Source organism: Gopherus evgoodei, chromosome 15 (assembly GCF_007399415.2).
Source record: "Gopherus evgoodei ecotype Sinaloan lineage chromosome 15, rGopEvg1_v1.p, whole genome shotgun sequence".
Lineage (NCBI taxonomy): Eukaryota > Metazoa > Chordata > Testudines > Testudinidae > Gopherus > Gopherus evgoodei.
Genome location: NC_044336.1, coordinates 3,477,081 through 4,374,811, shown reverse-complemented (window position 1 = coordinate 4,374,811; position 897,731 = coordinate 3,477,081). Strand labels below are relative to the sequence as shown.

Sequence of the window (897,731 nt, the reverse complement as noted above, 5' to 3'; positions counted from 1 at the left end):
CCCATCCTGATTTTTCACACTTGCTATCTGGTCACCCTAAGTGTGCATGGGTGCTGGAACTGGGGTGCTGGAACTAGAGGGGGGGGACCGCCACACCCCCTGGCTTGAAATCATTTCCATCATATGCAAGGTTACCATTTGGTTCAATGGTGTGTGCGCACACACCAGCGCTCCTGCCAGTGTGGGGGGCTGGCGAGTTCTGTGAGGATCCATGGCCTGCCCCTGCTGGCCACTGCTTTGGAGGTGACACAAAGGAGCGGACTATGCTTGCGCTTGGATTTCAACCTGTGGTCCATGAATCCTGGGGAGGGGGGGTCTGCAGACTGTCTAAGATTCCCAAAGGGGTCTGCAAATAAAACAAGGTTGAAACTCCCTGCTCTAGTGCTTTGTGCCTGTGAGAGCATTTGCAGCATTGGGATGTCACCAAAAGCTGAATGTCCTTCCAAGGGGGTTGATTGGAAGGGGGAATTGGCCTGGTTCTGCTGGGCAGCACTGGTGCTAGAGTTCCTTTGCACAGCTTTGTTTGCAGAACTGCAGGGACAGGGTTTCTGTCAGGGTTTATCCCAGGCAATGCAAACCCCAAGATCACATTCCTGCCCTCTAGCAGAGTGGGCTGGTTGCAGCTGGGCAATAGTTTTAGCAACTTCTTGTGCGGGAAGCAGTGTTTTCTTTGTGGCATAGAAGCCTGCAGAGCTTTTTCTTGTGCTTTGAGAGCCAGTCTGATGCCCCCTGCTACATTTATTGTGACCTACTGGGAAGGTGTGTGTGATGGGTTCAGTCACAAAGACCCCGCCTTGAGACTGTTACCCGATGTGCTGAAATTACCTCTGAGCCCATTTTCCCTGCCAGCCTGGGACTCCAGAACCCTGCCTTGTTGAGCCAGACATGCTAGCCTGCTGCATCACAGACTCAGGGTCTGAACCATGCCCCCAAAGCGACAGGCTTTAAGTGAAAACTGCTCAGCAAGTTACCTACCTCCAGCACCCAGTTCCCAATGGGATCCAAACCTCAAATAAATCTGTTTTACTCTGTATAAAGCTTGTACACGGTAAACTCATAAATTGTCCACCGTCTGTAACACTGATAGAGTGAGATGCACAGCTGTTTGCTCCCCCAGGTATTAATCACTTACTCTGGGCATATTAATAAAAGTATAAAAAGTAGGATTTAGGTGGTTTCAAGTAATAACAGACAGAACAAAGTAAGTCACCAAGCAAAATAAAACAAAACATGCAAGTCTAAGCCTAATACATTAAGAAACTAATTACAGGTAAGATCTCACCCTGATAGTCCAGTAAACTTCTTTCACAGAATAGACTCCTTCCTAGTCTGGGCCCAATCCTTTCCCCTGGTACAGTCCTTGTTAGTTTTAGCAGACATCTTAGGTGGTAAACCGGGGTATTCTCATGACTGGGACCCTTTGTCCTGCTCCACTCCCTTTTATAGCTTTGACGCAAGGCAGGAATCTTTTGTCTCTCTGGGTCTCCACCCCTCCATCTAAATGGAAAAGTACCAGATTTAAGATGCATTCCGCTATCAGGTGACATGATCACATGTCCTGTGAGACCCCAGCCTCCATTATTCCTGAGCTGGCCCACAGGTACACGGGAAGGTTTTCAGGTAAACAGAGCCATTTACAGTTCATTGATTTTGAAGCACCCTTAATGGCCTCCACTTAATATATTTACATCCATAATACAAGTTTATATCTTATTCTCCTAACTCCAGACATAGAAATAACACATGCAAACAAATAGGATGAACACACACAGTAGAATATAGGCTTTGTAATGATACCTTACAAGAGACCTTTTGCATAAAGCATATTCCAGTTACATCATATTCAGATTCATAAGCATATTTTCATAAAGAATGTGGATGCAATGGCACAGTGTGTTCAGTCTCCATGGCTTTGTAGCACAGTTCTATTTTTGTTTGGTTGATGTGGGGCTCATTCAGAAATATCTGAGTTCTAAGTTTTCCCAGAGTGACCTGTAGGGTCTGGGTATGGCAGAGTTTCTCTGGACTGGCTGGCTAGATAGTGTGGCCACATCAGCCACATATAGCAGCACTTTATCTTAGAGTTGTGCAGTTGGACTCCTAGCTTTGGGGGACTGTTCCAGTAGGGCTGGCAGGTCACCCATGTGTAGATTGAAGAGAATGGAGCTGAGATTCCTCCTTTATTCCCCTTTTTTGCTTGAAAGGCCTCCATTAGCCTGCTGTTTATTTTTAGATTGCATTGGATGCATGGCACATGATTTAATGTCCTATGTTTTCCCACCAGTTCCATTTTGTAGAAATTGAAGATTCCATCCTGGGTGCCTGACTGAGCTAAAGGCTTTTCTTGGCCCCCGGAAGCAGGCAAGCATCTCCCATGTTTTTTTTGTTGTTGTTGTTGTTTGTTCATTCTTTTATATGTTTATTTGGTTAAAAGGTAAGAATCAATGGTCACTTTTCTGAATAGAGAGAGGTAAACAGCGGTGTCCCCCAGGGGTCTGTACTGGGACCAGTCAACATATTCATAAATGATCTAGAAAAGGGGGTAAACAGTGAGGTGGCAAAATTTGCAGATGTTACAAAACTACTCAAGATAGTTAAGTCCCGGGTAGGCTGCAAAGAGCTACAAAAGGATCTCTCAAAACTGGGTGACTGGGCAACATAATAGCAGATGAAAATCAATGTTGATAAATGCAAAGTAATGCACATTGGAAAACATAATCCCAACTATACATATATAATGATGGGGTCTAAATTAGCTGTTAGCACTCAAGAGACAGATCTTGGAGTGATTATGGATAGTTCTCTGAAAACATCCACTCAGTGCAGTCAAAAAAGCAAACAGAATGTTGGGAATCATTAAGGGATATATAATAAGACAGAAAATATCATGCTGCCTCTATATAAATCCATGGTAGCCCACATCTCGAATACTGCATGCAGATGTGGTCACTCCATCTTGAAAAAGATGTATTAGAATTGGAAAAGGTTCAGAAAAGGGCCACAAAAATGATTAAGGGTATAGAATGGCTTTTGTATGAAGAGAGATTAATAAAACTAGGACTTTTCAGCTTGGAAAAGAAATGACTAAGGGGGGATATGATAGAGGTCTATAAAATCATGACTGGTGCAGAGAAAGTAAATAAGGAAGTGTTATTTACTCATAACACAAAAACTAGGGGTTAACAAATGAAATTAATAGGCAGCAGGTTTAAAACAAACAAAAGGAAGTATTTTTTCACACTACGCCCAGTCAACCTGTGGAACTCCTTGTCAGAGGATGTTGGGAAGGCCAAGACTATAACAGGACTCAAAAAAGAACTAGGTAAGTTCATGGAGGATAGGTCCATCAATGGCTATTAGTCAGGATGGGCAGGGATGGTGTCCCTAACCTGTTTGCCAGAATCTGGGAATGGGCAACAGGATGGATCACTTGATGATTACCTGTACTGTTCATTCCCTCAAGGGCACTGGCCACTGTCAGTATGAGCTAGCATGTGTCTGTCTACCCAAGCTGGGAATAACATCTATCTACCTCAGGCTGAGCTTCCTCCTCCAAGAGGCCGACGTGGCTAGTGCAAGGAGGGTGGTTCTGGGCTCCTTTGGGCCACAGACAGGGAGATGAAAATGAACAGAAACAGGCTCAGGCTTTACGCTGTTTTTTATGACCCCCTCCCACCCTCGTTTGAACCTTCAGCTCCACAGCCCAGCCACCTACCGCACAAATAGCTTACGGGGTTAGGGTTAGAGGCAGAGACTCTGGGTTTGCAGAGGTGGTATCCCAGCAGGTGACCAGAAGATCACACTAAAATATTGGGACACATTGGGGTGACATCAGCCCCGCCCACAGTGCACCCCCGCTCCTCCCAGGCTCTGCCCCAGATCCAGCTCCCTCTCTGCTCAGCCCCCCACTCACCTCCTCACCCTCCCCACCTGCCACTCCCCCCTAGGGCACTGACTTCCCCTCTCCTGGGTGGGTGCTTTCCTCTTCCTGCCCTCGCCCCGCCCTCATGCCACCCTCTTTCCCCAAGTCCCCACCCCTGCCCTGCCTCTTCTCCATCTCCTCCCCTGAGCACACCACCTCCCCACTCCCTCCCAGAAAGCGCTAAGCGCTGCCAAACAGCTGTTAGGCGGTGGGAAGCACTGGAGGAGGGGAGGAGCTGGGATGCAGCACCCTGAGGGGAGGAGGCAGCGAGGATGAGGGAGCTTGACTGCAATTTTTCTCCATGGCTGCTCCAGCCCGGGAGTACCCATGGGGTCAGTGCCTCCCTCCCACTCGCCTCCTTACCTGAATATCGGGACAAGTGGCATCCCAATCATACATTGATGGGGATGTGGGACAAAGGGTTAAATATTGGGACAGTCCTGATTTTATCGGGGCATCTGGTCACCCTAGTAGCACAGTGGGGTCCTAGCCCATGATTGAGCTCCTAGGCACAACCACAATACAAATAATATCCGAAAAACTGCTGGTAAAGCCTTGCTATTATCCTCTGTAAGGAGCAGCCCATAGAGGGAGCTACAATACACTTTTTACCACTGGGTGACAACTGGCAACTATTTGTGAACTAGTGCTAGAAATCTGAGTATGAGTATCCCTGAGCTCTCCCCTTGGCTCTGGGAGCTCAGTATGGTCTAGCAGCAGAACAGCCAAGTGTAACAGTGCCCGGAAGGGGCGGGGGGTGGTCATCTTCAGGGGCTGAAGTTGGATTCTCTGGGGCCTGGTCTACACTATGCAGTTAAACCAATTTTAACAGTGTTAAATCGATTTAAAGCTGTACCCGTCCACACTACAATGCACTTTATATCAATTTAAAGGGCTCTTTAAATCAATTTCTGTACTCCTCCCCACCAAGAGGAGTAACGCTAAAATCGATATTAACATCGGTTTAGGGTTAGTGTGGCCACAAATCGACGTTATTGGCCTCTGGGTGGTATCCCACAGTGCACCACTGTGACCGCTCTGGACAGCAATCTGAACTCAGAGGCGCTGGCCAGGTATACAGGAAAAGTCCCGTGAACTTTTGAATTGCATTTCCTGTTTGGCCAGCGTGGAGCTCTCATCAGCACAGGTGACCACGCAGAGCTCATCAGCACAGGTAACAATGCAGTCTCCTGAGAATAGAAAAAGAGCACCAGCATGGACCACACAGGAGGTACTGGATCTTATCACTATATGGGGAGAGGATTCAGTGCTAACAGAACTCTGTTCCAAAAGACGTAATGAAAAAATATTTGAAAAAATTTCCAAGGCTATGATGGGAAAAGGCCACACCAGGGACTCAGTGCAGAGTGAAAGTGAAGGAGCTCAGACAAGCCTACCAGAAAACCAAAGCAGCAAACGGAAGATCCGGGTCAGGGTCGAAAACATGCTGCTTCTATGCTGAGCTGCATGCAATTTTAGGGGGCTGCGCCGCCACTACCTCCCCATTGTCCATGGATTCCGAGGTGGGGGTTATAATCTCAACCATGGCTGAGGATTCAGCGGAGGGGGAAGATGAGGAGGATGAGGAAGAGGAGGATGACCTTGCAGCGAGCACACAGCACTCCGTTAGCCCCAATAGCCAGGAGCTTTTTGTGACCCAGATGGAATTACCCTCTCAGCCTTCCCAAGCCACAGCCCAGACAGTGAAGCCATGGAAGCGACCTCAGGTGAGTGTACCTTTGTAAATATGAAATGTGGTTTAAAAGCAAGCAGTTTTTAATGATTGATTTGCCATGAGGGCTTGGGATGCATTCGCAGCCAGTAAAGTTACTGGAAACGTTTGTTAACATGTCTGGGGATGGAGCGGAAATCCTCCAGGGACATCTTCATGAAGCGCTCCTGGAGGTATTCCAAAAGCCTTTGCAGAAGGTTTCTGGGCAAGGCAGCCTTGTTCCGTCCACCATGGTAGGACACTTTACCACGCCATGCATGTAGCAAGTAATCGGGTATCATTGCATGACAAAGCATAGCTGCGTATGGTCCCAGTGACTGCTGGCATTCAAGAAACATCCGTTCTTTATCTCGATCTGTTATCTGTTAAAAAATGTGGCAAAAGACCACCTTGGCTTAACCACGAGATCTTGCGTGACCTACAAAATAAAAAGGCGTCATATAAAAAATGGAAACTAGGTCAGATTACAAAGGATGAATATAGGCAAATAACACAGGAATGCAGAGGCAAGATTATCAGCTAGCAGCCACGCGGTGGCGGGGGGGGGGAGGGCGGAAGGAGGGTGATTAGCAGTGATCTTCCATTATGCCAGCCATGCAGTGGGGAGAGGGGTAAAGCAATCCTAGAGAATTTGATTGGGGAGGGGAGGGGTTGGCGTCTGCTGCTGCTTGTTAACAGGAAAGAAGCATCAGAGGGCACTGTGTATATGAAGGCTGGAGAAGCTGAAAGACAGTGGCTTACCATGGACGCATGCAAGCTGAATTGTGATTCCCGGACCTGCGTCTGTGAGATCTGTAACACCAGAGCTGCAGGCACTCAATATTAAAAGATGCAAAATGCGACCTTGTAGTGAAATCACATGTGCTATGTAAGGTGAATAGTGTTGTTCACTGTGAAAGAGTATAACCATTGTTCTGTAAAATTTATCTTTTAAAATACTTCTCCCCCTTTTTTCCCTCCCTCATGCAGCTGCACATTTTTCAAGCCTCCCTACTCCATCCCGAAGGCTAGCTCAGATAAGGCGGAGGAAGAAGAGGACGCGAGATGAAATGTTCTCTGAAATCATGGAAGTAACCTGCAATGAAAGAGCTCATCTGAAGGAGTGGAAGGACGTCGTAGCAAAGTACAAGAAAGATGCCAGTGAACGTGAGGATAGGAGAGACGCTTGAGATGAGAGGTGTAGGCAGGAAGATCAGCGGTGGCGGGATGCAACGCTGGAGCTGCTGCGTGATCAAACTGACATCCTCCGACATCTGGTGGATCTTCAGGAAGAGCAGCGGGGTCACAGAGTGCCGTTGCAGCCCCTGTCTAACCACCCTCACCACTCACCATGTTCCATATCTTCCTCACCCAGACGTGTAAGAACGCGTGGGGGAAGGCTTTGTGCACCCGCCCACTCCACGCCCGTGGACAGTCCAACCAAAAGGCTGTCATTACATTGAAATGTGATTAATGGCCTTTTCCTTCCCTCCTATCCTCCCCCCAAACCACACCCGGGATACCTTGTTAATTCTCTGCCTCTTTTTATAATTACTTTTTAATAAAGAATACATGCTTTTTAAACAATAGTGATTTTATTTCCTTACGCAAGCTGTAATTGAAGGGGGAGAGTGGGTTGTTTACAGAGAAGGAGTCAATAAGGAGGGGGGGGGGGTTCATGAAGGGGAAACAAACAGCAGTCACACCGTACCCTGACCCGTGATGAAACTCGTTTTCAAGGCTTCTCTGATGCGCACTGCTTCTTGGTGAGCTCTTCTAATCACTGTGGTCTCTGGCTCCGCGTAATCAGCGGCCAGATGATTTGCCTCAGCCTCCCACCCTGCCATAAAGGTCTCCCCCTTACTCTCACAGAGATTGTAGAGCACACAGCAAGCAGCAATAACAAAGGGGACATTGGTTTGGCTGAGGTCTGAGCGAGCGAGTAATGTGTGCCAGCGAGCCTTTAAACGGCCAAATGCACATTCTACCACTATCCTGCACTTGGTCAGCCTGTAGTTGAACAGCTCCTGACCACTGTCCAGGCTGCCTGTGTATGGCTTCATGAGCCATGGCATCAAGCGGTAGGCTGGGTCACCCAGGATAACGACAGGCATTTCAACATCCCCAACTGTTATTTTCTGGTCTGGGGAGCAAGTCCCTTGCTGCAGCCATTTAAACAGAGTAGTGCTTCTGAAGACGTGAGCGTCATGAACCCTTCCTGGCCATCCCACATGGATGTTGGTGAAACGTCCCTTGTGATCCACTAGTGCTTGCAGCACCATTGAAAAGTACCCCTTGCGGTTTATGTACTGGGTGCCCTGGTGCCAAGATAGAGATATGGGTTCCATCTATCACCCCCCCACAGTTAGGGAATCCCATTACAGCAAAGCCATCCACTATGACCTGCACATTTCCCAGAGTCACCACCTTTCGTAGCAGCAGCTTAGTGATTGCTTTGGCTACTTGCATCACAGCAGCCCCCACAGTAGATTTTCCCACTCCAAATTGATTCCCAACTGACCAGTAGCTGTCTGGCGTTGCAGGCTTCCAGAGGGCTATTGCCACTCGCTTCTCCACTATAAGGGCTGCTCTCATCTTGGTATTATGGCGTTTCAGGGCAGGGGAAATCAACTCACAAAGTTCAAAGAAAGTGCTCTTACACATGTGAAAGTTTCGCAGCCACTGCGAATCGTCCCACACCTGCAAAACTATGCGGTCCCACCAGTCTGTGCTTGTTTCCCGGGCCCAAAATTGGCGTTCAATGGGTAGAACCTCCCCCATTACCAGCAGGAGCTCCAAAGCGCAGGGGTCCGCGGTTAGGGAGAATTCAGTGTCCATGTCCTCATCATTCTCGTCGCCGCGCTGCTGTAGCTGCCTCCTCCTCGCCTGCCTTTGCAGTTCATGGTTCACCATAGACAGCACAAGAATGCGCGAGGTGTTTACAACGTCCACCATTACGCTATTGATCTGAGCAGGGTCCATGCTTGCTGAGCTATGGCGTTTGCTCAGTTCACCCAGGAAAAAAGGCACGAAATGGTTGTCTGCTGCTTTCACGAAGGGAGGGGTGAGGCTGTACCCAGAACCACCCGCGACAATGATTTCTGCCCCATCAGGCACTGGGATCTCAACCCAGAATTCCAAGGGGCAGGAGAGACTACGGGAACTATGGGATAGCTACAGAATAGCTACCCACAGTGCAACGCTCCAGAAATCGATGCTAGCCTCGGACCATGGACGCACACCGCCGAATTAATGTTCCTAGTGTGGCCGCGTGCAATTGACTTTATAATATATGTTTTATAAAACCAGTTTGTTAATTCAAAATTATCCCGTAGTGTAGACATAGCCTGGGTCTAAATGCATGTCCCTCAGTTACTTGAGCTGAACAACTACAACCAATAGCATGCAAGCAGCAACGGGCTCTTAAAAGCTAAAGCCAGGATGGAGATTTGTGGTGGGTTCCACAAGATTGAGTCCAATCTTTCCAAAAGACAGTGTGGCAAAGAAAGCGAGCCTTGAGGTGGACACATTACAGAGCTGCATTCTAGTCTCTGCTTTGAGCTCATGCACCCCTCCCCTTCAGCTGTGAAGCAGGAGAATTGTAGCTCTTCTGTCCCCAAAAGGGCTGTGAGCATTAAGGGCACAGAAACATGAAGAGCAGGGATTACAGCCAAGGGGCTCTTGTCTCTGCCAGTAGCCAAGCACCCCTTCTACCAGGCATTATGTGGGGCAAGTCTCTCTCAAGGCAATCAACATGGATAGTTTGCTGGTTGTGGGGGAATATGTGACAGACCGGCAGACTGTGTGAGTGTCACAAGAGGCACAGTGCTTTCCAGGTTTGGGTGAGCAGAAGAGCAGAAGCCAGCCCCACATCTAGACCAGTAGCCACCTGCTTATGGCCTTCATAGCATATCCCCACCCTATCATCTCATTCAGTATCAAGATGTCTAATTCCACTTCTGATCACCCCCTTGTTATTTTTAAAATAAGCCCCTTTGTGCTTTCTCACACTGCCCCACAAGCTTGGAAAAGCTCCCCATAAATACCTGCAAAACTAAGAGTACGGATACACTATGCTGTACAGCTATAGTGCCATAGGGTAGACAGTTCCTACATCAACAGAAAGGATTTTTCTGTCCATGTAATTAATGCCTGAGATGTGGTAGCTAGGTTGAGGGAAGAATTCTTGGGCATGATATTTTCAAAACAGCCCTCAGTGATGTAACTAACTCGAAGTTGGAAGTGTAGACCAGGCCTAACTATTACACTCTTTCAAATTCACCAGGTCTACAAAAGTTTGACAAGTCAGGCTTCTGGTGTGCTGAGACCACTGCCCTTCACACTGCTCACCCTTGTCTTTGTGCTCCCCACTTGTCTTGTCTTAAGAGATTGTAAACATTTTGGCAGCAGGAACTGTTTTGTTGTGTTCAGATAGCACCTAGCACTATGGTACTACAAATCATGCTGGGATCAATACAGCTAAACTGGCTGTAGACATGCTACTCACCACACAGCTGAGAGTCTCAGGGTGAAACCCTGGGCCATTGACTTAGTAGGCCAGGATTGTCACCCTCCAATTGCCCTGAATCGGACTCTGTAGGTGTGGGTGGGACTGGCCCATGGAGATACTCCCTCTCATTGAGGGAGTAACACTATATTGGAACTGGAAAAGGTACAGAAAAGGGCAACAAAAATGTTTAGTGGCATGAAACAGCTTCTGTATGAGAGGAGATTAATAAAATAGACTTTAAGGAAGTGTTATTTACTCCTTCTCATAACACAAGAACTTAGGGCTTATCACATGAAAAATATGCAGACTATTTAAAACAAAGGGAAGTGTTTTTTTCACTCAACACACAGTCAACTTGTGAAACTCCTTGCTAGGGGATGTTGTGAAGGCCAAAAGCATACCTGAGTTTAAAAAAACCCAAGTAGTTCTTGGAAGATAGCCATTGATGGACCTATGAGCCAGGATGGGCAGGTATGGTGTCCCTAGCCTCTGGTTGCCAGAAACTGGGAGTGGATGACAGAGGATAGATCACTTGATTATCTGTTCTGTTCATTCTCTCCAGGGTAACCTGGCGTGGGTCGCTGTCAGAAGACAGGATAGTGGGCTAGATGGACCTTTGGTTGTGGCTCTTATGTAATGCTGTCCACTGGGGCTGGTCCCTACCGTGCCCGTGCTCACTCTGCCTGGGGCAGTGGTACCACCTCATTGTGGAGCATATTGCTGGGTCTTCCAAAACCAGCACAAAACCCTATTACTTGTAAAACTCCCAGAGCCAGAGGGCAGCTCTGGAACATGCAGCCCTGGCTGAGAGGAACACAGGGCTTCCCAGCCTAGAGAGAGGAGTCTAGATTTTGCCAGCCATTGCTACACAGCAGTGTGGAGCATGGGGAAATGAAGGCAGCAGGTTTCTTTATGTGGGCAGCATGGACAAAAGTCAGCTGTGCTTCTAGACAAGGGCTGCTGCATGCTGGGCAGTAGTGACACGTGTAGCCAGCAGAGAGAAAATGTTCCACAGGCTCATCATTTAGTTTTGTAGCTGGGTGGGGGTAGCAGCCCCCATTTCAAAGTGAGGAACAAGAGGGCAATCTCACACGGGGGAAGCAGTTAGCCCTGTGGCCTTGGCCAAGCTCCAGCCAGAGCAATTCACCTGTGCACCACATGACATGCCTCTGACTTTGCAATTAGAATGACAAATACTGTACAGATCTTTGGTCCTAACCACCCCCACACAGCTTCCCAGAGGGTACTGAGTAACTTTTCCATTAATTCACTAAGTAATTAGGATCAGTAATGAAGGGTATTCTTGTGTTCATTTTGGATAAAGTGTGGTTTGCAGGGTGCTTATGCATAGGGAAGCATGCTGTGGCTCACCAGCCTAGGAACATTCTAGAGAAGACCAGGGGGAAGAGGGGTGAGCTCAGCATATGGAATGAAGAACTATGAGCATGTGATAAACAAACCCATATATGGAAAGGTTAACTCTGATTGGTTAGAGGTTCATGTTATATAACTTGTTATGTAAGTGCCATGTGCTATAAAATAGCAAGGGGAGGGGCTCCTTGCTGGAGGGATGCTGCCTGATTTTTTGTACCAGGGGTTTTCCTTGTGCACATATTTGAATAAAGCCTTATTGAATTGAATCACATCGCATGGAAGTCCCTTGATTCTACCCAGCATCAGACTCACTAGGAACCACAAAATCCCAACAGTAAAGAGCCAGGATTGCTGTTGCCTCAGTGTGGAAGACTAGTACAGCACATGGGTTTTTTTCCTATTCTTATTCACTCTCTCCATTTATCCATGACTTGTTGGCAATGGCTCACACTTGCGAAACAATTCCTACCCTCATCTGGAGAGTTGCTGCACTGGAAAATCTGAACCCGTCCAATTACTATTTTGCCTGCATTTTAGTAATAGCTTTACTTAGAACAGGTCTGAGACTTCTTTCTTACTAGCGTGTTGTCACTGTGCCTTGTTAAACAGCAGCTATTTTACATTACACAGGGCTGCATTCCTAGGAGTTAAACAAACAACAACAGGGATTAGGTTAGATCAGACAATTCAGAGCAATGAACAAAGACACTAAGGGCTTGTCTACATCAGAAAATTGCAGCGCTGGTGAGGGAGTTACAGCGCTGCAACTTTGAAGGTGTACACATCTGCAGGGCATCACCAGCGCTGCAACTCCCTGTTTGCAGCGCTGGCCGTACTCCCGTTTTGTCTCGGGTGTAGAGGATCCAGCGCTGGTAATCCAGCGCTGGTAATCCAACGTAAACACTTACCAGCGCTTTTCTTGACCTCCGTGGAAGGAGGAAGCCTCTGGTAATCAAGCTGGGTCTCCTTCCCCAGCTTGCTCTCGCGTTCCCGGAACCCCGAGCAAGCAGGTCTCCTTCCCTGCGGTTTGCAGGGGGGTTCGGGAACGCGAGAGCAAACCGGGAAAGGAGACCAGCTTCGCCGCGGTTTGCTCTCCCGTTCCCCGAGCAAGCAGGTCTCCTTCCCTGCGGTTTGCTGGGTGTCTCCGGGAACGCGAGAGCAAACCGCAGCGAAGCGGGTCTCCTTTCCCGGTTTGCTAGTTCCCGGAGCCCCGAGCAAGCAGGTCTCCTTCCCTGCGGTTTGCTGGGTGGCTCCGGGAACGCGAGAGCAAACCGGGAAAGGAGACCAGCTTCGCCGCGGTTTGCTCTCCCGTTCCCCGAGCAAGCAGGTCTCCTTCCCTGCGGTTTGCTGGGTGGCTCCGGGAACGCGAGAGCAAACCGCGGCGAAGCGGGTCTCCTTTCCCGGTTTGCTCTCTCGTTCCCGGAACCCCGAGCAAGCAGGTCTCCTTCCCTGGGGTTTGCAGGGGGTTCGGGAACGCGAGAGCAAACCGCGGCGAAGCGGGTCTCCTTTCCCGGTTTGCTCTCTCGTTCCCGGAACCCCGAGCAAGCAGGTCTCCTTCCCTGCGGTTTGCAGGGGGTTCGGGAACGCGAGAGCAAACCGCGGCGAAGCTGGTCTCCTTTCCCGGTTTGCTCTCGCGTTCCCGGAGCCACCCAGCAAACCGCAGGGAAGGAGACCTGCTTGCTCGGGGCTCCGGGAACTAGAGAGCAAACCGGGAAAGGAGACCCGCTTCGCCGCGGTTTGCTCTCGCGTTCCCGGAGCCACCCAGCAAACCGCAGGGAAGGAGACCTGCTTGCTCGGGGAACGGGAGAGCAAACCGCGGCGAAGCTGGTCTCCTTTCCCGGTTTGCTCTCCCGTTCCCCGAACCCCCCCTTGAAGCCGCCCAACAGCGCTGCAGTGTGGCCACATCTAACACCACTTGCAGCGCTGGTTGCTGTAAGTGTGGCCACTCTGCAGCGCTGGCCCTATACAGCTGTACTAATACAGCTGTAACTACCAGCGCTGCAAAATTTTAGATGTAGACATGGCCATAGTGTCGCAGGGTCTCAAAACCTCGTGACTTTGTGAAGTATTGAATTGTACTTGTCATTATAGCTTCCCTCTGTAGATGATGTTACAGCCCTGCTAAACCACAAATGATTTGTTATTTAGCCAATTTGTCTTAATTTTCACACTGACTGAAGATTTAACATTCTTAAAGCTCTGCCACCACCATTTCTTGAGCAAACCTTTCATGTAGGATTAGTTGCTTAAAATCAGTTTTTGGTACAAGAAAAAACCTTCTGATTAAGCCAGGCAGTTAAGCAGGGTCTCCCCAGAAATGCACTGAAAACTGTTGCAGTAACCACACAGCTGAGCAGAGTAAGGAACACCACTAGTTTGACACAGATTCAGAAATCCAAGGTGAGAAGCCACCACTGTGATCATCTAGTCTGACCTACCGTAGAGCACAAGTCACAAAACCAACCCCCCTCTCCCGAATAAATTTCTTTTGAACTAAAGAATCTTTTAAAAAAAAAAAAAAAAAGCCAATCTTGATTTAAAAAGTTGTCAGTGATGGAAAATCCTTCATGACCCTTGGTAAACTGTTCCACTGGTTAGAGGAGTGCTGTTCTCTCAGCAGCACACCCTCTGTTATGTTAGTTCACTTGTGAACCTTCCCTTTCCCCTTGTCCAGCTGATCGAGTACTGGATGGGACTCAGTCCCTTGGTGTCTACCCAACCATGTGGCCCTCTGATTGAAAAAGCTTTACAGAGATGCTGTCCTATTTAGCACTTCAGTCTCTACCCCAGAGCAGTAGAGGAGAAGCATCCAACTTTGGTATCAGCTCCTTAGTTACATGAACAAAATGAGCTGATTGTGTGGCAAAGGAAGATTATTTTCCCTGAATTCAAGTGATACAGAGTAGTGCTAGAGGGGGCATAAATCCCTACCCATAGCTCAAGAACTTGAGAGAGTCTGATCTTTCCAGCAGGGCTACGACACCAATTTAGGATCAGGGTCATACTCAGCTATTCCCAGTTGTTTTGTTCAGATCAGTGCTAGAAGAGATCAGACCTGCTCACTAGCAGAACTTGTAGAATCAAATTGAGAAAGCCATAATAATAAAGACGAACACTGCAAAATTACTCAAGATTCCTGTGTTCAAGCCCAGTGAAGCTCAAGCTCCAAAATAAACTGTTAATCGGGTCTCATTTTATTGTGGAATTACCTCATCTCATCATCTGGGATCAGACCCTTATTTACACTGTTACATTCCCACAATTGTAAGCAGGGGCTTTCCCAATGTACTCTGGGAGATTCCATGGCCCCATGGGGGTTTTGTGGACCTCACCTTCAGCAACTTCCTGTCCTCACAACTGCTGTTACACACAACAGCTTCCTGTCTAAAACCAAAAATAAATAAAAACACTTGGGGGAAGAAAGGCAGCTGGAAGTTGACAGATAGCTGGTAGCACCAGCAGGAAACATGAATTGCATGTGCTGACATGGGCCAGAGACACTGTCAATGCTTATTGTATACTTGGTAATGTCAGCACAAGGGGGAACCCCGCCCATGTAGCAGGTGCAGGCATTGCCAGCCCGTCACCACAGGCACCCCATGCCCTCACTTGGGGGGGGGGGGGGCAGGTATGCAGCACTCCACACTCCCCAAAGCTGCTCAGAGCCACTTTCTTTCAAAGGCTGTATGCTGCTTGGCTCAGTTTGCTGTTTTAAGCTTCTTGCTTGGCCCTTCCTGATGGTTCTCTGCATGTTCCCGTTTCTTTGAGACCGGGGTCGACTTGCTAGCCTTGTTCTTGCTGTCCACCAGTTTCTCTGAAGCTACAATAGCCTCTTTCAACAGGCGCAGCTCCCGCTTCTCCTTCCGCTCCTCCATTTCCACAATCTCATCAGCAAACAGAGCCTTCAGGGGCTGGATCAGCTTAGGGATTGTCACAAAGTCCCCAAAACACACCTGAAAGGCAATGAGTTTCAGATTGACATTCACAGGGAGGGGAGACTGCAGAGGAATAGCATTTTGCTCTGTGCCTGTTTCCCCTTATACCCTTTGTCTCATCCATTTACACCTCAAGCTCTTTAGACCAGGGACACTCATTATATCTGTCTAGCACCCAGCCCAGTGGGGTCCAGATCACAATACAGGGGCAGTGGGCGTTTCCTTTTCTATTTATCTCCGAATCCCCAGAGAAGGCACTGTGTAAAAAGATCTCTTCTGAGCACAAGGCAGGGAATACACAATCCTTCACCTAGTACTTGTTCAGTTCAATAAGCAAGTGCAACAAGTTTGTGTTTAGTGGCCTTTTGCCATGTAAAGACACACCCAGAAAGAATGCAGTGAGGTGAGGGGAAGGAGATAGATGGCACTCCGTGCACGGATTATACCTAAGGTAGCAATAATGCTTTGACACGCAGGGGCACTTTGGAGAGGACACAGTGGCCCACAGACAGGCAACCCCCCTGGATCACACAGAGGGGAGCATATCTAGAACACCAATTTAGAGAGGGCCAACGCATACAAAGACATTCTTTCTGGGAGACAACTTGATCCATTTAGATGTGGTAATTGCTACGTAAGTGCTGTGGTGGCAGCAGAAAGCACTGGAAGGGTGGGCAGGAGGGAGGGGTACTGCTCTCTCAGAAGTCAGTGTTAGGAGCGCCTTGCTATGCTATTGGAGACCAGAGGGCTCTAATCCTCAGCCTGCAGAGGATTAAGTTAGTGCCAAGAGGAATTCAGATACTAGAAGTGTATGCCCATCAGTCCGCTAGTCCTGAAAACGCATGCACCTGACTCACACAGAGGGAGGGTTCCAGCATTGCCTGGGAGTGGCTGCTCTAACATTGCCCCACAAGGTTCCCTCTGGACAAGTGGCTTTTCAGTTCTTACTGTGCAAGTGGCACAGAAAAGCCCTCTCCTTTCACACTCATCCTTTTGGCCTCTACACCAGTGGAACCAGGCAAGGCAGGCTCCTGGGCACAAAGCTGATAGCCTGTGAATACTGTAGACATGAACTCCCCTATGTTTGCAGCAAGGCCATGAAAGGACAATAGCTGCAAGACTAGCCTTCTTCAGAAGAGCTACCTCTGGACACCTCCCCAGCTGGCAAGTTCACCCAAGCATATTGATTGTGGCAACTGAAGACTTCACCTCCAGCTGCTGAGCGAACAGTCCAACTCTAGCAGAGATTCCCTGTACCCAAGGAAGCGCTGCCAGTGGAACCCATTGTGCCTGGGAAGCTCACTGAAAGTCTCCTGTTCTGGGTTCAACAACAGATCTGCAAACAACCCGCGTTTCAGCCCAGCCCAGCTCTCTTGAGAGCCTGGCTTCAAGTTCCCAACTTACCCTCATGTGATCAAATGCGATTCCAACCTTGTCAGAGAAGTCTGCACTGAAGAGTGGGATCTTGGCGTACCGCTGGCTGAAGTGATTGAGCATGATGAATTCTGCATTCATCTTCATCCCAACCCCAATCGCCTGGGACGTCGTGCTGCAAGGGAGGCGAGACTGAACCATTAGTGGAACTCTGGTAACCGCACGGAGAGGCCAGACAGCACAGCCCTCTCCATGAGGGGATCTGGAGGCAGCGTTACCAAGTGCTAATGCCCCAGCCTTTACCCAACACAGGCAAAACGTGCCAGCTGGAGCTCAAGTGCATGAGAACTTGAATTGCTCTTATTTTAATCAGCCAGTGCATGAAGATGGCTTCCTCATCAGCAGATGTGCCATACAGTGAGCAAGTCACACTTGCCCCTCCAGCAAGGAGGAGGGGGCAAGCAAGGCTGCAGTGAGCTGGATGTTCACCATTTTTTAGAAGAATTCTGGGAACATAGGGTTTACTTGCATGCTTATCCCTGGTGGTGCCAAGCTTGTTATTCCCATCCCCGCATCCCATGTACCAGAACCACACCCACATCCCTCCCCTTTACCCATGAGCTGTGCTTGGGTCTTCTCTGCACCCATGTAGGGCACAGTGCTCCCCTTCTTACCCCCTTTGAATTGGGCATTCACAAGGTACACACCAGTCCTGAGACACGCAGATCAGATCGGTCCCCAAGTGAATTCAAGAGTGAGAGGGGTGCCAAATGATCCAAGTCCTCACCCTAATACCAATGGGTAACCAGCTAAGGGCCCCTCTAGCAGAGCACACTTCTCTAGCTACCCAGCTGTATAGTAACAGCTCCCTATCCTGAGGGAATGCCCCCTGTGTCCAGGTTACAGAACCAGTTAGTTCACCATCAATAAGAGGTCGAACTCTCAAACTGGGATCATCCAGAGCCTGGAGATATGTGTGCACCCAGGACATCCTGGGCAGCAGAAATCTCTTTCATCACTAGCTCCGAGGGCCAAGCCCAGTTCTGTATCTCACTCCTAGGAAGACAGTTTCCCAGAAATACCCTACCTGTGTGTCTTCTCTACTGCCTCTTCTTCCAAGCCATCCTCTAACGTTGCTTCATGGATCAGCAGTGTAGCATCTTTTCCTGCGTAAGACTGTATATTCATTCTGTACTTCTGGTGGAACATAAACTTTCCCCCCCGCCCGACGTGGTATCAACTAGGACACGTATTATGTTTATTAGAAAAACAACAAGGAGTCCGGTGGCACCTTAAAGACTAATGGATTTATTTGGGCATAAGCTTTCTTGGGTAAAAAACCCACTTCTTCAGACGCACCTGAAGAAGTGGGTTTTTTACCCATGAAAGCTTATGCCCAAATAAATCCATTAGTCTTTAAGGTGCCACCGGACTCCTTGTTGTTTTTTGTGGATACAGACTAACATGGCTCCCCCCAATACTTGACACTATTTTTATTAGGGGACAAGTGTGCTTCTCTACTCCCCAGTACTTCCAGCAGTGAACCCGGAAAGAAAGGCAAAGATAATGCACCCCAGTCCTTGTCCCACCTGACCAGCGTAGCTAGAGTTAGTTATAATACTTGTGGCACACAAAAGTTAACGTACAGAGCTGTTCTGCGCTCAGTCTCTACTCAGAGCCCAGGACTGCCTCCCTGCAGCATTTTGAGATGAGACACCCCAACACTTGCAAGAGCAGATTATAGAGGATTTATCAACATCTGTTTCACTCACTAACAGGCCAACGACTGTTGGCAAAGCGATTACAGCGCATTTTCAACTCACCCATTCGGACCAAGGCCTCGCAGGGCATCGTGTCACCAGAATAGACGATCTTCCAGCCAGATGTGTGTTCCATCGAACAAGCAAAGGCATTTTTACAGTGCCGGACCTCGCATGTCTGGAACTGAACAGGACCACAAGTGTTATCCACCATAGGTTACCCCTACACTCTTCTTGCTGCCTTCTCCTGGCTGCCAGCCAGCTTACCTCCGCAAAGTCAAACTTCTCCAGCAGTGAGCCAATGAGCGCTTCGGCTTTAGGTCCGATGACTTTTGCCCCTTCCACCAGAAACCTGGCAGGAATCATACTGCAGAAGAAAATGGGGAGACATTTAGGAAGTCAAGTCTTCACTGAAAACTGTTCATGTGAGCAGAGCAGCATGTTCCATTTGAGAAACAGTGAGATTTCTCCAGGACAGGTCTACTAGGTCTGTGCTGGGACATTCACATTTTATTTTCCCAACTTCAGATTGTTCATCCTCAAACCCTTCCTTGAGTCCCAGGGCAGGTGCCTTTCCCATGAGAACACCCTCCCTCCATGCCCTTTCACATAGCTCTCCTCTCATTCTCTCTTCCCCCACCCGTCCTCCATAAGCAGGGAAGACTCATCCACAAAGTACCCTCTTCCCATCTTCAAATTAATTTCCCCTCCTGGAATCCTTGCTCCCTTGTTCTCTCACTCTCTTGCCTGGGCTGTTGCTTTATGCCTGTTTGTTTGATCTCTGCTCAAGGTCTTGCTAGGTTGCTGGAGTGCCATGCAAGTTTTGCATCATCGCATAAATGGCTAGTACAATTCAGCAATGTCAAGCCACATCCACCCTTTTCAAACTACAAAGTATGGAAACATGCACTGGGGAGAAGTCAGAGCATCCTTCACAGCATTAGTGGAACTGCCTGCAAAGCACCCTGGATTGAGATGTTACTGCCTGACACTCTGAGCTATTAGTGCTCTAGTCCAAGAACAGCAGCACTAATGGCTGGAGTGCCACATCTGAACAATACCAAAGAGATCACAGGCCTAAAAGGAGCCTATTCTGAGCAGATCTCAGCAACTTCCAAAGCCATACAGTGCTGGACTGCTTCCCCTCAGTTGGGTCACATGGCCCTGTAACTCCAGACATGCAGTGTCCAAGCCCACAGTGTAACACGGAAGGAGCCTGGCTATTGAAAGGTTCAAGTCTAGCTAGTGGTATGCAACTGCAAAACCTAAAGTGATCCTTTGACATAAGGCCTCAGCATTCACGCCTCCTACAAACAAGCAGGAGATTTTCGAAGTGCTCAGCCATACACTTTGACAAGAGCGGGGGTAGGCCAACGTTGGCAGTCTGAAAAGCCCACACAGTAGAACAGGACACTGGTTTTAATGGTCTGCCACAAGAGGCTACTGGGAAGAGAACTTTCTAATGGGTGCCAGGGAAGGCAATAGGATTTCCCCCAGAGAACCTCTGCACTGATGCTTGGTAGGAGTTTATAATGATCTGAGAGTCAACAATTAACAGAGTACCCACTGGGGCCACCTTCCCCCTCAAAGATCACCCCACTAAGCACACGTGACCTATGACAACTAAAAGAGGAGTGCAAGTTTCATGCCAAAAACTGCTGGAGTGCCTCGAAGTTCCTTTGTGCTTACGCAGTAGCCAAAGGAAAGAAACTGGGTCGTTGCCTGCAGAGTCCTGATCTGTTCCAAGGGGTATGCAGCCTGGCCAATCTGAGCTGGGTCTGCTGGTGGCTGATTACAGTGCCTCACATCCTGGAGAAGCTTTGTCATTACTATGAGAGTTTGAATTACAAGGATTTAGACTAGATTCTGCTGTGCACGCTCACAGGGAAAGCTCTCAATGCCCAGCCTTCTCAGCCTGAGTTTTGGCCAGTGGCGCTCAGAGTACTGGAGCTGCTGGAGGAATTCTGTTCCATTCTCAATGCTTTGGCCCCCGATACTGGCTTGTTACCACCCATCATGAGGTGTTGACTTGACTAGCAGCAGCAGCGAGGGCTGCTCTTAAGCAAATCTATTTCCTTCTCGTCAGAGTTCTCAGAGCAGTTTTGGGCAATGGTTCTCCCTCCAAGGAGGAATGCCCCAGAGTTCCACCAGTCCCCCTCAATGCATATCACGTTGTGGTGGAGGGGTGCGGAAGAGAAGAAACTGGTGGCTTCGGCTTGCAGATGAGAGTCCGTAGCTGAGTCTCGGTCCTGACAAAGATGAGGTGACATGATTGTCATGACAACCATCACATGTGCCACCATCAGCTATGCCTTTGTCAGCTTGAGATCAGACACAGCAGTGGCCTCTATCAGTGGGAGATCTAACTCCCTCCCTGGGGAACTGACACAGAACGTAGGAGCTCACTGATGGGAGCACACTATGCCAATTCTCCAGACCCTGCCTCTCCCGAGAGGCACTCAAAATGGAAGGCCCATTTTTACATGATAACCTGTCACCAGTCCTTCAAGTACCCAGTGAGCCTGCCTAGACCCTAGTGGCCTGCTTTCTACCTCTTCCCTCAGGATTTAGTGGGCAGAGTTGGGTGATTATAGCTCAAGAGTACACATCTGGGAGGAAGGGACTATCATCCAGAACCAGTAACAACTAGCAGGTTAGCCCATTAAGGCAACACGAGATTGGGCAAGTGGGATCATGGCAAGGAAGGAGGTGGGGGCTAGCCAGCAGATACTGACTGGGACTCGGCTAGTCCACTGTTAATGCTGACAACCCCTGGGTGAGTCCTGGTTGGCTTGTTCGTCATCATGCCGGCCCTTTGACATCCCCAAGTAGGGGAGAGCAGAATCCCTAAAGGAACTGCAATCACCACCTGTCTGGAGCCATGGGTCAGAAGCCAGTCTGCCCATTCAGGCTCTGACACAGGATATGGCTACACTGCAGCTGGTAACTGAACACCCCATCTCAGGTACACATACAAGCTCTAGCTTTGAATGAGCCAGCCTGCTAAAAAAATAGCAGTGTGGCTGTAAGGATGAGCCACCTGAGCACAAGCCGGTCCACAATCCTAGGTGTGGACGTGGGTGGCTAGCCTGAGCCACTGTGACCACAATGTTATTTTTAGTGTGTTAGCTGGATAAGAGCTAGTTTGTGTATTCATGTGGGCTGGGGAGCATGCTCCCCAACTGCAGCTTAAACATACCCGAAGTGTCAGGGATGGGGTGCCTAGCCCAGCAGCAAGAACAGCTCTCCCTTCGGCCTTGGGATCCCTGGCCTCAGGGCTAGGGAACAAACATCACCTTATGGGGCAAGGTCAGCGCTCTCCTGCCCCTAGCTGCTGCACTCATTAGCAGCCACTGCTAATGCCTAGCTCCCAGACATATGCCCTTGGAATACAATCACCTGACCCTACACACTGAGTCCCAGGTGAAGACTAAGGAGAAACCAGCAACTCCAAGTACTCTACTAGCCTGCCACAAGGCCTGTGATTTGAAGCTGTACTCCAGCTCCATCAGTGCATGCTGCAAACCCCACCTGTGCGCTCCGGCTCCAGGGGAGGAAGGAGCAAGAAGGCAGTGTCTGAAGTAGGGTATTTGAGATCATCCCTTTTGGTTGGTTAGTTTTTTCAGTGAGGTGACATTTTGCTGCTAAGATTCTCTGACCAGCTGCATTTAAGTGCTCATCAATTGCAGAGATCAACTGAAATACAGCAGACAGGGCCTGTACAGCATACTGCACTGCAGCACGGGCAAGGCAGTGGTTTGCCCTGGCCCATGAATCAAAAGGACACAGTGGGAGTATTTCCTAGTAATTCAACTACCTGCAACTAGCCAGGGAGGCACTCACTTGACGTGACCAAGAATCTCTTGGCAGTTGTCGTGGTACTGGTGCAGCCATGACATGATCTGCGTGGGTGCTATCAGCAGCAGCGGGCTTGATGGCTGACCAAGGGATGCCTGAAAGAGCAGAAAAGGCAAGGAAGAGTCAGTACCAGGGAAATTGCTTCAGAAATAGACTGAGTCCTGCCTTGCATCAAGGGAGAGGCAGGTGTTGCTCCATTGATGTCAGTGGAACCACATCCACTGGCACCAGTGGTGAACTTGGCCCCAAGGTTTAAATGGCAGTGAAATAGCTGAGGTACTTACAAATGCGCGCTGTCTCTCTAGCAGAATGTTCAACAAGCCCTAGAAGAGAGAATATGGAAGAACCGTTGTCAGTCAGCTACTGTGTAATAAACCCACATCAGTGAAGCAGGGTGGCACTAACAGCTCATTTCACAGCCATTCCATCAGCTCAGTGAAGTGTGGGGCACCTCTTGAGGGACAAACTAGAGAAGGTCACACAAACTGGACCACTGCTCCTAAGCCTCCCCACTGATGCTGCCTCTGCCCAGATGGCTTTTGCCCTCCAGAGCAGTGAGAGAAGACAATCCTGTAGCCCAAACCCTTGTAAATCTGTGTCCTAAAACTTCACACCTGAAAGCTACAACCCTTATAAAAAGACTTGGGGTGGAGGGGGGGCGGGGAGATGAGGGCATGGGGAGGAGAAACACTGCAACTGAGGCCATGTCAGCCAGGAAGGAGAAAACGCTAACCTGCTTTCTGAGTTCCGTGCCATGGCTGCGTTAACGAGTAGCAGAGAACGCTCAGATCCAACACCCACTGGTTCAGAAGAGCTAGTGACAAACCACTGAAGACCTCACTCAGATTCTGCCAAGGATGCAGCTGCCCCTATCCCCACAACCCTTGGAGAAAGGGAAGCCCTTCTGTAAAGGGCAAGCCATCGGGGCACGAAACGCAACCCGCGTGGATCAAGCCAGCATGAAACAGGGAGCCTGCTAGTTTGCTAAAGCTTCTTGTGAAAGCACATTCCAAGTGGTGAGGAGTGCTGAATTTATACCCCTGGGAGCTCAAGAACCCCAGAAACATAGACTGTAAAATTCTAAGTTTATTCACCCAACCCCAGCAACATGCCTGAACCCAGGCTTGCAGGGACCCGTGCTAGAAAGAGACAGGATTAGTAGCAGAACAGAATTCAGCAAGGCTTGGGGATTCTACAGTGGGAAGAACAGCTTATGAGATACAGCTGGGAGGCTACAACCAATATTAATTCCAGGACCATCTAAAAACAAGGGCAACAGAATTGCATGGAGCAGAGCAGGGCGGGACATTTGATGGAGACACTGGAATGGTTACAGAGCCAAGCAGGAGTGAAACATTCACAGGAGAAAATGAGTAGCACACAACAGAACTTTCTGTGACAAGAGCCACTGCTGAAGTGGATACAGCCCACACCCAGCTGGGAACATATCTTCTCTAACTCACCCTTCCGCCCCGCGATACTCACTGTGTGATGATCGGCATGGATGTGAGACACAAACACGGCTGCTGTGTTGCACAGGATTTTGTCCACCTGGTCCCCGTAGTGGCGACAGAGCTGGCCAAATGTTCCCTCCCCACAGTCCAGAAGCAGCGACTGGGTAGAGCTGGCGAGACAGAAGAGCGGGTGTACTGCTGGCAGAATGGATGACAACAAATGAATGCTGCCCAGCACGCCAGCTCAGGGTGTGATCTGGAAAGGCAGCAAACAGCATTTCTGCCACTAGTGCTCTCTCTCCGTAGAAAGGACCTGGAGGGGCCAACTCTGAAAGTTCAGTCTCCATAGCAGCTTCAGCTCTTGTTCTCTGACCTGATGCAGACAGGAATGGGGACACCTGATGTCAAGCAGAGTGGTGGTCTGAAGGCAGTCACAAGACCACTTTGCCCACCTACAATGGGAATCTTGAGTATGTTTGAACTAGTGACCAAGGTTCAACATTCCCAGGCCCATTCCCAATCCCTTCAGCATCCGCAGGGTTATTAGGTCCATGAACTCCAAGTGAGGCACACATCAGTATGCTGGCACATCTGTATAGCCATCCACATGACAAACCACTTCTCTCCCCTGGTGATTCCAAACATACTGGAAGGGAAAAGTACAGAGTGCTAGCATTTACCTGCTATTTATCAGGGTGGAGCTGACGTTCCGGATTTTCATTGGAATTGCAGAGCCTGTTCCTAGGAAAACGATTTCCGGGTAATGCTCAGTTTTACCTAGAGAAAATATACAACATGCCTTGCATTAATGCTGGCAAGAACCCGCTGCATTGTGGTACGATAAGCTCCCAGCCAGGTTAGAAGTTCAATATCTAAGCACAAGATCTCCAGATCCTGCCTCAGGCTAGTCAGCTCGTCCAACTGGATCTTGACCCCTAGCCTCCAAGCTAATGGAGTGGGGATGGGGAAAAGGGACAAAATCTTCTAAAATGATAGCAGGACACCTTGCTGCATGTCCACCCAGAATGGAGGCAGCCGAGTCAGGACTAGGCTTGGTAGTGACTGACATACACTGCCATCCAATGAGAAGAGATATGGACCTCATGGCAAGATTGTGGACAGGCTGTGCTGGCTTTTCTTGCAGTCATGACTTAGATGTTGATTCACTGCCCTTCTGTCACACAGTGGCATCAGTGCATAGCCAGATGACCAGAGCTGGGTTCCAGAGGGAGCCAGCTGTGGATTAGATGCTGTTCTTCACATATTCCACCAAATGGACAGCATGTTAGAGGAACACTGACTGTTTGGGATCACAACTTCAAAAACCCAAAGCAGCCAGCGATGAGCAGAGCACTGCAGTAGAATGCGATGCTGGGGTTTTGCTGGCGATTAAACCCTCCCCTTGCAGTGCTGGAGCCCCAAACCCAGCACCCTCAAGAGCTAGGAATGCAAACTGGCTTGTGCCATGTTGAATGACAAACAACAAGTGGGAATGAGCCCATCCCATGCTCTGCTGGGCCCTCAAAGCAACCCTAACAATATGCTGAGTTCATTAGCTTTCAGAGCGATGGGAATATTTTGCCTGGACAGTGTCCCCTTAGAACGCAAGTCCCCAGTTTGTTTCTATCCAACAACTCAACCCACCTCCCCGGTCAAGCCAGACTTATCTGCTACTTCAATCAAAGGGCCCTGCACACTCTCCTCACCTGACCTGACTGGCCCAGCCTGCAGGCTCTCTCTGCACTCCTTCACACAGTCCTGGAAGCCAGGGAGCTCCAGGGCTTCAGCCACAAATTCACTGGAATTGCAGACAGCAACCACATCCCTGAAAAGATCCACAGGCCACAGATCAGGATGTGGCTGGGGAGGGAGGGGGCAGCTGAAGAGAGTTTAATTTATGCAGCAAAGTGTCAAATTACTGCGTAGATACTAGCCTAGTATGAAAGTTTCCTTAACAGTCCCCAGATGTGCCTGCTTTAAAACTACTATTCACCAGAGGGCAGTAAAACGCCACATACCCATGACTGCTGGCAGACTACAGGAGGAGCATGGGCTCTTGGAAATGGGGTAACTCACTCCAGCAAGAGGGAATCATTGCTTGACCTCAGAATTTAAGCCAGTGGTCCCCAACATTTTTCATCTGGCGGGTGCCAGATGAAGGACTGTGGCAGCAGTCGAGCATCCGCCGAAATGCCACCTCTGGATGATGCTGCTTGTCAGCAGTAAGCAGCATCATCCAGAGGCATCGCCGCCAAATTTCATCGGATGCTCATCCGCCGGCCAGTACGCGGGCGCATTTAGATGGGGACCCCTGATTTAAGGGCTACATGGTGCACTGGGTCCTAGTAAATCCTGCACAGCTCGGGGCAGCATACGGCACAATGTACCAAACACTTCACTCACCCATACTAGTTTCAGAGCCAATCTTCTTGCATGTACAGGAATATCCTGAGAAGGTTTCAGGACCATTATCACATGCAAGTAGAGTGAAGCCTTAATGTTTAAACAGAATCCATTCCCCTTCCTCACAACTGAATTTGAGACTTCCCTCTTCCTCTGAAGCCACTGGCCACAGCTGGAGACAGAACACTGGAAAGGGAGGACCAGTGGTTCGGAGACCTTTCTTAGACGGCTGGCTGGAGAGCAGGTCTTACTCACTCTGGGTCGTAACGATGTGGGGTTTGGAAGAAATTCTGTCCCCCTCTTCCCCATCCGACTAGCAGGTACAACAGTGTGTTCTATTTTCTCTTCTGCAGCATGGGGCCTCTCTCACCTGCTAGAATCATCTGGGCATGTCTCCCCTAATCAGTTCCCTGCCATTGGTACCCTCTAGGTCTCTCCTGTTCTTGGCCTGGGGCACACCACCATTTAGTATCCGGAATAGGGGAGGGATAGCTCAGTGGTTTGAGCATTGGCCTACTAAACCCAGGGTTGTGAGTTCAATCCTTGAGGGGGCTACTTAGGGATCTGGGGCAAAAACAGTACTTGGTCCTGCTAGTGAAGGCAGGGGCTGGACTAGATGACCCTTCGGGGTCCCTTCCAGTTCTAGGAGATGATAATAATAATGGAGATATACCTATTATTGTTGTTGTTTTACTCTAACATAAGCCATGGGATTTGATACAGGGGTAACAGAGTGTAATGTAATGGCCTGTGATATACAGGTTGGACTAGATCAGTGATTCTCAACCAGGGGTATGCATATCCCCAAGGGCACGCAGAGGTCTTCCGGGGGTACAATCAACTCATCTAGGTATTTGCCTAGTTTTACAACAGGCTGCATAAAAAGCACTAGCTAAGTCAGTACAAACTGAAATTTCATACAGACAATGGGCTTGTTTATCCTGCTTTATACACTGAAATGTAAGAGAGATATTTCTATTCCAGTTGGCTTATTTTATAATTATATGGTAAAACTGAGAAAGTCAGCAATTTTTCAGTTAGTGTGCTCTGACACTTTTGTATTGTTATGTCTGATTTTGTAAGCAAGTCGTTTTTAAAGTGAGGTGGGCCATGGGCTATGCAAGACAAATCAGACTTGTGAAAGAGGTACAGTAGTCTGGAAACACTGAGAGCCATGGGATTAGATCTAATGATTCCTTCTTGCCTTAAAACCATGAAATCTCTATGACCGAAGACACACATTTAGACATCCACTTGTACATTACACCTACAGGTCCAGTCAAACGCAGAGTCTTAGAGATTTGTGCAACATTCAACAAAATGGGGTCTTGGATTTCTTTGGGGACCCCACAATGCAACCCCCGTCCACATCCCAACACACACAGACAGACAGACACACACACACTAGCTATTAAAAGATTCTCCAGGGGTCTGATCCTGCACAGACTAGCCCAGAATCAGAGTGCAAAGGTGACTTCAAGCCACCTTTGCTGCACCATCATTTAGATGCTGAATGCTCCTTGATTTCAGCTCATCATCTGATCCTCTAAAATGACTTCTGCTCCCATTCAGGTGCCCCCCTAGGCAGGAGGCCAGATTTCTCTTCAGTTTATATATAACTGAGGGTACCAACCTCTGCCACTGCAGTTTGGGTCTCAGCTGGTATTTCAGGAGGCATTCTCCCCGCACAACAGGAACGCTGAAAGTGGCCTCTTCTTCCTGGAGAAGAGACAGAAGGAGCAACATGGAAGCGTGCACGACCTCGCCTCTGCAAACATCTGCAGCCAGGCGTAGCCTCTTACCCGACTCTGGTAGCTGGTTAGCAGTGGGAAGATTTCTGAGTGAATGAGGTTCAGCTGAGTTTGGATCTTGTGGCTGCGAAGACAGTGCACGGTGTTTGCATTTTCATTAAGTATCAAATGTTCCGTTGTGGGTCCAAACCTGGAGAAAGACAAAAGGAATAGTAAGATACGTGTCCAGAAACAAGACTACTTCAGTTCCAACCAACTGCCAGGCACCTGATGCCATTAACTAACCACTGCTCTCTGAATTGACACATGCCCTTTCCCACAGCTGTTATAGACTGGACTTTAAGGTCAGAAGGGACTATTATGATCATCTAGTCTGACCTCCTGCACAACGCAGGCCATACAATCCCACCCACCCACTCCTGTAACAAACCCCTAACCATGTCTGATTAACTGAAATCCTCAAGTTGTGGTTTAAAGATCTCAAGCTGCAGAGAATCTTCCAGCAAGTGACCCGTGCCCCATGCTGCAGAGGAAGGCGAAAAGCATCCAGGGCCTCTGCCATTCTGCCCTGGAGAAAAATTCCTTCTCGATCCCAAATATGGCGATCAGCTAAACCCTGAGCATGTGGGTAAGACTCACCAGTCAGCACCCAGGAAAGAATTCTCTGTAGTAACTCAGACCCCAACCCATCTAACATCCCATCACAGACCATTGGGCATATTTACCTGCTAATAATCAAAGACCAATTAATTGCCAAAATTAGGCTATCCCATCATACCATCGCCTCCATAAACTTATCAAGCTTAGTCTTGAAGTCAGATCTGTCTTTTGCCCCCACTACTCCGCTTGGAAGGTTGTTCCAGAACTTCACTCCTCTAATGGTTAGAAGCCTTCGTCTAATTTCAAATCTAAACTTCCTAGTGCCCAGTTTATATCCATTTGTTCTTGTGTCCACATTGGTACTAAAACTTAAATATTGCCTCTCCCTCCCTTATATTTATCCATCTCCCATCAGCCTTCTTTTGGTTAGGCTAAACAAGCCAAGCTCTTTGAGTCTCCTTTCATAAGACAGGTTTTCCATTCCTCGGATCATCCTAGTAGCCCTTCGCTGTACCTGTTCCAGTTTGGGATCACTGAGTTTGTGGGTTATGCTTCCTTCAAGGTTATTTTAAGTCAACATAATTAAATAAAAGCCATGTACCTTTCCAGCCACAGTTTGTACCGGATGTCTCGAAGCACTGACTCTGGGGTCATGTGAATAACCAAAGCTACATGACCCTCAGCCTTCCCTTCTTGGTACCTAGAATAGACATTTAAGATCAAAGATTACAACAAGCTTGGCTCCTATTAGACAGAGATCTCGCCTCTTCACCTAAGATGACGAGGCTGCTCTCCAGAATCTATTTATTACCAAGGACACCATAGAGCACAGATTTCCTCCAGGAAGGAAGCCTAGCAGAATGGTTAAAGCTCAGATCTGAGAGTCAAGGAGTTCTGGGTTCTACTCCACACTCACCAAGATCCACAGTGCTCTTGGGCCTCTGATCCCACTGCCTCCATCTACACAAAGGGGAAAATTCCTCACAAGCAAGAGGGAGATTAATGATAGGGTAGGCCCATTACTCAGTGAGCAGTTTTAGTCACCACCACCACCGCCGCCGCCGCCGCTCCTGGCTTGGGTGGGGAAGTTTTGTCAGCTTTAGCCTCACATGCTGCTCCTGGCTAGGGTGGGGGGCACAGCAGCCCTATGCCAGCTTCAGCCCCGCGCGCTGCTGCCAGCTTCAGCCCTGGGGCTTGGGGCACCCCTGGTTGAGAACTGCTGGTCTAGATAATACTTAGCCCTGCCATGAGTGCAGGGGACTAGACAAGATGACCTCTCGAAGTCCCTTCCAGTCCTACAATTCTATGATTCCATCTCTGCAAGTTGGGTGTGATATTAAGAACAGCCATTGTCCATTCAATTGCAGTGGGGGGAGGGTGCAGAAACTAATTTGCATTTTGGCAGATAACCCCAGTGGGGAAAGCAGCAGCAAGACACTTCCTGCAAGACAGACTCCATGTTGCCTACCCCTCAGCTGCAAACTGACTCATCTGGAGATATCTTCAGAAGATTCAACAGACTACAGAAGAGAAGGGTACAGAATCCCAAATTATCAGCCTAGAACAAAGGTCTCAGGGTGCCTTTTGACTTTGGAAGATAGATCCTAAGCCAGGAGTTTGGTCAGTAATTTTTTTTTTTTTTTTTTGATGGAAACGTGCTGAAGGGGTTTTACCTTGAACCCAGACTAGTCTGGGAGATTTTAGTGTCCAGAAAATGTTTCTCTCTCCTGTAACCATTTCGGACTTTAATCCATATGTTCAGTTCAAATCTCTCTGGAATTCAATGACCTTAATTTAAACCAATCCAGTGCTGTTTTTGAACTGAACTGTTTGGTAACTCCAATTACAGCAACAAACCTTAACCTCCCTCTGATTGTTCCAAGACATTTCAGAACACTTTTTGCAGAAATGCAAGGCTGGGGAGAGTGTGGAGTCATCTTACTAGTTATTAACCAAGTTCTGGTGGAGACCAGCAGAAGTAGGATATTGCTGGTAGGCTCCTGGATCCCAAGTGTTGGGCCAGGCCTGCCCAGTACATAGACCAAGTGCATGCTTGTTGCTGACTGTGGGCATCCCAGATAGAACTACAGTAGCGAAGCATTAAGGCACTTAATAGTTACGGGGTAAGAGAACTCTTCACACATTCTGGGGTGAGATCCAGACTGAACAGTGAGTAAGCTCATCATATGCAAAGACCTTTGAAATCTCAGCTACTTAGATGTAAGAACCCACTAAAAGGTGCGTATCATGCAGTCCAGTCACGTGACTATTTAAAACTAAGATAGCGGCAACCTCATGAAATATAGTAACTTATTAAGTGCATCAGAGAGAAATGCCTTCACCTCTCCCACAGAAAGCCCCTTCTCCCAAGTAAGACGGGCCTTGCAACGTGCCCTGAAGGTAACAAATCCAGGCTACACCAGGCTGTGGGGACGCGAATTCTGGAGTCAAGCGCCCTGCACAGACCACACCCCATCACAGCCCTGCCTCTCATACTCCAGCTTCTGTGCCTCTGCGGATCCCTTTTTGGTGGCTTTATATCTCGGCGTGCTATTTGAAGGTTTCCTTAACCAGGCCATTCAGGATGACTTTGCTGTCAGTGGCTCTGGCATTAGCCCACGAGCCACATCAGAGTCCACTTGTAACCAGGCTAACAGAAGATTTTCATTTTCATACAGTGCTCAAGCCTTAGACCCCTCCCCCACCAGCCCTGTATTCTAGGGAGCACCCTTCCCTCCCTCCATCCCCACTGTACCTGCGGAACGTGTCATTTTCACAGACAGCATCCACAAAGCCTTCATGAGGACATTCCACTACAATGAACACAGAGCCTGGATCAGGAGGGGTACAGACCTCTTCAGGCAGGATCTGCAATGAAGCACACAAGGGTTACGCCCTGGTCGGTCCATGGCACATGCTCTCCGAACATGCTCGAGTACGCAGCTCCCTTTTGGCAACATAACCAGCAGCACATGCTGCCCAATCACCAGCCTCACTTCATTGCTCTTCCACAGCAAGCTGGGGACCTCACAGAACTTGCTTGCTCATCAACTGGGTGCCAGGGTGCTCTGCTCAATGGTCAACAAGTCTAAGGATTCATGCTCCAGTTACCATTCTGGCACTGGAGCCATTTTCTCTCCTTCTCTCTCTCCCTCCCTCTCATCGATTCTGCTGGGTCACACAGCCTAATGGATCCCTGGCAATGGCCTCAACAAAGCAAGAAGCGTCTCAGCTGCAGCTGAGGAAAGTTAAGCCGCCTCCTCTGTGCACTGGGGCATGCTCCCATGAGCTCCTTTGGGGAGCAGGTCCAGTTGTCCCTCACTCATGTCTCCTGGGGAGCAGTGATTTTATTTATGGATCTACCAGAAACACCCAGGGTTAGAGTCTCACCCCCTTACGAGGCACTATCCTTGGAGATTAAAGTCTTTATCTGGCCCCCAACATCAGAGCCTTTTAACTGTCTGCAGGGGGTGTGACAGGATAATGAACGAGTGTAATCAGTGAGTGGGGACCCCTGCTTACAGTGGGTCAGGTGTGGGTCCTCCTCTGGATCTGAAAGCATAACCGCCTCTACTGCCAGAGCTAACGGACCAGCTGTGTTAGCTCACAGGCTGTTACAGACTCAAATCACTATAACTGGGCCAGCCACTGAGGCTGAGAAACAAAACACCCCACAGTTGGCATGGGATACACAGTCATTTCCGTGTGCCTCACCAACCCTTCTCCTGTGATGGTAGTTACTGAACGGATCCCATCTGCAGTGACAGGCACCCTGGGACAACCCATTACAGAAGGAATGAGGCTGGGAAAGCTTGAAATTGAAACAAGCTGCCAAGGAATGTTATGGAGTCCAAAAAAACATGCAAGGCTGGTACCTGCCATTAAGAGGCATGGTTCAGGGACAGTTCAATCAATCCTACCATGCAACATGTGCAATGAGAGGACTAGACTGGTTACAGCTGCAGTCCCAAGAGAGGGGATGATTGTGATTGGCATATGAGCTGCATTTAGTTACTACAATGTTCTAAGTGAGATGGGTCTCATGAGGAGGCCTGGTTAAAAACCCACCCTGCCACAAGGCTGGGATAGCCTAGAGTGCAGCCATACCTCTCTGCCTTCGAACATGACACTCTTCCCATCTTTGAGAGCCACAATGATGGGGCCAATGGCTGCTGTCCCACTAAGGATGAGAAAACAAAGACAGCGTTAGACTGACAGTGTCCATACAACCAGGATCCTCCCAAGCACACAGGCAGGGCTCTTGTACTTACACTGGCAGGCCCAGCTCCTTCGCTTTGGCCACCAAGAAGTTTCCCTTCTTTGGATGAAGCTGAAAATAATTTAAAAGAAAAAAGTTTTTCCTCAAAGTTCCCACGTAACAAGTCACCAACTCTTTACAATGGTTAAACATGGATGGAAAGGCAGGGTGGGGGGAAGCAAAAATGGGGTTCATGTCCTTACTGGCTCTGAAATGAGCCATGAAGAGGGACTGCAGGAGATTTTCCTCAGGAATTTTTTTTTTTTAAGTCTCAGGCACATCAAGTCCTCTCTGCCCTGCTTCAGTGGCTGATCTGCCCAGAGGTATGGATCTGGAGCTCCAACCCTTAGAGATGGAGAGTCTAAGATTTTCTTTTGAGAGTTCAGCAGCTGACTTACAGAAGTGTTACAAAAATAAAGCACTACCTAAAGTATTTTAAACAGTGACTAAAAGTCTTTCTACTTTCTATGAGCTTTCACTGCTGTTATACATCCAGTCTCATAACCCTGCTAGTTCTTCAGTCACTCACAGAGTCTTCTAGGAAGAGCAGGGTAGACAAGACCTGAATTTGTAGAGTAATAGACAAGCAGAAATAAAAATCTTTCTAGCCTTGATGAAGCAGCAAATTAAAAAAAGCTTTCCCTATTGTCAGTCAATTCTAAGTGTGAAGCGCCAGACAGCATTCCAACGGGCCCGATTCTCAATTGCTAGTGTTATTGGATACAAAGGTTGGCATAGAATAAATGTCCAAAAAACTCTATCCTGCTAGTTGGTGGTATCTGTAATTAAACTAGTCTAGATAAAAGAAGGCAGGAACTCCTATTCCATATGACATTTCTTACTTTACAGATGAAAGCCACCACCAGGGTTGGGTCTCTGCTGCCAACTCTCCTGTTGCCATCTTTAAAGAAAAAAAAGTTATACAGGATGATGTAGTTTCAGCATCTTTTTCCTTACAGCAAAAGGTGCCAACTTCCTGCAGTGTCCCAGAAAAGCTAGGATTTAATCAGGAGTATTTTTAGTAAAATTCATGGACAGATCATGGGCAATAAACAAAAAGTCACAGCCTGTGACCTGTCCATGACCTTTACTATAAATACCAACTAAATCTTCGCTGCCCAGGGCCATTCGAGCAGCGGCTGTCTGTGGGACTGCTTGGACCCCACACTGGCTGCTGCAGAAACCATAGAGGTTGTGGAAAGCCATGGAATCCGTGACTTCTGCAACCTCCATGACAGATATGCAGCCTTAGCCATAAGTGACCATTATGATCATTTAAGTCTAACCTGTTGTCTAGAATTCCAACCCAGGGATTCCTCCATCAAACCCAAAACATCTGAAAGACATCCAGTCTTGATTTCACAACTTGCGGGGTCAGAGAATCCACCTGGTACCAAGGTAAGTTGTTCCAATGGTTAATCACCATCAGTGTTTTAAAAAACCTGTCTCATTTCTAGTTTGAATTAATCGAGCTTCAGTATCCAACCACTGGATCTTGTTTTGCCTCGCATTCTCCATCTGCTCAAATTACCCCTAAGCAATATTTCAGCAAAGAGGACCTGCACTTTCTTATCTGCACCAAGAATATCTGTGTAGGAGAGAAATTACACCAACATTTTAGAATTTTTGTTCCAATTACACTAAGAAAATACAAGTTCATGCACCTGTTTTCTTCAGGTCTTCTTTATTCTTGTCGCCTTCTGGACACTGCTGCGCAGCGGTGGGAGATCCAGGCTCTGGGACACATTTGGGGCTGACTCCACTATGGACTGACCTTTCAGGACTCTGATGCAGCCTGTAATCACTGGCTAAATGCCTTCCTGTTCCAAACCCAAGGGAAAAAACAGGTTTGCTCAGGAGGCAGGAATGAGAACACACACAAATGGAGCCTTACTCAAAAAGTTTCTTCAAAAATGCCCTGAGCAGTTTAAAAAGGGACAAAAGAACCCGCTTCCTTGTTTCTCCATACTGCACTTCACTCATTTCAAGAACTCTCCTCAGCAGATCCTCCAAAAGCAAACAAAAAAATCTTATCAAACTCAAGCATGTGCTCTGAGTATAGCTGCTTGTACAAGTGTACCTAATAACATGGAAAGCCAGTTAAGGAAGTATGAATCACAGTAACTTCCCATTTCTCTTCCATGGACTATCACCTGACAGAAAATACCAGAGTTCTTAGGAGGCGGCAACATCCTTTTACCTTAAGGTCTGGCACGGGCTCAGATATCTTTGAAAGCTACATTCTCACCACAGGAGCAGTAACCTAACACAACCCTATAGTTACTATGTTTCAGGTTTACAAACAGCAACCAGATACATAACTAGTTCAAGGAAGCCCTTATTGCAACAAGTAACCCTGCTCCTCCCTCTCCAACTGCAGCTCCAGATACCCTTTGCTTCCTACCTTTCCAATCAGATGTCCGTACTCACCCACAAGAGGTACTTGATAGACGGTCATCGTCTCATCCTTATACTCGGGCTCTGTATGGGGCCGCACAGCTAGCAACAAGATAGTTAAAACATTAGACATCAGCATGGCTATTAACCCCTCCAAAACAAGTATGAACCAGTTACTACAAACAGATGCCTCAGACTCCAGGATTGTTGACAAAGCAGCCTGGAAATTAGAGACAAGTTTTAAGAAGCATTCAGGAGCATGCATTTCACAGGAAATGCTCATCAGGCAGTTTTCTCAAGCCAGATGCTGAAATTCTCCACTACTACAGAGACAAATATGTATGACTTCAAGAGAAAGCAATTATACTCACAACTGCTCTAAGCAGCAGAGATTAAAACAATTCATCACTGCACATCTCTGAACAGGCCAGGGTTTCTGTGGTCTCTGTTCTTTCTACAAGTTTCCAGTCTGCTTTTATAGAATCGCAAGGGGGTGTTTAAAGCAGGGGCAGTCCTACATCTGGCCCTGTAGATAGCAGAAGTATTATATATTTATGAACCACTACTTACACTCTGAAGAATAAAACAAGCACTCACAGAATTGCAAGTTGTTTTTGGTGTGAAGACAGTAAATGGCAAATGCTACACTGCAGCACCCAAAAGGCTGGAGTTATTATAATCAGACGACATCTTATTTACTTTGAATAGTAAATTAGGAAGTTGTACCCGAGTTTGTAACACATGTAATGAATTAAAAGCAATGGGATCAGGAGTGGATCTGTCACAAGTCTGTATCCAAAACAATGGTGGAAATCTGCATTGCATTCTCCCACCGCCTCCCCATGGGCAGGGTAGTGCAAGAAACCTGCTCAGTATGTTATAGCTCAGAAATGATGCGCCTTTTAAATCAGCTGCCTGCTCACAATGGAGAAATCCCAGTTGCACAGGACCTCGGGCATGCACATGCCTTTGCTGCTAAGCTTGCTATGCAATTGCTCATTAAATCAATTACTGCATTAGAAGATGGGAGGGGGACAAATGTCATCACTTATTGTTTTTAAAAGGTGATGAGGTTGGTCCTGAAACCTAATACAACTGAAGGGATTTAAATTCTCCAGCATCAGGGCATAAGCCAACCATTGAGCTTTCCGTACATGCAAGTTAGTTTTTCTGTAGCTGTCCAAGTGGTTTTGTGCATCTTCTTAAGATTCTGCCATTGGCCTTTGTCAGAGACAAGATAACGCATTAGTCAGACCAAGAGCTGATCCACGATGGCAACTCATGTGTTGTATTCTTCTCTTGCCTCCCCTGGAGGAGCTACCCCATAGCAAGCGTACGGAAGAAATTACTTTTTGGGCCTAGTCAACCCTTGGCCTTCAGTTTCCAAAGATGCCCAACAATAACAGCAGTGATAGTGTTTGAGATAGAGAGAGCTCTCTACCAGAAAATGGACTGGAAACCATTCATTTTACACAGGTCACCAAACAGCATGCTGGTTCTGAGCCAGTGACTTGGATGGGATAGGATCTGTTGCCCATTCTCAATCCCCAAGCCAGGCAGCTTGGCACTTTCTTTTAAAACTAAGTTCTTATCAAGACATTATCAATGTGTTCCTGATCATGGAAAATGAGGTGCCAAGACAACCAAGCATTACAGTGACTCCTGTGTTTTCTGATATGTGGGGAAACTAAGTGCATCTCCACTTTGTTACCTGAAGCAGCTTGGAAACCAGACCCCAGAGGGACTCCAAAATAAACAGTTGGAAGAAGTCATTCTCTTTTCATTTCTCAGAGACTGCTGTGACTGCAGCTTGGCACTTTGCCTCATAAGAACACAGGAACGGCCATACTGGGTAAGACAAATAATCCAGCTAGCCCTATATCGTGTCTCTAAAAGTGGCAAATCCCAGAGCTACAGTTGAGTGATGCACCTAGTCTTCTCCTAGCTTCTGGTAGTCAGTTTAGGGTTGCACCAAACATGATGTTGCATCCTTGACCATTTTGGCTAACACCCATTGCTGGAACCATCTCCCATGAACTTATCTAGGTCTTTTTTAACCTAGTTATACTTTTGGCCATCACTACATCACCTGACAATAAGTTCCAAAGGTTAATAATGTGCTGTATGAAAAAAATACTTCCACTTCTTTGTATTAAATCTGCTGCCTATTAATGTAATTCGGTGACCCCTGTATTTTGTATTTTGGGAGAGGATAAATAACTTCTCTATTCACTTTTCCCATACCATTCATCATTATGTAGACCTCTATTGTATGCCTCCTTAATCATCTCTTTTGTAAGCACAACAGCCCTAATCTATTGTATGCCTCCTTAATCATCTCTTTTGTAAGCACAACAGCCCTAATCTTTTTAGTCTCTCCTCCTCTGAAAACCATTCCATCCCCTCGATCATCATTGTTGCCCTTTTCAAAACTTTTGCCAGTTGCACTATATACTTTTGAGATGCAGCAACAGAACTGGACACAGGAGTTAAGGGGTGGGTGCACCATGGATTGATACAGTAGCTTTAAGACACTTTGTTATATTTTCTATTCTCTTCCTAATAGTTCCTAACATACTTAGCCTTTTTGACTGCTACTGGGCATTGAGCTAAAATTTTCAGAAAACTATCCACAGTGACTCCAAGATCTTTCTTGAGTGGTCACAGATAATTGAAAACCCATAGCTGTGTGTGTGTAGTTAGGTTTATTTTTTCCAAAGTTCATTACTCTGCACTTATCAACCCTGAATTTAATCTGCCATTTTGTTGCCCAGTCACCCTGTTTAGTGAGATCCCCCGTAACTCTCCACAGGCAGCTTTGGACTTAACTATCTTGAATATTTTTGTATCATCTGCAAACCTTGCCACTTCAACATAATCATAAATGATCTGGAAAGGAGCAGACAGCGAACAGAACATGTTCCAGTACAGACCTCAGGGGACCTCATTGTTGATCTCACTTCATTGTGAAAAGTGACCATTTATTTCTACCCTGTGTTTCTTATCTTTTAAGAAGTTAATGATCCATGAGAGACCCTTCCCTCTTATCCCATGACTGCTTGTTTTCCTTAAGAGCCATTACAGGGGGATAATGTCAAAGGCTTTCTGTACTCTCGGCATCATCCTTGGTCACATGCTTGTTGACCCCCTCAACAAATTCTATTAAAATGGTGAGAGGCATGATTTCCCTTTACAAAAGTCATGGTGACTCTTTCCCAACAAATCATGTTTATTTGTGTGTCTGATAATTCTGTTCTTTACTATAGTTTCTGCCAATTTGCCCAATACTGAAGTTAGGCTTACAAGCTTGTAATTGCCAGGATCACCTCTGGAGTCAGCATTACATTAGCTACCTTGCAGTCATTGGGTACAGAGGCTCGTTTCAGCAATAGGTTATATACTAATTAGTAGTTCTGCAATTTCACATTTGAGTTCTTTCAGAACTCTTGGGTGATACCATCTGCTCCTGGTGACTAATCAAAGAAAGTTTTTTTTTCCCCCCTAAAACCTTTTCTATGAGGCATTTAAGCAGCAATGGGCTTAAATTACAGCAAGGGTAGTTTTGGTTGGACCTTTGGAAAAACTTCCTGTCAGGGTGGTGAAGCACTGGAATAAACTGCCATGGGAGGGTGAGGAATCTCCATCATTGTCTAACCTCTTAAAAATCTCCAAACACCTGTCAGGGATGATCTAGATAATACTTAGTCCTGCCATGAGCACAGCGGTCTGGACTAGATGATCTCTCAGGGTCCCTTCCAGTCCTACAATACTATGATCAATGTGGGACAGTACTTCAGATGTGGCCCTCGAAAAGGACAGCTGTGATGTGGGTATCTCCCCCACATACTCTGCAGCAAAGATTGATTAAATGACTTCATTCATTGATTAAATGAATTCTCTGCAATGGCCTCGTCGTCCTCCAGAGCTCCTTTAACACCTCGCACATCACGAGGCTGCTGTTCAGACAGACATGCAACAATAAGGTGTAGACACTGGAGACAGTAAGCGCACACAGAGGAGTGTTGTACGTACCCAAGTCTATTCCTTTCAGTGGCCCAGAAAACACTTTGATAGCTTCTAAGTAATTTCGCTGAGAGAGAAAGAAAACACACAATAAGGTAAAAAATCATTACCTAAAGAGAGATCATTGACTGCTTACTACTCAGATTAAGTAACTTTTTCAAGCAAAGGTTCACATCTAATGAAATAAGATTCTCTCTCAGGTGCAGAGAAGCTCGTAAGCTCAACTCTGAGCTAGGAGAAAAAAAAACAGACCCCACTCTATACCTTGTACCTGCTAGTTTCACCAAAATATCTCTGTTCATCACCCAGACCTTATCTTTAAAATAAGTCACTAAGTCCTGGTATCATATTCGGGGAGTGTGTTTATACCTAACTTGGTACTGGGGCGTTCTGCCACCATCCTTCTGGAATATGTTTATGCAAGCATCCAGTGCTTTGCACTTCTTAGGAGTGTTTTGTGTTTTTGCAAAATCAGCCATGTTCTTGCCAAGTTTATGTACCAAACAGTGAATCTGCAAACCAGGCACCTGTTTTCTAACAGAGCCTGACACCAAGCCCCAAGCTTCAGACTCTCTTTCTACTACAGGGAGAAGAATGGACACTATTTCTTCTTACTATATTAGTCTGCCACAGAAATACATTCAGTTTTGTACATTAGTTTAGGTCTGTCTCTCCCTGGAACTGACATACGGTCCTAACAGCTGCAGAATGAGCAAGCTGGCCAGAGATCTCTAGAGTTCTCCCATCTAGCAAGCGGTCTCTTTTTGGAACAGGGTTTAGGAAAACAAATATGAAGGTCAAAGAGAAGAGTATCCTGACGAGTGGACAATCACTAAATACCCATAGATACTGTAAGAAAAATTCAATTCTGACAAGAGGAGACAAGATACTGAGACCAGCATTGGATCTATGTAGCCAATACCTCCTGCCAGCACAACAGATTTAGAACTTGTTCAGATACTTGCAGAAAAAGGCACATCCAGAAGACCTGCCCCATCATATTGTTTACGGAGACAGGTGGAGAAAGGCTGTTCCATCTACTAGTGAGCCATTAGCAGACAAGAGCATTCCAAGTGGCGGCAGTTTGCTGCTGCCTAGAGCTGTTTTCAATTGGCACAGCTCACAAGCAAGCCGTACACACTCCCAAAAGCAGAACCAAACAATTACAGGGCGGCACTTCTTCAGTTAGAGAAGCGCCTCACAGAAGGAGCATTTTACAAGGTGATGTCGCACCTAGCAACAGTTCTTCACTCACAGATTAAGGTCTGGGGCTCTTAAGAGGATCCCCACTTTCCAAAGACGACAGCTACTCACCAGCTGTGGTGGCCCTGAGAGAACACACTTTGGGAGCCCCGTTTCCTTTAAGGTGAGAATCATTCCTGGAAGAGAGAGCAGGGAGAGTGGAGCTTTGGAAACAGCCTTTATCACAAACCCACAGAAGTGCCTCCACAGCAAAGACTGTAATTCACTTTTCACTATCTATCCAATTTCCACCCTTCTTCACAATGAGATGTTATGCCCAGTGATTAAGGTCCTGTCTGAGACCCAGGAGATCTGTGTCGAGTCCTTGGCTCTGCTTTGTGTAACCTTAAGCAAGTCACTTCTCTTTGCATCCAGATCCCCATCTGTAAAACAAGGACCACCTCACAGGGATGTTGGGAGGATAAATCATAAATGTTGGGAAGGCACACACCAGAGGAATGCGCTGTAGTGGAAAGTAATTCAGAGTCCCAGTTTTGGGAATTTTACAATCATTTACTTCTGAAACACCTTTCCACTCTCCTCTGATGCAAAGAAACCCACCAACAAAGTGGAAATTGACTACTAAAGGGAAACAGAATCGGACTATATAGAAAGCGCTAACACACAAAGTAAAATGACAAGACTAGAAAGATAATTCCCCCCTATCTTCTCCTGTTAGGAGAATCTTTGGTATTAATAGCAACTAAAGTGGGGAACTTTAGACAGGCAGGACACTTCGGCCTGGTCTACATTACGCGTTTATACCAATTTAACGCTGCACCCGTCCACACGAGGCCCTTTACATCGATATAAAGAGCTCTTTAAACTGGTTTCTGTACTCCTCCTCGACGAGAGGAGTAGCACTGAAATTGGTATTACCATATCAGATTAGGGTTAGTGTGGCCACAAATCGATGGTATTGGCCTCCAGGTGGTATCCCACAGTGCACCACTGTGACCGCTCTGGAAAGCGATCTGAACTCAGATGCACTGGCCAGGTAGATAGGAAAAGCCCAGCAAACTTTTGAATTGCATTTCCTGTTTGTCCAGCGTGGAGCTCTGATCAGCACGGGTGGCGATGCAGTCTCAAATCCAAAAAGAGCTCCAGCATGGATCATACGGGAGATACTGGATCTGATCGCTGTAGGGGAGACAAATCTGTTCTACCAGAGCTCCGTTACAGAAGATGAAATGCCAAAGCATTTGAAAAAATCTCCAGGCTATGATACAGAGTCCACCGCACAGTGCTGTGTGACAAGCGTAACAGAAAGCCAAAGAATCAAATGGACGCTCATGGAGGAAGGGAGGGGGGACTGAGGACTCCAGCTATCCCGCAGTCTCCGAAAAGCATTTGCATTCTTGGCTGAGCTCCCAATGCCTCTAGGGTCAAACACATTGTCCGGGGTGGTTCAGGGTATATCTCGTCAATTTACTCCCCCTCCCCCGTGAAAGAAGAGGGAAAAAAATCGTTTCTTGACTTTTATCAATGTCACCGTATGTCTACTGCATGCTGCTGGTAGACATGGTGCTGGGGCAATGAACAGCAGCATCCTCTCCCCTCCCTTCCCCAGTGGCAGACGGTACAGTGCAGTAGGACTCGTAGCCGTCCCTGTCATCAGCCCGTGAGTGCTCCTGGCTGGCCTAAGGTGAGGTCGGCCGGGGGCGCCTGGGTAAAAATAGTAATGACTCTCGGTTATTCCCGGCAGATAGTACAGAACTGCTGATAACTGTCCTCATCATAGCAACTGGGGACTGAACTCCATCAGCCCTCTCCTTTTCATGTCTAAAGAAAAGATTCTGTACTGCCTGGACCATTATAGCAGCTGGAGGCTGCCTCCCCCTCATTTTATCTCACTAAAAAGTCTGTTTCTTATTCCTGCATTCTTTATTACTTCATCACACAAATGGGAGGACCTTGCAATGGTAGCCCAGAAGGGTTGGGGGAGGAGGGAAGCAATGGGTGAGGTTGTTGCAGGGACACCTCCTAGAATGGTATGCAGCTCATCAATTCTGTGGGATCTGACATGGAGTGGCTGTGCTCTCTGGTTCTCATAGACTTTAGGGTCAGAAGGGACCAAAATGATCATCTATTCTGACCTCCTGCACAAAACAGGCCACAGAACCCTACTCATCCACTTCTATAACAAACCCCTAACCTATGTCCGAGTTATTGAAGTCTTCAAATTGTGGTTTGAAGACCTCAAGCTGCAGAGAATCCACCAGCAAGTGACCCAACATAAAGGAGGGAATGACCCGGGTGTCATTCCCATTTTTTTCTTTGCGCCCCCGGCTGACCTCAGCGAAGGTCAGCCAGGAGCACCCATGACAGCAGCAGATGGTACAGAACGACTGATAACCGTCATCTCATCGCCAATTTACAGTGGCACAGCAGACAGTACAGAATGACTGGTAGCCATCTCCGCTACCTTGCAAAGGCAAATGAATGCTGCTGTGTAGCACTGCAGTACCACTTCTGTCAGCGGCATCCAGTACACATATTGTGACAGTGACAAAAGGCAAAAAGGGCTCCATGGTTGCCATGCTATGGCGTCTGCCAGTGCAATCCAGGGAAAAAGGGCATGAAATGATTGTCTGCCCTTGCTTTCACGGAGGAAGGAATGAGTGACGACATTTACCCAGAATCACCCGTAACACTGTTTTTGCACCATCATGCACTGGGATCTCAACCCAGAATTCCAATGGGCGGGGGCGACTGCGGGAACTATGGGATAGCTACCCACAGTGCAACGCTCCAGAAATCGATGCTAGCCTCGGTACATGGACGCACACCACCGAATTATTGTGCTTTGTGTGGCCACGTGCATTCAACTTTATACAATCTGTTTTACAAAACCGGTTTATGTAAAATCAGAATAATCCTGTAGTGTAGACGTACCCTTTGAGAACAATTTACCACCTTAGTTGGTCTCGTATGAGCATGAAAGCTACATTACAAGAACAGATTTAAACCATATTGCAGTTGGGTGCTGCATAAGAAAACAAACCAACACGTACAGGCTGCTAGCAACTCAGTTTAATAACAGACTCCACCAAGATTTTAATTGGCCAGGCTTGAGAGTCCATCTTATTAACTTAAAAGCCTTTCTCTCTCTCTAACAAATTAGAGATTGAACACCACATCTGATCAAATCCAAAACTTCCAGGAATGTTCTAGGCATCAGTGAGTGGATAAGACTTTTTTTTGGGGGGGGTGGGGAGAGAGGGAGAGCTTAAGTGTTGTTACAGGGAGAAGGGGCACAGATGGTGTGTGAAGGAAATACAGAACTCCTGGCATAGGGCGAGAATGGAGGATCCTGGAATGGGTGAAGGGAAAAATGGAGACACACAGAATCCCTGGTGGTGGTGGGGTGACTGGGGAACACTGCAACAGGGGAAAGAGGAAAATGGAGTGAACATAGAGCCTCTGCAATGGGGGTGCACACAGATCTGCTGTCATGGGAGAGAATGGGAGGGAACACAGCCTGTGGTGGGATGGAGATTGGAAGAACTCAGTATGGGGGACAGGATACATGCAGAGACCTTGCTGTAGTGGGAAAGGAAAATGGAGGCATACATAGAGCCCTTTGCATAGGGAGAGAAACCCCTGAAATAGAGGGAGCTGTGAGGGAGGCACACAGGGAGTTTGCTGTAGGGATATGGAGGGAAGCAAGGAGCCCCTAGTGTATGCAATAATCCCTGTCTAAATAAGCCACAAAGTGTGCACCTCCAGCCCTACTTACCAGACAAGCCACCAACATTTGCCCAGTTCATTCTGGTCAGAAAGATGTTATCTAAACGAGCCACTTTTAACCTGAGAAGATAAAGGGTTGGATTATGAAACAACCAAAATGCAGCCTACACGTTGTTACAACTTCTTTTCTTTAAGAACACAGTAAGGACACTTACTTGTGCTCCTGCATAAGGCGCTGGACCCCTTCCCCGCAGTTAAAGAGATATCTGGAATGGGATCAGAACTCTTATTAGAAGAAACATCACAATTATATCTCAAAGCAGCGTATTTTTCTTTGCCCCGCTTTAAGAGGAAAGCTCAGCACAAGGATGTGTATAAATCCTGCAGCACTGACAGGGCAGTGCAGACACCTGGCTGGTCACAGCGTAGTGTCCTGTCTCGAGAGCCAGCAACCTCCACAGGGGCAGGGGCATTTCATCTGAGGGCAGCTTAGCTTGCAACTGTTCACAGGGGGACCTAGAGGGGCCAAGTCCAATACAGCCCAGCCAGGGTGTAGGGCCAGGTAGCGCTACCGGCACGGTGCCGAGGGCATTGCCGGCAGGAAGAGCCGGGGCCGGGCGCCACACGCTGGTGGGTGGCCCCCCCGCACTGACCGGTTGTACTCGGAGAAGACGTAGAGCGCGGAGCCCGAGTCCCGGCTCCCAGCCGCCGCCACCTGCACGTAGACGATGCTGGGTCCGGGCGCGACCAACTCCGAGCTCTGCCGCTTCTCCCGGGCCCGCAGGTGCCGCAAAGGGTCCTTGGGCGGCCGGGGCCGGCGCGGCGGAGCGGGACCCCCGGACATAGCGCGGCGGAGCGGAGTCCAGCGGCAAGCCAGCCGCAGCCCCAGTAAACAGCCCCACATTCAGCAGCTGCTGCGGCGCCCCCGGCCCGGCCTCTTCCACACGTGCCCTCCGGTTGGCGTCACTCCCCTCACACGTGACACAAGTAGACCAATCCCGCAGCGCTCGCTTCAACCTTAGCGCACCCGCAGCCAATAAACATTCGACATCGGAGCCAAGATTCCGTCTCATGTGACACCGCCGCCCAATCGAAATCGAGCATTAGTTCCCTTATTTCCCTCACCTAACATCGCTCAGCTAATGAGAATTCAGCATCCGTGTATCACATCCCAACCAATGGGATTTCAGTGGTCAGTCACGCGCGTCTCACATATGACACAGGCTGGCCAATAGGACGCGCTATTTGACGTCTCGAGGGTTGTCACACGGGTGAGGGATTATGGGGAGGAATTAACCTCTCGTGCGTCTGCGGGTGTCTCTTGGCAGCGCCCTGCGACGTTGGCGGGCGGGGGCGGCTTTCGCTGAGCGCCTGCGCGAGGCTGGGCCGCGCCGGCGGAGCTCGCGGGGCTCTGCCCCGGGCGGGCTGTCGGCCCCGAGCGAGTCCCGCGTGCGCCCGGCCTGCCTGACGCGGATCCCGCAGTGCGTTGCCGCGAGCGTGTCTCCGGCCCGGCCCCGGGCGGGGGTTGCGCTTGCTGACGGGGCGGCAGCTCCCCAGGCTGGTCCTGGCCGGTTTGGGGCGCGCGGCCCCAGCCCGGCCAGTTACAGCCTTCGAGCCGCCTTTCCCGGGGCTCAGGCCCGCGCGTGCGGCGGTGACTGCAGCGTCAGGGGCCCCGACGGCTGCCCGCTGCAGCGAGGGCTCAGCTAGGATGGCAGCGGGCCTCGTATCCCGAGACCAGCGCGTCTCGGCCGTTTCAGGGCGGCGAGCCTTACCTGGAAGGGCGTTTCGCTGTTAGCGCGCATCTCTCCAAAGGCTGCCCGAGGCTACCTGAGCTTGAAGGGTCAGGGCACGTGCGTATGGCCGGGCGGGGTTTCCCTTGCCTGGTAATAACATTTTCAGTGCCTCCCACCCCCAACTGCATTTCCTGACCTCAGCCCCAACCCCCCCACCCCACCCCACCCCACCCGCCCGCCTTGAGAAAAAGTGCACTACACCAACAAGCCACTGTTTTGAGGATAAATCCCACTCTGGTGACCTCTGGAAGAGTTTTCCTTTTCTGCCAACTTTGCAATGATTTCTCAGGGTTGTCAGTTCCCCAAGTGAACCTCTGTGAGAGGAGCAGAGCTCTTCAGAACTGTGCATCTGTGAGCGAGTGGGGAGTTGGTCCGTTCTTTGCAGCCTCAGTTTTCGTTTTGTCAGTGCATATTTCATCCTAGTCACTGATTATGTTTCTAGGGTTGGTTACTTCTGTTAGAGCTCACATTTCTTTAGTTCAATTTCAGAGCATAAGCTCATAACAAACCACTTGTAAATGTGTCCGTTCCTGTTCAAAAATGTTAGCCTGTGCCAGAACATCATCTAGCTCAGGGGTTCTCAGACTTTTGTACTGGTGACCCCTTTCACACAGCAAGCCCCTGAATGTGACACACACACACACCCTTATACATTAAAAAGACTTTTTATACATTTAACACCATTATAAAGGCTGGAGGAAAAGCGAAGTTTCGGGTGGAGGCTTACAACTTGTGACCCTGCATCTAATAACCTTGCCACTCCCTGAGGGGTTCCAACCCCCCGTTTGAGAACCCCTGATCTAGCTCTGACAGGCTGAGAGGTATGCCATGCAATAATACTTGCTCCCTAAGCTTCCTGAAGGTAGCAGCAGGGTTACACAAGCCAAAACCTTAATTGCCACAGGCCTTGTCTTGCTGTAAAAGCCTTTGGATCCATTTTCACTTGCCAATACCCACTTTTAAGATCTAGTATATAAAACTGAATACAGGGAGGGTATCATTTGTTTGTAGTCTTTTGAAGTAAGGCTTTTTTGAAGTAACTTCATTTAATCAAAGATTCAATTATGCCTTCTACAGCTCCTCAGTGGCTTGTAAAGTCTCTTCCCTCTTTGCAGCTGGAAAACCACCTAGCACCTGTTTAACTGGTCAGTTTCCCTAAGTGTCAGTCTTGTGCTAGAGCAGTGCTGTACAACCTGTATCTTTCTTGGGTCTGGAGAACAACTGATTCCTAACATGAAAGTTTCGCAAACTGTTTCCCCCTTCAGATTTTTCTCTGTGCCTTCGTTTACTGTATCCTCTGAGTCACATTTTACAGCTGTGGGTCCATTCTTTTACCATATATTGTTTGTCAGAAATTGAAAAAGAATCCATTCCTGCTTCAGATCCAATAGGACTTCATCAGCTAAAGTCTCAAAGCAAGTCTCACCCATTCACTACCACAGCATGCCACTGATATTGTGGATTCAGCTCCTGGGCAACAAGTTGTTCACTGCAAACCAGTCCCCTACAAATCATTTATTTTGCCTGGGTCACATAGAATCATAGACTTTAAGGTCAGAAGGGACCATTATGATCATCTAGTCTAACCTGCTGCACAACGCAGGCCACAGAATCTCACTCACCCACCCACTCCTGTATCAAACCTGTGTTTGAGCCATTGAAGTCCTCAAATCATGGTTTAAAGACTTCAAGGTGCAGAGAATCTTCCAGCAAATGACCCATGCCCCACGCTGCAAAGGAAGACAACCCCCCACACCAGTGTCTCTGCCAATCTGCCCTGGAGAAAAATTCCTTCCCAGCCCCAAATATGGCAATCAGCTGAACCCTGAGCATGAGGGCAAGACTCCTGAGTGTCTGGCTGGTGAAAGAATTCTCTGTAGTAACTCAGATCCCACATCTTTAAGAGGAATTTCCACAGATTGAATTTACAAGACACCGTTCTTGATATTTCACAATTAGAAGCTATAATAAAATTCAAACTGATTATTTGACCATCCACTGTCTTTGCTATCCAGACTCCTGGTTCAAATTCTAGAGGTCCAGTTTTTAAACCCAATTTTCCCTAATTGAGAAATTCATTGCTGTACTCAATCATTCTTATCTATTTGGGACCAATTAGGTGGTTCAATTCTGGATGCTTCATGTCCCAGGATTTGTAGCATGTCTGGTTTACATTTGAGTCAGCGCCTACAATTCCTGTGCATGTCACAGCTCCTATTACACATTCACTTGCCAAACTCCCAAATATTGTTGTTTAGTTGCTCAGAACTAACCAAAAACAGTGGGGCTGATCTTTGTACCTCCAAACTTTGCCCCTTCCGCTTGGTGTTTCCCCATTTCCAAAACTGGGAGAGGGACTTTCACTAGACACTTGCGATACTCTGTCCTGGCTTAAATTTATAACAGTTCTTTTAATAGCCAGTATTTCCCAGAACTGGCATTTAACTGAACTGATTTCTTAAAAAAACAAAAACCTCTTCCCAGTCTACCTTGTTTTACAACGGTGGTTTTCAAACCTTAACCTGAGCTCATCCTTTGAGTTACAATTTTTGGTTGCAGCCCCTGTCCCATGCAGACAAAAATAGACACATGCAAAAGTATGCTTGATAGCTAAGGCTACATTTTAGTGATGGGCATGTTTAGTAAAAGTCATGGGCAGTAAACAAAAATTCCTGGCCAATGGGAGCTGCAGGGGCAGTGCCCTGGGCGGCCTGGCCACGCCTTTGCCTAGCAGCTGAGCGAGGGGGATGTTGCCGCTTCTGGGGAGTCCCCCAGATAAGCACCGCCCAGAGCCTGTCTCACCCCAATCCTCTGACCCCTCCCACACACCCAAACTCTGCTGCTGCTGGTGAGGGAGGTCCAGGGGCCTGAGCCTGCCCCAGCAGCAGCTGGTGCACTTGGTGCAGGGGCTGCCTGAGTTGCCCTGAGCCAGGCACACCGGCTGCTGTAGAAGTCACTGAATCCATGACTTCCATTACCTCCGTGACAAACTTGTAGCCTTATTGATAGCTTACTAATAAATGTAACGGAGACCTTAACAGAACTTTAATTAAATTACCTACACCTGTACATTTTATATACACAGATACTTGATGTGAAGGGTGTGGACAGTTTATGGATTTTTGAGATTTTTGAAACTGACACTTTAAAGTTCTCCTCCTCTTCCAGTTTCGAATGGTATTTGGTCTTTAGGCAGCACAGAGAATCCAATCTCACACAACTAGGAGGAAACAAATGGTAAAAGAGGTTTGATTTCACACTTTGACAAAACTGGATATTCTGAGCCAACTTTCAACCAAAAATCCCCTGTAGACTATTTTTAAAATTGAATTTCCAGTGTCCTATCACTCTGAAATTAATCAGCTACTCTTGAATGTCATTTGAGAGGTGGGACAAGGTCACTGTCTCACTTATCAAGATTGGATAATCCAGTCATTCAGGGAAAATATTTGGGAAAATATTTATTCAAACTGGCTCTGAGAGAAGTCTAGTGATTCTTGATTGGCTCCACAACATCAATACTTCAGATTCTCTTTCCTCGATAGCGTCAGTTAACAACAGGAATGGAATGCTTAAACCAGTTTCAATCTTTGTTTTCCAGAGATCTACCTTTCTCTTGAATGCCAGTATCTTGTGCAGTTCAGAAATAGTACTTTCTGTTTCTTGCTATGAGACATTTAGAGAATTCAGTTTGTCAAAAATATCAACAAAGTAAGCCAAAAGCACCAGCCAGCAGGGATCAAACAACCTGTCTGTGTTGCTGAAATTCTAATCCACTAGAAAAAGTTGAACTTCATTTCTCAGTTCACAAACGCGTTTCAACACTTTCCCCATGGGTAGCCACCTGACTTCTGTGTGTAACAACAAAGCACCGGGCTCCACTCCCATTTCTGCACAAAGCATTGCAAAGAGATGTGCCTTTGTGGGCTGCATCTTGATAAAGTTCACAATTTTAATAGAACTCAGAACATCAGTAAGTTCCTGATTCATGTTTTGAGTTGCAAAGACTTCACGGTGTATCATACAATGAGTCCATTATATATGTGGAGCAGTTTCAAACACTTTGACTTTCAAGCCTGCACTATCTCCAGACGTAAAAGGGGTTCCATCCATGCAGATTCCAGCACAGACTTCCCACTTCAACTCGTGAGAAATTAGGAACTTGTGTAAAATGTTAAACAGATCAGATCCAGTTGCACACATCTTAATTGGCTTGCAGAACAAAAAAAAATCTTCCAATATTGAAGTTTCATGAGAGTACCAAATGTAAGCAATTAATGAGCTTTTGATATATCTGTTGTTTCATCCAGCTGGACTGCAAATAAACTGGATTTCAGTTGAGAGATCAGTGTGCCTTGATATTTTCTGACACGTCAGAAATTTGGTGGCTGACTATGTTGTTTTAACTTCTCTACCACACCATCACCAAGCATTGTCCTGCAAATGTCAGTTGCAGCTGGGAGAATCAGTTCTTCCCCCGTTTTTGTAAGTCTTTTTGTTCTTGTAAATGTGGTATGTAACTTGATATGATGGTTTTAAAGTGCTTGCGGAACAGATACCACATTTTTCATTTTGTTTATTAATTTCTTTTAGCTTTCATTCAAAAAAATCTCTGTTCTTTCCTACCAAATCACCATGTTTTATTTCTAAATGGTGTCTTAATTTTGTTGGCTTCAGGCTATCACAGTGTTTCTCAAAGTGGGGTCGCTGCTTGTGTAGGGAAAGCCGCTGGCAGGCCGGGCCGTTTGTTTACCTGCCCCGTCCGCAGGTCCCCCGGCTGCAGTTCACTGCTCCAGGCCAGTGAGAGCTAATGGGAGTGGTGCGGGCCAAGGGACTTATTGGCCATCAGCTCCAGCAGCCCCCATTGGCCTGCAGCGGAGAACCTGGGTGCAGCACTCTCCACACCCTAGTTCCTGCGCCTATGGTCCAGTCCACTTCACTAACTGCTTTCCTTAATTTTTTAAAGTTTGCCCTTTTGAAATCAGGACCCTAGTTGCAGATCTAGTTTGTTTATCCTTCCATTTAGTTTAAACTGAATTAGCTCATGATCATTCGAACCAAGGTTGTCCTCTACAACCAGTTCTTCTATGATGTCCTCACTATTCACTGATACCAAATCTAAAATGGTATCACCTCTTGTTGGTTTGAAGACTGTTTGGTGAAGAAATCTGTCAGCTGTCACATCCAGAAAAATCCGGGCCCTACTATTATTAGAAGCACTTGTCCTCCCATTTATATCTGAAAAGTTAAAGTGCCCCATACAGTTATTGATATTAAAGAATAGAAGGAGAAATACAATCTTTTACATGAAATCTTACCACTTCTTAATCCTGGGCTGGGGGAAGAGTCCTGTCTACATGGCTGGACTGGGTGTCAGTCGCACTCAGTGTTCTGCAGTGTCTTGTGTTGGATTAACCCAATTCCCCTGAGCACATCCCTCATTTTTATATACTCTAGTTTCAGGGCTTGGAAGAGGGGGCCACCCTCTGATTCTTACTGGACTTGTGCCAAGCAGGTCCTCAGATTTCACTCTTAGTTTCTCTGTTGCTTCCATTGGTATCCAGTAGATGGTGCTGGTGTATAACAAAAACAATGAGGAGACCTTGTTTCACCTTAGAGACTAACAAATTTATTTGGGCATAAGCTTTCTTGGGCTAAAACCCACTTCATCAGATGCATGGAGTGAAAAATACAGTAGGTAGATATAAATATACAGTACACGAAAAGTTGGGAGTTGCCTTACCAAGTAGGGGGGTCAGTGCTAATGAAGCCAGTTCCCAACAGTTGACAATTTCAACAGAGGGAAAATTACTTTTTGTAGTGCTGACATGGCCAATTCAGTCAGGGTGGATGTGGCCGATTCCCAACAGTTGACAAGAAGGTGTGAGTATCAACAGAGGGAAAATTGACAGAGCCAGAAAGGTATCCAGAAGTCACCTACTACAGGATAGGCCCAATAAAGACAGTAACAGACTGCCACTAGCCAGCACCTACAGCCCCCAACTAAACCCTCTCCAGCACATCATCAAGGATCTACAACCTATCCTGGAGGACAATCCCTCACTCTCACAGACTTTGGGAGGCAGGCCAGTCTTCGCTTACAGACAGCCCCCCAACCTGAATCAAATACTCACCAGCAACTACACACCACACAACAAAAACACTAACCCAGGAACCAATCCCTGCAACAAATCCTGTTGTCAATTCTGTCTGCATATCTATTCAGGGGACACCATCATAGGACCTAATCACATCAGCCACACCATCAGAGGCTCATTCACCTGCGCATCTACCAATGTGATATATGCCATCATGTGCCAGTAGTGCCCCTCTGCCATGTATGTTGGCCAAACCAGACAGTCTCTATGCAAAAAAATAAATGGACACAAATCAGCAACCCTATGCCTGTTCCCACAGCAGGATGTTGGTGTTGGCATCTGACCCTGCCTGCCATAGCAGGGCAACAAGTAGAGATGATCTGAGGATGAGGCACTCCCTAACATGCATTATAGATCATTAGAGTTGGAAGGGATCTCAGGAGATCATCTAGTCCAACCCCCTGCTCAAAGCAGGACTAATCCCCAACTAAATCCCCAAATGGTCCCTTTAAAGATTGAACTTACAACCCTGGGTTTAGCAGGCCAATGCTCAAACTACTGAGCTATAATAGGGGCCTAGGACTTGCTTGCTGCTGACACTGGCACAGCAATGGTGGAGCTCTCTCTCCTGGTCCCCAGCTGGATTTGCAGCCAGCGCTTTGCACACTTTCTTGGCATGTTCTCCCTGCACTTGAGTGGTAGGTCCCGGTGCTTGGGACCTGCTAACCAGGGCCTAGCAACTTGCTTAGGTTTTCAGGATCCCCAGAGGAAAGGCCTAATGTCTAGGTCCTGTTTGTCTCCATGTGTCAGGCTCTGAGTCCAGTGGCTCTGACGTATTTTCCAATCATGTGGCTAGAAGACATCAGGCAGATGCCAGACCTCTCCTCCAGTGCCCTCTGCAAGCACCACATTCCCTTTAAAATTTCAGACCCTGGCACTAAGTGCAGATAAATATTCATGTATTGGGTGTCTTGCTCTGTAACTGCCACTGCCTTTTTGGCTTCTACATGCATTTAGCAAACAGGCAGGGCATGTACCATGTGTACTCAGTGCTGGGCTGTGGAGATGGGCAATGGCCGTCCCCCTATGCTGTGTAAAGATGGGAGAACAGAGCACCTAGCAGACAGGAGCTTTCTGGAATCCAAGCTCTCAGGCCTTTGCTTGCCCTATGTCATAAGGCTAAATTACAATCTAATTTCTCCCTAATACTTCATCTTTTCAGTGGGTGAAGATCACATGTTGTAATCATCCCCAGCTTAGGGAGTTGTTTGGAAATCAAAGGGCCAGATGTTGCCCCACGTTTGAAGGGGAAGCTTTGAAATAAGCCCCAGCTGGGCCATCGGTACTTAAATCACAGACGGTGATGCAGAGCTTGGTTAACTGCTGTGATAGCATCGCTGTGTCAGAAGAGAGATTTAAAAGCAATATCCCGATAGATACCCTGAGTGGACAAGGGGGATGGTTAACGCTGAGACTTTCCCCCAGGTGACATTGATATTTCAATTTGTTTGCTAATGCTGAGACTGTTTATGATAGTGATTATCTACCATCCCCCATCGTTTTGAGTTTTATTAAAGGAACAGATTTCAGTATAAATTAGATATGACAGAGAACAATAGAAAGAGCTTAGGTGACTCAGGGGCCCTTCAAGCTGCTTATGAAACTCGTTGCTCTTAAAGACAACTGGGCAGGCCAACGTGAGAAGCACAGTAGCAGAGGAGGGAAGGGAAGGAACATGAAAGCCAGGCTATAGCCACAGCAAGCCAGAGCTTGGTATGGGAGACCTCCTGGAGGCTCAAGAAGAGCAGGAGAGAAGCATATTCCATTTATTCATAGCACCAGTACCACCAAAGCCATTTGGCTTTCCAGACAAGGAAGGGCAAAGGGTAGACTGTAGAGACGCCCTGTCCCTTGTGGGATGGGGTGCAAGATGAAGGAGACTGCGGGTGGGGAGGTGAGTGGGGTTTTGAAGAGTTTGTAGTCACAGTGCAGTCTCCTTTGGCTGCAGGTGCAAACTTCCAGGCCAAACCTGCCTGGGATGTGGAGCTGGATGGGAATCTGCAGGTGCGGGCTGGCAAGGGGTCTACCAGTGCAGGGACACATGTGGGCAGCCTGTTGGCTTTTCAGCTGGCATTAGTACTAGTGAAAAGCAGCAGACTCTGTTACCCAGGGAATCCGTACAGCACAGGCAGGGGCAGAGCCAGCTTCCCCACATTGCCCTGACAAATGTCCCTGAGTCACCCCCACCTTCTGAGAACCAGGCAGATGCATTGCAAAGCTTTTTTCCTGAGGAGACTGAGCACAAATGGGCAAATACTTAAACCTCAAGTTGCTACATCCATATCTGATGTAACTCACACAATGGGGCACTTTCATTCAAATATGCCTTGATCTTTTAATCTGAATATGCTTGTAGGCTGGCAGGGCCATCCCTCTGTATCTTCATCTTAGGAAGGCAATGGCTCCTTGCAGTTTGGGTCTGCTAGAGCCTTCTCCGAGCAAAGGGGAAAGGGAGGAATTAGTGGTTCTCAATGGGCCCTCGGCCTTCATGCGGGGCAGGGCTGTAAACAGTCTAGGCTCTGGCCTGCAGTCAGCAGAGCTGTAGCAGTTTTTTCACCCTGCCTTTAAGCAGGGTTGGGCAGCAAATAGTCAATGCTCTGGCCTGCAGTCAGGCAGAACTAGCACAAGTCCAGTCACTGGGGCTCAGGTAGGGGTGACTGAGGAGCGCAGGCCCCCTGGCCTAAGGAGGGGGAGTTCTGCTACCCTACAGATGGGGTGGCAACAGGGACGCACGCGGGCCCATTTACCTCCACCGCATCCCAGCCCAGGGCCCTACCAGCAATGGAGGGGTCCATCATTGGTCAGCTGGGATCTGCCCACAACATGCTGATCTTGTTTCAGGCCCGCTCTGAACCAGACTGTTGCCTGGTTTCCCTGGGCTGCTTCCTACTCTCCCCCTCGGGTGTACCTATGTCCAAAGGTCATCCTCAGTTTCCCCAGGATACACCACCAAGGGTAACAGTAGCAGCTCCTCAGCATCGGGAGTATCAGAGCTCTCAGGAAGCTCAGGCTTGTCCCTGGGGCAGCAGTGGTTCTCCTTGGTGTCCCTCTCCAGCAGTGGGGAAGAAGTGCCTGTCTCCTTCAGCAGCTCCCTCCTAACTGAGCTGCTGGGCCAGCCTTTTATAATTCCACTTCCTGTCCTGTCCCTCTGCTTCTGGCATGTCCCTGGTCCTCCTGGCTCTGCCCACCAGGTGGCTTGCGGCGTTCCCTCCCAGTCCGTGGGAGGCCCTGCTTCCTTGCTACAATGCTCTACAGAACAAAGTAGATTTGATTCTTCTACTTCACTAGTCGAGGCATTATTTGGGCTACACCCATTTTCTGAGAAGATGCCCACCTGAAACCTTCGTAACTCTATAACCACCAGATGGATTTTCTTCAAAGATGCCTTCGTGTTTAGAACTGGATGAGATCTACAGAACAAATCCGGTGGGTTTGAAGCTATATAAGCGCAATCTTTCTGAGGCAAGCAGTACTTCTGTTAGCTTTGGCTATTGTACTGAGCAGAGGTCGATTTTAGTGGAAGAAAAATCCTTTCATCTTGGAAATAGTGGTTTTGTTATGAACATGGTGAACTTCTGAATTGAGATTGTTCACTACATTTCATCATATTTTCCAGTAAGTGATGCTTTGCAAGTTTTGTACATAAATCAGCAATAGCTGATGGAAACAGAAATATTTCATACTGCACCTCAGTGACAAATGCTTGCAAACAATTCCATTTTGTCACATGTGCAAATTCTGATGAAGCAGAAATTGTTCATTTTGCAGGTGGTTCTCATCAAGCCAGTGAAATATTTGTAGAGACACAGAGCAAATGGGCAAAACCCAGTAGAACTAGCATAGAAATAAAAACAGGAAAACTCCAGTTAACACTTTTTATTCAAAATTGCAATTTTTCTCCCCAAAATGGGTTTTGTTTTGTGCTTTATTAACACACCGGCAGCTCTCAGAGCCAGATGCTGAACAACCACAATGAGCACAGACTAACGGTGAGGTATAATCTAGCAGAGTTCATTAAAAGAGAGTTCACATTGCTTATGTTTAATTTTGTCAAGAACTCTGCTTTTTTCTAGTTGCCAAGAAAGCAGATATATGGATGAAAGAGACCCCCATGGCGGCAAATCCCTCTCATCCAGTCACAGGCCAGTTGGGGAAGGATTGCTTTCTGTTCTTTCAATAAGTGATTGGGGGGAAACCAAACATCTAGCACTCCACGTGCAATGAGTCGTGATTATTTTACGTTCTGACAGCCAGCCTAGAAATTACAATCATCCTTGTTGGTCTGAGCGGCAGCAGGGCCCTTTAAATGAGTTCCTCCTTATTTCCTGTTCCTGGTGCAGCTGGTATGATTTAGCTGAACTTGTCACAGGGTTTTAAGTAGTTTAAGTGAGCAGCAATATAACCTGCTTTTGTCCTGGTGCTGAAGGCATGTACTGCTGAAATTTACCAGTTGAGGCTTTTACCACCTTGATGAAAACTCCACATCTTAATGCTGAGCTTGGAAGCAATGATGAGGGTGTCAAAGTGCATTACTTCATGAATGTTACAATATTCCCTTTTAACCCCAATCATCATGCACAAATGTCACAGCAGCAGCAGCCTGTTCCTAAGGGCACAATAACCAGCCTTCCAGAGAAGAGAACGGCTTTTGACCTGGCATTTCCCAAGCACTGCTTAGCCCCTCTTCTTTGGATAAAAGGGTAGCTAAACCTCTCACTTACCTGAACAGATAAGACAGCAACTGTCAAAAAGAGCCCAAGTCCAGGGGCCTCTCAGCTAAGGGTGGGAATCCTTAGCTCTCAGCCCAGCCATGGTGAAATGCCATGTGCTATTATTCCATTAAACCAGAGCGAAGGCTGAGCACCCAGATCAGTGGCGCAAGGGTAACAAACCCTTGCAAGGATGGTGCAGATATTAGAGCAACAAGACTATACCCAGGGGAAATTCAGTTCAAAATCAACACAAAAGAAATCTAAACATTTACAAGTATGAGAATAGAGTCAAGACACCCAGGCCTCTCCCTACTGCAGTATCACCCCCTGCTGCTCTCTCCTTCAGCGTTCCAAAGATCCGATCCTGGAAATCCTCAGTAACAAAGTGCTGGCAGACGCAGGTCCTACACTGGAAGACATCAGTTTGGACAAGGATTTAAGGATGCGGCTGTAGGCATTGTAAGTGTGCCTGTGTCACTGTGCTGGTACAGCCACTGTGCTGCTGGCCCCCTCCCTGCATCAGCATTTCTCACAAGGAGACCTCAGAATGCAGACAAGAGTCTTTTCTTGTGCAGTTTGGCATATAGGGTGCCAGCTGTGTCAGCTTTATCCCTCATTGACTTGGGCTCATCTCATGTAAGATCTGCAATTGCAGAACCTGGGCCAAAAAGGGTTGTACTGTGAGGCTGGGAGGTGTTAGTGGCTGCCATCAAGTGGACCTTTGATCATTACACAGTCCCAGACCTGGTTAAAACCAATGAGTGTGCAAAACAGCCTTCTTCAGGCTAAATGGAAGGAGCAATTAAATGTCCGTTTGTGTAGTGATAGGTGGAAACTAAAGGAGTTACTGCCCAAGGCATGGGGTTGCAAGACAAAGCCTGAGCTGGGGTAAGCAATGGGGCCTGAGGGGTTTCCATGGCACTGCAGGGGCTCGGGGTATGCTAGAGCAGTGAAAGCCAGCAGACAGTGAGAAATGTGAGTGTGGCCCCAAGAGGGAGCAGAGAGGCTGGGCTCTTTCAGGCACAGGACTCGCTGCTGGAGAGGCAGACTTGGACACTGAGCCAGGAAACTATCTGCTTTGTTCCTGCTGTGTTATGGGAAACAGGACTTTGTACGCTCTTTTCCCCACAGGGAAGTGTGAATTCCCACTCCACAGAACAGGTTGCTCCTCCAGGGGGCCATCAAACAGCTGAGGGTAGAGGGGCAGGCACCGGCCCTCATCTATCCCTGTGCCATTGTGGTGAGTTGGGAGCAGCAGGGCTGGGCCATTGAGGGGCAGCAGGATCCCTGCATCGTCCAACCCAATAGAGACCACGTGTTCCAGAGCCAGGCACTGACTGAGCTGGAGCCACCAGGAACCCACCCCAAGGGGCTGCTGTGTGTGATATGGCACTGGAGCCTGGCACAGCAGCTCCTGCTGCCCTGGGCTAAGAGCACCTTCCAGGTTAGAGGCAGGGAGCTCAGAGAGGGAGGTGTGGGGGGGTCCCCTTCTCTGAGCCACATGGCCAGTGGCCTCCTGCTACACTGGGCACTGACTCAGCACCAGGAGGGGTGGGAGCAGGGTGGGGTGGAGGATAGACCTGGTCAGAAGGGTACTGGGCAGAGGGAGGAGAATAGTGGGGCAGATGGTGTGGGAGACGGGAGAGATTGATGGCGTGGGAGAGGGGAAGCTACAGGCACTGACTACTATGTCTCTTTAGGCCCCCTGCCTCCGGTGCCCACTGGCCTGTGATTGTGGCAATGGCTGTGTGGGCACTCTGTGTGCTGGCAGTGGTGGTGTGGGGGCTGTCTGAGGAAGAAGGGATGGGTGAGTCACTCACGGGGGTCCTGGGGCCTGTGGAGGTTCAAGGGTGTTTCTGCGGGGCTGGCTTCCCATGCTGTACCCCTAGGGCCTGCCAGACCCTGACTCACTCATTGCCTCACTGACCCAGGCTGCGGGTGCCAGATATTTCCACAGCACAACACTGCTCTCCTCCTCCCCAGTGGCAGAGGCAGACCCCATCATGCATGGGGGTGACCCTGGACAGCATGGGTAGGATGGGCCATGCAGAGCCCAGAGCAAAGCTGAGCTGAGGGAGGTGCAGCTGGGAGCCTGTGCTGGCAATGGGGGGCAAAGCATGTCCCTTGGGGGGATGTTACCCAGCCTTGGGGTTTGGAAAGGCCCAGTCCAGCCTCAACCCCAAGCCTTCCCATATAGCCACCCCATGCACTGACCAGGATCAGGGCAGGGGCCCACATTGGGTAGACTATACATACAAACATGTCTGATGGTTCTGTGGCTTCCTCATGCGGACAGCATGTCCTTGGCAATCCTGACCATGGCGTGCACTGTGTACGTAGTGCTCAGACCCACTGGGCAGGCACAAGGTGCACAACAAGGGTCAAAAGGGGAGTTGGGATGGAAATAGCTGTGCCCTTCCCTGCTCTGCCCCACTTCCCATTGGCTAGGCTGCACCGATGTCCAGGGCTCATCCTCCTGGGCCCATCCTCTCAGGTTCCCATTCTGCTAGTCCAAGCCCCAGGCCCATCCTGCACTCTCTTCCCCCAGATCTCCCCACAGTCCCTAGGCCCTGTCCCCCACTGCACCTTCCCCTGGGACTCCCCTAGCTCAGAGCAGGAGCTCCAGCATGGTGTGCCCTGTAGAATAACCAAGGGCAATGGTGCTGTTCCCTAGGTGTCATGTACTTCTGGGCCAAATCTGGACTGGCTACAGAGCTAGCTGATGCATCCCAGGTGTGTTCTCATGAGATCTTTTAATGCTCTGCCAGGCATCACTGAGGTTCCTTTAAATATGATATTTACACAAAGTGCCACCTTGTGTCTGAACAGTAAATACAGTTTAGCATTCCGTCACCTCTTCCATTTAAGTTCTACATTCCTGCCATTTACAATATTTACACTATCACGCTGTCTTTGATGTTCAGTGCGAAAGTCTGTTAAGTGTCTCTGAATCATGTTTGTTTTCTAATTGCACAAACTGAACATGTAACAGCCTTATCATCTGGCTGTCTATTAGTTGACACAACTGGCAGTGGTTGATCTGGAATCCTTAAGTCTCCTTCTTGTTCTGCATCTGCCATCTGTAGAGTTTGCTCTGATTGTACTTTCTGAGGAACAAACTGTAGATGGCAATGGCTTCTGTTGAACTCTTCACAGCTGGTCTCAATCACATATGTTCTGGGCGCTGAATTCTTTTTCTTTACAATAGCTGGAGCTGTCCGTCCTTTTTCTCCATCCAATTTGACATGAATATGGTTATGGGGTTCTAGACCTGGCAGTTCTCTAGCTGAGTGACATCTTTTGTAAAAGTATTCATTAGCTCTTTTAGCCTTTTTATCTAATTTGGCTACTCTTCATGTCTGGACAGTTTGGAGATAGATTCTTTTCCAAAGTTGGAACAGTAGTTCTGAGTTGTCTTCCCATCAGGAGTTGTGCTGGGCTATGTCCAGTAGCTGCTATTGGTGTGGATCTGTAACTCAGAAGAACAAGGAATGGATCTTCCTACTATAGGATTTTCTTGACTGTCTGTACAGCTCCCTCAGCTTCTCCATTCACCTGTAGGTATGTGGGTACAAAATCATATTTCATTTGGAATGATTTAAATTCTACTGCAGTGAATTGTGGTCCATTGTCCATCCCCAGTTGCTCTGGAATACTGAAATGAGTAAAAGTGCACTTCGATTTTTGAGGAAAGTCAGTTTGTTTTGAAATAATGTGACACTGCTATGGAGATCCCCTACATTGTGATTTCGAACCTGCAGCTTTATGTTGAAATCATTTAAGTGGCCTGTAATCAACGAGGAAGGTCAGAATGCTCATGCTTGTGGCATCCTTCAAAAAATCATGCAGCTCTTCTGCCTTTTTCTCTGGAATGTTCTGTAGATATTCTTCCACATGAACTCGAATTTCCCACAGCCTTCTTAGTACTTGCCCTCTGCTCAGCCAGCCGATGTCATTATGAACCAACAGGTCATCGTAATCGGCAGATACTTCTGAAAGAAAGCTTCTGAACTATCTGTGTTGCAGTGATGACTTGGACCAAAGGAAGTTGACAAGTTTAATCACCATTGACATTACATTAGCATACTCATTGCTAACCTTTGCACAAAGAGTGGTTTGATGGATTGCACAGTGATAGGACACTCAATTAGGGTCCAGATCTTGCTGACATTTTAGAAGCCCTCGGTGAGTTCCAATCGTGGCAGGAGCGCCAGCTGTTGTAATTGACACAATCTGAGTTACAGCCAAACATTCATTAGACAAAACAGTTCTAACAGATTTAAACAAATCCTCGCCTGTTGTGCGATTGTTATGTGGTATAAGGGAAAAATGTGTGCCTTTCTAATTGGAATGTGTCTGGCCTCAGCTTCCAGTCACTGCTTCTTGTTCTGCCTTTCTCTGCTAGCCCTTCAGCACCCAGTATTTCCTCCCGTGACAGTACTTATACACATTGATCAAGTCACCTCTTGGTCTTCCTTTTGGCAAACTGGACAGATTGAGCTGTGCAAGTGCCTCTGTAGGAGATTTTCCTCCAGACCTAGAATTATTTTTGTGGCTCTTTGCTGCACCCTCTCCAATTTATCAACATCTTTTCTATAATGTGGACACCAGAACTGGATATAGTATTCCAATATCGGTCTCACCAACACCGTACACAGAGGTAAAATCACCTCTCTCCTCCTCATTCTGTCCAAGGGCAGGGCCGCCCAGAGGATTCAGGGGGCCTGGGGCGAAGCAATTTTGGGGGCCCCTTCCATAAAAAAAATTGAAATACTCTACAATACTATATTCTCATGGGGGCCCCTGTGGGGCCCGGAGCAAGTTGCCCCACTTGCTCTGCACCCACGGGCAGCCCTGAGAAAAATAAACTTCTGCATCTCGGCACAAACCCAGTTTTGAGAAAACTTCTTTACAAGGTATCACTGGTTCTCAGCATCAGCTAGGGCTTAAAGGCACTAAAGCTCATTAAAAGGGTTGGAGAAATATTTTCTGTCAAAACTTTTTCTGGATCAAAAACTAGGGGTTTTTAAAAAGCAGAAAAAAATCATGGACAATGTCTGCTTTCCTTCAAAATTTGTTATGCTTTTTTTAATTGAAAGGCTGAAATTAGTCTGTCAAAACCTGAATATGGTTTGTGGTTTCAGAAATCTGTGGCCAAATATTTGCTGCTTGCTGTATTTGATTGTTTAAAGAAACAATAAAAAAATTCTGCTTAAAAAAAATCCAAAACTTTTGAACCACCTCAGCTTGTGACCAAATGCCTGAGCCCATCCAGTCAGATTTTTCCAGGTTTCTGATACTCTGCTGGCTTCCTTGACTCATATCTGTCTCCATAACTTTGGGTTCATTTAGGTTAGAACATAAGAACAGCCATACTGGGTCAAACCAAAGGTCCATCCAGCCCAGTATTCTGTATACCGACAATGGCCAATGCCAAGTGCCCCAGAGGGAGTAAACCTAATAGGTAATGTTCAAATGATCTCTCTTCTGCCATCCATCTCCACCCTCTGACAAACAGAGGCAAGGGACACCATTCCTTGCCCATCCTGGCTCATAGTCATTAATGGACTTAACCTCCCTGCATTTATATGTTTCCTAGAGACTGGCTCCATCGGGTCCCTCCCAACTGGAGACGGTTACTGTGGGTTTGTCTTTGGTACAGCTTATGTACATACTCCACGAACTGAGCATTTGAGCTTGTTCCAGAATCTGGGATGAGCCTGCGTTCTGAAAACTGAAATGTTCAAAATAGCATATGCATGTGAATGGACACAGGGTGCTCAAATTAAATTAACCTGGGAGTTCTCAGACTGTAGGTCAGGACCCCGCACAAGTTTATTACTCAGGGGGTCACGAGGTTATTACTGGGGGCTCGCGAGCTCTCAGCCTCCACCTCAAACCCCACTTTGCCTCCAGCATTAATAATAGTGTTAAATATAAAAAAAGTGTTTTTAATTTATAAGGGGGGGGTCGCACTCAGAGGTTTGCTGTGTGAAAGGGGTCACCAGTATAAAATTTTGAGAACTACTGAATTAACCCCTCTGAAACCTCGGGGAATGCAGGGGAGAGGGGTCTCCCTTGGTAGGGTTGGGAAGGAAGTAGGTGGTGTAGGATATTGCTCTTCTCCTGTGATCCCTCCCCCAGTGGCTAATTTTAAATGAAGCTACCCTCCCCTTACATGAATCTCCCTATGGCACTGAAATTAAATATAGACTATAATTTGGTATTTGAGAAGTGAAAGGGATGGTAGCCCTAATGGAAAAGCTAACAGCTTGGCTCTTCTGCAAGCCTCAAACTGCTGAATGAGCTTTAGGGTAGGGAAGGCTGTGTCTCCCAAACAGCCTGGCCCTGCCCCCTATATGACTCCCATCCACTTCCTGCCCCACGACTGCCCGCCCCCCTCAGAATCCCCAACCCATCGGGCTCCTTGTCCCCTCACTGTCCCCCAGAGACCCCACCAACACCACCCCGGGATCCCACCCCTGCTCCCTGTCCCCTGACTGCCCCGACCTCTATCCACCCCCCCCGCTGAGTTCTGACAAACCCCCAGAACGCCCATGATCCAACCCCCTACCACCCCCTCCCTGTGCCCAGACTGTCCCCAGGACATCCTGCCCCTTAGTCAGTTCCCCTGGCCACAGCCTCGGCCCCTTACCCCCGGATCACCCTCACTCGTAGCCTCCAGGACCGTCCCTCGACAGCTGCAGCGTGGCTTTGGCGGGGCCCCTGAGCTCCACCCCACTCAGGTTGTGTGGTAAGGGGGTGGGGCTGCGAGCTCCAGGCCCAGCGGAGGGAGCTCAGGCCCCGCTGGAGCTCGCAGCCCCACCCCCTTACCACGTGGCTCTGAGCGGGGCGGAGTTCAGGCCACGCCAGAGCCACGCTGCAGCTGTTCGGGGACGCTGCTGGGTGCGCTGAGGCTCTGGGAGAGGGGTGGAGGCGGGGTGGGCCGGGGAGGGAGCCTCAGCCATTCTCATGGAGGCCCCTGTGGAGCCCGGGGCCTGGGGAAAATTGCCACACTTGCTCCCCTCTCCCCCGTGGCCCTGCAGGGTCCCATTAGCCCTTTCTGCTACAGCATCCCACTGGGAGCTCAGCTGAGCCGATTGTCCACGAAGACCCTTGAATCCTTTGCGGAGTCCTGGCTTCCCATTCTGCAGGGCTGGCTGCATTCCTTGGTCCTAGAAGGATGACTTTGCTTTTGGCAGTTTTAAAACCACATATTGTTCGAATGGGCTAAGCTCCCTGAATGATCCTGACAGCTCTGTGCACTGCATTATGTACCATGTCGCCAATCTTTGTGCCAGTCGCACCTTTTATCAGCCCGTGATTTTACCTTCACAGCCAGATCCCCGATAATCTTGAATAGTGCCAGGCCTCGTTCCAATCCCTCTGGACCTCCCAGCACATGCAGCGGACTTGGGTGCTGGGGCGAGGAATCCTTGAGGGACCTCTGTGGGAGAAGGAGCACTACTGAACCTGGGTGAGCAGAGCCCCCACATACATGTACATCCTTGACCCCCTAGGCCCTGACTCACCAGAGTGGAGACTGTCACTGGGGCCAAGCTGTGGGTGCAATAGGCACAGCTGCCCCTAAGGAGTGGGCAGCACCCAGGTACAGAGCCCGGTGTCCTGCACTCCCTCTCTCCAGGGGTTGCAGAGCCCTCAGGTGCGTGATCCAAAAACACTGGCCTGGGAGTGGGGCTGGAGCTGGGAGAAGAGGGCAAATTCCCCTGCTGAGGATGGGCTGCACACTTCTGCATGCCGAGAGGCTCTCTGCCCAGTGCAGGCAGCACAGAGTGACAGCATACGGAGGGAAACGGGTGAGAGGTGTTGGGCAGCAGAAGGGAAGTGGAGAAAGAGAGTGGGGAGACAAGGAGAGGTGCGGGTAGAAGGAAAGAGAAGAGATGGATATAAACAATGGGGGAAGTGGGAAAATGGGTCAGGCTTTGTCTAGCAGCAGCTGTGCATAGAAACCACATGGCCTAGAGCGATAGTGGCCATGGAGTCCTGCCCAGGCATCCTCACCCAGCTGTGAGGTCCAGGGACTCTGGCTGCTCCTGAAGGACATGCCCCACTCCTGGGGCCTCAGCAGCCCCTCGATCTGCTCCATGTTCTCAGACTCACAGCCATGCCTGTCAGGATCCCATGGGGTCTAGGGATCCCTGGAAGGGCCCTTGGCACCAGCCTGGTCTTCCTTGTGCCAGGACCTCCAGAACAATGGCCACTCCAAGGATTCCATACAAACAGCAAGGGGTGCAGGTGTGGGGCCCTTCGTCAGGCAGGGACCAGGCAGCATGCAGGCACTGCTCCCTGCCCCCGCAACTCCCTTCATGGGGGATAGGCAGCCTGCCAGGTCACTCTAGGAGCTGTGGCAGTTCTGGTGTCTGGAGGCCACTGGTCCTGTTTCCCCTTTCCCCCCTATCTCGACGTGTCCCCCCCAAGTGGGCTTTGTCTACCCTTGTTCCCATTTCAGAAACGATGCTGCCACCATGCTACCTGGGAGGGCACAGAGCCCAGGAGGCACTGCTGTGACAGAGAGTAGCTGGGCATTCAAGCACAGGACTCAGGGAAACCCCCAGGCTGTGCTGAGGTTGCAGATGCACAGGTGGCACTTTGCTCTCAGAGCCCCCTCTGCACCTTTGGTGTGAGCATGGGGATCTGTGAGCCAGTGGTGGGCCTGGATCTGGCTGGCTGGAGTGTCTGCCCTGGCAATACGTATCCATGCATTGTACTGTGCATCCCTGCTCTGCCTGTGCCCTCACTCTGTGCCATGTCGTGCAGGCCAGGTGGCAGTGGCACATGCATGCTGATCCTTGGCAGTCCATGCCCTGAAGTTAGGGGCTGCTTGGCAGGGCTCCCAAATGCACCAGTTTCAGTTCCTTGTAAGCTCCTAGACTCTCCTCTAGGTGGCAGCATTTACCACCTGTTTTATCAGAGCCTCTGCGCTGGCTCGTGGCTCTGCCCGGCTCTGTGGGCACCAGCCTGTCCCAGATGTTCTCTGGCTGGGAGCTCCCAAGAGCTGAACGTACAGATACCCAGATCCCAGGAGCTGGGCACTGAGGGCCCATTGAGGGAGGCATCCACATTTCTGTATACACATGGCCCAGACAGGGGACATCTGGCAACTGGAAAGAGATGAGGAGCCCAGGGTCAAATAGCAGGGCCCTTGGGGAGCAGCAAAGGCACACAGATTTAGGCCCAGTGTCTTTTTCTCCCCCACAGGCGGGAGCTGCCCAGGGCAGTGGCTGTTGTGCCATGGGGAGCTGTGGGCACTGACTGCCTGGTCTGTTAGATGGGGAGAGGGTGCTGCCCTGGCTCTGTCCCCCTGATCGGATGCCCCAGCAAACAGCTGCTCTGACCCAGTCCCTTCCCTTTCTTTCCCTCCAGCTCACAGTGTTCCACCCCATGACCCCGCAGGGCATGTGCCAAGCAACGACTCCAAGCCCTGCTAACAGGCAGGCTGCTCCCTGCAGATAGGCAGAGTGATGCAGCCTTTCCCCAGCCCAGCCTAGCACTGTTCCCTGTGACTGTCTCAGGCAGCCCTGCATCTCCCAGGCTGTGTGGCTTCCAGGATCCATTGCTGGCAGCACTTGGGGTGGCTCCTGCTGACACCCAGCCCCACTTCTTCTAAGCCCAGCTATTTGGAGTCTCCTCCATAATGACCCAGCAGCTGCTCCCATTTCTCCCAGCCCCTCTATGCAGGAGGCTTTGCCTCCAGCCTGACCCTGGGACTCACCCTCCTGCCCCAAGAGAGGGTGAGTGTGGGAGTGAAGGAGTGGGAAAGGGCGAGTGGGAGTGAGCTGGAGCGGGGAGCCAATGGGTGATAGTGAGGCCAGGCATGTAGCAATGACCTAGATTGCTGGCTTCCTCCTACCTTTCTCTCTCTGCCTGCGTGGGCACTGAGGCACTTGTGCAGTGTGGGTGATGGCGTGGGTGCAGGAGGCAGCAGCGGGGGCAGATCTCTGCGGTGGCATGGGGCTGCCTGCCTGGCCTCCCCAGCTCTGTTCACAGTCACGTCCCCACGCAGGCCTCTGTCACCCATTAGAGCCATGAGCCCCTCGAGGCTGTGAGCAACAGCGATTAACGCCCCAACTGCCATGCTGGATGGGGAGGAGAGATCGCCCTTCCCCCTTCCCAGGCACTGGAGTCACATTCAGAGCCACAGTGCAATGCTAACTGGTTACAGCACCAGGTATCCAGGCAGCCGTCATCCTTAGGGTTGCCAGGTGTCTGGTTTTTGACCGGACAGTCCAGTTGGAAAGGGGACCTGGCAGTGTCCAGTCAGATGTACTGACTGGACATTAAAAGTCCAGTTACCACAGGCAGGAGGTGGGTTGGGGAAAGTGGCACCCTGGCTCTGAAGCGGTGGCTCCCGCAGAAGCACACATGCACCAACTTGGGTGGCACCTTTGAGGAACACAGTTTGCAGGGCTGTGGCAGAGGACAGAGTGGGGGGGCCCATGGAAGCGGGGGAAGGGTCTCCCAGCAGGCATAGACCATTCCCCGGGACGGAAGGAATACGAGCTGCCCCACCAGCCAGCACTTCCCCTGGCCATGCTGTCAGGCAGCTCTGGGGCAGAGAGGACTTAAGTGGACAAGGAAGGGGGCTGGTGGGCAGGCAGAGCTGGGGGGTGGGGGGTGGGAGGCTGTTGTGCAGGAGAATCATGTCCTAGCTTGCCAGCAGAGCTGCCTGGCTGCTCCCCTGTGGCTGCAGCACTCTTCTGACCTGCACTCCCAGGCAGCCTGCTGGAGCTGGGGTTTGCAAGTCCCTTGGGTCTGCTCACACTGGAGTTGAGGGGAGAGGAGCGAGCAGAGGGCAGGGCTTTGGGGTGAAGAGGCAGAGCAAGGGTGGGACCTGGGGAAAGAGGTGGGGCAAGTGTGGGGTCTGGGGGAGCAGGAGCCAGGCCTGGGGGAAGAGGTGGAGCAAGGGCAGGGCCTGAGGGAACAGGTGGAGCAGGAGTGTGTGTGTGTTTGGAGACGGGGCGCTGGGGGAAGAGATGGAGCAGGAGCCAGGCCTGGGGGAAGAGGTGGAGCAAGGGCGGGGCCTGGGGGAACAGGTGGAGCAGGGCAGGAGGGAGGGCGCTGGGGGAAGAGGTGGGGCAGGAGCAGGGCCTGGGGGAAGAGGCAGGGAAATGGGGTCTGGTTTTCAGAAATAAATAAGTTGACAACTTTAATCATCCTGCTTCTCCTGGGAGCCATGAGGGCAGAGAAAATGTCTCTTTGCCACAACACTTGAGCCGAACACCACTTGTTCATGCAGCCCAGGAAGGCACAGCGTCCTCCCAGCGAAGCCCGGTGCCCAGGTGGCAGCTGAGCTGGGCAGGGATGACAGTGCCTCAGTCCCTGCATCTGAGAGCAATGGGCACAGTCTCCTGGTCATGGAGAGGGGATCACAGCCACCTTGGCTGTCGCTGTCCTTCTCCTCTACCAGCAGTTGGGATCTAGGCAGACCCCCAGACAGTGGGCAGGGTTGCCCAATGGTGTAGCACCCTGGATGAAAGGGGCTGGCATTCTTCCTGCCAGCTCCTCTCCTGACCAGCCAGCAGCCCCTATCTTACCCTGCCACATGACCAGAGCTCCTGGGCTCTCTCACAGTCCCAGAAAATCAGAGCAATGCTCTGGGCTGGTCCTCTGGCCCCGCCCCAGCCCCTCCAGACAGAGGAGCAGGGGAGGACAGTGCCCTCAGCTGCACGAGTCTGCGGTGACCCCCTTCAGCAGGTGAGGGGTCAGTCAGAATGGGCAGGGGGACCCTGCCCAACAATCTGCCGTTTGGTAGCAATGGCCAGTACTTGAGGCAGAGATGTCTCTGGCTTCTGTCCCTCTGGGAGCCTCATGAGGGGAGGCAGCCACCCACACAATGGCACTTGATCCGTGTCCAGAGAGCAGAGGGGTGGCCAGCGGCAGTTCTGGGACAGTCGGGGCATAGACCAGGCAGCACTAGAGACCTTATGGGTGACCCAGTCCATCCTATGTCACAGCCTAACCAGCAGGCAACAATGTGGTGAAGAGGCAGCCCCACGCATCAGCTTAGAGACCACACTGGCCCCCCTGAGCTGGGAAGTGAAGCTGGCACTAGGGTACATGATGCTTATGGAAGAGTCCATGCTGGGCACCGAGGGGTAACCCTAGGGGAACCTTTGCAAATGCAGGCCCAGGGCTGATCTCTGAGCACTGAGGGGTGGCAGTGTGGGGTCTGCATGTTAAACCAAGGCCCTTGGCTGCAAGCGCTTCCCTAAAACCCATCTGTGTCTCTTGAGCTGCATTTGCTCGGAGTCCACAAACACTGGTCAGGCCAGATGGGAATGTTATGCCTGTCCAGGGTGAGCTCCTGCCCAGCAAAGGGCAGGGCCTCCGCAGGGATCCCTGCATCAGAGCCAGAGCTCCTGGATGAGCTACTGCAGAGTTGGGAGAGAGACGCCCAGTCTAGGTTTAAAGGCTCCGAGTGCTGGAGAGTCCCCCTGTCCCAAGGGCCTTGTCTGCATTATGGGCTATATCAGCACTGCTGCAATTGATGCAGTGGGCATCCATTTAGTGGGTGTGGTGAAGATGTTAAGTTGATGGAAGAGTGCTCCCCCTTCGACTTAATTAATCCATCTCAATGAGAGACAAAAGCTACATCGACAGGAGAGCGTCTCCCACCAACGTAGCGTGTGTAGACACCGCTGTACGTCAGTGTAAATTACATCAACTTCAGTTACGTTCCTTACGTAGTGTTAGTGTAGGCCTAGGTGAGCTGCTCCATTGGTTAATCACCCTCCCTGCTAGAGCACTGTGCCTGATTTCCGGCTGCTGTGGGTCGAGCTCCAGCTTCCAACCACTGGGTCTCATCCTGCCATGCTGGCCAGGAGTTGTTCTTGACAGAAATGGCCTGAACCAACACCCAGGTGCAAACCTGCAATGCGCCCTTTGGGGGATTCCAGCTGTTGGTGCAAACTGGAGCTCAGGCATGTGTCTGGCCTGTGCCCATGGCTCCGCTGCCCTGCCCACAGAGAGTGGGGTGGATATGGTAATATTTGCTCCTTTCTGTTCTGAAGGGTGGGAGTTCCATTTACAGGACAGGATTGCTCTTCTGTCTTGTTTGGAGGGCAGAGCCGTCTGTCTGGCCCTGTGGTCTCCTCACAGCTCCAGTGAGGGTTCTATGCTCTGGTGCATTTGTTAGCTAGTTCTCTTCGCTTGTGTTCCACTGCCATGCCCTAGGGCATCTCCTATCCCCAGCCCTGCTTTAGAGCAATCGCTAGAGTTAACATGCCTTCCCATAATTGGGTTGCCAGCCCACTTCACTGGGATTCTCTGGGTAAAGACATGTTGTAGAAGCTGCTCCATGGTTAATTCCTCATGTACTTATGGGCCTTAGTCTCCAGCACGTCTTCCCCCGGCGGGTATGTGTACATGTCATTTTCATCCAGAACATGGGGCTCTGCAGCCACTTCTCTATTTACTGTAATTCTGAGCTCAGACACAACCAGAGACTCCCACCCTGTCTGGGAGTCTCGGCACAGGAAACAAGACTAAACTATTTTGGGATGTTTTTCCCTTTTCCTCATACTTGGGTGCTTTCCCATGTGGCTAAGTTGCAGAGCCCTGGGGAGGGTGAACCTGCTAGATACTGTCCCAGAGCTTCCCCAGAGCTTTCCATGCACATTAACCCTGTGCTGGCCAAGCACTTGTCCCACACCAGGCACACCAGATCTAGGAATAAGCCAGGAAGTCAGTTTGAACATCACACTGTCAGCTTGTCTGGATATGCCCCAGCCTAGGGTGACCAGACAGCAAATGTAATAGAGGTAATAGAGGCCTATGTAAGAAAAAGACCCAAAAATCAGGACTGTCCCTATTAAATGAGGACATCTGGTCACCCTACCCCAACCCCAAGGTCATTGGGCTGAGGCAGGACTCACATAGGGCTAATTCTGCCTTCCCATAACGCCAGGGGCAGGATGGGGCCAGAGCTCCAATCCATTTTTCTGTTAGCTTCCTGGAACCCAAAGGAACCCAGGGGAGCACAGCCTTTGCCCATTTTGGACTGGTCCTTATTGCACAATATTGCTTGCCCTGTGGCTTTGCAGCCAGGCAGACTTGGAGTCACTGTGAGTCGACAGCAAACGCTGTGCATGGGGTGCAGTGTTACCCTCAACACGCCGTGCCGCCCAGTCACCCCAGTGGTAACATGGCTCTCCACAGCCATACCTCTGTGGAGCTGGGCTGGGGGACACTCTGGGGCCTGTCAGCCACTGTTCAGTCCCTGGTGTCAGTGGTGAGCTCCTTTCCTGTGCAAAGAGGGAAGTGTAGAGCCGCTAACGAGCTGCCCTTTGACCTTGGCGTGTGCGGTGGGTAGGGATCAGCACACCCAAGGAGGTGCATGCCTGTGGCTGGGCTGCCTTACTTCCTGGCCAGGCCGTTCTGCAGGGGCCCTGGCAGCCAAGGGGTTCAGACTGAAGTTTACTTAAAAGTCTAATAAAAATTTTAAACTGGAAAAATCTTGAAGTGGAGGTTTCGTTTTGTTTAGAGGAAAAGACCCATAAAGATAAAGCTGAGCCCGAGAGCCACTCTGCTCCCACTGCCAGAGGCGACGGGGCTGGGCAGCACCGCGCTACGCCCCACGGCAGAGGAAGAGCTTGTTTTCCTAACAAGAAGTTTGAAGATTAAAGGGGAAAAAGTCAGCCATTTGGAATCCTCCACTGACGCTGCAAATACCCTTGTTAATAGATATGTCTCGGTTTGTTACCTCATTTTAATTAATCATTAAACAACGACAGCTGCCAAATTTCGGCCCTGGCTCTGGGCCTACAACTGCCTTGGAGCCCTTGAAAAATAGACTATTTATGGTGCCTGGGTTTAAAGCTTAAATGTCTTGTATAAACTTTCCCTTTCCTAAGAATAGCTCAGGGAGCACACTGCTGGCTGTATCTGCAGTGCCCAGCCCCGGCCCCCGAGCCATGCTGCCGGCTGGGTGAGCCCTGATAAGGCAGGAAAGAGCAAAGTGGCCTTTCCCTCTGAATGGCCCTGTGCAGCCATTTCCACAGAGGGAGGGTTTGATCCTGTGACAGAATAAGGGGAGACTGGGGCTGGGTGTGTTCTCAGCAGTGCTGGAGCCCTGCAGCCCATTGTCGTCAGTGCCGGGGGCAGGGACAGACTCAGACCCCTGGGCATGCACGTGGCATCAACTGGAGGCACGTCTGCGGGGTCGATGCCTGGGCATGTGGAACCCACCTGGTCTATGCTGTGTGGGGTGAAGAGAGCCAAAGTCCATGTGCCCTGTCCTGCCGGCTGGGTGCTGTGCTGCCTGCAGGAAGGAATCTACGCCTCCCCCGAGGGAGGTGGCCCTACCTCCTCCTGCCTCATTCGGGGTCTTACCCTGGGCTGAGATCACAGTCTGGTGAGGGGCCTGGCTGGCTCAGCCAGGAGCGGGATCCCCCCACAGCTTCCTGTTGTTCTGGGGGTGGGGAGTCAGGCTGGGTCATGCTCCTGCCATAGACATCAGCGCTGAGGCTGCAGGGAGGTGGAGCAGGTGATGGCCAAGGGGGAGGAGCTGCTGTCTTTGACTTCCTAACAGTATCCCTGCCAGAGCTGTGAGGATGTGGGGTATGGCCTGCAGTACAAGGCAGCATGCCAGCTGGCTGGGGAGGGGTATATTCCCTCCCCCCAAAGTGGAGTGCCCTGGGGCTGGGTTTCCTGTTGGAGCCTGTGGCCTGGCAGGGCAGCGATGGCCAGAGACCATCTCAAAGGCACTGTGCTGTCAAGCACAAGGCTGCCCCTCCTCTGCTCCAGAGGGGGAACCTGTGCTCCCCACCTACCAGGGACATGGGATACAAGGGACCCCCATACTCACCATGGAGCTAAATGTGCTAGCAGCTTCTTGTGCATGTGGGAGCAGGGCTGCCAGAGGGTCCTTAATACACAATATGGGGCTCCAGTCCAGATGCAGAACCTGTGCTGGAGATGGGGGTACGGTGTATATGAAGATAGCCAGACCAGCTCTGAGTGGCCCCAAGGCCCCATCTAAGGGCAACTGGCATTCCTGATACACAGGAATCTGCTGCAATCTATTGGAAAGGAAAACAGCCCTGCGCTCCAGCACTCAGATGTGGGCTGAGTGTGACCTGCCCTCGCTTCTTGAAGCCTGGGCGACATATTGGTGGGCTGTGCAGAATTTGATTTGAAATGTTTTGTAATTTCAACCAATAATATTGATGTTTATTTTAAGTATTTTTTTCAATGTTTATCAATTTAAATGTTCAGTTGCAGAAAATTATTGATGGGGGGATGTCAGAGAAGGGGGGGTGTCAAACAGTAATTATTTAAGGACAGTAGATGTTGAGATTCAAAAAGTCAAGTTTTATAACTATTAAAACACAAACTGTCAACATCACATGTCAAAATATAGAAAGTAAATAGCCTTAAATCAAATGGTAGTTGTCAGGCAGAATTTTTCTTACTCTGCCTGTCTGTACATTTGGATTGTTACCGATAGAAATATTTTATGGTCGGTTTGTGTGAGGAGTGAAATCAATCTTTACTGACATTGACCTATAAAAACTAGAATCCGTCTGAGCCTACATATTGCTTTGGTCAGCGCCATTGAATGGTCCTTCAAGAGTGCCCCCTTGGGGTACTGATGGGTTGTACACTCACTGCAGGTCCGGTTGCTCAAGGAGGGGCACTCGGTAACACTCTGTAGGGTGCGGAGTCTCAGCTCTGTGGCTGAGTCCCGCAGGCTGCTCACCCCTTCTGGGGTCACGGGAACCAAACAAAGAGCTGAGGAGAGCGAACGTCGCTGCAGGAACAGCAAATTCTTTGTTAGTCCCAGCGGGCCACTGGCCTCTGTTCCTTCAGAGGGGCCTTGGAAGGGCCGAGTCTGGAGCAAAGTTGCTGCTTCACCAGAAGGGACGTGGCACAATCCCTTCGCCTCAGGAGACCAGGGCCTTCCTTGTGGCAGAGCCATGCATGGCACGGACTTCTCCTGGTGCTGGGCAGCTCGGCACTGCGCCCTGCTCCGCTCCCCTCTGCTCCCAGAGCAGCTCCCTACTGCACTGAGCTTCCTCCCTTGAATTCCTCCATGCTTAACACAAGGTGCAGGTGCCATTCCAGCCCAGAGCAGCTCCCGATCCCCTCTTTATACACCCCGGCACACTCCCTGCCTGTTCTGTGGCTGCCCCCAGCCTTCTCCATGGCTCACGCTGCCGGGAGCGCATCAGACCCGTGCTCAAGCCTCTCCACCGGTTTCCAGGGCCAGTTCAAGGGCTTGGCCCTAGTTTTGAGTGCTGTCCATGCCCTGTGGTGCTGTCCATCCCCACAACCTGTCCCAGTGCAGTCCATGCCCATACCCTATCGGTGGCAGATACCCCGTGTGCATTGAGTTAAGTGAAGGTGTATAACAGCTAGGACAATCTCACCGCAGTTTGATGGCGGATGGATCCCAGAGAGGGGCAGGCCATGCCTTTCCCTCACAGCCACTTGTGTATCTGAATATAGCACAGGTGCAGGGTCAGTGTTGCAAAGCCATGGCCACTGGAATACAGAGGTGCCCCCCTGGTGGCAGAGAATGTCCCCTGCAGCTCCCAACCTATGGAAAACATCCCAGGTGTTTTCAGACCTCTTCCCCCCACAAGTGGGCACGTCCATCCAAACTCAGTTTGTAGCCACGGGGTGCATGGACATACCAGGACATATTTAATCACTGAAAGAGCAGTCCCTTGCCTAGAACAAGATGGAGATGCAGCCATGAGTTTGCATGGAGAGAACCTTATGGGACAGGCGCTTCACTCGCTTTACCCATCTTTTCAGGATGCCTTTGGCAATCCCAGCCCCGCCTCTGGGAGTGCCTGTCTGAGATACATGGCCCTTGGCCTGACCCTGTGCCCAGTAATAAAGCTGGCACTGACACTGTAGTGACACAGGGTCAGGGCTTAGGGAATGTGTCAGGTGACTTGAGCTCCCTCTCAGCCACTTAAGAGAGAATCAGCCAGAGAGAAGAGGAAGGCACTGCCCTGATCTCACCTACACCTGAGAAGTTCTCTGTACCAGGTCCAACCCTCGGGGACTCAAACCCCCTGCAACACCATAGTCCTGATTCAGGGCAGAATTTAAGTATGTCCTTAATCCTATTGACTTCAATGGAATTTAAGATTATGCTGAAAGATAGTTTGTTGAAGTAGTTAAGTAGTTTACTGAAAGGGTTTTTCCTGAATCAGGTGCTAGTTCATCAAGTTGTTAATATGGAAGTGGGGAACTTATCTGCTGTGGGAGGAAACAGACCATGTGAGATCCACCGATCGATTGGATCTATTTATCTATCTATCATCTCAGGTTTTGTATAGTTCCCGCCTAAGGGAAGTAATGACTGTGCTTACAGGTAATCTGGTGCAATAGCACTTATGGTATGGGATGATTTTGGTATTTAACACTACTTCCCCTGACAATCTCTGTTGTCGGTGTCTCTTTCCTTTCTGGCCCTTCATTCACTGTCTCCTTCTCTTTACTTCTCGCTGTTTTCCTCTGTTTCCTCTGTTTTTGTCTTTCCCTTCCCTATACAGGATGCTGCTGACACCTGTTTGCAGCCCGGGGATTTTGATCCCCTCCCACATGGCCCCAGTGCCTGTCTCCCAAGCAGTCATTGGCCTGGTGGGACTCCTCAGTGGAAGGTGCTCCTGGTGGTGAGTCCGGGTATGGGAACCTGGCCTTTTCCTGGTAGGCTGTTTTTCCTAGGAGAGCTGAGCAGGCATCTGGGGCTGCTCAGTGGTTGGGTTCTGCATCTGGATTTGTACTTTCCAGAACCTGACCAGGAATATTAATAAAAGAGTAAACAAAGCACGGAGCAAAGCTTTGCCCTGCAGCAGTGTACAGCAGCCCCAGAAACTCCACAGGCCCACTGGCCAGGCCGCGGTCTGGGGTTCTGCTCGGCACTAGTCTTGGCATGGAGCTGTGGAAGGCGGGCTGCTCAGGTCCCTCGGGGAACCATTACCAAGAATAAAACTCTGCCCCATCTGCTCTGGGAGCATGGCAGGTCCTGGAGTGTGGACAGACCAGATCTCATGTTGTTCTGACTCAGTGACAAAAATAACTACGAATAAAAATAGCCAGAGAATCTGGTTCATTGGGGCTTTGAATGCAGGGCCCTAGAAAGTTAACTTGCCAGCAAGTTACAGAAGTATGGATTGGATGAATGGACTAAAGGTGGTGTAGCAGGGTGCTGGTGCAAAGGCACCTAATTAGCCCCTGCTCAGCCAACTCCAATCAGGGGAAAGAGCCTGGCTGCAGGAAGCTAGAGACAGGGTGCCTGAGTGGATAAGGGCTGGGGAAAGACAGAGGAGCTGGGGAGCTCCAGCCTGGAAAGCCCCCAGGCTGCGGCCTAGCTTAAGGCCAACGGGTACTGGGGGTTGCAGAGGGAAGCCCAGGGGTAGGCAAAGGCAGCAAGTCCAAACCCAATGTTGCCAGTGATGAGTAGGCTGATACTGCAGTCTGCCCCAGGATGCGGGGGCTAGACAATGACTGGCAGTAGCTGTATACTGAGGCAAGGTGGGGATAGTTGTGGGGGGGGGGGTTCCCTGGGGCGGGGAGACCCTAAACCCTAAAGCTGACAACTGAAATATCACCATTGTTAACTATTTCACCACTGGCAACTGTAGCAACAACATCCAGCTAATGTGTTTATCCAACAACCCCACCCCTCCTGCCCATCCCCAGCTGAGAAACGATCTAATTTGCCCTAGCCTTGCTGTCAAAGACCTCTAGCTTCTAGACTGACAGCCTCCAACCAGCAGCTCTGCCTCAGCTCCGCATTGAGAATGGAGCCGGGAAGGATGGTGGGAGGATGCCTTCTGCTGGGAATACGTGCCTGATGAATCGTTCGCAGGCTGGAGCTGGTAAAAGCCTGTGTTTTAACTGTTCTGGAAGTTGCCCTCAGATGAGAGGCTGCTGCATGCAGGGGGCTTTTGCGGGGGGAAACCAGTCTACTTTGCCACAGAGCATGTAGGGTCTTGCTTGTGATATGCTGTCATGTAAACAAATCTGTGAGATGCTTGTGGCTGAGCGAGGGAAGAACTGCTGTGTGATTCAGCTGTACCCATTTGCCCACCCAGCAGTCTGTGCCCTGGTTGTCTGCCTGCACAGAGCTGTGGGTCGGCAGGAGGGGTAGGGTCACCCCAGGGTGAGTTGACTAAGAGCAAGATATAAACAAAGGTCTGAGAAAGGACTTGCCCTTCCCTTGGGGAACATTGTTACATACTGAACTAAACTCCTATGCATCCCGCTGCGTCCAGCCCTACCTGCCGAGAATGTGCTCACACCTCAAGCTGCTCCGGGAAGCAAGGCTGGTCCCTCCAAATGTTAGCAAAAGCAAACGGGGGTCAATTTTTAAAAGGGTTCCAGAGGTGATCCCAGCAATTACAGGCCAGTAAGCCTGATTTCAGTAGTAGGCAAACTGGTTGAAACTATAGTAAAGAATGAAATTGTTAGACACATAGATGAACATAATTTGCTGGGGAAGAGTCAACATGGTTTTTGTAAAGGGAAATCATGCCTCACTAATCTACTAAAATTCTTTGAGGGGGTCATCAAGCAAGCAAGTTAAAAAAGTATGGATTGGATGAAGGGACTACACAGTGGATAGAAAGCTGGCTAGATCATCGGGCTCAAAGGGTAGTGATCAATGGCTCGATGTCTAGGAGGGAGCCAGTATCAAGTGGAGTGCGCCAGGGGTCTGTCTGGATGATGGGATGGATTGCACCCTCAGTAAGTTTGCAGATGACATTAAGATGGGGGGAGAGGTAAATACGCTGGAGTGTAGGGATAGGATCTAGAGTGACGTAGACAAATTAGAGGATTGGGCCAAAAGAAATCTGATGAGGTTCAACAAGTACAAGTGCAGCATTCTGCACTTAGGATGGAAGAATCCCATGCACTGCTACAGGCTGGGGACCAACTGGCTAAGCAGCAGTTTTCCAAAAAAGACCTGGGGATTAGAGTGAATGAGAAGCTGGATATGAGTCAACAGTGTGCCCTTGTTGCCAAGAAGGCTAACTGCATATTGGACTGCATTAGTAGAAACATTACCAGCAGATCAAGGGAACAAAATAGCAGATGAAATTCAATGTTGATAAATGCAAAGTAATGCACATTGGAAAACATAATCCCAACTACATATATAAAATGATGGGGTTTAAATTATTTGTTACCACTCAAGAGAGATATCTTGGAGTCATTGTGAATAGTTCTCTGAAAACATCCACTCAATGTGCAGCGGCAGTCAAAAAAGCGAACAGAATGTTGGGAATCATTAAGAAAGGGATAGATAATAAGACAGAAAATATCATACTGCCTTTACATAAATCCATAGTACACCGACATCTTGTATACTGTGTGCAGATGTGGTCACCCCTCTCAAAAAAGATAAATTGGAATTGGAAAAGATGCAGAAAAGGGCAACAGAAATGATTAGGGGTATGGAATGGCTTCTGTATGAGGAAAGATTAAAAAGAGTGGGATTTTTCAGCTTGGAAAAGAGATGACTAAGGGGGGATATGATTGCAGTCTGTAAACTCATGACTGGTGTAGAGAAAGTAAATAAGGAAGTGTTATTTACTCCTTCTCATAACCCAAGAACTAGGAGTCACCAAATGAAATTAATACGCAGCAGGTTTAAAACAAACAAAAGGAAGTATTTTTTCACACAACATACAGTCAGTCTGTGGAACTCCTTGCCAAAGGATGTTGTGAAGGCCAAGATTATGAGAGGCTTAAAAAAGAACTAGATAAATTCATGGAGAATAGGTCCATCAATTACTGTTAGCCAGGATGGGCAAGGATGGTGTCCCAAGCCTCTGTTTGCCAGAAACTGGGAATGGGCGACAGGGGATGGATCACTTGATGATTATCTGTGCTGTTCATTCCCTCTGGGGCACCTGGCATTGGCCACTGTCAGAAGACAGGATACTGGGCTAGATGGGCTGTTGGTCTTACCCGGTATGGCTGTGCTTATGATCGTATGTTCTGTCAACATTGCTCTGCAAAGGGTTTTTTCGTTCGTTTTGAAAAATCAAAAACCCGAAAACTGAATTTTTTGATCTTCAGCAACTGGAGAACTGAAAACATTGGCTGAATTTTTGCTGGTTTCAGTGTTTCAGGTTTCAGTTGATCAAAACTGAATTGGGGGGGGGGGTAGAGTTCAGTTTCTTAACAAAACCCACAAAGTGCAGTTGCAAATGTACATTTCCTGCAAAAATGGCTGGTTTTGATGACAAAAGACCCAGACATTTGAATGTAAAATCTCATGCAGCTCTCCTGGAGGGCTGGTGGGATCACGCTGAGCTGCTGCACGCCTGCTGGGCTGCACCTCCCAGCAATCTCCTCACTTGACTGTTCTGAATGCTTTCACACTTGGCAACAGTGCTGGCTTCTTCCCACAGCCCGGGTCAGGGATTTGGCCGTTTGCTCCCAAGCACGCGGGGCCTGGGGCTGGCCCAGCTTGGAGCCTTCATGGCACATTTCAGAGCATGGGTCTCTGTGGCAGCCAGTTTCCACACTTAGACTCTGACCCAGAGTGTTCAGTAATGTTTCCTTCACTGCTTCAAGGAACCCTAAAGCAGAGGTGATGCATGGGCGGGAGGCATGTAGGGTCACATACCCCTGGGTCACATATTTGCTACTTGGCTTGTACTGAGCATGCTCACCCAGACTGAGCATGCTCAGTAACATTGCTGGCATGTCTGCCTCTGTTAATTTGCCCTCCCCCGCCCCCGGCAGGCATGAGTCCCCGACTAACTGAGTGAGGCAAGACTGAGAGACATTGCCTCTGTAAATCAGCCTGCCACCAGCTTTAGTGTACATGCAGCAAGGGGGGGTGCGGTGGATCTAGAGCTATGGCCTGTGAACAGCCTCCGGAGGAGCAAAGACGAGACAGGAACTCAGCCGTATTCTGAATGCACAAAGGGTGGGAACTCAGAGCAAGCGCAGGAGTTACTAACCTGCAGAACAAGGCCAGAGGTGGGGGCTTAATTCAAACCAAAGGGTGACGGTTAATTGATCAAAGAAGACGAAGACCAAGCTTCACGTAACCCTATAAGCCCTTTGGCCTGGAGCCTATGAGAGATGGGAGCTCACTACTGACACCCATTGGGAAATAGGAAGAGGAGCGGCTGGGCAGGGAGCTCTCTGCCGGTGTCTGTTGGAGAGTGGCAGGTATTGACTGACTGGGCCAGGCCTCAGTTGCATTTCAGCTGCATGCTAGTCTGGGGCATTTTAGTTAAAGTACAGCAGAGTTTGGGGACTGTAGTGTGCTATGGACCCTTTCAGGAACTGGAAGGACTAAAACTCAGCACCGATGGTGCCTGGGGTCTCCCTGACTGAGGCTGCAGTCTGGCACAACCAAGTATGGGAGTGGCAAGGTTCTTACATCTGTGAGCAGTGCCTTGCTGTGGTAAGACCCCTGTTAAGGGTGCTAGTTACCACTGAGCCCCCTTTAGAGACCTGAGCTGAGGCTACAGCAGGGAATGGCATCGAGAAAGGGCAGCTCTGAGGTGGCAGACAGCACCGAGGAAGAGTGGCTGGGGCTGAAGCCAGAGAGAGGACAGCAGCCTGCTAGAGAGACTCTGCTCTGGGCCTCCTCACCCAGCAACCAAAGCTGAAATTGGGTTAGGGAGCAGAACCCGCGAGCAGCCCAGGCAGCATGGACCTGCCAGCATCCTTGGACTCCCAGCCGAGAACAGCTTGGCGCGGGGCCTGGGGGAAGGCTGCGGAGGAGGGAGTGGCAGAATGCACAAGTGTGATGCAGTAGGGACTGTCTGTGTGGGGAGTGGGAAAGCAGGGAAGGACTTTAGGGGATGGACGATGCCAGGGCCTGTAACCTGAGCTAGGTAAGGGAGGGGAAAGGTCAACACCTTTGCCCAGGAAGGGAACAAAGGAAGGAAGCGGCAGGAGGGAAGCAGTTTAAGTTTGGGCTTGGGGCTGTGTGGGCGAAATTCAGGGTATCCTAGCTAGGATCCAAGCACCCTGAAAGCCCAGAAGGACTCGGTGAAGGGGTCCTAACTGTGCCTGCAAGCCCTGCTGTAACCTGTGTTCCTGTTGTCCAATAAACCTTCTGTTTTACTGGCTGGCTAAGAGTCACTGTGGGTCCCAAGAAGAGGGGTGCAGGGCCGGACTCCCCCACACTCCGTGACAACTGGTGGTAGCGGTGGGATATACTGCACCCCGTGGACAGCGCTTCCTGCAGTAAGTGACTGGGGAGCAGTAAAACGAAGGGGTGATTAACCCCTGGGAGTGTGTGCCCAGTGAGAAGGACTTTGCAGTAACAGGGTCCCCCGGGGGATTGCAGCAAGCGGTCCCAGGGGCGGAGGAGTCTGCAGCTCGACCCTGGAAGAGAGGTGGTGACCTCAAGAAGGGCTGGTACACTAGGGGTCCCCCTGGAAACCGTGGGGAGCGGTGAGCACACCGGCCTGTGAGTGGTCAGCAGAAAGATGTATGCCAAGCGGCGCAAGTGTGACCTGGTGAAGCTGTGCAAGCAGAGGGGGCTGCGCCCAGGGAGGCTCAGCAAGGACCAGCTGATTGCCCAGCTGGAGCAGGAAGACCGCATAAATAAATGGAGCCCTGTCTCTGAGGGAAGCAGCCGGGCAGATGCAGCGCAGGCACTAGTGTCTGTCCCCGCTGGGAGTGGTCAGCCGGCGAACGAGGGCTTCCCGAGACCCCACCCCCAGGCCTAGGGGAAGGGCAGGGAGGAGCCCAGTGTATACCGAGGGCACCGTGACACCCCCGGCCAGCAGGGGATCCTCCCGGTGAAGCCCACCCCCCAGCAGGGGATCCTCCCGGCAACGCTCAGCATCCGTGGAGCGGACGCGGCTGGAATATGAAAGGGAGAAGCTCGAGTTAAAGAGGCAAAAGCTGGAGGAGAAGGCGAACCAGCATAAACATGAGGAGAACCAGCGTAAACATGAGGAAAACCAGCGTAAACATAAGCGGGAGGAGAAGGAGAAACAGCGTAAACATGAGCTGGACCTGGCCCAGCTGAGGAGAAGTGAGGCCCCAGCTACGGTGAGTGAGGGGGGACCCAAGCCTACAAAGAGCTTTGATAAGCACTTGCTGCCCCGGTGTAAGGAGGGGGAGGACATAGATACCTTCCTGACGGCTTTTGAGAATACCTGCGAGCTGCACAGGGTTGACCCTGCAGACAGGATCACAGTTCTCACCCCCTTACTGGACTCCACAGCCGTGGAGGTGTACAGCCGACTGAAAGGGGCGGAGGCAGGGGACTACGAACTGTTCAAACAGGCCCTGCTCCGCGAGTTTGGGCTGACTCCTGAGATGTATCAGAAAAAGTTCCGGAGCCAGCGTAAAACCCGTGAGGTCACATACCTACAACTGGTCAACTGCGCGCAGGGGTATGCTCGCAAGTGGACAGCTGGGGCCCAAACTATGGAGGACCTGCTTGACCTATTCATACTGGAGCACCTGTACGAGCAGTGCCCGTCTGACTTGAGGCTGTGGTTGATGAACCAGAAGCCGAAGAACCCACAGCACGCAGGCCAGCTGGCCGACCAATTTGTGGACAGTCGGGCAGGGGATGGCAGGGAGGAGTCTCGAAGGAGCAAGCCTGCCTCAACGCAGAGAGAGAGTCATCATGGGACCTCCCAGCGGGGTCCTATGGAGAACCCCCCCAAAGGGGGAACATCCAGCCGCAGGTCCCTCCGACCCACTCAAGGAGACCCACGAGACATGGGCTGCTATCACTGTGGCCAATGAGGTCACATACGGGCCCAGTGCCCCAAGCTCAGGGACAGACCAAGCAGACCCAACCCGCAGAGGGTGGACTGGGTAAAAACCCAATCGAAGGAGGGGCTACATTCCCAGGAAAGGGGGGCTGGCAACATACCACCTGTGGATGCTCCAGGCTCCGGGCTTTTGGTTTACCGGGTGGGCGTGGGGCTGCCCCTCCGGAAAGAGTGCATTGTTTCCCTGGAGGTAGATGGAAGGAAGGTCACTGGGTACTGGGACACGGGCGCAAAGGTGACGCTGGCCCGGCCCAAGGTGGTGACCTCAGATCGGATGGTGCCCGACACCTACCTGACCCTAATGGGCGTGGGCGGGACACCTGAAATGGGGGGCCAAGAAGGGCCCCAAGGATGTGGGGGTACACCGATATTTGCCCACTGATGTGTTAATGGGAGGGGACCTCAAGGACTGGCCTAGTAACACCCAGAGTGCCCTGGTCGTGACTCGTAGTCAGAGTTGGCAAAGGGCACTGCACCCCGACAACGGGGAAGGTACTCGACCCGAGGTGCAGGACCCTAACCCAGGGAGCGGGGAACGCCCAGGGGCACGGTTCAGAGAGGCTGTGGCCTCAGACCCAGCCAGCAAGAGAGAGCCAGTCCCCATCCCTGTCCCAGCTGCTGAGTTCCAGGCCAAGTTGCAGAAAGATCCCTCCTTGCGGAAGCACAGGGACGGGGCTGACCTTAGTGCGGTACAGACCATGAGGAGAGGTTGCAAGGAGAGGTTCCTGTGGGAAAAGGGGTTCCTGTACCGAGAATGGGCTCCCCCAGGGGAAGTAGAGTCATGGGGGATCAGGAGGCAGCTGGTGGTTCCCCAGAAGTTTCGTCACAAGCTGCTGTACCTGGCCCATGACATCCCTCTCGCAGGGCACCAGGGAATCCGACGCACCAGGCAGAGGCTGCTACAGAACTTTTACTGGCCTGGGGTCTTTACCCATGTCTGACAGTACTGCCAATCCTGTGACCCCTGCCAGAGGGTGGGGAATGCCCGGGACAAGGGGAAAACGGCTTTGAGGCCTTTACCCATCATAGAAGAACCTTTCCAGAAGGTGGCCATGGACATAGTGGGACCCCTCAGCAAGATGACCCGGTCAGGGAAGAAATACATCCTGGTGGTGATGGATTTTGCCACTCGCTACCCTGAGGCGGTGGCCTTGTCCTCTATCAAAGCAGACACAGTGGCAGATGCGCTGTTAACAATTTTCAGCCGGGTGGGGTTCCCCAAGAAGGTCTTAACGGACCAGGGGTCCAACTTCATGTTGGCCCTGCTCCGGTCCTTATGGCAGAAATGTGGGGTCCAGCACAACTGGGCCTCAGCGTATCACCCCCAGTCCAACGGGCTGGTAAAAAGGTTCAACGGGACGCTGAAGATGATGCTAAAAACATTTATAAACCAGCACCAGCAGGATTGGGACAAGTACTTACCTCACCTGCTGTTCGCGTACAGGGAGGTGCCCCAGGAATCTACCGAGTTTTCACCTTTCAAGCTGTTGTATGGAAGGCGGGTAAGTGGGCCCCTAAACCTGATGAGGGATGAATGGGAGGGAAAGGCCTCTCCCGAGGGAGAATCAGTGGTGGAGTATGTCCTGACCTTCCGGAAAAGACTGGCTGAGCTCATGGGCCTGGCCAGGGAGAATCTGGTCCGAGCCCAGAGGAGGCAGAAGGTCTGGTATGACCGCATTGCACGGGCCCATGCCTTCGCCACTGAAGATCAGGTGATGGTTCTCATCCCCGTGAGGAGAAACAAACTCCAGGCCACCTGGGAAGGACCCTTCAAGGTTATCAAGCAACTAAATGAGGGAAACTATGTGGTGAAGCTGTCAAATCGGGCACATCACCGTTGGGTGTACCATGTGAACATGATGAAACCATACTATGACAGGGGGAATGTGGTGTTGGCCGTGTGTGGACATTGGGAGGGGCAGGGAGATGACCCCTTAGTAGATCTATTCCCTGGGACAAAAGCTGGTTCCCCCCTGGAGGCGATTCCCCTCTCTGATCAACTGACCCCGGGCCAGCACGCTGAGATCAGGGGGGTGCTGCATCTATACTGACAGCTGTTTTCCAACCAGCCTAGACGCACTAATTTGACTGTCCACCGGGTGGAGACCAGGTCACATCCCCCTATAAGATGCTCCCCTTTTCGGGTCACTGGTAAAACTGCCCAGGATCTTAAAAGAAAGGTCAGGGACATGCTGGCTTTGGGGATGATCCAGCCGTCTTCCAGCCCTTGGGCCTCGCCAGTGGTGCTGGTTCCCAAGAAGGATGGGTCAATCCGGTTCTGTGTGGACTATCGAAAGCTCAATGCCATCACCGTATCTGATGCCTACCCTATGCCCAGGCCTGAAAAGCTCCTAGACAAGCTGGGAGGTGCTCGATACCTCACCACTATGGATCTTACCAAAGGCTACTGGCAAGTGCCGCTGGACGCAGATGCCAGGCTGAAATCGGCCTTTATCACCCCTCTGGGGCTCTATAAGTTTCTGACCCTGCCCTTCGGCCTCAAGGGAGCACCGGCCACCTTCCAGCGCCTGGTGGATCAGCTACTGAGGGGAATGGAGAGTTTTGCCGTGGCGTATATTGATGACATCTGCGTCTTCAGCCAGACCTGGGAGGACCACATGTCCCAGGTTAAACAAGTCCTGGACCGACTCTAAAAGGCTGGGTTAACAGTAAAGGCTGAGAAGTGCAAGGTGGGGATGGCTGAAGTATCTTACCTGGGCCATCGGGTGGGGAGCGGCTGCCTGAAGCCGAAACCAGCCAAGGTGGAGGTGATCAGAGACTGTCCTGCTCCCCAAACCAAAAAGCAGGTCCAGGCCTTTATTGGGATGGCGGGGTATTATCGAAGGTTCGTGCCCCACTTTAGTGCTATAGCCGGCCCCATCACTGAACTGTGCAAAAAGGGGAAGCCAGACAAGGTGATCTGGACTGAGCAGTGCCAGGAGGCTTTCCGGGCGCTGAAGGAGGCTCTGGTTAGCGTCCTAGTTCTGGCAAACCCAGATTTTAACAAACCCTTTATGGTGTTCACCGATGCCTCAGACACGGGACTGGGGGCGGTGTTAATGCAGGAGAATAAAAAGGGGGAAAGACACCCCATCGTGTACCTGAGTAAAAAGCTGCTACCCTGGGAACAAAGCTACGCGGCCATCGAAAAGAAATGCCTGGCCATGGTATGGGCCCTTAAGAAGCTAGAGCCATATCTCTTTGAGCGACACTTCACCGTGTACACCGACCACTCTCCCCTAACCTGGCTGCACCAGATGAAAGGAGCCAACACCAAGCTCCTGAGGTGGAGCCTGCTCCTGCAGGATTATGACATGGACGTGGTCCATGTGAAGGGAAGTGCCCCCCTAACAGCGGATGCGTTGTCCCGGAGAGGGGACCCTGAACTTCCCCAGGTCACTGGGCAAAGTGACCCTGCTCAGTTCAGTCTCAAAGGGGGGAGAGATGTGATGCAGTAGGGACTGTCTGTGTGGGGAGTGGGAAAGCAGGGGAGGACTTTAGGGGATGGACGATGCCAGGGCCTGTAACCTGAGCTAGGTAAGGGAGGGGAAAGGTCAACACCTTTGCCCAGGAAGGGAACAAAGGAAGGAAGCGGCAGGAGGGAAGCAGTTTAAGTTTGAGCTTGGGGCTGTGTGGGCGAAATTCAGGGTATCCTAGCTAGGATCCAAGCACCCTGAAAGCCCAGAAGGACTCGGTGAAGGGGTCCTAACTGTGCCTGCAAGCCCTGCTGTAACCTGTGTTCCTGTTGTCCAATAAACCTTCTGTTTTACTGGCTGGCTAAGAGTCACTGTGGGTCCCAGGAAGAGGGGTGCAGGGCCGGACTCCCCCACACTCCGTGACAACAAGCCACTCACAGCTGCCAGGAGGACTGAGGCTGGGACTGTTCTTACGACACCCTGCAGAATGGAGTCTTGCCCTGTGGAAATTGTTGATTGATTAATTGCTGGCTTTCCCAGGTTCATTCTCTTTCCCCCCTACCCACACTAACAGTCCATTTGTTTTAAACCCTTGGATTCCGTGCTTGCGAGTGGGGAAGTATTGCCCATCAGGGCACCTGGGGGATATATAGCGTTGCCAACTTTCTACTCACACAAAACTCAACACCCTTTCTCTGCCCCACCCCACCCCTCCTCCGAGGCCCTGCCCCCACTCACTCCATCCCCTTCCCTCTGTCGATTGCTCTTCCCTAGGGCTATATTTAGTTTCCCAAGTTACTGGATGGGAGTTGGAGTTGGTATAAGTTAAGGACCCTCTAGAATATTGATCCTGGCACTTTTTGCTGCCAACACCACCTGGCAGAAGGGTGACGTGTTACCAGCTGGGTTCATGTTGCCTGAGAAACTTGCCTATTTGCATTTCTTGACTGTTTCTGAGTGTTCCTATGCAGCATGGTGCTGCATTGTCTCTCTTTGAGCCACTGAGACATGGTGACCTAGTGACTTCAGGTACGATGGAGTAGGTAGCAGCAATCCTGTTACTTTGTTGTTGTTTGGTGCTAGCTGCTGGCCATATGCTGCTCGATTGAAGTTTATAGTGTTGTCTGGCTGGGGGGTTCTGTGCTGAGCCTAGAGGCCTGCTAGGCAAGGCTGAGAGCTTGCTAATGAGGCTCTAGCCTGCCACTCTTTGATCCCTTGAGGAGGGTGCCAGGCTATTCAGCGAGAATAGGGGTTTAAAAAGCCAGTTAGTTCCTAAGTGACCATAGGAGCTAGCAAACAAGGGAGTTTTGGAAGGGAGTTGAGAGAGGGAGCCAGATACACCTAATAAACATTCTCTAAACTCAGGCCAAAAAATCCACCCCACCCCACAATCCAACAAAACAAACAACAAAAATACCCTGCAAGAGTAAAAATAATGCAGGCAGAAGTCCAGCAGCAGAGTGGGGGCTATCCAGTTCATTGCAGCTAACAATACAAAACGAAGGGGTCTACATGAGCTGTTACCATTCAGGAAAGAGATCTTAGAGTCATTGTGGACAGTTCTCTCAAAACATCCACTCAATATGCAGCAACCGTCAAGAGAACTAACAAAAAGTTAGGAACCATTAGGAAAGGGATAGAAAATAAGACAGAAGATACCATAATGACAATATATAAATCCATTGTACACCCACACCTTGAATACTGCATGCAGTTCTGGTCGCCCCCATTTCAAACAAGATATTTTGGAATTGGAAAAAGTACCGAGAAGGGCAACAAAAATGATGAGGGGTATGGAACAGCTTCTGTATGAGGAGAGATTAAAGGACTGGGACTGTTCAGCTTGGAAAAGAGACGACTAAGGGATCTAAAAAATCATGACTGGTGTGGAGAAAGTGAATAAGGAAGTGTTATTTGCCCCTTCACATAACACATGTGACCACAATGAAATTAATAGGCAGCATATTTAAAACAACATAAGGAAGTACTTCACCCAACACACAGTGAACCTGTGGAACTTGTTGCCAGGATATGTTGTGAAGGCCAAAAGTATGACTGGGTTCAAAAACTAATGAGATCAGTTCATGGAAGATACGTCCATCAGTGGCTATTAACTAAGATGGTCAAAGGTTCAACCCCATGCTCTGGGTATCTCTAAACCTCTGACTGCCAGGTGCTGGGAGTCGATGACAGGGAATGGATCACGCAGTGATTGCCCTGTTTTGTTCATTCCCTCTGAAGCACCTGGCACTGGCCCCTGTCAGAAGACAGGCTACTGGGCTGGATTGACCATTGGGCCCTTGCACAAATTGAAGCCATAAGTAGGGAAAACTCCTGAATGAGAGCAGGCAGGTTTATAGCAGAAGCATATTCGAGGGTGATCTGTAAAGCTGCACCGTGTGACTCCAAAGCAGTTTGCTTAGAAGATCCCGGTGCAATCTGAGGGGGATTCAGGGTGGAAACTGAGGAGGGTGTGGAGCAGTGACACCTGGAGCTATTCAGATTAAAGGCAAATCGAGAGCGATTTGGAAATTAAATCAAGAACTAGACCTGTAATATAGCCAGCAAGGAAAGGGCAGCCCAGTGCCAGCCAGGCAGCCTGCTCTGGTGGGCTTGCTGCACATCGGAAGGGAATGCTGCAGCTACTGTTGTTATCTGAGCTCTTGGAGAGGAGGCTCCTCCTCTTCCTTAACTCTTCCCGAGCTGTGACTGCTCTTGAATGCTGCTCCAGCGTGCCTGTATTGCCACCAGCGATGGGAGCCTCTTGTGCTCAGGAGTTGGCTGTCACAGTGCACTGTTCAGTGGCGGGATTACAGCTCTGATGCTGCAATCTGTTGTGCATGGTGCATGTGCCCCCTGCATCTAATAACACAGACTCTGTTGTTCTCCTTGCAAGCTTGGATGCTTTCCCCATCCCTGACCTGGTGAGGTGGTTCAGCAAGGTAAAGACCACTCAGACAACCCCCCCTCCAGCTGCAGAGAACCTGCACCAGGTGAGCCCTCAACATCCCCTTGCCTGCACTGTGGGCTGCAAGAAGTTAATTAATAGTTGGAAAAGCAGCTTCCAGAGTTTGTCTAATTCCACCCACAACAGCTCCTTTCACTCTGTTTTAAACCGGTTCTTACTCTGCTTCAAGTTTTTTTAAAAAACATTCGCTGCTCCTCTATAAAACCGGCCATAAGCCTCGGAGAAAGCGAGGAGTCACAGTTCCAGCACCTCGGCCAAGAAGTTGTAGCTCAGCTGAGAAGCCTGCAGGTAATTTATGTTTCATACTTAATCATCTTTCTGTTCTTCGAGTTGCTTTCTCTCATGCACGGGTAGTTATCTGTATGCATAGTGCCTGAATAGTGTGGTGACTGGTTCTGTAGCGGTAGAGGAATAGATAGAGAGAGAACTCTTATTTCGATGTGTTATTTAATATTTGGTTATTCCAGAGACAGCTTTCCTGGCCAGTGCACCTGGTGCATGCTGGATGAACACATGACAGTAATCTGGAATAGAGAATAAGTTGTATTTTGGCTAAATAAAAGTCCCAGACGCATCCCTCTCATCTTCAAGAAGTTACACCGAATGAAACATTGAAGGGACTCAGTAGCTGGGTTTGTAAAGGAAAGATGATGATGCTAATCCAGTGGGGTTTTACAGGACTCTGGCCTTTGCTTTGTTACAGCTCTCTAAAGGCTGTTAGGAAAGTTAATTTAATCCCCCATCGCTTGACTGTGCAGGCTGTTCAGAAAATGGCCCTCCCAGAGGGTTGGTCTGTGTGTGATGGACACTGGAAGGGGGCTGGCCACACACTTTTATTCCTCTTGCCAGTTTGACAGCAGTATCATGTCACATCTCTGTTAAACTCGGAAGGGCTGTTCCTCCGGTTACACATGTTGAAAGATCTCCGTGACTCACACATACATCCCACAAACTCGTAGAACACAGCTCCCAGCGATGCTCAGAAATAGAGGGCATTTAGGAGTTGTTTTGTCTCTTTTCTTTTTTAAAATGTATTGCAAAAGGCTGGTTGACAAAACTATTGGTCTCCCTTGTTCAGGGCAAAAACAAATGGAGACCACTCCCTCCCAGGTGCCAAATTGGACGAGCAAGGTTATGGGCAATCCTTGTGGAAGCCCCATTTCGGCAGCAATTTAGTAGTTACATTTTGCCAAGGGTAAATTGTGCAGCAAAGGAAATGTGGATGGGGCTGTGAGTGCAGCACTCCTGAAGGCAGAATGGAAAGTGGAGGCTGCTGTCCAGCCACCCAGCTCTGAAGGCAGTGCTGCCACTAGCAGCAGCGCAGAAGTAAGGGTGGCAATACCATACCATGCCACCCTTACTTCTGTGCAAGATTTGACCTTTGTGCTGGGAGGGGTGGCTACAGGAGTGCTAAGACAAACTCTGGGGTGATTATAGCCCCCAGAAGTACCCCCCAGTGCTGCCCCTGTCTTCTAATGGCTCCACCACACTGTGAGGAGAAGGGACTAGTCTTTGGCTGGATTTGGATTTTGCGTGTCATGCATTTGACTGTCCTAGAGCCCTTCTGGCTGCAGATCTGCTTCCCCCAGTCTGATAATAAAGCTCCTGTCATCTCAGTTTCCTCCGTGTTCAAACACCTGCCAGCAAAGGAGGGTCCTTCCCCAGGTTGTGATTAACAGTATTCTCCTGCAAATGCCTGTATGTCTCCTAGCCCAAAGACAATGTGAACGTCTGGTACTCAACAGCCACATGCCAGCATCTCTGCTCCTGCTGCCTTGCCCCATGTTCTAATGAGGATGGTGGTTCAGTGCAATGAGGAAGGCTATGGTGGCTCTTCCATGGTGTACATGGGCTATAGCACCCCTCCTTTGCTCCACACAAACGGACAGCCACAGGTAACTGTAGATAGACTTGTCTGATGCTCCCGTTTAAATGTGAGACAAAATATCTTAGCTATGGCTTTGTTCTGCAGCTGACAATAGGTAGCTAAAAATATCTGACTTTGTTCCACTCAATAAAGGTATCTCAAGGGGCAACACTAACATTTTGCCAGCTTTGTGTAAAAATACGGCAAAAAAAAAATCACATTTTTGCTAATAGCATCTCACAAAACATGTAACTATTAAAAAAAAATCAACCCCCACACTGTGCTGCTACAGGGGTTATGTGGGCTGCTCTGTGAAAGCATCTCCCTGGCACATGGATGCGACTGCCTGACAGCACTGGGGCAAGGTCTAGGCCTAGTTACCGCATGCACACGCACACACATAATGTAAATTCTATTCTTCTGGTCATTGATATATAGCCATACCTGGCATATTGATTAATTACCTTTGAAGGGCCAGATGGCTTCCAGGATTGATAGTTCCTTGCTGAGTCCTTCACTGTACCATAGTGCTTGGCTGGTGCAGTGATGAGTGCCAGTATCAGAAGGTGGACAAATTGCTGGTTCAAGAGCAGTCTGGATTGGTAATGACAGCAAGTTCTTACTGACTATTGGTAGCTATTTGGTAGCCTTTTTTAAATACAGTCTCGTTTCTATCACAGTAGCAGCTTGAAGCTAGTTGAGGCTCCATGGTGCTAGGCACTGTACAAATATATCAAAAATGACAGTTCCTGCCCCAAAGGGCTGAAAGTCAGAATGTAGCAAGAGCATGGAGAGGGATAGCTCAGTGGTTTGAGTATTGGCCTGCTAAACCCAGCATTGTATGTTCAGTCCTTAACAGGGCCACCCAGGGATCTGGGGCAAAAATCAGTACTTGGTCCTGCTAGTGAAGGCAGGGGGCTGGACTCCATGACCTTTCAAGGTCCCTTCCAGTTCTAGGAGATATGTATATCTCCAATTATTATTTTTTTATTATTAAAACAAACCAGCTGAGGAGCGAGAGGCAGGGTAACATGGATCAAGGGATTGTGCATTTCTTAGCAAACAAGGAGCAATAAGCACAGCCTGCCACCTTCCTGGCCATTCACCGGTCCATTGACTTTCAGGCCAGAAGGGACCATTGCGTCCATCTAGTGTGACATAGGTCATTGTACCCACCTAGAGATTCCTGCCGTAAGCCTATTGGGTGAGCTAGAACAGAGCTTTTCAGAGATACCCAGTAAAGACTCCAAGGGACAGAAAATCTACCATGTCCCTAGTTACTCTCCCTATTAACCAGTAGTGCCTTATGTCATAAACAGATAGCTAAGGGTTAATGTCTCTTTCACCTGGAAAGCAGTAACCTGAAACACCTGACCAGAGGACCAATCAGGAAACAAGACTTTTTCAAATCTGGGTGAAGGTTAGTTTTGGGTGTGAGTTCTTTGTTCTTTGTCTTGTGTCTGACCCTCTCGGCTATGAGAGTGATTTTTCTATCTCCAGCTTTCTAATCTTCTGTTTCCAAGTTGTAAGTACAAAGATAGGAAGACCATAGGTTTATATTGTTTTCTTTTGTATTTACATGTGTTTAGTTGCTGGAATGTGTTAAATTGTATTCTTTTTGGATAAGGCTGTTTATTCATTTTTTTCTTTTAAGCAAATGACCCTGTATTTGTCACCTTAATACAGAGAGACCATTTTTATGTCCTTTTCTTTCTTTTTATATAAAGCTTTCTTTTTAAGACCTGTTGGAGTTTTTCTTTAGTGGGGATTCCAGGGAATTAAGTCTGCAACTTACCAGGGAATTGGTGGGAGGAAGAAGTCAAGGGGAAAATCTCTTTGTGTTAGATTTACTAAGCCTGACTTTGCATACCCTCTGGGTGAAGAGGGAAGTACTTGTGTTTCCAGGACTGGAAACGGGGAGGGTGGAGTCCCTCTGTTTAGATTCACGGAGCTTGCTTCTGTATATCTCTCCAGGAACCCAGGGAGGGAACACCTGGAGGGGGGAAGGGAAATGGTTTATTCCCCTTTGTTGTGAGACTCCAGGAATTTGGGTCTTGGGGTCCCCAGGAAAGGTTGTTGGGGGGACCAGAGTGCCTCAAAACACTCTAATTTTTTGGGTGGTGGCAGCTTTACCAGGTCCAAGCCGGTAACTAAGCTTGGAGGTTTTCATGCTAACACCCATATTTTGGATGCTAAGGTCCAAATCTGGGAAAAATGTTATGACACTTTACTTCTAGTTTTAATTTGGCCAGTTTCAACTTCCAGCTGTTGGAACTTTTTCTGCCTCAGATGATAGAGCTGCCTGCTACCAGCTTCTCCCCCTGATAGTAATAGACAGTGATCAAGTCACCTCTTACTCTTCTTGTGTACAAATTAGAGATTGAGCTTCTTTAGTCAGGCACTGTAAGACAGTGTTTCCAAGTCTCAAATTGTTCCTGTGACTCTTTTCTCCACCCTTCCCAGTTTTGCGGTGTGGACGCTAGAGCTGGACACAGTGTCCAGCAGTGGTCTCACGAATGTCATGGATAGAGGTAACATCACCTCCCTGCGCCTGTCAGTATTCCTCTGCTTGTACATCCAAGGATCACGTCAATCCTCTTAACCACAGCATGGCACTGGTAGCTCATGTTTCTGCCATGACCCCTCAGTCTCTTGCACAGTCACTGCTTGCCAGGATACAGTCCCCCATCCTGTAAGCATGACTTATTTCTGGTTCCTAAAAGTATGACCAGGCACTTGGCTGTATTAAAATACACTGCAGTGCACTTTCCTGAATGCACCATGGTAGGAGGAGTTCTGTGGAGTGACTTGCAGGACACTATGGGGCATTATGGATTGCATCTGGGAGTTTTTCCTGTGTGTACAGGGCAGCCTGGCGGGCAGAAATTCTGAAGGGGCTTGTGAGTAAAACAGTGATGTGGATGATGCAGGGAAGTGTAATGGATGGGCTGAAGGGTTGTGACCTTGGAGTGAGATAACAGATTGGCTAAGGAGGATGGGCCAAGCTGTGGAGGGCTTTGGCAGGAAGGAGGTGGGGTTTGTGTCTGATGCAGCTGAGAAGGCAGAGCCCCTGGACGTACAGGAAGGGAGGGAGCGAGACTCAGAGTGCTGGATCAGGGAGATGATAGTAACAATATTTTGAAGGGTGCTGGCATCGAGGCCGAAGTGGATTGCAGTGTGGAGGAGCGCTGGGGATTGGACGAGACTCATCTCTGAGAATTTTCTTGTGTCCACACTCTGATGACTGGCTCCAACTGGCCCCATCTCTGCAGAAGCCAAGGCCAGTATGGGCCCTGGAAGGGGAGCTCTGGACTGGCCAGACACTGCCTCCACCCCTTCTGTGCTAAACAAGAGGCTTCATTCTCCAGGGTCTGTTAATCCGGCACCTTTCACCAGCTCTAGAAAAGCAGTGATTGGACTCTGCAGCAGGTGGGGCCCAGGAGCTCAGGAAATGTGTTACTGTGTGCTCCCCAGGTGAGTTTCCCTGGCCTGGTCCCAGACCAGGAGACACATGGTAGCCCAGCCTGCTCACAAGGTCAAGGCACTAAACTTAGACTCCCTCTTCTGTATGGCAAATGTGTCGTTAGGGAACAAGCTGCATCTGGAAGTGATTCACGCAGTGTTTGGCGCCTCAGTATTTTTGGAATGTACCTGCTTTATTTCTTGGCTTTGTTGTCTGTCATTGGAGAGTAACTAAGTTACAGTGCGAGATACAAGAAGGCCAGGCGATCCATTGAGCCTAGCCCCCTGTGGAGCTTGGTAAATATGTTAGTAAACAAGGTAGGAAGAAACTCCATCATTGACTCAAGTCGTATTAGGCTCTTGTCGTTGTCTTGTGCAGAGAGGCACTGCAGACATTTGCCAGTTCTTATGGTTATTATTAGTTAGTATCTGTATGATGGTAGCACCTCAGAGTTCGTGGATGGGGACCCGTTGTGCTAGGAGCTGTGCAAACACCACATGGAAGAGTGGTCCCTGGCCCAGAGGGCTCACAATTTCAGTAATTAATTCTTATGATCTTGCCCTGCCAGACACATAGGTTTGTTAGGTTAGGAGGGTGGGTCTGGAGGGGCAATGTGGCCTGGAGATACAATGTGCACAGGTCAGAGTGGAACACTGGACCTGGAGGCTGGCCCAGGAGTCTCAGCTTCAGTTTCACCCAGTGTTTGGAGGCTGGTAATTTGGTCCAGCTATCAAGGCTCTGGCAGGGGCAGCCAGGTGAGCCAGGTGCAAGAGTATAGCAGGAATTACTGCCACCTAGAGGGCAAGCTGGGCTGCTGCCCAGAAGGTGGCGCTGCAGCACTGATGGCCAGCGCTCTCAGCAGCATGGGAGCAGCCTTCCAAATCATGCTGCAGACACTGACTCTAAATGCTGTTTCTGTGTACATCAGTGTCCTCCTGCCAGCAAACACGGAGAGCATGAGGAATCTACCATGCTGCAGTGACTGTGGAGCTGAACACTCTTCACTGGGAGACTTCTCTAAGTAGCTGGGGCACAATGAGAATTTTGCTAAGGAGCGGGCCCAGGTTACCTGCTTGGCCACCCCAAATTTGAGTGGCATTGCCCTGATCACCAGGTCAGAATGCCGCTCACTCAAGTTTGGCCCAGCTCTCCCTCCATCATCTAGTCAGGGGCCAAAGGGGGGTCCTGGCCCTTGTGCACCTCTTTCATTGCACTCCTGCCAGCTATGTGGGTATCTCATGTGCTGGGAAGCCCTAAATGCCTCTCAGCTACGGCACAGCCTTTAGGTGTGTATCTGGCCCTGCAGTGACAGACTCGTGGCCTTCCTCATCTCTGCCCTGCCCAGCAGCAGCTGGCTGCTGAGTTGACAACATGTGTTAGGTGTTGCTCCTGCTCTTCGAGGGAATATCTGAAGCTTTGAGGTGATTCCATGACACCTGCAATGGAGCCACACTGGTGCGTGGTACATTGTATTGGGGGGGTTAATGATCACTCTGCCCCCCTCCATACTACATGGGGCTCATTCTCTGAGGGGCTGCACATGGCTCAAAGACTGCGGTGCAGAGTGCAAAGAACATGAATTCTCAGTGCAACACTGTGGCCAAAAGGGGTAATGTGATCTTGGGAATCTTGAGTAGGAGTAGAGAAGGTTATTTTACCTCTATATTTGGCACTAGTGTTACCGCTGCTGAAATCCTGTGTCCTGTTCTGGTGGCCACAATTCAAGAAGGATGTCGGTAAATTAGAGGGGGGGTCAAGGAACATCCACAACAATAATTAAAAGATTAGGAAACCTGCCTTATGATGACAAACTCTAAACACACCTTATAGTGCTCAATCTATTTAGCTTAACAAAAAGAAGGTTAAGGGGTGTCGTGATCACAGTCTGTAAGTACCTGCATGGGGAACAAATATTTAATAATGGCTCTTCACCTTATCAGACAAAGGTCTAACATGATCCAATGGATGGAACATGAAGCTAGACGAATTGAGACTGTAAATAAGGTGTAAATTATTAATAACAACAGTAACTATCCATTGGAATGATTTACCAAGGGTTGTGGTAGATTCTCCATCCCTGACAATTTTTAAATCAAGCTGGGATGTTTTTTTCTAAAAGATCTGCTCTGGGAATGGTTGTGGGGCAGTTCTCTGGCCTGGGACCCCCAGGGGGGCAGACTCAATGATTGCAGTTGTTCTTTCTGACCTTGGAATCTAGGATTTACCTTCTCAGCCCACAGCATCACGGGCAATAGTAACATGTGCCTAGTGCAGTGGTCCCCAACCTTTCAGTGTGGCAAACACCAGACAATCAGCTCCTGAAATGCCGCCAAGATGCGGCGTCATCAAGAAGCGTCGCTGCCGAAATGCTGCCAAGAACCGGTGTCATCAAGAAGCGTCGCTGCCAAAATGCCGCCAAGAAGCAGCGGCATTTTGGCGGCAACGCGTCTTGGCATTGCCACTTCTCAGTGGAATTTCGGCAGCTGGTTCTCCCTTGTCAGTAGGCAGGCACACATAAATGCCCCGGCAGGCACCATGGCGCCACGGGTGCCACGTTGGGGACCACTGGCCTAGTGTAAGAGTGCCTTCGTAGGGCACAACTGAGAATACCAAATTCAGGACAAACTGCTGAGAAATAGCGCAGACACACCCCAAAACTGGTGGTTATTCTCCCATAAGATATACTAAACCAGCAACAAAAGTAAACTTCTGTTTCATCACACCAGCTAACAAGAAGTCAGAAAAGCAGTTTCCTTAGGTATTCCAGCCCTTCTATCACCACCAAAAATACTAGTCTTTAAGATGAGTGGTTCTTTAAAACCAGTTTCATCAAATAAAAGGTTCTTCTGATCCCAAAGGACCAGCCACACACCCAGTCAATATACAACTCAGATCTTACCCAATAATCATGCTGTTGCCAATCCTTTAGTATTTAAAATCAAAAGATTTATTTATAAGAAAGAAAGAAAGGTGAGAGTTAAAACTGGTTAAAGGAATCAATTACATACAGTAAATGCAAAGTTCTTGGTTCAGGCTTGTAGCAGTGATGGAATAAACTGCTGGCTTAAGTCTAGCAGTTGCTTCTGGTTGCTTCCAAATCACTGGAAGGTCCTCAGTCCCTTGGTTAGAATGCTCCCATTAGTATAAGTTCATAGCCCAGAGGTTTGCACAGGAAAGAGGCTCAAGCAGGAAAGAGGCAAAATGGAGATGTTTCTAGTGCCATTTATAGCTTCTGCAATGTGGAGGGAAACCCATTGTTTCAAACAAAGCCCTCAGCACAGCTAGTGGAAAATTACATGTAGCAAAATTGTGTTTGAAGTCACATGGGCAACTCACATGTCCATGCATGATTTCACTTAGTCACAGCAGGAAAGTCCATTAGGTGTCTATATGTGTCTTGCATTGTGAGTTAAGCATTCTTTAATGCGCCACTTAACTTGAGTAGTCCCTTCAAGACATGCAGACTAAATACCTTGTAGGTGTTACCACAAGAGCAAACATTTGAAATCCAGGTATAGACCCAATACTCATAACTTTAAATACAAAAATGATACATGCATACAAATAGCAAAATCATATTCAGCACATCATAACCTTTCCATAGACACCTTACCTGACACATTTTGCACAATATTTGTTGCAATTATAGAACAGTGGTAGCAACAATGATCTACATGGTCATATTTTAATCAGATAACGTCACCATTAGTAACTGCCCTCCTATTCCCACTCGATGGCCTTGCCCAGCCCACATGGCCTCAGCTAGGACGATGCTGGTACACGTTGCGCTCAATGGACAATGAGCCCAGGCCAGTGTGTCTGCCCGAACTATGTATTTTTTCTCTTTTGTTGATTTTGGCCACAAACTAAACCAAAAATACACTCTGCTAGTTTGGGCATCTTGAGATGCAGAGGCACTGGGCTTATCTGCTACCAGCAAGGGGCTTCCTGCTTCCTGCCAGGGATTAGCCGTGTCTGTAAATGTGACAGTCCTGGAATGGCACTGTTCACTTGCGCTCTGTGCTGGGTGAGTCCCAGGCCTCCTCCCAGTCCTGTCAGAACTTGGAATGGACAAGCTGATTATACAGTGGGCTGCTCATAAAGATCTGTTCCACAGAGACAGCCCCCTGCCCAGTGGAGATGCTATCCTCAAGGGGATAGTGGGGATCTAAAGCCTGATTCTCAAAACCAACTCAGTCTTGACTGGAAAGATTACTTTGTCAGCGTGGGGGACTCTGCTTTATCATCATGGCATGGGCACCAGTCTTACCAGGCACATGCCATTGATTGCCAATAGGCCCCTAGCTCTGAGCAGGGTTTGTCATCCACAAAGCAGAGCACCCTGCATATGCACTGGGCTGGTTGGGGACTAGCCCAGCCTGGAGCCCCTGAACAAGGGCTAGTCTTAGGGCGTGAACCCTGGTTCCAAGGGAGAGAACCTAGTCCCACCTGTTCCCGCTCCTGTGAGCGGAGTGGGTGCCTGCATGAAGGCAGTGCAAGCTTCCCCCTTTCCAGTGAGCATCAGGGCCACTGTGGCTCGCATGCCCCTGCAGGTCTAGGAGAGATTGTTCTTGTCTCCAGCTGCTGCTGGGCTGGAGCCTCTCATAGGGCCACTGGCTAACCCAGGAGTTGTTCTTCCCTCAGGTAGAGCACACCAAGTGCCTGCCCATAGAGGGACTGAGGGGATAGATAGAAGGTGCTATGGGGCTGTTCTCCCTAACTCCTTGGAACTATTCCCTTGACAAATGCAGTGCAAGGGGAACACTGGAGTGGCCAAGCCATCTCTCGCTGAGCTGGGCTGTGGTGAGCACTGTGCATTCCGGCAGTCAGTAGAGCGCTGGAGTCCACTGGGGTCTCTCAGACTCACGTCCAGCAAGCAGGGTCCAGAAGGACGGAGACTCAGCTCTATGGCTAGCAGCACTGGCAGCCCTTCAGTTCAGTAGAAGGGCCTGTGCATGGTCGCTGTCTCGTAGCACCCTGGCCTACCCTCTGGGCTGGGTGGGCTGGGGGTGATATGCTCAAAATCTTTCTCCATCTCACAGGCTTTGGAGTGTTTGTTTCAGAGGCCGCCAGTCACGTGTCCATGACTTAGCCTGGGGTCGCTCAGCAGGAGGGAACGGAGAGAAAAGGCCCATGACTCCCTGAGAGGAGTGTCTCTTTGCTTTACCACCACCAGTGCTCATCGCACTCGAGGCCTCTGGGGTGGTGCAGTGGGCCTGATGGATTCTTTGAGGTGTCTCTTCTCCTTTTGCAAGTCTCCCATCTGATTCCACCTTGCGTTGTCGTCCCTGCCCTGCCCCCATACCCACATTCAGGCTTGCTCCTGCCATTCTGCGGGACCCTCGTGTCCTGCCTGTGTATAAAGCCCCACGGGCAGTGTGGCACTCCAGTGGGACTGCCCCGTATCTCAGGCCTCCAGCTTTGCAGAGCTCCCTCCCACTGCCTGGAAGTCATAGGCTGGAGGTGGGACCCTCAGGAGTAACTGGACCACCCCCAGCTTGTAAACCTGGGTGTCGTGTGCAGCTGTGCAGCAGTTTTAAGTGACTGTTAGAATCTGTTCTGATTTCTGCAGGGAGGCTGCCAGGACCCTTGACATGCCTCCCAGAGGGGCTTCTACAATATATTGAACCCCTGGAGAACCTTGGGGCTCTCCTGGTTCCTTGACAAGGGTTCAGCCACTGTTGAATGTTCTGCATTAGGTATAATGAACATTCTCTGACCTTTAAGGGGAATCTTGCCTCGGCCTTTATACGTATTAACAGCACAAGTGTCTTCTGATCTGTCACTAGCTTGACATTATCCAGACCCTGCAAATATCTAGTGAATCTCTCACACATCCAGATGTTTGCCAGACATTCTTTCCGGTTGGGTGTGATTTTGGCACCTGACAGCCATCTCGCTGGAGCAGCACGTCGTTTGCTCACAGGCACCTACATGAACTGCAGGAACACACGCCATGAAATAGCTGGGGGCATCTGCTGAGATGGCAGTAGACTTGGGTTGGTCATAAAATGCCCATATGGTCCATAGGTAGTCCCAGCATCACACAGTTTGCTCTAAGTAGCTTAGAAAGAGAAAGGGCCAGGGGCTGATTTGTTCCCAACTGGTGTCAGAATGAGGAAGCAGCAGCTGTGATACACCAGTAGAGTGTGGCATTACCACTCCTGCTTTGATTTTCTCTGGTTTTGACCTCTTCCCCTCTTTACCATTGAGAGCCCTAATGGTGCATTGCCGGTGTAAGCCACTGTTCAGTGTGTTACAGATCTGTGCCAATCTGAAGAGGATGGGAGTCTGTTACAGTTGTGTTTCTAGAGCCCCCTCTCTAGCCAGGCTGTACAACTCATGTTTTAGCCCTGAGATGCCTTGGTTCAATGCCCGGTGTATTGACCAAGATGGCGATCCTTACATTAGCGTAGGACTTTATCTATTAATTTTAATCCAGCAACTTCAGCTACCTGCAGCTTTTGTTTTAACCCAATGTTATGTCCTTTCTCAGGAGTCCCACAGGCCACTCAGTCCATCCCACACATTCCACCGCTAGTTCTGGGTAGGTTTTACACCGAATCCTTCGGATAAGCATTTATACCCAGGAGATTCATGAGGCATGGCAGGTGGAGTGTCACCCAAGAGCTACCAGCCCTAGCAGGCCAGGGTGGCCAATACCAGTCAGTGGCACTCAGAACAATGTGCCCTGAAAACCACACACCAATATAACTGCGCATGAGGTCTCCAAGGGCCCTGGTACTTTTGTATTTCAAAACTGAGATACTGGGTTTTATGGGGGACATGTCAACGTGATGCTAACTATGGTGTGCCCCAGCAGTCCTGAAGCACTAATGCAAGCGTGAAAGAAGGGTACTTTTATGAATTTGCTTGGGTGTCAATTAGATTTTTATGCAGAAATCTAGCAAACTAGATTTGCCAATTTGCTGAGTGATATAGGCAATAAAGAGTGCTAGTGAATAGGATAACCCTGTTTCATTGAGCCCAGGGAGCATTCGCTTACTAATTTATACTAGGTTATTTTCAGGTCAGCTTTTAACTTGAACAGTATTTCTCAAATCAGGACACTTGGTTATTCTTAACCAGTTAAGAATTTATTAATTTAGCCAGAACCACATCAATATACAATCAACAGTTCACTACTCAGGTGCAGACACAACCAATGTTCTAGGCATGTACTGAACACACCAATACAGCCTTGCAAGCAACTGTCAAAGACTAGGGTTGAGGCTCAGCAGTTTCACCAAGGAACAATGCAAATCATCAAGATTTCTTATTCCATTACTTAAGATCATCAGTTCTTCAGAACCTAACACACTGATCACCCTTCTCCAAGGGTTATGGATGTACTTGAAGAGTTTGGAGGTGATATGATCCAAAAGGGACCAGTTTAGAATATCAAAAGCAATTGCTTAAGGTTATGGTTCAGATCTCTCTGAGGCCAATTTGCTTGACTTATAATGGAGGGCATGCCTATAGTTTTAGTTTAAATCTAAAATATGGTTACCTGAGGCCTCAGTACAGAGTGCAGACTCAGCCAGGTAATCTACAGTTATTTGTATTAAAGAATAGAAGTAGAAATACAAATCTTTGAAATGAAATCTCACCTCTTCTGACCTGTTAACCCTGGGATGCAGGGAGAGTCCTTTCCACACAGCTGGTCCAGGCATCCATCACCCTGGGGATGCTGCAGTTTTCTTATGTGTTCAGTCCACTCTGGGGCCCCCGCATTGTGACCTCAGTTTTATATGCCCTGTTTCTCTGGCTCCTTGGAGGAGGCCACTCTCTGATTTCTACTGGGTATGTGCCAACTGAGTGCTCACCTTTCAGCTTTCACAATTTCTCTGCTGCTTCCAGCTCATGCAGTAGGTGGTGTTGATGTATAACAAATCTCTTCCAGCCTTTTCTTATCGGAGGCCTTTTATGTTTGGTCCATTTCGAGGTTTGTATTTCAAATATTAGCCCACATTATTAACTGGACTTTCCCCCCCTTTGAGCAATTTCTTTTAATAATCTAAAGTTTTGTGCTAGTCTATAGCTTTCAGCATTCCTTCTTCATTATGCCACACAATTTCTATTACTTCTAGAATACCACAGCTATTTAGAATGATCAACAAAATTCCTTACAATCTCCCAGATTTGATGGACATAATTCATACATTCTGTGATTGTAGGTAGGCATTTCATGTTATTTACAGTTTGTACCGGAGCAAGAGACATGACTCACATACAAAGAGATGCGGATCTGACTTACAAGGCAAACAAATGTGCAGTTTCTAATTATAATCTAAACAGGATTATTCATGGTGTATTTGATTTACAAGGCAAACAAATCTATAGTTTATAATTTGGGGTGAAGAAATGTGGTTTGGATTTCTGGGGGTGAAAGGCAGTTTGCCCTATTTGACCTTCCATCTCACAAGCAAGTTATTTCTAATTCAGTTAACGCACAGCTTCACCCTCTGCCCCCATTTCCTGATCTACTCACAATGTGCAATGGGCCACTTTGCACAAGAAAGCAAAGTATTACCCTTGCCAGTTCTTTTTAGCTAGGTTGGGAGGGAGAAGGAGGTTTCCTCCATATGCAAATTATGAGCGGTTCTTGCTTAGGTGATTAACAATCATTTCATGTAGCTATTTTCGTTTTAATTTTCAGGGAGTGGAATTTAGCTGAACTGTAGATCCTTAGACAAAGTGTTTCACGTGATGTGACCATTTTCTTACTGTCTTTACTTCCTAGGTGGACCCTATTTTGAGATAAACAGCAATGGAGAGCTTTGCTAATTGTTCAGGGCCATCAGGAATAATAGTTAATGCAGTGAGCCCCAACCTTTTTGTCTGGCGGGTGCCAGACGAAGGGCCTTAGCGGTGGAGCATCTGCCGAAATGCCACTGAATTTCGGCAGCGACACCTCTCAATGACGTCACTTGTCGGTGGCAAGTGGCGTCATCGAGAGGTGTTGCCTCCGAAATTCTGCGACATTTCGGCGGATGCTCCACTGCTGGCCAGGATGCGGGTGGGGCACTGCGTTGGGGACCCCTGAGTTAATGTGTTCTCTATACTTCTCATATGTGGAAATGCCTCCAGATGGAAAGAAGGCCTTACTTTTGGAGGGAGGAAAGGAGTAAGAAAGGGGGGTTGGGTTTTGTTTTGTAGATTTTAGGTGATGCTTTTGGATTTTAAACGTCCAGTGAAGATGAATCTACATATGAACTGATCGGGAAGAAATCTTTTTTTTTTTTTTCTTAACAACCCTGTGTAGGAGCTGCCGCCACTAATAGAATATTTTCTCTCTGTGTGTGTGTGCACACGTATACATGTGTGTGTACATTTGGAAATGACAGCATCGCTGTCACATATTTTAAAGCTGAAGAGCTGGAAATCAGTCTCTTCTTGATTCACCTGCTGGAGTCTATTTGGTGCAGCTGACTAAGGGCAGAGCTAATGAAGGAGCAGGACTCTCTGTTTGTGGGAGGCGTCTGTTGCTGGTGTCATCAGGAAAACCCAAACAAGTTTTAGATAAATATTAAACAGCTGATTTGTGGATCTTTCTGCTGATACGAGTCCCTGGTTGATTTGTTGGCTCACATGGCTTGTTACTGGTGATGATTCAGGCAGCTGCTGAGTATTTATGAAAGTGTTCCTGAATCCTAAACATTTCATGGATTTTAGCAGAAGGAGTATTTGTCTGGAAATTCATGCAGGGAAGTGTGTTATTCTCTACGGGTCAATCGGCCAAACAGGGAACCCAAACGATGCTATGTGATGTAGGGGACCAACCATATAGCGTGAAAGCAAAGAGCAAACAGCCAAGGGAAACAGGTCACTAACAACCCACAGGTTGAAATCTGATCAGCCAACGACTTGGGCAAATACTTACAAAGAGCAAATGCACCCACAGACATTGCAGACAATGTGTGAACAGCGAAAGGCATATGTTCCCTGAGTGTTACCCCCAGTGGATCAACGGACCAATCTGTGGCTCCTTGCTTAAACTCGCAGAAGCTGAAGAGCAGGACTGGGAAGATGCCCCGGTGCTGATGCAGAGCTCTCAGCCAGCTCTGTGCTTCTAGATGCCCTCCCACCAAATTCAGCTGTGGCGAGTCAGTGATTTCATAGGGCTTTGACCCCAGCCTAGCCAGTGCTGGACTGTGTGTGGAATTTAACTTGCTCAGACCCACAGCAGCTTTTGCTGCCTTGCTAATTTTCCAGGGACCATAACAATAACAGTTCAGAGTCTAAGTGCCATGTGGGACACATTTGCAGCCCAGGAAATGTTCTTGAGAAAGTTCTTTCCTTCCCAGTGTTTTAAGGAAGGGCTTGACTTCATTATTAACACTTTTTGAGGTGGGCCTGAGTTATATCTCCCCAGAGACCCCCCAAATGCTGTGACAGGCACATGTAACAGCTCTAGCTGCCTTGCTTTGTTTCGTCACTACAAAACCCTCAGTCTGTCATTGCTGTTCAGCAAAAAGCCCATATATTCCTCCCAGAGTATGCCATCCCTGCTCCAAAGAGCCATCACCAAATGCTGCCCTGAGTCCCTCTGCTTAACACTGAACAAAACTGCCCCAAAGGCCTGTGCGTCTGTGTTCGCACTGCTGTACTATCCCCATCCCTGGCCCTGCAGTGATAGCTGTACTACTCTGAGTATGGTTTTATGTCCCTCGGGCCGGGTTAACAGAGAGAAAGCATGGCTGCAAGCATCGTTGTGGATGCTGAATGGCATTTCAATGTGCCCGTGGCTGCCCCTTTCTCAGATGCTTCACAAACATCTCCAGAGCTGAGTTCAAGAGAAGCCAGGCATGCTGAGGAGCTATCCCAACAAGTCTCAGCCCAATCTCCAGACCAAGGTAGTGCAGAGTGGTTTGGATCAGGCTCATGCCAGGTTCTCAGGCAGGATCTTCAGAAGCCCACACCATGAACTCTCACATGCGCCACCTATAGGTCACTAAGGGTCCTATACAGCAGGTCCTCCTCTCTTCACAGCATTGCCCTTATGGGAAATCCCCATAGAAATGTTCACCTCTCTATATGTTCTTTGAAACACCCTATAGAATTTAATGGAAAATGGAATCAATCTAGGATTCTGCTAGGAAGGAGATCTCTGCTGTATTCTTTCCATTCTGGGGTAATTTCTATAGGAACACATGCATTGCCAGGCTGCATCAGATCCCAAGTTCATCCGGCCCAGTGTCCTGCCTCTGATGGTAGCGAGGATGAGATACTGCAGAGGAAGCTGTAAGAATCTCGCAGGAGCAGATGTGGAGTAATCTTCCCCCTTGTTAGGGCTCATCGTCGTCTCTAATAATGAAACATTGGCTGAAGCCCTGAAGCAGGAGGTTTACTAGCCCTTCCACAAAGCTGGTAATCATTAGTGGGGATAACTATGGATCCTTTTTTCAATCTCGCTAAGTTCTTGGCCTCATCAATTTCCTGTGGCAGTGAGTTCCACAGCCTAATTGGGCCATGTGTGAAAAGATATCCTTTTTCAGGTTTGAATTTACCACCTTTCAAACTGCATTGACTGTCCCAATGTTCTTTGATTGGGCCAGGGAATGCAGAAGTTCCTGCTTTATCTTCTCTAGACCACTAAATATTTTAGACATTTTTATCAGGCTTCTTCTGATGCGACTTCTCTCTAAAATAAACAATTCCAGTCTTTGCAATCTCTTTCCATAGGAGAGTTTCCCCAGGCCCTTGATCACTCTCGTCACCCTTCTCTCAGTTCCTGTCGACCTGCAATACCCTTTGGAGAGGGGGTGATCAGTGCTGCACAGTCACCAGGTGAGGCTGTACCATTGATTCATATAAAGGCATTACCATATATCTTGTATTCTTCAGGCATCCTAGCAATCGGACCCTAATGGTTTAATCACCATTGAATTCTAAGGACTGTTTGGTAAGGTGGGTTCAAGCCTACATTCAACCACACTTTTTTATTCAACACCCACAATAATGGTGAGAGTTAACAGGGCCATTGACACCCCCCGAGTGTGGGTGCATTACTGAACTCAGCTTTTAGAGTGGTTTGCCCCCTCTTCTTAAAAACACAATGGAACATGTAATGACAAAGGAGGCCACGGCCAAGCATGTGTCCAGCCTCATAGATCAAAGCAATAAGCAGCCAAGCCGGCCAGACAGGCGGTCCCTCAGGGCAGGAATTGGCTCTTGTCCATGTTTGCCCAGTGTCCAGCCCCACAGGGCCCTGATACCAGCATAGAAATATCTAGTAACAACAGCAACCCTTTCATTCCCGCTTTGAACAATCAGAAAGGGCTTTCAGCAGCAGTACAGCACTGACCCCTGGAAACTAAGACCTTCCCAGACCACATACCGTGGGCTGCACCTATGGAGGCTGCATCAGAAGAGCTTGCCTCATGCCACGTGCTGTCCAGTTCCCATATGCTGTGGTGTTGGGGTCTGAGTGGCCTCTCCAGGGATACAGCAGGGAGCTGCCCATTGCTGAAGGGTTTCAATAACCCATCTGGCAGGGAAGGTTGGTGGCACCCCCAATGGGGATGGGAGCCAAACACCACTGTAATCTCCTGTTGGATCACTGACGAGCATTGCCGTCGGCAGGATGAATTCTCTTCTAACGCACCAAATATGGGGGTTTACTGTCAGGTTACAAGGAGCACTAACCAGGGTTTGAGAGTCAGAGGGTTAGGGCCGAGAGAGAGGAGAAATGTAGCAGTCACATGAACACTGAATGGTTACCTGTGCAATGCAAGGTCAGAATATCTGTGCATGTGGCTGTGAGAGGCACAGTGGTATAATCTGGGTGTGAAAAATTAGTGTAACATACACTAACAGGGTGTTCAGTTGGGTTGTGTGCGTTATATCGGTGTAACATACACTAATTGCATATTCTACCAGCTGTTTGGGTTGTATTAGGGTGACATACACTGATTGGGTGTTTTATCAGGGTGTGTGGGTTATAATAGGGCTGCTCTACACTAGAAAGTTAGGTCAGCTCAACTACATTGCTCAGGGCTGTGAAAAATTAAAACCCTGTACTATGTAATTAAGCCAGTCTAAGCCCCAGTGTAGAAACCCAGTAGTTCTATGGAATAATTCTTCTGTTGACCTAGTTACCACCTCTCAGAGACATGGATTTATTACAGCAACAGAAGAACCCCTTCCGTTGCTGTAGTAAGTGTTTACACTACCATTTCTAGTGTAGACATAACCTAGGTATTACACAAACTGACTGGATGTTCTATGGGGATGCATGGATGATATTAGAGTAACACACACTGATTGGGTATTCTGTTGAGATGTGTGGGTTATATTAGTGCAGCAGTTCCCACTCTGTCAGTTGTTATCCCAAATGGGGTTGTGTCATCAGCAGAAGGAGTCGCGACAATCCCTAGCGTGTAGAGGACATCTTTTCCCTCCTCACAGTGCATCTGCACATGTACAATGTGCAAGATCACGATGCATGGAGGACTGTCTGGGTTCCTGGCAGGAAATGCTTCATTAAAATGGGGTCGCGCAGGCAAAAAGTTTAGAAACTGTAGTGTAACATACATAGAATGGGTGTTCTGTGAGGGTTATATTAGTGTAACATATGCTGTGTAACATACACTGATTAGTGTAACATACACTGATTGAGTGTTCTTTTGGGGTGTGTGTGGGATTATATTCAGCCCCTGTTATCAGCAAGTGTAGCTCCTACTGCAGTGAATGGCAGTGCATTTCTACCATTGCTGAGGCAAGAAATAGGTTAATAGTAAAGACACTTGTGGCCACAAGGTGTATGATATGTATATAGATAGTATGTCATGGGCTAGCGTTTACAGTGCTAGGCCCACAGAGTACAATAAGAACCGTGATAAAAGAATACAGGATGCTGAGGAGCAGACTGTGAGGCAGCATCACCATGGATGAAGCTAGGATTTACATGCCAAAAACACTTGCTTTGGGGGATGTAACGGCACTGTTGGTCCTGTTAATAAATCTGTAGAGATTTTTTACATGGGGTCTTCTGAGCTATAAGATTCCTGGTATCTGTTCTTCTGCACTGCGTTACCCACGGCCATCTGACCACAGCATTGACACTCTGTGCAGCCCAATACTCCAACCGTTTGTCACTGAGAAATTTAACTTTCTGCAGTCTGCAAGCCTGCTAAGAATAAACTTAATAAATTAGTGAGCGTATTGAACGTGCACCACTGTGGGCTGATCTGGCATTTTAATCTGCTTGTGAAGCTATCCAGAGGGTTTGCTTAGCGTGTGGCCAAGTTCTGAAGTATTTGCATACTGCTTTTGTCAGTACATCTCATGACCCTTTGCAGAATGATGGCAGACAGAGTGAATTTATAAGAATCTTCCACTGGCGAAGGTAGTGGAGCTGTTCCTTCTAACACACTCAGTAGAATTATCTCCCTTAGATCATCTTCGCCTGTTATTCTGATCTGGTTGATGAGATGCTATTAAACAACACAGCTGTATTTTATGCTCTGCAGGGCTGCAGATCCTCCTTGCTGACACACATTCTTTGCAGGTCAGTTGTAAAACATGTTCGAAGTTGGCACAGACGTGGCCTGTGCAAATCCAAGCAACTCTTTCCATTTGTTCATGGCAACATTTTATAGATGTTTAGCTCAGCCTCTGCTCTGCCATGCGATGCCAGGTCCTGCTGGTGTCATCACCATCTACATGCTGAGTCCTGGCCACTAGCAGGTGGACTGAGGAGCTAAGGTTATCTTGCAAAAAGGAAGGAAGATGAAACATTTGTGTTTAATGCAACTGGAGCTGATGCCCTGCTCTAGATAGCTTCTCGCACATTCACTGCCCTTGGCATGCACACAATACAATTCAGACTGAGATCACTCATGGCCTCATCAGCAGAACCCCCTGCCTTTAGCGACAGCGGTGTGACATGTGTCCCTAACTCACCACACTGCAGCGGTCTCACTGAGACCCAGTGATCAGGAGGAAGAGGGCCTGAGCCATCTGGGTGACTTGTTACTATGATCACTTCTCTTCTCATTGCTCTTTCAGCGTGAATTAGTAGGGGAAGCAAAAGTGGATGGGAACCTCTGAGGCAGTGACCATGAGATGCTTGAGTTCAGGATCCTGACACAAGGAAGAAAGAAGAGCAGCAAAATACGGACCCTGGACTTTAGAAAAGCAGACTTTGACTCCCTCAGGGAACTGAGGGGCAGGATCCCTGGGAGAATAACATGTGGGGGAAAGGAGTCCAGAAGTGCTGGCTGTATTATAAAGAATCCTTATTGAGGTTGCAGGAATAAACCATCCCGATGTGTAGAAAGAATAGTAAATATGGCAGGCAACCAGCTTGGCTTAACAGTGAAATCCTTGCTGATCTTAAACGCAAAAAGGAAGCTTACAAGAAGTGGAAGATTGGACAAATGACCAGGAAGGAGTATAAAAATATTGCTCAGGCATGCAGGAGTGAAATCAGGAAGGCCAAATCACACTTGGAGTTGCAGCTAGCAAGAGATGTTAAGAGTAACTAGAAGGGTTTCTTCAGGGATGTTAGCAACAAGAAGAAAGTCAAGGAAAGTGTGGGCCCCTTACTGAATGAGGGAGGCAACCTAGTGACAGAGGCTGTGGAAAAAGCTAATATACTCAATGCTTTTTTGCCTCTGTCTTCACGAACAAGGTCAGCTCCCAGTCTACTGCACTGAGCAGTGCAATGTGGGGAGGAGGTGACCAGCCCTCTGTGGAAAAAGAAGTGGTTCAGGACTATTTAGAAAAGCTGGACAAGCATAGGTCCATGGGGCCAGATGCACCACATCTGAGGGTGCTAAAGGAGTTAGTGGATGTGACTGCAGAGCCATGGGCCATTATCTCTGAAAACTCATGGCAATTGGGGGAGGTCTCAGATGACTGGAAAATGGCTAATATACTACCCATCTTTTAAAAAGGGAAGAAGGAGGATCCGGGGAACTACAGGCCAGTCAGCCTCACCTCAGTCCCTGGAAAAATCATGGAATAGGTCCTCAAGGAATCAATTCTGAAGCATTTGGAGGAGAGGAAAGTGATCAGGAACAGTCAGCATGGATTCACCAAGGGCAAGTCATACCTGATTAACCTAGTTGCCTTCTATGATGAGATAACTGGCTCTGTGTATGATGGGAAAACAGTGGACGTGTTATTCCTTGACTTTACCAAAGCTTTTGATACGGTATCCCACAGTACTCTTGCCAGCAAGGTAAAGAAGTATGGGCTGGATGATTGGACTATAAGGTGTATAGAAAGCTGACTAGATCATCGGGCTCAGTGGTTAGTGATCAATGGCTTTGTGTCTAGTTGACAGCTGGTATCAAGTGGAGTGCCCCAAGGGTCTGTCCTGGGGCCAGTTTTGTTCATATCTTCATTAATGATCTGGAGGGTGGCGTGGACTGCACCCTCAGCAAGTTTGTGGATGACACTAAACTGGGAGGAGTGGTAGATATGCTGGAGAGTAGGAATAGGATACAGAGGGACCTAGACAAATTAGAGGATTGGGCCAAAAGAAACTTGATGAGGTTCAACAAGGACAAGTGCAGAGTCCTGCACTTAGGATGGAAGAATCCCATGCACTGCTTCAGACTAGGGACCAAGTGGCTAGGCAGCAGTTCTGCAGAAAAGGACCTAGGGGTTACAGTGGACGAGAAGCTGGATATGAGTCAACAGTGTGCCCTTGTTGCCAAGAAGGTATTTTGGGCTGTATAAGTAGGGGCATTGCCAGCAGATTGAGCAATGTGATCATTCTCCTCTATTCGGCATTGGTGAGGCCTCATCTGGAGTACTGTGTCCAGTTGTGGGCCCCACACTACAAGAAGGATGTGAAAAACTTGGAAAGAGTCCAGTGGAGGGCAACAAAAATGATTAGGGCGCTGGAGCACATGATTTATGAGGAGAGGCTGAGGGAACTGGCATTGTTTAGTCTGCAGAAGAGAAGAATGATGGGGGATTTGATAGCTGCTTTCAACTACCTGAAAGGGGGTTCCAAAGAGGATGGATCTAGACTGTTCTCAGTGGTAGCAGATGACAGAACAAGGAGTAATGGTCTCAAGTTGCAGTGGGGGAGGTTTAGGTTGGATATTAGGAAAAACTTTTTCACTAGAAGGGTGGTGAAGCACTGGAATGGGTTACCTAGGGAGGTTGTGGAATCTCCTTCCTTAGAGGTTTTTAAGGTCAGGTTTGACGAAGTCCTGGCTGGAATGATTTAGTTGGGGATTGGTCCTGCTTTGAGTTGGGGGTTGGACTAGATGGCCTCCTGAGGTCCCTTCCAACCCTGATATTCTATTATTCTATGAACTGCTCCCTCACAACGTTCACCTCTTCCCTTCTCCCAACTCCAAGCAGAACCTCCCTCCTTTCACAGCACACTGCCAATAGGATGCAAAAATGTCAAGCACTTTCCTGGCATTGACCAGCCGAGCCCTGCAGCCCCATCTGTGAGAGGAAAGCATTGTTAGACTCATTTTACACATAGCACAGAGAAGTGACATGAATTTTTGTATATCACAGGGGTTAGTGACAGTGCTGGGAATGGAACCCAGGAGTCCTGTGCACAGTGAATGGCCTTTTGATATCACAGCACCTTGGTAGCTGCCTTCTCCATCTTGGTAAATCTTCATCCCAGCCACCTAGGTTCTACGCTTCATTTCCCTTGGAGCTCCATTTCCCTGCTGACTATTAGCACATAGATCGGGGCATAGCCTTCCTCAGTGCCATCACTGGGTCAGCTGGCAGGGAGCCGAATGGGAACATTAGTGTTGTTTGGAGGTGGATTTAGACACTGGCTGTTGTGCAAATGCCACGCTTGAGTCTCATGTATGATGATGATTTGTATTACAGTAGCACCTAGAAATCCAGTCAAGGATCAGGGCTCCATTGTGCAGGGTGTTGTACACAGAAATACCAGAGAAAACTGTGCCTGCCCCAGGAGCTCACAGCCTACATGTCAGCCAGGATGGACTGCAAGGATGAAACAGGCAACAGGATAGGAGGGGCCAGGGAGGATGAGAGAACAATACAACAGAGCTGATCAGTGTCAGGTATAATTTCCAAATCTGGACCTTAGCGTCCAGGATATGGGTACTAGCATAAAGTCCTCTAAGCTTAATTACCTGCTTAGATTCTGTAGCGCTGCCACCAATCAGGAATTTTCCAGGGCCTGATACCCTCTGGTCCCCCCAAAACCTTCCCTGGGGATCCCAAGACCCAGATTCCCTGAGTCTCACAACAAAGGGGAATAAACCATTCCCTTCCCGCTCCCTTCTTCCTCCCAGCTCCTTCCCGCCCTGGGAACACTAGGAGATCGCCTGATTCAACTTCTTGAATCACCACACCGAGAGGAGTGTTACCTTCCCCCTCACCCAGAGGCAATACAAGCTGCGTGAATATAACACAAAGAGAAATTTTATCCTTCCCTTCTTCCCACCAATTCCCTTGAACCTTAACTAGGAGAAAAAAATTAACAGGTCTTACAAGCAAAACTTTTAATAAAAAAAGAAAGAAAAAAAGTAAAAGGTTTATCTCTGCACTTTAGATGGTAAACAGTTACAGGGTCTTTCAACTTATAAACAATAGAAAGAAACTTTCTCCAGCAGAAACACAATTTAAGCTAGTTCCAGCAAGTACACATATGTAAATGAAAAAAAAAAACAAAAGACTATGACCGCCTTTTTTCTTACTCACAATTCTGAATAGATAAGAGACTGTAGCAGGGAGATTGGCAGAAACCTGGTTGCACCTCTAGTCCCGTCCAGGACCCAAACCCAAAACCCACAAACAAAGGCTTCCCTCCACGAGATTTGAAAGTATCTTGTCTCCTGATTGGTCCTCTGGTCAGGTGTTTGCAGGTCACTGTTAACTCTTTATAGGTGAAGGAGACATTAACCCTTAGCTATCTTAACCCTTTATAGGTGAAAGAGACATTAACTCTTAGCTGTCTGTTTATGACAATCAGTAAAGCAGGAGTGACAGGCTGTCACCTGGCCAACCAATGCCAGGTTGGGCTGACCTGTGGGCATCGCAGAAGAGGGAAGTTTTAAGGAGGGATTTAAAGCAGAGGAGGTGGCAGTTTTACAAACATTGATAGGCAGTTGTTCCCCTATGCAGGATTTGGCATGGATGGGGGAGAGCCTGAAAGGGGTGGGCGAAGAGCGGGCAGGTGGCCGATGGCGGCTGCCAGCACTGTCACAGCAAAGGCGGGACTCGATGGCTCAGTCAGCTAGTAGAGCTAATAGACAGGGCAGCACCTACAGGTGAAAGGCCTCAAAGGTAAAGGCCCAGAATGTGCAATGGAAGAGGAAGAGGAAGATGAAAGAGGTAGGGGGCCCAGTGGCAGGGTGCACACAGGGGGTTGCTGAAGTCAGAGCATTGAGCCAGGGAGGTGAACCCAAGAGCAGCAGCTCTTTGAAAGGGGGTCGGTATGGCTGGTGTCAGGGTTGGGGAGGAGATGGCAGCATTGAAGTGCGAGGTGATGAAGGCCCGAGTAAGCTTTGGCAACCTGAACAAACAAGAGGCCAAATCTGAGAATTGCTAGGCAGGTGGGAATGGCAGGACTTGGCCACAGCTTGAGTGGGGCTGGAGAGAGGGCCCAGCCAAAGGTGGCAACTAGAGCCTGAGGGTTTGTCTAGATGGTGAGTTACGTGTGGCAAGCCAGGGTGTGAATCTACAGCGTGCTAGCTTGCCATGCAGAAACATCCAGTGTGGACATTGCCACAGTGCAGTGAATGTCCCACAGTGCCCGGAAGAGGTCCCTCGAGTCTTGGTGAAAGCAGTTTCAGATGAATGAAGAGGCAGAAATTAAATCAGCTCTTCTCCCTGACATGGGCATCATGCCACATTCCACTGACCTCAGGCGAGTTACTCTCAATTTACACTAGGGCCAGGGCCAGGGCCAGGGCCAGGTGAATTCGGTCCACAGGGATTTGGGTCATAATTGACACTTTATCAATAACGACCTGAACATCAGCCCAAACTTCCTCCGCACGCTTGGCTGCTCCTTGGGCTTCCCTGCAGGAGCTCACTCCTGTCCCAAGTGAGGCACCCCCAGTGCCTTTGTCCCTCCAGGCCCAGAGCTAGTTAAAAGCACTGAATCAAACATCAAAAATACCTCCCCATCTCTGCCCTGACCTCAGACTGACTCCACAGGATAGCCTCATGGAACCGGCCATCTTGCTGCAGAAGGGAGGCAAACGAAGACTCTTTGTGGAGCAAAGACCAAAACTATTTGCAACTTACCATTCTGTTTGAAATGATTTTTGTGTGAAAGCTGTTGGGCCCTAAGGGTGTGTCTACACTGCAATTAGATATCCATGGTTGGCCTGTGCCAGCTGACTTGGGCTCACCAGGCTCAGGCTAAGAGTCTGTTCGACTGTGGTGTAGATGTTCCAGCTGGGGCTGCAGCCCAAATTCTGAGATCCTCCCACCTCTCAGGGTCCTACCACCCAGGCTCCAGCCCAAGCACAAACATCTACACCACAGTTAAACAGCCCCCAGCCTGAGTCCTGTGTTCCCAACTCAGCTGGCAAGGGCCAGCCACAGGTGTCTAACTGCAGTCTAGACACATGTTAAAAGCCCTCCTGGCAACATGAGGCCAGCCTGTCCCCAGGGGCCTGGCCTTCTGCCCTGAGGACAATTCCTTGTACATTCAAAGGAAACAACTTGTCAAATGGATTTTTACTCCTAAGAAGGGCCGTCACTTGTATGAAAACAATCCTCGCTCCTCAAAGCCAAAGCCTTGGACAGCAAGCATGCTGCAGGGCATCTGCTTGGTGAATCCCCTCAGAGACCAGTGGCGGAGAAGCAGCCCATGGAACAGTGAAGTGGGACACAGTCTTGCTAGGAGATGCAGGCTGAAGCTAAGTCAAGGTAAATCAAGCTCAGACAATTTGTGGCTGGCAGGATTTCAGGGGATGATGATTTTGTAAAGAGCAGTTCTACTAGCTCTTCTACTGTAGACATCTGAATAGCTCCTAGGAATATTAAATGAAAACCCCCAAAATGATGTTGAAAATGAACATTCTTCACTGGAATGTCAGTTCTGAGGGAAAAAAGGCCATTTTTCTTTGAAAAAAAATCTCAACTTTATTTTTACTAGCTCCACCCCAGATGCTTCCAGTAGGAAGGAAGCTCCTGGGGCTCAGAGACCATGTTCTGCATCCTGGCAGAATTGATCTCATTGACTTGACCCATGCCTCAGAAATGGATGCCCCTCTTCACTTACAGCATGGACTAGTGAATATGTTTGCTGTATGGCAAAGCCACTCTGAGAAGGCCTGATCCAACAACCATTGAAATCAGTGGGAAGCTGCATGGGATCAAGCCCATAAAAATCATTCCTAATGTTAACATAAGTTTCCATTGCTGAAGCCTGTTGCTTTCTGTCTGGGGTGACTACTGAGAATGACTGAGCCTGCCCCTTTTAAAACAACCCTGTGCACATATGCAGGCAGCTGTAGTGGGTGGGTTAATCTATGTGACCTGGCCAGTTAGATCTGGATGTTTATGTGGCACATGGGGCCTCACCTTCTATTTGTGAAGTATCCATGAACTGGTTTCCATCTTTACTCATTTGTTTGTCATTCAGAATTACCCAGCCAGTGCTTATGGTACCTTGTGTCAGCTGATGAGTCACTCATGACTACGGCTATGAGCATTAGCTATTCATAATTTGTTATTTGTGCTATGTGACTGGACACTACATCATATGGGATTGTTTGTGCTCCCTATCTGGCTGATGCCTAAAGACACAAAGAGCTTTCAGTCTGTCCATAAGAACGCTTCTGCTGTGAATACTCCACGTGTTCATGCCAAGAGGAATTCACACAAGCATGCACAACATGTTCTCTTTCCACAAACATTTGTGTTAATGAAAGTTCCTTCCTATGAATGTTATCTGAAAGCTCCAAAAGGGGCTGCAAATACCAGCTAAGTGAGTCCAGCACTCTTGTTCAAAGGAGGGTTCACAGCTCCCCTGGAGTTTACACTCAGCTCTGTTATTCCTCAGTCTGCCACATAGTAACGACACTGCCAGGTAGCCAGTTTACAGATCCACGAAGCTTTCTCTGCACGCAGCTTGCTCGCAGCCACTGGGGCAGGATTTCACAGGTCAACAGTACTTGTGATCCTAAGTCACTGAGGCGCTTTTGAAAAGCCCACCCCGTATGTTTATGCAGAACAGATGAATAGATTCCAAGGCCAGAAGGGCCAGTTGTGACCTCCTGCCTAATACAGGCCAAAGAACATCACCCAGGGGTTCCTGCATCACACCCAGAACGTCTAGTGCAGCTAGAGTATCTCATTTAGAAAGAGTCGTACGTGCAGTGACAGAGGATCCACCATGTCCCTAGGCAAGTTGTCCCGATAGTTAATTACCCCCAGTGTTTAAAGTTTGTTCCATATTTCTAGTTGGAATTTGTGTAGCTTCAGCTTTCAGCCAGCATCTCTCATTCTGCCTTTGTCTGTGATATTAAAGAGCCCTGTGCCATCAGAAATTGGCTCCCCATGTAAGTATTAACAGACACCAGCATACATGCAGACCTCTATACCCAGATCCAAGCTTACGTGGAGAGGATTCTTAGCCCATCCAGAGTCTTTGGGTGGGCTGCTCTTGGTAATATTTTAGGGCCTCTTAAACCCCTGGGTTCTCAGCTTCCCCCACATCTCCAGTCTCTACTGCCTCAGGACTTTTTGCTTCTTCCCTGTACATGGAGCAGCAGGAGATGCGATTGCTTCCAGGGTCACAAAAGCACCCAGTGACATCTTCTCCCCCTTCTCCCTACACTTTAGGGGACCCTGCTCATCTCGGGGGGTGTTTCCCACCCTTGGATTCTTTTGCTGTCCTATCCTGAATTCTCTCCCATTTGATGTTTAAACCTGAGCACGAGAACTGCAGCCGAGGCCTGCTCATTGCAGGGCTGAGCCAGACAAATGCGTGACTGTTTGTACATAGACTACCCCAGCAGCATTTTGCTACCTGGCAGGAGCAAGACATGACTGGCTCATTCATTTTATCAGTTCCCATAGGACTGCATCCTCCAGGCTTAAAATGAAACCATTCAGTTTTAGGGGCCCATGTGGCTGCGAGGCCAGGCTCAGGATTAACCATCTTAGCCGACTTGGCCTTCATGTTAGATGCTGGAATCAGTTCCTATTTGCTGTTGGGACTTCCCAGAACTTCATGTTCTGGGCAGCTAGGTCCGGTGCTCAGAGGGGCTGTGTTGCACTTTGGGATGAGAGCTGCTATGGCGTAGCATGACAATGACAGGCAGATCTGGCTTCCTGCTGCTCTGAACTTGGGAGCCTGTTGGTTGACCCTGGGCAATGGCCAGGACTTGGGAGACACCAGTATGCCGGCCCCTCCAGGGAGATCACCCCATTGCTGCATTTGGGGTATTTCTTTCTCTCCCCCTCTCCCAGCACTCTTCAGTCACGTAACCACTCACGCTCCATGCAGGCCAGACAGACTCTGGCAGACTCTCTGGCATCGCTTTCTCAAGCCTGATTAATGTGGCCAACGCTCCTCCAGTCTGAACTCAAGAAAATACCTTTATCTCCCGTGAAATGACTCAGATATTGTGCTGCTGCATCTTGCTGGTAATGTCAGATCAGTGGCAGCAATATTAAAAATGAACATTTTACCCTGGGCATGGTATTAACTGTGAAATTAAAGCTGTATTTATTGCCTTTAGCCATTAGCCTCTAGACTCTTCCAGAATAAATGTTTTTAGTTCCTTGCAGGAAGATTCTGGCATTTACAAGGCTAGACATTTCTAAGCAGAATATATACCCTGTGTGTAGAGAGAATAATTCTAAGCGGGTGCACTGCCATGCTTTGTGACGTCATGGGAGATAAGGTAAGCTCCATGTCTTACACCTCATTAAGTCGTGCTGAGATGGAATACCCATGGTGCCCTGCATCTACAAGGAAAACATTTGTTTCCATGCAAGTACATGCTATAAATATGGATCTAATATATTTGTATTAAAACTTTTGGCAAAGACCTGTAAAAACTAAGTTTGTCAACTTACGAAGGGCTGTCAATGGGAAAGGCTCAACATCCCACTAGCACTGCATTTAGGTCTGGGCTACCCCATGGAAATAGGCAACCACAGGCCTTCTCCTCCAGCATCTGTCTGCTTGGGAATATAGGACTAGTGCTTATCTCAAAAACAAATTATTTTCATGCATTGCCAGAAGCTGGAAAAGGGGGCACAGGGGATGGATCACTTGACGATTTCCTGTTCTGTTCATTATCTCTGGGACACCTGGCATTGGCCACTGTCAGAAGACAGGATACTGGGCTAGATGGACCTTTGCTCTGACCCAGAATGGCTGTTCTTATGTTCTTATTACAATTGCACTGGGATCCCTGGTATAATGACTAATAATAATTCTTCAGTGACCAAGCTCAGTTTCCCTACGAAGTGACTGACACCTATAGGAAGCCTGAGATTAAAAAGGTCTAATTACATAAGAACCTGAACCTACTTCCCACCCAGGCATCTTGGCTTAGACTAGATGACCCCTGTGATCCTTTCTAACCCTCTGGTTCTATGAGTCTCTAATCAGAAACTTTGTGGCCAGAGAAGGTTCTATTTGAAAACCTTGATTCCAGTGGGGAGGAATTAGAAATGGTCACTTCTTTGTGGGTAATTGTCCTGGAGCCCAATTAGTCCGTGGTAGAGCCACTGGTTACCTGTATCCAAAGGGGAAGAATAGGGCATCTTGGAGTGTTAATATTCCAGCTGCCCTTCAGAGTGTCTTGTTACAGAAGCTCAGTTGTATTGCTGCCGGGCAGGTGGAATTATAATAGTTCAGGACTGTACTGTGCCCACTGCCTGAGTGAGGTGAAATTCACGCTGCGTGAGGGTCAGCAGACAGCCTCAGCACCACTGCATTGACCACTCAAATGAGGCATGAGCCTCATGCTGATCCTCTGCACAGGGGAGAGCACAGCTTACGGTACTACAAGGGTCATGGAGCCTTTTCACATGCCAGGGGGCTGTGAGGCCTGGATTACTCTCCATTGCCTGCCTGTGATTAACAGAACAACAGCCAGAAGGAGTTCATTCCTCCCCACCGTACAAAACTAGCAGGATTTTGGATCCTAGATGGTCTGGCTCCGCACCATGCCAGCACTGAGCACACAGTGAATGACAATATGGAGCTGCATCTTGGAGCAGCAGGATTCAAACTCTGCTTTGCCCCTCAGGTGCTCTGCTCCCTGGATTCTCTGTTACCTGATCCAAGCTTTGTTTTCAGGAAGTTTGCCTGCTGAAAAACACAGTTTCATTGATACTGAAACTTTTCACAGGGAAATGCCAGTTCTGGCAAGAAATTATGATTCCTTTTAGGAGCTGTCAAACAAAGTGTTCATTTTCTTCTGATTTAAAGTGTCATTTTTGTTTCGGCATTTCAGTTGAAAAGCCTAGGATTCCTCCCCTAGGTGGTTTGTGGACCGGGACATCAAGACATGCATTTGATGTTTTCGGGTCTGGACACTGGGACTGAAATCCAGAATCAGCAGTCTGAGGAGGTTTCCAGTGCTACGTTGTATTGGCTGGGTTGGAAATGCAACAAAAATGGCCATTCTCACCCCCAGTTTTAACTCTGCCATGTAGTGGCCCCATGAGGAGACAGAAAACGAAAAAATTCAATGTCTTTAAAATTCAGTTTAATATAATCTGGGTCTGGAACACTAAAATGCCTAAATCGTAATGGTAGAATTTTTGCACAGTCTCACTGTAGGGCAGAATTAAGGTTTCTTTCTGCTCAAGGAGACACTTGCAGTTATCGAGAACGGGTACGAAGTTACCATTAATCTTCCAAATGTTGCCCTTGCACAAGGTTTTAATGCATTTTAATTATCTGGGAAGTTTGAAGAGCCTGTTTAGAGATCAGAGTGAAGGTTCTTTCTGTGCCTTAACTCTGAATTTCCAGATCTTAACATGTTTATATTTTATTTAAGTAGAACCATAACTGTCAATTTTGTGGGTTTAAATGCTTGATTTTGGGTTAATTACAACACCCTGCATCTGAGGAAGTGGGTATTCACCCATGAAAGCTCATGCTCCAAAACATCTGTTAGTCTATAAGGTGCCACAGGATTCTTTGCTGCTTTTACAACACCCCTGTAATGCAGTGTTCCCTAAACTACTCAGATGCACTCTCAGCCTTAATTCCAATTTATTGTGGTTTTGTCTGGCAATTTTCTCTCTTTTTTTTTAAATTTAAAACATGAATACATGACCCGTAACCAAGAAACGGAACGAGAATGTTCCCAAGACACAAAGAGAATGGCACTACGGCGTATCTCTAACAGTTTAGAGATATGAAACATCAACAGTAAATCTCGTCTTTATTTTGCCGTTTATGGCAGTGGTTCTTAAACTTTTTTACTGGTGACCCCTTTCACATAGCAAGCCTCTGAGTGCAACCCCCCTTATGCATTAAAAAACCATTTTTATATATTTAACACCATTATAAATGCTGGAGGCAAAGCAGGGTTTGGGGTGGAGGCTGGCAGTTCATGACTCCCATGTAATAACCTCGCAACCCCCTGAGGCGGCCCGACCCCCAGTGTGAGAACCCCTGGTTTATGGATTCCCTGGTTCACCTGGCTGCTTTACCCCACTAGGAAGCAGTACAAAGTTGCCAGTTAAACTGGATTTACATCTCTTTGTTTTGCCAGAGCAGTGCAAAACATCTGGCATGTGTACTGCAGCTTCCTTCTCCCTCCTCTTCTCCAAATGGCTGAAGGTTGAAGCTAGACAAATTCAGAATGGAAATTGAGAGAAAAATAGTAACAGTGACACTAATTAACCATTGGAACAATTTACCAAGGGTTCTGGCACATTTTAAATCAAGCTGGAATGATTTTCTAAAAGATCTGTTCTAGGAATTATTTTGGGGCAGTTCCCTGGCCTGTGTTACACAGGAGTTAAGACTAGATGATCACAGTGGTCCCTTCTGGTCTGGAATCTGTGAAATCCTCACAGTAACTTCCCCATATTCCCCAGCAGGTACATCCCAAATTGCTCTCCCTCCTGCACCCTTACATTCCCCTACACATTCCCCCAAATACCTCTCCTTCCTTCACCCCTACATTCCCCTACACATTCCCCCCAATACCCCTCCTTCCTGCAACCCTACATTCCCCTACACATTCCCCCCAATACCCCTCCTTCCTGCACCCCTACATTCCCCTACACATTCCCCCAAATACCCCTCCTTCCTGCACCCCTACATTCCCCTACACGTTCCCCCAAATATTCCTCTCCCCTGTACCCCTACATTCCCCTACACATTCTCCCCAAATACTCCTCCCCGAACCCTAAAATTCCATTGAATATTGATAGCCCTCCCTCCTGAACCACTATATTCCCCTGCACATTCCCCCAAATACTGCTCCTTCCTGCACCCCTACTTTGCCCTGTACCCCCAAAATTGCCCTCCCTCCTATATTCCCTACATTCAACTGCATTCCCTAATTCCCCTTTTTCTTGCATTCCTACATTCCTCTGCATGCCACCCCAAATTGCCTTCCCTCCTGCACCCCCACATTACACCCCCCATTCCCTGGTCCCCCTGTCTGCCTGGTGCTGGCCAGCTGTAGTGCAGCAGGTGGCCACCAAAGGACATGGCAGCCCCAGGCTGTGGTTGCCGTGGCTGTTCATAGTGGAAGGTTTCTCTGTGCTCAGCTCTGTCCTGGCTGAACGGACACATTGGCTGAGACCCAGCCCGCAGGGCAGCTGGTGGCCCCTGGCAGTGAGGCAGAGTCACTCCTGCCACTGAGAAATGCCCTCATTGCCATGGCACCAGCTGTGGTGGATGGCTCCCTGCCTATTGGAGCCAGTCGCCATTTCAGGACAGGGCAGTGCTTTGGGAACTCTCTGTTGTCTCCAGCTCTCACCATGTTCTTCCTTGAACAGTGTCCCTATGGGTGCACCACTTCAGGAGAACATGCACCTCTCAAGCCCGTGATGAGAGATTTCTAACTTATAGCCTCCCTTCGGCTCACACACATGCCTGAAGCCTCCTCATGGCAGACACCAGGGTTGCCAACTCTCCCGGTTTTGCCGGGAGTCTCCCAGAATTGGGGTCTGTCTCCCGGAGCCTACTGAAGCCAACCTTGAGATTTTAGGGTGCTTAAAGTCCAGTTGGTGGCTCAGTAGGACTAAGGCAGGCTCCCTGACTGGGCAGGATCCCTGACTGCCCTGGCTCTGCACCGCTCTTGGAAGTGGCTGGCACACCTCTGTGGCTCCTGGGGGGTGGGGTGGGAGGAAGTTCTATACGCTGCCCCTGCCCTGAGCACCAACTCTGCAGCCCCCTTTGGCTGGGAACTGCGGTCATTAGGAGCTGCGGGGGAAGTGCCTGCAGGCAGGGGCAGAGAGTGGAGCTCCCTGACCCCCCGCTGTGGGGCTGCAGAGATGTGCCAGCTGCTTCTGGGAGCAGTGCAGGGCCAGGACAGGCAGAGAGCCTCCCTTAGCCCCACTGCGCCATCAACCAGGAGCTGCCCAAGGTAAGCACTGCCCAGCCGGAGCCCGCACCACTCAGCCCCTTCCTCACCCTAATCCCCTGCCCCAGCCCTGAGCCCCCTCCAGCATCCAAACTCCCTCCCTGAATCCACACCCCATCCTGCACCCCAATCCCCTGCCCCAGCCCAGAGCCCCCTCCTGCACCCAAACTCCTTCCCAGAGCCCACACCCCATCCTGCACCCCAAGTTCCTGCCCCAGCCCTGAGATCCTCGAGCACCCAAACTCCATCCCAGTGCTTGCACTCTGCACTCCCTCCTGCACCTCAACTCCCTGCCCCAGGTTCAGCCTTGAGCCCTCTCCCAACACTCTGAACCCGTTAGTCCCAGCTCAGAGCCAACGTCAGCCCGCTGCCCCAGCCTGGTGAAAGTGAGTGAGGATGGGGGAGAGCAAGCAACTGAGGAAGGGGGATGGAGTGATCAGGGCAGAGCCTCAGAGCTGGGGCGTAGTAGGGGCCTGGCTTTAGGGCAGGGGCAGGGCGGGGCAAGGGTGTTTGAGTTTGTGTGATTAGACAGTTGGCAATCCAAGCAGACAGCGAGATTTTGGGGGGCGTGCCTTCTCTACCACCTGAGCCTGAGCTGGAACCCTAGTGTGTCCACCTAGAACCTATTTGGCCTTCTGTATGGATTGCAGTTAGGTAGTTCATAGCTGTAGTTTAGTACAGTTATTTAGTTTTGGGTGAGAGGACTGTTTTCCCCTCTCTTTTCCCCTCTGGGAGACTTGTTTTCTCCTAGTGGGTTGGGCCTGCCTCACCAGGCTTCAAACACTCCTCTCCTCAGGAGGCTGCACTGGTAAGTGACAGGCACTCCAAGTGTGTCTGTTGCCTGGGTGAGTCATGTCTCCCAGACATGTTTCTTCTGCTCATCCAGGGCAATGGCGAACAGGGAGATAAAGCTCAGACTGTTAGCTATGCAACACTCCCTGCAACCACCCCCTGTGCCGGGTCAGGAGACTCGCCTCCCCTTCCACCGTACATTGTCCCTGGACAGATTCAGCACCCCGTCAACCTTGGGGCAAGCTTCCACTAAGGAAGGGAAATCTTTCAAGCCCACTGGGAAGACTCCCAGAAAGAGATGCACAGATTCTCCCTTTAAGGAGCCAGCTCCAAAAAAACCCAGATCCCCATTGAGGTCCTCGGTCTCCAAAGATACCACTGAGGCCGAGGACTGTAACTCCAGTACTGTCAGCCATGGGAACTCCTGGATCTCCAAGGACAGGAATCGCGGCTCCAATAGGGCACTGGTACCCTCTACCAGTAAGGAGGGCAAGCACAGGGTGCCACCGAGCCTGTCCCTGCCATTGGCACTGAGGCATTCCACTAAGCCATCAGTGCCATCAAACACCTTAATTCAGCCATCAGTACCAAAGCAAGCAGCTCAGCTGTTCAATCAGTACCCTCGGTACCAAGCAAGCAACAGCGCCAGATGTCTATATGCCAGCTATATGCCCATCATCATCAGTACTGTTGGCGTCAGCTATGGTGCCCTCAGCTGTGGTGTCAGAACCTGGGTCCTTTCCAGTACTGCAGGAATTCCAGTACTCAAGGGACCTCTCAGACTTAGGTGAACCAGAGTCTCTATTGTTAATGGATACTAAGCATCTCTCGGTATCAAGACCTCGCTCTCTGAGCAGGTAGCCCATGGCACAGGACTTCATCAGCTGCCCCCCACCATGGGAGGATGTAGAAGAAGAAGACTCTCAATTGGTCTGCTTGATTTTGGTGAGGGGTTTGTCTACATACCCTTTTGGGAGTTCAATTTTGACCAGCTCCAGGGAGGTCACCAGGGATGGTGGAACTAGACTTGCATGCCACTCCCGCTTCTTTATGGACCTCCGCAATGGCCATATGGGAACCTGTGGGATACCTATCAGCAGCAGTTTATAAGACCACGGGCACCTTCCCTCAGGGAGATCAGGATTTCACATCCTTCCCCTCTCCATCCACTAACTTCACAGGAGGAGATGTTTGAAAAGCAGAAGACTAGGGGAGATGAACAAGTCACGTCTGAAACTCCCATTTGATTGTCATCACCAGAAGAGGTGGTTATGCCTCCACCATCTTCCATTGCCAACATCTTCAGGCAGTTCCAAGACCTCTTTAGAAAGGTAGCAAACACCCTCCAGATCCCTCTGGAGGAGGACAAAGATCTGCAACACAAGCTGCTGGATATCTTGTGGTTGGCAATGCCTTCTAGAGTAGCGCTGCCTATTAATGAGACTCTCCTAGACCCAACTAAGACAGTATGGCAGATGCCAGCCACTATTCCACCAACATGCAAAAGGGCAGACAAGACAGGGCACTCACTGTGGGGCAGGGAAAGAGGGAGTAGAGCCACTTGAGCTGCTCCCCTCTCCCCGTCTTCACTGCCCAAAACCTCCTCTCAATTCCTGAGGGAAGAGGTGGGAGTTCTGCCTCCCTACTTCAGCAGCTCTGATTGTCTGATCTTGCGTAGGAGGTGGAGAATTCGGGGAGGCAACCAATCAGAGAGAGTTTCCCACATGCAGGGCTGAAATTTGGAAGAAGGCTGTCATGGCCAGATGGGCTTCAGCCCTTCTTGGCCTTGGTAGATGTTTCCTATCCCTCTTGTAGGACGGGTCATTGGGGAGGTTCTGAGACTGACATTCACCCTTGGGCCCCCTTGCCAGTCTGGCTGTCTCTTCTCTTGCAATTTGCACTCTCATCGGAGGGTACTTTCTGCTCCAGCTTCCTGAAGTTTAGTTTTCCCTTTAGTTGTCTTTGGCTCAAGAAGTTTCTTTGATGTCGGGACTGAGATTTTTGTTCTGCTCAGCAGCCCAAAACCCTGTGACTTCAGCAAAAAATTGCAAGGTGTATTGGGAAGTGTTAGCAGTTTTCAGTGTGGATCGACTATTAATCACATCCTGTGCTATTGGTCCTGTCTTTTCTGCTACCTCGTTTGACTGTGCATAATGAGGCCTTAAATTAATATCTCAAAGACAATGTGCCAAAATGAGCCACGCCTGTACGTGGACCATTATCTCCTATTAACTCATCTGGAGTCCCATGTCCAGCAAGCTGTGATTTACAATGTGTTATTCCATTGCTACTTCATGCATCATTCAACAGCTCCATTTAAAAACAAAGCTGAGTAGTTGTCCTTGCCTCACAGATAATTTTTCCCATTTAGTTACAATAGTTTTGAGCTGAGGACTATCAAGAATCTCATGCAGTTTCAGTGGTTCTTTGGCTTTCTGTTCCCTGTGTTTACTGATGATTTCACCCTTGGATTCTTCCCCTTTATGTCTAGACAGAATAGAGTATCTTGGGCACCTGTGTCTTTCACTTCTCAGTGTGCAGATGGGCATGGTGCATTACGTGTAGCATCACTGAACACATCCTGCATGGTCATACAATACAAACAGTTGCCTTCATGTAGAATTGCATCTCAGTAGTCCCACTTAAAAGTTAGACTTGAAAATACTTGGGCTTTTTCTGTTGCCCAGCCAGCCAATGATCCTTTTCTCTGAAGCTGCTGTAAAACTGAGTCAGTTTTTGTTCTTCACAGGAGCTTGTCAAATTTTGGTTTGTCAATGAGTAGTTCTCATGTCAAACTCTTCTTTCCTCCTGCAGCTCTTTGCTCTTGGTAAATGTAGGCACGCTTGAAAGCAACTTTGTTATTAGGGGCTCTTTACTTGCTTTTTATTCACCAACCCTTTATGCCCAGAACAGTTCCTTGGCAATGCTGTGAGCGTTGCTGTTATCTTGGCTGAGCATTGCACAACTGTTTCTGCAATTTGCTTTCCAGCTGACCAAACGAGCACATATGTCAGGTTGCTCATAGCCACGACTAATGGCCAACATTTCATTTTTCAATGTGAGCATTGTTCCCTTGTGTTTCAGTCCATGCTATGGAGGCACAAGCCCTTGACCTACCATCTTTCAGAGGGACAGCCCCCAAAGACGTTCATCAGCTGAGTTCTTAGGCTCTTTGTGCTAGTGGGAGTTTACACAGTGTGTGTATTTTCAGCAGCACACTAGAGATTATATCACTGTGGTGAATCGTATCCCCAATTCATCCCAATCTGGTGATGCATATGCAATTCCTTAGGAATCTTCTGAATCACATTCTGTAGAAAAGTTATCCCACTTGTTTCAGCTCTGCCTTTGCAGACTGCTGTTCAACCCAAGCATAGCTGTGATTTCTTTTCTCCTGCTGGTCTGTTTCAAACTCTGCTGAGCAGTAGCTGTTCTTTCACAAGCCAACGGCACCTTGCAACATGGCCTCATTATGTCTTGTTACATGAAACAAACGTGAGCATATTGTGTCCCAGCAGGTCACAAATCTTTGTATTCTGTCTGTGTTTGCATTGCACTGGACTCCAGTCTCTGATTCCCAAAGTCACAAGCTGCCCTGTCATAGAACCTTCTTTGTCCCTGTAGCAAGAGATTTAGCAAAGGACACATTCTGGCATGGACGATAGAACTCTTGATATTTGGGGTGACTTTGTCTTATAGTTTACAATTCCATCCATGCATCCACTGGTTTACCAGCATGTGCTTTAAATTTAATTTAATTTAATTTAATTTAATTTAATAATTTTGATGGTTTAGAGGGGAATTGAAGGCAGCTGTAAAATCTATCTACCTATCTATCTGATATAAGAAAGGGGAAGATAATAGTAATGAAGATAAAGCAGAAGTTAGGAATTGTAGAAAGTCGATAAGGGAAATAAAGGGTCCCAGAAAGAAATCTTTGGCCAGTAGAGATAAGGACAAATAAGGCATTTAAAAATATTAGGAACAAAAAGAATCCTGACAATGGTAATGGTCTATTACTAGATAGAAATGGTAAAATTATCACTAATAATGCAGAAAAGGCAGAAGTGTTCAATAGATATTTTTGTTCTGTATTTGGGGAAAAACAAATGATAGGCTCATCATATGGTGATGATAACATGCTTTCCACTCCACCAGTATATCTGGAGGCTGTAAAACAGAAGCTGCTAAAGTTGGACATTTTTAAATCAGCAGGTCCAGATGATGTGCATCCAAGAGTTTTAAAAGTGCTGGCTGAGGAGCTTGCTGGACCACTAATGTTGATTTTCCATAAGTCTAGGAGCACCGAGGAAGTTTCAGAAGACTGAAAGAAAGCTAATGTGCCAATTTTTAAAAAGGGTAAACACGATGACTCAGCTGATTATCAGCTTGTCAGCCTGACATCGAGCCTAGGCAAGATAATGGGAGGGCTGATATGGGACTTGATTAATAGAGAGCGAAAGGAGCATAATTTAATTAATGCTAATAAACATTGATTTATGGAAAATAGACTGTGTCAGAATAACTTGATATCTTTTTTGATGAGATTACAAGTTTGCTTGATAAAGGTCATAGTGTTGACATAAAATACTTAGACTTCTAAGGCATTTGTCCTGGAACTGCATGACATTTTTTGTCAAAACCTCAAACAATATAAAATTAACATGGGACACATTAAATGGATTAAAAATTGGCTAACTGATAGATCTAAAATGTAACTGTAAATAGAGAATCATTGAGAGGTTGTTTCCAGCGGAGTCCCAAAGAGATTGGTTCCTGGCTCTATGCTGTTTAACATTTTTTATCAGTGACCTGGAAGAAACCATAAAATTACCACTGATAAAGTTTACAGATGATATAAAAATTGGGGGAGTGGTAAATAACAAAGAGGGCAGGTAATTGATTCAGAGTGATCTGGATTGCTCGGGAAATTGGGCTCAAGCAAACAATGCATATTTTAATATGGCTACATGTAAATATATACATACAGGAATAAAGAGGATGGACCATATTCACAGGATGGTGGACTCTGTCCTGGCAAGCTGTGACTCTGAGAAAGGTTTTGGGGTTGTGGTGAATAATCAGCTGAACATGAGCTCCTCATATGACACTGTGGCCGAAAGAGCTAGTGCGATTGTGGGATGCATAAACGGGAGAATCTCGAATAGGAGTAGAGAGGTCATTTTACTTCTGCATTTGGCACTGGTGCAACTGTTTCTGGAATTCTGTGTCCAGTTCTGGTGCCCACAATTCAAGAAGGAAGTTGATAAATGGCAGTGGGTTCAGAGAAGAACCATGAGAATGATTAAAAGATTTGAAAACCTGCCGTATAGTGATAGACTCATGGAGCTCAATCTATTTAGCTTAACAAATTGAAGGTTAAGGAGTGATGTGATTACAATCTGTGTGTACCTACGTGGGGAAGAAACATTTAATAAAGTGGTCTTTAATCTAACAGAAACAGGTATAAAATGATCCAGTGGTTGGAAGCTGAAGCTAGACGAATTCAGACTGGAAATAAGGCATACATTTTAACACGGAGAGCATCAGAACAATTTACCAAGAGTCATGGTGGATTCTCCATCAGTGACAATTTTGAAATCAAGATTGGATGTTTCTAAAAGATCTGCTCCATTAATTGTTTTGGGGAAGTTCTATACCATGTGCTATACAGGTTAGACTAGATGATCACAATGATCCCCTCTGGCCTTGGAATCTGTGAATCTACAACAGGGGCAGGCAATCTATGGCATGTGTGCCAAAGGCATCACGCGAGCTGATTTTCAGTGGCACTCACAGCCCAGGTACGGGCCACCAGTCTGGGGGGCTCTGCATTTTAATTGAATTGTAAATGATGCTTCTTAAACATTTTAAAAACCTTATTTACATTACATACAACAATAGTTTAGTTATATATTATAGACTTATAGAAAGAGACCTTCTAAAAATGTTAAAATGTATTACTGGCACGCGAAACCTTAAATTAGAATAAATGAAGACTTGGCACACCACTTCTGAAAGGTTGCCGGCCCCTGATCTACAATATTAGTGTTTATTTTAAATGTTGTTTCTATTTTGATCTATTCACATTTTCACAGTTGCACATTATGAGTTGTAAGGATTTTTTTTAGGTTTTTAATTATTTAAATTTTTACAGCTGTGGGAAATTATCGGGAGGTCAGAAAATAGGGGGTCAGTCAATAATTATTAAATGACACGAGATACTGAAATTCAAAAAGTTAATGCTTTAGAACTGGAAAAATGCAAATTGTCAACATTACATGTTAAAAATACAACATAAATATCCTTAAATCCAACTGTAATAGGTACTCAAGCAGCACTTTTCTTACTTTGTCTATCTGTACATTGCTATTAGTATTGACGGTAATATTTTTTCATTCAGCCCAGTGAGAGGTTGTGTCTCTGCCGGCCCTGTCGCCCTGGGCGTCTTAAATGCTCTGCTGCTGGGGCTCACAGCTGGACGTTGTCACGGAGTGTGGGGGAGTCCGGCCCTGCACCCCTCTTCCTGGGACCCACAGTGACTCTTAGCCAGCCAGTAAAACAGAAGGTTTATTGGACAACAGGAACACAGGTTACAGCAGGGCTTGCAGGCACAGTCAGGACCCCTCCACCGAGTCCTTCTGGGCTTTCAGGGTGCTTGGATCCTAGCTAGGATACCCTGAATTCCGCCCACACAGCCCCAAGCCCAAACTCCAACTGCTTCCCTCCTGCCACTCCCTTCCTTTTTCCCCTTCCCGGGCAAAGGTGTTGACCTTTCCCCTCCCTTACCTAGCTCAGGTTACAGGCCCTGACATCGTCCATCCCCTAAAGTCCTCCCCTGCTCTCCCACTCCCCACACAGAAAGTCCCTACTGCATCACATCTCTCCCCCCTTTGAGACTGAACTGAGCGGGGTCACTCTGCCCAGTGACCTGGGGAAGTTCAGGGTCCCCTCTCCGGGACAACGCATCCGCTGTCAGGTTGGCACTTCCCTTCACATGGACCACGTCCATGTCATAGTCCTGCAGGAGCAGGCTCCACCTCAGGAGCTTGGCGTTGGCTCTTTTCATCTGGTGCAGCCAGGTCAGGGGAGAGTGGTCAGTGTACACGGTGAAGTGTCGCCCAAAGAGATATGGCTCTAGCTTCTTAAGGGCCCATACCATGGCCAGACATTCCTTCTCGATGGCCGCATAGCTTTGTTCCCGGGGTAGCAGCTTCTTACTCAGGTACACGATGGGGTGTCTCTCCCCCTTTTCATCCTCTTGCATTAACACTGCCCCCAGTCCCGTGTCTGAGGCATCGGTGAACACCATAAAGGGTTTGTCAAAATCTGGGTTTGCCAGAACTGGGCCACTAACCAGAGCCTCCTTCAGCGCCCGGAAAGCCTCCTGGCACTGCTCAGTCCAGATCACCTTGTCTGGCTTCCCCTTTTTGCACAGTTCAGTGATGGGGCCGGCTATGGCACTAAAGTGGGGCACGAACCTTCGATAGTACCCCGCCATCCCAATAAAGGCCTGGACCTGCTTTTTGGTTTGGGGGGCAGGCCAGTCTCTGATTACCTCCACCTTGGCTGGTTCCAGCTTCAGGCAGCCGCTCCCCACCCGATGGCCCAGGTAAGATACTTCAGCCATCCCCACCTTGCACTTTTCAGCCTTTACTGTTAACCCAGCCTTTCGGAGTCGGTCCAGGACTTGTTTAACCTGGGACATGTGGTCCTCCCAGGTCTGTCTGAAGACGCAGATGTCGTCAATATACGCCACGGCAAAACTCTCCATCCCCCTCAGTAGCTGATCCACCAGGCGCTGGAAGGTGGCCGGTGCTCCCTTGAGGCCGAAGGGCAGGGTCAGAAACTCATAGAGCCCCAGAGAGGTGATAAAGGCCGATTTCAGCCTGGCATCTGCGTCCAGCGGCACTTGCCAGTAGCCTTTGGTAAGATCCATGGTGGTGAGGTACCGAGCACCTCCCAGCTTGTCTAGGAGCTCGTCAGGCCTGGGCATAGGGTAGGCATCAGATACGGTGATGGCATTGAGCTTTCGATAGTCCACACAGAACCGGATTGACCCATCCTTCTTGGGAACCAGCACCACTGGCGAGGCCCAAGGGCTGGAAGATGGCTGGATCACCCCCAAAGCCAGCATGTCCCTGACCTCTCTTTCAAGATCCTGGGCAGTTTTACCAGTGACCCGAAAAGGGGAGCATCTTATAGGGGGATGTGACCCAGTCTCCACCCGGTGGACAGTCAAATTAGTGTGTCCAGGCTGGTTGGAAAACAGCTGTCGGTATAGATGCAGCGCCCCCCTGATCTCAGCGTCCTGGCCCGGGGTCAGCTGATCAGAGAGGGGAATCGCCTCCAGGGGGGAACCCGCTTTGGTCCCAGGGAATAGATCTACTAAGGGGTCATCTTCCTGCCCCTCCCAATGTCCACACACAGCCAACACCACATTCCCCCTGTCATAGTATGGTTTCATCATGTTCACATGGTACACCCGACGGTGATGTGCCCGGTTTGACAGCTCCACCACATAGTTTACCTCATTCAGTTGCTTGATAACCTTGAAGGGCCCTTCCCAGGCGGCCTGGAGTTTGTTTCTCCTCACGGGGATGAGAACCATCACCTGATCTCCGGTGGCGAAGGCACGGGCCCGTGCCGTGCGGTCATACCAGACCTTCTGCCTCCTCTGGGCTCGGGCCAGATTCTCCCTGGCCAGGCCCATGAGCTCGGCCAGTCTTTTCCGGAAGGTCAGGACATACTCCACCACTGACTCTCCCTCAGAAGGGGCCTTCCCCTCCCATTCATCCCTCATCAGGTCTAGGGGCCCCCTTTCCCGCCTTCCATACAACAGTTCGAAAGGTGAAAACCCGGTAGATTCCTGGGGCACCTCCCTGTACGCGAACAGCAGGTGAGGTAAGTACTTGTCCCAATCCTGCGGGTGCTGGTTCATAAATGTTTTTAGCATCATCTTCAGTGTCCCGTTGAACCTTTCTACCAGCCCGTTGGACTGGGGGTGATACGCTGAGGCCCAGTTGTGCTGGACCCCACATTTCTGCCATAAGGACCGGAGCAGGGCCAACATGAAGTTGGACCCCTGGTCCGTTAAGACCTCCTTGGGGAACCCCACCCGGCTGAAAATTGTCAGCAGCGCATCTGCCACTGTGTCTGCTTCGATAGAGGACAAGGCCACCGCCTCGGGGTAGCAAGTGGCAAAATCCACCACCACCAGGATGTATTTCTTCCCTGACCAGGTCATCTTGCTGAGGGGTCCCACTATGTCCATGGCCACCTTCTGGAAAGGTTCTTCTATGATGGGTAAAGGCCTCAAAGCCGCTTTCCCCTTGTCCCGGGCCTTCCCCACCCTCTGGCAGGGGTCACAGGATTGACAGTACTGTCGGACATGGGTAAAGACCCCAGGCCAGTAAAAGTTCTGTAGCAGCCTCTGCCTGGTGCATCGGATTCCCTGGTGCCCTGCGAGAGGGATGTCATGGGCCAGGTACAGCAGCTTGTGACGAAACTTCTGGGGAACCACCAGCTGCCTCCTGATCCCCCATGACTCTACTTCCCTTGGGGGAGCCCATTCTCGGTACAGGAACCCTTTCTCCCACAGGAACCTCTCCTTGCAACCTCTCCTCATGGTCTGTACCGCACTAAGGTCAGCCCGGTCCCGGTGCTTCCGCAAGGAGGGATCTTTCTTCAACTCGGCCTGGAACTCAGCAGCTGGGACAGGGATGGGGACCAGCTCTTTCTTGCTGGCTGGGTCTGAGGCCACAGCCTCTCTGCACCGTGCCCCTGGGCGTTCCCCGCTCCCTGGGTTAGGGTCCTGCACCTCGGGTCGAGTACCTTCCCCGTTGTCGGGGTGCAGTGCCCTTTGCTGACTCTGACTACGAGTCACGACCAGGGCACTCTGGGTGTTACTAGGCCAGTCCTCGAGGTCCCCTCCCATTAACACGTCAGTGGGCAAATATCGGTGTACCCCCACATCCTTGGGGCCCTCCTTGGCCCCCCATTTCAGGTGTACCCTTGCCACGGACACCTTGAATGGGGTCCCGCCCACGCCCATCAGGGTCATGTAGGTGTCAGGCACCATCCGATCTGAGGCCACTACCTCGGGTCGGGCCAGCGTCACTTCTGCGCCCGTGTCCCAGTACCCAGTGACCTTCCTCCCATCTACCTCCATGGAAACAATGCACTCCTTCCGGAGGGGCAGCCCCGCGCCCACCTGGTAAACCAAAAACCCAGAGCCTGGAGCATCCACAGGTGGTACGTTGTCAGCCCCCCTTTCCTGGGAATGTGGCCCCTCTTCCGATTGGGTTTTTACCCAGTCAACCCTCTGCGGGTTGGGTCTGCTTGGTCTGTCCCTGAGCTTGGGACACTGGGCCCGTATGTGACCTCGTTGGCCACAGAGATAGCAGCCCATGTCTCGTGGGTCCCCTTGAGTGGGTCGGAAGGACCTGCCGCTGGATGTTCCCCTTTTGGGGGGGTTCTCCATAGGACCCCGCTGGGAGGTCCCATGATGACTCTCTCTCTGCGTTGAGGCAGGCTTGCTCCTTCGAGACTCCTCCCTGCCATCCCCTGCCCGACTGTCCACAAATTGGTCGGCCAGCTGGCCTGCGTGCTGTGGGTTCTCCGGCTTCTGGTCCATCAACCACAGCCTCAAGTCAGACGGGCACTGCTCGTACAGGTGCTCCAGTATGAATAGGTCAAGCAGGTCCTCTTTAGTTTGGGCCCCAGCTGTCCACTTGCGGGCATACCCCTGCGGCCGGTTGACCAGTTGTAGGTATGTGACCTCACGGGTTTTACGCTGGCTCCGGAACTTTTTCCGGTACATCTCAGGAGTCAGCCCAAACTCGCGGAGCAGGGCCTGTTTGAACAGTTCGTAGTCCCCTGCCTCCGCCCCTTTCAGTCGGCTGTACACCTCCACGGCTGTGGAGTCCAGTAAGGGGGTGAGAACTGCAATCCTGTCTGCAGGGTCAACCCGGTGCAGCTCGCAGGCATTCTCAAAGGCCGTCAGGAAGGTATCTATGTCCTCCCCCTCCTTATGCCGGGGCAGCAAGTGCTTATCAAAGCTGTTTGTAGGCTTGGGTCCCCCCTCACTCACCGCAGCCAGGGCCCCACTGCTCGCCAGCCGGGCCAGCTCCAGCTCATGTTTACGCTCTTTCTCCTTCTCCTCCCGCTCATGTTCACGCTGTTTCGCCTTCTCCTCCAGCTCTTTCCTCTTTAACTCGAATTCCTCCCGTTTCAGCTCCCTTTCATATTCCAGCCGCGTCCGCTCCACGGATGCCGAGCGTTGCCGTGAGGATCCCCTGCTGGGGGGTGAGCTTCGCTGGGCAGATCCCCTGCTGGCCGGGGGTGTCTCAATGCCCTCGGTATACACTGGGCTCCTCCCCGCCCTTCCCCTAGGCCTAGGAAGGGGGGGTCTCGGGAAGCCCTCGTCCGCCGGCTGACCACTCCCAGCGGGGACAGACACTGGTGCCTGCGCTGCATCTGCCCGGCTGCTTCCTTCAGAGACAGGGCTCCGTTCATTCATGCGGTCTCCCTGCTCCAGCTGGGCAATCAGCTGGTCCTTCCTGAGCCTCCCTGGGTGCAGCCCCCTCTGCTTGCACAGCTCCACCAGGTCACACTTGCGCCGCTTGGCATACATCTTCCTGCTGGGCGCTCACAGGCTGGGGTGCTCGCCGCTCCCCACGGTTTTCAGGGGGACCCCTAGTGCACCAGCCCTTCTTGAGGTCACCACCTCTCTTCCAGGGTTGAGCTGCAGACTCCTCCGCCCCTGGGACCGCTCGCTGCAATCCCCCGGGGGACCCTGTTACTGCAAAGTCCTTCTCACTGGGCACACACTCCCAGGGGTTAATCACCCCTTCGTTTTACTGCTCCCCAGTCACTTACTGCAGGAAGCGCCGTCCACGGGGTGCAGTATATCCCGCCGCTGCCACGAGTTGTCACGGAGTGTGGGGGAGTCCGGCCCTGCACCCCTCTTCCTGGGACCCACAGTGACTCTTAGCCAGCCAGTAAAACAGAAGGTTTATTGGACAACAGGAACACAGGTTACAGCAGAGCTTGCAGGCACAGTCAGGACCCCTCCCTCGAGTCCTTCTGGGCTTTCAGGGTGCTTGGATCCTAGCTAGGATACCCTGAATTCCGCCCACACAGCCCCAAGCCCAAACTCCAACTGCTTCCCTCCTGCCACTCCCTTCCTTTTTCCCCTTCCTGGGCAAAGGTGTTGACCTTTCCCCTCCCTTACCTAGCTCAGGTTACAGGCCCTGACATCGTCCATCCCCTAAAGTCCTCCCCTGCTCTCCCACTCCCCACACAGACAGTCCCTACTGCATCACAGACACCAACAGCTGGAAGACAAGCACATTGTTCCCTGAATGTCTGTGCTATGTGGCCCTGGTTCTGGGCTCCGACCCCAACAGCCCCACCCTGCTCTCCACCAGCTTGGGTCACTGCTTGCAGTGTGACCCCAACATACCCCCAGTCCTGAATTTCCCCAAAGCCATCTATGCTGAAGTGTCCAGCCCACTCCTTGAAAATGCAGAGAAATAATGAGGTTCACTGAGCCTTTAAAGAGACAAGTACAGCTTGTCACTTTAACTGAAGTAGCAATCACTTCAATTCAGACACAGCACTAGATTAAAAGTGCAACCGGTTTGTTAAAAAAGCTCATAGGTTAAGTGATAGAAGGGACTGAGAAGGGACTGAACAGGTTACAAACAAACAAAAGTAAAATATGCTTTCTAATGGCTAAGACTTAATTTAACAAACTACAGACTTTGCTCAAGGTAGTTTTCTTCCCAATCATTCTTTGTCCAGCCTCCCTGACCAGACGCTGTAGCCAGGACCCAACCCATGGAGCACAATGTGCTTGGGTTCTTTGTCTCCTCAGGTGTAGATTAAAACAGAGTCTCTCTCTGTCCCTTATATTCCCAAAGGAATTATCTTTGTCCTAAAAGTCAGGAAGGCCTCCTGGGAATTCAGTTTCCCGTGTCTCTCTGGGGTGCAGAAGCCATGTTAATATTCTGTCTCTCAAGTTCAGTCTCAGGATAACCCTCACTGGTTTTGCTTGATAGCTTTGTTTAGTACTAATCTGTAAATTGAGGTAAACCAACATTCCTTGTCCAAGACAAACTGGTTTACTATTTTCACCTATGCTAGGCCGTCTGATTTTAACCATGTTCTAGTAATATCACACAGACAGAATTCACAACTTACCATATAACATTGTTACATAAGTTTTTAAATGGTATTATTGTCCAGTGTGGTGGTAGTTTTCAAATGATACCTCGCAAGACTAGCTTGTACATTGCAGCAGTGTGTAGTGTGAATACGGGGTACCTAGGCTTATAGATGCATGGATCTAAACTTTGCGGGGGCAGCGGCAAGCCCAGGATCCAAATCTGCGCATCACTGGATCCTCTGAGACAGGCAGTCCTGATCCAGCACTGATTTGGGACCACAACACTCGCAGTTTGGCAAAGGTACCCAGCAGTCTCTAGCCCAGGACTGTTCCTTGCATACAAGGAGTACTGCCAGCGGGAAGCCCCACAAGAGTGAAAGAGGGTTTAAATCCCAACATGACTGACTGTTTTCAGGATGCTTTTCTTTAAGACTGAAATAAGCCCTGATTTCTGGGTGGGTTTCAACAATCCCTGCCATGTTTGCAAACCAAAAACTGCCTCTTTTACTGAGTCATAAGATTCTAAAAGTGAAACTGACCAGCAACCAAAGTGAGTCTGGCCAGCTATTTCCAATGTCCATGCTCTCAGTTCACAAAGCATGTGAAGAGGGATTTTGAAATTCTCTCTGTTCTCAGGTGGGAGCGGAGTTCAGGGAAGCGTGTGTGCATGGGGAGGGGATGCATGGCCAGCTTGCCAGCCTCCCTGATGGTTTCAATGCTCAGGCCCCTTGGTGCAGCCGAGGCAGTTAAAGTTGAGCTTGTGATCAAGGGGAGCCGCTGGCCAGCCACCTCCTCACTGATAAGGAGGAACTAAAAATAAAAGCCAGGGCAGCTCAGCTCAGAAAGCCCAGGAGCCAAGAGCCTGGTGTGCGGGGGTTGGGTCTGAGTTACACTGACTGGTCCAAACAGCTGAGACAACAGCTCTTCATATGTTACCAAATGTGACACCCCCCCCAGGGTTTGTCAGCGATTTACTGGTGTGCCTGTTGCTGAAGGGCATTATCCCATCCAGAACTAGCTCTGATTGCCTCACTTCAAGTAACCAAAGGGGCCTCCCTGTCGCCCTCCCTCCATGGCATGCCCTGCTGGGGCAAGGGTGCAGGTGGAGATGAGTGCTGCCCTGCTCTCCTGCTGGCCCTGGGGTGGGGTAGGAGAGCTACCTCAGCCTCCTGGGATGGGTAGGGATAGTACAGCTGCTGGGCCTCAAAAGCTGCATGGCTGGTCTTGGCCTGTGTGTGGGTGGGGCAGCTTGGGAGCTACAGAAAGCAACGTGAGCATGGTGCTTCAGCTAGCAATGCTCTCCTCTCTGCATCAGTCCATAGCCAGGGGCCCAGCAAGATGCTAAGAGCAAAACCCATGTAACCCTTAGAGGCTGTTCAGACAAGCTTTCCTGTGTGTGAATCTACAGGGGGTCCTATACCCCAGCTTTGCTCCCAGCGTCAGGCCTACTTTGGACGGGAGCTGCAGAGGCCTCTGTTCCTTCTGGAGATTTGCCAACCTTGTGATGACTGTGAGTTGCCTCATGATGACCTCTGTGGGGCTGGCAATTTGCTTGCTCCAGTTAGAGTGCAAGAGGCCCAGGCATTCCTCCAAGGTCCATCTATGGAGGCCCCTTCTGCTTATGGGTTTCTCTCAGCCATAGGAGAGGGCTCTGCCACCTCCACCTCAGCGTCTCCCTGGGATCCACATAGTAAGGGGTGGTCTGGGGAGGAGTGGGCCAGCCAGGGAGGGTGTACATCCTCCCTACCAGCCCTGGAGGGCTCAGTGACAATATAGATCATGGCAGATCCTTCCCAGGGAGCTGAGCTCGAGGGCTTCAGGTAATCCCATTTCCAGAGGCATTGTGTCCCTCCTAGAACCAGGCCCGAAATCATAGGGCTTTAAAGGTGAAAGTCAACACTCTAAACTTCCTGTGGAGGTTAGAGCCAGACACAGCAACAGCCTCTGGATGCCAGGCTCTCGAGGAAGCTGTGAACAGGCCCCCCAGCCTCTGCTCTAGCTGTGCCGCTGACCAGTCCCAGCCATCCCTGCAGAAGGCAGACTTTTTGCTGCCGGCTGTGTCCCACTTGACCTCACTGCTGTGCTGACGAAGGCACTAGCTTGGTGCTGATGCTCTGCTGTGATCAGTGGGGTGTTACTGGCATGCTGGCTGTGAGGAGGGATGAGCTAGGAACTGGGTAAGGGCAGCCCCAGCCCCAGGTTGAGTGAACCCATAATTTACAGTGATGCTGCAGCGTGTGTGTATCGACCTTCCGCCAGGGCTGTCTTCAACCCTCTCCCGACTGGTTGGGCTGAGGTGCTAGCCCAGCCCTGCCACCCCTGCAAGGGCTTCCTCACCCTCAGGGGAAATCACCCCTTACCATGCACTGTTACTTGGTCGTCATGGCATGTAGCCCTTCCTCGCTCTCGGAAAGACGCAGTAATGGACAAACCAATGGAAACACTTGTAATCTGGGCACTTAGCACTCGTACAGCCTGGGCCAGGGCACGTTTCTAAGCTTTATTATGGATAGGGGCATTTCTCAGTAACTCCAGCTTTACCTATGCCTGGAGCCACTAACCGGCAGTGAGGCCAAGTTGCATAATTCAGTGCTGCTTGTGTACATGCTTGAGAAGAAACAGCCACGGAAAAAGTCTGTAACATTCCTCTGCTGTGCCATCGAGTTGATATCAAAGCATTTCCTACACCGCTTTCACCTTTGAATCTTAATCCAATAGCTTTGGAGGAATTCTGGAAAGCGGGTGGGGGAGGGAGCTGCTTAGTAAAAGCCCTTGCTGTGGAATCTGTAGGTAAAAGCTGGAATGTCTGAGCTGAGTCATGTTATCTCTGACAGAGGAAGGGAGGGATCCTTTGGCTGAGTCGGCCTGGCTCTCTTAGAGATCTATCACCTGTGATGTGCCTGCCAAATTGGAGCTCAGCACGCTGGTTATCAGAGTGAGGGCAGACGTCTCTATTAACTGTGGCCATGTTCCTTTAGGAAAGCTCCATAGCTTATCTCTGGCTCCCCATATATTACATGCACCACCCAGCAGTCTAAGGGGTAATTTCTAAAAGGGAAGCTGCACTCCTCTCACTGAGGATCCTAGCTGTCTGGCCTAGGAATGCAGCTCTCCTCTTAGATTTACGCATTTCTCTCTTAGTGGGACCAATCAAACCATTTCCAGTTGGCCCAGCCAGACTGGAGCTGGAAGCCAGGGGTTATTGTCTCACTTCCTACTCTGTTAGTTAGTAAGGGAGACAGAAGGTCTTTGGGGTGTAACTATTCAGTATGGTCAGCCCCTGTGTAGCTCAGAGTCCATAGTGTCAGTCTGTGGCCTGAGTAGTTCCTGCAGCCCCCGGAGCAGTCAGTGCACTAGCTAGTTCCTAGAAGGTGCTGGTTCAAGACAGCTCGGGACGTGTGCTCCTGGGACCAGTGACTATTGGGCTCTTTCCTTTGCTAGAAGCCTCAGAGAAACTGACTTTCTATTGGAAAACAGGGCAGTGTGGAATAAGAAGGTGACTGGCTGGAACCCCCGAGCCCCACAGAGAGGGACCTGCCTTTGGGAGGGGCCGTTCCCTACAGTTTTAAAATAAATTGCTCGCCATGCAGGTGTCAGGGAGGGAGTGGGGTTGATGGGGTATCACCCCTCTGTGTTAGGCTGCCACCCTCATTAACCTCCACTCCCACTACATCTGCAGGGCTTCGCATTACCCCTGATTTACAGAGCCTGTTTCCCCACGTATGTGTGTGGAGGCATTTGGCTGGATGGGTGTGAAGCAATGGGCATGTTACTGTGGATATCTGCCATGCATGCTGGCTTAGGGCTTGGATGGTTACATTCCTTGAGGTGGTGGGGGTTGGTATCCAGCCTGGAGTCCCAGGGAATAAGTGCTGGGTTCCTTTGCTCTGTAGAGGTAGGTAGCACTGTATGGACTGGGTTAAAGGCTTGCTGCACCTCATGGATTTGAGTGGGACATGTGACCTGGTTACACAAGTGCTGTGTTCTTAACCATTTCCTCGGACATGTTGTGTGAGCTTTGGGCAGCGAGCTAAAGAAACAGGGTTAGCACCGAGGGGGAGGGTGTGACTGGTGCAGTGCACAAGTGTTCTTTCCAGCTGTACCACTGGCCCAGGCCTTGGCCACTGTTATGCTATGGACATTTCCGCCTCCAGGTCTGTAGTGGGGAAGACCCGGTGAGGGTCAATCCACCATGAGGCTCTTGCCCCCTCTACTCTCCCTTTCCCTCTAGCTCCCAACCCATCAAGTCCTCCCGGGCCATTTCATCAGGAAAGCTTAGGTCGCCAGCAGTCACAACAACCATACTAAGGTCACTGGAGACAGTGAGCCAAAGCAATGCTCCCAGACCAGAACTTCACCACTGTAAAAAGTAAACTGTGGGCTCTGGGCTGGAGGTCTCAGGCGGGGGAGTCCAGACAGTGAAATGTTGTTTCTCTCCTGCTTGAAGATTTGATTATGTTACAAACGTGCAGGCTATTTGCACTGGGTGCACACTGTATTCGAGGGCATGATCCTTCAGCAATCCCATGTCCAATTCACTTCCAGTTCAGGAGACCGATTTGCCCCCAGCAGCAGCTCTAACCTACCGAGGGTGAGAGCAAGGCTCTGGTCTCTGTAGGTTTTAGAGGGAGTGAGGAGCAAAGCTAGGCACTCGATTGAATCTGAGACCCGTCACTCTGGAGCATCGTCTGGCCTCCCCAGCAGCTCCCCACTGACATATGTGCCTGCATGTTCAAGTGCTTAACTAAACCCACTGGGGACCAGTGAGCCTGGTACTGCCCTGACAGAACTAACGGTTAATTCTGCTGGCCTGTGCTCAGCAGCACGGCAGCCTCCTTGGACTGCTACAAATGGCACAGGAGGCCCTCTACTCTGCCACCTCCTCCGTTAGCCAGCCCTGCTCACTGAGAAAGTGCAGATCGCTATTTATTTCCATGTGCCTCGTGGGTGACATTCAGCCTCTGCCAGGCCTCGCTGAGATGCTGCATGCCGGCTCCATTATCTGTGTAGATTCACTTTATGAGTCACTCTGCAATTTGATGCATTATGGCCAGATAAAAGATACTTTATCCCTCTGATAAAAACAGATACAAATGATGTCAAAATAAAAGAATGTTTTCTCATCCAAATAAAAGGAGAAGTTGTGGTTCTGGGGTTATTTTTCCTGAAAACCTCCTGAGAAAGCAAGACTTTGATTTTTTACCATTTATAGTTAGTTTTAGAAAATTCAACATTTTACACTGGCTGTCGCCCCTCCCCCAGCTCTGCAAGAGGCCTGGGCACAGCTTTGGGGGGGACAGTGAGTGTGCTGCACCCCCAAGAATCCAGCCAGTAATGTACGGAGGGCGCTCGGTGCTCCAGCTCCTTCTCTGATAGTGATACACTCCTGGGCAATACCCTGTGCCCTGGCCCAAGGCCTGAGCCAGAGCCCCATGATGCCAGGAGCTGCAGAAGCATTCTCGGCAGAGACACACCAACCAGGGCACTCCATGCCATGTGCAGCAAGGCCACGACCAGTATCTTACGAGGTAGGGACTCAAGTGGCTGTTCCCCGAGGCAGGACTGCAGCCATGGGCAAGGCTTGATCAGCATGTGGAAGGTACTTGGCCTGATGGAGAATCCCAGGCAGTGAGGGCTCTGGGTCTTCATGGACTCATTTTGCTGGGATCAGTGAGAAGCAGGGTTTTGAGTTGGTTGGTCACAGAACAATGCCAGCTCCAGTGGGAGTGCTCAAGGGATCATCTGGATGTCTAATGCCAGCTCCAGCCCCCTGAAAGATGCATCCCCTTTTGAGGGAAGAGGCCCAGATCTTCCATGGTTCTGAGTCTGGTTCTCCTGCTGGATCTCTGAAGGGCCTGGATCATGACTCCTGCTCCATGCTGTTTGCTGTGAGCAGAGCACTGAACAGCTGCTGTTAGCCACAGCTTGGGGGGGCACTTCTTGGTGGCTAGTCTGCAGCGGGGCTGCAGTGAAGTTCTGGGCAGAGAACAGCCAGTTACTTTTGTAGACCCACAATGATTCAGTAGGATGTGCTCAGGTATCCAGGGTCTCCAACTGGAACAAGAAACCCTGCAAATGGGAACTGTTTCAGTCTCGCTGGCACACAGTAAAATGGGACCACTGGGCTTCAAAAGCCGCCCCTTGCCTGTCACCTTTTAGAGCCATTCCACATGTGCTGCATCTCCACAGGCTGCTGAATGCTCCCACTGTGCTGGGAGGAGAGGCACTGCCAACCGAAAGGAAAAAGCTGGTTCCCATGACTGTCTTCTCAGGGATGCAGGCGAGAGGCCATTGTGTCTGGGACCACGCAGGGACCCCAGAGACATCAGACTGGAGCCACAGGCCTCTCTCACTGCCCCCAGCCCTAGCTCTCAAGGTGTGTCCTGGGGCAGAACATGTCCAACGGCCAGGGAGGGAGCAGTTTCCCAGCACCTTGTCTCTGTCTGAGGGACGGGAGGGCTCTGCCCTAGGGCCACACAGCTCAGCCTGTCTCTGAGACACCTGAGGTACCAGCAAGTGCTGGTACCTCCCTGTCCTCAGGCCTGGCTGCTTTAGGATGTGTCTAGCTGCCTCATTCCTGGGAGGGAACATGCCTCGTGCTGTGGGCTGAAAGGGCGGGAGCTCTGTGGGGCAGGAACTTCATCTCTGACTCATCTGTCAAGTGCCGCCCCCACTGGTGCTATCCCCGTCGCCCTTCCATGAGGCTCTTTCCCAGCAGGGATTACGTCCATGAACAAGTTCATGGCTCTGCAGGCTGTTGAACAGGATCTCATGGGGAGATCCCACCAGGCCTCCAGCCAGCCGCAGCCAATTCCAGGGGTGGAGTCTAGCGAGAGAAAATGTTTGCGTGCGGGTGGGTAAAACCTCACGCACAGGGTGTGTCATCTTCAGTGATCTGGATGTGCCTGTTCTCTGCCCCGGGCAGCAGTGCGGGGATGCGCACATCAAACCTGCCAGCTGGGGAGGGCTCCCCAGGGCACGTGGAGGGCTACAGCAGCACAAGACTGTGGTTTCTCTTTTACAACACGCCCTGCCCCAGGCCAGATGTGGCTGCCGTTCTCTTATCCCCGCTGCAATGGGCCACTGGAGGCAACCCTAATGCTGTGCAAGTGTCAATGCAGGGGACAGGCCCCAAGGGCCCAGAGACCAGCCATGGCCAGACTGTATCTGGCCTTAGCACAGGTGCATGGGGGAGGTTGCAAGCGGGCTTTGCCCCAGGAGCTCTCCAACAAGGCTCCCACCCCTAGGGACACAAATCATGCCTGAGGGGTAGGAGGAAACAGGACCATCCTCACCACTCTGCACCAGTCTGTGGAGCTGGGGGTAAGCAAGGCCAGGTACTCAGGAAACAAAACATAAAGGCAACACGCTTCAAAAAGAGACCCGGTGCTTTGCCACTCAGCACACATTTCACCTGTGGTACTCACTGCAGCTAGATGGCAGAGGGCCAATTGCTTAGTAGGATTCCAAACAGAAGTGTTTCATCTGTGAGCAGTAAGAGCATCCTCTGCAGCTACAGTAGCTAGGGTAAAATATTTTAACAGCTGTAGACCCCCAAGCTTGAGAATATAGTCCAGATACTAACTTCCCAAGGCTAAGTAGGAGGTTTCCCCATAGCCGTGTTACAGCAGCATCTGCTACTGGCCACTGCTGGAGAGAAGATTCAAGACTAGATGGACCATTGGGGTGATCCCATCCGGCAATTCCTACCTTCCTGGGATGTAGCAGGTGATGTAAGGCTGGTGGGACCATCACTGTCGGAGGAGTTAGTGTAGCAGAGGAGATTACCAGAATGAATCAAGCATTGGGTTTGGAGACCCAAATCCAGAAGCAGCAAGCTCACTTCTGCTGGCTAAGGGGAGGAAGGGTTAAGATTCATTCTAAGTTGTGTGCTGTTTGCACAGTGCACAGAGAACCTGTCCAGAGGGTAATTTGCCAATGAAGCAACTTGTAAGGAGGTGCAGAGAGACCGCAAGAAAGAAACAGAATCACAGAGATTTAGATCTGCCTCACCCTGGAAATGAAACAGAATGTTGGCAGTTGCAGAGCTGCACACGCCGAGCTGGAATCATAAACCCCAGGCAGAGAGGAATGAATTAAACAGAACGAGAGCTGAGGGACTCTAAATGCTGTCTTAGCCATTTCAGTAGAGTCCTCATAAATCTGCACAATTAGGAGATGCAGTTAAAAAAGCCCAACACAGTTATGCTAGGACATGAGGCGAGATCAGTGGAAACACAGCCCTTTATAGCACTAGCATAAGCCCACGTTAGCGTAGTGTGACTGACATTACTTGTTATTATCTGCATAGGGGAAGGCTGGAGGAGTTATGAGGGGTCTGGAGAGAACAGAGCTGGTGACTCATGAACCACAGCCCAATGTAAATGCTCTTTGGAGACAGAGTCTTTCACTCTGTGGACACCGGTTTGAATTTGGAAGTGATCAGCACCTATCTAGTGCTGTAACCACCGGACAGCTTCCGTGGAACACAGGTCTCAGTCCAGCTCCTAGTGACGAGCTGAGTTCAGCACAATGGTGCTAACTGACTTCCTCGTTAGGCCCCAGCTGACCAGCCGGCGCAGATTGGATCATTTTCTCACATCTAGAGGTGGGCCTTCCGCTAGCGCTAGCTGTCCCCACTAAACACTCATGATGTTTAAAACTAGGAATAATGCCAATAACCCCAGTATTGCTTTCTCCGCCTTCCTCCTAGCCAGTAGGAGAAAAGGGTAATTGGTTTATAAAGTTGTAAGCTTGCTTGCTTGTGTGTGTGTGTGTATGCATGCACGTAGAGTGTGTGTGTGTGAGCTGTGTGTCTGTGTTGTGTACATGTGCACACGCTGCGTGTGTGTTGCGTGTATGTGCATGTTGAGTATATGTGCGGTGTTGAGTGTGTGTGCGTGCAGTGCATGTTGTGTGTGTGCTGTGGGGGTGTGTTGTGTGTTGAGTGCATGAGGAAAATCTAACTCAATGTGTTTTATTCGGAGCATGGTGAGCTCAGGGACGGCTTCCCCACGAGGCACTATAGGCCCATGCCCAGAGCCCCAACTCCTGCTGTCTTGTGATGGGCTCAGAACCACAGTTTTCATTTTGGTATTATCCCGTAGGGAGTCAAAGAAGATGCTTGACAAAGGGAAAGCTGCCTGAATCTGCAGACAGCCTGAACCAATAGCTCCAGGAGCTATAAACTGTCTCATTCATCACAACTGAAATCTGCTAGCTCTGTAAGGAGGACCAGGTTCACATTGTGGGGGCTAGCTCAGTTAAAGCTAGCTCGGGTCTGGCTCCACATGCAGAATGTAGACAGGCCCCCACCCGGTAGAACGAGGTACCATTTTCCAGCCAGCTGCAGTGGGAGGCGGGCTTTTTGTCTGCCGTGGTTATTCTGGTATGCAGCAGCAATGAGGAGTCCAGCAACGGATGAGGCCCTGGGCAGCAGGCCTTGCAGCAGCACACTGCAAATAGCTGTGTGGACATTGTGGCCCAAGCAAAGGTGTGGAGTGGCCACCAGGCTCCCCCTCAGGTCCGAGCTCGGGTAGCCAGCTTGAGCTTCCACTGGTGCTGCAACATCCACACTGCTGCTTTTAGCTTACTGGCACAAGCCCTGCCCCACAAGTGTGCCTGCTGGGCTGCGGGCTCATTCCTTGCAGCAGAGGAGCCATACCCCATGTGGTCATGGGCCAGGGTAGAGCAGCGAGGGCGATGGTGGTCAGGACCCTGGGCTCTTGCAAGGCTGAGCCAAAGGAGAATACACAGGGAGGGAACACTGAGCTTGTGCAGCCACGTCAGCCCGACCGCTAATTTCGCTATGACCTCCGCACTTGGGAGAGCTGTGAGCTCAGTGTGCCTTGGCAGCACCGTTAACTGACCGGGGATGGCGAGCCAGCCCAGACCCACGCGCAGCAGCTGCCTTGCGGGACCTTGTGTTCCAGCACTCGCTGAGGTTCAGGGCCACGCTGAGTTTTCCTGGGACCAAAGTCTGGCCACAGAGGTGAGGTCAATAAAAGCAAGAGATCGGAGGCGATTGATAACGAGACTATCTTTCTAACATATGGCAAGAGTCCTGTGGGGAAGTAAATGAGCCGGCTGCAGCCAGGGTCATTCATAAACTGGAGGGTGGCCTCCAACAAAGAGCGGTTAGTGCAGGTCTTTGTGGCAAGAAAGGCCTGTTTCTTTGCCCTGCCTCACAGAGCTGGTGCTGGGCTCAGAGCACACTACGGGCCCTGGCAGAGCAGCTCTGCAGAAGGACTGGCTAGGGACTCTTCCCTGTACTAATACAGTGACAACAGCTTCATACGCAGAGCAAATCCAGGGGTATTTTCTGCTCTGTACATTTATTTAAGGAAGTTTAAAAGCAAATTTGGCCCCTGGCTTTGAATCCTTATTCCTATTAATTCAAACACCTTGGACAGAGCATGCCTGGGCAGTCTTACATGTGACATTTCACTAAAACTACTTACAAATAACTCGCATTACAAGTTTATTCCTTCTCTGCAGAATGTTGGCTCGGAGGTGCGTCTCGCAAGCCATCTGCTGCAGGCGAGCTGCTTATCTTTGCTATCAGAGCCCTCTTCTAAATATTATGACCAAACAGAATTCCAAGAACAACATCCATCCCACTGCACAGAAAATGCGCAAAGCTGATAAACTGTTTATATATTATCAGCTAAATAAGTTGGGTTTATCTGGGAGGGTTTGTGGAAAAATCCCTTCTGCCAATGGTGAGGAATTCTGCATGGAGTGAATGTTTGACAGGGCAAGTGAGGCTATTGAGGGCACTGCCCTCCAGAGAGCTGTACCTGCAACGACTGCTCCTGACTCCCACAGGGTCATGCCAGGCTGCTGGGAAAGCTGCCATTTGCCCTGGTCCTATAGAATGGGACCACAAGGCTGGCCAGGGGCTGCCAGCAGAGTAGGAGCTGGGCAGCATTCAGCACTTCTGCCGTGGTGACTCTGGAAGGTCTGTCTGCCCTGCAGCAGGAAGCAAACCTCGAGCTAGCCCACTAAAAATGGTTGTGTGGACGCTGTGGCTCTGGCTGGCGATTGGGTGGCTTGAGAGCCTGAGCTGCAATGTCCACGCAGCTGTTTTTAGAGCGCTAGCTGGAGCCCTGCTAGTCTGAGTCTGTCCCCCTGGGCTGAGAGGTTTGCGCCCAGCTGCAGCAGAACAGGTGCTGGGTTGAATTTCTAGCGCCCCCCCCCACCCCTTTCCCCTTATTCTGCTCCAAGGAAGGACCTTGTCTGCCAGCCCCTTGTCCAATCCTTCCATGGGCTCTGTATGTTGAAGCAAACTCCTAGAGAGAAGAAAGGCAGGTTTTTTCCTCAAGGCCCCCAGAACCATGAATTTGGCCTGTTCTGAGGTGAAAACGCTGTTTTCTGAAATTCCACAAAAAAGCAAGATTTGTGCAAACCGGAAAATTCCTGCCAAATAAGTCACAATCGCCCCTTTCTCATCCACCATCATATGGTCCAAACCTGAGCATTTCAGATCTGTTCTCTGCAAGTGACTCCAGAGCAAAAGCTGCTCAGTTCTGCAGTCAGAGGCTGCCAGCCTGGCAAACAATTTGTGCAACTCAGGCTGGGCTCTCTCTTCCCTGGTACTGTCACCATTAGTAACATTTTCACAGATTGACAGCAGATGTTAGGGTCTAGTGATGGTGCATGAGGCAGAGCAGACTCCAGCTCACTCTCCCATAGCTACACTGGCCCTATAGTGCTGACAGCAGTGACACACTGGCAAGTGAGCAGGTGTCATTCAGTGCCATCGGCAAGGATCCCATGCTCACTTAGGTGGAACCATTTTACTCAGTCACTTCTCTGAACTGCACGTCATGGCTGAGGTTGGGGGATGGGTGTTTCACAAGGGTTTCCTAGGGATCAGTTCTTGGCCTGATGCTGTCAACATCTTCATAAATCACCTGGAAGTGAATGTAAAACCACTGCTGATAAACGGTGCGTCCAGCACTAAGATTGGTGGCGTGGTGAATAGTGCTGAGGGCAGGGCTGTCCTACAGAGCAATCTGCATTGTTGGTGAGCTGGGCCCATTCGAACCACATGTGTTTTAATACAGCCCCCATCTTGGAACAAGGAACGCAGCTAGGGTGACCAGAAAGCAAATGTGAAAAATCAGGATGGGATGGGGGGAATAGGAGCTCATATAAAAAAAAAGCCCCAAATATCAGGACTGTCCCTATAAAATCGGGACATCTGGTCACCCTAATTGCAGCCAACCCTGCAGAACGGGGACTGGACTCTGGAAAGCAGGGACTCTGGAAAGGAGTTAGGGTTCATAAGGCCAAGGACCACAACACAAGCTCCTGGTGCGATGCAGTGGCAGAAAAGCCCTCAAGTGTTCCTGGGCTGTCCAACCAGGAGTAGCCAGTAATAAAAATACCTGGCTCTTTTCATCCACAGATCTCATAGCACTTTACAAGGAGGTCAGTGTCATTACTCACATTTTAAAGACGGGGAACCTGAGGCACAGAGAGGGGATGTGACTTGCCCAAGGTCTTCCTGCAGATTTGTGGTAGAGCCAGGAATACAACCCTGATTTCCTGAGTCCCAGTCCAGTGTTCCAGCCCCTAGGCAACTCTGCCTGACAAGAGACTAACAGCCCAGAGGAAGAGAGAAACAGACAGCAGGCTTGTGTGGTAAGAAGTAAATAGATGTGAGGCAAAGGCTGCTCACATCCTCAGGACAGCTGCTCGCTAGGAGCTGAGAGCAGAGGGCTAGAGGGGGCTGTCACTCAGCCGTGGAGGTGGAAGGGCTGACAGGTAGAAATCCCCACCATGAAAGTGGTGATACTGAGTAGTGGGGAGGAGGAGCAGATGTTCTCCAGGCACTGGCCAGCAGGAGGGTGGTTTGCTAGGATTTGGGACCATGCAGAGGCGCTAGATGTAGGTTGTTCTGTGCCTGCGTGTTGGGGAGGGGAAAAGATGGAGAATCTCACTGGCGGCCCTGGTTACTCAGTGCTCTGCCCCTGCCTGGGATAGCACAGTTGTGTGATTTGGGGTTTAGCCCCCTCTGTAACTATGATCAGCCTCCTGAGGATGTCCTGGGTGAAAGCCTTCCAGGACTGCAGTTAGCCCACGAATCCCTGCCTCGCCAAACCCCAACACTCCCACAGCGCAAGGCCCCTGCAGGCCATGGGGCCTTTCCGTTGATTTGAAGAGGCTTTGGTTCAGACCATGGTGAGAACCTTCCCATCATGCATTGGTGGGGCAGAGCAATAAGTTTCCATCACACCAAGGTTGCAGTCACATCCAACAAAATTCTTACCCCCCGCAGAGTGGGGGAATGGCTTAGAGGCTGCAGCAGGTCTGCCTCTCCTCCTAGACATCCCTAGTGCTCTCGTATCCACAGGCAATACAGGCTGCAGTGCTCACGAGGCCAATATTCCAGCAGCGTGAGGCACAATGTGTGTCAGGAGTTTCACATGGGTGTTTGCCAGGGCAGTCTATAGGCCCTGCATTAACAAAGACAAGAATTTTCTACATAGTTCAATGGGAAGTTATCAGTCCTTCAAAATCGGCTCATTTTTATTTGGAAATGTGCATCATTGTAACCCTTCTGCCACGTGGAGGCATCAGCAGCAAGGGCCAGGCTCATATTCTAGGGGTTTCTCTTAACAATACAACACAGAACCAGCTCAAGACCAACCCAGAAATCTAGGAAAACCACACACCATTCTGGGCACCGCAACACAGCTACACTACCCTACTCACAAGCTCTGAGTGTGGTATAACAGAAGAGAACTTTGGTGAAAAGAGAGGAGGAACTCAGCATTAATATGGGAAAACACCACAAAAATGCAAAACATAAGTAACCCCCACATTCCTGGGGGTTCAAGCCCTGCTTCCTCTGGACCCCAGGGGTGCTCAACCCTTGCTCCACCCAGACCCTGCCCTCACGCCAACCCCACCCTTTCTTCCAAGCCCCCACCCCCACTCCACTTCTTCCCGCCCCTGCTCCACCCCTGCCCTGCCTGTGCCTGCCCAGTTCTGCCCCCTCCCCTTATCCGCACCCCTTGACCACTCCCCCCCAACCCCCAGGATCTCATTCTCATGGCTTGTTTCTGAACCCTCTCCAATTTATCAACATCCTTGTAGACAGCAGAGCTGGACACTATTCCAGCAGCATTCACACCAGTGTCAAATACAGAAGTCAAATAACCTCTCAGTTCCTACTTGAGATTCCCATGTATACATCCTAAGATCTGATTAGCCCAGATGGCCATGGTGGTGCACTAGGAACTCCTATTCAGCTTATTCCAATTCTCCACAATGACCCTCAAGTCGTTTTCAGAGTCCCTGAATCCCAGGGTAAAGCCCCCTATGCCATCAGTGTGGCCTACGTTCTTTGTTCCTATCTGCCTTCACTTGGGCTGGGTCTCTTGCAGTGTTACTCGGCTGCAGGCTCCTCTCCCATTGGATCGCTGGCCATTGGATTCATTTCCTCCAGTTGTATTAGCCTGCGTTTGTCCAGGATGAATCTCGTTGCTCATTCATTACCTGATATCTCTCAAATTAACTCTCCTTCCTGACATGGCTGTCTGGGTTCATATTGCCTCCCAGTTTCCATATGACAGACGTGGTTTCCTTTCCATGTCCTCCTGGCTCCAGTATATAGGAACTGAAAGCAGGTGTGTTCTCCAGGAGCTTTGAAACACACAACATTTGCTAATTTAAGAATTTGAAAGGCAGGATCTTGTGTCTCAGATAAAATTCCCAGAGAGTTTTTGGAGCTATTATTAAGGAATCTCCTTGGGAGTTTCTTGCTCACCAACAAGCTTGAAATTCCTTTCAAATCCCGTCTCAGCCTTATTGGTCCTGCACCCATTTTCCCCTGCCATGCCCCTACTGCTGCATTGCAATCATGCTCCATCGCACAAGGTGGATTGTCTGAAAATGGAGTTTTCTCTGTGCTGCAGACTCAGGAAATGCAGCATGTCGGGGAGCTGAGAGGCAGAGATGGACAATGGTTCATCTTTCAAGACTGAACTCTTGGCATTCTTTTCAGAAAAGGGAACGGTTAAGAACCAAAAACTCCCACCAGATTTCTGACGCATGCCTGCTTCTCTGGGCTGCGATGTCTTTGCAGGGACTTGGAAGCACAGCAACGTGGGTGGGCGGAGACTCCCCGGGAGCAGATGACACTTCATTGGGACTCTCACTGCGTTTCAGCTCGTGCCAGTTACACAGCTGTCTCATTTAAACAAAGTTTATCTGGACGTTACTTAGTGTTCCGAGTGCAGCTCAGCCAGCAAGTTGCTCAGCTCGTGTGTGTGACCTTTAGCACCAGCCTAGCTAAGGATGGGACTCAAACTGGGATGACAAATCCACAAGGCTGGGCTTTGGGGCAGTTTGTAGCCAGATCTGAAGGGCGTGACCCATATGTCTCCAGCAGGACAGGGCAGGGTGAGGCAGGTCAGATTTCCCTCAAGTCCCAGGTACTGGTAATAAAAGAGTATCTGTAGGTTTCATGGAGACCTCAAACCTACAGTGGTGATTCCACCGCTTTCTTCCCCAGACATCTGCCCCACCTGCCCAACTCCCCAATCCCCCAGCCCAGGAACCTCCTCCCACTTACTTGCCCTTTTTGGGGCACTGAGTGACTCCTCCTCCTCTGCAGGATCCAGGTAATGGCTGCAACCCCCAGTTCTAAGCATGGTCTTTGGGAAGGTGTGAAGGTGTCACCTGTCCCCGCAGTGCAGCAGGAGAAGGGATACACTTCCATTGTCCTGGGTCCCTGACTGGATAGGACCTGAGAGGGGCTCCAGAGCCCCTTGTATGGCAGTTGTGCAGATCAGCGTGACGGTGGGCAGAGTCAGGGAGTGGGTGCAGCTGAAGCAGGAGCAACTCCCTGTGCCAGCTGTGCTATTGGGGGAGGAGTAAATGCCCCTCCCCCCTCAGAAGACCCTCCTAAGGGCTGAGAGAAGCAGGGAAGAGCCAGGAGAATGATTAAAGGATTTGAAACCCTGCCGTACAGTGAGAGGCTCCAGGAGATCAATCTATTTAGCTTAGCAAAGGAAAGGAACAGGGGCGGCTTGGTCGCAGTCTCGGGGTACCTGCATGGGGAACAGATATTTAATCTTGGCTTTTTCACTCTAGCAGAGAAACATCTGACACAATCCAAGGGCTGGAAGTGGAAGCTAGACAAATTCAGGCTGGAAACCAGATGTACGTTTTAAATGGTGAGAGTAATTAACTGTTGGAAGAACCCACCCAGCGTCGTGATGCAGTACCCATCCCTGACAGTTTTTTTAAAATCAAGATTGGCTGGTTTTCTAAACGTTCTGCTTTAGTCCAAACAGGAGTTATTGGAGGCGGGGGAGGGAGTCTCTGGTGTGTGCTGTCCAGAGGTCACAGCAGATGGTCCTGCCTGGCTTTGGAATCTAGGAATGTTCCTAGGCATCACCTCCACCTCACTGAGCCTGCAGGAGAGTTGGCCTCCACCATCCCCAAAAGGGCCAGGCACTGCTTGGCCCCAGGAGCCCCAGGAGGTAGGTGGAGGGCTCTGGAGGGTGTCTGAAGGTGAAGCTGTGTCAGTCCTAATAGCAGGTCATGCTCACAAATTCTTCATGGTGCTGGGCTGACATTTATCATCAGCATCCTGCAGACAGGTCGTGCCCTGAGAAATCACCGGGATGCTCTCGCCATCCCCAGAGGCACCAATGCACAAGAGCCTGCCATCCTGTGCATCCTGCCATCACTCCAGGCATTGCCCACACTCGCCTCTGCTCTTACGCCACATGGAGCATGTGCACAACTGGTTTAGAGGGCATGGTGCGTTCTCTAGCCACCTCTCTGTGTGCAGTGCCAAGCGAATGGCGTTTAAAACGCTTTTGGAATAACAGACCCTCAGACTGTCTCCAAATGAGCAACTCGGACAGCCCAAGCAGAATCACATTGACCTAACATCCCAACTGCTGCAGGTCCAGTCACCCCAGCCAGGCTCCTTCAGCGACAGCTCCAGCCCATTCTCAGCTCCTCACTCCACTTTGTACTGTACAGTGCGTGGTCCCCCCTTAATGCCTTCCTGTACTTTTGCTGTGCCCAGATGAGTCAATCTGACCTCCTGGTCTAACACTCTGCCAGTGCTGTGGCCATCCCAATGCACAGGTCCCTGGTATTTGTCAATCATCGCCCTGCAGATCTCTTCGTGTATCGCACTGCCCTGGACGTGGCAAATGCCAGCTGAGTCTGAGTTTCAGCAATCTCTTGCTCATGATTTCCTTGATGGATTTGGTAGAATGGAGCCACTGGTCAGATGTGACTGACAGTTTGACAGCCCCCCTGGCCTAGAGGACACCGTCACTCCTCGCTGGCCTAGAATCGCTGCTAAAGATCCCACTGGGTCATTTCCCTAAGAACCGCTGTCAGCTTGTTGAATATATCCAGGCTCCATGCTGTGATGCCGTATGGAATCTGGGAGACACTTGAGGATATTATGAATATTAATATTGTAAAATTGCAATGAGTTGCACCAGATATGCCATGCAAGATATCTGCAGAAATGTTATGATTTGCCAAATATGATAATCTCATGTATCTCTGTATTATGAGTTATAGATATGTATGTATGTCTGTATTTCAAACTTGGGCTATGCTTCCGGGTGACACCCTCAGACAGTTTGGGAGGTCAGCTTTGCCTAGCATGCTTGATGGCTCATTAAGGACCATCAGCGAAACAATTGACCCATTGAGAGAAGGCAGAGGATACACCTTATGACTCAGCAAGGCATGCATGGGCATGCCTATGGACAGAAAAGGCTTCCAAGCCATATGCTGGGCAGCTTGTGTTGGAAACAAAGGAAGCACAGGCCACATGGAAAAAGACTACAAAAGGCAGCTGCATCTTCTCCATTTTTTCTTCGTTCTGGCTTCTTACCTCTGGAGGAACTTTGCTACAAACTAAAGCTTTGAACAAAGGACTGAATGACCCGTCCAAGCTGTGGACGCATTCCAGAGGGACTTTCAAGCCAGCAAACTCACCAATACTGCTAGGAAGCTGATATATGGATTTGAAGTCTTTGTATGTATGTGACTGTTTTACCATTTAACATCTCTCTTGTTCTTTCTTTTTTCTTTATAATAAATCTTTAGCTTTAGCCACTGAAGGATTGGCTGGCAGTGTGGCATTTTGGGTAAGATCCAAACCTATACTGACCTGGTGACATGGCTGGAGCCTCTGGGTCAGAAGAACATTTTATATTGTGAGCAGAGTTTTTTAATAACTTCTCACTGTACTGGACCTAGGTGCTGACTGGGAGCCAGAGAACTGGAATGCAATAAAGGGGGCTGTGTGAGTTCTTTTTTTGCTTCTTGATAACCAGTGTGGGGGATCAGAAGCGCAGTTTGTGACTGGTTGGGAAGTTTAATTTCAGTGTTACCCACCAGTCTTGTGAGTATCCTTTTGCAGCCTGCCCTGACCTTGGCATTTCCAGTTAGGACTGCCCCAGGCACCACGGGTCACACATGCAATCAGCTAACAACAGCTCATCCCGGACACACTGAGGGTCACATCTAACAGTCACCAAGGGAACCAGTGGGGACTGGTCCCTGCCATGTGACAGGGCACAGCACATGTTGCGTGAGTGCAGGCACATCTCCTGGAAGCACATGCCACTGGTGATCATCTAGCATACCGACCTCAGGAGACATTCAGCTCTGAGAAGGCAGCATATCTCCATTACAGCAAAATAAAGCCTTGGGGGACATCTGGAGGAATCCCTGTCTGCCCTCTCTAGGCTTGGCATTCAGACCTTGTTCACAGATACACACATTACACCCGTGTCCAAACCAGAACTTACGGCTTGTGTGCAGCAGTGCCCTGTAGCACTTCAGTGTAGACACTGCCTATGCCAATGGGAGGGGGTCTCCTGCCAGCATATCTGTCTCCCTGAGAGGCAGGATCTAGATCAATGGAAAAATTCTGCTGTAGACCTAGTGCTGTCTACTCTGGGGGTTAGATCAGCACAGCTACACCAGCCAGGGGTGTGGATTTTTCACACCCCCGAGTGATGTGGTTAAGCCGTCTTAATTTTCTGGTGTAGACCAGGCCTTAGTGTTTCTCACTTGGTTTCTCTGGTCAGGGCAGGGATCAAGGTAGCCCTGAATTCTTGGCAGTGGACTTCCTGGACTGCTCCATTGCCTGGAGCACAGAGTCTGGTCCAAGAAGTGAATATAGCTGGATTGCGTCATAATAGTGACCATTATATAATTAAATGTAACATCCCTGTGGTGGGGAAAACACTACAGCAGCCCAATATGGTAGCATTTAATTTCAGAAGGGGAACGACACAAAAATGAGGAAGTTAGATAAACAGAAATTAAAAGGTACAGTGCCAAAAGTGAAATCCCTGCAAGCTGCATGGAAACTTTTTAAAGACATCATAATAGAGGCTCAATTTAAATGTATATCCCAAATTAAAAAACAGTAAGAGAACCAGAAAAGTGCCACCGTGGCTAAACAACAAAGTAAAAGGGTGAGAGACAAAAAGACATCCCTTAAAAATTGGAAGTTAAAATCCTATTGAGGAAAATAGAAATGAGCATAAACACTGGCAATTGAGATGTAAAAATATAATTAGTAAGGCCAAAAAAGAATTTAAAGAACAGTCAGCCAAAGACTCAAAAAGTAATAGCAATTTTTTTCAAGTACATCAGAAGCAAGAACCCTGCTAAACAACCAGTGGGCCCACTGGATGATCAAGGTGCTAAAGTTCAGTACAGATTAGTTTAAGTGAGAAGGGTGAGCATGAGTACCTGGTATTAAATGAGGCTATTGATATGATGGGCATCAAAGAAACTTGGTGGAATGATGATAATCAATGGAACACGGTAGTACCAGGGTACACAATATGTAAGAATGACAGAGTAGGTCTGCACTATATGTGAAAAAAAGCATAGAATCAAATACAGAAGTATAAATGACTCATACCGTACCATAGAATCTCTATGGATAGAAATTCCATGCTTGACTAGTAAGAGGATATCAGCAGGAAAATACTATCAACCACCTGACTAGGATGATGACAGTGACTGTGAAATGCTCGGGGATATTAAAGAGGTTACAAAAATAGAAAAATTGCCCCGTTCTTTTTATTTCCTCTGAAGCATCTGCCACAGGCCACTATCAGATGACAGGCTACTGGGCTAGCTGGACCATTGGTCTGACCCAGTATGGCCATTATTATATGTTCTTATGTTTGAGGTTGGAGGAGCAGAGCCTGTGTGCTGCTAGGGGACCTAACTTTTCATGCGCTTTCTTTCGTGATTTGATGCAGGTCTGCTGTGTGTGTGGCAACCATAATGGTGCACAGGGAAGTTTTCTGAGTATGAAAAAAAAAGATATGTGTGTGTGTGTGCGTGTGCGTGCATGCGTGTCTCCGTCACACCAATATGTGTGTGAGAGAGCGAGGGAGAGAGCACAGTGTATTTGTGCGCTTGTTGATAAACATACCTATATAAATAGGGAGGGAGACGTAAATACATAAAATCATTTTCCATAATTAAAAGATGTTTTAGAGCAGAATATTTCCATTTTAGGCGTAGGGATATCAATTTTATAAATACAAGATTAAAATAAACATTAACATGATTACATCAGCACATACTCACACACACACACACACACACACACACATATATACTTAAAATAGGCTCCCACACTACCATTTTAAATAGCACAAAACAAATGAATTCTCCAAATGTTGTTTAAACTGGCATTGGGCTTTATGATGTCATCTCTGAAGTAATCACAACTTGTTTTCCCGGAGTAAATATGGTTGTTTTTCCCATTAGTAATTGTGTAGGAGTTTCAGTCTATGCAAGAGCAATAACCATACTAATGAGCTATCTATGATTGCTGTGGGCTCCATGCTAGGCGCCCAGCTCCCTCATTAACTCAGCGGAGTGCTGTGATGTTCCCCTGGTGTTAGCTAGACCAGTGATCTGCTAGGTCACTCCAATCCTCGACTCTGGCAGCCAGCCTTACCCTGCTCTGCTGTGAGAACCCCCTCTCCTGGGCTGTTCACACACAGTCTCTAGCATGTAAGCTGCTCCCAGTTACGGGAGTGAGCACCTTTGGCCAGCCGCTGCTTGGATTGTGCAACCCAATAACACTAGCCACCATCTCCGGTCCCAGACACAACCCTAGGAGCCTCCGTCTTGCAGTGTCCAGTTATGCCCACTGGACACTGAAAGCTTATATAAGTTTGTCAATTTAACAAAGAAATTGATATGTACCAGGCTTGTTATCCCAAGGGGAGTCTTTGAAACACTTCAAACTAAACACACTGCTTCAGGTAGAATAAACAAACAAATTTATTAACTACAAAAGATAGATTTTAAGTGATTATAGGTCAAAACACAGGTCAGATTTGCTCAAATGAAATAAAAAGCAAAACGCATTCTAAGCTGATTTTAACACTTTCAATGCCCTTACAAACTTAGATGTTTCTCAACACAGGATGGCTGGTTAACCTTCAGCCAGCCTCTCCCCTTTGATCAGTGCTTCAGTCGCTTGGTGGTGGTGTCTGTAGATGGAGGTGGAAGAGAGAGGAAGAGCCTGGCAAACATCTTTCCCTTTTATCATGTTCTTTCTTCCCTCCTGGATTTGCTCCCCCGCTTCAGGGTCAAGTGAGCATTACCTCATCATAGTCCCAAACTGACCAAGGGAAGGGTGGTGATTCACTCGAAAGTACAACCGATCTTTTGTTGCTGCCTAGGCCAGTGTCCTTTGTTCCTGTGAGGCTGGGCTGGGTTTGACCCATACATGCCCTGGTGAGGTGTGAACTGCCCCTCTGCTCTTGGAGAGTTTTGCCCGGGCTGGTTTTAAGCCATGAGGACCCATTTTCAGCCTCATAACTATATACATGAAATTACAACCTATAACATCACTATAACAACAATGCTCAGTGCATCATGAGTCTTCCGAAGGCCCCCGACATGACAAACTTTGCATTGGATACCACACAATCATTATAGGGATGAACATGGGGGTGCACGATGTTCCCCTGAGATACAGAGTGTCACAGGTGCTGTCAATGATAGCCATTGTTTTGCGTATCCTTTCTCTCTTCAGCAATAAAGTGTGGCACTTCGGTCTAAAGCAGAGTCTAGATCTCTGCAGTGTGTGACTGGATTCTATTGGACAGATTGTGAGCTTTGTCATTGACTTCACAGAGAGGAGCAGCAGGCGGCCAGGAGACTGCAGCTGATATAGTTTGGGACCACAGGGATCTCTCGTATGTGGCCCTCTCTGAACAAAGCAGCAGAGCAAAACTCCCTGCCACTTACTGAGCTGGCTGGTACCTGTGGATGCCCAGCTCCTGGCAGACCTAACGTTTGCCCAAAGCAGTTGGTTACATGTCTACTTAGTTTCAGCTCATTGGTTAGAAATGCCACCCAAATAATTGCCTCCCATGAGTGCCGTTGTCTCCAAAACCCACTAGATCCTGATGCCCAGCCCTCTGGGCACTGTGTAATTTGAGCCAGCTATTTCAGAGCTCAATTGACCATGGTAGGACCTGAGCCTGGAATGTACTGAGCACACGACTTCAATGGCCATTGTGGGTGCCCTGCACCTTCCCAGACTGCTGGTCCCACGCCTACTCCCTTTGGAGTCAATGTGCATTTTGCCATTGACTTCAGAGAAGCAGAAACAGACCTTTAGAGCCTGACTTGGTTGCTCTGCACCTTACATGTCATTTACACCAGGGAAAAGTGGGTGCAAAATACTCCCAGGTCAGAGAGGACGCACAAGGTGCAGGGCAGGGGCGAATCAGGCGCTGTGATCGGAGCTTGCTGCAGACCTGGGAGAAGACGCTGCTCCTCAAGCTGTGCAGGGACGTGGGACTGGGCTTTCTTGTTAGAGCGCTTGGGTCTGAATCGCGACGTGCAGTCTCTGGTTTACAGGGCCCCATGTTATCTCGTGTTCCCTTACACACCCTTGCAGAAAATGCCGTCCTAGCACGCGGGCTCCACTTGGAGTGCTGTATTCATTCACAGTTATCAGACTAAGGCAACTGTGTCTCTGAATGACTTAAAATAATATTTGGAAAAATCCATATTAAGTATATTAGTCGACTAAGCCTTTAAATCTTTACAAGGGCCTTAATTCCAAGGACTCTGCTATGCATATGTGCCAAGGATTGTGCAATGTGGTGACACAGAGGCAGCCCGGTTCTTACTGAGCCCCATCCTGCTGCCTTTAAAATGGTTAACTGACTTCTCGATGCTGGAAATCTGTTTCTGTTTAAACGGCAAGCCAAGGGGTTTCAACCCCTGCTCTGCAGCATCCTGCTGGGCAGCTTTTCCAATTCTCATGCTTGGCATATTCTGGGAGTTGTTAAATGATGTTGCACTGGCTCACTGTAGTTAGATTTTAAACATGTTTGTAAGGTTTTTACAAAGGAAAAAGCCGTGTTTCATTACTAAGGCACCGCGCCAAGTATCTTCTAGTAAATAATCTGTCCTGGAAATACTCTGTGCTCCCCCCGAGGAATCCATGGAACAATAAACCAGCAAGGCGAGAAGGTGCTACATAGGCACATAGCTAGGAGCAATGGCAGACAATGAAGAAAGAGAAAATGTAGCTGAACAGTCTGCAAAGCTTCTGTTCTAAGGCAGACTCATCCACCCAGAGGAAGTGCTGGATACCCCTCACTGAGGCATTCAGGGTTAGGCTAGAGAACAGACTGCAGGGAACAGACCCTCCCTGGATGAGGCAGATCTCCTGAGCAAACTGATCCAATGAGTGGATTCTAGCTACTGTCTATGATTCTAACAGCACCAGGCTGTCGCTGGCGGCTTTCCCGCTCGAAGCACAGGCAATGATGGGTCCACGTAGATTCGAGAAACAGCTCGAGTCTCAGTGAGGGATGGTGGGACGTGTGGGAAGGAATTTGGGCCCAGGCTCTGTTGATCTTCTGTGCAATGTCTCCTTGAAACTAGCCCCTGGGTGTGTTGGCTCATGTCTCCCAGTGAGCACAGGGGGCCCTCAGAGGAAATGGGATGACATGAGGATCACAGGGTAGAGCACACTCTGCATTCCCAGAGAGTTGCAGCCCTTGAACTCACAAAGCTACGTCTACTCTTGTTGCTGGGGCGGAGGGGAAGGAGATAACTTCTACCTCAGGGAGCCGTACTGGTGCTGGCTCTCCTCGCGCTAGCATGCAGCTGCAGCTAGCTTCCCAGCTCAGACCCTAAGCATGTACTCGGGGCAGCTGTGCCACAGCTACACTCTATTTGTTGGGTGCTAGCTTGATCAGAGCTAACCTGGATATGTCTCCTTGAGCTGCTAATCACACACATACATACACACACACACACCCCTCCTGTATTTGGGCATTCATAGACTAGCTAGTCTTCTGGCTAGGACACCTGAACAAGCTGGAGAGTGCCTGTGGGTGGTCACAGGAGTGTCTGGTGGATCTGCAGCATAGAAGATGTAATGCTGGTTACGGAGACCATGCCCTACAGTACAGGGCCAAAGGCACTCTCACATACCTGTGTGATGAAGGCCAGTCGGGCCAGGCTGCACATCTCAGGACCACTGTGAGACCCTGATAAATCTGAAAAGCTCAACACTGAGGCAGTGGGCTGCAGCTTGGCTCATAGGAGACACAGAAAGGGTCTATGGAGAGTAGATCCTGTCAATCTTTGATGAAATGACCAGTTTGGCTGATAAAGGTCATAGTGTTGATGTAATAGACTTAGACTTCTGTAAGCCGCTTGACTTGGTACCAGGTCACATTTCGATTAATGATATAAAATTAACATGGCATGCATTCATTAATTAAGTGCTAGCTAGCTAATAGGTCTCCAAAATGTAACTGTAAACAGGGAACCATCATCGAATGGGTATGTTCCTAGTGGGTCCCATGACGCTATTTAACATATTTATCAGTGACCTGGAAGAAAAAAAAATCAGCACTTATAACATTTGTGGATGACACAAAAATTGGGGGAGTGACAAATACTGAAGAGGACAGGTCACTGACTCAGAGTGATCTGCATTGTTTGATCAACTGGGGACAAGCAAACAATGCACATTTTAATATGGTTAAATGTTTAAGAACAACCAGTTTAGGCCACACATACAGGATAGGAAATATCCTGGGAAATAGTGCCTCTGTAAAAGCTTTGAGGAGGAGAGTTTGTCATGGTGGATAATCAACTGAACATGAGCCCCTAGTGTGATGCTGTGGCCGAAAAGACTAATGTGAGCCTGGGATGCATAAACAGGGAAATCTCAAGTAGAGTAGAGAGATATTTTATCTCTGTGTTTGGCAATGGTGTGACCGCTCCTGGAATAATGTGTCCAATTCTGATGTCTGCAATTCAAGAAGGATGTTGGCAAATTGGAGAGGGTTCAGAGAAGAGCCATGAGAATGATTAAAGGATTGGAAAACCTGCCTTAAAGTGATAGACTCCAAGAGCTCAATCTATTTTGCTTAACAAAGAAAAGGTGACTTGATTCTTGGCTCTTCAGTCTAGCAGATGAAGGTCTAGCATGATCCAGTGGCTGGAAGCTGATGCTAGACAAATTCAGACTGGAAATAAGGGTGTAAATTTTTAACAGTGAGAATAATTAACCTCTGGAACGCTTTACTAAGTGTGATGGATTCTCCGTCACTGACCATTTTGAAATCAGGATTGGGTGAGTTTCTAAAAGCTATGCTCTAGGAATTATTGTGGGGCATTTCTCCGCCCAGGGTTATACAGGACTTCAAACTAGATGATCACAACAGTCCCTTCTGGCCTTGGAATCTATGAATGTCAAGCTTACCTGACATGGAATGTTGCAGCATTTCCATATCAACCTCTGGGATAAAAATGAATGTGGAACTATTGGAATCTCCCACAGGGTGGCAATCCCAAATTCCACTCAGAGCTAATAAGGGGCTGGGTAATAAAGCCAGTGGCAGTGTTGTACCTGGGAGCATTTCTTTTTTCTTGTGCAACATTTCATCCTCTTCTTTGTGGCAGGTGCAGGCTGTTTATTCTGGGCAGCCTTGAACTGGGCATGGAGTCATGTTCCCCAGCAAACCTCTCCTGATTGTCCCTGTCCCTGCTCTGCTCTGTGCCCCTCTCCCTGCTGACCCAGCGCTTTCCCTTCAGCTTTAGGAAGCAGAAGCACACTGTCCTGTGTGCTGCTCATGCTCAGTGTTGCCAGCTCTCACAACCAGGGTTTTGCTCAGAACTCCAGCTCTTAGGGGCATGTTAGTTCACGTGAATCACAACTTTCCAAAAGAAAAAAAAAGGCCATTTCTAGCCCTCATGGCTGTGGTGGAAATGTGGCCCAAGTGTAACCCACAGGCTCAGAAACCTGACAGCAAAGAGAAAGATGCCAATTTATTTTTTCTAAGGGCTAGTCTACATTGGCAATGTTAAAGCGCTGCCGCGGGGGGTATAGCTATCAGCGCTAGTGCACTGCCTACACTGGCGCTTTACAGCGCTGAAACTTGCTGTGCTCTGGGGGGTGTTTTTTCACCCCTCTTGAGCAAGAAAGTTACAGCATTGTAAAGTGCCACTGTAGAAAAGCTCTAAATCTGATGGTTTTTAATGCAGTCCCATGGTGTGGGGTCTGACTCTTGTGGCTGGCAATCTCGCCTGCCCCTGAGCTGCATCCTGGTCCACTCAGTAAGGACATCAGGGTGATTTATGTATTTGGAAGCACTCTGAAGCTCATCCCCACGGAGAGTTAGCATTTCCCAAACATGTGTAATTAAACCTCAGAACACCTAGCACCACACCAAGGGAAACTAAGGCATGGAGAGGGGACGTGACTCACCCAAGGTCCCACAGGGAGCCTGTGACAGCTGGGAATAGAAGCCAGATTCCTGTCTCCCAGTCCTGTGCTCTAACCATAAGGAAGGGGTGAGTTCTGCAGGGGAAGGAACAGCACCAGTACTGGGAAAGATTTACCAACACTTCTACACCAATATCCTCATCCTGCAAACAAACTGTAGTTTTGTATTTAAATACCAAATCCTTTGGCAATGATAGCCTGCACATTTGGAGAACAGTACTGCTTTTATCCAGACAGATTAGGTCAAGTGATCTGAACTTTGAGAAGCAGCAGAAAATACCCCAAAACAAGGAGAAGGAAAATAGCTGTGATATTGCTGGGATGTCTGCACATGAATATTTTTGCACTGAAGGAATGCAGATGCATTTTTGCTCGGTTACAGCTCAGTTTTCAGCAGACCAGCAATGATGCACTGTAAACAGACCATGCTAAAACACATAGTTCTTGCTAGATCTTTCTGCAGAGTTTTCTCTAAATAGTTATTTTGTAATAGGCATTTTATTTGCTTTGCACAGTCCCTAAATAGTACAACGCCCAGCCCAGGAACATCAATGTGCTGTTTTTTATATGCTAGAATTTATTTTAAAAGGCTATTTATTTAGTAATATTGCTGGTGACCTGCCCTCCCCGCCTGCCCTTGCACCAGTGTAGTGCCCACTGCAATAGAAAGGGGAGCAGAGTATCAGTGCATTCCCCCAGCCATGCTGCTGTGTTCCAGAGGAAGTGGCCCAGCTTGCACCAGTTTCACTCTGAAGTAACTCCATGGCAGAGTAACCAAGAGCAGAATCTGGCCTAGTTTTCGGCCATGTGACTTCTAGAGAATCCTTCTCCTCTGTATTGAACAAGCAAATTGAGAGCAGGTTAGGGCTGCTCCTGCCGGCAGCCCCAGACTGTCACAGACAGGACTGTGGCTGGGAAGGTGGGGGGTTGTGTGTGGGAGAAGTCCATAACTTAGGGACGTGTCTGAGTAGCCCCATTACTGACAGCGTTTTGAACTACAACATCAAACCTCAATACTGAAACAAGTGCCTGTCAGGTTCATCAAGTAAGTCACCATGTCTGAGAACCTATACAGAACGGGCTGCACTTTCCAAGTCCTATCCTGGTGCACACCAGGTTCACTATAAAGTCTGGGTGGGATGTGACTGTCTCTTTGGCCACATCTAGGCTGCACAGTTAACTCGAGCGGCTGGGTGTGAGTCCCTGGGTTAGCCTAGCCCAAGTGTGTGTTCCCACTGCAACGCCCTAGCAGTGTTACTGTACCCTCAGTGTTTCTGTACTTGCTGTGTATGTCTGGGGTGTATGCCTGGCTCTTTGTGCTGAAGTGCTGTAGGGTTCTTTTGCAGTCAATTGTGGGGGAACTGGACTGTCCTTCAGTGGGAATTATGATACAGTCTCATCACATGGTGATAACACTCTTGCCAATCCACTAGTATCTCAGGAGGATGTTTAACAGCAGCTACTAAAGTTGGACATTTTTCAATCAGTGGGTCCAGATAACTTGCATTCAAGAGTTTTAAAAGAGTTGGCTAAGGAGCTCACTGAACCATTAATGTTGATTTTCAATAAGTCTTGAAACACCAAGGAAGTTCCAGAAGACTGGAAGAAAGCTAATGTTGTGCCAGTGTTTTTAAAAAGGGTAACAAGGATGGCCCAGGTAGTTATAGGCCTGTCAGCCTGACTTCGATCCTGGTCAAGATAGTGGAGTGGCTGATATAGCAATCAATTAACAGTGAACTAAAGGAGGGCAATGTAATTAATGCCAATCAACATGAATTTATGGAAAATAGATTATATCAAACTAACTTAATGTCTTTTTTGATGAGATTACAGGTTTGGTTGATAAAAGTGACAGTGTTGATGTATTTTACTTAGACTTCTGAAAGGCACCTGACTTGTTACTACATGCTATTTTGATTACAAACCCTAGAATGATATAAAAATTAACATGGCACTGATTAAATGGATTAAAAACTGGCAAAATGCTGGGTCTCAAAATATAACTGTAAATGGGAGTCATCAGCAAGCAGTTGTGTTTCCAGCTGGGTCCAACTAGGATGGGTTCTTGGCCCTATGGTATTTAACATTTTTGTCAATGACCATAAGTCAGTCACTGACTCCCTTGGGGAGTGAATTAAACTGGTGGGCAATGTCAAATCATATGGTGAACCCTACCCCCACTATCTTGGCTTGCCCTTGGCCTGGCCAATCCAGTAGGAGGTGTAGCCTGCTCCCACTGCCGCATCAGTGACTCTGGTTTTACTGAAGGCATCCATGTCTATGTTACACTACTTCAGTGATTTGGCAGTGAGGGCTGTTCTTTGTTCCAGGCTTCGGTCATGGTCAAGAAGAGTTCTGACATCCTATGAGCCAAATGTCAGTCTGTGAATCTTTGTTTTATTTCAATCAGTGAGTTGGATGAGCAGCCTGGAGTGGTAGCCTGACAGGTATACAAAGGGTAGGCTCTGTTTAGGGCTTCTTTTCAGTGCCCTTTCCCTGCACTGGGCAGAGCCGTGCTGTGCCTAAAGAGGCCTGTTCTGTCACCTCAGAAGGATATGAACACTGTATCTGCCCCGATCTATAGAGAACAACCATCACCCTAAGGCTGCCTGTGTGCAGAGTTGTGACTAAGGACTGCCAGCAGCATCCTCTACCTGGCCCCATCACCACAGGACTCTTGCTGAGTTGATCGGGTTAAATGAGTTGAATGAGTTGGCTGAAGAACCTGCACTATGAGTGGATTGAAAGGAGGGAGGATCGTGCAGAACCTTTTCCACTCTCCTGCGGAAGCAGCTGTTGCCATGAAGGTGTAACAGATGCCACAAGCACAGCAGCTGACACAGGCGCAGGAAGTGGAGTTGTCCTCCTAGATGAGTTGTCGACCTAAGCTAAAGAGCCTCAGCCCAGGATAAACTTGGACCAAGGCAGATAGTAAAACAGTATGGATGATTTCCCAGAGCTCCCCACTATACCTAGGGACCTCTTGCTCTGCCATCTTCCTACTGACCTAGGGCCAAATTCTGCTTGGCATACTTCACTGCTCAGGCAGGCCGAGCTGCGCACCCAGTGAGACAGAGAAGCCTATTGAGCTATTGCCTGTGATATGTGTAGGCAGCGGCAAGAGCTCCAGAGAGCTTACTCTGACTCGTTGCTCCGTGGGCCTGATTTTCCTCTCCCCTTACAATGGTGGAAATCAGGCTTTTCACCATTATCGACAGGGTTCTGCCCGTCAATGCACAGAATGTTCCCTGAAATGCTGTGAATGATCGGATGTGGTGGTGAAGAGTTATTGTGTTGCAAGCAGACAGACAGGGAAACACCATGGTGATTGCTTTGCTTGGCCAGTGAGTAGCAGCTCTGCTCTGTCTGGTACCATTACTCCCAATTTACCCCAGTGTAACCAAGAGCAGAATTTGGCCCGAAGTCAGTAGGAAGATGGCAGAGTGAGAGGTTCCTGGAAGCAGTGGGGAACTATGGGAAATCATCCATCCACATCCCAGTGACTGTGGTAGGATCCCAAGAACTTATTGACTTTGGGAGATTGTGATTTTACTATTTCCATTTGTAGCATCTTCCTTTGCCTGAGTGAAGGAGGATGCCTGTTTCAAATATATCTCTGCCTGATCCTCAGTTTCAGCTTTGGCAATTCTAAAGATTCCAGTGAGATAAATATCACTTGTATCTGTGCTGCTTGTCGAGCCCTCTGTCCTCTCCAGCATCCATTGATACGGGGCTGGTAAGAGAAACATTTCACAAGTCTTTATTCGGTTGTACAAATACAGACAGGGTCCAGGGAGGTTTCTGATTCCTCACCAGAAGTGTTTACCTGTTGAGTAGTTAAAAACTTATTCAAGGCCAAATTCCCTCATTTTCACCCTCTTTTCCTGGCTGACCTTTGACCCCGCCCCTGGACAAATGCCACTTTTCCACAAGCAAATATCACTTTTATTTTTGTGGAAAAGAGCAAAGAAATTTGGAAATAAACTGCAAATTTTTTTGCTTTTGCAAAAATGGGAAAAAATAATCTGAAATATAATTTTCTTTCCTGGCCTCATTGATGATGTCGGACTTTGCAGACAGTTTTCAAACACAGCTCATTTGCTAAGTGGCACAAATGAAAATCCAGCATGTTGCAAATGTAGAGCCAGTCAATGTCTGCAAATCACGCTATGAAAGCATACACCGAAAATGAGAACTTGCCCATCAGGGTTGCCAGTTCCAACTGGGAAATGTGTAATTAGCTGGCACTTTTCATGGGGGTGGTAAATCATGATCCACAAACTGACCTTCAGGAATAAGAGCCTGCTTTTCCAAGTTAGGTTTATTCGCACTCTGCACTCCCTCCCTCCCTCTCTGTTGTTCTGCTCTTATTCTCCTCTTCTCACAAATGATGAAAACCTGCAGAATTCATCAGTGTATTTCACAGATCTCTGTGACTTTCCTCCTGAACTGCCTGTGAAAATGCTGGCCCAGGCCAGCTGGATCACTTCCACTGGGACTTAATGATGGTAAATCAGGGAAGTGGCAGCATGCAATAAAATCTCAGTGGGAAACCACAGTGCCCTTCATTTCCCTTCAGCAAACAGGCAAGACGGCAAAAATCTTGGGAAAGATTCTCCTCCTTGCTTCAAAGCTCTGCTAGAGTTTGTGCAAACCCAGACTCCCACAGTGCTAGCATTTGTTTGTCAACCAGGCATTTTCTGGCGGTGGCTGGATCCTTCCTAAGCCCTGTCTGCGGCAGGAGATGAAACAGTTGCTGCCAAAGGTGAAAACAGCTTTCAGGCTGCTAGGAGCTAAGCATGTGATTCCCAGCTTCCATACACATGCTAGTGCTAGCTTGATGAGCTCTAGCATGAGTATTAATAGCAATGTAGTCATGGTAGCATGGGCAGTAACAGCGGTGGCACGGCTTAGCCATGCTGAGTACATATCTATGGGGTTTAGGCAGGTTTGTACTTGGCATAGCTCAGCCATGCCTCTGTGGCTGCTACCAATGCAACTGTAACTACCTGCTGTTGAGACTCACATGAGCTCACTGGAAACCCTTGTCAGCAACAGTTCAGGTGCATCCTGTGAGCAAGGCGATGGCATCCCAAAGACAGGAAAGGCTCCCTTCTTACGCATTCTCCAATGTCACACCCAATGCAGAGCCTGGGCGAAGAAGCAGGCGTGTGTGTCATGGCAAAGTGCGTGCTGTGCTGATTGTCCCGCCCCAAGTGGGAGCTCAGTGCTCAGGCTATGTGAGTGTGACAGCAGGAACTGGAGGAGTGCCCTTTAGCTGGTTTGGATGAAAGAGCCAGGGGTGGCTGAGCTGGGGGTTTCCTGCCTGGTTAGTGACTGCTGACCTGACAAGAAATGCACTTGAGAGACCTGAACGCTAACATCAACAAAGTGTTCTTGAGCAGGAATTTCCCAGTATGTGCCAGAGCTGCTCTCCACTCACGCCACTTCCTGGTGCCATGGCCTGCCTGTGTGGGCCTGTCTGTGGCGCTGAAGCCTAGGGAGCCTAGCTGGCACTCTTTAAAAGCGTGATAGAGTAGAAGCAGGGAGCATGGGGAACTGGGGCCGTGCAGTGGTTGTGCTGAATTTGGAGACTAAACTCAGTCATGAAAGTGCAGCAATCGCTGTGGAGCTCCTGGAACACACTACTGTGAACAGCACACAGTTTATTTGGCATGCATGTCACTGGAGATGCAGCCGGACTCTTCTTAGCTAAGCCCCATTTCAGGGATCCTCAGGGCAGGCTAGGGAGTGCAGGACCAGAGCAGTGTGATGACCCAGAGGGGCAGATTCATCCCTGTGCTGGCTCAGGGGCACAGAGGTGGTGGCTTCGGCCTTCCCAGCCAGTGGCTGCCCAGGACCATCTTTGTTGCCATGACCACTAAAAGCCATTGGCTGGACATTGAATGACTGGGGCAAAAGCCTGGATGCACACAATCTATCCACTCCCGGCTGCACCCCCTGTGCCCAGGTCTCCAGCAGAGCCAGCGTGGAGGCCTCTTGAATAAGGGCTGCTCCCTTATATGTGGAGAGGGCTATTCCTGCCCTGACTAGGTCCAGGGATTCCAAGCAGATAGCCCTGACCCTCCACTCCTCCCTGTGGACCCACAAGGTGTTTTGGTGGGCAGCTGCCCCTCCAGCAGAGTGGGGTCTCCACGAGTGCTTCTCCCCAGAGCCCCCTCCCATGGGTTCCTGCCCTTTGGCAGCAGCTGGATTTTAGTGTCAGCCTGGCCAGCCCAGCCATGCCCTCATTCAGTGCTGGGCCTGTTAGAGCCAGCAAAGAGCTTCTGACTTGTAGGTACATGATACAGCTGAGCCTGCGCACCTCAAACTCCTGAGTGAGATCCAGACAATCATGCATTTGGCTTAAAACTCCTGAGATTTTTAACATACTACATGCCAGGTTCTCTTTGCATTGTCTTCTGGGCTGGAGCTTTCGCAGTCACATTCCCAAGCCTCTCTCTGCCATTGGGAGCGCGTGGAGCTTACTTTTGCTTTTTCAAGGGAAGCAGCGATTCTCAGGTAACCATGTGACTCCAGAAGCAGGGGCAGAAAAGCACCAAATATCATGAGAACTGAGAGAACTGGCAATACAGGGATCTGGGAAGGCCAGGCCTGAACAACCTGCCCATCGGGGAAATGGACGCATTGTGGCACTGATTCCCACTGCAGCGGGATCATATGCTGAGCTGGGGCTAGCGAGTGTGGTGTGGAGAGGTCTCATTACTAATACAGCAGCTTGTTGCCCAGATAGTATGGTGATGGGAGACACAGCCAGACAGACACACACAGCCAGACCTCGGTTATGCCTTGCTGCATCCTGCAGCACAGCCTGCCAGCCTGCAGAGCAGCGTTTAGCAGTGTTAACGTCTCTCCTTTGCCGGAGTGTTAATAATTTCTCCTAGAAGCTTTGAGGGGCAGGTGCATGTTCGCTGTTGAGCCAGGGTAAATCAGACAGTTGGACAATCCAGTCTATTTCTTTGCCCTCTAGGATAACAACAGGCCCTGGGGATGCTCCTCACTTCTGTACACTTTTATCACTGTTTCGCTCTTGTAGAGGAGTATTACCGATAGGTTGGTTTTGTGTGTCTCTGTCGTTGCAAAGTGAAAAAGTCGCTTCTGGAGCATAATGAATTCCTAGCATAGATACTTCTGGGAAGCTGCGTATTGCCCCAGCGCAAGAGGGGTAGTGCAGTCCAGCTTGCCAAAGCCTTCCTGGCACAGCGTAGGGACCAGCATCTTATTATAGCCATGGATATATTTATATCTGACTGATCAAACCCAGCCCTGAGCCACACCAGGGAGTGGCAGAGGTGGCTTCAGCATGGTCCCCTCAATACCATGCTGAAGTGGAGCTCAGGGAAGCGGTATTCTATACTTGGCTCCACTAGTGATTCACCATGTGGCCTGTGACGAGTCACTTACCCCCTCCTCGCCTTAGTGGAATGCAGCTGACAAGATACACCCACCCTTTGTAAGTGCTCTGAGCTCTGTGGGAGACAGAGCACCCGCTGGAGACAGTGCGCCATTGGCTGGGTATTCATGGTGGAGGGGTGGGTTTGTAGGGTGGGTGATGTGGTCACAGCCTTACAAGGAGACACCAGCAACAAGTAGGGGCACTGAAATCATTGCAGAGGCCAGTTCTCTTCCTCCAGGGCTTGAGAATGAAGGTCCCTCCTCCAGGTGACAGGACTTCAGCCGGGAATTAGAAGAAGACAGGAGGGAGCTGTCCAGTCCGAGCCAGCAACCAGAGGGACGGCTGCCTGCACATCTCTTCCTGCAGCCACGTTGAGAATGGAGCTGTCTGATGGGGGCCCTGCCATTGACTGCACACTGGTGTGCTAAGGGCTTGCTTGGAAGCAGGGAACTGGCCAGTAGGCTGGTGGGCATGTGGAGGAAGCACAGCTCGGCTTCAGAAACACGCATTGGGGACCATACACCAGCCCCTCAGGGTGCCAGAGGAGAACACAAGGGCAGTGAGCAGACCTCAGAGTCTGAAGAGACCAAAGAGCCAGGTCTCCACAGGGCAGCCTGCTCTGAAATACCAGAGACAGAACCTGCCAAAGGCCCAGGCTGGGCTCGGCCATGTGGGTTACCACTGACTGTCACTGGCTTGCTGACAGTGTCTGCACCGGCCTCAGCTCAGTGAGTCTCCTGTTCTGTGGCTGCTTTGTTCCTCTCTTTAACAGACTGGACCCTGCAGCCGTCCTTTGGGTTTGGGTGTTAACAGAGGGGAAGAGAGATGGCTGTGCGCACAGGGACAGGAGGAGGGCACTGGTCCCTGCCCATCCATAGCAGACTGGGGTCAGTCTGGCACTGAGGAAACTCTCTGCCCATAGGCAGGAGGACTGCCAATGAGTCTGTGGGATGGTCAGAGCACTCAGCTGACTTGGCCCCAGGGCTGTTTTCCCAGCGGATGCTCTGAGCATAAGGGAGCAAGTTGAGGCTGGCTGAGCTCTGGTGCATTGCATTTCACACTAAGCAGAGCCACCTGCTTTTCTCCTGGGGAAGTAATCCCTGAAAAGACCGTCTTCTGGCTTCATGTGTGAGAATGGGGCAGCCTGGAAGGCTCCCGGTGCTGTCTCCATCTCACACACGTTACCTGGGCATGACCACATGCAGACAATGCCATTGAAGGGCCAGAGGGGAAGCCGTGTGTAAGGAACAGTTGCAGTGATGGGAAAAACACCTGTCTAGTGGTCCATCTGGATTGAGTGAGTGTGGACACTGATGTCACCAGCTGGGACCATCTGACCTTCTGGGTCTGCAAAAGTGGGCTGCAAATCTGACAAGACCAGGCCCCTCTGTGACACTGGCACTTTTCCCTCCTTCCGGTCAGGCTACAGCAACATGGGCCAGTCTGCTCTGATTTGCAGCTAGCCGCAGGGCAGCTGGTGAATCCCAAGAACAAACAAGTTAAACTCTATGACAAGCACTTGCGCATTTTCAGATGATTTATCACTTTATCTAAAGGAAACATTTTCTAAAGCACGAATGCCTATGCATAGGGGTGTATGCATGTGTATGTGTGTGCGCCTGTATGTGTATGTATGTGTGCATATGGCTTTATATTTGTATATGCGTGTACATATGTGTGTGCAGATATATGTATCTGTGTGCATGTGTCTGTGTGCAGGGGGCTCGAGATACATTGTCAGAGCTAGAGATGTATGTCCTAGAAGAAAGGCAGGTTTGTCACAATCTTGGCTTTTCATGGGAATGGGCTGATTTGGAGGAAAAAAATCAATTTGAAACTAACCATTTTGTTGATGCCAAAACATTATTTTTAGATATTCTCGGAATGGAACTTTTTGATGTTTTGTTAAGAAGTCACTCTTTTGAAATGTCTTTTATTGCTATAAACTAGAACAGAAAATGAAATAAAAAGTCAAAAGAGAAACTAAATATTTCAGGTCTCAATTTTTGAATGTTATTTTCTATAATAATTTAGAATGTAATATAACAATTTGATGTTTTTGAAATGCAACATTTGGCTTGACATATAATGAAATGGTTTGAAGGAGGAAATCCTCTAGTCTTATTCCACTTTGGAATTAAAACAAATGTCAAAGTTGCAGAATTTCCTGCAAAATGGAAGTTTCGCTTCCCTCTCCACCTCACATTGCAAGTGAGTATTGCCTCCCTGGTCTTGGTTGGGCCACATGAGAACACAGCAGTCAAGGGCCAGAGGGCAATGTGTACAGACAGAACTGTTTTAGGGAATGGAGGTTTTAGGCCTGAATAAAGATATAGCAGACAAACCATGGTTTTGTCTGCTATATCTTTATTCAGGCCTAACAGTGGGATCAGGAGTGATTCACTGCAGCTTCAGCTGAAGTAACGATAACAGTAGCATTACTCATTATTACTAATTACTCAGTATTACTAGTAACTGTAAGAATAGATAATCCTGTTAAAAGCACGGTACAAATTAGCCAATCAAAGACTCCTCCTCCTCTGAACTGCACAGACAGTGAGGTTCTCAAGCACTGGGGAGTGCCTGTCCCACAAGCCATCTCCAATCCTTCTGGGAATGACATGACTGCTGCAGGCCATGTTGATTGGCTGGCCATGGATCTTTACCTCCCCAGTCACTCCCTTCCCTCTGCAGAGCTTCTCGCTGGATACACAATGGAGTGAGGGGAATCCCAATACCCTCCATCCACAGTGCAGACAGGCCGGAGGACACACCCTGGGCTCACGCAGGCCAGAGGCAGAAAAAGCCCAGCTCTGCCAGAGGGACAATGGAGGCCAGGCTGTGAATTCTGGCAGGGTGGAGTGTGAGCTGTGGGACCTGACATTGCTGACTGCCAGAGCTAAAAATGTCCCAAGGGAGGCAGGCCTGCCAGCAATCCAGCGGCTGGAACTCCATGTCCTTCAACAAACAAACTCTCTGGAGACGTTGGCAGGAGCTGGCTGCAGAGACCACAGAGTGGGCCTGTTCCAACCTTCACTCCCTGACACTAGTGGCCACCTGGGGGTCTCTAATGTGGGGAATCTGGTGCAGCTGCTCCATGAAGCAGGGAGCCAGGGAGCTCCATGCAGGGACACTGATCTTCCTTCCTCACATCACAGCAGCAGGGCTTGTTACAAAGAAGCAGCTAGAGCACAGCATCTCCCCAGACCTCAAACATCCAAACCCACCCAGCTGCCTATGTCTCTCCTGCCATTCCGCCTGGGAAGCCTGTCTGTGCCTGAATCTCAACCTAGCCTCAGCCCTACAGACACCTGACCTGGGCTTATCTGCTCACACCAGCAGCCCTCTGAGGTGAGTGGAACTGCTCACATACATGAGTATTCACAGGGGCAGGGCCTATATCCTCAGTGGCATGTTTGCCACTGTTTCAGTTGCATCTCTGCTGAAATCATCATCCAAGACTTCTCCTCCTCCTCCATTGGCCCTTTGTACTCACCTCCCTAGTCTCTTTGCATTGGCTCCTCTCTGTGCTTTCGCATAATTCTGCCAACAGGGTCAGAGTCAGCTCGCATGCTGTTTTGAAGACTGCGTGTAACAGGGAATACTCACCTCTTGAGCACTCCTGCTGCTGTGTGGGTTACAGCAGTCCTTTTCCTGCTCCTGGAGCCCCCTGTATATTATTAACCTTGCTTGGCAAGTCTTCAAAATGAACCCTTCCTGGGGTAGCAAAAGTCCAAGAAAACAGTCTACCTGCCTTCACCAGGATCTTCAGCCCTGGCTCTAAGTCCTTTAAATTGAACTCTTCCCTCGGGCTTCCAAACAAGCTCTGTCCCCTTCTTGGGATTTACACCACTTCACAGGTGGTCAGTGGGGAACGCGGGCCAGCCCACTGCTCCAGGCTCCAACCCAGGGACCCTGTAAACAGCAGCTTGGCACTGTTCCATTCAATTTGTTGCTGCTGCTTCCATGGGCTTCGTCCCACCTTGCCCCTCTATCTTCACCTTCGCTTAAGATTGAAGTTCTCAGGGCCTTGCTTTCCCAGTTTAAGCAAAGGCAGCTAGAACCAAACTCTGGCCACCTTGAGCTCCTGTGGCCAGAGCAGAGCATTCACCCACCCACCCTGGCCCGCCCCGCCCCGCCCCGCCCCGCCCCACCCTGCCCTGCTTCACGCCTCCGGTCCCAGCCAGGGACTGGCCAGCTAAGGCCCTGCAGCTCCTTTTAATTGAGCCTGCTGGGCTTTGATTGGCTCCATCCATGAGGCCTCTCTAGGTAGGTCTGGAGGACCCATCGTCGCTGCTTCTTCCTTGGGTCAGGGTGTAGTAGGACTTCAGGGCCAGTAGCAAAGGCCAGGTGCACCCCATCACACTGAGGCTGGGTTGTGCTGCACACACCTGCCATATGCTGAGAGCGCACTGCTCTAGAGCTGGTTGGACATTGGAAGAGTTTCTGGCTGGAAAATGTTAAATCTACAAAACTTAAACATTTCACAGGAACACGTAGATTAGGTCAAAATTTTCAACAACAAATGATCACTTTTTTTGTTTCAAATGGGTCAATGCACCTACCATTAGAACTATATTATATTATATTATATTATATTATATTATATTATATTATATTATATTATATTATATTCATCTTCATGATCAAATCAAATCAAAGCACTTCAGCCTTATCCAGACGAAATGATTCAATACGATTGTTTCAATATTTCTGAAACAAAATTTTTCAGAAATTTTATTCCACAGGAAGTTTGGAAATTGCTACTTTTTATTTCAATTTAGGACAAAAGCAAAAGTTGAAAGATGGGAATTTCCTTTGGAAGGGAAATTCTCAGTGTCGACTGACTCTCGGACGCACCCTGCAGGAAAGCTCTGCCCTGTGTGAGTGAGTGCTCAGTGAGAAACAGAGCCTGTGTTTGTCACAGGTGATTCAGAGCTGCGTGCATCAGCTCAGAGCCGGACCAAGACTCTCAGTGTGGGCCTGGGAAAGGCAGGCTTAGCGCTTCCAAGCTGCTTCTCAGGCCCTGACCTCATGTTCTCAGCCAAAAACTACTCCCCACCCAATACTCCCTTGATGCCAGGTGCTGAATTTCAGAGATGCTCAGCACCCCCAACTCCAGTGGAGTCAATGGGAGCTGGGGTTGATTGGCACCACAGGAAAGAGTCGCTTGCTTTAAGTGCCTGAATATGGCAATTAGCACCTAGCTTTAGGGCCCTATGTTTTAAAATGTTGCTGTAATCTCATTGTGCCTCAGTCATCGTCCCTACCCATGGAGAGGTGATACTCCCCTACTTGACAGGCCATGTTGAGGATTAGTTCGTAATTATAATTATATTAGTATTAATAATTTGTACTGCAGTGGCACCAGAGGCCTGAGCCGAGGTCAGGAACCCGTTCTGCATGCGTGCGCACACACCCCACAGAGTAAGAGAGAGTCCCTGCCCCAAGGATGGCGTGGCCATGTAACTAGAGCCTTCTACAGTTTATGAGAGTTTATGAGAAATCCTGTCCTGGCTGGGGAGCACCTATTGGCCACAGGTCTCCAGCTGACCCAGTTTTGTGACCAGAAAGCGTGGGGGATTGTGTGCTATGAAAACATCTCACACTATCAGAAATTTGAGCTATATGGACCAGTGGTCTGTCCCCTGGGCAGAAATGTGCTCACTTTCCTCCCTAGGGAGGTCCCATGTCCACATTTGTGCTGTAACATCCCTTCCCACAGCCTCCCACTCCCCTTGGCTGGGAGCCTTCCAGATGGACCTTATGTTCCACTTTCATAAGGGCTGAGCTCCCGGGTGTGAGGCCTTGGCAAAGACTGGAGTTTGTTTATACAGGGACTGTTTGGGTCTCCTAATGGCCACTTGGGGACAGACATTTTCAAAGGACTGGGCCGGGCTAGACGATCAGGCTGACAAGATGAGCTGAAGACTGGCGACCCCTAAAGTCTTCCTGTGAAATATCCCCCTCTGAGGAAAGCACAGGCTGACACAGCCATTCCCTGTGCTTGTGCTAGGTCCTATCGCTGGTTATAGTGACTGGCAAGCTCCGAGCCTTCCCCAACCTCCAGTGCAGCTGCCGGCCCAGACTGGCCACTCGGGAGGGGGCTATCTCTGTTTCACTTTTATTTATCCATTTCAAACAATGCACAGAGAATGTTAGAACAGCTGGTGCCTTTTTTACGGGGACAGCCACACAGGCTGCCTATAACCTTCCCCAGCCCTACCTCAATGCACACCAGGCTCCTCTTTCAAAGCAACCCCAGACCCTGAGAGAAGCCAGAAGCAGAGACTCCTGGCCTCAACTGGCCCCTCCTTTGCAGGGAAGAAAGCATCAGTAACCATCTCTGGTGAAATGAACTAAGACTTGGGGAGACATCTGTCACAGTCATTCAGCTGGGATCCCCAGGGAGGAGTGTCTCTATGGACCCAACCCTGCCCCACTGATATTATGGGAGCATTGCTGGTGACTTCAGTGGTTTGCACAGGTGGAGAGGGCAGCAGCTGGAGAAGAGGTTCAGACTGGGAATCTTGGACCAGATTGAAACTTGTGACCTGCAAGTAAAATGGTTGGGGCTTCGATAGTCACAGTAGCTGTTTCTTGTGCTATGATGACTGCTGTGAGAGTAGCCTCCCCTGCTGGGGGCTGTCCAAACATGAATTGACAGACAGACCTGCTCTAAAATGCTGACAATGCTGTGTAGGAAGGATTATTATTCCTACTGACAGTGGGGGAATTATGTAGGGCTGGACAACATTTTTCCAAGTAAGCTGGATTTTTTTGGATAAAAAGAAATTTTCTGTGAAAAGAGTCTACTTTCACTGGAAACTTCAGTTCTGCATCAAAACTCTGCATGTGTGAAAACAGCAATGTTTTGATTTGGAAATGCCATCATGGAGCCTTATAGGAGTTATAGTCAGAGCGCCTCATCCCCATTCTCCTTTATGGGTTCAGCTCCAGTCAGACTACATCTCCCAGAATGCACCATGGCCAGGAAATCACAAGCACCACCTCTTGGGTGACCATATTAAAGGGAAAATGGGACATTGCACAGGGCTAGCCCGAGGCACTCTGCACAAGCATGCTCCCCCACCCACAGCCCTCTCTGCCTCCTGCCCATGGAGCTGGCTCAAGGCTTCCTTTCTACCCCATGCAGGGGACTGGCCTGAGCCCCTCCTGCTGCCCCTCCAGGGCCGGCCCAAGGACCCCCTCTACCTCTGCAGGTGGGGCTCCCTACCTCCTTCCCATGCAGGGCTGGCTGAAGGCTCCCTTTCTCCCCTATGTGTGGGATTGACCTGAGCCCCCCTTGCCACTCACCCATGGCTGGCCCTAGGTCTCCCTTTACCCTGTGCAGTTGGGGCTGGCCCCAAACCCCTCCCACCTGCCTGCGTGGGGCTGGCCACGCCCAAACCACTCTCCTGAGCCCTCCCTCCTGCACAGGACTGGTGTTACCGCTCGCCTCCCTCTCCCTGCCCGCACATTCCTCCGCACCCTGCTGGGGGTTACACCCCACCTTTTTGGCAAAACCAGGCATTTGTCCCATTTGCTCTTGCCAACTGATGATCAGCTGACAAGAGCAAACAGGACAAATGCCCAGTTTTGCCAAAAAAGTCAGGACTACCTGGACAGGGCTTAAAAAGGGGACTGCCAAAGCCAAAATGGGACATATGGTCACCCTAGCCATCTCCCCCATCCAAGACTTGCAAACTGAAATATTTCAGCATTTGGTATTTGAGTTTCACCTGAAAATCAAAATTTTCCATGGAAAATTTAAATAAAAACAATTTATTTCATTTTCCCCAAAATTTTGTGTGGAAAAATAAAATCACTTAGACTAGTGCCAGACTTGAGGTGTGGAGAGATGAAGTGGCTTTCCCAAGGACACACAGAGCCAGGAGTTGCCTGCAGGCCTTTGGGTCCCGTTCAGACCACAAGATCATTCTTTCTTCCTGACGCAGATACTTTGGAATCAGCTGGGGTGAACTGTGCTAGTGAAAAACATGAATGGAACTTGTTGAAAAATTGCCAACCAAATGTTTTTCCATTGGAAAATGATATTTTGTCAAAATAGAAACTTTCTGCAGGAACCTGTTGATTTGAGGAATTTTCGTTTTATAAAATGGAGAAAAAGCATTTTGGGGATTTTTTTAAAGATACATTTCAATTCAAAAGCAATAATTTTGGGTAGTGTTCTGACCCATGCTATGCGGGATGTCAGACTGAATGATCACATTGGTACTTTCTGGCCTTAGGATTTAGGAATTTATTATGATGAGGTCTGGATGTTCCATTTCAACCTTATCAGAATGTAACTTTTCTATTTTTCAATTGAAACAAGGTTTCATTCTGAAATTAATTTCATTTTATAGTGGAGTCTAAATTACATTTTATTATAAAATAAAGTAAAATTGGATTCAAAATGATTAATTCAAAATGATTTTTTAAAAATGTTGTTTTGTGAGAAATTTCAATATTTTGTTTTGTTTTGTTTTTCTTCCAATCTGGCATGGACACAAATTTTGAAATGTCGGGATTTTCCCCAGAACAGAAAGTGCAAGTTTTGACCAGCAGTGGTATGCCATCTCTGTATGCACGGCATATATTCCATACCACGGAACCGGCTATGCCAGTGGTGCGATTCTGTCCAGCCCCAAACATGCACAGAGGATGCCATTTTGTAGAATAAAATGGAATCTTCTGCACAGCGTGACCACACATGTGCCGTACACATGAGGTCATGTTGCACGTAGGATACAATTTTGCATGCAAGTGTAGAATTGTATGCCTGACTAAAAATATCATGGTACGCCACTGCTGACCGGCTTTATATGAGTTTATTGCTAATCAGAGATATAAAGCTCTTTCTGTTGGTTTAATTTCATGCAGAGGATCTAAGAATAGCTTTGATCTCTTCTATTTAAAAACAAGATGACAGTGAATTGTCCAACTAAGAGCTATTATGAAAGTGCCATGGTGCCATGTGTGATCTGTATCGGACTGTCTGGGAGGTCTGGGATAGGCAGTGATCATGTCCCCTACAGATTCTGTCCTTTTGTGGGAAGAAATGGCTGCCTTGTGTGTGGGGAAATCAAATCCCTGCTTGCTTTGTTTTTTTTTCTTCCTGATAACTCGTCGCGGCTGCCAGGGTATGGATGTCTTTGCATGGGTCATTGTGGAAATGGATCATTTATCTGTGTCTTGGTTCTCAGAACTGGAGGAGGATTGGGGGCCTATCAGAGTAGCGGTATCAGTGTAATTTGCCAAAGGGAAATCTTCTGATCTCAGTCACATTCCCTGATAAATGTTTGGCACTGAGACCACGTAAGGGAGAATTTCACCCTTGTGAATAGACATTCAGTCTTTCATTGGCTGTTCCTTCTACCAAGCTGTTAGCTCAGCATTCCAGGAAGGAGGAAAGCATGAGGATTTTGTGGGGGAGAAAATGATCATTAAAAGCCACCTTGAACAAAGTTCAGGTCCGGTTTGAGGGATCCACAGAGTATCCACATGTTTGGAGCCCAGCCCATCTACGAAAGCAATGAGTGCCTTGGAAAGGGATCACTAATGGGCAGAAGGGCCATTCTCAGTCATACAGAGCAAAAGATTTGCATTGTGGGAACCAAGGGTGAAATCCTGGCCCCACTGCTGTCAATGGGAGTTTTACCTGTGATTTCAGCAGAACCATTTCTATTTAAAGAGATGTCTGGAGAACTACTCCTCTCCCATTCCTGAACTTGCCGCCACCGCATTCGCTATCATATCTCCATGGCAATGACAGCAATTGAAGACATGGAAAAGTCACATTAGGGAGGGGTAGACTATAGTTGGCTGGGGAATTTTTTCCCCTTGATTTTGGAAACAATACAGAATGGCAAAGTGACATGGTATTTGTCACAGTTCCAGGGTAACTGCACCTGGCAGGGGTGGCTCCAGGCACCAGCACGCCAAGTGCGTGCTTGGGGCGGCAAGCCATGGGGGATGCTCTACCAGTCGCTGCGAGGGCGGCAGGCAGGTTGTCTTCGGCAGCATGCCTACGGAGGGTCCACTGGTCTCGCGGCTTCGGTGGACCTCATGCAGGCATGCTGTCGAATCCGTGGGACCAGGGACCTCCCACAGGCAAGCTGCCGAAGGCAGCCTGCCTGCCGTGCTGGGGGCGGCAAAATACCTAGAGCCGCCCCTGGTATCTGGATTCCACTTCCATGGTCCCACAACGTCACACTCTTAAGGTTTCCAGCTCCCAGCTGTCCCCTCCCATGGGTGGAGACCTATGTCTCTCTCCTTCCTGACTGGGGTTTTAAAACTGCACAGCTTCCTGTCCTATGCTGTGATATCCCCCACAAGCCAGTCTGCCTAATGGCCAGACTGAGGCCTATGACCAGTGTCTCGCCAGCAGTTACTGTTACCACCCAGCATCTTCTGAGCAAGCACATGTATTCTTAATGTAAAAGCCTTACAGAGAAAACATAAAAACAATACAAGTTCCTATACACATGCTAAAAGTTTACCAGGCGTCACCCACCAGTCTGATGGGGCCCTAGTAGGCCAAAGTCTTTCTAACCTTTCCACAAGGGTTGGGGCACTTAGACAGCCACTCCTGTCCATCTTCTGGATCAGAAAAAAGGCCATGAATCAGTTTAAATGCAGTCTTTTTATGTCACAAGCCCTTTCTTTGTCAGTTGGTCTCCGGAAAACCTAGTCTTAATAGATGTATGCAAAGCTCCCCAGAGGGTGGTACCTGTCTGGATGGGTTTAAAGCCGAAGTGATTCACTTTAATCACTCCCCAATATATTTGGCTCCTGGAGGGGCTGTGGTAACCCTCCTTGCTGGAGTTTATACAATCCCTGGCCCACTGTAATCTGTCATCTTAATACAATATGGTCCCCAAAGATATTGCATACGGTTACAAGCAATATTTGTCACAGTCTCATTTTTCCTTGTGCCATAGCTGAGGAAGTTTTGGAAAATGACAGGGGAAAAAGGGGAGGAAAACCCCTACACCCAGCACTAGGCATGGTCCATTCCCCTGCATTCAGGAGGAAAAGAGGGAAGAGAAAGGTAAAAATAAAAATCTGAAATTTCATACATTTAAAATTTAAAACAAAACAAATATTTTAATTTCATTTTGAAATTTCCCTTCCAAAAATTGAAAAAGTGATGTCAAAAATGCTTTTTGGCAGAAAATTTTTCTATTTGAAAAATTTTGAGCAACTCAGTGGCTACAAGGGTCCTGTGCAGCCTTTCAGCTCATTCTCATGATAGACTGGGAAACAGGGTGCACCTTTGGGCGGGAGCAGCGCTGATCAAAATATTTTACGCAATGTTTTTCCCTTGAATATGCACTTTCATAAAATTCAAAATGTGTCACAGGAAAGGGGTTGCTTTCAATACAATTTTTGACAGAAAAGTCTTGTAATGAATCCTTTCACCTTCCTCATTTCATTTTAATGTCCAAATATTTCATATCAACTTTGTCATTTAGACTCTTGTATTACATTATAACATTAATTTATTATTATATTACATATACTATTGTATAATATATATCATATTTAATATTTTATATTGTAACAATTCAGCACTATCAAAATGAAATGTTTGGTTTTCTAAGTGCAATTTTTTGGATTCTCCATCCCATGGTAAATTTCAAAAGTTTGATAATTTGGTTCCAATTCAGGAACAAAACAAATTTTGAAATGTAAGAATTTCCTGCAAGATTCCTGAGAGCTCTGCCTGGGAACTGCCTCCGGGGTCTCAGTGAGCTGCCCCGATTGATTGCTATTTCCCATTTGTACGGCTACTTTGATGTGTAGGGTCTAATTCATTAACCACATATGCAAATTGGTGTAAGGAAAAGTTTATAATTGGTTTATGCAGCATAACATATGTAAACAATTAAATCTCTCAGTTCCCATGTTCTGATAACCCTATACTAACACTCACTTTTCACCTTTGCTCACCAAGGTGAGATTGTCCTCACTGTCTAAATGACAACCTATTTGCCTCAAAAATGTGTCTAGAAAATTCCAGTGTGTGTAGATGGGAGGGTTACATCCCTGCATCCATGGCTGCACACACCTGAAACGTCATTTCCCAGACAGTGCTCAGCACATAGTGGGACTCCTGGCCATACGGAATACCAATTTGCAAATCAAAATGTGGGCAAAATTCTCATGAGGTTTTGGACAGAGGCATCCCACTGAGCAGCCTTGGCAAGACTGGGCCAGAGCACTGTGTTCACGTATCACCAATAGACTGGAGGGAACTCAGAGAAGGGAAACAAAAATGGCCCATGGTTGGAGTGATTTAGGACTGATCTATGAGGAAGAGATAAATGTATCATTCTGCTAAAGGACAGCAAACGGACCTAGGGGCTGTCTGAAGGTAGGTGCAGGGTGTAAGCACCATGGAGGTGCAGGAGCTGCTTGGGGTGTTACGGTTAGGAGAAATAGGGGGAAGCTCAGCAAAGGAAAAGGTAGCTGGATACTGGGGAAATCCTGTTTTCCTGGCTGTACTATCTATGAGCATGTGGAGCCATGTCCCAGGCGACATAGCAGAAGCCCTGTGGTGGGAGAAATGTAAAATTGGATGAGACAGGGTATTGAGCACATGCTGTAGACTGAGGCTTGGACTGGGGCTGTGTCTATGTGGACTTCCAGTAGGCTTGGAAGGTAAATGTCTGCTGAGCAGGAATGGATTGGTACATCGCTTGAGCAGATAAAAGGAGGAGTGAGACCTTTCAGTTCAGGAGTGTTTAGTTGCAATAGGCCCAGTTCCCCACTGATGTTGCACTAGGGAGGAATATCGTGGAGTGTAATTCCAAAAGGCTTTGATATGTGCTGAAATATGTAGCCGCAGGACCTTGCTGCTCACAGAGCTCTGCAGCACTGAAATATTGGGGGCATTGCTGCTAGTTGACATAGTTTAAACCCAGGTCTTGATTTATTAACTTCCAGGCAGCCCCAGAGGCACGCGCTGTGACACAGCATAAACAGTCAGCATTAGGGGATGCACTTCGTGTCTCTTGCTCTGCTGAGGGTCTCACATTACTGACCCCGAGGGCTGGCTCTACCAGGGGCCTGCCCCCATCTGTGACTCCTGTCCCTGAATCTCTTGGGAGAGCAGATGGTTCTCTCACTTCCTCGTTCTCCTGGTTGTGTGTGGGCTGTGCTGTGCGGGAGCCTCTCTGCAGCGCTCAGCTAGCCGTCCCTGCCATGATTTACAACGTTTTACCCAACTGCACTAACCTTCATGCTTCCCTTTAAAACAATAACAATAAACATCCCTGGCTGGATGTGCTCAGCAGAGCTACCAAACCACAGGCTTGTGTGAAGTGAAATCCACCCCCAGGGAGGGGCCTATCACAGTGCCCCAGGGACTGTGTAAGTCCCACTTCAGCCCTAGTGGTTTGCTGTGGAGCACAGGCCTGTGGACGGAGGTGGTTTCCCTCTCTGAGCTGTCAGCCATGCAACCAGCCAGCCTCCATCCCTGCTGGTAACTCCTATCTCTGGTTTGGCTGAAGAGTGAGAGGTTTTGAGGAATCTGGGCTGGCATGCATACCCAGATCCCCAGATGTGGAGGGCAAATGTAACTTGCACCCCCTGCCTGTGAGAGTTTAGGGTGCCCTGGGCATACAATGGCTCTAATGTGCAGTAGGCTTTCTGCAGGGAGCTGTGAGTACCAGCAGATTTCTCTTCAGGGCCTGGAGACGGAGGTGCTAGCCTCCACTACAAAAACAAAGTGCTTCTTGCCCAAGTGTTACAATGATGGCCATAAAATGGGAGACACAGGGCTTGGCTCAGCCAGCTGGTTTAGATTCAGCGGACTATCAGATGCTCACTCACATCCCAGCACAGAGCTGGGATGGCTGCTCTCCTGGAGCCAGCACTGGGCTCTCTGTGTCATGCCTTTCCCTGGGAGGCACCCACTGCATCACATGTGGGACCCATCTTCCCCCCTGTCTATTGCACTAGGGGACTACAGCGTGGATGCCTGGCAGGGCTGGCCTGACCTCCTCGTACATAGTCTCAGGCCCACCTTGGCTTGGCATAGAGTGAACAGCAGCACTCCAGTTACACCAGCACAGCTGCCATATAACACGTGGGGCTTAATGGCTGAGGGGCAAAGAGATGGCCCAAGCCCCCAGGAGCACCCTGGGAAGAGGAGGTGCATATAGGCATCTATTGTTTTTAACCTTGAACCCTTCTGCTCGTTACGTTTCTATGAGCCAACATCTCACCCTGGTTTGTGCCGGAGCTCCCCTGACTCACTGCTTTTCACACTGATCACTGTCCCACACCTGGGGGGACATCTGACGTACGTACAGTTGGTGAAACTGGGTGGAGTAGCCTCATGAGCCAGCTGACATGGGGTGAACTGGGGCTTGTCAGAACAAGTGCCCGCAGAGACCAAGGGGAAGATCTCAGCTGCAGGTCAGCCCAGTACCATAGCAGCATCTTCCCAGCTAATCGTTCTGGCATTGTCCCTTAGTGACCCCTGCCATTTGCTAATCTAGAGCCATTGTCCTGTCTCCTGGTATTAAACTAAACCACAAATGGGAATGCCGGGAGCATATTCCGAAAGTTCAACGATTGTGAAAACTTCAGGTGTCAATAAGATTGTAGCATTTCCTTTTGCATATGCCTTACATACACATCCCAGTAACCCACAGACCCTAAGAGCCAGGTCACATATGGTAGTCGTAAATTATTACCGATCTTCCTCTGTCCTTCACAGCTGGGTGCTGTGCCTTGGGTCCCCACTGGTTGCCTCACTCCCCTGGACACCAGCCCTCTTCTAGACCTTGTGATTTAAAAATAGAGCCTTGCTTATGGAAAGTTCAGGATGGGTAGGGACTCAGCAGAATGCCTCTTCTAGTCTATGGTGTTGTAAAGCAATTGCTGTGTTCCAGGAAGAATCCAGGCAAGCAGCAGGCAGAACAGACCCCAGCCCACAAGGAGTCCTCTGTAATGGAAAACAGATGGTTTTGGCTTAGCAAAGACGCATCACTCGCTTTTCATCAATGGGAGAGCAGGGCAGCAACCAGTTTATAGCATGCCAGCTCCTGAGATGCCTTGCCAGTAACCCCATGGGCTCAGATGCCTGGCAGGTACATCTCAGAAGGCAGGCTGCTTGGCTCCTGCCAGAAGCCTGGCTCTAGGCCCAATAAAGGGTCCCTTCTGGATAATCCACACTCCATTTCTGCACTAGTTATAAATATACGAGGAATTGGGAATGCTGCAGTACCTGGCCAGGAGGTGCATGCATGGGACCCTAATGATGGGGTGCAGTGCCCTGGTGGGGTGCATGTGTGCATGGGGCCCTAGTGCTTGGGTGCAATGCTGTAGTGTCCTCTGTGGTCTGCATCTTTATGTTCTTATGTCCCTGAGGCTAAGCCCCACCATAAAACACAGGGCCAGTGACAATGCTGCTGGGTTGAAAGGCCTGGGAAACTCATTTGCAGATGATCAAAGGTTCTGTGAATGGAGCCCTTGTTCTGGAACAGCTTTCACCAGTGCACATTAATTATTTGTGGGCCAAGAGACAATGACCTCAGCCTGGTGGAGGGCAAAGGTGGCGCCAACATTTCTCAGAGTCACCTGTAAATACTCTGTCCTGGTGCATGTGCCCCTGTGTCCTCTGCTCTGGTCCCAGTGACTACACAGGTCAGTATTTCTGGCAGCAAAAGGTTTTGGTGCCAAAGGGCCCAGCATAATCCCTGCTGGGAACCGTTTTGTCTGCCTGTGCCCATCTCTGATGCATGAAAGCGCAGGCTATAGATGTGGCAGGTGCAGGGTTAACACAGCCTCAAGTGTGCTGTGGGCGGGTGCTTGAGCCACTAACAAAGGATAGAAATGAATGGAAAAAGTGAAGTGTTTTTTCCCTAAAGCAAACAGCTCGCTGAGAGGACAAGCTGGAGTGCGCCTTGCCGGCTATTAATACATTCCTCGCTCCCTTCAAACTAAACAGCTGCTCTCAGCTTCAAGTTCATAAAAACAGCCTCAAATCCAGGAGAGCACGGGCAGTTCTGCATGCCAGCCAGTAAAGCGCCTGCTGGAGGTGAGGCTGCGCTGGGCCCAGGCTGGCAACCCCAGAGGCACTGCCCTTAGCAAGTGGGCTTTGCTCCACCACTCCCCCACTCCTCCCCAGGTGTCCTGGCTGGGCGGATGGGGTGCTGACAAAGCAAGAGGTCTCTGCTCTTTGGATAAGCCCCCAAATAGCTGCTCTTCCCCAGCCCTCTCCCACCCCTCCATGCTACAGGACTGAGCGGAAGGATGGGTTGGAGATGGTGTTAGCAGCTGCTCTGAGAGCCCAGGGGACAGATCCAATCACTGGCTCTAGGACTGAGAAATCAGGGCAGGCAGAGGCTGCTTGGCCTACAGACCTTGCACCTTGGTGCTGCTGGGTGCATGCTGGTCTGCCCAAAAGTAAGGGAGGCTCAAATCCAGCCTCACCTGGCCCTGGGCACCCCTTGCTCCTATAATAACCTGGGCTCTCACTGGGGTAGTGAAAGACTCCCCTTGCATCCTCACTCCTGGCCACTGACTGTCTGTTCCTAGGAGTGGCAGGTTGGGCTTAGGTGCCCAGCGGGCTGGAGAAGCCAGAAGACAGTGGTGTCTTCTCACTCTGCACCACAACTAGGGGGATTTCTCTGTGCCTTGCCTGGGTAACAAGTGCAGAGTGCAACAGCTGCTTGCCAGATCCACACAGCTGTGCAAACCATCTGCAGAGCATGCTGCATACCAGCTGCAGCTGAGTGGAGGGGAGCCATTAGCATGATCAGAAACCAAGGCAAACAGCAGCACCCCTTTGCCCTGCGCACCCTGACAGGGCCAGTAAGGACACTGCAAAGCAGCAGCACAAAGTGGAGAAGGGGGCAGTATGGCCACGGCTCAATGACACACACCTGGCTGACGTGTGAGTAGGCAGTAGTGATGTGACAGCACGCTGCCCACCTGTCCTCAGAGCACACGCTGAGCTGCACACTGACTTCCCAACAGTCACTGCTGTAGCCAGGGTCCTGTTGCTGCTGGCCATGGCTCAGCGCTCCTGTCTGGAATTGCTAGAGGGGTCTGCAATGGAGCCTGCAAGGACCAAGCTGTACCCTTCCTGCCTTCTGGTGTGGGCTAATGGAGGCTTCAATAGCAGAGGTTGGTTTTTACCTCTGCTTGTTTTTACCTTAAGCCTGGTCCACACAGTGCTCGTCCTCACATCGCTACTTCGGGACCGGGGCTGAATTTACAGTAACCCAGCTAAAGTGGCACAAGCTGTGTTGTGGAGGCAGCTGTATGGAGAGAAAGGTGCTTAGGCTGATCTGGCTTATTCCTACTCATTCATCGGGGTAAGCGATGTCAGGAGAGTTACCACAGTGTGTACCCCAGCCCTTGGATACCTCAGGGGTGTCTCCTCTTCTCTGACTCTGCTGGAGGCGCCCTCGCAGGTCTCCAGGGAGCTGTTGGAGATCTGCCACATTCAGCGAAGGGGCACAGTATTGGATCTTTGACAGACACCTTTTTCCAAAATGATATTAGACAGTGAAGTACAGTAGGTGTTAATAACAAGCAACCAAAAGCAGAGCATTACCATCTGTTTCTAAATCTCTTCCCCTGCCAGTCAGGCAGCGTCCAGTGTCCTACTCTGAGGATGGTCTCATTTCCCTGGAGCTCTGCCCACCGCAGGGCAGACAAGACCTGGGTTTCTAATGAAAAATACAAGCTGGAAAAGGCATCGCCTTCAGAAAAAGCACAAACGAGCCACTTTCTAGGCCTGCTTTCTCCGTTACACAGCACCAGAAAAGGGCACAAGTCCTGTTTATTTCCTTTGCTGGTCTGGGGCAGAGGGTCACTTGGGCCTGAAGTAAGGCATGGTTTCCAGGTGGAGTTTCCAAGTGTCTCCTGATAACCTTGTCCCCTGTCCTTGAGGCACTGCCACAGGGCCAGCTGCCCTTACATTAGACATGGCTAGTGCCCAGCATGACAGTCATGACCTGGCAGGCCCCTGTGTCCAACACCCCCCTCTAGAGCTCAGAGGCCCTCTATGGCATCTCAAGCTGGGCACCCACAATCAGCAGCCATGTTGGAAAATGTGGATCCTGCCCTTTTACATACTGATCTGAACTGATCTAAGAGGCCAGATTGCTCCTGGTCTTTGTGTGAGGCATAGACGACTGGTGCCTCCTGATACTGGGGGGGCACAATGTAAAGGGGAGGACACATGACTGCCCCATGTGTCGCCTCTGGGAGGAACTTCCAGCCCCACCTCCCTGGGCCAGGGCAGCCAATCTTGCCAGCTTCTGGGATGTTGGGACCACAGGAACGGGGATCACGTGCCTCTGGGCCTGGCAGGGGCTGGCCTCAACCCAGAGAGACTCACAGCACCAGTGTATCACTGGAGCTCATGGACACCTCAGGAGGTGGGGCACAGGTCTTGAGCAATGCCCCTATCTCTGGCTGAGCAGAGGTTAGGGAACCTGCTCCTGGAGTCTTCCCCAGCAACCCACTGCCTATGTTCTTCCCACCCTACCAGAGTTACCTGTGTGTGGGGGGAGGACTCTGTTCTTCTCCTGCTGTGCCTCCCCCTTAACCCCCAGCATATTTCCAGCTCACTCAGCCTCTCTCCCTGGCAGCCTGGCTAAGGTGGGGAGTGGCGAGAACGGGACGGAGCCGCTTTTCACCCTGGCTGATGGTGAATACTCCAGGTCGCTGCCTCTGTGCAGCACAGTGGTTGCCTGATAGCCTGGCTAGTAAGGCAGCGGTTTCCTGCCCCCTGTGCTTTGCACCCAGACCCAGCTGCTGGGCACATGGGCCAAGTGAGCAGGAAACATACTGGGGGCGGGGGTGCTCTGGCCACTGGGGTCAGTCCTGATGGTGTCGGTGACAGAACTCTGCTAGAGGAACTGGGCTCTTTTCTCTGCAAATTATTGGACTTGTCCTGGATCAACCTACCTGGAGCAGACAGGAAATGCTGCCTCTGGATTCTCTCTGGATCTGTACAGCACCTGGTACTGTGCAGCACTGACCCACACTCAGAGATACAGCAGTAAAAAGAGGAAATAATACTCCTGGTGGTTTTTCTGATGGAATATGGCCATTTTAGAAAACAGATTTTCATGAAAGTTTTCCACTTTTTGACAAAACCTTTTTTGTTTATTTGTTGGTTTGGGTTGTTAGTCAGTTTTCATGTACCATTTTCAGGACAAAATTCTGCAGAAAACTCATAAAAGAAAATAAGTGGGATGAAACCTTTGGAAAGGTTCCAAATTTTTGTGAGTTAAAAAAATATGCAAGCAATTTAACTAATAATAAGAATTGTTCTTGAAGAGGAAATATTAGCAATCCAGATCTCAGCATGAGTTCTGAAGCACTTTGTGTTTGCAATGTCTGTGTATAGACAAAGGTTGAAATGTTGAGCTGAAGTCTACCCTATAGCCCATCTGAATATATTTATGTGCCTAATTTCAGCTGTAAATCCGCTATGCTGACAGATAGGAGCCAACTCAGAGGCAGGTAAGATTTGCTTCTTTGCTGAAACCCCTTCACTGTAAAATTTCTTTTTCATTAACTATGTGTCTAGGTTCAGTGCCAAAATCTAATTAATTTTGTGAGCCAGCAGAGACTGACTGTGTTCAGTTTGGGTGAGTTTATTAGGAATACAGTTTGTGATACACAATTTGCACCAGCATCCTGTGAATAAGTATTTGGCTTCTCGGAAATAATGACTCATGGTTTGGATCTGTAGAAATCTACCAACAACATAACCTCTCAATCCTTTAATGCCAGACGGATCAGTGTGAGCATGGACTTCATGCTGCCCAGCTGAATGGCACAGCAAGCCATATATATAGCAGCACTTTATACTCAGTCCTTTTGCACTGTGTGGGAAAGACAAAAAAAGGGTAGGACATGTCACTGAGGTCACTCTGCTCCCAGACCCACGTTCTATCAATTCATCTGTGATCAGCTCCATCCTCTGCCTCCCAGAGGATTTATGCTCTACATGTGGGGAGAGGACCTGCATGTATTAGAGAGAGGGGATGTAAAGAGGTTTCCTTGGGCTCTCGATTACTTTGCAAAGTGACTGTAACAACGGCCTGTAGGGTCTACGTTTATAACTTCTCAAATGGAAGTCAAAGGATGGTTTTTCAAACTGCCTCCATGGCAAATTCTGTGGAGTTTGTTCTAGTTCATGCATCACCACCAGCAATAAAGTGAAAGATGTCAGTTAGCCAGAAAGCCCAGCTCCCAGGGCAGATCAGGGCATGAGGCAACCCGAACTACAACTCCCGTGACTCAAAATGCAATGTTCCGCCATTCCTGAGCTGGAATTTTCCAGAATGGCTGTTCTGTAAGAAAAATTCAATGTTGATTTTTCAGCCCAATTTGAGACAACAAAAGTATCAAAATTCCAGACCCCTGGCGGGGTGCAGTCACTCGCATGCAGTGAATTATGGCCTGCTCTCAGCTCCTGTCAGTGACTGATCCATAACAGCCATGCGAGCATTCAGTGCAGCAGCCTGAGAGCCCAGGATAATGAGCCAGGATTACTGGTAGCTGGGCACAGGACTGCAGACCGTGTGCTGGATAATAGGAGAAGGTTTCAGGCCTGTGCTCTGCAGCCTGCGCTCCCACCATGACTGTTCTGAAAACCTCCTGCAGAATCATTCCATTTTTCCTTGTGTCAGCATGCTCTCCCTCCCCCAGCCCCCTATAACCCCCCTGAGCAAAGGGGTTGCCAGGCAGAGCAGGATTTCAGCATCGCCAGCCTCATGCAGTCACAAACTACATGTACATTATTTGTGTTGCTGGCCAGGAAATGGGTGCTCCTTATTTCCTGGGTGCCCATCATGAGACACCTGTGGGCTGACTTCCAGCTGTGCTCAACACCGCTGACAGGAAGGCGAGGCACTGGGCAGCTGTGAGTTCTTGTCCTGTCCTTGCCACTGGCTTGCTGAGCGATGGTCTGCTCAGAACCCCTGATGGATTTGGTGCCTCAGTGGGAGCTGCCAGGTGCTGAGCTTATTGAAAATCTAATTTTTTGTCTTCTTCTCTCAGTTCCTTGCTTGGAAAGTGAGGTTGACAATACTCTCCCTCCTCAGAAAGAATTCAGAATTCAACTGTGAGGCTCTTGGCCTCCCCGGTGCTGAGCGTCATGGAAACGAGCCTGTGAGGAGATGGAGTCTCCTGCATTCAGGGCAGGGTTTGGAGGATGGCAGTAGAGGAAGGAGGGGCCATTGAATTGAAATAGGGAACTCCTGTCCCGTTCCCTGAGCGCTGTCCACCCTGTGCAGTGAATGAGGCAGAAACAGCACAGTCTGTGTTCATGGAATTGCTGACTGTCTCAGAATGCATAAGCCCCAGGGACTGGGCTCAGGTCTCATGGGCAGCCCAAATACTGGGATTTCCTATTTTCTGAATGCAAGACTTTGCAACCTGAATATTGTTTTTTTTAACATTGTCCTTTTGTCTGTGGACTTACTTACATTTTTACAAAAGCAAACTGAAAAATTCCATCTTGTGGGGACCACATGGACCCCCTGTGGGCCATCAGCAACAGCGGGACATTTAGTACCATGCATAGGCCTTTGTGTGCATTATAACTCAGCCAAGTCTGAGAGGATTGGCATGGAGTGTTGGTCCAGGGCTGCAGTACCTGGGCAACAGAAAGATAGAACCCATAATCAGAATGATGCCAGCAACAGACCCCTCCTTGCCCCCAACTACCCTGCCAAATGGCAGGTCTTCTGTGAACTACCGAGGCACAAGAGCTTCCCAGATAAGCTACTGAGCGGGAGGGAGATGGCTGAAAGAGAGAACAGGGGAACCTTCAACCTGTGTGTGTATGTTCATACACAAGCACATGCACATAAACACACACACGTACAAACACACACACGTGCACACACACACACACACACACTGGCTCCCCCTCCCCCATCGTGCTGTGCCAGGCAGAGGCCCGGCCTGCCGACTCTGACTGAGAGTGGAAGCATTACAGTCACATTCCTGGCTAAAGGGCAGGGGGGGCTGAGGTGGAGGGTGTTCGTTCGGGCAGAGGCTGTTATTAACGCAATAGCTCCAGGTGGGTTAAGGGGCAGAGCAGGAGATGGGACTATGTCTACCAAACTGTTCTCAGTAATGAATATAGACGTTTCTCCAGTACATTCAGTTCACTGCCCTGCTTTTGCACGCCCTGCCGCCAGCACAGGGGCCATGACGTCAATCCAGGTTATTCTTAGACAAGAGAATTCCCAAGAAGATTATCAGCCTCTGACAACAACTGCCTCTATGGCAAACATTTAGCTCATGGGCATGAGGAGACACGGACCCCTTCCAACTGCTGTAGGGCTTTGTGCCTCTGGCATTCCCCATTCAGCAGCCAGTGGGTTTGTCGGAAACACACGTGAGGTTCAGGGCTGGATTCTGCTCTCCCTCACAGTGGTGTAAATCACGAGTGACTGCACTGAACTCCATTCACAGCTGGTGTAGCTGAAGGGAGATTCAGGATATTAACCCCCGTCTGGGCAAGAAGAAGCAGCTGTCTTCCATCCTAGGCTGCCCTGAGAGTCACAAAAGTCATCACTGCAAGGGCAACTGGAGGGAAGCCTGCAAATCCTGGATTTCAATGAGCAAGAAGCTCATTTACAAAAAACTAGGGCAGAGTTGAGTGCTATGAACATCAGGTACCCTCTGAATAATTAACAGAAGCTATTGCACCACAGCATGTTCTGTGCTCACCCTCCGCCCCTCCAGCTGTTTGATCTTAGCAGACATCTGGAACAGAAATCCTTCACAATTGGCTTTTCCAAACCCCAGCGAGGGCTGGCTTATGCTCTCTCATTCCTGCTCAATTAGATTTTCTAGGTATCAAATCCTACAGTTGACTCTTCCATACCCAAGGGCCTGCTGAGCCCATGCAGGAGGCCTAGCTGAGAGGCAGGGCCAAGAGGAAACATGCTTTGCCTCTGACTCCCCCACAAATGGGGGAAAGACAGAAGGATTATAACTGTTGAATGCACAGCTGGGAAATGAGGCATCTTTCAGTGGGCAAGTTCTTTTGGCTGCTCAGAGAGCTGGGCAAAAATCAGAAATTCAGTATTTTGACGTTTGTTTTTGTCCCAAATCGGGATAAAAAGTTGAAATATCAAGTTTTTTTGCAGAACAGAAAGTTCTCCCCCAAAATTAATTTAGAAATGTCAAAACATGTGACTCCCATGATACTCTGTGACAGTCAGACAGTAGACAGCAGTGCATCATGGGAGAAATAGTCCTGCAAAGGAGCCTGGCCTATAAGAGAGAATGGGGGTTTGAAGTTGTCAAACTACAACTCCTATGAGATACCACAACACCAGGAGCAGATGAAATTTATTGTTGAACTGATCCAAAACAATGTTGATTTTCTTGATGGAAAATCAAAAAAATTCAGCAAAATCTGAATTTTCCTGCTGAAAGTTCAATTTTATGGAATTTGCTTCTTTTGGTGAAAAATAATTTTGATGGAAAATTCTCAGCCAGCTCTAGTGGAAACACTCCCTGAAGGAGGGGCCTGGAGGAGTCTTTGCCTTTATTGGGGAGTTTCCCTGTGTCATGCTTCCTTCCCCATCTCTGCCACATGTCCTGGCACCACCATGTCCTGGCACCACCAGTGCCCCAGCTGTCTGCTCTGCTGCTCTGTCCTTCCTCTCTGGTTTTCCCCAGAAGAAAGTGCTGCATGAGGTTTCATTGCCAAGTGTGAGGGGCTGTGCCCTTGTCCATCCAAATGTGAGCAAACTTTAGGCCAAGGCGGTTGGACACTGTGTGGCTGCAGTAGGAGTTGCTTCCACTTGCAGGGCTGGCTGATGGGGAGTCAGGCTAAGCTCTCTGGGATGCCTGAGAAAGTTCCATTGCATTTAAAATCCAGCTGGTGTTTTATTATTGGAATGCGTTTCTGCCTGTGCCTTCTGGGCCTGGCTGGGTGGACAGCAAAGCACCAGGAACCCTGTGCACCGGCTGTAGGCCTGACACAAAAAAGCCCACAAGAGGCTGGAGGACTATCTGCCCAGCTGGCCTGAAGCTGCCTCTGCGGAGTCCCCACCCCAACACCCGCTCTTATTGTTCTCTGTGCTAGAGCTACTGGTGCATGAGAAGACAAGGTCTCTGCCCCTCTGTCTATATCAAACCAACAAAATGGCCAGGAAAGCTGAGGAGAGAGGTGAGCAGGGAGATCAAGCCAGGCCAGGAACAGCGCTGTCAGCGTATTGCTCTGGGCCCCTTGGCACACGGACTCTGTGAGAGCGAAGCACAGACACACAGTAAGCACAAGCAAGGCAGACCCACTGGAGCTCACTAGCCACTTGGCCATGTGACAGCAGATCCCTGAAATGCTAATAAACCATCCAGCATGTGATACACTCCTCTTGCCTTCACAGGACAGGTCCAGCTGGGCATGAATAGCAGCAGATGAGACAAGGGGCAGCAATCAATGGGCATCCTTCACTTGGCCTGTTGGTAGCCCGTCGCCTGTGCAGCCTTCGTACATGAAGCAATGGCTGGGGAATTCAGAAGGTGGCGTGAAAGGCTCCATAGGGGTTATTCTACTAGGGGGATTGGCAGGAAATCCCACAGTCTCTGTGTGGGCGACAGCTCCCATTGTGCAGAACAAAGCATGGACTCGCAGCACTTGCCTGTGCAGCATTTAGAGCTCCTAAATCCATCTTTCTTTTCGCGCTGGCTGTGCACAGCCATCGAGCATACACATAGCATGGAGGCTGACTGGAAGTTCTGATTCCAACACACAGTTTGTCCTTTTCATGCCCGATTAAGATGTGCACAACAGAGATGAGACCCAACATTTTTGTCTTCCATGTTATTAATTACTAGCAGCTTGGGAATCTGGCAGTGCAGCAAGAGGGCCAGCTCAGACTTTTCCTACAGGGCTTACTCTGATGCAATGCCGCTTGATTGATCAAAGTGGCCTTGAGGATTGATGTGCGGTACATTAGAAGTTCTGTGAGGTTCCAGACTTCAGGCTTTTGAGTCATGTCAGTGATGCTCTGGAAATGTGCTAGGAGAGAAAACAGACTGCAGGTCATGGATTCCAGAAGATCGAATTGCAGGGGGAAAAGCAAAGTAGTAGGCTTCAGTCTGACACCTCCACTGGGTCTGGGGCAGAGCAGACGTGCTGCAGGAAGATGTGTGTGCAGAATCATCTCTGGGGTAACAGGCTTGGAGATGAGGCTTTTCACACTAGTGATGTCTGGGGAAAGTGTCAGTGTTTCTGAGGGAGATTAGCAAACCAAGACACAGGGTCCAAGCAAATGTCTGATGCCACAGGGAGCACTGACAGGCATCCAATAGCACAGGACAGTGCTGATGGGCTCAGAGCAGGTATCCAATCATAGAATATCAGGGTTGGAAGGGACCTCAGGAGGTCATCTAGTCCAACCTCCTGCTCAAAGCAGGACCAATCCCTGGACAGATTTTTCCCCAGTTCCCTAAATGGCCCCCTCAAGGATTGAACTCACAATTCTGGGTTTCACAGGCCAATGCTTAAACCACTGAGCTGTCCCTCCCCCAATAGCATAGGGCAGCTCTGATGGGCTCAGGGCAGGTATTCAGTAGCATGAGGCAGTGCTTATGGGCTCAGGGCAGGTTTCCAATAGCACAGGACAATGCCGACAGGCTCAGGAAGGTGTCTAATAGCATGGGGCAGTGCTTTTGGGCTCAGGGCAGGTTTCCAATAGCATGGGGCAGTGCTAACAAGATCATTTAGTTTGTGCATCTTGAGTGTACTGAAATGAAAAGAACAAGAGTGACCTTTTTTAAAGACTCTGTGTTATTGGGTATTGTATCACCTTCTGCCCTCCAGAAACATGCTCCCACCTGCTCCCTACACACACACCCACTACTGCCCAGACAAAACACATGAGCATTCACACTCTACTGCCTAGGATAACTCCTCACCCCCAACCCCCCCCCCAATTGTACATATTACTCATGTTCAAACACATATGCGCGCACACACATAATTCCATGTTAAACATGCACAATAATGCATAAGGGAGGAAAGTAAATGTATTTTAAAGAGTGAAATGAAGATGAGAAGGTGGGTGAGGTAATAGTGTGTATTGGACCAACTTCTTCTGAACTCTGTGTAGCTCAAAAGCTTGTCTCTCTCACCAACAGAAGTTGGTCCAATAAACGAAGTTACCTCACCCACCTTTTCTTTCTAACATCCTGGGACTGACGCGGCTACAACATCACTGCCTGAAGGTGAGAATCCAGGGTCATATGGAGAAGTAGAATGGAACCACTAGGACCTCCACAGAGCACCATCACTTGTTGCATACTCAAGCTGTCCTTACAATCAGTCCACAGGCCTGGCCGCTGGGTTGCCGCCAGAAGCATTTAGGAACCAGGTGACATTTGGTCTGCTCCTGTCCAGGCTTTGCAGTAAGACCTGCTCTGTGTTCAGGCCTCACTGTTTTGCAAGAGCCAGTCAAAGCAAGAGGTCTCTCAAGCATTATTTGCAATGTATTGTTTTATACAACTCCATGCGTGCTGCTTTTCAATATCCTACGTAATGTTTAGTCACATTTAATAACAATAAAAGTCTCCTTCATCGTCTCACCCTGGAAAATGGGACTGATTTGACTAAAAACATGGAATGTGAATAGTTCATGGTCTTCTCGCATTACAGGAGATTTATCACATCTCTTGCATAATTTAATCTCTACATCTGTGGGACACAAATGTTTTACATTTCTAACATTTATGGGCAGACATCGAAAACATCTGTGCAGACCCAAAGCACAAAAACATCTGGAAGATGTCTCTGCCTTTTTATGACACATGTATCATGATCTTTTGCCTGGAACAAGTGTGCTGCTAGTAGCTCTATAAGTTTGTTACCGGGCTTCGCACTGGGCTTTGACAGGCACAGGGAAAACCATGATAGGCTCTGATGTTTAACCCATCACTGACAGCAAAGCGGCAGTTAAGGGAGTTTCCCACCCCATCCATGCTGAGAGAGCCGAGACTGGAACCTGAGCAAAACACAGTGTTCGCTGTTCGCACTGTTGAGTGTGTGATTTCTGAGGAAGTTGAGATTTTGACTTTTCTGCTGAGGACCCCAACCCCTGGTGATGAAATGGCCAGTGTGAGTTTCCCCACCTCCGGGCCATTGGCCGACCATCCTGGGGCTTTGAGGGTCTGGGAGCTGAGTTCTGCTCTTATCATTTAGCCGTCAGTGTCTCTGCAGAAAAATACCCCAGCTTCCCAGTGCGCTGGCTCACAGGCCAGCTGAGACTCGCTGCCTTCTCCTCCTGAAAATATTGTACTGGGAGAACTTCAATCAGTGTTTAAATGGATTCACTGACCCCACTGTGTAGACGCTTTGATGTCACACATACAGTGCCTTACTTGGGTTTAGCTTAATTTCATCAAGAACCAGTTTAAGCTAAACTGAAACAAGCCTGGAATAAACCAGAATAAATACAGCCACACAGGAGTTTCCCCCAATCAATTAATCAATTTAAAATCATCCCTTAAAACAAAGCGGTGCAGCTTTTGCATCCCACCCCCTGCATATCCTGGTCTGCACTCAGGACCAGCATCAAAGCTATCCCACTTGCTGGATCCAAGGGCCTTTGATTCCCCGCCCTGCTCCCTGACTGCATAGACCTGGGGTGTGGTGCAATCTAGGACCAGTTCTAGGGGGGACACATGAGTATTTTGAGGCTCCTAGATGTTGTTATTGAAAAAACAAACAACTTTCCAGGAATCAAAGGAGTAGATTTTAAGAGCTTAAAAAAGTAAGATTTGGGGATGGACTCAAGGTTTTGCTGTGATTTATAATTTATACAAAGGATGACGACTCTCTGATCTGCTGCTGCTCCGCCACTTAACATTGGCTAACTTTTTACATATTTTGGCCTTTCTGACAATAGTTTGGAGACCATTTGGGGGACAAATCTTCCCCTGCCAGTAGTGCTGGACCCACACACAGCAGCCAGTTTCCACCTAGAGCTCCGGGAATAATGGGTCTTTGAGTTCAGGAACCAAACAAAAATAAATAAATAATTGTTTTGGGGCAAATTAAATATTTTAATTTTGGGTTTCTTTTTTCTTTTTTTCTTTTTTCTTTTCAGATGAATGTAGCTACAGTTGGAAACAAAACATCATTTCAGTTTCTTCAGTTTTTTCCCCCCCATTTTCTTTTCGGCCAAAACTATTCACTGAATTTGATCCGAGTTATTAAACTATTGGCTGAAAAAGAGGCGCACACTTCAAGTTCCATCTGGGATGAGCCACAGGAAAACGTTACTCTGAGACTGTGTCTAGATTCAAGGGCCAGCTAGGGTCCATAGTGTAGCCACTTTCTACATTGACAGAAGGGGTTTTCCATCAATGTAGTTAATCCACCTCTCTGTAAGGTGGTAACTAAGTCAACAGAAGAACCCTTCCATTGACCCAGCTGCATCTACATTGGCATCTACATTGGCAGTTAGGTCGATCTAACTATGCCATTAAGAGCATAAAATTTGTCATAGCCTCGAGCGACATAGCTAGGTCAATCTAATTTGTAAGTGTAGACCAGGCCTGAGTAATTCCCGGAGGCAATGCAGCTCTTTTGAAAGAATACAGGGAAGACTCCTCCTCCATGGAGGACACTGGAGAGGAGTGTGCTCATGGGCAGTGATGTTCTGTCACCTGGAGACAGACAGAGTTTGTGGCTGGTGGAAATGGCTTCTCAGGTTTCCCCCACAATCCCAGGGACAAAGAGGAAGGGTTTGTCTTTCTGCAAATGAGGACTGCTTGGCTTTGGGCTGGCTTTGCAGAGGCATTTCTACCACAGGTCAGGCTACATCCTAGGGACTGGCTGGGGTTCATGTGGATGGGCAGAGGGCATGCACCCATCCCAACACCTCTGGATACCTGAGTTCTGGAGGGGCCTAGCCTGCCAAGTGCCATATACTTCCAAACAGGTTCTGAGCATCAGCAAGAGCTGAAAGCCCTGAGTAACTCACAGCACTGGTGTCTCCACCCACCCTGGCTACAGAGGGCCGAGGCAGAATGAAGAACAGGCACCTTCCGCTGCCCAAATCCTCCTGCATGCACCTCCTAGACCTGCCCCTTATTCCGTCCCTCTTACTCCCTCTGCCTCCATCCTGGGACAAGTCACTTTGGAATCCTGTTTCCCTGAGTCTGCCATCAGGCCTGGTGACTAGCCAGGCAGGGGCAGGCAGTCCCTAGTGGCACAGGCTGGTGCAGTGGGCCCCATGGCCTTTCCTGGTCCATATATCTCTTATCCTGGCAAGTGCTCTGCCAAAGGGTGTCTGGACAGGTTGATCAGCTGGCCCCTGTTCTGTGATCCTAGAAGCCATGGTGCTGGGAAGGTACCTCCCCTGTGCAGTTCCTACATCCCCAGGACAGGTGTTTTGCTCCAGTGGCACTCCCATGGCCTGGTGTCTCCTTTCACAGTTCTCCCCCAACAGCACCCCAGGGACAGCCCCAGTCCTCAAGGCCTGACTAAGGTCACCCCACCAGCCAGCCTGCCCCAGGAATGCAGGCAGTTTGGCATTGGTTTAAAAATCCACTTGAGTGAAACCAGCACTGCCTGTATCACAGACTGGGTCTGTAGGTGAGTCAATGGGAGCCTGATCTGGGGCGGTGCAGACACGCAGGGAGACAGGAGAGTGGGTCACTTCCTCCCACCAAAATGCACTGCATCCTTTCTTAGTCTCAGCCCTGCATTTGGCCCCTGAAGTGTACAGAGGCTGAGGCTTGGGCAGCAGCAGGAGCAGGAGCAGAGCTTTGATGTCCATGCCATGCACCTCAGGTCCAGCCAAGGCCACTGGTGTAACTTGCGGCACAAGGAGAGCTGAGTCAGAAATGTTTTATTTGCCCACTAACTTTCCTGATGACAGCAAACATTTCTTCTTTCTCCTCCACATTGTGGAGGTTTCACAGAAAACACACTTTGCTTCTCTTGGTTTTTGGCAATCAAAAAGTGTTTGTGTTCCAAGTTTTCAGTTTTTTGACAATCCCCCCTCAAAAAAAATTTTTCAACCAAAATGGACATTTGTCATGCAAAATTCCAGTTTGTTGAAACTGCCATTTTCTATCAAGAAAACATTTTGATGGGAAAAGTTTGCCTAGGTCTAGGGACCAGTGCAGTCTGCTGGCAGCTCCAGTGCCCACCAGTGCTTGTAGCCTGGACAAACAACCCATAACTCATACATTTGGGATGCGTTCGAAGGCTTGCGACTGGGGTGTCTCCGTTGTTCTTGCTCTGAGCCGTTCCAGGAAGCCTCCCCCGGATTCTTGGCTCAGGCCTGGCTCGGTGATCTGGCATTGACCCCCTGAAAGGCACACGGAGACTCATTATCATCTGCTGACCTTACTCCTGTTTTCATTCCTCATGACAGGAATCTGCACAGTGTTTCATTCAAACAGAGGAAACACATTTATTGCCCTTTCTACAAAATTCTGATGTTACAAAGCCACGTTCAGAAAGCCAGAGTGACTCAGTGCCTCTGTCTCCACAGGCTGGGCTCAGAATAGTTTATGCTCTTTGGTTGGGAAAACATCTCTGAAAATTCCTACTGAGAAAACAGTTCTTTTCTATGAGCTGGACTTTCACGGAGAGCCTGTTGGACTAATATCAGGTCAGTCAAAATATTAGGTCATGAGAACAACAAGTTCTGTGAGGAAAAGAGCTTCTCTGCTGTTATTTGCTTGTTCAGAAAATAGCCCTGGATACACCTCCATCTCCTGGTCACCAACATGCAGGCCCTATCTAGACTGGAAGGGACCTCGGGCTGGCCACCTCCAGAAAACTCATTAGCTAACATGTTTTTGCACCATTTTTGTTTCCACCAGGTGCCAAGAAGTGTTAATTAGCAGATATTAGCTAACACTGGTGCTAAAGACACCTCAGCTTCCTAGTCTAGATCGGTTCAACAGTACTGCAAATTCTCTGCTGTCTAACCCTGCCTGGGCATGGACTCATGCACACAGCAAAGGACAGTTTACCACAGCCATGTGGTAACCATGGGATTGGGGCCCGGGACAGGGTGTCCCATGGAAAGTGTAGTTCTGACAGGCAAACACTGGCTAGTTTGTTGTTAGATGAGAACAGAAAACTGGGGGAAGAAAGCAAGTTTGATTTCAAAGTGCATGAGACAGCCAGTAGATGAAGCTGAGCATTATGGGGCCCGCTGACCTTGCTGCATGAGCAGAGCGTCTGTGATATGCGGGATTGTGCAGCACACAGAGGCAGACGTTTCCTTGAGTCAGTCAAATAGAAGCATTCCCGTCACTAATAACCTTTCAGCGCTCGGACCCCATCTTTAATCCCGGCTTTGATCTGCTCCCTTCCGAGCATTGAGGACACACTCTAATTGCTGTGCAGAGTGCTTCAGCAGAGGTTCACCCCGCCGCAAACGCCTTTGCACACAGTTCTGTCTGCTTCATCAATAGCTGGCTAAGAAGTCTTAGCTTAAAAGCTCTCCAGAGTTAGCTCAGGCTCTGTAAACCAAGGAAATCAAGATTAATTTCTGTTCACATTGTCTAAGGTCCCAGGTCTCCTAGCTGACACTGGGGAGCCCTTTAATTGCCATGGTACGAATGAGTAGAGGCCTGCCTTTTTCATCTCTGCCCCCCTGAGCCGTTCACCTGGGCAGATGTGCTGTACCTTTGCGACAGTGCTCTTTGATTATGTCATGTGGAAGGGTTACTGCATTGCTCATGTGATACAGCCAGGAGCCTTGGCTAAGGCATTGCATCAAAGTTTGTTTGGGTTTTGCAGAGGTGAAGGGGCGAAGGATTTTTCAATGTAAGTCTTCTCAGGTTTGTAAATAACTGGTTCAGATATACTGGGCTGATTCTGATCTCACATGGCTCTCACACTGGTGCAATGCCATTGATTCCAGCAGAGTTATCCTCACTGTTGCAAATGAGATCAGAATGCAGTTTAGAGACTCAGGACAGGCTTGCTATAAAAGAGCAAAATACTCTCTACCAGCAGGGAGCGCTGGAGCACAGGCGGGTTGCTGGGGCTCCACATCCTACGCTGTATGGTTCTGGCACTGGCCTTGGGACCTGCCTCAATGATTTGCACTCAGAAGCAGATCTAACAGGAAAACAGTATTATTTTAATCAAATTACTGCTCCAGGCAATGCTGCTTAGAGTGCCCCGAAGGGTAATGCATTGTGATGGAGACGCTTTACTGCCGTAAGTGCAGTGAACTATTAAATCATGTCAGGAAACCCATTCTGAACAGCTTCAAACATAGGTGCCAGTCTTGAGAGTTTCTTAATTTCCAAAATATCATAGCAGAGCAATTTACATTTGCATCCTTGCAAAATATCAAGGAATATAGTTTCAATATGCAGCACGTAAGGCCAAGTCCAAATGGTCAGCCCTGCTAAAAAGAATCAGTCACTTGCTCTACTGCTGCACCAGCCTGGTTCTTTGACAGCAATCTGCGGCCTTGGATGATACTGGGCTGACAGATTTTTGCTTTCTGCCGCACAGCTGACTTTTCCGGCCAGTGACAGTAAAAGTCGTTAGTCAGGCGGCAAGCAGTTTGAACCAGTCCGAGACGCCCATGTGAGATGCGTAGAAGAGAAAATATCTTTGGGCAAAATGCATGTGGCAGAACGTTCCAATTCAGGGAAAGAGAAAGCCTCTATTTTTTCCATGTGCTTATCCATAGGAACATTAGTAGCTTTGCATGCTACCTTTGTCCAGATTCAGTATGATTGTATGTTACCCCACGTCCTGTGTACAGAAACATTGCATGTTCCTTTCTCTTGCTCATGTTCTCTGCTACTGGTGGGGTTTACAAGGAAGGCACACAGCTTCTACAGTGAGGGGTGGCTTTGTAACCCCCCGAGGCAGAGAGCTATCCCACTTTCATTAGGAAGAGAGTTGGAAATTCAGAACTCAAAATCCTGCCTCTTCTCTTAAGAGACTTGTGTATCTTTCATGAGCTGCGGATGGAATAAAGTGCTGTCATAACTAGAGTGGATTCACAGTCTCACCCTGTCCTCAAAATAAAGCTTAAGGGAAGCAGTTACAGTTCAAGTGTTTAAGTGGGTGCCTGTATAATTGAATTTCATGCTCATTCTTTCCCTCTGAAGTGGTGAACACAGGCAGTCATTTGAAAGGGGAAAAAGTGCTGCTCAGGCCCTCTGTGAACTTTCCTGAATTCAGCAGAGTTTAATAATTGGCTGTGCCGGTTGCTAACAGGACTGTTGCAGGGGAGATTGATGGGAAAGAGGGTATTATACAGAAATCTCTCTTGGAACAAGGGCTCTGTGAAGTTCTTTTATGCCCAAATGACCCTGAAATGTTTTGCACGTGTCAAGAAGTGTTGCACATGTGCACATTAATTGCAGCCTGTACTGTCACTGCGTAGGCAATAGAGCAAAAACCATAAGCCAGTCTCCCTGCCATAGTGGCCTTTGTAACGTGCTTTGATGTCTTCAGATGAAAGGCTTCATGTAAGTGCAATGTATTACAATTATTTGTGATCAAAGTGTGATCATTGTAATCACAGAGCTGAACAATGAGATGGGATCTGCTCAGGACCAGGATTTCACCTCCCATGTACAATCAGTTCCAAAAGGCCAGACCAGCTGATCCACCACCGGAGTCCTGCTGGTTTGAACATTCCCTTCCTTTTGGCACTCACCTTTTTCTGATGACACCCCTAAACCCGTGCTTTAATGACAGCAGCAGCAACCAGGTGGGGCTCAGAGCTGCAAGGTTGTTCTAATTGCATAATGAGATTTAGACTAGTGGAATGTACTAACCAAATGGTACCAAACAGACTGCAGCTCCAGAGTCACTGCTCCACATTTGCTTCCGATTATTTCTATTAGGGATTTAGGTAATTTTATACATCAACCTTGATTATCTTCAAAACTGGATGGATGGCAACCAGAGATGTGATTGGTACATAAGAACATCAGACTGGCCATATTGGGTCAGACCAATGGTCCTTTCAGGCCAGTATCCTGTCTTCTGACAGTGGCCAATGCCAGGTGCTTCAGCGGGAATGAACAGAACAGGTAACCATCAAGTGATCCATCCCTGGTTGCCCATTCCCAGCTTCTGGGAAACAGAGGTCTGTCCTGGCTAATAGCCATTAATACACCTATCCTCCATGAAATTATCTAGTTATTTTTGAACTCTGTTATAGTTTTAGCCTTCACATCGTCCTCTGACAAGGAGTTCCACAGGTTGACTGTGTGTTGTATGAAGAAATACTTCCTTTTGTTTGTTTTAAACCTGCTGCCTGTTAATTTCATTGGGTGACCCCTAGTTCTTGTGTTATGAGAAGGAGTAAATAACGCTTCCTTATTTACTTTCTCCACACCAGTCAGGATTTTATAGAACTCTATCATATCCCATTTTAGTCATCTTTTTTCCAAACTGAGAAGTCCCACTCTTTTTAATCTCTCCTCATATGGAAGCTGTTCCACACCCCTAATCATTTTTGTTGCCCTTTGCTGTACCTTTTCCAATTCTAATATATCTTTTTTTTTAGATGAAGCAACTAGATCTGCCCACAATATTCAAGATGTGGGTATACCAAGGATTTATATAGAGGCATTATGTTATTTTCTGACTTACTATCTATCCCTTTCTTAATGATTCCCAACATTTTGTTAGTTTTTTTGACTGTCGCTGCACATTGAGTGGATTTTTTCAGAGAACTATCCACAATGACTCCAAGAAGTCTTTTTGAGTGGTAACAATTAATTTAGACCCCATCATTTTGTAGGTATAGTTAGGATTATGTTTTCTAATGTGCATTACTTTTCATTAATCAACATTGAAGTTCATCTCCCATTTTGTTGTCCGGTCACTCAGTTTGGTGACATCTCTTTGTAACTCTTCGCAGTCTGCTTTGGACTTAATTATTCTGAGTAATTTAGTATCCTCTGCGACTTTTGCTACCTCACTGTTTATGCCTTTTCCCAGATCGTTTATGAATCTGTTGAACAGCATTGGTTCCAGTACAGATGCCTTGGGGACACCACTATTTACCTCTCTCCATTCTGAAAATTGACCATTTATTCCTAACCTTTATTTTCTGTCTTTTAACCAGTTACTGATCCATGAGACAACCTTCCCTCTTATTCCATGACAACTTACTTTGCTTAAGAGCCTTTGGTGAGGTACATGGGGCACTGGTCACTTGCTGGAGGATTCTCTGCAGCTTGAGGTCTTCAAACCACAATTTGAGGACTTCAATAACTCAGACGTAGGTTAGGGGTTTGTTATAGAAGTGGATGGGTGAGATTCTGTGGCCTGCATTGTGTGGGAGGTCAGACTAGATGATCATAATGGTCCCTTCTGACCTTAAAGTCTATGAATCTATGAACCTTGTCAAAGGCTTTCTGAAAGTCCAGGTACACTATATCCACTGGATCATCCTTGTCCACATGCTTGTTGACCCCCCCTCAAAGAATTCTAGTAGATTGGCAAGGCAGGATTTCCCTTTACTAAAACCATGTTGACTCTTCCCCAACAAATTGTGTTCATCTTTGTGTCTGACAATTCTATTCTGTACTGTAGTTTCAACCAGTTTGCATGGTACTGAAGTCAGGCTTACTGGCCTGTAATTGCTGGGGTCACCTCTGGAGCCCTTTTTAAAAAATTGGCGTCACATTAGCTATCCTCCAGTCATTTGGTTCAGAAGCTGATTTAAATGATAGGTTACATACCACAGTTAGTTGTTCTGCAATTTCACATTTGAATTCCTTCAGAACCCTTGGGTGAATCCCATCTGGTCCTCATGACTTATTACTGTTTAGTTTATCAATTAAATTAAATGGTGCACTACTTAATCACTTTACTTGGAGACTACTAGGAAATGTCGGCTTATCTGGCAATGGTGGCCAACTGCATGAGAGGCCATTTCATCCATTTCTTAGGGATCTCTAACAGCGAACATGTGCAGACACAGAACAGGTCATGGACACTCCCGGAGATGATCCGTAGACTAGATCTGTATGATGAACATGAGGAGAAGAGTTAATGCCATACTTGCTTTGTGATAGAATAGATGAAGTACAACAGACCTGTGAGGTGTCTCCTTAGTGATAGGGCAAAGCAATTAGCGGTGGGGTTTGGAGAAGCATCAAGTACATATATTCCTCCCATCTGTCCCAGGTGCCTGAATCTGCTAGAAACCTGATGGGAACAGCTTTTCTATGGCATTGCAGCATTTGTGGATCCATTTGCTGAAGGGCACAGATCTGTACACCTGAGAAATTACTGAAGCTTTGTGAGTCTTGGGAAATGTGGAGGTTTGAGTTGTGGACAAAGGTTGAGGGAAGGGTGAAGAGTGGGGCTGGCTGAGTTTGAGCCTTGAGAGAAACTAGGATTTATATGCTTAAAATGTGTGACACCATATGACTTGTGTGTTCAATTTCTAAAATTATAGTCAAGGATTCATGAAAAAAGGAGAGGAGCTGAAGCTATTTTCTGAAGGCAAACCTATCCTGACAAGTTCAGACACTCCCACCAGCTCAGGAGAGAAACTAGTCAGAGTTGGTGAACATAGCCATGGAGACTAATAGTCCATCCAGCCCCATCTCCTGGGCTGGGGTCCGCAGGTGTTGGATCACCTGCTTTGGAGAAAGGAGAGGTTTAGCTGAGCAGGGTGCCATGGGCAGTAATGGGTGAAATGATAACGGAGTTCCACTGGGAGAGCAGGCTGCCTCTTCTACTTCAGAACAACACTCATGCTTGCTCAGGAGGTTAGGGAGACCTCAGGACAAGCTGTCAGCTGTGATAAGGGTAGATCACAGAAGGTCCCTTGCTTACAAAAGAACATATGATTATTGTAGCTGAGGCAGGCCTGCCGTGGGGCCATGCAAACCTTGGGTGAGCTGAGCTGTGCTTTATTCTTTGTTTTCTATTTTCTCTATGCTTTTAAATCACAATATAAAAGTTGTTTTTAAGAATGACCTGCTGACTGGTATGGGAGGATTTACCCAGCCTGCAAGAGATCAGTTGTGTGCACTTGGCACGGTCCCTTGTTCTCAGTCTACGAGTGGAGAAATCACAGGATTCAACCCCTATGAAAGGTGAGTGGCAAAGGACCTCACAGGAGGTGACTCCAGGAAACCCGAGAAGAGCCAGAGATACAACTGGCTCCTAAAAGTGTAACAAATCTGTTCACCTCTCCCTGTGTCTCCTGTTCTCTTGTGTGGAGGTGTGTGATGCTGGTTTGCACTGGGGCACTATTGTTTCTAGAGATTATTTGGATGGGTTTGTGGTGAAGGCTGGCTGATAAACGGTTTTCTGACCTGGCAAAACTTTTTAGTTATTTACAAAATTTTCCCATCCTGAATTGGGACAAAAAGTTGAAATCTGCATTGTTTTTCAGTTCAAATCAATCAAAATGTTTTACTTGAAAAATTTTAAAACATTTCATTTTGATTTCCACCATTTATTTATTTGTTTTAAAGTACAACTAACTTAAATTTCAAAACAAAAAAGCCCTTCAAACTGGAAAACCCGAATTTCTTGTTTCACACCTGTCCAACAAAATGTTTCAGCAATTTAAAAGAAAAATCTTTTTTTATTGAAAATTTGATTGAACCCGTCCGTTTCCATTGTGCAGTTTTGGTTTTGATGAACTGGCATTTTCTGACAAAAAATGTTGTGCTCGAACATTCCCAGCCAGCTTTACTTACTGGATTTTGCAAAACGTGGGCATGTGATGAAGCCCAAGTAGAAGGCAAGTGTTTTGCAACGGTCCATAGTCAGAAAATAGCTATTAGACAATGCAGTCTATACCTGGAGCCAGTGCTGAACTGTTCTCCCCTGGAGATTGTCTAGTGTTTTGTCCACTAGCTCTACGTGCTCCAGTGGAAGAATATCAGGCCCAGCCCTAGTGGGCCCATCCTACATCCACTACATTTCACTACCAGCAAGTTTTTCTTAAATGTTCCCTTTTTTAGTTCCAGCCCATGTCACCCAGCTTCTCCTCCATGTATCACTAAATCATTCATCTTCCTCATTGGTGCTTACATCCTGCTAACGTTTGTGAGCTGTTCTCGTGTGCCCCTTAGTCGTCACTTAGCCAAGCTGTAAATATTTACTTCTTTGAATCTTTCCTCATATGTCTGTCCCTCTCTCTCTTCTGAATTCCCTCCAATTTGTCAATATTCCTAGTAAAGTGGTGCCAGAACTGAATGCAGTGATGCCCAGTGCAATTACACCAGAGATCCCCGGTGCAATTTCATAGAGCCCTCTCTTCTCTGTGACATGGTACCTTTGCATTGGCAGTGCAGAATTGCCCTGGCCTTTCTTACAGATAGGCATGTTTGCCTGGTCCAGTCACAGATGAATTAGTTTGGCAACTGGTACAATACATGACAACCAGAATGCTGTGTGGATGTACCACATGGTGAATGGCAAGGTCTGGGGCTCCATTGCTGGCTATAACATACGCTGGAAACTGTTTATTATTTCAGACAATGGCCTTTCTGGGGCAGCTCAGGAGCTCTCACTGCTCCACTTTTCCGTTGCAGTACAGAATGTCAGGTCCACGTGTGCTCTCAGCTTTGCTCTGTGGAGCACCAGGACAGAGCACACTTCTGGCTTTTCCATTTAAATCCCCTGCCTGCCAGGGCATGACAATGATGGTGTCCAGAAGATGAGCATTGTAGGGCCCAAAAGGTCCTGGTCTGGATGAGTGCCCCACTGTGCCAGTCACTGTGTGAACACACAGGTGGATGAGCTTCACTTTGGATCCTCAGGAGCCCATTCCGCACACAGGGACGTCGATGGCAAAGCTCCCAGCCATAGGTCAGAACTTTAACTTCTCTTGGAGAATTTTTCACACAAGAGGAATTTTCAAATACTTTCTGTTTCTGCATAAACCCACTCCTCCCCCCCTCTGCCCTCATTTTATTGGGGTTTAAGCAAGGGCACTGGCCTTTACAGCCCATCTTCACATTCTACCCCACGCTGCCATGTAGCTGATTGCAGTAACTCTCTCGCTCCCGCAGCCTGCAGAAGAGGAAGAAGCATGTTAGCTCATAGAGCTTTTTGTTTGTTTGCTTGCCTGTGTGTGCATGTGTCCGTGTGTGTGTGTTCAAATGTGAGTGTGCGTGGGTGTCTATATAGTGTGTGCGTGCCTCTATGTCCATATGTGTGTGCAAGGCAGATGAGTGTGTTCCTGCAAATGAGTGTGTGCATGTGAAATCGTGAGTACTGTGTGTGCCTGATGGTGTATGGGAGTGAGAGCACCCACATGCAAGTGTGTTTGTGAAGCAATGATTTAGGAGACACTAAGACCAAGGAGTGAGTCTTGCTGTAAGTTCTGAACAGGGTGAAGCCAGAGGCCGGAGCAAGTGCCATCGTCTGAGTCCAGCTCCTGCCCTGGTTCTGTCTCCTGCGCTCATGTGCCTCCCTGACTGTCTCACTGTTTTGTTGCAATGTAGCTGTCATGGCAGGCCATGGCCACTGAAAGAGCTGCTCTGTCAGGGAACTTGGGCCTGTCCTATGAGAGACTTGGCAGATCAGGACAGGTATCTTGAACTGAACTCTGTATTTAATGTGAAGCCAGTGCCGAGGGCGAGGCATGGCCTGAGGTGCTCCTGGCACCTGGGTACTCAGCATGCTGCAGTTTGTACCAGCTGGAGCTTTCCCAGGGGTGTGGCTTCCTTCCTGGATGTAATAAGTTGCTCTGTGTGTGGGTCATCATGGCCTGCACTGTGCTGATTAGATGAGATTCAATCACCTGGACTTTGGTGGAAGGAAGTGGGCATTCTTTGCCCCCAGCATGTTTGGGCATCCAGTGGCTGTGAGAAGTCCTGGAGGAACCCAAGGCTGGTCAGCTCAGCAACTGGAGGCCAGATCCCTCGGCTATGCAAGATGCTGAGAGATGGAGAATTCTGTAGTGCTTCCCTCTGCCTAGATACCAAGGAAGGGGGGGGCAGTGCTGCTTGGTGGTATCTCTGCCAGGCATGGAGGGAGCCAGGAGATGGTGCTGTCGGTGCTCTCTTGGGGAGCTGGTACTGTTCAGGAGATGCAGGGCTGGGTGCCATGTGCACAGCACTGAGAGGTCTCACTCATTTTCTCAATGGGCACACACAGATGATGACTAACACAGGGGAGAGGAGTGAAGCTTTGGAGGCAGGGGAACAGCTGCCTAGGCTGCCTGTGGGTGCTCAAGGTGGGGGAAAAGACCAGAGCTATTTTGGCTTCTGGGCTATTTGGTGACTTTGATCAAAAGTCCAAATCTCCTTGGAGTTCAAGTCTTTTGGCCACTAAAGAGCCACTAAATTCAGAGACCGAGCTGGGGTCAGATCTATAAATCTCCTTCTGAATATACATGGGGTGTTTGAGTCTGGGCTTGGGCTAAGGATCAGTGCTACATTAGAGGCATGCATCTCTGGCAGTGGTCCCCAAGGCAGCCTCTGCATTGCACTTGTGGTAAGAAGTCCTGCAGGCCCCAGGTCTGAGAAATTAGATTTTCACAATGAAGGGATTTGTGTGGGCAAAGCAGATCATAGTTCTGCACCCCAGATCTGCTGTAGGGAGAGATTTATTGGCAGTGCTGAGGCCACTTTGATATGCACATCAGTGAGAACAGCCGGCATGCCCTATACTGGACTAGGATCTTCCTGAAAGTTCCAGCCAAAGAGGAGGTTGTGACTGGGATGGGGAAAACTTGAATCCCAACAGGAGTGTATCCAGTCGGTGAGCCCAGTTCACTGCCGAAGGGCAGGCATAGTCTCCTGGCTCATTCTGACAAGCCCTTGTAGAGTATGGATGAAGATAGGTTTCATATTTGATCAGTATTTTATCTCCTCATCTTCCCTTGTTCTACCCCCACTGATCATCTGATGCTTCACCTGTCACAGCAGATTTCCAGAGCAACACCCACACCACACATTGGAGCTGCCCATGCCCCTGTCTGCAGGGAGCTTCTGCAGAAAGAGCAGAGGAAGTCTGTTCATTAGAATAAGAAACCAAGTGGCTACTACATATCTCCACTCCAGCATGGTGACAGTAGTGCTTGGGCAATGCAGTTGTCTACAATGTCCTCTGGCCTGAGGCCAGGAGACAAAGGCCAAGGTTTTCTTTAGGAGAGACCAGGTAGGTGAGGTGATATCTTCTGCTGGAGACAAGCTTGCAAGCTACACAAAAGACCTGAAGAAGAGCTCTGTGTGGCTCAAAAGCTTGTCTCTCTCACCAACAGAAGTTGGTCCAATAAAAGATATCACCATCCCCATCTTGTCTAATACCCTGGGACCAACACAGCTACAACTACACTGCTTACCAGGTTTTCTCTATTAAGTTCTTTTTGATCTTTAGTGGGAACAATGCTGTTGAGTCCTTCTCTCAGCAGGCGGTGTAGACATATTGACAGGGAGAATATGCCTGTTAAAATGTTGCCATTCACTGGGCTGGAGATGTGATTTGCACATGTGCACCTATGAAAAGAGACTAAAGAAACCCATCTCTCAATACACACACAGCCAGGCAGCAGGAGGGGCTCATGCAGGCATCTGCTGAGAAAGAGATCCTTGTTGAGGGATTTCTTGCTCTTTTCACAGCCTTTGATGCAAGAACTAGGGAGCTACAAACAGCGATAGGCAACGGTCCCACAGTGCAGACCTGTGTGTTGGGTGTCTACATAACTGGGCAAGAGTGCCCACTAGTGCCCCTGCTCACAGCAAGGCTCCTCAGTAAAGGCCAGCAATTTGCAAAGGCTACACCAAAGAGAATTTTGGCCCAATGTACCAGTGCTCAAGGGTCCAGATGAGCTGGGGCATGGGAGAGGGAGGGAAAGTATCACAATTTGTTGCATCAGTCCCAGGCATTATTTTATCCTTTTGTATGGCCAGGGCGGTCTGTACCTCCACCCTGCACATGGCATTGTTAAAAGCCTGGAGGGACATAGGGACATCAAAATATGATGGGAGGGTTTGTGAGCACAGGAGTCATGAGGTCCCAGCCTCATGGTTTCCCATCACAAGAGGACATACAGCCACTGCACCTCAAAGGCCTTCCTGTATGTGAAGCTGCTGGGGATGGTACCACTCAGCTGGCCACTCCTGTGCTCCCAGCTGGTGCAGTAACAGTGTGAGAACCTGGCCCGCCCATCTCACTCCCTCACAGAGTCACAGCTGCAGCAATTCCCAGGGCACAGGAGATTAGACAAGGCAACAGGCACTCAGAGCAGTGGCTGCCACTGGCTCAGAAATCATAGAATATCAGGGCTGGAAGGGGCCTCTGGAGGTTATCTAGTCCAACCCCCTGCTCAAAGCAGGACCAATTGCCAGACAGACTTTTACCCCAGTTCCTCAAATGGCCTCAAGGATTGAGCTCACAACCCTGGATTTAGGAGGCCAATGCTTAAACCACTGAGCTATCCCTCCCCCCCAAATATTTTCCTTCTCTGTGTTTCAGAGAATATCAGGGTTGGAAGGTCATCTTCTCCAGCCATCTACTCAAAGCAGGATGAAGTCCCAGTCTGTTTTGCCCTGGATCCCTAAATTGCCCCTCCAAGGACTGAACTCACAAACCTGGGTTTAGCAGACTATATTTAAACTACTGAGCTATCCCTCCCCACGCTGCACACTGAGCCCTGGGTCTGATCCCGGCAATGGCACTTTCTCCTGTGCCTGCTCATCTGCTGTAGTAAAGAGAGTGCGTCTCCTGCAAGGCCCTGGGAGAAGGCTGTTTGCTGCAAGGAACAGCCAGCTAAACCAATGGCTCAGCTGACACTTTTCCTTAAGAAAGGCAGAGCATCCCTGTGCTGAGAGCTGGGTGATGCTGAAGGCAAAATTGATGTCTGCATTGTATTGCTGCCAGTAGACATCTGACCAGCACCCCTACACATGACATTTGTTTGTTCGAATGTAACACAATTCATAGGCTCTGCAGGAGAGTGTTGATGCTGTGACATTAAGCAGCCGATTACTCCTGTGCTTGGCAGGCGCTCAGGCCTGCTGTGATATGGCTCACAACCAAGCCCTTCCACAGCAAAGTGCACTGGTATAAATATGCTAGCAATGCAGGTGACAGGCACTGTGGCTCTGGCTGAGCCTCCATTGCTTTTATGTAATTTATGCTCCGAAAGTAACTGTGCTCAATCTTGTCTGTGTACTTGATTTCTTTCATGTGGTTTCTGTGCTAACAAGATTAAATCAGTTTCAATAGGCACCATTTTAATGGAGATGATAAACTTTTATTGAACTCAAGCACATTAAAATGAAATGTAAGCAATAGGTGACTTTAGCATTAGTCCGAAGACTCTTCCATTCCTGATCAAGCTAGCGGACCTTCCCTGTTAACCCTCATGCCAGCACCTCAGCACGTTTCATAAGCTTAATTAAAATGTATTGAAACTTCTTCTAAAAGGCCTGAAAAATGCTTCCTCCTCTAACACGTAGCAATTCCATTGAAGACTAAAGCAGTGTATTAATAGGAACGGCTCCATGACCCACAGATGTGGCTATGAAACAAGGCATAAACATGGTTAAGTACAGGACTTTACATCTCACACAAACAGGAAAGCAGGGGGTGGGTAATGGGGTGTTTTACAGCAGCTCTGTCTGCTAATCTGTGATCTGTTTGGTCTGCCAGTAGGGTTATTAGGGTGGGTTTATTGAAGAAGTGCCAAAAGCCATGTTGAATAAACTGTTTACACAGGGTAACTACAGGCTGAAAAGCCAAACGCATCCCAAACTAAGCCCCATTGCAGGTTGGAACAAAAATAAACGTCTTGACACTTTGGGCTGGACATTGCTGCTTTGCAGAGTCTGCTCTGTTTGTTGAATATAATAACATAACATTAGTGTGTTTCCCCCTCTCCCTGGGGTTCCTTCCAAAGGTCTCCGGGCTGGAAACATGATTGGATCATTCTGAGCTCCTTGGCTGTCCTTGGAAATGGCTGTGATCATTTTATTCAATGTAAAATATTCACTTTTCAGAATCCCAATAGGAAATAATATCATTCTTTAGGTGTGGGCTGTGCAATGTTATTTTAAAGGGGGACATCGTTTGGTCTCTGGTTCTCAAGGAATTGTAAGAAGGAGGTGATGGGTGAAAGAACAAGGCAGTGTACAGCACAGAGGCTCGAGTCTGGCATGGAAAGAGACTGGGCTTGATCATAAACTCATGGTCACATTTACCTATGGGCTACTAAGCCGGGGACAAGATCCATCTGGTAACACAAAGACAGATCAGGGATACACAAATGATTTGTTACCACTGTTCTGCAGTTGTGTTTAAATTTGACTTGACAGTGTAGAGAGCTGGGCAAAGAGCATTCATCCAAACACAAAAATCAAGGAATTCACGTCTTTTCATGAGGCACTTCTGATTTCTGTACATTTCTGTAACATTCACCCAGCAGAGGAGATACTCCCTATCCATGACCCCACAAAGTCACGGGACCTCCTGATCAACCTCCTCCTGGCCCTGGCTAAAACAGCCATCTATAAAACCAGGGAGAGGAGGTTGGCTGATGGGGTTTCCTGTGACTGTGGGGCCTATTTCCTATCCTCTGTCTGTTCACGCATCCAGGCAGAGTTCCTCTGGGCAGCGTCTGCTGGCTTCCTTGATGCCTTTGAGGAGCAGTGGGCACTGTCTGGGTTTCTCTGCTCGATGTCCTCGTCAGATTCCCTTTGTTTGACCCTTTGACCTCACTCCTGTCCCTGTTATCTCATTAGTTATCCCCTGGAATTATTTGGTTTCCAGGCCCTGTGGATCCTCCCCTTAGGCTGGGGGGAGGGTCCTTTAGCAGTGGGCAGGCTCTGCCCGCCCACCTCCTGGTTCCTAATAGGAACAGAGGAGACAGTTTTCAGACTACAGATGGTCACAAACTCTCCACTACGATTGGTACTATTTCTGGCATGTAATTAGCCATATGGTATTGTTTCTGCTTCCTGACTGGCTGACTGTAACTTTTTAAGTGGAAAATGATGAATGGCAAATAGTGAGTAAGAAAAAATGACTAGTGCTTCTATGGTATCAACTCAAGAAGCCCCAAATTGGAAAATACTTGTGCATTAATATTTGTGAATACCAAATAGTACCATGCCACATAGAGCAAGAAATTAAACAACTGCTTCTACACACATTAAATGGCTGCTTCTTGGAGCTGCTTCTTGGAGCTGCTTGTCTGGGAACCCACAAGGGGAGAGGCAAGTCTTGATTTAGTCTAAAGTGGTGCCCAGGATTTGGTCCAAGAGGTAAATATAGCTGATGCACCCAGTAATAGCAACCATAATGTAGTTAAATTTAAAATCCTTGTAGGGGGGAAATGCCAAAGAAACTCAACACAGGAGCATCTAACTTCAAAAAGGGGTTCCCAGCCAATGGGATTGGGGAGCCAGTGCTTGGGGCGGAGGCAGTGTGTGGAGCCTCGTGGCCACACCCCCCTGCCTAGGAGCCGGACTCCTGCTAGCCACTGCCAGAGTGGAGTGCGGTGTCTGAACAGGTAGGGACTAGCCTGCCTAAGCAGGCAGCACTGCTGACAGGTCATTTAGTGGCCCAGTCGGCAGTGCTGACCAGAGCCGCCGCGACCCAGTGCCTTACATTCCACGACCCAGGGCTGGATTGCGATGTGCAGTTTGAAAACCACTGATCTAGACCTTTCCTGAGAAGTGTTTGTCTAATTTACTCTTAAAAACCTCCAATGACAGAAATTCCACAACCTCCTTAGGCAATTTATTACAGTGCTTAACTATCCTGACAGGAAGTTTTTCCTAATGTCTAACCTAAACTGCCATTGCTGCAATTTCCCATTCTGTATGTGTGCAGCTCATTGTTGCTTCCTAAGTGGAGTACTTTGCATTTGTCCTTATTGAATTTCATCCTATTTACTTCAGACCATTTCTCTAGTTCCTCCAGAAGATTTTGAATTTTAATCCTATTCTCTAAAGCACTTGCAACCCCTCCCAGCTGGTATCACTTGCACACTTTATAAGTGTACTCTCTATGCTATTGTCTAAATCATCAATGAAGATATTGAACAGAACTGGATCCAGAACTGATCCCTGCAGGACCCCACTCAATATAGCTTTCCAGCTTGATTGTGAACTACTGATAATTACTCTCTGTCAACCATTTTCCAACCAGTTATCCACCCACCTTATAGTAGCTCCATCTAGGTTGTATTTCCCTAGCTGTTTATGAGAAGGTCATGCGAGACAGTATCAAAAGCCTTACTTACTTCCGACCTATCCAGAAGGCTGGTTACCCTGTCAAAGAAAGCTATCAGATTGGTTTGATGAGAATTGTTCTTGACAAACCCATGCTGTTACTTATCACCTTATTATCTTCTAGGTGTCTGCAAACTGATTGCTTAATTATTTACTCCATTACTTTCCCAGGTACTGAAGTTAAGCTGACTAGTCTGTAATTCCCTGGGTTGTCCTTATTTCCCTTTTCATAGATTGACACTATATTTGCCCTTTTCCAGTCTTCTGGAATCTCACCCTGTCACGGAGTCCCCGGGCGATGCTCTGGAACAGCTCCCCACAAAGCCAGGCAGGACTTTGGGGAGCCTCCTCTCCCTTGGAGAAGACTTGTTCAGGGCAAGAAGCTCACACGTCTTCACCTCCTGGGTCTCTCCTTGGAGCATTCAGCATCCTCTGCCCCTCCGTGCGCTTCCCACAGTGAGCCCACCCAGGCGGGGTCCTGGGGAAGCCACAGGGTCCTGCACCCCCACTTCGCAGTCAGACATGACTCTCAGCCAGCCAGTAAAACAGAGGTTTATTCAATGACAGGAACAGGGTCTAAAACAGAGCTTGTAGATACAGCAAACCGGACCCCTCGGCCGGGTCCATTCTGGGGGGCAGTGAGCCAGACCCCCACATCTGCCCTCAGCCAGCTCCAGACTAACAACCCCTTCCAGCCCCTCCTCTCTGCTCAGCTCCTTTCCCGGGCCAGGAGGTCACCTGATCCCTTTGTCTCCAACACCTTCAGCTGGCATCTTTGCAGAGGAGGGGCCCAGGCCATCAGTTGCTAGGAGACAGAGTGCCAGGCATTTAGGTGCACTGGCCCTTTGCTCTGCCAGATACTTAAGAACTGCCTAGGGGACACTGAGGCACCAACACAGTATTCAGAGAAAACGTTAAGAACATTCCCAGTTCATCACACACCCATCTTCCACTGACTTTTCAAAGACAATTGCTAATGACTAAGATATCTCCTCAGTCAGCTCCTTGAGTATTTTATGATATATTTCATCAGCCCTTGGTGACTTGAAGACATCCACCTTGTCTTAGTCATTTTTAATTTGTTCTTTCCCTATTTTAGCCTCTGATCCTACCTCATTTGCACTGGCATTCATTAAGTTAGATGTACAATTCCTACTAAACTTTTTGGTGAACACTGAGAAGAAGAAGGGAGGGATTTGATAGCAGCCTTCAACTTCCTGAAGTGGGAGGTTCCAAAGAGAATGGCACTCGACTGTTCTTAGTGGTGGCAGATGACAGAACAAGGAGCAATGTCTCAAGCTGCAGTGGGGGAGGTCTAGATTGGATATTAGGAAAAACTATTTTACAAGGAGGGTGGTAAAGCACTGGAATGGGTTAGCTAGAGAGGTGGTAGAATCTCCATCCTTAGAGGTTTTTAAGGCCTGGTTGAGAAAGCCCTGGCTGGGATGATTTAGTTGGGATTGGTCCTGCTTTGAGCAGGGGGTTGGACTAGATGACTTCCTGAGGTGTCTTCCAACCATGATATTCTATAATTCTATGAACAAATAAGTCATTTAGCGCTTCTGTCATTTCCACATTTTCTGTTTTTGTCATTCTCCCCCCACCCCCCATTGTGTTACAGGACATTCTGTCCTTGGTCTTCCTCTTGTTTCTCATGTATTTGTAGAATGTTTTCTTGTTATCCTTTATGTCTCTAGCTAGTTTAATCTACTTTTGTGCCTTGGCCTTTCTATTTTGTCCCTACATACTTGTGTTATTTGTTTATATTCATTCTTTGTAATTTAATGTAGTTTCCACTTTTTGTAGGGCTTTTTTTTGAGTTTCAGATAATTGAAGATCTCCTGGTTAAACCAGGTTGGTCTCTTGCCATACTTTCTATCTTTTCTGCACCATTGGATAGTTTGCTCTTGTACCCTTAATAATGTCTCTCTGAAAAACTGCCAACTCTCTTGAACGGCTTTCTCCCCAAGCCTTGCTTCCCATGATATCTTACCTACCAACTCCCTGAATTTGCTAAAATCTGCCTTCTTGAAATCCACTCTCTTTATTGTGCTGTTTCCCTCCTCCCATTCCTTAGAATCATGAACTCTACCATTTCATGATCACTTTCTCCCAAGCTGCCTTCCACTCTGAAATTCTCAACCAATTCCTCCCTATTATCAAAATCACATGTAGAACAGCCTCTCCCCCAGTAGCTTTCTCCCCCTTCTGAAATAAAAAATGTCTCCAATAGATTCCAATAACTTGTTGGATAATCTGTGCCCTGCTGTGTTATTTTCCCAACAGACGTTGGGGTAGTTGAAGTCTCCCCTCACCACCAAGTCCTGTGCGTTGGATGATTTTGTCATGGGCAGCAGGTATAATAGGCTCAGCCTCCCCTGTTGTTGCCGCTGCCATTGGAACCCCAGTTCAGGGGTTTTGTAGGGAAGATTTTGCTTTATTGTGCCCTGTGCAGGTTCTGGGGTGGCTGAGGTGGTGGAATGTACTATTCAGCTTCTGAGGTTCATCAGTAATCTCCCTGGACTCCAGAGAGATTACTGATGAACTGAAGAAGCTGAGTAGAAAATACCACCACCTTAGCCACCCTGAAACCTGCATGGGGCATATCAAAAGCTTCTCCGGGAACAGACGCATTTCCCTGGGGAGACTTGGGGTCTGGGGAGGGGAGGCACGGTGTGGCTGTGGTTGACCCAGGTCTCCTCCAGGCAGGTGAGGGCAGGGTCGGGGCACCTCTGGGCATGTGGGGGCTTGTGGCTCCAGTCACAGGGAGGGCAGGGGAGGAGCCAGTGGCTAGCCTCTCTGAAGGGGGGCTCCACCCTCTTCTTCCTGGTTAGGTGGTCTGTAGTAGATCCCTATCATGACATCACCCTTGTTTTTTACCCTTTTATCCTTACCAGAGACTTTCGACAAGTCCATCTCCTAATTCCATCCTAACCTCAGTTCAAGTGTATACACATTTTTATATATAAGACAACATCTCCTCCCTTTCTTCCATGCTGGTCCTTCCTGAGCAAACTGTACCCTTCTATACCAATATTCCAGTCATTCATATTATCCCACTAAGTCTCTATGATGTCAACTATGTCATAATTGTGTTTGTTAACTAACATTTCAAATTATTCCTGCTTATTCCTCATACTTCTCACATTAGTGTACAGATATCTAAGATACTGAATTGATTTCCCCACTATGTTGTCTTTTGTCTCTCCCTTGTCCCTGCTATAATGGCCCATGCTCCCCACAGATTCCGACCCTTCTCCGAGGTCTCCATGTTTTTGACTTACCTATGGGCTTTTGTCACCTGCCCGCATCCAACCTAGTTTAAAGCCCTCCTCACTAGGTTATCCAGTCTGTATCCAAATATGCTCTACCCCTTCCTCAGTAGGTGGACCCCATATCTGCTTAGCAGTCCTTCTTCCCAGAACAGCATCCCGTGGTAAAGGAAGCTGAAGCTCTCCTGGTGACACCATCCTCTCAGCCAGGCATTCACCTCCAGGATGAATCTGTCTCTGATGCATTCACCTCAGGCATTCACCTCAGGATGCATCTATTCCCTGAAAACATCCACTCATTGTGCAGTGGCAATCAAAAAAGCTAACTTAATGCTAGCAACCATTAGGAAAGGGATGGACAATAAGACAGAAAATATCATAATGCCACTATATAAATCCATGGTACACTCACAGCTTGAATACTCTGTGCAATTCTGGTCACCTCATTTCAAAAGAGGTATACTAGAATTAGAAAAGGTACAGAGGGCAATAAAAATGATAGGAGTATGGAACATCATTCATACAAGGAAAGATTAAAAAGAGTGAAGCTGTTCAGTTTAGAAAAGAGATGACGAAGTGGGGTCTATAAAATCATGATAGAGGTCAATAAAATCATGACTGGTGTGCAGAAAGAGACTAGCATTATTTACCCCTTCACATAACATAAGAACTAGGGATCACATGACAAAATTAATAGGCAGCAGGTTTAAAACAAACAGAAGGAAGTACTTCTTCACACAATGCACAGTCAATCGGGGAAATTCATCACAGGGAATATTGTGAAGGTCAAGAGCACAACTGGCATAAAAAAGAATTAGCTAAGTTCATGGCGGATAGATCCATCAATGGCTATTAGCCAAGATGGTCAGGGAGCAACGCCATGCTCTGGGTATCCCTAAACCTCTGACTGCCAGAAACTGGGACTGGATGACAGGGGATGGATCATTTGAAATTGCCTTGTTCTGTTCATTTCCTCTGAAGCGTCTGGCACTGACCACTGTCAGAAGTCAGGATACTGGGCTAGATTGGTCTGACTCAGTATGGCTGTTCTCATGTTCTTAAATCAAAGTCATGTTGTTTGTTGATTAATATACTGTGTTATGATCAGGCTTAACCAGCATAATTTCTGCAAAGGAAAATCATACTTTGCTGATTTATTAGAATTCTTTGAATTTGTCAGTAAAGTAGTGGATAAAAGAGAATGGGTTGATATAATGTATACAGTATTCCAAATAGCCTTTGACAAGCTTCATAAAGAAGCTAAGTAGTCATGGGATGAGAGGAAAGTATTGTTGTGACATTGCACTCTGTATGATTTTATGAAAGTATGCTGATGAGTATGACTATAATGTAACTAAAATATGCTTCATGCAAAAGGTGTCTTGTAGGGTACCATTACAAAGCTTATAATATACTGAGTGTGGTCATCCTATTTGTATAAATGTATCACTCTTGTATCTGAAACTAGACATATGAAATATAACGCTGAGGGCCTTTGTAATTATGCAAAGTGTGGGCCATTAATGGTGGTTTGGAATCTTGACAGCTCCCATTAACCAGGACAATTGTCTGTAGATGGCTCTGTTTTACTTGTAAGTCTTTCTGTATACCTGTGTGCTGGCAAGTGGGTAATGAAGTCTTACAGTGACATGTGATCATGTCACCTGAACTGGAATCCATCTTTAACCTGGGGCTTTTCCATTTAGGGGGAGGTCCCAGAGAGACAAAAGATTCCTCCCCTTGTGCGAAAGCTATATAAAGGGGTGGAACAGAACAAAGGGGACTGCAATCATGAGAAATCCCCTAGCTACCACAGGAGCTGGAACAAGGGCTGTACCAGGGGAAAGGATTGTGCCCAGACTAGAAAGGCATCCAGTCTGTGATAGAAGCTTATTGAAACACCTCTGAGGGTGAGATTTTATCTATATTCAGTTTTCTTACAGGATTAGGCATAGGCTTGCACGTTTTATTTTATTTTGCTTGGTAATTCACTTTGTTCTGTCTGCTATTACTTGGAACCACTTAAATCCTACTTTCTGTATTTAATAATAACTTTTTACTTAAAATCACTTTTTCCTTATTAATTAACCCAGAGTATGTATTAATACCGGGGGGAGGGGCAAACAGCTGTGCACATCTCTCTATCGGTGTTATAGAGGGTGAACAATTTATGAGTTTATCCTGTATAAGCTTTATACAGGGTAAAACTGATTTATTTGGGGTTTGGACCCCATTAGGAGTTGGAGTGTTAGAGACAGGAACACTTTCTTAAGCTGCTTTCAGTTAAGCTTACAGCTGTTAGGGGATGAGGTTCAGACCTGGGTCTGGGTTTGCAGCAGTCTAGTGGGTCTGGCTCAAACCAGGCAGAGCACTGAAGTCCCAAGCTGCCAGGGCAGGAAAGCAGGGGCAGAAGTAGTCTCAACACATCAGTTGGCAATCCCAAGTGGGGTTTCTGGATCCAATCCATCAGAATTGTCATGGATCAAAAATTAGCTAAGGGATAGGGAAAGCAAGTAGGAATGAAATGTCTGTCTTCTTCATAGTGAAAGATTAACAGTGGAACCTCTGGTTTCCTTACTAGGTCCAGTGTTGTTTAATGTAGTTATGAATTACATACAAAAACCCTATATTAAAAGAACATGAAGATTGCAAAGTCAAGCACATAAAAGTTAGGTAATTTCAGAATTAAGGTTGCTGTGAAGTCTTGATCCCGCCTCCTGGTATGTATGCTTTATGAGACAGTCTGTAATTACACAATCACATATTCTTTCTTCCACAGGACCCTGTTTACAGAAAACATCATGACTCTGATAAGTACTATCTATCCTGTGCTCTGAATGAGGCAGGGTCCTGTGGAAAAAGTAGTCTGTGATCATGTAATTAAAGACTGTATCATAATACACACCCACCATGGGACGAACTGAGGTTGCACAGGCATTTGCTAGCTTTTGAATGCTTGATTTGCAACTCTGAAGTTCTTTTAACAGAGATTTTTGTATGTAATTTTCTAGGTGTTTGAAAAAACAAATGGAAACCCCCCAGAAATTCCAACATGTGGAACCATACTGACTGCCCCAAGTTTCACCAGCCCATCTGGAATCTTTTGATTCGCTGCACAGACCTCTGACACTTGATCTGCTAGAGTAACTGAGAATAGTAGCAGCTTGCCCCATACCCAGTCCATGTCTGTTCTTCCCCATGGCTTTGCAACATTTATTGATACCTTCTGACAGCAATCCTTTCTGGGAAAGCCTATTGTCTTCAAAAGTCCTCTTTTAAGGCTAGAGTGACATTTTAGGATATCTCGGACCAGTGCTGAATCCTTGGGCATGAGAAGACTAGACCATCTAATCTACTCCCAACAGAGACCTCCCAACCGTCTGAGCCTCGTGACAGCGGTGGTGGGGTCAGCAGGAAGGTCAGGAGAGCCCCGAGATAGGACAGTCAAGGCAGACCTTGGCTGAGGAGAGAGAGAGGGGAAAGAGAAGCACAGTGAGGTGAGGCCAGCACAGTCGTCACTGGGCTGTTGGGACAGAAATTAACCAGGCAGCTGGTGGACTGGGAATGAGGGATAGAGAAATAGGGTCACGGATAAGGACAGTTAGGGGAAAGAGGAGATGGGCTTGGGATGAGAAGAATCAGCTTAAGAAAAGGCAGAGAGGGATGGATCGTGGAGAGGGGAGACTGAGAGTCTAGGGGGTTGGGATAAGTCTGTAGGCAGGGCTGAAAGTAGAAACAGGGACTTACCAGTACGGGGCTGGGTTGGGGCTGGCTTTGGCCCCCGGAAGGGGCGGGGATGAGGGGTCAGAACCAGCCCCAGCCTGCCCTGTACCAATAAGTGCCCACCCCCTCCCCTGCCGGGAAAGCAGCAGCAGCCGGGGCTTCGGCAGCAGTTTAAAGGGCCCAGGGCTCGGCCACTGCTACCACCCCGGGTCCTTTAAACCACTGCCAGAGCCCCCAGCTGCCGCTGCTACTCCAGGGCTCTGGGGGCTCTTTAAAGGGCCCAGGACGCCCCTGCTTCTACCTGCCCGGCCCTTTAAATAGCCCCTGGAGCCTTGGGGTAGCGGTGGTGGGGCTCTGGCAGCTATTTAAAGGGCTCGGGGCAGTAGAGGCAGTGGGAACCCCAGCCCTTTAAATAATCCCCAGAGCCCCGCTGCTGCTACCCCAGGGCTCCCGCAGTGGGGCTCTGGCGGCAATTTAAAGGGCCTGGGGCTCCAGCTGCTGCTGGGAGCCTCAGGCCCTTTAAATTGCCACCTGGGTAAGCTGGGTCTTCCTGATATGGCGCACCGGCTCTTGCTGGTATGCCGTACCAGGGCGCACCAGCTTACTTTCACCTCTGTCTGTAAGGCTTATCTGAGCTCACCCCGAGACCCCAGCCACTACCCCACATTCACTGGTCTTGCTTCCACAAGAGGCCAGATAAGAGAAAGTCGTTTCAATGTTTCAGCAAACAGAATGAACAAGGATCAGCCACCTGGGCTCAGAGTGTTGTGGGGCCCCAGAGCCCCACAGATAAGCTGAACTCCAGCCCTTCCCATTTGCAGAGAGTAAATGTTTTTCTTCTTCTCCTGACAGTGTCCCAAGTAGCCGGACTGCAGCAGCCAGCAAACGCGGGCCATACTCACAGGCTGATGGCTTCAAAGCAATTTAATAACTATTTTATCAGCAAAATCAATGTAAACTGCAGCATTGGAGCTGATCAGGAGCTTGCACTGGGAAAGCAATCTTACGGGAAACGGCTGTCAGCAGGCCGGCCAACTGTGAGCTTGTCGCAAGCCAGAGGTGCCGGGGGAGGCTCTCTGGCCAGCACTATGCAGTGGGTCAGACTGGATGCTCAGAATGGAGCTTTCTAGATGTCAGCTCTCTGGCCAGATTGAGGCCAGGTAAACTGTCATCGCCCCGCCAGAGCTATGGTGATTTACCCTGGGAAGGATGAGGTGCAGGAGTCTGTATCTTCCCCTTGCAATTACCCCTCTGCACTCCCATCAGGCTGCTTGCCCCTCTTGCTCCTCATAGCCTGGGCTCCAGCAAAGGGACACAGAGAGCATAAGAGAGACAGTCCAGGTGTCTGTCCCAGTTGCGTCTCCGGCACCCCAACCTGCCAGGGCAAGGAGGGGGTGTGACAGCAGACGAAGTGTCCCAGGGCCAGCATGTGCCTCCCCGGCCTCCAGAACCTCCTCCCTCCCCCTGTGGCTCCTGGCATTCTCTGCCTGAAGGCCCAGAAAGGGGAGCCCTGAACAGCTGGGTCTCCTCCCTGGGCTCCAGCACATTGGGCTGTCTCTGCTGTCCCCATACTGGAGGCCAGGGGAGAGCTTGCTGCCACCCACTCTGATGGGACTGGCTGCAAGGTGATGCGGAGGAGCCCTGAGCTCACACTAGAGAGGGCAGGCAACAGGGCAGGGCGTTCAGCACCAGCTCTGCCACCAGCCGCTCGCAGCCCTGTCCAGGGGGAGCCTCTCTACCCCAGGGCTGGGGCTGGGACTGCTCCTACCCTGTGACTGGGGAAAGGTGCTGGCTCCTGCTTATTCTCTCAACCCTTAGGGTTACTGCCCCGGCTGCTCTGAGTGGCAGGGGCAGGAACTCTGAGGCTGTCTCTCCACCAGGGCCCCCACGGCACATGGTCGTCAGCCCCACACATCCAGCAACATGAATCAGGCCCGAGCCATGTGACATTGGCTTCAGAATCACAAGGTTTCAACATGCTGGTTTTCTGTGAGCCGAGCCTGGTCTGGAGTGAAGGGAAGCTTCTCTGCCCCTGCCCCTGCCGAACGTGATCCGCCCGCACCCTGCTTTCCTGTTCCCCACTCCTGGTCTGGGTGGGAGCAACTCGGGGCAAATGAGCTCTAAAGACATGCATACAAATGCAGTCTGCACAAGGAGACTTCACTTGCCTTTCCTACATCCTGGGCACTGCTAGTCCACCTCCTCCAAGCACTGTCCTAACTCCCTGCCCTACTTGTACCCTCCCGCCATATCCACACAGCCTCCTATGCCCCCTCATTTGGCCTACTTCTCCCTGCCCCTCCAGTCTCCCATCCCTCCCTCATGTTCTCCTCTGCTATCCTCACACCCACTCAGCCTGCTGTTGGCTCACATTCCCCTGCAGCCTCACAGTCCCTAGCAGCAGCTTCAGTCCTCTGGCAGCCCTGATTTCCCATGCACTGGCTGTCAGGAAAGAATTGCTACCATGACAAGTCAGCTTGTCTCCTCAGCCCATTGTGAAGAACAAGAGGTGACGGCGTTGAGATAAGGGCAGAAGTCACCAACTTGATGCCAGAAATCACGGTATTGAGAGGGACTTCAAAACCCGCTAAACACGGTGTGACTCATCATAAAGCCAAGGGAGCACTGATACCCCGCTGCTCCCTCAACCCCTTTGCCCCTTGCAGCTTCCCCTCCTGGCCCCCAGTATGACCTGTCTCTCCACCTGATTTCTGACCCTGAGGTGACTCCTGCTTCTTACTTCCACGTAAGGCAGGAAAAAGGAGAAGAAAAAGCACTCTTCCGTGGAACTGAATCTCGAGCCGCAGAGCCTTGCATATGGCTTCAGAAGAAGCTGGAAAGGCCCTAAATAGAGCTTTCCATTGAGGATGGTGGCCCAGCATCCCCTGAGCTAGGATTGACAAGCAGTACCTAGGGCCGAGGACCCCACGGTGATGGGGGCTGAGGCACAGGGCAAGCAGGAGATGGTGCAGGCCAGAGTGGAGGAAATTGTTAGCTTGTCCCACGCTGCTACTGCTGTGAACTCCAGGCTGTATTAAAGCACTACAACCTGCTTGTTTCTTGCACTTGCCTGCACGTGGACATTACAGGCAGGAAAGCACTCTGGATTCCACAGCGAGCTACTGTTTAGTTTGGATCAAACATGCCAATCAGCAGCACAACAGGAAAGCTAATGTGGCACACACATGCATCAGAGTTTGCTTACACTGCCTGAGACAGTTCTGATCATCAGGCTATGCAGGGTTCAGCAGCATGTGCTGTCAATTAAGCCACATATTTTCACCAACTCCCCTTTGCAATCAGTTGCAGGAGGATAAAGGTAAGTAGCTGACACAAGGCCAGTCCTTGTGTGCACTAGTTTGAGCAGTATGCTGGTAGGCGAGCCCCCTGGGTTAATTTAGGGGTCAGTTTCTGCTGGTTGGTCACTCTGAGGACTCTGGAAATTTCCTGGTGATGCGAGTCATCTATTGTCCTCCATGGCATAGCAGTAAATTCCCCTCTAGGGCTGGTTCAGAGACGTGCAAGGGAAGACCAGCAATGGGAAGCCAAAGCCATGGAGAGCACAGCGGCAGGGCAAGCTCTTTGAAAAGCCAGTGCCAGCAGCTGGCGGCAGACAGGTGATGGAGAAGGCAGCAAGAAGAAGACAGCTATCACATGAGGAGTTGAACGAGGAGGAGGAGCAGATAGTACAAAGGCCCCAAGGAGGAGGAAAGAGGAACAAAAATTAATGCTGGGTCTGGGAGGTAATTTGGGTTTGAGTTTATGGCCTCAGCACATTAGCTGGATATTAAAATAATCAACAGTGAAATAGTTAACCATACTGACATGCACATGGGGTCATTAGGTTTCAGAGTCAACATCACATTGTTTCAGACTGTCTGCAGGCTCAGACAGACGTCACTACATTGGTTACACTCAGTTCCCATTTGGAACATTTTCTCTGCTATCATAAGGCCTAGAAGCATCATTAAAGAAAAGAAGCAGCAGTTTGGTTTCTGGAGCACAACTTTGTGGCAAGGAGCAGACTGGTGGTGAATTCATAGGTGAGAGAAGGAGGGAGCATGTAGGGTCCTGAACATACCCCTCACTACTGGGCTGGTGCAAGGCGAGCATGGCCTTTGGAAGTGCCCTACTGTGCACACACAGCAGATGAAGCTGGGATAGTGTGAGACGGAGGATGGCTGCAGCCTGCCCTTGTGCATGGCTACGGGAGCTGTGACATGAAAGGGGGTTGATAGCAAAGCATCAGGCTAGTCTCTGTCTTCAAAAACTGGAGGAAAGGAAGAAGCCTTGCTGCTGGGCTTCTTGGCTGCTACCCTGGCAGCTATGGCAGTCACTGACTTGTGGCCTCTGCCCATGTGATGCCATGATAGCTGACAAAGAGGCCTATGCTTCCTCCGGCCTCCGGACTGACCACCGAGGAGCAAGAGCCCAGTAAAGTATGACATCTGAGATTCACCATTGACAAGCAGGTACTTCTAGCCAGCCAGCAGGTCTGTCTGTGTTCAGACGTCTGAGCTGAGACGCCCACTGGCTAATCTTTCAACCACGTCCCAGCTTCCGGAGACTGAATGAAACCACACGAGCCGCAACAACTAGCCTGCATTAGTAGTCACCTTTTCAGTCTGTTTTTAGAATAGTTCCTGAAATACCTAGCGCAGCCCTAGGCTAGCCAGCCATGTTGTCTAAAAGGTCACAGAGGGACACATTTCATAGTTAGGAGTTGCATGTTTAATCCCGAGAAATCATGTTATTTTCACCTACATTTGTCATTTGAATATTAAATATAACAAGCTGTGTCATGAGCAAAACCCACAGGTAAGTGAGGAACATGAAGACCTGGGAGATAGGTCAGAAACAAGAGAGAGCGTGGGCTATAATGGCAGAGAGAAAAGAGGGTCAGGGCAAAACTGGGAGGCAAGATCAAACCAGTATCTTAGATGCCTACATACAAATGCGAGAAGTATGGGTAATAAGCAGGAAGAACTGGAAGTGCTAATAAATAAGTACAACTATGACATTGTTGGCATCACTGAAACTTGGTGGGATAATACACATGACTGGAATGTTGGTGTGGATGGGTATAGTTTGCTCAGGAAGGATAGACAGGGGAAAAAGGGAGGAGGTGTTGCCTTATATATTAAAAATGTACACACTTGGACTGAGGTGGAGATGGACATAGGAGACAGAAGTGTTGAGAGTCTCTGGGTTAGGAATAAAGGGGTAAAAAACAAGGGTGATGTCATGCTAGGAGTCTACTACAGGCCACCTAACCAGGTGGAAGAGGTGGATGAGGCTTTTTTTAAACAACAAAATCATCCAAAGCCCAAGATTTGGTGGTGATGGAGGACTTCAACTATCCAGATATATGTTGGGAAAATAACACCGCGGGGCACAGACTATCCAATAAGTTCCTGGACTGCATTGCAGACAACTTTTTATTTCAGAAGGTTGAGAAAGCTACTAGGGGGGAAGCTGTTCTAGACTTGATTTTAACAAATAGGGAGGAACTCGTTGAGAATTTGAAAGTAGAAGGAAGCTTGGGTGAAAGTGATCATGAAATCATAGAGTTTGCAATTCTAAGGAAGGGTAGAAGGGAGTACAGAAAAATAGAGATAATGGATTTCAGGAAGGCGGATTTTGGTAAGCTCAGAGAGCTGATAGGTAAGGTCCCATGGGAATCAAGACTGAGGGGAAAAACAACTGAGGAGAGTTGGCAGTTTTTCAAAGGGATGCTATTAAGGGCCCAAAAGCAAGCTATTCCGATGGGTAGGAAAGATAGAAAATGTGGCAAAAGACCACCCTGGCTTAACCACAAGATCTTGCATGACCTACAAAATAAAAAGGAGTCATATAAAAAATGGAAACTAGGTCAGATTACAGAGGATGAATATAGGCAAACAACACAGGAATGCAGGGGCAAGATTAGAAAGGCAAAGGCACAAAATGAGCTCAAACTAGCTATGGGAATAAAGGGAAACAAGAAGACTTTTTATCAATACATTAGAAGCAAGAGGAAGACCAAGGACAGGGTAGGCCCACTGCTCAGTGAGGAGGGAGAACCAGTAACAGGGAACTTGGAAATGGCAGAGATGCTTAATGACTTCTTTGTTTCGGTCTTCACTGAGAAGTCTGAAGGAATGTCTAACATAGTGAATGCTTATGGGAAGGGGGTAGGTTTAGAAGATAAAATAAAAAAAGAGCAAGTTAAAAATCACTTAGAAAAGTTAGATGCCTTCAAGTCACCAGGGCCTGATGAAATGCATCCTAGAATACTCAAGGAGTTAATAGAGGAGGTATCTGAGCCTCTAGCTATTATCTTTGGAAAGTCATGGGAGACGGGAGAGATTCCAGAAGACTGGAAAAGGGCAAATATAGTGCCCATCTATAAAAAGGGAAATAAAAACAACCCAGGAAACTATAGACCAGTTAGTTTAACTTCTGTGCCAGGGAAGATAATGGAGCAAGTAATTAAAGAAATCATCTGCAAACACTTGGAAGGTGGTAAGGTGATAGGGAATAGCCAGCATGGATTTGTAAAGAACAAATCATGTCAAACCAATCTGATAGCTTTCTTTGATAGGATAACAAGTCTTGAGGATAAGGGAGAAGTGGTGGATGTGGTATACCTAGACTTTAGTAACGCATTTGATACGGTCTTGCATGATATCCTTATCGATAAACTAGGCAAATACAATTTAGATGGGGCTACTATAAGGTGGGTGCATAACTGGCTGGATAACCGTACTCAGAGAGTAGTTATTAATGGCTCCCAATACTGCTGGAAAGGTATAACAAGTGGGGTTCCGCAGGGGTCTGTTTTGGGACCGGCTCTGTTCAATATCTTCATCAACGATTTAGATGTTGGCATAGAAAGTACACTTATTAAGTTTGCAGACGATACCAAACTGGGAGGGATTGCAACTGCTCTGGAGAACAGGGTCAAAATTCAAAATGGTCTGGACAAATTGGAGAAATGGTCTGAGGTAAACCAGATGACGTTCAATAAAGACAAATGCAAAGTGCTGCACTTAGGAAGGAATAATCAGTTTCACACATACAGAATGGGAAGAGACTGTCTAGGAAGGAGTATGGCAGAAAGAGATCTAGGGGTCATAGTGGACCACAAGCTAAATATGAGTCAACAGTGTGATACTGTTGCAAAAAAAGCAAACATGATTCTGGGATGCATTAACAGGTGTGTTGTAAACAAGACACGAGAAGTCATTCTTCTGCTCTACTCTGAGCTGGTTAGGCCTCAACTGGAGTATTGTGTCCAGTTCTGGGCACTGCATTTCAAGAAAGATGTGGAAAAATTGGAGAGGGTCCAGAGAAGAGCAACAAGAATGATTAAAGGTCTTGAGAACATGACCTATGAAGGAAGGCTGAAAGAATTGGGTTTATTTAGTTTGGAAAAGAGAAGATTGAGAGGGGACATGATAGCAGTTTTCAGGTATCTAAAAGGGTGTCATCAGGAGGAGGGAGAAAACTTGTTCACCTTAGCTTCTAATGATAGAACAAGAAGCAATGGGCTTAAACTGCAGCAAGGGAGATTTAGGCTGGACATTAAGAAAAAGTTCCTAACTGTCAGGGTAGTTAAACACTGGAATAAATTGCCTAGGGAGGTTGTGGAATCTCCATCTCTGGAGATATTTAAGAGTAGGTTAGATAAATGTCTATCAGGGATGGTCTAGACAGTATTTGGTCCTGCCATGAGGGCAGGGGACTGGACCCCTCGACATCCCTTCCAGTCCTAGAGTCTATGAATCTATGTTGACTGGTATTGGAAAGGTTCTAGTAGCCCTGTGCGGTGGGGAAGAGACAAGCTGTTACCTAGCCACCCGTGATTTGGGCAGGCTGCTGAACTGGCGTCAGAGCTGTAGTGTCCAGTTAGCTTCAGTCATGGAGCAATTTGACTTTCCCAGTATCAGCTCTTTGGCTGAAACATACATCTCAGTTTTGGGGGTCAGTTTTTATACAAAGGCCTATATGCTTCACCCAGAGCAATACCAGCACTCTGAGATAATGTGAGTAAATTCTTGCTCCACCGAAGTCAATCACAAAACTCCCACTAACTGCCATGGGAGAGGATTTCCCCCTCCATGTATGATAAAGCCTCAGGGGCATGGGGAGAAATGGGATGATACTGTGTTATTGGAGAAACAGCCTGTGATATGAACGCTTGAGAGGTCAGAGTGACCATTATCTGTGAATCCTTAACTCTAGAAGTTCCTGATTTTGGAGTGTTGCTGTGGAGCCCCAAATGCAGCCTTTTTGTAGGGAGTATTTGTGTTAACCATGCTGTCATTCTTACCAGGTGTCCCTAACCTTTGCAAAGAGAAAGCTCACAGCTAATGCCTCCCTCAACTTACTGAACAATGGGAGCTGCGGAGCTAGAGCTCAGGTCGGGAGCAGCAAGGGGAGCCTCCCTGGCTGCCTCTGCATCTACAGGTCACAGGGACATGCCACTGCTTCCAGGAGCCCTAGGGATCCTGCCTTAGCCCCACTGTAGCTGCCAGGGTCCCTTTTTGACCAGGCATTCTGGTTGAAAACCAGATGCCTGGCAACCCTAGTGCCAGTGGTAGGGGTCTATTACAGGAGTGGGTGGGTGAGGTTTGGTGATCTGCAATGTGCAGGACATCAGACTAGATGATTGTGATGGTCTCTTCTGACCTTAAAGTCTCTGTGTCTCTGAGTCTGACTCTATGAGTCAGTGCCCACCCCCTGCTCCATGCTCATCTCGGGCTGACCCACAATAAAGGGCTTTCTTTTCCATTCAGTTTGAAAAAGGAATCAGTCCAGCTTCCAGGAGAACCACTCACACGTGTCCTGCAGCTCTGTCACTCCTCCACATGATTAGACCCCAGGGACTTGTGGAATCTGGAGAAGTGGAGATGGGACTCTGACCTGGTGCTAATAGAGAAACTCACAGTGGGAATTAGATCTGTTCCCTAAAATAAACAGTATGAGTCTCTCATTTCTAAACAAGCCCTGGCAGCCCTTTTTGCCCTGTAATGATCGGCTGTGACTAATCATTCTGGTAGGTGTTGGGTCAGAATCAGCAATGGTTCTCCACTAAGGTCATTTACTTTTGTTGTTTATACTGCTAATTTTATCCCTGCTCAGAGTGGCTAATGTATTCTTTATACGCCTAGCAATGATAAATGTTGAAGCTAAATAAAGGCTTCCTGGCACAGGACAGTTTAGGGCTGATATGGCAGATCCAGAACTTTATCAGCAAAGGAATTAACACTCCATGTGACAGGTTTTCTTATTTTCCACCAAGCTACACACTTATGAATGGGAAATAGTGCCAGCAAATAGCATTCCCTGGTAAGAGACCAGATAAATGATGTATTGTGCCTTTACAAAGCAGGGGTGCTGAGTGGTGAAGGGAACTTAGAAGGAAACTTGCACCTGTGGGGGCTAGAAGGAATTCTGCATGCACCTGTACTCTGAGCCTGTGGTTGCTCCCAGGAGAAGAGCCACCCTCCGGAGGGAGCCAGAGCTTAGACATGTAAACCTGAGAAAGCAAATAATACAGAGAAAGCAGAGTCTCTGCTGAGGCTGCTGGACACAGATGAACACCATGTTTCTCCCTGGCTCACCAGCTGCTATGCTCATAGACTCATAGACTCATAGGTCAGAATGGACCAATATGATCATCTAGTCTGACCTCCTGCACAAGGCAGGCCACAGAACCCTACCTATCCACTTTTATAACAACTCCTAACCCAGGACTGAGTTATTGAAATCCTCAAAATTGGTTTGAAGATCTCAAGCTGCAAAGAATCCACCAGCAAGCGACCCATGCCCCACGCTGCAGGGGAAGGCGAAAAACCTCCAGGGCCCCTGCCAGTCCGCCCTGGAGGAAAATTCCTTCCTGACCCCAAATATGGCGATCAGCTAAACCCTGAGCATGTGGGCAAGACTCACCAGCCAGCACCCAAGAAGGAATTCTCTGCAGTAACTCAGTTCCCATCCCATCCAACATCTCCCTGCAGACCATTGAGCAGACTTATCTGGTGATAATCCAAGATCAATTGCCCAAATTAAACTATCCTATCATAACATCCCCTCCATATACTTATCAAGCTTAGTCTTAAAGCCAGATAAGTCTTTTGCCCCCACTACTTCCCTCGGAAGGCTGTTCCAGAACTTCACTCCCCTAATGGTTAGAAACCTTCGTCTAATTTCAAGTCTAAACTTCCTAATATCCAGTTTGTACCCATTCGTCCTCGTGCCTACATTAGTACTAAACTTAAATAATTCCTCTCCCTCCCTAACGTTAACCCCCCTGATATATTTATATAGAGCAAGCATATCCCCCCGCAGCCTTCTTTTGGCCAGGCTAAACAAGCCAAGCTCTTTGAGTCTCCTTTCATAAGGCAGGTTTTCCATTCCTCGGATCATCCTAGTAGCCCGTCTCTGGACCTGTTCCAGTTTGAATTCATCCTTCTTGAACATGGGACACCAGAACTGCACACAATATTCCAGATGGGGTCTCACCAGCGCCTTATATAACGGTACTAACACCTCCTTATCCTTGCTGGAAATACCTCGCCTGATGCATCCTAAAATTGCATTTGCTTTTTTAACAGCCGTGTCACATTGGCGGCTCATAGTCATCCTGCTATCAACCAATACCCCAAGGTCCTTCTCCTCCTCTGTCGCTTCCAACTGATGCGTCCCCAACGTATATCTAAAATTCTTATTATTAATCCCTAAGTGCATGACCTTGCACTTTTCACTATTGTATTTCATCCTATTACTATTACTCCAGTTTACAAGGTGGTCCAGATCTTCCTGAATAGTATCCCTGTCCTTCTCCGTGTTAGCAATATCCCCCAGCTTTGTGTCATCCGCAAATTTTATTAGCACATTCCCGCTCTTTGTGCCAAGGTCAATAATAAAAAGGTTAAACAAGATTGGTCCCAAAACCGATCCTTGAGGGACTCCACTAGTAACCTCCTTCCAGCCTGACAGTTCACCCTTCAATATGACCCGCTGGAGTCTCCCCTTTAACCAGTTCCTTATCCACCTTACAACTTTCATATCTAAACAGCCTGTGCTATGTAATGTCATCATCGTACAGGGGCTCCCTAAGTGCTGGTATGGATCTGGCAGTCAGAGATGGAACTGCTGAGCAAACGGCAATGCACAGGAATCACAGCTACAGCTGGGCAGGAAATGTGGGGGTTTTCCCTGGAAAAATTTGATTTTTTGGTGAAAAATCAAAAACTCCACAATTTTGGTCAAAAACCTTTTTAGGTAAAAATTGAAAATTTTGATTGAGAAATGCCATTGCAGTGCCTCAGTGGAGCTGTAGTTTTGGTATTCATGCCCCTATTGTTCTCTAAGGGTTGGGCTCCCTAACTGGACTAAATCTCCCACAATGGAACATGGTCTCCCCATCTCACTCAGTCACTGCAGTGCATTCTGGGAGTCTTTTGCTATGCTGCATCCTGGGATGTGTAGTGCAGGTGGGGAATCAAGGCCATAGAGGAGAATGGGGACATGAGGCACCTGAACTACAACTCCCATGAGGCAGTGCACTGGTATTGCCAAATCAAAGTTTTCAGTTTTCAGGGTTCTGTTTTTCTATGAAAAGTTGTAATTTTCCACAGAAAGCTGACACTCCGGGAAAATAGTATTTAGTTGAAAACTCAATTTTCTGTGGAAAAAACAGTTTACATGGAAACTTTTGACCAGTCCTCTTCACAGCAAAGAAAAAGTTATGTAGGGATATGAGAGGAGGTGGGGACAATGCACAGGAGAGGCAGGAAAGGCAGATTAGAATGCTGTGCCAGAAGGGAAAGAGTGGGAGTTAAGGTGAGTCTTGGAAAGTGTGGCCGTAGTAACTTTATGACAAGCAGAGCAGTGTCAGGATAAACTCTTTATTATGAGCAGGAACTGTCTATAGAAAGAACAAATGTCCCACTGCTCTGTGTAGCTGCAACTGTCTTGTCCTGGGTTTCATTGTTTCTGCCCCTGCAGGAAGTGTCCCAGGAAACCAAACGCTGCACCTACAGTGTACAGGAAGCATGACATCACTACACTTCCCAGAGGACTTACTCTATGAAACATCTCCCCTTCTTTAGATCCCTTTCTAAATTTCTTCACTGAACTGAACCACCACTAAATGATCACTGGCATGTTGACTTGCCAGTGCCCTTCCTGCCAGATTCTCATGAGTCTGTGTTTGTAGCTGTGGGAAAGGTCTTGCTCATTCATTATAATATTTTTTTATTTTCTCATTGTACTTGTGAAGTCTTTTCCTCACTATCGCAGACTCCTTAGTCATCCTTTGTTTTGTCCTATATCTGGTAATCGAGTATTTACATATCTGTTGTAAACAAGTTTAGCAGGTGACTTTCCACATTGCAGTGGTGCTCTGTAGTTGAGTAGTGCTGCATACCAATTTTCTCCTCCATCCATTACTTTTTGAGCAAGTTCTTTACTATACATACTCCACATTAAAAACATATGAACTGCCATACTAGGTAAAATCAATGGTCCATTTAGCCCAATATCCTGTATCCGACAGTGGCCAGTACCAAAGCTTCAAAGGGAGTGTTCAGAAGAGGGCAATTTTGGAGAGATCCACTTCTATTTTCCCCTCCAGGGTTCTGGCAGTCAGAGGTTGAGGGTCACCCCGACCATAAGGTTGCATCCCTGACCATCTCGGCTAATAGCTAATAGACCTATCCCTCATGGACTTATGTAGTTCTTTTTTTAACCCATTTATAGTTTTGGCCTTCACAATATTCCATGGCAATGAGTTCCACCAATTAACTGTGCATTGTGTGAAAAAGTACTTCCTCTTGTTTGTATTAAACCTGATGCTGACTAATTTCATTGGATGATACCTAGCTTTTCTTTTCACTTTTCCCACACCATTCGGTATTGTATAGACCTCTATTATATCTCCCTGCTTAACTGTCTCTTTTCTAATCTGAACAGACCTAATAATTCTTCACATTCTTTTTGACTGCTGCTGGACTTTGGATTTCACTATCTTGAGTAACTTTTGTCTCATCTGCAAATTTTGCTATTTCACTATTCACTCCTTTCTCCAGATAATTTACGGATATGTTGAACAGCACTGGTCCCAGTACAGATCCTTAGGGGATCCCACTATTTATCTCTCTCCCTAGTGAAAACTATTTATTTCTGCCCTTTGTTACCTATCTTTTAATGTTACTGATCCATGAGAGGACCTTCCTTCTCATCCCATGATAGCTTATTATGCTTCAGAGCTTTTGGTGAGGGACCTTGTCAAAGGCTTTCTGAAAGTCCAAATACACTATTATCAACTGGATCACCTGTGTTGACATGTTTGTTGAGATCCTTAAAGAATACTTATAGATTGGTGAGGCATGCCTTCTCTTTAAAAAAGCCAGGTTGGCTCTTCCCCAACAAATCATGTTTATCTATATGTCTGATAATTATGTTCTTTATTTTACATTCAGATAATCCAGTGGTTTGACGATGTCTGGGACTAGATGTCTCATGATGAAAGTCATACATTTTAGCAAAGTTCAGGATTCCCTATTCTTGAACTGTGGTCCATTGTCAGCTATTACTGTTCTTGGAATTCCATGATGTGAAAATACAGATTTAAGTCCCAGACAACTGTTGAGCTGTGGTTTCTTCAAATGTGACTATATTTGGGAAATTGGCAAAGTAGTCCACTATAACCAGGTGATCATGTCTTCCCAGGTTGAACATGTCAATTTTGACTTTGTCTCAAGAAATTATGTGTTGTTCTTGGGGTATCATTGGTTCTTTCTTCTGGGAATTTCTGCACTTCTGACACATTCCCTACCTGCTCGTCATTTCTTCACTGTCACTATTAACCCTTGGGCAGAATACAACTTTTCAAGTTCTGCTGTTTGATTTGATCAATCCTAGGTGCCCTTCATGTATTGTTCTAATATGCTGCTTCTCATCACTGTTGGAACCAATCTGTGTCCTTCAAGAGCACTCCTGAGATCACTGAAAGCTTATTTTTATAGTGGAAATTGACAGGTGGGAAGTGTTGATTTTTTCCCCTCCTTTGCTTATATCACTGCTTGCAGCATTTCATCATTAGTTGTTTCTTTCTCCAGTTCATCCTGTATGCCTGGACATACCATATGTGACATTTTAATCATGTTCACATGTATGTTTACTGCTTGTTCCAGATCATCAGGCTCCATATTGTCAGATGGAGCATGTCCTCTTGAGAGTGTGTATGTGCCATTACTAAGTGGTGTCCAGGTTGGAACTGTAGGGTCACATCATGGTTCTGTATTTCCAAAAATAGTCATTGTATCCATGGTGGTTCTTCTCCAAGCCCCTTTTTGTGTATTGCAATCAGTAGTTTGTGAGACATTTCTGCTTTGAAACTACACCCACAGAGAAAGTTGTGAAATCTTGTACATGCCTATTTCAGACCTAGTTACTCTTTATCATTTTCTCTATGGCTGTCATAGCCCTAGATGCATAGGAAACTGGCGACCAGTTAGTTCCATGACTATATAGTAGTACTGCTCTCCACTCCCAGCCTTCCTTTCAAGGCATCTGTAGAGAGTATGATGTCTTTCAGTGGGTGGGAAAATGTTAGCACTGGAGATGAGGTCAGAATGTGCGTTAGATCATTGAACTCTCTTTCATGCTCTGGCATCCATGCCATTTGGTGCCCTTGTGGGGGTGGTGTCTTTAGGTGAGTTGTGCAAGCCGTATAGTTAGGTAGGAACTAGCTGGCATAATTCAGCGTGCCTAGAAAACTCTGAATTCCCTTTTTATCTTCAGATTTTGGCATGTTTGCCTGAATTACTGATTCACCAGACAAGTTTTCCCTTGAGATCAGTCTCTCTCCTAAGTATGTTACTTTGATTGCTATAAATTGACATTTGGCCTTATTTAGTTTAAGGTTATTAGCTCTCACAATTTCCAGAACTCTTCTCAGTTGTTTCTGATGTCCAATGGCAGAGCTGCACCAAATTATGATGTCTTCATTGTACACTTTCACACTTGCTAGACCCTCTAGCATCTGGCTCACTGTATGGTGAGATAGTTCTCGAGCCAAACCTCTTCTAAAAGGAGCTTTAGGAAGCAGTATCTGCCAAATGATGTGTTGCATGTGCAGGTACTGGAGCTCTCAGTATCCAAGGGAATCTGCCAAAATCGAGCTGATACATCCAATTTGCTGAAGAAGTTGGCTCCTGCCATCTCAGAAACAGTTCACTTTTTGTGGACAAGTGGAAGTGTTCTCTTTTTATGTTTTTGTTCAGCTCCATAGGATCCACAGGCAGCTGTAGTCCCCTTCCTTTGGGCTCTATAATTCCTAAGGAGTGAACCCAATCTGTTAGTTCTTCTGTTCTTTGAATGATACCATTTGCTGGCATGCTTTGTAGCTCTTCTAGCCTCTTTCTTAAACATGTGACACTCTTGTATACCATGTGCCACCGGTCTCACATCTTCTCCTAACCATACCTTGTTTCTTACTGGGAGGCACCCATTGCCTGTGAATGCATCTTCATCTTTCGTATCTGGTTGCCACGACTGTCTGGGTGTATCTCACGTAATCATTTCCCGCCAGTGTGAGGACCTTGGGCACTGCTGCACCTCGGTCCCTCCTATTCTCTGCACATACTAGCCTAGTCTCCTGTGGGCTGTAATACTGTGGTCTCATTTTCATTGCTGGGTTTAGTGTGCAGGTGCTGGGTGGTGTTGGTGCCTGTGATACATAGGAGGTCAGACTAGATGATCTGATGATCCATTCTGGCCCTACACTCTATGACTCCATGTTACTTTTCTGTCTCTCTGTAGTGTACATCCTGTTAACAAGACCTCACACATGTGTAACCCTCTGGGTCCCACCACAAGCTCTTGTTTTATCATTTTCCCTTTGTATTTCAGTGTCAGTGTGCACTCTCCCAACCTCGGAAATGTTCCTCTGTTACAATATTTCACAGATACTTTTGACTTGTCCACTTTTATGTGCTCCTCACATCTTCCTATTTCAGTTAGTACGTTGATTTGTGCCCCGGTGGCTATCTTGTATGTCATATAAGTGCTATCTGTGCACATTTTAATTAGCCAATCTTTTGTGTTTCCAGCCTCTTCTATTATTGTGCTTAAAAGCCGCTCTTTCTTTTCACTTGAGGAATCCATTTTTGCACTTAATACGTGCATTTTCCTGCTTCCCCTGCCCATTTTAGCATAATGGTTTGGCTAGTTTCTACATATTTGTCTAAACACTGGGCATTTCATGCTGATTGCCACGTCATAGCTTTGTTTCCTGCTTTCCATGTTTCTTCCCTGGCCAACTTAATTTCTCTGACCCTTTCCCTTGCTGGTTTTGCTGTGGTACTCACACTGTCATGCTCTCTACCTTCGCTAAGTTGTTTAGCTGTGTTTCTGGTTGTTCTGCTGCTTGGCGTATACATTTGCCATTTGTAATATCAGATCCATCTTCCTTAGTAACCATCATGGACTCTTTTATTATTATATACCTGGACAATCTGGTCTTATCTGAGAGCCTTTTGATATTCAATATTCACAGGACTGACTTTTTAGTTTTAAATCTGTGACCAACTTCTCTATAGTTTCCCCTTCATTCTGTGTTCTCACCCTGAAAATAAACTTCTCCTAAGGAACAGTTTTTCTAGGGACACTATGATCCTCAAAGGGTTTTCATTATTTTCTCAATGCTTTCATCTCTCTCCCCACCACTATCTGTAAGGAATGCATTGTATGCCTCTAGGGCTTCTGTGCCCGCCCCTGTTAAGAGCAGAGCAATCTTTTGCTCATCCTCCAGTTTACTTGCCCCTGTGGCTTTCATATACAGCTCAAATTGCTCTTTGAACCTTTTGTGGGATCTTCAGCATTACCCCTTATTCTTAGGGCTGGTGGGGGAGTCACTCTGTAGCCGCCCTTTTCAATTCTCATCATCTTCATCAGCTGCTCTATACCTCAGGGCAGGACTAGACTGGGGATTGTCTGGGGATTGGTCCTGCTTTGAGCAGGAGGTTGGACTAGATGACCTACTGAGGTCCCTTCCAACCCTGATATTCTACGATTCTAAGATCAGAAATGAGGATATTCAAAGCCAAACCCAGCAACCACTGCCATTAGCACTAGCTCAATTTTGGCAGCTTTCTTGGTATGGACCTATTATTAGAAAGGAAGAACAACAAAGTCTGAAGCCTGTGTATCAAGGAATGTCACTATATGGCCAGTGATCATGTGGATGCCGAAAGCTTCAGAGAGGCAGCAAGATTGCCAGGGATGGACATAAACTGAATATATAATTAGACCACTGTAAAGCCCTAGCCAGAAATCAGTCTGCAAGAAGACCACATCCCTTTGGGATTTGCCATGATGATGACGATGATTGATGATAATGATTAGCAGTAGCCATTGTACTGTTACCTCTGACTGGGTCATCCAGCATGCTGTGCCTTCCACTGCTGGTACCATGTAGTATCTTACTGACATGACTGGTGTCAAGATAAACCCTTAATTATGAACAGGAACTATGTACAGCAATGAGGTCACAAACATCCTACTGCCCTGTGTAACTGCAGCCTGCAACTGCCCTACCTTGTGTTTCTTTGCACCTGCCCCAGCAGAAAGTGTCCCAGGAAACCAAAGATTGCAACTACAGTGCACAGAAAATGTGGCATCTCTACACTTCCTAGAGGACTTACTGTAACACAAGGGCAGCAAGGTTACTGCCCAGAGTCTGTGCAGTGGCAGTGAAGCAGCAGAGGAATGTGAGAACGGGACTGTGGAGGCCAGATTTGGGACTGCAGGCAGAGATGGGGTCCTTGACCTTGAACAGGAGGGGAGTGATTCTGTAGTGTGGGTTGGAGCGATGTGATCCCATTCACATACAGTGCTGGGGAAGTGGATGCTGCCTTCTGCAGTGTTATGTTCATGGCATACACATGGGAAAAGTTAGAAGAAAACATCAAATGCGCTTGCTGGAAGATTGGAACATAACACTACTCCTGTTATTAGAATCCATAATGATACACAGTAACCGATAACAGAAAGGGACAAAGCAGGCTGCTCCCTAAGGCAGAAAGGCACAAATTTGAGGAACTGTCTCTCTAAATTGCCCTGTTTTGTTCATTCCCTCAGAAGCATTTAGCACTGGCCACTGTCGGATAACAGGACACTGAGCTAGATGAACCATTGATCTGGCCCCGTACGGCCATTCTTATGTTAACTCATTCTACCTTGTTCTAGGCTGTGTCTTTCCAAACTGACTTTGATGGCATGCTTCCCTACAGAGCCCCCCAAGCCTGCAGGCAGGACCAGCAAGTCCCCTCCCATACACACACATTCTTAAGGTGAAAGCTTTCAATTCCAACAGTCTGAGACACCATGGCAGTCGGCCATCAGCTAGAGAGCAGTAAAACAAGCTGCATGATATATCCAGGCTTCACTGTCTCCTTAAATAAGCTGCGACGCTTGGAGGGGCAGGTGCAAGGGATGCCTCCCTGCAATATTCAGCTACCACTTTGTTACCTATTTTCCATGAGGAGTTCATAGTCAGCAGTGATAACAATCAAATCCTTCCCTTCCCCCAAGCTGTGTCCTCAGACTAGCTGTTCTCTTGGATTCTGAAATTTTCCTTCTCCAGCGATGTTCAGATCCAATGCACAGTAAACACCATCCCATCCTGGGCCCAAACAGTGGCTTGAGCATTCGTTGGGGTCCCTGGGACTCTAACTCACTCATTTCCTTCAGGAACTGTGGTGTGAAAGTCACTAGCCCCTAGTTAGATAACAGTGAGCTGAACTCAGTTCCAGTCCTGTGTCCTGCTCTTCTCGCACATCTGCTTTCACTTCTGCCTCTCCAGAACACGTGTGTTTGCCTCCTGGCTAATTCAAACCTGCTCGGGTCTGGTACTAAGGGTGACTCAGCATCCTGGGCAGCAAGGCCAGCTGTGAGCAGGGGGACACTGCGAGTGACACGTGGGGTTTCATAGTAATATGTTCTCCCTGGAAAGCTCAGCTCAGATGCAGAATGTTGTGCTGCGACAGGGAGGTTGAGGGTTGCAGGGGCAGGAGACGTAATGTCATCAGCTGAGGATCTGGGCTGCAGACTCCTGCCTCACTGATAACACAGGCTGGGCAGGGTGCAGTGCCTGTGTCAGGGGCTGCTCACTGACAGAGTGGATACAAACAGATACAGATCAGCTGCCTCATGCACAGTGAAATTCTCCCTGAGCAAATTAGTGCTTAGTGGTACTGAACTGGTGCTAGGCATCGTGCTGGCCTTCACAGAGGGACTTTTCACCACGCAGAGGAAGGCGTCCTATGGAAATGGGGTGTGAGTGTTCTATTGCTGTGGTTCTCAACCAGGGTACGCCTACCCCTGGAGGTACACAGAGGTCTTCCAGGGGTACATCAACTCATCTAGATATTTGCCTCGGTTCACAACAGGTTACATGGAAAGCACTAGCGAAGTCAGTACAAACTAAAATTTCATACAGACAATGACGTGTTTATACTGCTCTGTATACCATACACTGAAATGTAAGTACAATATTTATATTCCAATTGATTTATTTTATAATTATATGGTAAAAATGAGAAAGTAAGAAATGGCTCAGTACTAGTGTGCTGTGACATTTTTGTATTTTTATGTCTGATTTTGTAAGCAAGTCATTTTTAATTGAGGTGAGACTTGGGGTACGCAAGACAAATTAGACTCCTGACAGGGGTACCGTATTCTGTAAAGATTGTGAGCCACAGTTCTATTGCACCCGATGGGCTTGATTCTCCTCTCACATGCACCAATTATTTATTGGGGGAACTGCTGATTTCTGTCAAATTACTCTCTATTTACACCAGTGGGAGACCAGACTCAAGATCCACAAGGAGCAGACTTTAGGTTATACAGAAACTTAAAATCGGTTTTCCTGACTAGGGTGCATTTGACTTGATCATTTGAGTATTCAAAATTTGGAGTGGTTTGGCCCTGGGGTTTGACTCTGGCCCATTTCAGACAGATGTTCTGTTCTCTCTGGTTGTGTGGCAGAAGGGCTACACTCTAGTAATTCCCAGAGACTCTGTTTCTCTTCAGAGGTTTCCCAGCCTTGAATTAACACGTCCAAACTTGTGAGGTTGGCAGGCTCACAGTCCAAAAAAAGCTGGCTGCTGGGTGGGGGGATTTGTGGTTATTTGCTCAGGGATAGAGCTGAGGGAATTAGAGCAAATAACGGTAACGATAACTGTCTTTTTTTGTTCATGAAGTGTCTGTGGCAGCATCTAATTTTCATAAAGTTATTTGTTATTTCAGTTGACTTGACAAATAATTGGGATTGACCCTAGATTGTTTGGTTCAGGGATTCAGAAGTTGAGTTCTGTGGTTCACATGGTGCTGTGTGGGACCTCTGATTGGAGGGATGGAATCAAGCCATCAGTGCTAATCTCCATGGTTATGAGTTACAAATTATCTTCCCCTCCCCTTTTCAAAGGGACAACTTGCAGCCGAAGCAGAACCTGAGTCCCACATAACTGGCTGGTGCCTTCCGTCTCGGGCTGGCCTTCTGCCTAGAAGTGAATTTCAGACTCCATGAATACTCTGATATTCATTAGTTATTATGTTTTTCTATGCACATAAGTTCAGTTACTTCTCTACAAGCTGAATGGTAGGTTTTTTTAAGGGAAAAAAGTCTCAGTGTGTGTGACTCCTTTGACATCCTGCATTGACCCTATATCACAAAATGTCCGTTACCCCTGTAGAGAGCTGAACCCCACCAATGTAAAGATGCAATATAGAGAAAACTAAGTCCTGACAGTGCCATCGTGTCACACCCCACATCTATCGCATTAGCATTACCGTTTTCCAAGTGACAGTTTGAAACACTGAGTAGGGCTGTTGCTGCTGGGAGACTTGGGCAGGGCTCCCCCGAAGCAATGATCCAAACCATTCAAGAGGCAAAAGACCGGCTGAAGGATCTTTTAAAACAATCTTTGACCCTCAGCCCTCTCTATGCTTCTTGTTTCTTAAGTCACATAGACTCACGGTCAGCTCTTCATCCCACCACAGGCACGTAGGTGAGGTTCTCTGGAGCAGCGTGGCAGCCCGGGGCATGTTCCATGCTGCAGGAACATACCATGCTCTGTATGCTCAGGCTCTATTTTTAAATGTCCATAACTTTGTTTTTCAAAACAAATGTATTCCAGCCACAGCAGAGGCACCAGGCCTCACTCAAAATTCTGCCTAGACCAAGGCTGAGGTATTAAACAAGGTTGATTTGGGATTATCCCAGCTAAAAGCAGACCCTGAAAACCCCCTAGGTGAGTTTTCTTTCTCTCTTTCTTTTCTAATCACATTAAGATAACTGGGAAATGCCCCAATGGATTGTTATGAAATTTTAAAAGCACATACTTCTGGACTGGGATCAATCACGAGCCAGTCAGCCAAAAAATGTGATTTTTGGAGAAAGCTGAAGTGCCTGTAAATAGGAATTCAGAATACAAAGCCCATTTGGGGAGACAGAGCTCTTGGGATGCTGTAATGTTTTGGGGGTTTATGTAGTTATAACCTGCAGGCAGTAGTTCCAACACCAAGATGATTTCAGGCAGAGAGCTAAAGGTAGTTAACAGACTTAACTGGTAATATAGATGTGCAGCTGATAAAAAGAATTGCATTACAACTAACAATAAGCATTTAAAATAAAAAAAAATGCAAGCAGTTGCCTACAGGTGGTGCCCAAGCAGTTGCCTACAGGTGGTGCCCAAGCATGTAAATAAAACGGTTATGTGGTGTGGAGAATGTTAGATCATGCGTTCAGTTCAAGTGATTTGATAGGTAATGGATTCTAGGAGAAGTAAAGCCAGTGGCTGGACATGAGACAGTGATAAGGACTCTGTAAGGGCCCTTTTGGTTGCTAGGAGCCACCCTTCAATGTTTGTTCAAATTCCTGCACTGGGAGGAGATGGCTGGAGGGGGGAGTTGAGGCTGGTGGGCTGGAGAGGGCTTGTTCTTGGAAGCTGCCAGGAAGGGACTCAGAATGAGTTCATACAAGGGTTTACTTGTAAGTAATAAAGTGAGTTCATTAACTGAGCCTGAGAGGAGCTCTGACGACTGGTTTCCCCGGCCTCCAAAGAGCACCAACCATACTATCAGTGAGCTCCTGCTCCTGAGGACAGGGTCCTTGGATTAAGGGAACAGAGGGAGGGGAGACATGAAGTGTGAAGCTTGGTGTTGGCAGCTGTTACCCGAGCCTGGGGCACAGGAAATGCTGGGTCATGTGACAGTGTCAAAAAATAACATGGGAACAGAACCTCTTCTGTAACTTGGCCCCTTTCCACCCTGAAAAACAGCTGGGTCTCCCCATCTGGATTCCGGTAGCACTGTGACAGCTGGCATATCACAGAGCAGCGGTTCTCAAACTGAGGGTTGGGACCCCAAAGCCGGTCGGGACCCCGTTTTAATGGGGTCACCAGGACTGGTGTTAAACTTGCTGGGTCCTGGGGCCAAAGCCCGAAGGCTTCAGACGTAGGTGGAAGGGCTCAGATTACAGCCCCCTTCCCCCGCCTGGGGCTGAAGTCCTGGGGTTTTGGCTTGGCTCTCCTGCTTGGGACAGCGGGGCTTGGGTGGGCTCAGGCTTTAGTCCCCCCTCCTGAGGTCATGTAGTAATTTTTTTGTTGTCAGAAGGGGGTCACGGTGCAATTAAATTTGAGAACCCTTCCTCATAGAGCATATCAGTGGGGATGCTTATGGTCTCTGGCTGACCCAAGGAAACAATGCAATGCAGGAATCTCCAGTCCAGGTGACTTGAGATTAACAGCAAAGAAAGCAAGCACACTTATAACATGTCCATGGGAGAGCACAGTGTGTGTGACTTACTCTGACATTCAGCTTGACATGCCTTACTGCGTTGCCCCTCTCCTACACTCACACGGATCCCTATACCACATTGTCAATGGACAGAACCGGGTACAGTTTTAGCTGCTTCTACTGTAGGACCGCAGCAAATGACAGGATACTGACTAAGCTCATTCTCTTTGCTTGGGGGCCAAAGCAGGCGGTAAGAATCTGTTAGCTGCTGATACATGAGGTATGTGCATTTGGAATCTTATTTTCTGTTCACTCGCCTCAGCTCTAGGGATTAGGAGCTTAAGTGAGTCAGCTGAGGATAACAAAGCTGTGTCCAAGGGCATGAGTAGACAATGGAGAGGAAAAGCTCGCCAAAACATACTCCAGAATGCCAAAAAAACCATAAAGCAGCAGCCGATAGCATCAGTTAAACTTCTTGCCACTGATTTGGAGACTGCTCTTTGCATAAACACACTAGTTCATGCAAAGAAAGGTATAGATCTCAACTCCAGTCGCTAAAGGACAGGAACTGAATGAATAATAACAGCATTTCCTGATGGAAATGACCTGCAGAAAAAGTGATGCTCATGTTCTTGAAGTAGGCCCACATCACATCTTTTCCTGACAGACCTCAAGGCATCAGGCAATTGCCTGGATTAGGGCATGTACAGGCCTCATCCACCTTCCACAGACACTGGTGTGAATGAGGAGTAACTCCTCTGAAGTCAAGGTTGCACCAATGATGTGAATGGTGAGTGAGGCCCCAGAGTGTGAAAAGCAAAGATCCTGCACAAATACGCCTTTGAGAGGAGAGTCAAACCCTGCTGGCTTGTACCTGCAGGCGGGAGAGAGCTCAGTCTTTGCCAGTTGAGAGTGACACTGGATTGTGACTCCCAAGCTGCAGATGCACAAATCCAAAGGCTGAGGAGAGCGAGGGAGCAGGAGCTCTCTCCACCCCCTCAGACAGCCATGTCTTCCCCAAGAGACTGAACAGCTGATCAGACTCCTCCTGTGTCTTTGATCCAACTTGCTCAGATGTTTTTCAAGCTCTTTATCGTCAGACTCAGACTATAGCAAAGCCCCGTGATCAGTGACTGTTCTACAGCAATAGCTGTGCATTGCTGATAGGACTTCCAGGGAGACAATCCCACCACAGGGAGGGGCAAGGGTATGGGAACAAACATGGCCACCGTTACCATGGACATCTGGGTTTCAGGATTGAAGCAATCTGCACATTGTTGTGGGTTCATTTCAGCATCGCCCAACTGGAGCCACAGGTCCATGTTCCCTGTAAGGGCTGTTTTTGAGGGGACACCAGGGAAAAAAGCAACATGGAGGTATTAGGCTAGAAGCAACCGGGCCACATGGACAGAGCAAGGCTCAGGGTTTAATAAAATGCCACTTGTTCAACCTAACCTGCATCCAGTTTCGCTCTTTGGTAATGAAACAGGTGTGTAGAGCACCAGTGCTGCATTTTGCTGCAGATGGGCAATTCTCTGCAATGTTAGCTGAGTTCAGATGGCTTCCGAATGTACTATCACAACGAAACACACTGTATGAGACTCACCACACTCACTGGCCACAGTAGCTTACAAGATCAATCCTTTCCCATATATGCTCTGCAAAGGCTGTAGGTGCCACTGATTTCTGCTGAACCATCAGGGTTAAAAGGCCTGCAAAAATCTCCCAGGGTCACAGCTCAATCCATGGTCTTTGCTAGTTCAAGAATGCAGGGTGACAACAATAGCTTCTCGCAGCCTGTGCACCAGATTCAGAGAGTTTAAGGTCAGAAGGGACCACTCTGATCATCTCGTCTGAATTCTGACATCACACAGGCTGGAGAGCCTTCCCCAGCAATTCCTGCAACAGACCCAGCACTCCCGGCTGAGCTAGAGCAGAAAGAGGCAACCACTCTTGATTTTAAGACTCCAAGTGATCCAAGAGAATCCAGCCAGTTCCTAGGTAAATTCTTCCAATGGTTAATTACCCTCACCATTAAAAATGAGCTCCTGGTTTGTAGTTTGAATCCGTCTCGCTTCAGCTTTCAGCCTTCAGATCTTGTTCTGCCCTCTATCAGAAATCTTCTCATGAAGGTACTTACAAACCACAATCAAGCCACCTCTTCACCTTCTCTTGGTTATGCTAAATAGGTTGAGCAGAAATCTCTCACTCAGGCAGGTTTTCCAGACCTCATATTCTTGTGGCTCTGCTCTGAACCCTTTACAACTTATTAACATCTGTTTTGATGCATGGACACCAGAAAGAGATACGGTATCCCAGTAATGGTCTCTTCCGTGCCATAAACAAATACCACTTCTCATCCACAGCATCACACTGATAATTCATGCTTAGTTGGTTCTCTGCTATGACCTCTAAGTGCATTGTAAAGTCACTGCTTTCTAAGATAGTCCCCCATTCTGTCAGCATGACTTGAATTCTTGGTTCCTAGATATATGACGTTGCATTTGACTGTATTAAAATGCTGTTGTTCAAATGAGCCCAGCTTACTGAGCAATTCAGATTGTCCTGTATAACTGAGCTATCATTCATTTTTAGTCCACCAGTTTTTCTGTCAGCTGCAAATTTTACCAGCAAAAAACTTTGGTATTTTCTCCCAGAGCATTGCTAAAGAGATTGAATAGCATCAAGCTGGGACCAAAACAGTGCAGGGGGTCCCACTAAACACACCCATGTTGGATGCTCATCCCACATTAATTATATCTGAGAGCTTGCAGCTGGCCAGCTTTTCATCTATTTAATAGGGGCTACATTGCCTTTGTATCATGCTATTTTTAATGAGTGTGTCATCTGAGACTAAGCCAAACACATTTCAGAAGTCAAGTATATTATGTCACGTTACCTTTGTCAACCAAACGTGTAATCTCATCCAAAAATTTTGTCAAATTAATCTAACAAGACCTGTTGTCCATAAATCCATGCTGACTGGTATTAACTATGGCACCATTCTTCAGTGCTCTATTAAATTAGCCCTAGATCAGCCTTTCCAGGTTAACAGATTATATTAACAGACCTATCGTTTACTCTAGTTTTACTGTTTGCATTCGATAAATATTGGCTGAGCAATAGCTTTCTGCAGTCCTTTGGAACGTCCCCAGTGTTCCAAGGTTTGTTAAAAATCAGCATCTATTATGCAGAGAGCCCCTGGGCCAGTTCTTTTAGAAGTCTTGCGTGCAGGTTAACTGGTACTGCTGCTTATGAGCAAAATCCAGAGAAACCATGAAAAGCTTGTGCATATGCCATTTAAAAAACACCCTACTGCCAGAAACCTACACAGCAAAAGGAAACAGTAAAACTCCTAAAACCCCCAACCCTTTCCCTCTCTGAGGACAGCCGCAGTCAGGGGAGTAGGGCGAAGCATAGCTCTAGTACCGCTCTGCACTAAGGAGAGGCCCAGCACTACCACAGATGCACAGTGCTTCTATTTGGATGGTCTGGGGCCCCTTGAGGCCCCACAAATCTTGGGGTATCTGTGGGGCTGAGGCCACACACTCACTTTCTTCAATGAGGATCAAGCCCTGCCCCACAATGGAAGGACAAATGCAGGGGACTCCATATGGCACCTCACAGACCCATTGCAACCTGGGGTGGTTTTCTGGCCTGAGCTGCGCAGGATCTCATTAAGCTGCCTCATCATCCCTTCCAGCCTTTCAATCTCAAAGCCCAGCTCTCTGAGTCCTGCACATTGTGTCTCCAGTGCCAGCTGTGCCAAGTGGCTGTAAATACTGCTGCCTGCTCTGGTGCGTGTTTATACTCAGCACACACTGGAGTAGGTGACACACACATGTGGGGCAGGAGAGAGCCAGGATCAGTGAATCCATGAAAAAACACATGATGGCAGGGAGACCCAGGACAGGAAAGTAACATGCATCCAAAGCCTGAGAAATGCTGGCTGAGTCTGAGAAGAGCCTGGTGCTATAGTCATTGTTATTACATTATTCTATAATGACATGCAGTTACAATTACACAGGCAAGTAAATAAAGACCAAAAAGATTTCAAATCAAAATCCATTTGGAGGATAAAGTTGGCTAGTTCACAGACCCATCCCCAAAGAGGAAGGGCTGCTCCCTGGACTGTCAGGGGGGAGGCTTGTGGCCCTGTAGGCACCTTCTGGGCAGCAGCAGCCAGAAGTTGGCCGGAAATTGAATGTGAACCCATCTAATCTTTTGGGGAGCCCGGAAGGCAGTTTTTGGTGGGACTGGGATAACTGAGAGCTGTCATGGTGGATCCTGGGGCTCTGGAATTGCAGGGCGTCTGATGAAACTTTGCCCACAGACTGAGCTAGTGCTATGCTATGTCTCCAGTAACCACGGGGAAAAGCTCAATTATCACAAGACGCACTAGGAGAGTCTCTCCACATGGGAGCTAGAAAACAAAACAGAGCAGTACAACGTCTAGACCGGGGGATCACAATCTGGAAGAAGAACATTGGTTCACAAACCCCAGTGGGAACCCAGAGAGGAATGATTCTTAGATCAGTTTCCCCTTTAAGAAAAGACTCCCTTTAAAGGCAGGTTTATTTCATGTGGCACCCAAGTACCGTGGTCTTAAGAACCCCTGGAGTAGAAAAAAGCAGGTAGTGCAGCCGGGGGAGAGACGTGAGATTGGAAACAGGAGAGGTTTTCCGCTCCCCGTTCAAGGCAGCTGGGATTGCAGCAGTGACTTCTCACACTGTCCATCAGAAAAGATTTTCCTCCCAAAGGGACTGTCTCATGGCACAGCCTTAAGGCCAGAAAGACACCATGGGGTTTGGCAGAGCAGGGAGAGCAGCAAAGGGAATTGAATACTTGAAAGAAGAAATTTAACAGGCATCATGGGAGGAGGAGAAGCCGAACCCTGAGAAGTCCCTGGGAAAAGATAAGTTTTTTGTCTGACGAACAAGGATGTGGCAGGGGGAATGTTAGTGGGTGTAGGTACATGGGTGTGTCCAGGCTGGGGTGCAAACAGGGGGACAAGCTCATGGCAATCCCTCAGTCCACAGGGTTCTGAGGATTTGTCGCATGGCTAAGAGTGGGGGAGATGGTGCTGGGACTTTCGTGGATTCCTAGGGTTGTCTGATGAAGGCAGTGGTGGTTCTGGGATTTTTCTCTAATTGCGCCGGGAGGCCAGACCAAAAAGCTCATAAGGGATTGTCAAGGAACTGTCCAAGTGCTGCAGCTGCTCAGTTTCAGAGGGCAACATTGGGCTAGCAGGGTCAAGAGAGTTTGCCTTGCAGGGGCTGCATCAGAAAGGAGGGACTCTGTGCTTGTCTGGGAGTTTTGCTGGGAGGACTTGGTCCAGGAGGAGCAGGGGAAGGTGTAAGGGTGAGAGTCTGGTTGCGCTGGGGAACTGACCAAGTCTGGGTGTTCTGCTGCCCCCTACACCTCCCAGCCAAATGGGACAATGGGCCTTTTCTACCATGAAACAGGAATTAAATGAGGGACCCTTCCAGCCTGAAAGGAGTAATCTTCTCCACTCATAAAGCTGTCAGATGCATCCCTGGGCGAGGCCAGGGATGGACCCTAAGAAAGATCAGGACTCTAGGATCACTTGGTGGAATGATTCCACTGAAATTCCAACTGGGAGAGTGAAAATAGTATAAGTTGAAGCGAACCCAAACCCAATTCTGATTAGACTCAGTAACTCTGAGCTGCCTTGAATGCCTCACATCCCGTGTTCTCTCATAGCACAAGTGTGTGCAAATCAGACGAGTGGGGAAGGACTGACTGGAGTGGGATAAAATCCAGTCCCAGTGAGGCAGTGTGAAGTCCCCGCTGAACTGGTCCCTTGGCTTAGTCTGGCCTGGTGGAGCAGGAAGGGGTCCCCAGGCAGCTGGGAACATTTACCTAACCACAGTGCTGCAGGCCTGGAACCCTGACTGCTGGCCCCCCGATTGATGGTGCAGGAAAGGCAGGGCTCCTCCAGGTGTCCGTGGCCTTCAACCAATGTCAGAGTCTCCCTGGGCGGTCTGAAATTCCAGGCCCACCTCATGGTTCCCTGGGTCTGCCTGGCCAGGTGTGGATGGAGGCTGCAAACATTGCAAAGTGCCTAGTCCTCTGATCTCACCCAGGTGCCATCATGAAGGAGAGAAGATTATGGGAGCACCAGAGGTTGTAGGTGTCTGAGAAAGCTCCCCAAGACCCTCAGAGACATAACAAAGACTGGAGAGGATCCACGGGCACGGAAGCATGTGCCAGGTCAGGGTGCCCTGATGGTAGGGGATGGGAGGCTGAGCTCATGCATAGACTCAGATGCCTCTCTGAGTGCAGGATGGAGCTCCAGCATTTGAAGCCCAGGGTGTAGAACAGGCCAGGCAACCTCAGCTCACGCCATCCCCTCCTCCTGCCACATAGCTAGAGGTGAAGGAGAGACCAGCAGAGGAGGTTTCCTCCAGTGCTGCCTGGCTCCCTGGCCACCTCCGCCAGCAGGGTCACTACAACCCTCCTCAGGGTCACTCAGTGCCTCTCTGGCTGCTGAGCAGCTGACAGGTCTGGATGGACAGGCGGGCTGGACCCTTAAGGGAGGGAGCAGTGCACACAATTGGGGAGGGAAACGGAGGTGAAATCCAGGAACACATATGGCCCTCATACCTGAGCACCCCAATGCCCTCCCAGAGGACCTGGCCTGTCACCAGCACAACCCACCTGGTTGGTAAGTCCTGCTGGCACTTCTTCTTGCCGGTGAGAGATGGCAAGTGGCATGAGCTGCCAGGCGGAGAGTGAGCAGGCCTCCTCTTTCATGTAGGAGAGGAGGTGGGAAGGTGGCCTGCTAAAACCAGGGTTGTGAGTTCAATCCTGGGGGGGCATTAAGGGATCTGGGGCTTAAAAAAAATAGTTGGGGATTAGTCCTGCTTTGAGCAGGGGGTTGGACTAGATGACCCCTGAGATCCCTTCCAACCCTGATATTCTATGATTCCCTGGAGGGAGTGACACTCCCCCGGTGAAGTCAGGTTCCTGCAGGTCTGTTCTGCAATCCCCATGGGGCAGTCAGCCCTCCTGAGAAGGGGAATCGCTTGTCATTGGAGGTTCGGGTTTTACAAATCTCTGGATTCTGGCATTTCCTAGCTGCATAGGACTTGGCTGTGCAATCGTAGTGCTCTGTGAGTGCTGTTTGTTGTGCATAGGACAGACAGAGCACTCCTGTAACAGAACCCTTCCCAGTTTTTCCCAACAACCTTTTGGAAGTGTGGATTCTCAAGCTGGGCACAGGCTCCAATGCTGGTGTCACTGACAGAGTATCCAGCACCGTACTCCTACTCAATACTCCCCTGTTTCTACACCTGAGAATCACGCTAGTTCTTAGTCACAGTATTGCACTGGAAGCTGGACTCCCATTGACTTCAGTGGGGCCAAGATTTTACTTGCTGTTTTTAAGGCTGTACTTGGTAAGGGATCCTCTCGAGAGTGTTATCAAAACAACTCCTTCCACATGAGCTGCAGTGACCCTGGGCAATGGAACATGTCCCATGCTCAGGCAGTGGGGCAAAACATAGTTTTCTCTTGCCTCTGTGTATAAAAATGGGCATCTGTTCATCTCCCCCCACCCACCAGAAGTGAGTGCAGTGCCCAAACAAACTTCCATTAGCAATTTTGCTCATACATGCTTGATTTGTTTTCTTCATCCCTCCTCCGTCTCTTACTGAAAATGGATTAACCATGCCTGTTGCTTATATGCACTGTCTCTGCTGGGGAAACTGCCTGGTTTTTCTAACCCAGGATTTCTTAAGGCCCACAGTACTTGGGTGCCACATGAAATAAACTTGCCTTTCCAGTGGGTCTTTACTTAAAGGGGAAACTACTCTAAGAATCATTCCTCTCTGGGTCCCCAATAGGCTTTGCAAATCCCATGTTCTTCTTCCAGGTTGTGATCCCCGAGTCTAGATATTGTACAGCTCTGCTTTGTTTTCTGGATCCAGTGTGGAGAGAGTCTCTTAATGCTTCTTTTGATTACTGATCTTTACCCCCAGTGGTTATTGGAAACAGCATAGGATCATGCATTTAGAATCATAGAAATGGAGGGCTAGAAGGGACCTCAAGAGGTCATCTTGTCAATCCCTCCATGCTGAAGCAGCATTAAGTATATCTTGACCTCCCCTGGCTGGTGTTTGTCTAACTTTTTCTTAAAAACTTAGAATGACTGGGTGTAGATGAGTGGACTCACCCCTGCAGCGCCTCCTGCTGGTGTCTTCCAGGAATTAGCTCAATTCAGCTCTGGAGCACCCTCTGCAGGCCAGTGATCCACCTATCCTCTGCCCCCATATCCCTCCCTGGACCCAGTGACCTTTTTCCTGGGGTGCTGCCCCTGGCAGTAACCCCTCAGTCTTAGGGTCTCCCATCCCCAGGGAACCCTCACCCACTATCCCCACCTCACCTCAGTATATGGCTACTGCCAGTCATTATCTAGCCCCACACCCAGGGGCAGACTGCAGTATCAGCTTACTCATCACTGGCAAGGTTGGGTTTGGACCCGCTGCCTTGGCCTACCCCTGGGTTGCCTTCTGCATCCCCCAGTACCTTTTAGTCCAATGCTAGGCCACAGCCTTGGTCTTTCTAGGCTAGAGCTCCCTAGCTCCTATGCCGCTCCACAGCCCTGCTTCACTCAGGTACCCTGTGTCCAGCTCCCTGTAGCCAGGCCCATCTCACTCTACTGCTTGCTCCTCGCTTCTCTGCCTTTATAGGGCCAACTGAGTGTTTAGGGCGAGGCCCCAGCTGCAGCCACTTCCCCCAATCAGCCCAGCCTAAAAGCTGCTTTCTCCAGCCACAGCCCCCTCCCAGGGCTGTTTTTACCCCTTCAGGGCATGTGCAGGGGTCCACTCTGCTACACTGGGATTCCAGAACCTCCCTTCGAAGCCTGTTTCAGATGATAATTATCCTTATAGTTATTTCATAAAAATCTCCCTTGCTTCAGATTAAGCCAATCCCTTCTTGTCCTACCTAGTTTAAACTAAATGGAAGGATAAACAAAAATAGGTCTGCAACTAGGGACCTTGATTTCAAAAGGGCAAACTTTAAAAACATTAAGGGCATTAGATAGGGAAGAGGACTTAGGGAAGTGGAGGAGGCTTGGAAATCAAACCTGCAGAAACTATCTGAAGCCGGCATCACAAGCAAGGGGGGAAAATCATAGGGAAGGGTTGCAGATCAAGCTGGATGAATAAACATCTCAAACAGATGATTAAGAGAAAGCAGAAAGCCTACATGGAATGGAAGATGAGATGGATCAGCAAGGAAAGCTACTTCTTGGAGGTCAGAAAGATTAGGAACAAAGTGAGAACTAAGAAAAGCCAAGCAGAGTTGGACTTTGAAAAAAAAATTAAAACCAAGCATAGAAGAAAGCAAGGAAAGAAGTGAGACTGCTAAATACTGGGGATGGGGTGAAGATTAAAGATAATCTAGGTGTGGCCCAGTTTTTGCCTATGAATATTTTGCCTCCAGTTTTAATAAGGGTAAGGAGGAGCTTAGGGATAGTGACAGGGTGGCTAATGGAAGTAAGTATAGAGTAGATAGGCTGGCTCATGGACCAAGGATGGTAAACTGCCCTAGTCAAGGAAGCAGATGGTGCACACTCCCCCAGGCCCCATGAATCCACCTGCCTGACTGTCCCCAGTGCTCCCCCTCGTCCGGGTAGCTCTGTATGGTCCCCTGTGGTGGACAGGGACATAAATACCAGTTGTCACAGGTCTGGACGAGTGCCCCTTCCTGGTCACCCCTAGCATTTCTGTGAGGGGAATCCAAGCTTCTGCACTGTGCATTCCCAGGGGGGTTTCAAGTGAGGATATGGAAGTAGAATTTACCACATCCGAGGTAGGAGCCAAACTCAATCACCTTAATGGGACCCAATCAGGGGGCCCAGATAATTTCCATCCATGAACATCAAAGGAACTGGCACATAAAGCTGTACACTCAGTAACAAAGATTTTTAATTAATCCATAAATTCGGAGTCATACCCTATGACTGGAGTATTGCAAATATAGTACTCACATTTAAGAAAGGCAAAAAAGTGATCAAACCTGTTAGTTTGACCTCAAGTGTATGCAAGGTCTTAGAACAAATTTCGAAAGAGAAAGTAATTTAAGACATAGACAAATGGTAACTTGGATTAAAAAAAAATCACTTTACAGAAGGTAAATCATGCGAGGCCAACCTGATCTCTTGTTTTTTGAAGATAATCCATTTCTAGACAAATTAAATGCAGTAGATCTAGTCTGCTTGGATTTTATTAGGGCATTTGATACAGTTCCACATGGGGAATTATTGCTTAAATTAGAGAAATTGGGGATTAATATGAGACTTGAAAGGTGGGTAAGGAAGTGGTTAAAGGGGAGACTAGAACAGGTCATGCTAAAATGTGAACTGTCAGGTTTGAGGGAGGTTACTAGAGGAGTTCCTCAAGGACTGGACATAGGTCCAATCTTATTTGACATTTTCATTAATCACCTTGGCACAAAAAATGGGAGTGTGCTAATAACTTTTGCAGATAACACAAAGTTATTGCCAATACGGAGGAGGACCAGAATATCATACAAGAAGATCTGGATGATCTTGAAAACTGGAGTAACAGAAATGGGATGAAATTTAATAATGCAAAGTGCACAGTCATGCCCTTGGGACTAAAAACAAGATTTTTTGCTATAAAGTGGGGACATAGTTGGAAGTGACAGAAGAGGAGAAATCACAAGATATCTATGAGTCACCAATGTGATGTGCCTATGAAAGAGGCTAATACAATCCTAGGATGCATCAGATGAGGTATTTCCAGTAGAGACAGGGAAGTGTTATTGCCATTATTCAAGGCATCTGGAATACTGTGTGCAATTCTGATTTCCCATGTTTAAGAAAGATGAATTCAAACTATAACAGGTGCAGAGAAGGGTTCCTAGGATGATCAGAGGAATGGAGAACCTACCTTAATGGAAAACCTATCTTAAGCAAATTAAGCAGTCATGGGATAAGAAGGAAGGTCCCCTGGTGGATCAATAACTGATTAAAAGACAAGAAACAAAGAGTAGGAATAAATGGTCAGTTTTCAGAATGGAGAGAGGTCAATAACGGTGTTCCCCAGGGAACTGTACTGGGACAAGTGCTATTCCACATATTCATAAATGATCTGGAAAAAGGGCAAACAGTGAGGTTTGCAGATGATACAAAATTACTCAAGATAGTTAAGTTCGAAGCAGACTGCTAAGAGTTGCAAAGGGATCTCATAAACCTGGGTGACTGGGCAACAAAATGACAGATGAAATTCAATGTTGATAAATGCAAAGTAGTGCACATTGAAAAACATAATCTCAACTATGCATACAAAATGACGGGGTCTAAATTAGCTGTTACCACTCAAGAAAGATCTTGGAGGCATTGTGGATAGTTCTCTGAAAACATCTGCACAATGAGCAGCATCAGCCAAAAAGGCTAACAGAATGTTAAGAACTATTAGGAAGGGGATAGATAATAAGACAGTAAATATCATCATACCACTGTATAAATTCATGGTGCACCCAAGCCTAGAATTCTGCATGCAGTTCTGGTCACCCCAACAATATATTAAAAATGGAAAAGATACAGAGAAGGGTAAAAAATGACTAAGGGATGGTACATCTTCCATATGAGGAGAGATTAAAAAGACTGGGATGAATCATTTTAGAAAAGCTTTGGCTAAGGGGCTATATTATAGAGGTCTATAAAAACATGAATAGTTTGGGGGAAATGATAAAGGAAGTGTTCTTTACCTCTTCACATAACACAAGAATCAGAGTAACCCAATTAAATTAATAGGCAGCAGATTTAAACCGAAAGTACTTCCTGACACAACACACAGCCAGTTGTGGGAACTCATTTCCAAGGGATGTTGGGAAGGCCAAAAGTATAACTGGATTCAAAAAAGAATTAGATAAACTCAGGGAGGAAAGGTCCATCAATGGCTATTAGCCAAGATGGTCGGGGATGCAACCCCATGCTCTGGGTGTCCCTAAGCCTCTCCCGGCCAAATGCTGGGACTGGGCAACTTGATGATTGCCCTGTTCTGTTTATTCTCTCTGAAGCACCTGGCATTGGCCATTGTCAGAAGACAGGATACTTGGCTGAATGGACCATTGATCTGAGCCTGTATGGCCGTTCTTACCTTATGAGAGGAGAACTAAGGGGCTTGGCTTGTTTAGCCTAACCAAAAGAAGGCTGGGGGGAGATATGATAACTCTTTATACATACATCAGAGGGATAAACACCAGGAAAGGAAGCGAGTTATTTAAGGGCTAATGTTGGCACAAGAACAAATGGATATAAACTGGCCATCAATAAATTTAGTCCTGAAATTAGAGGAAGGTTTCTAACCATCAGAGGAATGAAGTTCTGGAACAGCCTTCCAAAGGGAGTAGTGGGGGCAAGAAACCTAACTTGTTTTAAGACGGAGCTTGATAAATTTACAGAGGGGATGGTATGATGAGATTGCCTACAATGGCATGTGGCCAATATTAGCAAATATCTCTAACGGTCAGAGATGGGACACTAGACGGGGAGGGCTCTGAGTTATTATAGAGAATTCCTTCCCAGGTGTCTGGCTGGTGAGTCTTGCCCACATGCTCAGCGTCTAACTGATCATCACATTTGGGGTCGGGAAGGAATTTTCCCCTAAATCAGATTGGCAGAGACCCTGGGTTTTTTTGCCTTCGTCTGCAGCACAGAGGTCATTTTCTGGTTTGAACTAGAGTGAATGGAGTATTCTCTGTAACTTGACGTCTTTATGTCATGATTTGAGGACTTCAGTAACTCAGCCAGAGATCAGGGGTCTATTATAGGAGTGGGTGGATGAGGCTCTGTGGCCCGCGATGTGTAGGAGGTCAGACTAGATTATCACGATGGTCCCTCCTGACCTTAAAGTCTGAGTCTATCTTCAGTGGACGTGGAGGACAATTGATCACTATCCTTTTTTATTACAGCCTTTAACTGGTCTGAAGCATGTTATCACATCCCCCTCTGCTTCTTTTCTGAACTCCAAACATGCTCAGGTTTTTTTAATCTTTCCTCAGAGGTCAGGTTTTCTAAACCTTTTATGATTTTTGTTGCTGTCCTCTGGATTCTCTCCTCTTTGTCTGCATCTTTCTTCAAGTGTGGAGCCCAGGAACAGAACTACTTCAGCTGAGGCCGCACCAGTGCCGAGTAGGCCCTGGCAATGACCCCCCATGTCTTACATATGACAGTCTTGAGAATACACCCAGAATGATATTAGCCTTCCTCACAATTGCATCCCACTGCTGACATGGCCTCTCAGAGCCTCCTATTTCTGTTCCGCATTCTGTGGAGCTCTCATGGACACTCAGTAACAGGAGTGGAGTAGCTGATTTCTTAATGACTGGGCTCCGGAGTGGCATATCCCCTTGGCCAGCTGAGGTCTGACCCTCGCCCAAATACTCAGAGCCTCGAAGGCATCCCAAGTGGCCACAAGGATACAGACAGGCTTGCAGTCATTCTGCCACAGCCACTCTGTGGAGACTGCTTGAGAGGGAAGATGTGAGATGAAGGCCAATGGCAGTGTCCCCTGTGAGGAGCTGACTGGCACAGATGTGTTCCTGAGACTAGTTACCACTGGCTGTTTCACAGAAGCAGCTAATGGAGCCCCTCGCTCACCTCTATCCATTGGCTGTGTGGACAGGAAGTCCCTGCTTGAACAATATCACACCATCCATTCCTAGGACAAATGTAAGATCTGCTCTGAGCACTCATCCCTAAATCCATCTCTCTAGCTGTGGCTCTTGATGTGACTCATCAGTGGAATAAAAGGGCCAATCATACAAAAGACCCAGTGTAGCCAATAGCACTGTACTAACGGCTGTGGTCTGCCCTGGGAGAGCAGGCCCACGCCCAGACACAGCTACTCTGTCAGATTTGCTGCACTGGTTATTGAGATGATCACAGCGCACGCATCATTCTAGAGCAGAGCCCAGCATTCCTGGCATTATCGTGGTCTGCAATACAGAAAGGCAGCTGCCATTTCCACACATGGTGCTCATCGCCGTGTTCTCGACAGGCTTTGGGGAGACCATTCAGCCGTTTGTCACTTAACTGCCTTGAGGAATGTGCTGGTGTTTCTTTCAGGGGATTACTTGGTCTTTCCTGTCGTATTATTCCCTGGAAAAGCCCTTTTTGTTTACAAGGCCCAGACCGGATCTCTGGGCTGTGTACAGTCTTGTACTTATGGCTGTGTACACGGCTCTTGTACCTTGCATCTATATATCCACGTCAGTAGAGGCAAACTCTTGGTTTCTTAAGAGTGTTATACAGCTGTGAGCTGGATATGAGTAACTATCCTTCTGGAACTAGAAGAGCCACCTACTAATCAGGCTGACACTTTGCCTGCTTTATATAACTGAGTCAGGGAGGCCAGTTTGCTGGAGCTATTACTCTTCCGTCAGGTCAGGCACTGGCAGCATGTGGTGTTCAGTGCTCGTGCAGCACCTGATGAAAGCATTCATTAAACAGCCATTTGCAGCATGCAGCATTGACACATGACTGCCGCGGACAGGGTGAATTATTGGACTTTGAGGTACTGCTACACCCGAATGAGAGCATGCAAACAAGGTGCTGGAGTTTTCTGACTCACTGACATTGATAACTTGGCCCGTGTCGATCTGCGCAGGTGGGAGTATCTGTCTGTTTGCCTCCCTGCAGGCAGGACCTTTGTTAATAGCCCACTGAGAAAAGAGTAAAGTGCCCTTACTTATCTCTGAAGGGACCGGGTGGCAGAATCTACCAAGCTGCATGGTCAGACGAGACACCTGTTCCCTTGGGGAGAGTTTAAGGCATGAACTAGCAGTTAACAGGTCTGGCCACACTGTCTGTTGGGGCTTCCCTAGATCCTAAGGCACTTTGTGACTTAAGGGGATAGAAACACTGGCCCATCCATTGCAGTGAGATGCACTATATCAGAGCCAATCTGGAGCTTTCCTTTCCTAGCATGCAGAACCAGAAGCCCGGGCTATATGATATTTCCTGGGACTACGAGAGGTCTCCCAGGCTCTCTGGTGATCTAATTGTCATTTCTGTGGAGATGCTGATACATTTCAGTTAGTGATTAGTGACGTGTAATTGAAGTGTATCTGCACCATTTGCCTCATTGGAAAGAAAGAGAAGATGGCAGTAAATTAAATGATAATGTGCACTTCATAGCAAGTAGAGAAGCCATTTGGAGCTCATTAGCACTCAGTGTATTCTGATAAGAACTCTGACACTGATGGGATGGCATGATGGAGAATAGGATGCCGCTGGGATAAGGACAGATTTGAGATGGGAAGGAACATTCAGGCGTTATCCTGTCCCATTTCCCTCAATAAGTTACAGGTTTGAGGCCTGACTCTAAACTTACTGCAAGCCACAGGCCTCACACAAACATTTGGTGATCTGTAGCAGTTGGAGATGAGTGGCCTTCAGAGACTAACACATTCTGAGACTTTAAGGCCAGAAGAGACCATTATGAGTATCCAGTCCTGCATGGCCCAGGCCAGAGAATCTTACCCAGTGATTCCTGCATCCAGCCTAATAACTTGGGGCTGAATCAGGAAAAATCTTATAGAAGAGACATTCAGTCTTTATTTAAAGGCTCCAAGTAATGGAGAATCCATCCTGTCCCTAGCTACATTGTTCCAGGGTTTGATTCTCTTCAAATCTGATTTCTGGTTTGAACTTTACTGATTTCAACTGCCAACCATTGGATCTTGTTCTACTTTCATTAGTTAAAAGAGCCCACTAGTATCTTTGTTGAGGTACTTAAATGGCCCTCATTGGCATAGTCTCTGAGCGTCTGAGTATCTTCTCTCTGTGTAAGTAGTTATACACCCTATTCTGTCCTTTGATCTTTACAAATCTGTAGCTGCACATTTGGCTGAAGCACTGCTTGGAATTACTCTTCAACCAACATGCCCTGTCTGTGTAAGCAATTCTGTGCCAATGGGCACTCGTTCCAGCTGGACAATCCCAGTGAACTAGCATGTAACACAACATGTTGCAGCTATTTAGGAGCAAGGCATGCAACAAACAAAAAGATGATGGCACATGGCTGACTGCAGAGAGCCATGGCAGAAAATGCTGCCACCCCTTTCACTCTGTGTGTCTGTATTCTCTGTGCTCTGTTGTTTTCTCTCTTGGCCAGTGTCCTGACCTATCTGCATGTCTCTTAATGAGCTTTTCCCTAAGGCCTAGTTCTAGCCACGCCATGTCCCCAGGCCTGCAGGGCCTGGTAGGCTTCTGCCAGCCGCTCCGAGAGATGGGGGTCCAGACAGGAAGCAGGAGTGAGTTCCAGGCTTTCTGTGACTCTTTCTAGTCTTTTGCTTGGTTTCTTCATTCAGTAAATGGGTCACTTTTCTATTTGCTTGTAACATGTCCAGGAAGCCTGCAGCTGGACTATATGTGCCCAAGGGCTCCAATGGTTTCCCTTACAGGTCAGGGAGCACTCTGAGGTCTCATGCGTCCTGCTGGGTTGTGCATGTGAGTATACACAGTGCATGGGGAATGAGTGAGCGTCTGAGGATGTGTGTGGGTCCTGTTGAGGAACTAGTGTGTTGGGTCCATCAAGTACATTGCTCCGGGGCAGGACTGAGCAGCTCAAGGATCTACGGTCCCAGCTTTTCATCTGCTGCTATGTATTTATAGGTGTTTTGCTTTCGGCTCAGATGGCAACTTTTCCCAGGCCATTCATTGGCCTATAATTGAACGGATCCCCCCCAGAGGACCACTGCAGCTCAATATGTTTGTCATGGCTGCTCTCTGATAACACAGATGTAAATGGCTGTGACTCCTAATGCCATCTCTAAGCACCTTTCCCTCCTGCACCCATAGACTCGGCGATGGTCAGCTAGCATTTGCCCGGCTGGCGCAGTGGAGTCCAGGCTGGAATGAAGGATCTTACTGCAGAGGTTACAGAGTTACCTCAGGCTGGGCTCTGCATTTTGTTACAGTATTTGAAAGCTGAGCGTTTCGGCTGTTTCCTCCTATGCAGCACAGAAGACAAATGACTGTATTATGGTTGTGTCTAGCGTAGTCCTTGGCGTGAGGCCAGTGGATTTACAATGGCAGGGTGAAAAGTCTAAAGAGAAGGCAGTTCATTTTGTTGTGGACAGTTCTTATGGGGTCTTCGAGGACCAGTGTAACAGCACAGAGGAGGCTCAGTTAGGCTCCAGGAGGGAGCCTTGCCAGCAGAAAGCTGCTGGAGAAGCCGTTTGCTCTGTACATGAAACATGAGGTCAGCAGGACTCCCGGCATCCCACCAGGCACTAAGGAAGGGAGAGAGCAGAGCTCTCTGTTGGGCTGGGTAAGGGATCGATGTTAGGGCAGTTCTTTAGCACAGAGATTTGTCATGTTATACTTTACTCACTGGAGAAACAAAGCCCTGACTCGGAAATGGTTCAGACAGACGCTCCTAGCCTAGACAGCTTAGGGAGAGGAATCCAACTGTCTAACTCACACACGCCACAGGTCTAGTGTGCTATACAGACACAACAGAGGGCCTGCCAGGTCCAGAGGAGTGCTTGTCTTGCTGGAAAGAGTCAGGGAACATCCTCATTTGCTGGTTCACCTAGTACGCAGAGACCACGATTGCTCCCATCTCCAAAAGCAACCATCTGATGCTCATGGGCCGGTGACCTCCCAGTGCTTCATTAAAGATAGCTCTGTACTAGCAAGGAGGAAGGGGACAGAAGACCTAGGGAGACACTAGGCCCACTCAGGGACCTCTGGCACCAAATCTCTTCCCCCACACTTCATATGGTGCTGGGACATCCTGCAGCAGGAGAACTTGGAAGGAAGAGAACTTGAGCGTTGGTGGTGGAAACAGGGCCCGGCCCAGCTAGATTGCAGCACAGAGCTATGCACAGGTGGGGGAGATGCCAAGAGGCTGCCTCCTCTTCTGCCCCAGCGGCCACACAGTTACACCTGGCCAGTTTGTTCCGGACCATGAATTGCTTCATCATCCCAGAATGTCTCTATTCAGTCCTAGAAGCAGCAACCCACTGCAGGCCTGGACACAGACACTGGCCACACTGCATACTGAGGAACAGTCCTGTCTTGTCCCTGGGTAAGGACATAGTGCTGGAGCTCTCCAAAGTGCTTGATGCCACAGATTCTTATGTATTTATTAAATCAGGCTCTCCTCTTGGCTAAAGTCCCCTGTGACTTAGTCAGGAAGAGTCAGAGGGACCTTGGTTAGAGCAGTTTCAGCACAGTCGAGAGGCTGGAAGCTAGGTTGGTTGGGGTGGAGGAGAAGGGTGTAGGCATTGAGCATAAAGAGCACCAGTGGGAGGAAAGTGGAAAGCAATGTCTGGAGAGGCAGGACTGGAAAGAGCCTCACATCTGGACTGTGGACGCTGGATATTCAAAGACCTGGACAATACCACCAAGAGCCTAAATGACAATCCTAACAGAAGGAGTGTGGTTCTGCCACGCCTGGAATGGGTTGGTCATCCAGATGGGCAGGGTAAACTGGGTGCAGGGAGATCTAATCTGATGCTTTTCCTGCAGCTCAGAGCTCCTCAGATGAGCCTGGTGTATCCTGATGGAGTAAAAGGCTCGTCTCTTTCCAATATGTCCATATCTGTAGTGCTCCTGTAGTTTCATGGAGGAACTTGCCTTTTTCAGCTTGGCTTTCTTTTTCACATGTGAAATGCGAGAGACCAATTGCTATGTATATTCTAGACCTCTGTCCAGAGCAACAGAGAAAGTGAGAAGAAGAGCTGCAGCACAAAGTGTGACTTGAGAATAAGCCTGGAGTCTGCTCAGTTCCCCTTTAGGAGAGGGCTTTGCATTTCAGAGCTCTTGCTCCCCCATCTCCAGGCAGTTCAATGGTACCTGAGCCATTCTATGAATGTTACCCACTTGCCAGTTACCTGGGGGATGCAGAAGCCCTGAGGCTAGAAAGTGAGATGATTTGAAAAGTCCCCTAAACTAGTGGCCAAGTTCTGTTTTCCTGGGGGTGGGTGCAAATCTGGTGTAAAGTCAACAGAGTTCCTCCATGTCCGTGGGAGCAGAATGAGGCCCTGTGTCAGGACACAGCATTTCAAACTTGGGAGGAACAGCAACATACCCTCCAAAGGCTGAAGCAGGTTATTTAGGGTTGAGAGTAATTGTCACAGGTGTGATCTTTCAAGGGGGGCTGTCACAGAGCCAAGTGTGAAAATGGCAGCTGACATTTGGTTTCCTGTGATAAGAATAGCTTAGCTGGCTCGGACAAGCATGAGCAGGCCCTGATTTTTATGTATATCCTGAGAAAGGTTTATAGCAATCGAGGGGGGTCTTATCCTTCCTCCCCCCAGTTTTATTGGCTAACAATCTTATTAGAAAAAAAGACAGCAGGAGAGATTTCTGCTGTTCATCGCTCTGGAACATCTATAATAAATCACAAACTCCTTGGATTGAGTAACATTAAACACTGCATGTCTGACTTCAACCTGGAGACATCAGGGAATTCCAGGACCAAGCCAAAATTCCTCCATAGCTCACCCTGTTGGGCCTGCAAACTGCATCAGGCTTCCCCAAAGACATTGCAGCCAGTGCAAACAGGTAACTTCTGTGCATTCTCCCCTCTGAGGCTGGGAACTTTGCCAGTGGGGTGCAAGGGAATGTGAAGCCAGTGGTGTACGAAGGAGAATCTGTCCAGGAGTAGGTGGGAGGTTCCTGAGGGCCAGACTGACTCTTGCATCCAGGGAGCAAAGTGCTGTCTCAGTGAATGCAGAGCATGAGAATGGCTCCAGTCCCTGATCTGTCACTGGCTGCTTTACTAGTGCCGTGACAGTTCTTTTGGCCAGAGGGCCCAGTGGCCAGTTTGCAGGGGTGACACCTTGGGGCCTGGGACTAGGACTGAATGCCCGCTCCCATCCACCCTAGCATGTACAGGGCTTGTGCATAGTCCTGGCGAATGGTCAGAATCCCTCCCATTTCATGGCCACCATCTTGTATCTCACCACTTGGATTCTCAACTGGTTTTCATAGGTGCTGGAGCTAGGGATGCGCGGAGTGCTGCCGCACCCCCTGTCTTGAAGTTTCCATTATATACAGAGTTTACAGTTTGGTTCAATGGCTCTCAGCACCCCCATTATACAAATTGTTCCAGCACCCCTGCTGGTTTTAGTCACTGCGGTCTCAGGGATGGCTGGAGTGAGAGAGCATCAGAGAACATGGAGCCCTCCCTGCCTTGGTGGGTACAACAAAGCCATCTCTGACTCCACTATTTCAGGCCAAGCTGCTGTTACAGTTAAGTGGGACATGAGGCTAGGAAGAGAAGGGGGGCCTCTTCTGCACTCCCCGCCACACTGGCTCATGAAGCAAGGATAGTAAACTGCCCTAGTCAATAGAGCAGATGGTGCACTCTCCCCCAGGCCCAGGAATCTGCCTGCCTGACTGTCCCCAGTGCTCCCCCTCGTCCGGGCAGCTCTGTATGCCCCCCCCTGGTAGGCAGGGGCATAAATACCAGCTGTCACAGGTCTGGGCGAGTGCCCCTTCCTGGCCACCCATAGCATTGCTGTGAGGGAAATCCAAGCCTCTGTGCTGTGCATTCCCAGGGGGTATTCAAGCCCCTGGAGCCTGAATGGAGTCCAGCCACTGCCCCATCTCAGGGTGCCTACGCACATTCTCAGGGTGCTGCCCTTCTGTCTGGTGTCCCCCTCTCCGTCGCCTCACCTACAGCCTCTAATAGACAGGCTCTGTCTTCTGAGAGCCCCCTGTAATCCTGGTTTATTGCATTGGTGCTCCCCATCATAGAGAACAGGTGATGGGAAGGATTCTGTAGAAGGGTCATAGAAGCTGACTTTACTAGGTTGTAGGCAGAGACAAAGGAGAGAAGCAATCCATTGGGATCAGCAGTACTGGTGAGCATCTGCCTTAGTAAGCAGCTGCCTAAATCCCAGAGATTACTCACTTTAGCTTCAACACAAGAATTACTGCCCAAGAAAAAACTTCAATGGTCAAGAGTATGAGTAATAACTAAGCTGGCATTTAATGGTTCAAACAGAAGATAAGCAGTAAGGCCGGATTCTTCTGGGGCTTGTTTCATCTCCTTTATATATGTCACAACTGAAGAAATGAAGAATATAAAAGTTATTTATTAGCATTTTGTTCCTGCAATACTTTAAACATGTACATTGTGCAGTGACCCCACCATGCCACTGCTCTGGAGCAGGAATTAACACATTAAGGAAACACTGTATCTCGGTGGGGTATTACTCAGAACAGGGCCCATTCACAGCACTGTCACACCTACCCCCCACCCCTCATCCCCTGGGTTTCTTTACACCATGGTATGTCTCTCTGCAACAGGAAAAGAAACCTAGCCTTCTTTTCTGTCACATCGGTTGTTAAAAATTGTCCTATTTACATAGAAAAATGGCCATATCTGTGTAACAGAGGCTCAGATTTGAACAACCACACAGCCCTAGAAAGTAAAATTCTGGAAATAACATGGGATAATGGAGAGACAGAAAATTATGGTCCAGATTCTCTGCTGCATGCATGAAAATCAATTGTTTATTAAAAGCTAGTTTGGATTCAAGCTGCTTTATATTGCTGTCAGGGCCGGCTCCAGGCACCAGCAAAGGAAGCACGTGCCTGGAGCGGCACATGCTAAGGGGCGGCATTCTGTCCATTCTTGGGGCGGCACAGTCTGGGTGGGTTTTTTTATTTTTTGTTTGGGGCAGCAAAAATGGTAGAGCCAGCCCTGATTGCTGTGACAGGTATGTATTGTGAGCATGACATTAAAAGCACTGTAGGGTTAGCTTAGCAGAACAATAGGTACAATGTTTTCAGTCTACACAAGCCATAGCTTCATAGATTCTAAGGTCAGAAGGGATCATTGTGATCATCTATAGCAAAGGCCAGAGGAGTTCCCCCAAATAATCCCTAGAGCAGATCTTTTAGAAAAACATCCAGTCTTGATTTAAAAATTGCTAGTGATGGAGAATCCACTACAGTCCTTGGTAAAGTGTTCCAATGGTGAATTACTCTCACTGTTAAATACTGACGTGCTATTTCCAGTCTGAATTTGTCTAGCTTAAACTTCCAGTCATTGCGTTGTGTTATGCCTTTCTCCACTAGACTGAAGAGCCTGTTATTGAATATTTGTTCCCCATGTAGGTACTTACAGATTGTGATCAAGTCACCCCTTAACCTTCTCTTTGTTAAGCTAAATAGATTGAGCTCCTTAAGTCTATCACTATACGGCAGGTTTTCTAATCCTTTAATCATTCTCATGGCTCTTCTCTGAATCCTCTCCAATTTATCAATGTTCTCCTTCAATTGTTGGCACCAGAGCAGAACACAGTATTCCAGGAGTGGCCACACTAGTGCCAAATACAGAGGTAAAATAACTTCTGTACTCCTACTTGAGATTTTTATGTATGCATCCAAGAATCACATTAACCCCTTTTGGGCACACTGGGAGTTCATGATCAACTGACTATCCAGTCCCACTTCCAAATCTTTTTCAGAGTCACTGCTTCCCATGACAGAGTCCCACATCCTGTAAGTATGGCCCACATTCTTTGTTCCCAGAGGTATACATTTACATTTACCTGTATTAAATCATGCATTGTTTGCTGGTGCCAAGTTCACCAAGCAATCTAGATTGCACTGTATCAGTGACCTGTCCTCTCCATTATTTTACCATGCCCCCACTTCTTGTGTCAACTGCAAACTGTATCACTGGTTGTTTTATGTTTTCTTTCAGGTCATTGATAAAGATGCCAAATAGCATAGGCCAAAAACCCATCCCTGTGGGACTCCATGGAAACAGATCTGCTTGATGAGGATTCCCATCTATAGTCACAGGTTGAGACCTATCAGTTAGTTTTTACTCCATGTAATGTGTGGCATGTTCATTTTATATTATTCTAATTTTTTAATCAAAATGTCATGTGGCACCAAGTCAGGCGCCTTACAGAAGTCTAAGTATACTACATCAACACTATGACCTTTGTCATCAACACTTTGTCAGCTCATCAAAAAAGCTATAAGGTTAGTTTGAAATGATCTATTTTCCATAAACTCATATTGATTCGTATTAATTACATTACCCTTCTTTAGTTCACTACTAATTGATTACCGTATCAGCTGTTCCATTATCTTGCCCGGGATCGATCTCAGGCTGACAGGCCTATAATTACACAGGTCATCCTCTTTACCTTTTTAAAAACACTGGCACAATATTAGCTTTCTTCCAGTCTTCTGGAACTACTCCTGTACTCCAAGACTTATTGAAAATCAGCATTAATTGTCCAGCGAGCTCCTCAGCCAGCTCCTTTAAAACTCTTGCAAGTTATTTCTACATGCTGAGTTTAAAATGTCTAATTTTAGTAGCTTCTATGTAACATCCTCCAGAGATACAAGTGGAATGGAAAGAGTGTCATCATGGCCATATGATGAGTCCACATAATCTGGTTTTTTCCCAAATACAGAACAGAGATAATTATTGAACACCTCTTCTTTTTCTGTATTATTATTGATAATTCTACCATTTCCATCTAGCAATTGACCAATACTATTGTCAGGATTCTTTTTGTTCCTAATATATTTTAAAAACTCCTTTGTATTGTTCTTAACTCTGATGGCATAGAATTCTCATTGTGTCCTTTGGCATCTCTTATAAATTTTTGACAAATCCTAACTTCTGATTTAAATTCATTACTATCAACTTCCCCTTTCATGTTATATAAGATTTTTTAATTTTTACACTTGCCTTCACTTTCCTTTTAAACCAAATTGTATTTTTAACAGCACAGCTTTCTTCCTTAATTTCGGAAGTGTGGCTTTTGGGGCATCTAGTAACGTGTTCTTAAATGATTCCCAATTATCATTCACATTTTTCTGATTAAATTCTTCCTTTCAGCTGCATTGGATCATAATTGTTTTCAGCTTTGTGAACTTCATCCTATTGAAGCACCAAGTATATTTATTACTGTTCTGGACTTTATTCTGCTTGCACAGTCATGATCACTTGTATCCAAGCTACAGTTAACTTTTAATTCTGTGACCAGTTCCTCTTTTTCTATTAGGACAAGGTCTGTTACAAAATTCCCCCATGTTGGCTGCAACACTTTTTGAATTAGGAATTTGTCACCTATAAGGTTTAGAAATTCCAAGGATGTTTTACTACTGGCAGCATGAGACGTCCAGCATGTATCACTCAAATTGAAGTCACCCATGATCACACATCTTGTTTCCTTGCACACTGTAGGTAGGTACATAAGGAGCTTGTCACCCTGTTCCCTTGTGTGATTTGGTGTCTATAGAAGACACCAAGTAATACCCATCTTCGGATTTAGCTGTTAGGACATTGATCCATAAGCATTCAAGATCATTTCTTCTGAGTTATCCATAACTTGGAAAAAGGTAATACTATTTCTGATATATAGTGTCACTCTCCATCCCCTTTTGCCCACTTGATCCTTCCTAAACAGTTTATAACTATTGATTTTAACATTCCAATTGTGCAAATCATTCCACCAGTTACAGTAATACCAACTTTCTCAAATTTATGCTCATCAATGAGCAATTCCAATTCCTCTTATTTGTTACCCAGGCTCCTAACATTAGTGTATATGCAATTCAGAAATTTCTTCTTTTCATGTGTTTTGGTTCTTTGATTAATTTTGTTCTCAATATCTCGATTTTGTTCTGAATGCTCGTATCTACCTTCTTTTTACCCTCCCCTTTTGCTCTTCGTTTAAACCCCACAGCGGTATATACCAGGGAGGTAGAGGAATTGTTTGGTTTTTTGCTTTTGTATTTTGTTTTGTGGGTAGTGGAGGGTGAGAACTAGAAGAGACAGAATAATTTGTAACTAAATATTTATTTTATCAGTTTTGCCTGTACTTCTCTTTGGGATCTGTCTACAAGCAGATTGTGATTTTATTGACTGTTTGCTATTTGGAATTATTCTGAGAGTGGTAAATGAGTATTTCCTGGCTCAGAAATCATGCATGCACGGTGTGTGTAACTATCTGAAATTCAAAATCATGCACTATTGATTAGAGTCGAGGTAGGCCCCTGAGTCCAGTTCTCCCAACAGATCAAAGTCACATGACACTGTGTCTGTTCCCTGTTTCTGTTCAGTAATGAATCAGCACAGTATGAACTGTGAATTTAAAATCTTTATAGTTAAAAGCACTATTTGAAATTTTGTTTTGGAAATATTCAAGTATTTAAGCTTAAAGGTTATCTCGCATGTTAATATGGCTTGTATGCTAGACTATTTGTGACAAGAAAAAGGGGAGGAGCATGATGGAAGCAAAAAAATGTGCCTCTGAATGGGTCGCTGGGGTTGCCTAGTTGCAGGATTCATAGATTCATAGATTCCAAGGCCAGAATGGACCATTCTGATCATCCAGTCTGACATCCTGCATAGCACAGGCCATAGAACTTCCATAAAATAATTTCTACACCAGATCTTTTAGAAAAAGATCCAGTCTTGATTTTAAAGATTGTCAGTGATGGAGAATCCACCACATCCCTTGTTCCATTGTTCCAATGGTTATTTACACTCACTGTTAAAAACATCTGCCTTATTTCTAATCTGAATTTGTCTAGCTTCAACTTCCAGCCATTGGACCAACCTTTCTCTGCTAGCCTATTCTCTATTCCCACCTGTAGAAGTAGTTAGAGTTATGCAGGCCATTAAACAAAGGCATATTAGTCTGGGTATGAGAGCAAACTCCTGAGAGAAAGGGGACTGACCGCTGAAGGGATATGCCAAAGCCTCATCATTCAGTTATTGGAAACAAGGCTAAGTAAAGTGCTGGAGAATCCCCTGAAGGCACATTCCTGCCTTGGCTGCTCAGACTCGGGGACAGGTTTGCTCAATGACATTGCAGAGAACCCGGAGGTCTTTTCCAGCTATAACTTCTGGAATTTTACCTTATATAAAACCTGCTGGAGGCTGAGATCATCTCCATCCTTTGCAGAAGGGCTCATAACGACATGAGCTGTGTTTATGCCAATTAAAGGTCCATTTGTTATATTATGTGGGGCTGGTAGTGATGCCTATAGTTAAGGTTGCCAAAAACTTCCTGCTATAAGACATTGATTTTAGTTGCATATAACTTTGTCAGACTTCGACTGTTTGAAATTTTCTATGCTGGTGTCTGTTGAAGGTCGAAGTGTTTTAGAAATTTTCAGGCAACAGAGTTCATCTGTATTCAAGAATGAGATTAGAGAAAAATATGTTGTTTTGCCCATGGTAAAAATTCTGTCAATCTTTCGTTTGAGAAGTTCTAGTACCCCCAGGATTTGGAGCAGGAACTTGAAATTTAGTTGGGGAGAGGTGCCCTTTGTGTCTGAGATGTGCCTTTTGCCTTCCCTGGGTTAATCTGCTCAAATTTGGCCAAGTTATAAAACTGAAAAAATGCAGTGCACACATGCAGTCTGGGAGCACATGTAATTCGGGGGCAAGTTAATGACAGAAAGGTCAGGGAGGTGTCGTTTGATTCATAAAAGTCTACAGAATCATAATTTCACCGGTGTCACTCTCAGTGGTATAGTGAGGGGGGGAACTCACTGCTTCCACTAGACCCCAGCTTCAAGTTCTCTGGCTGGTGGAAATTTTGATAATAATGTCATCAGAAATAGATCTAGCTAAACACCATCTGAAAGCCCTTTCTCCCACAAACACCAAACATGTCAAACCTAGAACAAGTATATATTAAAGAAACTGTTTAAAAATCAACATATTTTAAATTATACTTTTAACACAGGCATGTCAAACATGCAGCCCTCACAAAGTTAAATTGGGCCCTCAACTGACAGAACTGTGTTATCAGTTACTGCTCAGAACATGAGACCTGATTGATTTCATTAATGTTCCAGATCACTGTAAATGGAAGGAGTATTTCAGCTTGATTTGCCATCATCAGCAAAATGAAGCAGTTCATTGGTATTGATTATCAGCTTTGTTTATTTTGCCAAAAGAGTTGTAACGAGGCACTGATTAAGACGTGACCATCCAACTTGAAATTACTGGAATCTATCCACAAATGGTACACACATGCTTGCATAACATACATAACATAATTAATTACAAGCCCGAAATAATTTATCACAAAATCTTTGGTTTTACTTTGATCTTGTTCATTTTTAGGCATCAATGGGGAGACAAAGAGTACAGACAAGTAGCTGACTCTCTGGAGAATACCACTATGGAAGACTGGATTAAACACAGCAGTTGGTGGCACTTTACGTGCTATAAGAACCATAGAAATCTTGGACTGGAAGGGACCTTGATAAGTCATCTAGTCCAGTCCCCTACAATGAAGCAGGACTAAGTATTATCTAAACCATTTCTGACCGGTGTTTGTCTAACCTGTTCTTAAAAACCTCTAATGATAGAGATTCCACAATCTCCTTAGATAATTTGTCCCCCTATTTAACTATTCTTGCAGTTAGGAAGTTTTTCCTAATGTTCAACCTAAATCTTCCTTGCTGCAATTTAAGCCCATTGCTTCTTGTCTTGTCCTCAGTGATTAAAGAGAGCAATTTATCACCCTCCCCTTTATAACAACATTTTACGTACTTGAAGACTGTTATCATGTCCCCCCTCAGACTTCTCTTCTCCAGACTAAACAAACTCATTTTTTTTCAATCAGTGCTCGGAGGTCATGTTTTGTAAACCTTCAATCATTTTTGTTGCATTTGTCCTTATTGAATTTCATCCTGTTTATTTCAGACTATTTTTCCAGTTTGTCAAGATCATTTTGAATTCTAATCCTGTCCTCCAAAGCACTTGCAACCCCTCCCAGCTGGGTATCATCCACAAACTTTTTAGTGTGCTCTCTATGCCATTATCCAAATCATTTATGAAGATATTGAATAGAACCAGATGCAGGGAAGATGCCTGCAGGATGTCACTCAATATACCCTTCCAGCTTGACTTTGAACCACTGATAACTAGTTTATCAGTGTGGTTTTCCAACCAGTTATGCACCCACCTTATAGTAGGTTTGTCTAAGCTAGGTTTCCCTAATTTGTTTATGAGACGGTCATGAGAGACAGTATCAAAAGCCTTACTAAAGTCAAAATAATCACATCTACTGCATCCCCCTATCCATAAGGTTTGTTACCCTGTCAAAGAAGGGTATTGGGTTGGTTTGACATGCTTTGATCTTGACAAATCCATGTTGACTGTTGCTTTAGGGGTGTAAATATCTGTTAAAAAAGTTAACTGGTTAAATGATTAAAAAAATATTGTTTAACCGGTTAACCATTGACCAAGGTAGCTCTGGCGAGCCTGGCATGGCAAGGGCTGCGGCCCACTCCAGCATGGCCGGGGCTGGGGTCCTGCCAACCTGGCCGAGGCTGGGGTCCTGCCGGCATGGCCAGGGCTGGGGTCCCACCGGCTGGTGCAGGCCTGCCAGGGTTAACAGTTAAGGTTTGTTAACCAGTAAGTCTAATGCTTACCATTTAACCTTTTACATCCCTGTGTTGCTTATCACCTTATTTTCTTCTAGGTGTTTACTAACTGATTGTTAGATTATTTGCTCCATTATCTTTTTACAGCCATGAACAAAATTTGTCAAGGTTGGAGAGGAAGTACACTGAGCATTAGGAAATAGCCGAAGATGAAGTTGAGGGGAAGTAATCCCTGTTAGTATGTCAGTCTTCCTGAGACATGTTAATAAAGCTTAACAGACTGTTTTGATCAATGGGTAGAATAAAAACTAAGATGCCAAGCCGGTCCCTTGGTAGTACAAATAGGCAAACTCCAGCTGAGTGTGCTGGACACTATCTGCCCTTGCCAGGAACTGATTCTCCGAGAGGCAAGACTGAGGTGCTACTGCCCTCACAAGGGAACACACAACTCTATGCCAGCCCATGGATAGAGTGCAGCAGCTACAGTAGCAGACAGCTTCCTGCCACCTACAGGGAGCCTGTGCCCACCAGGGCCAGCTTCAGGCACCAGTGTAGGGAGCAGGTGCTTGGGGCGGCCAATTCAAAGAGGCAGCACTCCGTCCAGTATTGGGGTGGCACGTTTGGGTCTTTGGCGGGAATTCGGTGGTGGGGCCCTCATTCCCTCTCTTCCTCTTTGAGTTGCTGCCAAATTGCAACTGAAGAGGAAGAGAGGGAGGACTCGCCCCCAAAAAGAAGCGCAATGGAGCTGCTGCCAAAGTGCTGCCACTCTTCTTTTTTCTTTTTTGTTTTGCCGCTTGGGGTGGCAGAAAAGCTGGAGCTGGCCCTGGTGCCCACCTCAGCCAGAGGAGACAGTATGAGAGCTAAGAGGAACTCTTCCTGAATGCCTCAAGAAGATGTGGCTCAGACAGCAAGTGGCTGCACCACCACTCAGATTCAGGGAACTGAAGTAGTGATTTGCCAAGTCCTATCTAAGCCCCTTGCACTCCTCAGTGGACTTGTCCTCCCAACCCCTTGCAACGTGGGACAGGACTGTTATCCCCATCAGAGAGGTGAGGACCTGAGCTCAGACAGGCTAAAGGTGGAATTCACAAAGGCACCTAAAGCCCAGACTTAGGCACCAGAGTCCCAGTTTTAGATTCCACTGTGACAAAACTCCTGTAGGTGCCACTCACTCAGTGCCTCTGCTTTCAAGATAAAGCTTCCCTCAGCATCTTGGGGCAGGTGCACAGCTGCTTCTCTCTAGGCATTCAGTCGCCTCCTTCCTGCCTAAACCCCAGAGCAACTCACAACCAGGGGAAGACAGGCCTTAGTCCACTTATCTTGCATGCGGGCCCAGTCTGGTGGGCATGCTCAGAGCCTGCCTGTTGGATGGGGTCCCATTCAAAATGTGATTGAAGCTGCTTCCAGCCTTAAATGTTTAGATCAGTGCTTAATTCACTTACTTGGGAGACCCAGGTTTAAGTCCCTCCTCTGCTTGTGGGGTATCAAGGACTTAGAGGGGTCTTCCACCCCTCAGGAGAGTGCTCTGACCCCTGAGCTAAGAGAGAGTCTGATGTGTGTGTCAGGAGGCTCTTTAAACCTCCCCCGCTGAATCGCTCCATAATTACAGTGTTGTAGGGGCATGGAGACTAGATGCAGGATCTTTCAGGTGAGTGCTCAAACCCCTAGGATGCAGCATACTTCCTACCCTCTCTCTTGCTGGCCCACCTACTCCTCCTCTCTTGGACATTTTACGTGGCGAGCCAAACTTATTCTCACAAAAAACAGCACAGGCTGCCTTACTCCAGGAGAGGGCTTCCGGCTGGGGGTCACTACAGGGATAGAAACCTAGCTCTATCAGAGGTTAGGGCTTAGCATACAGCCCTCTCACCTGCATCTTCCATTGGCGAGCTTAGGCAGCTCCCCGCCTAGTGTGCTGGCTTTGTGGTTCCCATTCCAAGGTGCTCGTCTCTCTCCCTTCATTGCATATGGGCCTGGGTGCCTATCTCAGGCTCTGTGGATTGCAATGTGTTCCTGTGATTTTCTAGATGCCCAAAGGCTTGGTGCTGGAAAGCTTAGCATCACATGACTTCGGTGCCCTTGGGGAACCAGTCCTGGGTGACTGGTGGGGCAGAGAATTGAGCTTGGGTCTCCTGAGCTCTGGACTAGGGCCGTGACTGCTGCTCTGCCCTTTGTCTCCAGCCTGGCTCTCCCTTGAGCACCCTGAAAGATTTCCCAGGACAGCTGGGACAATCCTGTGAAAACCTGGACAGGTGGCACCCTTCTCAGGCCTTGTCTATAAGGTAGGCAATGTGCTCTCTGCTAATTTGCATTAGAAAAAAGAGGGCTTGTTTACACAGCGTGGAAAAGTGCTTTATTGGACGGCAGGGAGGTGGGTGATTTCTACAGTGCACTAACATGCTGTGCATGAATTGGTCCATGTAGACCTGGCTGGTGCACACTAAAGGTAGCACTTCTTCAAACAATACTAGCGAACTAGATGCACCAGCAGGGTCTAGCCTGCCTTAGCCCTGCAACATCACCAACTGGATTTTTAAGGGCCTGGTCGGCAGTGCTGACCAGAGCTGCCAGGGTCCCTTTTCGACCGGGTGTTCCAGTTGAAAACTGAACACCTGGCAACCCTACTCTCTGACCCACTTGCAAGTGGTTGGGGGAGTGTTGTTTCATTCATAATGAGTGAAGCTGAGTGTAGGTTAAGCTGAACAACTGGCACTTGATTAAACCCTGTGCCCTACTCGGTCCATGTGGCCATGTGGCTTCCAGCCTAATTTCCCAGAATTGCCAGTTTCCCTGGCATTCCCTCAATAACCACCCTGCCAGAAAACATGGGCCCTCTGGTTCTAGTTCCACTGATCATGATACATCTTCCCTATTTTATAAATGTTTAATATGAACATTAAAAACCAATAATTGACACCCAGACCCCCTGCTGGTGTCCCTTCAGCCAGAGGTTGCTAGCACATAGCCAAGCTGGAATCTTGTTTTGTAACTGTGCTGGTTACATAGCCTTTAAGATCGGTTGGTCTCCTCAGCAGGTGATCGCACCGGGAGTGACCCATCTCTGTTTCCCGGTTCCCTGTCTCCAAGTCTAGTAAGCTATTCACTGGGGAATCTCCTCCCTGCCCATGGGGTTGCTCTCTGGGTGGTTCTCTGTCTCTCCGTTCTGTGATGGTCTTGGTATATCTGTGGGCTCAATTGGTGCTGTGTCTCCTGATCCGTAAGTGTCTCCTGTTCCTGCAGATCACTTGTCCCTCTTGCATAATCACCTTGTATGCCCTGGATGCCACTACACCCCTCACAGCTCCTTAAGTCCTCTCCATCTGGTGTCTCTGGCCTGGTCTACACTACACATTTAAACCGATTTTAGCAGCGTTAAACCGATTTAATGCCACACCCGTCCACACTACGAGGCCCTTTTTATCGATATAAAGGGCTCTTTAAATCGGTTTCTGTACTCCTCCCCAAAGAGAGGAGTAGCGCTAAAATTGGTATTACCATATCGGATTAGGGTTAGTGTGGCCGCAAATCAATGGTATTGGCCTCAGGGCGGTATCCCACAGTGCACCACTGTGACCGCTCTGGACAGCAATCTGAACTCGGATGCAGTGGCCAGGTAGACAGGAAAAGCCCCGCGAACTTTTGAATTTCATTTCTTGTTTGCCCAGCGTGGAGCTCTGATCAGCACGGGTGGCGATGCAGTCCCAAATCCAAAAAGAGCTCCAGCATGGATCGTACGGGAGATACTGGATCTGATCGCTGTATGGGGAGACAAATCTGTTCTATTAGAGCTCCGTTACAGAAGATGAAATGTCAAAGCATTTGAAAAAAATCTCCAAGCTACACAGTGCTGTGTGACAAGCATAACGGAAAGCCAAAGAATCAAATGGACACTCATGGAGGGAGGGAGGGGGTACTGAGGACTCCAGCTATCCCACAGTTCACAGCAGTCTCCGAAAAGTATTTGCATTCTTGGCTGAGCTCCCAATGCCTGTAGGTTCAAACACATTGTCCGTTGTGGTTCAGGGTATAGCTCGTCAATTTACTCCCTCCCCCCCCACGTGAAAGAAAAGGGAAAAAAATCGTTTCTTGACTTTTTTTAATGTCACCCTATGTGTACTGAATGCTGGTGGTAGACGCGATGCTGCAGCAGTAAAGAGTAGTATCTGCTCCTCTTCCCTCCCCGGTGACAGACGGTACAATATGCTTGATAGCTGCTGAGTACTCCTGGCTGGCCTCAGGTGAGGCTGGCCGGGCGCGCCTGGGTAAAAATAGGAATGATTCCCAGTCATTCCCAGTAGATGGTACAGAATGGCTGGTAACCGTCTTCATCATAGCAACTGGGGGCTGAGCTCCATCAACCCCCTCCCTTTCATGTGTAAAGAAAAGATTCTGTACTGCCTGGACTATCATAGCAGCGGGATGCTGGGCTCCTCTCCCCCACACCGCTTAATGTCCTGCCTGGACTATCATAGCAGCTGGAGGCTGCCTCCCCCTCATTTCATCTCACTAACAAGTCAATGTTTCTTATTCCTGCATTCTTTATAACTTCATGACACAAATGGGCGGGACACTGCCACAGTAGCCCAGGAAGGTTGGGGGAGGAGGGAAGCAACGGGTGGGATTGTTGCAGGGGCACCCCCTATGAATGGCAGGCAGCTCATCATTTCTGCGGGATCTGACACAGAGCGGCTGTGCTCTCTGGTTCTCTGATATACTGGTTCTCTAGTACACTTGCCCCATATTCTAGGCAGGACTGACTCTATTTTTAGATACCATAAAGAAGGGATTGACTCAGGTAGTCATTCCCATTTTTGCCTTTGCGCCCCGGGCCGACCTCAGCCAGGGGCACCCATAATAGCAGCAGATGGAACAGAACAACAGATAACCGTCATCTCATTGCCAATTTACAATAGCAGCAGACGGTACAGAACAACTAATAACCGTCTCTGCTATCATGCAAAAGCAAATGAATGCTGCTGTGTAGTGCTGCAGTACCGCCTCTGTCAGCGGCATCCAGTACACATACGGTGACAGTGACAAAAGGCAAAACAGGCTCCATGGTTGCCATGCTCTGGTGTCTGCCAGGGCAATCCAGGGAAAAAGGGCGCAAAATGATTGTCTGCCATTGCTTTCCCGGGGGAAGGAATGACTGATGACATTTACCCAGAACCACCCACGACAATGATTTTTGCCCCATCAGGCACTGGGATCTCAACCCAGAATTCCAAGGGGCGGGGGAGACTGCGGGAACTATGGGATAGCTACGGAATAGCTACCCACAGTGCAACGCTCTGGAAATCGACACTAGCCTTGGACCATGGATGCACACCGCCGAATTAATGTGCTTGGTGTGGCCGCATGCACTCGACTTTATACAGTCTGTTTTACAAAACTGGTTTATGTAAAATTGAAATAATCCTGTAGTGTAGACGTACCCTCTCTAATGGCTGGATCCTCTCAGAAGTGCCTTTTGCCAGGGACAGTAGGGCTGACCTGGTGTACTTCCATGCCTGCTTCGTCCAGTTGTTGGCCATCTCCTCTTAGTGGTATCTCCATCCCTTTGGCTGCAACAGGTCTCCCCTCATTGGTAGCAGGGTTTTGGTCCTTTCTCCCATCGGTGCCTGCACTGCACTGTTTGGCATCCCTATTCCTATGTGCTAGAAATGCTAACGAAGGTCTCAACCAGAAGAAACAGCTTTGAGTAGCAGTCTTTTAGCTGTTTTCACAGCTGATTTCACATTACCAGTACTCTGTGGGTGTGCTAGAGAGGAGGTGTGTGGGTCAAACTCCCATTTACATGCAAATTCCTTGAATTCTTGGGAGACAAATGTGACCTGTTGGTGAATACAGATTCCAGAATGCCATATCTCACAAATGGACTTCAGTTAGCCAATCACTGACTTGCCTTTTATTTAAGGAAGGGCATCAACTTCCAGAAAGTTCAAATAGTATCCATTGTAATCAAGTACTGCTTTGCACTGAAGGTAAATATATTCACTCCCACTTTTTCCCATGTTGGGTTAGCAGCTCATGTGGTAACAGTCTCGTTCTGCTGGTGGTTATTAAACAACCAGCAGGTATCTATCCTTCTATCAAGGAGCAAAGTTGTGCATTCATTCCCAGCCAGTCAATACACTCTCAAGCTTGCTAGTTTCACTTTTTTGGCTGCCTGTAGTTGGATGTTCTTTTGCCGTACCCTCTTTGATTTCCAGCTGTGTCGCTGTTGAAACTGGGAGATAAAGAAGCATGTTAATGGATTCAATGCCCTGAGCCCCTTCCCCCAACTCACCGATGCTGGGTGTATAGCCCTGCTTGTGGTGTCAGCCAACGCCGGTAATCAGTCATCCTGGATAGGATCTGATCACTAGCTGCTAGTGCTGGAGGCCCATCAACATGTGTTGCAGTCTCCTTGGAGCACTAAGAAAAGTGTTTGCCAGGATTGTCTCTAGTGGTTTGTGGTCTGATTGCACTTTACTAGGTGGCCATAGGAGCACTGATGGAATTGCTTCTCTCCAAATACTACTGCCTGAAGCTCTTTTTCTGTTTGGGGTACCCCTGATCAGTCTCCGAAGCAGTTCTGCTGGCGTAAGTGACTGGCTGCTCCTTCAAAAGAGCTGCACCCAATAATTTATCTGATGCATCACACTGGAGTGTCAGTGGCTCTCCTGGATGGCAGGATAGGGGCATCTATTAGTATTTTTTTCAGTGTGTCACACACTTGCTGTTGGGGCCCTGCCAAGTCCCACTCAGCATCCTGCCTTGTGAACTGACACATGGGTTCCGCTCCTGCAGCCAGGTGTAGGCAGAACTTGGGACAGAATATGTATCATTCTTATAGCACTGTACCCCTTTCACATGCACTGGAGCTGGCATGTCACTGACTATCTTGATTTTGTTGTAATCTGCTTTTAGTCCTCGGCTGTGTGTCGACATCCAATGTATGTCATCTCATGATGTTTCAGTTGCATTTTTTCTGGGCTGATTATTATGTTCTTGTCCCTGCATTAGTGTAGAAAAGCTTGTCGTTTTCTGTCATTGTCTCATTCAGCTTCTGAATCATTGCTCCCTTTGCCTATTATGAGGATATCACCTGCAATTATTTTCACTCCTGACAGTCCTGAGAGAGTCCTTCCAGTGCTTGGGAGAGTCTTCTCTGGAACACATCTGGTGCTGGGCTTGTGCCCATCAGCATGCACAGCTATCTGTAGTGACCAAATGGTGGTGCAAAGGGTTTCAGCATGCTGGACTCTATCCAGGCATCTGTGCCCAAACCTATTCATCACATCACAGATTGTAAAGATTCTGGCTTTGGAAAGTTCTGGCAACATGTCATCAGTTATGGGCAGTGGATGATGGCATCTTTTCAATGCCCAGTTCAGTGGCTTTGGGTCAATGCAGATGCATAACTTGCCTGATGGCTTCTCTACCACCATCACGCTTCTTACCCAAGCTGTACTGGGATCTGCAGGTGCTATGGTACCCCAGACTTTCAAACTCCTTTCATACTAGGTTACATAGTGCCACTGGAAGCACATAGTTCTACTGTGGGGTCTATTTTCAGGCACAGCTTTCCTTCAAGGCACCCATCACCTTTGAGAACATCCCCATATGCTTTTCAAATTGTCTCCGTTGTCCATAGGACTCCCCCTTTTGCTTACTTGCACTGCAGTTAGAAAATTCTGATGCCGCATCATGGCTTGTTTGTCTGTGTGATGGGTTGCACTCCACCACACTCTGTCTCTTTTGCCATCTGTGGCCCCTCTCTTACTCCAGCAGCCACTGCCTTCTCTTTATGACTCAGCCTAGATCATCCAGCATGTATCCCCCTTCCAGGGGACCAAAGTCTTTCTGCACAAATGGTCTCAAGCCGTCTTCTGAGGCACTGCCTTGATGATGCCACTTCCCCAGTGACTGGTGGGTGAACCTGGGCCTGCCCACTACTCCGGGTTCCAGTCCAGGGGCCCTATACCTGGCAACTGTGGTCTGCTTTCTCTAAAACCTTGTTACTCCTTCCCTGGACTCCTTCCAACAGCTTCTGGTTCCACCTACCTCTAGGTGTACCAGGTCAAACTCCTTCCTCCCAGGGAGTAACTACAGACTGCTGAATCCTGTAGCCTCAAACTCACCGCCCTACTTCAGAGAGTGACTGCAGACTACTTCCCTGCAGCCCCCTTCTGTAGCCAGCTTCCTGGCTTTATAGGACTGGCCCAACTCCTCCCCCAGCTAGGCTTCATCAAGCAATTAGGCCTTAGCATTCCCTGGCTTTCCTCCATGTGCAGCCTATAGGTTAATTGGCCTAATATACGACTTCAAGCCTTGTATGGGGTGGATACCCTGGCACAGGTATTCCCCAAGAGTGATCTGTGGTGCTTACCATCCACCACCACAAACTTCAGTTTGTACTGTCTGTTATTTTTCATGTTAGTTACTATGAGGTCACATTTTCCCATGGGCTGCATTATGCTGTCGTTGTACGTTATCAGAGTGTGCCTACTCTCTGTTCTAATCCAATGCCACTCAATGAATCACATTACTGGAGGCCCTGCTATCCAGCTGAACTGGCACAGGACAGTTCCCTATTACCCTTTGTCAAGGCTGAATCACAACTTTGTCACTCCGAGTGCAGAAGTGGGGCCCGCAAGGATTTTAAAAATTATACTTGCCACTCCAGGCTTGTATTAAACTTCCAAGGTTACAGCTTTTCTCTGACCTTGGCTTGGTAAGCGCTGCCACCACCCAAATGCAAAGAGAAAAAACAAAAACCTTTGAACCCAGGAAGGAGCACTTGGGAATGCCTCCCTATGGAGTACCCTCAAGCCTGTTCACACACACCCCTGCGGAAGAGCTGAGAAAGAAAACAAAGGAAATCAGCTGTTGCCAACAGCTAATTAAACAACATATGCACAAACCTCTTAGGACACACACAAAAACCCCAATACTGTTCTTAGAAAAGTTCAATTTTATTAAAAACAAAAAGCAAGAAAATACATCTGGAATTTAGGCTTTTGCTAGATTTTAAAAGAGTAATTCCAAAAATCAAGCACCCAAAATTGCTTTCTTGGGGGTTCAGCTTAAAGGTTACAAGCAAACAAAAGCATCTGGGGTTAGCATAGTGGAGTCCACAAGCCAATACAAAATAAAAGAAATAACCCTAATCGCATATTTTTAGACATTCCCTAATCTTTCTTACATATCTGAGGCTCCAGATAAGTTCGAGGTATGAATTGATAATCTATAATCATAGCTGTCTTAAAGCTGGTTACAGCATTACTGCCCATGTCCCTGCAGCCCAGAGAACAACAGACAAAGGGAAAGTTTATTTCCCAATTTTAAAAAGTTCTACCTTCCCATTGGCTCTTTTGATTAGGTGCCCTTTTTTTTTCTTTACCTGGGGGACTTTTTAACCCTTTACAGGTAACACAAATAAAGAACAGCTACCAAGAGGGATTTTACAGCTAACTGGCTAGCTGGGTGTCCATCAAAAGGAGCTACTCGCCCTCCCCCTTTATTTACCATACCCTTGTTGCAGCATGGATGTTGGTATTGTCTCTAGTTGCTTTCCTGTCCCAACAGACTGCGTCTGGCATTCTTCCAGATGCAAGGAGAGAGTCATGATGTCCTCACCCCCATCTGATGTTTCCTCCCCCTCTCGTACAATCTGACTGACTCTTGGGACATTTCAGCCTGCCACATTCTTTGCCATGTTTTTCTAGTGTGGGGCACTTCTCCTTCCCTCTTCATGCTGCCACAGCCAATGCATCTCACTGTGAGTATGGAACCCTGGCCGCTGCTCTCCTTTGCTGGTGTTGCAATGCATGTACTTCTGGGGTGATGTGCATCCTCATGCTTTCAGCCTTTCTCTAGAGGCTTTCACTGCATGCATCATGCCCAAGCATCTGTCTAATGTGAGATCACATCACCAATGCAGATGCTCCTGCAGGAGGTGATTCCATGTGCTGCAGACTGTGGTGTCCTGAATCACAGAGTCCTTCAAGCTCCCAACATGGGGTGTAGCAGCCACTGTGTGCAAGGCTGTAACACGAGGATCTTGCCCTTCATTTCAGATTGGTGTCTAAGTTGTGTCCCTCCACAGTTTCATTCTGCTTTGGGAAGCAATTGTTTCCCAGGGTTACTAGGATGGCTATGAGGCTTGAGGCAGTGGTGACAAACAGGGTGTGGCAGCCTTGTCTGCTTTTTTCCCCATGAGGGGAAAGTAACAACATTACTTTTCTGCTGTGGTCGTCCTCCTGTGTGGCCAGGTCTGAATGCAGATCAAACTCCTCCTGCCAGTTGGTCCGTGCCTGAGCTAGTTTTGAGTCTCCAAAATACAGAGCTCTGGGAGCTTCCAACCCAGGCCCATGGCTCCCGCTGCCAGTTGCTGACCTGCAGAATGCTCACAGCACCGATGCTGCTCCCATGATTCAGTAACAAAGAGGGAAGCTGGGTGCAAGTTACACTGAACCAGTGGCACGTCCCTGTGCTATGCTCTGTCCATGTGGCTAACAGTGCCTGTGCCCTGTCCAGTGGTGTCTCATCAATAACAGCCCCTCCAGGGCCCTCTGGCTGCTGTTCCTCATGATGCAAGTGGGAGTGTTGGATTGTCCCTATGGTGTGTCTTGGGTTCTGGCAATGGGTGTGTCTCGCACACTTGGTAGGGCTGTCCTGGCTTTCAGGAGCTGCATCACACCATCATCCAGCGCTGATGGAGCCACTGTTTTCCTTTTCCCCCGGGCAGGCTTCTCTACCGGCCCCACTTGAGTGCAGTTGGCAGAGCTGTGGGAAGGAGATCTTGGCTGATCCATATTGAGTCTCTACAGTTTATGGGCAACCAGCTATGCCCCAACTTGCATTTCTGAGCTCCTGGTGCCACACTGACCTAAGTCCTTCTTGAAACCTGACCCCCTTCTCTAGTTCCACTCATCTCACTACACCCACTCATGGCTCTATCATTCTCACTGCATATCAAAGTGCTGGACTGCTGAACCCAGATTGCCAAGGACACTTCTGGGTTCTGGGTATATGAATTGGGCTTATGGACTTTCATTTTGTATGCACAAGGAGAGGAGATAGGTGCTATCCTCACTAAACTGGGTCATTGTCTGATTCTCATTAGGGGATATTGTGAAGATCAAAACTATAACTGGTTCAAAAAGGAATTAAATAAATTAATAGATGATAGATTGATTAATGATTATTAGCCAAGGTGATCAAGGATGCGACCCCATGCTCTGGATGTCCGTAGCCTCTGACTGCCAGATGCTGAGCCTGGACAACAGGGGATGAATCACTTGATAATTGCTCTGTTCTGTCCATTCCCTTTGAAGCACCTGGTATTGGCTGCTGCCAGAAGACAGGATACTGGGCTAGATGAAACATTGCTCTGACCCAGTATGCCCGTTCTTATGTTCTTGTGACACAGTTTCTGAAAGGCACTCAGCATGACAGAAGCTTTTTATTAGCAAGATTTCATCACCCTCCGGACTTCCTTCTTTATCTCTGAGAAATAACAGATATAATTGTCTAAGCTCTGTTCTTTAGAAACCCACCAGTCCTTCAGCATCAGCATTACGAGCTAGTCTTCTTGACAGCCCCATCCTTACCATTGTCATCAGACTTACGGCTTTGTAAAATGGTTTCAATTATAAAGAGCTCATTAGCTGTAGACATTCGAGTCAAAGGGCTCCTGCCTCTGAGCCATTACATCACTCTTGGAGGCACACCCAGGCACTCTGCCAAGCTAGAGTTGTCTAAACAAAAAATGGGTAGCAAATTATCTGCACTCACAACACTGGGTCTCCAGACTTTAAGCTAAAGACAAAGTGCAGCCAACCAGCTATTGAAGCTATTGTGATGATGGCAGTTTCATCCCTGAGACAGGAACCACCAAATCCTCGCACAGTCATGCCCCTCACTTGGGACACACCTAGATGTCCTGGACTTTACCTCTGTTTGCGCTACATGAGGTGCTGATTTCCAGACAAGTTCAGTCTGGAGTGATCTCTGTTTTCATGGCCTGGGTCCCTGTACCAGGACTAGCGTATCGTCCTGCATAGGTGCTGACTTCCCCTCTTTGCCCTGGGTGCTCAACCCCCCTCTCTGCCCCCAGCCCCACCCCCACTCCACGAGGCCACGCCCTTATTCCACCCCCTTCCCCAAAGTCCCCTCCCCAACTCCGCCCCCTCCCTGCCCCTATTCCAACTCCTTCCCCAAATCCCCGCCCAGCCCCGCCTCTTCCCCACCCCCCTCCCCTGAGCACATCACATTCTCGCTCCTCCCCTCCCCACCCCTGCAGTGTGCTAACGCCACCGAACAGCTGTTTGACGGCAGCTGGGCAGGAAGCGCTGGAAGGCAGGCAGAGTAGCAGGGACGTGGTGTGCTGATGAGGTGGAGGAGGTGGTGTGCGGGAGGAGGAGCCTATGTCGTCCTGTATAGCTGCTCTGCCTTAGGATGTGTTCTCTGTGTGATGTGGAGGGGACTTGCCCAGGTAACTCTCATCAGCGTCAGTGAGCTCACATGCACCAAAAACACTGCAGGGCGGCTGTGTGCCATACACAACCTTCCTTACTTTGATCAAAAGTGAAATTGAAGCATTAGAATCAGATGAGAACACACTGGGCTAAGTACCTGCCAGGGGATGTGAGTTCAGGAACATGAGTGGCTGCACAGCAATATATTCAGGATATTCCAGGTACTAGTATGTAACTTGAGTTTTTGTTATCACACTTATCGCTTAGTGCAGCTGTGGACCATCCAAGCAGACAGGAGGTAGCCACAGCACTGTACTCCCTGCCAGTGGATAAGGAGCAAGTGATTACTTTTGTGCTTTCCTCCTCACCAAAGTATCAAAGGGGCCTACTCTGCCACAACTAACACAAGTGCACTCGCTGTTGAAAGCCCTGTAGCAGCAGCATTGACAGTATTCAATACACACGAAAGAAGCATAAAATGGTTTCCAAAAAAGCCAACAAATACCCATGGCCATAAGAACTACCATACTGGATGAGATCAATGGTCCATCTAGCCCAATATCCTGTCTTCCAGAAGTGGCCAATGCCAGGTTCTTCAGAGAGAATGAACAGAACAGGGCAATTATCAAGTGATCCATCCCTGTTGTCCAGTCCCAGTATCTGGCAGTCAGAGATTTAGGGACCACCCAGAGCATGGGGTTGCGGTCCTGACCATCTTGGCTAATAGCCATTGATGCACCTATCTTCTATGAACTTATCTAATTCTTTTTTGAACCCACTTATACTTTTGGCCTTCACAACATCCTCTGGCAATGAGTTCCACAGATTGACTCTGCATTGCTTGAAGTATTTCCTTATGTTTTAAACTAGCTGCCTATTAATTTCATCAGATGACCCCTGGTTCTTGTGTTATGGGAAGAGGTAAATAACACTTCTGTATTCACTTTTTCCACACCAGTCATAATTTTATAGACCTCTAGCATATCCCTGTCTTAGTCATATCTTTGCTAAATTGAACAATCCTAGTCTTTTTTAACCTCTTCTTGTACGGAAGCTGTTCCATGCCCCTAATCATATTTGTTGCCCCTCTCTGTATCTTTTCCAGTTGCAATAAATCTTTTATGAGATGGTGTGACCAGAACTGCACGTAATATTCAAGGTGTGTGCACCACGGATTTATAGAGTGGCATTTTCTGTTTTACTATCTATCCCTTTCCTAATGGTTCCTAAGAGTCTGTTAGCTTTTTTGACAGCCACTGCACACCGAGTGGATGTTTTCAGAGAACTATCCACAATGACTCCAGGATCTTTCTTGAGTAGTAACAGCTAATTTATACCCCATTATTTTGTATGTATAGTTGGGATTATGTTTTCTAATGTGCATTACTTTGCATCTATCAACATTGAATTTCCTCTGCCATTTTGTTGCCCAGTCACCCAGCAAGATGAGATCTCTTTGTGACTCCTTGCAGCTAGATTTGGACTGATGTGGACCAAAATCACAGATTCCTAGATTGCAAAGCCAGAAGGGACCATGAAATAATCTAGTCTGACATCCAGAGCTGCCCCTGCTTGAGTTTGTGGGAGCAGAAGAAGATCAAATTTTAACACCCACCTGAAAGCAAACTTCTACAAGTACTGTTCTAGGTCAGCTGCTCAAGCAGTGAGGGTCTCTTTTCCAGTTCTGTCTGCTATGAGTCTGAAATCCCCTGAGAAGAGCTGTTGGGAGATTTCAGCCCAGATTTCTTGAAAACACTGAGAATACTGTGAGATCCTGGCCACATAGGTCTGAAATTTTAACACTTGAGATTCCTGCACCACGAAATCCAAACCCAATCAAACCACTCACCTAATTCAGCCTTGAACCCAAAGCTATGTGCAATGCAGAAAGGTGTGGCCCACAATTAGCTCCAAATTCTAGCCCCACCTCTGCCTCAAATGACTTTGTGCAGCCTCATAGTCACTGCACCTGCAACACGGAGAGATTGAGATGTGCCTGCCCTTTGAGGTCTGTGTATGAGGCCTTGTACAGTAACAAGAGCAGAGTGGGGCTGTGAACCACTCAAAATTACTAACCCCATTCGGTGGAAGAGATGGGGCTAGAACACATTTTACAAATTTTTAACCACTATATAAAATGTCTGCAGAAAATCAAAATATTTTTGTGAAGTTTTTTCCAAAAATATTTGTAAAAAAATCATGTAAAAAATTCATAAACGTTCAACCAGCCCTAGTGATAAGCAAATGAAAACCAAGACTCATAGTGGTTCACAGACATCAACAGGGACTGGAAATGGCAGTGCTGAGGACAACTCTGGGCCAACATATATTTTCTCTGTCCTTTTGGTCAAGCTGTTTTCAGACATAGATACCATATACACCTCTATCCCTACTCCTTCCTTAGAGGTTTTTAAGATCAGACTTGACAAAGCCCTGGCTGGGATGATTTAGTTGAGAACTGGTCCTGCTTTGAGCAGGAGGTTGGACTAGATGACCTCCTGAGGTCCCTTCCAAACCTGATAGTCTATGATTCTATAATGGAAAGTACTGGGCAAACTGGATTATAGACGCAGCATATAGCATCACATGTAATAATGCTTAATCTTCCTTTATACATCAACCCTTCCAAGGCTCCTAATCTTTTCTGTTGCTTTCACAGTTCCTCTTGTTTGTTTCCCATAGCCTTTGCTCTTTCGCCCAAGCACTTAACTCTGTTACCCTTTCTCATTTCTTCTTCCCATTTATTTCCAGCTGCAGAGCATTTCCCTCTGCTTTTCTTCACTGTGTGCTGATGGGAATGCTACGTTTCTGTAGCAGAGTGAAAGCTTCCTTCTACCGTTTAAGTACCTTGTTGATAACTCAGCCAGAAGCACACCCACCAGTTGGAATCCAGGACTTTGCAGCCAGAGCCCTCCAACCCAAACAGGAAATAGAAGCTCAAGAAAGTTCCTCTCCTTGAGCCTCTGCTGGGCCAGAAGTACAGCCTGCACTTTAGGTTTTCACTGGCTTTCTGTGTTCCTTCTTCTGGCTGAAATCTCCAAGAAGGTCAGCAAGATCCCACTTAGGGCCAGATTGTGTCTGACACTCACACAGGTGCTCAGAGGCATGGGAGGGCACAAAGACTCCCCCACCCCATGCAAGGGCTGCTGCACACAACAGCAGTCCCTGTGCTTGGGAGAGTCTGTGCCTTCCTTGTGCTTTGGGTGGGAGGGGAAGGCTCCCAGGTGGGAGGAGGGTGTATGTCCTTGACTTTTTCTGTGCTGGCCTGTGGAAGTGGCCAGGTGTGCCAACTGAAGCATCATGCACACTCCCCCTGCCACAGAGGAGCTCTCCTGAAACAGTACTGCTCTGCACCAACCCAGATACAATCCAGGAGCTAGAAGCCACTACCTGACCCTTAGCTACAAATAGCCCTGGTACGTGTCTGCTGTATCTGCCAACTTTTTCCTTGTGTCACCACTCAGCCTCTGCATTCTGGTAGGGAATGCAGGTGGCAGTAGGAGGAAGAATGAGGAGAACTTGTGGCAATTTAGAGATTAACAAATGTAGTTGGGCATAAACTTTCATGGAATAAAACCCACTTCATCGGATGCATGCAATGGAAAATACAGTGTTATGTATACAGAGAACATGAAAAAGATATATATGAACATGAAGAAGATATATATCTATCTATATACAGAGAACATGAAAAAATGGGGCTGCCATACCAATTCTAATGAGACTAATCAATTAAGGTGAGCTATTATCAGCAGGAGAAAAAAAGCTTTTTTAGTAATAATCAGGATGGCCCATTTCAAACAGTTGACAAGAAGGTGTGAGTAACAGTAGGGGAAAAACTAGCATGGGGAAATAGTTTTTAGTTTGTGTAATGTTCCATCCACTCCTAGTCTTTATTCAAGCCTAAGTTCCTGGGTTAGTGTGTTTGTTCTGTGATGTGTGGTTGCTGGTGAATTTTTTCTTCAGGTTGGGGGGCTCTCTGTAAACGAGGACTGATATGTCTCCCAAGATCTGTGAGAGTGAGGGATCATCCTTCAGGATAGGTTGTAGATCCTTGATGATGCGCTGGAGAGGTTTAGTTGGGGGCTGAAGGTGATGGCTAGTGGCATTTTGTTACTTTCTTTGTTGGGCCTGTCTTGTAGTAGGTGACTTCTGGGTACTCTTCTGGCTCTGACAATCTCTTTCTTCACTTCAGCAGGTGGATATTGTAGTTGTAAAAATGCTTGATAGAGATCTTGTAAGTGTTTGTCTCCCTCTGAGGGATTGGAGCAAATGCAGTTGTATCTTAGAGCTTCAGACTCCTTGGACACTCAATTACAGACCTAAAAGTTGCAATTAATGGAACTGGAATTCATTTGCAAACTAGACACCATTAAATTAGGCTTGAATAAAGACTAGGAGTGGATAAGCCATTACACAAACTAAAAGCTATTTCCCCATGCTAATTTTTCCCCTACTATTACTCACACCTTTTTATCAACTGTTTGAAATGGGACATCCTGATTATCACTACAAAAGTTTTTTTTCTCCTGCTGATAATAGCCCACCTTAATTGATTAGTCTCATTAGAGTTGGTATGGCAATCCCCATTTTTTCATGTTCTCTGTGTATATATATACATCTTCCTACTGTATTTTCCACTGCATGCATCTGATGAAGTAGGGTTTAGCCCACGAAAGCTCATGCCCAAATACATTTGTTAGTCTCTAAGGTGCCACAAGTACTCCTTGTTCTTTTTGCTGATACCAACTAACATGGCTACCACTCTGAAACCTGTAACCATGCAGCGGGAGGAAGGACTCTCTATTTTCTTGTTATCTGTGATGGCAGCAATAGGAAGCAGAATATTGTGGGTGACACAGTCTGTGCCTCCGGATTTATAGCTGCTCTGCTGAAGCACGCAGAGGCTGATATGCAGCATCCTTTCTGCACAAGAGTTCAATGGATCCATAAATTCACAGTCCCAGTAAAAGGTAAGGCTGCTCTCATATCTGCGTCCTGACCCCATCTGTGATGGTGTTATTCAACAGAAAAGGTACTAGACTAAACTATACTACTCATAAAGATAGTGCAGCATGCTGCAAGAGTGTGTTGCCACTGTGCCAGCATTCTTCAGTCAGGTTTGCTGTACTAAGTGTTGTCTGACAGGATATGAGAGTTGGATTGTATTTATACTACATGGATTTGTTATATAATTAAAGGGCTGGAGAGCAAGGGAAAGGAATACTGAAAAAAATCTGGAAGAACTAAAGGGTTTCAGATTGTGAAATTGTGTTTACAACTCTCAGCACCTCTGCGACCAGTCAGGCAAGTGAAGTAAGCTGTGTCCAGAGCAGGACAACAAGGGCAAATACATGTTTAGTGACACTGGGCTCTGTTCTAAAACTCTTACTCCTGTTGGGAGCTACTAACCCCCATGACTAGTCCGACTGAGTTCAGTCAGACACTCATGCTGAGTCCTACTTATAAGCGCAAGGAAAGCTGCAGAAGTGGGCCCATGAACTTTCTCTCTTCCTGTCAGCATAGCAGCCAGGTCACTAACAAACCAATATTCTTTTGTTGTGTGAAGAAACATCACTTTCACTAATGGGTCAAATTTCCTTCTATGGAGGGTATTTCTCCTCTGCACTAGTGTCCTTTTGGTGTTCCTCAAATTGCTCAAGCACCATCTAATAACTGGCCATGAACAGAAATATAATCTGATTGTACATTTCTAATTCATCTCACCTGCAAAGCAAAGTGTTGGACACCAGGAAATGTGGCATGTGGACCATGGATTCCATAGCCTTGGTCTAGCTGGGCTGATGGAGGGTTCATTCTGAAGGTGCATGGACTGCAGATGGTGCTACTTTGCTGCTCTTGCCATTCTATGCCAAGTGATGCCATGCCATGCCATGTCAGGCGTTTACCTCCGGTGCAATCTAGTTGGTGTTTGGTAGCTTTTCCTAGCATTTTATCCCTGAGGTCCCCTGGGCAATGGGTTTCTTTCAATATGTGCAACAAATCCTCTGAGCCAGCTGCTCCCTTGTGTAAGAATAGCCCACGAGGGAAGTTCTGTCATATTCTCCTTGTGGAGATTCCCCAAATCACTGTGTTCTCCATGGAAGGATGCAGTTCAGAGGAGAGCCACAGGCTCCTGAGACATCTGTTCATCCAGATCAGCTCTTCTTTGGCCCCTCCTCACACCTGGCCCTGGAACAGAGGATCCTATCTCTGAGAGGAGGGGACATTGCACATAACTTGTTGCCCTGTCCTGTCTGGATGGGAAAGGGGATATCTTCAGGGGGCGACAACCCTCCATGCACAAGCCTCAAGGGTGTTGGGGGCCCAGGTGTGTCACGGAGTGTGGGGGAGCCCGGCCCTGCACCCCTCTTCCTGGGACCCACAGTGACTCTTAGCCAGCCAGTAAAACAGAAGGTTTATTGGACAACAGGAACACAGGTTACAGCAGGGCTTGCAGGCACAGTCAGGACCCCTCCACCGAGTCCTTCTGGGCTTTCATGGTGCTTGGATCCTAGCTAGGATACCCTGAATTCCGCCCACACAGCCCCAAGCCCAAACTCAAACTGCTTCCCTCCTGCCACTCCCTTCCTTTGTCCCCTTCCCGGGCAAAGGTGTTGACCTTTCCCCTCCCTTACCTAGCTCAGGTTACAGGCTCTGGCATCGTCCATCCCCTAAAGTCCTCCCCTGATCTCCCACTCCCCACACAGACAGTACCTACTGCATCACATCTCTCCCCCCTTCGAGACTGAACTGAGCGGGGTCACTCTGCCCAGTGACCTGGGGAAGTTCAGGGTCCCCTCTCCGGGACAACGCATCCGCTGTCAGGTTGGCACTTCCCTTCACATGGACCACGTCCATGTCATAGTCCTGCAGGAGCAGGCTCCACCTCAGGAGCTTGGCGTTGGCTCCTTTCATCTGGTGCAGCCAGGTCAGGGGAGAGTGGTCGGTGTACACGGTGAAGTGTCGCCCAAAGAGATATGGCTCTAGCTTCTTAAGGGCCCACACCATGGCCAGGCATTCCTTCTCGATGGCCGCGTAGCTTTGTTCCCGGGATAGCAACTTCTTACTCAGGTACACAGTGGGGTGTCTTTCCCCCTTTTCATCCTCTTGCATTAACACCGCCCCCAGTCCCGTGTCTGAGGCATCGGTGAACACCATAAAGGGTTTGTCAAAATCTGGGTTTGCCAGAACTGGGCCACTAACCAGAGCCTCCTTTAGCGCCCGGAAAGCCTCCTGGCACTGCTCAGTCCAGATCACCTTGTCTGGCTTCCCCTTTTTGCACAGTTCAGTGATGGGGCCGGCTATGGCACTAAAGTGGGGCACGAACCTTCGATAGTACCCCGCCATCCCAATAAAGGCCTGGACCTGCTTTTTGGTTTGGGGGGCAGGCCAGTCTCTGATTACCTCCACCTTGGCTGGTTCCGGCTTCAGGCAGCCGCTCCCCACCCGATGGCCCAGGTAAGATACTTCAGCCATCCCCACCTTGCACTTTTCAGCCTTTACTGTTAACCCAGCCTTTCGGAGTCGGTCCAGGACTTGTTTAACCTGGGACATGTGGTCCTCCCAGGTCTGGCTGAAGACGCAGATGTCGTCAATATACGCCACGGCAAAACTCTCCATCCCCCTCAGTAGCTGATCCACCAGGCGCTGGAAGGTGGCCGGTGCTCCCTTGAGGCCGAAGGGCAGGGTCAGAAACTCATAGAGCCCCAGAGGGGTGATAAAGGCCGATTTCAGCCTGGCATCTGCGTCCAGCGGCACTTGCCAGTAGCCTTTGGTAAGATCCATAGTGGTGAGGTACCGAGCACCTCCCAGCTTGTCTAGGAGCTCGTCAGGCCTGGGCATAGGGTAGGCATCAGATACGGTGATGGCATTGAGCTTTCGATAGTCCACACAGAACCGGATTGACCCATCCTTCTTGGGAACCAGCACCACTGGCGAGGCCCAAGGGCTGGAAGACGGCTGGATCACCCCCAAAGCCAGCATGTCCCTGACCTCTCTTTCAAGATCCTGGGCAGTTTTCCCAGTGACCCGAAAAGGGGAGCATCTTATAGGGGGATGTGACCCGGTCTCCACCCGGTGGACAGTCAAATTAGTGCGTCCAGGCTGGTTGGAAAACAGCTCTCGGTATAGATGCAGCACCCCCCTGATCTCAGCGTGCTGGCCCGGGGTCAGCTGATCAGAGAGGGGAATCGCCTCCAGGGGGGAACCCGCTTTGGTCCCAGGGAATAGATCTACTAAGGGGTCATCTCCCTGCCCCTCCCAATGTCCACACACGGCCAACACCACATTTCCCCTGTTATAGTATGGTTTCATCATGTTCACATGGTACACCCGACGGTGATGTGCCCGGTTTGACAGCTCCACCACATAGTTTACCTCATTCAGTTGCTTGATAACCTTGAAGGGCCCTTCCCAGGCGGCCTGAAGTTTGTTTCTCCTCACGGGGATGAGAACCATCACCTGATCTCCGGTGGCGAAGGCACGGGCCCGTGCCGTGCGGTCATACCAGACCTTCTGCCTCCTTTGGGCTCGGGCCAGATTCTCCCTGGCCAGGCCCATGAGCTCGGCCAGTCTTTCCCGGAAGGTCAGGACATACTCCACCACTGACTCTCCCTCGGGAGAGGCCTTCCCCTCCCATTCGTCCCTCATCAGGTCTAGGGGCCCCCTTACCCGCCTTCCATACAACAGTTCGAAAGGTGAAAACCCGGTAGATTCCTGGGGCACCTCCCTGTACGCGAACAGCAGGTGAGGTAAGTACTTGTCCCAGTCCTGCGGGTGCTGGTTCATAAATGTTTTTAGCATCATCTTCAGCGTCCCGTTGAACCTTTCTACCAGCCCGTTGGACAGGGGGTGATACGCTGAGGCCCAGTTGTGCTGGACCCCACATTTCTGCCATAAAGACCGGAGCAGGGCCGACATGAAGTTGGACCCCTGGTCCGTTAAGACCTCCTTGGGGAACCCCACCCGGCTGAAAATTGTCAGCAGCGCATCTGCCACTGTGTCTGCTTCAATAGAGGACAAGGCCACCGCCTCGGGGTAGCGAGTGGCAAAATCCACCACCACCAGGATGTATTTCTTCCCTGACCGGGTCATCTTGCTGAGGGGTCCCACTATGTCCATGACCACCTTCTGGAAAGGTTCTTCTATGATGGGTAAAGGCCTCAAAGCCGCTTTCCCCTTGTCCCGGGCCTTCCCCACCCTCTGGCAGGGGTCACAGGATTGACAGTACTGTCGGACATGGGTAAAGACCCCAGGCCAGTAAAAGTTCTGTAGTAGCCTCTGTCTGGTGCGTCGGATTCCCTGGTGCCCCGCGAGAGGGATGTCATGGGCCAGGTACAGCAGCTTGTGACGAAACTTCTGGGGAACCACCAGCTGCCTCCTGATCCCCCATGACTCTACTTCCCCTGGGGGAGCCCATTCTCGGTACAGGAACCCTTTCTCCCACAGGAACCTCTCTTTGCAACCTCTCCTCATGGTCTGTACCGCACTAAGGTCAGCCCGGTCCCGGTGCTTCCGCAAGGAGGGATCTTTCTGCAACTCGGCCTGGAACTCAGCAGCTGGGACAGGGATGGGGACCGGCTCTTTCTTGCTGGCTGGGTCTGAGGCCGCAGCCTCTCTGCACCGTGCCCCTGGGCATTCCCCGCTCCCTGGGTTAGGGTCCTGCACCTCGGGTCGAGTACCTTCCCCGTTGTCGGGGTGCAGTGCCCTTTGCCGACTCTGACTACGAGTCACGACCAGGGCACTCTGGGTGTTACTAGGCCAGTCCTCGAGGTCCCCTCCCATTAACACGTCAATGGGCAAATATCGGTGTACCCCCACATCCTTAGGGCCCTCCTTGGCCCCCCATTTCAGGTGTACCCTTGCCATGGGCACCTTGAATGGGGTCCCGCCCACGCCCATCAGGGTCAGGTAGGTGTCAGGCACCATCCGATCTGAGGCCACTACCTCGGGTCGGGCCAGCGTCTCTTCTGCGCCCGTGTCCCAGTACCCAGTGACCTTCCTCCCATCTACCTCCAGGGAAACAATGCACTCCTTCCGGAGGGGCAGCCCCGCACCCACCCGGTAAACCAAAAACCCGGAGCCTGGAGCATCCACAGGTGGTACGTTGCCATCCCCCCTTTCCTGGGAATGTAGCCCCTCCTCCGATTGGGTTTTTACCCAGTCCACCCTCTGCGGGTTGGGTCTGCTTGGTCTGTCCCTGAGCTTGGGGCACTGGGCCCGTATTTGACCTCGTTGGCCACAGCGATAGCAGCCCATGTCTCATGGGTCCCCTTGAGTGGGTCGGAGGGACCTGCCGCTGGCTGTTCCCCTGTTGGGGGGGTTCTCCATCGGACCCCGCTGGGAGATCCCATGATGACTCTCTCTCTGCGTTGAGGCAGGCTTGCTCCTTCGAGACTCCTCCCTGCCATCCCCTGCCCGACTGTCCACAAATTGGTCGGCCAGCTGGCCTGCGTGCTGTGGGTTCTCCGGCTTCTGATCCATCAACCACAGCCTCAAGTCGGACGGGCACTGCTCATACAGGTGCTCCAGTATGAATAGGTCAAGCAGGTCCTCTTTAGTTTGGGCCCCAGCTGTCCACTTGTGGGCATACCCCTGCGCCCGGTTGACCAGTTGTAGGTATGTGACCTCACGGGTTTTACATTGGCTCCGGAACTTTTTCCGGTACATCTCAGGAGTCAGCCCAAACTCGCGGAGCAGGGCCTGTTTGAACAGTTCGTAGTCCCCTGCCTCCGCCCCTTTCAGTCGGCTGTACACCTCCACGGCTGTGGAGTCCAGTAAGGGGGTGAGAACTGCGATCCTGTCTGCAGGGTCAACCCTGTGCAGCTCGCAGGCATTCTCAAAGGCCGTCAGGAAGGTATCTATGTCCTCCCCCTCCTTACGCCGGGGCAGCAAGTGCTTATCAAAGCTCTTTGTAGGCTTGGATCCCCCCTCACTCACCGCAGCCGGGGCCCCACTGCTCGCCAGCCGGGCCAGCTCCAGCTCATGTTTACGCTGGTTCTCCTCATGTATACGCTGTTTCTCCTTCTCCTCCCGCTCATGTTTACGCTGTTTTGCCTTCTCCTCCAGCTCTTTCCTCTTTAACTCGAATTCCTCCCGTTTCAGCTCCCTTTCATATTCCAGCCGCATCCGCTCCACGGATGCCGAGCGTTGCCGGGAGGATCCCCTGCTGGGGGGTGAGCTTCGCTGGGCAGATCCCCTGCTGGCCGGCGGTGTCACGGTGCCCTCGGTATACACTGGGCTCCTCCCCGCCCTTCCCCTAGGCCTAGGAAGGGGGGGTCTCGGGAAGCCCTCGTCCGCCGGCTGACCACTCCCAGCGGGGACAGACACTGGTGCCTGCGCTGCATCTGCCCGGCTGCTTCCCTCAGAGACAGGGCTCCGTTCATTCATGCGGTCTCCCTGCTCCAGCTGGGCAATCAGCTGGTCCTTCCTGAGCCTCCCTGGGTGCAGCCCCCTCTGCTTGCAGAGCTCCACCAGGTCACACTTGCGCCGCTTGGCATACATCTTCCTGCTGGGCGCTCACAGGCCGGGGTGCTCGCCGCTCCCCACGGTTTTCAGGGGGACCCCTAGTGCACCAGCCCTTCGTGAGGTCACCGCCTCTCTGCCAGGGTCGAGCTGCAGACTCCTTCGCCCCTGGGACCGCTCGCTGCAATCCCCTGGGGACCCTGTTACTGCAAAGTCCTTCTCACTGGGCACACACTCCCAGGGATTAATCACCCCTTCGTTTTACTGCTCCCCAGTCACTTACTGCAGGAAGCGCCGTCCACGGGGTGCAGTACGTCCCACGGCTGCCACCAGTTGTCACGGAGTGTGGGGGAGCCCGGCCCTGCACCCCTCTTCCTGGGACCCACAGTGACTCTTAGCCAGCCAGTAAAACAGAAGGTTTATTGGACAACAGGAACACAGGTTACAGCAGGGCTTGCAGGCACAGTCAGGACCCCTCCACCGAGTCCTTCTGGGCTTTCAGGGTGCTTGGATCCTAGCTAGGATACCCTGTATTCCGCCCACAGAGCCCCAAGCCCAAACTCAAACTGCTTCCCTCCTGCCACTCCCTTCCTTTGTCCCCTTCCCGGGCAAAGGTGTTGACCTTTCCCCTCCCTTACCTAGCTCAGGTTACAGGCTCTGGCATCGTCCATCCCCTAAAGTCCTCCCCTGATCTCCCACTCCCCGCACAGACAGTACCTACTGCATCACATGGTGTCTGGAAAGGAATGCCAGTGCAGTGTGGGGCACAGTATTAGGCATCAGCCCTCTCACTTTCTCCTTTTGTCTCCCTCTAATGTTTAAACCTACTGCAGCCAAATGATATTCATGGAGCTTTGAGCACTGAGATTTATAGCCACAGAAGGCAAGAAAGTCAGAGATGAGGTTCACTCCCTCCTTTGCCCTGGGCCATGCCATGACAGAACTGTCACACACACACTCACAGCTCAGTTTATTGGCAGCCAGATCACATCCTTCATATTCCGGATCTTCAAAATTAGTGTTGCGCCCACAGCATGTCACACTTAAGGGAATGTTCTGTGACAGCTGGAGATGGGCCCAAGCTGCAAACTCCAATATGCTCAACTGCAGATGTGTCAAGGCCCTGCCTCCTCACTCCTGGGCCTGCCACACTACCTCCTGAGCAGCCACTGACTCAGCAGCAGTGTTAGCTCAGAGCCTGTTGGTCACTCCGCTCTGTAAGTGCAGGTTTCTGGCTGCTGATTCTCATCACGTGCTTCTGTACAGAGCCCCCTAGCTTGCAAGCAGGACCAGGAAACCCCTTACAAATTAAAGTAATAGTCTACAACTCCACCTAGTTTTCAAATACATCAAAAGAATAAAAATGTCTTTCTCTCAATTACCTGTCACTAATATTCAGCAGCTATGGTCTTAGAAGGTATGCACATTACCTTAGGACAAAGCTTTTGGTGGTAACATCTGCAGCCTCTTCAAATAATAAAGCAGAGTTTTTTTAAGTATATTAGGAACAAAAAGAATCCTAACAATGATATGGAAATGGTAGAATTAATAATGCAGGAAAGGCAGAAGTGTTCAGTAAATATGTTTGCTCTGTATTTGGGGGAGAAACATATGATGTACTCAAATCCCACGATAACACTCTTTCCATTTCATTAGTATTTTAGGAAATGTTAAACAGCAGCTACTAAAGTTAGACATTTTAAAATCAGCAGGTCCGGATAACTTGTAGCCAAGAGTTTTAAGGGAGATCACTGAGGCGCTCATTGGACCATTGATTTCCAAAAAGTCTTGGAACACTGGGGAAGTTCCAGAAGACTGGTAGAAAGATAATATTGTGCCAGTTTTTCAAAAAGGGTAAATGGAATGACCTGGTAATTATGAGCCTGTCACTCTGACATCGATCCTGGCCAAGATAATGGAGCAGCTGATATGGGTTAATGGAAAATAGATGTTGTTAGACTGACTTGATATCTTTTTTTTAATGAGATTACAAGTGTGGTTGATAAAGGTAATAGTGTTGATGTAATAAACATACTTTTGTAAGGCACTTGATACCACATGACATTTTGATTACAAAACTAGAAAGATATATAATTAACATAGCACACATTAAATGGATTAAAAACTGGCTAACTGATCATTCTCAAACTGTAACTGTGAAGAAGGAATCATTATTGAACAGGTGTGTTTCTAATGGGATCCTGCAGTGATAGGTACTTGACCCTATGCTTTTTAACATTTTTATTAATGACCTGAAAGTAAACATAAAACCACCACAGATAAAGTTTGCAGATGACACAAAGATTGTGGGAGTGGTGAATAATGAAGTGAACAGGCCACTGACATTGCGCAATCAGGATTACTTGGTAAACTGGGCACAAGCAAACAATACAGTGGAGTTGCATCTTACGCGGGGGTTAGGTTCTAAAGTCAATGTGTAAGGCGAAAATCACATTTAGTCAAAATTACCCTTGAAAATCCCTTAAATCGCTCATAAAGTACAGTATACTGTACAGGGTTGTGTATACAACCCTGTACAGTAATATGTACAAATGTATAATGTATACAGTAATGTACAGTATATAATACAGAGTATATATGCAAAATATAGTTTTACAGTACTGTATTTTTAATTACAGGGGTAATTACAGGGGGTCGTCAGGAGATGGAGGTGACAGAGAGCTTAGGTGATGGAGAGCAAATCATAGACGAAGTGATTGGCTCTGGTTCAGCTCGAGAAGTTGATTGCATAGGCTCATCTGATGCTGGTTGTTTTTCCTTGAAAAACATGGTAATTGGCAACTGTCACTGTTGTCTCTTGAGCTGCTCAAACATTTCTTGATATGGTCTCAAATTGTCCGTAATACTATGTGTGATTTTGAGGCTTTGTTCCATAGAGGGATTGTATTCAGGAATTAAATCATTCAAGCGTTTAGCTGCTTGGAAGGCTTCAGAAAATTTATGAAGATTCCAACTTGCTGGCTCTTCCTGTTCATCGTCATTGTCTTCTGTAGATGATTTTATCAGTGCCTCTAACTCTTCGTTAATCAATGTTTCTCTATGGCTCTCAATTAATTCTTCGATTTCATCCTCAAGGATGTTGATGAAGCCATCACCACCCATTTGCCTGGCCACCTGAACAATGCATTTCACTTCTTCGTCAATGGTCAGGAAACCCTTAAAATCATCCATATGTTCTTTCCATAGGTTTCGCCAACATGCATTGACTGTTTCAGGCTTGATTGCATCCATTGCCTGTTTACTATAAGTAAAGCAATTGGCAATATTGAAGGACTTCCAATTCTCCATCACATTAAGATTGGGATCAGTATCCATAGCGCTATGTATCCATGAGAACGTAAGCCTCATGTACGTGGCCTCGAAACAGTGAATCATGCCTTGGTGAAGAGATTGGAGGACGGAGGTGGTATTGCTTGGGAGAAAGACAACTTCAACACCACTGTGTGCAAACCAGAGTGCCTCAGGGTGGCTAGGAGAATTGTCTATGATAAGAAGCACTTTAAAGTCAAGTCCTTTCTCTTTGAGGTACCTCTTGACCTCCAGAATGAAACACTTGTGGAACCAATCCAGAAATAATGCTGCCATCACCCAGGAGATTTTTGTTCTTGCCTTTTAGGGCAATGGGATTTGCAGCCCTGTAGAGCAAGCCTGGCTTTATTAAATGCCCAGCCACATTGCCACAAAACAACACAGTCACATGGTCTTTAGCTGCATTGAAGGCAGGGGCTTGTCTTTCTGATTTTGAAATGTAAGTGCGGTTGGGCATTTTTTTTCAGAAGAGCCCAGTCTCATCAGCATTAAAAATTTGTTCCAGAAGATAGCCATTTTCTTCTATGTTTTTCTTTTATTGTTCAGAGTAGGCTTTTGCTGCCTCTTCATTGGCAGATGCAGCTTCACCAGTAGTCTGCACATTTTTGAGGTTGAAGCAGTTCCTAAAACTGTTAAGCCAACCTTGGCTGGCTTTGAATTCCTTCTCATCAGAAGGGCCGTCCCTCTTCGGCAGGAGGTTTGAACAGCATGTAGAGGCTAAGAGCCTTTTCTCGCAACGTGTTGCCATCGAGAGACACATGTTTACAGTTCCTGTCTTCCAGCCATAAGTTTAATGCCTTTTCAGTCTTCACTGAAGTCTTATCACGCACCTGGCTCGTCACCTCAGCAGTTATTGGAGCACTTGATGCCACAGCTTGATGAATTTCTCTCTCTTGAATCTTGATGGCACGGATGCTAGATTCATTGCAGCCATATTTATGCACCATGTTGGAGACCAACATACTGTCTCTCAATAAGTCCAACACAGCCAGTTTTTCCACGAGCATTGGAACAGATCGCTGTTTCTTCGGTTGAGCACCAGATGAAGTAGTTGGCTTGTGTTTAGGGGCCATGTTGTACGAAAAATTCATATCTTTAAATATTAGAATCACACTCAGCACGGTGAGATGCTCACACTATGAGAGGCACTCGGGAACTGAGACCAGCTGAGGGAACAGCAAATTCACGTCTCCCATCTCATGCTCACCTCAGGGCATATGCTCATTGAGTGGAATGGTGGGTGGAATCGCTCACACTATTTACAGGTATATTGTTGTTTTTCTTTTTTTTTGCCGAGCGCGTATAGTTGAATTAACGTAAGTTAAATGCGCATAGGATGCGACTCACCTGTATATGTTTTAATATGGCTAAAAGTAAATGCATACATCTGGGAACAAAAAATGTAGGCCATACTTACAGGACAAGGGAATCTATCCTGGAAAACAGTGACTCTGAATAAGATTTGGGTTTCATGATGGATAATTAGCTGAACGTGAGCTCATTGTGCCCTTAGAAGCTAATGCAATCCTTGGATGCATAAACAGGGGAATCTCAAGTAGTAGATAAGTTATTTTACCTCTGTATTTAGCAGTGGTCTGACTTCCACTGGAAAACTGTGTCCAGGTCTGGTCCCCACAATTTGAGAAGGATGTTGAAAAAATGGAGAGGGTTCAGAGAAAAGCCATGAGAATGATTAAAGGATTAGAAACCCCATCTTAGAGCAATAGACTCAAGGATCTCAATGTGTTTAGCTCAGGAGATTAAAAGGTGACTTGATTATAATCTCTAAGTATCTACATGGGGAACAAATATTTAATAATGGACTTTTCAGTGTAGCAGAGAAAGGCATAACATGACCTAATGGCTGGAAGTTAAAGCTAGACGAATTCAGACTGGAAATAAAGCACACATTTTTAACAGTGCAAGTAATTAACCATTGGAACAAATTACCCAGAGTTGTGGTGGATTCTCCATCACTAGCAATTTTTAAATCAAGACTGGATGTTTGTTCTATAAGATCTGCTCTAGGAATTATTGCGGGAAAGTTCTATAGCCTGTGGTCAGACTAGATGAGCACAATGTCCCTTTTCACATGAGAATCTATTAATCTATTCAGTTTGATATAGTTTTCTAGGTGGGGCTCTTAGCACTGCTTATAGTTAATGTTGCTCAGCAATTTCTATTATAATATCCAGTTTTCAGTTGCTGATAATTTTGCCAAACTTTGACTGTTTGAGCTGTAATTTTGCATACTGGGTGTCTCTCGGAAGCTATTTTTTTCTACAGTTTCAGCCAAAATGGTGCTGCCATTTCAGAGGACAGGATTAGGAGAAAATACATTTTTTTGCCCAGGTTATTCAATTCTTGCAGCCATTTCATTGAGAAACTCTAGCACCTTCCTGCTTTGGAACAAGGATTTGAAATTTGGCAGGGGGGTTGCCTGGTGTGAAGGTAATTTCCATCCCTGTGAAAATTCACCCAAAATTAGCCAAGTTGTAATGCTCTAAAAAATCTCAGTTTGCACATGATCAGTAGAGACTTGTTAAAGTTTTGCAGCTAAATTCTCTGAATATTTCATCCACACTGAGCATGCTCCAGCCCTGCCAGCTGTTGCATGTGACCCAACTGCTTGCGCCATCCCCCAGAGTGACTGAGCATGCTCCAGCCCAGGCTGCAGGGGCTGAGCAGGGTTTTCCCTACAGTTGCTGCTCCTGGCTGCTCGGGGCTGCCATACTGCCAGGCAATGGTACTGAGAGCAGGGACCCTAACTCTCCTGTGCTCAGGCAGTGAGGAGGTGCAGCCTGGTGGAATACACAGAGATGGGGAGTAGGAAGCCAGGGGAACAGGGGATAAATGGGATTTAGGAGTTGGAGTGGCTAGATAAGCACAAAACAAAATGGGGATAGATCCCAGGGGGTGTTTAGGTGCATGGGTAGGACAACCAGAGCCAGAGTGATGAGAGGTGGATAGGAGACGAGAGGAATAGTAGCTGAATTGGGGGGTGGATAGGCACAAAGGGGCTGGAGCAGATTCTGGTGCACTGGATAGGACAGACAGGACCTGAGATGTGGGAGAGAGCTAAAGTGGAGAAGAGGCAGAGGGTGGATACAAGCAGATGTTAAGAGGATAGAAAGGAGAAGAGGTTACAGGGGTCAGAAGGGTTTATAACCACTAAAGAACACGCCCCTTCAGAACCAAGAATTGAACCCAGTGTTCCTGAGTCTCACCGTTCCTCTGCCATCAGCAAATAACTGTCACATGCACTGGCAAAGTGTCTCAGCCCACTCTAGTGTATGCTGAGCTACCAGTTACTCCATCAGCTCAAGTAGCAGGGGTCTGTGCCATGGCTCTCAAGGCCGTAGTCTTGCTGATAACCCAAGTTGGGAGTTCATAGGATTTCTGATTTTTCATTTTTCATTTTAAAAAACATAGGAAATACATATAAAGACTAACATTAAAAGAACATTGCAGTTGCAAAGTCGAGCACTTACATATTAAGGAAATGCCAGAATTCAGATTTGCTGTGCAACCGTAATTCAGCCCCTTATGCATATGCATTTCTACACAGTCTGTAATTACATGAACACTTACTTTCTTATCTATAGGCTCCCCATCTCACTAAGCACAAAGGTTAGATGGTGGTGAGGGAATGAATCAGGCTGGTGTAATGAAGGAGACTGTTGTCTGTAGGACCCTTACCTCAGTCACTGCAGAAGTGGGAAGGTTTGTAGTGAATGAGGCAAGGGGCTGCAGAAAAAGAAAGAAGAATGGTCTCATATTTGGAAGTTGGCATCTTTTTATCTGCGAGAGATGGTGGGAATTGCAGCCTATAATGTAGATGGTTTGCAAGGTCTCATGTGACTGAATAGTCCAATCCAAGATTTGCATGACCTTTGGCAGTTATTGCAAATGTATGTGTCTTGGTTGGGAGCTGCTTGCGTCCCAAGGGCTTTTTTCTCTTCAAGCTGTAGGAACCAGCTCCTGTCATGGACTTTGATACCCCGATGGAGACTGTGATAAATGAACGGCAGGGAGATCTCCCTTTTATGGACACCCAGCCAGCCAGTAGCTATAAAATCCCTCTAAATAGCTGTTCTCTAATTGCTTTACCTGTAAAGGGTTAAAAAGTCTCACTGTTATGCATAGGTAAAAGGAAGTGAGTGGGCACCTGACCAAAAGAGCCAATGGGAAGGCTAGCACTTTTTAAAATTGAAACAAGACTCCCCTTTTGTCTGTCTGTTGTTCTCCCAGGGAGAGGCAGACAGTGCAACAGCTATGCTGTAAGAAGCTTGGGGCCAGTTGTAAAAAATCCTCAGTATCATACAAAGAAACTACTCATTTGAAACCCTATATGTGTAAGTAGATCAGGAAATGTCTAGGAAGACATGATTAGGCTTATTTCCTTTTATTTCTTTATGGCTTGTGGATTCCTCTGTGCTAACCCCAGGTGCTTTTGTTTTGCTTGTAACCTTTAAGCTGGACCTCAAGAAAGCTATTCTTCATGCTTAATCCTTGTAGTTGCTCTTTTAAAATCTAGCAATAGCCTGAGTTCCCAGATGTATTTTCTTTCTCTTTTTTATTAATATAATTTACTTTTTTAAAGAACAGAATTGGATTTTTGTGTCTTAAGAGGTTTGTGCAAATGTTGTTTAATTAGTTGGTAGTAACAGTTGATTTAATTTTTCTTTTCTTTCTCAGCTCGTCCCTGGAAGGGGCGGGGGTGAAAGGGCTTGCGGGTACCCCACAGGAAGGAATTCCCAAGTGCACCTTCCTGGGATCTCAAGGGGTTCTGCACTTGGGTGGTGGCAACATCTACCAATCCAAGGTCAGAGAGAGGCTGTGACCTTGAGAGTTTAATACAAGCCTGGAATGGCCAGTATTAATTTTTAGAATCCTTGCGGGCCCCCACCTTCTGCACTTGAAGTGCCAGAGTGGGGAATCAGCCTTGACAGAGACGATGGTGCCACTTTTTACAATCACTTGCCAAGATTTCCCCTTGGTTAGAATCCTTCATGTCTCGCTTCTGACCAAATTCCTTCATATCTCGCTTCCATGTGTCTTTATAGCGAAGCTTGAGATGTCCTGTTGTTCCCGTTCCCTCTGTTAGCTCCCTGTATAGCATGTCCTTCGATCCACGTCCATCTTCCAACCTACTCAGATAGCCTAGTCAGCTCAATCATCTTTGCTTGAACAGGGCTATCACAGTTGGTAAATTTGCCCTTTGAAGAACCTCTGCATTGGTGACTTTATCCTGCCATTTGGTGTTGAGTATGTGGCGTAAACAACATAAGAGGAAACTGTTCAACCTTTTCTCCTGATGAGCATAAGTTGTCCATGTTTCCCCACCATACATGAGAGTGCTGAAGAGCAGGTTTGGTACACGAACATTTTGGTCTTGCTGGTCAGCTTTGAGTTGTTCCATGCTCTTTTAGTTAGTCTGCTAAAGGTGGTGGCAGCCTTTCCAATGCAAACATTTAGTTCTTTATCTAGTGAGAGGTTGGTGGTCACTGTAGAACCTAAACAGCTGACTTCACCACCTCAACCAAGCTTTACAATCATCACTGCTGTGTACAGTATTAAATTTTGTGGGTGGGTGGGTGGGTGGGTGGGTGGTGAAAAACATTTCCCTGGAACCTAACCCCCCATTTACTTCAATTCTTATGGGGGAAATTGGATTTGCTTAACGTTGTTTTGCTTAAAGTCGCATTTTTCAGGAACATAACTACAACGTTAAGCGAGGAGTTACTGTAATAGAAGGATATTGTGGACTCTCCCCCATCCTAACACAACCATTTTCTTGATGCTGATGGTGAGAGCAAATACCTGTCAGGCACTTGAAAGGCAGTCCATGAGTTCTTGTATTAGACCTTCATTGTGCGCTATGAGGGCAGCATCATCAGCGAATAGAAGTTCCCTGATTAGCACCTTTTTGATTTTTGTCTTTGACTTAAGTCGAGACACATTGAAGAATTTCCCATCTGAGCCTGTGTGGAGATACACTCTGTGATGGTCCACGCCCCTAGAGTCAGGGCCAAATGGCTTATCCGTCACAGTCTACGAAGCAGCCCTCCAGTTCAGGGCAGCGTGGCCAAGCTGCCAGCGTCTATAGTGCCACCTTTGGGTGTAGGGCAGCATGGCCTAGTGGCCAGAGTCTACAGTGCTACCTTTGGGTGCAGGGCACCACTGCCTAACGGCCAGAGTCTGCAAAGCATTGAGGCACCCCTTATGGGGTGGGACAGCCCTGGTAGCGGGGTCTGGGCCAGCCCAGGTAGGGGAGTCTGGGCCCACCTGACTCCACTGGGCCCCGACCTAGGGCCCTAACAGTGGCGTAGTGGCTTCCCACTGACTCAGCGGGGGGATCCTACTGAAACACGCTGAGTTTTCCCAGGTGGGAGATATCACTCCATCACACTCCCTGGGTCACTTCCTATCAGAGTCTGTGTTGGGGTTTCCCATGAGATGTTGGTTCCTTTGTGTTCGGCAGGGCCAGTCGTCTCCAGGGTTTCCTCCAGTCACCAGGGTGCAGGGCCATGGACAGCTTCAATTCCCGGTGCAGTCAGAGGCTGTGGCTGGCCCTCGGCAGGAGCTTCCCAGGCAGGTCCTTCCCCTGCGACCTCCAGCCCAAAATAAGCTGGTCTCCCTCCCTTTATATTACTAAAGCACTTGGCGCATGCCCAGTCTGCCAAGGAAGCAGGACTTCCGCTGTCAAATACCATGGGCTTAACCCTGTCTGGGCTAGTGCGGGGTAAGCAGACCCCATCACACATTCCATCTTTCATGTCCTTAAATGCACAGTTCAAGACCACCGAGAAGAAGATTCCAAAGAGTATAGGGGCAAGAACACATCCTTGCTTCACTACGCTTTGCATGTCAAAGCTGTCCGAGGTGGACCCATCAAACTGGACAGTTGCTCTTATGTTGTGGAATGAACATATAAGACTTAAATAGATTGGTGGACATCCTATCTTTTCTAGTACTGTAAATAGATCTGCTCTGCTGACTGTGTTGAACACTTTGGTTAGATCCACAATGGTCGGTTTTGCTCTCTGCACTTTTCTTGGAGTTGACACAGAGAAAATATCATAGTGGATCTTCCAGCCCTGAATCCACACTGTGATTCAGGGTATATACGATTCGCCAGCAGTTGTAGGCATACTAAGATGACTTTTGCGAAAGCTTTTCCTGCTACACTTAGTAGCAAGATACTCCTGTAGTTGTTGCAGTCACCCTTTTCACCTTTATTTTTGTACAAAGTGATGATGTGTGCGTCACACCTCTCTTGTGGTACCTCACCCTCTTTCCAGCATTTAAGTAGCAGCTGATGAAGATATGGTAATAGGCTATCTTTCCCGCACTTGAGGATTTCTGCTGGGATGCCATCTTTTCCAGGAGCCTTGCCACTTGATAGGAAATCAATGGCCTTGCTTAGCTCTTCTGCAGCAGGCTCCACATCTAGCACTGGCATGACCTGTAGAGTTGGTATTTGGTCCAGTGATTCGCCGGGGAGATTTTTTTCTTGTGCATATAGCTCTGAAGAGTGTTCAACCCAATGAGGGTTTGAGAGGGGCAATCTTGTTGACAGTGGGACCTAGAGCTTTCTTCAGGCCGCCATACATGACTTTGAATTTCCTGTGTCTGAAGCTGTCTGTGTCTCTTCACAGAGCTTGATCCAGTAATGATTTGCACAATGTCTGCTTGTTCGCTGTATCTCAGTTTTTGCATGTTGAAGTCTCACCTTAGTGCTCTCTGTTGGCATTTCGTTGTGTTCCAGAGAGGCTGTGTTCTTAATGTTGAAGAGAGATAATAGTTCCGCTTCATATTCTTCAAAACAGTCCATTTTTGATGATCTCTTTCCACCAGATGTAGCTAAAGCTGTTTCATGGATTGTTGTTCTTAAATCTTCTCAAAATTCCTCTTTCTTCTCTGGTAATGCCTTCCCATGCATGCTAAGTTCCAAAGCCTTCACAAACTCCTGACATTTCCTCTCATATTTAAAGTATTGAATACCACTCAGGAGACCGGACTCTAGCCGTGCCTCTGCCACAGAGTTCCCGTGTGATGCTGGACAAGTGACTTAAACTAGACTTCTTGCCAGTGCCCAGTAAACATGTGCTTCTTGTTTTCTTGGTGTCCAGCTTGAGACTTTGGGGCCTGATTTTCAGATATGCTGAGCTTTCACCGCTGCAGCTGAAGTCAGTGGGAGCAGTGCTTTGAATATACAGGGCAATAAAAAGATGAAGTATTCTGAAAAAATTAGGTCCTAGGTGTCTAGAGTTGGGTGCCCAAAATCAATGTCCAATCTAGACAATTTTAGCCTTTGGATCTCTGTGCCTTAGGGCTGGTCAACGGGGGGAGCTTACATCAGCACAGCTGTGTCTCACAGAGGTGTGAAAATGCACCCTCCTAAGAGAAGTAGGTCTGCCAACCTAACCCCTGGTGTAGACAGTGCTACGTCAGCAGCAGAATTGTATTGCCTCTAAAGGAGGTGGATGAAGTACGGTAATGGGAGAGCCCCTCCCTGTTGCTGGAGTGAGTATCTACACTGTAGCTGTGTTCCTGCTGTAAAAAAGGATAGCAATATCTCCCTCCCTCAGAGGGGAGCTGTGAAGTTCCGCTCCTTAGTATTTGTGAGGCACTCAGACGCTATGGTGATGAGTGCCATAGAAACGCACACATATGAGGAAATGGATCATTTTTTATTTGGTGGAGGTTTGAATGTGTGGATTAAGGTAGCTTGGAGCCATAGGTTGAGTGAGGCCGGTAGAAGGAATTCCAAATATCTGGCCATTCGACTAGCACTGTCCATCCACATGCGTCTGACGAAGTGGGTATTCACCCACGGAAGCTCATGTTCCAATACTTCTGTTAGTCTACAAGGTGCCACAGGACTCTTTGTCACTTTTTACAGATAGAGACTAACACAGCTACCCTTCTGATACTGCCCATCCTATATGTGAAAAACAGTATGTGGTCATGTCATTAAAGACTGTATCATAGTGAGAGCAGGTGAAATGTTGTGAACAAATAATTTATTCACTGAGAAATGCAGTGTGGGTTGACCCAAAACTACCTGTGAATTTGACACCAATTCACAGATAGTTTTGACCCCCACATTTTTTCAGGCTAGATTTACATGGAGCTGCCCAGGTTAGAACTTTTAGCTCAGTGGTCAAGGCACTCACCCAGGATGTGGGAGACCTATTTCATTGCCCTGCTTGCTGTGGCACAGGAATTTAAACTTGGGTTTCAAACCTCCCACGTAAGGGCCCCAACCTGTGGGATACGGGGTATTCTAGGGCAGGGCTTTCTCAGTCTCTCTTGTTAAGGCTGTTCCACTGTGTACAAAATCCTTCAATAGTCAGTGGACCAAAGACAGACAGGGGGCGGGACTGACTCTGTAGCCTGGAGGGTCCAAGTTCAGGCCTGCCATGCCTGTGGCTCAAAACACAGGGCAGAAGCATCAGCTGTAGATCAGCAGTGCAGTACCTCCATGGACAGATGCAGCAGCAGAACCTCACCCTTAGCCTGAGAAGGAAAATTTTGCCCAGGTATGCAGTTACCTTTTCTGTGGGCTGGGGAATGGAGGGGCTTTAGTTTAAACTATGATTTAGTTTAGGACAGGCACCTTACCTGGGCAGAAAATACCTAAGTTTAGCATCAGCTCAGAAGGACAGGCGGGGATGGGATCATGGGAGCTCAGCCTAATGGCTCATCCCCAAGTGGTGCAAATCAGCATCCAGATCAATCTGCTTTTCACCATTATTATGGGGTGTCTACATCTCTCTTCCTCAGGAATTTGTCAGTAGTCATCCCAACGTCTCCCACCCAGGAAGGCTGGGGGTGGAGGTGAGGTGGGGACCATTGCACATATTCCATGGGATGCTATAAATCCTGGGGGACCGTTATTGTGAAACCCCTCACAGTGTTGAGCCTGCTCTCTATTGAGAAAAGCCAATACCCTTCTGTCTGTCAGATGGCACTTAGCTGCTGCTGTTAGACTAGATGAGTGAACACTTGTGTTATATTTTCCAATAGCAAAAACTGGGGTCATCAGGGTGTCTGCTGTTTTAGCCAAATCCAGATGGGGTTTTCCTATAAACAAGTGCACACAGAATATTTATATAGGCAATGGCACCTGACGCCTTCACACTCAGGACATTCTATTGAGTAGCCACTCATCCTATAAGTCACTTCAGTGCATTAAGTAAATATTTTAATATAGCCATGTCACTGTTTATTATATAATGGCGTGGGCCCAAATCTTGCCTAATGCTTGGTTAAAAAGTCAGTTTACACCATCCTTTACAGTGAATCAAAGAATGCATAAACGGGGCCCTTTTGTTACTCAGAGCTCTGTTTACTTTTCTGTAAACCTTTTGAAACACTTGCTTATAAGAGCTGATAGAACACAGATTTTCCCTGGACCTGAGGTGTTCATGATGTCAGGAAGGTAGCGCGCAGAGTAATCAATGGAGTTTCCACTCAGCATGCCCCAACCTCCTCTATGATGTATCTCTTTCCAGCTTTGTTTTGCAAACAGCCCAAGGCGACATAAAGAAGGAGAAGTGAAGCCTGTAAGTGAAAGGAATAGGAACAGGAACAGAAAGCGCCCGTGGCGAGCTCTCCCCAGCAGATACAGTGCATTGTTTAGCTGAGACAGCAAAGGCAATGAGAGCCCTGCACTGTGGGCTGCGGTGGTTTCTCCATCACTGGCCATTTTAAAATCAGGAGTGGATGTTTTTCTAACAGATCTGCTCTGGTGCCAACAGGAGTGAAATCAGGGAAGTCCCATGGCCTGTGTTACGCAGGAGGTCAGATGAGATGTTCCTAGGGGTCCCTTGGAATCTGAGTCTATGAAACAGGACCAGCATTTGTTGTGGATGCATGTTCTTTGAGTTCTTGGGGTGGAAGCTGTAACCTGAGAGGGCCTCCTTTCCTAACCTGTTCTCCCTGAACCCCAGCAACATAGTTGCTCACAGCTGAGACACAGGGACACATATGATCTATGTCCAGAGCTGTGCATTTTCCTAACGGACAGTGTCTGGCGACATATACTCGTTTGCCAAATCTCCCGATTTTTCTTCACCCACTGCCCTGCCTTCAGCCTAGCACTGCCCAGTACTCCTGCCTGGCATTCTCACAGTTGGGTGTCGGACAAGTGAGCCGCGTGTCTTGATTCAGCACAGTTTAGATTGGCAGCCTCAGAGACATCGTTTTCCCTAGGCAGGCATGAGTGTGGGGGCTTTGTGTTCCCACTGCTGCATTTGAAGGCATCTCTGACATGATAAAGGCTGCAAGGGGTGCAGCTCTGTGCCTGATCTGGCAGCCTGGCAGTGATGTTATCAGCTCTGATAACAAGCCTGTCCCCAGGTCCCCAGCATCGTTTGCTGTGGATAGTCTAGTGTAAGTTGTGCCCGAGTGTGTGATTCCTGCCAGTAGCTCTCTGGGAACATCTGAGTGAGCTGCCTCCATGTCCAGCTGCAGGAGCTCACTGCCCTGCACTACGATTGCCAGGGGGTCTCTAGTGGGCTGATAATAAATAATACAAGGGGAGAGCCGTGGAGTGATGCTGCCCGCATTGGCACCTGGTGGCCAGTATCTTACATTCAGATCTTCTTGTATGTCTAGTGCAGTTTGGGCCTTGGCTTGGCAGCCAGTCACTCCAACCTGAAGCTGGAATACAGATGAACACAGTATCACTCCCTTTGTAAATATTCTTGCTTCTTTGGGATGGTTTTAGGGCCAGATTGTGCTGGTGTGCACAGCCCAGGGGCAGGGATCATGGTGCAGGGCTGGGCTGGGCTGTTGGAGCTCTGGAAGATGGTGCCTCCTACAGAATCGAAGTGTACAGGGTGCATCACCCCTTGGAGTGCAGGTGTGGCGATTCTAAGGGGGACATATCAGCACAAGCCCTAAGCGCCTTTTCAGTCCCATGTCAGATGTCAGAATGAGGTCTCCATGGGTCTTCAGCAGTGCCTAGGCCTCGCACTGACCTCTGCATGGGGAAAATGTCAGCCAGAGTGATCGGGCTGGAGAAGGGTGCTGATGACAGCCCCTCCAAAGAACCCCTGTGCCCAGCATCCTGGTCCCATTGTGTAGAAGGTGCAGGGGCATCTCATCAGAGTGGCAAGGTGCTGATGGAGGCAGAGTGCTTGCTCCCTGCCAGAGCTTTCAGTGACATGAAGCTGTATGTAACTTTAGCAGAGTAACCTGCCTGAGGGGGGGAGGGAGCGCTGCGGCTGAGTTTGACTCTGCCATCCCTCTCACCACCCAGCATCCCTGGGGTTGGGGTGAAGTCAGACAAGCTGAGAATGGGTTATGCACCACTGAAAATGGGTCCATGTTCTGTATGCAGAAGCACCTCCCTGGCGGTGAGTGTCCGTGTGCCGTACAACACCGTTTAGTGCACTGGGCACAACGGGGAGTGCAATAGGCAGGGAACAGCTTCAGAGTGTAGACACAGGACTGGGCTGCTAGAGGATGCATTTCAGAACACATTTTATCCCCAGACTGGTCTTTGGAAGCACAGTGACATTTGTGGGGCTGCCCGCCATTCCCCAGTCCCTGCCCTTGTGTGACATCGGCCATTTTGTAGTAGCACATCCAGGGGGAGCAGAAATTGACAGGTTGGACAGAGCGTTCATGAGCAGCAGAAGCAGCCACAGGGCTGTTTCTGCAGAAGGTAACCGGAGTCTGGTGAACAGAGCAGTGGCACAGACATGTCAGCTTTCAACTCGGACAAGTAGTTTAGGTAGCAAAAAAATATTCCCCGTTGTTAGTTGTTCTTTTATGTAGGACTGTGTGCGCCCACAGGGCGTTCTTACACTCTCGCTGGCTGCTCCTGCCAACATCTGCTTCTGCTTACTCTGGGCAAGCTGCAAGGCTGTGTGTAATTTTCAAACATTGGTTCTGGATCTGATACGAATCAGGAAATTACTCCTCTGTGGTTCCTAGGTACTGACATTTGTATTCTCCCTCATGCTGGTGTTGACAATACTCACACTCCACACTTTCACAGAATAGCCTCTGGGAAGGGTGCTGCACGGACACCGTGGGCTCCAATGGCACTAGAGCCCTAGGAGGCTGGTAGACTAGCTGCAATCTGCAGACAGGGAAAGCGAGGCACTGAGCCATACTGTGTGCCACCCTCCTGCTCAGCCTGGCCTCATGAGCTGGCTCTGACAGCACGAAGCTGGGGTGCTCCTGGCCACTCTTGCTCTTCACTCCTGACCCCTTTTGGCCTTCGCCTGCTAGGCTGGCTCCCTGCTGTCAGCTTTCCTCTCTCGTAACTGTTTGCCTAAGTGCCAGAAATGAGCTTATGGGCTCAGTCCAGTTCTCAGAGACAAATGCCCACAGCATGCAGAGAACAGCCAACTGCAGAGACCGGGAGCAGCGGGGAGCGGGACAGAGTGCAGGGCCCCCCAGCACCTTGGGTATCAGCGCCGCAGTGTTCTCCAGAGCTACATGCACTGAGGTAATAAATCAATGCAAATAACCCCATCCCCCCACTCTCGTCCAGCTGCCTATCTCAGATCAGGAGAGGGATTGCCCCATACAGGAGGCCAGTCCACGCCCGCATCATGTGTATGGCCTTGCCTGCACTCCGCAGGGTACTGTTCTAGATGGGCAGAGTGAAAGCAGTATAACCTGCCAGGGTGGGCATAGCGATAGCAGGGTACCAGAACTTGTACCAGGGCAGCTGTTCCTGGACAAAAAGGGGATAAGCCATACTGGTATACGGCCTCATTACCCTGGGATAGCAACATCCACATTGGGATGAGTGCTACTGGTATACATATATTAGTAAAATATCACCCGACCACACAGACCCAACAGACTGGTACAAACCCTGTGTGCAGAGCTGCTTGCATGCCCCAGACTTGGGGCTGGTGGCCTCCCCTGGAGCAGTAGCACTCTCAAGGGGTTGGAATTACTGGGACACGCCTTTCCTGGGACTGGCAGGGCTGGGAGTGGAGCAGCAAGGTGTGTCCTTAGTGCAAACTCCACTGCCAGGGGACTGACAGCTGCTTGTCCAGTGGAAATGGTTTGTGACAGACAGAGGAGTGGAGCCGCTGATTATAGTAACTCCTAGGTGCCCCAGTCCTGGCCCAGGACACTATTGTGCTAGGTGCTGTACCAACATAACTGATAGATGGTATCACCTCCAAAGAGGTCACAGTCTGAGTGACCTGAGCACGGCTCCACGCTGAGCTTTGCAAGTGACAGCATTTTTCAGCTGAGAAAATGGTCCATGCACTGAGACTTTGGCTTTGCCATCTAACACATCTGTTGTGGGGAGTCGAGAAGAGAGGGGGATCAGGGCCAAAGCCAAGCCTAGCCCAAGCAGTAGGACTGAACCTTGTTCAGATCAGGTGTGATGTCATCAACCCAGTTGCTGTCATGCAGCCGTTATCACCTTTGCCTTATCCTGCTGTCCCATGCTGTCCTCAGGGCGAGGTGAGAAATCCATCTGCATGGAGCTAACAGTGATTCTCCCCATCCCAACCACAGGGATCTCTGCTCCTGGTCTTTCATAGGCACCCGCTTTCTTGTTGCATTGCCCAATGGTTGCTTCATTCAGCCAAGAGGGAGGGATAACTGATGGTTTGAGGATTGGCCTGCTGAACCCAGCATTGTGAGCTCAATCCTTGAGGGGGCCATTTGGGGTGAAAATCTGTCTGGGGATTGTCTTGCTTTGAGCAGGGCATTAGACTACAAGACCTCCTCAGGTCCCTTCCAGTGCTAATATTCTATAAGATGCAGCTTAGCCACCGCTTTTGGTGGCTGCCGTTTCTCTCCCTCCCACACAAAGGGGGGCTGCAGGCTTTGTTCCTGCTCACAACAAACAGACATGGAGAAAGCCAGGTTGAGCTGAAGGAGGCAGGCAACAAAATCTAGGCCTTGGTATCAGCCCTTTGGGCCAGAGGAGCTGAGCCGGTGATGTCACAGGATGTTTCTCTTTGCCTGCGGCAGCATGTCTCAGAGCTGTGTGTTCAGACTTGGGCTTGCAGGACTCACACTGCAGCGCTAAACTAGCTGTGTAGATGTTGTGGTCCAGGCTGGAGCTTGGGCTCTGAAGCCCACCCCTCCCCAAGTCTGTGGTGACCTGGGCTCAGAGACTTACTGCCACAGGCTGCCACTCGCTGTGTAGACCCAAGGCCTGGGTCCTCACACCAGCCCCTCTGCTTAGGATGTTCCTGTGTTTCATGTTATCTCCTGCTCCAAACCCCATTTTCATGTCAACCCAAAGAAAGAACTGCACAGTTTGTGAAAAAAAAACCAGCCAGAAAGGGAAGGCAAAGGAACGAGACCTCTCCTGTGAGCCCAGACATAAGCACACGCCAGTGCTATTAGTTCTTATCCTCCAAGTAACCAGGATGAGATTAGACTGGCCTAGAGCAGCCCCATCACACTGGCACCTCTCTGAAGATGGTGTCTAGCTCTCCGGAATTTCAGCGTTTCGTGTGCAATAAAACTATGTCTGTAGCTGTTACGGTTGCAAAGAAAATCCCAAACTATGCCCCAAGTGTAACCGATGGAGAGAGGAGTTTGCAGAGAGCCTGGAACAATAGCTCAGAGGAGTGTGAACTGCCTCCTGCATCTCAGGGAAGGATATCTCTGCTGCCCACTGATTATTAATTAAATGTCCCACTATCTCATTGCTCATGAGAGAAAGGCGCAGGAGAGTCGCAGATCTGCACAATTTACTGCAAGTGACAGCTCCCTTTGGTGCCATAAAGGGCTGGCATTTGGGAGATGCCACCACTGACTTTTCTTTCCCTTTCAAGAAAGAGCTGAGCCCAAGCTGCCTAGCAGAGCCCATGGGCATATTCCTGCCCGTCCGAGGGGGAGCCTAGTTCCAAGAACCCAGTGGAGCACAGAGCTGCATGGTCACATTTTGAACATCTGCACAATCTACCATGAGCAGTGTCTCATTCTGGCTAAGCCAGTGGGTGGAGCCTTGCAGGGTATGAGGAATGAGGGCCTGCAGCTGAGCCTGGGATGAGCTAGCTCAGTCTTCAGGCAGGCTAATGAACACAGGTGAGTTACAGGAGAGTCACCTGACTGGCCAGCCCGCCTGACTGGCTGAAGAGAACTAGCAGACGTGCCCTTAAGTCCAGCAGCAGCATGTCACAGACTACTCAATGCTTGCACAGCTACGATTGCTCCTGTGCCTGCCTTGCTCCTACCTTATTCCTGTCCTGCTCCAGCATTGCTCCCTGGCCCAGTTTCTGTTTCCAGCTCTGACCTGTGGCTCTGACTCCTGCTTTTTGATTCCAGATCAGCCCATAGCCTCCAGTTACTGACGCATGGCTCCAGCTCCAACCTTTGACTCTGGTTACACTGCTCTACAGCCAAAATGCTTCTGAAATAAATGTAGTCCAACTTTACTAATTCTGGGTCACTGAGAACGAAAATGATGCTTAAAATTGTCGATTGGCTCTAGTTTTCAAGATATGCTACTGGGTCAGTATATACGACCCTTGACTTGGGAATGGCGGAGGATAAGTGAGTTATAAAGGGAAGGGATCTCAATTTAAACCAGAAATGACTAAAATACACCTTTGACTGGATCTATGAATAAATCTATGACTGGGTTTGGACAGTACTTGCTTTTTAGGCAAAACAATGAATGATGCAATCTGAAGCTGATATTGCATCATACATGATATGAATTGCATCATGTTATTCCTAGAAGTCATGGATGATGCAATCATAACGAAGCTTACATCACTCTGCTGAACAAATTGCCCTATATCAGCTCTAGAAATCATACAGTGTCGTGCTCTCTTCTTTGTCAGTGTTTGATTTTGCAAAGGGACACATTTCTGTTTAGCCAAAGTGAGCAGAGATGCCTCATACTTGTGTGAACAGTGCAGATAACTTCTGCTATGTTTGTGGTGAAGTGACTTTTGCATCACAAAAGAGCAGTATAACCACTATGGTTAAGAAAGCCTATCATCTTTATTTTGGCTGCAAAATTGGAGATCAGGACAAGAGGTGGGCCCCACACATATGCTGCAACACTTGTGCAATAAATCTTGGCCAGTGGTTGAACAGGAAAAGGAAATATATGCCTTTTGCAGTGCCAATGATTTGGAGAGAGCCAACAGATCATACCAGCAATTGTTACTTCTGCATGGCTATTAGGGCAAATGGAGCCCATCAATGCTTGCAGACTATTGCTGGACAGTGACAAGAGATGCTCCATTTAATGAATACAAGAGACAAGCCAAGAAGCGCCGAGTAGACACTGAATAGGACTAAACTATGTATAGAATAGGTTTTTGCCTTTTGTTTCATAATACATTTTATTTATATAACTCTTTTGCTGATTTTTAAAGTGTTACATAAACAGGACAGGTGAAATATTATCATGTAAAGCAACCATAAACACATGAAAAGACCTAGGTTTACAATTTATGATTAAAACTCTACTATCTACACAATATACATAGACATAAAATGTAAAAACTTAAATATCTTAGAAACAGTAGCCAATCAGTTGTTTTAATTGTCATATTTGAATTCAGCACATCAAAATACATAATAAATATCACATTTGATCTCTGAAGCAGATGACTTCTCAAAAATTGTAGACCAGTGTTATTGACTTCTGACTCCAGCTCTGACTCTTGGCTCCAGCTCTGATCTCTAAACCAGACTCTGGCTCTAACCACTAGGTCAGACTACCCATCTCCTGGCCACTGACACAGAGAACAGCACCTATTTCTCCCAGTTTGATCCTTACTTTAATATGAACAGTATCCATCTCTGAAGAGTCATGTGCTTGCACATCCATAGAATAGGGGTCTGAAAAGGCATGTACCCGCTGTGGCCTCATATACTCAGTGGCATAAGGAGTCTTCAGAACAGTTGATTCTAGGTAAAGATCAGCTGCTTCCTGCCAGCATGAATGTGCAGATGCAAAATCCACATAGACCAGGTCAGTGAGAAAGGCCAAGAAAACAGCAGGAAGTGGGTGAGCAGCCCAGACAGTTGCAAGGGGTCATGTACTAGTCAGAGGGCCCAAACTAAAGCCTAAATCCAGCCTCTCCTCCCCCTGACCCTCCCAGCATGATTCAGTATCAGAGGGGTAGCTGTCTTAGTCTGGATCTGTAAAAAGCAACAAAGAGTCCTGTGGCACCTTATAGATTAACAGAAATATTGGAGCATAAGCTTTTGTGGGTGAATACCCACTTTGTCAGACGCAATCCCTGTATCATGATACAGGGAAATCATACTTGAGCCAGGAGATGTTGAGAACAGCTACAGACACAAATAGGCTTCCACACAGCCTGAGTGCCAGCTTTGTCTCCCATGTTGATCAATAACCATGTCCTGTCTGGAGCTCCATGCAGAGCACAGGGACATCTAGTGGCTGAATGATATAGTGCAAGTAAATATCTTGTCTCTCTCATGGGCCTAAGTAGGGTTGCCAACTCTGACTGAAGCTATTCCGGGAGTTTTTTTTTTTCCCCCAACATGACATGATGTCATTTTCTTAAAATATCCTATTAAAATCTCCTGGATTGCTTTCTTTAATCACCGGAAGATTGATACCAATTCCAGAAGACTCCAGGCCACTACTGGAGGGCTGGCAACCCTAGGCCCAAACCAAACAGCCTGGACACTAGAAGAGTTTGTAACTAGGTTAGGAACTCAGCTTGTTGTTTGGGCCTATTCCTAGTAAGCATTTGTGCTGCTGTGAGTGCAGAGAGTCCTGATGCAAATGTGTGTGCCTGTGCGTGTGTTGGGTTTTAGTGTGCGAGAGCACAGAGTGCAGGGCTGAGTGTGTATGTGTGGAATGGCTGTGCAAGTGGCTGTGGGGGTTCAAATGGGTATGATTGCAGGAGGATGCATGTGTGTGTAAGTGCAGATTGTGAGTGTGGTGTGAATGTGGCATATGAGTTGGAGTGCAGACCTGAGTGAGTGCCCAAGTGTGGGTGGGATGTGAGTGTGTCTGGATGAGCAAGGAGGGGCTGGGGCAGGATGGAGAATGTGGAGGTAGGAGGCAGTGCCCTCTGTACAGGGGTGGCAGGGTATGCAGGTTACTGTGCCCATGTGTTTGGGTGAAGGAGAATGCAGGAGATGTTTGCACAGGGAGTGTGAGTGTGAATGCAGGTATGTGCAGGTGATGGTATTTGCATAGGAGTGTGGAGGAAGTGCAGATAACTGCGCTTACACAGGAATGTGTGCTGCAGGTGTATGTTCAGATCAGGCTGCTACAGCCCAGATTTCACCAGTTCCTTTCTTGTTGTACCAAGGAAACATCCGCGAAGCATTAGGAAGAGATGAGGCTGTAGGCACCAGTGCTGCATTTCTGTAGTGCTCCTGTTGCCAAATACATTTGCTTTCACTTCTGAGTGAACCATTTTTTCCCGAAGTTAATTTACCAGAAGGCCAGTTTGGAGACTCCACAGGCCTTGCCATCTCTGGAGAGGGAGGGAGGGATCTGGGAGGAGTAAGGGAATCCTTGGAATTGCTGGGTTTCTAGGAACATGACTCTATTTTGGGGGAACAACTATGTGTGTGCCACAGGTATAGCCTGATCTATAGATTATATATATTAATGATATTGATTACTTAAGAATTCTCAGTTATCACTTTGAGGGTCGACAGGTTCTTGTCCCAAGATCAGACCCAGAATTATTCAAATTATTATATAGTTGGGAACCCCAAGGTGCACAGTTGCAACACTCACACTACAGGAACTTGTGTATATTTACAAATAATTTATTAATACATTTAGCACAGGCACAAACACTCCAACACAGCAACATAGATAGAGATATTACAGAAAGTACATATGAACATCCATACTCACATCATCCCCTGCAGAACAACCTGAAATGTTAGCCATTATCTCCCTCATCACTGTCACCTTCTTCATCTTCACCAGTGGCCATCATTCTGGCACCTCCCCAGGGCTACATCTCTCTCCTCCTGCACGCAGGCTGGGGTGCCACTTTTATACGTTAGGCTGATGCTACCATGTCTAATGCATATTCAACAGGGGTTTCTCCCCTCTTCCTTACTAAGGGTGAGGTTTGCTTCTTCTCTAGGTTAGTATATCAATGATTTCAACACATTACCATATACATCAGTTCATTGCCATGGCGCTCTTGTGGTTCAATGGTTTTTTCCAAAACTTTCCAAAATTTGGCGTTAGCTCATGTTTCTGTGGTTGGCTGGTGTCATTATGGACAAAATTCCCCCTTACACGCTACGTCTAGTTCCCCAAAACTTAGGGGTGACTGTTGGACCGTTTATCTATGCCAAAGTTCCTAGGCCTCAAGCCTCATGCTAACTGCTGAAGCCATTGTCTTACAGAAGACAGGTCTGTAGGTTCCTTGCGCTACTGCTGAATATAATAAAGGCAGAATAATAAAGGCAAGGCAATGAATATAGTCAAGGCAAACTATGGGTTACTCAGGAGGCTGCTCACATCACAGGCCAAGGGATCCAGTCGCTCCCCTGCTCTAGGTCTCCCTGACAGTTACTGGGTTCAGGCTTGTGATGCGGGTTTTGAGCTTCTCAGCCCCTGCTGAAGGCTCAAATGTACACGGCTGAAAGGAATAGGGCTCTGCTGGGGCAAGGGGAACAGCATTGGCTCAGCGCTGAGCCTTCAGAGAGCTTTGCCCTGCAAGATACTGAGCACTTCTGGGAGGTCCTGAGTGTCCTCAACTCTGCACATCAACCTCTCCTCCATGCTGCCCCTTCTGCTGGGAATCTAGTCAACAAGCTTCCAGTCCAGCCAGGTCCAGGCATTGCCTGCAAAAAATCAATATGCTAGAATCACAGCCGGTCTCACCATTACCCTGCCAGTGCATGACCAGGGCCCAGAGGTGAGGAGGGGCACAATCCCATGTCAGTGACAGATGCTGGGTAAGTGGTAGCTATGTCTCTCAAGCACAACATGTGCTTTGTATGCTCTTGGTAGCAGAGACCCGTCATCTATGTGTTTAGCATGAAATGCTAATATGTCCATATGGCTCCTGTCCTGGGCATGCTGCCAGGACACAGCAGCAGGGGCAGTGTGGAGGGGCACACCTTTGGCAAGTACGACCTCTGATCTGGGTTAGCATAAGGATTCTCATCATGCTATTGAACTGGCACACCTGGGCACTGCCCCACCCCCATACAAGAATAATCTGCCCAGTGCTGGGAGAGTGTCCCCCTCGATCTAGGAGGGACAGTGGGTCTCCTTGTGGCTGTAAGAAATGGTTCCTTGTCTAAGCAGCCTCATCCATTTATGAGTCCTCCTGGCTCCAGTTATCTCCAAGTATTAGCCACCCTTGGGGACCTGCCGTCCTACGCCTGGGCTGCAGGCTCAGAATGTTGCTGCGGCTGTCATTCCATTCTGCGGTGCTCTTCAGGCCAGGTGTTCTGAGCGCGACTCGGAGTGAGAGGGGGTGTAAATCACTGCTCACCCAGGTATCTGGGCCCCATCGGAGGTTGTTTTCTATCCCCCAGTGTTCCATCTTGGAACTGGAAAGTATTTATCAGTGTCATATTAAAAGCCATTTGATACCATTTTAAAGTTGGCTGGCCCAGCCCTCCTTTGTTTAGACCAGTGTGTAATTGGGCTAATTTGATGGTCTTTTTTTTTACTTTGCTACAGAAAAGCAGACATTTTAATTCCAATATTTATAAAGAAGCTGTTTGGCATGTCCCTTGGAAGCGACTAGAGACAATAATGAGCTCATGGTGCATAGGTGCTGGAACTGGGGTGCTGCCGCACCCCCTGACTTGAAGTGGACTCCATCATATACAGGGTTTACAGTTTGGTTCAAAGACTCTGAGCCCTCCCTCTCCCCCCCGCCACTGTACAAATTGTTCCAGCACCCCTGTCATGGTGCTGCTAGCATCTTTAGAGCATTAGCTCTGCCCCACGGCTTCCAGCGCAGGGTTTGCTCGTAGCTCTCCTGCTGTTGCCTGGGGCTGCTAGGCCCCAGGTATCCTTTGCCAGATTCTCTCATCCTTTCTTCCTGCAAATTCCTAAATATTTATTTTTTGCCCTGTGAGGACTCTCAGGGTCCCAAGGACTGAGAGACACCTTGTTACCCCCTGTCTCGAGCATGAGGGCATCTTGCTTGTGCTTAACTGGTGTCAGCTCCCTGACACCCGCAGCCTGTAAGCCACTCAAACACTCTTCTCTGGGCTAAACCAGCCCGCACTTTGCCTTGCAGTTAACAATGGGTGCACACCAGTCCCACAGTTTCTTAGTGCTCGTGGCACTGGCAACTCGTAGAAATCCCAGACCTGCTATACCCAAAGAACAGCACATATCAGCTTGTAAGATTCAGCTTAGGACCAGCACTTTGATTAACACTGCCACACTGAGATATATTTGTAGTGAAAATATATCTTCTGGATGAGCCCTAGCCCTGTGGCTTTCCTCATTTTTCATTCATGATCGGGATGGATTGCATCCTCAGCAAGTTCGCAGATGAGACTAAGCTGGGGGGAGAGGCAGATACACTGGAGGATAGGGATAGAGACCTAGACAAATTGGAGGATTGGGCCAGAAGAAATCGGCTGAGGTTCAACAAGGACAAGAACAGAGTCTTGCACTTAGGATGGAAGAATCCTATGCACTGCTATAGGCTGGGGGCCAACTGGCTAAGTGGCAGTTCTGCAGAAAAGGACCTGGGGTTTACAGTGGACGAGAAGCTGGATATGAGTTAACAGTGTGCCTTTGCTGCCAAGAAAGCTAACGGCATATTGGGCTGCATTAGTGGGAGCACTGCCAGCAGATTGAGGGAAGTGATTATTCCCCTCTATTCGGCACTGGTGAGGCCACATCTGGAGTATTGTGTCCAGTTTTGGGGCCCCACTACAGAAAGAATGTGGACAAATTGTAGAGAGTCCAGTGGAGGGCAACGAAAATGATTAGGGGGCTGGGGAACATGACTTATGAGGAGAAGGTAAGGGAACTGGGCTTATTTAGTCTGCAGAAGAGAAGAATGAGGGGGGATTTGATAGCAGCCTTCAACTACCTGAAGGGGGATTCCAAAGAGGATAGAGCTCAGCTGTTCTCAGTGGTGGCAGATGACAGAACAAGAAGCAATGGTCTCAAGTTGCAGTAAGGGAGGTCTAGGTTAGATATTAGGACAAACTGTTTCACGAGGAGAGTGGTGAAGCACTGGAATGGGTTACCTAGGGAAGTAGTGGAATCTCCATCCTTAGAGGTTTTTAAGGCCCGGCTTGACAAAGCCCTGGCTGGGATGATTTAGTTGGGGATGGTCCTGCTTTGAGCAGGGGAGTTGGACTAGATGACCTCCTAGGGTCTCTTCAAACCCTAATCTTCTATGATTCTATGATATTAAAATGCATACTAGCCAGATGCTCTGCAAGGTGGCCCTGTGCATGTGCTGAGCCCTTTGCCCTCTCCCCTGGCCTGCACTGCAGGAGAGCCTGGCATGGCTCTGATTCCTTTGACAGCCCGGATGCTGTATTCGCATAGCGAAGGGATGAATGTCCATGCTGACCATTAACTGTGGACACAATCTGAACATGTGCCAGGATCTGGCTTTGGTGACCTTCCCAGTGCATATTGTTCAGCGCTTTGCATGAGCACACTCTGATCTTGGGAGCACACTGTGCAATTTGGGGGAGGGAAGGACCCTTTCTGCACCAGTCCTGGACCAGTTGTGCATTGACCAGACCCCCCTGAGGCTGCTCTCAATTACACTGGCTACCACTGCCCTGTGGGGCTGTAATGGCAGCCGGAGATTGCTGGGACTAAAGGAAGCCCTAGTCAGGTCCCCTACACTGGCCCCAGGGACTAGACTGGGTTAGCAGCTGCTATGCCCCTGCCCAGCCCCCAGGGATCCTGCATACTGGGGAATCACCTTGGCTGGTAGTGCCAGCTCTGAGACCACTTTGTGCCTATGGCAAAGGCAAGAAAGAATGTGAGCTGTGGAGAACGGTGTGAGCGCTGGGAAGTGCTTCGTGCCCACAAACTGCTGTGTATGAGCATTGCTCCTTAAGCAGCCGCCTGGACCTGGTGCAGGGTCTCAGGCACTTTCCAATTGAACCTCTCTGCATTAAAATGATTGATAAAGTCATTGATGCAACCAAGTAAACAAGCCGTACACATGGCTTTCCTCTCAGCTGTCATTGCTTAGCGGCTTTATTTATCTGTGCGGGGCCAGTGAAGGGCTCAGCCCTGTACCAGACGCTCCATGCATCGTCGCTGCTCTAGTAAAGGTCTGCAGGACACTGGCCCTTTGTGCCTCGGAGCAGCGCCTGTGCAGCTATCTTGAGGCTGAGTGGAGATGGGCAGGCGGGTGTGCTCCCCTCGGGTTGCTGGCTTCCATCAACGCTGCTGCTGGCAGGATCCCTGAGCTTCCAATACCTTTTCTTTGCATTGCTTTATCTGAGCCACACAACTAGCCATTTCTGCCTGGCAGCTGCTTGTCTGAAGAATCTCGTTCTCTTGCCATGCCTGTGGGCTGCTTCTGCTCTCACTCCAGTGTCACACTTGTGCCTCCTGTGACTTTACCCCTTGAGTAGCACTGGGGTCAGTGAGATCAAATCAGGTCTCTTGTTTCATGACTCCTTCACCTTTCCTGGCTGCATTCAGGATCGAGATGCCCCATGTCACTGAGTTCAGCTCTTGGATTGGAGCTGATCCCCTCACTCATTTCAGGGATTGTCTTGCCTGGGACCCAGTGCCGCAAAGCACGGCCCCAGCTACAAAGCTCAGCTCCACATCATGATCCGAACCCAAGCAGGCCTGTGGCCCAGCCCAGTGCTCTGGTTCAGGACTGTCCCTTTTGAAATGGGAATGGCTGATCGGATGGTGGACTCTCATCCCTACTGTACACTCTCCGTGTGCAGAGGTCTGGCAGGAGAGACACAGGCCCAGCTCCCAGGGCAGGCTGGGCCCAGTATTGACACCAGCTCCATGTTGGTGGAGGAGCAGCTGGAGGCCAGAGAGCTCGCTCTGTCCCCAACTTCACTCCTGTTTTCAGAATCTCTTTCACCACTTTATTAATCACTTTTGTTATGGTGGCTTTTTTTCTTCCTCCCCTGCCAGTGTCCCGAAATAAGCAGAGGGCCCAGCTGCAGGCCTTTCCCATTTCAAGTCTCTGCCATGTTTTCCTTCTTTTCGGAAAGGTTTTGTTTATTCCTTTTTGAAATAGAACTAAATAAAAGCGAGACAATGATCAGCAGTAACCACACATGCAGCATAACTGGGAGATGGCTAAACAGCCCAGCAATCCCAAAGGCATTCAGATGACCTTCCGGACGAGAAAGCCAGCCCTCGCTCTGAGAACACAGCAGAGCAGAGGCTGATCACGGGGACACAGCGGGTCTATTTGTGTTGAGTTGCCGCCAGGAGAGATTGCTGAGGGTGAAATGCACCCCTGAGCCTTGCTCCATTTCAGGACTCAAGTCCAACAAAAGTGGTGCCAAGGCCATGTGCAGGGGGTGAGTTTCAGCCTGGAGTCTTGTCTCAACTCAGCATGTCATGCTGGTGTGGCTACACCAGTGATAAAATAATATTGCCATGAGGCCACGTTTCACAATGAGGAATTATTTCAAGCACTCAGGCCGACCTGGTACATGATGGTGCAGGGTCACTAACAAGAATTCCAGCCATGGGTACATAGCGCGTTTCAGCCCCCAATCTCAGAATTCACCCTCCAAATCCCACTACTGCCAACCACAAGCCTTCAAAATCATGAGTTAGGCTTCAAAAATCATGAACTGTTTTGTTTTTGAGAATTTTGTCATGGTCTCACAAGATTGGTGCTACACCCCCAGCTTTGGTACAGTCTCTGGGAGGAACCCCTTCAACGTGCAAGACCCCAGCAGTCTCACTCTTCCTTCATAATAGGCCATGGCCTCACTGCCTCCTAGATTGAACCTCTGGGGCTCCAGTTCTCCTGCTTCACAACATGACCTCTGGTCAGCAAGTCCAACTGAGATAGGCCCCTGGCAGAGACTTGTCCACTCTTTAGGGACTAATGCACCTCAGCCAGTGTTTGCATTGACACTGGAACAGTGTTGTCAAAACAGTTGGATTTATTAGTCAGCTGGACAGGGCTTAGGAAGTCCTGACCTTAGCATAGAGCGCACGTCCATTCTGGTTGGCCCAGAGCCCAGTCCAGCTGCAGTGAACCCCTTGCTCAGGATCTGTCCCTCTCTCAGTCTGGTCTCCTTGGCCAGTTCCCAGGTGAGAGCCCTGACTCCTTCTAGCCATCAGCTCTAATCCCTCACACCTCTCCAGTCTTTTGTTCTTCATCAGGGGTTTGCCATTGTATTCTCAGATTTTCCACTGATTTGCGGTCCACCTTAGACAGTGCTTTTAAATGACCCATTCAGGCTCAGACAGCTAGGAGACACCTGTGACTCTTAGCCTACCCTGAGAGCAAACTGCACCTCCCCCAGGTAGCCATGTGACATATAGGGGAAACTGAGGCACACACAGGCTCCATACAACTATTACAGAAAATTCCCACTTTGTCACAAATATGTTTGGATTCTTTTTCTTTGCTTTCTGATTTCTGAGCTACCCCATCATGATTTTAAGCTTTTTTCCCACAACCAGGCAGGTTGGTTGCCAGTAGCAAAAATCCCCAACAGCTAGATATGGGACACTAGATGGGACTGCTCTGAGTTACTACAGAGAATTCCTGCCCTTTGTCTGCCTGGTGGGCTTGCCCACATGCTCAGGGTCTAACTGATCACCATATTTGGGGTCAAGATGGAATTTCCCCCCAGGTCAGATTGGCAGAGACCCTGGGGTTTTTTGCCATCCTCTGAACTACAGAGATCAGTTGCAGGTTTAAACTAGTGGAAATGGTAGTATCTCTGTAACTTGAAGTCTTTAAAACACGATTTGAGGACTTCAGTAACTCAGTCAGAGGTTAGGGGTCTATTACAGGAGTGGGTGAGGTTCTGTGACCTGCAGCGTGCAGGAGGTCAGACTAGATGATCACAGTGGTCCCTTCTGACCTTTAAATCTAGGAAACTTGCCTGTTTTTTTAAATAAAAGGAAGCAGTGATTCTAGTTGTAACCACCAGACTCCAGGAGCTGGGACTTTTAGAAAAACGCCATCAGATCTGATAAAATTACAACAGTTGGCAACTCTGCATAACCATGCCGGATAATTCCAGATCTGCAGCTAATCACTTTAGCGCTGGCCTGTCAACTGCGAGTGCTCTGCTGATGGAGATTTGCCAGGCAACTATTGCTGTGGTGAATGGGTCAGTGTCCCCAAACTTATTGCAAGCTTTGAGAAAATGGGGTTCCTGTACTGTGGTGAGGCCATTGTGGCACACTGTGCCTATTGTCCGCCACCCCACTAAGGTGCACATGTTTACGTAACACCAAGGGATATTACTCGCTCTTGGTGGAACATGGAGGGATGTTCACAGACACCTAAGTGGAGTGCACCAGCAAAGTGCATGATGCTTAAGAGTTCCAGAGGTCCAGAGTATTTGAATTCAGCCAAGTTGAGATTCTGTTCACACCCAATAATATGGGTATCAACAGAGTATCTGTTTCCACTGCCATTTTGAGAGACCCAGCCTAACCTCTACTTTCATGGGTCGTGAAGGCCTGTGCCCATTTGGGAGCACCTGGCATAAGAAGGTTAATTATACACTGAGCAGATGAAGGGTGGGGATGAATTTGCTTTTGGCATAGCCTAGGTAAGCTGGAGCTGCCTGCTGTAGCGTGTGCACTTGCAGCGTGTATAATGCCATTCACATTATGGGGTAAGATGTGCACTGTATGGGCAGGGAACTGTGCTGCTTTCCAGGACCTGTACAGGCAACCTGCCATTGCATCTCTGGAACCTGGGGCTGGATCCAGGAAAGCAAGGGAAATGAGGGACACTTTGTGTTGCCACATCTTTGGTTTGGAGGGAGAGATGTAAAGTGGCCACAGTATTAGGGCTCTGTCGGATTTTGTTGAAGATTAATTTGAAAAACAGTGGTAGCGCCAGGGGTTAGCAGACTTTGTGCCAGTTGCATGACTGTCAATCTGAGACTTTAGTAAATGTTTTATTTCTCACTGACTGTTTTCCCTGTTATTGTCTGGAGTACACACTGCCAAAATCTCAAGTGCAAGAGGGCAAACAGATGCAATTATCAGGCAGTGCTGGCCCCACACCAAACAAAACTCAACACCTAAAGTGCAACAAGCAGAACACTGAAGACCAACATCCCATGGAATGGTATTGCACTTCCCCAATGGCCCCTGTTCCTTCTCCTTTTGTGGCATGGCGTGAACTGCATTGGGTATAGCTAGCCACTTGCACTTCCAGCCAGGAAACAGAACAGAGAGATGAGAAGAGAAAACCATGAGATGGGGAGGCCAGAGGGATTATGGATAGATGTTGAAGAGCCAGCAGCTCTTGATTGTTGTGTCATGGCCCTAGCCTGTGGGCATGCTACAGAAAGGTCAAGTTAGCAGCTGTTGTCAAGTTAGCGAATGTTGAGGGAAGCTCACTCAAGGTCTGCCATCCATCCGGGCATGCTGGCTAAGTCCAGTTGTTTGCACATAGGTGGGAGGGGACTTGTGTGAGAATAGAGGTCAAGTTACTGAGAACACTAGTGCTATATCCTGTGTTAACTCACTGGTGAAAACCAACCCTGAGCCTATGCCATGCAGGAGTGAGAGATCATTTCTGTGAACTCCATACTCTCAGCCCTGGGAAGACAATTCTGTATGACCAGCCTTCCAGCCACTGTTCCTTTTCTTAAAGTTAGGATCTGTTCATCCTTTGTGAATGACTCTATTTTTCCATTTTTCTTCTCAACAGCTTTCTGCCCGGTTCTGGAGCACAATGTGTCCCAGCGTTATCACTGCTATCCATCCATCAGTCTGTCTCTTTCCTCTCCATCTGCCTACCTCTCTCTCTATTTCTCTGTCACTCTATCACCGCTGGATTGTCTCAGCACAGTGCTGGCTGCAGGCGCCACTTTCCCTGAACTGTGGTGATAGTGGCCGTTGTATCTGCGCCAGTGGTGGTGTCTTAAGAACTGACATGCAGCTCTTGAGCTCATTGCACCCTGGGGCATGTAGATTTGGGCACAAAGTCACGTGCATGTGCATCTGCCTAACCTGACCCTGCAATCAGGCAGTCAGAGGAGCAAGGACTGAGAATTGTACCTACAGCCACATTTCTGGCACCGTGCCCCTTTCTGTGCAGGGAGCAGCGAGAGGAGGCTTTAATGCAGTCCATGAGGTGCCTCTCAGTTGTGATAAATGGACATTTGAGAAGAGGAACATTTCAGTACGAACTATCATGAGCCAGGATCCTGCTCAAACCTCAGAGCCAGCTCACCAGGAGCAGGGTCACTTGGAATAAGCCCTGGAGTTCTGAAAGCCCCATTCGGACACCAGCCTGTGAGCCTTTATTCATGGACTGTATCTGTTTATTTGAGGCTGCTTGTGTTCTGTGTCGGATCAGGCAGTTGGCGCTGGGCACCAGCCTGGATTCTACACAGATGCCAGCTGTGGGATTTTCCATAGCACAGGCCTCCTCCCAACATTCCCCCAGAGAAGCCTCATTGTTTAACAAAGGTTTCAAGCCATTACCTTCTGGAAGGTAAATATTTATCATCTGGATTTCTCCAACCATCAGGGGGTCTTACTGGGGCACCATGTGTTACAGAGCACCGAGCAGAGTTGAAATAACACCAGCCCTTTTGCACATCTGCATTCTAAACAGCTGAAACAGCTTCAGTCACTGGAGATATTTTTGTTATGAGCCAGCTGACTGCAGAAACAACCCTTGGACCCCAGCTAGCAAAGCCAGTGTCCAAAGGACCGCTCCCCTGTCCCAACCCCAGGTCAGTGGATGCTCTGCCGGAAATGGGAAACAGCCAGAATGGCACCATTTGGCTGGCTGTGGAAATGAAAGGAGAATGAAGGCAGTGTCAGTTCTGTGACTATGCGTTAGCCCAGCCTGAGGGAAGTCAGACACCTCAAGCAGAGGTTGAACCTAGGATGGTACAATACTTATTTACTCCACTTTATCAGAAGTGTGCATTGAACACTCTGATACTGTGCCTCAGGTCATGGTGCTGGCCCCTCAGTCTGTCCATGCTGCAACACTCCACTGGCTCCCCACCCCCTTTCCTCATCAATTCAGGTCTCTTGGCCTCCCTCCCAAGGCCTCCCTCCCAATTCTGCCCCTCCCTACTCATCTGCTCCTATCTCTCATCATGTCACCTGTCTGCTTATCCCACCCCACACCCTTCTACAGCATTCTGACACTGCCAGGGGGCCCTGGGTTGTGAGGCACCTCGCAATCACCTGCCCTTAGCATGAGGGACATCTTGTCTATGCAGGCTGTGGATCAGCTCCGTGGACTCCACAGCCTCTGGCAATACAAGCACTGCCTTCCCATCCTCCCTCCGTCTGTTACACATTAGCAACAGGCATAGACCAATCCCTGAGTCCTCTGGGCGTCCCTCTGGAGTGCCCAGCCCCCGTTCCATGGAACACTCACAGAGCTCTCAGATTCGCTGCTCCCATAGGAGAAGTTCCCACCAGTGTACCAGTTTAACTCAGGATCACCACTCCGCTAAACACACACAGCACTTAGATCTATTTATAGTGAAACAAGAATTCGTTTATTGTCAAAGAACAGAGATTCAAGTCTTAGTAAGTAAGACTATTGGAAACAATGGCTACTTATGAAAACAAAATCACAACAAACTTGCTAGAGCTAACCTTAAGTCACAGGACATTCCTGTCTCCTACAGGATAGCTAGCCCAAGTCCTTTTCCCCAGCATTTCAACCAGGATGCCTGAGATCCTCCTGTCATAAGGTCAAGCCCTGGTGGCTTGGCATACATCTTGCAATTATGATGCTGATTAGTGTGACCAGGATTTCAGTAGTGCCTTACATGCCTCCTATTGGTGAACCCGGGGATCCCTGTGCCCCTATGTGCTTCTGGGCCTCCTGCCAGCGGATATCAGGAGGTCCTTGGGTCACAAACACCCATTCTGAATTGGATGTCCTCCCTGAACTAATAGGCAAAGTCTCTACCTGTCAACCCTCCTCCACCCCCATTTCCACTGTGGATGGCTGCAACCCGTTGGGGCGCGATGGCTAGCTTGTGTGACAGCTGGGGAGAACTCATCCACATTTAATTTATTTATATTTTTAAAGCCCATTGAGATGCAGTAGAACCAAGAGATTGTGCAGCCACTGCCTCAGCAGCCATGGGCCACATCACTGCTCATCTCACCAGCCTTCCTGTTGCTAGCTAATGCCCTTGTCACACTTTGGCACGATGATAAGAAGCCATAGCTCCCTGTGTGTGTGCACAGCACCTAGCACAATGGGGCCTTTGGGTGCTAGTGCTAGGATTATAATTATGGAAACACTGGCTGCTGTTCCACAGTTGAGACTGAGTTGAGTTTTGCACTGAAAGCAGGAATTCAAACTGTTTGTTCCATATCTGCCACAGAATTAAAGCATTACTCCTCAGTCATGGAATGAATTATCTGAGAATTCACCAGTAAATCTGTTTATTGTTAGTCAAAATTAATTTTAAAATGGGTCTTTTAAGGAATTTAGCACCCAATGTCAGACTGTTTTTTTGTACTGCATGATCTCAGTCTATTGACACAAAACTTGGCAAAGGAGGTGAACCTCAAGCAGATCTGATATAATGGCTAGTTTTGGAAAACAGATTTTTGGGGTTAATGGTCATTTTTCCATTATTTTTAACATCTGAAAGCAGATGTTGAGGGATAATGTCTTCAGAGAAACTCATGAAGACTTGCCCTCTTTCAAAATAGCCACCATCTCCCATTGTTTTCACTGGCACTGAGGCCTTAGGCTGCTGTCAGTTAAGATAGACTTCCTCAAATGGACACTATCTTCCATTGCCCTCAAAGGGATGGAAGCCACAGACTGCCCAAAGCAAAGATGGCCAGCATCTCCATTCATTTGCTCTCCACAGTGCTGTTCTCTATCTTCTTACAACACAGGTGGGCACCACAATCCCTAAGGGTGTAACGCCGACAGACTCCGGTCATTAGTGAACCTGGGACCTCTGGACCTTAGTGCATAAGCCTCTATCACATGAGCTAAAAGCCAATTGCGTGTAGAGCAAACTCATTAATCTCTCTCTAAGTGGTCTCGGTGCCACTAGATGGGACAGAACACCACACCCAGGAGGGTGTGGGTTACAAGGGCAGCTTTGTTTGGTAGTCATGGGAGGCAATAGCCATCTGTTGTGAGAACATGTAGGAAAAGGAAGTTGCTGCCCATAAACTCTGCTGAGGCTTATCAAACATTTTGGTGAACTTTTCCAAGTTTGGGGCTCATAATGAAACTTGAAATGAGCATGTTTGCCTTGATTTTTCAACTCAGTGGTTCTTGGCTCTGAAACCTACCAAGCAGCACATAGTGTAAAGTGATTTTGTGCAAACATCCCTATAGAATAATTGTGGGATATAGGTTCGTAACAGGTTTGCTCCCTGTGTTGGTTTACCATTGATGTGGAAGATTCTGACTGTCTTTCCCAAACAATATCCTGGATCCTTGTGCAGAGGTTGGCAGTGGTGGGTGGCTCGCCCCTCTAGGGCTGGAAAGAATGTGCAGCTCTGTGGGAAACAGCATGTAACCTCCAGGACAAAATAGTGCCATTCCACTCAGCTCTATCTCAGAGCAGAGCTTTGTGCCTCTCGCAGGAGTCACCAGGGAGTTCAACAAACAGAGTCATCCAAACTGGACAGTATCTGGAAAGAAACAGAGAGATAATAGCCATTCCAGTGCATTCCACTGCATCCTGGAGGGTGTTGGAGAAGCAGAGTTCCACTTGTTATTGTAGGTAAAGAAACTAGCAACTATAGAGTTTGTTTTCTCCCTTGCCAAACAGGGCTCCATCAATGACAAAAAGTTACTCTTGAAGCACATGTGTAGCAGGGACTGACCAGCCTCCTCCCAATAACCAGTTGCAGTGTAAATTATAACTGGATCCTCTGTACATCTGCCCACTGGAATCCAGAGCTCCACTTACTGTCTAGTGCACTGTAAACATCAGCTAAAACACAAAATCCATGTTTAGCAAGACTGTTTTATCAGCCACATTCTTGTGAGCAGAAGTCCAGGAATACAAACACGCCACAACAAACACGTGAAGAATTTGATAAGGCTGAATTGCGTCTGTGTACATCTCTCCTCCTGGCTTTTCTCCATGAGTATTTAAAGTTTTATGGCGGGCCAGGATTGTTTAATCGCCACTCCTCATGCAATGGCACTAAATGTGTTTACTTCTATTTGAATCTTGATAAACAAACAGGAAAGCATGGGAGGCTTTAGAGAAACTCCACCTCAGACCATGTTTATTCCCTCTTGGTGCACTCAGGAGGCGCGATAGGAAAAGAAAACTGAGGAGCTAAAAGGAGAGTAACATTAGAAATACAGCTATGTAGACAATTCACAAGGCTTTGCCCTCCTCTCAGTGACATGGCTGTAAGGCAGGAGAAGTGCCACTGAAATCACCAAGCTGCCAGTGTCAAATCAGAGGAGAGCCAAAGGAGAACCAGCCCCAGAATGTCTGTAATTTACCCAAACGCTTCTCACTCTGGCATGAGGTGCGAGACGGGTAGGTCCTGTGCCTGATCCCACAGGCTGGAGCATTGAGAAATGCAATGGTCAACTTTAAAATATACAGGGACAATTGTCTTTGAAACCAAGCACATTAACAGGGTATTTAGGCATGCGCTAATTGCTATAGTGAATGAAGGGAGCATATGAATATGTCCTCCCTTAGCACCAGAACCAGCGTAACTAAGGGAATGTCTTCACTGGAGGTGGAAGGTGTAATTTCCTGCTCAGGTAGACATGTAGCTCTGACTGAGCTGGCATGAATGGCTAGTCACCCCAAGGACAAACCTAGGATGTCAGATGGGATAATACTTGGGAATCTAGCTGCTGGCATCATGGTGCTAACCTTCTTCTATTTTTAGCATGCTTGCTCAATCAGAGCTAGTGGCAGCATGTCTGCTTGAAGCTGAGATACACCTTGAGAGCACCATGGTAGCCAGACCCTAATGCAGGCCCACTTATTGGGGGACAGGGGAGGGGGAGAATGGTGCAATTGCCCAGGGGCCCCCGGACCGCCACCACAGGCCCTTTAAATCACTTGGGCGGGCCACAGGGCTCCTGGTGCCTGCAACTGCTCTGGGCCCTGCAGGCTAAAGTGATTGGCCAGAGTGATTGGTCCTGGAAGTGATGGCGGTCCTAGAAGTGACTGATTTCGTCACTTCCAACCCTCGGCCCCACCCACCCAGGTATGGCCCTGGCCCCTGGCCCTGGGGGCCTGGAATTTCTGTCAGCGGGCCTGCCCTAATGCAATACGCACAAGGGGACAGACCTTTGGCAATTCCTAACTGCTGAGTTTGCAACATTAGCAACTTGATATTTCCATGTTCTTCCTCTCTCTTATTCCCAAGTAAAGCCATAATCCCAACCCTAGAAAACGCCACCACCTTTTACAAATAAATGATCACAACATCACACAACACATTTCGGGCACAGTTGGGAAAATAATCCAGTTCCTAATATGTAGCTACAAATCTCATTCCCTAAGCCACATTGCTTTTCAAACTGATTATTCTACGTAGTCTGGTTATCCTACCTGTAACTGTCTTCCCCAAGCAAGGACAGAAGTCCAGGATCCTGAGCTATTGCTGTCTGCAGAAAGTTTGTGGCCTTGGGGAGTAGCATGTGTCAGGTCTCTGCCTGGTGCCAGGGCCGACTCCAGGCACCAGTGAAGAAGCAGGTGGCCAATGGAAAGAGACGGCACATCCGAATCTTTGGTGACAATCGGTGGCGGGTCCCTCATCCCTCTCGGACGGAAGGATCCGCTGCCAAATTGCAAGCCGAAGAATGAAGCGGCGCAGTGGAGCTGCCGCCGAAGTGCAACCAGTCACAGCTTTATCTTTTTTTTTTCGCTTAGCCACTTGGGGTGGCAAAAAGCCAGAGCTGTCCTGCCTGGTGCAGAGGGAAGCTGAGCATTAGTCTGTAAGTGACCTAAACTAGATGGTTAAGTTCAAACCCTGCTGGTGATCAATGGGTGAGGAGGGTTCTTGGGGGCCCGTGAAAGAGCTGCTTTTCAATAAAACACTCTAGTTTATTTCAGTCATGCAATGAGAAAACCTTTGCAACAATGTTGGTTTGTTGTACATAAAACCCAGCACAAGCTGTAAGTAATGGTGGGACTCATCCAGTGCATGGAGTCACAGGTCAATCTGTTGCACATGATTTGCTGGCTAGTGTCACACACTGGCAGATCTGGAGCCTGAGAGGTGGGCTTACCCCGCTGTGGATGGGGCACCCTGAGGAACAAGGAAGATGTTAGGCAGCCCTGCTGCTGCAGCTGCTCCAGGCTGTACCCAAGACAGGCTGCGGTGTATTTTGGGAAGTGGGTGAGGGTCCAGGCTCCTCAGGCTGATGGGTCATGGCATCACTGCTAAATATGGCAGGTTGCTCTTGGCACAGTTACTTTCAGTAACTTTTAAATGGTGATAACATGATCAAGACACAGGCCTTCCTGCGACACCTCATGGTCGCACAGCCTTCCAGAGGGCTGACCCAGCCAAGAACAGGTGTGGCAGAGTGGTTTCTCCCTCTGACTCCAGACAGGTGCAGCTCACACTCTTCTTCTGACCCTGGGAAGCTACTCACTGAGGCCCGCCCCCATATAAAACAGAGGAAGTTAATAAACAAACCTTTGCTTCACGACTGCTCAGGTTGCATACTAGGGTTGCCAACTGTCTAATTGCACAAACCCAAAAACGCTTGCTCAGCCCCGCCCCTACCCTGCCCATTCTCTGAGGCCCCGCCCCCAGTCAATCCACACACTCTCATCACTTGCTTGCCCCCACCCATACTCACTTTCACCAGGCTGGGACAGGGAGTTGAGATGCAGGAGTGGGCATGGGCTCTGGGCTGGGGGGTGGGGCCAAGGGTTTCAGACTGTGGGATGGGGCTGTGGGTAAGCTTGGGGCAGGGGGTTGGGGTGTGGGTGTGGGTTCAGAGTGCAGGCTCTGGGAGGGAGCTTGAGTGTGGGAGGGGGCTCAGGGCTGGGGCAGGGGGTTGGGGTTCAGGAGAGGATGCAAGGTGCAGGCTCTGGAAGGGAGTTTGGGTGCAGCTGGGGGCTCAGGGGCTGAGGCAAGGGGTTGCGGTGCGGGAGGGGGTTCGGGGACAGGCTCTGGGAGGGAGGTTGGGTGCAGCTGGCGGCTCAGGGTGGGGGCAGGAGGTTGGAGTACAGGAGGGGATGGGGGTGTGGGCTCTGGAGGGAGTTTGAGTTCACAAGGGGGCTCAGGGCTGGGGCAGGGAGTTGGGGTGCAGGAGGGGAGAGGGGTGCAGACTCCGGGCAGTGCTTACATTGGGCAGCGCCAAGGCTCCTGGGCAGCCAAGTGGCTCAGTGCGCTGACCCTGCCTGCAGACACTGCCCCTACAGCTCCCATGGGCTGTGGTTCCCAGCCAATAGGAGCTGCAGGGTCAGCCCTCCACACCGGGGCAAGCATGTAGAGACCCCCTGGCTGCCCCTGTGCCTAGGAGCCAGACATGCCAGCTACTTTTGGGAGCTGTGCAGAGCTAGGGCAGGCTGCCTGCCTTAGCCCTGCTGTACCGCCAATAGGACTTTTGCCCTATTAAAATCTCCCAGATTGCTTTCAGTAGTCACCAGGAGATTGAGGCTGATTCCAGGAGGACTCCCAGCCAATCTGGGAGGGTTGCCAACCCTATTCAAGACCCCCCACCCACCCAGATCTTTAAAAGCACAGAAACCAGATGTTAGGGGAAGCGTCTCCTACTTTCATTGCCACCTTCATATTGTCACAGCACTGTCAATAACACATCCCAGCACTCAGTCTCCATCGGACGCTGAAAGCCATACATGCTCCAGCTCCATCCAGCTCACATTGGTGCACCAAGCCTTCCTTCAGCCTCCTGCGCTCTAGTGTCAATGGAGGGGCAGATCTCCAGGCCTGGCGGAAGTTACTCTGCCTTCATGTTGCTGAAGTCATTGGTAAGGTGCAGAATTACTTCAAGTTTGGGGAAGCTGCTGTGTGTATTTGATTTGTGGTACCTGTGGAGATAAAGGTGAAGGCCTTGTAGTGGGGAGGGTGCTAGGGAGACTGCTGTTGGTAATGAGAGAGTGGCAATGAATGCTGAGGACTTCTCCCTGGGGCTCCTGTTCCAGGCTTTTAATAGTTTGTTGGGTTTCATGTCAAGCTCTCCCTGTGTTTTGCCAACGCAGCAGAGAGACCAGGAACTGCCAGAGCCTGGGGACTGAGCTGCCTTGGTGACCTCAGAGAAGCCCTCCAGCCTAGGGCTAAGACATGCAAGCAGGGCAGCATGTGGGGAGCCTGTTCTGCTGCTTCCCTGTAGACCAGGGGGAACCAACCAGTGCTTTTCACCTGCTCTCGAGCCATGCACCACATGATGCACTAAACAGGTTTTACATGCAAATGATTTTCAAAGATGCAAATGCTCTTTCAATAATGTGCACAGAATGTCACCTGAGGAGCTGCACTGAAGGTGGCACCCCGAGGGATGCAGCAGAGCTAAGCTGAGCTCCCCTTGCCAAGGGCTTTGAGCAGGAGCAGTCTCAGTGCTCAAGAAAGTGCAGGAGCTGCATCCGTGCCTGACTCAGGCAGGGCAAAAGCGGAGCCTGCCTGTAGGGGAAGTCTCCAACTCTGGGCAGACCTCAGGAGGCAGTCAGGCCTGGCTCTGGGGAATATGTCACATTTCTACACTGTATATAGGAAAATGGGTGAACAGGTGTAGATCCAGGCTGGATAATTGCACTGTTTTGTTGAGCTGAAGTCTAAGCAAGTCTGAAATGGGCCAGCTCCATCCAGCTCACATTGATATCTGGCTACCCAGCAGCAAACTCTAGAGATGGTCAGGAATTTTCCACAAAATGTGTTTTCACTGGAAAATGCCTGTTTGTCAAACCAGTCTTGCTGGCGGATGGGGCCATTGTGATGAATTTCCTTAATCAAAAATGTTTTGGAAAAACGGTTTGGAATTTGCTAGAATGCTCTGTGCCCACAGTTTCTAAATGGAAGTTTCATTTCCCAGTTCAATATGACTTTTCATTTCAAAATTTTAGTTTATTTTGTACAAAAAAGTAATTTTGTTAAAAGGCTGAAATTGAAACAGAACATTTGTAAATGATCAGAACATAACATTCTGCTGACCAGATCTGAAGTTTATTTTTGGATTATCGGTTCATGCAAGTGTTTGAGGTATTTTATTTTTCTTCCTGATTCAGGACAGGAAAAAAAATTTGAAATCTCCAAACTCTCAGAGGATGGGAAAACCATTTCCTGCCAGCACTAGCAAACCGCCAGCAGCCTGTAGAGCCTGGGATGAAATGTACATGCCCTGAGAGGGCTCTGGAAAGCTCACTTCACTTTAATTACCTGGGTGATTTCACGAAAGCTCTTCTCCAATCCTGCGAGGCACCAATCATCCCGCGTCTCTGCCTTCCCCCACATCTCACTGTGTACAACCAAGCCTTTGAAATGGAGAAACGTAGGCTTTCTAAATACTTTATGTCAAAACCAGTTTAATTGAGTGATTTGTACCCTTACTTGTAGAAAATCATACATCTGGTCTGGGAATCTGTCAGGGCAAGTCATGAACACAAAGCTTTGAGATAGGATCTGAACATTCGAGGTGGTCAATGCCGAGCACAAGTATTACCCAGTAACAATGAGCCCTGCAATTCTAGCATGGAACCGTGATCGAATCAGCCACAGGACGGCATGTCCCTAACATTGCTAAATTAATACAGCTTCCAGTGCTCCACAAATGAGCCTGCCTGGGCTGTCCAAGGGGCCTCAAGTTACCATCACTTTCGTTCTCTGTGCCCTCTGACCAGGCTGGCCTGCTTGTCTTGGTAGCTGCTTTGCATTGCCATTGAGGAGAAATACGTTCCATGTTCCTTGGGCTGGTCTGTCACTGTCCAGCTGTCCTGGAGGCTGGTGCTAGCACTTCAGCATGGCCACAAGGAAGCGGCAGGACCAGGTGCCTTGTGCCTGGGCTGTCAGCAGGGATGTTGGATCAGCAATATTCGGGGGAAGCAAAGTGGGTTGTCAGCGTGAAGAACGTATGTGTGAATTATGCTGGCCTGCAAATCCGGGGGAAAGAGGGCTGCATACAGATCTATGAAAAGTCTGTGGGGGGCCATGCCCCAAAGCAAATGACCCTCTGTCAGCCCTTCTGGTTAAAGCCCTGCAATGTCATGTCCAGATCCTGGCCCCTCAGAGCTGCGAATGTGGTATGCCTGGCCCCCAGGGAACCAAACCACAGGGCCACCATCTGCCTGTGTCAGCAGTAGCCCTGAAGGCTGCCTAATACAGCCTACCTGCAGCTCCTCCAGAAAGGGGCTGGGGCTGTGGGCAGATCCATGGGAGGAAGTTGTCTTGGGGATGCTCTTCAGGGTCCCATCTGGGATAGGACAAGCCCTGAGGCATCCAACTGCCTGGCAATTGGCCAGCAAGCAGTGAGCCTGCTCCTTGCCTCTGGCTCCACAGGCAGAGCATGGGCCTGCTGCCTCCCTGATTCCTCAGCCACCAAGGCCCTGCCTGGGACATGCTGCTTGATGACCAGTAGGGTTGCCAGATATCCAGTTTTCGACTGGAACTCCTAGTCGAAAAGGGATCCTGGCAGCTCTGGTCAGTACTGCTGACCAGGCCATTAAAAGTCCAGTCAGGGGTGCAGTGGGGCTAAGGCAGGCTCCCTGCCTGCCCTGGCTCTGCATGGCTCCCGGAAGTGGCTGGCATGTCCCTGTGGCCCCTAGGACCACCTCCAGTGCTGGCTCAACAGTTCCCATGGCCAGCGCTCATTTCTGCTGCTGCTCAGGGCCCTGCCCCTCAAGATGTGGCTCCCAGGGCCAAACCTGAGTAGTGCTGCAACCGCACATGCTGGGTCATGATGGAGGAGTGGCCAGGGCAAATCTGAGGTGAGTGGTGTTGCAACCCGCATCTGGGTGAGCAGTGCCACAAGCAGCAGCAGGATGAACAGTCGATCTGCAGCATGGCCAGCCCAGCCACAAGGAGTGCATCGTAGGGCTGTTTGTAGGATCCTGCCCACCTCCACCATGCATTTGGGTCCCAGGCACGTGCCTAGTTTGCTCTGCATTAATCCAGACCTGGCTGCAGGGAGTGGCTTTGTGACGCTGGGCTGATATGGGCACATTAGAGGCCAGCTTCTCTTCTTGTCCCAGCTTCATAAACAAGGAAAGAAGGAGTACTTGAAAGATGCTCCCGCTGGGCCAGGGAACATGCAGCAAGGACTCTGTAGAGCCAACGAGCACAAGGCCAAGGGCAGCCCTGCAAGACTAGCTGACGCTTCACCAGCCAAACTCACTCCACTCCATCCAGCCAACTCTCCACCCTGGCAATGGTGTGGAAAAGAACCTCATTCTGACTCTCCTGTCATAACAAGGAGCAGCTGGCAGAGAGAGTGTGTGGGGGCGGCTGCAATGGCAACCTGGATCCTTAGCATTGCACTCCCATAAGCCTTTGTCACAACACCACAACTCCCTCCGCCCCTGCACAGCCGCCCCTACATGGTATACCAATACCTGCCCCTCCTCCCACCTGCCTGACCCATCCCAGACCCAGCACCACTATGAAGGACAAACCCTGCCCTGTCTGAGGGGAGAGCTCAGGAACCCAGCTTCAGACTCTCTGGACAGGAGTACAAGGCTGTGGTGCTAGAGCTGGGCAGGAATTTTTTGACTAAACTTTTTTTCATCAGCAAATGCCAATTCACTGAAACTTTTACCTATGGGGGTTGCTGAAAAGTCTGCAGGTCTCAGATGAAATTTCTGGTTCAACCAGAGAGGGGCACATGGCAGCCCCAGCTCCAAGCTCTGCTCTGCTGATCAGAGGTGGTCTCTTACGTCCCAGGTGAGTGCCCATCAACCAGGCGATAGAGTTAGTCTCCTTCTCACTGGCCCAATGACTAGTTACCTATTCATACACAATGGAAACGCTCCAAGGGGAGCACTGACCCACAGATGGACCCACTGCGCTGGGCTTAGAGCACTCAGCTAGGGCAGGAGAAGCCCAAGGGTCAAGTGCTCTGCTCCCACGGCAGAGGAGCTTGGGGATCCCGCACTGAGGGGCAGTGCTCATGGGACTCTTTCCTGTGTAAATCAGGCACAACTCCCCGTCACTGGAGTTATCTCGGCAGAGAAGTGCTGCAAGATAGATGGGAACCAGGCCCAGGTCCCAGGGTTGGAACCGCACAGGCATTTGCACTAACCAGGCCAGTTAAACACGCTTTGGCCTGAGCTTTCCGGGGGTGGGGGTTGAAAGTGTGCTTCGAGAAGGTGTTTGCCAGTTATTCAGGTACCCCTCCTTGCTCCCTGGTTTTAGACAGAAAGAATGAAACTGTTGGATTCAAGCCTTTCTCCCCAGAGTCCATCGTCTCACCAGGAAGCCCCCATGTAAAACTGCCATCAGAGGGAGGACTGTATGGATTTATGTTTATAGGCATGAGCGAGACAGGACTTGGCCTGTATTGTGTATAGTCTCGCAATTTATGTGCTGGCAGCAGTGGTTTGATGGGAGATGTGTTCTGAGGCTCAAAAGCGTGCTTAAGCTTTGTAATACAATTGGTTCAAGCTGAAGTGAGTGAACAAAGTGGAATGTTTTGAGGTCAAATCTGACTTTAGAAAAAAACCCATTGAGTCAGTGCTACTTGACTGCCTTGTGAAAGCATGAGTCTCTGGCTCAGAATCAAGGACCCCACTGCACTAACTGAAAATTAAAATGTTGCATCTGCTCTGAATGCAAAAAAAAAAAAATGTACACAGAGAAAGTAAGAAGCCTTCCTGAGACACACTGTCCTATGCTGGTGGTCTCCAAGCTGCAGCACTGGATTTCTGGCTCACTCGTTCTATTCTTCAAAACATTAATATCATAATCCATATAAAACTGTCAATTGGTTCAACATGGACGTCACCAAGCCCTGACTAATTATCAAAGATTTAGTATCAGCTGAATCAAGTCTCATTTTTGTAAGCAGATGCAGTTTGCTAAAATGTCTTCTCATCACCCACAGTCTTCATTGGAAACATGCATCATATCAGCAACTTCTAAATCTTAAAAAGTTTATATTCAAAATAGTAAAGTAAACAGTTAGGGCTAGTTCTGTTGCCACTATTAATTAACAAATTTAGCTTTGGAACCACTGTGTGTGTGTGTGTGTGTGTGTGGTGTGTGTGTGTTGTGTGTGTCTGTGTGGTGTGGTGTGTGTGTGTGGTGTGTGTGTGTGTGTGTGTGTGTGTGTGTGCGCGCGCGCACGCTGAAGTGGGCCTCTGTAAATGCGGCTGTGGATAGATGGCTGCATTCAAAAATACATGGCAGTTTAGCTGCAGAATGCACCTTTCATGATTTCACAGCGCACAGAGCGAATAAATGATTGTTCAGTTCACTGGCAGTTCTGAAAATCTAAAAGAAAAGTAGATTTGAATCCGTGCTGTGGAGCAGGGACTTGAGTCCCAATCTCCCTGCCTCCAGGAGAGTCTAACCACTAGATTAGAAACTATTATAGCTTGGGATTTCCGCTGTCTCTTCTGTGAAGCTGTTCCATTTTTCCAGTAAAAGCGAGTGAGAATAACTCTGTAGGCCAGGGTTGGGACACTCACCTGGGAGGGGGAACACCTAGCTTTCAGTCTCTGCTTCAGTGACATCTGTAATTACTTATACAAAGTGGAACATCTTCAACGGGAGAGGTGAGAGACCCACCCGAAGTTGCCTTATAGGGTGCCCACTCAGGCATCCCCAGTATTACCGGACATTTTGATACTTCCCCAACCAATGTGACCCTGCCCCCGGGACTTCACAAGACTGTCCAGCAGCCAAAACAGAACAAATGGCCCTAGCTGTAGCCCATGCCCTGATGGTTCGGGCACTCATTTGGGATATAAGATTTGAACTAAGGTCTCCCCCATCCTAGGTTGAACATATTAACTAATTACTAAGAGTTACAAAGGGGGACCACCATTTCTCCTCTGTGCATGATGTCTACTGCCCCTCATGAAACTTGTTCCAAAATTGCTACCATTTTCATTTTGATAATGCCCAACTGGTCAGTTTGATCACTTCAGCTTGCTTCTTTTTTTTTGTTTTGGCTGAAGTATTCATGGAAAGTGACATGAATTAGCAAAATGTTTCAGTCCACATCAGTCAACATTTTTTCTGCAAAAAGTTTTGTCCTGAAAAGCTTCCCCTGGTTCTAATCACAACACAAGCATGTTGCACAGAAAAGTTGGGAGGGGTGGGAGCAGATGGCCAAGGGAGAGGCCCAGAGGGCTGGTGATGAGCACCACTGGCTACAGCTGATTACCTCTGCACAGCACAGACAAAGTGAGCTTTGTTCCATGCGTTAAGCAGGGTGGAAGCCAACGAAGTGCAAGGAGGCAAGAGAGCGGGGGTTGCAGATGGCTGGAATGATGGTTCACTCTCCTTCCGGCAGGCAGTGAGGAAGAGAGCAGGGATGGTGAGGAGGCTGCCTGGCAGAGTGGAAGGAAGGGTGGAGGCGGCCTGGATGGGGTGGAGGCTGGCCGGTGGAGTGGAAGGGGTGGGTGGAGGTGGCCTGGCGGGGGGTGGAAGCTTTGCCTGGCGGAGTGGAAGTAGGGGGAGGAGGCTGGCCTAGAGGGGAGGAGACTGGCCCTGGCTGAGTGGAAGGGAGGTGGCGGCTGGCCTGGAGGGGCAGAGGCTGGCCTGGCGGAGTGGAAGGAGGGTCGGAGGCTGGCCTTGGCAGAGTGGAAGAAGGGTGGAGGTGGCCTGGCGGAATGGAAGGAGGGGCGGAGGCTGGCCTGGAGGGGTGGAGGCTGGGCTGGCGGAGTGGAAGGTGGGTGGAGGCTGGCCTGGCAGAGGTGAAGGAGGGTCAGAGGCTGGCCTGGCAGAGTGGAAAGAGGGGTGTGAGGCTGGCCTTGAAGGATGTGGAGGCTGGCCTGGCAGAGTGGAAGTAGGACAGAGACTGGCATGGCGGAATAGAAGGAGGGTCAGATGCTGGCCGGTGGATGGAAGAAAGATCAGAGGCTGGCCTTGCGGTATGGAAGGGGTGGGAGGAGCCTGGCCTCGTGGAGTGGAAGTAGGGGCGGAGGCTGGCCCGGAGGAGTGGAAGGAGGGGCGGAGGCTGGCCTGGCGGTTAGGAAGGAGGGGCGAGGTTGGTATGGCAGAGTGGAAGGGGTGCGTGGAGGCTGGCCTGGCGACATGGAAGGAGAGGCTGAGGCTGGCCTGGCAGAGTGGAAGGAGGGGCGGAAGTCTGGCTGGCAGAGTGGAAGGAGGGGCCAAGACTGGCATGGCAGTGTGGATGGAGGGGTGGAGTCTGGCCTGGCAGAGTGGGAAGGAGGAACGGAGGCTGGCCTGACGGAGTGAAGGAGGGGCGGAGGCTGGCCTGACGGAGTGGAAGGAGGAATGGAGACTGGCCCGAGGAGGAGTGGAAGGAGGGGTGGGAGGCTGGCCGGACGGAGTGGAAGGAGGAATGGAGACTGGCCCGGAAGAGTGGAAGGAGGGGTGGAGGCTGGCCTGGCGGTTTGGAAGGGAGGGCAGAGGCAGGCCTGGCGGACTGGAAGGAGGGACGGAGGCTGGCCTGGTGGAATGGAGCGGTGGGGTGGAGGCGGCCTGGTGGAGTGGATGGAGTGGCTGAGTCGGCCTGGCAGAGTGGAGGCTGGCCTGGTGAAGTGGAAGGGGTGGGTGAAGGCTGACCTGGCAGTGTGGATGGAGGGGTGGAGTCTGGCCTGGCAGAGTGGAAAGAGGCCTGAGGCAGGCCTGGCATTGTGGAAGGAGGGGCCGAGGCTGGCCTGCGGAGTGGAAGGCGTGGTGAAAAGGAGTTGGCAGAAGTAGTGGAAGGCAGGTCCAGGAAAGGAGGAGAGCTCCTGGATAGGACACTGATATGTGTGGGGAGCCAAAGGGCTGCCAGGGTGGACATGAGGTGACAAGCTGAAGACAGCGCCTTTGCCAGACTCTAACCTGGGGATGCTGAGCTAATGCAGCTGTGGGGTAGCAGAGGAGAGCTTGGGCTCTGTGACTGTTGGAGAGAGAGACCTGGTTAATTCTGGTCATCCCTGAGAAAGGAGATGGGTGTGCTACAGCCATCGTTGGGGGAGGATCTTTCTTGACGGCCTTCAGCTGTTTGGAGGCCAGTGCTGATGTGATAGGGAGGAGTCCAGGAGGATTCAGAGGCCAGCTGCATCAAGGAAGTGGCCAGGAGCACAAGGTCCCACCCAACTGCTGGGTGATGGGAATGGCAGCAGGGAAAGAGGCATTGCTGAGTTTTAGGCATCCAAGGAGCACGGCGGCAAGTCAAGCACCCAATACTGCACAGAGCCAAGGGGGGTTAAGAAGTGCCTGGGATCAGGGCCATCAGACAGGCAGATTGCTGGCTGGGTGCCCTAAGGAGGGCGTTCTCCACACTGTGGTTGTAGCAGAGGCCCAGTCTGAAAGGCCCCAGTACACTCTGGTGGAAACGTTCGCTGAGAGATCAGAGAAAGGACTAGGGAGTTGGGTGGGTGGCAGATACAGGAGACCAGAGAGGATCCGTGAGCAGGGGAGTCGCTGATCATAAGCTGAAATAGAGGCCGTGAGCAGTCCTGGGGGCAGGTCAAGCCTACTAGACAAATGTGCTTGCTGGTGGTAGGGGGCTCATGGGGCGGGGCAGGTGATTGGGGACAGAAGGGCTGCATCTAGGAGGTTGCTACAGAGCTGGGAATGTTGACTTGAGGAGAAGAGGTGGATGGTGTCTGAAGGAAGCAAATGCAGTGGAGGGGCTGTGATTTAGGGTTGCCAGGTGTCTGGTTTTAGACTGGAATGCCCAGTCGAAAGGGACCCTGGCCACTCTGGTCAGCACTGCTGACCAAGCTGTTAAAGTCCAGTGGTGTGGGGCTGGCAGGTTCCCTACCTGGCTCTGCCAGGCTCCTGGAAGCAGTGACATGCCCTTGGCTCCTAGGTGAGGAAAGGCCATGAGGGCTCCGTGCACTCTCCCTGTCTCTTGTGCTGGCTCCAACAATTCTCATTGGCTGGGAACCACAGCCAATGGGAGCTGTGGAAGTGGCACCTGCAGGCAAAGGCAGTGCGCAGACCATCCTGGCCGTGCCCTCTGCCTAGGAGCCAAGGGACAATGTCGCTGTTTACGAAGAGCCACCCAAAGTGAGCGCCACCCGGAGCTCACACCTTGAAACCTCCAACCCCCTGCCCCAGCCCTCAGCCCCCTCCTAGAGCCCACACCCCCTCCCACGTCCCAACCCCCTGCCCTCAGCGCCTTCCCACCCCCAAACTCCCTCTTGGTGCCTGCACCACAAACCCCTTCCTGCAGCCCAGTCCCTTGCCTAAGCTTGGAACCCCCTCCTGCACTCCAACCCCTTGGCCGTACCTTGGAGCCCCTGCTGCACTCCAAAACCTCTCATCCCTGGCCCAACCCCAGAGCCCGCATCCCCAGCCAGAATCCTCACCCCTTCCTGCCCCCTACCTCCCTGCCCCAGCCTGGAGGAAAATGAGAGAGTGAATGCGAGTGCAGGAGAGTGAGCAACAGATGGCGAGGGGATGGACTGAGCAGGGGGAGGAGCTTTGGAGATTGGGTGGGGAAGGGGGTGGGGCAAGGGTTTCGGTTTGTATGATTAGAAGTTGGCAGCCCTATGCAATGTACCAAGGAGAGGGCAGCCATGTCACTGTCTGCCTGTGATGTAGGATTGCCAACTGTCTAATCGCACAAACTCAAACACCCTTGTCCTACCCCCTGCCCCACCCTTCCCCGCCCTTCCTCGAGTCCACGCCCCTGGCCGCCCCTTCTCTGAGGTCTTCCCTCCCTCCATCACTTGCTCTCCCCCACCCTCACTCACTTTCACCATTTTGGAGCAGGGGGTGGTTGCAGGAGAGGGTGTCAGGTGCAGGCTCTGGGAGGGAGTTTGGGTGCGGAGTGCAGGGTGCAGGATCTGGGGTGCGGGGAGAGAAGGGGGTTGGGCTCTCACCAGGCGGCACTTACCTCAGGACAGCTCCCAAAAGCGACTGGCACCTCCTCTCTGGCAGCAGCTTCTAGGGCGGGGAGCCAGGAGGTCTCTGTGCGCTGCCCCTGCCCACAGGCACCGCCACCACAGCTCCCACTGGCCACAGTCCCGGCCAATGGGAGCTGCAGAGTTGGGCGCTCAGGGTGAGGGCAGTGCACGGAGACCCCTTGGACTCCCCCCTAGCGGCCTCAGGGACCTGCTGGCCGCTTCCAGGACTGGCACAGGGCCAGGGCAGCAGGGGGCCTGCTTAGTCCCACGCACCATTGGACTTTTAGTGCCTAAAATCTCCTGGTTTGGCTTCAGTAGTCCTCCAGGAGATAAGCGGAAAACCGGGATGGCTGGCAACTCTAGGAGTGAATGGGGAACAGGACCCTTGGCTCAGGCAGGCTTGTCAGAGAGCAGGAGCCTTTGGGCAGAGACAGCTTTTCTCAGGGCAGGCTGGAATTCTGACTGGGCCCTTTCCTGGGGCAGGCATCCTACCAAAGCACTGACGCCCCTCTGAGGCATCCCTGACAGCTGGGGCTGGTACTTAGCAAGTGGCATCGGACTGCTGAAGGCTTGTGAAATTAGTGGCTAGGTGGAGGGTAGTTCGGGTGGCCAGAAGGATTGCAGGTGAAAGTGGTGTGAGGGGGCAGGGCAGGGAGGTGGCAAAGGGAGAGGTGGCGTGGGGCAATTCCAGGCTGTAAGAAGGGAGCTTGATGTGGAAGAGACAGTGTCATTTACAGTAGATTATTCTGACTCCTTATACAGTAAATTGTAATAGTTTAGGAACTCTTTTGTATCAAATTAGCTTTTATCACTGGCTCAGTCTTGCAATTTTCTATTCTTGTTCTCCACAAATGCCCTTTTTTAGCTTTCCTCGGCTTTTTCCTGATGGGACTTATTAGAGGCTGGGGCTGATTCTTCCTGGCATTCACTTCACTTATCATCTTTGGATTTTTTGGACAGTGTTTTGTTGAAATGTTCTTGCAGCTTTTTGGCTGCTACACTTAGTATCAATCGTTCTCCTGCAGATTCAGAGGTCTGCATCCTACAATGTGAACAGAATTCTTCTCACCTCAGGCTCAGGAATCACCCTCCAAAGGTTCAGAGGTTCAACCAAGTACCCCCCCCAAACTCAGATGCTTATTGAAGCCTGGCCTGAACAATCAATTTCTTGGGGCTGCAAAATTGGCCAGGATGTCTCCTAAGAGCAGACTTTCCGGTGCTTCCTGCTGCTCTGTCCCTGCTGAAGTCAGGAGCTGAGTGTTTCATTCAAAGGAAAAGCAGGTTCAACTAGAGCCAGTCAGATTCTGCATCAGGGATAATATATTATCTCCAGACAAGCTGTGAATTTTACAAGTGTGTTTCTTATTCCTAATTGCCCAGTGTATACTTCTGCACACAACTTTAATCCAAGGATTGTTTGTGAAGTGGTTGCTATTCTTGTTTCGTAATTATGAGTCACTCTTTGTGGCATGCGATTGGCAGCTTTCTATAAGACACCTGGCCTGATTTCTATTACCTGATTGGCTTGGCTACCTGCACTTTGTAAAAAGAAAAGTCTCTTTTTCTGGGTGAGATTTTCTATTTGTTCAATGAATTAACTTTTGTGCTCACAGTAATATGTATTCACAGCTTGATCAAATGCTCTTGCCTATGGATACAAGTGCCACCATCTAAATGGTCATTAATATAGGGGCTGCATGCACCAGAGAAGCCAGTCAGCAGGTTTTATTTGCACAAATTTTCACAACTCTTGATTACGATATTAGCCCAGCTCTAAGGCTAGCCAGCCATCATGATATTTTGCCCAGCTCTAAGGCTAACCAGCCATCTGTGTACATCACAGAAGGTTTTGGCTGAGTTTGCACTGTGGAATGGTGGAAGCCTTAGTGTCATTTTCATTTAATCTGAACAGGCTTCCCCCTCTCCCAGTACTTGGTATTTGTTGCTGAGTGACACCCTATTGCTAACCTTAACCGGAATAAATAGAGCAGAAGGGCCAAATCGTGAGCTGGCAGAACTCCCTGAAGGCAGGGGAGTTACACCAGGGGTGTATCTGTCTCGAAGTGTCCCCCAGCATGTAGAGAACTGGAGTGAATATCTGTCAGCTCATTTGTATCACAAGGATTGAACATTGTTCCTTGTTCCAATGAAATGTCAGGTGATTTAGGATTCTTCTGTTTCTGGTATTTTCTAGAGCTGGCTCTGGAGTTTCAGACCTCCTGGAATCCTTCTCTTTCAAAGTGGAACAGCAGGCTCAGGATCAGTCTTTTCAGGCATGGTGATGAACGGCATGATCCAACAGGAGCCTTCAGACCAGAACAATACACCCTGTGGGAATGAAGACGAAAAGACACACAAAGAGAAAGGTGCAGAAGAGGTGAAAGACTTAACCATATGCACCAATGTCCAGCCAGCCCCCTTTGCTGAGAGGAAGAACGGTGAGTCCCTTTTCCATTCCAGTAAGAAAAGGGAGAACTGTCTGAGCAAGATCATGCTTGATGACAGCTGTGGAGTGGTGCTAATGCAGGTTAGGATTTAAGTGGATGGGAACTGTTTTACTCTAAGTTTTTGGAAGATGCTTTGGCAGATATGCTTTAAACCTGTAAGTAAATGGGAGATTGGAAATTGCTCCTAAATTCAGTGCTTCTATGTCAGCCTTAAATGCTACTGTCAGACTGGCGAGGTGCTTGGCTGCCGCTTCTCACAGCCCCCATTGGCCTGGAATGGTGAACCATGCCAGTGGGAGCTGCGATCAACCGAACCTGCGGATGCTGCAGGTAAACAAACTGGCCTGGCCCCCAGGAGATTTCCCTGATGGCCGCATGCCAAAGGTTGCCGATCCCTGCCCTAATCACTTTGGTTGCTCTTCTCTGTGCTTTTCCCAATTCTAATAATTCTTTTTTGAGATAGAGCAACCAGAACTGCACACAGTATTCAAGGTGCAGGCATACCATGGATTATATAGTGGCTATAGAGAACTATCCAATATGACTCCAAGATCTCTTTCTTGAGTGGTAACAGCTAAATTAGAACCCCATCTTGTATGCATAGTTGGGATTACGTTTCCAAATGTGCTTTATGTTGCATTTATCAAAACTGAATTTCATCTGCCATTTGTTGCCCAGTCACCCAGTTTTATGAGATCCCTTTGTAACTCTTTGCAGCCAGCTTTGGACTTAATTACGCTGAGTAATTTTACATCATCTGCAGACTTTGCCACCTCACTGTTTACCCCTTTTTCCAGATCATTTATTCTAGGAGCAGGTTTTTTTATCTCCTTCCTCTGAAGCATCAGGGATGGCCATCACTGGGGATGAGACATTGGGTAGAGTGGGCCAGGGTTCTGAGGTGGCATAAACCAGTGGTGTGCAAACTGAAGGATGCACCCCTGGAGGAAACAAGAGGTTATCGGAGGGGGTACAAAGAAACTTCAGCCTTCGCCTTTTAAAAACAGCATACAAATAGCACTTTTCACAGCAGACTTCAGAGCCCTGAATCGGGACTGGGACTAGGATTCCACGGGTCTCGCAGGACCCACTGCCATAACAACAAGAGCAAGATAAACATTCAACAAGCAAGCGGGAGCAAATGGGAGTGGAGGTGGATTATTGCAGGGTGGGTAGGGATGGGATTAAAAAATAGTCCTCCTGTGCCACAAACCACATCAATACTCAGCCCAGCAGCTGCTGCTCTCCAGCTTCCCAGCTCTGAGGCAGTACCCACTGCCAGCATGCAGCACAGAAGTAAGGGTGGCAAGGAAGGAAGGTATGACAAATTCCATGAAAATAAGGGTGGGGGGCACAACTGGGAAAGTTTGCAAACCATTGGCATAAACCATTCTCATCTTCCAGGTGCTTGGCTGGGTGGTTCATGCTCACATGCTCAGGATCTAACATGTGGGCTCGTGAGGAATTTTCCCCCAGGGTCAGATGCGCAGAACCTTGTGCTTTTTTTTTGCATACTTTGCGCATGTGGGTGTGGGTCACTTACCAGGATTAGCTGGGTATCTCTCACTTAATCATTTCCCTGCCCTAGCAGGGGCCTAGGACACTGGTGCACCTTGGTCCCTCCTGTTCGCTGCCTGTGGCACAGACTAGTCTAGTCTCCCGTGGGCTGTGCTGCTTTGGTCTCATTTCTATTGTTGGTTTCAGAGTGTGGAGGCTTCTGGCCTTGAAACTCTATAACTCGATAACTCAGGGCCAGATTCTGATCTCACTGACAGTGGTGTAAATAGGGAGTAACTCCATGAAAGTCAGTAGAGTTACAGCTGTGGGAACCTGTGGAAATGAGAGTAGACTAAAACCCAATCCCTGCAAAACCTCTTGGAGTTGTTTGCTGTTTCTTTTAGGCAGTGTAAGATAATTGGCAACTGTTTAATACATTACATGATGAAAATTCCTTAATGCACCCTAGGGCTCAGTGTTAAGTCTTCAAAACTCAGGAGAATGTTGGAAAGTGAAGATTGAAGTTACAATGCCTTGCTCCTGTGACTGCATGCATTACTGAAATCAGAAGTAACCAGACTAATGCCAGTGGAGTTTCTACTGACAACAAACTAGAGTAAAGCCATGATGAATCAGGCCCAGAGCTTTAAGCAACCACCTGCTGTTTTTCAGTCAATATCATATCATAGGACCAATTCTACATACAATCATAGATACCTAAGATATTATCTTGAATTTAAAGACTACTACCAAAGGCAGACACGTAAGGGTGCACAGTTAAGACTGATCTTTTAACAGTAAATTTTATAATTTATATTTCCTTGCAAGCTTCACGGTGTTTAGCATTTAATTTCCCAAGGTTTTTTTTAAAGGTAAAGACAGAAAAGTTTCCAGCTCTGTAATTACTAGGCACCCACATGCCAAGGCCAGTTACTGCCAATCAAAATTACTGGCAAACTATGCACTTGTAGCTCTAGGATGCACCAGCTGATCACAGTGCGAATGGTGTCAGCCTTCTGACAAATCTAGATATTTCTACTGTGCTATCATAGCACCTTGGCTGCATGCAGCTGCATACCTGCACCCCTTATAGCTGGGTCATTTAAGAAATCCTTAAGAGACAGTAAGCACCTCCGAGAAGAAGGAGTATCTGGGGAACTACAGGCCAGTCAGCCTCACCTCAGTCCCTGGAAAAATCATGGAGCAGGTCCTCAAGGAATCAATTCTGAAGCACTTAGAGGAGAGGAAAGTGATCAGGAACAGTCATCAAAGATTCACTAAGGGCAAGTCATGCCTGAGTAACCTAATTGCCTTCTAGGAGGAGATAACTGGGTCTGTGGATAAGGGGAAAGCAGTGGATGTGTTATTCCTTGACTTTAGCAAAGCTTTAGATATGGTCTCCCACAGTATTCTTGCCAGCAAGTTAAAGAAGTATGGGCTGGATGATTGGATTATAAGGTGGATAGAAAGCTGGCTAGATTGTCAGGCTCAATGGGTAGTGATCAACGGCTCCATGTCTAGTTGGCAGCCAGTTTCAAGGGAGTGCCCCAAGGGTTGGTCCTGGGGCCGGTTTTGTTCAATATCTTCATTAATGATCTGGAGGATGGCGTGGACTTGCACTGTCTGCAAGTTTGCAGATGACACTAAACTGGTAGATACGCTGGAGGGTAGGGATAGGATACAGAGGGGACCCACACAAATTAGAGGGTTGGGCAAAAGAAACCTGATGAGGTTCAACAAGGACAAGGCAGAGTCCTGGCACTTTAGGACAGAAGCATCCATTCACTGTTACAGACTAGGGACCAAATGGCTATGGCAGCAGTTCTGCAGAAAAGGACCTAGGGGTTACAGTGGACGAGAAGCGGCTATGGGTCACAGTGTGCCCTTGTTTCCACGAAGCCTAACGGCATTTTGGGCTGGTATAAGTAGGGACATTGCCAGCAGATGAGGATGTGATCATTCCCCTCTGTTTGACATTGGTGAGGCCTCATCTAGAGTACTGTATCCAGTTTTGGGCCCCACCACTACAAGAAGGATGTGGAAAAAATTGGAAAGAGTCCAGCAGACGCAACAAAAATGATTAGAAGGGCTGGAGCACATGACTGTTGAGGAGAGGCTGAGGGGAACTGGGCTTATTAAGTCTGCAGAGAGAAGAGTGAGGGGGGGATTTGATAGCTGCTTTTCAACTACCTGAAAGGGTGTTCAAAGAGGAGGATCTAGACTGTTCCAGTGGTACCTGATGACAGACAAGGTAGTAATGGTCTCAAGTTTGCAGTGGAGGAGGTTTAGGTTGGATATTAGAAAAACTTTTCACTCAGAGAAGTGGTGAAGCATTGGAATGGGTTACTTAGCGAGGGTGGGTAGAATCTCCCTTCCTTAGAGGTTTTTAAGGTAAGGCTTGACAAAGCCCTGGCTGGGATGATTTAGTTGGGAATTGGTCCTGCTTTGAGCAGGGGGTTTGGACTAGATGACCTTCTGAGGTCCCTCCAACCTGATATTCTATGATTCTATGATGCCCTGGCCAGCCATCCTGGGTGTTGCTGTTCATATTAACCTTCTTTATTGTTTCATTTTAAATAAATGTAATTGCCTGGAATGATCATCTTAAACGAGCCTGTTCCTCCAGTTCTGGGAGAAGCTGAGCCCCCTTCATCTCATTGGTCTTCAGCAGGAGTTGGCAAATCCTGCCAAGTGTATTGCACATTTCCCTTTGATGTAACAACTGTGATCTCTGCACAGCTGATGAGAAAGGCTGACAGCTGGCCCTTTAAATTTGTCTGTTGGGGGAGGAAGAAGAGAAGTGGCTACTCCTCCTCATACCCCATGTGTCCTCCTGGTGGAAGCAGAAGCTTCTCTGACAACATCTCTCTGCCCCACAGAGACCAGCATGATCCCTCTACAGGGCGGGAATGAGAGCCCCAGGCCTGAAGGGAGATGCTGGGCAGGGCTCCTAGCTCTCCACTGCCCCATAGCTGCTCCTGCTCCCAATCCCTCCCAAAGTGCTCCTGCCTCCAATCCTGCTGCCCCTCTGGTGCCAAATTCTCCCCCACATTGTCCAAATGCCTGAAAAAACACCCTTGCTGGGGAGGACCCAGTGACTCCCCTCCCCTCCTGCTGACTTCAGGGGGTGAGCTGCTGGCCCACATTCCCACCATTTCCAGGGCACTGCCAAGGGAGGCCCAGCCATCGTGGGACACAGGAGGTCCATGCTGGCTTCCCCAGCAGAGACAGTCCACCGCCCTCGCTGGCAGGGGGGGCAGAGACTGATATCTTTGTGGGGGTAGGGGAATATTTTTGGCAGGGGACCATTGGCTCCCTCTAGTCCCTCCCCCCAGCCCCAGTAGGGCTTGGCTGGTGAGAGAAGGTCACTAACTTCCCTCTGACCCTGACCCCCCAGCCGCTGGTCACACATACATTACTGGGAAGCCATGGAGGGAGGAGAAGTGACTTTCACCCTCAAAATGTCACACCTGGAGCTGCACATCCTGGCCATGATGCGTTGAGGGTACTTTGCCCCATTGCAGGATCCACACCAACAGGGACTGTATTGAAACAGCCCCATCCAGCACCTCAGAGCTGCTCCCCCGCATCTATCAGTCACCTCTCCTGGCTGCAGTGAGCAACATACATTTCCAAGGAGTTTACTCTCATTCGCCTGCAGAGTCTGCCCAGCTCCGAGGCAGGGTGATGGTGCTGCACTTTCTGTGCAGCAACAACAAACTGTTGCTAAGTTTCAGGAATATACACCTGTGCAAACCCAGAAGCCATGCTGGCAACTGAGCCACACAGGGGTCAGTGGGGCCAACCGGGGTCACTTAGGGTAGGGGCCACTGTGGGCAATGCAGCTGCCCGGGGCTCAGGGGTCACTGAGAGTAATGGTGCCATTAAGGAGTCATGGAAAGCAATGAGCCAGGGGTCAATGAGGCCAGTAGGGTCACCCAGGGGTCACTGTGGGAAAAGGGTTCACTATGGGATCACCAGGAATCACTGTGGGCAATGGGTCACTAAGGGTCACTGAGTGCAACAGGGTCACCAGGGGTCACTGAGGACAGTGGAGTCACCCAGCAGTCACTGCGGGCAATGGGGTCACCAGGGGTCACTGCGGTCAATGGGGTCACCCAGAGGTCATTGCAGGCAGTGAGGTCACCCAGGGGTCACTGAACACAATGGGATTACCCAGAGGTCACTGCAGGAAATGGGTCACCAGGGGTCACTGCAGGCATTCCATGAGGTCTCTTGGTGGAAATGCTGCTGTCAGGGCCAGCTCCAGGGATTTTGCCGCCCCAAGCAGCCAAAAAAAAAATAAGCCGCGATCACTATCTGCAGCATTTCAGTGAGAGGTCCTTCGCTCCAACCAGGAGTAAGGGACCCTCCGCCGAATAGCTGGACATGCCATCCCTCTCCGAAGTGGCCCCCCAAGCACCTGCTTGCTAAGCTGGTGCCTGGAACTGGCCCTGGCTACTGTCAGTGCTGTCAGGATGTGCAGGAAAGTGCAGGCTGATGGGCATCTTTAGAAATGCAAGGGACTAAATACAAAACATCCAAAGGGAAGTCACTGGCAGTTAGGTGCCCACCTTGCTCAGACCCATTTGTAGAAGCCACAAGGCAGCTACCTGCAGCTTTAGGCAACTAAATCCCTTTAAAAATCTGGCCCTAAGGCACTTTTGCAAATGGGACCTAGGCTCTTAAGTCACCTAGGTGCTTTCGAAACTGTGGCTCCTTGCTGGAAGTAGGACATTGGAGGTATGGCTGGCCGAGCTCACACAGCACACATCCCGGCAGTGCCTCTCTGCTCCAGCCACGTCGCCTTGGGGTGCAGCAGCTCCTACATTAGAACATTTTCCCCTGAGCATGACTAGGACTCATGATGTGTCAAACATGAAGAGCTACTAGAGTGGCTTTCTATAAAGCATCAAGAAATCCACAAAGATGCTCACCTGCTTCTGCTGGTTGTCTCTGGGCACTGCCCCAACTCTGCTCTCTGGACAGGAGCAGGAATACAGATGATTCAGACAAATGCATCTCTCCACCCACTTACTGTGGTCTCTCTCTCTCTCGCTCGCTCTCTCTCTCTCTGGACTTGAAAATAAACTACTGCACTGTATAGCCCACGTCAGTTACACATGCACCTGCTCAGCTCACTATTCCAAATGCCAGCACTTGCCATAATTCAAAGCCCTGTTTTTTTCAAACTAAGTATGACTGAGTGTGTCTGGTTAACAGGTCCCCCTCTGTTAGGGCACTGGAGCAAATAAGATCCCATTCCCATGGGCTCCGGAGATGAGAGCGGTCCTGTTCCCATGGGCTCTGGAGAGGAGAGGGGCTCTGTTCCCATGGGCTCTGGAGAGGAGAGGGGTCCCGTTTCCCTGGGCTCTGGACAGGACAGGGTCCCCATTCCCATGGGCTCTGGAGAGGAGAGGGGCCCCATTCCCTAGGGGGCTGGAGAGGAGAGGGGCCCTGTTCCCATGGGCTCTGGAAAGGAGAGGGGCCCTTTCCCATGGGCTCTGGAGAGGAGGGGGGCCCTGTTCCCGTGGGCTCTGGAGGGGAGAGGCGCCCTGTTCCCATGGGCTCTGGAGAGTAGAGGGGCCCCGTTCCCATGGGCTCTGGAGAGGAGTGGGGCCCCGTTCCCATGGGCTCTGGAGACTAGAGGGGCCCCGTTCCCATGGACTCTGGAGAGGAGAGAGGCCCCATTCCCATGGGCTTTGGAGAGGAGTGGGGCCCCGTTCCCATGGGGTCTGGAGAGGAGAGGGACCCTGTTCCCACGGGCTCTGGAGAGGAGAGGGGCTCTGTTCCCATGGGCTCTGGAGAGAAGAGGGGCCCCATTCCCATGGGCTCTGACGAGGAGAGGCCCCTTTGATCACGGTATCCAGGGAAGCTGCAGCCCTGCTACTGGAGTACTTGGAATGCATATCCTTTGCAGGCCCACATATCTGCTCCTCTCCTGAGTGCTCAGCTTCCCTGGCTCACTGGAGGGGACCAAAAGGATGGTTTAGGGTAGTCCCGTCTATAGCCTCATTTACAGTTGCTAGGTCGAAAGATAAAGTGTTTGCTCTTTTTAGCTGGGCATGGCTGAGGAATGTCCTCAGTGTCTCTCCTAAGTTCTAGCACTCCACTCTTCATAGGCATCGTAGATCTGCGGCAGCGACTGACTGGGTCAGTATCCTGCCTTCTCTTGAAGTGATCCACTCAGAATCCCCTTAGGAATTGTGCTCCTCGCTTTCAGGCCATCTTCAGACTTGCTTAGCCCCTGCATGGGCCTTGTCTCACCCCTCCCCCTCTCTGCTTATTCTGTTTATTGGCTCCCTTTCTGTCCCATCGCACAATCACTGCACTGCGACATCTTCACCTCTGCAGGTCCCACTGTGGGAACACTTTCCAATGTCTCTCCTCACGTCTTCTCCAGCTCATTTCAAGCCCCAGTGGAAGAGCCTTTTCTCCCTAGTCTATGCTTCTCCATTACTCTTTCTCATCTACTCCGAGTTTTGATTCTGTTGTATGGTCCTGTGGCTGTAGGCCAAGGTTTGGGATGTGAGTTGGATGAGCAATGCTCCACCCTGGAGTCTGCTGGTCTGGTTTTAGATCAATCTCTCCCGCAGTGATCTCATTGTATCATTGATTGTCACAAGAATGCAAGGATTCTCAGACTTGTAAGTGTTTTGCCACGTCAAACAGCTTCCTGAGAAGCTCTTAGTATTTCTCTGGGCTGCTCTGTGCATGAGGAGTTGTCTGCATCCCTCCCATGACAAACGGAAGGCAAAGTCTCAGGTGCAGATTTGCTTTCCCATGTGCCCTGCCCCTCCCTTTCTGGTCAGGCCACAAACGACCACACACTTTCAGCAGGATTTTGCCTAATTGTGCATAACATCTTCCATGCAGGTTTCCCATTGCAGATTCTGGAAAGAAACGCAGTCAGATTCTGCTGTATATTTGTCTAGTGAAATAGACCCTCTGACTACCAGCTCCTCAGCCCCCTGCAACAAAGAGGAGAATTTGGAAATGCCCATCTGGTTTGTGTTTAGCGTAATGTGCAGAAAGGTTGCACATTTTCAGGGACCTTGTTCATAAGTAGTAGATTGTACAACAGTTTATTACACAAATGAGGCTTTTTATTGCTGAGCTTTGTTGAGCTGCCAGTTGGGATAAAGAACACAATGTGCTTCATGGTCCCTATCAAGGAAAATTAGAAAGCATTAAATTCTGCTCAAACTATCAAGCACTGGAGAGCTGGTAATCAAATCCAGAAAACGCCTGCTGCTGGAAGGTCAGGGCTATCTTGCTGATGGTGCCTTTGAATCAATGACAAAGTCACTTCGGTAAAACATTAGAAAAACAATATATAGACTTCTGACCCCAAAACTCAACACAAAATGGTACGCCTCAGGCAAAAATGGACCTGCTCTCTGTTGGTTTTGAGGGGTAACCTAACCCCCCCAAATCTTCTCTTCACTGATCTCCTGGCAAGCAGTCTACTCTGTGTGCATGTGTTTCAGTTTAAAAATATATTGAAATCCAAGTGTGGTTATTAAATTACTGTCTTGTCCCAAGCTCATTCTGGCTCTGGTTCCCCATAGCCAGGTAAGAGGTGCATTTGCAAGAAACTTTTCCAAATTAGCTTTAGATCCAAATCAAATTAATATTGCAAACAATGTATCGAACCCAAAGATAGCTAATCCCCAATGAAATATCAGCCTGCAGTCTTGAACCTCGCAGTCTAACTTTAATGCCACTTCAATCTGAGTGTAAGAACTGAAAGAATTCCAGGAATCCAATGATATAAACTGTATTTTTAGAGCTGTGAGTGACTTGTGAGAGTGAAACATTGCAGTGACTAAAGATAGCACAAGTCAGTTTTTCCATGATTTATCACAAGAATGTTCGCAGCAAGTTAAAGTCATTGAATGTTGTGATAGCAGCACATACATGTTGGCATGTTTTCAAGTAAAGTCATTCATAACATATTTGTCACAGAACAAAATTTCCATAATAAAACTTTGAGCAGCATCTCATTTGTAGAGGCACCACGCAAGACACCAAGGGGTTCATTTATTTTCAAGTACATTCTCTCTCCTCAGCTGTAGCCAGAGCGGAGTTCAAGCCACCTGATTGCAAGTTTCAAAATCTTCAGAAACTCTGACCCTGGGAGGACATAAAAGAGACTCTGGCAGGGTGGAAAAAGCCACATGACATTTTGATTAAAAAACTAGAACAGTATCAAATTAACATAACACAATTAAATTGATTAAAAGCTGGCCAACTGATAGGACTCACCATGTAATTGTAAACAGGGAATTATCATTGAGCCAGTGAGATCTGGCAGGAATCTATTCCTAGCTCTATACCATTTAACATATTGCTCAATGACCTGGAAGAAAATATAAAATCATCACTGGTAAAGTTTTCAGATGACAAAAAAAATGGAGGACTGGTAAATAATGAAGAGGGCAGATCAGGATCACTTGGTAAATTGGGCAAAAACCAACAGTGTACTTTTTAATACAGGTAAATGTATCCATCTAGGAACACAGAATGCAGGCTGTGCTTAGAGGATGTGGCCCAAAGCCCCTTGCTGAGGCTAAAATAACACAGATTTATAGATTCCAAGGCTGGAAGGGACTACTGTGATCATCTAGGTTGACCTCCTCCATGCATAGAAAGCTGGCTAGATCAACGGGCTCAACGGGTACTGATCAAAGACTCCATGTCTAGTTGGCAGCCAGTATCAAGTGGAGTGACCCAAGGGTAGGTCTGGGGGCCGGTGTTGTTCAATATCTTCATTAATGATCTGGAGGATGGCGTGGACTGCACCCTCAGCATGTTTGCAGATGACACTAAACTGGTAGATATGCTGGAGGGTAGGGATAGGATACAGAGGGACCTACACAAATTAGAGGATTGGGCCAAAAGAAATCTGAGGAGGTTCAACAAGGACAAGTGCAGAGTCCTGCACTTAGGATGGAAGACTCTCATGCACTGCTACAGACTAGGGACCAAATGGATAGGAAGCAGTTCTGCAGAAAAGGACCTAGGGGTTACAATGAACGAGAAGCTGGCTATGAGTCAACAGTGTGCCCTTGTTCCCAAGAAGGCTAACGGCATTTTGGGCTTTGTAAGTAGGGGCATTGCCAGCAGATCGAGGGACATGATCATTCCCCTTTAGTTGGCATTGATGAGGCCTCATCTGGAGTACTGTGTCCAATTTTGGGCCCCACACTACAAGAAGGATGTAGAAAAATTGGAAAGAGTCCAGTGGAGGGCAACAAAAATGATCAGGGGGCTGAAGCACATGACTTATGAGGAGAGGCTGAGGGAACTGGGATTGTTTAGTCTGCAGAAGAGAAGAGAGAGGAGGGATTTAATAGCTGATCTCAGCTACCTGAAAGAGGGTTCCAAAGACGATGGATCTAGACTGTTCTCAGTGGTAGCAGATGACAGAACAAGGAGTAATGGTCTCAAGTTGCAGTGGAGGAGGTTTAGGTTGGATATTAGGAAAAACATTTTCACTAGGAGGGTGTTGAAGCACTGGAATGGGTTACCTAGGGAGGTGGTAGAGCTTTTAAAGGTAAGGCTTGACAAAGCCCTGGCTGGGATGAGTTAGTTGGTGATTAGTCCCGCTTTGAGCAGGGGGTTGGACTAGATGACCTCCTGAGGTATCTTCCAACCCTGTTATTCTATTATTCTGTTCTATGCCTCAGGTCAGAGACCTACCCCAAAATAATTCCTAAAGCAGATCCTTTAGAACAACACCCAAGCATGATTTAAAATTATCAGTGATGGGGAATCCACCACACCCGTGGGTAAGTTGTTCCAATGGTTAATTATGGTCACCGTTAAAATTTATGCCTTATTTCCAGTCTGAACTTGTCTAGCTTCAACTTCCAGCCATTGGATTATTTTAGGCCTTTGTCTGCTAGTCTGAGAGCCCTTTATTAGATATTTATTCCCCATGTAGATACTTACAGAATGTGATCAAGTCACCCTTAATCTTCTCTTTGTTTAGCTAAATAGATTGAGCTCTTTGAGTCTATCATGATAAGGCAGATTTTCCATCCCTGTAATCATTCTCATGGCTCACCTCTGACCCTTCACAAATTGATCAACGTCCAGTTGTGGGCACCAGAATTGGGCAGAGGATTCCAGCAGCAATCACACTGGTGCCAAATACAGAGGTCAAAGAACCTCTCTGCTCCTACTTAGTATTCCCTTGTTCCTATGGTCAGCTGATTATTGACTATGACCCCAAATCTTTTTCAGAATCTCTGCTTCCCAGAGAGTTTGGCCGATATTCTTTGTTCCCAGATGTACATATTTACATTTATCCATATTAAAATGCTCATTGCTGGCTTGAGCCCAGTTTACCAAGAAATCCTGATCACTGTATCAGTGACCTGGCTACTTCATTATTTGCCACTCCCCAATTTTTGTGTCAACTGCACACCTTAAAAGTGCTGGTTTTATGGTTTCTTCCAAGTCATGTTATAAAAATGTGAAACAGCGCAGAGCCGAGAACCAATCCCTCTGGGACCCCACTGGAAACACCCGCTCAGTGAGGATTCCCCTTCTACAGTTACATATTGAAATCTATTGGATAGCCAGGCTTTAATCCAGCTAATGTATGTGTATAACAGGCATGCTCACTGCAAGGCTCCTTCTCCTGGATCCTCTATGAATTAACTTCTTCCACAGCCGATGCCCCCTTCTGTCACACATTTGCAGGCCCCGCAGCCTCTCTCTTCTGCAGCTCGGGATGCTCTCTCTTTGAGGCTTGGGCCTCCAGCCAGATCCCTAACCATGCTTCCCCTTCTGGGGGTGTCGAAGTTGTTCCACATAAACTGTCTCAGGCAGTCTTCCCATTCACTGCCCAGACTGTGCCACTTTCCCCATGGCTGGTAGACTCATAGACTCATAGACTCTAGGACTGGAAGGGACCTCGAGAGGTCATCGAGTCCAGTCCCCTGCCCTCATGGCAGGACCAAATACTGTCTAGACCATCCCTGATAGACATTTATCTAACCTACTCTTAAATATCTCCGGCGATGGAGATTCCACAACTTCCCTCGGCAATCTATTCCAGTGTTTAACTACCCTGACAGTTAGGAACTTTTTCCTAATGTCCAACCTAAATCTCCCTTGCTGCAGTTTAAGCCCATTGCTTCTTGTTCTATCATTGGAGGCTAAGGTGAACAAGTTTTCTCCCTCCTCCTGATGACACCCTTTTAGATACCTGAAAACTGCTATCAGGTCCCCTCTCAGTCTTCTCTTTTCCAAACTAAACAAACCCAATTCCTTCAGCCTTCCTTCATAGGTCATGTTCTCGAGACCTTTAATCATTCTTGTTGCTCTTCTCTGGACCCTCTCCAATTTCTCCACATCTTTCTTGAAATGCGGTGCCCAGAACTGGACACAATACTCCAGTTGAGGCCTAACCAGCGCAGAGTAAAGCGGAAGAATGACTTCTCGTGTCTTGTTTACAACACACCTGTTAATGCATCCCAGAATCATGTTTGCTTTTTTTGCAACAGTATCACACTGTTCACTCATGTTAAGCTTGTGGTCCACTATGACCCCTAGATCTCTTTCTGCCATACTCCTTCCTAGACAGTCTCTTCCCATTCTGTATGTGTGAAACTGATTGTTCCTTCCTAAGTGGAGCACTTTGCATTTATCTTTATTGAACTTCATCCTGTTTACCTCAGACCATTTCTCCAATTTGTCCAGATCATTTTGAATTTTGACCCTGTCCTCCAGAGCAGTTGCAATCCCTCCCAGTTTGGTATCGTCCGCAAACTTAATAAGCATACTTTCTATGCCAACATCTAAATCGTTGATGAAGATATTGAACAGAACCGGTCCCAAAACAGACCCCTGCGGAGCCCCACTTGTTATACCTTTCCAGCAGGATTGGGAGCCATTAACAACTACTCTCTGAGTACGGTTATCCAGCCAGTTATGCACCCACCTTATAGTAGCCCCATCTAAATTGTACTTTCCTAGCTTATCTATAAGAATATCATGCGAAACTGTATCAAATGCCTCACTAAAGTCTAGGTATATCACATCCACCGCTTCTCCCTTATCCACAAGGCTCGTTATCCTATCAAAGAACGCTATCAGATTAGTTTGACACGATTTGTTCTTTACAAATCCATGCTGGCTATTCCCTATCACCTTACCACCTTCCAAGTGTTTGCAGATGATTTCTTTGATTACCTGCTCCATTATCTTCCCTGGCACAGAAGTTAAACTAACTGGTCTGTAGTTTCCTGGGTTGTTTTTATTTCCCTTTTTATAGATGGGCACTATATTTGCCCCCTTCCAGTCTTCTGGAATCTCCCCCGTCTCCCATGATTTCCCAAAGATAATAGCTAGAGGCTCAGATACCTCCTCTATTAACTCCTTGAGTATTCTAGGATGCATTTCATCAGGCCCTGGTGACTTGCAGGCATCTAACTTTTCTAAGTGATTTTTTACTTGCTCTTTCCTTATTTTCTCTTCTAAACCTACCCTCCTCCCGTAAGCATTCACTATACTAGACATTCCTTCAGACTTCTCAGTGAAGACCGAAACAAAGAAGTCATTAAGCATCTCTGCCATTTCCAAGTCTCCCGTTACTGTTACCCCCTCCTCATTGAGCAGTGGGCCTACCCTGTCCTTAGTCTTCCTCTTGCTTCTAATGTATTGATAAAAAGTCTTCTTGTTTCCCTTTATTCCCATAGCTAGTTTGAGTTCATTTTGTGCCTTTGCTTTTCTAATCTTGCCTCTGCATTCCTGTGTTATTTGCCTATATTCATCCTTCGTGATCTGACCTAGTTTCCATTTTTTATATGCCGCCTTTTTATTTTGTAGGTCACGCAAGATCTCAAGGGTAAGCCAAGGTGGTCTTTTGCCACATTTTCTATCTTTCCTAACCATCGGAATAACTTGCTTTTGGGCCCTTAATAGCGTCCCTTTGAAAAACTGCCAACTTTCCTCAGTTGTTTTTCCCCTCAGTCTTAATTCCCATGGGACCTTGCCTATCAGCTCTCTGAGCTTACCAAAATCCGCCTTCCTGAAATCCATTGTCTCTATTCTGCTGTACTCCTTTCTACCCTTCCTTAGAATTGCAAATTCTATGATTTCATGATCACTTTCACCCAAGCTTCCTTCTACTTTTAAATTCTCAACAAGTTCCTCCCTATTGGTTAAAATCAAGTCTAGAACAGCTTCCCCCATAGTAGCTTTTTCAACTTTCTGAAATAAAAAGTTGTCTGCAATGCAGTCCAGGAACTTATTGGATAGTCTGTGCCCCGCGGTGTTATTTTCCCAACATATATCTGGATAGTTGAAGTCCCCCATCACCACCAAATCTTGGGCTTTGGATGATTTTGTTAGTTGTTTGAAAAAAGCCTCATCCACCTCTTCCGCCTGATTAGGTGGCCTGTAGTAGACTCCCAGCACGACATCACCCGTGTTTTTTACCCCTTTTAGCCTAACCCAAAGACTCTCCACCCTTCCGTCTCCTATGTCTATCTCCACCTCAGTCCAAGTGTGTACATTTTTAATATATAAGGCAACACCTCCTCCATTTTTCCCCTGTCTATCCTTCCTGAGCAAACTATACCCATCCACACCAACATTCCAGTCGTGTGTATTATCCCACCAAGTTTCAGTAATGCCAATAATGTCATAGTTGTATTTATTTATTAGCACTTCCAGTTCTTCCTGCTTATTACCCATACTTCTTGCATTTGTATAAAGGCATCTAAGATACTGGTTTGATCTTGCCTCCCAGCTTTGCCCTGACCCTCCTTCCTCTCTGCCATTATAGCCCGTGCTCCCTCCTGTTTCCAACCCATCTCCCAGGTCTTGTTCCCCACTTACCGGTGGGCTTTGCTCACCTGTCCCCGTCGAACCTAGTTTAAAGCCCTCCTTACTAGGTTAGCCAGTCTGTGCGCAAATAAGGCCTTTCCCCGCTTCGAAAGGTGAACGCCATCTGTTCCTAGCAGTCCTTCCTCAAATAGCATCCCGTGGTCGAGGAAGCCAAAGCCCTCCTGGCGACACCATCTTCGCAACCAGGCATTCACCTCCACGATGCATCTGTTTCTGCCCGGACCCCTACCTTCAACAGGAAGAATCGAAGAGAATACCACCTGCGCTCCAAACTCCTTAACCTGTACTCCCAGAGCCCTGTAGTCACTCTTGATCTGCTCAGCGTGACACCTCACAGTATCATTTGTGCCCACATGGATGAGTAGCATGGGATAGTAGTCAGAAGGCCGGATAATTCTCGACAAAGCCTCTGTAACATCTCGGATACGGGCCCCCGGCAGGCAGCATACCTCCCGGGATGAACGGTCAGGGCGACAGATGGGTGTCTCCGTCCCCCTCAGCAGAGAGTCTCCAATCACCACTACCCTACGTTTCTTATTATCAGTGGTGGCAGCAGACCTCCCAGCCTTAGGGGTACAAGGCTTCACCCCCTTAACTGTTGGGGGTGATTCCTTCTCTCCTGTATCAAGAAGAGCATAATGGTTATCTTTTACCAAAACAGGAGGGTTCGCAGCAGCAGTGGAGCACTGCCTGCTGCTAGAAGTAACCAGCTGGCTGTGTCCACCCTGAGCCTCCTCCTCCACTGGTGTGTCAGATACACCCTGAGGCATCTCCTCCTCCACTGGAGTGTCAGTAGTCCTGTCAACTGGGACAGCACCATCAGCTGTCTCCACATGGATACTGTCCAGGAATTGCTCATGGACATAGATGTTCCTCAGCCTGGCCACCTCCTCCTGTAGCTCTCCCACCTGCTGCCTGAGAGATTCCACCAGTAAGCACCTTTCACATTGGATGCCACCCCCAGCCTGGATATCAGTAAGTGGAAATTGCAAATTACAGTCTTTGCAAGCCCACACCAGAATCTGGGTAAAAGCATCCATGCTTTGGTGATCTGTCTGGCTACAGGCGCAGGTGGAGGAGACAGAAGCAGTGCTGGCACAGGTGTTGCGGGTCCTCCTCACCATTGTAAGCCTACCTCTGTCAAACGCTCTCAAATTCCTGTCTACAGCTCCCTATCCGCTCCTCTCTGCTGTAAACAGAACGGTTTTCGATGTGGCTCAGGTTATGGGTTCAGGGGACCAATGGGTCACAGATGAGACTGACAAGGGACCTCCCCCCTTCCCACTCCCCTTCCAAACTCCCTTGCAAAACTCCCTGTTAGCAGCTCCTGTTCACTAAGCTCCCTGGTTGCTTGTGCGCAGCTTTATAAAGCCCTGGCCTGAGTGAATGCCCCGCCCACTGGTTAAGGTTCAGCCAATTACCAGAGGCTTCTAGCTTTCAAACCTTCCTAGTAGCTCCACCTCCAACTGCCAGCTACAGCACACGGTCCTTCAAACAAACAAACCAAACAGACTGACAAACACAAGCTCAGCACACAGCAAGTAACCCCCAAACACACACACAAACCCAGACACTGCAGACAGTCACTTACCCCACTTACTTCCAGTAGGGGAACGTGGGTCCACCCTCTACTCCAGGTTCCAGCCCAGGGAGCCTCTAATCAGTGGCCAAGGTCTGCACCACCGTGAACCTTGCTGCTGTTTGCCTGAGCCTTTTCCAACCCCTGTCCAACCCAAGAGAGTGACTACAGGCCTTCTGCACTGCCGCTCCCTTCTTACTCTCTAATTCCTGACTTTATAGCTCCTCCGCCTGTCCTCACCTGGCTGGACTTCACCTTCCATTAGGGATTGTCTGTCCAGCCTAATTCTCCCCCAAGTGTGGCCTACTCGCTTAATTAGCCCCTTAACCCGTTCACGTGAGGTGTGGGGTGAACACCCCATCACAGTGGGCCATGATCATTTTATAGCTCTCTATTTTTTAAATCAAAATGTCATGTGGTACTAAGTCAAATGTCTTACGGAAGTTAAAGTTGGTTACATCAACAGTATGACCGTTAACATCCAATTTGTAATCTCATCAAAAATAGCTAGCAAGTTAGTTTGACAGGATCTATTTTCCATAAACCCATGTTGACTGGCATTAATTACATTACCCTCCTTTAATTCTTTATTAATTGAGTCCCATGTGAGCCACTCCTTCATCTTGCACGGGATCGATGTCAGACTGACAGGCCTGTAATTACCCAGGTCATCCCATTTACTGTTTTTAAAAACTGGTAAAACATTAGCTTTCTTCCAGTCTCCTGGAACTTCCCCAGTGTTCCAAGACTTATTGACAATCAACAGTCCAGCTCTTTTAGAACTCTTGCATGCAAATTATCTGGACCTGCTGATTTAAAACTGTCTAACTTTAGTCGCTTCTGTATAACATCCTTCAGAGTTACTAACAAATGAAAAGAGCTTATGATATGATTAGGGTTACCATATTTAAAGTTCCCAAATAAAGGATACTGCTGGGGGGAGGGGGAGCAGAAGACAGGGTACAGTTAGGGTGTGTTGGAGGGGTATGTGTGTACTGGGATGGATATTTGGGGGTACTGGAGGGGGTTTTGGGTGTGCTGGAGGGAGTACCTGTGGCCTCATTCTTAAGGTCTGGGATAGTGCCATTCCCTGTCATGGTGGCAGGGTGGCTGGCACAGGCCTGGGATGCAGCATCAGCCCATCAGTCAGTGCTTCCCTGTGGACCTCTCCCCATCCCCAGGGCAGGCAGCTGGGGCCTGGCCCTATTATCCTTGCTGGCTGGGCTCTGAGGCCCTGTGGCAAGGCAGGTGACCCAGCCAAGTGGTGTTTGGCAGCTTCGCTAACCTGGTGGGCTGGGCTAGGCCAGAGCTGGAGTGGGTGGAATCCAGCAGTGTGGATGCAGGGAAGGAACCAATCAGGGTACAGAGACAGTTTTTTCTTACCTGCAGTGTCTGGAGCAGAAAAATCCCAGACATTTCCTCTTATTTCAAAAATCCTCCCAGATGGAGGCCGAGATCCTGTCCGGGAAAACCTGGGTGTATGGTAACCCTAGATATGACTCCATCATGTGTTTTTTCACCCAAATAGAGAACAGAAATATTTATTGAACTCATCTCCCCTTTCTACATTATTATGGATAACTCTGCCATTTCTCTCAGATAAGAGACCAGTACCATTGTCAGGATACTTTTTGTTCCCAATATATTTAACAAACTCCTTCTTATTGTCTTCAGCTCTGCCGGCCATAGTTTTTTCCTTTTGCCCCTTTGCTTCCCTTATCACTTTTAAACAATTCCTAACTTCTGATTTATGTTCATTACTATCAACTTTATCTTTCTTCCATTTATTAAATAGTATTTATTTAATTTTATATAGCTGCCTTCACTGACCCTCTAAACCAAATTGTATTTTTAACAGCACAGCCTTCTTCCTCAGTTATGGGATTGTGGCTTTTGGGTATCTAGTAAAGTATTCCTAAACATTTCCCAAACATCATTCACATTTTTCTGATTAAATTCTTCCTCCCAGCTGATTTGGCTCATAATTGATTTCAGCTTTGTGAAATTGGATCTTTTAAATCACCAAGTGTATATATTACTCCTCTGGACTTTATTCTGCTTGTCTATGATAAATGGGATCAAGTCATGATCCCTTGTACCTAAATTACCGTTAAGTTTTCACTCTGCGATCAGTTCCTCTTAATCCGTCAGAACGACACCTAATATAGAATTCCTCCTTGTTGGATGCCACACTTTCTGCAGCTGTCTCTGTCTGGTTTGGTTGTCTTTCTGCCTGTGGCTGCTCACGCTCATGCATACCCAGAGCCCCACCAAAGCAATACCCAGACCTCTGTGTTCATAAGAATGGCCATACTGGGTTGGACTAAAGGTCCATCTAGCCCTGTATCCTGTCTTCCGACAGTGGCCAATGCCAGGTGCCCCAGAGGGAATGAACAGCGCAGGTAATCATCAAGTGATCCATCCCCTGTCACCCATTCCCAGCTTCTGGCAAACAGCCATTGATGGACCTATCCTCCATGAACGTATCTAGCTCTTTTTTGAGCCCTGGTATAGTCACATGCAGCCTGCATGGAAACCTCTCCATCCACTGGCTAAGCTCCTGACTCATGGCCTATGTTTTGGGCAGTGGCTCCTATTGTTCCAGATATCTTACACCAAAAGGAGCTTAACTGCAAACGATGGCAGTGGAACTGCTCCTGTGCTTAATGTTCAGCACTTGCTTACATGCTGTGCTGGAGCGTGGCCAGCGCTTTTATCACACAGGAACAAGTCCCCTGTAGGATGCTTTCTCCGCACCTTCTTGTGCAGGATTTAACACTCAATATTTAGGCTTGTGCCCATGTTCTTTCCCTTATAACCATGACTGTGGTTAAATAAACTAAGTATGTGAGTGATTGCAAGCTTTCCCTTTTGCCATCTGGAGCTGGATGAATACAAGCTCTGGTCCTCTGCACACAGTTTGCATTTACCTTCCCTCTTATTTATATTTGTGACACCTTGAATAAATAGCAGGGTTGGACAGGACCTCAGGAGGTCATCTAGTCCAACCCCCTGCTCAAAGCAGGACCAATCACCAACTAAATCACCTCAGCCAGGGCTTTGTCAAACCTGACATTAAAAACCTCTAAGGAAGGAGATTCCACCACTTCCCGAGGTAACCCATTCCAGTGCTTCACCACCTTCCTAGTGATTTTTTTTTCCTAATATCCAACCTAAACCTCCCCCACTGCAACTTGAGACCATTACTCCTTGTTCTTTCATCTGCTACCACTGAGAACAGTCTAGAGCCATCCTCTTTGGAACCCCCTTTCAGGTAGTTGAAAGCAGCTGTCAAATCCCCCCTCAGGTCTTCTCTTCTGCAGACTAAATAAGCCCAGTTCCCTCAGCCTCTCCTCATAAGTCATGTGTTCCAGCCTTCTAATCATTTTTGTTGCCGTCTGCTGGACTCTTTCCAATTTTTCCACATCCTTCTTGTAGTGTGGGGCCCAAAACTGGACACACTACTCCAGATGAGGCCTCACCAATGTCTAATAGAGGGGAATGATCACGTCCCTCGATCTGCTGGCAATACCCCTACTTACACAGCCCCAAATGTTGTTAGTCTTCTTGGCAACAAGGACACATTGTTGACTCATATCCAGCTTCTCATCCACTGTAACCCCTAGGTCCTTTTCTGCAGAACTGCTGCCTAGCCATTTGGTCCCCAGTCTGTAGCAGTGCATAGGATTCTTCCGTCCTAAGTGCAGGATTCTGATTTGAGTCCTTTGATTTGTTCTGAGAACTCCACGAGGTGATGTATCAAACAGCTTTCTCCCTCCTGTGACTGTCCCCAGAGGCCTGACTGCTTATGTCTACACTTGGAGCTGGGGAGAGAGAGTCCCTGCTCATGTAGACATATGCACGCTAGCTCTCACTGAGGTAGTGTTCTAAAAATAGCTATGTAGCTGCGGTAGCATGGGCAGCAGTGAGCAGCGGCATAGGCTAACTGCCCCGAGTACAGTCCTACCCAGACCCTGAGCAGTCTTTCCTCTTCCTCTGGAGCATTTGAGACTAGCCCCTGTTAGACAGCTTGCAGGAGGAATGGTCTGAGTTGGCCCAGCATTTCTGTGCTCCACATGGGAAGAAGATTTCTTACAAAAAGAGACTCCAATTTAGCAAAGACATCAAGATCCCGTGGCTGGAAACTGACGATGGACAAATTCAGACTAGCAATGTGGTGCGAATGTTCAATGTTGGGCATAATTAACCATTGGTACAACACAGTTGGGATACCAAGACTTGGTGTCTCTGTCTAAAACATCTGCCCTACCTCACCCAAGCTTGTAGGCCTGTGTCATGCTGTTGGTTACACTAGAACTATGTTTCTCAGCAGGTGGGTTATGAAAGGCACTCAGTGGGAGGGTCACAAGGCACAGAAAATTATATCACAATCTCAACAAAGAAAATCTGGCTCCACCACATGCCCTGATAAGAACATAAGAACATAAGAACAGCTGTACCGGGTCAGACCAAAGGGCCATCTAGCCCAGTATCTGTTTACCGACAGTGGCCAATGCCAGGTGCCCCAGAGGGAGTGAAGCTAACAGGCAATGATCAAGTGATCTCTCTCCTGCCATCCATCTCCATCCTCTGATAAACTTAGCCACCATGAATTTATCCAGTTCCCTTTTAAACATTTTAAACATTGTTATAGTCCCAGCCTTCACAACCTCCTCAGGTAAGGATTTCCACAAGTTGACTGTGCGCTGCGTGAAGAAGAACTTCCTTTTATTTCTTTTAAACCTGCTACCTATTAATTTCATTTGGTGACTCCTAGTTCTTGTATTATGGGAATAAGTAAATAACTTTTCCTTATCCACTTTCTTCACATCACCCATGATTTTATATACCTCTATCATATCCCCCCTTAGTCTCCTCTTTTCCAAGCTGAAGAGGCCTAGCCTCTTGAATATTTCCTCATATGGGACCCTCTCCAAACCCCTAATGATTTTAGTTGCCCTTTTCTGAACCTTTTCTAGTGCTAGAATATCTTTTTTGAGGTGAGGAGACCACATCTGTACACAGTATTCGAGATGTGGGCATACCATGGATTTATGTAAGGGCAATAATATATTCTCAGTCTTATTCTCTATACCCTTTTTAATGATTCCTAACATCCTGTTTGCTTTTTTGACTGCCTCTGTGCACTGCGTGGACAACTTCAAAGAACTATCCACGATGACGCCAATATCTTTTTCCTGACTCGTTGTAGCTAAATTAGCCCCCATCATACTGTATGTATAGTTGGGGTTATTTTTTTCAATGTGCATTACTTTACATTTATCCACATTAAATTTCATTTGCCATTTTGTTGCCCAATCACTTAATTTTGTGAGATCTTTTTGAAGTTCTTCACAATCTGCTTTGGTCTTAACTATCTTGAGTAGTTTAGTAACATCTGCAAACTTTGCCACCTCACTGTTTACCCATTTGTCCAGATCATTTATGAATAAATCGAATAGAATTGGTCCTAGGACTGACCCTTGGGGAACACCACTAGTTACCCCTCTCCATTCTTAGAATTTACCATTAATTCCTACCCTTTGTTCCCTGTCTTTTAACCAGTTCTCAATCCATGAAAGGACCTTCTCTTTTATCCCATGACAGCTTAATTTACGTAAGAGCCTTTGGTGAGGGACCTTGTCAAAGGCTTTCTGGAAATCTAAGTACACTATGTCCACTGGATGCCCCTTGTCCACATGTTTTTTGACCCCTTCAAAGAACTCTAATAGATTAAGTATCAGAGGGGTAGCCGTGTTAGTCTGGATCTGTAAAAGCAGCAAAGAATCCTGTGGCACCTTATAGACTAACAGACGTTTTGGAGCATGAGCTTTCGTGGGTGAATACCCACTTTGTCAGATGCATCTGACAAAGTGGGTATTCACTCACGAAAGCTCATGCTCCAAAACGTCTGTTAGTCTATAAGGTGCCACAGGATTCTTTGCTGCTTCTAATAGATTAGTAAGACACGATTTCCCTTTACAGAAACCATGTTGACTATTGCTCAACAGTTTATGTTTTTCTATGAGTCTGACAATTTTATTCTTAACTATTGTTTCGACTAATTTGCCCAGTACCGACGTTAGACTTACCGGTCTGTAATTGCCGGGATCACCTCTACAGCCCTTTTAAAATATTGGCGTTACATTAGCTAACTTCCAGTCATTGGGTACCAAAGCCGATTTAAGGGACAGGTTACAAACCTTAGTTATAGTTCCGCAACTTCACATTTGAGTTCTTTCAGAACTCTTGGGTGAATGCCATCTGGTCCTGGTGACTTGTTAATGTTGAGTTTATCAATCAATTCCAAAACCTCCTCTAGTGACACTTCAGTCTGTGACAGTTCCTCAGATTTGTCACCTACAAAAGCCGGTTCAGGTTTGGGAATCTCCCTAACATCCTCAGCCATGAAGACTGAAGCAAAGAATCCATTTAGTTTCTCTGCAATGACTTTATCGTCTTTAAGCGCTCCTTTTGTATCTCGATCGTCAAGGGGCCCCACTGGTTGTTTAGCAGGCTTCCTGCTTCTGATGTACTTAAAAACATTTTGTTATTACCTTTGGAGTTTTTGGCTAGCCGTTCTTCAAACTCCTCTTTGGCTTTTCTTATTACACTCTTGCACTTAAGCTGGCAATGTTTGTGCTCCTTTTCTATTTGCCTCACTAGGATTTGACTTCTGCTTTTTAAAGGAAGTCTTTTTATCTCTCACTGCTTCTTTTACATGGTTGTTAAGCCACGGTGGCTGTTTTTTAGTTCTTTTACTGTGTTTCTTAATTTGGGATATACATTGAAGTTGGGCCTCTATTATGGTGTCTTTAAAAAGGGCCCATGCAACTTGCAGGGATTTCACTTTAGTCACTGTACCTTTTAACTTTTGTTTAACTAACCCCCTCATTTTTGTATAGTTCCCTCTTTTGAAATTAAATGTCACAGTGTTGGGCTATTGAGGTGTTCTTCCCCCCACAGGGATGTTGAATGCTATTGTATTATGGTCACTATTTCCAAGTGGTCCCGCTATAGTTACCTCTTGGACCAGCTCCTGCGCTCCACTCAGAATTAAATCTAGAGTTGCCACTGCCCTTGTGGGTTCCCGTACCAGCTGCTCCATGAAGCAGTCATTTAAAGTATCGAGAAATTTTATCTCTGCATTTCGTCCTGAAGTGAAATGTTCCCAGTCAATATGAGGATAATTGAAATCCCCCACTATTATTGGGTTCTTAATTTTGATAGCCTCTCTGATTTCCCTTAGCATTTCTCATCACTATTACTGTCCTGGTCAGGTGGTCGATAATAGATCCCTAAAGTTATATTTTTATTAGAGCATGAAATTTCTATCCATGTGGATTCGCTTAAGATTTTTACTTCATTTGAATCTACACTTTCTTTCACATATAGTGCCACTCCTCCCCCTGCACGACCTATTCTGTCCCTCCTATATATTTTGTACCCCGGAATGATTGTGTCCCATTGATTGTCCTGAGTCCACCAGGTTTCTGTGATGTCTATTATATCAATATCCTCCTTTATCACAAGGCACTCTAGTTCACCCATCTTATTATTTAGACTTCTAGCATTTGTGTACAAGCACTTTAAAAACTTGTCCCTCTTTATTTGTCTGCCCTTTTCTGATGTGCCAGATTCTTTTTTATGTGACTGTTTATCATCTGATCCGGCCCTTACATTATCCTCTTCTGTCCTCTGTTTCTGACTATAACCTGGAGATTCCCTATCATCAGACTCTCCCCTAAGAGAAGTCTGTGTCCGATCCACATGCTCTGCAGCAGTCGGCTTTCCTCCATCTCCTAGTTTAAAAACTGCTCTACAACCTTTTTAATGTTTAGTGCCAGCAGTCTGGTTCCACTTTGATTTACGTGGAGCCCATCTCTCCTGTATAAGCTCCCCTCATCCAAAAAGTTTCCCCAGTTCCTAATGAATGTAAACCCTTCCTCTCTACACCATTGTTTCATCCATGCATTGAGACTCTGAAGCTCTGCCTGCCTACCTGGCCCTGAGCGTGGAACTGGGAGCATTTCTGAGAATGCCACCATAGAGGTCCTGGATTTCAGTCTCTTCCCTAGCAGCCTAAATTTGGCTTGCAGGACATCTCTCCTACCCTTCCCTATGTCATTGGTACCTACATGTACCAAGACCACTGGCTCCTCCCCAGCACTACACATAAGTCTGTCTAGATGCCTTGAGAGATCCGCAACCTTCGCACCAGGCAGCCAAGTCACCATACGGTTCTCCCGGCCATCACAAACCCAGCTATCTATGTTTCTAATGATCGAATCTCCCATTACTAACACCTGCCTTTTCCTAGCAACTGGAGTTCCCTCCTCCAGAGAGGTAACCTCAGTGTGAGAGACAACCCCAGCACCATCTGGAAGGAGGGTCCCAACTATGGGAAGGTTTCCCTCTGCTCCCATTGACTGCTCTGCTTCCCTGGGCCTTTCTTCCTCCTCAACAGCACAGAGGCTGTCTGAGCGGAGGTGGGACATTTCTACAGTGTCCCGGAAAGCCTCATCGATATACCTCTCTGCCTCCCTTAGCCCTCCAGTTCCACCACCCTGGCCTCCAAAGTCCGTACGTGGTCTCTGAGGGCCAGGAGTTCCTTGCACCGACTGCACACATACGCTATATGTGCAGTCGGTGCAAGGAGCTCCTGGCCCTCAGAGACCACATACAGACTTTGGAGGCCAGGGTGGTGGAACTGGAGGAGTTAAGGGAGGCCACAGGGCAGGTAATCATACATGCTACACTCAGTGCAATAAACTGGATAGCCCCCACTCTGCTGCTGGGCTTCTGCCTGCATTGTCTCTTAGTTAATGAAAGGGTGGTTTAAAAAAAAGGGGTTTTGGAATATGGTTTGGATTATAGGTTTTAAGGGGACTACAGGGGAACAGGTAGGACCGACAAGGGATCTCCCCCTCCCTTCCCAAACTCCCTTGCAAAACTCCCTGTTAGCAGCCCTTGGTCGCAAGCTCCCTGGTCGCTTGTGCGTGGCTTTATAAAGCCCTGGCCTGAGTTAATGCCTCGCCTACTGATTAAGGCTCAGCCAATTACCAGAGGCTTCAAGCTTTCAAACCTTCCTTTGAAGCTCACGGCCTCCAACTGCCAGCCACAGCACACGGTCCTTCAAATCCCAAACAAACAAACAGACTGACAAACACAAGCTCAGCACACAGCACACAGCAAATAACCCCCAAACACAAACACACACTACAGACAGTCACTTACCCCACAGATGCTGTATTTGCTCCTCCTTCACCTGGAGAACTCTGTTGCAAAACTCCCTGTTAGCAGCCCCTGTTTGCCTTCATGGTCAAGTATTCGATGTCAATCTCCTGGTACACACACACACACATTCTACAGGCTTATCATTGGTAGCTTTGATGCATTTTACTCTTACTCTTATAGTAAATGTAAGAAGACTGCAAAGAGTTTTGAATTCAAAGAAAGAGTTGCCAGTCTGAAGAGACTGAGGAACATTGGACTACAGGATCAGAATGCTGCCTTCTGGCCTTAAGATCCATGAATTCTGAATGTACTGGAAATAATTGTTTCTCAGCCAATGGACTGTCTGTGTTATATTTCTCCATTCACAAAGAGAAATGTCACTCTGAATGATTTTTAGATTAGGAGAACAAGAAATAACAGAAGTAAAGACTACATGAGAGAGTGCACTGTGTGTGTGTATGACAGAGAGAAAGAGAGAGAGAGAGCATGCACACTATGTGTGTGTGAGAGAGATCGTACTATGTGAGAATGCACACGGTGTGTGAGAGAGAGAGAGAGCACACTGTGTGTGTGAGAGAGTGAGAGACCGTGCACTATGTGTGCATGAGAGAGCGCACTGTGTGTGTAAGAGAGAGAGGAAGCACACTGTGTGTGTGAGAGAGAGAGAGAGAGCACACTGTGTGTGAGAGAGTGCACTGTGTGTGTAAGAGAGAGAGGAAGCACACTGTGTGTGTGAGAGAGAGAGAGAGCACACTGTATGAGAGAGAGAGAGTGCACACTGTGTGTGTGAGAGAGTGAGAGACCGTGCACTATGTGTGCATGAGAGAGCGCACTGTGTGTGTAAGAGAGAGAGGAAGCACACTGTGTGTGTGAGAGAGAGAGAGAGAGCACACTGTGTGTGAGAGAGTGCACTGTGTGTGTAAGAGAGAGAGGAAGCACACTGTGTGTGTGAGAGAGAGAGAGAGCACACTGTGTGTGAGAGAGTGCACTGTGTGTGTAAGAGAGAGAGGAAGCACACTGTGTGTGTGAGAGAGAGAGAGAGCACACTGTGTGTGAGAGAGTGCACTGTATGAGTGAGAGAGAGCACACTGCGTGTGTGAGAGAGAGCACGCGCTGTGTGTCTGTGACAGACAGGGCACACTGTGTGTGTGTGAGAGAGAGAGAGAGGGCGCACTATGCATGTGTGTGAGAGAGAACGCACTGTGTGTGTGTGAGAGAGTGCACTGTGTGTGTAAGAGAGAGCACACTGTGCATGTGTGAGAGAGTGCATTGTGTGCATGTATACGTGTGCATTTACACTGAGCTCTCTGAACTCTGCACACAAGGTAAGTGCTTAGAAATTGAACGATACAGTGCACAAAATCCCACTTGCAGCACAGATTCCTAGCTACACATCTCACCTCATTTGGAATGAACCACATGGTAATTGTCATTGACAAAGGTAGCCCCAGGCTAATATTGTTTGCACTTGGAGCCAGATCCCTCCATGGCCTTGGCTGGCTAGCTGAGTGAAGATGACCCAGTCTGAGTGCTGTCTGTCAAGGATTCATGTGCCGAGGGTTCTGGACATACCCAAAGATAATAGGGTGGCTACTGCAGCCCATACTCAGAACCTGTGTGGTGACACAAGTGTGAGCTGGAAAGCCAGGTGCTTCAGGACAGGAGTGTCCAGCATCCAAATGCAGGAACCCTGTTATATTGACTAACCAGAGTCCTGTAGCTTCTCCATGGTGACTGAAACTACCAGCTGCGTACACATCTCTCTCCCTGAGCCTATATTTGCTAGGCCTGCCCCTAGAGCGCCCTTGTAAGCCCTGGAAATGCTCTGGCTGCATGGCAAGATGCTCTGGTTCCTTTGTGAGCTGTTCCCTGGCTGCACGGTGAGCTGTTCCCTGGTTCCTTGGCAAGCAGAGGCTTACTATAGCTGTTGCCCATGAGGTTTGGCCGAGTCTTTGCTCTTTCTCATGTTTGTTGTGGATACTCTTTTCCCAAAGTCTAGCTCAGCATGTGCGTGGAATAGTTGCACTTACAGTAATCAGTCTCCAAGCCCAATGCTGCATCATCTTCCAGTAACATCTGGCACAGTCACATTTCACACAGATGTTTAATACTGGAGGGACTTCTCAGTACTAAGCATGAGTGGCATTAGGAGAATGGCTCCAGAGGAGGGAAAAGGCCTGACTAGGAGGCTGTGTTCTGTTACTGCTGTGCAAACCACTTCCACTGTTTTAAATGGAGAAGAGGAGAAATTCTGAGCTGTTTCATTACCTGTGAAAGCAGGGCTAAGTCTTGCCTGAGTCACTAGGCTGGACACAAAGGACTCTGCATAGCCTGGGTGGAAGGAGATCTTCCTTCCTAGGCTCCAGAGTAGGAGCAGAATCTCTGCGTAGCCACTAGTGCAGCCCTGTTACTCCTGCACTGCTGCTCCATTGAGTGTGAGGGAAGGGTTGGGAAGTTCATGTGACCCCCACCTGCCCACTTCTCCCCATTTCACCATGCTCTGCCTGTCAGTGGTATGCGGGGATGCCTGCTAAACTGGGTGCTGCAATGTACATAGTGCATTTGGCACAAATCCTGCCCTTGCTGGCATTGCAGAATGAAATTGGTCCCACTGTATGTGGGGCTCTCCAGAGCCATGGAAGGGGAGCAGGATCTGACTCCTCCCTAGAGTAAAGCTAATTATCCCACCACACGGACTCCGCACAAACCCTACTATGGCCTCTCTGCCATGCACAGCTGATAGTGCTCCTGCACTGACCCGCTGAGCTTTCCGGAACAATGCAAGGAGCTGTGGCTGTGTTGCAGTTACAGGATCTTTTACAGATTCATTCCAGTCCCGGAGAGCACGGCACCTCCTGTCCTCCAGGCTGGGTTTGCAACCTACTGAGGCCGCACTCTGAAGCCTGCCATTACAACAAAGAAGTGAAGAAAGCAGGAAGAATCGTAATAATAATGTAAACATGACAAAGCACTTCCCGATGGATGCACAAATCACATAAACATTGCTGTCACGGTGGAGATCTCACCAGAGATTCCTCAAGGTATTTCCAAGGGCCCTGCAGCCTGGTGCTCTAGTTCTTGGGTTTCGAGATTACATCCATCTGTTGGCAGCTGAGGCCTGTTTAGAAGTGGCGAGGAGAGTGTTGTTCAGTCACTAACTCCTTTGGCTGGGCTAGGGACTATTTCAGCCTCTTTGTGACGCCCCCCCCAGTGGCAAGTGCTGCTAATGGAGGCTGTGCATCATCTCTGGGAATGACAGCAGTATATTTCAGAATGCCCTCTGCTGCATACCGACGAAGGGGCGATACTGGAGTGCAGAGACGCACTGCCGCCGCCTCATGCCCACGGGCTGACCCTGCAAACCGCACCCTAGCCAACGTAGCACACACTGCCCTGAACAAACCATGGCATTCAGCGGGCATGCCGTCAGCAGGGAGCATCCTGCTTAGTTACCAGGTGGCAGCACAGCTGAATTTGGTCACATCCAGGTGAAGGAATTTCTGCTGTGCTGGCTCTGAAATAATAAAGGCCTCTGAGCTCCATGGTCCCCCTTAGATGGGCCTCTGCAGAGCTGGCCAAATGGACTTATTTGTACAAACTCTGAAAATGTGGGTCCTGTGAGGATCCTGGCGGATAAAGAAACTTCCGGCTTCTCACTTCGATATGAGCGAACTTCCCTTTCTAAGATAAGTTACTTATTGCCTCCAAACAGTTTCCCAGAGTCCCCCCCCATCCCAGAGGGAATCCAGTGTTTCACAGGCAGCATCCCCCTTAGCAGCTGCCCCTCAGTTTCTGGATAGCCTTCATGTCAAGCCCTTTTCTTTTAAGTGTTTGCAGGCTTTTCTCTCTCAGGCTATGGTGATTCACGGTGGGGGGAATTCTCTTTTCTCTTATTTCTCCAAGGCTGGGGTTTTCTATTCAGTTTCAAGTTGGTTCAGTGTTTTCCCTTTAACTCTAGTGGTCCACCCTTGTCTTTTCCTGGCTGGACAATGAATGGGTATTTGAAGTTAGTGTCATGTAAACAACTGGCTTGGGAGAAGCCCCTCCCTCCTGTGAGGTGTACTTGAAATTGTAGTACCCGTCCTGAGTGACTGTTCTCTATAGATAAATACACCGATTCCTATCCAGGGCCTGTATACAGATCTCATAATGACCATCACATTCAGAACATTATAAACTTTCATATAAAACCTTACGTGGCCTAATTTTATGCACAATAACATTGCATGCAACCAGTTGATTCAGTTGCATATGCTTTGGAGTTCAGCCTTTCTGTGTTCCTTGGGGTGTCTGCACCCTGACTGTCATGGGCTGAAGAGTGTGGAGTGAAGATAGCTGGGCTCAGCCTTCACCCGGGCCTGGCTGCAGGGGAGGAAAGAAGGAGGGAGTAGGCATTACTAGACAGGCACACCCGGGAAGGAGATTCAGGGCTTGTCTACATCACAAAGTTGCAGCGCTGGTGAGGGGGTTACAGCGCTGCAACTTAGGAGGTGTACACATCTGCAGGGCATCACCAGCGCTGCAACTCCCTGTTTGCAGCGCTGGCCGTACTCCCGTTTTGTCTCGGGTGTAGAGGATCCAGCGCTGGTGATCCAGCGCTGGTAATCAAGTGTAGACACTTACCAGCGCTTTTCTTGACATCCGTGGAATAAGCAGGTATCCCAGCATACCTGAGGAAGCCTCTGGTAATCAAGCAGGTCTCCTTCCCCGGTTTGCTCTCGCGTTCCCCGAACCCCCGTGCAAGCAGGTCTCCTTCCCTGCAGTTTGCTCTCGCGTTCCCCGAACCCCCGTGCAAGCAGGTCTCCTTCCCTGCGGTTTGCAGGGGGGTTCGGGGAACGCGAGAGCAAACCGCGGCGAAGCTGGTCTCCTTCCCCGGTTTGCTCTCGCGTTCCCCGAACCCCCGTGCAAGCAGGTCTCCTTCCCTGCGGTTTGCTCTCGCTTCCCCGAATCCCCGAGCAAGCAGGTCTCCTTCCCTGTGGTTTGCTCTCGCGTTCCCCGAACCCCCCTTGAAGCCGCCCAACAGCGCTGCAGTATGGCCACATCTAACACCACTTGCAGCGCTGGTTGCTGTAAGTGTGGCCACTCTGCAGCGCTGGCCCTATACAGCTGTACTAATACAGCTGTAACAACCAGCGCTGCAAAATTTTAGATGTAGACATACCCTAAGCTCAAAAGGAAGCAGCTGTCCTGGGCAGGGGAGGACAGTTCTCTGGGCTGTGAAGCCCCAGAAAGTGTTAGCAGAGAGCCTGTCAGTCTGTCTGGCTGTGTTCGGATTTTGTTCAGAGGTGGGCTCCTGCCGTTATTAAACACACTGGTAGTACTGCCAATATAGCTAGCTCCCAGCTGGCTCAGCGCCTTGCTAGCTAGCATGCCCGGCGGCTCAGTGCTTTCCTCATACACTGAACAGGAAATGCGTTGCAGATTGTGCTCTAGATCCAAAGGCTCCCTGAAGGAGGCTTATTTGAGCCTCACAGAAGCCTGAGCACTCTGGTTTGACATGTTAGCCCAGTACCCCCTAGCACACCACAGCCAGGTTCATGATAAAAAAGCCCCTGACACATGGGTGCTCCCTGGATGGAAAGGCTTGCTGCCCTGGAAAGGAGCTTGAAATGTAGCTATCAGATGAGAAAAGCCCCTCAGGAGAGCCAGAATTTCCTTTTGCACCACAGAAATGTCTCATGAAACTATTAAAGGAAGGGGAAGAATGGTCAAGCCAGGGGGGCAATATTGCCTTCGCCCTCTCGCCTATAGATGCTGGCCAGGGTGCTGATGCCTTTCATGTCGCAAGCACAAGGGCCACTTGTGTGTGTTTTGCCACTTGTCTGTCTTGTGGGCCAGACCAGCTTTGCACCCACGGCTCTCGAGATGAGCCAGGTGTGCCAGAAGGGCCTAGAGAGAGCAGAGTGGACTAATGAGGAGGAGCCATGCTCTGTGAAGGAATTCAGAAAGCTCCGCCTGTGGATGTGGGCAAATGGGCTCTGACACAAGTCTATGAAGGGGATGGTGGTTTTCCTTCACTAGGATTAAAGGCAATGCCCCTAATGTAACTCCATGGGGGGAGCAGCAGTGAATTCGGCCTATTGGCTGGGAAAGAGGAGAAGTGACTGTCAATAGTATCAATTCTCTCTCACCTGCCCTCCCCAGCAGCTGGGCAGTGTTTGCTATTGACTTCAATGGGGCCAGGAGTTCAGCCCAGCAAAGCCCAGGGGATGTTTTGCTCTCCTCTGGTTCTGAGGCTCCTCTTGCGCTGGTATCCACACTTGGCTGGATGGGTCACATTCCTCTGCACTCCTGGGCAATTTTAAAAGTCAGTCAAAACTGCCTGAAAACGTATTTCTCTGCTATCAAATATAAATATATTCTCACGCTGGCGTGTGTCCCTAAGAATATTAAAAATAGCTTACTAAGTTACACTGTGAAAATCACTAATATAATAAGACGTGTGTCATATTCCATTAATAACTGAACTCTAATGCTACGTTTTAATGGGATACTGATGTAAAGCAATAAGGAACATTTTTGGAAAAACACAATCCTATTATTTGAAGATATTTTTGCAGGGAGAGGTTAGAAAAGAACATTTGCTGGTATGTCATTTGTCCAACTCAATAAAAGTGATTTGCCTCCTTTCAGACTTTGGTGCTAGTGAAAAGCAAAGCAAAGAGCGGGGCGGAGGCGGGGGGTAGTGTTTGCTTCACCAGCTCCTTCCCCCGCCGTTTGTCAGGCCCAATAGTGAACACCATTTTGTACAAAGAAGGGCCTGGAGCAACTTCCTGACCATGTCCTGCGTGGCCTCAGTTTACGCTGACTAGCACTCCGAAAGCAGTGACTGCACTGGGTTGACACCAGACAGGACCCTGGTCTGCACTACAGAGGTCAACGTAAGGCAGCTAATGTCAGGTATACACTACAGCCTTTCTCTCACCCATGTAAGGCGTGGTCTACACTACGAATTTATCTCGAATTTTGCAGCTTTAAACTGAATTAACCCTGCACCCATCCGCACAACGAAGCCCTTTACTTCAATATAAAGGGCTCTTAATATCGATATCTTTACTCCTCCCCGACGAGGGGAGAAGTGCTGAAATTGGAATTGCCATTTCGAATTAGGGTTAGTGTGGCCGCAATTCGATGGTATTGGCCTCCAGGAGCTATCCCACAGTGCACCATTGTGACCACTCTGGACAGCAATCTGACCTTGGATGCACTGGCCAGGTAGACAGGAAAAGCCCCGCAAACTTTTGAATTTCATTTCCTGTTTGCCCAGTGTGGAGTACTGATCAGCACAGGTGACCATGCAGTTCCAGAATCAAAAAAGAGCTCCAGCATGGATCGTACGGGAGATACTGGATCTGATCTCTGTATGGGGAGATGAATCTGTTCTAGCAGAACTCTGTTCCAATAGACAAAATGCCAAAACATTTGAAAAAATCTCCAAGGCTATGATGCACAGAGGCCACAACAGGGACTCAACACAGCGCTGCATGAAACTTAAGGAGCTGAGACAAGCGTACTAGAAAGCCAAAGAATCAAATGGACGCTCAGGGAGGGAGGTGCGACTGACGACCAGGGCCGGTGCAAGGAAGTTTCACGCCCTAGGCAAAACCTCCACCTTGCACCCCCCCAGCTAACCCCGCCCCCCCACAGCAGCTAACTCAGCCCCCCATCCGGGGAGCCCCCCCCCCGCAGCAGCTACCCCCCCATCGCGACAGCTAACCCCTCTCCCTGCCTGTCCCACCACGGCAGCTAACCCTGCCTGGGGAGACCTCCCCACGCGGAAGCTAACCCTGCCTGGGTAGCCCGCCCCAGCTCACCTCGGCTCCGCCTCCTCCACTGAGCACGCCGGTGCTGCTCTAATTCTCCTCCCCGCCCAGGCTTGCGGAGTTGATTGGAGAAGACGCAGAGCTGGGCTGTGTGCTCAGCGGAGGAGGCAGAGTGGAGGTAAGCTGGGATGGGGAGCTGTTGCCCTGTGTGCCCCCCCGTTACTGCAGGCAGCCCTCCCCACGCACCCCCCAGCTCTACTCCACTCCACCTCCTCACCAGAGGGGACTTTTAGGCGCCCCCCAACCACTAGGCGCCCTAGGCGGCCGCCTAGTTTGCCTAAATGGTTGCACCGGCCCTGCTGACGACTGTAGCTATCCCATAGTTCACGCACTTTCTGAAAACCATTTGGATTCTTGGCTGAGCTCCCAAAGCCTGAAGGGTCAAAAATATTGTCACGAGTGGTTCAGGGTATATTTCATCAGGCCCCCCCTTCCCCTTCCTCTGTGAAAGCAAAGGGAAAAACATTGTTTCTCGCCTTTTTTCAATGTCACCGTATGTCTACTGGATGCTGCTGGTAGACATGGTGCTGCAGCATTACACAGCAGCATCCCCTTGCCTTGTCTTGCCTTGCCTTGCCTCACAGATGGCAGACGGTACAGTAGGACTGATAGCCGTCATCATCGTCCCGTGGGCGCTCCTGGCTGGCCTCACTGAGGTTGGCCGGGGGCGCCTGGGCAAAAATGGGAATTACTCCAGGTCATTCTCTTCTTTAAGTTTTGTCTAATGGAGATTCACTCCTGTCTGGAGTATCGTGGCAGCTGGCTGCTCTCCCAGTCAGCAGCACCGCGCGGTCGTGCCTACCCCGGGCTACTCCTTGCTACTAGGGCTCACAATCAGATACTTAGACCTCTACATTTTGCTGCGAATAATAAATTAAGTTGCCGTTTAGAACTGTCCCCCAGCACACATATCCTGGGACATTTTGTATTTTACCAGTGTCATCCAAAGGCACACACACAAATGAAGCTGCCTGTACTTCTATCCTAGTGCTTGTCACAGATTCCCATTTTCAGCTATAGGCTGAGCAAGTGCAGAATGGTGGTTCACTCTACTTCACTGTAAGACAACCGCCCTCCCCTCCCCTCTTTGATCTCTGCTTGCAATAAAGTCAGTGTTGTTTCTTATTCTTGCATTCTTTATTACTGCATCACACAAATGGAGGGATAACTGCCACGGTAGCCCTGGATGGGTAGGGGAGGAGGGAAGCAACGGGTGAGGTTGTTGCAGGGGCACCCCCTAGAATAGCATGCAACTCATCATTTCTGCAGGATGTCTGGGGCTCTGACCTGGAGCAGCCGTTTGCCTCTCTGGTTCTTTAGTAGGCTTGCCTAATATTCTAAGCAGGACTGACTCTCCATTAGACAAAACTTAAAGAAGAGAATGACCTGGGGAGTCATTCCTATTTTAGTCCAGACGCCCCTATCTGACCTCACTGAGGCCAGCCAGGAGCACCCATGACAGCAGCAGACGGTACAGTATGACTGGTAACCATCATTGCCAACTTGCAAAGTAGCAGACGGTACAGTAGATCTGGTAACCTTCTTTGCTAACTTGCAAAAGGCAAGGGGATGCTGCTGTGTAGTGCTGCAGTACCGCGTCTGTCAGCAGCATCCAGGACACATACGGTGACAGTGAAAAAAGGCTGAACGGACTCCATGGTTGCCATGCTATGGCGTCTGCCCAGGCAATCCAGGGAAAAGGGCGCGAAATGATTGCCTGCTGTTGCTTTCACAGAGGGAGAATTGACTGATGACATTTATCCATAACCACTCACGACAAATTTTTGGCCCCATCAGGCATTATTTCAACCCAGAATTCCAGTGGGCAGGGGAGTCTGTGGGAACTATGGGATAGCTATGAGATAGCTACCCACAGTGCAACGCTCCGGAAGTTGATGCTAGCCTGGGTACATGGACGCACACTGTTGAATTAATGTGCTTGGTGTGGCTGCGTGAACTTGACTTTATACAATCTGTTTCCAAACATCAATTTCTGTAAAATCGGAATAATCCCGTAGTGTAGACTAAGTGCCCTACTACACTGACATAATAACTCCAATTCTGAGAGAGGCATAGCTTATGTCAATGTAGCTAGGATGACATAGTGTCTGTGTAGAGTGGGAAGCTGAGAGTCTGGGTGGCTTGCCCACTCCTGATGGGGAGCAGGCAGTCTGGAGCTGGGGCTGGGAACAGGGAGCCAGGAATCTGGGGGCAGCTGGGCTCCAGTCAGGGAGCTGCAAGGAGCTGAAAGCTCTGGCTCTCAGCCCCTCTTAAGCTGGTGGAAGTGCTCCATCAACAGGAGAGCAATGTGGACGTGAACCATCGCAGTAATTACTGCAGTGGCTGTAGTGGACCTGACATAGGTCAACTTAAGCTTGTCATGTTGACATGCCCTGGGACATGCAAGACTCCAGAGATACCCATGTCCTCATTAGCGAACAACTTCACCTTGGACCTTCCCAGGAAAACGTCATGATGTCCGATCCTGCTGTGTGCTGTGGGGACAGCAATAGAAGCAAGTGACACTCCAGCCCTACCAGAATGTCTCCCCTGGACACTGAGCCAGTCCTGCTACCATCCCTGCCCTCAGGGGAGGCTGGGCTGCTCTCATCTGCGGTCTGCGTCACTCTGAAGCCAGAAAAACAAGGTGATTTTCAATTCCTGATTCACTGAGCCCCTGTTAGCTGTGCTGAGAGCACGGCTGAGCAGAGCCCCATGTTCTGGTGATTCACAGACAATCACAATAATTTCACACCTTTCTGCAAGAGTAAGGGTGCAGCAGGCAACAGGAACACAGATAAGAGGAGAAGGAATCTTGCGTGTGCTCCTAGGCCTGGTCGCTTAAGTAAGTCGCTTAACTACATCGCTCAGGGGTGTGAAAAATCCACACCCACTGAACGGCATCGTTAAGCCAAACTAACTCCCGTTGTAGACAGCACTTGGTCGATGGAAGGATTTGTCTGTTGACCTAGCTACTGCCTCTCAAGGAGGAGCACCACCTACGCCAATGGAAGAGCCACCCCCATTGGCATAGGCAGTGTCTATACTGTAGCGGTACAGCAGCGCAGCTCTGCGGCTGTAACATTCCAAGTGTAGACAAAGCCCTAGACAAGAAATAACAATGAACTGGAGTTCAGGCTGAGGGAGTGGACAGCAAAACACATAACGGACTGTTGTAATTATCCCCAAGTCAAGCATTACAAACCCCGGAAACGCACAGCTACTGTTAAACTGAAAATCAGTGCAAACCCTGTGATGGGCTGGATGCCCCTTCTGGGATGCCACCTGATGTAATGAGCCTCTCCTTCTTAGGCAGCCTGGGTTTCCTCTCCATGCTTTGCTAAATTAGGCTCTCCGGCCTCTTGCAGCACACACACACAGGTAAGGCTACACCCCACTGCAGACACAGGCTGAAGTCAGCTCTGTGTGAGAGGACTCCCTCAGCACTCACGTGCCCACCCCTTTTGGAAGATAAACCCAAAATAATATTGTCTTGCACTGTATAGAAAAATACACACAGTGCAAGCTCATAAAAATCCACCCTCTTCCTCAGTGTGAAGAGAGATGTGCACAACTTCTTGCCTCCCCAGTTAGAAATGACATAAACTGGGTTTTATTATGAACAAGAAATAAGTTTATTAACTACAAAAGGTGAATTTTAAGTGGTTAAAGAGATAGCAAAGAGAACAAAGCAGATTACTTTAGTAAATAAACAAGCTGCAGACTGAGCTTAACACGGTAGATAGGTAGGATCCAAAGTAACAAATTCTCACCATTAGTGATAAACAGGCTGGCAGATTCTTAAGGCCCAGGTTGCCTTGGCTTTCCCAGGTTTTCTTACACAGGCTAAAGATCTTAGCCTGGGACCATCACTTCTCACAGTTCTCACAGTTAGGGAGAGTGAGGGCCACGTACGTTGTCATTGCCCCTCTTTTATATCTTCCCCACACTTGCTGGGAAGCTTTTTTGCTGTGACCTTGGTCAAACAGTTCCCATTGTATAGAGCTATCTCTGAGCGGTTTCTACTGCGCACAGTTCCTTATGCTTGTGTGCATTTCTTCAATAAGCCACTAACATTGCTTGGCCTCATCCAACGTAGCACATTTGAAATACCAGAGACATGGTCAATAGTCTCAGCTTCAGATACAAAAATGATACATGCATCCAAATTGGAAAAACACATTCAGTAAATTATAACCTTTCCAATGATATTTTACAAGACCATCTTGCATAAAGTATATCTTAGTTATACATATTCACATCCTAACCATATTTCTATGAAGAATATGAGGTGTAACATCACAAACACACATAGCTGTGGAAATGCAATTAGGGCAGCTGAACAACCATACTCTGCCCAGTAGTGACATCACAATGGACAAATATGGCAAAAAATCTGACTTTACAAACTGCTCTAAATGTCATCAGATTAGATTAGCTGGGACCAAAATGCTAACACGGCTTAACCATAATGCTGTGGTTATGGCACAGTGTCACTGCAGAGCAGAGTTAAGGTAGTTTGTGTGCATTAACCTGGCTTTTCCAGGTTTCTCACTACTAAACCCAGTGGTCGTGGTGAACCATAGCTTCTAAGGCAAAGGCTCCAGGGTGACGGGGGATCTGTGGCCCCCTATGGCAGGAAGCCTGGAGATGCACACACTGATGAGCCGCATGGGAAGGCACGACTCTCCCAAGGAGCCACTTCGGGTGAAGCCTCCTGGGGCTAACGCCTCCCCAGGATTGTCAGGTCCCATTTAATAGATTCAGTTAAAACTCTGCCCACAAAACAGCTCAGCTTCCTGTAGGAAGTGACAGGGTCTTCCCAGCGGATCCTTCCCTCTGCCCAGGAAGCATCCTGCTGACTGCTCCTTCTCAGCAAATAAGAGGGATTAGTCTCACCCTTTGCTGCTTGCTAGAACTCCACAGTTGGTGCCATAAAACTCCCTGTCAGGCTGCAGTCCTACTAAATGTCTCGTCTGGCAGGAGCATTGCCTCAGGGAACATGCTAAAACCAGGGATGGCACCCGTGCGATCAGAGAGCAGGGCAGGTGCACGCCTGCACAGATTCATGGCACCTATTCTGGAACATAATCCCATTTCAATTGCATCCAAAGCCAGTCCTGTTAAAATAACAGCCCATTACGAGGCTGCACATGAAGGTCACGCTGCTAACCACATATAGCACAGCTTTCTCCGTGTAGACGTTACCTAGTTTTTGGATCTTGAATGATTCTGGTTAATTTAAATAAACTCTTCTCTCCCATAAATTCAGGACTGTTCCCCTGCATGTGTGTCCTTCCCACAGATGCAATCCTGCCATTCTTTTCCCATTGATCCCTGCACTCATCCACTCCCTGTATTGCAAGAATCTAGGGCTTTGCTAACACTCTTCCCTCCATCTTCTGGAGAATTATCTTCAGACGTTGTCTTGGCCAGTATGAGGTACCCCTCCTCGCAGGAAATGCTTTTCCTTCAGGATTAGTTCCTGTCGTTGCAGCCTCCCCAATTCACTGGATCCTCATGCTGCCTGGGATCCCTGCCACAGATGACTCTGGGGGGAGGAGTTTACTGTGTTCCTCTGCCCTCAGGCTAGCAGTTGATCTCGAGCTCTGTGCTGAGAGCTGGAGGGAGCACTTGGAAGGGAAGGGTGATCTAGGCTGTGACACTCTGGAGATGACGCAGTCCTGGGAGGGGATTTAGCCCTCTGTCCTGGCACAGGAATAAGGTTACCATCTCTGGAATATTTGAAAACTGGTTATTCCAACAGGAGTGCCAGAACTTCCTCTGCCCCGCCTCTTCCCCGAGGCCCCACCTCTGCCCCAAGAGCCCCACCTCTGCCCTGTCTCTTCCCCCGAGGCCCCGCCTCTGCCCCAAGAGCCCCATCTCTGCCCCGCCTCTTCCCCCAAGGCCCCATCTCTGCCCCAAGAGCCCCACTTCTGCCCTGCCTCTTCCCCAAAGGCCCTGCCTCTGCTCCAAGAGTCCCGCCTCTTGCCCTGAGGGCTCACCCCACCCTGCCTCTTTCCTCCCCACCCCCATTGCTCACTGCTTCCCCCACCCACCCGCTGTCCAGGTTGGAAGGGACTTGCTTGCAGAGCTGGGGTTGGGAGCTGCAGCCGTCCAACACAGGTAGGTGGCGGCCCTGGCAGAGTAGGGACTGGCGAGGGTTAATGACCTGGCACCTCCTTGTCTCCCCTACCCACAGTAACCGGACTTTGGGTGTCCGGTCAGTAGATTTGGAAAGTGGACACCTGGCCACCCTACACAAGAATGTCATTTAGAAGATTTCATGGAGTAATTCTGCACTGACTTAGCTCCTGGGCCCCTCCATTGACCTCCTGGGACTGCCCTGGGTGCGTCAGTGCTGGCTCTGGCTGGGTGCCACTCCCTGTTCCCAGCAAGCTCTAAAATCTGGCATCAAGGCAAATGACCTTTTTTTTTAACAAGCTTGGAGATCCATTCATCTTTCCTTCCCCTACCGTGAATCCTTCTCCTGTTCTTTCACTTGCTCCGGACACTTTGACTTGCACTTGCTCTGGGCTGCTGTGACTTTCGGTTCTTTATTTTATTCCCTGAATAAAGCTGTCTGATTCGGTTTTGCAGGAAAGCAGGCGCATTAGATGATCATGGGAGGAAGGCAGGCGTATTCACTGAGGAGAATCCTCCCCCAGGTCCCTCAGTGGGAGGGGGTTGGCCCAGAGGTCTCATGTATTGGCCATTTCACCATGTTGGCTGGAAGAACGAGGCTGAATGAACTGGAATCGCTCGTTTTTCCTGAAATGAAGGGAAATGTTCTTTGGTGCAAGGCAGGTCACAGGCACCCGACCGCCCTGCTGTCGCCAGTATTGGCAGCACAGACAGCTGCTGCTCTAGCGGACATTGCAGGAGCAAGAGCATTGGTAAATAAAGGCCCAAATAAAGAGATTAATTAAACTCCCATGAGTCCAAAAGGAGCAAGACCGGCCCCATGTCCAGGACCTCAGTCACCCAGAGCAGGTTCTGCCTGCACTGAGCTCACTGCATCCAATGGGTAAATGAAGCTTTAGCCTCCTGCTAAGGGTGTTCCTGTTAACTCATGCCCTGCCTAATGCACAGTCACTGTGCTGTGGTTTCCTGCTTTGCCCTATCTCACGCTAACCACCCTTTCCATAACACTGCCCCTGGGTACTAACCTGGGCTCCCAAGGCTGGAGTGAAGCAGACAGGTTCCAATTGCCGTTCACCCCAAGATACCCTTGATAAAGCATGGGTGTTCTGTGAACCATGGAAGAACTGTTGCCCCAGATACAGCATTTCCCCTATCCTCTAAAACCAATAAGGGTGTGTGCATATGTCTCACTCAGGCACTAACACTGGGCCTGTCAATGTGCAGAGAGAGCACGTGTCCTTATCTGGCCTACAGGGAGGCAGGCTGAGAGTCACTATGTGAGAAAGTGGGGATTTTGGTAATATTTTTATGAGGTCCATCTCTGCCTCAGTTTCCCCCATGCTTTGCATTGCCAGGCATGGAGTGTAAAGAGTTTAAAAGTTGCTCTGGTGTCTTGGAGAAGAGCTGAGGGCAGGAGGCTTTGGTGTAACTGTCTGGGATGGGCTGAATGGGTCAGAAAAGGACCAGTTGAAAACCAGCCCATATCAATGGAGGATTCAGAAAGACAATGGGAACCCTAATGGTTGAGATATTCACCCCTAGCAACCAACAGGAGGAAGGAGATGGCAGGGAGGCAGAGGAAAGGCCCTAGCTCAAGAACAAAGGGGAAAAGGGCCTGGTCAGTGGGGGCAGGGCTGGCGTTTGGAGAGAGACGCACATCTGGGAGGAAAGTGTCTCTGTGAGGAGGAAGGGCAATTTCTAGTGTGCCAGGGCAGGGGCTGGCTGTGCTCGTTAGGCCCTTGGCCTTGGAAGGAAAGAGAATGACAGGGAAAGCGGATAATCTCTGCGCAGACGCTCCTTTAGCTGCAACGCCAAGTCTCTGCTGGCTCTGGCTTAGGGTCTGCAGTGACCCTCACTGCCATTCTGGACAGCAAAGTACAGCTCACTGCCAGCACCTTGGAGGGACCCACCAGTAAATCTGCATGGGAGCCAGTCATGGTGGGAATCACCCCAGCCTAGGCCTCTCCGGGAGAATATAGAAGTGGGGAGGAAGCCAGGATGCCTTGAAACTGACTAAATGCCCAATCAAAGCAGAAATAATGGTGAGGTGAAGGCCAAATATTGGGCCCTTCTTGTGGCCTGAAGGGGGTTGAACGTGTTTGTTTCTTTGGTGTCAATGGCAGGGAGGCATTTCTGCCACGTTTCCTCTTGGACATAGCTGGCTGGACTAGCTGTGCAAAGCCTGGTAACTGTCATGGAGAAGTGCCAGAGGGGGGCGTTATTCTTGGGCGTCATTCGCTCAGAAAGAGGGGCCTTGTTTTGGTAGGGTTTTGTTTTGCTTTGTTTAATGTACATGCTACTCTGTGTTTACATTCTTGTACCTTTAACTACTGCAATTGCCAGAGATATTTTCCCCATGAAAAATTGCCTATCTGTAATGATAGCCCCTGTACCAAACAGAAATTTGGTCACTGAATTAAGAGTGCAGCTCGGCATAGCAATCCTGTTCAAAAGGCCCTTGTGTCCCAGGGTTCCTGACCATTGTTAAAAGCACAGACCACAAGTTCTGGGTTCTGTTCCCACTCTGCCATTAACCATCTGTGGGACCTTGAGCAGCCCACTCCCCCTCACCAGGAATCGTTTTCCCTCCCCCTGCCCTGTAAAATGGGGATAATAAGTCTTTCCTTCCTTTCAGGGGTTTGTAAGGGACTCAGACCTGGAATGGGACTCTGCCACTGGGGAGGGACAAACCATGCGGAGCCAAATGGTTCTGAACACACTGTCAAAGGAAGGGGAGAAGGCAGGCTAGCAAGGAAATACCACTTCTCTTTCAGAGAAGCCGGGAGGCACATATGGGAGTGCTCCAGAAAGTGACCAGATGACTGATGTTGCAGCCTAGTCTGTGCACTTGTGTGATAATGCAGCACCATGTATATGGAAGTTGTCCTATAGGAGTGCTGGAACAAATTTTACAGTGGTGGTGCTGAAAGCCATTGAACCAAACTGCAAATCCTGTATATGATGGAAACCATTTCAAGTTAGGGGGTGCTCTAGCACCCCCGCATCCCTTGTTTCAGCACCAATGTTTCCCTATGGTTAATGTACCATCTTATAGTGTTCGCACGTGTGTAATTTACGAGTGGGTCGCAAGCACAGCACAAAGAGCAAGCACAGACTCAGAGGTGACTGAAGATCAGGTAAATGATAAAGGATCAGTTTGCAGTCTGTCGCTGTGCCTTCTGGACAATCCCCGTGGAATTCCCCCACACTGGTCAAGAATGCAGAGCAACAGAGAAAAGAAAAACCACAGTCTTGGATTTTCCACCTTGAGTCCCTTGCTGACTCTGATATAGAACTCCCTGGATTGGAGGTAAATAACAAGAAGGAGCGACATATTCCAGACTCATCTTGTCCTGGGCTAAAGCCTTTAAATTATTTGCATACAGTTTTGGCAGGTGCAATGATCCAGTCTGGATGCTGTGAGATAATGAAGTGACAATGAAATACTGAAAAGCCAAGGAAGAGAGAAATCTCTCCACAGAAAATCTTCAATGAGGAGGGCCTGCATGTTTGAGCAGTGACTGAGCCTCAGCTCATCTATGCTGAGATTTGGGTGTTATTGGGAAGGGACAGTGCTAGCAAGAAGAAACTGGGGCCTATTCTAGATCTGTCAGAAGAGACAGGAATTCCCTTTGAATGAGCAGTCTCTCTGTTTCAAAGCATATGCAGGAATCAATCTGACAGGGACTGCAGTGCATAGCCCCTTGGTTCAGGTGACTGCACCCAAGAAAGAAGAGAAGAATGGGAAGAATTAAGAAGAATCTATTAATTAAACTATCTTCTGAGCATACAAAAAGAAGGAAATGGAGTCAAATGGATAAGGTGCTGTGGAATTCTCTCTGGGATATAGGGAGAGTGGAGGGGAAGCTGGGATGGAACATAAAAGATTTCAGACAAACACAGTGTTTAGGAAATGCCAGATTTGCAGTACTGCACTGAACAAAGCACAGAACAGTCTTTTTGGAAGCCTGCCAATTCTGGCAGGATTTACTGTTAGATTTCCAGATTATGATATATATTCTGCCGCAGCAGGTCGCCACAGCATAGTCAAGATTGCATTACAGATTTCAGTTTGACAGTGCAAACATGTGAGAGGATCTGGGAATCAGCTATTGTTCAGAGACAAAAGAGAAATGTAAGCAGTAGTTGGAAATGAGGATGAATGTCTAAGTGAATGATAATTGGGAATAATTTAAAAACACTTTAATGGAAACCTAAAAAGCCACAATATCACAATTAAAGAGGAAGCCCATACTGGTTAAATAAACCAACCTGGTTTGAAGGGGAAGTGAAGGCAGCTATAAAAAAATTTTTTAAATAATAATATATAACAAATGGAAGAAAGGGAAAGTTGATAGTAATTAATATAAACCAGAAGTTAGGAATTGAAGAAAATTGATAAGGGAACCAAAGGGACACAAGGAGAAATCTATGGCAAACAGAGTTAAGCACAATAAGAAAAAGATTTTTAAATATATTAGGAACAAAAAGAATCCTGACAATTGTATCGTTCCATTACTAGCTGGAAATGGCATAATTATCATTAATAATGCAGAAAAAGGCAGAAATGTTCAATAAATATTTTTGTACTGTATCTGAGGGAAAAAATGATATAGTCTCATCATATCATGATAATAAAATTCTTTCCATTCCACTAGCATGTCTGGAGGATATTAAACAGAAGTTATTAAAGTCAGGCATTTTCAAATCAGCAGGTCCAGATAAATTGCATACAAGAGTTTTAAAGGAGCTGGCTGGGGACTTATTGGACTTTTAATATTAATTTTCAATAAGACTTAGAGCACTGGGAAAGTTCCAGAAGATTGGAGGAAAGCTAATGTGCCAATTTTTTAAAAGGGAAAACAGGATGACCCGGGTAGTAATGGGCCTGTCAGCTTGATATTGATCCTGAACAAGATAATGGAATAGCTGATATGGGACTTGATTAATAATGAATGAAAGTTGGGTCAAGTAATTCATGCAAATCAACATGGGTCTATGGGAAATAGAACCTGTCAAACAAACTTGGTATCTTTTTTACGAGATTACAAGTTTGGTTGATAAAGGTCATAGTGTTAACATCATGTACTTAGACTTCTGTAAGGTGTTTGATTTGGTGCCACGCAGAATTCTGATTAGAAAACTAGAATGAGATCAAATTAACATGGCACACATTAAGTAGATTAAAATGTGCCTAACTGATAGGTGTCAAAGTGTGATTGTAAATGAGGAGTCATCATCAAACTGGTGTGTTTCCAGTGGGGTTCTGTAGGGATCGATTCTTGTCACTACGCTGTTTAACATTTTATCAATGTCCTAGAAGAAAACATAAAATCATCACTGATAAAGTTTATAGATGTCACTAAAATTGGGGGAATGGTAAATAAGGAAGAAGACACAAGCAAATGATATTTGTTTTAATATGGCTAAATGTAAATGTATATATCTGGGAACAAAGAATGTGGGCCACACTTATAGGTTGGGGGATTCTATTCTGGGAAGCAGCAATTCTGAAAAAGATTTAAGGGTCATGGTGGATAATCAGCTGAACTTAAGCTTACAGTGTGACATGTGGCCAAAAGGGTTAATGTGATCCTGGGATGCACAAAGAGTGGAACCTCAGGTAAGAATAGAGGGATTGTTTTAACTTTGTATTTGGCACTGGTGTAATTGCTACTGGAATCCTGTGTCCAGTTCTGGTGCTCACAATTCAAGAGGGATGCTGATAAATTGGAGAGGGTTCAGAGAAGAGCCAAGAGAATTATTACAGGATTAAAAAACCTGCCTTATAGTGATAGACTCAAATTGCTCAGTCTATTTAGCTTAATAAAAAGAAAGTTAAGGGGTGACTTGATCACAGTCTGTAAGTACTTGCATGGAGAACAAATATTTAATTACAGGCTTTTCACTCTAGCAGAGAAAGGTCTAACACGATCCAATAGCTGGAAGTTGAAGCTAGACAAATTCAGACTGGAAATAATGTGTAAATTTTTAACAGTGACAGTAATTCACCACTGGAACAATTTGCTAAGGGTTGTGCTGGATTCTCCATCACTGGCACTTTTTAAATCAAGACTGGATGTTATTCTGAAAGCTCTGCTCCAGGAATTGTTTTGGGGAGGTTCTCTGGCCTGTGCTATACAGGAGGTCAGACTGGATGATCACAATGGTCCTTTATGGGTTTATAATCCATGAAGATCTGAGTTTTGAGGTAGGAGGGTAATGGTGTTTTTAATACATAGTCAAAAATCTCCCGATTTGAACAAGGCATTGTCTCATGTTCCTTTGGACCCCTCCAGTACGTACATTACAGAATAGAAATTGATTTGATGGGTTTGGACACTTCTGGGACACATAAGATATGGAGGAACATGTGTTCTGTGCCCATTAAGAACATAAGAACGGCCATACTGGGTCACACCAAAGGTCCATCCAGCCCAGTATCTTGTCTACCGACAGTGACCAATGCCAGGTGTCCCAGAGGGAGTGAAGCTAACAGGCAATGATCAAGTGATCTCTCTCCTGCCATCCATCCTCACCCTCTGACAAACAGAGGCTAGGGACACCATTCCTTAGCCATCCTGGCTAATAGCCGTTAATGGACTTAACCTCTATGAATTTATCTAGTTCTCTTTTAAACCGTGTTTAAACTCAGGCAAGGAGTTCCACAGGTTGACTTTGCGGTGTGTGAAGAACTTCCTTTTATTTGTTTTAAACCTGTTGCCCATTAATTTCATTTGGTGGTCCCTAGTTATTATATTATGGGAACAAGTAAATAACATTTCCTTATTCACTTTCTCCACACCACTCATGATTTTATATACCTCTATCATATTCCCTCCCCTTAGTCTCCTCTTTTCCAAGCTGAAAAGTCCAAGCCTCTTTAATCTCTCTTCATATGGGACAAGTTCCAAATCCCTAATCATTATAGTCGCCCTTCTCTGAACCTTTTCTAATGCCAGTATATCTTTTTTGAGATGAGGATACCACATCTGTATGCAGTATTCAATATGTGGGCATACCAGGGATTTATATAAGGGCAGGAAGATATTCTCCATCTTATTCTCTATCCCTTTTTTAATGATTCCTAACATCCTGTTTGCTTTTTGACTGCCACTGCACACTGCATGGACGTCTTCATAGAACTATCCACGATGACTCCAAGATCTCTTTCCTGATTAGTTGTAACTAAATTAGCCCCCATCATATGGTATGTATAATTGGAGTTATTTTTTCCAATATGCATTATATTACATTTATCCACATTACATTTCATTTGCCATTTTGTTGCCCAATCACTTAGTTTTGTGAGATCGTTTTGAAATTCCTCACAATCTGTTTTGATCTTAACTATCTTGAGCAGTTTAGTATCATCTACAAACTTTGCCACCTCACTATTTACCCCTTTCTCCAGATCATTTATGAATAAGTTGAATAGGATTGGTCCTAGGACTGACCCTTGGGGAACACCACTAGTTACCCCTCTCCATTCTGAAAATTTACCATTTATTCCTACCCTTTGTTTCCTGTCTTTTAATCAGTTCTCAATCCATGAAAGGATCTTCCCTCTTATCCCATGACAATTTAATTTATGTAGGAGCCTTTGGTGAGGAAGCTTGTCAAAGGCTTTCTGGAAATCTAAGTACACTATGTCCACTGGATCCCCCTTGTCCACATGTTTGTTGACCCTTTCAAAGAACTCTAATAGATTACCAATATGTCTGTTAGTCTATAAGGTGACACAAGACTCTTTGCTGCTTTTAATTGATTAGTAAAACATGATTTCCTTTTACAGAAATCATGTTGACTTTTGCCCAACAAGTTATGTTCTTCTATGTGTCTGACAATTTTATTCTTTACTATTGTTTCAACTAATTTGCCCGGTACTGATGTTAGACTTACTGGTCTGTAATTGTCAGGATCACCTCTAGAGCCCTTTTTAAATATTGGCTTTACATTAGCTATCTTCCAGTCATTGGGTACAGAAGCTTATTTAAAGGACAGGTTACAAACCATAGTTAATAGTTCTGCAATTTCACTTTTGAGTTCTTTCAGAACTCTTGGACCAATGCCATCTGGTCCCAGTGACTTGTTACTGTTACGTTTATCAATTAATTACAAAACCTCCTCTAGTTATTTCATTTTGTACAAAATTAGATTTCAGTCTTCACATGAAATAAGTGTGGCAGACTGAAGCCGCACCATTTAAAACTGTCAACAGTAGCTATGGCAGCAATTTATAAATAATGTTGAGAGAAAAATATTTTAATTAACAAACTGATCACATTATTTTTTGCAACCATTATGTAGGAGACAGCACTTAGTATCAGATAACTGTGATTTGATGTATTACTCTGACCTATACACCGAGGGATTTCCTTCGGAAAAATGCTCATTTGGGTACATACAGAGTTTTCACTTAATAACAAGACACATTTCTATTGAAAATGCATTGGATTTCTGACCTATACTGATTCATTTTCACACCCATACCGAACAATCATAAATGGAGACATCTGTCAGACAACTAGTTTAAAGGGTTTTTATACACTTTTTGTCCTTTAATTACCCTACTACTTCTGCTTACAGAAGTCATTACCAAGGTGAGGTGTGAATTCTTTTAAATTAACAGTTTACAAGAGCCAACAAATAACGATCTATAAATACACTGAAGTTGTGATCAATGTACAGATCAATCTTAAAAAAAAAACCCTGGGAAATTAAAAGAGAAAAGAACTTCATTAAAAGGTAGTTATGGTGGTTCAAATGCATATTCCAAGCACTGATCCAAAACCTTAAAAGTGCTGAGTTATGGGGAATACCTGCCTTGCTACACAGACCACACATTATTCACAGTCAGTAGGTCACTACCACAACCCACAATGGAGACGGGCCCGCCACTTAGAAAGAGCAACAGACACATGACACTGGCTATGCTGTAAAGTAACTTCTTAACTCTAACCTTAGCAACAGGAATGTAGTCCTGGAACATGGCCAGAGCCCAGCTCCCTGGAGAAGGTGGGAAAATCTCATGAGGACAGTATGCAGTCAGAGTAAGCATCAGTATTAGCCTTGATGCTGCATCCAAGCTCAACGCTGTATGAAAAAGACTTAGCTGGTTGCAAAGAAGCCCATCACCTTCCTTCTCCTCTTCCCAGGCCACATCAAAGGTGGAGCACTGATGTTTCTAATATGACACACAAGGCTGGGTCACAGATTGCTCCAGATGCATCTTTTTCATTGGGTGGAGCAGGCCATGTTCTGCCCTGACATGCATCCTAATGCAGTTCCACACTGAAATCTAGGAAATCAGTTGGTTGCACAAAGTGTAAATCCGAGTAGACTTTGAGCCAGTCCCTGGGGTGATGATGACGGAGATAGAAGCCTAGACCTCTGCCCCTAATTTATAACAATGGAAAATAAGTATGTGGGTGGGGGGTAAGGTTGGTCTGGAGGAAAATGTGAATCTGCCTATTGTAAAGATCAACAGAAAAACCAGCTGGGACTGAGAAAAACAGGCTAGTTTGGTCATTGAGCCTTTGAGAGGTGGCAGTTAACCACTGCTAAACATCTCAGTGGGTCATCTCTTAGAGAAAGCAGACATGCAAATCCAAGTGGCAATAGGGAGAACTGGTCTGGAGAATGGGGGGAGGCTACCTTTGACCAGCAGGCCAACTGACCCTGCCACAAAGGCTTAAGACAGGAGGGCTACCCCAGAGCAAGCACCTGGCTCTCACTACCCACTTCATCACTACACTCACACTGAGCATCCCAAACCACACGTCACATTCTCAGCCAGCTCCCTCAGCCCCGCTTTGTGAAAGTCCTGGAGAGCATGCACTGGGCTCCTGTGTACTGCACTCTGCAGGAATAATGTAAATTCCCTTCTTCCAGAATGAGGCTCTAATTACTGAACAGAGCTGCAGGCTTAGTCTTGGGCCAACCTTACTGCACCTTTAACAATACTTCACACCCGTGGAAGGGAAGAGGCCAGATTAGCCCTGGTTATGCAAACATCATCAGTGTCTACCTTTGTATTAACCTGCTGCATGCCAGCAGGTATCTGCTCTCTGCTGAGAGCGAAATGGTCCTTCAGCCAAGACAGATAGGCAGAGGGGATCAAGGGAAGCTTTTTTCACTAGTGTTGTTATGTGCAGCTTTCAGCTAATTCCAGTGCATCTGTCAGCATTTGTGACAACCCTGAAACATCAGTTTATGCTTCTTGTTGTCTCTGGTCCCTCATCCACTATCTCCCACATCCCCTCACTCTACTCCCCAGATGCTTGATCTCAGAAAGGGGAAGTGTCATGCTAACAGTCAGGCATGTAACTTCTTTAATTATAAAGAAAATCAATGTTCCACAATGTGAGTTGGCTGCAGCCCACTGGAGTAGTGACGGGCACTAGCTATCTGATTTTAGCAGAACAAAACAGATATCTTGGCACCCCCATCCTCTGACCATATATAGGCTGAACTAGCCTTTTGGATGATATGGTTGATATCTGTGATCGGTACAGAGCAATTAGAAAACACGGTTGTTATGAAATGACTGTGTCACTGGTGGTGTATAGGACAATCTCAAACTGTACTTTCCCTGGGGGTGTGTCAGTTCACAAGGCTGGAGAGGAGGCAGTGGGTTAGTTTTGAGAAAGGTTCTTACAGGGAGACGTCCAGAGCTCTGAACAGCAATCGTACCATGAGCACACAACTGATTGAGAGCACTCGTTATACCAATCTGAGCACACAGCTCACTGAGCGCACCAATCACATCAGCGTAAGCACACGATGAACTCTCGAAACTGTGACTTGCAGAAGGAAATGAGAAGAGGGCAAGGACTTTGCTCCTGCCGAGGTTGCTTTGGTGTCGTGTGAGCACAGTTCCTGTTTTACAGCTTTAACAATCCTTACATTTCTTTTGTGGTAGCTCCTTAGGAGCACGTTTTTGTACTGTAGGAGGAGCAAACAAATGACTAACTCCATGCAGCCCCCAGCCTGGCTACTAACATGACCATCTGCAGCTACCTGAGACTACCAAATGGTTACACTTTGCTGCTCATCAGGCCTCCTTCACTTCAGTTCCATTCGCTTTTAGCAGCATAGTGCCTCTGATGCAGAGTTGAGCAGCTCTGATTCCATCCAGGAAAGGGCAGGGGTACCAGTGCACACTAGACAGCTCATTACACCAGCCTCCCCTGTGATGCTAGATTTTGTAGGCCTGTTCAGATACGGATGATTTTGCTAACCCTTGTGCCTTGCACTATACTAGCAAAACAGGGAGTGTCACAAGGGAATTCTCCACCCCAAAGTGCCTGGGTCTGTGGGTTTCACTCTCACTTTGCTATTGGACCAAGGCAAAAAAAAGTTGACAAATAGTTTATTCACTGAAAAATTCAGTGCTGGGTCAACTAAAACTATTCAAGAAGTTGGGTCAAATCTGGGAAATAAATTCAGCAGCAAAAAAATGGGAAAAAATGTTTTAAGTCAGATGATTTGTTTTGAAATTTCGGTAGATTTATTTATTTTTAAAAGGGTAAGAATACACCTGAAAGTGAAACGAGCCATTCTGTTTAACCTGTAGGCTCAGCAAATGTAAAGACCAGCTAGTGTAGAACAAATGGCAAAGCCAGCAAGTGGTGATGGGCTGGGAGGGGAATGAGCCAGGAGGTGAGACTGGAAACAGAGCATAAAGGGAACAGTGCAGAAAGTGAAACCAAAGGCTGAACTGCTGACCTGCATGATTTTGGAAAGGGATTTGTTTCTAAGAATAACCTGCTTGTGCAGTGTAGTACAACATGTGCAGCCTCAAACCAAAAAGGCATTTTGGTCTAACAAGTGAAAACTGATATAGTGAGGTTATTATCATCTGAACATGTGAATTGGAAACATGTGCTGAGTGATTAAAGGCATAGGCCTGAGGATAGGCCTATGCCCTGGATGGGGCATCACTCGGAGAAGAGCCACAGTTCGGGAATTGCCATATTTTACCATTGGTTTCACTAGTATTTGCCATGATGGAAACAATGGTGGTCACACCCACTGAAAACTCCCTCTAAGATCATAGCCCTACATACAAGACGTTTGCTTTGGAAGCACCTCTCCGAGGCTCCTGTAAGCATGGTGCTTTATGTATGCTGTCCCATGGCTGGGTTAGAATTTCACTCTGTCTGGAGTTGGACTGAGTGCCAGGAGCAGACTTGATAGGAAGGATTCAACTTGGAAAAAGTGTGCAATCTGAAAGGTGGGCCACTGAATGACGTTCCCTCAATGCCTGCACACTAGGTCAGGTCAGCACACACCCGGGGCTGATGCAGACAATTAACAAACTGTGTGCCAGGAAGTGACCAACAGATAATGTTAAACCTATCAGTGGAGTCAACAGATACAGTACAGTGGAGTGAATGGGGCGGAAGTATTGGTTCAATCCATGTTTATTCTAAATCACTTTCTGCTTTTCTGTTTATAATACACGTAATGCATGTCTTTCGCTAATGGTTTGGAGCTAATAACAGATACACAGTTTTAACTCAGTGGCAATATTTCTTCATGAAGAAATAATAATAAAATTCTTATAATGTGTGTTTGGACTAGGACTGGGTCCAAACACACTAGCCCAAACTTTGCAAAATTCAGAACCAGCCTTTGGTTAAAAATGACTGGATTAAAATAGTGAGTGAGCGTTACTGGGGTGCTCTTAACTAATTAGCATCAGAACAGCTTCCAGTGTTTTCAGTTTGTAACATAATGCATGCATGCTTGCCACAGAAGAAGCAGCAGATTTTAATGTCTGTTGTGGTGAAGCAATACAAGATTTATACAGCCAAGAAGTGAATGTTGGCTGAGGCAAAGCTGATGCACGCTGAACCATGGGGACAAGGAGGAATCAGGGAAACAGTCCTAAGCCCACGTCCAGACTAACCCACGGCATCAGCAGGTTAAAATCGATTGCTCGGGGATCGATATATTGCATCTAGTCTGGACGCGATGTATCGATCCCCGAGCGCGCTTACATCGATTCCGGAACTCCATCAACCCGAACGGAGTTCCGGAATCGACACGGAGAGCAGTGGACATCGATGCTGCGCCGTCCAGATGGGTGAGTACCTCAATTTTAGAAATTCGACTTCAGCTACGTTATTCACGTAGCTGACGTTGCGTATCTAAAATCGATTTTAATACCCTAGTCTGGACGTGGCCTAAGACTGGTTTCAGAGTAACAGCCGTGCTAGTCTGTATCCGGAAACAGTCCTAAGACTGAATGTTTGTGTTATTTACATTCAGATCCCACAAGATGGCCTCATTAAAAAATCCTATGTAGACAAGCAGATACAAGTGTGTATATGAAGATGTTGTGCTGAGAACTGACTATTCCCACCATGAAATTAGCCTTTTTCCCCTGCTTTTAGAACACGCTGCAAATTCCAGATCTATTCATCATTCCAATTTCAGTGACAATTTTTTCCAAGATTTTAAATTTTTTGTTCCTCTTTGGATGGGTCCTGAACAGCTTCCTCTGTGGAGTTGATACTTGAAATTCAAAATGTGAGCTGTGTTGGTTAATTGTGATTAGTCACATAAGTCACATTGTATTGTTTCTGTTCCCTAATTGGATGAATGAAAGTCTTAAAACCAGCCAGGCTTGAAGAAGCCATTGGCGCTTTGAGTCTCTGAGAAGACAATAGGGTTTCTGGGGAGGAAGCAGCTAAGCAGAATCAGAATATTTTAGACATTCTAAACCCTCTCCCCTATACCAATGCTGACCCAAGGCAGCACTGCTAGAACAAATCGGGTTTTGTACAAAATAATTGTAAATGTGTGCATGGTCCTTATTGGGAAGGACTCGGTCAGATCTTTTCCTAGCTTAGTTAACTGCCTCTGGGCCAAAGCTCTAGAATGGGGTTCTGGGCACCTCGTCCCTCTGATATGTCAAGCAATGTCCCAGAGCACATAAAGAATTTTACTTCTATGAGAACAGTTCACATGTGTGAGTTTATAGTCCTTGAGCAGTTCTGTGAATAAAACTCAATTGTTCTAAGGTCTGCAAGCGCAGAGGGGCACTGGACAAAGATGAAGGAAGTTCAGTTTTAGACTTGAGCAAGTGCTAAAGGAAATAGTGTTGCTGCTCCTTCCCGGCTTCTTTTATTCTATTGATTTGGTTTGTGAAGCCTGAATGAACATCAGAAACTCCTGGACTCTCCTCAGATGGCCAGAAATTAAAAGATCAATTTTAAAAGCGTAAACAAACTTTTTGAAGGGGAGAGGAAGCAGAGTTAAAAAACCCCTAGGGCCTAATTCTGCTCTCAGTTCATGGACAAAGACAATGAGGGCTTGGGGGGGTCTTCACTCACCCCCAAAATATTAGGGGTTGCGTTAATAAATATAGAAAACACTGAGTTTGGGACAGAATTTTGCTTTGCTTTGCTTTGAGCTTATGAAAGGTGGACAAATTTAGTTCTGGTACAAAACTACTCATTACAACATTACTATTTAAAACATGAGTAAAAAGAACTTACATATCTGAAAACATTTCAAATAATGATCTTTGCCCTACAGGTCTTGAAATAAATTCTTCTGCAACACCCATACATGTAAAATTATACACCAGTTAAGCTATGATTGTCCCATGGCGATCAAAACCATGTTTTAGTTTCATGTAGAGCATTGAAACTCCATTCATTTACAACATTGGTTGCTGCTACCACCAAAATCAGTTTTATCAATTTTGCCACGTCGGAAAACAGCTGATGTTCAGTTTGGCTGAGCAAACTGAGATATTTCTGAACTGACTTTAATAATCTTTCTGTAAACTGATGGTTGGCTTGTAACAGATGTAGCTGAGTAATCATTTGACCATGGTTAAAAACAGAACCATACACCTGAAGCATTTCTTGAACTTGCATTTTAACTACATTTTAAGTTGCAAGATTTTGAATAATTTTGTAACTTTTTTGTTAAACCTTGATTGTATACTGGGCAGTGTAAAATCAATTACTTCAAAGTAGATCTCCTTATAAAATTCCTTTGCTGGGAACCTGAGCTCACCTGTCCCTATTAGCCTTTCCTTCAGAACTTCTCTCTTTCTTGAAGCTCAGGCATTCTATCTCCAACTGTAAACTTTTCAGATAGATTTGCTCCCAGAATGAATTGTAGCTTCTACCTGATCAGATGGACTGAAATGAATTAAATGTCATTTTCATAAATATAATTTTCACTTGGCCTTCTGTTGCTAAAATGACTGATGCATGCCAAGTTTTGAACAGATTATCTGCCATGCTTAGGACTTGTCAACCTTGTTCAGTACAAAAAGGAATTAAACTTTTCCATTGGAGCTGCTATGCCACCAGTTCAAACACTCATGTCAGGATCTTTCCTTGCATCCTTTGAGGTGCAGAACCTCTCCACCAAAGGGCATTTTTTCAGCTTGTTCAGTATAATGGCCTCACCATCAAGGCTATGTCTACACTGCGCACCTTACAGTGGCACAGCTGTTCTACAACAGCAGTGCCGCTGTAAGGTATGCTGTGTAACTGCTCTTTCTTGGCAGGAAAGAGCGCTCCTGCTGACAAAATAAAATGACCCCCAATGAGGGATGGGAGTTTTGTTGGCGGGAGAGCATCTCCCACCAACAGCGCTGTACACTCCAGTGCTTTTCATCAGTAAAATTTTTGTCAGTCAGGGATGTTTTTTTCACCCTTGATGGACAAAAGTTTTACCGACGAAAGTGCCAGTGTAGATAAAGCCTAAGTCCCTGTCTGGCAAGATAACATATGCTAATTAGTAACCTCATTAGAATCCTCCTCTTTGCTTCTTTCTTCCGAAAATACTGAAAACCCGGTATACAACTGACATTCTTTGTTGTCTTTTGAAAAATATCAGCTGCTTCCCGGTAACACAAAGAAACTGGGTGAGTCTCAAACTTGTCTTGAGCCTTTTTTTCCAATTAGATAATCCAGAATTTGTGAACGCTTCTTCTATGCCCTTAATCAAAAGTAGTTTGTACTTAACAACTGTACAACAGTAGAAACATATTGTGCTGCCATTACAATAATGGAGCCACTAAAAATTCTCAAACCCGGATAAGCAGAAGAATGGCTTGTTTTCCAAAGTTACACAAAAAGAAAGACATAAGTCTTGGTTGATGAGGTGTCTCAGATGTGCAAACAGTACAGGCAGCTGGCATTTGATTTCTGTTGCTGGCAATGGAGGAGACAGCTCAGTACTACAACCAGCAGCAGTTGATCCACTTGTTGTTGGAAGTGTTGTTTGCTCCTTTGTACTGCCATGTTTCAATGATTTCATTTTAGCACTTGGAAACACACTTTGTACACTTCATGCAGCCACTGCTCAGTAAGAATGATATTGGACTGCAGCAGAATGAAAACATACAACAAACTCTGGTGAACTGAGCTGGCCTCGCAGTTTGACATAGTCATTGCTTCTTTGTAGAACAGTCTATTATATGGCAGAATGAAGAAAGGGTGCAGACTACACCTCATCTCTTGGTACTTCAGAGACAAGGAGAAGACTACAAATAAAATGGCAGCTGGAGGCCTTTTGACTCCAAGCATGACTGGATTCATGCCAAAGAATCATGGGCTCCATGATGTCTGGTCACCTCTTCCCTTTGTGTACAGAGCACATGGAACTAGTGTAGGCAGGGGAGTAGCGGTGGTAGAGAAGACCCGGTCAGGAGGCACTGGGAATCAGCTCCAGCGGAGTGGCAGCTGGGCTAGACCTATCCTAGGTCTTCTCAGAGAGAGGGGATCTGACATTGGCCACAGAGACAGAAAAAGAGGCTCAGTAATCCTGCTGAGAAAAGGAGGGACTCAGACAGCCTGGCTGAAGGAGGAGCAGGAGAAACACAGCTGAGCATCACCCAGGCACACAGAATTCCCTGTCACACAGGAAGAGGGCACCTGCTTGCTGAGCTGTTTTCCAGCCAGGGAAGAAAGGAGCCAGAGCCTGCTGCAGGAGAGACCCTCAACCCAGCCCTGGTCACTGAGAGCCAGCTGAGACTTCAAGCAGCCCACACAATCAAAGGACTGCACCCCCTCCTGGACTGAAGAGCAAACTGTGAATTATCAGGGACTGGCCCAGCTACAATGAGAGTATCAAAAACAATCTTCAACAGCTGTTATCTTAATAATATTTACATCTAGTTGCACCCAAATAAAAAAAGTTGTCTACACCTCTGCAATTGCATCAGTCCTCCCCCACCCCCTCGCAAGGAATTCCACTACTTTTGGTGCTGTTACTCCTTATTTACACTGGAGAGAGAGGAGAATCATGCCACAAATGCTGATAACACAGTTAGAAAGCAGAAATGTGCCTGTAGAATCTGATTGGCTAACACTATTTCAGCCTTCCCACCTCTGTTGATCTCTAAGGGAAAAGCTGTAGAAATGTCTCGACACATCGCATGACTCTAAAAGCATTATATCACAGCCAGGTGTCATTATTGCTGCTGTTGTTTTGATTGTTATTATTTTCAGCCAGTCATGAACCAGGCTTTTTTTCCTGTAAATATTAGCTGCAATGCTACGGTTCAGAAGTGTTTGTGAATTTAGTTTCTCTTCTTACGTCCATCTGTTCAAACATATTTTTGGCATTTATGTGACTGTTGCTGGAATACTGTGTCCATTTCTGGCAGCTACAAATCAAGGAGGGTGTTGGTAAATTGGAGAGTGTTCAGAGAAGAGCCACAAGAATGATTAAAGGATTAGAAAACCTGCCTTATACTGAAAGACTCAAAGATCTCAATCTATTTAGCTTAACAAAGAGAACGTTAAGAGGTGACTTGATCACAGTCTATAAGTACCTACATGAGGAACAAATGTTTAATAGCAGGCTCTTCACTCTAAAAAGAAAATGTATAACCCCATCCAATGGCTAGAAGATAAAGCTACACAAATTCAGACTGGAAATAAGGCATACATTTTTAACAGTGACCATAATTCATTGTTGGAACAATTTAGCAAGGGTCATGGTGGATTCTCCATGACTGGCAATTTTTAAATCAAGACTGACTGTTTTCCTAAAAGATCTGCTGTAGTTCCAAACCAATTCTTTATGAGAAATTCTCTGGCCCATGTTATACAGAAGGTCAGACTAGATCATCACAATTGTCCCTTCTGGCTTTAGAATCTAAGAACACCTGTTTCAAATGTGTAGAACTGTTTGTTGTCTGTCCTATGCCAAGTGTATTAGCAATCAATTGGATGTATCTGTTTAAAGCATTGCAGTGAGATATGCTATTTTAAGGCATTTCTCCATCAGGTCATGCGGAACGGAGAGCCTACCCTTTTGGATATTTCACACTTGGTACTTATCTGTATTCACTCTGATATTTTGTCTAATACAAAATGTGGGGATTAGCTTTCATTTCACTTTCACGATTTACATTTCATTTAAATGTAGCCGCCATAACAGTCTGTATGAGATCGTGTCCATATGTTCCTAATACATTGTATATGCCGTGATATCGATGTTATGCAGTAGACGTCCATGCATGGAGACACAGAAAGCCTGATAATGTGAGGTGCTTGTGTGGACAAGCTGGTTCTGCAATCAAAGAAGGCCAGCTTGCTTCTGATTCATTAAGCAGCTTTGAATAGCATTTGCTCTTCAGCTATGATAACACTCTGCAGAAAGCCTTTTCAGCTGCCTTGCTGTGTGTTCAAAAAGTATTTTTGTTTCTGAAGTGTCTCTAAATTAAACTCCCTCCCTGTGTTTCCTAAATCCCCAGGGGTGAGGTTATGGTGTAAGTACTTCCTGAGATGAACAGAATTCTTTACTTGACAGCCAGCATTTCAGATCTGGAGACTCTCAGCCATGAATGACATGGGGACTGTATTTTTTTTCTTCATACCATTTTATTTCTGATTGTTAACTGAGAATAATTCAGGTATGAAAACCCGGGGAGAGTACATTCACAGTTAGAAACCTGAAAAGTGAAAAAGATTAATGACAGATAATGTTTCTCATTTAATGTTGCAACACAGGCCAAGAATACCAATCCTTCCCTAAAGATGGTCCTCAGGATCATTTCTTATTGACTAGAACCACTCTGGAACCTAAATGTAATTTAATTTTAGCAGATAGAGGTATCCTCTATGATAAGCATTATTTTCACATGCAGAAATGTTTGCTTTATACAGACTGAACACATTAAGGTAACAGGATCTTTCTCAGATAGATATATAGAGAGAGAAACTTTGAAACCTAGTGCTAAAAAGCATGTATAAGTGATAAATTTATTGTTATTATTATTAGTGGAATGTCTGAGGTTCCATTCAGCTGCATATACAAAATCTCAGAAGTTCATTGGTCTAGAAATATCAGAAGAACAGACCTATAGTATTTCCTAGTTCTAGCTATGGTGGAAAAACAAGATGAATGCCCTTCCCAGATGTACCTAAAGGGTTAAAACAACGAGAAGTCCTTGTGGCACCTTAGAGACTAAAAAACTTATTTGGGCATAAGTTTTCATGGGCTATAACCCACTTCATCAGATGCATGGAGTGAAAAATACAGTAGGCAGGTATAAATATACAGCACATGAAAAGATGGGAGTTGCCTTACCTATCGGGAGGCCAGTGTTAACGAGGCCAATTCAATTAGGGTGGATGCAGCCCATACTCAACAGTTGACAAGAAGGTGTGAGTATCAACAGAGGGGGAAAAAATGTTGTAGCCACTCCCAGTCTTTATTCAGGCCTAATTTGATGGTGTCAAGTTTGCAAATTAATTCCAGTTCTGCAATTTCTCGTTGAAGTCTGCTTTTGAAGTTTTTTTGTTGAAGAATGGCCACTTTTACGTCTATTATTGAGTGTCCAGGGAGATTGAAGTGCTCTCCTACTGGTTTTTGAATGTTACAGTTCTTGATGTTTGATTTATATCCATTTATTTGTTTGCATAGACTGTCCGGTTTGGCCAATGTACCTGGCAGAGGGGCATTGCTGTGATAGATATGCAGGTGAACGAGCCGCTGATGGTGTGGCTGATGTGGTTAGGTTCTATGATGGTGTCCCTTGAATAGATATAGACAGAGCTAAAGCATTAATTACTTCTTACCTCCACCCCGTGCTTCCCCTTTTATCCCTGGCCTCTACTTCTCCCCTTTCTTTTAATTTCCCCCCGTCCTGTCCACAAGAGAAGTGCTAGTTTCTGCCTCCTGCAGGCCAGGCCATGATCCCTATGCAGGATGACAGCTGGCAATGTGCCAGAGAGCATGGGGGCTGCACAGTCATTTCTTCACCCAGCTGGCAGAGAGTGGCCCTGACACTGACCTCTTGTCAACAAACACAGCCCTGTACAGATTGTGCCCCAGACACGGTGATTTCCATCATTTTGATGACTAGAAGAGGTGTGGCTAAATGCCCTGGACTGCTGGGAAAATCCCACCCATCCTTTCTTATACATATATCATTTCCTGGTAAAACAGAGTCTCTTGAAACACTTTTCTCCCCTAAATCATTTGTTACAATGCCTGATGGGGCTGAATGTTTAAATATTTGGTTTAATAGCTGGATCCCTGACGGGAGCACTGGACCAGGCCTGCATTTTTCCCCTTTACAGTACCACAGACAGGCAGTGGACATCTCAGCAGATGATTTCACTCACTGGGCCTATAGGCTCTTTCCTATTCACATGGCTGCCTTTGGAGAAGGGAAACAACAGCTTCTGTCCTGACAGGATTTCATAAATCACAGCCTGCCCCTAACTGTCACATGCTCATTACTGCAAACAATCACCTTCCAACTCACTCAGAGACCCATTCCTTCTGGCCCCGTGGGGAATTCAGCAGATCAGGAAGGCTATATTGTTTTAATTTCAACAACACAAGCAGACCCTCTCCACCACTGCATGGGAGAGAAATGTAGATACACTGTAATGTGACTGAAAATAGCCCATACTCTGAAAAAGACAAGATTAACAGTTAAAGGGAAATTAATGAAAGGTCACTTGGGCAGTAATTGTTGAAGCATACCCCAGCACTGCATCACACACTTCTCAGTCCCATTCGACAGCGACTCAGCCCGGGAGCTCCAGCACTTATCTCTGTTTTATACTTTATGAAAAATTGATTGACCCCTTTGGCCCATGAAGTTGCATAAACTCAGAAATAAAATGTTGTTTATGGGCAGCTTTGTCTTCCCCTATCAGCAGGGGCCAGTTTTATAAGAACAGGGCATCAGTTCCTAATACTACAAAGTACCTGCATATTTGAGATGGTGAACTGAAGTCTTCTGTTATTATCTTAGCTGGAAAGATTCCTAAAGTTAAATAGAAACAGCAGGGAGCATTTTCCATTCTTTCTGCCTTCACCCAGCCCCCTGTGCTGTCTTGGAAGCTTAGAAGGAATGGGCCAGGCCGCATCCTGGACTGCTACCAAGATATGCCATGAATATAGAGACCCAAGCGGGTGGGATGGTAAGAGCCATTCCCCTGTCCTTCCCCCTGAAATCCCTCTGCTTGTGGTGCTGAGATGTGCTGGGACTCCCACACCAAGAGGGCTCAGTGCCCAGGTGAGCCACCCTGCAGACTCCACCTAGCACAGCAGATGTCTATTGCCAGCGTCTTTGTCCACCGGTTCCCTCAGAGAGTTCCCACCAAACCTAGGGTTGCCAACTTTCTAATTGCACAAAACTGAACACCCTGCCCCGCCCTTCCCCTTCCCCAAGGCCCCACCCCTGCCCTGCCCCTTCTCTAAGGCCCTGCCTCCAGCTCTCTCCATCCCCTCTCCCTCTGTTGCTTGCTCTCCACCACTCTCACTCACTCGCTCATTTTCACCAGACTGGGGTAGAGGGTTGGGTGCGGCAGGGTGAGGGCTCTGGCAGGGGGGTTGGGCTCTGGGACGGGGACAGGGGTGAGGGGTTTGGGGTGCAGAAGGGGGCTCCAGGCTCGGGCAGGGAGTTAGGGTATGGGGGGTGAGGGCTCTGGCTGGGGGTACGGTTCTGGGGTGAGGTCAAGGATGAAGGGTTTGGGATGCAGGAGGGGGTTTGGGCTCTGGGAGGGAGATTGGGTGCAGGAAGGGGCTCAGGGCTGGGGCTTGGGGTGCAGGAGGAGATGAGGGGTGCAGGCTCTGGAAGGGAGTTTGGGTGCAGGAGTGGGATCAGGGCTGGGGCTTGGGGCGCAGGATGAAGAAAGGGATGTAAGCTCCAGGCAGCTCTCACCTTGGGTGACTCCGCACAAGCAGCAACATGTCCTTTAGCTCCTAGGCGGAGGTGTGGCCAGGCAGTTCCTGGCCAATGGAAGCTGTGGAGCTGGCACTTGAAGCAGGGCTGGGGCAGCACATGTAGCCCCCAGGCCATTCCTCCACCTAGGAGCCAAGGGACACGTTGAGGCTTCTAGAGAGCCACATGGAGCCAGGTAGGGAGCTTGCCAGCTTTGTGCCAACTGGACTTTTAATGGCCCAGTTAGCGATGCTGACCGGAGCTGCCAGGGTCCCGTTCTTACCTGGCATTCCAATTGAAAACCGGACACCTGGCAACCCTAACCGAACCCCAGGCAGCATCAGTGGAAGCACTCTTTATCCCCCTCTGCTCAGATCAGCCTGGGAGAGACTAGCTTAGCTCTGGTGCTCCCACATAATTACCCCAGTGTGATAAATGCACAGTTACCGCTGGATTTGGAAGCTAACATATGCAATGCCAGCCTGTGAGCATAACCCTGAGCCTCAGGTGGCTGTGTCATCTCTGTGTTCTGCCAGCAGCATCAGTTAGAGCACATCTCTAACAGCCCCATCCTGCAAGGTGCTGAGCACCTCAGCTCCCACTGATTTCAACTGCACCATTCAGGATCAGGCCTCTGCTGCCTACTGGAATGCAGATACACTTTCTGGAGCTGCTTTCTCCTGTCCTGGGGCTGATCCCAGGCCCACCAAAGTCATTGGGAGCCTTTCCACTGACTTTAATAGGCTTTGGCTCTGGCCTTTTGTCAGGCCCATCCAAGCAGACATCTAGAGTTAGGTAATCTGACCTGAAATGACCTCAGGAACTGGGAACACCCTCAGCCTTGGTAGCTTCTCTGCCTTCCTTTCTAATGCACTTTTCCTGGTACCACCAGGCTGAATTGTGCTATGCAGGCGCAGCTCTTTAGAAGGGTCAGTGCAGTGCACACAACCCCGGGAGAGCTTGGGGAGGAACTGCACCTCATGCACAGGGCAAACCTCAGGGAGACATTGCACCCCCTCTGTGCTTATGCAGGGATAAGGCTCATTCTGGCCCATGCAATCTCTTGGCCCTCCTTCTTGTGTATTTCTTTCCATCTCCATATGGCTGGTCTCAGGGGTCTTCATGTGGCCAGAGCAGCTCTGGCTGAATCCCTTGTGTAACTTGTGTGACGCTGCCCCTGCCTCACTCCCATGCGGAAAAGTCACCGGACCATCCCCAGCTTTTCTAATAAAACAGAAGCATTTGCTCTGCTGCCAAAGTCACCCCCGACATACAGAGCCTGGCTGCCGCTCCCCTTTATCGTAATGTATTCACAGGATTTCCTTGAGGATTGCTCTGCCTCTCTAGAATGCTCTTCAGCTGAAGGGAGAAAGGCTGCCTCCGACTCTTCCCGTGAAGCATGTGCTCTGTCTCAGGGAGATGGATTCTGTCTGACAGATTTAAATAAAGAAAGAAGTGACTTCCTCTCTAAGACTGTCTTTCATCCTGACACTCTGGAGCCAAACTCGGGCTCTGGAAAGAGCCTTGTGGTTTTCTTTTATTCATTTAGTTCCAGAGCCACAGGGTCACATGACCAGAGGGCTGGGGCACTGCATGGAGTCAACTTTTTTAAAACAGTTTTTGTTTTCCAAAACAAAGAGTGTTAAAACCTACAGCAACCTAACGCAACTATGTAGTACTGGGGGGCTGCCGTCGGCACTTGGACTTGGGAAATAGCAATGCCAGGCCTACGAATTGCAGTAATTGCAGCTTGGGAACTTGGTCAAACTTCTTATTTCAGCTCCAATAGATCAGACCTTGGGCCCCTGCTTGGGGCTTTCTCTGAGACCTACACTGGAATCTTGTCCAAAGCTTGGGACTGTTCAAGAGCCTGGGTTTGGCCCAGCTCTAAAAGTAAAATTGCTGTGCCATACTCAGGGTCATGGGTGGACTGGGAGGGTGAAATTCCTCCCCAGGCAGACAGCCAGGGTTTACATGCCACTGAAGTCACCCCGAAGGACTGATGGAAAAAGTAGCAGAGCCCAGCAAGGAAAGGCAAGAACCATGTCAAGCAATGTGTTTGGGGGAGGTGAATGGATCAGTGTTCATGTCGTGCTCCCTATCAGTACCCAGGCCAAGCCGAGGAAGCTAATGCTACAACCAGGGATCAAATTCAGTGATTCATCCTAGTCATGTGCCGCATGTTGCACATACGCTAAGATGGGTTTTGCTTCCCACCCTACTTATGGAAAAGTGACATCCAACATCAGCTGACTTTGCCTGATTTTCAGGTGATGAAGGAACCTCCAGGGAAGCTCTAGAGGAATTTGCACACAATTGGCAGGCCCAAGTGCTCAGCGGGCAGCTATAACTGGATATGTACCACAGGAGACAGCCGGAGCAAGACAAGGAAGATGCCTGCAGAGCTAGGATGCAACGTGTCACAAAAGAGCCAAGAACATGGACTGCTGGATGGCCACACAGGAAAGCTTTTCTAAACCACTGGTTTAACAAGAAATTCAATGTGCATTTGTAACCTTGCCAAGATAGCTCCAAATGCCAGGCACAGCTGTAGGAATGAGGGACCCAACACCAATGTGCACCAGGTAAATGGTTCTAGATACGCTCTTACAGAACCTTTCGCTTACAGGTCTGATGGTGGGTGAAAGACATTCCCACCTGTTCAATGGCCTTTGTGAGAGAACCTAGTGGGCTTCACAGAGCTCCAGTGAGCTGGTGCCTAGAGCACACAAACCATCATCGCACTTGGTGCTGTTTATATTTTCCATCCCATTGGTAGGTTCCAGAGAGAAGCTGAGGTTTGAGTGGCCCCGGGGACACAAGCAGGGACAGCAGATGGCTTAGAAAACTACACGCCCTCCTGCACTGACCCAGACATCGCTGGGTCTAGTTCAAAACATAACAATCTTCTGGCCCATGAGGAAGCCTCTGGCAGAAATGAGCCCAGTGCTCTAGGAGCTCATCCCTGGGGCATGAAGAGGAGGAGAAAGGTGGTTGGTGTCTTTTGCAGCTGGCTTCCACCAGCTCCCTGTACTCTAAGCCCCATCTTTTTTGGGTTCACCCACCGTGGGTCCAACTGCTTCCCTCCCTATTGCGGGTTCCCTTCCAGGGAGGGCTGGGGCACAGAGCAGAATGCAGAAGCTGGCCTTGCTGTTATTTGTGTTGTACCTGTTTTGTGGGTAACAGGAGGATTTCAGACGCCAGCACTGTCATTCCAGCACCTTCCACCAGCAATAAATTCTCTCCAAAATAAAGGAAAGTGATCCAGCTCCATTGTTACACATAAACCCCGGAGTTATACAATGTCCTGCAAACATCAGATAAAACAATAACTCAGAAAAGGTCATAACAACACCAGCCATGTCAGGAATAGCAGCTACAAGTAGCGGCCAGCGACTGATTCAGTCTAAGACTAAAGAGATGAAAAGATAGAAATGCTGCTGGCTTTAATCCTTTTGTAGTGTGCTCCAAGCAGCTGTCAACTGCTGAAAATTCCAATGACCAGGACCTCCCAAAGGGAAATAAAACCTTTGGAATGACCAGCTTCAAGAAAACACCAGATCTGAGATGATGCAACGATGGGGAAAACATGAGTAAATTCAGAAGATAAGTTGGTGCTTTGCCAAGCAATGTCTTCCAGATAAGCCTGTACCAGTGCTTCAAAGTCATGTACTTAACGAGAAATAATTCATTAGATTATATAAATCACTGGGATGGACACGGAAAGGAGTAATAAATGAATAAATCAATTAGTCAATAATAAAACTCTCTAGGGAAGTGATCTTTAGAGAAGGATGAATTTTTCGTAAACAACGTCTCCAATGAATTAGACACAAATGAGCCCTCTTTTAATATCTTCTATGCTGTTCTCCCCATCTTATTCTCATACAAACAGTCCCAGAAATATTTGTCCTTTTCTACAGTCACTGCAATTACAAATCGGACAGGACTTCTAGACCAGTGGTACGCAAACTGGGTGGTGCCCCCTTCTGGGGGGGCACAAGAGGTTCGGGGGGGGCACAATGAAACTTGGATCCTGCGGGTCCTGAAGGACCTGCTGCCATAGTAGCAGAAGTGGGATAAAAATGGAGTAGGTATTGCGTGGTGGGACGAGAGCAGGATTAAAACAAATAATTCTTCCACGCTGCAAACGACATGAACGCTCTGGCCAGCAGCTGCTGCTCTCTGGCCTCCCAGCTCTGAAGGCAGCGCTGCCACGAGCAGAAGGGCAGAAATGGAAGAGGAAAGGGATAGCTCAGTGTTGAGCATTAGCCTGCTAAACCCAGGGTTGTGAGCTCAATCCTTGAGGGGGCCATCTGAGGATTTAGTTTGGGATTGGTCCTGCTTTGAGCAGGGGGTTGGACTAGATGACCTCCTGAGGTCCCTTCCAACCCTAATATTCTATTTTTTTAAAAATCCATGAATATTAAGGGGGTCACAACTGGAAGAGTTTGTGCACCACTCTTCTAGACCATGTCTAGGAGCTGCAGAGGATTATTACCTACAGCACATGATGCAATTTTACATGTCTCAAGCCCTGGTACTTCCAGTCCTCCCCTCAGAAGACTGTACCCAAGATTGGGAGATTTCAAAAATTCTAAAAGGCCCTGATGCTCAGCCCATATTTTCTTTTCCTTAATTTCTTCCCTCTCTCCAAGCCAAACCCACCTGGACCTCCTTACCCAATGACTCTCACTCGCTCTTTGGAGTTTGCTGCCTTCCGATACGTATAGACACAGATCATGTCACTCTCTGTCATTGCTTCACTCTTCATTCTTAGTGCTCAGGTCTCTCCTCTCCTGTTGTTCAGTTGCCCCCTCTCCAATGCAGGAGGGTGGTTCAGTGCAAGGGCTCAACCTGTGTTGCTAGTATTTGATGGAGTACTCACTGACCTTCCAAGTGAGTATATTCATGGTGTGCACCCTTCCAGCTCCTCTCAGACTCTGTCTGTCATCCCAGAGGCAAAGCAGCCATCTTTAGAACATCGAGATGGGCACAGAGCTGGGGCAGTGGCCTTGTCCTTGCTGCCGAGATGGTAAAACAACAGGCCAGCCTTCTCATGTTGGGAGCCATGCTGGGAAAGCGTTAAACCTTCCAGTGCAGAGATGAGCCTGAGCTGCACAGTCCCCTCTCCTTCAGAGCGGGATGGCACCTGGGCTCTGGATTTGGGCCCATCTATTATACTGACTCCTTTAGGTACTGAGGTGCCCTCCTCTGGTCCCCGCATTCTAGATATGGTGTCAGCCATGCTGCATGGACAAGAGTTCCCCACCTGCTCCTGGACATGGTGAACCAGCTCCACATTGCCCCTGTCCCAACCGCACACTGGTTTAACTCCTTTGACGTCGGTGTTGTCACTCCCGACTCACACCAGAGTAAGGGAGTTCAGAATCGGGGCTGATGCCTCCCCATGCACAGCCCAAAACCACACTGGCTTTTTTTGCTGCCATATTTCACTGAAAACTCATCACTAATTTCCTGCCCACTCTCCATCTGCTGCTTAGTATAAACTAACTAAACATGTCCTCTTGCTAGCTCCTGGGGTTCTGCTTTGGACACAGAATTTAAGTGATTTCAGGCAATGTTTGAGGCTCAGGAACGCATGTGCTGTTTCCCTGCAGGCTGCCAGAGCAGGTTCCATCCTGCTGCTCCTTTATTATTTATCTGGCTGCCATGGCCAGAAACCCCATGAGTTTGGAGGCATTCCTGAGAAATCCCTCCGAAGTGGCATCTCCCTCCAAGTGCCTGAGGTCAGCCAGTTACAACATGCACACGTCCTACTGTGAGCAGTGAAGAGGTGTCCCTAACCTGCCTCCATAGAGAACAGCCAAGCAGAATATGCCACTTACTGTATCATGGCACTGTCGTCAGGCTTTCTTCAGTGTTTGTCATGTTTGACCTTGAGCCTCCCCTTATAGCCATTCCACCTCTGGAATTCTGTATGGGCGGGATCCTTGCTTCCTAGCAGAGTGCAGAACTCTTAGTCCAGGCCTCAATCATCTCAGACTTCGGTTAGTACCACAGCTTGGCTCTGGGGCTCCTGATATCAGCTTCTTCTTTATTGTATTCTAAAACTAGACTCGGATGCCAGAGCCAAACATTGTCTCCAAGGGGCACTGGCTTCCCCTCAGCGATTGTATTGATCTTAATGGATTCCAGATTTATCAGGCAGCTACAACTGATATTGCTACCCTAGACACTCTATTATCCACAGGACCCACTGCAAGATCTGGGTAATGAAAGCTTGACTGAGCAGTGCCTTATAGAATCAGTACTCAGGAGTGGTAGTGAAAACCTGCTAATTTTCTATTGGATATATTGGTTACCCCCTTGTCCTCCCCCATCCTTGTGTTGGACATGCCCTGAATTCTGCAGACACCAAGGTTAGTTAACTGCAGGGCTTACTGAGTAATCGGAGACAATCAGTAAGTTTCCAGCCGCTACCACTGTGCACATCAACGCCTGGAAAAATAAACCAGAAACAAAGAACTGAAAGCTTTGCAATGTGGTTCTAGTCTGCGCAGTGACTCTGTGAAGCAGGCATTATGCGGGGCGTTTTCTATCAGTTAGGCTCTCTGCTGAGCTCTAGTGAGCATGGCCCACTGTAAGGGAGCTGTTTATATCTATCTGCCTCATCCTCCATCACAGCCCTGACCCCCTGCGCAGCTTAGAGCAGCTACAAGGGGCTCAGCTAGCAACCCTGGCCACCCCTCAGTGCACCACCTAGAGCAGGGCCAGCTGGAGCTGTGGCATAGAAGCCAGGGTGCAGCTGTGTGCCCAGTATGAGGGCTAGTGCAGGAGGGTGGAGGAGGGCAGTGAATCTGACCCAACGAGTCCATAGTCAGTGAACTCAGCTGACACATTGAAAGATGTTTGCTCTGTCAGATTAATAAGAATGAGACTTTTCAGGTTGGAAAAAAGACGACTAAGGGGCAGGGGGGATATGATAGAGGTCTATAAAATCATGGCTGGTGTGAAGAAAGTAAATAAGGAAGTGTTATTTACTCCTTCTCATAACTAGAGGCCATCAAATGAAATTAATAGACAGAAGGTTTAAAACAAAGAAAAGGAAGTATTTTTTCACACAACACAGAGTCAACCTGTGGAATTCCTTGCCAGTGGATGTTGGGAAGTCCAAGACTATAACAGGGTTCAAAAAAGAACTAGATAAATTCATGGAGGATATGTCCATCAATGGCTATGAGCCAGGATGGGCAGGGATGGTTTCCCTAGCCTCTGTTGCCAGAAGTCAGGAATGAGTGATGGGATGGATCACTTGATGATTACCTGTTCTGTTCATTCCCTCTGGGGCACTTGGCATTGGCCACTGTCAGAAGACAGGCTACTGGGGTAGATGGACCTTTGGTCTGACCCAGTTTGGCCGTTCTTATGTCAGAACCACAAACTCAGCCTGGGCTCGAGGAGTCACACGAGGCTCCTTCCACCTTGCCTATTGCCAACAGTAACAAAGACTCTTCAGGACATCTTGGCCCTTCGTGACACCAGTGCCAACTCCTGCCCTCAGGGGTTGTCTATAGGAACAGAGAGGGCGTGGCAGGGTGGGGGGTAAATCTACCCTGCATTAGCCTGCCATTAAGTATCTGTATGGAGCCTGCTGCGATTCAGTGAAAGTTCCTGGGAGTACTTTTATCTGCTCCCATTGCACAGCGCCATGGATCAAAGCACACTGCAGAACTTTTATTGCTGGTAGTAGGGTCTGCACAGAGGGTTAGACTTCGGCAGGCTGATGTGAGGTAGATAATAGATGTATATCCCAGCCTGCCATGCACTCACTGATCACTTAGGCAAGCTCTGAGTACCCCAGGTGTGACCCCATTGCCCTCAGTGTGCCCAAAGGGTGATGGGAATAGGACTTCACTCAGGTGGGCCTGACTGAAGCAAACAGTTCTGTTGATGAGACACAAGAAGGAACAGACCCAGCGCCCTCCCTCTGAGTTGTGTGGGCCATGCAGGGTGAATCGGAGTGAAATGCACTGAAACTGTATTTCTGTCCTGGCAAACAGAGCCATTTTTAAAGTACTCACTTTAAAACAGCATTTTAAGAAAATGTATTATTAAAGCATTTTATTAAACAACATACATTTTCTTTCCCCACTATGGGTGATGAGCTGAGCCCTCTCTAAATCTTCTATTCACTCCTGAAATCAGACAATGGAATTCCATTAACTGGGGAGGTGGGGGTGGAGGGTGGATTCCATGCAAAACCTTTTTACCAAAACCTTTGGATTTCAGACTGACTTCTTATGTTGGCAGGACCTGGAGGCTTCTTGGCTGCAAAGCATCTGGTGCTATGTCACAGACAGATACAGGAGTAGACAGGCTATTATTCTGAGCAGGTGGCAATTCTTGCATTTCTAGGTAGGTTCCCATAGATCAGCTGCTGCTGAACATTCCTGGAGAATCCAGAACAGTTCTACTTGTTACACGGTGATTGGTACTAGATCTACATTAATGCTCCAGTGGCATCAATACTTCATTGGTGGAGGATGGTGGCACAGCAGGTGAAGTGGAGGGCCAGCAATGAAAAAACAGGAAAGAACTCATGACAGTTTTCCCATGAGAGAGTGAAATCCAAAAGGAACAAAGCTGGAGAGATGGCCTGAAATCTGGGGCTTTGTTCCCTTGCAATCAGGCTAATTGCCAAGACATCTGAGATGAGCAGTGCACCCATGAGCAGGTGACTATAGCTGTGAGTACAGGATGTGATTCTACATATTTAAATAGGATCATCCCGCATCTTGCATTGATTTGGATTTGGCAGCTCAAATGGTGCAGATTACATCTGACTATTGGTCATTACCTGAGGCTTTTAGAAGTCCTCTCACTTCTCTGCACCTGTTGTGGAAAACGGACCTATCTCCAGGCCTGGCCATGTAGATCACTGGATCCCAGTAAGTCTCAGATTTTTCCTAGGGAGAATACTCTGCTGTTGAAATCTCGCTGTACTGATGACGTGATATCCCCATGCACCACCCACAGAGAACACTCCTGTACCCAGAGGGCTAGTGATCATGACCAAGACTGAAGGAGTATTGAAGAAAACTGTGTTTCAAGTCAGCTCAATGGCAGGAGAGAGACTTTTCCAAGTCTTAAAGTATGACTATAAGGGAGTCAGAGAAAGCTTTTTCCTCCCTTTCTTTGCAGGCAGTTAACCTGGCGGGGGGTTGATGGCTTAACTGACTCTGGTAGCCTCTACACAGACACAGTCACTCATGGAGCATTGTCTGGTTTTGGGGTAATCAGTGTGGGCTTGGAGAGAACAAACATGCTGTATTCTCAGAAGGAATTCCAGCCACTTCACTCAGCGAGATTCTAGAGGTGCTGTGGAACTTCTGACCAGTAGCTGGAGCCCAGACCCCAGGACCCAGCGAAGAGCAAAGTACTTTTGTATTAGTCCTTGGCGAGTCCCGTTCCAAGCCACCTAACTAATGAGGCTGCTGCTCTATGTAATAGGCACCCCCAGGACATTTTTCAGGCTGTTCAGTCAAACCTTCCCTTTGCCTAATTTCACTGCATCCCTCCTAGTCACGGCGTGGGCTTTTTGGAATACGCCAAATAATCCTTCTCTACCACTGTAATGTTGTATCACTGAAATCACATTGGAAGCATCTGCAGTCCCAGCCTGAAAGGGTGGCTTCCTGCTGCACCTGTGTATTATGTAAAGTGCTGGAGTTTTTGCCAGCCCTGCTCCATAGGGACAGATCTGCAGCGGGAGAAGATACACCGTACTCTCTACCAGGCTTGTGTGCACTCTTCTGGGGTTTGCTCTGCTGCTGGCACAGTTATTTCTCACAAGTTTTACAGGGATTGATAAAGTCATACTGCTGGATGAAAGAGCATAAATATACCAAACTTAAACATGAGATTGAGAAGCTGAAGTCAGGACATAAATAACGGCACTCTCACTTTCATGTTTATCATACAATTGCAACAGCACCATATTTGGAATAAATATTCTAATATTTGAATGCAACATGTGACTGGAGTTGATGTGTTGTTATGTTTTGAGTAAATACTCTGGAATTTTAATATTTCAGAGACCCCGTATTCTCATCTTCCCCAGAAATGAGGCTGAACTGGGAAGTTTGGATGCTTTGGAGGCTGTATTTTGTATTTCTGAGAACCCAGAGTCCCCCATTTGAACGTAGCTCATTGTAGTTATTGAGTCATCCTGACTGCATCTCCATGTGCGGGGCCTGGATGTGAGTGGGCCTGAAAGACCAGCTCTTCCCAGCCCCGCACACAAACGCTCACTCAGGCACAGCCTGTGGATTTTGTGGGTGGGACTTGCACAAGCTTGCAGAGAGGAAGTACCATGCTGCTGGCCTGGTGCCCCCTCTCCGCATGCCTCAGGCAGGCTGGTGCCCAAGGCTGCTCATGTTGCTGGAGGGAACAGTGTGACCTTTTCTGTGATAGAGGCAAGATACCCATGCCAGGAAATGTCCTCCCTGCAAATGTTGCTCTTAGGAGGTCTCCACTCAGTGTCACTGGGTAAGTTCTGTCCCTGGCTTTCAGAAACCAGAGGTCCCTATACAAGGTGACTTTTGCTGGGGAAATGTGGTGTTACAAAGTACCATTGCCAGTGACATTCCGTGTTTTAGCTCCTTCTCTCACTCTCACTCAGGGCTGGCACAACTCATTAGGCGACCTAGGTGGTCACCTAGGGCGCTAACATTTGGGGGGCGGTGACCACAGCAACCAGATCTTCAGCTGCCCCGGTTGTCGGCGGTATTTCAGGGGCGAGACCTTCCGCCGCCTCTGTCGGGGGGCAGCATTTCAGGGGCGGGACCTTCCGCCACCTCTGTTGGGGGTGGCATTTTGGGGGCGGGACCTTCCACCGCTTCTGTCGGGGGCAGCATTTCGGAGGCGGGATCTTCCGCCGCCTAGGTCAGCAAAAAAGCTGGTGGCGCTCCTGCTCTCCCTCTCCTCTTGGCAAAGGATACTTCTAAAACATGAGCTCTGCAATTCATTTCCTTCTCTCTATTGCCTCAGAAATGTTGGTCAACAGGGCAAATAATTAGCTTCTGGCCTATGTTTCCAGAGCATGCTGTGGACTGTGCATTAGATGGCATTGCAGGCTGACTCCCTGTCGTAAACAGATAGCTAAGGGTTAATGTTCTTTTACCTGTAAAGGGTTAATAAAGGGAACCAAACACCTGACCAGAGGACCAATCAGGAAACAAGACTTTTTCAGATCTGGGTGGAAGGAAGTTTTGGGTGTGAGTTCTTTGTTCTTTGTCTTGGTTCGGTGACCCTCTTGGCTCTGAGAGTGATCTTTCTATCTCCAGGCTTTCTAATCTTCTGTTTCCAAGTTGTAAGTACAAGAATAGTAAGACAATAGGTTTATATTGTTTTTTTGTATTTACACGTGTGTAGTTGCTGGAATGTGTTAAATTGTATTCTTTTTGGATACGGCTGTTTATTCATTTTTTCTGTTAAGCAATTGACCCTGTATATTGTCACCTTGATACAGAGACCATTTTATGTCTTTTTCTTTCTTTTTATATAAAGCTTTTTTTTAAAGACCTGTTTAAGTGTTTTTCACTGGTTAAGGCTAAGAAACGAAAGGAGGGGAAAGTCTGTGTTGGATTTACTAAGCCTGACTTTGCATACCCTCTGGGTGAGGTGGGAGAGAGATTTGATCTCTCGGTAATTGTGTTTCAATGACTTGAAGCAGGGAATCTCCTAGGGAATACAGGGCAGAGAAATCTGGGAGGAGGTAAAGAGGGGGAAGGGAAGTGGGTTATTTCCCTTGGTGGTGAGACTCAGGGCATCTGAGTCTTGGGGTTCCCTAGGGAAGGTTTTGGGGAGACCAGAGTGAGCCAGACACTAGAATTCTGGCTGGTGGCAGCGATATCAGATCCAAGCTGGTAATTAAGTTTGGAGGTTTCATGCTAGCTTCTCATGTTCTGACCCCTAAGGTTCAGATCTGAGTAGGACAGTTATGACATGAGTGGCAGTGGTGGGAAAGATAAGATCCAGAAGCCAGTAGGAATATTATTTTCTTTTTCTCTGCTAGGGCTTTTATGCAGAGAGAAAGGGTGGTTTTAAATAGAGTCAGAGAGAATTTTTTTTCTGTTCTCTGGTTGCAATTTGGCTTGCATATTAAGCAAGGAACTATTAAGGGTCTTTTGTTAAACTATAGCACTCTGATTGAGAGTTAAGTACCCAGCACAACACACATGCAAATAAAGTGGTTTTTCTGGTTTACTTTACATTTAAAAGATTAGCTAGAGAAAAAAAGGTACTGTTGCTCGGCAGACCCCAGGAGACGACACAGAGCCAGCAGTTCCAACAATAAACACCAGAGGGCACCCTAACACAAGAAAACAGGAACCATGACTTCCAAGGCAAAAATGGCGGCAGAGAAACCAATCAAAGAAGAGACCACAGGCGACAAATGGAAAAAAGAGAAAAGAGGTGGAGCTGAAAGAAAGGGTAGAAAACATCAAACTGGCAGCCCATAAAAGAGAACAAGAAGCAAAAGATGCAGCCCACCAACGAGAACTGGAAAAACAACAAAAACAGAGTGAAGAGAGGGAAAAAGAAAGAAAGCATGAAATGGACTTGGTGCGGGCCAGGCAGGATGCTCCAGCCAGTCCTAACAACCCTGCGCCAATGATTGTTCCACATCACAGGAAATTTCCCACCTACAAGGCAGGTGATGACACTGAGGCCTTCTTAGCAAATTTTGAAAGGGCCTGTCTTGGGTACAGCATCCCTGAAAACCAGTACATGGTAGAGCTGAGGTCACAGCTCAGTGGACCCTTAGCAGAGGTGGCGGCTGAAATGCCAAAGGACAGAATGAACAATTATAAATTGTTTCAAACCAAGGCCAGATACAGAATGGGGATAACCCCGGATCATGCCCGTCAGCGTTTCACAACCCAAAAGTGGAAACCAGATGTGTCATTTCCCAGACACGCCTACTACGTTGGGAAAAATTATGAGGCCTGGATATCAGGAAACAATGTTAAATCCTTGGACGAACTGCACCTCCTCATACAAATGGAGCAGTTCTTGGATGGTGTTCCTGAGGACATAACACGGTACATACAAGATGGAAAACCCAAAAATCTCACCGAGGTGGGGGCGATTGGAGCCAAATGGATGGAAGTGGCAGAAAGCAAGAAAACTAGTGTCAAGGGGAATGAATACCCCAGGGGGCACACCGAAAATAAACCCTAAAACCGAGAGCAGCCAAAGACCCCACCTACAACCCAAGGAAAGCCACAGACGCCCTATTCTTCCACCACACCAGTCTCCAGTAACTCACCTCAACCCAGTGACCAGTCAGCTGGAAGATGCTTTAAGTGTAATGAACTGGGACATATAAAGGCCAACTGCCCAAAGAACCCCAACCGGTGCAAGTCATTACACCACCATCACCCAAAAGATCCCCAGCACCAGATGCCTCTCAAATACCCTTGGAGTGAAGGGAAAATTTGAGAGTGGGCGGAAAGAAGGTTACTACGTGGAGAGACATGGGGGCACAAGTGTCAGCTATCCACCAATCCTTCATGGACCCCAAATTCATCAACCCAGGGGCCCAAGTGACAATTTACCCCTTCATGTCACAAGCTGTAGACTTGCCTACAGCTGAACTGCCTGTCCAGTAAAAAGGCTGGTCAGGAATGTGGCTTTTTCAGTCTATGACAATTATTCCATCCCCATGCTACTGGGGGAAGATTTGGCCAACCAGGAGAAGCAGGCCAAGAGAGTGGGAATGGTTACACGCAGCCAAACCAGGCAAGCTTCCCGACCCATTCCTGTTCCTGAGCCGTCCACAGGAAACCCGTCTGTGCTACCAGAGACCCAGACAGAGGTAGTGGACCCGGATCCCATACCAACAACTGAAACAGCCACAGTGACTCCAGTCCCAGACCAGGCACTGGAAAAGCAGCCAGCACCAGAACCGGTGCCAGCACTGACGACAGTGCTTGCAAATCCATCTTCAACCCCAACACCAGAGGGCACCAGTGAGCCTGACCTGGCAGAAGCAGCAGACAACCACACCCAAGAGGCTCAGCCAGAGCCTGAAATAACCCCTGGTGCACCAGCAGAGAGCGGTTCACCAGCAACGGAAACAACCCCATCACCTACATCGCTTCCAGAGGGACCAAGCCCAAGTCCCCAGTCTGAGGAAGAACTGGTGTCCCCAGCCTCAAGGGAACAGTTCCAGACTGAGCAGGAAGCAGATGACAGCCTTCAGAAAGCTTGGGCGGCGGCACGAAGCACCCCACTGCCTCTCAGCTCTTCTAATCGATCCCAATTTGTTGTAGAAGAAGGACTTTTATACAAGGAGACTCTTTCTCGTGGACACCAGGAAGACTGGCATCCACAAAAACAGTTGGTGGTTCCAACTAAGTACAGGGAAAAGCTCTTAAGCTTAGCCCATGATCATCCCAGTGGCCATGCTGGGGTGAACAGAACCAAGGACCGGTTGCGGAAGTCCTTCCACTGGGAGGGGATGGACAAGGATGTTGCCAAGTATGTCCAATCTTGTGAGATATGCCAAAGGGTGGGAAAGCCCCAAGACCAGGTCAAGGCCCCTCTCCAGCCACTCCCCATAATTGAGGTCCCATTTCAGCGAGTAGCTGTGGATATTCTGGGTCCTTTCCCAAAAAAGACACCCAGAGGAAAGCAGTACGTACTGACTTTCGTGGACTTTGCTACCCGATGGCTGGAAGCAGTAGCTCTAGGCAACACCAGGGCTAAAGCTGTGTGCCAGGCCCTAACTGACATTTTTGCCAGGGTAGGTTGGCCCTCCGACATCCTTACAGATTCAGGATCTAATTTCCTGGCAGGGACCATGAAAGAACTATGGGAAACTCATGGGGTGAACCACTTGGTTGCCACCCCGTACCACCATCAAACCAATGGCCTGGTCGAAAGGTTTAATGGAACTTTGGGGGCCATGATACGTAAATTCGTCAATGAACACTCCAATAATTGGGACCTAGTGTTGCAGCAGTTGCTTTTTGCCTACAGGGCTGTACCACATCCCAGTTTAGGGTTTTCAACGTTTGAACTTGTGTATGGTCACGAGGTTAAGGGGCCATTACAGTTGGTGAAGCAGCAATGGGAGGGGTTTACACCTTCTCCAGGGACTAATATTCTGGACTTTGTAAGCAACCTACAAAACATCCTCCGACACTCTTTAGCCCTTGCTAAAGAAAACCTAAAGGATGCTCAGGAAGAGCAAAAGGCCTGGTATGACAAGCATACCAGAGAACGTTCCTTCAAGGTAGGAGACCTGGTTATGGTCTTGAAGGCGCAACAGGCCCATAAGATGGAAGCATCATGGGAAGGGCCATTCACGGTCCAAGAGCGCCTGGGAGCTGTTAACTACCTCATAGCATTTCTCAATTCTTCTCTAAAACCCAGAGTGTACCATGTTAATTCTCTCAAGCGTTTCTGTTCCAGAGACTTACAGGTTTGTCAGTTTACAGTCCAGGGAGATGGTGCTGAGTGGCCTGAAGGTGTCTACTACAAAGGGAAAAAAGATGGTGGCGTGGAAGAGGTGAACCTCTCCACAACCCTGGAACATCTGCAGCGGGAACAAATCAAGGAGCTGTGCACTAGCTTCGCCCCATTGTTCTCAGCCACCCCAGGATGGACTGAACGAGCATACCAGTCCATTGACACAGGTAATGCTCACCCAATTAGAACCCCACCCTACCGGGTGTCTCCTCACGCCCAAGCTGCTATAGAACGGGAGATCCAGAACATGCTACAGATGGGTATAATCCGCTCATCTACCAGTGCATGGGCATCTCCAATGGTTCTGGTACCCAAACCAGATGGGGAAATACGCTTTTGCGTGGACTACCGTAAGCTAAATGCGGTAACTCATCCAGACAACTATCCAATGCCACACACCGATGACCTATTGGAAAAGTTGGGACGTGCCCAGTTCATCTCTACAATAGACTTAACCAAGGGGTACTGGCAAGTACCGCTAGATGAACCTGCCAAAGAGAGGTCAGCATTCATCACCCATGCAGGGGTGTATGAATTTAATGTCCTTCCTTTCGGGCTGCGAAATGCACCCACCACCTTCCAGAGGCTGGTAGATGGTCTACTAGCAGGACTAGGCAAATATGCAGTTGCCTACCTCGATGATGTGGCCATCTTTTCTGACACTCCCAGGCCTGGGTTGCGTTCTGATGGAAGTGGAATGAGATGACTTTGGAACCGCTGACAAACTCACATTCACACTGACACTGTTTATTACCAGATGCTGCTGAGGCTCCCACTGGGGAATCCGAGCACCCTTTACATTATTTAGGTCAGCAGAGACTCTGTCTCCCCAGAACAAGAAGCCTGTGTGCTCAGCATCCTCCTTACCCTCTCCTCCTGCAACTACCGAACCAGCCACCCAGCAGAGAGCAAAGCCTAGGGCTGGACAAACACTGCAAAGCCTGTTCCATAGACTTTACCATGACTTTCTTTTGCTGCTGGGTATCTGTGGCTCCTGGACTAGACCCACCCACTCAGTGACTTGGGAATACTGGGGCAGCTGCTGCTTCTCCTGGGTTGCTGCGTGCTTCCTCAACCAAACCCTCACCTGCTGCCTGGCTGGGAACACTGGAGGTGTGACCCAAGTCCCCCACGCCTGCTTGGCCCTTCTGGGTGTGCAAGGCACCCCTGTGCTAGACCCCCACCATCACGCTGTAGGTAGGCTGGGATGCCATTTAAGGCTTTCCCGAAGTCTGACCAGGATGCTGATACTTTTGTTAGCACTTTGGCTCTGGAGCCTGCCCTTTTCGCAGCTCCAGCCTTCCGCCGATCATAATTCCACGATGGCAGGTCGTGGAGCTGACATATATGTCAGCGATGACAGAAGACAGAGCGTGATGGGGGAGCCTTCACTCTCAACTCAGTCTCTTTCCATAAGGGATCCTAGACAATCAGCTGGTAAAGGATCAGGAATCACCACAGCTTCCTTAGATAGACCCTGCACGGAGTGCAACTCCTTCCCCGCCCATTAGGGCCGATTTGAAGCACAGCACTCTGTTACTCCATGTAACTAACTCAAAACAGCAGATCGAATTTGTTGACACATCTCAGAAAGATCTCACTGATAAATGTGCTGAATCTCCAACACAGGCTAAGAGCATGAAATCCCTAACAGGGTCAAGATCAACGATAACGGAATAATACGCAGAACATGGGGAAACATTTTCAAAACCATGTGATGCCCATAGTCTTAGTGTTCCTGACAGTATGAGCTAAGTAACAAAATCTCTGGTATATTCAGTTGCCTGGTCAATTGTGATCCCCCTTTTCATTTCCTTAGGGGTTTTCCAGTGCCATTTAAACCTTCCTTAATGCCTGAGTGTGAGAGCCATGCTCTCAGCCTCCAGAGGCATTGTCACTCTCCGGTTACTATCTGACTGGGGACGTCTCATGAATCTAAAGGAAATATTCTTTCAAACAGCAAGAGGGTCTCTATTGCTGCCGATGTGAGTAAGACGACACAGATGAGAAGGAAGCACTGGATGTCACTTTCCTGGCTTTTGTGCACCTCTTCTACTTCCCGCTAACCTGAGATTAGTTACTGAGAACAACATTGTATTTTATGCATTTGATCAGGTGAAAGAGTTCATAGCATTTCACTTAACATTGCAGAGCAAAGGGTATGTGCAGAGTGGGGCAGATAAGAAATTGTTATCTCCCTGTTATGCTCACTGTGGATAGGTTACGTTCATTAGCAAAGTGTCACACTCCTGGGCCTTACTGATTATTTGTTTTTCCTAGAGACAGAGAGAGGATGCAGGGACAGTTATTTCTTTTTATCTTTCGGTCAGACCATCCAGTCAGTGTGCAAGGGGCTGAGCTACCCAGAGATCTTCCTGCACTTGAGACAGGTGGCCCTGGTAGGAGCAGATGACTTTTGGCTTAAGTCATTTGTATAGTTTTGATAAATGAAATGTAAAAAGAGACTGAATGTGTCCCTTGGGCTCCCTCTCGATTGGGTTAATGTCTGTGCCAGCTAGGTTTCCTCTCACAAGTGTTCATGAAAAGTAATTGTTACACTTCCAAGCTCAAATGATCAGGAATATTTTATATGAGATGTTAGCCATCTGGGAGATAAAATCCTGACTCCTCCTGAGCCCTGGAACAGATGCAACTAAACAAACCAGACAAGGATCCTTCACAGCAAGGACAATAAAACATTTGCAATTATTCTGTGTCAATGTGGGAAGAAAAAAAACAAAATCCCCAGCCAATATAACCTCCAGCAGCCCATATGCCCAGTGAATATAACCTCCAAGAGCCAACGTGCCTTGCCAATATAACCTCCAGGAACCCATGTCAATATAGAATCATAAAGGTGTAGGACTGAACGGGACCTTGAGAGGTCTTTTAGTCCAGTCCCCTGCACTCATCACAGGACTAAGTATTATCTAGACCAGTGGTTCTCAAACACTAGGCCCCTAGGGGGCCGCGAGCAGGTTTCAGGGAGTCCACCAAGCAGGACTAGTGTTAGACTTGCTGGGGCCCAGGGCAGAAAGCCGAAATCCCACTGCGTGGGGCTGAAGCGTTGGGCCCTGAGCCCTGCCACTTGGGGCTGAAGTAGAAGCCTGAGCAACTTAGATTCACAGTGCCCTCTGTGGCATGGGTCCCTGGGCAATTGAACTGCTTGCTAGCCCTTATCACCGGTCCTGGCAGAAAACCAGTTATTGTGTCACAGGTGAGCCATAGCATGTTTGGGGGGGCCTCAAAAAGAATAGGTTTAGAACCCCTAATCTACACCATCCCTGACAGGTGTTCATCTAACCTGCTCTTATAAACTCTCAGTGACAAGATACCCCAAGCTCCCTTATCAGCATGGAGCAGAGTGGAAAAATTCGTTCTTGTGTCTTGCTTGCAACACCCCTGCTAATACATCCCAGAATGATGTTTGCTTGTTTTGCAACAGCGTTACATTGTTACTCATATTTAGCTTGTGATCCACTATGACCCCTAGATCCCTTTCCTCAGGACTTCTACGTAGGCAGTCATTTCCCATTTTGTATGTGTGCAGCTGATTGTTCCTTCCTAAGTGGAGTACTTTGCATTTGTCCTTATTGAATTTCATCCTATTTACTTTAGATCATTTCTCCAGTTTGTCCAGATCATTTTGAATTTTAATCCTATCCTCCAAAGCACTTACAACCCCTTCCAGCTTGGTATCATTGGCAACTTTATAAGTGTACTCTGTATGCCATTATCCAAATCATTGATACTCAGATTGAGGCTTGGGAGCCGCAAGTGGCTCTTTAATGTGTCTCCTGTGGCTCTTTGCAGCACCTGATCTTAAAATACTATGTGATTTAATTATTAACCAATCTAAGTTATTAACCAATCAGCATGCTTTTACTGTTATTAACCAATTGTGGAATACTTGGGCAGTCATTTTGCTCTGAGAATTATATATCTATAGTAAATGAAATGATAAATTCACACTCCTGTGGCTCTTTTGGCAATGTTGATCGCTAATTTGGCTCCTGAACCACTGAGGCCACAGTATCACTGGTCTAAATGACTGATGAAGATATTGAATGGAACTGGACTCAGGATCGATCCCTGCGGGACCCCACGCAATATTCCCTTCAAGCTTGACTGTGAACCGCTGATAACTACTCTCTGGGAACAGTTTTCCAATCAGTTATCCACACATTTTATAGTAGCTCCATCTAGGTTGAATTTCCCTCATTTACTTATGAGGAGGTAATGTGAGACAGTATCAAAAACTTTATAAAATCAAGTTATACCACATCTACTGCTTCCTCCCTATCCACAAAGTTTGTTACCCTGTCAAAGAAAGCTATCAGTTCGCTTGACACAACGTGTTCTTGACAAATCCAATCTGACTGTTACTTATCACCTTATCTTCTAAGTGTTTGCAAACTGATTGCTCAATTATTTGCTCCATTAGCTTTCTGGGTACCAAAGTTAAGCTGACTGGTCTGTAATTCCCTGGGTTGTCCTTACTCTCTTTTTTATAGAGTGGCACTATATTTGCCCTTTTGCAGTCCTCTGGAATGTCTCTCGTCTTCCATGAGTTATCAAAGATAATCACTAATGGCTCAGATATCTCCTCAGTCATCTCCTTGAGTATTCTAGGATGTATTTCATCAGCCCCTTGTGATTTGAAGACATCTAACTTGTCTAAGTACTTTTTAAATTTTTCTTTCCCTATGTTTCCTACCTCATTTTCACTGGTGTTCACTTTGTTAAATGTCCAATCACTACTAAACTTTTTGGTGAAAACTGAAACATAAAAATGGTTTAGCAAGTCCACCATTTCCACATTTTAAGAACATAGAATGGCCATACTGGGTCAGACGAAAGGTCCATCTAGCCCATCTAGCCCAGTATCCTGTATTCTGGCAATGCCAGGTGCCCCAGAGGGAATGAACAGAACAGGTAATCATCAAGTGATCCATCCCCTGTTGCCCATTCCTAGCTTCTGTTATTGTTTTTCCCCCTCATTGAGTAATGGATTTACCCTGTTCTTGGTTTTCCTTGTTTCTAATGTATTTGTAGAATGTTTTCTTGTTACCCTTTATGTCCATAGCTAGTTTAATCTCATTTCTAATTTTGTTCCTAAATATTTATGTTATTTGTTTATGTTCATCCTTTGTAATTTGACCTAGTTTCCACTTTTTGTAGGACTCTTTTTTGAGTTTCAGATCATTGAAGATTTTCTGATTAGCCAGGTTGGTCTCTTGCCATATTTCTTATGCAGTGGAATAGTTTGCTCTTATACCCTTAATAATGTGTCTTTGAAAAATTGCCAACTCTCTTGACGTGTTTCCCCCCTATGCTTGCTACTAACTCCCTCAGCTTGCTAAAGTCTGTCTTCTTGAAATCCATTCTCTTTATTGTGCTGTTTTCTTTCCTATCATTCTTTAGAACCATGAACTCTTATCATTTCAGGATAACTTTTACTCAGCTGCCTTCCACTCTCAAATTCTCAGTTCCTCTCTATTTTTCTAAATCAAGCCTAGAACAACCTACTTGCTTTCTCCACCTTCTGAAATAAAAAAATGTCTCCAATACATTCCAAGAGCTTGTTGGATAATCTGTGCTCTGCTGTGTTATTTTCCCAACAGACATCTGGGTAGTTGAAGTTCCCCCTCACCACCAAGTCCTGTGTTTTGGGCGATTTTGTTAGTAGTTTAAAAAAAGCCTCATCCCCCTCTTCCTCCTGTTTAGGTGGTCTGTAGTAGATCCCTACCATGATATCACCCTTGTTTTTTACCTCTTTAATCCTACCAGAGACTTTCAACTAGTCTGTCTCCTATTTCCATCTTAACCTCAGTTCAAGTATATACATCTTTGATATATAAGGCAACATCTCCTCCCTTTCTTCCATGATTGTCCTTCCTGAGCAAACTGTGCCCTTCAGTACCAGTATTCCAGTCACGTGTATTATCCCACTAAGCCACTGTGATGCCAACTATGTCATAGTTGTGTTTATTTATTAGCATTTCAAGTTCTTCCTGCTTATTCCCCATATGTCTCACATTAGTATACAGATATCTAAGACACTGATTTGATTTCCCCACTATGTTCCCTCTGCTCACTCCCTTGTCCCTGCTATAATGGTCTATACTATCCTCAGATTCTGTTCCTTCTCCCAGGTCTCTGTTTTTTCACTTACCTGTGGGCTTTTGTCACCTACTCCCATCCAACCTAGTTTAAAGCCCTCATCACTAGGTTAGCTACTCTGTATCCAAATATGCTCTACCCCTTCCTCAATAGGTGGACCCCCTCTCCGCTCAGCAGTCCTTCTTCCCAGAACAGCATCCCATGATCAAGGAAGCCCAAGCTCTCCTAGTGACACCATCCTTGCAGCCAGGCATTCACTTCCAGGATGCAGCCATCTTTGCCTGGGCCCCTACCTTTGACTGGAAGGAACTTACACCCCCAAATCTTTCACCCTCACACTCCCAGAGCCCTGTAGTCACTTCTGGTCTCCTAAGTATCATTAGTGCCCACATGGATGAGTAGCATGGGGTAGTAGTCAGCGGGCCAGATAATCTTCAACAATCCCTCCGTAACATCTGGGATATGGGCCCCTGGCAGGCAGCATACCTCCTGGGATGCCATGTCAGGCCAACAGATGGGTGCCTCTGTCCCATTAAGAAGGGAATCACCAACCACCACTACCTTACCTTTCCTTCTGGGAGTGGTGGCTGTGATCCTCCCAGCCTTGGGAGTACATGGCTTCTCCTCCACCTTTGAGGGCAACTCCTCATCACTCTTTGCCAGGGCAGCATAACAGTTCTTCATCACCATGATGGGTGGGTTGGGAGTAGGACTGGAGCACTGCCTCTGCCAGAAGTAGCCTGTAGCAGGTGTCCTCCCTGAGACAGAACCATATCCTCCTCCCCCAGTGGCATGACAGCAGTCATCTGTAGTTGGATAGCTTCCTCAGCCTTGGATGTCTCTATATGAATATTCTCAATGAATTCCTTATGGACATAGGTGCTCCTCAGCCCAGCCACCTCCTCCTGTAGCTATCCCACCTGCTTCTAAGAGATTGCATCAGCAGGCACCTTTCACACTGGACAGCCCCCCCCCCCCCCCAGCCTGACTTTCTGTCAGTGAGTGGGAAATGCAGGCCACAGTCTCTGCAAAGCCACACCAGGATCTGAGTAGACACATCCATGATCAGGTTCTCTGTCTGGATACAGGTGCAGGAGGAAGAGATAGGAGTACCATTGGCATAGGCAATGTGACCCTTCCTAACCATAATGATTATATTACAACTCCTTCTCAAACTCCCCTGTCTGCTGACCCTGTTTGCTAGCTCCCCTTGGTCGCTTAGCCTCTGGCTTTTAAGGCCTTCTTTCCTAGGTCAGCCCTACCCCCTCGTTAATCACACATGGGAGGGTGATCACAAGGCTGAACGAGATGGAACAAAGATGATCAAGGATGAGCTGTGGAACAAACACTCAGACAGGCCCCAAACACAATCTCAACTGACTTGAAACTTTAAGTAACCTGTAACAGAAAGAAAAACCATAAACAGCCAAAAACCAAACAAGCTCACTCACTCCATCTATATGGGGACATATAACCATCAGGAGCCTATATGTTCAGCCCATATAACAGCCAGTAGTCCACCTGCCCAGCCAATATCACCTGCAGGAGCCCACACGCCAAGTCAGGATACCTTCCAGGATCCCATGTGCACAGCAATACAATCTCCAGGAGCCCATGCTGCCTCAGAGCGGCAAGGCCTGTGCTTTCCAGCAAGAAACAGCATCTAACTTGTCTGAAATTCTCAAGCCTCGCCTGTCTCCACCCTCTCAAGCTGCTCCCCGTCCTGGATACTGAACGCCCAAAGGTTCCTCCTGGTTAGGGCAGAGGAACAATCACCATGACACCAACTACAGCCAGCAAGCAAGGCTGTTAGAGATTCCTCTGGCCTCCAGCCATGGGCCAACACTGCACAGAGTCTAGCAAGGAAACAGGCCCCTCTCCAAACTGCTGGTAGCCTAAGCAGCCAGTCCGCAGCCACAAGATGGGAGAAGGGCACAGATACACAGGCAGGGGGCTGGGGCCACTCTGTTTGTAGGGTTTGTTTGTTTAGATATTTTCATTGATTTTCTTTCCTCCCTTTCTTTCCCCCTTGTCCTGCCCCGCCCCTGAGCCGTCTGATGTGGGGTAGTTGGGTAAGGAGGAAGGTTCCTCTGTGGCCTTTCTTATCCTGGAGTGCTTTGTCCTGCAATACTCCTACTTCCCAGATTTTCCCCAGCCCTTCTCCATGTGCACAGAGACTAGCTCCAAAGTCACTGCCCTCTGTTATATTCAATCCTGGAGTTTACTTGGCCCCTATCTGTTCCCCACCCCCACCCCTTTTCCCTGCCCTATCCCAATGCTCTGTGACCCCAAACCTGCTCCCACACCTACCTCTCTGTCTGGTTCACTGGAGGCACCTGTCTGCAATGACTACTGCAGCAGGAGGGGAGACCACTGTGTGCAGCATCGGATGCACAGACGCTGCTGTCAGAGAGCCATCCAACAGGCCAGCTTTCACAGACGCCATCCCCCAGACAGATGCAAGCCAGGCTCAGAATGGCTCGGGCAGGGAAGGACTTGATGCTGCAGCAGCCAGGCCCATCAATCGTTGCTCAGAGAAGCAGCCTGGTTTACCGAAGTGAGGGCTCGTTGCTGGGAACTGCAGGCGTTTGGCTGCCCTGGGCTTAGGTTTGTAACTCTAGGTTGTCCTGTGGGACTTCCCCAAAGCCACAGAAGGAGTAAGAGCCAGAAGCAAGGGTTAGCCCTTTGCCACGTCACCCAGACTACACCGCCTCTCCTGCTGTGGTGCTGGCCTCGCGGAAGCAGTTGGCAGGAAGGCGTCCTCTGCTGTGCCAGCATCGTGTACTGTGTCAACTTCACACCACACCTCAGCCTGCCAACCAGCATCACCTGCTTTTTATCCAGAGCACATCATGCACGGCTAGCTGCAACGAAGGCCCATATCTCCCTCTGACCCCAGACGGTGGGGGCTCGGCCCCCAGCATCACCAGCACTGCCCCAGCCTCCATGTCAGCCTGAGGAACTGATGCAGGGGGGAGGGGACAGTACCCAGAGAAATGCCAGCACAGAACTGCTCTGGGTGTGCTGTGGCTGCTCCGGGATGCGGACCTGGACAGAGACAGGAGCGTTTCATTCATTTTACCAGGTTTCCAGCTCTGATCACATTTCTGACATTTTCACTAAAGGATGACTCACTGCACCAACCGTGGTGTAAATCAGCACAGCTTCACCAGTGCCAATGGAGCAACATCAGTTTACATCTGCTGTTGCTCTGGCCCAGGATATTAGTCTCTTCTTTTGGACTTCTTGGAAGCAGCCATCTCTGTTCTTCATCAGCTCCTCATTGCACTGGATTTTCTGCAGGGCAGCAGGGCTGTTTGCTGAGCTCCACAGTGAAATCCCTGCTCATGCCAGAACTCAGGGGAGCTGCAATTTGTTTAATGACAAGTGATACTGTGTCTGGCTTCCTGCATGACAAGCATTCACTCTAACTGCCAAGCTGGTGATGGTTTAACTTCTTTCTAGTATTTGGGAACTGGGGAGTGGGCAGAATGGAAGCAAGTCCCTGATATTCCTTGATATGCTTTGATCGCTGGAAACAAGAAAACATTGACAGACCTTTAAAATGCCTTAAAGGGCCCTGGAGTGCCCCACCTACACCTCATGCCTCCTGCAGGCAGTGGGCCTGCATGGGCCATTTGGGGAGAGCAGGATTTGGCCCTCAGAACTCATGCGTGGACAATCTCATGACAGGTTAGAACATCCCACCTCTCAGTCTGCGCCACATGGTGCTTCACTACAGCTCTTAGAATGGCCTTTGCAGCTACCGATGGTAACAAAGCAGTTGTCGATGATAAACTATTTTGAACATTCATTCATTTGAACATTCATTTTACTCCAGTGCCAGGAACATTGTGCTGAATCCAGGCCATGTTCTGAACACTGGTAATTGCACACAGAGAACCCACACTGAAGCGTGTTCTTCCAAATGCACGTGACTGTAACTTCCATTATGCAGTGATTGACACTGGCATTTTTAAGAACTAGGCTAAAGATTTTGTTTTTATTATTTGTAGTACGGTGGCATCTAGAGGCCCAAGCCAAGATCAGGACCCCCTTGTGCTGGTAGCCAAATAGATAGAGACAGTCCCCGAAAGATCAGTGGCCCCATTTTACAGATGGAAACTGAGACCCAGAGAGAGCAAGGCTACATCTGTATAAGAGCTAGGGGTGTGATCCCCAGCTTGCAGTAGACATACACACGCTAGTGCACTAGTGTAGCTGTGCCAAATATGGACCATCAGGATGCAGGCAGGTTTGTGCTCAGGGCAGCTTAGGGTTTTTAGGGTATTGTATAGGGAGGCTTATATGGGAAAAAACAAAAGCCCTCAGCAACTTTACAAGCTACTGCAGCTACGCTCCTGTTCTTAAGCACAGTAGCTCAAGGCGTGGAAGAGTGAATATGATTATATCTACACTATGGACCTTACCACCTCAGAGCTATACCACTACAGCTGTGCCACTGTAAAGTCTCCCATGTAATCTCTCTTTGCCAGCAGAGAGAGCTCTCCTGCCGCCATAATTAAACCACTCTCAACAAGCGGCGGTAGCTATTTCAGCAGGAAAGCCTCTCTTGCCAACAGAGTGCTGTCCACACCAGCACTTTTGTTGGTGAAATTTGTGTCACTCAGGTGGGTGTTTTTTTCACACCGCACCCTGACAAAAGTTTTGCTGACAAAAATCCACTGTCGATAAAGCCTATGTCTGCTCAAGCTTGGAGTCACATCCCTAGCGCTGTCTATAGACAGTCCCTTTGGGACCTGCCCAGGGAGTCTGTAACAGTGCAGGGTTTGAATGCAGATTGTCTGAGTCCTTCCTCACCAGTCCTGCTATGTGTGAGGGCAGGGTGCAGCTGCACCCCGCAGGAGCAGCCCAGGTAGAGAGCTGTGCCACACCTTGCAGAGGGTTTGACAAATACACAGAGGGACATGGAAACGTATCTGAAGGGCTGCCAGAGAGGCAGAGAAAGGCTGAGATAGCATCTGAAGGAGAATGGAGCACAATTTTCTCTGCTTCTTTGTTCTGTACCTGTATTCTCTGGGTAATCAACAGAGATGTTTACTGGCTCTCCAAAACAGCCTGTCGTCTATTTGCTCCCTCCAGTGCTCTGATATAGCCCACGCTTGTTAGCTTTCAGGACACACTAGAAGGCCTGGTTAGTCACTGAGCTTCTCGCCGGATGGGGGAAGGGCCGAGCTGTGCTCTGGGTGGTGGAGACATACAGGTGGAGAAGTTTTCTTGAACTTCCACCTAGACGATGTTTATAAGTTGAGAAATGGTAACTACTCCATGAGGAGCACTCCCAAATCTGTGCCACCAGCCCTGCACAGCTATTCCTTTGGGGAGCATGGAGCATCTATGCCCTCTATGTTTCTTCCTGACTGCTTTCCTGATTGCTCTGGTTTGAAGCCCTCCCTTGATTGCTAGACAGAGCACAGACACTCTCATCACAGGGCTAGAGTGATGCTTTCCCAACAAATAGTTTACTTGCCAAAAAATGCAGTTTGGGTTGAGCCGGAACTCTTCACAAATGTGATTCAAATGTACCCAATAGTTCTGGCAAGACATAAATGTGGGGGCTAGATTCACAGAATGGCTATCGAAGGTGGAGGTACCCATTGTACAAATTTAGCCCAGGGATTAGGCCACTCACCTGGGATAGGGGAGACATGCATTTGAATCAGGTCTGCCCCCTCTGAGGTGAGCACTCTAATCAGGGTACAGGACACTCTAGGGTGGGCCTCTCTCTCCTGTTGAAGTTGTTCCACTTTTTATAACTAAATAACTATTCATTGGTACAGCCAAAGGAACTTGGGTCTTGCCTCCCACAATGAGCGGCTCAACCACCAGCTTATGGCATCATTCTCACGCTCTCCGGCCCAAGGGCAATTCAGGTATTTTATATAAAGTGGAACAGCTCCAACAGGAGAGATGGAGAGACACTCAGAGTGTGGCTCCAAACCTGGGTCCCCCATATCATTGCCCAGAAACTGCTGAAGGAGGAAGGGAAGGTCTTTCTAGCTCTTCTGCAGGAGAAGGAAACAGTGTGTTTCCAGGTGTGGGAGAGACTGAGGCTGACTCCTGCATGGAGTAATAAAATGGAGTAATGCAGCCTGCCCTTGGGGCCAGCGGGAGGAGATGACCCCTGATACTGAAGAAGCTTAAAGGAGTTGGTTATAACCATTCAGTACCATGGGGAATTAATGTTGCTAACATGTGATTGTCCTTTTGTTGGTCACATGAGGGCACAAAGAACCTATGAGCAGTTAAAGAAAATTTTCTGCTGGCCAGGAATACAGAATGATGTGAGGAATTATTGCAGATCTTCTGAATTATGTCAAAAGAGATAGAGACCTGCAGGACCTCAGAAAGTCCCCCGGCACCATTTGCATGTGATACAAGAGGCATTTCTGAGAGAAGAAATGGACAGTGTGGGTGCTATGCCACATCCCACCTGAAAGGGGAAGAAATATATCTTGGTGATGGTGGATTTTGCCACTAGATATCCTGAAGCAGTAGCTCTGACAAACACTGAGGCAGAATCTGTGACAAGAGTCCTTGTCTCTACCTGAGACTCATAGACTTTAAGGTCAAAAGGACCCATCACGATAATCTAGTCTGACATCCTGCACACTGCAGCCTGCTGAACCTCACCCACCCACTACTGTAATAGACTCTGGCGGAGTGACTGAAGTCCTCAAATCATGGTTTAAAGACTTCAAGTTACAAAGAATCCACCATTTACTCTAGTTCAAACCAGCAAGTGACCCATACCCCATGCTGCAGAGGAAGATGAAAACCCCCTAGGATCTCTGCCAATCTGTCCTGGGGGAAAATTCCTTCTTGACCCCAAATATGATGATCAGTTAAACCCTGAGCATGTGGGCAAGACCCACCAGCCAGACACCTGGGAAAGAATTCTCTGTAGTAACTCAGAGGTCTCCGCATCTAGTGTCCCATCTCCAGCCATTAGGGATATTTGCTGCTAGCAGTCACAGATTGCCTACATGCCATTGTAGGCAGTCTCATCAGTAGCAGAGTGGATTTCCCTAACAAGATTTTATCTGACTGTGGGTCAAATTTCATGTCTCAGCTATGCAGTGAGCTATGGAAGTTGTGTGAGGTGAAAAAATGCCACCCCTATCACCCAAAGACAAATGGTTTTTTGGAAAGATTCAATGGGAGCCTAAAATATATGCTGGGAATGAATGAAAATAAGAGGGTTCAAGATTGGGATGAGTTGCTACTATATTTGCTATTCGCTTACCTACCCCAAGAATCAACCAGGTTCTCCCCATTTGATCTCCTATACAGAAGGAAAGTGAGATGACCCTAGATCTCATCAGACACTCCTGGAAATGGGACACTGAGGGAGAGGAAACTGAACTGAACAGGTACAAAGGTTCAGAGAAGAATTAAAAGAATGATATGTACTGTTCAAACTAACCTCAAAGACAGTCAGTTCAAACAAATGTCATGCCATGATAAACATACTTGTAAAGTATCAGAGGGTAGCCGTGTTAGTCTGGATCTGTAAAAGCAGCAACGAATCCTGTGGCACCTTATAGACTAACAGACGTTTTGGAGCATGAGCTTTCGTGGGTGAATACCCACTTCCTCAGATTCCTCTAATACTTGTAAATGCTCTTTTGAAATAGGAGACTTGGTGTTGGTATTAAGCCCTGTGAAAAAATAAATTAATACAAAATATTTGGGAAGTGGTAAATGAAGTGGTAAATAAAGATACATATCATGTTAAAAAGCCTCATGGTAATGCCATCCCACAGCTAGTACATGCAAACAAACATACAACTTATCAAAGTAGGGAAGCCTTGGTAAACATGATCAGCTGTTCAGGCAGGGAAACTGAGGCACGCCACCTCATTGTTTTGATGGCTGAATGACTCATTTCTGGAAAATACTGAAATCTGCAGTGTGTTATTAGCAGCTGAAAGGGCAGAGGTGTTGTCAGGGCTGAAAGCACACAAATAAGTGTTTTCTAGTGGGTCAGAGAAGAAACACTTGCTGACTCATAGAATCATTACAGAAGGACCTGAGCCACCTCCCAGCAGACCCTAGAGGGCAAGGTGCAGGAACAAATTAATACAGAAATACAAAGCATGTTGGACATAGAAGTAATTGAAAGATCTACAGCTCTACATCACCTGTGGTCTTGGTCCCTAAGAAAGACAACACGGTAATGTTTTGTGTTGATTACGGACACCTCAATGCTGTCCCACTACCAGATGTGTGTCCCATGCCTAGAATTGATGATATGCTGGCCATTTTGAGTAAAGCAAAATATCTCAGCTCTTTCGTTTTAACAAGTGGTTATAGGAGATTCCTTTAGATAAGGATGCAGAGAAAAAAATCTGTGTTCATCATTGATATGAGTATCTACCTAAAATAATAAGTTGGCACATTGGTCCCTTAAAGGAATAACAGATTTAATGTATTTATACTGTCCAGGAGAGGACTGGGCAGGACAGGACATATATTTCTGGGGAACAATCCAGGACTGGGGTTATGCTGGGGTTGCTCTGCAGTATAACCTAGGCTGATGGGAGCCAGGGTGTAGCTGGAAGGCTGTAGTTACACACAAACAGTCAGGGTGTGGTTTGCCTGCTGGAAAGCTGTTTGTGAGTGGCCCAGGTGGGAGCTACTACAGCAAGGCATTGTAAGGCACCCAAGGTTGCAGGGCAGAGGTTACACAGCCCCCCTCCTCCAATGGTCTGGATTGCACCCAGGTATGTCACAGAGGCTTGCTTGCATTGTGAGATAGATTGGAGTACCCAAGGGGATGGTCTGTGTCGCCATGTTAAGGCTGTTATAGAGCCTGAGGGGCTTACACTTGATAACTTGTTGGTGAACTCTAAGTGTAGAACTCACAACCAATTTGGGGTTTGTGCCCTGCTTCTTACCAGTATGGCCTGAGATGGGTACTCATGCTCTGGAGCCACTGCAGGAGAGCTTGACCGGCCCGTAAATCACAATGTTCTGATAAGACGTATCCATTTCTGATTAAATTCACAGGCAGACCGGCTTTGCTCACACATTCTCCAGGACACAGTTGAGGTGGAAGAGCTCATCAGCCACACACGGCATGACCCTAGAAACCCCACTGAGCTGGGCTCCAAACTTTTCATTGTGAATCTTGGCAAATCACTGATTCTTTGCTATTTGACCAGCACTAAGAGATGATGACAGATCACTCCTAGAGCTGGGGCCTGGGACAGTGGGTTTAGTTCAGACAACCCCCCAAAGACTGGCTCCATCCCATGAGATTTCTGGCCATAGGCGACATGTAGAGGGGGCATGCGGAGTCAAGTGACCCTCCCCACCCTCATTTCTATTTGGCCTGCTGTGGAAAGGGAGTGAGGCTCTGTCCTTCTCCCACTGTGCCTTCCCCTGGCACATTCAGCCCCTGTCCCTGGCAGCCAAGCCTGGGTGGGGAGTGAAAAGGGCAGGACCAGCCACTTCTCACCCTGGTTGCTCCAGGTTGCTGCTCTGTTCAGAACAACAGCTGCCTGAGAGAACACCTAGCTGGGGAGGTGGCAGCATTTCTCTGGCAAGAGTTGCAGCTCCCCACACCTGGAGCCCATGCACCACAGTACCGAGAGCCAGCATTCAGGACCAGATTAGATAAGGGATCCTGGCCTGGTGCCCTCAGGAGCTCTGTCATGTGCAGCCCCATGTGCTGTCTCCCCACTGTTTTGGTTACCCTGTGGGCCATGTGGAGCACTGATCTCTATACCTGCAGTAACTGAGTGCTGATTGTTAGATAGCAAGGGCCATGCCACTTGGCAGCTACAAGAGAGTCATTCCCAGGCCTCTGTGAAGCTCAAAACTCTTCTCATCCACTCTGTGGGCCAGTGTAAAGCCAGACTATCTCATAGCGGACCTGGATAAATAATTCAGATTTAAATGGCATTGTGTAGCAATTAAGTTTCCATCACCAATATTTTTCGCAGTGTTGTTGTAGCTGAGTTGGTCCCAAGGACCATCTACATGCTTCCCAAGATACACAGACAAGGGGACCCAGGCAGACCCATGATATCTGGCCACAGATCTCTTACTGAAGGAATATCAGGACTCAGAAATCATCCTTAAATTATTCACCACACAAAAGGCCAGCTTCCTCCAAGATGCAACCAACTTCCTTCAGAAACTCTGCAAAATCAATGACTTCCCTCAGAGCACTGTGCTGGCCACCCTGGATGTCACCTCTCTATACACCAACATCTCTCTTCATGACAGCACCTCTGTGTGCCTCCAATATCTGCAGAGCAACAGACAACTCTCAGACATCCATCTCTAACACATCACCAAACTCATCCATTTCATCTTCACCCTCAACTTTAGGTTCAACAATAAACACTTTGTCCAAACCATGGGAACACCCATGGTTACTAGGATTGCTCCCCAGTATGTCAGCATCTTCATGGTTCATCTTGAGAAAGAATTTCAGTGAAAATGCAACACGAAATGAACTATGTATCTGAGATGCATCAATGACATTTTCATCTTCAGGCCAGAAGATCTAAACTCCCTCATAGATTTCCACAACAACCACAATTTATCCAACTTTCTGTAGAACACTTCTGCACCAGCATCAACTTCTTGGACACCACAATCAGCTTTAACAATGGAACCCTACAGACAACTATATACAGGAAACCTACGGATCACCACACTTATCTCCACAGAGGCAGCTAAACACCAAAAATCATAGACTCGGTAGAGTCCTTGGTTTTAGGTTTTGTTACAACGACCTGTAACCCATTATCTCTCTTTTGTCCTACGACTGTAGAGGTGTTAATTTCCCACTTCATTTTGAATGATTTATTCCAACACATTAACTCCTTATGCTTGACAATGGGTTCCACCTTGTATTTAGCTGTGACACTCTGAGTATCTTTCCCAGACCTGAGGAAGATCGCCGTGTTGGCTCAAAGGCTTGTCTTTCTCACCCACAGAAGTTGATCCAATGCAAGTGTGATGCTGTTCAATCTGGACTGTGGGATCGCTGAGCCCTCTCTCCCACCAACCTGGAGTATCCCTCTCACACTGTGATGCTGTGCCAAGTCAGTACCTCTAGCAAGTACTGCACTTCCACAGTCATCACAGGCAGGGACACACCCAACTTTGTTACATGAATGCTTTCCCCAGCCAATCATGAACCAACAATAGGGAGGCTCCAGCCAATTCCCCAGACTTGCACCCCAGAACTGTACCATTTTGTGCTGGTCAGAAGCCTGATCAGTGTAAGTTCATGACCTAGTTCGCCCCTCCCTCTATGTGAAGAGGACACACACAAGCCTTTGTAAACTGAGCTGAGATTTCCCAAGCACTTCAATCAAAACACATTGTTTTTGGTAAAATATAAGACAAATTTATTAGCTACAGAAAGATAGATTTTAAGTGATTGTAAGTAGTAAGTGTAGCAATCAAAGGTGGTTACTTAAGAAATAAAAGTAAATTTGCAGTCTGCATTCTATAAACTAAATGGGATTTGAATCAAGTAGGGTCTCTCCCTGAGAGATAGATAGATAGATACAGGTCACAGATCTTCTATACACAGGCTGGAACTGCCTTCCAGCTCAGGACCACCCTCCCCAGTTCAAAGTCTTTGTCCTCCAGCTGTGTTTCCAGGTATTGAGTAGTGGAGAGAGTGAGGCCAAGTCACTTCTTTATAGTTTCTTCCAGCTTGCTGAAAAGATCTTTTGCTATGAAGTGGGTCAAGCAGTTTCCATTGTCTACCCTCTCTGAGAAGTCTCTGGGATAGTCCTTGGGAGTGTGGATTCCCTTCAAAGGGCCATTAGTGCATCTAGATAATGCCATGGTTGAACCTGAAAGGCTGGTAATGGGTGTTCCCAACCTCGCAACGAATTTCAGTAATACACACAGAGCAAAACTTCATAATTTCCCATACAATGATAGTGCATACAATCCAATAGGATATTAATGTTCAACAGATCAAGACTTTCAAAGTGATACCTCACAAGGCATGCTTTGTACAAAACATATCCTAATTATATGACAGTGGTGAATATGGGGGTTCCAGGCTGCTGCTTTAAGTTACAAGTGCCACAACAAGATATTACCTCGCCCACCATGTCTCTCTCATGACCAACAGAGCAGCTGGCTCTGGTGCTTAGGATACGGGCACTCCTACAGGTGGTGTATAGCTTGCCCTGGCTTCTGGCTTCAGGAGCAGTCTCAGCTCACAGCCTTGTCAATGATTAGGCTTTACAAGTCAAGCTGACTCCCTCAGGCACTCCTGACAAGCCAACTCCCTGTTCAGGCACCTCTCTTCACAATGGCAAGATGTAATCCACAGGCTGGTGTGTGCGAACCACTGCCCCCTTCTGGGAGGAATCTGCACTTCCCTAGGCTTTGCACTGAAGAGCCGCCGAGGGAGTCTCCATTAGGTCAAGCAGCAGGACCCATGGCTCGGGAGCAGGAGGGCCTGGATTATCTCCCCACAGATGTGCTGTTCTGAACGTCTGTGGATTGCTGACCATGTTAACATTAAACACAACAGCAAAGGAGGCCAGAGTAATGTCCGTGTGGGCGCAGGTCAGAGAGTCAAACGTTGCCCTCTCAGTGAGCTCACCGCTACACTCTCACTTCGTGCTCTGGCAGTACAGCCACTGTAACCCTGTGGTGACCTGCACACCTAAGTAGCTATCAAGGAAATCCCTGAGGAGGGACTTCATTCCTGGAAGGCTGGGAGCAGTTTGCTGTTGCTGAGCCACCCTCCTGTCATCAGTGCAGTAAACATCTCCAGCACTTGCTCTGGCAAGGCAGCTCAGAGGGACCAAGCACCCTGTGAGCACTGGCAATGGGGCCAGGAGGAACGTGGAGCACTTGGGAACTTGCAGCCGCAACTGTTGGCAGTTTCAGTTTTCATCTGAGCCAAAGAAGCCGTGTTCCTTGACAGACATCCGGCACCATTCTCGCTGGCCAAGCCTTTGCTGTGAAATCCTAGCACTCTTGCCTTTTAGCTCCGCAGACAAGGGAGGGCAGGGGTGGGGCCCTATTTCAAAGTCTACTCAGTGCCACCAGTACATTGAATTTGGCAGCTCTTCTCCTATCGGCTACACCATAGCCCAAGCCCCAGGGTGTATGTTTTTAGACACAGCTTAGGTTATTGCCAGGGAACTCTCAGACTTAGAGCTGGGAGGTGGAATGATCTACAATGCATTGGCAATGCCAGAGTCTGCTGAGAGATTTATACTACTCATAATGCAGACAATATGAGGCTTCTGAATTCAGTATGGTGGTTTGTTATCCTTTGGAAATCTACTTAGCACTTGCAGAAAGAACTTACTTATAGTCTATAGAGAAACACACCGATAATCCAAGCAAACGAGGCCAGCTGCTCTCTGAGCAGATTCAGTTCCTGGGCGGATCGCTGCTGAGGGCATGGAAGCAGTAGCCCGGCAGTGCTCTCCAGTCACTGGGCAGCCCATGGAAACAGGTTGCAAGGGGAAGGAGCATATTCAACAGTCAGGTTTATCTGACAGGTTTCAGAGTGGTAGCCGTGTTAGTCTGTAACTGCAAAAACAACGAGGAGTCCTTGTGGTACCTTAGAGACTAATAAATGTATTTGGGCATAAGCTTTCATGGGCTATAGCCCACTTCATCAGATGCATGGAATGAAAAAAAAATTATCTGAGTTGCTTAGAGGGTTCCTTCATTTTGTCTGTCTAGTTTTCAGCCCCCACCCCAAACCCATAGTGTGAAAGCTAAATGCTCCACAGCACAAGGATGGACCCGCAATGGCCATAGCCAGATAGGCATCCTGATTAATAATACCTCCAGCAATGCCCCTGTGATGGGGTGTTCACCCCATATAAAGGCAGAGCAGGTTAAATTAGGTTAATTATCTTGATAAACTGCACCTGTGGGCAGCCAGGGATAGCCAGGCTGACTCAGGATGGAGCCCATCTGAGAAGGAACAGGAAGGGCTGGTATAAAGCCAGGAAGTTGGCAGCAGAAAGCAGCTGAAGGGGAAATAGGCTACAGTTACTCCCTGGGAGGAGGGAGTTTGGACTTGTGAGCCCAGAGATGGGGGAGTCAGAAGACACAGGAAGGAGTCCAGGGAAATAGCAACAGGATCTGGGATCAAGTGAATGACAGTTGCTAGATATAGGATTCCTGGCTGGAACCTGGAGCAGAGGGCAGGCTCAGGTTCCCCTGCAGTGGCACAGACTAGGCAGTGGAGCAGACCACCACCTAGGTCAATCATCTGTTGGGACTTTGCTAGCCCAGAAGGGGAGGACTATAGTGATCTGGGTGGAGGACTAAGCCATGAAGAGAGGGCACCTTGGGTTTCAGAGAGAGAAAGAGGCATGGCAGGATGCATGAACAAGTGGCAGAAGGGGGTGTCAGACCTGGAAGGAGCTAATCCCCAGAGCAGCCAGGAGGAGGTGCTCTAGAGGTGAGTGGGACCCCATTACAGCCCCTCCTAGCCCAGCCTGTATCCCACCAACTCCCCACACAGCAGAGCCTTACAGTCTGCGCCAGAGCATAACAAAGCCAGACTCTGGCAGGCCCGGTGGGGAGAGGGCCCCAAAGCCCCTCTCATCTGACTGAATGGGCTCTAGCATCTCTGCTGAGCACACCACAGTGGTACTGCTGGGATGACAGGCGTCTCTGAACCTGCCAGGTCCCAAACCATCAAGCGCTTCTTAGGTGAAAAACAGCACCTTAAACTGCCCCTGGAAACCCTCTGGCAGCCAGTGCAGATCCTGGGACCCTGCATTATGTGATACGCCACTTGGTGCATGGGCAGCTGCATGCTGCACCTCCCAAATGGGCCCAGCGGGAAGCCCCATGCACAGCACATCCTTGGATGAAACATATTCCACTGGAATGAAGGAGAAATTCCGCCACTGCTTCTCAGTGTTGTGCAATAGGGACTGGAGCATTTGTACAGAAGAGATGGGTGTGTGTAATGTCTGCAATTGTAGCCTGCAGCATTATAGTGAATGGAGAGAGGCAGGACTGTGGGAGGCGTCAAGACATTTCTAGTGGTCAGAGGAGACAGTTTTGAGCCTGAACTTGCTCTCACTGAAGTCCCAGATAAAACGCTCATTCACATCAGAGAGGGCAGCATTAAGGCCTGAACCTGCCCTGCATTCTCTCCCTGAGCACACGGACATCTGAGAATTTATTGTCTCTGAGGAGGAGAAAAAAAAGTAACTTAAGCAAAGACAGAATGAGGCCAAGCCTGCTCTGATGTAAGCAGGCACCACACCACAGCAGAGCAATCCCCTGCTCCCTGATCCTGCACTTGAACCTGTTGTCCTGACTAAATGCGCCCCCCAGTTCTTTCCCAGAAGTGAAAACAGGGTCTAGGCCAGTGGTTCTCAACCAGGGGTCTTGGACCCCAGGGGGAGCTGCAAGCATGTTTCAGGGCATCCTCCAAGCATGGCCAATGTTAGACTAGCTGGGGCCCAGGGCAGAAAGCCAAAGCCCCACCGCATGGGACTGAAGTCCAGGGCCTTGAGCCCTGCCACCTGGGGCTGAAGCTGAAGCCTAAACAACGTAGCTTCATAGGGGCCCCTGTGGCATGGTACCTCAGGCAATTGCCCTGCCCTAACGCCAGCCCTGGATTTTATATGCAGAAAACCAGTTACTGTGGCACAGGTGGGCCATGGAGTTTTTATAGCATGTTGGGGGGGCCTTAGAAAGAAAAAGATTGAGAACCCTTGGTAGGCAGCCTCATTCCCCTGAGCACATATCCCCAGGTAAAGCCAGGGGGTGAGCATTGCTGTTAGACAGTGTGCCAGGATCCTTTCTGGCCAAGGCACTGTGGGTCGCCATGTGAGTCTGAGCTGTGGAAGGCAGGTTCCAGCTGCCAGTCCACCTCCCAGTTGTAAGGCTCATTCTGCTGCTGTGTATCTTTTTCTCTGGACAGGGTAGGGCTGGTGTCTGCAGCTAATAACACACAATATCTCACATGTACACAGTGCTTTTCCCCTGAAGCCTCAGACTGCTTTATTGACTCCATAGACCAGGACAAACAGTGATGGTTTCCTTCCATAAAGCCTGACCACCTATTCCTCACTTCCAAACCCAGCTGTGAAGAGACACTGCAAAATCCAAAGCACAGAAGCGTGAGGGGACTCTCCCTCCAGCTCTCTCCACGAACATGTCTTCTGGCCAGGATCCCCTATAAGACTCTATTGTTATGCATATGAAGAGCATTCTGTTATGAACTCAGAATGGAGGCCCCGCCCCTCCCAGCATCACCATCACCTCTGTGAAGCTGCCTCCCCTTAAGATTTCTTGTGCCTGTTCTTGCCTGTTCAAGCACTCGCTCTCAGTAGATTTAGGGAGGGCTGGTGGATAATTTTAGAGTTACTCACTTAGGCCACGTCCAGACTAGGGTATTAAAATCGATTTTAGATACGCAACTTCAGCTACATGAATAACGTAGCTGAAGTCGAATTTCTAAAATCGAGGTTCCAGACGGCGCGGCATCGATGTCCGCGGCTCTCCATGTCGATTCCGGAACTCCGTTCGGGTTGATGGAGTTCCGGAATCGATGTAAGCGCGCTCGGGGATCGATACATCGCGTCCAGACTAGACGCGATATATCGATCCCCGAGCAATCGATTTTAACCCGCCGATGCCGCGGGTTAGTCTGGACGTGGGCTTAGGGCAAGATTGTCACTTGAGCTGCAGACCAGCAGGGGGCAGCTGGTCCTCCTGGGAATTAGCTCTTCCACTCAGGAGCGCCCTCTGTGGCCCAGTGACTTGCTTGCGGCTGGCCCCAGTGTCACTCCCGGACCCTGGTGCCCCTTCTCTTTGGGTTCTGCCCCTGCAGTACCCCATGGTCTCTCTGGGTCTCCCATCCCCAGGAAATTCCCTCTCCCCACCTCATCTCAGTCTTTGGCCACTTCCAATCAGCGCCCCACTCCCGCTCACTGGGGCAGACTGCAGTGTAAGCCACTCATCATCGGAAAGGAGGGTTTGGACCTGCTGCCTCTGCCTACCCTTGGGCTGCCCCTCTGCAACCCCAGTACCTTTTCAGCCTTTAGCAAGGCCTGCAGTCTAGAGGTTTTCCAGGCTGGAGCTCCCCAGCTCCTCTGGCCTTCCCCCAGCCCTGCTCCAGTCTAGGTGCCCTGCTCAGCTCCCAGCAGCCAGGTCCCTCCCTCTCAAAAGGCTAGAGAGAGAGTATCTCTGTTTAGCTTCTGGCCCCAGCCCTCTTATAAGGGCCAACTGGGCCCTGATTAAGCTAGCCACAACTGTGGTGAGCAACTCACTCAGCTTCTCACAGCTGTTCTCATTCCCTTTCCCTGCTGTGGCCCTCTCCAGGGCTGCTTTTAACCCCTTCAGGGCCAGAGAAGGGTGACCACCCTGCTACACTGCCCTGCCTCCTGGGGAAGAATAGTCAATCAGACCTGCTACAGGAGGTAGGCAGAGTGTCAGATGCTGTCTCCCAAAGTAATGCCTAGTGGTTGGAGCAGAGGTCAAAGCCAGATGAAGGGTCAGGACTGGGCTGAGGGCTGTGCTGGAACCAGGGACCAAGGAGAGGCCGGGGTCAGAAACAAGATCAGAGTCCATGGACAAGAAAAATAAGCACTGTAGCCAGAGTCCAGATAACAGGCTGAAGGTCAAAGCTGAGTGGTCAGGGTCCATGGGCAAGGGTCAGAAGGTGGAGGCATGGTCAGAGCAGGGTCAGGAACAGGACTGAAGCAGGGTCAGAGTAGGGCACAGGACAAGGCTGGGGGCAGGAACAGGAACTGGATCAGGAGCAAGCTGGGAGTCTAAAGAGTTGTTACTACCATGAGGCAGCAGGAGGGTTCCTGGCTGGGTAGTGCTGTTGCACAAACTGGCTTCCAGCTCTGGTGGGGTTGGGGAAATACCTAAGCCTGTGGTTCATCTGACCTGGGTTTTGCTCAGGGATGGGTTGCTGCCACATTCCTGAGGGCTGATTCACTGCAGGCTCTGTTGGCAGGGTAAGTCAGTGCAGCTCAGTGAGCAGCCCCGGTCTGGCTACAGATTTGCCTCACATCACCTCCCACCCTGACCCCACTAGCCCAAGGGCACCTCCCAGGTGTCCCTAGGCCATGCTTGTCATGATGGGACTGGTGGAATTCACAGAGCAGATCGGGGGCATGGATGTTGCTTTCTGGCTCCCATTAGTGCTCCTCCAGGCCATAACCTTCCCAATCTATGAGGTATGGGAGCTGGGAATCAAGGATTTGATTCACCAGGTATTCTTCATGACCGGAGAAGGAGAGACCTGCATTCATCCCACCACAGAGTTGCTGGGAGGTTCAATAGAGAGACATGAAACACAGAGTGTACTCATATTGTGGAGGGTAGCTGGAGATGGAAAGTGACTGGGTTAATTGGCTGAATAACGAGGAAGGGACCAAGGTACTCGGAATCAAGTTGGCAGTAGAAACGGGAGGTGTCCAAATGTGTAGTGGAGAGTCATACTTGTCCCTGACAGTGATAGTAGGGTTGGCTTGGCAGTGGTGGTCAGCAAATCACTTGGAGTCTGCCTTGGCAATGTCTAGCTAGGCTCTTAGTTCTTTCTGGATATCATGGAGGTGTTTGACCAGGTCAGAAGTGGCAGAGATATGGGAAGTCGAAGGAAGGGATGAGTGGAACTGGGGATGAACACTGTAGTTGGAGAAAAAGGGGCTCTGCTGGGTGGACTTATGCTCAGAGTTATTATATGAAAACTCTGCGAAAGGTAGAATTTGGACCCTGTCATCCTGGTGGAAGTTGATAAAACACAGCAGATAGTATTCTAAAACTTGATTTACCCATTCTGACTGCCCATCTGAGGGGTACAGGAGAGATGAAGGTCAATATCTAGGAGGTGAAAGAGCTCCTGCCAAAAGTGGGAGATGAACTGTGGTCTGTGGTATGATGTGCAATTGGAAGGTAACCCATGAAGCTTGAAAACATGGTAAAAAATGAGGTGGGCTGTTACTTCTGCAGTGGAGATTTTGTGGCAGGGCATGATATGAGACATCTTGGCAGTGTGATCAATATGACAGTGTGGTTCTGGAGTTAGGGAGCTCCATAATAAAATCCATTAATATAGATTCCCAGGGTTGAGGAGTAAGTAGGGGCATTAAGGCACCCAAGGGCTTAATATGGGGGATCTTTGTGTGGCAACATACTTCGCACAAGTCAATGTATAATCTCACGGAGGCATGCAGTCTGTACCAAGAAATATTAAAAGATCACTTTTATGGTCTTCCAATGTCCAAAGTGGTCAGACAGAGGTAAGTCATGACATAGCTGAAGAACTGCAAGACAGGGCAGGCCTTTGGGGGCATAAACACAGCCTTTGAATAGAATTACCCCATTTCTAACAAAGAAACCTGGGTCAGGCTCAGCATTGGGTGATACCTGTTTAGTGGCAAATTGGTTACTCGGCAGAGAGGATTTCATGAGGGCTAACAGCTCCATGTTCACTAGCACACTGGCAAAATGCAAGGGCTTCAGGGTGGCAGATGGTTCTGATGGTCCTTCCATGCCATTAAGGTACTCCCCCTTGGTTTTGCCAGTGTGGCTTCCAGGTCAATAACATAGCATGAACTCAAAGCATGAGAGAATATCTGCATGGGAAAATGCATACCTTCTAGTAGTGACGCCACTCCTCAAAGGTGGTCTTGATGGCTAGCAACTCTTTCTCGTAGATTTTGTAGTTCTGTTCCATGGACCTTAGCTTTCTAGAGTAGAATGGGCATGGATGAAGAACAGTTGGTGACTCCTAGTGACAGTGCTTTCCCAATGGCATAATTGGAAGTATCTGCCTCTACAATGGATGGGCCTGGGTGCCTCAATATAGGTGCTGAGGTGAAGGCCTTCTTCAGTTGCTTGAAAGCCAGTTGGGCCTCTGATGTCCAGATGAAGGCAGAATTCTTATGGAGGAGTTGGGTAAATGGGCCACTACTCAGGAGAATTCCTTGATGAACTTCCAGTATTGCAAAATCCAGGAAGGACTGGATGTCACAGGTGGAGCTTCACAGGGCTCAGTCCACAATGGTTGAAACCTTCCCGTGGCTCCATGCTGATCCCATCTGGCAAGATGGCATAACCCAGGAAACTGACAGTGGTGCTGTCAAGTTCACATTTTTCTGGCCTGGCATATAGATAATTTTCCTGGAGCATTCCAGCACTTGTCAGATATGCTGGTTGTGCAGAGTCTGGTTCTCTGAGAAGATGAGGATGCCACCTAAGTAAATCACAATGAACTGGTTTAGGATATCCTTGAAGCTATCATTCATGAAACACTAGAATGTGGCTGTGGCATTGGAAAGGCTGAAGAACATAACCACGTATTTATAGTGGCCATACTTGGTGCAGAAAAATGTCTTTCACTTACCACCCTCTCGTGCAGATCAAGTTGTACAGAGTGTACAGGTTGAGCTTGATGAAGACCTTTGCCATGCCAACCTGTTCTAGTATATCATTGATAAGTGGGAGAAGGTATTTGTCCTTGATGGTAATACCATTCAGGTCACAATAATCTACACAGCGGTGCAGTGTCTGTGTGATGGGGCGTCCAGCGCACACAAAGTTGAAGTGGGTTAAGGTGGCAAGGCAGGCCAATTAGCCCATGGGGTGCTCCTGGAGGAGGAGCCAGGAAGCATGCCACTAATTAGAAGTAGGCTTATCAGGGCAGGAGCAGGTGGCGCCAGAATTAAGCCCAAGAGTGGTGAGCAGCAAGGGGGCTTCAGGAATGCATGGAAGGAAGCTGCAGTTACTGTGCATGAAGGGAGTTGGGAGGCTGGAAAACCCAGAAAGGAGGGATGCCAGATGAGTAGGAAGAAGTTAGGGTGACTAGATGTCCCAATTTTATAGAGACAGTCCTGATTTTGGGGTATTTTTCTTATATAGGCTCCTATTATCCCCCTAACCCCATCCCGATTTTTCACACTTGCTGTCTGGTCACCCTAGAAGAAGCCCAGGGAAACAGCAGCAAGGGGGCAGACTATGCCGAGATCTTGGCTGCTTTTTATAGGGTCCCTGGGCATGAACCCATTGTAGAGGGCAGGCCTGGGTTCCCCTGCTAGTGACTGGGAAGAGGCACAGTGGGTCTGGAAGGACTTTGAAGGGGAGGACCATAGTGATCTGGCGGGAGGGCCAAGCCACGAAGAGGAGACTGCAGTCCTGGAGTGAGAGGGGCAGCGCATTGAGACAGGACAGTGAAAAACACCACCAGAGGGAGAGAGCAAGACTGGCAGAGCTAATTTCCAGGACAGCCAGCAGGAGGCACTGCTAATGGTGAGTGTACCCCATGACTGTCCCATCCTTCTTTTTAACCAACAGGATGAGGCTCCAGCAGTGGATTTGGAGGGCTGAATAAAGTTCTTAGGTAGATTGTCATCCAGGTAATCCCATAGGGTCTTGAGCTCAGATTCCAATAAAAGGGTAAATTCTCCCACAGGGGACCTTGCCTCTGGCTGGAGATATATAATGCAGTCATAGGGTTGGTCTTCTTCTTCTTAGCGTATGTGCAATGTGCTTCAGGTGGCACATGACCAGGATTCATCACTGAATTTGGTCCACTGGTTGGATCACTAGTTTCCCTGGCCAGGGCTGGGTACTGACAGGGAGTGCGACGTGAACACTGTGTGGGAGTAGGACATCCGTCTTCTGTTTGCCAGACACATGTGCTAGATCCCTATGCTTGGTGGGAATTGATGGACCAATGTCCTCTGAAGCTGGATTAGTACCGAGCAGGGAGGATGCCCTCCTGGAGGTAGGTTCCATCTTCTCCCTGCTGGGCCTTCCTAGGCATTGCAGCCGGCAAAACCCAGAGTTAAACTATACCTCCCACACTGCCCATAAAATGTTCAGGTTCTGGAGAGAGAGCCAAGGGAGGCCCAGTATGACCCGAAAGTACAGCAAAAGGATCAGATCGAACTGCATAGTTTCCTGGTGGCTCCCTATCCTGACCTGAAAAGAGGCTATCTTGCAGGAAACTGGGCTGGATATCAGCATATTTCTGCTCTGGGACAAGCTTCCTCTGGACGGGCAAGTGGTTGGCTCGGGCAAAGATCAAGTCTCTAAAGTTGCTGGACACCCCAAAGTCAATCAATATAAGTGCTGAACAGCTTTCTTTGGGTCTGACGAGGCCCTTAGCTAGAGACGGATCTGTAGATGTGGATGTGGAGGCTCTGTGTTGCTGTGGCACCTAGAGGCTGCCAAGGGGGTCCATTCAGAGAGCTTGTTCTCTGGTCATGTCCAGCTGCTACCCCTCTATTGGGGCTGGACAGACTGGTTTCCTGGCACCACAGTGGGTCTGGGTTTGTGAGGGCACCCTGAGGTGAAGTGGCCACTTTCTCTGCAATACAGGCAAAGGCATTTTGTATTGTAGTGCCATATTCCTTCTCTTGGACCACAAGTCATTTCCTGGTCCTGTCAATCTGCATGGGCTCAGGTCCGGAACTAGGCAAAGGTGTACATGGAGGGCCCGCAAGACTAGGCTGGGAATGGGTAGAAGTCTGTCTCCTTTCCAGGTGATACTCGAGCAGCCGGTTTCAATTTTAATGCAGAGCTCAATGTGAGTAGCAGCTCCACAGGAGGGAGAGGCGCAGATCCCAGCCAGTTCATCCTTTACAGCATCAGTCCCCAATGGAAATGGGGGATTTGAGCCATTTCCTTCCAAGCCAAAGCAGTGGCCAGGTGCCAGAAGTGGGGAGATGGGTCACAAGTGCTGGGTGAGGAACTATAGGCAGTTTGTTGGCAGTACAGGGGGTCAGTTGGGGTCATCAAATATCAATGAGAAGGAAAGAATGAATTCTTCAAAGCAGCCAAGCATCGGGTCAGCTCGTTCCAGGATGGGTGAGGTCCAATCTGTGGCTTCTCCAGACAGTAGACTGGTAATCAGCCCAACTGTGGTCTGTGCACAAGGATGGCCACATCAGGAACAGCACACGGCACTGGTCCATATTGCTTCGGAACTTGTGGCAGCCATCATCAAACACTCTGGCAGGGGGGGATTCAGAACGCGCTCCAGGGCTGGTGGCATGGGAGGGCCCAAGGGTCATGGGGGTGGGGGGCGCAGACCTGCACTTGGAGGAGCTCTCTAACTGCAGCTGGGTAAGTTGGTTCTGAAGGCTCTGGAATAGGGTCCAGAGATGCTGTCTCCAGAGCCATGGCACCAGGTGCTCCATCTAGGCTCTGGGGTCTGGAACAGTGGAGTCTATGCAAACTGTTGGGCACTGGCTCCCAGCAGTCAGGCCTACTGGTTGGAGTGGAGGTTGAAGTTGGTTGGGACCGGGCTGAAGGCCGTGCCTGAGACAGTGCCATTGATCATTCCCTTGTGTTTGCTGCCTGGGTACTAATATCGCAATGCTAAGACTCCCCACTGTTCAGTCCATCTGAACATATGCATTTATACTGCTCCTAAAACCAGGAGAGTTCAGAGGCAATGAGCTATCCACTAGCTATTCAATAGTGCCATCCAGCCCACCACTCATAAGGCACAGCCCTAGGGTTCCCATTTATCTGCCAGGGGAGCTGTGTGCTCAAGGTAACTGAGCACATTTAACTGCCCAACCAGCTGCTCAGCTCAGAGGGTTGTTACAGTGTGTTTGCTAGGAATTCATCTTGTATAAATAAGTAGGTGCTGCTACACTCAGTCACTCTGAACTCACTTCATTGGCATTTCCTTGATAGCATTCACAACTGCAATAGTGAACCCTAATGACATGGGGATTGGTGTAATTAGCCACACTATCACACGTACCTGGCCAGAAGTCAGAACAGAGTATTTGGCCTTTGGTTTGCTTAGAGCAGCACACAGCAGCTTCCCTGGGCCTGAGTGGGTCAGATCTGGTTTCTGTATTAGATTGCAGAGCCAGTCACATGCAATTTGCTGTGAGTTTCAGCCCTTCTAAAATGCAATCAGTTCTAGGGTGACCATACATCCTGTTTTGGCCTGGAGAAGTCCCCTTTTTAGGCCCTGTCCCGGCCATCCCAACATTTTTGGCAAAAGTGGGCATTTTTCCTGTTTGCTCCTGCCAACTTGATCAATTGGCAAGAGCAAACAGGACAAATGCCCACTTCTGTCAAAAAAAAAGTGGAATGTGGAGGAATGTGCGCGGGCAGGGGGGTGAGCGGTGATGCCAGCCCTGCGCGGGGGAGGGGGACGGGGGAGGCAGGGCTCAGGGGAGCAGCACCACCAGCCCCATGTAGGGAGGGAAAGCAGTGTTTGGACAAGCAGCTCAGGCCAGCCTCATTCAGGGATGGAGGAAGGCTCTGGCTAGCCCCACATAGTGTCCCGTTTTCCCTTTGGGAAATATGGTCACCCTAAATCAGTTCCAAAGCTCAATCAGAGCTCACAGGTATAAATGTAAATGATATTTCTTATACTGGCTTTGCATAAACCACACACGTATCTCACATAGCTCTTCACTTTGTATTTTACCCTTGCGGGCTTTAGAGAAGCCCAGACCATGGCTAAGCAGCTCACACACAGCTATCTGCAGAAACTCCCAAGCAAGGAACACTTGGGTCTCAATTCAGATCTGTCAGGTTATCCCTGATCCGAAGCTGAGCAGAGTAAGGGCCACTTTGCCGGCAATCTGCATTTCCTGAAAAGTGTCTTCCTTCCCCTTGCTTCAGGAAGGCAAGCGTGTGGGACAATGGGAGCGGCCTGTGCCGGACTTGCAGTGGGAGCTTGTGTTTCCCCAAGGCTACATCTGATATCCTCTCAAAGGAGAAACTTCATCACTGGTGAAGCTATTGCTTCTGAGCATGATCAGCCCCAGCTATGTTGGACTGGCTGCTAGCAGGATATGTACTAAAGCAGCAACCCCTCAGAGGAACTGCAGATATTAAACCCTTTTCACTGACAGACACAGCTGAAGTCCCTTTATACTCTCCCAAGCAGTGGCCTTGCAGTGGAGCGGAGTTTCTTCTGGATTTTGCTGTCACGTAGGGTACATCCACCCAGCAAAGGAAGGTGTGATTGCAGCACAGGTTGGCATGGCCGCACCAGCTATAGCTAGTGCAGGTACCAATGGCAGTGAAGAGGTGGCAGTGGTTTTGAAGGGTGCTGTTTGGCTGAGGAGGAACGGGAAGGCGTTCCAGGCCCTGAGAGTAGGATGGGAGATGAGGTGAGAAGGATACAGAACTGTGTCCAGGAAGGGGTTTAGTCAGAGGATAGGCCATGGGAAGGACATTGGAGGAGATGAGAACAAAGATATGACCAGGGGCATGGGGAGGGACAGTGGTGGCAGGAGACAATGGTGGCAGAGGTGCACTCTGTTGCCACTGTCTGATATTATCAGGAGCAGGTGTGCACGATGATTTCCGTGGCTGTCAGCTGGCTATGCCTGTGTAGTGGGGTGCACCAGTAATGGGAATAGCTCTGTAAGGAGTTTGTTGAGTAACTGTGTTCTTGCAAGTCAGGATTGCCTGTATCCCAGAGCTATCACTTCCTCCATACCCTCCCGTTGGGGCTGAGATTTTCATGCCTTTTCAGAGGCATTGGCAAGTTTGGTTGAGGGAATATTTATTTAACTCACTTCAGTCAACAGTCTTCCACAGTAAAAAAGGGTGAATTTCTTCTCTGGAAAACACTGCAATACAGCATGCTCCCCTTGTGAGCTAGGAGCAGTTTGAACAGTAAAAACAATTTTTCACTTGTGAAAATCGTCCTTTTTGTTTAGACCACAAAACAATGCAAAGCCAGCATGTGACTTGCTGCCCGTGTCGTTGGCAGTGCCCGTTCCTTTGGGTTGGCTCTGCTCTCTGGCTGAGATGGGGAAGAATGTGTTTGCTTGTGGGCAAGTTTTCAGCATCCGTCTCAAGGATTCACTCATTTCCCTGGCTCTCTCCTCAGGGACTCATTTGTCACATTCTTTAGCTAACTTATTACAGTTTTGTCAATTATTTGCACCTTTGAGCACAGTCACAGAAACTAAAAACAGAACTAGTAATAAGCAAAACTATTCGTTCCAAAGCAGAAACTCATTCTTGTCAAGATTCCCATGTATAAATATCTCAGAAAAGGACAGGAAAGTTTAGCTTGGCATGGAAATGTGGGTGCCATGAGGAATGCCAGTGTTAAATGTTACCAGAACAAGCCCTGCTATGGATGCATAACATCCTGTTCAGCGAATAAACCTGCCTTGTGCCAGACAACGCACCTTGTCCTCTGCACAGCCAAGCATGTGGAGGGATGATTCAAGCAATCTGACTGGCTGAGGCAATGGACATAAATTCACGAGAAATGCCACGTACAGATGAGCTAACAGTCAAAGTTAGCACTTTTTCTGTATCGGCAGGAGCTTTTCAGGCTGAGACCATTGCAGGGGATGGTGAGTGCTCTGATCCCATTCTGCGGATGGAGAAAAAGAAGGGCTAGAGAAGTGACTTGCATAAGGTCAGTCACATAGCAAGTTAATGACAGATCCAGGGCTAAGCCCCTGGCTGTTGGCCGCCTCCTAGCCAAAGTTGCCCTTTTAATTTGTCTGTCACTATAGCCCCTCAACACTACCCACCCAAGAAGAGCCCCATTGTGTGAGGCACTGTACCAATATACGGCAAGAGACAGCCCCTTCCCAGAGCACCTTATGCCTGAGCACCCAGGGCGTGAGGGGAACAGCAGCCCCCAGCAAATCAGTGGCTGAGCTGGGACTAGAGCCCAGCTGTCTGACCACACTGACTAGTGCCCAGGCCTCTAGCCCTGTACCCCACTGCTGCACCGGCATTGGCAGCCCCCATGGATCAGCAGTCCTGAGCCATTCACAGTGCTGATGCTGTGTATTTGGTCCATTATGTACCAGGCGCTCCCTTGCCCTCCCTGGCGCAGTGATAATCAGTGCTGCCAAGGGAGGTTGGTCCCTACACTTCCCATCTCTGCCCAGCAATGAATGCTGCCCCCCACCCCGCAGCCCCACCTCAGAGTTCAGCCCCCCCAGCCCTTCTCTGCTCCTCCTGGGACTCTTCCCCCACCCAGGCCCAGGGGCTTCAGGCAGGTCCCCTCTCCCCATTTCAGGCTGGGGGGCTCCAGGGGTCCTCAGCCCCCTCTGCCCTGGCCCAGGAAGGAGCTGCAAGGGGGGGCAGAGGAACTGTCCTATCCCCATTGTTTACAGGGAAGGGGGGAGGCAGTGGGGAGCTTCCCAGAGCTGCTGGGCTCTTTAGCTTTCGTCTCCCCTCGCCCCCCCCCCCTCACAGCTCTAGCTGCTGAGAGGAGGGGGAGCTCTGCCCGCAATAGATCTGATTGGTTGTTCTGCCGAAGGAGGTGGGCAAGTGGGGCAGCCAATCAGAAGGCTCAAATTCACTCAAGGCCTGGAGCTTCTTGAGCCATTGGCAGGTGGCATCAGTCCTGTCCAGTCCCCTCTCTGCAAGCACGTGGGCTGTGAATACCAGACTCACTCTCTTTAGGTCATGGTTACATACACGTATCCCCTCACACTGTGCCTCCAAGTAGCCACCTAAGTAGTGGCTCTAAACATTCACTGATTTAGTCCTGAGTTCACACTCCTGTGTTCAATCCTGGGGCTGGCCAGTCTGAGAAGCAAACATGGATGCAGCACTAACTTCATATAGAAAAAGTTCTGCTTGCAACAATGTCTGGCTTTGGGCACTGCCTGGGGATTAATGACCTCCCGGGTCCTTCCGATGTAGCATTTTGGCTCCCTGCAGGTGGCCATGAAATGGCAGTGTAGTCTAGAGCTAAACCAAAGGAGTGAGCATCAGAAAATCTGGGGGGTTGTCCCACATCTGCCATTAACTTGCAGAGAAGCCTTAGCCAAGCCACTTAACTTTAGAATCCCAGCTGTAAAAGGGGGAATCGCAGAGTTTAATGAGCATGTGACCGTAAAACACGATGTAAAAGCTACGTAGTCAATGCCTTGTGCCTTACTTCTTGTTGCTGAATTGACCCCAAGTCCACACAGCTCGCTACCTGTGAGGTGCAGACAAACAGAAATGAAGTTTATGAATTCAACCAAGCTCCAGTTGGTCTGGAACTGGCCGTGGTGGAGTTACTCTGTTAGGTGGGACTAACCATGGAATCTCTGGGCCTGATTGTGATCTCATAATTGTGTAAAACAGGAACATGTGGAAGCCCTCGGGGTCCATACTGTCTTCTATAAGTGAGAAGAGAATCAGGCCTTCCAGCTCCTCTGCCGTCTGAAACAAGGAAGCTTTCTCCTCGAGATGTTAATCACATGTCCGACACATGTCATTTTGCTTTTGACTTGTGATTTCAGATGAGTTTTTGGCAGTTTCTCACCCCTCCCTGGTACAGTTTCATTCTCAGGTGTGGGGCTCAAGTCTCCTAATGTGGTGTTAAAAAGCCCCATTGCCACCTCAAATTGAAAAGGAAGTGTCTACTCTGCATCTCAGACATTATCATTCTAATATGTAGCATTGGAAGTGAGCAGCTACCTAGCAGGTATCTACAGTTCCATGAATTCCAGGTCACCAGCCTGGAGAGAGACATGGTGTATTCCTAGAAGTAGTCTCTTTGGCACAAACTGCACCAGTACATCTGGACTCTGCTCATCTATTTGATTACAAATCAGAATATTATGCATTTGATGCAAGGATACAGCTGGTGAGGAGGCTCCAAAGCAGGGCTTTTTAATACTCTGTCAAGTAGGGGCTCCCCTGACTAAAACTGGGTTACAGACTCCCACTCCTGCTGGGGGTGCAGACCTCTCCTGGAGGCAGGAATCCCTCCCAGGCATCACTCCACTGTTGTTATCAGTACAAACACTAAGCTTTATCAGTGACAGTGCCCATGATTAGTGACAAGTTTAGATTCTGAGTCCAGAATAACCCCAGCCTCAGTCTCTCCCATGCAAGCTCATAGCACCCAGTCTGAGTCTCTGCTGCATTTGGCTTCTGCTGGTGTGGTCCCAGTGCTGGCCCAGATTTCTCTGCTTCCACCTGAGTCTGTTCCCTGGATCAGTCCCTCAGCCACAGGTTCTGGCAGTCCAGCTCCATACTCTCTTTTTAGCAGCCACTCTCCCCTGCTGTCCACCCACACAGGATGCCCCTTCTCCTTCCCAGGAGACCTTGCCCCAGGAGGTTAATGTGGCATTTCCTCTCAGCTCTCTGCCCAATCCTGTTTGCTCATGTTCCAGTGTTTCAGGGACAGGGCCAGCTTTCCCAGTGCTGCTGCTGGTTTGTGAAGTGAGAGTTCACCCCTCACCAGTGGGCCTTCACACTGCCTGGAAGGCACATATGCCTTAAAGTCAGCACTCACTAGATCTGCAGTAAAGCGAGCATGAGCCATCCTCAACCATGCTGCTCCCAGAGCTGGGTGATGATGGAACAGTCTGTGTCCTGACAGGACAGTGCAACTGGCAAAGGCCAACGGTGCCGTTCAGTTATAGGGGCCCACATGGTGGTGGGCCCCTTGACAGTGTGTGCTGGCAGTCAGGGGGAGACAGCTGGGGTTCCTTGCCTCTTTACACCACCCCTCACAGGGGCCAACCACAACTATAAGGCCTGTGCTGGCTAGTGCGGCTAGCCATTGGCCACCCCAGTGGGATCGGAAAGGAGGTGGGGCCAGCCTTGCTCCGCATCTGCAGGAGCAACTGGCACACTCCCGCTCTCTGCATCTCTGCTCCCAGAAGTCACTGCATCAGGAGGCCCGTTGAGCAGGACTTCCTGGGTGGTGTCAGGAGTCACAGGGTCAGTCTCATGGAGTGATCCCTTTATTGGGCCAGATGCCAGGGACTCTCACAGTCCACAGGGGAAGGCCCATGGCCTCCGTGGCCCATTGGCATCAGTAATCCCTGTCTCTCTCTCAGCCTCCCTGCAGTGAATCCAGCCCAGCCAGACTCATGCAGGAGGCTTGTACTGTCCCCTGCAGGGCACAGGGCTCTTAGTAAGTATTACAGCGAAACAGGCAGCTTTTGCAGAACAACATAACCTTTATTAGTCACCTGGCTGCAGAATCTGCAAGTCCTTTTGGTCAGCACAGAGACATGAAGGTTAAAGCATAGTCCATGCTGGTTAGCCCAGAGCCCAGCCAAGCTGTGGTGAACCTATATTCAAGCTCTGTTCCCTCTCACCTCCGTAGTTCCCAGGTGTCTATCCCTTCCTCCAGAAACCCCCGCCTTACATCTTCCAGACCTTTGGGGACTTTGCTCAGCTTCCCTGATGAGAAGCAGAGAAATCCATCTCCCTCTGGGTAGGTGGTTGCTAGGTGTCAATGTGCTGAGGATTGGGTTTGCCACTGAATTCTCAGATTTTCCACTGATATGGGGTCGTTAATGGCCCATTGAGACTCAGGCAGCCAGCGACACACACCTCCTTCACTGACAGCAAACTTAGTCCTCTTCCCGTCACTGAGTAGACAAGCAAAATATAGGGGAAACTGAGGCACACATAGGGCTCAAAAATATTTCCAAAAATTCCCAGGCAGCAATAATCCCCATAGTCTAAAGCTCTGGAGCCCAACAGCCAGTTCCACACTCAGGAATAGGTGCTTGTTCTGAGGGTACCAAGAGAGCAAATAGCTCTAAGGGCAAGGGCAGTGGATTCAGTTCAGAGACAGGGGCTCCATTCCTGACCCTTCCACAGGCTTATTGCGGGGTCCTTGGGCACATCAGGGAGCCTCCCTGATTGCCCAGCAGAAAACAGAAAGACTCTCACTGACCTGCTGCCTTGAAGACCTTGGAACCCTTCTGCTACAAGACCTGCTATCCCAGAAGTGCAGGAGCTCACTATTCCAGTGGATGTTTGCTCACATCCCATATAGAGAAGGGCAGGGCAGGTCCTTCAGCAGAACCTGGTTTTGAGTGCCCAGAACTTTCTGAAATAGTTTCCTTTGGGGCAGAAAATTTTCCCTGTACAAATGATGGGGCTTCCCGCTGGAATTTCTGCAAGACGAATAGCTCAGTTTCAAGGAAGAAGTAAGTTGTATAAGCCCAAGAACCTTTTTTCCTTCCTTCTTTCCTTTGTTTCCCCAGGTAAATGAGAATCCCCTGGGCACCGTAATGGAACCTTCAGATTGTGAAAGCAAATATGCCAAGGTCAGACAATGGAAGCCTTTCTGTTCAGCCTGCTAATGCCACTAGTTTTCTCTTACTGCAAACAATTGTCTGATCTGTCAGGATACCCCCACTGTGTTTGTTTTAGAGGAAGGCTAGATTGTGCCCTTTAGGCCCAGCCCTGCCCTGGGAAAGACATGGCACTGCCCTATCCCCAGGAGCACTATGCTGCCTGCCATTCCCCATGCATGCTGCTGCACCTCTTTGGGGAGTGCAGCATATTCCTCCCTCATGTCAGCACTGAGGGGTTCAAAGCCATGACTCAGCCTCCCTTCCCCTCACTGCCCCTTCAGTATAGCCCAACCTTTATTCAGGTGCATTTCCCCTCCCCATACCATTGTGGCTCTACCTATGGGCTAAGCAGAATGTAGCCTTTCCTGTTCCATTATTAAGTGTGCCCCCTAACACCTAGGGGTTATATGGTTTGTGGGGCCAAGGTTAGACTCTCTGGGCCCATGAATTCTTGAGTGGAGGGTTGGGGTTTTCTCTAACTGCCTCCTTCATGGGAGCTGTGTCTCCGGCACACCTTGGGCACCAAAGAGCAGAGCACCAGTCTCCAGCTGGATTTGGGGGGTTGGGGGGGGCAGAGTGAAGCATGGCCATTCCCTCTTCTTATCACAGAAGCCCCTCTCTGTGAAGGGCTGCAGCTTTGATGGCTGCTGGAGCTGGTGATAGAGAGGTCTGGAGGTCAGAACATTTCTGAATAAAGCTGTGTATCTGAGTCCAAAAGCCTTTCCCTGCAAAGCCCATGTGCCCTGGGCAGAAGCCGTGTTTGGCTAATCTCCATGTTAACGTCGTTGGCAGCTAAAAGCGCAGCTGACACCTGTCAGAAAGATAGTAGAAGTAGGTCCCCAAACAGGCGTCTCCTTGAAAACCTCAGAGGTTCATGGCAAATAGAAGCCAGTGTCCCTTATCCCTTATCTCCTAGCTGCCCCAGAGGAACCCGAGGTGTGCGAAGGCAGATTTATCTCAGGAAGTGACAAAAAGGCCTGAGTAAATAAGCTACTGGGGTGAGGAGGGTCCCAGACACATTTCTAGGGATGGAAGGCCAGGCACTGGGAACAACACAGTTCACTGCTGAAGAGGGAAGGGTGTAAGGAGTAACAATGGCCACCATGCACACACACAAGGCCCAGCCTCCTGCCCACTCGAGTGACCCAGGCCCACCGAGTCATAATGTAATATTGATACTAGTCTAGACTGTTCCTGGCCACTGTGCAAGTGATACAGGAATAGAGCACAAGAGACTGTTCCCCTGCTCTTCCTGCAAAGGGACCAGGGACTGTCACAGGACATGTGCTTGGGGGAGCATAGGGACCAAATCACCCAAATGGGGCTTGGAAGAGGTGGTGCTGTGACTCTATTTCCTCCTGACTCTTGCACTCAGTCACTTCCCCCTAAGGCCTACAGTACCACATGGAAACCTGCTCATATACCACTTGGGACCCGGCTGGAAGCCAAGAAGGCAGACCCATGGATTATGAGGTGATGTTCTCACCAGGAAGCTGGTGCCAAGGATCATGAGGTGTTGTTCTCACTGGAAAGCCAGGCCCATGAATCGTGAAGCGGAGTTGTCACTGGGAAGCTGGTGCCATGGATCATGAGGTGACATTCTCATCAGGAAACTTGTGCCATGCACTGTGAGGCAGTGTTCTCAGCCTGTGCGACTATGAGATGGCATTCCCATCTGGTCCAATGGATTGTGAGGTGGTGGAGAAACGTGTTGGCGGGGGGAAGCCATGCCCATGGGTCATGAGGCGGTGTTCTCATCAGGAACTCAGTCCTATGGGATCACTTGTATGTCAGGTGTTCAATGAGATCTGGAGAAGCATCTCCCCATTCATCTCCACATCCAGCCAGAACCTCCAAATAGCAGAGCCTTCAGGCTTCCCCATCAGCAATGTCCAGTTTGGACAGAGTTCCTCAGGATCCAATACCCAGCATCCTCACACTGGAGTTTGATGTGGAGATCCTCCTCCATTCTGCTGTAGTTAACGGGTAGTGAGTACTCCTCCAACTCACCTTTATTGCCCACTAAAAACCTAACAAACACATCCTTAGAGAGCAGCAACTCTGCCTCACACCACAGCACAGAGTTACTCCCTCAGCTGGCCCAGGGTGCTCCCCAGATCCCTGACTTCTCCAGAAGTGACTAGGAACTGAAAAGGCACCAATGCCACGTAGGTGTGAATGGTGCCACATCACCAGGGCAATGCTCTTCCTCAGTTATTTCTCCCCGGTGCCTCCATCTTTTTCTTCTTCTAAGGAAACTTCCAGTGCTGCAGGGTCATGGTGGCACTCTGGGGCAGCCAGCCCTGCTATGACCTGGTTATGTCATTCTAAGCCAGAAAGAAAACTAAGGTTTTCACATTTTTTCCCTTCAAATGTCATTTCCATTACATCGTCTATTTCAGGCAATTTAGGCTCTCATCAGAATTCCCACCAAATTTTACATCCACTATTTTAAGGAAGAGTTTAAAAAAGTGAAACAGTTTTACTAAGTTTAAACTTGACTTTCCCAGGGGATATTTAAAAAAACATACACTGTCTAAAACCCTTTGCCGTTTGAAGAGTTCAAAATAACATTCCAAAAGGGATCATTTGAAAAATGTTCCTGCACTGGTCCCATTCCCTGCACAGGGCTGGGCCAGCACCATTTAATATCCACATTTGTTTTTCATTTAGCCGTCAAACCCACATTAAAAATAAAATCTCAGAGTAAATGAAATTAAACTAACCTGCGCCCTTTCATTTTCAGCATATTTATGGCATATTAAAGGAATAGAGCTTTTCCATTTTAATTACCAGTAAGGTCAGGTACAGTAGTGCAAGAGTTTGAGCTCAGAGCCCACCCTTTACATCTTATCACGCTGGGAGATTAGGGCCAGAAGCAGTGCATGTCACACCACTGATTTTCCACCATTGGCAAACACCCTGCTCAGCTGAGCTGTGCATGAAAGTCCTTCAGAAACCAGTCTCATACACATCCCTTGGATATGTCATAGAATCATAGAAGATTAGGGTTGGAAGAGACCTCAGGAGGTCATCTAGTCCAACTCCCTGCTCAAAGCAAGACCAACCCCAACTAAATCATCCCAGCCAGGGCTTTGTCAAGCTGGGCCTTAAAAACCTCTCAAGATGGAGATTCCACCACCTCCCTAGGTAACCCATTCCAGTATTTCACCACCGTCCTAGTGAAATAGTTTTTTCTAATATCCAACCTAGACCTCACACACTGAAACTTGAGACCATTGCTCCTTGTTCTGTCATCTACCACCACTGAGAACAGCCTAGCTACATCCTCTTTGGAACCCCGCTTCAGGTAGTTGAAAGCTGCTATCAAATCCCCTCTCACTCTTCTTTTCTGCAGACTAAATAAGCCCAGTCCCCTCAGCCTCTCCTCATAAGTCATGTGCCCCAGACTCCTAATCATTTTTGTTGCCCTCTGCTGGATTATCTCCAATTTGTCCACATCCTTTCTGTAGTGGGGTACCCAAAACTGGACACAACACTCCAGATGCGGCCTCCCCCGTGCCGAATAGAGGGAAATAATCACTTCCCTCGATCTGCTGGCAATGCTCCTACTAATGCAGCCCAATATGCAGTTAGCCTTCTTGGCAAGAAGGGCACATTGTTGACTCATATCCAGCTTCTTGGTCTCTAATCCACAGGTCCTTTTCTACAGAACTGCCGCTTACCCAGTTGGTCCCCTGCCTGTAGCGGTGCATGGGATTCTTTCTTCTTAAGAGCAGAACTCTGCACTTGTCCTTCTTGAACCTCACCCGATTTCTTTTGTCCCAATCCTTCAATTTGTTTAGGTCACTCTGGACCCTATCCCTACCCTCCAGGGTATCTACCTCTCCCCCCCCGCTTGCTGAGATGGCAACTTGCTGAGAGTGCAATCCATCCCATAATCCAGATCATTAATGAAGATGTTGAACAAAACCAGCCCCAGGACCAATCCTTGGGGCACTCCGCTTGATACCAGCTGCCAACTAGACATCAAGCCATTGATCACTACCCATTGAGCCCGACAATGTAGCCAGCTTTCTATCCACCTTGTAGTCCATTCATCCAACCCATACTTCTTTAACTTGCGGGCAAGAATACTGTGGCAGACCATATCAAAAGCTTTGCTAAAGTCAAGGTATATAATGTCCATCGCTTTCTCCATATCCACAGAGCCAGTTATCTCATCATAGAAGCAATCAGGTTGGTCAGGCATGACTTGCCCTTGGTGAATCCATGTTGACTGTTCTCGATCACCGTCCTCTCCTCCAAGTGCTTCAGAATGGATTCCTTGAGGCCCTGCTCCATGATTTTTTCAGGAACTGAAGTGAGGCTGACCAGTTTGCAGTTCCCTGGATTCTCTTTCTTCCCTTTTTTAAAGATAGGCACTATATTTGCCATTCTCCAATCGTCCGGGACCTCCTCTGATTGCCATGAGTTCTCAGAGATAATCGCCAATGACTCCACAATCACATCAGCCAACTCCTTCAGCACCCTTGGATGCATTGCATCTGGCCCCATGGATTTGTGCATGTCCAGCTTTTCTAAATAGTCCTTAACCTGTTCTTTCACTGCTGAGGGCTGCTCAGCTCCTCCCCATACTATGTTGCCCAGTGCAGCAATCTGGGAGCTAACCTTGTCTGTGAAGACCAAGGCAAAAAAAGAATTGATTACTTCAGCTTTTTCCACATCATCTATCACCAGGCTGCCTCCCCCATTCAGTAAGGGTCCCACACTATCCCTGACCTTCTTGTTGCTAACATACCCGTAGAAACCCTTCTTGTTATCCTTTATATCCCTTGCTAGCTGCAACTCCAATTGTGCTTTGGCCTTCCAGATTACACCCCTGCATGCTCTAGCAATATTTTTATACTCCTCCCTAGCCATCTGTCCAAGTTTCCACTTCTTGTAAGCTTCCTTTTTGTGTTTAAGCTCAGCGAGGATTTCTCTGCTAAGCCAAGCTGGTCGCCTGCCATATTTGCTATTCTTCCTGCACATTGAGATGGTTTGTTCCTGTGCCCTCAGTAAGACTTCTTTAAAATACAGCCAGCTCTCCAGGACTCCTTTCCCCCTCATATTAACCTCCCAGGGGATCCTGCCCATCAGTTCCCTGAGGCAGTCAAAGTCTTCTTTTCTGAAGTCCATGTCCCCAGTCTCCCCCACCATACAACCTCACCCCAGCTGCCACATCCCAGGAGTAAAGCAAGTCTTATCCTTACCCTAATCTAAGGCTTCTGAGACTCTCCCTCAATAGCTTTTGTCTGAAGTATGTGTTCAGAGATAGTTTTATTAAAAGGGACTCAAATAGAATTATTTAAATCACTCTGCTGTGCAGGCTAATGAAATCACCTGTGATAACCCTGTAGGAAAGTTGCTAAATTGCTTTCAAAATTCTCCCTCTTTTTTTTTTTTTTTTTAAATCAGTTTACTCACTTGATCAAAAAGTGGTTTATTTCATTTATCTTATTTTTAATTTGGGGTTTTTTAAATGCTCCTTCACAGTTGCCACACCACATAAGCATCAAAGAGTTAATCAGAAACCATCTCGTCAACACTTCACGTTGCTCTGTCCATTCACAGAGATCTGTGTGTACAGATACTGCAGTCTTCTCCAACTGACTTGTTATTTGGAGTTGCAGTTGCTGGTCTGTAGCTCACTGGCAGCTAGTTTGTTTCAACTGTTCAGCATTTGAAATTTAAAATCAGAGCTAAGTGAGAGCTCACTGAGTCACATGGTGTGTTTATATTCCCTGATTGGATGAATGTAACTCATAGAAACAAGTTTCTGGCCTGAATGTTCATGAAGCAAATATAAAATATTCTTTCCAGGGATACTCTTCACTCAGTGCTTGAGGCCTGAGCCTGCGTCCCAGTGAGCAGACCAACCACAGGATCAGATCCTTCAAATAAGCTGTTTCTATAAACATGCCAGTTATTCCTATTAACCATCCCAGCCTGTTCTCCAGAGATAGCGAGTGCAGGAGGCTCAGGATCAGTGCCGTAACAAGGGCAAGGTGAGTGAGCCACTTGCCTTGGGCGCACAAAGTGGAGCGGCACAGCTCTAGCGCGATCGGCAGCGCTTCGGCAGCAGCTCTAACACCATCGCTTCTTCGGCGGCAATTCGGCAGCAGGTCCCTGAGTCCCTCTCGGAGGAAAGGACCTGCCACTGAATTGCCACCACTGCTTCATTCATTCATCGGCAGCAATTCAGCAGCAAATCCTTCTCTCCGAGAGGGACTCAGGGACCCACCGTCAAATTGCTGCCAAAGAATGATTGAAGCGGTGGTGGCAATTCAGTGGCAGGTCCTTCACTCCGACAGGGACTCAGGGACCCACTACCAAATTGCCGTCGAAGAGCCTGGAGCTGGCCCTTGCCTCGGGTGCAAAAATTCCTTGTTACGGCTCTGCTCAGGAACACAGGCCAGGCAAACCTGTTCACAAGGAAGGTTTGGCAGTATTCACCCCCAAACAGCCCAAAACAAACAAAAGGGAGAAAACAGTCACTTCCAGCACCAGCCCAGCCTTTGGCCAGCTCAGGTGACACTCCTGCCGTGCTCACCTCATGGAACCTGCACACTGGGCCCACAGAGAGTCTGTGCTGTATCATGCTCGGATCACTGTTACCTTGCCCTGCCTTCCCTTCCTCTTCATTTGCTCCCCCCCACACACACAGCCATGCAGTACAGTGTTTGTGGCAGGGCCTGTGCAGCTGCACTCGATCACAGCTCTGCCCTGTGTGTATGTATCACAGGGCACCTACTATTTCTCAGTTAGCACAGAAGAAGAAAATACATGAGTCTGTAGCCTTAGATACGCATAAGATGTGTTGGTGACACTGAGCCAGATTCTGCCCAGTGCTCCAGCCCCATTGCCCCACTCCAGGAGCACAAAGTGACGCTGTGTGGCCATTCCCTCACTCCCCCCACCCCGCTGCTTGCTCAGGCCTGGCTGAGGGGAAGGGGTACAGACAGGACTCTCTTACATCCTGACGAGTGCCCACTGCCAGAGCAGCCTCTCAGGCCAATGGGGTTGAGTCTCAAGGAAAAAGACGGCTACAGCAGCAGGAGGATCTGTTTGTCCATGTCCCCATTCTGTGTGTAGATGCAATCACAGACAAGAAAATTGGGGGGAACCAGAACGGAGAATTCTGGGACAAGACAAGAGGCAGGCAGGAGAGAAACACCAGGCTGGCTGAGCAGGTTCCTATCCCCGCTGCATAGCAGACTCAAGCCCAGGCCTTTGCCAAATACTTCTGCGTTGCCATGTTTTCCATTCCATTTTGCATCCACACAACCTAGTGAGCAGCTCAGTTCACTTCTCTTGTCTCCTTTCCGTCTGCTTTTCCCCTTGTCCGGGACTGTCCCATTCCACCTGCACAAGGAGAAGAGATCACCAGCCTTGTTCATTTGTCCTATCAAGAGTCAGCATGGCCTGGGCTGTAGGGCTCGCTCTTCCTTGCCACCCATCGGGTGGGCTCAGGAGAGAATCCTTACCCCATTCAAGGTCTCTGTGCCCCTGATAAGCATGTTTATACTCCTCCCCCGCTGGGAGCCCTTGAATGACTGTGTTTATCTACCAGTTGAGTAGCCCAGACTGGACCCTATCAGAAGAAATGCCCAGGACAGTTTGATAACTGGAGTGTTTGGGGGGTTGTTGCATCTGAGACTAAGCATCAGCCCTACTGTCTTTATCAGCTTCACAAAACACCAGCAACTCTGTCCCTGTCACTGATGAAATGGTAAAGGATCAACCAAGACCTTTCGGTTGTACCACGCAGAATCTGAAAGAGAGCAAGAGAGAGGACAGGTGCCATGCCATGTGCTTCAGTGGTGGGCAATCAGCATTCTCAGGACTTATCACTCACAAACTAGAAACACCCCAATCTATGCAGCAGCTAATAACCAGATACAAACATGCGAGTATAACTGTATTATAACAGACTCTGTGGGAGCAGGGAATCAAGGTGCAGGAACAGTAGCAGGCAGAGATCTTATAAACAAACAGAGCAGGCAGGCTGTAATGAGCAGATTTCTGGCCTTGACTTTAGTTTGTTATGCAGCAGGTGTACACAAAGGGCTACAGCTCGCCAGGTAGTCGGCTATGTGTGAGCAAGGCTACAGGCAGCATTGGTGATACCCAAAGAGATGGAGTGTGTAGAACAGAAGTTGCTCTGAATAAGCAGGAGTGCAGCCAGCATTGCACATGCCGAGAAGAACAGAGCGCTTGATAGCAGTATGCTCCATGCATCATGCTCCATGCAGCTTCCAAGGATCAAACCCACTGGGAACTAGAGGCCCCTCTGCCATGGGAGCCAGGAGCAGGGGGGGGAGGTTGGCAGAGATCCCTATTGGAAGGGAAGCCACAGCTCTGAGGGTGCTGGAAGCAAACAGAGTAGGTCAGGAGGCCTCATGGTGATTTAGGGAGGCCGGAGTCTGGGAGATGTTAGGGTATTTGGAGCGGGGATCCAGAGGCTGGAGGTGAAAAGGATCATTCTGAGACTCTCATCCTGCCCTGAATTGGGCTCTCTACGGAACATGAATTATGGGCTGCTATTCTAAGCTCTAGGGAGGCTGAGTCGTGGAGCTAAAGGCCTCAGGAGTGCTATGGATATTTAACAGCAGAGCAGGTGGAGGTCAAGCAGCTGAGACAGGCTAGGCAACTGCTGGTGTGTGCTGGCGGGAGCCAAGAGCTGTTAGCCTAAGGAGAGGGTCCGTGCCAACCAGGGCTGCGAAGGTGGGATCAGTCTCTCAGAGCCCTTTGTGGCTGGGTGACTGGTCTGAGCGGCGGGAAAGGTTGTGGCTGGCTCAGTGCTGGGCAAGGCCACCAACCTCCGGAGCCCCAGCAGGGGAAGGGTTCGGATCCATACAAGCACCCAGGCCAATGCAGCCAGGCAATGGCATGAGCTACAGTGAGATAATGCATCTAATCCTCTGAGTAACTCTAATGCAAGCCTCTTGATTAGTGTTTAGAATCCAGGCAAACAATTGATTTAAAATAATTGGTAAATTATGATAAAATAAAAACATTTATACAAAAGAGTTTGTCATTGATATGGTTAAATAAATATTTGTAGAAGTAACTTAGACTTGGCCCAGTGCCTGGGCGATGAGCACTCTTGGATTGGCCGTGGTCTCATTTTAATAAAGACCAGAGGCATTCCAGAAATACATAATGCTCCCAACCCACCCAATCTATAGCAGGGGGCTTTAGCGCTGTTCACCAGGAACCCAGGCCTGGCTTCGCTTTGCATCACTCACTAATGCCGGTCACGTCCCTCCCCAAACAGGAGTTTCTTATTGAGGGCTGAGCACAGAACGAGTGATCGTGACAGGATGGTTCAGTGTGTGAGGAACAAACACTGAGGGAAGGGTTCAATCCATTCCCCGGGTTCTGCTTTCAGGGGGGCAGGGATGGGAGCTGTTGTGCCCTGTGTCTTTGGCTGGGGGATTGGATCTCCAGCACTGTAGTGTTTGAGAGGGAGGGACTGGGACAGTGACATGCTGCAGCATTTATTGGAGGAATGGCTTGTGCTCTCCCCTACCACTGAGCCATTCTGCTGTGTATGGCCTCAAACAGCTTCACCATTAAATAAATGGAGAGAGCAGAAGAGGGAGGAAACCGAGGTGCCAGTGAGGAAGAAAAGCAAGGCCTGAGTGGAGGTTAGCAATGAGGCAGAGTTAACACAGTGCAGACTTGGGGAGGCACTTCCTGATGTCAGCAGCAGCAGATGGGGTAGTCTTGGCACCAGTGGTGGCATGAGCGTGTGAAAGCAGGCAGTGCTGGGGGGGAGGCAGAGTGGGGAGTGGCACTGGGCCATGGGTGACCCTGATGCTGTCTCACACAGTGCCGGTAAGTCAGGCACTCAAAGGTGGGGCCAACAGCGGCCAAGCCCACCTCTGCTCATCAACACACCCACTGCCAACACAGTTCTCCAAATATGGCAGACACCTGTCCTCCCTGCATTGGCCACACAGCAGCATAACCAGCTCTGCTCAGCGGCCCGGGCAGTGGCCCGGCCCAGCCAGCAGGCAAAGGCCTGTCCATGACACTAGAACACGCTGACCCTGACCACAGTCCCAGTTCCTCCTTATTGTTCTGGGAACTCCCAGGTGACCCCATGCACTGGGACAGCTGCTCAGAGCACTCCCCTCACATCCCTAACATGGCTACCAGAACCTGGGGCAAAGACCGGACCCAGCAGCCTCAGCACCATCGTCACCATCACCATCATTATTACTGTTGCTGAAGAGCCCGAAGGTCCCAGTTGGGAATGGGGCCCCTGGGTGCTAAGTGCTGCACAGACACAAGCCTCGAGGGGCTTGGCAGCCACAGACATGAGCAGGCGGCTGGGGGAAGAGAGGGGAGACAGTCACAGATACAAGGTTCCGAATCTGTGTGCCAGAAAATCCATGGCAAGAAAACACACGCCCAAAGGTGAGCCCCTTCACCCACCCTCCCCGCTCACTGAGACCCTCCACCCACCCTCCACTCGCTATAAAGAACAGGAAATAGGAGAGTCCCAGCAGCCCTCTGAGTTACATAGTACTTGCTTCTGTGGCAGCTCACAAAAGACTGGAACCCATTTAGGGTGACCAGACAGCAAATGTGAAAAATTGGGAAGGGGGTGGGGAGTAATAGAAGCCTATATAAGAAAAAGATCCAAAAATCAGGACTGTCCCTATAAAATTGGGACATCTGGTCACCCTAAACCCATTAAAACTCTGACATCAGTCAGCACCCTTGGTCATCTTGCGAGATGTCTTACATTTCCTGTTTCTCAGCATCCCATATATAGCACTAAGCACTTGGCGCTAGGGGCACAGTTGCCAACTGTTACGTGGCAAATAAGCAGCCCGACGTTCACAATAAGCCAAAAATCAAGCGAATCCCATTTCAAAACAAGGCCAAAACGAGTCAATCCCTAAGAAGCACAACACTCTATGTGACTAAATCCCTCCCCGCCGTGCAGTCTGGGACTATGGTGGGCCCGTTGTGCACCCCTAATTCTCTCCCCCCTCGTCCCTGCTTGCCAGGAGCCAATCAAAAAAGAGAAGCAAATAGCTACAAAAAGCAACAAGCTACAAGACAAACAAGCAACAAGCCAAAAACTAGCAACTCACAAGCCAATTAAGCCAAAAACAAGCCCAATTTCTGTTGTTTGTTTGTTTGCTTTTGTGGCAGGGGGGTTGGCATGTCGGGGGGGGTGGGGGGACAGAGGACATGAGGTGCAACCAGGACTTCTTTAAAACCAATTTTTAAAATAAATGTTATGTAAGTTGTGAGGCACACATGGCATACGTGATGGTGGGATGTGGTAAAGAGGGGGTTATGTAACTCGCAGTACATATACAGCACATATAGGCTTGGAAGGATTAGATTTTTATCAGTAAATGTCAACAAACATCAATTTCATCCTACACATGCAAACCAATGAAAACATATTTCCATTGACAATAGGTGAAATTTACAGCTAGGCAAAGTAAGAAAAATGCTGCTTGAGAACTTATTAAAGTTTTATTTAAGGCTATTTACTTTGTGTATTTTGCCATGCGATGCTGACAGTTTGTTAGAATTGCAATGTCTACCATTATTATGTAATTGTCTGATTTCCCTATTGTCCGATCCCCCCAACCCCCCATAATTTCCTGCAACTGTGAAAATTCAAATAAAAAAAATGGGGGGCGGGGAGTGGAATTCTGCCAGGCCTAAGCATGGCTGATGGTGTGGTGTGATCCAGAGAAGTGTGTGTTACTGGCTGGCGTGTTCAGCAGATGTGATGGTGTGCTTTGTTATAGAAGGGTTTGTGTCCCACATACAGCGTGTCTGACACTGTGGGGTGGCACACAGGGTGGCTTTGGCATTTGCTTGGGCTAACTTGCATGACATGCTCCTGGCTTAAACTCCAGGTGGACGGGCTAGGTAGCAAAGTGCAGGTGAGGCAGTCAAAGGAGCTTGTTAAATGCGCTTTCCCCCCATGATGTGACTGCAGTGTGCTGTGCTCACACCCAGGGAGAGCATGTAGTTACAAGCTGGAAGCCCTGTTAGAATAGCCAGCAGCTGTGGCATTTGATGGACAGCACAGTGGGAGGTACACCACTAGTCGGGGCTGTGGCTCATCCCCAAGGCGTTGTTGTGTTGACAGCTCCAGCCTGGCCCATGCAGGGATGGATGCAGCCAGCACACTCAGGGCAGGGCGGGAGCAGGGCGTCAACTCTGCCGTCCCCACCCAGTTGCCACTGGGAAAACACTCCCCAAAATATCAGTTCTGAGGAATTAAACCTCTGGAAATCTGCCTGCCCAGAACACACAGACTGAGGCATGAGATGCACAGACACACCCAGGGTTGGCACAGCAGACATTGGCTAGGTCCATATGCCTCCATATTCACACACGAGGGCTTTACCCCAGCTTCCCAGGGCCTTCTGCTCAGGGCTGCTCACCAATTCAGCCTTCTGAGCGTGGGAGCCGATAGGCCTTCTGCCACCCCGGGATCTTCAGGGGGGTGGGCAGCTGGCAATTGCTTTGAGCACAGTCAGCTCAGGCTGTTGTGCCTCCACCTTGGAATGCAATGAGGGAAGGTGGTCTGGCCCCTCTCTCATAGACATTACCCATGGGAGCCTCCATCCCACACACTCACCATCTGGAAGGGGGCACCAGCAGATCAGCCCATGCCCTGTCCCTGCAAGGCAGAGGTGGATTAAGCTTTGGTGGGGCCTTGGGCCAGAGCAAGTGGTGACCCTTCCTCACCCCTTCTGCCTGCAGTCTCTCCTCCCCTCCTCCCCCACGCTTCTGCTGGGGCATGGGAGCGGGGCATGGGAGCGCACATTTGTCTAGGGCCCCCAATTGCAAGGGCTCTCCTTCCCCCAGGGCTCAACACTCTGCCTCTGCAGCATCCATGCCCCACTAACCCGGAGAAGGAAGAACTCAGGGAGGAGCCCAAGGCGTGGGTGCCCCCATGGCAGCTCACTGAACTTCTTCCAGCATAACCTGTCTGTCCTTAAAAGACGTGCTCAAGCCAGAGCCACTTGTGGCAAGTACCTGCCCTCCGGGGTGCACCTCCAGGCCCAGATGGGTTCCCGTTCTTTCTTTGGAACTCACCACACCCAGAGAGATGAGAGATTCTTGCTGTTCCAAAGGGGCTCAGGCCTTGCCATGACGGTGGCTCAGAATAGCCCAGACAAGCGAAGTAGCAGGAGCCCTGCCCGATCCCCCTGCTCCCCAAGCTGTGGTGCACGGTGAGGCTCTGATGCGTGAGCAGCCTGGACAAAGGCCCCACCCTGCTCTCAGCACACCCGGCGCAGCCCTCCTCAATAAACACAACAGACTGAACATTTTACAATCAAATATTTATTCGAGTAGAAAACATTTTACATAATCTTTAAACAGCCATGTCATCTCTTTATTTTCATTCTCTGATCTTTCTGCTTTGAATCAGGATTGGAGAATTTAGCCTATTTACAAAGAAGTAAATATTATGATGAAAACATCAGGCAGCTTAATAGTAGCTTTAGTAAAGTGCAGAAGTATTTTCTGTTAGTGTTGTCAGTTGCATCACATCCCATGGACTGTCATAAATTAAGGGAACCGGCTCAGATGCTTGCAGCATTGCGATAAATAGTTCACAGCTCGAAGTCGAGTGAGGCCTGTCTGCTGTTAGTGCTAGACAGACAGGGCTGCCGGCAATCCCACTGTAAACTCCTAATCCTCTGTGCGCTGCAGGCACCCGGAAAGGAGTGAGACCCTGCCCAGGCCTCTCTGATCAGCTGATGCCACGTTTGCTGCAGTGGCAGCCTGGCGAGCACAGGGATGGGACGAGTGCCAGCCTCACACTCCCCCCCTGCTCCAGATCACCACCTGGTTAGGATGGAAGGGCTGAGTGAGTGCTTTGCTGAGCCCTGTGGGACCAGATGTGTTCCCAGCTCTCCTGCCCAACTAGGCACTGTGCTAGGCTCTGTGAACTCATCTCCAGAGCCCATCTCCACCACCCAGGTAGAAAGAGACCAGGCTGCTTCCCTGAAGCTGGTCAGAAGAGCCTTGCAGCCCAGAGCCCATCCCCAGACTACAAGGGGTACAAGGTGGGTTGTTCCCTGTGGCTGGCCCAGAAGGCCCCTTTTCAGGGAGCCTTGCTCAGCAGAGCAGTGCCAGGGGAGGGCGGTGGGAGGTTCGTGTTCTTCCAATTTACTGTAGTTTTATAGCCAACAGCAGAACATGAGCTTCGATCTAGAGGGCTGAGGGGGAAGCCTCGGCATGTCCCAATGCGAAGAGTCAGATGGGTACCTCTGCAAGTTCTTGCTACTCACAAGCCTCTGGCAAAGGTTTTACCAAAGCTACTCATGAGTGGGGAGGTGCAGAGTCATAATGTCCTTCCGTTCGAGTATGTCTGTCCAGAGCAAGATGTGGAGATTCAGCGGACAGAAACGTCACAGACATGCTCCAAAAGGAGCTACCAGGGGCTAGCGAAAGAAAGCAAAGCCTGACTAGCCCTTCCCAGAAAAACTGGAGTTAACCGATACACTAGGGAGACTATCCAGGAGGCAAATTCCAGGACTACACTAGAAGCGTTTGCTGATGTAACTACATCAGTTGGAGGGGAATGTTTTAATGATAGTCCTATACCGGCACAAGTCTCAGTGTAGGCACAGTTATACTGGCAAAACAGAGCTTTTGCTAGTTATGGCCCCAGGAGCCCCTCCATGCCAACTGGCAGAGGGCACACCTCATAACATAATTCATATCAGGTCTAACAAACTCATTGACCCAACTCACTATATCTAACAGGTGTCACATAAGGTATCATATATAAACTGACAACATGCTGCTTGTCAATATTACTGTGCGGTGTATGTATGGATGATATATGAAGAATTATAAATGTGTGCTGAAAATATGTTCTAAAAAGGTATTTCTCAGGCAAGGTTTAAGTCACCCCATCCTAGACAGAAGAATGTGGTTCCTCCTGCTTGAATATGTCTCCAATGTAAATGGAGAAAGTAGAGACAATGAAGGCTAGACAAAGTCATTGGGCAAACCCAATATGGAAAATGGCCACTTAACACTCTCAGTTGAGGTTGGAAGCTGAAGCTCCAGGAAGCCTTCCTGCCTCCTGAGCAAGATAATTGAACTTCAGAAGGTCTAAGCAAGGACAGAATGCCATTTCAGCATCCACTGCTGGACACACACAAGAGACAGAGCTCTTGTACATCTGAGAAATGTGGAACCTTTCAGCCAAGGGGGTTGAAAGTCTGAAAACTCAATATAGGTGAGAAAGCTGCTTAGACCAAGACTGTAATTTGCTGAAGTTAAATTTAGTCACTAGAAAGTGTGTCTGTAACTTTTCATCTCTCTGTCATTCTTACTAGGGCATCACTTATTCGTTTGGTCTTTGTTAATAAACTTGTTTATAGTTTTGCTACAAACTATCTCAGTGCTGTATGTTAAAGAGAAGGGTAAGTCCTCAGTTAAATGAATAGGGCTGTGAGGGTGTAGGGGGTCACCCTATGAGGAGGAACCAGGACAGTGGAAGCCAGAGTGAGGCTATGGTGCTGTGAGCAGGCTGCTGGTGTCAGGGTGCTGAGCCAAAGCTACACAGCAGAGAAACAGCCAGATTTACAGAGCAGGTGGTGACACAACCCACAACTGGTCTGGATGAACCCCACCAGACCATCACACTGGAGTCATTTAGGGAACCAGCACGAACTATACCAGCTAACGCACTCCTTTATCTGGGATAGGGTGTGTCGCCACCAAGTCTGCCAGCAGACCTATATTGGCAAAGCTGTTCTAGTGCAGAGTAGGCCAGACTGCAGCTTTAGAGAGCGAAGAAGAAAGTGAACTCTAAAGCCAAGGACCCGAAATGGAGGACCTAGCCCAAGTCCAGACAGGGTAGCAGAAGTACCAGGATCTCAGACCCCAGAGCAGGATGTATCCTCCACAGCCCTGCATTTCTACCTTTGGTGACACACAGAAGCCCAGGAGGGATCCCACAGAGCTGAGCTGCACCTCTAGGCCTTGTTTCCCACAGCTCCCGGTCACACCAGAACTGCTCTCATTGTGGCTCTGGGGTGTGAGTTGTTGGTTCACAATTGTACCTGATAATCACGAAGTTTATTCTGGAATTTAAGGCTTGCTCCTGTTCTCTGATTTACGGCACAGAGCCTTCAGCACTAGTGGAAGTGAAGGAATGGGAAGCGCACTGAATTGCTGCTTCATGCAGCCTGTGTCACCTCCACTGGTCTGTTTTGCCTTCCTCAGAATAGTAATGATATGAAAAACTGCCCCTCGGAGTGTGGTGAGCATGCTTGTGGAGGAGCAACCCCTGTGCCATGCATGTCCAGGAAGAACTCAGGCCTGTGCGTCTAGAAGTGCAGGATGACCTTGTTAGGCAAGTATTGTGAAACACCAGAGCGCTTACTTGTCCACAGGCGTGGAGCCGAGAGCATAAATTACTTAGCGGATGTCTGGTCATCGTGCTCTATGGTGGGATGCCTGCTCCCGACATAGGATGGCTTTGTGGGCACTTGTTATTTCTCAGCATGGGGGAGGGGCAGCTCTGTATTCTCTCTCTCAGATACACTCAATTAATCCTTCTATGGGACTGAAGAGGGATGGAACTAACAGGTTCTATAAAAGTGAGTCTATAAACCTATAGCATTTAATGGAGCACAAGACCTTTTCCATAGATTCTGGAACCATCCTATAGAATTCTATAGCAGTGATCTCATTCTTTAATTCAGAAGAATGGTCCATACATTCTGTCAATGCCTTATCCCCATCTATGAAATAACCTGGAGTCTTTCCACATTGGCTGCTACTTGGTCCTGTTAACATGTTTTATTAACATGCAGTTAGCCATTGGAACCACTTGCCAGAGGCTCAATGCACTCTACATCGCTGGCAATTTTAAAGTCAGGACCGGATGTTATCCTACAAGGTACACGTTGTTCAAACGGGAATCACATCAGTGCTCTGGCCATGTCATGCAGGGGGCAGGCTAGATCATCACAATGGGCCCTTCTGCCCCGAGAATCCCTGAATGCCACCTGAGCCCCGTGTCTCCAGCTCAGTGTCTGTACTGGGTTTGTGATCCCAGTCCCAGACCCCAGCTCACGGTCTGTTACAGGTTCCTGGAGGACACCATTCTCTGTTCCATGGAGACATCCAGAATGCAGCAGGCATGAGTAACAATCACATCCAGTCACTAACACAGGCTCTAGCTGCTGGATGCAGCTTGGCAGCTCACGAGTCACAGCAGAAGGAGTTGATCTGAGATCAAGCCATGGCTGTGTGAGCAGAGTCAGTGAGATTCAGAAGCCACTGCTCCGGAGGTAGGATAGCTCTCTCACCTGCTGCTGGCTTGTGGTGGTTGGGTTTTCTGTCTCCCTTGGGGTGGGGAGCAGAGGGAATCAGTGCCATGGGGCAGGGTTCCAGACTTCTGGAATCCTCACCCATGTCTAGAAACAGGGCCAGGAAATACCACACAGCCTCTTACCTGCTCCATTGTGTGTCTCACAGCTGTTACACCCCCTGCCCCAACAGACAGACAGGAGCAACAGCCAGCAAGACTCAGGCACAAACCTTGGCAACCTTCCTCAAGGGTGGATATTGCTGGAGGCAGGGTGCATGTGTGTGTGTATTGAAGGGTGCAGGCCTCACGAAGGGGCTGGAGAATTTGCACCAACCCTGGCTAGACTCTGCTCTGCCAGCACTGCCCTGCCCCAGCAGTGGATGTACAAGCATTCTCCAAGCTTAGATGCTATTAACAGGAAGCAGTATGCCCTGTTATTTCCTTTCTATTGAACTGGTTTTCTCCCTCATTTATTAACTGCCCTTTGCTGTGCCCGGTATGAACCCGTCCCAGCACTGCTTGTACACAAGACTCATAGACTTAAGGTCAGAACGGACCATTATGGTCATCTAGTCTGACCTCCTGCACAATGCAGGCCACAGAATCTCACCCACCCACTCCTGTAACAAATCCCTAACCTATGTCTGAGTTACTGAAGTCCTCAAATCGTGATTTAAGACTTCAAGGTGCAGAGAATCCTCCAGCAAATGGCCCGTGCCCCACGCTGCAGAGGAAGACAAAAAACCTCCAGGGCCTCTGCCAATCTTCCCTGAAGGAAAATTCCTTCCTGACCCTAAATATGGCAATCAGTTAAACCCTGAGCATGTGGGCAAGACTCACCAACCAGCACCCAGGAAAGAATTATCTGTGGTAACTCAGATCCCACCCCATCTAACATCCCATCACAGACCACTGGGCATACTTACCTGCTGATAATCAAAAATCAATTGCCAAATTAATTGCCAGAATTAGGCTATCCCATCATACCATCCCCTTCATAAACTTATCAAGCTTAGTCTTGAAGCCAGATATGTCTTTTGCCCCCGCTACTCCCCTTGGAAGGCTGTTCCAGAACTTCATTCCTCTAATGGTTAGAAACCTTTGTCTAATTTCAAGTCTAAACTTCCTAGTGTCCAGTTTGTATCCATTTGTTCTTGTATTCACATTGGTACTAAGCATAAATAATTGCTCTCTCTCCCTGATATTTATCACACTGATATATTTATAAAGAGCAATCATATCTCCCCTCAGACTTCTTTTGGTTAGGCTAAACAAGCCAAGCTCTTTGAGTCTCCTTTCATAAGACAGGTTTTCCATTCCTCAGATCATCCTAGTAGCCCTTCTCTGTACCTGTTCCAATGTTCTTAAACTTATCTCCAAGATTTTAGTTCCTAGTTAATACTGGGGGAAACTTCAAGTGGTCAGTAGATCTGGGCAAATAACCGAGTTTTCAGTTTGCTGGCAGTCCTGAGCAATTGAAAAAAAAATCAGTTCAGATAAAACTGAAACACACTGAAAATGTCAGCAAACCAACAAAGGGAATTTTGTGGCGAACAAACATCTGGTTGTGCCTGAAACATTTGGTTCCTGGCATTTGTAAAGGGCTCCATCCATGAAACGGCCAGAGAAGAAGACTTCCTCCTCTGCATAGGCTTTAGCCCGGTGGTTGGGTCACTCAACCAGGAGGTGGACAGACACAGGTTCAATTCCACTATTTGATGTGGATAAGGGATGGTTGCCCTTCTCCCAGGAGAGCACAAGCTATGGGATGTTGTGTGGTAGGGCTCTGTCATTCTCTCCTGGTGAAGGTTGTGATGGGTTGAATCACAGAAACCCCCTTGGGGTTTGCCAACTGATGAGCCAAGACTACTTCTGCTTTCCTGCCCTGGCAGTTTGGGACTTCAGTGCCCTGCCTGGTTTGAGCCAGACCTGCTAGCCTGCTGCAAACCCAGACCCAGGGTCTGAATCACATCCCCTAACAGCTGTAGGCTTAACTGAAAGCAACTTACAGAAGTGTTCCTGTCCTGTCTTTAACACTCAGATGTCCAACTCCTAGGGGGGTCCAAACCCCAAATAAATCCATTTTACTCTGTATAAAGCTTATACAGGATAAACTCATAAAATTGTTCACCCTCTATAACACCGATAGAGAGAGATGCACAGCTGTTTGCCCCTCCCCAGGTATTAATACATACTCTGGGTTAATTAATAAGTAAAAAATTATTTTATTAAATACAGAAAGTAGGATTTAAGTGGTTCCAAGTAGTAACAGACAGAACAAAGTGAATTACCAAGCAAAATAAAATAGAACATGCAAGTTTATGTCTAAGAAACTGAATACAGAAAAAAACCTCACCCAGCAACCCCCCTTACAGAGTAGTCTCCTTCTAGTCTGGGTCCAGCAATCACTCACACTCCTTGTAGTTACTGTCCTTTGTTCCAATTCCTTTCAGGTATCCTTTGGGGTGGAGAGGCTCTTTCTTTAGTCAGCTGAAGACAAAACGGAGGAGCCTCCCACGGGTTTAAATAGACTTTCTCTTGTGGGTGGAGAACCCCTCCTCTCTCCTATGCAAAGTCCAGCTCCAAGATGGAGTTCTGGAGTCACATGGGCAAGTCACATGTCCAAGCATGACTGAGTTTCTTACCAGTCAAGCCATATTCCTGGGACAGCCCCAATGTGGACTGATGTCTTTGAGTTCATTGTTGGCTTAAGTGGTTCTTGACTGGGCATTTAATTTGCACATTCCTTTCTCAATAGAAATCAAGCAGGTATACAACCAATATTCCTAACTTCAAGTCAAAAATGGTACATGCATACAAATAGGAGGAATGTATTTAGTAGATCATAACCCTTACATAGATATATTACATGGCATATGTAGCATAAAACATATTCTAGTTATGTCATATTTACATTCATAAGCATATTCCATAAAGCTTTATGGGGGGCCCCATCACAAAGGTATTCTATTGTACATAAAATGTTAATAGTCACTGGGTCAGAGAAAGAGAGAGCAACAATGATTCTATAGTCTGGTGGCTGGGGCACACCCTGTGGATGTGGGAAACTCAAATCCCTGCTCCAGGGATAATATAAATTATTTATACAAAATGAAAGTGCTGCAACAGGAGAAACTGGGAGAGCCCCACAGTAGAATGCCCCACTGGATGCAAGTGTAAATTAGAGCAACCCTCAACTGACTCCAGCTCGCACAAGGGAACTGACTACGTAATAACCAGACCATTTCTGATGGGTGTTCATCTGTGTGACCTGCTGTGTGTGTCCAATTACAAGCTTACATCTGGCACACTCACAGGGAGCTGCTCATTAATAATCCACAGATGAGACTCACTGGTAGAAACAACTTCTGAATAAACTATTTTGAACAACAAATACACCAGGAAAAATCTTGAGCTGCTTGGAGCCAATTTGTGAACAGAAAAAGACACTAACTACATGGAATAGCACACTGGCTCTCAATTATCTGTCAGCTCTAGAATGTACAGAGTTGTGCTAACCCAGCCAAATGGCACCTGAGTCAGGTTAGCAACTATTTCAGAGAGAACCTGACGGCAGGTCTTGATGCCCCAAGATCTCTTGTTAAATGATCTCCTTATCAGACAGAGGGCCCTTAAGGCCTTATCAATTCTTGGCTAGCCTGCAGAGCATTGTACATGTCCGCCCCAAACATTCAACATTAACTTGTCCCTTCTGGTCACCCCTTATTCTGTATTAATGTGAGTCGACAACACTATCTCCACTGAAAACTAGAGGATCTTTAGTTTAAGCATATTAAATGCATAGCTGCCTCAAGCTATTAAACTTGTGTAAACATCTGCAGTCACTCAAACTCAGGCAGCTCAGCATTTCTGAGGGACATTTCTGAATTTTGCACATGATTCCATCAGCATCTCGTACTTTTGCCAGTTCATCTTCTATAGCTACCAGAATCCAGGAATTTATCATTACTGACTGAACTTCATCTGCTCTTGTGTTGGCCATGCACCTAGCTTGGTCAGGTCCCTCTGGAGTTCCTGACAATCCCATCAGGATATGACTAACGCAGTGGTTTTCAACCTGTAGTTCGCAGACCCCTGGGGGTCTGCAGACTGTGTCTAAGATTTCCAAAGGCATCTGCACCTCCATTTGAAATGTTTTAGGAGTCCGCAAATGAAAAAAAGGTTGAACTAATACCCTTGAGGCCCAAGCAGTTAACCTTGGGCCATGCTGAAGCTTGACCGTTCATTCCTACTCTTCTGTCTGGGCTTTTTGCCAGTTTTTGATCCATGACAATGCTTTGCCTCTCACACAGGACTATTTAGGGTTGTTTTACTAGCCTTTTGTTCAGGACTTTGCCAAAGGCCTGTTGAAAGTCTGATCAAATTATATCACCCTGTTCTGCTTTGTTCCTTTATTGACACGGTCAACCACTTCTAATCTGTTGGTGAGACACTAACAATCATTATAGACCCTGAGCACCTCAGAGTTCTTGATCAATTTAAACTTTCAATAAGCTCTATTCTGCAGGAATGGCCCTGACAAGAAAATGCTGAGTACAGCCCACTACCGTTTTCCAGTGGGGCTGAAGGTGCAGCCTGTACCATTTCAGCAAGACTGCATAGTGTCCTTGCCAGCTCCTGCTTGTCAGAGCCACACTGATGATTTGTTTTCTCCCCAAACCAGCTTTAGTGGTTTTGAGTGGGCCTGCAAAACAATGTTGAGCTGCCCCTCTGGACTGTAAGTGAATCCTGTTCCCCTGTGCAGGGCAGAGGGTCAGCCTCAGGGTTTGAGGAGGGTTAGTGAGATGTTTCCTGGTGAACACCCCAAACTGAACTGAATCATTGTGTGGCATATGTCTGTGCTGGGGGCGCCCCACCTGCTGCAGGAGGAGTGGAGCCCAACTGTGGGTCCAAATGAGCGGGGACTTAGGGGCTGCTACATGTGCTGACCCTACTGGGGCCTGTGAGCATTCGGTGAGTTTAGAACCTTGCAAATGTCCCCTACTCACTTGTCTCACACACCCCCTGGAAAATAGGTATGCTTTAGCCCCATCTTATGGATGGGGAAACTGAAGCACAGAGATTAAGTGACCTGATTGTGACCACTGCAGGCGTCCATGTTAGAGCTGAGATCAGTCCCTTACCTCAGGGCCATGCTTATTCCCTTAGACTATGCAGCCTTTCACACTACTGAGCTCCCTCTTGTGGCCACAGTTTACTCAGCAATGGTGTTGGCTCAGCTGCCAGGGCATCAAAAGTGAAGGAAGGGGCAGGTGCTGGCAGGGACACTGGATTTGCTTGTGGCAGGATTACATGGACTGAAAATGGCCCTGGTTTAACAGCAGCACTCAGATCTCAGGCAGTGGGCCCTCCTGAAGTGGCCATACGGCGAGTGAAAAGCTCTGTAGCAGGGCGAGCTCCCCTTGCTTGTTAGGCTGCTGCTTGCCACAGCCAGCGACCATAAGCCATGGCTGTTCTGTACTTCCTAGCAGGAGCAGAGTTCAGCTCATGACAGCACAGGGAGTGGCCCTCCTGCACAAGGGGTCAGCTCAACCAGCCAGGAACAAAGGAAAGCAGAACAATTGAGATCATGTAGCTTGCCCTATCTGTACCAGTTCAGAACACAGCCTGCCCTGGGTGCCAGGGCCTGAGATCGCTCACAGACAGCTGGCTCAAGCAAGCCAGCTCACCACAGCTCTAGGGGCCAGGACCCAGCCTGAGCAAGCACTGATGAAGTTTGCAACACAGCCTCTCTAAGCTCAGGCCAGGCCAGGGCCAATTCCCGGGGCGTGTAGTTCACACTGAACAGCACCCACTGCTCACTGCGGTGGTGGGGGGGCATGCGTGGGAGGGGTGCATATTATACGTGGGCAGGGGTATTCATGCACATGGGCGTGTGTATAGACATGTTGGTGTGCCGTACATGTATGTGTGCATGTTACTGACAGGCCCAATGACTTCTGCAGAGAAGTTCAAGGCATCGCTGATCACTCACCACAGGAGGTTAATAGTTATTCATTAGGCTGTGCTACTACACAGAGGCAGTAATGGTGTGGGTAGGGCACAGGCCTAGGCATCAGGACCCCTGGGTTCCATGCCTGGTTCTGCTTCTGCCCTCCTGGGTGAGTCCCTTCCCCTCCTGCCCTTGGTCTATTTTGACTGTAAGGGAAATTGGGCCATTGATACATGCATTGGGAATGGCCCTGATCTAACAGCAGCACTCGGATCTCACGCAGGAGGCCCCGTCAAGCCATGCAGTGAGAAGGAGCAGGGCCGTCCTTAGGCATAGGCAACATAGGCAGCTGCGTAGGGCACCTGAAAATTTGGGGCACCACTGGGTCTTAGTGTCCACCGCTTGTTTTCCTATCCCTGTTCTGACCCTTCCTGCAGGCTCCCACAGATGGCTGCTCTAGCCTGGTGAGTCTTCCTTGGGAGGGAATCTAGTAGTTAAAAGTGAAAAAACCTCCAGCCTGCCAGACCTATTAGCACAACATTGAAACTGTTAAAGAGACATTCAAGGGGTAATAAAGCCATTTAACAGGCAAGTCTGTATCAGCAAAAACAAGGACGAGTCCTTGTGTCACCTGAAAGACTAAAAAATTATTTGGGCATAAGCTTTTGTGGACGAGAACCCATTTCATCAGATGTCCACGAAAGCTTATGCCCAAATAAATTTTTATACTGTCAGTTTCTGACTTTACTGACAAAAACAGTTGTGCATTAATGTAATATTTACACAGAACATGTCAGTCTACAGGACCTTAGTTTAAAATTTGCTTTAAAAATATTTCATTAGTGAGCTGGTGAAGATTATAAAATCACATTTCTAAAAAATGCTTGCATAGAGTTTTAGATGCACAATCATCTTTAGCCTTAAATGTGTGGATCTTCAGACATAGTTTTTTAAATAAATCCTTCAAAAGACCTCCCTTATCTAAAATACACATTTTAATTACTATAGTTAAAAAAGTGCTTCCAAGTCTTCCTGTCCTTTCTGTCCATCCCTTCACCACCTCTCCCCCCACTTCCCACTGAAGAGAGCCCTTAAAGGGACAACAGTCCTTCCCTTCCAGATAGCTGGACAAAGAGTTCCCTTTCTTTACTTCTGACTATCCGACAAACTAGTTTTAAAAGAACCCTCCAGCAAAATCAGTACCTTAGTAAGACAAAATCCTTGTTATACCTAAAATCTTTGGAAACATATTTTTTTAAAGTTGGTGAAATTTCATAACCATGTCTCTTGTTATGGAGATCACACAAAGTAAATTACTGTTCCCTTTTTCTAAAAGCAATGAACATTGTTATGAACACACTAAACCTCTCTGATTAATTTAAAAGAATGTCTTTGTTTCAGTGAGTTAAATATGTAGTAATCTGGAATGCTGGCTTAAGATTTGAGTACATTTAAAATATAAATTCAACTTAGAAATACTGATGAAGAAAATGTAAAACAGAGAAGAGCTGCATCATGTATTCCATTATATGTAATGTTGTATTCAGCAGGACAGCTGACTCACCCTTACTATGAAGTTTTTGCAAATAAATCTCTGACAAACTTCAGGGCATATCAAAAAACCTGTGACAGACATTTTTTATTCCCAAATTTTAGTGCTTTTAATTAGGTACTTTCTTCATGTCCATTCTGCATGAGGGAGAGTGCATGGAAGTCTCTGCGGGGAACTGTGACTCTCCGCCACCATGAGGCAGGCCGGGCATCTCATTATCCTTTGCTGTCAAGTCCCTCCTCCCCCTCCCCCACCAGGCTGTGAGCTTGGGCTGCCATCCGGCATAGGGGCACCAGTTTAATAATACTGCGTAGGGCCCCATAAATCCTAAGGACGGCCCTGAGAAGGAGGCTCTATAGGAGGGCAAGCTCCCCTTGCTTGCTGGGGGACAGGCAGGCTGCTGCTTGGGAGGAGTCAGCTTACACTCTGTGTGCACAGCACCAAGCACAATGAGGATCCTGACTGGGCCTCTAGGCCCTGCTATGATACAAATAATATGAACTACCTAAGGAATCACCTTTGGAAAGCATGAAAAGTGCCAGACCCTGCCATGCCGACAACCCCTGCTCCAGCCCCTGCCCTGCCAGCTGTCAAGCTGTCCTACAGTGGCTCCAGAGCATGATTACCACTCTCAGGCTATACTGGTAAGAGGCAGGGCACAAACCCCAAATTGGTTGTGAGTTCTACACTTAGAGCTCATCAACCAGTTATCAAGTGTAACCCCTCAGGCACTATAACATCCTTAACGTGGCGACATAGACCATCCCCTTGGGTACTCTGATCTGTCTTGCCACCCATTTGAGCTGCCTTTGTGCTAGATGGCCCCTTACAGCAAGGATCACAGCAACATTCAGGTTACTGCCAGTCCCAAAGAACCAGTCACTTTCCCCAGGTCAATTGCACCTTCAATCTCACACCAGAGACAACACTTGTAACCAATCCTATAATAAACTATATACAGATTAATTCATAGGAAAAGGAACCAAGAGAGTTATTTACAAGGTTGAAGCAGGTAAACTCACACACAAATGAGTTACAGTCTTAAAGTTCAAAAGGTAATAGAAGCTTCCATATTAAGCAAGAGCCTTATGTCCTTTAGGGCTAACCCAGGCTAAACAGCTGGGGATCCCTTGCTTATGCCTAGAAAACCGGCCCCCATCCAAAGTCCAAGCAACAAAGATACAGTTGGTCCTTGTTAGGGGTTTTTATTCCCTTCCCCCTGTGATGGGTTGGATCACACAAACCCCCTTGGGAACTGCCACCTGATGTGCTTGACTACCTCTGAGTCTGTTTTCCCTGCCAGCTTAGGATTTCAGTGCCCTGCTTTCTTTGAGCCAGACACGCTTGCCTGCTACGAACCCAGACCCAGGTCTGAACAACATCCCACAAAAGCTGCAGGCTAAACTGAAAACAGCTTAAGAAGTGTTCCTGTCTGCAGCACTCAGAAGCCCAGCTCCCCGTGGGGTCCAAACCCTAAATAAATCCATTTTACCCTGCATAAAGCTTATATAGGGTAAACTCATAAATTGTTCACCCTCTATAACACCAACAGAGAGATATGCACAGCTGTTTGCCTCCCCCCCCCCAGGTATTAATACATACTCTGGGTTAATTAATGAGTAAAAAGTGATCTTATTAAACATAAAAAGTAGGATTTCAGTGGTTCCAGGTAATAACAGATAGAACAAAGTGAATTACCAAGCAAAATAAAATAAAACAAACAAGTCTAAACCTAATACAGTACAAAGCTGAATACAGATAAAATCTCACCCTCAGAGATGTTCCAATAAGCCTCTTTTACAGACTAGCCTCCTTCCTGTCTGGGTCCAGCGATCACTCACACCCCTGTGGTTACTATCCTTCTTTCCAGTTTCTTTCACGTATCTTTTGGGGGTGGAGAGGCTATCTCTTGAGCCAGCTGAAGACAAAATGAAGGGGTACCCCGGAGGCTTACATAAACTTTCTCCTGTGGGTGGAAACCCCCTCCCCTCTCCTATCCAGAATCCAAGATGGAGTTTTGGAGTCACATGGGCAAGTCACATGTCCATGCATGACTCAGAACTTTACAGGTGGCAGCCATTGTTCACATGCTACCTTGAACGTCCTCAGGTAGACTTCTTATGTGGATTGGAGTCTTCCAAGATCCATTGTCCGTTAAATGTTTCTTGACTGGGCACTTAACTTGCAAATTCCTTTCTAAAGAAGCTGACCAAATAGCTTACTAAGGCTACTTAAAATCAAACAAGTACACAGCCAATATTCATAACTTCCAATACAAAAATGATACATTCATGCAAATAGGATGAATATATTCAGTAGATCATAACCTTTGTAGAGATATGTTACCTGGCATATGTAGCATAAAACTTATTCCAGTTATGTCATATTTACATTCATAAGCATATTTTCATAAAGCATTATGGGGTGCTACGTCATACCCCCCTTCTGTTTTGGGTTGCAAACTCAGCTGATGGGAGGAATCCACTTGCAAGACTCATCCTCATGTGGTGAGAGTAAACAACAAAGTCTTTTGTCCTTGTTGGGTATGTCTACACTGCAATTAGACACCCGTGGCTGGCCCATGCCAGCTGACTCTGGCTCACAGGGCTCAGGCTGCAGGGCTGTTTCATTGCAGTGTAGACTTCTGGGTTCAGGCAACAGCCTGAGCTCTGGGACCCTTCCACCTTGCAGGGTGAGTCCCTTCCCCTCCTACCCTTTGCCCTTTTTGATTGTAAACTCTGCAAGGCAGGGGTCATCCTATATTCTGTGTGCACAACACCAAGCACACTGAGGATCCTGACTAGGCCTCTAAAACCCTGCTGTGATACAATCCCTGTGCCAGCCCCTGCCATCAACTCCTGCGCCAGCCCCTGCCCTGCACAGCCATCAACCCCTGCACCAGCCCCCACCCTGCCAGCAACCCCAGCACCGGCCCCTTCCCTGCCAGCACATTCATCAATGCAATGACAAAAGGCAATGTGGCAGAATGGATGAGGGGACTCTGGCTCCATTCCCATTTGTGGGATGAAATTCCCAGCAGTTGCATGGGATAACCATAAATCCTTCTGTCCCATGAGGTTTCTATCTGTCTGGAGTATATTACTCGTGTGAGTTCCCTCCCTGGAGTAAGGGAGGCAACGCCTGACTCTCAGAGACCATGGGTCTCAAAGCCTGGTGCAGAGGGTGCTTAGGAACTAGTAACTTCCAACCTGCTACCCAGTGACCTGCTAAGAGCTGAACTCTGACAGCAGACACCAGTCGTGGGATCCAACTGGCAGAACTCTGGGGGGTCCTGATTGATTCCCGGCTTCTATTTAAACCCATCATAGGAAGTTGTCCATGCAGCTGGGTCTTCCCTGCTTGGGATGACTTCCCTTGTGCAACCTGCTCCTACTGCCTGACTCTGAGCTCCTGGTAACTTGCTCTGCCTGCTGCCTACCCCTTGAATCCTGGTTTGCCCTCCCTCTCAGACTCTGGCCTTCTGGTATCTGACTTGGCCTGGCTCCCAATTTCTGCTCCAACCACTAGATCACACTGCCCATGTCCTGGTCCTATGCTGATATGGGGGTGAGGGGACCTGACCTGTTTGAAAGGACAGTGCCTGATCCTCTTGCAGAAGGGAGTGCCTGAACCTTGGGGGAGGGAGGGTACCTGACTCAGGATCTCAGAACCCCAGAAGCTCCTGCAATTTCTGTCTCTCCTGTTGGGCCTCTGACACCCATCCCACCCCACTGCTGGGCCTCGGCAGAGTGAGGTACTTGCTGTGGGGTTTTCCATTGGTGAGACAGCCTGATTCCCCTGCACAATCCCAGCAGCAGTGCTGAACCAGCGCTGCCAGCCCAGAGTGGGGCAGGTACAGGAAACGTACATCACTGAAGAAGCACCAATAGTGGCAAGTGCTCTCCGCCCGTACTGGGAGGTGAGGAAGGCCAAGAGGAGTCAGTGATTCACAGAGGGTCAGGGAGGTGTGAGGGAGACTCACTGAGGTAGAAGGCCACTGATCCACTGGGTTGTCCAGGGCAAGGCAGAAGCCAACCTCTGCAGCTTTTGGCCATTCCCTCATGGATCGGCACCCCCCCCCCCCGCCATTCCCCCTTCCCCAGGCCCTCCTGTCATGGGCTGATCTGTGCCACATTCTGGATTTACTAATGGAAACCATTACGCCCCAGCACTGGGGAGAGCAGGAGCTGATGAGCACTGGGAGGGGCTTGTTTACATGAGCTTCTGGGAGCTGGCAGGCTTCAAGGAGGTGCTCTATGGTGCAGCAGGGATCCTGTCTACAGGCCAGGAGGCTTCTGAGACATCCCCTGCTCCTGGGGAACTTCTGGAGTCTTTGAACACAGAAGAGAAGCCCTAGGCATCAAAGCTAGCAGTGAAGGGGCTATTTCTCCAGGGCTGTGGTGCTGACTTCTCCTTGTGCAGCGCTTGCCCAGGGCAGTGGGATCCCACCATCTCTCTGTTTCTCACTGATTCCCTCTGATCACCACTGTCAACGGGATTTTAGTTCTGAACGGAACCTTTTGTAACTGACCTGAGGAAACCTTCTCCGTCTCCAGAGATTTATGAGTGAGACTGAGCCAAGTCCAGGGCGTGTCGGTCACAGTGTGACCCAGCGCAGCAACATCTCCCCTTGAGCCTGGCAGGCCAGGGAGAAGGAGTGGGAGCAGGTTTATTGGGGCCATTAAAACACTGAGCCAACCTGGCTGCAGGACAGCACATACCAATTTGCTCATTACTCAGGTACTCACCCCACAGGCACCGCGCTGCCCCGGGAATGGACAGCAGAGGGCTGGGACACCTGGTGGAAGCAGGGACCCCTTCTTTTTCACAGCTCTGTCAACTGCAACCATAGAGATTGCCCACTGCAGACCACTGAGAGCTCTCGCCCATGCTGACAGTGACACCCCTGCAGAACTGGGGTGCTGGACCTTGGCCCTTTTCTGATCCCCTTCCTTCTCCATCCTGCTCCTGACCTTTATTTTGGGGCATTTCCCTCGCTGCTTAATGACTGGCCCTGGGCTTAGCCCAGCCCTCCTGCTTTCAGGCCCGTTGCTTCTCTCCCTGCCTCACATGGCTTCATACGCTCACAGAGTCCCTGCCAAGGGACTTCACTGCAGCTCACACCAGCGGGCTCTGGCTTCCCTCTCTGCTCTTGCTTTGCCAGGCAAATGTGGATTGTCTGACTGGGCCTCACCCACGCGAGTCTAGTCCCCACCATTGCTCCCTTGGCGCAGCCCACTGGTGCTAGTGCAGATGAGGCTCTGGGGCCTGCTGGCATTTTCCCACTGTGCTGCTGAGACTTGCCCTCAGCCATGTTCTATGAGACCAGTGACTGGTGAGGACTTGTCTACTCTAGCGTTCCCTCAGGCCCCCTGGCACTAACAATGATGGGAATTACATGGGGAAAAGGAAATGAATGAGCCTCCTCTCAACAGTAATGTGAAGGGAGGGGCCCAGGGCCTAGGATTGCCGGTGTCTGGTGTTTTACCAGAACGCCCAGTTGAAAAGGGATCCTAGCAGCTTTGGTCAGCACCACTGACAGGGCCATTAAAAATCCGGTTGGGGTGGGACTGGCAGGCTCTCTACCTGGTTCTGCGAGGCTCCCCAAAAGCAGTAACATGTCCCTCGGCTCATAGGCGGAGAAACAGCCATGGGGGTTCCATGTGCTGCCCACACCGTGCGCCAAGCATGGCTCCACAGCTCCCATTGGCCGGGAACCACAGCCAATAGGAATTGCAAGGGCAGCAACTCAAGGTGGAGGCAGCACACACTGCATAGCCGCCTGGCCGTACCTACAGCTGGGGGCCGGAGGGACATGTTGCCTCTTGCAGGGAGCCATCTAAGGTGAGTGCTGCCCAGAGCCCGCACCCCAAACTCCATCCTGCACCCCAACCCCCTGCCCCAGCCCTGAGCCCCCTCCCATACTCTGAACCCCTCAGCCCCACCCCCCCGAACCCAAAGCCTCCTCATGCATCTGAAACCCCTTGTCCCGGGTCTGACCCCAGAGCCCGCACTCCAACTCTCTGTCCCAGCCTGGTGAAAATGAGCGAATGAGTGAGGGTGGGGGAGAGCAAGTGAAAGAGAGGGGGGATGAAGTGAGTGGGGGCGGAACCTCAGAGAAGGAATGGGGCAGGGGGCAGGCCCTTGGGAAGGGGCAGGGGCAGGGGCGGGGCAAGGGTGTTTGGATTTCTGCAATTAGAAAGTTGGCAACCCTACCTCAGGCCCACAGGCCATAACACAGTCACAGTGACCCCTCCCCTTGGCCCTACAGGCCATAACGCATTCCCACAGGGACCCTGCCCATCAGCCCTGCAGCCCATAATATGCTGTCACAGAGACTCACACAGCTGATCTGGAAAGGCAGGTTACCAGCACATCAATGAAACCTGCAGATAATAGTGAAGAGAAGAGAGAGAAATCCTCCAAGGGACACAGAGGGAAGAGTGGTTCGGCCACACAGAATGATATGTGAAAATGCAGTTAATGCATTTGGGGAGAAATAATCTGAAGCAGGGAAAGCTCCGCATAAGCCATAGACAAGGAAGGCTGGGGCAACAAGGGCAACAAAGTAAATATGCATTTACAACGTACTGACGCAGGGGGGACGGGCCGAGCAATACTGGGCTGCAGATGTTGAGAGGTCCCATCTGGGAGTAGCTGGATTCTAGTTCCACTCTGCATGGCTCTGGTACAGCCGCCATTCACTTCTAGGCACAGCAATATCACAGCACAATTGAGCATGGCAGCTTGAGAGAAGAGCAACAAAGAAGTTAAGACCTAAGGGGCCAGTGAGGAGGAAACATTAAAAGAGCAAAACATAGAGTGTAAGGCCAGAAGGGACCATTAGATCATCTCGTCTGACCCCCTGCCTACCACTGGCCATGGAATTTCATTCAGGCCCCCTGTTTTGAGCCCAACAGCTTGTGTTTGGCCAAACACAAGTAGTTTAACTAGGAGACTAGTCACTAGCAGAGGACGTGATAACAGTGTACTGCTCTGTGAAGCACGTAAACAAGTCCCACAGGCAGAGAGGAATTCTTCAGGGCGAGGAGGAGTGAGAGGGAAGTTTTGGGAGTGTATCAGGAAGTGAGCAGTATTGTTAGGCTGGGGAATGGCATCTCGGGGAAGGGATGGCAGGGTCTGTTACCTTGGACATTTAAACACCATGAGACAAAGCCCCAGAGAGTGTACAATAAGGAACAAGCTTCTTTGAGCCTAGGGCTCTCATCTCTAGATTCTGATTCTGGGACATTCTTGGCAAATTTTTCACGTCAAAAGTCTCATTCTGGTCAGATACTAAAAGGAAAACCCTCTTTCCAGACCCTGGTAGTGACTTCTGCCTGTCATCTTTTCCATGGAACAAGCTGTGCAGGGATTTGTATCCTCCTCCCTGTGTGTTTGCAAAGGCACTGCCAGCTCTGAGATGGGATAGATAGGAGTTGGGGAAGCATCAGTATGGCTCCATGTGACCAATGGCAGTCTCTGTGTTCTGTGTCTCACATCTCTGTGATTACTGCATTAGTCTGTCCTGAACAAAAGGGTGATTTTAAGCTGCAATAACCTCGGCATATTGAATATTCAGCACCAAGAAATACGCCAACAATGGAATGACTGATTTTAGCAAACATTTTGGGCCTGGATGGTAAGATGGCCATGCAGTTACCAGGAAACTGTGTTTCCTCAAAAAATGCCACTTATCTGTGGTTTATCGGTATCAGAATGAGATAACACCTGGTGAGTCCTGCATAAACCCAGTGTACAGCACATTCCATCAGCACATCACAAGGAGCCCCCGCAGAACCAGACTGGGAGGGCACGCCAATACGCTGGCAATAGTACATGCCCCACAGGGACATTTTGACTCCTTAGATGGAAGGAGTCGCAACTTCTGTACATCAGAGAGCATAAAAGCCCAATGAATAAATATCTCATCCTATCCCTCTTCCTGCAGAAGCAGAGGGAACTCTACGTAATGTCCCTGAAGTTCTTATTAAGTATCAGAGAATAAGGTGCCCAGATTATTTTTAAGTTGCAGCTATTAAGCCCCCCTCTAGGTTCTGTGCAGTTAAGTCCCATCACACAGAATTCCCAGTGGCTACATCTCCCCATGCTGGAAAGAGTTAAGCTCTAGGTCTGTTGATATTTCAGAGCTGCTCTGAAGCCGGCTGTCTGAGAGAAGGAGCCTCCTGATTGGCCAAGTTCCTGTTGGTAGTAATAAGGATCAGATATCAAACTTCTGTCTTTCCTAAGACCCTTTAGTGATAGTCGCTGCTCCCTGCTAGACTATGACATCAGCCAGGACACCCAGTGATGCTGCTGATAGTAAACTCTGAGCAGGAGGAGGGTCCTGCTAGCTCAAAGTTAATTAGTTCAACCCAGCACAGGAGAGAGCAGTTGGTTTCTGTGGAGAGGCAGTGCTGGATGGGACCAAATCTTTTGAAGTCACTTGCTGCTTTCTACAAGCCCAGCTCTGAAAGCACCCAGAGGCTCCCAGGAGGGTTGGATGAATCCTGGGGCCCTAGCAGTGGCCAGCTTGTCTCCTTGGAGCCAGTTCATGCTTTAAGTGCGGGGGTTTCTGGACCTGTTCACAGACAGTCACCATGACACTGCTGGGTTCTGAGCATTCTTTGCTGATTCGGAGCAAGTTCAGATCAGGTAGGGCTAAGCATCAAGAATTTCGTCTAAAGTTTTCCTCTCCTGCAAGCCTCAGCCATATGCTGGTTTTCATTAAATATTTGGAAGCCGCATGCAAGTAAAATAATCAGGGAGTCGTAAAGCTGTCATGGCTTTGCTCTCACAGAGGCTATTCTGCAAATGAAGAAATGCATTTTCCTTCTTCTCTATTACTTTTTAACTGCTTTTTCATTGCTTTCAATTTATGTTTGTGGTGTATGTTGGTAAAGCTACAGTTCCCGGTTCTCTTGGCCTGGGCCCTGTGGTGACGGACTGGGTCAGAAATCCAAAAGAGCAGCTGTGAAAAACAACATGCCTAATCCCCTCCATATATTCCAGGTGCTATCCTGTATATACATGCTAGTCCCAGAGAAGACAGGCCTGACATTTACTCTGACATCTAGGCAGTTGACTTTGTTCCATTAAGTTGTGACTAACTGGATAAAAATGAATTTGCAGAAATGCGTCATTTTTAGAAGTAAAAATAACAAATGGAACATGCAAAATATTTAAAGTGACATCATCAGAGAAATAAAACCAGAGCCACCCAGCTGAGTGCCACTTTCGGAAGGTTTGCAACTAAAAACATGTCCCACTCTTGTGAGTTAGAGGAAGTCCCAGTGAGGGGCTTTCCAGAGGACAGTCTGCATGAGTGAAGGTGAGTGAAGGTGAATGATGGGACGGTCACTTCTGACTCAGCCCCTCTGCTGGACACTTGTGATTTTATTCATGTTCTATACTTACAATAAATAAGGGGAGTGTATGTGTTTGTGTTGCTCATTCTTTTAACTGACATTAATTAATGTAAATTAATTGATCAGAATGCCAGAAAAATGTATTTGACAATCTGCTGTTAGATTCAGTGGCATACAGTTCTCTATAATGCTACTGTACATGTGGACATACAGACAAATTATGTCCACACGTACCATATCTAATGCTGTAAAGCCCATTTCAGACCATCACCCACTCTTGTTTTGCCTTTGTGTAGGCTGCGGGTAATAAGAAGATCAGAGGCTTCCGATATCAATACAAGACATGTGTGGTGTTATCAGGATCTCTTAGATAGCTGGGTGGTCAATTTAAACTTTGTTTTCTTAGCAAATACAAAGTTGGCTGTTGGTTAAAAATCCAAATGTGTATGTGGAAACACAAGGGTCCTAGTCTGGCTGAGTTACACACAACTTGGGTCCAGGGCTTTGGTGTGGTTTCCATATCACTAGGATCTTACATTGCATTAGATTAAGTCGTTCCTTAGATTTTGTTGGTATATTATGGTACATTGCTGTTCATTTGAAGGAAGTTTCAGTTCCTAACTATTCATGCAGCTACTCCAAAGCAATACTGCCACCTTTCTGAAGAGAGGGGGATGGGAATGTGTTCTGTCACCACATTCTTTTCAAATGAACCATTATTGTTTTTAAGACTCATTTCTGGGTCATTTGTAAGAGGGGTTTATTATGGAGCTGACAGCAGAATTTCAAAACATATTTTTCAAATGATTCTTTACTAAGTGTAAACTTGATGGGTCTTCACTTCTATACATTCCCATGCCTTTCGGCAATTTTAATGCAGTTGATTTATGGGGCATTCTTCACTTTGTGGCCTTTGTTCCCAGAACTGCTATTTGGCTGCTGAAAGATATGATGCTGATTTGACAACATTTTGCCGATTTATTATTTTAGCGCAAATCTTCCCCAAATCCCAGCTTTGTGGATGTTTGTTTCTAGCCATGGTGCAGGTGAGTGCATGAGCAGGTCAGGGCCAGCATTAATAGCATCCCAATCCCAGCTGTTGACACATCGCTAAAACGGGGGAGGGGGGAGGAAAAGCTGAATGTCAGCGGAAATCAAGGAATCCCACAGCCAGGGCTGTTGTCCTGAGTTAAATTGCCACATTACGTGCAATAAAGGAGACAAAGTGAATAAATGACGGAAATGATCAATCTCAGTTTGGTACAAGTCACTTATAGGCCTGAGTGCCGTTTACGTTTGCACAAAGCCTGCGCTCAGTAACTGTAAAATAACTAATGTTGGTGTCAGGGAGTAGAGTACGCGGACTGGGTTGGGCCTCACACCCACTTTGCACAGGTGTAAAAGACACAGGCCCTAAGAGACTCTCTGTTGCCTTGGAAATGGTGCTAAACGGGCAGGTGGCAGGTGTTAGGCTGTGATCATTCCCTCAGGTCCTAGAAAGGATGAACTATTCTTTGTGGCTCATGCTCACATATGTCGTTTGAACAGTGCCATGTTGATGTGGCTAAGGCAGGAGTAAGTGGATTCTTCCCGTCGCTATGTGGTCTGAGTTACTGAACTGCAGAAAGGGCACTCAGAGAGTTAATGGGCGATGGAAACATGTTACTTGCCCAACGGGCATCCTAGTGCCAGAATCCTCTTTTATCTCCGCAGCACATTGCGGGGGCAGCATCTGATGATACAGACATAACTGTTGCCCTTAGAGTTGTTTGACTCATTTTGACCTATTGATAGCCCATCTCTACTAGTCACTTGGTTCCATTTTGGTAGCTTCAGTGGGAATCAGGAAGAAAAGGAGTTTGGTTGGAAATGGTGTCTGCCCGGCCAGGTTCTCTAGACAGTCCCTGGTAATCCTCCCTTGAGTCCTGTGCCCAGAACATACATGGCAAGTTTCTACTCTCCCAGTTGCCACCAGTGGCGGGGAAGGGCTCAGCACAGCTGCATCATGTGCAGACACTGCAGCAGTCACTCTATAATGCAGTGTCGAGCTGCTCCGAGTGGGATTTGGGAAACTTTAACTGTGGTTTGAAATGCAGAATAATCTACACCTCAGCAATTCCTATGTGCTGCAGGCACTAAGGTTTTCTCTCCTCCCATTTCCTAGGAGTAAGAGACAAGGATTTGTGTGTGTGTTTATTTTGTCTATTTTGCCAAAGATAAATACACAAACCTGAGGTCATCCTGACAAACTTTGCAGGAACAATGATTCTTCTTGCCTGCTTGGCTGTCCTGAAGGCTCCACGTATCAATGGGATCGCATTAAATCAACTGGGACGCAGAAGGGGCTGTTGCAGGAACCTTTCTCCCTAAATGTATTTAACTCTTCCCAGAACAAACCATTCCTATGGATAGAGCCACTGCTCCAAACCAAATCAGGTGCACTCGGTCATAGCACACACCGTGCACAAACTCTGAGAGCCAGAAAATGCAGAGCGAAACAACCTTAACTCTGATCTTGTTTCTAGAGCCATTCACGGATACAAAATTTGCATACACATCCAATCCATGATCTGCAAACATGGTCCACGGCTGTGGATATAAAGCAGATATCTGCAGACCCACAGGGCTCTATTTGTTTCCACCTTCCCTGGTCAACCAATGAGGAAACAGATATAAAAGGTCCTACATTGATAGTACCACAGTACTTGGAATTAATGTATAACATTCTAGACCAGGAGTAGGCAAGCTATGGCATGTGTGCCAAAGGCAGCACGCAAGCTGATTTTCAGCGGCATTTGCACTGCCTGGGTCCTGGCGACCAGTCTGGGGGGCTCTGCATTTTAATTTAATTTTAAATGAAGCTTCTTAAACATTTTAAAAACCTTGTTTACTTTACATACAACAATAGTTTAGTTATATATTATAGACTTAGAAAGAGACCTTCTAAAAATGTTTAAATGTATTACTGGCATGCGAAACCTTAAATTAGAGTGAATAAATAAAGACTCGGCACACCACTGCTGAAAGGTTGCCGATCCCTGTTCTAGACACATCTCAGCATGACTGGGCACTGATGGTGCCCTAGGCTAACACTGGGTAGGTTGTGTGGTGTGGACAGGCTAAGGTGCCAATGAGCCTTGTTTGGCTGGATGAAGTAGATGCAGCAGAGGTTCCAGTCTGCATGTAAAGGCTGAAGAAGTAGGTTGAGACCTCCAGCTTACAATGGAATAGCAGATGAGAAAGATGTTTTCTCTGCACTGCATGTGGATAAGATGTGATTCCTCCTGAATATCTGAGTGAATGTGTCAAAGATGAATGGCTGATAGTAGGTGGAAAGAAAAAGTAGATGAGGTACAGGAAATGAGAGCAAGGAAGATTCTGGTGATAGTTTGAAGATGGGCAGGGGGACAAGGTCCATCTTAAGGCTGTTAGTGGAATCTTGACTCGGAATTGCCAGGTTTTTCAAACAACATGTGTTTCTGTTTAATTTTCAAATAATGTTGTTTAAATCCGTGTATGTGTTTACAGTCAAACCCTGTCTTCATTCACAACATTGTTGCCTGAGAGTTCCTTCTGTTTATAAGAGTATTTAAAAACAGACTTGTGAAAACTCAATGTATGTTGGTCTGTGTCTTGTTTTATCTTAACATGCATCCTGACCCTGACTGGTTTAGCTGATGGATCTAATTAAACCTCTCCAGCAGTGAGTGTATTGCAAGCAAGGGAGAGGGGGTGTGCATCGTGGCACTGACAAGGTTAAATGTATTGAGTTGTGAATGGGGAGCTAATGTAGGAGCTCTGGGAGAAGGTGGAGTGTTGTACTCAGCCCCTGCACCATGCCACGCTGTGCTTTTCCTGATGGGCCTCAGGCTGGGAACAGTCTCTACTGCTGAACTACAACCTACCCAAAATAGTCACTGAGACTGGCACTACTGACAAAATCTCCCCAGGCCTGGCCCTATCAGGGGCGTTGATGGCTGAACATTAGCAGGGAGCAAGGCACAAGCCCTGGCTCTCCAACCAGCCAATGCTCCCAAGTAGAACCAGTCCAATGCAGATACCTTTGGGCACAGCCCTGTTCACAGCAGCCTGCTCCTCTGCCTGGGTGCAGGCCTGTTTTTCACTCTATTCCCAGGTGAAGCACCACGGAGGACAGCTCTCCTGGGAAGTGTGCTGCAGCAACAGAAGGACTGGCTGACAGAGACCACTCCTAGCCATGTGCTCTTTCAGAGAGAGGGCTTTCTGGACAGACATTGTGTGCAGCATCCCAGCATGCCATGGAGGTGGGTGGGGATCTAGAGATAGCCACGGATGCTGTCCGGCAGCAGAATGTGAGTCCCTTACATCAGGGGGAAATGGGTGCAAATCATTACTCTTCTGATTTCCCAGCAGTTTACACTCGCCTTCCCCTGCTGTACATGACACATGATGTACCAGGTAGTGAAACTGGCCTCAGTTTCTTTAGGGCTAGATTGTACCCTGGGCACTGCCTGGTTCATTGGCAGGAATTCATAAGGGCTTTGCTGCAGCCCAAGTCTCAGTCTCTGCTTGCTGCAGCCAAAATGCCTCCGGAGGGCTGTTAGACAGTGCCCACCAACACCTGGCCCTCTTCATGCCCAGCCAGCTTTACTAACTGTTGTGCAAAGGTGAGTGTTGGACCAGGGCCCTGATCTCACTCTGTCTCTCTGCCTTCCAGCACGTGGCAACCCTGGGAGCACGAGCAGGGATCAGGGGCTGCCCTTCCTGCCAGGGATGTGAGGAGAGCTCCTGGGGCAGACATTCTAGCCCATAGGTTTCTGCTGGGCCTGTTTAATAGCAGGGCAGGGAAAGATATGGAAGAGCTAAATGGTGAGAGAGAAACCAGTAACCACTGGGTTTGTTTGATACTGCAGCGTCTTTCCAGACAAGGGCAATTCCATCAATGCATCACCTACTCTGCTTAGCTCCAAAGCGCTCCCCAGGTTTCAGGAGCTTGCAAACTGTGTGCACCTGCTCTGTACAGAGGCTGATTAATGTCCTCGCAGCACGAGGTGCTCTGAAAATCTTCCTTCTGCAGAAGGGCCCCACAGCAGCCCCTCTGGCCTTTGCGAGGAGGTGTGGAACAGGACTCACAAGTGATGTGAAACAGAGGCCAAAAAGCACTGACAGGCAAGGAGGGCCTAAGCAGCCCCCTGGCTCTTTGCACCCCAAGTGTGAAAGAACCTCTCCTCCTGCACCCTAATCCCCAGCCCAGGACCTGCACCCCAGATGACCTTCCCCCACCTAAACTCCCTCCCAGAGCCTTAGGCAGGTAGGGGGATGGGTTCTGGGCACCATCAACATTTCTACAAACCATGACCTCAAGAGCTTCTCTGAGAGGCAGTGGGGGCCCGAGGAAGCACAGAGTCTGCAGAGCTCATTGCTACTAGCTATGGATGGCAATGGGAGTTTTGTTTGCTTCCTTGGGGATCTGTTTCTGATGGAAAAGAAAGAACATCTCAAGCAGAGTCATTCCTCAGCATCCCATGCTTCCGGTTGGCAAGTTAAACTCTGCAGCAGCCCGTGCACTGCCCACACCCCCTTTGCATCCAGCCAATAAAATACATCGGTGATGTCAGCTCAGCCCCAAATTGGCAGGGATTTCTCATGGCACAGATCTTGCCCCTTCTGGCCTCTGGTGCCCAGGGAAATCCAGGAGTGAGCAGTACCGTGGAAAGAATTGCTCTCCCTTTCCTAATGGCAGTGAGGCCATGCCCACTTCTGCACTGACACGTCTATCTGCTGCTCCCTTTTATCAGGAGCTTTTCCATCCCTCTGCGCTTACAGTGAGCAGCTCATGCCCTGTGGCTGGCTGGAGGTGAGGTGCGTATCAGAGCTCTAACACAGCGACTATCTCCCCCTTGAGGCTGCTATCTGTGCCTGGCACTCAGATCTGGCCTTAGGGCTGGAAACAAACTTGGCAGATGATCAGACCAGACCAAAGCCACCAAGGTTTGCGGGGAGGGAAATACAACTGCAGGTTTCAGGTTTCAAACAGGTTTATTCTGCTCCATTGTCAGTCTGATGTCACAGAAGACAGGCCTGGCCCCAAGAGCATCTCAGCTGTTACCCTGGAGCCAGGAGCAAAATAAACAGTCTCTAGGTTCACCCTGTTTCCAAGCAGCCTGTAAGCCAGGTGGCCAGGAAAGAGCTGGGCTGGCTCACCAAAGGCCCTCTAGTGGTCTGTGTAAGGAAGTTACCGGAAGATGCAACACTGATTACCCATTATTCAGAATCACATGAAACCTTCCTATATAGGATGGTGCAGATTCTGACCACAGCCTGTGTAAGAGTTATCCTGCCCTGAAAACCAGTGCCAGGATTCTCACGTGTTTGTCACAGCTGTTTGGAAGGAGGCTTTTCTCTCAGTCGATCTGGAGCAGGTTCTGGCTGACACAGGTTAACGGGTAGAATGTCCTCTACACACGTTCAGCCTCTGCAGAAGCAGGAACAATTTGTATAGTGGGGTGTGCTGTGAGCCATTGAACCAAATTGTAAACCATACGTATGATGGAAACCTCTTCATGCCAAGAGTATGGCAGCACCCCCGGCACCCCTAGTTCCAGCACCTAGGTGTAGAGAGGTCTGACAAGTTCACCTGGTGACACCTGTTGTGGTGGATGCTCTCATGTATGCTAACAGAATATGGACAGGTGGTGCTGTCCCCTTGAGTCTGAGCAGTCTGCTCTTCCTAAACAAGGTCTCTGGGAGATGAAAGTCCTGAGGTCTTGACTCTCTGGTGACTAGCTGTGGTGTGTCTGTGACTGGGTGTTGGACTGAGCTGCCATCCTCAGGGGGCAGAGTGTGGAACCATGGGAGATCTGACTCCCTGTGAAAAAATATTGTGTGATCATGTAATTAAACCAGGCAATCCAGTCTCACTTTGTTATTGACCCATGAAAATAATTCTGCCTTTTTAACAGCCCTTACCATGGCATGAGTCCGCTGACACCACTCAGTGACTGAACGAGCTGAGATTAGACCCAGCCCACAACCAGTGGATCCACAAATCAATTGACACACCTAACTGCCATGTTAGTGGAAAGGCCCAACATTTATGCAACATTAGGAACCTCAAAACCCACCTCTCAGCTGCCACCTAATCGAGTAGGCACTCAAATTCCTGAGGCACCTCCATTTCTACCAGCAAAGTCCCTGAAGTGCCTACATTCCTGCTGGAGAACATGTGCAAACCTGCCTAAGTCCTGACACTGCCAAGCTGCTTGGAGCCCCCGCTCACACCTAGGTCCCAGTACATTGTCAAACTAGGCTTTCCGCTGCCTGTCTCGGCTGTGGGGCTGTAACAGAGTCACATGATCTGGCCTATGCCCGGCCTGTAACCAGTCTCCTGGGAGTGAACCCTGTAGTGGGCCAGGCCCCAAGGACCCACACTGTCCACAGGGGCAGGCCCGTGACCTCTACGATTCTGGAACTGGGCTGTCAGCACCAGCAATTACCATCTTTCTCCATGGCTCCCTGCAGCAACTTACCGCAGCCAGATTCCAGTGGGAGGCTTGTGCTGTCCCCTTCAGGGCGCAGGGCTCTCAGTGAGTATTACGGCGACAGGCAGCCTTGTTAGTCCTTTGCTAATCTTTATTAGTCACCTGGCTGCAGAATCTGCAAGTCCTTAGGGTCAGCACAGAGAGACAGAACTAAGTTACACCATAGTTCATTCCGGTGAGCCCAGAGCCCAGCCACACTGTTGTGAACCCCATGTTCAAGCACTGTCTCTCTCTCTCTCTCATTTGGTCCTCCTTACTTCCCAGGTGAGGGAGTCCAGACTCCTTCCAGAAGCCAACCCTTTATCACCTATCTCACACCTTCCAGTCCTTCATCACTTGATGATTGCCTGTTCTGTTCATTCCCTCTGAAGCACCTGGCACTGGTTACTGTCAGAAGACAGGATACTGGGCTGGATGGACCATTGGTCTGACCCAGTATGGCCAGTCTAATGTTCTTATGTAATTCTTTCTCGAGCTGGGGTCTTTGCTCAGCTTCCCTGCTGAGAGGTGGGGAAATCCATCTCCCTTCGAGTCGTTGGTTGCTGGATGTCAGTGTCCTGGGTTTGCCATGGGCTTCTCAGATTTTCAGTTGATATGGGGTCAGTCTTGGCCAAGCCTTTTCAATGATCTGTTCAGGCTCAGATAGCTAAGGGAAGTACTCACAGCTATCTCTCCTAGCTTGCCCTGAGAGCAAACTTAGTCCTTTCCCCCCACTGGGAAACCATGCAAAATATAGGGGAAACTGAGGCACCTTTAGGCTTCATACAAATATTACAGGAATTGCCATTGCATCAAAGGGGCCCAATCTGGTAGGCGTTCTCAGGGCATGCCTAACCCATACAGAAGGGAGTACGAGAGTGTGACTCGAGACTGGTGGTGAGGGCGCTCTCCCCGGAGGAGGGAAGGGAAACCAGTCCCTGCTCCAATTAATATTTAAGCATTTAAACTATCTGAAGACTGCTATCATGCCCCACATCTTAAGCTCCTCTTTCCAAACCAAACATACCCAGTTCTTTCAGCTTTTGCTCATATATCGTCCATTCCATCCCTTTGATCACCTTTGTTACTCACCTCTGGACCCTTTCCAGTTTCTCCACGTACGTTCTTTGCACTGGTGACTAAAATTGGTCACAGTACTCCAGCTGAGGCCTAACCAGTGCCGAGTAAAGCTGTACCGTCACCTCCCATGACTTGCATGCTATGCCTCTGTTACTGCAACCTAAAATTGCATTTGCTTTTTTTTGTAACAGCATCGCATTGCTGACTCATGTAGAGGTTGTGATCCTCCACAACTCCCAGCTCCTTCTCAGCACTGCTGCTGCCAAGCCAGTTATCGCCCACTCTGTATTTGCGCATTTGGTTTTCCTTCTCTAAGTGTAGCACTTAACATTTGTCTTTGTTGAATTTCATTTTGTTGTCTATAACCCAGATCTCCAATTTATTTGAATTTGAATTTGAATTTTAGCCTTATCCTCTGAAGGATAGCAATCTCCATTTGTTTGGTGTCATCTGCAAATTTTATCAGTAACCTCTCTAGTCCTACATCCAGGTCATTAACAAAGATGTTTAACAACACTGGACACAGAACAGATCCCTGTGGAACAACACTTGAGACCTCCTGTTAATGGTTAATTAATTCCATTAATAGTTACTCTTTGGTCTGGTCTGTTCTAGGGGAGAGGATCAATCTAAGTTACGCAACTTCAGCTATGTGAATAACATAGCTGAAGTCGAAGTACTTAGATCTATTCACTGTGATGTCTTCACTGCGGTGAGTTGCCTGCTGACACTCCCCCATTGACTCCACCTGCACCTCTCGCTCTGGTGGACTACAGGAGTCGACAGGAGAGCACTCGGTGGTCGATTTATCGTGTCTAGACTACACTAGATGCAATAAATCAACCCCCGCTGGATCAATCGCTGCACGTCGATCCTGCGGGTAATATAGACAAGCCCTTTGTTTGCAGATGTTTAACCAATTATGTATCCTCTTAATGGTAGTTCCACCAAGCCCACGTTTCTCCAGCTTACCTATCTGAATGTCATGTGGGACTGCATCAAAAGCCTTGCTGAAATCCAGATATATTATGTTCATTGCATTCCTCCTATCCACCAATCCAATTACCCTGTCAAAGAAAGAAATCAAGTTGGTCTGGCATTATTTGTTCTTGGTAAATCCATGCTGGCTACTAGTGATCGCCCCTTCATCCTCCCAGTATTCTCAAATTGAATGTTTTATACGTTGCGCTAGTAGCTTTCCAGGTATCGAGGTCAAGCTGACTGGTCTATACTTTCCCAGCTCCTCCTTTTCCCCATTTTTTAAAGATGGGCACCACGTTACCCCTGCTCCAGTCTTCTGGGACCTCTCCTGTCATCCATGAGTTTCCAAATATTATTGCCAGTGTTTCCAAGATTTCTTCAGTTAATTCCTTCATTACCCTCGGGTGAATAGCATCCAGCCCTGTTGATTTGAATTCATTCAAATTGGTCAGAAGAGCTTTTGCAAGCTTTTTATTTGTCCCAATCTGCATCCCTTCCCCTTTAGTCTCTGTGGTAACTCTGCCAGTCATCTAGTCACGTTATCTTTTGTGAGAAGACTGAAGCAAAGTAGGCATTGAGCAGCTCTGCCTTCCTATCATCTTCCATTACCAGCTCACCTTCTCCACTGAGTAGCAGACCCACGCTGTCCTTCATCTTCCTATTTGCCTGACATATTTGAAGAACCCCTTCTTATTTCTTCTACCATGCCTTGCCAACTGTAACTCATTCTGCCTTGGCTTTCCTGATTTTGTCCCTACATACTCGTGCTATTCCTATGTATACTTCCTTGGTGCCATGACCTTCCACCCATTTCCTGTGTGTATCCCTTTTGGTTTGTAGATAGCTAAAAAGCTCCTTGTGCAGCCACATTGGCCTCCTGTGGCTCTTCTTATCTTTTCTCTGTGTCAGAATAACGTGCTGTTGAGCCTCTAGAATAACATCTTTTAAGAACTGCCAGCCTCCTTCAATTCCTTTTCTTCCTAACTGGTCTTTCCAGGGGACCTTGCTTACTATTTCTCTGAGTAGGCACTGTACTGGGTGTAGTCTGGGTACCTCACACTGGGCTAAGTGCCTGCAGTGGGATGTGAGTTCAGGAACATGCGTGGCAGCCCAGCAAAATATTCAGGATATTGCAGACTCAGTAGGTAACCTGAGCTTTTGTCACCACATTTATTGCTTAGTGCAGCTGTGGACTATCCAAGCAGACAGTAGGTAGCTACAACATTGTACTCCCTGCCAGTGGATAAACAGCAAGTGATTATCCTTGTACTTTCCTCCCCACCAAAGTATTAAAGGGACCTTCTCTGCCACAACTAACACAAGTGCACTCGCAGTTGGGAGCCCTGTAGCAGCAGCACTGGCAGTATTCAATACACATGTAAGAAGCAGAAAGAGGTTTCCAAAAAAGGCAACAATTACCCATGGCCATAAAAACATAAAAACGGCCATACTGGATCAGACCAATGGTCCATCTAGCCTAGTATCCTGTCTTCTGGCCGTGGCCAATGCCAGGTGCTTCAGCGAGAATGAACAGAACAGGGCAATTATTGATCGATCCATCCCTGTCATCCACTCCCAGCATCTGTCAGTCAGAGCCTAAAGTAACATCCAGAGCATAGGGTTGAATCCCTGACCATCTTGGCTAATAGACATGGGTGGACCCATCCTCCATGAACGTATCTAATTTTTTTTATGCTTTTGGTCTTCACAATATCCCCAGCAATGAGTTCCACAGGTTGACTGTGTGTTGTGTGAAGAAGTACTGCCTTTTGTTTATTTTAAACCTGCTGTCTACTCATTTCATTGGGTGAGCCCTGCTTCTTGTGTTTTGTGAAGAGGAAAATAACACATTCATTTCTCCACACCATTCATAATTTCATAGATGTCTATTATATCCCCCTTAGTCATAAGAACAGAAGTCCCCTCTTTTCCAGGCTGACCAGTCCCAGTCTTTTTAATCTCTCCTTGTATGGATGATTTTCCGTATCCCTAATCATTTTTGTTGCCCTTCTCTGTACTTTCTCCAATTCTAATATATCTTTTTTGAGATGGGGTGACCAGAATTATATCCAGTGTTTAAGGCGTGGGCATACCATGGATTTATATAGTGGCAAAATGATATTTAGTGTCTTATTATCTATCCCTTTCTTAATGGTCCTAACGTTCAGTTACCATTTTTGACCACCACTGCACATTAAGATGTTTTCAGAGAACTGTCCACAATGACTCCTAGATCTCTTTCTTGATTGGTAACAGCTAATTTAGACCCCTTCCTTTTGTATGTATAGTTGGGATTATGTTTTCCAATGTGCATTACTCTGCCTTTATCATCATTGAATTTCACCTGCCATTTTGTTGCCCAGTTATGTGAGATCCCTTTGTTACTCTTTGCAATCTGCTTTGGACTTAACTACCTGAGTAATTTAGTATCATCTTTAAACTTTGCCACCTCATTGTTTACCCCTTTTTCCAGATCATTTATGAATATGTTGAACAGCACTGGTCCCAGTACAGATCTGTGGGGGACCCCGCTATTTACTTCTCTTCGTTCTGAAAACTAGCCATTTATTCCCATCCTTTGTTTCCTGTCTTTTAACCAGTTACTGATCCATGAGAGGACCTTCCCTCTTATCACATGACAGCTTACTTTGCTTTAGAGTTGTTTCTGAGGGATCTTGTCAAAGGCTTTCTGAAAGTCCAAGTACACTGTATTCTCTGGATCACCACTGCCCACATGTTTGCTGGCATCCTGAAAGAATTCTAGTAGATTGGTGAGGCATGATTTCCCTTTACGAAAGCCATGTTGACTCTTCCCAACAAATCATGTTCACCTATGTGTAGTAAAGAACAGATAACTCTAGATAACTCTGTTCTTTACTATAGTTTCAACCAATTTGCCTGTTACTGAAATTAGGCTTACCAGCTATAACTGCCAGGATCGCCTCTTGAACCTTTTGAAAAAATTCGCATTGCATTAGCTATCCTCCACTCTTTCGTACAGAGTCTGATTTAAGTGATAGGTTACATACCATAGTTAGTAGCTGAGTAATTTCAAATCTAAGTTCCTTCAGAACTCTTTGGTGAATACCATCTGGTCCTGGTGACTTATTATTGTTTAATTTATCGATTTGCTCCAAAACCTCCTCTATCTGAGACAGTTCCTTAGATTTGTCACCTAAAAATAATGGCTTAGTTGTGGGAATCCCCCTTACATGCTCTGCAATTAAGACCAATTAAAATAATTGATTTAGCTTCTGTGCATTTGTCTTCCCTGAGTGCTCCTTCAGCACTTTGATTGTCCAGGTACCCGACTGATTGTTTGGCAGGCTTCTTGTTTCTGATGTACTTTAAAAAAATTGATGTTAGTTTTCATGTCTTTTGCTAGTTGCTCTTCAAATTCTTTTTTGGCCTTCCTAATTATATTTTTACACTTAACTTGCCAGAGTTTATGCTCATTTCTATTTTCCTCAGTAGGATTTGACTTCCAATTTGTAAGGCCTTTTTGCCTTTAACCACCTCTTTTACTCTATGGTTTAGCCATGATGGCATGTTTTTGGTCCTTTTACTGTTTTTTTTTATTTGGGGTACACATTTAATTTGAGCCTCTATTATGGTGTTTTTTAAAGTTTCCAAGCAGCTTGCAGGCATTTTGCTTTTGTGATTGTTCCTTTTAATTTCCATTTAACTAGCTGCCTCAGTTTTGTGTAGTTCCCCTTTTTGAAGTTAAATGCTACTGTCATTGGCTACTTTGGTATTACATACACAAACACAAGGATGTTATATTTAATTACATTATGGTCGCTATTACTGAGCAGTTCAGCTGTATTCACTTCTTGGACCAGATCCTGTGCTCCAGTTAGGACAAAGTCAGGAACTGCCTCTCCCCTTATGGGTTCCAGGACTAGCTGCTCCAAGAAGCAGTCAATAATGTTGTCCAGAAGTTTCATTTCTGCATCCTGTCCTGAGGAGACATATTCCCAGTCAATAGGGGGATAGTTGAAATCCCCCATAATTATTGCGTTTTTTATTTTTGTAGCTTCTCTAATATCCCTCAGCATTTCACAATCCGATGAAGTGGGTATTCACCCACCAAAGCTCATGCTCCAATACGTCTGTTAATCTATAAGGTGCCACAGGACTCTTTGCTTCTTTTACAGATCCAGACTAACACGGCTACCCCTCTGATACTTCACAATCATTGTCACCATTCTGGTCAAGTGGCCAGTAGTATCTTCCTACTCCTATAGTCTTATTATTCAAGCATGGAATTTCTGTCCACAGACATTCTATGATAGAGTTTGAGTCATTTGAGATTTTTGCTATATTTGACTATGCTTTCTTTCATATTTAGTGCCACTCCCTTCTGAGCATGACCTACTCTGTCATTTTATATTGTAAATATATTTTGTATCCTAGCATTACTGTATCCCATTGATTATCATCATTCCGCCAAGTTTCTGTGATGCCTATTATAGCAATATCCTCATTTAATACCAGGCACTCAAGTTCATCCACTTTAGTATTTAGACTTCTAGCATTTCTATACAAGCACTTATAAAATTTGTCACTGTTTAGTTGTCTGTCTTCATGTGATGTAATTCAATGGAATTCTTTTTCACTTTCTATTCAGCTCCTACCTGTGCTTTATCAACTTCTATCCTCTCCTCTACTAGGATATAGAGAATCCCAATTAATAAAACCTTCCCTTCATAATGTCTCTGTCAAACCGTGGATTTCCCCCAGTCCTTAATTTAAAAACTCCTCTACAACCTTTTTAATTTTACATGCCAGCAATCTGGTTCCATTTTGGTTTAGGTGGAGCCCATCCTTCCTGTATAGACTCCTCCTTTCCCAAAAGGTTCCCCAATTCCTAATAAGCCTAAAACCTTCCTCCTTGCACTATCGTCTCATCCACATATCAAGACTTTGCTGTTCTGCCTGTCTAACTGGCCCTGCAGATGGAACTAGGAACATTTCAGAGAATGTTATCATGGAGGTCCTATATTTTAATCTCTTACCTAGCAGCCTAAATTTGTTCTCCAAGACCTTTCTTCTATCTTTCCATATGTCATTGGTACTCGCATGCACCATGACCACTGGCTTCTCCCCAGCACTACACGAGTCTGTCTAGATGTCTCGAGAGATCCTCAACCTTCACACCTGGCAGTCAATTAGCCATGCAGTTCTCCTGGTCATCACAAACCCCGCAAGATATATTTCTAATAATCAAATCCCCCATTACTTGTACCTATCTCTTCGTAATAACAGTGTCCCCTCCCAGTCCAAGAGGATACCATGATAACATCTGGAAGGAGGGTCCCAACTATGGGATCATTTTCCTGCGCTCTAGTTTGATGATCTCCTCAACTGCACAGAGGCTGTCACACTGAGGGTGGGACCATTCTACTCTGTCCTGGAAAGTCCCATCTTTATACCTCTATGTTTCACTTAGCTCCTCAAGTTCAGCCACTCTAGTCTCCAGAGCTCATACTCAGTCTATGAGGGCCATGAGCTGCTTGCACCGAATGCACCCATATGCTACCTGCCAAAAAGGCAGGTAGTTTTACATGCTGCATTCAGTGCAGTGAACTGGACAGCCCCCCTACACAGCTGGACTTCTGCCTGCATTAATTTTATTCTTGCAGGTTTTATTTTGGGGGGGTGGCATTATTGGCCTAAGTGTAGAGAATGTTGGATGTATCTGGCTTTCACTCTCCCTCTCTAAACTCCCTTGCAAAAATCCCTGTTTGCTAACTCCTCTGGTCACTTAGGAGCTGGCTTTTTAAATCCCCTGTGTGATGGTTCCCCCTGGGGTGTCTCCTGGAACTGGGGTACCACTAAGCCCTGTGACTTACCAGCCTGGGCTCCCTCTCACACTGTACTGCTGTGACAAGCAGCAGATCCGCTCCAGGTCCTACACTTCCACCAGGATTCACACAGGTAGGGATTTACCCAGCTGTAGTTACATGCAGGCTCTTAAACCAACCATTGTGTGAACAAACAATAGAGAGGCTACAGTCAAAATAACCGCCAGCTTCCCAGCCTAGGACCCCAGAGCTGTACCGTCCAGCCCCGTCAAAACCCCAACCACTATGAATTTATTATCCAGTTTGCCTCCCCGTCAATGTGGAGAGAAAATGCAACCCCTGCCCCTTAAGCTGAGATTCCCTAGCACTTCATTCCAAACTTACTGGTTTAGATTAAAACATAAAGTAAGTTTATTAACTAAAAAAGATAGATTTTAAGTGATTATAAGTGATAGCAAACAGATCAAAGCAGATTATGTAGTAAATAAAAACACAAACCAATTTTAACGTATTAGAAGGCAAGGATTTGAATTAACAGTCTCTCACCCTGACTGATGATACAAGCAGGCTGCAGATTCTCTAGATACAAGCTGCACTTGCTCTGCAGCTTAGGATCCCCAGGTCTTCATACACAGGCTAGAAATCACTTTAGCCTGGGTCCAGCACTTCCCCCAGTTCGGTCTTTGTTCCTCAGGTATTTCCAGGAGTCCTCTTGTATGGGGAGTGAAGAACAACAGATGTCACTCCCTGCCTTACATAGCATTAGCATATGGTGGGAACCTTTGTTTTAAACTTAGTTCCCAGACCAGTTTGTGGGAAAATACTAACATCCCAAGATGGAGTCCAGAGTCATGTGGCCTGGTCACATGCCCTTGCATATCTTGCTGAGTCATAGAATCATAGGACTGGAAGGAACCTCAAGAGATCATCTAGTCCAGTCCCTTGCACTCATGGCAGGACTAAGTATTATCTAGACCATCCCTGACAGGTGCTTGTCCAACTTGCTCTTAAAATTCTCCAATGATGCAGATTCCACAACCTCTCTAGGCAGTTTATTCCAGTGTTTAACCACCCTGACAGTTAGGAAGTTTTTCCTGATGTCCAACCTAAACCTTCCTTGCTGCAATTTAAGCCCATTGCTTCTAGTCCTATTCTCAGAGGTTAAGAAGAACAATTTCTCCCTCCTCCTTGTAAACAATCTTTTATGTACTTGAAAACTGTTATGTTCCCTCTCAGTCTTCTCTTTTCCAGACTAAACAAACTCAATTTTTTCAATGTTCCCTCATAGGTCATGCTTTCTAGACCTTTAATCATTTTCGTTGCTCTTCTCTGGACTTTCTCCAATTTGTGCACATCTTTCCTGAAATAAGGTGCCCAGAACTGGACACAATACTCCAGCTGAGGCCTAGTCAGTGTGGAGTAGAGCAGAAGAATTATTTCTCATGTCTTGCTTACAAGACTCCTGCTAATACATCCTAGAATGATGTTTGCTTTTTATGCAACAGTGTTACAATGTGGACTCATATTTAGCTTATGATCCATTATGACCTCCAGATCCCTTTCTGCAGTACTCCTTCCTAGGCAGTCATTTCCCATTTTGTATGCGTGCAACTGATTCTTCCTTCCTAATTGGAGTACTTTGCATTTGTCCTTAATGAATTTCATCCTATTTACTTCAGATCATTTCTCCAGTTTGTCCAGATCATTTTGAATTTTAATCCTATCCTCTAAAAGCATTTGCAACCCCTACCAGCTTGGTATTATCTGCAAACTTTATAAGTGTACTCTCTATGTAATTATCTAAATCATTGATGAAGATATTGAACAGAACCAGATCCAGAACTGATCCCTGTGGGACCCCACTCGTTATCCCCTTCCAGCATGGTTTATCACTGATAGCATGAACCACTCATAACTACTGTCTGGGAACAATTTTGCAACCAGTTTTGCACTCACCTTATAGTAGCTCCATCTAGGTTGCATTTCCCTAGTTTGTTTATGAGAAGGTGACGCGAGACAGTATCAAAAGCTTTACTAAAGTAAAGCTATACCATGTCTACTGCTTCCCCACTATCCGCAAGGCTTGTTACCCTGTCAAAGAAAGCTATCAGGTTGGTTAGACTAGACTAGAACTTCAGTGATCTGGGTCAGCTGAAGAGTTGCTCTGTGCTCTTGGACAAGTGACTTCCCCTACCTAGTTACTCATCCGTCAAACTAGGGTAGTACATCTCCACTTCCCAGGAGGATGGGAGGTTAAAACCTATGTACAATTACAAGAGCTCACACACTTTGGTGACGGGTCCAAATAAGTACCTAGATAGACTGTGTCTCTGTGACATTGCCTGGAATTATGGTGTTTTCTGGGTAAGAAAACTTGTACAGGGAATACTTTGCTCCTTTTTGCAGAGAACTAGTCATTAATTTCACATTTGATGTGTGCATGTAGACTGTCCCATGTACTGAGGCTACATTATTACTCTCAGAAAAAAAAAATCTAACTTTGGTTTTCTAAGAAGTGCTAGAATTTGGCAGGAAACCATCCTCCCATGTGGGGTTTTCGCTAAATATTTACTTTTGAATGTAAGACACTGTTTGTATTCAGAACATGGAAAAGTACAAAGCAATGACATTTCAAGTAGCATCATGCTAAGGAGGCTCCTTTGGAAGCACTGTTATTATTCAGCTCCATTTCAGACTTAGGGGAAATTTCATTCTGGATACTACAAATTGTTGACAGAAGCTGAAGATTAATGAAGAGGAGAGCTGAGCTGAACTGGACCTCTCTCCCCTACACACACCCCCAGTCAGTGAATCATACAAATATAGGGCTAGATGGGATCTTTAGAAGTCAAAGTCCAGACCCCTGTGCAGGGGTAGGACCAAGTAAATCTAGACCATCCCTGACAGGTGTTTGTCCAACCTGTTCTTTAAAACCTCCAATGATGGGGTGTCGCATCCACAGGACTGGTGCTGTGACCCCAGGTTTGAAACAGTCTCTTGGAGAAACCTCTTTAGTGTGCCAGACTCCCCAAGGGTCTCACTCTTCCATCAGGGAAGACCAAGGCCTCACCACCTCCTAGAGCAAACTGCAGCGGCTCCAGTTCTCATGCTTCACACCGTACACTCTGGTCAGTGAGTCCAGCTGAGATAGATTCCCTGATAGAGACTTATATATACTTCAGGGATTAATGCACCTCACCAAGCATTTGCAGTGACACTCAGAACAGTTGGGTTTATTAGTCAGCTGGAACACAGCACTGGAAGTACTTAGGTTAGCACAGAGAAATGAAGGTTAAAGCATAGCCCACGTCCATTATGGTTAGCCCGGAGCCCAGCCCAGCTCTAATGAACTCCATGATCAGGCTCTGTCACACTCTCAGTCTGATCTCCTTGGTCAGTTCCCAGGTGAGAGCATAGGCATGGGCCTGGAACATGCATGGAAAAAAATAGTGGAGCTGATCAGCTCCTCCACAGCACCTCCTGCCTGCTGATGATCAGCTGTTCAGTGGCATGCAGGAGGCGCTGGGGGAGAAGGGGAGGAGCGGCAGCAGAAAAAGGCAGGGTGGGAAGAGGTGAGGTGGGGGTGAATCCTTGGAGAAAGGGATGAGTGGAGTCAGGGCCTGGGGCAAAGCAGGGGTCGAGCACCCCTAAGGAAATTAGAAAGTCAGTGCCTTTGAGTGAGATCCCCAACGTCTTCCAGCCTCCAACTCTAAACCTCCCCACCTCACACCTCTCCAGTCCTTTGTTCTTGAGCTGGGGAGGGGCAGAGGGTTGCCCCACTTCTCTGCTGAGAGGTGGGGAAATCCACCTCCCTCTGGATTGTTGGTTGTTAGGTGTCAATATCCTAGACTGGTTTTGTCATTGTCTTCTTGGATTCTCCATGAATATGGGGTTGGTGTTGGCCAGTCATTTCTAATGACCCATTCAGGGTCAGAAAGCCAGGTGACATTCTAACCTATGTCTCTTAGCCTGTCCTGTCTCTTAGCCTTTTTCTCCACACTGAGTAACCATGCACAGTGTAGGGGAAATTGAAGCATACACACACGCTTCATAAACATATTACAGAAAATTCCCACTTCATCGCTTGGGGATTCCACAACTTCCCCTGGAAACCTATTCCAGAGCTTAACTACCCTTATAGTTAGAAAGTTTTTCCTAATATCTAACCTAAATCCCCCTTGCTGCAGAATAAGTCCATTTCTTCTTCTCCTGACTTCAGTGGACATGGAGAACAGTTGGCCACCTTCCTCTTTGTAATAGCCCTTAACATATTTAAAGACTGTTATCTGATCCCCCTTCAGTCTTCTTTTCTCAAAATTAAACATGCCCAGTTTTTTTTAACCTTTCATAGGCCAGGCTTTGTAAACCTTTGATCATGTTTGTTGCTGTCCTCTGGACTCCCTCTAATTTGTCCACATCTTTCCCAAAGTGTGGCACCCAGAACTGGACACAGTACTCCAGCTGAGGCCTCACCAGTGCCAAGTAGATCAGGACAATTACCTCCCATGTCTTACACACTACACTCCTGTTAATATACCCCAGAATGATCTTAGCCTTTGTGGCAACTGCATCACATTGTTGGGTCATATTCAATTTGTGATCCACAATAACCCTCAGGTCCTTTTCAGCAGTACTACCGCCTTGCCAGTTATTACCCATTTTGTAGGTGTGTATTTGATTTGTCCTTCCTAAGTGAAGTATTTTTCACTTCTCTTTATTGAATTTCATATTGTTGAATTCAGACCAACTCTCCAATTTGCCAAGATCATTATGAATTTAAATCCTGTCCTCTAAAGTGCTTGCAAACCCCTTCCCACATTTGGTGTCATCTGCAAATTTTATAAGCAGACTTTCCATGCCTTATCCAACTCATTAATGAAAATATTGATAAAGTACTGGTAGAGAAACAGTACTGAAGATAAACAGTCAAACGAAAAGGAGTCCCATTTAAGTATATCACATGAACGCAGACAATGAAAAGTTGACAAATTTTATAAGTGCTTGTGTACAAATACTAGAAGGCTAAATACTAATAAGTGTGAACTTGAGTGCCTGGTATTAAATTATGATATTGATATAATAGGCATCACAGAAACTTGATAGAACAATGATAATCAACAGGACATGGTAATACTGGGGTATGAAATACATAAATAAGAATGACAGACTAAGTCATGATGGTGAGGGAGTCTGAAAGAAAACACAGTCAAATATAGAGAAACCTTAAATGACTCAAACTGTACCTTAGAATCTCTATGGATAGAAATTCCATGATTGACTAGTAAGAGGATAGTAGCAGGAATATATTATCCATCACCTGACTACGACGGTGATAGTGACTGTGCAATGCTAGGGGTATTAAAGAGGTTACAAAAATAGAAAACTCAGTATTAATGGAGGATTTCAATTATCCCCATAGTAACTTGGTATTTGTCACCTTAGGATGAGATGCAGAAATAAAGTTGCTAGTCACCATTAATGACCTCTCCTTGGAGCAACTAGTCATGCAACCCAATTCTTGATTTAGTCCTAAATGGAGAACAGCATCTGGTCCAAGAAGTGAATAACTCAGTAATAGTGACCATAATATAATTAAATGTAATATCCTGTGGGAGATGGGGGTGTGACCAGGTTCTGGGGATAGACCACATTGAAAATGCCATGCTTAGGGCAGATTTCAAGAATCAGGGCAGACAATTCCCCAAAACTGGTGGTTTATTCTATAATTAGATTCACCTTACCAGTATCAAGGGGGCTTCTGCAGCACCACACGGGTTAACCAGAAGCCAAACACAGTCCGCCTTTATGCATTCCAGACCTTGGTTCCCATACAGAAAAACAGGTTTAATATAGTGAGAGGTTATGGAAAACCCAATTTACCCATATGTGATGATCCACTAATCCTAAAGGATCAGACACTTACCCCCAGGTCAATATGAATCTCAGATCTTATCCAAATATCATGCTATCAGCCAATCCTTAGTAAACTAACAAAGAAAAAAAGAAAAGAAGAGTTATTGAATGGTTAAAGAATCATATACATACAAGTGATTTTCAGTGTTCATAGATCACAATCATAGCAGTGATGGACTAGACTGCTGGTTTACATAAGTCTGTCTTGTAACTTCCAAAAGCTTGGAAGGTCCTCAGCAATGTTCCCTCTAATTTCTTCCATCCACGTGCAGAATAAATTTTGCTATGTGCACCAAAGTAATGTGCAGATGTGCACCACCAATAGAAACAAAAAACCTAGATATAATGTATGCTTTTAAAAAGTTACCATAGAGATAATTACTCCAGCCAGGACAGATTAGGCATTTTAGAACTCACTACTCAAAGAATTAAATTTAAGTGTAAGAGAGAAATAAAAATTATGAAAGGCATAGAACAGTCCAGAAACTAAAATAACACACTTTGAAAGAATAAAGTTACAGGAAGTACCAAGAAGTAACAACAATAATACAATTATGTATTGGGAGGTGAGTGTGAGTGCCTGTATGTGTGGAGGAGAGACGCAGACACAGTGTGTGTGTGAGAGAGAGTGCTAGCTGCTGGGGAAGTTTCTGAGGGACGCCGTGCGCTGTCTCTTTAAGGCACTCACTCACTGCCCAGAAGGCTAGTTCAGAATCCCTGTCCCCCCTCCCCTGCTCTTTGGAGATGGGACAGAGGAAGGGGGAGAGGGACACCCTGACATCAGCACTATCTTCCACCTGCTCTGCACAGCCAGCAGGAGAGTCCCAGGAGCAGCTTCAGGAGCAACATGGCTACAAAGCAGCGGCATGAGGGGCACCTGAACGCACGCTGCCGGATGTGTGCGGTTCTGCTAGTCAAGTGCCATGCACTTGAATCGCTCCTGGGTGGCAACCTGACCACACAGCTTAGAGGGAACACAGGTCCTCAGTCCATAGTTCAAAATACTCCTTTTAATTGTAAATCCACGGTCCAGAGAATTGGAGCAGGAATGAGGCAAAATGGAGATGTTTCAGTAATTGTAAGGTGACAGTATTATCCAAAGGGAAAACGGGAACTGCACAGCAAGAGCAAATGGGACAAATGCCCACTTTTGCCAAAAAAGTTGGGACAGCCAGGACAGGTCTTTAAAAAGGGAAAAAAAGTCAAAGTGGAACGTATGGTCACCCGACTCACATGTCTTTTATATCCTCTGCCATGTGTATGAAAAGTTACTGTCCCAAACAAAGCCCATAGCCCCTGTGTATGAAATTATTGACAAAGATGGAGTCCAAGGTCACATGTCCACACCAGATGCCTCTACATGGTTTGCTGAATCATGGGTGGTGGTCACTGGCTCCTCGCTATCTGCGGCATCCCCAGCAAAGGCCTACTGGATGGGATGAGATTCTTCAGTGGCCCACTGTGTGACTGGAGTGTCCTTAATAGGCTATAAATACATAGCTGGCTAGCCCTGATGTAAATCTATCTGGGGGTGTCACTGAGGGATACAACACGTTTGAGATACAAATATGTAGCTAATATTCATAACTTCAGATACAAAGTTGATACAAGCATATAAACAGGATAATCATACCTAGCAATTCAGAATTTTTTCTATTGATACCTTGTATGCCATACTCTGTACAAGATTTATGGTAATAACAGTGCTATATATGGTTACCTTTCTTATACACAGCATCACACCCCCAACACAAAATTGATGCAGGAAGGGGTGTCCAAGACACCGCTGAATACATCCTAGAAAATTTCCATTCTTGGCAATGCGTCATTACAACTTCCAATCCCATATTAGAAGTATCAGTGTGTAACAGAAATGGTTTATCATAATCCTGTCTGACTAAAACAAGCAGTTTCTTTGTAAGGTTCACCATGGGAGTAACAGTGTTACTGCATCCCTTTACAAACCTATTGCAATATTTGGCTATTCAATTAAAGAATTTCTTCAGCTTTTGTAACACAGTCTCTACATGTTTCATGTGACCTTGGCAGGAGTTCATGAAAATTATCCATACAAGGTCTGGCAAATGTTTGTAACTCATTTAACATCAACTCAATGTAGATATTAGTGTTTTCCATAGTGTAGGTGTCTTGGCATTTAGCCATGAAAGCAATGAGATGGTGTGCCTCAATTTCCCTTTTCATATAGCAGTTCAAGTTTGTAAAGGTTTTTCTGCTGTGATAAGTTCTAAGATTGTTTACAGGTATCAGCCGCAAATTATCACTACCATAAGGTTTTTTTTAACAAGTAGAGTGTTCTTATTCAATGAAACAGCATAATCATAAGGGTTTTTAACACAGAGTGTGTTCTCATGTACCATTCATAAGAACATAAGAATGGCCATACTGGGTCAGACCAAAGGTCTATCTAGCCCAGTATCCTTTCTTCTGGCAGTGACCAATGCCAGGTGCCCCAGAGGGAATGAACAGAGCAGGAAGTCATCAAGTGATCCATCCCCTGTCTCCCATTCCCAGCTTCTGGCAAACAGAGCCTAGGGACACCTTCCTTGCCCATCCTGCCTAATAGCCATTGATGAACCTGTCATCCATGAATTGATCTAGTTCTTTTTTAAACCCTTTTATAGTCTTGGCCTTCCTAACATCCTCTGGCAAAGAGTTCCACAGGTTGACTGTGCGTTGTGTGAAGAAATACCCCCTTTTTTTCTTTTAAACCTGCTGCCTCTTAATATCATTTGATGACCCCTAGTTTTTGTGTTATGAGAAGGAGTAAATAACACTTCCTTATTTACTTTCTCTACACCAGTCATGATTTTATAGACCTCTGTCATATCCCACCTTAGTCATCTCTTTTCCAAGCTGAAAAGTCCCAACCTTATTAATCTCTCCTCATATAGAAGCAGTTCCATACATCTAATAATGTTGTTGCCCTTTTCTGAACCTTTTCTAATTCCAATATGTCTTTTCTGAGATGGGGCGACCACATCTGCATGCAGTATGCAAAATGTGGGTAATAATGTAAGGGAATTTTACCTTCTTAGGGTTAAATTTGTGTTTCTCACCTTCAAGAATAACTCTTACGCCACCTCCCTTTCCTGGAGGGTTGAAATCTGAGCTTTTTTGTTTAAAAGAATCTACTTGCTGATTAAGTGTGTCCTTTCTTAGCAGCTCAGTTTTCATAGACACAAGCACTACTTTGTTTATTGGTTTTCAAATTCTTAGCCACTACCAATTCAAAGACTGGTCTTAGAGCGACACAGTCAATTTTCACTAATGTCAGAACAAAACTGCTCTTGACTTTCAACTACCAATTTCTGCTTCCACATGAAATCAGATGTGCATGAGCCACTGAGCAACTACAGGACATACTCAAAGGATCCTGGGATGGCTGCTTTGCTTCAAAAACAGTAATCTAGCCTACCCTATGAACCTGAAATATATGATGCATGTCTCAATGGACAGATGCTGAGGCATTGGTTTTCACTGCAGAGCTCATGAGGAGAATTCCCACAATTGAACCATTGTTTTTAGGTAACAAATCTGAGGAACTGTCCCAGATTGAAGTATCAATAGAGGAGGTTTTGGAACAAATCAATAAATTAAGCTAGGACTAGATGGTATTCACCCAAGAGTTCTGAAGGAACTCATATATGAAATTACACAACTACTAGCTGTAGTATGTAACCTATCACTTAAGTCAGACTCTGTACCAGATGAGTAGGAATAGCTAATGCAGTGCCAATTTTTAAAAGGGTTCCAGAGGCAATCCTGGCAATTACAGGCCTGTAAGCATAACTTCAGTAACAGGCAAATTAGTTGAAACTGTAGTAAGGAACAGAATTATCAGACACATAGATGGACACGATTTGTTGGGATGAGTCAACATGGCTGTTGTAGAGGGAAATCATGCCTCACCAATCTCTTAGATTCTTTGAGGAGGTCAGCAAGCATGTGGACAAGGGTGATCCAGTGGATATAGTGTACTTGGACTTTCAGAAAGCCTTTGACAAGGTCCCTCACCAAAGATTCTTAAGCAATGTAAGAAGTCATGGGATAAGAGGAAGGTGTGACATTCCCCTCTGGTGTTATCTGGACCAGTGATCTGCTAGGTCACTCCAATCCTCGACTCTGGGAGCCAGCCTTGCCCTGCTTTGCTGTGAGAACCCCCACTCCTGGGCTGTTCTCGCACAGCTTCTAGCAAGTAAGCTGCTCCTTGGATTGTGCAACCAAATGACACTAGCCAATATCTCCAGTTCCAGACATAACCATAGGAACCTCTGACTTGCAGTGTCCAGTTATGCCCACTGGACACTGCAAGTGTATATGAGTTCATCAATTTAACAAAGAAATTAATATGTGCCAGGCTTGTTATCCCAAGGAGAATCTCTGACATGCTTCAACCCAAACACACTGGTTCAGGTAGAATAAACAAACAATTTTATTTACTACAAAAGATAGATTTTAAATAAATATAAGTCAAAGCACAACAAGTCAGATTTGGTCAAATGAAATAAAAGCAAAACGCATTCTAAGTTGATCTTAACACTTTCAGTGACCTTACAAACTTAGATGCTTCTCACCACAGGCTGGCTGGTTTCCCTTCAGCCAGGCTCTCCTCTTTGATCAGTGCTTCAGTTGCTTGGCAGTGGTGTCCATAGATGGAGGTGGAAGAAAGAAAGAGAGCATGGCAAACGTCTATCCCTTTTATCATGTTCTTTCTTCCTTGCCCTCCCCAAGTCAGGTGCGCATTACTACATCGTAGTCCCAAACTGTCCAAGGGAAGGAGTGTGACTCGCTCAAGAGTCCAACAAATCCTTTGTTGCTGCCTAGGCCAGTGTCCTTTGTTTCTGTGAGGCTGGGCTGGGTTCATCCCATTCATGCCCTGATGAGGTGTGAACTGCCCCTCTGTTCCTGGAGAGTTTTGCCTGGGCTTGTTTTAAGCCATGAGGACCCATTTTCAGCCTCATAACTATATACATGAAATTACAACCTATAACATCACTATAACAACAATGCTCAGTGCATCATGAGGCTTCCGAAGACACCCGACATGACAAACTTTGCATTGAAATACCACACAATCGTTATAGGGATGAACATGGGGGTTCAGGGTGTTCCCCTGAGCTACAGAGTGTCACATAAGGTCGTCTCATGGATCAGTAACAGTTGAAAGATAAGAAACAAAAGGTAGGAATAAATGGCCAGCTTTCAAAATGGAGAGAAGTAGTGGGGTCCCCTAAGGATCTGTACTGGGGGACCTGTGGTGTTCATCATATTCATAAATTATCTGGAAAAGGGGGTAAACAGTGAGGTGGCAAAGTTTTTAGACAGTACTAAAGTACTCAAGATACTTAAGTCCAAAGCAGATTGTGAAGAGCTACAAAGGGATCTCACAGAACTGGGTGACTGGGCAACAAAATGGCAGATGAAATTCAGTGTTGAAAAAGCAGAATAACACACATTGGAAAACATAATCCTAACGATACATACAAAAGGAAGGGATTTAAATTAGCTGCTATCAATCAAGAAAGATCTTGGAGTTATTGTGGACAGTTTTCTGAAAACATCCGATCAATATTCAGCAGCAGTCAAAAAACCAAGAGAACGTTAGGAACCATTAGGAAAGAGGTAGATAAGAAGACAGTAAATATCATAAAGCCACTATATAAATCCATGGTACACCGGCACCTTGAATACTGTGTGCAGTTCTGGTCACTGCATATCAAAAAGATATATTAGAATTAGAAAAGGTATGAGGGGGCAGGGAATCATTAGGGGTACGGAAAAGCTTCCATGTGAGAAGAGATTAAAAAGACTGGGACCATTCAGCTTAGAAAAAGGATGACTAAGGGGGAGAATATAACTGCAGTTTATAAAATCATGAATAGTGTGGAGAAAGTGAATAAATGTTATTTACTCCTTTCCATAACACGAGAACCAGGGGTGATCCAATGAAACTAACAGGCAGCAGATTTAAAACAAAGAAAAGGTAGTACTTCTTCACAAAATGCACAGTCAATCTGTAAAACTTGTTGCCAGGGGATGTTGTGAAGGCCAAAAGTATAACTGGGTTAAAAAAAATTAGAGAAATTCATGGAGGACAGGTCCATCAATGGCCATTAGCTAAGATGATCAGGGATGCAGCCCCATGCTCTGGATGTCCCTTAGCCTCCAACTGCCAGATGCTGGGACTGAATGATAGAGAATGGATTATTCAATAATTGCTTTGTTCTCTTCATTCCCTCTGAAGCACCTGATCTTGGCCACTGTTGGAAGACAGGATACTGGTCTAGGTGGATCATTGGTCTGATCCAGTATAGCCATTCATATGTTCTTATGTTTTTATACTGAACAGTACCAGATCCAGAACTGACCCCTGCAGGACCCTGCTAGATATGCCCTCCCAGTTTGATAGCAAACCATTGATAATTACTTTTTGGTTAGTCTTTCAATTAGTTGTGCATCCACCTTATAATAATTTCATCCAGACCACATTTCCCTAGTTTTCTTAGGAGAATGTCATGTGGGACTGTTTCAAAAGCCTTACTAAAATCAAGATATCCCATCTACTGCTTCTCCCTATTCCTCACCCCATCCACTAGGCAATTAACCCATCAAACACAGAAATTAGGTTGGTCTGGCATGATTTGTTCTTGAAAAAAAAACATGCTGGCTTTTACTTATATCATAAACAGATGGTTAAAGGTTAATGTCTCTTTTACCTGTAAAGGGTTAAGAAGCTCAGTAAACCTGACTGACACCTGACCAGAGGACCAATAGGGGGACAAGATACTTTCAAATCTTGGTGGGGGGAAGTCTTTATTTGTGCTTTTTGTGTTGTTCGTTGTTCGCTCTTGGGGCTAAGAGGGACCAGACATACACCCAGCCTTTCCCAATCTTTCTGAATCAGTCTTTCATGTTTCAAAATTGTAAGTACTAGCCAGGCAAGGCAGATTAGTCTTATGTTTGTTTTCTAAACTTGTAAATGTGTCTTTTTGCTGGAAGGATTTTTACCTCTGTTTGCTGTAACTTTGAATCTAAGGCTGGAGGGGAGTCCCTGTGGTCTATATAAATCTGAATACCCTGTAAAGCATTTTCCATCCTGATTTTACAGAGATAATTTTTACCTTTTCTTTCTTTAATTAAAAGCTTTCTTTTTAATAACCTGATTGATTTTTCCTTATTTTAAAATCCAAGAGGTTGAGTCTGAACTCACCAGGGATTGGTGGGGTAGGGGGGAAAGGAGGGGAGATGGTTAATTCCGTCTTGTTTTAAGATCCAAGGAGTTTGGATTGGTGTGAAGCCTCTCAAGGCAACCCAGGGAGGGGAAAGTCTGGGGGGAAAAGGAGGGGGATGGTTAAATCCTCCTTGTTTTAAGACTCAAGGGGTTTGGGTCTAGGTTCCCCAGGGAAGGTTTTGGGGGAACAGAAAGTTTGCCAGACACTAAATTCTGGCTGGTGGCAGCGTACCAGATTTAAGCTAGTAATTAAGCTTAAAAGTGTTCATGCAGGTCCCCACTTTTTGTACCCTAAAGTTCAAAGTGGGGGAAAAAACCTTGACAACTTATCATCCTATTATCCTCTAGGTTCTTACAGATTGATTGTTGGATCATTTGTTCCAGGATCTTTCCAGGTATTGAAGTTAGGTTGACTGGTCTATAATTCTCCAGATCCTCTTTCTTGCCCTTTTTAAAGATCGGTCATATGTTTGCCCTTCTCCAGTCCTCTGGGACTTCACCCATCCTCCATAAGTTCTCAAAGATGATTGTTCAGATGCTTCCTTAAGTACCCTAGGGAGTTTCAACAGGCCCAGCCAACTTGAATACCTTCAGCTTATGTAAATATTCTTTAATCTGGTCTTTCCCTGTTTTGGCTTGCGTTCCTTCCCCCTTGTTGTTAATATTAGATTTGTTGGTATCTGGTCACTTTTTAGTGAAAACCGAAGCAAAATGGGCATTAAACACCTCAGTCTTCTTGATATCAGTTGTTAGCTCTCCTTCCTGCTAAGTAGAGGATCTACATTTTCCTTCGTCTTTCTCTTGCTCCTATTATATTTAAAGAACTCTTCTTATTGCCTTTATGTCCCTGGCTAGATGTAAACCATTGTGTATCTTAGCACTGGAACAGGTTACCTAGGGAGATGGTGGAATCTCCTTCCTTAGAGGTTTTTAAGGCCCAGCTTGATAAAGCCATGGCTGGGATGATTTAGTTGGGGATTGGTCCTACTTTGAGCAGGGGGTTGGACTAGATGCCCTCCTGAGGTCCCTTCCAACCCTGATATTCTATGATTAGTCTTTCTGCTTTGTCCCTACACACTTATGCTATTCTTTTATACTCCTTCTTAGCAATTATCCATGTTTCCATTTTCTGTAGGATTCCTTTCTGATAATCTGACCATTAAAGACCTCCTGAAGGAGCCATATTGGCCTCTTCTTTTCTGCTCATTGGAATAGTTTGTAGTTGTGTCTTTAATATTATCTCCTTGAACAACAGCCAGATCTCCTGAACTCCTGTTTTCCTTAGATGTTCTGCCCAGGAGACCTTATCGATCATTCTTTGAGTTTGCTAAAGTCTTGGGGTGCTCAGGCTTGAGGTTCTGCTCTGGCTAGGGACCTGTGAAAATAGTGGATTTTTTTTTTTAGAAAATTCACAGCAGTATCCCGGGTAAAGCATCAAATTTCACAGAATAGGCACAGAATGCAGTTGGGGAAAGGTCACCGCTACACTCCTTTGCATAAAACTAGTCTCTGAGTCCCCCCAAATGAATCCTCTAACTTGATGCTGCCACATGTGACATGTTGCATTGAGCATGAGACCTGCCTGCTTCCACCTCCCCGCTGAGGCCACAGCTGCTCATGGTCCATGTGGTGGCATCAGAGCTTGCTACTGTGCCTTTTTCTTCCCCACAGACACAACCTAAAATGGCAGACAGAAGGAACGTAACCAGATCACATGATCCTGGTCCCCTCATTTCATTTTGATTTTGTAAAAGTATTGGAAAAATTGTGGCATTGGGCTAATTTCACAATTTCCATGCAGTTCATGAAATTGTGATTTTCACCAGGCCTTGTCTATGGGATCATCTCTAGTCAAGAGATGAGTATGCCATTATATTATGTCCGTGGAAATACACATATCCCTGCTAAAATCTCTAACTCGGTGCTTAATTTGTGTCAGGGCTGAGCCTCCGCACCCCCTGGCTTGGCAGTTCATAGCCCAGCACCTCTGGGCTTGCTGCATCAGTGATGAATGTAAAAAAATTGCTTAAGCTCTGGCACTTTGAGCCCGGCCTCTTTCATTACAAATTAAGCACTGCTCTAGCTACTGAATTTCTCCTAATGAAGAAAAATGTTGAAGAATCAGTATTCTGGCCTCAATGCAATGAAATAGAAAGGAGAGCAATCCACACGGTTTCCTTTTTATTTTAATTACATTTCTTTGAAAAACTGCATGATAAATAACCAAAAGAGAGAGGGTGTCAAATCTATTACTATAGCCAGTGTAGGCAGTGTGATTGCAATAGTAAGAGAATACACACTCTACCATGCAGTGCCACACAGACACAGTATACTATAACATAGGATCTACTATAAGGAGTCTAGAGGAGCCTCTCTCAGCATATTGTAACTATCAACAGGAAGTTGGCACATCTGCTTTCATTGTCACAGAGAAGCAAAGGTCTGCGGTGTTCACTGGCTGGTTCCCATCGGCCAGAGCTTTCGTTCCAAGAAGTGAACTAGCGATTGACATTTTATCTAAGTAGTCCCTTCTTAAATGTACGGAGCTAACCTCTCCTAAATGCGCTATCTAGAGTCCCCAGCAAACAGAGCCACATGGCACCCAGGACAAAACATCATGGAAAAAGAAATCATGCAGCCAAAGCCCCATGAGGGTGAGTGTGGCGAGGGTTGTATTCACCTCTAAGGGAGGGGTTAGCAGCAGCACAGTGCCACATGGAGCTTCAGGGTTTCTGAGGTGCTTCCACCATCAATCTAAGGCCAAACCCCAGATCCCAAGTATGACCAGCTGTGTGAGTTGATCTTGCAATCCCCTGGGATAGTCCTGGGGCCATTCCAGTGCCATGAAATCTTGAGGTGATTCAGGCAAAAGGTCATCTCTGTGAACACTGAAATAGCTAAGCGCCATCAGCCTACACAGCTCCAATTCCACTACAACAAAAAATTCCAGCCACCCCAGAATGTCCCGTGCTGGGCAGCAGGGCAGACGATGCAGTAGGACCAGCCCCAGCTCCGTCCCAGCCAGATGGACACACTGTGTTAGATCTAGGCTTGGGGTTGGAGACCTGCATTTTAGGTTGGTTCAGAGAGCACAGCTACAGCTTGGCTGTCCCCCTTGGCCCACGTTGGGCTAAGCACTTGGCTGGCATCAACTGGGCCAACACTGGCTCAGCAGCAGCTTCCAGCCAGGTTTCAGTAACACAATAGATGTTTTAATGCTACTGACCTTGTGTTAGACAACATGAATTGAAGGACAGGCTCCATCTCCCAGGTGTGCAGTGGGTGAGACCAAAGTCCTCCACCCTGCTGACTCCCACCCCTGCTCACTCACACGGGGTCAAGGACTCAGACCTCGACAGTTCTCAGTCGCCACATGACCAACATATAGCAATCCTGTGCTGCTTCATGGCCACCATATGGTGCCCATCATGAGGACACTGACACAGGTGCCAAAATAATGACTTCCAGGGCAGGCCAGAGGACTGTCTGCACCCTCCATGCCAACAGCCACCCCCCCACACAAAGCCTAGCCCCCTCATAACCCTCCTCTTCATCTGCCTCTGCCCCCAGTAGCAATATGGGGCTCTCACACATCCCCCCTGCAGCACAGCAGACAGAAGGAACCCGTGTTATTTAGATCTCATGTTTCCAGGGGAGGTTCGGTGTGGCTGAAAGCTCTTACACCACTCCAGGAATTGCTGTGCACTTTGGTTTCATTCTGGGTTTTCTGGTTGCCCTGGAGCAGCATGTCCCAAACTATTGAATGCTGAGCTACCTTCGGAAAATGAAACCAATCACACCGTGCAAGGCCTCTATGTGTGCTTAAAAATCTCCCCTTCTTAATGGATGCTGCCTTTGTGTCCCCCTGGCCAGTCCTTGACACACCTCCAGCATGCCCTGCGCTATGGGAAGCACGAGGACAGACCCTTCCTTTCCTTTCAGACGTGCTGTGATGGGCAGTGAAATAGCCAGCAATGGCGACATTACAAAGTATAATGAGGCAACCCCATCTTACTGAATGGGGCAGCTCAGAGCTCTGTTTCAGGTTCTCTGCAGCCTTGAGCATCTTTTACATTTGTTGCCCATTTGGAAGGTTCTTTCAAGCTGTGGTGCTCTTTTTAAATGAAATTTGAGACTCTGGAGAACAGTTAAGAGGCTCTGTCTGTGTCCTCTCTCACCTGCTGATCCTTCTGCCCCCCACTCCCAGTTCAGGAACGCTGCCCTACAGATATTGAATAAAACAGGATCACAGCGATGCCTCAGCACCTGCTTTGGAGGGACACCCTTACTATTTTTCAGGAACACCTCTCCCCTTAAGGGAATTGGTCTCTCCTCACATTAAGGGCAAGACTGTCTTTCATCCTCAGTGACAGAATGCGTTGCGCATGTTGCTGAAAGCTCTGTGGGGCCGTTCGCAGAATGTTACTTGCTTCAGGAAAAAGTTTGCATCTCTTCCTGACACTCTTTCTTTAACAGTTTTACAGTTACGGCTTCAACAGAGAAGAACCCGTGAGCAGCTGGCAGACCAGGGCATCATGCCACGTGAGTACCTCACCTGCCACTCTCTGTGCCACATGCATCACAGAGCTAGAGCACAACCACCAGTAGTTCCTGCAGATGTTGCATTAGCCTCCTGATGCTTATAGGTAGCTGCTCTCTGGCACCCTCCACTTGACTGGGTTTCACTCTCACCCCTTGTTGGCAAGTTGGGCTCTAGGAGGACCCCACTACCTCCCCGCTGCTCTAGCTGGCATGTGAGCACTATGTTTGGCTATCTATCATATGGGTTATAATGCAGAGGCCTCCTACGGATGTCAGTGGAACTGCCCCGATTTACACTGGCTGAGGAACTGGCCTGCTAGCCATCATCCTTAGTAGAGTTTCAGTCCCACTCTCTTGTACACTGCAGGTCACCTTCCTGTCTGGGCCAAACAGTTCACTTCATGATCAGAGGAGGAGTCTGATAACACATTTGAATCTGAAGAGTGCCAGGTCTCCTGAGGTGCTCATCACCTAGCAGGTTCAGGCTCAGAAGCAGGGAACAGGCTGCTGGAAGCTGTCTGGGATTTTCTGCTGGAATGAATTTCCCTGGAAAGAGGAGAGGGGGTGACAGTGGTCATGATTTTTCTCCACATCTCAAGTGGTCTGTGGCCTGGTGGTGGCCAGAGTCTCTCCATCACAGGGCAGTGACATGCAGTCTAAGCTGAACAGCTTGCTGTTTTATTTAAAAAGGCAAGAGTCAATAAAAACAATGACCTAGTTTCCCCACCCTCTGGCACAGCCCGTGAGTCAGCAGGGACTGTGCTACCTGGTGGGATTCATACCCAGCCCTTTTCCCAGGCACAGCCAGAACTCCCCAGCAGGTGTCTAGCCAGGGCCAAATGACAGCCATGCTGAGTCAGTGCATCTCCTGGGGCCACACCTGCTCTGCATCCCCTGGATGAGTGGAGCACATGTGTGCTGTGCCCTGCTCAGATCCCCCTCCCTCCTAAGCAGATTTCCCTCACCAAGGCTCTGCAGCCGCTAGTTCATTTGGTGGGATCCAGCCCAGCCCTCACTATATCCCAATGTTTCAGAAAGCCAAAACCAACAGCACTGTGCTAGCATATGAGAGCCAGGAAGGGCAAGAATGAAACTGGGCTGCCTGCTGCACCTGCACTACCCAGCTGCATGAAGCCAGCAAGTGGCAACAATGGAGCCAGTCAGCTAGATCTCAGACCTCCCTTCTGTCTTGTTAACTGACACATTTCATCCTAGTCTAGAACAACCCTCCATGTACAGAAGCTATAATGCTAGCAGTAACCGAGGTCAAGCATTTGTCCCTATACAATTTGTCTCCTGTGACAAAGTTCCTCCTCTACCTTGGTGGGTCCTGTACTTATTGGCAGATTTGCTCACCTCAGTGATCTTCCCCTCTGGAGGAACCCACAGTCTGGGTCAACTCCTCCTCTATCTGATCAGGAGTTGGGAGGTTTGGGGAGAACCCAGGCCCACCCTCTACTCCGGGTTCCAGCCCAGGGCCCTGTGGATTGCAGCTGTCTAGAGTGCCTCCTGTAACAGCTATATGACAGCTACAGCTACAACTCCCTGGGCTACTTCTCCAAAGCATCCTCCAAACACCTTTATCCTCACCACAGGACCTTCCTCCTAGTGTCTGATAACACTTGTACTCCTTAGTCCTCCAGCAGCACACCCACTCAGCTCCTTACACCTCTTAGTCCCAACTCCTCACCTCCCTCTCCCCCCAAAACTGAACTGAGCTCCTTTTTAAACCCAGGAGCCCTGATTAGCCTTCCTTGAATGGCTGCAGGTGTTCTAATCAGCCTGTCTGCCTTAATTGGTTCTAACAGGTTCCTGATTACTCTAGTGTAGCCCCTGCTCTGGTCACTCAGGGAACAGAAAACTACTTATACAGTGACCAGTATATTTGCCCTCTACCAGACTCCTGTACCACACTGGTCTGAGTCTGTCACACTCCTCACTGCCCCTTTAGAATAATTGCAAAGGACTGCAAATTTGCAAGACCTAATACACTTCTTACTTGCTTCTTTCTTTCTTCTATTGGCTATTGTGCTTTATAATATGGACTTCCTTGAGGACTGTGCTGTTCAAACAGCTCTTAAACCCAAACAGAGGATAGCAGTATGGTCTCTGCTCTCCAGTAACAAGACATTTCAGTATGTCTGTAGTATTCCATTCAACACCTGGATTATCTCTCCCACCATCTTTCTAATTCTCTTGCTTTCATGAGTCTGTAATTGGTGTTAGCAGTAAAAGGTGTCGTACTACCACCCTCAAGCATGCAAAAATCATGAGTCAGGCCCCAAATCATGAGATTGTCATATAAATCATGAGATTTTAAAACATAATAAATGTTGAGTTCTTTTGATTTGCATTCTGGGTTTTGAGCCTGTTGGGTTCATACTTTCAAGCTTTTCTCTGCAACCACGAAGTCTAGACATTTTAATTTTTTTATTTTTAATGTAAATTGAAATTTTTATGTAAATCCAAGAGCCTGGGGCTTTAAAAAACACACCAGATATTGTCAGACTTGTGATAGAATTGCAAGAGCTGGTGACAGTGTCAGATTTCTGTGCCACCTCTAACATCTCCTGTTAGATGATTGGCCCACATTTTAAAAGGGGCACACTCAAGATGAGCATGCAGAGTGTCCCATTGCATGTGCATAAACTGGAGTTCTTGAATGTAAAGGTCTGGGCAGTTGGAAATCCCCCAATGGTGTGAGTACATGGGGCACATGCACTTTTAGAAATGGGGACCTAATGCTTTCTAAAGAATTTCTGCATTGCACACGGCACAGAAACGCACAGCAGAGACACTGGCACTAGGGCAGAAACCTCAAAGGCCTTTTCCTGTTGCTTACAGCTTTGCCACACTCTCACCTTTTGGGCTGGCATTTTGCAGGCCTCTGTCCAAGGGGGCCATGTGGGGAGAGACTAGGCACAAATAGTTCATTCATTTTTGAGAATGAAGACAATAAAATACTCTTACCATTATGTAAATGTGCACATTTCTTAACAGCACTATCATGTCACAAGGAAGGATAGAAACTAGACATTTGACAGAGAGATTGTTGCTGCATCTCACAGATGCCTTTCAATAGTCCAGCTCGCAGAGGGTTTGTGCATGCACAGTCAATGTGTCCTAACAAGGGTCTGTTCCTAATGGTGTCCCCATGTTCTGCTGCCACTAAGCATACGTACGTAAGCTGAGTTCTTGAAGGTGCACATCGACTGGAACCTCATTCCATACACTGAGGTGAGTATGGAATGAGGTGGGGTTGCTGTAATGCACGAAGTGTGCAGTCTACAATATATCAAAAAGAGCTGTTCTGTAAACATGGGTGTCATGATTTTAAAGTTTGAGATCCCAAAAGTCACCAGGGCTGGATATGGTTGTTTTATACAGTATATTAGAAAGCTACTCTGTGAGATACAGTAGCCTTAAGGAGTCACAAGATATCAGACCTTAATCATGAAACTGGTCCAAGAGTGGACACTGTCAGTCCTGGATTTTGAACAAGGGTCATTTAAAATCCCTCTGCCAGATTTTATTCTAGTGTAATTCTGTTGCAAAGAATTTAGCCTCCTTTTTATAACTGATCCACTTCTAGATTTTCACCCACAGAGGACAGAGAGAGACAGATTAATATTCACAGTAATAGAAAATCAGTGGGTAAAAGTGTTGAGCAATCCCTTCTGGATACCAATGAGTTATGAATGTTCTCAACAGCACTTGGAGGTGCTGAACACTACAGTGTTCTGTAACCATTTACTGAAAGATCATTAAAGTGAAAGCCTCAAACAAATAATACAGAACACACCAAGCTGAAGCATCCTAGCTAGTGTGCAACAGGAGTGTCCCATGTGGCCTCAATGGTGGGAACAACCTGATGCTGTGAAAGGTCAGTCTGTGATCAGTTCCAAGTGGAATAGCTAAAGCAGTCAGGGAGGCAAAGGCAAGGACCAGCCTTGCACAGCCTATGGGGTAGACTGTGACTGAAGAAAGAGGAAGGCTTTGTAGACATGCCCCTCTCCTCCCCTCTGGAGAGATGGGTGACTGCCTTAGGTGAGAATGGCACAAACTCCAATCTCAGCCTCACTCAGCTAATGGAGTCACACAGGGTAGAACTTGTGAAAGTAAGCAGAGAATCAGGCTCAGTGAAGTCAATGGAGGAACTCTGGATTCACACTCAAGTAACTGAGCCAAGCCTGCCCCGTTAGTGAACAGGAGGACCAAAACAACAGGATATGTTATTGAACGTCTCATCCAGATGCAATTTTATTGGCTTGATGAAAATGTTTCATGCCTGGTTATGGGGCAAATTCACTCTGTGGAACTGCTGGGAAGCATTTGCCATAAAGTCAGGAGTATCACTAACTGTCTAAATTTCATGATCCACAAAGGGGCAGATTGTGTGGGTATATGCCCAAACAAGGAAGAGTGTGCAAGAAGTTTTTCCCTAGCAATCCTATGCAGGGGTGAGCCACAATCTGCAAACTGGGAGGGCTGGGCTGGAACTAGCCATTCACTGCACGTGGTAGTGGACCAGCTGCTGCTACAGAGATTGATTCTCAGGATCCCCAGTCGAATTCTGGCCTAATTCATGCTGGGCTCAGGCTACACAGAGGCTCCTCCTCATCCTCCCAAACACAGGGCTGTACCTTAAAAGCAAAATCTGTCCTAAAATTGGCATGTCAAGTGCAGCAGCTTTGTCCATTTTCTGCAAAGCCACCTGCACTTCCAAACTGGTGAATCCCATCACAGATCTATCCTGATATGTTGTTTGAAGAACCGATGCTAGCAATACCTTTATTTGTTTTGCAGACTAATACAAGCTGCAGCATCCACATAATTCCTCCAAAATCTTGGTAAATGACTAAATTCTGCAACACTTTCATTATGAATAGCATGAAATGAAGTTTGACCTGGTCAATTCCTGCCCACAGAAACCTCATAACACTAGGACTTCGTAGTGAACTGGGCTATCAAAAGTAATGTCCCTTACTTACTTCATTGTGGTTTTTTTTGTGCACTCATTTTATTTTGCTTTTGACTAAAACAGCTGTCACCATCCTCGTGGCTGCTCACCAAAGCACGGCACAATCATACAAGCATGTCTGTTTGTCTGCTCTTGAAATGTTAGACGCAAGAAAAGGTTCCCTGGCCCTTTGTACTTTGGTGTGATCCATCCTACTTTTTCCACTGGATCCATCCCCTTCCAGCAGCCAATCCACCCAAAATCCTCCTTGGACTCCTTTCCCTTCCCCTACATGTTTATTTGTTCTGCTGAGCTACCCATTTATTCCCACATTTCTGGAGTGTAGACTGGCCGCTAGGTTCTGAGCTCTGTGGAAAATGAATTTCTAACCCCTTTTTTTAATTCCTGCCAAGGATCAAGCAGTAAGTTAGCTAAATAAATGGTGCCAAACAAAACAGACCCCCAAACTTCTCACTTTAGAATGCCCCTTCCATTCAATGCGGGAACCCAAGGAGATGTTTGAGTCTTTTTTCTTTTCTTCCCAGAGAAGAAATTCCCTGGACATCCAAAAAAAGACTGAGTCTTTCCTACAGATTTCAAATGCACAACCAAACTCTGCTCTCATTTACACCCTGAAAATGGGGAATAACGTGATGTGGAGCAAATTGTGGCCTTGCTTTTGTTCACAACCTTTATTTCTGCACTTTGGAAACCACAGTTTTCAGCCAGAAATATAAATAAGTTCTAGCTGAGCTTTAACATAAAGTTCCAGATATTGTCATTAGAGGCTTTGAACAGCACTGGAAACAGACTCTTTACACTCAGCTCTCAGAAGTTGATACTGAGATGATACTAAAGAGCTTATTGTCAATTGGTATTTTGAAGTACCCAGGAATAACAGAGTGGAACTCCGAAATTACCCAGACTTTCAACCCACAAGCTGTATGTAATCCCTAGAGAGCTGTGGGCCTTAGCATGTGCCACAGGGACCCTCACCAACCAGGCTGACCTCCCCTGCATGATATAATATTCTGAAGAGGGTGAACAGAATTGTACAGATGCCCTTCTCTTGGAAACCTTCTCTGGGGAAAACCAAATGCTTTCAGGAAGAGTCTTTGAAAGTGGTGGCCAGAGCAGCTTGCTGACTTTGGCTCCCAGGCTGGGTCATGTGCTAACTTGGCACTCCCCAAACCCACAGTTCAGTTGCCCAGCACCTTTCACAGGGGGATGGAGAAGAGTATCAGAGAGCCAGGAAGGCTGCTTGAAGACAGGAGCTGCAGAGAAGGGGATTGTGTAAATGAACAGAGATGAGGTTGGTGTGCAGTGAGTGGAGAAACTGGGGAGGAGAGCAGAGAACAAAAGCTTTTGAGCCCTGTGATTAATATACACTTGCAACCCAAGTGAAGAATGACGAGATCCCTTTGTTTTTTCATGTTCCCCTGGACTTGGCGTCACAGTTTGAGCCACTTGCAGGCCCACCTGCTGACAGAGTCCTTTAACGAGGTCCCCTCTCTTCTGGGTACTGACCCTTTGCTTTCTCCTCCCCACTATGTTCTGAGGCCTCCTGGTGCTGTAACCCACAGAGCCTCCCCTGGAAGAGGAAGTGTCCCAGTGAGCGCTGAGCTGCACAGCCTGCACCATCTCTCTGCCTGTGGGCTTCTGCTCTCTCCTTGCTCTCCATCCTCTCTTCTCTCCTGCCAGAGCCTGGCTGAGAGACTGGGATTTCCCACAGCTTTCTGAATTTTTAGTTAGCTCAATAAAGAGATCAGCTCATTTGTGTTGCTATTTTTATAGCACTTGTTAAAATTCTATTGCTGAGTATTCTGGTGGCTGCTTGCTCCTTCCCTTGTGCTGATTGTGCCTCTGTGTTTCTTACTGCAGCGCTGAAAAGCCCATCTGCATTCCATGAACAAAGGAAAAACCTGGAGAGAGCCAAGGTAACTTCTTGCACACATGTGAATGAATGAATTTGTGTATTATCCTCCAAGTCTGGGCAGGCTGCTGGAGACTCAGACACAGAGTTTGCATAAAAGCAACATCATAGTTGTTGGGCCTAATATCCTGCTCCACTGACATTGACACAGCTTCATTTACAGCAAGTATCTTCGTTCCTGTCTGCAATGTGGACCTCAGCTGCATATTGTCCATGTAAAATGAGTTCAGATTATATTGAATGCCAGAGAGATCCAGGGGGTGGAGAGAAACAAGACGTGGATCATAGAGATCTTCCAGGGTGGAAGAGAGAGATCCCTAAGGAAGATCATAGGCATCCCCAGGGTGGAACTTCAGACAAAACACCCAACTGTCTACCTTTCATTTGCAGACATTTGCATAAATTGAATCAGGCCTTGCCTGAACCATTACTTCCATCAATGTATTTACATCGGTGCAGGGGTGGACAAACTTTGTGGCCCGAGGGCCACATCTAAGTATAGAAATTGTATGGCGGGCCACAGATGCTCACAAAATTGGGAGTTGGGGTGCAGGAGGGGGTGAGGGCTCTGGAGTGGGGCCAGAAATGAGGAGTTTAGGGTATGGAAGGGGGCTCTGGACTGGGGCAGGGGGTTGGGGTATGGGCAGGGGTTGAAGGGCTCCAGCTGGGGGTGCGAGCTCTGGGGTGGGGCTGGGGTGCAGGAGGGTGCTCTGGGCTGGGACTGAGGGGCTCAGAGGGCAGAAGGGGGATCAGGGCTAGGGCAGCGGGTTGGGGCACAGGAGGGGGTCAGAGGTGCAGGTTCAGGGCAGCGCTTACCTCAAGCTGCTCCCGGAAGCAGCAGCATGTCCCCCACCCTCCGGCTCTTACATGGAGGCGCGGCCAGGCGGCTCCACATACTGCCCCATCCGCAGGTGCCACCCCTTCAGCTCCTGTTGGCCAGGAACGCCAGCCCGTTGGAGATGCATGGGTGGCGCTTTGGGCGGGGTCAGCATGCAGACCTCCCTGGCTGCCCCTATGTGTAGGAGCCGGAGTGGGGGCATGTCGCTGCTTCCAAGAGATGCACAGAGCCAGGGCACGCACAAAGTGGGGCAAGCCCCAGATCCCACTCCCCAGTGAGAGCTCAAGGGCCGGATTAAAATGTCTGAAGGGCTAGATGTGGTCCCCAGGCCATAGTTTGCCCACCCTGCCCCCTCAGCTTGTCTCCTGCAGGGGGAATATGGGGGCAGGGGAATGTGGGAGCAGGAGGCAGGCTGAGGGATGTGTAGGGAAACGTGAAAAGCATAAGACACACCAAGCGGGTAGTGGGGGGGAAATGTGAGAAGCAAGAGAATGGGGGGATTGTGAGGGATAGCAGGGGTATGAGGCATATGATAGGGTTGGAAGGCAAGGGGGGACAGACGGGGGGTGCAACAGATGTGAGGGGGCAGCAGGGGCGGCTCTAGGAATTTTGCCGCCCCAAGCACGGCAGGCAGGGAGGTCCTCCGAAGCCGCAGGACCAGTGGACCCTCCACAGGCAAGCCGCAGAGGGCAGCCTGCCTGCCGCCCTCACGGTGCCAGCAGAGCATCCCCCGCAGCTTGCCGCCCCAAGCACGCGCTCGGTGTGCTGGGACCTGGAGCCGCCCCTGGGGGGCAGAGAGAGAGAGTAATGGGATGAGTAGAAGATTTAGGAAACAAGCAGGGAAATATGTCTAGCAAATAAATGTGGGGTCCAGCAGACTATGGTGAAACTATGGTGGGAGAATTCAGGTGAGGCAACCAGCTATCATGTCCAGCTAGGGACGGGACAGAGGGGGATGGAGTGGCAGCTAGGGAAGGGGTAGCGGATAGGGTTGCCAGGCATCCAGTTCTTGACTGGAATGCCCACTCGAAAATGGACTCTGGCCACTTAAAGTGCAGTTGGCTGCGCAGCAGGGCCAAGACAGGCTCCCCGGCTCCATGCGGCTACCGGCAGCAGCTGGCATGTCCAGCCCTTAGGCGCACGGGCAGCCATAGCGTCTCTATGCGCTGCACCAGTGCCTTGCCCCAAGTGCCTACTCCACAGCTCACAGTGGCCAGCAACCGCAACCAATGGGAGTTGCGGGGAGAGGCGGGGGCTGTGGGTACAGGTAGTGCACAGAGTCCCCTGGCCCCTTCGTCTAGGAGCCGGACAATCTGACCACTTTGGGGAGCTGCCTGAAGTAAGTGCCACTCAGACAGAGCCTGAACCTCGAACACCTTCCCCAGCTCTGAGACCCCTCCAACACACAAACTCCCTCCCAGAGCCCACATCCTGCACCTCCCTTCACTCCAAACCCCTTGTCTCCTGCCCAGAGCCCCCTTCTACATGCCAAACCTCTTATGCCTGGCCCCAACCCAGAGCCCACACCTCCAGCCAGAGCCCTCATCCCCTCTGGTACCCCAATCCCCTGCCCCAGCCCAGTGAAAATGAGGGAGAGCGAGCAAGGGTGTGAGGTGGGATGGAGTGAGTGGGGGCAGGGCACCCTGGAAGTATAGTAATAGGCTGTCCCTGCTCTGCACTTCCTTAGTGCAGGGCTCCATGTCACCCTGTACAGGGGAAGGGGCATTGAGGAGAGTGGGACGGATAGGAGTCCCTTCCCTCAGGTGTGCTGGGACCAGGAGGGAGTTTCTTTACACAAGCACCCTCCCCCTTCGCAGGCAATGCTGGCAGCTGTAGAAGAGGCCCTGCAGAGCCAGGTGGGGAGGCTTTCCACCCCCATCCCAAAGAGCTCTGTCCGCTCCATGAGCTGTGGGAGGAAGATGCCCTTCAGAAGCAGCAGCACCTCTCATGGGGCAGCTCTCAAAAGGAAAGGACCTCAGAAGCACCCCAAAACGCCTGCAGGGTAAACCCAAAGAGTTGGCAGCCCTGAATCATAGTGATCTCCCGGGTACAGGAGAGATCAGTAGGGTGGATCAGAGATCCCAAGGGTGGAAGAGAGCTCAGTGGGGTGGATCATAGAGATCCGCAAGATGCAGGACAGCTCTGTGGGCTGAATAAGAGATCCCCAAGATGCAGGAGAGCTCTGTGAGGTGGATCACAAAGATCCCCAGGGTAGAGGAGAGTTCAGTGGGGTGGATCACAGAGATCCATATAGGGAGGAGAGCTCAGTAGGGTGCATCACAGAAATCTGTGGAGTAAAGCACAGAAGTCCACAGGGGGACTCAGAGAGTTCTGAGGGGTAGAGGAAAGAGGCATGGGGCAGATAAGGAAGACTCTTACACCTGAGAAAGGGGGTCAAAATCCTGCATTTGTACAAGAGCTGACAGTGATCTATGCGGCAGATTCATGCCTTCCAGTAGATGAGCAGCCCTCCTGGTTTCTGATTCAGCCACTGAACTCACAGAATGGAGCCCTAAACAAGCGTCCAGGGAGGAATTGAAATGCCCTTTGTCGTCTGCATTGAGTAGTCCCCAAGCAAGTCATACTTTTCATCACATAGCAAAACCCTGACCTTTGGCTTTGCAGCATGCCCCAGGGTCCGCTGGGATATTGCAAAGCCTCTCATGAGCTAAGTACCTCCCTGGAATGTGCTCTGCTCATGCTGGCACCAGCTATCTAGCCCAACTCAGGCACCTCCCAATACTGCTAATGGCAGAGATAAGATAAGTGGCCATTTCCAGAAATGTCTGAAAATGCCTGTGACTAGATAGTTTTTGGGGAACCATGTGAGCTTTCAAGCCCCCTACATTACACACTGGCCACCCCCAGCTAAACCTAGGGTATGTCCACATCTCGAGCACGGGGTGAATCGCAGCTCAAGAAGACATACTTGCACTAACTCAGAACAAGGTAGTGTACTAAAAATAGAGTGCAGCAGCAGTGGCGTGAGCCACAGGAGGGGCTAGCCTTACCACTCAAGACCATGGGCATGAACTCTGGGTGGATAGCCCCTCTCACCATGCATGCTGCCATGACTGCACTATTTTAGCATGCTAGCTCAATCAGAGCTAGTGTGAATATGTCTCCTCCAGCTGGCAATCACACCTCCAGCTCCAAGTGTAAACACACCCCTAAGAGGGTCTCCAGGGTCCACACAGCTCTCCTGTTTGCCTGGGGCCCAGTTCAGAAAGCACACAGTCCAAGACAATAGGCTAGAAAAATACATACAGCAAGGAATAAGATACCCTGCAGTGCTGACAATAGACAACAAACCTCTGCTATGCTGATATATCAAGTACATTGCATTGATTCCATTGCATCAGTCCAAGATAAACTAATCCAAAATTATCCCAATTTTCTCATTTGGTCTTTGAGCATGTTTTTCTTCATCCTCATTTCTTTGCCCATATCATATTCATCAATAGTTGGTTCATGCTGCATACAGAGAAATAATAGTAGCATGGCACATTAAGAGGAAAATACCTTGTTTTAAATGGTTGGCTCTGGCTGATGTGTAAACAGAATAGAGTAATTCATTCAGTTACTCTAGGAGAGATTTGTTTTCAGCTACTTGTATAGGCACTTTATGTGAAGGAGTTAACTTGAAACATTTGGGAGTGTTCTTGTGAACTAACATATTCTAGGTACTTGCCCTTTGTCTCCTACGATCATAAATGACTAATGTAAGAAACAAAACACTCCTATGAAAAATGTATATGTTTAGGAAATTTCAAGCAATTTAAAGTATCTTTGAAGCGTCGTATATTTTATTGTTCAAGTATTCATTAATGTCTCTCTGTCTCGCCCTTCAAAGGCTTCCATTGGCTGCTTGCCTGGGGGAAGAGGGAAGGATTATGAGTGGGATGCCCAAAAATGTCTTTGTTCTCAGAGCATGCTAAAGAGCACAATGCAGGACAAAAATATACTCCTGTTTATAGGGATGCTCTTTGTTTAGGGCAGTAACCAGGAATTTCAGGAGGTTTGCTCGGTGCTTTCAGCTAAGCAGCCAATGACATTTTGGTTGCTTAGCTGAATCTTCTCCAAATTCCATTCTCTACAAACTTGGTCTAGAAATCTAACAACAATGGGTTATTTTGCATATCCCAATATTTTCTGCTTCCACTGATTCTAGAAACATCACAATAAAAGCATCTCCTGCCTTTGTGCCCCAGGTCACTTCTCCTACTACTTAGAACCAGGAAGGCCTGAGGGGAGCCAGAACTACAATAAATGTTAACGTTAATGCACAGTGGACTAGATGGTCCAAGGGGTTGTTGACAAATCTCTAGGTTAGAGATTCAAGTCTCGCTTGAGTCAGGAATCTGATGGCTATTTGGTAGCCTATAATATGAATTTAATTTAATTTAAATTTAAATCCACCACCTCCAGATACATTATTCCAAAGATCTTTCAGAGCACAGGATCTCACAGAACTATACACATGGTGTATAGTGACACAGTGACACCACTTAAACAAATCAAAGCACCAGAGAAACATGGATTCATAGGAATGTTGCACAGAATCAGATCTGCCACTCATCTAGTCTGATATGTTTTCTTTCACAGTGGCCAGTATTAGATGCTTCAGAGGAAGGACAATTCTGGAATAAGTTACAAAGGGAAAGTTTCTTCCTAATGTCAGTCAGTTTGTGCTCTGAACTTGAAGGCAGAGCAGGAGGTTAACACAAATCACAGAGTGGGGAATGAAGGAGACAGACTAGCAAAACTAATAGGATGTTCCAAATTCTTAGCCAGTCAGAAGCAGTAAACTCAATTTAGCACCTGTCTAGCTATGCTCAGCTTGCAGTTTACCGTATGAATTATGGAAGAGGTAAGTTTTGAGGAGGGACTTGGTGATGGCTTTATAAAATTTGACTAAGTGATTCCTCCATGCATCACAGGTAGCATGGGAGAAATCATGGGGAGGTAATAGGATTAGTCAGATCTTTGAAGTATTATGTTATTATGCGGGTACCACAGATACATTTCTCCAATGTAATGTAAGTGGGTGTTCTTATTACTCATATAATGCCTCATCCATTTTGGAATCCTCTTTTGGAAGCTCTTGCAGTCAGCAATATCAGCACCTGTATTTCCCCTCTGTGGCCCACCACAGGCACCTACTTTTAGGCTCCCAGCTCCACAGCTGACACTTCTCCCAGGCAGAGACCCACATCTCTCTCCCTCCTAACTGGGGGTTTTCCAACTGCACAGTTCCCCGCCTTCATCATGAGTTCCCCAGCAAGTCAGGTGGACTAGGCAGGCCAGCTTTGCTTTCTTTTCTCAGAGGCTATAAACAGCATAATTGCCCCAGTTAAAAGTCACCCTACAGCCTTTTCTAAGCACACATTTCTTCCTAAGGTGAAAGTAGTGTGGAGAAAACATATTTGACTCTAGTAGGAGTCTGTAGTTCAAACACCAACAAGAGTTTTCTGTGGTTATTAGTTCAAAACAGCTGTTAGCCCAGAACAAGCACACCTATGAATCTGTGCATCTCTCCATTACGCAGCTTTGGCCTTTGAGCCTTAAATTCCAGGAACAGGTAATCAGCAGATAATGATTCTTTCCACAGGACATAGCTTCAAAAGGCTGGATTTTTGCACAACTGGGGGGTGTGGCACATTTGCATTCATCTCCCTCTAGAGATTTCCTGGGAAACACACTTAACTTTGCTTGTCCTTAAAGTTCACTCTTGTTTGGCACATTGTTTCAGATAGTCCTTTGAAGCTCATAACACTTCCCAGGGTTTACATTGGCCATGTCTCCCCTCTAGAGGCATTACATGCAATTCCACAATAATACATAAGCTTTAAATTTTTTAATACAATGGACTCCAAGATACTTAAACTTAATTCAGTAAGATTTTTCAAGGATATTGCAAGAAATTGCCATATCTGTCACAATATCTTGTTGCAGAGAGTTCCACGGGTTAGCAACGCATTATGTAGAAAAACATTTCCTTTTATTAGCTTTGAATTTGCTGGCCTACCCTTGTTCTTGAGTTATGAAACATCATTCATTCTCCATACCACTCACTAGCTCATATGACCTCTTTTTATCTCCCCTCTAAACTAAACAGTCCTGTTCTTTTCACTCTCACCTGATAAGAAAGTCTTTCCATACCTCTCATCATTCTCATTGCCTGTCTCTGAACATCTCTCTTTCTGCTAGATATGTTGTTAGATGGAGTGACCAGAATTTAATACGTGATTCCAGGAGAGGACCTACCATGTATTTATAGAACTGCATAATTCTGTTCAGTGTTTCGCCATCCCATTTCTTGTGCTTTCTAATGTTATTATTATGGTTTTTGACTGTCTCTGCACACTGAGAAAAGATATCATTAAGCTGCCCACAGTGACACTGAGATGTTTTCCCTGAGTGGTTCCAATTAATTTACAACCTAGTAGGATCTGCGTAAATTCTTCTTTCCAATGTTTATTACACTGTCTTTGTCAACACTGAATTTCATCTGCATTCTTGCTACCCAGTCACCCAGCATGGTTAAGTCCCTCTGAAGTTCCTCACAGCCTGCTCTAATCTTAACTGACCTAAATAACATTGTGCCATCTGAAGCTTTTTCCACCTCACTGCTCCCCCCCTCCCGTTTTTCAGAGTACTAATCAGTACCTGAAATAACACCATCCTAGCACAGAACTTTGCGGCATCTCACTGTTTACCTTTTGCTATATGGCAAATTGACTCTCTTTCTTCCTCTGGACTGATTTCTGCATTTTAGACTGTTTCTAATCCTCCCTCAATGGTGGTGAATTTAATTATATTTTATAGTCACTATCACTTGGCAACTCAACTCTAGCTGCTTCTGGAACTTACCTCTATGTTACTTAGGACTCAGTTTAGCATAGTTTCTCCTCTTGTGTTCTCTCATTAAGGTGACAAGAAATTGCTTCTCTACATGTGGACCCGAAAGGCCAGATTTTCAAAGATATTTAGATGTCTAAAGATGCCGATAAGCTCCTAGTAGGAATTTCAAAAGAGAGTAGGTGTCTAACTCTCCTTGACTTCAAAGGGAGCTAGGCTTCTAACCTACTTAGCTGCTTCTGACAATCCCACCTGGCACCTATCTGCATCTTTAGGCACCTAAATACCTTTGAAAATTTGGCCTGAAGTGACATTTGATCAGTTTTTATGCGGGTACTAAGAGATCCATTATAACTCTTTTTGTAGGTGTAGTTTTTACTTTTGTCTCCCTCAGCACTGTTCATTCAATAGCATTTTCTTTAACTGGAGACTGGGAGTATCATTTCACTCATGTATTTGTATTCCTATTATTTGGGACTTGGATCTCCACAGATTCAACCGTGTGGTCCTCTCTACTCAGAGCTGGTCTCTCACGAGGTTCCATGGAATCTTTCAGATAGTGGGACTCCCCCATCTCTCTGACCTAATCAATCCTTCCTGTATAGTTTATAACCAGGTATTACAGTATCCCATTGATTATTGTCTTTCCACTGTTAAACAGAAATGCCACTTACATCGCAATCCTCTTGCAATGCTGGAAATATTAGCTCACCGGCTTTTGCTTCTAAGTTTCTTTCATTGATATCCAGATATTCGTAGTTGGTAAACTCTGAGTCATGGAATGGCCTTTAACTGATTGTCAGATAGAACTCTATTGGCTACTTCTGAAGGTCAATTGAATGACAATGACAAGCTGAAGGGGTAACTTGAGTATAATTGATATTTCCTACTGTAATAATACAATTAAGCATGTGTGTGAGTAGATGTGTATTTGTTAATATGCCTGTGCATCTGCTGTACCTTTTCCATTTGCTTTTATACTGATAGAGAAGAAATGATGTCTGCCAAATGAGTTATTTAGAAAGGATCTGGCATTTTCTGGGCATTCCAATAATACTAATTTGTCACTTGAGCTAAGATGTTTGTTTACTAAGTGCTGTCCCCAGTGAAAGTCTCACTGTGTATCAGTATCTATCTACATACCTATTTCTAAGTGTTGTTGTACCATGTTGGTCCCAAGATATGAGAGAGAGACAAAGTAGGTGAAGCAGGAATTGCTCCAGTAAAAGATGTTGCCTCACCTACCTTGTCTATCTATTTCTAAGGCATTTATCACCTTTGTATATAAGATGAGAGCATGACTTTGTCAGCCACGGCCATTCACAAAGTGGAATTCAGCAGTTAAGTGCAGAGCAACAGGACCTAGCAGCTTACATCAGGAAGTGCAGAGTACTCTGGAAACTGGGGAGGGGGATTTAGAAAGGCAGAGAGTGTCATTATCAGCACTGCAATAGCCAATATACCTCTTCCTTGCAAACAGTGTCAGAATCGGTACAGAGGGTCAGGCTCCTAGTTTTACATCTCATCCAAAAGCTGGCATTTCCAGCAGCATAGCATCCTTTCGCACCATGCTGGGGTGTGATTCAGCACCAACTCCAAAGGAAACATGCTGTGCTGTCTTGTGGGGGTAATTCCAAGCACTTACCAGTGAATAGTCCTCACACTTGGTGAACAGGGCTCCAGCAGACTTGACATACTGTCAGAACAGCTTGGGCACCAGCAGTGCTGGGGGACTTGAGGTACAGCTCTCTGGAGGCTTAAAAGGACACATCTTACAAGGGCCATCTGCTGAATTGTCAACATTGATTCCAAGAGTATCACTTTGTCTCATTGGGCATCTCTTGTCTGAGTGTTGGCTAGTAGTTGGGTGAATAAGGTACCACTTAACAGCTCACTTGGTGGAGAAAAGCAGTTATTCCCTCTTCCTACAAAAACACGAACAAATCCAATAGCTGAGCAGAAAGATCACCAGCTCTGGCTCTAACATTCTCTGTATTTCTGTTCTGCAGACTGAGGATTACCTAAAGCACAAGATCAGAAGCAGGCCTGAGCAATCAGACCTGGTCAATATGCACATTTTACAAGGTAAGACTGGATGAGCTGTTCCTCACATATTTGTAGATTTCTCCAACCCTTCATCTCTCTTGCAGCTCCAAATCCTCTGTTGCTTTCCTGTTTCTCTGCAAGATGCACTTTTAGGGTTACTTTGCCCCAGATCTTGATGGCAATCAGACTATGTAAAGGGCTTGTAGCACAAGGTATTTCATGTTGTGCCCAATGCAGCTCTCATCATCCATAAATAGGCATTGACAGCCTGGATCAGACCCGAGGTCCATCTAGCTCAGCATCCTGTGTCACAGTGGCTGGCACCAGGTCCATCAGAAGGATTCAGTCATTAGGAACATAGATAGCTGGTTTTGTGGTGACCGGGAGAAACACATGGTGACTTGCCTACTGAGAGATCTGCAACCTTTGCACTCAAGACATCTAGATAGTCTCAGAGGTGAAAGTAAACAGGTCCGGTACTAAGCCATGTTGAACTGCACCGGCTTCCACGGGGATTGAAAGGGCTTTGGGCTGCCTGCGGCTGCAGGCAGCCCAAAGCCCTTTAAATCCCAGCCGCAGCTCTGGCTGCTGGGCTGGGGCCAGGATTTAAAGGGCTCAGAGCTCCCCATGGCTGCAGGCAGCCCAGAGCCATCTGAATCCCAGCCGTGGCTCTGGCAGCAAGGCTGGGGCCAGTATTTAAAGGGCTCTGGGCTCCCCTCAGCGGCAGGAGCTCTGGGCCCTTTAAATCCCAGCCCCAGCCCCGCAAAGCTCGGGGTTCCAGGCAGCAGGAGCCCCAGGCCCTTTAATTTGCCCCTGAGCCAGTGGGGGGGGCTCCCAGCCACCTCTTTAGCTGGGAGCCCCTGGTTGATTTAAAGGCCCTGTGTGACGAACTGGGAAAGTTCTTAATGTTTTCTCTGAATACTGTATTGGTGCCTCAGTGTCCCCATGGCAGTTCTTAAGTATCTGGCAGAGCAAAGGGCCAGTGCACCTAAATGCCTGACACTCTGTCTCCTAGCAACTGATGGCCTGGGCCCCTCCCCTGCAAAGGTGCCAGCTGAAGGTGTTGGAGACAAAGGGATCAGGTGACCTCCTGGCCCGGGAAAGGGGCTGAGGAGAGAGGAGGGGCTGGGAGGGGTTGTTAGTCTGGAGCTGGCTGGGGTCAAGGGTGGAGGGCAGACCTGGGGGTCTGGCTCACTGCCCCCCAGAATGGACCCAGCCGAGGGGTCCGGTTCGCTGTATCTACAAGCTCTGTTTTAGACCCTGTTCCTGTCGTCGAATAAACCTCTGTTTTACTGGCTGGCTGAGAGTCACGTCTGACTGCAAAGTGGGGGTGCAGAACCCGGTGGCTTCCCCAGGACCCCGCTGGGGTGGACTCGCTGTGGGAAGTGCACGGAGGGGCAGAGGATGCTGAATGCTCCAAGGAGAGACCCAGGAGGTGAAGCTGTGTGAGCTTCTTGCCCTGAACAAGTCTGCTCCAAGGGAGAGGAGGCTCCCCAAAGTCCTGACTGGCTTGGTGGGGAGCAGTTCCAGAGCATCGCCCGGTGACTCCGTGACACCCTGGTTCTCCCAGCCACAGCTGGTGCCCCAGGGCCTTTAAATCTTGAGAGGCCACGCCTCCTCTGGGTGAGGCCATGCCCCCTCAGGACTCCAGCAGTACTAGTAAGTCCTGTAAGTTACTTTCACCCTGGATAGACTTATGTGTAGTGCTGGGGAGGAGCCGGTGGTTGTAGTATATGTAGACACCAGTGATATAGAGAAGGATAGAAGAAAGGTCCTGGAGGCCAAATTTAGGCTGCTAGGTAAGAGATTGAAGTCCAAGACCTCCATGGTAGCATTCTCTGAAATGCTTGCAGTTCTACATGCAGGGCCACTTAGACTGGTAGGACTACAGGAACTCAATGCGTGGATGAGAGATGATAGTGTAGGGAAGAGAGGTTTAGGTTATTAGGAACTGGGGAACCTTTTGGGAAAGGGGGAGCCTATACAGGAAGGATGGGCTTCACCTAAACCAAAATGGAACCAGATTGCTGGCACTTAAAATTAAAAAGGTCATAGAGCTGTTTTTAAACTAAGGGTTTGGGGGAAGCTGACAGGTGCAGAGGAGCACATTTTTCGAACAGACATATCCCTTAGGGAGGCTCTACTAATGGAAATACTGATCTGATGAGAAATAGTCAAATGAAAAAAAGAGTCCCATTCAGTTACATCACGTAATGGGAGATGGTTAAAAAGTGAATTTTTTTAAGTGCTTATATACAAATGCTAAAAGTCTAAATAATAAAATGAGTGAACTAGAGTGCCTCATTATTAAATGAGGATATTGATATAACAGGCATCACAGAAACTTGGTGGAATGGGGATAATCAGTGGGACACTGTAATACCAGAGTACAAAATATATCAGAAAGACAGAATAGATCGTGCTGGTGGGGGCATGGCCTATATGTGAAAGAAAGCGTAGAGTCAAATGAAGTAAAAATCTTAAACGAACCAAACTGTACAATAGAATCTCTAAGGATAGTGATTTCATGCTTGAATAATAAGAATATAGCAGTAGGGATTTATTATCGACCATCTGACTAGGATGGTGATAGTGACTGTAAAATGCTCAGGGACATTAGAGGACCGACCATGTTATTCTGGAACAGCTCCTGGGAGTCAATTCACACCCTACCTTTTTCTGAATTAATCTGGGAGAGTAGAAGCTTTGCAGAGTAGAACAGCTGCTAAGAGACTTTCATAAGGACAAATGGGGATGATTGGGGTGAACGACCGCTCACAGGATAGCATGAATTCAAATGTCCCATCAGGTCTGTAACAGGCTTTACAGCACACTATTGAGACTCTGAGGCTTGTGTTTTCCACAGCCTGAATTTCTTCAAAGAGTAGTTGTATTCGGAACGATAAGGATGTGCAGTGGTACCTTCAGGTCCAGAGAGGTCCCCTGACTTTACTGACTACAGCAGGTTGGTCACACTTTATATTAAGGGCCCATTTATAAATGGTTTGTAAAGGCTTAGTAAGTGTTCAATAGATATAAGCATGTTGCAGACAGTAGTACTATGTGTTTAGGGATGGTAGAAGATGTTAACGTCATGGTGATAAGCAATCTATTGACCTGTTGGACTTGGTGACAATCTATAACAATTGATTAACGACTTATTAAAATCTCTAGTAATCATTTACCAACTCTTTATAAACCATTTATCAGGGGAGCCTTAGGATAAAGTAAAACCAGTAAATTCTGCCTTTTTTTTCCTGTTAACCTTCCAGAGCCCATCCAGCTCTGGGAGAGGACTCTGAGAGTCATTGTTTCATAAAGTTTAAGGCCAGAAGGGACCAATATATCATCTACTCTGACCTCCTGCATAACACAGGCCATTACATTTTACCCTGTTACCCCTGTATTAAGCCAACAACTTGTGCTACACTAAAGCAAAATTTGTGCCTTCCAGAAAGGCATCCAGTCTGGATTTGAAGAGAGCAAGCGATGGAGAATCCATCACTTCCATTGGGATTTTGTTCCTATGGTTAATCACCCTCCCTGTTAACAATTTATGCCTTATTTCCAGTTTGAATTTGTCTGGCTAAAACTTCAGGTGTTTATGGCTGTTTCACTTTTCTCTGCTAGAATAAGAGCCCTTTAGCATCCAGCATTTTCATAGTACCCACTTCTCCACTGTAATCAAGTTACTTTCAATCTTCTTTCTAATAAACTGAACAGACTGAGCTCTGTACATCTCTCCCTGTACAGCATGATTCTCTCCAGCCTTTGAATCATTTTTATGGTTCTTTCTACACACTCTAGATCCTTGGATGCTGAAATATTAGAGTCTGTTCCCATTAGTTAGCAGAGCCAGTCCAGCTCGGGGAGAGGAGCTGCAGGAGCAGAATAGACTCCATCACCCCCACAATTTTTAACTAAATTTCATTGCAGACTGTTTATTGATCAGACAGAACCCAGCATAACTCTAGGGTCCCAGGCTGAGTTTGCACAGCTGGAATCTGGGGGCAGGGGGAGGAGGGAGAATCTTTTACTTGATAACTGAGAATTCTGACCTGGGGACCATTGAGAACCATGTGGAGACCCGCAATCCATCCCACACACAGTCCTATGTGTAGGGATTAGTCTAACAGCCAGCGTTCCAGGCTCAGAAGTGATCTCTCTCCATTTACTGCTCTAACCTGAAATGTGTTTTGTTTTGACTATGATCCCAGAAGGGAAATCTCGTTATCACTGAGCATTCTGTATCTAGAGCACAGGTTCAGCAGGACCTGGAACTGATGCCTTCAATTTTGGCCTTTTAGACTCAGCTGCAGAGGGGTCCATTCAAGCTACTCAGATGAAGCTGAAAAGAGCTCGACTTGCAGATGATCTCAATGAAAAAATTGCTCTCAGACCAGGTCCTTTGGAGCTGGTGGAGAAGAATATTATTCCTGTTGACTCAGCTGTGAAAGAGGCAATAAAAGGTAGGTCACAAGAGAAGCATGTCTTGTATCGCACGTGTGTGTACAGCACAGATTGATAAGGACACGATACATATAGTGCAGTTCTTAGATATGAGTCCGGCAGGAAGTTACCAGTATGAAGTTAAGAGCCATAACAGAACCTAAGTCAGTCCATATTATTTTCACTGAAAGCAGCCTCAACCAGCAGCGTGTATATTCTCCTCACCAGGTCTAAGAGGAGAAAGGAAGTTGTCAACTCCTCTCAGAAATGTCTCCCATTAAGTTGCCTTGGTAAGAGGCTAACATTTTCAGTCACCCCCCTGTGCAGTCAGCTTCCCCTCCACATGTGTTAGGCATCACAACCCAAATCCTACCCTCTAGCTAAGGACTAAGGAGGCGGCACAGCTTCTATCAGCTGGAGCTGGAAGGCCTCAGCATGCCCAGTCTCTTCCTACCATCCCTTCACCTCACTTGCCTGAAGCAGAGTCTAGTTCCCTTCTTTGCGCAGCCAGGGGACAGCTGGGGTAAGGAATCAGTTAGGGGTTGGGAGGCACCCCCACTGCATTAGTGCACAGCTACTTGGTTGGCATTTGCTTGGTTGGCTGGTTGGTTGGTTTTATGCCTCTGCCTGAAGTGCCAGGCAGTGGCCAGGAGGGCTGGGAGAATGAGTATGCCTGGTGATGGGGATGAGGGGTCGTGCTGTGTGTACCATGTGGGCCTGGTCCCCCTGCCTCTCCCTGGTGTGTCATTCCACTTAGCCCATGTCTACACTAGCAGGGGGTCGACCTAAGATGCGAATAGCGTAGCTGAAGTTGGCGTATCTTAGGTCGGCTTACCTGGCCGTGAGGACGGCGACGAGTCGACCGCTGCCGCTCTCCCGTCAGCTCCGCTTCCGTCTCTCGCAAGCTGGAGTTCCGGAGTCGATGGGGAGCGTGATCGGGGATTGATTTTATCACGGCTACACTAGACGCAATAAATCAACCCCAATAGATCGATCACTACCTGTCAATCCAGCAGGTAGTGAAGACCTGCCCTTAGACTTGTGCAAAGTGGGTGTAAAACAGTCCCCAGTCAGAGAGGTGGTGCTTTGCACTCACTCTGCACTGGTCTAACAGCCTCAATGCCCCAGGAAGGGATGAGTCAGGCCCTGTGTGTTTGCACTGCATTTCAGCAGTGCCCCAGGAGACAGCAGCCAGGCTGGGGCTGTTCTCTGATGCAGAGGCCACAAGACTCACGTTAGTGAACACAAGGGGCGTCCTCTCTTCAGGATGCTGGGGACACTCCCCCCTGCACCTCCTGGCTCACCTGAGACACACAGCTTTTCACCCTGGGATCTTGGTAAGGGCTAGCCCAGGCTGTGCAGTTAGGGCAGGGGTCAGCAACCTCTGGCACGCGGCTCACCAGGGTAAGCACCCTGATGGGCTGGACCAGTTTGTTTACCTTCCACGTCGGCAAGTTCGGCAGACTGCAGCTCCCACTGGCTGTGGTTTGCCACCCCAGGCCAATGTGGGTAGCGAGAAGCTGCGGCTAGCACATCCTTTGCCTGCACAGGTAAACAAACTGGCCTGGCCCACCAGGGTGCTTACCCTGGAGAGCCGTGTGCCAGAGGTTGCCGACCCCTGAGTTAGGGCCTGGACTGCTTGCTCTGGCACGCTAAGCTGCCATGCTGACTCACCAAGGGGATAAAGCCCACTACAAGGCCGAGCCCTTTCTGAGTGAAATGTACAGGGCCGCTTTCCACAGCCCCAGGGAGCCTGGCACTGGCTAGGAAATGCAGGTTGCAGAGCTCAAGCAGCTGCAGGGTCAGGACTGCTACTACCCTGTCAGCCTACAGATAGCACCTGTGGGAGGGCTGGTCCACACTACGGGGGGGAAAATCGATCTTAGATACGCAACTTCAGCTACGTGAATAACGTAGCTGAAGTCAAATATCTAAGATCGAATTACTCACCCGTCCACACCGCGCGGGATCGATGTTCGCGGCTCTCCCTGTCGATTCCGGAACTCCGTTGAGGTTGATGGAGTTCCGGAATCGATATAAGCGCGCTCGGGGATTGATATATCGCGTCTAGATTAGACGCAATATATCGATCCCCGAGCAATCGATTTTAACCCGCCGATATGGCGGGTAGTCTGGACGTGGCCGGAGGGATAGAGCCCAGCCCAGCCCAGCCATGCTGTCTGTTAGTATTTCCACAGGGGGCTGGTACTGTTCCAGACACCCAAATGAAAAGGCACTTTCAATCCTGCCAGAATCACTCCCAATACAGGAAGTATCTGGAAGAGAGAAACGAGAGACCCAGCAGTGACAGGCCAAGAAGGCTCATCTGTACTCAAGCCAGGCCCATCCACGAAGGGTCTGATCTAGCTCTGCTAGTCAATAACAGTCTTGCCATAGACTTGAAAGTGTCCCTGAGAGCTGGTCCCATGCAGCCCAAATTCCTTGTTCAATAACACTCAGTCCCTAATTGTCACGGATTATTTCCACAGGCATGCCAGTTACGTGTGCAGCCCAGTAAGAGCGTTCAGTGCCCCGGTTAGTGCTCAGGGTGAGCTGGAGCCAGTGGCAGGGGCTATGTTCACCAGGAACTTAGACCCTTTGGCAATATTGACTTTAGAATGACATAGGACATGGTGTGAGAAGCAAGAAGCCCTTTGACTCTTGGTTCGAATACGAACCCAGTATGTAGAACCTGAACTATTCCATCCCATGGCGAGCCAACTCAGCAGAGCACTGTCGAGCAGAGTGAAGCCTACAGGTTTCCCATGCTGTCACGTGCAGTGGTTTCCTTTCTTGGCCCCTGTTATTGTAATTGTTCTGGTCTTGGCATATCTGGTACCTTTAAGGCCCAGTGTTTCACTGGTCACATCACTATAGTTCAGGATCCAGCGTCATGCCCTGATTTCTCATGCTTGTAACTTTTTATTACACTAGCCTGAAATGTTCCAAGCCAGGTGCCTGTTTGAAGGGTTTTTCTTTTTTTTAAGCGGAGTTTAAGCAAAATCTCATTAGCCATTTTTAAATGATGGAAGAGTGGAAGAAACACATTTCCTACTTTATAAAAACTCCAGAGCCATGTCTTTGAATGCCACTGTGTCAGAAAGAACTGAAGTTTGGAGGCTGGAAGGTTGCTGGGGGAAAGAGTGCTCGAGGAGGGTTAGGGCCTTTGCCTAACTGGAGAACAGCCTATGGTAGGCACACTTGCAAAAGGCATCCTGGTCATGGCCTGGTCATTGGGATGTGCACACTAACCCACTTGGAGAGCACGGACTCCAGGGAACCCCCCGCTAGCATGACGGAGGGTGGTTTGGAAACCTGGGTCAGAGGCAGTGTTCATACTTTGCTCAGTTCCTGGCTCCTCTCTCGCCCACCAAGCAACACAAGAGCGTACAATGATCTCAAGCCTTAAAGGTGACTGACAACGGACAAGAACTTAGCTTTGTGCCCTGTGCCCTTCTGTGATGCATCAAGAGGGCCTGCAAGGTTTTTCTTCCCCAGCATTTTCTGCTTGTGGAATGTCTGGGATTTCAAGGGTTTTTCTACCACAGATGAGCCAACATGGGTCTGACTCTCTTCTCACTGACCCCAGCGTACATCAGGAATAAGTGGAGTTAGCTGAGCATAAAGCTGATGTGACCTCAGAATCAGACACCTGGCGTGGGACTTTTCTGAGCTTACGTTAACCCGGGCAAGTGTGTCTGAATCTTGAACAATGAGAGCTTTTCTCCTAAGTGCTTGTTAGGGGCTTGAATTAAATAGGGCTTAACAACCAAAAGTTTTAAAGGGTCTGAGTAAAAATGTCTTCCCCTGTTCAAAAGCTTAGCAATCATTCTCTTGTCAGGCCCTGCAATGATATCATCAGAGTATAAATATGTAAAACTACAATGGAGTGTCCTTAAAATCAGTTTAATCTAGTCTGGGCCCACCTGCACCAAAACATTTGAATTGTAATCCTATGATTATTGCCTGACATCACTACAGGGCAGAGCTGGGTTGTTCGGGTGCCTTATCTGTGCTTTGCCACATCTTAGCATCTTTGAATTTCTATTAAGAACTACCCAGATGATGTATTTCTTGGGTTTATAAACACTTTGTTTTAGAATAATTACAACGTACTGGTAATGAAGTTTTGCCCTAAATTAGTAATATGTGCTCTCAGCCTTAGCTCCAACTGATCACAGCTTGCATCTGGAAATTAATACCTTATTATTTGAGAAATCATCCATGGCCACATACTTCAAGAGTGTGGGCTCTAGCCAGCCTCAGCTCCTGCCCGCAGGAATGCAGGCTGAGGGCCTGCCTGATGCAGCAAGTCTTCCTGCAACAGGCCCAGAGGGGTGGAAGGTACCCGCAATCCCTACTTTAAGAAGGCTTGGAGCTAGCCGGTGCAAGTTTAAGGTGTCCTCCCAGAACACCCAGGAGACGGTTTGCCTGCTCTGGGTGCGAATCCCATCTGGGCACAGCAACCAGTGGGTCAATCTACCCTTTGCTGGCTGTTCAGCCACAAGGAGGCAGAGTCAAGGGCACATCTTTAAACAAACTTTCTGGGGTTCTTGAATGCTGAGAGCTGAACTGTGCAGCATGACACAATGTCAGTGCTTGCCTTTAGATTTATGTAGCAAAATGCCTAAGTCAAAGGAGCAGCACAGTGTGTTTGCCAGGTCCATGATTCCCCTGGGGCCTGCAGCCCAGGCTCAGACACAGAGCAGAGAGGAGCACTGCTATTCTGAAACGTTGAGTCTTTTGTTTTTGCAATACCAGAAAAATGATGGGGTTTAAAATTGTCTTACTGTAACCTTGGAATTTTAAATGTTTACACAATGGAAAGTATAGTTGTCATATTCATCTAATCACCTCCAATAGGGCAAAAGAAAAGTGCTGAAGCCAGTCTAGATCCCTAATGTCCCAGCAACGGGAGGTTGCCTGTGCTCCACATAGCTGAGGGGTGATCTAATAGTCTTTTTTTACTAGGTCCTTGTCATCACTCTGTCCAATGCACTCAGGAGGACAATACCCAGTGCACTAAAAACAGCCCCAAGCAAACACCATCCTGCCTGAGATTACAGCAGAGGCATGGGATCACGAAACAACATGGATAGCTGCAGATTGCTGTGAGAGCAAGAGAGATAAGCCGAGCATTCCCCTCTCCATGCAGACTCTTGGTATCAAGAAGTGAAGTAAGAGGCAGCACATTCCAGTCATGCTCTGGAATGCCATGTTGTCCCTGACTGAGGTCCCCTCAGCTCACTTGTTTGGTGTCTATCTCCTCTTGGAGGGGATTTAAATTCCTCCTAACTGCCAGCCCAGCTGTACGATTAGGAAAAACTATTTCACTAGGAGGGTGGTGCAGCACTGGAAGGGAGGTGGTAGAATCGCCTTCCTTAGAGGTTTTTAAGGCCCGGCTTGACAAAGCCCTGGCTGGGGTGATTTAGTTGGGTTGGTCCTGCTTTGAGCAGGGGGTTGGTCTAGATGACCTCCTGGGGTTTCTTCCAACCCTAATCTTCTATGATTCTTTGATACTCTGTGGCTAAGGATGGTAATGTGTTAGAATTTGATAGGGTTCCTTCAAAGCTCCAGATGGCAGGAAGACTGAAGGTGGATAATTTGCCATCCGCCATGCTATGTCACCCAGTTCTCAGGACAGCGCCAAGACAACAATTGTCACCGCCTATAAATCCTGCCTGTTGAGTCAGCTCTCAGCATTACAAAAACCCCACAGTATTTGTAGCTCCTGAGGCAATGTTTTGGCACATTTTGGTGCAACACTGCTCCATTCCCTTGCCTGTGCACCCTTCCTAGACCTTCCATGGTACTTAAGAATAAAAGGTGCCATTGGCTTCCACAGATTCCCACCAGAAAAACTCCCTTTCCTGGCCTTCCCAGAACCAGCAGCTGGTTCCATCAGGCCTAGAACAACCATTCTGTGTTACATGACACCTGATTTTGGTTTCTGGGTGTTACTGGCTCCTGCAGCTTCCCAGGCACATCAGTTCTTAAGGCTTGTGACAGAGAAATCCTTGCACTGACAGGGAGGGTGCAGACAGGCTGCCAGCCAGGTGCAATGGAGTATTAGATCCTCACAGAAGCTAGGCAGGCAGCACTTGCACTTCTGCAGGGAGCGTAGACTGTCTGCAGCCTAGAAATCACAGCCTGACAGCCTTGGGAGGGGAACACAGCCCATTGCTGGACAGGGACAGCAGCAGCTGCAGCAGGCAGATCCAGGGCAGTGCCCTGCAGGCAAGAGGATGGCATGGAGGGAGGAGCTCACTGAGACAAGGTTACCTCATTATCCCCCTCCTTGGCTGCCCTTAGGTTGAGGTTGAGGGGTTTGTTCCAATAGCTGGAGCCTTTGTGCTGAGGGTATTTGCACCCTGGAGTCCCTGGCAGCCCTATCAAACCACTTGTGTGTTACTCCTGCTACATAAGTGTTAGTGGGACTGGAGCCCTTCAAGCCCAGTGCTAGGAGCACTGCGGCTCATGTTTAGGAGAGCTGCCCCCCAGACCACTGGAGTGCATAGCCCGGGACTTAGCCAAGCTCTGCATTGGGGAAACCTGTAACTATGGTAACTAGCAATGCTCCTGTGGTATTTCCTCCCACCAAGTGCCTTGGGCAGATGAGCACAGACTCCAGGAGCTCCCCTAGTGGCTAGCTGGCAACAGCAGGGCCAGTGACTTGGCAAGTTATCCCACACACGATGGGGTCTCTCTCATCTGCTTTCTCCCTCCGGAGAACACACCCTGTGCAAAGAGAATGGGCGATAATGAAAGGAAAAGGTCAGAACACGACGAAGCATGTTGATAAGAAGCTGCACACTGCTGGGCTTGGAGCACGGACAGGTGGACTACTCTTCCCCAGCCCTGCCTCCTTCCCAGAGCTATCTGAGTGCAAAGCTGCATGATAAGACTGGGCAGCATATGACCGCAGCAGCAGTAATCCTTCTGTTACCCACCCTCCTGGCTAAGCCTTCCCAAGGGTCTTGCAAAATAGCCTTGCTTTTTCAGCACTTTGTTTATCAGCACAACCCTAGGATCAAGAGCTCTTGTCCATCTCAGTGTGGGACACTGCCCTGGGAATCCTCCAGAGGAGTGTCTGGACCAGGCTTTGTTGGGATTCCGGAAGCACAGTCAGTCATTTGGAACATTTCTTCCAACTCTTTGTACTTTGTGCAGAGAAGCTGGAGGGGAGGGACCTGGAGATTTGAGACCTTTGTTTGATTCAGTCCTTGGCTTCTCTGTGGAGGCTCCAGACAGGCTCAGTGCAGCCATCGGTTTTGTGATTTAGACATTTGTCCAGTGGAAGAGGACTCCTCACACACTATTTCACTGCTAGGCGCTAGCCCCTCTGGTGGGAACAGTTTCACATACCGCTGGATTCAAACCAACCCCCTAGGTAGGAAACACTCCCCCCGCCCCGAGCTATTACCCAAGTTGAGCAGTCCCGGTGTTCTCTGGAGATGAACAATACACTCATATTCTGCAGTTAAGCACCTCAATCTGTATTCAGGCTCATAACCCCACAGCCTGATTTGCAGAGGTGTTGAATACCTGCAGCTCCCATGGATTACACTGGGTACAGCAGGGGGCCTATTACACTATTTCCCAGGCTCCAATTGCCTAGCCAAGCTCCTAGGATCCCCCACTTTCCCTAAAGCCCCTCAGCCAACATCATCCCATTCACTAGAGGGGAGCAGAATCACTGTGCTGCATTTGCTCACAAGAATGTCACTCACTGGTGTGCTGCCTCCACGACATACCCAGTCAGGCCAATGAGAGAGCAGGAGCCTGGATCACCATATTTTTGCACATCCATGTTGGGGAAGAAAAATATTAGGGCTTTATGACTGAAATGCCCCAGGTGTCCAGGGCCTGATCTCCACAGCCTGCTCTGGAGCAGATGGATACAAATGGGAAACAGACAGACACATCTGAAATAAAATCAGATCAAAGGATGATAACCGAATAAGCCAAAATCCCTCTGTAGCGTAGAGATTTCAATGGGGCAGGTTTTTTAAAATCTCTCCCTACTGCCCTCTGTGATGCTCTTCCCAGTTCCTCTACATGAGCCTGCAGAGCACTGTTCTGTGGAGCTCCTGCAGTCTGAGCAACTTGCCTGACCACTGCCCTCATGGACCCTCCATCTCAGCTCAAATCTCAGCTGCACTTCTGTGAGCCCCTTACTAGAAAGCCCAGATCTGTAGATGGATGTGTACAGAGCATTAGGCATAAAATGGACACAGAGACATCAAAACCTGATATGATTTTCCAGGAGTTGTTTCTTGGGCACCTCAATGAGATGCCCATGTTTGAAAACCATGTTCTCCCATCTGAATGGCTGAGCTCTTTCTGAAAAGCCAATCAAGAGAACACTTGTGTGAAAAGTGCTGCACAAAATACAGCTCCATATCACAGCCACCATTATCTGAAATGCCCACACTGGAATCAGGGCACTGTTCCCAGGTGCTATTGCTCATTCCATCAAAATCCCCCTCCCCTCCTCAGCTGTGCTCAATGTGCTCCTACTCAGGCACTGGAGGCTGGGCTTGTGTATGGTAGGGAGGGTTGGTATAGCCACTGAGACGGTTCATTGCACATGTTACTAAGGCAGTCTGTTTATGCACCACTGACCTATTGCCTTTGTTTCACTTGTTAAGGTGCCCAGGGGAGCTTCTCTAAATCAGCTGATGCTTTTGCCTTTGAAGAAGACAGTAGCAATGATGGCCTGTCCCCAGAGCAGGCCAGGAGGGAGGATTTGCAGGGCTCCACAGAATCACCAGCAGCCACCAAAAACTCAGAGGCAATTTCCTCTGCCACATCAGGGACAACTCAGGTAAAAAAAAAAAAAAAAAAAAAAAAAAAAAAAAAAAAAAAAAGACACCACACAACACACAAGCATTCTGTGGGCAAGCCAAGGCTTGGCCCCAGGAACCAGCCTGGGGAAGCCTGTCTCCTCTCCCCAGCAAGGGCATTCAGACATCCACTCAACACTCTGAATGCAAGAATACTCTGCACACCATGGGGGTGGAGGGTGCTCATCCTCTTGGGCAGGTGACGCCCATGGCTCCAGAACTTACTGCTGGGTTACTGTGGGGCTGCAGTGCAGAGTCCTCCTGAAAGCTGCTTGCAGTGCTGACTCTTCTCACTCCCCCTCACATGCACCCCCAGAGCAACCTTTAAGTGACATCTTTAAACAACCTCCTTCCACATGATCATGGGGAAGCATGTGCTTGCTAGGGAGGGGGCTGATTCTGCCTCCACCTCAGCCAGGGGTGAAAGTAACTTAAAGGACTTACCAGCATACCTGAGTCCTGAGCAAGGCATGGCCTCAACCAGAAGAGGTGGGGTCTTTCAAGATTTAAAGGCCCTGGAGCTCCAGCTGCAGCTGGGAGCCCCAGAGCCTATAGGCGGCTGGGAGCCACAGGGTTCAGGGACAAATTAAAGGGCCCAGAGCTCCAGCAGCCGGGCTCGGGTGGAGATTTAAAGGGCCCAGAGCTCTGGCCACTGCAGGGATTCCCAGGCCTTTTAAATGACTATGGGAGCCCGGCTACTGGAGTTCCAGCAGGGATCTAAAGGGCCTGAGAATCCCTGCAGTGGCTGGAATTCTAGGCCCTTTAAATCCCCTCCCGAGCCCAGCTGCCGGAGCTCTGGTGGTGCTTTAAAGGGCCCAGGGCTCCCCGCAGCAGCCAAAGCACCAGGCCCTTTAAATCCCCACCTGAGCCTGGCTGCTGGAGCTCCAGCAGGGATTTATAGAGCCCGGAGCTCCCCGCAGTGGCAGGAGTACCAGGCCATTTAAATCCCTGCTTGAGCCCAGCTGCCGGAGCTCCAGCAGTGCTTTAAAGGGCCTGGGGCTCCTTACAGCAGCTGGAGCCCTGGACCCTTTAAATCACTGCCACGGAAGCCAGTCCAGTCCGGCACAGCATACTGGCTCTTGTCGGTACGCCGTACCAGATCATACTGGCTTACTTTCACCTCTGGCCTCAGCACACACTCAGGAGACCATCCCTACTCCAAGGATCCCACAGACAGCAATGGGCTCAGAGAGGTTCTGCTCAGTGTGAGCAAAGGAGGCAGAATTTGGCCTTGGGAAGCTAGCATAGTACCCTCCTATATAGAGTGGAGACAGGGGGAGCAATGCCTAGGCTGACCATCGCTGGGAGCTCTCAGACTGGCGTAGACTGCTTAAAAAAAAGCAGAGCTGTGACCTGCCTGGCTCAGCCTTGTTGTACAGCCAGCTGCCCTGGAGTCTCCATGGAGCCTAACTGCTTCATTGCTTCCTTTGATCTATTTCTTTGCTGTATATCTGGGCTGGAAGGGGCAGAGAGAGAGCATCTAGCTCAATGCCACATGCCAAGGCTCACTCACTTCCAGCCCAGCCTGCTCTGGCAAGGGGCATTCAGGTCACATGGGCAGTGTGGTCATGTGGGCACGGAGGAAAGAACAGAAGCCAAATGCTTGTGTAGCTTGCAGGGTCTGTGGAGCAGCAAAGGCCCAGTGCATTTCCAAAGTTTCCGCTGGTGCCAGATACTTTCTGGAAGATGCTGCAGCAGAATCCCACACACTGATCCTGCAACTCACATGAACAGCTTCTGCTGTGACAGTGCCTTCTGTCCAATTCCAGTCCCTGCAATCACTCAATAGGGGCAAGGCTGTACCCAAACATTTCTGACCCTTTCAGAGGGTCTGACTGAGTCTGCCTGTGGAAGAGGGAGAAGTGCTTCTCTTTCTTCCTGGCCTTAATGCTCTAGGATGCAAATGCCTTTGCTGTGGCTTCTCCTCTGCCCTTTCTATTCGTCACGAGGCATTCCGTGTTAGTAGTTACAATCTGTATCACTGTAGCACCTAGATTTCCTAGTAGTTTTGGTAGCTTTAAGCATGTCAGCAGCTTCTCCCCTTGGAAACCACAGACAGGAGAGGAATTGAGGCTGAAAGGGTGAGGCTTTCCAGACCCAATGGTTAGCAGGGGGCATGGGGAGTGGGTATGAGCAGACAGTAGAACTGGCTAGCAGCGGGGCTGTAGGGCTTTTCTCTAGACAGCTCAGCTGGAGAGTTGGGCCTTGTTAAGTGGCATCAGTGTGAGGCCAGTGCTTTAAGTAGCAGGTTATCAGTCAGCAGCTCCCCCAGAGAGATGTCCCTGGGTCTTGATGCGTCTCTGGAACTGCAGTCTGAGGCAGTGGCTGTGCACATGGCTCTGGGGGGGAGGCCTTTCCTTCCCCAGCATGTCCCCAGTATTTAACAGTAATTAACACCTTTGAAGGTGATCAACGCTGTGAAAATGGGGGACTGCAGGCTACTCCAGGAGCCACATAGAGCACTGCTGCCTGGGAAGGGGGATCAGCAGCTGCTCTGGAGATGAAGCTGCACGCCATGCTATGTGCATGCATCCCATGTCAACCTCCATGGGGAAAGGGCAGCCCGCAGCTGACAATTCCATGAGCCTTGCCCAGGATCCCCAGGGAATTTGCTCTGACATGGACTTAATGAGACAAATGGGGACCCGGACTCAGGATCCTGAAAAAAACAAACATGCTTTCTCTTTAAATCCACTTGTGAAGCATGGGTTAGTGCAAGATCCCGGGCAGGACCCACTCTGAGTGCACAGGCCGCAGGCAGGGGGAAGCAGGGGGATATCAGCCTCTGGTAGTCCCAGGGTAGGGCCGCCCAGAGGATTCCGGGGGCCTGGGGCCATCGGCGGCAGGCGGCTCTGGTGGACCTCCCGCAGATGTGCCTGCAGAGGGTCCGCTGGTCCCGCGGCTCCGGTGGAGCATCCGCAGGCCTGCCTGCGGGAGTTCTACCAGAGCCACGGGACCGGCAAGCGGCAGGGCGCCCCCTGCGCGGCGAAATGTCTAGAGCTGGCCCTGTTTGGCGGCAGGGGGCCCCCGCCGCGGGTCTTCGGGGCACTTCGGCAGTGGGTCCCGGAATGGAAGGGCCCCCCGCCGCCGAATTACCACCGAAGACCGGGTTACACTTCAGCGGCAGGTCCTGCTTCGGCGGTAATTCGCTGGCGGGGGGTCCTTCCGCCCCGGAGCAGAAGGACCCCCCCCCGCCGGCAAAGACTGGGAGCGGAAGAAGCTCCAGGGCCCGCCCTGCAAGAGTTTTCCGGGCCCCCTGGAGCAAGTGAAGGACCCAGCTCCAGGGGCCCTGAAAAACTCGTGGGAGCCCCTGCAGAGCCCAGGGCCTGGGGCAAATTGCCCCTCTTGCTCCCCCGCTCTGGGCGGCCCTGTCCCAGGGAGCACTGGGGTGTTCTGCAAAAGATCCCGAGCAATTGTTAACCTGCCAGTGACAGATTCTTGGCTAGGCAACTCTTCTCCATTCCAGTGTCTTTGTTACACAGCAAAACTCCATTTCACTGCCTTTGTTAAACAGCGTATTTGGTATCGGGTACCTCAATTTTCCAAGCACTTATGGCTGGTAGCCAAATGTTTGTCCATTTGGTTTGTCTAATTGTATCAGCCTGAAGAAACCATGGCTGGTTTGCTCTGACTTGCACTGAGAAATCACTGTATTCCAAACAAGTTTCTAGGAGAAGATGGATACAATAGCACATGTGAGCTGCCTGTGTGGGATATCTCATGAGGGTGATGACTGCAGGGCTCCAGTTAAGAGCAAGATTTCATCCTGGGTCTTAGTTTGTTTCCTCTGTTTGACAGAGGCATATTTGCAAACTGTGTTTTAGTGGCTTGGGTGATGTAAATAGTCCTGAGGAACAGAATCCGTCGGTTCTCATGGCACTGGAGTGTTTAATTGCTGGTGATGTGACACCAACAGCTGTTTAGGAGGATCCCCATCAATACCATGCCAATCAGCCACAGACTGCTGGGAGGCTCATGCCCAATTAGGGTGCTGGCTCCGTGACTAGAAAGGAAAGTTTTCCAGCACTTGATAAGGTTTCTTAATGCTGCTTCCTATACTCCTGGACATTAGGTGCCACACACTAATGATGACTGATTCTTGATTCCAGGATCATTCCCGCACCTCTGAAAACAACGTGACTGACCTGACATCAGTGCAAAACAGCCAGTGTGCAAGCCCAAAGCAGGTGAACGGCCAGCAGAGCCCACCCCTCCCAATGCCTGCGGTGGTGAAGGTAACGTATCTACCCTATCGCCTTGCAAAGAAAGACAACATGGCTAGCTGAGTTTTGCTGATTAAAGTTTAGCTACATTTTCTTAATGGACTTTAGCAGCCAGTTTCAACCGACCGTAACGAAACCCTGCCCCACTCTCCAGCCAAGGTGACTCCTCACTGGGCCATGTAAAGGAATGACACTCCCAAAATAACAGAATAACAAACTCCCAACTCCTCCCCGCTCTGGCTCCCTCCCTGGCACCATCTCAGGCAGATAGTACGCCAAGGCTGAGTCCCGAGGCGGAGCACCTGCAGCATTGTGGCACTGGCTGGCTTAAATAAAAGTCCTCTGTTTTTATTTTTCACACCTGGGAGAGGCAGGACCCTCTCCCAATCCTACCAGGCTCCCTGGCCTGGGATCCTCCTGGGGTCTCAGATGGCTCTCGGTAGCCAGGACAGACCTCTTTGCAGGATGCTGTCACTGCAGGGCTGGAGCTGTCAGATTCATGCAGTTAGATCTCACAGCAGAGCCAGAATGCCCTGTGGGAGAAATGGCACCTCAGCAGAGACACCCAGCTTCCAAACCAAAACCAAACTTCAGCTGTTTCTCTGAGTCAGGCTGCCCCCTGCTAGGGACTATGCAGTGCCCACTCATTGGTTCATGGAACTGCATGGTCCAGATCACCCCATGCAAAAGTCTCCCTTTTGGCCCACCAGGGTTCCTTCTGTCCCCGCCCCAGCTCACTGCATGCTGGGAAATGGGGTCAGAAAGCTCTAGTAGCCATTATAGTTGGTAGGTCCCCCTTGGGTGTGTCTACTCTGCACACAAAACTTAGTCTATGGGATCCGGGCTTATGGGCTTGGTGTTTCCAAGCCCATGCTTGAGCGTCCATGCTGCATTTTAAATCTGAGTTTACAATTGCTGGACCCTGTCTCTCAACGGGACTCAGGCTCTGACCCATCTCCAGCAGGGTCCTAGAAGCCAGGTACTTGCTGACCAAGTCAGACTGATTTGTAGGAGGGTGGAAAGGGGCTTGTGCAGTGTAGACATACCCATAGAGACCCAGTCTGCCACTTCAGGAGCTGGCAAACCCCAGAAAATAATCTGTCCTCACCCAGCCTCCAGATACGCAACTCCTGGCTCCGTAAATGAGAGTGCATTATCTGTTTGTGGCTGCTGAGCCAGTGCAGAGGGAGGGAGCAGCTAGGACCCAGGCCACGGGACAGACTAGCTTTGGCCACTGTCCCAAAAAGCTTGAGAAGGAGACAAATGGAAGGCAGGACACAGGCCAGCAGCTCCTAGCGTGACGATGTGAAGACTCTTGATGAGCAGAAGAGACAGGAGGCTGACTGAAGAGGAGGGCATACGGGGAGATTGGAAAGGGAGGTTCTCGGCAGGTGGGCTTTAAAGATCAATGCCAATACCCTGAATGGCACCCAGAAGTGAGCAGGGAATCCATGTGGGCTCTGAACAGCAGGCAGAATGTGCTTATTACACCCAGCAATACCAAGAAAGCAGGCAGCCACATCTGCACCAGGACAAGGCTCTGAGTGGTCTTTGTTGGGACCCCTATGCTGAAGGGACTGCAGTGAGCTAATCTACAGAGATAGCAGCCACCATCACCACGCCAACCATAAACAAGCCCTTCTGGTCACCTCCACCAGCTGGGAGTGTAGGAGAAATCCCTGCTCCAAAAGTGCTCTACATGGTGAACCTCACATAAGGGTAAAAGATGTACAGTGCTCCTCCATCCAGACCATCAATCCTGAGATCCTCTCCAGATGCTGCCAACTAGAACCACCTCTGTCTTGTCTGGACTGAGCCTTTGCTTAGCTTGTTCCCAGGCAGGGATCACCTGGAAAAGTTTGCATAAACACTCTCTCTGTTCTCACTGCCCAGGACATGTCTCACAGCACACATTGCTGTCCTGAAAGACCACTCACCCCTTCACGCTGGGATCTTAATATCATGGTCATTGTTTTATTAGAGTTATCAGCATGCCAAGCCTCAGGGTCACGCAGAGTTCAATACAGTGCATTAGAGGGCTGGGCTCCTCACACTCAGAGCAGCACAGTGCATAGTGTGTAACTTCTCAGTCCCTCGGCAGTACATTGAATTAGACTAATCAGTGTAAATGGGTAGATGAGTAAGAGGACTGGCCTCAGTGGAGGATTTTAGCTGCTTTAGAGAGAGTGGCTTTGGGTGCCTCGCTGAGCAGGAATTATGCAGTGTTGTCATAGGCATATCAGTCCCAAGATATTAGATTAGACACGAAAAAGAGCTCTGTGTAGCTCAAAACCTTGTCTCTTTCACCAACAGAAGTTGGCCCAGTAAAAGATATTGCCTCACCCACCCTGTATCTCTGAGCAGGATTTAGGCCTTTTGAACAAACAGCTGAGAGAAGAGAGGATGTTATTAAGTCGTAATACCTCCTCTGACACTCTCAATTCTATTCTGCTGTCATGCATGGGCAGATCTCCCAATGCAACATGATTAGTGGACACTGACTGGGAGGTCCAGGAATGGAAAGGAAGCAGAATATCTGAGTCACAATCTGCCATGCTGACCTGAGAGCAGAACTTTAACCAGAGGAATGCAACTTAGTAAAAGTTAACCAGGTCCTTGGGGCACGTGTTATCTATAGTACAATGAAATGCACTAAGTCAGTCTGTAATCCCCAATGCCCAAGTGACTGCAAGGCCTGGTATAAAGCTTGTTTGGTCATTCAGGAAAGACAATGGGGCCTATCTCTGCTTAGTTTGCTGCAAGTCCCCTCATTTTCCATTGACTTTAGTGATCTAGGTAATTGCATACTGGGATTTTTTAATGGAAATATTAAAAGAGCAAAACCCCCAATTACTGTCCTGCTCTGCACAGGAGACCCCAGGTCTGGTGTGCTGCTCTCCCTAAATGAATGGAACTCCCCAGTGGATCCCATTTAAGAGCTGCCATGAGGGTCAAGGAGTAGAATTGTGCCCTGCGAGAGGCCCTGGATATTGAATTCTGAGAGAGTCTCAATGTGAGCAATTCTGTAGGTTCTGAGTATTGGATAGCCCCACCAGCTACACAGAGAGGGAAAAGAATACAAACTAGGAATGTAAAATTCAACATAAAAGGGAAGCTCCTTGGATACTATTGGTACATCTGGTGTGACTGGGAGCAGGTGCATTACTTCAGTGATTGGCACTTAGAGACAGGACTAGTCTCCAGATTTGGGGCTTTGGCATGTAGGCAGAGCCCTGGAGGGGAAGGACCTCTTGGGGCTCACCATTAAGATCAGGTGACAGTGGTGGGCTCAGGACATTACTCCTGGGGGAATTATGAACTACTGCACATACGCAGAATTCATATCCCCCACAGAGTTCTTTGCTTTCCTGCAGAAAAAATAACTTTCTGACAGGGAAGCTGCAAGAGCAGTCAAGCACCACTCCCTAGCATAGTAGGTACATGATTGGTGAGGCCTCATCTGGAGTACTGTGTCCAGTTTTGAGCCCCACACTACAAGAAGGATGTGGAAAAATTGGAGAGAGTCCAGCGGAGAGCAACAAAAATGATTAGGGACACATGACCTATGAGGAGAGGCTGAGGGAACTGGGATTGTTTAGTCTGCAGAAGAGAAGAATGAGGGGGGATTTGATAGCTGCTTTGAACTACCTGAAAGGGGGTTCCAAAGAGGATGGAGCTAGACTGTTCTCAGTGGTAGCAGATGACAGAACAAGGAGTAATGGTCTCAAGTTGCAGTGGGGGAGGTTTAGGTTGGATATTAGGAAACACTATTTCACTAGGAGGGCGGTGAAGCACTGGAATGGGTTACCTAGGGAGGTGGTGGAATCTCCTTCCTTAGAGGTTTTTAAGGTCAGGCTTGACAAAGCCCTGGCTGGGATGATTTAATTGGGAATTGGTCCTGCTTTGAGCAGGAGCTTGGACTAGATGGTCGTCTGAGGTCCCTTCCAACCCTGATATTCTATGATTCTATGATCATTTCACACATCCAGAGCAGCTGGCAGAGAGGTAAATCACCATGGGGCTGAGGACACCCCAGCCAGCGGCTTTTACCCTGAGCCAGGATCAGCTGCTAGTCCCGGCTGGACTGGAGGCAGGAGAGGACAGGACTTCCCTTGCAAGTAGTGTCTCGGACTGTGTCAGACTCACCCCCAGAAACCTCCACCAGCTGCAGGGAGCTCAGCATCCTCCCCTGCTTCCTGCCCCCATCACTACTCAGCTGTGGGGGAAGGGATCACTGTATGTGCAGCTGCTCCCCCGTCCACCCAACCCCCATGCATCTGGACCTCCCATACCCAAATCCCCCTGCCAAGCCTTACCATGTACATCCAGAACTTCTCTAGCCCTCCATACCCAAGCCCCACCCCACTGAACCTCATTCCCCGCATCTGGAGCCCCTCTTCACATAGACCCCCTGCCTCTGGCCCCCCCACCCCTGCACTCAGACCACCGTCCACTGAGCTCCCTGCACTCAAACCCCTACCATGATGCCCCAGTCTCTGCACTACCCTGACTCCCAACTAGCTGCACCCAGACCTCCACCCCACCAAGCCCCACTCCCCCACATCCCGACCCCTCTGCTGAGCCCCAACCACCATCACCTGAAAGCCCCTGCAGAGTCCCATTGCCCCTGCATCCAGGGCCGGCTTTATGAACTGCGGGACCTGATTTGAATACCCAGCGGCAGTCTGGGGCTTCAGTGGCTCTTCGGCAGCAGGGTGTCCACTCTGGGTCTTCCACGGCACCAAAGGACCCCCCGCCACCTTAATGCCACCAAAGATATGGAGCGGATCCCCTCCACTGCCACTGAAATGCCACCGAAGACCTGGACACACACACACACACACACACACACACACACACACACACACACACACACACCCATCGCTGGGTGAGTAAAAAAATTTGAAAAAATAAAAAGGCGCCTAAGGCGTAGGGCCCTCTTATGCATGGGTGCGGGGCTTGATTCTGGGGAATTGGGGGAATCAGCCTAAAGCCGGTCCTGCCTGCACCTGGAGCCCCCGCAATGAGCCTGTGTGCATCCAGATCCCACCACACCTAGACCGCCCCCCGCTGAGCTGCCTGCACCCAGATTGTCCCACACAGTATCCTCTCACCCCACACCTGGATCCCCCCATGGTGAGCCCCTACATGCTTGGATCCTGCCTGGTCGAGCCTACCTGTCCTCCACACCTGGTGCACCTGGCACAGAGGGGCAGGGACCCAGGGTGTTTCTGGGGCAGGCCCAGGCCTTGTGTTGCATCAGGGTCGGGTGGAGCCTCACCATTGAGTCTGTGTCCCCAGGGGTGGGGAGGCTGCAGAGTGATCTCCCACCTTTGTGCAGCCAGTGGCCCGTGCTCCCCACTGCCATGCTGGAGCCTCTGCATTTTGTTATTGACAAATAAAACTTGCAGAATTTTAAAATAATGTGCACATAATTTTTAATTTTGGGTGCAGAATGCCCTCAGGAATACGGACATGCCCATCCTCTGGTTCTGGGTCTCTAAATTCATAAATGTGAACGTCATCGGTTAGCCAACTCCAGCTCCGGACCTGATTTCTCAGCTAACCCCTGTTCTTTTCTCTGTATGACACACAGTCAAAATCATCAAGCGATAGCAAGAACCGCCACAAAAAGCCCAAGGACACCAAGCCAAAGGTGAAGAAGCTGAAGTATCACCAGTACATTCCGCCTGACCAGAAAGCAGAGAAGTCTCCTCCGCCCATGGACTCAGCCTATGCTAGACTCCTCCAACAGCAGCAGCTCTTCCTGCAGCTACAAATCCTCAGCCAGCAGCAGCAGCAGCACTTCAGCTACCCTGGAATCCACCAAGCACAGCAGAAGTGAGTCAGCAGCCTGTAAAGAACGTCTGCACAATAGTCTGAGGCTTAGATGTTTTGGGGGGCTTTCTAAGCTCTCCTGCAGGTCCCTCTTCTATGCTTGTGTGCCTGTTGGTGCGGCATAGCAGGGATCTGGGAGCACAGTTTGAAAATGTAGCCCTGGTCACATCCAAAGCCATATTCTGATTGGCCAGATAGAGGGATGACAGCCACATAAGGCCTCCTTTGATCCCCCTTGAAAATGGACAAGGAAAGATAAGCATCCCCAGTCCTCTCTCTGCAGCCCCATCCCATGAACTCTGCAGGCTCTTGCTGAACTCCTTCCTGGGGCTCCCCATGCCCTGCTATAGTGTCTCCAATGTTCTTTACAATCACCTCTAGATGGAACATTATATACTGGGGACCTTAGGTCACCCCTCTAAAGTGAAGAAAAAAGCAGCTAAGATGAAGAAGTTAAATCATATTTTAGATGGGCAGGGGCTGTTCTTTGGCCACCCTTCCATAAGTAAATCCCATTTTCTATTAGTAAGTGTGACAAAAACTGGACTCTATTACCAAAAACCCTCCTCCTTTGTCATTTCAGGCAACCAAGTGAGCAAATGGTCAAAAGTTCAAACTCTTCATCAACTCCAGTCACCAACATGCCCCTTTCTCCAGTGAAAACCACTTTTTCTGGACAGACCTGTGTTTCTTCCATCAAACCAGGCCCTCTCCCTTCCAACCTGGATGATCTGAAAGTGAGTGCAAGCCTCCCATTAATCGTTTGTTAGCAGTAGTAGTATCTAGCGACACCGTACCTTACAATGAAAATGCTTTGAAGTCTATCAGGCATCCCAAGGTAACAGCGATGAGCTGGCTGGAACCTAAACTTGCATGTTATAGAGCAAGCGAATGCAGCAAAATATGTAATGCATGGAGAAGAGCTAAGTGCCTTTATGTTTCACAAAGTGCTCTGACTTGTCATGAGACAAATGGTGCAGTGGTACTAGAGAACATGCTATTGCTGCGGTGCAGAAATCTCCTAATTGCCATCAGATTGAGGCAGGTGGTCAGAGCTGTGCAAAATGTTTGCAGGAGAACCCAAAGTGATAACGCCTTGAGGAGCTGACTGTGGAGAACAAATCCAGGAACTTCTGATTTGAAAAGCATGAGCTCTTACTGCCTGAGCTTAAGGACTAGTCCTGTAGCTAAGTCACTAACTCTTATATAGACCAGCCCCTGAGAGGAAGGGGTGGCAATAAAGACTCACATTAGACTGATAAAAACAGTGAGGAGTCCGGTGGCACCTTAAAGACTAACAGATGTATTTGGGCATAAGCTTTCATGGGTAAAAAACCCACTTCTTCAAATGCATGGAATGAAAATTACAGATACGGGCATAAATATATTGATTGATGTGGGTCATTTACACACACAATTCTTTCAGGTTTTGTTACTTAAACTCAAACATGATTAAAGTCCCAGACCGGTCTTGCGGAAGCAGGCATGTGTAAAATAATCCTTATTATTCAGAGACATGAATAAGGATTAGCAAGTGGAGCATGTGTAATGAAGTTCTGGCTGAGTCATCTGGGAGGCCTGAACCTGGGCCATATGGATCTAAAAGCATGAACTTCTGTTAGCTAACTAGCCTGTTAGCTAGCTCATGGCCAGTAGCAGACTCATAAACCTCTATAGGAGGGCTAGCTGCTAGCAGGGACACCAAGCCCCACTGTTTCACCCTCTGTTCCATGAGAATTACTGCACTGCTATCCACATTACCCATTCACAGCTCCGGCTCTCTACGTACAGCAGCTCTGGCTGCCGGAAGGAGGAATGTATTTCCTCTGCTGGGACACAATGAGGCTATTAGGCTGTGCATAGTGATTCTAGTGACTGAGGAGCAGTGAGGGGTGGGGCTCTGTCCCATCAGGCAGAAGGCCAGGAGAACACTCCCTGGGGGAAATATTCACAGCAGGGTATTTCCCCACAAGCGTATAAGGAGTATGACAGTGAGGGGAGGTGCTGGAAGTGACTGTCATTAAATGGCTGGCTCTGCTTCTAGGTGTCAGAACTGAGGCAGCAGCTCCGAATAAGAGGTCTCCCTGTATCCGGTACGAAAACGGCACTGATGGAGCGTCTGCGGCCCTTCCAGGACTGCAGTGGCAGTGTGGTGCCAAACTTCAATGAAATAACAACGGTCACCTTTCCAGTCACCCCAACAAACACGCTATCAAGCTATCAGTCACAGCCCTCGGCCAGCATGCTATCCAGCAGCTTCTATCAGTTTGGCAGCACCAGCTCCTCCCCACCCATCTCCCCAGCATCCTCTGACCTTTCCGTCAGTGGCTCTTTACCAGACACATTCAACGATGGACCAATGACTTCTCCACAGTTTGGTCTCCAACCATCCCCTGTGCATGGCAGTGCTGAAGAAAGCCTAATGGGCAGCATGAATGGAGGGAGCATCCAGTTGGAACTGGAAGGGATCGACACAGAAAAAGACAAGATGCTGGTGGAAAAGCAGAAGGTTATCAATGAACTGACGTGGAAGCTGCAACAAGAGCAGAGACAGGTGGAAGAACTGCGGATGCAACTCCAGAAGCGAAAAAGGAACAATGGCTTGGAGGAGAAGCAGCCACCCACCCAGCATTTCTTTGGTGTTCCCATCAAGCAAGAAAACACAGTATCCAGCTGTCCATTCTCATCAAAACAAACTGCCTTGAAAGCCCAAGCCAACAGCTTGGATAAACTAAGTAACTGTGGGACGCCGCAGCTGCCTCACATTGTAAACAGCCTTTGCATGGAATCAGCAGGACAGAGCACCATCACCTCCTCCACGTTTCTAAGCCCACAGTGCTCTCCACAGCATTCTCCGCTTGGGACTGCAAAGAGCCCACAGCATATTAGTCTGCCACCATCCCCTAACAGCCATTACCTTCTCTCTGTGTCCCCTGGCTCTCAGGGAGAAGGACGCAGTGTTTCCCCACAGGCCAGCAATCGACTTCGCCCAGCACCGGTAAGTGGGGAATGCACAAGGCTAATGCCATTCTGTCCTATCTTGATGGAGATTGCACTGGTATTAAAGGTTGCTTTGAGGGTTGCTTGTCCAAATCTCTCTGACCTGGGAATGAGGTTGGGTACAGGCCATTCCATGAGCTCTCCAATGTGCTCTGGCTCTGACAACCCTGGAACACCACAGGAACAGCCTGTCCTGCAGCACTTCCACATCCTTGCTCCCTGTCCTGCCTGGAAGCAGGAAGTGCAGCTGCCCCCAAAATGTATCAGTCTGGAAGAATTGTAAACTGGCCCATGTGAGCAGGACAGAGCACAAACCAGACTGGGCTTTCCCCTGCAGCTCAGGCACTCACAGAACAGTCTTTGGCTTGCGGCATGGGAGCCCAGGCTCAAAGCTCATGTGCAAATGGGAGTTTTCCAGGCAGACCCAAGGGTTCCATCCCAGGAGCAAACAGGGCTAGCATGCTCAAAGTAGGGTAGTGGTGAATGGAATAGCAACTGCTCCATCTCCTCTCACCAAGCTGTAGGCTGCATCTTTGTGACTCTACTAAAAGCAGTGCCACAGGTCAGGAGTCCTGTGTGCTTCTCTCCAACCTGGGCCAGCCGGCATACTGACTTCCTTGGCACCCAGGCAGAGAGCAGCAGGAGTGCCAGGGAGAGCTCCTCACCCAAGAGCCTGGGTGTGCTGCACAGGGTGTGCCCACACACAGCCACCACTCCATGCAAGCTACCTCCTCTGTGTCTCCACCACACAGGCTGAGGTCAGAGTAGCTGGAAGGTCCAAATCCTGAGCACATGCAGTGACCAGCTCCAGTGAGTTTGCCAAGACCCTGGTGACAGTGGATGTGTTCACAGAGCTGCTCACGATCGAGGGACAGTTAGGAACAAAATCACAGGAGCAACATGGGCAGCAGCAGTACAGCACAGGAAGAGGAGGGCAGCTCTGGGAATCCGGGCGCACAGGCAGTACAGTTGCTTTGGGGGTTGCTTCTCCAAATCCGGGGGGCACTAAGCAGGAATATTTTGGGGGACCACCTACACAACACATACTAAAAAAGCAAATGGGGGGGGCCTTGAGCTGCTTGGGGCCCTAAGCAATTGTTTAATCTGCTTATACCCAGTGCCGGCTCTGTCAGGGGAGACTGCACACCATTGCCAACCTCCAGGGATCAGAGATCATGAGTCAGCCCCAACCCCTGAGCCGCTCATAGCACTGAGGCTGTGTATTTGGTTTGTCGTGTGTTGTGCGCTCCCCTGCCATTCCGTGGTGGGGGGGTGATAATCAGTGCTGCCAGTGCCCCCAGCTGCACTGGGGAGTGGGTTTTGGCCCCTGCTGCAGGAGCTCTCACCCCACACTGCCAGTCCCTGCCTAGCAGTGAATGCTTCCCCCCACCCACAGCCCCAACCCAGATTTCAGCCCCTCTCTGCTCCTCCTACAACTCTTCCCCCTCCCAGGCTTGGGGGCTGCAGCCGGGTACCCTCTCCCTGTTCCAGCTCCAGGTGACCCTCAACCCCTCTGCCCTCGCCCAGGCAGAAGGGGCAAGGCAGGTGGACGAGAAGTGGAACCCTCCCTTCTCTGTGCTCACAGGGGGAGAGGCAGCTGGGTTCTTTATCTCCCCCTCCCCTCCTGCTGGGGAGGGGAGCGCTGCCTGCCACAGATCTGATTGGTGGGTGGTGGGGCAGGCAGCCAATCAGCATGCTAAAATTGCCAGGGAGTTGGAGCTCCTTGTCTTATCACAGATGGTTCCTGTACCAGCCAATCCTATAACAGCAAAAACATTGCAAGAGCTGGGGTTGCTGTGGGAGTAAGAGTGGGGTAGGGGCACTGTGGGGGTGACATGGGGTGCTGTGGAGTGACTCAGGTGGGAGGGCCACTGTGGGATTAAAGCTGGCAGGGGAGAGGGCTTGTGGGGTTGATGGGTGGGGGAGGGGGGAGTTATGGGTGTGACAAACCCAGGGGAGGGGACCCTGTGGGGGTGGCAGGCAGGGGGGGAGAGGGAAGCTATGGGGGTGACACAGGCGGGGGAGGGGGTTCTACATGAGTGGCATGTGACACACACACACACACACCCCCGTTCAGGGAGACTAGGCCCCTGTCCTGCCCATCTGCCCAAGGCCTCCTCACTCTCACCCACCGGGGCCAGAGAAGTCCCAGATGGCTGACCTGCCCCACCCCAAGTGCCAACCTGCCCACCCAAGTCACGCCAAGTCTCTTCCCGTCTGCCCAAACCGCCCTGAGTGCTGACCTGCCTGCTCAAGCCACTCCAAGCCTTGGACAACCAGAGGAGCTCTGAGCTCTGCTGGGTCCTAGCCCCAGGGCCATGGCAGGAAGCATTAGCGCAGGTTTGGGGAGGCTTAGCCTCCCCCAGCCTCCATTACATGCCACCGATGAAACCCTGTGGGGGTGACAGGCAGGGGAGGGCGAAGTTGTGGTGGTGACACAGCCAGGGGGAGGGGGTCCAGTGGCGGTGGCACAAGCAGGGTGAGGGTGCACTGTGGGGGTGACTTAGCCAGGGAGAGGGCACTCTGGGGGTGGCAGAGGGGGAGAGGGTGCTGTGGAGGTGACACAGGCAGGGGGAGGGGGCATTCTGGGGTGACAGGGAAGCAGGGCATTCTGGGGGATGACTCTAGAAGCAGGACACTGGGAGTGACTGGCAGTGGGAGGGAGAAACTATGCAGGTTGCAAAGGGAACAGGAGACTGTAGTGGGTGAAACAGGGTGCAGGAGGGAGTGTTAATTTTGGTGAGAGCTGGGTACTGGAGGATGTGACACAGGCAGTGAGATTGGTGTAACACAGGAGGTGACGCAGGCAGCAGGAGCAGGGCAGTATTGTGGGGTGTCACAGGGAGCAGGATTGTACTGTGGAGAGCAACAGAGTCGCAGCCAGGGAGTAGGTGTAACTATTGGGGTTCCTCTATACCCACAACTCCGAGGGTGTCAGTAGCCTGCCAGCCTGGAGGCAAGCGATGCTTCAGCAGCTAGGCCTTGTAGCCCAGCCTTGGAGGGTCCCACACCCACTCAGGCACGTGGCTAAGGGAAAGGGTTTTACCAGGCTGGCAGGGAAGGGGCGAGGTTGCAAATACCCAGGTACAGTTCAAACTGGGCAATAGCACTGCATGAATGGGGCTCTTCAAGCCTCGTGCCTGGGGTGCCCTCTCCAGTCCAGTCTCTATTTCAGCACATAAGCATTTGGGGGTTACCAAGCCAGGCTTAGTTAGTGTCTCTCATTGGGCCACTCTGCACCGGCTCTCTGCCCAGCTGCTGTCGCTCCATATACGGCCCACACAAACCTGCACCCAGCTGTGATGTCCAGCAGCCACAGCCTGTTCCACACACAGCTCTGTCCCCTTACCTGGCCTGGGGGAGGGGATGTGCTCTGGGGAGTGAGCTGATGGGAATTGTCCTCTTCTTTGTAGCTCCATCACACAGGATTGTACCGCAGGGAGCTGGGTTGTACCATGGGGAGCAGCAGGGTCATGGCACAGGGAGCAGGGGCACAGTGTCACCATTTTAATTTCCAAAGTGGGCTCTAATCATCGCCTGTATTTTAGGGCCTCCTATATTTGCACTCAGGTCAGCTCTGCATGCCTAGCTGTGTGTGTGAATTAGGAGTGTCTGACTCTCCTGAATTGCATGTGAAGATGTCAGCGTTTGGGGGCGTGGAACATTTGCAAGCCCCAAATTTCCAATTGATAGCATTTGGCATTGTGGGTGGAGAGAGGCTGGGGCTGCATATGGGGTGCCATGGGGGGTACCTCACCCTACCTCTGCAGTTCCAGTCTCTGGTTACATTCTCTTCACGTGGCTAAAAATCAGACACCATGACCCAGGCCCACCTATAAACAATGTAACCAGGGCAGCTTTTCTGTCTTTTGAGCTCCCTGTTCCACAGCAACCCCCTCCTCTGCCCTGATGTGAGCGAGGCCACTGGAAAGGTTCTGAGCCTAACTCTGCTTGGCGTGAGTCCTTCCCAGCTGGGGCGGCCTCTCAGATCTCCAGCTGGGATGTCACACCAGTGCCGGGGGTCCTCACCTGAGAAGGGTGTGTATGACAGAGCAGCACTAATGACCTGTGCTCTCTGTGACATGGATCTGAGCCATTCCTCTGGGTTCCCAGTTGGGGTGTTGATGGGTCACTCCTAGTGAAGAAGGAGCTCCAGCTGCTGCTGCTGCTGGGATATGTGTACATCACTCCCACACTAATCAACACTCCCAGAAATAACACTGCCTGCCACAGTCATGCTGCGCCTTGCCATGATAACACGATGGGAACAAGGGAAAGAGGGCCAGCCAGCAGGGGCAGAGCAGTCTTGGAGTGAAGTAGAAGGAAAGGGAAAGGAATTTGTTATCTGCGAGGAGGGGGTTGATAGCTAATCTTTTCACAGATTCATAGACTTTAAGGCCAGAAGAGACCATTCTGATGTTGTCTGGCCTGCTGCATAACAGACCGCAGAATGCTACCCAATCACACTCACTGGCAAGAACCCAGTACAAAATGAGCAGGTGTTCTAGCAAGTTTCCCTCAGAACTTCTGCCAAGAAACTCATCTTTGAGTTGCAAGATTTCTGCTAGGCCAGTGTCTGAGTCCCTTCTAAGCAGAAGATCCCACCGGTTCTGTACATGCTCTGTGTCTGTTTTCTGGAGTGGTGAAAAGACTGCAGGATAAGACCCGTGCAAGTCATTCCCTTGTGCCTTAATCCAGCCTCACAGTATTATTCTCACCACTTACTTAGGGCGGGTGATTGGGACATTTAAAACAGAATCAGTTTTTCCAGAAGTGAAAGGCAGGAGATTTCAGGCTGAGGGATCACGTATGACAGTTTTGCAAGGATGCCCTAACCCATGTAAACCAGATCTTCAGAGATGGTCCAGAGTATTGACCCTGTGCCTCTAGAGACCATTTGAGAAGGGGCAGTAGAGATGAGGGGTGGGGTTACTGCATCTCCTAGCTGGAGTATCATCCAGTGATTCAGACAACTGAGTCATACAACAGAATTTGGGTTGGGTGTCAAAAAACAAGCATTGCACTAATTAGCATAAGACCTGGTCAGGATCAGCCAGGGCTGCTGAAGTGTGAGAGGAGCGATAAGGGCAGAGGAGGTGAGTTCACGCACCAGTAACGTGGTATCTTTGGGACCTTGCTGTCTATGTTTGGCCAATATTTTTCACCAGCATATTATTTTGCCTGTTTTTGCTGTTCCTCTTATTCTGGTGTAGGGACATTCAGAGCTGAGCTGAATGCAGGTGCTGAAAGACAAACTGCTCAGGGTCACCTCATGTTAAAATGCACAGGAACTGTGCATATAGACCTGAATGCTTTCCTCATAGCTAGGGGAACTCATAACTGGTCTCCTGAATCCATCTGTCCTGCCCACAGGCTTGATTTTTCCCTCACTTAGTCTGGTTTGGCACTGGTGTAATACCATTGACTCCAGTGGAGTTACTTCTGGTTTACACTGGGGTGAGAGGTGGCTTGGGCCCCAATTAAAGGTAGAAAGAAAGGCAGAGAGGAGCATAACCTTTTGCCTGTGGATTGATTACATTTCCCTATATTTCCCCCCACGCAGATGGCTACGCAGGCAGGTCAAAAGTTTTCTATTCCATCCCCAAGTTTTTGTAAGTCAAGCCCAGCCCTCTCGGAGGTAAAGCAGCCTCCATCCTATGCGGATGCAGTGAAGCAGGTAACTGCATGGTTTTTATTTTCTACAGGAATAGGTTTTACCAGTTTGATCTTGTTCTGTTTTGATTGAGTTTTATGGAACTAGTGACTGTGGCAATTACAGCACATCGCCTGGTCTGTGAGTGAAGCAGGCACATTTGCTGTGTACGAGAAATAGCTTGAATTGACATTTTAGGCCTAAGTGCACAAAAGACATTAGGTGCCTAGAAGATCACTGTGATCCACAACACCTGAGTTGGAGGCCCACACTCCCTGTCCATTGAATGGGGAGAGTGAGGCGCCTTAGACTGCAGTCCACAAAAGCCAGCACACTAGGCATGAGCTGGCCAGTGGGAGAGGCCAGTGACAGGGGTACGTCTTGGCAGTAGGTGCCTATGCTGTCAGCAAGGATCCCAGAGGGAAGGAGAACAATAATAACCCCAGAACTGTTAGCCTAGTGGTTAGGGGCCTTACCAGGGACGTGGAAAGCTCCTCTTTTGTATGAACTCGCCTGAGGGCCTGACCGGTAGAGACATAGGCACCAACTCCATGGGTGTTCCAGGGCTGGAGCACCCATGGGGAAAACTGGTGGGTGCTCTGCAGCCAAGCTCCCCGCCCCAGCTCGCGTCCGACTGTGTGCTGTCCCTGCTTCTCCCAACGCTTGCCTCCCACAGCTGTTTTCCGGAATAATAAGTTGTAGGGGGAGGAGCAGGAATGCAGCACTCTCGGGGAAGAGGCGGGGCCAGGGCAGGGATTTGGGGAAGGAGTCCAATAGGGGCAGGGAGGGGGAAGAGTTGGGGCAGGGACTTTGGGGAAGGAGTTGGAATGGGGGCAGAATCAGAGCGGAGTGGGGGGGGCACGAGCACCCACTGGCATCAGGAGAAGTTGGTGCCTTTGGGTGGATGTGGGCAGCTTCTGAGCATACCTGTCAGATTGGGCCCTGCATGTGACTTAGACGGCCAAGCACCTCTCTTCCCCCAGTTTGTGAATTTGCCCCAGGACATAGGTGCAAAATCGGCACCCAGATGCCCACTGGGGGGCAGATGCACACGCCTAGCAGCAGGAACACAGGCACTGGGGAACTTTTACTGCAAACTGTTAGGCACTGAGTAACCCTAGGCACCTATGGGAGCAGCTGGAGTTTTGTGCATCGCAGTGGTCCCGAAACTGGGCCTTAGTTGCCTAATGCCTGTTGTGCATCCAGGCATTAGCTGCTAACTATTGTCTCAATGTGACAGAAAAGCATCAGACTAGATTTTATTTGAATACTGTGCTGGTGAAAGGTGCTAGGCTGACAGCCCTGCAGACTGATGCCCTGGCCAAGCAAAGCAGAAGGGGCTAGTGATATGGGGAGCTCCAGTTTTTGGTGCCCAAGTTGAGACACCTCAAATGGATGTGAGCTCCAAGGGGGGAGAAGGGGAAACTCTGGAAACTTGGCCCTTTTGAAGTGTCCGAACTTGGGCACATCAAGTCCCTAGTCACTTTGGAAAATCTTGGCGTCCATAGTTAGACCCAGAGCAAATACAAACTTGGCCTGCTCTGCCCCCTGCCAGAGTGCCTCAGCCTTGTGCCTGAGGTGGAGGGGGTAGCTCAGTCTCCATAAAAAGCGACAAAGAGTCCTGTGGCACCTTATAGACTAGTCTATAAGGTGCCACAGGACTCTTTGTTGCTTTTTACAGATCCAGACTAACATGGCCCCCTTCTGATACTCAGTCTCCATAGTCCATTTCGTCCCTTGCATTGCATGAGACTGCAAACAGGGTGCCACTTAGTGCCAGCTGTGATGGTGGATAGTTGTTCCATTGGTAACTAGACTGAGATCACCAAACTCATCCCACGTGGGCCATTGGATAGCACTAAATATTGGCACACAATGGCTCGGGGACGAGGAGTCGTTTTGTATTTAAATCAAAGGAAACAACAGGGAAAGTGCATTTCGTCAGCAAGGCTCAGTAGGCCAGCAGGGGGATGAGGGCATAGGGGAGCAGGCATCTTGCTGGGGCAAGCACTGAGTGTGCTGGGCACAGGAGTCCCAGGGAGGCTGTGTGCACACAACTTGGTCCTCAGGCTCCTGAAGCCCAGCTGCAGAGCAGAGGCTGATTTAAATGGTTGTAGAAGACGGCTGTGCAGTGACCATGGAGCCTATGAGCTCAGTTCTACCTGCAGCTCATTGCTCACTAGCCACAGCAAATTAGCCAAGCACATCCACGCTGCATGGAGAATCCTCTTGGTCCCAGGGATTCCCTTTGTCTTCCTCATCTCTGGATGCTAATCCCGGTCACGCATTGGGGTTTCAGCATACTCTTCAGCATAGCATGGGATCTCACCTTTCCAGCACTCTAGGACTAGCAACGCTGCATCTTGTGCTCTGGCCCCTGGCCTGAAAAACCGCTTCTAACCCCCTGCTCTCCTCTTGTGGTGTTTTGCTGCAGCAGATGACTCGAAGTCAGCAAATGGACGAGCTCCTGGATGTGCTGATTGAGAGTGGAGGTAGGCAGAGATTTGATACCTTACACACAGTGCCCTTGCTGGAAAAGCATGCTCAGCGCCATGGTGATGAACATGGGCCCGTGACAGCCCCATTGGAGCAGCCCTCTTTGAGGCTGCCATCTTGCATTGGCTTTCCTTGGGGAAGAAATGGCTAAGGCTGGTTTTAAAGCTTTGTCTTCCAATACACAAGTGGAGCAGTGCTCTGGAGAGACCCTGCACATGTCCACCACTGCTGGGGAGCTCTGCTTTTAACAAATCCCCACGTGCATTACTGTAACCACTTTCCTGTGGAGAGCTTGTCCTGTGGTTATCAGCCATACCTGTTCCCTAGAGAGAGAGCACCGCCTGCGCCCGTTCCCTAGAGAGAGAGCACTGCCCGCGCCCATTCCCTAAAGAGAGAGCACCGCCCACACCCATTCCCTGAAGAGAAACACCTGCACCCGTTCCGTAGAGAGAGAGAAACACCTGCGCCTGTTCCGTAGAGAGAGCACCGCCCGCACCCGTTCCCTAGAGAGAGAGCACTGCCCGCGCCCATTCCCTAAAGAGAGAGCACCGCCCACACCCATTCCCTAAAGAGAGAGAAACACCTGCGCCCATTCTGTAGAGAGAGAGAAACACCTGCGCCTGTTCCGTAGAGAGAGCACCGCCCGCACCCGTTCCCTAGAGAGAGAGAAACACCTGAGCCTGTTCCCTAGAGAGAGAGCATGGCCCGCACCCGTTCCCTAGAGACAGAGCACCGCCTGCGCCCGTTCCCTAGAGAGAGCACCGCCCACACCCATTCCCTAAAGAGAGAGAAACACCTGCACCCGTTCTGTAGAGAGAGAGAAACACCTGCGCCTGTTCCGTAGAGAGAGCACCGCCCGCACCCGTTCCCTAGAGAGAGAGAAACACCTGCGCCTGTTCCCTAGAGAGAGAGCATGGCCCGCACCCGTTCCCTAGAGACAGAGCACCGCCTGCGCCCGTTCCCTAGAGAGAGCACCACCCCTACCCATTCCCTAAAGAGAGAGAAACACCTGCGCCCGTTCTGTAGAGAGAGAGAAACACCTGCGCCTGTTCCGTAGAAAGAGCACCGCCCGCACCCGTTCCCTAGAGAGAGAGAAACACCTGCGCCTGTTCCTAGAGAAAGAACATGGCCCGCACCCGTTCCCTAGAGACAGAGCACCGCCTGCGCCCGTTCCCTAGAGAGAGCACCGCCCACACCCATTCCCTAGAGAGAAACACCTGCGCCCGTTCCGTAGAGAGAAACACCTGCGCCCATTCCGTAGACAGAGCACCGCCCGCACCCATTCCCTAGAGACAGAGCACCGCCTGCGCCTGTTCCCTAGAGAGAGCACCACCCCTACCCATTCCCTAAAGAGAGAGAAACACCTGCGCCCGTTCCGTAGAGAGAAACACCTGCGCCCATTCCGTAGACAGAGCACTGCCTGCACCCATTCCCTAGAGACAGAGCACTGCCTGCGCCCGTTCCCTAGAGAGAGCACCACCCACACCCATTCCCTAAAGAGAGAGAAACACCTGCCCCCGTTCCGTAGAGAGAAACACCTGTGCCCATTCCGTAGAGAGAGCACCGCCCGCACCCATTCCCTAGAGAGAGAGAAACACCTGCGCCCGTTCCCTAGAGAGAGAGCACCACCCGCACCCGTTCCCTAGAGACAGAGCACCGCCCGCACCCATTCCCTAGAGAGAGAGAAACACCTGCGACTGTTCCCTAGAGAGAGCACTGCACATGCCCTTTCTCTGGAGAGAGAGCACCACCCGCACCCGCTTCCTAGAGAGAGCTCCGCCCGTACCCGTTCCCTAGAGAGAGCACTGCCCGTGCCAATTCCCTAGAGAGAGAGAGCACCGCCCACGCCCGTTTCCTGGAGAGGGAGCACCGCCTGGGCCCATTCCCTAGAGAGAGAGAGCACCACCCACGCCCATTTTCTAGAGAGAGAGCACCGCCCGCGCCTGTTCCCTAGAGAGAGAGCACCGCCCGCATCCATTCCCAACAGAGAGAGCACCGCCCGCACCCATTCCTTAGAGAGAGAGCACCGCCCGCGCCCATTCCCTAGAAAGAGAGAGCACCGCCCGCGCCCATTCCCTAGAAAGAGAGCGCCACCTGCGCCCGTTCCCTAGAGAGAGAGCGCGCCCGTTCCCTAGAGAGAGAGCACCGCCTGCCCCCATTCCCTAAAGAGAGAGAGCACTGCCCGTGCCCGTTCCCTAGAGAGAGAGCACACCCGTTCCCTAGAGAGAGAGCACTGCCCGGGCCCATTCCCTAGAGAGAGAGAGCACCGCCCGCACCCATTCCCTAGAGAGAGAGTGCCGCCTGCGCCCGCCCTAGAGAGAGAGCACCACCCACGCCCATTCCATAGAGAGAGAGAAACACCTGCACCAGTTCTCTAGAGAGAGAGAAACACCTGCGCCCGTTCCCTAGAGAAAGAGCACCGCCCACGCCCGTTCCCTAGAGAGAGCACCGCCCGCACCCGTTCCCTAGAGAGAGAGAAACACCTGCGCCCGTTCCCTAGAGAAAGAGCACCGCCCACGCCCGTTCCCTAGAGAGAGCACCGCCCGCACCCGTTCCCTAGAGAGAAAGAAACATCTGTGCCTGTTCCCTAGAGAGAGAGCACCACCCGCACCCATTCCCTAGAGAGAGCACCGCCCGCACCCGTTCCCTAGAGAGAGAGAAACACCTGCACCCGTTTCCTAGAGAGAGAGAAACATCTGCATCTGTTCCCTAGAGAGAGCATTGCCCATGCCCGTTTCCTGGAGAGAGAGAGCGCCCCCCGTGCCCATTCCCTAGAGAGAGAGCACCACCTGCACCTGTTCCCTAGAGAGAGAGAAACACCTGCGCCCATTCCCTAGAGAGAGAGAGAAACATTTGCACCCATTCCCTAGAGAGAGAGAGAAACACCTGCACCCGTTCCCTAGAGAGAGAGCACCGTCTGCGCCTGTTTCCTGGAGAGAGAGCACCACCCGCGCTATTCCCTAGAGAGAGAGCATCGCCTGCACCCATTCCCTAGAGAGAGAGCACCACCCGCGCTATTCCCTAGAGAGAGAGCATCGCCTGTGCCCATTCCCTAGAGAGAGAGCACCACCCGTGCTATTCCCTAGAGAGACAGCACGGTCTGCGCCCGTTCCCTAGAGAGAGAGCACCACCCATGCTATTCCCTAGAGAGAGAGCACCGCCCGCGCCCGTTTCCTAGAGAGAGAGCACCACCCGCGCTATTCCCTAGAGAGACAGCACGGTCTGCGCCCGTTTCCTAGAGAGAGAGCACCACCCGCGCTATTCCCTAGACAGACAGCACGGTCTGCGCCCGTTTCCTAGAGAGAGAGCACCACCCGTGCTATTCCCTAGAGAGAGAGCACCACCCGCGCTATTCCCTAGAGAGAGAGCACCACCCATGCTATTCCCTAGAGAGACAGCACGGTCTGCGCCCGTTTCCTAGAGAGAGAGCACCACCCGCGCTATTCCCTAGAGAGACAGCACGGTCTGCGCCCGTTTCCTAGAGAGAGAGCACCACCCGCGCTATTCCCTAGAGAGAGAGCACCACCCGCGCTATTCCCTAGAGAGAGAGCATTGCCTGCACCCATTCCCTAGAGAGAGAGCACTGCCCGTGCCCATTCCCTAGACAAAGAGCACTGCCTGTGCCCATTCCCTAAAGAGAGAGCACCGCCTGCGCCCATTCCCTAGAGAGCACCACCCGCGCTATTCCCTAGAGAGAGAGCACAGTCTGCGCCCGTTCCCTAGAGAGAGAGCACCGCCTGTGCCCATTCTCTAGAGAGAGAGCACCGCCCGCACCCATTCCCTAGAGAGAGAGAGAGAAACACCTGCACCCGTTCCCTAGAGAGAGAGCACTGCCCGTGCCTGTTTCCTGGAGAGAGAGCACCACCTGCGCTATTACCTAGAGAGAGAGCACCGCCTGCTCCCATTCCCTAGAGAGACGGCACCGTCCGCGCCTGTTTCCTGGAGAGAGAGCACCACCCGTGCTATTCCCTAGAGAGAGAGCATCGCCTGCGTCCATTCCCTAGAGAGAGAGCACCACCTGCGCTATTCCCTAGAGAGAGAGCACCGCCTGTGCCCATTCTCTAGAGAGAGAGCACGGCCCGCACCCATTCCCTAGAAAGAGAGAGAAAAACACCTGCACCCGTTCCCTAGAGAGAGAGCACCGCCCGTGCCTGTTTTCTGGAGAGAGAGCACCACCCATGCCATTCCCTAGAGAGAGAGCACTGCCTGCGCCCATTCCCTAGAGAGACGGCACCGTCCGCGCCTGTTTCCTTGGAGAGAGAGCACCACCTGCGCTATTGCCTAGAGAGAGAGCACCGCCTGCGCCCATTCCCTAGAGAGACGGCACCGTCCGCGCCTGTTTCCTGGAGAGAGAGCACGCCCTGCACCCGTTCCCTGGAGACAGAGCACCGCCTGCACCCGTTCCCTAGAGAGCTCTGTCTGTGCCCATTTTCCATGGAGAACAATGATACTGTGTTGCTTTCTCAAGGGACCCAGAGCTGTTAGTCACTGTGTGACCCCTCTGCTCCAGCTAGACAGAGATTTGTTGGGTTTGAGTGGCTAGCCACCTGAGAGAAACTTCTCAGGGCTCTGTTAGCCCTTACTTTGCCTTACAGATAATACTTGTTGCTCCGCAGTTCCTGAGCCCCCTCAGAAAGCATTCCCCTGGAACACCCAGCCCCTGCCATTGGCCACTCTCAGAAATTATACCAAGTTTTCTATCTCCAACTAAGAATTCACCATTTGCTTAATATTACTGCTCAGAGTTCCTCATACGATCTAACAAAGAGAAGTTTATTAAGAAAGATAGAGATTTCAATGATATAAAGAAGGATAATGAAAACAGAAATGGTTACAAATAAAACAGAGTGTAACACACTTCTAAGAGACAAACATAACTTCAGCTAGTGAAAATCTTGGTCTCAGATAAGCAGCTTACCTAAAGCAACCGCTCAGCATCACCAGCCACCAGGGTCAGGATCCAGCTTTCATGGATACAAAAAGTGCTGTCCTTTTTGCTGAACTAAGGGAGACACCCTTCCTACAGTCCAGTAAGCCTTGGCACTGTATCCTTTGGAAGTGTGCCCCCCGCTAAGTCTTCTCTGCTGTTTCCTCTCCAGGGAGCTGAAGCCAGGTAGCTTTCTTAGCCTGTTAATATGTTCATCCCGTTTGCCTCAGAGGCAAATGTAATTCCCATTGACTTAGGCTTGCTTTACATCTGAGACCTATGCCACCAGGTAAAGCAACATTCCTTTGTCTGGGAGAACCTCGGTTATCATCTCGGCCTGGTCACCTAGTGTAAACCTATTTTTAGCACATACATACAACTTCTTGAAGAACACCTGTACAGACATCTCATGATGCTTATGCTGACCAGTAGACTATAAGCTTTCATTTGATATCTCATATGACAGTCTTTAGAGATAAATACTATGCCACCCATGTGCGGGTTGCTATGACTCTGTCAGGCCTGGCAGGCATTGCTGACACACAGTAGTGAACCACTAATGGCTTTTGTGTCACACAGTGCCCATTCCCCACACTCATTTACCACGGCCAAGGCCCAGGCCTTTGGGGAACACTGATTATGCCCCTTGCCCACACATACGAGCTACGAAGAGGCATTATCTGCTCTGATGATGGTGTATAGGGCCATTGTCTATACCCTGTCCATATGCCAGTGCCTAGCGGGAAAGCATCATTGATGCTTAGCTGTCAGTTGGCTTCCATACTAGGTAATCAAGCTTTAAAAGCATCTCCGGTCACTTGCTCCTTAGAGGGGCTGGTTCCGAGTTCTTAGGCATTGCTGATTATAGTGTTCCATGAGTAGGCCTCATGGTGACTTTGAAAGCTGAGCAGTTGAGTGCTGGTACTAGCAGGGCCCTGTATGACATGGACAAACCAGGCCATACTGGGTTTTGGGGTGATTTGCCAAGAAAGCCAAGGACCCAGGTGTCCTGTTTACAAAGGGTCAGAGCAACATTCTGATCCTGAGTCACCCCAAGCCTGAGCATCAGTTGAGTCATCCAGTCTGTGCGGCACTTTCCCCCACATACCCTGGGCTGGCTCTCCTTTCACCAGTGAGACCATGCTGATCAGTGTCAGCAGCAGCAGTCCCAGCGCACTCTCTGTCCGAGCACTGCCGAGAGCTAACTAGGTCTCTCAGCAGAGGGTTGTTGCAAGGGGGCAGTTGCAGGAGGACAGTGTGATGGGTTTTCAGATGTCCCTGGGGAGCTCCTTCCATGCACAAGGGCAGTGTGGGGGACAGCACAAAGGCCTGTACTGGAAAATCAAACTCATGGGCAATGTAGGCTGGCATCCTTGGCAGGAGCAGGACTGCAGATAAGAGGATAAGTAGTACAGGGCTAAGCCAAGAAGGGCCTTGTCACTGAAGACAGGCAGTTTGTGTTTGATAAGCTGGAGAAAAGGGAGCCGGTGGATGGAGGTGGAGTGTGTGTGGGAGAGGGGGAGGTAAATGGTGCAGGGAGGAAGGAAGTCTTGCTGGAAGATGTCCGGTTTTGCACTGATAAGGTTGAGGGAACCCTGAGTGGAGCAGAATGGTGGGGTAGGCTCTGAGGGAAAGCAGGCTGTCAAAGCATGTGGCCAGTGCAGATGGCTCAGGCTGCTACATGGCATGAGTCTAAGCTCTCCACTTCCTTTTGCAAACAGAAATGCCAGCCATTGCCAAAGAAGATCGTTCCTGCCTCCAAAAAGTACCTCAGATAACGGTGTCTTCAGGGAACGCCAGCGCTTCACTTCCAAAGGCCTCTGCTCCATTTGAACATGTTTCCTCAACCCAACTCTCATTTGACCACTGCACTGGCAGCAATGACACTCACCTCGAAGTCTTATTAAATTCCCAGAGTCCCCTGGGAAAGGTCAGCGAGATCCCCCTCCTGAAAATGGGTGGTGAGGAGTCTCACTTTGAAGGGCTGATCGATGGGTTTTCCAGCAAAGTTGCAGATGAACTTCTGACATCCCAGGAGATTCCTCTCTCGCCCATGGAGACCCAGCTGTCACCCTCCTCCGCTGAAGGCTCTGGTTTACAAATGAGTTTCACTGAATCACCCTGGGAAACGATGGAATGGCTGGATCTCACCCCCCCTAGCTCAGCCACCGCCTTTGGCTCTTTCACCACCACCGGGCCCAGCCTCTTCAATATAGATTTCCTAGATGTCACTGATCTCAGCTTAAACACCACCATGGACCTTCACTTGCAGCAGTGGTGAAAGGTGGTGGCAATACAGATGGGGATGTACAGCAAAAGCAGCCGACCACAAGTCCTTTCATTAAACAACAGAACCAACAGGAATTGAGTCCTGGTCAAAGGGCTAATGTGCCAACCAGTCAGGGGAAACTGGAGTATTTTTCCCAGTACATAATTCCTACCCTTTTTCACTGACTAAGAATTGTCAGCGCAATGAGGCTGACCCTTTATTTTTCACACCTATGTGGCTATTGATGCCTTTTAAAAATGAGACTTCTCTAAAACATTTTTTTATGCTTTTTCAGTTTTAGCAGCCGTTCACATGAGAACTGGAGTAGCTCGTGACATACTGTGTGGAAAAGAGACCTCACCTGGGAGGAAGCATGAAAGCATCCAGAACAGGGTCCAAGGCATTGCTACCAAAAGCCGCCTCATCTCCTTCAAGAAATACTGCACGGCACGTCTTAGCCATGGAGAAAGGCCCAGTTTGGTCAGAAGTCTTGTGGGCAGTCAGTGCCACGCTCTCTGCTCACCACAGTGGCAAAACACACTGCACTGTACAGCCTGGTCCACCTCGCTCTGCTTCCTGTCTCCATTCCAGTTAGTCAGTGATCGGAAATGGTTCTGAAGCCAAGTCCCCATAGCACAGAGAGCTGCTGTCCAGTCAAGGGCGGTGAGTTGTGCCATGTCAGAGATGTCCAGAACTCATGTGAGCACATCTCATATGGTCACTTTTAGTGAGTGAAAGCCAGGGCATGTTCCATGCTGCACAGTTACATTTTATAAGTTAAACTCAAAGAAGCCAAGAAGCCCAAACCACAGATGTCCTGATACCTGACTCCAGCTGCTCAGGTTGCTCATAGAGCTACTGAAAGAACCTGATGCACTGACAGAGCTGTCAATTTCCTACTGGTGTGGTACAAATATGTCTCCAGCAGGGGACAAGGAGCATGTTGAATCAGGAAGTAAACAAACCGAAGCTCTGGAGGGGATCCCTTGGGCTTTTCTCTGCAGTATGAGAAAGCTGAGGATGAATCTCTCCTGGACTTGCGGGGAACCCTGAGGGTGGGGGAGAGCCACAGAAATTCAATTGCAATAAATAGCCCCTCCTGTGTGTTCCCCAAGAAATTGAATGGGTCAAAACAGGTCCTTAATTATGGCTGGAGTTTGTGTGACCATCTGTTTGTGCAGTCTGTGCTCCCTATGCCAGCCCTCCTCCCTGCCATCTCTCTCCCCTTCGCTCCTCTCTCCTTCCTTTTGCTGAGGTTACTGCTGCCCCACCAGTTGCTCGGCTCAGAGCAAGGTCATCCGGAGAAGAGCTGTGAATCCACAAGGCAAGAGGAGCTCGTTCTTTCCAGTTCATCAGAGATGGATGCTTTGCTGCAGCTCTGGCTGCAGTAGGAAGGCACCCGCCTTTCTCCTCCGAATCGCGGTGCAATATTGTTCACCGGGGCTGTCTGGTGAGAAAGGGCCATCTCGTCACCATTTGGCTTCCACCAAAGAATCTGATAGCTATTGTTTTAGAGATGCATCTACTTTTATAGGAATTACCTGTCAGCTGTTTTGCAAAAGTAAATATTGTTGCTGACAAAGATTGTTAAAATATTTACAGCCTGCGTGTATTTAATATTTGTGTTACTGGAAGGGCAGCACACTGGCCATGCAGTCATTTGGGGCAGAGCCCAGTGCGAAGGAACTGTGGGGCAGGGGCACTCCCATGTGGGTGACTTGCTGAAGGTTTGTTGGAGCCTGAGGAGGAGCCTCTGCAGCCCTCTTTGGCCCCAGTTGATGAGGTTATGATGTCGTTGCATGTTGTATAAAGAACATGTTAGTAGCTTTTTTAAGTCACTATTTAAGGCACCACTTTTCTATTGTACAAATGTTCACCAGACACTGGTAGCTAGAACAATCACAAGCTGCAATTTATTAAAAGAATTTCTGTTTTTATAAGTGAGAGATTTTAGAAACCGTTCCACGGTGAATTTTAATAGCACTTGACTCCAGGGTAGTTTTGCTGCTGCACTGCCTAAATGTACAGGGCTTTCTAGATAGTTTTCTCCTCTTGACAGATGTATTTCCTTATTTAAAGTGATGCTGTCAACTTAAAACTTGTAAACAGACACGTTTCCTCAGCTATGTTACCAACACCACCTTCATTATTAAATACCCTCTTGTCTTGTCACTCCCTCTGCTCTCAGATTGCTGTTTCATTTTGCTCAGCTAGGAGAAGGACAGCCACTGAATTCAGTGTTCAGTTTGTGACCTGTTCCCCCCAGGGTGCCACTGGAACATGGGTACCACTAAGCCCTCTGACCCACCAGCCTGGGATCCCTCTCACACTGTTCCTGTGACAAGCTGCAAAGCCCCCCAGCCTGCACTTTCACCAGCATTCACACAGGAGTGACACACCCAGCAGCAGTCACATGCAGGCTCTCTAGCCAGTAGCTTCCCAGCCTAGCACCCCACTGCTGTACCATCCTGCCTTGGTCAAATCTGGGTTTAATACCTGGGCTGCCTCTCCCTCAGTGTGAAGAGAACAGGGCACATGTGTGGTAACCAAGCAGAGATTTTCCCCAAGCACTCCAGTCAATGCTCACTGGTTTGGATTAAAAAAGATACTAGAAAGATAGGATATGAATTAGCAAATTCTCACCTGGGCTGATGAGACAGGTAGGCTGCAGATTCTTATGGGACAAACTGCACTCGCATTACAGCTTGGAATCCCCGGGTATTTCATACACAGGCTAGAAATCCCTTTAGCCTGAGTCCAGCACTTCCCTCAGTTCAATCTTTGTTCCTCAGTGTTTCCAAGTGTCTTTTTGTGTGGGGAGTGAAGAACCCCAGATGATGACACTCCCTGCCTTATATAGCTTTAGCCTATGGCGGGAGCCCTTTGTTTCAAAACTTGATTCCCAGACCAGTTTGTGGAAAAATACTGCCATCCCAAGATGGAGTCCAGTATCATGTGGTCTGGTCACATGTCCTTGTAGAGTCGTAGCAGCCATTACTTACAGGCTATCTGGAGTATTCTCAGGAAGGCTCACCAGGTGGGAGATAAGCTTCTCCTAAGGCCTATTGTTTTCCCTAATGGCTCATTGCCCTGAATAGGCCCTTCCCAAAAGGCTATCTAGACTGAAAGCATCTTGTCTAGTTGGCATTATTCAGGTGTAACTACAACTGAAGTACAGCTCCATAGTCAGTATTTATAACTTCAGATACTGAAATGATACATGTGTACAAATAGGATAATCATATTCAGCAAATCATAACTTTTCCAATGACATCTGACATGACTTATCTTGTACAAAATGCATGATAATTATGCCATAACCATATTATAATAATATTACTATGGCGAATATGGGGTGCAGTGTCACACAGTTCATTGTGGGCTTCTCAGGGGCTCAGCCTTATGGGCTCTGTATTTATTTAAACTCCACATTTTCACTGACAGGTTCATAACAAGCTAATTGGAGCATTTCTCTTGGTCTGAGGGTTACGAGAGCTTTGGAGCTTTTAGAAAATCTGATCTCTGGGTTAGATGTGAGTTAGAATGAAATGGCTGGCGCACTAGCTTTCCCAGCGTGCCGTGACAGCCTCAGAAGCTAAGCTTCTCACACCCAGCACGACTAGCTTCTGTGTCTAATGTCTGCTGAGTTCTCTCGACAGATCGAGCTGTGTTCTGTTATCCCTTGGCTTGCTGCAATGTACCAGTGGGGAGCCCTGTCTGCCAGCTTTGCCTGAGACTCCTTGCTTCCCTGGACTCTGAGGAACAAGGAGAATGGCACAGCTTTGCACATGAAACCAGCAAAGCTGCTGGTGCATTCCCAGGCCAGCTAGAGAATAGATTGTCGGTTAGCTCTGGGGCCAGTTCTCTGATCATGGTGCAGGTTGGAAATTCGGCAGTCTGATTGGATGATCGTTTAGTCATGCTGTTAGTAAATTAGCCAATCAGAATAAATCCTTTAATTATCGGATTGTTACTATTATTAATTGATAATAAAAAATAAAGGTTTCTCTTGCAGATGCCGAGGCAATGTCTGAAACCTCTACCTGTGCCTGGCTCTTCCGAGGAGACACGAATTACTATAGGGCTGCATTCATAATGCCACTTAGGCACCTAAATCTCACAATCAGGCCTCGCTGGAACTCACCAAGCCCCCATCCAGTTACCCACAAACCCTGTAGGCACCAAAGTGCCCTTGGTGCCTGTTTGTGGAAGATGCTCCCGCAGTGCCCTTGGCCCTTGGCAAGACTCATTGGGCCCCAGAGAGGGAGCTACAGCATGAGACTAGCTCTGTAGCCTAGTGGTTAGCTGAGGCAGTGCTAGCCCACTGGAGGCCCAAAGCAGGAATAATGCCCCCCCCCCTCCCCACACACACACACAGCATAATAAATAGCGAATAGGAGCCTCTTGAGCTGCTCGGGGCCCTAACCAGTTGCTTAGACTGCTTATGCTCAGCATCAGCTCCAGCTAGAGCTCTCACCTATAACATGGGAGGCCCTGCAGCCAGTCCCCGTCTCCAATGCCTTTGCCTGGCTAGCAGAGCATGCTGGTGTTGTGGCTCCCATTCACAGGTGCCTAACTTTCCCCAGCATTGTATAGGGATGCTGAATGCCTCACCTGGACTGCGGACTGGACGAGGCACCTCACATTAGGGACTGCAGTGCTGAGTCCCCTTTGTGGCACTAGCCCTCTCGAGCTATTCTGAACACCACACCCCTGCCAGAGCCAGGAGCAGCCCCTTTCCATTACAGGATCCAGAACTCTCCAGGCTCTCTATGGCAGCCACCAACTTCCCAGGAAAACACAGAGGCTCTCGCTGAAATTCACCAGCAATCTCCTTAACCAGCCAGCAGGGGTCCCTACCTCAAGCTGCAAAGCTCCTGCACCAGAAAGCCTGCTGTGCTTGGCCCCTCGCTCCTTTCTCTTCCTCTGCATAACTAACCATGACTGCTGGGGGACAGAGCCGAAGCGTGTGCAGAGCACAATGCACCAAGTGTGCGCTGGTGCGAGCTGTCACTGGGTGATCACACTTCATGTTAGCGCTGTTGGACCCTAGCAGCCAAAACATGCTGGGTCTCTGCTGGGCCACATCCAGCTCTGGGGGGGAAGGGAGGGTGGTCAGCATCTTAGGGTGAGACCCCCTGACAGTGAAAGACAAGTGTCTGCAGGGAGTAGAGTCACCATATTTCTCAAAGGGAAAACGAGACACCGCGCAGGGCTGGCCCAAGCCTCCCTCACCCTCCCTACCATGGGGCTAGCTAGAGTCGCTCACCCAAGTCACCCCCCTCCCCAAGGGGCCTGAGGCGCTCACCCAAGCTCTGCCCTCCCCTCCCATATGGGGCTGGCATCGCTGCTCGCTTGAGCCCTGCCTGCCCCCCGCTGGAGCCCTGCCTCCCCACCTGCACAGGGCTGGCATTGCCACGCACTCCCCTCAACACTTCCCTCTGCACCCCACTTCTTTGACACAAGTGGGCATTTGCCAAAAAAGTCAGGATGGGCCTAAAAAAGGGACTGTCCCGGCCAAAACGGGACGTATGGTCACCCTAGCAGGGAGTCATTGCAGAGAGCTGGGAGCACTGTGCTATGACTCTTCCATTCCAACACTGCAACAGTTTCTGCAGCTGGAAAGTTACCCAGATGGACAATAGCTCCAGCAGGAATTGCAGCAAGGAGGCTCCATCTCCTTCCGATGCAGAACACACAATGGCGGAGGAAATTACTAGCCAATAAACAACCTCAGCCCATCTCACTTTCTGCAGGCTGAAATGGCTGGTGGAGTTGTATGCAGCAGGGAAAGAACCCCCCTTCCCCCCCACACCATTCACAGCAAGTGACAAGCGTTGTGGTGCCCCCCCACAGCTCATGCCTACTCCCCACCCTCTAAGAGCTTCTACCTTTGGGGGGGAGGGATAGCTCAGTGGTTTGAGCACTGGCCTGCTAAACCCAGGGTTGTGAGCTCAATCCTTGAGGATGCCTCTTAGGAGCAAAATCAGTACTTGGTCCTGCTAGTGAAGGCAGGGGACTAGACTCAATGACCTTTCAGAGTCCCTTCCAGCTCTATGAGATAGGTATATCTCCATATATTATAACCCAACTGCAGTGTTCAAACTAAGAGCACAAGAAAAGAAGGAACCTGTGCATCTCAGCCATGGCTCACAGCTCTGTGCAGTGAAGAGGGTGGGCAAACCAAGATCCCCACACACACACATGCTCAGGTGCCAGGACAGACTTTCTGAGCAGCCCTGCCTAGGAATGTCAGGCTCAGCAAGCATTTCTGCCATCTCTCTGCTCTGTACCATGAGGGTTGCACCTGGGGTAGGGCCTGGTCACACTGTGCCCTGCCTGCCTCAAGATCATTCTGGGACAGTTGGTGGGTCACTGGAGAAAGCTGGGGAAAAACAAGCAAGTGACTCAGAACCAAATAGTGTTTTTATTTATTTTCCTAGAGCCAACATTTCCTGAGCAGGGCAGCTGCTGAACTGGGATGGCCACTGGGGAGCCCACGGTATCTGTACACATGGCTCCAAGAGCCAGGGCATCATTCTACAGTGGACAGGGCTGCCAGCTCTCCAGGATTGGCCTGGAACTTGCAGGAAATAAAGATTAATCTTTATTAAGTAAAGATTGTGTCATGTGATGAAACCTCCAGGAATACGGCCAACCAAAACTGGCAACCCTAACAGTGGATGGAGCTGTTTCATTAGCAAAGAGAGAAGCTGGATGCAGGTTAGGTTGAACAAGTGGGACTTTATCAAATCCTGTGCCCTGCTCTGTCCAAGTGGTCAAGTGGCTTTCAACCTAACTTCCCAGCATGGCTAGTTTCCCTAGTGTCCCCTTAATAACAGCTCCTCCAGAGAACATGGGCCCTCTGATACCAGTTCCCTGGATCATGAAACAGCAGCTCCCCTACCAGGTGATGTGCAGCAGAGAACTCCTGGACAAAGGGCTGTCCCAGCCGTGCCCTGTGTGTAAAGAGCACAGGGCTAAGTGAACACATTGGGCTTGGGGGCATCTCACAGATTTATACATTCAAGACAAAGAAATTTTCCATTTCTTTCTTAACTGAAAAGTGCACAGAGCCCTGAGCATTGCTCCCTGGAACCCTACCCTGGAGCCTTGCTCACCCTAGAGTTCCCACGTCCTACCCCAACCCCATGAGTCCCCATGGCTGGGTGTGGAGCTGACAGCGCTGCAGCCTGCCTCACCCATTCATTCCTTAGTGCTCCTTTAAATACTCCCTGCAGGTGTCACTGTGCTGGTGCGAAGGGAGGCCGCTCAGAGACATATGCTGGGCACTTTGAGTAAGAAGTGGGGAGGTTTGGGCTGGTCCTTCATTTGGGGGTGTTCGTTCCACAGCCTGGGAACAGCCCTGTGAAAGCTCTGTCTCCTGCACGGACATGCTTTGCTCTTATCTAGAGAGTTCCACTGCACCAGAGCAGCCGAGCTATCGACCCTGGTCTCCATCCCAGGCTCAGCAGCTCACGGTCGTCACACCATGCTACCCAGAGTAGGCCCCCCAATGGCCTTGTTCATTTTCCTGGGTGCTGCCAGACACTGAGCAGCGTTTTCCTTTATACACCTGAGTTGGATGCTTCCAGCTGGCAACTGTGCAGAATTGGCAGGCCCAGAACTGCTCTCATTGCAGAGGGTACTGTTAGCAATGGGCCCCAGCCAAGAACACACTCAGGCTTCAAACCCAGAGCTCGATCCACGCTACACACCAAAGCCTCCTTCCCCAGGCAAAGTCCCGCAGCTTTCACCACCTGGCTTGAAACCTAGATCTGAATTATGCGGCTAGTTAAATAGATGGAAATTAAAGGAGCCTTCCAGGTACTGGACACTGAAATGAGATCGGAAAAATCAGTGGATGGGTCTGGGGCATGTCCTCATATTTATACTTGCAAGCAGCCACCTAGATACCACAGTGTTGGGCCCATAGACATTTGCTGGATGACTATGGACTCTATGGGACGCCACCATCCCGAGTGCTGGTTCCAGCTCTGCTCAGCCTATTTTCAGCACCACATCTCAGATTCGATAAAGATGGTGAAATGACCAGGCTGGGGACAGAGAACTGAGAGCAATTTGGTCCTGCCCTGAGGGAGCCCATCCAGTGCCAGGCACCAGACTGCCCCTGCTCTTGGCATGATAAGAGTGAGCCCTGCAGGATGAGGTGCAGAAGCCACCCTAATTGCACTGGCCTGTGTCTGGCCCTGCCGCAGCATGTATAAACACAATGTTCCCAACGTGCTTGGCTAGAGATTAGCTGCTAGATGTGTGACAGGCTGCTGAGTGTGATGGCTGTGCTCTAGAAATCACTTGGCAGGCACAGAATCCCTTTGTGGGATGGAGCACTGAAGGCATGACAAGGGCTGCCTTTGCAGCAGAGATGAACCAAATTTGGGAATCAAAGGGAAGCAGGAGAAATCAGGGCTGTTCTGGGAAGAACATGAGGACCAGACACCCCTGTCAGAAAGAGTGAGGTTGGTGTAGTCTGGCTTGAGGGGGTGGCACAGTCACAGGCTAAGGGGTGACAGCTGGTTGAATCTGCCCCACCACTCCCTTCAGGGAAAACTCTGAGACTTGCACCAGTTCGATTTTAAAATCACTCTGCAGGGTTGAATCTCTGACATCTTAAGCTATTTGCCAGTGCTGGTTTTCGGGGCTCTGATGCTGGCAGAGTTCAATGATGACATGCTGTTGATCCAGCCCGGAGGTGAGAGAGTCTCGGTGCACACACATCTTTCCCAACTGACAGCCTGCTGGCACACACCCAGTCCTTGTCAACAGAATGCTCTGAGCTTGGTGAACTACAAACAAGCATGGGTGTGTGAATAACATCCCTCCGCCCACAAACACACACCCTCCACTCATGCTCTTTGCACATAGACCCATACTCCAAACACAGACACATACATCCACGCTGCATCTACCCACCCTTCTATTTAAATACTTCATGACCTCTGGGGAGAGGACCAGGACCCCTGCTTGGAGGGCTACTGACAGCTCACCCTGCTGTTCTGGTGCTGCTGCTCAGATGGGACAGATATTTTCAGGTTGAACTAGCAAAAGCTTCATAATGCATTGAGTGGAACTGACTTCTTCGCACCAGGTGCTCACCTGGCTGCTTCTCTGCTAGTAGCATGTGTAAATGGAAGGCTAGCTCTGATATGTGCACTTTGCCCCTCAGAGAGAGCAGCTCACCCTATAGCAGAGGTTCCCAAACTAGGGTTCATGAATCCCTGGGAGTTTGCGAAATGTCACAGGGGGTTCTCAGGAAAAAAAAACCTAATGGGAGACAGATCTGTCCCTAGGGACTCCAGGCAGCATGGGGCCAGCAGCCCCTGGACTTCCAAGAGCTAAGCAGATCAAAGCAAGCATATCTATCACACTGAGATTTCAACTTCAAGACTCATAAGAAATGGAAAGGGAGGTGGATATTTTTTGCTGTTTTTAAAATTAAATAGGCAGCTAGTGTTGTTTTTAAAATATTTATGAAGAACAAGTTTAAGCTTTGTTGTAACGTGCGTTGTCTGCCTGGACTGCTCAAGACCTGAATGCTTGTGTAGGAGGAACTCTTTGAGTTGGCTTCTTAAGTATCTTTCTGCTGTTTCACGTCTGATACTCCTTAATGAAACATAGGAGTCTTGTCTTATAACAGGCTTATTCAAAGTTATTAGTCAAGCTACAAAAGTGAGATCTTGGATGTGTGTTGCCATTTTCATAATATAATAAAAACACTGTCATGATAAATAATCATTAATTATAAATAGTGTGTAATAAGCATGTCATAAAAACAAATGTTATATTTCCAAGATCACTGCTTTTATAATTTATACACAGGTAAAGGAGAAAATCCCTGGAAATATTCATTTTTAGGAGGGGGTTCGCAAGACTTGACATTTTAGTGAAAGGGGTTCACAGGTTGTTGACGTTTGGGAACCACGGCCCTACAGGATGTGGGTGCACAGCCAGCTCTGGTTTCCTCCTCCTCAAAAGCAGTAGCATTGTCTAGTCTTGAAGCTGGGGGTTCAAGAAGGGAACCGCTGCTTTGAGCCATCCACTGTAAAGTGAAACTTTATACCTAATGAAAAAGGCCAATCCTGACTCAGAGCCTAGTGGCTGGTAAACAAGCAGATGGAGCTCCAAGTCGCCTTCCATAGTCTTCCGAGAGCAAGAGTCTTTGTCGCCAGGCCACTGAGACAGCTTGAGTGCTGCAGAATGCGCCTTGACCCATCGGGGCAGAGGAACCCCACTGGCTGACAGCATAAGAACATGCAGGTGGAAATCCTCTTTGAGAGCCTGTGGGAAGGTATTGCTTCTCCCTTCATCCACTCAGCAAAGGAAATAAACAGCCTCAGGCATTTTCCAAAGGGCTTTGTCCTGTCTAGATAAAAGATCAGTGCTCTGTGAACATCTAGAGAGTGGCGTTTTCTGTCCTCTCTACTGTTGTGCAGTTTGGGGTAAAATACAAGAAGGCAGATTGTCTGATGTTGAGGAAAATCCAAAGGAACCTTGGGAATAAACTTGTGGTGTGATCTCAGAGATCCCTTGTCTTTGTGGAAAATGGTATAAGGTGGATCTGCCAGAAGGGGTCTGAGCTTACCCACTCACCTGGCTGAGCTTATCCCTGGCAGAAAGGCCACAGTCACTGATAAGTGCAAGAGGGAGCAGGAGGCCAAGGATTCAGATTGCTGGTTCATAGGTGCTGCTAACCCGAGGGTCAGTCCCAGGTAGGCATAGGAGTTGATATTGGCTGAAATGTTCCAGTGTTGCCTTTTAAGAGCCTCACTGTTGTGGGATGGGGAAAAACTGAGCAGTTCTCTACTAGAAGGTGAAAAGTTTTCATAGCAGCTAGATGTACCTTTAATGAGATGATTTTAATGAGAGCAGCTAATCCTGGATATGGGAATCCCACGTTCCTCTGGGGAAAATGATGCTGCTGGCACCACACGGGGATCCACTTCTGCTTGGCAGCATAACACTTCCCTAGTATTGAACAATTTGAATTGGACCTCTGTTGAGCAAGGCCCTTCAGTGTTCATTGCCCTTCCAAAAACCAGGCTGCCAGATGGAAGGATGTCAGGTTGGGATGATTGGTTCAGCCCTGCTGTTCTGCAAATGTAGGCCAAGAAACAGATGTGAGTGACTGCACTGGCAAGAGGCAAGTGGAGTTTTCTGAGTTTACTTGACATGTCAAAGACTGCCATGAGTGTAGAAGAGTAGTGGTCACCTTCTGTACTTCTGCATACATTCAATCTTTGAGGAGCCAGTCGTCCAAGCAGGGAAATATATTGTAGAGTTGTTTACAGAAGTGTGCTTCTACTATCCCCATGACTTTTGCAGAGACCCTTATGGCCACTGAAAGTCCGAAGGAAAGTACCTCGCACTGGAAGCACACTGGCCCACTAAGAAGTGTAAGAATCTCTTGTTTCTGGATGGATAGCTAAGTAAAAATATGGCTAACCCCCAACGGATGTGCTATGCGCCCTTCATTATAGCTAAATGGAAGGAGCCATTAAGCCTCTTTTACATAACAACAGCTGAAAAATAACAATAACAGGAGACACCACCGAAGGCACTGGGTCACATGACAAGGCCTGAGCAAGAATTAATGCAAGGAAAAAAAGAGGGGTTTTCCCGGGACTGGTGCAAATGAAGAAGCTAAAGGAATGTTGGGCAAACTGTGTGTGAAAGGGAAAGCCGGGACACAGCGAGCAGATACTGAGAAACAAGCAGTGCTTCTGGGTCATGGAACATGCTGGAAAGGCAGCTTGGGGATGTCTGAGCAAGGAAACTGCCTGTTATTGTTTGTTACTACAGCATTCAGGGAAACAGGACTTTCCATACATTCTTTGCACAGGATTGCATCAAAGAATAGACCTGACTCGTATTACCAACCTCTGCTCCAAACAGAGGCAAGCCCCAAATATTGGCTAATTGCTTGATCCAAGGCATGCAGTGCCTTAAAACAGCAAAATGGTTTGTGGGGCAGCAAATAGGGACAACTGTCTAGTTTGCTCCCCCAAAACCTTAGAGCAGCAGCTGACAGCACACAGCAACTGCCAGAGCAGCTGAGCTCCTGCCGCCGCAGTCGGTGAAGGAAGAGAGAGCAGGGAAGCCCTTGGACACTTGATTTTTATTTGACAACAGATTTAGAAACAGAGGCTGCATCGTAAATGGGTTGATGTCCCCAGAATACAGCTGTCTGAAGGGGATGGAGGTTCTGTATTTCAACAGCATTTACTGGATCTTCCCATTGTCTCTCTGACCTTATAAAATAAAAATAACAAGGTCACAGTCGCATCCTAGTTTTATTACAACTGACCTGCAGGCAAAAGGATAGAACTATTACGTAGACACTCTGATTCCATGTATAATATCTTAAATAGAGGAGGAAGTCAAACCAGAATATAGGAGAAAATACTCTGGAGCTCTTTGAAGCAATTTATGTTACCAAGCTCCATCGTACAGACAATAAGGCAACATCCCTGCACATCAGCTTCGTGATCATTTTTATACATTTGTCTATGGTACAAGAAAAATAACCAGCGCTCACAATGTACAGTTCTTACACTATTTTCACAGCTTCTGAACACTATACACCTCTTTTTAAAAAATAAAGATACATTGTAATAAATGCTGCACCCTTAATAGTTTATAACAACCTATGATTAATACACTAGATTTGCCTTTCTGTACAGCCATCCATGCCACTGCACATTTGGAACCTGGCTTTGACACTAGGAATTCAAAGGATCTAAATCTCCATTTCCCATCAACTGAATGGAAACTTGGCGATACTGCTAACGATGGTGTATTGGATTTGGAGTAGGGAGCAAGGCGACATGTGCTTGCAGGGGATGGCGACGGGTACAGGTTATGGTTACGGTTACTGTGAGTTGCCAAGTGAGCAGGTGGAAATTTCCCAGTGTGAGGGTCCAGGGGGGAATATGTTACCATAATGATGCCAGGACAGGATTAGATGATAGCATGTTTTGCTCTCTAGGTATTTTGCATGGCTAATACTTTCAAGTTAGTCTTATCCGATTAATTGAAGGTGTAGGGAACCGATTCATTGGTTAAGAGAATTTGGTTTTGATTTTGCCAGCATAGACAGGCAAAGCTTTTGCCCCCACATGATGTTATGGCCACACATGACAGACAGGGGCTTCAGGAATACAATATATAATGGGCCGGAGCCTGTGAGGGGCTCAGAACCCTGATTTCATATAGACTTCAGTAGAAGTTGAAAACACTGAGTGCCCTAGAGAAGCAGACCCAACGTGTCTGGCTGTGAACGCTCCGCAGTATCCAAAAGCAATTGCTCAGGACAGCTAACATGGGTAAGCTAGGAACAGAGCCATGCCTCAAGGCCACATATGAAGACATCACTGAAAAATCTGGAGAAGTGCTGTGAGTCAAGGGCAATAGTATGGTGCTCCTGTTTGGTCACAGACTTCGCTCTGCCCTTTCTCAGCTGAGACTACATGGAGGGCATAGGGGTTGGGTGCTGTTTTGCAGCTGTCTTGACATAGCCTCTGTGTTTGGTAGAGCTGGTTCAAAAGTGGGGAAATTCCACAAGAATTCCAGCAATGCGGCAGCTTTTCCCATTATGTTTCTAACCCTCCAGGTTTTGTTTTCCAAATTTTCCAAGAACTGTTTATGAAAATGGAACATTCTGATTTTGAGAAAACCCCACTAAGTGGCTAGGCTAACCAACTGAAAATTACAAAATGAAAACCAGGATCTCTTTTCCAGGCCCAGCCACAGGCACTAGTTTGTCATTTACAATCGATCGATTTCTGAAAAATGAAACATTTTGAAAAAATCTAAATGTTTTCATGAAATTTGTCATTTTTAAAAAAGAGACCAAATTTCAAAAATTCTGACTAGCTCTAGAGTTTTACTGTTGGCCAGAACAGCACATCTTGGATGCTAAAAGCCCAGGCTGATTTCCAGAGTCCCCAGACCTCCAGCGTGCACCGAACAATTCAAGTGCAATTCAGACCTGAATACAATAATTAGGGCCATTCAGAATCACAGAAGAAGTTGAACTTACACAGAAAAAAATGAATGAAATATCAGACAAACTAAACAGAATATACTATTTGAAGCACTAAGCATAATAGCCACAGCTAAGTTGGAGAAGAGGGGCTCTGAATCCTAGTCCTGGATACAGGTGGCTGGAAGCAAAGCCATAGAGATTTGGTCTTGTGACAGATACTAGACGGATAAGAAGGAGTGCCTGGTGGTCTGTGAAAAGGGTGCTAGATTATGGATTTGGAACAGGAGAGGAATTATAAATATTTACTGAATAATCATGAGACTGATTAAATTGTGGCTTATCAAAAACAGCTGTAGAGTCTATACACTGCACTTTTGGGAGTAAAAGCAAAGCCAGCTAGTGAGCATTGTGCAGCTATAAATCAGGTCACAAACGGGTTAAATTCAATCGAGTAGTTTAATAATTTTTCAGGTCAAAGGTCTTATCTTAGCAGGTAACAATTTACAGGACACCTAGTTATAATGAAGAGTGGCTGGCTTGGTAAAGGAGAGAAGAATACATTATGTCTCATCTCTGAATATTTTAATGTTAGCCTCTTTCAATGCAACATATTTTTGGTAAAGACATATTCACTATATTTAACATGATCTCTCTTTAACAGGAAGTTCAGCTGAGCACTGTCCCCAGAAAATACACTACGACTGTAAAGCAACAGAATTTCATAACAGTAAATCTATTGCACTTTGTGAAGAATAAAATCCTCCTTTGCCTTTCCAACTCCAGGAGGCAAAGTATCTTGGTTATGCAAGTTCTTCTTCCTCCAGGCAAAGTCTCATTATGTTCAGACAAACAAAGCCTAACTTTTTTACTATTATTATTATTACTTGAAACAATAATTGGAAGAGCTTGAGAGAAAAATCTTTCCAGTAGCCGTTGAGAAGTCTCCAAGTTTTGAGTCTAGAAATGAATTTTAGGTGCTATCCAATCACGGTCAACAAATAAATGTACTTATTTCCACATTTCATGAATATGTCCACAAAAGAGCAAGACGAGGTCTCTCTTTGACCAACACTAACACTGTGTGATCAGGTATTACAGGGATGCACTTTATATGTGACAATGGTATACAGACAGGATGGAAATAACACCAATATTATTGCACATGGTGTCTGGGCGAGCATTAAAAACACTGCAATATGTGATGAAAATTCTTTACAGCTTGTTTTCTCTCAGCCCTTTCTCTAGAGTTGGATGAAGCAGCAGTGTCAATCGACATACATCGGAGAGCTGGGAGTTGTTGGCATCTGATCCAGGATTTTGCAGACGTAGCATGCCACATCCACCGTGCGCTCTTCGTACATCAGAATGAAGGGATGTTTCTGAGAGCCAAAAAGGGAACAATAAAGTTAGTTTCACTTTTGTGACCAAAAAATGAGGCCCCAGTAGAAACTGATACAGCAAAGGGATTCCCCTGCTCCCAGATACAGTGGGGGCTGGGTGGTTACATCACAGGACTCCAGGTACAGCCTGCTCTGATGGCATTTAAAGGAAGGGAACTCCATTTCTTAAACTCACAATATTATTAATTACAATATGTTTCTGGGGTAACTTACAATGGGATGTTGCCGGGGTCACGAAATCCTGACTCAGAAGTGGGAATAATAACAATAATAATAATACAGTAGAATCTCAGCATTCCCAACACCTCAGGAATGGAGGTTCTGCATAACTCTGAACAAAACATTATGATTCTTTTAAAAATTTACAGCTGAACATTGACTTAATAAGCTTTGGAACTTTACTATGCAGAAGAAAAATGCTGCTTTTAACCATCTTACTTTAAGTGAAACAAGCACAGAAAGTTTCCTTACCTTGTCAATTTTTTTTTTCAATTTTCCCTTTATCGTTTTAGAAGTTTACATTGAACACAGTACTGTACTGTTTGCCTTTTTTTTTTTTTTTTTGTCTCGGCTGCTGCCTGATTGTGTACTTCCAGATCCAAATGAGATGTGTGGTTGACTGGTCAGTTCATAAATCTGGTGTTTGTAACTCTGAGTTTCTACTGTAATACCTAATCCTGGGGAAACTGAACACTCTAGGTCTGGCAGGTTAGTGAACTGCTGCTGCATAGCCACCAGGGGGAAACCAAGCCATTCTCTAGGGGACTTTTTATCTTGGCACTTAAGTGGATTTATTTATGGATTTATTCAGAATTTAGGCCCTGATTCACCAAGGTATGTAAGCACGAGCCTAGCGGGGGACTTCTTACTGACTTTGATTACAATTGGCTAAAGTTAGGCATGTGCTTAAATACCTTTCTGAGCCAGGGCTTTGGGATCCATGCTTCTTTACGGAAAAACTGACGCTCTGGCAGTGCCCGGGATGCAGGGGATTTTTTGCCAAAGATGCCAAATCCTGGATGGACATGCCACCTGGAAGCCATCTTGTGTTTCAGATGTGAGAGGAGGAAATCCCTTTAGCTGCTTGTGTTCCACGCAGAAGGAAGGATAATGGCATTTAAGGAGATAGCTCCCTGCGAGTGTAGAGCCCACACTGTACTGATCATCCAAGAAAACAGCATTTTCAAACATAAAAGTGTAGCCTTGACCCCACTGTCTGATATCAGCCAATACAGAACAGTTGCAATCATTCCCTCCCTTCAGCCCGCCCACTCTAACACCGCCACACTTACCAGAAGCTCTTTATATTTTGGCCTTTTGGATTCGTCCTTTGTAAGGCTAAAAAGATAAGAAAAGGGATTAGGAAAAGGTGGATTTGTAAACACGTGCCAAAGAGATTAAACATTAGCTGTGTATGGGACATAAAACTGAACCCATTGCATAGATCCTGGGCTCGTGACCTGGCTAGCTATGCTGACAGCCCCATTCACCACCAGACTAGTGTCCAGAGTCTAAGAATTTGCCCCTACGCTTGAACTCGCCTCCTTTCCACAGTGGGGGAAGCATGTAGTCAGGGTTTATCTACACTTACAGCACTGCACCAGTGCAGCTGCGCCACCGTAGCGCTTAGTAAAAATGCTACCTACACCGACGGGAGAGCTGCTCCTGTCAGCGCAGTTAATCCACCTCCCCAAGGGGCGGGAGCTGTGTTGATGGGAGAAGCGACATAGAGAAGCGACATAGAGCTGTCTACACCAGGGATTCGGTTGGTATTGCTTATTCACACCCGAGCCACATAGTTATACCAGCATACATTTATAGTGTAGACCAGGGCTATGTGAGCAGTTAATCCCAGGGTGAAACCAGGGCAGCTCTGCCACAACCTCCACTGGACTCACTGTAGGGAGACACTTAGGTTCCTATTGCAGAGGCTAATCCCAGACACACAAATATGAGGTCAGTGAGCTGCTCCAGTTGCCCACACAAGGCAGTTCCATGGATCCTGCAGGCTGGGAGGGGGCAGTATATGCACAGAGCTAGAGCCTCAGCAGCTAGTCAGAGGACAATGAACCCTGCACTTGCTAGGGACACAGCCTTGTTACACTTTATAGCAACTATCCCCCATCCCCCCAGACTAGGGCTCGGGGCAGCTCCAGAGGCTGTCAATGGTGTAAAGACTTTTTAACTGGGCCGGGGTGCCAATGTGGCCCAATGTTATTGCTCTCCAAGAGCCATCTGGAGGCTGACTAGTGAACTTGAGACAGCTCCTAGATCACCTGTGTCCACCTCCAAGACCCCAGCACACTGAAGGACGGACTGCCTAGAGCGATCATCTCCCCCATTGGGGCAGGGGTGGGGCACAATGGCAGGAAGCAGCATCTGGTGTCCCTGAGCAGGCTGGGTGCGCTTGCGGACAAGCAGAGGCCAGGGCTGTGAAGTCACTGTGCGAGGATGTAGTCAAAGCACAAGAAGAACATAGGCAGTGACTAACCAGGCCAGATCAGAAAGACCAACCAGCTGTGGGTTCTCAGCTTTGCACAGAGCATTTTGTCCCTGGTGCATGCTACAGCCTACTCAGCACCACGGGACTCTGTCCCCGGCCGGGTGCACTGTTCAGAGGCTCTGCTCTGTAGTCACTATTTTATTTTACAATTAAATTTTCTTGGTTTAAAAATAAAAAAAACACAAGTGAAGGGAGGAAGGACGAAGGCCTGAAGGAAAGCAGGCCCATGTCCTGGGCTGGGGTAGGGTTGATACATTCTGGGCCACATCCACTTCTCGAGCCTGTGTACCCAGGCTGGGCACAGACGATGGCATGGGGAGCTGCACAGGCTGTTACGCTGTGGGCTCCTGTAGCTCTGATGTGCTCCCTCCCAAAGGGAGCAGCAGTGTGTTAGTACCGCTGATTATTTGTGCCCAGCCCCATCAGCTGCACACACCACATTGGAGGAGACAGCCCTGCCCAAAGGCTCAGGGACATAAGAACAGCCATACTGGGTCAGGCCAATGGTCCCTCCAGGATCCTGTCTTCTGACAGTGGACAGTGCCAGATGCTTCAGAGGGAACGAACAGAACAGGGCAATTGTGATCCATCCCATGTCATCCAGTCCCAGCTTCTGGCAGTCCAAGATTTAGGGACACCCAGAGCATGGGGTTGTGTCCCTGACCATCTTAGCTAATAGCCACTGTTGGATCTATCCTCCATGAACTTGCATCTTCTGTCCCCCTCCTCCACCATCCTGGCACCCCAGTCAGACACACTATGTCTGGCCCACAGCATCCTCCCTCCAACACAAGGCAGGAGGATGAACCCACCATTTTCCTGGAGATCCCCAGCTGCACCCGACCCTACTGATTGATTCACCCTGTACACCTTCCGCCACAGCCTCCTGCCTGCCCCCCCAACCTCCTATTCCTGAAAGAGAGAAGCTGCAGCCATTGGAAGCTGCAGGGTTTGTGGGGAGGGACACCCTGCCTCATATTCAAGCTTCTCCTAATGCTGTCTCCCAGGCTGGCAGGAGGTGAGGGAGCCAAGGGCCACAGAAGCAGATCCTCTAATGCCACCATGGCTTGCTTCCCCCATCCCCATTTGCCCCTGCCTGCTGGCACCCAGGGAGACACTGCACAGCTGGGCTCCAAGCTGCACGAGAGGTGTCTGCCAGTTCCACTGCCAGGGGAGCTTCCAGGGCCGGGGATGCTGGGGCAGAATTTGCCCACGTGTGTGATGTGAGAACGCAACGCGCAGAGCCCCTGCACCATGTCCAGAGCCCCAACAGAGCATGCTCAGCTGAAATAAAGGCAGGGCATCCGTTTCTATGTGCCACAAAGGGCAGCTGGGCACAAGAGCCATTTCTTCAGGAGGCATATTGGGCAGGCCACCTCGGGCACCATTCCTAACCCACACACGCCCAAGGGGCTGGAAAGATGCCACTGAGTCCTGCAAAGAGACACGACAGAGCAACAGCACTAAACACTCACCCTGCCACAGCGAGGGCAAACGGGACCTGCAGAGATGTGTGTGAAAAAAGAGCTGCCAAATCCACAACCCCTGGCCCGGGAGAACCTGCTCCATGGCTGGCTGGGAGGGGCTGCAACCAACTCCCAGACTGTACATACGCAGTGTCCACCAGGACCATGCTGGGAGCACCAGGGTCACCTCACTGGCAGAGTGGATCTGAGAGAACAGACGTCCCACCCCACACGGATCCTCCAGTCGCCAACACCTGAAACTGGCACAGTCACGCAAGGGACCAGCAGATGGCAGCAAAATCCTCAACGAAGCAAAGCAATTCCCACAACAGAGCATGGGAGCGAATCTGGCAGGGAAACTCAACAAGACCCAAGGGGGCTGAAGACAGAGCTCTGGGGGCGAGGAGTGGGAAGACCCCCACAGGACACTGTCTACACTACTCTTCTGGGCCTGAGTTAATGGATTGTTTAAAGGCTGCTGTGGACTCTCCCCTGCACATTTCTTCTTTGCCCTAAGGTGGTAAATGCAGCAATACAGACAGTGTCTCCTTATGCAGCATAGCCAAGGTCAGAGTGGATTTTCCTGTGGGTTGCCTGAGGTTTGCTATGAACCTGGAGCCCTAGCAGAGCTCCAGTCTGCCATGTCAGCTTACAGAACAGGACTTATGGGGGAGCTTGGGAGCCTCACCTAGACCCTCTAGAGCAGATGACCAGCACTGGTCAGAGCAGAACAAAATGCCTGTGTTAAGGACACAGAGACAGCTAGTGCATGACACACAGGCTGTGGGGGGCTGCAATCACTCCCCTGCTCACAGGGCTGTGCTTCTCTAGCCCTTGCCTATCACTGCTGTGTGTTCCGCTGCAGGTAGCCAGTTGTAACCATGTGGAGGGTCCAACCCAAACAAGAGGGGATGTCGAGTGCAGTGAGATTTATGAAGCTTGGAGAGCGTGGGCTGCATGTGTTAACCTGCCACCTCCTTTGGCATGGGGAGGGATAATCAGACTGGCTCATCTTTCGTTCTTAATTCAATATTACGCATTGGTTTTACTGTACAGTTCCTGGAGTCACTCTAATTTTGAAGACCTAAAATACTCCATATAAGTTAAATCAATTTGAAAAAAATGCTGGGAGCTTGATTTCAGCCAGCTGCAAAACATTCACATGTTCCAAACCTTTAAAGCAGGAAACACTTACCACAAGTTGACAAAGTTGATAAAACTTGGGGAGAATTCCCTCTCCTCTGAGTTACTCAGCTGTGGCGGGTCTCCTTTTACTACTTGTGTCAGCTGATCAAATACACTGTTCCATTTGGGATAGGGGAATCGCCCTGTGGCCAGCTCATACTGCAGAGACAGCAACAGCGCAGGCTGGGTTAGTATGAATAACACAAAGAGCTCCTTCAAACAGGGTAGGCAAATGTCATCCCCCGATGCCCAAGGAACACACAGGGTGGGGGAGAGTGAGACAGCCTCCCTTACAGGAGCCCCAGCTTCTTAGTGTCCTAGAGACAGTTGGCTGCACTGACATTTCACCCAGCCTGAGGAGGGGAAGAGAGCATGTTATTAGTAGCTCATTCTACAGATAGGGTCAGCAAGTTCTGGTTGCTTCTTACTATTTACTCCCTATGTCACCAGCTCCACCCTCCTGTGGAATGAAACAGTGCTGTCCAAGGTCATTGATGCAGATCCTGCAGTAATGTGGTTAACCAGAGAGGGGCCGGTAGGTGGGATCAAGAACTGGCTGAAACTTTCTGAGTAATGAAGGTCCACCCAAAGCCAGGGTTGCTATGTGGGTTATTCAGGCAGATCCGATGTCATGACCCTCTAGCATGTCACAAAGGGAAAACAGCATCCAAGATCCAAGCCCTTCCTCATGCTCTTTTATCTTTATGCTGCAAGTTGTTATTCCTGTTCCATGGCTAAGTGTAGACTTTAAGGATTCAGGAAAGCCATGATCAGTACAGAGAATTAACCAATTATTTAACTTCTGAGAGGTGTCTATTTCCCTCTCGGAGTGCAAAGGGGCATGGCCCCCCCAGACCCTGCTCACATAGGGAGCTGCCTATTAACTTCTGAAGAGCTGTATGTGGCTCCGGAGCCACAGGTTGGCCACACCTGCTTTAGAAAGTTGGCCAACACTAATATTGTCTAAAGCGAGCCCATAATGCTGTCCAATAGGAAAGACTCGTCCCACAGAATAGTTTAAAGCACTCACATACCAACGTAATTCCCAAGCTCCAAACATCTGAGCGGACATCATAGCCTTGCCTGGATGCACTGGGGTCTATCCTTTCAGGCTGAAACAGAAGAGGAGCCACAGTCAAGCAGTATGCAGCACCGGAAGGAATGAGTGCACTTCTGCAAACATAAAAGATATCTCGGTACCCAGGGACAAAGCCCCACGTGCCCCCAGCAGAATTCTCTAAGGCAGACATCCAGCCCCACAGCAGGGACAGTTCAGTGAACATAGTCCTGACCACTGCACTGAAGACTAGACTCCAAGGTTACCTGCAAAGGAAATACAATGAGGCTCGGTCTCCCTTTGCTTGCACAAAGATGTCCTTTAAGTGGTTTTATTGTTTTACTATTTGAGGTTTTGTAACCTCAGAAATTCTTCCCGCTATCAAGTCTGACCTTCCTTGTGTTTGCAGGAGGACTCCTTGGAGAGTGAGAGAACTGAAATGAGCACCTGCTCATCCCTCTGTTGGGGAGGCAACACGCATTGTGCACAATTGTTTCCTCCCAGCTGTCTGTTGGGCTGTTAAATGGCTGTTAACAAAAAGTCAAACCAAAAAAAGGGTTTTACATTGTCTGAGTACAAATCTCTCTGCTATCAGTTGTTTAGAACTCACTTTCAGGTGCCTGGGAGATCATGATGCTATTAGCCCTGCTGACATCCCAAAACAGCGTAGCCAGGACCCAAATGTGTAAAACTCCAGTAGAATTACACACCACAGAGAAGAGAAATGGGCAGAAATCCATCTTTCCCCTTTGCAGGTCACCCTGGTGAGAAAACTCTGACTGTGTTTTCTTTTACTGAGCTAGTAAAATGCCAAAGAAGTAGGCTCTCTCACAGATTTTATTACAAGGGTAACGCTAGAAGCCACTCCCATGCCAACATTGAGTTCAAAATTGCAATCAAATGCTTATTTATCAGTTACAGGACTGAAACATCAGAGAAAGGGGATAAAACCAATCTGTTAGCCAATGAGATGTGTACAGCTCAGTACACAATGGTGGAAGGGGACCTATAAAGCTCTCCTTGTAGTTAGAGGCATATCTTGGCACCAAGGGCCTGTTCCAAAGACCATGCAGTCACTGAGAAGCTTTCCATTGGCTTCATGGTGCTTAGGGGATTAAGCTCTCACAGGTTTGCTGATTGAAGACTGTGTGAAATGCCACGCCTGTCACGCGTCGATCCCCACTGCCAATTAATCAGATTGTTCAGGCAGAGAACCAAGGTGGAAGGTTAGTTTGAAAGTGTTTTCATTGTTATTTTTAAAATTCCTTTTGGAAATCAGAAATCATGCCTGATACACTAACACACACTGAAGAGAGAAAATGCACTTCCAAGTAAATGTGAAAAACTACCAAAACTACCTATATCAATCCCAATGCTCACAGATGTTATATTCCAAGCACTGGAAAAATGAGGTGCAAGAGATGACATTTTGAGCTTGTTGCTAAGGCCTACAGAGAAGGTGACTCATTTGGAAATGCGAGCTCAGATCTGTGTTTAGTTTGGGTTCTTTACCAAATTCTGTTCCAGGTGAACAGGAACAGTGAACATATGGAGAACAGAAAAAGGCAGGAAGAGAATATCCTGGGCCATGATCAATCCTGCCTTTGCCAAGAGAAATTAACCCATCCCAGCAGCCAAATTCCTCTTCATCCTCTTAACAGTCAAGGACCAACATTAAGCTCTTTTTATCTTTCTAACAAGTCAGCCCTTCTAATTCCCTCATTGTTTTTGCTGTTCTCCTCTAAATTCCCATCTATTTGTCAGTGTCTTTCTGGTAACAAGCTGCCCTGCACTGAACCCAATATTCCCAGGAGAGTCATACGTCAACTGCACAGACTCGGATGTGCATGTTTTCAAAGTGTGGACTACGTTTTCATAAAGAGATTTTCACATGCACTATTCAAAATTGCATGACATTCCTCTGACAACTAAAGCAATAATTTATTATTTATTTTTTAATTTTTTTATTTAAAATTAACAGGGAAGAATAATGCTAGACAACCACGGAGTGCTTTTTAACCTGTATTTTAATGTAATTTAGCAGCAAGAAATATAAACCATGCTATTTTTCAAGGACATTATTATAATGACTTATTATTTGTATTATCGTAGTACCTAGGAGCCTCCATCATGGACCAGGATCCCATTATAATAGGTGCTCCTACTGGATGCCCCAAAAGTAATGATTACACAGACATAAAAAAAAAAAGTTATGCTGGGCAATGAGCTATCCTGGTTAAAATGAAGTGTGGAAGCAGCGATAAAATATAACAAAACTAATACATAAAGGACAGAAGGAAGGGGAAGTAAATGGCAATGAATATAAGTTACAAGTTAAAAATGCAGACAGCTGATATGGGAAGCCAAAGGAATCAATGAAATAAGAAGGTTAAAAATAATAAAGATTATAGGTCTGGATGAAAAAGGTAACTGTGTTGATATAGTATATTTGGATTTTGCCAAGGCATTTGACTTAGTACCACATGACATTTTGATTAAAAACTTGCATTGTATGTATCTAACAGGGCAGACATAAAATGGATTAACAGCTGTCTTATTGACAGATCTCAGAAAAACCCACGGTTGTGAGTTCAATCCTTGAGGGGGCCATTTGAGGATTTAGTTGGGGATTGGTCCTGCTTTGAGCAGGGGGTTGGACTAGATGACCTCCTGAGGTCCCTTCCAATCCTGATATTCTATGAATGTAGTTTGTCATAAACAGATAGCTAAGGGTTAATGTCTCTTTCACCTATAAAAGGTTAACAAACAAGTGACCTGCAAACACCTGACCAGAGGACCAATCAGGAGACAAAATACTTTCAAATCTCGTGGAGGGAAGCCTTTGTTTGTGGGTTTGGGGTTTGGCTTTGTTCTCTCTGGGTCCTGGACGGGACTAGAGGTGCAACCAGGTTTCTGCCAATCTCCCTGCTACAGTCTCTTATCTATTCAGAATTGTGAGTAAGAAAAGGCGGTCATAGTCTTTTAACTTTTTTTTTTCATTTACATATGTGTACTTGCTGGAAGTAGCTTAAATTGTGTTTCTGCTGGAGAAAGTTTCTTTCTATTGTTTATAAGTTGAAAGACCCTGTAACTGTTTACCATCTAAAGTGCAGAGATAAAACTTTTACTTTTTTCTTTCTTTTTTATTAAAAGTTTTGCTTTTTAAGACCTGTTTGATTTTTTTTCTCCTAGTTAAGCTTCAAGGGAATTGTGTCTGTACTCACCAGGAAATTGGTGGGGAGAAGGGAAGGATAAAATTTCTCTTTGTGTTATATTCACGCAGCTTGTATTGCCTCTGGGTGAGGGGGAAGGTAACACTCCTCTCAGTGTGGTGATTCAAGAAGTTGAATCAGGCGATCTCCTAGTGTTCCCAGGACGGGAAGGAGCTGGGAGGAAGAAGGGAGGGGGAAGGGAATGGTTTATTTCCCTTTGTTGTGAGACTCAAGGGATCTGGATCTTGGGGTCCCCTGGGAAGGTTTTGGGGGGACCAGAGGGTATCAGGCCCTAAAAATTCCTGATTGGTGGCAGCCTATCAGATCTAAGCTGGTAATTAAGCTTAGGGGAATTCATGCTAGTACTCATATTTTGGATGCTAAGGTCCAGAATTTGGAATTATACTTGACATAGTTAAAGGGGAGATATCAATGAATGGGGGCTGTTTCGAATGTGCCCCCCCCCCCCCAGAGATCAGTTCTTTGTCTAATATTAGTATTTTTATCAGCGATCTGATGATATGAAACCTTTGCAGGTAACGTCTGCAGATGACATGAAGCTTGGTGGGGCAGCAGAATGGGATGTTGTTACAGAGTGATGTAAATCACTTGGTTAAATGGTTATAAAGCAAAAAAAAAAAGGTTTAATGCCACCAAAAGCAAGCACAAAGAATTCATAGATTCATAGATTCATAGATTCTAGGGTCAGAAAGGACCAATGTGATCATCTAGTCCGACCCCCTGCACAAAGCAGGCCACAGAACCCTACCCATCCACTTCTATAACAAACCCCTAACCTATGCCTGAGTTATTGAAGTCTTCAAATTGTGGTCTGAAGACCTCAAGCTGCAGAGAATCCACCAGCAAGTGACCCATGCCCCACACTGCAGGGGAAGGCGAAAAACCTCCAGGGCCTCTACCAATCTGCCCTGGAGGAAAATTCCTTCCCGACACCAAATATGGCGATCAGCTAAATCCTGAGCATGTGGGCAAGACTCATCAGCCAGCAATCAGGAAAGAATTCACTGCAGTAACTCAGATCCCATCCCATCACCAACCACTGGGCATACTTATCTGGCAATAATCAAAGATCAATTGCCAAAATTAGACTCTCCCATCATACCATCCCTTCCATAAACTTAACAAGCTTAATCTTAAAGCCAGATATATCTTTTGCCCCCACTACTCCCCTTGGAAGGCTGTTCCAGAACTTCACTCCTCTAATGATTAGAAACCTTCGTCTAATTTCAAGTCTAAACTTCCTAGTGTCCAGTTTATACCCATTAGTTCTTGTGTCTACATTGGTACTAAGCTTAAATAATTCCTCTCGCTCCCTAATATTAATCTCTCTGATATATTTATAAAGAGCAAGCATATCCTCCCTCAGCCTTCTTTTGGCTAGACTAAACAACCCAAGATCTTTGAGTCTCCTTTCATATGACTGGTTTTCCATTCCTCGGATCATCCTAGTAGCCCGTCTCTGAACCTGTTCCAGTTTGAATTCATCCTTCTTAAACATGGGAGACCAGAACTGCACACAGTATTCCAGGTGGGGTCTCACCAGCGCCTTATATAACGGTACTAATACCTCCTTACCTTTGCTGGAAATACCTCGCCTAATGCATCCTAAAACCGCATTAGCTTTTTTAATGGCCATATCACATTGGCGGCTCATAGTCATCCTGTGATCTACCAATACCCCAAGGTCTTTCTCCTCCTCTGTTGCTTCCAACTGATGCGTCCCCAATCTATATCTAAAGTTCTTATTATTAATCCCTAAGTGCATGACCTTGCACTTTTCACTATTAAATTTACTATTACTCCAGTTTACAAGGTCGTCCAGATCTTCCTGTATGATATCCCGGTCCTTCTCCGTGTTAGCAATACCCCCCAGCTTCGTGTCATCCGTGAACTTTATTAGCACATTCCCGCTTTTTGTGCCAAGGTTGGTAATAAAAAGGTTAAATAAGATTGGTCCCAAAACCGATCCTTGAGGAACTCCACTAGTAACCTCCTTCCAGCCTGACAGTTAACTCTTCAGTATGACCCGTTGTAGTCTCCCCTTTAACCAGTTCCTTATCCACCTTTCAATTCTCATATTGATCCCCATCTTTTCCAATTTGACTAATAATTCCGCATGTGGAACTGTGTCAAATGCCTTACTGAAATTGAGGTAAATTAGGTCTACCGCATTTCCTTTGTCTAAATAGTCTGTCACCTTCTCAAAGAAGGAGATCAGGTTGGTTTAGCATGATCTACCTTTAGTAAAACCATGTTGTACTTTGTCCCAATTACCATTGACCTCAATGTCCTTAACTACTTTCTCCTTCAAAATTTTTTCCAAGACCTTACATACTACAGATGTCAAACTAACAGGCCTATAGTTACTCGGATCACTCTTTCTCCCTTTCTTAAAGATAGGAACTACGTTAGCAATTCTCCAGTCGTACGGTACAACCCCTGAGTTTACCGATTCATTAAAAATTCTCGCTAACGGGCTTGCAATTTCATGGGCCAGTTCCTTTAATATTCTTGGATGAAGATTGTCCGGGCCCTCCGATTTTGTCCCATTAAGCTGTTCAAGTATGGCTTCTACCTCAGATGTGGTAATATCCACCTCCATATCCTCATTCCCGTTTGTCATCCTTCCATTACCCCTAAGCCTTATTAAAGACTGAGGCAAAGTACTTATTTAGATATTGGGCCATGCCTAGGTTATCCTTAACCTCCTTTCCATCCTCAGTGTGTAGCGGTCCCACTTCTTCTTTCTTTGTTTTCTTCTTATTTATATGGCTATAGAACCTTTTTCTATTGGTTTTAATTCCCTTTGCAAGGTTCAACTCTACTTGGCTTTTAGCCTTTCTCACTTTATCCCTACATGTTCTGACCTCACTAAGATAGCTTTCCTTGCTAATCCCACCCTTCTTCCACTCCTTGTAGGCTTTCTGCTTTTTCTTAATCACCTCTCTGAGATGCTTGCTCATCCAGCTTGGTCTACAACTCCTGCTTATGTTTTTTTCCCCCTTTCTTGGGATGCAGGCTTCCGATAGTTTCTGCAGCTGCGACTTAAAGTAATTCCAGGCCTCTTCCGCATTTAGATCCACAAGTTCTTCAGTCTAATCCACTTCCCTAACTAATTTCCTTAATTCTTTAAAGTTAGCCCTTTTGAAGTCAAAAACCCTAGTCCCAGATCTATTTTTGTTTATCCTTCCATCTAGTTTGAACTGAATTAGCTCATGATCACTCGAACCAAGGTTGTCCCCTACAACCATTTCTTCTATGAGGTCCTCACTGCTCACCAAAACCAAATCTAAAATGGCATCCCCTCTTGTCGGTTCTTCAACTACTTGGTGAAGGAATCCATCAGCTATCACATCCAGAAAAATCTGAGCCCTATTATTGTCACTAGTACTTGTCCTCCAGTCTATATCTGGGAAGTTAAAGTCTCCCATGATCACACATTTCCCGTTAGTGTTTACTTCCTTAAAAACATTAAAGAGGTCTCTATCCATATCCAAATCAGATCCCGGCGGTCTGTAGCACACGCCAAGCACTATCTCAGGGGAGGCTCTAGTAGCTTTCTTTCCCAGTGTGATTTTTGCCCAGACAGACTCTGTCTTGTCCATTCCATCACTTCTTATTTCTTTACAGTTAACCTCCTCATTGATGTACAATGCTACTTCACCACCTTTGCCTTTAATTCTATCTTTCCTAAACAGCACATAGCCTTCAATACCTGTACTCCAGTCATGACTACTATTCCACCACGTTTCTGTTATCCCTATAATATCTGGTTTCACTTCCTGCACCAGTAGCTCTAGTTCCTCCATTTTGTTGCCTAGGCTCCTCACATTAGTGTACAGACATCTTAATTTTTGCCGTTTGGCTTCACTCACATTCTGTACCCTGTTAGGCACGGACATTCTACCACCAACATCACCTGTTAGTCTGTTATCTACACTACCCTTCTTCCTTATGCCAATTCTTCTGTCCATGGCTGTATCCCCTCTTACTTTGTTTACTTCCCTCTCAAGGTTAAATTCCGGCGTGGAGATCTCCCGAACATCTCCCAACCATCTCCCCCAAATTTCTAGTTTAAAGCTCTCTTAATCAGGTTGGCGAGCCTCCATCCTAGAAGTCTATTTCCCTCCTTGCTCAGGTGAAGTCCATCCCAAGAGAACAGTCTTCTGTCCGTAAATGCTTCCCAATGGCCGTACATCCCAAAGCCCTCCTTATAGCACTACTGCCTGAGCCATCTGTTGATCGCCATAATCTTGTCACACCTTTGTCGCCCTTCTCTAGGAACCGGCAGAATCCCACTGAAGATCACCTGAGCCTCGATTTCCTTAAGCGTCTTCCCCAGTCTGGCATAGTATCCCTTGATACATTCCAGAGAGTATCTAGACGTATCATTCGTTCCCACATGAAGGACAATCAACAGATTCTTCCCTGCTCCCGCTAGTATCCTTTTCAGCCTCAGGTCCACATCCTGTATCTTAGCACCTGGCATACAGCACACCCTTCTGTTCTCCCGATCAACTCTAGTTACAAGCCTGTCTATTCTTCTCAGTAAGGAGTCTCCAATCACGTAGACCTGCCTTTTCCTGGTGACAGTGCGTTTCTCCGGTCTATCTCCCGCACCCACCGGCTGCAAGTCCTCTCGATTCCTATTCCCCCTTGCAATCCTCCTGGGGCTCATATTTGGTGTTGCCTCCATTGACTCCTCCCCTCCTCTTGCAGGACTATCAGCTCTTCTCTTTTTCCTTGCCCTCTCTCCTTCAGCGACCACCTGCTGTGCCCCTTCTTCATTTTCCAACTCTGCAAACCTGTTCCTGAGTTCTATTTCTCCTTCACTGGCCCGTCTTTTCCTCTGCCTGGTTCTCTTAGTCACATGCTTCCACCGTCCACTTTCCTCCCCCAGCAGTCTCTCCTCTGAATTCTTTGGTCCTGCTTCCATCTGCACATCTGAGCTTATCCCTTCAGCCCCCTCGTGTCTGTGCTCCATCGTCTGCTCAAACCCCCTTCTGAACTCAACCAGAGTTTACACCTGCATCTCCAGTGTTCGGATCTTCTCTTCCATCAGCTCTATCAGGTGGCACTTCATGCAGACAAAGCTCTTTTCAGGCGCCCCCTCCAGGATCACGTACATGCCGCAGCTTCCACATCCAGTCATCCTCATTGTGTCTTTCACTGCTGCCTCTGTATCAGTCATGGCCTTCCCACCTGCCACCTGGTAGTCAACACAATACAAGCCCCCAGCAGGCACCAGACCACCACCCTATCCCTTAACTTGTTTGTCGGTTCCTCTGTCTTAGTCTCCCCTGCAACCTCCCCCTGGAAACTCCCACTGAAACTCCCCTGTTTACAGCTCTGGTTGCTGGCTCCTGTGCTGCTGCAGCTATTTGTGCTGCTGCCTGACTGGCTGGCTCCTTATATAGGACCCCTAATCAGGTAAGCCCCGTCCCCTAATCAGGGCTCCGCTGCTCTCCCAGCACACTGCCCCTAGCAGCCTCCACACACACACACACACACACTACACAATACAATCCACAATCCACAAACTACAAAAACTGCTCCTCCAACAGAACTCCCACTGAAACTCCCCTGTTTACAGCTCTGTTTGCTGGCTCCTACAAGATGGTTGATTCGGTCTTGGAAAGCATGCCTCAGAAATCAGATAATTGCCTCAACATTAGCTCTAAGTGCAATACTGTGTCAAACAGGGCTAATGCAATCCTTGGAATATTAAGTAGAAATAGGGAAGTAATCTTCACTGTGTACACAGCATTGGAAAGTCCACTGCAAGAATACTGTGCTTAGTTCTGCTGTTTGCACTTCAAAAAGGATGGCCACAAAAAGAATTCAAAGGATGGCCACAAAAAAGACCGAGGAGCTGGAAAACACGTAAGCCTTACAATGTGAGGCTTAAGAAAAAGCTCTACTTATTCAACATATCAAAGAGAAAACTGAAAGGTGACTTGATCACTGTGTATAGGTAATGACATATGGTAAAAAGATCTGAGAATGGGGCTTTTCAGTCTTGACGACCAAGGCATAACAATATCAAACTGCTAGAATTTCAACAAATTCAACCTTGAAATTAAAAAGGATATGCTTTAATCCAGCTTCTAGAAGAAATACTATGGCCTGTGTAGTCATGGTGCTGCCTTCTGGCCTTGGAATCTGTATATCGATGAGTCCTCCTACTCATCCCCTTCCTTCATAGACTGTGGAGAGAACAGCATTGCCTACAGTGCTCTCACTATGCCTTTCTCAGAAGCATCAGGCATTGGCCACAAACGGAGACAGGATGCCAGACAGGCTGAACCTGTGCTGTGAGGTGGCAAAGAAAAATGGAAGTTACTTACCTGTAACTGGAAATACTTCAAGATGTGTAGTCCCTGTGTATTCATATGTGGGTACATACGCGCACATGTGCCTGAGAAGGGAGATTTATAGTAAGTAGCATCCATAGGTCTGCGCATGCAAAGTTGTTCTCTTTGTGCTCCAACCCGAGGGTATATGGGGCAGTGCAGACTGCCATTTCTCCAGTTCCTTCTCTTACTGCAAATGCAATCATGGTCCACAGCAGAAGAGAGTGGGTAGTAGAATACAGATAGGGACCAGCTCTTGAAGAAGAAATGGAGGTTCTTCAAGATGCGTGGTCCCTATATGTATTCTACATGTGGGTGATTGGTAAGCAATAGTGAAACAGAAGGGGGTGCGAGGATGCAGATAGTACAGATATCTGTAATACTCCTGTCCCCATAGGCTATAAAGAGATCTGGAATACAGTGTAAAGTTTCATCAAAGTATGAGCAGAGCTTCATGTAGCTGCCCTACATATGTCCAGCGAAGGTACATCTCGAAGTCATGCTGCAGAAGTTACTTGTGCTCCACTGAAGTGGGCTCTTGCCATTGTGGAGAGGAATATGCGCCAGTTGGTAACAAAGAATGATGCAGCTAGAGATCACTTAGAGTCTTCAAAGAGATAATGCTTGTTCTTTGGATTGCTCTGCTAAAGTGACATAGTCTAGGCATCTTCCTAATTGGTTTAGTTCTTTACAGATAGAATTTCAAAGTCCATCAGATATTGAGAATGTGACATTTTCTCTTGTCATCAAAAGCATGTGGTTTTGGAAAGAATACTGGTAAATGAATAGGTTGATCCATTTAAAACTCAGAAATTACTTTAGGAATGAATTTCAGTTGGAGATGAAGGGAAATTTCCTTATGAAATGTAGTATAAGGCAAATCTGCCATGAGAGCCCCCAGATCGCTCATCCTTCTGGTTGATGTGATGGTGACTAGGAAGGCAATCTTCATGGAGAGGTATGACATGGAGCAGGTGGCTAGCTGTTCAAAGGGATGTCTGGTAAGTACTAAAAGAACAAGATTAAGATCCCTTGTGGTGTTGGTTTCTCCATCGACGGGGAAATTCTAATGAGCCCCTCTAGGAATTTGGTTCTTGTTGGAAGAGTAAAAACAATATAACCCTCAACTGTGTGATAAAAGGAATTGGTTAGTTCAAAATGGACCTGTAGGAAGCTAATGGAAAGATCCAATGTCTTGAGAGTGAGTAGAGGAAGTCTAAAACACCAGGAACTCCTGCAGGTTGTGGAGATAACTGATTCTGTTGTATTCAGATGGAGAAATGTTTCCATTTAGTCAGACAGAATTTTCTGGTGGAAATCTTTCTGTTTGATTGAGAATAGATTGAATATCCACCACATACAAATGCTCTAGATCTGACACCTCATCCAATTACCAGGCTGTGAAATGAAGAGGGCCTGCGTTGGGGTGTCTGGTCATGCCATTCTCCTAAGTCAATAGATCCAGAAATGGTCAGATGCTGATGGGAAGACATAAGAACATATGGGGGAGGGATAGCTCAGTGGTTTGAGCATTGGCCTGCTAAATCCAGGATTGTGAGTTCAATCCTTGAGGGGGCCATTTAGGGATCTGGGGCAAAAATCTGTCTGGGGTTTGGTCCTGCTTTGAGCAGGGGGCTGGACCAGATGACCTCCTGAGATCCTTTCCAACCCTGAGATTCTATGATAAAAATGGCCATACTGGGTCAGACCAAAGTTCCATCTAGCCCAGTATCCTGTCTGACAACAGTGGCCAATGCCAGGTGCCCCAGAGGGAGTGAACCTAACAAGTAATGATCAAGTGATCTCTCTCCTGCCATGCGGTTCCACCCCGACAAACATAGGCTAGGAATGCCATTCCTTACCCATCCTGACTAATAGCCATTAATGGACTTACCCTCCATGAATGTATCTAGTCCTCTTTTAAACCCTGTTATAGTCCCAGCCTTCACAACCTCCTCAGGCAAGGAGTTCCACACGCTGACTGTGTGCTGTGTGAAGAATTTCCTTTTATTTGTTTAAAACCTGCTGCCCATTAATTTCATTTGGTGGCCCCTACCTCTTATATTATGGGAACAAGTAAATAACTTTTCCTTATTCACTTTCTCCACACCACTCATGATTTTATATACCTCTATCATATCCCCTTGTAGTCTCCTCTTTTCCACGCTGAAAAGTCCTAGCCTCTTTAATCTCTCCTCATATGGGATCAGTTCCAAACCCCTAACCATTTTAGTTGCCTTTCACTGAACCTTTTCTAATGCCAGTATATCTTTTTTGAGATGAGGAGACCACATCTGTACGCAGTATTCAAGATGTGAGCGTACCATGGATTTATATCAGGGTGTAGCGGGGTGGTCACCCCGCTCCTGCCTGAAGGGGATAAAGCAGCCCTGGAGAGGGCTGCAGCAGGGAAAGCTAGGCTGATTGGGAAAGCAGCCACAGCTGTGGTCAGCTTAATCAGGGCCCAGCTCGCCCTTATAAGAGGACTGTGGGTCAGAAACAAACACTCTCTCTAGCTTAATTGAGAGAGAAGGATCTGACTGCCTGGGAAGCTGAGGTGGGTACCTAGGGTGGAGCAGTGCTGGGGAAGGGCAAGGGGAGCTCCAGCCTAGCAAAGCACCAGGCTGCAGGCCGAGTTAAGGGCCCACAAAAGGGTACTAGGGCTGTAGAGGGGCAGCCAGGAACAGGCAGAGGCAGCTGGTGCAACCCCCCTTACTGATGATGAGTGGTTTATAGACTGCCGTCTGCCCCAGTGAACTGGGGCTAAATTGATACTGGCAGTAGCCACTGATACAAGGTGGGGAAAGAGGGTTGGGGGTTCCCCTGGGTGGGGAGACCCAGATTGTGGGTTACTGCTGGGGGCAGAACCCCAGCGTAAAAGGGCACTGGGGGTCCAGGAGGCTCTCAGCTGGAAGAGCTAATTCCCTGGACAACCAGCAGGAGGCGCCACGCGGGTGAGCCTCGCACTGCTGCACAGGGCAATAAGATATTCTTCGTCTTATTCTCTATCCCTTTTTTTAATGAGTCCTAACATCCTGTTTACTTTTTTGACTGCCACTGCACACTGCGTGGACGTCTATCCACAACGACTCCATGATCTCTTTCTTTATTAGCTATAGCTAAATTAGCCCCCATCATATTGTATGTATAGTTGGGGTTATTTTTTCCAATTTGCATTATATTACATTTATCCACATTAAATTTCATTTGCCATGCTGTTGCCCAATCACTTAGTTTTGTGAGATCTTTTTGAAGTTCTTCACAGTCTGCTTTGGTCTTAACTATCTTGAGCAGTTTAGTATTGTCTGCAAACTTTGCCACTTCACTGTTTACCCCTTTCTCCAGATCATTTATGGATAAGTTGAATAGGATTGGTCCTAGGACTGACCCTTGGGGAACACCACTAGTTATCCCTCAAATTTTCCTATTTATTCCTACCTTTTGTTCCCTGTTTTTTAACCAGTTCTCCATCCATGAAAGAATCTTCCCTCTTATCCCATGACAACTTAATTTACGTAAGAGCCTTTGGTGAGGGACCTTGTCAAAGGCTTTCTGGAAATCTAAGTACACTATGTCCACTGGATCCCCCTTGTCCACATGTTTGTTGATCCCTTTAAAGAACTCTAATAGATTAGTAAGATAAGATTTCCCTTTACAGAAACCATGCTGACTTTTGCTCAACAATTTATTTTCTTCTATGTGTATGACAATTTTATTCTTAAGTATTGTTTCAACTAATTTGCCCGGTACTGATGTTAGACTTACCGGGTCTGTAATTGCCAGGATCACCTCTAGAGCCCTTTTTAAATATTGGTGTTACATTAGCTATCTTTCAGTCATTGAGTACAGAAGCTGATTTAAAGGACAGTTTATAAACCATAGTTAATAGTTTCGCAATTTCACATTTGAGTTCTTTCAGAACTCTTGGGTGAGTGCCATCTGGTCTCGGTGACTTGTTACTGTTACGTTTACCAATTAATTCCAAAACCTCCTCTAATGACACTTCAATCTGTGACGATTCCTCAGATTTGTCACATACAAAGGACGGCTCAGGTTTGGGAATCTCCCTAACATCCTCAACCATCAAGACTGAAGCAAAGAATTCATTTAGTTTCTCTGCAATGGCTTTATCGTCTTTAAGTGCTCCTTTTGTACCTCGATCGTCCTGGGGTCCCACTGATTGTTTAGTAGGCTTCCTGCTTCTGATGTACTTAAAAAACATTTTGTTATTACCTTCTGAGTTTTTGACTAGCTGTTCTTCAAACTCCTTTTTGACTTTTCTTATTACATTTTTACACTTAATTTGACAGTGTTTATGCTCCTTTCTATTTACCTCACTAGGATTTGACTTCCACGTTTTAAAAGGTGCTTTTTTATCTCTCACTGCTTCAGGATGACATCTGCAGCAGATCTGGAAATCAAAATTGTCTGGGTGAGTTGGGCACGATAAGAATGAGAATTTGTTGTGGCAAATCTTTTGTAGAACTTGTATCAGTGGGATTGGAGAAAAGTCAATACCCTCAGATGGCCTTTCCAAGATAGCAGAAGGGCTGCTCTGGAGCAGTAGAGAGGAAATTTCTTTTTCATCTGGGAGAAAATATTGAGAGTTACAAACCATGTGCCCTTCTCCAGAGGGGATTATTGATACTAGAGTGACCATGCAGAATTTTGATTTTTAAATAAAGACGTTCATTTGGTGTAGGTCAAGAATTAGTCTCCATTCTCCATTTTTCTTGGGAACAAAGAAATATGGGGGCAAAGCCCTTTTCCTTAATGTTGAGGTGGCACATGTGCTACAGCTCCTCACTGAAGAAGAGTCTCCCTGCTGAGGAAGGCCTCCTTGTGAGACTGCAGCCTGGAGAGGTTTTTACTACTAGTTTGCCATCATCCATGAATCAAGCCCAGTCCTGCTGAGAAAGTTTTGTCCTTGAAGTTTAAACATTTGGCATAGCTGATGAAATCATAGTCTGCTAACAGGGCCTTGTAGTTAGCAATTCTAAATTGAAGACTTGATGAAGAGAAAACACTTCTTCCTACGAGGTCAAGGCATTTGGTTCCCTTGTCTGAAGGGATCTTGCAGCCTGAATCTCTCAGGAGCTGTCTTTACCTGTGGGGAGTTGAGTGGTGGGTGTGAAAACAGGAACTTTATTCCCTTGGCTGGAACAAAGTAACATTTATCAGCCCTTGTTGGGATGGAGGCGCAGAAAACAGGAGTATGCCAATCTCCCTGGCTGGATCTATAATGGCCTTCTTAACTGGAAGGGCCACCTGACTGGGACCCAATGGTTGCAAGATGCCCAGAAGCCTATGCTGTCTCTCTTAGATCCCCTCACACTGGATCTGAATTTCAGATGCTACTCTGTGGAGGAGCTCTTGACATTGCCTGTGATTATCAGGCAGAGATAGTGTAGATGGAGTAACTCCCTCATCTGGAGAGAAGAATGAGACAGCTATCAGGACTGCTGTATCCAGCACAGGTTCTTCTTCTACGTGCTCTGACAGAGCTGGTTGGTGCCGGCCAGGAGAGGGTAAATAGGGTTAATACAGGGATCTGGAGGGTCTGGTGTAAGAATCCCAGGGGACCCAATAATGCCAGTATGCAGGGTCAGATCCCAGGGCACTAGGTACCATTGGTGGATGGAGAATGGAACCCAGAGCTTCTGTGTAGGCTAGCCTCTCTATATGGAGGTGATGGTTTATCTGGGACCTCCTATTCATCTGAGAGAAGGTTCCCTAACTAACAGAGCTGCCAGTGACTTATGGAGGGAATAAGGGAACAACCCCGTATTCTTCCAGTAGATTCTTCTTCTAGTGTTTCAGTGTCCCTTAATAGGGTTGGATTGGAGAGGAGTTTGAGTATAGAGGAGGTGAAGATCTCCTCCAGGGAGTTGTACGTCTTGGACTGTTCTGGAGTGTGTGGTGTACTGGTGAATGGGACTGGAAGATCTGACACTTCCCAGGTTACAATGGACATCAGATCCTCCCAAGAACATGTTGGTACCAGTGCAGTCTAGCATGGAGCTCATAGACTATGTGGAGATTAGCCTAGAGCTTGTAGACTGGAGCTCGTACCCTGGCACTCGTAGACTGTGCCGGTGAGGACCAATCCTTAGGTTTATGAGTCGGAACCAAGGTCGGTACTCATGGATCCTTCTCCTTCGCCGTATACACTCATGTTGAAGAATATTTTAAAGAAGCCTTATTCAGGACGCAGGAACAAACCATCCCAATGTGCAGGAAGAATAGCAAATATGTCAGGTGACCAAGTTGGTTTAACAGAGAAATCTTCCGTGAGCTTAAACACAAAAAGAAAGCTTATAGGAAGTGGAAACTTGGACAGATAACTAGGGAGGAGTATAAAAATATTGCTCGAGCATGCAGGGGTGTAATCAGGAAGGCCAAAGCACAACTGGAGTTGCAGCTAGCAAGGGATGGGAAGGGCAACAAGAAGGGTTTCTACAGGTATCTTAGCAACAAGAAGGTGGTCAGGGAAAGTGTTGGACCCTTACTGAATGGAGGAGGCAGCCTAGTGACAGATGATGTGGAAAAAGCTGAAGGACTCAATGCTTTTTTGCCTGGGTCTTCACAGACAAGGTCAGCTCCCAGACTGCTGTACTGGGCAGCATAGTATGGGGAGGAGGTAAGCGGCCCTCAGTGGTGAAAGAACAGGTTAAGGACTATTTAGAAAAGCTAGACATGCACAAGTCCATGGGACTGGATGGAATGCATCCGAGGGTGCTGAGGGAGTTGGTGATGTGATTGCAGAGCCACTGGTCATTATCTCTGAAAAAAAGTGGCAATCGGGGAAAGTCCTGGACGATTGAAAAAAGGCAAATATAGTGCTCATCTTTAAAAAAGGGAAGAAGAAGAATCTGGGGAACTACAGCATCACCTCAGTTCCTGGAAAATTCATGGAGCAGAGCCTCAAGGAATCCATTTTGAAGCACATGGAGGAGAGGAAGGTAATCAGGAACAGTCAACATGGATTCACCAAAGGCAAGTCATGCCTGACCAACCTGATTGCCTTCTTTGATGAGATAACTGGCTCTGTGGATATGGGGAAAGATGTGATATACATTGACTTTAGCAAAGTCTCCCATAATATTCTTGCCAGCAAGTTAAAAAAAGCATGGACTGGATGAATGGACTATTAGGTGGCTAGAAAGCTGGCAAGATTGTTAGGCTCATCGGGTAGGATCAATGACTTGATGTCTAGCTGGTAGCTGGTATCAAGCGAAGTGCCCCAGGGATCAGTCCTAGGGCTGGTTTTGTTCAACATCTTCATTAATGATTTGGATGATGGGATGGACTGCAACCTCAGCAAGTTTGCGCATGACACTAAGCTGGGGGGAGAGGTAGATATGCTGGAGGGTAGGGATAGGGTCCAGAGTGATCTAGACAAATTGGAGGATTGGGCCCAAAAAAATCTGATGAGATTCAACAAGGACAAGCGCAGAGTCCTGCACTTAGAATGGAAGAAACCCATGCACTGCTACAGGCTAGGGACCGACTGGCTAAGCAGTAGTTCTGCAGAAAAGGACCTGGGGATTACGGTGGATGAGAAGCTGGATATGAGTCAACAGTGTGCCCTTCTTGCCAAGAAGGCTAAAGACATATTGGGCTGCATTAGTAGGAGTGTTGCCAGCAGATCGAGGGAAGTGATTATTTCCCTCTATTCGGCAACGGTGAGGCCAAATCTGGAGTACTGCATCCAGTTTTGGGCTCCCCACTATAGAAAAGATGTGGACAAATTGAAGAGAGTCCAGCGGAGAGCAATGAAAATTATTAGGGGGCTGGGGCACATGACTTATGAGGAGAGGCTGAGGGAACTGGGCTTATTAAGTCTGCAGAAGAGAAGAGTGAGGGGGATTTGATAGCAGCCTTCAACTCCCTGAAGGGAGGTTCGAAAGAGGATGAAGATAGGTTGTTCTCAATGGTGGCAGATGACAGAAGAAGCAATAGTCTCAAGTTGCAGTGGGGGAGGTTTAGGTTGGATATTAGGAAACACTATTTTACTAGGAGGGTGGTGAAGTACTGGAATGGGTTACCTAGGGAAGTGGTGGAATCTTCATCCTTAGAGGTTTTTAAGGCCTGACTTGACAAAGCCCTGGCTGGAATGATTTAGTTGGGGTTGGTCCTGCTTTGAGCAGGGGATTGGACTAGATGACCTCCTGAGGTCTCTTCAACCCTGATATTCTATGATTCTATTAGGAGGTTTAAGTATGTCTTAAGTTCTTAGTGCAAGGACTCACCTGACATGGACAGAGTCAGGGAGGGATCCTTTCTTCTGGGAGCAGATTTTGAAGAGGATCTGTCCTTGTGCTTGTGAGTGTGCCCCTTACCCTCATAAGAAGCCCTGAGAAGGGATTTGTTAGGCTTAGAGTTGTAGACTCAGCTCCTGAGATGTTCTCTTAGCAGAGCTCTCAACCCTCATGGGTTCAAGGAGGGAAGGAGCGACAGACACTGCAATTAGTAAGAAATGAGCCTCACCAAGGCAGTAAAGGTAGCACTGGTGTTTGTCGCTCACTGAAAAGGAGCGGAGACAGGGTATGCAGTTCTTCAACCCTGGGATTCTGAGGACAGTACTTGTCTGTGGGGAAAACTCCCCAAGGCAGTGAAAAACTAACTCAGCTATACTAACTATGCTACACACTAAAAACTCTAAATACTAAGAACCGTTTACAATATGTTTTTATGGTTTAAGTTGAGGGAGCTATGGACACACAAGGCTGTGCATTGGTAAGAAGGAACTGGAGAGGCTTTGGTCCGCACCAACCTTTATATCCTCGATTCAGAGCATGAAGAGAATAAACTGCGCATTTGCAGACCAGTGGATACTATTTGCTAGAAATCTCTGGACTCTGGCATATAGTGCGCATGCATATTCATGTGTGGAATACACATAGAGACCAACACCTGAAGAAGAATCTTCATTTTTACATGCCTGGCTGGTGTGTCTTGTTCACATATTCAGGATCATACTGACCAGCAGATTTGGGGTCAGGAAATAATTTCCCCCCAGTCAGATTGGCTGTGACCTTGGGAGTGTTTTGCCTTCCTCTGCAGCATGGAACATGGTTCATCTGCTGGGATCCTATAGGCATATCTCACCATATAAACTTCCATCTAAGAAAGACAGGTTTAAGGACCTACACAGCAAGGCTCAGTCTTAACTGAGGAGAATGCAGGATGAGTGGTGGGAGAGGAAAGTTGCCGAAGTTCAGCATTATGCAGATTCAAACAATGCAAAGATGTTCTTTGACTCTCTCAAAGCAGTCTACGGATCATCTAAATCTGGCACAGCCCCCTTGAAGTCGACAGATGGCACAACTCTCATCAAAGACAGGGAGGGAAAGGTACAGAGATGGGCTGAACACTTCAATAGTCTACTCAATAGACCATCCACAGTTGATTTGCATGTCCTTGATCATTCACCTGAGAAACTCATCAAAGAGGATCTCTATCTCTTTCCATCAGTTGAGGAAGTTATGAAAGCAATCAAACAACTGAACTCTGGCAAAGCCGCTGGAAAGGATGGTATTCCAGCAGAACTGTACAAAGTATCAGGCCCCAAGGCCATCCAGGTATTTCATGACATCTTAAGTAGCATCTGGGAGGAAGAAGAAATGCCACAAGACTTCAAAGATGCTATTATTGTATTACTGTTAGAAAACAAAGGCAGGAAAGCTGACTGCGGAATCTACAGAGGCATTGCTCTCCTCTGTACAACAGGGAAAATACTAGCTTCACATTCTATTGAACAGACTCATTACAAACATATCTGAGGAGAACCTGCCAGAAGCACAGTGTGCTTTCAGACCAGGTCATAGTATTATGGACATGATCTTTGTTGTAAGGCAGGTCCAGGAAAAGATGTTTAGAGCAGAGCATGGACCTGTGTGTAGTTTTCATCGATTTGACCAAAGCTTTTGATATGGTGAACAGAGTCTACGGGCTATTCTACATAAACTGGGCTGCGCTAGAAGGTTCATACAAATCATCCATCTGTTTCATGACCATATGACAGTGCAAGTGCTTGCCAGTGTTGACTTCTCTGATGTGTTCGGAATCTCGAATGGAGTGAAGCAAGGCTGCATACTTGTTCCAGGGCTGTTCAACTTGTTCTTTGCCTGTGTCCTCAGCCATGCCACAAGGGATTTGGATCAGGGGATATACATCCGCTATCGACTTGATGGCTCCCTCTTTGATCTTCGAAGATTCAATGCTAAGACTAAGATGCTGGAGAGACTTCTCGCCGAGGCACTTTTTGCAGATGACTGCGCCTTGATGGCTCATAGACATGATGACCTTCAGGTCATTGTTGATAGATTTTTCTGAAGCATCCCAGCTATTTGGCCTCACCATCAGTCTCAGGAAGAGAGAGGTCTTCTTCCAACCAGCACCTCATTCCAATGTCCCAGCACCAGCCATCTTCATCCAAGGCACACAGCTGAAAAATGTGGATCAGTTCAAGTTTTTGGGCAGCACTATCTCAACTGCTGGTTTCCTTGATAAGGAAATTTCCTCCAGAATTAGTAAAGCCAGCCAGGCCCCGGGCCAACTCTGAACAAAAGTCCTTAACCAACACAACATTAGTCTCTCCACCAAATCGAAGATCTATAGTGCAGTGCTTCTAACATCTCTCCTGTGTGGATCTGAGATGTGGACTCTTTATAGATGTCACATTAAGCTCAATAATGAGCATTCGCTGGCAGGACAGAATGACCAATATTAAGGTCCTTGAAAGAGCAAACACAACCAGTGGTGAGGAAATGTTACTGAGAGCACAACTTAGGTGGACTGGACATGTCATCAGAATAGAAGACCATTGTCTCCCATAACAGATCTTGTATTGGGAGCTGAGTCAGGGCAAAAGAAAGAAGGGTTGTCCATATAGGCGCTTCAAAGATAATCTGAAGAGCAGTCTCCAGTAACCTGTCATCAATCCTAAAGAACTTGAGCAAATGGCTCAGAATAGGACACAGTGATCTCTGACATGATCAGCATATAATGGGTTAGAGCAGGATTGACAAATTCATCTCCAGGCTGCATGTGAAAGGCGCCACAGACCTGCATCATCAAGCATCATAAATACAGACTTCCCATGCCCTCAGTACAGCTGACTCTGTGCATCAGGATTCAGACCTCAAGTCAAATGCGTAGCCATAGATGAGAACTGCGACAGTATTGTCATCAACATCAGCGCTGAACTATCAACCAACCATCTTGGTGAAATGTAAAGGCTTGTGATATACAGGAGGTCGGAATAGACGCTCTAATGGCCCCTTCGGCTTTAATTGCTATGAAATCATAAAATCTGCTGGCAAGTGCCCCATGGACCACAGTTTGAGTTCCTCTAATACGGAGTGAGAAGACCATCACCCTGGCCCATGATATGACACCTGTGTAGCTCAAAAACATTTTTTGCTGCCTTATCCCATGACTAACTCATTTCTCATTTGCAGCCCATTGTCACGTGTGCGTGTGTCTCAGCCATTGCCACTTCCAGATCCCTCCCTCACCTTGACGTGCTGCAGCTGCATAGGCCATTTTCCAGAGTCCTGCTGCAGCTGCAACATAGCTACACTGGTTCAAACCTTGAGCACAGAGGGGGAAATAGCAATTTGCACTGCTGGTGCTTAGCCCAATATCTAGCAGCTCTGTGTTTGAGATGTGATAGCTGCATTTCCAATGTTGGTAGCCTCTCTTAGGGCCTTTGTATTATTCTTCTGTCCTAACTAGTGTTCATAGCACTACCTAATTCACTAACTCCTGTCAAAGTTCATTAACGTTTTAACTTCCATTTCTAGATAATAGTGGCTATATATATTAAATGAGACTGGACTAACCACAATGCCTTATTGAACACTCTCCCAGCCTCAATACTTTGCTATTTATTTCCTTATGATTTGCCAGACAACTTTCAATGACATGACACTGTTTCAATCTAAATCAATTTGAATGAATTTTTCAATTAAGTGTCCACAAGGCACCATGTGAAAGGCTTTACTAATATCTAACTCTGGTGGTTTGCCCACCAGTCCATCATCCATTCTTTTGTAATTCAGTCAAGAGGCAATCACGTTTGTCCAGATTAGTTCTTCATAAAATCATGCTGCTTACGGCTCATGGCTCCATTATTATCTGTGCATTTAATGATTTTTGTCTGTTAATATTTGTTCCATTATTTTACTGGGGAAAGAAATTAAACTGAAAAGCAAAAATTTCTAATATCATTCTTCATTCCTTTTCCAAAAAATGGAGAAAAACAAACACAAAACAGTCTCTTCTTTCAAAAACTGTCATGAGAAAAGTAAGTTCTTTTACTGAATCATTTTATACCTCTGAATGCTGAAGCTGAGAGATGGAGAGTGCGTGACAAAGCAAGAGAAAACAAGAAGAGGGAGTCTGGAGCTGAACGGGAGTAAGTTGCATATTGGAACACAACGATTACAACACTAATGACTTCATAGAGATCCTTCCAATGCCAAGTGCGAGTGAAGAAATGAAAAGGCTGAGGCAGAGGTCATCCAATGGACACTGTAAAGAAGCAGGGTTTGGATACATCAAACATGGGAATATCTTCTGAAACGAGACCTTGTTGGCATTTGACAGACTCCATTTAAGCAGAAGAGGAACTAGCATTCTGTCTTCAAATTTAGCAGAGCTGTTGCTCCCTCTTCAACCCCCATTTCCTCCCAGGTCCAAGTGCCTATATAAACATATGCATCTGTATGTGTACCCCAGCTGTAAAGTTACAGACACCTCTCGACAAAGTGTTGGTTTGTTGCACATATCTATGCAATAAAGATATATTATTGGAAAATGCAGTCCTCAAAACGTGAGTTCTTCTGATTCTTAGTGGTTACAGAGTCAGGGAACATTACACTGCACACACTGTAAATTCAACAATCTTTGTATATAGCACAAAAAACTCACCTCTCTTCCTAACCCATCAGCCACTGTAAATTGACGGACGATAAATGCAAGGGAAGTCACCATAAAGATCTAAAATATACTCATTTAAAAGCAGGAGCAGATCTGTAAGTGAATGGAGCATTTTAACCCTTCTTTCCTTGTAAAAACAGGAGCAGATGGGTGTGAGATGCAAGCTGTCTGCCTCCCTGGGATACTCCCTCCTCTGCCCTCTCAGAGACATTTAGCACATGGCTGAAGACAGCTCAGACTGAAGGCTGGGGATTTCCCAGATTCTGACAGATGATCAGATCAAAATGAAGCACTGCATACCAAGAACTGTAGTCCTGCAGGACACAGCTGTTTGTGGGGCTTGCTGTATGTCTCAGTGTGCAATTATCTGCACCTTATTTGGCTGTAAGTATGGATTCTCCTGGTATAAACACCACTCTGAATGGTCCCAAGACCTCTGCAATACTCTAACACAGACGGGATATCAATCTCCCAGCTGCTTGTGTGCTAGGTCATTATGCTGTTATTTTAACAGCAGATTCTGTACTAAATGTTTATCTGTTTAGAAACTGTCAAGACACAGGTATTTAGGGTCCCCTGGGAATTACCCATTAACGTGGCTTTATTACTTGTATCACAGCTTAATTTGAGAGATTTCAGGGAAACTACCGAAGATATGCATTTGTCACTATCCAAATGACTCAGCTCCTGCAAGGATTCCGGACTAAAGCCATAGAAAGGGAGGGGACAATATTTCTGAACATGCAGATGGCAGGATTATGCAATGTCTAAGAAAACAGTTTTTAGAACCATAAATAACTAGCTCTGGAAATTACTGTGTTGTTTAGCCAGGGCGTCTAGGAAAAATGCTAGCACCCACTCTTCATGCAAATGCAACATCCTTATATTGGACTATTTTAAAGCTGAGCCATGCATTGTTCCTGTAAGAAACTTCTCACATAAAATTTTCTTTTACAAGGAAAACTGGAGACTAAACAGAGTAGGAAGTAGGTGTCCCCAAAGCAAAGTTTATTATTTATTAATGATCTGGAAAAGTGGGGAGCAGTGAGCTGGCAAAGTAAGTAGACAGCGCAATATTATTTCAGTCAATAGGGACTAGAACAGACAGCTAGGAACTTCAGAAGAACCTAACAGTGTTGGGTGATTGGCAATATGAATGTAGGTGAAAATCAGTACTGACAAAGGCAGCATAAAGCATGCTGGAAGGAAGAATTTTCACTGATCATACACCTTACTGGGTTCTTCTTACTGGAAAGATACTTGGGAGTCACTGTTGGCAGATCAATGCCTTTATGTAAATCCACAGTATGCCATCATGTTGATTCTTGTGCTCAGTTTCAAGTTCCCCTGAGCTAATGCCTCATCTAGGTGATAAGGTTAAGGCACACGAGTTTCATAGCCAACAGTACACAAGCTACTCCTGGGGGAATTCTGCGCCACTGTGCAATGCAGAATTTGCGCAGAATTAATGTTCTGGGCAGAATTTCACTTCCTCCACACACAACTGGTGCTCCAGAGTAGCTGGCTGCCATTAGGGGATTCTGGACCTCGCAGAGCCTGGCTCCCCAGCTTGCAAATAGAGGACACTTCCAGGGGGAGAAGGAGCTGGAGGGTTCCCAACAGCTGAAATTCCCTGCAGGCCCTGAAGGAAGGAGACAGTGTGCAGGAAATTCAATACAAGCCTGAGATCCAGCATCAGGCTGTCTCTCTGTCTGGATCCCTGGGCTGCGGGAGAGAGGGGGCATACAGGTGTCTGGCCCCACAACTGGGCTCTGTGTGGAGGTGTTGTGGGCATCTGGGTCAGGGATGTCACAGCTGGACTCTGGGGGGAGGGTGTGAAGGTGTCTGGGCCAGGGGTCCCACAAATACCCCCTCCAGTCTCCCAAAAATATCCCTCCCAGTACATACATACACACACACACCAGCACCCCCGAACTGGACCCCCTACAGCTCCTCCTGCCCCCCGCAGTGTCCTCTATTTGCGAACCGCTGTATAGTAACCCTATGGGGGCAGAGTAAAAAAATGAGAATCAACTAAAAGATCGAGGGGCAGAGTTTTTCCCCGAGCTGTGCCCAGCTGGAACGTGTGACACATCCACACTGAGGCACTCAACGAAAGCATAACAGAAAAACAGGAACTAAGTTGTCATAGGGGTTTCTTTAGCTCTCTGCTCCTTGGGAAATCTTTTTTGTTGTCTGTATTGTCACAGACATACTTTCTGACAGGTATTTTGAAATAATTACCAAAATAATTGAAACTGGCATGATTATATTGTTTATTTTGAAAAATAAAATTTGCAGAATTTTAAAATATTGTGTGTAGAATTTTTAATTTTTTGGTTCAGAATTCTCCCAGGAGTAACAAGTATCTCTCAGCTCTATTCACTCCATTACAAAAAGACTGCAGGAGAAGCAGAGGGAGGGGTCCAATGACAGGAGAAGAAAATGATTTACTAGCCTGGAAAAACTTCTTTAGGAAAAGAGCCTGAAAAGACTGGGGTGCTTTGATCTCCAAATACAAAAGCAAGGGGACAGTAGATGAAATTGAAAAGCATCAAATGTCACACTGACAATAAGAAATACATTTCATGTGAAATACAATTAACTTGTTGAACTCACTGCTACAAGAAGTAAAGGCTAAAATTTCAAAAGCAACTAAGTGATTTAGGAGATTGAGCTCCATTTTCAGAAGTGATCTAGGCACTTAGGAGCCTAGAACTCACTAGAAGCCAGTGGGACTTAGACTCTGGGTATGATGTTACTACAATTAAACACTCACAACTGGTCCATGTCAGCTGCCTCAGGCTTGCGGGGCTCAGGCTACAGGGCTCTTTAATTGTGGTATAGATATTCAGGCTCAGGCTAGAGCTGGGCTCTGGCACCCTCCCACATCTTGGGGTCCCAGAGCCTGAGCTCCAGCCAAGCCTAAATGTCTGCACTGCAATTTTACAGCCCTGCAGCCTGAGCCATGTGAGCCTGAGTGCAAACATGGGCCAGCTGCAGGTGTTTAATTGCAGTGTAGACATACCCTTCAAGGCTTGGGTGCACAAAAGGAGCGAGGCGCCTTTGATTCTGTTTTAGGTGCTGAAGTCCTGCCTTTGGGACCACTGCAATCCACAAAGCTACAGCTGAATCTTCTAGGTGCCTAAACTCACTCGGCCCTTAAGACTGCAATAAAAGTTCCCTTGATGCCTATGTTTCTGTCCCTGGATAGGCACAGCTGCCTCCTTGTGGGCATCCAGGCACAAATCTCCTGCCAGGGCCCCCCACCCGTCCCAGATTTTCACACTTGCTCTCTGTCACCATATCTCCAGTACATGTAGGTCAGGATGGGGGACTTTATTGTGGAGAGCACCGGCTCTGAAAGGGACTTAAGAGTCATGGTGAATAACTGAACATGAGATCGCAGTGCAATGCTGTGGCTAAGAGAGCTAACACAGTCCTTGGATGTATAAACCAGGGAATATTTAGTTGGAGTAGGGAGATAGTATCACCTCTGGTGAGACCACTGCCAGATACCATGTCTAATTCTAGTGTGCACGTTTTAGAAAAGACGTTTAACAATTGAAAAGGGTTCAGGAAAGAGCCACACAAATGATTCTAGGTCTGGAAAACCGACCTGAGTGAGAGACGTAAGGAGCTTGATCTTTTTAGCTTATCAAAGAGAAGTTTAAGAAGTAAGCCTAAGTTTAAGAGAGCTAAATACCTTCACCTTCCCTGAGCCAGCTATCCTTTACAGAGCCCTGAGCGCCTGGACAGCAGCCCAGCGAGCCAGACTGTGGTGCAGCAGTGACATCATCACAGCCATGGCCACTACTGACACATTACCCCAGCAGACAGAAGTGTGATGCGCCAATGACTTCACAGAGCTTAGCACGGCCCCAGCTAGTGCTCAGGAGGCAGTGATTGCAGGGGGCTGGGAGCTGTCATGTTAGCCCAGAACCTGGGGCTGTGCTGAGGCGGTGACTTCCTAGAGCCTTGCATCGCTTGACATCACCCAACAAGCAGGCTTCCATGGAGTGAGGACGTCACAGAGGCCCGTGAGCCTTGAACTAACCCCAGCGGGAAAAACTATGGTGAAGATGGTGACTTTGCCAAGGTTTCTATGCCTGCTACCCATGTCCACACCGCAAAAAGATGTTGGAAAACTGGAAAGGATCAGAACGGAGCCACAAGAACAATTTGAGATCTGGAAAGCCTGCCTTACAGCGAGAGACTTCAGAAGCTCAGTCTGTTTACCTTATCCAAGAGAAAGTTAAGAGGTGACTTGATCACAGTTTGTAACTACCTAGAGAAAAGTTGTGGGTGATCATTCTGATCCTGGATAGCACTCTATAGCACCTTGGATTCCTGAGTGAGCGCGGGGACCAAAGGGGAGGCTTTGCACCTCCCTGATGCTGGGGCAGGCAGGAGACAGGGAGGCTCAAGTAGCAGGTTAGAGAAGTCTGCGGACAGCCCTAGCTTGCCCTCCCTACCTCCCACTGCTATAATCCCTATGGGCATCAGTGTACTAGGGGATCCCTGGGGTGCAGGATATCTTGGCCATGTCTTCTCTTCCTGCCCTTGATCTACCACAGAACGCCCTCTATGCCACAGGAATACTGGGGTGACACAGAGCTGGAAGAGTTGGCTTTGTGCCCATCTCGGGAGCCTGCTGGGTTGATGCAATTTACTTGGTGGAGCCATACAGTTCCTTGGCACCAGCCTACCTTCAGCCCTCTTTGTACACACAGCAGGTGCATACTGACCTTGCACAGGGCAAACTCACCTGTACAGGAGAGGAGCCTCCCTTCAAGGATCCCGGTCAAGTCCTGACCCTGACTCTGACTCTCTGCCTCCCTCTAGTTTCAACATTTTTTTTAAAGGACAGGCCAATTCAAAGATAAAAGCCACTTTGTGAAACCAGTTCAGGTGGCTGAGGGACAGCAATGAAAAACTCAAAGCCGCAAACCCAAGAACTACAGCGTAAAGGTATGTATCTACATCCATCACCCTCTCTCTCTCTCTTGTGCGCGTGCGCGCACACACACACACACACACACACACACTCTCTCTCTCTCACACCCGCTCTCTCATTCGGACAGGAAACCAACTCTAGACAGCTGCAGTAACCAAGGTCATGCCCAGGTACCCTTAATCCTGCCCTATGTGTAATGCCAATGTTCCTGTGGTATAACTCCTTATGTCCCACTGTTTGTGGTTTTGAATCTGGCATTATTCCCCTTTAGGAACCTTCACCAGTTCTTTCAATGTAGTGAATATCCCCACTAACATGCACTCCATGCTCTCAATATTTAGACGTAACCTCCTACTGCCTACGAATCAGTGAATAACAGCTCATCTGGACTCTGTCATTGTCCTGCCAGTTCGGGAGCTGGAGCTGCATGAACCCATGTGCCTACATCATGTGGATGCTGCTGGGTTGTCTCCCAGCCATAATTCACATGAAAGGAATGTGAATCATATCAAAACTCTATACTTCTTGTTCACATCATAATATAGGCTCTGTTTAATGACTTGCACTGCCTTTGCAGAGTAGCTATTCCTAGGAGCCAATTTTTAAACACTCTGCACCTGACTCCCAGTAACAGAGAAATGTCTTTTCTCTGCAAAGCTCACACCTTGCCCTAAGTGATAAGGCACTTTGGTCTGAATGGCCCGCTCACACACGTGGCTGGTCACAGCTCTTGCTCATTTTGTATGAATTTTCTCCACAGCCAAGTGTCTAAATGTACAGGATGGAAAGAACGTTCTTGCTTTCTTCCCCAGAAAGAGAGATGTGGGGCAACTGAAGTGCAGACATGACCTAACTGTCTGCAGTGGAAGCTGTTCAGTGTGGGCTCTGCACCAAGTGATGTAATGAGCTAAGTTTAGACAGGAGAGGTCCCACGCTGGGCTAACCTCATCAACATTTTTAGCTTATGAATGAGTAAGCAGAGGTATGTTCTCAGCCTAAACCACTGAAGTATGCGAGTGACATCACCAGCATGCCTTTGACAGAAAGGGTTTGCTCAGAGCTCAGGAATCTCTTGAGTTATTCTCTACGCTGCTTGTGTCAGACGCAGGGAACCATGCCATGAAACTCTGACTGGGATGTCTCCCCCTGAGGCTATTTGCACGTGTCTTAGTTCCTGCTAAAACACATTTACTTAATCATAAAGTTATTTCTGGCTGCCCAACGTCAGAGAAATAGCAATCATTTAATTCAAAAGCATCTGAGCGGATTTAACTGTATGATGTACAATCAAGAAACAGCCTGACTGCTCTGTTAAGTGAACAACTGAGCCCAAGGAGAACCTGCTCATCAGATCAGGAGTGTGAAGCTGCTGCAGATCAAATATAGAGTCTCGCTGCAGCCAATGCTGCTGCTCCATCTGTACAAATGGATCACAGAGCTCAGACACCATGAAGTCTCTCCCACGTACATGCACATGGAGATTCACGTGAAGCACAGTACAGAGGCAGCATTATTACAAGTCTTAGGAATTCCCCCTTTCAGTGCTTGTGCTGAACTCTATCATACCCAGAGTGTTAGCTATTTGAATGCAGTGACAGAGCTTCCACATGGTCAGGAAGATTTTCCTTGTTGGGGGAGAAAAGAGTTGCTGCAGACAGATGTAATGAATCCTAGTCTCATTTATCTCTCAGAAGTATTTCTGATGCGTCTTGCACTGCAGTGTCTAATAGTGTAGACTAGTTGGCAAAAGCAAAGGACATTTGATAAGTAACAGATACAACATCCAACTGCAGAAAATCAGCTTTGTATCCAGGTCGCCCCCTCTCACATTGCTACACCTGCCCCCCTGTTGCAAAATCTTTTGCTGTGCAGCTATCCCCTTGCATGTCCCCTGACCTTGATAGCTTTGCAACAAGAAAAGACCATCACCTTAATTTAGGTGTCAAAAACCCTGCCTCTCAACAGAAGTGTGATGACTGGATCAGTCTGTCAAGAATTCATGCTTGATATAGGATTGCTATAGGATTGTTTCACTGGAATTAAGAAAACCATGTCTTTGTTTCCTTTAAGAATGGGGTTTTGAACCTGTGGCCCTCAAGACTCTAACCTAGAGTCCTCAAAGGGGACAAATCAACAGGAAAAGCAGCATAGGGCACTGCCTCACTAGCTGCCTCTCTCTGAAACCCCAGGAGCAGTTCCAGAGTGAGCCGAGTGTGCTCTGAGCAGCTGCTGTTCTTTCCTTGAGGCCTGCTGCATCACTGGGGTGGGAGGAAAGAAGTCTGGTTGCTCCATCGCCTGCCCCCGTCAGGCTGGGTATCCTAGCGCAAGCAGGATAGGAGCTTGAGCCTAGGGAAGCCACTAGCAAAGAACAGCTTCCCTCCCCATAGCCCCCCAGGCAGCTCATGAAAGGGCAGGACAAAGTGGGGCGACAGAAAGCCAAACTGTTCCAGTTTCAGCCCACGCAGACTACAGCTGCCTGGGTATTACTCTAATTTGCACCATCTGGCAGTGATGGCCTAGTGACCACATATAGTGTAGTGCAGCCACTCCTCAACCACACCTGTGAGTCAGGGCCCATGGGGAAGGTGACGTATTAGCTGGCTAGGCTGGCCCCGCATCTCCATACCAGGGCAACCTCTAGCAGCGACTGGTGCCTGAGGGGCACAGAGGGAGCTAACCCAGACAGATACTCTTCCCCAAGCACTGACTGTGGCCCCTTTACCTTTTTATCCCAGGTTGAATGGCCCAGGCACCCCTGCGCCCTGTTGCGACTGACAAGAGAATAGGGCTCATTTTAATATTCCAAGGGGAAAGACAATGAACACCCCAGAAGGGGAGGCCAAAGAGCTCTCCTGGGCAAATGTAAACAGAGCAACTCGCACAGCCACTCAAGGTATCTGAGGAGACACACCATTGGGATCTCCCCAGATATCAAGGGGGATAGGTTACCAGAAAATGAGAGCAAGGGAGAGGAAAGGGAGACCCAGCACTGGGAAGCTTGAGGGCTAAAGGCAGAGTGAGGCCTGGTGATGATGGCGGGCTCTTAGCTGAGCCCATCTCAATGCACTACTCATGGAAACATGTTGCAAACTGAACCACTCTAGATGAAGTCTCAACTCTGCAACCTCAAGGGCCTCTATTCGGATGCCCACTGTTCCTTTGTTTTGCATTTCCTATGTGGTTTTCTTCGAGAACAAAACATAAGTTTCTGCTCATGGCAAGAGCATATTTTCCATTTCAATACAATGGCCACATGGAAAGCCAAAGAGACAGAAGCAAAGAATCCTTTTCAGCACTGGAAACTCAGACCCCGATCCTCTGCTGGTGTAAATCAACATGTCTCTGCTATCTTCAAGGGACCTATTAGGCTGGTTGACATCACAGGAGGATCTAGCCCTTAGAGCCTCACAGGGCCACCCGGGGGGGGGGCAAGAGGGGCAATTTGCCCCAGGCCCTGGGCTCCGCAGGGGCCTCCAACAGAGTTTTTCGGGCTCCTGGAGCGGGGTCCTTCCCTCACTCCAGGGGGCCCAGAAAACTCTTGCGGGGCCGGGCCCCGGAGCTTCTTCCGCTCCGAGTCTTCGCCGGCGGGGGGATCCTTCTGCTCTGGGGCGGAAGGACCCCCCTGCCAGCGAATTACTGCCGAAGTGGGACCTGCCGCCGAAGTGCAAACTGGTCTTCGGCGGTAATTCGGCAGCAGGGGGCCCTTCCGTTCCAGGACCCGCCACCGAAGTACCCCGAAGACCTGCGGCGAGGGCCCCCCGCTGGCGAATTACCGCCGAAGACTGGGTTGCACTTTGGCGGCGGGTCCCGCTTCAGCGGTAATTTGCCAGCGGGGGGCCCCCGCCGCGGGTCTTCGGGGCACTTCAGCAGTGGGTCCCGGAATGGAAGGGCCTCCCGCCGCCAAACAGGACTGGCTCTAGACATTTCGCCGCGCGGGGAGCGCCCTGCCGCTTGCCGGTCCCGCGGCTCCGGTGGGCCTCCCGCAGGCGTGCCTGCGGATGCTCCACCGGAGCCGCGGGACCAGCGGACCCTCCGCAGGTCCACCGGAGCCACCTGCTGCCGACAGCCCCAGGCCCCCGAAATCCTCTGGGCGGCCCTGGAGCCTCAATCCTCTACAGTTTAATTTAAAAAAACAAGTGCCTTTGGTGAATAATGGGACAGGGAGTCTTGCTCACTGAAGCACTGGCTCACAGGCAGTCAATGTCAGTAGTCATCCAATGTTGTTACGTCCGTTGGCTCTTCAGGGGCCTAGCTCCAATGCATAGGACTGTGTCAGTCCTTCCCTCTCCCCGTGGTCAGGTGCTCACAACACAAAAATGGCCACAACTGGCAGAGAACCCAAGGACTGAGTAGGAAGTGGAAACTAACATCTTCCCACCTCCAGAAAGGGCCCCTCTGGGGAAAGCTTACATTGCTGTGGCCCTTGTTGTACCCACTTAGTAGACATCTATAGGACATCGGTCTCCAGAGATGCAGTCTAGTGCCTTGCAGTTGCTCTACATTAAATTACCTTCCAAAAGGAAAAAGGAATGAAATTTGAGCTGGCACACCCATTCCCAATTACAAGTCCTTGAAATACAGGCTTGATCACAGAAACACTCACAGATCCTGAACTCTGCCTAGGCTAGGGAGCATGACTGTAAACCCACCTCTACCATCATGCAGAACATTGGCTATGTTTCTGAAGTTTCCTGAAGCTTCCATTACACATCCCCTTTCCCCCAGCAAACAGTCATTGAACCAAGAGAATACAAAGAAAGGTGTCAGCATGCCACATCCAATGCCAGCATGCTGGTCACTCCCCCAAATTATATACCACATGAAAGCTCTTAACAATGCAAACTACAGTCAATCATTTTGTCTCATTTAAAAAGTCAGCAAATGTGAAACTTCCGTCCTGACCTGATCCTAGAGAGCTAGACAGAGAACACAGAGGTGTATGTGAATCCTTCCCAACATACCTAGTCATGAGAGAGAAGGAGTACGGCATCCATCCAGCCATCCATGAGTTATAAAGGCAGCAGAGATACAACAAACATGCCTTTTATCTTTAATAAGAGTGATCAAACCGGAGGCCTGGATTATGCTAACATTGTACCCACCTTTAAAAGTAAAAAAGCCCATTGACTTCAACATAACAAAAAAGAGATGAGAAAATAATTACAGAACAAGTAATGGAACAGCTAGCCAGGTATAAAATGAGAGGGCAGCAGTGACCTGTGCAGAATGCCAGGAGATGGTGGAAGAGGATGAACGAGTGGACACAGATCCAGACTAACACGGCTACCCCTCTGGTACAAGTGGACACAATTAATTTAGACAAAGAATGAGTGTTAAGGATGCAAGAAAGCACAGTGTGAAGCCCACGGGGATTCAGTGTGGTGAAAAGATGCAGTATGGAATCAAAAGTAGCAGTGATGGCCAAGATCACTGTGGACAGGTTTAATAATGGCGTGTACAGCAGGGATCAATACTAGCAATGGTATCATTCAAGAGATTTATAAATAGGCAGGAAAGGGAGATGAATAGTTGGGTGGTAAATAAATGGTCAGACTTGGATCAGGAACAGCCCCACATTCTGATTGGCTGAGGCAAACTCCTTTCAGTGTAATCCTCAGTCACTACTGTATGTAAATCCTTGCCTTCTGACTCGCTCAGAAGAAGATATTTAAAGAAAGAGCTTTTTCAAAATGCTTAAAGACAACCAGGTAAAGTTCTGTGTGACCCTTGGCCTTTGTCACATTCATCTCAGAAGAGCAATAGCTATACACATAACCAGCCCCCAAGTCCATAGCTCAAATAAAAATATGGATTGAGATTTTCAGAGCAGCCCAGGGAATGGAAAATATTCCTAAATCCACAAACTGCTTTAAAAATCACAAAGATGGAATGAAGTGACTCTTCAAAAACTGCTACACAGATGGAGCCATTTCCATTCAGCTGTTGCCAGAATTTTATCTTATGGATATGATTTGGAAATTTGGCTGTTTGACTCAATCACAATATTTATGAAAGATTTTGCTTTGTATTAATTATGACATGACACAAAAACACTTCCTGATGAGTTTCCTTCTCTCTGCCATGCTATTTATTTTCACATGCAAATTTGGTCCTGGTCGAAGATGCTGGAGCATGACGTTCTCGCTTTGTCCCAGAACAACAACAGCCCAGACAGCAGCAGTGTAAGCGCTGCTCAGACCCCCGGCGAATGTGGTTTGAGTCTCACCTTCATGGTCGGAAGGGAGCCCAATCTCTGTGGCCTGTTTTGTCCTTGGCGTCCCTGTTGAGGCTGTCAGCAAGACAGATCGTTGTAGATTTGCAATTGTTATTTTTGGTATGTGGATGCCCGCCCCTGGGGAACTCAGCTGAGGCACAACTCAGCCAATGGGTGGGAATCACTACTGAGCTGGGCTTCACTTTAGCCTGAGCTAGAAGGCAAAAAGCTCCATATCCCGTGCCCATCCCAGCCCCCTTGACAACACTGTCAGATCCCACTTACTGCCATGTATGGTCTGCACCCAGCATCTCTTGTTTTTGCAATGGAGTCCACAAGTTGTCCACTAATGCCAAAGTCACAGAGTTTAATATTCCCATTTCTGTCCAGAAGAATATTGGAAGGTTTGATGTCTGTGAGTGAAAGAAAGAGAGAAACAGGTAAGTCGTGCCTGGAGATCTCGATATCAACAGCCAGATGGCTGTGCAGTGACAGACACAGACATCAGAAAATCAGAGCCAAGGTTGAACGCTCAGTGTCAACTCTGCCTCTTTAACATTTATGTTCAATGGTGATGTCATCACATATTTCCCAAACGCAGTAGCTATCACTATCTCATAGCCCATCACAGAGATGTCTGGCAGTTTATGTTGGGATCGGTGGCTGGGAAAGTAGGAGGAGATACAGAGACTGTCTTGGTTCTGAAGTTCCTTCTGAAGACGCCTCATTAATCACCGTGTTTGGCTCTTAATTAGCAAAAAAAAACCTGTTTAGTGGCAGCTAAGGTTGTGGCAGGCCACATCCTGGGTTTTTTACAGCATGTGTACAAGAGGGCTGCACGCTTCACAGCGAACATAGGCTGACCAGTACACGCCCAGAGAGGGGGTCTCACGGCAGCTGGGGCTGTGACTGCCAGCTCAGACAGACATACCCTGCCAGCTTTGATCAAGCTTGTGCACTAAAACAGCAATGTAGCCGTGGCGGCACATGCCCATACCGCAGTGACTACACTTCTATTTTTACTGCATCAGCTCATTCAAAGCTAGTGTGTGTATGTCTAATCAAGCCGGAAATTACACGTCCAACTCCAGTGTAGGTGTATCCACAATGAGCAGCAGTCCTGCTGCCCTGATCCCTTCCCATCCCCACTTGGTCCCTGCCTTTCCCAAGACTTGCTACTTCCATTTTGCCTTTTACTCCCCCACGTACCCAGGCTACCATTGTTCTCCATCCCTGCCCCTCTCCCACGCTAAAATCCTGCTCTGTACCGTGGTCATCTCTCCCCTGGACTCCCACAGACACTTTCTCCATGGCTTCACGCTCCCTCAGCCCAGCCAAAGGGCTGCTCAAATCCCCTTCCTACCCTGTTACTCTGCTCAGGTCACTCACTTCTTCGGCTCTCTGCACTGCCCTCCCCGCACCTCCTGCATCAAAGTCACGCTTCTCCTTCTCTGCAAGGCCTTAAACAGTTCCCCTGCAGCCTGCACCTTCTCCTGCTCTCCTCTCTCTGTCCCAGCCTCCTCACAACATCCTCCTTTGTAGCCTTCTCCACATCACCTGCACGCTGCCTCCCATGCCTCCCCTTCGGAGTGGAACAGTTTCCCCTCTTCCCATGTGTAACAGGACCTCCCACTACTTCACATCCCTCCCCAGAGCTCACTCCTCGCAACAGTGACCTCTGTGAGATCCCTACACAGCCCCTGGTGTGCACTGTGAATCTGGACTCTTCCAGCTGGGTCTCAACTAGCGTTTAAACTCCTTGGGGAAGGGTCTGTTTTCTTGTGTGCCAGCTACAGCTTCCCCAATGCAATTCTGCAATGCAGTTACAAACATCTCTGGCATTGTGAAACCGAAAACATTTGTTGCTTACAGATGGGTCACCTGTGTTTCAGACAGACAAACAAACATGCTGAAAAATGCCATCAAATTGAGAGTAGGGCCTCGAGTCACTCAGTCAACTAACACACTATCTCACTGTAAATTCCTACTGGGAAAAAGGTGCAGGACGTTTTTACCGCAGTAACCAAGTAAGGTCAACACTATGAACCCCACTCAGAGGCTGGTTTTGCTACACAATACTAGGACAATATTAGGCAGCAAACAGAGGACAGGCAAACAGAGGGAGTTTGTCGGGGGGGAGTTCCCACAGAGTTTTTTTGGCTTTCAGGCTTCTGTGAGCAGTAAATACAACATCGCATAGGCTCTTAGAAGGAAGATAATATGGATAGTGAGCGATCAGCTGTTGTGACCTGCATGTACCATGGATGTACCATGTTTGTCTTTCTCCCAGAGAACAGAAGCAACTTCATCTGTACGAAGTGCAAGCTGGTCTCCATATTGGAGGGGAAAGTTAAAGGACTAGAGACCCAAGTACAACCTTGCATTGCATAAGAGAAAATGAAGACTTTCTGGATAGAAGTTTGCATTTGGTTCTGCAGGCACAGCATGCTGAAGAATCAGAGAGGGCAGTGCAGAACAGTGAAGAAAACTGGTAGCATGTGACCTCCAGAAGAAGAAAAAGGAAAACCCATGTATCCCCAATGCAGATAGTGGTAAGAAACCATTTTTAGGCTCTCTGCACAGGTACTACGGTGGAGAATGGTTTGGAAGAATCATCTGAGGGAAGGGATCAGAAGGAGACCCCACCAACCAGAAGGCATGTGATGTATTGTCCTTGCGATTGGTGTTGCACAACCTCCACTCCCAAGAGGGGAAGATTCGTGGTGGTGGTCAGGACTCCCTCCTAAGGGGCATGGAGTCATCCATCTGCCGTCCAGAACAAGAGACTTGAGAAGTGTGCTGCGTGCCTGAAGCTAGAATTCAAGATGTGATGGGAATGTCTGCCGAGACTGATCAAGCCCTCAGACCGCTACCCCTTCCTACTTCTCCACGTGGGCACCAATTATACTGCCAAGAATGGCCTTGAGTGGGTTACTGCAGACTATGTGGTTCTGAGAAGAAGGATAAAGAAGTTTGAGGAATAAGTCATGTTCTCGTCCATCCTCCCTGTTTAAGGAAAAGGGCCAGGTAGGGACCATTGAATTGTGGAGGTAAATGCATGGTTGCGCAGGTGGTGTCGGAGGGAGGGCTTTGGATTCTTCGACCATAAGATGTTGTTCCAGGAAGAAGGATTGCTAGGAAGAGATGGGATCCACCTAATGAAGAGAGGGAAGAGCATCTTCGCAGGCAGGCTTGTTATCCTAGCGAGGAGCGCTTTAAACTAGGTTTGCCGGGGGGTGGTGACCTAAGCCCACAGGTAAGTGATGAAGTGGGATACCGGGTGGAAACACAAGGAGGAGGGTGCAACAGAGAGAGGCCTCCTGATCCATTCTGAGAAAGCAGGACAATTGGCTAGTTATCTTAGGTGCCTGTACACGAACGCAAGAAGCCTGGGAAACAAGCAGTAAGAATTGGAAACCCTGGGACAGTCAAGTAACTATGATGTGACTGGAATAACAGAGACTTGGTGGGATATCTCACATGACTGGAGCACTGTCATGAATGGGTATAAACTGTTCAGGAAGGACAGGTGGGGGAGAAAAGGTGGAGGAGTTGCACTGTCTATAAGAGAGCAGTATGATTGCTGAGAGCTCCAGCATGAAACTGGAGAAAAGCCTGTTGAGAGTCTTTGGGCTAAGTTTAGAGGTGAGAGCAACAAGGGTGATGTCGTGGTGGGCGTCTGCTACAGACCACCAGACCAGGAGGATGAGGTAGACAAGGCTTTCTTTGGACAAGTAACAGAAGTTTCCAGATCACAGGCCTTGGTTCTCATGTGGAACTTCAATCATCCTAACATGTGCTGGGAAAGCAATAAAGCAGTGTACAGACAATCCAGGAAGTTTCTGGGGACAACTTCCTGGTGTAAGTGTTGGAGAAACCAACAAGGGGCCGTGCTCCTCTTGACCTGCTGCTCATAAACAGGGAAGAACTGGAAGGGAAAGTAGAAGTGGGTGGCAACCTGAGCAGCAGTGACCATGAGATGGTCGAGTTTGGGATCCTGACAAAAGGAAGAAAGGACAGCAGCAGAATATGGACCCTGGACTTCAGAAAAGCAGACTTTGACTCCCTCATGGACTGACAGGCAGGATCCTCAGGGAGGCTAATATGAGGGGGAAATGAATCCACGAGAGCTGGCTGTATTTTAAAGAAGCCTTACTGAGGGCACAGGAACAAACTATCCCGATGTGCAGAAAGAATAATAAATATAGCAGGTGACCAGCTGGGCTTAACAGTGAAATCTTTGGTGAGCTTACATACAAAAAGAAAGCTTACAAAAAGTGGAAACTTGGACAGATGACTAGGGAGGAGTATAAAAATATTACTCGAGCATGCAGGAGTGTAATCAAGAAGGCCAAAGCACAGTTGGAGTTGCAGCTAGAAGGCATGTGAAGGATAACAACAAGAATTTTTAAAGGTATGTTTGCAACAAGAAGAAGGTCAGGAAAAGTGTTGGACCCTTAATGAATGAGGGAGGCAACCTAGTGACAGATGATGTGGAAGAAGCTGAAGGACTCAATGCTTTTTTTGCCTCGGTCTTCAAAGACAAAGTCAGTTCCCAAACTGCTGCACTGGGCAGCACAGTATGGGGAGGAGGTGAGCAGCCCTTAGTGGTGAAAGGACAGGTTAAGGACTATTTAGAAAAGCTGGACATGCACAAGTCCATGGGTCCAGATCTAATTCATCCGAGGGTACCGAGGGAGTTGGCTGATGTGATTGTGGAGCCATTGGCCATTATCTTTGAAAACTTGCAGCAATTGGGGGAGGTCCTGGACAACTGAAAAAAGGCAAACATAGAGACCATCTTTTAAAAAGGGAAGAAAGAGAATCAGGGGAACTACAGACTGGTGAGCCTCACTTCAGTCCCCAGAAAAATCATGGAGCACGTCCTCAAAAGAATCCATTTTGAAGTACTTGGAGGAGAGGAAGGTGATCAGGAACAGTCAACTTGGATTCATCAAGGGCAAGTCATGCCTGACCAACCTGATTGCCTTCTGTGATGAGATAACTGGCTCTTCGGACATGGGGAAAGCAGTCCTTGACTTTAGAAAAGCTTTTGATGTGGTCTCCTACAGTATTCTTGCCAGCAAGTTAAAAAAGTATGGATTGGATGAATGGACTATAAGGTGGATAGAAAGCTGGCAAGATCATCTGGCTCAACGGGTAGTGATATCTGGCTCGATATCTAGTTGGCAGCTGGTATCAAGTGGAGTGCCCCTGGGGTTGGTCCTGGGGCAGGTTTTGTTCAACATCTTTATTAATGATCTGGATGATGGGATGGATTGCACCCTCAGCAAGTTCGTGGATGACAGATTAGTATCATATAATTTGTAAAACACTATGGTTCTGTATAGATGTATGTTCTCATTATCTGCATTTACACACTTCAGATGTTAAGGGAGAATGGAAAAATGACTGAAACCTTCACAAACAAAATATTATGGATTTAAAGTATTGATTTGATATATTTATAAAACTAATTTTAATTATAATTCACAATGATACTTTTACTTAAAATATGGACTAACCATGAAATTCTGTGAAATTAATTTTTTGTAGATAAGAGGGAAAATAACTGATAATTTCTTTGCAGAAGAGAAACCTACAAACTTACCTCTGTGAATGATTTTCAAGTTTTCTTTTAAGTGGTTTAGTGCTTTCACAGTCTAGGAGAAAAGAGGAGATTTTATGGATGAAAAATAAGATACTGCAATGAGATTCCTCTGACTATTAAACTATTTGGGCAACATGAGCCAGAACAATAAATATTAAACAATATGAGCCACAACAATAAACAGGAACCTTGAGTGTCTGAAGGGAAACAATGTAAAGTAAAGACCTCTATATCTGTCATCATCATATAAATTTTGACAGGTCTCCACACGCCTTTTCCACACCCACTCTCCAATCTCATTTTTGGACATATACATTTTTGCAATAGTGCCCATTTTGAATTTTTATGGGGAGCATTAGGACTGCCTATGTGTGTGCATTTACAGCCATTGTAAAGATTTTAAGAAAAAAATAGGCTTTTTACACATTTTAAATAAAGTTTAGTAAACAGAGGAATAAAGTGTTAAGATGTAAATATGTTAATAGGTCTTTTTGTATATTGCATGTATTTTTTTTTGAAAAAGAGGCATTAAATATTAGAAAGAGAACATGCATTTTTAGAAAAGAATGTTATGCACGTAGGTTGTTTGAAATATAGGTATTAAATATTAGTAACAGAACATGTGTTTTAGAGAAAATAAGGTGGGGTGGGTTTTAATATAACACAAAGTGAGAGAGGCCGTAGAACAGCCAATAAAAGCAAAAGCTGTTCAGCCTGTTACATAAACAAAAAGAAAATAAACTCAGATAAACTGCAGAAAAATTTTAAAACAACAGGAAAGGAAGAAAGCCTGTGTCACTGACCAAGAGGGAGAGGGAGAAGAAAGGCACTTATCCCAGCAGCTGCCAACAGTCAGCCAGTAATTCCAGAACAGTCAGTCTTGAACAACCTATGCCTCTTGGCTAAGCCAATCAGAAACTATTCTTTAGACAAGTCATAGAATTGTATTTTCCTCAACCAATTATAATGTCCCAGGAGGCGTGGCTTTTGACAGCTGTCTGTTTAGGTATAGAAGCCTTTACTACTCACTCCCCACCTTAGCTCTGCTATTATAAATGATTTTGCAACACAGTGGGAAAGTGGTACTTTGCAAAGGCTAGTGGGGAACTGTGGTATGCAGGAAGAAAGCAGGACAGTATGGTTAAGAGCTAACATGGGGGCTAGACAACCTGTCCCTGTGCACCTCTGTCTACCTATCAGTTATGCGCTCACAGAGGGAAGAACCCAACACTCAGAACATTGTTAAAAAAATCTTCCTCATCTCAGTCTGTGGGGCTAGTGAGGGAGGAGAATTTAGGAGGTAGTTCAATGTGCCCATAGAAAACCAATCTAAACCAAATCAAAACTAAACACAACCAACAACACACCTTCCTTCCTGATGTAACCTCGGGCTTTATGGTAATAACAGGCTAGAGGAGGGATGGTGAACTTTGTATATGCTGCTCTCCCCTGCTACAGAGGAACAGTCAGAGAGGTATTTTAGTTCAGTTTTCACACTTCAGTTCCTTGGGCCCACACTTAAACCTGTGTTAGGCACCTCTAAATACAGATTTATGGGCCTAATTTTAGTTACCCAAATCTGAAAATTGGCTGGAGGAAAAACTACACACAGTCAGAACTACGATCTCACCTGAAATGCCAGAGGGCTGCAGTGCCAACAGCCACTGAGGCAGCAGGCTGCAATTCAGTCACCCTTTGAAAAAGGTGGGTTTTGGCACTAGTGGTGGAATGGCACTTTACTTACAAACTTCTGGTGCTACTGATGTCACTTTGATCTCTCAACTTTTCCATACCCCAACCCCCTTCCCTCAAGTACACACAAGACAATACTCTTGAGTAATGTGGATCATATGGGCATGTTAACAATCTGTCTGTCAAGCTATTTCTCTCAGTGTGGCTAATGAGGAACCTATTCCGACATTTCCAAAAGACAGGTCAGTAGAGCCCTTCAAATTTGCACATATCCGCAAACCATGTTTGTGGATGGTGGATTGGATGCGGATACAAATTTTGCATCCACACAGGGCTGTAGGGGTCAGGTCCAGCTAACTGCTACGATATTTCATGCATGCAGCTCCTGTTACCTACGTTCTTATTCAGCAGCATCCAAGGACCTAACAAAATGATGATGCATATACATAGTGTTCTGTCACTGTCCCCTGTTCTGCATGGCCTGTACCTTGGCACGTGTGTGTGGGGCGGGAGTTGGGGTGGGTTGTTTTTCCTTGTGTCACTGTTCTGTGCCTCTCTTGTGGAAGACTGTTTGAAGAAGCCAGTTGTGTAATTGGCTGAGGTTCACTGACCTCCTGATTCCATTCAAATGAAGCATCAGTGCTCCTGGACCACAGGGAAAAATTCAGAAGTTGCCAGCTGTTCCATGCAGTCAGCACGCCTCACACTGTGCCCACAAAGCAAGTGATGGGCATTAACGGTTCTATACAGAAATCTAACCATTGCTAGGGGTACTAAGAAGAAACTGTTCTCACTCTATAGCAATAGGTGAAATGGAGTCTGTGTTGTCCACTCAGTATTGGCCATCCCTCCAAAAGCTACAAACAAGTCCCAGTGCCCCTACACTGACAGGCTGGCTCTGGGGACAAGGAGATCCGGAGCTATCTTGCCTTAAACTCACAAGTGTCAAACACAGCTCCAAAAGCCTAACTTATTTTTGAGAATTTGCAGTAAAGATAGCAGAACAGACAAAAACCTATGAGCTGGACACCCAGTGCCAGTCCCAGTATTGCATGGACACACCCCATCACTTCTACTCTGCCCAGGACCGGTCTTCCCTTTGATTTTGGCAATAACTTTTCACTCCAAAGTTTACTGACATGGAGAATGTAACCAGGTGCAGACTCTTACGTGTTCTGAAACTGCCTGATTAAAACACCCAAAGGTCAGGTTTTTCTCATGTCTCGGTGGCCAGTGGAGGTGGAAGAAATAGTCACAAGAAAATACAAAATGCCTGAAATTTGGATATTATGTATTTCATTGAAGATTCAAAATCCATCCCATTTCTTTATGAAACTCTGGGCATAAAATACGATCATAGACACAAAAATATTTTCACTTCAAAAACTTGCACTTTTTCATCATTTTTTTTCTAAATTACCATTTTAATGAATTCCGGATGCACTGAAAAACAAGGGAGCAGCATGAAAAAACGGCAAACCAGAAGAATTTGTCTCTCTGTTGGCCCTGCCCAGAACAAGAGCCTCCTGCCAGGCAATGAACCAGCTTAGGCTAGTGCCATCTGTTAATGTGACAATCTGGAGGGAGAGTTACTGGAATGCCAATGAACCAGAACCAAAAGATGGCCTTTGGATTCAGCTTGAATTTCAGGCAAAAGATTCTGGGGTGTCTTTATTCACTGAGGCCTCTCCCTCCAGGGCTGCTGGCTGCTTCTCCACCAAGTAATGAAGTTAACATAATAATAAAGCAATGGTAAAGCCAGAACCATAAAGATTTTACAGAATGCAAATAAACCAGAGGGAACGGGGCTAAAAAGTCAAAAGCTTAAACTTTTTAAATGATCTTTAAAAATGTACAAAAAGGGAGCAGCAAAATCTAAATACTTACAGCTAAAGTGATTTTGCCTAAGATTTCTTCTGGAATAACATCATCTAATACACTATATACATATTTGTAAAACTTATCAAACGAGGTAGACATGAGCTCCATACAGATCCAACAGTCACCCTAAAAAAAGAACAAACATATGTCACGGTAAGATAATACATAAGAATCAACAGAATGCAGAGACCCTTTGAATCTGATCGAGACTAACAGACAACATTTATTATGCTCCAATAGTCTGGCCCATGGGGGTGCTGAAGCCATGTTGAAGAACCTTGGGTGCACATACTAACGTGTACAGTGAAAGGAAAGACAACCTGGCCCTACTAGAAGAAAGAGAAGACCACAGGGAGAAGAGGCATCTCATGCCCTCCTGTGTGTAAGATGCCAGGTCATTGGAAATGGAATTGGCTGCTAAAGCCCAGGTCTGAGTCACTTTCCATGATTTATATCATTTTATTTAAAAGATGTAAAGGCTAAAAATCAAATTACACAGAACATAGAACCCCAAATAAAATATTCAAACCCAGAACTGAAGCAAACCTCCATGAGAGATTAATATCCCCTCATTTCAAACAGTGCCCCTGCTAATACTGAGAGACTAGTTCTCTATAAAGGTGATTTGCAAAGGGTTTCATATTTTATATTTGCATTCATTATATCCAATTCAGTGGTAAAGGCAGAATGTAACCTTAAATGTGTTACACAAGTGTGGATTCCACAGCTACCAGAGAAACTAAGAATATGAGGCTGAGCATTTTACTAAGTTATAGCACAACTTTTAAGTTATTTAAAATTGATTTTTTTAAAATGATGACATTTTAAATCATGATTAAATTAGACTATTTCACTGGAACAAAAAGTTCAAAAATCTACCAACTCTCAGTCCAAACTAAGGGCTATTGTTCCAAAGTCTTCTGTGCTAACTGTTATGGATGGCAAATGGCTTAATTTGAGCTGTTTATGGTGGATTTTGGCATCCTGAGGCATGTCTTCATTGTTGGAAATATAGGTATTATACAGGATCGGCATTTTGCCCAATGGCAGCGCTGCATTCTTGAACTTAAACACGTTTTAGCGTAATTAATAATGTAAGCATGTGGGCCTAAAATATCAAATGGTTCTAGAGCTCAAACAACTAGTCTTTTTAATTCTGGTTGACCCATGCCCAGAGCAGATGTCTGAAGGGGCAGAGGCAGAGCACCGACAAGGCAAACTCTTCAGAAAAGCAGTTCATAAGGCTGGCTGCGCTGAGTTCAGAATTAAAAGCTGAGTGATTGAGTCTATGCTTGTAAGTGTTGTACATTGCTGTTTCAAACGGGTACTGCAATGTCTATACCTACCATCACAGTTTTGAGACCTTGGGTCCATGACTGACAATTCAGAGTCTTGGGAGTGTGTGATTATGAATAAGGTACAGATTTTTGATACAAGTCAATTATAGTCCAACAAATGTAGGAGATTCCTCCAAAGAAGTCTTCTCAGCTCTGTGATAGATTTTTCTTGATTAGACATCATAAAAGGTCTTGCTTGCTAATACATAGGGAGTTGTTTAAGAGAAGACTAGAACTTTTCTTTAAGTAATTGAAAACTCATTGTTTTCTCTGAGGAGAAAAAAAAATATCCTGTTATAACTCTTTCACTCCTATTTCACAGAGCTGTGGCCATGTTCACCTGGAGATAAATCCCAGGAGTCCTAGAGGGAATTTCGAATCTATGTCTAGGTGTTAATAACTTTCATGAAGATTCACAGATTTGAAGGCCAGAAGAGACCATTGTGATTATCTCCTGCATAAACAGGCCAGAAGCTTTGCCCAGTAATTCCTACATTAAGCCTGTAACTTCTGGTTAGCTAGAGCAGATTTGCCTAGAGCATATTCCAAGATATCCAATGTTAAAGCCTTTTAAATGATGGGGAATCCACCACAACGCTCGATATGCTATTCCAATGGTTCAATAGGTCCAATGATTAATTACTCTGACATAACTTTGTGCTTTTTTCCAGTCTAAATTTGTCTAGCTTCAGCTTTCAGCCACTGGATCTCATGCTTCCTTTGTCTGATAGATTAAGGAGCCCTCTTCTACTAGAAATCTGCTTCTGAGAGTGGTTGTTATGATGTGGTGATGCAAAACTAGTTAGGTAAGCTTCAAGATGTAACAGGGTGGTCCATGCCTTTAAAGACCAGAGGGCCTAAAGCCAGCCAGCCCTGTCTGATTATTAAACTCAGTTGGGAAGGGGTCAGGCAATGCCTATAAAGAGACGAGTCAATTGTAGACATTGGGATGACTTATGCCTTGTCCTGACGAATTTTCCCCATGACCTGAGATGGGAGCAGTAAGTGAGGAAGGCATAGTTCAGATGGTCTCACCACCGAAGAAGTAGAGCATTAGCCTGTCAGTTATGCCTTAGGGCTCCTCTGGAGTACTATATATTGCACTTTCTGTTCATTTGAGAAGTGAACAGGTCCATTGTGGGGGTTCCCCATACAGCAAAAGTGGTAAACAATACTTTTGTTGTATGATCCTTAGTGAAGTGTCTGCTGAGGAAGTCCACCAGCACATTTTGATTCCCTGGATGATTTGATTCCAGAGCGGCTGCTTTTGAACGCAAGGGAATGGATCTTGTTCCCCTCTGCTTACTGAGTAAAAGACAGTTGTCACATTGTTCGATATTATGAAGATATGGGGACCTTGAATTAATGGGAGAAAGGCCTTGCGAGTCTCTCAGACCGCCACAATTCCAGTACGTGGATGTGTCTCGAGATGTCCAAGTGCCTTGAGCTGTGCGACTGTCCATGTAAGCTCCCCAGTCTAAAAGGGAGGCATCTGTAAAGATCGTATTGACTGGTACCTGTGGGGATTCTGCTATTTTGATGGCTACTATGGCATTCACGGACTGTTGGTTTGGTGAGTGCACTGTTTGAAGCCACACTTGTAGACAATGAAGATGGAGTCTGGCAAATGGCGTGACATAAGTACATAAAGCCATATGTCTCAGGAGAAAAGGGTGTTCAAGTATTGCTCTTGACCCTATCGATGAGGTTATTCATCACTTGGAACCTATCAACTGGCAGAAAAGACCTTGCTGTGACTGAATTTAGGAATGCTCTGATGAAATCTAAAGTCTGTGTTGGAGTGAGCACAGACTTTTCCAAGTTTATACTGACCCCTAGGAAAGACAGAAGTTGAAGCCTTGATGAAGTCGACTTGTAGGCTTCTTGGCAACCAGAAGCCAGTTTTTGAGACAGGGGAACATGGTGAAGCCACAACACCTGATATGGACTGCTACTACCAAGATGACCTTAGTAAAAACCCTTGAAAGCAAGGCAAAATAGGAACATGCTATATTGAAAATATTCAGGGCCATCGTGAATCTAAAAAATGTCTGTGAGCAGGGTGAATGTCTACATGGAAGCATACTTCCTTCATATTGAGAGCTGTAAAGCATATGCCATTTTCCAAAGATAGGATTATAAATGTCAGTGTGATCATGCAAAATTACAGTGTGTGAATAACACAGTTGAGATGATGGAAATTGAGGATGGCTCTCCAGATGCCCTTCTTTTTGGGTACTAGGAAATATGTTGAGTAAAAACCCTTTCCTTGGTACTAAAGAGGTACCCCTTTATTGCTCCCCACTGTAAGAAGGATTGTATTTCTTGTTTGAAAATCTCCTCATGAGAATGGCCACTGAAAAGGTGTGGTGCAGGGAGGTAAATTTGATTGCATAGCCAGGATGGATGATGTTTAGTACCCATTCATCCATTGTCACAGCACTCCAGATGTGGAAAAAGAGTACTATATGACTCCCAAAGGGTGGCTGGGAATCAGTATTTGGTGGTTTGCAGTTCTAGAGCACTTGTCAAAAATATTGTTTAGATGGGGGCTGGGATTGGGGTGATGAGGTTGCCGCAGACAATGTAGGAAATGGGACTTCTGAATCCTTTGCCTCTTACGGGGTAGCTCGTAAGGATGCTGGTGGTAAAATTGTTGAGCCTTGGGTCTAGGCTTGTATGCTTACTTGTGGCATTGTTTGGGGAAGATGTATATATTCCCAGGGAGCAGAGAGTGACCCTAAAGTCCTCTGGAGTGTGCAAGGACTCATCTGTCTTTTGGTTAAAAAAGTGAGTTTCATCAAAAGGCAGGTCCTCGGGATGTTCTTGACCTCTGCGGGAAACCCCGAAGCGTGAAGTCATGATTCACAGCACATCACAATGGCAACAGCACTGCCCTTGAAAATGTATCTGCTGCATCTACCAATGATGCTTCTAATGGATTTCCAAATGGAAGTGTCCCAGCTCCCAGAGACGGAGATGCATCTGTAAGCTCTTCTTGATGGAGAATTCTTGCTGGACTGTACAGCATTTTCCATTTTTGTAAGAGGAGGAAAGGATGGAGTGGGGTGAATCTATTCCTCTCCTTACTTAGTTAAATCTTTTGCCTCAACAGCTGCCACCAGGTTGACCTGCCTCTCAGTTCAGTTAGGAAGTCTTATTCCAGGCCTGGGATAGATGCCTGCATTAGAAATAGGGCCTAGAGCTGACCATTCCAATGTAGATGTGTGCCAGACCTGAGCACCACTGCCAGCAAGCTTTTCCCTCAGTGGTATCTGTCAGGTCGGCTCTAGTGCTCCCTGGAGTTGCGCGCTCACAGCGCCAAGTAGCAGCCCCCTCCATACCTTCTTGCCAGCTAACTCCAACAGAGGGGCAGGGCTGGGGGTTGGAATGGACATGTGCAACACATCTCGAAGAACAACAGTTATGAAAGATCAGTAACCATTTTTTCTTCTTCAAGTGCTTCCTCATATCCATTCCAATGCAGGTGGCTCCCGAGTAGTAGTGCAGGTGGAGGGTTCAGAGTTCACTGACAAGCTGATTGTAACACCACTCGGCCAAATCCAGCATCGTCTCTAGCCTGCTGAGTGATGGCATATCGAGACACAAAAGTGTGAACTGACCACCATGTTGCTGCTCTACAAATGTCCTGTTTAGTAACCTGTGCCACAAATGTAGACGAAGATGCTTGGGCCCTTGTGGAATGTGCCATCAGGGCAGTAGCAGAGACCTTTGCCAGGTTGTAGCATGTGCAAATACAGGAAGTGATCCATGATGAAATTCTCTGGGCTGAGATTGGAAGACCTTCATCCTGTCTGCAATAGCCACAAAATTGAATAATTTTCCAAAATGATTTAGTCCTTTCTATGTAGAAGGCTGGTGCAGGTCTGATGCCCAGTGAGCGAAGCCTCTACTTCTTTCTGTTGGCAAGTGGTTTTGCATAGAAGACCAGGAGGAAGATGTCCTGGTTACTATGGAATTGTGAAACCATTTTTGGAAGGAAGGCTGGATGAAGATGCAGCTGGACCTTGTCCTGGAAGAATACCGTGTACGGAGGTTCTGAAGTGAGAGCCCCAATCTCTGAGACTCTTCCATCTGAAGTAATGGCCACTAGGAAGGCCACCTTCCAGGACAAGTAGAGCAGAGACCACATTGCCAGCAGCTTGAAAGGGGGATCCATGAGCCTCAACAATACCAGGTTGAGATCCCAGGAAGAGACTGCTTGTCATGTCTGTCAAGTTCTTTGAGCAAATGACTACAGATGGTGTTTGAGAATACGGAACAGCTGTTCACTCACAGGTGAAACACCGAGATTGAGGCCAGGTGGACCCTAAAAGATGATGTGGATAGTCCCTGTTGTTTCAGATATAGTAAGTAGTCTAGAATGAATGCTACTGATGATTACCTAGGTGGAACACCCCTGCTGTGCGTGAGGGATATGGCAGGAGTGTGTGTGTGTGAGGAGGAACACCCCTGTTGTGTGTGAGGGATATGGCAGGGTGGGGGGTGAAGAGGCACATCCCTGATGTGTTTGAGGAATAGGTGAGTGTGTGGGTGTGAGGATATGGCAAAGGGCAGGTGAGGAGGAACACTTCTGTTGTGTGTGAGGGATATGGCAGGGGAGAAGGGATGAGGAGGAACACCCCTGCTGTGTGTGAGAGATATGGCGGGGGGGAGTGAGGTGGAACATCTCTGCTGTATGTGACGGATATGGTGGAAGTGTGTGTGTGAGGGATATGTCGGGGCCAGGTGTGTGTGTGTGTGGGGGGGGAGGTGAGGAGGAATACCCCTGCTGTCTGTGAGGGATATGGGGCAGTGGGGGGATGAGGAGGAACACCCTTGCTGTGTGTGAAGGATATGGTGGGATTGTGTGTGCGTTAGGGATATGGCGAGGCCGGGGGCGTGAGGAGGAACACCTGTGCTGTCTGTGAGGGATATGGTGGCATTGGGGGGTGAGAAGGAACACCCCTGCTGCGTGTGAGGGATATGGTGGGGTGGGAGGGATGAGGAGGAATAGCCCTGCTGTGTGTGAGGGATATGGCGGGGGAGGGGAGTGAGGAGGAATATCCCTGCTGTGTGTGAGGGATATGGCAGGGCTAGGCGAGGTTATGGGAAGACTTTTTCCTTCAATCTCTATGAATGGTTGGCAGGGTGGATGTGGTGGGGCAATTCTGGCTCATGTTACTCGCCAGCTGTAAAATGTGCTATTTAATCTCAGTTCCATTGGTTTACTTGCAGTACTATTGTAACTATTTTGGCAAGACGGGGTGATGGCAACGGTAGATCCCAGGTCCCTACTAGGCATGCTGTCTACATTTACTGACACTGGGGTCTGCAGGAGGACAGGCAGGAACCTGGTGGGAGGATGATGCAGTAGGGGGCTCATGATATGGTAGAGAGTGTCACTAAGTCTGTAGAGTGGTATTTTTTAATGTGGAAATTTAAATCAAAACATAGTGCTGCTGTATGTTTTCATTTTGTGGTGATCCTAGAGCTGTGGAGAGGTGCCAGAGGCATAAAACAATAAATCTGTAACTCAGCAGCAACAGGCAAAAGACGTTCATGTCTAGGGATTTTGTTCAAACCAATTTATCAGAATTATTGATAATTATTTGTTTTATAGTGGCATCTTGAAGCTTTCAACCAAGATCAACGCCCCATTGTGCTAGGGCTTGTACCACACACATAGTAAGAGAATCCCTACCCTTAAAGGGTTACAAGACAGACAGAGGTCAGGAGAAAGGAAGGATTATTGGCCTGATTGTACAGCTAGGGAATTAAGGCACAGGGAAACAAGTGACCTGCCAGAGGTCAGACAGGGAGTCTGGAAAGCCAGGAATTGAAGCGGGGTCTTTCCACTTGTAAGCCACGGTCTTACCCCACAAGACCAACCTTCATCTTTCAGAGCTCACTTATGAACCTCTACTTGTCTGCACAGGCTGCTCATGAGTTGCTACACTCCCTCCAGTGCAGACATGCAGGCAGTAGGAAGGCAGTGGTGGAGCAAGGTTGGAGCTATGTCTCTGCCTCCTCCCTCACCCCACAATATCACATGGACTACCAGAGCCAACGCAAAGGGAGAAATAATCTGCATCAGCAAAGGGCTAGCATGGACCATTTTCACCTTGAAAAAGGGGGAGACAGGAACCAGACCGTGATGCTCACAGTCACAATCTGACCCCCGCCATGCCAATTGTATGGGCTAGACTGTGAAGTTACAATTGACTCTGGCTTGTCATTTGAGTTCTGGAGATTGTGCTAGTTCCAGTAGACCATCCCCGCAGTTTGTGCCTACACAGAATGAAGGGACAGGTTTTCGGTGCACAGGAGTCAGGGCCGGCGCTTTCATTTAGGCAACCTAGGCGGTCGCCTACAGCACAAGGATCTGGAGGGGCGGCATTTTGCCGCTCTCGGCGGCAATTCGGCGGCGGGGGTCCTTCCGCGCTCTGGGTCTTCGGCGGCAATTCTGCGGCGGGTCCTTCACTCGCTCTGGGACCCGCCGCAGAAGTGCCCCGAAGACCGGGAGCGCGGAAGGACCCCCCACCAACCCACCGCAGAATTGCCGCGGAAGACCTGGAGTGCGGAAGGACCCCTGCCTAGGGCACCAAAAACCCTGGCGCCGCTCCTGACAAGAGTATAGAGCTGCACACACTCATGCAGAGGGCCTCTTTCCCCATTGTTTTTATTGATCACTAAAGATTGGATTTGCTTCATCTTTGTGGTTGCAAGGGATGCAGCAAAGAGACAATCCCTCCCTGCTACACTTTCTTTGTCCTTGTCTACACCCAGAAATTACATCACCTGAAAACACGTTAATTTATATGGTGGTAAACACGCAGCATAGCCAGGACATGTAGCATTTAACATCTCATTGCCATGCGGTGGTTATCACTAGGGCCCATGCTCAGGTTAACCCTAGTCAGCTGAGACATTAAGTAGGGTAGTCCTTAGCTACATCAAGTGCTAACTCCTGGTTACCCAGCACAATGTTCTACACAATGTAATCTCCCAGGAGAGACAAGCCCTGTGACAGGACCAAAGGTAATCACAGGCCTTGGGCTCAGGGCACTTTAGGACTGACTCCCTACTAGTGTCCTCAGGTGCAAATCACTCCAAAAGAAATGCCATGGTTGAGAAGGTTTGGCATGTCCATTGTGCAGCATGCATGCCAAGCAGCTCTGGGAAGGATTGTGCCTCCTAAAGCACTACACCCTTTCTCCCCTGCTGCAGCGACTCCTGGGGCTTTACAGCTCCAGCCCTTCCCAGCACAAGGCAGTGTGCAAAGCACACAACCTTTGAGAGTCTGCATAGAGCACATCTATAAATCAGATATATGAAATGTGTCAGATATCTGAGTGCCATACCTGTCCAGACAGTCAAACCACTTAAACGCCACCAAATCCTAGATGTGAGCATGAGAGCATGGCAAGAAAGCAGCAATAATCATGACAGGGATCATATAAATGAACACCAAAATATATACATAGCAGCAATCAGAACCCAGAGTCTCTTCCCTTCTAGTAATGGGTTTGATGACAACTTGCGAATCAAAAATCCCCCAGTAAATTAACTTCTTTCTATTATAATAAACTGAAAGCTGCTGCAAATTAAATTTTAAATTAAATAAAACCTCTGGTATAAATGAAACAAACTCTGAGTGCCCACCTCTCTGAACAGTGCTCCATAAAACTGAACAATATAGGGGCAGTCACTACTTCGCATCACTACATCCAAGTCCATTAGAAGCTGTTTCTGTTCCTTTTCATCCACTGTTGATCGAATTCTCTGGAAGAGTAAGGAATGGCAGAGGTTTTATCATTAACGTGCTACTATTACATCATCCTCAGCCAGTTCACGAGAAACCTGCCAGGACCCGTCCCAGGGTGGTGCATGTGGTCTCAAAGACATGAAAATAACAGGCTTTGAAGAAGTAGACCATGTTTTTAAATGAGAAAAAAATTGCAATTAATATAAACCTAAAGCAAGTTAGTTCAGATTATGAAATCTCTGGCCAAATTTTACTCCAAATCTCAGCATTATCAGGTGGAGCATCAGTAAGCAGCAAAGGCAATCAAATATTTTCTTTATCCTCTTTAAAACCTACAGGAAAACAATATTCAGATTTTATGTTCAAAGCAATGTGCAGTGGTGAGTTAGCCACAGCTCCCATTGATGCTGGGACCTGAGCACTGCTTTGAAATGTAACCCTCAAATATATTTTATTACTAAAGGAAGGAAATTAAGATGAAGGCACCCCCTACACTGTGCACCCATCACAGAGTGCCTACAAGTTTTTCAGACCAGTTTTATGCCATGATTTATACTGTACATGCTAGGCAGGCTAAAAGACCAAACAACTATGCATTTCTTGCCTGGTAGTAGCCTCTAAGTTAAAAATAAATAATGGTTTGCATTCTAGATAAAGTTTTCCATGCTCAGTTTCTGCCTGAAGACTTTTGTTTTTCAAAAGCTTCAGCAAAAACAGTGCCACTATTTTCCAGCATGAGACGGGGGAAGGGGAGGGAAAGAGACAAAATTAACATTATAAACCAGTTCTTGCCAAAACTTGTAGAAAAAACTGTGACTCTAGAGCATCATCCTACCAACTCTACTGAGCATAGTGCTCGCAACTAAGTGGAGACATAGACGTCAGTGAGACAACTCATTAATAAGCACTACAGATGGTTGTAGAGTTTTCAGGGTCAGGCTCTTGTACTGCACTATTTGAGAAATAATGTATGATCATCTAATTGCAAACTGTCTCGTAATGATACATACACGGGGCAGAGTAGCTGTTGCATGATTGTTCTTACCTTTGACATTTCCTGATATTCTGAGTGCTTCACCATGGCCTGGTCCACACTACAGCGTTAAATCGATTTAACGCTGTACCCGTCCACACTATAAGGCACTTAAAATCGATTTTAAGGGGTCTTAAAATCGATTTCTGTACTCCTGCTCAACGAGAGGAGTAACCCTAAAATCGATATTACTATATCGATTTAGGGTTAGTGTGGACGGAAATCGAAGTTATTGGTCCCATTCTTTTACTGAGCTACCCAGAGTGCACCACTCCGGAAATCGATGGTAGCCTGGGACCATGGACACACACCATCGAAGTAATGTGCCCTAGTGCGGACGCGTAAAATCGATTTTATAAAACCTGTTTTATAAAATCGATTTTATTAATTTCGATTTTACTCTGTAGTGTGGACGTGGCCCATGTAGCCTTAAAGTTCTAGTAACTTATGTTTTAGACTAGAACAATAATTCCTTCCTTTCCCAACAGATCCTACAGCACTCTGGAAAATTGGCAAGCTACTTGCACAGCATACACAGGAATCACTTCACACACCCCTCCAATGCAGCCAAATGGGTGAAATACAGCTATTGTAGGCACAGAGAATGGATGGCTTGGGGGATTAGTAATGAAGCTACAGACATTTTCATGTCTAGGTCACTGGTTCAAATCTATCTGACAGCAGTTCAGTGGTGTATGTGAAATGAGTTTGGTGAGTCTGTTCCATGCCTCATCAAATATACACATCACAGAGGACATGACTACAATATACAGTATGCTGCCCCTGCAGAGATGCCAAGGGCTGAAAGAACCTAACATCTCCCTCAAAGCAGGGGGGGAAGGCAGACTCTTGGGTGGTTGGGGTCTCAAGAAGCTTGCAGTACTGCTGCTTTTGCTTTTAGCTATGGTCTGGACAGAGGACATTAGCAGCCAAGACCATCAGCCTAGCATCTTTCAAGAACACTGAATGTACTGAGCTCTTTGTCTGGACAGCTCCTGTTTCAGAAAGCTTTTCACATAGAACACTGCCACACGGCTGGTCGTCTCCATCTGGAACACTCTACAAAGCAGATGAACAGTGGGGGCTCGGAAATTAGCTTTTCTCCAGTTCGAAACCTTGGCATCTCCCTCGACTCAGAAGCCACCTCCTCTGCCCATATCTTCCTTCAACAATGCTGCCTCTACTCCACATTTGCAGAACCCTCATCCATAGCGCCCATCCCCTTTCAATAGTAGAACATTCTTCTCAATGGGTCCTCAATTTCTCCTAGCTCCAGCATTGACAGAATGCTGCAATCGGCCCTCCCACACCTAGAAGAAAGCTGTGCCACCACATCACATACAATAGCACTGACTTCCTTTCATTTCAGGATCCAGCCTAAAATTACCATTCTTGTTTTTAAGACCTTTTCTGGATTCTCCCCAGATACACAGTGTTCTCTCCAGTCATCTAGTACTGGCCTCTCCCTCTTCCCCTGCACAATCGCATCAAGGCTAGTGCAACAGTCTCCTCCTCTACAACTCCTGCCATCCCTATATCTCTCTGCCTCTGGCCCTCCACTACACTTCAAACTTCAGTTCAAAACATCTCTTCTCTCCCTTGCCATTACCTCCTCTGCTGTTATTTATCACTTACCACTGTAAAGCACTTGAGAATATAGTTTATATGGAAGATGCTATTATAACAATAAACTGAAATGAATGTCAAGACCAAGAAATCACACCGCTCAGTCTTTTCCAAGTACATTCTGACTGGGAAGAGAGGAGGAGGAGACAGACAGCAGGCCCAGAGATGAGAAAGAGTTCCAGTTATACAGGAGAACTCTTTCAAACAGACACAAGAATTACAAGAAAACCCAAGAAGACAGCATGATATCCTCAACTAATGCACCTGTGTGGAGTGCTGAGGAAGACCTGATGGTGGAACTAGTAAGAGGTCCCATACAAAAGTGCTGGAGACTGAAGATAGGTGATCCAAATAGGGGAAAAGCATATGTTGCATCCAGCACTGCTGTGGGCTCTGAGTGGGTCTGGCCAGAAAGAGATGGTATTGTTTAGCCAACATTCACCAGGGACATTCCACCACAGCCCAGTGACCCTGGTTAACTGGCTAAGGAGCAAACATTTAGCAATGTAACAAGAACACAAAAAACTGTTGGAATAAGCTGTAGAATCTTGAGTGATCAGCAGCACCTCCCCAAGAGCATGTGAAGGTTGTACAAAAACACTGCCAGCTAACACACAGACCACAAGTACAACATGCTGCAGCCTCTCCCCTAGAGAAAATCCTCCAAAGCTCAAGAGTAATAGAGAGCAAGGAACAAATAAATCCAGTACAAGCCTTGTGGATAGAAGGGAAGTGGTAGGCCTGGTATATCTTGACTTTAGTGAGGCTTTTGATACTGTGTCATATGACCTACTCATAAAGAAACTAGGGCAACTTAGCCCAGATAGAGCTACGATAAAGTGGATGCATAATTGGTTGGAAAACCATTCCCAGAGAGTAGCTATCAGTGGTTCACAGTCAAGCTACAAGGGTATCACGAGTAGAGTCCTGCAGGGACTGATCCTGGGTCTGGTTCTGTTCAATATCTTCACCAATTATTTAGATAATGGTACACTTATAAACTTTGCGGATGATACCAAGCTGGGAGGGATTGCAAATACTTTGGAGGATAGGATTAAAATTTAAAATGATCTGGAAAAACTGGAGAAATGGTCTGAAGTAAACAGGATGAAATTCAATATGGACAAATGCAAAGTACTCCACTTATGAAGAAACAATCAGTTGCACACATACAAAATGGGAAATGACTGCCCAGGAAGGAGTGCTGCGGAAAGGGATCTGCAGGTCATAGTGGATCACAAGCTAAACATAAGCCAACAGTGTAACACTGTTGCAAAAAAACTGAACATTATTCTGGGAGGTATTAGCAGGAGTGTTGTAAGCAAGACATGAGAAGTGATTCTTCTGCTCTACTCCACACTGATTAGGCCTCAACTGGAGTGTTATGTCCAGTTCTGGGCGCCACATTTCAGGAAAGATGTGAACAAATTGGATAAAGTCCAAAGAAGAGTAACAAAAATGATTAAAGGTCTAGAAAATAAGACCTATGAGGAGAGATTGAAAAAACTTAGTTTGTTTAGTCTGGAGAAGAGAAGACTAGGGGCTGGGGTGGGGGGACACGATAACAGTTTTCAAATACATAGAAGTTTTTTACAAGTCAGAGGGAGAAAAATTGTTCTCGTTAACCTCTGATGACAGGACAAGAAGCAATGGGCTTAAACTGCAGCAAGGGAGATTTAGGCTGGATGTTAGGAAAGATGTCAGGGTAGTTAAAGAAATTGCCACAGTAGGTTGTGGAATCTCCATCATTGGAGTTTTTTAAGAATAGGTTTGACAAAAAACAATCAGGATTGGTCTAGTTATTACTAGGGCTGTCAATTAATCTCAGTTAACTCACTTGATTAACACAAAAAAATTAATCGCGATTTATCACAGTTTTAACCGCACTGTTAAACAATAGAATAGCAATTGAAATTTATTAAATAGTTTTGGATTTTTTTCTACATTTTCAAATATATTGATTTCAATTACAACACAGAATACAAAGTGTACAGTGCTCACTTTATATTATTTTTATTACAAATATTTGCACTGTAAAAATGATAAACAAAAAATAGTATTTTTCAATTCACTTCATTCAAGTATTGTAGTGCAATCTTTTTATCGTGAAAGTGCAACTTACAAATGTATATTTTTTGTTACATAACTGCATTCAAAACCAAAACAAAGTAAAACTTTAGAGCCCACAAGTCCACTCTGTTCTACTGCTTGTTCAGCCAATCTCTAAGAGAAATGCGTTTACATTTACGGGAGATAATGATGCCTGCTTCTTATTTATAATGTCACCTGAAAGTGAGAAAAGGCATTCGAATGGCATTTTTGTAGCTGGCATTGCAAGGTATTTACATGCCAGATATAACTTTTAGATAATGTTTTCACCTCTTAGCTCAGAGAGCCGAGAAGCGATTCATATGCTCCTTCATGCTTTGGTCACCGTTCCAGAGGACATGCTTCCATGCTGACGATGCTCGTTAAAAAAATAATACATTAATTAAATTTATGACTGAACTCCATGGAGGAGAACTGTATGTTTCCTGCTGTTTTACCCGCATTCTGCCATATATTTCATGTTATAGCAGTCTCAGATGATAAGACAGCACATGTTGTTTATTTTAACACTTTCACTGCAGAGCTGACAAAATGCAAAGTAGGTACCAATGTGAGATTTCTAAAGATAGTTATAGCACTCGACCCAAGGTTTAAGAATCTGAAGTGCCTTCCAAAATCTGAGAGGGACTAAGTGTGAAGTATGCTGTCAGAAGTCTTAAAAGAGCAACACTCTGATGCGGAAACTACAGAACCTGAACCACCAAAAAAGGAAAATCAACCTTCTGCTGGTGGCATCTGACTCAGATGATGAAAATGAGCAATGTACTAACAGATAAAACACAAAATGGGGAACTAGTTGGTCTCTGTTACAGACCCCAAATCACACAAGGGGACAGGATGACTGGCTCCTGATGCACCTATCTATAATGGGTAAGAAAAAAGCTGCGAGATTTTGAGCGACATATGCTGGATGTCTCATGCTGCCAATATTAAAACATTCTTAGAATTTCTAAATATAGACGACAGTTTCCTAACTCAAAAACTGTTGTATCCAACATGGGGGAATTCTATATTAGATCTCATCTTGACAGATAAAGAGAAACTGACCACAGAACTAAAAATTAATGGTAACTTAGATACAAGATCTCATGATCTGATCACATTTATAATGTGCAATCAGAATAATGTCCAGATAAGTGATATATACCCTTGATGCTTTAAAAAGCCAATTTCACAACACTGAAAAAAATTGTGAGCCAAATCAGCTGGGAGGAAGAAATTATATTAGAAAAATGTGAATGGTGTTTGGGAATTGTTTAAGAGCACCTTACTAAGTACCCAAAAGCCACAATTTCACAATTGAGGAAGAAAGCTCTTACTGCTTAAAAAAAAAAATGTAACAAATGGAATAGCAGGGAAATGGATAATAATAACTATAAATCAGATGATAGGAACTGTGGAAAGTTGATAAGGGAAGCAAGTGCAAATCTCTGGCCAGCAGAATTAAGGACAATAAGAAGGCATTTTTAAAGTACATTAGGAAAAAAAATTCTGATAATAGTATTGGTCCATTACTAGAATTATCATTAATAATGAAGGAAAGGCAGAAGTGTTCAATAAATATTTCTGTTCTGTACTTGGTGTAAAAACAGATGATGTAGCCATATCACATGATAACACTCTTTTCATTACACCAGTATCTCAGGAGGATGTTAACCAGCAGATACTAAAGTTAAACATTTTTAAATCAGCAGGTCCAGATAACTTGCATCCAAGAGTTTTAAAAGAGCTGGATGAGGACCTTGCTGACAGTTAATGTTGATTTTAAATAAGTCTTGGAAAACCAGAGAAGTTCCAGAAGACTGAAAGAAATGTAATGTTGTGCCAATATTTTAAAAAGGAAGTATTTCTTTACACAACGCCAGAGGATGAAAATGGGTGGGGTGTTAGGATATAGATATTCAGGCCATTTGCAAAAGCCTATACTTTAAGAATCTAGGTGTATTCTTATCACTAAGCAAGTTACAGAGGTATAAAAGAAAGAATCAAAATCACTGTCTAAGGGCCTTCTCTTACTGTGACAGTCTGAGGCCTTGTTCTTAGGCGAAGCCTTTGGCTAAGCAGCAGAGGCCAGCCATAAATTGGGAAATGTATGGTCACATCCTTACATTCCAAACTAGTCACATTGAAATAAGGTGCTATTGGGCTGTTAGGAATACAATCCTGTCTTGATATTCCTATCACCTCCAGAGAAAGGGAAGAGCCTAGAAGATGTAAAAGGAAACTTAGTTTGAAAGCATCCTGTCTGGCAAGAACTCACTTATCAATAGCTGGGACATGAAATCCTCATTTCTGTATTGTTCTATCACTGTAGTATCCACTTCCCTATTGTTTGTCTGTATAAGCAGCAAAGAATCCTGTGGCACCTTATAGACTAACAGACGTTTTGGAGCATGAGCTTTCATGCCTCTGACGAAGTGGGTATTCACCCACGAAAGCTAATGCTCCAAAACGTCTGTTAGTCTATAAGGTGCCACAAGATTCTTTGCTGCTTTTACATATCCAGACTAACATGGCTACCCCTCTGATATTTGTCTGTATAGTCTCTGTCTCGTTCTGTAATTGTTTCTGTCTGCTGTATAATTAATTTTGCTGGGTCTAAACCAATTAAGGTGGTGGGATATAATTGGTTAAATAATCATTTTACAATATGTTAGGATTGGTTAGTTACATTTCAGTAAAAAGATTGGTTAAGGCAGTGGTCTCCAAAATGGGGGGCGCAAAAGGATCCTTGGGGGTGTGCGGCAGGAGGAGCGCTTTTTTTTTTTTTGCTTCGTTATGCGGGAGTCCAAGCGGCTATTTTGTTGTTGTTGTTGTTGCTTCGCCAGTTCGAGTGGGATTCCGAGCTGCTTTTTTTTTTTGCTTCGGCGAGGCAGGGGGTGAGTGCTCAAAAAATTTTTACTGATGGGGTACACAATCAAAAAAGTTTGGAGACCACTGGGTTAAGGTATAGCTAAGCAGAACTCAAGATTTACTATATAGTCTGCAGTCAATCAGGCAGTAAGGGGGGGAATGGCAACAGAGAATGGGAGTGGGGGAATTGGAATCACGTTTCGCTAAGTGGGGGGAATGGGAACAGGGACACAGGCAAGGCTCTGTGGTGTCAGAGCTGGGAAGGGGGACACTGAGGAAGGAAACTGGAAACATGCTTGCTGGAAGTTCACCTCCATAAACATCGAATTGTTTGCACCTTCAGACTTTGAGTATTGTTGCTCTATGTTCATGTGAGAAGGACCGGGGGAGTGAGAGGGTGAAGGAATAAGCCCCCTAACAGTAATGGTCTCAAGTTGCAGTGGGGGAAGTTTAGGTTGGATATTAGGAAAAACTTTTTCACTAGGAGGGCGGTGAAGCATTGGAATGGGTTACCTAGGGAGGTGGTGGAATCTACTTCCTTAAAGGTTTTTAAGGTCAGACTTGACGAAGCCCTGGCTGGGATTATTTAGTTGGGGACTGGTTCTGCTTTGAGCAGGGGGTTGGGCTAGATGACCTCTTGAGGTCCTTTCCAACCCTGATATTCTATGATTCTATGATGTTGTGAATGCCAAGACTGTAACAGGGTTCAAAAAAGAACTAGATAAATTAATGGATATTAGCCAGGATGGGCAGGGATAGTGTCCCTAAACTCTGTTTGCCAGAAGCTGGGAATGGGCTACAGGGGATGAATCACTTGATGATTACCTGTTCTGTTCATTCCCTCTGGGGCACCTGGCACTGGCCATTGTCGGAACACAGGATACTGGGCTAAATAGACTTTTGGTCTGACCCAGTATGGCCGTTCTTATGTTCCTATATAATAACATAGATAATTATAGGCCTGTCAAGTCTGACATTGATCCCAGACAAGATCTGCTGAAACAGTACTCGATTACTAGAGAATTAAAGAAAGACGACATAACTAATGTCAGTCAATGGGTTTACAAGTTTGGTTGATAAAGATAATAATGTTAATGTCACATTTGACTTGGTACCGCATGACATTTTGATAAAAAAATAGAAAGATATAAAATTAACATGACACACGATAAACTGATTTAAAGCTGGCTAACTGACAAGCCTCAAAATGTTACTCTAAATGGGAAATAATCATCCAACAGGTATGTTTCTAGTGGGGTTCTGCAGGACTGGTTCTTGGCCCAACACGACTTAATATTTTTTTAAGAAATGAAAGAAAACATAAAATCATCGAGGATAAAATTTGCAGATGACACAAAAATTGGGGGAATGGTAAGTAACGAAAAAGGCAGGTCATTGATACAGAGCGATTTGAATCACTAGCACTAAACTGGGCACAAGCAAACAATATGTATTTTATTACAGCCAAATGTAAATATATACATCTAGGACTAACAAATATAAGCTACACTTACCAGGCTGGGGAACTCTAGCCTGGGAAGCTGAGAGCCTGAAAGAGACCTGGGGGATTCTGGTGGATAATCAGCTAATATAATGCTGTGGCCAAATGAGCTAATGCAGTCCCTGAATGTAAAAACAGTGGAATCTCAAGTAGAAGTGCAGAGGTTATTTTATCTCTGTATTTGGCACTGGTGCGACTTCTGCTGGAATATTCTGTCCCATGCCGCTGTCCACAATTCAAGGATGATGATAAATTGGGATTCAGAGAAGAGCCATTAGATCGACGAAAAGATTAGAAATACGCCTTATAGTGACTCAAAGAACTCAATCTATTTAGTTTAACAAAGAGAAGATTAAGGGATGACTTGATTACAGTTCATAAGTACTTACATCGGGAACAAATATTTAATAATGAGTTCTTCAATCCTGCACCAAAGGGTATAACATGAGCTAATGGCTGGACAATGCGCTAGACAAATCAAGAGAAAGGCTTATGGATAGAGAGCTCACCTTCCTAACTGCTTGCAATTCTAGGAATTTGTTCTGATGAGCTTCCTGGGACAACCACTGACCTGGAATTGAGTGGGGCCTACCAGGGCTCCCTCAGTGGTGCAGAAGATAATTGGTTTCCTGATTCTAGAAAGCTCTCTTCTAAGAAGGAAAAATGGAGAAGCCCATGGTGCATGTTTTTGTTTACTATGGTATTTCTCTTATTTTTCCCCTTCCCCCCTCTCTTCCAGTTACCCACTTGGGGTGCTACTTTTTTCTTTTGATCAAGGTACACAAAGGCATCATACTGAAGGTTTGAACGAACTGCCTCAGAAATGGTAGAACAACACCCCATTCCGCCCCTCCAATGTACTAAGCTACCCAGCCTCACAGTTTTAAAGACTGCTGCTTCTGCAGCTACTGCATTGCTACTGTCCCAGGCTCTGCCGTGCCCCTTGGAGAGACATGGGAACACATTTATATTTTTTATTTACTTTTAAACATATATATGCAGAGGATCATAAGGAGAAAAGAGGGAAGCAGAGCTGGGCATGAGCACTCATGCTGAAGTCCTCTGCACATGCAGTAATGCTCTGTGAGCTTTAAAGCCTTGCTGAAGTGTTTTTACACCTGTGCAACAAAATGGTGCACCATCCTCCCTTAATGCTGACATTTCAGTGTAGAATCACAGCCTTTTGGATTGTCCATTGAAACTGGCAGGCTGATGGTGTGAGCAACTAAACAGCCTCAGCAGTAATACTTAGATGAAAGCTGCTTCCAGGCTCAATAAAATGGTTGGCTAAGCCAAACTAGCATGCATGAAAGGAAACTAAAAAAAGAAAAAATTAATAGTACCTCTGCCTGCAGATACCAGCTATTTTGGTGGGTACTGGCACATGCAGGCTGGCAGGACAGGCTAGGCTGCTCTGCTGCTTTGGTAAGAAAAGCAGCAGGTGTGGCTACCTAAGGAAGGCCAAACAGAAAACAGGAGCTCTGCTGACACTGATGGGCTAGCAGTATGAGCTAGACCACTTTGCTGCATCCCGCAAAAAAGAAGACTCAGAGAAAGCAGTGGTAAAATGGAAGACTGAGGTAGGCTAAACTTGAGACAGCTGGGGAACAGTGGGCTTACTGGCACCAGGAGGCTAGTAGTATTGGCTGCACCACTCCGCTGACTCTCTGAGGAAAAGCCAGTGAAAGAAGTGGAAAATGGAAGGCAAGGCCTTGCTGCACAAATAACCTGTCTGAGGGAAGCTGAGAGGAGAACAGGCTCAGTGCTCAAACCCCATAGTGCCCAAATGTAAAAAACAGGGAGTAAATATGGGGAAGCTGAGCCACTGGAGTAGGGAAACTCGGTTTGTTTGTTTATTGGAGTCTGTAGGAGTCAGACCTGGCCTGGAGGTCAGAGAGATCCACTGAGGGGACGGGGGTTCAAAATAGCTACCATAATCAGAATTGGCTATGGCCCTTCCTGAAACAAGTGGGGCAAAAATACCTGGTTACCATGTCAGCCTGAAAGGGATGGGGGGACTAGGTCCTGCGCTATGGATTTTTCATGCCCCTCTAACGACCAGCCTCCCACAGACTTTAAGGTCAGAAGGGATCATCATGACCATCTAGTCTGACCCACTGCAAATTGCAGGCCATCCACCCACTCCTGTAATAGACAACTCAACTCTGGCTGAGTTATTTAAGACCTCAAATCACGGTTTAAAGACTTAAAGTCACAGAGAATCCACCATTTACAGACACATTCCTGGGAACTTTATTTCACTCCAGTCAGAACAGAAGACAACAGCCATAGGTCTCTGGCTTGTTACTTCCAAAATGTTATGTTCTGCTGCTAAATGACCAGCCCACACAGCTGAAAGCTTGTCTGCTACATCACTGCTGTTGGAATCGATGCTTCATCTTGGCCTGAAACACCAAGCAGCTAGGAACAACTGTCTTGGAGAGTCTGCAAAGCCAGCTCCTGCTGCTGAATTTCACTCTCTGCTGCCTGCCACTCTGCTGTAAAGTGGGGCAGGTCGCACATTACTGTGTGGCTGGGCAAGTGCAGGAGTTCTTTAATCTTAGCTGGGCCTGCTGCACTGCCATGTTTTTTCTTTAAATACCAGTTTCCTGTTTTCAAAAATCCTCTTCCTGCCCAGGGGGGCACCAAGCAGAGGGAGAAAAACCAAAATACAGTGGGGAAGGCTCCTGCCAGCAGACAGAAAGTAGAGAGGCTTAGAGAACCACACCGCCTGCTTCTTCATGCAGAGGCAAGACACTGGGAGTTGGAATGGAGTCAGTTGTTGGTGGCACACTGTGAGCTAGAGAGAGAGGAGCCTCTCTCTGTGCAAGGAAGGAGGAGGGATAACCCAGTGGTGACCCATCAAGGAGCACCAGGCGCCCATGAGGGACGACAACAGGGTCAAGAGACTGACCCACCTACCGGACTGCCCAAAAAGCAACAGTCACAGAAATCAGAGAAAGCCGTGTCCAGTGCATGCTCCAGCAGCTAGCTCAGGATCGGCTTTGTGGGGAAAGCTAATCCTAAACAACTTCAACATCAAGGCTTCTTGCCTTGAGGAATGTGGCACAGCCCACCAGCTGAGCCCAATGGTAAGGAGTGCCTCACAGCACTCTTCAGCGGCTCCTTCCACCTCCCACTCACTGGGCTTGGTGAGGCTGGGAGTGCTGCAGCAACAGCAAGCTCTGTCCCTGAGTCTGAAAAGGTGCCAGGCATCATTCTGCTATGCCAATCCCAACAACTCCAAAAGGCGTAACTGACCACCCGGCTGCTGGAAGGATGGTGCCATGTTGCTGGGCGAAGTAAGAGGAAAGAAGTGATGCTGGAGACTCCAAGAGCATTTTAGCTGTTCCCAGGGGCAGCACATACACAAATCTTGGGCAACGGGGTCTTATCCGCCTCCCTATCATATAGAATGGCTGCTAGCAAGAGGGTTGCAACACGTCCCCAAACTGGCTCCAACCAGTACATGAACCCACTGGGAATTAACATGTCCAGACCCACTTAGACAACGTTTGGAGAGAGAGACCACTAAAGAGAGTGACACATACATCTAGGTAGTTTGGGTTCAGAGCTCACTTCTACTTTTCCAATGAAGCTAGTGGAGCATGTGTCACTATTCTGTACCTGTAACTAGATTTAAGAGGCGGATATCATTAACTGTTACACAGCAAAAGCAAAGAAGAGAGAATTCATCACTTTCAGAGTGAAACAACATCCACTGCCCATCTCACCCCGAACTGGACCATCAAGTGAATAATCAAAAATCCCCAACAACGTGCAGTTTTAAAGCAAAGACAAAGATTATTTTGTTACATAAGAGCTAGGAAAACAAGATTAAAAAAAAAAAAAGCATGAGTTTGGTGCTGGTGTAAAGTATCAAATGGACAGCCCTGGAGGCTGGTATCTTCTATGTTTCCAGAACTGGGTCAGCAGAGGAGGCACTCCATGCTTCCACATCATGGTGAGAGCGAGAGGGCAGCATGCTCTCTAAACACATGCTCACTCATTTCCTGCCCTCTCTAGTGAGGTTGTCAATTGCTGCAGCATGGATACATGTCCAGTTGGAACCAGTCTTTACTCACTAACTCATTTCACAAAGGACACCAAGCTGCCATTGGATGTTCACTTGTGCTTACTACCAACCTAGGCTGGATATGAACCAGTGATTAGCAGGTGAAAGGCCTCATATCCCATTACCAGTCTCCAGAGCCATCCAATCCCCTGCAGCAGTTGCTTCCTGAGAGGCAGAGTCAGTTTTTTAAAGTGCACAAGCAAGATATCAGACCTTCACAATTCACTTGACAGATATGCCCATTAAACACAGTGTTTTCAGCACAAGTACCCTTTATACTGGAGATAAACAGAACAGAACAGTAGACGGTGACAGACGGATGAACATTAATTCTCCATCACGTTCCATCCTTAATGAACTGAAGTACAAACACAATTATGGGCATCACCTACTTTAACTGCCATAATTTGCACACTTGGTTTGTGGACCATTTTGTTGACAGAACCATAAGCTCCTCGTCCAATTTCTCCAAGGTCTTTCAAGTCCTCTGCAGTAAAATCCCAATGTTGTTCAGGGGAAATCTTCAATTTTCCTGATGATTCAATGCTGTGTGTTCTCAGTCTCTCTCTGTCAAAAATATTGGGAAGCAATTTTTCCACATTTTAAATAGTTTGTAACTTTCTCTTTTCAGTAGCACTTGATTAAACATTGAAAGAGAGGGTTGCACATAGGCTATAGCAACAACGTGACTCCAGGGAGGATTCTAGTTGGGGATGCAGGGTTGAGGGAGAATGTTATATCAACAAAGAAATACATTTGGTCACAGCTTCAATTAGCTATATGTCTTAACTGCAGCCTAAGGCTTAATATGTGTCTCCAAAGAGATTCATTCTAATTACTCTCATTTACATGGTTATTTTCTATTGTGCATAAAAATACATCAGGCTTGTAGCAGGACTTGGTATAGCATGCAGAACCAAGATTCTTTAGAGCACTCCTAGTCCCATGTGTACAAAGCTATGCGTGTTGCCTCCCCTGCAGCAATGCACTTGCTGGTCACTACCTGTCCTACTTGTATTGCTCATGTTGAACAGAAATCAAACTAAATCTCCTGTTTGTATTAGCAGGTTTATGAAGAGCATGTTGATCTTAATGGAAAACTGTAACTTATTTCAAATAATGCATAATCACTTCATCTAGTTGAAAAAAGGCATTGAATAGCCATTTTTAATATAAACTATAATGCAGATTGACTATTACTCAAGAAACCAGAAGCTGCCAGACCAAATGTTTCTTGACAAAGTGCCTGAGCCCAGAGTCCTCGGGCACAGAGAGCTCCCATAGCCCTCAATATGAATTTGTCTGTCTAAGGAATGCAGGATGGTGCCCATAGTTTGTGACAGAAGCTACAGAATTCCACAGTTGTTTTAAGGCGCTTCCTATTACCTGTTGCAAATGTTGTTGTTAACATTGATTTAATAGAAAACGTATGTGTATTTTCTACACTTTATTCCTAGTAAATAACAGTGTTTACCTTAAAACAATTGCAAAAGTCTACAGTGTTTCTCATGCATTCATCTGCTGACAAACACTTCCTTGGTTATAAGCTATGCCAAGAGACTGGGCTTCCTGCTTTAAAGTCACATTAATCAAAAGGTCGCTCACACCAGAATCCTCCAGTGTTATGGAGCCATTATATCAGATAGGCACTTGTGAAAACCAAGGAAATTCTGTCAGACTAGTCACCTGAATACTAACCAATTCATTCGAGCAGTTGATCAAGCAGCTGAAATTCCAGAATTTGGTAAAATGAGCGATAATGAGGAATAGACTTTTGATCCAATGCTCCAAGTTTCTCAAGTTAACTAGCCAAAGGAATAAACATACTACAGTGTATTCCATGCTGATAAATACAATAGAACATCTGTCAGTCAGCTGCTGTACATGACACATGCTTTGATATTACTATGGGCCCACATCTGAACTCCTTGGGTATATCTACACAGTTTATGGGAGCAAGTCTTGAAGCTCGGGTTGACAGACTTATGTTAGTGGGCTCATGCTAGCATGCAAAAAATTGCAAAATGAACATTACGACTTGGGTTGGCGCTTGGGCTCTGAAGCCTAGGGACAGAGGTTGGCTTCAGAGCCTGAACTCCAGGCCAAGTCTGAACATCAAAGCCAAGTCTACACAGCTATTTTAAGCATGCTGGCCCAAGCCCCACTAGTGCAAATGTCTGTTGACTCAGGCTCAGAGACATGCTCCCAGCAGCCTGTGTAGGCCTACCCCTTCGGGCTTCATTGGAAGTTTGGTCTTTGTGGGCAGCAAGGTCAGGCCCAAAGTACCCATTTACTGGAACAACAAAGGCTTAAATGACCTCATCTGCTGAGTTCTAGCTTCTTTATGAAACTTTTTGTGATGCTGCTGCTCCCCTTCCCCTGTAATAGCTTTCCTATTCTGACTCCCCCACTCTGCTACTTCCCAACTAAACCCTCTGAAACCCCTGCAGTTAAACACAATTCAAGTGTGGTCATGCTGATGAAGGCACAGATATTAAGAATACAAAAATCTGCAGAGACCTTATCTGTTCTTGGCCTTCTTTAATTTCTGTGTGTTAAATTCCTCAAAATAAAACACTGTAATAACTTAGATTCTGTATGGAATGAACTTAACAAAAAGCAAGGAATGAAAAAAGGAAACAGAAAACAAGAGTGGGTGAAAAAAATAAATTAAACTAAGAGAAGAACAGAACAGAAGAAACCTCACCTCAGACTTTGCCACCTGCCTCTGCTGAACATAAAGACAATTTACTTTGGGAGCTGGGTGATGAGAGTTAGAGCCTTCCTTGCTGCTAGCACATTTTGATTTGACAGTAATCTGAAAATGGTTCTGCGTTTGCTGGAAGAAGCTAGTAGGTGTGAACTGCTGCTTTGAAAGGTGCTAGGAAATGGTCCCTCTTGCTCATGTCTTCTCAGCCAGAACAGTAGCAGGACGGACTGGAAGGCAGACATGCACAGTGGTGACACCAAATCCTGCTGATGAAGCCCTGCTGCTGCAGAGTCTGGAAATTTTCTGATGGAATTTTTTCCTGATGGAAAATGCCAATTCGTTGAAAGCAAAACATTTAGCAGAAACATGTCAATTATGTCAAAATTTTGTTTCTGGGGGAAGGTCAATAAGGTCAAAGTGTTCCATTTCAATATTTTCACAACAAATGTATTTTATAATATTAAAAATTTTAGATGTGGGCATTGGAATGAAGCATTTCAATTTTTTAAACAACAAATGCTTCAATTGACTTCAAATTCTTTTTTTTCCCTGGAATTTTGTTTTGAGGCAAATTTCAAATTTTTTTGTTTTCATTCCTTTCTGGAATAGGAAAGGAATTCAAATTCACGGAATTTCCTACAAAATGGAAAATGAGGACCCTGTTCTGCTTTAGCAAACTGTGCCACTGTCCCTGCAGTGGCAGGTGGAAGACATAAGGGGGTGGGGGTAAGAAATCTTAGCAATGCCTCTCTCCGTATAGAGGGGATTGCAGGTGTGAAGATGGTGGCATGAAGTAGAGGTGCTCCATGGAACTATAAACATGAAAGCAATCTGCTTTAGTCCTAGTGAAATGCCATTAACAATCCTGATCATATTTTTAGTCACCTGTTCAAATGCCCACGTGAAATAGTCATTTGGCCAAATGACATGTTTAACAGAGTGGCACATGTTTTAATACAAACTTTGTTCATGTAGTGAAGCTCTTAGAAGTAAATATTGCCATTTTCCTATAAGAAGCACAGTCTGGAGCTCAAACATTCCTGTCAGCATTAAAATGTTATGATTTTACTGATTTCTTCAGTGGAAAGGTAATTTAGGACTTGTCTAATGCAGGGACCTCTACACCAGTGTAGCTGCACACAAGTGCATACCCCTGAGTAGATGCATTGCACTGGTGTAATATGGGAGTGCACTGGTGTGAAACAAGGATAAGTGCAAACCCCACTTAATTCCAGGTCAGTGCATCTACAATAGGATTTGTACTACTATAGCTATATCAGTGCAAAAAGCCCTAATGTAGACAAGCACTTAGAGCCAGCATTTTTAAAGTCCGCCCTACAAAGCCAACACAGTTAATTCAGAATTAAAATAACAAGAGTAACTCTAGAGAGCAGTGTGAAGGTCAGACAAGAAGGTCAGAAGTAGTTAATACCAGAATCCAGCTTAACTGCTAGAGGCTGGATTTCAATTACTTGTGCCTAGTGATATATAAGAATCTTTATAGACTTTTTAGGTCATAATATGCCAGCTTTCTCTTCCCCTGTCCACTTCTGCTTTCTAAGGAGGCAATCAAAGTGTATCAGGCCAGGAATGTGAGTAAAAAGCCATTTCCATGCTGGGCATATAACCCTCACAAGATCAAGCTGAATCCCAGGGATGCCCCAAGATGGACTTCGGGGGGTGGGGTGGGGGATTTTAAGATTTATTAGTACTATCACTTTTAATACCTACACACAAGGAGTTAGAGTAACATTCTCAGCCTCAAATAATTATGGATGGGATTTTTAAAGGGGCCCTTGGAGTTCAGTTCTCATTGAATTAACTGGAATTTGGGCTTTAGTGCCTTTGAAAATCCCTGTCTAGAATGTTAATCCAAAACTATCAGAGGCTTGGGAGTCCCATGGGCTTGAACAGATAAGACAGCTAGTGCTATATGGAGCATTGCATTTGTAAGATGCCAACTTATAGACCTTTCTCCAAATGGTTACTTTGCTTTGTCACGGCAGTTATATTCCAGGGATTAGGAACACCAAGCAAGGCATTTATTCTTCGCAACAGTTGCCCTTTGACAGAAGGAAAAAATGTTCATGGATCCAGCTTGGCATTAGCCACAAGGACTGCTGGAGCCAGGCACCACTGTTCAGGGCCAAGGACAGTGTCACACAAATTCAGGACATGAAGTTTGCTAATTGTTAGCTTGGTGAGCTAGATCCACACAGGAAGCTTGGCAAGTCTAATAAGACTACAAGATTCTACAACTCTACTGAAAAATAACCATAAACACTAGGGTCATCAATTAATCACAGTTAACTCACTCACTCAACTAAAAAAAATTAATTGTGATTAATCACAGTTTTAATTGCACTGCTAAACAATAATAGAATACCAATTGAAATGTATTAAATATTTTTGGATATTTGTCTATATTTTCAAATATATTGATTTTAATAACAACACAGAATACAAAGTGTGCAGTGTTCACTTTATATTATTATTATTACAAATATTTGCACTGTAAAAATGATAAAAATAGTATTTTGCAGTTCACCTCATACAAGTACTGTAGTGCAATCTCTTTATCATGAAAGTGCAATTTACAAATGTAGATTATTTTCTGTTATATAACTGCACTCAAAAACAAAAAGATGTAAAACCTTAGAGCCTATAAGTCCACTCAGTCCTACTTCTTCTTTTCAGTCAATCGCTAAGACAAACAAGTTTGTTCACATTTACGGGAGATAATGCTGACCGCTTCTTATTTACAATGTCACCTGAAAGTGAGAACAGACATTCATATGGCACGTTTGTAGCCGGCATTACAAGGTATTTACATGCCAGATAAAGTAAACATTCATATGCCTCTTCAGCCTTTGGCCACCATTCCAGAGAACATGTTTCCATGCTGATGATGTTCATTAAAAAAAAAAAAAAAGTGTTAATTAAATTTGTGACTCAACTCCTTGGGGAAGAATTGTATGTCTCTTGCTCTGTGTTATGGCAGTCTCGGTTGATGACACAGCACCTGTTGTTCATTTTAAGAAAACTTTCAATGTAGATTTGACAAAACACAAAGAAGGTACCATGTGTGATTTCTAAAGATAGCTACAGCACTCAACACAAGGTTTAAGCATCTAAAGTGCCTTCAAAATCTGAAAGGGACAAGGTCTGGGGCATACTTTCAGAAGTCTTAAAAGAGCAACAGTTCAATGCTGAAACTACAGAACCCAAACCACCAAAAAATAAAATCAATCTTCTGCTGCTATCTGACATCTGACTCAGACCATGAAAATGAACATGTCAGTCCACACTGCTTTGGATCGTTATCAAGCAGAACCCGTCATCAGAATGGACACATGTCCCCTGGAATGGTGGTCGACGCATGAAGGGACATATGAACTTTAGCGCAACTGGCACATAAATATCTTGCAGTACAGGCAACAATACTGATGTGAACTCCTGTTCTCACTTTCAGGTGATGTAAACAAGAAGCAGGCAGCATTATCTCCTGCAAATGTAAACAAATTTGTTTGTCTGAGCAACTGGCTGAACAAGAATTGGGACTGAGTGGACTTGTAGGCTCTGAAGTTTCATATTGTTTTATTTTTGAATGGATTTTTTTTTTGTACATAATTCTACATTTCAAGTTCAACATTCATGATAAAGAGATTGCACTACAGTACTTGTATTAGGTGAACTGAAATACTATTTCTTTTGATTATTTGTTACAGAGCAAATATTTGTAATCAAAAATAAAGTGAGCACTGTACACTTTGTATTCTGCGTTGTAATTGAAATTAATCTATTTGAAAAAGTGGAAAACATCCAAAAATATTTAAATTAATGGTATTCTATTATTGTTTAACTGCATAATTAATCACATGATGTTATTAATCATGATTAATTTTTTAATCACTTGACAGCCCTAAGAAAAATATTTGCATGTTTTTGGACAGGCATAAATTCATTGTATTGCGGTAATTAAGCTCTACCATTAGTATCTTAGCAGCAGGAATGCTGAAACTTTTAAAAACAAGCATTTCTTTGGCATTGGCGAGAAGTCCTCTGAGAGATAAACAGACAGGTGGTGGAGTAATTTCAGGCAAACCTGAAGATTATGTGACAGCACTAAGGCCCTACATAATGGAGCAAGGCCAGGCCAGAAAGGTGGCATATGCAAGTATGTGAATCTTCAGTGAGCTCCTTTCTGTTGCTGTGGGTATCAGAGCAAAGAAACCTAAGAGGGAAGGGATGAAATGTTATGGTGGGAGCATATAACTAGCAAGAAATGTTAGAGACAACAAGAAGGGGTTCTACAAATACGTCAGACAGAAAAGAAAGACCAAGGATGGTGCTCAATGGAGAAGGTGAGCTGGTAATGGAAGATGATAGAAAGGCAGAGCTGCTCAATGCCTAATTTGCTTCAGTCTTCTCAAAAAAATCACGTGACTGGACAACTAGTGAAGTTCCCATAGACAATAAAAGGGAAGGGATGCAGACCAGGGTAAGTAAAGAATGTGTCAGAGATATTCTGACTAATCTGAGGCCATGTCTACATCTAAAATTTTGCAGCGCTGGTTGTTACAGCTGTATTAGTACAGCTGTATAGGGCCAGCGCTGCAGAGTGGCCACACTTACAGCAACCAGCGCTGCAAGTGGTGTTAGATGTGGCCACACTGCAGCGCTGTTGGGCGGCTTCAAGGGGGGTTCCGGGAACGCGAGAGCAAACCGGTAAAGGATACCAGCTTCGCCGCGGTTTGCTCTCGCGTTCCCGGAGCCACCCAGCAAACCGCAGGGAAGGAGACCTGCTTGCTCGGGGTTCCGGGAACGAGAGAGCAAACCGGGAAAGGAGACCAGCTTCGCCGCGGTTTGCTCTCGCGTTCCCGGAGCCACCCAGCAAACCGCAGGGAAGGAGACCTGCTTGCTCGGGGTTCCGGGAACGAGAGAGCAAACCGGGAAAGGAGACCAGCTTCGCCGCGGTTTGCTCTCGCGTTCCCGGAGCCACCCAGCAAACCGCAGGGAAGGAGACCTGCTTGCTCGGGGTTCCGGGAACGCGAGAGCAAACTGGGAAAGGAGACCAGCTTCGCCGCGGTTTGCTCTCGCGTTCCCGGAGCCACCCAGCAAACCGCAGGGAAGGAGACCTGCTTGCTCGGGGTTCCGGGAACGAGAGAGCAAACCGGGAAAGGAGACCAGCTTCGCCGCGGTTTGCTCTCGCGTTCCCGGAGCCACCCTGCAAACCGCAGGGAAGGAGACCTGCTTGCTCGGGGTTCCGGGAACGAGAGAGCAAACCGGGAAAGGAGACCAGCTTGATTACCAGAGGCTTCCTCCTTCCACGGAGGTCAAGAAAAGCCCTGGTAAGTGTCTACATTGGATTACCAGCGCTGGATCACCAGCGCTGGATCCTCTACACCCGAGGCAAAACGGGAGTACGGCCAGCGCTGCAAACAGGGAGTTGCAGCGCTGGTGGTACCCTGCAGATGTGTACACCTTCAAAGTTGCAGCGCTGTAACTCCCTCACCAGCGCTGCAACTTTCTGATGTAGACAAGCCCTGAATGAATTCAAGTCAGTGGCGCCTGATGCTATTCCCCCCAAGCTACTGATCGTTTTAACTGAAGAAAACTTGGAGACACTGGCAATAATATTTGCACACTCGTGGATGACAGGAGAGGTCACGGAAGACTGTGGAAGAGCTAATGTGGTGCCCATCTTTAAAAAGCGGGGAAAGGAAGACCCAGGGAACTACATACCAGTCGGCTTGACCTCTACAACTGTGAAGCTACTAGAGCAATGTATAAAATATTTAATTTGTGAATACCTGGGTGATGAAGGGGTGATCACTAGCAGTCAGCATAGATTTACTAAGAACCAGCTTGATTTCTTCTTTGACAGGGTAACTGGTTTGGTGGATAGGGGGAATGTGGTAGACATAATATACCTGGACTTCAGCAAGGCTTTTGACACAGTTCCACATGACATTCTGATAAGTAAGCTGGAGAAATGTGGGCTTCACAGAACTACCATTAAATGGATACATAATTGGTTAAACAACTACAAACAAAGAGTAACTATTAAAGGAATGATGTCAGATTGGAGGGAGGTCTCAAATGAGGTTCCATAGGAATCTGTTCTGGGTCCGGTGTTTTTTAACGTCTTTATTAATAACCTGGATGTAGGAAGAGAGAGCATATTGATCAAATCTGTAGATGACACAAAGCTGAGGGTCAAAGGGGTTGCAAACACTTTAGAGGATAGAGCTAGTATTCAAAGAGATCTTGATAAATTGGAGAACTGGGCTATAGACAAGAAAAGGAAATTCAACAAAAACAAATGTAAGGTGTTACACTTAGGGAAGAAAAATCAGTTAGACAAATACAGAATGAAGGATAACTGGCTTGGCAGGAGTTCTGCTGAGAAGGGTCTGGGTGTCGCGGTGGATCACAACCTCAACGTGGGTCAACAATGTGATACTGCTGCAAAAAAGGAAATGCAATTTTAGGTTGCATTAGCACAGGCATAGCATGTAAGTCACGGAAGGTGACAGTACAGCTCCATTCATCACTGGTTAGGCCTCAGCTGAAGTACTGTGTCCACTTTTGATCACCAATGTATAGAAAGGATATAGAGAAACTGGGAAGGATGCAGACGTGAGTGCCAAAGATGATAAAAGGGATGGAATGCAAGCCATATGAGCAAAGGCTGAAGGAATTGGGTATGTTTAGTTTGGAAAAGAGGAGATTAAGGGGGCACATGATAGTGGTCTTCAAATACTAGAAAAGCTGCCATTAAAAAGTAGAAAAGTTGTTCTCTCTTACCACAGAGGGTAGGACAAGAGGCAATGGGTTCAAACTACAGCATGGCAGATTTAGATTAAATCTCAGGAAAAATTTCCTAACTGTAAGAACAGTAGGACAATGGAACAGACTGCCTAGGGAGGTCATGGAAGCTCCTTCACTGGAAGTTTTCAAAAGGAGGCTGGATAGCCATCCATCTTGGATGGTTTAGACACAACAAATCCTGCATCTTGGAGGGGGGTGAGATTAGATCAGACATTCTCAAACTGGGGGGCATGGAATGTATTCTGCATGGAATGTATTCTGCGAGAAGCTTTAAGGGGAAAGAAAAAGCTTGCTGCACAGATTCAGAGCTGGGTAGCTGGAGAGTTGTATGGTATTGACACCCTTAGTCCTGGAGGCACTGCTTTCAGAGCTGGCTGTCCAGCCAGCAGCCGCTGATCTCTGGCCGCCCAGCTCTGAAGGCAGCACTGCTGCCAACAGCGGCAGAGAAGTAAGGGTGGCAATACCATACAATGCCGCCCTTACTTCTGCACTGCTGCTGGTGCCACTCAGCCTTCAGAGCTGGGTGGCTGGAGAGCAGCGGCTACTGGCTGGGTGTCTGGGGGAGGCATAAACTACTACAGACACAAAGAAGGGCGGCGCGATCAAATAACTTTGTGAACCACTAGGCTAGATGACTCTTGCCAATCCTTCTAACCCTATGGTTCTATAATTTATAAGACTGTGTTTCATTATTTTAAAGAGCTTGACAGATAAATTATGTCTCACAAATTGGTCTAATTCAGGATTTCTGAAGGAAGTTACTAACTGCACAGAGGTTAGTAGAAATACACACATTCTACTTCTCTGCAAACCTGGTAAAAAGATGCTGTTCACAATGGCATTTCAGAAGCCGATTTATGGACAATGTGCTGATAAGCCAAATTAGTGACCAAAAGTAAAATCAAGGCACCAGTACTGTTCACAATTCTTACGTAAAAGCAGGTTTATGATTCTGGCTGATCAATTTGCACTGAGTCCATTAGCTAGCGTGGCATTTCTGTAGGCTTGCTGTTTAAATGTAGCTTTCTTTGCTGAGCAATCTGTACACCCTGCGCGCTAACTAACATTAATAAAATAGTAGCCATGTTTTGTATTTCATGGCAAGGGAAAACCTCCAATAGCAAAGCTGTAGAGTTATTTCAAGTGGCCTGAAAATGTTAGTTCCCTTGTGAGGTTTAAACAGAGTCCTGAGAACAATATCTTCCTTGCACTGAGCAAGCAAACAAGTTAGTAGGGATTTCTGCCCCAGGCAGAGGACACAGAATGTAGTGGTTTTGCTTCTACTTGCTCATTTGTAAATCTTTCTGCTATTTATTCTCACATTCTATTTGATGCCATGTGTCTAGAACCAATCACTGATGAAGAGATTCAGCAAAAGCTTTAAAAGAAGGAATTAATTCCATTCAGCATCCCTCAGCCAGTAAAACTCAAAGAAAAAACAAACAAACAAAGGCCAGGTCCCTCACTTTCAACTTGAAGAAATGGCAGAAGCTCAACTGAGGCCTGTTTTGGCTTTCTATGCTCCATCAACATTACTCAAAGTACAGATCTCAGCAATGCATGGAAAACTGTACAGAATGTATCACAGCTCTTGCAGTCCAATCCAACACCCATTCAAATCCACAAAAAGACTCCCACTGACTTAAATGGGGCTTAAATCGGGCCTTCAGAAGCTCCAACATTTCGTTTGGAGTTTATTTGATTAACTAGACAGATTCTTCCCTCAGTTTACACCAGTGTAACTCAGATTCCGAATTACCATTCCCAAGACAATTGAGTCCTCCTGATTCACAGTGGTGTAACTCACACTAGAATCTGGCCTTATGTACGGATCCCCAGAACACCAAACTCATTTTTGTTTGGAGTGAAACATGCAGCCAGACAGTAATACACTTGCCCAGTCTACCAAGGATTCACCATCTAGACTTGTGTTGGATTAAAGCATTTTAAAGTAATATGAAAATGTTAGAACTAGCTAATTTAATAACCCTTCCTCCCGAGCCACTGCCAGCTATCAATGAGAGAACAGAAAACAGAGACATAACGCATCATTAAGAATCAACATAAGAATAAGGAGAATAAATATATATATCTAAAAAATGATACTGAAATGTGATAATATCATTACATAGAAATAACTTATGGAATGGCACGGTATTGCTCAGACAAATTTCAATACTTTATAGATGCCATTTTTGCTGACATGGAAAATATTTGACAATGGCTAACAGACAGTTAAGCTTACTGTAGCCTGCTGGAAAGTTTCTGGATGAGGTCCGCTTCTCTCCTTTTGAAAGTGAACGGGACAATGTGATTACTACCCAGTGTTGCTTGTGTATCACTTCAGCCAGGAAAAGAGTTGTGAAAATGACAGGAAAACATGGTGCTGTTATCACATGACACAATAACGTAAAACATATACTCATCTAGACATACTGCCTTTGGCATGGCTAGCATAAGAAATTAGTGCATGTTATATTTTTCTTCCCCATTAAGCCTAACTAATACATCTCTCTTCAAATGGAGCAAAGCAGTTCTTGCATTTGAAGATCTTTGAGCTGCACTGTTACTGTTAATGCATTATATTGTATGCCTTTTATTTTCTTAAAACAATGGAAATATTATTTTCAGTTGTAATGTTAAAAATACCAGTCATTGGAATAAATTTTACTAACAAAATAACTGATTAATAATAACACTCAGACTGCACAGATTCACCACATTGATCACCATCACATAGCTTCCTCTTAGCTCTGATAAAGGAGAATTTCTTACCACAAAAACTAGTGTGTCTTGGATCCACCAATCTAGGAGTGGTGGCCATTCCCATTTAGACCTGTCAGTCCAGGTGAATCAGCCCATCCACTACTGAATACTTTTTTATGCCTTGGACACACTATATCCTTCCCTTTTATTTCCAGATAGATCTCTGAAGCTAACGGAAGAGCTCAAGGCTAACTATTACTGTTCACTGTGTGATCAGGTTCTAGATTAGAGCCTCTCACAAGCATTCCAGGTAAGAAATTTCCCTTTCCCATGACTAGGATCCACACTTTTAGCACTGATGGGTTCTAGGTTGTACCCCTTACTAAGGGCTATGCGGAGGACAGAGAGGAAATGATCGCTCAAATACCTGTATATACAAATAAAGCAATGACCAACAATGTTCAGAAACAAATGCATGCCTTTGCTCAGCTCATCATCTGCAAATGCCCTAAAACTAAGTTTATCTGTTACAATTGTTCTTAAAGCCATTTTGCTAACGTAGCCCTTGTGACTTTTCTTACACTCTTAACAAAAAAAGTTCTTTCAGGGACTCAAGCTAAGTGCTAGGGAACCTAAAAGCTCCAGGTTGCATTGGTTTCTCCGTTTGAGCAGGGTGTCGAAGAAGTTTAGGTAATGACACTTCTTGGCTAATTCTGAAATTCAGTGCAACTTGGGAGGAAAACATGATTCTGAAAGTAACACATTGGTATCCGCTGCAGAATAGGATAGGTCTGAAGTAAGGGAGTCATCCAGCTAGGAGAGAAAAGAGGGATTGCCTATCCAGAAGGCTGCATTTATCACAACTACTTCAGTGACCACAAGTGAGGCCACAGCAAGACTAACTGGAAGATCCTAGTACAACATCAAACATGACGTATTTTGAAGGCAACCCTCAAATATGTCATGGGATTGAGAAGGTGATTGACCATCAAATGTATCAATGGTCTATAGTCCCCTAAGTCTAGTGCTATTGTGACAGACTTTAAATGTTGGGTCCATTTAAAATGGTTGTGTCTGCCCTGACTATTTCAGCTCTTCAAAGTACTTTGTCTGAACAGCTATGGAAGCTCTCCTGGAGCAAGGCCAATCACTGCCAGAGAATCATTTTACCTTCTTTAATCTACAGGGAAATGAAAATTATTATGATAAAAAGGGAGAAATACCTGTTTGGAACATTAGAGAGAGATAGCTGTTTGGAAAATCAGAGAGAATGCATATGCCCACCGGATTACACAGGAGCCTACAACCTCCTGGAAGATGGCTATTACCCGTAACCAAGCTGTCCTAACCTGGTAATCAGAAGCTATTTTGGTGGACTTTACTCATCTCTAATTGATTGTGTCTGCTTGCCAGCCAAGGTATCACTGAGACCAAGCGTGAAGAAGAAATGGTCTGTCCAGCTCTACTCCAAATATTCTAGGTGTTCCACAAAGGAGGGAATCAGGCCTAGCTCAAGGAAAGAACTTCCCAGGACTGCCAATAATTCACGAGATCCACTGGAATTCTGACTGGGTCATCTGACTCTCCTTTAATTTGAGGCCTCCCAACATGCAAAGCCTTGATGGTGGGGCACAATTCCATCCATCTGAGATTCACAGCAGAGGGCTGCAGTCACCTAATCACAATACATAAGGAACCTAATTAATTTTAGTCCCGTTCTGAAGTCTACTTCTCCAATGAGTGGAGTGGCTAGAATAATTTAATCATGCAGGCCAAAAAACAAACAACTCATCCAATTACACAAAAGCTTGATGCAGAGCATGCAGTGTTACTATGACAGAATAGCTCCTCTGCATGGGATCTTCTTGATGGATTCTGATACCACTGCAGATTTTTCTGATGCATCTCATCCATTCAGCCCATATTATTTCAACTTCCCAGACTACAAGGTGAAAAGATAACATCAGCAAAGAGGAAAAAAATCTGACATTGGTGGCCTGGAAGGGTGAGCCACAGTTCTTTGAATTTGCATCTTTTCCATTTCTTGTTGTCCATTTCATGGTGCTTGGCAAAAGACAAAGGCGTGATTTCAGAGGAAATAACTGTCAGTTTTGAACCAGTGGACCAGAGCATTCAAAACAGCTGTAGTAACCAAACAAAAATACAAACTGCTGCTCATATGACAATGAGATGACTTTAATACTTAAAGAACAAAGTACTTGGTTTCTGTTTTGATTAAATTCAGCAGGAGCCTGAATATCAGACTATCAATGACAAACTTTAATTGTTAGAAAAGTTAACAGAGCTAAACATTTACTGGGGTTTTGGGAGGCAGGGTCAGACCAAAGGTCCATCTATCCCAGTAGCCGGTTTAAGACAGTGGCCAATACCAGGTGCTTCAGAGGGAATGAACAGAACAGGTAATTATCATCCCCTGTGAGCCATCCCCTGTCGCCCATTCCCAGCTTCTGGCAAACAGAGGCCGGGGACACCATCCCTGCCCATCCTGGCTAAAAGCCATTGATGGATCTATCTTCCATGAATTTATCTATTTCTTTTTTGAACCCTGTTATAGTCTTGGCTTTCACAACATCCTCTGGCAAAGAGTTCCACAGGTTGACTATGCATTTTATGAAGAAATACTTCCTTTTGTTTGTTTTAAACATGCTACCTATTAATTTCATTTGGTGATCCCTAGTTCTTGTGTTATGTGAAGGAGTAACTAACACTTCCTTATTTAATTTCTCCACACCAGTCATGATTTTATAGATCTCTAACACATCCCCCCTTAGTCGTCTCTTTTCCAAGTTGGAAAATCCCAGTCTTATTAATCTCTCTTTATATGGAAGCTGTTCCATGCCCCTATTATTTTTGTTGTCCTTTTCTGAACCTCTTCCAATTCCAATATATCTTTTCTGAGATGGGGTGACAGCATCTGCATGCAGAATTCAAGATGTAGGCGTACCATGCATTTATATAGAGGCAATATTAAATTTTCTGTCTTATTATTTATCCCTTTCTTAATGATTACCAACATTCTATTAGCTTCTTTGACTGCCACTGTACATTGAGTGGATATTTTCAGAGAACTATCCACAATGACTCAAAGATCCCTTTTTTGAGTGGTAACAGCTAATTTACATCCCATCATTTTATATGTGTAGTTGAAATTATGTGCATTACTTTGCATTTATCAACACTGAATTTCATCTGCCATTTTGTTGCCCACTCACCCAGTCTTGTGAGATCCCTTTGTAACTCTTCACAGTCTGTTTTGGATTTAACTATCACGAGTAATTTTGTATCATCTGCAAATTTTGCCACCTCATGGTTTACTCCTTTTTTCAGATCATTATTCACTAGCCTTCATATCTGGAGTCCTGGGTATAATACCATTCTAAATCATAAATATAATGATTTTGGAGGTCTCTGTGTAATCCCTCTCAGACATTTCTCCATGTCACAAAAACAGCAAAAAATGAATCGAGTGAGACCCAGCAATAGTAGGCAGAGAGTACACCTGGTCAAAAACAAAGTGCACTGTTAGTACTGTATAATACTAACCAATGCTAGTACTGTGTTACTTTTTAAACATCAGTATTCACGCAATACTTTTTAATAGAAAAGAGAGAACATAGACCCATCCACTATTGTTATATATTTTGACAAAGTAGGAGCCACTGGATTCAGAGTAGGCAGATAGTCCTTGAACATAAAAAGACCAACACTTCTGAAAGTGGACGCTCCAGACTCTTACTGGCTGTTCCAAACAATATCAGCAATGAAGGGTCAAAGAGAAAAATGCCTCATATTTTCGCTACTAGGTGTGAAGCATCACTTTTAGAATGACTTGTAGCAGCTTCCCAACTTCAAAAAAGTTGAATACAGTTAAAATATACTGTCATTAAATAAAGTGGATTAAAATTTTATTTAAATAACAAACAATGAAGAGAGAGCTATGTTCAGACATTATATATTTTCTCTCTAATCTTCCAGTTATAGTGATCTTCGGTGTCACTGCAGCACCAATAGATAAAATATACAGAAAGGAGTGAGAGTTTGTATTTGAGGGTGTCTCAAGAGATATGTTTTCTTTGGTTCTGAGGGAAATTGGCACAGAAAATGGCAGCAGGAAATAGGAGAGCCATTACCATTGAATGCATCGGTCCTTATCTACAGTAGATGTGGACTTCAATCTTACAGCTAGGTTGTAAAAACACCTTACAACAGAAGTAATATCTTCTTGTCCCTTCACAGCACCAAGCACACTTAGTGCTCAGAAAGTCACAAATAATCAGTAACAAGCCAGGAGGCTTCCCACAATCATAGGCGCTCACACAGAGTTCTTTTACTACAAAGAATGCATTGTGTGTCTACTGGCTGTCAGGGAAGGATTAATCTTGGAATGGCAGAAGGCACCCATTCACATCAGGTAACAGTAATGTCACTGTGGTGTCCTGGATGTACATCAGGTGATTGTGATTTCTGTTTTGACTAGAAATACACACTTGGTAGCAGAAGGGAAAGCAGCAGGTGTTATTTACACGGAAGCTCTCTCTTTGAGCAAAATGTGTTCTCATGATAAAAGATTCACGATAGCAGAAGACGGGCTAAGGGGTGGGGGGTTGAGCTTCTCTGCTAGGCTGGCTGTTACAGCACTGTTTAATGGATTTTTTTTTTTTTAAGAAAGTAATGTATCTGACCAGTTTCACTATTTGCTCCTGACTACAACCCATGAATTACTGTATTTATGATTAATATCATTTTTTCACTGTCCTCCCCCAGTTTTTTTTATGGAGATTTATAAAAATTAATGAAGGCAATAGGAGCAAAGATAGGTTAATGCTAAGTACTTTTACAAAGCCTGCCCTGTGTGCTTTTGTTAGCACATGGTCTTCAGTGTTGTCCCATCCCGTATGGTCATTTCCTCCATTCGTGCAGGTCTTTCACACAGCAAGAGACGAAGACAATTTTTAAAAAAAAATCAGTGAACAGTGTTTGTATTATCACAAAAACAGGTAGGAGACACATGGACTGATGAAGAACCTGAAATTACTTGTAACTAATTCTTTAGTAAATGTCAAGTTGGGGGTGTCCCTTTAAGAATCATGATTGAATGCTAAAAGCAAAAGTATATTTTCCTTTTAACTGTATCTATGGTGGGTTAGGAAAGCACTTTAGCTCTGAAAACCCGACAACCTAATAATGTTAGAGGGTTGTGACTACTGATCTAACCAGACTATGTGCACACTCTTTGTACATAAAGGCAAACAGGTACACCAAGCAGATACATATTTTAAAAACTACTTTAAAAACAAAAGTTTCAGTCCTTCTAAAGTCTTAAATTATCTTCAAATAAAAATGCAAAGAGGTAGCTCACATATGATGCACCAAGCATTCTATCTTTCAAAGTCCTTATGTGCTAGGCCAAGGTTTCCCTAACCATCCTGTCATCCAAGAGGGCTTATAAAAGGAACAGACATTTCTCAGTTAGTCTCTATCGCTATATTACACACACTCTGACAACAGAATCTCCCTCATTCAATCCCCTTTTCAGGCACAAGTCATATTGAAAGCCATATTATTAGATAAGAGGAAAGAGTAAGCCACACAAAGAGAAAGCAGGCACTAAAAGGGAATGTTATTGGCGATTTGCCTCTAAACATACTTCTAAGAGAAGCATCACATGCCCAACTGTGGGCCATTTCAAGTAATTCTGATGAAGGGAAGGATGCACAGAAACAATTCCACCTCTCTCTGCCCTCTTTCTTCTCATCATGTACTCCAACCATATTTATGCTGTTGGCCTACAAACTCACACTGAATTCCTTTTGGAAATCTTCTGTCTAGCTAATCTATTCCAGGATTGCCGCATCAACTTAGTATTTAAATGCTCAATTTCTGTAAACACATTACATATACAGAGCATTATTTTACACAGAGGAAGCAATATGGTTTACTAGTCTTTAAACAACATGAATGCCTCAAGAGAACTCTCTTAGACATACCCAAGACCTTCATTAATCTATTGGAATGGGAAAATATATTGTGCCAATATTTTAAAAGGGTACATGGGGTGACCTGGTTAATTACAGGCCTGTCAGTCTGACATCAATCTCAGACAATATAAAGGAGTTACTGATATGGGACTTGATTAATAAAGAATGAAAGAAGGGTAATGTAATTCATGCCAATCAATATGGAAAACAGAAATATTTTATGGAAAATACATACTGTAATACTAACTTGATATCTTTTATTGGTGACGTTACAAGTTTGGCTGTTAAAGGTATTAGTGCTGACATGATATACTAGACTTCTGTAAGGCATTTGCTGGGTACCACATGACATTTTGATTAAAAAAACTAGAACAATGTAAAATCAACATGGCACACATTACATGGACTAAAAACTGGCTATAACTGATAGGTCTCGAAGTGTAAGTGTAAATGGGGAATCATCACTGAGTGGGTGTGTTTCCAGTAGGATCCCACAGGAATCATTTCTTGGCCCTACATTATTTAACATTTTTATCAATACCCTGGAAGAAAACATAAAATCAGCACTAATAAAGTTTGCTGATGACACAAAAATTGGGGGAGTGGTGAATAATGAAAAAGACAGGTCAGTGTGATCTGGACAGGCTGGTCAGCTGGGAGCAAGCAAATAATGTGTTTTAATCTGTTTAAATGTAACTGTATATATTTAGGAACAAAGAATGTGAGCCATACTTACAGGATGGGAGACTCTATCCTGGGAAGCTGTGACTCTCAAAAAGATTTAAGGGTCATGGTGGATAATCAGCTGAACATAAGCTCACAGTGCGACACTGTGGCCAAGAGAGCCAATACGATCCTGGGATGCATAAGTTGGGGAATCTCAAGCAGAAGTAGAGAGGTTATTCTACCTCTGTACTTGGCACCAGTGTGACCGCTGCTGAAATACTATGTCCAATTCTGGTGCCCACAATTCAAGAAAGATGTTGATAAACTGGAGAGGGTTCCCAGAATAGCCATGAGAATGATTAAAGGATTAGAAAACAGGCTCTGTAGTGACAGACTATTTACTTTAACACAGAGAGGGTTAAGGGGTGACTTAATTATAGTCTGTAAGTGCCTTCAGGGAGACCATATATTTAATAATGGGCTCTTCAATCTAGCAGAGAAAGACATAACATGATCCAATGTCTGGAAGCTGAAGCTAGACAAATTCAGATAGAAAATAAGGCATAACGTGTTTAACAGTGAGGGTAATTATTCATTGGAATAATTTACCAAGGGTCATGGTGGATTCTCCATCACTGGCAATTTTTCAATCAAAACTGGATGTTTTTCTAAAAAATTTGCTCTAGAAATTATTTTGGGGCAGGTCTCTGACCTGTGTTATACAGCAGGTCAGACTGGTTGATCACAATAGTCCCTTCTGGGTTTGGAATCTATGAATCTTAAAAATGCTATTGAAAACAGGCTTTTGGATAAAGTGGGGAGTAGCAGTCCTGCCTATCTCCCTTCCAGAATGAGCTATGATTATGAAGCCATTACAATCCCTCCAATATGCCAGCAACTGATGGCTCAAGGAGACGGTGTGCAGAAGTCCATGCCAGGCTTTTAGCTAACAGCTTTTGACAATTAACTACCATTTTCCAGGTCTCTCTCAGCCTGCTGGAGATGACTGTACCCACATATCTAACTGCTAATTGGCCTTCCTTCTGACTGATATAGCACCAGTGAACCTCTGTTTCCTTCCACTATCAAGGACACAACCAGCTTCTACTTTTCCATTCTCCACATAATTGCCCTAACTTGTAACTCACTGCAGCTGAACCACACAGAGGTAATGAGATTCAACAGACAGACTTTGCTCCAAGTCTGATGTACCTCCTTGATTCTTACAGCAAGCAGGGGAATTATCATTTTCCATGACTCACTGACTGCTCAGTTCTTCATGCTCTTTCACCCTCCGGAAAAGTCAGAGGTCTCAGTTCCTAGGACAGAACTGGCACTCAGTTTGACATTCCACAGCCCCAAAGCAGGCACTACATTTTATGGTAATAATTGCTAATTCAAAGGTCCACCACTGAACTATCCTCCAGGCTCTGACCACTGTGACGCAGAGTGGGCTCCTAACTACTGCAGAGGTGGGCCAACTCTTCCAAAACCAAGTAATTAAAGTCAGGCTCTGATAGGCCAGTAGTTAGGCCACGAGCCTGGAACTCTGGAGATCTAGTTTCAAATCCTTTCTATGCTACAGACTTCCTGTGTGTCCTCAGAGGTCACTTAGTCCCTTCTGTAAAATGGGATAAATAGCATTTCCCTATCTGACAGGAGTTTGTGATGATAAACACATTAAAAACAGTATGAAGCACTCAGATACTAAGGTGATGGGAGCCAGATAGGTACCTGCTATCATATTACGTTAGATTTAGGCACCTGAATATAAGTGTCCACATTTTCAGGAGTGACAAGAATCCACAAATCCCACTGGAGTGAACAGAAGCTGCAGCTGAACGTCTCACAAGTGATAGAACTACTGGTATCAGAGAAGAAAGACCAGAGGTCCTGGCAGCTTAGTGCTTTGTGATACTTGTATGCCAAAACCAGTGAGAAAGAAGAAAACAGTCCTCTCATATCACTATTGCTGCTGGAGCCTTAGGGATTTCTGCAGCAATTCACTATGGCAGGGGTTCTCAAACTGGGGGTCGGGACCCCTTGGGAGTTGCAAGGTTATTACATGGGGGGTTGTGAGCTGTCAACCTCCACCCCGAACCCTGCTTTGCCTGCAGAATGTATAATGGTGTTAAATATATTTAAAAGTGTTTTTAATTTAAAAGGGGAGGGTCACACTCAGAGGCTTGCTATGTGAAAGGGGTCACCAGTACAAAAGTCTGAGAATCACTGCACTAAGGTGTGGCAGGCATCAAAGAGCTGCTCAGCAGAGGGCACAGAGACTTACAGTGAAAACAAATCAGAGACTAGGAAAAGAAGTTAATCAGGGTGCAGAATAACTTAATAAATACAAAGCTATCAAACAACCTCTCTCCCCCGCCATCTCTACCTACCTACAAATAACATCAGTGCAGAATCTCTGTGCTGTAAGACTGCCATGTTAGGGAGATCCCTAAAACTCAGTAGGAGAAACGAAAACAGTAGCTAGAAACAACTTCAGGTAGCACTTGCAATCCAGACTCCAAAGATGATCTCAGCAATATCTCCTTCAAAGAGGAGGTCCCCTTCACCAGGCCAAAGACACTAAACAAAGATGCTTTGCAACCACACCAGCTCTTCATAATCTTCAGCCACAGATATCTTTGGACAATTGAACTGTCATATTCTGAAGAGATGCAAATATCCAGACACAATCCAACAATTTATAAAGAAAGATATTAGTGATGAAGAATGGAAAAGAAAGAGCCTACTGACCCAAAAACTACTGTGAGCTCTGCTCACCCCATCAGGGAACAGAAAAGTATCATATGACCTATGCCCAATTAAGAGCATCCAATTAAGTGTGCTTGAATATCAAGTACATGTGATAAACTGTTACAGACAAGCAACAGACTCAGAATTATTCACAGGGAAATTTTGGGGAAATAATTTTGAACATGGAAATTTAAGAACATTTCTCTTTTGTTCTTGGAAAATTTGCAAAGAGAGATGAAATGTGTCTGATAATTTACCCAGGAAGATTTATTCACTCAGATGTAAGTATCTCACCTATAAAGCAGCTGGCAACCAGTTAATAAAAAGCCAGGAAGAATGCACAAGAAGCTATCTAAGAGCTTTGAGGCACTAGATTCACGAGATTCTGGCCCTAGCCACAAAAGCCCTTTTCACCTTAACAACAACATCCTTGGTACCTCCTTAAACTGCACAAAAAGGAAGGTGCACAGTCACACATGTAAGAGGATCTGAATTTGCTCATGAAGGATTCTGGCCTTAAACTCTATGCCTCTAATCTTGTATCAGCAGAGGAGGCTCACTGTACAACACGAGCCTATTGTTCCACCGGGCAGCCAGCTGCAAAGCCTCTTGGTGAGTCCTCTCAGCTCCCACTGCACTGCCAGAAGCCTACGACAGGCTGAGCCAGTGCAAGGAAAAATCAGAGACCAGATGCTCAGATTCTGCGATGATGAGCAGCAGGTAAAACAGATTGACAGTCCAACAGGTACTTCAGACGGTGGGCTCATGACTTTTACAAGAAGTCACTTAATCCTGACAGCTTTCCAAACTAGCCTGTAATGGTACATGCTCAGACAACCTAGTGACAGAGGGGCCAAAGAGATGGATGTGTGCTAGCTATCTGTGTAAAAGTGCTCATTGAGTCTATGCTCAAGAAAGAATACACTGAAGAATAGTAACAAAGGCACAGTCCTTATACATCTACTCATATCCTAGTACACAAGGATAAACTGTGCAGTGTGAATCTGCTACAAAAATACCAGTACGCTGCAGGAATAATAACCCGTGCCAGAAAGGCTGTACCAAAACCTAAATCACTGCATTCAAAAGTATGCTACTAAATTTGTTCAATGAGCTATTCAGTTCAAACTACAGTATTATAATGAGAGCCAGGTGTAGTGCAGATTGATGCTGTGTAATCATTCCATACACCACCGCGCCAGTCAAAGAATCCTTCCTGTATTTGTTCTATTTGCGTCTGTCTTCAGCAGGGACTGCGTCATACATTACTGTAGATCTTGTGTAATGTGTACCAATAACCAACAAGAACTTGGCTTAGTTGACTGCATTAATTTTACTTGTGAACTAAATCCCATTTGAATGCAGAAGACAGAAGGTGAAAGGGGCCACACTTTACTTTAAGGGTCCATTTATAAATAGTTTAGGAAGAGTGAATACTGGATTGTTATTATAGATTGTTACAGAGTCCAACAGATCAATAAATTGCTTATAATCATGGCTAATAGCCATTTCTAACACCTTCCACCAATGTTTATAATCATCTGTAAGACATACTAGAAATGTCTGTAACATGTATATGTCTATTAATCATTGATTAACCTTTTATAAACTATAAATGCAACCATAACAAAAAGTATCAGGGGGTAGCCATGTTAGTCTGGATCCATGAAAAGCAACAAAGAGTCCTGTGGCACCTTATACACTAACATTTGTATTGGAGCATGAGCTTTTGTGGGTGAATACCAACTTCATCAAACGCATGAGTCTGATGACATGCATCTGACAAAGTGGTTATTCACCCACAAAAGCTCATGCTCCAATACATCTGTTAGTCTATAAGGTGCCACAGGACTCTTTGTTGCTTTTTATAATAAAACGTGGGACCATGGAAGGATTGTGTATTGCCTCACACACCTCATAGCCAAGTAAAGCACCTCATCCATAATACTCACTTTTACCTTTTTGTCAGGCCCCCATCAAGGGCAGCCTCCTTATTCAAGACAACACTTCAGCTTGTGCTTAAATCCTATTGACTTCAATGGAACATAAGCACATGCTTAAAGTTAAGTACATGCTTAAATGGCATAAACTTATGCAAGTGTTTAAGTGAACATAAGAATGGCCCTATCGGGTCACACTACAGGTCCATCTAGTCCAGTAGCCTCTCTTCTGACAGTGGCCAGTGCCAGGTGCCCCAGAGGAAAAGAACAGAATAGGTAATCATCAAGTGATCCATCCCCTGTCGCTCATTCACAGCTTCTGGCAAACAGCCACTGATGGACCTATCCTCCATGAATTTATCTACTTCTTTTTTTAAACCTGTTATGGACTTGGCCTTCACAACATCCAGGTTGACTGTGCATTGTGTGAAGAAATACTTCCTTGTATTTGTTTTAAACCTGCTGCCTATTAATTTCATTTGGCGATCCCTAGTTCTTGTGTTATGAGAACACAACACTTCCTTATCAACTTTCTCTACGCCAGTCATGATTTTATAGACCTCAATCATATCTCCCCTTAGCTGTCTCTTTTCCAAGCTGAAAAGTCCCAGTCTTATTAATCTCTCCTTATACGGAAGCCGTTCCATATAATTTTTGTTGCCCTTTTCTGAACCTTTTCCAATTCCAATACATCTTTTTTGAAATGGGGTGACCGCATCTGCACACAGTATTTAAGATGTGGACATACCATGGATTTATATAGGGGCAACATGATATTTTCTGTCCTATTATCTATCTCTTTCTTAATTATTACCAGCATTCTGTTTGCTTTTTTGACTGCCGCTGCACATTGAGTGGATGTTTTCCGAGAACTACCCACAAAGACTCCAAGATCTCTTTTTTGAGTGGTAACAGCTAATTTAGACCCCATCGTTTTATATGTATAGTGCATTCCTGAATCAGGGTCTTGGCTATCAACACAGCATTTAGATGAATTATACTGTCATTCTAAACAAAACTTTTTTATTGCCAAGAGGCAGAATAATTAGCTGATCAGAAACGCTGCACAGACCTTGCACCCTGCATAATGTAAATACTATGAATTTTGTTTTTCATCAACATAAATCACTTGAATAGATACAGTATTTTTAAAGCTTATCAAAACGATTACATATTATGGTATTTGTCTGCCTTTGCATTATATTATCATGATGACAGTGCTAAGTACTGTACAGCTATGCAGGAAAAAAGCATCATACTATGCCAGAATATCCATACTAAACTCATTAAATAGACACAAGTAATCGTGGCCACAGTTGGGGCTAAACAAACTGCTCATTCTTTCTAGGCTTCATTAAGTGGTAAGGCTTATGATTAAGCCTACAATTTAGTCCTGGACATTTTTAGTAAAAGTCATGGACAGGTCATGGGAAATAAACAAAAATTCATGGCCTGTGGCCTGTCCATGACTTATACTATAAATACCCCTGGCCAAATCTTGGGGGGAGGGGCGCTGCTGGGGGGGGAGCTCCGGGGATTCTGGGGCTGAGGCCAGCAGCACCAGATGCCTGGAATCGGCAACTGCCTGGAGCCAGCTGCTTGAGTGGCCTTGGGATCAGCCACTCTGGCTGCTGCAGAAGTCATAGAGGTTGTGGAAAGTCAAGGAATCCATGACCTGCGTGACAGACACAGTGCCCTACTCATGATCCAATAGCCATGTACAGTAGTAAGAACTACAGTCCATCTTCACTCTAAAATCCTCCACTCTAATCCGTTCCACTAGATCAGTGGTCATGAACCAGTCCATCACGATTGACTGAGCTGCCCAGTGGGAGTCCACACCCCAACTCCCTGCCCAGCCCTGAGCCCCCTCCTAGAGCCAACACCCTGAACCCCCTCCTGCACCCCGAATCCCCTCCTGCATCCCAAACCCCTGCCCCAGCCCTGAGCCCCCCCAAGAAACAGCATCTCATACCCCCTCCTGCACCCTGTACCCCCTCCCACATCCCAATCCCTTGCCCCAGCCCTGACCCCGCTCCCACTATCAGCACCCCAGACCCCTTCTTGCATCCCAACACTCTGCCCCAGCCCAGAGCTCCCTCCCAGAGACAGCATCTCATACCCCCTCCTGCACCTTGTACCCCCTCCCACATCCCAATCCCCTGCCCCAGCCCTGCCCCCCTCCCACTGCCAGCACCCCACACCCCTTCCTGCATCCCAACAGTCAGCCCCAATCCACAGCTCCCTCCTGCACCCAAACACCCTCCCAGAGCCCGCATACCACAACCTCTCCTGCACCCGAACACTCTACCCCAGCCCGGAGCCCCCACCGCACCCAAACTCCCTTGCAGAGCTTGGACCCCTCACCCCCTTCTGCACCCCAACGCCCTGCCCCAGGCTCAGCCGGAGCCTCCTCCCACACTCTAAACCCCTTGTCCCCAGCCCAGAGCCCACACCCCCTCCTGAACCCTAACCCCCTACCCCAGCCCGGTGAAATTGAGTAAGGGTGGGGGAGAGCAAGCAACGGGGGAGAGGGGTGTGGAAGAAGTGGGGGGGGGCTTTGGGGAAGGAGTGGGGCCTCGGGAAAGGGGTGGGGTAGATCCTAGGTTGCACTTAAATTCAGAAAGTGATCTTCTGCGTAAAAAGGTTAGAGACCACTGTATTAGATGCTTCACATTGACATCCTCCAGTCTGGACCTTCCCATAAAGCAGCCACACCAATGTCATCCAGAACAAGAGCAACTAACCTGATTTCTCAGAAGCACCTATGCCTAGCAGCCATGGGCCCTTTATTCAGGGGAAGAGAGTTTTTAAAGAAGAAATCTATAGCATGAATTGTCCATGGGAGATTAACCCAACTAACACCAAAACACTTCAAAAAGTAACCTCCCCACTGCATCCAGCCATTCAATAGGAGCCTGATATTTCAGAAGAGCTGCACCCTCTGCCCTTAAGTTAAAATCCAGGTTCTGTCAGACCAAGTAAGGTCCACAGGGGGGTTCCTCCCCTTCCTCTGCTGACTTCGTTAAGGTGGTGCTGCCCCATGAGATCATGTAGGAGGGGGTGTTCAGGGAGCCAAGCTCCAAACTGGTTAGGGCTTTGTTTTGAAATACATCCCAGTTTGTAATCTCAGTCCAAGTCACTCTGAGTCAGGCTCCTATTTAAAGTGAGTATAACTCTGCCCCCAGATCTTAACAGATTTACCCCAAATTTAGAAAATATTTAGGGTAAAATTCTAGCCCCACTTAAGTCAATGAGAGTTTTGCCGCTGACTCCAATGGATGTTAACCTCCATTTTCTGCACTGAGTAATTGCACAGGGTATTTGGTTAATCAACATCCTCTTCTCTCAACTTTCTGGTCCCTTGAAATGGAGTATAACTCCTGCAGGGATACCCTGACTGACTTCCCCAGTGGGCTAGGAGGTGAGTGTGTGATCCCTCTATCACCACACATAGAGTCTTGGGGTTAGGCTCCTAAATGCCTACAGCCCATATTTTTAAAGGTAATTAGGCACCTAAATACCTTTAAAAATCTGAAGCAAAGTAGCTTTTGAAAATTTTACCCCAGGTCACATACTGAAACTGCCCAAAAAAATCTACTTTCTTTCAAAAACTTGAGCTATTTAGTTACTATTAAAGAAAATGATTGGTTCATTACGGTGAACTGAGCCAGGCACAACACAGCTGTCATTGTGGAAGCTTCCCTGTGTACCTCAAATCTCTTCCTGAAGCATTTACAGCTGGTTTAGTACTGATCTTTCCCCTCCCTCTGGCACCATTCAGCCAGTGCACATAGCTACTGCTCTGCCTCAGAATCACAGAAGCTAAAACTCTGCTCCTAACTCAAGGTTATCTCGGACGCTATTTTTTCACATTGTTCTCCATTTTTTTCAACAAGATGATAGGAAGAGCTCATAGATGGAGAGTGTGGGGGAGGGGATCTAATCTCTGCCCACTGGCAGGAGTAGGAGGACCACATCTAGGCTGCATAAAAATGGACTGGGTTGCAGACATCCTCATATGTAGTAAAGGTATAGCTCACAAAGACTTTAAAAGCCGACAGGCAGCTCTGTCAGATCATTTAGCTCAGTATGGAGAGCACTGCTTGTTGAGAACTGTGGTCTTTGGATGGTGTTCCTCTGCATGAAACTTAAGGGTGACTTCACCCTACACTGTGGAATTCTGAAGGACACATTTGGCCTGTGGAATAAACTTTGGTCACCATTTCTGTAGTGGCGTCTTTGTTTCAGTAGCAGAATTTATACGGATTCTTCCTCCTTCCTGACAAGCCTCAACAGAACAGAAAACCCCATTCATTACCCTTCTCTTCATTTGCATAATAAGAAACCACAATTTCTTACCTGAAAATCCACCAATCCAGCCTGATCAGTTCCCCGATCACAACCTGTCAATCAAGCAGAATACAACTAATAGGCAATTACATTTTGTGGCACCTGTTGGTCACTACTAACCGCTTCCTCTCAGCTTCCCATAAGTTATTTCCAGAGTTCAAAGAAGAAAAAGGTAAAAGAATAATTTGACAACACCAAATTCTGCCCTTTTGGAGGCAGATACAATGGGACAGCCTCCGGATCGGTGGATCCAAGTCACAGAAACCTAAATTTCATGTGAGAAATTAACCTCTCTGTATCTTCAGATCCACCCATCAGGACCAACGGGATGTATACAGCAAAACCCATCAAGACAGGGGAAGTCAGCATTACTGTGCTGAGCCAGCACTGACACATGAAACCAAAAAGCCGAACACCACTCAATCCACAAGACTTGGAGGAGAAGCAGCAACATAATAAATAGAAAACAATCTCAGTCAGAATGGCCCTTGAAAAGTGGGAGCCAGATGGTCTGAAATATCCAATCCAAATCAATCATCCAGCAATCATTCTCATCAAAAGTTAGAAAAACAATTCCCACCCATCTCAGGGACCGAAGAGGCCTCTCCACAGAGGGAAAAGCGCATTTGGAGTCACGTGCCGCAGCTCACCAGTGTGTACAGAAGGCCGGACCTGCGAATCTGGGCAAGGAGTACAATCAAAAGACAAAAGTGTTGTCCTTGAAAAAGAGAACCCAGAAAGGACAAGAATAAATAGCACAAGGATAAAAAGAGATGTTCTCTCAGCTTGTCCAGGCCTCCCACAGCAAGAAACAATCCTGAAACACAATCGAAGATGAGGCAGGTCACACACCTCTCTGAATCTATAAAAATGAGCAAATCCACCCTTCAAACAGACATAGCAGACACATCGTTCCATCTTCACCTTCTGTTAGTTTAACACTGTATCTAACCCAGAACAAGTCCAAATTCACTATGCTCCAGAGAACCAATTATCCTAGCGAACATCCTGGTCTCCAGCCCCCTTCACAACTGCAATGCCCACATCACCAGAGTAGTACTTACTAAAGAGCAACGTGACCAGAGTCACTTGCATAAATATGGAACTTAAGATATCACTGCTTCCAGCAGAAGATTCTTCCATGCTTGACAGGAACCACTATTTCCCAGATAGACTCGAAGACAGAGACCACTGGAGGTAGGTACACTATGAAGACAAGTCACTAGAGATGACCCACTAGGGGAGACTGAATACTTTATGAAGCAGGGTGGAGAGAGGGGCCTGAAAAAAGGAAAGGCTCCAAGGTAGCCTGCTGTGGAAAATCATCAGAGACAGAGACTAACTAGCTGGAAAATTCTGGAATCCTCCAGCCAATGACACAGTCTGTTTGTGCTTAAAAGGGGAGGGAGAGAATAGTCCCAAAGCGTAGGGCATTTTAAAGAAAAGAGAGCTGGACACCTCTATCCCGGTTCTGGGAGGATGATGTTCCTGAGATCTGCTGAAATGTTTCACAGGAGGTTTCTAAATTTTTCACCTACCAGCACTGACTACTTGGGTATCAGAAATATTTTCCTAATTCAGCTGAAACTTGCTCAAAAAGCTCCAAAACAGAGGGAGCTACCAGAGATAGGAACAAACCTCAGGGAATATATTCTGGGGAAGCACTGAGCTAAAGGGAAGGTGCAGCAACATGCAAAGCAGAAGCATATTAAAAACAAAAACACCACCAAAGAGTCCAGGAGCACTATAGACAGCTGGGGAAACATCAGGGACAGTCTCTGAGACTCGCCTTTGGCAAAACTCTTGATATCTGGTAAAGAAACCTGAAGAGGAAAAATTAGGGACATCTTTGCACACTAGCTGAGCTCTGCCACACTTACAGGTTGTGGGTGGGTCACCCATCAATCCAGATTGGTGGATCTGAGGATACAAAGCTAATATTTTCTGTGACATTTTATCATGTTTAATGTCAGAAGCAGTTCTGTTCTCCACTTACATTCAACTTTTACATAAAACTATCCCTGACTATCTTGCTTGGAAATTCAGTGAGATCTAGTCACTAAGTAATTCCCCAAGATATGGATTTTGGTAAAATTACGTTTTTCAGTCTACTACTTTTCATTTTAGTGCTACACAGTGTATCACATTTATATGTCTTTCACAAGTAAACATAGGAACAAGAACTCATCTTTAATGAAAAGCAATAAGCACTGAATACAGAGACAGGAAAATGACAGTGAACAGAACTGGAAATTAGTTATAGGCACAATCTGCTTGTGTATCAGCTATAATTTAAGTGACAGCTCTCTATCCAATCTTGAAAGGCAGTAGCCCCAATTTAAGACAGGAGGAGTCCTAGCTTATTCTTTTTCTAATTTATTAAAACTCATTAAAACAAACCCTTTTACGCTTATTCAAACTACTGGTTTTTTTTTAACAGCCTATAATATAACTGAAGCAATGAAACTACTTTTAAATTAATATTACATGTTAGCAAAATAATTTCAGAATTGTTTCATCAGTGGAGTCTTGATTTTATACTCACATGTGAGGATTTTGGAACGGAACTCCAGACGTATTTAGAGTAAATCTTGCTGTGGATTTGAAAGGTGGATTTGCAAAATTCAACTTCAATGCTTTGCGTTTACCTGGGAGAAATGAACAGAAAGTAACATTTTTGTGGGCAATAAAATATCCTGTTCTGCAAGCATCTGGAATGAACCAGAACAAAAAAAAAAAAAATCCCCAAAACATAAAAAGTAAGGAAAGGGAAATGTATTTCACATTAGCATTAGCACACAATGCTAATGGCAAGAAAAGAGGAATGAAATCAGAATTCATTCCCTAACTCACCCCAATTCACTATATGACTTTGGGTACATTGCTTTGCCTCTCTGCACCTTCATTTTTCCCCATCACTTGACCTCTCTGCACTGCACCTGCGTTTTTCCCTATCTGTAAAATGCACATCTCAAAACTCTCATGTCACAGGAGTGTTGAGATGTCCAGTAACATTTGTAAAGCACTTGAAATCAGTGGATGAAAGAATCTATAAAAGTAGTACAACTATTGTTCTTCCTTGTACATGCCAATATGTGCTCTCCAGCAACTTCCAGACAAAAAACAATACTGAAATGGAGTTAAGGCCGACAGACCACATCACAAAGGGCCAGCTATCTCCATGACATTCTCCACAAACTGCACAGTATTAACTTACTCCCTCAGGACATTGTCCTCACCATCATGGATGTCACTTCCCTATACAACAACGACAGCATACCTGGCTGTTTCAAATATTTACAAGTTAGCGGAGAACACTCAGATATCCACACCAACACACATTGCCAAATTCATCCATTTCAGCCTCACCCACAGCAACTTTCCATTCAACAACGAACACTTTATCCAAACCATGGGAATAGCTGGGGGTGGAGGGGTACAACGACTGCTCCCCAATATGCCAACCTCTTCATGGGCCACCTTGAAGAAGAATTCCAAGACAAATGCACAACGAAACCAACAATATACCTGAAATACATTGATGATATTTGCATCCTCTGGACCAACAGGTTAAACTCCTTTATGGATTTCCACCACAATTTAAAACAATCACCACTCCATCCATTAAATTCTCTGTGGAGCACTGCCACACTAGCATCAGCTTCCTCAACATCACGATCAGCTTCAGCAACAGAACCCTACAGACAACCATATACAAGAAACCCATGGATCACCACACCTACCTTCACAGATCCAAACACACTAAGAAATCTGTTGTGTCTACAGCTAGGCACTCAGATACCATAGAATATGCTCTGAAGAGAAAATCCAAGATCTACACCTTAACATACTTAAAACTGTCTTCACCAAAGAAGGACACTCCACCAGAGAAGTAGATTTCATCATGGAATGGGCCACCCAAATACCCTAACAGGCCCTGCTTCAATACAGAAATAAAATCCGCTCTGATCACACAGCCCTCGTTATCACCTGCTACTCCACACAGGAAATCATACAGGGTATCACCAAACAATAACAACCTATACTTGATGGGGACCCCATCCTGAAAGAAATATTTCCTGAACCCTCATTTCTGACCTTCAAACAACCCCTCCCCCCAAACCTCTCCAAGCTCATCATCTCATCATCAAGCAAGCTCCCCATAAAGCAGGAACACCAACCCAAAACGGCACCAGACCCTGCCAGAACAGATGCAAAACCTGCAGACATATCTCCACTGCTAAAATGATCAACATCCCCCACAAAACACCTTTTGAGATCCACGGGTCCTATGCATGCCTAGCACATGTGGTAGCCTAGCACATACCTTATTCAGGGCACTAGATGCCCCAATAACAACTACACTGCTACCTTGATATAATGCCACCCGATATAACAAGAATTTGGATATAACATGGTAAAGCAGTGCTCGGGGGGGGGGGTGGCTGTGCACTCTGGTGGATCAAAGCAAATTCAATATAACATGGTTTCACCTATAACACAGTAAGATTTTTTGGCTCCCAAGGACAGCGTTATATCAAGGTAGAGGTGTACGTGGGTGAAACCAGACAACCACTACGCTCTCACATGAACCTGCAGGAAAATGATAAAAGACAAAAAACACCCTATCAACTGTGGGCGAACATTTTTCACAAAGTGATCACTGACCTATAAGTCCTCATCCTCAAAGTAAACCTGCACATGTTCAAAAACTGAGCTTGTAAACTTAAATTCATCATTCTGCTAGACACTAACAATCATGGACTGAACAAAGACACTGGATTTGTGATTTATTACAACAATCTGTAACTCACTAACCCCTCTCTTTGTCCTATGACTGCAGAGGTGTTAATGGCCACTCTACTTTGAATCTAATAAATTTATTTGAGCAAAAGTTTTCATGGGCTACAGCCCACTTCATCAGATGCATAGAATGGAACACATAGTGAGGAGATATATATACATACAGAGAACATGAAAAGGCAGGAGTTCCCCTACCAACTCTAAGACGCTAATTAATTAAGATGAGCTATTGTCAGCAGGAGAAAAAAAACTTTTGTAGTGATAATCAAGATAGCCCATTTAAGACAGTTTGACAAGAAGGTGTGAGGATACTTAACATGGGAAAATAGATTCAATGTGTGTAATGGTTCTATTTCACTATCACTTTATTACTACAAAAGTTTTTTTTCTCCTGCTGACAACAACTCATCTTTATTAATTAGCTTCTGAGAGTTGGTAGAGGAACTCTCACCTTTCCACGTTCTCTGTATGTACATATATCTCCCCACTATATGTTCCATTCTATGCATCCAATGAAGTGGGCTGTAGCCCACAAAAGCTTAGGCTCAAATAAATTTGTTAGTTTCTAAGGTACCACAAGTACTTCTGTTCTTTTTGCAGCTACAGACTAACACGGCTGAGGCTCTGAAATCTACTTTGAATGGTCTCTTACAATATGTGCTAATTACGTATATTAAACAATCTGTTCCACCTTGCATTTAGCTGCGATGCTGGGAGGAACTTTCCCAGACATACAGAAGAGCTGTGCGCGTCTGGAAAGCTTAAGGAACAAGGAGTACTTGTGACACCTTAGAGACTAACAAATGTATTTGGGCATAAGTTTTCATGGGCTAAAACCCTATTCATCGGATGCATACAGTGGCCAATAGAGTAGGAAAATATATATAAACAGAGAACACGAAAAAATGGGTGTTGTTGCCATACCAACTCTAACGATACTAATCAATTAAGGTGAGTTATTATCAGCAGGAGAAAAAAAACTTTTGTAGTGATAATCAGGATGACCCATTTCAACAGTTGACAAGGTCTGAATAACAGTAGGGGAAAAATTAGCATGGGGAAACAGTTTTTACTTTGTGTAATGATCCATCCACTCTCAGGGTATGTCTACATCTACAATTTTGCAGCGCTGGTTGTTACAGCTGTATTAGTACAGCTGTATAGGGCCAGCGCTGCAGAGTGGCCACACTTACAGCAACCAGCGCTGCAAGTGGTGTTAGATGTGGCCACACTGCAGCGCTGTTGGGCGGCTTCAAGGGGGGTTCGGGGAACGCGAGAGCAAACCGGGGAAGGAGACCATCTTCGCCGCGGTTTGCTCTCGCGTTCCCCGAACCCCCCTGCAAACCGCAGGGAAGGAGACCTGCTTGCTCGGGGATTCAGGGAACGCGAGAGCAAACCGCAGGGAAGGAGACCTGCTTGCTCGGGGATTCGGGGAACGCGAGAGCAAACCGCAGGGAAGGAGACCTGCTTGCACGGGGGTTCGGGGAACGCGAGAGCAAACCGGGGAAGGAGACCAGCTTCGCCGCGGTTTGCTCTCGCGTTCCCCGAACCCCCCTGCAAACCGCAGGGAAGGAGACCTGCTTGCACGGGGGTTCGGGGAACGCGAGAGCAAACCGGGGAAGGAGACCTGCTTGATTACCAGAGGCTTCCTCAGGTATGCTGGGATACCTGCTTATTCCACGGAGGTCAAGAAAAGCGCTGGTAAGTGTCTACACTTGATTACCAGCGCTGGATCACCAGCGCTGGATCCTCTACACCCGAGACAAAACGGGAGTACGGCCAGCGCTGCAAACAGGGAGTTGCAGCGCTGGTGATGCCCTGCAGATGTGTACACCTCCTAAGTTGTAGCGCTGTAACCCCCTCACCAGCGCTGCAACTTTGTGATGTAGACAAGTCCTCAGTCTTTATTCAAGCCTACTTTAATGGCGTCCAGTTTGCAAATTAATTCCAGTTCTGCAGTTTCTCCTTGGAGTCTGTTTTTGAAGTTTTTTTGTTGAAGAATTGAGACTTTTAGGTCCGTAATTGAGTGACCAGAGAGGCTGAAGTGCATAGAGACTGTCCGGTTAGGCCAGTGTACATGGCAGAGGGGCATTGCTGGCACATGATGGCATATATCACATTGGTAGATGTGCAGGTGAACGAGCCTCTGATGGTGTGGCTGATGTGATTAGGTCCTATGATGGCGTCTCTTGAATAGATAAGAGGACAGAGTTGGCAATGGGCTTTGTTGCAAGGATAGGTTCCTGGGTTAGCGTTTTTGTTGTGTGGTTGCTGGTATTTGCTTCAGGTTGGAGGACTGTCTATAAGCGAGGACTGGCCTGTCTCCCAAGATCTGTGAGAGTGAGGGATTGTCCTTAAGGATACGTTGTAGATCCTTGATGATGCACTGGAGAGGTTTTAGTTGGGGGCTGAAGGTGACGGCTAGTGGCATTCCGTTACTTTCTTTGTTGGGTCTGTCCTGGAGTAGGTGACTTCTGGGTATTCTTCTGGCTCTATCATCTGTTTCTTCACTTTAGCTGGTGGGTATTGTAGTTTTAAGAATGCTTGATACAGATCTTATAGGTGTTTGTCTCTGTCTGAAGGATTGGAGCAAATGTGGTTGTATCTTAGAGCTTGGCTGTAGACAATGGATCGTGTGATCTGGTCTGGATGAAAGCTGGAGGCATGCAGGTAAGTATAGTGGTCAGTGGGTTTCTGGCATAGGGTGGTGTTTATGAGACCATCGCTTATTAGCACTGTAATGTCCAAGATGTGGATCTCTTGTGCGGACTGCTCCAGGCTGAGGTTGACGGTGCGGTGGAAATTGTTGAAATCTTGGTGGAATTCCTCAAGGGCCTCTTTTCCATGGGTCCAGATGATGAAGATGTCATCAGTGTAGTATAAGTAGAGTAGGAGCATTAGGGGACGAAAGCTGAGGAAGCATTGTTCTAAGTCAGCCATAAAAATGTTGGCATCCTGTGGGGCATGCGGGTACTCATAGAAATGCCGCTGACTTGAAGGTATACATTGTCCTCAAGTGTGAAAGAGTTGTGGGTGAGGACAAAGTCACAAAGTTCAGCCACCAGGTTTGCTGTGACTTTACTGATCCTGACAGATTGTAGTCCATCTTTGTGTGGAATGTTGGTGTAGAGGGCTTCTACATCCATAGTGGCCAGGATGGTGTTTTCTGGAAGATCACCAATGGATTATAGTTTCCTCAGGAAGTCAGTGGTGTCTTCAAGATAGCTAGGAGTGCTGGCAGCATAGGGCCTGAGGAGACAGTCTTCATAGCCAGACAATCCTTCTGTCAGGGTGCCAATGCCTGAGATGACGGGGCATCCAGGATTTCCAGGTTTCTGGATCTTGGGTAGCAGATAGAATAATGCTGGTCGGAGTTCTAGGGATGTGTGTGTGCTTTTTCAGGGAGTTTCTTGAGCAAATGGTGTAGTTTCTTTTGGTAATCCTCAGTGGGGTCAGAGGGTAATGGCCTATAGAATGTGGTGTTAAAGAGTTGCCTAGCAGCCTCTCCTTCACATTGCGACCTATTAATGATGACGACACCACCTCAACCTTTTTTATTATGATGTCAGAGTTGTTCCTGAGGCTGCGGATGGCATTGTGTTCTGCAGAGCTGAGGTTATGGGGCAACTGATGCTGCTTTTCCACAATTTCAGCCCGTGAACGTTGGTGGAATCATTCTATGTAGAAGTCCAGTCTGTTGTTTCAACCTTCAGGAGTAGTCCATGCAGAAGCCTTCTTTTTGTAGTGTTGGTAGAAAAGTTTCTGTGGATTAGTGTGCTGTTCAGAGGTATGTTGGAAATATTCCTTGAGTCGGAGACGTCAAATGTATGATTCCAGGTCACCGCAGAACTGCATCATGTTCTTGGGGGTTGAGGGGCAGGAGAGGCCCCGAGATAGGACAGACTCTTCTGCCGGGTAATATTGTTGAGTGAGTTAAGAGAATCACTGTTGTGGCCCCTTGTGGCATGTAGTAATTTAGATAGTTTAGTGTCCTTTCTGCTTTTTCTTATCCTGAAGGACAATACCTCACTTTCACATATCCTGGGAGACAGGCCAGTCCTTACTTACAGACAGCCCCCCAACCTGAAGCAAATACCAGCAACCACACAACAAAAACGCTAACCCAGGAACCTATCCTTGCAACAAAGCCCATTGCCAACTCTGTCCACTTATCTATTCAAGAGACGCCATCATAGGACCTAATCACATCAGCCACACCATCAAAGGCTCGTTCACCTGCACATCTACCAATGTGATATATGCCATCATGTGCCAGCAATGCCCCTCTGCCATATACACTGGCCAAACTGGACAGTCTCTATGCACTTCAGCCTCTCTGATCACTCAATTACGGACCTAAAAGTCTCAATTCTTCAACAAAAAAACTTCAAAAACAGACTCCAAGGAGAAACTGCAGAACTGGAATTAATTTGCAGACTGCACACCATTAAAGTAGGCTAGAATAAAGACTGGGAGTGGATGGGTCATTACACAAAGTAAAAACTGTTTCCCCCATGCTAATGTTGCCCCTACTTTGACTCACACCTTCTTGTCAACTGTTTGAAATGGGCCATCCTGATTCTCACTACAAAAGTTTTTTTTCTCCTGATGCTAATAACTCACCTTAATTGATTAGTCTCAGAGTTGGTATGGCAACAACACCCATTTTTTCATGTTCTCTGTGTATATATATCTTCCTACTGTATTTTCCACTGCATGCATCCGATGAAGAGGATTTTAGCCCATGAAAGCTTACGCCCAAATAAATGTATTAGTCTCTAAGGTGCCACTAGTACTCCTCGTTCTTTTTGCTGATACAGACTAACACTGCCACCACTCTGAAATCTGGAAAGCGTGTCTCTCTCACCAACAGAAGTTAGTCCAATAAAAGACATTACCTCACCCATCTTGTCTCGCTAATATCCTGGGACCAACATAATTACAACTACACTACATAGTACCACATCAGTAATTTAAGAGCATAAAACATTACAATGATGGTGTAATTATTCCAAACACAAGCATTACAGAGTCGGGACATTAAAATTAAAGGTTAAAGTTAAAAGAAATTCAACATTTTACATTTGGAAATGTGCACTTAGGACACCCAAACAACCTTAACTCTATCCTGCACTGACCCCATTCAACACCCATTCAATTACAATAATGCATTTTAGTGTTTGTGGTCTACAATTGTATTAGGCAGATTTTTAAAGACATATTAAGTTGATTTAAAAAAAAATCCTTCCCTCCTGGTGTCACTACAGGGCAGAGATAAGGATGTTTGGGTGTCTTTATCTGTGCATTCTCACACCTTAACTTGCTTGGATTTCTTTTAAGTTCAGTCTTAACTCTGACTTTTCTGGCTCTGTAAGGCTTTGTTTTGGAATAGTTGCCACATCTCTGTAATGTTTTTACCCTTAGTTACTTATGTATACTTCTAACCTTAACCCCATTTTAATGAAGAATTTGTCTGGAAATGTCTGTGTTTTTCAAATTACTAAAGATGTCATGTATGAACTCCAAACAAGGCACTCAAAGGGAATGCTGCCATGTGCAAGTACTAATATTCTAAAAAGTTGTAGTATCAACCTGAAATCAATTTTCTATTTTAGGGACTTTTAGGGACAAATTCACTGGGCAGATTCACACAGTGTATCAGTCTGTCAAACTGGATTTATAATGGCTTTGCATCATCTGACCAGCGGAGAACGAGGGAGGGAGAAAGAATGGGGTTGTAAAGACAGAGAAGGGAGGGGGACATAGGCATGTGTGTAGGCCTGGGCAAGAGTAGGGCAGTTAGGGAAGGAGGCTGTATTAAGTAGCCTGTGCTACATGATAGGGAGATGGGGGTGCCCAGTTCCTGAGTCCCAGTGTCTGTATGCTTGAAAGGCTGCTTCTCTGCTCCAGTCCCAACTCCCCTAATAGTGCTACCTCAGTGTGCAATGCGGTCTAGGGAGCAGTGCTGTGGGGAGCCTAACAGTAAAGGATTTCTTTTTGTGCGATGAAGAGTCAGAGCAAGCAGAACCTAGAATTGATCTCTCAATCCCCAAGAAGATATGTCTGTGTGAGCTTACAGAAATCTTGTCACATTTGGTGATGAAAAAATTACTAAGTGGGACCTGTACGTAACCGTATATCCCTCTTTCTAATGCCCACTATTTTAAAACACCTCTCTATTCCCAACAACTATCTAAAATGTTTCTTTTGGCTTTTAGGGAGCCTTTCATTCATATTCCTAATTTGTCCATATTCAAGGTAGCAAAATGAATAAATGGTTCCAATTAACTGGATTTCAGTTAATTTAATAACACTGCATTTCCAAATCTTTGCTCTTAATAAAAGAGAGTCATTTTCACACTTACTTGATTCTGCTGAAAAAGTGTCCAAGTGGACGTCTGTAAATTAAGGCAGAGAATAATTTACACTGAGCTCACATACACCCCAGTCTGTAAATCTCTCAAGGGGCTTGGCTGGAGTGTACTTTATTATATACAGTACTTGACAAAGAATGCATTTTAAATTTTCTAGAAGCTTTATCATTTTTCATTAAGGGATGAGGACTCTCTTATAAGGGGGCCGTCCTCAGTAAATATGCAGGGTGACTTAGGGACAAAATAATATGAGGTTTGATGTAAGTTACTTAATATGGAAAGTCAAGAATGCTGATTTAAACACAAAACTCAATGTAGACTTTTACACTGACATCTTCTTTGGGAGGGGATTGTTTCTCTCTAAGGAGTGCAAAACAGTACACCTAGGCTTTTTACCTTATACTTTTTTCACACATTAAAATTTAACAAATAAACCTTCTGCTGTCACAAAAACCAAAGGCATGGTGCAATCTCATCTGTGTGCTTTGAAAAGGGAGTAAGAAGCAACATGAGAGAAAGGGTGGCTCCAGAAGCTCCAGGTAGCAGTCCCTCACCAAGGTCAGGCAGGGAGTACAAGGTGCCTCTCCTGGAGGCATGAGGCCTCTAAATTTGGGTCCATCTCTCTCTGTATTGTATTGCAGATGTCCTAGGGAGGCGATAATTTTCTGCACTGCTTGGATGGCGTTAACTTTCTTGATCAGCACTTGATGCATCTTCCAGAAATTCTTTACCATACTTCAGAGGGCACCGCATAACATCCTGCATTATGAGGTATATCTGTATAATGGACTTCAATTGACAGAGCCTATTTAACTCAATGCAAGCTAATCCAAGGCAGTACATCCACACTCATAATGCATTTATATTTCAAACCAGAATAAGCTCTTCCAATAAGCATTTTAATACTCATATCATTGCATCTGCAATAGCGGGGTTTAACTATGCCAGCATAATTAAAGCTGCAAAACTTGAGTGTAGAGACAAAGTCTGAGACTCTAATCCTGGTCTACACTAAGAACTTACATTGGAATGTTCACCCTGAGGCCAGGTCCACACTACAGCGTTAAATCGATTTAACGCTGTACCCGTCCACACTACAAGGCACTTAAAATCGATTTTAAGGGCTCTTAAAATAGATTTCTGTACTCCAGCTAAACGAAAGGAGTATCCCTAAAATCGATATTACTAAATCGATTTAGGGTTAGTGTGGACGGAAATCGAAGTTATTGGTCCCATTCTTTTACTGAGCTACCCAGAGTGCACCGCTCCGGAAATCGATGGTAGCCTGGGACCATGGACGCACACCACCGAAGTAATGTGCCCTAGTGTGGACGCGTAAAATCGATTTTATTAATTTCGATTTTACTCTGTAGTGTGGACGTGGCCTGAGAAACATAGCTGTCCCGACCTAACTTCAGGTGTAGACCTCTTGGGAAGGTGGAGGTGGATTACTTACATCAGTGGCTCTCAGCCTTTCCAGACTAGTGTACCCTTTCAGGAGTCTGATTTGTCTTGCGTACCCCCAAGTTTCACCTCACTTAAAAACTACTTGCTTACAAAATCAGACATAAAAATACAAAAATGTGGAAGCACACTATTACTGAAAAATTGCTTCCTTTCTAATTTTTACCATATAATTATAAAATAAATCCACTGGTATACAAATATTGTACTTACATTTCAGTGTATAGTATATGGAGCAGTATAAACAAGTAATTGTCTGTATAAAATTTTAGTTTGTACTGACTTTGCTAGTACTTTTTACGTGGCCTGTTGCAAAAGTAGGCAAATAGCTAAATGAGCTGATGTATCCCCTGGAAGACATCTGCATACCCCCAGGGGTACACGTGCCCCTTGTTGAGAACCACTGACCTACACTGATGGGAGAAGCCCTCCTGTCAGCATAAGTATTGTCTACACTAAAGTGCTACAGCAGCAAACCTGCAGCAGAGCAGCTGTGACGCTGTAGCAATTTAAATATAGCTATGCCCTAAGCTCTGACCAAGGATTCTCTCTGACTATGGTCATGCCAATCATACAAAATTTTGCTGACCAAAGTTATGTCGGCATAGAGCCAAGGCAGGTATTACATAGCTTTTGTACGTATGCACACTTTACTCCTTGTGTCGTTGATGCACATTCTCACCAAGAGCAGAGCACCGGGGGTAAGTATCGCACTGTGCAACTAGCCACCATCCCGAGCAGGCTGTTTTGGAAGGGATACAAACCCTCCTGCTTCAGGGTTTAAATCAACTCTACTAGGGTTTAGGATGAGCACTTCATGATGGCAGACTACACCATAGCTGCCTACTGTGGGATTTCTGGTACTGGCCATTCTCGAGTCTGGCAATTGCCACAGGCTTATCCCCCTTTATAGCTATAGGAGGGAACTGAGGTTTCCACAGAATTTCCATGAGTGCTATCTGCAGTTTAACCTGCCAAATAGACATACTTGATGTCACTCCATTGTCTAACTGACCTCATGGTTATAAAACTTTTTATGGCTATAAGTTCTCCCTTTTAAAACGTAACAGAGAATATAGCCCTCATTCTCAGTAGCAGCCCTGGGGACTTCAGATGTTTAAAAGTCAACGTATGTATTACTAATAACGTCATCATACATTTTAAAACTTTCCCCCTTGCTCTTTTATGTATGTCAGGTCCTGCCCTATCCACTGTGTGTTAATTCTTGGCAGGTATTTACTGACAGTGATTATGTCATCCCTTAGTCGCCTTTCCTGTAAATGATGCATAAATTCAGCTCTTAAACAAGGTACAATTTTCTACCGATTTTATCTTTAACTATTTTTATATGTCATAGAACCCTAAACTTCATGCACTGTCCCAGAAGTCCTTAGTGCTATACAGGAGGAATAATCCCTTCCCTAGTCTTACAACTTCCCTTTAAAGGCAATGGACTATGATATGATAGGATCTTTCCATTTCTAACTGCAGCAACAATGCAGCTAAATAGAATACTTGTCCTTGTAAAGGCATTATCACATTATAGATGACATAAATGAATGGATTTGTCAAAAACAAATCTTGTCAAACCAATCTGATAGCTTTCTTTTACAGGGTAACAAGCCTTGCGGATGGGGGGAAGCGGTAGACGTGGTATATCTTTACTTTAGTAAAGCTTTTGATACTGTCTCACATCCCCTTCTCATAAACAAACTAGGGAAATACAACCTAGATGGAGCTACTATAAGGTGGGTGCAAAACTGGTTGAAAAACCATTCCCAGAGAGTAGTTATCAGTGATTCACAATCATGCTGGAAGGGCATAAGAAGTGGGGTCTTGCAGGGATCAGTTCTGGGTCCGGTTCTGTTCAATACTTTCATCAATGATTTAGATAATGGCATACTGAGTACACTTATAAAGTTTGCAGACGATACCATGCTGCGAGGGGTTGCAAGTGCTTTGGAGGATAGGATTTAAATTCAAAATGATCTGGACAAACTGGAGAAATGGTCTGAAGTAAATAGGATGAAATTCAATATGGATGAATGCAAAGTACTGTACTCCATTTAGGAAGGAACAATCAGTTGCACACATACAAAATGGGAAATGACTGCCTAGGAAGGAGCATTGCAGAAAAGGATCTGGGGATCATAGCGGACCACAAGCTAAATATGAGTCAACAATGTAACACTGTTGCAAAAAAGGCAAACATCATTCTGGGATATATTACCAGGAGTGTTGTAAGCAAGACACGAAAAGTAATTCTTCTGCTGTACTCTGCTCTGATTAGACCTCAACTGGAGTATTGTGTACAGTTCTGGGCGCCACATTTCAGGAAGGACGTGGAGAAATTTGAGAGTCCAAAGAGCAACAAAAATGAGTAAAGGTCTAGAAAACATGACCTATAAGGGAAGACTGAAAAAATTGGGTTTGTTTAGTCTGGAAAAGAGACAACTGAGAGGGGACACGATAACAGTTTTCAAGTATGAAAAGGTTGTTACAAGGAGGAGGAAGAAAAATTGTTTTTCTTAACCTCTGAAGATAGGAGAAGAAGCAATGGGCTTAAATTGCAACAAGGGACGTTTAGGTTATACATCAGGAAAAACTTCCTAACTGTCCAGGTGGTTAAGCACTGGAATTAATTATCTAGGGAAATTGCAGAGTCTCTATCATTGGAGATTTTAAAAAGCAGGTTAGACAAACACCTGTCAGGGATGGTCTAGATAATACTTAGTCCTGTAACAAGTGCAGGGGACCGGACTAGATGGCCTCTCAAGGTCCCTTCCAGTTCTAGGATTCTATGATTCTATCTGTGTCAGATCTTTTTTGCATTTATCCCAATTAAGCTTCATTCTATGTGTTCTATTTTAGTACCTTTCCAAGAGCCTATAGAACTTTAATTATTTTCCATAATACTAGCTTTGCCCATTAGCTTTGGATTTTTTGTGAATTTGATTAGTATTAGACGGTAACCTGAGACATTTGTATCCATGACTCAGAACGAGAACAGAATGGCTTACTGCTGCCTCCCAGGTGCCAAGACAAAGGATTTGACAAGAAAAGCAAAGGATATCCTGAGGAACACTGGGGATTTCCACTTACTATGGGTCACACGGAAACCAAAAATAAACAGAAGGTTACAGGATACAGCAGATAAAGATGCTACGGATTTATTAAGACAACTGAAGACAACACAGGTGGTCTTCTTAAGGGTCCTTCTGGTGCCAAGTGCAAGCAAAAAGAGAAGGCTGATACTAGAGACCAACCAATGCATAAGTCAACTGTGAGGGAGGATTTCAGATTTGGAGATTATTAGGTTTCCTACTTGGGATAAGAGTCTTGAACATATGGGGTATCTATTCCAGGGTTCAAAACCAGCAGGGCTTGTTACATGGGGTAAGTAGAAAGGTCATAGACAGAAGCTTTCACTCAAAATTCTAGCATGCACTTCTAATCTGAGTAAGTCAGAGTCTGGAACAAAATAAAACCAAGAGGAATATTAACAACAACCCTCTCTGTCTCTGGCAGTGGCTCCATCTGGCACTACCCTCCTCAGCCAGGTTCCGTTCTCAGCCTTCTATTACTGTATGTTATTTTCTACCTTCAACCTTAACTCCCACATCCCCCAAATGAAAGGCAAGAAAAGTGTTGTGAGGATCAGTTCCAACGTCTATAAATATCTGTCCAGAACTTTACATTTTCTTAGTACATATTTATTATTAGTCTGACAAAAATCTTCATTGGCTGGAAGATAAGATTGCTTGAACCATGAAGACATCACTGAAAACCAAAAGATATTAAATGAAAAATTAACAGTTGTATTACAAGCACATAACAAACTTAACATTCTTCTACACTATGTACATAAAGAAATGGATAGCACATATTCTGTAAAACATACAAATTAATTAACAAGAGACAGCTTTAACTCCAATTTACAGTTTGTACTTTGAGGCTTGAAGTCAAAGAAAAAGCCTCTCTTGACATCGCAGAACCAGTCCCCTGCTGATGTACTATTTAATCCATGAGTAACAGTATGTAAAAAATTTAAAAACAATGTAAGAACACTATGTATTTGACATATACATAGTGTTCTATAACTTGGGATTTTGTGTAATCTGACTAATACAGTGACAGGATAAGAAGCATAAAATATATACTGTAATAGTAATGATAATTAAAATATTTTCTTTGCAATTTATTAGAAAATATATTTGTAGCATTTGCATCAGTAGATAATTTGTCAGCGGCAACGCTGCCTCATTAATACAATTTATTAATTTTTGTGTCTTGTTGAATAATTTGCTGTTTGTTTCTTTATATACAGAGAGTAAATAAACCAGTATAGCATGTCTTATGTTTATCATTCATAATAACTTGATTTTTCATTGCTCATATTTTAATTTTTTTCCAAACAAATATAGGAAATGAAAAAATTCAGTTATTTCTTTATTGGTCAACCAACCTTATCTTCTAATCTACCAAGTTTTTCACTTGGATTACATTTCCAAAAATTAAATCCTGACCCCACTGAAGTCAGTTGGAGATTTGCCATTCAATTTGACAGAAACTGGATTTTACCTCATGTTTTACAGGCTTTTTAAAAATCAAATGAAAATTTCACAAAATTGGTGTAAGTATGTAGATCAGACAGAGATAATTTTTGTGAACCAGCAGATTTCCACCTCAGATTGATGCCATTTTCATCTGTAAATCCTCTTCTCTGTCACTTCCTTTGCAAGAAGGAAGAGGAAAGTCTTGTCCCTTAGGGTGTTTCAATAAATGAATTGCAAGCCACATTAAATAAGGCATGCACCCTCCTCTGCACATCATACAGTCGCTCCTAAACATGTCAGATTGATGTTGTCAACTTTAACTCCACTTTATATTTTTTGTAGAAACCTAAAGAGCCGGCATACCTATCAGCTGGCATAAGTAAAATCTGTGAATAAGACTGTAAGTTAGTTGTGAGTGTTCCGATATTTTGGAGACATCACTGTTACACTAAGACACTGAGCTATACCTATTCAGTGTGTGTAAATGTAGGCTACATGTTAATTTGATTTTGCATATTATTTTTGTGGAAAGTTTTTTTTTTTTGCCTTTTTCTTCAAAGAGAGAGTTCTGCACATCAAAAATATAGTCTACAGGAACAGCTTTGTTTCTGGATCAACTATGCTGTTCTTCAACATAAGGACTGAGCTGGATCAGAGCTGCAAGCTTTGCTGAAGACCATTTTCACATAACTCTCATCATCTTTCTATCCTCCTAATCTCCATTTTCTGATCCCTTGCCTCTGCAAAAACAACCATGTTTATAATGTGCTGAGAAACTGGCCTGGTTAGTATATCATCTTCAATTAACTCTGAGTCAGAGGAATGCTGAAACCTGTTTCATGGACCTGGGTACCTGAAACCTTCTGTCATAATAACTCTTGTTGGGAAACCCTTCGACCCATTTGCCTGAATCATGGGGTCATATTAGTTTCTGTGGTGGAAAGTGTCACTTTTGAAACTGTATAAAACACAGAATTTGCCGTTGCTGGTGTAGTAATCAGTACATGGAGGAGGCAAAAGATCAGAGCAGCAAAATACCAAAATATTACAGATTTGTTGCTAAAGGGCTCCAAAAAGAGTGAGACACCTCATTCAAAACTGTAAAGTGGTATTATTCTATATGCACGAACCTGACTTGCAACAAGCTAATATGGAAAATTCGAATACTTTGACAATTTTAATGCACATGTTTTGTTTATGGCCACTTTTCAGACATTCCTTAAAGACCATCTTTTTCTTCATGTTTATTTTTGACTGGACTGTTAAAGCCTTGTATGATCCAGGATTACATTCACTTCTTATCTTCCCTTTCTGCCTAAGTATCATTTCCTTTTATTATATCTTCCTTTTAACATAAAAGAGAGGGTTTCTGATAAGCGTTATGTTAAGAATGTTAAAGTTAATAACTCCATTTGTTTAAATTTACAACTTTCAATTTTCCGGGTGCCACCTTCACTTCTACTTAGATATATCAATGACAGCAAAAGGGAAGCACTAGGTACATGTATGGTCTTGTAATAATTATCAGGAAAAAACAGTTTAAAGTGATACAGTTATGGCAGAATTTTTATTTTAACTATGAAGTCACTACTGCTCCACTCTAATTATTGGCCTCTCTTCCCTTCCATGACGCAGGCCTCCAAAGGTTGCAATTTTAGGGCTTAGCTACTCTTGCGAGTTACAGTGCATTAAAGGAGCCCCGAGCGCACTAGCTCACTACCCGTCCACACTGGAAAGGCACGTAGATCACTCTGACTCCACAGCTAGAGCACTCCTGGTACTCCACCTCAGCAAGTAGAATAATGTTTGATGCACCTCCATTGGAGCGCCCCAGCATCAGTGTGAATGAGATGTTGCATTACTGCGCTCTGATCAGCCTCCTGAAATGTCCCATAGTCCCCTTAAGTCAAGTGGCCACTCGACATTGTTTTGGATATGCCCTTTGAAAGCTCTGGCATGCTTATCTGCTCCGAGACAAAGCAACCATTACAGTGGAATGCTGTGTGAGAGAGAGAGGGGCAGGGGTGGGGGGAAGGTCTGCTGCTGTTGGAATTTAAAAGACAGCATGCTGACATGCTCTCAGCCCCAAAAACCCACTCTCTCCCCCCACATACACACAACACACTCCCTCTCAAACTTCACCCCAGCCCCCATTTGAAAAGCACATTGCAATCACTTTCATGCTGGGATAGCTACCACAATGCACTGCTCTCTGTGGCTGTGGCAAGAGCTGCTAATATGGCCACACCAGTGCGCTTGCAGCTGTCAGTGTGGACAGACTATAGCGCTTTCCCTACTGCGCTCTACGAAGGCTGGTTTAACTCAAAGTGCTCTACCTCTGCAAGTGTAGCCATGCCCATAGTCCTTCATTCTGAACTTGCCTCCTCCCATATCTCCTTTGTCTGTAAGTCTGTCTGTCACCACCTTTATTCTCTGGTGCCACTGACTTAGCTCCACTGGTTGGTAGTAGCTGTTGATGGGGTGAGAAGTATGTGCTAATAGCAGCACCCACAAACATATAAGATTTAATTAGGTTTAAGACCAGACAATACTTACCACAAAAATACCTGGCTTTTGGTTTAACACAAGAAACAGCATAAACCTCTTAACTTAAATGAGTGTGATTTACATGCCAGGACCAACATTATGAAAAGTGACCAGTGATTTTGGGTGCCCAAAACCTTAAAATAAGAGAATATTTTGAAGACAGTGCTAAGCACTCACCCGCTGAAAATAAGCAAAGCCGCCAAAGTCAGTGGTCACTGTGACACTGGCAAACCAGGTGCCATATCAGGTCAGAACCCAGGCCACTTTACTTGTGTGTTAGTACAGATCAAAGTGTTAAATGTGTAAGTGTGTATTCAGATATTTAAACTTCATGAAAACTAGTGGAATGTTACTTGTATTGTTTTCACTTACCTGTTCCTTTTATAATAGCAAACATTTACATTGTGTGTATCCATGTAACTAAATAACCCATCACAGAAATCTTGTGAAATGCTAATGAAGGACATAAGAACTTTAACAGAAAATGCTAATTTCAAAGCAAAAGTGGCCATTATGTGTGACGGTCAGAGGTCAAAAAGCTAAGTGCACTCCTCACTCATCATCATCAAAGGAAAAGCCCACATGTGTAGAGAGACACTGTCAGTTTGCTTCTGTGTGAAGAGACTATAAATATGGATTCAGAGACAGATCCTTCATCTCTGGACTATATGAATTCTAGCAGGGCAAAATAACTCTTGAACTAGAAGATGAAGATCCCCAGAGTTATTCAGGGTAGCCCTGAGAGACTTTTGGGAAACTGGAAGATTACTACATCTCTGCTAGTATTTGTAATTATAGACCCTGACTCTGCTGTACATATATTTTACCTGCTTTATCTTCTCAATAATGCTCACTCTTTTTTCTCAGCTAATAAATCTTTAGTTTACCATAGAACTGGCTGCCAGCATTATCTTTGGTGTAAGATCTGGAGTACCAAAAGATCTGGGGTAAGTGACCGGGTGCTTGGGACAGATGTATGATTTTTGGTTTAAATAATCGTTTATCACAAAGTTCAGTTTGTTTGGGTGGCAAGACAGAAGAGTCTGACGGGACTGTCTGTGACTGCATGGTAAGACTGGTCTAGTGTTTCAGGAGTTCACATTTGTTACTGGCTTGGTAAAATCAAATTATAGCACATGCCAACAGTTTGGGGTATCTGCCCTCGTTTTCTGACCGTCGGCCCTGAGATAACCACACATAGTTATGAGCCATTCCAGACTGTGGGACAGTCAGTACTGAAAATCTTGGCCCACTTCTTCTAAATCCACATTCAGAATGGCTGGCTGGGCCTGGCTGGTAGCATCATTGTTGTACATCATCTCAAACTGACATACAGCTGTGATCTCATCATCTAAATAGGAGAAAAAAATCTCCAGCCAGTGAGGCATGACAGGCAATAGGGCCAGTGTAGGTGGACGGATGTATACGGCTATTTTTTGCCTTTGCACCCATTTCACATAAGGGAGAGAAGAAGATCTCTTTTTTAGTATTACTGGCTATTCCAGCTAATATCTGTAACACCAATTTCCCCTTTAAACCTGTGAAAACTCCACCCCCATTTTTCTTATATTAAATTAACACTACATTTTAATAACAGCTTTTATTCATTCTGCTAGTGTTTTTACTATGTTGTTCAGCAGCTTGCATTGCATTGCATTGCAAAGGGGGAACTGCTATGAACACAACTGTTATAAAATCTATAAAAGAGAGTGCAGATCTTTCCATCTATGGGAGGTTTTTCTGGGTCTGTCCAACTTGTTGAATGAACAGCTCTTTCGCAATCCAATCATTTTGCCCATAGTGAAAGGCACACAGTGTTTATTGTAATTTGCTGCCTTCTGAGAATGGAGTCCTGGCTTGGAGTTTGTATGTGTGAAGATAGTAGAAGACACAGCCAGCATCCATAAAGTCTGCTCAGCACAAAATACTGGTCTACAAAGGAGAAAAAAATTGAATTTACAGCATCTTCTACAAAGGAAATAAAATCATGAGGGAGTGGCTGAAAGCAGGGTGGGTACATCAGCAGCAGCTATAGCTGAAGTGGATGTGCTGGCAGTAGTGGCTCCTAATGGCAAACAAGGCAGGTATATTAGCAGTAGCAAGCCTTTAATCTGCACCATACTATACATTTATAGTCAAGTTTCCTTCACAGATTACTGATTTCACAGATTTTTCAAGTCACGATTTGACCGTCAGTATACCATGGGCCATAGAATTTCATCCACTTACCCCTGTGTTGAACCCAGTAACTTGTGTTTGCCTAAAGTAGATCTTTTCAAAGGCATCCTATCTAGATTTGAGGACATCAAGAGATAGAGAATCCATCACTTCCCTTGGCTAATCATCCTTACTATTAAAATGTGTGATTTATTTCTAATTTGAATTTGTCTGGCTTTAACTTCCAGCTACTGGTTCTTGTTATGCCTGTTTCTGATAGATTAAAGAAAGCTTTAATATCCAGTATTTTTTCTCTGTGAAGATACTTCTGCACAGTGATCAAGTTACAGCTTGATAATTTTGATAAGATAAACAGATTGAGTTCTTTAAATGTATCACTGTAAGGCATTTTCTCCACCCCTCAATTATTTTGTGGCCCTTTTCTGTATTCTCTCCAATTTTTCAACATCCTCTTAAAAATGTGGTCACCAGAAATACATACAGTATTCCAGTATCTGCCTCTGAAGGGTATGCTTGTGTTCACTTTAAACAAAATGTGATTTACAGCGTGCTTATGCATAGGGAAGCATGCTGTGCCTCACCACCCTAGGAACATTCTAGAGAAGGCCAGGGGGAGAAGGGTGAGCGCAACATGTGGAGTGGAGAAGTATAAGCATGTGATGAACAAATCCATATATAGAAAGGTTAAATATGATTGGTTAGAGGTTTGTGTTATGTAACTTGTTATGTAACTGCCATGCGCTATAAAACAACAATGGGAGGGACTCCTTGCTGGAGGGACTGTGGCTGATTTTTGTACCAGGGGCTCTCCCTTTGTGCACACTGAATAAAGTCTTGTTGAATTGAACTGAATCAAATCAAACTGAATCAAATCGAAGACCCTTGATTCTGCCCAGCATCTGACTAACTGGGAACCACAAAATCCCAACACCTCCCAATGCAGGATACAGAGGTAAAATCACCTCCCTACTCTTAATTACTCTTCCCCTGTTTATACATTCAAGCACTTTTTGCCACAGCATAACACAAGCAGCTCACACAGAGTTACTTGTCCTTTGTGACCTTGCAATCCTTTCCCGGGTCCTGCCTTCCACGGAATAGTGTCCCATTCTGTAGGAATGGCCTATATTATTTGTTCCTAGATGGATAAGCATTCATTTGGCTCTGTCAAAACACAGCTTACAACATTCTATTGCCTGTGTTATGCATGAGGTCAGACTGGCTGATCACAGTGATCTCTTCTGGTCTTGGAATTTATGAATGATCCCAATTGCGCGATATGACGGTCTTCACTGTTATTTACCATTCTGCTAATCTCTGTCTCATCTGCAAATTTTATGAGCAGAGCTTTTATACCAGCTTCCAGATCATTGATAAAAATATTGGATAGCCCTAGGTTTAGATTAGCAATTCTCAAATGCAGCCACTGTGGCCACATGCAACCACCATGGCCATATGCAACTACCAGGGGATTTTTCTGTGGCCATGACAGGCTCCTGGGTGGAAATGGGTTCCTGCCAACAGCTTGGCATTGCAGCAGGCCCCTCCCTGCAGCACCCAACTGTTGCTCCTGGCTGCCTTGGTGTTTGCTAGCACCACCAGCAGGGGATCAAGCCACCCTGCACCACACAGCCTCTTGGGGGCTCCAAGAAGCACATCTGCAGACACATGGGGACAGCAGGCTTCAGACTTAGTGTCCCCTCTCTCCAGTGCTGTACACTTCTAGAACTCATCTTTATCCTGATCTTTCCTCTGCTGACATCTGGATTCAGACCAGAATTATGCCAACTCCCCCTTACATCCATCCAAAAGTTCTACTTTTTAGAGTTCAGGTGCAGGAGGGGAGTGTCAGAAAGCTGGTACACACTCTAAAATCGAGGCTCCCCAAACTGTGGGGCATTCCAGTCCTCATGGGGGGCAGGATGTGAGCGCCACCCAGCTCCACTCCTGGCCCTGACTGCTGGCCCTGCACCCAGGGCTCCGCTTCCGTCCCTGTGCCCCAGCTGTCGGCCTCAGCCCCTGGCTGAGGCTCCGCTCCCAGCCCCACAGCTGCCCTCAGCTGTGGCCTCAGCCCCCTTACCCCTGTCTGCATCCCCACTCATGAGGTAAAAAGTTTGGGGACCACTGCTCTAAAAGATGAGAACAGTGTCATGTCTTAGTCATTCTAGTCACCAACTCTGACTCCAATTTCTCTCTGAAACTTGTCCTCTAGGTTTTTAAGAGCTGCTTGTCACAGCTTCTTAGCCTCAATTGTTTCCCAGCAACTATCCAGGTTTGGTTGCTTTATTTTTGGTTGCTTGATTGTCTGTTTGGGGGAAGAAGGGGGCTTCAACCCCCAAGACTTCCCTCAGCTCTGCTCTAACTCCATGTGGAGACACCACTCAGAACTAGCTCAAGGAAAGACTATCATCACCAAAATCATATTCTTGCTGAATAAGGGTTTTCTTGGAGGTCTACCACCCAAGTATGTGTCCGGATTCATCCTGTTACAGCTCTCTAACACAGAGGTCTCCACAGTGGGGTGCGCGCAAGACGATCCATTGGGGGGCGCGGCAGGAGGAGCGCCGCCGGAGCGGGGGGAAAAGGGTGTAGCCAGAAGAGGGAGGGAACGAGTGAGCAGGGAAGCTGCACCCCTTACCCCTCGCAGGCAGGGGCATCCAGAATGCAGGGGCTTTAGGGGCTGTAGGGCCCTGGGCTACGGGGTCCCTGGGGCCCTGGCCTGCAGCTCAAAAGCCCCTTTTGGAATGTAGCCCTGAGTCCTCTGGCCCGTGGAGGAGCAGGGGCAGCTGCACAGCCAGCAGCCAGAAAGAAGCGGTGCTTTCCCCGTCAAAGCTGGTTGGAGAGAAGTGGCCGCTTCTCTCCAGCCGCTGGCCATACGCCTGCCCCTGCTCCTCTTGAGTCCTCCGGCCCGTGCTCACAGGGCCACATTCCAAAAGGGGCGTTAGAGCTGCAGGCAAGGACCCCGGGGCCCCCTTAGCCCAGGGCCCTGCAGCTCCTAAAGCCCCAGCGTTCCAGGTGGCCCTGCCAGGGGGTGAGGTGGGGGAGACTCCCAGAATTGTGTGAGCCACCTGCACACACCCTGCACCAAACAGGAGATACCCCAGGTTTAAGTGCTCGGCACCTCCTGCCTGACCAAGCCCTGAGCCTCCGCGCCCTCCCACACCCTAACTCCCTCCCAGACCCCGTACCCCCACCCTGAGCGCCCTCCTGCACCCTAACTCCCTCCCAGACCCTGAACCCCACCCTGAGCGCCCTCTCACACCCTAACTCCCTCCCAGACCCCGCACTCCCATCCTGACCGCCCTCCTTCACCCTAACCCTAATCCAGACCTTAGAATCGCTGTAACACAAACTGTTAAACCAAGATTTTCAGAAATAATGAAGCATATGCAATCACATTGTTCTAAAAATAATAATAAATTATTTTGAGAGTAAAAAGTTTTTTTGTGCTGTTAAATAAAATACTACAAAAATTCTTAAAATATTGTTTATTTCATCTTTATCTCATCCTTTTTTTAATTTATATTCTTGTATGTTTTATAATGTACATAATATATTAGTATAGTAGTACATGTATATAATTTATACATAAATATACATATATTGGGGGTGCGTGCTCAAAAATTTTTTACTGATAGGGGTGCACAATCAAAAAAGTTTGGAGACCACTGCTCCTACAAACAGCCCTAAGCAATATTGCTGCTGGCTTTCCTTTTAGTCTATCTTGCAGGTGTGTTTCTAGTGGGGTCCTGCAGGGATAGTTCTTCAACCTATGCTATAATATTTTTATCAATGACCTGGAAGAAAACAAAATCATCACTGAAAAAATTTGCTGATGACAGAAAAATTGGGGGAATGGTGACTAATGGAGATAGGTCATTGATAAAGAGACATCTAGATCATTTGGTAATCTGGGCACAAGCAAACAATGTACATTTTAATATGACCAAATGTAAATGTATACAACTAGGAAGAAAGATTGTAGGCTACACTTACAGGATGTAGAATTCTATCCCAGGAATGAGTGACTCTGAAAATGATTTGGAGGTCATAGTGGATAATCAGCTGAACATGATCTCACAGTGTGATGATGTGGACAAAAGAGCTAGTTAAACCACAGGGAAAACTGGAGTAGGGAGGTTATTTTGCCTCTATACTTAGCACCAGTGTGACCACAGCTGGAATACTGTGTCCAGCTGTGGTATACGCTATTCAAGGACGATGGGGATAAACTGGAGGGAGTCACAGAATAGCCATGAGAACGATTAAAGGATTAGAAAACCTGCCTTACAGTGACAGTTTCAAGAAGCTCAATTGGTTTAGCTTAACAAAGAGAAGATTTAAGTTGTAACTTGAGTACAGTCTACATGTATCTACATGAGGAACAAATATTTAATAATGGGCTCTTCACTCTAGGAGAGAAAGGTCTAACACGATCCAATAGCTGGAATTCGAAGCTGGAAATCAGACTGGAAATAAGGCATAACATTTTAACAGTGAAGGCACCTAACCACTGGAACAATTTACCAAGGATTGTGGTAGATTCATAGATTCCATGGCCAGAAGGTACCACTGTGTTCATCTAGTCTGACCTCCTGTTTAACACTGGCCATAGAAATTCCCCCAAGTAATTGCTAGAGGTTTATTTCAGAAAACAGCCAAACTTGATTTTAAAATTATCAGCAATGAGGAATCCACCATGATCCTTTGTAAATCGTTATAATGGTTAATTACTCTCATAATTAAAAATATATGCCTTATTTCCAATGTGAATTTGTCTAGCTTCAACTGTCAACTATTGGATCATGTTATACCTCTCTCTGCTAGAGTAAAGGGCCATTATTAAATATTTAACATAAGAACATAAAAACAGCTATCCTAAATTAGATCGATGGCCCATCTAGCCAAGTACCCTGTCTCTGTCAGTAGCTAGTGAGAGATGCTTCTAGCGGCTGAAGGTCTAGAGAAACTCAGAGCATGGGGTTCCATCCCTGAGCATCTTGGCTATTAGTCATTGATGGACCTATCCTCCATGAATTTGACTAATTCTGTTTTGAACCCAGTTATACTTTTGGCCTTCACAACATCCCTGGCAACAAGTTCCACACATCAACTGCATTATGTGAAGAAGTACTTCCTTATGTTTGTTTTAAACATGCTGCCTATTAATTTCATCAGGTGAACCCTACACCTCTTGTGTTATATGACAAGGTAAATTGTTTTCAGTGACATGGATTCAAGAACACCACACAACAGTGAATACTTCAGACATGTCAGAAAAGAGCTGAAAGAGAAGAAAGCCCAGGTGATCTTTTCAGAGAATCTTCCTTGTCCCATGATCCAGGGAGGACAGGTGGCAGAAGATACTGGAGGTTAATTGTTGACTAGGTAAATTGTGTAATGTGGTTCAGATTTCTGGAACATTAGGGTACCTTCTAAGGGGAAAAGGAGCTGTATGGTTTGGACATTCTCCATCTCAGTAGTAGAAGATCCAACGTTCTGGATGACCGAAGCCAAACAAGTCAGAAGGGCCTTAAACTGGCTACAAAAGGGGAGTGTATTAAGGGTGCAAACTAGGCCTGTAAATTAATCACAGTTAATTCATGTGATTAACTAAAAAAAATTAATCACAATTAATTGTTAAACAATAGAATGCCAACTGAAATTTATTACATTTTTGGATGTTTTCTACATTTTCAAACATATTGATTTCAGTTACAACAGAATACTAAATGTACAGTGATCACTTTATATTTATTTTTATTACAAATATTTGCACTGTAAAAAAAAAAAGATAGTATTTTTCAATTCACCTAATACAAGCACTGTAGTGCAATCTCTTCATCATGAAAGTTTAACTTTAAAATGTAGAACTATATACAAAAAAACCCTGCATTCAAAAAATAAAACAATGTAAAACTCCATTCCATCCTACTTCAGCCAATTGCTCAGACAAACAAGTGTGGTTAAAATTTGCAAGAGATAATGCTGCTGCTTCTTGTTTACAATGTCACTTGAAAGTGAGAACAGGCATTCGCATGGCACTTCTGTGGCCTGCATTGCAAGGTATTTACATGTCAGATATGCTAAACATTCGTATGTCCCTTTATTCTTCGGCCACCATTCCAGAGGACATGCTTCCATACTGATGAAGCTCGTTAAAGAAAAAAATGCATTAATTATGTTTGTGACTGAACTCCTTGGGGGAGAATGTTATGTTTCCTGTTCTGTTTTACCAGCATTTTGCCACATATTTCATGGCATAGCAGTCTCAGATGATGATCCAGTAAATGTTTGTTTTAAGAACATTTTCACAGCCGATTTGACAAAGTGCAAAGAAGGTACCAATGTGAGATTTCTAAAAACAGATACAGCACTCTACAGAAGGTTTAAGAATCTGAAGTGTCTTCCAAAATCCAAGAGGGACGAGGTGTGGAGAATGCTTTCAAAAGACTTAAAAGAGCAACACTCATATACGGAAACTACAGAACTTGAACCACCAAAAAAGAAAATCAACCTTCTGCAGGTGGCATCTGACTCAGATGATGAAAACGAACATGCGTTGGTCGACACTGCTTTGGATCGTTATCGAGCAGAACCTGTCATGAGCATGGACGCATGTTCTCTGGAATGGTGGTTGACGCAAGAAGGGACATATGAATCTTTAGCGCATCTGGCATGTAAATACCAACAGTGCAATGTGAACGCCTGTTCTCACTTACAGGTGACATGGTAAACAAGAAGGGGGCAACATTATTGCCTGCAAATTGTAACCAAACCTGTTTGCCTGAGTGATTGGCTGAAGTAGGACTGAGTGGACTTGCGGGGTCTAAAATTTTACATTCTTTTATTTTTGAATGCAGGGGGGTTTGTACATAATTCTACATTTTTAAGTTCAACTTTCACGATAAAGAGATCGCACTGCAGTACTTGTATTAGGTGAACTAAAAATACTATTTCTTTTGGTTTTTTACTGTGCAAATACTTGAAATCAAAAATAAATATAAAGTGAGCACTGTACACTTTGTATTCTGTGTTGTAACTGAAATCAATATATTTGAAAATGTAAAAAACATTCACAAATATTTAAATAAATGGTATTCTATTATTGTTTAACAGTGCGATTAATTGCAATTAATATTTTAATTGATAACCCTAGTGCAAACACTAAGCCATGTAACCCAGAATCAGTTATTAATGTAATAAATCAAGGTGTTAAATGACAAAGGTATAACTCATTTCAGTAAATCAATTCTAGGGCCTCATTAATAAATAGGAGGTATAGCAAATTCTCATTGTATGAGAAAAATCTGACTAAGTTGAGGATTCATGGATTTTAAAACCAGATTTTAGTCGTCTTGACCTGCTTCACAACTGAGACCACATAATTTCACCCAGTGATTCCTACATCTGCTCAATAACTTGTGGTTCAACTAGACTGCGGGCACCGTGTTGGGGACACCTGAACTAGACTGTATAAAAGAAACATCTGATTTCAATTTAGAGATGCCAAAATTTTACTACATCTTTTATAATTCAGATGTGACTGGAATGTCCAAATCACTTGTTACAACTTATTTAGAAAAGACAAAATGGATAAAAAAGATAAGAGTGACACTCTATATCATAGGGTTATTAGCTACAATACAGTTATTGACAATTCAGGAACACAGGTTCTTGTCTATGCGGGCTGTGGATCAGCTCCCTAATTCTACAGTCTCTGCCAACACAAACATTGCCTCTCCGGCTTCCCCAGGCTTTGCTTTCTCTGTACACATTAGTAACAGGGGCACATCAATCCCAAGTCCTCTGGGAGTCTTTCTGGAGTGCCCAGTCCCTGTTCCACTGACCACTCACAGAGCTCTCAGATTCACTACTCCCAAAGGAGAAGTGCACACCAGCGTACTAGTTTAACTCAGGATCACCACTCCACTAAACATACACAGCACTTAGAAATATTTATAGTGAAAACAAGAATAAAAGTTTATCATCAAAAGAATAGAGATTCAAATGACAGTAAGAAAATATTGGAAACAAATGGTTACATAGAAAACAAAATTATAACATGCTTCTTAGAGCCTAAAAAACATTAATCACAAGACACTTCCTCACTCCCACTGGGCAACTTAACACTGGCAAAAGGCCTTGGGGTTTCAGCCACACTGGCTGAAATACCCCTAAGATCAAGCCCACTGGTGGCTTGTCCTCACAGACTGAAGGATACCTTCAGATCAGATCTTTTGATCTTCACCAAAAACAGGGTTCCAACTTTCACCTCTGCCCCGTTGGGTACCTCTTCCGGTTAATTTTCTTCTGAAATCTCTGCAAGCTCTTCATTAGCATTTGACTTGGTATGCTAATAGACTTCTATCGTGAGTGTGATGGGATGCCCACCCCACACGAGGCCTGACGGGGTAAATCACACCAGTTAACCTATAGGCTGCACCGGGCAGAAACTGCTGAGGAAGTCCAGCTGGGAGAAGAGCTGGGTGGGGTTTATAAAGAGAGGAAACTGGCCATAGACAGGGGGCTGCAGTGAGGAAGACTGACATCACGTTCCCTGATACAAGGGGGAAGAGCAGGAACCTGTAATAATAGTGTTGGAAGGAGTCTAGGGAAGGAGCAGTAAGGCCTGGGAGAGTAAAGCCCAGAGCTGCTTGACTTAAGGGTCCCTGAATTGGAATCCAATGCAGAAGGCGGGAGCAGGTTCCCCTACAAGCCATTGTGGGAGTGGCACACTAGAAACTACTGGAAGGAGGCTGGAAGGAGACTTTGATAATACCCCAGAAGGGGGAAGAACTTTAATGTGATTTGAGCAGAGGGCTAAGCCATGAAAATGAAAGCACTGCAGCTCCAGGAGCATGAGAGGCCACAGAGTGAGTGAGTGAGATGATGGGCTGAGCAACCACAGGAAGGAGCATCAGACCAGACAGAAAGCCGAGTAGCCCAGAGGAGCCACAAAGAGGCTGTTTGACCACCAACCAGTGTTACAATGAGACACACAATACATGATTCACCAGCGAGATAACTGTCTCCCATCTCCTCTCTGGAGAGATGTGTCTCAAGACACGCTACCTTTACCTGTCCTGTCTTTAACTACAAAATCTGGAGAAATGGAGACTATTTATTGTAACTGGAGGTTCTCCGAAGTGTGTAGTCCCTTTCTGTATTCCACATGTGGGTATGCATATGCATCATGAGCTTTAGTACAGAAAGACGTCAAAGCCATGTCTGTTGACCCACATGTGCACCGTACATGCTGTTGTGCTCCTTACCAAGGGCATAAAAGTCAGTGTGAGTCGACACCTCTCCAGTTCCTCTTCTTACCACAATCCAACCAGATCTGAAGCAGAAGGGATGGAGGCCCGCTAGTGGAATACAGATAGGGACCAGATTTCGAACTGAATTGAACCTCCAGTTACAGTAAGTAATCTCCATTTCTTGTTCAAGTAATGGTCTCTATGTGTATTCCACATGTCTGTGACAGGCAAGCAGTATTCAGACTGGAGGAGGGTGCAAGGAAGGTGGCAGTAGAGATGCTTGTAGTACTGCCATCCCTATGGCTACATCTGCAGTTGTTGCTTGGACTACGGCATAGTGCGTCATGAACAAAAGGACAGAACTCCAAGTTGCTGCCCTGCAAATGTCCTACATACACTCTTTCTACTATGGCAATAAAATTCTTGGAGATTTTCTAATGGGTTTAGTTCTTTGCAGACAAAACACCAGGGCACCCCTGACATTCAGGGAGTGAAGTCTACTGTCTTTGGAAGAAGCATGGGGTTTCTTGAAAAATACAAGTGAGTGTATTGTATGATTGTTTCAGAGTTCCACATCAATCTCGGTAGAAATCTGGGGTGTAACCTAAGGAAAATCATCTTTGTGAAACACGGTATAGGCAGAATCTGCCATAATGGCTCTAGTTCACTTTCCCTGCCCGAAGTGATGGCACTAAGACTTCCACCTTCATGGCCAGGTGGGTCATGGCACAATTTGCCATAGGTTCAAAGGGCAGACCTCCGAGTGTTGACAGGACATGGCTGCATGGCATAGGTTTACTGATTGGTGGGAAGGTCCTGATCAAGCCCGTCATAAACTGTATGGTTACCGGGTGCGTAAAGACACAATGTCCTTCTATCAGAGGAAGAAAGGCACTAATCGCTGCTAGGTGTCCCCGCAGAGAACATAGGGCTAGACCTGCAGTCTTTAAGGAGTGGAGATAGTCTAGGAAACTGGAATGTTCATGATATCTAGTGACTTTTGGTGGAGTCATGCCCAGGGCAAAAAGTGCCTCCATTTAGCTAGGTACCAGAATCTAGTAGAATCCTTTCTACTTTAGTTAAGGATTTCCTGAATGGGTCAGAGCATGAGTGTTCTATTTCCAATGCCCACTCAAACAACAGGCCATGAGGTGATGTGAGCCTGGGGTACTTGATTTTTCCTATTTCCTGGGAGATCCAGAAAGGGGTGGATCCTGATAGGTCAGTGTACAGACATCATTAGAAGTTCCATGAACCGGAACTGTCTGGGTCAGTAGGGTGGTAGGAGGATGATGGTGGCTCTGTCACAACAGATCTTTCCTATGACTTGCAGTAGTAGTGTGACAGGAACAAAGGCATATCTGAGGCCATCTGTACAAGAGAGCAGGAAAGCATCACCCCCAGAACAATACAGGTGAAGTTTTCTGTTCATCTGGGACAAAGAGATCATATAATAGAGTACTCCACTGAATAAATATCTTGGTTAGGACTGTGTCGTAGATCTCCCATTCGCGGTCTGAAGAGAAACTTCTGCTTAGTTTGTCTGTTAGTGAGTTGTGAACACCTGGGAGGTATGTGGCCTGTATTGCGATGTGATTTTCGATACACTAGTATCTGAAGTCTGACTGCTTCCAGGTAGCAGAGAAGAAATCTCATTCCTCCTTATTTGTTGATATACACCACCATGGTGACATTGTCCTATATAGAGCGAGCATATACAGGGAAGGAAAGCCTTGCATGCAAGGTGGACTGTCCTCAGTTCCAGTAAATTTAGATGCCTGAGCAGTGTGGTAGTCCAGGTGAGTGCTTCCAGTACCCATGTGTGGTCGATTCTTAAATGTTTGCTGAAGAAATTCGCCACTGTGTTCTGTAGTCCTGGTAGACAGACCACTGAGATCAGTATGAAGAGTGATATAAAACAGTTCCATAGTTTTATGGATTCGTTGCACAAGGACTAAGACCTTGCTCCTCCTTGCAGATTGATATAATGCATTGCCACTCTGTTGTCCAGCATTATTCTTATTGGGTGGCCCTTAACGCGTGGTAGGAATTGTTTGCAAGTGTAACAAATTGCTCTGGCCTCCACTATGTTGATACGGAGGATTGCCTCCTGAGGGATCCATTTGTCACTGAGCTGTGAGATTCTGAAACTGTGCGTTCCAATCTATTGATGAGGCATATACGGTGATATTCCTTGTGGAGGGAGGATGTAGAAATGCACATATTTTGTGGGTTCTTTCAATTTAGGGACACGAGGACCTTCTGAAATACAAACACCTGCTTGGATAGACTATGTCTGGTGGGGGTGCAGATGGTTCTCAGCCGGGCTTGAACATACTGAAAGTGAAGTCTTGCTAAGACAAATGTGCAGGCTGCCACAAGGCCCAGGAGTTGTAGGCAAGCCCTTGCAGTTGTTTGTGGGTTCTGTTGAATTGTTTAAACAAGGTTGGACATTGTGGTTAATCTGTCCTTAGGTAAATATATTGTGGCAAAAGAAGAGTCCACAGTGGCTCTGATGAAGTCTATATATTGGGTCAGTGTTAGGGTAGACTTTTCCACATTGATGCAGAGGTACAGAGAGTGAAAGAGACAGCTGGTTGCTGTCTATGTTTCAAGAAGCGACCCTTTAGGAGCCAATTGTTTAGGTAGGGAAGGTGATTATGTCATTTAGCAAAGCTGACGGATCTTTGGTAGACACTTGCAGCGGTAGAAAGCCTAAATGGTAAGATGCAGTACTGGTAGTGGTCACTGACTACTACAAATCATAGGAGTTGTTTGCATGAGGGATGAATAGCAACATGAAAATAAGCATCCTAAAGGTTGAGGGAAACAAACCAATCTCGTGGATCCAGAAAAGGAATTAATGTTGCTAGGGTTACCATTCTCAATGGTTGAGAATAGAGAGGGAAATTAAAAATCTTGAGGTCTACAATTTTCTTCTGGAGAAGGAGGTATGATATTAAAATGTCCTGATGAAGTCCAGTGGAACAGATTTGATTGCCCCCAGAGCAAGGAATAAGTGTATCTTCTGCCTTCTTTGTTGAAGAATGTCCAGGGAGCTTGAAGTGTTCTTCTACTGGCTATTGTATGTTACCATTCCTGATGTCTGATTTGTGTCCATTTATTCTTTTATGTAGAGATTGTCTGGTTTGGCCAATGTACATGGCAGAGGGGCATTGCTGGCACATGATGGCATATATCTAATTAGTAGATGTGCAAGTGAATGAGCCTCTGATGGTGTGGCTGGTGTGGTTGGGTAGATACAGCGCTCTCTTGCCGACAACGCAAACATCGCTCGTTGGGGGTAGAAGTTTTTTGTCGGCAGGAGAGCCAACAAACAATGGCTGCACTTCATGACTTTTAGCAGCACAGCTGTAGCGATGCAGCCGTGCCACTAAAAGCTGTGTAGTGTAGACATAGTCTCATCAAGGTGGTTTTATTTTGTCAGCAAAACAGAAGAGTTTTGCCGCCAAAAGTAGCTTTGCAGTGTGTACACCTCCACTGTTTGTCGGCAAAAGCTGCCTTTTGCCGACAAAACTATGTAGTGTAGACAAGGCCTAAGTGATTGCTCAATGCGTGTCATTCACATCATTTCTGAGGAGGAAATTGCCTGCAAGTGTTAGGGCTTATATACATGAGCATTTAATTCATGGCGACCTGGGATGTGACTCTACCCCACCCTACCCTGCATAGATTGCTGATGTACATTAACAGTTCATTAATGTGCTTTGATCTAGTTCTCTTTGAAAAACATATTAATGAAATGTTAATGTGCATCAGCAAAATCCACATGAACAGTTAGTCAGCAGCAGGCTAATGCAGAATAGCTTCCTGCCCCAGCTTGCCATGGACTAACTGTTTGTGTAGACAAGTCCCTTCAGTCTAAGCATAGGTAGTACTAACAAATTAGCACTTGATGCACAGGTTGGTGGCCAGTACTGTTCTGGGGGAATATGGAATCTGGACTGTGCTATGGATCCAGGATTATTTGAGAGGGACGTGGAAATGGCATCAGAGTGGCCAATGCAAGAGTGCCAGACAAGAGGTGTTAGTTCTCTGCTGGAACAGACTTGCTGAACTTTTGCCAGGAAGCACAAGCATGATGGACAGGGTCTGTGCTGGGCACTGGGAACAGGTATCCTCAATGCATTGTACAGGCACACGTGCTGAGACTGGGGAGAGGTGCTGAGAATAGGCAAGCTTCATGCATCTCATAAGCACACACTACTGAGCTACACCCAACAAAGCCAATACAGCTGGGCGTTTAAGCAGAAAATTTCTGGGAATTCAAACCCATGGAACACAAGTGATGGCATATTCTCTTAGTCCTTCCTCATGTTTACTTATTATGGTACTACCCTCACTGAACCATTCTGAGGGGCTATTATTGCCAGCTATGTAAAGGAGAATCAAGATCATGTGGTAGAGGTGGCATGTAACTTAAGTTTGAATTTTCTGGTTTTGAAAGGTTTAATATTGTGTTAATTAAGAAGTTTTTTGTAATAAATCAAAATTGAGACATATGCAGTCAGTTCACTACAAAAAATGGTTAAGAGTCAAGCTTGCCTATTGATTTCTCATGCCCTTCTAGAACATGGTAGTGGATAAACTTAAACTTCTGAAAACCAGGAAATAAAGAGTTGCACTACTGTTTCACAGAGCTCCACAACCTTAATTCTGCTTCTGTGGAGAATAGGCACTCTGCATTTCAGAGTTCTGTGTGTTCAGCACAACTCCACTGCTTCACTTTTAATCAGACAGTCACACTATTCCTCACTAAGCTAAATCTTAGCAGTTTTGATACAGGGAGCATTTGCTGGTGGTCTGCATGTCTCTCACTGTCAGCTCCAGAAGCTGATATCCCTTTAGGGATGTCAACAGGAAAAGAGAATAAATATTTCTCCCCCCAGTCGAACACACCCTTTTGTATTCTCATTGTCCACCAAAACTCCACATTTGAACCAGCATTCGCACACTGCCATGCACACTCTCTGAGCTGCACGGTCAGTGTATTAGCATATATTACAATGCGCCACAAGGTTCAGCCAAGGTTAAACAGTCACTGCCCAGAGCAGGGGTGACCAACCTGCGCCTGAGAAGGAGCCAGAATTTAGCTATGTACATAGCCAAAGAGCCACTGTAATATATCAGCAGCCCCGCATTAGCTCCCCCCGGTGATCAGTGCCACCCCCTGCTCCCCCATGCCTCCTGTGGCATGCAGGAGGCTCTGGGGGGAAAGTGAGGAGCGAGGGCGTGGCAGGCTCAGAAAAGGGGTCAAGAAGGAGCGGGGCCTTGGGGGAAGGAGTAAAGTAGGAGCAAGGCCTGTGGCAGAGCCAGGCGCTGAGCAGTGAGCACTCCCTGGCACATTGGAAAGTTGGTGCCCGTAGCTCCAGCCCCCGAGTTGGTGCCTATCCAAAGAGCCATATATTAACTTCTGAAAAGCCGGCTCCGGAGCCACAGGTTGGTCACCCCAGCCCAGAGGAACAAAGAAAGGTTGTTGTGTTTAGGTTGCATTTACCTAGCTCTTATAAGTCAAGCCCAACTGAAACTTGGCTTTTTTCCCTAGTCGTGACAAAACCTAGGTGGTTCCCACACACAACTACTTCTCACTCTGCTCACTACTCTCCATGTGCCCGGTATAGATACAGTCCTATGATCTCCCACAGGGACCCAGTGAACCATTGCTCAAAAGGGGCAGAGTTATGGTTGTGTCAGTCTTCCAAAAGACAGAAGATGGCACACCAGAAACTGACTTGAGGGACAGAGGAATGGCCACTCAGCCCTGCTCCTGTTCTGCCTTTGCAGCTCTGGGGATATTTTTAAGGGAGGGAGGGAAAAAGGGTTTATAGAGAAGGGGATCCAAGATCACTCTCACACTTCCGGCAGCATCTCTCACAGGAACGCAATGTCCCTGTGGGCAGGAGGAAGATCCCTACTCAGAGCGTCTCTCCTCCCGTTTGATGATGATCACTTACTGGCCCAAGAGAGCCTCAGAAAACCTCATTTTCAAAATACCCGGTTCTTCACGTTTAAGGCAGAACTAGGTTTTCAAAAATGATGCTATGCAAGAATCCTTTAGGTGACTAAGGGCCAGCACCAAAGGGGCCACTTCTCCATCAGACAACTCAAGAGGGAGAAAAGTCCTAAAGGGAAGAAGAAGAGGTTACTCACCCTATGCAGTAACCACAGTTCTTCCAGATGTCCGTCTCCCCCCCCCCACCACACACACACACCACAAGCCCTTAAGCCAAGATTTTCCATTAACAGTGTCCATTCAGCCCACACATGCACACTATATCTCCTCCTACTGCATACCAAGACTATATAGGCACGTGAACGTGAACTGCTCTCAGCTCCTTCTCCAGACAAACGTCTCATAGAGAACTGTCTGAACCAGAGGGAAAGGAGGACATAGTGCAGCACCCATAGGGAGGCACATATTGAAGAGCTGCAGTTACTAAGCAAGGTGAGTAACCCCTTCTTTGAGCAGTGTCTCTCTGGGTGGTTCCATTTCAGAAGAACTGCCGAGCAGTATTCCCAAAGGGAGGAGGGAGCTTTGGTAATGAGTCCAGAACTGAAGATAGTACTGCAGTACCAAGCAGCCCTATATAGCTCAGATACTGGCATGTTCTTGAATAATGCTGTGGATGTTGCTTGTGTATAATGTGCTATCACACTTTCGGGGGATGAACACCAGCTGCATCTTAACAAATGACAATACTCTCAGAAATCCATCTCAAAAGTCTCTGAGCAGAGACTGGACTCCTTGGATCTGAGAAGGTGATGAACAGTTTAGCAGATTTTTGAAATTGTCTGGTTCTATCTAAGCAGAAACACAACACCCTTGTAACATCCAATGTATGAAAACAGGTCTGCAGAGGATTTATGCATTTTTGGAAAATACACTGAGAGATGAACAGATTGATTACGATGAAACTTCGATAAGACCATAGGTAACAATTTAGGGTGCCGGGTGTCCTGAGACTTTGTTCTTGAAGAACACTGTAATGAGGGGATGGGGAGTCTGACATCAAAGCTCCAATCTTCCCAGTCTTACAAGCCAACGTGATGGTTACTAAAAAGACATTCTTCATAGATATATGGAAGAGGCAGCAGGTTGCCACTGGTTGGAATAGAAGTCTCAAAGTATTTAAGCACCAGATTGAGATCAAAATGAGGTCTCTAATCTGAGTGTAGATTCCCCAAACCCTTAATGAACACTAGATGAGAAAACATTGAGAACCCTTCCACAAGGTGATGAAAAGCTGATAATTGAAGCCAAATGGACCTTAACCAAGCTGACAACTTCAATTTCTTGAGATCCACCAGGTAATTCAGGATGACTTGAGAGCGACAAAGGTTCAGGCAGCAGATGATGGTGACAATACCAAGCATCAGTGGGTTAGTCTTATGCCCAAAGAAATCTGTTAGTCTTTAAGGTAATACCAAATAGAATCTCTTCTATTTCGACAGATAAGTAATACAGGTTGATTCCTTTCTACTGTTCAGTAACACCTGTTGCACATCTACAGAGCAGGAGGATTCTAACCCTGTTAACCATTTTGGAATCACACACTCAGGTGAAGAACCCTTAGGTTGGAGTGAAGTACATGACCCTCATCCTGAGAGCGAAGATGAGCAGTGGTCAGAAGCTTGAACAGCAGTTGGACAAATAGGTGAAGCACGTAAGGTTACCAAGCTAGGCCAGTACTATAAGGGTAACTCTTACCTTATCCTGTCTGATTTTCTTCATTACCTTTAATATTAGCATGTTGGGGGAAAACATGTAAAGCAGACCCTTCTTCCAAGATAGAAGACGTTCCCCAAAGAGAGGGGCCCAGGCCCCTCTTAAGAAAAATAGAGGGCACTTCTTGTTCCTGAAGGTAGGAAAGAGATCCCCTTCCAGAAGTTCCCATCTTTAGAGGATCTGAGGGCGTCTTTACTACCCGAGAGATTGAAGCTGCTGCAATTGATGCAGTGTGTCGATTTGGCGGATCTAGTGAAGACCCACTAAATTAATGGCAGAGCGCTCTCCGGTCAACCCCAGTATCCCAGCTCCCCAAGAAGAGTAAGGTAAGTTGACCAGAGAGCAGACACCATCAACACAGCACAGTGAAACACCAGAATAAGCGACCTAAGCTATATCAACTCCAGCTACGTTATTCACGTAGCTGGAGTAGTGTAACATAGGTCAACTTACCCTGGTAGCGAAGCCAAGCCCTGAGAGTCTAGCTCCTGTTCATAGGCCTCGTCTGCTGAAAATATCGGCTGTGGTGTTCTCAATACCCAGGAGATACATAGCTGAAATTTGCATCTGATGAGCTATGTACCAGCTCCATAGTTTCATAGCTTCAGCACACAGGGAGAGGGATCTTGCTCCTCCCTGCTTGTTGATACAGAACATGCAGGATATGTTGTCTGTCATGAACCTGATTTGATTTCCCCTGATGAGGGCAGGAAATGAAAGCAGGGGCTGCTGACTACTCTGAATTCCAACAGACTGATGAAGAGACTGGTTTCTGGAGGAGTCCATCTGCCTTGAGTCATGAGGGCACTGAGGTGAGCTCCCCATTCCAATAGCGATGCATCTGTTGTCATAGGTACTGATGGAGTAGGATGACAGATGGGAACACCTGCACAGATGTTGAGTTGATCTTTCCACCAGTCTAGGGAGTTCCTCACCTGGAGAGGAAACATCACATGCCTGTCCAGCATGTCTCTGGCTGGTTCTGAGCCAACCCTGGAAGCAGTGGAGGTGTAGCCTTGCATGATCAGTCATGAAGGTACAAGCCGCCACGTGTCCCAGGAGTTGCAAACAGTTTCTTATTGTGGTCCGAGGGCTCCTCTGAATTGTCCCTACCAGACCCAACAAAGTTATGAATCGATTTGTGGGAAGGTAGGCCCTGGCTGTGAATGATAAATATTCTCATGGACTACCACAGGGATTAGTTCTTATTAAATGCTATTGAATATTTTATCAGTGACCTGGTAGAAAATATAAAAATCAGTGTTTTCTCATCTTATACTAGATTGTAAGTTCTTTGGGGCAGGGACTGTTCTTTTGTTCTGTGTTTATAAAGCACCAAGCACAATGGAGTCCTAGTCCATGACTGGGGCTCCTCGGTGCTACCATGATTCTAACAATAAATAATAAGAATAAGATTGTTAATAAAGTCTGCAGATGACAAAGATCGGCAGAATGAGAAATAATAATGAAGCTGGATCACTGATAATGAATAGCTGGATCATCTGGTAAATGATCAAACATCATGCATTTTAATATTGCCAAATGAAAAACATGACAATATAAGTACAAAGGATGTAGGCCATATTTATAGCATAAGACACGTTATCATGGAAAGCAGCAAATCTGCAAAGGACTCAGGGGTCATGGCAGATAATCAACTTAACACGAGATCCCAGTGTGACACACTGTCAAAGAGAGCTAACTGGACTTTTGAACATAAACAAGAACTCAGATACACTAAAGCTTACATCCATCCAACCAGCCACCAGCGACGACGCCTTCATAGCTGGGCACCCGCCCAGCAGCTGCTGCTCTCTGGTCACCCAGCTCTGAAGGCAGCACAGAAGTAAGGGTGGCAATATCGTGCCTCTCCTACAATATGCCAGATTTCCTGGGGGAGACCAGATTGCACAATCCATGATGCGTTTTTCACGGCCATGAATTTGGTAGGGCCCTCATCATGATACTCCCTTCTGACATAAAAAGAGTTAAAAAAACTGCAAAACAAATACTCAAATCCCACCTAAAAATGGCCTTTTTACTGAGAGAGATATTAGGAATTATTAGAGGTTCCACTCTAGGTCCTTCTGGCCCGACCAATTCTCACTCGACCAATCCCAGTAGCCAATATCTGATTTTTTACATTGACTGCAAAATATTTTCTTTGTTATGCTCTGTAACTGGAGAGTTGAAACAACTTTCACTCTAAAACTTCAGTGCTCTTATTAATCTTACAATACAAACGGCTATTGTCAATGATAGCCCATTCAGCTTTCAGGGACCTGCAGCCCTTGAATTGAACAGGTCTTTTCACAATTCTGCCAGGGAAATGGACTAGCCCTAGGTCTCTCAAACATCTCCCTCATGCAGAGCCTCTCTCACGGACATCTCTCCACCGCTTATTCCTCTGTGATAATTACAGAGTTTGTTTATTTGGACAAGTAATATCTTAAAGGTAATGTAGTTTCAGGTGTCTTTAATGCTATTAATGCAGCAACTGAAAAAGAAGAGGAGAGGCAGCACTATGTTATGACACAGCTCTCCATGGACCATAAGCTCTGAGGACCAATGGGATGCGAAAACATCCCTAGTGACCTGGTGAGCATCTCTATTCTGTTTTGCTTTGGTTTAAGGGAGAAAACGTAGATTCATTTACCTTGTAGTAACCAGAGCTCTTCAAGTGCAAGTCCCTATGGGTATTCACTGTGCTTGTGCATGTGCTCCATGTGACTGAGATTGGAAGATATTCAACAGCAGTATCTGTTGGTCTGCGCTTGCACCCTGCACCTCTTCATGCTCTGAACTAATTTATAAGGTGCAGTGCAAACTCAACACTTCTTCAGTTCCTGCTATACTGCAAATCAGGTGAGAGTTCAAGCAGAGCGAGTTGTGGAGTACTTACAAGGACCACACATCTTGAAGAACTCTAGTTACTATAAGGCAAGTAACCTCCATTTCTTTCTCAAGTGCAGGTCCCTATGGGTATTCACTATGGGTGACTCCCAAGCAATACTCATTGTAGAGGAGGGTATAAGGATTTATGCTGCATCACAGATTGCAGGATTCCTGAACCAAAGGAGGCATCACAGACAAAGTGTGAACAAGGGCACAATGCCTAGTAAAGGTGACCAAAGTTCCAAGTCACCGTTCCACATATTTCTGAGAGGGGAACTCCCTGTAGGGAAGCCATCAAGGCAGCTTGTGCTCTAGTAGAGCCCGACACCCCCAGGGGCTTCCATAAACTTATAACAGAGGAGGAGGACACCTTGAAATCCATGTCAAGAGTCTTCCTGAAGAAATCACTTCTCCTTTCATTCTGTCGGTGATGGAAAGGAATAACCACAGAGACCTAAAATCTTCATCCTCTGCAAGCAGAAGGCTAAGCTCATTAGACATCCAAAGAATGGAGCTTCTTGTCCTCCCTGTTATTGTGAGGTTTTGGATAGAAGATGGGCAAATGAACAGGTTGATTCAGGTGCAAATCAGAGGGAACCTTTGGGATGAAATCTCAAGCATACTGTATTACTTTAGAATACTGTGTAGAGGGGTCTGCCAAGAGGGCCCCAAGCTCAACCACTCTTCTAGAAGCGCACCTTCGTAGGGAGGTGCAAAAGAGAGCAGGAGGCCAAAGGCTCAAACAGCAGAATAATAAGTGCTGCAAGTACTGTACCAAGTTCAGGTCCCAGGCAGATGCAAGTTGTAGTACTCATGAAAAAGGTTCTGATGATGCCTTTCAGGAACTTCATGTTTGTGGGATGGGTAAAAACCAAGGAGTTTTCCACCACATGATAGAAGGCATTGCTAAATACCAGATACATGAGCAGTGAAGTGACAGATAGGCTTCAAAGAAAGAAGGCAATCCAAAATAAGAGAGATCCCAGACTCTTTGGAGGTACGTTATGCTGTTGACACCAGATGGAAAACCGCTTCCTGTTGGCAACATAGTGACCTTGTAGAAGGTTTCCTGCAGTTGTTGAAGATACATCGTGCTCTGGCCCAAACATGATCTTTCTAAATCCTCGACTCTTCTAATTCAAGTTGCAATGCGAGGGGTGGGGAGCAATTAGCAAAGTCTTTTGTCCTCTGATAGTCTATAACAATTCATCTGGTGTTGATGGGCATTGTTTTGTTGGGCAGAAAATAACAGCTCTTGTTGGAAACTAGCATTTCACATTCATTAATGCTTCTCGACTGTCTTGTGATTTACAGTCAGAGAGTCAACACTTAAAATATTGCCTTATAACATGGGATACAGATATTATAAGTGAGCTCAATGCATGCAGCAACTTACAAGCATTCCATAAAGTCTCAACACTAAGTACATTCGTATAACTCTAATGCCTATTTTAACAGTACTAACACATGGTGAGCCAGACTGGTTCCAGCTATGTATTTGTCATTGTTCAGTTGAGACTTAGGGGCCTTGGCATTTGGTGGCACCCGGTCTTCTCGCATCACAGTAGGCTTTCCAGGCAAATAAATCTAGTCTCCTTGCTCTTTTTCCTTTTGTGGGGGTCTGAATTGTTCTGCCTTTTTGTCTGCAACAGTGGATGGGAGGAAGGATGGGACAGAGTGAGTGTAAAAGAATTTCACACACTCGGGAGGCACTTGATAGTGTTAATCTGGTGGAGGTATGTGGTGCCAAGACAGATGTCTGCCCCAAAGTTCTGGCTGGATCCATAATGACCTCATTAGCTAGAAGGGCTATCTTGCCTACTGTGGAGACTTGAAATATGTCTACCAGTTTGTGTGTCAATAGGGATTTGGAGGGTCTCAGCCACCCTTTTTAATAGGTCTTGGAAACCCTTATAGTTGTCCATTTGTGGGGCTGTGTGGGGCAACAGGGACTAATCAGGGTAAGAGAAGGAAAGGGTCACCAGTGCAGCAGTTAACTTTTCAATGCCTGCTCTTCCATTACCGCCTCTTCTACTTGTGGCTGTGCAGAAACTGGGAGCTGGGCGGGGCTGGTGAGGTATCTGAATGAATGGCACAATGAAGGAGGCAGCTTGGTGCAGCATGGTCTAGCTATGCGATTGTTCCCTGGAACCAAAGTTGCCCTGAGCTGACCAAGGTACACAGCAAGGCTACATGAGCATTGGTGGATAAAAGCCTGGTAGCCCAGGGGGTAGGGAACCATAAACCAGGAATCTGTGGGTTCCAAAACCTTGCCTGTGAGGAGTGTCTGGATCCTCTATAAGATGCTGAGCGCTGTGGTGACAGTCTGGGTTAGTCTTGCTGATGATGTGGAATTTCTTCTTTCCTTGATTCCAAAGGTGACTCTGAGGAGAATGCATAGTTCAGACCCATGGTTGGTGCATGTGTTAAAAACTGATGGTGCTGTGCTACGAGATAGAGTTAGTGCTCACTGTTGTGATGAAGTCAACAGCAAGAGGGACTGAGGTTCTAGGTACATCTGCAGGTCCATCAGTGCCAAGTATCTCAACAGTGCTTCGCAGAATAGACAGCTGTGCAGGAATAGGGTCTCGTCAAGGTGGTGTACCAAGCTCCACTACAGTGATGGTGCACTGTTCTGACCAACTTTGTCCTGGTGCCAAAAGTAGTAAATAGTTCCAGGGTCAGTGCCATACTGTTTCCTAAAGTTCTGTTTTTTGGAACAAAGTGCTTTCGTGCCATATCGTTGGAGCCAGCTTGAGACCAACTTCAGTGGGAACCTGTTCTGACCCACGAAATCTCAGAAGATGGTTGGTTTCACATAGCGGGTTTCCTCTTAAAGGAAGCTCAGGTGGGTACACCCCTGGAACTTCTAGCTCCCTGTGGTCTGGGAGGACAATGCTATCATTGTTGTCATTCAAGTCACAGCTCTTGAAGGCAAAGAGCCCATACTCTCAGTCTTTGGCTTGGAAGGTCCCTGTATGTAGGGGTAGCAAGCCTTGGTTCAGAAGCAGGTCTTATTTACTTGGTCATTAGTCATTACTAGCTCAGAAGCTGATGGACTTCCAAATCACACTTTTACTGGGAATGCACAGTTCTCACAAACAACAAAGTAACTTATGGTCTGATCAAAATTGGGGAAGCTCCCTCACAAACACCACTTTGATATTTTTGGAGACTATACACAAGTTTAGGTCTTATTCGCTATATTTTTCTCAACCATCAAAAAACAAACAGCATTTCAATAGCGCATCCTACTGCTCTATAGCTGCACTGTATTTCTGGAAGGATTTGACCATCTATTTATAAATCAACATATCAAGATGCTCTCAATCTAGCTGGAAACAGGATAGGATAGCTTTCAGTCACTGCTCTCCCTTAGAATTCATAGATGGTACGGATGATTCTTGAGGTTTTGTGGCACTATCCTCCATTCCAAATTGGGGTATATCACTGGCTGTCATCATAACTGCAGATTTCTGTAACTATGCATCTATGCCACTGGGCTTTTCCATTCTCTTTGGAAATGATAGCTTAGTCTTTGTTCAAATGCACAAATTTCTCCAATACAAAGTTTCAAAAATAAAATGTATTGTTTCACGTAGCTCTTGGGCATGGAAGAGTCAGTCATTGTGAGATGCTATTGAAGGCCTTTTGTTTGAGTCTCAAACATAGGATGCTGTACAGTTTCTACAGTTCGTGCAGCTTTGAAAACAGAACTCTCTAGTTGTTAATGAGGCAAATAAAGTAAAGTGCAAGGAAAAAAGGCTCCTTGAATGGAAGATAATTGGGAACAACTGGTCATAAAGCTTCAATCAAATATTTCTATTTACAATAGGAAGTTGAAGCATAAGTGTTTGTAGATACTGAAGTGCAGCTTGCAGTGTCAGGTCACTCTGCAAACGAGGTAGGAAGATGGGGATTTAATGGTTTTCCTATTATGCAAAGTTCCAAATGACAAAATCCAATGTGCTTCTGAAGATGTCTACATCAGGCACCTTGAAGGTTTTGGCTCTAGAAATATATACCTCTACCCCGATATAATGCAACCCGATCTAACACGAATTCGAATATAACGCGGTAAAGCAGTGCTCTGGAGGGGGAGGGGCTGCGTACTCTGGCGAATCAAAGCAAGTTCGATATAACGCGGTTTCACCTATAACCCGTTAAGATTTTTTGGATCCCAAGGACTGCATTATGTCAGGGTAGAGGTGTCATTGCAATGTGCAGGTAGCACTTCTGTTAAGAGCTCTGGATTCTCTTCTTCGGGTATCTAGTTCAATAAGATTTACTGTTCCTCCAACATTCACTTCTGGTCAAGAAAAAGGTGAAGGCAGCTATTAGGATTCCTGTCGAACTGCAAGATCTAGTAAGTTGATGTCACTGACGGACACAATCATTGCAGAAGAATATCTCCAAATCTAAAACCCATGGAACACACCATTTTGTGCTCAAATATAACCAATTCCCCCAACAAAAGGTAAACAAGGGTAGACCTTTATCCTGGTACACACAAAATTCCAACTCTAACCTCAATTTTAGGAAATTATCACCTCCTACAGCCCTTAAAAAAAACAACTGCATTAGAAGACAGCTCTTGTTCCAGTTCCCAGCTTCTTGCGTTTCCTCAATTCCTTTTAGAGCTTGCACACTGTCTAGATTGAATCCTCCACTCCTAGCCTCCTCCAATTGTCCCTAATCCCCAAGCAATGGATGCTTTACATCTGAATGTAAAATGACAGAGTAGCAGCTCGGGATCTGACTGACTGCTGAACAGTCTCCTAAAGCAGGGGTTCTCAAACTGGGAGTCAAGACCCCTCAGGGGTCACGAGATGATTACATGGGGGGGGTCACGAGCTGTCAGCCACCATCCCAAACCCTGCTCTGCCTCCAGCATTTGTAATGGAGTTAAATATATAAAAAAGTGTTTTTAATGTAGGGGGAAAGGAGGGGTTGCACTCAGAGGCTTGCTGTGTGAAAGGGTTTACCACTACAAAAGTTTGAGAACCACTGTCCTAAAGGCTTTTTGTAACCTCTGTGCTGTGGAACTTGAGGGTAGAAAAAGTCAGTAAGTGCTATCCAATTCATTTGCATTGGAGTTATATAAACTTTGAACAGAAGAATTCAAGCTCAGATATACAAATGTTAAAACTAACAAACAGCCTTAAGCTGTTATCAAAGTTTATATTTTTACTACAGGAAAGTACAACTGTTCTGTGGTGCCATCTAGACATGTTGAGAGATGGTCTTTTAGAACCACATGTGAAGGCTTTTGGATGATGGTTCTATGGTGACGGGTAATTTATAAATACAATACAGTACATCAGATAATATGGGAACGATGTGGTATTAAAGAAGGACCCTACAGAGTAGCAACAATTGAAAAAAGCTAACCTGAAAAAGAATTCTTGATAATGAGGACACTTCTAACAGCTCTGAGCAAACACCACAGCTTCTCACCCAGGAAAAATAAAGTTAAACTGGAACACTATCTTAATTATCAAAGGAGATGTACTTCGAATTGTTTAAACAATCACCCCAGAAACGGACAAAATGCAGATAAAAATATAAAAGGTCTTTTGACCACTTTCCTGGCTGTTGAAATCAGACAATGTTTTTCATTTTGGCTTTCCACACACACATACTTATCAGCAAACAGTGGTTAATGGAAAATGTGTGTAAAATAACCAGACTGGGGAACACAGGCCCCACCCATTCTGACAGTTTTAACACAGCAAGAGAGCAAACAGCTATCAACTCTAGGGCTTCTAAAGGTGTGAGGTTGTGCACTCAGCCTCAGCTGGACCCTGCTTCTTGGTATTCAGAGGATTTTAATATTTTGGATATCATCTTTGGAGAAAAATGCAAAGGGAAATGGAAACAGGCTATCTTTCTCTGGAGAAACAGAAGTTTTATGCTCAGTCTTGCTTTCAGTTACTTCCTGGAGCTGTGCCTGAATGCACAAGACAGAAGCTGCTGGCACAAGCTGCTGGGAAAGGAAAGTTGGATTTATTTTTTTTGGAGATCAGGAAGTTGATCACACCGCAGCTTTCCCCCTCGTCAAGTAATATTAGTAGTAAGACTGGTTAGCACAATGGTGTCTAACACACAGCTCGGCAGAAAACCACTATCTCATCTGCCTCAGTCAGCAATCCACAGTTTAAACAAAGCACCAAAGTAGGCAGAGCTGGAATTCTTAAGGGTGCAGCACACACGCTGAATTTAACAAACAGATCCTGTGAAAGGATTGTGGGAATTTAAGATCAAATATTGTCAATTTCTGTGGGTATACAACAGTAATTCAGGTGTCTGCTTCACGGATTCAAAAGGGAGAATCTGCAAACAAACTCAGATTGCACAACTTTTGCCCAGCATGGAATATCAATACCCATTTGCTTCAGCTTTCCACCCTCAAGCATGCAAAACTGAGAGAACATCTGCAAATAAACAGTCCAATTTGTGTTTCTTTGGCAGAAACACAGATCTGCGGCATAAATTGTTCCTCATCTGCAAGGAGGCCAAGGAGAAGGGGAAGCTGAGCTGTGTTCTATTTAAGACTAACAAACTAGAAGGCTGTAATTCAATTAGCTTACCTCTTATTTAATTCTTATATTGTATTCATAAAAATATAGGGTCAGACTTTCAAAAGTGCTCAGAACCCAACAGCTCTTCTAATGCTCCATGAGAGCTGCTGGGTGTGGAGGACTACTAAAAAATTTGCACACAAACCAAATAGTCTTTGAGCAGGTAAATGATATCACAGAACTGAAATGTTTTCACACAATCTCAGTTCTAAAAGGACATGACATTTCTGCTAAATATGCCCACAAAATATTTAGCTAATACTTCTGCCAACATTCTTCTTAACCCAATTTTGATGAGAAAATACATATGGAAACTATTTTAATTATAAGTTTAAGTGAGCAAAACTGCCACCCTTTAAAAATCAGCCTTTATAATGGGAAGCACTCAGTTCAGTAGTCTGCCATTTTTACTACACACTAAGCTTCTTTTCTGTTGAAAACTTGTTTTGTGATGACTAGCAAATTCTGTTGGTCAAAAAGTTCCCTTGATATTTTAACTACCCACTTACTTCACTTATTAAAATATTCACCTCACAAGCCCAAACTCCTTTCAGCAGAAAATACCCCTCAGAGGATGAGCAATGATTTGTCAGAAGTACATAAACATCGCAGATATTTACCCTTTAAGAATTTGTAAGCATCTTCTCTCAGAGGGCCCACTGTGCTAACAAGTAAAACTTTTGTCTCGACAAAATACATTAGAGGTTTTCCTCCCCTATTCACAACCTCTGAACAATTTTTTTTCTCATTCTAGTATACAGATTTCCAAGGTGGAGAGGGCTGTGTACAACAATTTATTTAGAAGTCTATAGTGTGGCAGGATTTAGACTCTTCAGACACTTCCCTCTGAAGACTGTTGAACCTTTCATATTTTGTCACCCTATCAGAACAATTAGGAACTGAATTATGTAAGCCAATTGAATTCATTTCAAGAACGGACACTAGCAGTAAACTTAATATAAATATTTTAATCTACCTAAGATCAAAATCACTTTCAATTTTCCAAGGACTGATCAAGATCAAGGCAGCAGGTAAATCCATTTGTTGGCCTTGCTCTTTTTGCCAGATGCGACAAACTTCCAAGGAATTTTTACATGTGAAGTTTTCAGTTCAAAATTATTTTTTGCCAACATTTCCTGTATATGTAATGATTGAAACAGATGAGTGCGCAGGAACGCAAAGGTCTACATGGATAGTTGTTGGGGAGGGATAGCTCAGTGGTTTGAGCATTGGCCTGCTAAACCCAGGGTTGTGAGCTCAATCCTTGAGGGGACCATTTAGGGAACAGGGGTAAAAATCTGTCTGGGGATTGGTCCTGCTTTGAGCAGGGGGTTGAACTAGATGACCTCCTGAGGTCCATTCCAACCCTGATATTCTGTCATAGTTACTCATTAGTAAAATGTTCTGAATACAGATCAGTTATTTTTAATCCACTTCTATTATTTTCCACATGCATTTAAAGATGAACTAAGGTGCTCTGATAAACAGGCAAGAGGTTTGAGTCCAGCCCCTGTGAATGCCTCTGTATTTGCTGCTAGGTCCTGATCCTGCAAAATCTTTAAATGTGAAGGCAGATCAGCTGACTTGACTACTCACATTCTTAACATTATGTACATGTGTAAGTGTTTGAACAACTGGAACACTACCTTGTAAATGCAGCAACTCTAAGCAACTCACAACAAATACCCTTACATCCTCCATCTCAACAATATACTAGGGAGACTGTCTCCATCATCCAAGGTGAGTGCACATTACTGCCAAGACGAATGTACTAAAATCACATTTCAGCCTTCAGACGCAGATACAAAACAACTTTCACACAAAGTACAGACCTCAAAACATACAGTAACATGACATTAGATAAAGCTCTCATTTCTTCTAGGGTCCCCACTGGCTGACCTAGCACTGTGCTCCTGGGAGTTTGGCATACACAATACATAGGTCATTGAAAGAAACACAGTCCTGATGATTTTTTCCAAGCTCTTAGGTGATAGATGCATTTTATCCCACTGGATTGTCAAAGATATCTCCCTCTTACTCATTAGTTTACTCTGTGCTTAGCATATTCCTACCTTAGAAGCTCTCAACTCCTTCAGGGGGCACAATGACAATTTCCTTCTTTGAGATCCTCTCATCAGATCACTGGTGGGAGATCTTTGTCTGCATGCTTGTGCTTCCTGTGAAATCTTGGAATGACCCTTGCTCTGCACACAAACCATTCTGCTGGCAGAGCCCATACTTTTGTTTCATTTCATTATCAGGGACCTGTGTTCTGTTTAAGAGTTCAGCTGCTTATTCCCTTTGCAAAGCCAGACTCCTCTGACACACAGCAGGACCGTGTCTAGTGGAAAAGATTATGTCCCCATGAACATTCTGGTTGCAGGTGGGGAATAAGAATTTGGAACAAGTGGACTGAAAAAAGATCCTGGTTTTATGTAACAGTCCCTAGTGGAGAAATAAATAAATAAATAAATTCACACTCTGTAGAGGTATTTTCTGGTCAGAAAGTTTTCAGCGTCCATGGTACAGAAGAGGATCTGTAAGAGGCTGACACAAGAGTAAGGGCAGTGCAAATATTAAGGCAACCTTTCCTAAAATGTCAAGTTTGATGTCAGAATTTGGTGTGCCAGCTTTTCTCAGAAACAAATTCCCTGTATAACAAATTCTTTCACCTGTGCTATAGGAACACCCATTTATCACCACAGTAAACTAACTATACGTTATGGGAGATTTGTTTGCTTGTTTGGTTTTTAAGAAAACATTTTTTGATCTGAGCAGCAATCAGCTAGGCATTCACTAGAAAGACCAAGTACTTGGGAATTTTACGTAAGTTTTGTGTAAAGTTTTTATTTTATAAAATGGATTTGAAAATACTGCTTTCCAGAGGAACTTCAGAATTTGCCACACTCTAGGACAAACCATATTGTTAAAGGACATGTATTGTTCTCCAGTTCAGTCCCACTGGCACAGTGGTAACACAAGTTGGCCTGCTATGCAGTGAACATTTATAAGTGTACTTCCTGTAAGTTTTCCAAACAGAGATGCAGTGATCTGCAAATAGCAGTTAACAGAAATATAAACCCTGTCATCCCACAATGCAGAATATTCTCATTACAGCATCTCAAAATAAAATTAGTTTATATTCATTTTTCTAGCAAGCATATACATTGGATATCAGTCTTTAAATTCCAAGACACCAATTATTGAATATTAGCAATTAACTCTAGATATCTGAATTCAGTTAAAATAAATATGCATATTCATCAAGTGCAAATAAAAATTAAAAATATGTATTTAAAATGCAGAATGAGATGCACAGTGGATTTTTACTGAACTACAGAACATTTACCAAATAAAGGTGCCACCAAAACTATGTTTTGGTCTCCAATAAAACTCCACTAACTCATGACAGGCAATTGTGAAGGGTACTGTGATTTGAGTGACATAGCAATGCAAAGTATGAAAAGCCATGAGAGAAACAATAAAAAAATTAATCCTAAAGAGCTTCCATTAGTCATCAAAAATTGCTTTGCAATGACTGATTTTAGTTTCACCTTCCAAAAGTCTATGCTCAATTGAAATAGCCAGCCAAGTTTAGGAAGTTATCTACATTACTCTCTTCCTCCCACAGAGGTGCACAGATAGTAGCAATGATCCAAATCAATATCAATGTGACCAACACCTACAGAAGGAACTTTTTAGGTGCTCCGAACAAATATGTTGCACTGTTTAACTTAATTCATTTTTCTTAATATAAAGTTACATAAGAAGCAAAGTGTTCTTTAATGAACACTTCTAGTCTAATAAAGCAGCTGCAATTCAAAAAGTCAAATCCCACCTGATTCATACTTCACTGCAGTTTGGCACAGTGTGAAACTCCAGAGAATAATAGGACTATCTGTGTACCCCTAGTTCATTATTGACTTGTTACAGACATGTAAGCGTAAAAGGCATGTAAAACTTTTACAACCAATGGCCTAATGGAAAACCATTTGCCATTTTTTAAAAAACTTTTTAAGCAATATGAAAAATGGAAGCTCAATCAATGTATAATTGCCATGGTTGGTTAGTTGGAACAACAGTGGATACATTCCCAGAACCAAGACTGATATAAAAAAATAAAAATAAAAGTAGCATAATACTATAAAATTTGTAGCTTACTTTGTGCCTTTTCACAGAAGTTTATCTGAAAGCCTAAAGCAAAAAAGATAAGTTCTAGTTCATTCACTGGAAGTCACAGAATTTCATAACTATTAAAAGTCACGTTTCAATTACCATTATTAGAGTCTAAAAATTCTGAATAAAACCAGCTTCATGGGCAAAGTGTTATCCTGAGAAACTAACAAGTGCAGTCATCTCAATCTCCTTCATTTACATCCCATGCATTTTCAACAGCTCTGTGTTGTCCAAAATGCCAAGAAAGAAATCAATCAATGGCCAGATCAGGTCAAGAGAGAATCAGCTTATGAGAGTGTTAGTTTCATTGTTATGTTAATAAAAACAAAACAGTCATAACTCCTTGGATACCTTTGCAAATCCATTCCAACAATTTTGCTAATATAGGTCTTCTGAAGTACCAAGTCACATTCTTGATTATTAAAATATTAAGGAGGATACTGTGTCCCAATGATGCCAAAGATGTTAATTAGTTTCTGACTGAGGTAAATGACATTTGAAAATATTTCATCAAGTCAAATAGTATTTTATTTAGCATTTCCCAACAAGCAACATTCAGTTTGTTAACATCTGTGCAACAATGGAGGACTGGGTCTGTTAAAACTTGCACTAATAAAAATATCAGACTAAATCAAACAAGTTTTCTGAGCTGAAATAAGATAAATTACCATATATACTAGTTCATAAGCTGAATTTTTTTTGTAAAAAAGGGAAGCAGCAGAGACGAGGGTCAGCTTATGAACAGGCATAGAGAGAGAGAGGTGGGACACAGCCCCTCCCCACAACAGAGGGAGCAAAGAGAGGCAGCACTGGCAGAGTCGCTGCTTCTGCCATGCTGCTCTCCTCCCAGCCTCCGAAGCAGATGCAGCTCCAGGGCTGGCAGGCTGCAGCCCATGCCATTCGGCCCCACAGAGCAGGCTGTGGCCATGCCGCTGGAAAATGCTGCAGCCGTGCCACCCAGTCTGGCCCGCCAGAGCAGGCTGCAGCCGCGTTGCCCAGCCTGCCGGAGCAGCTACAGCCAGGTCATAGACATCCTCCCCTGGCCCTCCTCAGATAAGGTGGAAAGGGATGGGATGGGGAGATTGTGGGGTCATGTGGGGGGTGGTCACAGAGGTTACTCCCCTGACTCCCAGCTTCTCCCCCCAAAAAAATTTCCCCATCAGTTGCTGTCCTAGCCCATCAGGGTAAGCAGCTGGTGTGCCGGGACACTTTGTTTACTTAGGTTTACCTCCGGGCCTGCAGACGCTCTAGGTAAACAAACCATCTCAGCCCACCAGCAGCTTATCCTGATGGCCCAGGAGCCAAAGTCTGCTGACTCCTGAATTATAGGGTCGGCTTACAAATGGGTTATAAAAATTTTCCATTTTTACTTATCCATGTTGGGGGAGACAGCTTATAAATGCACCGGCTTATGATCGAGTATATACATATATATACATTAAATTTCTCCTTTAAGAGGCAGACAGTGCTCCTGGTTTTGATTATGTAAAAGTGATTTACATGGCTAACCTACCCATCATTTGTGAGATTAAGGATTTATATTCTACTTCTGATTTTCAAGATACTTCTCTATGCAGGCACTTGCAGCCTTTCCTCTCCCTCCACGCTCACTCTCACCCCCACCTCCACCAACTAGGCTTCAACCAGGAATAATTCTCCTCAGTCCTAGTGATCTGTTCAGTTCCTTTGGGGTATTACCTGAGAACTGATGTTACTCCAGTTCACTCTCACTGAATAAAATATTCAACTTATGCAGTGTTCATAAACAAAAATCTGGAAATGAAATATGTTAGGTCCATTCACATTATACCAATCATCAGCAGTACTGCCCATCTGCATTGTAATAAACATCTGATTTGTAGCATTAATTTCTCGTACAGCCAGTGTTGCCAGCACACAATTTTATTGTGAGTCTTGCAATATTTGGTGCTTTTCTGATAGTCCCAGCTTCTAGAGCCCTGTGAGTAAGTAATAATCTCATATTTTTTTCCCCTAGTCCTCATGATTGCAGAGAAAAGCTGGAAAACACGAACCCTAAAAGGTTTCAAAATTTAGAAGACAAATAAAAAGGACTGAATAGTTATACTTTAAAATCTCATAATTTTGGGGGGTGGGGAAGGACTGATTCATAATTTTTGAATGCTCAGGATTGACAACGCTGCGTCATGTTCCTCAGGGTATGTCTATACTACCCGCCGGACTGGCGAGTAGTAATCCATCTATCAGGGATCGATTTATCGCATCTTGTCTAGATGCGATAAATCAATCCACAAATTGACACCCGTACTCCATCTCAGCAGGAAGAGTAAGCAGTATTGACGGGGGAGCTGCGGCAGTTGACTCACTGCCATGAGGACGGCCAGGTAAGTCAAACTAAGATACTTTGACTTCAGCTACGCGAATAGCTTAGCTGAAGTTGCGTATATTAGTTTGTCCGCCCCCGCCCCCAGTGTAGACCAGTCCTTAGATAAGAAACCTAAATCCCTAATACAGAATGTACAGTCACATTCACCATACAGTAAATTAACTACTTACCCAAAAAGGTTTGTTAAATACTAAACAATCAACTGTACTACAATGTTAAAAAGCTGAGCACATGGAATTATCAGTCCACTACTTGAAATTAAATTTCACACTAAGTAGCTAAAATCTCCAGGATAAGCTGATATTCTGCTTGCCCTTTGTTCCAACTCTCTGAAAGATACAGTAGCAGCTAAAATTATTCTTCAGGTGCAAGTTCTAAAAGAAATCATGCTAACAATACTGACACAAACTTAATAGGCTATCCTTAATGTTGCAATCAGGATACACTCTGTAGAAATTAAAAAAAAAAAAAAAAAGTCTTCTGCACTCCTGGAAATTTACACATCACCTACAATGCTGTCAATATCACACTTCAGCACTCCACAGAGATTTGACTTCCATCTCCAGCAGATACTGAAAACAATACATACACCCCAACTTCATCAAACTCACACTCAGGAAAACTTCAACAGTAATTTAGAATCATAGAAGATTAGGGTTGGAAGAGACCTCAGGAGGTCATCTAGTCCAACCCCTGCTCAAAGCAGGACCAATACCAACTAAATCATCTCAGCCAGGGTTTTGTCAAGCCGGACTTTAAAAACCTCTAAGGATTGAGATTCCACCACTCCTTAGGTAACCGATTCCAGTGCTCCACCACACTCCTAGTGAAATAGGTTTTCCTAATATCAAACCTAGACTTCCCCCACTGCAAGTTGAGACGATTGCTCCTTATTCTGTCAGCTGAGAACAGCCTGGCTCCATCCTCTTTGGAATCCCCCTTCAGGTAGCTGAAGGTTACTATCAAATCCCACCTCACTCTTCTTTTCTGCAGACTAAATAAGACCAGTCCCCTCAGCCTCTTCTCATAAGTCATGTGCTCCAGCCCCTATTTTTGTTGCCCTTCGCTGGACTCGGCCCAATTTGTCCACATCTTTTCTTAGTGAGGGGCCCAAAACTGGATGCAATACTACCGATGTGGCCTCCCCAGTGCCAAATAGAAGGGAATAACCACTTCCCACAATCTGCTGGCAATGCTCCTACTAATGCAGTCCAATATGCCGTTAGCCTTCTTGGCAACAAGGGCACACTGTTGACTCATGTCCAGCTTCTCATCCACTGTAATCCCCAGGAACTTCAACAAATAAAAGGCAGAATGACCTTCCAAATGAATGGACTGTGCAACAGGCAGATTTGATAATCTATTTATATTAAAAAGCATGAGGTCACTAAGGTATCTGGTGCAGAAGAGTTTTCTTTGGTCAGCCAGTATACTCTGCAGCCAGGTGATCAAGCTCCTGAAGTAACCCATTCTCTCTTTACCAATTCCAATTATTTTGTTAAAGCATCTCAGTTTCCAGCCTCTTCAATGAACTGGCTGTGCAGGAGCATTTCAGCACTGGGCTGAGTCATCTTCACCTGTTCCACCCACTAATATTGCAGGTCCCCATTCTCTCTCTATTCCAAAGCAGGTCAGCTCCTGCTCACTCTGTGTGGCCTGTGCCAGGGTTCTTTTCCTTGAGGAACATTTATCTTCCACCTCCCAAAGACACTCCACCATCTGAATCTGTCAATTTGCCAAGTTGTACAATGATTTCAGCCCGGTGCCTGAAGCATACCTCTCCAGATCTCGCCAGTCCTTTACTCTGTACGTCTGCTGGGTAGTGATAGGAGCTACTGCAATCTCTGACAAACCCGCCCTGCACACCACTTCTGCATCTATGGTGCAATGCTGGGCCTATAGGCGGCTTATAAACAGCAAGGATCAAATCTGGATTGGGAACCCTAGATCTAACAATAGGAGCAGCTTAGAGACCCAGCTCTGCTAGCCAAGACTGTAGCAGGCTTATCAGCCTCCATATGTCACCCAGACAACACAAGAAAGGAACGGAACGCCACAACAAGCAGCTGTGGATTACCCAGGATACCTGTTCCTTTGTTGGTCTGCCCGTTTCTCTCAGTGAAATATCATAAGAGGGCATAACTTGTCCACTAACAACTCTGCATTGACCCCCCCCCCCACCTGACAACTGCTTATTTCTGGGATCACAGCCTTATCTCAAATCTCCCTGGGTTCTTCAGTGCTCTGCTCACACATCTGCTGGGCTCCACTCTGCGTTCTGTACAGCTGGGCTTCTTCTCGCCATTGTTGCTGTCTGCTGCCAGGACATTCAAAGGTGTAGCTTTTCCAGCCAGTCTCAAGAGCTTGCTTACTTCAGTTTTCAGGTTCGATTTCATCTTTATTATCTGCTGTCCCAAGCCACGTCCCTTTCTTTCTCCAACCCAGATATTCTTCCTAATCTTGGGTCTCTCAATCTCTTTAAGCCCTTGATCGTTATACATTTTATATTTGTTTATTGAGCTGCTCTAGCTCCACCTTCTAGTCCAAAGCTCCTGCCCCAGCTCTGGTTTGGGAGAGGGCTTTCACCTTCCTCTCCCAAGCTTCTGTCCCAACATGTCACACTCAAAGAAGTTCTTCTCCTGGGCTAGCAGCTACTCAACTCCTCCTGCCTTTCTTCCAGATTGCTGGGGATCTAATTCCACTGCTAAGCCTTCCCTGCTCTGTCTGTGGCCAAATCTGTCAATGGGACATACAATCCTGCCATGCAGCCTTGTCACTGGAGTTTTGCCTTTCCAAGTGAGCCACCTGCTGTCACAAGGCAGACATACATTTCCCCAAGTGCCTCTTTTCCTTCATGTCCTTGCTTTCCAAAATGGTTATTTTCATCCACTGCTTTTGGCATGTTTTTTCCTGCATGCTGCTTAAGTTGTAACCTCAAATCCGCAGTCTTTTGCTAACCTAATCAGCTTGCTGTCTGACTGGTTCAGACCTCTAAGTTACTACGTAACCCAGTATGCGACTCAGTAACTTCACCCATCCTCTCTTGCACTGTCACTCTTGGTGTATCTCCCTTGTTAATCTTGGACCTAGGTCCCTACTTCATTCTGCTTGTCCCTTTTATCCTGAAAAAGCACTTTCACCTAATTGGCCACTTTGCATGATCTTTCTCCGAAGGTTTTCTTACATACATTTAGCTTGGTTCCAATGCTGTCATCTCCTCAACAGTTTGGGAATGCTTCGGTTTCAGTTCCTAGGTCTGGGCCTCCTGAGACTTTGCCTCAGTGCCCAGTCCCTTCACAAAAACAGCATTTTCCAGAGCTGTTTGATAACTCTGCCCTCCAGATCCTTTAAGTTCAGTTTCAGCTTTTTTTCTTGCACTCACAGAACACTGAAAACTGAGCGCCTCTTTAATTCCCTTTCCAATCATGTCGTTTCAGGCTCCTGAACCTGCCATGGTTCTGCTAGTCACTTATACAAGACCTCAAGTTCTCAAAATCCCAGGCTGACTTTGGAGCCAAGGTACCTCCCTTAATTAGCTGAGACTCTAAGCACTGTTGCCATTTGCCCAGTTTGGACGCTCCACCCTCAAGATTGTCTCAATTTTGTTCATTCCTGGGGACCCAGGCTTTTCCCTTTGCCACTGTCCCTCTTCCCAAGGACAAAAGTTCTCAGTAGAGCCGCACCTTTTGGCGTGTGCTGCCTTCCTACAGTTAAGACAAATGACATAGGGACTTGCTCTTCCTTGACCTGTCTCTATCTTTGCAAGAGGCCAGGCCCCCCTCTAAGATCCCTGCCATATACAGGGCCTCTGCAGACCTGCTTGAGCTCTGACATCATTGGGTCCCCTCTCCACCCACTGGAAGCATGGGATGGGCCTCAGCAACAGATTGTGCAGTGCCTTGTACGGTCTATATCTCTAATCCCAAATGCTTCACTTGGGTTCTGCTAAGGCTCTGCAAACAGGTCATAGACCTTTCCTGAGGTAACAGACTCTAGTACTAACCCCAAATCCAGCTCCCCATCTCTGTTAACCCCTGGTTCTGGCCCCCACTAAGTCTCAACTGCTATGGGTTCTCTGAACAACTAAACAACTAACAAAATCATCCAAAGCCCAAGATTTGGTGGTGATGGGGGACTTCAACTATCCAGATATATGTTGGGAAAATAACAGAGTGGGGCACAAACTATCCAATAAGTTCCTGGACTGCACTGCAGACAACTTTTTATTTCAGAAGATTGAGAAAGCTACTGGGGGGAAGCTGTTCTAGATTTGACTTTAACAAATAGGGAGGAACTTGTTGAGAATTTGAAAGTCGAAAGCAGCTTGGGTGAAAGTGATCATGAAATCACAGAGTTCACAATTCTAAGGAAGGGTAGAAGGGAGTACAGCAAAATAGAGATAATGGATTTCAGGAGGCAGATTTTGGCAAGCTCAGAGAGCTGATAGGTAAGGTCCCATGGGAATCAAGACTGAAGGGAAAAACAACTGAGGAGATTTGGCACTATTTCAAGGGGATACTATTAAGGGCCCAGAAGCAAGCTATTCTGCTGGGTAGTAAAGATAGAAAATGTGGCAAAAGACCACCTTGGGTTAACAACAAGATCTTGCATGATCTAAAAAATAAAAAGGAGTCATATAAAAAATGGAAACTAGGATAAATTACAAAGGATGAATACAGGCAAACAACACAGGAACGCAGGGGAAAGATTAGAAAGGCAAAGGCATAAAATGAGCTCAAACTAGCCACAGGAATAAACGGAAACAAGACAACTTTTTATCAATACATTACAAGCAAGAGGAAGACCAAGGACAGGGTAGGCCTACTGCTCAGTGAGGAGGGAGAAACAGTAACAGGAAACTTGGAAATGGCAAAGATACGTAATGACTTCTTTGTTTCGGTCTTCACAGAGAAGTCTGAAGGAAGGCCTAACATAGTGAATGCTAATGGGAAGGGGATAGGTTTAGAAGATAAAATAAAAAGAGAACAAGTTAAATATCACTTAGAAAAGTTAGATGCCTTCAAGTCACCCAGGGCCTGATGAAATGCATCCTAGAATACTCAAGGAGCTAATAGAGGAGGTATCTGAGCCTCTAGCTATTATCTTTGGAAAATCATAGGAGACGGGAGAAATTCCAGAAGACTAGAAAAGGGCAAATATAGTGCCCCTCTATAAAAAGGGAAATAAAAACAACCCAGGAAACTACAGACCAGTTAGTTTAACTTCTGTGCCAGGGAAGATAATGGAGCAAGTGGTTAAGAAAATCATCTGCAAACACTTGGAAGGTGGAAAGGTGATAGGGAATAGCAAGCATGGATTTGTAAAGAACAAATTGTGTCAAACCAATCTGATAGCTTTCTTTGATAGGATAATAAGTCTTGTGGATAAGGGAGAAGCGGTGGATGTGGTATACCTAGACTTTAGTAAGGTATTTGATATGGCCTCGCAAGATATTCTTATCAATAAACCAGGCAAATACAATTTAGATGGGGCTACTATAAGGTGGGTGCATAACTGGCTGGATAACCGTACTCAGAGAGTAGTTATTAATGGTTCCCAATCCTGCTGGAAAGGTCTAACAAGTGAGGTTCCGCAGGGGTCTGTTCAGGGACTGGCTCTGTTCAATATCTTCATCAACGACTTAGATATTGGCATAGAAAGTAGCTTATTAAGTTTGCAGATGATACCAAACTGGGAGGAATTGCAACTGCTTTGGAGGACAGGGTCATAATTCAAAATGATCTGGACAAATTAGAGAAATGGTCTGAGGTAAACAGGATGAAGTTTAATAAAGACAAATGCAAAGTGCTCCACTTAGGAAGGAACAATCAGTTTCACACATACAGAATGGGAAGAGACTGTCTAGGAAGGAGTACGGCAGAAGGGGATCTAGGGGTTATAGTGGACCACAAGCTAAATATGAGTCAACAGTGTGACACTGTTGCAAAAAAAGCAAACGCGATTCTGGGATGCATTAACAAGTGTGTTGTGAAGAAGACACGAGAAGTCATTCTTCTGCTCTACTCTGCGCTGGTTAGGCCTCAACTGGAGTACTGTGTCCAGTTCTGGGCACTGCACTTCAAGGAAGATGTGGAGAAATTGAAGAAGGTCCAGAGAAGAGCAACAAGAATGATTAAAGGTCTTGAGAACATGACCTATGAAGGAAGACTGAAAGAACTGGGTTTGTTTAGTTTGGAAAAGAGAAGACTGAGAGGGGACATGATAGCAGTTTTCATGTATCTAAAAGGTGTCATAAGGAGGAGGGAGAAAACTTGTTAATCTTAGCCCCTAAGGATAGAACAAGCAGCAATGGGCTTAAACTGCAGCAAGGGAGGTTTAGGTTGGACATTAGGAAAAAGTTCCTGTCAGGGTGGTTAAACACTGGAATAAATTGCCTAGGGAGGTTGCAGAATCTCCATCTCTGGAGATATTTAAGAGTAAGTTAGATAAATGTCTATTAAGGATGGTCCAGACAGTATTTGGACCTGCCATGAGGGCAGGGGACTGGACTCGATGACCTCTCAAGGTCCCTTCCAGACCTAGAATCTATGAACGGAGTATGGCATGCCTCAGTTTACCAGTCTTCATAAAAGCACAATCACTCAGCCCTATTAAGACTCCCACCTGGTTGCTCAGAAAGTAAACATTACCCTGGGCCCCTTGACTGTCACTGCCCATTACTGATCCAACCATTGTACCAAGGTGGGGTGGGTCTGCTTGTGGTGCTCAAGCTGATATTGTAGTGGTAAGTGCCAGATACCTATGCCTAGCTTTAGGAGTGCAGCGTAGTGTTCTGGCTAAAGGCAGGATACCCAAAGCACATATATGTGGATCAATCAATCTGAAAGGCAACGTCTCAGAATGGCTACAATTCAATTCTATTCCCCACTGCATCTAACATGGCCTGTATAACTTCTCCATTATTTTATCTGCAAAGGATAGAGTGCAGTAGATTATAATTGACAGCTATCTAGTGCTGAGGTCACAACTTTTGTTATTAATTACAATAGAGAAGTACATACAAATCAAAACTAAAGGCAGGACTTGAATTCAAGATATCCTGGTTCCTAGTTCAGAGAACTGTTCCCAACATTACTGGAATACTGTGCAGATGAGTCTGTCTCTGTCAGCTACAAGCTCTGTTGTAGAAGCTAGCAATGGAAACACTGTCATTCTATGCAGACAGCCCTGTCACCTGAATTGCTATAGGGATGACTAGTTTAGATAGTACTTAATCCCTCAGCTTTAAGACGACATATTGCAAAAAGAGCGACTTGTCAAACTGAAGAAAAAACGAGAGAGAGAAGAGGTATCAACTTCTAAGTGGTATCTAATTAGCACAAGGGAGGGCAAACTATGGCCCGCGGGCTGGATGCAGCCTGTCAGGGCTTTCAATCTAGCCTGTGGGATTGCCAGCCCCATGCCGCAGCAGAGCTGAGGCAGGCTCCCTGCCTGCCCTGGCCCCACACAGCTCCCGGAAGCGGCTGGCACCATATTCCTGCAGCCCTTGAGGGTGGGAAGGGGGGGTAAGAGGGCTCCGTGTGCTGCCCTTGCCTGTAGGCACCGCCCCCTGCAGCTTGTATTGGCCAGGAATGGGGAATCACAGCCAATGGGAGCTTTAAGGGTGGTACCTGCAGGCGAGGGCACTGTGCGGCGAAGCCACCTGCCCCAGCCCACCCCCAGGAGACACTGCCAGACATGCTGGCCACTTCCGGGAGTGGCACAGGGCCAGGACAGACAGAGAGCCTACCTTAGCTCCGCTGTGCACCAGTGCCACCTTGGAGCCACTCGAGGTAAGCGTTGCCGGGCCAGAGCCCACACCCCGAACCCTTCCTGGACCTCAACCCCCTGCCCTGAGCCCCACCCCCGCACTATGCACCCCCTCCTGCATCCCAACCCCGTGCCCTGAGCCGCCTCCTGCAATCTGCACCCCCTTTCCTGAGCCCCAACACCCCTGTCCTAAGCCCCCTCCCACATCCTGCACCCCAACCTGAGCCTCCTCCCGCACTACACACCCCCTCCTGCATCCCAACCCCCTGCCGAGCCCCCTCCTGCACTATGCACTCCCTGTCCTGAGCCCGCAACCCCGTGCCCTGAGCCCCCTCCCACACCACAACCTCCTGCCCTGAGCCCCCTCCTGCACCTCAACCCCTTACTCTGAGCTCCTTCCTGCACTCCGCACCCTCTCCTGCACCCCCTCCCGCATTCTGCACCCCGTGCCCCCTCCTGCACCCTGCACTCCCTCCCACACCTCAATCTCTGGCCACAGCCCTACATTCATGGCCCTGCATACAATTTTCCCACCCAGAGATGACCCTTGGGCAAAAAAAGTTTGCCCACCCTGACTTAGCAGATGCACAGTAATGTGTGAAGCAAAAATCAAGTCCCATGAGCTTATACTTTTCCCCCAAAAGAATTCAAAGACAGGTGAATCACCCAATATTTTTTTTAAAAGCAGGTGTCTTTTTCCATGTTAATCAACCCAATCAGCAAACCAACCTGAATAATTCAAATACTACATAATTTCTATGATTCTGCTGCATATCTAATATTTCCACACATTAAAGTCACGAAAACTCTATCACAATCTTGACTACTCCCAGGCCTGCACAACATGTGGCCCGGGGGCCGCATGCGGCCCACATGGGCTCACTGTGCGGCCCGCGGGGGGTGAGTAGGCAAGCGGTGGGTGAGGGAGGGGGGCTGAAGAGACGGGCAGGAAATGGCGGGGGGTGAGTAGGCGAGCCGGAGGGGTGAGGGGCTGAAGAGGCAAGCGAGGAGTCAGTGACTGACCTGTTCTATTGATCTGGTCTGGCTCCCATCCCCTCTCCAAGGGTTTCAGCTGTCCGGAGGTGCCAGCCTTCCACGCCTTCCTTAGTCACACCTCATTCATTCAACAGGACAATTGATTACAAAGTGAGGGGAAGATCTTATTCTACTTCTAGCAAAAAAAATTTTTTCTTTTACCTTAATTTTACTACCTTAGAGGCCCGCTATATTACCAAGGTTCAATACCACTGTTTCGGTGAGGCAGCACTGGGGAAGGAGGTTTTTTTTCCACGGGGTGGGCGGTGCTGGAGGGGGGGGGGGAGTATTTCAGGGGAGCTGGGTGGCGCAGGAGGTGTCAGCAGGGCTGGGGGAGTTCGGCCCTCAGCTGTTTTCTTTGGAGTAATATAGCCCTTGCCACTTTACGAGTTGTGCAGACCTGCTCTACAGTGCTTAGTCACATGTACTCTTATACTGGTGTTCAGATGCTTAAACACTTAACTTGCTGGATTGACCTTAGCATGCAGCACAAACACACTCAGAAGACACGCAATAGAAGGGATTTAGAATCACATGCTCTGTGACAGCTACTCAGAAGTATAGCCTCTACCTCATCACCTGCACAAGCCTGCTCACATAGCTATACTCATTACTTGGGTTTTGAATGAATGCTGAGCACAAACTCTTCACATCCTCACCATCTTTATTGAAAGGAACGTTATATTGCGATGGGTAACTTGGTTCTACAGTATTACTATTTCTCAGGAATTTACCAAGACCAAAGATAATAAAACAGAGAACTGGGAGAGATCAGACACACAGGTTCCATTCCTAGATCTGACACTGACTTCCTGTCAAGGCTGCGATGGGTCACTTCATATCTCAGAGCCTCAGTTTCCCTATCTGAAAAATGGGAATCATATTTGCCTATCTCAGAAAAGGTATTGCTAGGCTAAACTAATTGTTTGTAATGACCACAGAGATCTTCAGACAGAAGCAGCTTTAGAAGTACAAAGCCTTATTGTTGTTGTTGTTGTTGTAACCAAACACAGAAGAGGATTGGCACAGGCCAGCCAGGAAATCAGCCTCTTACCCAATATCTTCAGAGCTGGGTGACCAGTGAGCAGCAGCTGCTGGCCAGGCGCCCAGCTCTGAAGGTGATGCCCCGCCAGCAGCAGCACAGGACTAAGGGTGGCAATACCATACTGTGCCACCCTTACCTCTGCACTGCTGTCTTCAGAGCCAGTCAGCCAGAGAGCAGTGGCTGCTGACTGAGGGCCCAGTTCTGCAGGCAGCAGTGCAGAAGTAAGGTGGCAGTACCATAACATCTTTACGTCTGTGCTGCTGCTGCTGCTCCAAGCCAGCAGTCACTGCTCTCCAGCTGCCCAACTCTGAAGGCAGCGCTGCCGCCAGCTGCAGCACAGAAGTAAGGGTAGAAATACCGCAACTCCCCCTACAATGACCTTGCGATCCCCACACAACTCCTTTTTTGGGTCAGGCCCTCTACAATTACATCACCATGAAATTTCAGATTTAAATACGTGAAATCATGAATTTTATTTTTTTTTAAATCCTATGACCGTGAAATTGACCAAAATAGACTGTGAATTTAGTAGGGCCCTATCAATGATTGGGAAATCAAAGTGCTCAAACACACATCTAAATTACATTGGACCTAACAAAGAGAGCAGGGAAGCACCTAATGAAAGATGCAAAAATTGGAATCAGTAACTGGGGACACATTTTTGAGAAGACAACTGGTACAGAATTTGATTAGATGTAGAAATATTTTTATTTACAAGTGCAGGGAAACCAAGGCCTCTAGGAGGATGTCTACAGAGCATTTTTGACTGAGCAGAAGCGAGCCTCCCAGCTCAGCTCAACAGACTCAGGCTACTGAAGCTTGCCCTAGCACTGTAAAAAAGTCTGTGCAGACTGCACTTTGAGGCTGCAGCTTGGACTCTGAAGCCCAGGAAGGGGGCTCACTAGGCCTCTTCCCAGCATGGCTGTGTCCACTTCCAACAACTGTCTTCCCCTTTCTTATAAATGCAAGTTATTAGGTTTCTTAGATACTAAGGAGAAATTTTGAGAAATCAACGAGATTCATGAAGACTGTCACAGGCAATCTCCTGGTGCACCTAAGAAAGAGGACCAGATAGAAAATGTTTTCAATGCTTCAGTTCTTGCCATTTGGACTCTCTTCTCACTGTATTCAGTGCAGAATATTTTGCTTTTGAAAATGCCAGCCTCCATCTTCAATAAAATGCAAATACAAAGGCTTTGATTTGGAAAGGGGGAACATAAGAATGGCCATACTGGATCACACCAAAGGTCCATCGAGCCCAGTATCCTGTCTTCCAACAGTGGCCCATGCCAGGTGCCCGAGAGGGAATGAACAGAACATGTAATCACCAAGTGATCCATCCCCTGTCGTCTATTCCCATGGCAAACAGAGACTAAGGACACCATTCCTACCCATCTTGGCTGATAAATTCATGGAGGATAGGTCCATCAATGGCTATCTAGTTCTTTTTTGAACCCTGTTATAGTCTTGGCCTTCACAACATCCTCTGGCAAATAGTTCCACAGGTTGACTGTGTGAAAAAATACTTCCTTTTTTTTCAAACCTGCTGCCTATTAATTTAATTTGGTGACCCCTAGTTCTTGCGTTATGAGAAGGAGTAAATTACACTTCCTTATTTAATTTCTCCACACCAGTCATGAGTTTATAGATCTCAGTCATAGCCACTCTTATTTTTCAAAGCTGAAAAGTCCCTGTCTTAATTGCTCCTCATATGGCAGCCATTCCATACCCCTAATCATTTTTGTTGCCCTTTTCTGAACCTTTTCCAATGCCAATTCTCCCCTACCCCGATATAATGTGACCCGATATAAAACAAATTCAAATATAACGCGGCAAAGCAGTGCTCCGGAGGGAGGGGGGGTTATTGGGTCAGTCCGCATTCCGGCGGATCAAAACAGGTTCAATATAAAACGAGGTTTCACCTATAACGCAGTAAGATTTTTTGGCTCCTGGAAGACAGTGTTATATTGGGGTAGAGGTGTGTATCTTTTTGAAATGGGGTGACCACATCTGCATGCAGTATTCAAGATGCAGGCATACCATGGATTTATATAGAGGCAATATGATATTTTCTGTCTTATTATCGATCCCTTTCTTAATGATTCCCAACATTGTTAGTTTTTTTGACTGCTGCTGCACGCTGAGTGGATGTTTTCAGAGAACTATCCATAATGGCTCCAAGATCTCTTTCTTGAGTGGTAACAGCTAATTTAGACCCCATCATTTTATATATATAGTTAGGATTATGTTTTCCAATGTGCATTACTTTGCATTTATCAACACTGAATTTCATCTGCCATTTTGTTGCCCAGTCACCCAGTTTTTAGAGATCCTTTTGTAGCTATTCACAGTTTGCCTGGGACTTAACTATCTTGAGTAGTTTTGTATCATCTGGGAGAATCAATGTAGCAGTGAGAAATAAGCATTTGTAAGGTACACAAAATTTTTCGTCTCCCCTACTGCTTATTCAGCAGCAGCTAATGTTCCCTATTCTGGTGAGGTGCAAGCCTGCTTAGCTCCATTCAAAGCGGGGGCAAGGGTGCACAGGAGGAGTCAAACAGTGATAGACATGATGCTGTCAAGCAACCACAACTGCATTACAAAGAATAGCAAGTTATCAAAATGATTCTTAAGTCAGGGTCCTTGCACCAGCACAGGCATCTGTGCAATAGGGCTGAAGCTTGGAACGCCCAGGTTAGAGACCTTGCTCAGGAAGTGCGGTGCAGCAGCATGTGTCAGGTCTTAATCCAAGCCAGCAGCATGTATGCCTCATGTTGAGTCTGCAAGTACAAAGCAGGCAGGCTGCAGAAGGAGATTCCTGTGAGGACATTTACACAGTGACAGTCAGGGCTGAAAAGCACAATAACCCTCTTTAAACAAGTGAAGGTCAACTGCTGCTTGGCTGTGTGTGTTATGACAAAATCATGCCCGGACCTTTCAACTTGACTGTAAGGAGCACAAATGTTATCTATGCTTTTGAAACTTTGCAATGACCATAATTAAAAAACTTGGCTTGAAGCATTGGAGTCCCCAGAGCAGAGTGTAAGCCCATAAATGGCAGGAAAAGTGCATTAGAGAACTTTCAAAAACTAGAGATCAAGGCAGGCCCAAATTTTGCCCAACTGAAGGCTGTGCTGGTAACTTACCAGAAGCCCAAAAGCTGCATCGAATTATGATAAAATAAACCAGTTTGCAAACAGCTTCAAGCTTAAGACAAAAATGCAGCCTGCGGAGAATACAGGTCCCAGAATGCTCAGACTGATGTGGAGTACTGCATGCTGGGACCTGAAGTCAGATAATAAATCAGAGGGTGGCTACACTATAAAAACTCATGGGCTGCATTTTGCTGCCCTGAGCTTATGCAGTTTTATTTATCTACTTTGCTTTTTAAATGGATCCTTCCTATGCTCCAAGCACACGGACAAATATTTTATTACAACATTAAACCAATTCAAATCATGTCAAACCCATGTGTCCTAACCCCCTTCAAATGTCCCCCATCAGCCTCACCCAAGCACTGATCCCTCTCTCACATGCAAGAACAATCATGGCACAAGAAGCAAGCCATGCACAGTGACTTGAGGGTTAGCCCATCTGGGATCTGATGGATGCTGAGGTAGGATGCCAATTAGATCTTATCTACACAAAAAGGTTGAACTGGACTGGTTTAATTTAAGGTTTGACTGTGAACAGGCTAATACCTGGGGACACTGTCATTTCAAGACAAGAATGGCTTAAACAGATTCCTAATCTATTTAAAACAAACCAAAATAAACCTAGTGCAAACCAAAATGAATGTGTCCAGGCAAGGGTTTCCACCAAAATAACTTCACCATGCAGTCAAACCCTTACACTCATGAAGCCCTGCCTGCAGCCCCCTTGCAATTAAATGCAGGGAGGGCATTAGCTTCAGTGCTTCAGATTGCAAAAACGATCACATGACATAAAGAGACAGGCAGGTCTCTGAAGAAACCAGGATCCCACCCATTTATGGTTGTATAAGTTAAAACCAACATCCTAAAACCGCACCAGGCAACAAACGGCAACAAATGCAGATCCTGGAGCACAGGAGTGAAGTACTCCCTGTTACAAACATGCCTTAAGACAAAAGAAGTTTTCTGCTTGTTTTCCCTATTAGAAATGCAGGGCTTGTCTGTCTTGGAAGATTCCAGCTGATTAATTGAAATGATAACACCAAAAGTACCAAAGAAGTGAACCTGACAGGGATGGGAAAAGACATGTATTCATTCAGATGTTTAAAACTCTGTTTTTGTTAAAATCTATTTAACTAAATATACTTCGGAGAAGAAATCTGTGCTGAAAGAACACCATCAACTTGAAAGTCATGAATGATTGTCTCTGAAAACGTTATAACTATTAGTGTTACAAGTAACCCCTGAAATAACCAGAACAGATTCAGTTGCTTATTGCATTTAACACCACTTTGTGTACATGCCATATAATTGTTTTATTCACGGTCAGTCACATCATTCTTGCACTACTCTGGAGTAGCTCACAGGTATACATTTCTCCATATTCTGCTAGGAAGTGCTTACCAGTAACAGCAGCTGTAAAGCTAGAGCTGAAGCAGCAGCACATAGGTGTTTTACTTCTCTCCAACATTACCATTAGATAAGAGAATGATGGATCAGTTTGTATGTAGCATGAACAATAGAAAGGGGAATACCACAAACAGTGACAAAATAGTAATGCCTGAACTCTGTAGATCTCAAAGCTTTTTTACCTTGGATGGTAAATATCATCCCATTTAGAGATGAGGAAACTGAGGCATAGAGATTAAGTGACTTGCCAAAGGTCACACAACAGATTGGTATCAGAGCTTGAACAGAACACAGGTCTCCCACCTCCCAGCCCCTGGATCAGTCCTGAAGACACCCACCGCAGAACCGTGGCTACTCTAGATGCATAAAGTCAAGATAGAGGAGAGGAAACTGAGACACGTGCCAGTGCACCCGCTACACTGATCCCTTACTAGGCTTAACACCACAAATCTTACCCACTTAAAAGCACCACTAGAATCTCCATAAGTGAGGCTGGTTGAAACTCAGCTAGAAAAGGCAGGGAGTATTTGTCCTGTTCAAATGTGATTGCTGTCATAGAGACACCCAGATTGATTTAGATTCGATTGTCCAATATTCACAGAGTAGATGGAAAATTTTCACGTAACAGACTACTATGTATCCAAGTGGAGGCAACTTACATTTATCAGGATGCCCACCACTCAAGGCAGTTCTGCTGGTCTAAACTATGAGAAGCATATTTGAGGAACACAAAAAGCTTAAGCTTCCATCACAAGCGTTAGGACGGGACAGCAAAAATTTGATTGCTCCAATTCTAAGCAAATGACTCCCACTATAACTCCTTTCTCCCTCCACTTGTCATCTGCCACAAGCTGTCTGCATAGCAACATGACCTGTGACGCTCACGTCAGGGAGAAGATCATTGGGAGCCACTGTGTCAGAGGCTGAGGACAAAAAAGGGTTGGTAGCAAATTCCAATGGATAAGAAGTCTTTCTATCAAAGAATTCTGTAACTGCAGTGGATCCCTTCACCTGACCACCCGCAAACAAAGTAGACCATGCATACTGATGGGGACACGAGTGAGCTTGGACGGCAAAGAATGAGACCTAGGCAAAGTCTGCTCTGTTGAATATCAGCTGCTTCAGTTTTCCAAGCATATGATGTCAAAATGATTCTAAGCCCAATTTTTAAGAATTTTAATCAGATGAACAGATGTTAAGCAAACTTTTCCAAGCAATTCCAATAATGAACTGAGAGCACACCTCAGAAGATGGGACAGAGAAATGAATACAAAATAGTAGCAGTGAGATAATACTGGTGAGACCACTACTAGAATACTGTGTCCAGACCACACTTCAAAAAACAACATTGAAAAAAAATCAAAGAATCAGAAAAGAGTCACAAGAGTGATTTGAGCACTTTTGTCCAATAATGGGAGCAGCAGCCAGTGCAAACTTCTGAAACCTAAGCCCCTCTCAGAAGAGTGAAACTCATCACACCATCGGCTTTGCAATTCCACCATGTGTCATCAAAAGCCCACCTATCATTACAGGTATCCTTTACACACATGCTCCTGCCCTCCTCACTTTGGGAAGCGATGGTACAGATCTTTATAATACAAGATACTTCCACTCATTTCTGATATGCTTTCATGAGCAGTGAAATAGTTAACAATAGTGACATTTGACGTATCTACATTGGCATCCATAGCCACTGAAATGAATGGAGAGGTTCATACCTCACAGCTACTGTTTTAGGCTCTCTGCAAACCAAGGCTTTGTCTTCAGTGCAAAAAAGGGTGTTTTTACCTCAAGATAACTAACGCATGTTAGCTACCATTCTGTAAAATCCTTGTGGCACCTTAGAGACTAACAAATTTATTTGAGCATAAGATTTTGTGGGCTACAGCCCACTTCATCAGATGCATAGAATGGAACATATACTAAAAAGATATATATACAAACAGAGAACACGAAAAGGAGGAAGTTGCTATACCAACTCTAAGAGGCTAATTAATTAAGATGAGCTATTATCAGCAGGAGAGGAAAAAAAAAAAAACTTTTGTAGTGATAATCAAGATGGCCCATTCCAGACAGTTGACCAGAAAGTGTGAGGATACTTAGCATGGGGAAATAGATTGAATTTGTGTAATGACCCAGCCACATCCAGTCTCTACTCAAGCCCAAGTTAATAGTATCTAGTTTGCAAATTAATGCTAGCTCAACAGTTTCTTGTTGGAGTCTGTTTTTGAAGCTTATCTGTTGCAAAATTGCCACCTTTAAGTCTGTCACTGAGCGACCAGAGAGGTTGAAGTGTTCTCCTACTGGTTTTTTAATGTTATGATTCCTGATGTCAGATTTGTGTCCATTTATTCTTTTGCGTAGAGACTGTCCGGTTTGGTCAATGTACATGGCAGAGTGGCACTGCTGGCACAAGATGGCATATATCACATTGGTAGATGTGCAGGTAAACGAGCCCGATGGCGTATAGTATAGTGTTGCCCATGCTAGCTCCTTCACAGTAAAAACTACAGGAAGCTTGTCTCCACTAGGATTTTACCACAAGATAACTAACATGTGAAGGTTATCTTGCCGTACAAATATAATTTTTTAGCAATGAGGACAAAGTCATAGGCAGACAGTGATTTTTGGTTACACTCAATTCACATTTTGAAGGTTTTCTCTACAACCATGAGCTAGCAACAGTTTTTAAGTGAAAGCTGAGATTCTCCAGAACAAGCAAGAGGCATGTGAGAGCCCCAAAGAAGCTATGCCTACTGCTTTGGGAAGCCCTGCCTTAAAGAGCTCATTCTGCTTAGTTTATTCAATATAACGTTATGAGGGATTTTGATCATTCTGGAGGTACCTATGCACAGGGAGAAGATTTCTAATAGAAGGCTCTTTAATCTGGCAGATGAAAGAATAACCAGAACCAATTGCTGCAAGCTGAAGCTAGACAAATTCAAACTGGAAATAAGGCACATATTTTTAACAGTAAGACTAATTAATCACTGGAACACCTTACCAAGGGAAATGATGGATTCTCCACCACCTGAAGTCTTTACACTGTGCTTCGATGTCTCTTTCTAAAAGATCTGCTCTGGCTCATCCACAAGTTATTGGGCCTGATGTAGGAATTATTGGATGAAGTTCTCCGACTTGCATCATACAGAAGGTCAGACTAGATAATCATAATGGTGCTTCTGGGTCTTAAAATGTATGAAAGAACCATCCTTGAAAGAACTGGAGGAGGGATAGCTCAATGGTTTGAGCATTGGCCTGCTAAACCCAGGGTTGTGAGTTCAATCCTTGAAGAGGGCCATTTAGGGCTCTGGGCCAAAAAATCTGTCTGAAGATTCGTCCTGCTTGGAGCAGGGGTTGGACTAGATGACCTCCTAAGGTCCCTTCCAACCCTAATATTCTATGATGCTATAACTGTGAGAAAGTACCAGAGAGCCTTCTCCATAATGCTGCTGTCGCAATTGCTACTGCTATGAATAGAGAGGCTGAGCCTGAAGCCAGGCACAGAATACCATGGCAGAAGTGCCATGAAAATATTTGTAAGGAAATGTTTATCTTCACTAATAGAACACAGTGAGCTGAGTATGGGGAAAAAAGGTCCAGTGTAGAGCTGTTTGCAGATATAAATCAGATCTCCGCAGGGCTCTGCCAGGAACTACAGTGGCAAAAGCAGCAGCATATCGGGCCACCGCTCACAGGAGCCAGTGCCATGCAACGGCTGCTCCTCCGGCATAGTTGTGTACCACCCTCAGCCCCACCCACGCACCAGGCTCATCGGCAGCTGTCCCTGGTCCTGCTAGTGTGCGCAAGCAGATCGCACACCCTGGACAGGAGACTCAGACTGCTGCATGGAAGGGACTCCTGTCCGGGAGAATGAGAGCCGCTTGCACACACTAGGGCGGGGTGGGCAAACTATGGCCCATGGGCCACATCCAGCCCTCCAGACCGTTTAAACCAGCCCTTGAGCTCCTGCTGGGGAGCAGGGTCGCATGCTGAGGCTCCCAGAAGCAGCAGCAGCATGTCCCCTCTCCAGCTCCAAAGCCTAGGAGCAGCCAGGGGGCTGCACACACTGCCCCTGCCCCAAGCTCTCATTGCCTGGGAACTGCAGCTAATGGGAGCTGCAGGGGCAGTGCCTGCGGACTAGAGTTGGAGAGGGGACATGCCGCTGCTTCAGGTAAGTGCCACCCGGAGCCTGTACCCCTCCTGTGCTCTGACCTCCTGCCCCAGCCCGGAGCCCCTTCCCGCACCCTGAACTCCTCATTTCTGGCGTCACCCCTCCATATCCCAATCCCCTGCTCCCACCCTCTGAACCCCTTGATTCCAGCCTGGGGCACCCTCCTACACCCCAAATCCCTCATCCCCAGCCTCACCCCAGAACCTGCATCACCAGCCAGAGCATTCACCCCCTCCTGCATCCCAACCCCAATTTCATGAGCATTCATGGTCTCACCATACAATTTTCATACCAAGATGTGGCCCTCGGTCCAAAAAATTTGCCTACTCCTGCACTAGGGCAACCAGTGACAGCTGCCGATAAGCCTGGTGCCCGCCCCAGTGGGTGGGGCTGAGGGTGGTACAGCTGTGCTGGAGGAGTGGCCGTTGCATGGCACTGGCTCCTGTGAGCGGTGGCCCGATATGCTGCTACTTTTGCCACTGCGGTTCCCGGTAGAGTCCTGCAGCTCCGCAAATATCCAATTTATATTATAAATTTTGTATCCACACAGGGCTCCAATCCAGGGCACAAAACAGCTGACTCCTTCTGAAGGCTGGTGGAGACCAGCATACTCCAAACTTTAAAATGACATTGGAAACATTAGATTCATACAGAAAGCTCCTTACCCAGATGTGAAAGGGTATATAAACCCTCACTGAACAAGAGGTTAACTAGGGCCTGAGAACTCTATTAGCCCAACTTGTTACATCTAAGAGTGCATTAGACTCAGGGAGGAATTACAAGAAAAGAGTTCAGTATAGTTGGGAGGAGGAAATCCAGAAGAGAGGTGGTTTGGAGTTTCCTCTCAGTGGCAAGCACCTGACAAAAGACAGGCAGAGGAAGAACCGAAGATGGACTAACGGCTCAAGCCCAGAGTGGGTGGACATTGCTTAGTTTGTATTTTTATCTGTTTTTTGGTTTTGCTGAGAGACTCCAGGGAAAAGCCCTGCATGTTGCTGCTCTTCAAGAAAAGTGAGGCTGAAGAGGAGTCGAGGAGGGGCAGAAGATGCTGTCTTGATTACTACTACTTTATCAGACATTATTCAACACGTAGATACCCCTGAAGGGGTGGAGCTCCCCTGTCACCTGACTGTGACCATACCACATCACTGAAGTCACAAGGTAGAGAATGGGGCAGAACTGCTGACACAATATCTCATACCACGAGGGCGTGCTCCAAAGATTGAGACTAAAACAACTCTAGAACAAAGCATCGCCTCATTGAAACCCTCATGAATTTTTGCTATTGGTGCGGTTTCCTTCCTGCATTGCCCAGTCTGAGCAAAATGCCAGCAGACTGGACAGTTTCTTTTTCTCTTTTAATTTTACTTTTTAGTGAGGCACACTTTATTTGAAATATAGCACAAATTTCAAGTTTTGTTTAAAACTTATCAAACCCAAATCCATAGAAAACTTATGAGCTCCAAAAGCAGCAGACATTAAAAGTATGCTTTAGTTTGATATTTTGTGGGCTTTATTTTAAACATAAGCAAGTTCTCTTCTCCTCTGTAAATGCCGTAGAGATATCAGACTTCCATTCCAACTACAATCATGTCTCCCAAGCCCTCCACATTCCACACATACAGGAACTATAAGCACATGTGATTTTGGTGGAAACACACGCACACTTACTTTTGAAAGTTACATAGAGGAAAAGAAGGGAGACGTTCTCCATTCAACTTTGTTTCTTTAGATGACGCTGTCTTCACAGACAAAGAGTGTATTTTTCATTCATGAGTTCAATCAAGTTAACGTAACAATTGAAAAGCCTTCTTAACAGCTCTGAAGACAAACTAACATATTTGGACTCTGCCTTCACTAAGAAAAAAGGTATACACATAACAGCTGAGTGTGGATAAACCAAGTGTTAGAACTTCAAGTTGTCTTGTCAACATTAGTTTACACATGTGATACTTTATTCATGCATGTGCAAAGAAAGGCCTGGTCTCCACTATGAAATTAGGTTGGTATAACTACTTTGCTCAGGAGTGTGAAAAATCTGCACCTCTGAGCGACACAGTTAAACTGACCTAGCCAGAAAGCACTCTTCATTAACCTAGCTGCCACCTCTTGTGGAGGTGGAGTACCTACACTGCAGGGAGAACCCCTCTCCTCACAGTAAGTAACGTCATCACTGAAGTGGTGCAGCATTTTAAGTGCAGACACGCCTTGACACACCCATGCAGAAAAAGAGCAGTTCTTGCTTCAGCCTTATTGCCACAATCACAAGGAGAGCTATTGTTTACATTTTTCTGCTATAAATAAAATGAAGCAAGGTTCCAAAAAATAAGGCAAATAGCGTTTTATTACAGTGTTTCCTCAGTATGAAAACAGTGTAGTCTCAGTCTGAAGCAGTTGTAAATGCTGCTAATGCAAAGAGAATTTTTCAAAGGTTTAAAACTTTAAAAGATTTTAACTTTAAAAAACACACCAACTGCACTGAAAGACAGTGATTTTTTTAAATAAGGGCTTGTCTATTCTACAAAGTTAAGTCGACATAAGGCAGCTTACATCATCCTAACTATGGAAGTGTACACACTACAATGCTCTTCCTGCCACTGTCTCACACCTGCTACACCAACTTAAAAAAAACCACCTTGACAAGAGGTGTAACACTTACGGTGACATAGTTAGAGCGACACAGTGTCAGTGCAGACACTGCATTGCTTGCGTCGACTTAAGTGGCCTCCAGAAGGTGTGCTACAATGCCCATTGTGACTGCTCTGCTTCCCTGCAGCCAGGTACACAGGTATGCACCCCTTCCCTTTTAAAACCTCAGGGAAGCTCTGAATCTGCTCTTCCTGTCTGCTTGGGAAGTGAGCTAACATAGCAACTGCCCAGTTGAGCAGGCCAGCTCCATGCAGCAAACACACTCCTGCCTGGAGTACAACGAAAGTGGTGGATCTCCTGGGTCTGTGGGGAGAGGAAGCTGTGCGGTCACAGCTCCACTCCAGCAGCAAGAACTTTGACATCTAAGGCCAGATCGCTCGGGCGATGGAGGACAAAGGTTATGACAGAGACACACAGCAGTGCTGTGTTAAACTCAAAGAGCTCAGGCAGATGTACAAGAACGCAAGGGCGGCAAATAGTCGCTCTGGTGCAGAGTCGCAGACATGCCGCTTCTACAAGGTATGCCATTCTCGACCCCACCTCCAAGAGCCCTGTGGATACTTCAGGGGGGCTGGAGTCACTGGCCACCAGAGTGAACCTCAAGGAAAACATGCTGGACAAGGAAGTGGAGGTGGAGGATGAGACACACGCAACAGAGAGATCTGGTGGCGTGGGGGCCAGGACCTCTTTTTGACTCCAGAGCAATCTAGCCAATCCCTGCAGTCCAGCTGAGCTGAGCGTGATGCAGGGGACAGAAACTCTGGTATGTACTCAATTTGCCTCAATACCATAGGGACACATCTGCTCATCTAATGCTTTTTAAATTAGGCTACAAAAGGCAGTGAAATACCAATACAAGTAGAGTTGCTCTCTGCTTCTCATTCCTCTGTACAGCTAGGCAAAAGAGGCCCTGCAGAAAATTTATGCACATTGGGATCTCCCAAGAATCTGCCATAGAAATCTCCAGGAAACTTTCTTAGACGTAATCTGCAATCCTCTGCTGACGATTTCTTGGGAGAGCTGCTCTGTTTCTTCCTCTGCAGTAGACCACTTTGCCACACCACTGGGCAATTACTTCAGCAGACACCATTGCAGTACACGAGGTAGCAGCATACAGATCCAGGCTGCAGCCACACGCATGCAGGAAGTGCTCCCTTGCAGCCTTGCTTACCCTCAGGAGTGAGATATCAGCTACAATTACCTCTGCCTGTGGAAAACGTGCCAATATTCAGTACAATAATCCTATGCGCTTGTACTGATAACCCAGTGCTACCCTTTGGCTCAACTCACCCGCTCCACTCTGGGCATGGCTGGGGCTGCTACCGAGCTGTATGACTCATAAGGGAAACTGAGGAAGTTGTGCTTGTAACTTGTTTGGATCAAGCGGTGCAAGTGCACTGAAATAAGACCTATGTCCATTGTTTCTTTAGCAGCTGCAGACGTGGCCTTGAGGGTCTCCTCATGCACACAGGCAGAGCAGCTCGGCCAAATAAGGAGAAGATAGAAGAGGTCTAAGGAAGACATGTTTAAGGTGCTGCAATCCTCTGGTGCTTCGGATGGCAAGCCAAGAGCGTGGGGAGAGATAATCAATGAGAAAATGTGGAGGGATACTGAGGAAAGGAAGCAGAGCCAGGAACAGATGATAACACTGCTCGGGGAACAAAAAAATATGCAGCAATCTCTGACTGAACTTCAGGCTGAACACATCCGTGCTCACCTCTCGCTGAAGCCCATTAAGAACTGCATTCAATGACCTCCCTACGCTCTCCACACATGTTCTATGTATCTTCCATTGCTGCAACAGTATCCCAGGCACTCCACCATGTGGGAGATTACACACAATGCCAGCTAGACATACAGACAGCCGCAAGAGTTGGCGTATGTGTTTGTGAATTCACTGACCCTTCTCCTTCAAATATATCGTATGTATTAAGTTTACCTCAGCATGACATAGATATGTTTCCATGGGCGTGGACTAAAAATCAACTTATGGAAAGTGAATTAATCTTTATTATTCTCCAACACATGGTGACTGTTGCTAATTCAGAGACAGTAGCAACAGATTAATTTGCATTGTTATAGCAGCGCAGAGAAAGCAATCCTTAGAAGGTTCATACCACAGCGGAAAAAAAACAATTCCAGGCTCAGCACATTACAGCAACACACATTACTGTGGCTCATTGTTAAAATGCTCCTTCAAAGCCTCCCTGATCCGAATAGCTCCCTGTTGAGCCCCTCTGAGAGTCCTGGTTTCTGGCTGCTCAAAACCAGCAGATAGCTGTCCAACTTCCGCACCCCAACCATGGCGAAACTTCTCCCCCTTTGCTTCACGGATATTATGAAGCTCACAGAAGGCAGCTATGACCATGAGACTATAGCCCTGACTAAGGTCTAACCTCCTGAGGAAACAGCACCAGTGACCCTTTAAGCAGCCAAATTTACATTCAACAGTCATTTTGCACCTGCTGACCCTGTGGTTGAAGCGATCCTCCTTGCTGTCAGGCATGCCAGTGTACAGCTTCATGAGCCACAGCAGCAAGGGATAGACTGGGTCTCCCAGGATTATTATTTGCATTTCCATATCCCCAGTGGTAATCCTCTGGTCTGGAAAAAAAGTTCCTGCTTGCAGCTTTCTGTACAGGCCTGTGTTTTTAAAGATGCATGTGTCATGCACCTTCTCTGACCAGCCCATGCTGATGTCGGTGAAACGACCCCTATGATCCACAGTGCTTGCAATACCAGAGAAAAGTAGCCCTTTCTGTTGATGTACTCTGTCAAAAGGTGGTCTGGTGCCAAAACAGGGATATGCTTCTCCACCGTGAATGCAGCTCTCATTTTGGTGTCCTTGCGCTGGAGGGCAGAGGTGAGCTCCGAACACAGTTCCAGGAAGGTGGTTTTGCACATCGGAAAGTTCTGCAGCTATCGCTCGCATCTCATATCTGTATAACAATGCGATTGCACCACTCAGTGCTTGTTTCTCGAGCCCAGAACTAACAGTCCACCATGTGCAGCTGCTCCATGAATGCTAACAACAATCTTGAATTGTTTCTTTCCATGGCACACTGTAAGCCAGACACCAAGGCATTGTCATCAGACGCGCAGCTCATAAAATACGGCAGAATCAGGTGCGTTTTGTTCATAGCACTCACCACAGTACTGGAGAGCACTGCAGGATCCATGCTTTCGGAGAGATGGCAGATGCACAAGTTACAGGGGCTGTTGAAAAGTGGCATTAAATATACTAGGAAGCCCATGGAATGATGGGACAGAGAAAACTACATCATGGGATGCTGAAACTGCCTCCATGAGGCATTGCAAACCCTTCCCAAAGTACCCTGGGGCAGATGGTGGCAAGTTGCACAGTGTGATAGCTACCCAAGGTGCACTGCTCTGTGTCAATGCAAGAGCTGCTACTGTGAACACACTCCTCAGAAAAAAGGACATGCAACAGCAGTTTAATTACAATGGCGGCTATTTGTCAAACTAACTGAAGACAACTTAACTTTATAGTGTAGACATTGCCCAAGTCTCTAATTTTTTGCAAGGGTAGAGGGTCAACCCTCAGACACTGACAAAAAGACCTGCTACCTTACCCTACAGTAACACTATGAAAAGCTGAAATGTTAGTCACAACCAAAATAAGAGACTAATATTTTAACTATAAGTTGATCATTGAAGTATCCTTAGTCTATTTTCCCAAAGCAAATATAAAGGTAACAGACAAAAGAAACGAGGGTTCAAGTAATAAAGAACTGCTCAGTGAATAGGGATGTAGTCACTAGGAGCCAAATCAGAACAGCTCCTCTCCAATCCAGCAAGAGACTGGCTGATAAAGTGTAACACAAGGATTGTTTAATCACAGAAATTACACTAATTTAACCATATCACTTTCCATTTAGTTTGTTACTGAATAAACACACAAGACACTGCAGTATCTATCCAGAAACAAACTTGGGGCTACAAAAATAGGTTGTGTTTCAAAACATATTAGATAAGGCAAATGTAAACACAATTTTGTACCTAATGCAGAAAGGTTGTATTTAAGAACATATTAACAGACTATGGTCAAGCACAGAGAGACCCCAGCATTTACCATGATCAGCTAACGTTTTTAAACATCACTGCCTTTGTGCTCACTAGATACTAAGTGGTGTGTAAATACACGACACTTAAAGCATGTTAGCGAACATCTTAAAACACAACCTACTTGTCTAGTCTGGACATGCGCTCGGAAAGTGACATTTGGGCAGAGGCTACAAGTCAACACTTACAATGTTCAATTTACTAGGGTTACAGTCCTTAGGTCAACTGAAGGACCTATTCTTCATCTGGCTTTTTATTAAGAAACTAGTTTCTAAATAAAATTGTACCCACTATTAGCCCACTCGTTTTCTGATCCCTTGTGTTGGAAAATTAGGGATAAATTGAGCCTGTCTGCTCCCAGTACTAATTTCCAACTATGCTCATGGAGAGGCAAAAATGTATGCCCATCATTCCCTTCCAGCCACAGAGTTTGTGTGGCACACATGCTGCTGGAAATTCTACAGTAAGTAACTGCAGCCTAAATTGACACAGGAAAAGAAAAGCCTTATGTTCTGCATCAGATCAATCTAACATTGGGGGAGATCCCAGTTTAAGCCTTTGCCCAGAATGGTGGGCAAAGAACAGCCATACTGGGATGAGTCACTTGCCACAAGAAATATTTAAGTAGACAGAACACTGATCTAATAAGATGCAGGTTAAACCTCTCTAATCCAGCACTCCTTGGTCCGGCAATGGCTGGTGCACCTATGGGGAAAAATGAGTGGGTGCGGAGCATCCACCAGCATCAAGCTCCCCCCTATGTCCCCCTTCCGACACGTGCCGGCGACCCCACACTTACCAACTCCTACTCCTCCCTCCCAGCACTTCCGGAGCACCACGAACAGCTGATTCACCGGGTTCTAGCTCTGGGAGGGAGCGGGAGAACCTGGGGCAGGCATGGGGCCAGCATCCCAGGTAGCAGCAGGGGGTCTGGCTGGGTGCAAAGCCTGGGGGTGCTGCAGCACGCCCCATATCCCTACTTCCCGCACCTATGTAGACCCACTGGCACTCTGCATCGAGCTCCCATGGTTTGGCAAATTCTCTAGTTCAGCACTGGTCAGGTCCCAGGATGATGGACTAGAGAGGTTCAATGTGTATAAAATCCAGACTAAAACTTGCCTACCCTTGGCAAATGTTCACTTGTTTACATACTTTAACTCAATGACTCTTCTGCTGCAGAGCTTACATGTGTTAGTGGGAGGAAAATGCCAGTCGTACATCAAAATAACCTGCTGCAGCAGAACTATGGGAAAGGAACGGGGCCTTGTTTAACCTGCACATTCATGCTTAAAACAAAAATCAAGAGCCAATTTGCTATTCATATAGTTACCTAATAAAAGGGTAGGAGTCTGAAATCAGAAGTGAATGCCTTCTCAAAAAGAATGGCTGTTTTCTTATTGTTTAGAGATCTTCAGAGACAGTCAAAACACCACTAGCAGGATCTAGTTGCCCCTAAAGAGGAGTATGTTCAAATATATGCAACAGTTTTCAAGCTATATTAAGTGTGTATTTCTGAGCCTTGAGCACCACCCCCACAGAGACAGTGGCAGTTCAGATTTACGTGGTAAAAACAGCATTTTTCCTGCTAGTCACTAATGTGTAGAAGGCAAGTAGAGGTGGTATGCAGTCACTGAATAACACAGCACTGCCAGCACAGGCATCTGGTCCCCTCCATCACTTCCCAAAGCAGTCACCAAACACAGCTATGGAGCACCCAGTGTGCACTCAAACACCTCCAGCCCTAGGGAAAACAGCGCACCCGCACAACCCACCGGCACACTGACCCACCCCCCAGAACTGCCTCCCCCTTCCATGTTTCAGGCACACTCACTCACCCCAGTCTCCCCTCTGACACACGCACTTGGTGGGCACACTCCACCAAACCAACCCTGTGGGCATACATCCCCATACACACACTGCAGACACACTAGCGCACCCCACACACACACAAACCCTGTGGGCACACTCACAAACCCTGTGGGCACACACACCCCCCACACAAACCCTGTGGGCATACATCCCCACATGCACACATAGCAGGCACGCTCTCGCCTCCCCACACACTGAGGGCACACTCCCCCCCATATACAAACAGTGTGAGCACACTCCTGTTGCGTCCCCCCACAGACACACACACTGCGGGCACACTCCCCTTCCCCACACACACACTGCAGACATACTCCATCCTATCCCCCACACACACACAAACACTGCAGGCACACTCCCGTGCCCCCCAAACACACACACTGCGGGCACACTCCTGTCCCGTCCCCCCACCACACACACACACACACACACTGCAGGCACACTCCCGTCCCGACCCCCATCACACACGCGTATACACACTCTGCGGGCACACTCCCGTCCCGTCTGCCACCCCCCCTCACCCACACACTGCGGGCACACTCCCGTCCGTCCCCCACACACACACACTGCAGGCACACTCCCATCCATGTCCCCCCTCACACACACACTGCGGGCACACTCCCGTCCGTCCCCCACACACACACACTGCAGGCACACTCCCATCCATGTCCCCCCTCACACACACACACACACTGCGGGCACACTCCCGTCCGTCCCCCACACACACACACACTGCGGGCACACTCCCGTCCATGTCCCCACACACACTTCTATCCATCCCCGCACACAGACACACATACTCTGAGCACACTCCCGTCCCCGTTCCTCCACCCCCCCACACACACTGTACACACACTCCCGTCCATCCACCCACACACACACACTGTGGGCACACTCCCATCCATGTCCCACTCCATACATACACACACTGTGGACACACTCCCATTCTTCCCCCCCGTACACACACACTGAGGGCACACTCCTGTCTGTCCCCCCACATACACACACACACACACACTGTGGGCACATACCCGTCCATCCATCCCACCACATACACACACACACACTGGGGGCACACTCCCGTCCACCCATCCCACTACATTCACACTCTGGGGGCACAATCCCATCTGTCCGTCCTCCCACATACACACACTGCAGGTACACGCCCTTCCGTGTACCCCCCCCCACAACACACATACTGTGGGTACATTCCCATCCCCATTCCCACACACACACACACTGCGGGCACATTCCCCTCTGCCCCCCCCCACACTGTGGGCACACTCCCCTCCGCCCACCTCCCACACACACACACACACTGTGGGCACACTCCCATGCCCTCCCCACATACACACACTGTGGGCACACTCCCCTCCGTGTCCCCCCACAAACACACGGTGGGCACACTCCCCTCCGTCCCCCCCCACACACACACGGTGGGCACACTCCCCTTCATCGTCCCCCCACACACACACGGTGGGCACACTCCCCTCCGTCCCCCCCACACACACACACTGGGGGCACACTCCCCTCCGTCCCCCCCCCACACACACACGGTGGGCACACTCCCCTCCGTCCCCCCCCACACACACGGTGGGCACACTCCCCTCCGTCCCCCCCCACACACACACACGGTGGGCACACTCCCCTCCGCCCACCTCCCCCACACACACACGGTGGGCACACTCCCCTCCGTCCCCCCACACACACACGGTGGGCACACTCCCCTCCGTCCCGTCCCCCCCACACACACGGTGGGCACACTTCCCTCCGTCCCCCCCCCACACACACGGTGGGCACACTTCCCTCCGTCCCCCCCCCACACACACTGGGGGCACATTCCCCTCCGCCCACCTCCCCCCCACACACACTGTGGGCACACTCCCCTCCGCCCCCCCCACACACACTGTGGGCACACTCCCCCTACACACACACGCACCCTTTCCCCAGCCTATCGCCCCCTCCGCGCAATCAGGGGCCCTTGGCCGCCCCAGCACCTAAGGCCTCTCGGCCCGGAGCGCGGCCCCCAGGGCGGGAATCGGCCGGTTCCCTCTCGGGGCTGCTGGCCGGGGTCCGTCGCGAGGGTTGCGCGGCGCCTCGGCCCTGGCCTTACAGGCCATCGCGGTTCGGCGCTCCTCGGCTGAGCAAGGGAGCGCCCGGCCGAGCCGGGGCCTAGCCGGCCCCCAGCTGCCGGCCCCACCGGACCGACCAGAGCGGCCCGGAAGCGGCCGGGCTGAGGTGCGGAGCCCGGGCCGGGCGCGCCGTTGCGGGGGGACCGAGCGAGCGAGCGCGCGGGGGTCGCTCACCCTGCATGCTGCTGACCGCCGTGTGCGCCTGGGAGCCCGGGGTGCTGCTCCCGCTGCTGGAGCCGGAGCCGGAGCCGGAGCCGCTGCTGGGGCTGGGAGTCGCCATTGTGCGCGCCAGACACGGAGCAGCGCGGAGGCTGCAATGCAGCAGGGACCCTCCCAGGCAGGACACCTAGAGCCCCGACTCCGTATAGCAGGCGCCTGAGCCTGCCCGTCCGCCTGTCCGTCCCCCGGCCTGGGGCTGCCGGCTTAACCCCTCCCAGTCCCACGCAGGACACCTAGAGCCCGACTCCGTGCGGGCGCCGGGCAGGCGCTGAGCCGGCCCGTCCGGCCCCCGGCAGCGGGACTTCCCTGAGCCCCTCGAAAGGGATCTGCGCCCAGCGCGTCTGGGCTTCCTCCGTGCCCAGCGAGCCCGAGCCCTGCTACTGCCTTCGCAGGGAAGGGAGAATCTCCTGACCAGATCCTAGCCCAGGGCCGTTCACTAGTGTCTTGGCGGCAAGTGATCTCTTCTGGGGGCAAGAGATTCACACAACTGGACATGGCTGATTCCTCTGCAGCCCCGATTCTGAGGGCTTCACACTGGGTTATGGTCCAAGAGAACTTTTGGGCTAAGTCACTCCCGAGGATGAAGAGGGGAAGCTGCTTACCTTGTAATTCATCAACCCACACTCACCTCTTAGGTTTCATATATTCCCTCTCTATCCCTGCCCTTCTTGTTACCCCTTTCCTTTCCCATTCTCCTGCTACCTCTGGAATGGCCAAGGAAGGTCACTGTCATCCACCACCTATTCATTCCCTGCTCCCTCCATCTCCTAGCACTCATGGAAACCTACCTCACAGGCATCCCAACAGGCACTAGCTCTGCAGCTGCATCTCATTTTTTCACACACACCACATGTCACCCCCTAAGGGCCACTATATGGATATCAGACTCCCCTCCTCTCCTCCCCCTTCCAGCCTCTTGCTCCATCTCTTCCTTCATTTCTTTGGCGTAACATTTCATCAGGGTCTACTCTCCATGTAACTGTCACCTACTCCCCTTCTATTTCTCCCCAGACACCTTCCTTCTAGTTCTCCCTTTTCCTCTCTTAGTCTCCCATCCGTGTTGACACCATCTGACCCAATCCATGAAATGCACTATTCCTCACCCTCATCTCCTCTTATGATCTTCACCCATGTTCTGTGCCATACTCAAAATGGCAACTCAACTCTGTTTTCATCAGAAACTGGTATATCTGAATTCCTTCACTATTACTGCCTGTTTAGCATCCCTTTCCATGAGAACTTCCATAAGATCCAATCTATCGATATCCATTACTTCTCTGCCAACCTCAGCCCTCCCTCCAAGCTCTCTCCTTCTTTACTTCATTGTATTGTTATTCGTTCTCTCTTCTCTGACTCCCACACTCTTCACTCACTGTAAAGTATGCCTTGTTAAACCATAGCCCTTTTGTGGGATGACAGTGTGGCCTAGTGACTAGAGCACTGGACTGGGACTCAAGAAACCTGTGTTCTAGTTCCAACTCTTTCCTTGGGTGATTGTGGACAAGCCAGTGCATCTTCCTGTATTTCCATCGCCCATTTATAAGAGAGGGATAGCTATACTAGCCTCCTTTGCAAAGCACTTTGAGATCTATTGACAAAAAGCACTATGTAAGACCTAGGTATTATTATTAACTCACTCCCGGCATCCTCTTCCTCCACTGCTAAGGGAGCTGCAGGACAGGAGACAAGAAGGAACTGGCAAAGGGACAATGAGGTGAGGAGGAAGAATGATCTATAGTAGGACTGGGAGGCCTGGACTCACCTGTTTAACTGGGGGCACTTACTTCCCTTCCTAGCCATGAGACAAGAGCCATCACCTTTTCTGCAACTTGCTCCTCTGACCTCTCACTGCCTCTCAGACCCTGGAACCTCAGCACTTCACTGTGTGCCTCCCCCTTACAGCCTGAGGGAAGCAGTTCTTCGCCAGGGGCCTCTTCTCTTCTCTCCTCCCCACCCAGGGCAGAGCAGCACCAGCAGGGCCCTTGTGACTCCCCTCTCAGGTTGGGGCATGGGTGCAGGACCAACCCATCCTTGTCACTAAGGGGGAAGCAGGCATAGAAAGAATTGAGCAGATCAGCCATGCTCATGCCTTCTGCTTACCTCCTGTGGAGTGGGACGGGCAGAGATACACACTTGTCCTGTGAGGGGAAGGGAGCAGAGTGAGTCCTAAGCTACTGACCTTTTTCTGCTCCTCTCCCCATGCCCCATCCCCCAGTAACAATGGTATGGACCTATCAGCACCCCTCACCTATCCCCATCTGAGATTTCCTGGCAGGGATAAGCACTGCCTCCTGTAGCTGGCTCTGGCTGCCCTTCCCTCCTGGGTCAGGGGGACAGTGCCACAACCCATCTCTGCCCAGCAATGAATGCTGCCCCCCTGCAGCCTCACCCCAGGAGTTCACCCCCCTGGAGCTCTTTGCCCTCCCAGGTCTGGGGGCTACAGCAAGGTCCCCTCTCCCTGTTCCAGGCTTGGAGGCTCCAGGAGCCCCTCATCCACTTTTGGCCCAGCCCAGGCAGGAGCTTCAAGGCAGGGGGAGGGGAAGAGGAACTGTCCTGTCCCTATTGCTCACAGTGGGAGGGGAAGGGCTGCCTAGAGCAGCTGAGTTCTTTATCTCCCCCTCCCCTCCTGTGAGGACAGCTCTGGCTGCTGAGGGGAGGGGAAGGGGGAGCTCTATCTGCAGCAGCTCTGATTGGTGCTCACCCACAGGACATGGGCTAGTGGGACAGGCAGCCAATCAGCATGCTAAAATTTGCTAGAGGGATGGAGGTCCTTGACTCATCACAGATGGGCTCCAGTAATGACCAATCCTGTTGCCCCACAAATATAACAAGAGTTGGTGATGCTGCTGCAGGTGTGGTGGGAATTTCCCCATAACCTTGATGACCCTTAGAAGAATCTGGAACACTTTGGTCTATGAGGAAATCCCATAAAGTTGTAGGCCTGGCTGGAAGAGGCCCTGTGACCATGCTGACTTCCTTTCCTACCAGTGTTTTCTCTTCTTCTTCAGCTTCACCATTTCCCTGGCCAAACAACATTTCCTGTCTCTCACTGCACCCCATGAAAAAATCCTCATGCGTTATTTTCTGTCTTTGACTCCTTCCTTGTTAGCCTCCCACTTTCGACCTGTCCCCCTTCCCCGCTCCTTGCAAAGGATTGTGCTGACTTCTTAAAATAGAAATTGGCAGATGCTTGGGCCTGGAGAGGATTCAGAATAATCAGTGTAAGACTTATAGCCAGAAGCTACAGAGGGGAAAAGGGTCTCTAATCCTTTTAATTAAAAGAGAAGTTGTGGCCATAGAAAGCTTAATTTGCATAGGCTACCAATCCACAGTTCCTAGTGACACATGGGGAGTCACCATAACTATATGTAAAATTGGATTTGAGGGGATAGTGGGCTCCCAGAGCAGAGGGGGAAATTCTACCTTGTGGTAAAGAACTCACTTCCAAGCAACTAGGATAAGTGCAAGTGTTCTAAGTGATCTTGGTTCCCCTCTCATGGCTCCCCTTTGTGGCAAGAGATGGCATAGACTGAAGATTTAGCTGTGGTACAAGTATGGTTGCTTTGTAATACTTTATGTATAGTATATTGTAACCAGTTATTGGAAAATTTACTGTCCAAATATGTTGGTTTGGTTTAATAACATGCTGTTGGAAAAACAAGCAGGAAATTGGTCAGCTGCTCAAGATAACCATAGATCTGTTAACTCTTAAGTTTGATGCTTGGCAGCTAGAAAGGGAGTTAGTCTACTGCCAAAGTTATATCATTTTGCTGTTTTAATTGTGTCACTACAGGGTAGAATCATATTGGTTGGGTGCCCTCACTGCATTTCCATACCATAACATGGTAGGATTTTTTAAAAGTTTAACATTAACTCTGAACAGAAAAGCTTCAAAAACAAACTCCAATGAGAAACTGCTGAACTAGAATTAATTTGCAAACTAGATACAATTAACTTGGTCTTGACTAGAGACTGGGAGTGGCTGGGTCATTACATAAATTGAATCTATTTCCCCATGTTAAGTATCTTCACATCTTGTCAACTGTCTGGAATGGGCCATCTTGATTATCACTACAAAAGTTTTTTTTCTCTCCTGCTGATAATAGCTCATCTTAATTAATTAGCCTCTTAGAGTTGGTATAGCAACTTCCTCCTTTTCATGTTCTCAGTTGGTATATATATCTTCTTACTATATGTTCCATTCTATGCATTTGATGAAGTGGGCTGGAGCCCACAAAAGCTTATGCTCAAATAAATGTGTTAGTCTCTAAGGTGCCACAAGTACTCCTGTTCTTTTTAGATACAGACTAACATGGCTGCTACTCTGAAATCTGAATTTCCTAGTTTTATAATACTTGGTTTGGGGATAATTACAACATCCCCGTAATGTATTATACTTAGGGCCTACCAAATTCACAGCCATAAAAAATGTGTCACAGACCATGAAATCTGATCTCCCACCATGAAATCTGGTGTTTTATGTGCTTTTACCCTATACTATAGAGATTTCACAAGGAAGACCAGTGTTTCTCAAATTGGGGGTCCTGAGCCAAAAGGGAGTTGCAGGGGGGTCACAAAGTTATTTTAGGGGGGGGGGTCATGGTATTGCCACGCTTATTTCTGTGTTGCCTTCAGCACTGGGCAGCCAGAGAGTGGTGGCTGTTGGCCAGGCACCCAGCTCTGAAGTCAGCACCTGCCAGTAGCAGCGCAGAAATAAGGATGGCAATACCCTACCAACCCTCCCTTACTTCTGCACTGCTGCCTTCACAGCTGGGCAGCCGGAGAGTAGCGACTGCTAATGGAGGGCCCAGCTCTGCAGGCAGTAATGCAGAAGTAAGGGTGGCAATACCATACCATGCCTTCTTGCTTCTGCACTGCTGCTGGCAGCTGCTCTGCCTTCAGAGCTGGGCTCCTGAGCAGCAGTTGCTCCTCTCCAGCTGCCCAGCTCTGAAGACAGTGTCGCTGCCAGCAGCAGCACAGAAGAAAAGGTAGCAGTACCACAACCCCCCTACAATAATCTTGTGATCCCCCCCCAACTCTTTTTTGGATTAGCACATCAATTACAACATCTGAAATTGCAGATTTAAACACCTGAAATAATTAAATTAACTATTTTTAAAATCATATGACTGTGAAATTCACCAAAATGGACTGTGAATTTGGTAGGGTCCTAATTATACTCTCAATTACTGATATGTGCTCTCACCCTTATTTCCATTTTAATGATTTTTTTATTTTTATTTATTTATTTATGTTTTGCCTGGTATAAATAATAACGCAGGTAATTCTGCTTCCTTAAAGATGCACCTCACAGGATTCTCACTCCTGGATGGGTCTTATGCTTCCATCCTCAGTCCCGCAGGAAACTCCATATGACTTGGGGATCTCTGAGGTTTCTGGTGTCTGCCTCATTAGGATCTGCTCTACTGAGTTTGCTTCAACCCCAGATACCTCAGAAGCCCCTAAACATTCCCAACAATTCTTTTTAAGAGTGAGAGGCAAAAGCTCCCCTAAACATTACATTGCATATAATCACAAGGAATTCTCACTGTCATCATCCCGCTCCCTCCCTCTCCTCTCGTTCTCTGTATAGTACAAGGGAAGATTATAAAGGCACAAAGACTAGTTGGATGGGAGAGTTTAGGCTTCCCTACCTCATAAACAAGTTCTGTGTGCATGAGGGACTGAAGGTTTCTTCCTCAGAGGTAAATGTAAGTAACAGAGTTTTGCAAAGTAAGATGTGAGTGCATGTCACTGCTTTTCCTATAATCCTTATTCAAAAGTTCTCTGAGGCAAGCAGTCTTAAGGTATGTCTACACAGCAATGTAAGCCTGAGCTGGAGCCCAGTCTCAAGCCTAACTCCCACTGCACCCACAAACCAGTTGTATTAATCTAGGGCTCAAACCTAGGGTCCCAGGACCCCGCAGGGCTGCAAGGTCCAAGCCAGTGTTAAGCTGTGCACACAGCCCTAAAAGTCTTCCACATGTATCCCAGAGTTCCTTGGAAAAAGAACAGGAGTACTTGTGGCAAAACTTCCTTAGTCCTCTCTATGCCCGTAATCTGTGGTGCTGTCTATTGCACTCTATTGCAAACAGAAGCCACACCTCTCTTTGCAAACAGCCTGCATTCAGCAGCGCAGATCAGTGTTGACCCATTGTCTGCTGAACACCACCAGTCTGCACACGCACTACCAGAGATCTTGCAGTTTTCAGAGGAGACTGATCAGAACAAGCTTTTTGCAAAGAGAGCTGCTCCGTGATGACAAGAGCACAGCCAGATTTTGGTGCACTCTGTCGGGGCACCCCTGCACATGCAGCCCCAGGGCAGGGAGGGGCAGAGAGCAGAAAGGGGACTAAGCAGCTGCCCTGCAGGGAGGGGGAGAAGCAGGGCTCCCGGCTCAGCATGGTGATAGAAGGGATGACCCCCAACACCTCAGCTGCTCCGCCACTTGGTCCAGCTCTGCTCTCTGTCCCTTGCTCCCAGGCCCCCACACCCTCAGGGGGATTGTGCGTTCAGAGATGACTAGCCAGTGTGCGCTGTCAGGGTGGTGAGTGGGAGCCAGCCCCAACACTTCCTCACAGCTTGCCAGAGATCCCTTATCCCTGCCTCCCAAGGTACAGCCAGGGCAGGGATAAGAGATTCCTGGGGGTGCTGGAGCACACTGCACCCCAAGTGCTAGGGATGCCCTTCATCGCTCTGCAGCTGGCAGCAGCCAGGCTGGGGGGGAGGGGTGTCTTTCCTCTGAAACCTGCATTTTATGTCAAACATCAAAACTAACAGACAAAAATAAAAACCGAAATAACTAAAAATACCTTAATTGAACTTTTAAAAATTTAATTTAAAAATTAAAAGTTGCAAAGTTTAATTTTAATAGCTTGGCAGCCCTGGTGTCTGATATGCTAGTTATCCTTGGAACAGGTGCATTTTCCTGCCAATGTGACTCGTGTAGAGTGGGGGAGCCCAATTCTCAGATCTGATCAGTGAGTCTCAAACTTCATTGCATCATGATCCCCTTCTGACAACAAAAATTACAGCCAAACCCCAGGAGGGGGGGACCGAGCCTGCCCGAGCCCTGCTGCCCCAGGCAGTGGGGGCCAAAGCTGAAGCCCAAGGGCTTCTGCCCTGGGTGGGGGCCATGTAATCTTGGGGAGGGGGGGCTTGGGCTTCAGAGTTGCCAACTCGAGCCTTGCAACTCCATTAAAATAGGGTCCTAATCCACTTTGGGGTCCTCGCCCACGGTTTGAGAAGACCTAGATTAGATTGTCATTCAGTATAAAGCTTTCTACTGACAAAGCCACCAAAGAACTGTTTTGTACTCATGTGCTCATTATGGACCCAAGTCCCATCAACAGCACCGTCCCAACTAGGAAACAGGGTGGGCACTAGTGTTTTCCCAACATGCAACACATGCATAGCGCTAGAGTGACGATGGGGGAGGGGCAGGGGCAGCAGCACTAGGCACTCTAGGAGAGGGTTACTTTGACTCAGATCTGTGCACTGGGTGGATGCCAGAGCCCTAGATTTGAGCACAAATTGGAAAATCCTTAATCTAGGGTTAAAATACAGTGTATACGCTTGAGCCCAGGTTTTCCTGACATGGGTCAGATGATTCGAGTCCTGCAACCCTAAATTTACATTGCTGTGGCTCTGCCTCAAGTCAGGTCAATCATAGAAATATAGGGCTGGAAGGGACCTTGAAAGGTTATCTAGTTCACTCCCTTGCACTGGGCAGGATAAAGTAAACCTAGACCATTCCTGAGAAGTGTGTGTCTAACCTGTTCTTAAAAACCTCCAATGATGGAGATTCCCTTAGAAGCCTGTTCCAGAGATTATCTATTCTTATAGCTAGAAGCTATTTTCTAATCTCGAATCTAAATCTCTCTTGCAGTAGATTAAGCCCATTACTTCTTGTCCTACCTTCAGTGAAGGTGGAGAAAAACTGATCATCATCTTCTTTATAACAGCCCTTAACATGTTTGAAGACTTGTCAGGTCCCCACTCAGTCTTCTTTTCTCAAGACTAACCATGCCCAGGTATTTTAACCTTCCTCGTAGGTGAGGTTTTCTAATCTTTTTATCATTTTTGTTGCTTTCCTCTGGACTCTCTCCAATTTCTCCACATCTTTCCTAAAGTGGCACCCAAACTTGGACACTGTACTCCAACTGAGGCCTCAGTGGCAAGCAGAGAGGGACAGTTTCCTCTCATATCTTAAATATGACGTTCCCATTAATACACCTCAGAACGATATTAGCCTATTTTGCAACTGCATCACATTGTTGAGTCGTATTCAATTTGTGATCCACTGGAACTCCCAGATCCTTCCTAGCAGTACCACCACCTAGCCAGTTATTCCCCATTTTGTAGCTGTGCATTTCATTTTCCTTCCAAGTGAAATACTCTGCATTTCTCTTTATTTAATTTCTTCTTGTTGATTTCAGACCAATTCTCCAAATTGTCACAGTCATTTTGAATTCTAATCCTGTCCTGCAAAGTGCTTGCAACCTCTCCCATTTTGGTGTCATCTGCAAATTTTATAAGCATACTCTCCACTCCATTTTCCAAGTTATTAATTAAAATGTTTAATAGTACCAGACCCAGGGAGAGACCCCTGAGGGACCCTATTTTCCCAGCTTGACAGAGAACCATTGAGTCTGATTTTTCAATCAATTGTGCACCCATCTTACAACAATTTTATCTCTAGACCACATTTGCCTACTTTGCTTAAGATAATGTCATGCTGAATCATGTCAAAATCATTACTAAAATCAAGATATATCATCTCTACAGCTTTTCTCCATCTCCTATCAATTAAATTAGGTTGGTTTGGCATGATTTTTTGACAAATCCATATTGGCTATTACTTATTACTTTATCATCCTCTAGGTGCTTACAAACTGATTGTTTCATAATTTGTTGCAATATTTTTCCAAGTGTTGAAGTTAGGCTGGTTGGCCTGTAAATGTCCAGGTCCTTTTTGTTCCCCTTTTTAAAGGTAGTCGCTGTGTTTGCCTTTCTACAGTCCTCTGGGACCTCACCTGCCCTCCAGGAGTTCTCAAAGATAATCGCTTATGGCAGTGGTCCCAACCTTCTTCGTCTGGCGGGCGCCAGACGAAGGACCGTGGCGGCTGTCGAGCATCTGCTGAAATGCCACCTCTGGATCACTCCAATTTTTGTGACATCTACAAACCTTGTCAGTGATGATTTTATATTTTCTTCTAGGCCACTGATATGTTAAGGATCATAGAGCCAGGAACCAAATCCTGCAGCACTCCACTAGAAACACACCCTCCCTGTGGTAATTCTCCATTTACAATTACATTTTGAGATTGATCACGTAACCAGCTTTTAATCAATTTAATGCATATCATGTTGATTTTATATCAATCTAGTTTTTTTAATCAAAATGTCATGCAGTACCAAATCAAGCACCTTAGCAAAGTCTTAATCTGTTACATCAACATTATTATCTTTATCAACCAAACTTGTAATCTCATAAAAAAACAGATATAGTTTGTTTCACAGGATAAGTATTGGATATTGTTATAATAAGTCTTGTAGTGTATTGTATAAGTATTGCAATGAATGTTGTTGTGTGTAGTAATATAACACTGCAAATGCATCTGTTGCTATCTGTGACTGTCAGCCCCAGCCAGCATATATTGTGAACTAATAAAAATGAATTAAGTTTCCATAAATAGACTTTTATTCCAAACCCATGCTAACAGACATATTTATAACTGAATGAAACTTTATAAATACAGGGACAAGAACCTTTGAAGGGGAAAGAACAGTCATTTCCATTTCACAAACATATACACCAACTGTGTTTCTCACTGGTCAGTGTATGTGGGACTGTGATTGTCTATACTCTCGCCCAGCATGGAGTGCTGTGTTAGGGATATTGCAGCATCTCCGGATGCTACATGGAATATGTGTGTGTGTAGGAGGGGATTAGGGAGATTCCCAGAATGCAGTTCTCTATAGGCTGAAGAGGGAAGCGAGCATGGGTCTGTTGAACCTGAAAGTCAACAAGTATCTCCAGTATGTTTGTTTGCTGCTTGAGAAGTGCTAACTTCTCCTGCTGCACTTTCCTTTTCCTTTGCTTTTCTCATCTCCATTCTATCCCTGTTCATGCTGTCCACGAGGGTGATCCTCCAAGCCGTGTGTGACATAGTAGGTTTTACCTCCTTATTATGTTGTACTTGAGCCTATGTGAGTCTTACTGTTTTGCATGAATACTGTGTGTACCTCAGTTTCCCTGTGTATTGCAGCAATGCCTAGGTCATAGGAATAAGGGTGTGTGACTTTTGCTGAGGCCCTCAGGGGCAGGTGAGGCAGCTCCAGCTGCCTGCACATAAGTGATGGCCAATGCCCTTCGTAACCTGAAGAGTGGTGGGAGGATGCGACCAGGTCACTCTTTGCCTGGGAAGCGAGACAAAGACCAGGAGGAAGGGCAATGTATGTGTTGGAGGTCGGGTCCCTGGAAGTGGGCAGTCTGTGGTTGGGGACTCACAGAGGGGTAGTCCAGGGCGTCCGACCTAGGGTGTCCAACCCCACCCTCCTACCCTCAGGATGAACTTTGCTGAAAGTCACTGATTTCTGTGCTATTGTGATCTGTTCTATGCTGTGTTCCTGTTGCCTAATATACCTTCTGTGTTACACACTGGCAGAGTCACAGCTGACTGCGGAGTTGAGGTGCAGGGCCCTCTGGCTTCCCTAGGGGTCCCATCCAGTTGGACCCGCTCCAGGAAGCGTACGGTGTGAACAGGGATGCTGAATGCTTCAAGTTCAGACCCACAAAAGCCATAGCCGAAGAGGCTACTTGCCCTGGATAGCGTGCCCTAAGGAGACTCATGTTACCCGAGTTCTGTCTGGCTTCCTACAGAGCAGTTCCAGAGCATCAGACCTGTGACTCCGTCATACCCTGTGCTCGGTATTTGAAGCACCAGAGGCTTGCAGGATCTCTTGGAACATGTCATCCCACGTCCTCTTCCTTCTCATTATCTGGCTGAGCTGCTTCACTGGTGTGGAGAGACCATGAAGGCCACATTTCCAGCTACAAAAGATACAATGCACTACAGAGGTACTATTGTGAGTCTAAGATAAATGGAACTTGGCATACTGAACTCACTCCCTTTGATCCACACAGGTTACAATCACTACATTTTCACTTCTCCTTGCGATTCACAGAGCACAGCGACAGTCCCAACCCTGATGAGTACGGACCAGTGAATGCGTATCGGGGGGGGGGCGTGTTGGGACAATAAAGGCAGGGGGTAGTTCATGGGTATGAGCAACTGAATTGAATACTGACACCATTTCCTGAGGTGGTGGTGATTTTAGCTGATCTCTAACTCTTGAGGGTAACAGAGGTTGAAAGGGAACAGCTCCTACATGTGTCCGATTGCAGACCAGATTCATACCCTGCTAAGCTGTGTGCTGCAATGGTGCCTGCTGAAGTAATTGCTGAGTGTCATGGAAAAGTGTCCTACCATGGCAGAAGAAATAAGGCAGCCCTCCCCAGTAACTTTTGGGAGAAGATTGCAGAATCCTTCCAGGAAAGTATACTTGACGTTTCTATGGAGGATTCACAGGACATCCTGGCGCACATAAACAAACTGTTCTGCAGGGCCCCCTCTGCCTAACTGTAGAGGGGAATGAGAAGCAGATAGCAACTCTACCTCTCTTGGTTTTTCCACTACCTCTTCTAGCATGATTTAAAAAAAAGTGTAAATGAACAGCTGTGTCCCTGCCATATCAATGCAAACCGACTACTTACCAGAGGTTCCTTTCCCTGACTCAGGCTCACCCGTACTGCACTGTAGGGACTGGCTCAACTACTCTAGAGTCACAAACAGGTCCTGGCTCACTGTGCTGCTGGTTCCCCTGGTTACCTGTCCCCCATACTTGTCCAACACCTCCTGCTCGCTGTTCAGAGGCCCATGACTCTGATTCCTCTCATGTATCAATAGGATCTTGGTGGTGATGGGGTCTCTGCCAAGGATGGCTTGCAGCTCTTTGTAAAAGCAGCATTTCGGCAGCTCTGCATCAGAGCAACTCTTAGCCTCCCTTGCCTTCTGGTATGCTTGCCACAGCTCCTTGGTGGTACTACTGTGGATCCCTCTTATAGCCCTTCTCCCCCATGTCCCCAGCGATCTGCTCCTAGATATTGATGTTTCTATGTCTAGATCAGAACTATGCCTACACAGCCTTCCCCCCGCCCACACTCATAAAACCAGGAGATCCACCACCTCCTGTGTACTCCAAGCAGGAGCATGCCTGCAGCGTGTAGCCAGGATGGTCAGCTGAGCAGTTGCTAGGTAATCTCTCCATGCTGAACAAACGGAAAATGAAATTTAAAAAAGTTTGCAGGGATTTAGAAGAGGGGGATGTATAACTGTGTACCTAGCCACCACTGGGCAGTGGAGTTCACAATGCTGACCCAAATGGTCAAAGTGGGGCACCGAGAGACACCTCTTGAAAGCCACTAAATTTGATGTAAATAACAGTGTCCACACTGACATTGCATCAACCTAAGTACATTGGCCTAAGAGCTATGCCTCTCGTGGAGGTGGGGTTATTAAGTCAGTGTAGCGGGCGAGTTACATTATAGGAATGACAATTTGGTGGAGATGCTGAGTAAGGTCAATGTAAGCTGCCGTACGTCACTCCTAACTCTGTAGTTTAGACCAGGCTCAACGGAAGAAGCCCTCCCATCAGGATAGGTAGTGTCTACACTGAAGCGCTACAGCAGCATAGATGCAGCAGTGCAGCTATGCTGCTGTAGTGTATGTCTACCCTTAAAATACTAAGGGTGTGTCTACACTACAAAATGATGTCAACCTAGGTTACGTTGACGTACACCCACTGCAGTTATTAAATCACTTTTTCATTTTCATCCTGCACTCCTTGTGTCGGCAGTGCACGTCCTCATCAGGAGCCCTTGCACCGATTTTAAGTGTCAGTGTGTGGCATTTTGGGATGACTTCTGAAAGGCAGCAACAATCAATGTAAGCAACAGAGTGTCTACACTGATACTGCCTTGACCTAACTACATCAACACTGACTCTATGCCTCTCATGCAGGTGGAGTTATTAAGTCAGTGTAGTAGGCGAGTTACATAGGTGGGAGCAACATTTTAGTTTAGACGCTTACAGAGTTAGGCTGATGTAAGCTGCCTTATGTCAACCTAACTCTGTAGCGTAGACCAGGCCTAAGAGTAGTGCTTCAGCATAGACACTACCTACACCATTGGAAGGGTTCTCCCATCAATGCAGGCAATCCGCCTCCCTGAGAGGTGGTAGCTAGGTCAATGGAAGAATTGTTCTGTCAACCAAGCACTGTCTACTATGGGGTTTAGGTCGGCATAGTTAGATCTCAGTCATAAGTGCTGACTCCATGTGTGCTCTGGGTCTGGAGCACATACAAGGGGGAAAATAATGGTGGGTGCTTAGCACCCACCAGCAGCCCCCCATCAACGCTTCTCTCTCCTCCCACTGCCTCCTGCCCACCTGCAGCCCCACGGATCAGCGCCTCCCCTTCTCTCCCAGTGCCTCCCACCTGCTGCAGATCAGCTGTTTCGTGGCATCAGGAAGTGCTGTGTGGGAGTGGGGAGTGAGGGCACAGTGCACTGTGGGGGGCAGAACTGGGCAGGAAGAGGCAGAGCGTGGGCATAGCAGGGGTGGGAAGCAGGGCAGGAGTGGGGCATTCAGGGAAGGGGTGGGGCCTGAGCAGAGCCAGGTGGGAGCATCCCTGGCAGATTAGAAACTTGGCACCTATGCTCTCAGTTCCGTGGAACTTTCACACCCCTGAGACATAGGTATGCCAATATAAGTTACCAGTGTAGACGAGTCCATAGGAGAACAGATAGAGAGACAGAGCCTGAACATGGGGAACACTGCAGATTGTCTGTGGTAACCAGCATGGACTATGCTTTAACCTTCATGTCTCTCTGCTGACCTAGGGACTTGCAGAGTCTACAGCCAGGTGATGAATAAAGATTACCTGGTTTTGCAAAGACTGCCTGTGTCAGTGTGTGTGAGAGCCCTGCATGCTGATGGGGCAGTAAAGCTGCCCGCCGGAATCTGGCCGGGCTGGTTCCCTGCAGGAAGCCACAGAGAGAGACAGTAATTTCTAGTGCCAACAGCCCAGTCTTCGAGTCTTAGGTTATGTCTACTCAGCAAATTAAAACCCACAGCTGCCCTGTGCCAGCCGACTGGGGCTCAGGCTGCGGGGCTGTTTCACTTAGTTACCATACGTCCAGGTTTTCTGAACATGGCCTCTTTTTTGGCAGTCCGCCCTCCATCCCATAGATTTTTTAAATAAGAGTCAAAGTCCCTGCTCCCCCTGCCCCAATATCCGCTTTTTAGGAATCTGAAATATGATAACCGTAGTTTCACTGCACTTTCGGGCTTGGGCTGGAGCCTGGCCTCTAGGACCCTGTGGGGTAAGACGGTCCCAGAGCTCAGGCTCCAGCCCATGCCCAGATGTCTAAATAGCAATGAAATAGGCCCTTAGCCTGGGCCCCACAAGCCTGAGTCAGCGGGGCACAGGTCAACCGCGGGTTTTTCTTTACTGTGTTGACCAACTCTGTGTTCCTTTTTCCAAGTTGCCTGAAAGCCCTTTAGTGTACAGAATTGTTAACACAATGTAGATATTAATATCTTTTAGAGTGTAGGTGTCTTGGCACTTAGCCACCTATGCCATGAAGTGGTGTGCCTCGATTTCTCCTTCCACACAGCAGCCTAGGTTTGTTGTGCTTTTCTGCTGTGCCAAGCTCTAAACCTGTTTACAGATACTAGCTGAGAAGCAGTGTTCTTATAGGACTCCCTTGTTACCACTCCTAGCATGTACAAACATTTTCCAAAAATCATGCATGTTACACATTTTTAAGGGATTTACCATCAGTACCAAATTATTTGTCTCACCCCACAGATTCTGTGTGAAGAGACATAACAGTAACAGCAAATTCATGACAGGGAGGTGCTTCCAAGTACGATTATCATACCATGCCTTCTGTCCAGCTTGTTCAGCGATTATTGTATTTTCCAGCCCCTGCCTGTACCACAGTATGTGTTTAGATACAGGTTTTCCCTTCCCTTTAGTAAAGGTTCTTAGTTCACGTATATCTTTGCGGCATTGGGGAGGAAAGGGTGTAAGGAGACCTTGCATGTTCCTGGCCCTCCCCCTGTGGAGTTACATTTCATCTCCAGAGCTAAGCCCATGCGAAAGATCCATTCCCTCCCTCCTGGGGTTTCTTTGTGGTTCTTACTTCCATTACTCAGTGACTTATGCTGAGCAGTTGGAGGAGTTTACCTGCCTGTGAAATGGATGCCTCCTCCCCCTAGACAGGTGGGACATTAGCATTTTCACTGACACCTGAGTCATTAGCAAGACCTCCATCCTGCCTTAAAGAGACAGAGTCAGTTTTTTACAAATACATCAGGAACAGTATTTTGCTAAAGTGGGAACTGGATTGAGGTATCCACGGTTACCCCTCTCTCTGTTCCCAAGAGGTCAGTTGTATGACTGCTCCCCTCCAGGAGGTCAGTTACCTCTGGCAAATCTCTCCTGGGCAAACCCTCCCACCTAATCAGTGAGGAGACATCCTGTACTCCCTCACATCCCTTCTTAACCTCTTTCTCTGGGTCCCCCTCTAAGGCACACACCTCTGTGCTCTCTAGAGTGGGATTTAGCCCCTGTTCACCTGTGGGCTCACAGCCAGAGCAGACCTTTCATTGGTAAGCACTGTACCCTCCTCCCTCTTTGAATTGGGTTTGCCTTCAGTTACAGAGCCCATAGAACCCTTATCCACTGCAGCGGTCTGTAGAATTCCACCACCCTCCTTGGGGCTTCCCTCTAGGACACATCTTCCTATGCATTCTAGAGCAAGGTCTATCCCTTGCTCAACTGCAAACTGGACAGTTTTCCCACAGATAAGCAAAACATTTCCTTCCCCCCTGGAGAAAAACCTGTCTTTAGCTTTAAGAGCTAGTCTCAACCAATACCCACCCCTGGCAGTAGACTGTTTTCCACTGATACAGAGGATTAAAGAGACACTCTCCCATTTCCTCGGCAGTTTCTGTGACTTTACTCTTTCCCTCTGAGGCTTCAGCACAAGATTCCTCCTTGTTGCTGACAGACCCCTGGACGGCCTGAGCCACATTGAAAAAGTCATTCCCCAATAATATTTGGGTTAGATTATGGGGAACAGCAGCAATTAATTCAGCAGTTAATCCAGCTTGCAAATTCTCAGTTTCCATGTGCACTTTAGCCAAAGGCACAAGGATTTTGTGACCTCCTACTAACAAATGCTCTGCCATCTGTCCTGGCAGTATGTCTTTCTCCTGAACAAGGTCTCTCCTGACCACAGACATTTCTGCACCAGTATGTCTCCATCCAGGGAGCTCTTTCCCATTAATTCTGACAGCCTTTATGTGCATCTTGCCAGGCTGTGCAGTGGCTATTTTTACAAACCATGTGTGATAAGTGGCAAATGCTTGAGCTGCCTCTGTGCTTTGGGTAGCAGCATTTCCATGAGTTGCTTGCTGCCTGTTCCCACTCAGCACAGGGTTACTTATTAACTCACTTATTAACTAGCCTTAAATATGATTTACATAGGGTGGGAATCCTTTGCTTCCCAGTTTGACCCCCCACTCCCTACTAGTGGAAAAATACCAGCAGTCCAAGATGGCATCCAGTACCAGGTGACAGAATCACATGAATCTGCAGCATCAAAGAAGAATCCTAGGAAGCTTCTGGGGAAGGTGAGAGATTAGCATCTGTAAAGCCCTATTGTTCTCCCTATGGTTTATTAACTGACCAGCCAGACTGATTGCATTTTGTCTAGTGGATGTTCCCCAGGTGCAAACACTTTTGCAACTGATATACAGTCAATATTCCTAACCTCATATACAGAAATGATATAAGCATACAAATAGGATAATCACATTCAGTAAATCAACCTTTCCAATGATATCTTACATGACCCATCTTTCATAAAACAGATCTTATGCCATATTCATATCATAGCAATATCTTTATGAAGGATATGGGGCATAGTGTCACACTCATGGTTCTGCCCCTGTGGAACTGTGTGAGTCCTTGGGGCTGGCACACTAAAGGGGTCACTCCCAGGAGACTGGTTACAGGCTGGGGCATAGATCGGACCCTGTCACTGTGACAGACAGAGGATGTTTCCTGAACACACCAGGAATATTATGTGACTTGCAGCAGCAGAAACAAGGTTAATGCAAGGAACCAGCTAAGAGAAATGGTGTACCATCACTTCTTTAAGGAGTAGCTCATGGAGCTGTGCAGAGTGAAGCTTAAGATAGTTGGCTAAGGTGCAGCTGGTGGAACTGCATGAAAAAGACAAACAGGACGAGAACCAGAGTCCAGTCCCAGATGGGGCTCCAGGCATGTGGCCCAGCTCACCAGCATCAGCTGAGGAGATGCAGAGCCACCTGAAGAAGGGGAGGAGTCTGAAGATGCCAGGGAAAGCAGCCCCAGCAGCAACAGGGCAGACCCTTGACCAGGGCTGTCCTTAGTGTTTATGGGGCCGTATGCAGTATTATTAAACTGGTGCTCCTATGCCCGATGGCAGCCCGGATCACATGTGTATTTTATATAAGGGTGATCTTTTGAAGGATTTATTTAAAAAACTATATGTCTGAAGATTGCAGCATTTAAGGCTAAAGATGAATACTCAGATTGTGCATCTATGCAATGACTTTTTAGAGATGTTATTTTATAATCTTCAGCAACATACTAGTGAAATATTTGTAAAGGAAACTTTATATTAAGGTCCTGTAGACTTACATGTTCTGAGTAAACATTACAGTCACGCACAACTGTTTTGGTGAGTAAATTCAGGCCTTGGTACACTGGCGCTTTACAGCGCTGCAACTTTCTCGCTCAGGGGTGTGAAAAAAACACTCCCCTGAGCGCTGCAAGATACAGCGCTGTAAAGCGCCAGTGTAAACAGTGCCGCAGCACTGGAAGCGCGGCTCCCAGTGCTGCAAGCTAATCCCCATGAGGAGGTGGAATACGTGCAGCGCTGGGAGAGCTCTCTCCCAGCGCTGGCGCTGTGACCACACTCAGGCCATGGCTACACTAGAGAGTTGCAGCGCTGGTGAGGGGGTTACAGCGCTGCAACTTAGGATGTGGCCACACTTGCAAAGCACGGCCAGCGCTGCAACTCCCTGGTTGCAGCGCTGGCTGTATACCCGGTCGAGCCTCGGGTGTAGGATTCCAGCGCTGGTGATCCAGCGCTGGTCAGCAAGTGTGGACGTCCACCAGCGCTTTTATTGACCTCTGGGGTATAAGGAGGTGTCCCAGAATTCCTGTCCACAACAAACCGGAAGAAAGGGAGAGCTCGGAGTTCAGCCAAACTGCTTATTTAAAAAACAAACACAGCTCCTGTTTGCTGAGCGAGCGGAGGCAGGCAGGGGAATTACTTTGGAATGTTCACAGCTGTTTGCTTGAAGAGAGAAACAGCACTCTCACACGGCAGAGGGGGAGGGGGAAGTCCGTGTTGAGCAGTTGCTTATCTGGTCTGACGGGTATTTAGCAGTACATAATTTGCATTTAGTGAATGAGAGAGGAGTGGGGGAAGGGAGTTAGAACATTTAAAATGATTGAAGGTAGGCACTGTGTATCTTCCAGTCCTTATAACTTGCAAGGCAGGGAGCTGAGAACAGTGTCAACTCCAAAAATCCATTCTGTCTGTCTCCTCCAGGTTCCCTGTCACATTCCACCCCACCCCCCTCTTTTGAAAAGCACGTTGCAGCCACTTGAATGCTGGGATAGCTGCCCACAATGCACCACTCCCAACAGCGCTGCAAGTGCTGCAAATGTGGCCACACTGCAGCGCTGGTAGCTGTCAGTGTGGCCACACTGCAGCGGTGGCCCTACACAGCTGTACGAACACAGCTGTAACTACCAGCGCTGCAAAACTGCAAGTGTAGACATGGCCTCACACTTCAAAGCGCTGCCGCCAAAGCGCTTTGAAGTTTCAAGTGTAGCCATACCCTGAAAAACTGACAGTATATACCTGGGGGTTGTCAAATGCCTGTTAAATGTTTCATTACCCACTTGAATGGCTCTTTAACAGTTTCAGTGTTGTGCTAATAGGGCTGGCAGGCTAGAAGACTTTTTCACTTTTAAGTACTAGATCCCCTCTGGAGGAAGATTCACCAGGCTGCAGCAGCCTGCTGTGGTGGGAGCCTGCAGGAAGAGTCAGAATAGGGATAGGAAGAAGCGGGAGGGTGGACACTAAGATCTGGGAGTCCCCCAAGTTTTCTGGTACCGTACGCAGCCGCTTATGCTGCGTATGACTACGGACGGTCCTGCCATCACCCATCTTGAGATCTGGAGAGGCAGAGGCTAGAGATGGAGGCAAGAAGCCACTGTGTGCAGAAGCAGGGGACTGAGACACAGGAGGGAACAGTCAGCAAAGAAAGACCACAGGGTGCCCACTCTGCAGGGGGCATAGATGATAAAACGTTGGCCCCATTCCAGGAAGGGGAGTGTGAGAGGGCTTTCCCTTCACCTCCTCCCCCGGTTCTAGTCATACAGACAGAAAACAGAAGACCAGAAGTCCAAAGTGCAGGCAACGCAATGTTTATTGGGGTTAGTTCCAAGCAGCCATGTCCAGAGCTCTGACGCTGCAGAGCCTTGTTTTCCAGTGTTCCGTTCCCAGCCCTGACACTGCAGAGCGTTTACCTCATGCCCCCTTCCCAGCTCTGACGCTGCAGAGCCTTGCCTGTGTTCCCATTCCCACCTGCTCCTTCTTAGCAGGCCCAAATATACCTACAAAGCAGTCTCTGTCCCATCCCTTACAACGTATGGTCATGTTCTGTTTTGGAGGGTCTTGAGCCTAGGGTTTTCATCCCACTCATTTGTATCCCATGGGTGGGGTAAGGAGTGAGGTTGTGTTCTGGCCAAGCCCAGGTTTTTTCTTTGGCTTTTAGTGTTTATTATGCCTGCCCCCCGTCCCTTGCCCCTCCCGACTGGTTGCTTGACCTTGCCTTGAGTTAGGCGTTGAGGCAGTCAAAGTGTGTGCTCGTATATTATACTCCCACCATGCCTAGTTACACTTTAACTGTTATCTGTAACAAACCCATGCTAGGCAGAAGCAACATACACAGTGTCTTTGACTACACATATTAGTAAAGATCCCTTTGTTCACATATATTAATATAAGATATAAGAGTATCAAAAAGTTAAACCCAAAATTCTTCCTCAGGCTGACAAACAAGTCTATATACTAACAGGGAGATACAGATGCCTGCCTCGCCACCTTGGAAAAGGCTTGTGAGCTGAACCAGATTCCCCCTGCAGACTGGTTGTGTGGTCTCACTCCCTTGTTGAGTTCCAGAACCATTGAGGTATATAATCAGCCGGATGGCACTGAAACTGGGACCTATGAACTGTTCAAAGGAGCCTTTTTGTGTAAATTTCGGTTAATACCTGAGGCTTATAAGAAAAGGTTTCAGGGTGTGCAAAAGAACAAGGGGCAACGTATATGGAGGTTGGCTGCAGGGTAGATGAGTACTCCCACAAGTGGGGTAAAGAGGCTGGTGTCACTACCCTGGAATCATTGTATGATCTGATAAGGTTAGGGAAGGTCTATGTCCCCTTGAGCTTAAAATGTGGCTACTGGAATAAACACCTAACGACTTACATAGCACAGGCTGATTGGCAGGTCAGTGTGTGGACAGTAGGTCTGGCCACTAAAAGAGACCCAAAGGGGAGTGACCTCAGTTGGGGCCACAGCAAGGACGCACTATGAAGCAGACCCAAATGGGGGTTTAGGTAAAATGAACCTAGGGCGGATGGCCCCAATTGATTGCAAGGACTGGAGGTGCAACATTTGTAGAAAAACCAGGCATAAGTGGGCAGGATGCCCAAAGCTCGATGAAATAAGGTTCGCCCAGGCCAGACCAGCTAACTCTTCCTCTGTCAAGCCTAGAAGAAGGCAGCCAGTATCTCAGGTGCAGAGAACAAACTATGTGACTGAACATTTGGAGGAAATCAGTAACACAGCCAGCAGAGTAGAGGGGTGGTGACAGATAGGCTCCCACTCCAGGCACTGGTATACATGTCCTGATATACTCTCCTAGGCTCAGATCTGTCTGATCCCCAGTGAGAGTGAAAGGTGGTAGCTAATGGGAAAATATTCATGAGGTGGAAAGATTCTGGGGCAGAGAGAACTCATGTCAAATCATGCGTGGTATAGCCCCATCGAATGCTGAAGGGCTGTGTAACCTGGGATAAGGTTACAAATGTAAAACCATTTGCCTTACCCATGGCTCAGATCTCTGTGTAAACCCAGGAAGGATCAGATTGGCTAGTAGTTGGGGTTCTCCAGGATATCAGCTTTGACATCCTTTTGGGGAATGTCATCCCAGCAGGACTCTGTTGAGGGGAGGGAGGACAAAGGGTTTATTCCAACAGGGGAGACAGGCTCCTTCCATACACACAGCCCTGAGGCTGAGACACAGCTCCAGAGGGGCCTGCCAGAATGAGGGAGCACCTGGAATTGCTGCCTCACCAGACCCTGCGACACCAGAATCTTGGGAGATAGGACAGGGTATCTCCTGCATTATTCATTGAGAGCCCTGTGCTCTGAAGGGGGCAGTACAAGCCTCCTGCAGGAATCTAGCACAGCAGGGAGCCACGGAACACTAATGCTGAAGGCTCAATCTTGGAGTTCAGGGGCCTGCCTCTGTGGGGTTCGTTGGGGCCTGGCCCTCTAAAGGGTTCACTCCAAGGAGACTGGTTACAGTCTGGGGCATACACCAGACCCTATGACTCATGACACAATGCAGACTGGCATATTACCCTGTCAAAAACAGATATCTGATCTCTTTGTCCTTACACTTAGAAACAGAAGATTAGAAAGCAGAAACTACTTCTCCAAAGCTCAGAAAAAGCAGGCAGACAGAAAACAAAGACCTCAGACACAAAATTCCCTCCACCCAAAGTTGAAAAAATCTGGTTTCCTGATTGGTCCTCTGGTCAGGTGCTTCAGGTGAAAGAGACATTAACCCTTAGCTATCTGTTTATGACATACCCTCCTTTAATTCTTTATTATTTGAGTCCTCTGTCAGCCACTCCATTATCTTGCCTTGATCCGTGTCAGACTGACAGGCCTACAATTAGCTGGGTCATCCCATTTACCCTTTTTAACTATTGTCAATTAACTTTCTTCCAGTCTTCAGGGACTTCCCCAGTGTTACAAGACTTATTGAAAATCAACATTAAAGGTTCAGCAAGCTCCTCAGCCTACACTTTGAACCGTGTATCCAACTGGCTAGTCATAAAGTCATTTTGTTTTCCCAGTATAGCTTAAGCATCATCAGTAGAGCCCTGCAAATTTGCAGATATTCACTTTATATCTGTGGACCATGTTTGTGGATCACGGATCGGATGTGGATATGCATTTTGTACCCGCGCAGGGCTCTAATCATCAGTGTAAATGCCAATGAAGTTATGCCAGTCTACCACAGCTTCAGAGATTTTTTCCCCTCCCTACAATGTCCTATCCATGGGCAGCAAAACAGAAAGTTCTTGGGTATGGAGCAATCTTTTCTGCTCATACTGGACAAATATTACAAGTTGAGCTGAGGACAGTTCAGTGCAGCTGGATGAAACTGCAGAAGTAATAGTTATACTGACCTCTTCTAAACAGAAGTTTATGAACACTTGCAGACAACTCAGGAATTTGTTATCTGACTCTGTCATTGGAAAGGGGAATTACTCTCACTTGACTGGTTTCAGAGTAGCAGCTGTGTTAGTCTGTATCCACAAAAAGAACTTGGTGCCACAAGTACTCCTATTCTCTTCTCTTCTCACTTGACTGGCAGCTACACACAGGGCTGGCTTTAGGAAGTGTGGGGCCCAATTCGAACATTTTGGGCGGGGTCCTGGCAGGGATGACTAAAAAAAAAAAGTGTAAAAAAAAAAAGCCTTTTATTTCTTCCATGTATTATTTACTTTCCATAACTATATAAATAATACAATTATATATTATGTACATTGCATCATATATGCTGTTGATTGCTTATTTATGACCGCCATTTCACATGTGTGGGTCCCTGCCACTCCCTGCGGGTGTGCACATGTGTGGGTCCCAGCTGCTCCCTGCCCCCCTCATTGAAGCAGGTGTGCAGGGTTACTGCCCTGGGAACTGCAGGGCAGCAGTGGACATGAGGCTGGCTGGAGGCAGGGCAGGGGCTGACTGGAGGTAGGGTCTAGCTGCAGGCAGGGCAAGGGGTGCAGGGCTGGCTGGAGACAGGGGTGTGTGGGGTGGGCTGGCTTCAGGCAGGGCCGCAGGGGGATGCAGCAGGGATTGAGAGGGCTGGAGATAGAGGAGTGCGGAACTGGCTGGCTTCAGGCAGGGGGATGCAGCAGGGATTGACTAGAGACAGAGCAGGGGGTGTGGGGCTGGGTGTGGGCAGGGCGGGCAGGGCTGGTGCTGGCAGGGCTGTGTGTGGGGCTGGCTGGCTTTGAGCAGGGCCACCGAGGTGTGTGGCAGGGGTTGGCTGGAGACAGGGCAGGAGGTTTGGTAGGGGCTGGCTGTGGGCATGGGGTGCAGAGCTGGCTGCAGGCAGGGGGGCAGGGCTGGTGCAGGCAGAGCAGGGGGTGCAGCAGAGGCAGCTGGAGCCCCCACCCTTTAAATAGCCCCCAAGGCTCCTGCTATCCCAGGGCTCTGGGGGTTATTTTAGCCGCGGGAGCCCTGGAGAATACATGGGGGGGGTGCCTCCGGTGGCTATTTAAAGGAAGGGGTGGCAGAGGCAGCTGGAGCTCCGGCCCTTTAAATAGCCCCCAGAGTTCCCCGCTATCTCAGGGCTTTGGGGGCTATTTAAAGGGCCCAGAGCTCCAGCCGGGAGAGCAGGGCTGCAGGGTAGGGCTTGCACTCCGGCCGGAGCTCCAGCCGGGAGAGCGGGGCTGCGGGGCGGCTTGCCCCGCTCCGGCCAGGGCTCCGGCCGGGAGAGCGGGGCGGCTTGCTGCGCTCCGGTCGGGAATCCAGCAGGGACCGCGGGGCGGCTTGCCCTGCTCCGGCCGGGGCTCCAGCTGAGAGAGCGGGGCTGTGGGGCTTGCCGCACTCCGACTGGGGCTCCAGCTGGGAGAGCCGGGCTGCGGGGCAGTCGCGCTTCCGCCGGCGCTTTGGTCGGGGGAGCGGGGCCATGGGAGACCCCGGAGCAGACCGCAGCCGGGGTAAGTAAAAAAAATTTAAAAGGCGCTTAAGGCGCGGGGCCCATTCCGGGGAATCGGATGAATCGGCCTAAAGCCGGCGCTGGCTACACATCCCAACATCTGAAACAGGGTGGAGTCAATGCTTCCTCAGTTATAAAGAGGCTTTCTATTTGCAGTGACACCAAATCTGATGCTTCATGTTTAGAGCATTTCCACTGAAGGCCAAAAGGCAACGTCTAGTCTGACCTGTGTAACACAGGCTGTAGAATTTCACCCAGTTACTCTGTAAGGATCCCAATAACTTGTTTAGCTAAGGCACATCTTCCAGAAATGCATGCGCACTTGATCTGAAGACTTCAAGGGATGGAGCCTACACAACTTCCTGTGGTGATTTTCTCCAATGGTTAATCACGCTCACTGTTAGAAATGTGTGCCTTATTTCTAATTTGAATTTGTCTGGCTTTAACTTTCAGCCACTGGCTCTTGTTATGCTTTTCCCTGCTATGTTAAGAAGTCCTTTAGTACATGTTTTCTTCTTGTGTTTGCACCGTCACACACATCATTGTCATAACTCACATCTTAAGAACCTACACCCTACATGCCTAAATTTGACAATATTACTGTGAAAATACAATTGCACCTACATTGAGGACTAGTCTTTCTGTTTTTTGCTAAAGAAAACAAGCCACTATACTTTGCCCTTGTATTGTGTATTATAGCATCTTCCATGCAAAGATATCATATGTTATTGAACATGTAATACACTATGCCTCTCGATACCCCGAGAGGTGACTGTCAGAGGATAACTGGGAAGGGCAGGAGTTTGATGTGCAGGCTCTGCTCCCTCCCCTTTCCTTTCCCAGGGTGGAGGGAAGCCTTGCTCTTCCTGATAACATGGGCTGGCCTGTGCTGGGTGGTTGCTGTGTCCCACTGGAGGTCACTTTGTACTGCATGAGAGCTAAGGCTGTGCCTGACAGGAGTGCACAACACTGCCAGCCAGTGTTCTCCCACGCAGTGCACCCCACAGCAGTTCTGAGCGTGCTCAAGTTACACCCCTCCCCCACCCTAGGAGAGACTCCTGCTGTTCAGCAAAGAAGCTGCGGGATAGGGGTTCTCAAACTTTTATACTGGTGACCCCTGTCATATTGCAAGCCTCTGTGTGCGACCCCCCCTTAAGCATTAAAAACACTTTTTTGTATATTTGACACCATTATAAATGCTGGGGGCAAAGCAGAGTTTAGGGTGGAGGCTGACAGCTCATGACTCTCATGCATATGCACAAGGGGATTGAATTAAGGCAAGATGGGCTTTTTTTGAGGGAGGAATAGCTCAGAGGTTTGAGCATCGGCCTGCTAAGCCCAAGGTTGTGAGTTCAATCATTGAGGGGGCCATTTAGGGATCTGGGACAAAAATCAGTACTTAGTCCTGCTAGTGAAGTCAGGGGGCTGGACTCAAGGTCCCTTCCAGTTCTAGAAGATTGGTATATCTCCAATTATTATTTAATAACCTCACAACCCCCAGAGAGGTCCTGACCTCCAGTCTGAGAACCCCGGTGTAGGAGAAAAACAGAGCTGCTGTCCGCCTCCCCTGTGAGGGGTGCGCAAAAGGCTTCACCTGGCCAGAAGCTCACATCCAGTCCCATCACACTGGGCTCTCCACAGGGATCCATTCTTCTGTAATGTCTACACGCAGCTACTGTAGCTCTCTGTATTTCAGAATGAAGCCCCATCCCATGCACTGAGAAAAATCCAGCTGGCTTGGAAAGCAGCAGTAGGTCACTGGGAAGGCGCCAGCCACCTGAGATACGGCTCTCTGCACGGGCTAGTCTTTCCAAAGCGGAATCCAGTTCCATCCCCCCTTCTCCGCTTCACTTTTAAACTCAGACACAGTTTAAAACCAGTGGCTGGGTTCTCTCCCCCAGCTCCATCCTGGATCCCTCCCTACTCCCGTGAAACTCACCTGGCCAAACTTTCTAATGGCTTTTTCCTGGCTGTATCCCAGGGGCTCTTGTCTCCCCCGACCGCTCTGCTGCTTTCGATGCAGCTGATTCCAGGTTCCTTGGAACTTGGCCCTTGGCTTTTGCGACTCCGCCCTCAGCTTGCTCCGTCCTACGTCTTGGGGGGGGGCTTTCCTCCCCCCCCTACATGGCCTCAGGAGACAGAGGCCGCCCCACTACTGCCCTGCACCCTAAGGGAGCGAGCCCTGCGCCCCGTTACCCCCACCCCCTAGTAGAGGACCGAGCCCCGCCCCCTTACTCCCACACTCCATTGGGGGACAGAGCCCCGCCCCGTTACACTCCCCCTGACCAGGAGCAGGACCGAGACCGAACCCCGGCCCCGCCTCGCTCCGTTAGCCCCGGTTCCGAGCCGGGCCTGCCCAGGCGAGGTGGGGTCAGCGCGGCCTGCACCATGGCAGGGAGCTGCGCCGGGCCGGGCCGCTTATGGAGACTCTGCAACCTGCTCATGGCCGCCTTCTTCGGGCTGGCGGCCGCCGTGCAGGTGGGGTCGGGCAGGCTGGGGGTGAATGGGGAAAGGGGCTCGGGGGGAGTGAATGGGGCTGTAGTCAGTCAGGCTGGGGGTGAATGGGGAGGGGGGTGAATGGGGCTGCAGTCAGGCTGGGGGTGAATGGGGAAAGGAGCTCGGGGGAGGGGGGTGAATGGGGCTGCAGTCAGGCTGGGGGTGAATGGGGCTGCAGTCAGGCTGGGGGTAAATGGGGAAAGGAGCTCGGGGGAGGGGGGTGAATGGGGCTGCAGTCAGTCAGGCTGGGGGTGAATGGGGAGGGGGGGTGAATGGGGCTGCAGTCAGGCTGGGGGTGAATGGGGAAAGGGGCTTGGGGAAAGGGGGTGAATGGGGCTGCAGTCAGGCTGGGGGTGAATGGGGAAAGGGGATTGGAGGAGGGGGTGAATGGGGCTGCAGTCAGGCTGGGGGTGAATGGGGAAAGGGGCTTGGGGGAGGGGTGTGAATACATAAAAAATAAAATTATCCTACATCTGTAAGTTGCGCTTTCACAATAAAGAGATCACACTACAGTACTTGCATGAGGTGATTTGAAATATACTATTTCTTTTGTTTATCTTTTTACAGTGCAAGTATTTGTAAGCTGATATAATCATATAAAGTGAGCACTGTACACTTTGTATTCTGTGTTGTAATTGGAATCAATATATTTGAAAAAGTAGAAAACATCCAAAATATTTGAATAAATGTTGTTCTGTTATTTAACCGTGTAATTTAATTTTGTAATCCTTTTGCCAATTACTCAACGTATGGAGGGTGGAGATGCGTAGCAGGATTTACTCCTGAAGGGATTCTGCATCAAAAAATTAAAAATTCTGCAGAATTCTGCACATTTTGTCAAAATAATGCAATATAATTACACTAGTTTCAGTTGTTTTGGTAATTTATTTAAAGTACTATACAGAAAAAAGTCAGACTAACTATTCAGCAGTTCCTAAACACATGAAAGTTAAGTTACAAACACTTGGTAACTAATACCTTGCATTCCAATTATAATCCTGGATTTTCATTTAAATTACAGTATAGAACACCAAAGAGCCTCTCCCCGCCAAAAAAAAGAAAAAGTAAAATGTCATTTTAAATTGCTCAGACTTTCACATATGAAAATCATACAGTTTTGTTAATCATTGACTTAGACCTGGTTGGGTACTTTGGAAAGTACTTGTTCCTGATTGTCCTGATATTTTATTGACTGTTTGGTAAATGTTTTATTTGCCCTCAAAGTCTCTTTTTTTTTTTTTAAATGGTAAGTAAAATAAATCCTGAGCTGTAACTGAACCCCACTGTGACACTTTGGCACAAGAAAAAAGTGTGTGTGCACTGTGGCATTTGTGATGACTGGGTCTCCAAGCCAGAGGGACCTGAGAAAGTATGACTCTCAGGGGAGAGTTTCCTTAGACAAATCTAGAAAATCTTTGACCAAAATATAATATTCTGGAAAATTAAAAGTCCTCTGAAGAGGTGATGTGTTTTACAGATGGAGCAATTGGGGCACAGAGAGGAGAAGTGACATGCTCAGGGGCACGGTCACCCACCAGGTCTCTCTATTTGCAAGATAGTACTGAACCCAAAGTACAGTCTTCCTTGACTAAGTCCAAACTCCAGCTGGCTCAGATTGGCAGTTTTGCCCTAGTGTTAGCATTGAAAGCTGCCCCCTGCTCTTTGGTGTTATCAAGAAGAAACTGTCACCCATAATTCTGTTTAAATTGGTGACAGTTGGAATAGATGGGGAAAATGTGCTTCCCCTGCACAACAAAATTTTGATCTCTGGATTCTCTATTATGTGCATCCAGATGATGACAACAGCAGTGCAGGGTGCCTATGCCCACATGCTGGCTCTAACCAACTGTCCTCTCCAAAATAAAAGAAATCTGAACCAGGAGGATCCTTTTAATAAAGTACTTTTTATTCTTGACTGAACTGGGAGGACAAATGTAGGTTTGAGAATCCTGACACCAGGTGAAAACCTGCAAGATCTTTTCTGAGTGCTCATTCTGACCTCTTTGTTATTCCAGATAAATGACCCTGATGCAGGACTGTGGATAGTGAGTATGACTACAGACTTTCCTAGCTGCTGAAGAATCTGGAGCATTTTATAGGAGAGAATCCTAAATTCGCTCCTTAGTTGAACATCTGCCCCCTTTTCTGTTACAACCTCCTTCTGAAAGGTTTACAGTGGCTCTTCTAACTTTGGCCTGACCTGTGGCACACAAGTTCACAACATGTGGGTGACTTCAGACCATCTGAATGGGTTCTGTACTTTGCCTGGAGCAGGTAAACCTGAAGCCTGCTTTGGATGAGCTTTAAATCATTGTCCCTGATAAAATAAGCAGCTTTTTAAAATGACACCTTTTGGGAACATCATCTTCCATTTGAGTAGTGATCTGGGTGTGGGGTGGCGGTGGACAGGTTACCCAAGTTTGATTAACTGCCCAGCACTTCCAGGGTTTTTTATTCCACTTTGCTTGCCCCCACCCCCTGCCATCTTTGTCTAGGGCACGTACCAACTATCTCTTCTCCTTCCCTGGGGCTCATACCTCCTGATCTGAGTATCTCTGGGCTCCACATCACCTCTCTGTATTGTAATTGCTCCAGATCACCTGCTCTGCTGCATTGTGTAAATGATCTGGATAGGATGTGGCTGCTTCTCTGTGCTCTGCCTTCTCATGCTACAGAGTGGACTTGCAATATCTCACTAACAGGTGGTCTACGTTGTACCTGCTGTCCTTACACTGCTTGTTGGCCTTAATCCGTCAATTACAGGTATGATATTGGCATTCTAAATTGACTCACTGGTCAGATCTTCACCCTAAAGAGATTGGTTTTAATTTTTTGTCATGGTAGGATGCAAACCCAGGGCTGCATGAACTGGTCCACGACTGCAGGTGGTGAGGTGCCCATTCACAGGAGTAATGGTGACTGCTTTCCTGTTTGCAGGCAGACATCCTGGAAGTGGATTTAGTCCGTTGTCTCTGAATGAATTCCTTGCTCTGAGACATCCTTATTACTGCACCTATGCTGCAACAGTCTGGTTCTAGTACAGAATGGTGATCTGTTGGGCTGAGCATGAGACTGCGAGCCAGAAACTTCCATGTTCTAGTCTTTGGCTCTGCTTCTCACATTGGCAAGTCACTGAACTTCTCTCTGTATCCCCATCTGTAAAATTGGCATAATTCTTATCTGTCTGCTAGGAGGGCTGAGGGTTAATGTCTGTACAGTGTTCTGAAGAGATAAAAGTATAATTACCAAATACAGTGATTACCACACAAGGTGCACATACAGCACTGTAGTATTCTTAGGGTACATTTACACTAGCGATCGATCTCTTGGGGATCGATTTATTGCATCTTTATCTGCTGTCGACTCCTGTATTCCACCATGGCAAGAGGTGGAAGTGGAGTTGAAGGGGCAGCGGCGACAGTCGACCCTGCACCATGAGGATGCGAGGTAAGTCAACCTAAGATACGTTGACTTCTGCTACACTATTCTCGTAGCTGAAGTTGCATATCTTAGGTCAACCCACCCAGTGTAGACCAGGCCTTAGTGGTTATAATATGACATGGCAGGAGTTCTAAGATTGTATAGTCACTGGGGAATGTTATCTGCTGGCTGAGACTGATGTGTCTGTATTTACAGGGACCCTGTCAGGCCAAATTTGGCCCAGGAAATAAAAGTAAGATTTATACAATGTAAGATCACTAGAAGTGTTTCCTTGATTTTTTTTTTCTCTCGTTAGAAAAATTTTTGAAAAATTGTTTTCTATATGCTAAATGACAACCATATATGCTGAATGAGTTTTATTTTGGATTGAGGAAAATCCTGACAAAGCAAAGTCAGGTCTCCATGAGAGAGCACGGTGTCTCTTCTGTAACATGCTGCATCAACTCTGCCTCCTAAAATGCTGGCTTTGTTAAATAAAAGTGTAACAGTTACTGCTCATAAATAAAACTTGCTCTGCAGCATTTCCAACCTTAAAATTGCAGCATTTTGCTCGTGCAGAAGAGCCTGAAAATGAAATTGAAAGTCTATTTTCAATGCCCAAATTGAAATAAATGCCAAACATAAACAGACAGGAGTGTTGGAAAGGGAAATAATTTTTCCAGATTCTTTTGGTTTAGATAGCTTAAAGCTGCTTATCACATACTTGTATATTTTAAGGACATTTGTTTTTCCTAATTTATTTTAATCTTGATATTGCCAAATCAATAAAAAGCATTTCACATCAGGACTGTGAAAGGCCCTGAGCTGCAGCTAGTTCAACAGAACCATCAGCCTTCTATGTAGACGTATTGCAAAGTAAAAAAAATCATACACAGCTCTCTTCTATATTGGGAGCCTGTAATGAGGGTTCAGCCCTGAAGAGATTTTGTTTAAGCCTTCTGGTTTTCCATTTGTTGACTTTTTGTTATGGAGGTCAGACAGAGAACCATTTGTTAGTCACTTACCTCTGCTTCCCATAGCCCTCTGGTATGGACCTGTAAGCCAGAAGCGCCTGTGTCCGGGCCCCTTCTGATCTTTCATGGAATATTTTGCCTTACTTGAGGCAGGGACATCTCATGCCCTAGAATTTTGGGGAGCATCCTGATGTTACTGCCAAGAGCCTGATAGTGGGCATAGGGTGTCAGGAAGTCCATGCTCCTTGCTATGTAGAGGCTTCAGTTTGTAATTCTTCGTGGCCTTTTCTGAAGCCATTGAAGAGTGGAGCATGTTTCTGTTTCCTAGGGAAGATCTGTGATGGTCTTCATGGCTGTGGAGCTGCCAAGGAGATGTTTCCCAGGAACTCAGAATCTGAAATCTATCCAGAGCTTGCATTTGTCAACAGTATTTCTAGACCAAAATTCCTTCACCATTTTAAACACCTGGTTACATAAAAGAGCAAGTTCTGCCTAGTATTGCAGCAGACGCTCCTGCATCCCTCCTTCCTAGTGCTTGTGGAAGGGTCCATTTTCACACAGCTTCTTTACAGTCTGGAAGACATGGGATGTACTTCATGCTCATGGCTGAGGGGTGAAAACATTACCTAAAGTTGTATCTGTTCATACACATTTAGTAGCTCCAGTTTGTTCTTCCCCAGATAATGTTGTCTGGAGGAGCCTGTCGGATCTGCATTCTGCTGCTTGTTTAGTTGGGACCATTGCCTTGGGGTGCTCTTTGTTCGCTTATGCAAAAAGTAACATCTTGCATGAAGAGGAAGGAAGGTGAGTAATGCATCTGTTCTGTCCTAATCCATACAGCCCATGCATGAAGCAGATTGTCCTTCTGGCAGCTCACTCCCAGGCAAACCAAGCTTCAGTTTTTGGTTGCTGTAGTGAGTGGGTTGGCCCTAAAAAGACAGGAGTCAAGCTGGGCGTTGCTAGTCCAGCAGTATGTTGGACAAACTGTTGACGAAGGGGCCAGTGAGCACAGGTTGCAGCTTGGCTGTATCCCCTGTTCTCTTTGCTTTGGTCAGTCACAGATGGGGATGGGGTAGGGGTCAGTATTGGCTTACAAAACTTGCAAGACTGGCACTGTGCACCTTGGAAGACCCCTGTGTTCTGACTCCAGAGCTTTAGAGGCAGGAATTGGGTAAGTTTTCAGTATTGTGTTCAGGGTGGATTGATGCAAATAAAGTGATTTAAATCATCAGTTTTAATAAACTTTTCCATTTACAATTCAGCTATTTTCTGAAGAAAAGTGCACTCTCATTGTTTGATATAACCGTTACAACGTGTTGATTTACAACTAAATAGAGCCTTTACACTAGATTTGGTACATCTCTTTGCTACCTGAGAGGGTGCACTATAACTATATACATTTATGTAAACAATTATATAGCTTAATATTTTCATATTCTTATTAACCATAAATGATAGTATGTCAGAAAAGGGCAAATTATATATTGCTTATTTACTGGATACTTAAACAAATCATGAGCAAAAAGTTAACTTCATGAGGATGGTAACTGGAATTTAATTAAGCACACACAACAGGATATAAAATGTATTTTTTATTAAAACAAACTTAAATGTTTGAGATAAATAAACTTCCCATATCAAAACATGTTTCATATTCACAACTAAATGATTTATTAAACAAAGGGATTAATTGTGATCCATGAATTAAATGGATTATTTCAGGTCAGCCTGGGAAAGTTTTACACAAGCATGTTTGAAAAGTGACTGGAGCTTAAATTCCTACTCTTACCTAAGTTTCTTGAAAGTGAGAGAGTCTCCTAAATCACTTAGGCTGAACTATTGTGCCATATTTATAAAACTTGACTGCAAAAGTTAGATTTGGGCAAAACATGTTTCTCTGTATAGAAAAGAAGCCCTTAATTCATAGAGGCTGATGGATTCAGTATATTTGTTTATTTAAATGTTCAAAGATATAAGTAGTTTAGGCCTTAATATATTTTGTATTAATTTCAGATTTCATTTTAAACTGGTTTATTTTTAATAAGAAAAATTTTTATATAACAAAATAGAAAACATTTTTAAAAAATTGAAAAAAAAAATCAATTTTTATCCCCTGAATTTTGTTTGGCTGGTACCATGTGCTTACTTGTTTGGGTTGGAATACTGTCAAGTTGTTGGAGACTTGATGGCACAATCTCCACTGCTGTCAAGCCTGGGGGAAAGGGAGTTGAAAGTGAAAGAGGCAAATTCCCACTAGGCAGAGACTCAAATATTCCCTTGTTTGAGTAAGCAAGGTGCTTTTTTGTGTACAAGGTAAAAGTGATGGTGTCTTATGTTGCTGTTTAAATGGACACCCTGAGGTGTAGTTTACAGGTTTATCTGTATTTCTGTAAAAAATTTTGTTTCAACGGTTGTGGTGTGAGTTTGTACATATTCAGCTATCGTATCATTATATTCAGTATTAAAAGGAGTCTAATAGAAAATGGAAGCAGAAATTTCTGCAGAGTCTGCAAATTGGTTGTGTGCATGTGGAGTGAGGGGTAGGATTTTTATTCAGATTTCTGTTAGCACAGATCCTGCTTTAACAGTAAATCTAATTCCTCTTAGGGGAAGCTTGCATGCCTACCCTTGTCTGCAGAGAATTTGTCCTTTTGTGTAAGCAAATACCTAGAGCTGCCCCTGCACACAAGTATTTTGCCGCCCCAAGCATGGCAGGCAGGCTGCCTTCCGCGGCTTGCCTGCGGGAGGTCTGCTGAAGCCGCAGGACCAGCAGACCCTCCGCAGGCATGCCGCTGAAGGCAACCTGCCTGCCACTCTTGTGGCAACCAGCAGAGTGCCCCCCCGCGGCTTGCCGCCCCAAGCATGCGCTTGGCATGCTGGTGCCTGGAGCTGCCACTGCTTGTGCGCATTGTATTCTGACTTTTTTTAATTTTTCATTTATTTATTTATTTTGTATAGGGAGTTGTTTGGTCTGGTGATTATTACAATATGGATGAATCTTTGTCGCAATTCAGCAAAGTAAGTCTTTAATCTATTTGTATATTGACGGTTAGTGAGAGTAAAAGGGTATATACTGCAGGGTTGGCTGCAGCTAGCCATTTCCTATCCATAGGTGATTTTGGCTGTGTGCTGCCTTGCTGCATATTATTCTCTAAATCCTGCTCAGACTTTGGCACAGCACCATGTTCATTTGGGTTTCTGGAAGGACAAGGTCTGCTGGTCATAAGCAGCGTAAAGCAAAAGGGAATAAGGGTGAGGCAAGCTTTGTCCTTAGGACAACTTGAAGGAAACTTTATGCTCCTCTTGCAGAATCTGAAGGTGGGGATGTTTCTTCCTAAAAAGAGACTGTATGTCTTGTATATCGGTAGCATAGTGTTAGCGGGTGCGGGCAGTAACTGCAAAAACCAAGGTGGCAAAAGTGTTTCCATTAGAACATTGTTTACATGATCTCAGAACTTTTTGATAAGTGAACTTAAGCTGAAATGGTCTGAGGTTTTTTATTCCCAAGGTGTGTTTTTTTTTTTTTGAAAATGAGCAAATGTTGTTCAACTGTTATCCATTCTGACCACCAGTTTTTCCAAATAGACAATTCAAAAATAGGTGAATAATAATAATTCTATAAGTCTTATGTGACCATGTGACTGCTTGGATGAGTAGAGAGGACTCATGTGGGCAAGACTCTTCAGTACTGGGCTCTTGAAATGTCAAATACCTTGTTGAGGGGTGTGTGCCCCTGTAGGTTAGAAAATACTATTTTGATTATTTGTACAGCATTTTGACAGTTTAATTATATAAATACTTCTTATTAGCGCATGAAAATGCTGCTGTCCAGCTACACACTTAAAATGCGTCTTGGACCACAACTGTAGCCATGCCCAGCTTTGCCCAGCAGCTACAGGGCACGTGTCAGCCTGTGGCTTATTGGTTCCTGCTCTCCATATAAGTGTGCAGTTTGGGAAAGATTTTGAGAGGTACTAGAGCAGGGGTGGGCAGTACTTTACACAAGGGGGCCACTCCATGAATTTTGGTGAGTCGTACCGGGCTGCACATTTCTACTTTATTAATGGAGGAGGTGCAGAGTCTGAGTGCAGGAGGGAGCTCTGGGCTGGTGTAGAGTGTTGGGATGCAGGAGAGGGTGAGAGGTGTGGGCTCTGGGAGGGAGTTTGGTGCAGGAGGGGGCTTCAGGGTGGGGCACTGTATTGTGGTGCAGGAGGGGCAGTAGGGTCTCGGAGAGAGTTTGGGTGCAGGAGGGGGTTCTGACCTGGGATTGGGATGTGTGTGTGGGGGGAGTGTGGGAGTGCAAGGTGCAGATTCTGGCCAGGAGGCGCTTACCACAGGTGGCTCCTGGCAGGTGGCACAGCAGGGCTCAGGCAGGCTGCCTGCCTGCTGTGCCTGGCTGCTGCTGGCATGTCTCTGCACACCCCTTGAAGGGAAGGGAGCAGCGGGTCTCCATGTGCTGCCTGAACCTGCGAGTACTACTCCCACAGCTCCTGAGAGCTGAGGATGGAGCAGGGGCAGCGCACAGAGCTGCCTCCCCCTTGCCAGAGGCACTCCGAGACGTGCCAGCAGCAGATGGCCATTTCCAGCAGTAGCATGGAGCTATGGCAGGCAGGCAGCCGGGCTGAGTGCCCCGCTGTGCCATGGGACTTTTAGTAGCCCGGACTTGGAGATTGCGAGGGGGCAGAGGAGGCTGGACAGAAATGTTAGTCAGGGCAGGCTGGACAGAAATGTTAGATGGGCCAGATCCGGCCCACAGGCCGTATTTTGCCCATCCCTGCACTAGAGACGGTATGGCCTCTGGCTATGTAACTGAGAAATGTCCATTTGTTGTTTTCTATTTAAAAAACAAACGAAGAAACCAAAAACAAGTGTAGGGAATTAACTGCAAAAGACCATGTAAATGCATTTTTTTACTTTAAATTATGCACCCTTTGCAAAGGTTGCTGTAGAAACCTGAACTTGGTTGGAGTGCACAAGCCATATTGTCTGTCTCCCTCTCACTCAATGTGTTTTCTTGTTTTTATGTTTTTTGTTAAATGTTTCTAATAAAATGCAGTAGGGCAGAGTTGGTGGCTAGATAGCACAGTGATTAGTGCTTTATGCTGAGGTCAGTGTCATTGCTATGGGAATCTTCACTTTTGCATCCCCTGACTTTATTTCAGTTGTGTTACCTTACCGTTGTATTAATGTGTTTTCCTTTTAATGTGACTATAATTTGATCTGTCTATCCCATTGCGCCGAGCCTCTTTGCTGGACCTCAGCATGTGTTTCAGCACCTCCACACAGTGGCATTTGCTGTGTGGCAGCCTTCACTGGGAATTAGGGTGACCAGATGTCCCGATTTTATAGGGGCAGGCCTGATATTCGGGGCTTTGTCTTATACAGGTGCCTATTAACCTCCACCCCAGTCCCGATTTTTCATACTTGCTATCTGTCACCCTACTGGGAATATCCTTTGTTGCTTAGGTTGCCAGCCCACATCCTTGGAGTGGAGTGCTGTCTGATTGTTTCCTTGAGGTGGGATGCACATAGGGTGTCCAGATGAGATGAAGAAAATATCAGGACACATTGAGAGGGAGATCTGCTGGTGGAGCAAAAAAAAAAACCAGTGCTGCCAGCGGAGCAAAGTATCGGGACAAATTGTATCCCAACCAAAGATCGGTCGGGACGCAGGACAACCACCCAAATATCAGGACGGTCCCGATTTTATTGGGACATCTGGTCACCTTAGGGCTTGGCTACACTAGAGAGTGGCAGCAATGGTGGTGGGTTTACAGCGCTGCAACTTAGTAACTGTCCACACCTGCAAGGCACATCCAGCGCTGCAACTCCCTGGCTGCAGCACTGGCTGTACACCTGGTCTGCTTGGGGTGTAACGATTGCAGCGCTGGTGGTGCAGCGCTGCTCATTAAGTGTGGACACCAAAAGCACTGTTATTGGCCTCCAGGGTATTAGGAGGTATCCCAGAATGCCTGCTCACAACAAACCAGAAGAATGGCTGAACTCCGAGCTCCCCTGAGCTGCTTATCTAAAAAACAAACACAGCTCCTGTTTGCTCGAGCGAGCGAAGGCAGGCAGGGGAATTGCTTCGGAAGGTTCACAGCTGTTTGCTTGAAGAGAGAAGTCATACGGCAGAGGAGGAGGGAGGAATCCATGTTGAGCAGCTGCTTATGTGGTCTGAAGGCTATTTAGGAGTGCATAATTTGCATTTAGTGAATAAGAGAGGGGTGGGGGAAGGGCTTCAAACTTTTTTAAATTGATTGCAGGTTGGTGATGTGTATGTTCCAGTCCTTAGAACTTGCAAGGCAAGGAGCTGACAGATCCAAAAATCCACTCTCTCTCTCTCCCCCACGTTCCCCTCACTCCCCTCTTTTGAAAAGCACGTTGCAGCCACTTGAACGCTGGGATAGCTGCCCACAGTGCACCGCTCCCAACAGCGCTGCAAATGCTGCAAATGTGGCCACACTGCAGCGCTGGTAGCTGTCAGTGTGGCCACACTGCAGCACTTTCCCTACCCAGCTGTACGAAGACAGCTGTAACTCCCAGTGCTGTGCAACTGTAAATATAGCCATACCCATAGATGCACATAGCAGCCAGATGCAGGCAGCAATTCCTGTGTTACCCACTCTGAGTCCCTGCTGAGTAAGAGAGTTCCTGCTGGAGCAAGGAGAATGCTTGGTGGCTGGCCCAGTGCAGCCAGCCTCCCACTCTGCACACTAGTAATGGGGCATAATGTATGTAAGAAAGGACCCTAATGAGGAGTGGGCTGACTCCACTGCCATCAGTGTAAGCAGATTCTCTGCAGCCTGCAGTCATCTTAGGAGGAGAGGGAGACAGAGCCTGGGAAGGAGATGACAAAATTGTGCTGGGCATTAAACCAGCATCAGAGCAAAGACCTCAGCATTTGGAAAACCTGTACCAGCTCTGACTTTGAAGACGGGGTTGGAAAATGAACAGCTACTCAATGAGCATTGCTAGTATCCAGAGCAGTCTGCCACATGCTGCAGTTCCTGCTCCTTCTCTGAGCACCTCAAGGGCAGTGTTTGTACCCTAGAGCAGTGACACTCAACCTTTCCAGACTACTGCACCCCTTTCAGGAGCCAGAATTGTCTTGTGTACCCCAAGTTTCACCTCACTTAAAAACTACTTGTTTACAAAATCAGACATAAAAGTACAGAAGCTTCACAGCACACTAGTACTGAAAAGTTGATTACTTTCTCCTTTTCTCATATAATTATAAAATAAACTGAAATATATAAATATTGTACTTACATTTCAGCGTATAGTATATAGAGCAGTATAAACAAGTAATTGGATGAAATTTTAGTTCTGAATTTGCTAGTGCTTTTTAATGTAGCCTGTGGTAAATTTAGGCAAATATCTAGATGAGTTGATGTACCCCTGGCAGACCTCTGTGTACCCCCAGGTGTATATGTATCCCTGATTGAGAACCACTGCTCTAAAGAGTGGTGTGTGATGCCCAGTAAGGGCTCTGTCTTATGCTCTGTTCCACTAATACTGCTCTCATCTATCAGAAAGCCTTAAGAGCGAAGGGCTGTTCCATTAGAACTAAAGAGAGAAGATCCAGGAATCCTACAGAGATCTTGTCTTTAGAGGAGCAGTACCTGTGTGCCATGCACTGCAAGGAAATAGTTTCTGGAATAGGCCAGGAGCCAGTGTTTAAAGGAAAGTAGCAATAGAGACTATCCATTTGCTTCATTATTTGTCTAGAGAAGAGTTAAATGGCACAGTGTGCTACTACTTAAGCTTTTCTGATGAGCTAAAATCAAATCAAATCCAGACTCAGCACAAGGGTGGTGATCTCTAGCCACACCACAAAATGTCAGCGCAGCTCCTCAAATCAAGGAAGGCCTACACCTAGCGTAGTAAAGGGGGCAAAGAGTATGTCTGCCGTTAGGGTGTGCCATCAGACCTCACTTTAAGGACTAAAATACACCCTTATTGCAAAAAAGAAACAAACCCAAAACTACTCTTAGCTCAGTCTTTGTTCCTTGTGGTAGTCACTGCCCCCATCAGTAAAGATGCAGCAGTGGAGGAGCAGCATGTATGTTTGCCTCATTTACGCCAGGTCACTAAGAATTATACTTTGGTACATGCCCAGTGAAAATATAGTCTGGGGAACCTGCATGTGTAAGCTGAAAAAAAGTAGTACTCCCAAATGATCAGTCTAGAAAAATCTGGCTGCTTTCTGCCTCTGGGTTGCAATCCCTGCCTTTCTTCCTTCCGTTGCTCTATCTGCCTGGATTCTTACTTGCTGAACAGGGGTCTAGCTCTGTGTTGCTGCTGCAAGAAGGGAGTCTTTGATGCCCATCACTAAAAGTTGAGGGGGATGTAGCCACATGAACTTGGGACAGCTGAGCAGCTCTTCAGTGGAGGTTGGAAAGGAGCAGAGAAGGGGTACAAGTGAGCAGGCTCCCGGACAGATGCTGCTGCCTGCTCCGTTCTCCTGTCACAGTAAAGGCAGGGTTTGGGAGCAAGCACAAAAGCTTCAGAAAAGCCACCTATAGCAGCAGCGGCCAGGGAGATTTTGTGGTACGCTGATGGCAGCTCCTCAGCACTGCTTTTCTCCAGGCTCCTCAGCGTGATGAGGAATCTCACCCCAAGCCCAGGCTCCTCTGTTGCTAGCTGGGTTTGATCTGAAATAACACCACTTTCTTTTGTGCTTTCTAGAAATCCTCTGGGTGGAATTCGTCTGATGGTTGCAATTTCTCTCTCTCTCTTCCCCTTTGTAACATGGCTTTACATTTACATGAACTCAGAGATGCGATCATCCTGGCCAACTCACTGCAAAACTGTCCTTTAACCAGAAAGGAACAAACACACACAAATATTCTAACAGCCATTTGCCTTCAGCTTTCGGTTTTCAGTTGAAAACTGGTATCGGACCAACAGGAACTGCAGCTATGGACCAAGAGCACTTTGCTGCCTCAAACAGCGCAGTTTGAGATTTGTTATTATTATCCAGCCATCTCTTCTTTCCATGGACCAGCCTGTGGATTTCAAACTGTGTCCTTCATGTAGTGATGACACCACAGCTCCTGTATCACTGTCTCCTCCAGTACCACAATGAACAGGAGCAGGGGCAGATCAGATCATGGTAAATATGTGCCCTTAGTGTGGATGAGCAATTGTACAGCAGCATCTGCTAGGAACTCTGAGAAAGGACAGAAGCATTCAAATGAGATCCTCTCCTCTTCCCTCAGGGCCTTAAAGTAAGCAGCCATATTTTTATGGGCAGTGATATCAGTGGCTGCTGGGAGATCTGAAACAGCTAGCAGGGATAGCTGTTCTGTCTGTTTAGTCAATGAGAATAGCTCAGACTCCATCATACCCAGGCTGAAAGTGGACATGGAATTCAGAAGGTTTTTGGATAACTGCAGCGTTGCTTCTCAGCTGAATCACACATTTAGAAATCTTCTCTAAAAAGTATTAAAGGTGGCAAGTGTGGCTGTTGTGGTTTTTATTACTGACTCATGGGCCAAGTAAAACGTGGGACTACGGGAAGGATTGACAGGGGCCAGGGGCTAAGACACCAGCCTAGGAGTCAGAGGCCTGCAGTTTATTCCCTACTCCGCCACTGTCCTCCTGTGTAACCTTATTTCCCTTCCTACCCTTTGTCTGCTTTGTCTGTTATGGAGGCACCAATTGCAGTTTCATAGTTAAGATTAAGCTTGGTTTTGTTCTAAAAGCGGGGATTACCCTCTGTATGATAAATATCGTATGTCCTCTCCAAGTTTAATCATTTGCTATTTGAATATTGAATGAATTTTCTAAGCATTTATGAGTAATTATGCTAGAATTAAAATTAAATGGGTATTTTTAGAAATTTAGCATCTTATGTCAGACCTTTTTTTTGGTCTATATTGATGTTATTAATGGAATAACACAGACTGTGTGCATGAGATTTTAGGGAGGCTGACTACATTTGGAGAAATATTTTAAGAGTATGGGTCACTTTTTGCTGTTCTTCATAATTAAAAGTTCAGCAGCACTGATAAATGTTCTGCAGCAAATTCCATGAAGTTCCACTGTCTTTTAAAATGGTTGCACTTATATTGTTTTCAATGGGAGAGAGGCCAGAAGCTGCCCTCAGGAAATATGGCACTGCCACTGCTCCTCACAGCTTCCTCTCAAAAACCTGCATACCATCTTCCCTGAGCTCTGTTTTGATTCATTCTCACTGGGAACAATGGAAGGCAGTTACCATTTTGAAAGAGGGCATCCTAACTGAGGGCAGTGTTTGCCCTACGTCCTACTGAGAATAATGGGAGATGCTGGCTATTTTGAGAAAAGGACAACGCTTTGTGAGCTTCTCTGAAGGAGACTTCAGGTATCAGTCTCTACTGACAAACTTTCAGCCCTGAAAAATAATGGCAAACAATGATCATTAATCCAAACTATTTTGTTTGAGGGGCAGTCTCGTCTCTTCTCTGCAGCTCACTTTGCTTTTGCTGTGCATTTAGTCCTCTTCTTCAATTTTGGAGTTGTCTGCAAATTTGAGCGTAGCTTAATTTTCAGTAAAGAGGCCTCAACAAAGGAGGACACAAGTCAGTTGTGCAGGGGGGTAGATGCCTTTAGTTGGTCATGAAGCCCTAAGAGGGTCCTGGTTTTGGCTACACTTAGCAGGAAAAGTCACTGGGTGAAGACTGACATTTTTGTCCTAGCTCTGATACAGCGCCCTGTGCTGGATGCTCACTAGGCTTCTGTTTCTATCCTAAGAGGGTACCATTGTGCTCTTAAGATTCCCTTAGTCTAGGAAGGATCCAGCAAGGTTTGTGAGTCTTTGGCCCCTCGGGCATGCTTATTGAGCCCAGACTCTACCCATTGCCCCTTTATATAAGTGGAGCTGGTGGTCTAGCTGACCCAGCCCCACATCCTGGCTGGTTCTGACCCCACAAGAGACACTGATAACCTCAGCAAACCTTTTCCCTGAGATCCAACCTTGTGGGCAGTCTGGTTTACTGTGTCTCTTTCCAGGACTATGTGATAATTAATGTGCATAACACACAGGCTTTGCAAAGGTTTAACACAATTACTCTTTAGATACCCCAAGAAACATACAGATTTAGACAAAAACAAAAACACTTTTATGCCCTTGTCATCATTGAGTCCCAGGGTCTGGTCTGTGTCCCAATCTGTAACAGGTCTCCTGGGAGTGACTCCTTTAGTGGGCTGGGCCCCAAGGGTGCATGCAGTCTACAGGCTTTGTGGGTTCCAAGACTGGGCTGTTGGCACCAGCAATCCCTGTCTCTCTATGGCTCCCTGCAGCAAATACAGCCGAGCCAAACTCATGTGAGAGACTTGTACTGTCCCTTTCATGGTGCAGGGCTCTCAGTGAGTATTACAGCAACACAGGCAGCCTTTGCAAAACAAGGTACTTTTTATTAGTCACCCGGCAACAGAATCTGAAAATCTTAAATCAGCACAGAGACATACAGGTTAAAGCATAGTCCATGCTAATTACCTCTGAGCTCAGCCAAGCTGCTGTGAACCCATATTCAAGCTCTCATGCACTTTCTCTCCTCTTCTTAGCTCCTAGGTGTCTATCCCTTCCTCCAGAAACCAATGCTTTATCCCCCCACCTCACACCCAGGGCCGGTGCAACCATTTAGGCGACCTAGGCTATCGCTTGGGACACCGTTTTCTTCAGCAGCGACTTTGGTGGCCATATCTTCAGCTGCCCCGGTCGCCACCAGCATTTAGGTGGAGAGAGCTGGGGCAGGGGGGCGTGGGGAGGGCTGCCTGCAGCAAGTAAGGGAGGTGAGGTGGCATGCAAGGGAACTCTCCGCCCCACCTCCTCCCTGAGCACGCTGTCGCTGCTTCACTTCTCCTGCCTCCCAGGCTTGCGGTGCCAATCAGCGTAGGTGCCGCAAGCCTGGGAGGCGGGAGAAGTGAAGCAGCGACGGCGTGCTCGGGGAGGAGACGGAGCAGGGATGAGCTAGGGTTGAGGGGGATGCCTCGGGGTGGTGAGCTGCCGCAAGGGGGGCGCCTCAGGGTGGAGGGGGGAGAGCTGCCGGGAGGGGCTCAGAGCACAGGGGAGGAGCGCCTCAGTGCAGTAGGGGGGAGAGGGCACAAGGTGGAAGTTTCACCTGGGGTGCAAAACATCCTTGCACCGGCCCTGCTCATGCCTTCCAATCCTTTGATCTTGAGTGAGGTCTTTGCTCAGTTTCCCTGTTATCCATCTCCCTCTGGGTTGTTGGTTGCTAGGTGTCAATGTGCTGGGGATTGGTTTTGGCCAGGGCTGCTCAGATTTTCCACTGACATGGAGTTGGCCTTGGCCGGTTCTTTTTAGTGATCCATTCAGGCTCAGACAACTGTGATATCCCTCCACTGGTGCTTCCATGTGCATAGAGAATAGTCAAGGTTTAACGACCCTCCATTGTTAGTCTGTGTCACTCCACCTTGGAATTTCAGTCCAAGATGGAGGTAAAAGGTCAGCAGAGAAGGCAGAGTAGCCTCACAATCAAAATGGAATTTATAGATTGATATTATAAACTCTCCATATAGATTATCAAATGGGAATTCATAAATTGTACAGAGACACAATCCCCTAATTGTCACATCTTCATTGAAAAAGAAGCTCTGCATAGCTCAGTAGGTATATCTATGCTGCAGTTAGATACCTGCAGCTGGCCTATGTCAGCTGACTTGAGCTCTGGCTGTTTAATTGCAGTGTAGACAGTTGGGTGTGGGCTGAAGCCTGGGCTCCAGGACCCTCGGAGGGGGAAAGTTCTAGGGATCAGCCCGAACCTGAACGTCTACACCACAATTAAACAGCCCATAGGCCTGTGTCAGCTGACGGGTCAGACTTCGTTTTTTAAGTGCAGTATAGACATATTCAGTGTAAGAACCACTGGCTTAGCTCAGAATTTTAAAGATTTGTAAACGTGCTTATTGACCAGCTTCTGATCTTGCATACACCAGTGTAAATCTGGAGGAAATGCAACAAGATCCAGATTTATTCCAGTTTTACACCAGGAGAAGAATCTGATGAGAATCTGACCCATTTTCCTCTTCCCCAGTAGTAACTGTTTTGAGTAATTTAGTATTATCTGCAAACTTTCCTACCTGTTTACCTCCCTTTTCCAGATCATTGATGAATATATTGAACAGAACAGATCCCAAAATTGCAGGGGACCCCACTATTTACCTCCCTCCATTGTGAAAACTGACCATTTATTCCTACCTGTTGATTCCTATCTTTTAAACCAGTTACTGATCCATGAGAGGACCTTCCATCTTATCCCATAACTGCTTACTTTGCTTGAAAGCCTTTGGTGGGGGACCTTGTAAGCTTTCTGTTAGGGCACCCCTGTGGCAGCACTGGGGGATCAGTACACCTGTCAGTTGAAGTGGTTGGAAGCCTGGCTTGCAGTCACGCAATTGACAGTTCAACCTGCGGGGGCAGGTTCAGCATGTTAACAAGTAGTCTATATCTCAGGCCTGCTAAGGTGAGGGCTGAGCAAACAAACAGGCAGCATTTTTGGCCTTCTGGCCAAAAGGTTAGCATGTACCCAGCCCCACATACAGGGCCAGGGTAGGGGGATCCAGGCCCATCCTGCTTCACTGAGTCCCTGCCCAGGGCCCCAGAAGTGATGGGTAATCCTACCATGGGGTCAGTGGGGAAACATGCTGTAGTAGGAACAGGGCCTGAAACATAAGCCCATGTATCAGAGGCCTGTGCTAAAGTAGTCAAAACCTTGCTGATATAAAGCAAAGTTAAGCTGGGAGCAAGAGGAAGGCCCTGCTCAGAGAATTTAGCAAGCATAGGGCTGATATTGCAAAAACACATATTCCTAAGAGGTGCTAGGCACAAAACCCTCACACCAGCATATTCCGGAAGGGTGGTACCAGAACAGCCTGATAAACATTCCCCACAGATAACAGGGACATGCTGACCCATCTTAAGGATAAGGTCAGGATGACAGCATAAAGAATAGAGCTGTTTTGATCAAACCTACGGGTACAAGGCAATGGGTGGCACTCTAATACATCAGATATGTCAAGGGTGATGCATCTTTATATCCTGATACAAACAAGTTATGTATCTCAGAGGGAGCGTCTTTGTCCAGCTCAGGGGGCAGTGGAAAGTCCCGCCACTAACAGCTGCATCCATTGTCATGGGCATATGTGTTAGTGTACCTGTAACCACTGAGCAGGGGCATTAGCACCGTGCTTTGTCAGTAATAAACTTGGCCAGGCGCCTTTGCTGTTAAACCAAGTTTTGTGGTCTTATTGGGTAGTTTGATTGGAGCCTGCTGTACAGGCTGTCTGGCCAGAGTCAGTGCAGCATGCAGAGAGAACACACGCACGCAGCCGAACATCTGACGAGACATGTGACTGTTGCCTCATGTCTTAGCAGTACAACCAGACCAACTTCTTGTTTCCCTGGGCTACTTCCTACTTCCATCACCACTTTGACCTGGCTCTCAGAATTGTGGTCAGGCAGTCCTTCCTCCTGTCTCCTGGGGCAGTGGTTTGACTTTTCTCTCTGCTGCCGGTCACAGCAACTTTAGAATTTTTTTTTTTAAAGCTAGGTTAAAACTAGTACTGCGGTCCTACTTTAGTCTGGGCAAGGTGGTGGTCACTAGAGAGGGAGACAAGACTTAGCCCCCATTCTCACAGGAGTATTCCATCCACTGCTGGCTGAGAGAGAAAAGGACCAGATGGATGGGCAATCACTCTTTACCGAGTATGATCATCTTCCATGGGAGTTATGGGTCCTGAGGTGGCTAATAAGGCCAATCCTTGAACCACAAGTTCCATTACAATGAGGGCAGATGTTTTCAAGCTCAGCAGGACGTTGTTGACCATGACTGGAAACCAGTCTCTCCTTCCTCCTGCGCCTCTTGTCCTCTTCAGCTTGTCGGTGAGCAAGTTCAAAATGCAGGGGACCACCATCTAGGACTTCACTCCATTTTAAGTGATCCTGGGCAAGTGTCTCCCAATTGTCAATGTCAATATTACACCTTTTTATGTTGTCCTTCAGCAAGAACCAGATATATTACTGTTAGACTAGTGGCTGCCAAACTTTTTATTAAGTCAACCCACCAATTCCATTTTGTCTTTTTTTTTTTTTTATGACCTATCATTACACATATGTCCTCTCTGCCCCAGCCCTGCAACCCTAATCCAGGCACAATGCAGAGGGAAGGCTTGAGAGGAAGGGGTTGGAAAGTGACCTCACTCCTCATTCACCTCACTGTGGCAGCTCCTGTCCTGTGGGACTGGCTTCCCACTCTAGGTGTTATGGGAGGCTCCCCCTCTGCCAGTTGGGCCAAATTTGAGTGGCATTGCGATGTGGAGCATGGGGTCACAGCATCAATCAAGGGTGGCCAGGCCAGATTTAAGTGATGCTATGCCCCTGGTCACATCACCAGAGCAGGGAGCCAGGCTTAGTCCTGTAGAACAGAAGCTGTTGCTGCAGGGTGCTTGCTCTCCAGTCCTCCCTCTGACCCATACCTCCCACCCACAGTGGGCCAGGAATAGCATATGTTTGCCCAGACCAGGGCCCAGTGATGGGTTAATCCAGCCCTGGATGTGGTAATTCATCTAGAATCTTCCCGTGACCAAGTGGTGGGTCGAGACCTACCATTTGGGAAATACTGTGCTAGACCACTGGTCATCCCCTTCTTTAGTTTTGTCTTCTCCCACCTATTCATCCAATAATCTTCACCCTCTTCTTTCCACCTTCAATTTCCCTCCACCACTGCAGACAATAGCACTGTACTATTCCTGTACATACGACTTTCACAACACAGCAAACAGAAGCAAAGTAAAAAAAACTAAAGAGAACTGCATGGCCCTTCATCAGTTTCTGATCAGTGATAGCATGAGTGTGAAAGTAGTATATGAAGAAAGCACAGTCATAAGCATATGGTGAAAGATTCTCTTGTTCAACAATTTTTATAATTGGTATGGGTGGGAATAGATGGCACAGAAGCAGACTGTGAAGGCATGGGATACACGTGATCTTGCATCAAATTTAGACAGGGTGGGTGGGGACAGAATAAAGATACAGTGCACCAGAGAAGTCAATTGCTAGAAGCATTCTGCATCACAAACAAAATAAATCAAAGTAATAGCTTACTTTACTTATCAGCATCATGCAGTACTCTTAATAGTGGCCTTTATAACAAAACAAAAAAAAAGGGTGCTTTTGACCACTCCTTATTTTTAATCAGGTTTTAACTCAAACTAAACAAAACATTAACTTAATATTTTCACCCATACCAGCTATCAAAAGTAATTTAAGCTCTCCATTAGTCTTGATCTACCACAACCACTGGTTTAAAATACCATCCGACTTTACTTCTCACATGCTTTGTTCATATCAGAGGACTTCAAGCAAAAAACCTTCTAGAAGAAAGTGCCATCATCATGCTAAACACCACCTGCCTAATGGGATGGTGGGATGAACAGCTTCAAAGTACAAGCATAACTTTGATTTTTATTTTGAAAGTCCTCCACTCCAATATATTTAGCTTATTGTACTGACTTTTGGAAAATATGCTCATGGACTATATGAATGTATTTTTTAAAATAATTAAGCATATGAAGGATACGCAAACCCTCCTAACTACAGAATTATTCAATAAAACCGTGTTCATACTTTAAGCAGATATTGGTTCTCTGATATTTTAATTAACACATTTCCAAGACAATCCACCAACACTGTGAGAATCTAATAATAGGTTGTCCAAACCCTGATTAGGACTTTTGGACACGACTGTAATTTAAGCCAGCAGCTCTCCACCTTTCCAGACTACTGTACCCCTTTCAGAAGTCTGATTTATCTTGCATACTCCCAGATTTCACCCCATTCAAAAACTACCTGCACCGTAGCTGTTCTGCAATTTCATATTTGAGTTCCTTCAGAACTCTTGGGTGAATATCATGACCTTGGTAATTTATTACGGTTTAATTTAATTTGTTCCAAAACCTTCCCTACTGACACCTCAGTGTGGGATTTGTCACCTAAAAAGAATGGCTCATGTGGGAATCTCCCTCACTTCCTCTGCAGTGAAAACTGATACAAAGAATTAATTTAGATTCTCAATGGCCTTCTCTTGAGTGCTCCTTTAGGACCCTGATTGTCCAGTGGCCCCACTGATTGTTTGGCAGGCTTTCTGCATCTGATGTACTGCCTTTGCTAGCCGGTCTTCAAATTCTTTGTTGGAATGCCTAGTCACACTTACACTAGACTTGCCAGAGTTTATGCTCCTTTCTATTTTCCTCAGTAGGATTTCACTTCCAATTTTTAAAGGATGTCTTATTGCCTGTAACTGCCTCTTTTACGGTGCTGTTGTGCCATGGTGGCATATCTTACTGTTTTATTTTTTTATTTGGGGCTATACATTTAGTTTGAGCCTCTATTATAGTTCGTTTAAATAGTGTCAAGGTGTCTTGCAGGCATTTCACTGCTGTGACTGTTCCTTTTAATTTCTGTTTACCTGGCTCTCCCATTTCTGTGTAGTTCCCCTTTTTGAAGTTAGATGCTACTGTGGTGGGTTTCTTTACCCTACAAGGATGTTATATTTAATTACATTATGGCCACTATTACTCAGCAGTTCAGTTATATATATATATATATATATATATATATATATATATATATATATATATATATATATATATATATATATATATTAATCTTAGGACTTAATCAAGACTTGCCTCTCCCCTTGAGTTACAGGACTAGCAGATCTAAGAAGTAGTCATTAATGGCATCTAGACATTTTATTTCTGCATCCTCTCCTGAGGTGACATATATCCAGTCAATATAGGGATAATCTCCCTGAACATTTCATCTATAAAATCATAAATCCTCTCCCTAGACAAAAACAAAAACATTCAAAGGAATCTGGTTTTTTGAGGTGCAAAGTATCTACAACTTCTGCTGATTTCAGGAAGCAAACTACTGGCAGGCTGAAGAATATCAATGTTGGTGTTTGAAAAGAAGCTGAATCACACCTGATCGGGGTAAGATTTCCATTTCATAACACAGTGTGACTAATAAAGATGCACTAATAACTCCTTGCTAGTGTTCTCACATACCTTTTAATGTTGCTTGTGCCTTTTGTGCCACAATAAGTAACAAATTGTTCACTTTTAACTGTTTCAAGCAGAAGTTGTCCAAATCAAGATGCATTTATTTCAGATTGTGTTGAGTTGTTGGCTAGCCATCCTCTGCCCTATGGCAGGAAGCTAGACCTTGTTTCCTGCTTCTTGAAGAAGTAAAACTTCTAAGATACCAGCTCTGAGAGGAGAAGGTTGGCAGCACTGAGGCTCTATTTACCAGGCTTGAAGCTGTAAGCATCATCGTGCAGATTTTCTATAAACAGAAACACCATGGCTGCAATGGTCAGCTGTTATTTATTAAACTAATTAATTTCTGGAGCACTGTCTGGATCATGCACAATTTGTATTTATAACTATCCTGTGTAATACATTACTTTGTCTGGAATTCTACCTCTTCCCTTTAATACCAGTTTATCATCATAGACGTGTATCGTTCCAAAGGCATGGCTCTCTGGTGGAGTTTCAACAATCCCTTCCAAAGTAAGATGGTGGACTCCATGAGAATCTAAATAATAACCACCATCATGGAGATGCCCTGCGAGAAAGCACACCACACACTGATGAGAATGGATGACAGAAAGGGCATCTTTATAATTCCAAGCAAGGCAAACACTCTCTGTAGAACCTGGATGAACCGGAATGTGACCTGCAGTTGGAAAAAAAACAAGAATAATGGTAAGAGACATCATTGGTGACAACCACAGTTAAGATTGTTTTATACCATCTCCGCATCTGGAAATTGCTTATAGATGCTGGAAACTTAGGGGGCTTGGGGTGCAGTGAAACCCCTAGAACTTTTCTTTAAGTTTGGGGTTTTGCACACAGGTTGTCTGGTCATATGGAATAATGAGAACACTCTCTATCTCTCAGGTATTTCTAAAGTATATAGGTACTGAATCCCAGCTGAGTTATGCTCACAAGACCACTGCCTTGGGTCATCAAATCTAAAACCGTGCACTAAGGTTATGTCTACACTACAAATTACTTCAGTATAATTTACATTGCTGAGGGTTGTGAATAATCCACACCTCTGAGCGACGTAAGTTATACCGACCTAAGCACCCGTGTAGACTGCACTATGTCGGTGGGAGAGCTTCTCACACCAACACAGCGACCACCTCTTGGAGGCAGGAGTTATTAAGCCGTAGAGCCTCTTCACTGCTGTAAATGATGCAGTGTAGACATAGCCTGATCATCATAATGCCAGCCTACAGCACTCACTGCTGGCAAAACAGTCTGATTTACACTTCTATTCACAAAGCTCATGTAGTGTAAAATGTTCTCATCACTCTTTACCAGATGTAAAATGGTTACTAGCTTCAGGGTGGGGCATGCCCTTGCTCCAGTTATGAAGCATCCTCAGTGGGCGTACCTGTTTTTGCTGGGCAGTCAGCTCAGTTGCATGACCTTGCTCTGGCTGGCAGCTGGCTTGGCATACAGCCCAGCTGCATGGCTATGTGGAGGTGTCAACTAAAGCCCAGGGAGAGGAGAGGAAGAGGGCTCCCACTGTGGCTACTGCTGTTCCATGGGCCACAGCAGCTCAGATGTTTTTGGTGCACAGTGCCTTTCACCGCCCAGGGCATTTGGCTCCAAGAACAAAATCCCTGCCACTTGGATCAAGGAGTTCCAGGATCTAGACACCCTCTAATGCAAAATCTTTCCCTTGCCCAAGTCTCTAATAGTTCCTTCCCCCAAATGCCAGCACCATTGCTCCCCAACAGAGCAACTTCTAATACCTTGCAGCAGCCTAATGCCTCCCACCTAGGACCCCCTCAAATCTGCAACCCCCTTTCTTGCTCCTGTCTACCACAGTCTCCTCCTCCTGTTGTGGAAAAAATGTATGTGTGAGGGGGAAACTGTATGATTCTAGAATATAAGATATTGGTAGGAAATCCTATGAGTGGGAAAAATTGGAGTACCTCTGGAGTACGTGCAGCATCCTATCAGTTTATCACTGGGGTTTATTCCTTCACAGATGTCTCAATTCACATGCATTCTCACACAAAAAAGCCGACTTACTCACAACCACGACTTTCTCTTGATTAGTGTCAGAGAATGTAAGAACCTCATTGAACCAATCCAGCTGTGCTTGGCTAAATCCTCCATTGAACTCTACAAATTGTGGTTCAGCAAGTCCTGTAATGAAGAAAGAAGGTAAAGCACACACCCACCAAATACCTGCTTCCCTACCTGCTTTGGTCTTCTATGTACATCTGTGCTTAGGATAAACAGCGTCCTTTCCCCTGACAGGCTCTTATGTATCTTGTGCCTCCAAAAATTCAGACTTCATGATTAAACGAGGGACAGTGATTTACTAGTCATTTTGCTTTGACAATGCCACGCATGCAGGATTCCCACTCTTGCATCACAGCAACCTAGCAGAACACAGTCCAGAACTTCGTTAGTGGCTTTCTGAGCTGGTAGTTGGACATGAGACCCTTGCTTGTGTTGAATTCCACCTGCCACAGCTTCATCTAGAAGGGCTGCCAACTTTCTACTCGCACAAAACTGAACACCCTTGCCCCACCCCTTCTCACTGCATCCCCCCTCCCTTTGCTCGCTCTCCCCCACCCTCATTCACTCACTCATTTTCACCAGGCTGGTTCAGGGGGTTAAGGTGTGGGAGGGGGTGAGGACTCCGGCTGAGGGTGTGGACTCTGGGGTGAGGCCAGAAATGAGGAATTCAGGGAGCAGGAGGGGACTCCAGGTGGAGGCAGTGGCTTGGGATGCAGGTGAGGGGTCCAGCTGGGGCTGTGGGCTCTGGGATGGGGCCAGGAATGAGGGGTTTGGGGTGAAGGAGGCGGCTCTGGGCTGGGGGTGGAGCAGAGGGGTTCAAAGTATGGAAGGGGACTCCACGCTGAGGCAGGGAGTCAGGGTGTGGGCTGGGGGTGTGGGTTCCAATGTGGGGTCAGAAATGAGGTGCGGAAGGGGGATCAGGGTTGGGGCAGGGGGCAAAGGGTGCAGGCTCCAGGTGGTGCTCAGGCAGCTCCCTGAAGCAGCGGCATGTCCCCCTTCTGGCTCCTATGCGGAGGTGCGGCCAGGTGGCTCTGCACACTGCTCCCATCTGCCAATGGGAGCTGTGGAGCCAGTGCTTGGGGCGGGTGCAGCGCTGGAGCCTCCTGTCTGCCCTACACCTACGAGACAAGGGGGGACATGCTGATGTTTCCAGGAGCCGTGCGGAACCACAGCAGGCGAGTAGCCTGCCTTAGCCCCACTGTGCTGCTGACTGGACTTTTAACGGCTCGGTCAGCGGCCTAGTCTCTTTTTGACCGGGCGTTCCGGTCGAAAACTGTACGCCTGGCAACCATATCATCTAGTACCCTCTACTAGAGAGAAGCAAGGGCTCCTCTAAAATAAAAACTAAACAAAAGCATGTGTGTGAATTTTTCAAAAGATAATGGCCATCTTCTGGACCGAAATGACAGCAACATACCCTTTTAGAACAGACTTGCAAACCTAGGGGAGGTAAGGGTGAATCTGGTGTGATATATTCAAAGAAGCAGAATTACAGAAGTAATTTGCCCATCTTTAAAGATGCATTACACACAAGATTCCCACTTTTGAACAGTAAAAAACTCAAGGATGTCTCATGCTAAACTGATAAATGTACTACAAGTAGCAGTAAGAATGATGGGAGGGTACAGCAAAGAAAAATAAGGCCCAATCAGGAAAGAAACATTACAAAGTCAAAGCATACTCCATAGCTGACCTGTAGACTCTGAAGTGCTACCATATTCGCTTTCAAAGCTAAAGTTACGTTGTGACAAAGTGACTTTTTAAAAATATTTTTATAAATCCTATGTGTGCCTCAGTTTCCCCTACATTTTGCATGACTACCCAGTAAGGGTAAAAGGACTAAGTTTGCTCTCAGAGCAGGTTAAGAAACATAGGTGTGTGTGTGTGTGTTGCTACCTGTCTGAGCCTGAATGGGCCATTAAAAAGGACTGGCTGAAGCAGGCCCCATATCAATGGAAAATCCAAGAAGACAATGGAAAACCCAATCTCCAGGATACTGGCACCTAGTGTGCCAGTAATACATTTTAACATTTTTAGAAGGTCTCTTTCTATAAGTCTATAATATATAACTAAACTATTGTTGTATGTAAAGTAAATAAGATTTTAAAAATGTTTAAGAAGCTTCATTTAAAATTAAATTAAAATGCAGAGCCCTCAGTCCAGTGGCCAGGACCCAGGCAGCGTGAGTGCCACTGAAAATCAGCTCGCGTGCCGCCTTTGGCACGTGTGCCATAGGTTGTCTACCCCTGGTCTACAGTGCTAAGGCATCTGGTGTTGGAAAAAGGTGTTTGTCCCTGAGTGCCTAAAGAAAAAACCTCACCCATGATACAGCTGCCCCAAAATCTGGCATGTAGGAAGCCTCAGAACAGGTAACATAGAGCTGCTGAGTTCCAGCTGGCAGATAGCTCCTGAGCTCTGTCTGGCTTAGGTCCTGTAAGCAGGACCATCTACGCTACTCCCCATCAAAAAGTTCTCTGGAACAGACTGGCCTAGTGTTGAAGAAGCAGGGCTAACCACTTTAAAAGGGACAAAGGGGCACTGACCTGCCAAATTTATCAGTGAACTGTGCTCCGAAGGCGTTTGAATGTAGATTTGTAAACCATATAATTCTGTATTATTTCATTCTGCCTTGGAAGACAGCAACTCTAAAGTATAGAAATGGGGTTATTCCAAGAAACATTATATTAGTCTTGCAGTCTCTGCACTGGCCTAGACAAAGTCTCACAGTGTAACCAAAACAAGGCATTGATGTTGAGAATAGTTCCGCCCCCACATTAGTCACCACTGGGTTTGTCAAGGGATGCCTCTAAAGCCCCTCCATGGTCATGTGCTTTAGTATTGATGAGCCTCACAGAAGACTGAGCGATCAGAAGAAGATATGTGGAAGTGTCTAAAATAAGACTTAGGAAGCATCATAACAGCACCAGGGGAAAAAAAAAACTGGCGTGCAGCTTGTGTGTGGCACTCTTTTTCTGACCCTGTTCAATAAGAGCCTAGCTGAGAAAGTTGGCAAAGAACTTAAAGGGACTTGTGCATAATGGCCAGTACCTGACAGGACAAATAAGAGCTAAGAAAGTTCTGACTTTTCTTGCACTAAGAAGTTGATGCCCAAGAGTGGGAATTCTGTGTGTATATTATGCGAAAAGGATCAAGGGCAACGAAGCTCACACTGATTTACCACCTAGTAACATATCTTATATTAATTATAAGTCTTTCTACTATGAAGAGGAATATTATTTGAAGCAGAATTTTGGGAATGCATGTTAACCTTTCTCAGGCAGTGCAGTACCTGTGGGACTATTCAGATTCTCATTTGGGTTTTTCTCCTTCAGCAGCTTCAAAGAATCCTGATATTTTTGGGTGGATTTATCCCTCCCAAGGATACTTAAATCATAAGCATCAAGTAAAATGAACCGAAATTTTGGGACTGGGCTAAAATGATAAGCATAGTAATGTTCTTCAGCAGTGGCTCCAGGAGAGTCCTGGCCACTGGCAGCAGAGCCAAGGAAGATCTGGTCTTCTAAAGACTTGCTGTTAAGTTCAGATTGTGTTAAATAGTCTCTAGTAAAGTTGTACAATTCATGATTTCCCCATGTGTGATGGATTGGGATTCTAAGCTTTTTAAACTTGTTCATAACTCTTCTCAGAGCACTTTCTGATGTTTTATGTTGGGCATTAAAACCATCAATAATATCCCCAAGCTGCAGTACAAACTCAATTTGACTGTCTTCCTTATTCCACTCATCAACTGCGCTCTGGAGAAGGTTAAGACTGTGTCTGTAGTATCTCCTCCGGGACCCCCAGAAGTTATAACCATCCTCTAGATCAGCATACTGAATATCTGCTATGACTCCAAAGGAAAAACACAGCTCAGAGTTCCCAGTCAAGGATCCAGGTCTCCAAGTAGGAGTTTCATCCATAACCAGGCTCCCAAAATCTAATGCAGGAAAAAAGAGAGAAGACAAACTCAGTTCAAACAAAGCTGGGTGCTTTAAAAAAAGAATCAGCTGCAACACCCAGAAGAAACATTTTTTATACAGCTAGAGACCTGCAGAACTCTTTGGCATGAGGTACCACTTCAGAAAAAAGCAGAAGCACTAGAAGCCTGCCACTCTTGAAAAAGGCAAAGAGAGCAGGGGGTTTCATGTAATATTCCTTCAATATGTAACATTCCCAGATTAAAAACTATGTTAAACTAGAGTTTGAGTTGGGAGTACAAATCAGTAATTTAAGGGTAAAAACATTGTAAGAATGATGTAATTATTCCCAAAATAAGCACTACCAACCCAAGAAATTCAGAGCTAAGGTTGAGCTTAAAAAATAAACCCTGCTTATTAAGAGTGTGGTTCTGGATTAAACTGATTTTAAAAGACGGATTAGTCCTTATGGCTGAGGAGAAAAGCTTGAAGCTGGAAATCCTGAAGGCTGAAAAACCAGAAGGCAAAAAGAATCCAACTTTTATTTTTAAAAATCTCATGATTTTTAGGCCAATTTAATGATTTTCTGAGGGCTGATTCATCATTTTTGAACTCACAAGTTTCCCAGTACTGTGCTCAGACCTTCTATAAACCAGAGCTCCGGCAGCTGAAGCTGGGCACCCAGAAAGGTGCATCATGCAGCCTAGAGCCCGCCGTGGAGGGTTTAGTTTGACTGGTTGAGCAGGGTTCTGGCAGAGGCAGGAACGGAGCCCAGTTCAGTTCTGGAATCACAGTTCCAGCCTCATTTGCCACACTCTGTGCATCAGCTCAGTGCCGGGCATTGCATGGGCCACGGACAGTCTCTAGGAAAGATCATGGCCTGAATGGGAGTGGGCAGAGAGAAGGAGGAGTGGGTGGTCATCTGGTCTGGGCCAAAAAGAAGCATCTCAGGTTATCATGGTAAGACAGGTCACCATGTTATGATGTCACTTCCACAATCTATGGTATGACATCATCATACACATAATGTGGAACAGTGACATCACCCTTCAACTGATGATGGCTCTGGTTCTAACCCATTTCCTGAGAAGAAAAGTTTTGCCAGGTGCATGGTTAACTGGAAAGTTCAGCCAAAAAGGGGACCTGGCAGTGTCCAGTTACTGCAGGGAGAGAGGAGGTGCTTGGTCATTCACCCCAGAACCTCCCAGCTGGGGCCACTCCTACCTGTGCAGGCAGCTCCTTGTCAGACTTCAGCAGCTCCCCTTCCTGCCGCAGAGCTGAGGGAGCCCAGCTGCGGCGTGGAGGGGAGGGGGACCTTAGGGGAAGCGGCAGGACAGGGGCGAGACCTCAGGGGGCCGGTTACCAGCAATCAGAGAGGTGACAACCCTAGTCCGGACCCCCATTCCCACTTCAGATCCCCCCCCCCGCGCCCACCCACGGAGCACGTCCCTGAACTACGAACCTGGCTCCGTCCGCGCTTAGCCGGGGTCTAGGGTTGCCAACCCACCATGATTGTCCTGGAGTCGCCAGGAACTAAAGATTAATCTGTAATTGAGGGTTCTCATGTGATGAAAGCTCCAGGAATTGGCAACCCTACAACCAGCCACCGCGCCCACCCAGCGCCTCAGGGCCGGGCTGCTGCTTGTGCGCCCGCGGACTGAAACTGAAGGACGCCAGATGCTGCCGGGCGGCAGGTCTATTGGCGGTGTCGCCGGAAGCTGCTGGGGGGCGGGGTTAGTCGGTGGTGACGCCGGAAGCTGCCGGGGGGGAGGGCTTAGTCGGCAGTGTCGCCGGAATCTGCCTGAGGGCGGGGTTAGTTGGCGGTGTCGCCGGAAGGTACCAGGGGGCGGGGTTAGTGAGCGGTGTCGCCGGAAGCTGCCGGGGGGCGGGGTTAGTCGGCGGTGTCGCCGGAAGCTGCCGGGGGGTGGGGTTAGTCAGCGGTGACGCCGGAAGCTGCCGGGGGGCGGGGTTAGTCGGCGGTGACGCCAGAAGGTACCAGAGGGCGGGGTTAGTCGGCGGTGACGCCGGAAGCTGCCGGGGGGCGGGGTTAGTCGGCGGTGACGCCGGTTGTAAGATGGCGGCGGTGGCCGGGCGGGTCTCCCTCCTCTGGGCGCTGGGACTCCACGTTCCTGGACGCAGAGGCGCGTGGACGCGACCGGTGAGGGGAACATCCGGTCCGGGGGTCGCGCCCCTGGGGCCTGGCGGGGTCCTTCTTCCCGCACTGAGCAGCCTGACCCGGCTGGACCCTGCCTGGGGGCAGGTGGCCTGGGCCCCGCCACGTCAGAACAGCTCCGCGCCGCGGCGGCCGCCCACCGACCCAGCCTGTGCCTGCGCCCCCCACCCTTCCCGGCCGGGCCCCCCTCCCGCCTGCGCGTCCCCAGACCCCGAGCAGCCTCGCGCCTTAACCTGCTGCTCACCTCACCTCAGCTCAGCTCAGCTCATCTCTCTCTCTGTAGCTGCTCGCTGTTAGCCTTGCTCGCCGCTCATCATGCTGGGATCTCCCCGGCTCCTTGGCAGTGACTCGCCACCTGGCTACTGCACCTCAGGGAGACAAAGCGAAGACGGGCCCCTCGAAGCCCGGGGTAAGGAGGCCACGTTCCCAATGGCGGCCGTAGCTGTGTCCTTAATCTAAACTCAGAGGGGTTGCGGGCTAAGGCCTAAAACTCCCTCACGTTCCTTGTGTGTAGTAAGAGGTGCCCTGCCTTCCCGGTCAAGGAGGGAGCCAAGGTGAGGAGGGTCCCTCTGTGGCAGGCATAGCTGGAATTTTCTCCCCTGTGTTGTGTGTGTCTCTGTGCAGTGGCTGTATTTATAAAAGTACCTGGGTTTGGTTTTTGTGGATTGGTTCTTCATACAGAATTGTGGTTGATCTTTGATACAAGTATTCTATCATATCGCAAGAGCTGGATGTTTATTTCATAAACATGTACTTAGCACTTTCCTATGTTTTTTACAAAAAAATAGTTGAAGATGATGAAGTTTAATTTTTATGGTATCTCTCTCCTAGTAGCCAGTTTCCTGGAAGTCCTTGGCACTCACATTTGCAATTGGTGGAGCTTTATTGGCAGGAATGAAATACTTCAAGAAAAAAAAGGAAGAAAGTATGTATATGTTACATTATCATCCCCAAACCTTCTTAATTCCCCCTCCAAGCCTTTATAGCTGGGCAGATAAAAATATCTTGTGGCCATGTTAGTTGTACTGCTGCTGGGAAGGGTGACAACTAGGTGAGATTGATGAACAAACACACAGGATGACAGCTCCTTGTCCAAAAGAGATTCTGGTCTAAATATTCATGGAATAAGGTGGAGCACAAGATTTTTTGCGCATTGTCTTTCTGTTCTGGCCTATTTTACCCACTTAGTTTTATTATCCTTTTCCTTTATTTGTTTAAGTCATGGCCATTTGCTCTTTGATTGTCAGTTTGTATTTTTACCCCGTGTGCATATATACATATTTTATACTGTTGTCTGTTTTTAGTTTATCCAATATTTTACTACTTTTCTACATTTTTTATTTCTTTCTGCTCTTTTAAAGTCCTATTTTAAAACTTGTAGTATTGTTGGTTTATATTAAGTTGTTATATTGCACTTATTATTGTGGTATGCAAGCATTACACAAGATTAGAGTATAAAAGCCCAGAATGCAAGTGTGTGCGTGTTTCCTCACGGTGTGGAAGTATGTGTAAGACTTTTTAAGAGCATAGATTCCCAATTCTCGTTTTAACCCCTGTATGCTGGTTTTAACCACTTACTGTTTAATGCTCTCTTTATAGTGAACACTTACCTAATTCTTTTTTCCTTGTTCTGATACTGAAACCCAGTTAGACCGTGGCAGCACAGCAGTTTCCCTCCCCTCCCCTCCCCCCCCTTAAGTCTCTAAAAGATGCCTGACTCTTAACTGCAGGCATCCCATCTCAATTCATGTTTCCTGACTTCAGCATATGAGCTTCAGTGCTATCTTGATGATAAGCTCCTTTTGGAGCACAGAAGAATATAGTTTATATGCAAAAATCATAATGTAAAACTGTTCTGTTTACTGTAAATTTGTCTTGTCCATGTTAGGCTTATATTTTGCAGTGGGCTTTGAAATTCAAGGTGTTACATTACTGTAGTACTACGAGGGCATATTTGCCTTTGAGAGCCTTATGACTCAAACTGTCTTTGAATGGTTTCTGGGATCTTTTGTGTGTGACACAGATGGTAAGTAACCTCCCATTGCTGTCTGGTTTCAGTGCTGGAGAAAGAACAGAAGCGAGCTCTTGGGAAGCCATTGCTGGGAGGCCCTTTCTCACTTGTGGATCACCAGGGACAGCCCAGGACCAACAGGGACTTCCTGGGCCAGTGGGTGTTAATCTACTTCGGCTTCACGCACTGCCCTGATATCTGTCCAGAGGAATTGGAGAAAATGATTCTAGCGGTGGATGAAATTGGTAATTGAATCCAGTCAGAATCCTAACTACTTAAAATAGGCTGCACTTCATTTAGTGAAATACTACAGTGCTTCTCCCAGCTTACTAAATGGCAATGGGACCATCTTCTTAATGTATGTGAAAATTTCAGCCTTTTTTAGGCGGTCTCTCTAAGGGCTTTGGAGCAGAGGCTGGAGTGGGGAGCAGTGGAGCTGCAGGTTTTTGCCCAGAGCTGGAGTGGAGCTGGAGCACAGAAAATCTTGACTACTCCACTGCTCCAGTTTGTTTGTTTGTTTGTTTTTTTCATTTTCAGTACAAAATAAGTGGTATTTAGCAAGAAAGTCCTAAAGGTGCCCAAAAGTTTCAGATTGTATAGCAATTGATATTAACATCTACTTTACCACTTTACGTAATATGTTACAGTTACTCTCATTTTGGCCAAATCAAGATTAAATGTACAGATACAAAATTACAAAGTTTTTTGGGGATACCTTTTATTAAAGAATCAGATAATTATCAGACATCGGGCAACACTGCAGACTGCTCTCACCCTTGTGCCAAGGTTAGGCGAGTACGTACTCACGTAGATTAGTTAGATTAGTATGTGTTGATACTTCTTTTGTAAGAGTTAATCAACGAGACGCGCTGAGTGCTGCGATTATGGAAGAGTGTGATGCGAGACGCAACATTTAAGTTATCACAAACAGGTCTATTGCAAAAAAAAAAAGTTTTTGATTATTAATATATTAAGATATCACAAGAGATATTAACCACTTAAGCTCATTTCTCACATTGGCTCCTGTTACCGGTACATCTGTTCATTTGTACATGCTCTCGTATCACTCTGGCGGACTTATTTTATATGTCATCTGTTCAATAGTCTTTTGGTAGCGTTGTTTGTAATTTTAAATTTATTGACAAAGTCACGTGCAGCAGGCATATAAATATACAGTAAACATTTTTGCGTAAATTAAGAGTGATTTTTGTGATATATCCAGAGTGATTGGAAAATGTCCAACACAACTTTGGGGGTGTATCCTTGTCATTTTAACAAAAAATGTTTCTGTGAACACGTGTCCTAAAATTCTTCCTAAGGGAGCTACAGTCCCTTCAAGGAGATGATGAAAAGTTAATTTCTGATTAATATCTCAGAAACGCTTTAATATAAAGTAATGAAATATTGTCTGTGTTTTAGCATTAGTATGTGCTACCATATTACATTATCCAAAATTATTTAAACCATAGGCGTCCCGAACTGGCAGCTGGTCATTTTTATTTCATATTTCAAGAAAGGCTTGTCATCGACTGGCCCTGGCTATGAGTGGTAATATTATGTTTCATAATAAGTTAATAAGTTTTGATTATTATTTATTATTACATTTAAAATGTATGGTTCCAAAGTTGAAAAATAATTAATAAGTAAAATTGTTTATCATCTAAGCAGATTACAATTTTTAAACAGTTTTCTTGGAAGTGGTTAATTATACAAAATAAATTAAGAGTACCATTTTAATGCATGTTTTAGCATTAAATCATATTCCAGGCTCATATCTCTTAAATAGTCAACGATTTAAAAAGTATTAAATAAGATTGGCCCAGTCACCCCAGTTCATGACACCTGTAGTTTAAATAATTTTATTTAAATGATGTATGCTAGAACGTTGGAAATAAACTTTAAAGGGAAAGTGGATTCAAATTGCAAGCATAGTCCTTTTAGTAAAGAGAGCAAATTTTCAGAAAAGTTTTTCCTTCGTCAGGCTGGAAACATTATACAAGATGGAACCTGTTACTTGCTCTATCTTGTATAATCTATTCAGGCTGATGAAGCAAAAACATATTTCCAAAAATTTCCTCTCTTTACTAAAAGGACTGTGCTTGCAATTTGAATCTGCTTTCCTGTTAAAGTTTATTTTCAGTCTTGTAACGTGTAGCCTCGTTACTGCCCAACAATTAATGTTGTAGAACAGTGATAGCACATACTAATGCTACGGCACATATCAAGTTCCATTGATCTATCTATATTAACGCGTTTTTGAGATATTAATTAAAAACTTAGAAAATATTTTGAATATTTTTACCGCAAAATTTCATAAGAAAAGCTCACTTGCAATTTAAAAATAAAAAAATTATGTATATCAAAAATACTTCTTACATCATTAAAATTGCAAGAAAGGTTAAAATATTAAAATATACTTTAATAATTTTGTGTAAATAGAAAACACGATCATTTTTGTTGAGAAAATCCAAAATAAACTGGAAGTACCTGAAATAGTTAAGATATCACAGACAGGTACATTATAAAAAAATGTAATGCTTTTGTTCATTGTTTTTTGAATATTGTAACAAGAAACATTTGGATGCGGTAGCAGCACAAAAAGATTTGGCCATGGCTTCAAGAAAATAATCAGATCTGCCCCCCATGATTGATATCCAATTTACAGAAAAGGATCTCAACGGCGTCTTTACTTTTGAATTTGAAAAGCCCAAATTTGGGCTTATGGGAAAAGCAAAAAAGAAATCGGCAACATGCCAAGGTGGACAAGGAAGTGAATGTCGAGCTCAAACCATGTAGCTTCAAGACAAGTGAAGCAAGTGCTGTGAAAAGTTTACATGTCACCAAAGGTTTAAAACATAACTATCCTGAAAACTGTGGCTCTGGTTACAAAAAAGGACCAGGAAGATGAGGCAAAACAGAAAGCTGACACGGCTAAATGACGTTCATCTGGCTCTTTGAAAACTCCCGGAGAAAAGATTTTTTGCAGCGCTTCATCTGAAAAGAAACCCAAATTGAGCAAACAAAACTGACTCATGTTTGAAGTCCTCAAAGGTTACAGTCACCATGGTTGCCAGTACTTTCTGTGAAGGGCTGATGGAAATGGTTTGCTTGAGTTCAACACCGCTCACTACCTTCAGACTAAAGAACAAAGGATTCCAAAAAATTGCAGGTGAAATGGGTCAGCAGCTTGGTGTTTTGACAGGGAATGATGTGGTTTCTCATTTAGTTGTCAGCACAGCTGAGTCTGGTCGCGAAGAGCTCAAGAAAGCTTTGGAGCAAAAATTGTGCTACCTGAAAATGGATGTGGCAACCCGTGGAAAGAAGTTTCCTTGCAATCAGTGCTCAGTACTACAAAGAAGGAAAAGATGAAGCTGTGGTAAAAACCTTGGACATAATCGACACTGAAGGGCATCACAATTCTTTGTACTTGAAAAGTCAAGTAAAGGCTATTTTAGAAAAATTTAGGATCAGTGAAATGCAAGTACTGAACATCTGCGTTGACAATGCAGCAGACATGTGTACCATCAAAAATTTCAGCGAGGACAATGAAACGATTTCTACCTCTGAGAACAGGGGTGTGGACAGAACTGAAGATATTTTGTCTGAAGGAACTAAAGGAATGGATGAAATTAAATTCAACATGAATGCTGCTGCACAATGGGTTAATGACTCTAGCCTAATACTTCCAACATGGCTTCATGAGGACGACTCAAAAGCCCAACTGATGTGGTGTGGTATTTCTCCCCCGCCCCCAAGTTGGCAATCTGGGATGGACTGAACAAAGAATGTGCGGAGAAATTTCTGGCAAAAATTTCTGGCAAAAATTTGACAAGTCATTGTCAAACTACGAACCCCAAGTGCTCAAAGTACAAACCCAAAGTGCTTGATCTACATGGGGTAACTCAGTCATTGGATACTGTGTCTCACTGGGGTTCAACATTTGCGATGATTGATTGGCTTCTCGTTTTTCAGTCTTACTGTGAACAAGTGGCTGCTGCTGGAACAAGAGAACTCAAGTTAACAAAATCTGAGTGGGATGAAGTGAAGAACCTATGAGACCTCTTGGCACAGCCAAACCAAACAACCATGAATCTTCAAGCTGTCGCTGTAACCCCGGGAGTTTTAATGAAGGAATGGCAAAAACTGTCAAAATTCTTGCAAGAAAACAGTGGACAAATTGCAGAAGGAATTCTATCTTCCATGCAGAAACGCAGAGAGAAGCTTTTTGACAATATTCATTTCCTTGCTGGAGTTTGTTGACCACCGGTATCGGATTCTTCTTAACCTCAAGGGAAATACCAAAGTCAAAGGAAGAGCTCCTTGATATTGCTCAACGACTCGAAAAACAAAATCTGTTGCTACATTTGAACTCAATGAAAGAGTTTGAAGAAAATGAAACACAACAAAAGGAGTCATCAACAATCGAATCTGCAGTTTCGGAAAGTTCACATCTTTCAGAAATAGCAGGCTGTTTTTAAACTTCTGTCTCCACTCTGAACTTATTTGAACGTCCATCCCTGAGACGTCCACAACCATCATGTGGAAATGGAGATAATGCAAGCATCAATTCTTCAGAAGATGACTTCAAAAAGGAATTGGATAAACAAGAAAGACATGGAGTTTCTGCAATTCATAATTGTAATGAAGCATTATTCAAGAGAAACTTTCGGGAAGATTGTGAGGCGATGGAGCCTATTGGTAGGCTAAAAGTTACTTCTGTTTTTGAGGCCATTCACAGCTACCCACACTGCATTCAGGCTGCCTGTAGATTGCTTCAAGCATGCCAAAAACTCAAGCTAGTGTAGAGCGACTGTTTTCAGCTTTAAAGTTAATTTTAAATGATTTGCAGCAGGCTATGAAAGACGACTTGATTGCTACAATAATTTTGTACAGAATAAATTATGAATGATTCTAGTTTGTATCATTGTTGATATGTAAATTGTGCTAAAAGTCTGAATAAAAATGTTTTTTCAAAATTACAGTATGCACTTTTTTATTTAGTTAAAAATTATTTTGAGTCGGAGCGCGGAGTGGAGTTGGAGCTTATCATAACTCTAGTCCCAGATTTGGACCTTAGCGTCCAAAATATGGGGGTTAGCATGAAAACCTCCAAGCTTAGTTACCAGCTTGGACCTGGTACTTGCTGCCACCACCCAAAAAATTAGAGTGTTTTGGGGCACTCTGGTCCCCCTGAAAAAACCTTCCCTGGGGACCCCAAGACCCAAATCCCTTGAGTCTCACAACAAAGGGAAATAATCCTTTTTCCCTTCCCCCCTCCAGGTGCTCCTGGAGAGATACACAGACACAAGCTCTGTGAATCCAAACAGAGTGACTCCCCCTTTCCGTTTCCAGTCCTGGAAACAAAAGCACTTTCCTCTTCACCCAGAGGGAATGCAAAATCAGGCTAGCAAATCCAGCACACACAGATCTCCCCCGATGTCTTCCTCCCACCAATTCCCTGGTGAGTACAGACTCAATTTCCCTGAAATTTCCCAGTAAAGAAAACTTTAACAGGTTTTAAAAAGAAAGCTTTATATAAAAAAAGAAAGAAAAATGCATACAAATGGTCTCTCTGTATTAAGGTGACAAAATACAGGGTTAATTGCTTAAAAGAAATATGAATAAACAGCCTTATTCAAAAGGAATACAAATCAAAGCACTCCAGCACTTATATTCATGCAAATATCAAAGAAAAGAAACCATATAACTTACTATCTGATCTCTTTGTCCTTACACTTAGAAACAGAAGATTAGAAAGCAGAAACTACTTCTCCAAAGCTCAGAGAAAGCAAGCAGACAGACAAAGAAAGACCTCAGACACACAATTCCCTCCACCCAAAGTTGAAAAAATCTGGTTTCCTGATTGGTCCTCTGGTCAGGTGCTTCAGGTGAAAGAGACATTAACCCTTAGCTATCTGTTTATGACAGAGCTGGAGCGGAGCAATTAAAAAATGTGATTGCTCCAAGTTCCTGGTCTCTCTGCATTGCTTCACATTAGATGCAATGGTATTATCAAACAAGGTCAAACTGGGCCTCATGCTTAGATCTTGGGGGAAGCCTCATAGAAGGCATGCTTGGAGTCAATGTTGGGTTCCTATAGTTTTTTGTACTTGGCACTACCCTTTGGGATGTGGTATTGTCCTGCTATAATAGGATTTTCTTGGTTAATGAAATATGGTAGTAACTGCTAACCAAGAGCAGTTTCTTCATTAAGGAAAGGCTGGATCTATTCTGGAGAACAGATCTCTCTCGAGATAGAGCTTTGTCCGCATTAGAGAAATCTTTCCCATTCATCCCTCTCGTTCATTTGAAAGACACCTTATGTCCACATGCAAAAATGCCAAGGAAGCAGCAATCAGTGTAATGTAGCCCCAACATCCTATTGGGCAATATCTGAGGGGCCCTGAACTGGCTGTACATGTGTCTGTATGGTGCTACAGCCCCCATTGTTGAGATGAGGTGGCCCCTAGAGAACTCTCATGAATCTCAAACATTCCTGTTACAATTTTACCTGTACCAAATTTACTATTCAAGAAGAGGTACTGTCAATAGGTGAAAGGTTCTGTGGCAAAGATCTTGGCTCTGCAGGACAGGGATTATCTCCAATACTCTGCATGTTCAAAACGTCCTTTCAGACAGACAGGTTCTGCAATGGATGGTCTCTTTTACAGTCTTTGATATTTCTTGGGTACAGAAGTCTACCAGAATGTTTAAAATCCCAGCTACTTGCCCCTGTGTGGCACTCTCAGCACCAATGAAGTTGAGCCACTTGATAGGGTGTGATTGTTGATGGCAGGCTGAGCGAGGTCCACATTTGCTGCTTGAGAAGGGCGATTTGGGTCCTCCAGCAGCACCTTGAATAAAGGAGGAAAAACATGGATAGTAACTACTGGCAGGATGGAGCCTTTCCTAGCAGGAAAGAAATTAATGTGCTCTGGTCAAAGGGGTGAGGGAAGGAAGAGACCAGAAAGGTGAGTCCAGCTCTGTTGTGACAATGGGGATGGCTGAAAGATGGCCTCTGGGCCAGGTGAGTTGTAGGTTCTGTTGACGACGGGTTCTGTCAGCTTCCCCAGAAGCAAACCTAATATGTTAAGGAGAGGCAGATAACCCTTTCCTCTGTAGGAATGTGCAGTGTTGCAACAGCAGGTAGCTTTTGCTGCTCTTTGTGCTACTGCTGCAGGAGGAGCCTTCCCTGATGTCTCCGTGATGTGGCATTGCTCTCTTGGAAGGAGGCGGTAGCAGGATAGATGCTGAAATGCAAAATACCATCTCCTTTCAACAGGGAGAAGTGGTTATTATTTCTCAAAATGCCTGATCTTGGTTACAATCTGCATTCCTTGCACCTCAGTTGGCCTGTCAGCCCTAGTAAATGGATGTAGGATCTCTACTTGAGCAGAAGGGACCCCCAGGGCAGACACAAGGGTTTGGAGAACGCCATTTTATCTCATTGCACTTGCTCCCTGGCCTTTAAAAAAGTTCGTTAGATGTTATTTAACCTGCCCAATATCATTCCAGAGTGGTCACCATTTCAGTCTGTGCCAAAAAGGACCCCGTATACTCACTGTGTATTATGAGTTTGGCTATAGCCTCATTATGTGGGGGATGAGCTGTGGCATTGGGCCTGCTGAGAGCAATATTAACTGTTAATCTTTGTGGTGACAGACCAGATCCCATCTCTGCCAAATGTGACCCCCCTCTTCATTACCATTGACCCAGAGAGGGACACTGGAGAAGCCGTTGCCAGATACGTTAAAGGTACCATTTGCCTTTCTCTTCCTTGCTCTGTGTAGCTGTTCTGTGCTCATTGCTTTCTTTTGTGATTAAAATGATGGCTGGGCTCTACCAAAGCTGGTTCTGGGTGGCAGGAACCTTAGCATAGCTAATATGTTGCATTTCTGTTTAGAGTTTTCTCCCAAACTAATTGGACTGACTGGTACCAAAGAGCAGATTGAGCAGGTGGCCAGAGCCTATCGTGTGTATTACAGCTCAGGCCCCAAGGATGAAGACAATGACTACATAGTAAGTAAAAGCAGGGCCTGTGCCTGAGTGCTCTATTGTTCACAGATTCATTCACTGATTTTAAAGCCAGAAGATAATCTAATCTAAGATTCTGCATAACATATGCCTATTTTATGTATTGCTCCTACTAAATGTTTACATTAAGGGAATTAGCCCCAAAGACCTAAACTGGGACCAAGGCACCATTGTGCTGGATACTGTACAAACACAGATGATGGGTATATATACACAGCAAAGAAAAACCCACGGCTGGCCCAGGCCAGTCAACTCAGGCTTGCAGGGTTTGGGCTGCAGGGCTATTTCATTGCTGTGTAGACTAGGAGCCTGCAGGGTGAGTGGGTCTCAGAGAGCCCAAGCCTGGAAGTCTGCACAGCAGTGAAACAACCCTGCAGCGGAAGTCCCATAAATCTGAGTCAGCTGGCATGGGCCAGTTGTGGTTTTTTCATTGCTTTGTAGACTTACCCAAAGAGGCATTGTTTGCTCAGGTGAGCTCATGTTCTAAAGGAGGCACACAAAAGGTGGGCATGGTGAATAACATGCAATTATTGGTTATGAATTAACATGAATTTAATTCCATGTGGTATTATTTTGGTCTTGCTTGCAAGTGGAGGTGGAGGTAGGGTGAGGGGGGATGGCAGGAATTGGGAATTAAAGGAGTGGGATGGTCAGCTCATCATTGCCTAGCGATGATCAACTGGCAGGGTTTTGTAGATGGAGGTGGGATTTGAAGGAAGATAAGTCAGTGTCTACAGTCAATAGGAGACTTTCTGCATGTGTAAATTGCAGCATGGAAGAAAATGTGGAGCTGTTTACAGATCGGTGCACAGTAAAGCCTGGGAATGTTGGCATTGTGAAGGGGGGGATTGACACCACAAGTGACTAAATTAGGTAGGTGGGGCAGGATAGTACTGTGAAAGATCTTAGAGGTGAAGACAAAATTCTTGTGTTTGTGGAAGTATGGCATGCAGGAAGTTGGACTCAGCAAGGGGTGAGGTAGTCCCAAGTGATGAGCCAGGAAGCAGAGTTTTGCAACAGTGTTTTGAACGGATTTGAGGCATGAGAGACTGCAGTAGTTAACACCAGAGAAAAGGAGATTATAGTAGTCAAGATACTAAATAAGGTCTTGGATGAGTTTCAGCAATATTGGCAAAGGGAGAAGGGTAGATCTAAGGGATGTATGGGAAGAATAAGTAAGCTTTAGAGATGGCCTGAATACAGAGAAGTCAAAGACAACACCCAGGTTATAGGCCTGAGTAACTTGGAGGAAGGTGGTGTTATCCTCAGTTGTAGTGGTGAGAAGGGGAGGTGCCAGATCAAGAGTTTGGTTTTGTCTGCTGAGTTTAAATTGGCAGGTGGATATCCACAGAGATATCAGTTACTGAGATATGGAATTGAACGAAGGTGGAGAGCTTCCCCACAGGGAGGTAGATGATTTAAGGTTGTGCTTGCAGATAAGAGCATGTAGAGCAGAGGTAGGAAAACTACGGCCCACGATCCACATCTGGCCCGTGGGATTGTCCTGCCTGACCTTTGAGCTTCCGGCTGGGGAGGCTAGCCCCTTGCCCCTCCCCTGCAGCCTCAGCTCGCCATGCTGGCAGCACTCTGGGGTATGGTGCTGCAAGCTGGTTGTGGGGAGCATGGCTGTAAGAGCCGTCGGGTGTAGTTCATTAAATTGCTCCCAGTAGGAATGTGCTACTCAGGAGCGGCGCCAGGGTTTTTGGCGCCCTAGGTGGGGGTCCTTCCGCCCTCCTGGTCAGCGGTGGCAATTCTGCGGCGGGGGGGTCCTTCTGCGCTCCCGATCTTCGGGGCACTTCGGCGGGTCCCGGAGCGAGTAAAGGACTTGCTGCAGAATTGCCGCCGAAGACCTGGAGCGGGGAAGGACCCCCCACCGCCGAATTGCCACCGAGAGCAGCAGAATGCCACCCCTCCAAATCCTGGTGCCTTAGGCAACCGCCTAGTTCGCCTAAATGGAAGCGCCGGCCCTGGTGCTACTTATGGAGTACCAGGATTGGCAGCTGTAAGTTGTATAGCGGAAGTAGCACATTCCTACGGGGAGCAATTTAATACACTACACCCTTGCTCTCCATGCAGTTTCAGAACCCTAATGTGGCCCCCAGGCTAAGACGTTTTCCCACTCCTGATGTAGAGGTGGTGAGAAGAGTGGGCCAAGAACAATGACTGGGGGTGGGGGGATGCACTGAATGAGATACTGAAGGAGTGATCAGAGAAGTAGGGAAACCATGTGAATATGGTGCGAGTGCAGAGCTGGATTTAAAGAAATAGGAAGTGATGTCAGTAGCCAAGAGGAGGAGGAGGAGGAAGTAGCCACAAGACCTGACCAGGATGACGTCACTAGGGTATATCTACACAGCAGTGCAAGGCTATGTTTGCAGGGGTTCTCAAACCTCATTGCACCGCATCCCCTTCTGACAACAAAAATTACTACATGACCCCAGGATGGGGGACTGAAGCCTGAGCCCACCCATGCCCTGCTGCCCCAGGTTGAGGGGCCAAAGCCAAAGCTCAAGGGTTTTGGCTTCAGCCTTGGGACCCAGCAAATCTGACACCAATCCTAGTGACCCCATTAAAACAGGGTTGCAGCCCACTTTGAAGGCCTGATGCATAATTTAAGAACCACTGGGTTAGTGGGACTTGAGTCAACTGAACTGCGTCAGGGAACCCTGGGCTTGAGCGTCTACACTGCATTTTAACCTTAGATTAAGGATTTTCCAACCTGTGTTCAAACCTAGGGCTCTGGAATCCACACTGTAGTGCACAGACCTGAGTCAACGTAACCCTTACCCAGAGTGCCTAGCACCCCTTCCCCCCCACCCCTTGTTGGCACTTGAGCATGTGTTGCACAGTGGGAAAATATTAGTGCCCACCCTTTTTCCTAACTCTGACGGTGCTGTTGATGGGACTCGAGTCAATAAGGAGCACATGAGTACATAAACTGCATAATTAGTTCCTTTGGTGGCTGTGTCAGTAGAAAGCTTTATACTGAACTCTACCATCTAATTTGAGAATTGGGTTCTTTCCCTCTATGCGAGTCACAGTGGCAGGAAAATGCCCATGTGCACCTGTTCAGAGGATAATTAGGACATAAGTACTGCCAAGGCTGCCAAATGATTAAAATGAAACTTTGCTACTTTTAATTTTTAAAATGGGCTGTTCAATGAAAGTGTTTTGGTTAGTTGGGTATGAAAGGTATCCCCAGGACTTGGGATGTACTGTGCTCCAGTATCCCCCAGGGGTCCCTTATGCCTGCCCTGGTCCTACCCCCCAGGAGGCAGGGATAAGGGATCCCTGGGAGGCTGTGGGGAAGTTTTGGGGCTGGCTCCCAGTCACCACCCTGACAGTGTACACTGGCTAGGCATCTCTGAACACACAGCCCCTGTGAGGGCAAGGGGGCCGGGAGCAAGGGACAGAGAGCAGAGCGGGACGAAGTGGCGGAGCAGCTGAGGTGTTGGGGGTCATCCCTTCTATCACCATGCTGAGTCGGGAGCTCTGCTGCTTCTCCTCCCTGCAGGGCACCTGCGTAGGCCCCTTTCTGCTGTCTGCCCCTCCCTGCCCTGGGGCTGCATGTGCAGGGGTGCCCCGGCAGTGTGCACCAAAAACTGGCTGTGCGCTTGTCACCAGGAAGCAGCTCTCTTTGCAAAAAGCTTGTTCTGATCCGCCTCTACTGAAAATTTTGCAAGATCTCTGGTAGTGTGCGCGCAGGCTGGTGGTGTTCAGCAGACAATGGGTCAACACTGATCTGAACTACTCGGTGCAGGCTGTTTGCAAAGAGAGGTGTGGCTTCCGTTTGCAATAGAGTGCAATAAGCAGCACCACAGATTGTGGGCATAGAGAGGACTAAGGAAGTTGCCCCAAGGAACTCTGGGATACATCTGGAAGACTTCTGGGGCTGTGTGCGCACAGAAAAGCAATAAGGCTTGGACCCTAGATCGCAGCTTAACACTGGCTTGGACCCTACAGTCCTGCAAGGTCCTGGGACCCTAGGTTTGAGCCCTAGGTTAACACAAATGGGGTGTGGATGCAAGGTGCGTTAGGCTTGAGCTTAGGCAAAAGCTTGGCCTTACATTCTCTGCGGACATACTCTAGATATGTGGGTGAGAGCAATTTCAGAGAGCTCTTCTTCAGGTCTGTAAGGTAGCAGAGAGATATCTGCACTGCAGTGTAAGCCCAGAGTTGGTGGAAATTGAGTCAGCTGACCTGTGCTAGGGAACCCTGGACATGAGCATCTACATTTTGTTTTTTAACCCTACCTGAAGGTTGTTTTCTAACCCATGCTCGAATCTATGGCTCTGGAGTCCGCACTGCAGTGTGCAGACCCAAGTCATAGGAACTAATTACGAGTCCCTAGAACCACCATTCTCTGCCCCCGACCCTGCTCAGATGTGGCCGCTCTAGTCCCAGGACTGTGGGAAAACTTTACTGCCTGCCCTGCAGGTTACAGGTAGTTTGAAGCAGCTTGTTTTGCAAAAAGCTTGATCAGTTTGCTCTCCATTGCAAACGCTGGAGGCTCTCATGATAGTATGCTTGCAGATCGGTGCTCAGAAGAAAATGGGTTGATGCTGACCTGAGCTGCTGCCCTGTGTAAAGGGTCGGTGGCTTCTGTTTTTAATAGAGTGGATTACAGATTGTTGGGATAGAGAGGGCTAAGGAAGTTGTCCCATGGAATTGTCATGAATTTAAGTTCCCAGACTCATCTTTTGAAGGTGTTGTGCAGGTTTCCTTTGAGGACAAGTACTGAAAGATCTAATATGGAGTAATCCCTTTGTGAAAAGTGTTTGCCCATGGGTGATGTGGTGCTTTTGTCTTTTATCTTTTTTTCTGTTCATTCTAGAGTGTAGTGATTGTCTGGCTTCACCCACACTTCAGACCCTTCATGCATAACAGCCGAACCCCCAATTATCCACTTCATTTCAAGTTACGTGGGCTCCTGCTTAACAATCTGTCCCAACCTGTGTTTAGCTCAGATACTCTTCTTCCTTCCCCAGACTTGAAGAGTTCTGTGTAGCTCAGAAGCTTGCATCTTCCACCAACAGAAGTTGGCCCAATTAAAGATACTGTCTCACCCACCTTGTGTCTCTCATATCCTGCGAATAACATGGCTACAACACTGCATACACTTTTCATTGTTAACACTGAAGCAGTTTTGTTTTGAAGTTTCAAAGATTTTATGCAGCTGTGAGAAGTTTTAATACAATTTGTCTGTGATGCCACTTACACTTATGTGCACATCTAACTTCAAGCACAAAAGTAGCCCTACTGAAGTCAGTGGAGCAGTTCATGGAGCAGTTCATGTTAATCAAGTTAGGTACCCTCGTAAGTGTTTGCAGGATCACAGCCTTAGTTTTCAATTCTACTTTTGCCCATAGCAATCTTGTAAAGCTCAGAGAAGAGACCCTACCAGGAGAGTGATATTTAAACATTTATAACTGAGTTAATTATACATTTAAGTTGCAATAGCACATATTTTAAACTTAAAAGACTTTTGTAAAATCTGATTTATGTGAGTGAACTTTGAAAAAAAAATATAAAAATTTATATTGCCTTGATTTAAACCTTTCCACCCTGCTTGAAAGGCAGCTGAAGCATCTTTGAATGCTAGCACAGTGTAGCCAGCAGAGGGAGCCCCATGGCAGGGTACACATGCCTTTCCTGGTATACACAAGGCCTTCTCTCCATAGCTCACTTTTCTCAATAATGTTATTGCCCTCACTATCTGCTCTGGGTGAATTTGGTTTACTGCAGCGTCTCCACACCATATCCCTTTCGTTTATATCAGGCGAAGGTCTGGATTCAAGTGCCTGTCTCACTGCAGGAGCCAGGGTTGTAGGACAGCAAGGAGTGAGAGGGTCTTGCGCACATTGAGATGTTAGGCTGGCAGGGCAGGAAGAACTTCTCTTAATCTGGGCTTCAAAAGAGCTGGGAGGAGGGAAAAGTTAGTGGAAAAACAGGTCAAGCCTCATTTTCTCATTCCATCTTGTCCTCTGTACTTACCCTGCTTGAAGACTGGAATGGGGGAAGCTGCCTACAACTCCTGCAAGGCTCTGCTACTTGCAGTGCCTCTTCACCCTACCTATTTACAGCTTGTTCTCCAATTTCCTCCTGCTTGGCCCGTTTCTAGTCCGTAACTAGAGTCTGTTCTTCGTGGTGAATCTACAGTCAGAGATAATCTGATTGAAAGGCTAATCAGGGCACTAACCTGTACTGCCCTTTGAGTGACACTCAGGACCTGCAGCACAAATTTGCTCTCTGCTGTCTTACAGGTGGATCACACAATTATTATGTACCTCATTGGGCCAGATGGAGGCTTTGTGGACTACTATGGCCAGAACAAGAAGAATTCTGAGATTGCCACTTCTATTGCTGCCCACATGAGACAGTATAAGCCCAGCTAAAATAAAGATCTGCAAAGAACGGTGCGAAGTCAAACTGTAAGGCAGGCTCCAATTGGACTGACATGTCTTTGCTTTCAACTGCACTGAACTTATAAGACTGTGTCCTTATGTCACACATTTCCTCTCCAAATAAGAAAGATATATTGTATTTATTTCTGTGAAATGTAGCTGCTTACCAGAAATTTATACATAACTTTTCCCATTGGGTGTATTTGGCAGCAATGACCATGCTGCAGAATAAGGAACTTGTTTGAGACTTTTATGGAACACGGGAGCAAAGAATTTACAATTTTTACAAAACTATTTTTGTTGGTGAAGGTACCTCTGCATCAGTTATGCGCTCACTTTTGGGAAGAGATAAGTGAGAACTACTCTCTGCAGGGAAAGCTGTTCTCTGATGTAAGTTGCAGAGACTTTGGCATCCCAAAGGGCTCTTCCCTTCCCAACCCCCCTTCTCTGCAGTGCCTTTTGATCTTGTACAGACGCTTGTAATGTTCTGGCCATAGTAACAAGCCTTAATAGCACTCCTACCCTGTGGTTTACAGGAGAGTACTGAAGGCACATCCTCTTCCACTTGTGGGACCAGCCCTGTACAATGACGGAGTATCTTTGGGCTCAAGCCCAGGGATGCAGCATCACTTCCAGGCAAGGTTTCCAATGTCCTAATGTAGAAGGGTGTTACTCTTACTAGTAATGAAATAGGTTATGAGTTGGGGATGGATTTTCTTCTGGTGTAACCAGCCGCCTGCAGCTTTTTAGTCTGACAGTTATGAAGCACTGAATAATGGAGTGGAGGAGTGATCAGTGAGTGTATGTGCCCACGGCTATTGATCAGGTAAAATGTGTGCAATGCTCTGATTGTAAAATAAAGGAATGACTCTTATGTTGCATGCAGGTGATTTTTTTGTGGACCTTACAGTGGCTATCAAATCTAAATACCACATTCAAAGGGAGCAAAGTGAGTGTTTTATCCAGTGCAGCACACTGAGCACAGAGAATGCAGCGACTTCTCACTGTGCTTTGACAGTTGCTTTGAAATGGCTAAAATCCATATTTAAATGGACATGTGAACAGTCCTGGTCAAAAGTGCACAGTGCCACTCTACTACCCATAAGGCTACAATGTGTTCCTTGTCACCGGCACATCCACAGCAGAGAGGCTTCTCTCTTAGCTTGGCAGTCTAAAGCTGTCTTGTACAGTTACTGTGTTTTAAAGAGCCTGAGAACTCTTTGCCAAGCCCTGTCAAGATTTGTGTATGATCCAGCCAACTGCTTTGAGGAGAGCTTCAATCCTTAGCAAAATAACACAACTAAAACTTTATCAATGACAATTAAAGATTCTTCAGGCCTTAAATCAGAAATTAAGGGAAGAGTCTCCTGTATTCCTTGCTACTTCAACATCCCCTTCAATGTTGTCAGTAACACTTTTCAGCACTCCACAGGGCCTTAATGGTGTCCTTATACCGTCCTTGCATGATGACAGGTTTCAGAGGAGTAACCACGTTACTCTGTATCAGAAAAAACAATGAGGAATCCTGTGGTACCTTTAGAGATTAACAAATCTATTCAGGCATAAGCTTTCGTGGGCTATAACCCACTTCATCAGATGCATGGAGTGGAAAATACAGTAGGCAGGTATAAATACACAGCACATGAAAAGATGGGAGTTGCCTTACCAAGTGGAGGAGGGTGGGGTTCAATGCTAACTAGGCCAATGCAATTAGGGTAGATGTGGCCCATTTCCAACAGTAGACAAGAAGGGGTGAATATCAACAGAGTAGAAATTACTTTTTGTAGTGACCCAGCCACTCCGAGTCTTTATTCAGGCCTAATTTGATGGTGTCAAGTTTGCACATTAATTCCAGTTCTGCAGTTTCTCATTGAAGTCTGTTTTTGAAGTTTTTTTGTTCTTCAACAAATCTTTTTTTTAATCATCAACAAAAAAACTTTAACCAACCTCACTTCGATACCTAGAAAGATACTGCAATAAATTATTAATTTGTAATTACTTAGCTGATGATAGAATTATGAGGAATAACCAACATGGATTTGTCAAGAACAAATCATGCCAAACCAACCTGATTTTCTTCTTTGACAGGGTTACTGACCTAGTGGAAAAGGGAGAAGCGGTAGACATGATGTATCTTGATTCTAGTAACATATGACACAGTTCCACATGGCATTCTCATAAACCAACTCGGGAAGTGTGGTCTTGATGAAACTATTATAAAGTGGGTGTGCAATTGGTTGAAAGGCTGTATTCAAGAGTAGCTAGCAATGGTTTCTGTCAAAGTGGGTGGATGTATCTAGTGAGGTGTAATGGGTCAGTCTTGGGTCCAGTACTAGTCAATATTTTCATTAATAACTTGGATAATAGAGTGTGCTTATAAAATATATGGATGAGAGCAAGGGGTTGCAGGCACTTTAGAATGAAAAATGACCTCGACACGCTGGAGAATTGGTTTAGAATCAAGATTAAATTCAATGCTTAGGAAAAATCAGATGCACAAATATCACATGGGGAATAACTGACTAGCTGGTAGTACTGCTGAGAAGGATCTGGTGGTTTTAGTGGATCACAAATTGACTATGAGCCAACTGATGCAATTGCAAAATAAATAAAAAGCTAATATTCTGGGGAGTATTGATGGAAGTGTCGTGTGTAAGACATGGGAGGCAATTGTCCTGCTCTACTTGGCACTGCTGAGACCTCAGCTGGAGTACTGTGTCCACTTCTGGGTGCCATGCTTTAGGAAAGATGTGGGCCAATTGGTGAGAGTCTGGAGGACAGCAACAAAAATGATTAAGGATTTAGAAAAACTGACCTGTGAAGAAAGGTTAAAAAACCCTTGGCATGTTTAGTGTTGTGAAAAGAAGACTGAAGGGAGACCTGATAGCAGCTTCAAATATAGTGCTGTTATAACAAGGACAGCGATCAATTGTTCTCCATGTTCACTGAAGGTAGGACAAGAAGTAATGGGCTTAATCTTTGGCAAGGGAGATTTAGGTTAGATATTAGGAAAAACTTTCTAACTGTATGGGTAGTTAAGCTCTGGAATAGGCTTCCTAGGGAGGTTGTGGAATTCTCATCTCTCATAAAGGGAGGGGTAACAACCTTTATGTATGCAGTAACAAAATCCCTCCTGGCCAGATGTACTGAATCTTTACCTATAAGGGGTTAATCAGTTCAATTAATCTAGTTGGCCCCTGACCAGAAGGACCAAGGGGGAAAGAAGATGCTTTCAAATGGTGGGGAGGGGGGGAGGTTTTGTTTGTGCTTTCTTTGTTTGTTCCCTCTCGGGACAGAGAGAGAGAGACCAAGCAGGTAAACCAGCTCCTAAAAAGATACCTGAAATGATACGTCTAAAATTGCAAAAATTGTGAGTAAAGGCAAGGAAATGCATTAGATTATCTTTTGTTTTAGCTTGTGAATTTTCCCTGTGGTAAGAGGTAGTTTTAGTCCTGTTTTTTTGTAAATGTGAAGGTGAGTCCAGAGGGGAGTCCTCTGTGTTTTAAATCTTTTATTACCCTGTAAAGTTACCTTCCATCCTGATTTTGCAGGTGTGATTCTCTTTACTTTATAATAAAGTTCTTTTAAAATCCTGATTGATTTTTAGTGTCCTAAAAACCAAAGGATTTGGTCTGTGCTCACTTTGTTAACCTATTGGTTAGTATATTTTTCTCAAGCGTCTCCAGGAAAGGGGGTGAAGTGGCTTGTGGGGATATTTTGGGGAAATAGGAACTCTAAGTGGTCTTTTTCCTGAATCTTTGTATAAATCACTTGGTGGTGGCAGTAATGCTGTCCAAGGACAAGGAAAGGATTTGTGCCTTGGGGAAGTTTTTAACCTAAGCTGGTACTTTTAAGCTTAGGGGGTCTTTCATGCAGGTCCCCACATCTGTACCCCAGAGTTCAGTGTGGGGAGGAAACCCTAGCTTCAGCATTGGAGGCTTTTAAGAACAGGTTGTATAGACACCTCTCCGGGATAGTTTAGGGTATACTTGGTCCTGCCTGAGCATAGGGGACTAGACTTTATTTCTTGAGGTCTCTTCGAGCCCTACCTTTCTATGATTTTAGGTACAATCAGGAGCAGTCTTGTGCTGATCCTAGGACGAAGAGTAAATGGCCAATTTTCTGATTCAGGGCAAGTGCTGTGTCTAATATGTATTTTTTTCATCTTTCAAAAAATCTGAATAACTGGATGAAAACTAAGCTTAGAAAATAGACTTTCCATTACAAAGCTTTGGGAAATGGCAGTGCATCTTAACCCCCTCTTTCCTGCAGAGGGTTTGGGGAAATGAAAAGGTTACTTTGTTTAGAACAAGTTGCATGTCTGAAAGGAGTATTAGTTTGGAATGTGCCTCAACAGATCTTTGTCAATAGGGTGCATTCTAATGTCAGAAGATTCTTGTGAAACTAAGAGATCTTTCCTACCTCTGAAATGCCAGATAGATTAAAGTTTTTTTCTGTTTTAAGTTCTCACGAAGAATTTCCTTGGATCAGTTTGCACTGTGCATGTTTGTGTCTTGGTAGAATTTAACCTTCATTCTCAGCTGTTGAGGGTTATTGTTTATGAGGGTTATTCCTTATGGTGGCAGTCCAGTAGTGCCGTCATGTGTAATGTTCCAGGAGAAGTGATTTCCAAAGGAAGTCTCATGCTTTAAATCTTGAATCTGTCATAGATCTGTCTGTAGATGCTGACTGTCAAATCCAGACAGGTATTCATAATTAGAACTGACAGGAAACAGTTCTTCTATTTTATGGAAATTTGAGATTTCAAAACATTTTCCATTCTGCTTTGAGATGAATTCAAGACCTTCTAAATGTTTTTATTTAAAGGGGTGGGAGGAGGAAAGAACAACTCCAGACTATCCTTATTTGTCAGAGCAGGAACTTCAACTTGCTTCTCCCACATCCCAGGTGAGCACCCTGACTGCTGGTTATTCTGCCTCTGTCTCTCCTGGTGAAGCTGTTCCACTTTGTAGTATTCACTGGCCCAGAGCAAGACTGACTCTATTGCCCAGTAGTTAGGGCAGAGCAGAGACTTGTAGCTGGCTCTCCTACAGCCTAGATATCCTATCCACCCAGCTGTTCTGGGATCTCTCTTACTGGACCTGAGAACCTCAATGAAAGTTTCATTGAAATCCATGTGTGCCAAACAAAAACAAATTGTCAAAATATTCCTTACTAGCTCTGTTGAGGATCTTGTCGTTATGTTGAGGACGCTCCATTCCCTGCTGCCTGTAACCATAACACGAAAACAGACTAGATATCATTTTAAAATACACCACTCAGCACCTTAAAGGTGCAAGTGCCACTATGATGTTTCTCAAAGTCCTTACCCTCCCCATTTAATGTTTTTTGCCCACAAGCCCTGAGGTTGTAAATAATTATGAGAAAGATTTAAAAGAAAATCCAAACCCTCAAGTCCTCATTTTGCATGTCATAGTCCTTTAGACTGTAGCCTCTTTGGGACAGGGCCTGTCCTTATTTTTGTGTTCTGTACAGTGTAGAACACATTGTGGGCATTAAACATTTTGCTCCATTAGGAACCCAGTGCAACCTGCTGATATTTCCCAGCATTACAGTCAGAAATCGTTTGGCCTCTGTTGTACTTTCATGTTTTCTTACTAGGCCCTGTAACAGGAAAATATCAGTTTAAGACTTGCTTGAGCTCCTGTCATCAGAAGTAGTTGCTTTGAAGGTGATCATGGGATCATAGATGGAGCTCTGGATATAGGAGGAGGGGAGTGAGTAGCAGGAGCAAATACACTTCAAAATAATGTCTTCACCAGTTACTTTTGATGTTTTGTATTTCCTGAAACTCTGGATGCTCTGTGGGAGCTTTGGCCTGCAAGTTCCAAAGGCATCCCTTACTTCCTGACTAATAACAGTTAGCAGGGAGTACTAGTCCTTTGGTGGTGGAGACTGCATTGCTGAGGTTACCAGGTAGCTTGTCTGCATCCCTCAAGTTAGTTGTTAAAGTCCCCAGAAGCTAGTGATTTTCCTAGGGGAAAAATAGTTAATACCTTTTTTGGCGTGTGTGTTCGAGGATAGGAGAGGTGAATCAAGAAGGGGCTGAAGATCTTTTATTTAATTTTTTTTCCTTCTGGTGTTTTATATTAGAGATTCAGGTTGGGTCTATCCGGCCTTTCCTAGAAGTTTATATGTATGACAGGAGGACAGGTGGGATTAAGGCATCACAAGTGGCAGGGAACTGAGATGTGAGCACTCAGGGAAGGATTTTTTAGTTGGGCTATTTTTAAGTCTCTCTCTTTTTTTTTTTTAAATCACCCATTTAACTCAAATGCCTGAGAGACTCTTGGGAGAAAAGCTCTTTAAGGGTTTATTAAGGATTCACACCCTGCCTTCATGTATGGACTGAAGAAGTTCACAATCCACTTCTCTGCACTCACTCCTGTAGCACAGCGGTTCTCAAATTTTAGCAACCCAAGGATCCCCATTTCGATGTAAAATTTTTCAGGGACCCCCCCCAAGCCCGCACATCTCAGCCTCAGGCCCTGCCCCCCACTTCACCCCTTCCCCTAAGGCTGCACCCCACTCACTACATCCCCCTCCCTCCATCACTCACTCTCCCCCACCTGCACTCACTTTCACTGGGCTGGCACAGGGAGTTGGGATGCAGGAGGGGTTGCGGGCTCCAGTCGGGCAGCGCTTACCTCGGGCAGCTCCCAAAAGCAACCAGCACATCTCTCTGACAGTGGCTCCTAGGTAGGGGGACCAGGACCATCCAGTGGGAGCTGTGGAATTGGCATTGGAGGCAAGGGCAGCGTGTGGAGACAACCTCCCCTTTCCCCCTTGGGTCCGCAGGGACATGCCAGCCATTTCCTGGAACAGCTTGGAGCCAGGGCAGGCTGGGAATCTGCCTTAGCCCCACTGCGCCACCAATTTTCTGCACTGTGACCATGATCTGCCTTGTGCCCTCTAGGGAGTCTTTATCCATTGGTGACAGCTTGATGTTGAGGTACAATGAGATAAGAGAAAGCAGCTCTGCCTACGAAACTCTATAAATTCATTGGCAAGAGGTGCTTCAGCAAGTGAAAAATGAATGGACAGTACTAGTAATCCTGCTGGGGACTTTCAGGTGTCACTGTTTCTTCTCTAATACAGGTGTGGGGAAAAGTCAGCTCGTTTTTGCAGACAAACTGTACTAGGTTGTCTGTGTTCTAAACTTGCTGCTGTGTGACTGATAAACAGCACAGTGGAAAGAACTGCTGCCAATTGAAGCTCTGTTTTCTCTGATCACCCAGGGTCTCATTTGCACCATGTGTAGGAGAAAGCATTTTGTTTCCTATAAGATGAACATTTAGTTAAATTAACAAGTGTAAGAAGAAAACCTTGGCTTATACTGAGCAGGGCATGAGGGGAGAGAGTGATCTGCATGTGAACAAACTGGCCAGTGCTACTCAATGTGCTTCCAACCCTCCCCACTGGAGCTGGGGAACCAGAGCCAGCTCATTAATTGTACTGAGCATGGCTGGTATTTTGATGCGCTCTAATTCCCAGCAGGTGCTGGGCTTTGTTGCTTATGGATGTTTCAGGGCACAAGGTCACCCTGTCTGCAGCTGCTGCCATAAGCTCGTTGTCACTTCTTCCCAGCACAAGAATAGGCAGAGCCTGAGGTTTCTGTCCTCTCTTATCCCACAGTTTGCCTTGAAGTTGTGTATCCATATAGTTTTGTCTTGGCACATCCCAAAAGAGCTCAGGAGACTGCTAGCGGGTTTCCAGGGGACAAGACAGGAGAAGCCCTCTGCATTGGGGTGCAGATGACGTTGGTACAGATGATGTTTGATGCAGAGACAGGTTCTGATACACAAGTTATTTCGTACATATTCTTTCTTCCCATTATGTTTCAGGCCCTAATGTTCCCCCTGACTGCTGCCCCAGCAGGGCTCTCCTTTCCAGACTGATTAACCACACTGTCCTGCCTGTGGTCTCTCGAGGGAGGGGCTGGTGAGGTTCTGAGACCATTCACACCCAGGGAGAGGGAGCTGCCTTTGTCCCTAATGTACATGGTACTTCCTGGGCTGCCAAAGAGTCTTGTCTGAGAGTCTCAAAGCTTGCTGGGGAGTGGGACTTTCAGTGCCTGTGAGTGAAGATGCTGAGGCTGGCAGCACGACAGAGCAGCAACTGTGAGCTGCGTGTTTCCCATGGCTCCCTCTGCTCGCTTGCTCCTGGCCATGCACTTTGTCCTGGAATTTTCCCCATCTAGAATCCCCACCATGTTGCTGGCTTTAGCAGGGCTGTATGGAGACCATTGCCTAGAATTAGACCAGGGCAATTCAGGCTTCATTCCCTTAGTCTAGTTCCCAGCTTCCAAGCTGCTCTCTTGAACTGGGAACTCCAGCAGGTGGAAATGCTGACTGTGCACCTGCCCCACAGCAGCTCAGAATAGAGCAGAGCTGGGTTGCTTCCATTCTGGTCATGGGCCACGTGATATGCTCAGCACCTTGCCCAGCCCATGTCCATAGCCAGCCAGCCAGCCCCACTCGCCCATCACAGCTCTGAGAGAGCAGCCAGGGAAAAGTCTGGGGAAGCAAAAACGGGTGGAGCCGTGTGGCAGGCCCACGTGACTCGTTTGGGTGCTCAGACTGCACTGTGGTGAGCACCGAGCTGGGGGTGGAGCTGGGCTCTTAAAGTCATGGTGCGATGAGATCTGAATTCTGCTCCATGGCCCAGATACAAGTTTAGGGCCAATACCACTCTGTGCAGTGAGTTCCCCCCATAGATCAGTGGGTTTGCCTGGGTTACTGCCTAAGTCCCTTATCATTGCTATCAATCTAGCATCTTCTAGGCACCGCTCAAACTAGACTGAAGGTCCACAAGGCAGGTGGCATTTCTGCCTTCTCTCCTGGGATTGCTGGGATGGTTCCCTGCTCTTTTCTGGGTTGGAGAGGGAACAAAAGAGACAGCTGCTCCTTTCCCCACTTTTTGCTTCCCTTTGGTAGCTGGGGGTGTTGCTACAGTTGAGGCTGGTGAAGGCTCTGCAGCACGATCTGCAGGTGGGGACGTCTCTGTCATGCTCAGCGCCTTCAGGATGAACTCTGTGTTCTCCATCTTCCATTAGGGGACTATTTCTTCTTGGGCTGCTATTTCTGACCTGTGTGCCTCCTCCTTCCCCAACCTCTTTTTTCTGTTTCTCTTCCCTGCCTTGTCTTTGTGTGTCTCCTTCTTTCTCGCCCCTACCTTTTCCTTCCCCACTCCCCTCCACCTCACTTCCTCATCTGCTTAACAAGCAGCAGAAAAGCAGTTAGTGTTGACATATAGAAAGCATCATCACTCTAGGGCAGGGGTGGCCTCAGAGTGTGGGCACAAACTCTGACTGGTGGCTGCTCTCACACTTTTTCCTAAAATACTTAATTAGCTTTAGGAAAAACTAATAAATATGCACATATACACATGCAAACCATTGTAATTTATTTATTGCTAGCTAGTAAGTCTGTTGCCAAAAGTGATATTAACAAACATACAAGTAGCACTTTTCACAGCGGACTTATTCAGCCCTGGCAAGTTTGGAGACAAATTAAGCCTAGATGTAGGGCCGGGGGAGGCAGTGGGGGCCAGGGAGGCAATGGGGGGCCAGAATCCGAAGCCCCAGGGCTGGAGGACAGAGCCTGAAGCCAGGCAGCCGAAGCCTGGGGCTGGAGCCTGAAACCTCGTGGCCAGAGCCTGAACCCCAAAGCCTGAGTCTCACTGCTCCTGGGAAGGTGAGGGAACTCACCAGCTGCTCCTCTAGTGTTGTGCCCCAGGTGTGTCCAGAGGGGGGCAGGGCCCAACCCCTGATGACAGACCCAGCGCCAAGGCAGTGCATCCAGGAGCACCATGAAGAGGGAGGGAGAGCCCTGGAACCGCAGCAGGGAAAGGAGCAGAACATGGGGCCACCAGGTGGCCCCACGCCTGCAGCTCCTCCAGCAGCTGTACCACACCAGCTCCACTCCCAGCCCTGTTCTCCGGTGGGGCTGCTGTACAGCTGGAGGAGACCCTGCGTGGAAGGGCTGGGGGCTGTACTGCTAGGCCGGAGGAGCTACTGGCGTGGGGCCCCCCAGTGGCCCCATGTTCTGCTGCTCCTCTTTCTGGTACGCCATACACCTATAAATATCTTGCTGGTACAGCGTACCATACCATGCTACCCTACTTGCACAGCTGATCCCCACCCATACTATCACTTCTCATTCACTACTGAGCTGTCAACGCTCTCCTCTGATTGGCCCACGATCCCAGCCTCCATCACGACTCGTTATATTTTGAAAAAAGCCCCTTTTGTGTTTTCACCCAGGCTGCCTCATGCTTGGGCAAAGCACCCCATGGGCACTACCTCATTATTCTCCTTCAAAACCCTCCTTTCCGATGCGATGCCTACAGAAACCTGACGACAGTCAGGAGACTGGTGTGCTGTGCCGACTGCCCGGCGTGCTGCCTAGTGCAGTCTCTCTGTTTCCTAGCTGACTGGTCTGTAGATGTTTTCTGTTGTTGTGGTCTTTGAGTTTCTGAGCTCCTTGGGACAGGGATTGTCTTTGTGTTCTGTGTTTGTACACCACTAGCCCAATGGGGCCCTGGTCCAGGCCTGAGACTCCTGGGCACTAAGAGAATACAGTTAATGACCAGAGCAGGGTTATCAGAAAGGGGACACGCTTCAGGCCCTTAAAGCTGGTGTCAGGTTTAGGGATAGGAGTGTCGTCCGCAGAGCCTGGAGGAGCCCTATTGACAGTGGCTGTCTTTGACAAGAATGGCTCCAGTCTCCTGGGGTGTGAGCTGGAGGGGCCTGTCATCCCGAAGCCAGGCGGCTCATCCACACGTTGTGCCCTTTAAAGTTTTGCTTTTGTCAGCACTTTCCTCGCTCGGGCCATTAGGGATCTTTTTACACTAGAGACATCTGCAGCATTCCAAGGGGTAAATGGATTCCTTCTGGCACTCCTTCCGCTGTCTGTAAATTGCTACAAATAACTAGAATCCAAGTCATTGCGCAGGAGCCCTTTCTTCTCTGCTCTGGGTGAATCATACCCTAAGCAGTCAGAAGAGGCCACTCAAAGGTTTGGTCTTTTCTTCAGGAGCCTGGTCCAAGACACAGGAAAAGTTTGCACTGCTATAAAGTGCCTTCAGACATGGAAATGAGAGTGGAATGAAGTCAAAGCATCACATGGAGCTGTGTTCATTGCCCATGTCCATGAGGATGGGGTTAAGCACTCAGCACAGGCATGTGGGAGAATTCAGATGTTTCCTAATATGCTGGTCAGACTGATTTCTTCTGCAAAGCCTTTTGCTGCAGGCTGATGGCCCATTCCAGCGCAGATTCCCAGGAGATGGCAGTTGAGCCCTAAATGCACGGGGGACTTTGTACTGGCATCAGCACACCTTTGCCTAGTGGTCAGTTCCTGCCTTAGCTCTTGTATGGGCAGAAGGATGAACCACCGTCACCTCCTTAATTAGAAGAAACTGAATTCTTCTCTGATAGCAAGGGAAGTGCTGTAGCTTTTTAACACACTGCTGAGCTGAGTTGCCACCAGATGCTCTGGGTCTGGCCCAGCTACATGAACAGGGTAATAGGGCTTGCGATGTGAACTGATGCCTTGATCAGGGCTTGAATGAGATGGATACTAGAAGTTGTCAGGAGTGCTGGAACAATTTGTACAGTGGGGGTGCTGAGAGGCAAATTGTTGTATATGACGGAATCCACTTCAAGCCGGGGGTGCGGCAGCACTCCTAGTTCCAGCACCCACGGAAGTTATCACCGAGGGGCCAAACAGCTGTCTAGAGGGACTAATAAGTAACATCTGCTATGTGCTGTTCCCAGACTTCATCACATAACCTATCGTTTGTGCCCTGCCCTGCTTTTATTCTTAACTACATTCTTTACAAGTAGTGCCTCAGGGACAACCAGAAATGGGACCCCATTGTGCCAGGTGCTGCACATACACAGACTGGTCCTTTACAATCTAAATAGACCAGACAGACCTAGGGTGGAGGAAGGGGTCCAACACACTGGCAGTGAACACTGATGGCAGGAAGTGGCTTGTTAGTGCCACGACTGTGTTTTTTTGGGGGGTGGTGATGGGGGGGTGGATTTACTTAGGAGGAGCTCAGCTAAATGGAACGGGAAGTAAGTGATGGGGACAGAGCAAGGGAGTGAAGCTGAGGAGAAGAGACCGGGAGGGAAGAGAGGGTTGGAACAAACAGCCAATCAGTACACAGGGCAGAAAAAGTCCAGTCAAAACTGTAGAAAAGGTGTCTGCTTTGGCTGTTTCTGCAGCTGCTCCTCTGGGCTGGAACCTTTGGCTGGTTCCTCTCTGCAGCTTTCTCCCAAAGCCACATGGTTGGGAGAGGCAGCACCCGAGTCTGATGCCCCCTAGAGGCTTCTAAAGGCACCGCTGACATTAGTCCAAACAGAGCAGCACAGCTGTGGGAGGGGTTTGATCAACATTTGTTCTTTGACATGGCTGGGGGTAGATCCATTAATTACCTTGAAAACTAGGTCCATGGCCTTAAACTGGCATTGGCAGTTGACTGGGAGCCAGTGGAGGGACTTGAAGGGCTAGTTGTGGGTGACACTCAAAGTCGCACCTTTGAAATTCAGATACATGGTCAATATTTCTAACTTCAGATGCAGAAATGATACAGGCATACAAATTGGCTAATCACATTCAGTAAATCATAACCTTTCCAGTGATGTCGTACATGAGCCATCTTGCATAAAGTATATCTCAATTGTCATATCCATATCATAAGTGTATTTTCATAAAGAATATGGAGTGTAACATCACACACCTCTAAATATAATGTTTTGCAATATAAAATCATTTTTAAAGATCAATATTGATTATATTGCTCACTATGCCCACTCTGGCAGCACAGCATTCCTAGTTACACAAGGAATGCAAACACTTGCAGTAATATCGTTAGTGTTAGCACAGGTCTTGTTAAAAACCAGCAAAATATTTTAATTCCCCCAAACTCCTTTGTAGGATTCCAGAAAACAAAATACTGAATGGCCTTGGGGTCATCAGTGCTGTATTTTAACAAGATTTGTCAAGATCTTCAGGTTACACAGTGGCACTTAATAGTATTAGCAGGAACAGTTACTGCTAGGAATGTTTGCCAGTCTAGACTATCTGATGCTGCCATTTTTAGAATCTTTGCTTTTATGAATGTCTTGTAATTTTATCTTCTGTTTTAGACCTAGTTTTTATTGAACTTTTTTTTAATTGAAAGGCTCCACTTATCAACTGGCCCCGAAATACTGCTTTACCCACCTCCCAGACAAAACCTCTTTTTATATTGTCCATATCAATAAAATCCTTTCAGTAGATCTTCCAGTACACTTGAACTGACTTGTATGTGTATTCCCCACCATGGGTCATCAGCCAAGGTTTTAAACCACAACTTTCAGACCTAAAGTACAGACCTACCACTGCAGTTACAGGAATAACTGGTGGGGAAGTTATGCTGTTATCCTGTATGACAACGTCTACATGGCACAGCACTTGTGGCAGTGCACAGTGTACATGTAGTTACACTGCAATGAAAAGCAGGCTGTGTCCACCCTCCAGTATGTAGCTGTGACGATGCACTTCATAAGGCTTTATGGAAATATGCTCATGAGTGTATATATATGACATAACTGGAATATGTTCTAGGCTACATATGCCATGTAACATATCTATGTACAGGTTAATCTTTAATCCTATTTGTATGCATGTATTATTTTTGTATTCAAAGTTATGAATATTGGCCACGTACTGGCTTGATTTCTAAATAACCTTAGTAGAGCATTTAGTCAGTTGCTGGAGAAAGGAATTTGCAAAGTTAAGTGCCCAGTCAAGAAGCATTTAAGGAACAATGCATTTTGGAATGCTCCAATCCACATAAGAAGTCTTCCTGGAGACATTCAAGATACCATGCGGGCAATGGCTTCAGCCTGTAAAAACGGTGAGTCATGCATGGACATGTGACTTGCCCAGGTGACTCCAGAACTCCATTTTGGAGCTGGACTTTGCATAAGACAGAGGAGAGGGTCTCCACCCACAAGAGAAAGTCTCTTTAAGCCCCTGTGAGACCCCTCCATTTTGTCTTCAGCTGGCTAAAGAGATAGTCTCTCCACCCCCAAGGATACCTGAAAGGACCTGGAACAGAGGACAGTAACTTCAGGTGAGGGTGAGTGATTGCTGGACCCAGACTAGCAGACTAGTCTGTAAAAGGAAGCTTACTGGAACTGGTGAAGTTTTATTTGTATTCAGTTTCTTAAGATGAGCTGGCACTGTAGCAATCCTACATATGGCCTATGCCATGCCAGTTAGATGACAGAGACGTCGCAGGAATGAGAAACTGCTCCTTTTGTCTTCTTGAGGAGCAATTGCCTACCCAACACATTCCTGGCATGCTGCATGAAGAGCTAAAAAAGGATGCTTCTCCAACGGAATGACAATGATAAGATGCAAGAATTAGCTTGAGTCTGCAAGTCACTCAAAACTAAGAGGGACAGCACAGGTGGGCGTCCTCGGAGCCAGTATGCTCAGAGGAGCAAGAGAAAACACAGTTTTATGAGTATTCCAGAATAGATCCCAGGAGAATTTCAGACCTTGTGCTTTAGGAGTGCTCTAAGTGTCAGGTGAAATTGGGTTCGCCCTTTTTTGTTTGTTTGTTTCTTTAAAAAAAATCTTTTCTGCCTATTTTTTTTTAAGCTTTAGAAGTAATAGGAACATCAAACCTTGTCTTTAATTGATGTCTCTTTGGAGGGCAAAGCAGGAGGGTGGGAACTTTCTGAGGCTATGAATGAAGAAGCAGGGGTGTGTGATCTTTAGCCAAGAGCTTTTCTCCCAAATGTTTTCTGTGTGCTCCCAAAGAAAGATACTTGATCCTCTGATTATAAATCCTTTCCCCTCTCAATCAGGTTTCAGTTCCTTCATCCTTCGGATTGTATGAACATACAAGTTCTCTTATGTGCCATATAATCTGCTTGTGGGTAGACAGTATCTCAATTTCCAATGAAAAAACATGCTGGGAAGAAGCACAGACATTTATGCTTCACAAGCAAAAACTTTGTCCAACTTTGATTTTGCTTTGCCTGTTACCTTAAAAGAGAGCAGTTCTGCAGTGACGGGGGTGGAATACAGCACACAAACTGCTCTTCAGCAGTGAGCTGCATCCTCTCAGCTTTGCACAGAGCAGTGCATGTCACAAAGGAGGCAATCATGAGATGACCCAGCACCCATCCAGCGTCATTCATTGCACAATGAACTGAAAGATTTGCTCCCAGAAAGATAAAGAACCAAAGAGCAACTGTGCTCTTCGCTGTGCCTGTAGGGGTGCGCTGGGTTGTGCCGCCACTGGGCAGAATGGCTGAGGAAGCCCTGTCCGAGCAGGCTGTATTGCGTTCCCCATACGGAGTCACATGCAGTCCCCAGCTCCTGATAACCAGCACTAGCAGACCTCAGGAGGCAGGATGCTAACCTGCCTGGGCACGCACTCTTGGGGCCATGACGTGCCATTGGCTGCACTAGTGCTGTTGCATTCACCCTAGATCCTGTACTTGTGCATTAACGGAGCCTCCCCCTCCCCCCATACCCTCTGATTATTAATCTCAGTGATTACTTCCCTTCACTGTTACAAATTTGATTCTTATTTCCAGTTTTCACTTTGCTGACTTCAACTTCTATCCATTGGCTTTTGTTTTCCCTTTGCCAAAATGAAGAGCCCTCTTGTGTGGCATACAGAGGGAGCGCATGTTTCTCTTGGTTCTTGTGGCTATTACTTGGAAGTGTGTAGGGTCTGTGGGGCTAGCAGGGGGCTTGTTTGGGATATGGGAGTGAAGGGCACATAGTGAGGTGAAGGTGGGAGAAGAAGGAGGCAGGAGAGTAGAGGGCATGTTGGCGGCATGGCTGGGGCAGGAGGAAAGCCAGAGCACTGCTGCACTCTGGCTGTTTTTTGCTGCCACAACAGGCCCTTGGGACAGTTGCAGTCAAATGTAATTTAGCGCCAGCTTGAGGCAGCCCATGGCCAGCCCCGAAACCTGGGAGTTTCAAAGTTGTTTTAAGCCTCCTCTGACCCAGCCCTCAGCTCAGTGCTATGCTAGGGCACACCCAGGCATGGGGCCCCAGCAGGGCAAGTAATCTGTCAATGGGACCTCTTGCATGGACCTCACTCCACTGGCTCATTTCAACCAATAGAATTGCAGAATGCAAATTAAGTGAAGAGGAAACCAAAAGAGGCAGGGAATGTCGAATTAACTGACCAAAAGTTATTTTTCAATCAGTTCTTCACGTCCTTAGCTGGTAATATGGGCTGAATGTTGATGCAGTGACACAGTGAGAAGCATTGCTCCAGGTCTGCACAAGGTGCGCTATGGATGTGTGAGTCCTTTTCATGGACATGTCTTCTGCAGTGCAAGCTATGCTATGGGACACCTGGATAGTAATAATTGTCAGCTTCATGGTGCTCTGTAATTACAGTTAAATGTGCTTCCCTGATAAGCTGGGAATAGAAAGATTATTACTGAGACTGCAATATTTTTTGCAATCATAATTAGAGAATTATCCACTTTTACTTTGAGAAAGCCCCTTTGGGCAGAATCCCTGACTTTTATGTGACTGACATCTCGCTCCGTGTCTAGGGTCAGATTTTCAGCAGTGCTTAGCATCCATTTAGTCACCTAACTAAAGTGGCCAGATTTTCAGCTGGTGCTGAGCTCCTTTGAAAATCTGGCCTTTGGCCAAACCCAGGGAATGCTGCAACTTGATTTTACTCTACTGAAAGCTGAGCACTGCTGGGAATCTGCTTGGGTGAGGAGAGCTCCTGACTAGCCTCAGTTGTTATTGGAGTCTCTTAGGAGTGCCCCTTATTTATGTATCATTGTAATGGTCATTACTGAAAAATCATCTTTTAAAATTGCATTTTCACAAAATGCATGTTTATCAGATCACAGTGATCATAATTTTCAGATGTGCCCGATTCATACTCTCTCATTTTGTATTGGACAAAGTGTTAAACAGCTGCTCTGCTGGCTAAAATCAACTCACAGAAATACAGGTTCTGGCTGTTAGATCAGACTGAGGGGGCTCTTTCACCTTTCCTCCATTGTGGCCTACTTTAGACTAGTATAAAATGGAGGGAACTTCCATGGAATACCCTCCAGCATGTAAATCACCCCAGCCATGTCTGTGTGTGCTGCAGCTAGTCACGCCTTTGCTCTTACTAGCCTTAAAGATTACCACAGGGTGATCCCCAACACGCTCCTAGTCCCAGCTTTCCCCCCAGAAATATATGTCCTGTACTGCCCAGCTCTCTCCTGGATAGTACAAATATACTGAGCACATTATTCCTTGACAGGTATAATATGCACACAACTTGTCACCCCAAATGGAGTTATCCAGACACTTCAACTTGAACACGCAGGATTAGATAAAACAATACAACAAATGTACTAATTACAAAAAGAGAAAGATTTTAAGTGAATACAAGTAATAATCCAGTCAGAAATGGTTGCAAAAGAATAAAGATAACGTGAACTGGTGATTAATTTATTTTAGATTAACTTAATGTTAACTTATGTTAGATTCAATGCAAAGTTTTTTCACCACATGCTTTCAGCAGTCTTACTGACCAAGGTCTTTTGGTCAGGACCCTTCCTCATGAGTCCAATGGTTGCCTTACCGGTGCATTTCCATAGTTTAACATGTTTGGATTTATTTTAATTTAATCTTAACTATGGATTTCTGAATGTAGATTTTTCATGAATAACTAGTTGAGAAAAGGTTTATCTGAACCTTTGTCTCCACAGGTGCAGTGAATGTGAAGGGCAGGGAGAGAGAGAGAGGGATGTCTGTCCCTTCTTTTTATAGTCCTACTCCCCACCGTTTGAGAAGGATTTCTAGCTGGGAGCAAGGCAACAGGCTGTCTGTGTGGAAGGAAGTTCCATACTGTTCCCTTGAGAAGATGTAGATTTTTGCCCTGCCCCCTTTCCAGCCAAATAATGGCCACTTAGCTGGTAATGGTCCATTAACCTTGTTGACACCCAGCTGAGGCATCAGATTGCCCTATGTCTCTGAGGAATGGGTTTGCCCACTCACCAGACTTATCTGGAAAACATACTTTAGTCATGATTTCAGCTTGTGTGTATAACTTTACATATAACGCTGATACGTGCATTTTGCTGTGGTAGTGATCGGCAAATTATGAGTTTTTAAATGATCCCTGACAAGACATGCCTTATAACAATAGTGTGTAAGGTGTTAACATAGGGAACACATACTCTGACACAGTGTCATTTGAACACTGTCAAGGTCCTGCTCACCTTGGACTCTAGTCCTTCTGCTCCTTGCAGAATGGTCTGTCCATTTTTCTTAGCATGGAGTCCCCAATGAAAATTGTCTGTCTGTCTTTGGCCAGTTGTGAATGCTGCCTTGGGCTTGTCCAAGGTCAGTCTGGTTTAAACAGAGCAGCAGTTCTCAGTTCCTTCCTGCACTATCTGTAGGTCCTTTCCTCCAGTTGGTTCTTGCAGCTTGTTCTCTTCAGGTGTCTTGCTCAGCTCCCAGTAGTGATTCCATACTTCCATCTGTGAAGTTATTCTTTGGGGTCTCCTACTTCTGGTACTGATAAATTTCCAGTCTTCTTTATTTCCTTGCCAACCCTTATGTGACTTCATTGCCTACACGTAGGATGTGCTCTGTTATACAGAAGATCTTAACTCTGCCCTGTAGTGCCATCATCCTGAGGAGAAAAATAAATAACTCTGAAAACAATCTAATATGTGTTTAAAAATCAATTAAATCTAGTTGGGACCATAAACACTAAAATGCCTTAATCATAACCATATGGTTATTACAACACATCATTACAAGGCAGAATTAAGGCTATTTGGATACCTTACCTTTGTCTTTCCATAGTTTAACATATTTGGATTTATTTTAATTTAATTTGAACTGTGGATTTCTGAATGTAGATTTTTCATGAATAACTAATTGAGAAAAGGTGTTTTGGAGCCTTGATCCCTGATTTTCTCTTGTTTTCCATTTTTGGTGGGAGGCACATTGCACTCCCACCCCAGGGGCCAGCTCCCTTCTTGTGCTAGAGGAGAAAGCTGCTTGCAAGGCCCCTTCTGGTGCCCCATACCCACTGCCCTCAATGGAAGCCAGGCATGGAGCCCTCCTGCCTGCAGGGGAGATGGGGTGTGATAGGATGAGGGAGCAGGCAGGGAGGATTCTCTTGTTCTTTCATCAGCTGTTGATTCTCCGCTGCCTATTTGTAATGGCAGACTCTGTTACACAAGCCTTGGCCCTCTATGACTTAGCCCTAGCCCAGGCCTGGCCAGCATTAGCTGCACCTCGAGTAGGGCTTAGTCATCTGCCTGGGGTTTCCATGCTGGCCATGTGTGAAGGGACTCCAGGAAGTCAAAGAGGACTGTAGAGAGCCGGCAGAACTCTCTAAGCTCTGTCACTGCGGGTATCATTCAGGACGTGCTGCTTATGTTTGGCTCCACATCCAGGGAACCAGCATTTGATCACATAATTGAAGATTATAATTAGTTCAGATCTAGAGGGGAGTGTTCTCTAGTGGTTACCAAGCCTTGTGTCTCTGCCCCCCCCCCAAGCCTCTACCTGCTCCCTTCTGCTCCGATCCCCCTTCCAGTCTCTGCCTCTTCCCCTCCCCTGCTGCTATCTCCACCTAGTTCCCCCCGCCCAATTCCTCCTGCTCTCTCCCCTCTGCTCCTGCCTGTCCCTAGCTCCTGTCCATGTTACCCCGCTCTGGTCCTATCCTATCCCGCCCCCAGCTCTTGCGTGTCTCTCCCATGTGTGCCTATTCCCCCTCTCGTCTATTCTTCTCCGTCCACATCCCCTATCCACCCCCGCCAAATTTGTATCGCTCCTTCTCCCTGCATCTCTTCCCACCCACCCCAGAACTCCTTCACCGCTCTTGTCATAAACAGATAGTAAAGGGTTAACAAGTCCAGTAAACCTGGCTAACACCTGACCAGAGGACCAATCAGGAGACAAGATACCTTCAAATCTCGGTGGACGGAAGCCTTTGTTTGTGCTTTCTGGGTTTTTTTTTGTTGTTCTGTCTGGGTTCTGAGAGGGACCAGACATGTAAGCAGATATCTCCAAATTTCTGAAACAGTCTCTTCTGTTCTATTTAGTAAGTACCAGTTAGGAAGGCGGTTTAGTCTTTTTGATTGTTTTTTTATTTGCAAATGTGTATTTTGCTGGAAGAATTGTATCTCTGTTGCAACTTGTATTTGTGCTGGGGGGAGGACTCTCCCTGGTGTCTATAAGCTGAAAGACCCTGTAACATTTTCCATCTTGATTTTACAGAGACAACTTTTACTTTTTTTCTTTCTTTTATTAAAAGCTTTTTCTTTTTTAGAACCTGATTGATTTTTGGCTTATCTTGTGTAAGACCCCAGGGGAGGGAGTCTGCACTCACCAGGGAATTGGTGAGAGGAAAGAGAGAAGGGGGTAGGAAAAGCCTGATTTCTCTCTGTGTTAAGATTACTGTCTCTTTCTCAGGGAGAGTCTGGGAGGGGGAGTGAAGAAGCGGGGGAAGGTGAATTCTTCTCTGTTTTAAGATTCAAGGAGTTTGAATCACAGTGATCTTCCAGGGTAACCCAGGGAGGAGAAGCCTGGGAGAGGCAACGGCGGGGAAAGGGTTTACTTTCCTTGTGCTAAGATCCAGGGGGTCTGGGTCTTGGGGTCCCCTGGGAAGGTTTTGGGGGGACCACAGTGTACCAGGCACTGCAAGTCCTGGTTGGTGGCAGCACTACAAGATCTAAGCTGGTGATTAAGCTTAGGGGGGTTCATGCTGGTACCCCATCTTTTGGACGCTAAGGTTCAGAGTGCGGGGGCATACCATGACACCTCTACATTCCAGCCAGCCTGCTCATCCTCCATGCTGCCTGGGCTCCAGAAGGTTTAGCATTCAGAGCACAGAAGCACAATCACCCTGCTCTCAGCTCTGGTGACTGGCCCCACAGTGGCCCTGACAGCTGGAACCAGCAATTGCAGGGAAAGTCCTGCTCAGTCCCTGCTTCCCTAGGTTGGTGTATGCACAGCTGCTTAGTGGGATGGCTCATTTGCCGTCCAGGTGGCATGTAGGAGATGGGAGGGGATGCAGCATACACAGTCCATAGGGTTACCGCATACCCTAACAAGTACACTGCCAGGCGAGGGGATGGGGGAGGGGAGGGTGGAATCTGGGGAGGTACACATGGGGGTGCTGTAAGGGGTACTTGTGGTGGGGTACTCACTGGAGGTGGGGGGCAGTGTTGCTCCCCATTGTGGTGACAGGGGGCTGGTAGAAGCTCAGGATTCAGCAACAGCCATCAGTCAGCACATTCCTCTGCCCACCTCCCTAGGGCTGGGTTCCAGGGCCTAGGTGCGCGGGATCTGGCAGCTGTGGCTGCAGGGGAATGGACCAATGAACTGTGGATGCAGGGATGGAACCTATCAGGAAGTGGACCAATCCAGGCTTTTTCTGAGCTGCAATGTCTGCTCTGCAAAAATCCTAGACATTATTTGAAATATCTGCCTCAACAGAGGACTAGGATTGCCATCTCTCCTGGTTTCGCTAGGAGTTTCCTGGAATCGGGCTCTATCTCCTGGAGGCTACTGAAACCAAACCGGGAAATTTTAGGTGCTAAAAGTCTGGCAGCGCAGCAGGGCTCCCTGCCTGACCTAGACCCACGCCACTCCCGGAAGTGACCAGCACATCCCTGAGGCCCTGGGGGTGGAAGGGTGGGTGGGGGGTATATGTGCTGCCCCAAGCGCCGGCTCCGCAGCTCCTATTGGCCAGGAACTGCAGCCAATGGGAGCTGCGGGGGTGATGCCTGCGGGCAGGGGCAGAACACAGAACCTCCTGTCTCCCCCCAGGGGCCATAGGGATTTGCTGGCCACTTCCAAGAGTGGCACAGGTCCAGGGAAGGCAGGGAGCCTGCCTTAGTCCTGCTGCACTGCTGCCCGGGAGGCGCCTGAGGTAAGCACCTCTGGACGGAGCCCACACCCCTCACCCACTACTGCAGTCCTGCCCCAGACCTGAGCCCTCTACTGCACCCAAATTCCCTCCCAAAGCCTGCACCCCACAGAGCAGAAAACTAGTTGCCTTGCCAGAAATCTACCCAAAGTAGAGGGTTCATGAATGACACTGGAAACATCCAATGCTAACTCCAGAAAGTATTTTTGTCCTGGGTAAATGAACTGTGTAGAATGATGAAAGAAATGGCATGTCCCATTGGATCTGTGTGTCTGTGAAAGGCAGGGCATTTAGCGTATGCACTAACAGATTCTAGGATTTGTCTTTAACCTGGACCTGGAGCAGGTATGGAATTTCTCATTAATGCTGGCTATTTTTCCTATTAGATGATGGCTTTCAAGCTGTTTAAAACAGGAAGTGATAGAAATGTATCTTCGCTGGTAACAGGTGAACTGAGTGGTCAGCTAGAGGAAAAGGAAAGCATATTGTTCCAGCTATCCAGAAGCAAGCAGGCACTTACTCAGCAACCAGAGGAACTGAAGAGGCAGCTAGAGGAAGAGACCAAGGTATTAATAACTGTTGAGTGGATGCTAAAGTCTAAGGAAATATTGGACCTGATTTCATTAAGAAAACATTTTATATTCTAGATTTGAAACAGCATTGAATCTAAATCTTCATCTTTTAAATGCAACATTGATGCATTATAAGCGTTGAGGCTTAAATCTTAATACCATATATTGTCATTCTGGAGAGAGATACACAGTAAAGAATAGAATGTTCATAGTTTAACAGGAGTCCTGTCTAATTCTAGAAGGTCTCTGATGGTGACCCACTAAAATTAATTTCAGTTGTAGGTAACTTTCCCCCTGGATCTTAGTCTTAAAATTGTTGATCTGTAACCTTCTAGTGTCGAGCATTTCCAGTCAGGGAGATATACAACCCATAACACGGAGCAGTCATCATTGTCTTCTCCTAGTGGTCAGTCCACATAAGAGATTCATGAGTCAGCAATAGGTATGGCAGTGGCTCTCAACCTTTCCAGCCTACTGTACCCCTTTCAGGGGTCTGATTTGTCTTGCATACCCCCATGTTACATGTCACTTGAAAACTACATGTCTATAAATTCATAGATTCATAGACTCTAGGACTGGAAGGGACCTCGAGAGGTCATCGAGTCCAGTCCCCTGCCCTCATGGCAGGACCAAACACTGTCTAGACCATCCCTGATAGACATTTATCTAACTTACTCTTAAATATCTCCAGAGATGGAGATTCCACAACCTCCCTAGGCAATTTATTCCAGTGTTTAACTACCCTGACAGTTAGGAACTTTTTCCTAATGTCCAACCTAAATCTCCCTTGCTGTAGTTTAAGCCCATTGCTTCTTGTTCTATCATTAGAGGGTAAGGTGAACAAGTTTTCTCCCTCCTCCTGATGACACCCTTTTAGATACCTGAAAACTGCTATCATGTCCCCTCTCTGCTATCATGTCCCCTCTCAGTCTTCTCTTTTCCAAACTAAATAAACCCAATTCTTTCAGCCTTCCTTCATAGGTCATGTTCTCAAGACCTTCAATCATTCTTGTTGCTCTTCTCTGGACCCTCTCCAGTTTCTCCACATCTTTCTTGAAATGCGGTGCCCAGAACTGGACACAATACTCCAGTTGAGGCCTAACCAGCGCAGAGTAGAGCAGAAGAATGACTTCTCGTGTCTTATTTACAACACACCTGTTAATGCATCCCAGAATCACGTTTGCTTTTTTTGCAACAGTATCACACTGTTGACTCATATTTAGCCTGTGGTCCACTATGACCCCTAGATCTCTTTCTGCCATACTCCAGACATAAAATAAAAAAGTGTCACAGCACATTATTACTGAAAAACTGCTTCTTTCTCATTTTTACCATGTAATTGTAAAATAAACCAATTGGAATATAAATATTGTACTTACGTGTAAGTGTATAGTATGCAGAGCGGTATAAACACGTCATTGTATGAAATTTTAGTTTGTACTGACTTCGCTAGTGATTTTCATGTAACCTGTTGTAAAACTAGGCAAATATCTAGATGAGTTGATGAAGACCGCTGTGTATCCTCAAGAGTACATGTATCCTTGGTTGAGAACCACTGAGCTAGGGGACTTAGTCTTTTGCTGAAGCACTAGAGACACATGCTTTGAGTGTGGGAGAATCTGAGTTCATTCGCTGTCCGTGGCCCAAGTGCAGTCAGTTACAAGTTGATAGTATTTTGTTCAATTTGTAGGCTAAGAATGCGCAGGCCCACGCCTTGCAGTCCACTTGCCATGACTGCGACTTGCTCCGGAAACAATATGAGGAGGAGCAGGAAGCCAAGGGTGAGCTGCAACATGCCCTGCAACAGTGAAGTTGCCCAGTGGAGAATCAGATATGAGACAGATGCCATTCAGCGCACAGAGGAACTGGAAGAGGCCACGTATGTGCTGGGGTGGCGGGAGGGCTGGAGGTGTCCAAATTTTCTCTAGTATCTATTGAACTAAATATAGAGCCTCTTACTGTAAGACACTGCATCATTTCACCTGAGATTTCATGAATCTTCTGTAGTTCAAATAACTTAATCATTTATTGTAATGGGAACAACAATGCATTTGACATTGAATCAATTTATTAACTGCACAGACCAAGCGATATCACATACAGTTAGGACCAAATTTCTAATGTTTTTTATTTTCACAACAGCTGCCCTGAAAAGAACAATGACACTGGAATAGCACAGAGACTTCCTTAATTCTGCCTGGTCTCAGGACAACTGTTTAGTAAGTTTAGAAAACAAATTAAACTTGTAAATATATAAGAATAGCAGTTCCACTAGCTATCAAAGCTATGACAAAGACTATCAGTCCTCATGTTTTAGGTCATAATTTCTTCGCTAGATATACTCAGAATGAAATTTGCCCCTGCGTTATAATATTGCACAAGCAAGTGCATTATGAGGCTTTTACACTTCTCTTCACTCTTACTGGGTCACCGTCAGGAGCTGTCTAATTCTAGAAGGTCTCTGACTTTGGCTGCTATTGGAGAAAGAATACCAGATTAATCGTTGGGCTTCCCTGGTGCTTCAGTTTCTTGTGAAGACATGCATCCAGATGTAAAGATTTAGAAGCAGGGTAAAGTGCTAGAAGAGCATGTACTTAAATACATAAGTTGATTATTATTTACTTTCTTTAAGGAAAAAAGTAGCTCAGTGCCTGCAAGAAGCTGAGGAGCAAGCTGAAGCTGTGAATTCTAAATGTGCTTCACTGCAAAAGACTAAGCAGAGGTTCCAAGACGAAGTGGAGAACCTGATGATTGATGTTGAGAGAGAAAATTCACTGGCAGCTGCTCTTGACGAGAAACAGAGGTTTTTTGACAAGGTGCCATATGAGATTTGAGATGAGTAATGGTATCTTTTAAACTTATCCAGGGCCCAAATCTACAGACCTCACCCAAGAAAAAATTGGGGCTGTAGAAGAGCCTAATCATCTGTAGATCCTTCAGAAGGTGGCTATGTAGTAAAATGGGTTTCAGATGATATGGAGACATGAACAAAGTAAACAACAGTTTTAAACACTGATAGTTAATCAGCCATCTTGATGTCTTTCAGGTTCTGGCTGAGTGGAAGGCAAAGTATGAGGAGAGCCAGTCTGAGCTGGAAGCTTCCTTAAAGGAAACATGGTCACTAAGCAAAGAACTTTTCAAAATGAAAAATGCCTATGAGGAAACCTTGGATCAGCTTGAAACAATCAAAGGAGAAAACAAGAATTTACAGCATAAGTGGTTTTCTTTGGGCGGCTTGTTTCCTTTTCATATTCTGTTAGAACAATGATAATGCACAATACATAAGAGACATTCAGTATAATACTTTGCACGTCTGATGCCATTTGTGGACAAGGATCTCTGAGCCCTTACAGAGCCCCATTTTAACGCAGAGAAGTTAAAATGACTCTCCCAAGGTCACAGAGCAAGTCTGGACAGAATCAGGAAGATAAAGCAGAAACCCTGGCTCTCAGTTATATGCTTTAGTGCCAGATCTTCAAAGAGAGTTAGGCACATAGGCTTTTTTGAAAATCCTATTAGGTTCTGTATTGTTTGTTCTGTATTATCTGTATTGTTAGGCACCCAAATACCTTTGAAAATCTGGCCCTTAGCCATAAGACCTGCTGTAGCCAGGATACAGTGCCATGGAAGCCTAGAAATACTGAGATTTTTACTGTCCAGTCCATACCCCCAAAATGTCTACATGCCCACTGGCCCATCAGGTATCTTGCTGCGGTGCCAGAAATCCTGGCAATAGAAAGCAGAACTCAAGAATCTGACCTGATGTCACTAGCAATTCAACTTTTTGAAAGTTGCAGAAGTGATGCTAACAAATATTAAGAAGTACAATGTTGTCAAACTAGTGGGATAAACAGACACCATCATTAAAATTCCCTCCAGCCTGTGGATAGGATGGAGCTATCTAAAGCTTCACTGAGGCATTTGTCCTAACTTTTTTGATGTCCCTAGTCTGTATTCGCTGTACATTCTGCAGCTTTATCTATTTTATTTTCCCATGTGTATCTGTATAAGGGATACTCAGTCACTTGAGCTACATTTTAGAGCTTCTCACTTTTCTCTGGCTCCTTTTCACTTTATGCCATACAGAAATACAGAGCAGAAACAAAGCCTTGAGGCTAAAGCAAAAGATGGAAGGGGATCTGAATAAAATGGAGATCCAGCTGAGCCATGCCAGCCCTCAGGCTGCAGAGGTACAGAAGCACTTCCAGAACATCCAAGAAGTGCTCAAGGTCTTTGATTTAACTCTCCAACTGATACTTTTTTATGAATCATACAAACAGTAGCCAGCATGCTCAGTAACAAAATCAACTCTTCTTTATATGTAGGACATGCAACTGCACTTGGATGATACTCTCCGAGGCCAAGACGACCTGAAGGAGCAGGTGCCCATGGCTGAGCGCAGAGCTAACTTGATTCAGGGTGAAACTGAGGAGCTGAGGACAGCTTTGGAACAGTCAGAGAGGAGCAGGAAAGTGGCTGAACAGGAGCTCATGGACACCACTGAGCGTGTGCAGCTCCTGCATACCCAGGTAGCTCACATTGCAGAGCTATACACATGCCTGGTTCTACAGAAGCACCGAGTAATAACCAATAATAATTCCAGGATCTTTTCATATCTTTTCCCAGGACAAAGGATCAGAGACTCAAGAGCTATTTCACTCTCTCTCTCTTTTGTAGAACACCATCCTTATGAATACAAAGAAGAAGCTGGAAACCGATATTACCTAAATCCAAAGTGAGGTGGAGGATGCCATTTAAGAGGCAAGAAATGCTGAAGAGAAGGCAAATAAGGCAATCACAGATGTAAATGTTTCATTTAATTTATTTCTTTTACCATTTAGCATTTTCCCTGTGTGCTGTGAGATAAAGTGTGTGGTGTCTGAGTCTAGATGAGAGATCTGTCTGCAGCCATGTATAAAGATGCAGGGGGTCACATGGGGCAGTGGGGCTGGTGTGCCGGGGATCAATGCAGCCTTTAGCAGTTTCACAGAATCATAGAAATGAAGGGCTGGTGGGGAACTCAAGAAATCATTTAATCTGTTACCCCCAATGAAAAGATTAAGTAAACCTAGGCTATACCTGACAGGTGTTTGTCTAACCTGTTCTTAAAAACCTCCAGTGACAGAGATTCCACAACCTCGCTAGGTAACCTGTTCTAGAACGTACTATCCTTATGGTTAGAAAGTTTCCCTACTATCCAACCTGAATCTCCCTTGTGACAAACTAAGCCCATTATTTCTTTTTCTGCCGTCTGTGGACATGGAGAACAACTGATCATCATCTTCTTTACAACCTTTTATCATTTTGAAGGCTGTCATCATGTCCTCCCTCAGCCTTCTCTTCTCTAGATTAAATTCAAGACTCTCTTTCAACCTTTCCTGACAAGTCATGTTTTCTAAACCTTTCATCATTTTTGTTGCTCTCTTCTGGACTCCTTCCAATTTGCTCATATTTTTCTTAGTGTGGTGCCCAAAGCTGGACACAGAACTCCAGTTGAGGCCTCACTGGTGCTGAGTAGAATGGAACAATTACCTCCAATTTGTGTGACTGTGTAAGAAATAAAACCCAGATTGAGTACCTGTCCTGAGCCCACAGGTTCACAGATCAATGTAAGTGTTCTTGTGTAATAAGTGCAGGGAGAGGTTACTGATGTTTTACAGAATAATACATACCACTAAGGAACAATTTGTGTTTAGTTGCAAAAGAGAAGTTAAATCATAAATATTGTTAAAAACGTAGCTAAGGCCAACGTATTAGTCTGGAAACTCATAACATCTCCAAGGGCAGTCAGTGAATGTTGCTGATACTTGGATTCAATTCATAAGGAAAAAAACTCAGAAGAAAGGAGGTAAAAATTTTTCACAATTTAGAAATAATGGTCCCTTGTGGCTTCACAGAATAGCAGGTGCAACAAAGTTCCTCCTCTGCTTTGATGGGTCCTGCGCTTTTTGGCAGATTTGCTTGCCTCAGGGGTTCACGGCAGCCCTCAGTTTGGCCACTTCTGCTAGAGGCTCAGACCTGCCATTCATTCAGCTAACTTCATCGCTGGCCAGCATGAGGGAAAGGGAGAACAATCCCTGTAGTCTTTGTGTCCCACCTAGCGTGTCGGGGACAGGCCAGATCCCTTTCCAAATTAGACCTTCCCTTCTGGTGTTGTTCACAGACCAGGTCAATTCCTCTTGTGTCCGATCGGGGATGGGGGGAACCTGGGCCCACTCTCTACACCGGGTTCCAGCCCAGGGCGCTTTGGACAGCAGCTGTCTATAATGTCTCCTGTATCAGCTGTATGTCAGCTACAACTCCCAGGGCAACTTACCCATGGCCTCCCCCCAGCACCTTCTTTATCCTCACTGCAGCATCTTCCTCCTGAAGCCTGATCACGTTTGTACTCTTCAGTCCTCCAGCAGCACACCTTCTCACTGCCTCCTCACTAACTGATGGGAAGTCCTTTTCAATTCAAGTGTCCTGATTAGTTTGCCTGCCATAATTGGTTCTAGTATGTTCTTAATTGGCTCCAAGTGTCTTAATTGGTTCTAGCAGCTTCCTGATTAACTCCAGTGCAGCCCCTGCTCTGGTCACTCAAGGAACAGAAAACTGCTTATCCATGGCCAGTATATCTCCCTTCTACTACTCTGCTGTACTCAGCTGGCCTGCGTCTATCACACAGGTTAAATGTTCAGCTAACTTTTTCACTTTGTATTGTGTACCTAACAATGGCCATCACATTCCCCCAGAACTAGTTGCCTTGCACAGCTTACGGAATACGCCCTGTCCGTATGCAGCTAGCATCACCTCCTTAGGCAGCTAATATACCTGTTCAGCTAAGCTCTGCTGGTTAAGCTCCTAAGCAGCTAGCCCTTGTTCTGAAGTTAGTGGGCGTGTGGAGCTTAGGTGTGCAATTATTGACCTAGCACTTGTGTGAGGCACAGCCATTCCTACACGTACAGCTCAGAACTTCATGGAATTTTGCATTGTACTTTGTAACTTTAGAGTCAGTTCTTTTCAAGTGTAGCTGTACTGCTCACTAGGGCCCATTATGATATATTCCCTGAATTTCCCTGGGGATAGTCTGAGCTTTGGAGACCAAAATGTTAGGCTGCACACACGCTAGTTTTGTTTTAAATAACATTTATATTGTTTTAAATCTTTTCCACAACCTCAAAGGTAACCACAAAAGTTGTCCGTGTCTCTGCATGAACAATGTATGCACATATACAGTACACACACATATTGACATATACGAGACACCTGGGAGTAGAGTCCGTCTGATTGTGCAAATGTCTTGCTTCCATTATCGGGACTGTAGCATCCCTGCTCTATCCCATTGCAGGTGGGATAATAATAAACATTCAGCAAGCAGCTAACAAGGTAACAGGAATCCTGTGGCTGGAGTCATAAGCAACCCCTCAGACTCCCATATCTTTGTATCTGTTTGTCCGAGTCCCATACTGAGTTCATTGTGTGGCTTACCTTTCAAGGAAGCCATGATGGCGGAGGAGCTGAAGAAGGAGCAGGACACCAAAACTCACCTGGAGGGGATGAAGAAGAACCTGGACCAGATGGTGAAGGATCTGCAGCTCTGTCTGGAGGAGGCAGAGCAGCTGGCACTGAAGGGTGGCAAGAAGCAGCTTCAGAAGCTGGAGTCCAGGGTATGTGCTGGAGCTGAAGGCTGGTGGTGAAGAATATAATTTCAACCTCTGCCTCCTGTAGTAGAGTTGGTGCCTAATTTCTCAATTACTTCCCCAGATCCAAGAGCTTGAGTTCGAGCTGGAAGGAGAGCTGAAACGAGGGCATTCGGCAATATGAACGGTGCATCAAGGCAGGTGCAAAAGTGAAAATCCACCTGAAATGTTTTTTTCTCATCAAAAGCGTAAAGGTAACCTGGCGTGGTCTCTTTTCAATAGGGTGAAGAGGACAAAAAGAATGTGCTGAGGTTACAGGACTTGGTGGATAAATTTCAGTTGAAAGTCAAATCCTACAAGAGACAAGTTGAGGAGTCTGTGTGTCATTTAACAGGAACAAACTTTCATTTACAATTTGCTGAGATGCCCACTTCAGCTCTGATACTGGATCCCAGGATGTCACTTCTCCTTGGGCTTATAGTTCCTTTTGTGTTTTGGTTACAGGATGCACAAGTCAATGTTCACCTCTCCAAATTTAGGAAAGTACAGCATGAGCTGGAGGGGGCTGAGGAATGAGCAGATATTGCTGAGTCTCAGGTCAATATGCTTAGAGCTAGCGAACCGAGAAGTTACCTCCATGAAGGTAAGCCATTAATGTTAGATGCAACTGTGCAGTTTACACTGAATGCCTGCAGGTGATTACGTTGTCTTAGAAATCACAGCTATGCTCACCAGTAAGATAGACTCCAGGCTTCCCTATGACAAACAAAGGAACAAACCTCAAGAAATTTGTGTACAAAAAAGGCAGAATTAAGACTAAGGAGCCATAATCTTTGCTGGTGTAACTCCATTGAAATCACTTTGGCCCTAAGTTTGTAATGGGATGTGATCTTTTATCTTGGTAGTGTCATCGGTATGGCCAGTGCTCAGAAGCTATCTACAGAAGAAGGGTAGAAATAACATGATCACCCTAAAAATACCTAATATAACTTCCATTTAAGTAACTATGGGCTCCTCATAATTTACCTTAACATATTCCGTATGAGTACCTGGTCAAAGCTGCATTGCCAGTTCCATTTTCCTTTTTTTCTACATTGCAGCCCTTTTTGGCTTGCACTGTTCATAGTATCTCCTACTTGCTTTTTTCACCTTCCACGTCCAACCTTAGCTACTTTCCTTCTGAACAAGAGGCAATGGATGGGAGGGACTGACCCCTAGTGGAGCCTACCCACACTGCTCCTTCAATTATCTCACCTCTTCAGCGCTCTCAGGACACTAGAAAACCTGAGCTGGTAGAGCTGAGTGAATAACTGATTTTTCAGTTCAAGTTTTGCCTTGAAAAAACAATAACTGGTTCGGGGGCTGAAATGAAAAAACAAAAAGTAAATTGTTTTGGGTCAGCTGAATCTTTTCTTTGACCCCAAAGCTTTTCTTTTTTTTTTCCCCCTCTTCAGTTTTTTATTTAGTTTTCAGCTGTTTGGGGGTGTTTTTCACCTCCTATTTGTTTAAAATTCTAAGCAAAACCATTTTAAAATGAAGTCAAAACTTCTAGTTTTGAAATGGTCAAACAAAACATTTCAACCTTTTTGGAAGAAAAAAAAATTTTGCACAAAAATATTTGCTGGATTTGGCGTGAATTTGTGAATAGTTTCAGTGCCCTGGAAAATGCATTTTTAAGTGAATTTATTATTTGCTGGAAAACTTCTACTCCTCTGTAAGGGCTGGTTATATTTCCTACAAGGTTACTGTTATATCT

General features: G+C 47.1%; 5 protein-coding genes, 1 long non-coding RNA gene and 1 pseudogene across 34 annotated transcripts; 4 read left to right on the top strand and 3 right to left on the bottom strand.

The window, feature by feature from the left end:
* Positions 1 to 14,688: 14,688 nt before the first annotated feature.
* ELAC2 (elaC ribonuclease Z 2) lies at positions 14,689 to 46,053 on the bottom strand. 3 transcript variants are annotated; one of them, XM_030534384.1, is made up of 24 exons: positions 46,035 to 46,053; positions 44,478 to 44,528; positions 44,312 to 44,382; positions 40,645 to 40,709; positions 39,340 to 39,397; positions 35,341 to 35,409; positions 34,575 to 34,730; positions 33,753 to 33,811; positions 32,924 to 32,982; positions 32,760 to 32,832; positions 31,408 to 31,520; positions 29,254 to 29,352; positions 28,104 to 28,242; positions 27,935 to 28,020; positions 25,605 to 25,723; positions 24,579 to 24,675; positions 23,930 to 24,068; positions 22,729 to 22,767; positions 22,430 to 22,539; positions 18,854 to 18,953; positions 18,650 to 18,770; positions 17,914 to 17,992; positions 16,857 to 17,001; positions 14,689 to 15,470 (listed from the first exon to the last, which is right to left on the bottom strand). In XM_030534384.1, the coding sequence occupies exons 2-24, from the start codon at positions 44,489 to 44,491 to the stop codon at positions 15,216 to 15,218; spliced, it is 2,265 nt and encodes a 754-aa protein (XP_030390244.1). In that variant the 5' UTR covers positions 44,492 to 44,528; positions 46,035 to 46,053; the 3' UTR covers positions 14,689 to 15,215. The 3 variants fall into 3 exon arrangements, with proteins under 3 accessions (XP_030390244.1, XP_030390242.1, XP_030390243.1); XM_030534382.1 differs by lacking the exon at positions 46,035 to 46,053 and adding an exon at positions 44,916 to 45,205; XM_030534383.1 differs by lacking the exons at positions 34,575 to 34,730; positions 46,035 to 46,053 and adding an exon at positions 44,916 to 45,190.
* A 42,472-nt stretch (positions 46,054 to 88,525) lies between these two features.
* Positions 88,526 to 594,969, top strand: MYOCD (myocardin). 9 transcript variants are annotated; one of them, XM_030535013.1, is made up of 14 exons: positions 88,526 to 89,088; positions 351,949 to 352,192; positions 534,393 to 534,458; positions 541,300 to 541,355; positions 551,060 to 551,135; positions 555,404 to 555,565; positions 564,197 to 564,372; positions 568,501 to 568,626; positions 574,211 to 574,455; positions 575,036 to 575,189; positions 576,497 to 577,450; positions 583,016 to 583,129; positions 585,540 to 585,597; positions 592,250 to 594,969. In XM_030535013.1, exons 1-14 carry the CDS (start codon positions 88,936 to 88,938, stop codon positions 592,807 to 592,809), a joined length of 3,144 nt encoding a protein of 1,047 aa, XP_030390873.1. In that variant the 5' UTR covers positions 88,526 to 88,935; the 3' UTR covers positions 592,810 to 594,969. The 9 variants fall into 9 exon arrangements, with proteins under 9 accessions (XP_030390873.1, XP_030390875.1, XP_030390874.1 ...); XM_030535016.1 differs by having other exon boundaries at positions 88,997 to 89,351; XM_030535020.1 differs by lacking the exons at positions 88,526 to 89,088; positions 351,949 to 352,192 and adding exons at positions 500,655 to 500,671; positions 539,265 to 539,308.
* LOC115635803 lies at positions 196,058 to 220,818 on the top strand. The gene is made up of 3 exons (XR_003996691.1): positions 196,058 to 196,068; positions 213,572 to 213,580; positions 220,661 to 220,818. It is a non-coding gene; the product is annotated as an uncharacterized LOC115635803 (long non-coding RNA).
* Positions 594,970 to 605,089: 10,120 nt separating the features above from the next.
* On the bottom strand, positions 605,090 to 792,266 carry MAP2K4 (mitogen-activated protein kinase kinase 4). Of its 9 annotated transcripts, none has more exons than XM_030534445.1 (14): positions 792,003 to 792,266; positions 760,133 to 760,165; positions 718,735 to 718,767; positions 710,112 to 710,214; positions 691,394 to 691,489; positions 679,997 to 680,171; positions 666,305 to 666,424; positions 657,309 to 657,428; positions 653,730 to 653,781; positions 648,404 to 648,531; positions 614,391 to 614,468; positions 613,367 to 613,515; positions 609,495 to 609,540; positions 605,090 to 608,181 (listed from the first exon to the last, which is right to left on the bottom strand). In XM_030534445.1, exons 1-14 carry the CDS (start codon positions 792,106 to 792,108, stop codon positions 608,068 to 608,070), a joined length of 1,353 nt encoding a protein of 450 aa, XP_030390305.1. In that variant the 5' UTR covers positions 792,109 to 792,266; the 3' UTR covers positions 605,090 to 608,067. The 9 variants fall into 9 exon arrangements, with proteins under 9 accessions (XP_030390305.1, XP_030390308.1, XP_030390306.1 ...); XM_030534448.1 differs by having other exon boundaries at positions 691,394 to 691,435; XM_030534446.1 differs by lacking the exon at positions 718,735 to 718,767 and having other exon boundaries at positions 792,003 to 792,265.
* Positions 792,267 to 818,251: 25,985 nt separating this feature from the next.
* On the top strand, positions 818,252 to 841,755 carry TMEM220 (transmembrane protein 220). 10 transcript variants are annotated; one of them, XM_030534464.1, is made up of 7 exons: positions 818,252 to 818,749; positions 820,783 to 820,812; positions 821,470 to 821,530; positions 823,842 to 823,965; positions 826,120 to 826,179; positions 841,092 to 841,164; positions 841,674 to 841,755. In XM_030534464.1, the coding sequence occupies exons 1-6, from the start codon at positions 818,396 to 818,398 to the stop codon at positions 841,135 to 841,137; spliced, it is 675 nt and encodes a 224-aa protein (XP_030390324.1). In that variant the 5' UTR covers positions 818,252 to 818,395; the 3' UTR covers positions 841,138 to 841,164; positions 841,674 to 841,755. The 10 variants fall into 10 exon arrangements, with proteins under 10 accessions (XP_030390324.1, XP_030390319.1, XP_030390323.1 ...); XM_030534459.1 differs by having other exon boundaries at positions 841,020 to 841,164; XM_030534463.1 differs by lacking the exon at positions 841,674 to 841,755 and adding an exon at positions 841,343 to 841,419.
* ADPRM (ADP-ribose/CDP-alcohol diphosphatase, manganese dependent) lies at positions 841,539 to 848,957 on the bottom strand. 2 transcript variants are annotated; one of them, XM_030534456.1, is made up of 4 exons: positions 848,659 to 848,957; positions 846,569 to 847,216; positions 843,283 to 843,399; positions 841,539 to 841,909 (listed from the first exon to the last, which is right to left on the bottom strand). In XM_030534456.1, exons 2-4 carry the CDS (start codon positions 847,197 to 847,199, stop codon positions 841,617 to 841,619), a joined length of 1,041 nt encoding a protein of 346 aa, XP_030390316.1. In that variant the 5' UTR covers positions 847,200 to 847,216; positions 848,659 to 848,957; the 3' UTR covers positions 841,539 to 841,616. The 2 variants fall into 2 exon arrangements, with proteins under 2 accessions (XP_030390316.1, XP_030390315.1); XM_030534455.1 differs by lacking the exon at positions 848,659 to 848,957 and adding an exon at positions 848,421 to 848,649.
* Positions 848,958 to 849,212: 255 nt separating this feature from the next.
* LOC115635727 lies at positions 849,213 to 897,452 on the top strand (annotated as a pseudogene).
* Positions 897,453 to 897,731: the final 279 nt, after the last annotated feature.

Bases quoted from the DNA above. Each gene is read 5' to 3' on its own strand.
- ELAC2 (XM_030534382.1), bottom strand. From the start codon at position 45,166: ATGTGGGGCTGTTTACTGGGGCTGCGGCTGGCTTGCCGCTGGACTCCG. The intron at 29,353-31,407 runs GTACAGTGGGGA...TGTCTATTCTAG, and splicing joins GAAAATGACACGTTCCGCAG to GTACCAAGAAGGGAAGGCTG. The intron at 18,771-18,853 runs GTAAGCTGGCTG...GGTCCTGTTCAG, and splicing joins AGAAGTTTGACTTTGCGGAG to TTCCAGACATGCGAGGTCCG.
- MYOCD (XM_030535013.1), top strand. From the start codon at position 88,936: ATGGTGCATGTGCCCCCTGCATCTAATAACACAGACTCTGTTGTTCTC. The intron at 352,193-534,392 runs GTGAGTCCCTTT...TTTCTTTAACAG, and splicing joins CTTTGCTGAGAGGAAGAACG to TTTTACAGTTACGGCTTCAA. The intron at 541,356-551,059 runs GTAACTTCTTGC...TCTGTTCTGCAG, and splicing joins AAAACCTGGAGAGAGCCAAG to ACTGAGGATTACCTAAAGCA.
- MAP2K4 (XM_030534445.1), bottom strand. From the start codon at position 792,108: ATGGCGACTCCCAGCCCCAGCAGCGGCTCCGGCTCCGGCTCCGGCTCC. The intron at 614,469-648,403 runs GTAAGTGGGATC...CTTCTGTTTCAG, and splicing joins GGTGCAGACCATACATGGCA to CCTGAAAGGATAGACCCCAG. The intron at 608,182-609,494 runs GTAAGTGTGGCG...TTTGGCTCTCAG, and splicing joins CAAAATATAAAGAGCTTCTG to AAACATCCCTTCATTCTGAT.
- TMEM220 (XM_030534457.1), top strand. From the start codon at position 818,396: ATGGCCTCAGGAGACAGAGGCCGCCCCACTACTGCCCTGCACCCTAAG. The intron at 818,750-820,782 runs GTGGGGTCGGGC...TTGTTATTCCAG, and splicing joins GGCTGGCGGCCGCCGTGCAG to ATAAATGACCCTGATGCAGG. The intron at 820,813-821,469 runs GTGAGTATGACT...TCTCACTAACAG, and splicing joins CTGATGCAGGACTGTGGATA to GTGGTCTACGTTGTACCTGC.
- ADPRM (XM_030534456.1), bottom strand. From the start codon at position 847,199: ATGGATGAAACTCCTACTTGGAGACCTGGATCCTTGACTGGGAACTCT. The intron at 843,400-846,568 runs GTACTGCACTGC...TCTTCATTACAG, and splicing joins GAATCTGAATAGTCCCACAG to GACTTGCTGAACCACAATTT. The intron at 841,910-843,282 runs GTAAGTCGGCTT...TTCCAACTGCAG, and splicing joins AGAGAAAGTCGTGGTTGTGA to GTCACATTCCGGTTCATCCA.